Source organism: Lepisosteus platostomus, chromosome 2 (assembly GCF_059453375.1).
Source record: "Lepisosteus platostomus isolate fLepPlt1 chromosome 2, fLepPlt1.hap1, whole genome shotgun sequence".
Classification (NCBI taxonomy): domain Eukaryota; kingdom Metazoa; phylum Chordata; class Actinopteri; order Semionotiformes; family Lepisosteidae; genus Lepisosteus; species Lepisosteus platostomus.
Genome location: NC_142612.1, coordinates 44,681,374 through 45,834,806, shown reverse-complemented (window position 1 = coordinate 45,834,806; position 1,153,433 = coordinate 44,681,374). Strand labels below are relative to the sequence as shown.

Below are 1,153,433 nucleotides of genomic sequence, written 5' to 3'. Positions count from 1 at the left end.
GTTCCTGCCTGACTCCAGCACTGCATGACTTTAAAAGCTGTAAAAAAAAAACTGGTTTAGATAGTTAAAAACCATTTTTTTATGCACAACAAACGGGTGAATTTTCTTCCTCATGATCAACTTAGAATCTTTGTGTACACTGTAAGATTTTTAATTTTTAATTAAATGTTTCAAATACTTGAATTTCACAAAAGTTGGACTGATTTAATATCTCTTGATAGTAATATTAATATGGAGTCGTGTAACTAAGCAGCTAATATATCACAAGGTGTCATTTTGGAAACATTTGATGTTAGTTTTAAAAAAAATATATATTATTGTCCTTATAATGGTAATAGGCAATAAACTGTCATAGTGTGCTCCACCCAGGCAGTTTAAAGCCTAATCAGAGAATTACTTTGTTTCTTACATAGCCGAAAATAAAAAAAATAGTCCACTATTATAGCTTGTTATTGGTAACAGTGTGAGTGTGTATATCTGGATGAATTATTATGGTTGTAAAGTTGAAAGTAATGGTTTTGTGATTTATGATTTCTTCACGCAATTTTTTAAGTTAAAGGCGGGAAAGGGTTATATTTACAAGTTGTGTATCGCCTCTTCTTATATTTGTAAAAACATTCCAATTTAAATGCAATATGGAATATATTATTAATAATATTAAAACAAATTAGGGTTTTTGGGCTTCTGCTCTCGATGCTCCTGTCCCAGTTCATTCTTCACCACATTTGCTTAAACCCAAGTCTCCTGCATCTATCAACAGAGGTTGAGCTACAAATCTTCTTCAGCTTATGTAGCCAACATCCCTGTTATGCATAAGTAGAGTAGAGGTCTGTACTGTCACCGCGCTGCAACTAGTTTGTACTATCTATATGCCTGCCATTCTTTACAATATTAATAATGAATGACCCTGGATGATCTGCAGAGACACGTTGAGTCTTGTCTTTTCATCTTGGAATTTAACCTTTACAGTGATTCTTTTGGCTATATTTTTTACATAGCCGGATGAGTAAAAAGCAGAGTTTGTCTTAAAACACCACACCCTTTTGAATGAGTTTTAATCAACTTTGTCTGTCCAGGGGGGCTGGGCAGAGTGATGGACAGTGAAAAAAATGACCGTGGGCACTTTTCCTTCCCCCCTGGTACGAGGTGATAATGCGGAAAATGTTTTTTTATTTTACTGGGAGTGTGAACATTGAGTGAGCACTGGGGCATACAGTGAGATTAACAAAGTGAGATTACTGAGATCGATAATTTTAGTAAATATGTTGACAAATATCTGAATTTTTGCTTTCACGAGGCAAGATAAAATTGTATCCAACTGTGAATCAGCTATGTGATCTTGCCCCCGTGAAATTGTGGAAAAAATGTTTAATGAGCAGTGTAGTCCCCACAGAGTGTTAGTTTTAATACACTGTACAGTATAACAGTATAAAGCAATTATGTTTGTAATCGCTATTCTTGCAAGTACATTTTGTACTGTGTGTTAGCTGGTGGGCAAACGATCGAGGTGAAACTTTTACCACAAGGAGTGTACCTATAAGGCGGAGAAGACGGCACCAAATGTTTTAGGCACTGTATGTAAGGTTGGAAGATGCCTCCCCCCTTCCCCCTTCACCTTCCCTCTGCCTGCCTGACCTGTTCCTGTTCTTAACCTTTCTGTGTCCAAATCGCAGCGGGTACGAGAGAGTAGGGAGAGACAGAAAAAAATTGAACCCTGGTTTTTTTGATAGTCAGATGTAATGTATGTTTGAACACAGTCTTGCAAATTAAGGTTTTTATAAGATGTGGAAGTGCAACAATTTATCACAGTGTGAATTTTAAATTCACTAATTAATACTAATTTAATACTAATAGTATAACCTGACACCTGACTTTATTAAGATGTATATAAAATATTGTGAAAAATGTGACATTACATTCAGAAATACAACCAAAAATAGTCTGTGATATTTGTGTAGACGAAACGTTTCTAAATTTTATTTGAAAAAAAATAAAAATTAAAATGTATAATATTTCCATGTGTAATGTCATTAGAATGTACAATAAGCCCCTGCTTTGTTAAACAATGTTTTCAAATATAAAACTGACTGGTGAGAAACCTATGTTTAATGCTAATTAAAAGAGATTAAGTTAAAAGAAATGATTTACATTCCATTATTAGGTTTAAAGGCAGACACGCTCAGTACCATAAACACTGCAAGCTGCAGAACGGTCTCCTTATGGCACCGAGCTCTGACTGAGCTCAGTGGGCAGTGTGCTATTATCTTAACTACCTGCTTGTTTGCTTCACACCCAAAAAATAATTACAAATCATAAAATTAACAAAATTAAAGTGTTTAAAATATTTAATTAAAAAGTAAAAATAAACTTATAGCTTAAACAAAGATTCAAACCTGATCACAAGGAAGAAAAATCACCCATTTTTTGTAGATTTCGTGTTTTTAACGAATCCCGTTTTTATGGATTTTAAAACCATGCAATATCTATTTTAGGTACACACATTATTGTTTCCTATTTTGATTTTCTTTTAAATTAAAAGAATCAGTTGCCCATCGTGCCACACAATGTTATGTTGCATATACTGTATATGTTTCTGATGCATAAAAATATAGCATAATGCCTTCTCGTGTTATGAAGTCACTTGCACCTGGGATGTGCTTTATTCAAACTAAGGTTTCCTAAAATGCAAACAGGTACTACATATTGTTTAAATAAAAGCTGTGAATTTTTTTCGCCATTGTAGTATCCTCTCACGAGGCACCAGTAAATGTAGGGGTTGTGCTTAACGATCTTATCGTGAGGGTAGCAGAATACAAAAGGTATATATTCAGTCAGTTACAAAGAGTTACATATATCAAGAGGACATACGTTCAGTATATCATTCATTTAGACAGTTTCATAAATGAACTTAGTTACAACTCTACACTAGATACTCAAAAGCAAGTATATTACTCTTAGGAAATAAATTGAAATCACCTCTGGTTGAGGTAACAATTGAATTCTCAAGCGGTAATGCAGAATGTTGAATACTCAGCCAACAACTGGGGATTCAGATCTCCTGCAGACACAAAGAAGCAGTGGCAGGCTTGTCGCTGTCCAATCAGCATTCTCTGGCTCGGTGCCAGGCAGTGTTCGGTGCAGCTTGCAACGTTGTGGGAGAGATTCTGGCTGCATACGCTGCTGATGCTCTCTGAAGACAAGCTAGTTAGTGTTGGCTGAAACTAGCAGAGTTTGTGCACAGGAGAAAAGTGACTGCTGGTCCCAGCAGGTCAGGAAGAAGACCGGTTAGTTCCTGATGAAGCGCTAGTCCTGAAAACTGATTCACCTGTTCACGGTTCCGACCTGTTAACGAGGTATGCTACTGATGCTGACCTCTGGTGGATCCTTTGATTATGCGCTTGCAACCTGCGTCCTCGACTCTTAGAACAAAGGAAAGTCCTGCACTCGGACACACTGGCCGTTACGTGGTGGTCTGGACAGAGGCTGAATGTCCAGCAGGCGCACGGCGAGAATGTCCTGCGCTTGGGAACTGTTCTGCCCTTGGGAACTGTTCTACAGGCGCTTTGTGTTGCCTGTTTACCTGGAGGAACAGCAGGTTGTTCATTGTTTGAAAGTTTCATGGGCATCAGAGACCCAAGTGGGGTTAACCTGCCCTACCAGTTCCCGATTGGCTGATGATGAGTAACCATGCACTCTGACCTTAGGGTTGTAAACAAACTTTGAATAACACTTTCCCTTGGAATCTCAGACTTTAAGGTGCCAGGGATGAACATTTATTAAGGTTACTAGAGAATCTCAGGAATTAGGGAGCTGTTCCTTATCAGGACACTCTATCAGCTAGAAAAACACCTTAATTGTGAACGAAATGGAATGGCCTCTCTGTATCAAGCACCACTGAGATTAAAGAGAGAGGGACGGCAAGGGAGCAGAAAAGCCTCGCCGCTACACAATCTTTAATCTCTAGTTTGTAGGCTATGTCATTCACGTTTTTATTTCATTATAAATATCACTTAATATTGAATATGTTATAACATATTAAAAAATGTTAATATATTATACATGATATTTACTATTTTATTTTTTAAAAAGTCTTTGTTAGAAGATAAAATTGTGCCCGAAGCAGATTGCCTACACAGAACCCCTACTGACATACCCATGGGGGGAATGCAACTTTAGAATACAAAAAGGGGAAGGTTGGAAGACTGCCTTTATGACCACACATTGGCATTATGAGTATCTAGTAATGCCTTTTGGCCTTGCTAATGCCCCTGCGGTCTTCCAGTCATTCACGAATGATATCTTCAGGGACATCAATAAACCAATTGTTTTGGTACAGATGCAGCCATTCAAAACGAGTGGGGTATGCTGCGGTACAACGCGGTGGGCGTGTTGCAATGAAACGTGTAATTCAAAATAATCACATGTAAGACTTTGATGCTTAAAATGTTTAGGGAGAAATGAAATACTGGTGTGTATTTTTTTCTTTAAAGTACCGAGACCAGCCATATACTGTATGTTTAAGTTCCAAATTAATATCGTTTATGGCCTTCACACGCGTTGCAGTATGCTCCTATTCTTTTTATGCTCAGGCACTAAGATTTCCCTTCAGTGGTAAAATTCCATATAAATATTCAATACTTAAACGGGCACCAGCAATATACAGTTTACATAATATGTTTATGTTCCTAAATTAATATCGTTTATGACCTTCAGATGCGTTATGCTCCTATTCTTTTTATGCTCAGCTACTAAAATTTCCCTTTAGTTGTAAAATTCCATATACATATTCAATACTAAGCAGATTAAAACATGCACATTAAAGATTAAATGATGAAATCGTTTCACTAACAACCAATGCACCATGAGTGCCCCTGTCAGTCATTTTGGCCAGTCAATCACGTACTGTGGTACGCCGCGGTGGTTTGTGGGTAGATGCATGCAGTACAGGTTTGTACCACAAACTTTGAATGGCTGCGTCTGTATATCTAGATGACATCCTCATTTTGTCCGCCAATCCTCAGGAACACGTCCATCACGTCCAGGAGGTGTTGTCCAGGCTCCTTGAAAATAAACTTTATACCAAGCTTGAAAAATGCATTTTTTCATGCTTCTGGAATCCACTTTTTGGGCTACTACATTTCTCCACTTGGGGTGGAGATGGACTTATCTAAGGTTTCTTCAATTGATGACTAGCCTGTCCCTCGCAATTTGAAACCGATCCAATGTTACCTGGGCTTTGCCAATTTTAACATGTGCTTTATTTGGAGTTTCAGCACTGTCGTGACACCCATCACAGCCTTGACCCGCAACGGTCAAGGTAATATGGTAATCATGGTTGTCTCCGATTGCTTCTCTAAGTCAGCGCATTTTGTTCCCCTACCAGCCTGTCTACAGTCCAAGAAATAGTTCATCATGTTTTCAGGATACACGGTCTGCCCAGGGATCTCTTTTGCGACAGGGGTCCCCAATTCATCTCTGCCTTTTGGAAGGCTTTTTGTCAAGCACTTGGGACCCATGCATCTTTAATGCCTGGATATCATCCTGAGGCCAATGGACAAGTTGAAAGGACTAACTAAAGCCTCCTTACCTTTCTGAGATCCTTCACCTCCATATCACAGGATGACTGGACATCACTGCTTTTCTGGGTAGAGTATGCCCACAACTCACTTCCTCCACAGGTCTCTCTTCATTTCTGTTTCTCTGTTTCTCTTCGTTTCTTTGTCGGGAGCCATCCGTGAAGAGAGGGGTACTGTCACAACCACCAGTCATTGGAGATCTACTTACAAACGAGCTAACCAGTTCCAGCAGCTGACTAATCACAACAAGCGCTGCCTCACATGTTAACCATCACCACCAGCTGTGACATTTTCTCTCACATCTATTTAAACTCACAGAACTCTCTGATCTTTGCTCGGTATTGATTTCTCTCCTAGAGAGCTCCTACCTTGCCCTTTTTGGAAAACCCTCTCGAATGACCTCTATTGGCTTTTTGGACTTAGTTTGCTTTTGAACACGAACTCGTCTGACGAATTGGATTGGACACTTGTGCTTTTGCTGCCTCTGTTCCCTCTCTCTCTCCTACTTCCTCCTACTTCCTAACTTGGATTCCTTACACAAGTGTAGCAGCGAGGCTTATTAATAAGAAATAATTAAGTGTTCTGAGCTTTCCCAAATGAGGCCCCATCTCTGTTCATCTCTGTGGTGCAGCCACAGAGAAACTATTCATGCAGGCTGATTTAAGGTTTCCTTTGAGAAGGGACAGCTCCCAAAGGGGGATGCACTTAGCTAAGCCTGGCTATCATGATCAATGGTCATCCATTGGCGCCTATCTGTCTAGGGAGTGCCAGATGGACATCTGGACTGCATTCCTAAGTGTCAGGAGTAAGTGACTCATATCTCACCTTGATCAACCAATCAGGGACTGGTAGGGCCGAGTAACCCACGTGGGATGCCCATGGAACTTTCAGCCAATGAACAAGCTGAAGTTCCTCCAGGTAAAAACAGGCAACACAGAGGGCCTGAGAGAATTGTGGAGATTCAGTGGAATTCTGTGGACTTCTGTGGACTTTTCTAAAGGGAATTCAAAGGAGAATTCCAGGGCAGGATGGCTCAGGAGCAGAAGGCTCCCAAGGGCAGGACATTCTCGCAGCGCGCCTCCTGACCATCCTGAGACTCAGCCCGGACAACCACGGAATGGCCAGTGTGTCCGAGTGCCAGAACTTTGTTCTAAGAGTCTAGAGCGGAGGTTGCCAGAGAGTAACCAGAAGATCCACCCAAGGTTAGCACCAGCAGCAGGCCTCGTGAACAGGTCAGAACTGTGGACAGCTGAATCACTATTCAGAACTAGCGCTTCATCAGGAACGAACCGGTCCTCTTCCTGACTTGCTGGGACCCACAGTCATCTTTTCTTCTGTGCACAAACTTTGCTAGTTAAAGCCAACACTAACTAGCAGGCCAGTGAGCATCTGCAGCGCACCGTCGCAAACCGCACAGCACAGCCTGGCACCGAGCCAGAGAGTGCGGATTGGACAGCAACAGCCTGCAACTGTTTCTTTGTGCCCGCAGGAGATCTGAATCCCCAAAGATTGGATGAGTATTCAACTTCACTGCATTACTGCTCGAGAATTCAATTGTTATCCCAACCAGTTGATATCAATTTAATTCCTAAGAGTTATGTACTTGTTTTGAGTATCTAATGTAGAAGTTATAACCAAGTTCATTTACGAAACGGTCTAAATGAGTGATATACTGAACGTATGTCCTCTTGATATGTGTAACACTTGGTAACTGACTGAATATATACCTTTTGTATTCTGATAACCCTCTCGATAAGATCTGTTAGGTTTAAGGCATATTCTATGTATTAATAAATGTATCCTCGTGTATTAGTACCTGTGTGTGTGCGTTGTTTGAGTTATGTCGCATGGTTGGACTCTAAAGCCATCAAAAGAATCAACTTTGTGATTTACTGCTACAATTAATAATTGTCTCAGTAAATGCCCAAACCCTACAGAACTGGTGCCTTCAGAGAGCCACTACATTACATTTTGGCTATGGCAACGCCAAATATTTGGCGTCCCTGAGCCGGTTTTCTTACATATTTGGCGTCCCTGAATGGCTATGAATCACTACATTTATGGCGTCCCTGGCACGGGCGTGGCAAGACTGAAATGAGTCAACCAAGCGGAATAATTCATATAAAACGCCGCAGGTTTCATACACGACAATACAGTGTGCTGAAAGCCGAAAGAAAAAAAAAGTTCCCCTTGCTCTTTAAGCAGTGCTTGATTGTTTTGTGATCTTTTGCAATCTACCGGGTTGATTGCATACTTGATCTTGTGGTTTTCTGTGGTAAAACTGTGATTTCGTACTTAAAAGTAATACTCTTTAAGTTAACGATGGTTGCTAAAAGGTCTGAATTCGAGTCGCTATTAAGCACTCTCTCTAGCAGCGACAGGTCTGACCACGATCTCTTCCATATCTCCGTCAGCGGAGAAGCTAGGAGAATAAATCTCCATTCTCTGAGAGAGCTAGCGAAGGACATAGAGAGATTTGACCCCGCAGTGTCAGAGAATAATATCGAGAGTTATATTCAGGACCTCAGGTATAACCTGCAATACCTGCCAAACGCCACAGAACAGGAGAAAGTGTTTCTGGTCAGGAAAACTACCAGCAGAGCTGTACATGAGTGGATGGCTAGGCAGATGAAAGAAGTCTGTAATGACTTTGAGCAGCTATGTCAAACACTTATCAAAGAATACAGTGAGTTTATTGACCCGACTGCCGCGATAGCCGCCGCACTTAACATTAAGCACGAGAGAGCAGAGTCCCCTCGCGAATATTACGAGAGACTTAGACGAACTTATTTTGCAGGGCGAAATGATGAGGGTTGCGAAGAGAACACACATTCCAAGGGTTTATTCATTGCGAATCTCCACCCGTCAGTCAGAAAGATGATCTTAATGCATACAGATGCACAGACCATGAAAATGACTGATATTAAGACATTCGTGCAGAAAGCCTGGGAGTATGATGTCCAAAGTCGCTCTGAGCAAAAAGCTGCTAAAGCGATTGTGTTCGCCGTCAGAGCCAGCAGGGTTAACTCCCTCCTGCTCGAAGGAGCACAGGCTCCTGAGCTGGCTAAGCCCCGTTCCAAAGCACTCACACAGGACCGCACCCAGCGTCCTAAGTGCCATGAGAACACCGGGGCAGGGAAAGGGCTAGAAAAGGCTGAACAAAAGGATTCAGTAGCCGCCCGCCTGGCCAGGCTTGAACAAGCTTTATTAGGACAGGGACAACCGCTCCCCAAGGCTGCCGGAAGCGTGAATGAGCTGATACTCTCCACTGGAGGAGGCGGAGACCCACCCCCTCTCCCTCCCTCAGTCTATCTGATTGAGCAGAAGGGTTCCTGCCTGGATGAATTCAGCCACTCCCAAGTGAGTGCTGACTCCACCCCTGAAGTCACAGAGCAGGCAGTAAAACACAGAGGAAAAGCAAGAAGCTTTTACCTCAAGGCTGCCATGGGAGATGTCTTACACAGTGAGACACTGATTGACACTGAGGTTGAAAGGTGTTTGATGTCACACGGCAAGCTCAAACGGGTAGAAAAAGAAAAGGGCATGCGACTCAGAGAGGAACTGTTGGTTGATCACCAGAAAGGCAAAGTGTGGAAACAGGTCAAGGCTCCTAAGCCTTCTGTACAGAAGGAAAGGGGGGCCAAGAGGCAGACTGTGCTCACACAGTGCCCACCGAACACAGAAGCCTATGTGAAGATTCCTTCTGTTCCCTCTGGACAAGAAATAAAAATATTTCCTTGTTCCCCGGATATACAGGGAAGTCGTGTCCCGGCTGAGGTCACAACAGCCTCCATGCCACAGGAGCGGTGCTCCAAGCAGCCGCCTGATCCACCAGGTAAAGCACACACCTTTTACATCCCTAAAGAGGAGCAGATCTCCCCACCTGGCGATGAAAAGGAGCTTTTCCTGTGCACCCTGGCACCCAAGAGGGGTCAGGACCACCACCCTGCAGTGGTGGAAGGGATCCAGATGGCAGGAGAGCAGGTTGGTGATGTAGCCCTCACCCTTAGCCCTGAGAGGTCCTCTATTAGTGAGGATCTGCTTGAGCAGCTGTCACAGGGCCACCGCCAGGTGCCCCTGGTGCAACATTCACAGGTTAGACAGGAGGTCCAGCTGGACGCTGAGACTACTGCACTGTGGACACACCTGATCCCAGATGCTGATTCCCTCTGCTGTGACCCAGGGAACCTGCAGTCAAGTAACATTATTTCTCACAACTACCAGGTAGTGAGTGAGACTGACCTGATTGTTCCTGCCTCAACGGCAGGGTTGCCAACACACCCAGTCCCCTAGAAGGGACAGGGAATGAAAGCCGAGACGGTTTTCTTACAGCCACCATCTCGGTTTGTCAGTCTGAGTCTGACCAACAGTGGTTCAGCCAGACTGGAGCTGAATGGTCAAGTCACCCGCCTGCCAGTGCCGGACATCGCAAAGAGGAGTGTCAGAATCCCTGCCTGCACTGACATGGGCCTGGTGGGTGATAGTAAGTTCAAAGACAGTGAACTAGCTATCCCACTGCTGGGGCAGCTCCCTGAACCCCTAGCGAGGGAAGGGGGGAGCGAGCAGGTGTCCTACACCCACGCCCAGCGAATGACTGTAAACATGCCGATAGAGGGATTCCTCAATCAGGAAGTGTGCAGGGTGGACCTGAACAGTGAGAATGGGATAACAATCCCAGATCACTCAGGTGCTCCAGATGACCACTCAGCCGAGGGTCAGGCATGCTCCACCGCTGCACCGCCCCCTGCAGGGTTCCTAGAGCACAGGCATGAACAAATCGAAAAAGCAGATGCCCTGGAAAAGGAGGAACAGCATCAGCAGCTGCGTCAGATCTCCCCAGATTTTCAGGATGGTGGTGCCCAAGATGCCACATGGCATACTGAGAAAGACACCATGTACATGCTGCGCCAGCTTAGAAAGGCAACAGTCACTCAGAAGGAGATGACTGGGGTCAGCCACCCGAAAAGACTTTTGGGAGGACTGATTGCTGCCGCCATTGTTGCACGTTTGCTTTTTCTGGTAGGTTTGTGTGCTACTGGCATTCTCACCCTGACTGCCCCAAGAAGGCAGGTGTCAGAGATGCCAGAGGGTAGTGACAGACTGTATCAACAGCAGCAAAAGTTGGAAAGCCTAGGGAAAACCCTACAGGCAACTTCCTATGCAACAGGGTTAAACCTTATTCCCCAAACAGTGGACATGATTGTTGGTGTTATACAGTGGGTTTATGCTTGTGTGCAACAGGCCAGAATGTTGACACAAGACCTATTAAGGGAGCTTAGTGCCACTGTAGCCTGTCTAGCCATGGCACAAATCCCAACCCACTTGATTCCACTCTTCTCAGTAGAGGAGTATGTGACATTAACCCCATCGCTCATAGCTCACCCAGACAGCAGTCCAAGATTGAATTCGGTTCCAAATCTTGAGATGGGTATGGCTACCAAAGCTATCCATTGGCTGTGTCTAAACGATTCACCAATGAAGGGTGTAAAGCTACTAATGAGCAGAGGGAGGTTAATGAACCCCATGAAGAGCAGGTGGGAAGTAAATGGCTGGTCAGCACACCACATTTAACTGACACTGTGACTTGTGACAGGCATGATACAGCTACCACAATGCAGCTACCTAACCAAACAGTTTTCCTGCAAGTTCCCGAGGAGGCCATAGTACAGCATGGTAACTTAACACTGTACGGTCTGGAACCAGACAATATAAGACCAAACTTGAGGTCATGAATGCCTTCAGGTGCCACACTATTGAATTGGATAGAAATCCAAGAAACAGTAGGCCCTGAAGAGGTACAGGTAGTTAGTTTGCTTTAATGGAACAAACCTCCAAACCACCCTAGCAGATACCCAACACAGGTGTTGTGGTTTATCGGGGGGCTGGGAACAGGAACCATTGTTATTGTAACACTACAGCCGGGTAGCTGGATCATGACTGACAGTGAATGCTGTACTCTCGCATCAAGATGTACTCTGGGTAGCATGAATGAGTCAAAGGTAGCATGTCAAAAGAAAGGAAGTGACTTCTCCCCAAATATCTACTACAGAGGTATCAGATATTGACAGTGAACTTCCTGATGTGTAATTCCTAGACTGAGATAATGTCTCCTACCGTGTTTATACATACTCCAGATGTTATTCATCCTGTTTGTATCCAATGCTGGTTCCGGTATGAATTCTCGAGGAGTAATGTAGACATTTAAGATTAATGTTCTAATGGCAAGGGACATCACTTAACTCTGTTTTGTTTTGAAGGCAACAACGCCTCAGGACCTCGTGACCTTCAAAAAGGGGGGATATGTAGCGGCGAGGCTTATTAATAAGAAAGAATTAAGTGTTCTGAGCCTTCCCAAATGAGGCCCCATTTCTCTGTTCATCTCTGTGGTGCAGCCACAGAGAGACTATTCATGCAGGGTGATTTAAGATGTTTTCTCCTGATAAGGACAGCTCCCAAAGGGGGGTGCACTTAGCTAAGCCTGGCTATCATGATCAATGGTCATCCATTGGCGCCTATCTGTCTAGGGAGTGCCAGTTGGACATTTGGACTGCATTACTAAGTGTCAGGAGTAAGTGACTCATATCTCACCTTGATCAACCAATCAGGGACTGGTAGGGCCGAGTAACCCACGTGGGACTCTGATGCCAATGGAACTTTCAGCCAATCAATGAGCTGAAGTTCCTCCAGGTAAAAACAGGCAACACAGAGAGCCTGAGAGATTCGGGAGATTCAGAGGTAAGATTCAGTAAGATTCTGGAGAGGATTCTGTGGACTGTTCTAAAGGGAATTCAAAGGAGAATTCCAGGGCAGGACGGCCCAGGAGCAGAAGGCTTCCAAGGGCAGGACATTCTCGCAGCGCGCCTCCTGACCATCCTGAGACTCAGCCCGGACAACCACGGAACGGCCAGTGTGTCCGAGTGCCAGAACTTTCCTTTGTTCTAAGAGTCTAGAGTGGAGGTTGCCAGAGAGTAACCAGCAGCAGGCCTCGTGAACAGGTCGGAACTGTGGACAGCTGAATCACTATTCAGAACTAGCTCTTCATCAGGAACGAACCGGTCCTCTTCCTGACTTGCTGGGACCCACAGTCATCTTTTCTCCTGTGCACAAACTTTGCTAGTTAAAGCCAACACTAACTAGCCAGCCAGTGAGCATCTGCAGCGCACCATCACAAGCCGCACAGCACAGCCTGGCACCGAGCCAGAGAGCGCGGATTGGACAGCAACAGCCTGCAACTGTTTCTTTGAGTCCGCAGGAGATCTGAATCCCCAGAGATTGGATGAGTATTCAACTTCAATGCATTACTGCTCGAGAATTCAATTGTTATCCAAACCAGTTGATATCAATTTAATTCCTAAGAGTTATGTACTTGTTTCGAGTATCTAATGTAGAAGTTATAACCAAGTTCATTTACGAAACGGTCTAAATGAATGATATACTGAACCTATGTCCTCTTGATATGTGTAACACTTGGTAACTGACTGAATATATACCTTTTGTATTCTGATAACCCTCTCGATAAGATCTGTTAGGTTTAAGGCATATTCTATGTATTAATAAATGTATACTCGTTTATTAGTACCGTGTGTGTGCGTTGTTTGAGTTATGTCGCATGGTTGGACTCTAAAGCCATCAAAAGAATCAACTTTGTGATTTACTGCTACAATTAATAATTGTCTCAGTAAATGCCCAAACCCTACAGAACTGGTGCCTTCAGAGAGCCACTACATTACATTTTGGCTATGGCAATGCCAAATATTTGGCGTCCCTGAGCCGGTTTTCTTACATATTTGGCGTCCCTGAACGGCTATGAATCACTACACAGTATAGGATTTCCCTGTTAGTTATATGTATAGTATCTAATTAAACTTAAGGTAGTACTATAGTAGAATAATAAATTAATGCATGATCTATGTAAGTTCAAGTATTTTAAGGTTGCTTCACCTTCTTGTGTACTATACATACATAATACACTACATTAAAATCATTAATTTTTTCACAGAAAGGGGATGATTTGTAAAATAAGGACATCTGACAATGCAACTTAAAAATGTCACGCTCATCTTCTTCTTCCCTTTTTGTCAATGAAAACTTCTTTTAACACAATTGGTTACTTAGTTTTATAGCACATGTTCCTATATAACACCGAATAGAATTATATAGTAGCCCTTGTATTCAGCATTCGTCCAATTAAATGGGCAGAGCGGTGGCTCTCTGGCTAAGGATCTGCTCCTGTGGCTGGAAGGCTGCAGGTTTATATCCCATGGCTGGCAGAGGAATCCTCCTCTAATGGGTCCCTGAGCAAGGCATTTAACCCCAGCTGCTCCAAGGGTGCAGTATAAATTTCTGACCCCAAGCTTCTCTCTCCCTGTCTGACTGATTGTGTCTCATAGAGAACAAGTTGGGGGTATGGGAAAACACAAATTCCTAATGCAAGATTTTGTATATGGCTAACAAAGTGATCTTATCTTAATCCAGTTCAAACCAGTTCTGAATGTCCACTTTATAAAATACTGAAGCTTCAACAGAAAAAAAAGTATGTACACAGTTCATAGAGAACCTCTAAACACAGTGCATGTCATGAACAGAGACTGGATTAGACCTCAATTTTTTAATGTGCCTGATTTCTTGGAAATTGTCAGAAAATGAGGCACTTTGTGACTATAAATAAAACAACTACAATTTTAATATTGCAATTTGCTATTATACTGATGAGGTATGCACCACTTAAACATTTACATTTGAATGATCGCTTGAAAAACAGTAATGTAAATGATTACATCTAAGATGATCTAGGCATTGTACATGAATATTGGTAATGCTGTTGTTGATGTAAAGTATCTGTGGATATTTATAGAATATTTTTAGAATTTACAGAAAACTGCATTGCTATGTGGAATATTGAATAATTATTTTTTGGTGCCAAAGTATTTGGCCTATACACAAATTATAAACTACAGTATATGGTTTTATTTATACCTGGGGGTTCCATTTTAAAAAGACCCTTATAAAATAGAAAAATAGAAATTATTTTAGAAATTCAAACTGAAAAAATTCTACTCACAAAATCCAAAAATCTTGTACATATTTTTTTGGCTTTGTCCCTTCATATCAACTACTACTAAAAATACTACATAATAAAGTTAAAACCTGCTGGACTCAACGGAAGCCTTTTAGCAGCACAGAATAAAAGAAATGCATTTAAATGAGACAACATTGCATTTCTTCAGTTAGAAAAATAATGTCATATTAAACGTACGGTAATATTTAAAATTAATAAAAATGTAAATGTGAATTTTGTATTCTATTTAGATCAGAAGGCACCTTTTCTGACCTTTTGGCCTTTGTAGGCGCTATTTAAGAGTCAAATAGGTGGTAGAAAACTGGGAGTCTGGGATTATTTTCTGGGTGTTTAGAACATAGGCTTCTGGGATGCCTAATTTGTAAATCTGTACTTGTATGTTCTATGTTTATGTTATGTGTAGTTTAGCAGGTTTCACTGGCATTTTAACCAAGTGTACCTGAATTATTATTATCTTCATCAGAGCTGTGCCAGATAACTAAAAGCTAATGTGCCTTATACCAACCTCTCAGGCATATTCTTGGTAAAGTAATTTACAAGTTGGAGATTAACATGATTTATTTACTTATTTATTTATCTGCTCGGTTATTTTCTGATTTTTTCTATTTATGTAACACCCCTTTTTTAACATTATATTAAATTCTTAACTTTATATTCACCTGTTTATTTAAATTGTTTTACTGTATTACAATCTGAGAATTTAATACAGAACAAATAACTTTATGGACTTACACAATTGAAAAGAACACAACATAGTCTGTTAATAGAATGATTACAAATTTGTTTGTAGCTCTTTGTTTGTAGCTCTTTGTAAGTCATACTTAGTGAAAATAGTGTACAGATGCAGCCATTCAAAATGGGTGAGGTATTTCGCGGCATACCCCGGTGGGCGTGTCACAGTATCACGCAGTATCACGCGGTATCACGTGTGTCACGTGTGTCACGTGACTAACTATCCGGCGTCGCCTTGTAAAACCGCCAGGGGGAGCTTAACCTCTCATGTACAGCATTTGAGCCTTTAATTTTGAACTGTGTATTACAGCATGTTAATCATCAGTCATTAAAATGTTGGTATATATTATGAAAGCAAGATTGCTCAGTTGGACAGAAGTACACAACCTACCTTTATCAGAAATATTTATGCATCAAAGCCTTTACTGAAGATATTACTAATAGTATTGATAATGGATGACTTTGGACAAGCTGTATACTCAAAGTATAATTTCTTTAGCACATTTGTACAAGCACTTGGAATCTGTCCAAGCCATACTTTGTCAGGCATTTTGTTTTACTTCAACGGGGCATAAAAACTTCCTTGCTTTTAACAGGGCGTTTCATAATTTCTAGCTACGAAAATGATTTAAAATGACACCTATCATTCAACTAGAGCTTAAAATATCACAAGGAAAAATACACACCGGTATTCCATTTCTCCCTAAACATTGCTTCGAAGTCTTTAACTAACGTGATACCGGAGTCAACAAGCATACTTTTAGAATTTGATTAAAAGGGAATATAATATGGAATCGCGTATCTAAAGAATTTAATAACGGTATGATTATATCCGTGTACTGCGGCAGGACTGTGTAAGGCTGTTTCGCCTACCTGATCATGCGAGCTGTCTTGTAGCCCACTGGTCTAGGTGCGTGACTAACAACGCACAGGTTGTGTGTTCGAATCCAGCTGGTGCTGGGCTTTTCTTTTAACAAACATTTCTTTGAAAAAATAGAATAGCGATATTATGGACAATCAATTGACTTTTATATTTCAAAATATCGCAACATGATCGATATTTGCGATATTTTGAATATATCTTCCCTTCTGACAGCGGTTCCTGCTTCTATTGTGTGTGTGTGTGCAACAGTAAATTTTTATACAATATAAACATTTATATTGATTTAAATCGTGTTCTGATTTAAATCGCAAACGCGTGTTTAATTATGTGTTTTTTAATCATGATCAGGCTAATGCATTTCTACATTTTCTGTATGAACCAGCTTAGAGGTTCATACAGAAAGACAGCTTGTGTTTAAATTGAGTGTAAGGTAATTTATGCTTCTAAAGTCATGGTCAGTATTGTTGTACTGTGCTGTACTGTGTCACATTATTTTATAGCGTTTTTATTGCGTTATTAAATCCGGTGGCGCTGTGTTAGTTTCCTGACTCACATTATTTAAACTGCGACACTGATCATTCATCTCTAAATAAACTTTATTTAATATAGCGTTTTAAGCAAATAGGTAATTAGATTGCTCATAAACCTAATCACTTTTTCTACATAAACACAGCGTGATTGCTCTCTGAAAATGCTTTTCCTTTATTTTTAAAGTAGGCTCAGATTTCAACTATAGATCGTATTATTATAAACTTTCTTGGAAAAATGTATTTTATGTAAACCATGTTTGCTATTAATTCATTTAGGGCTAAAATACGTTCATTGTCTTCTAATCGAGTCGAGTTGACATTGGAAGCCTGCCACACCCGGACCGTTAAACCAACGCATTAGCACGTCAAAGCCCATTGAGCCAGTATTGGCTTTAGTATCCCCCCCTTCTCCCCTCAATTCAATTCAGTTCAAGGTGTTTTATTTGCATGACAGATGGGTACAAGCAGTGTTGGGTACTGTATGTATATTGTAACGCTTACGGCAGACAGGCACTGTGTAGGAGCCGACGCACCAGAGCAGCGCCTGCAAATTTTATATTTATAACTTAGTTTTTAAAATTAGTCAAGCAATACGAAGCATCTCCTTTTACTTAGTGCCTGAGCATACTGCAATGCGTGTGAAGCCCATAAACGATATTAATTTTGGAACTTAAACATACAGTATATGGCTGGTCTCGGTACTTTAAAGAAAACATACACACCAGTATTCCATTTCTCCCTAAACATTTTAAGCATCGAAGTCTTTAACTAACGCGATACCGGAGTCAACAAGCATACTTTTAGAATTTGATTAAAAGGGAATATAATATGGAATCGCGTATCTAAAGAATTTAATAACGATATAATTATATTCATGTTGCAAAAGAACTGCAACGGACATAAAAACTCCCTTGCATGGTTTCATTACGACCAGAATCGGTCTTGAGATATTTTTAACTTGATTTACAGTATTTGAGAGGTATGTCTTAACACCGATACTACAGTGCTTAAGTACTGCTCACGTATATGTTTCTAGGTTTATATTATGCATTTCATACGGTCAAATTACTTTTGAGCAATAAGAAGCGAGAAACGGTATGCGTTTTACTTTCGTTTTGTGCTGGGACCCGTGGATTGATTAGAGATATCAAGTACATACAAGTCATTTTTTAAATGTTGTAGTTCGTCTTGAAAAAATGTTACGAGTACATCATCTATCAACAATTACACAGGTTCTGTTTCCATATTGCGGATTTTGGTTACGTAATATTATTTTCTAGATTTCACGTTGTGAATATGATGGGATGTCTGATGGGATGTTCCTAAAAATCCATCCTCTGTAAAACGTCTTCTCTAGTTGTCCTGCATATGTATTCGCTAATGAAGCTGTGTGTTCTGAGCCTAGCCAGCTTAGAGGGCTAAAGACAGCTTGTGTTTAAATTGAGTGTAAGGCAATTTATGCTTCTAAAGTCATGGTCAGCATTTATCTTTGTACTGTGTTGTAAACTTGTTCTGTGCCAATCACAAACTCGTTTTCAATAAAATTATTTTATTAATTCAGCAGTTTGTGAGAGGGACATCCAGCAGGGAGACACACACACACACCGGTTTTCATTGACAACATTGTTTTTTTTTCAATTCCTCTTGTCTAACAGGAATGTTTTGTTTGTGGACAGACTGTTAGACAAGAGGAAAAGACCGCCTCCTCCTACGAAGCATTTCGTTGATCCGATCACGAATTCTTTTCCAGTCGTACGCAGCAAGGGTTGAGAATCTCCGATTCACCATCGTACTAATGGTTTCCCGGAGATTGGGTTAAAAAAAAAAAACATACTAACAACTGTGCCATCCTACTCCTTAGTTAATACATTTTATTATTCATGAACAGTTAACATTGTTAGCAAAATATTTTGAATTATATTTAACCCTATTTTTTCTTTAGTTTTGTATTTAACTTATATGATAGTCAGACTTAATGTATATTTGAACAATGAAAATATATTTTTACAAGATTTTACATTAAGCACTTAAAATTAATATGGTTAATAATAGTAAACTGTAACATGCTGTAACAAGATCGGTTACAAGAAGAAAATGCTTTCAGAGAAAATGTTTCAACCAAACCTGTTCCCACACACCCCGCCCCCACTACCATTAGAATATACACAAACATTTTAGCGTTTCATTCTGAGCAGAAGACACTCACACCTGAAGAGTGCTGGCTGTGACGAATTAAACCGGTTTTACAGGTTTCAATCACAGACCATGTGACATGGGACTCAGTAAACTACGGTAACACCGTATTTGATAACGCTTTAAAAACGCTATAAAATAATGTGACTTGGCACAGAACAAGTTTACAACACAGTACAAAGATAAATGCTGACCATGACTTTAGAAGCATAAATTGCCTTACACTCAATTTAAACACAAGCTGTCTTTAGCCCTCTAAGCTGGCTAGGCTCAGAACACACAGCTTCATTAGCGAATACATATGCAGGACAACTAGAGAAGACGTTTAACAGAGGATGGATTTTTAGGAACATCCCATCAGACATCCCATCATATTCACAACGTGAAATCTAGAAAATAATATTATGTAACCAAAATCCGCAATATGGAAACAGAACCTGTGTAATTGTTGATAGATGATGTACTCGTAACATTTTTTCAAGACGAACTACAACATTTAAAAAATGACTTGTATGTACTTGATATCTCTAATCAATCCACGGGTCCCAGCACAAAACGAAAGTAAAACGCATACCGTTTCTCGCTTCTTATTGCTCAAAAGTAATTTGACCGTATGAAATGCATAATATAAACCTAGAAACATATACGTGAGCAGTACTTAAGCACTGTAGTATCGGTGTTAAGACATACCTCTCAAATACTGTAAATCAAGTTAAAAATATCTCAAGACCGATTCTGGTCGTAATGAAACCATGCAAGGGAGTTTTTATGTCCGTTGCAGTTCTTTTGCAACATGAATATAATTATATCGTTATTAAATTCTTTAGATACGCGATTCCATATTATATTCCCTTTTAATCAAATTCTAAAAGTATGCTTGTTGACTCCGGTATCACGTTAGTTAAAGACTTCGAAGCTTACAATGTTTAGGGAGAAATGGAATACCGGTGTGTATTTTTTTCTTTAAAGTACCGAGACCAGCCATATACTGTATGTTTATGTTAAGATTTCCCTTCAGTGGTAAAATTAGATATGAATATTCAATACTTAAACGGGCACAGTTAAGACATTAAATATACATATACATATTGTATACAGTACAGTTTGCATACGGTAATATGTTTATGTTACGCGATTAAAAAATAAATAAATAAAACTGGAAGGTCCAGCACCACCATTATGTTTATATGGTTGTTTTTGTTGGTTGGTTGTTATTATGGTTATTAATAATACGATCTATAGTTGAAATCTGAGCCTAAATAAAAAGAAAAAGCAAGTGATTAGGTTTATGAGCAATCTAATTACTTATTCGTTTAAAACGCTATATAAAATAAAGTTTATTATTAATTTGCTGGACAGAGCGGTGAACATTATTATGCATAAGACAAAGATAACGATCCTGATCAGTTTAGAAATCTGTGTACGCTGTAAGGTTTTTACTTCTTAAACTTTTAAAATACACGTTTTGAATATAAAGAATTCCTCTTCCTGGTAGTGTGTATAGCACGCCAGCATGTCTTTTTTCTCCAATCAGAGGGGTGTCAGATGGTGTCAGCCAATCACCATTCTGCGTTGGGTAGCAACGGGTGACTGTTCTCAGGCGGAAGATGTAAACAGCTTAATGTTCGTGTTAAATAATTTTTTTTAATTCAATTAAACGGGCACAGTTAAGACATCAAATATACATATACATACTGTATACAGTACAGTTTGCATACGCTAATATGTTTATGTTACGCGATTAAAAAATAAATAAATAAAAATGAAAAGCCCAGCACCAGCTGGATTCGAACACACAACCTGTGCGTTGTTAGTCACGCACCTAGACCAGTAGGCTACAAGACAGCTCGCATGATCAGGTAGGCGAAACAGCCTTACACAGTCCTGCCGCAGTACACGGATATAATCATACCGTTATTAAATTCTTTAGATACGCGATTCCATATTATATTCCCTTTTAATCAAATTCTAAAAGTATGCTTGTTGACTCCGGTATCACGTTAGTTAAAGACTTCGAAGCTTACAATGTTTAGGGAGAAATGGAATACTGGTGTGTATTTTTTTCTTTAAAGTACCAAGACCAGCCATATACTGTATGTTTACGTTCCAAAATTAATATCATTTATGGCCTTCACACGCGTTACAGTATGCTCCTATTCTTTTTATGCTCAGCTACTAAGATTTCCCTTCAGTGGTAAAATTCAATATCTACAACGGGCACAGTAAAGGCGTTTACAGTAAGTCTTTCTACGACAGACCAACGGACCACGAGTGCCCCTGTCGGTCAACCAATCACGCACCGCGGTATCGCGTGTCATCTTACCTGCGGTATCTGTACTGCGGTGTCTGTACCGCGCACTTTGAATGGCTGCATCTGTATATGTTTTCTGGCTAAGAAGTACGTCTCCATTCATCCCCCACTTGGAAATTGGGACATATGTTTTTCCTTGTAGCTTCATAAAGCTTAGAACAATTGTGAACATTTTTCTCAAGAAGAGGTTTGGCCTTAAGCAGAGTAGGCTTAGTGTTACTCAAGTCAAGAGGAGAGAGCCCCTACTCCAGAGACAAGAATGCAAGAAATGACTTTTATTTTAACTTACTCTGAAATCATTTATATATATATATATCCTATGTACCATAAACAACATGTTTTACCATTTCATTGATATTAAATGAAGACATCACATGGTTATACTCAAAAGAAACATAATCAACAACATCAAACTTCAAGAAAAGGGATATCCAAGCAAATGCCTATAAATATCACTGTATGGTCTTAAATTAAAAGGCTATTTATAATAAAACAGATTAAACAGTTAAAGTTCTGACTGTAACAAGCATTACTAAAACAATTTATATTTTAGGGAATAGATTATTCTTATCCAAACACATCGGATAAGCACCCAATCTTGGAATACCAAGTCACAGCTTTAGAGGCTAAATGAGGAAAAACTCCCTTCCATTCCTTGTATAGAATATTTGAACCAGTAAAATAGCATCCTTCATTCTTTATTGGTAAAAGTTAAAAGTTCTCAATGCACTGCCACATCAGATACTTTAATCTCTTAAAGCTCATTATCTCAAAATGTAAATTCAACGTTCACTATAAGTGACCATAATTATTCAAGGAAGAAGTGGGATATGCTTGATGACTATCAAATGAATCATTGAAACATGAGTAGTCTAGAAATCTAAATATCAAACCTGTGTGTATTACTCAGAACATGTTATGAGTTTTCACAGATATTAGACATTTTATCCTTTCTCCTCTGATTGACGCAATAAAAGTTCCTGAAGGAGAGATACACAAATCTCAGATTTGATTTGGATAATCAGAACCCTAGCAGACGAGACTTTGAAATGTCTTTTTCTGGAGGCTAATAAATAGGGCAAGCCAAGAACCACAATTGGGAAGTTAGGCCTGGAACAACTAGATGTTAGCCTTATCCATTTCCTCCCCTAAATGAAAGTCAAGGTCAATGTCCTCCTGGAATGGATGTTCCCTTTAATTATCTTGGAAAGTATACACAGTACAGGCCTGGCTAGGTCTTGAATTAAAGACTTTCTCAAGTTGTGGCATAGCTAGAAAAAAACTACCTTGGATAAAAATTTGAAAGTGATTTAGCAAGCATAATCTGTATGATACTTTTTATTTTATAAAGACCTGAATTGGTTTTCTCAGCCTTCCAAAAATTGTAAATATATAATAATATAATGAATAAAAATAAAGTATGTACTATTTTAACTGTTGTATTTCACTACTGCTGGTTCTAGAGAAGCTTCTTATAATGTTTACAGTTAAAATATGTTTTTAAAAGTTTTTGGACTTCTGTGGTATTTATGTATGTAATAGGAACATATAGCAGGGGACCTTGAGAAGCCATTTTGGTTTCTTGATATGAACATGTTTTAATTTTATGGTGGTGTAGCGGCAATGCTTGTTAATAAGACAAAATTAATTGTTGCTGTGCTTTCCCCAATGAGGCCCCATCTCTCTCTTCAACTCTGTGGTGCAGCCACAGAGAAGCTATTCATGCAGGCTGATTTAAAATGTTTTCTTTTGATAAGGGACAGCTCCCAAATGGGGATGCACTTAGCTAAGCCTGGCTATCATGATCAATGGTCATCCATTGGTGCCTATCTGTCTAGGGAGTGCCAGATGGACATCTGGACTGTATTCTTAAGTGTCAGGAGTAAGTGACTCATATCTCACCTTGATCAACCAATCAGGGACTGGTAGGGCCGAGTAACCCACGTAGGTCTCTGATGCCTATGGAACTTTCAGCCAATGAACAACCTGCAGTTCCTTCAGGTAAAAACAGGCAACACAGAGAACCTGTAAGTAGGAGAATCTCTAAGGAAAATTCCAGGGGAAGAATTCCAGGTCAGGACGGCCCAGGAGCAGAAAAGCTCCCAAGGGCAGGACATTCTCACAGTGCGCCTCCTGACCATCCTGAGACTCAGCCCGGACAACCACGGAACGGCCAGTGTGTCCGAGTGCCAGAACTTTCCTCTGTTCTAAAGTCTAGAGCGGAGGTAACCAGGTAACCAGAGAGTAACCAGAGGATCCACCCGAGGTTATCATCAGCAGCAAGCCTCGTGAACAGGTCGGAACTGTGGACAGCTGAATCACTATTCAGAACTAGCGCTTCATCTTTTCTCCAGTGCACAAGCTTTGCTAGTTAAAGCCAACACCCTACAGAACCGGTGCCTTCAGAGAGCACACTACACTGCTTTTCTAAATTGAAACACAACCAATCAGGGACTGGTAGGGCCGAATAACCCACGTGGGACTCTAATGCACATGGAACTTTCAGCCAATGAATGAGCTGAAGTTCCTCCAGGTAAAAACAGGCAACACAGGAGAACTATTCTAAAGACTATTCCAGTAGGAGAATTCTAAGGAGAATTCCAGGGGTGCCAGACAATTCCAGGGCAGAACGGCCCAGGAGCAGAAGGCTCCTAAGGGCAGGACATTCTCGCAGCGCACCTCCTGACCATCCTGAGACTCAGCCCGGACAACCACGGAACGGCCAGTGTGTCCGAGTGCCAGAACTTTTCTTTGTTCTAAGAGTCAAGAGCGGAGGTTGCCAGAGAAAAACCAGAGGATCCACCTGAGGTTAGCATCAGCAGCAAGCCTCGTGAACAGGTCGGAACTGTGGACAGCTGAATCACTATTCAGAACTAATGCTTCATTAGGAACAAACCGGTCCTCTTCCTGACCTGCTGGGACCCACAGTCATCTTTTCTCCAGTGCACAAACTTTGCTAGTTAAAGCCAACACCCTACAGAACTGGTGCTTTCAAGAGCACACTACACTGCTTTTCTAAATTGAAACACAAGGTTTTTCACAAAGAAGTTTATTATGAGATAATATTAATTTGTTTTATGCTAATGTAAGGTTTATCACATGTGGATTCTCCTATATGATAAACTGGAGGTTCAAGTAATGCTCCCAAACCATCTGATATTCTCCTAGAATTTGTTAATTGCTGCGATGAGTTCCTGCTTTATGCTCCATTTCGCCATCTTTGAATATAGTCTAACCACCTCTATTGGATTTAACTGAGGGGATTTCCCCCTTCCATCCATTTAAGTACTTCCTAAAACATTTTTTCTTTATTTCTTCCCTTTATTAGAGCGCATGTGTTTTTTATATCTCCATCCAAGACTTCTGCTCACTGTACTTATTGATGTCAGCTTTATGCTCCCACTAAGGTCTACCCACAGTAATCTTTGGTTATGATCCACTGATTGCTCATCATTTTCCTCTGTGATTTTGTCAATAGCTCACACAATATGACTTAAGAAAAACAGACTTCTACAGTTAATTTGTTATAAAAATAAAATATAATAAAAAATAAAAAATAAAAATAATTTCTGTATTTGTTTTCATGTATTAAAATATTTCACATAATGTAATTTACTTCTGTAATGTCTCTGTAGTTTTGATTCTCTTTGCCTACTCTCTTTAAAATGCTGTCTCACTTGTGCTTTCGAAAACAAAGAAGTCCATGGAGGCCAAACACTCTAAAATGTCTCTTTTTAACTTCCCATTTGCCATCCTCATCGTTATCTGGTGTGAGTTTGTCTTGTTAATTTTGGCTATAGTCCATCTCCGACTCAGTACAGATGAAATTAAAAAGAAGAGCAAATGTCTGGAGGTGATTTGTTGTTTGAACAGAACAGATTAAAATACTGCACATTGAGACATTTGCTCAGGAAGTGAAGATGAATGAATTTCCAAGTCACTGCAAGGGTTATATGGCTGATCAATCAGCAACCTGGTCTGACTGTCAAATTACCTTGATTGGAACAGTAAAGGTGGTACAGTACTTATTACACCACATATCACAATGTACTAAAAGTGAAATAATATTAATAAAAACATGAATTAGCAAATATGAATACTGCCAAGGTCAAAAGGTTTAACTCAATTCAATTTAAAATTATTTATTTCAGTGGGGCAATTTAACACAAGCCTTTACAACAAGCTTTAAAACAATATTGTATATATTATAATTATAATCAAGAATAACAAAGTTGTATTAAAAAGACCACTGAAACTATAATAACATATCTGATCATTATTAACAACAATAAAAATCAAACTTGTATTTTTTCAGGGTCATTTATTTTCTCTGGGTTTCATAACCTTTGCTTTCTTATTACAATGCCTATTTATGAGACACAATATTTAAATTTTCAATAACTTTGTGAATAATTACACAGCCTTCAAGCCACAGGCATTTTAAAGATTGTGATTTGTGAAAATGTCTACAGCTTTTATTTAAACAATATGTAGTACCTGGTTGAATTTCTAGAAACCTCAATTTAAATAAAGTGGAACCCAGGTGTAAGGGAGTGCATAACGCGAGAACGCATTATGTTACATTTTTTATGCATCAGTTGAAGCGTTCTGAAATCTCTCAAAAACATAAAAAATGTAACATAATACTGTACAGTACGATGGACAACTTATTCTTTTAATTTTTTTAATAAAATAAAAAATAAAAAACAAGAACTTGTCGCTGCCTAAATAAGACATTGCATGACCTTAAAAGCTATTAAAAACAGGTTTAGATAGTTAAAAAACACTTTTTATGCATGTGATTTTTCTTTGTCATGATCAGTTTAGAATCTTTGTGTATAATGTAAGTTTTTTTTTACTTTTAAATAAACGTTTAAAACACTTTAATTTTGTAAACGTTTTGTACAGAAAAAATAATATTCTCCTCTTTTCTTGTGCTGTGAAGCAGATCAGCTGGTTTTTAAGTAATAACATAAATGAATAAACCTCCAGACTGGATGCTCAGGAAGAGGACAGGATGGATTGTTTTGTGCCAGCCAGCTAGTACATTATCACCTTGCAGTAGGGGGAAGGGAAACTGGATGTGTGTTATTTCATTCTCATTCATTACACATTCCCAAAAGTCACTGACACAGCTTTAACTAAGTAATTCCTGGTTTAAATTCCTGTTTTTATTAGAACAATGTTTTTTTTGTGCAAAATTATAACTTATTTAACTTAGATAACATGTCTTTTCTATAACTCTTGTCGTGGAATTTTATCAAAGGAGAGCCAGGAGAGGTGTTCTCATTCACTCAGTAAGACATTTATTCATATTGCAATATGGGAAAAAGCAATCACTGGTCTGTGCAGAGATGTGAAGGCTGATTCAAAGCAAGCAGGGAGAGTCCCTTGTTTTATATCTTTTTTAGCTGATGCAACACTTCAAGGTCAGGTGAAGCAGTAATTTTCCATTCCTTATAGGTTTCTGCTTTAAGCAAAGAAAGAGAGTAGTTAAGCAAAAGTTTTTCATCCTCCCCTTTTCAGGCAGCAGAGATAAACATTATTAAAACATCCTGTGGGTGCAATCACACTTTGTTCTAAGAATCCAGCTGCTTCTGCAACACAGCTCTGCCCGTAAACAACATTTTTAGGATAAAACACTTTTTCTCAGTAACTTTCTATTACACTCTTCATCCTACAGCTTGTTTATGGTCATTCATTCTTAATATTATTAAAAATATATTCTGTATTGCATTTTCAATGGAACATTTTTACAAGTATAAAAAAGAGGCATGCACAGTGTGTCTCCTCTTCAGCTTACAGAAAAGTTCCCCCAGAGCCACAGAACATTATCCATCCCCTTCTTGAATCGAATTTTCAGGGAGTAACCCTATAACCAAAGGGAACAGCACATCAGTCTTTGATTATGGTTAAACATACAATGTATGGCTGTGTTTCAGAGATCATCTTTCTATAATTGTTACAGACCTATGATGTCCCATCAAGGTTTGGTAACCAGCAAATAATGTACAATATACAGTATCACCTTCTGCAATGCTTCTAGTTTAGCATGATTTATGCAATAAACACATTGTTTAATTGGGGTGATATTACCCTTGATGGCAGAGGTTTGAGTCAGAGTGTCTGTTCATAAAACAGAATGCCTTCCAATAAGTCTAATCACATCTACTTTTTTCCACTTTAGCTAAATGAGGCGTATAGAAAGTCAAATCAAACAGGATATCTGAGTTTAGTAAGTGAGCACTTTGACCTAAAAAATTTCACATGCCATCTGTATCTAGACAGTGTATATTAGTAAACGACACAATGAGTCTGTTTTCACTATCATGGTACAGTACATTTTCAAAATATTGATATGCTGTTCTCAATTTACTGGCAATTATGAAAATAAACCTTCTTTCCTCCTTTGTTTAGCTTAAAGAGATTTGTGAAGAAATCCTTAATTCCGGAACCATCACTTATAATAACTCATCCAGATACATGCACTCATAGAAACAAGCTCCCAGTAAGTCTTTGGCCTGCACAATACTGTACAGTGTAGCGGCAAGGCTTATTAAAATACAGGAATTGAGTTTGCTGTTTGCCAGTTCCTCTGTCTCTCATCTCAGTGGTGCTGGATACAGAGAGGTCATTCCATTGGTTCACATTTAAGGTGTTTTTCTAGCTGATAGAGTGTCCTGATAAGGAACAACTTCCAAAGCTGAGATTCATCAGCCACCCTAATATATGGTCATCTCTGGCGCCTTACTGTCTGGGAGATTCCAAGGGAGAGTCTCATCCCAAGTTGTTTACAACCCTAATGTCAGAGAGCATGGTTACTTATCCCCCACCTCAATCAGCCAATCAGGAACTGGTAGGGCAGGGTAATAATAATAATAATAATAATAATAATAATAATAATAATAATAATAGCTTACACTTATAAAGCGCTTTTCTGGACACTCCACTCAAAGCGCTTTACAGGTAATGGGGACTCCCCTCCACCACCACCAATGTGCAGCATCCACCCACGTGGGTCTTGAATGCCCACAAAACTTTCAAACAATGAACGACCATAGTTCCTCCAGGTAAAACAGGCAGCACAGGGCTCCTCCGGTGCTCCTCTTGGATATTCTCCGACTCAGCTCAGACAACCACTTAACAGCCAGTGTGTCTGAGTGCCAGGACTTCCCTTTGTTCTAAGAGTCAAGCACGGAGGTCGCCTGCTTGTAACCAAAGTATCCGCCCGAGGTTAGCCCAGCAGCAAGCCTCATGAACCCACCGTAAACGCTCACCTGATCAACAAGTGAACTACATTTGGAACTATGGACAGCTGAATCTCAGGAGTCAGGACTCACGCTACATCAGGAACTAACCGGTCTTCTTCCTTTCTAAAATTTATCTTTAGATTTTCTCAATATGGATGTAAACCTGAAAGTGGTACATCACATTCACAACAGATTACGGTATGATAATAAACAATTTTTATATATCCAACTGAGTTATTTAGTTTTTTTTTTCAAATAGACCTACTTTTAAATTAATTTAATATTTAATATATTTATACATAGTTTAAAATTAATAAAAGTCTAAACAGCTTACAACTTAAATTCTATAATTGGTAAAAGATTGTCTCAAGGGGCTCAGCATTGACCAGATTCAAAACCAGACATTTTCTGGCAATAGCCCCTTTCCTTCCATACACCATGTGAAGCATTCAGTGCACCACCTAGCAATTATACAAACTAGTACAGTCCAAAAGAGTTTTTTTAAATGGTCACATTATGGCACGGTGGAGCATGTGCAAGTGATGCAGTATCCAGCATGCATTCTAAATGGCTGGACTGTTGGTAATCCTACTTTTCACAAACATTATCTGGCTTGTTTGTTTCCTCAAGACTAATCTAATTATAAATCTGTAACTATCATTTGTGCTACTGAAGCAGGCATTCAAAACGAGTGGGGTATGCTGCAGTACAATGCGGTGGGCGTGTCGCATCAAAATGCGTCATATCGCGTCCTAATAAGATTATGTTAATAGAATCCAGAATCACCTTGTAAAACCGCCAGGTGGAACTAATAAAGCTTAACCTCTCATGTACAGCATTTGAGCTGTCATCAGAAAACAATCGATTTTGAATCCTGATCACTGCTGAGAGACAATCTTTATTCAATTAAGAATTTAAGTTGTATACTCTTTAGACTTTTAAATTTAAACTGTGTATTACAGCATTTTAATCATTAAACATTAAAAAATTGGTATATTTTATGAAAGCAAGATTACTCAGTTGGACAAAAGTACACAACCTACCTTTATCATAAATATTTTAATTATGCATAAATATTTTATGCATCAAAGTCTTTACCACATATATTAATAATAGTAATAATAATGAATGACCTTGGACAAGCTTTAAAGTCAAAGTATTACCCTGGTCCACATTCTTTGTAACCGTCTTTGTAAACAAAAATACTATTTTTTCATTGACAAAAAGTAACACCACAGCATTTTGTTGATCCGATCACGCATTCGTTTCCAATCATACAAAATAAGTCTTGAGGATCCCCAATTCACATGCTCATAAAAGATAAATTTAGGAACATAAACATACAGTATTACTGTATGTAAACTGTACTGTATATGGCTGGTCTTGTTACTGTTTACTGTTACTCACCACATTATGTTTAAGTGCCTGTGGGCACTTTCCCTGTCCGTGGGGGGTGGACCGTCTTTCATTAGAAGGTTAGTCTGTACTACTCTGAGAATGTAGAGGGGGTGGAAAGTGCCCGCGGTCATTTAATTAGTATTAATATTCGCACTGATTCGCTTGCGAAGATATGGACATAGGAATATTCTTGCATGGTCAAAAAAATGGCATAAAACCGACAAAGTGAAGGCTGTGAAAACATTCACAATGTAATTTATACACAAAGCAAGTGTTCTCACAACTCTAGGAGGTTTCGTGAAATGCTACAGGCATGCCAAAATCGTATTTTTTAAATTCAAGGTGACTTTACCGCGGTTTTCATTTTCAGATTGTGAATCAAAAAGGCATTTAATTAAACACTCGATTGCGATTTTAATCGATTACTGTATTGATTGAAACACACATTCTGTACAGATACAGTACAGTCACATTCTCCTGTCGTCCAGTGGTATAAAACGAATTAGCAGGTGATTGAGATAACAAAGAGTGGAATGTTCTCATTTATTCTAAATTGTAAAAAGAGGTGATAATTCTTAATAATTCCATGTCACATTAACTAACCTCTTCAGTTTATTCCACCAGACAGTACATGAATATAATTATATCGTTATTCATTTGTTTAGATACGCAATTCCATATTATATTCCCTGTTAATCACATTCTAAAAGTATGCATTTGTTAGATAACAAGCAAATTCACAGAAAAGGTTAAAAGACTATCACTTTTCACAAAGTATATAATCCTAATATAAGTCTTAATCCTAATATAAGTCTAAACAGTATCAGCTTTATTTACGGGTTGCAATTTTAAAAAAGTCAAAAACCGCACTCAAAATGCAATTTAGAGCTTTCTGGCAAGACATTAATAATGTAACATGCCACTGTTTGTGCATGAACAAGGTTATACTGCTATTTCCTTAGATACACGATGCCTGTCTGTCCTGACTGTGCTCTCTCTCTCTCACGCTCGCCCTCCCCCCCCCTCTAACTCTCTCTCTCTCTCTCTCTCTCTCTCTCTCACTCTCTCAATTAAATTCAAGGTGCTTTATTAGCATGACAGATGGGTACAATCAGTGTTGGGTATTTACTTTGCTTTGAGATGCCACTTTTAAAGGTGATATATAAAATCAAGGCTTTAACTTGCTTTAACTCCGCAAGTCTGAGTTCTCGTGTCTGTCCTATCCGAACCCGAAAGTATTACAATATGTATCTTTATAGCACTTTGTGTACAGCTTTTTAGTATAGATTACACTTTTCTCAAATGTATTTAAAAAATAAAAACGATTACAATCTAATCTTTCCACGTTTGATCCCAAGATCCCAAGAAAAATAAATCTAAACGGGGAGAAAGTTATGCTGAAAGTTTATTAAGATACTTAGAAGACAAAGATATCAATTTATGTTGCATTTGTCTGATTGTGAATCAAAAAACACATATATTTAAACACATATATATCAAAACGCGATTTAAATCAATATAAATGTTTATATTGTAACGCATAGGTGACTATTCATTGTTATTAAAATGACTTAAATTCGATCATGTTGTGATATTTAGAAATATAAATTTGTTTGGTGTGAGTGAGGTTTTATTTCATCTCTGACCAAGGGAAACGTTTCATTTTTTCAAAGAAATGTTTGTTAAAAAAAAAAGTCATGATGGAATTTGATCACAGACCATGTGATGTGGGAGTCAGGAACCTAACCCACAGCGCCACCGGCAAGGTCACATGCAGAGTGCTGAAAAAGCACTACAGAAACATTATCAACAGACAATGTACAGCATGTACTATTCTTGTGTTGCGGTACATGAATATAATTAGGTGGGTAGCTGCGACAGCATGCGTAGGCTGCAAAGGAACAAGTAATAGGTTTATTCCATGCTGAAAAAAAGAAGAAAGAGAGCACAATGTTTCGGCCGTGGAGCCTTCTTCAGGTGTGAGAGAGACAGGGCAGTTGGCCTACTGCCCTGTCTCTCTCACACCTGAAGAAGGCTCCACGGCCGAAACGTTGTGTTCTCTTTCTTCTTTTTTTCAGCATGGAATAAACCTATTACTTGTTCCCATGAATATAATTATATTGTTATTAATTTCTTTAGATAGGCGATTCCATATTATATTCCCTTTTAATCAAATTCTAAAAGTACGCTTGTTGACTCCGGTATCTCGTTAGTTAAAGACTTCGATGCTTAAAATGTTTAGGGAGAAATGGAATACTGGTGTGTATTTTTTCTTTAAAGTACCAAGACCAGCCATATACTGTATGTTTATGGTCCAAAATTAATATAGTTTATGGCCTTCACACGCGTAACAGTATGCGCCTATTCTTTTTATGCTCAGCTACTGAAGATTTCCCTTCAGTGATAAAATTCCATATAAATATTCAATATTAAAATGGGCACAGTAAAGACATTTACTGTAAATCTTTTATACGACAGACCAATGGACCACGAGTGCCCCTGTCGGTCAACCAATCACGTACCGCGGTACCGCGCGTCATCGTGCGTCACAATGCGCAACGCCGTAGCCATTTACCTCCGGTACGTGTCTGTACCGCGCACTTTGAATGGCTGCATCTGTAATGAGCTTTATTCTAAAAAATAGTTTATCATCTACACCACCAATCATCTACAGCTGCAAAACAGTTGATCAGTGGGTTATATATACAGATCCAGCCATTCAGAATGCATGCTGAATACTGCATCATTTTGCAGTGTGCATGCCCCAACATGAGCTAATGCATCCTGATTTTAAAACAAAAATGTTAATGTACTGCACTACTTTGTAAAACTGCCAAATGGAGAAGTGAATGCTTAAAGCAGCATATAGAAGCATTTGGGCTATCCACAGAAAACGCCTGGTTTTGAATGCCAAGTCAATGCTGACGGACGACCTCAAACTTTTTGGGACTTGGGATGAAGATTTGGGATAACCTTCCAATTATAAAATTTAAGTTGGATACTGTTTAGAATTTAATTAATTTTTAAACTGTGTATTACAGTATGTAAAATATTGATATATAAAAAGTGTATTATTATACTGTGACTTGTTGTGAATGTGATATGCTTCTTGCAGGTTCATTTAGATCATTAATTTGCCTTAATGCAAATTTTAGCAATGAGAAAATTTTTAGCATAAAAATATGTTTCACATATTGTATTGTAGTGGCTTTAAAACCATACAGTATCATACTGTATACACAGTATATTTATGTGGTATACAATGACACTACAGTCAACTGACCTGTGTATGCTACTGTCTCAGTATTCTATATTTGTGGATATGACTTTATGTGGTTCACGTGTGTGGCACATCAGGAGATGGGAAAACATTGCTTAAAATATCCTGACTGGGAGAAAAAAAGTCCTATGTATGATTTTTTCCCTCATTGCAGTATATAGTCTAGCAGTGTGATTTAACTATATGTCATATAAACTATTACACAAATAAATAAAGATGCATGTTCAATTTATGCAAAAACAAACATGTATAATAATTGCAATTTTAAGCAATAAACAGTAGAACCACAATTATATTCACCATTGTATTAACAGTTACAACAGATAAAATCTTAAAACAAATCCAGAACTTTTTTAAATAGTAGGTATTAACCCTACTTCACATCTGCATGTCAAGATTACGGTGTACCCAACAGGTGTTTTGTTTGGATTATACTATGAATGATTCCTGAGACATACCGTCCAAGATTTCAAAAGTATAAAAACAAATAAAACCTTTGTTTGGATGAGAGTAATGATACCCATTACTATCTTTTTAGAAGTTATGAACTGCTTGCAAAGTATCTGATTTTGACAAACTTTAAAGAGCTAATTTAAAATCTGTCTGCCTGCATCTTATTCATTGCGCTGTTAGGACACCTTCAGATTTATCTGATCTAAACTTAAGATCTGCTTCCTTCACAGTTTTGTTATGCAAAATGTTTCTGACCCTTGTTAATCTCCAAGATCCTAACTGATTTGACTTTCTATTTGTCTCATTCAGCTGAAACATAAAAAGAAGGGGTTTTATAGTTAATTTTATTGTGATTCAATTTATTCTATTATTTATTATTGATATTAAGTATTATTATATTATTTCTTACAAAACCACTAACATCGACACAGTTGTTGCTCGTGTTCATAGCCTCTCATTAATTTACAAATGTGCTTTATCACCACTTTGAGAACATGAATGTGAACTGAACATGTAAATACTGTGTTATCTAAAACGAGTACCCTGATACAGCCTGCTAAATACATATATAAATAAATTAATATTGTTAACAATGCTCAGAAACTTACTGGTAGCGAATTCTTCAAAAATTAAGAAGCTTCATATTTCGGAAACATCATGATTGTTACACAAGGAAGTTAAACGTGGCAATTTGTTACAGTTATGATCAGAGTTGCATCACAAAGAAATACAAATGGTTTTAAAGCGCTCCAAAGCCTTCTTAGTCAAGAACAGAGAGTTCAAGTAGGAAGCTGCGGCAGCATGCATAGGCTGCAAAGGAACAAGTAAAGATTCATTCCATGCTGAAAAGGGAAGAAAAAAACATAACGTTTCAGCTGTGGAGCCTCATTCAGGTGTGAGGAATGGAGAATGCTTATTCAATTGCAGCCTAAACTTTTCCCCACACACCCTCCCCCTACTGTGATTAAGTAATACACAAAGAAAGCACTGGAAGCAATCCAAGGGACAATTTGTATAACTTGCATTTTGACTGTGATTAAATGCAGACCTTTTTTGCACACTTCAATGCATGTTTCTGTGGCCTTTTTAATATCACTTTGTTATTCTAGATTATTTAATTATAAAATATATAGGATTTATTTTGAAGGCTTCTTTTACCCCTGCCATTGATAGTATCCACGTTTGCAAACTCTTTCATGTTAACTATTAATATTATTAATAATATCTTCCATATTGCATTTAAATTGGAACATTTTTTACAAATATAAATCCACCAGTCCATCTATTTTTTAACCACTTTTGTTACATTTTTTTAGGTTTTTGAGAGACTTTAGAATGCTTCAGCTGATGCGTAAAAAATGTAACAATGCATGCTGTGGTGAAAAGGCTATTGAGCACAGAACATCTTCCTTCCTGTCAAAATAATTCCATAATACACATTCTGAATGGCTACATCTGTATGTGAAAATTTTTTATAATAAATTCTCACATGAGTATTAATATAAGTCATTAATAAAGTATTAGAAGTAATACAATATTGTCCATCCTGACACTAGTTTAAATATAAAAAAAATCATGAAAAATAAAATACCCCCACTGGTCAGGGAATAACAAGCAAAATCTTGTGAATAGAAAGCTGTGTAATAAAAAAATGGTCAATACCTTAAACTCCAATCCACCCCTGTCAAGGTCCTCCTAGAATGGATGTAAGCTTTAATATTTTGAATTATCTTGGAAAGCATAAGCAGTACAGACCTGGTTAGGGTCTTGAAGTAAAGAAACCAACCTGGAGATCCTTTCTGAACCTTCGTATTTTGATATTAACTTACTCATTATATCTTATATCTTAGTCAGTATAAACTAGTAATAAATATCAAAAACAGGAATGAAAAAACGCTTTTCATTGTCCTTCTTCAAAAGGCAATATCTCAAGTTGTGGAACACCTAGGATGAAAATATCTCTTTCCATGTCTAATGTGTCATCTAACATAGATAACGTTGAGAATGATTCATCAAACATAAAAAAACAAATTGGTATGATTTTTTAGGATTTGATCTGGAATTATTTTCTCCTCCTTGCTAGAGATGTGAAATAAATTACACAAATTAATGTTAAGTATAATTTTTTCATTGTGTGAAAAAAGTGTTTTTTGAATGCTTCCATGTGTATTTATGACAGATTGATGAGGTTATGCAATCTTCAATTTAATGACAGAATAAAAATTAAATTAAAAAATACAGGCAATGCAAAAACAGCTAAGAACTCTCTTCTTTGCTAAAACACTTCCTAAAAAGTCTCTTAATGGTCAGAAGTCACTGAATGACAGCTGTTTATTCCTATTACATTAGCTTTTACAACAGCCCGGTCAGTTTAAAAAAGGCCAAAATAAGAGATAAGATGACTTCTTAATAAATGCAATACAACCTGCAGTTAAATCTCTCTCTCTATAAACCTGGATGCCACAAAATAAATGAGAGCCTCCCTATTCCAAAAATCCACCCACAAACAGGAAGGACCCTTGGTTAAAGATGTATCTTTTACTCAGGAAACCCATGTTCCCTAAAAAAAACAACATAATTTCTGTTTCTGAATCCTCTCTTGTCATCTGACGTCCTTTCTCATAACTTCTCCTTCCTCACCCAGGCATCCTGGCCAAATTTCCCATTGGCCTTTACCAATCATGGTCTTGTAATAATCCCTGTCTGTGAATTGGCTTAATCACTCAGTTCTCCTACCCACTGAAAGCTGATGTGTGGTTAGCATTCTGGAGCATTCACTATGTCTGCCATCGCATCATCCAAGTGGATGCTGCACATTGGTGGTGGTGGAAGGAAGTTCCCATTACCTGTAAAGCATTTTGAGAGGAGTGTCCAGAAAAATGCTAAAACGCTAAAAATACTAAAAAATGCTAAACACTAGAAGTGTAAGTAATTATTATTATTCTGTTTCCTCTTCCACTTCTACTTCTACCTTTCCCTAATTCTGTTCTTTAAATGTGATCTTATATGGTGTGTTTATGAACTGCTCATTTGCAGGCATTTACCCACAACTTAATTAACTACAGATGCAGCCATTCAAAATGGGTGAGGTATTTCGCGGCATACCCCGGTGGTCGTGTCACAGTATCACGCGGTATCACGCGTGTCACGTGTGTCACGTGACTAACTATCCGGCGTCGCCTTGTAAAACCGCCAGGGGGAGCTTAACCTCTCATGTACAGCATTTGAGCCTTTAATTTTGAACTGTGTATTACAGCATGTTAATCATCAGTCATTAAAATGTTGGTATATATTATGAAAGCAAGATTGCTCAGTTGGACAGAAGTACACAACCTACCTTTATCAGAAATATTTATGCATCAAAGCCTTTACTGAAGATATTACTAATAGTATTAATAATGGATGACTTTGGACAAGCTGTATACTCAAAGTATAATTTCTTTAGCACATTTGTACAAGCACTTGGAATCTGTCCAAGCCATACTTTGTCAGGCATTTTGTTTTACTTCAACGGGGCATAAAAACTTCCTTGCTTTTAACAGGGCGTTTCATAATTTCTAGCTACGAAAATGATTTAAAATGCGACACCTATCATTCAACTAGAGCTTAAAATATCACAAGGAAAAATACACACCGGTATTCCATTTCTCCCTAAACATTGTAAGCTTCGAAGTCTTTAACTAACGTGATACCGGAGTCAACAAGCATACTTTTAGAATTTGATTAAAAGGGAATATAATATGGAATCGCATATCTAAAGAATTTAATAACGGTATGATTATATCCATGTACTGCGGCAGGACTGTGTAAGGCTGTTTCGCCTACCTGATCATGCGAGCTGTCTTGTAGCCTACTGGTCTAGGTGCGTGCCTACCAACTGGCAGGTTGTGTGTTCGAATCCAGCTGGTGCTGGACTTTTATTTTAACAAACATTTCTTCGAAAAAATAGGTAAGCGATATTATGGACAATCAATTGACTTTTATATTTCAAAATATCGCAACATGATCGATATTTGCGATATTTTGAATATATCTTCCCTTCTGACAGCGGTTCCTGCTTTTATTGTGTGTGTGTGTGTGCAACAGTAAATTTTTATAGAGAAATGGAGGCTGGACAGTATGTGTTACAATATAAACATTTATATTGATTTCAATCGTGTTCTGATTTAAATCGCAAACGCGTGTTTAATTATGTGTTTTTTAATCATGATCAGGCTAATGCATTTCTACATTTTCTGTATGAACCAGCTTAGAGGTTCATACAGAAAGACAGCTTGTGTTTAAATTGAGTGTAAGGTAATTTATGCTTCTAAAGTCATGGTCAGTATTGTTGTACTGTGCTGTACTGTGTCACATTATTTTATAGCGTTTTTATTGCGTTATTAAATCCGGTGGCGCTGTGTTAGTTTCCTGACTCACCTTATTTAAACTGCGACACTGATCATTCATCTCTAAATAAACTTTATTTTATATAGCGTTTTAAGCGAATAGGTAATTAGATTGCTCATAAACCTAATCACTTTTTCTACATAAACACAGCGTGATTGCTCTCTGAAAATGCTTTTCCTTTATTTTTAAAGTAGGCTCAGATTTCAACTATAGATCGTATTATTATAAACTTTCTTGGAAAAATGTATTTTATGTAAACCATGTTTGCTATTAATTCATTTAGGGCTAAAATACATTCATTGTCTTCTAATTGAGTCGAGTTGACATTGGAAGCCTGCCACACCCGGACCGTTAAACCAACGCATTAGCACGTCAAAGCCCATTGAGCCAGTATTGGCTTTAGTATCCCCCCCTTCTCCCCTCAATTCAAGGTGTTTTATTTGCATGACAGATGGGTACAAGCAGTGTTGGGTACTGTATGTATATTGTAACGCTTACGGCAGACAGGCACTGTGTAGGAGCCGACGCACCAGAGCAGCGCCTGCAATTTTTATATTTATAACTTAGTTTTTAAAATTAGTCAAGCAATACGAAGCATCTCCTTTTACTTAGTGCCTGAGCATACTGCAACGCGTGTGAAGCCCATAAACGATATTAATTTTGGAACTTAAACATACAGTATATGGCTGGTCTCGGTACTTTAAAGAAAACATACACACCAGTATTCCATTTCTCCCTAAACATTTTAGGCATCGAAGTCTTTAACTAACGCGATACCGGAGTCAACAAGCATACTTTTAGAATTTGATTAAAAGGGAATATAATATGGAATCGCGTATCTCCAGAATTTAAAGACCAGACAATCGCAAACTCGTTTTCAATAAAAGTATTTTATTCATTCAGCAGTTTGTGAGAGGGACATCCAGCAGGGAGAGACACACACACCGGTTTTCATTGACAACATTGTTTTTTTTTCAATTCCTCTTGTCTAACAGGAATGTTTTGTTTGTGGACAGACTGTTAGACAAGAGGAAAAGACCGCCTCCTCCTACGAAGCATTTCGTTGATCCGATCACAAATTCTTTTCCAGTCGTACGCAGCAAGGGTTGAGAATCTCCGATTCACCATCGTACTAATGGTTTCCCGGAGATTGGGTTAAAAAAAAAAAAAACATACTAACAACTGTGCCATCCTACTCCTTAGTTAATACATTTTATTATTCATAAACAGTTAACATTGTTAGCAAAATATTTTGAATTATATTTAACCCTATTTTTTCTTTAGTTTTGTATTTAACTTATTATATGATAGTCAGACTTAATGTATATTTGAACAATGAAAATATACTTTTACAAGATTTTACATTAAGCACTTAAAATTAATATGGTTAATAATAGTAAACTGTAACATGCTGTAACAAGATCGGTTAAACTGCGGAGAAAATGCTTTCAGAGAAAATGTTTCAACCAAACCTGTTCCCACACACCCCGCCCCCACTACCATTAGAATATACACAAACATTTTAGCGTTTCATTCTGAGCAGAAGACCCTCACACCTGAAGAGTGCTGGCTGTGACGAATTAAACCGGTTTTACAGGTTTCAATCACAGACCATGTGACATGGGACTCAGTAAACTACAGTAACACCGTATTTGATAACGCTTTAAAAACGCTATAAAATAATGTGACTTGGCACAGAACACGTTAACAGCACAGTACAAAGATAAATGCTGACCATGACTTTATAAGCATAAATTGCCTTACACTCAATTTAAACACAAGCTGTCTTTAGCCCTCTAAGCTGGTTCATACAGAAATGTAGAGATCTAGGTTCAGAACACACAGCTTCATTAGCGAATACATATGCAGGACAACTAGAGAAGACGTTTTACAGAGGATGGATTTTTAGAAACATCCCATCAGACATCCCATCATATTCACAACGTGAAATCTAGAAATTAATATTACGTAACCAAAATCCGCAATATGGAAACAGAACCTGTGTAATTGTTGATAGATGATGTACTCGTAACATTTTTTCAAGACGAACTACAACATTTAAAAAATGACTTGTATGTACTTGATATCTCTAATCAATCCACGGGTCCCAGCACAAAACGAAAGTAAAACGCATACCGTTTCGCGCTTCTTATTGCTCAAAAGTAATTTGACCGTATGAAATGCATAATATAAACCTAGAAACATATACGTAAGCAGTACTTAAGCACTGTAGTATCGGTGTTAAGACATACCTCTCAAATACTGTAAATCAAGTTAAAAATATCTCAAGACCGATTCTGGTCGTAATGAAACCATGCAAGGGAGTTTTTATGTCCGTTGCAGTTCTTTTGCAACATGAATATAATTATATCGTTATTAATTTCTTGAGATACGCGATTCCATATTATATTCCCTTTTAATCAAATTCTAAAAGTATGCTTGTTGACTCCGGTATCACGTTAGTTAAAGACTTCGAAGCTTACAATGTTTAGGGAGAAATGGAATACCGGTGTGTATTTTTTTCTTTAAAGTACCGAGACCAGCCATATACTGTATGTTTATGTTAAGATTTCCCTTCAGTGGTAAAATTAGATATGAATATTCAATACTTAAACGGGGACAGTTAAGACATTAAATTAGATATACATATTGTATACAGTACAGTTTGCATACGGTAATATGTTTATGTTACGCGATTAAAAAATAAATAAATAAAACTGGAAGGTCCAGCACCACCATTATGTTTATATGGTTGTTTTTGTTGGTTGGTTGTTATTATGGTTATTAATAATACGATCTATAGTTGAAATCTGAGCCTAAATAAAAAGAAAAAGCAAGTGATTAGGTTTATGAGCAATCTAATTACTTATTCGTTTAAAACGCTATATAAAATAAAGTTTATTATTAATTTGCTGGACAGAGCGGTGAACATTATTATGCATAAGACAAAGATAACCATCCTGATCAGTTTAGAAATCTGTGTACGCTGTAAGGTTTTTACTTCTTAAACTTTTAAAATACACGTTTTGAATAGAAAGAAATCCTCTTCCTGGTATAGCACACCAGCACGTCTTTTTTCTCCAATCAGAGGGGTGTCAGATAGTGTCAGCCAATCACCATTCTGCGTTGGGTAGCAATGGGTGACTGTTCTCAAGCGGAAGATGTTAACAGCTTAATGTTCGTGTTAAATAATTTTTTTTTAATTCAATTAAACGGGCACAGTTAAGACATTAAATATACATATACATACTGTATACAGTACAGTTTGCATACGGTAATATGTTTATGTTATGCGATTAAAAAATAAATAAATAAAAATGAAAAGTCCAGCACTAGCTGGATTCGAACACACAACCTGCCAGTTGGTAGTCACGCACCTAGACCAGTAGGCTACAAGACAGCTCGCATGATCAAGCAGGCGAAACAGCCCTACATAGCTCTGCCGCAGTACACGGATATAATCATACCGTTATTAAATTCTTTAGATACGCGATTCCATATTATATTCCCTTTTAATCAAATTCTAAAAGTATGCTTGTTGACTCCGGTATCACGTTAGTTAAAGACTTCGAAGCTTACAATGTTTAGGGAGAAATGGAATACTGGTGTGTATTTTTTTCTTTAAAGTACCAAGACCAGCTATATAGTGTATGTTTACGTTCCAAAATTAATATCGTTTATGGCCTTCACACGCGTTACAGTATGCTCCTATTCTTTTTATGCTCAGCTACTAAGATTTCCCTTCAGTGGTAAAATTCAATATCTACAACGGGCTCAGTAAAGACGTTTACAGTAAGTCTTTCTACGACAGACCAACGGACCACGAGTGCCCCTGTCGGTCAACCAATCACGCACCGCGGTATCGCGTGTCATCTTACCTGCGGTATCTGTACTGCGGTGTCTGTACCGCGCACTTTGAATGGCTGCATCTGTATGTAAGCCAAGGTAAACTTTAATCATGAAAACCCCCACATCTCAACAAACATCCCCTCTGCTATGAAGTTGGAATTGTTTTCTCTGCCAGGTGTCACACACTTTATCTAAACTCGTAGAGACCATTCCTAGTCACCTATTAGCTATAACAATATATTTGTAGGTTATTCCACTTCATAAACATCTGCATCTGATTTTTAAAATCAGTCACTTGTGGTTATTTTGGAAACGTTTGACGTGCTTGTTTCAACTACATATCAGTCATGATTGTTACAATTAAAAATGAAAAGCTTGTCCATACAAGTTATTCAGTACATGTGACGACTTGTTTCAATTGTGTAATTGTTGCCTGTTAACTAGAGGTTCACTTCCGGGCCAATGCACCAGTCGTACGTTTCAGAAAAAAAAAGACTCTTTCTGTAATTTTTAATTAAATAAATAATATTTATATAGTATTTGACTTTATTAAATATATATATATATCACAATATGTATAGGTAAATATGAAAATGAATTAATAAAATTAATCATTATAATAAAATTAATAATACATGAATTAATATGAATGAGAAAATGTGTAAAGACTGGAGTAAAACCCAATTATATCTACATGATATAGAATCAACAATCTCCACTTGATTAATTCCACTCACATTTAAGTTTTGTGGCATTAAACAACTTAAGCCACTACAAACACTGAAGTATTATGCAACCAAATCAAATGTGTTTGCATCTCCCCTTTCTTCCTTCACACCTTTCCCCTTTAAGGAGTGAAAAAAGGGACAGATTTCGTTTGAACAATCGGTCTCCAATATTATACCAATATCATACCTCCCAGTGGTAAACTTCTTGCCTTTTATGTGAAAGGTTCTGGGTTTGATCCCAGGCAGAATGCAAGATGTACTCATAACATGAATTAACCTCCAGACCAACAATCTCCAGGATGCTCAGACAGAGCAAGGGAATTTTAAAGATACAGTGGTGTGAAAAAGTGTTTGCGCCCTTCCTGTTTTCTTATTTTTTGCATGTTTGTCGCACTGAAATGTTTCAGATCATCAAACAAATTGAAATATTAGACAAAGATAACACAAGTAAACAAAATGCAGTTTTTAAATGAAGGTTTTTATTATTAGGGGAAAAAAATCCAAACCTACATGGCCCTTCAGTGTGACAAACGTGCAAAAAAATAAGAAATCAGGAAGGGGGCAAACACTTTTTCACACCACTGTAGATAGATACTTTATTGATCCCGTGAGGGAAATTGCAGTGCAACGGCAGCTTAGCACAGTTAACACAGCACAGTGTAACAAAATGATACAATAATACAACTGAAGTAAAAGTAAAGATGGGGTTTAAATTAAGTCCTTTCTGCTTGAAAATTAGACTTTTAAGCAACAGGAGTTTATGGCAGGAAAGGGAGAACTTATAAGGATTCCAGATGCGAGCTAGGAGAGCTAGGGAACCCCCTGGGGACTTAATCCCTGACCATTTGGCCAAAAAGCTGTAAACTGGCCAAACACGTGACCTCCCGGCTTTACCATAATAACAAGTGACATCAGAAGCAGAAAGGAAAGGATATATAAATCTAAAGTTTGTACCAGCACTTTGAACAATATTTTGGTTTTGTTGTTTCTTGAGGGAAACAAGACTTCGGCTTTATTGTTCCTTGCATGCAATAAACTCATCTGTTTAACTTCATCTCGGGATCCAGAACCTTATTCTTTTTGTTACAACAATTTTGGTTAGGTTGGCGGATGCTCCAGAAGGCGCAGAACTTCCCATCGGCAGGAGAGACGATCAGTGTGGACATTACTAAGAGGTAAGGACTCCTCTTTTTTAAAAAAAGTCTCGTCTGACTGATGGGGAAGTCTCTGCTCCCTGCGAGAATGGCCCGAGATGATGGAGTAAACGTGAGTTCCTGAATTTGGGTCCTGAGAGTAGCTACACCTTGATCGTGCACGGATAGGCGTGGCGTGATTTTGTTTTGTTTTAAAGGAAACAGGAAAGACGTAGATGATACATGTATGTTTTTCGTGTTTTCCTCCATTTAAAGGGAGAAGCAGAGACAAAGATATACAAATGCAGCCATTCAAAACGAGTGAGGTACACCACAGTACCATGCGGTGGGCGTGTCGCATCCTAATGCGGTATGACGCAGTGTAACGCGTCATATGTCATACCGGAAGAATCACCTTGTAAAACCACCAGGAGAAGCAAATAAAGCTTTACCTCTCATGTACAGCATTTGAGCTTTTAAATTTTAACTGTGTATTACAGCATGGTAATCATTAGTCATTAAAAAATTTGTATATTTTATGAAAGTAGATTGTTCAGTTGGACAAAAGTACACAACCTACCTTTATCATAAATATTTTGATTATGCAGAAATATTTTATGCATCAAAGCCTTTACCGAAGATATAGCTAATAGTATTAATAAGGAATGACCTTGGACAAGCATTACGCTTTTCCACATTATTTGTAACCGTCATTTTAAATGAAAAGACTTTATTTTTTCATCGACAAAAAGTAACACCACAGCATTTCATTGATCTGACTAACAAAGACTATTAGCTAGCCAATATGATAAAGGAATATATTACTTTTTTGTTTATTTCTTTAGCAAATTTATTTGAACATTTCCATAGATTGTACAAGCACTGAAAAACTGTCCAATCCCTAGTTCGTCAGGCATTTTCTTTTAATATAACAGACATAAAAACCCCTTGCTTTTAACAGAGCATTTCATAATTTCTAAGAACGAAAATTATTTAAACTGCGACACTTATCATTCAACCAGAGCTCAAAATATCACAAGGATCCTCAAGAGCACAACAAAGACTGTTTTAAAAGATACTTGTATCAAATACATGAGAATCCAAGCTTTTTTATCTATGCTATCTTATCTACGCTAAGAAGTAGTCTTTAAAATCTATCACACAGTAAAAAGTCAAATTTCTGGGGTGTCCGTATACCAGATATTATGGTACTGTTTCAGAAGGGTGTCAGCCAGTCAGATTCCAGGACCAGAATGATCTGTTTTATAATCGAGAATATGTAATCACATAATCTAAAGAAATTAATAATGATATTAATTTAAGGATCTAAATATCTATATCTATGTATCTATATAGCTGGTAGTATTACTGTATTTCACTTTCTTTGTAAACATGTTTTGTTAACATCCGAATCGCAGGTGGATTCTGTTTTTTGTTATGGTCTGTAGCTCCAATCCTGCTTAACTAAAAATTAGACACAAGAAGAGTATTATTAGACAATGTTGTGAGGCTCTGGCGGAATTTCTCTGTAAACTGAAGAGTTATAGAGGAGACAGGTTGTGCATCGCTTCTTTTGACACTTGTAAAAAAACATTCCAATGTTAATGCGACACAGAAGATAATGTGGTGTATTGGTCGTTAGTGAAAAGATTTTATCATTTAATCTCTTTACTGTGCACATTTTAATCCACTTAGTATTGAATATTTATATGGAATTTTACCACTAAAGGGACATTTTAGTAGCCAAGCATAAAATGCAGAGGACCATAACGAAGGTCATAAAGGTCATAAACGATATAAATTTAGGAACATAAACATATTATGTAAAGTGTATGTTGCTGTTATTGGTATTTTAAAGAAAAAATACACACCAATACTCAATTTCTCCCTAAACATTTTAAGCACCAAAGTCTTACATGTGGTTGACCTTCCGACCATATTACTGTAATATCTGTATTGCTGTTTCAGTGCGTGTCACATGACTTGCCTCGGTGGCGTCAAGGCTTAAGCGACCGATTTACAGTACTGTATAAACATGAGGTCGAGTGTTTTTAATCACTCTCTGTGGGAAAAAAAAACAGCTGTCAAAAAAAAGTTTTGTTTTAAAAAAAGTCAATTGTGTGTCCATAATATTGCTATTTTGATATGGCTAATTACTATTGCTACTGAGTCTCTGTGTCTACAGTACATTGTTTGTGAATAAACCGGTTTCACAGGTATTTTCAACCCCCAGCCACTGTTGTTTCATCGGTTGTTATCCTGTAAAGCGCTTTGAGGAGCTACCTTTAAAGGCGCTATATAAAATAAAGTTTATTATTATTTATTATGTTGGAGGTAAGAGACGCCCTTAGCTGAATAAGTTTAGTAATGGACAGGTTTTCCAAGTGAAAACACACCCGCTATGAGCTGTTACCTCACACACGACAAAGTAACTCCTAAAGAAACCGAATATGTGTGGTAACTGGTGGTTTGAGAAAGTGGTGGAAGTGTCTGTTTATATATCGGAAAAGTGTAAGTTGACGGAAAAGGAGGAAAAATATAGGAAGAAGCTGAGTTTGTCAGAGGGAGTTTGGGGCAAAGATGCCTGTAAAGAAAGCATATGAGTATTGGCAAAAGCACAAGGATGTAGCTGCCACCCTGGTGCGCGGCCGGCACCAGTGGTGACAGATACATGAGAGAAATTGGAATGTGATTACTAAAAGGTGTGTTTTCTGGAGAAAAAAAAACCCGAAAGAAATAAATGAAAGAAAAGATACTTTTACTCGCTATGAAAGAGTATGAACAAAAGCGAAAAGAGGCAGTGCAGGAGAATCAGAAGTTAAAGGAAGAATTAGTTCCCGATCACACTGCACTAATTAATGTGTTACAACCGTTAACTAAATTATATCCTGCTCTCCCATAGGGGAAGAGACAGGCAGGAAATGAAAATAATTGGGATCAGTTCCCTCAGTGGCCATATGGAGATGGGGGATCTGATTGGGATGACACTTGGTGCGAGTGGGATAAAGACGGATCAGGGACTCCCCTAATAAGGGAGGGCGCCAGCAGATCTGTACTGTACTCTCACCCGAAGTGGGAAAGGATTTGATGTAGCGGGGACTGGCGCTGTTGATGACAGCGCTATTCTAACTCCGCCTCGCACCCCATCAAGGGGGTCCGCACTCGCACCTACCTTCCCTGATTCCCCCATACGATCAAATCCAAAACCGGAAGATATTAACCAGTGGGCTAAAGAAGTACCACATCCGAAATTACGAATGCAGCGAACCTGGAGTGAGCTTCAGGAATTAAAAGATACATATGGAAGTGAAACCAAATACAGCGCATTGTAGTAAGAAGAGAAAAATATATTCTTGAACTGTATGAATTTGTGTGCCGGCATGTACGTGTGTGTGTGTAAGAGACCGCAGCGCGTAACTGTGAGTTTTGGTATACTGAATGACGGTGTGAGTGTGTTTAGCCAGCCGGACTGGCTAGAGACGTAACTAGAGAAACTTGACGAAAATCAACTTAAAAAAGAGATTGGAAAATATGAGAGCGTAAATAAGTACAGTACAGGTGGATTTAAAAAGGAGTCAGATAAACAGTTTTTGTATTTATATACAATTAGTTGTAATAGGTGAACCAAAAGTTGAATTTATTTGAAAGGTTTGAAACCAGATACTACAGGAGGCACATGCAGGATGAAGGAAGCAGGGACCTGCCCTGTGGTTCAACTGACAGGGAAGAACAGTGAAAAATGTATCACCCTGCTAAGAGCTCTGTCTGGGGAGAATAAACAGGAGTTCAACCTAAAATGTACTGTTAATGGTGTGTTGGTTTCTCTGTTATGGGATACTGGAGCATTACTGTCATGCTTGTCTCACTTCACTGTTCAACAGTGGGCTATAGAGTAATGTATATGGGGAGACGGCAGGAGGCCACAGGAGTGCTGAGTACCAGATTTTAACATTGATTTTAACATTCACGTGCACTTATCACATGAATGTGGGTGGTTTTATCCCAGATCTATTGGTTTGGGATGTTATGCAGCATTACTAGGAATGACGATCCAGAAAAATAATAATAATAATTGCTTACACTTATATAGCACTTTTCTGGACACTCCACTCAAAGCACTGTACAGGTAATGGGGACTCCCCTCCACCACCACCAATGTGCAGCATCCACCTGGATGATGCGATGGCAGCCATAGCGCTCCAGAACGCTCACCACACATCAGATATCAGTGGAGAGCAGAGTAATGTAGCCAGTTCACAGAGGGGGATTATTAGGAGGCCATGATTGGTAAGGGCCAATGGGAAATTTGGCCAGGACGCCGGGGTTACACCCCTACTCTTTTCGAGAAATGCCCTGGGATTTTTAATGACCACAGAGAGTCAGGACCTCGGTTTTACGTCTCATCTGAAGGACGGCGCCTGTTTACAGTATAGTGTCCCCGTCACTATACTGGGGCATTAGGACCCACATGGACTGCAGGGTGAGCTCCCCCTGCTGGCCCCACTAACACCTCTTCCAGCAGCAACCTTATTTTTTACCAGGAGGTCTCCCATCCAGGTACTGACAAGGTTCACACCTGCTTAGCTTCAGTGGGTTGCCAGTTGTGAGTTGCAGGGTGATATGGCTGCTGGCCTTATGAGGGCCAGCAGGGCTGGCCAGAGCAGGGTATCACGTGGCTTCAACTGACTGTGATCACTCAGTATGTTGATGGTATTCTGAGTGCTTCTGACGAGTAAACCCACAAGTCTGAGTTGCTTCAGGGTTTAGAGTGTCTAATATTAAGCAGTTATGATAAGGCCCTTTTGTGTCTAGTATTGTGTAATTTTAACAGGGCCTGGGTGCAAAGTTTTTACGGGGTGAGCACAACTCTTAACAGATCTGCTTAACAACCTGTTAGTCCGCATCGAGGTCACCGGGGGGTACTCCTGTCTCCCCAGATGACACTTTTTATTTTTAAGATAAACGCGAGATAAACAACGTTTGTTTGAAACCGCTCTACAAATTTTCTCACATGCACGTATTCTCCAATATCACCACAACAAAACCATAAAGTTTGTTTCCACAGACATGACACTATTATGCAATAAACCAATAAATTAATGAACTAGCAGAATCCCAATAAAAACACCCGGCCACCCGGCCAGCACAACATGTCAATATCATACATTTTTACCAACAAAACCGCAAAAGCAAAAACCAGCAAATATATATATATATCCCATGTTTTTACCTTATTCTGAAGCATGATATATATCCAAAATAACCCAGACTAGTTTATCTCAAGGGCTGGAGACTAGTAAACATTATTGATTACGTAGTAAATGTTTGAAGAATGACTGCTAGAAATAAGGCGATCTGATTGGTAAAAACCATTGTCATTCATTGTATTTTCAGCCATTCAGAGCCCTTAGGGGGTGAGACTTCCTCTAGAAGCTTCAGGCTGCAATTTTAGCTGTCAATCATTGACTCAGAAGGGGTAATCAATCAGTTTTTTATCAGTTTCTTATCAGGGGTGAGTTTCCCGAAAGCATCGTAGCACTAAGAACATCGTAAACTTGCTCTTAAAATCGATCTTTATTTACGAGTGTTTCCCAAAACCTATCAAAACTAAGGTAGAACTTTAAATCCTTCGTAATCTACGTGGCTCCCCGACCCACTTGTTAATCACTAAGTGCTTCTTAAACATGCTACCTCTTGTGCCAACCTTAGCAACAGAGATCGCCAGACAGAGCACATTCAATTCACGTCATGGGAATTCTCTTGAAATATAGAATACTAAGATTTTATATTAAGGATTTTGATATTTTGTTGTACTTTGTAAGAGGAAATTCGAAAAAAGAACATTTATTTATACAGTAATGAATATATTAGTCATCTTGGGTAAATTTCATATTCATAAGTCAAATGTTTTAATAATACTCCCTTTTAGTACTTTTGGGGTGGGGTTTAAATTGTATTTAAATTCCATAAAGAACGTGAAACATGTAACATGTATTACAATGTAGCGCCACGCAGGGTGGGCTGAGAACAGCACCTGGGGACTACCGGACTGTATATAGTGGGACGGAGGCTAGGATACAGTCTCTTCCCTTCGTGTGTGTGTATGTTAGTGTAGGTGCAGCGCTGTAACCCCTGTCCCTGTGTGTGTACCTTTCCAGATTTGAGTTATTAAATGTGTTGTTCAACCCCATTCCCTGAGTCCCACTCCTGCTCCATTCCGTACCGAAACCCGCGGTCGATACAATATTTTAAGTTCGAATGCCGTTTTATTTTCTGTCTTGATTGTTGACGGTAAAGCTTAGACCTACTTGTTTTCAAATTTGATTATAGGTCCTGTATTTGTTGAGTGACATGTGCCAAGCTTAGTAGTTAATTTTTCCAGATGTCATGTTAATAAGACCAATTAAAATGGAGTTCCAACACACCCAACAACTTTAAATAACAACAGTATTTTCTCATTAAACACTGTGATTCTTAACGATGGCAGCATGACAAAAAATATTGCTTTAAATCAAAGACGTCGTGCAGGATGCATACACTGTCCACACAGTTAAACTTGGTTTTCTTTTACGGCATGTCAGTCATTTATTTTATTTTCTCTTAGAAACAATAAGGGTCCCATTTTGTACCTATCTATATCCTTTTGCTTAAATGGTTGTTAAATTATGATGTCATGTTTCCTTCATATTCCTTTTCACAACTTTATTTCATCACACTGAAGGACCAAAACCGACACCATATAATGAAAGTATTGTCAATCGATTGTTTGTCAATTGACTTGTGATGCTTTTTGCTAGGAGACTTCAGGGGCGGGGTTAACAAAGAGGTATTTTATATTCGCTCGTTAAATGATCATTAAATGATCGAAACCCATGAAAAAGTAACTCGTACATTACGTACGTACATCGTAAAGTTGCTCGTTAGTCTCTAAGATTCATCGTTTTCGGGAAACTCACCCCAGTGCTCCTTTTTTTCCACACCAGAAGGCAACTCTGAGGTTTTTTTTCATTGCATAACAGCAGATAAAGGCTCTCTAGCAGTGTCTAAAGGTTTTTATAGCAATTGCAATGGTTATTATTTTCAATATTTTCATGATTTTTTATTTATTTATTAATTTCATTCCAGGTCCAGTCTTCACAAAACATGATGTAGAATTTTTTCTAATTGATCAATTTGTCCCAAATTTTTATCCAAGCTAGTAGTTACAGATGCAGCCATTCAAAATGGGTGAGGTATTTCGCGGCATACCCCGGTGGGCGTGTCACAGTATCACGCGGTGTCACGTGTGTCACGTGTGTCACGTGACTAACTATCCGGCGTCGCCTATAATTTTGAACTGTGTATTACAGCATGTTAATCATCAGTCATTAAAATGTTGGTATATATTATGAAAGCAAGATTGCTCAGTTGGACAGAAGTACACAACCTACCTTTATCAGAAATATTTATGCATCAAAGCCTTTACTGAAGATATTACTAATAGTATTGATAATGGATGACTTTGGACAAGCTGTATACTCAAAGTATAATTTCTTTAGCACATTTGTACAAGCACTTGGAATCTGTCCAAGCCATACTTTGTCAGGCATTTTGTTTTACTTCAACGGGGCATAAAAACTTCCTTGCTTTTAACAGGGCGTTTCAAAATTTCTAGCTACGAAAATGATTTAAAATGCGACACCTGTCATTCAACTAGAGCTTAAAATATCACAAGGAAAAATACACACCATTATTCCATTTCTCCCTAAACATTGTAAGCTTCGAAGTCTTTAACTAACGTGATACCGGAGTCAACAAGCATACTTTAAGAATTTGATTAAAAGGGAATATAATATGGAATCGCGTATCTAAAGAATTTAATAACGGTATGATTATATCCGTGTACTGCGGCAGGACTGTGTAAGGCTGTTTCGCCTACCTGATCATGCGAGCTGTCTTGTAGCCTACTGGTCTAGGTGCGTGACTACCAGCTGGCAGGTTGTGTGTTCGAATCCAGCTGGTGCTGGACTTTTCTTTTAACAAACATTTCTTCGAAAAAATAGAATAGCGATATTATGGACAATCAATTGACTTTTATATTTCAAAATATCGCAACATGATCGATATTTGCGATATTTTGAATATATCTTCCCTTCTGACAGCGGTTCCTGCTTCTATTGTGTGTGTGTGTGCAACAGTAAATTTTTATAGAGAAATGGAGGCTGGACAGTATGCGTTGCAATATAAACATTTATATTGATTTAAATCGTGTTCTGATTTAAATCGCAAACGCGTGTTTAATTATGTGTTTTTTAATCATGATCAGGCTAATGCATTTCTACATTTTCTGTATGAACCAGCTTAGAGGTTCATACAGAAAGACAGCTTGTGTTTAAATTGAGTGTAAGGTAATTTATGCTTCTAAAGTCATGGTCAGTATTGTTGTACTGTGCTGTACTGTGTCACATTATTTTATAGCGTTTTTATTGCGTTATTAAATCCGGTGGCGCTGTGTTAGTTTCCTGACTCACATTATTTAAACTGCGACACTGATCATTCATCTCTAAATAAACTTTATTTTATATAGCGTTTTAAGCGAATAGGTAATTAGATTGCTCATAAACCTAATCACTTTTTCTACATAAACAGAGCGTGATTGCTCTCTGAAAATGCTTTTCCTTTATTTTTAAAGTAGGCTCAGATTTCAACTATAGATCGTATTATTATAAACTTTCTTGGAAAAATGTATTTTATGTAAACCATGTTTGCTATTAATTCATTTAGGGCTAAAATACGTTCATTGAATACTAATCGAGTCGAGTTGACATTGGAAGCCTGCCACACCCGGACCGTTAAACCAACGCATTAGCACGTCAAAGCCCATTGAGCCAGTATTGGCTTTAGTATCCCCCCCTTCTCCCCTCAATTCAATTCAATTCAAGGTGTTTTATTTGCATGACAGATGGGTACAAGCAGTGTTGGGTACTGTATGTATATTGTAACGCTTACGGCAGACAGGCACTGTGTAGGAGCCGACGCACCAGAGCAGCGCCTGCAATTTTTATATTTATAACTTAGTTTTTAAAATGAGTCAAGCAATACGAAGCATCTCCTTTTACTTAGTGCCTGAGCATACTGCAACGCGTGTGAAGCCCATAAACGATATTAATTTTGGAACTTAAACATACAGTATATGGCTGGTCTCGGTACTTTAAAGAAAACATACACACCAGTATTCCATTTCTCCCTAAACATTTTAAGGATCGAAGTCTTTAACTAACGCGATACCGGAGTCAACAAGCATACTTTTAGAATTTGATTAAAAGGGAATATAATATGGAATCGCGTATCTCCAGAATTTAAAGACCAGACAATCGCAAACTCGTTTTCAATAAAATTATTTTATTAATTCAGCAGTTTGTGAGAGGGACATCCAGCAGGGAGAGACACACACACCGGTTTTCATTGACAACATTGTTTTTTTTTCAATTCCTCTTGTCTAACAGGAATGTTTTGTTTGTGGACAGACTGTTAGACAAGAGGAAAAGACCGCCTCCTCCTACGAAGCATTTCGTTGATCCGATCACGAATTCTTTTCCAGTCGTACGCAGCAAGGGTTGAGAATCTCCGATTCACCATCGTACTAATGGTTTCCCGGAGATTGGGTTAAAAAAAAACAAAAAACATACTAACAACTGTGCCATCCTACTCCTTAGTTAATACATTTTATTATTCATGAACAGTTAACATTGTTAGCAAAATATTTTGAATTATATTTAACCCTATTTTTTCTTTAGTTTTGTATTTAACTTATTATATGATAGTCAGACTTAATGTATATTTGAACAATGAAAATATATTTTTACAAGATTTTACATTAAGCACTTAAAATTAATATGGTTAATAATAGTAAACTGTAACATGCTGTAACAAGATCGGTTACAAGAAGAAAATGCTTTCAGAGAAAATGTTTCAACCAAACCTGTTCCCACACACCCCGCCCCCACTACCATTAGAATATACACAAACATTTTAGCGTTTCATTCTGAGCAGAAGACCCTCACACTTGAAGAGTGCTGGCTGTGACGAATTAAACCGGTTTTACAGGTTTCAATCACAGACCATGTGACATGGGACTCAGTAAACTACAGTAACACCGTATTTGATAACGCTTTAAAAACGCTATAAAATAATGTGACTTGGCACAGAACAAGTTTACAACACAGTACAAAGATAAATGCTGACCATGACTTTAGAAGCATAAATTGCCTTACACTCAATTTAAACACAAGCTGTCTTTAGCCCTCTAAGCTGGTTCATACAGAAATGTAGAGATCTAGGCTCAGAACACACAGCTTCATTAGCGAATACATATGCAGGACAACTAGAGAAGACGTTTTACAGAGGATGGATTTTTAGGAACATCCCATCAGACATCCCATCATATTCACAACGTGAAATCTAGAAAATAATATTACGTAACCAAAATCCGCAATATGGAAACAGAACCTGTGTAATTGTTGATAGATGATGTACTCGTAACATTTTTTCAAGACGAACTACAACATTTAAAAAATGACTTGTATGTACTTGATATCTCTAATCAATCCACGAGTCCCAGCACAAAACGAAAGTAAAACGCATACCGTTTCTCGCTTCTTATTGCTCAAAATTAATTTGACCGTATGAAATGCATAATATAAACCTAGAAACATATACGTAAGCAGTACTTAAGCACTGTAGTATCGGTGTTAAGACATACCTCTCAAATACTGTAAATCAAGTTAAAAATATCTCAAGACCGATTCTGGTCGTAATGAAACCATGCAAGGGAGTTTTTATGTCCGTTGCAGTTCTTTTGCAACATGAATATAATTATATCGTTATTAATTTCTTGAGATACGCGATTCCATATTATATTCCCTTTTAATCAAATTCTAAAAGTATGCTTGTTGACTCCGGTATCACGTTAGTTAAAGACTTCGAAGCTTACAATGTTTAGGGAGAAATGGAATACCGGTGTGTATTTTTTTCTTTAAAGTACCGAGACCAGCCATATACTGTATGTTTATGTTAAGATTTCCCTTCAGTGGTAAAATTAGATATGAATATTCAATACTTAAACGGGCACAGTTAAGACATTAAATATACATATACATATTGTATACAGTACAGTTTGCATACGGTAATATGTTTATGTTACGCGATTAAAAAATAAATAAATAAAACTGGAAGGTCCAGCACCACCATTATGTTTATATGGTTGTTTTTGTTGGTTGGTTGTTATTATGGTTATTAATAATACGATCTATAGTTGAAATCTGAGCCTAAATAAAAAGAAAAAGCAAGTGATTAGGTTTATGAGCAATCTAATTACTTATTCGTTTAAAACGCTATATAAAATAAAGTTTATTATTAATTTGCTGGACAGAGCGGTGAACATTATTATGCATAAGACAAAGATAACCATCCTGATCAGTTTAGAAATCTGTGTACGCTGTAAGGTTTTTACTTCTTAAACTTTTAAAATACACGTTTTGAATAGAAAGAAATCCTCTTCCTGGTAGTGTGTATAGCACGCCAGCACGTCTTTTTTCTTCAATCAGACGGGTGTCAGATAGTGTCAGCCAATCACCATTCTGCGTTGGGTAGCAACGGGTGACTGTTCTCAGGCGGAAGATGTAAACAGCTTAATGTTCGTGTTAAATATTTTTTTTTTAATTCAATTAAACGGGCACAGTTAAGACATCAAATATACATATACATACTGTATACAGTACAGTTTGCATACGCTAATATGTTTATGTTACGCGATTAAAAAATAAATAAATAAAAATGAAAAGTCCAACACCAGCTGGATTCGAACACACAACCTGCCAGCTGGTAGTCACGCACCTGGACCAGTAGGCTACAAGACAGCTCGCATGGTCAGGTAGGCGAAACAGCCTTACACAGTCCTGCCGCAGTACACGGATATAATCATACCGTTATTAAATTCTTTAGATACGCGATTCCATATTATATTCCCTTTTAATCAAATTCTAAAAGTATGCTTGTTGACTCCGGTATCACGTTAGTTAAAGACTTCGAAGCTTACAATGTTTAGGGAGAAATGGAATACTGGTGTGTATTTTTTTCTTTAAAGTACCAAGACCAGCCATATACTGTATGTTTACGTTCCAAAATTAATATCGTTTATGGCCTTCACATGCGTTACAGTATGCTCCTATTCTTTTTATGCTCAGTACTAAGATTTCCCTTCAGTGGTAAAATTCAATATCTACAACGGGTACAGTAAAGGCGTTTACAGTAAGTCTTTCTACGACAGACCAACGGACCACGAGTGCCCCTGTCGGTCAACCAATCACGCACCGCGGTATCGCGTGTCATCTTACCTGCGGTATCTGTACTGCGGTGTCTGTACCGCGCACTTTGAATGGCTGCATCTGTACGTAGAACAAGGTTTTCAAATCATTCCCAGGCCCTTGACGTGCATATAGTTGATAAATCTGACCTCTGAAGTCCAAAAAAACATGTTCTCCAGCTGTTTTTTGTGTTTTTTTCCATATGTTTGTCTGCTGACTGGACACATTAAGAAATATAAGAAATTTGACTATTCACACTCAAAGCCAAGGGGGTTAGCTTCAATTTAAGACCTGAACCAGGCTCCTGCTATGTTCTGCTGCAGAAATATAACAAATGTTTAAGGGAGAGGAAATTTCAGGCGGAAATTGTCTAAATATGTCAATGGTGTTAAGAGGGGGGGAATGCAGTACAAGGACAAGATTGGCTTGGTTCCAACAGCAAAAGCCGCCTGTAATAATTTGAAACAAGCTCTCTTACAGGTGTTGAGACTGGGGTTTCCTTTGTATGTAAGTGTGGAAAAAGGGTTCTGGGCAGCTGTGCTGACGCAGGAGCATGGAGGTAGGCACTATTATAACATTAGATGCTGTAGCCAAAGGGTGGGGGACCGTTAAAATTAATGAAAAAGTAATACTGTTTACTGATGGGTCCTCTCTGATGTTTGAGGGAGAACAGAGAACACGCTGAGCTGTTGGATGTATATAATGTATGTATTGGTTGCTTGTAGGCCACAATTCTGTTAATGGCTATGGAGAAATAGGATTCTCTCACAACAGCGGGGACTCCAGTTAAGAATACTGGATTTGTCTCTGAACTGATTTTTAGTTTTACAGCTGCCGACTGAAGTAGCTGAAGTAAGGACAATAAATAAATAATTCCAGTAACTCAAGGGAACAACCGTGCAGATGCAGATGCCAGGCGAGTGGTACTGGGAGAGCAGGAGTCTGAGGCTCCTGTGAAACCTCTACTGGGGAAAAGGGAGAATTCAGGCTGAGGCCTTTAATAAATGTGGTTAGAAAAAATGTGAAAAGAATGTGGGGTTGTATGATGATGGGGTGTGGGGCCATCAGCACACCAGATACCCTGGATGCCCTAAGAGCCTAATGCCATTTTGTAGCCAGAAATTCACGATGGCGGATACCCAGGTGAATGACAATCACCTGGGGTGATGATCCTGATGATCCCGTGGTGCCCTGCCCCTTGGATACTGATCTAGGGGCATACTACACTGGGAAGGTATGCCAGGTTATAAACGTCTCACTAGGGGTGAGGTGGAAGTCACATTGCCCCCATCACCCAGTCTGAAAGACCAACTAAGGAAATATAAACCCGAAGGAACACCACGGGTAGATGTTCTACCTGCGGTCCTGTGCAGTTTGCAGGCTGGAGCAAATGGAACTGTGAGACTGAGCCCATTTGAGATCATCACAGGCAGCCAAAGAAACTCCCTGGAGGGCCAAGTTTGGCTAAACGGACTGTTGAATTTACCAACTCTCTATTACAGTATTGTAGGTTTGTTAACTGAAGCGGTGCATAGGGCACATGAACAGGTGCTGGACGCTTGGGGACCTCTTGTAGAGGGAAGACATGACCGGATACCTGGCGAGTGGGTGTGGGTGAAGAAGAGATACCCTGTCAGACATTGCAATCCTGCTGGGAGGGACCATATCAAGTGCCACTAACTACTGACTGTGCCATCTGAGTGACAGGATGAGATTGATGGATCCACGCACCGCACTTTCACCGAGCCACTGCACCAGAGACTGAGTGAACCGAAAGAAGGATGTTGTTACCGTTTCTGTCTGATGCTTCCTAAGGTGGACCAACAGTGTGCTTGTTAGGCCTGAGGAGCATTACTGGGGATATGGTATCAATACATTCCAGGTGTTGGCATATGATAATGATAATCAGAGTTGGGTCAATATTGCTATTCCAAGATCCTGACGATAGATCTCCACATGGCTGAGGTCTGCGTTTGGGTCCTGGGGTAGGACTTTATTTATTTGTAGGATTAGGATTGTTTTATATGTATAATTGTAACTATCACTTATACAAAAACATAAATCACATCTTGTTGTAACCGTGGAACGCACAATGTCGTGGTAATGCATGCCTGTACATCTAGAAAGGAAAGATCTGCCCTGACATTGTGTTGTGTAAAAAACAGGCAGTACTGACGTATGCCATATTTTATAAGGGGGAATGAAGTAAAAGTGAAGATGGGGTTTAAATTAAGTCCTTTCTGCTTGAAGATTAGACTTCTAAGCAACAGGAGTTTATGGCAGGAAAGGGAGAACCGATAAGGATTCCAGATGTGAGCTTGGAGAGCGAGGGAACCCCCTGGGGACTTAATCCCTGACCATTTGGCCAAAAAGCTGTAAACTGGCCAAACACGTGACCTCCCCCCTTTACCATAATAACGAGTGACGTCAGAAGCGGAATTGTTCCTTGCATGCAATAAACTCATCTGTTTAACTTAATCTCGGGATCCAGAACCTTTTTCTTTCTGTTACAACACAACAATACAATACAGTACATACAATAGTCAGTACAGTCAGTGAGAAGTGCACTAAGAAGAGTTGCTCATAGTCCAGAATATACAGACCAGAACAGTTGTATTGTTGTATTGCACAGTATAAATATAATGTATTGCACAAAAAAACAGTTGTAAACAGGAAAAGCCAGGTGTGAGCAGAGAGTTTACTGTTTAGTCCAAAAACAGGTCAATGTCAATGTTGCCCCTGCCCAGACTTGTACAACTAGTGGATGCGTTGTACCGTCTTATGGCAGAAGGCAAGAATGACCCTCTGTGGTGCTGCCTGTCGCACTGTAGTTTGATTAGTCTATTGCTGAATGTGCTCCTCATTCTCACACGCATATCATAGAGGGGATGGGAGACATTGTCCATGATGGCCTCTAGTTTGGACATTATTCTCCTTTCAGCCACTACATCCAGAAGGTCCAGGTCAGACCCAATGACAGAGCTTGCTCTTCTGATGAGCTTGTTCAGACTGTTAGCATTCCCTGCTCTGATCCCAGAGCCCCAGCATACCACTGTGTAGAAAATGGCACTCGTTACAACCGACTGATAACACGTATGTAGCATCTTACTAAACACATTGAAGGACCTGAGCCTCTGCAAGAAGTAAAGTCTGCTTTGACCCTTCTAGTAGATGGCCTTGGTTCTCAGACCAATCCTGTCTATCGTTGATGTGCACTCCCAGGTACTTATACGAGTCCACTATCACCACACCACTCTCATGGATGTAGACAGGAGTAGGTTGGACCCTTTTCCTCCTGAAATCTATCACGAGCTCCTTCGTCTTTGCAACATTGAATTGCAGGTGGTTCTCTCCACACCACTCCACAAAGCTGCTGACCAGTCCTCTGTACTTTACCTCCTGCCCACCTTTGATACATCCCACAATTGCAGAATCGTCTGAGAACTTCTGCAGGTGGCACGACTTCGAGTTGTATTTAAAGTCTGAAGTATAGAGGGTGAAGAGGAATGGAGAAGGAACTGTCCCCTGAGGAGCCCCTGTGTTACTCACTGCCTGTTCAGACACACCGTTTGGAAGTCTCACAAACTGTGGTCTACCTGTCAGATAGTCAGTGATCCATGAGATCATGGAGGCACCCACTTGCATCTACTCCAGCTTCCTCCCTAGCAGTAAGGGCTGGATAGTATTGAAGGCACTGGAGAAATCGAATAACGTAATCTTCACAGTTTTGCCAGTCTTGTCCAGGTGTGAGTAAGCCCTTTGCAGCATGTAGATGATTGCATCTTCCACTCCAACATTGGGCTGATAGGCGAACTGTAGGGTGTCCAGTGATGAACTGACCAGGGGTCTCAGGTGGGACAAGATCAGCCTCTCCAGTGTCTTCATGACATAAGAAGTCAGCGCAACTGGTCTGTAGTCATTGAGGACAGAGGGGCACACTTTCTTTGGTACCGGGACCAGGCATGATGTCTTCCAGAGCATAGTGACTCTCTCCAAGCGCAGACTCAGGTTGAACAGTCGCTAGAGCACTCCGCTCATCTGATTAGCACAAGCCCTCAAAACTCTGGGACAGACTTTATCTGGTCCTGTGGCCTTACCCTGGTGAAGCCTCCTCAATTCCCTCTTCACCTGGTCAGCCGTGATGGTTGGCCTGGCGGAGTGTTAATGGCAGAGGTGTTGAAATATTGTAGCTGCGGGGGATGTGTGGTTGAGTAGCTGTTGGAGATTGTAGCTGAAGGAGGCCGTGATTGTGGGGGGATGGAGGAGGTGTTGGGCAGTTGCAGCTGCGTGGGCTTAGGGAGCATGTGGCTGTTGGGGGATGGGTGGTGAGCCACAGAGGGTCCTGAATCAAACCTGTTAAAGAACTGGATCAGCTCGTTGGCTATCTCCAGGTTCCCCTCTGTTACACCCCGAGCCTGTTTGAGGCCAGTGATCTCTCTCATGATGCTCCATACATCCCTCACCCTATTCCTTTGTAACTTGTCCTCTACCTTCCTCCTGTAGGTGTCCTTGCTCTCTCTTAACTTCTGCTTTAGTTTCCCCTTTACACGCTTAACCTTTTCCCTGTCCCCCCTCCTAAAGCTCTCTTCATGTCATTCTGAGGAGCCTTTAGGTCACTGGTGATACAGGGTTTGTTGCTGATAAAGTAGTGTACTTCTTTGGTGGGAATGTTGTTGTCCACGCAGAAGTTAATGTAGTCAGTAACACAGTCCACCATACTGTTTATGTCGTCCCCATATGGCTCGCACTGCACATCCCAGTTGGTAGCCCCCAAAGCACCACAAAGATCCTCGATAGCCTCCTGAGACCATCTCCTCACAGTCCTCATGGCCGTAGGTTGGCGCTGGACAATAGGCTTGTATAGTGGTGTAAGCAGGCCAAGGTTGTGATCTGATCTGCCAAGGGAGGGGAGGGCTGTGGAGCTGTATGTGTCCTTAGCATTGACATATAATAAGTCCAGTGTTTTGTTTTCTCTGGTCGGGCACTTAATAAACTGGTGGAAAGTAGGCAAAGTGGTGGAAATAGAGACATGATTAAAGTCCCCTGAAATAGCCATGAAAACGCTAGGGTGTTGTGTTTGTAGCCTGCGACTGTGTGTATGACGTCACATGCTGCCTCTGTGTTTGCTATGGCTGGAATGTAAGCAATAAGCAAAGATGGTGCATGTAAACTCCTGTGGCAGATAATATGGACGCAATCCGTTGGCAATCATTTCAATGTCCAGGCTACAGAAGTGCTCCTTAACATGAATATGTCTAGAATTACACCAACTGTTGTTAACAACTACCGCAAGCCACCCTCCTTTCCTCTTACCACTGTTGGTGGTGTTTCTGTCCACCTGCACCATCTTTAAGGCACTGATGGTAACATTCAAGTCCAGAATAAGTTCCTGCAGCCACGTCTCTGTGAAACACATGATACTGCATTCTCTATACTCCTCCTGGCTGCTCACAAATGCACCCAGCTAGTCCATCTTGTTTGCTAAGGACCTCACATTTCCATTAAGGATCGAAGGAAGGATACCATTTAAAAGAAAGTAATTGACTAATTTTTATACATATGTTTTTGCTGTCCCCTTTTTCTTTTTGGTAATTGATGTAATTACATTTTTTTATAATCAATTGGCTTCATCAAAGTTTAATCCTCAATTACAAATCATATAACAGTTCATATGTGACATATAATGCCATTGACTGATTGGTAGTGTTGGTGAACATCAATAACTGGCTCATAAGTTCCTGAAAATGCCAGTGTATATTTGTTTCTGAATCAAGTCACTTGCTGCTATTCTCAGAAAACTAAAACAAAATACATCATGTTAAGAAATGATGAGAAGTGATTCTGGGAGAATGTCATAAATATTGATTGTGATTAAATAAAATGTTTCTAGGACTGATGGGTATCTCAATTGCCAAAGGCCTCCATTTGGAAAGCAGGATAGGACCCATAGCTTAGCATTGTTCCTAGTTGGAATACACACCTTATCATACATACCATGTATCATACAATACATACAATTTATCAAATATGATACATAAATGCATGAATTTTATGCATTTATGCAACAAAATGCTTATATATAAAAAGAAACAAAATAAAAACAATGGGGATATTTTTTCCAAGTTCTGTTTTATTTACATGAGTAATACAGATTTTAAGTTGTTATTAAGACCAGGAATAAACCTTATTCAAGACAGTATATTCATTTTTAGTCACAGAATGCATTCTGAGGGAAAGTGAGTGCCTATTATACAGTGACACTAAAAACAAATATTGAACTCCTCTCATAGATAAAAAAAAATAGATCCATGCATACTCATTTAGAGTCAAAGGTCTTATGAACACTGTAACAGACAAATACATTCTGGATCCCGAGATGAAGTTTATACAATTGAGTTTATTGCATGCAAGGAACAATAAGACCAAAGTATTGTTCGGAATATAGGTACAAATCTTACAGTTTATATAGCATATTTTAGTCGTTTCTGACACAATTTGTTACCATGGTAATGGGGGGAAGTCAGGGTTTTCAGACATTTCCCTGACTTTGACCACTTTTAATGGTCAGTTTTAGGTTTCCTTAGTTGGGGGTTTCTCTAGCTTTCATCTGGAATTCCTATGAGTTAACCCTGATCCCTACCATACAGATGCAGCCATTCAAAATGCGCGGTACAAACCCGTGGTACGGTAAGCTACTCACAAGCCACCGCGGGGCACCGCGTTGGTAGTGAAAAGATTTAATCATTTAATGTCTTTACTGTGCACATTTTAATCCGCTTAGTTTTGAATATTTATATGGAATTTTACCACTAAAGGGAAATTTTAGTAGCTGAGCATAAAAAGAAGAGGAGCATAATGCATCTGAAGGTCATAAACGATATTAATTTAGGAACATAAACATTACTGTATGTACGTAAACTGTACTGTGTATGGCTGGTCTTGGTAGTTTAAAGAAAAAATACACACCAGTCTTCTATTTCTCCCTAAACATTTTAAGCATGAAAGTTTTATGAAACAGTACCCAAATATGTGATTGCTGTATAGAATGAATTTTAATGAAAAAAAATTATTTTACACGAAAATTAAGCTGTTTACATCTTCCGCCTGAGAATAGTCACCCGTTGCTACCCAACGCAGAAACACAGCCACTAACTAGCAAAGAGAGGACATTAGCTTGCCAATATGATAAAGAAATAAATAATTATTTTATTTCTTTTGCACATTTATTTGAACATTTCCATCGATTGTACAAGCACTTGGAAACTGTGCAATCCCTAGTTCATTTTCTTTTACACTGCGGGCATTCTCCCGGTCTGGCGCCGGTCTGTGTCTTGTAGGATATAATGCCAGTGAACTCTTGTTTTTATGCCCACTATAACAGACAATCTCCTTTGCTTTTAACCGAGCGTCTAACCCCTCTGATTGGAGAAAAAAGACGTGCTGGTTTGCTATACATACTGTACCAGGAAGATGATTTCTTTCTATTTGAAAGGTGTATTTTAAAAATTTAAGAAGTAAAAACCTTACAGCATACACAGATTTCTAAACTGATCAGGATCGTTATCTTTGTCTTATCCATAATAATGTTCACCGCTCTGTCCAGCAAATTAATAATAAACTTTATTTTATATAGCGTTTTAAACAAATAAGTAATTAGATTGCTCATAAACCTAATCACTTTTTCTACATAAACACAGCGTGATTGCGCTCTGAAAATGCTTTTTCTTTTTATTTAGGCTCAGATTTCAACTATAGATCGTATTATTATAAACTTTCTTGGAAAAATGTATTTTATGTAAACTATGTTTGCTATTAATTCATTTAGGGCTAGAATATGTTCATTGTCTTCCAATCGAGTCGAGTTGACATTAGAAGCTTGCCACGCCCGGACTGTTACACCAATGCATTAGCATTTTAAAGCGATTTCATTGAGGAGCCTAGCTTTCTTAACTAGTAAGTACTGTAGTTCCTTGGCTTTGGAGGGGGGAGGTGTCTTTCGCTGGAAATCTCTCCCCCTTCTACTTTGAAAATACCTGTGAAACCGGTTTAATTCGTCACAGCCAGCACTCCCACAGAGAGGGGGGTTGTACTCATTAATGTCTTAGCCGGAATACATCATTATATCTCATTTTGTATTTCTATAAAAAATTGTTTGCCCAGGTTAACACTATTGTTGTTATTGTTTATATCCTGTAAAGCGCTTTGAGGAGCACAGCTTTCTCACCACTTAGATTACTTTTTGATACCATCCTTACACAAAGCATAAACTTCTTGTATTTTCCGATGACATACAAGTGGAAAGATTACAGATTTTATTCGTCTTTTTTCTGAACCAGGGAAAATCTGATCATGTTTCTCTATAACAATAATAAAAAACTTTATTTTACATATCACCTTTAAAAGTGGCATCTCAAAGCAATACAGTAGATGTAAACCACAGATTACAAAGTAAATACCCAGACAAACGCAAACGTGTTTTTAATAAAATGCTTTTATTCATTCAGCAGAGAGAGAGCGTAAAAGCTGGGCGTAACAGCTGTTCCTTTTTCTGATCACTCGCTCTCTGGATAAACATCTCACCTGTCCTGTTCTTTGTTTTCCTAATTTGCTGATTATGCCTTCTGCGGTCCACTCCTGCCCTCACACCTAAAGAAGGCTATTTTAAATTTCTTTGCGCAGTCCATTGTGCAATTAACCCTTCTATGTGCTGTTAAGGTGATATCACATAAAGGTGATATTTAAAATAATGTTTTTTATTATTGTTATAGAGAAACATGATCAGATCTCCCCGGTTCAGAAAAAAAGATCTTAAGTATACTAGTTTGTCACTCTTCTCATCCCCTCTTTGCTAAATGGCTTTTGTATAGAGTCACATGAAGAGAGAGGTGAAACAGCCCTGTCACAGTACACGAATATAATTATATCTTATTAATTTCTTTAGATACGCGATTCTTTTAATACAGTCTTTACTGTGCTCTAGAGGATCCTTGTGATATTTCGAGCTCTGGTTGAATGATGTGTCGCAGTTTAAATAAATTTCGTAGTTGGAAATTGTGAAACGCTCTGTTAAAAGCAAGGGAGTTTTTATGTCTGTTGCAGTTTTTTTGAATCCCCGGCGGAACACATTCCATAAGAATCAGCGCTTTTATATATCGCCTTTAAAGGTGGCTTCTCAAAACAGTTTACAGGAGAAAAACAACAATAACAGCAACAACAACAATATTGTATTTCATTGCACTTTGACAGATCGTCCTTAAATCAATTGTTGACTTTTCTCTCTTTACTACTGAACTTGTTTGGATTGACTGAGCTCCGTTCTGTACCACACAATGATCCCCCCAGAGTCTCTGCCCCGGGTGATTTGGTTTTCTTTGACAGAGGGTAAAAAACTCTCTCTCTCACTTGCCCTCCCCCCTGTGTATTGTCTGTTTTTTTTGTGCTGTCCTTTGACAAAACAAGGCTCGCCAGATAATGTGAATCGAAACCTGATTTTCTAGGTTTTAGAGTCATGCGATGTGTAAGTGGGAACACATCATTATATCTTACATATGAAAAATACATAATATAGCTCCCAAACAATCCCAAACGTGTTTTTAATAAGATGCTTTTATTCACTCATAATCCGACAATTTCAGGAAGACTAAGGGAGGTCTGGCTTTTTTTCTGGAAAACCATAACTCTGGTCTTGTCCAGATTGACTGTCAGCGCCCAGGTCTGACAGTGCTGCTCCAGCAGTGCCAGGTTCTGCCGCAGCCTCCGTTCTGTGGGCGACAGCAGGACCAGGTCGTCTGCAAAGAGCAGGAACTCGATTTCTGTAATTAATGCAGATCAGTAAATCAAGGGACAAAACAATTATCGCGCCCGGCTCCTCAATGGGCTTTGACGTGCTAATGCGTTGGTTTAACAGTCCGGGTGTGGCAATGTTTTTTATTATTGTTATAGAGAAACATGTTCAGATTTTCCCCGGTTCAGAAAAAAAGATCTAAAGTATACTAGTTTGTCACTCTTCTCATCCCCTCTTTGCTAAATGGCTTTTGAATAGAGTCACATGAAGAGAGAGGTGAAACAGCCCTACACAGCCCTGTCACAGTACACGAATATAATTATATCTTATTAATTTCTTTAGATACGCAATTCTTTTAATACAGTCTTTGCTGTGCTCTAGAGGATCCTTGTGACATTTCGAGCTCTGGTTGAATGATAAGTGTCGCAGTTTAAATAATTTTTGTAGTTAGAAATTATGGAACGCTCTGTTAAAAGCAAGGGAGTTTTTATGTCCATTGCAGTATCTTTGCAACATGAATATAATTATATCATTATTAATTTCTTTAGATATGCAATTCCATATTATATTCCCTTTTAATCAAATTCTAAAAGTATGCTTGTTGACTCCGGTATCACGTTAGTTAAAGACTTCGATGCTTAAAATGTTTAGGGAGAAATGGAATACTGTTGTGTATGTTTTCTTTAATTTTTGATAACAATGAATAGTCACCGTCTTCCCTTCTGGCAGCGGTTCCTGCTTCTATTGTGTTTGTGTGCAACAGAGTAAATTTTTATACAGAAATGGAGGCTGGACAGTATGTGTTACAATATAAACATTTATATTGATTTAAATCGTGTTCTGATTTAAATCGCAAACGCATGTTTAATTATGTGTTTTTTAATCATAATCAGGCTAATGCAACATAAATTGATACAGTATATTTGTCTTCTAAGTATCTTAATAAACTTTCAGCATAGCTTTCTACCCGTCAAGATTTAAATTTCTTGGGATTTTGGGATCAAACGTGGAAGGATTAGATTGTAATCGTTTTTATTTGTCAAATACGTGATTGTATTTCTGAATGTTATGTGAAACCTACAGTAGTTCACTGCTTTAAATACATCGAATTAAGAAAGTTATGTGTAGCACTTTAGATCTTTTTTCTGAACCAGGGAAAATCTGATCATGTTTCTCTATAACAATAATAAAAAACTTTATTTTACATATCGCCTTTAGAAGTGTCATCTCAAAGCAATACTGTAGACCGTAAAAACAGTAAAAGGGACCAAGGTAAATACCAGACAATCGCAAACGCGTTTTCAATAAAATTATTTTATTCATTCAGCAGTTTGTGATAGGGACATCCAGCAGAGAGAGACACACACACCGGTTTTCATTGACAAAATTGTTTTTTTTCAATTCCTCTTGTCTAACAGGAATGTTTTGTTTGTGGACAGACTGTTAGACTAGAGGAAAAGACCGCCTCCTCCTACGAAGCATTAATCGCGTATCTAAGGAAAATTGCAGTATACCTTTGTTCATGCACATCATTATACAGTATCTCATTTTGTATTTCGATAAAAAAAAATGTTTGCCCAGCCACTATTGTTGTTATTGTTTTTATCCTGTAAAGCGCTTTGAGGAGCGCCACACCATCCTTACACAAAGCAGAAACTGATTGTATTTTCCGATAACATACAAGTGCAAAGATTACAGATTTTAATCGACTTTTTTCTGAACCAGGAATGTTTTGTTTGTGGACAGACTGTTAGACTAGAGGAAAAGACCGCCTCCTCCTACGAAGCATTTCGTTGATCCGATCACGAATTCTTTTCCAGTCGCACGCAGCAAGGGTTGAGAATCTCCAATTCACCATCGTACTAATGGTTTCCCGGAGATTGCAAGGCAAAGCACTTTTGCCTCTGGACCCATCGAAATTTACAGACGTGGTCCACCCCCAGTAAATTTCAAAAGTCACAAGATTTCGAAACACGAGGGCGGCGTAGCGGTCGGCTCTTGCTTTCCCGTCTATGCCGATGCACTGCAAGTACAACCCCCCCTCCATCTCCTGGGTGATGGGTAGCAGTTGGACATCTGGGAGAATTATTCGTCCCACTGGCGTCTGTGAATTCCGCTGTGCTTCCTGGGGGGAGATAGACGGCGGGGACGGCATCAACAGATTCCTGCGCGGTGGTGAACTGAGAGGCCGGGATGGAGTGTCCTGAGGCTGTGTGTGCTCTGCGGGGGGCAGAGCTTCCGCCAGGCATTGCAACCTGCGCGGCGGGGAGAGGCAGTTTTCGGGAGACAGCTGCTCAACTGTTTGACTGCTGGAACATACTGTCTCCTTCCTCTGCATTTTCAGGAGTGTCTCTAGCCTCCCAATCCTCCCCAGTAATGCATCGTACTGCTCCCGCTGCTGCCGAAATTTCTCCATACAGGTGCTGCTTCTACAGGTTGGCACCCTGGCCAGTGGCCGAGAGCAGAGACCCACGGCCTGTGGCAAAATAACATAATTCATGTAAGAAATAAAGTCACACAGTAGTATTCATCAGTCGCGGAACAGAAGTCAAAATAAACTTTTCTTTTTTTCCGTCTTACCGCTTTCTTTTTTACTGTCCTGGTGGTAGATCGTCTCGCCCGTGCGGTGTTTTCTTGAAGAACAGGCTACGAATAAATAATTATAATTGAATTTAAAATTCAAAACGGCAATAATACCTTGTAATATGCGCTGTAATCGCGTATTTCAGATGAAGTCTGCTGTATTTGCTTACCCTTCGCACTTTGGAAGCTGAGGCGGCAGAAGAACCCCGTCTCTTCCCGTAAAAGGTCTTGGTCTCCATACTGTACTATGGTCGCTGTAGTGCAGGTTCGCAGTTTTTTTTTGTGATGGGAGCTCACCCAATCCCTTGGTGTCTTTATGCTATATTCACATGTACGGCTAGAGTGTGTTCATTGTCTTCCAATGAAAGGCGGGTGCCTTTTGCCGAAATCGGGAGACATTAGAGGCTTGACACACCCGGACTGTTAAACCAACGCATTAGCACGCCAGAGCCCATTGAGGACCCGGGTGCAATAGTTGTTTTGTCCCTTGATTTTCTGATCTGCATTAATGAAATCTTGTCAGTCAGGTCTTTTTTTCTCTATTTCAATTGTCGTTTAGACATGCACGACTTTAAAAGCTAGCAAGACAGGTTTCGATTCACATTAGCTGGCGAGCCTTGTTAAAAAAACTAATGATAATGTAACATGCCACTGTTTGTTCATGAACAAAGTTATACTGAGATTTCCTTAGATACGCGATTAAAAAATAAATAAATAAAAATTTGAATCTCCTGCGGAACACAGTCCATAAGAATCAGCGGTTTTACAATATATATCGCCTTTAAAGGTGGCTTCTCTAAACGCTTTACGGGATAAAAACAACCAGAACAGCAGCAACAACAATATTGTATTTCATTGCACTTTGAAAACCAAGTAATAACTTAACTATACAGTACGTGCAAACGTTTCGTATGTTGCTGTCATGAATGCCTGCGTACCCATAAGTATCTTATTTGCCTTGAGTCCTGTCTACAGTATCTCTGTCCCCCTACCCCCCTCTCTCCCTCAATTCAATTCAATTCAAGGTGTTTTATTTGCATGACAGATGGGTACAATTCTTGTTGGGAATGAATACTTTGATATTTACACCCGGCCCGGCACCGAGGGAGCGTCTGCATTTATAACTTAGTTTTTAAAATTAGTCAAGCAATATGAAGCATCTCCTTTTACTTTTAAGTCCCTTAAATACATTGAGCACAGCTTTCTCACCATCCTTACACAAAGCAGAAACTTTCTGATGACTCACAGTACAAGTGGAAAGATTACAGATTTTAATCGTCTTTAATTTTGTCTTTAATTTTGCCTATGGAGTGTATCTTATTAAGCTCTAAATTTCATTTTGAGCGCGGTTTTTGACTTTTTTTAAATTGCATTTTGGGCGCGGACAGCACATACAAGGGTTAATGAACTCCGCCAAGAAATTTAAAATAGTATTCTTTAGGTGTGAGGGTAGGAGTGGACCGCAGCAGGCATAATCAGCAAACCAGGAAAACAAAGAACAGGACAGGTTAGATGTGTATCCAGAAAGCGAGTGATCAGAAAAAGGAAATGGTGTTACGCCCAGGTTTTCGACCCAATTGTTTTAACTTGCTAATGCATCAGACACATTTCCTGGCGTATTGTGTTTTAAATAAAATAGAAGTGTCTTTCCCTGGCATTAGCTCATCGGTATGGTGTAAGTTTTATCTGTACCATAACATACAGTATATAGGTACAGAATTCAAGCTGCACCACTGTATCGCTTTGGTAAGGGGACGGACAATGATCAAAATCACGAAGACTCTCTCACACCAAATAATGAAGATGAAAAGAAACGGGAAGTCAACACGGGACATTGTACAGCAGTTGGCTTCGATGGACATCTTAGTTTCTGAAAGCACAGTGAGACGGCATTATAAAGGGGAGAGGAGGCAAAGAGAATCTAAACCGAGGACGATTCAAAGGTAAATACATTTCTAAAAATACCTTTCTTGCATGTAAATACAACTACGCACATTATTTTTAAAACTAACTGCTGATCTCTTTTTTTTCAAGTCCTATTGTGCGAGCTATCGACAAACTGACCGATGAAAATGATGAGCTACCGGCGATGCAAGTCCAAAGACGGCTATGGGCTGACCTCGGTGCGAATATAAGCCCGACATCGATAAGAAGAGTACGCAGGAGGCTTGGATGGAGATACAGAAAAACCAACACATGCCCCATGATAAGGCTAAAAAACAAAGAGGAAAGACTCAAGCAAGTGCTCCAATGGATTGAACAGGGGGAGGCATTTCAGGATGTACTTTTTACCGACGAAACAACAGTGGCTCTGGAACAGTTTTCAACAATGGCATTTTGCAAAAAGGGGAGCCATGTGGACAAGCCAAAGCCCAAACATCCACTGAAGGTTCACGTCTGGGGGGGTATATCTAGAAGAGGCCCGGGACCACTTCTTATTTTCGAAGGAATTATGGACCGTGTATTCTTCGAGGAAGTCGTGGTCACACAGCATGCTGCCCCATATATCAGGGAGCAGTTTGGATCAAGGCACCGTCTCTTTCAAGACAACGATCCGAAACACACAGCAGCAAGGGCGAGGCTTGTAGCAGAAGGAGTGAACTGGGTAAAAACTCCAGCCGAATCCCCAGATCTAAATCCGATAGAAATGGTTTGGCATTCGTTGAAAGACTACGTTCGGAAAACCGCTAAGCCCGTCACAAAGCAGGAACTGATCGATGCGATCTATAAATTCTGGGAGGAAGAACTGACCGAACAAAATTGTAACAATTTTATTAACAGGCTGTTTCGTGTTCTTCCTAGGATTGTTGACCGGGGCGGGGGACATTCGGGAATGTAAGTCTGAGAAAGAAAGTCTCACGTTTGTGGACAGTCTGTCCACAAACAAAACATGTAAAAAAAATTGTAAAAAAAAAACAATTACTTTTTGTCAATGAAAACCGGTGTGTGTGTCTCTCTCTGCTGGATGTCCCTCTCACAAACCGCTGAATGAATAAAATAATTTTATTGAAAACGCGTTTGCGATTGTCTGGTACAGTATTTACCTTGGCCCCTTTTAACTGTTTTTAATGTCTACAGTATTGCTTTGAGACGCCACTTTTAAAGGCGATATGCAAAATAAAGTTTTTTATTATTGTCATAGAGAAACATGATCAGATTTTCCCTGGTTCAGAAAAAAGATCTAAAGTGCTACACATAACTTTCTTAATTCAATGTATTTAAAGCAGTGAACTACTGTAGGTGTCACATAACATTCAGAAATACAATCACGTATTTGACAAATAAAAACGATTACAATCTAATCCTTCCACGTTTGATCCCAAAATACCAAGAAATATAAATCTTGACGGGTAGAAAGCTATGCTGAAAGTTTATTAAGATACTTAGAAGACAAAGATACTGTATCAATTTATGTTGCATTAGCCTGATTATGATTCAAAAACACATAATTAAACACGCGTTTGCGATTTAAATCAGAACACGATTTAAATCAATATACTGTAAATGTTTATATTGTAACGCATACTGTCCAGCCTCCATTTCTCTATAAAAATTGACTCTTTTGCACACACACACACACAATAGAAGCAGGAAGCAGAAGCAGGGACCGTTGTCAAAAATGACTTAGAATCGATCATGTTGCGATATTTTGAAATATAAATGTCAATTGATTGTCCATAATATCGCTATTCTATTTTTTCGAAGAAATGTTTGTTAAATGAAAAGTCCAACACCAGCTGGGTTCGAACACACAACCTGCCAGTTGGTAGTCACACACGTAGACCAGTAGGCTACAAGACAGCTCGCATGAACAGGGAGGCGAAACAGCCCTACACAGCCCTGTCGCAGCACACGAATATAATCATACCGTTATTAAATTCTCTAGATACGCGATTCCATATCATATTAGCAGAAAAGCTTAAAACTATCACTTTTTCACACGCTATTTCACATGCTAGTTAAATACTTCGATGCTTAAAATCGTTAGGGAGAAATGGAATACCGGTGTGTAAAGTGCCGATTCCTGGAATCTGACTGGCTGACACCCTCTGAAGTGGTTCCATAAAATCTGGTATACGGAAAAGAAAGCGTTGATAAATACAAGTGTCTTTTAATACACTCTTTGCTGTGCTCTTGAGGATCCTTGTGATATTTTAAGCTCTAGTTGAATGATAAGTGTCGCATTTTAAATCATTTTCGTAGTTAGAAATTATGAAACGCCCTGTTAAAAGCAAGGAAGTTTTTATGCCCGTTGAAGTAACACAAAATGCCTGACAAAGTATGGCTTGGACAGATTCCAAGTGCTTGTACAAATGTGCTAAAGAAGTTATACTTTGAGTATACAGCTTGTCCAAGGTCATTCATTATTAATACTATTAGTAATATCTTTGTTAAAGACTTTGATGGCGACAGCTCAAACATGAGAGGTTGAGCTTTATTAGCTCCACCTTGCGGAAATTCCGAATACTATTATTTTGCTTGCGGCATTATAGGAGAATTTACGGTAACTCGCGGTATTTACCGGTAACTAGCGGTAAACTGCGTAAAGCGCACCGCAAAATAACGCGGTATCGCCTGCGCATTTTGAATGGCTGCATCTGTAACTCAAAGCCTTGTGTCACAAGAAGTGTTTGTGCAGAAAGCAATTAGTTAACCTCTTCTTCACATCTTAAATCTATCTTCATTCCTCCTTTATAAAATATGGCATGCGTCAGTGCTGCCTATTTACTACACAAACAATGTGATGGCAGATCTTGACTTTTTATGAGTATAAGCATTATCATCACATTGTGAGTTCCACGATTATGGCAAGATGTGATAAATGTCTTAGTGAAAGTGATGATTACAATTATACATATCAGCAATACTAACCCTACAAATAGATATTGTAACACAGTTCCACCCCAGGACCTGAACACAGGCTTTTATCCAAGACCCAGTTCTACAATTTTCAGTATAGCAGTTGATATTTTGTAATGTTTTTGTCCCGCGTCGTAAATGTGCTGGGCCAGATGTGCTCGGAATTATCAGGAATATATGTGCACCATTCAGTGCTAATAACTGCAAGTTCCTCCTTTGGCAGCCAGTACATAATTTAAGGCCAGTCGGTTCTGCATGGCTACTGTTCTGAGGACTACCATCTCGTCATTAACAGCCTTCAGGCCAGACGAGGTAGAATTAGCTAATTCCTCCAAAGTGGAGGCCATTTGTATAATTTCTCGACCTAGAAATCGTCGGCCTGGGGAAAAATTGTACCTAAATAATACTCCCAATCAGCCAATTTCCTTTGTGGTCTGTGGTTAGGTCCAAAGGGGTTGTCAGATTGAACACGGATATGAGGAACCACATATCCTAAATAACATGAGCCAGACCACTGGGCAGGCAACCATGGGTAGGCTTGCTTTCCACAAATAAAGTATTTTCCATTTGGCACTCACCATGCCTCTGAAAATAAGAAGTTTATACTTAAATTTGGGGTGTGCTTGTCCCATCTTGGAACTTGAATGGTAGAGTGTGATATGTCTACAGCGATGGTAAGGTCACAACGACTCCACCCCACCAGGTGAGTGCCATTGGTGTGCTGAAAACATATTCTTCCCTCACGTTCATTATTCAGAGTAATATATGGTGGTGTATGACTTCTGTTATATTTAGGAGCATAAGAGCCTGTGAAGCTCATTCAAGCTCGTTCATGCAGATATTGCAGCGTAGTACAGGTTAAAGCTGTGTCATTACAACCTCCATAGTTCGCCATATAAAAATTCACTATATCATCACTCCAAATGATCATACAGATGCAGCCATTCAAAGTGCGCGGTACAAACCCCTACTGCAGGCAACTCACTACGTCAAAATGCATCATAACGCATCATACCGCGGTACGTGATTGGCTGGCCAAAATGACCGACAGGGGCACTCATGGTTGGTCGGTCGTGGAAAGATTTAATCATTTTATGTCTTTACTGTGCACTTTTTAATCCACTTAGTATTGAATATTTATATGGAAATTTACAACTAAAGGGAAATTAAATGTATATTTTGAACGTTTAATTAAGAAGTAAAAACCTTACAGCATACACAGATTTCTAAGCTGATCAGGAGGAAGAAAATCACCCGTTTTTCGTGCACAAAAAGTGGTTATTAACTATCAAAACCTATTTTTATCGCTTTTAAAGTCATGTAATTTCTCACTTAAGCAGGAACACATCATTACATCTCATTATTTATTTATTTTTTAATTAAAAAGTTTGATTGCCCAGCCTAATGGGGTATTTATAATATTGTGGCATTATTATACAGGACAGACACAGTGACTCAGGCACTCGTTGAATGAAAAACGGTGCTCTATTTTTTAGTACAGCTGAGTACAGAGAGACACACACACACACTTTTTCATATATAAGATATATTATGTATTTTTCATATATAAGATATAATGATGTGTTCCTGCTTAGACATTGCACGACTTTAAAAACTATAAAAACAGGTTTTGATAGTTAATAACCACTTTAAATGTGTGAAACACGGGTGATTTTCTTCCTCCCGATCATCTTAGAAATCTGTGTGCACTGTAAGGTTTTTAAGCTTTACTCCTTCTTGGCTATCCCAAGAAAAATAAATCTAAACAGGGAGAAAGCTATGCTGAAAGTTTATTAAGACAAAGATAAAGATTTACATTGCATTTGTCAGATTGTCAATCAATAAAGACATTTAATTAAACACACGTTTGCGATTTAAATCAAAATGGGGGTAACGGGGACTTGCAGTGCATGGGCATAGATGGGAAAGCCAGAGCCGACCGCTACGCCGCCATCATGTTTTGAAATCTTGTGACTTTTGAAATTTACTGGGGTTTAAAAAAATACCTGTGAAACCGGTTTGTTTACAAACAATGTAGACACAGAGACTCAGAGAGTAGCAATAATAACTAATAATTAATAACCCTCATTAATCGAATCCCAGGTGTGAGTTCATAAAGCCTGAATAACGTACTATGCCTATGTCTGCGAAACGCCTGATCATCTACTCTAAAGATTTCAGTGCTTTGTGCATATTCTAATAGCAGTGGGGGCAGGGTGTGTGGGGACAGGTACCGGCATAAAGTTAGCTTGAAGTTCAAAAACGATTTTGGCAAGCCTGTAGCATTTGAATGTTTTCACAGCTTTCACTTTGTCGTTTTTATGCCATTTTTTTACCACACACGAATATTCTTATGTCCATATGTTCACAAGGGAATCAGTGCTATTTTTAATACTAATTAAATGACTGCGGGCACCTTCCACCCCCTCTACTCTTCTCAGAGTAGAATAGGCTAACCTTCGGTGGATGTTTTGGGTTTTGCTTGTTCACATATCTCCCCTTTTTATAAAACGACATGGTTGAAAACTGTTCCAGAGCCACTGTTGTTTCATCAGTGAAAAGTACATCATGAAATGCCTCTCCCTGTTCAAGCATCTGATGGTCATTAACGATAGTAAATTAGGAACAGCATCAGAGATATTTTTTTACTGCAGTGCATCAGAGAGAATACCATAGCGCATTTTTTTTTTTACTCCCTAGCGTGTTTTTTTTAAACTCCCTGGTGGAAACGGGCTTCCATAAGAATCAGTATAGCTTCTGAGAAATACATTTTTCCTGCATTGAAGTTTAACTCGTTAAGAGCGCCCTACATTACAAACTACAAGCGTTTCATTTTGGCTGTGTTTATTTAACAGGCTGTGAAAACAGTAACCATGTACTTTGTACACACAGCAAGTGTTTTCGTAATTCTAGGAGGTTTCATGAAAAAGCTACAGACGCGCCAAAATCATTCTCGAACGTCAAGCTAACTTTACTCCGGTAAACACCTGATCATCTACTCTAAAGATTTCAGTGCTTTGTGTATATTCTAATCGCGGTGGGTGCAGGGTGTGTGGGGACAGGTTATTGTTTCCACAGCCTTCACTACTGTTCAGAAGCCAATAGCATTTAAACCACAGCACCCACAATGCTGCAAGTGTTTTACACACTAAGCAGACTAAAAACTAAGCACTACGCACAGAAGAGTGACACAGCTTAGTTTTTAAGCCATTTTTTTATCACGCTCGAATATTGTTTTGTTCATATCTTTGTCACGCCCTCTGCAGCCAGAGGACGCTCCTTCTCTGTCCTGTCCCTAGTTTCCGGTCTGTTGTCCTTCCGGTCCCTCTCTTTCCCTTGGACTATATATTTCCGAGTCTTGCACTCTGTCCGGGCTCAGCATTGACGTTCGGATGTCCTGAGACCCGCGTAGCACCAGGGCGTCCCACGTCCGCTCCCTGAGGGCATAGGTTTCTATACGGCATTCCTGAACTCTTTGCACTAATGAGCCCGGGCCTTTTTCCCGTCTCGCCGCTACGCATATGGGTGTTTTTCCGCTCTCCTGCTCCCCACGGTTAGTCCCTTTGGACGTCCGTGACAATCTTCACAAGGGAAACGCAGAAAGCCTTCAAACCAAATGCATTTTAAAGACCACAACTTGTGAAAATGTTCACAGCCTCCACATAAAACTATCAGTGAGCTAATTCTCTTTTTTTAAACCTCCTTTTCATCGATGCGTAATTACTCACTAACTGGAACCCGGGGGGACCACTATGTACACACGTTCACAACGCAAGAAATACTGCTCAATACGGCTTCGTGCGAACAACCCGTATATCACCATAGGAAGCATAACAGTGTAGCTTCCAATTATCCAGACTGTAAGCATGGGAATAAAGCTTTGTTCGATTTCTGAAACCCTTTCTTTATGTCCTATTTTCATTCAGGTAAGTGTCAACTATATACACAATACTGCTGACAGCAGGAAAATTCCTATACTTTACTCAGCAGGGTCTTAAAAACAGCACTCATGGTGTTCAAACCGATTTTTTTACACAGAAGACTAATGCAGCTTCGCGTTGTGAATCTGTTTTTCTAAGAAAACATGTGTCTGTGGGGGAAGGTGGAGTGTCTTTCATGGAAGACTCACCCCATTCTACTTTGAAAATTCCTGTGAAACCGGTTTGTTTACAAACAATGTAGACACAGATACTCAGACTCAGAGGCAAAGCCAGCACTCCCAGAGAGCGAGAGATGCGAAAACCGCACAGCGCCAGGTGAATGCACAACATTAATGTAGGGCTTTCGGGCTCACATGGATTTGCGCCCTACACTCTGTGGTACCGCTGTGTACATATAATGCAGCCATTCAAAACAAGCAGGTGATACCGCATTATTTTGCGGTGTGCTTCTCGCAGTGTAATGCAAGTTACCATATATTCTCGTATAGTACCACATGATTCCACGTGGTACCGCAAGTAAAATAATAGTATCCGGAATTTCCGCAAGGTGGAGCTAATAAAGCTCAACCTCTCATGTTTGAGCTGTCGCCATCAAATTCTTTACCAAATATATTACTAATAGTATTTATAATGAATTACCTTGGACAAGTTGTAAACTCAAAGTATTGCCCTGGTCCACATTCTCTTTTTCATTGACTGTCTTTGTAAAAGTAACATCACAACATTTCTTTGATCCAATCACGCATTTGTTTCCAATCATGCAAAGTACAGTAATTTTTGAGAATCTCCGATTCACCATGCCTTTCACATGCTCATAAAATATATTGATTTAGGAACATAAACATATTACTGTATACAAACTGTACTGTATACAGTATGTATATGCATATTTATGGTCTTTACTGTGCCCGTTTAAGTATTGAATATTTATATGGAATTTTACCACTGAAGGGAATTCTTAGTAGCTGAGCATAAAAAGAATAGGAGCATAACGCGTGTGAAGACCATAAACAATACTAATTTTGGAACATAAACATACAGTATTACAGTATGTAAGCTGTATATGGCTGGTCTCGGAACTTTAAAGAAAAAATACACACCAGTATTCCATTTCTCCATAAACATTTTAAGCATCGAAGTCTTTAACTAACATGTGAAATAATGTGTATAAAAAGTGGTAGTTTTAAGCTTTTCTGCGAATATGCTCGATACCGGAGCAAACAAGCATACTTTTAGAATTTGATTAACTTGTAAGTTAGCTTCCAGCCAGCACCATGACTTTTCTTTTAACAAACATTTCTTTGAAAAAATCATTTCTCCCTAAATGTAATTCTCTTTGTTATATTTGAGGAAAAAAAATAATTTATTCAGTTGGAACTAGCAAGATAATTCCAACAAAGCAAGCTCTCATAATGAGAATAAACAGCCATCTGAGGATAGTAAATTAAATGCATGTATTATATAAAAACCTATGAAATCTATCTACTTCCTTTTCTTGTTACAATGGAATATTTTCACCCTTTAGTAATGGATAAGAGCTGTTACAATTGCTGTTAAAAGCCACACCTTCATTGATATTGTGAGCAGAATATCCTTCCCTGAACTGATAATAGTGTTGATTGATGTGGTATTGATGGATATGTACAGTATAAGTATTGAGAACAAGTGACCATGCCAATTTCACCAAGCAAAGCGAAATATAGTGTAGTATAAACTGAGTTTCTTTCCGTTTAGGAAAGCGGCCAGAGTCCCTTATCATAAAATGGGATAACTAACCATTACCAATTCTGAATACTGGACGTTTTTACTAGAACCTAATAGTCCTACTGTACCAATATAGAAAAGCACATATTAAATTTGGGAAATTTGGTTTCAAAATTCCTCATATCAACGATGCCTATACTGTTTTCCTCTACAGTATGCTAATCTACAGATGCAGCCATTCAAAATGCGCGGGCGATACCGCATTATTTTCCGGTACGCTGTATGCAGTCTACCGCGAGTTACCGGTAAATACCGCAAGTTACCGGTAAATACCGCTAGCAAAATAATAGTATCCGGAATTTCCTCAAGGTGGAGCTAATAAAGCTCAACCTCTCATGTTTGAGCTGTCACCATCAAAGTCTTTAATGAAGATATTATTAATAGTATTAATAATGAATGACCTTGGACAAGCTGTAAGTGTAAACTCAAAGTATTGCCCTGGTCCACATTCCTTTTTTCATTGACCGTCTTTGTAAAAGTAACACCACAGCATTTCGCAATCACGCATTTTTTTCCAATCATGCAAAGTACAGTAATTTTTGAGAATCGATTCACCATGCCTTTCACATGCTCATAAAAGAGATTGATTTAGGAACATAAACATATTACCGTATGCAAACTGTACTGTATACAGTATGTATATGTATATTTAATGTCTTAACTGTGCCCGTTTAAGTATTGAATATTCATATGGAATTTTGCCACTGAAAGGAAATCTTCGTAGCTGAGCATAAAAAGAATAGGAGCATACTGCAACGCGTGTGAAGGCCATAAACGATATTAATTTTGGAACATAAACATACAGTATATGGCTGGTCTTGGTACTTTAAAGAAAACATACACGAAACATGGTTTCATTATGAATCGGTCTTGAGATATTTTTAACTTGATTTACAGTATTTGAGAGGTATGTCTTAACACTGATACTACGTAAATACTGCTCACGTATATGTTTCTAGGTTTATATTATGCATTTCATACCGTGAAATTACTTTTGAGCAACTAATAAGAAGCGCGAAACGGTATGCCCAGGGCGTTTTAGTTTTGTTTTGTACATACAAGTCATTTTTTAAATGTTGTAGTTCGTCTTGTAAAAATGTTACGAGTACATCATCTGTCAACAATTACACAGGTTCTGTTTCCATATTGCGGATTTTGGTTACGTAATATTATTTTCTAAATTTCACGTTGTGAATATATGATTTGGGCAAACAGAGCCGCAAAGAAGTACATTATGGGTTGTTGTTTTTTTTCTTTTGCAGTTTTATCTAGAACAAGCGATGCTTAAACCTTTGTCTGATTCTTGTGAAACTATCCACATGACAGTTACAGTACCTAGGAGTTGACTTCAGTGATGTCACTGATGGGATGTTTCTAAAAATCTATCCTCTGTAAAACGTCTTCTCTAGTTGTCCTGCATATGTATTCGCTAATGAAGCTGTGTGTTCTGAGCCTGGATCTCTACATTTCTGTATGAACCAGCTTAGAGGGCTAAAGACAGCTTGTGTTTAAATTGAGTGTAAGGTAATTTATGCTTCTAAAGTCATGGTCAGCATTTATTTTTGTACTGTGCTGTAAACTTGTTCTGTGCCTAGTCACATTATTTTATAGTGTTTTTATAGCGTTATCAAATCTGGTGTTAGTTTCCTGACTCCCATGTCACATGGTCTGTGATTGAATCCCATGGAACTATGACTTTATTTTTTAACAAACATTTCTTTGAAAAAATGAAACGTTTCCCTTGGTCAGAGATTAAATAAAACCTCACTCGCACCAAACAAATTTATATTTCTAAATATCACAACATAATCGAATTTAAGTCATTTTAATAACAATGAATAGTCACCTAGGCGTTACAATATAAACATTTATATTGATTTAAATCGTGTTTAAATCGCCTTTATTTAAAACCCATAAATAAAGCTGATACTGTTTAGACTTTTAATTATTTAAAACTGTATTACAGCAGCACAATGCGCAATGCAACATAAATCGCTATCTTTGTCTTCTGTGTAATAATGTTCACCTCTCTGTCCAGCAAATTAACAATAGTAATAATAATGAACTTTATTGCATATGGCGCCTTTAAAGGTGGCTCCTCAAAGAGCTTTACAGGTTAAAAACAATAACAACAATACTGTTAGGCTGGGCAAATGATTTTTTTTTAAAGAAATACAAAATGAGATATAATGATGTGTTCCGGCTTAGACATTAACGAAGAGCATAACACGTGGGCGGCGTAGAGGTCGGCTCTGGCTTTCCCATCTACTGTATACACTGCAAGTACAACCCCCCTCTCTGCAGGAGTGCTGGCTGTGGCGAATTAAACCGGTTTCACAGGTATTTTCAAAGTAGAAGGAGGTGAGATTTTATGTTGTGCTTTATGTTGAAAATTGAGGTGGATTTTGTTTTTGATAAAGAGGATAAACTGGGATGGGAGGAGGGTTTGGTTTTGCATAAGGGGCGGGATTATGATAATTGGAGGAATTTGCGAGAGTATAATGGTTTGATAGATTTGATTTTGTATTGTGGTTGTTATCTATGTTTTTGGTTGGTATTATGTTTATATGGTTGTTTTTGTTGGTTGGTTGTTATTATGGTTATTAATAATACGATCTATAGTTGAAATCTGAGCCTAAATAAAAAGAAAAAGCAAGTGATTAGGTTTATGAGCAATCTAATTACTTATTCATTTAAAACGCTATATAAAATAAAGTTAATTATTAATTTGCTGGACAGAGCGGTGAACATTATTATGCATAAGACAAAGATAACTATCCTGATTAGTTTAGAAATCTGTGTACGCTGTAAGGTTTTTACTTCTTAAACTTTTAAAATACACGTTTCGAATAGAAAGAAATCCTCTTCCTGGTACAGTACTGTATGTATAGGAAACCAGCACGTCTTTTTTCTCCAATCAGAGGGGTGTCAGATGGTGTCAGCCAATCACCATTCTGAAGCCCTACCATAATCTCTGGTATGGGGTGACCCCAGAATTCTGTCCCATAGTTTAGACAGATGATAGATACTTTTATTGATCCCGTGAGGGAAATAAAGTAAATCATTTTCATTTTAGGAAATTATTAAACACTCGGTTAAAAGCAAAGGATATTGCCTGTTATAGTGGACATAAAAACAAGAGTTCGCTGGCATTATATCCTAGAAGACACAGACCGGCGCCAGACCGGTAAAATGCCTGATGAACTAGGGATTGGACAGTTTCCAAGTGCTTGTACAATCAATGGAAATGTTCAAATAAATGTGCAAAAGAAATAAACAAAATAATCCTTTATTTCTTTATCATATTGGCTAGCTAAAGTCCTCTCTTTGCTAGTTAGTGGCTGTGTTTCTGCGTTGGGTAGCAACGGGTGACTGTTCTCAGGCGGAAGATGTAAACAGCTTAATTTTCGTGTTAAATATTTTTTTTTTTAAATTAAAATTCATTCTATACAGCATTCGTATATTTGGGTACCGTTTCATAAAACTTTCATGCTTAAAATGTTTAGGGAGAAATGGAAGACTGGTGTGTATTTTTTCTTTAAACTATCAAGACCAGCCATACACAGTACAGTTTATGTACATACAGTAATGTTTATGTTCCTAAATTAATATCGTTTATGACCTTCAGATGCGTTATGCTCCTCTTCTTTTTATGCTCAGCTACTAAAATTTCCCTTTAGTGGTAAAATTCCATATAAATATTCAAAACTAAGCGGATTAAAATGTGCACAGTAAAGACATTAAATGATTAAATCTTTTCACTACCAACCAATGCACCACGAGTGCCCCTGTCGGTGATTTTGGCCAGCCAATCACTTACCGCGGTGCCCTGCGGTGGCTTGTGGGTAGGTTACTGTACAGCGGGTTTTTACCGCACATTTTGAATGGCTGCATCTGTACCTTGTTTTGAATGGCTGCATCTGTACCTATGACCTCCTCGAGATGCCAAGGAATGAGCCCCGTAGGAAAGTCCCCCCTTTACATATTTTGGTAATGCGGTATATACCCAGCAGGCACTCCGGTTAGATTTCTTAGCTGTCAAATATGACAGGCCTAAAAAGGAATTAACTCCATGTTCACCTTTATGGGAATTATTTTCATTAATCCTCATAAGATATAGCCCTACTGAAACCATTAACATTAACAACAGTAACGATTTCATCCTGTGTCTGGCGCAGGAGGTGAGGCTCGGCAATGTGATGCGTAGATCCAACTATCTTTTCCTTCTACTCGAACTGCAGAATAGGTCATCAACAGGATCTGGTAGGGTCCATCCCACCTTGGATGGAGAACCTGTGAGGGAAATTTCTTGATCCACACCCACTCTCCTGGGATGAGGTCATGTCCTCCTTCATGTGGCTGTCCCCATGCCTCCAAGACCTGCTCACGGACACCGTGGGTGGCTTCTGTCAGCAATTTGCAATACTGTAACAAAGAATCAATTAATACACTCAAGTCTACTCTGTCATGTCCTGGGGAGTCACTCAGTCTCATGGGGCACCCCGTGATCACCTGATAAGGGCTCAGCCCCACAGTTCGATTTGTCCTCGCACGCATGCTACACAGAACGGCGGGCAATGCGTCCACCCAGGGTGTTCCTCCCAAGTGGTATTTAGTTAATTTTTCTTTCAAAGTTTGGCTCACCCGTTCAACCACGCCAAAGGACTGAGTATGATGAGATCAATGCAGGTCCCATTTGATCCCCAGTAGGTCTGCCACCACCTGGCACACTTTTTCAGTATAATGTGTGCCCTGGTCTGAATCTATGCGACACGGGAGTCCCCAGCAGGGAACCACTTCAGTCACAAGATACTTGACTGTTGTCTGAGAAGTCTCTTGTTTGACAGGGATGGCTTCCATCCATCTAGAAAAATTGGACTACCTTTACCAGGAGGCCTGTCTTCCCTTTACAGGGTGGCATTGAACAAATCGACAAATTAGGGCACAACCCAGTTCAGAACTCCACGTGCAAATAAGGCATAAACCAGTTCCAAACGCCATACCATGATTTGTTGCCTGCCAGACTTTATTCTGGGTTTACAGCCAACCACCCATTACATATACCAGTGTCTGCCCCAGCCAGGGGAAACTCATGTTCATTCCATCATCTCGGGCAATCCTCACAGGGAGCAGAGACTTCCCAATCGGTCACACAAGAGGAAAAAAGAGGACTTTTAATAAAAGAGGAGTCCTTATGTCTTTGTAGTGTATGCACTGATCGCCTCTCCTGCCAATGGGAAAGCCCCGCGCCTTCTGGAGGACCCTGCTCACAGTGCCAAAATTGTTGTAACAGACAAATAAGTTCTGGATCCCGAGATGAAGTTTAAACAATTGAGTTTACTGCATGCAAGGAACAATAAAGTATTGTTCGGAATATAGGTACAAAATTTGCAGTTTGTGTATAGCAAACTTTGGCTGTTTCTGACACATATTGTTAGCATGGTAATGAGGGGAGGTCACCTGTGTTTGGACATTACCAAGACCTTGACCACTTTGTATAGGCTGGGCAAACGATTTTAATTTTTTTTTTAAAATAAATAAAAAATGAGATATAATGATGTGTTCCGGCTTAACTTAGACATTGCATGACTTTAAAACCTATAAAAACAGGTTTCGAGAGTTAAAAACCACTTTGTATGCGCGAAAAATGGGTGATTTTTCTTCCTCGTGATCAGCTCAGAATCTTTGTGTACACTGTAAGGTTTTTACTTCTTAATTAAACGTTTAAAATACACTAATTTCATAAAGACAACACACGTTTCGAAGAGAAAAAATCCCATTCTTTTCTCTTCCTGTTGTGTGAAACTCATCAGCAGGTCTCAGAGAGGGGCGCGGCACCGAGAGAGGGAGGAGGCGCGGAGCTCAGCAGTACAGAACGAACGTTCTGCTGCCTGGAGCGCTTATGGCAGCAATCGCGTCTGCATTTATAACTTAGTTTTTAAAATTAATCAAGCAATATGAAGCATCTCTTTTTACTTTTAAGTCCCTTAATTATCATTAAGCACAGCTTTCTCACCACTTAGACTACTTTTTGATACCATCCTTAGACAAAGCAGAAACTTCTTGTTCTAACGACATTACAAGTGGAAAGATTACAGATTTTAATCGTCTTTAATTTTGTTACGTTATACATTTTAGAAACGTTTCATCCATACAAACACCACAAAACTATTCTCGATTGTATTTCTGAATGGTATGTTACACTTAGTTCACTGTTTTAAATACATCTAATTAAGAAAGTTAGGTGTTAGCATAAACTATTAGCAATCAATATTAAATTTAGCACTGTAATAAGTTGTTGCACTTTCCCCCGCATCTTGTAAAAATATATTTTCATTGTTCAAATATACATTAAATCTGACTATCATATAATAAGTTAAAAAAATAGGGTTAAATACAATTCAAAATATTTTGCTAACGATGTTAACTGTTTATAAATAATAAATTGTATTAACTAAAGAGTAGGATGGCGCAGTTGTTAGTATGCTTTTTGTTTTGTTTCTTTTTCATAAATACAACAGTAGTACCTGATGTCTCAGTGGCTTTCAAAATTAAATTATGCATGCAAACATGTGAACTAGAAAGATAACTAAGATATCCATCCATTTATAATGGTGGCAAAGTGGTTAGCATTGCTATCTTGGAGCACTGGGGTCCTAGGTTCAATTCCTGCCATCCCGTGTGTGTGGGGTTTGCATGTTCTCTCTGGGTTACATGGTTTTTCTCCATATGTGTGATATGACTCCCTCTCGCACTCCAAAACATACTGGTAAGTTAATTGGTTTATGGGAAAACTGGCCCTGGTATGTGTGTGTTTGTGTCTGTCTGTCCTGTGATGGACTGGCGCTATGTCCAGGGTGTATTCTGCCTTGTGTCAGTTGCTTACTGGGATAGGCTCCAAATCCTCTGTACTGGATAAAGAGATTAGAAATGGATGGAAGTAAAGGCACTGTGTGGATGGAACTATACACAGTGTTAGAAACCCACTATGAAATGGCAGCATCTCACTGAGAATAAAATATTTTATAGTGCTGGCTTAAGGAAACAGCCTTTCCACCTTTCTTGCACATCAGTATCCGTACCTAGTTATTTAAACAAATTGCCTCTAATTATAAACATCTTAATATGCTGGCTCTGTGGATCCACATCAGCTATGTTTGCCCATTCCTTCAATTCATGTGCATCCAACACACAGTTCAATGCTAGCAACTACACAAAATCTAAAATACAATCCTCATTTCAGTATCTATGTAAACATACAGTCTGTTAACTTCATCATCTTCATCAAAAGTATGCCTAACCCCATTAGGAAGTGTTCTTGTTATCAGTGTATTCCTCAGCTTTCCCAAAATTATCTTCTTCTTACCAACATCTCTAGTCTTTTATCCTGCAATAACTCAGCCAACACTTAAATCTCCAAAAGCTGCTTGTGTTAATTTCTTTAAATCACAAATATCATGTGTAAATACTGGCCATGTAATACTTTGCATTGTGGAATAATAGTTTATTTTAAAGGGAACTAGAGAAACTAATAAATGCACATTCTGTTCACTGGGGAAATTAAATCCACACCGAGCAATCTTCAATATGTTCAGAATATGACAGCGAGAATTCTATCAGGGATGCATTGCACCTGTTTTCAAGTCCTTGCATTGGTTACCTATCAGGTTTCGAGTCAACTTCAAAATCCTCATCCTCATTCAGTACCTACAGTATATGGCTTATTATCTGTCTACTCCCCACCTTTTCCATCCGACTCTGGTCTTCTAGATGTCCTCAAGAACATCTACATTCTGTGGGTGACAGGGTCTTCTCTATCTGCACCCCAGAGCTCTCAATTTGTATTCCCAGTGATATCAGTCACGTACCCTGATTGCATTTAAATCTAACCTCAGAACCTTTCTTTTCAGAAGACTTAGTGTCTGTATCTGCTTCATTTTCTAATTTTGGTAGCACCTCTAACTGCTTGTCTTTCTTATATGTATTTACTTTGTAATCTGTGGTCCTTTTATCTGTTTTTATATCTACTGTATTGCTTTGAGATGCCACTTTTAAAGGTGATATATAAAATAAAGTTTTTTATTATTGTTATAGAGAAACATGATCAGATTTTCCCTGGTTCAGATAAAACGATTTAAAGTATACTAGTTTGTCACTCTTCTCATTCCCTTTGCTAAATAACTTTTCATACGAATCTGATCAATCTAACTGCTTGTTTTCTGTGCTTTCTCTATCCTGCTAGATTTGCAATTATTCTGAAATATCTCATTTCTAAATACCTTTTTTCACTGTTAACATCTTGCAGCAACTCTGCAACAAAATATACACTTAGCTCAACCTGACAGTTCATCCTGCTACCAACATTGAATAAAAAAAATCTCAAGATTTCTATATTTATGTCTTTATTTAGTGGTTTCATTAGTGACAAAGGCTAAACTTTCTTGAAAAAATGTATTTTATGTGTTGCAGAAAAAAACTGACTTGCTTTAACAAAATATGTTTACAAATCCTTTCACCTGGCAGTTTACCTGAATGCCCAACTATCTGAGAAGCCCTCCATGAAACCATAGTTGCTATTAATTCATTTAGGGCTCACTGAGAGAATTGCTGTTTTTTATGCATGCTAATTTTTTTGATTCCTCACTCTGTTTCATGTTTATAGATTAGACTTTATTGATCGCGAAGGGAAATTGATCTACATGTTCATGTACATGATGAACATGTTTGCATGTTCTTTTGTAACATACACCTTTTTGTGATTTTTTTTGTATATCTATGCAAGTGTTCCTGCATCCCTCTTCTGCACTATAGGCATGGCTTTTTTTCTTTTTGCTCCATTTCTAAAACTTTTTGCTCATGTGCATTTTTGTATTTTTTTACACCTCTAGCACTTTAACGTCCTGAATTTTCATTTGGCTTAATTTGTAGAATGAATTTGAGTTTTAGCCTTAAAAATCTTAAGTTTTCACTATCTTTTGTTTCTTGTCCTACAACTGTTATTATTGATCACCGAATTATTGTACTTGACATGACTTCATTCAGCCTTTCCTGAACGTCTATGTCAGGCAGAGAGAGTGCTGTTTCTGGTGCGATCTTTTGCAGCTGGCATTTCACTGTTTTAAACTAACAAGAAATTAGATTGCTCATAAATCACTTATTCTATATAAACACAGCGTAATTGCCCTCTGAAAATCCTCTTTTTCTTGTTCGTTTTAGAGACCTTGATCGAAACTGATTTTAGATGTCAGAAAGGATTTATTTTCTCTGTATTTCCTACATTGCTTTGTCGAGATTTTAACTTTATATTTAGGCTCAGATTTTAACTATAAATCGCACACTAATTAATAGCAGTAAATACTGATGTTTTGCTCCCTCTTACCACAAAAATATATATGTTTTGTAGCTGGGATGAACTTTATTTCGTACGCGTAGCTACTAACATTCGGACACGGACGGTTAAACATGGCGGCAAATCAGGCACCCAGAGGGGGGGGGGGGGGTGTCTTCTCGCTTCTCGTTTGAGGTAGCCTATCATGTAAATTTCGCTTTGTTGCTGATAGGTTAAGCTTTCGAAACTCTGCCCCAAAGTCATGTGACTGATTTTTCGCCCTGTTTCGTTGGTTAAACGCAATGATCACAAGCACCACCATGGTAACTGGGATGTGTTGTTTTTAATTCCGTTTGAATTATAACTGTACGTACTGTCTTCATATTTGGCCAGGGCTTTAAAGAGAAGGCGTGCCAAAAAATTTCGGTGCCGTCGTCTCCGCTTTATAGGTACCCCCGTGCTGGAAGAATTTGACCTTGGAACGTTTGCCCAGCGTACTTTGAATGGAATGGAAGCATGGAATGTCTTGTGTCACAAGAAGTCTTTGTGCAGAAAGAATCAGTTAACCCCTTTTTCACATCTTATATCTTTCTTCACTACCATCTACTGGGTTTACTTTAGGTATCTATTAAATTACAGTACTGTTATTATTTTCTGCTACCAAAATGTACCTTTGGATTTTCTCTATGTGGCTGTAAACCTGAAAGAGGCACATCATGATAACAAGCTCCAATTTAATAACAGTTTAAAATTAATAAAAGTCTAAATAGTACCATTTATATTTTAAAATTTGAAATAGAGTGTGCTTCAGCATTGACCGGGATTCGAAACCAGGTGTTTTCTGGTAACAGCCCAAATGCTCCACACACCACAGTAAGCTTTCACAGCTCCACCTGGAGGTTTTACAAAGTAGCACACCCACACAACAGAAAATTTCTAAAGCACTGCAGTCTCCCGCAGTCTCCCGCAGTCTTGAGCAGCTGCTGGACCCAAAACTACTGCAGCATCCTTCAAGCATTTTGAATGGCTGGATCTGTATTGCACATTCGCATATATGTAGAAAAAGACACACATATACACACTTACAAAGTATGCATCACACATCACCACCGTATGACAATTTTTTTTTGTTTCTTTCAAGTTATCATTCCTGCTTTCCTGTTAGTTATTATTATTTCTCATGTACATTAAGAACATTATGCTGAATTCAAAGATGTTTCCCTTTAAAACAATTGCATTATTTACTGTCTTATCCTGTGTTGTTATGTCCTCTTATTTTATATTATTATATTTGCCTGTTTGTTATTTTTTTCTCTTCTTCCATTCTTTTTATTATCAAGTAAGTTGATATCAGGCTTTTTGACCACTTCTGCATTGGATTAATTTTTGCCAACAGATAGGTCAGCAAACCTATTTTAACACAGAAGGAAATTATGCTGAGGGGTTTGAATTTGACCTTGGCAGTCTCCCCATGGGAAATTAGTTAAAAAAAAATCAGTTTGGGGCTGAAGACTTTAAGAGTGGGTCTGAGGTGGAGAAGAGGGGCCTAAGGCAAGGGTGTCCACACTTTTGTAGCTTAGAATCTACGTTTGTATTTGGCAAGTCAACAAGATCTACTGATTGGTATTTTTTTAATTCAATAACTTTTTTCATTTATTACAAAAGAATGTCTTTGTGAATAAGTCAATATTAACTTTGCACATCCGGACTTTTATCCCACTCTTCCTTGCAAATACGTTTAAGCTCCTTCAAACTGCCAGGACATTTAATGTGCACAGCCCTCTTTAGGTCATTCCACAGGCTGTCTATTGGATTGAGGCCTGGGCTCTGACTGGGCCATTCCAAGACTTTGATCTTCCTTTTCTGAAGCAATTTCTTGGTTGACTTGGATGTGTGCTTTGGGGCATTATCATGTAGGAAGTTGAAATACCTCTCCATCTTCAGCTTTCTGAGAGAGGCCAGCAGGTTTGGTGCCAAAATATATTGATATTTGCAGCTAGTTATTATCCCATCTATCTTGGCTAAAGCCCCTGTGCCAGCTGAACAGAGGCAGCCCCAAAGGATGATGCTGCCACAACAATGCTTCACAGTAAGTGTGGTGTTCTTTGGATGATGGGCTGTATTGTCTTTGCGCCAAACATATCTTTCAGAATTAAGGCCAAAAAGTTTAACCTTTGTCTCATCAGACTATAAGACATTTCTCCACATAGTTTGGGGGTGATTAGACGGGCTTGGATGTTCTTTTTTGTGAAAAATGGCTTCCGTCTTGCCACCCTACCCCATAGCCCAGACATGTGCATAATACATGAGATTATTAAATATTAATTTAGGAACATAAACATATTATGTAAAGTGTATGTTGCTGTTATTGGTATTTTAAAGAAAAAATACACACCAATATTCAATTTCTCCTAAAGTATATTGACTTTTTTTATATTTCAAAATAACACGTTCGTACTGTATGTACAGTACACAGCGGTACCGCAGGTTGAACTGTAGGGCGCAAGTCCACCCAAACCCAAAAGCCCAACATATTAATGTGCATTCGCCTGACGCTGTGTGGTTTTCATCACTCTCTGCGGGAGTAGTTTATTAATGTAACTACTACATTACTACATAACTATTAATGTACTACAGAGCTCAGCATAATAGCTATGTTTGAAAACCAAGAAGACAGGAAGGAAAAGTGCACCTTTCCTCAGGATAACTCCCCTCAGAAAGAAAAATAAGTACCAGTTTCAATATGCCAAAAAAACAGTGTGTCTTGAATAGGTGTTAAATTTCAGAACCTATGTGAAACTGAAATGAAACACTGGAAAACCAAAAATTACTGGAAGCAGCTTATTAACTATTGCCAGATAAACAAAGCCAAAGTCCTTATTATTGGGCCAAATAAAGTTAATGATCATGACCAAATTCCCCTCTCATGGTCTTTACCTCTTATGGCCTCCTAAAAATCCCTGTCTGTTAACCTGTTAAGCGCTTTGAGCAAAGCGTCCAGAGCTATATAAGTGTAAAGAATTATTATTATTGCTGTTAGAATTATTGCTAAGCAAGGAAGCATCTGTCTTTATTACAGCTGTCTGGAGAAACTGGCTGGAATTAAACTGTCTGAAATAATATGGAGGCTCCCCAGTGGAAATAGACTGTCTGAAAATGGCAGCAGAAAATGGTAAAAAAATTACGAGCCAGAATAAAGCAGTGAGGGGTGAATGGCCCATCTGATTCAGAGTCTGTACTACAAAGCTTAGTACAGTGTGCTAATCTCTATGTCAGAGCACTGACATTAGCAGGGAAAAGCATTAAATTGTCTAATTAATTGCCAGATTGAGATTGGGAGGGTCCGTCAGATTGAAACATTCGTGGCCTTTTTGAGCAGCTGTTATGTGCTAGTTGTCTGGGGTAACATTGGGACACAAGCCGCTGCCTCCCTAGACATAACAACATTTTGTTTCATTTCATACAATCTAAATGATAGAAGAAAACCTAAAATAACATGAAAACACATTTTTTCATTTTCATTAACAAAAAAATAATAGCACATTCCATCAGACTGAATTGTGTTATTACTTAACAAATTTGTAAATCAGAGGAAATGAGTGTCTCTTTGTTTGGAGCAACTGTTTTATTCAATCACAAATTATCTTCCAATTATAAAATGTTAGCCTTGTGCATTGCTGATTCACCATGTCGCTAATGCTTTCCCGAAGATTAGAAGGTAAGGTTCTTTTGCCTCTAGACCCGTGCTCCATTTTTGCTAGTTTGTGCTGTAAGAAGTAACATTTGTGCTGTAGTGGGTGGTGTAAGCCTGGAGTCCTGTAGCTCCCAAAGAACATATTCACAATGTCAAGACAGTACATAAAAATAAAATTAAGAAGTTCTGGTTTACTGAGGGTTATTCTCTCAACTAAACATTCAAACCACCTCTAGGGTGTTCCTTCCCAAGGAGAAAAATACAAAATAATAACAAAACATGAGTTCAATAAGTGCTGTGGCAAAACACCACTTTCTTCACAAGCACTGTTTGACTTCAGTACACCAACACATCAAACTCCTACAAGGACAAGTACTTTCCCCATCTCTAATGTACTGATGTAAAGAAGAAATGCATTTTCTGAAATGAGAATACTATAAATATAGCTTACTGTATGTACTTTCACAAAACGTTGTCCATTTGTTTTAAGCCCTCTGACCAGCAATACAGCTTTCTTCACAAGCACTGTTTGACTTCAGTACACCAACACATCAAACTCCTACAAGGACAAGTACTTTCCCCATCTCTAATGTACTGTTGTCCATTTGTTTTAAGCCCTCTGACCAGCAATACAGCTCGTGTCCCAACTGCAGGGAAGATTTCAGCAGACTGGCAGGACAGATGACAGTCCAAGATCTGGTCGCCACCGAGTGACCACACCAGAGCAGGACCGACATATCAGACTGGTCCATCTGAGAGATTGTTTCAGATCTGCCGCCCATACTGCTGCTGAAACTGCCGGCAGACACAATGCCTGCATCAGTGACAGGACAGAGAGGCTCCATGCTGCTGGACCTAGAGCAAGGCGACCTGTCAGAGGCCCCCTGCTCACATCTCCTAGACATCACGCCCGACTGGCTTGGGCCATACAGAGGCTGCAATGGACTCGTCAGCAGTGGCAACAGGTCCTCTTCACGGATGACTCACTCTTCAGCCTGTTCCACGCAAATGGGAGGGCCAGAGTGTGGAGGTGGAGGTGTTGTATTTATTTTTCCATCAGTACAGATGCAGCCATGCAAAATGGGTGGGGTATTTCGCAGTATACCTCGGTGGGCGTGTCGCATCAAAACGCAGTATCACGCAGTATCGTGCGGTGTATCGTGTCATTTGATGTCATACCGGAAAGTATCCAGAATCACCTTGTAAAACCACCAGGAGGAGCCAATAAAGCTTAACCTCTCATGTACAGCATTTGAGCTTTTAAATTTAAACTACTGTATTACAGCATGTTAATCATCAGTCATTCAAAAGTTGGTATATTTTATGAAAGCAAGATTGCTCAGTTAGGCAAAAGTACACAATCTACCTTTACCATAAATATTTTAATTATGCAGAAATATTTTATGCATCAAAGCCTTTACCGAAGATATTACTCATATTATTAATAATGAATGACCTTGGACAAGCTGTAAACTCAAAGTATTACGCTGGTCCACATTATTTGTAACCGTCATTTTCAATGAAAAGACTTTAATTTTTCATCAACAAAAAGTAACAACACAGCATTCCATTGATCTAATTAACAAGGACGTGACATAAGCTAGCCAATATGATAAAGGAATAAATTACTTTTTTTGTTTATTTCTTTAGCACATTTATTTGAACATTTCCATCGATTGTACAAGCACTGAAAAACTGTCCAATCCCTAGTTGTCGGGCATTTTCTTTTAGTATAACAGACACAAAAACTCCCTCGCTTTTAACAGAGCGTTTCAAAATTCTAACAACAAAAATTATTTCAACTGCGACACTTATCATTCAACCAGAGCTCAAAATATCACAAGGATCCTCAAGAGCACAACAAAGACTGTTTTAAAGGATACTTGTACCAGATACATGAAAATCCAAACTTTTTTATCTACGTCTTACATAAGCATGAATCTAAATAAATTAATCATTATATTAATTTAAGGATCTAAATGTCCAAATCTATGTATCTATATAGCTGGTAGTATTACTGTATTTCACTTTCTTTGTAAACACGTTTTGTTAACACCCGAATCGCAGGTGGATTCTGTTTTTTGGTCTGTTATGGTCTGTAGCTCAAATCCTGCTTAACTAAAAATTAGACGCATGAAGAGTATTATTGGACAATGTTGTGAGGCTCTGGCGAAATTTCTTTGTAAACTGACCAGTTATAGAGGAGACAGGTTGTGTTTCGCTTCTTTTGACACTTGTAAATAAAAACATTCCAATGTTAATGCGACACGGAAGATAATGTGGTGTATTGTTCATTAGTGAAAAGATTTAATCATTTAATCTCTCTACTGTGCACATTGTAATCCACTTAGTATTGAATCCACTTAGTCATAAAGGTCATAAATGATATTAATTTAGGAACATAAACATATTATGTAAAGTGTATGTTGCTGTTATTGGTATTTTAAAGAAAAAATACACACCAATACTGAATTTCTCCTAAAGTATATTGACTTTTTTTATATTTCAAAATAACACGTTCGTACTGTATGTACAGTACACAGCGGTACCGCAGGTTGAACTGTAGGGCGCAAGTCCACCCAAACCCAAAAGCCCAACATATTAATGTGCATTCGCCTGACGCTGTGTGGTTTTCATCACTCCAGGGCTTTAAAGAGAGGGCGCGCCAAAATGTTTCGGTGCCGTCGTCTGCGCTTTAAAGGTACCCCTGTCGCGGAAGAATTTGACCTCGGAACGTTCACCAAGCGTAATTATTGTATCTCATTGCACTTTGACAGATTGTCTTTAAATCAATTGTTGTCAGAATATCCCCACCTCCAAACAAGAACAAAATTGCAACAATTTTATTAACTGGCTGTTTCAGTAACCTGAAGTATATATCTAAAGTAATAATTTAACAATATATGTAAATGTTTTAATATATGTTTATGTTGTGAATGTCTGTAGATTGTATCTTATTTTTAGTTTTTGTTTTGTTTCAAATGGCCTTGCAGATCAGATACTGTATCAAGAAACAAAACAATTATCGCGCCCAGCTCCTCAATGGAATCACTTTAACATGCTAATGCGTTGGTGTAACACTCTGTGTCTACAGTACATTGTGAACAAACCGGTTTCACAGGTATTTTCAACCCCCAACCAATGTTGTTTCATCGGTTGTTATCCTGTAAAGCGCTTTGAGGAGCCACCTTTAAAGGCGCTATATAAAATAAAGTTTATTATTATTATTACTATTATTAATATTGATCATATTTTTCCTCCCAGAACTTGTAAATTGTTGTTGTTGTTGTCATTGCTGCTGTTATCCTGTAAAGCGCTTTGAGAAGCATACTGTCCAGCTTGTCAGGTGCATTCTCTTGTAAAATAATAAGTAAAGCTTTGGTGTTATTAGTGCTCCACTTACAGCAACCCAATGTAAATACATTTTGTCTCCAAATCCACCACCACTTGTATGAATCATAGCCCTGCCAAATGATGCAAATTAGGCTGCAATGGTTGTGTTCAGGAATTATTCAGTATGGCATCTCCATGTTCAAGTAAACACTGCTCTGTGTGCAAATGTAAATGCATTTAAAAAAGGTTTTTTTTTTAAAAGCCACCTTTAAAGGCACTATATAAAATAATGTTTTTTATTATTATTATTAATATTGATGATTTTCTTCCTCCCAGGACTTGAAAAAATGTTGTTGTTGTTGTTATCCTGTAAAGCGCTTTGAGAAGCATACTGTCCAGCATATTGTATTTCATTGCACTTTGACAGATTGTCTTATAAACACTTGTTGTTAGAATATCCCCCAAGAGGATATTCCCCCCAAGAGGATATAGAGGATATCCCCCAAGAGGTATCCAGGTAACAGTGAAACGGGCGTACAGTCTGGGGAGATCGCCCGTTTTCCATGTAAATGGTTCCCTGGTTCCGCACCCCTGGGTGTTTCTCTCTCTCTCTCGAGTATTGCTGGTGGGTGGTGACGGAGAAGAAATAAAGCTCAGTTTTTAACTCCACATGTCTGAGTCTCTGTGTTCGTCCTCAACAAACCCAAATTCATTACATTTGGTGTCAGAAGGTATCTGTGCCGAGATATTGTTAAAGACTATGGCACGCAATGAACCATTAATAGCGTGGAATGAAAAAGGAGAATTTGTGTACAAGGGGTCACCCGTTGAGGGCTCTCACATGATTGATATTGTCAGAGCTCTCACACAGCAGCAACCAGTTGCGGCCGGTAAGAAGCTAAAAGGTTGGGATGTATTTATGGAGGCTATGGCCGAAATCTATGTACCGGGCACCTTGCTAGCCAACGCTGGTAACCGAGAGCCACTTGAAAAACTCAAGTCTGCTCCCCTGGAGTGTGCAGCGTCTGTCAAAACTTTAAAACCCCCTGTAGAGATGTCGACTGCCGACCTGGCCTCTTAGATAACTGCAGAAACGTCTAGGAGATGATCATTAATACCGAGACCCACATGGTTGTCTTTGTAACATTATTTCTTTCACCTGAGGGTATGTGTGTTTGTGATAAATGACTTGACTTGAAATGTATATTTAAAAATGTAAGCATTATAGTTGTGGTAAAAATGTTTGTGATAAATGACTTGACTTGAAATATATATTTAAAAGCATAAGCATTATAGTTGCGGTAAAAATGTTTGTAATAAATGACTTGGATGCAATGTGTATTAAAAAAAGCTTGAACAATATAACCTTATATAACCGTGAATGTATAATAAAAATATTGTATTGATTTTAATTCGTATTTTGGGTTCTTTTAAAAAAAAATAATAACCACACAGACAATGAATTGGTTAGAATTCATTTTTATTTTAGACGAGCGATTAACATTTATGGCATGTTTTAAATTGTCGTAAGCACACACATAATTGAACATTCGTATTTTCAAATGGCTTAAAAGGGTACAGGGGTCTCTAAAATTCTAAAATGTGTCTAAAAGATAAGCCTTTGCATCTATGGTATAGAAAAAAGACACAATGTAGTCTGCAGGTCACTGCAAAAGTATCCTGCAATTGTCTGATCTTGTAAAATATGGAATTAGCATTTCTGTTTAAGAAATCAATAATGTTCTTGGGAAAGAAAAAAGGATCCGGGTGAAAATCCATAGGAGTAGAAAAATTCTGCTCTGTCATCATCTGGTAGGTAAATAGCGAGCCATTGTTCGCCGGGGAGGTCGTGTGGGTGAGTATTAACTATTAAACTCAAAGGTCGCCGCTCTAGTCTCTTGATCGGCAGTGCATCGCTTGGGAACACACCTAGAAAACTGTCTCTGGTGTAGAGATCTTGGGTTAGAATGTCTTCCAGCTGTTTGGTGTTCATCTTTATTTGGCCCCCGTTTTTTTAGCTGAAGTCGTAAATGATGTAGCGGCGAGGCTTATTAAAATACAGGAATTTAGTTTTTTGCTCCCTTGCCAGTGAGGCCCCATCTTTCTCTTCATCTCTGTGGTGCAGCCACAGAGAAGCTATTCATGAAGGCTGATTTAAGGTTTTCTTTTGATAAGGGACAGTCCCCAAATGGGAATACACTTAGCTAAGCCTGGCTATCATGATCAATGGTCATCCACTGGCACCTATCTGTCTAGGGAGTGCCAGATGGACATCTGGACTGCATTCCTAAGTGTCAGGAGTAAGTGACTCATATCTCACCTTGATCAACCAATCAGGGACTGGTAGGCCCGAGTAACCCACGTGGGTCTCTGATGCCCATGAAACTTTCAACCAATGAACGAGCTGAAGTTCCTCCAGGTAAAAACAGGCAACACAGAGCCCCTAGAAGAATTCCAGGGGTGCGAGACAATTCCAGGGCAGGACGGCCCTCAGGCCGGAACAGTTCCTAAGGGCAGGACATTCTCACAGCGCGCCTCCTGACCATCCTGAGACTCAGCCCGGACCACCACGTAACTGCCAGTGTGTCCGAGTGCCAGAACTTTCCGTTGTTTTAAGAGTCAAGAGCGGAGGTTGCCACGAGTAACCAAAGGATCCACCCGAGGTTAGCATCAGCAGCAAACCTAGTGAACAGGTCGGAACTGTGGACAGCTGAATCAGTATTCAGAACTAGCGCTTCATCAGGAACGAACCGGTTCTCTTCCTGACCTGCTGGGACCCACAGTCATCTTTTCTCCTGTGCAAAAACCTCGCTAGTTAAAGCCAAAACTAACTAGCCGGTCTTCAGTGAGCATCAGCAGCGCACCGTCGCAAGCCTGAAAATTAGACTTCTAAGCAACAGGGGTTTATGGCAGGAAAGGGGGTTAACTGATAAGAATTCCAGATGCGAGCTAGGAACCCCCTGGGTGTAATCTTAAACTGACCATTTGGTCAGGACCTCGTAAACTGGCCAAATACCATGAACCCCCCTCTTTACCATCAGACCGAGTGACGTCAGAAACGGAGAAGAAAATACTATATAACCCAAAAGTTTGTACCGGTACGGGGAACAATACTTCGATTTTGTTGTTTCTTGCGGGAAACAAGACTTCGGCTTTATTGTTCCTTGCATGCAATAAACTCATCTGTTTTACTTCATCTCGGGATCAAGTACCTTATTCTTTCTGTTACAACAAATTTGGCGTAGTCGGCAGATGCTCCAGAAGGCGCAGAACTTTCCATCGGCAGGAGAGACGGTCAGCGCTCACATTACTAAGAGGTAAGGACTCCTCTTTTTAAAAAAAAAAAGTCCCGACTCTCTCTGACCAATTGGGATGTCTCTGCTCCCTGCAAGAATCGCCCGAGATGACGGAGTAAACGTGAGTTCCTGAATTCCTCTGACCCGGGGAAGACACCGGTGTATGTAATGGGTGGTTTGCTGTAAGCCCAGAATTTGGTCTGGCAGGCGGTCCGCGGTATTGTGTACAGGTGTTCGAAGCTGGTGTATGCCTTAATTGCGCGTGGAGTTTTTGAACGGGTTTTGGACCTTTACCGCGAAGTTCAGGAATGGTGTGGGCCTTAATTGCGCCCGGAGTTCTGAAGTTCAGGACTGGTTTGGGCCTTAATTGCACCCGGAGTTCTGAGGCTCAGGATCGGTGTGGGCCTTAATTGTGCCCGGGGTTCTGGAGCAAGTGGTGCATTAAATGCACGTAATTCAGGACTGGTGTGGGCCTTAATTGCGCCCGGGGTTCTGGAGCTAAGTGGTGCATTAAATGCACGTAATTCAGGACTGGTGTGGGCCTTAATTGCGCACGGAGTTCTGAGGCTCAGGATCTGTGTGGGCCTTAATTGCACCCTGGGTTCTGGAGCTGAGTGGTGCATTAAATGCACGTATAATCCAGGATTGGTGTGGGCCTTAATTGCGCCCGGGGTCCAGAGATTAGCTACGCCTTGATCGTGCATGGATTGGCGTGGCGTGGTTTTTAGTTTTAAAGGAAACAGAAGTAGGAGATATATATATGTATGTTTTTGGTGTTTTCCTTGTTTGTGAAATACATATACACACGCACGACACTAACATAAACACACCTCATAATAAAAGAGCAAAGCATTAATTAGCAGGATTTAAAGGACGTTGAGACCTGAGAATCGCCCTGATTGAGCTCAGTGTGTAAGTCCACCCCGGGGTAAAAGCAGCGATGCTGGCGTTTTGGGGATGGTGAATTACTGATCAAGAAAGGGGGTTTTTGAGGTCTCGTTCCTTACCTGTGAACAGTGTGGTGTAAGTCCTCTCTAAAGTCTCTGAGAGGCATTTAGATCTGGAGGTAACAGATGCCCTTGGCTGAATGAGTGCAGGAATGCACAGGTTTTTCAAGTGAAAGCATCCCCTTACTGTATGAGCTGTTACCTCACACACGACAAAAGTAAAAGAGACCGAACATGTGTGCTAACTGATGGTTTGAGAAAGTGGTGGAAGGGTCCGTTTATATATCGGAAAAGTGTAAGTTGACGGAAAAAAAAAGGAGAAAAATATGCGAAAAGTTGAGTTTGTCAGAGGGAGTCTGGGGCGAAGACGCCTGTAAAGAAAGCATATGCGTATTGATCGGCAAAAGCACAAGCATGTAGCTCCCACCCTGGTGCACGGCCGGCACCAGTGGTGGCAGATACATGAGAAAAAAAAAAGAAATTGGGATGTGACTTCTTAAAAGTGTGTTTACGGGGAAAACGAAAAACCCGGAAGAAAAGATACTTTACTTGTTACGAAAGAGTATAAACAAAAGCGAAAAGAGGCAGTGCAGGAGAATCAGAAACTAAATGAAGAATTAGTTCCTGGTCGCACTGCACTAGTTAATGTGTTACAACCGTCAACTTAATTATATCTTGCTCTCCCATAGGGGAACAGACAGGCAGGAAATGAAAATAATTGGGATCAATTCCCACAGTGACCATATGGAGACGGGGGGTCCGAGTGGGATGACACCTGGTACGAGTGTAATAGAGACGGAACAGGGACTCCCTTCTTAAAGGTAGGGCGCCCGCAGATCTGTACTGTACTCTCACCCGAAGTGGGAAAGGACTTGATGTAGCGGGGGCTGGTGCTGTTGATGACAGCGTCACTCTAAGTGTCTCGCACCCCGTCGAGGGGGTCCGCACTCGCACCTATCTTCCCTGATTCCCCCATACAATCAAATCCAAAACCGGAAGATATTGACCGGTGGGCTAAAGTACCGCACCCGAAATTAGGAATGCAGAGAACCTGGAGTGCGCTTCAGGAATTAAAAGGATTCATGTAGAAGTGAAACAAGAATACAGCACATTGTAGTACGAAAAGAAAAACATATTGTCGATGTGTATGTGTGTTTTATGAATTTGTGTGCCGGCATGTATGTGTGTAACTGTGAGTTTTGGTATACTAAATGACGGTGCGAGTGTGTTTAGCCAGCGGGACAGGCTAGAGACGTAACTAAAGAGACTTGACGAAAATCAACTTAAAGAGATTGGAAAATATAAGAGCGTCTGAAACGTATAAGTACAGTACAGGTGGACATAAAAGTAGTTAGATTAACAGTTTTTGTATTTTTATACAATTAGTTGCAATAGTGGAAACAATTTGGATTTATTTGAATGTCTCGAAACCAGACATGCTGAAACGCTGTAGGTTTAGAATCGAGACTGGGGAGAATAACGTCTTGTGAGAAGATCTGTTTACCTTATGATTAGATCCTGTAAATCCCTTGTAGCCTCCCTAAGTCTGTCCTAGTCCAGTGGATAAAAATGTACTGTTAATGGAGTGTTGTTTTCTCTGTTAGGGGATACTGGAGCACTACTGTCATGCTTGTTTCACTCCTCTGTTCAACAGTGTGCTATAGAGTAATGTATATGGGGAGACAGCAGGAAGCCACAGGAGTATTGGGGCTGCAAGTTTTACTTGCCGAGTACCAGATTTTAATGGGTGCTTTTATCCCAGATCTATTGGGTTGGAATATTATGCATTACAAAGAATGACTATCCAGAACAGGGTAACACGTGGCTTCAACTGACTGTGATAACTCAGTATGTTGATGGTATTCTGAGTGCTTCCCCTGACGAGGAAACCCACAAGTCTGAGTTGCTTCAGCTTTAGAGTGTCTAATAGAAGCAGTTATGATAAGGCCCTTTTGTGTCTAGCACTGTGAAATTTTAACAGGGCCTGGATGCAATGTTTTTATGGGGTGAGCACAACTCTTAACAGATCTGCTTAAGGGAGGAGTGCAGTACAAGGACAAGATTGCCTTGGTTCCAGCAGCAAAAGCCGCCTGTAATAATTTGAAACAAGCTCTCTTACAGGTGCTGAGACTGGGGTTTCCTCAGATGGATCAACCATTCCTTTGTATGTAAGTGTGGACAAAGGGTTCTGGGCAGCTGTGCTGATGCAGGAGCATGGAGGTAGGCACTATTATACCATTAGATACTGTAGCCAAAGGGTGGGGGACCGTGAAAATTTAAGAAAATGTAATACTGTTTACTGATGGGTCCTCTCTGATGCATGAGGGAGAACAGAGAACAGGCTGAGCTGTTACAACAGAATTCAAGGTGCTAACAATCAGAAAAATGCCCCTCCACTGCCTCAGCGCAGCAAGCCAGTTAAGAGCACTGATGGAAGATTGTAAAAAGAAAGATGTTAAAGGGTTACTGTAGATGTATATAATGTATGTATTTGTTGCATGTAGGCCACAATTCTGGATGGCTATGGAGAAATTATATTCTCTCACAACGGCAGGGACTCCAGTTAAGAATACTGGGCTTGTCTCTGAACTTATTTGAAGTTTTACAGCTGCCGACGGAAGCAGCTTGAGTAACGTGTAAATAACACAATAAATAAAGAATTCCAGTAACTCAAGGTAACAACCATGCAGATGCAGATGCCAGACGAGCGGCACTGGGAGAGCGGGAGTCTTGAGACCCCTGTGAAACCTCTATTGGGGAAAAGGGGGAATTCAGGTTGAGACCTTTAATAGATGTTTAATAGTGGTTAGAACAAATGTGTAAAGAATGTGGGGTTGTATGATGATGGGATGTGGGCTGGCACATACCCAAGTGTATGACAAAGATGATCCCGTGGTACAGACTGGCCTGCCCCTTGGATACTGATCTAGGGGCATACTACACTGGGAAGGTGTGCCAGGCTGTAATTGCCTTACTAGGGGTAAGTTGGAAGTCACATTGCCCCCATCACCCACAGTCTGAAAGACCAACTAAGGAAATATCAACTGAAGGAACACCGTGGGTAGATGCTCTACCTGCAGTCCTGTGCAGTTTACGGGCTGGAGCAAACGGAACTGTGAGACTGAGCCCATTTGAGATCATCACGGGCAGCCAAAGAAACTCCCTGGAGGCCAAGTTTGGCTAACGCACTGATGAATTAACTCTCTATTAAAGTATTGTAGGTTTGTTTATGTATTGTTCTCCAGTCATTGTTTACACGTCTGTATTGTTTACATTTAAACTGTCTACATGTTTACTTGCACATTGTCTATTGTTTGTTTGTACATTGTCTTGATGCACTGTTTGCACTTTGTTTTGTTTTTTACACTTGTTTTACAATCGAGAGACTTTCTGTAAGTAAGAATTCCATTGTATCAGTACCGGTTACATATGGCAATAAAGTTCAAGTTCAAATTCAACTGAAGCGGTGCACAGGGCTCGTGAACAGGTGCCGGACGCTTGGGGACCTCCAGCAGAGGGGAGACACGACCGGATAGCTGGCGAGTGGGTGTAGGTGAAGAAGAGATACCCTGCCAGACGTTACAATCCTGCTGGGAGGGACCATATCAAGTGCCACTAACTACTGATTGTGCCATCTGAGTGACAGGATGAGATCGCTGGATCCGCGCATCGCACTTTCACCGACCCACGGCACCAGAGACTGAGTGAACAGAAAGAAGGATGTTGTTACCGTTTCTGTGTCTGATGCTTCTGTAGCGGCGAGGCTTAATAATAAGGCAGAATTAAGTGTTTCTGAGCTTTCCCAAATTAGGCCTCATTTCTCTGTTCATCTCTGTGGTGCAGCCACAGAGAAACCATTCATGCAAGGTGATTTAAGGTCCAAGGACAGCTCCCAAAGGGGGATGCACTTAGCTAAGCCTGGCTATCATGATCAATGGTCATCCATTGGCGCCTATCTGTCTAGGGAGTGCGAGTTGGACATCTGGATTGCATTCCTAAGTGTCAGGACTAAGTGACTCATATCTCACCTTGATCAACCAATCAGGGACTGGTAGGGCCGAGTAACCCACGTGGGACTCTGATGCCCATGGAACTTTCAGCCAATCAATGAGCTGAAGTTCCTCCAGGTAAAAACAGGCAACACAGAGAGCCTGAGAGATTCAGATTCAGATTCAACAAGATTCAGAAGGGACTCTGGAGAGGATTCTGTGGACTGTTCTAAAGGGAATTCAAAGGAGAATTCCAGGGCAGGACGGCCCAGGAGCAGAAGGCTCCCAAGGGCAGGACATTCTCGCAGCGTGCCTCCTGACCATCCTGAGACTCAGCCCGGACAACAACGGAACGGCCAGTGTGTCCGAGTGCCAGAACTTTCCTTTGTTCTAAGAGTCTAGAGTGGAGGTTGCCAGAGAGTAACCAGCAGCAGGCCTCGTGAACAGGTCGGAACTGTGGACAGCTGAATCACTATTCAGAACTAGCTCTTCATCATAAACGAACTGGTCCTCTTCCTGACTTGCTGGGACCCACAGTCATCTTTTCTCCTGTGCACAAACTTTGCTAGTTAAAGCCAACACTAACTAGCCGGTCAGTGAGCATCAGCAGCGCACCGTCGCAAGCCGCACAGCACAGCCTGGCACCGAGCCAGAGAGCGCGGATTGGACAGCAACAGCCTGCAACTGTTTCTTTGTGCCCGCAGGAGATCTGAATCCCCAGAGATTGGATGAGTATTCAACTTCAATGCATTACAGCTCGAGAATTCAATTGTTATCCCAACCAGTTGATATAAATTTAATTCCTAAGAGTTATGTACTTGTTTCGAGTATCTAATGTAGAAGTTATAACCAAGTTCATTTATGAAACGGTCTTAATGAATGATATACTGAACGTATGTCCTCTTGATATATGTAACACTTCGTAACTGATTGAATATATATCTTTTGTATTCTGATAACCCTCTCGATAAGATCTGTTAGTTTAAGGCATATTCTATGTATTAATAAATGTATCCTCGTGTATTAGTACCTGTGTGAGTGCGTTGTTTGAGTTATGTCGCATGGTTGGACTCTAAAGCCATCAAAAGAATCAACTTTGTGATTTACTGCTACAATTAATAATTGTCTCAGTAAATGCCCAAACCCTACAGAACTGGTGCCTTCAGAGAGCCACTAACATTACATATTTGGCGTCCCTGAAACGGCTATGAATCACTACACTTCCTAAGACCAACAGTGTGCTTGTTAGGCCTGAGGAGCATTACTGGGGATATGGTATCAATACATTCCGGTTGGCATATCTATCAGCCAAAAAATTATAATCTGAGTTGGGTCAATATTGCTATTCCAAGATCCTGACGATAGATCTCCACATGGCTGAGGTCTGCGTTTGGGTCCTGGGGTAGGACTTTATGTATTTGTAGGATTAGGATTGTTTTATGTGTATAATTGTAACTATCACTTGTACAAAAACATCAATAACATCTTGTTGTAACCGTGGAACGCACAATGTCACGGTAATGCATGCCTGTACATCTAAAAAGGAAAGATCTGCCCTGACATTGTTTGTGTAAAAATAGGCAGTCCTGACGTATGCCATATTTTATAAGGGGGGAATGAAGTAAGAGACAAGATGTAAAAAGGGTTAACTTAAGTCAGTTCTGCCTGAAAATTAGACTTCTAAGCAACAGGGGTTTATGGCAGGAAAGGGGTTAACTGATAAGGATTCCAGATGCGAGCTAGGAACCCCCCTGGGTGTAATCTTAAACTGACCATTTGGCCAGGACCTCGTAAACTGGCCAAATACCATGAACCCCCCTCTTTACCATCAGACCGAGTGACGTCAGAAACGGAGAGGAAGATACTATATAACCCAAAAGTTTGTACCGGTACGGGGAACAATACTTCGGTTTTGTTGTTTCTTGCGGGAAACAAGACTTCAGCTTTATTGTTCCTTGCATGCAATAAACTCATCTGTTTTACTTCATCATGGGATCAAGAACCTTATTCTTTCTGTTACAACAGCTTCTTTTGACACTTGTAAAAAAAACACTCCAATGTTAATGCGACATGGAAGATAATGTGGTGTATTGGTCGTTAGTGAAAATATTTAATCATTTAATCTCTTTACTGTGCACATTTTAATCTGCTTAGTATTGAATATTTATATGGAATTTTACCACTAAAGGGAAATTTTAGTAGCTAAGCATAAAATGCTGAGGAGCATAACGAAGGTTATAAAGGTCATAAACGATATTAATTTAGGAACATAAACATATTATGTAAACTGTATGTTGCTGTTATTGGTATTTTATAGAAAAAATACACACCAATACTCAATTTCTCCCTAAACATTTTAAGCACCAAAGTCTTACATGTGGTTGACCTGAGCCCAAAAGCCCAACATATTAATGTGCATTCGCCTGGCGCGGTGCTCTGCGGGAGTGCTGGCTGTGACAAATTAAACCAGTTTCACAGGTATTTTCAAAGTAGAAGGGGGTGAGTCTTCCAGCGAAGACTTCCCCCCTCCAAAACCCCTTCTTTTTGCTTACAGTAGTAGTACTTAAGTACAGTACAGTAGTACCTCTTGCGTTAAGAAAGCTAGGTGTTAGCATAAACTATTAGTAATCAATAATATTAAATTAGGCACTGTAATAAATTGTGCTAATAATAAATTCTATTCTACTCTGAGAATGTCGGGGGGAGGAAGAATGCCCATGGTCTTTTCACTGATAAACTTGCTTGTACAATCGATGGAAATCTTCAAATAAATGTGCAAAATAAATAAAAAAATAATTTATTCCTTTATCATATTGGCTAGCTAATGTCTTCTCTTTGCTAGTTATTCTCAGGCGGAGGAATGTAAACAGCTTAATTTTCGTGTTAAATATTTTTTTTTAATTAAAATTTATTCTATACAGCAATCGCATATTTGGGGACCGTTTCATAAAACTTTCATGCTTAAAATGTTTAGGGAGAAATGGAAGACTGGTGTGTATTTTTTTCTTTAAACTTTCTTTAAGTTTACATACAGTAATATGTTTATGTTCCTAAATTAATATCGTTCATGACCTTCAGATGCGTTATGCTCCTCTTCTTTTTATGCTCATCTACTAAAATTTCCCTTTCATGGTAAAATTCCATATAAATATTCAATACTAAGCGGATTAAAATGTGCACAGTAAAGAGATTAAATGATTACATTTTTTCACTACTGACCAGTGCACCATGAGGGCCCCTGTCAGTCATTTTGGCCAGCCAATCACTTACCGCGGTAGACTGCAGTGGCTTGTGGGTAGTTGCATGCTGTAGTGATTCATAGCCGTTCAGGGACGCCAAATATATAATCATAGTGGCTCTCTGAAGGCACCAGTTCTGTAGGGTTTGGGCATTTACTGAGACAATTATTAATTGTAGCAGTAAATCACAAAGTTGTTTCTTTTGATGGCTTTAGAATCCAACCATGCGACATAACTCAAACAACGCGCACACACAGGTACTAATACACGAGGATACATTTATTAATACATAGAATATGCCTTAAACTAACAGATCTTATCGAGAGGGTTATCAGAATACAAAAGATATATATTCAATCAGTTACGAAGTGTTACATATATCAAGAGGACATACGTTCAGTATATCATTCATTAAGACCGTTTCATAAATGAACTTGGTTATAACTTCTACATTAGATACTCGAAACAAGTACATAACTCTTAGGAATTAAATTGATATCAACTGGTTGGGATAACAATTGAATTCTTGAGCTGTAATGCATTGAAGTTGAATACTCATCCAATCTCTGGGGATTCAGATCTCCTGCGGGCACAAAGAAACAGTTGCAGGCTGTTGCTGTCCAATCCGCGCTCTCTGGCTCCGTGCCAGGCTGTGCTGTGTGGCTTGCGACGGTGCGCTGCTGATGCTCACTGTCCGGCTAGTTGGTGTTGTTTAACTAGCACAGTTTGTGCACAGGAGAAAATATGACTGTGGATCCCAGCAAGTCAGGAAGAGGACCGGTTCGTTCCTGATGAAGAGCTAGTTCTGAATAGTAATTCAGCTGTCCACAGTTCCGTCCTGTTCACGAGGCCTGCTGCTGGTTACTCTCTGGCAACCTCCACTCTAGACTCTTAGAACAAAGGAAAGTTCTGGCAGTCGGACACACTGGCCGTTCCGTGGTTGTCCGGGCTGAGTCTCAGGATGGTCAGGAGGCGCGCTGCGAGAATGTCCTGCCCTTGGGAGCCTTCTGCTCCTTTGAATTCCCTTTAGAATTGTTGAATCTGAATCTGAATCTGAATCTCCCAGGCTCTCTGTGTTGCCTGTTTTACCTGGAGGAACTTCAGCTCATTGATTGGCTGAAAGTTCCATGGGCATCAGAGTCCCACGTGGGTTACTCGGCCCTACCAGTCCCTGATTGGTTGATCAAGGTGAGATATGAGTCACTTAGTCCTGACACTTAGTAATGCAGTCCAGATGTCCAACTGGCACTCCCTAGACAGATAGGCGCCAATGGGTGACCATTGATCATGATAGCCAGGCTTAGCTAAGTGCATCCCCCTTTGGGAGCTGTCCTTATCAAAAGAAAACATCTTGCATGAATGGTTTCTCTGTGGCTGCACCACAGAGATGAACAGAGAAATGGGGCCTCATTTGGGAAGCTCAGAAACACTTAATTCTGCCTTATTAATAAGCCTCACCGCTACAATGCGGTACGGGTTTGTACCGTGCATTTTGAATGGCTGCATCTGTACTGTTCAACTGTCAGAGTGGTTGAGCAGTTGCCTTACCCTGTGGTGCTGGGACAAGACTGTCCCCACTTTCTCCAAATTTGGAACACTTTCCAGGCAGCCAAGTGAAGGCCACTCCCCTGTCCTGAATGCATGGGTGACGCCACTATCGATGTCACTGATGAGGTGGACCAACAGAAAGGAGGATCTGAACTTGGAGATGAGTTCATAAATATGGATTTACTGGACTGGGAGCCACCAGAACATTGTGGTAAGTTTGGGACAGCCCAATTAGAAGGTCAGAATTTGAGACATGCATGAGGACATGTCAGGAAAATCTATGGAAAGTGGTGTAATAATCATAGTACCTTGAATTACCCATATTTCATGATTAAAAACAATCTCCTCTATCAGGTGCAGCAAAAGGGCCATGAAGAAGTGGAACAACTCCAGATTCCCCGGGCCTACCAGATGAAGCTCCTCAACTTGCCCATAGCCACCTCCTGCGAGGACACCTGGGGGTAAAGAAAAACAGCTGAGAGACTGCTCACTCGTTTTTTTTGGCCAGGGATCTATAAGGCCATCGAGAAGTATTGTTGGAAATACCCGGAGTGTCAGAAAACTGCCCCACAACCTTATTATAGGAACCCTTTGATCCCCCTTCCAATTATTGAAACCCCTTTTGAATGGAGTGGGGTGGATCTGGTGGGACTCCTGATCAAAACCACCAAAGGTCATCAGTATATATTAGTAATAGTGAACTATGCCATGAGGTACCCCGAAGCCATTCCGTTCAGAGCAGCCAAAGCCAAAAACATAGCTAGGGAGCTAGTACAACTTCTCCCTAGGGTGGGAATTCCTAAAGAGATCTTAACCGACCAAGGAACTCCTTTTATGACAAAAGTAATGTGAGACTTATGTAAGGTATTGGGTATACATCAGATCCGAACCTCGGTCTATCACCCTCAAACCGACGGTCTAGTGGAGCGCTTTAATAAGACCCTGAAAGGCATGCTGACAAAGGTCATGCAAGAAGATGGTAAAAAGTGGTATCAGCTGCTCCCGTATCTCATGTTTGCTGTTCGAGAAGTACCGCAGGCCTCGACTGGATTTTACCTGTTTTAGTTACTATACTCTAGGAAACCACGGGGCTTATAAGACTTGGTCAAAAAATCTTGGGAGCATCAACCTTCCCCTTTACAGACCGTCATCGAACATGTGGAACAAATGAGAGAAAGAATAAACATTATTGTTCCCATTGTGAAGGAAAACCTGGAGAAAGCCCAGGCTTAACAAAAACAGATTTATAATAGGGGAGCTATTGCGAGAGAATTTCAGCCTGGGGACAAAGTATTGGTCTTAGTTCCGACCCCAGAATGTAAATTCTTGGCCTCCTGGCAGGGGCCTTATGAGGTGGTGGAAAAAGTGGGTCCGGTCAACTACAAGGTCAAGCAACATGACAAAAGATGGCAGCATTAAATCTACCATGTCAATTTATTGAAGAAATGGCATGGTACCGAAGTTCTGCTCACCCACTTTTTCCCTGACCCTTTGGAAGAAGAAACTTAACTCCAGCTCAGAAGCAGGAATTACAGAAATTCCTAGGGCAAAACCCATCGTATACAACATAAGATTATCATGGAACCAGTGGAAGAGGGTAAGACTACCCCCCTAGCGAATACTGGAAGCCAAAAGAAAATGAATTAAAGAAGAGGTGGGAAAAATGCTAGAAATGGGAATAATAGAGGAATCCCATAGTGAGTGGGTTAGCCCGATAGTGTTGATACCAAAGCTGGATGGAACTATTTGGTTTTGTAACAATTTCAAAAAGTTAAATGAAATCTCGCTGTCTGATGCACACCCTACCCAGTGGACAGTGGTTCGTCAAATGTCCGTATATATCACAGCGAAAATACGGATATACGTATATATACATTGCTGCGACGTATAATCAACGTTGAATTACAACCGTAATATCGACAACATTAACGCATATATAATGTAGAAAACACGGTGCGTCCGAGGTGTGTGCCGCAACTAGGAGATCACAATCTGCATCATGTATGAAGTAAATTATTTTCACAGCGTCTGAAATTAGTACAGTTTCACGGTCAGCCACATTCTCGCGATTAGAATTTTTGCATGGAGCAATACCATATGAGTTCATTTTTGCAGCTATAGACGTTAAGAAAAGAATGTTGTAAAACCAACAGAAAACACTGCTATAACTACAGTTATATAACTACTTTAAGTATAAGGATAAACTACTGCAAGGAATCGGTCCACCTGAGAAAACAGGATCGTAATGTTACACCCAATAATGACACTGATATGTGTCTTTTCTGGACGGATAGCCCTCCTGCACATCAAACAGTCCGAGTGACTGTGAATTTGGGGTGTTATCTGACCATTGACAAATTACAAAGTATTTTTGTCCCCTTTGTCCAGAACTGAGGGGGCGACACCCCTTCCCCCCCGTAGCGCCGGGCCTGTCCCCCATCCTTATTCCATCACATCCTTATAACATTATATCCTTATAATCCAACAGTAACCAATCCTTACTAACTGCATGCATTAAAATTGCACATCAACACATTGCAGGGGGCACATAGCCGGGATGTATTATCAATGTTAAACTTCAACCATAATATCGCCAACATTAATAAACGCATACGTTGAGAACATATCTAACCCAGCATCTTTTCCGGTTATATACCACAATGCATTGCTAGTATTCATTGGTCGCCATTTTGGCCACGTTTTTCAACGAAGAAGATATCCGCAAAAATCTCAGCAATCCTCTTTTGACGAGTAAGTATAAATAATAATAATAATAATATTGAAATACATAGGTCTTACTTTATATTATTTTGATTAAAATAGTACATTAATAAGCAAAAAATGGCACATAAAACTAGTGTGAAGGGGAAGATCACACAAAATAATTTAGCTGTTTCTCTAATTTGAGAATAAAAAAAAACAGCACATGTTCAACGGGTCATTGAAAATAAGTTTGTAACGTACCATTAACAATGTCAATGCTAAACAACCCTTAATGTTATAGTACCCCATGGATTTGTAAAGTATGTGCTGATAATTTTCTCTGATTCTACTAAAAATATATGGCTACTCTTAGAAATTAGAATTGCCGCAGCAAGACAACTTTAAGGAATAACGATATGTTTTTCTGGAAAAAAAACGCGCTGTTATACTCCTTTCCGTGTGATTTCCTAAATAATGTTATTTTTCTAAGTTTAACTAGGCAATGATATATGGGAAATACTGTACCTGTGTAGTGTGACCTTTTTTACTCACCCTTTTAAAGTTAACAACACTTTTATCGCAGTCATTTTGTTCTTTAAATCAAATTAGATTATATAAATGCAAACAGTAGAAAATCTCTGTTAAAATCCCAAAAATAAAACTGCTGACGGGAATTGCCGGAAATTACCGAGCGTACGGTAAGGTCTTAAACGTGCAACAGTGCTGTATGTAATTTATTTACACAGTTTTGCATACAGGGGTTTCGCGGAGAGGGTTTTGCCACCTGCCTGAAAAAATGTAATGAAATGTTGATTTCTTTGAATGACAATATATTTTCTGTTTTTATTTTCTTAAGAAAAGTTTATACCATTTCCTTTTATATTTCATAGGCCTTATAATATCTTACATACAGCAGTCACTGTTTATTTACTAACTGCATGCATTACAATTATCTGTAGGTGCACATCAGCACACAGGGGGCACACCAAATCAGACTTTATGTCAAAGCACTATTTATCCCAATGGAGGAAGTGACGTGCAGAGCTAAATGCTCTTACAGAATCCAGCAGTGATGATCAAGATGACAGTTTTCATGTAGATAACACCAAGGATGAGAATGTGGAACAATCATCTGGTGATATGAGTGCTAGTGTCAATGATGACATTACACATCAGAATTCAAATGTCTATGGGTACACTGAAGAAGTTATAACTTCTGAAGAAGAAATCTTGAACGAGGCTGAAATTTCTGACTTTGATAAATCCGATGTAACTGACCCCAGTCCTGAATCTACTGACCTTGTAGATGAGGCACAGACTGACCCAGCAGGGCCAAATCTATCTACAGAACTTGTAGCTTGGTCTGCTAAGCATGGTTGTTAAAGACAGTGTTTCAATGATTTATTGGAGATATTGAGATGTCAGGGGCACAAGCTTCCAAAGGATTGCAGGACTCTCCTACAAACACCTAATAAAGTGCAAATCAGTGATAAATGCGGTGGTCATTACATTTACTTTGGATTAAAGAAAGGAATCCTGAAAACATATCTTCTTCTAAAACATTCCAAGAAGGCATGCATTCTGTAGACCTGTGTATCATGTTGATAGAGTTCCTCTCTTCAAATCTACATCTGTGCAATTTTCACAAATTCCAGACTTTCATTGTAGCATTATTTTGTGGAGGGTCCAAGCCTGATCCAGTTGATGATTATGTGAGTGACTTTTTAGAGGAGTTTAAGTTACTCACCAATAATGGCATTAACTTTGAAGATAGAGTATTTAATGTTACTGTGAAGGCTTTTATACGTGATATCTCAAATTCTGCAGGGGATACAATTCATACTTTGGCTGCGAAAGATGCAAAATTAAAGGGAGCTGGGAGGGAAGAGTTGTTTTCACAGGGGAAGAGGCATGTAATGATCGTACAGATGAACAATTCAAGAACTTTGAGTACAAAGAACACCAACAAAGACTTTCTCCCTTAGCTGCTGCTGGAATTGGGTGCATAAGGCAATTCTCCCTTGAATACATGCATCTAGCTTGTCTTGGTGTTGGCAAAATAATTCTTATTTTCTTAAAGCAAGAACCACCTAAATGTCGACTGTCTGTTAGGCAGAGGAAAGAAATTTCTGAGAATTTGGAAATTCTTAGCGGAAAGATGCCTGGGGAATTTGCTAGACAGCCAAGATCCTTGGCATCTTGACAGATGGAAGGCTACAGAGTTCCGCCAGTTCCTTTTGTATACAGGCCCCATTGTGCTTCATAATGTTGTATCAAAGTAACTATACACTCATTTTCTGATGCTAACAGTTGCTCTTTCCATTATGTTGGACTCCGATGAAAGAAAGAAAATGCCTATCTCTACTATGCCCAAAACTGCTTGATACCTTTGTTGACAATGCTCAGCATTTGTATGGACCAACATTTGTTGTATATCATGTGCACAGTTTGAGACATCTACATCAGGCTGTTGGACAATTTGATTGTTCCTTAAATGATGTATCTGCATTCCCATTTGAAAACGTTTTACAGTCCTTGAAGAAACTAGTGCGGAACAGTCATAACCCTATAGCTCAAGTAGTAAAGAGAATGAAGGAGAAGGAAAGAGTTCAGAGCAACTGTGAAGCATCTGGTTCACGGATGTATATTCCGTCAAGACAAAAAGACTGTTGTTTCCTGTTGGATAATGAGGACTTTGCATTTGTGAAGGAGAAAAGAGGAGACAGAAGTCTCCTATGTGATATTGTACGACAGACACAGACTTGTAACTTCTTCATTGAACCATGTGAGTCAAAACCACTTAATATTGTATATGTTAATAGTCTGGAGATGCATGCAAGGGAGAAATTCCTCTCAGTAAAAGAGTTGCACAGAAAACTAGTGTGTCTCCCATATGGTACTGGCTTTGTCTTTTTCCCTCTTCTACATGGCCTAGAACATAATCCTGTTCCATGAAAAAGTTGCATGTTTGATTCACACAGGATGCTTCTGTCTGCTCTTTTCTCATGGTTAAGTTTAAATTTTTAAGTTTGTAAGGAAATGCATGTAGTGAATACCATCTAACTACAGATGTATAAATAAAGCAGAATGTTTATTATTAAATTATGTATTTCATTGAGTATAATAATTATAAGCGAATAAAAGTGTAGTAATCAGCACCACAATCTGAATTAAGACTCAAAATTAAAATGTGTATGTCTGTTTCAGGTGATGTGGACACGTGCTGTTTGGATAGAGCAGGAGGGGGAGGTTGAGGGAGTCCTGCCCTCAAACTGGGTGGATGCCTGAAGAGAGTATGTGTGGTGGCCGAATGATCCAAAGCAGGCCACAAAACTATACAGAGAGAAGGCCAACCCTAATAAAGATACCTGGGTTACCTTCAAGCTAATTAAAGTTAAACATACATCAGGTATATAGATGCAGCCATTCAAAACGCGTGGGGTATTTCGCAGTATACCGCGGTGGACTTGTCACATGGAAATGCAGTATCACGCGGTATATCGTGTCATTTGACGTCATGCAGGAAGTATCCAGAATCACCTTGTAAAACCGCCAGGAGGAGCCAATAAAGCTTAACCTCTCATGTACAGCATGTGAGCTTTTGAATTTAAACTGTGTATTACAGCATGTTAATCATCAGTCATTAAAAAGTTGGTATATTTTATGAAAGCAAGATTGCTCAGTTGGGCAAAAGTACACAACCTTCCTTTATCATAAATATTTTAATTATGCAGAAATATTTTATGCATCAAAGCCTTTACCGAAGATATTACTAATAGTATCAATAATGAATGACTTTGGACAAGCTGTAAACTCAAAGTATTACGCTGGTCCACATTCTTTCTAACCATCATTTTAAACGAAAATACTTTTAGTTTTTTCTTTGACAAACACCACAGCATTTCGTTGATCTAACTAACGAGGACAGGACATTAGCTAGCCTATACGATAAAGGAATTACATTTTTTGCTAATTTCTTTAGCACATTTGTACAAGCACTTGGAATCTGTCCAAGCCCTACTTTGTCAGGCATTTTCTTTTACTGCAACGAACATAAAAACTCCCTTGCTTTTAACAGAGCATTTAATAATTTCTAACTACGAAAATTATTTAAACTGCGACACTTATCATTCAACCAGAGCTCAAAATATCACAAGGATCCTCAAGAGCACATCAAAGACTGTATTAAAAGATACTTGTATCAGATACATGAGAATCCAGGCTTTTTTATCAACGCTTGCTTTTCCGTATACCAGATATTATGGATCCACTTCAGAAGGGTGTCAGCCAGTCAGATTCCAGGAATCGGTACTTTAAAGAAAACATACACACCTGTATTCCATTTCTCCCTAAAAATTTTAAGCATCGAAGTCTTTAACTAACATGTGAAATAGCGTGTAAAAAAGTGGTAATTTTAAGCTTTTCTGCTAATATAATATGGAATCGGGTATCTAAAGAAATTAATAACGATATAATTATATTCATGTACCGCAACACAAGACGGAATCCAGCCGGAGCCATGACTGTTTTTTTTAACAAACATTTCTTTGAAAAAATGAAACGTTTCCCTTGGTCAGAGATTAAATAAAACTTCACTCGCACCAAACAAATTTATATTTCTAAATATCACAACATGATCGAATTTAAGTCATTTTAATAACAATGAATAGTCACCTATGCATTACAATATAAACATTTATATTGATTTAAATTGCGTTTTGATTTAAATCGCAAACAAGTGTTTATATATATGTGTTTTTTGATTCACAATCAGAAAAATGCAACATAAAATTGATATCTTTGTCTTCTAAGTATCTTAATAAACTTTCAGCATAGCTTTCTCCCTGTTTAGATTTATTTTTCTTGGGATCTTGGGATCAAAAGATTAGATTGTAAGCGTTTTTATTTTTTAAATACATTTTAGAAAAGTGTTATCTATACTAAAATGTTGTACACCACCTGCTATAAAGATACATATTGTAATACTTTCGGGCTCGGATAGGACGGACACAAGAACTCAGGCTTGCGGAGTTAAAACAAGTTAAAGCCTTGATTTTATATATCACCTTTAAAAGTGGCATCTCAAAGCAATACAGAGTACAAAGTAAATACCCAACACTGATTGTACCCATCTGTCATGCTAATAAAGCACCCTGAATTGAGAGAGAGAGGGGGGGGAGGGCGAGCGAGAGAGCACAGCCAGGACAGACAGGCAAAAAAGATACACTCCACAGACATTCACAACAGCGACATATCATAAAAAAAATACACTGGGGGGAGTTCAAGGTAGAAGCGGGCGAGATTTCCAGCTAAAGACACCCCCCCCCCCATAACCCAGTAAGTACAGTACTTACTAGTTAAGAAAGCTAGGTGTTAGCATAAATTGTTGGCAATCAATAATATTAAATTTAGCATTTTAATAAATTGTGCTAATAATAAATTATATTCTACTCTGAGAACGTAGGGGGAGGAAGAATGCCCGTGGTCTTTTCACTTACTGCAATATTTTGGACACTCAATTGACTTTAAAAAAAATAAATATTTTTTTTGACAGCTGGTACAGCACCCCACCACGCCCATGCGCCAGCATTATATTCTCATGTATGGGTAGAATATGTTCATTGTCTTCCAATGAAAGAAGGGTTCCTTTCGCCGGAGACATTAGAAGCTTGCCACGCCCGGACTGTTACACCAATGCATTAGCATGTTAAAGCGATTTCATTGAGGAGCCTAGCTTTCTTAACTAGTAAGCACTGTACTTACTGGGTTTTGGAGGGGGGGAGGTGTCTTTCGCTGGAAATCTCGCCCCCTTCTACTTTGAAAATACCTGTGAAACCGGTTTAATTCATCACAGCCAGCACTCCCGCAGAGAGGGGGGTTGTACTTGCAGTGCATTGGTATAGATGGGAAAGCCAGAGCCGAGTCAAGTCTAGCCATGTGTGAGTCTAGTCTCACAGAGCTTCAACAGCAGATGACAACTTGTGAGTTTGATTAAGAATGAATAAAAGCATTTCATTAATAACGCGTTTGCGTTTGTCTAGGTGCTGACAAAGTAAAAAACAATTACTTTTTGACAATGAAGAATTGTGTGTGTGTCTCTCTCTCTGCTGGTGTTTATAATCTTTTTTATTTTTAAATACATTTTAGCAAAGTAATGTACCATAAAAGTATTGTGAGACATATTTGGGTTAACATGTTCAGTGTTCAGTGTGTGGTAATTTGTTTGGTGCGAGTGAAGTTTTATTTCAAATCTGACCCAGGGAAAAGTGTGGTGTGGACGGCTGAGGAGAGAATGCAGGCTCGCACTGTGTCCGTTATTCTTTTTGTCTTTTTGTCTTTTTGAGCCAGTGAAAGCTCTGTTGTCCTTCACATGAATGCCTGAATCATTGTACCGAATCCAGGATTTCGATTTACGTTGCATTGTGCATTGTGCTGCTGTAATACAGTTTTTAATAATTAAAAGTCTAAACAGTATCAGGGTTATTTATGGGTTTTAAATAAAGGTGATTTAAACGCGATTTAAATCAATATAAATGTTTATATTGTAACGCATAGGTGACTATTCATTGTTATTAAAATGACTTGGTGCGAGTGAAGTTTTATTTAATCTCTGACCCAGGGAAATGTTTTATTTTTTCAAAGAAGTGTTTGTTAAAAAAAGAGTCATGGCTTTGGCTGGATTCGAAATGTGTGATGTGGGAGTCAGGAACCTAACCCACAGCGCCACCGGCGAGGTCACAGGAGGAGTGTTGAAAAAGCCCTACAAACATTAACAGACATCATACAGCGTGTACTATTCTTGTGTTGAGGTACATGAATATAATTATATCGTTATTAATTTCTTTAGATATGCGATTCCATATAATATTCCCTTTTAATCAAATTCTAAAAGTATGCTAGTTGACTCCAGTATCACGTTAGTTAAAGACTTCGATGCTTAAAATGTTTAGGGAGAAATTGAATACTGGTGTGTATTTTTTCTTTAAAGTACCGAGACCAGCCATATACTGTATGTTTATGTTCCAAAATTAATATCGTTTATGGCATTCACACGCGTTACAGTATGCTCCTATTCTTTTTATGCTCAGCTACTAAGATTTCCCTTCAGTGGTAAAATTCCACATTAATATTCAATACTAAAACGGGCACATTAAAGACATTTAAATCTTTCTTCGACCGACCAACACACCATGAGTTCCCCTGTCGGTCAACCAATCACGTACCGCGGTATTTTGCGTCAACGCGCACGAGGCCGTAGCCAATTACCTCCGGTATGTGTCTGTGCCGCGTACTTTGAATGGCTGCATCTGTAGCTTTCTATAAAAATAAGAGCACATTCCTGTTAATTATTATAAATTTTGATTGAATATTTACAGTAACTGTCTGTGTACATGTATTAGTGCAACATTACCTTTTTCATGTTTGATCATACGTAATGTAAATATAATTATTTGTACACAAGAAATCAGAGTGTGATCACTTTGATTTAACCACCTCTGTTACGGATTGTGAAGACGAGGATGAGACACCCAAACAAAAATGCAAAAGTAAGATGCGGGTGTTCTTCGATTACGTTGATGGTATGTAAAAGTAACATGACTATGATACATCCAGTGTCTGTAGGGGTCTTCAAAGCCATACTCACAAAAAATTGATGGTCTGGAGGATCCTGTTGTATATTATAGTCGTAAGTTAAATCCTGCATCCTTCTACGATAGAAAAGGGGCCCTTGACTATTTAAGGTATTATTTATTAGGAAGACGGTTTATATCGTGCACAGATCATGTGCCATTAACCTGGATGTTACAAAAAATGGACAAAAATGATTGAATTACACGATGGGGTCTTCAATTCCAAACGATATATAAAAAGGGAGGTAATGTAGATGCCCTCACACAAATGCACTATTTATATTTATCTAGACCACCCGAGGACAGGGCTGATCTCAGGGGGAGGAAATGTAGGATGACCAGGGAAGAGTCATTCATAACCAGTATTTCCGGAATGAAACACTTGATATACTTAATATAGACCTGAGCAAGATGGCCGTCAAGGAGAATCAGCTGACCTGTTGTTGGAGAAAGCCTATACTGCGATACAATGAGACACAGGTGAGCCACATCAGGAAACAAAATATAAATGTCCCGGAAGCGGTGAGCCAGTGCGGAAGCCGACAAGGTGAATGGGTTTTGGAGGAAGAGGAGGATTAGGATTGTGATTAAAAGGATTAAGGAATAACGGACTACGGTTTACGGATTACTGACTATGGTTTGCAGGTTGCGATTTGGATACAGCACAGATTTGTGTGGTATACGGACTTTGGAATCAGATTATGGTTAATAACGGATTACAGATTGGAATCATAACAAACGGACAAAGTAACGGAGAAGATCAGTGTGGTGTGAGTAATATCGCTTTTACACCTGCTTTTTCCCTGGTGACATCACTCTACATAAACAAAGTTAAACCACTCATTGCAAGCATCGCACTCCACTTTTGTTTTTTTGGTCTGTTGGTTGATTTACAGATGCATTACAGTTTCTGTCTTTTTTTGTGGCCTGTTATCCACTCTGTGCCTAAGAACATTTTTTTTATTGTATGGTTACTCCATTTCACAACTATGGTTTTGGTCACAATACTATGATCTTCACAGTCAGCATTACTTTGGTTGGGATTACGGTTATTGTTACACCCCAAACAATTATCCTATAGACAGTAAGGAAAAAAGTGTGAAATTGACACTTTATTGCAAACCAGAAAGGATGATCCACCGGTGAAGTGTTAACAATTCCCACATTGCAAGAACATGCCCTTCAAGAAAAATCTAGTATTGGCCGCTAAAAGGCCCCTATAAATAGTTTTTTTTTCTATAAGCTGAGTGTCTGTAAAATACATTTGAGGTATTTTTGAAAAGGCACAAATTTTTGTTTGGTCGGGTGGGGAGTGAGACCACTCCCTGTTCATCACTGCACAGTCCCAGTCTGGGAACAAGAAGTGGCCTATAAACCCCAGCAACATTGGCAAAAACATTTATCTGGCAAAACCATGCTTGTGTACTATTAGTTGAAGGCCTGTAGAATAGATTTAAGTTAGTTTTGAGAGGCACACAATTTTGTTTTGTCAGGAATTAAACTTTTTCCTGTCTAGCAGTGCACAGCATTGTGTCAATTTGCAAAATGGAAGTGATATAAAAACACCAAAAAGATTGCAAGGAAGCAAAAAATGAACAAAGAACAGTAATTTCCTATTACCTGTGAGTCTCTTGCAAACACATCCTTGCAAAACAATCATAACATTCTCATCCAATCAAAGGTTTGATGTTTTTTTTTTTATTTTGAAACCGTGAACTTGACATGCAGGTGTGAAGTAGAGTTAATAGCTTCAGATGTAAAAGGTTATTAATAATATCTTCCATGTCGCATTAACATTGGAATGTTCTTACAAGTGTAAAAAGAGGCAATACACAGTGTGTCTCCTCTGCTACAGCCTCACAACATTGTCCAAAGATACTCTTCTTGTGTCTAATTTCTAGTTTAGCAGGATTTCCACGATAAGCACATTGTTTAATGGGGATGACATTATCCACGTCTATATCACTGTACAACACAGGTTTGAGTTGGAGTGTCTGTTAATAAAACAGAGCGCCTTCCAATACATATAACTACTGCAGGATTTCTTTAGCCATTTCAGCTAAATGAGGGGAATTAAATCAGTCAGAATCTCGAAGTGCCAATTGTAAAAATAACCCCTCTTCCCTCATTTGTTTTAATTAAAGAATTTTGTGAAGAATCAGATCAGAATACCATCACTTAATTTATCCAGATACACAAATTCACGCCAGAGCCAACAACAAGCTATAATAGTGGACTATTTTTATGTATTCACTATATAAGAAACAAACCAAATACTCTGATTCACATTTTCTCTCATTGGGTGCAGTGGTTTGTCCATTATCACTACAAGGCCAATAAAAGTTTTTTTTTAAAGAAATGGATGTCAAAATGTTTTTGAAATGTCCACCTGTGATTTTGTGATTTTAGCTGCTTAGTTACACCATTCCATATTCACAACATTTATCTTTTTACAATAACAGCAACTGGTGTTCTTACTATGTATTCTTAGAATTTTTTTTTTATGAAGTACAGAATATAAGCTTAATAGTGTCAAAACAAGCACGTTAAAACCAGAAACCCATTTAAGTTACCAAGTTAAAGACTTTGATGCATAAAATATTTATGCATAATTTAAATATTTATGATGAAGGTGAAAGGTTGTGTACTTTTGTCCAACTGAGCAATCTTGCTTTCATAAAATATACCGACTTTTTAATGTTTAATGATTAACATGTTGTAATACACAGTTTAAAATTATTAACAGTCTAAAGTGTCTACAACAAATTCTTAATTGGAAAAAGATTGTCCTTTGGCCTTGACTGGGATTCGAATCTGAACGTTTTCTGGTGACGGCTCAAACACTTTACATTAGATTTTTTGGTTTATTAGCTCCACCTGGCGGTTTTACAAGGTGCTTCTGGATACTATTATCATATTTCAATTTGCATGCGCTATAATGCAGTATGATGCACCACACCTACAGCATTACGACGCAGCGTACTTAGCGCATTTTGAATGGCTGGATCTGCATCTTGTGTTTTGTTCTTGTCATTCTGTAAAGTGCTTTGGAAAGCGAACTTCAAAGGCCTTTTTATTCAATTATTCCTTTTTATTGTAAATTCCTAATTCATACATTGTAAGCAAATGGAAAGAAAGCAAAACAGCACCATGTTTTAAACCTCGCATATTACATATATCTTATATATGTATTTTTATTTTATTAATGCAGCAAAAACTATTTCCCACATAAACAGTTATATAAAACAATGTTTATCATAATCACTGCTTAATAATAATAATAATAATTGCTTACACTTATATAGCACTTTTCTGGACAGGTAATGGGGACTCCCCTCCACCACCACCAGTGTGTAGCATCCACCTGGACATCCAGCTTGATATATTATTGGTTGTGTAGTGGTAATGTTCCTTAATAAGACATATTGCTGTGCTTTCCTAAATTAGGCCCCATCTCTCTTCCTCATCTTTGTATACAGAGTAGCTATTCATGTAGTTTCTGATATAAAGTGTTTTCTCTCTGATAAGGAGCAGCTCCCAAATGGGAATACTCCCAGCCATGCCTGGCTATCATGATCAATGGGCATTCCTGTTGCCTATCTGTCTATGAGATTCCTTGGAACATCTGGATGCAATCCTAAGGTCAGGGTTCATTATCCCTCACTCCTCTAGTCAGCCGGACTACTAGTAGATCCCTGGGAGAGCGACGACTGCACTGCGTGCCCCAGTTAGATTTCTCCCTCCTCCCTTCTTCTGACTCGGAGGATTGACACCAGGATTGGTTGGACATCAAGCCAGAATCGGTCATAGGACGACTATCAAATGCCACAGCGATTGGATGCATTCGCCAGCTGGCCTTTGGTGTCCATGCCAGGAAATACAAATCCATGTCCACTGGATAAGTAAACCCAATAATCTACATTGGATCTCTTCAATTGTTACCTGAACACAAGTTGATATCAATTGAATTCAAATGAGTCATGTATTTACTTTGAGTATCCAATGTAGAAGATGAATTAAAGAGACAGATTAACAATATAGTATACTGAAGTATATTCTTTGTTTTGTATCTCTTCGTAATTATATACCTTGCACTTTGATAACCCTCACAGTAAGATCTGTCATCTGTATCTCTGCCATCTTTATATGCACAATTTAAACATAAATGTATCTTGTGTATTGAATCTGTGTGTGTGTGTGTTGCTCACTGATTGATTTTCTAATCACCATAAAATAATCACCTTGTGGTTACTGTGACAATTAATAAATTGTCCCAGTAAATTTACAAAACTCCTCCTACAATTGCCTGTACAAGAAATTTGACCTTTGGTGTCATGGTGTAAAAAACATAGAAACATACTCTACATAATTCAATAATACATATACACTTCACACAAAGAACATGCAAAGATCCATAATTATATATACACTACATCCCATATTCATGTGTTTTGGTTAAGCAGTGTGATGACCATTGTGTGCTTTTTTGTGATAATTATAAGATTTGCATCCCATTTGAGGATGTTAGAGATGTTTATTTCTAGAATCATTAAAGTCTTCACCATTCTCACTACGTTCTTGTCATTTCCTACAGTTCCTACAGGATGAGTTTTGGAGGGTTTTTTGAAAGTCAGTTTCATGTTTTGAAACTGTTGAGCCGGACATTGTTGTTGACACACCATGCTGCCGACATTCTGCTTCCCTTCTGTGCCTGGTCCCATCTGATAATACTCGCCGAGGAGCTGTCGTCTGCAAACTGGAGTAGTTTGACAGAGGAGTCACGGGAAGTACAGTTGCTGGTATACAAGAAGTAAAGTAATGTGGAGCGAAGAGGAAGATAATGATCCAATGGCAGGGGGGAAGGGTGCACAAATGAGACATACAAAATAGTTTATTGTGGAGATCTGGGATAATGCAGAGAATGCAGAGATAAAATCAACAAAAGTGAGCGATTCATGGAGATGTTGCATGATATAGTGCAGGCAAATATTGAGAAAGTCATCTGCCAGACCTGTTGACTCTGTCTGTAAATTGTTTTGATTTACCAGAGATTCAGGTGGTCAGAGATTTTAGTTATGACAGAAGTAAGTGAAACTGTTCTGTAGTCATTAAAACATGAATGATAATAGATAATTTGAAGCAGGCAGGTATTCTGCACTGGTACAAAGACTGGCTAAATATGCATATTACATAATATCTCTGAACACCAAATGTGTTCAGCTTGTCAGGTAGAGAGCGGTCAGTTAATGCAAGGGGGACTTCTTTCTATTGTCTGTGATGGCTTGAAGACCCCTGCAGACACTAGATGTATCATAGTATCATGACTCCAGAGTGATATTTGAATAGGAGAGTGACATCACTGCACCATTTTTTGTTCATATAAAAACACACCATAAAATATGCCTATCAAAACTCACTGCCGTGATAAGCTGACTACACTGCGAATACTGCAGTGAATACTGCACTGCGATTCAACTTGTTGAACTATATAAATTGACGAGGATGTGTATGAGACTGATTACATTATGAAGGAACCTCCTCTGATGAGAGTGATTCCCCTGAGGTGGCCCTCCTGAAGTCTCCCAATCCCAAGGAGAACCTGTCGCTAAACAACCTAGAGCAGACATCCTCAGTAAGATGGAAAATTGTCATGGTCTCTCTCCCCACCTGAGAGACGGGACAGACTTAGTGCTGCAAATGCAATCAAAATGGTCCTAGGCCCCACCAGATATGCTGCCAGCCATGTTACAGACATAAAATCAGCTTTTGAACTTACATCTCACCTTCTATAGAAAACATGATTCTTGAGATTCAATTCAATTCTATTGATACAGATGCAGCCATTCAAAATGGGTGAGGTATTTCGCGGCATACCTCGGTGGGCGTGTCGCGGTATCACGCAGTTCACGTGTGTCACGTGACTAACTATCCGGCGTCGCCTTGTAAAACCACCAGGGGGAGCTTAACCTCTCATGTACAGCATTTGAGCCTTTAATTTTGAACTGTGTATTACAGCATGTTAATCATCAGTCATTAAAATGTTGGTATATTTTATGAAAGCAAGATTGCTCAGTTGGACAAAAGTACACAACCTACCTTTATCAGAAATATTTATGCATCAAAGCCTTTACTGAAGATATTACTAATAGTATTAATAATGGATGACTTTGGACAAGCTGTATACTCAAAGTATAATTTTTTTAGCACATTTGTACAAGCACTTGGAATCTGTCCAAGCCATACTTTGTCAGGCATTTTGTTTTACTTCAACGGGCATAAAAACTTCCTTGCTTTTAACAGGGCGTTTCATAATTTCTAACTACGAAAATGATTTAAAATGCGACACCTATCATTCAACTAGAGCTTAAAATATCACAAGGATCCTCAAGAGCACAGCAAAGAGTGTATTAAAAGACACTTGTATTTATCAACGCTTTCTTTTCTGTATACCAGATTTTATGGAACCACTTCAGAGGGGTGTCAGCCAGTCAGATTCCAGGAATCGGCACTTTAAAGGAAAAATACACACCGGTATTCCATTTCTCCCTAACGATTTTAAGCATCGAAGTATTTAACTAGCATGTGAAATAGCGTGTGAAAAAGTGGTAGTTTTAAGCTTTTCTGCTAATATAATATGGAATCGCGTATCTAAAGAATTCGTGTGCTGCGACAGGGCTGTGTAGGGCTGTTTCGCCTGCCTGTTCATGCGAGGTGTCTTGTAGCCTACTGGTCTAGGTGCGTGACTACCAACTGGCAGGTGGTGTGTTCGAATCCAGCTGGTGCTGGACTTTTCATTTTTATTTATTTATTTTTTAATCGCGTAACATAAACATATTACCGTATGCAAACTGTACTGTATACAGTATGTATATGTATATTTAATGTCTTAACTGTGCCCGTTTAAGTATTGAATATTCATATCTAATTTTACCACTGAAAGGAAATCTTAGTAGCTGAGCATAAAAAGAAGAGGAGCATACTGCAACGCGTGTGAAGGCCATAAACGATATTAATTTTGGAACATAAACATACAGTATATGGCTGGTCTCGGTACTTTAAAGAAAACATACACACCAGTATGCCATTTCTCCCTAAACATTTTAAGCATCGAAGTCTTTAACTAACGCGATACCGGAGTCAACAAGCATACTTTTAGAATTTGATTAAAAGGGAATATAATATGGAATCGCGTATCTCAAGAAATTAATAACGACATAATTATATTCATGTTGCAAAAGAACTGCAACGGACATAAAAACTCCCTTGCTTTTAACAGAGCATTCCATAATTTCTAACAACGAAAATGCCAGGTGAAAGGATTTGTAAACATATTTTGTTAAAGCAAGTCAGTTTTTTCCGCAACACATAAAATACATTTTTCCAAGAAAGTTTAGCCTTTGTCACTAATGAAACCACTAAATAAAGACATAAATATAGAAATCTTAAGATTTGTTTTATTTAATGTTGGTAGCAGGATGAACTGTCAGCGTGTATATTTTGTCGCAGAGTTGCTGCAAGATGTTAAAAGTGAAAAAGGTATTTAGAAATGAGTTATTTCAAGATGAAAAAGAAAACATACACGAAACATGGTTTCACTATGACCAGAATCGGTCTTGAGATATTTTTAACTTGATTAACAGTATATGAGAGGTATGTCTTAACACCGATACTAAAGTGCTTAAGTACTGCTCACGTATATTTTTCTAGGTTTATATTATGCATTTCATACGGTCAAATTACTTTTGAGCAACTAATAAGAAGCGCGAAACGGTATGCGTTTTAGTTTCTTTTTGTGCTGGGACCCGTGGATTGATTAGAGATACAGATGCAGCCATTCAAAGTGAGCGGTACAGACACGTACCGCAGGTAAGATGACACGGGGTACCGCGGTGCGTGATTGGTTGACCGACAGGGGCACTCGTGGTCCGTTGGTCTGTCGCAGAAAGACTTACTGTAAACGTCTTTACTGTGCCCGTTGTAGATATTGAATTTTACCACTGAAGGGATATCTTAGTAGCTGAGCATAAAAAGAATAGGAGCATACTGTAACGTGTGTGAAGGCCATAAACGATATTAATTTTGGAACGTAAACATACAGAATATAGCTGGTCTTGGTACTTTAAAGAAAAAAATACACACCAGTATTCCATTTCTCCCTAAACATTGTAAGCTTCGAAGTCTTTAACTAACGTGATACCGGAGTCAACAAGCATACTTTTAGAATTTGATTAAAAGGGAATATAATATGGAATCGCGTATCTCAAGAATTTAATAACGGTATGATTATATCCGTGTTCTGCGGGAGGGCTGTTTCGCCTGCCTGTTCATGCGAGCTGTCTTGTAGCCTACTGGTCTAGGTGCGTGACTACCAACTGGAAGACTGTCTGTTCGAATCCAGCTGGTGCTGGACTTTTCATTTTTATTTATTTATTTTTTAATCGCGTAACATAAACATATTACCGTATGCAAACTGTACTGTATACAGTATGTATACGTATATTTAATGTCTTAACTGTGCCTGTTTAAGTATTGAATATTCATATCTAATTTTACCACTGAAGGGAAATCTTAGTAGCTGAGCATAAAAAAATAGGAGCATACTGTAACGCGTGTGAAGGCCATAAATGATATTAATTTTGGAACATAAACATACAGTATATGGCTGGTCTCGGTACTTTAAAGAAAACATACACGAAACATGGTTTCATTATGACCAGAATCGGTCTTGAGATATTTTTAACTTGATTTACAGTATTTGAGAGGTATGTCTTAACACCGATACTACAGTGCTTAAGTACTGCTCACGTATATGTTTCTAGGTTTATATTATGCTTTTCATACAGTCAAATTACTTTTGAGCAACTAATAAGAAGCGCGAAACGGTATGCGTTTTAGTTTCGTTTTGTGCTGGGACCCGTGGATTGATTAGAGATATCAAGTACATACAAGTCATTTTTTAAATGTTGTAGTTCGTCTTGAAAAAATGTTACGAGTACATCATCTATCAACAATTACACAGGTTCTGTTTCCATATTGCGGATTTTGGTTACATAATATTATTTTCTAGATTGCACATTGTGAATATGATGGGATGTCTGATGGGATGTTTCTAAAAATCCATCCTCTGTAAAACGTCTTCTCTAGTTGTCCTGCATATGTATTCGCTAATGAAGCTGTGTGTTCTGAGCCTGGATCTCTACATTTCTGTATGAACCAGCTTAGAGGGCTAAAGACAGCTTGTGTTTAAATTGAGTGTAAGGCAATTTATGCTTCTAATGTCATGGTCAGCATTTATTTTTGTACTGTGCTGTAAACTTGTTCTGTGCCAAGTCACATTATTTTATAGCGTTTTTATAGCGTTATCAAATACGGTGTTACTGTAGTTTCCTGTTGTATTTCCAGCGTGGGAACAGGCAAACATAGCTGATGTGGATCCACGGAGCCAGCATATTAAGATGTTTATAATTAGAGGCAATTTTTTAAAATAACTAGGTATGGATACTGATGTGCAAGAGAGGTGGAAAGGCTGTTTCCTTAAGCCAGTAACTTAAGCCTGTAACATGCTGTAACAAGATCGGTTAAACTGCGAAGAAAATGCTTTCAGAGAAAATGCTTTCAGAGAAAATGTTTCAGGTGTGAAGAACATAGATCTCCAATGCAATTTCAACCAAACCTGTTCCCACACACCCTGCCCCCACTACCATTAGAATATACACAAACATTTTAGCGTTTCATTCTGAGCAGAAGACCCTCACACCTGAAGAGTGCTGGCTGTGACGAATTAAACCGGTTTTACAGGTTTCAATCACAGACCATGTGACATGGGAGTCAGGAAACTAACACACAGCGCCACAGAACCTGTGTAATTGTTGATAGATGATGTACTCGTAACATTTTTTCAAGACGAACTACAACATTTAAAAAATGACTTGTATGTACTTGATATCTCTAATCAATCCACGGGTCCCAGCACAAAACGAAACTAAAACACATACCGTTTCGCGCTTCTCAAAAGTAGTTGCTCAAAAGTAATTTGACCGTATGAAATACATAATATAAACCTAGAAACATATACGTGAGCAGTACTTAAGCACTGTAGTATCGGTGTTAAGACATACCTCTCAAATACTGTAAATCAAGTTAAAAATATCTCAAGACCGATTCTGGTCATAGTGAAACCATGTTTCGTGTATGTTTTCTTTTTCATCTTGAAATAACTCATTTCTAAATACCTTTTTCACTTTTAACATCTTGCAGCAACTCTGCGACAAAATATACACTCTGACAGTTCATCCTGCTACCAACATTAAATAAAACAAATCTTAAGATTTCTATATTTATGTCTTTATTTAGTGGTTTCATTAGTGACAAAGGCTAAACTTTCTTGGAAAAATGTATTTTATGTGTTGCGGAAAAAACTGACTTGCTTTAACAAAATATGTTTACAAATCCTTTCACCTGGCATTTTCGTTGTTAGAAATTATGGAATGCTCTGTTAAAAGCAAGGGAGTTTTTATGTCCGTTGCAGTTCTTTTGCAACATGAATATAATTATGTCGTTATTAATTTCTTGAGATACGCGATTCCATATTATATTCCCTTTTAATCAAATTCTAAAAGTATGCTTGTTGACTCCGGTATCGCGTTAGTTAAAGACTTTGATGCTTAAAATGTTTAGGGAGAAATGGCATACTGGTGTGTATGTTTTCTTTAAAGTACCGAGACCAGCCATATACTGTATGTTAATGTTCCAAAATTAATATCGTTTATGGCCTTCACACGCGTTGCAGTATGCTCCTCTTCTTTTTATGCTCAGCTACTAAGATTTCCCTTCAGTGGTAAAATTCAATATCTACAACGGGCACAGTAAAGACGTTTACAGTAAGTCTTTCTACGACAGACCAATGGACCACGAGTGCCCCTGTCGGTCAACCAATCACGCACCGCGGTATTTTGCGTCATCGCGCGTCACGATGCACGACGCCATAGCCAATTACCTCCGGTACGTGTCTGTACCGCGCACTTTGAATGGCTGCATCTGTATTTATATTGTGCCTTTCACAACATGGCTGCCCGAGGCACTTAACAAAGCTGTGTGACAATACACAACATTACAATACAGAAACCAGAAGCCAGAAGACAATGGAGGAGAGGAACCAAAAACTCTTCGGTAAGGAGAAAAAGAAGGGGTCCCAGGTCAACTGGCTGCCCAAGCCCTCTGGGCATGCTATGATTATACAATTCTAAAACTAAGTACTAAATGTGGAGTATTAGGTCTTCCATCATGTCCTTGTACTGTGTGCCAATACTCGATGCAGATCTCTGTAGACCAGCAAATCTTCCTAAATGATAGCTGTATTCACGGTATCCATCTTGGAACCATGGCAGTGATGCAGCATCCAACACAGATGGTGTTCATCTTGGACACCATCTGGACATGTGGGGAGGAGAATAGAATAGTTTGGTCAGAACATATGTATCTACCTGGAAGGCCAACACTGAGACACACAATGGCATGTACAGCAGCACCAGCAGCCATAGTTTCAACGAGCTATGATGTAAGGTGTGAGTAGGCTAGGCTGAAGTAATAGGTTTTCAGTCTGGATTTAAATCCTGATATATATGGTGAAAAGTGGAATAATGTAGATGTGATCCTCCTGCCAGTCTACATTGTGCTTCTGATTCTGGCAGGAGTGTAAAGGTCTTAAGGTGAAGCAACAACAAGCTTTTGGAATGCTGTAACTGGTCAGGCAATATTCCCAGCCACAATGTCTCTTGAAACATTCCATGGCCTCTCCCGTGTCACACGCTTTGATAACAGGGAGACAAGAGTACATAGGAGGGAACATGACAAGCTGGTAGCTGGGGGGGTGGGGGATAAAAATCACAAAATTAAAGTTACAAAATAAGGTTACATAATAATAGTGCAAAAGAAATTGAATAAGATAAACTCAGACAAAACTCAATATAAATATGGCTGCTGAATACAATTCTATGCTGAATACAATGAAAAGTGTATGTCCATGCAGCCATTACTGGTGATTTGCTAAAGGAACTGCAGCTTGGCTATTTAGTAGTCTTATTGCCTGGAGGTATGAGCTGTTCAGTAATCTGTTGGACTTTGACTGAATGCTTCAATACCGTTTACCGGACGGTAGGAGAGAAAACAGTTTATGACAGGGATGACTGGGGTCCTTGAGAATGGTCCTGGCCTTCCTAAGACATCTAGCTGAGTAGATATCCTGGATGTTTGGTAGCTCACAGCTGGTAATGAGCTGCGCTGACTTTAACACCCTCTGCAGTACTTTGGAATCCCAGGCAGAGCACTTCCCATACCAGGCAGTGATATAACCAGTCAGGATACTCTCAGTAGTGCACCTGTAGAAGCTGGCCTGAGTATGTGATGGCATGCCAAACTTCTTTAGCCTGCGGAGAAAGAATAGGCACTGCTGTGCTGTTTTGACCACGGTGTTGGTGTGGTGGGTCCAGGTTAAGTCCTCTGTGATGTTCATAATAATAATAAACTTTATTTTATATAGCGCCTTTAAAGGAGGCTTCTCAAAGTGCATTACAGAATGAGAACAACAATAAAAAAGAAAACACAAGATAAAACACAATTACAATATAGAGAGGAGACCATGGATGGTGGTACTGGGAAAAGTAGAGGGGTGAAGAATGGAACCAGTTAAGTAAAGGCTCTACTAAACAAGAAGGTTTTGAGTCTGGATTTGAACGAATTTAGAGAAGGTGACTCTGATATCATTGGGCAGAGAGTTCCAGGGCTTGGGGGCATAACAGGAGACGGCCCTGTCACCCATACAATGTAGACAGGCTTGGGGTACAGTAAGGAGACCAGAAATAGAAGAGTGAAGGTTGCGAGGTTGGGAGTAAGGCAATAATAATTCAGACAGGTACTGAGGTGCCAAGCCATGCAGAGCCTTATAGGTGAGCATGAGGAAGTCCACACGGAATTTGACAGGAAGACAGTGCAAGGACTCCAGGACAGGAGTAATGTGATCTAGACCTAGCACTAGACCTGGTCAGGATCCTGGCTGCTGAATTTTGGACACACTGCAGTTTGTTAAAAGTAGATTTAGATACCCGAGCAAGTAGAGCATTACAGTAGTAAATTCGAGAGAACACAAATGTGTTGATCAGCTTTTCAGCCACAGTTAGTGATAGCATAGGGTGTAGTCTAGCGATATTTCTGAGGTAAAAAAAAGATGTTTTGACAATATGCTGCACATGTGGTTCGAATGTTAAGCCAGAATCAAATATCACCCCAAGGTGATTTAGACTGAAGCTCAAGTACAAAACCATCTACAGATAGGGTTACAGGATTTGCTTTACGAAGTTGATGGGGGGTGCCAATAAGCATGACTTCAGTCTTGTCACAGTTAAGATGAAGGAAATTTAGAGTCATCCAGGTATTTCTGTCAGAGATGCAATTAGATGGAATAGAGACAGCCACATCAGTGTAAGGTTTGGTATGGATGTATATTTGAGTATCATCAGCATAGAAATGATAGCTGAGGCCATGTGATCTTAAAAGTTGACCAAGTGGAAACATGTAAATGCTGAAGAGCAAGGGGCCCAGTATTGAGCCCTGAGGAACACCAGACTTAACAAGACCAATTTCAGACCTATACCCACTAAGAGAGACAAAGTGACAGCGATCAGTGAGGTAAGACTTATGTGACTGGAATGTGACAGCACGTTCTAGAATTTTTGCAAGAAAAGGTGGAGATGGGGCAAAAATTGTTAAGATTGTCAAGAGCCATGTTAAGCCATGTTAAGCTTTTTTGGCATGGGAGTAATGGCAGCAGTTTTGAGGACCGTTGGTACAATGCCAGTGCTCAAGGATTCATTTATAATATTGAGGACAATGGGACAGAGAGAAGAAAAACAGGACTGAAATAAAGTAGTGGGAATGGGATCTAAAATAGATGTGGTGGGTTTCATGTGTTTATTGAGGGATGCTGAGTCAAGAAGAGAGAAGCTGGAGAGAAGGGAACTATAAAAGTTGGATAAGGAGGGAGGAGGTATGGAAATGATAAGCGTAGTGGAGAGAATGCGATGCAGGATGTTGTCGATCTTGGAGCTAAAGAAATCTAAGAATGTGTTGCAAAGTTGCGATGAGGCAGGTAATGTTGTGGGGCAGTTTGGCTTCAGTAAGCTGTTGATGGTGGAGAAAAGATGTCTTGTTATGGTGATTTTCAATGATGTGAGAGAAGTAGGTGGATCTAGCAAACTCTACTGTAACCTTAAATTCAGACAAGTAATCTCTCCAAGCCTGATAATGTATATTTAGGCCAGAAAGACGGCACCTACGCTCAAGTTTGCGGGAGGCTGCCTTCATAGAACGCAGATGGTCGATGTACCAGGGGGCAGGGTGAGAGAAGAAGATGGTTCTAATTTTTTAAGGAGCAAAGGTGTCAAGGGGAGATAAAAGAGCACTGTCAAGTAACTCTAGAGAGACGTGGAAGGTCAAACAAACCATATCCAGGGGGCAAAGGAACAAGTAATAGGTTTATTCCATGGTGAAAAAAAGAAGAAAGAGAAAAAAACGTTTTGGCCGTGGAGCCTTCTTCAGGTGTGAGAGAGACAGAGCAGTAGGCAAAGGTAAAGTAGCGGGAGAACAAACGTTGGGAGGGAGGAGGAGTGAGAGGTGGGAGCAGGGGACAGAAAGAGAGGCCAATCAAGAGGTGTGAACTCAGAATGGGTGCAGAGAGGGGTGAAATGAAACTTCCAATGAATGGAGAAAATTAAAAAGAACAGTAGTCTGTCGTTAAGAGAAGGGAGAATGTGTGATCCTAGCTGCAGAATTATTTTGGTTTCGGTGGTCTTTCTGATGTATGAGTTCGGAAAACCGTCTTTGAGAACACAGACGGAGAGATTAGAGTGGTTGTGGCTGTCAGAGGTGAAATGAGAAACAATGGGCTTGGAGAGATCTTTAATCTTCACAGCCCTGATGTGTTCTCTGAAGTGGTCTCCGAGTCTCCTTCCTGTTTCTCCAATGTAGATGGTTGGGCATTTACTACAAGAGATACAGTAAATAAGGTTGCTGGAGGTACAAGATGCTGTCTGGGTGATCCGGAATTGTCATGAGGGGCCTTGAATGAGTGTGGTGGTGGATGTGTACTTGCAGATGATACAGCGAGCTCTTTTGCAAGGGAAAGTGCCTGGTATGGATGGTTGTTGAGGGCGGTCAAGGGACCTATGAAAAAGGAGGTTACTCAGATTAGGTGGTCGGCGATATGAGATGATAGGGCGATCAGAAAAGAGGGCCCCAATGGAGGGATCATCCTGTAGGATGGAAAAGTTGTGGTTAATGGTCCTGGGGATAGGAAGTGTGTTAGGGTGGTAAGGAAGCACCAAAGTAATGCGGTTGTTACAGCAGGAGTTCCTGATCGGGTTGATGGTCCGGGGGGTGTTTTTGGCTCGGGCAAAGGCCCTATCAATCACACTGCTGGGGTATCCTCTGTTGATGAAAAAGGAGTACATTTCGAGGGCTTGGTTCTCGAAGTCGATGTCGTCGCTGCATAATCATCGTAGCCTAAGGCACTGTGAAAAAGGAAGAGAGTCTTTAGTGTGGTTGGAGTCATCAATATATCGTTTGTAGAGGTCAGGGACATAGCCAATGTAGGAAGCAAAGAAGCGTTCATCTACCCAGCCGACAAAAAAATTGGCATAGCTGGGTCCCATTCTGGTGCCCATGGCAACTCCACTGACCTGTTGGTAAAAAAGATTATTGAAAGAGAATATGTTCAGTGTGAGGACCAATTCTGCAAGGCGTACCAGGGTGTGGGTGGGTGGATCAAGCACTGTGCGTTTCTCCAGCGTGTGCTTGAGGGCTGTAAGGTCGTATCCAGGGGAAACTAGTTGGTTAAATACCAGCCCATCGTTTTGTCTGTGCCAGGTTTTGGTTAAACACAGAAGATCCAGTTTTTTTTTTCTTTGATAATGTCACATAAAAGAAGAGCCTTGTTGTTTATGGAGTGGGTATTGAATAGCGCTGATCTGGTCAGTCTCGGGGATGCATGAGTAAGCGGAGTCCGCTCCAGGTGTGGTAGTGAAAGAAGATTTTTTAGGTTGGCGCCAGTACTGGATGGACTTACAGTTGTGCGCCAAAAGGTAGGGATAGAGACTCCCTTGGCAGATGAATGAAAGAAACGGTGTCCTATACTTTGATGGATGTAGCGACTTTGTTGTAAAATCCCAGTGATACGGCAATAAACAAATGTGTCTTTTACCATGAAGTCGTTTTGTTTTAGTTGAAGAAGTTGCAGCGTGGTGTACCTCAGAGACATGATCGATGAATCCAAAATGGTGCAAAAAGACTCTGGAAATAAATCCAGAGTAAGGCAATAGCAGGTGGTGAAAGTCTTCAGTTGTGAAATTTCACAATGCAAATGAAAGTCACATTTGTAAATTGCAATGTGGAGCAGATAACGTGAAGCGGATAAAAATAAATAATTAGAAACCAGTTTTGCCAAGAAGAAAAATAAATAAATAAGCAGATACAAAAATGAAAAACTGGTGAGTGGAGCGGCAGCCAAACGCGCCAGCGTTCCCTCTCGACCGGAACCGGAACAGGAACCATCCTGTTAACTCCGAGGAACTTAAAACTGCTGAGACTCCACTGCAGTCCTATTGCAGTCCTACTGATATAAATATGTATGTGATCTCCTTCCTGGTGTTTCCTATAAACCATGATCATCTCCTTAGTCTTGCCAGTAATTCAATCTCCTCCCTGTATGCAGACTCTTCATCATCTGTGATCAGGCTGATGACTGTTGTATCATCTGCAAACTTAATGATGGAGTTTGAGTTATGCCTGGCGACACAATCATGGGTAAATAAGGAGTAGAGGAGAGGGCTAAGCACACAGCCTTGGGGGGCTTCAGTGTTTAGAGTGAGGCTAGAGAATATGTTGATGCCCACCCTCACAAACTGTGGACATTCCGCCAAGAAGTCCAGAATCCAATTACAAAGGGAGGTGTTCAGTCCCACGTCCTGGAGCTTGATGACAAGCTTTGAGGGCACTATGGTATTGAATGCTGGGTTGTAATCAACAACAGCATTCTTACATATGTTCCTTTCTTATACAGGTGTGAGAGGGCAGTATGGAGGGCAGTGGCAATAGTATCCTCTGTTGACCTGTTCTGGCGATATGCAAATTGCAGTGGGTCAAGGGTGTCAGGCAGTGAGGAAGTGATGCATGCTTTGACCAACCGCTTGAAGCGCTTCATGATAAGTGATGTGAGTGCAACGGGAGGTAGTCATTCAACTGACTCTGGGTTTCTTAGGAACAGGGACAATGGTGGTTTTCTTAAAGCAGGAAGGAACTATAGACTGAGCTAGAGAAACATTGAATATGTCCAAGAAGACATCTGCCAGCTGGTCTGCACATGCGTTCAGAACATGGTCAGGGATAACATCAGGGCCAAGTGTCTTGTGTGGATTGGTATTTTTAAAAACTTTACACACATCCACTCTGGGTTTGATCAGTGGGTGTTCACCCTGAATTTCTGGAATCCTCCTGGCTGGATCTGCATTACTGACATATAACCGAGTATATAATTTAGCTCATCAGGGAGACAGGTAGACTGTTGTGTGATATAGCTGGTTTGCACTTTGTAGTCTGTAATGGTGCATATACCACTCCACATGTTCCATGTGCTGCAACTGTGCTGCTCACCATTTACCCACAGTTTTTGATTTGGTTATGTGCAAACAGTAATCCTGGGATCCATGTAGCCAGTAACATAGTCCAGATGCACATTGATATTATTTCCGGCTGTTTAGTGGAAGATCTGCCACTCATTTGTAGGATAATATAAACTTAATATAAAATCCAATTCATCCAGCCAACGTTTAATGGTTCTGAACACTGGCCTCTCCTGTTTAAGCTTCAGCTTGTAAACAGGAAGTAGCAGAATGAAAGTGTGATCAGATTTACCGAAAGGAGATCTGGGGATGACTTTGTAACCATTCGGAAGGCAGTGTAAACATTATAAACATAATAAACATTTTAAATAATAACTATTTTTTATATATCTGGCTATGTAATAAAACATAGCCCAACAGAACATTCCCATTGGGTTTTGAATTGCATACCTTGGAGTAGCAAACATTTGTATAAGCTGTTGTGGTAAACTGCCACTTGGGCACAGTGCGCTATAATACAGTTTATGAGAGTATCATTGTCCATTACCACTATAAGGACAATAAAAGTTTTTTTTTAAACTAACATCAAAATCTCTCCAAAATATCCATAATTGATATTTTTAACTGCTTTCTTTAGTTACATGATTTAATATTCATATTTCCTATCATGTCATATTAAATCAGTAATACAACTTTTTTTTATAAGTAAAAAGCAAGTGGCAAGTGTTCTTATGATTCTTATGTTCTTATGATGTATTCTTAGAAAAGGATAAAATGTTATAGTTTTTTATGAAGTTAAAAAACTTTATATAGTTAGATCAAACATATCAAAACTTTTCCAAAATAACCACCATAAGGTGCCAAGTTAAAGACGGTGATGCATAAAATGTTTATGAAGATGGTGGAATACTGTGTGTACTTTTTTATATTTTTTATATTTAACTACCACTACCACTACCATCTACTCTATGTACATTAGGTATATATTACACATATGACCGCATGGCTTTAAATCAATTACAGTACACAATGAGTGAAATATACTGTATATTTAATAATCAAAATTTAAAGTTAAATTGTTTCCTGATTACTTGTTCCTGAAATTACATTACATGCATTCATTAGGTATGTATTATGTTAAACTTGTTTTTGTTTTCAGCAACCAAAATTTCCCTTTAGTTATAAAATGTCATATTACTATTCCATATTAAGTGGATTTAAACATGTGCAGTAGAGAGATGAAATTAAACGATCATTTCACTAACATCTAATGCACCACAAGTGCCACCTGATCGTCATTGGCCAGTAGTTTGCATACTGCAACGCACTGCACCACACTACATTTACCATAAAAGGAAGAAATACTGTGCATTCTGAGTGGCTGCATCTGTAATTTTTATTTATTAAATGAATATTTGTTTAACCGACTGTGCCTGAATTATTACTTTTCACCAAAGCTTTGCTGGAGAACAAAGAACTAATCATACCGCTAATCATACAAACCACTCAGGTATATTCTTGGCAAAAGCCAAGATTATGATTATTTAATTTACTTATTAATTAGGCAGCTTGGTCAGTTCCTGGTTTTCTGTATTTTTGTAACTCCCCATTTGTTACAAAACTTTACTATTAGAGAAAGTGTCTTTATTTGTTGAAAGTACAACTGATGCTTTGGCCAGGAATCGAACCCCAGATCTTCTAGCTAGCAGGCGAAAATTCTACACTGAACCAAAGTGTCTGTTTACGTGATAAATTAAAATCCACAAGTGTTACCTTTTCCATTTTCTACAGGAGCTTCAATCAAACTACCAGCTTTTAGTTTTTCATTACAGCAAAATATAGTTAAAACAAGCATGTCAAAAAGTTTCCAAAATAACCACAAGTAAACAAGTTAAAAAAGTGATGGAAATGTTTATGAAGAGGAATACACTCCCACTACGAGCTATATAAATATATTATATTTATTCACATAAAATAACATGATTAATGATGTTCAGAAAAGTATTATTTTCAGCTACCAAAATTCCCCTTTAGTTATGATTCCATGTTAATATTCTATATTAAGTAGATTTAAAGAAATACTAGTTAGTCTTCTTTAGCCAGTGAAGATTCTCTGGGCAATGTAACAAATCACACTGTGGCATGGCAAAGTCATTTTGACACAGCAATGAGTTTTGTTGCACAATCTAAGTGGCTGCCTCAGTAGGTGTATCCATTTGCACAGAGAAAAGGACTACTCATGCGATGTTTTTTTAACAAAGAACATTAGCCTTTATAAGTTTAAATAGATTAAATTCAAGTTAATATATGAGAAATCATTCCCCGTGACATATACAGATGCAGCCATTCAAAGTGCACGGTACAGACACGTACCGGAGGTAATTGGCTACGGCCTCGCGCAAAATATCGCGGTACGTGATTGGTTGACCGACAGGGGCACTCGTGGCTGTTGGTCGGTCGTAGAAAGATTTAAATGTCTTAACTGTGCCCGTTTTAGTATTGAATATTTAAATGGAATTTTACCACTAAAGGGAAATCTTAGTAGCTGAGCATAAAAAGAATAGGAGCATACTGTAACGCGTGTGAAGGCCATAAACGATATTAATTTTGGAACATAAACATACAGTATATGGCTGGTCTCGGTACTTTAAAGAAAAAATACACACCAGTATTCTATTTCTCCATAAACATTTTAAGCATTGAAGTCTTTAACTAACGTGAAATAACAGATGTATAAAAAGTGGTAGTTTTAAGCTTTTCTGCGAATACGGTTGATACTGGAATCAACAAGCATACTTTAAGAATTAGATTAATAGGGAATATAATATGGAATCACATATCTAAAGTTATTAATAATGATAGAATTATATTCATGTACCGCAACACAAGAAAAGTACACACTGTACAATGTCTGTTGATACTGTTTGTGTAGGGCTGTTTCACCTCTCCTCATGTGACCTTGCGGGTGATACGGACTACACAACCAGAAGTTGAAAAAATAGAATAGCAATATTATGGACAATTAATTGACAATAAATATAGAAAAACACATATTAAATTTGGGAAATAGTTTTAATATGTAAATAGTTCCTTGGTTCTGCAGCCCTGGATGTTTCTCTCTCCCTCTCGCCCTCCCCCCTCTCTCTCTCAGTTCAATTCAGTTCAAGGTGTTTTATTAGCAGGGCTCGTTGTGTGTCTCTCTCTGGTCGGGGCGCGGGAGTGCTCGCTGGCAGGTGGTGACGGAGATGAAAATAAAGGCAGCTTTTAACCCAAAATCGTTACACTATCATTCTGTCCATCGAAAACCTATTTATATGTGACCTTTCAGAACACCTGTCTGTTTTCCTCCTAGCACAATTTATGAGCACTGTGATTAAATTAATTCTCATTACATTATCATTCTTACTGTGCATAACAAGGAAGATTAATAAACATAAGGTTGTTTAATGACAATCTATTGTTTATCTCATGGCTGAATAGTCAAGTCTAGCCAAAAGAGAAAACATCGACTTTATTTAAACTTCAGCGAAAGTATTAATGGTTTTTAATTACCATACTTTTATGGTACATGACTTTGCTAAAATGTATTTAAAAATAAAAACGATTACAAATGCCAGCAGAGAGAGAGAGACACACACGCGGTTTTTCAAGTAATTGTTTTTTACTTTGTCAGAGAGTCTTCGTGATTTTGGCCATAGTCCGTCTCCTTACCAAAGCAATACAGTGGTGCAGCTTGAAGTCTGTGCCTGTATACAGTATGGAACAGATAAACTTGCACCATACAGATGAGCTAATACCTGGGAAAGACACTCCTATCTTATTTAAAACACAATACGCAAGGAAATGTGTCTGATGCATTAGCAAGTTAAATAAAAATTGCGTTGAAAAGCCGGGCATAACAATTGTTTCCTTTTTCTGATCACTCAGTGTTTGGATATTCGTCTCACCTGCCCTGTTTTTTGTTTTCATTTGCTGTGTATTCCTGCTGCGATCCACTCCTGCCCTCACACCTAAAGAAAACTATTTTACATTTTTTTGTGTGGTCCATAGTGCAGTTAACCCTTGCTATTGTAGTATCTTTGCGGCCTTCTGAGTCTGTGCTGTCCTCTGAAAGCGAGATGATCTCTGGTTCTTTGACAAAACAAGGCTCGCCAGATAATGTGAAAAAGACACGAATCGAAACCTGTTTTTATAGCTTTTAAAGTCGTGCAATGTGTAAGCAGGAACACATCATTATATCTTATATATGAAAAATACATACTGTAATATAGCTCCCAAACAAACACAAACGTGTTACATATATTGTTAAATTATTACCTGTTTTTCAGGAAGTTAAAAAACACTTGAATTACTTATCCAGTCTCTCGAAATAAAATTATTTTTCAAGCAATGTGATGTAAGATGCTTTTCAAACGTCGGGCAATGTGTTTTTTTTTATCCAACATTGATAGATTAAAAAATAATTCCCAATAGAAATTATTTACCTAAATTATTTAATCCCTCTCCCACCAGGAATTAAAAAAAAAACATGGAATCGCGTATCTAAAGAAGATGCTTAGACTTTTAATTATTTTAAACTGTAACAGCAGCACAATGTGCTTTTTCACTAAACCTCCTAGAGTAACGAAATGTCTCTAACGAAATGGCACGTGTCTGTGCCGTGCACTTTGAATGGATCCATCTGTATATGTATATTTAAATACATAACTATCTAATTTTTTCAAAGCCAATAAATCACAAGTTCAAATCACAGGGATGCAAGACTCAAAAATCAAGTTTGATCATCTAGGTGTTTTAAAATAAACTCAGTTTTCTTTTAGCTTTGAGGCATTGACTAACTGCAGGTTTTGTGTAATGTCAGTATTAAAGTTGAATATTACTCCTAGGAGGCTATATAGAATTTTATGCACTTAGACCAAAGATAAATTTAAAAATAATGTAAAAAAGTAATGGCAGAATTATAAAGCCAAGAAAATCAGTAAAAAACATTATTTACCTGTGATTTTAGACATTTGTGAATATGAAACTTAATTTGAAGGTTTTTTTTATAAAACTTTACTGACTATGTTTGTATAACATAAAATATTTAAAACATATATCTGATTAGACATATGTTTTAGAAAAAACAATATCAGTTTCTCAGATATCATTGGATTTTTGATGAGAGAGAAAAAGATTTTGATTCACAGTACTGATGTTTTCACAAATAAAATATAATTTTGTTTCATAACTTGGTTGTTATTTTTCTGAGTAATTCATAAAAAGACAGGGACAGAGGAACAATGTTCAATTATTGACAATTGCTACACAGCTACTGTGATTTTTAAATGAGTAATACTAATAAAAGTAAAAGCCTTTTGCAACAACAGAATTGCACAATGACTGAGAGGTCTACCATTGTATTATTGGCAAGTATCGGGTGACCTGGTTTTCCAGGTTGTCCCTCAATTCCAAGCCTGGTCTACAACCCATTCATCATGCCCGACTATGTTAATTGATGGATGTTTAGGTAAACAATGTGAAGATTGTGGCTGTCATCCTAATAACATTTCCAGATCTGTTTCTACACACAACACACGTACTCTAACTGTGACACCTGTGGTGGCTGGGCTAATTAAATTAAGACTAGAGCGCCTAGATAGAAAGAAGCAGCCACAAAGGCATAAATTAGAACACAGACCTGACAAGGGAATTTGTTGTAGAGCCTTTTCAGACCTGGAAGCAGGCAGTATTTCTTTTTGATAATTGTATTTTCATTTTGTTAGTTTAATTTTCACTCCCTAGGATGAGCTAATTTGGTGACATGGGATTAAGTCAAGCAGCATGACGATCAAGGAGGAAGATATCTTTCAGATGACTGGCTTTTAGTTTTATTGTTATAAACCTGTAGTTGATATTAAAGGTTATTGTGAGCCTGCATCTTGCTTTGCAAAGTGATATTCATATATCAGTAGCGTGGTAGCGTGTGACGTCATAAACACAGTCACAGCCAGGCTACAAACAAAGCACCCAAGCGCTTTTATAGCTATTTCAGGGGACTTTAACCACGTATCTATTTCCACCACTCTGCCTACTTTCCACCAGTTTGTTAAGTGCCCGACCAGAGAAAACAAAACACTGGACTTATTATATGCCAATGCTAAGGATGCATATAGTTCCACAGCCCTCCCCCCCCTTGGCAGATCAGATCACAACCTTGTCTTGCTTATTCCACTATACAAGCCTATTGTCCAGCGCCAACCTATGACCATGAGGACTGTGAGGAGATGGTCTCAGGTGGCTATGGAGGATCTACGTGGTGCTTTGGAGGCCACCGACTGGGATGTGCTGTGCGAACCACATGGGGACGACATAGACAGCATGGTGGACTGTGTCACTGACTATATTAACTTCTGCGTAGACAACACCATCCCCACCAAAGACGTACACTGCTTTTCAAATAACAAACCCTGGATCACCAGCGACCTGAAGGCTCTTCTGAATGACAAGAAGAGAGCCTTTAGGAGGGGAGATAAGGAAGAGGTCAAGCGTGTACAGAGGGAGCTAAAGCAGAAGTTAAGAGAGAGCAAGGACGCCTACAGGAGGAAGATAGAGGACAAGCTGCAAAGGAATAGGGTGAGAGATGTATGGAGCAGCATGAGAGAGATCACTGGCTTCAAACAGGCTGGGGGTGCAACAGAAGGGAACCTGGAGATGGCCAACGAGTTGAACCAGTTCTTTAACAGGTTTGATTCTGGGTCCTCTGTGGCGCAACACCCATCCCCCCACAGCCACACGCTCCCTAACCCTTCACAGCTGCAACTGCCCAACACCTCCTCCATCCCCCCACAAACATGGCCGCCTACAGCTACAACCCCCGACGGCTACTCACCCACCCATCCTCCACAGCTGCCACTCTCCAACACCTTTAACACCTCCAGCACTGAAAGCACTATGAGCATCATCCCCCAGGCCAGGCTGACCATCACAGCTGACCAGGTGAAGAAGGAGCTGAAGAGGCTGCACGAGGGTAAGGCCAGGACCAGATAACATCTGTAACCAGAGTTCTGAGGGCCTGTGCTGATCAGCTGAGCGGAGTGCTCCAGCGACTGTTCAACCTGAGCCTGCGCTTGGAGAGAGTCCCGGTGCTCTGGAAGACATCATGCCTGGTCCCGGTACCAAAGAAAGGGCGCCCCTCTGTCCTCAACGACTACAGACCAGTTGCACTGACTTCTCACATCATGAAGACACTGGAGAGGCTGGTCTTATCCCACCTGAGACCCCTGGTCAGCTCATCACTGGACACCCTACAGTTTGCCTACCAGCCCAGTGTTGGTGTGGAGGATGCGATCATCTACATGCTGCAAAGGGCCTACTCACACCTGGACAGGGCTGTTAAGGATCATGTTTTTCGACTTCTCCAGTGCCTTCAATACCATCCAGCCCTTACTTCTAAGGAGGAAGCTGGAGGAGATGCAAATCGATGCCTCCACGACCTCGTGGATCACTGACTACCTGACAGGCAGACCACAGTCTATGAGACTTCAGAACTGTGTGTCTGAACAGGTAGTGAGTAACACAGGGGCACCTCAAGGGACAGTTCTTTCTCCATTCCTCTTCACCCTCTATACTTCTGACTTTAAGTACAACTCAAAGTCATGCCACCTGCAGAAGTTCTCAGATGACTCTGCAATTGTGGGATGTATCAAGGGTGAGCAGGAGGAGGAGTACAGAGGACTGGTCAGCAGCTTTGTGGAGTGGTGTGGGGTGAACCACTTAGAACTGAATGTTACAAAGACAAAGGAACTGGTGGTAGATTTCAGGAGGAAAAAGGTCAAACCTACTCTTGTCTACATCCATGGGAGTGGCGTGGAGATGGTGGACTCGTACAAGTACCTGGGAGTGCACATCGACGATAGACTGGAATGGTCTAAGAACATCGAGGCCATCTATAAGAAGGGACAGAGCCAACTTTACTTCTTGAGAAGGCTCAGGTCCTTCAATGTGTGTAGTAAGATGCTACACATGTTTTATCAGTCGGTGGTAGCAAGTGCCATTTTCTACACAGTGGTGTGCTGGGGCTCTGGGATTAGAGCAGTAGATTCCAAAAGGCTGAACAAGCTCATCCGGAGAGCAAGCTCTGTCATTGGGTCTGACCTGGACCCCTTGGAGGTAGTGGCTGAGAGGAGAATGATGTCCAAACTAGAGGCCATCATGGACAACTTCTCCCATCCCCTCTATGACAGGCTTGCAGGAATGAAGAGCACGTTCAGCAATAGACTGATTCATCCACGGTGCGACAGGGAGCGCGACAGGAGGTCATTCTTGCTGTCTGCCATAAGACTGTATAACGCATCCACCTTGCGTCTTGGCAGAGGCAACATCGACAGTGACCTGTTTCTGGACTAAACGCATATACACATCTACTGCTACATCTGTTCTCTTTCTTTTTCTTTTTCCCGTTTACAACCACTTTTGTGCAATATATGCCAGGGACCTGTGCAATACATTTACATCTATATTTATATCTATATCTATATTACATCTATATTTATATTCATATGTGTGATACGTTTTTCTGTGTACTGTTCTGTTCTAGTTTGCTCTTGTGTGTCCGGACTGTGAGTAACTCTTGTATTGTATTGTATGTATTGTACTATTATTATATATTTCGTTACACTGTGGCTGTGTTGTGTGTGTTAAGCTGCTGTTGCACTGCAATTTCCCTCACGGGATCAATAAAGTATCTATCTATATAATGCAAGTCTGTTTTCATATTTGTGCTCTTTGATCTGGATTTGTTTGTATGTGTCAACTCACTAGTTCGTGTTTATGTTGTAATTCCTGTAACTGAAAACAAACTAGTGATCTTGGAATGCATATATTAATACCTTCAATCTAGAAAAGATAAGGTTCACTAGAGATTTGATCCAAATATGAACGATCCCCAAGAGTATAAATGGGGATATCCAAGGGAACTGCTTCACACTGTTTAGAAAAACATGGATATGGAAAGTGAATTAATTATTTTAGAGCTCAGGAAACATTATTTTACAAAAAGAACTGTTATCGGGAACAAGCTTCTAGGCAGTTGATATAAAATCCAAACTTGTACCAATGTCTGGATGAAATTTTTGTTTCACTTGGAGTATCTGATACAATATGAAATGAGTGATAATTCCTCTCATTTGCATGCTTTCACATTTTTAATCCTAAAAAGTAAATGTAGGGATATTTTAGTTATCTTTGTTGTTAAGCTATAGTTAAATTGCACTTGAATGTATTATTAATGTATTACCCCCCCCCCCCCCCCATAAATACAGATGCAGCCATTCAAAATGCACATTTCTTTATGTCCTGTTTTAATTCACCAGGAAAATTCCTATGCGTTACTTAACAGCTTTTTAAAAACAGCACCATGATGTTCAAACAGATTGTTTACACAGAAGACTGATAGCTTTGCATTATGAATCTCTTTTTCTTGTGATTTTATTTAATGTGGCACTATGTACTGGGATAGGAGGATGCCGTTCTCCAGCCAATAGCATTTAAACCACAACACCCAAAATGCTGCAACTAAGAGTTTTACAAACTAGGCAGGTCCTCTGACCTTTCCAAGCCTCACTTTGAGTTGTTTTTGTTTTTTTGTATTTGAATACAGTAATACTACCAGCTATATAAATACACCTCAAACATTTGCCCACCAGCTAACACACAGAAGCAATACAAATATTATTTTGTATACAAAAAATATTTTGAATACAAAATGTACTTGCAAGAATAGCGATTACAAACATTAAAAACATACTTGCTTTATAATGTTCATACTGTCAAACTGAGCAATCTTGCTTTTATAAAATATATTGACTTTTTCATGTTTAATGTTTAACAAGCTGTAATATAGTTTAAAATGATTAAAAGTCTAAACTGTATACTACTTAAATTCTTATATCTATTAATATAACTATCAAGTGATATTAAATAAATACAACGTATTAGTATAGATGACACTTTTCTAAAAGTTATTAAAAAAATAAAAACGATTACAATCTAATCTTTCCACGTGTGATCCCATGAGGAAGTACAATATGTTCCTGCTTTGTTTAATGCTTTAATGCTTAAAGTTAATTAAGGGACTTAGAAGAGAAGGGAAAATATTACGATTTACATTGCATTGTCAGATTGTGAATCAATAAAGGCATTTAATTAAACACGTGTTTGCGATTTTATTCAAACTTGGGGTAATGGGGACTCTATTATTTCTCTATTATTATCAAAACCCTCAACTCATTCAGCTGTGGTTATTTTGGAAACATTGTGACATATTCCTTGTAACTACACTGCTGTCGATATTGTAGCAATAGACAAAATTAAATGCTTGGAGTTTGTAATGTATTTAAGTCTTTGTTTAATGGTTTCATTAGTGACAAAGGCCAAACTTTCAGCTTCAGATTTAAAAGGATATTGTAACACGTACACTGTATGGCCAACATTAAAGGTATTGTGCGAGCCGGCTTGCCAGTGCGGTGACATCACTGCCTTCCCTTTTATTTATTCACAATCTGACAATGCAAGACAGAACAAAGAGATGGGTGCCAAACAACATTGTCCAATAATACTCTTCTTGTGTCTAATTTTTAGTTTAGCAGGATTTGAGCTACAGTATATGAATATAATTATATCGTTATTAATTTCTTTAGTTATGTGTTTCCATATTATATTCAATATTAATCAAATTTTAAAAATGTCAATAAAGTGTCCATCATATTTGCTATTTTAGTTTTTCAAATAAATGTTTATTTGTTAAAAAAAACCTCATGGCAACAGCTGGGTTTGAAGCCCTGACCTCAGGCATGCAAGGAACACGCCTAACCCATTACATAACAGATATAATCATGTGGGAAGGCGTGTAACCGAAGCAGAGATTTCCAAAGAAAGTGTACTACTGTGATCATTGTAGCTACAGTATATGAATATAATTATATCGTTATTAATTTCTTCAGATATGCGATTCTATATTATATTCCCTATTAATCAAATTCTAAAAAGTATGCTTTTGTGTACTGCGGTAATGAGCGTGTTTGCAGAAAAGGTTAAAACATTATAACTTTTTACAAAGTATATAAACTTAATATAGTCAGAAGGAGCACTCAAAATCTTTTCTAAAATAACCACAGTATATAATCAAATGAAATACTTTGATGTTTAAAATGTTTAGAAAGAAAGTGGAATACTGGTGTGTATTTTTTATTTAAACTACCAATACCAGCCATATACAGTTTACATAATATGTTTATGTTCCTAAATTAATATTGTTTATGAGCATGTGAAAGGTAAGGTGAATCGGAGATTCTCAAAACTTACTTTGTATGATTGGAAACAAATACGTGATCGGATCAACCAAATGCTGTGGTGTTACTTTTTGTCAATGGAAAAATGTTTAGTATTTTTGTGTTGCAACAGTTAAACTGATGCAGACGGTTATAAAGAAAGTGGACCACGGTAATACTTTGAGCTTACAGCCTGTCCACAGTCATTCATTATTAATACTATTAGTAATATCTTCCATAACGACATTGATGCATAAAATATTTCTATAATTAAAATATTTGATATGATAAAGGTGAAAGGTTGTGTATTTTTGTCCAACTGAGCAATCTTTTATAAAATATAATTACTTTTTAATGTTTAATGATTAACATGCTGCAATACACAGTTTAAAATTATATTCTTAATTGGAAAAAGATTTCATTAATGTTGTTATTGTTATTATCTGGATTGCATAATTTGGTATTTTATAATATTTGTACTGTATCATACCACTCCCCATGTAATATTCAATTACAGGCAGAGGCATTATTGAGTTTTTACTTAATTTGTATTTGTCCTTAATATTAAAAAAAAACCAGAAGAAGTCATACTCATTTTACAAGGATTGTTACTGTTTTATTCAAACTCAGCTTTTCTTTTTCTTAATAAATAACAGACATTTTTCACAAAAGGTTCTTTTTCATCAGTATTTTAGAACATCTTCACATTCCTGTGAAAGCTAGCATTTTTGCAAATACAGTCCCTAAAACAGGATAGTTTGTCGGATAATCGAAAATGTCAGATAATACAGAAACTGAGAACATAAATCATAGATTAATGGAAGTGTCGTATAAGTATGAAATCTGGTTTATTAATCTTCTGTAATGCTAAAATAATAGAGTATTTTTGTTAGTTATTATTTAAAAAATGAATGATTGGAATATGTTTCCCAGATGTGCTTCTCTTCCCTTCCTCTCTTGCACCAAGGTCTCGCCAGCATCTTAGTAACATGACAACAGTAGCAGCTGCCTCCTCTTGTTATTCAACATAAGCTAGTGCCACTTTGAGAGCCTTGACCCCTTCTCTATGCTTTTGTTCCATTGAAAGAACTACTTTCTTTCTCTACTCTCTTGTCATGTTTCTCAAATAATAAAATTACATTCATGAAAAATACAATAGGAAAAATAAAATTCAATCACTGTTAGTACAGAACAGTACAAAAATAAATCACGAGTGCAAACAAGCAAGCAAAGCTACGTCAATGGCAGCATGTGATGCACTGAGAGACAAAGCAGCATGGGATTGGGGAAAATATTATGCATGTGCATGTATACAGTATATAGAATGTTGATTGGCTATGTTGGATAAACCAGAATGTCAGATAATTGAAGGCTGGATATCGAGACTGTACTGTATTCTGAAATTTAATGCAGATTTTTTAATTATTGGAAGTGAATATTTATGTTTACTAAGGGCAAGTTAATTTGAATAATACCATATTCTACTATTCAGAACAAGTGTCACGGGAGCCGGTTCTGACTCCCGTGAAGTGTGCTGTTAAAGACCCTATGCAGACAGTATAATCCGGAAATGACTGGAGAAGGACATCAGGGGAAGGTATAGCAGGATTAGGATGGGTTGACAGACAGGGGGCAGTGATTGTAGTGATCAGGTGCAAGAGGTGAAATGCGGAAGCGACAAAGTCCAGGGAAGTCAAAGAACTAAAAACATAACGGGACCAGGCGCTCCGAGCCCCGGACCCAGACTGTCAGGATGCTGGGGAATAAGGCCTACCCGCAAGCCTGAGGAATAGGCAAGCCTTGTGGCATCCATCTTCCAATACTGAGCCAGGAACTGCAGAGACACTAGGCTTTTAACCAAAAAACACACCAGAGAATAATAAAAATGAATCATAACAGAAAAGGGTAGGAGCGCCCTTTAGAGGAGGGATGTGGAACGTAACAACAAGGCAATAAAACACTGACGTGAAGCAGCCTTATTACATTGTAAACAAGCAGGCTTGTGAATATATCTGTTTTAATCCAACAAAATATTGCTCTTGTCTTTGAGATGGTTTTGCTGACATATACAACTTATTTGTTAAGTCTGCATCCAGATCACTTGGAACATTTCTGTGGTGAAATATCTGCTGCACCTCTATTTACTTGCTTGTACATTGCATTATGTTACTCATTACACTAATTAGTGAGAAAAAGGGGTCACTTCACATCACAATTTGTGTAAACACCCACTCTTGCCCATTAGATTTTCTAGAACATGGCGACTATAGCTTCACAACCGAAACGTTTTTACTCTTCTCTTTTCAGCATGGAATAAACCTATTACTTGTTCCTTTGCAGACTATCCAGTACTTTAACAAAGTGCAAAATTTTGTGCTTAATTCAGAATTTGTAATATTTGGTGATACAGTTCAATTAAATTATTTTGTTACCAGTCTGAGAAAGTGGGACTGTAGTTCCCCTTTAATATAGAATATACATCTGGAATCAAACAGACACAGGAAAAATAGCCATATTAATTTATTAATCTAAATATTAGCTCTAATTTCTTCATAAACATCTGCATCAAATTCTTTAACTCGCTCACTTTATTATGGTTATTTTGGAAAAAAAATGTGCAAGTTTTAACTACATTTTCTGTCATGGTTGTTGTAATGGAAAATGAAATGCTTGTAGAAAATGGAATAAGTAAGTCTTCTGTTTTTTTTTTAATTAGCTAATTTAAATGGCATTTTGTTCAGCAATAGAATTCTTGCCTGTAAGTTAGAAGGTCCCAGGTTTGATTCCTGGCTAACGTGCCAGTTGTACTTCTAACAAATTGAGACTCTTTCTCTAAAATATAAAATATTATGAACAATATGCATACTATATTGACATTCTTATTATTTTATGCATCACAGTATACTAAATATTAATATCTTATTAATAATAAATAAATAACATGACCAAACACGTATTAGTTAGAAATCATTAAATGCTGTCAATGGCAGGAGTAAAAACAAGTTCTACTCATTTACAACAGTCTCCAGGAAGGAAATTTTAAGATGTCCATAAACAGAAATTGCAATTGCAAATATATACAACGGCAAATATAATTGAATTGCAGTTCTACTGTTTATCCCCTAATATCGTGATTATTGTACATGTCTTGTACTGGTGATGTGGTTGTTGTTGGTGTTACAATAAATGCATTTTGATTTATTCATGAAATGTTTGTCTTGCATATTGTTAAATTACATTGTTAGATTATAAACTGCAATCAGTAAAAAAAAATCATACACTGGACTTTTTTCTCAAAATCAGGATGTTTTAAGCAGAGCTTTCTCATCTCCTGACTTTCCACACATGGGTATCACATGAAGTATTATCCACAGATATACTGAAACAGTATCGTATACATCAATAAAGTGCAGTGTGATCGTATACTGTAAAAATATACTGGATGATACCGTATGGTACAGTACTACAGTACAGTATGTGTAAAATATTTTTCAGAATCAAAATTTAAATTGTTTATTGATTACTTATTGCTGAAACCTGAAAGAGGCACATCACATTCACAGCAAGCCATCATAATTAAGTATTTTTATATATCCGGCTATGTAAAAAAGCATAGCCAAAAGGAACATTCTCATTGAGATTTAAACCTTGCACCTTGGAGTAGCAAGCACTTGTGTAAAGTGCTGTACTCAAATGCCACTTTGGTAAAGTGTGCTATAATATAGTCTAAGAGAGTTTCATTATCCATTACCACTATAAGGATAAAATAAGTTTTTAAAAAACAAACATCAAAATATTTTCAAAATATCCACAATGAATATTTGAATGCTTAAAGTGGCATATGGAAGAATTTGGACTATCACCAGAAAACACCTGGTTTTGAATCCCAGTCAATGCTGAGCCCCAATGTAAATTGTATACTGTGTAGACTAATTTTATTATTAGACTAATTTTATTATAAATTTTAAACTGTGTATTACAGTATATTAAATATTAAAATCATTAAAAAGTAGGTATTGTAACGCAACGGGGGCTCCGGCGGGCGCCCTTGCCGCATTAGGTCGGCCCCTGCACCGTCCGGGGCTCGAACCCGGGACTTCCGCGTCTCTCTGCAGCGACCTAGCCCCGTGAGCTAAAGAGAGATCTCTCCACAGCCCAGTAGCTGTGGTCCTGCTATCACAGGGAAGGGCGGTGACGTCACCCGCTCTGGTACGCCGGCTCTTACACAGTGCTTGTCGGCCGTAAGCGTTACACTCTCCCCCGCTTAAATCGCCGTCCCCAGCGAAGGGCTATCCCATCCCACTTCTGACACCAATGTAACGCAACGGGGGCTCAGGCGGGCGCCCTTGCCGCATCTGGTCGGCCCCATCCCGAGTGGAGGCTCGAACCCGGGACTTCCGCGTCTCTCTGCAGCGACCTAGCCCCGTGAGCCAGAGAGAGATCTCTCTTTATGTAACGCAACGGGGGCTCAGGCGGGCGCCCTTGCCGCATCTGGTCGGCCCCATCCCGACTGGAGGCTCGAACCCGGGACTTCCGCGTCTCTCTGCAGCGACCTAGCCCCGTGAGCCAGAGAGAGATCTCTCCACAGCCCAGTAGCTGTGGTCCTGCTATCACAGGGAAGGGCGGTGACGTCACCCGCTCTGGTACGCCGGCTCTTACACACACTGCTTGTCGGCCGTAAGCGTTACAGTATATTTTATAAAAACAAAATAACTTAGTGGACACATAAAAATAGTTTATTATACTGTAGTGACTCTTTCAGGTTTACATCCGCATTGAGAAAATCAGTATTGTGTCTTAATGCAAATTTCAGCAGCCAGTTAAATTGTTTCCTGAGTAATTTATTATTAGGATTATTTTTACAATTGCCAGTAACAAGTGAATTTTACTTGGGTATAACTTTGTACCATGCAGATTTTTTTTTTTTACTTTTTTAAAATTCACTGAAACCTACAACTTGACAAGGGGTGCATGCACTCTTGCACAAAACTGTATGCTATTGTAGGTATTTGGTGCCAGTAAAAAAGCTTTGTAAGCAAAATGTTACTTAGTGATGTTTACATGCAGCAATTTGCCCACATAAATAAAATATTTTCTGTAGTTGTATTTAAAAAATAAAGTAAATAAATATTTTACTGTTATGTGCTTAAACATGAGGTTCACATTTAAACTAGTTTCTTTTCACTTCCAATTTGGAAACCAACTGATGCAGCCATTCAAAAAGCACGGTACAAACCCGTACCTCGGGCATCTACGCGTGCGCCACTGCGCCGTACCGCACGTACACTTCCTCGTGATCATCTTAGAATCATTGAGTAAGTTGCAAGTTTTTTTTATACATAGCATTCGGAAATACAATTGAAAATAGTTTTGTGGTGTATGCATAGATTAAACTTTTCTAAAATATAACAATTTTGTATAACAAAATTAAAGACGATTAAAATCTGTAATCTGTAATCTTTCCATGTATAATGTCATTAGAAAGTACAATAAGTTCCTGCTTTGTCTAACTATGGTATCAAAAAAGAAACCTGTGCTTAATGATAATTAAGGGACTTAGAAGTCAAAGAAAATGATTTACGTTGTGTAATTTTAAACACTAAGTTATGAACGCAGACGCAATTGGTGCTTTACAGCCATTGTGCATTACTGCGCTCCACGCTTCCTCCTTCCCAGTGCTACCTCTCCCTCTGACACAGCGCAGTGGGCAGCACGCTGTTTTCAGAGCCTCTGATTGAGGAAAAAAGACCTGCTGATCTGTTCTACATACCAGGAAGACAACAGAATATTATTTTTTCTATTCGGAACGTGTGTTGTTTTTAAGAAATTCGTGTATTTTGAACATTTAATTTAGAAGTAAAAACCTTACCTTACAGTGTAGACAGAGATTCTAAGCTGATCACGAGGAAGAAAAATCACCCGTTTTTCGCGCATAAAAAGTGGTTATTAACTATCGAAACCCGTTTTTATAGCTTTTAAAGTCGTGCAATGTCTAAGTAGGAACACATCATTATATCTCGTTTTTTATTTATTTTTTAAGAATTAAAATAATCATTTACCCAACCTCATTTTAAAGACATCTACTTGTGAAACTTTTCACAGCCTGTACATAAAACTATATACACAATACTGCTGACAGCAGGAAAATTCCTATTCTTTACTCAGCAGCTTATTAAAAACAGCCCCATGGTGTTCAAACCGATATTTTTTATACAGAAGACTGACACAGCTTCGCGCTGTGAATCTGTTTTTCTAAGAAAACATGTGTCCGTGGGGGAAGGTGGAGTGTCTTTCTCTGGAAGACTCGTCCTATTCTACTTTGAAAATACCTGTGAAACAGGTTTAATTCGGCAAAGCCAGCAGTCCCGCAGAGAGAGATGAAAACCACGCACCCCCAGGCAAATGCACAACATTAATGTAGGGCTTTCGGGCTCACGTGGATTTACGCCCTACAACCTGCAGTACCGCTGTGTACATACAGTACGAACATGTTGTTATATTTAGAAATATTAAAAATGTCAATATACTGTAGTGTCCATATTATTTGCTATTTTAGTTTTTCAAAGAAATGTTTATTTGTTAAAAGAAAACTCATAGTGATTGCTGGATTTGAACACCCGACCTCACGCTTATAAATCAGTCACTTAAGCTGTCATGCCACTCTAGTGTACTCTCATGAGGCACCAGTTCTGTAGGGGTTTGGGCATTTACTGGGACAATTATTAATTGTAGCAGTTAATCACAAAATTATTCTTTTAATGGCTTTAGAATCCAACCTTGTGGTATAACTCAAACAACGCACACACACAGGTACTAATACACAAGGATACATTTATTTATACATAAAATATGCATGTAAACCTAATAGATCTTATCGTGAGGGTTATCAGAATACAAGAGATATATATTCAGTCAGTTACGAAGAGTTACATATATCAAGAGGACATACGTTCAGTATATCATTCATTTAGACCGTTTTATAAATGAACTTGGTTATAACTTTTACATTAGATACTCAAAACAAGTACATAACTCTTAGGAATTAAATTCCTAAGAGTTATGTATCAACTGGTTGGGATAATAATTGAATTCTGGAGCTGTAATGCAGTGAAGTTGAATACTCATCCAATATCTGGGGATTCAGATCTCTTGTGGGCACAAAGAAACAGTTGCATGCTCTCTGAAGACCAGCTAGTTAGTTTTGGCTGTTACTAGCAAGAGTTTGTGCACAGGAGAAAAGATGACTCTGGGTCCCAGCAGGTCAGGAAGAGGACGGTTCGTTCCTGATGAAGCACTAGTTCTGAATAGTGATCCAGCTGTCCACAGTTCCGACCTGTTCACGAGGCTTGCTGCTGATGCTAACCTCAGATGGATCCTCTGGTTACTCTCTGTCAACCTCTGCTCTAGACTCTTAGAACAGAGGAAAGTTTTGGCACTCGGACACACTGGCCATTCCTTGGTTGTCCGGGCTGAGTCTCAGGATGGTCAGGAGGCGCGCTGTGAGAATGTCCTGCCCTTGGGAGCCTTTCTGCTCCTGGGCCATCCTGCCCTGGAATTCTTTAGAATAGTTTCGCACCCCTGGAATTCTCCTTTGGGATTCTCCTTGTTGCCTGTTTTTACCTGGTGGAACTTCAGCTCGTTCATTGGCTGAAAGTTTCATGGGCATCAGAGACCCACGTGGGTTACTCGGCCCTACCAGTCCCTGATTGGTTGATCAAGGTGAAATATGAGTCACTTACTCCTGACACCTAGGAATGCAATCCAGATGTCCCTCTGGCACTCCCTAGACAGATAGGGGCCAATGGTTGACCATTGATCATGATAGCCAGGCTTAGCTAAGTGCATCCCCATTTGGGAGCTGTCCCTTATCAAAAGTAAACATCTTTAAATCAGCCTGCATGAATAGCTTCTCTGTGGCTGCACCACAGAGATGAAGAGAGAGATAGGGCCTCATTTGGGAAAGCACAGCAACACTTAATTCTGTCTTATTAACAAGCATTGCCGCTACACCACCAAGGCAAATTATATGACATGCATTGAAACAGCAATACACATACCAATATAGAAATATAGTTATTCCATTATTAATTTATTTACATACACAAATCCATATTATATTCCCTATTAATCCAATTCTAAAAGTATGCTTTTGATTAATCCGATAACGAGCATATTTGCAGAAAAGATTAAAACGATCAATTTTTCACAAAGTATATAAACGTACAGTAATATGGTCAGAGGAAGCAGGTAAAAACGTTTCAAAATAACCACATGTACTGTAAGACTTTGATGCTTCAAATGTTTAGGGAAAAACGGAATACTGGTGTAGTGTGCTCTCTGAAGGCACCAGTTCTGTAGGGTTTGGGCATTTACTGGGACAATTATTAATTGTAGCAGTAAATCACAAAATTGATTCTTTTTGATGGCTTTAGAATCCAACCATGCGATATAACTCAAACAACGCACACACACACAGGTACTAATACACGAGGATACATTTATTAATACATAGAATATGCATATAAACCTAACAGATCTTATTGAGAGGGTTATCAGAATACAAAAGGTATATATTCAGTCAGTTACAAAGAGTTACATATATCAAGAGGACATACGTTCAGTATATCATTCATTTAGACCGTTTCGTAAATGCACTTGGTTATAACTTTTACATTAGATACTCAAAACAAGTACATAACTCTTAGGAATTAAATTGATATCAACTGGTTGGGATAACAATTGAATTCTCGAGCAGTAATGCAGTGAAGTTGAATACTCATCCAATCTCTGGGGATACAGATCTCCTGCGGGCACAAAGAAACAGTTGCAGGCTGTTGCTGTCCAATCCGCACTCCCTGGCTCCATGCCAGGCTGTGCTGTGCAGCTTGCGACGGTGAGCTGCTGATGCTCACTGACCGGCTAGTTAGTGTTGGCTTTAACTAGCACAGTTTGTGCACAGGAGAAAAGATGACTGTGGGTCCCAGCAAGTCAGGAAGAGGACCGGTTCGTTCCTGATGAAGCGCTAGTTCTGAATAGTGATTCAGCTGTCCACAGTTCTGACCTGTTCACGAGGCCTGCTGCTGGTGCTAACCTCGGGTGGATCCTCTGGTTACTCTCTGGCAACCTCCGCTCTCGACTCTTAGAACAAAGGAAAGTTCTGGCACTCGGACACACTGGCCGTTACGTGGTTGTCCAGGCTGAGTCTCAGGATGGTCAGGAGGCGCGCTGCGAGAATGTCCTGCCCTTGGGAGCCTTCTGCTCCTGGGCCGTCCTGCCCTGGAATTCTCCTTTGAATTCCCTTTAGAAAAGTCTCAGAAGTCCCAGAATTCTCAGAATTCTCTCAGGTCCTCTGTGTTGCCTGTTTTTACCTGGAGGCACTTCAGCTCGTTCATTGGCTGAAAGTTCCATGGGCATCAGAGTCCCACGTGGGTTACTCGACCCTACCAGTCCCTGATTGGTTGATCAAGGTGAGATATGAGTCACTTACTCCTGACACTTAGGAATGCAGTCCAGATGTCCATCTGGCACTCCCTAGACAGATAGGCACCAATGGATGACCATTGATCATGATAGCCAGGCTTAGCTAAGTGCATCCCCCTTTTGGGAGCTGTCCCTTATCAAAAGTAAACATCCTTAAATCAGCCTGCATGAATAGCTTCTCTGTGGCTGCACGACAGAGATGAACAGAGAGATGGGGCCTAATTTGGGAAAGCTCAGAACACTTAATTCTTTCTTATTAATAAGCCTTGCCGCTACATTGGTAACACACACCTTTCTGTGATTTGTTTTGTACATCTAAGCTTTTGCAAATGTTCCTGCATCCCTGTTCTGCACTATGTCTAGTCATGGCTTTTTCTGTTTGCTTATTTCAAAGTAACACCTGCTCCATTTCTAAAACTATTTGCTTGTGTGTATTTTTGTATTTTTACAATTATTTACACCTCTAGCACTTTAAGTTCCTAAATTTTAATTTGTCTTAATTTGTAGACTGAATTTTAGTTTTAGCCTTAAGTTTTCTCTGTCTTTTGTTTCTTGTCCTACAACTGTTATTATTGATCACTGAATTATGGCACTTGACATGACTTCTTTCATTCACCATTTCCTGAACATCTATGACAAGCAGAGATAGAGATGTCTCAGCTGAAATGTCACTGTTTAAACGAATAAGAAATTAGATTGCTCGTAAATCGAAACTGATTTGAAATTGCAGAAAGGATTTATTTTCTATGTATATTTCTGATGCAGAAATAGTGCACATTTCCTTCATTACTTTGTTTGTCGAGATTTTAACTTTATATTTAGGCTCCGATTTCAACTTTAAATCTTATTAACTTAACTATTAATATACTGAATACTAGCAGTATTTTCTGATATTTTTCTCCCCTCTACCACAAAAATATATTTGTATTGTTGCTAGGATTAACTTTTTTTCGTACGTGTCTCTCCCTATTGTTAACTATCCAGCCATTGCAAGCCACTGCAGCAGCCACAAATAAAAAAAACTTTCACGTTATTGCGAAACACTCATGACTTTCTCATTCAATCAAAGGTTTGATGTTTTTTTTATTTTGAAACGATGATCTTGACGTGCAGGTGTGAAGTAGAGATAACAGCTTCAAATTTAAAAGGTTATTGTAACACACATGGTTGACATTACAGGTTGTGCAAGTTGGCTTGCCAGCACAGTGATGTCACCGCCCTTCCCTGTGAGTAGCAGGAACCTCAGCCTCCGGGATGAGGGGAGATCTCCTTTTAGCTCAATTGGCTGGTTCCCTGCTGAGTGATGCCGATGGCCTAGATTCAAGCAGTGTAGGGTGCATACCCACGTGAACCTGAAAGCGCTACATTATTAATAATATCTTCTGTGATACATTAACATTGAAATGTTCTTACAAGAGGCAATACACAATGTGTATTTTCTATAACTCTTCAGTTTACAGAGAAATTCCGCCAGAGCCTCACAACATTGTCTAATAATACTCTTCTTGTGAATAATTTTAGCAGGATTTGTGTGATAAGCACATTGGTTAATGGGAATCACATTACCCATGTCTATATCACTGTACAACACTTGTTTGAGTCAGAGTGTCTGTTAATAAAACAGAGCACCTTCCAATACATATACTGTAACTACTTCAGGTGGGTAGCTGCGTCAGCATGCGTAGTCTGCAGAGGAACAAGTAATAGGGTTATTAATAGCTCACACCTAAAGAAGGCTTCACAGCCAAAACATTGTGTTTTCTCTCTTCTCTTTTCAGCATGGAATAAATCTATTACTTGTTCCTTGTTACTGTAACTACTGATTTATTGTTTATCCATTTCAGCTAAATGAGGGGAATTAAATCAGTCAGAATCTCAGAGTGCCTATTGTAAAAATAACCCTTCTTCCCTCCTTTGTTTAACTTAAAATTATTCACAATACAATCACTTTTTGCGTATTCAGATACGCAAATGTACTCCAGAGCCAACAACAAGCTATAATAGTTGACTATTTTTATGTATTCACTATAAAAGAAAAAAACAGAACGTAATACTCTGATCGTGTTTTAAACCATTGGGTGCAGTGCTTTGTTCATTACCACTACAAGGACAATAAAAGTTTTTTAAAAAGAAACGGATGTCAAAATGTTTCCAAAATGTCCACCTGTGATATTTTAGCTGCTTAGTTACACGATTCCATTTTCATATAACAAGTGATGTTGAATCACTACAACATGTATCTTTTTACAGAAAGTGGTGTTTTTACTACGTATTCTTAGATAAGGATAAAACGTTATAACTTTTTATGAAGTACAGAATATAAGTTTAATAATGTTAGAACAAACACATTAAAACCAAAACACACTGTAAGTTACCAAGGTAAAGACTTTACAGCAAGTGGTGTTCTTACTACATATTCTTAGATAAGGATAAAGCGTTATAACTTTTTATGAAATACAGAATATAAGTTTAATAATGTTAGAACAAGCACATTAAAACCAGAACAATAAAAATATGAATAATTAAAATATGTATGATGAAGGTGGAGGGTTGTGTACTTTTGTCCAACTGAGCAATCTTGCTTTTATAAAATATACGTTTAACGTTTCAATGTTTAATGATCAACATGCTGTAATACACAGTATTAAATTTTAAAACTCTAAAAAGTATACAACTTAAATTCTTAATTGGAAAAGGACTGTCCCTCTGCAGTGACCGGGATTCAAAACCGGGTGTTTTCTGGTGAGAGCTCAAATGCTGTACATGAGACTTTATGCTTTATTAGATCTACCTGGCGGTTTTACAAGCTTTTACAAGGTGCTTCCGGATACTATTATCATAATTTAAGTTTGGATTTGGCTTGACTGGGAATCAAACCTTGGACCTTCTCATTAGCAGATAAGTATTAAACCACAGTACTAAAGCACCACTTAAGCATAACATTAACAAATTATAACTGTGTCTTTGTTCATTGCAACTATAACAACAGTCAAATGTAGTTAAAACGAACGTCAGAATGTTTCCAAAAAAACTACAAGTGATATATTCAGCCACCCAAATTTCTATTCAATATTAATGAATCAATATGATTATGATTCAACATTAATTATTTCTATTAAGTGGTATTAAACCAGTACTACAACATTTTTACAACAATAATGATAACAAGTACATTCTTAAAAAAGGTTAAACATTATAGCTATTTATTACCTATATAAACTTTATATAGTTAGAACATGCATGACAAAGTGATCTAAATTAAGGACTTTGATGCAGAAAATGTTTCTGAAGAAGGTGGAATACTCGTGTATGCTTTATTTTTTATGTTTAGCTACCACAACCAGCTATTTTATGTACAATATATTAATATTAATACATTAATATAATGCATGGTTCATAGACTTTACACTTCTTTTTTTATTTTCAGCCACCAGATTGTCCCTTTAGTTGCATAATTCCATATTAATATTCTACATTAAGTGGATATAAAGATGTACAGTAGACAAACATTAAATGAAGAAATCATTTCACTAACATCTAACACGCCACAGGAGACACTTATTGATCATCTTTGGCTAGTGAATCACAAATGTACTGTGCAGAGGTGTCACAAATGCGGCATTAAGAATTGTCACACTTTCTGAGTGGCTGCGTATGTACTTAGTGAAATATAAAATGTTTTAAGGTGCTCTGTCTTTTTGTAAATCTTTAATCTACCACATTACTATTCACATTACATACTACTAACTAGATTGACAAACTGAATATACAAATGTAGAGTTGTCACATAAACTATGTATTTTCTTATACGTACTGGGGTATTTAACTTGAGATGCCACTTGATACCCAGTTCAAATGGTCGTGCATCACATTGATCACATTTAAGCAGTCTGTAGTATTTGGTGAAGGTTTGCATAGAGAAACTAAAGAACTTGCCAAAAGAACACTGTTTACTGTTTACTGTGCTTAATATTCCATTAGGATAGAAAAATCTCATTATCCATCCTTGTCCCCAAAAGAGACTGTGTATACCAAGATGATTTTCTCTTGGAGAATACACACATTAGAAAGTAGCAATATTAAATCTACAAAAGGTCATAGGCTTCAACGCATATTTGAAAATTCTACCTTCTTTACAGTTCCCCACAGTTATATATCAATATAGACTGCAAACATTGTGACAGTTGACCTTATCTTAACTAATGAAACATAGGCAGAAGAACACTTGATAGAAACATAATACATTTCAGTTGTTGTGCTGTAATATGTTAAGATGCTTTATGTTAAATGTCAAATGAAATGATGGGTTTTTCTGCCCCTGTGCAAACAACCTGCCTTGACATACGAAACACTATCAATATCGATAATGTTAATCACCACTACTTTATTTCAAAAATCATTTTTGTTAGCAGTGCAGCTGTCATTCTGTAGAATGCAGCATTGCATTTTTGTAATTGAAATTGGATTATCCGAATCTAGTTAGTAACTAGTTAGAAATTAAGCCTAAAATGATGTTTCAATATACAGATGCAGCCATTCAAAATGCGTGAGGTACACCACGGTACCATGCAGTGGGCATGTCGCATCCTAACGCGGCATGATGCAGTATCACATGTCATATGATGTCATACCGGAAAGTATCCGGAATCACCTTGTAAAACCACCAGGAGGAGCCAATGAAGCTTAACCTCTCATGTACAGCATTTGAGCTTTTAAATTTAATCTGTGTATTACAGCATGTTAATCATCAGTCATTAAGAAGTTGGTATATTTTATGAAAGCATTATTGCTCAGTTGGGCAAAAGTGCACAACCTACCTTTATCATAAATATTCTAATTATACAGAAATATTTTAAGCATCAAAGCCTTTACCGAAGATATCACTAATAGTATTAATAAGGAATGACCTTGGACAAGCATTACGCTTTTCCACATTATTTGTAACCGTCATTTTAAATGAAAATACTTTATTTTTTCGTCGACAAAAAGTAACACCACAGCATTTCGTCCTAATGTCTTAACAAACAAGGACGGGACATTAGCTAGCCAATAGGATAAAGGAATAAATTACTTTTTTTATTTCTTTAGCACATTTATTTGAACATTTCCATCGATTGTACAAGCACTGAAAAACTGTCCAATCCCTAGTTCGTCTGGCATTTTATTTTAGTATAACAGACATAAAAACTCCCTTGCTCTTAACAGAGTGTTTCATAATTTCTAACAACGAAAATTATTTAAACTGCGACACTTATCATTCAACCAGAGCTCAAAACAATGATCACAAGGATCCTCAAGAGCACAACAAAGACTGTATTAATTAAAAGATACTTGTATCAGTTACGTCAGAATCCAAGCTTTTTTATCTACGCTTTCTTATCGATGCTAAGAATTAGTCTTTAAAATTTATCACACAGTAAAAAGTCAAATTTCTGGGGCGTCCGTATACCAGAGATTATGGTACCGCTTCAGAAGGGTGTCAGCTAGTCAGATTCCAGGACCGGAATTGTCTGTTTTATAATCGAGAATATGTAATCACGTATCTAGAGAAATTAATAAAGATATTAATTTAAGAATCTAAATATCTAAATATATGTATCTATATAGCTTGTAGTATTACTGTATTTCACTTTCTTTGTAAACACGTTTTAACACCTGAATCGCAGGTGGATTCTGTTATTTGGTCTGTTATGGTCTGTAGCTCAAATCCTGCTTAACTAAAAATTAGACACAAGAAGAGTATTATTGGACAATGTTGTGAGGCTCTGGCAGAATTTAGCTGTAAACTGAAGAGTGATAGAGGAGACAGGTTGTGTATCGCTTCTTTTGATACTTGTAAAAAAAACATTCCAATGTTAAGGCGACACGGAAGATAATGTGGTGTATTGTTCATTAGTGAAAAGATTTAATAATTTAATCTCTTTACTGTGCACATTGTAATCCGCTTAGCATTGAATATTTATATGGAATTTTACCACTAAAGGGAAATTTTAGTAGTTAAGCATAAAACGCAGAGGAGCATAATGAAGGTCATAAAGGTCATAAACGATATTAATTTAGGAACATAAACATATTATGTAAACTGTATGTTGCTGTTATTGGTATTTTAAAGAAAAAATACACACCAATACTCAATTTCTCCTACAGTATATTGACAGTTTTTATATTTCAAAATAACACGTTCGTATTGTACTGTATGTACAGTACACAGTGGTACCGCAGGTTGAACTGTAGGGCGCAAATCCACCGAACCCAAAAGCCCAACATATTAATGTGCATTTGCCTGGCGCTGCGCTGTTTTCATATCTCTCTGGGAGTGCTGGCTGTGACGAATTAAACCGGTTTCACAGGTATTTTCAAAGTAGAAGGCGGTGAGTTTTCCAGTGAAAGACACCTCCCCCCCTCCAAAACCCTTTTTTTTGCTTACACTAGTTGTTTTTAAGTACAGTACAGTAAGTACAGTAAGTACTTACTGTACAGTGCTTACGGTAGTACTTCTTGCGTTAAGAAAGCTAGGTGTTAGCATAAACTATTAGTATTCAATAATATTAAATTTAGCACTGTAATAAATTGTGCTAATAATAAATTCTATTCTAAATTCTATTCTACTCTGTGGTTTCATGAAAAATCTAAGTTTTAAGATAACATTTGATGAGCTTTCTAAAACCATGATAAGAACTATATTGTGTGAAACCCAATACTGAGCAGTGAGGCTACTGCAACCAGTCCTGAAGTATACTAGAACAGGGGTGTGTGGTAGTGAATGTATAAGCTAATTGGATAACTAGCTCAAGGGTCCATGCCTATGCATACTGCATACTGGCTTAGGTAGAGGTCTGTCTCCCCCCCCCCCCCCCAAAGGAGCAGCTTGAGGAACAACTGTGAAGAAATTCATGAATAAGAGTTTTGTCCAAAATATCCCTTTCAGGTACGCAGCAACGTGGAGCCTTCTTCAGGTTTGAAGGAGAGGTTAGTGGAGTCGCCATGGGCACCAGAATTGGACCCAGCTTTGCCAATATTTTTGTCCACAGGATAGAAGAATGCTTCTTCCTTTCCTGCATGACTGCGTCGGTGCCTAATGGCAATGCTAGAGCCCTTCCTGCATCACTTCACCAACTTCCACCTGTCCCTCAAATATACAGTTAACATATCTTACACTACTCTTCCATCTCTAGAAATAAACCTATCCATTAACCATCCCTGACTCTCTATTTCAGTCTATTACAAACCCACAGACTCACACAGCTATCTTCACACTAAAACCTCTCTCCCTTTTTCACAGTTCCTTCAGCTACAACAACTCTGCAGTGATGACGTGGATTTCCAAAACCAAGCACTCAAAATGCACTCTTTTTTCATCAACAGAGGATACCCCACCTGTGTTATTGACAGTGCCCTCACCTGAGCCAAAAAAATCCCTCAGACCATCAACACGATTAAGAACTCCCTGCCAAACAACAGCATTCCTTTGGTGCTTCCCTTCCACCCTAATATACTTTCTATCCCCATGACCATTAATGACAACTTTTCCATCCTACAGGATGATCCCTCCATTGGGGCCTCTTTTCTAACCACCCCGTCATGTCATATCACCAACCATCTAATCTGCGTAACCTTCTTGTTCACAGCTCCCTTGACTGTCCTCAGCAATCATCCACACCAGGCATTCTCCCCTGCAAAAGAGCTCAGTCCATCACATGCAAGTACATATCTAACACCATACTTATTCAAGGCCCCTCAGAACAATTCCAGATAATTAAGATGACATCCTGTACCTCCAGCAACCTTATTTACTGTATCTCTTGCAGTAAATACCCAGCCATCTACATTGGGGAAACAGGAAGGAGACTGCTGCAGATAACATTTTAGGGCTGTGATGCTTAAAGATTTCTCCAAGCCTATAGTTTCTCATTTCACCTCTGACGGCCATGTTCACACTGATCTCTCCGTCTATGTTCTTAAAGGAAAGTTTCTTAACTCCTATAGCAGAAAGATATCAGAACCTAAAATTATCCTGAAACTTGGTTCACACCTTCCTCCTTCTCTCAACGACAGACTTGTTTTCTTCTAATCATCTCTATAAATTTTGTAAGTTTCGACTTCACACCTCTCTTCTCCTCTCTCAACTTCGCATCACCTGGAAGGCCACTCTGTCTCTCCCCTTCTCCTACCTCCTCCACTCTCCTGGCTTTTGTTCTCCTATGCTATATAATCTTTGCTGCCGGCTCTGTCTTTCTCACACCCGAAGAAGGCTCCACAGCCGAAATGTAATGTTTCTTTTCTTCTCTTTTCAGCATAGAATTAACCTGTTACTTATAACATATTACAGTACATGTTATACAAACATATAAAATACAAAGCCTAGCTACAGATGCAGCCATTCAAAGCATGTTTTAATCTGCCTAGAATTGAATATTTATTTGGAATTTTACAACTAAAGGGAAATTTTAGTAGCTGAGCATAAAATGAAGAGGAGCATAACGCATCTGATGATCATAAATGATATTAATGTAGGAACATAAACATATTATCTCAACTGTTTATAGCTGGTATCGGTGGTTTAAAGAAAAAAAATACACACCAGAATTCCACTTTTTTAATGCGACATAGAAAATAGTATTAATAATGTAGCGCTTTTGGGCTCACGTTGGTATGCACCCTACCAGCCGGGGAATTGAACCTGGGCCTCCAGCGTCACTCAACAGGGAAGTAGCCAGTCAAGCTACAGTGAGATCTGCCTTTGACCCTGACAGACCAGGTCCCGCCTATTCATATGAAAGGCAGTGACGTCACTGCACTGGCAAGCCCTCAGTCACCTGACCAGTGGATGGGAGAGAGTCAGTATAGCTTCTAGGAAATACATTTTTCCTGCACCAAAGTTTAACTCATTTAGAGCGCCCTACATTAGAAATTGAAAAAAGCATTTCATTTTGAGCTGAAGACCCTCACACCTGAAGAAGGCTTCACAGCCGAAATATTGTGTTTTCTCTCTTCTCTCTCTAGCATGTAATAAAACTATTACTTGTTCCTTTGCAGACTACAAAGGCTGATGCAGCCACCCAGCTGAAGTAGTGTTGCACAGTGATAATAGACGTGGGTAATGTCATCCCCATTAAACAATGTGCTTATCGCGCAAATCCTGCTAAACTAAAAATTAGACACAAGAAGATTATTTTTAGACAATGTTGTGAGAGTCTGTTGGAATTTCTATGTAAACTGAAGAGTTACAGAGGAGACACGCATCACCTCTTTTTACACTTGTAAAAAAGAACATTCCACAGTCCACTGTTCTAGTGGGCGATGCATTGTTATTTCAATCACCTGCTAATTCGTTCCACGGGAAGACAGGAGAATGTGATTGTACTGTATCTGTACAGAATGTGTGTTGCGTTTACAAAAGTAAAGTGTTTAACAAAAGCTTACAGCTTACACAAAGATTCTAAGATGATCACAAAGAAGTGTATTGCATGTCTAATGATCTAACCCCATTACCCTCATTTTGATTAAAATCACAAACGTGTGTTTAATTAAATGCCTTTATTGATTCACAATCTGACAATGCAATGTAAATCATTATCTTTGCAATTAACCTTAAGCATGGCTTTCTCACCATTTAGGTTTATTTTTCATACCATCGTTTAGCAAAGCAGGAGCATATTGTGCTTCCTTATGTGATCAAACGTGGAAAGATTAGATTATAATCATTTTTATTTTTTTTATAAATTTGAGAAAAGTGTCATATATACAAAAAAGTTGTATACCTAAGTAATGTAACTTTAATAATAATAATAATAATAATAATAATTGCTTACACTTATATAGCGCTTTTCTGGACACTCCACTCAAAGCGCTTTACAGGTAATGGGGACTCCCCTCCACCACCACCAATGTGCAGCATCCACCTGGATGATGCGACGGCAGCCATAGTGCGCCAGAACGCTCACCACACATCAGCTATCAGTGGGGAGGAGAGCAGAGTAATGTAGCCAATTCATAGAGGGGGATTATTAGGAGGCCATGATTAGTAAGGGCCAATTGGAAATTTGGCCAGGACACCGGGGTACACCCCTACTCTTTTCGAGAAGAGCCCTGGGATTTTTAATGACCACAGAGAGTCAGGACCTCGGTTTTACGTCTCATCCGAAGGACGGCGCCTGTTTACAGTATAGTGTCCCCATCACTATACTGGGGCATTAGGACCCACATGGACCACAGGGTGAGCGCCCCCTGCTGGCCCCAACTTAACTTTGTAAGGGTTAAGTTACTAACCCTAATCCTACATTCTCAGAGTCGAATAGGCTAACCATCAAATGAAAGTCAGTCCCCCTTCCCCCCACAAACAGACAGAGAAATGTTTTCACTGCCTTTTATCTGAGGCTGAGGTCCTTGCTAGCTATTCAGAGGGAAAGGTGGTGATGTTACCGCGCTGGCAACCATGCTCTTTAGATACCCGATCCCCTATTATATTCCCTGTTAATCAAATTCTAAAAGTTTGCTTTAGTTTACTCTGATAATGAGCATATTTGCAGAGAAGAGAGAATATAATATGGAATTAATTATTTAAAGAAATTAATAACAATATTAATTTAAGGATCTAAATATATGTAATGGAGTTTATTTAACTAAAGTTCGGGAGGGATGACAACAACCACGCTCATTCATCCCCAGCTGTCAGCGATTAGCAATCACTCCCTTCGTCCTTCCTCCACCAAATGCTATAAATACCAAATGCGATACTTTCCTCTCCCTCGCCCTATTCGGGTGTGTCTTTCACTTTGCACAAGCCCGTGCTTTTTCTCTTGTGTTTTGATCGCCCTTGGTCCCATAAATTTTCTGCTCCGACGAAGAACCTTTGGCAGCACAGAGGATTGCCCCACACTCCTCGACCAGCCTGCCTTCCCGTACCCGGCGTTCAAATTAGCCCCGGGTTCCCCCCTCTGCTGCTACTGCTGCCATCTCCTCGGCCCCGGGTCTGTCCGGCATCCTACCTCTGGCCCAGTCAGCGGCCATCTCGCGTCCACATACCTGATGTTCAATTCAGCCCCAGGCCCATTCGTCCTGTCTCCTCTGCTGCTGCGGCCATCTCTCTGGCCCCAGGTCTGTCTGGTGTCCTACATCTGGCCCTGCCAGCAGTCGTCCCGTCTCGTGTCCCTGCACCCGGCGTTCAATCTAGCCCTGGGCCCATTCCTCCTGTCTCAGCTGCTACTGCGGCCACCTCCTCGGTGCCGCGCCTGCCTGCCATCCTATCTCCGGCCCAGCCGGCAGTTGTCCCTCATCTTGCGTCCTTGTCCAATTCATGTTCCGTCCAACCCAACCCTTATATTTCATGTCCTCGTCTCGTCGTCCCGATCCCCCAGTGTTCCACGTATTAAAACAAAACACATCCCAGGCTGCCTCATAACTGCATTTCTCCTAGGCTCAGACAGAACCGCTCACGAAGTCGGGCCTTTGTCTCGAAAGCGTGCCTTCCCAAATCCGCATCTCATTTTCCCTATCCCCGGCTTCCAATTTGGCCCCGGACCTATTAGATTAATTTCTGCTGCTACTGCGGCCATCTCCTTGGCCCCGGGTCTGTTCAGTGTTCTACCTCTGGCCCAATCCATAACTGTAACGAGTCTAGTCCGTTCACCCCCGCCACTACCGGCACCACCTCTTTCATGTCCCTACAGGTACGTACCATGTCTCGAGTCTCGGCTTCGACTTTTCGTATTTTCCCTCACCCGCCCGCCTCCAGTACCACCCCACCAACAGGTAAGTCCTTTTCCTATGCCCCCATTTCATCCCTGTCCCCCCACCACACATGTCCAATCCGCTCCTCCTTCGTTCGCTTCCCCATCTCTGGCACCCAGTTCGGGCTCCAAGTTCATTTCTCCTACCAGTCGCCCAACGTTTCACATCTCCGTCTCATTGCCTCTTTACCCCTCTCCCCCTATCCAGCCTTAGTCTCATCCATTCTGTCCTCTGTTCCTACCAAAGCCACCCCCCTCGACGTCCGCACAGGTAAGTCCCTCACCTCATTCCCCCATCTCATGCGCGTTTTATCCCTGACGTCCGATCCGACCCCAAGCCCATTTCTCTTCCTTTCATCCTCCCCGGCCGTCGCCACCACCTCTCGCCCTGGGTCCGCCCAGCCTCCTACCCCTGCCTACTCAACAACTACCCCCTGACATCTAATCCAGCACCGGGATCATCTCTCCCACTCCACACCGCTACTTCTCTGATCCAGTACCGCTCTCACTCCACATAAATTCCATGAGCTACAGTACCACAGCTGGAGCCCAGAGCTGTCCAAAAAATGCCTAGCTGCCCGGGACTCCCAGAGGTTTATTTTCTCCCAACGGGAGTTTTTGTTTTCCTCTCCACAATGCCCACATGGATCTGTCATAAGGCCACCAATGCTCGCCATCCACTTCCAGAGTCCACGAGTCCCAGCAGCCAGCTCATTATATCCAATTTACCGATAGAAAGGTGTCACCTGCCATAAGGTTTACAAGCCTCCACACCTTCTTCGAGCCTGCCACTCTGTCCATCCAGGAAACCCTCATTAAAGTTAACAGCTATAAAAGGCCAAGTCACTACTGTCTACTTCCATTCCTCTTAGCGATCACCATACAAATCAAGCGCAAGAGTCTCCAATTTCCACTGCTGCTTTTGGGGGACACAATCACAAACACAGGCCCGTTTCCATCCAGATAACGCCGCCACCATTAACCCATTCCAATAATAGCAGCGATTTTTTCTTTCCCATCCACAAAGAGCCTACACGGTTCCTCATCACTTAGACCCCGCGTCCGTTCTAATTCCCTTCTGTCAACGTGTATCCATAATAAATGACTCGCCAGGCCAACAGAAGCGACTTTCCTACAGCAAACCTATACAGAACGCAGACAGGCACTCCGACTGCCCAACCGCTGCATAATCCACGTGCCACAGATCACCTTTCGTTCTTCAAGCTCTTCCAAATTCTGCATTGGTGGTTTGGGGTCCCACTTGGTTCTTTTGGGGGTCCTGGCCTCCTCGTCCTATGACCAGGAAGTCGGCCCTCAGCCAAGCGGGTTAAGCCAAATATTCACCCCACAATAGTTCGCCACGCTTTGATTTTGGGGCATTGTCATTCCTTGTGAAATGTGAGTTTATTTAACTAAAGTTCGGGAGGGATGACAACAACCACGCTCAATCATCCCCAGCCGTCAGCAATTAGCAATCACTCCCTTCATCCTTCCTCCACCGAATGCTATAAGTACCAAGTGCGATAATTCCCTCTCCCTCGTGTGCGACTTTTGCATCCCACCTCCACCCCAACTCCACCTCTGCAGCTGCCCCTTGGTTACCTTGTGGGGGAGTCCTGGCCTCCTCATCCTAGTCCAAAAATTCACTCCACAATAGTTCACCACGCTTTGATTTTGGGGCGTTGTCATTCCTCGTGAATTTATGTAGCTGGTAGTATTGCTGTAATCCTTTCTTTGTAAACATTTTTTATGTTTAATTTTTAATTTTAATCAATAATTAGAATTAAAAATCACACTGTGAGAAATTGTTCCACATCTTGTAAAAACATTCAGTTTGAACAGACTGTGTTCAAAAATGTTACATTTGACTATAAAAAAACAGGGTCTCTCCCTACTTTCTCTCACCCTCTGCGATTCGCAGAATGTTTACAAAAGGGAACAGGTCAGGCAGGAAGAGGGAGCAGGGGGTGGAACTGTTACCTGTCCTGGATAAAGCAGTTAGAAAATTGGTGTATTTACACTTGTAAAAAATATTCCAATTTTAATGTGATACAGAAAATATTATTGATAATAAATCACATTGGACAGTCTGTAAACTGAAGATTTATAGAGGAGACACATTGTGTCTTTTCTTTCCAGCTTGGAATTAACTTTTACTTTATGTAACACAGCTCCATACTTCTCACAAAGCGAGGATTGTTAACACCCCACTGTGTAATGTTATGTAGAATAGACAGTTCTGGGGGAATTTTCAGTAGCATGCTCTGTTGTCATTGTCACTGTTTTCACAACCTTAAAATTTATTAAACGTCTATTTTAGAGACAGCTTTGGCAAAATCTATGGATACTTTCCCTTGAGCTATGAAGTTTTTAGATTTTTGGGGTTCTTTATGCAGACCTCTCAACTGTAGGAGCACCCATGATTTAAAAGATTTAAAAACCTATGGCTTTCATAAAAAAGTGAGAGTAGCTTCATAGCACTTGACACTAAGTTTAAACTACTGAGTGAACTAGGTTTAATACAGACAGCAAGAGGCTGTTCTTTAGCCTGTTGTGGTCAACTTCAACAACTGTCCGATTGTGTTTTTGATCATTTTACTTGGGCTTCTTTACAAAAAGCAGGATAAGGTCCTCACTCACACTTACTTGCATCATTGTAGGTGCTGTGGTTTAAATGCTATTGGCTTGTGAACAGCATACCCCTATCCCAGTGCATAGTGCCACATTAAATAAAAGCAAGAGAAAAAGAAATTCACAACGCAAAGCTGTGTCAGTCTTCTGTGTAAAAAATCAGTTTGAACATCATGGGTGCTGTTTTTAATAAGCTGCTGAGTAAAAATGAAGAATTTTCCTGCTGTCAGCAGTATTGTGTATATAGTTGACCTTTACCTGAATGAATACAGGACATAAAGAAAGTGTTACAGAAATCAGACAAAGGTTTATTCCCGTTCTTACAGGGTTCCAGAGGTTTTACAAAAAGAGAATTAGCTCACTGATATTGTTATGTAAAGGCTGTGAAAATTTTCACAAGTAGAGGTCTTTAAAATGTGTTTGGTTTGAAGGCTTTCTGTGTTTCCCTTGCGAAGATATGGACATAAGAATATTTGTGCGTGGTCAAACAAATGGCGTAAAAACGACACAGCCAAACACTGCTCCGAGTTTTGTAGTTACTCCAGTCCACTAGAAGCAGGCAGCCACTTACTGTACTTTTTGGACCAGCCTTCCTGCAGTCCACCCTGCACTGTACATTTGGGCTGGTCTCTGGCCTGTGCCCTGACCAGTCTGGCTCCTGGCACACTACTGGTCAGTCACCCATAAGAAGTGCGCTACTGCTACTGATATTATTACTGACAATAAATATTATTGACACTATATTGTCATTATAAATGTATGCCATACGGTGAACACGTTACTGAAGCTACAAGTTTGGCCTTTGTCATTAATGTAACCTCTAAATAAAGACATAAATATAGAAATCCCTACATTATGACAGACGGTGCTTGAGGAAAGCTCTAAGCATAATCAAAGACCCCACACACACCAGCTACAGACTTTATGATCTGCTACCATCTGGAAAACGGTACCGGAGCATTCGGGCCCGGACTACCAGACTCAGAGACAGTTTTTACCCCCGCACTATCAAACTGTTAAATTCCCAGCCTCTCTCACTCTCACCTCACCTCTCACCTATGATCTGAATCTCACAGTGGCTTCTTCCTTTCTTTCTTACCAAAAACCCAAACACACATTGAAAATCTACCTCTACCATACATGTCAAAAGCTCACTCCCCATCTATCCCTTTATTTTATTCTGTTGATGCATATTTTTGCACATAACCTGTTACCTTTTTGTTGTTTTGCACATTGCCTGTTGTTGTTTTTTTGCACATCGTCTGTTGTTGTTTTTTGCACACTGCCTGTTGTCTCTGTCTTTCTTTTGCTACACAATTGTATTGTTGTTGTTGTTGTTTCTTTCTCTTTGTACTACTTATGTCCCAGAGCTAGCTAAATAGCATTTCGTTATACCATATACCATGTATATGAGTGTAATGACAATAAACTTGAACTTGAACTTGAACATTACAAACTGTATGTGGCTGGTATTGGTATTTTAAAGAACAAATACACACCAGTATTCCACTTTCTCCCTAATCATTTTAAGCATCAAAGTCTTACATGTGGTTATTTTGGAAACGATTTTACGTGCCCCTTTTGACCATATTAAGTTTGTATTAAGTTTAAGTGCCCGCGGGCCATTTTCCTGTCCGTGGGGAGGAAGGGGGACTGTCTTTCATTAGAAGGTTTGCCTATTCTACTCTGAGAATGTAGAGGGGGAGGAAAAGTGCACTCGGTCATTTAATTAGTATTAAAATTCATTTCCCTTGCAAAGATATGAACATAAGAATATTCGTGTGTGGTCAAACAAATGGCGTAAAAACGACAAAGTGAAGGCTATGAAAACATTCACAATGTATTTTGTACACACAGCAAGTGTTTTCGTAACTCAGAGGTAAGTCAGAGGTTTCTGAAAATGCTACAGGCACGCCAAAATCATTTTCGAACTTCAAGCTAACTTTACCACGGTCTTCACAGACTTCCTTCTTTGAACTCAACTATGCTTCAGTAAGTAATGTACAGTTTATCTCCTTCTGCAATACTTTACAATAGTTACTGCAATAGTTTAGCAGGATTTGTGCAATAAGCACATTGTTTAATGGGGATTACATTACCCACGTCTACTGTATATCACTGTACACAGGTTTGAGTTGGATGGTATTCTTACTACTGTACTGTACATGTTCTTGGAAAAGGCTAAAACTTTATATCTTTTTTATGAAGTACAGAATAAAAGCATAATGATTATTGCTGTTCGATCTGTGTTTGGTCTTTGATCTGAGCTTTACTAGAGAGCTTATCTCTATTAATATAACTATTGAGTGGTATTAAATAAATACCACTTTTTTGTATAGATGACACTTTTCTAAAATTTATTTTAAAAATAAAAATGATTACAATCTAATCTTTATGCATGTGATCCCATGAGGAAGTACAATACACTACTGTTTTGTTTAACGATGGTATTGTAGATCTCTTGGGTTCACATGGGTATGCATCCTTACCACTACTGCCTCAGATCAGCCCCCACTGCAGGGGACTTGAACCTAGGCCTCTGGTGTCACTCAACAGGGAACCAGCCAGCTTAAGGGAGATCTCCCCTCAGCCTAGCAGCTGAGGTCCCTGCTATTCACAGGGAAGGGCGGTGATGTCACCGTGCTGGTAAGCCGGCTCGCACAACCTCTAATGTTGGCCGCATGCGTTACAGTATGAAAAATAAATCTAAATGGTAAGAAAGTCATGCTTAAAGTTAATTAAGGTACGTAGAAGACAAAGATAATGATTTACATTGCATTGTCAGATTGTGAGTCAATAAAGGCATTTAATTAAACTTGCATTTGCGATTTTAATCAAAATGGGGGTAATGGAGTTAGACCATTAGACATGCAATACACTTCCTCGTGATCATCTTAGATTCTTTCTGTAAGCTGTAAGGTTTTTTTTTACTTTTTAATTATACATCTTAAACACTTTAATTTTGTAAATGCAACACACATTCCGTACAGATACAGTACAATCAAATTATCCTGTCTTCTCATGGAACGAATTAGCAGGTGATTGAAATAACAATGCATCGCCCACTGAGTGGAATCTTCTTTTTTACAAGTGTTAGACGAGGTGATACGTGTCTGCTCTATAACTCTTAAGTTTATACAAAAATTCCACCCGACCCTCACAACGTTGTCCAATAATACTCTGCTTGTGTCTAATTTTTAGTTTAGCAGGATTTGTGCGATAAGCACATTGTTTAATGGGGATGACATTACCCACGTCTATCATCACTGTACAACACTACTTCAGGTGGGTAGCCACATCAGCCTGTGTAGTCTGCAAAGGAACAAGTAATAGGTTTATTCCATGCAAAATCTTTTATTTTCCATGAAAAGATAAGAGAGAAAACACAACTTTTCGGCTGTGAAGCCTTCTTCAGGTATGAGGATCTTCAGCTCAGAAAAAAAACACTTGTAATGTAGGGCATTCTGAACAAGTTAAACTTTGATGAGGGCTTGCCAGTGCGGTGAGGTAACTGCCTTTCATATGTATAGGAGGGACCTGGTCCGTCAGGGTTGAGGGCAGATCTCACTGTAGCTCGACTGGCTACTTCCTTGTTGCGTGACGCTGGAGGGCTGGGTTCACTTCCCCAGTTGGTAGAATGTGAGCCTGAAAGCACTACATTATTAATACTATCTTCCATGTAGCATTAACTAACTCTTCAGTTTATTCCACCATACAGTACATGAATATAATTATATTGTTATTTGTTTAGATACGCTATTCCATGTTATATTCCCTGTTAATCAAAATCTTAAAGTATGTTTTTGTTTCCGCCAATAACGAGCAAATTCACAGAAAAGGTTAAAACATTATCACTTTTCACAAAGTATATAAACTTAAAATGGTCAGAAGGAGCACGTCAAAATGTTTCCAAAATAACCACATGTAAGACATTGATGCTTAAAATGTTGAGGTAGAAAGTGTAATACTGGTGAGTATGTTTTCTTTAAAATAACAATACCAGCCATACAGTTTACATAATATGTTTATGTTCATAAATTAATATCGTTTATGAGCATGTGAAAGACATAGTTAATCAGAGATTCTCAAAACTTACTTTGAATGATTAGAAACTAATACGGGATTTGATCAACGAAATGCGGTGGTGGTACTTTTTGTCAATGAAGTATTAGTTTAAAAAGACAGTTACAAAGAAAGTGGACGAGGGTAATACTTTGAGCTTACAGCTTGTCCAAGGTCATTAATTATTAATACTATTAGTAAGATCTTCAGTAAAGACTTTCATGCATAAAATATTTCTGCATAATTAAATTATTTATGATAAAGGAGGTAGGTTGTGTACTTTTGTCCAACTGAGCACTCTTGTTTTCATAAAATATACCAACTTTTAAATGTATGATGATTAACATGCTGTAATACACAGTTTAAATTTAAAAGTCTAAAGAGTATATAACTTATATTCTTAATTGAATAAAAATTGTCCCTCAGCAGTGATCGGGATTCAAAACTGGGTGTTTTCTGGTGACAGCTCAAATGCTGTACAGGAGAGGTTAAGCTTTATTAGCTCCACCTGCCAGTTTTTCAAGGGGATTCTGAATACTATTTACATAATCTAATTTACATAAGGTATATTGCAGCTTATTGTGACACGCCTACAGCATTGTACTGCAGCTACCCTGCTTTTTTTGAATGGCTGCATCTGTATATAGTATGGTCATTCTAGAAAGCTGACCAGTACCTATATTTTCTTTACTGCTGGCTTATGTGACAAGCAGCCCCTTCTACTTGTAACTGAATAGACCAATTGTTCCAGGATCTCAGTCATTTCCCTGAGAACTATGCCAGCAATGCGTAAAGATACAATGTGACTATATTATCTTTTGAGACAAGACATCCTGAGATGGAGTTAGTAAAATATAAGTAAAAAAATACTTAGCCAACAAGATATAATACAGTCTTTTAGTAAAAACTTTTAATTACTTCCCTCAGACTGAACATGTGAGTAATAGTGTACACCCCCAACAACCACATCACTAGTATAGCACACGTGTATGACTTGCAATATTAGGCAAAAAGCAATAAAGTAGAATATCACATTTACACAATCCTAGCCATTAATATCAGCAGAAAGGCTACCAAGGGCAGGACATTCTCACAGAACGCTTCCTGACCATCCTGAGACAACCACGGAACGGCCATTGTGTCCGAGTGCCAGAACTTTCCTCTGTTCTAAGAGTCTAGAGCGGAGGTTGCCAGAGGATCCACCCGAGGTTAGCATCAGCAGCAAGCCTCGTGAACAGGTTGGAACTGTGGACAGCTGAATCACTTTTCAGAACTAACGCTTCATCAGGAACGAACTGATCTTCTTCCTGACCTGCTGGGACCCACAGTCATCTTTTCTCCTGTGCACAAAATGTGCTAATTAAAGCCAACAATAACTAGCTGGTCAGTGAGCATCAGCAGCGCACCATCGCAAGCCACACAGCACAGCCTGGCACGGAGCCAGAGAGCCCGCAGGAGATCTGAATCCCCAGAGATTATTCAACTTCAATGCATTACAGCTCCAGAATTCAATTGTTATCCCAACCAGTTGATATCAATTTAATTCCTAAGAGTTATGTACTTGTTTTGAGTATCTAATGTAAAAGTTATAACCAAGTCCATTTACGAAACGGTCTAAATGAATGATATACTGAACGTATGTCCTCTTGATATGTGTAACTCTTTGTAACTGATTGAATATATACCTTTTGTATTCTGATAACCCTCTCGATAAGATCTGTTAGGTTTACATGCATATTCTATGTATTAATAAATGTATCCTTGTGTATTAGTACCTGTGTGTGTGCGTTGTTTGAGTTATATCGCATGGTTGGATTCTAAAGCCATTAAAAGAATCATTTTGTGATTTACTGCTTTCAATTAATAATTGTCCCAGTAAATGCCCAAACCCTACAGAACTGGTGCTTTGTGAGAGCACACTACATTTATTGGCGTCCCTGGGTGGGCGTGGCAAGACTGAAATGAGTCAACCAAGCAGAATAATTCACATAAAACGCAGCGGGTTTCATACACGACAATACAGTGTGCTGAAAGCCGAAAGGAAAAAGTTCCCCTTGCTCTTTAAGCAGTGCTTGATTGTTTTGTGATCTTTTGCGATTTACAGGGTTGATTGCATACTTGATCTTGTGGTTTTCTGTGGTAAAACTGTGATTTCGTACTTAAAAGTAATACTCTTTAAGTTTAACGATGGTTGCTAAAAGGTCTGAATTCGAGTCGTTATTAAACACTCTCTCTAGCAGCGACAGGTCTGACCACGATCTCCGTCATATCTCCGTCAGCGAAGAAGCTAGAATAAAACTCCATTCTCTGAGAGAGCTAGCGAAGGACATGGAGAGATTTGACCCTGCAGTGTCAGAGAATAATATCGAGAGTTATATTCAGGACCTCCGGTATACCCTGCAGTACCTGCCAAACGCCACCGAACAGGAGAAAGTGTTTCTGGTCAGGAAAACTAGCAGCAGAGCTGTACATGAGTGGATGGCTAGGCAGATGAAGAAAGTCTGTAATGACTTTGAAGAGCTCTGTCAAGCACTTATCCAAGAATACAGTGCGTTTATTGACCCGACTGCCGCTATAGCCGCCGCCCTTAACATTAAGCACGAGAGAGCAGAGTCCCCTCTCGAATATTACGAGAGACTTAGACGAACTTATTTTGCAGGGTGAAATGATGAGGGTTGTGAAGAGAACACACATTTCAAGGGTTTATTCATTGGGAATCTCCACCCGTCAGTCAGAAAGATGATCTTAATGCACACAGATGCACAGACCATGAAAATGACTGATATTAAGAGATTCGTGCAGAAAGCCTGGGAGTATGATGTCCAAAGTCGCTCTGAGCAAAAAGCTATTAAAGCGACTGTGTTTGCTGTCAGAGCCAGCAGGGTTAATTCCCACCTGCTCGAAGGAGCACAGGCTCCTGAGCTGGCTAAGCTCCGTTTCAAAGCAGGCACACAGGACCGCACCCAGCGTCCTAAGTGCCATGAGAACACCGGGGGAAGGAAAGAGCTAGAAAAGGCTGAACACAAGGATTCAGTAGCCGCCGCCTGGCCAGGCTTGAACAAGCTTTATTAGGACAGGGACAACTGCTCCCCAAGGCTGCCAGAAGCGTGAATGAGCTGATACTCCACCCCCTCTCCCTCCCTCAGTCTATCTGATTGAGCGGAAGGGTTCCTGCCTGGATGAGGTCAGCCACTCCCAAGTGAGTGCTGACTCCACCCATGAAGTCACAGAGCAGGCAGTAAAACACAGAGGAAAAGCAGGAAGCTTTTACCTCAAGGCTGCCATGGGAGATGTCTTACACAGTGAGACACTGATTGACACTGAGGATGAAAGGTGTTTGTCACACGGCAAGCTCAAACGGGTAGAAAAAGAAAAGAGCATGCGACTCAGGACCTTTGGTGGATCACCAGAAAGGCAAAGTGTGGAAACAGGTCAAGGCTCCTAAGCCTTCTGTACAGAAGGAAAGGGGGGCCAAGAGGCAGACTGTGCTCACACAGTGCCCACCAAACACAGAAGCCCATGTGGAGATTCCTTCTGTTCCCTCTTGACAAGAAATAAAAATATTTTCTTGTTCCCCAGATATACAGGGAAGTCGTGTCCCTGCTGTGGTCCCAACAGTCTCCCTGCCACAGGAGCGGTGCTCCGAGCAGCCGCTTGATCCACCAGGTAAAGCACACCCCTTTTACATCCCTAAAGAGGAGCAGATCTCCCCACCTGGCGATGAAAAGGAGCTTTCCTTGTGCACCCTGGCACCCAAGAGGGATCAGGACCACCACCTTGCAGTGGTGGAAGGGATCCAGATGGCAGGAGAGCAGGTTGGTGATGTAGCCCTCACCCTTAGCCCTGAGAGGTCCTCTATTAGTGAGGATCTGCTTGAGCAGCTGTCACAGGGCCACCACCAGGTGCCCCTGGTACAACATTCACAGGTTGGACAGGAGGTCCAGCTGGACGCTGGGACTACTGTGCTGTGGACACACCTGATCCCAGATGCCGATTCCCTCTGCTGTGACCCAGGGAACCTGCAGTCAGGTAACATTATTTCTCACAACTACCAGGTAGTGAGTGAGATTGACCTGATTGTTCCTGCCTCAACGGCAGGGTTGCCAACACACCCAGTCCCCCAGAAGGGACAGGAATGAAAGCCGAGCCGGTTTTCTCACAGCCACCAGCTCAGTCTGTCAGTCTGAGTCTGACCAACAGTGGTTCACCCAGACTGGAGCTGGATGGTCAAGCCACCCGCCTGTTAGTGCAGAACATGGAAAAGTGGGGTGTCAGAATCCCCGCCTGCGCTGACATGGGCCTGGTGGGTGATAGCGAGTTCGAAGACAGTGAACTAGCTATCCCACTGCTGGGGCAGCTCCCTGAACCCCTAGCGAGGGAAGGGGGGAGCGAGCAGGTGTCCTACACCCATGCCCAGCGAACGATTGTAAACATGCCGATAGAGGGATTCCTCAATCAGGAAGTGTGCAGGGTGGACCTGAACAGTGAGAATGGGGTAACAATCCCAGATCACTCAGGTGCTCCAGATGACCACTCAGCCAAGGGTCAGGCATGCTCCACCGCTGCACCGCTCCCTGCAGGGTTCCTAGAGCACAGGCATGAACAAATCGAAAAAGCAGATGCCCTGGAAATGGAGGAGGAGTATCAACAGCTGCGTCAGATCTCCCCAGATTTCCAGGATGTTGGTGCCCAAGATGCCACATGGCATATTGAGAAAGACACCATGTACATGCTGTGCCAGCTTAGAAAGGCGACAGTCACTCAGAAGGAGATGACTGAGATCAGTCACCCTAAAAGACTTTTGGGAGGACTGATTGCTGCCGCCACTGTTGTGCATTTGCTATTTCTGGTAGGTTTGTGTGCTAATGGCACTCTCACCCTGACTACCCCAAGAAGGCAGGTGTCAGAAATGCCAGAGGGTAGTGACAGACTGTATCAACAGCAGCAAAAGTTGGAAAGCTTAGGGAAAACCCTACAGGCAACTTCCTCTGCAACAGGGTTAAACCTTATTCCCCAACCAGTGGACATGATTGTTGGTGTTATACAGTGGGTTTATGCTTGTGTGCAACAGGCCAGAATGTTGACACAAGACCTGTTAAGAGAGCTTAGTGCCACTGTAGCCAGCCTAGCCATGGCACAATTCCCAACCCACTTGATTCCACTCTTCTCAGTAGAGGAGTATGTGACATTAACCCCATCACTCATAGCTCACCCAGAAGGCAATCCAAGATTGAATTTGGTTCCAAATCTTGAGATGGGTATGGCTACCAAAGCTATCCATTGGCTGTTTCTAAATGATTCACCAATGAAGGGTGTAAAGCTACTAACGAGCAGAGGGAGGTTAATGAACCTCATGAAGAGCAGGTGGGAAGTAAATGGCTGGTCAACACACCACATTTAACTGTCACCATGACTTGTGACAGGCATGATACAGCTACCACAATGCAGCTACCTAACCAAATAGTTTTCCTGTAAGTTCCTGAGGAGGCCATAGTACAGCTTGATGACTTAACACTGTACGGTCTGGAACCAGACAATATAAGACCAAACTTGAGGTCGTGGATGCCTTCAGGTGCCACACTATTGAATTGGATTGAAATCCAAGAAACAGTAAGCCCTGAAGAGGTACAGGTAGTTGAGTTTGCTTTAATGGAACAAACCTCAGGTGTTGTGGTTCATCAGGGGGGCTGGGAACAGGAACCAGTGTTATTGTAACACTACTGCTGGGTAGCTGGATCATGACTGGATGTACTCTGAATGCTGTAATCTTACATCAAGATGTACTCCGGGTAGCACGAATGAGTCAAAGGTAGCATGTCAAAAGAAAGGATGTTACTTCTTCCCAAATATCTGCCTACAGAGGTATCAGATATTGACAGTGAACTTCCTGATGTGTAATGCCTAGACTGAGATGATGTCTCCTACCGTGTTTATACATACTCCAGATGTTATTCATCATGTTTGTATCCAATGCTGGTTCCGGTATGAATTCTCGAGGAGTAATGTGGACATTTAAGGTTAATGTTCTAATGACAAGAGACATCACTTAACTCTGTTTTGTTTTATAATTGTTTTTCAATTGTTTTACAATAAAAGAACCTCAAACTGAAAAACTCAGAAACTGTTCATAATGCTTAGATTCCTTGTGATTGGCAGTTTTATACCGTGTTTACGAGGGCTTCCATAAAGCAACAGTGGGTCAAGTAATGAGAAAAGTGGTGTTTGCACTAAAACTAATTGCCACCCTGAAATAGTAGACAGGGTGGGTGACAAATGAAATGTGAAAACATAAGATTTGTGATGTTATGAAACAATCACTTCTTTGCCTTCACTTCTTTGTTTAACTTAACACATTCTGTGAAGTAATATTCACAGATACCCATACAGTACATCAACAATTACAGCCATTTTTGCAGACTGCCTTCATCTAGAAGTAGTTATTTACTCTTAATATTAATGTTTCCTCTTAGCAGGTAGTAGCTGCTAATTCACTTTGCCTGCTAGGAAGTACAGATTAACATCAATTGAAGGGGATGTGGATATTGTAAAAGACAGATTGCACAAAAGCACAGCATTAACTTAGGAACTCCAATTCCCACAAAACCCACTGGGGACCTTTACGACGAAATAATTTCTGAAATCCAAGGGAAAAAATCTTCTTGTCGCTAGGTGTTGCCAAAAAATACAAAAAAGATGCACCTCAATTGATGTGAGTCAAGCTAACAGAAGCATTTCATAGTGTTTTTATCACCTTTTTTACTGGGGATGTATCAGATATTAAACTGAGAAGAACATTTGTATTTAAATTCATCTCTATAGCTGGTCTAGTGATATTTTTTGACAATTAGTTTTATTTTTATTACACCTCAAAATAGCATTATAAGGACAATAAACATGATTGCAAATTGCTCTAAAGCTGGGTTACAGCATGATGAGCTTTCAATTTTGCAGTTCTGCATCAGATTATTTGAAAAAAATAAAAAGTTCACAATAACAATTATTTTATACACTTATATAGCGTTTTTCTGGACACTCCACTCAAAGCACTTTACAGGTAATGGGGACTTCCCTCCATCACCACCAATGTGCAGCATCCACCTGGATTATACGACAGCAGCCATAGTGCACCAGAAAGCTCACCAAACATCAGACCAGAGCAGAGTAATGAAACCAATTCATAGAGTGGGATTATTAGGAGGCCATAACTGATAAGGGCTAATGGGAAATTTGGCCAGGATGCCAGGGTTACACCCCTACTCTTTTCGAGAAACACCCTGGGATTTTTAATGACCACAGAGAGTCAGGAACTCAGTTTTACATCTCATCCAAAGGACAGCGCCTGTTTACAGTATAGTGTCCATGTCACTACACTGGGGCATTAGGACCCACATGGGCCACACGGTGAGCACCCCCTGCTGGCCCCACTAACACCTCTTCCAGCAGCTACCTTAGTTTTTCCCTGGAGGTCTCCCATCCAGGTACTGACCAGGCTCACACTTGCTTAACTTCAGTGGGCTGCCAGTTGTGAGTTGCAGGGTGATATGGCTGCTGGAATTATGCTGTGCTGTCCGTGATACTACAGTACCTACAGTGGTACACCAACTGACACCTCACACATTCTAGGTGAATGCATCCATATCAGAAAGGAAAGTCAATGACAAAGAGGAATATATAATTATTCATTCTTGAATGAATAAACTATACATAGATACAGTTTATGGAGAGATGAGAAAAACATTAACATTGAAAGGAATAGAGTTCTTAACAATATTATTCAACAGGATATTGATAGGCCATTTTAGGTAGTTAAGGAAAATAAAGATATTTAATTTTCCTCTTAATTGGGGAAGGAGGTGGGAAGATTTAGTCTTTTTTCCAAGTCCCTAACATTTTGAATGACTTTTCACCACGTAGATTATAAAAGCAATGCAAGGGAGGGTGGGGTCAATAAATAAAAAATCACAAATGGTGTGCCAGAAAGCAGGATTTCTCACATCTAGCTGTCACACCAGTATAGCAATCGGCAGTCTCAAGATACCAAAGTTTCTCAAGAATATTTACTAATACTTTTATCTTTACTGATCTATGATGTAAATGTGTGTACTGTACAAGCAAAAGGTAACTTCAGGACTATATGTTGTATATCTACTGAAGTGAAAAAAGAACAAAAAGTCACCAGCATAATACAAATGAAAAAGTTCAGCTATGATGTGTGTTTCAGCTATGCACATTATGTCTATTCTCCAAGATAAAGTTGATTTACACACTGCAGTCACAATCATCATTGCAGGAGAATAAAAACAAAAAATATTTTGGATTCAATACAGAGAGGAAAGTACTCATTGACAGCGGATGTGTGGTGAGCGATCTATGGCTGCTGTCGCATCATCCAGGTGGATGCTGCATATTGGTGGTGGTGAAGGGCAGTCCAGAAAAGTGCTCTGTAAGTGTAAGGAATTATTATTATTATTTCCTTTGAGATGTACTACTGAAGTGGTCTGTGGGACAGAACCAAAGGATTACTCATCATCTGCAAACTATACTCCTAAAAGAACAAATGTATTTTTCTGTACTGTCAGTAGAAACTCAAAAGGAATTCTGACTTCTCTCAAGAACAATTTTTTCCACAAAAACAATTTGTGGGGATAATGCAATAAATTCTAACCCATAGGTTAACCAGAAAAACATCGGGAAACCAGAAAAAAAATATGATCACCGTCTTCTTCTGGGCCTGTTGTGTAATTGTTTATATCAAAGTTTGATAAGCTTGATTTAACTTCCCTGTGATCTTATTTGTACAGCTGTTTTAAGCTACCCTTTATTTAAATATTTTACAAACTATTTTAAAATTGAAAATTTAATACAAATAATGTCACTGCTGTGTTAACTGTAGATAACATCGATAAAAACTAAATGTTATATGTGTAGTGGTTTTATGATTTTACTGAGACAATTATTAATTGTAGCAGTAATCACGAGGTGGTTCGTTGTGGCTTTTAGAAAATCAATCGTCTGAACAACTAACAACGCACACACACGGATTCAATACATGAGCTACATTTATTAAACATAACTTGTGCACCAAACATATACCAGTCTGCCTGGATACAGGCGGCAGACCTTACTGTGAGGGTTATCAATATACAAGGTATATAATCTCGAAGAGATACAAACACAAAGAGATACACAACAGAGAATATATTTCAATATATCACTCGGCTATACCAAATCGCTAATCAGTGTTATTACCCACTGTTACACTAGACTCGGAAGTAAATACATTACTCATGAATTAAATTGATAACAACTTGTGTTGAGGTAACAATTAAATTCTTGAGACACAATGTAATACATGGGGTTTACTTATCCACTGTGTATGGATTTGGGATTTCCCTGCACAAACACCAAACCAGCTGACAGGCTCTGTTCCAACCTCTTCTTGAGTATTCTTGAGTACGTGCGGGATCCTCGGCCTCGCGCTTAGAACAAAGTCCAAGCCCCAGTGCAGACAACAGCAGTTGTCACGTGATTGTCTCTGAGGGTGCACGAAAATGGCCAAGGAGTGCCGACCTGAGCTTGTGCTACCTTTTTGACCAAGACACAGATGTGTGCTGATTGGTTGAGAGTTTTAAGGGCATGGGAGACCCACGTGGTGTTACCACGCTCTGCCAGTCCCTGACTGGTTGATCAAGGTGAGATATGAGTCACTTACTCCTGACACTTAGGAATGCAGTCCAGATGTCCATCTGGCACTCCCTAGACAGATAGGCGCCAATGGATGACCACTGATCATGATAGCCAGATTTAGCTAAGTGAATACACCTTAAATCAGCCTGCATGAATAGCTTCTCTGTGGCTGCACCACAGAGATGAAGAGAGAGATGGGGCCTCATTTAGGAAAGCACAGCAACGCTTAATTCTGTCTTATTAACAAGCATTGCCGATACATATCCCCCCTTTTTGAAGGTCACGGGGTCCTGAGGCATTGTTGCCTTCAAAACAAAATGGTTAAGTAATGTCTGTGGTAACACATTGGATATTACTAACCAATATTCACATTACCTCTCGAGAATTTGTACAGGAAATAGTGTTGTAAAGTACCTTGCGTATACCTGCTCTCGGTTATAAGGTACATAGAAATGATGTATCGGGCATCATCATTAGCCCTAGACCTTAAACCTCAGGCAGTTCGCTATCAGTATCGGATAGCTCTGCAGCAGGCAGACGTTTGGGAATGGTTGCCTGATTTCGGTGATACACCATTGCTCCCTTTGTCTTATTCAAACTACACCGCAAGGCTTTGATACAAGAGAACAGCATCCAACACATTCCACCAGCCATGATCCAGCTACCCAGCAGCAGTATCAATATGACCATGTTTACTGTTCCCAGCTCCCCAGAGGATCCACAACGACTGTGCTTGGGACCTACCAGCATAGTTTGTAAGTCTGTGTCGTTGAGAACAAACTCGACTACCTGTATCCCCTCAAGGCTTACTGTCTCTTGGATTCTGTCATCCAAGTCAACGCTGTGACCTCTGAAAGCGAGCACAATCTCGAGTTCTGTTTCATACAGTTCTGACTCCAGGTGGGATAGTGCTAAATTGTTATCGTTATCGGCACTATAGCCCCTTCAGGAACTTGTAGAAAAACTGTTTGGTTGGGTAGCTGCAATTTGGTAGCTGTATCATGTCTGTCGTAGGTTATTGTAACAGTTAACTGTGGTGTGCTGACCAGCCATTCTTTCCCACCTACTCAACCTGGGGTTCGTTAACCTCCCTTCTGCTCGTTATTGTGGCTTTACACTTTTCAGTGACGGCCCCCTTTCTGATACCACACAACCTCTGGGTTATGTCCCTTAGATATGGCTTACTTGGGCACACCCAGTGGATGTCCTTAGTTGATATACACAGTTCCAGGTTTGGAACAAGGTACAAATTCGGATCATCCTCCTGGTAAGCAACGAACGTCGGGGTGGTTAACTTCACATGCATATCCCCTCTCCAGAATCCAACGTTCGATATAGACTTGAGTCTATAGATATCCTTGCTACTCACAATGGGAAGGTTCAACAGGAAACCTATTTCCTTGGCTTCGGGGTTGACATGTATGGGAATGGCACTGCCTAGACTGTATGTAAGATGTGCTTGCAATGGCTGCACCATCTCTGAAGTGGTTGTCTTTAGTACTTCTTCTACTAAGGGAAGTGGAACCAAGTAGGTTGGAATTTGTCCCATGGCTAGGCCAGTTACCGTGGCACTAAGCTCCCTGAGCAGATCCTACATTAACATTCTGATCTGTTGCACACAAGCATAGTCCCACTGTATCACGTCGACAATCCTGTCCACGGTGTGGAGGGTGTTATTTAACACTGCTGCATGGTTTACTGCTACAATTGTGCCCTGTAAGGTTTTCCCTAGGCTTTCCCGCCGCTGCTGCTCTTGATGCAGCCTGTCAATAATTTCTTTCATTTCCTTACGTAACTCAGACACCTGCTTTCTCAGGGTGGTCAGGGTGACAGTGTTAGCAGCAAACAGACCTGCTGAAAATAGCGAACTCACAGCGGAGGCTGCAGCAATCAGCCCCCCCAAGAACCTTTTGGGGCGGCTGAGGCCTGTCATTTCCTCTTGGGTGACTGTCGCCTTCCTCAGCTGGCAGAGCATGTGTATAGTGTCTAGCTGGGCATGCCATACAGTATCCTTAGCCCACTGCCTACCATGAAAGGACACCCTACTGTTCATGTCGATGTGCTTCAGAAACACATCACTTGGGTCCAGCCATACATACACTTGCTGAGTATATGTTCTGCAATTTGTTAATAACAATCCGGGAGCGTCCTGCAGTACTATGCCAGTAGGCCGATCGGGTTCCACAACTTCAAGGGGCTGTGTCGAGGCTGTGTCCACAGTACTGTCAGGACCAGCCGTGGCAGTTTTAGGATTCCCATTCTGGAACACAGATGAGGCACATGGTACAGTTCCACTATAATTTTGAATTTATTTTTCTAGCAGGACCTACACTACAGTACCTAACTATCTGAAGCTACAAAGGGGCACCCCCCTTTTGACGGGTTTGGACTTTAACCCTATTCTGTGTCCTCCGGCGCCATTTGAGGCGGACGATAAAACCGGAGGTGGTTACGATGCACCCACTTGTAGACCAGAGATTGCCTTCCCTTTTATAAATACCTTGATATAAATACGCTTTGCTCTGCCTTTCTGGCTGAGATTCCCAAAGAATTGTTTGAAGCCTGCCTTTTCCTTGGCTTCAGGGGCAGGGTCAGCGCCCAACTCAGAGTCACTGCCTTCCTCAAGGCAGGGACCCTCCCACCCAATCAGATAGACTGAGGGAGGGGCATGGGGCAGATCCCCACCTCCTCCAGTGAGGAGGGGCGTGGTCCCCCTCAGCTCATTCATGCTTCCGGCAGTCAGTGAGGAAGGTTTACCCTGTCCTGATCTCTAAAGCAAGGGTTGTTCAAGCCTGGCCAGGAGGGCTGCAGTCAACTCCTTCCCAGGAGCGTTCACGGCGGCTCTATTTTGCGCTGGGGCTTAGCGGGCTCAGGAACCTCCGGTCCCTCGAGCCGAGGCGAGTCGTCAACCCTGCTGGCTTTAGTGGCGAACATGGCCATTTTAGCAGGTTTGCACTCTGAGGAAGCAGAGACTTCAGCTCCCCAGGCCTTTTGCGCCAACCTCCTAATGTCAGCCATTTTCATCACTTTTGCATCAGCATGCATCACAATCATTTTTCTGACTGAGGGATGCAGATTAGCAATGAATAAACCTTTGAAATTCACGTTCTCTTCACAACCCTCTTCATTCCGCGTAGCAAAATAAGTGTGCCTAAGCTTCTCATAATATTCACGAGGGGCTTCAGCTTTTTCGTGCTTAATATGGTGTGCAGCGGCCACTGCAGGTATGGGATCGATAAAAGCCAAAAATTCTCCGATCATTGCCTGACACAGCTCCTCAAAGCTATTACAGACCTCCTGTCCTTGTCTAGACATCCACTCGTGGACCGCTCGGTTGGTAGTTTTTCTTACTTACATAGCCTTTTCCTGTTCTGTCGCTTCGGGCATTAACTGCAAAGTGTATTTCAGCTCATCGATGTAGAACTCCACATTATTCCCTAACACTGACGGGTCAAACTTTTCTACATCTTTTGCTAGCTGTCTCAAGGAGTGGAGGTTAATTTTTATGGCTTCTCCGCGGACAGGGAGAAGGCCGCGATCAGGATTGGGGGGTCTATGCCTGGATTGAAACGTCCTTGTGTCTTGTGCAGGACTCTGTGATCTCCCCCATGCCGACCAACCACAGACCCTGGCCAGGAGAAACCTCCTCCTGGCACACTGGGTGAGCGGTCCGGGCTGCTAGGTGGGCTGGCATGCCGGTGGGATCTAGCCTGTTTTGCTTCCAGTACGGCAGCATCTAGCTCCTTTTGCAGTCTCTCTCTCTCATCCCAACCACGCACAATCTCCTTTTGCCTTTCCTGGCTGAGCTCATGTAAAATCTCTATTTCTTTTTCTTTTTCCTGCAAACTCGCTTCCAGGTCTCTCCTTGTTACCTCAGCTGCAGTTTCTCTAGCAGACAGGTCATCTAATTTACCTAAAACTTCCTTGAGTCGGTCTTCACTTATCTCATTTTCCACTCTCTTTTCTTTGATTATATCCACAAATCAACTCGCTCCGCCTTATACCTTTCTAGCTTTCCCTGAAGCTTTTGAAACTTTGCCAGCTTGGAAAAAGACAGTTCAAGCTGTTTAGCTAAATTTAAGGGGAAACTAGATAGGACCTGAACTGCGTTCAGAGAACCTCCTGTTTTAAGCTGGTTCGCTACCTTAGCTACCAAATCTAATTGCAGCTTCTCAATCTCAAAAGTTCAACTTTTTGATACCGCTCCAGTAACCAGGATTGTCGTCGCTAGAAATAGTAGTTATTACCAACTCCATTTCAGACGTTTTAACAGCCATTGTCATTGCGTCGGAGAAACTTGGAGTATTACCCTTTTATTTCACACAACACAGTATGGAATCTAAACACCCGAGCAGATGGATTTCCAATCAGCACACGTTACACTAAACACTAGAGAGCAGGGGGATTTCTTTTCGCAGTTATCAGCACACCCTGTATTCTCATGTACAGGAGCCACGGTGCTGAGCTGAAATCACAGCATCGGTTATTCTGTGCAATTAATTCTCATTTCACTCTAAAAACGCCCACACAGGGAGACCAATAAATGTCGTGGTTTTATGATTTTACTGAGTCAATTATTGTAGCAGTAATCACGAGGTGGTTCGTTGCGGCTTTTAGAAAATCAATCGTCAGAACAACTAACAACGCACAAACACGGATTCAATACACGAGATACATTTATTAAACATAACTTGTGCACCAAACATATACAGATGCAGCCATTCAAAACAAGCGGGCGATACCGCATTATTTTGCGGTGCGCTTCTCACGGTGTAACGCAAGTTACCGTATATTCTCTATAGTACCGCATGATACCGCATCTTACCGCAAGTAAAATAATAGTATCCGGAATTTCCGCAAGGTGGATGTTATGCATTCCACTCGTGCCGCTCTCCCTTTTGGCATTCCCACGCGCACACCCTGTAAGACAAGCTCACGCCGCAAGTAACGCCAATCACCTTTCTCTCCCGTCTCTATTTTAGTTCTCCTTTTTCCTCACTTCCCCGCTCACTATTGCGGATTCTCTTCGAGCTCCCAAGTGCGCGGTTTTCTCTTGCTTGTCTCAGGTTTTCGAACTCCTAGTCTGTCTTTCGTTTTCGCTTTCGTCTTGTGATTTGGATTGCTGCTTCCCTGTTTGCGCCTCCATGTTCCGATCGTCTCGCCTGCTTCCTGGATTAGATTTTTGCCTAGTGTTTTGGATTGTTGCTTCCTGCTCGTCTCCCTGTGTGCCGACTTACTCACCTGCCTCCTGGTTTTCGTTTTTGCCTAGCGAATCTGCTCAGTGTTTTTCTCTAGTCTAGAGTCCAGCATAGGATCCTATTGCCCTAGCAGCCCTATCTAACAGTGGAGCTAATAAAGCTCAACCTCTCATGTTTGAGCTGTCGCCATCAAAGTCTTTACTAAAGATATTACTAATAGTATTTATAATGAATGACTTTGGACAAGGTGTAAACTCAAAGTATTGCCCTGGTCCACATTCTTTTTTTCATTGACCATCTTTTAAAAGTAACACCACAGCATTCCGTTGATCCAATCACACATTTGTTTCCAATCATACAAAGTACAGTAATTTTTGAGAATCTCCAATTCACCATGCCTTTCGCATGCTCATAAAAGATATTGATTTAGGAACAGAAACATATTACTGTATGCAAACTGTACTGTATACAGTATATATATATAATGTCTTTACTGTGCCCGTTTAAGTATTAAATATTTATATGGAATTTTACCACTGAAGGAAAATCTTAGTAGCTGAGCATAAAAAGAATAGGAGCATACTGTAACGCGTGTGAAGACCATAAACAATATTAATTTTGGAACATAAACATACAATATTACAGTATGTAAACTGTATATGGCTGGTCTCTGTACTTTAAAGAAAAAATACACGCAGTATTCCATTTCTCCCTAAACATTTTAAGCATCGAAGTCTTTAACTAACATGTGAAATAATGTGTGTATAAAAAGTGGTAGTTTTAAGCTTTTCTGCGAATACGCTAGATACCAGAGCAAACAAGCATACTTTTAGAATTTGATTAATAGGGAATATAATATGGAATAATATATCACGTATCTAAAGAAATTAGCAAGCTAATTCCAACAAAGCAAGCTCTCATAATGAGAATAAACAGCCATCTGAGGATAGTAAATTAAATGCACGTTTTATATAAAAACCTATGTAATCTATCTACTTCCTTTTCTTGTTACAATGGAATATTTCCACAGTAACGGATAAGAGCTGTTACAATTGCTGTTAAAAGCCACACCTTCATGTATATTGTGAGCAGAATATCTTTCCCTGAACTGATAATAGCATTGATTGATGTGGTATTGTGGGATATCTATAAATATTGAGATTCTGGCAGGTGTGGGAACTCTGAACTTTCTGAATTTAGGGAAGAATGTTTCTCTAATCCCAGAGTATCTGTCACAGTGCAGTAGGAAGTGCACCTCTATCTCTGTTTCTCCCTGCTGGCAGTGGGAGAACAGCCTGTCCTCTTTGGGCAGCCAGGTCTGCCTGTGTCGCCCAGTTTCTATGGCCAGGCTGTGGTCACTGAGCCTGTACTTTGTCAGGGTCTGTTTCTTTTTGTTGTTTCTTATCTTGGTCAAATATTCAGCTAGTGTGTATTGTCTCTTTAGGGTTCTGTGGCATTCCACACAGCTGGGCAGCTTGTTCCCCCCTCCTGCCCCTCTCTGTGTACAGTAGAGCCTCCGTCCTGACTGGTGAAGCTCACACAGCTGTGTCTGGAGAGGGAGAGGGAGAGGGGTAAGGAACCAGGGAATTCTTTACATCGAAAATGGGCAATCTCCCCAGCCTGTATGCCCCTTTCACTGTGTGACAGCTGCAATAGTCAGCTGCCTTCCTAAACCCCGCCCTAACCACTCCTGTCCTGCCCCTCACCGTGCACCCCAGCCGGGCGCTCTTCAGCTGCCCCGCAGGGTGAATGTGCTACAATACTAAAAATAAGATACACTCTGCAGACATTCACAACATCGACTGTCAGAAGATAGGACAAAGCGACTCAGACACCCGTTGAATGGAAAGGGACACTTTAATGTTCTGTACGGCTGGCACAGCACCCCACCGTGCCCGAGCGCCAGCAGAGAGAGAGAAACGCACATATATTTTCATTGTCAAAAAGTAATTGTTTTTCAGTTTTGTACATTTTTTTTACATTCCTCTTTTTTAACGGGAATGTTTTGTTTCTGGACAGACTGTTAAACTAGAGGAAAAGAGCGCCTCCTTCTTCAAAGCATTTAGTTGATCCGATCACGTATTCTTTTCCAGTTGCACAAACTAAGTGTTGAGAATCTCCAATTCACCATGCTACTAATGGTTTCTCAGAGATTGCATTTTGCCTCTGGACCCATCGAAATGTACCGATGTGATCCACCCCCAGTAAATTTCAAAAGTCACAAGATTTTGAAACACGAGGGCGGCATAGCAGTCGGCTCTCAATTTCCAATCTTTACCGATCCACTGCAAGTATAACAAGTACAATCTACAGACATTCACAACATAGACATATCTTAAAACACTTACATATATTGTTAAATTATTACTTTAAATATATACTTGAAGTTACTGAAACAACCAGTTAATAAAATCATTGCAATATTGTTCTTATTTGGAGGTGGGGATATTCTGACAATTTAAAACAATTGATTTAAAGACAATCTGTCAAAGTGCAATGAAATACAATATTACGCTGGGTAAACGTTCCGAGGTCAAATTCTTCCGCGACAGGGGTACCTTTAAAGGTCTAAGCCGGAACACATCATTATATCTCATTTTTTATTTCTTTAAAAAAAAAAGTAAAATCGTTTGCCCAGCATAACAGTATTGTTGTTATTGTTGTTTTTATCCTGTACAGTGCATTGAGAAGCCACCTTTAAAGGTGCTATATAAAAATAAAGTTTATTATTAATTTGCTGGACACAGAGGTGAACATTATTATGCAGAAGACAAATATAATGATTTACGTTGCCTTGCCAGATTGTGAATCAATGAAGACATTTAATTAAACATGGGTTTGCGATTTAAATGGAAATGGGGGTGACGGGAACTCTTAATCTAAATAAAAATAAAATAAATAAAACAGATTTGATTGTTAATAACCACTTTTTATGCGCGAAACATGGATGATTTTTCTTCCTCCTGATCAGCTTAGAAATCTGTGTATGCTGTAAGGTTTTTACTTCTTAATTAAACTTTTAAAATACACATTTGGAATAGAAACAACATATGCTATTGTCTTCCTAATATCCTCACAGACCAAGATTACACTCAATGGGCAGACCTGGCTGCCCAGAGAGGACAGGCTGTGCTCCCACTGCAAGCAGGGAGAAATAGAGACAGAGGTGACAGGACATGGGAAAAATGGAATACTGGTGTGTATTTTTTCTTTAAAATACTTTACCAAGATCAGCCATACATGCTTTTATATAGCGCCTTTAAAGCTGTCCCACAGTGAAACGGGTGTACAGTCTGGGGAGATCGCCCGTTTTTCATGTAAGTAGTTCCCTGGTTCTGCACCCCTGGGTGTTTCTCTCTCTCTCTTTTGCTCGCTCGCCCTCTCTCTCTCTTTTTTCATTGTCAAAAAGTAATTGTTTTTTACTTTGTCAGCACCCAGACAAACACAAATGCGTTTTTAATAAAATGCTTTTATTCATTCTTAATCTGACTCACAGAACTCACATTCCCGAATGCCCCCCACCCCACTCAACAATCCTAGGAAGAACACGAAACAGCCTGTTAATAAAATTGTTGCAATTTTGTTCGGTCAGTTCTTCCTCCCAAAACTTGTAGATCGCAATGATAAGTTCTTGCTTTGTACTGGGTTTAGCAGTTTTCCGAACATAGTCTTTCAGCGAATGCCATACCATCTCTATTGGATTTAAATCTGGGGATTCGGCTGCTGTGTGTTTCGGATCATTGTCTTGAAAGAGATCCAAAGTGCTCCCTGATATATGGGGCGGCATACTGTTTCACCACGACTTCCTCGAAGAATTCACGATCTATAATTCCTTCGAAAATAAGAAGTGGTCCTGGGCCTGTTCTAGATATACTCCCCAGACGTGAACCTTCTGTGGATGTTTGTTCTTTGGCTTGTCCACATATCTCCCCTTTTTACAAAATGACATGGTTGAAAACTGTTCCAGAGCCAATGTTGTTTCATCCGTGAAAAGTACATCATGAAATGCCTCTCCCTGTTCAATCCATTGGAGCACTTGTTTGAGTCTTTTTTGTTTTTTACCCTTATCATGGGGCATGTGTTGGTTTTTTTATATCTCCATCCAAGTCTTCTGCGCACTCTTCTTATCAATGTCGGACTCATGCTCGCAACGAGGTCAGCCCATAGCCGTCTTTGAACTTGCATTGCCGATAGCTCATCATTTTCATCCATCAGTCTGTCGATGGCTCGCACAATAGGACTTGAAAAAAAAAGAGATCAACAGTTAGTTAGTTATAAAACTATTGTGTGTAGTTGTATTTACATGCAAGAAAGGTATTTTTAGAAAGTTATTTACCTTTGAATCGTCCTCGGTTTAGATTCTCTTTGCCTCCTCTCCCCTTTATAATGTCGTCTCACTGTGCTTTCACAAACAAAGATGTCCATGGAAGCCAAATGCTGTACAATGTCTCGTGTTGACTTCCCGTTTCTTTTCATCTTCATTATTTGGGGTGAGAAAGTCTTCGTGATTTTTGCCATAGTCCGTCTCCTTACCAAAGCGATACAGTGGTACAGCTTGAAGTCTGTACCTGTATGCAGTAGTTAAAAGCACAATACGAAATGTGTCTGATACATTAGCAAGTTTAAAAAAATTGTGTCGAAAAGCCAGGCGTAACAATTGTTTCCTTTTTCTGATCACTCACTGTCTCACCTGCCCTGCTCTTTGTTTTCCTGTTATTTGCTGTGTATGCCTGCTGCGATCTACTCCTGACCTCACACCTAAAGAAGACAATTTTACATTTCTTTGTGCGGTTCATAGTGCAATTAACCCTTGCTAGTATCTTTGCGGCCTTTTGAAAGTCTGTGCTGTCCTTTGAAAACGAGATGTTCTCTGGTTCTTTGACAAAACAAGGCTCGCCAGTTAATGTGAAAAATACATATTTTTTACCTCACTTGCTGTCTTCCAATCACATTAACTCAGCATCCAAAAACAGTATTTCTTCTCTAAACCTGCGTTGTAAAGATGACTCTTAACTTGGCTTGTTTTTCAGGAATCTGGACAAGACCAGAGTTATGGTTTTCCAGAAAAAAACAGACCTGACCTGTGCCGAAAAATAAATAAAAACCGGACAACTCTTAAGCATACTTAGGCATACTGTGGTTTCTGTTAACACAAGTTTATCAGTGAATCGACAACGGGCATTCTCAGGCGTGAGAAAAGGCTACAGGTGTGCCAATCGTAATCGTTTTTATTTTTAAATACATTTTGGCAAAGTCATGTTCCATAAAAGTACGGTAATTAAAAACCATCAATGTAGATTGTATCTTATTTTTAGTTTTTGTTTTGTTTCACGTTAATTTTATAAGGGAGAGTGTCATAGAGACGAAGTTTCTAATGTCTCCCAACAAAGTGAAAGGAACCCGTCTTTCATTGGAAGACAATGAACACATTCTATTCGTACATGCCCCCTGACCCTGTTTTGCGTCAGGGAAGACAAATACAAACCTATTTCCCTCTGAAACTTATAAAAAAAGTTACCAGAGCTTGCACAACTACTGTATAACTAAAAAATACCACTTCACTGTGTGAAAATACAACCTTTATAAGTTTATGCAGGTAAATAATTGCTATTAGGAATGGTTTTTTGATCTATCAATGTCAGATTAAAAAAAAAAAAAACACATTGCACGATGTCAGAAAGCATTTTGCATTACATTGCTTGAAAAATAATTTTATTTAGAGAGACTGGATAAGTAATTCAAGTGTCTTTTAACTTTTAACCTGAAAAACAAGTAATAATTTAACAATATATGTAAATGTTTTATGATATGTCGCTGTTGTGAATGTCTGTAGAGTGTGTCTTATTTTTAGTTTTGTAGCCAAAGGGCCTTGCAGATCAGATCAGATTCCCTTCCCCCCACGGAAAGACAGACAAATGTTTTCACTGCTTATTAGTCGCTATTCACCGTGCGGCGAGCAGCTCCAATTTCAGGCGTAAGCGATAAATACTTTTTTTAGCTGAAAAGCTGTACACCGTAAGAATTTCGTTACTCTAGGAGGTTTCGTGAAAAAGCTAGAAGTGGGCCAATTGCAATCATTTTTATTTTTAAAGACATTTTAGCAAAGTCATGTACCATAAAAGTACAGTAATTAAAAACCATTAATACTTTCGCTTGGGTTTAAATAAAGTCGATGTTTTCTCTTTTGGCTAGACTTGACTATTTAGCCATGAGATATACAATAGATTGTCATTAAACAACCTTATGTTTATTAATCTTCCTTGTTATGCACAGTGAGAATGATAATGTTATGAAAATTAATTTAATCACAGAGTGCTCATAAGCCGACACCCTGGATTCTCTTCAGACACAGCTGTTTGAGCTCCACCAGTCAGGACAGGAGGCTCTACTGTACACAGAGAGGGGCGGAGGGGGGAACAAGCTGCCCAGCCGTGTGGTTGAACTGATACCCTGGATTCTTTCCAGACACAGCTGTTTGAGCTCCACCAGTCAGGACAGGAGGCTCTACTGTACACAGAGAGGGGCGGGAGGGGGGAACAAGCTGCCCAGCCGTGTGGTTGAAGCTGACACCCTGGATTCTTTCCAGACACATCTGTGTGAGCTCCACCAGCCAGGACAGGAGGCTCTACTGTACACAGAGAGGGGCGGGAGGGGGGAACAAGCTGCCCAGCTGTGTGGAATGCTACAAAACCCTATACAGACAATACACACTAGCCGAATATTTGACCAAGATAAGAAACAACAAAAAGAAACAGACCCTGACAAAGTACAGGCTCAGTGACCATAGCCTGGCCAAAGAAACTGGGCGACACAGGCAGACCTGGCTGCCCAGAAAGGACAGGCTGTGCTCCCACTGCCAGCAGGGAGAAATAGAGACAGAGGTGCACTTCCTACTGCACTGTGACAGATACTCTGGGATTAGAGAAACATTCTTCCCTAAATTCAGAAATCTAATCCCAGAGTTCCCACACCTGCCAGAATCACAACGGGTCACAATCCTACTGGGAGAGGAAGGAGGGACCTTAGTGGAACTGGCAGCCCAGTATGTGATCTCCTGTCACAGCCTGAGGAAGAGTGAGCCTGTCTCCCAATAATGCTTCTTCTACACTACACTACACTATACTATATTTCAATATTTTATAATATGTCTTTGTTGTAAATGTCTGTAGTACAGTATGTCTGTAGATTTGATATTACTTTTATTTTTTTGTTTTGTTTCATGTGAATCTCATTATTTTATTTGCTTTGGCAACACTGATTGTACCCATTGGTCATGCTAATAAAGCACCTTGAATTGAATTGAAATTGAGAGAGGGTGAGCGAAAGAGAGAGAGAGAGAGGGCTAACGAGCGAGTGAGAGAGAAACACCCAGGGGTGCAGAACCAGGGAACTATTTACATGGAAAACGGGCGATCTCCCCAGACTGTACCCCCGTTTCACTGTGGGACAGCTGCACTGGTCAGCGGCCTTCCTATACCCCGCCCTGACCACCTCCACTCCTGTCCTTCCCCTCACCGCGTACCCCAGCCGGGCGCTCTTCAGCATAGGCATCGTTGATATGAGGACTTTTGAAAGCAAATTTACCAAATTTAATATGTGCTTTTCTATATTGGAACAGTAGGACTAATAGGTTCTAGTAAAAACTTACAGAATTCAGAATTGATAATGGTTAGAAATCCCATTTTATGATAAGGGACTATCTAAAAGGAAAGCAACTACAACTATACTACAGTATATTTCACTTTGCTTGGTGAAATTGGCATGGTCACTTGTTCTCAATATTTATAGATATCCATCAATACCACATCAATCAACGCTATTATCAGTTCAGGGAAAGATATTCTGCTCACAGTATGCATTAGGGTGTGGCTTTTAACAGCAAGTGTAGCAGCACTTATCCGTTACTAAAGGGTGGAAATATTCTATTGTAACAAGAAAAGGAAGTAGATAGATTACATAGGTTTTTATATGATACATGCATTTAATTTACTATCCTAAGATGGCTGTTTATTCTCATTATGAGAGCTTGCTTTGTTGGAATTAGCTTGCTAATTCCAACTGAATAAATTATTTTTTTCCTCAAATATAACAAAGAGAATTATGTTTAGGGAGAAATGATTTTTTCAAAGAAATGTTTGTTAAAAGAAACAATTAAGATTCCAAAGACCAACCTCTCACTTACAAGGCCGGCACCTAAACCACAGCGCTACTCGCAAGGTCACATGAGGAGTGGTGAAACAGCCCTACACATACTGGGTCAAGAGACATTGTACAGCGTGTACTATTATGTTGTAGTACATGAATATAATTATACCCTTATTAATTTCTTTAGATACGCGATATATTATTCCATATTATATTCCCTATTAATCAAATTCTAAAAGTATGCTTGTTTGCTCCGGTATTGAGCGTATTCGCAGAAAAGCTTAAAACTACCACTTTTTATACACACATTATTTCACATATTAGTTAAAGACTTCGATGCTTAAAATGTTTAGGGAGAAATGGAATACTGTGTGTATTTTTTCTTTAAAGTACAGAGACCAGCCATATACAGTTAACATACTGTAATATTGTATGTTTATGTTCCAAAATTAATATCGTTTATGGTCACGCGTTATGCTCCTGTTCTTTTTATGCTCAGCTACTAAGATTTCCCTTCAGTGATCAAATTCCATATAAATATTCAATACTTAAACAGGCACAGTAAAGACATTAAATACAGATGCAGCCATTCAAAATGGGTGGGGTATTTCGCAGCATACCCCGGTGGGCGTGTCGCAGAATCACGCAGTATCACGGGGTTAATCGCGTAATTTGACGTCATGCCGGAAAGTATCTGGCATCACCTTGTAAAACCGCCAGGGGGAGCTTAACCTCTCATGTACAGCATTTGAGCTTTTAAATTTGAACTGTGTATTACACCATGTTAATCATCAGTCATTAAAATGTTGGTATATTTTATGAAAGCAAGATTGCTCAGTTGGACAAAAGTACACAACCTACCTTTATCAGAAATATTTATGCATCAAAGCCTTTACCGAAGATATTACTAATAGTATTAATAATGAATGACTTTGGACAAGCTGTATACTCAAAGTATTATTTCTTTAGCACATTTGTACAAGCACTTGGAATCTGTCCAAGCCCTACTTTGTCAGGCATTTTCTTTTACTTCAACGGGCATAAAAACTCCCTTCCTTTTAACAGGGAGTTTCATAATTTCTAACTACGAAAATTCTTTAAAATGCGACACTTATCATTCAACTAGAGCTCAAAATATCACAAGGATCCTCAAGAGCCCAGCAAAGACTGTATTAAAAGATACTTGTATCAGATACATGAGAATCCAGGCTTTTTTATCAACGCTTGCTTTTCCGTATACCAGATATTATGGAACCGCTTCAGAAGGGTGTCAGCCAGTCAGATTCCAGGAATCGGTACTTTAAAGAAAATCTACACACCGGTATTCCATTTCTCCCTAAACATTTTAAGCATCGAAGTATTTAACTAACGTGAAATAGCGTGTGAAAAAGTGGTAGTTTTAAGCTTTTCTGCTAATATAATATGGAATCACGTATCTAAAGAAATTAATAACGATATGATTATATTCATGTACTGCGACAGGGCTGTGTAGGGCTGTTTCGCCTCTCTATTCATGTGACTTCCCTTGTAGCCCACTGGTCTACGTGCCCAATTACCAACTCACAGCTTGTGTGTTCAAATCCAGCTGGCGCTGTGACTTTTCTTTTAACAAACATTTCTTCGAAAAAATAGAATAGCAATATTATGGACAATCAATTGACTTTTATATTTCAAAATATCACAACATGATCGATTCTAAGTCATTTTTGATAACAATGAATAGTCACCTTCTTCCCTTCTGACAACGGTCCCTGCTTCTGCTTCCTGCTTCTATTGTGTGTGTGTGTGGGGGGGGGGATCCCTTCAGATCTCCCTTCAGATTTAAAAGGTTATTAATCATATCTTCGGTGTCACATCTTACCAGTGCAGCTGATCTTTTGCTGCCTGGGTGGGTCAACTATCACAAAGCTTTAGAGAACCTAACATTTCTATTATCAACAAATTGTACATTTGAAATAGAGTAAATTTTTATACAGAAATGGAGGCTGGACAGTATTCATTACAATATAAACATTTATATTGATTTAAATCGTGTTTTGATTTAAATCGCAAACGCGTGTTTAATTATATGTGTTTTTTTATCATAATCAGACAAATGCAACATAAATTGATACAGTATCTTTGTCTTCTAAGTATCATAATAAACTTTCAGCATAGCTTTCTACCTGTTTAGATTTATTTTTCTTGGGATTTTGGGATCAAACGTGGAAGGATTAGATTGTAATCGTTTTTATTTTTCAAATACGTTTTAGAAAAGTGTAATCTATACCTGCCCAGACTGTACGCCTTCCTAAACCCCGCCCTGACCACTTTCACTCCTGTCCTGCTCTTCCCCACGCACCCCAGCCGGGCGCTCTTCGGCCTCTGCCCGGGACAAATGTATATTTAGATATTTACACCCGGCGCGGCACCGAGGGAGCGTCTGCATTTATAACTTAGTTTTTAAAATTAGTCAAGCAATACGAAGCATCTCCTTTTACTTTTAAGTCCCTTAAATACATTGAGCACAGCTTTCTCACAGTAATCTCTTAGATTACTTTTTGATACCATCCTTACACAAAGCAGAAACTTCTTGTATTTTCCGATGAGATACAGTACAACTGGAAAGATTACAGATTTTAATCGTCTTTAATTTTGTTACGTTATACGTTTTAGGAACGTTTCATTTATACAAACATCACAAAACTATTCTCGATTGTATTTCTGAATGTTATGTTACACCTACAGTAGTTCACTGCTTTAAATACATCGAATTAAGAAAGCTAGGTGTAGCTTTCTTAATTTGAACCAGGGAAAATTCGAACCAGGGAAAATCTGATCATGTTTCTCTATAACAATAATAAAAAACTTTATTTTACATATCACCTTTAAAAGTGGCATCTCAAAGCAATACAGTAGATGGAAAAACAGTTAATAGGGACCAAAGTAAATACCAGACAAACGCAAACGCGTTTTTAATAAAATGCTTTTATTAATTCAGAAGAGAGTGAGAGGGACACAAATTGTTTTTTTCAATTCCTCTTGTCTAACAGGAATGCTTTGTTTGTGGACAGACTGTTAGACTAGAGGAAAAGAGCGCCTCCTTCTACGAAGCATTTCGTTGATCCGATCACAAATTATTTTCCAGTCACACAAAGTAAGGGTTGTAAAAGTAAATACCAGACAAACCAGTTTTTAATAAAATGCTTATTCATTCAGCAGAGAGAGAGGGAGACATCCAGCAGAGAGAGACACACACGGTCAGTTCGGTCAGTTCTTCCTCCCAGAATTTATAGATCGCATCGATCAGTTCCTGCTTTGTGACGGGCTTAGCAGTTTTCTGAACGTAGTCTTTCAACGAATGCCAAACCATCTCTATCGGATTTAGATCTGGGGATTCGGCTGGAGTTTTAACCCAGTTCACTCCTTCTGCTACAAGCCTCGCCCTTGCTGCTGTGTGTTTCGGATTGTTGTCTTGAAAGAGACGGTGCCTTGATCCAAACTGCTCCCTGATATATGGGGCGGCATGCTGTGTGACCACGATTTCCTTTGAAAATAAGAAGTGGTCCCGGGCCTCTTCTAGATATACCCCCCCAGACGTGAACCTTCAGTGGATGTTTGGGATTTGGCTTGTCCACATATCTCCCCCTTTTGCAAAATGCCATTGTTGAAAACTGTTCCAGAGCCACTGTTGTTTCGTCGGTGAAAAGTACATACTGAAATGCCTCCCCCTGTTCAATCCATTGGGGCGCTTGTTTGAGTCTTTCCTCTTTGATTTTTAGCCTTATCATGGGGCATGTGTTGGTTTTTTTATATCTCCATCCAAGTCTTCTGCGCACTCTTCTTATCAATGTCGGACTCATGCTCGCAACGAGGTCAGCCCATAGCCGTCTTTGGACTTGCATCGCCGGTAGCTCATCATTTTCATCAGTCAGTTTGTCGATAGCTCGCACAATAGGACTTGAAAAAAAAGAGATCAACAGTTAGTTTTAAAAATAATGTGCGTAGTTGTATTTACATGCAAGAAAGGTATTTTTAGAAATTTATTTATCTTTGAATCATCCTCGGTTTAGATTCTCTTTGCCTCCTCTCCCCTTTATAATGTCGTCTCACTGTGCTTTCAGAAACTAAGATGTCCATCGAAGCCAAATGCTGTACAATGTCCCGTGTTGACTTCCCGTTTCTTTTTATCTTCATTATTTGGTGTGAGAGAGTCTTCGTGATTTTGGCCATTGTTCATCTCCTTACCAAAGCGATACAGTAGTGCAGCTTGAATTCTGTACCTATATACTGTATGGTATGGTACAGATAAAACTTACACCATACCGATGAGCTAATACCAGGGAAAGACACTCCTATTTTATTTAAAACACAATACGCCAGGAAATGTGTCTGATGCATTAGCAAGTTAAAACAATTGGGTCGAAAACCTGGGCGTAACACCATTTCCTTTTTCTGATCACTCGCTTTCTGGATACACGTCTCACCTGTCCTGTTCTTTGTTTTCCTGGTTTGCTGATTATGCCTGCTGCAATCCACTCCTACCCTGACACCTAAAGAAGACTATTTTAAATTTCTTGGCGCGGTTCATTGTGCAATTAACCCTTGTATGTGCTGTCCTTAAGGTGATATCACATAAAGGTGATATGTAAAATAATGTTTTTTATTATTGTTATAGAGAAACATGATCAGATTTTCCCCGGTTCAGAAAAAAAAGATCTAAAGTATACTAGTCTGTCACTAGTATACTTTTAATACAGTCTTTGCTGTGCTCTTGGGGATCCTTGTGATATTTCGAGCTCTGGTTGGATGATAAGTGTCGCAGTTTAAATAATTTTCGTAGTTAGAAATTATGAAATGCTCTGTTAAAAGCAAGGGAGTTTTTATGTCCGTTGCAGTAAAAGAAAATGCCTGACAAAGTAGGGCTTGGACAGATTCCAAGTGCATTTTTGCAATTTACGTTGCATTGTTCATTGTGCTGCTGTAATACAGTTTAAAATAAGTCTAAACTGTATCAGCTTTATTTATGGGTTGCACTTTAGAAAAAGTCAAAAACCGCACTCAAAATGCAATTTAGAGCTTTCTGGCAAGAGGAGACACCCAAATTAATAATGTAACATGCCACTGTTTGTGCATGAACAAAGTTATACTGCTATTCTCCTTAGATACGCGATTAAAAAAAATAAATTTTTGAATCCCCGGTGGAACACATTCCATAAGAATCAGCGCTTTTATTACGCTGGGCAAACGTTCCGAGGTCAAATTCTTCCAGCACGGGGGTACCTTTAAAGCGGAGACGACAGCACCGAAATTTTTTGGAGCGCCTTCTCTTTAAAGCCCTGGCCAAATATGAAGACAGTACGTACAGTTATAATTCAAACGGAATTAAAAACTACACATCCCAGTTACCATGGTGGTGCCTGTGATCATTGCGTTTAACCAACGAAACAGGGCGAAAAATCAGTCACATGACTTTGGGGCAGAGTTTCGAAAGCTTAACCTATCAGCAACAAAGCGAAATTTACACGATAGGCTACCTCAAACTGTCAGTTACACGACTGTGTATGTCGCTTAAGCCACTCCTATTTGGCATTTTAGTTATGGAGGCGAAAAGACCCCCCCCCCCCCCCCCCCGGGTGCCTGATTTGCCGCCATCTTTAACAGTTCCGTGTCCGAATCGCAGTAGCTACGCGTACGAAATAAAGTTCATCCCAGCTACAAAACATATATATTTTTGTGGTAAGAGGGAGCAAAACATCAGTATTTATTGCTATTAATTAGAGTACAATTTATAGTTGAAATATGAGCCTAAAATCTTGACAAAGCAATGTAGGAAATACAGAGAAAATAAATCCTTTCTGACATCTAAAATCAGTTTTGATCAAGGTCTCTAAAACAAACAAGAAAAAGAGGATTTTCGGAGGGCAATTAAGCTGTGTTTATATAGAATTAGTATATAGAAATTAACACATTTCTTGTTAGTTTAAAACAGTGAAATGTCAGCTGCAAAAGATCGCACCAGAAACAGCACTCTCTCTGCCTGTCATAGACGTTCAGGAAAGGGTGAATGAAGTCATGTCAAGTACAATAATTCGGTGATCAATAATAACAGTTGTAGAACAAGAAACAAAAGATAGAGAAAACTTAAGCTTTTTAAGGCTAAAACTCAAATTCATTCTACAAATTAAGGCAAATGAAAACTCAGGACGTTGAAGTGCTAGAGGTGTAAAAAATACAAAAATGTACATGAGCAAAAAGTTTTAGAAATGGAGCAGGTGTTGCTTTGAAATAAGCAAATAGAAAAAAAGCCATGACTATAGTGCAGAAGAGGGATGCAGGAACACTTGCTTAGATATACCAAAAAAATCACAAAAAGGTGTATGTTACAAAAGAACATGCAAACATGTTCATCATGTACATGAACATGTACATCAATTTCCCTTCGCGATCAATAAAGTCTTATCTATAAACATGAAACAGAGTGAGGAATCAAAAAATTAGCATGCATAAAAACAGCAATTCTGTCAGTGAGCCCTAAATGAATTAATAGCAACCATGGTTTCATGGAGGGCTTCTCAGATAGTTGGGCATTCAGGTAGATTGCCAGTGTGGTGTCTCCGGGGGAATAGTTTATGAAAACGAAGGTCGTACTTACACCACACTTTACTGTCCTCCGATCCGTGGCGTTTCTTCCAACAACTGTCTTCCAAATACAGTCCGTAATCCGTTCCCTTAGTCCTGATTCGTTCCGAGTTCCAAAAGTTTGTAATAAAGACAATCCGCGATGTATCCTAAACCAGTGTCCGTAATCCAAAATCATAAACCTTTCTCCTTGCAGTCGTTCGTTTGCCCGATCCTTAACATCCACCTCTTTCCACTCTTTTCCTCCAAAACGCATTCACCTTACCGGCTTCCGCGCCATTCACTGCCTCTGGGCCACTTATATTCCGGTTCCTGATGCGTCTCAGCTGTGTCTCATTGTTTCTTAAGGTTGTAGTGATTCATAGCCGTTCAGGGACGCCAAATATGTAAGAAAACTGGCTCTCTGAAGGCACCAGTTCTGTAGGGTTTGGGCATTTACTGAGACAATTATTAATTGTAGCAGTAAATCACAAAGTTGATTCTTTTGATGGCTTTAGAGTCCAACCATGCGACATAACTCAAACAACGCACACACACAGGTACTAATACACGAGGATACATTTATTAATACATCGAATATGCCTATAAACCTAACAGATCTTATCGAGAGGGTTATCAGAATACAAAAGATATATATTCAATCAGTTACAAAGTGTTACACATATCAAGAGGACATACGTTCAGTATATCATTCATTAAGACCGTTTCGTAAAGTGAACTTGGTTACAACTTCTACATTAGATACTCAAACAAGTACATAACTCTTAGGAATTAAATTGATATCAACTGGTTGGGATAACAATTGAATTCTCGAGCTGTAATGCATTGAAGTTGAATACTCATCCAATCTTTGGGGATTCAGATCTCCTGCGGGCACAAAGAAACAGTTGCAGGCTGTTGCTGTCCAATCCGCGCTCTCTGGCTTGGTGCCAGGCTGTGCTGTGCGGCTTGCGACGGTGCGCTGCTGATGCTCACTGTTGGCTTTAACTAGCAAAGTTTGTGCACAGGAGAAAAGATGACTGTGGGTCCCAGCAAGTCAGGAAGAGGACCGGTTCGTTCCTAATGAAGAGCTAGTTCTGAATAGTGATTCAGCTGTCCACAGTTCCGACCTGTTCACGAGGCCTGCTGCTGGTTACTCTCTGGCAACCTCCACTCTAGACTCTTAGAACAAAGGAAAGTTCTGGCACTCGGACACACTGGCCGTTCCGTGGTTGTCCGGGCTGAGTCTCAGGATGGTCAGGAGGCGCGCTGCGAGAATGTCCTGCCCTTGGGAGCCTTCTTCTCCTGGGCCGTCCTGCCCTGGAATTCTCACAGAATCTTGTTGAATCTGAATCTGAATCTCTGTGTTGCCTGTTTTTACCTGGAGGAACTTCAGATCATTGATTGGCTGAAAGTTCCATGGGCATCAGAGTCCCACGTGGGTTACTCGGCCCTACCAGTCCCTGATTGGTTGATCAAGGTGAGATATGAGTCACTTACTCCTGACACTTAGGAATGCAATCCAGATGTCCAACTCGCACTCCCTAGACAGATAGGCGCCAATGGATGACCATTGATCATGATAGCCAGGCTTAGCTAAGTGCATCCCCCTTTGGGAGCTGGTTTCTTATCACAAGAAAACATCTTAAATCAGCTTGCATGAATTCTTTCTCTGTGGCTGCACCACAGAGATGAACAGAGAAATGAGGCCTAATTTGGGAAAGCTCAGAAACACTTAATTCTGCCTTATTAATAAGCCTCACCGCTACAAGGTAGACCCTTTCCATCTACTGGTCAGCTGACTCTTTTTGTCCGCCACCTTGCTAAGGTAAATCTCTAGCATTTTCAGTGTTTCATTTCGGAAATACCTGTTAGAGATGACCCTTCCCCGGGTCCTCTTACATTCCCTCCCCCTGAGATCAGCCCCGACCTCGGGCGATCTAGAAAAAAACAAACAGTGCATTCGGGAGAGGGCGTCTACATTTCTTTGTTTCCTTCCGGGTCTATAGACCGTCTGAAATTGAAATCTTTGCAGACTAAGACCCCATCGCGTAATTCGATCGTTTTTATCCATATTTTGCAACATCCATGATAACGACATGATCTGTGTATAATATAAATCGTCTTCCCAATAAATAATATTTCAAATAGTCTAGGGCCCATTTGATTGCTAGACATTCTTTCTCTATCGTGGAATAGTGTTTTTTGGCCGGATTCAACTTACGGCTGATATAGAGAATAGGATGCTCCAGTCCTTCAATTTCTTGCAACAGTATGGCTCCAATCCCAGTGTCTGAAGCATAAGTTTGTACCATGAAAGGCTTATTGAAGTCTGGTACCTGTAAGACGGGTTGAGAAGCGAGAGTTGTTTTTAAGTCTTGAAAAGCCCTCTCTTCCAAGTCGGTCCATTTTATTTTCTCCGGACAGCTCATCTTCGTCAGATCGTGTAGAGGGGCGGCCATGGCTGCATACCCTGGGATGAAACGTCGATAGTAACTTGCCAGTCCCAAAAACGTTCGAATTTGCTTCTTGGTAGCTGGTTTGGGCCAGTTCTTGATTAAGTATACCTTCTGATCTTGGGGCATGATCAATCCTCTCCCGATCGTATAACCCAGGTAATTGGCTTCCCTCGCCCCCAGACAACATTTACTTGGGTTGGCCGTTAATCCTGCTGCTCGCAACGCTCCAGTTACTGCTTCCAGGTGTTGTAGATGTTGTTCCCAGGTCGTTCTGTGGATTACAACGTCATCCAAGTAGGCGGCTGCAAAATCCCGATACGGTCTCAGAATTCGGTCCATCAATCTTTGAAATGTTGCGGGAGCGCCATGCAAACCGAAGGGTAGGACCCTATACTGATATAGTCCCTCAGGTGTGGCAAACGCGGTTTTGGCTTTATCTTCTTTGGCCAGTGGCACTTGCCAATATCCCTTCGTAAGATCAAGGGTGCTGATGTATCGAGCGTTACCTAATCGCTCGATTAGTTCATCTATACGGGGCATGGGGTATGCATCAAACCGCGAGATCTCATTTAACCTCTTGAAATTGTTGCAAAATCGAATAGTTCCATCCGGCTTGGGGATCAGAACTATCGGGCTAGCCCACTCACTATGGGATTCCTCGATTATTCCCATCTCCAGCATTTTTCCTACCTCTTCTTTAATCAATTTCCTTTTGGCTTCTGGTACTCTATACGGGGGTAGCCTTACCTTCCTCCCCGGTTCCGTGACAATCTTATGTTGTATAAGGTGGGTTCGACCAGGTGTCCGGGAAAAAACATCTTTGTTTTGGGATAGGAATTCTTGTATTTCCTGCTTCTGTGCCGGAGCCAGGTCTCCCACTGCTACCGCACCCGTTTCTTCTTCCAGAGGGTCTGGGGAAAAGTGGGTGAGCAGAACTTCGGAGCCATGCCATTTTTTCAGCAAATTGATGTGGTAGATTTGATGCTGCCGTCTTCTGTCATGTTGCTTGACCTTATAGTTGACTGGCCCCACCTTTTCCACTACTTCATAAGGTCCCTGCCAGGATGCCAAGAATTTACACTCTGGGGTTGGAACCAGAACCAGTACTCTGTCCCCAATCTGAAATTCCCTCGCAACTGCTCCCCTATTTAAATTTGTTGTTGTTGAGTCTGGGCTTTCTCCAGGTTTTCTTTCACTAAGGGAACAATAACATTTATTCTTTCTCTCATCTGTTCCACGTGCTCAATGATAGTTTGTAGAGGGGAAGGTTGATGTTCCCACGATTCTTTGACCACGTCCAATAGGCCCCGTGGTTTCCGAGAGTATAATAATTCAAAGGGGGAAAATCCAGTTGAAGCCTGCGGCACTTCCCGAACTGCAAACATGAGATACGGGAGCAGTTGATCCCAATTTTTCCCATCCTTTTGCATCGTCTTCCTAAGCATGCTTTTCAGGGTCTTATTAAAACGTTCTACTAGACCATCGGTTTGAGGGTGATAAACAGAGGTTCGGATCTGCTGTATACCCAGTAGCTTACATAAGTCTCGCATGACTTTAGACATGAAAGGTGTTCCTTGATCAGTTAGGATCTCTTTAGGGATTCCGACTCGAGCGAACAGTTGTACTAGCTCCCTAGCTATGTTTTTGGCTGTGGCAGCTCTCAACGGAATGGCTTCGGGGTACCTGGTAGCATAGTCCACTATTACTAAAATATACTGGTGACCTTTGGTGGTTCTGATCAGGGGCCCCACCAAATCCATCCCAATCCGCTCGAAGGGGGTTTCAATAATTGGGAGGGGAATCAAAGGGTTTTTATAATACGGTTGTGGCGCACTTTTCTGACACTCGGGGCATTCCCGACAATACTTCTCAATGGCCTTATAGATCCCTGGCCAAAAGAACCTAGAGAGGAGTCTCTCGGATGTCTTCTTTACCCCCAGGTGTCCGCCCAGGAGGTGGCTATGGGCCAAGTTGAGGAGCTTCATCTGGTAGGCCCGGGGAATGAGGAGTTGTTCCACTTCTTCCTGTCCCTTCTGCTGCACCTGATAGAGGAGGTTATTCTTAGTCATAAAATATGGGTAACTCACTGTATTAGGATCAGTACACCACTCCCCGTCAATTTTCTTGACATGCCCCAACGCATGTCTCAAGTTCCCATCTTCTAGTTGGGCCGTCCCAAACTTACCACGACGTTCAGGGGGTTCCCAGTTCGGTAGTTCCATATTTTCAAACTCAACTCCAAGTTCAGTTCCGCCTTCTTGGGGGTCCGTCTCATCCGGATCGTCGGTAGGGGCGTCACCACGGTCTTCCGGGCAGGGGATTGGTCTTAGCCTGACTGATTGGACCGTGTTCCAAATCTGGAGGAAATGGGGACAGTCTCGTCCAAGTATGACAGGGTATGGCAACTGCTCAACTACTCCTACCTTTGAGCGGTAGGTCCCCTGTTCTGTAGAGATGCTTAATTCGACCGTCGGATAGTCCTTGGTGTCCCCGTGGATGCAAGTAATAGGTATTCCCTCTGTTCTCTGAATCTCTAGTTCTCCTGGAAGTATTGTAGGGGTCACTAGGGTCACAGCACTGCCAGAGTCCAATAAGGCCTCGATGGGTTCTCCCCCTATCTCAATTTTCGTAAGATGGGGATCCTCGCGGGTCGGGACCCGTGCTGTAAGGTAGTTGCATTGGGTTTCACCTTTGGGGTCTACCTGCATGGGTTCGGATAGGCCGGGGCAATAGCTGGCCAAATGCCCTTCTTCCTGACAATTAAAACATCGCCGGGTTTCTTTCCATGGCCGGGGCCTCGAGTCAGACCTCCCCCGAAGGGGTTTTTTAAATTGTATAAGTTCCGGGTAATCACTATACTTCACTGGCCGATACTTCATTCCGGTTTCCAGACTCCTGGGGCTTCTTCTCTCCTCCTTCTGGAAATCCCCCTTTTCCTCCCTAATCAGGGCCTCTGTGGCATGGTGTCTGTCCACCAAGTCCACGGCCTGATCTAGTGTCTGGGGATCCCCTTCACTTACTTTCCTTTTCAGGTGCACAGGCAGACTCCTTACAAAATGATCCAACACCACCCGTTCTACCATCTGTCCTGGGTTTAATTCTTCTGGCTGGAGCCATTTCTTTGCCAGATGTACCAGGTTAAACATCTGAGACCTCGTAGGCTTGTTCATCTGGTAGCTCCAATTGTGGAACCGGACGGCTCGTATTGCCATGGTTACCCCTAGTCTTGCCAATATCTCCTTTTTCAGAGTTTCATAATTCTCTGCATCTTCCTCCTTTAAATCATAATATGCCTTTTGGGCTTCTCCAATTAAATAAGGGGCTACTCTCCCAGCCCATTGTTCTTTGGGCCATGCATTTCGAGCGGCCGTTCTTTCAAAGGTGGTTAAATAAGCTTCCACATCATCAAGCTCAGTCATCTTTTCTAGCGTAATTTGTTCCGCCTGGCCGGTGCCGCTCCCCGCTACCGGGGCCTGGCGGATTTCTTCCCCTAATCTGTGCAATTTGGCGCGTACTAATCTTTGCTCCTCTATAATTCGTTCGTTAGTTTCTTTTTGGATTTGGTTCGCCTCCAGTTGCGCTTCGATAGCTTCTCGTTGTCCTTTTAATGCCTGGAATTGGGCGAGGGTGGCCTGGGACAACTGCTGTATTAATTCTTCCATAGCGTTTCTTCACCCGCGCAAAGCGAAACCCGCACACACACCAAAAAAAGAAAAAAAAACTTGCTCTTTGACTCTCAAACCCGAGGGGGAGCTGCCCGCATCCTCCACCAATTGCGGTGTCTCCGGGGGAATAGTTTATGTAAACGAAGGTCGTACTTACACCACACTTTACTGTCCTCCGATCCGTGGCGTTTCTTCCAACAACTGTCTTCCGAATACAGTCCGTAATCCGTTCCCTTAGTCCTGATTCGTTCCGAGTTCCAAAAGTTCGTAATAAAGACAATCCGCGATGTATCCTAAACCAGTGTCCGTAATCCAAAATCATAAACCTTTCTCCTTGCAGTCGTTCGTTTGCCCGATCCTTAACATCCACCTCTTTCCACTCTTTTCCTCCAAAACGCATTCACCTTACCGGCTTCCGCGCCGTTCACTGCCTCTGGGCCACTTATATTCCAGTTCCTGATGCGTCTCAGCTGTGTCTCGTTGTTTCTTAAGGTAGTCCCTTTCCATCTACTGGTCAGCTGACTCTTTTTGTCCGCCATCTTGCTAAGGTCAATCTCTAGCATTTTCAGTGTTTCATTTCGGAAATACCTGTTAGAGATGACCCTTCCCCGGGTCCTCTTACACCAGGTAAAAGGATTTGTAAACATATTTTGTTAAAGCAAGTCAGTTTTTTTCTGCAACACATAAAATACATTTTTCCAAGAAAGTTTAGCCTTTGTCACTAATGAAACCACTAAATAAAGACATAAATATAGACATTTTTTTTTATTCAATGTTGGTAGCAGGATGAACTGTCAGGTTGAGCTAAGTGTATATTTTGTTGCAGAGTTGCTGCAAGATGTCAACAGTGAAAAAGGTATTTAGAAATGAGATATTTCAAGAAGAAAATTTTCAGAATATTTGCAAATCTAGCAGGATAGAGAAAGTAGAGAAAATAGGTAGTTAGATTTATCAGATTAGTATGAGAAAGCATTTAGCAAAGAGAATGAGAAGAGTGACAAACTAGTATACTTTAGATCTTTTTTTCTGAACCAGGGAAAATCTGATCATGTTTCTCTATAACAATAAGAAAAAAACTTTATTTTATATATCACGTTTAAAAGTGGCATCTCAAAGCAGTAGATGTAAAAATAGATAAAAGGACCACAGATTACAAATTAAATACATATAAGAAAGACAAGCAGTAAGAGGTGCTACCAAAATTAGAAAATGGAGCAGATACAGACACTAAGTCTTCTGAAAAGAAAGGTTCTGAGGTTAGATTTAAATGCACTCAGGGTACGTGACTGATATCACTGGGAATACACATTGAGAGCTCTGGGGTGCAGCTAGAGAAGACCCTGTCACCCACAGAATGTAGATGTTCTTGAGGACAGCTAGAAGACCAGAGTCAGACGGACAAAGGTGGGGAGTAGACAGATAATAAGCCATATGCTGTAGGTACTGAATGAGGATGGGTATTTTGAAGTTGACTCGAAACCTGATAGGTAACCAGTGCAAGGACTTGAAAACAGGTGTAATGCATCCCTGATAGGATTCTCGCTGTCATATTCTGAACATATTGAAGATTGCTCAGTGTGGATTTAATTTCCCCAGTGAACAGGATGTGCATTTATTAATTCTAGAAAAAAAAGCTTTCTTGATTTCACTAGTTCTTAGTTTCTCTAGTTCCCTTTAAAATAAACTATTATTCCACAATGCAGAGTATTACATGGCCAGTATTTACACATTATATTTGTGAATTAAAGAAATTAACACAAGCAGCTTTTGGAGATTTAAGTGTTGGCTGAGTTATTGCAGGATAAAAGACTAGAGATGTTGGTAAGAAGATAATTTTGGGAAAGCTGAGGAATACACTGATAACAAGAACACTTCTTAATGGGGTTAGGCATACTTTTGATGAAGGTGATGAGTTAACAGACTGTATGTTTACATAGATACTGTAATGAGGATTGTATTTTAGATTTTGTGTAGTTGCTAGCATTGAACTGTGTGTTGGATGCACATGAATTGAAGGAATGGGCAAACATAGCTGATGCGGATCCACAGAGCCAGCATATTAAGATGTTTATAATTAGAGGCAATTTGTTTAAATAACTAGGTATGTGCAATATACTGATGTGCAAGAGAGGTGGAAAGGCTGTTTCCTTAAGCCAGCACTATAAAATATTTTATTCTCAGTGAGATGCTGCCATTTCATAGTGGGTTTCTAACACTGTGTATAGTTCCATCCACATAGTGCCTTTACTTCCATCCATTTCTAATCTCTTTATCCAGTACATTTGGAGCCTATCCCAGTAAGCAACGGACACAAGGCAGAATACACCCTGGACATAGCGCCAGTCCATCACAGGACAGACAGACACAAACACACACACACCAGGGCCAGTTTTCCCATAAACCAATTAACTTACCAGTATGTTTTGGAGTGTGAAAGGGAGTCATATCACACATATGGAGAAAAACCATGTAACCCAGAGAGAACATGCAAACCCCACACACACAGGATGGCAGGAATTGAACCTAGGACCCCAGTGCTGCAAGATAGCAATGCTAACCACTTCGCCACCATTATAAATGGATGGATATCTTAGTTATAAGACATAATTTAATTTTGAAAGCCACTGAGACATCAGGTACTACTGTTGTATTTATGAAAAAGAAACAAAACAAAAAGCATACTAACAACTGCGCCATTCTACTCCTTAGTTAATACATTTTATTATTCATAAACAGTTAACATTGTTAGCAAACTATTTTGAATTATATTTAACCTTATTTTTTCTTTAGTTTTGTATTTAACTTATTATATTATAGTCAGATTTAATGTATATTTGTGGGGGAAAGTGCAACAACTTATTACAGTGCTAAATTTAATATTATTGATTGCTAATAGTTTATGCTAACACCTAACTTTCTTAATTAGATGTATTTAAAACAGTGAACTAAGTGTAACATACCATTCAGAAATACAATCGAGAATAGTTTTGTGGTGTTTGTATGGATGAAACGTTTTTAAAATGTATAACGTAACAAAATTAAAGACGATTAAAATTTGTAATCTTTCCACTTGTAATGTCATTAGACAGAACAAGAAGTTTCTGCTTTGTATAAGGATGGAATCAAAAAGTAGTCTAAGTGGTGAGAAAGCTGTGCTTAATGATAATTAAGTGACTTCAAAGTAAAAAGAGATGGTTCATATTGCTTGATTAATTTTAAAAACTAAGTTATAAATGCAGACGCGATTGTTGCCATAAGCGTTCCAGGCAGCAGAACATTCGTTCTGTACTGCTGAGTTCCACGCCTCCTCCCTCTCTCGGTGCCGCGCCCCTCTCTGACGGAGTACAGTGGGCGGTACGCTATTTTCAGAGCCTCTGATTGGGAAAAAAAGACCTGCTGATCAGTTTCACACAACAGGAAGAGAAAAGAATGGGATTTTTTCTCTTCGAAACGTGTATTTTAAACGTTTAATTAAGAAGTAAAAACCTTACAGCGTACACAAAGATTCTGAGCTCATCACGAGGAAGAAAAATCACCCATTTTTCGCGCATAAAAAGTGTTTTTTAACTCTCGAAACCTGTTTTTATAGGTTTTAATGTCATGCAATGTCTAAGTTAAGCCGGAACACATCATTATATCTCATTTTTTATTTCTTTTTTAAAAAAATTAAAAATCGTTTGCCCAGCCTACTTTTATATAATCACCTTTAAACACATATATTTAAACACGCGTTTACGATTTAAATCAAAACGCGATTCAAATCAATATAAATGTTTATTTTGTAACGCATAGGTGACTATTCATTGTTATTAAAAAGACTTAAATTCTATCATGTTGTGATATTTAGAAATATAAATTTGTTTGGTGAGAGTGAGGTTTTATTTAATCTCTGACCAAGGGAAACGTTTCATTTTTTCAAATAAATGTTTGATAAAAAAAAAGTCATGGTTCCAGTGGGATTCGATCACAGACCATGTGACATGGGAGTCAGGAACCTAACCCACAGCGCCACCGGCAAGGTCACATGCAGAGTGCTGAAAAAGCACTACAGAAACATTATCAACAGACAATGTACAGCGTGTACTATTCTTTTGTTGCGGTACATGAATATAATTATATCGTTATTTATTTCTTAAGATACGTGATTCCATATTATATTCCCCTTTAATCAAATTCTAAAAGTATGCTTGTTGACTCCGGTATCTCTTTAGTTAAAGACTTCATTGCTTAAAATGTTTAGGGAGAAATGGAATACTGGTGTGTATTTTTTCTTTAAAGTACCAAGACCAGCCATATACTGTATGTTTATGTTCCAAAATTAATATCGTTTATGGCCTTCACACGCGTTACAGTATGCTCCTTTTCTTTTTATGCTCAGCTACTAAGATTTCCCTTCAGTGGTAAAATTCCATATGAATATTCAATACTACAACGGGCACAGTAAAGACGTTTACTGTAAATCTTTCTACAACAGACCAAAGGACCACGAGTGCCCCTGTTGGTCAACCAATCACGTACCGCGTGTCATCATGCGTCACAATGCGCGACGCCATAGCCAATTACCTCCGGTACGTGTCTGTACCGCTCACTTTGAATGGCTGCATCTGTATACATATACATACTGCATACAGTACAGTTTGCATACAGTAATATGTTTATGTTCCTAAATCAATATCTTTTATGAGCATGAGAAAGGCATGGCAAATTGGAGATTCTCAAAGATTACTGTACTTTGCATGATTGGAAACAAATGCGTGATTGAATCAACGAAATGCTGTGGTGTTACTTTTACAAAGACGGTCAAAGAAAAAAAGAATGTGGACCAGGGCAATTCTTTGAGTTTACACCTTGTCCAAGGTCATTCATTATAAATACTATTAGTAATATCTTCGGTAAAGACTTTGATGGCGACAGCTCAAACATGAGAGGTTGAGCTTTATTAGCTTCACCTTGCGGAAACTATTATTTTACTTGCGGTAAAGACATTTAAATCTTTCTACGACCGACCACCACACCACTAGTGCCCCTGTCGGTCAACCAATCACATACCGCGGTATGACGCGCGATGATGTAGACAAATGCCCGTGGTACGTGTTTGTGCCGCGCACTTTGAATGGCTGCATCTGTACCAGTCTGCCTGGATACAGGCAGCAGACCTTACTGTGAGGGTTATCAATATACAAGGTATATAATTTGGAAGAGATGCAAACGCAAAGAGATATACAACAGAGACTATATTTCAATATATCGTTCGGCTATGCCAAATTGCTAATCAGTGTTATTACCCACTGTTACACTAGACTCGGAAGTAAATACATTACTCATGAATTAAATTGATAACAACTTGTGTTGAGGTAACAATTAAATTCTCGAGACACAGTGTAATACATGGGGTTTACTTATCCACTGTGTATGGATTTGGGATTTCCCTGCACAAACACCAAACCAGCTGACAGGCTCTGTTCCAACCTCTTCTTGAGTATTCTTGAGTACATGCGGGATCCTCGGCCTCGAGCTTAGAACAAAGTCCAAGTCCCAGTGCAGACAACAGCAGTTGTCACGTGATTGTCTCTGAGGGTCCGCGAAAATGGCCAAGGAGAGTGGTGACCTGAGCTTGCACTACCTTTTTGACCAAGACACAGATGTATGCTGATTGGTTGAGAGTTTGACGGGCAAGGAAGACCCACGTGGTGTTACCACGCCCTGCCAGTCCCTGATTGGTTGATCAAGGTGAGATGTAAGTCACTTATTCCTGACACTTAGAAATGCAGTCCAGATTTCCATCTGGCACTCCCTAGACAGATAGGTGCCAATGGATGACCATTGATGATGATAGCCAAACTTAGCTAAGTGCATCCCCATTTGGGAGCTGTTTCTAACAGAAGAAAACACCTTAAATCAGCCTGCATGAATAGCTTCTCTGTGGCTGCACCACAGAGATGAAGAGAGAGATGGGACCTAATTTAGGAAAGCACAGCAATGCTTAATTCTGTCTTATTAACAAGCATTGCCGCTACATATGTTAATTCTCAAATCCCTTAGAATGCTTCAACATCACACTTCAACGTCAATAAACAAATGCACTTATTGACACTTGGCCAAGTTTATATTCCACAGTGAAATGAAATGGTATCCATGTCAATTCTTCATGAAAAAAAAATCAAATCTGAATAATCTTAGCCCTAATCCTACTCTAGACAGGTTTACTATGCAAATACAATAATTGCATCCAACAGAAACTTGTGACATGTTATAGCCCCTCTTGAGAGTCCTGTCAGCAGTCTCATTTTCATTTAGGATGGAAAGGAAGAAGTTTATCTCAATTAGTATTTTAGCATAAGAAAAGAAAAGGTTCATGTATTTCCAACTGTGAGATATCTTTATTCATAAGAGCTTAAAGTTGATTGTGATTGCCTGAAGAAATCTTGCCTCATTTGTTGGGATTGCAGCCAGATGTTAATATGCAAAATGTTTAAAGTTGCATACTAACTTTTAAAAAACAATATGCATTTTAGCAAAAATACAGGATTATGCTTACATGTGAAATATAACAATACCACATATTGTTTGCAAGCTCATATACAGGTTAAATTATTTATAAGTTGCATCTCTTCAAGTTACTATATACAAAAGGAACAGAGCAAAAAGATCTTTTTTAAATACAATAATTTATATTCATGCCTGAACCTATGGATTAAAAACTAAAGTCATGGGTGATTTCAAAAACAGTTCCTTATATGTGGCTTAACACAGTGTGTTTCCAAGAGAAAATAATACTTTATCAGTTTTATTTTAAAGATATTTAATGTGCATAGCTCAGTTCAGAACTCCTACTTTGTATAGATTAAGACTTTTGCATTAGTGTTCAAATAATTGCACTCAGGTTCATAAACAGTGCTGGATTTCCCATTAGGCACTGAAGGCACAGTGTCTAGGGCCTACGAAATATTTAGGGCCCATGAAGGAGGGAAACTCTGGTTACATGATCAGACCTTTCAGGAACAGCTGACCACTCACATGTCACATTTTTTCAACACACCCTCAGCTCTATTTTAGGAAACTCTTGTCATTCACCTTATGCTCAGTGTTTTGGAAGCTCACTCCTGGTACTCTGCGTACATAGTTTGTCTTGTTTCTCCCGGTTTTTGGCTTGTTTTCTCTTTGACCACATTTTCTGGATTACATCTTCTGGCTTGCTGTTTTGGTCTCACTTTTACTGGCTTTCAGACTCTTGGATTTACTGAACCTTGGCCTTTATCTTTGGATAGTGTTTCGGGACGTTACTCTTGTTTTTTCCCTTTGGCTTTTGATATTTCTGACTGGCTTTTGATTTACGACTTTGGATAATCCACCCTAACCTGCACAGGATCTTTCTCGACTCATCTGGTAACCATAACAGAAACACTAGTGACTAACAAAACATTATCGGAAACAACATGCTTGCGATCAACTCTAGGTGCTCCAAATCAATAATCATATGCTATCTTGTGTTACGATCCCTGCCTCCCGGCAACGGAGGAGGCAGAAGTAGGCGTAGCTCCTATCCATCAGTTCACCTATCAGTTTTCCCATTCACCACCACACCCCCGTCTCATCCTACTTAAACACCTGTCCTTCCCTACCTCGTTGCTCAGTATTGGTTTTTCCTTTCGAGCTTCCTGGTTGCGCTACTTCTACTCTGTGTTCGTCTTGGCTTTCGGTTTGCGGTTTTTTCCTTTGGATTTCGGCTTTTCGGATCTCGGCTTGGATTGGTTACTTTCGCTCTGTTTCGGATCACTGGCTACCCCTGGATTATCGGATTGCTCTACTGACTACGACTTCGGATCACGCTTCGGCTTCGGTACTTGTTCCCTTTCGGATATCTGGCTTCCCCTGGACTCTCGGCTCGTTCCTACGATTACGGTTCGCTTTTGGATTACGGCTTGGCTTTGTTCGCATCTGCAAGTGGGTTCACTCACTGGTTCGGTCCCTCTTACCGAACCCATAACATCTTGCGGCTGTTCTAGAAACTAGAAGTATCTAAGTGATGGTCACTCGACTCACTTCATCAATCACGTGGTTTAGCATTAGAATAGTTTCAAGTGCATCATGTCAATCAACGTAATTCAATAGGCGTTTACCCCTCTTTTTGCACATTTTGCAGTGAAAGTGCCTAGGGCCTACGAACACCAAAATCTGTCCCTGTTCATAAAAATACTTTCTCAGATTGCATACCAATATTAAAGAGCTAGACAAGTAAACACTATGCATATAGTCACATAAATAACATTTCCATAGATAAATCAAATATTGAATTGTTAATTTTTCTAATACAATCTGTAAGCTGTGAAATTCTATAAAATTGTCTGTTATTTATTGTGAAAAGTCGTTTTAATAGGCTTAAAGTGGCAAAGATGTTAAGTGAAAAACATCTGATGTATTTTTTAATTTGCAAAATTATTAGTCATTAGAGTTTTACAGTATATTGAGGGAACTAAATCTAATCAAAATTTAAGTTTGAAGGGACGGTAAATTACAACAACCAAAAACATTAAATTGTGAGCAATTAAGCCAGTAAAAATAATCATTCTATTTAATTTTGCAATTCTCAGGAAAGTAGACAAACACATTAATATTAGAGCTATGTGATGACGAAAACTTATTTTTGATCCTTGTCTGTATCCATGATGAGAGGTTCATTGTCTTTAGGTTTTTCTCACGGGTGGTTTGCGAATAAATCTGCAAATCTACAACACCCATTCAAGTTAATCACATACATAGTATTACACCCAGAAAAGCGGAGGCTTGTATCCCATGGTTGCCTATTCCCACAAGCAAAAGTGTTCCTCCCATGGCTCCTATTGAACATTCTTTGGTGGCGTGTCCCACAAGCAATCACATTTTTCCCAGAGCTCCTATAGAACACGCTTGAACCACCTGTCCATTCTCGCAATGCCTCTGTCAATCAGGCACCTAATCATCTAATTAATCAAACACAGCTCTTGCTATGAAGTCCACAAAACACCTCTGGAAAGTTGTTCTGTCATTGAACTTCCTCAGCCAGTAGTGTGCTCAGCTCTCATTCAAGAAACATGAAAATCTGTTCATGAAATTCAGCTATTGGAGCTCCAGCCTCTCTGTGAGACATTGAATCCCAACAAAGTGAATAAGATTTACAGATGTAGCCATTTAAAATGCGCGAGGTACGAGAGTTGGGCATTTCACAATATACTGCATGTTAATTGATGTAAGATAATAATATATGGAAATACCTTGTAAAAAAAACAGGTGGAGCTAATAAAGCTTAACATCTCATGTACAGCATTTTAGCTATCGCCAGAAACGCCCGGTTTCGAATCCTGGTCACTGCTGAGGAACAATCTTTTTCCAATTAAGAATTTAAGTTGTATACTCTTTAGACTTTTAATTATTTTAAGCTGTATCTTACAGCATGTTAATCATGAAATATTACAAAGTTGGTATATTTTTTAAAAGCAAGATTGCTCAGTAGGACAAAAGTACACAACCTTCCACCTTCATCATAATTATTTTAATTATGCACAAATATTTTATGCATCAAAATTTTTAACTTGGTAACTTATGTGGGTTCTGGTTTTAACGTGCTTGTTCTAACATTTTATCCTTTTCTAAGAATATGTAGTAAGAACACCACTTGCTGTTATTGTAAAAAGATAAATGGTGTAGTGATTTAACATCACTTGATAGTTATATAAATATGGAATCATGTACCTAAGCAGCTAAAGTATCAGTGGATGTCTTGGAAAAATTTTGACATTCATTTCTTTTTTAAAAAAAAAACGTCTATTGTCTTTGAAGTGGTAATGAGCACTGTAATGTAGCGAGCTGCACCCAGGCGGTTCAAAGTGCGATCAGATCATTAGTTTCTCATTGAGCCGAATGCATAAAAATAGTCCACTATTATAGCTTATTGTGAACATTATGTATCTCTTTCGGGTTTACACCTGAATTGAGAAAGTCTATATTTTGTCTTAATCCAAATGTTAGCAGCCAGTAATCAACCAACAATTTAACTTGGAATTTTAAAAAAAAGTTTAAACTGTACTATATAGTACACCGCCTGGAATTCAATCTGGTCTGTCAGCGTCATTCAACAGTGAACCAGCTGGATTAATTCTTATATGTTTTGGTTTGTATATGTATTAACTTTGTAATCTATTGTCCTTATAACTGTTTTTACACCTACGGTATTGCTTTGAGATGCTACTTTTAAAGGTGCTATATAAAATAAAGTTTTATATAATTGTTATAGAGAAACATGATCAGATTTTCCCTGGTTCAGAAAAAAAGATCTAAAGTATACTAGTTTGTCACTCTTCTCACACTCTCTTTGCTAAATGGCTTTGCGTACTAATCTGATCAATCTAACTACCTATTTTCTCTACTTTCTCTATCCTGCTAGATTTATAGGTATTCTGAAAATCTTCATCTTGAAATGAGTCATTTCTAAATACCTGTTTTCACTGTAGATTTTACAGCAACACTGCAACAAAATATACACTTAGCTCAACGTGACAGTTCATCCTGCTACCAACATTGAATAAAAAAATCTTTAGATTTCTATATTTATGTCTTTATTTAGTGGTTTCATTAGTGACTAAGGCTAAACTTTCTTGTAAAAAATGTATTTTATGTGTTGCAAATAAAATTTTCCAAGCCGTCGTCTCCGCTTTAAAAGTACCCCCTTGTGGAAGAATTTGACCTTGAACATTTGCGCAGTGTACGAGTTCCCCTTCCCCCCATGGACAGAATGATAAAGCGTGTGAGAAATGTTAACTGTCCAACCATTGCAAGCCACTGCAGCACAAATAATAAATAAATAAATAAATAAATAAATAAAGTTAACAGCTTAAGATTTAAAAGGTTATTGTAATTGCAGGTTGGGCGAGCCGGCTTGCCGGCTTCCCAGCACAGTGACGACACTGCTATTCCCTTTGAATAGCAGGGACCTGAGCCATGGGGGGGGGGGATATTCCTTCAGCTCAACTGGCTGGTTCCCTCCTGAGTGATGTTGGAGGTCCGGGTTTGATCCCCTGGCAGTGTAGTGCGTGTACCCACGTGATCCTGAAAGCGCTACATTATTAATAATATATTCTGTGTCGTATTAACATTGGAATGTTCTTTTTTATCGGTGTAAAAAGAAGCAATACACAAAGTGTCTCCTCTATAACTCTTCAGTTTACAGAGAAATTGCACCAGTGTCTCACAACATTGTCCAATAATACTCTTGTGTCTAATTTATAGTTTAGCAGGAGTTGTGCGATAATGGGGATGACATTACCCACATCTATATCACTGTACAATACTTGTTTGAGTTGGAGTGTCTGTTAATAAAACAGAGCGCCTTTCAATACTATATAGCATACTATATAATATAGTTATACTAGAACTACTTCAAGTGAGTGACTGCGTCAGCATGCATAGTCTGCAAAGGAACAAGTTATAGGTTAATAGCTCTCACCTGAAGATGGTTTCACAGCCCTGACGTGTTTTGTCTCTTCTCTTTTCAGGATGGAATAACCCTATTACTTGTTCCCTTACTGTAACTACTGCATGATTTCTTTATCCATTTCAGCTGAATGAGTGGAATTAAATAAGTCAGAATCTCAGAGTGCCAATTGTAAAAATAATCCCTTCTTCCTTCATTTGTTTATCCAGATACACAAATTCTCGCCAGAGCCAACAACAAGCTGTAATAGTAGACTATTTTAATGTATTCACTATATAAGAAACAAACGTAATACTCTGATCGTGCTTTGAACCATTGGGTTCAGTGCTTTGTCCATTACCACTACAAGGACAATAAAAGTTTTTAAAAAAGAAACGGATGTAAAAATATTTCCGAAATGTCCACCTGTGATATTTAAGCTGCCTAGTTACACGATTCCATATTCAGATAACTATTAAATAATGTTAAATCACTACAACATTTATCTTTTTACAATAACAGCAAGTGGTGTTCTTACTAATTATTCTTAGAAAATGATAAAACATTATAACTTTTTATGACGTTCACAATATAAGCTTAATAATGTTAGAACAAGCATGTTAAAACCATAACCCATAAGTTACTTAGTTAAAGACTTTGATGCTTAAAATATTTATGAATAATTAAATTATTTATGATGAAGGTGGAAGGCTGTGTACTTTTGTCCAGCTGAATAATCTTGCTTTTATAAAATATACAGACTTTTTAATGTTTAATGATTAACATGCTGTAATACACAGTTTAAAGTTATTAAGTCTAAAAAGTATACAACTCAGATTCTTAATTGGATAAAGATTGTCCCTCTGCAGTGACCAGAATTTGAAATCGGGCGTATTCTGGCGACAGTTCAAAGGCTGTACAGGAGACGTTCAGCTTTATTAGCTCCACCTGCTGGCTTTACAAGTTCTTACAAGGTGCTTCCATATACTATTATCATAATTTGCATGTGGTATAATGCGGTATGATGTGCCATGCCTACCGCATTTTAATGCAGTGTACTTCGCGAATTTTGAATGGCTGGATCTGTATTGTATCTGTACAAAATGCGTGTTGCATTTACAAAACTAAAGTTTTTACATTTTTTAATTAAAACATTTTAAAAACTTACAGCTTACACAAAGATTCTAAGCTGATTACAAGGGAAAAAAAACACCTGTTTTTTGTGTTTTTAACTAAACCAGTTTTTATGGGTTTTAAAACCACGCAATATCTATTTTAGGCACACACGTTATTATTCCTATTTTTGATTTTCTTTAAAATTAAAAGAACTGGTTGCCCATCATGCCACACAATATTATGTTACATTTTTATATTTTTGAGAGACTTTAGAAGGCTTCAACTGATGCATAAAAAACATAGCATAATGCCTTCTCGCGTTATGAACTCACTTGCAACTGGGATCCGCTTTATTCAAGGTTTCTTAAAATGCAACCAGGTACTACATATTGTTTAAATAAAAGCTGTGAAATTTTTCACAAATCACGATCTTTAAATCTGTAGTTTGCAGGCTCTGTGTCATTCACTTTTTTAATAATTAATATCACTTAACATTGAATATGTTATCATATATAAAAAACACAAAACATGTTAATATAGTGAACATAATATTTACTATTTTAATTTTTAAAAAGTGTTAGAAGAAAAATCCCAAGAAGGTATTGAACTCAGATCATCTACATAGAACCCCTATTAGCAAACAGTACCAACGGGCTGCACGGAAACACAGTTGAGATGAGCAGCTTAAAAATGTTTCTAAAGTAATGTGTGAATGAGTCAAATTAAAAACTAAAACATGTTTACGAAGAACATGGATAACAGTAATTATGTACACTACCAGCTATACAGATGCAGCCATTCAAAATGCGCGGGTGATACCGCATTATTTTCCGGTACGCTGTACGCAGTCTACCGCTAGTTACCGGTAAATACCACGAGTTACCGGTAAATACCGCTAGTTACCGTAAATTCTCCTATAATACGACAAGCAAAATAATAGTATCCGGAATTTTCCGCAAGGTGGAGCTAATAAAGCTCAACCTCTCATGTTTGAGCTGTCGCCATCAAAGTCTTTAACGAAGATATTACTAATAGTATTAATAATGAATTACCTTGGACAAGCTGTAAGTGTAAACTCAAAGTATTGCCCTGGTCAACATTCATTTTTTCATTGACCGTCTCTGTAAAAGCAACACCACAGCATTTCGCAATCACGCATTTGTTTCCAATCATGCAAAGTACAGTAATTTTTGAGAATCGATTCACCATGCCTTTCACATGCTCATAAAAGAGATTGATTTAGGAACATAAACATATTACCGTATGAAAACTGTACTGTATACAGTGTAGCGGTGAGGCTTATTAATAAGGCAGAATTAAGTGTTTCTGAGCTTTCCCAAATTAGGCCTAATTTCTCTGTTCATCTCTGTGGTGCAGCCACAGAGAAAGAATTCATGCAAGCTGATTTAAGATGTTTTCTTGTGATAAGAAACCAGCTCCCAAAGGGGGATGCACTTAGCTAAGCCTGGCTATCATGATCAATGGTCATCCATTGGCGCCTATCTGTCTAGGGAGTGCGAGTTGGACATCTGGATTGCATTCCTAAGTGTCAGGAGTAAGTGACTCATATCTCACCTTGATCAACCAATCAGGGACTGGTAGGGCCGAGTAACCCACGTGGGACTCTGATGCCCATGGAACTTTCAGCCAATCAATGAGCTAAAGTTCCTCCAGGTAAAAACAGGCAACACAGAGAGCCTGAGAGATTCGGGAGATTCAGAGGTAAGATTCAGTAAGATTCTGGAGAGGATTCTGTGGACTGTTCTAAAGGGAATTCAAAGGAGAATTCCAGGACAGGACGGCCCAGGAGCAGAAGGCTCCCAAGGGCAGGACATTCTCGCAGCGCGCCTCCTGACCATCCTGAGACTCAGCCCGGACAACCACGGAACGGCCAGTGTGTCCGAGTGCCAGAACTTTCCTTTGTTCTAAGAGTCTAGAGTGGAGGTTGCCAGAGAGTAACCAGCAGCAGGCCTCGTGAACAGGTCGGAACTGTGGACAGCTGAATCACTATTCAGAACTAGCTCTTCATTAGGAACGAACCGGTCCTCTTCCTGACTTGCTGGGACCCACAGTCATCTTTTCTCCTGTGCACAAACTTTGCTAGTTAAAGCCAACACTAACTAGCCGGTCAGTGAGCATCAGCAGCGCACCGTCGCAAGCCGCACAGCACAGCCTGGCACCGAGCCAGAGAGCGCGGATTGGACAGCAACAGCCTGCAACTGTTTCTTTGTGCCCGCAGGAGATCTGAATCCCCAAAGATTGGATGAGTATTCAACTTCAATGCATTACAGCTCGAGAATTCAATTGTTATCCCAACCAGTTGATATCAATTTAATTCCTAAGAGTTATGTACTTGTTTCGAGTATCTAATGTAGAAGTTATAACCAAGTTCATTTATGAAACGGTCTTAATGAATGATATACTGAACGTATGTCCTCTTGATATATGTAACACTTCGTAACTGATTGAATATATATCTTTTGTATTCTGATAACCCTCTCGATAAGATCTGTTAGTTTAAGGCATATTCTATGTATTAATAAATGTATCCTCGTGTATTAGTACCTGTGTGTGTGCGTTGTTTGAGTTATGTCCCATGGTTGGACTCTAAAGCCATCAAAAGAATCAACTTTGTGATTTACTGCTACAATTAATAATTGTCTCAGTAAATGCCCAAACCCTACAGAACTGGTGCCTTCAGAGAGCCACTAACATTACATATTTGGCGTCCCTGAAACGGCTATGAATCACTACAACAGTATGTATATGTATATTTAATGTCTTAACTGTGCCCGTTTAAGTATTGAATATTTATATGGAATTTTACCACTGAAGGGAAATCTTAGTGCCTGAGCATAAAAAGAATAGGAGCATACTGTAACGCGTGTGAAGGCCATAAACGATATTAATTTTGGCACATAAACATACAGTATATGGCTGGTCTTGGTACTTTAAAGTAAAAAATACACACCAGTATTCCATTTCTCCCTAAACATTTTAAGCATCAAAGTCTTTAACTAAAGAGATACCGGAGTCAACAAGCATACTTTTAGAATTTGATGAATAGGGAATATAATATGGAATCGCGTATCTAAAGAATTTAATAACGATACGATTATATTCGTGTACTGTGACAGGGCTGTGTAGGGCTGTTTCGCCTCCCTCTTCATGTGAATTCCCTTGTAGGCTGCTGGTCTACGTGCCCCACTACCAACTCACGGGTTGTGTGTTCAAATCCAGCTGGTGCTGGACTTTTCTTTTAACAAACATTTCTTAGAAAAAATAGAATAGCGATATTATGGACAATCAATTGACTTTTATATTTCAAAATATCACAACATGATCGATTCTAAGTCATTTTTGATAACAATGAATAGTCACCTTTTTCCCTTCTGACAACGGTCCCTGCTTCTGCTTCCTGCTTCTATTGTGTGTGTGTGTGTAATAGAGTAAATTTTTATAGAGAAATGGAGGCTGGACAGTATGCGTTACAATATAAACATTTATATTGATTTAAATCGTGTTTTGATTTAAATCGCAAACGCGTGTTTAATTATATGTGTTTTTTTAATCATAATCAGGCTAATGCAACATAAATTGATACAGTATCTTTGTCTTCTAAGTATCTTAATAAACTTTCAGCATAGCTTTCTACCCGTTTAGATTTCTATTTCTTGGGATTTTGGGATCAAACGTGGAAGGATTAGATTGTAATCGTTTTTATTTTTCAAATACGTTTTAGAAAACTGTAATCTATACCTGCCCAGACTGTACGCCTTCCTATACCCCGCCTTTCATTCCTGTCCTGCTCTTCCCCGCGCACCCCAGCCGGGCGCTCTTCGGTCTCTGCCCGGGACGAATGTATATTTTGATATTTACACCGAGGGAGCGTCTGCATGTATAACTTCGTTTTTAAAATTAGTCAAGCAATATGAAGCATCTCCTTTTACTTTTAAGTCCCTTAAATATATTGAGCACAGCTTTCTCACCACTTAAGATTGCTTTTTGATACCATCCTTACACAAAGCAGAAACTTTTCGATGACATACAGTACAAGTGGAAAGATTACAGATTTTAATCGTCTTTAATTTTGTTACATTATACGTTTTAGGAACGTTTCATCTAAACAAACACAGCAAAACTATTCTCGATTGTATTTCTGAATGTTATGTTACACCTACAGTAGTTCACTGCTTTAAATACATCGAATTAAGAAAGCTAGGTGTAGCACTTTAGATCTTTTTTTTCTGAACCAGGGAAAATCTGATCATGTTTCTCTATAACAATAATAAAAAACTTTATTTTACATATCACCTTTAAAAGTGGCATCTCAAAGCAATACAGTAGATCGAAAAACAGTTAAAAGGGACCAAAGTAAATACCAGACAAACACAAACGCGTTTTTAATAAAATGCTTTTATTCATTCAGAAGAGAGTGAGAGGGACACAAATTGTTTTTTTCAATTCCTCTTGTCTAACAGGAATGTTTTGTTTGTGGACAGACTGTTAGACTAGAGGAAAAGAGCGCCTCCTTCTACGAAGCATTTCGTTGATCTGATCACAAATTATTTTCCAGTCACACAAAGTAAGGGTTGTAAAGCGCGAAATAAAGCGCTGATTCTTATGCAATGTGTTCCGCCGGGGATTCAAAAAAATTATTTTTTTTAAATCGTGTATCTAAGGAAAATTGCAGTATAACTTTGTTCATGCACATCATTATACAGTATCTCATTTTGTATGAAAGCTATGCTGAAAGTTTAAGAAACTTATAAGACAAAGATACTGTATCAATTTATGTTGCATTAGCCTGATTATGATTTAAAAAAACACATATAATTAAACACGCGTTTGCGATTTAAATCAAAACACGATTTAAATCAATATAAATGTTTATATTGTAACGCATACTGTCCAGCCTCCATTTCTCTATAAAAATTTACTCTATTACACACACACACACAATAGAAGCAGGAAGCAGAAGCAGGGACCGTTATCAGAAGGGAAAAAGGTGACTATTCATTGTTATCAAAAATGACTTAGAATCGATCATGTTGTGATATTTTGAAATATAAGTCAAGTCAATTGATAAGTCAATTAAGTCAATTGATTGTCCATAATATTGCTATTCTATTTTTTCGAAGAAATGTTTGTTAAAAGAAAAGTCCAGCACCAGCTAGATTTGAACACACAACCCGTGAGTTGGTAGTCGGGCACGTAGACCAGCAGGCTACAAGAGAAGTCGCATGAAGAAGGAGGCGAAACAGCCCTACACAGCCCTGTCACAGTACACGAATATAATCATATCGTTATTAAATTCTTTAGATACGCGATTCCATATTATATTCCCTATTCATCAAATTCTAAAAGTATGCTTGTTGACTCCGGTATCTCTTTAGTTAAAGACTTCGATGCTTAAAATGTTTAGGGAGAAATGGAATACTGGTGTGTATTTTTTACTTTAAAGTACCAAGACCAGCCATATACTGTATGTTTATGTTGCAAAATTAATATTGTTTATGGCCTTCACACGCGTTACAATATGCTCCTATTCTTTTTATGCTCAGCTACTAAGATTTCCCTTCAGTGGTAAAATTCAATATCTACAATGGGCACAGTAAAGACGTTTACTGTACTGTAAGTCTTTCTACGACAGACCAACGGACCACGAGTGCCCCTGTCGGTCAACCAATCACGTACCGCGGTACCCCGCGTCATCTTGCGTCACGATGCGCGACGCCATAGCCAATTACCTCCGGTACGTGTCTGTACCGCGCACTTTGAATGGCTGCATCTGTATAAATACATATATTTAGATCCTTAAACTAATATCATTATTAACTTCTTTAGATAAGCAGTTCCATATTATATTCCCTATTTAGCGGATTCTAAAAAGTACAAAAAAGGTTTTTTACTGCGCTAATAAGGACAAGGAAGTATTCATAAAAAAGTTTACAACATGGAATACAGAGGGAGTTTCAGAAATTAAACAGAGGTCTGGAACACCCTGTCTCAGAAATTGCTGTGTAATAAATTGAATTGACAAACATTGAGTGAAATTGAGTGACAAATCACCCTGAACAGTTTGAAATTATTAGTTGTAATTAATAAACCACTCAACTTTGAACATGTTGTGATATTTAGAAATACCAACAAATTCAATATAGTGTTGATAATATTTACGATTTTAGTTTTTCAAAGAAATGTTTATTTATTAAAAGAAAACTCATGGCAAGAGCTGGGGTTGATCCCCCAACCTCCAGCATGCAAGGCACATGCCAAAGTTATTGCACCAACACATCACTTGGCAACTACAACTACAAGTAAAAGGGCAGGAAAAGGTGTCCAAGTAATTGCAGGTGAGTGAGTCAAATTGATGCAGATATTTACAAAGAAAGTGTACTACTGTAATAATCTGAGCTATATGAATATCATTATATTGTTATTAATTTCTTTAGATACACAATTCAATATTATGTTCCCTATTAATCAAATTCTAAAAAGTGCATTTTTTACTGCAATTAAACGTTAAAACTTATAACTTTTTATGAAGTATATACACTTAATATAGTCAAAAGGAGCACGTAAAAACTTTTCCAAAATAACCACAGTATTTAACCGAATGCAAGACTTTGATGCTTAAAATATTTAAGAAGAAAGTGGAATACTGGTGTGTATTTTTTATTTAAACTACCTATACCAGCCATATACATTGTACATAATATGTTTATGTTCCTAAATTAATATAGTTCATGGCCTTCAGACACTTCTTTTTATTCTCAGCTACTAAGATTTCCCTTTAGTTGTAAATTTCCATAATAATATTCAATGGTGGATTTAAAAATGCACAGTAAAGAGATTAAATGAAGCAACTGTTTTAGTAACAACCAATGTACCATGAGTGCTGCCTGTCAGTAATTTTGACCAGCCAATCACGTACTGCGGTATAACGTGCTAAACTGTAGATACTTTTGCGCGGTACAGGGTTCTGAAGGGCTACATCTGTAAAAGGTTTGGAGCAATGTGTTCATTTTAATATATGGCAGGTTCAACATTTATGGATTATGTCACGGGAGACCCAAGCTGATTGCTCAGAAATCACATTTTTTATTCAGCAATAGTACTGCATTGGACTTGCAGTAAATTAACAACACATAGTTCTTTTAACCCATTTCAGGTAGGATGTATTTGCTGCTGGTTCTACACATTGTTTTTAAATCAGTCCTCAGCTTTGAAGTGGAGTGGAGTGCCTATGTACAGGCAGCTTTCAGAAGGCAAATCCATTACAACACACTTTATCAGATTAACTTCCACTGCCACTTTTCTACCATTAAGATTCCTTTGAAAAACGTCTTGAACTAACTGGGGAGCATTTGTTTTTCTGTAAAATATTACCAAGGCATAGTAAACAGGACTTCCATATGTAGACTTGCAATTTTTTCCATTTTTAAGTTGCACAGTACAGATGCAGCCAGTCAAAATGCACGGTACAAACCCGTACCGTGGTATGTGATTGGCTGGCCAAGATGACCGACGGGCACTCGTGGTGCATTGGTCGGTAGTGAAAAGATTTAATCATAATCTCTTTACTGTGCACATTTTAATCCACTTGAATATTTATATGAAATGTTACCACTAAAGGGAATTTGTAGTAGCTGAGCATAAAAAGAAGAGGAGCATAACGCATCTGAAGGTCATAAACGATATTAATTTAGGAACATAAACATATTATGTAAACTATATATCAAAGTCTTTACCGAAGATACTACTAATAATATTAATAATGAATGACCTTGGACAAGATGTAAACTCAAAGTATTACCCTGGTCCACATTCTTTGTAACCGTCTTTGTAAACGAAAAGACTATTTTTTCATTGACAAAAAGTAACACCACAGCTTTTCGTTGATCCGATCACGTATTCGTTTCCAATCATGCAAAGTAAGTTTTGAGAATTTCCGATTCACCATGCCCTTCACATGTCCATAAACTATATTAACTTAAGAACATAAACATATTATGTAAACTGTATACTGCTGGTATTGGTAGTTTAAAGAAGAAATACACACTAGTATGCCATTTCTCCCAAAACATTTTAAGTATCAAAGTCTTACATGTGGTTATTTCGGAAACGTTTTTACGTGCTTCTTCTGACCATATTACTGTACGTTTATATACTTTGTGAAAAGTGATCATTTTAACCTTTTCTGCGAATACGCTAGTTATTGGAGTAAACAAAGCATACTTTCAGAATTTTATTAATAGGGAACATAATATGGAATCTCGTATCTAAAGAAATTCATAACTATATCATTATATTCATGCACTGTAACTCAAACAGTAGTATATGTGTATGGCTGTTCCACTGGCTATCATGTGACTGTGTCAGTGCCGTGATGGTTTAAGTGACTGACTTATAAGTGAGAGGTTGGGTGTCAAAGCCAGCTAGCGCTACGAATTTTATTTTATCAATCATTTCTGTGAAAAACTAAAATAGCAATATTATGGACACTCTATTGACTTTTTTATATTTCTAAATATCACAACATGTTCAAATCTAAGTCATTTATTAATAACAAAGAATAGTTTCAACTGCTGCTGATATCATTATCATCAATATGTGAAAAAAGTAAATCCTGTTTTTTTGTGTTTTTTATGGTCTGTAGCTCAAATCCTGCTTAACTAAAAATTAGACACAATAAGAGTATTATTGGAAAATGCTGTGAGGCTAAAGAAATCAATAACGATATTAATTCAAAGTTCTTAGTATATTTAACACATACGCCTGACATTAGAGGGTGTGTCTGCTCGCCCGCGCGATGACGCCACCGTCTTTCCCTCTGAATATCTAGCAGGAACCTGTATCTTGTGGATCCCTTTAGATCTCCCTTCAGATTTAAAAGGTTATTAATAATATCTTCAGTGTCGCATTAACATTGGAATGTTCTTCCAAGTGTAAAAAGAGGCGATACGCAACGTGACTCCTTCATACATTGAAGTTTACAGACCGTACAAGATTTTTTATGAATAATGTCTTCCGTATTGCATTAAAATTGGAATGCTTTTCACAGGTGTAAATCCACCGATTTTCTAACCAATATATCCAGGACAGGTAACAGTTTCACAACTCACCCTCCCCCTGCCTGTCTGACTTTCTTTTCAACCCTTCTGTGCCCGAATTGCAGCAAGTAGGACATTTTTCCAAGAAAGATCTGATGATGAGGAAGACAAATCACCCGTTTTTGTGCACAAAAAGTGGTTATTAACTATCGAACCTGTTTTTATCGCTTTTAAAGTCATGCAATTTCTACAATAAGCAGGAACACATCATTACATCTCATTTTTAATTTTTTTTTTTAATTAAAAAAAATTATTGCCCAGCCCAAGGGGCGTTTATAATATTGTGGCATTTTTATATATGACGGATACAGTGACTCATCTCACAGTGCTTTATTTTTCAGTACAGCTGAGTACAGAGAGACACACACACTATTTCATTGACAAAAAGTAACGCCACACACTTGTTTAAAGACTTGTTTAAAGCACCATGTCTCTTCCCGTTAAAAGGAAAAGACACTTTAAACTTTAACTCTTCAGTTCACAGAGAAATTTCACCAGAGCCTCTTCTCTTCTTTTGTCTAATTTTTAGTTTAGCAGGATTCAAGCAGGATTTCAGATGAAAGGCAGTGACGTCAAGCCAGCCCAAATCGTAGTTTAACCCATTCAGAGCCTACATTACATTTTAGTGTTTCATTTTGAGCTGACCCTCACACCTGAAGAAGACTTCACAGCCGGAACTTTGCGTTTTCTCTCTTCTCTTTTAAGCATGCATACGATGCTGTAATACAGTTTAAATTAATTAAAAGTCTAAACAGTATCAACTTGAATTCTTATCTCTATTAATATAACTATCAAGTGGTATTAAATAAATACAGCTTTTTGGTATAGATTACACTTTTCTAAAATGTATTTATAAAATAAAAACAATTACAATCTAATCTATCCACGTTTGATCCCAAGATCCCAAGAAAAATTAACCTAAATGGGGAGAAAGCTATGCTGAAAGTTTATTAAGATAGTTAGAAGACAAAGGCAACGATTTACGTTCCATTTGTCAGATTGTGAATCAATAAAGACATTTAATTAAACACACGTTTGCGATTTAAAGCAAAATGGGGGTAACGGGGACTCTTATTTCTCTCTCTCTCTTATTATCAACACAATTGTGGTTCTTTTAGTTTCACGGAGGGCTTCTCAGATAGTTGGGCAATCAGGTAGATTGCCAGGTGAAAGGATTAGTAAATATATTTTGTTAAAGCAAGTCAGTTTTTAACAAAATATAAAAGACATATTGTGGCATTATTATATAGGACAGACACAGTGACTCAGACACTCGTTGAATGAAAAAGGGCACTTTATTTTTCGGTACAGCTGGTACAGCACCCCCCGCACCTGCGCGCCAGCAGAGAGAAAGAGACACACACAGACACACTTTTTCACACTTGTTTAACAGGATTGTTTTGTTTCTGGACAGACTGTTAAACTAGAGGAAAAGAGTGCCTCTTTCTTCGAAGCATTTCGTTGATCCAATCACGTATTCTTTTCCAATCGCACAAAGTAAGTTTTGAGAATTTCTGATTCACAATGCTACTAATGGTTTCCCAGAGATTGCAAGGCAAGGCACTTTTGGAAGCACTTTTGTGTGGAAGCACCAAATGCAACGTGAATCGTTATCTTTGCCTTTTGCATAATAATGTTCACCTCTCTGTCCAGCATATTTTATTTCATACCATTTTGACAGATCTTCTTATAATCAATTGTTATCAGAATATCCCCCCTCCAAAAATCCTTTTTTTTGGTTTTGCTTACAGTGAGGTCAATGTAAACATTACACCTCTGTAATAAAAAGTTCTATACAAATGCAGAGAATCATCATTACATACTGTCTCACTATATATGTGTTTATCTTAGCTTGTAATACAAAGTTGATCAGATCTCAAATGACTGATCTTGTATTATCTTATCAGTAATTATCTATTTTATTGATTTCTACATTGTTTTCATTGAGTTTGTCAATTATGTTGTTCACTTGCATTTTTATAGAATAGAATTGTGAATACTAAGCAAAATAATATTCGAGTGGTAGTGTGCATTGGCTGCAAAGAAACGAGCAAAGGTTAATTACACTATGAACCGCATAAAGAAATGTAAAATAGTCTTCTTTAGATGTGAGGGCAGGAGTGGATGGTAGCAGGAATAAACGGTAAATCACAGGAGAACAAAGGGCAGGGCAGGTGAGAAAGAGTATCCGAACAGTGAGAGATCAGTGCAAAGAGGTGTAAAGATGAAATCGGTAAACGAACGCAGTGATTTAAAAAATAGATCAGTCTGTTATTAAGAGTGGGGGAAAGTGTAATCTGCCTGATACAACTATTAAGAATAATATGAGAATTTAATCTTAAAGAAGAAGTCTAAAGAACACTGGACACCAGATTGCTGCTAGCGTCCGACAAGACAGACCGTAGCTTTTCCACTTTTTTGTTTTCCTACCAGCCATGTAATACACGGCATTGTGGAATAAAAGTTTATTTTAAAGGAAACTAGGAACTAGAGAAATCAAGAAAGGCTTTTTTCACTAGAATTAATAAATGCACATCCTGTTCATTGGGTTATTTAAATCCACGTTGAGCAATCTCCAATATGTTGCCGAAAAATAAAAAACGGTTTAACAACTCTTAAGCATACTGGAGTTTTTGTTAGTCCATTAGACATGCAATATACTTCCTAGTGATCATCTTAGAATCTTTGAGTGAGCTGCAAGTTTTTTTAATTTTTAATTATACATTTTAAACACTTTAATTTTGAAAACGGAACACACATTCCGTACAGATACAGTACAATCACATTCTCCTGTCTTCTTGTGGTGTAAAACGAATTACAGATGCAGCCATTCAAAATGGGTGAGGTATTTCACGGCATACCGCGACACGCCCACCGGGGTATCACGCGGTATCACGTGTGTCACGTGGCTAACTATCCGGCGTCGCCTTGTAAAACTGCCAGGGGGAGCTTAACCTCTCATGTACAGCATTTGAGCCTTTAATTTTGAACTGTGTATTACAGCATGTTAATCATCAGTCATTAAAATGTTGGTATATTTTATGAAAGCAAGATTGCTCAGTTGGACAAAAGTACACAACCTACCTTTATCAGAAATATTTATGCATCAAAGCCTTTACTGAAGATATTACTAATAGTATTAATAATGGATGACTTTGGACAAGCTGTATACTCAAAGTATAATTTCTTTAGCACATTTGTACAAGCACTTGGAATCTGTCCAAGCCATACTTTGTCAGGCATTTTGTTTTACTTCAACGGGCATAAAAACTTCCTTGCTTTTAACAGGGCGTTTCATAATTTCTAACTACGAAAATGATTTAAAATGCGACACCTATCATGAAAAGAAAAAAATACACACCAGTATTCCATTTCTCCCTAAACATTGTAAGCTTCGAAGTCTTTATCTAACGTGATACCGGAGTCAACAAGCATACTTTTAGAATTTGATTTAAAGGGAATATAATATGGAATCGCGTATCTCAAGAATTTAATAACGGTATGATTATATCCGTGTACTGCGGGAGGGCTGTTTCGCCTGCCTGCTTATGCAAGCTGTCTTGTAGCCTACTGGTCTAGGTGTGCAACTACCAACTGGCAGGTTGTGTGTTCGAATCCAGCTGGTGCTGGACCTTTCAGTTTTATTTATTTATTTTTAATCGCGTAACATAAACATATTACCGTATGCAAACTGTACTGTATACAATATGTATATGTATATTTAATGTCTTAACTGTGCCCGTTTAAGTATTGAATATTCATATCTAATTTTACCACTGAAGGGAAATCTTAACATAAACATACAGTATATGGCTGGTCTCGGTACTTTAAAGAAAAAAATACACACCAGTATTCCATTTCTCCCTAAACATTGTAAGCTTCGAATGAAACCACTAAATAAAGACATAAATATAGAAATCTTAAGATTTGTTTTATTTAATGTTGGTAGCAGGATGAACTGTCAGAGTGTATATTTTGTCGCAAAGTTGCTACAAGATGTTAACAGTGAAAAAGGTATTTAGAAATGAGTTATTTCAAGATGAAAAAGAAAACATACACGAAACATGGTTTCATTACGACCAGAATCGGTCTTGAGATATTTTTAACTTGATTTACAGTATTTGAGAGGTATGTCTTAACACCGATACTACAGTGCTTAAGTACTGCTCACGTATATGTTTCTAGGTTTATATTATGCATTTCATATGGTCAAATTACTTTTGAGCAACTAATAAGAAGCGCTAAACGGTATGCGTTTTAGTTTCGTTTTGTGCTGGAACCCGTGGATTGATTAGAGATATCAAGTACATACAAGTCATTTTTTAAATGTTGTAGTTCGTCTTGAAAAAATGTTACGAGTACATCATCTATCAACAATTACACAGGTTCTGTTTCCATATTGCGGATTTTGGTTAGGTACAGTATTATCAAATCCAGTGGCGCTGTGTGTTACTTTACTGAGTCCCAATCTGTGATTGAAACCTGTAAAACCGGTTTAATTCGTCACAGCCAGCACCCTTCAGGTGTGAGGGTCTTCTGCTCAGAATGAAACGCTAAAATGTTTGTGTATATTCTAATGGTAGTGGGGGCAGGGTGTGTGGGAACACACCTGAAACATTTTCTCTGAAAGGATTTTCTTCGGAGTTTAACCGATCTTGTTACAGCATGTTACAGTTTACTATTATTAACCATATTAATTTTAAGTGCTTAATGTAAAATCTTGTACAAATATATTTTCATTGTTCAAATATACATTAATATACATTAAGTCTGACTATCATATAATAAGTTAAATACAAAACTAAAGAAAAAATAGGGTTAAATATAATTCAAAATATTTTGCTAACAATGTTAACTGTTTATGAATAATAAAATGTATTAACTAAGGAGTAGGATGGCACAGTTGTTAGTATGTTTTTTGTTTTGTTTCTTTTTCATAAATACAACAGTAGTACCTGATGTCTTAGTGGCTTTCAAAATTAAATTATGCATGCAAACCTGTGAACTAGAAAGATAACTAAGATTTTAATACTAATTAAATGACCGCGGGCACTTCCCACCCCCTCTACATTCTCAGAGTAGAACAGACTAACCTTCTAATGAAAGACGGTCCACCCCCCACGGACAGGAAAAGTGCCCACAGGCACTTAAACATAATATGGTCAGTAACGGTAAACAGTAACATGGTAAGAAGGAGCACGTACAAACGTTTTCGAAATAACCACATGTAAGACTCTGATCCTAAAAATGTTTAGGGAGAAAGTGGAATACTGGTGTGTATTTTTTCTTTAAACTACCAATACCAGCCATATACAGTCTGTAACGTAGGGATTTCTATATGTCTTTATTTAGTGTTTACATTAGTGACAAAGGCTAAACTTTTAGCTTCAGTGACGTGTACATATCTCCCCTTTTTATAAAACGACTTGGTTGAAAACTGTTCCAGAGCCACTGTTGTTTCATCAGTGAAAAGTACATCATGAAATGCCTCTCCCTGTTCAATCCACTGGAAAAAAGAAAAGGAGCATAAAGCTTCTGATGGTCATAAACGATATTCATTTAGGAGCAGCATCAGAGGTATGTTTTTAACTGCACTGCATTGGAGAGAATACCATAGTGTGTTTTTTTTTTTTACTCCCTGGCGGAAACTGGCTTCCAGAAGAATCAGTATGGCTCAGAGATTAAATAAAACTTCACAGACATTAACGAAGAGCATAACGCGTGTACTGTATACACTGCAAGTACAACCCAACTCTCTGCAGGAGTGCTGGCTGTGACGAATTGAACCGGTTTCACGGGTATTTTCAAAGTAGGAGGCGAGATTTCCAGCGAAAGACACCCCCCCCTCAAAAACCCAGTAAATACAGTACTTACTAGTTAAAGGCTAGCCTCCCGACTACGGCGAAAGGAACCCTTCTTTCATTAGAAGACAATGAACATATTTTAGCCCTGAATGAATTAATAGCAAACATGGTTTACATAAAAGACATTTTTCCAAGAAAGTTTAGCCTTTGTCACTAATGAAACCACTAAATAAAGACATATATAGAAAAATCTTAAGATTTTTAAAATACATGACTTTGCTAAAATTTATTTGAAAATAAAAACAATTACAACCGCCAGGGGAGAGAGAGAACAGGGGAGGGATGTTGGTTTTGCATAAGGGGCGGGGCTATGGAAAGTAGGTATGTTTGGGAATGTGTAGTTACATGTTCTGGCTGTTTGTGAATTATCGTTGTTGAGTATGGAGTGTTGAGGTATTGATTTTGTGTAACGCTTTATGTTGAAAATTGAGGTGGATTTTGTTTATGATAAACAGGATAAACTGGGATGGGAGGAAGGTTTGGTTTTGCATAAGGGGCGGGATTATGATAATTGGAGGACTTTGCGAGTGTAAAATGGTTTGATTATTTGATTTTGTATTGTGGTTGTTATCTATGTTTTTGGTTGGTATTATGTTTATATGGTTGTTTTTGTTGGTTGGTTGTTATTATGGTTATTAATAATACGATCTATAGTTGAAATCTGAGCCTAAATAAAAAGAAAAAGCAAGTGATTAGGTTTATGAGCAATCTAATTACTTATTCGTTTAAAAAGCTATATAAAATAAAGTTTATTATTAATTTGCTGGACAGAGCGGTGAACATTATTATGCATAAGACAAAGATAACGATCCTGATCAGTTTAGAAATCTGTGTACGCTGTAAGGTTTTTACTTCTTAAACTTTTAAAATACACGTTTTGAATAGAAAGAAATCCTCTTCCTGGTATAGCAAACCAGCACTTCTTTTTTCTCCAATCAGAGGGGTGTCAGATGGTGTCAGCCAATCACCATTCTGCGTTGGGTAGCAACGGGTGACTGTTCTCAGGCGGAAGATGTAAACAGCTTAATGTTCGTGTTAAATATTTTTTTTAAATTAAAATTCATTCTATACAGCAATCGCATATTTGGGTACCGTTTCATAAAACTTTCATGCTTAAAATGTTTAGGGAGAAATGGAAGACTGGTGTGTATTTTTTCTTTAAACTACCAAGACCAGCCATACACAGTACAGTTTACATACATACAGTAATGTTTTAAATTAATATCATTTATGACCTTCAGATGCGTTATGCTCCTCTTCTTTTTATGCTCAGCTACTAAAATTTCCCTTTAGTGGTAATATCCATATAAATATTCAAAACTAAGCGGATTAAAATGTGCACAGTAAAGACATTAGATGATTAAATCTTTGCACTACCAATCAATGCACCACGAGTGCCCCTGTCGGTCATTTTGGCCAGCCAATCACTTGCCCTGCGGTACCCTCCGGTGCCCCGCGGTGGCTTGTGGGTAGGTTACCGTACCGCAGGTTTTTACCGCGCATTTTGAATGGCTGCATCTGTAGCAAGTGATTGAGATAACAATGCGATGCCCACACTGGGGTAAAGTTAGCTTGAAGTTCGAAAATGATATTGGCAGGCTTTTAGCTTTTTCACGAAAACACTTGCTGTGTGTACAAAGTACATTGTGACTGTTTTCACAGCCTTCAGTTTGTTGTTTTTAAGCCATTTTTTACCACTCTCGAATATTCTTTTGTTCATATCTTCAGAAGGGAAACACAGAAAGCCTTCAAATCAAATGTGTTTTAATGACCATGACTTGTGAAAATGTTCACAGCTTGCACATAAAGTGGACTAATTCTATTGTTTTAAACCTGTTTTTAATCTATGCGTAATTACGCACTAACTGGAACCCGGAGGGGACTGCTGTGTACACATGTTCACAACGCGAGAAATACTGCTCAATACAGCTTTGTGCGAAAAACCTGTATGTCACCATAAGAAGCATAATAGCATAGCCTCCAATTACCCACACTATAAGCACAGGAATAAAGCTTTGTTTGAAACCCTTTCTTTATGTCCTGTTTTCACTCAGGTAAGGGTCAACTATGTACACGATACTGCTGACAGCAGGAAAATTCCTGTACTTTACTCAGCAGCGTCTTAAACACAGCACCCATGGTGTTCAAACCGATTTTTTTTTACACAGAAGACTGACACAGCTTTGTGTTGTGAATCTGTTTTTCTAAAAAAACATGTGTCCGTGGGGAAAGATGGAGTGTGTCTTTCATTGGAAGACTTGCCCTGTTCTACTTTGAAAACACCTGTGAAACCGGTTTGTTTACCTACAATGGAGACAGAGACTCAGACAGTGGAGTGAAAATCTGCACAGGCAACACTCCCGGGGGGGAGGGGGGAGGGAGAGAGAGAGATGCGAAAACCAGTGCCAGGCGAATGCACAATATTAATGTAGGGCTTTCGGGCTCAAGTGGATTTGCGCCCTACACATAGTACAAACACCAATATGATATTTAGAAATATAAAAAAGTCAATGGAGTGTCCATAATATTGCTATTTTAGTTTTTCACAGAAATGATTGATAAAATAAAATTTGTGGCGCTAGCTGGCTTTGAACACTCAACCTCTCACTTGTAAGTCAGTCACTTAAACCATCACGCCACTGACACAGTCACATGATAGCCAGTGGAACAGCCATACACATATACTACTGTTTGAGTTACAGTGCATGAATATAATGATATAGTTATGAATTTCTTTAGATACGAGATTCCATATTATGTTCCCTATTAATAAAATTCTGAAAGTATGCTTTGTTTACTCCGATAACTAGCGTATTCACAGAAAAGGTTAAAATGATCACTTTTCACAAAGTATATAAACGTACAGTAATATGGTCAGAAGGAGCACGTAAAAACATTTCCGAAATAACCACATGTAAAACTTTGATACTTAAAATGTTTTGGGAGAAATGGCATACTGGTGTGTATTTTTTTCTTTAAACTACCAATACCAGCAATATACAGTTTACACAATATGTTTATGTTCCTAAATTAATATCGTTTATGAACATGTGAAAGGCATGGTGAATCGGAAATTCTCAAAACTTACTTTGTATGATTGGAAACGAATACGTGATCGGATCAACGAAAAGCTGTGGTGTTACTTTTTGTCAATGAAAAAATAGTATTTTCGTTTACAAAGACGGTTACAAAGAATGTGGACCAGATTAATACTTTGAGTTTACAGCTTGTCCAAGGTCATTAATTATTAATACTATTAGTAATATCTTCTGTAAAGACTTTGATGCTTAAAATATGTCTGCATAATTAAAATATTTATGATATAGGTTGTGTACTTTTGCTCAACTGAGCAATCCTACTTTCATAAAATATACCAATTTTTTAATGTATGATGATAATGTATGTGTAATGCACAGTTTAAATTTAAAGGCTGAAATGCTGTACATGAGAGGTTAAGTTTTATTAGCTCCTCCTGGCGTTTTTACAAGGTGATTCCGGATACTATTAACATAATCTAATTTGCATATGGTAATTTGCGTTATACTGCAGAGTACCCTGCTTGTTTTGAATGGCTGCATCTGTATATCTATTTCACTTTGTTACTCTGCCATTAGCTATAGAATAGTACAACTTTCCACCAATAATCATCTTCTTATATCTCTTAAACATTGCACCAGACACAACATTGCATTTCTTGGAGTTCGCTAAACATTACTGGAACTTTGATTGGAACTGGGTTCTATGGGTCAAATGAGACAAAAACAGAGGTTTTTAGCAACAAACACCAGAGCTGGGTTTGGCATAAAAAGAGTCAAGCTCATGCAGAAAAGAACCTTATCCCCACTGTGAAGTTTGGTGGTGGATCTGTGATGTTGTGGGGCTGTTTATCTTCCAAAGGCCCTGGGAATCTTGTTAGGATACACAGCATCATGGACTCCATCAAATACCAGGTGATTTTAGGTCAAAATCAGGCTGCCTCTTCCAGGAGGCTAAGATTGGGTCGTGGTTCGATCTTCCAGCAGGACAATGGTCCAATGCATACCTCCAAATCCACTCAGAAATTGTTCACTGACCACAGAATCAAGCTTTTGCAGTGGCCATCCCAGTCCCCTGACCTAAACCCATTGACAAGCTGTGGGGTGAGCTGAAAAGGAGAGTCCACAATCAAGGACCAAGGACTCTAAAGGATCTGTAGAGATTTTGTATGTTTTCTTCCTCCTCATCCAGCATTATAACAGAAGACTCAGTGCTGTTATCTTGGCAAAGGGAGGGTGAACAAAATACTAAATGCCAATGTGCCAATAATTGTGACACGTCTTTTTGAGAATTTTTTTTTTTATATATAAGGATTTTGTTTTGTTTGAATAATTTTACCTCACTGAAAGGTTAGATTTCTCTCATATTTTCAGTGTAAGATCAAGCTGATAAACAACAAAGACATTTTTATCTGCTGTCACAGAATTATTTATATATAATAACATGGAGTATACAACTTACTGGTCATAGTCTTGAAGAGAAGGTATGGAACAGAATATTTGAAATTGCCCACTTTAAATTACAAATTACAAACCAAGTACTATACCGATGACAGAACTTTGCAGGCAAGAACCTTTATGCTTACTTGTGCTAGATTAGTACTGGCATAGTGTGATTTGGTCCCAGATACATATCAATATAAGCTACATCTATGAGATATCTTTTGAATGATATTGTCAATGCCATGTTAATATATTTAATTATATTTTTAAAATATACTGCAATATACACAAATGGCAATTATATACATATTTTAAAATGTCATGTTGTAATATATATTCTAAAATGTATTTTACTATATATTTAAATATATATTTTAAAATGTATCTTACAGTATATTACACCTAGTATTTTAAAATATATTAATGCACATATTTTGTATATTTTGGAAAATATATTGCAATATACAAAAACAGGAATATACATATTTTAAATATATATATATTTCAGTATACTTCAAGATAGTGAAATATATCTATCCTTAAGGTATTTTACAACATATTTTCATAATATTATTTAAAATATATTAATATTGGTAGTAATATATTTAAAAAATATATATTTCACATATGTTTAATTTTCATAAGGGAACAGCCTTAAAGAAATGGTTTGTACAAAGAAAATGAGGGAGTTTTGGGAGCAAATATTATTATGACTGAATTAAAGTAGTCACAATCCTCAAAAGTAACAGGCTTCTTCAGTATCATCAGTGAAACATGAACCAGAGGATGTGAGAAAAAATGAAGGGCATGGGCATTTAAGACTTAGAACAGTAGGTGCTGTTTTACACAAAGTATTCAAGCTGCCATTCAAGTAGGTGAAGCTGATGTCCTGATTGTCTTCCTAACAGACCTGTAAAATACACTGTACTTGGGTCAATCATGCTAAATCAAACTACATCTTCTAAAAGACTTCAAATTATTTGTAAATTTTCTTATGTTCAGATGTAAAATTTCTTATAAATTTTACAATTGAAATGTTATGCTCCTTACAAGCCATGAAAGTTGTTTTTGACAAAACTCTGCAGTTGAAGTATTAAAAACTGTGAAATTGGTTTGAACACCAGCTGTTACCCCATAACATTTTGTAGTCCCCCAGGTGCTCCTATAAAACAAACACTTTATCGTGTGTGCAACATCAGGAGAAAAGGGAAGATAAGAGATGAGATTTGAAAACATCAAATGAAGAAGTTATTTTGTCTTTAGCAAAAAGCTGGTTTAAGCAAAATTCAACCCAATATAAAATGATAAAAACATGGTGCAAAATAATTTCTCTAACCTTTAATCTATTAATAGAAACAGAATACTGGGGAGCGTCTATTTGAGTCTAACATTGTACAGCAGAAATACAGTTCATACAATATGGAGGAAAGCAAACTAACTGAATTTCTATTACAGGTATGTATTACAAATAGCGTACACACAATAAGTGGTCTAATCTTGCATGCCCCAGACAGTGGTTCCAATTAAATAATACTGCTGTTTGAGCTGCAGCAAAATTAAGCCTGATTAATCCTTATTGCATGTCTTGCATAATATCCAGATTCTTCCAAGTAGTTATATGCAGGATTTGTAATTTTCTGGTAAGTAAATGAGTGAATGGCTTGTGAGAATTACATGGAACAGTATACTGAACATTATGGTTATTTGAATTACTAAATTCATAGTGTTTACAGTTTAACATGGGGGGATCTTTTTGTGATGTACAGATGCAGCCATTCAAAATGGGTGAGGTATTTCGCGGCATACCCCGGTGGGCGTGTCGCGGTATCACGCAGTTCACGTGTGTCACGAGGCTAACTATCCGGCGTCGCCTTGTAAAACTGCCAGGGGGAGCTTAACCTCTCATGTACAGCATTTGAGCCTTTAATTTTGAACTGTGTATTACAGCATGTTAATCATCAGTCATTAAAATGTTGGTATATTTTATGAAAGCAAGATTGCTCAGTTGGACAAAAGTACACAACCTACCTTTATCAGAAATATTTATGCATCAAAGCCTTTACTGAAGATATTACTAATAGTATTAATAATGGATGACTTTGGACAAGCTGTATACTCAAAGTATAATTTCTTTAGCACATTTGTACAAGCACTTGGAATCTGTCCAAGCCATACTTTGTCAGGCATTTTGTTTTACTTCAACGGGCATAAAAACTTCCTTGCTTTTAACAGGGCGTTTCATAATTTCTAACTACGAAAATGATTTAAAATGCGACACCTATCATGAAAAGAAAAAAATACACACCAGTATTCCATTTCTCCCTAAACATTGTAAGCTTCGAAGTCTTTAACTAACATGATACCGGAGTCAACAAGCATACTTTTAGAATTTGATTTAAAGGGAATATAATATGGAATCGCGTATCTCAAGAATTTAATAACGGTATGATTATATCCGTGTACTGCAGGAGGGCTGTTTCGCCTGCCTGCTTATGCGAGCTGTCTTGTAGCCTACTGGTCTAGGTGCGTGACTACCAACTGGCAGGTTGTGTGTTCGAATCCAGCTGGTGCTGGACCTTTCAGTTTTATTTATTTATTTTTTAATCGCGTAACATAAACATATTACCGTATGCAAACTGTACTGTATACAATATGTATATGTATATTTAATGTCTTAACTGTGCCCGTTTAAGTATTGAATATTCATATCTAATTTTACCACTGAAGGGAAATCTTAACATAAACATACAGTATATGGCTGGTCTCGGTACTTTAAAGAAAAAAATACACACCAGTATTCCATTTCTCCCTAAACATTGTAAGCTTCGAATGAAACCACTAAATAAAGACATAAATATAGAAATCTTAAGATTTGTTTTATTTAATGTTGGTAGCAGGATGAACTGTCAGAGTGTATATTTTGTCGCAAAGTTGCTACAAGATGTTAACAGTGAAAAAGGTATTTAGAAATGAGTTATTTCAAGATGAAAAAGAAAACATACACGAAACATGGTTTCATTACGACCAGAATCGGTCTTGAGATATTTTTAACTTGATTTACAGTATTTGAGAGGTATGTCTTAACACCGATACTACAGTGCTTAAGTACTGCTCACGTATATGTTTCTAGGTTTATATTATGCATTTCATACGGTTAAATTACTTTTGAGCAACTAATAAGAAGCGCTAAACGGTATGCGTTTTAGTTTCGTTTTGTGCTGGAACCCGTGGATTGATTAGAGATATCAAGTACATACAAGTCATTTTTTAAATGTTGTAGTTCGTCTTGTAGTTTACTGAGTCCCATGTCACATGGTCTGTGATTGAAACCTGTAAAACCGGTTTAATTCGTCACAGCCAGCACTCTTCAGGTGTGAGGGTCTTCTGCTCAGAATGAAACGCTAAAATGTTTGTGTATATTCTAATGGTAGTGGTGGCGGGGTGTGTGGGAACAGGTTTGGTTGAAATCGCATTGGAGATCTATGTTCTTCACACCTGAAACATTTTCTCTGAAAGCATTTTCTTCACAGTTTAACCGATCTTGTTATAGCATGTTACAGTTTACTATTATTAACCATATTAATTTTAAGTGCTTAATGTAAAATCTTGTAAAAATATATTTTCATTGTTCAAATATACATTAAGTCTGACTATCATATAATAAGTTAAATACAAAACTAAAGAAAAAATAGGGTTAAATATAATTCAAAATATTTTGCTAACAATGCTAACTGTTTATGAATAATAAAATGTATTAACTAAGGAGTAGGATGGCACAGTTGTTAGTATGTTTTTTGTTTTGTTTCTTTTTCATAAATACAACAGTAGTACCTGATGTCTCAGTGGCTTTCAAAATTAAATTATGCATGCAAACCTGTGAACTAGAAAGATAACTAAGATATCCATCCATTTATAATGGTGGCAAAGTGGTTAGCATTGCTATCTTGCAGCACTGGGGTCCTAGGTTCAATTCCTGCCATCCTGTGTGTGTGGGGTTTTTCTCCATATGTGTGATATTACTCCCTCTTGCACTCCAAAACATACTGGTAAGTTAATTGGTTTATGGGAAAACTGGCCCTGGTGTGTGTGTGTTTGTGTCTGTCTGTCCTGTGATGGACTGGCGCTATGTCCAGGGTGTATTCTGCCTTGTGTCCGTTGCTTACTGGGATAGGCTCCAAATCCTATGTACTGGATAAAGAGATTAGAAATGGAAGTAAAGGCACTGTGTGGATGGAACTATACACAGTGTTAGAAACCCACTATGAAATGGCAGCATCTCACTGAGAATAAAATATTTTATAGTGCTGGCTTAAGAAAACAGCCTTTCCACCTCTCTTGCACATCAGTATCCATACCTAGTTATTTAAACAAATTGCCTCTAATTATAAACATCTTAATATGCTGGCTCTGTGGATCCGCATCAGCTATGTTTGCCCATTCCTTCAATTCATGTGCATCCAACACACAGTTCAATGCCAGCAACTACACATAATCTAAAATACAATCCTAATTTCAGTATCTATGTAAACATATAGTCTGTTAACTTCATCATCTTCATCAAAAGTATGCCTAACCCCATTAGGAAGTGTTTTTGTTATCAGTGTATTCCTCAGCTTTCCCCAAATTATCTTCTTCTTGCCAACATCTCTAGTCTTTTATCCTGCAATAACTCAGCCAACACTTAAATCTCCAAAAGCTGCTTGTGTTAATTTCTTTAAATCACAAATATCATGTGTAAATACTGGCCATGTAATACTCTGCATTGTGGAATAATAGTTTATTTTAAAGGGAACTAGAGAAACTAAGAACTAGAGAAATCAAGAAAGGCTTTTTTTCTAGAATTAATAAATGCACATCCTGTTCACTGGGGAAATTAAATCCACACTGAGCAATCTTCAATATGTTCAGAATATGACAGCAAGAATCCTATCAGGGATGCATTACACCTGTTTTCAAGTCCTTGCACTGGTTACCTATCAGATTTCGAGTCAACTTCAAAATCCTTATCCTCCTTATATACTGTCCTACAACTGTTATTATTGATCACCGAATTATTGTACTTGACATGACTTCATTCAGCCTTTCTTGAACGTCTATGACAGGCAGAGAGAGTGCTGTTTCTGGTGCGATCTTTTGCAGCTGACATTTCACTGTTTTAAACGAACAAGAAATTAGATTGCTCATAAATCACTTATTCTATATAAACACAGCATAATTGCCCTCCGAAAATCCTCTTTTTCTTGTTCGTTTTAGAGACCTTGATCGAAACTGATTTTAGATGTCAGAAAGGATTTATTTTCTCTGTATTTCCTACATTGCTTTGTCGAGATTTTAACTTTATATCTAAGTTTATATCTAGGCTCAGATTTCAACTATAAATCGTACAGTAATTAATAGCATTAAATACTGATGTTTTGCGCCCTCCTACCACAAAAATATATGTTTAAAAAAATGTCATGTTCCCATAAAAAAGTCATGCCTTAGAGTATAGACCCCCAAAGGAATGCCATAGACTCAAACTGCAAAATAAACACATACAGAAAGAAAGTATTTGTATTGTAATTGCAAATCCTGGTACTGTATGAATGGTTGGTATGACTTTCCTCATTACAAATCTCTTATTAGAATTTAAATTTCTCTGTAACTCCAGGTCAGAACAGAGAAAATGTAACTGCCTTAAGGAGTTTACGATTATGAAAAATAGAAGGATAAGCATGATACGTATGTCTTCTGTCATTTTCTAAGTCATGTTACTGAGCACCAAATCTTATTGAGAATATGAATCCATTTAAGGTTTATACCATTAAAGTAACGGTTTATTCCATGCTGAAAATGTTTGTACCAGACTTTTTTGAGGCCTGTTTAATTGTGTCTGAAGTCTGATGTTGTAAATTTTATTGTTAAAAAGATCCATGAAAATGTCACTACTAAAGTTAGCTGTTACTGTTGGTATTGTAAGTGGCAAGTAGAGCTCATATTTTAGATTTTGTGTAGTTGTTAGCGTTGAACTGTGTGTTGGATGCACATGAATTGAAGGAATGGGCAAACATAGCTGATGCGGATCCACAGAGCCAGCATATTAAGATGTTTATAATTAGAGGCAATTTGTTTAAATAACTAGGTATGGATACTGATGTGCAAGAGAGGTGGAAAGGCTGTTTCCTTAAGCCAGCACTATAAAATGTTTTATTCTCAGTGAGATGCTGCCATTTCATAGTGGGTTTCTAACACTGTGTATAGTTCCATCCACACAGTGCCTTTACTTCCATCCATTTCTAATCTCTTTATCCAGTACAGAGGATTTGGAGCCTATCCCAGTAAGCGACAGACACAAGCCAGAATACACCCTGGACATAGCACCAGTCCATCACAGGACAGACAGACACAAACATACACACACCAGGGCCAGTTTAAATCTAACCTCAGAACCTTTCTTTTCAGAAGACTTAGTGTCTGTATCTGCTTCATTTTCAAATTTTGGTAGCACCTCTAACAGCTTGTCTTTCTTATATGCATTTACTTTGTAATCTGTGGTCCTTTTTATCTGTTTTTACATCTACTGTATTGCTTTGAGATGCCACCTTTAATGGTGATATATCAAATAAAGTTTTTTATTATTGTTTTAGGGAAACATGATCAGATTTTCCCTGGTTCAGAAAAAAAGATCTAAAGTATACTAGTTTGTCACTCTTCTCATTCCCTTTGCTAAATGACTTTTCATACTAATCTGATCAATCTAACTGCCAGTTTTCTGTGCTTTCTCTATCCTGCTAGATTTGCAATTATTCTGAAAATTTTCATCTTGAAATAACTCATTTCTAAATACCTTTTTCACTGTTAACATCTTGCAGCAACTCTGCAACAAAATATACACTCTGACAGTTCATCCTGCTACCAACATTAAATAAAACAAATCTTAAGATTTCTATATTTATGTCTTTATTTAGTGGTTTCATTAGTGACAAAGGCTAAACTTTCTTGGAAAAATGTATTTTATGTGTTGTGGAAAAAACTGACTTGCTTTAACAAAATATGTTTACAAATCCTTTCACCTGGCATTTTCGTAGTTAGAAATTATGGAACGCTCTGTTAAAAGCAAGGGAGTTTTTATGTCCGTTGCAGTTCTTTTGCAACATGAATATAATTATATCGTTATTAATTTCTTGAGATACGCGATTCCATATTATATTCCCTTTTAATCAAATTCTAAAAGTATGCTTGTTGACTCCGGTATCGCGTTAGTTAAAGACTTCGATGCTTAAAATGTTTAGGGAGAAATGGAATACTGGTGTGTATGTTTTCTTTAAAGTACCGAGACCAGCCATATACTGTATGTTTAAGTTCCAAAATTAATATCGTTTATGGACTTCACACGCGTTGCAGTATGCTCCTATTCTTTTTATGCTCAGGCACTAAGATCTCCCTTCTGCTTTGTGTAAGGATGGTATCAAAAGCAATCTTAAGTGGTGAGAAAGCTGTGCTCAATGTATTTAAGGGACTTAAAAGTAAAAGATGCTTTATATTGCTTGACTAATTTTAAAAACTAAGTTATAAATGCAGACGCTCCCTCGGTGCGCTGCTCTGGTGCGCCGGCTCTTACACAGTGCCTGTCTGCCGTAAGCGTTACAATATACATACCCAACACTGCTTGTACCCATCTGTCATGCAAATAAAACACCTTGAATTGAATTGAATTGAGGGGAGAGGGGGGGAATACTAAAGCCAATACTGGCTCAATACCCTCAATGGGCTTTGACGTGCTAATGCGTTGATTTAACAGTCCGGGTGTGGCAGGCTTCCAATGTCAACTCGACTCGATTGGAAGACAATGAACGTATTTTAGCCCTAAATGAATTAATAGCAAACATGGTTTACATAAAATACATTTTTCCAAGAAAGTTTATAATAATACGATCTATAGTTGAAATCTGAGTCTACTGTAAAAATAAAGGAAAAGCATTTTCAGAGAGCAATCACGCTGTGTTTATGTAGAATAGCGATTAGGTTTATGAGCAATCTAATTACCTATTCGCTTAAAACGCTATATAAAATAAAGTTTATTTAGAAATGAATGATCAGTGTCGCAGTTTAAATAATGGGAGTCAGGAAACTAACACACAGCGCCACCGGATTTAATAACGCAATAAAAAGGCTATAAAATTATGTGACTAGGCACAGAAAAAGTTTACAGCACAGTACAATAATAAATGCTGACCATGACTTTAGAAGCATAAATTACCTTACACTCAATTTATACACAAGCTGTCTTTCTGTATGAACCTCTAAGCTGGTTCATACAGAAAATGTAGAAATGCATTAGCCTGATTATGATTAAAAAACACATAATTAAACACGCGTTTGCGATTTAAATCAGAACACGATTTAAATCAATATAAATGTTTATATTGTAATGCATACTGTCCAGCCTCCATTTCTCTATAAAAATTTACTCTGTTGCACACACACACACACAGAAGCAGGAACCGCTGTCAGAAGGGAAGATATGTTCAAAATATCGCAAATATCGATCATGTTGCGATATTTTGAAGTATAAAAGTCAATTGATTGTCCATAATATCGCTATTCTATTTTTTCTAAGAAATGTTTGTTAAAAGAAAAGTCCAGCACCAGCTTGATTCGAACACACAACCTGCCAGTTGGTAGTCACACACCTAGACCAGTAGGCTACAAGACAACTCACATGAACAGGGAGGCGAAACAGCCCTACACAGCCCTGTCGCAGTACACGAATATAATCATACTGTTATTAAATTCTTGAGATACGCGATTCCATATTATATTCCCTTTTAATCAAATTCTAAAAGTATGCTTGTTGACTCCGGTATCACGTTAGTTAAAGACTTCGAAGCTTACAATGTTTAGGGAGAAATGGAATACTGGTGTGTATTTTTTTCTTTAAAGTACCAAGACCAGCTATATACTGTATGTTTATGTTCCAAAATTAATATCATTTATGACCTTCACACGCGTTACAGTATGCTCCTATTGTTTTTATGCTCAGCTACTAAGATTTCCCTTCAGTGGTAAAATTCAATATCTACCACAGGCACAGTAAAGACGTTTACAGTAAGTCTTTCTACGACAGACCAACGGACCACGAGTGCCCCTGTCGGTCAACCAATCACGCACCGCGGTACCCCGCGTCATCTTACGTCATGATACGCGACACCACAGCCAATTACCTGCGGTACGTGTCTCTACCGCTCACTTTGAATGGCTGCATCTGTACTTGTGTGCTCATTCATGTTATTGATAGAATTTAACTTTGAGCGTGTTGTGATATTTAGAAAGACCAAAAAATCTATATATTGTCCATAATATTTACTATTTTAGTACTTTTAAAAAGGAATGTTTATTTGTTAACAGAAAACTCATGCCCTAAGCAGGAAAAGAACTTGGGCTTCCAGAATGCAAGACATGCAACAAAGCCATTATAACAATGTGCTTAAGCTATAGCTGAAAAGGACAGGCAAAAGGTTTCCAAGTAATGAGTCAAATTGATGCAGATGTCTATAAAAAAAAGTGGACTACGGTAAAACGTTGAGCGATATAAATATTCTATTTATGTTTAGATACTTAAATTAATATCGTTATTCATTTCTTTAGATTGCTTTGTGTTGCTCGATTATAATTGTAATATATACTATTTTGTTTGAAGACTTGTTGTAAAGGCTTGTCTTGAATTGCCCTTCACGAGGAATGACGGCAGCCGAAAGCTTGGGAGAAATTAGAATAATTTATTGAGATGTGGAGATTTGGCGTAACCCGCTTGGCTGAGGGCCAACCTCCCGGCCGTTGGACGGGGAGGATAGGACCCCCATGCGACCAATGGGGTAGCTGCAAAGGTGGAGAGGGGGTGGAGGAGGGATGCAGAAAACGAACGAGGAAGAGGAGAGGGTGAAGTTTGATATATATGGAGACCGGTTGCTTACGTCAGGATTAGTGAGAACTGTGGCAGCTGTGTCGAATGAGCTCAGCTGCTTTCATTCCTCCCGAACTTTCATTAAAAACTCCATTTCACGAGGAATGACGGCAGCCGAAAGCTTGGGAGAAATTAGAATAATTTATTGAGATGTGGAGATTTGGCGTAACCCGCTTGGCTGAGGGCCAACCTCCCGGCCGTTGGACGGGGAGGATAGGACCCCCCAAAAGAACCAAGCGGGACCCCCAGTCACCAGTGCAGAAACAAAAACAAAAACAAAAACAAAACCGAGTGATTGTTAAACTAATTCAGCCGAGGAGAGAAAGTGCCTGCTTGAGGGTACTGGGGTTAGTTTTGATGTATGCATGATAAGCCTCGGTGGACCAGCGGCCGAGTTGCTTGATGAGATACTCGGGTATGCCTTGACGAGCGGCAGAGGACGCGGCCCCTGCTCTGAAGGAGTGCCCAGAGAATTGTTCAGGGGGGTATCCGGCGGTTAGAAGGATGTCGTAGAGGTGAGAGAGGAACCAGTTGCGGGTCACGATACGGCCCTTCTCGTTTACGAACAGAGGGTCAGTAGGCAAAGCTCCGGCAGCAGTGCGAAGATGTGTGTAATGGGATAGAGGCTCGTATGGGCTTACGTATGAACAGAGTTTGAAATAATAGATGAGAGTGCCGGACCCGAGTTGGTCGGTTTTGCTTTTCTTGTGATAGAAGGTCAGTGTATCGGAAGATAGGATGGAGATGTCGGCTAAGCAGGGTTGAGAAGAGGGATCGAAGGATGTGGAAGCGGCGGTAATTTCGGAGCATCTTAGGAAGCCGAAGAAGGCTAACAAGAATAAAGATTCGAGAGTGCGGTCGACCCAGGGTGAGTGGTAACCCGACCTGAGAATGTAGATGCAAGATTCGAGGATATCCGAAGTAAGTGGTGCACGTTGGTTCGGAAGTGGTTTTTCAAGCCGCTGAAAGCCTTTAAGCAGGAGACTAATTTGAGGGTGGATAAGGGAGGGACAGGTCATGCCGAAAAGGAGTTTATGGAAGAAGTGGATGTCAGAGGTATACTTTGGTGGTGGATGCTCGTACCTTGAGTGAGTTTTTACAATAGCAGACGAAGGATGATACGGTGAGAATATCGAAAGAAGGGAATTTTATGTTCGTGGAGAGGTGGAAGGATTGGAAGCCCTTCCAGGCAGTCCAGTAAGAGTTGAGAGTTCGAGGGGCAATCCCTAAGAGGATAGTTTGCTGGGCCAGCTGGACGTAGTGATGGAAAGGATGATTCAGAGGAACGTGAGTTCCGAATAGGGAGGTACTGTGCATGGGTTCGGTCTTGCATCTGGTGCCAAGTTCCTGAATTTCTGAAATTTAAAGCGAGAGAGAGAGTCAGCTATCTCATTAAGGTGACCTGGAATGTGAGCAGCTACGAGGACGAATTGATGTGTGAGAGAAATCCATTTAAGGCGGCGAAGAAATTTCATGATAGGTCGGGATGAAGACCTTCCTTTGTTGATTATATGGACTACTGCATAGTTGTCCGAATGGATAAGGACAGATTTTTGTTTCCAGTTGTGGCCCCAAAGAGAGGCTGCAACGACAATTGGAAATATTTCGAACAGGGCCGATGACTGGTCGGCGAGAGGGATCGAAGAGAGTTCAGGAGGCCAAGGGGCCGCAAACCACTGGCCTTTGTAATAGCCTCCGAAACCGACTGAGGGGGCTGCGTCTGTGAAAAGCTGGATATCCTCGGCCTTGGAGAGGAGGTCATCGTAGAAGAAAGATATGCCGTTCCAGTTGGTCAAGAAAAGCTGCCAGAGCCTGAGCTCGGATTTGCAGTCGGCTGAAAGGCTTACGTGGTGATAAGAAGAGGACACGGAAGAGGCGAGGTCGAGGAGGTAGGAGATGAATGACCGTCCTTGGGGAATGATACGCATGGCGTAGTTGAGGTGGCCGAGCAGAGAGAGAAGTTCCCTCTTTGTGCAAGATTTGGCAGAAGAATAGGTAGAGATATATGTCTGGATCCTGTCGATCTTGTCGCGAGGCAGGGAGGCAGAGAAATTGATGGAATTGAGGGTGATCCCGAGGAATTGGATTATATGAGAGGGACCGGTTGTTTTGTCTGTGGCGAGAGGTACCCCTAGTTTCCCGAAAACGGAAGTAAGTGTGGAAGAGGCTCTTGCGGGTGGGGCGTGAGGAAAATCTATGGTAAGGAAATCGTCGAGAAGGTGGACAAGAAAAGGAAGCCTATAATTATTTAAGAGGATCCAGCAGAGAGCTTCGGCTAAGGTATCGAAAATTTTTGGGCTACTCCTGCATCCGAAAGTCAGGCGGACTGCGAAGAAGAACTTGTTCCGCCAATGAACTCCGAAGAGGTGCCAGAAGTCTGGATCGAGAGGCATAACTTTAAAGGCACTGGAGATGTCGGCCTTAGCGAGCCAGGCGCCCGGACCTGCTATTTTGATGAGAGAAATGGCATGGTCGATTGTGGCGTAGTGGAGGGAGAAGTCTGAACTGGGAATAAGACTATTGAGACTTGGCACGCGGGAGTTATGGGGGGCTGACAGGTCAATTATGAGGCGTTTTTTACCGGAATACTTACGGACTGCTATACCGATGGGATTGATGCGGTATACGGGGAATGGGGGAGAGTCGAGAGGGCCGATCATGAAACCATTCTCGACTTCGGATGCTAACAAGGAATCAACGGACTGGGGATCGGCGGTGGCAGATTGCAAATTTTTGCAAAAGACGGGGGAAGAAGGAAGTGCGCACAGGCCTGGTGAGAATCCGAAGGAAAGGCCGTCGAGTAAGATGTGGGTGGAAGAGGGGTCGGGGTGACGGAGCAGTTCGGAAGCAAGAGCGGGGATATCGATTGGGGTAGACAAAAAAGCCAGTAGTCATTTGGGAACGCTGAAGGTGGAGCGAGCATGGAAAGGCCGGCGGGGGCAGGCGGAGCGAGCGTGAGCTTCGCTGCAGAAGCTGCAAATGTGGAGGAAGCGACAAAGGGAAGAGGTGCATGTCGAGGAACTGAAGTTGTTGCAAATTTGTTGACCTCTGATCATCACGATGGGACGACCGCGAACGTCTCTGGACCGGGAAGGTTTGAAGAAGACCTGGCGGGAGAATTGATGCTGAGGGGGAGAAGGGGCAGAGTCGGGGTTGGGCTTGTGGACTGTATTTGGACAAAGATTTGATGGATGTGCCCAAGAGGAACAGAAGTCGCAGGAAAGAGCTCTGATGCCGGCGAAAGTGCGGCAGTAAAGCTCAATGTCGAGGGCTCCCCAGTAGGTGCGCTGGTTCCATTGGAGTAGGCGGGCAGCGGCCTTGGCCGAGAACTGCTTGTGGTAGTCGTAGAACAGGGAGCCCTCGAAACGGACAGATAGATCGAGGATGATGTGCATGTAATCGTCGAGTTCCTGACGACGTTCAGGGAAGGCGGAGCACATGATGTCGCGAAAGATGCTGAAAGCCAAGCAGAAGTCGGAAATTCGAAGGACTGAAGCAGAGTGAGGGTCAGAAGATTTGAGAGTAACGGAAATTGAGCCGCAGTCGACTATTCTGGAATCGGAGTTGTAAGTGGAGGAAGAGAGAAGGTGAGCTAGATTGACGTCCGATCCTCGTAGAATTTGCTGCCGGAGTGAAAAGGAAATGGGAGGAGGACTAAACTTTAGTGCGTTAGGAGGAGCTGGGAGAGGAACGGCTGTTCGGAGAGAAAAGTCCTTAGTAAAGGGGAGATTGGAATCCAGGGCCGAAGGCATGGGATGACTGATGCCGTGTTGGACACCGGGGATGGGAGAGGATGAGGAGGGGAGAAGAGAGGAGAGCAGATTGCGATAGGAGGGGTTAGACAGATCTGGGGCCTGAAGCTCATTGGCTTGGGATATGGAAGCTGAAGGCTGTTGAGGAGGAATTGAAGCAGGGGCAAAGGCTGCGTGAAGGACTGAGGAGGCTGCCGAGTCGTCTTGGACGCCAGGGGGTGGGGGAGGGTAAGAGCCGCCTGCTGGCTGAGCTGGAGGTCGTTTACTGGATGGCCTTTGGGCCGTGGAGACTGCAGCAGGGGCCGAAAGAAAAGAAACCGGGGCCGAAGGCACCAAGCTGGCGGAGCTTGAGCCGTGTTGGACGCCGGAGGTAGAGACAGAAGAGAGTGCAGAAATTAGATTAAGCAGAGAAGGGGTTTGGGGAGGGGCGTGAGCCTGGGGCCTTAGACCCGGCAGCAAGGAGTTTAGAGAAAGAGGCTGGGTGGAAGAGGCTAGGTGCGGTTGTTCGGCAGAGGAATGGATTGGTTGGGGAAGAGACAGAGACACGGATATATCAGGACAAGACAAGACAGAAGACGTGACGGGCAGAGGCGCGGACAGCCTCGGGGTCCTCACGTTCGGATGAGTAGCAGCGGCGCGGGTGATGTCATCGGAGGGCGCCGGGGGAAGCTGTGTGGCTGATGTTTCCTTTGTGTAGACTGCGGTTAAATACAGGGAAAACAGAGCTTTTTTGGAAGCGTTTCTTTTAAAATGGACTCCATGTTTTCGAAGTATCCTCTGGAGGCTTGCTACGGTCCAGTTGGAAATCGCGAGAGATGATCCAGGAGAAGGGGGAGCCGATGTGCGTGAAGCGCGGCGGCTGGGATGTCCTCCAGAGAAGCGGGGGTTATTTGGAGACTTTGCCGTGGAGGGACGGGAAGGCTGTGTTTGTGGTGAGAGAGGGACTACGACGGCAGAACGCAGTCTTCGGCGAGGGGTTGAATCTTGTGAGGACTGGCTGGGAGATGAGCGGCACTGATGTGGCACGGCGGGTGAAGGAGGCGATGAGACGGAGGTGAGGGGAGCGGGGGGGGAGGACTGGACGAGAGGGGTAGGAGAGTCTTCTGTGCTGCAGAAAAGGTCTTCGTCGGAGCAGCGAATTTGCAGATCCATGGGAAGGGAGCACGGATTCGAGCTAGGCGAAAAACGAACCATGCAGAAAACGAACGAGGAAGAGGAGAGGGTGAAGTTTGATATATATGGAGACCGGTTGCTTACGTCAGGATTAGTGAGAACTGTGGCAGCTGTGTCGAATGAGCTCGGCTGCTTTCATTCCTCCCGAACTTTCATTAAAAACTCCATTATTGGGATGAAGTATTTTGTATTTAATTGAATTAAAACTGTTTTTTCCTCCCACTGTTGACAGTATTCACATTTGCTCAGTCATATTATCAATTTATTTATTGAACACGTTGTGATATAAGAATAAAGTGTCAATATAATACTTACTATTTTTTTAAATGAGTCTTTATTTCTTAAAAGAAAAACATGTCCCTTGACAGCGAATTTACCAAAGCGTCACAGAAACTGTGCTGAAACCGATAGGTTAAAATGTTTCTACCGTAATTACGAGCGAATAAGTCAATGACATTTATGTCGGTTTTTACAAAGAAAGTGGAATACGGTAATACTTTGAGCTATATAAATACATTGTATATTATATTTAGGTCCTTTAATTAATAATTAATATTGTTATTCATTTCTTTAGATATGCAATTCTATTTTATATTCTCTATTAAGCGAATTCTACAAAGAACACGTGAAACATTATAGCTTTGTATAAGGTATATAATATAGTCATGTAGCAGCAATGCTTATTAATAATACAGGAATTAGGTTTGCTGTCCCACTTGCCAGTAACCAAAGGATCTGCCAGAGGTTAGCCCAGCAGGAAGCCTTGTGAACCGTCAGTACCCCACTGTGAATGCTCGCCTGATCAACGAGTGAACTACGGTCGGAACTGTCGACAGCTGAATCCTAGTATTCAGGACTAGCGCTACATTGGGAACGAACCAGTCTTCTTCCCATCTAAAGAGTGACTTGCTCGGATCCGTAGTCACTTTTCATGTGCACAAACTCTGCTAGTTGAGCCAGGACTAACTAGCCAATCTTCAGAGAGTCAATGCAAGCGTGCCACAGAATCTCTCTGTACTTCTCCCACAGCTCCAGCTGCACGAGGACTGCCTGGCACCGAACCAGAGGACGCTGATTGGACGCAGCAACAGCCTGCTGCTGATACTTTGTGTCTGCAGGAGATCTGAATCCCCAAAAATTGGATGAGTATTCAACATACTACATTACAGCTCAAGAATTTAATTGTTAACTCAATCCCAGTTGATGCCAATTTAATTCCTATGAGTGATGTACTTAATTTTGAGTATCTAGTGTAGAAGTTGTAATCAAAAAGCTCATTAACGAAACGGTATAAATGAATGGTATACTGAATGTATGTGTCTCTTGGTATTTGTCATTCTTCGTAATTTAATATATACCTTTGTATTATGCTAACCCAGACTTTAAGATCTGTTATGTTTATATGCACATTTTATGTATTAATAAATGTATTTTCGTGTATTAGTATCTGTGTGTGTGCATTGCTGAGTTGTTCCTTAAGGTCGATTTTCTAATAGACATCGAAGAATCATTTTGTGATTTACTGCTATAATTAATAATAGTCCTAGTACATCCACAAAACCCCTTCAGTCAGAACGAGCTTATCACAACTTTTCCAAAAATAACCACAGTAAGTGACCGAATGAAAGACTTTAATGCATAAAATGTTTATGAAGAAAGTGGAATACTGTTGTGTATTTTTTATTTAAACTACCATTACCAGCCATATACAGTTTGTATAATATATTTATATTCCTAAATTAATATCATTTATGATGTTCAGCAATGTTATCCTCCTCTTATTTTTATGTTCATCTACCAAACTTTCCCTTGAGTTGTAAAATTCCATATTACAATTCCATATTTTTACAGATTTAAACACGCACAGTACACAGATTAAATTAAGTAATCATTTCACTAACAACTAATGCACCACAAGTGCCACTTATCAATTATTTTCGAATAAATCATGTACCATTGTAGCCTGCAGATCAATACCCACGGAACGGGGTTTTACTGTACATTTTGAATGGCTACATCTGTAGGCTTATTTACGCAATCGTAAAAACTTTCACAACTTTATATAAACATCTAGTACCTCGTTCCATTTTCAGAAACCTTATTTTGAATAAAGCAGATCCCAGGTGTAAATGCAGCAAATACACATACATTAAAAATAAACTTTTTTTTTCTCCTGATCATAACTGTAACACATTTTCACATTTCACTTCCTTTTGTACCAATAATGATGTTTCCTGATATGGAGGTATGTGAAGTGAGTGAGGAAGATGTGCTCGACAGAGACAAGTGGAGAAGAGCAACCAAAGCAGCTGACCCCAGGTCAGTCTGGGACTAAGGCTGTGAAAAAGAAGAAGAAGAATGATGTTTCTGAAATATGAAGGTTCTTAATTTTTGAAGAGTTTGCTACCAATAAGTTTCTGAGCACCATTAACAATTTCTAATTTATTGATATAGATATATGTATTTAGCTGATTGTATCAGGGTATTAATTTTATATATCACAGTATTTAAATGTTCAATTCACATTCATGTTCTTATAGAGGGGTCCTGGGGTACCCATCCCCCAGCCTGTGGCAGAGTTCAGCGCATTTTTAATTGATAAGAGGCTATGAACAGCAGCAGCACCTGTGTCGATATTAGTGGTTTTATAATAAATAATATAATAAGAATTATTATTAATAATAAATAATAGAATAAATTGAATTCCAAAAATATTTACTACAGAATGTCTTCTTTTTTGTTTCAGCTAAATGAGACAATAGATAGTCAAATCAGTCAGGATCTCAGGAGTTAAACATGCTAAAAAACATTTTGCATAACAAAACTGTGAAAAAAGCAGACCTTAAATTTAGATTGGGTATCTCCATAGGTGTCCAAACAGTTCAATGAAATAAATTGTAATACAGTCAGGCAGACAGATTTTTAATTCTTCAAGCAAAATTAGCTCTTTAAGGTTTGTCAAAATCGGATTTTTTGCAATCAGTACACGACTTCTCAAAAGATATCTGTTTCTCTCATCCAAACAAAGGTTTGAATTAAAAAAAAATTGAAACCTTGGATAGTATGCCTCAGGGACTCATTCATAGTGTAATCCAAACAAAAGAGCTGCTGGGCAGATCGTGAGCTTGACATACAGTTGTGAAGTAAAGTTAACAGCTTCTGTTTTAAAAAGGTTTTGGATTTGTGATATGATTTGTATCTGTCGTAACTGTTAATACAATAGCAGATATAATTGAGGTTCTATTGTTTAAAGTTTAAGCTTTGAAAGTCATACAATGTCTAAGTTTAGCATGTCATTGTTTCTAATTTTTTATTTTCTTTAAAAAAATGTTTAAAAAATCAGCTTCCCACTTGGGGTTGTTTTAGTAGTGGTCCCTTATATTACAGGTATTATGGTACTGCAGTTTGTATTACAGGTAATTGCGGTGTCCATCGTGCCTTTCGGTTTAGAGGATTTTACTCTGTGTGGTTTGAGAAATGTCAAATTGCAGATGTTTAATCGGTAGCGCGTTTAAGTTTCTCGGTTTACTGGGGATATATCATGTGTTAAACTGAGAAAGCGATCTCAGACAGACAAAGGTGATAAAAAATCATTCAAAAGTTAACACACTGTAAGAGCAAGGTGACTTTCTGTTCACTTAAAAGAGAATTACAGTACAGACAGATTTTAAATTCTTTAAGCAACTTTAGCTGTTTGTCAATTACATCTACAGATGCAGCCATTCAAAATGCTGCATATAACGCCATATAACGCGATGGGCGTATGGCATTAAAATGCGTCATAACGCGTCATACCGGAAATTGCCATATGCAAATTAATTATATGAATAGTATCCGGAATCACCTCGTAGAACCGCCAGGTGGAGCTAATAAAGCTTAACCTCTCATGTACAGCATTTGAGCTGTCGCCAGAAAATGTGCGGTTTCAAATCCCGGTCACTGCTGAAGGACAATCTTTTTCCAATTAAGAATTTAAGTTGAATACTCTTTAGACTTTTAAATTTAAACTGTGTATTACAGCATGTTAATCCTCATACGTTAAAAAGTTAGTATATTTTATGAAAGCAAGATTGCTCAGATGGACAAAAGTACACAGCTTTTACCGAAGATATTACTAATAGTATTAATAATGAATGACCTTGGACAAGCTTTAAACTCAAAGTATTACCCTGGTCCACATTCTTTGTAACCGTCTTTGTAAACGAAACATTTTGTTGATCTGATCATCATTTCCAGTCATACAAAAGTAAGTTTTGAGAATCTCCGATTCACCATGCCTTTCACATGCTCATAAACTATATTAATGTAAGCTGTATATTGCTGGTATTGGTAGTTTAAAGAAAAAATACACATCAGTATTCCATTTCTCCCTAAACATTTTAAGCATCAAAGTCTTACATGTGGTTATTTCGGAAATGTTTTTATGTACTCCTTCTGACCATATTACTGTACATTCATATACTTTGTGAAATTTGATCATTTTAACCTTTTCTGCGAATACGCTTGTTATCGGAGTAAACAAAAGCATACTTTTAGAATTTGATTAATAGGGAATATAATATGGAATCGTGTATCTAAAGAAATTAATAATGATATAATTGTATTCTGGTACTGTAGCACATCAGTAGTATAAAACTTTCCATTGATATGTGTATTGCTGTTTCAGTGCTCTTCAGTTCACAGAGAAATTTCACCAGAGCCTCTTCTTGTGTCTAATTCTTAGTTTAGAAGGATTCAAGCAGGATTTCAGATGAAAGGCAGTGATGTCAAGCAAGCCCAAATCAAAGTTTAAACCATTCAGAGCCTTCATTACATTTTAGCATTTCATTTTGAGCTGAAGACCCTCACACCTAAAGAAGGCTTCACAGCCGAAACGTTGCGTTTTCTCTCTTCTCTTTTTAGCACAGAATAAACCTATTACTTGTTCCTTTGCACACTATGCAGGCTGAAGTAGTCTTGTTCAGTGATAATAGATGTGGGTAATGTCATCCCCATTAAACAATATGCTTATTGCGCAAATCCTGCTAAACTAATAGTGTGTATTGTCTGTTTAGGGTTCTGTAGCATTCCAGTTTATTTTTGTACTTGCAAGAATAGCGATAACAAACATTAAAATCATACTTGCTTTATACTGTCCAACTGAGCAATCTTGCTTTTATAAAATATACCCACGTTTATATGTTTAATGTGTACGATGCTGTAATACAGTTTAAAATAATTAAAAGTCTAAACAGTATCAACTTGAATTCTTATCTCTATTAATATAACTATCAAGTGATATTAAATAAATACAGCTTTTTAGTATAGATTACACTTTTCTAAAATGTATTTAAAAAATAAAACCAATCCAATCTTTCCACGTTTGATCTTGAGAGTATTACAATATGCTCCTGCTGGAATAGCACCCCCTCGATTTCCAATGAAAGACAGCTTCCTTTTGCCCAAGACAGTCAAGAAACTCGCCACACCTGGACTGTTACAGTAACACATTAGCAAGTTAAAGCAATTTCATTGAAAAGCCGGGTGTGATAATTGTTTTCTTCCATGATTTGTTGATATGTAAGGCGGTTGCATGCAGTGAATGTGAATTCTGTCTTGCATTGTCAGATTATGAAAAATAAAAGTATTTTATGAAACACATGTTTGCGATTTTAATCAAGATGGAGGGAAAGGGCGTCTTCTCTATGACACTCTCCCTTATAAAATTAACGTGAAACAAAACAAAACCTAAAAATAAGATACAATATACAGACATTTACATCAAAGACATATCATAGAACATTTACATATATTGTAAAATTATTACTTCAAATATATATTTTAAATTACTGTAAATATATTACTTTATTTTATATACAGTAGCTGATATGATTTGGATGCTATTGTTTTGTGCTACCTTTCAAACAGCAACACATTTGAAAAAAAAAATTTTTCCAGAGAGCTTTAGCACCACGTACAGTACATGGGTAAATGTTTGTACAGGTGTGTGTTTACCAACTAACTTTTTTAAGAATTAAAATAGTACTGCTGGGAAGTCCTGTGTATAAATAAGCTACTTAAGCAAGCCATCTGTATCAATTTTCAGATCAAAGATTCAGGTTTTGTGAGTTTTGTGAGTCTTAAGAACTCAAATAAATTTCTGGCATACTTAGGTCTGTGTAGTGAAAGCCCAGTGAAAATCTAGCAAGGAATGCTGTTACAAAGAGATCAAAATAGTGTGATACCTAGTGTAGAAATGCTTTCACAAATTATTTACAGAATAAATTGTTGTTCTAGCAGAGGTTGTAGAACTGGAACATTAATGAAGAGATATGAAGGAGTTGAGATAATGGGTAGTGGTTACTAGATCCCTGTATTGCAGGTTTTCTCCTTATCTATACTTAGCAATTATTAAGCCACTTTTAAGGAAACAAAAAAGTGGTAAAGCTACGGAAACTAGCAACAATCTGGTGTCCAGTGTTCTTTAGACTTCTTATTTAAGATTAAATTCTTATATTATTCTTAGTAGTTTTATCAGGCAGATTACCCTTTCCCCCAGCTCTCAATAACAGACTGATCTATTTTAAAAATCTCTGTGTTCTTTTACCGATTTCATCTTCACCCCTCTTCCCACTGATCTCCCACTGTTTGGATACTCTTCTCACCTGCCCTGCCCTTTGTTCTCCTGTGATTTACTGTTTATTCCTGCTACCATCCACTCCTGGCCTCTCACCTAAAGAAGACTATTTTACATTTCTTTATGCAGTTCATAGTGCAATTAACCTTTGCTTGTTTCTTTGCAGCCAATGGACACTGACACAGTTATACCACTCGAATATTATTTTGCTTATTATTCACAATTTTATTCTATAAAAATGCAAGTGAACAACATAATTGACATACTCAATGAATAAAAACAATATAAAAATCAATAAAATAGATGATTACTGATCAGATAATACAAGATCAGTCATTTGAGATCTGATCAACTTTGTATTACAAGCTAAGATAATAAACACATTTATAGTGATACAGTATGTAATGATGATTCTCTGCATCTGTATAGAACTTTTTATTACAGACCTGTGATGTTTACATTAACCTCACTGTAAGCAAAACAAAAAAAAAGATTTTTGGAGGGGGGGATATTCTGACAAAATTGATTATAAGACAATCTGTCAAAATGCAATGAACTAAAATATGCTGGACAGAGAGGTGAACATTATTATGCGGAAGATAAAGATAACAATTTATGTTGCATTGTCAGATTGTGAATCAATAAAGACATTTAATTAAATATGCGTTTGCGATTTAAATCAAAATGGGGGTAACGGGGACTCTCTTATTATTTCTCTCTTCTCTCTCTTATTATCAAAATATGTTCAATTGTGGTTCTTTTGGTTTCAGGGAGGACTTCTCAGATAGTTGTGCATTCAGGTAGATTGCCAGGCGAAAGGATTAGTAAATATATTTTGTTAAAGCATTTCAGTTTTTTGCGACACATAAAAGACATATTGTGGCATTATTATATTGGATGGACACAGTGACTCAGACACTCGTTGAATGAAAAACGGCACTTTATTTTTTGGTACAGCTGGTACAGCACTCAAACAAACGCAAATGCATTTTTAATTAAAAAAAAGTTTAATAAAACGTAAAAACGTTTCCGAAATAACCACATGTAAGACTTTGATGCTTAACATGTTTAGGGAAAGTGGAATACTGGTGTATATTTTTTCTTTAAAATACCAATACCAGCCATATACACTTTGTAACGTAGGGATTTCTAAATGTATGTCTTTGTTTAGTGGTTACATTAGTGACAAAGTCTTAACTTTTAGCTTCAGTAATGCGTGCGCTGTATAGCATACAATGGTGTGAAAAAGTGTGTGCCCCCTTCCTGATTTCTTATATTTTTGCATGTTTGTCACACTGAAATGTTTCAGATCATAAAACAAATTGAAATATTATACAAAGATAAAATGAAAGTTTTTATTTTTAAGGGAAAAAAAAATCCAAACCTACTGTACATGGCCCTGTGTGAAAAAGTGATTGCCCCCCCTGTTAAAACATAAATCAACTGTGGTTTATCACATCTTTGGAAAGAGTTCAATTTCTCTAGCCACACCCAGGCCTGATTACTGCCACACCTGTTCTCAATCAAGAAATCACTTAAATAGGACCTGCCTGACAAAGTGAAGTAGACCAAAAGATCCTCAAAAGCTAGACATCATGCTGCGATCCAAAGAAATTCAGGAAGTTGATGATCTTTGATGATCTGAAACATTTCAGTGTGACAAACATGCATAAAAATAAGAAATCAGGAAGGGGGCAAACACTTTTTCACACCATTGTACATGTTTGTAATGGCAATATAGTGTTGATGATAATATGTATTGTCAGTAATAATATCAGCGAACATGGTTTCATGGAAGGCTTCTCAGAAAGTTGGGCATTCAGGTAGATTGCCAGGAGAAAGGATTTGTAAATATATTTTGTCAAAGCAAGTCAGTTTTTTGCAACACATAAAATACATTTTTCCAAGAAAAATCACATGTTTTTAGCACATAAAAAGTGGTTATTAACTACCGGAAGCTGCTTTTATAGCTTTTAAAATCATGCAATGTCTAAGCTAAGCTGATTGTACGCATCAGTCACACTAATAAAGCACCTTGAATTGAATTGAGAGATAGAGTGAGAGCGAGAGCAAGAGAGAGCAACACACAGGGGTCTATTCAGGTAGCTACACAGGGGTAGGGTGGCAATTGGGTACACTTTCTCAGGCGTGATTTGTTTAGGCAAAAACCAGGCTAACAGGCTTGTTTTGTGATCTTCCTAAGATTGTTAAGCGCAGTGTCAAAATGTTTCCATATGAAAGGATTCGTATGAAAGGCAGTGACGTCACTGTCCTGAGGTGTGTGTGTGTGTATGTGTGGCAGGCAGGTTGGTTTAGCCTTTGTCACTAATGAAACCACTAGATAAAGATGTATAGAAATCCCTACATTACAAACTCCAAGCGTTTCATTTTGTCTATTTCTACAATATTGACAGCAGTGTAGTTACAAGGAACATGTCAAGTCTCATGTGGACAAGCCAAAGCAAAAAAATCTAGGGGTGTATATCTAGAAGAGGCCTGGGACTCTATACTCAATAAGGAATAATGGATCGTGAATTCTTCAAGGAAGTTGTGGTCAAACAGCATGTCGCCCCATATATCAGGGAGCACTTTGGATCAAGGCACCATTTCTTTCAGAACAACACATAGCAGCAAAGACGAGGCTTACAGCAGAAGGAGTGAACTGGGTGAAAACTCCAGCTGAATCCCCAGATTTAAATCCAATAGAGATGGTATGGCATTCCCTGAAAAACTAAACCTAGCACAAAGCAAGAACTGATCAATGCGATTTTCAAGTTCTGGGAGAAAGAACTGACAGAACAAAATTGCAACAATTTTATTAACAGGCTGTTTCGTGTTCTTCCTAAGATTGTTGAACGTGGGGGGGGGGGGGCTGTGTTGTGTGAGTCAGATTATGAATGAATAAAAACATTTTATTAAAAACGTGTTTGCATTTGGGTGCTGTACCAGCTGTTTAATAATGCCACAATATGTCTTTTATGTGTCGCAAAAAACTGACTTCTTTTAACAAAATATATTTACTAATCCTTTCGCCCGGCAATCTACCTGAATGCCCAACTATATGAGAAGCCCTCCATGTAACCAAAAGAACCACAATTGAATGAGTTTTGACAAGAAGAGAGAAGAGAGAAATAGGAGAGTTCCCATTAGCGCAATTTTCAATTAAAACATAAACATGTGTTTAATTAAATGCCTTTATTGATGACAATGCAACGTAAATCGTTATCTTTGTCTTCTAAGAATCTTAATCAACTTTCAGCATAACTTTCCTTCCATTTAGATTTATTTTTCATACCATTGCTAAACAAAGCAGGAGCATATTATACTTCCTCTTGGGATCAAACGTGGAAAGATTAGTTTGTAATCATTTTTATTTTTAAAATACATTTTAGAAAAGTTCAATCTATAATAAAAAGCTGTATTTATTTAATACCACTTGATAGTTATATTAATAGAGATAAGAATTCAAGTTGATACTGTTTAGACTTTTAATTATTTTAAACTGTATTACAGCATCGTATACATTAAACATGAAAAAGTTGGTATATTTTATAAAACCAAGATTGCTCAGTTTGACAGTATAAAGCAAGTATGATTTTAATGTTTGTAATCGCTATTCTTGCAAGTACAAACACAACATAAACTGGAATGCAACAGAACCTTAAACAGACAATGCACACTTTTAGATTATCAGGGTTCTTCAGATGTGAGGGTCTTCAGCTCAAAATGAAACACTAAAATGTAATGTAGGCTCTGAATTGGTTAAACTTTGATTTGGGCTGGGCAGTGCAGTGATGTCACTGCTTTTCATATGAAATCCTGCCTGAATACTGCTAAACTAAAAATTAGACACAAGAGAAGCATTATTGGACAATGTTGTGAGGCTCTGGTGAAATTACTCTGTGAAGAGTTAAAGTGAAGTGTCTCCTCCTTTTAAACTTGTTAATGTGACATGGAAGATATAATAATAATAATACCATCACTTTATTAACCCTTTACAATTTCTTGCATTAGGAATTGTCTTTTCACATACCCCAGCTTGCTCTCCATGAGAGGCAGAGAAAGCCTGAGGTCAGAGCACAGGGTCTGCCATTGTATGGCATCCCTGGAACCATTGGGGTTAAGGGCCTTGCTCAGGAGCCCAACAGAGTAGGATTCCTACAATACTGCTAGGCTGGGCAAACGATTTTAATTTTTTTTTAAAAAAAGTAAATAAAAAATGAGATGTAATGATGTGTTCCGGCTACTTTAAAACCTATAAAAACAGATTTAGAGAGTTAATAATGTAGGAAATGCACACACAGTAATACACAGAAAATAAATCAGTTCTGACATCTCAAATCAGTTTCGATCAAGGTCTCCAAAACGAACAAGAAAAAGAGCATTTTTCAGAGAGCCATTACACTGTGTTTATGTAGAATAAGTGATTAGATTATCTAAATTCTTATTCGTTTAAAACAGTGAAACAGCTGCAAAAGATCACCCGTTTTTCGCCCATAAAAAGTGGTTAATAACTCTCTAAATCTGTTTTTATAGGTTTTAAAGTACTGCAATGTCTAAGCCAGAACAAATCATTATATCTTATTTTTTATTTCTTTTTTTTTAAAAGAAAAATCGTTTGCCCAGCCTAACAGTATTGTTGTTATTGTTTTTATTCTGTAAAGCGCATTGAGGAGACACCTTTAAAGGCATTATGTACAATAAAGTTCATTATTATTACTATTGTTAATTTGCTGGACAGAGAGGTGAACATTATTACGCAGAAGACAAAGGTAGCGATTTACGTTGCATTGTGCATTGTGCTGCTGTAATACAGTTTAAAATAATTAAAAGTCTAAACAGTATCAGCTTCATTAATGGGTTGTAATTTTTAAAAAAGTCAAAAACCGCACTCAAAATGCAATTTAGAGCTTTCTGGCAAGAGGAGACACCCAAACTAATAATGTAACATGCTACTGTTTGTGCATGAAAATAGTTATACTCTTATTTCTTTAGATACGCGATTGCATGTTTTTTTTTAATCCCTGCCGGGACCGGGCATCCATAAGAATCAAGTAATAGGTTTAATTGCGCTTTGAAAGATCGTCTTTAAATCAATTGCTGATTTAAAGTTTGACAGTAAATGTTTATATTGTAACGCATACTGTACAGCCTCCATTTCTCTATAAAAATCTAAAAGATCATTTGCGCAGCCTAAGAGGGGGGGTCTGCTCTCAGTGACAGCTGACAATCCTCCATACACTCCTTCAATCCTCCAAATGCCAATGTAAACGTTATATTTACAATTTACAACTATTCATTGTTAGTAAAAAATGACTTAAATTTGAACTTGTTGTGATATTTAGAAATATAAAAAATCTATTAATTGTCCATAACATTGCTATTTTATTTTTTTAAAGAAATGTTTGTTAAAAGAAAAGTCATGGCAGCAGCTGGATTTAAACACTCAACCTGTGGTTTACAAGTAGGGCACCTAGACCACAGTACCACCCACAAGGTCACATGAGGAGTGGTGAAACAGCCCTACACAAACAGTATCAACAGACATTGTACAGCGTGTACTATTGTGTTGTAGTACATGAATATAATTATATTGTATGTTTACGTTACAAAATTAATATCGTTTATGGCCTTCACACGCGTTATGCTCCTATTCATTGTATGCTCACCTACTAAGATTTCCCTTCAGTGGTAAAATTCCATATAAATATTCAATACTAAAACAGGCACAGTAAAGACATTTAAATCTTTCTACGACCGACCAACGCACCACGAGTGCCCCTGTCGGTCAACCAATCATGTACCGTGGTATGACGCGCGATGATGTAGCCAATTACCCGCGGTATGTGTCTGTGCCGCCCAATTTGAATGGCTGCATCTGTATTAATGAAAAATTTAATACTTTATATAATTTTAAAATAAAAAAAAGTATATATAATTCTATAACTATATATTGTGCTGCAGTACCGGAATATAATTATATCGTTATTAATTTCTTTAGATACGCGATTCCATATTATATTCCCTATTAATCAAATTCTAAAAGTATGCTTTTGTTTGCTCCGATAACGAGCATATTATAATAATAATAATAATAATAATAATAATTGCTTACACTTATATAGCGCTTTTCTGGAAACTCCACTCAAAGCGCTTTACAGGTAATGGGGACTCCCCTCCACCACCACCAATATGCAGCATCCACCTGGATGATGCAATGGCAACCATAGTGCGCCAGAACGCTCACCACACATCATCTATCAGTGGGGAGGAGAGTAGAGTTATGAAGCCAATTCATAGATGGGGATTATTACGAGGCCATGATTGGTAAGGGCCAATGGGAAATTTGGCCAGGACGCCAGGGTTACACCCCTACTCTTTTCGAGAAACGCCCTGGGATTTTTAATGACCACAGAGAGTCAGGACCTCCATTTTACGTCTCATCCGAAGGACAGTGCCTGTTTACAGTATAGTGTCCCCGTCACTATACTGGGGCATTAGGACCCACACAGACTGCAGGGTGAGCGCCCCCTACTGGCCCCACTAACACCTCTTCCAGCAGCAACCTTAGTTTTTCCCAGGAGGTCTCATATCCAGGTACTGACCAGGCTCACACCTGTTTAGCTTCAGTGGGTTGCCAGTTGTGAGTTGCAGGGTGATATGGATGCTGGCGTATATTTGCAGAAAAGGTTAAAATGATTTTTCACAAAGTATATAAACGTACAGTAATATGGTCAGAAGGAGCACGTAAAAAACATTTCCAAAATAACCACATGTAAGACTTTGATGGTTAAAATGTTTAGGGAGAAATGGAATACTGGTGTGATTTTTTTTCTTTAAACTACTAATACCAGCAATATACAGTTTACATAATATGTTTATGTTCCTAAATTAATATCGTTTATGACCTTCAGATGCATTATGCTCCTCTTCGTTTTATGCTCTGCTACTAAAAGTTCCCTTTAGTTGTAAAATTCCATATAAATATTCAATACTAAGTGGATTATAATGCGCACAGTTTCACTACCGACCAATGCATCACGAGTGCCCCTGTCGGTCATTTTGGCCAGCCAATCACTTACTCCGCGATGGCTTGTGGGTAGTTGTGTGTGGTATGGGTTTGTACGGTGCATTTTGAATGGCTGCATCTGTACTTTGCGCAGTATACTACTTCTGAAAAGGTACCTTTTTCCCTCGTGCAAGCTCATTAAAGGATTTTTTTATAATTCTTAAATTTGGATGATATGCCTCAGGGACTTATTCATAGTATAATGAAAACAACCCCCCCACCTCCCCCCACTGGGTCTCACCTCCCGCCGCTCCAAATATGCGAATCCAATAAATTCAGGTCTACATATATATTGAAACAGTAGTGTACACAGAAATTAATGGCATTGTGTTCTTATACTATATATACAGCATGATACCGTATGGTTTTGAAGCCACAACAGTACTGTATGTGTGACATATTTCTCTTAATCAAATTTTAAAGTTAAATTTTTTGTTGCTGAAATTTGTATTAAGACAAAATCTATATTTGATAATGCGGCTGTAATCCTGAAATTGACACTTTGCGTTTGAGTTTTTTTATACATCAGACTATTTAAAAAAATAAAGCTAAAAGGATAACTCTATGGCCCGCCTGCCAGTTTTAACCTTCCCTTGAGGTAAAAAAATAAATTAGTCAATATTCACCATATTCCACTTTGTTTGGTGCCATTTTTTCTTACATTTCATTATTTGTACTGTTAGATGGCGCACAAATATTTTATCACAGTGATTCCAAACTGTGCATTGTGCCACCTCGGGGAGGCTCCATTGTTGGTGAGAGGCCAGGTATCGCCAGTCAAAATTGTATTATGAGCAAAACCCGCCGTTCGTGCACACAAAATGTATGAGTCATATGCTACCTAGCCAGTTTGTGTCACATGACACTAGCCACAAGAGTTGGCAGTCTGTAAGCAGTTACTAGGTACCAGGTGTTTCATGTTTCAGAGTGGTCAATTTGTGATTTTTTTGTTACACGATCGCAATTGAGAGGTTTTTAAATATGAGTAAAAAACGTGAAGGACATGGAGCCTAGTTCTAAAGAGAAACGGAAACGCAAATACAGAAAGTATGATGACAGTTTCTTGAATTTCAGTTTCACGTGCACAATTGTGGATACTGAAGAATGTCCTCAGTATGTTATCTGCCTTTAAGTGTTGGCTGCTGAGAGCATGCTCCCTAAATTTGAACGTCATTTGGAAACTGTTCACAGTAGTTTGATAAGAAAGCCTAGTGAGTATTTTTCAGGCAAGTTTAATGAATGAAAAGAAAGCTGCTTTTTCATACCAAACCACAGTCCCCAGGAAAGCTCATTTTTCATCATACAAAGTAGCATACCAAGTACCACAATGCAAAAAACCTCATACTATTGGAGTACCAAAGAATAAGCAACAGAGATCTGTGAATTCTGCTTCCCTTTGCAATATCTTGCATTTGTAAAACTGGGTTTTCAGCACTTGCGATTATTAAATCCAAGTTCAGATCAAGAGTAAATATTGAGAAGGAGATGCATGTTGCCATTTCAAAAATACTACCCAGTATTTTTGGTGAATTATGTTAACATAATTTATTAAAAAAGCACACCTACCCATTAAGAGGTACAAACAGGAGGCACCCTTTTTTAAAAAACATTGATATTAGGTTTTTACAGTTTTATGTAGTAGTCATTTAATCTGCATTTTACAAAGATGTTGACTATTGTTTTTTAATTGCACATTCAAATTATTTCAATTTCAACTATTTTTATAGTTTATTATTATGTTTTTCTCTCAGGTTATTGGTAACCTTGAACTAATAAGCCTATGTTTGATTCTAAACTTATATAGGGCATAGGCTATCTGTAACAGCAGCCTGAAGTGGCCATCTATAATGTTTCAAAATTTTATGTGGCCCTTGGGACAAAAACGTTTGCCCACGCCTGCCCTAAAGGTTCATTCTAAGCTGAAAAATCAAGACTCAATGTACCTTCTCTGTAACTAATAAAAAAATAAAGAAATAAAAAATAAGATCCAATGATGTGTTCCTGCTTAACTCAGACATTGCACGACTTTAAAACCTATAAAAACAGGTTTCGAGAGTTTAAAACCACTTTTTGTGAGCGAAAAACTGGTGATTTTTCTTCCTCGCGATCAGCTCAGAATCTTTGTGTACGCTGTAAGGTTTTTACTTCTTAATTAAACATTTAAAATACACGAATTTCATAAAGACAACACACGTTTCGAAGAGAAAAAATCACATTCTTTTCTCTTCCTGTTGTATGAAACTGATCAGCAGGTCTTTTTTTCCCAATCAGAGGCTCTGAAAATAGCGTACCGCCCACTGAGCTTCATCAGAGAGGGAGGCGGCACCGATAGAGGGAGGAGACGTGGAGCTCAGCAGTACAGAACGAACGTTCTGCTGCCTGGAGCGCTTATGGAACCGATCTCGTCTACATTTATAACATAGTTTTTAAACTTAATCAAGCAATATGAAGCATCTCTTTTTACTTCTAAGTCCTTTACTTATCATTAAACAAACAGCTTTTTCAACAAATAAGACGTATCATTTTATAACCGTTAAAACAACATCTTATTGTACTACACGTGGAAAATAATACGTTTTTAATAATCTTTAATGATTTATACATTTTGGAAAGGTTTCATATACAGATGCAGCCATTAAAAATGCACGGTACAAACCCGCGGTACGGTAATCTATCCACAAGCCACCACGGGGCACCGTGGTAAGTGATTGGCTGGCCAAAATGACCGACAGGGGCACTCGTGGTGCATTGGTTGGTAGTGAAAAGATTTAATCATTTAATGTCTTTACTGTGCACATTTTAATCCGCTTAGTTTTGAATATTTATATGGAATTTTACCTTAATATTTAAAGGGAAATTTTAGTAGCTGAGCAGAAAAAGAAGAGGAGCATAACGCATCTGAAGGTCATAAACAATATTAATTTAGGAACATAAACATTACTGTATGTACGTAAACTGTACTGTGTATGGCTGGTCTGGTAGTTTAAAGAAAAAATACACACCAGTCTTCCATTTCTCCCTAAACATTTTAAGCATGAAAGTTTTATGAAACGGTACCCAAATATGCGATTGCTGTATAGAATGAATTTTAATTAAAAAAAATTATTTAACACAAAAATTAAGCTGTTTACATCTTCCGCCTGAGAACAGTCACCCGTTGCTACCCAACGCAGAAACACAGCCACTAACTAGCAAAGAGAGGACATTAGCTAGCCAATATGATAAAGAAATAAATGATTATTTTGTTTATTTCTTTTGCACATTTATTTGAACATTTCCATCGATTGTACAAGCACTTGGAAACTGTCCAATCCCTAGTTCATCAGGCATTTTCTTTTACGCTGCAGGCATTCTCCCAGTCTGGTGCTGGTCTGTGTCTTCTAGGATATAATGCCAGCGAACTCTTGTTTTTATGTCCACTATAACAGACAATCTCCTTTGCTTTAAACTGAGCGTCTAACCCCTCTGATTGGAGAAAAAAGCCGTGCTGGTTTGCTATACATACTGTACCAGAAAGATGATTTCTTTCTATTCGAAACGTGTATTTTAAAAGTTTAAGAAGTAAAAACCTTACAGCGTACACAGATTTCTAAACTGATCAGGATCGTTATCTTTGTCTTATCCATAATAATGTTCACCGCTCTGTCCAGCAAATTAATAATAAACTTTATTTTATATAGCGTTTTAAACGAATAAGTAATTAGATTGCTCATAAACATAGTCACTTTTTCTACATAAACACAGCGTAATTGCTGTCTGAAAATGCTTTTTCTTTTTATTTAGGCTTGGATTTCAACTATAGATCGTATTATTATAAACTTTCTTGGAAAAATGTATTTTATGTAAACCATGTTTGCTATTAATTCATTAAGGGCTAGAATATGTTCATTGTCTTCCAATCGAGTCGAGTTGACATTAGAAGCTTGCCACAGTTAAAAGAAGCAATTAAACACAGCGTAATTGCTCTCTGAAAATGTTTTCAAAGAGCAATTACTTCCTACTTTGAAAATACCTGTGAAACCGATTTAATTCGTCACAGCCAGCACTCCCACATAGAGGGGGGTTGTACTCGTTAATGCCTTAGCACAAAGCAGAAACTTCTTGTATTTTCCGATGACATACAAGTGGAAAGATTACAGAATTTAATCGTCTTTTTTCTGAACCAGGGAAAATCTGATCATGTTTCTCTATAACAATAATAAAAAACTTTTATACTAAAGAATATTACTTAGTAATATTAATCATCATATTACTACCAAAAAAGTCGCCCCAACAACAAAGACATGATTTCATCATAACACCCTGCCAAGTGGCGAGATATGATTCCTTTGTTGTTTTTGCATAAAGGTTTAAATGATTAACGTGTCAGTGTCGACCGTGTTATGGTTTGGTTAATAATGCAGTTTGTAAATCCATATTTACCAAACAAACGATAGCTGTAAAGCCTGCTGTTAGCAAGGGCAAACCTGATGTTGAAAGAAGTTGTTATTCTACAAAACCTTTTTCGTTTAAAGCAACAGGTGGGGTCATCTGCCTTTGGGAAATATCATCCCGCAAAGGATATTTTATTCTTAAATTCAGGTTTGGGACCTTGTTAGGACAAATAGGGACTTTGTTAATTTGTTTGTCACACAAAACGTTATCTTCAAGTATTAAGTGCACAGTACAGGGTTCATGTTCTGCTGTCATGGTGGTCTGAAAATGATTTATTTTTGTATATTAGCTCTCTTCTCAGTACACCGTATAGTTCTGGCTGTATGGAAGGTTTTGTGTTATCCTGAGGTATGCCAGACAATAAACATCTCTGAAGACAATTCCTTGGTTTCATGTTTCAGCAGGTTGTTTTGAGTGTCTGAACATTGTCTCTTTGCAGCTGTAGTTATTTGCAGCTGGGAAAGCTAATGATTATGATCTGGAAATGTAACTGAGATTTTTTTCTCCATAATAAGCAGCTTTGCAGCAGGTTATTTGTTTTCACTGCTTGAGAGGTATTGGAATGCTGCAAGCAAACATGCAGCTATATAGTTGAGCAGTTTTTAATGTCATGCTCTTAAGAAATAAAGCCTTTAGACAATTAGGAGCTACTGGTATTCACAAGGTAGAAGGTGGTGTTTTCAGAGGCCTAAAGGGAAACTGTTATACCTAATGATTAAATACTTGATGAGACATTTTTTTACTGCATTGTTTATGTATGATCTGTGTATCTCAGCTGAAAAGCTGAGATAAAATAAGATGTATGCATCTAAATAACTGGACCTCAAATAGCAGACCTTATGAGCAATACTGTGTGTATTTATTTAAAATATTTATAGCTCCTCTGGAAAGTTGGTGGGGGGAAAAAAACTGATGTGCTGAAACAGTACAATTAAACACGCTCTGCAGAAAAGGGGATGGTTGTCAGCTTCAGTTTTACACATACAGTACACATTTGATTTCATTAAAATTATGAGGTACCCTGTATCTGCAGGACTCAAGAGGCTCTCAGTCATGTCATATTGCAGTTGATGTCTCCTAGAGGTTCCTAGATTCTTATTGTAAATAAAAGGAACAGCATACAGTGGGACTTTTTCAAAAACGGGGAACAAATTTCAACATCTGACTGCACCGAGCACACAAATATTGGTTCTAGGCTCCTGAATCACCTTTGGTCCCTGGATCATTGCTTTTAACCATTTACACAAGGTTTTTACTGTAAAGCACTTTTACAGCTCAACATAAATGGACCTTCTGGGTGTCACGATATTAGTTCCCCCTCCTTAAGGGTGCTCCAGCCCTTTCACTCAAGACTGTATTCTATGCACCTGCTCCCTATTCCCAGCCCACCTTAAAAGCCAGGCGCTGACGCTCATCCGGGCTCTGCTCTGATTTCCATATCGTGCGAGTCCGGGACCAGGAAGTGCCTGGTCCCGTTAAGGTTTTAACCTCGGTTCCCGTTCCTGTTCCCCGTCCGCCGGTTCCGACCCGGCTTTCGTGGTTTTTAATTCCTTCCTCTGATGGATCTCCTGGTTTTGGACTTACCCTTGCGTTTTGGATTTTCCCTAAGGATTACTCTCGGATTGTTCGACTCGGCCACACCTCCCCCGTGCACCAGCGCACCTTGGACACGCCCCCCTGTCTTCAGCCCCGTATTCCTGCATGACGTTTCCCTAGTGTTTCCCCACTCCGTCGGATTGTGTCGTCCGCATAGGGTCCGGAAAGAACTGTTCGTTACACTGGGGCACAGGCTTTAAAGAAGCTTTTTAAAAAAAACAGACTTTACATTTCCTGTTATAAGCTATTCTTTTAGCATATGACAAGCATGCCCTTATTATGGCGATATCCTCCTAAACATTGGAGAAATAACTCTAGAAGTTCAATTAAAACAGAAATGCTTCAAATCACTTGGGATACAACAAAAAAGTGGTGTATTATAAAGTGTGTTAAAAATGTAGCTAGTTTGTTTTCATACCTTAGATTATAATAAAACCTCACCATTTAACACACACAGGTGTTTTCTTGAAGTCTGCTAGCTTCAAAGTTTATGGTTTGGCTTTTGTGTATAATTATAGTGAACTGCATTGGAAATGTATGAAAGTAAGCATTAATAAGCAGGAAAATTAAACCAAGAAACACCTAAAGTACTGGACTATATTGCAGATAAACTACCGATCTACCTTTTAAGCCTGTACAACCTGCAGAACTCCAGCTTTAATTGATTGGACTCAACAGCCTAAGTTTTAAGGTTATCTTTACAAGTGTGGAAAAGCATGGGCGTAATGTTGCAGCCTTCACTGTTGTTTTAGAAGTTGTTTTTTCCAGCTGTACATGAACATTTCTGTCTTGAGTCTTTCTTAACAATATGGTGTAAACAGTGTCTGGTTTCTACTGTGATCATTATTTCATTACTGAAGTAGCCTTTTGATATTTGCACAGTAATGTTTGTTGTTATGGCTGTTTTCATATTCGTAGTTTTCTTCTGTTAAAACTTAAAATCTCTCACATTAAATTGGCTACAAATGCAAGAATTCAACCAGATATTCTTACTTGTAAAATGTCTACTGTTGCATTGCAGTTAGTTAATGTAGTTAGTCCATAGTCAGCAATCTTAACTTTATTGTTAAGCTTTAATGATTGATGTTGTACCAGTAACCTTTAGAAATACTATAGTACTTCACAAATGCTTTGTGTGTTGGGAAATCTTTTGAGTAAAAGCCTTATAAAAATAGGTTTAGTTTTTACAGGACATCACAAAGAAATAGGATGGTATAATTCTTATAATTGCTTAGTGATTGTATTCGGAAGATTATGGACTAAACAGACTTCAGGAATGCCAGTGGATCATTGTGCTATTTGGAATTATTCCAAAAATCAAGTGACCTCTTTGCTGTAGTATTTTTAGTATTATTTATTTAGTATTAATAAAGAATAGATTTATTAAAGTCGTGCGATGTGTAAGCAGGATATGTAAAATAATGTAAAATAAAGTTTTTTATTATTGTTATAGAGAAACATGATCAGATTTTCCCTGGTTCAGAAAAAAGACGATTCAAATCTGTAATCTTTCCACTTGTATGTCATCGGAAAATACAAGAAGTTTCTGCTTTGTGCTAAGACATTAACGAGTACAACCCCCCTCTGTGCGGGAGTGCTGGCTGTGACAAATTAAAACGGTTTCACAGGTATTTTCAAAGTAGGAAGTACAGTACTTACTAGTTAAGAAAGCTAGGCTCCTCAATGAAATCGCTTTAACATGCTAATGCATTGGTGTAACAGTCCGGGCATGGCAAGCTTCCAATGTCAACTCGACTCGATTGGAAGACAATGCACGTATTCTAGCCCTAAATGAATTAATAGCAAACATGGTTTACATAAAAGACATTTTTCCAAGAAAGTTTATAATAATACGATCTATAGTTGAAATCTGAGCCTAAATATAAAGAAAAGGCATTTTCAGAGAGCAATCACGCTGTGCAGATTAGAATGGCAATTGTTTAGCAATAATATTATTTATGGTACCTGAAAGTTTCAGGTTGTTGCACAAAGCTAAGGTATGCGTATACATGATCTGACAACTGGAATCAATTTCCTGTAGTTAAACTCTGTTTATTTTTGAGTTAAGTTATGTAGAAAAAGCAATTAGGTTTATGAGCAATCTAATTACCTATTCGCTTAAAATGCTATATAAAATAAACTTAATTTAAAGATGAATGATAAGTGTCGAAGAAATAATTTTCGTAGTTAGAAATTATGAAACGCTCTGTTAAAAGCAAGAGAGTTTTTATGTCCGTTGCAGTAAAAGAAAATGCCTGAAAAGTACCAAGACCAGCCATATACTGTATGTTTATGTTCCAAAATTAATATCGTTTATGGCCTTCACACGCGTTACAGTATGCTCCTATTCTTTTTATGCTCAGGTACTAAGATTTCCCTTCAGTGGTAAAATTCCATATGAATATTCAATACTACAACGGGCACAGTAAAGACCTTTACTGTAAATCTTTCTACGACAGACCAATGGACCACGAGTGCCCCTGTCAGTCAACCAATCACGTACCGCGGTACCGCGCGTAATCTTGCGTTAAAATGCGCGACGCTGTAGCCAATTACCTCTGGTACGTGTCTGTACCGCGCACTTTGAATGGCTGCATTTGTAATTATTATTATAGGAGGATTTACGGTAACTCGCGGTAGACTGCGTAAAGCGCACCACAAAATAATTCGGTATCGCCCGCACATTTTGAATGGCTGCATCTGTATACAAAACAGTGTGAGTATAAATTTTAAATATAATAATTGTCATACATAATATAAGGTATGAATGACAAATATAGTAATATTAAAATTGTGTTGGAATAAACTGTTGTACTTTTTCCCGTGTCTTTTAAAATGTAATCATTTACAAGACTTTGGTCAAATGTGCATTTGATCTGACAAAATAAAAAAATCAAAAAATGAAAGTAAACAAAAAAGTAAATTATGAATTAAATGTGACACTTGTAAAATAAATCAAACTTAAGTTCTTAAATAATGAGAAATAAAATTTAAAATATACTGAAAAATGCTCCTTTTCCCATCGGCACTGAGATGAAGCTCATCAGCAGCAACGGACTGAGCAATGGGCTGTTTATTCTTCAGAAGCACTCTGTTGCTCCTGATGAACTGCACATGGTCCATCTGAGAAGGGAGCTGTGAAAGGGCCGGGTTAGCTTCTTTCACAGCTCCAGCCGTAAATGAGTCATCACAGAGCCGTGGCAAAATTGAGCAAATTGCAAAATGAACCTTACAAGGAGATAATAATTATAATAATTAATAATTGCTTACACTTATATAGCGCTTTTCTGGACACTCCACTCAAAGCGCTTTACAGGTAATGGGGACTCCCCTCCACCACCACCAATGTGCAGCATCCACCTGGATGCTCTCCTACTGCCACAATCAGTTCTTTCATAGCTCTAGGAATGTCATAGGGAAGTCACCCTGAGCTATGTTATTTGTCCCTATGTTAATGATTAGTAATATATCCTCTTTCAGGGCCTGGAGGTGGTACTGCTGGTGGGCACTGCGCTGCAGTGTTGTGACAGGGTGCAGCCACACCCGCTCTGCAGGCATCGGTTTTTCCGGGCCCCGCAACATAGAGTTGCTGAGGACATACACTTTCTTTGGACCTGATGGGAAAAAAGGCATTATCACAGCTACATCATAAAATAAATCTTAAAAGTATATAAACTATAACTGAACAGCAAACATATTCAATGAATAGCAATGAACAATGAATAACAATGTAAATGTTTAAAATTATAACTAATGAGTAACTATATACAGTGCTGGAAACCAGCTATCAGGAGGCACGGGGAAGTTACATCAGCAGTTATGTATAGAGGATTAATTTCATATTGCTATCTGCAGGGATCAGCCTTTTGATCTCCCTGGCGCATCAGCATCCATAATCTGCATGTTTTCAAATTAATTGACTTCCTAGGTATCTACAAATACAGATATCTTAAGATGCTGGCTCCATGGATCAGCTTTTCACCAGCCTCACTGGCACATCAGCATTGGCTACAAGATGTTTTCCTATTCGTCTTCCTCAAAAGTATCTGCATCTGACACACAGCATAACGTTAGCAACAGCCTGGAGCTTAAAAAAACTAAGCAACAATCCTCACCTCATTATCCATGTAATCATCTAACAATGGATACTCAATTATGCCACTAACTTCATCATTGCCCTCCTCTACATAATCCACAACAAACAAGTCTCCTGTTCTATTTACATGGACTACCCTGCCTGGCCACCAACATTCACTCCCATCTTCACTACTCACAAACATGTGCTCTACTTTCTTGCCTAAGAAGTCCTCTGCACTAATAAGAAGCAATTCTAAATAACTATCCATATAATCTTTCCACAAAGCAAACCACCACATTTTTCTAAATCCATCATATTTTAGTTTAAAAATATACTCCTGGCCATCTAGTCTCATTTCAGCAATTGTGCCCTTGTACCACACCTTCCTACCTTTCTCATCAAAAGCATGTCTAACTCTCTTTCCTAACAAGTGTTCTGGATTAATTAACATAGGAATTCTTAATCTTTCCATACCAACCTTTTTTCTACCTAGATCTCTAGCCTTAAAATGCTGCTTTAGACCCTCCTTTAAAAACTCTGCCTTTTCTTCAACAATATGTTCTGATGGTGCCAAACAATAATCTTTGTCTTCTCTAGATGCAGCTGGGATTTCCTCTGGCCTGCAGACAACACTTTTCCCGTCCTTTGAAAAATTGAAAACTCTATTTTCATTTTTCATTCCTATCACAAATCTCCTAAACTTCAACTGTGCTGCAATTGAGGAAGCTTCTTGTCCTCATCTAAATTCCTCAGTTGCGCATCTATTTCTTCATCGCTGTTCCAAAGTCCCCCATACTTTACTATCTCTACCGCTAGTACTTCCTTTGTCCTTATATCTCTTGTTTCCTTTTCTATCTTTTTTTCCTTCTTCTCTCAAAGTGTCTGCAACCTGGCATCTCTTATCCTAGCCATCCTCTCACAAAACACAGCCCTCTGCTCTTTAACTGATTCTCTAGCTTGAGATAAAACTTCTGCCTTCTTTTCAGAATCTAGTTTTTCAAGCCACTGCCAAGACCTGTTCTCCTTGAACATAATCAAACCCTCGACAGCTAATGCTGTTGCTCTGACCTTAACTTTAAGTAAATTATCAAATATTCCAAAATCCCTCTCACAGCTTATATTCATCTTGGGTGCTGATTCAAGCTTTTCAAACATCTCCTATGAAACCTCATCATACCTGCCATGTTCTAAATGATCTGCTACCATCCTAAACACACCTTTACAAAACTAGCAAGGATCAGTTCCACAGCCTGTCTAGTCATGTCCTCAAATTCAGGGCTCCTCTGTTCTGTTAGCTTCTGCAGAACAGGCCCAGAATGTACCTCTATGTCGATAAACAAGCATACCTCACCTCTGACTAATTTACTGCTATCAGCCTGCCATTCTTTCAGTTTGCACACTAGCTCCCTGTATCTTGCATTCATTTCTAAAACTTGCTCTTTTTTCCCAGAGCTTTCCACAAAGGCTCTGTCATGAATTTTCAAATAATTCCCAGTGCTCTGCATCCTGCAATAAACTGACCTACACTCAAATCCTCAAACACTGCTTCTATTAATTTATTTTCATTACGTATACCATGCATGAATTCCAGCAATTCAGCATGCAAAAAATAAACTCCAGCTGCTTTGTGGAACATTGCATTAATTCGGTTTCCTTTAGAGAGAACCAGAGGGACATGATCAGATTTCCCCTGACTCAACAAAAAAGATCTAAACTGCACAGATTTGCCACTTTTCTCACACCATCTTTCATGGACGGTTTTGCACACTGATCTAATCAATCTAACTGTACCACTCTCTCCTACTGTTCTATGCATCCAATCTAAACTAACACTGCCCACCTTTTCACCACAAAAAATAATTATTTCCCAGACAAAAAGTGTAACATTTGCCTGATGTGCCAAGCCATCAATTAAATGCAATCCACAGAACAACTCATTGATAACTCTGATCCTAGCTTTGTCTGTTTCACTGAGGTCATCAAATCCATCTATCATTTCAGGCAAGATATCAGTTATGTACTGCGCCAGAATTTTTTTAATTTTTTTTTCTGTACTTGCCCTGTCGCCAATTATATTTGTAATTTTGCAGAAAATTTCCTTCTCAGAACGTGTTGCATCCGAATTCTTGCTTCCACTGTTAACAACATCTTGCACCATCTCTCTAAATGTGTCAAATATGGACTGAGCTGAACCTGATGCCTGCTCTCTGAGTCCTAAATGCATTCTGCTACCATCCTGGAAAGAAATCCCTGCAGTTCCATATTTAGTGGTCCCATCTGTGGCAACGGTTAAATTACTTTCTTGCAACAGTTTTTTTTTTAGATGTTGCAAAGAAACTTGCCTTGCTTCTAACACAAGATATTTACAAAAACTTTCCCCTGGTAATCTATCTACCTGAATACCTACCAATTTATCAAAAGCTAGTCTGACTATTTGAGAAGCCTTTCGTGCTCTAACGCCCATGTTTGCTACTAAATCCATATAAGCCTCTCTTACAGCATCACTATACTTGCCTTTTTCATACATGCTAATATTGTGACTCACTATCCTGTCTTTCTCTGTTTTCAAGCCTTCATAATCTCCCTGCCAGAACTGTACCTCCTCATTCAGGTCCCTCACCCTATGTGCTAAATCTGCTTCAGAATCACATTTCCTTTTATAATACGCAACCTTCTGCGATTCTTTTTTTTTGTATATCTAAGCTTTTCCAACTGTTCTTGCAATTCATCAATACTCTTCTCTAGCTGTGCCTTTTCCTTCTCTGACTCACTTTTCTCCTGTTCATTCAAAATGACTACCTGCTCACACTCCACAACTTTTTGCTCAAGTGTCCGAATTTTACTATCCCTGCATCTAAGACTTTTATTCACATTCCTAACACTTCCATGTCCTACCTTTTCATTTGCCTTGCTTAATTTATTTGAGAGAGCTTGAATTTCTTTTTCAGCCTTATAAAGCATAAGTCATCTCTTTTTTTTCTTGTCTAACCTAGCTCTTTCATCATCTAGCTTCCTGCATTCTTCCATTAATCTATGCACATTTTTAAACTGTGCTCCTAATTCACTAACTACCTCATTAGTGCACTTTACATCACTTAATTCACTTATTCCTGATCTTACATCACAAGCAGCGCTAGTACATCTTCTGCAGCTGAAATTTCACTGCTCTCCTTTCTTACTAGGGGCAGAGCAAAGATCTGGCGGTCAAAATCTTCCCTTTCCCTTTCGACAAGTCAGGCACCCAGAGGGAAGGGGGTGTCTTCTCGCCACCATATCTGAAATGCCAAATAGGATTGGCTTAAGCGACATACACAGTCGTTTAACTGACAGTTTGAGGTAGCCTATTGTGTAGATTTCACTTTGTTGCTGATAGGTTAAGCTTTTCAAAACTCAGCCCATGTGACTGATTTTTCACCCTGGTTCATTGGTTAAACGCAATGATCACAAGCACCATCATGGTAACTGGGATGTGTAGTTTTTAATTCAGTTTGAATTATAACTGTACGTACTGTCTTCATATTTGGACAGGGCTTTAAAGAGAGGGCATGCCAAACATTTTCGGTGCCATTGTCTCCGCTTTAAAGGTACCCCCGTTGCGGAAGAATTTGACCTCGGAACGTTTGACCAGCGTACCTTTAGATTTTCTCTATGTGGATGTACAGATGCAGCCATTCAAAATGCACAGAGTATGTCACAACACATCATACCACATCATACTGCAGTTATGATAATAGTATCCAGAATCACGTTGTAGAACCACCAGGTGGAGCTAATAAAGCTTAACCTCTCATGTGTAGCGCTACCTCGCTACCAGTGTAGCGGCGAGGCTTATTAATAAGAAAGAATTAAGTGTTCTGAGCCTTCCCAAATGAGGCCCCATTTCTCTGTTCATCTCTGTGGTGCAGCCACAGAGAGACTATTCATGCAGGGTGATTTAAGATGTTTTCTCCTGATAAGGACAGTTCCCAAAGGGGGATGCACTTAGCTAAGCCTGGCTATCATGATCAATGGTCATCCATTGGCGCCTATCTGTCTAGGGAGTGCCAGTTGGACATCTGGACTGCATTACTAAGTGTCAGGAGTAAGTGACTCATATCTCACCTTGATCAACCAATCAGGGACTGGTAGGGCCGAGTAACCCACGTGGGACTCTGATGGCCATGGAACTTTCAGCCAATCAATGAGCTGAAGTTCCTCCAGGTAAAAATAGGCAACACAGAGAGCCTGAGAGATTCAGAAGGGATTCAGGAGAATTCTGTGGACTTTTCTAAAGGGAATTCAAAGGAGAATTCCAGGGCAGGACGGCCCAGGAGCAGAAGGCTCCCAAGGGCAGGACATTCTCACAGCGCGCCTCCTGACCATCCTGAGACTCAGCCCGGTCAACCACGGAACGGCCAGTGTGTCCGAGTGCCAGAACTTTCCTTTGTTCTAAGAGTCTAGAGTGGAGGTTGCCAGAGAGTAACCAGCAGCAGGCCTCGTGAACAGGTCGGAACTGTGGACAGCTGAATCACTATTCAGAACTAGCTCTTCATCAGGAACGAACCGGTCCTCTTCCTGACTTGCTGGGACCCACAGTCATCTTTTCTCCTGTGCACAAACTTTGCTAGTTAAAGCCAACAGTGAGCATCAGCAGCGCACCGTCGCAAGCCGCACAGCACAGCCTTGCACGGAGCCAGAGAGCACGGATTGGACAGCAACAGCCTGCAACTGTTTCTTTGTGCCCGCAGGAGATCTGAATCCCCAGAAATTGGATGAGTATTTAACTTCAATGCATTACAGCTCGAGAATTCAATTGTTATCCCAACCAGTTGATATCAATTTAATTCCTAAGAGTTATGTACTTGTTTGAGTATCTAATGTAGAAGTTATAACCAAGTTCATTTACGAAACGGTCTTAATGAATGATATACTGAACGTATGTCCTCTTGATATGTGTAACACTTTGTAACTGATTGAATATATACCTTTTGTATTCTGATAACCCTCTCGATAAGATCTGTTAGGTTTACATGCATATTCTATGTATTAATAAATGTATCCTCGTGTATTAGTACCTGTGTGTGTGTGTTGTTTGAGTTATGTCGCATGGTTGGACTCTAAAGCCATCAAAAGAATCAACTTTGTGATTTACTGCTACAATTAATAATTGTCTCAGTAAATGCCCAAACCCTACAGAACTGGTGCCTTCAGAGAGCCACTACATTACATTTTGGCTATGGCAACGTTACATATTTGGCGTCCCTGAACGGCTATGAATCATTACACCAGAAAATGCACAGTTTCAAATCCCAGTCACTGCTGAAGTACAATCTTTTTCCAATTAAGAATTTAAGTTGAATACTCTTTAGACTTTTAATAATTTTAAACTGTGTATTACAGCATGATATCATTAAACATTAAAAAGTCAGTATATTTTATAAAAGCAAGATTGCTCAGTTGGACAAAAGTACACAACCTTTCACCTTCATCATAAATATTTTAATTATACAGAAATATCTTATGCATCAAAGTCTTTAGGGAAGATTTTGCTAATAGTATTAATAATGAATGACAGGCTGTAAGCTTAAAGCATTACCGTGGTCCACTTTCTTTGTAACCGTCTGCATCAGTTTAACTGTTGCGACACGAAAAAACTTCATTCATTGAAAAAAAGTAACACCACAGCATTTCGTTGATCTGATCACATATACATTTCCAATCATACAATTGGAACATAAAAATATTATGTAAACATTATATGAGTGGTATTGGTATTGGTAAAGTATTTCACTTTCTTCCTGAACATTTTAAACGTCAAAGTCTTTCATTAGGTTACATACTGTGGTTATTTTGGAAAAGTTTTTATGTGCTCCTTCTGACTATATTAAGTTTATATACTTAGTAAAAAGTTATTTTGTTTTAACCATTTCTATGAATACTTACAGATGTTATTGCAGTAAAAGAAACACATACTTTTTAGAATTGGAATAAAAGGGAATATAATATGGAATCACGTATCTAAAGAAATTAATAATGATATAATTATATTCATATACTGTAGTTTAAATTACAACAGTAGTACACTTTCTTTGGAAATGTCTGCATCAGTTTCACTATTTCCCACGTGATTATATCTGTGGCATAATGGGTTAGGCGTGTGCCTTCAATGCCTGTGGTCGGGGCTTTGTCATAAATATGCTTTGTCAGTGTGATATATGGTAAACTGAATACAAATTGAATTATTGTGGTGATTTAATAATCTGTTCTGTATAAAATAACATTAAGAAATAAATTACATTAAAAATAATATTAAAGAGTAGCATTACTGTTTTGCCTTTTGTTTAGAATTTCTAGCATTTCTGTCATGCTTCAAATGCCAAAATGGACAGCAAGAAATTTAAAACTCCTTTTACACAAAATATTATTAAGATATTGTTGAAAGCCTATTTGAGTGATATCCTTAGAATAAGAAGCAGAAAAACAACAAAAAATATTCTTAAAATAGAATTCTGCTCCTTTACACAAGATAATTCAATGAGCTTTAGCAGCATACTTTCTCAGCTTTAGGAATGTAGACCTGTTATTTTTTATAAAAAGAAAAACCCTTTGTTATGAAGCAGCAAAAGCTTATTAATATTAATTCTTAATAACTCATGCTTTTAATACAGTCCATAAACCTGAAAAATGTTCCTTGTAAAATACATTTGGTTACATATAAAGTGGTGTAAATGTCCCTGTTAACCTGATATCATAGCATTTTTTGGACTTACACACCTTAACCCACTTCTAATACAGGAAAATGAGGAACCAGGTCTTCTAACCTTATTATGTTCCATGATCTCACCTGAATCAATGGATAGGCAATGAGGATAATCAGTCACGCTTGCTGATTCAGCTCACTAACAGAAATCAGCTCACTAACATGCTGACTCTGAAACTAACCTTTCTACTTAGTCTTATCACAAAACATACCTTTTTTGGTAAGAGCAAACAAACATTCAGGTAAGAGCAAAGGCAGCAGGGTATCATGGTAAACAATTCTTGGTGCAAAGACGTGGAGATTATTTCAACATCATGCTCTTTACATCTTGAACATTCGACAATAAAATGTCGCCCTTTATAGTAGTATAAAGCGACACCTTTCGTCAAACTTTTTTGACAGCTGCCGAGCCCCCTTTTTCAGCCACTGGGAGTCCATGGTGGGGCTGATGTCCCACCCCCTCAGGAGCCAATGGTGTGTTGTTAAAGGGCGGATGTCCCATCTTCCCCCTGCCAGTCGGGCCTGAGCCTCAGGGTCCAAAAGCCCCGGCCACTGCATCCCTTGATTTATAAATACTGTAAGTGTATGAAACCGTGTATTTGGGTTGGAATGCGACCATGTCTTCCGCGGGGTTGAGTGCGCTCTATTATAACTCTAGGGAATCGGGGAGTTACGGCGGCGTGGGGAGTCTGGTGAGGGCTGCGAGATACCGGGATGTGAGCGGCACCAGCCGTGGCCGGGTGGCCGAGTGGTTGACCCTGACAGCAAGTCTCAAAAAACATCAAGGGCGTGTCAGCACTCATGTACACACAGTGACAGCGTAAAGTCTCAAGGAAAGAACTCGCAGGACAAATAGCATGTGAAATGTGAACCACTTTATTTCGTCAATAGGTTTTTCAAACACAGAAACATCGTAGTACACACTTTTCACAAACGTTACAGACTCCTGTTTGCAAGCATGTGAAATGTGAAACACTTTATTTCATCAATAGGTTTTCAAACACAAAAACATCGCAGTACACACACGGTACTGGCTCCTGTTTGCAATCAACAATTATATGTTGGTGCGGAAAATTAATTCGGTACACTTAACTACCACCCCAACATTGTTTAAGAACTTTGAGGCATCTGAAAAAACATTCATAATGCCCTTCCACTCCCCATGTCTAAAACCATGCGAGCCGCATTGGGCGATTCGATCTAGCAGAGCAAAAAAAAATGCCTGCGTAATCAGCGGGATGGTGTTACCACAGGTTCTGTGCAAAACACGTTGTATTTTGGAATACACACTTAGGTTGCCACCAGGCTTCCATTTCTGATCTGAAAACATCAGATCTGCAATAATTTCACTCATGTTCTTGACATACACATCTATCTCTTTAACAAATTTAAGGACATTAGCATTCAACTCTTTGTTTTTCATATCAAGCTTTGTAGAAAGAAGTGTGTAAAGCACTCTTTGTAAGAATTCAGATGTATACATTCGAAATTCTTCATTCTATGGATGGTGGCAAACCTGGGTCTGCGAAAGCTCTATTCACATGGCATGTATTTCACATTTTACATAGATATTTTGTTTTGCATCTGTAAAAATAACAATAATGTTTCTTTTGCAATGCATCAAAAGTCACGTCCGCTAATTTTTCATCTAGCTAATCAAATATGAAGCGTACATGCTTGTATGGTGAGAGGTCGTCAATTATGTTTTTAAGCAAGTGTTTTATGGTCCGCTCAGTGTCATTTGTAATGGTGTACGAACCCAGACACCTGGCAATGTACAGAACAGCCAATAAAATTTGGGATAAACTGAGAGAGTTACAAATTTCTAACGCTGCAAACATCACATCTTCAAACCCATCTGTGTAGCCGACAGCCAGGCATGTGTGACCCCGTTGACCGGGGTGGTCAATCAAACAGGCCAGGCATTCATCAACCAAAACCCCCTTTAAACAGTGTTTGAAGATACAATAAATTACTGCTTTCACAATCTGGGCCATAACATCAGGCTCATTAGGGACATCATTAGCTAAGCCTGGTTGTGCATCATCATTATTAACATTTTGACAAACACACAAGCATAGACACGAAACATTCAGGAGCGATGGTAGTTTGAAGATTGATGGGTCGATCTCTTCATTATTCTATTAAAGGAAAAAGAAAAGGAAGGCTTAACAAAATAAATAGACATGCTTTGTACCTAAAATATCTATCATTTAACGCCTCTTTTGTGTTAGGGTTTTTCGTTAATATTTACTATTTGTAGCACCGTTTCATCACCACTCCCTGGCAGTTCTTCAACACCAGGTTCCCCATCCAAACTCACATGACAGCTGCTGTCACATGTCGCAGAGGGCGGGGTTGGGTTTTGCTAAAAAGAAGACCAAGTATTAAAATGACATACGCTAAGCTCCGATTGAAACAACAATTCCATGATCAGAAAAAATATTTTAGCAGCCTAACTCTTCACTTTGTAGAGCAGAGGAACCCAATGTTTCTCCACACAAAGAAGCCATCTTCGTAGCTAGCATCACCGGGGTGGTGTCTGACATCTCCAGGGACACGCTGTGCCCCTGTCAAGCCAGTGTGTTTAAGAATATGAGCCAATGGTGTAACCGCACCTACATAACTCAAGACATTTTTCAATTGGTTGTGGTGTTTTAGAATGACCAGCCGCATCTCTCCACCCCCCCAAAGCCACATGTGTTTTATCGAGAGCGAAAAGTATTCACTTATCAGCTTATAAGTTTTAAACTTTAAAACTATTAACACACAACACAAACACAAATGATGTGTTTGCGCAGAAAATATTTTTTTTTGTAGAAACTTTTAAACACGCGTGGATTGGTCTTAAAGCTATAAAACATTTTAAGAAGACACATTTAGCTTATTTTTAATAACACATTCGCGACAGCTTTTCAAAAGTTTGACACAAATGATGTGGTGTTGTTCTTTATATTTTAACAGACTGGTCTTAAAGTTATAAAATAATTTAATAGAGATTTTTGGGAGTCTTGTGGGGGTCGGTGTCACGACAGTTAAAGGCTCTGGAATGCAGAGACAATGTATGGTTTTATCTGGCAAACACAGGCGATCGATTAGACATCCAGAGTCCTGGGGGTGGTATGTGGTAGCGGGGTGGGGGCGTTAAAATTGACCTCATAGCGAAAGTTCATAAAAGTTTTAAATTTTAAGCGGGTACAATTAACAGTGACAATAAATGTCAAGGATGGTTTGTGAACATATCACTATAAAGAATAGATACATTATAATGGTCTAAAATGTTTTCTAAAAATGTTTCTTAAAATAATTTCTACAGCCCAACACGTGCGCACCCTGTGAGGAGTCCTGGAGTAGGGATGTGGCTGATCAGCGGGGTGGGGGTGCTAAAATTGACCTCATAGCGAAAGTTCATAGAACTTTAAATTTTAAGCAGGTACAATTAACAGTGACAAAAAAAGTCAAGGATGGTTTGTGAACACATCGCTATAAAGAATAGATACATTTTCTTATAGCAATACCGTTAATTAAAAAACATTTTTCTTAATAATATTCTTAGAGGTCTGTTGCTGAATAAATCATAGACACTGGTGCACATTATCGCCATGATTAACAGCTATGAAATTTAGACACAGATGTTTGTCTTAAAATAATATAGATTTTAACATTATAACTGTCTAAAACATTTTCTAAAAATGTTTCTTAAAATAATCTCTACAGCCCAGCACGTGCACACCCCATTATACCTAAGGTTAAAGGATTTATTAGAAGAGGATGAGGGGGGTGGGGGGGTATTAGAACATGTGGCGTAACATCTGAACTTCTGGCAGGATTCCAAGGCTATTAGTCTCGCGTTATCGACTAACTTGTCAGAATGGATCACTAAGATCAAATTCAACAGTCTGAAGACGTCTTATTTTCTGACTTAACACTACACGATTTGATAGACGAAGACGAGGATTTCCAACATTTCTCAGGTACAGATGCAGCCATTCAAAATGCACGATACAAACCCGCGGTACGGTAAGCTACCCACAAGCCACCGCAGGGCACCGCTGTAAGTGATTGGCTGGCCAAAATGACCGACAGGGGCACTTGTGGTGCATTGGTTGGAAGTGAAAAGATTTAATAATTTAATCTCTTTACTGTACACATTTAAATCCTCTTAGTATTAGTATCTTAGAAGAGGAGCATAACGCATCTGAAGGTCATAAACGATATTAATTTAGGAACATAAACATTACTGTATGTAAACTGTACTGTGTATGGCTGGTCTTCGTAGTTTAAAGAAAAAATACACACCAGTCTTCCATTTCTCCCTAAACATTTTAAGCATGAAAGTTTTATGAAACGGTACCCAAATATGCGATTGCTGTATAGAATTAATTTTAATTTAAAAAAATTATTTAACACAAAAATTAAGCTGTTTACATCTTCCGCCTGAGAACAGTCACCCGTTGCTACCCAACGCAGAAACAAAGCCACTAACTAGCAAAGAGAGGACATTAGCTAGCCAATATGATAAAGAAATAAATGATTATTTTGTTTATTTCTTTTGCACATTTATTTGAACATTTCCATCAATTGTACAAGCACTTGGAAACTGTCCAATCCCTAGTTCATCAGGCATTTTCTTTTATGCTGCGGGCATTCTCCCGGTCTGGCGCCGGTCTGTGTCTTCTAGGATATAATGCCAGCAATTTTTTAAAAAATTTGGGTTTCCAATAATGCTGCAGCAAACTCTTGTTTTTATGTCCACTATAACAGACAATCTATTAGCAAAAGTGCGTTTAACCGAGCATTTAATAATTTCCTAAAATGAAAATGATTTACTTTATTTCCCTCACGGGATCAATAAAAGTATCTACAGTATCATCTATCTAAAAAATGGGACAGAATTCTGGGGTCTCCCTATACCAGAGATTACGGTAGGGCTTCAGAATGGTGATTGGCTGACACCATCTGACACCCCTCTGATTGGAGAAAAAAGACGTGCTGGTCTGCTACAGATGCAGCCATTCAAAATGCGCAGGCGATACCGCATTATTTTCCGGTACGCTGTACGCAGTCTAACGCGAGTCACCGGTAAATACCGCGAGTTACCGTAAATTCTCCTATAATACCGCAAGCAAAATAATAGTATCTGGAATTTCCGCAAGGTGGAGCTAATAAAGCTCAACCTCTCATGTTTGAGCTGTCGCCATCAAAGTCTATAACGAAGATATTACTAATAGTATTAATAATGAATGACCTTGGACTAGCTGTAAGTGTAAACTCAAAGTATTGCCCTGGTCCACATTCTTTTTTTCATTTACCGTCTTTGTAAAAGTAACACCAGAGCATTTCGCAATCACGCATTTGTTTCCAATCATGCAAAGTACAGTAATTTTTGAGAATCGATTCACCACGCCTTTCACATGCTCATAAAAGAGATTGATTTAGGAACATAAACATATTACCGTATGCAAACTCTACTGTATACAGTATGTATATGTATATTTAATGTCTTAACTGTGCCCATTTAAGTATTGAATATTTATATGGAATTTTACCACTGAAGGGAAATCTTAGTGCCTGAGCATAAAAAGAATAGGAGCATACTGCAACGCGTGTGAAGGCCATAAACGATATTAATTTTGGAACATAAACATACAGTATATGGCTGGTCTCGGTACTTTAAAGAAAACATACACGGAACATGGTTTAATTATGACCAGAATCGGTCTTGAGATATTTTTAACTTGATTTACAGTATTTGAGAGGTATGTGTTGACACCGATACTACGTAAATACTGCTCACGTATATGTTTCTAGGTTTATATTATGCATTTCATACGGTCAAATTACTTTTGAGCAACTGATAAGAAGCGCGAAACGGTATGCCCAGGGCATTTTAGTTTTCGTTTTGTTTTAATGCAGTGCGGGGACTCTGCTTTAACTATATCGCTGTGGATTGATTAGAGATATCAAGTACATACAAGTTATTTTTTAAATGTTGTACTTCGTCTTGTAAAAATGATACGAGTACATCATCTGTCAACAATTACACAGTTTCTGTTTCCATATTGCGGATTTTGGTTACGTAATATTATTTTCTAATTTCACGTTGTGAATATATGATTTTGGCAAACAGAGCCGCAAAGAAGTACATTATGGGTTGTTGTTTTTTTTTGCAGTTTTATCTAGAACAAGCGATGCTTAAACCTTTGTCTGATTCTTGTGAAACTATCCACATGACAGTTACCTAGGAGTTGACTTCAGTGATGTCACTGATGGGATGTTTCTAAAACTCCATCCACTGTAACACGTCTTCTCCACTTGTCCTGCATATGAACTTGAACTTGAACTTTATTGCCATATGTAACCGGTACTGGTACAATGGAATTCTTACTTACAGAAAGTCTCTCGATTGTAAAACAAGTGTAAAAAACAAGACCAAGTGCAAACAGTGCATCAAGACAATGTACAAACAAACAATAGACAATGTGCAAGTAAACATGTAGACAGTTTGAATGTAAACAATACAGATGTGTAAACAATGATTGGAGATGTGCAATAGATAAGAAATCATAAAGAGGTAGATGGTGATGGTGTAGGTGTGGTCCGAGGGGGATGGCTAAATGTGTTCGCCAGTCTCACTGCTTGTGGATAGAAGCTATTGAAGAATCTAGTGGTAAGTGTCCGTATGCTCTTATATCTCTTGCCTGAGGGCAGTGGGGTGAAGAGCTCATGCCCGGGGTGGTGACTGTCCTCTGTGATGGCCAGAATTCTACCACAGCAGCGGTCCTCATAGAGCTGTTTAATCTCGGTGAGACCGCAGCCGATGATCTTCTGGGCCATATTGACCATTCTCTGCAGTGCCTTTCTTTCTCGCGAAGAGGTGTTGCCATACCACACGGTGATACCGTTGGTGAGGACGCTCTCGATGGTGCAGCGGTAGAAGTTCACCAACACATGTATTGGCATCCCCCATCGCTTGAGGCACCTCAAGAAATAAAGGCGCTGCTGAGCCTTCTTCATGATAGAGTCAGTGTTCATCATGAAGAAGGCTCAGCAGCGCCTTTATTTCTTGAGGTGCCTATGTATTCGCTAATGAAGCTGTGTGTTCTGAGCCTGGTTCTCTACATTTCTGTATGAACCAGCTTAGAGGGCTAAAGACAGCTTGTGTTTAAATTGAGTGTAAGGTAATTTATGCTTCTAAAGTCATGGTCAGCATTTATTATTTTACTGTGCTGTAAACTTGTTCTGTGCCTAATTACATTATTTTATAGCTTTATCAAATCTGTACATTGTGTAGTGTGCTCTCTGAAGGCACCAGTTCTGTAGGGTTTGGGCATTTACTGGGACAATTATTAATTGTAGCAATAAATCACAAAATGATTCTTTTGATGACCTTAGAATCCAACCATGTGATATAACTCAAACAACACACACAGGTACTAATACACGAGGATACATTTATTAATACATAGAATATGCATGTAAACCTAACAGATCTTATCGAGAGGGTTATCAGAATACAAAAGGTACATATTCAGTCAGTTACGAAGAGTTACATATATCAAGAGGACATACGTTCAGTATATCATTCATTTAGACCGTTTCGTAAATGAACTTGGTTATAACTTCTACGTTAGATACTCAAAACAAGTACATAACTCTTAGGAATTAAATTGAAATCAACTGGTTGGGATAACAATTGAATTCTCGAGCTGTAATGCAGTGAAGTTGAATACTCATCCAATCTTTGGGGATTCAGATCTCCTGCGGGCACAAAGAAACAGTTGCAGGCTGTTGCTGTCCAATCCGCGCTCTCTGGCTGCGTGCCAGGCTGTGCTGTGCGGCTTGCGACAGTGCGCTGCAGATGCTCACTGACCGGCTAGTTAGTGTTGGCTTTAACTAGCAAAGTTTGCGCACAGGAGAAAAGATGACTGTGGGTCCCAGCAAGTCAGGAAGAGGACCGGTTCGTTCCTGATGGAGAGCTAGTTCTGAATAGTGATTCAGCTGTCCACAGTTCCGACCTGTTCACGAGGCCTGCTGCTGGTGCTAACCTCGGGTGGATCCTCTGGTTATTCTCTGGCAACCTCCGCTCTAGACTCTTAGAACAAAGGAAAGTTCTGGCACTCGGACACCCGTGGTTGTCCGGGCTGAGTCTCAGGATGGTCAGGAGGCGCGCTGCAAGAATGTCCTGCCCTTGGGAGCCTTCTGCTCCTGGGCCGTCCTGCCCTGGAATTCTCCTTTGAATTAATTAAATTAAATTAAATTAAAATTTATGACATGTTTTAAAATTGCCGTAAGCACCCGCATAATTGAACATTCGTATTTCCAAATGGCTTAAAAGGGTACATTTCAACCATGCGGTCATTTTGGATTGCAGTCGTAGAATAAAGTTCTAAAATGTTTCTAAAAGATAAGCCTTTACATCTATGGTATAGAAAAAAGACATAATGTATTCCACAGATCACTGCAAAAGAAAAAAGGCTTTGGGTGAAAATCCATAGGAGTAGAAAAATTCTGCTCCGTCGTCATCGGGTAGGTAAATAGCGAGCCAGTGTTCGCCGGGGCGGTCATGTGGGTGAGTATAAGCTATTAAACTCAGAGGGCGCCACGCCAGTCTCTCGATCGGTAGTGCATCACTGGGGAACACGCCTAGAAAACTGTCTCGGGTGTAGCGGTCTCCGGTTAGAATGTCTTCCAGCTGTTTAGTGTTCATCTTTATGTGTAGGTTGTGTGGCCTCCCGCGTTTTTTAGCTGAAGTTGTAAATGACTTGACGTCTCATATCAAGCTCTATCACGTTGTCGAACAGTGCGTACACAACCATGTTAACTGTAGCGGGTAGCGGTAGTGCAAAGCATATTTCAGCTCTCAGATTACCCGTTTTGATAAGTGAATAATGACCTGTGCACTCGTTGTCGGGGCTGAGGTTGAAAGCGAACAATGTGTAACCGTTCGCATACTCCTCACAGTCCACCAGAAGTGGTTTGTCTTTCAGACGCTTCCCGGATGTTTCCACCAGATTAAAATATTCATGAACGCAATGTCCATTCTGGAAGTCTGGTTGAAGCGGTTTAGTGGGGATTTGTTCACCGTCCGCATAGAGAGCCAGTAAAACTGCCACTGAATGCTGCGTTGTCCACAAACCCCCAAATTACCACTTTGGGTAACTGCCCGAGAAAAAGGTTTTCTTGGTTACACACACGGCTCCCTGCAGGCAGACTGAAGACTTTCATCTGTACGCGGTCTATGGGGTATTTAGCTTTGGCTGTCAGGAGTGCTTTGGCGTGTCCCAGTCTGACCCCAGGTGACACTCTGACTCTTTTCACAAACAAAGATGCTGAGAATACGCTCAGTTTGTGTTCTCTGGCGTTGTTCATTAAGCAGAAAGCATCTCTGTTGTACGTGAGTTTTATTTTGAGTTCAATGCCATTCAGAAGTAGTTTGTCCTGAAAAAACAGGTCTACGTGAATGTGACCCAGGATCTCCAGGTTTCGGCTTTGCGTCGTGTATAATGCTCTTTTTCAGAACCCCTGATTGGGTCCATCCAAAATTGTGGACTCGTGTTGCCTGGCTGCGTCTTTGTAAAAGAGCCCGGTTGAATACTGCATCTTTAGCGTCTCTTCACTGTAGTTCAGGACAGACTCTATAAAGGCTCTGTAAGGATAACAGTCGTTGCTCTGGCTGATCAACCAGTCTCCTACGGTGATGTCAACCTGGCTGAAGATGGCAGTGATGGGGTTATTCACCAGACTCACACGGGCTGCCGCATCAATGTCCCGACCGTCTGCTTCCGTTATTTTACAGGACAAATAGAGCAGCGTGTTGCTTAAATCTAAATAATCTTCTCCATTGTCTGCGATGTAGAATTCCAGAAGTGCATTTTCTATTAGGGCCGTGAGGGGCGGAACTTCTATGTAAAAGCTTTTCTCGTTGCTTGTTTGAGAGGCCGCTAATTGAAATACAGATCCAGCCATTCAAAATGGGTGAGGTATTTCGCGGCATACCCCGGTGGGCGTGTCGCGGTATCACGCGGTATCACGCAGTTCACGTGGTGTCACGTGGTTAACTATCCGGCGTTGCCTTGTAAAACCGCCAGGGGGAGCTTAACCTCTCATGTACAGCATTTGAGCCTTTAATTTTGAACTGTGTATTACAGTATGTTAATCATCAGTCATTCAAATGTTGGTATATTTTATGAAAGCAAGATTGCTCAGTTGGACAAAAGTACACAACCTACCTTTATCAGAAATATTTATGCATCAAAGCCTTTACTGAAGATATTACTAATAGTATTAATAATGGATGACTTTGGACAAGCTGTATACTCAAAGTATAATTTCTTTAGCACATTTGTACAAGCACTTGGAATCTGTCCAAGCCATACTTTGTCAGGCATTTTCTTTTACTTCAAAGGGCATAAAAACTTCCTTGCTTTTAACAGGGCGTTTCATAATTTCTAACTACGAAAATGATTTAAAATGCGACACTTATCATTCAACTAGAGCTTAAAATATCACAAGGATCCTCAAGAGCACAGCAAAGAGTGTATTAAAAGACACTTGTATTTATCAACGCTTTCTTTTCCGTATACCAGATTTTATGGAACCACTTCAGAGGGGTGTCAGCCAGTCAGATTCCAGGAATCGGCACTTTAAAGGAAAAATACACACCGGTATTCCATTTCTCCCTAATGATTTTAAGCATCGAAGTATTTAACTAGCATGTGAAATAGCGTGTGAAAAAGTGGTAGTTTTAAGCTTTTCTGCTAATATAATATGGAATCGCGTGTCTAAAGAATTTAATAACGATATGATTATATTCGTGTGCTGCGACAGGGCTGTGTAGGGCTGTTTCGCCTGCCTGTTCATGCGAGCTGTCTTGTAGCCTACTGGTCTACGTGTGTAACTACCAACTGGCAGGTTGTGTGTTCGAAACCAGCTGGTGCTGGACTTTTCTTTTAACAAACTTTTCTTCGAAAAAATAGAATAGCGATATTATGGACAATCAATTGACTTTTATATTTCAAAATATCGCAACATGATCGATATTTGCGATATTTTGAACATATCTTCCCTTCTGACAGCGGTTCCTGCTTCTATTGTGTGTGTGTGTGTGCAACAGAGTAAATTTTTATAGAGAAATGGAGGCTGGACAGTATGCGTTACAATATAAACATTTATATTGATTTAAATCGTGTTCTGATTTAAATTGCAAACGCGTGTTTAATTATGTGTGTGTTTTAATCATAATCAGGCTAATGCAACATAAATTGATACAGTATCTTTGTCTTCTAAGTATCTTAATAAACTTTCAGCATAGCTTTCTACCCATCAAGATTTATATTTCTTGGGATTTTGGGATCAAACGTGGAAGGATTAGATTGTAATCGTTTTTATTTGTCAAATACGTGATTGTATTTCTGAATGTTATGTGACACCTACAGTAGTTCACTGCTTTAAATACATCAAATTAAGAAAGTTATGTGTAGCACTTTAGATCTTTTTTCCGAACCAGGGAAAATCTGATCATGTTTCTCTATAACAATAATAAAAAACTTTATTTTACATATCGCCTTTAAAAGTGGCATCTCAAAGCAATACAGTAGATCGAAAAACAGTTAAAAGGGACCAAATTAAATACCAGACAATCGCAAACGCGTTTTCAATAAAATTATTTTATTCATTCAGCAGTTTGTGAGAGGGACATCCAGCAGAGAGAGACACACACACCGGTTTTCATTGACAAAATTGTTTTTTTTTCAATTCCTCTTGTCTAACAGGAATGTTTTGTTTGTGGACAGACTGTTAGACAAGAGGAAAAGACTGCCTCCTCCTACGAAGCATTAATCGCGTATCTAAGGAAAATTGCAGTATACCTTTGTTCATGCACATCATTATACAGTATCTCAATTTGTATTTCGATAAAAAAAATCATTTGCCCAGCCACTACTGTTGTTATTGTTTTTATCCTGTAAAGCGTTTCCTTTTTCTGCGTTTTCCATTTCCTTTTTCTGATCACTCGCTTTCTGGATACACATCTCACCTGTCCTGTTCTTTGTTTTCCTGGTTTGCTGATTATACCTGCTGAGGTCCACTCCTACCCTCACACCTAAAGAATACTATTTTAAATTTCTTGGCGCAGTTCATTAACCCTTGTATGTGCTGTCCGCGCCCAAAATGCAATTTAAAAAAAGTCAAAAACCGCGCTCAAAATGCAATTTAGAGCTTAATAAGATACACTCCACAGGCAAAATTAAAGACAAAATTAAAGACGATTAAAATCTGTAATCTTTCCACTTGTACTGTGAGTCATCAGAAAGTTTCTGCTTTGTGTAAGGATGGTGAGAAAGCTGTGCTCAATGTATTTAAGGGACTTAAAAGTAAAAGGAGATGCTTCATATTGCTTGACTAATTTTAAAAACTAAGTTATAAATGCAGACGCTCCCTCGGTGCCGCACCGGGTGTAAATATCAAAGTATACATTCCCAACAAGAATTGTACCCATCTGTCATGCAAATAAAACACCTTGAATTGAATTGAATTGAGGGAGAGAGGGGGTAGGGGGACAGATACTGTAGACAGGACTCAAGGCAAATAAGATACTTATGGGTACGCAGGCATTCACGACAGCAACATACGAAACGTTTGCACGTACTGTATAGTTAAGTTATTACTTGGTTTTCAAAGTGCAATGAAATACAATATTGTTGTTGCTGCTGTTCTGGTTGTTTTTATCCCGTAAAGCGTTTTGAGAAGCCACCTTTAAAGGCGATATATACTGTAAAACCGCTGATTCTTATGGAATGTGTTCCGCAGGAGATTCAAATTTGTATTTATTTATTTTTTAATCGCGTATCTAAGGAAATCTCAGTATAACTTTGTTCATGAACAAACAGTGGCATGTTACATTATCATTAGTTTTTTTAACAAGGCTCGCCAGCTAATGTGAATTGAAACCTGTCTTGCTAGCTTTTAAAGTCGTGCATGTGTAAACTGTACTAGAGGGCATGCAAGTTACTCTGCCCCTTTCAGCTGCAGGGAGTCCCTCTGCTGCAACACACAGCAGACAGAACGGGAGACTATTGCCTTTCATATCTGACACCAGTGAAGTAAAAGGGGTGTCTAAAGGGGTGATTTCAGACCACATTTTAGTTACTTTATTTTGTTTACTTTTAACATTTCTGTAATTTACAGTAGATGTCACAATAGAAGCCCAAAGCCTATTATACTCAGTCTAGCCTTGGATCCTCTGAGTCCCATGACTCAGTCTTGTCTGCTTTCCTAGAATAAAACCAGTTAAGTCTTGTGTACTATGCAATTTATATTTTTCCGATTCCATGCATTCACTTAATGTTTAGAGTTTACTATATTCTCCAGACTCAAACACATAAGTACTAATAGCTCTGTCCCTTTAGGAGACTCTTTGCAGTACTGTGTCCCACTACCCCCATGAATTCTTTAGGTTGGGTCTAATATTTTCCAGTAATATACAGAATGGGATACAAAATGCTGTCAGGCAGGTAACAGAAAAGAGAAAAATATAAATATTTCCATTTTACAGACGTTCACACATTTATAACATTTTGGCTCAATAAAAAGCTAACCCAATAATTAAATGTGATAAAGTATAGTTTGGATGTTTATACATTCATGTTAATCGTATTCTTGATTTATTTCAATAAGTGTTCATGTTTCATTTGCTAACTTAGAGCATATTGTGCAATGAAGAATAAAATAGCTGCATGACAAGTGACTTCCTTCTCTCAGTGGAAATTAAAAGGTAGCCTGATAAATTATAAGACAGTAAGAAAGGTTCCAATCAGGAGGAGGCAATTCTTTCCATTTTTTTTGTTTGATTGCTGGTAGCAAACTGATCTGAGGATCTACTCCAGCTCTTTCTCTTTTTATCATACAGTAAATTTTATTTTCTTGCTTTCTGAAACACAATATAACAAAAAATAACCTCACAAACTCAAAGAAAAAATCCTTGCTCCCCCCCCCTCCCCTTGGCAGTACTCCCTCCCATGCTTTTAACTAAGGGCATCTAAAATACTGTCAAACACCTACAATGGTATCTCTGTACAAGGCTTTGACTGTGTCAATCACAGCACCTACCGTTCCCTTACTAGCAACAACATGGATTCTAACACTCAGACATTAAAAAAGTCAGGCCAAGAGAGAAAATACCGAGCTTTACAACATGCGGTACCAGTAACATTTTACCCACAATAGACTCTTCAACCAGATGTGTTTCAGTTTCTGTGATAAGCCTAGATTAATCATATCCTCTCCTCTAGTAGGAGCACCAAGTGTAAACATGTAACGCCCCTATTAAAAATAATGGCAAAACAGAAGTTCACTCTTTCTAGAACATACCTTCCTATGGACACTCCTAAAATGTATAAAATAGTGTCCACAGCATCTCATAATAGAGGCAAATGGGGAACTACAAACTCATTTCATACAATGCCATCCATGAGGGGTTAAATACACCCTGAGAGAAATTAATTTCTGGGTAATTCAACGGCTGTGATTTCTGGAATATGTATTATCCCAAATATTTTCAAAAGAAATTGAATCATTTCAATTAATCTGTGCCATTCAAGTACCTACTCCAGACAGTAACCACTGCTAAGGGTTTATATGAAGCTTGCATTAAAAGACTTTAAAAAAATGTCATGTTCCCATAAAAAAGTCATGCCTTGGAGTATAGACCCCCAAAGGAATGCCATAGACTCAAACTGCAAAATAAACACATACAGAAAGAAAGTATTTGTATTGTAATTGCAAATCCTGGTATGAGTGATTGGTATGACTTTCCTCATTACAAATCTCTTATTAGAATTTAAATTTCTCTGTAACTCCAGGTCAGAACAGAGAAAATGTAACTGCCTTAAGGAGTTTACGATTATGAAAAATAGAAGGATAAGCATGATACGTATGTCTTCTGTCATTTTCTAAGTCATGTTACTGAGCACCAAATCTTATTGAGAATATGAATCCATTTAAGGTTTATACCATTAAAGTAAAGGTTTATTCCATGCTGAAAATGTTTGTACCAGACTTTTTTGAGGCCTGTTTAATTGTGTCTGAAGTCTGATGTTGTAAATTTTATTGTTAAGAAGATCCATGAAAATGTCACTACTAAAGTTAGCTGGTACTGTTGGTATTGTAAGTGGCAAGTAGAGCTCATATTTTAGATTTTGTGTAGTTGCTAGCGTTGAACTGTGTGTTGGATGCACATGAATTGAAGGAATGGGCAAACATAGCTGATGCGGATCCAGAGAGCCAGCATATTAAGATGTTTATAATTAGAGGCAATTTGTTTAAATAACTAGGTATGGATACTGATGTGCAAGAGAGGTGGAAAGGCTGTTTCCTTAAGCCAGCACTATAAAATGTTTTATTCTCAGTGAGATGCTGCCATTTCATAGTGGGTTTCTAACACTGTGTATAGTTCCATCCACACAGTGCCTTTACTTCCATCCATTTCTAATCTCTTTATCCAGTACAGAGGATTTGGAGCCTATCCCAGTAAGCGACGGACACAAGGCAGAATACACCCTGGACATAGCGCCAGTCCATCACAGGACAGACAGACACAAACACACACACACCAGGGCCAGTTTAAATCTAACCTCAGAACCTTTCTTTTCAGAAGACTTAGTGTCTGTATCTGCTTCATTTTCTAATTTTGGTAGCACCTCTAACTGCTTGTCTTTCTTATATGCATTTACTTTGTAATCTGTGGTCCTTTTATCTGTTTTTACATCTACTGTATTGCCTTGAGATGCCACCTTTAATGGTGATATATCAAATAAAGTTTTTTATTATTGTTATAGGGAAACATGATCAGATTTTCCCTGGTTCAGAAAAAAAGATCTAAAGTATACTAGTTTGTCACTCTTCTCATTCCCTTTGCTAAATGACTTTTCATACTAATCTGATCAATCTAACTGCCAGTTTTCTGTGCTTTCTCTATCCTGCTAGATTTGCAATTATTCTGAAAATTTTCATCTTGAAATAACTCATTTCTAAATACCTTTTTCACTGTTAACATCTTGCAGCAACTCTGCAACAAAATATACACTCTGACAGTTCATCCTGCTACCAACATTAAATAAAACAAATCTTAAGATTTCTATATTTATGTCTTTATTTAGTGGTTTCATTAGTGACAAAGGCTAAACTTTCTTGGAAAAATGTATTTTATGTGTTGCGGAAAAAACTGACTTGCTTTAACAAAATATGTTTACAAATCCTTTCACCTGGCATTTTCGTAGTTAGAAATTATGGAACGCTCTGTTAAAAGCAAGGGAGTTTTTATGTCCGTTGCAGTTCTTTTGCAACATGAATATAATTATATCGTTATTAATTTCTTGAGATACGCGATTCCATATTATATTCCCTTTTAATCAAATTCTAAAAGTATGCTTGTTGACTCCGGTATCGCGTTAGTTAAAGACTTCGATGCTTAAAATGTTTAGGGAGAAATGGAATACTGGTGTGTATGTTTTCTTTAAAGTACCGAGACCAGCCATATACTGTATGTTAAAGTTCCAAAATTAATATCGTTTATGGACTTCACACGCGTTGCAGTATGCTCCTATTCTTTTTATGCTCAGGCACTAAGATCTCCCTTCTGCTTTGTGTAAGGATGGTATCAAAAGCAATCTTAAGTGGTGAGAAAGCTGTGCTCAATGTATTTAAGGGACCTAAAAGTAAAAGGAGATGCTTCATATTGCTTGACTAATTTTAAAAACTAAGTTATAAATGTAGACGCTCCCTCGGTGCGCTGCTCTGGTGCGCCGGCTCTTACACAGTGCCTGTCTGCCGTAAGCGTTACAATATACATACCCAACACTGCTTGTACCCATCTGTCATGCAAATAAAACACCTTGAATTGAATTGAATTGAGGGTAGAGGGGGGGAATACTAAAGCCAATACTGGCTCAATACCCTCAATGGGCTTTGACGTGCTAATGCATTGATTTAACAGTCCGGGTGTGGCAGGCTTCCAATGTCAACTCGAATCGATTGGAAGACAATGAACGTATTTTAGCCCTAAATGAATTAATAGCAAACATGGTTTACATAAAATACATTTTTCCAAGAAAGTTTATAATAATACGATCTATAGTTGAAATCTGAGCCTACTGTAAAAATAAAGGAAAATAATTTTCAGAGAGCAATCACGCTGTGTTTATGTAGAAAAAGCGATGAGGTTTATGAGCAATCTAATTACCTATTCGCTTTAAAGGCTATATAAAATAAAGTTTATTTAGAGATGAATGATCAGTGTTGCAGTTTATATAATTTTTGTAGGAGGGCTTGGAAAGATTCCAAGTGCATTTTTGCAATTTACTTTGCATTGTCCAATGTTCTGTTGTAATACAGCCTAGAATAAGTTACAGTAGTCTAAGCTTTATCAGCCTATTTAAAATATTTTTTTTGAATCCCCGGCGGGACACACTCCATAGGAATCAGCGCTTTTATACAGTATATCGCCTTTAAACACATATATTTAAACACGCGTTTACGATTTAAATCAAAACGCGAATCAAATCAATATAAATGTATATTTTGTAACGCATAAATGACTATTCATTGTTATTAAAAAGACTTAAATTCGATCATGTCGTGATATTTAGAAATATAAATTTGTTTGGTGCGAGTGAGGTTTTATTTAATCTCTGACCAAGGGAAACGTTTCATTTTTTCAAAGAAATGTTTGTTAAAAAATAAAGTCATAGTTCCATGGGATTCAATCACAGACCATGTGACATGGGAGTCAGGAAATTAACACACAGCGCCACCGGATTTAATAACGCAATAAAAACGCTATTAAATAATGTGACTAGGCACAGAAAAAGTTTACAGCACAGTACAATAATAAATGCTGACCATGACTTTAGAAGCATAAATTACCTTACACTCAATTTAAACACAAGCTGTCTTTCTGTATGAACCTCTAAGCTGGTTCATACAGAAAATGTAGAAATGCATTAGCCTGATTATGATTAAAAAACACATAATTAAACATACTGTCCAGCCTCCATTTCTCTATAAAAATTTACTCTGTTGCACACACACACACACAATAGAAGCAGGAACCGCTGTCAGAAGGGAAGATATGTTCAAAATATCGCAAATATCGATCATGTTGCGATATTTTGAAATATAAAAGTAAATTGATTGTCCATAATATGGCTATTCTATTTTTTCGAAGAAATGTTTGTTAAAAGAAAAGTCCAGCACCAGCTGAATTTAAACACACAACCTGCCAGTTGGTAGTCACGCACCTAGACCAGTAGGCTACAAGACAACTCGCATGAACAGGGAGGCGAAACAGCCCTACACAGCCCTGTCGCAGTACACGAATATAATCATACCGGTATTAAATTCTTGAGATACGCGATTCCATATTATATTCCCTTTTAATCAAATTCTAAAAGTATGCTTGTTGACTCCGGTATCACGTTAGTTAAAGACTTCGAAGCTTAAAATGTTTAGGGAGAAATGGAATACTGTTGTGTATTTTTTTCTTTAAAGTACCAAGACCAGCCATATACTGTATGTTTATGTTCCAAAATTAATATCGTTTATGGCCTTCACACGCGTTACAGTATGCTCCTATTCTTTTTATGCTCAGCTACTAAGATTTCCCTTCAGTGGTAAAATTCAATATCTACAACGGGCACAGTAAAGACGTTTACAGTAAGTCTTTCTACGACAGACCAACGGACCACGAGTGCCCCTGTCGGTCAACCAATCACGCACCGTGTCATATTGCGTCATGATACGCGATACTGCAGCCAATTACCTGCGGTACGTGTCTGTTCCGTGCACTTTGAATGGCTGCATCTGTATGTCCAGCTCCAACTTTACGTATTCTGCAGACCCACTGTGAACAAAAGCCATATTTAAAATATGTCTCGTTTCGTATCTTTTTGATTGCGGTGTGTAACGGCCCTCTTCTTGGTCAACCTGAAGCTTTTATGAGATGACTGTCTTCTCTTAGCCGTTCTTTTATCAGGTTTCAGAGGCCCCCGACGGTGAGATGATGACGTCTGTCTTTTTCTCTTGACACCTCTGCGGATGTATGCTAGACCCGAACCTTCCTGCTGATGTGCTGCCACCTCAGACATAACCGCGCTTGTAACGTTGCTAACCACGTCTTTGGCAATGTTTTTAGATGCCAGTGCCATGTGAGGCTTAGCTATTTAAAACCCTTGTTTCAGAAAAGGCAAGGCTTTTCTAAATAGTGCTCTGAAAATACCCCCTATACCTGCGCCGTACTGAACTGGTAGCCCAGAAAATCCTGGTAATCCGTAACCAGCCTGTTATTTGTAGTAGTGTGTATGCAAAGAAGAATCCCCGTAGCTCTTGATGACCGTCATCCTTTTAGATCGCTTTCACAGGTCTGAAATGCAGCTTGACGATGACCTTACCAAATGCAAATGACACGTGCTCGTTTTGGTACGTCTTTATTTCAATAGTGATGTTGTTAAAATGATCGATGCTCACCGGCACATAATGGGGCTTGTCGTACAATACTGTGATGAATTCACCATCCACGCCTCTGAAGGGCACACAACGCAAAAGCGGTGCATAGACGGTGCCTATTAACTGGTGTTCTATGATATCTGTGTATATATACATGGTGTTAAATCCACCAGTCATATTGACGGGGTGCAGTGATTTTACACTTCTGACACCCGATTTGAACCCCAACATCCTCGCCAGACGGTTATGCACATGTATAACAAAGTTATCAAAGTTATCACCAACAATCCTTACCAACTGGTTAAAAGGGTTTCATTTCATGCATTTCATGCAAGAGCTGCTCGATGTTGCTGTAATACCCTCTAGGTAAGGTACATGTCCATATTGTCTTGAGCTCTTTGCTGACGAACAGAAAAACTTTGTTTTCATCAAACGTGTTTAGCGTATGCGGATAGTGTAGCTTGACCAGGCCCACTTCCCAGCCCCCATCCAGGTCAATCGCCTTTGCTAGATGCTCTGTGAAGCATGTGCTGGTGTTCTTTTGAATCCATTGGCGTTCATTTTTCACTACCTTTATATGTCTCGGAGCTCAGAAGCCTTTACCCAACTATTGAATTTATCACTCCAGCCGCGCCACTTTACCAAAAGCTGTTTTTGCCATGCCCCCTGGCTATTAAAATCTTTTGGATGCGGTAGACGTTCTCAACATTGGGGTTTATCTTCTGTAGCTCTTCTGCATAGAAGGTGCCCTTAATGTCATAGTCAGCGTATTCCTGTAGTTTGATATAGGGTCTCAGAGCCAAGGTCCGCTCTTTGACAATGAAAATTTCATCTGTGAAGGTCTGTTCATATCCCTTTTCAAAGACTCCCTTTATTTTAGACACCCATACGCGATCACCCACAATAAATGAAAACTTTGACGGTTCTCTCTTAGTGTTTGCCATAGAGCGTTCTCAAAACATCAAGGGAGATGTCGGCCGTAACAGAAGCCAGGGTTCGTTTAATAGTCATGTGGTAACTATGGTTATAAGAGAAAATAAGATCTGAAAGGATGTCGATATATCGAAAGGTGTTTTTGTGTGTCAGGTACCTCCACATTTTTGTTTTAATAATTCTGTTAATCCTCTCAACAACGCTAGCTTTCACATCGCTGGCCTTAACGAAATGTTCAATATTCTCACATTTGAGAAAATTTTGGAAGGTCCTGTTAAGAAATTCTTTACCCTCATCTGTTTGTAGGAGTACGACCCTCTTGAAGTATATTTCGGAAGGCGCCTGTCACGGCCCCTCCAGACCTGATTTTCAGCGGCACGGCCCAAGCGTATTTAGACAACATGTCTATACATGTTAAGATGTAACAGGAACCGTCGTTGAACTCGCAGTGCACTCTCATGTCCACGAAGTCGGCCTGCCATTGCCAGTCCATTTCGGACACCAACGTCCTGTTTCACTTAAAGCGTACGCGCGCCGGCATGTGCAGTGTATAAGCCGCCTGGCCAGACAACCACTCGGCCACCCAGCTGCGGCTGGTGCCGCTCACACCCCGGGATCTCGCGGCCCTCACCAGACTCCCCAGGCCGCCCTCTCCCCGATTCCCTAGGTTTATAATAGAGCGCACTCAACCCCGCGGAAAACACGGTCGCCTTCCAACCCTAATATACACTTTCATACACTTATTTATAAATCAAGGGATGCGGTGGCCGGGGCTTTTGGACCCTAAGGCTCAGGCCCGACCGGCAGGTGGAAGGCGGGACATCCGCCTATTAATGACACACCATTGACCCCTGAGGGGGCAGGACATCAGCGGCTGAAAAAGGGGGCATGGCACCTGTCAAAATAGTTTGATGAAAGGTGTCGCTTTATACTACTAAATTTCACAAAGGCACTGGATGAACTACACTGTCACCTTAACAGACATGAGAATGCACCTCCTGAGGGGGCATTCATCATAGTGGGTGATTTCAATGGTGTGAACTTGAAGAAAACAATGCCTAATCTACATCAACACATCGACTCTCCGATGCGTGGAACAAACACGTTGGACAATGTTTACACTCCTTCCCGGGATGGTTACAAAGCCCTCTCCCTATCTCCTTTCGGCAAATCCGATCATGCCTCCATTCTGCTACTTCCCATTTACAAGCAGAAGCTTAAAGAGGAGAGGCCAGCGTTAAGAACCACTCAACGTTGGTCAGATGAATCGGATTTTATATTAAGCACTGTTTTGCTACCACTGATTGGCGGATCTTCCGTGAAGCTACTGGAAACAAAATCCATCTGTATACGGACTATGTTACTGGCTACATCAGTAAATGCATTGAAGACATTGTTCCCAGGATTACTGTTCGCACATATCCAAATCAGAAAACATGGGTAAATGGCGAGATATGTGCCAAACTGAAAGCTAGGACAGCTGCTTTCAATTCTGGTGATAGGGATGAATACAAAAAATCCCGATACGATCTCAGGAAAGCTATCAAAATGGCTAAATACAACTACAGCATAAAACAGATAATGTGGAGTGGTATACGCACCATTACAGACTACAAAATGCCATCCAGCTATATCACACAACAGTCTGCCTCTCTTCCTGATGAGCTAAATTCGTTCTATGCTCGGTTTGAGGTCAGTAAAGCAGATCCAGTCAGGAAGATTCCAGAAATCCAAGGCGGAAACCCACTGATCATATCCAGAGTGGATGTGTGTAAAGTTTTTAAAAAGACCAATCAACGCACGGCTCCTGGCTCTGACGCTATCCCTGGTCGTGTCTTGAAGGCATGTGCAGACCAGCTGGTGCATTTCTTCTCGGTCATATTCAGTCTCTCTCTAGCTCAGTTCCTTCCTGCTTTAAGAAAACTACCGTTGTCCCTGTTCTTAAGAAACCCAGAGTTAGCTCCCTGAATGACTACTGCCCTGTTGCACTCACATCAGTTATCATGAAGTGCTCCAAGCGGTTGGTCAAAGCATACATCGCCTCCTCACTGCCTGACACCCTAGACCCACTGAAACTTGTGTATTGCCAGAACAGGTAACAAAAGATGCTATTGACACTGCCCTCCATACTGCTCTCTCACACTTGGATAAGAAAGGAACATATGTGAGAATGCTGTTTGTTGATTACAGCTCAACATTCAATACCATAGTGCCCTCAAAGCTTGTCATCAAGCTCCAGGACCTGGGACTGAACATCTCCCTCTGTAATTGGATCCTGGTCTTCTTGACGGAATGTCCGCAGGTGGTGAACGTGGGCACCAACATATCCTCTACCCTGCATCTAAATACTGGAGCCCCCCAAGGTTGTGTGCTTAACCCTGTCCTCTACTCCTTATTTACCCATGAGCTACTCTCCCCAGGATCACAAAATACTGCGGAGGGTGTTGAAGTCAGCACAGACATAATTTCTTAAAATGAAAATTATTTAAACTGCGACACTTCGTAAAAAGTCATATTTCTGGGGCGTCCGTATACCAGAGATTATGGTACTGCTTCAGAAGGGTGTCAGCTAGTCAGATTCCAGGACCGGAATTATCTGTTTTATAGTCGAGAATATGTAATCAGGTATCTAAAGAAATTAATAATGATATTAATTTAAGGATCTAAATTTCTAAATATATGTATCTATATAGCTGGTAGTATTACTGTATTTCACTTTCTTTGTAAACACGTTTTGTTAACACCCGAATCGCAGGTGGATTCTGTTTTTTGGTCTGTTATGGTCTGTAGCTCAAATCCTGCTTAACTAAAAATTAGACACAAGAAGAGTATTATTGGACAATGTTGTGAGGCTCTGGCGAAATTTCTCCGTAAACTGAAAAGTTATAGTGGAGACAGGTTGTGTATCGCTTCTTTTGATACTTGTAAAAAAAACATTCCAATGTTAATGTGACACAGAAGATAATGTGGCGTATTGGTCGTTAGTGAAAAGATTTAATCATTTAATCTCTTTACTGTGCACATTTTAATCCACTTAGTATTGAATATTTATATGGAATTTTACCACTAAAGGGAAATTTTAGTAGTTAAGCATAAAACGCAGAGGAGCATAACGAAGGTCATAAAGGTCATAAACGATATTAATTTAGGAACATAAACATATTATGTAAACTGTATGTTGCTGTTATTGGTATTTTAAAGAAAAAATACACACCAATACTCAATTTCTCCTACAGTATATTGACATTTTTTATATTTCAAAATAACACGTTCGTACTGTACTGTATGTACAGTACACAGCGGTACCGCAGGTTGAACTGTGGGGCGCAAATCCACCCGAACCCAAAAGCCCAACATATTAATGTGCATTCGCCTGGCGCTGCGCGGTTTTCATCACTCTCACTCTCACTATCTTACTTACAGTAGTACTTCTCATGTTAAGAAAGCTAGGTGTTAGCATAAACTATTAGTAATCAATAATATTAAATTTAGCACTGTAATAAATTGTGCTAATAATAAATTCTATTCTACTCTGAGAATGTATGGGGAGAGAAGAATGCCTGTGGTCTTTTCACTGATAAACTTGTGTCAAGCTATCAACAAAAACCAGCTGTCATTTTTTTTTAAGTCAATTGTGTGTCCATAATATTGCTAATTTGATATTTCTAATTGCTACTGCTACTGAGTCTGTGTCTACAGTATATTGTTTGTGAACAAATCGGTTTCACAGGTATTTTCTACCCCCAGCCACTGTTGTTTCATTGGTTCATTGTTTCATTGTTGTTTCATTGGTTGTTATCCTGTAAAGTGCTTTGAGGAGCCACCTTCAAAGGTGCTATATAAAATAAAGTTTATTATTATTATTAATATTGATCATATTTTTCCTCCCAGAACTTGTAAAATTGTTGATGTTATTGTTGTTATCCCGTAAAGCACTTTGAGAAGCATACTGTCCAGCATTTTGTATTTCATTGCACAGATCGTCTTATAATCACTTGTTGTTAGAATATCCCCCAAGAGGATATTCCCCTTAAGAGGATATAGAGGATATCCCCCAAAAGGTATCCAGGTACCAATGAAACGGGCGTACAGTCTGGTGAGATTGCCCATTTTCTATGTAAATAGTTCCCTGGTTCTGCACCCCTTGGTCTCTCTCTCTCTCTCTATCTGGGGCCAGCGCTCTTGGCGTGCTTGTCTTATGTCTTTCTCTCATCTGGGCGCGGGAGTGCTGCTGGCGGGTGGTGAAGTAGAAGATATAAAGCGCAGTTTTTAACTCCACAGGTTTGAGTCTCTGTGTTTGTCCTCAACGAACCCAAATTCATTACATTGGTGTCAGAAGCGGGAGGATGGACAGTGAACGGCCGATGATATCGGACTTAGAGAACTGCTGGTTCCCCCAGCCCAGGGGACTCCAGAGGCCATCAGGAAACGGGAGTGGGGCGGCCTAAAGGGGGGAAGGCCGCCCTTGAGTGACGCTACTCCCGCTCCGGAAAGCCGGAAAGAGCGCTTCACCCCACCTGGTGTGTGAAGGGTTGGCCACAGCCGGGGCTTATTTCTTCCCTGCCTCACCGAGGGCAGACCCTGCCAGCCCCTCGTCGACACCGGTTTGACCATCACCCTGCTGTGGCCTGGTGTCCTGCCGGGCACCGAGTCAGCCAGACCCCCAGGGCGCTCACCGTGCACTTTGGGGCTGCGAGGGTGAAACACCCCTTCTACCTTGCCCCAGTCCGTGAGGACTGTATCCTGGGGTTGGACTGGTTGCAGCAAGTGGGTGGCTGTCTTGACTTGGGCGTGCGGGACGGGGTGCTGCGCCGGGGGTGGCGGGTGCCCTCCAGCTGCGAGGTCAGGTGGCAGTTTGTTGTGTCTCGGTCGTTCCGTGAGGTAGTTCTCCAAGCAGTGCACGGCCAGCCGGAGGCCGCCAAGCAGTGACCAAGCTGCTGGAGGGCACCTGCCACCTCCGGCACAACACCCCGTCCCTCACCTCCAAGGCCTCCCACAGTGCACAGAATGCCTTACAGACTTCAGGTAGGGGCAAGCTTATCTCACCGTCCTGGGAATCAGCTCTGGGACGCTCGCCCCAACACCCGCGGCTCCGACCGACCCAGGTGACACCCACCGCTGCCACCTCCACTTCCCGCTCCTGTCAACCCACACACCCCGGATACCCCCCGCCCCCCCACCGTGGGACTGATTCGTTCCCCACCAACTCTCGCAACCACCCACTTGCTTCAACCAGTCCAACCCCAGGATACAGTCCTCGCGGACTGGGGCAAGGTAGAAGGGGTGTTTCACCCTCGAAGCCCCAGAGTGCATGCTGAGTGCCCTGGGGATCCGGCTGCCTCGGCCGCAGCAGGGTGAAGGTCGAAACCGGTGTCGACGAGGGCCTGGCAGGGTCAGCTCTCGATGAGGCAGGGAAGAAATAAGCCCCGGCTGTGGCCAACCCTTCCCACACCAGGTGGGGTGAAGCGCTCTTTTTGGCTTTCCGGAGCGGGGGTAGCGTCGCTCAAGGGCGGCATTCCCCCCTTTAGGCCGTCCCGCTCCCATTTCCCGACGGCCTCCAGAGTTCCCAGGGCTCCGGTACCTGGCACTCCCGGGCGATGTGCCCCCTCTCCCCACAGCGGTGGCAGATTACCCACCGTCATCGCTCCCCCGGTGTCGCCGCGCTGGCCGTCTCCTCCTCCCCATCTGATTCCCCGTGCGCCTCTCCATTGGTGCCCACCAGTCTCCTCAAATACAGCATCAGCCTGCTCAGCCAGAGCCATGGCCTGCTCCAAGAGGACCGTCGCGGCCAGCATCACGTTGCACTGCACCTCAGTCGGCGCAAGGGCCCAGAGGAACGCCTGGAGTGCTATCTCCCGGTGGGCCTCCTCCGGGAGAGTAGGGTTACCCTGGCTGGCTAGGTAGGCCACGTCTGCGGCGACTGGACCCAGTGGCTCTCCCGCTAGGCAGCAGCATTGGGCCAAGCTTGCCCACAGCAGTCCCAGCGCCTCCATTGTCCTGCCAAAACGCCTCCGGATGGCCGACGCCAACACCGCGTAGTTGTACCGCTGGTCCACAGGTACATCCAGCAACGCCTGGCAGGCCTTCCCCTCCAGGACAGCGGCGAGGTGGCCCACCATCTCCACCTGAGACCAGCCGTTTGCCCAGTTCGCCATCTGGAACTGGGCCTCAAACATCTGCCATGGGATCTCCCCATTATAAATGCTCGGTCTCACCGGCGCAGGCTGAAGCAGGGGTGTTGGGCTCGACCCTGCTGGTCTGACGTCTCCTTCCTACCACATGGCCTGAGATGACCCAGGAAAGGGCCACCCTTCCTCTGAGTAGGTCACCGTGGGGTAGCCCTGATAAGGGCTGTGGCCACCAGCAGTGCTGAGGGGTCTTCCTGGCCCCTGGCAGCTGCTGCTCGCCCCCAAAGGCGCTTTAGGGGGTCACTCGGCTGCTGGGGGAACCGGCGCTTCTCTGAGTCCGACATCATCGGCCATTCACTGTCCATCCTCCCGCTTCTGACACCAATGTAATGAATTTGGGTTAGTTGAGGACGACCACAGAGACTCAGACTTGTGGAGTTAAAAACTGTGCTTTATTTCTTCTCCGTCACCACCCGCCAGCAGCACTCCCACACCCAGACAAGAGAGAGACACAAGACAAGCCCTCCAAGAGCGCAGGCCCGAGAGAGAGAGAGACAGACAGAGAGAGACAGAGAGAGAGACACCAAGGGGTGCAGAACCAGGGAGCTATTTACATGGAAAATGAGCGATGTCCCCAGACTGTACGCCCGTTTCACTGTTACCTGGATACCTCTTGGGGGATTTCCTCTATATCCTCTTGGGGGGAATATCCTCTTGGGGGATATTCTAACAACAACTGATTATAAGACAATCTGTCAAAGTGCAATGAAATACAATATGCTGGACAGTTTGCTTCTCAAAGTGCTTTACGGGATAACAACAATAACAACAACAATTTTACAAGTCCTGGGAGGAAGAATATCATCAATATTAATAATAATAAACTTTATTTTATATAGCGCCTTTAAAGGTGGCTTTAAAAAAAATGTAATGCTTTTGCATTTGCACACAGAGCAGTGTTTACTGGAACATGGAGATGCCATACTGAATAATTCCTGCACACAACCATTGCAGCGGAAATTGCACCGTTTGGCAGGGCTATGATTCATACAAGTGGTGGTGGATTTGGAGACAAAATGTATTTACATTGGGTTGCTGTAGGTGGAGCACTAATAAGCCCAAAGCTCTACTTATTATTTTACAAGAGAATGCACCTGACAAGCTGGACAGTATGCTTCTCAAAGTGCTTAACAGGATAACAACAACAATAACAACAACAATTTACAAGTTCAGGGAGGTATTATATGATCAATAATAATAATAATAATAATAATAATAATAATAATAATAATAATAATAATAATAAAAACACTTTATTTTATATAGCGCCTTTAAAGGTGGCTCCTCAAAGCGCATTACAGGATAACAAAAACAATAACAACAACAATTTACAAGTTCAGGGAGGAAAAATATGATCAATATTAATAATAATAATAATAAACTTTATTTTATACAGCGCCTTTAAAGGTTGCTCCTCAAAGCGCTTTACAGGATAACAACTGATGAAACAACAGTGGCTGGGGGTTGAAAATACATGTGAAACTGATTTGTTTACAATATACTGTAGACAGAGTGTTACACCAACGCATTAGCGATTGTTAAAGCGATTCCATTGAGGAGCCGGGCGCGATAATAGTTTTGTTCCTTGATATTAGATCTGCAAGGCCATTTGGCTGCAGCGAATTTGAATTCTGTCTGAAATAATAAAAGTATTTTAATCAAGATTCCCTTATAAAATTAACTTAAAACAAAACAAAAACTAAAAATAAGATACAATCTACAGACATTCACAACATAAACATATCTTAAAACATTTACATATGTTGTTAAATTATTACTTTAAATATATACTTTAAGTTACCAAAACAGCCATTTAATAAAATCGTTGCAATTTTGTTCTTGTTTGGAGGTGGGGATATTCTGACAACAATTGTTTTAAAGACAATCTGTCAAAGTGCAATGAAATACAATATTACAGGGGTACCTTTAAAGCGGAGACGACGAGAATAAAGTTTATTATTAATTTGCTGGTCAGAAAGGTGAACATTATTATGCAGAAGACAAAGATAACTATTTACGTTGCATTGCCAGATTGTGAATCAATAAAAATATTAAATTAAACACGGGTTTGCAAGTTAAATGGAAATGGGGGTGATGGGAACTCTTAATCTAAATACAAATACAATAAATAAAACAGGTTGCGATAGTTAATAACCACTTTTTATGTGCGAAACACGGGTGATTTTTCTTCTTCATGATCAGTTTAGAAATCTGTGTACGCTCTAAGGTTTTTACTTCCTAATTAAACTTTTAAAATACGCGTTTCAATATAGAAGCAGCATATGCTCATGTCTTCCTGCTATGTAGAACAGATCAGCAAGTTTTTTTTTCTCCAATCAGAGGGGAGTCAGATGGTGTCAGCCAATCACCATTCTGAAGCCTTCCGTAATCTCTGGTATAGGGGTAGCCCAGAATTCTGTGGCATTTTCATTTTAGGAAATTATGAAACGCTCGGTTAAAAGCAAGGGAGATTGTCCTTGATAGTGGCCTTTTACAGCAGCCATATCACCCTGCAACTCACAACTGGCAACCCACTGAAGCTAAGCAGGTATGAGCCTGGTCAGTACCTGGATGGGAGACCTCCTGGGAAAAACTAAGGTTGCTGCTGGTGTTAGTGGGGCCAGCAGGGGGCACTCACCCTGCGGTCCATGTGGGTCCTAATTCCCCAGTATAGTGACGGGGACAGTATACTGTAAAAGAGGCACCGTCCTTCGGATGAGATGTAAAACCAAGGTCCTGACTCTCTGTGGTCATTAAAAATCCCAGGGCATTTCTCGAAAAGAGTAGGGGTGTAACCCCGGCGTCCTGGCCAAATTTCCCATTTGCCCTTACCAATTATGGCCTCCTAATAATCCCCCTCTGCTCTGCTCTCCTCCCCACTTGTCATTCCCACTGATAGCTGATTTGTGGTGAGCGTTCTGGTGCATTATGGCTGCCGTCACATCATCCAGGTGGATGCTGCACATTGGTGGTGGTGGAGGGGAGTCCCCATTACCTGTAAAGCGCTTTGAGTGGAGTGTCCAGAAAAAGCGCTATATAAGTGCAAGCAATTATTATTATTATTATTACCTTTTGTTACAGGGTTACTCCCCGGAAATAAGACACAAGAAGAGTACTGTTGGACAATGTTGTGTGGTTCTGGTGGAATTTCTCTGTAAACTGAAGAGTTATAGAGGAGACATGTCATGTATCGCATCTTTTCACACTTGTAAGAACGTTCAAATATTAACGCAATACGGAAGATATTATTAATAACCTTTTAAATCTGAAGCTACTTCACAGCAGCATGTCAACATCATGGTGCGCCCAGCAGCCCTTTTTTTAGGCTCTATGAATGAGGTCGTGAGGCATACAGCCAATGTTTCTAAATAAAAATGTATTATAAAAGTTATAATCATATTATATACAATCATAAATAAATGTCATATTTACAATTGGTTTAATTTGTCATCACACTTCAAACTTGCAAAACAAAGAAAATAAAAATGATTGTAAAGTTCTCTAAAGCCTTCTCAGTCAAGAAGGAGAATTCACCTAGAGAGCTGTGTCAGCATGTGTAGGCTGCAAAAAGACTCGGGTTTGAGCCCATGAGGTGAGGGACAAACTGAGTGGGAGCACAAGGGCAAAGCCCAAGAACCTGCATTTGCTACAATATACTATTTCATTTTAAGACTTTTTGTAATAGGGCGGAGCGGTGGCTCTGTGGCTAAGGATCTGTGCCTATGACTGGAAGGTTGCCGGTTCAAATCGTGCGGCTGGCAGAGGAATCCTACTCCTTTGGGCCCCTGAGCAAGGCCCTTAACCCTAACTGCTCCAGGGGTGCCATACAATGGCAGACCCTGCGCTCTGACCCCAAGCTACTCTCCCTGTCTGTGTCTGTGTCTCCATGGAGAAAAGCTGGGGTATGCAAAAAGACGAATTCCTAATGCAAGAAATTGTATAGGGCTAATAAAGAAACTTTATTACATTATTAAAGGCTTGTTTGAATTTCCCCACTGGCATGCAGTATTTTTTAATTAGATTGAACTGGTTGAACTGTTTTTTACTTCCATTGTTGTGAGTATTCATATTTGCTCATTCATATTTTGTGTTTTTTTTTATTGAACACATTATGATATATAAAAATAAAATGACAATATAATGTACATAATATTTACTACTTTCTTTAAAAATATTTTTTTTGTTGCAAGAGAAACACATGTCTTGAGTGGGAATCAAACACTGGCTGCTGGGTTCAAAGATATGCATCTAATCCACTCTCCCAAGCAGTCATTTTGAGAAAGTGCTGAAACATAATCATGAGTCAAAGAAGTTGTTGCAGATGTTTACAAAGGGGAATATGGTAATAGTTTGAGCTATAAATATATATTAAGATCCTTAAATTAATATCGTTATTAATTTCTTCAGATATGTGATTCCATATTATATTCCCTATTAAGTGGATTCTAAAAAGTATACGTTTTTTTACTGCGATGACGAGTATTCATGTATAAGGTTAATAGATATAGAAGAATGTGCATGTAAAAACATTTCCAAAATAACCACGGTAACTAACCAAGTGAAAGACTTTGATGCATAAAATGTCTATAAAGAAAGTGGGATACTGTTGTGTATTTTTTATTTAGACTACCACTATCAGCAATATACAGTTTACATAATATGTTAATGTTCCTAAATTACAGATGCAGCCATTCAAAATGCACGGTACAAACCCGCGGTACGGTAAACTACCCACAAGCCACCGCAGGGCACCGCTGTAAGTGATTGGCTGGCCAAAATGACCAACAGGGGCACTTGTGGTGCATTGGTTGGAAGTGAAAAGATTTAATCATTTAGTCTCTTTACTGTACACATTTAAATCCGCTTAGTATTGAATATTTATATGGAATTTTACCACTAAAGGGAAATTTTAGTAGCTGAGCAAAAAAAGAAGAGGAGCATAATGCATCTGAAGGTCATAAACGATATTAATTTAGGAACATAAACATTACTGTATGTAAACTGTACTGTGTATGGCTGGTCTTGGTAGTTTAAAGAAAAAATACATACCAGTCTTCCATTTCTCCCTAAACATTTTAAGCATGAAAGTTTTATGAAACGGTACCCAAATATGTGATTGTTGTATAGAATGAGTTTTAATTTAAAAAAATGATTTAACACGAAAATTAAGCTGTTTACATCTTCCGCCTGAGAACAGTCACCCGTTGCTACTGTAGCGGCAATGCTTGTTAATAAGACAGAATTAAGCGTTGGTATGCTCCTAAAAGAGGCCCCATCACACCCTCCACCCTCTCACCCTGTGGCTGCACCACAGAGAAAGAATTCATACAAGCTGATTTAAGATGTTTTCTTGTGATAAGAAACAAGCTCCCAGACGGGGATGCAATTAGCTAAGCCTGGCTATCATGATCAATGGTCATCCATTGGCGCCTATCAGTCTAGGGAGTGCCGAATGGACATCTGGACTGCATTCCTAAGTGTCAAGAGTAAGTGACTTATATCTCACCTTGACCAACCAATCAGGGACTGGCAGGGCGTGGCAATACCACGTGGGTCTCCAATGCCCGCCAAACTCTCAACCAATCAGCACACATCTGGGTCTTGATCAAAAAGGGAGCGCAAGCTCAGTTCTGAGCTCTCCTTGGCCATTTTCGCGCATCCTCAGACAATCACGTGACAACTGCTGTTGTCTGCAAAAGGACTTGGACTTTGTTCTAAGCGCGAGGCCGAGGATCCTGTACGTACTCAGAATTCTACCAACGTGAATGCTCCGCTTGATCAACGGCAGCCTACAGTTGGACCCTCGTCGACAACCTGAATAGCTTATTCAGAAGCAGCGCTGGACCGGGAACGAACCAGCTTCTTCCCAGGCAAAAGAGTGACTTGTGAGGACTCGCAGTCAAACTCTGTGCATAGAGACTTTCTACTAGCCAGCCGGACTGCTGGTAGATCCCCTCGGAGCAACGACTGCCCTGCGCGCCGCAGTTAGATTCCTCCGCCCGTCCTACTCCGAGCTGCACCTCGACTGGTTGGCCGGTAGCCAGAGGACGCCGACACAACGCCCATTGGACAACCGCTGGAACAGAGGCTGCAACAGAGCCTGTCAGCTAGTTTGGTGTTCATGCCAGGAATTCCAAATCCATACACAGTGGATAAGTAAACCCCATATTCTACATTGCGTCTTGGGAATTCAATTGTACCTCAACACAAGTTGTTATCAATTTAATTCATGAGTAATGTATTTACTTCCGAGTTTAGAGTAACAGTGGGTAATAACACTGATTAGCAATTTGGTAACCGAACAATATATATTGACATATATTCTCTGTTGTGTATCTCTTTGTGTTTGCATCTCTTCGAGATTATATACCTTGTATATTGATAACCCTCACAGTAAGGTCTGCCGCTCATATCCAGGCAGACTAGTATATGTTTGGTGCACAGTTTATATTAATAAATGTATCCCGTGTATTGAACCCATGTGTGTGCGTTGTTAGTTGTTCTGACGATTGATTTTCTAAAAGCCCCAACGAACAACCTCGTGATTACTGCTACAATTAATAATTGTCTCAGTAAACACATCAAACCACTACACTACCCAACGCAGAAACACAACCACTAACTAGCAAAGAGAGGACATTAGCTAGCCAATATGATAAAGAAATAAATGATTATTTTGTTTATTTCTTTTGCACATTTATTTGAACATTTCCATCGATTGTACAAGCACTTGGAAACTGTCCAATCCCTAGTTCATCAGGCATTTTCTTTTACGCTGCGGGCATTCTCCCGGTCTGGCGCCGGTCTGTGTCTTCTAGGATATAATGTCAGCGATTTTTTGTTAAATTTGGGTTTCCAATAACGCCGCAGCAAACTCTTGTTTTTATGTCCACTGTAACAGACAATCTCCTTTGCTTTTAACCGAGCGTTTAATAATTTCCTAAAATGAAAATGATTTACTTTATTTCCCTCACGGGATCAATAAAAGTATCTATCATCTACATAAACTATCGGACAGAATTCTGGGGTCTCCCTATACCAGAGATTATGGTAGGGCTTCAGAATGGTGATTGGCTGACACCATCTGACACCCCTCTGATTGGAGAAAAAAGACGTGCTGGTCTGCTATACATACTGTACCAGGAAGAGGATTTCTTTTTATTCGAAACGTGTATTTTAAAAGGTGGAGTTTAAATAAAGTTGATGATTTATCTAGGGGCTGCTCGCTCACCTGCGTCTGAAGAGCAGCTTCTAAACTGTGAAAACATGTGTCTGTCTTTCCTTAGGGGGAAGGGAATCTGATCTGCAAGGCCCTTTGGCTACAAAAGTAAAAAGAAGGGGCTCTCTCTCTCTCTCTCTTTTGATTATTACATCCAATAATCAAAAATGACACAATAAACATAATAACCATAAGAACGACCAACCAACAAAAACAACCATATAAAGATAATACCAACCAAAAACATAGATAACAACCACAATACAATATCAAATATATCAAACCATTAAACTCTCTCAAATTCCTCCAATTATCATAATCCCGCCACTTATGCAAAACCAAACCCTCCTCCCATCCCAGTTTATCCTCCTTATCATAAACAAAATTCACCTCAGTTTTCAACATAAAGCATTACACAAAATCAATACCTCAACACTCCATACTCAACAACGATAATTCACAAACAGCCAGAACATGTAACTCCACATTTCCAAATAGACCTCATTTCCATAACCCCTCCCCTTATGCAAAACCAACATCCCTCCCCTGTTCTCTCTCTCTGCTGGCGTTTGTAATCGTTTTTATTTTTAAATAAATTCTAGCAAAGTCATGTATTTTAAAAATCTTAAGATTTCTATATTTATGTCTTTATTTAATGGTTTCATTAGTGACAAAGGCTAAACTTTCTCGGAAAAATGTATTTTATGTAAACCATGTTTGCTATTAATTCATTTAGGGTTAGAATATGTTCATTGTCTTCCAATGAAAGAAGGGTTCCTTTCGCCGTAGTCGGGTTGACATTAGAAGCTTGCCACGCCCGGAGTGTTACACCAACGCATTAGCATGTTAAAGCTATTTCATTGAGGAGCCTAGCTTTCTTAACTAGTAAGTACTGTACTTCCTTGGTTTTGGAGGGGGGGAGGTGTCTTTCGCTGGAAATATCACCCCCTTCTACTTTGAAAATACCTGTGAAACCGGTTTAATTCGTCACAGCCAGCACTCCCGCAGAGAGGGGGGTTGTACTTGCAGTGTATAAAGTAGATGGGAAAGCCAGAGCCGACCGCAATGCCGCCCACGTGTTATGCTCTTCGTTAATGTCTAAGCCGGAACACATCATTACAGATGCAGCCATTCAAAATGGGTGAGGTATTTCGCGGCATACCGCGACACGCCCACCGGGGTATCACGCGGTATCACGTGTGTCACGTGACTAACTATCCGGCGTCGCCTTGTAAAACCGCCAGGGGGAGCTTAACCTCTCATGTACAGCATTCGAGCCTTTAATTTTGAACTGTGTATTACAGCATGTTAATCATCAGTCATTCAAATGTTGGTATATTTTATGAAACCAAGATTGCTCAGTTGGACAAAAGTACACAACCTACCTTTATCAGAAATATTTATGCATCAAAGCCTTTACTGAAGATATTACTAATAGTATTAATAATGGATGACTTTGGACAAGCTGTATACTCAAAGTATAATTTCTTTAGCACATTTGTACAAGCACTTGGAATCTGTCCAAGCCATACTTTGTCAGGCATTTTGTTTTACTTCAACGGGCATAAAAACTTCCTTGCTTTTAACAGGGCGTTTCATAATTTCTAACTACGAAAATGATTTAAAATGCGACACCTATCATGAAAAGAAAAAAATACACACCAGTATTCCATTTCTCCCTAAACATTGTAAGCTTCGAAGTCTTTAACTAACGTGATACCGGAGTCAACAAGCATACTTTTAGAATTTGATTAAAAGGGAATATAATATGGAATCGCGTATCTCAAGAATTTAATAACGGTATGATTATATCCGTGTACTGCGGCAGGGCTGTGTAGGGCTGTTTCGCCTGCCTGCTTATGCGAGCTGTCTTGTAGCCTACTGGTCTAGGTGCGTGACTACCAACTGGCAGGTTGTGTGTTCGAATCCAGCTGGTGCTGGACCTTTCAGTTTTATTTATTTATTTTTTAATCGCGTAACATAAACATATTACCGTATGCAAACTGTACTGTATACAATATGTATATGTATATTTAATGTCTTAACTGTGCCCGTTTAAGTATTGAATATTCATATCTAATTTTACCACTGAAGGGAAATCTTAACATAAACATACAGTATATGGCTGGTCTCGGTACTTTAAAGAATAAAATACACACCAGTATTCCATTTCTCCCTAAACATTGTAAGCTTCGAATGAAACCACTAAATAAAGACATAAATATAGAAATCTTAAGATTTGTTTTATTTAATGTTGGTAGCAGGATGAACTGTCAGAGTGTATATTTTGTCGCAAAGTTGCTACAAGATGTTAACAGTGAAAAAGGTATTTAGAAATGAGTTATTTCAAGATGAAAAAGAAAACATACACGAAACATGGTTTCATTACGACCAGAATCGGTCTTGAGATATTTTTAACTTGATTTACAGTATTTGAGAGGTATGTCTTAACACCGATACTACAGTGCTTAAGTACTGCTCACGTATATGTTTCTAGGTTTATATTATGCATTTCATATGGTCAAATTACTTTTGAGCAACTAATAAGAAGCGCGAAACAGTATGCGTTTTAGTTTCTTTTTGTGCTGGAACCCATGGATCGATTAGAGATATAAAGTACATACAAGTCATTTTTTAAATGTTGTAGTTCGTCTTGAAAAAATGTTACGAGTACATCATCTATCAACAATTACACAGGTTCTGTTTCCATATTGCGGATTTTGGTTAGGTACAGTATTATCAAATCCAGTGGCGCTGTGTGTTACTTTACTGAGTCCCAATCTGTGATTGAAACCTGTAAAACCGGTTTAATTCGTCACAGCCAGCACTCTTCAGGTGTGAGGGTCTTCTGCTCAGAATGAAACGCTAAAATGTTTGTGTATATTCTAATGGTAGTGGGGGCAGGGTGTGTGGGAACAGGTTTGTTCTTCACACCTGAAACATTTTCTCTGAAAGGATTTTCTTCGCAGTTTAACCGATCTTGTTACAGCATGTTACAGTTTACTATTATTAACCATATTAATTTTAAGTGCTTAATGTAAAATCTTGTAAAAATATATTTTCATTGTTCAAATATACATTAATATACATTAAGTCTGACTATCATATAATAAGTTAAATACAAAACTAAAGAAAAAATAGGGTTAAATATAATTCAAAATATTTTGCTAACAATGTTAACTGTTTATGAATAATAAAATGTATTAACTAAGGAGTAGGATGGCACAGTTGTTAGTATGTTTTTTGTTTTGTTTCTTTTTCATAAATACAACAGTAGTACCTGATGTCTCAGTGGCTTTCAAAATTAAATTATGCATGCAAACCTGTGAACTAGAAAGATAATTAAGATTTTAATACGAATTAAATGACCGCGGGCACTTTCCACCCCCTCTACATTCTCAGAGTAGAACAGACTACCCTTCTAATGAAAGACGGTCCACCCCCCACGGACAGGAAAAGTGCCCACAGGCACTTAAACTTAATATGGTCAGTTACAGTAAACAGTAACATGGTAAGAAGGAGCACGTACAAACGTTTTCGAAATAACCACATGTAAGACTCTGATGCTTAAAATGTTTAGGGAGAAAGTGGAATACTGGTGTGTATTTTTTCTTTAAACTACCAATACCAGCCATATACAGTCTGTAACGTAGGGATTTCTATATGTCTTTATTTAGTGTTTACATTAGTGACAAAGGCTAAACTTTTAGCTTCAGTAACGTGTACATATCTCAACTTTTTATAAAACGACTTGGTTGAAAACTGTTCCAGAGCCACTGTTGTTTCATCAGTGAAAAGTACATCATGAAATGCCTCTCCCTGTTCAATCCACTGGAAAAAAGAAAAGGAGCATAAAGCTTCTGATGGTCATAAACAATATTCATTTAGGAGCAGCATCAGAGGTATGTTTTTAACTGCACTGCATTGGAGAGAATACCATAGTGTGTTTTTTTTTTTACTCCCTGGCGGAAACTGGCTTCCAGAAGAATCAGTATGGCTCAGAGATTAAATAAAACTTCACAGACATTAACGAAGAGCATAACGCGTGTACTGTATATACTGCAAGTACAACCCAACTCTCTGCAGGAGTGCTGGCTGTGACGAATTGAACCGGTTTCACGGGTATTTTCAAAGTAGGAGGCGAGATTTCCAGCGAAAGACACCCCCCCCCCAAAAAAACCCAGTAAATACAGTACTTACTAGTTAAAGGCTAGGCTCCCAACTACGGCGAAAGGAACCCTTCTTTCATTAGAAGACAATGAACATATTTTAGCCCTGAATGAATTAATAGCAAACATGGTTTACATAAAATACATTTTTCCAAGAAAGTTTAGCCTTTGTCACTAATGAAACCACTAAAAAAAGACATAAATATAAAAATCTTAAGATTTTTAAAATACATGACTTTGCTAAAATTTATTTGAAAATAAAAACAATTACAACCGCCAGGGGAGAGAGAGAACAGGGGAGGTATGTTGGTTTTGCATAAGGGGCGATGGAAATTAGGTATGTTTGGGAATGTGTAGTTACATGTTCTGACTGTTTGTGAATTATCGTTGTTGAGTATGGAGTGTTGAGGTATTGATTTTGTGTAATGCTTTATGTTGAAAATTGAGGTGGATTTTGTTTATGATAAACAGGATAAACTGGGATGGGAGGAAAGTTTGGTTTTGCATAAGGGGCGGGATTATGATAATTGGAGGACTTTGCGAGTGTAAAATGGTTTGATTATTTGATTTTGTATTGTGGTTGTTATCTATGTTTTTGGTTGGTATTATGTTTATATGGTTGTTTTTGTTGGTTGGTTGTTATTATGGTTATTAATAATACGATCAATAGTTGAAATCGGAGCCTAAATAAAAAGAAAAAGCAAGTGATTAGGTTTATGAGCAATCTAATTACTTATTCGTTTAAAAAGCTATATAAAATAAAGTTTATTATTAATTTGCTGGACAGAGCGGTGAACATTATTATGCATAAGACAAAGATAACGATTCTGATCAGTTTAGAAATCTGTGTACGCTGTAAGGTTTTTACTTCTTAAACTTTTAAAATACACGTTTTGAATAGAAAGAAATCCTCTTCCTGGTATAGCAAACCAGCACGTCTTTTTTCTCCAATCAGAGGGGTGTCAGATGGTGTCAGCCAATCACCATTCTGCGTTGGGTAGCAACGGGTGACTGTTCTCAGGCGGAAGATGTAAACAGCTTAATGTTCGTGTTAAATAATTTTTTTAAATTAAAATTAATTCTATACAGCAATCGCATATTTGGGTACCGTTTCATAAAACTTTCATGCTTAAAATGTTTAGGGAGAAATGGAAGACTGGTGTGTATTTTTTCTTTAAAATACCAAGACCAGCCATACACAGTACAGTTTACATACATACAGTAATGTTTACAGTGCCTTGCGAAAGTATTCGGCCCCCTTGAACTTTTCAACCTTTTGCCACATTTCAGGCTTCAAACATAAAGATATAAATTTTTTATTTTATGTGAAGAATCACCAACAAGTGGGACACAATTGTGAAGTGGAACGAAATCTATTGGATTTTTGAAACTTTTTTAACGAATAAAAAAATGAAAAGTGGGGCGTGCAAAATTATTCGGCCCCTTTACTTTCAGTGCAGCAAACTCACTCCAGAAGTTCAGCGAGGATCTCTGAATGATCCAATGTTGTCCTAAATGACTGATGGTGATAAATAGAATCCACCTGTGTGTAATCAAGTCTCTGTATAAATGCACCTGCTCTGTGATAGTCTCAAGGTTCTGTTGAAAGCGCAGAGAGCATCATGAAGACCAAGGAACACACCAGGCAGGTCCGTAATACTGTTGTGGAGAAGTTTAAAGCCGGATTTGGATACAAAAAGATTTCCCAAGCTTCAAACATCCCAAGGAGCACTGTGCAAGCGATCATCTTGAAATGGAAGGAGTATCAGACCACTGCAAATCTACCAAGACCTGGCCGTCCCTCTAAACTTTCAGCTCAGACAAGGAGAAGACTGATCAGAGATGCAGCCAAGAGGCCCATGATCACTCTGGATGAACTGCAGAGAACTACAGCTGAGGTGGGAGAGTCTGTCCATAGGACAACAATCAGTCTTACACTGCACAAATCTGGCCTTTATGGAAGAGTGGCAAGAAGAAAGCCATTTCTCAAAGATATCCATAAAAAGTCTCGTCTAAAGTTTGCCACAAGCCACCTGGGAGACACCCCAAACATGTGGAAGAAGGTGCTCTGGTCAGATGAAACCAAAATCGAACTTTTTGGCCACAATGCAAAACGATATGTTTGGCGTAAAAGCAACACAGCTCATCACCCTCAACACACCATCCCCACTGTCAAACATGGTGGTGGCAGCATCATGGTTTGGGCCTGCTTTTCTTCAGCAGGGACAGGGAAGATGGTTAAAACTGAGGGGAAGATGGATGCAGCCAAATACAGGACCATTCTGGATGAAAACCTGTTGGAGTCTGCAAAAGACCTGAAACTGGGACGGAGATTTATCTTCCAACAAGACAATGATCCCAAACATACAGCAAAATCTACAAAGGAATGGTTCACAAATAAACGTATCCAGGTGTTTGAATGGCCAAGTCAAAGTCCAGACCTGAATCCAATCGAGAATCTGTGGAAAGAGCTGAAAACTGCTGTTCACAAACGCTCTCCATCCAACCTCACTGAGCTCGAGCTGTTTTGCAAGGAAGAATGGGCAAGAATTTCAGTCTCTCGATGTGCAAAACTGATAGAGACATACCCCAAGCGACTTGCAGCTGTAATCGCAGCAAAAGGTGGCTCTACAAAGTATTAACGCAAGGGGGCCGAATAATTTTGCACGCCCCACTTTTCATTTTTTTATTAGTTAAAAAAGTTTCAAAAATCCAATAGATTTCGTTCCACTTCACAATTGTGTCCCACTTGTTGGTGATTCTTCACATAAAATAAAAAATTTATATCTTTATGTTTGAAGCCTGAAATGTGGCAAAAGGTTGAAAAGTTCAAGGGGGCCGAATACTTTCGCAAGGCACTGTATGTTCCTAAATTAATATCATTTATGACCTTCAGATGCGTTATGCTCCTCTTCTTTTTATGCTCAGCTACTAAAATTTCCCTTTAGTGGTAAAATCCATATAAATATTCAAAACTAAGCGGATTAAAATGAATGGCTGCATCTGTATATCTCATTTTGTATGTCTTTTAAAAAAATAATAATTTGCCCAGCCTAAAAGTATTGTTGTTATTGTTTTTATCCTGTAAAGCACTTTGAGGAGCCACCTTTAAAGGCACCATATACAATAAAGTTCTTTATTATTACTATTGTTAATTTGCTGGACAGAGAGGTGAACATTATTACGCAGAAGACAAAGATATCGATTTACGTTGCCTTGTGCATTGTGCTGCTGTAATACAGTTTTAAATAATTAGAAGTCTAAACAGTATCAGCTTTATTTATGGGTTTTAAATAAAGGCGATTTAAACACGATTTAAATCAATATAAATGTTTATATTGTAATGCATAGGTGACTATTCATTGTTATTAAAATGACTTAAATTCGATCATGTTGTGATATTTAGAAATATAAATTTGTTTGGTGGGAGTGAAGTTTTATTTAATCTCTGAGCCAGGGAAACGTTTTATCATACAGCGTGTACAATTCTTGTGTTGCGGTACATGAATATAGTTATATCGTTATTAATTTCTTTAGATACGTGATTCCATATTATATTCCCTTTTAATCAAATTCTAAAAGTATGCTTGTTGACTCTGGTATCATGTTAGTTAAAGACTTCGATGCTTAAAATGTTTAGGGAGAAATGGAATACTGGTGTGTACAGTATGTTTTTTTTAAAGTACCGAGTCCAGCAATATACTGTATGTTTAAGTTCCAAAATTAATATCGTTTATGGCCTTCACACGCGTGACAGTATGCTCCTATTCTTTTTATGCTCAGGTACTAAGATTTCCCTTTAGTGGTAAAATTCCATATAAATATTCAATACTTAAACGGGCACAGTAGACATTAAATATACATATACATACTGTATACAGTACAGTTTGCATACAGTAATATATTTACATTCCTAAATCAATCTCTTTTATGAGCATGTGAAAGGCATGGTGAATCAGAGATTTTCAGAAATTACTGTACTTTGTGTGATTGGAAACAAATGCGTGATTGCGAAATGCTGTGTTGTTACTTTTACAAAGACTGTCAATGAAAAAAAGAATATGAACCAGGGCAATACTTTGAGTTTACAGCTTGTCCAAGGTCATTCATTATTAATACTATTAGTAATATCTTCATTAAAGACTTTGATGGTGACAGCTCAAACACGAGAGGTTGAGCTTTATTAGCTCCACCTTGCAGAATTCTGGATACTATTATTTTACATGCGGCACTATAGGAGAATTTACAGTAACTCGCGGTAGACTGCGTAAAGCGCACCGCAAAATAATGCGGTATCGCCCGCTTTTTTTGAATGGCTGCATCTGTAATACAGTTTATAAGCAGTCTCTAGTAAAGTAGTAAAATAGTTATCTGTAAAATGGACACTCGCATCTATTCGTCAATATTATCTTAGTTTACAGGAGAAATTTTACAACCTCTTCGTGCTTAAGTCCTACAGGTCGAGCATGTATCAAGCTGCTACAAGCCAACCTATGCTGTACTCCTTATTAAGGCATTGTGGTGGCTCTGTGGCTGAGGATCTGCACCTGTGGCTGGTAGGTTGTTGGTTCAAATCCTGTGGCTGGAAGAGGAATCCTACTTTGTTGGGCCTCTGAGCAAGGCCCTTAGCCTCGGCTACTCCAGAGGTGCTGTATAAATGGCTGACCCTGTGCTCTTATCCCAAACTCCGTGTCTGTGTGTCTCATGGGGAGCAAGCTGGGGTATGTGAAAAGACAAATTCCTAATACAAGAATTTGTATATGGCCAATAAAGTGATCTTAAAACCCAAGATGCCTGTAGCAGCTCATGTGTCTTATTTGTTTCCGGACTGGGCTGGTCATCTACAGATGCAGCCATTCAAAGTTTGCGGTACAAACCCGCTTGCTCAACCAGACCCAGGGCCTGCACCAAGGAAACCGTGGCACTGCATCTCAGTTGGCGCCAGGGCCCAGAGGACGCCTGGAGCGCTATCTCCCAGTGGGCCTCCTCCGGGAGAGTAGGGTAACCCTTGCGGGCTAAGTAGGCCACGTCTGCAGCGACCGGATCCAATGGCACTCCTGCTAGGCGGCAGCAATCAGCCAACCTCACCCGCAGCAGTCCCGGCACCTCCCCTCTTTTCTGCCGAAATGCCTCCGGAGGGCCGACGCCAACGCCGCTTAGCTGTACCGCTGGTCCCTGGGTACATCCAGCAATGCCTGGCAGGCCTTCCCCTCCGGGACCACGGCGAGGTGGCCCGCCATCTCCACCTGAGACCAGTTTTCCCAGGCTGCCATCTGGAACTGGGCCTCAAACATTTGCCATGGGACCTCCCCATTATAACGGCTCCGCCTCACCGGCACAGGCTGGTGCAGGGTTGGCCGTCTGGAACCTGCTGGTCTCCTTCCGGCCACACGGCCTGAGGTGACCTGGGAAAGGGTCCCCCTTTCGCTGAGTAGGTCACCATGGGGTAGCCCTGATAAGGCCTGTGGCCACTGGCAGTGCTGAAGGGTCGTCCCGGCCCCTGGTGGCTGCTGCTTGCCCCCAGAAACTGCTTTAGGGGTTCACTCGACTGCTGGGGGAACCGGCCCTTCTTCAAGCCAATTCATTTTTTTTTTATGATCTCAAAGTCACTTGTTGTTATCTGTTGTTGAAGCTCTGTGAGCTCGGTGACTTTGAGACCACTTGTTATCCTTAGTTATTTGAATCACCACAATTCAAATAGAGAAAAAAGAGCTGACTGACAAGATGTAAAATGTGGCTCCATAAAAAAAAATGAATTAAACAATGTGCATTAAGTTTTTTTGTGCCTGAAAGATTTTCATCATCACCATTTCACTGATTCACAGTATTAGGTGCTTTGGGATATGTTCACACACAATCAAGTTAGTATGTGCCAGAAACCCAAAACTACAGTGCCTTGCGAAAGTATTCGGCCCCCTTGAACTTTTCAACCTTTTGCCACATTTCAGGCTTCAAACATAAAGATATAAATTTTTTATTTTATGTGAAGAATCACCAACAAGTGGGACACAATTGTGAAGTGGAACGAAATCTATTGGATTTTTGAAACTTTTTTAACTAATAAAAAAATGAAAAGTGGGGCGTGCAAAATTATTCGGCCCCCTTGCGTTAATACTTTGTAGAGCCACCTTTTGCTGCGATTACAGCTGCAAGTCGCTTGGGGTATGTCTCTATCAGTTTTGCACATCGAGAGACTGAAATTCTTGCCCATTCTTCCTTGCAAAACAGCTCGAGCTCAGTGAGGTTGGATGGAGAGCGTTTGTGAACAGCAGTTTTCAGCTCTTTCCACAGATTATCGATTGGATTCATGTCTGGACTTTGACTTGGCCATTCAAACACCTGGATACGTTTATTTGTGAACCATTCCTTTGTAGATTTTGCTGTATGTTTGGGATCATTGTCTTGTTGGAAGATAAATCTCCGTCCCAGTTTCAGGTCTTTTGCAGACTCCAACAGGTTTTCATCCAGAATGGTCCTGTATTTGGCTGCATCCATCTTCCCCTCAATTTTAACCATCTTCCCTGTCCCTGCTGAAGAAAAGCAGGCCCAAACCATGATGCTGCCACCACCATGTTTGACAGTGGGGATGGTGTGTTGAGGGTGATGAGCTGTGTTGCTTTTACGCCAAACATATCGTTTTGCATTGTGGCCAAAAAGTTCGATTTTGGTTTCATCTGACCAGAGCACCTTCTTCCACATGTTTGGGGTGTCTCCCAAGTGGCTTGTGGCAAACTTTAGACGAGACTTTTTATGGATATCTTTGAGAAATGGCTTTCTTCTTGCCACTCTTCCATAAAGGCCAGATTTGTGCAGTGTAAGACTGATTGTTGTCCTATGGACAGACTCTCCCACCTCAGCTGTAGTTCTCTGCAGTTCATCCAGAGTGATCATGGGCCTCTTGGCTGCATCTCTAAACAGTCTTCTCCTTGTCTGAGCTGAAAGTTAAGAGGGACGGCCAGGTCTTGGTAGATTTGCAGTGGTCTGATACTCCTTCCATTTCAAGATGATCGCTTGCACAGTGCTCCTTGGGATGTTTGAAGCTTGGGAAATCTTTTTGTATCCAAATCCAGCTTTAAACTTCTCCACAACAGTATTACGGACCTGCCTGGTGTGTTCCTTGGTCTTCATGATGCTCTCTGCGCTTTCAACAGAACCTTGAGACTATCACAGAGCAGGTGCATTTATACAGAGACTTGATTACACACAGGTGGATTCTATTTATCACCATCAGTCATTTAGGACAACATTGGATCATTCAGAGATCCTCGCTGAACTTCTGGAGTGAGTTTGCTGCACTGAAAGTAAAGGGGCCGAATAATTTTGCACGCCCCACTTTTCATTTTTTTATTAGTTAAAAAAGTTTCAAAAATCCAATAGATTTCGTTCCACTTCACAATTGTGTCCCACTTGTTGGTGATTCTTCACATAAAATAAAAAATTTATATCTTTATGTTTGAAGCCTGAAATGTGGCAAAAGGTTGAAAAGTTCAAGGGGGCCGAATACTTTCGCAAGGCACTGTATTCTCTGAAGACATGTTGGCAGTGCACAAAATGTTGTAGCTAAAAATCATTTCTAGCACTCACGAGCCGAGAAGTATAACATGAAATAGGTGAGTATTTAGATCTGCATTTGTTTTGAAAGTTAAGGCTAATTGGCATTAAATAAACTGTATTCCTTTGCGTTTTTGGAAGCATTTTCAGACACATTTAGTAAGGCCTCAGAAAAAAAAACTACTTTTAGCTGTACTTAAAATAAGCACTGTTCAGATTTTGTCCACACAGGGAATCTTCACAAGAGGAAATGGTCTGTCTTCGCATGAATGTGAGTGTTTTGGGTCAGGGAAGACAAATACGAACCTATTTTCCTTTGAAATTCATCAAAAAAGACACACTCGCCAGAGCTTGCACAACTAAATCCACTTTTGTGGGCATTTATGTACAAGTTTCCCATTCCGTGTCCTCCTAACCCTGGTGTATGCGTAGTTTTCTTGCAGCAGAGTGCCTGATTATTTAATTTACCCTCAAATTGAACTAATGTAATGCTGACACAATTTAGACTGTATTGAGTTCTGGAAATGACAGAGATGATAGTTTATTAAAAAAGTAAAACTGTGGCTTGTATGATAACAGAAAATAACTAAAAAGGTATAATCAATCAAGGTACAGTATTAGAAAGGAAGAAAACCAGCAACATTCAAGCCCAGGTTTAGAAGTGTGAGTGAGTGTGTGCCTCCTTGCACTATTTCATACAATCAGAAGGACACAGTGAGGACAGCAAGATGCCAGGGTAGCTTCTGCAGGGAAAGTCTCATACCCTGTTCTGTTGTTTTAAAAAACCCTGCTCCCATTTTCATCATGGGTACAGCCTCTTCACTGTGTGAAAATACAACCTTTATAAGTTCATGCAGGTAAATAATTGCTGTTAGGAATGATTTTTTAATCTATTAATGTTAGATTAAAAAAAACATTGCCTGACGTTAGAAAGCATCTTGTATTATCTTGCTTGAAAAATACTTTTATTTCAAGAGTCAATAAGTAATTCAAGTGTTTATTAACTTCCTGAAAAACAAGGCAAGCTATGAGTCATCTTTACAAGACATGTTAAGAGAAGAAATCATGTTTTTGGATGTTGATGTAATGTGATTAGAAGACAGCAAGTGAAGTCTTTTTCACATTCTCTGACAAGCCTTGTTTTGTCAAAGAAACAGAGATCATCTCGCTTTCAAAAGACACCAAACATACTAGCAAAGGTTAATTGCACTATGAACTGCATAAAGAAATGTAAAATAGTCTTCTTTAGGTGTGAGGGCAAGAGTGGATAGCAGCAGGAATACACAGCAAATAACAGGAAAACAAAGAGCAGGGCAGGTGAGAAGAGTATCCAAACGGTGAGTGATCAGAAAACCAAGGAAGGAAACATTGTTACGCCCGGCTTTTCAACGCAATTTTTTTTTAACTTGCTAATACGTCAAACACATTTCTTGGCGTATTTTGTTTTAAAGATGGGAGTGTCTTTCCCAAGTATTAGCTCATCAGTATAGTACACGTTTATCTGTACCGCACTGTATACCAGTACAGACAACAAGCTGCACTACTGTATAGCTTTGGTAAGGAGACAGACTATGGCCAAAATACATTTATATTGATTTGAATCGCGTTTTGATTTAAATCGTAAACGCGTGTTTAAATATATGTGTTTAAAGGCGATATACTGTATAAAAGCGCTGATTCCTATGGAGTGTGTTCCGCCGGGGATTCAAAAAAATTATTTTAAATAGGCTGATAAAGCTTAGACTACTGTAACTGTATTCTAGCCTGTATTACAACAGAACATTGGACAATGCAACGTAAATTGCAAAAATGCACTTGGAATCTGTCCAAGCCCTCCTACAAAAATTATTTAAACTGCGACACTGATCATTCATCTCTAAATAAACTTTATTTTATATAGCGTTTTAAGCGAATAGGTAATTAGATTGCTCATAAACCTCATCGCTTTTTCTACATAAACACAGCGTGATTGCTCTCTGAAAATGCTTTTCCTTTATATTTACAGTAGGCTCAGATTTCAACTATAGATCGTATTATTATAAACTTTCTTGGAAAAATGTATTTTATGTAAACCATGTTTGCTATTAATTCATTTAGGGCTAAAATACATTCATTGTCTTCCAATCGAGTCGAGTTGACATTGGAAGCTTGCCACTCCCGGACTGTTAAACCAACGCATTAGCACGTCAAAGCCCATTGAGGGTATTGAGCCAGTATTGGCTTTAGTATTCCCCCCCTCTCCCCTCAATTCAATTCAATTCAAGGTGTTTTATTTGCATGACAGATGGGTACAAGCAGTGTTGGGTATGTATATTGTAACGCTTACGGCAGACAGGCACTGTGTAAGAGCCGGCGTACCAGAGCAGCGCACCGAGGGAGCGTCTGCATTTATAACTTAGTTTTTAAATTTAGTCAAGCAATATGAAGCATCTCCTTTTACTTTTAAGTCCCTTAAATACATTGAGCACAGCTTTCTCACCACTTAAGATTGCTTTTGATACCATCCTTACACAAAGCAGAAGGGAAATCTTAGTGCCTGAGCATAAAAAGAATAGGAGCATACTGCAACGCGTGTGAAGTCCATAAACGATATTAATTTTGGAACTTAAACATACAGTATATGGCTGGTCTCGGTATTTTAAAGAAAACATCCACACCAGTATTCCATTTCTCCCTAAACATTTTAAGCATCGAAGTCTTTAACTAAGGTGATACCGGAGTCAACAAGCATACTTTTAGAATTTGATTAAAAGGGAATATAATATGGAATCGCGTATCTCAAGAAATTAATAACGATATAATTATATTCATGTTGCAAAAGAACTGCAACGGACATAAACACTCCCTTGCTTTTAACAGAGCGTTCCATAATTTCTAACTACGAAAATGATTTAAACTGCGACACTTATCATTCAACCAGAGCTCAAAATATCACAAGGATCCTCTAGAGCACAGCAAAGACTGTATTAAAAGAATCGCGTATCTCAAGAAACTAATAAGATGTAGTGTTTCATAGCCTTCAGGGACGCCAAATATGTAATGTTAGTGGCTCTTTGAAGGCACCAGTTCTGTAGGGTTTGGGCATTTACTGAGACAATTATTAATTGTAGCAGTAAATCACAAAGTTGATTCTTTTGATGGCTTTAGATTCCAACCATGCGACATAACTCAAACAACGCACACACACAGGTACTAATACACGAGGATACATTTATTAATACATAGAATATGCCTTAAACTAACAGATCTTATCGAGAGGGTTATCAGAATACAAAAGATATATATTCAATCAGTTACGAAGTGTTACACATATCAAGAGGACATACGTTCAGTATATCATTCATTTAGACCGTTTCGTAAATGAACTTGGTTATAACTTCTACATTAGATACTCGAAACAAGTACATAACTCTTAGGAATTAAATTGATATCAACTGGTTGGGATAACAATTGAATTCTCGAGCTGTAATGCATTGAAGTTGAATACTCATCCAATCTCTGGGGATTCAGATCTCCTGCGGGCACAAAGAAACAGTTGCAGGCTTGTTGCTGTCCAATCCGCCCTGTCTAGCTCGGTGCCAGGCTGTGCTGTGCGGCTTGCGACGGTGCGCTGCTGATGCTCACTGACCGGCTAGTTAGTGTTGGCTTTAACTAGCAAAGTTTGTGCACAGGAGAAAAGATGACTGTGGGTCCCAGCAAGTCAGGAAGAGGACCGGTTTGTTCCTGATGAAGAGCTAGTTCTGAATAGTGATTCAGCTGTCCACAGTTCCGACCTGTTCACAAAGCCTGCTGCTGGTTACTCTCTGGCAACCTCCACTCTAGACTCTTAGAACAAAGGAAAGTTCTGGCACTCGGACACACTGGCCGTTCCGTGGTTGTCTGGGCTGAGTCTCAGGATGGTCAGGAGGCGCGCTGCGAGAATGTCCTGCCCTTGGGAGCCTTCTGCTCCTGGGCCGTCCTGCCCTGGAATTCTCCTTTGAATTCCCTTTAGAATTGTCCACTGAATCCTCCTGAATCTTACTGAATCTCTCTGAATCTCTGTGTTGCCTGTTTTTACCTGGAGGAACTTCAGCTCGTTGATTGGCTGAAAGTTCCATGGGCATCAGAGTCCCAGGTGGGTTACTCGGCCCTACCAGTCCCTGATTGGTTGATCAAGGTGAGATATGAGTCACTTACTCCTGACACTTAGGAATGCAGTCCAGATGTCCATCTGGCACTCCCTAGACAGATAGGCGCCAATGGGTGACCATTGATCATGATAGCCAGGCTTAGCTAAGTGCATCCCCCTTTGGGAGCTGTCCTTATCAAAGGAACCCTAAATCAGCCTGCATGAATAGTCTCTCTGTGGCTGCACCACAGAGATGAACAGAGAAATGGGGCCTCATTTGGGAAGGCTCAGAACACTTAATTCTTTCTTATTAATAAGCCTCGCCGCTACATATCCCCCCTTTTTGAAGGTCACGAGGTCCCGAGGCATTGTTGCCTTCAAAACAAAACAGAGTTAAGTGATGTCCCTTGTCATTGGAACATTAACCTTAAATGTCTACATTACTCCTCGAGAATTCATACCGGAACCAGCATTGGATACAAACAGGATGAATAATATCTGGAGTATGTATAAACACGGTAGGAGACATTATCTAAGTCTAGGAATTACACATCAGGAAGCTCACTGTCAATATCTGATACCTCTGTAGTAGATATTTGGGGAGAAGTCACTTCGTTTCTTTTGACATGCTACCTTTGACTCATTCGTGCTACCTCTTGATGTACATCTTGATGCGAGAGTACAGCATTCAGAGTACACTGTCAGTCATGATCCAGCTACCCTGCAGTAGTGTTACAATAACAACGGTTCCTGTTCCCAGCCCCCCTACAAACCACAACACCTGTGTTGGGTATCTGCTAGGGTGGTTTGGAGGTTTGTTCCATTAAAGCAAATTAACTACCTGTACCTCTTCAGGGCATACTGTTTTTTGGATTTCTATCCAATTCCTTAGTGTGGCACCTGAAGGCATCCACGACCTCAAGTTTGGTCTTATGTTGTCTGGTTCTAGACAGTACAGTGTTAAGTTCAAGAGCACTGTGGCCTCCTCGGGAACTTACAGGAAAACTATTTGGTTAGGTAGCTGCATTGTGGTAGCTGTATCATGCCTGTCACAAGTCATGGTGACAGTTAAATGTGGTGTGCTGACCAGCCTTTTACTTCCCACCTGCTCTTCATGGGGTTCATTAACCTCCCTCTGCTCGTTAGTAGCTTTACACCCTTCATTGGTGAATCGTTTAGACACAGCCAATGGATAGCTTTGGTAGCCATACCCATCTCAAGATTTGGAACCAAATTCAATCTTGGATTGCCTTCTGGGTGAGCTATGAGCGATGGGGTTAATGTCACATACTCCTCTACTGAGAAGAGTGGAATCAAGTGGGTTGGGAATTGTGCCGTGGTTAGACTGGCTACAGTGGCACTAAACTCCCTTAACAGGTCCTGTGTCAACATTCTGGCCTGCTGCACACAAGCATAAACCCACTGTATAACACCAACAATCATGTCCACTGGTTGGGGAATAAGGTTTAACCCTGTTGCATAGGAAGTTGCCTGTAGGGTTTTCCCTAAGCTTTCCAACTTTTGCTGCTGTTGATACAGTCTGTCACTACCCTCTGGCATTTCTGACACCTGCCTTCTTGGGGCAGTCAGGGGGAGAGTGCCAGTAGCACACAAACCTACCAGAAAAAGCAAACGTACAACAGTGGCGGCAGAAATCAGTCCTCCCAAAAGTCTTTTCGGGTGGCTGATCCCAGTCATCTCCTTCTGAGTGACTGTTGCCTTTCTAAGCTGGTGCAGCGTGTACATGGTGTCTTTCTCAGTATGCCATGTGGCATCTTGGGCACCAACATCCTGGAAATCTGGGGAGATCTGACGCAGCTGCTGATGCTGCTCCTCCTTTTCCAGGGCATCTGCTTTTTCGATTTGTTCATGCCTGTGCTCTAGGAACCCTGCAGGGGGCGGTGCAGCGGTGGAGCATGCCTGACCCTCAGCTGAGTGGTCATCTGGAGCACCTGAGTGATCTGGGATTGTTACCCTATTCTCACTGTTCAGGTCCACCCTGCACACTTCCTGATTGAGGAATCCCTCTATCGGCATGTTTACAATCGTTCGCTGGGGGTATGTGTGGGACACCTGCTCGCTCCCCCCTTCCCTCGCTAGGGGTTCAGGGAGCTGCCTCAGCAGTGGGATAGCTAGTTCACTGTCTTTGAACTTACTATCACTCACCAGGCCCATGTCAGTGCAGGCGGGGATTCTGACATCCCTCTTTGCGATGTCCTGCACTGGCAGGCGGGTGACTTGACCATCCAGCTCCAGTCTGGCTGAACCACTGTTGGTCAGACTCAGACTGACAGACTTAGCTGGTGGCTGTAAGAAAACCGGCTAGGCTTTCATTCCCTGTCCCTTCTGGGGGACTGGGTGTGTTGGCAACCCTGCCGTTGAGGCAGGAACAATCAGGTCAGTCTCACTCACTACCTGGTAGTTGTGAGAAATGTTACCTGACTGCAGGTTCCCTGGGTCACAGCAGAGGGAATCAGCATCTGGGATCAGGTGTGTCCACAGCGCAGTAGTCTCAGCGTCCAGCTGGACCTACTGTCTAAGCTGTGAATGGTGCACCAGGGGCACCTGGCGGTGGCCCTGTGACAGGTGCTCAAGCAGATCCTCACTAATAGAGGACCTCTCAGGGCTAGGGGTGAGGGCTACATCGCTAACCTGCTCTCCTGCCATCTGGATCCCTTCCACCACTGCAGGGTGGTGGTCCTGACCCCTCTTGGGTGCCAGGGTGCACAGGGAAAGCCCCTTTTCATCGCCAGGTGGGGAGATCTGCTCCTCTTTAGGGATGTAAAAGGTGTGTGCTTTACCTGGTGGATCAGGCGGCTGCTTGGAGCACCGCTCCTGTGGCAGGGAGGCTGTTGTGACCTCAGCCAGGACACCACTTCCCTGTATATCCGGGGAACAAGAAAATATTTTTATTTCTTGTCCAGAGGGAACAGAAGGAATCTCCACATAGGCTTCTGTGTTCGGTGGGCACTGTGTGAGCACAGTCTGCCTCTTGGCCCCCCTTTCCTTCTGTACAGAAGGCTTAGGAGCCTTGACCTGTTTCCACACTTTGCCTTTCTGGTGATCCACCAAAGGTTCCTCTCTGAGTCGCATGCCCTTTTCTTTTTCTACCCGTTTGAGCTTGCCGTTTGACATCAAACACCTTTCAACCTCAGTGTCAATCAGTGTCTCACTGTGTAAGACATCTCCCATGGCAGACTTGAGGTAAAAGCTTCCTGCTTTTCCTCTGTGTTTTACTGCCTGCTCTGTGACTTCAGGGGTGGAGTCAGCACTCACTTGGGAGTGGCTGACCTCATCCAGGCAGGAACCCTTCCGCTCAATCAGATAGACTGAGGGAGGGAGAGGGGGCGGGTCTCCGCCTCCTCCAGTGGAGAGTATCAGCTCATTCACGCTTCCGGCAGCCTTGGGGAGCGGTTGTCCCTGTCCTAATAAAGCTTGTTCAAGCCTGGCCAGGCGGGCGGCTACTGAATCCTTTTGTTCAGCTTTATCTAGCCCTTTCCCTTCCCCGGTGTTCTCATGGCACTTAGGACGCTGGGTGCGGTCCTGTGTGAGTGCTTTGGAACGGGGCTTAGTAAGCTCAGGAGCCTGTGCTCCTTCGAGCAGGGGGGAATTAACCCTGCTGGCTCTGATGGCGAACACAGTCGCTTTAGCAGGTTTTTGCTCAGAGCGACTTTGGACATCATACTCCCAGGCTTTCTGCACGAATCTCTTAATATCAGTCATTTTCATGGTCTGTGCATCTGTATGCATTAAGATCATATTTCTGACTGATGGCTGGAGATTCGCAATGAATAAACCCTTGAAATGTGTGTTCTCTTCGCAACCCTCATCCTGACCATGAAACACTTTCTCCTGTTCTGTGGCGTTTGGCAGGTACTGCAGGTTATACCTGAGGTCCTGAATATAACTCTCGATATTATTCTCTGACACTGTGGGTCAAATCTCTCTATGTCCTTTGCTAGCTCTCTCAGAGAATGGAGATTTATTCTCCTAGCTTCTCAGCTGACGGAGATATGGAAGAGATCGTTGTCAGACCTGTCGCTGCTAGAGAGAGTGCTTAATAGCGACTCGAATTCAGACCTTTTAGCAACCATCCTTAAACTTAAAGAGTATTACTTTTAAGTACGAAATCACAGTTTTACCACAGAAAACCACAAGATCAAGTATGCAATCAACCCGGTAGATTGCAAAAGATCACAAAACAATCAAGCACTGCTTAAAGAGCAAGGGGAACTTTTTTCCTTTCGGCTTTCAGCACACTGTATTGTCGTGTATGAAACCCGCTGCATTTTATTTTGAATTATTCCACTTGGTTGACTCATTTCAGTCTTGCCACGCCCACCCAGGGAAGCCAAATATGTAGTGTTTCATAGCCGTTCAGGGACACCAAATATGTAATGTTAGTGGCTCTCTGAAGGCACCAGTTCTGTAGGGTTTGGGCATTTACTGAGACAATTATTAATTGTATCAGTAAATCACAAAGTTGATTCTTTTGATGGCTTAAGAGTCCAACCATGCGACATAACTCAAACAACACACACACACAGGTACTAATACACGAGGATACATTTATTAATACATAGAATATGCCTTAAACTAACAGATCTTATCCAGAGGGTTATCAGAATACAAAAGATATATATTCAATCAGTTACGAAGTGTTACACATATCAAGAGGACATACGTTCAGATGTCTCGTCCTTCGGATGAGACATAAAACCGAGGTCCTGACTCTCTGTGGTCATTAAAAATCCCAGGGCGTTTCTCGAAAAGAGTAGGGGTGTAACCCCGGCGTCCTGGCCAAATTTCCCATTGGCCTTAACCAATCATGGCCTCCTAATAATCCCCATCTATGAATTGGCTTCATTACTCTCTGCTCTCCTCCCCACTAATAGCTGATGTGTGGTGAGCGTTCTGGCGCACTATGGCTGCCGTCGCATCATCCAGGTGGATGCTGCACATTGGTGGTGGTGGAGGGGAGACCCCATTACCTGTAAAGCGCTTTGAGTGGAGTGTCCAGAAAAGCGCTATATAAGTGTAAGCAATTATTATTATTATTATTATTATTATTATTATTATTATATCATTCATTTAGACCGTTTCCTAAATGAACTTGGTTATAACTTCTACATTAGATACTCGAAACAAGTACATAACTCTTAGGAATTAAATTGATATCAACTGGTTGGGATAACAATTGAATTCTCGAGCTGTAATGCATTGAAGTTGAATACTCATCCAATCTCTGGGGATTCAGATCTCCTGAGGGCACAAAGAAACAGTTGCAGGCTTGTTGCTGTCCAATCCGCGCTGTCTGGCTCGGTGCCAGGCTGTGCTGTGCGGCTTGCGACGGTGCGCTGCTGATGCTCACTGACCAGCTAGTTAGTGTTGGCTTTAACTAGCAAAGTTTGTGCACAGGAGAAAAGATGACTGTGGGTCCCAGCAAGTCAGGAAGAGGACCGGTTTGTTCCTGATGAAGAGCTAGTTCTGAATAGTGATTCAGCTGTCCACAGTTCCGACCTGTTCACGAGGCCTGCTGCTGGTTACTCTCTGGCAACCTCCACTTTGGACTCTTAGACCAAAGGAAAGTTCTGGCACTCGGACACACTGGCCGTTCCGTGGTTGTCTGGGCTGAGTCTCAGGATGGTCAGGAGGCGCGCTGCGAGAATGTCCTGCCCTTGGGAGCCTTCTGCTCCTGGGCCGTCCTGCCCTGGAATTCTCCTTTGAATTCCCTTTAGGAAAGTCCACAGAATCTCTGAATCTCACTGAATCTCCCTTTCTGAATCTCACTGAATCTCTCAGTGTTGCCTGTTTTTACCTGGAGGAACTTCAGCTCGTTCATTGGCTGAAAGTTCCATGGGCATCAGAGTCCCACGTGGGTTACTCGGCCCTACCAGTCCCTGATTGGTTGATCAAGGTGAGATATGAGTCACTTACTCCTGACACTTAGTAATGCAGTCCAGATGTCCAACTGGCACTCCCTAGACAGATAGGCGCCAATGGATGACCATTGATCATGATAGCCAGGCTTAGCTAAGTGCATCCCCCTTTGGGAGCTGTCCTTATCAGGAGAAAACATCTTAAATCACCCTGCATGAATAGTCTCTCTGTGGCTGCACCACAGAGATGAACAGAGAAATGGGGCCTCATTTGGGAAGGCTCAGAACACTTAATTCTTTCTTATTAATAAGCCTCGCCGCTACAAAGATATAATTATATTCGTGTAATTCGTATAATTCTATAATCAGTTTCGATCAAGGTCTCTAAAACGAACAAGAAAAAGAGGATTTTCGGAGGGCAATTACGCTGTATTTATATAGAATAAGTGATTTATGAGCAATCTAATTTCTTGTTCGTTTAAAACAGTGAAATGTCAGCTGGAAAAGATCGCACCAGAAACAGCACTCTCTCTGCCTGTCATAGACGTTCAGGAAAGGCTGAATGAAGTCATGTCAAGTACAATAATTCGGTGATCAATAATAACAGTTGTAGGACAAGAAACAAAAGATAGTGAAAACTTAAGATTTTTAAGGCTAAAACTCAAATTCATTCTACAAATTAAGGCAAATGAAAATTCAGGACGTTAAAGTGCTAGAGGTGTAAAAAATTAAAAAATGCACATGAGCAAAAAGTTTTAGAAATTGAGCAAACAGAATAAAAAGGCATGCCTATAGTGCAGAAGAGGGATGCAGGAACACTTGCTTAGATATACAAAAAAATCACAAAAAGGTGTATGTTACAAAAGAACATGCAAACATGTACATCAATTTCCCTTTGCGATCAATAGTCTTATCTATAAACATGAAACAGAGTGAGGAATCAGAAATTAGCATGCATACAAAACAGCAATTCTGTCAGTGAGCCCTAAATGAATTCATAGCAACTATGGTTTCATGGAGGGCTTCTCAGATAGTTGGGCATTCAGGTAAACTGCCAGGTGAAAGGATTTGTAAACATATTTTGTTAAAGCAAGTCATTTTTTTCCGCAACACATAAAATACATTTTTCCAAGAAAGTTTAGCCTTTGTCACTAATGAAACCACTAAATAAAGACATAAATATAGAAATCTTAAGATTTGTTTTGTTTAATGTTGGTAGCAGGATGAACTGTCAGAGTGTATATTTTGTTGCAGAGTTGCTGCAAGATGTTAACAGTGAAAAAGGTATTTAGAAATGAGTTATTTCAAGGTGAAAATTTTCAGAATAATTGCAAATCTAGCAGGATAGAGAAAGCACAGAAAACTGGCAGTTAGATTGATCAGATTAGTATGAAAAGTCATTTAGCAAAGGGAATGAGAAGAGTGACAAACTAGTATACTTTAGATCTTTTTTTCTGAACCAGGGAAAATCTGATCATGTTTCCCTATAACAATAATAAAAAACTTTATTTGATATATCACCATTAAAGGTGGCATCTCAAAGCAATACAGTAGATGTAAAAACAGATAAAAGGACCACAGATTACAAAGTAAATGCATATAAGAAAGACAAGCAGTTAGAGGCGCTATCTTAAGATTTCTATATTTATGTCTTTATTTAGTGGTTTCATTAGTGACAAAGGCTAAACTTTCTTGGAAAAATGTATTTTATGTGTTGCGGAAAAAACTGACTTGCTTTAACAAAGTATGTTTCCAAATCCTTTCACCTGGCAATCTACCTGAATGCCCAACTATCTGAGAAGCCCTCCATGAAACCATGGTTGCTATTAATTCATTTAGGGCTCATTGACAGAATTGCTGTTTTTTATGCATGCTAATTTTCTGATTCCTCACTCTGTTTCATGTTTATAGATAAGACTTTATTGATCGCGAAGGGAAATTGATGTACATGTTCATGTACATGATGAACATGTTTGCATGTTCTTTTGTAACATACACCTTTTTGTGATTTTTTTGTATATCTAAGCAAATGTTCCTGCATCCCTCTTCTGCACTATAGTCATTGCTTTTTTTCTGTTTGTTTATTTCAAAGCAACACCTGCTCCATTTCTAAAACTTTTTGCCCATGAGCATTTTTGTGCACTTTAACGTCCTGAATTTTCATTTGCATTAATTTGTAGAATGAATTTGAGTTTTAGCCTTAAGTTTTCACTATCTTTTGTTTCTTGTCCTACAACTGTTATTATTGATCACCGAATTATTGTACTTGACATGACTTCATTCAGCTTTTCCTGAACGTCTATGACAGGCAGAGAGAGTGCTGTTTCTGGTGCGATCTATTGCAGCTGACATTTCACTGTTTTAAACGAACAAGAAATTAGATTATAAATCAGTTATTCTATATAAACACAGCGTAATTGCCCTCTGAAAATCCTCTTTTTCTTGTTCGTTTTAGAGACCTTGATCGAAACTGATTTTAGATGTCAGAAAGGATTTATTTTCTCTGTATTTCCTACATTGCTTTGTCGAGATTTTAACTTTATATCTAGGCTCAGATTTCAACTATAAATCGTACAGTAATTAAGAGCAGTAAATACTGATGTTTTGCGCCCTCTTACCACAAAAATATGTTTTGTAGTTGGGATTAACTTTATTTCGTACGCGTATCTACTCCGGTTCGGACACCGAACAGTTAAAGATGGCGGCAAATCAGACACCCAGAGAGGGGGGGGGGCATCTTCTCGCCTCCATAACTAAAATGCCAAATAGGAGTGGCTTAAGCGACATACACAGTCGTGCAACTGACAGTTTGAGGTAGCCTATCGTGTAAATTTCGCTTTGTTGCTGATAGGTTAAGCTTTCGAAACTCTGCCCCAAAGTCATGTGACTGATTTTTCGCCCTGTTTCGTTGGTTAAACGCAATGATCACAAGCACCACCATGGTAACTGGGATGTGTAGTTTTTAATTCCGTTTGAATTATAACTGTACGTACTGTCTTCATATTTGGCCAGGGCTTAAAAGAGAAGGCGCGTCAAAAAATTTCGGTGCCGTCGTCTCCGCTTTAAAGGTACCCCCGTGCTGGAAGAATTTGACCTTGGAACGTTTGCCCAGCGTACTGTTAAACCAACGCATTAGCATGTTAAAGCGATTCTATTGAGGGAGTAGCCCAGCTACCACTTAACACTGTACTTCCTACTTTGAATACCTGTGAAACTGGTTTAATTCGTCACAGCCAGCACTCCGGGAGAGAGGGGGTTGAGTCGTGGAAGCAGGCGAGATTTCCAGCGAAAGACACCTCCCCCAGTAAGCAGTAATGCTTTAAGTTGAAAATCGAGGTAGATTTTGAGGATGATAAAGAGGGTAAACTGGGATGGGAGGAGGGTTTGGTTTTGCATAAGGGGCAGAAGATTTCCCTTCTGCTTTGTGTAAGGATGGTATCAAAAGCAATCTTAAGTGGTGAGAAAGCTGTGCTCAATGTATTTAAGGGACTTAAAAGTAAAAGGAGATGCTTCATATTGCTTGACTAATTTTAAAAACTAAGTTATAAATGCAGACGCTCCCTCGGTGCGCTGCTCTGATATGCCGGCTCTTACACAGTGCCTGTCTGCCGTAAGAGTTACAATATACATACCCAACACTGCTTGTACCCATCTGTCATGCAAATAAAACACCTTGAATTGAATTGAATTGAGGGGAGAGGGTGGGAATACTAAAGCCAATACTGGCTCAATACCCTCAATGGGCTTTGACGTGCTAATGCGTTGGTTTAACAGTCCGGGTGTGGCAAGCTTCCAATGTCAACTCGACTCGATTGGAAGACAATGAACGTATTTTAGCCCTAAATGAATTAATAGCAAACATGGTTTACATAAAATACATTTTTCCAAGAAAGTTTATAATAATATGATCTATAGTTGAAATCTGAGCCTACTGTAAATATAAAGGAAAAGCATTTTCAGAGAGCAATCACGCTGTGTTGATGTAGAAAAAGCGATGAGGTTTATGAGCAATCTAATTACCTATTCGCTTTAAAGGCCATATAAAATAAAGTTTATTTAGAGATGAATGATCAGTGTTGCAGTTTAAATAATTTTTGTAGGAGGGCTTGGACAGATTCCAAGTGCATTTTTGCAATCTACGTTGCATTGTCCAATGTTCTGTTGTAATACAGGCTAGAATACAGTTACAGTAGTCTAAGCTTTATCAGCCTATTTAAAATAATTTTTTTGAATCCCCGGCGGAACACACTCCATAGGAATCAGCGCTTTTATACAGTATATCGCCTTTAAACACATATATTTAAACACGCGTTTACGATTTAAATCAAAACGCGATTCAAATCAATATAAATGTTTATATTGTAACGCATACTGTCCAGCCTCCATTTCTCTATAAAAATTTACTCTGTTGTACACACACACACAATAGAAGCAGGAACCGCTGTCAGAAGGGAAGATATGTTCAAAATATCGCAAATATCGATCATGTTGCGATATTTTGAAATATAAAAGTCAATTGATTGTCCATAATATCGCTTACCTATTTTTTCGAAGAAATGTTTGTTAAAATAAAAGTCCAGCACCACCTGGATTCGAAACACAACCTGTGCGTTGTTAGTCACTCACCTAGACCAGTAGGCTACAAGACAACTCGCATGAACAGGGAGGCGAAACAGCCTTACACAGCCCTGTCGCAGTACACGAATATAATCATACCGTTATTAAATTCTTTAGATACGCGATTCCATATTATATTCCCTATTAATCAAATTCTAAAAGTATGCTTGTTGACTCCAGTATCACGTTAGTTAAAGACTTCGAAGCTTAAAATGTTTAGGGAGAAATGGAATACTGGTGTGTATTTTTTTCTTTAAAGTACCAAGACCAGCTATATACTGTATGTTTATGTTCCAAAATTAATATCGTTTATGGCCTTCACACGCGTTGCAGTATGCTCCTATTCTTTTTATGCTCAGCTACTAAGATTTCCCTTCAGTGGTAAAATTAGATATGAATATTCAATACTTAAACGGGCACAGTTAAGACATTAAATATACATTTACATACTGTATACAGTACAGTTTGCAAACGGTAATATGTTTATGTTCCTAAATCAATCTCTTTTATGAGCATGTGAAAGGCATGGTGAATCACTGTACTTTGCATGATTGGAAACAAATGCGTGATTGCGAAATGCTGTGGTGTTACTTTTACAAAGACGGTCAATGAAAAAAAGAATGTTGACCAGGGCAATACTTTGAGTTTACACTTACAGCTTGTCCAAGGTCATTCATTATTAATACTATTAGTAATATCTTCGTTAAAGACTGATGGCCACAGCTCAAACATGAGAGGTTGAGCTTTATTAGCTCCACCTTGCAGAAATTCCGTATACTATTATTTTGCTTGTCGTATTATAGGAGAATTTACAGTAACTAGCGGTATTTACCGGTAACTCGCGGTATTTACCGGTAGCTTGCGGTAGACTGCGTACAGCGTACCGGAAAATAATGTGGTACCGCCCGTGCATTTTGAATGGCTGCATCTGTATTGTGTTTTAAAGAAGATGGGAGTTTTTTTTAAAATACATTTTAGAAAAGTGTAATCTATACTGAAATGCTGTGTTTATTCAATACCACTTGATAGTTACATTAATAGAGATAAGAATTCAAGTTGATACTGTTTAGACTTTTAATTATTTTAAACTGTATTAAACTGTATTACAGCATTTCCATTTAAATCGCAACGCATGTTTAATTAAATGTCTTTATACTGTAGATTCACGATCTGACAATGCAACGTAAATCGTTACTTTTGCCTTCTGCATAATAATGTTCACCTCTCTGTCCAGCAAATGAATAACAGTAATAATAATAAACTTTATTTAATATAGCGCCTTTAAAGGTGGCTTCTCAAAGCGCTTTACAGGATAAAAACAACAATAACAACATCAATATTGTATTTCAGTGCACTTTGAAAGATGGTCTTTAAATCAATTGTTGTCAGAATTTCCCCGCCTCCAAACAAAAAAAGGCTCTGAGAATGCCCGTGGGCATTTCATTGATAAACTTATGTTAACAAAAACACAAGTTTGCTTAAGAGTTGTTAAACCAGTTTTTATTTATTTTTCGGCACAGCCAGCCGGCTGTCGAGTGGTATTAAATGCAACTTTTTTGTATGGATGACTTTGCTAAAATATATTTAAAAATAAAAACGATTACAATTGGCATGCCTGAAGCTTCTTCACGAAACCTCCTAGAGTTAAGAAAACACTTGCTTTGTGTACAAAGTACATTGTGACCGTTTTTACAGCCTTCACTATGTCGTTTTTAAGCCATTTTTTTACCACGCTCGAATATTCTTTTGTCCATATCTTTTTAAGGGAAACACAGAAAGCCTTCAAACTAAATGCATTTTAAAGACAACGACTTGTGAAAATGTTCACAGCCTCCACATAAAACTATCAGTGAGCTAATTCTCTTTTTTTAAACTTCCGGTGTGTGTGTTTTTTTTTACTTCCTGGTGGAAACGGGTTTCCATAAGAATCAAGTAATAAGTTTATTACATGCTGAAAAATAGAAGAAAGAAAACACATTCCATAAGAATCAGTATACTGTAGCTTCTGTGAAATATATTTTTCCTGCATTAAAGTTTAACCCGTCCAGAGCGCCCTACATTACAAACTCCAAGCGTTTCACCCTCACACGTGAAGAATGATTCACAGCCGAAACGTTGCAGTATTGTATTGCAGTAAATGCTTATATCATTATATCTATTTTTTATTTCTTTTTTAAAAATAAAAAAAAAAATCATTTGCCCAGCCTAAGAGGGGGGGTCTGCTCTCATTGACAGCTGACACTCCTCCATACACTCAAGTGAAAAATTAATAACGCCAATGTTAACATCGTATTTACAATTTGTTGATAATAAAAATGTTAAGTTCTCTAAAGCTTTCTCAGTCAAGTATGATAGTTTACCCAGGGAGCTGTGTAAGCATGCATAGGCAGCAAAAGATCAGCTAAACTGGGAAGATGCGACACCGAAGATATTATTAATAACCTTTTAAATCTGAAGGGAGATCTAAAGGGATCTTAATACCCTTAATACCCTTTATTAATAGGGATCACGTGAATTTGCACCCTACCGCTATATACATACAGTACAAACATGTTGTGATATTTAGAAATATAAAAAATGTCAATATAATGCCAATAATATTAGCTATTTTAGTTTTTCAAAGAATTTTTTATTTGTTAAAAGAAAACTGATGGCAACTTGTTACCTCAGAATTACAAGTCAGTCACTTAAGCAATCACACCACCAAAGCATTCATGTGACAGGTACATCTCAGTGGAAAGTCTTATACTACTGTTTGTGCAACAGTACATGAATATAGTTATACCATTATTAATTTCTTTAGATACGCAATTCCATATTATATTCCCTATTAACCAAATTCTAAAAGTATGCTTTTAAACGTACAGTGACATGGTCAAAAGGAGCAAGGAGCATGTAAAAACATTTCCGAAATAACCACATGTAAGACTTTGATGCTTAAAATGTTTAGGGGGAAATGGAATACTGGTGTGTATTTTTCTTTAAACTACCAATACCAGCCATATACATTTTACAAAATATTTTTATGTTCCTAAATTAATATCGTTTATGACCATCAGACCCGTTATGCTCCTCTTCTTTGTATGCTCAGCTACTAAAATTTCCCTTTAGTTGCAAAATTCCATATAAATATTCAATACTAATTAGACTAAAACATGCACAGTAAAGAGATTAAATGATTAAATCTTTTCACTAATGACCGATGCACCACGAGTGCCCCTGTTGGTCATTTTGGCCAGCTAATCACATACAATGCAGTGGCTTGTGGGTAGTTGCGTGCAGCACGGGTTTGTACCATGCATTTTGAATGGCTGCATCTGTACCTACTAAAATGGTTAAAATTATTCATTAAAAAATAATTTGCTGATGGAATAGGAATAATAGATCTTTGGAGACATTTCTATTCCAGTGGATGAGATTACACTCACTATTCCTTCTTTAACTCAGTATACTCTCGGATTGATTATTTTGGACCATGGTCCTGTCTCACTGTCCATACAATTAACTAACAATTGTAGAATACAACATAGAGGTTGAATTCCAGTTTTTTAAATGATCCACAATTTAAAAAAAAACAAACAAAATAAGAAAAAAACTTTTGCCGGAAGAGAAAGATAATGGAGAAATGGGACCAGTGATGATATGGGACACATTAAAGGCAGTTATAAGGGGGTAAATGATTGCTCCGAACACTCAGAAAAGAATTAAAAAAAAACAAATTAAAAGACATTTGTAACGCCATGCTGCATATATGGGGAAAAAAATCCAGAACACTTTTATAAAATATTACAGAAAATTATTTACACAACTACATTCAGATAGTGAAGAACAGATTGATACATTTTTGGTATCACTTTGTTTACCGACTTTTACTGAAGAATAGAATAATATTTTAATAGCAATGCTAACACCTGAAGAATTGAACTGCGCAAATATGAGGCTCAAAGCTAATAAATCACCGGGCACTGATGGTTTAATTTTGAATGGTATAAATCTTTCCGAGCTGCGTTAATACCAAATTTCATTTCAGCTTTAAACTCAATGTTCATTGATTGAAAAATGCCTCCATCTTGGAGACAGGCTATCATCTCAGTAATCACTAAGGAGGAAAAAGATAGATTGGATTCTGGATCATTTAGACCAATCTGAGTCTTTGAATTGGACTATAAAATATATACAACAATTCTGGCTAAAAGATTTGGGAAACTTCTTCTTCAGTTGATACACAATGACCGACTTGACTAGACAAAGCTGCCCTCTTTCTCCCCTGCTCTTTGCTCTATATATAATAATAATAATAATAATAATCGCTTACACTTATATAGCACTTTTCTGGACACTCAACTCACAGCACTTTACAGGTAATGAGGATCCCCTCCACCACCACCAATGTGCAGCATCCACCTGGATGATGCGACGGCAGCCATAGTGCACCAGAACGCTCACCACACATCAGCTATTAGTGAGGAGGAGAGCAGAGTAATGTAGCCAGTTCATAGAGGGGGATTATTAGGAGGCCATGATTTGTAAGGGCCAATGGGAAATTTGGCCAGGACACCGGGGTTACACCCCTACTCTTTTTGAGAAACACTCTGGGATTTTTAATGACCACAAAGAGTCAGGACCTCGGTTTTACGTCTCATCCGAAGGACGGCACCTGTTTACAGTATAGTGTCCCTGTCACTACACTGGGGCATTAGGACCCACATGGACCAAAGGGTGAGCGCCCCCTGCTGGCCTCACTAACATCTCTTCCAGCAGCAACCTTAGAACCACTTGCTCAATGGATATGACAAAACAACATGATAAAATGTATTACTATAGAAGGGGAGGAACATAAGATTGCATTATATGCAGATAATGTTTTATCATATATAGAGGGTATCCCATAAATCCCGGAATTAATGAAGATTTTGGACAGCTTTTGTTCATTCACTGGCTATAAATTAAATGTCCAAGAAAACCAAATCTTAACTTTTAACTATGGACTTTTTACTTTTAACTATTAACTTTTAATATAGACCTCCAATTGTTTTAGAAAGTAAGTACCATCTTAGGTGGGTCCAAAGCTCCTTCTAGGAGTCTCTTTACCAAGAGATATTTCAACATTTTCATTAATTAATTTTGGAGCTCTTAAAGCTATAATTATAGCAGATATATTGAGATGGAATCTAATCCCCATTTGTGAGTTTTAGTTCTTGAACTGAATTGGTAAATATGAATATTCCCACGCTTACTCTTCTTATTTCAAGCTCTCCCTGCATAAGACCATAACGTAAAATTCCTCAATGTGGTAGCAAGTAGGGCTGGCAGTACACGTGACAATTGAATTTTTGACAACCGTCATCTGAAATGAAATTTAGTGAAAGGCTTGTATTGTGGAGACACAGGGGGCGACCATGGTTATCCATTATGACAGTATATTTTGAACATCTATTAACAAAATTCTACAATCCCTCCAGAGCTGCTCTATAAAAGGAATCATAAAAAACCAAGAGGCCATATTGAAATATTTAAACATATTGGAATTTTAAAACAGTCCTTTGCTTACCTCTCATTTGACCTACATACCAGCCCATTAAGCACCATCACGGTGGCATGTACAGTTCTACACAACCTTACTATCGACTGGCATGAGTCAAAAGTTCTGTGTCCAATATTTGTTATTATTTTTAACAATTATCAACATTGTTATTATTGGAGCCACAGGACAGAGAAGGGACAGTGTTCAGAAAAACTGTCATAAATTATAACTTTTAAAAAGATGCTCAGAAGAGCTTTTTTTTCTTTAACATAGCCTTACATTTGTCTACATACCTCATTATCTGTACCCCTAGGTTCCTCAATATTCCTTGCTTCCCTCAAGTATATACTCCCAGCACAATAATAAATACAACAAATCTATTCATTTGACACCCAGATACAGTATGACAGAACACTCTTTAATATTACAGTTCTTCTTCTTTCGAGATTATTCTTAATAACACAGTTGTTATTATTATTATTATTCCAGCGCTCATCTGGAAATTCTGATCAAAGCATTTATAAGGTGATGGGGAAACCCCTCTACAACCACTCTTCAGCACCCACCAGCTATCTGTGGGGAGGAGAACAGAATGATGTTGCCAAATTATATATGGGGATTATTGGGAGGCCATGATTGATGAAGGCCAATGAGAAATGAAGCCAGGATTGCCAGGGAAACAGACCTTCTCTTTTCAAGACAGACCTTGGAGAGTCAGTACCTCAGTTTTACATCTCATCCAAAGGGATGAGTATAATGTCTCTATCACTGTACTGGGGCTTTAGAAAACACACAGACCACAGGTGATTGCCCCCTGCTGGCCCCTATAACACATCTTCCTGTAGCAACTATAACTTTCCCAGGAAATCTCCCATCCAGGTACTGGCCAGGCTCATACCTGCTTAGCTTCAGTGGATTGCCAGTTATGAGTCGCAGGGTGATATAGCTGCTGGCTAATACTTACACCCCATTTAAATACATATTTCCTTAATTTCAAAACTTCGCTTCTGAGGATATCTAAAAACATCACTATTGCATACAGTAAAGGCTCTACATGCATTAGCAATAATACAGCTACTAATAAAGATAGACATTAAACTTATTTATTAATGGTGCAGCCACTATTGGGGATTAGGCCAGCGGTGAGGTTCATGTGTCGTGGTTAAGGCGCCCGTGGCAGAACTATCACATTCCGGTGAACCGGCTATTTCCATGAGCGTGCAGACGTTGCCTTGTCCTGCTGCCGTCTTGTCGCATCAGGATGAGCCTGCAGGAAGGGCAGCAGGCGCAGTCCCAGGACTTGAGCGACATATTCTGCAGCCCAGTCCTCCTCACCTGGGCTCCTGGGCTCCTCGTTCAAGTAACAGACCATGTGGTAATGTGTTGCCGGGTTAGAGACTGCCGGCTGTGAGCAACAGTGCACTGGCTTAGTCCAGTCTCCGGTATACCCATGACAATAAAACCTCCTGTTGATAAGCAGTGCTTTTCTACGTGTTACCAAGCTTAACATTCAAGAGGATAAACCACCTTGTCACCTGTGCCCAAGCGACTCTCTTGCTGTTAAGATGACTTAATGCTCATGCAAGTCACTTGGGGGCATCACAGCCAGCCATGTATGATCAGACCATCGAAAAGACACCAAAACCATTTTATCCAAAGCTGTGTACAGTAAACCCTCTGTTTTGCTGACTAACAGGAGGGAAGAGGTGTCCGTTATTGCCAAATGTCTGTTAAAGCAGTACAAAACCAGTATTATATATCTGGTTCCTAGATATTTTAACTTATTTTTTAACCAGTGCAATCAACACAGTCAATTACAGTTGTTCCTCTGCTATTATCATAAATATACAAAGCTTTTTAATTTTATTTCATGTGTTCCATTGGTGTTCCTGAATTTTAAACATATGTTGTATTTATTTCTATCTTGTTTTACTCTTTGTGCAAAGTCCGGTATTACTGATTTTACAGACAAACCCCTCTTCAGCAGATTTTGTCCTTGGACTCCAAGGTCCGTTAAAGCAGTCTGTTAAACCAAGAGTTTTTGGTAGTTAACTTATCTGAAAAGCTGTGTGTGTAATGTAAGTGCTGTGATAAGTTTCTTTGTATGCTCACTGTATATTTCCTTCATTTAAACATACTGCATTTTTAATTTTTTTATCATATTGATCTATTTTCCTGCAGAAAACGACAGACAGCAAAAACTCTAGCTGTTTTGTTTCGATTTTATTTTCAAGATTTAAATCGTAAACGTGTGTTTAAATATATGTGTTAAAAGGCGATATACTGTATAAAAGTGCTGATTCTTATGGATTGTGTTCCGCCGGGGATTCAAAAAAAATATTTTTTTTAATCGCGTATCTAAGGAAAATTGCAGTATAACTTTGTTCATGCACAAACAGTGGCATGTTACATTATAATTTGGGTGTCTCCTCTTGCCAGAAAGCTCTAAATTGCATTTTGAGTGCGGTTTTTGACTTTTTCTAAATTGCAACCCATAAATAAAGCTGATAAAGCTTAGACTAACTGTATTCTAAACTGTATTACAACAGCACATTGGACAAAGCAACGTAAATTGCAAAAATGCACTTGGAATCTGTCCAAGCCCTCCTACGAAAATTATTTAAACTGCGACACTGATCATTCATCTCTAAATAAATTTTATTTTATATAGCGTTTTAAGCGAATAGGTAATGAGATTGCTCATAAACCTAATCGCTTTTTCTACATAAACACAGCGTGATTGCTCTCTGAAAATGCTTTTCCTTTATATTTAGGCTCAGATTTCAACTATAGATCGTATTATTATAAACTTTCTTGGAAAAATGTATTTTATGTAAACCATGTTTGCTATTAATTCATTTAGGGCTAAAATACGTTCATTGTCTTCCAATCGAGTCAAGTTGACATTGGAAGCTTGCCACTCCCGGACTGTTACACCAACGCATTAGCATGTTAAAGCGATTTCATTAAGGAGCCCAGCTACCAGTTAACACTGTACTTGAAACTTTGAAAATACCTGTGAAACCGGTTTAATTCATCACAGCCAGCACTCCGGCAGAGAGGGGGTTGTACTCGTAAAGTAGAAGCAGGGGAGATTTCCAGCGAAAGACAACTCCCCCCCCTCCTCAAAAACCCAGTAAGCAGTAATGCTTTATGTTGAAAATTGAGGTGGATTTTGTTTTTGATAAAGAGGATAAACTGGGATGGGAGGAGGGTTTGGTTTTGCATAAGGGGCGGGATTATGATATTTGGAGGAATTTGCGAGAGTATAATGGTTTGATATATTTGATTTTGTATTGTGGTCGTTATCTATGTTTTTGGTTGGTATTATGTTTATATGGTTGTTTTTGTTGGTTGGTTGTTATTATGGTTATTAATAATACGATCTATAGTTGAAATCGGAGCCTAAATAAAAAGAAAAAGCAAGTGATTAGGTTTATGAGCAATCTAATTACTTATTCGTTTAAAACGCTATATAAAATAAAGTTTATTATTAATTTGCTGGACAGAGCGGTGAACATTATTATGCATAAGACAAAGATAATGATTCTGATCAGTTTAGAAATCTGTGTACGCTGTAAGGTTTTTACTTCTTAAACTTTTTAAATACACGTTTCGAATAGAAAGAAATCCTCTTCCTGGTACAGTCGCATGAAGAGAGAGGCGAAACAGCCCTACACAGCCCTGTCGCAGTACACGAATATAATCATATCATTGTTAAATTCTTTAGATACGCGATTCCATATTATATTAGCAGAAAAAAATAAAACTACCACTTTTTCACATGCTATTTCACGTTAGTTAAATTTAATTTATTTATATATTATATATTTATATCTCTGACCAAGGGAAACGTCTCATTTTTTCAAAGAAATGTTTGTTTGTTGATTTTTATCAAAAATGACTTAGAATCGATCATGTTGTGATATTTTGAAATATAAAAGTCAATTGATTGTCCATAATATCGCTATTCTATTTTTTCGAAGAAATGTTTGTTAAAAGAAAAGTCCAGCACCAGCTGGATTCGAAACACAACCTGTGCGTTGTTAGTCAATCACCTAGACCAGTAGGCTACAAGACAACTCGCATGAACAGGGAGGCGAAACAGCCTTACACAGCCCTGTCGCAGTACACGAATATAATCATACCGTTATTAAATTCTTTAGATACGCGATTCCATATTATATTCCCTATTAATCAAATTCTAAAAGTATGCTTGTTGACTCCGGTATCTCTTTAGTTAAAGACTTCGATGCTTAAAATGTTTAGGGAGAAATGGAATACTGGTGTGTATTTTTTACTTTAAAGTACCAAGACCAGCCATATACAGTACTGTATGTTTATGTTCCAAAATTAATATCGTTTATGGCCTTCACACGCGTTACAGTATGCTCCTATTCTTTTTATGCTCAGCTTCTAAGATTTCCCTTCAGTGGTAAAATTCAATATCTACAACGGGCACAGTAAAGACATTTACTGTACTGTAAATTTTCTACGACAGACCAACGGACCACGAGTGTCCCTGTCGGTCAACCAATCACGTACCGCGGTACCCCGCGTCATCTTGCGTCATGATGCGCGATGCCGCAGCAAATAACCTCCGGTACGTGTCTGTACCGCTCACTTTGAATGGCTGCATCTGTACATAGTACATAGTGTAACTTTTGTGATGTATGTTTATGTTGTGTGTTGTTAAGCATGTTTATTGTCTTTATTGATAAATATTTGGTATATTCTTGGCAAAACTCTTTACAATTTGGGGGTTATTATTATTATTTATGTTATGCATTGATTATTCCACTGTATTTTCTCCATTTTTGTAACCCCCATATTTGTAACAATATTATTTCCACTGTATTCAGGAATGTTCTAATGTGTTCCAGTGCTTCTCTTGGTACACTACTAAGTTGCTTATGAAGAAGTGGTTTAAGCTAGTCCCCTACTATAGTAACTTCTAGGCCAGCAGCTGTTATTTTGGGTTAATTGCAATTGAGAACAGGGTTATTATAGTGCTGTGGACTAATTTCAGTGGCCAAGTTCATTGTAATTGGTCTTAAGGTAGCACTGAACTGAGTGCTAATCATAGGTTGAACTTCAGTTACTACACTGCTTTTTGATCCAAAAGGTCTGGATGAAGTTTTGTCATAGCCAGATAAATAATTAAATATTAAAATAATTTTTAAAAAAGATGAAGCCTTTGTCAATAGATTGTATACTTGCTTTTGTATGTTGAATTTCTATGAGAATTACTTGATTACCTCAAAAACTTCCAGTAAACAATTTAATAAAGAACATTTACTGTATACAGCAGTGAGTGAGTTTCCTTGGCAATCTATATCTGAGCACAGAACTTACTGTACTTAAACTGCCATATTTAGAAATTGTAACCCTTCAGGAGGTAATGAGGGCTATGCTCTTCAATTAGGTTTCTTTCACTTCTGAATTTTTAGATCTTTAGTTATACAGGCTCTTCTACAGTAGTTAAGAAAAAAAATCACATAGTGATTTGTTCAGAAAATTTGACAAAATATGTTTGACGTAAAGAAAGAGTCCAACTGTCTAATTTCTTGATGAGGCAAAAATAACAGCAGTTCATGAACGCAAGATTTATTCTTTTTCAGAGAGAATATTTTTCTTTACTGACTCACTCTTGCTGCCAAGTCCCGACTTTGACTGCTTGCAGTTTCCCTTTTGAAAGAGGGGTTTTCAAGTCAATGAGTTAACCAAGGAAAAATTACTTTTGTTCTAGTTTATATGGGGTTGGTGACTGTTGGTGACTGGCAGAGATGTTATCAGGTTTGGTACTGGTACTGGTACCCACCCTACAGATTCCCAATTGGTGGATAAGTGACTGATATCACTGGGGATGCAGACCCAGAGCTCTGGGTTGCAGCTAAAGAAGGCCCTGTCACCCATAGAATGTAGATGATCTTGAAAGAATCTATAAGACTAGAGTCAGATGAATGAAGATTGCAAGGTGGGAAGCAGACAGATAATAAGCCAGATAGGTACTCAAAGTCTTTATGAAAATAGTGTCTACCTCTCCACTCGTGGGTCTGCTTTGTGCTACCAGCCATCTCAGGGCTGTCATGTACTCCCTCCTCCATGGACTGGGGACACGGAACGGCGGAAGGATCAGCGGGGCGACCCCCAGCATACCGCACTCCTCTCCTTGTGTGGGATGGCGAGAGCATCCCCTCCGTGTCACCCTTTCTTTCATCCCGTCGCCCATTATACGGTGAAGCCGGTCGGCCCTCCCCATATGGTGGAGGCGAAGGAAGGGTAGTCATAGGAGCAATAGCTACTGCAAGACAATCCAATTCGAGATACACTTTAGTAGTGCTCAACATCATCTGTTCAGGTTCTTACCCCATCCTGATTCATGACTTTTAGCACATTCCTCCCACACACTTACACATTTGCACATAAACTCAAAATCCCACCCGGGATCTTCCTCTGGGTTAAGTGAATCTGTCATTTCGTGTAATAATCGTATGGCCCATGGCTGAAAACTACCTCCACGGGGCCATCTCTCACTTGTCCATCCTGACATATTATCAGTAAAAGGTTGACAGCATATTAACCCATATTCTCTTCCCACTATACTCATGGGCGTTTCAGTTTTCTTCTCACTATTGCCTAACTTACTTTGTCTTTCTCTAACCTGTGCCTCAATTTTCCACAACTCAAAACACTTCCAGTCGACTTTCTTATTTCCCTTTTTCTCTTTTTCTTTTAACTGATCTTCTAGTTGTTGTATCTGCCTGGTACTAAAACTACAATTTTCTGGAAACCCTAACTTACTCCACGATGGAAGACATTTATTCCCCTTTCTCCAAATTCTTTGTACATGTACTTTGCTGGACCGCTCGGTCCTGTTTTCGTCTTTGAATTTTCATTTCCCATTTTTACCGATTGGTGCCTTACTTTAGAACCTTATCACATGAACTACTCCGCAGAGCAAAAACCACACGTCTGTGTTAAGATAAGTTCTTTATATGAGTCCCGGACTCATCAAACCCACGTGAGAACACCCTCACCGGCTTCCTCTTTCTCTGCAACAAAACCGCAGAAAATATTCTAAATAGTCTTTTTACTTGAGTCCCGGACTCACTTACTCCAACCCCAGGCTTATAGCAAGATTTCTTCTACAGTCTTACAACAAAAGGTTCGTTAAAAGGATCACTTACTGACGTCAAACAGCAGTGAATTCTCCAGATGCGTCTCTGGAAAGACAAACAGTTTATCCTCCGAGGTTCGTCCAATTTGCTAAAATTGCCCGGGCCCGGATGGAGTTTCAGCAGCCGTCCGTGCTCAGGTTAGTGTCCCATCTGGGGTGCCAGGCTTGTCTGGGAAATTTACCTATCAAGGAAGCCACAAGAGAGAGGTCTCATCTGAGTAAGGTCTTTATTTCAATATTGCAATATTGGGAGCCCTGCTGCCACTTTGCAAAGTGCATCACAGACTCAATTTGTTACAACCAGTACAGGGTTTTTATAAGATGTTGCGATGTAAGGGGCACTTTGTCCTGTCTAACACTTCCCCTTTCCTTAAGACAGAACAGATTACATCATAAAAACGAAAGGAGAAGCACCACTATATTTTTTTCAAAGCTTATCAGTTACTTTCGGCTAATCTAATGACCCAGACACTATATATTGTTTTGGTACACTGTCTTCTAAAGTAACCTTGAGAGTGCATACTTCGTTGACGCACTGTTTTCTAAAAATCTGCACTTAGCACAGCAGTTACATATCAGTTATATATTTTCCAAAAGCACCAATATATTTTTTGCAAAGCTCTCTACATTTTAAGAATCAATTTACTTATTAGATTTCCATTTCAATTGACAAAAGATCTACTAGTGGTAGAGTTAAGAAAGAGTTAAGAGTCAAGGTATGGTTAGAATAAAACATGCCAGGTTGCAGACACTGAAAGAGAAGCCTAGAAAGGTTGAAAAAGAAGCAAGGGAGAATGTATGGACAAAAGATCTACTAGTGGTAGAGTTAAGAAAGTAAGAGAAACTTTGAACACTGAGAAAGAAAGAAATGAACAACTGAGAAGCTAGAATGTGGATCAGCATCAGCTATGTTTGCTCATTAATGTTCATTTGAACAACTTGTGCTAACTTTAATATGATTGATTACTTATAGTTTTTGCTAACACCTTTGCTAAAATCTATAAAAAATAACAATGATTAAAATCTATAATGTTTCCACGTGTGATGTCATTAGGAAGTACAATAAGCTCCTGCTTTGTTTAACAATGGTATCAAAAATAATTCTAACTGGTTAGAAGGCTAAGGATAATTAAATGAATTAGAAGTCAAAGAAAATTATTTACATTGCTTAATTTAAAAAAAACTGAGTTTTAAAGGTAGACGCAATTAGTTGCAGAACGCGCATAGTGTATTGGTGAGCTCCGTGCCTCCTCCCTCTCTCCGTGCGCCACTTTCTCAGCCTCTTATTGGGGAAGAGAAGAGAATGTGATTTTTTTTCTGTAAAAAATCCATTAAGTTGTTCACAGGAAATAGTTTTTTAAAAATCAGGAATGTTTCCCCATCTGTTCCTCACCTCTCACTCTTTTATATGTACAGAAAACAAAAAGATAGGGGTTTACAAGGCCTAGGGGATTTTAGATTACTAAAACAATCTAAATTTGATTAGTATTAATAATACTACTTGTGACACCCTTCTCTTTCAAGGTATCAGTTACTGCATAAAACCATGTAATGATTCATGTTCACTCATCAAACACACGCTTCATGTTTTTTCTGATTATCTACTTACCTATTAAAGGAATTAAGCAAATGATTAGTGAACAGTTTTGGCACAAAGTTTCATTATTTTGCTCTGCAGACTGAATGAGCCTTTTAACTGAAGATGATTTAAAAAAATCAAATGCAAGCAAGGTTAATGTTCCTGGTTGAAACATAGCCACTCCACATCCATTTAATCCACACATTTTCTTATTTTTAATTTATGTAAAATTCAATCTCATGTGTGCTTAAAGTCAGCATGCACAGGCTGCAAATGAATAAGTAAAGGTTTATTCTATGCTGAAAAGATAAGAAAAAAAACACAACGTTTCAGCTGTGGAGCCTTCTTTGGGTGTTTTTTTTCCTTTGTAACCTACGTGTGCTGATGCAGCTGCCTACTTGAATTATTTCAGCCACACCCAAAGAAGGCACGACAGCCAAAGTGTTGTGTTTCTTTTCTTCTCTTTTCAGCACGGAACAAACCTTTACTTATTCCTTTGCAGCCTACGCATGCTGACAGTGCTATCTACTTGATATATTTTATTACCTACTGTTTGCATTTGCATTTTTCTAAAGTGTATTCTTGTGGGAAATTATTTGAGCTGGAATAATTGGAGATGAAACAGGGGAGTGCAAAATACAGCTTTCGTTTATCCTAAACAAAATGTGAAAGACCAATTCTGCATCTTCAGCAGGTCAGTGCTGAAGTGGTTTCAGCAGGTTAAAGCAGGCACATAACTGTTGCCCCATCATTAGGAAAGCAGGCAATGTTTTAGTGGTTGTATGTGCTGTGTTTCTACAAAAGAGTGGAAAGGATCAAGATGCTTTTGGATCAATGAATAAAAGTAAGATGATTTTGCCTCATGGTTAAAGATCTCACAAAATCTCAAAGCCAAGCTTTTTGTTGTGGGGTGTTAAGGTACAGATGCTATTTGCTGAATTTCATTCATCTTCATTAAATTTACAAACTCTTGTGGCAAGAAACATGAACAACTGTCACTGACAAGTTCTTCAGGAAAACCACAGTGACTAAAGATCTCTCTCAGTCTTTAAAGTTTGACCTCAGCTGTTGTTAAGCCATCATTATTGCCTCATTTTGAGCTGGCATCTACAGATGCAGCCATTCAAAATGCACAGTATAAACCCATAATGCACCCAATTACCCACAAGATACTGCTCTGTACCGCGGTACATGATTGGCTGGCCAAAATTACCATTTTGCATTTGCGTTAGTGAAATGATTTAATCATCTAACCTCTTTACTGTGCATGTTTTAATTCACTTAGTATTGAATATTTACATGGAATTTTACAACTAAAGGGAAATTTTAGTAGCTGAGCTAAAAAGAAGAGAAGCATAATGTGTCTGATGGTCGTAAACGATAATAATTTAGGAACATAAACATATTATGTAAACTGTATATGGCTGGTATTGGTATTGGTTGAAAAAATACACACCAGTATTCCACTTTCTTAACATTTTAAGCATCAAAGTCTTACATGTGGTTATTTTGGAAACATTTTTATGTGCCCTTCTGACTATATTAAGTTTATATACTTTGTAAAAAGTTATAATTTTTTAACCTTTTCTGCAAATACGCTCATTATTGGAGTAAATAAAAGCATACTTTAAGAATTTGATTAACTGGAAATATAATATGGAATCGCGTATGTAAAGAAATTAATAACTATATAATTATATTAGTGTACTGTAGCTCAGATTATCACAATAGTACACTTTCTTTGGATATGCGTGCTTTAGTTTCACTCTTTTCAATATGATTATGTCTGTGGCGTGATGGCTTAAGCGTGTGTCTCATATGCCTGGGGTTGGATAATCAAGCCCAGCTGTTGTCATCAGTTTTCTTTTAACAAATAAACATTTCTTTGAAAAACTAAAATAGCAAATATTATGGACACTATATTGACATTTTTTATATTTCTAAATATCACTACATGTTCGAAACCAAGTCATTTATTATTAACAATGAATAATTTCAAACTGCTACTGATATTATTACTGATAGTATTATCAACACCATATTGAATTTGTTGGTACAGATGCAGCCATTCAAAATGTGCGGTACATACCTGTACCGCGGGAAAATCATTGCGTCATAGCGCGTCATACCGCGGTACGTGATTGGCTGGCCAAAATGACCGACAGGGGCACTAGTGGTGCATTGGTCGGTCGTGGAAAGATTTAATAATTTAATGTCTTTACTCTGCACATGTTAATCTGCTTAGTATTGAATATTTATGTGGAACTTTACCACTAAAGGGAAATTTTAGTAGCTGAGCATAAAAAGAATAGGAGCATAACGCATCTGAAGGTCATAAACGATATTAATTAAGGAACATAAACATATTATGTAAACTGTATATAGCTGGTCTTGGTGTTTTAAAGAAAAAATACACACCAGTATTTAATTTAACAGTCTTTAACTAACGTGATACCGGAGTCAACAAGCATACTTTTAGAATTTGATTAAAAGGGAATATAATATTGAATCGCATATCTAAAGAAATTAATAACAATATAACAATATAATATACAATATAATATATATTCCTCATGTGACCTTGCCGGTGGCGCTGTGGGTTTGGTTCCGGACTCCCCCATCACACGTTGCGTGTTCGAATCCAGCCAAAGCCATGACTTTTTTTAACAAACATTTCTTTGAAAAAATAAAACGTTTCCCTGGCTCAGAGATTAAATAAAACTTCACTTGCACCAAACAAATTCATATTTCTAAATATCACAACATGATCGTCATTTTAATAACAATGAATAGTCACCTATGCGTTACAATATAAACATTTATATTGATTTAAATCGCATTTAAATCGCCTTTATTTAAAACCCGTAAATAAAGCTGATACTGTTTAGACTTTTAATTATTTAAAACTGTATTACAGCAGCACAATGCTCAATGCAAACTAAATCGCTATCTTTGCCTTCTGGGTAATAATGTTCACCTCTCTGTCCAGCAAATTAACAATAGTAATAATAATGAACTTTATTGTATATGGTGCCTTTAAAGGTGGCTCCTCAAAGCGCTTTACAGGATAAAAACAATAACAACAATACTGTTAGACTGGGCAAACGATTTTTTTTTAAAGAAATTCAAAATGAGATATAATGATGTGTTCTGGCTTAGACATTAACGAAGAGCATAACGAAGGTCATAAAGGTCATAAACGATATTAATTTTGGAACATCAACATATTATGTAAACTGTATGTTGCTGTTATTGGTATTTTAAAGAAAAAATAGTGTAAAATCCTGGGTTCGGTACAATGATTCAGGCATTCGTGTGAAGGACAACAGACCTTTCACTGGCTCAAAAAGACAAAAAGACAAAAAGAAGAACGGACACAGCGGGACCCTGCATTCTCTCCTCAGCCGTCCACACCACAATTTTCCCTGGGTCAGAGATTAAATAAAACTTCACTCGCACCAAACAAATTACCACACACTGAACACTGAACATGTTAACCCAAATATGTCTCACAAAACTTTTATGGTACATTACTTTGCTAAAATGTATTTAAAAATAAAAACAATTACAAATGCCAGCAGAGAGAGACACACACACAGTTCTTCATTGTCAAAAAGTAATTGTTTTTTACTTTGTCAGCACCCAGACAAATGCAAACGCATTATTAATGAAATGCTTTTATTCATTCTTAATCAAACTCACAAGTTGTCATCTGCTGTTGAAGCTCAGTGAGACTAGACTCACACATGGCTAGCCTTGACTCGGCTCTGGCTTTCCCATCTATACCGATGCACTGCAAGTACAACCCCCCTCTCTGCGGGAGTGCTGGCTGTGACGAATTAAACTGGTTTCACAGGTATTTTCAAAGTAGAAGGGGGTGAGATTTCCAGCGAAAGACACCTCCCCCCCTCCAAAACCCAGTAAGTACAGTACTTACTAGTTAAGAAAGCTAGGCTCCTCAATGAAATCGCTTTAACATGCTAATGCGTTGGTGTAACAGTCCGGGCGTGGCAAGCTTATAATGTCTCCTGACTACGGCAAAAGGAACCCTTCTTTCATTGGAAGACAATGAACATATTCTACCCGTACATGAGAATATAATGCTGGCGCGTGGGCGTGGTGGGGTGCTGTACCAGCTGTCAAAAAAAAAGTTGTTTTATTGATTACTAATAATTTATGCTAACACCTAGCTTTCTTAACTATTAAGTACTGTAGTTACTGGGTTTTGGAGGGGGGGAGGTGTCTTTCGCTGGAAATCTCGCCCCCTTCTACCTTGAACTCCCCCCTGTGTATTGTCCATTTAGGGAAAGCAAGAGAGAGAGTGTGCTGTCCTTTGACAAAACAAGGCTCGCCAGATAATGTGAATCGAAACCTGTTTTTCTAGCTTTTAAAGTCGTGCGATGTGTAAGCAGGAACACATCATTATATCTTACATATGAAAAATACATAATATAGCTCCCAAACAAATGCAAACATGTTTTTAATAAAATGCTTTTATTCACTCATAATCTGACAATTTCAGGAAGACTAAGGAAGGACTAAGGAAATTGTCATCTGTTGTTGAATCTCTGTGAGCTCGGTGACTTTGAGACCACTTGTTATCCCAAGTTGTTTGAATCACCACAATTCAAATAGAGAAAAAAGAGCTGACTGACAAGATTTAAGATGTGGCTGTCAATGTTGGATTAAAAAAAAAACACGTTGCCCGACGTTAGTTGCATTGCTTGAAAAATAATTTTATTTTGAGAGACTGGATAAGAAATTCAAGTTTTTTTTTTAAACTTCCTGAAAAACAAGTAATAATTTAATAATATGTGCAAACGTTTTTTTATGATATGTCGCTGTTGTGAATGTCTGTGGAGTGTATCTTATTTGCCTGTCTGTCCTGGCTGTGCTCTCTCACTCGTTCCCCCCCCCCCCCCTCTCTCAATTCAATTCAATTCAAGGTGCTTTATTAGCATGACAGATGGGTACAATCAGTGTTGGGTATTTACTTTGTAATCTGTACTGCTTTGAGATGCCACTTTTAAAGGTGATATATAAAATCAAGGCTTTAACTTGCTTTAACTCCACAAGTCTGAGTTCTTGTGTCCATCCTATCCGAGCCTGAAAGTATTACAATATGTATCTTTATAGCAGGTTGTGTACAGCTTTTTAGTATAGATTACACTTTTCTAAAATGTGTTAAAAAATAAAAACGATTACAATCTAATGTTTTCACGTTTGATCCCAAGATCCCAAGAAAAATACATTTAAACGGGGAGAAAGCTATGCTGAAAGTTTATTAAGATACTTAGAAGACAAAGATATCAATTTATGTTGCATTTGTCTGATTGTGAATCAAAAAACACATATGTTTAAACACACATTTGCGATTTAAATCAAAACGTGATTTAAATCAATATAAATGTTTATATTGTAACGCATAGGTGACTATTCATTGTTATTAAAATGACTTAAATTCGATCATGTTGTGATATTAAGAAATCTAAATTTGTTGGGCGCGAGAAAAGTTTTATTTAATCTCTGACCCAGGGTAACGTTTTATTTTTTCAAAGAAATGTTTGTTAAAAAAAAAAGTAATGGCTCCGGCTGAATTCCGGCTTGTGTTGCGGTACATGAATATAATTATATCATTAATTTCTTTAGATACGCGATTCCATATTATATTAGCAGAAAAGCTTAAAACTACCACTTTTTTACACACATGTAACACATATTTCACATGTTAGTTAAAGACTTCGATGCTTAAAATGTTTTGGGAGAAATGGAGTACTGGTGTGTATTTTTTCTTTAAAATACCAAGACCAGCCATATACAGTACAGTTTACGTACAGTAATATGTTTATGTTCCTAAATTAATATCTGTTATGAGCATGTGAAAGGCATGATGAATCGGATATTCTCAAGAATTACTTTGTATGATTGTAAACAAATGTGTGATTGGATCAACAAAATGCTGTGGTGTTTCTTTTTGTCAATGAAAACATAAAGTCTTTCCGTTTACAAAGACAGTTACAAAGAATGTGGACCAAGGTAATACTTTGAGTTTACAGCTTGTTTAAGGTCATTCATTATTAATACTATTAGTGATATCTTCGGTAAAGACTTTGATGGCGACAACTCAAACTCTGTACATGAGAGGTTGAGCTTTATTAGCTCCACCTGGCGGTAATTCCGTATACTATTATCTTACTTGTGGTATTATGCAGTATTATATGGTATTATACGGTAACCTGTACTATACCGCGATACGCCCACCGCATTTTACCATGGTATAACCTGCTCGTTTTGAATGGCTGCATCTGTATTTCTAAATATCACAAAATATTCAAAGTTAAGTGAGTTAAGTGATTACCATTTTCCATGAATACTGGTGCTCATTATGACAGTAAAAGAAACTCATACTTTTCAGAATTTAATTATTTAAACAATAAGCCAGAAGAGGCTGTGTTATATCATGGATATAGTCACAGTTAAAAGGTGTTGTTAGGCCAGACGCAATTTGAGAGTTTAATAATTTCTAAGGATGAAAATGATTTAAACTATGCGACACTTATCATTCAATGCGTGCACAAAATATCACAATAGCTGATCATGTTTCTCTATAACAATAATAAAAATCTTTATTTTATATACCACCTTTAAAAGTGGCATCTCAAAGCAATACAGGGGAAAAAAGCAATTGGGGAAAAAAAGACCTGCTGATCTGTTCTACATACCAGGAAGATAACAGAATATATTTTTTTCTGTTCAAAACATGTTGTCTTTATGAAATTCATGTATTTTAAAAGTTTAATTAAGAAGAAAAAAACTATCTATAGTTATTAACTATCGAAACCTGTGTTTATAGCTTTAAAAAGTCATGTAATGTCTAAGATAAGCAGGAACACATCATTATATCTCATTTTTTGTTTCTTTTTTAAAAATGAAAGGAATCGTTTGCCCAGCCTAAGAGGAGGGGATGCTCTCATTGACAGCTGACACTCCTCCATACACTCAAGTGAAAAATTAAAAACGCCAATTTAAACGTCATATTTATGATTTGTTGATAATAAAAATGTTAAGTTCTCTGAAGCTTTCTCAGTCAAGTACCAGAATTCACCTAGGGAACTGTGTAAGCATGCGTAATCAACAATAGATCAGCTAATCAGGGAAGAAAATGCTTTCAGAGAAAATAGTGTTTCAGGTGTGAAGAATACAGATCCCTAATTAAATTTCAGCCTAAACCTGTCCCCACACACCCTGCCCTCACTGCGATTAGAATATAGACAAAGCATTGAAAGTTTTAGATAGTACAGTAGATAATCAGGTGTTTTGCCGATGTGGGCATAGTACATAAGTACGGCTTTATAAAATTTTCACAGCCTCTACATGAAACTATCAGTGAGATAATTCTCTTTTTGTAAACCTCAGGTTTTTTATTGATGCGTAATTATGCACTAACTGGAACACTGGGGGACCGCTGTGTACACATGTTCACAACATGAGAAATACTGCTCAATATGGCTTCATGTGATAGGAACTATAGGAAGCAGAAGAGTGCAGTCTCCAATTAGCCAGACTGTAAGCATGGGAATAAAGCTTTGTTTGATTTCTGAAACCCTTTCCCAGTGGGCAAAAGATGTAGAATATACCTCTATTAAACGCATACCTTAGTCGTATAAAAGTGGTCCGTAATTCATCTAGAATGAAATTCTAATATACGTTGTAGTATCCTCACATGAGGCACCAGTAAGTTAGGGGTTGTGCATTTACTGGGACAATTCTTAATATTAGCAGTAAGTCACAAAATGATTCTTTTCATGGTATTAGAATCCAGCCTTGCGGGATAACTCAAACAACGTACATACACGGGTACTAATACATGAGAATACATTTATTAATACATAAAATGTGCATATAAACATAACATATCTTATCGAGAGGGTTAGCAGAATTCAACAGGTATATATTCAATCACGAAGAGTTACCAATATCAAGAGGACATACATTCAGTATATCATTCATTTAGACCATTTCGTAAATGAACTTGGTTACAACTTCTACACTAGATACTCAAAACAAGTACATAACTCTTAGGAATTAAATTGATATCAACTGGTTGAGATAACACTTGAATTCTCGAGCAGTAATGCAGTGAGGTTGAATACTCATCCATCTGTGGGGATTCAGATCTCCTGCAGACACAAAGAAGCAAAGGCAGCTTTGTTACTGTGTCCAATCAGCGCTCTCTGGCTCGCTGCCAGGCAGTGCTGTGCGGCTTGCGACATCGTGGAAGAGATTCCTGCATCAATGTGCTGCTGACGCTCTCTGAAAACCAGCTAGTTAGTGTTGGCTGAAACTAGCAAGAGTTTGTGCACAGGAGAAAAATTACTGCGGGTCCCAGCAGGTCAGGAAGAAGACCGGTTTGTTCCTGATGTCCATCTGGCACTCCCTAGACAGATAGGCACCAATGGATGACCATTGATCATGATAGCCAGGCTTAGCTAAGTGCATCCCAATTTGGGAGCTGCCCCTTATCAAAAGAAAACACCTTAAATCAGCCTGCATGAATAGCTTCTCTGTGGCTGCACCACAGAGATGAAGAGAGAGATGGGGCCTCATTTGAGAAAGCACAGCAACACTTAATTCTGTCTTATTAACAAGCATTGACGCTACAACGTATATAGTTATAGGTCAATTATACATCTATGATTATATGTTCATTATACATAAATGGTTGGAGTTCTATTATATGGATACATTTAGAAGACTATTATACATATATGGTTGGAGTTTTATTATATGGATACATTTAGAGGACTATTATACATATATTAGGCTGGGCAAACGATTTTTAAATTTTTTAAAAAATAAATAAATAATGAGATATAATGATGTGTTCCTGCTTAACTTAGACATTGCACGACTTAAAAACATATAAAAACAGGTTTCGAGTGTTAAAAACCACTTTTTATGCGCGAAAAATGGGTGATTTTTCTTCCTCGTGATCAGCTCAGAATCTTTGTGTACGCTGTAAGGTTTTTACTTCTTAATTAAACGTTTAAAATACACGAATTTCATAAAGACAACACACGTTTCGAAGAGAAAAAATCCCATTCTTTTCTCTTCCTGGTGTGTGAAACTGATCAGCAGGTCTTTTTTTCCCAATCAGAGGCTCTGAAAATAGCGTACCGCCCACTGCGCTCCGTCAGAGAGGGGCGCGGCACCGAGAGAGGGAGGAGGCGCGGAGCGTAGCAGTACAGAACGAACGTTCTACTGCCTGGAGCGCTTATGGCAGCGATCGCTTCTGCATTTATAACTTAGTTTTTAAAATTAATCAAGCAATATGAACCATCTCTTTTTACTTTTAAGTCACTTAATTATCATTAAGCACAGCTTTCTCACCACTCAGACTACTTTTTGATACCATCCTTTACAAAGCAGAAACTTCTTGTTCTGTCTAATGACATTACAAGTGGAAAGATTACAGATTTTAATCGTCTTTAATTTTGTTACGTTATACATTTTAGAAACGTTTCATCCATACAAACACCACAAAACTATTCTCGATTGTATTTCTGAATGGTATGTTACACAGTTCACTGTTTTAAATACATCTAATTAAGAAAGTTAGGTGTTAGCATAAACTATTAGCAATCAATATTAAATTTAGCACTGTAATAATTTGTTGCACTTTCCCCCGCATCTTGTAAAAATATATTTTCATTGTTCAAATATACATTTAATCTGACTATCATATAATAAGTTAAATACAAAACTAAAGAAAAAATAGGGTTAAATATAATTCAAAATATTTTGCTAACAATGTTAACTGTTTATAAATAATAAATTGTATTAACTAAAGAGTAGGATAGCACAGTTGTTAGTATGCTTTTTGTTTTGTTTCTTTTTCATAAATACAACAGTAGTACCTGATGTCTCAGTGGCTTTCAAAATTAAATTTTGCATGCAAACCTGTGAACTAGAAAGATAACTAAGATATCCATCCATTTATAATGGTGGCAAAGTGGTTAGCATTGCTGTCTTGGAGCACTGGGGTCCTAGGTTCAATTCCTGCCATCCTGTGTGTGTGGGGTTTGCATGTTCTCTCTGGGTTACATGGTTTTTCTCCATATGTGTGATATGACTCCCTCTCGCACTCCAAAACATACTGGTAAGATAATTGGTTTATGGGAATACTGGCCCTGGTGTGTGTGTGTTTGTGTCTGTCTGTCCTGTGATGGACTGGCGCTATGTCCAGGGTCTATTCTGCCTTGTGTCCGTTGCTTACTGGGATAGGCTCCAAATCCTCTGTACTGGATAAAGAGATTAGAAATGGATGGAAGTAAAGGCACTGTGTGGATTGAACTATACACAGTGTTAGAAACCCACTATGAAATGGCAGCATCTCACTGAGAATAAAGTATTTTATAGTGCTGGCTTAAGGAAACAGCCTTTCCACCTCTCTTGCACATCAGTATCCATACCTAGTTATTTAAACAAATTGCCTCTAATTATAAACATCTTAATATGCTGGCTCTGTGGATCCGCATCAGCTATGTTTGCCCATTCCTTCAATTCATGTGCATCCAACACACAGTTCAATGCTAGCAACTACACAAAATCTAAAATACAATCCTCATTTCAGTATCTATGTAAACATACAGTCTCTTAACTTCATCATCTTCATCAAAAGTATGCCTTACCCCATTAGGAAGTGTTCTTGTTATCAGTGTATTCCTCAGCTATCCCAAAATTATCTTCTTACCAACATCTCTAGTTTTTTATCCTGCAATAACTCAGCCAACACTTAAATCTCGAAAAGCTGCTTGTGTTCATTTCTTTAAATCACAAATATCATGTGTAAATACTGTCCATGTAATACTCTGCATTGTGGAATAATAGTTTATTTTAAAGGGAACTAGAGAAACTAAGAACTAGAGAAATCAAGAAAGGCTTTTTTTTCTAGAATTAATAAATGCACATCCTGTTCACTGGGGAAATTAAATCCACACTGAGCAATCTTCAATATGTTCAGAATATGACAGCGAGAATCCTATCAGGGATGCATTACACCTGTTTTCAAGTCCTTGCATTGGTTACCTACAGATGCAGCCATTCAATGTAAGCGGTACAGACACGTACCGCAGGTAAGATGACACGCGATACCGCGGTGCGTGATTGGTTGACCGACAGGGGCACTCGTGGTCCGTTGGACTGTCGTAGAAAGACTTACTGTAAACGTCTTTACTGTGCCCGTTGTAGATATTGAATTTTACCACTGAAGGGAAATCTTAGTAGCTGAGCATAAAAAGAATAGGTGCATACTGTAACGCGTGTGAAGGCCATAAACGATATTAATTTTGGAACGTAAACATACAGTATATAGCTGGTCTTGGTACTTTAAAGAAAAAAATACACACCAGTATTCCATTTCTCCCTAAACATTGTAAGCTTCGAAGTCTTTAACTAACGTGATACCGGAGTCAACAAGCATACTTTTAGAATTTGATTAAAAGGGAATATAATATGGAATCGCGTATCTAAAGAATTTAATAAGGGTATGATTATATCCGTGTACTGCGGCAGAGCTATGTAGGGCTGTTTCGCCTGCCTGATCATGCGAGCTCTCTTGTAGCCTACTGGTCTAGGTGCGTGACTACCAACTAACAGGTTGGGTGTTCGAATCCAGCTGGTGCTGTACTTTTCATTTTTATTTATTTATTTTTTAATCGCGTAACATAAACATATTACCGTATGCAAACTGTACTGTATACAGTATGTATATGTATATTTAATGTCTTAACTGTGCCCGTTTAATTGAATTTAAAAAAAATATTTAACACGAACATTAAGCTGCTTACATCTTCCGCCTGAGAACAGTCACCCGTTGCTACCCAACGCAGAATGGTGATTGGCTGACACCATCTGACACCCCTCTGATTGGAGAAAAAAGACATGCTGGTGTGCTATACCAGGAAGAGGATTTCTTTCTATTCAAAACGTGTATTTTAAAAGTTTAAGTAAAAACCTTACAGCGTACACAGATTTCTAAACTGATCAGGATCGTTATCTTTGTCTCATGCATAATAATGTTCACCGCTCTGTCCAGCAAATTAATAATAAACTTTATTTTATATAGCTTTTTAAACGAATAAGTAATTAGATTGTTCATAAACCTAATCACTTGCTTTTTCTTTTTATTTAGGCTCCGATTTCAACTATAGATCGTATTATTAATAACCATAATAACAACCAACCAACAAAAACAACCATATAAACATAATACCAACCAAAAACATAGATAACAACCACAATACAAAATCAAATAATCAAACCATTTTACACTCGGAAAGTACTCCAATTATCATTATCCCGCCCCTTATGCAAAACCAAACCTTCCTCCCATCCCAGTTTATCCTGTTTATCATAAACAAAATCCACCTCAATTTTCAACATAAAGCATTACACAAAATCAATACCTCAACACTCCATACTCAACAACGATAATTCACAAACAGCCAGAACATGTAACTACACATGCCCAAACATACCTACTTTCCATAGCCCCGCCCCTTATGCAAAACCAACATCCCTCCCCTGTTCTCTCTCTCCCCTGGCGGTTGTAATTGTTTTTATTTTCAAATAAATTTTAGCAAAGTCGTGTATTTTAAAAATCTTAAGATTTTTCTATTTATGTCTTTATTTAGTGGTTTCATTAGTGACAAAGGCTAAACTTTCTTGGAAAAATGTCTTTTATGTAAACCATGTTTGCTATTAATTCATTCAGGGCTAAAATATGTTCATTGTCTTCTAATGAAAGAAGGGTTCCTTTCGCCGTAGTCGGGAGCCTAGCCTTTAACTAGTAAGTACTGTATTTACTGGGTTTTTGAGGGGGGTGTCTTTCGCTGGAAATCTCGCCTCCTACTTTGAAAATACCCGTGAAACCGGTTCAATTCGTCACAGCCAGCACTCCCGCAGAGAGTTGGGTTGTACTTGCAGTGTATACAGTACACGCGTTATGCTCTTTGTTAATGTCTGTGAAGTTTTATTTAATCTCTGAGCCATACTGATTCTTCTGGAAGCACACCAGTCTTCCACTTTCTCCCTAAACATTTTTAGGATCAGAGTCTTACATGTGGTTATTTCGAAAACGTTTGTACGTGCTCCTTCTTACCATGTTACTGTTTACCGTTACTGACCATATTAAGTTTAAGTGCCTGTGGGCACTTTTCCTGTCCGTGGGGGGTGGACCGTCTTTCATTAAAAGGTTAGTCTGTTCTACTCTGAGAATGTAGAGGGGGTGGAAAGTGCCCGCGGTCATTTAATTAGTATTAAAATCTTAGTTATCTTTCTAGTTCACAGGTTTGCATGCATTATTTAATTTTGAAAGCCACTGAGACATCAGGTACTACTGTTGTATTTATTAAAAAGAAACAAAACAAAAAAACATACTAACAACTGTGCCATCCTACTCCTTAGTTAATACATTTTATTATTCATAAACAGTTAACATTGTTAGCAAAATATTTTGAATTATATTTAACCCTATTTTTTCTTTAGTTTTGTATTTAACTTATTATATGATAGTCAGACTTAATGTATATTAATGTATATTTGAACAATGAAAATATATTTTTACAAGATTTTACATTAAGCACTTAAAATTAATATGGTTAATAATAGTAAACTGTAACATGCTGTAACAAGATCGGTTAAACTTCGAAGAAAATTTATTTCCTTTCAGAGAAAATGTTTCAGGTGTGAAGAACAAACCTGTTCCCACACACCCTGCCCCCACTACCATTAGAATATACACAAACATTTTAGCGTTTCATTCTGAGCAGAAGACCCTCACACCTGAAGAGTGCTGGCTGTGACGAATTAAACCGGTTTTACAGGTTTCAATCACAGATTGGGACTCAGTAAAGTAACACACAGCGCCACTGGATTTGATAATACTGTACCTAACCAAAATCCGCAATATGGAAACAGAACCTGTGTAATTGTTGATAGATGATGTACTCGTAACATTTTTTCAAGACGAACTACAACATTTAAAAAATGACTTGTATGTACTTGATATCTCTAATCAATCCACGGGTTCCAGCACAAAACGAAACTAAAACGCATACCGTTTAGCGCTTCTTATTAGTTGCTCAAAAGTAATTTGACCGTATGAAATGCATAATATAAACCTAGAAACATATACGTGAGCATTACTTAAGCACTGTAGTATCGGTGTTAAGACATACCTCTCAAATACTGTAAATCAAGTTAAAAATATCTCAAGACCGATTCTGGTCGTAATGAAACCATGTTTCGTGTATGTTTTCTTTTTCATCTTGAAATAACTCATTTCTAAATACCTTTTTCACTGTTAACATCTTGTAGCAACTTTGCGACAAAATATACACTCTGACAGTTCATCCTGCTACCAACATTAAATAAAACAAATCTTAAGATTTCTATATTTATGTCTTTATTTAGTGGTTTCATTCGAAGCTTACAATGTTTAGGGAGAAATGGAATACTGGTGCGTATTTTTTTCTTTAAAGTACCGAGACCAGCCATATACTGTATGTTTATGTTAAGATTTCCCTTCAGTGGTAAAATTAGATATGAATATTCAATACTTAAACGGGCACAGTTAAGACATTAAATATACATATACATATTGTATACAGTACAGTTTGCATACGGTAATATGTTTATGTTACGCGATTAAAAAATAAATAAAACTGGAAGGTCCAGCACCACCATTATGTTTATATGGTTGTTTTTGTTGGTTGGTTGTTATTATGGTTATTAATAATACGATCTATAGTTGAAATCTGAGCCTAAATAAAAAGAAAAAGCAAGTGATTAGGTTTATGAGCAATCTAATTACTTATTCGTTTAAAACGCTATATAAAATAAAGTTTATTATTAATTTGCTGGACAGAGCGGTGAACATTATTATGCATAAGACAAAGATAACGATCCTGATCAGTTTAGAAATCTGTGTACGCTGTAAGGTTTTTACTTCTTAAACTTTTAAAATACACGTTTTGAATAGAAAGAAATCCTCTTCCTGGTATAGCACACCAGCACGTCTTTTTTCTCCAATCAGAGGGGTGTCAGATGGTGTCAGCCAATCACCATTCTACGTTGGGTAGCAACGGGTGACTGTTCTCAGGCAGAAGATGTAAGCAGCTTAATGTTCGTGTTAAATAATTTTTTTTAAATTCAATTAAACGGGCACAGTTAAGACATTAAATATACATATACATACTGTATACAGTACAGTTTGCATACGGTAATATGTTTATGTTACGCGATTAAAAAATAAATAAAACTGGAAGGTCCAGCACCACCATTATGTTTATATGGTTGTTTTTGTTGGTTGGTTGTTATTATGGTTATTAATAATACGATCTATAGTTGAAATCTGAGCCTAAATAAAAAGAAAAAGCAAGTGATTAGGTTTATGAGCAATCTAATTACTTATTCGTTTAAAACGCTATATAAAATAAAGTTTATTATTAATTTGCTGGACAGAGCGGTGAACATTATTATGCATAAGACAAAGATAACGATCCTGATCAGTTTAGAAATCTGTGTACGCTGTAAGGTTTTTACTTCTTAAACTTTTAAAATACACGTTTTGAATAGAAAGAAATCCTCTTCCTGGTATAGCACACCAGCACGTCTTTTTTCTCCAATCAGAGGGGTGTCAGATGGTGTCAGCCAATCACCATTCTACGTTGGGTAGCAACGGGTGACTGTTCTCAGGCAGAAGATGTAAGCAGCTTAATGTTCGTGTTAAATAATTTTTTTTAAATTCAATTAAACGGGCACAGTTAAGACATTAAATATACATATACATACTGTATACAGTACAGTTTGCATACGGTAATATGTTTATGTTACGCGATTAAAAAATAAATAAATAAAAATGAAAAGTACAGCACCAGCTGGATTCGAACACCCAACCTGTCAGTTGGTAGTCACGCACCTAGACCAGTAGGCTACAAGGGAGCTCGCATGATCAGGCAGGCGAAACAGCCCTACATAGCTCTGCCGCAGTACACGGATATAATCATACCGTTATTAAATTATTGAGATACGCGATTCCATATTATATTCCCTTTTAATCAAATTCTAAAAGTATGCTTGTTGACGTATCCGGTATCACGTTAGTTAAAGACTTCGAAGCTTACAATGTTTAGGGAGAAATGGAATACAGGTGTGTATTTTTCCTTGTGATATTTTAAGCTCTAGTTGAATGATAGGTGTCGCATTTTAAATCATTCTAGTAGCTAGAAATTATGAAACGCCCTGTTAAAAGCAAGGAAGTTTTTATGCCCCGTTGAAGTAAAAGAAAATGCCTGACAAAGTATGGCTTGGACAGATTCCAAGTGCTTGTACAAATGTGCTAAAGAAATTATACTTTGAGTATACAGCTTGTCCAAAGTCATCCATTATTAATACTATTAGTAATATCTTCAGTAAAGGCTTTGATGCATAAATATTTCTGATAAAGGTAGGTTGTGTACTTTTGTCCAACTGAACAATCTTGCTTTCATAAAATATACCAACATTTGAATGACTGATGATTAACATGCTGTAATACACAGTTCAAAATTAAAGGCTCGAATGCTGTACATGAGAGGTTAAGCTCCCCCTGGCGGTTTTACAAGGCGACGCCGGATAGCTAGTCACGTGACACGTGATACCGCGTGATACCCCGGTGGGCGTGTCGCGGTATACCGTGAAATACCTCACCCATTTTGAATGGCTGCATCTGTATCAGGTTTCGAGTCAACTTCAAAATCCTCATCCTCATTCAGTACCTACAGTATATGGCTTATTATCCGTCTACTCCCCACCTTTGTCCGTCTGACTCTGGTCTTCTAGCTGTCCTCAAGAACATCTACATTCTGTGGGTCACAGGGTCTTCTCTAGCTGCACCCCAGAGCTCTCAATTTGTATTCCCAGTGATATCAGTCACGTACCCTGAGTGCATTTAAATCTAACCTCAGAACCTTTCTTTTCAGAAGACTTAGTGTCTGTATCTGCTTCATTTTCTAATTTTGGTAGCACCTCTAACTGCTTGTCTTTCTTATATGTATTTACTTTGTAATCTGTGGTCCTTTTATCTGTTTTTATATCTACTGTATTGCTTTGAGATGCCACTTTTAAAGGTGATATATAAAATAAAGTTTTTTATTATTGTTATAGAGAAACATGATCAGTTTTCCCTGGTCCAGATAAAAAGATCTAAAGCATACTAGTTTGTCACTCTTCTCATTCCCTTTGCTAAATAACTTTTCATACTAATCTGATCAATCTAACTGCCTGTTTTCTGTGCTTTCTCTATCCTGCTAGATTTGCAATTATTCTGAACATTTTCTTCTTGAAATAACTCATTTCTAAATACCTTTTTTCACTGTTAACATCTTGCAGCAATTCTGCAACAAAATATACACTTAGCACAGTTCATCCTGCTACCAACATTGAATTAAAAAAATCTTAAGATTTCTATATTTATGTCTTTATTTAGTGGTTTCATTAGTGACAAAGGCTAAACTTTCTTGGTAAAATGTCTTTTATGTGTTGCAGATAAAACTGACTTGCTTTAACAAAGTATGTTTACAAATCCTTTCACCTGGCAATCTACCTGAATGCCCAACTATCTGAGAAGCCCTCCATGAAACCATGGTTGCTATTAATTCATTTAGGGCTTATTGACAGAATTGCTGTTTTTTATGCATGCTAATTTTCTGATTCCTCACTCTGTTTCATGTTTATAGACAAGACTTTATTGATCGTGAAGGGAAATTGATGTACATGATGAAAATGTTTGCATGTTCTTTTGTAACATACACCTTTTTGTGATTTTTTTTGTATATCTAAGCGAGTGTTCCTGCATCCCTCTTCTGCACTTTAGTCATGGCTTTTTTTCTGTTTGCTTATTTCAAAGCAACACCTGCTCCATTTCTAAAACTTTTTACTCATGTGCATTTTTGTATTTTTTACACCTCTAGCACTTTAACATCCTGAATTTTCATTTGCCTTAATTTGTAGAATAAACTTGAGTTTTAGCCTAAAGAAGTTTTCATTATCTTTTGTTTCTTGTCCTACAACTGTTATTATTGATCACCAAATTATTCGAGTTCTTGACATGACTTCATTCAGCCTTTCCTGAACGTCTATGACAGGTAGAGAGAGTGCTGTTTCTGGTGCGATCTTTTGCAGCTGACATTTCACTGTTTTAAACGAACATGAAATTAGATTGCTCATAGATCACTTATCCTATATAAACACAGCGTAATTGCCCTCCGAAAATCCTCTTTTTCTTGTTCGTTTTAGAGACCTTGATCGAAACTGATTTTAGATGTCAGAAAGGATTTCTTTTCTCTGTATTTCCTACATTGCTTTGTCGAGATTTTAACTTTATATCTAACTTTATATCTAGGCTCAGATTTCAACTATAAATTGTACAGTAATTAATAGCAGTAAATACTGATGTTTTGCACCCCCTTACCACAAAAATATATATGTTTTGTAGCTGGGATGAACTTTATTTCGTACGCGTAGCTACTGCGATTCGGACACAGACGGTTAAACATGGCGGCAAATCAGACACCCAGAGGGGGGGGGGGGCGTCTTCTCGCCTCCATTACTAAAATGCCAAATATGAGTGGCTTAAGCGACATACACAGTCGTGTAACTGACAGTTTGAGGTAGCCTATCGTGTAAATTTCGCTTTGTTGCTGATAGGTTAAGCTTTCGAAAATCTGCCCCAAAGTCATGTGACTGATTTTTCGCCCAGTTTCGTTGGTTAAACGCAATGATCACAAGCACCACCATGGTAACTGGGATGTGTAGTTTTTAATTCCGTTTGAATTATAACTGTACGTACTGTCTTCGTATTTGGCCAGGGCTTTAAAGAGAGGGCGCGCCAAAAATTTTCGGTGCCGTCGTCTCCGCTTTAAAGGTACCCCCGTCGCGGAAGAATTCGATCTCGGGACGTTTGCACAGCGTACATATATGGTTGGAGTTCTATTATGCGGATACATTTAGAGGACTATTAACCACTTAAGGACGGTTAAATTAATAATAATAATAATAAATAATAAACTTTATTTTATATAGCGCCTTTAAAGGTGGCTTCTCAAAGCGCTTTACAGAATGACAATAACAATAAATAAGAAGACTACAACAATAAATAAGAAAATTTCACAAGACAGGACACAATTATGATTACAACAATACAACAGTAACAATAGAGGAGACCGTAGAAGATGGTATTAAGAAGAGCAGAGGGGTGAAGAATGGAACCAGTTAAGTAAAGGCTTTTCTGAAAAGGAGGGTTTTGAGTCTGGATTTGAAGGAGTTTAGAGAAGGTGACTCTCTAATATCCTTGGGCAAAGAGTTCCAGAGCTTGGGGGCATAGCAGGAGAAGGCCCTGTCGCCCATACAATGTAGACGGGCTTGGGGGACAGTAAGGAGGGCAGAATTTGAAGAGCGGAGGTTGCGAGGTGGGGAGTAGGGCGATAAAAGTTCAGACAGGTATTGAGGTGCCAGGCCATGTAAAGCCTTGTAGGTGAGCATGAGGATTTTAAAGTCTACGCGGAATTTGACCGGAAGCCAGTGCAAGGACTCCAGGATAGGAGTAATGTGAACACTTGCACTAGACCTGGTCAGGATTCTGGCTGCTGAATTTTGGACATACTGCAGCTTGTTCAGAGTAGATTTAGATACCCCAGGGAGCAGAGCATTGCAGTAGTCAATTCGAGAGAATACAAATATGTTGATTAGCTTTTCAGCCACAGTTAATGATAGCATAGGGCGTAGTCTTGCGATATTTCTAAGGTGAAAAAAAGATGTTTTGACAGTATGCTGTACATGTGGGTCGAATGTTAAGCCAGAATCGAATATAACCCCAAGGTTTTTCAATTTTGATTGGAGCTCAAGTACAGAGCCATCTACAGACAGGGTTACAGGACTGGCTTTACGAAGTTGATGGGGGGTACCAATAAGCATGACTTCAGTCTTGTCACAGTTAAGATGAAGGAAGTTTTGAGTCATCCAAATTTTTATGTCAGAGATGCAATTAGATAGAATAGAGACAGCCACATCAGTGTCGGGTTTGGTATGGATGTATATTTGAGTATCGTCAGCGTAAAAATGAAAGCTGAGGCCATGTGATCTTAAAAGCTGACCAAGTGGGAACATGTAAATGCTGAAGAGCAAGGGGCCCAGTATTGAGCCCTGAGGGACACCAGACTTGACAAGACCAATTTCAGACCTGTACCCATTGAGAGAGACAAAGTGACAGCGATCAGTGAGGTAAGACTTAAACCATTTGAGGGCAGTGTCAGAGACTCCAAACACAGTCTCGAGACGAGAAAGCAAGATGTTATGGTCAACAGTGTCAAAGGCAGCACTGAGATCAAGAAGGATGAGTATGGAAAGAGAACCAGAATCAGAAGCTATTAGGAGATCGTTGGTGACTTTGACTAGGGCGGTTTCTGTGCTGTGAAGTTGACGGAAGCCAGATTGGAGGGGTTCGAAAAGGTTGTTTGTCATGAGGTGGTTATGTAACTGAAGTGTGACAGCACGTTCTAGAATTTTAGAGAGAAAGGGTAAGTTGGAGATGGGGCGAAAGTTGTTAAGATTGTCGAGAGCCATGTTAGGCTTCTTTGGCACTGGGGTAATAGCAGCAGTTTTGAGGACCGTTGGTACAATGCCGGTGCTCAAGGATTCATGTATTATATTGAGGACAATGGGACAGAGAGAAGAGAAACAGGACTGGAATAAAGTGGTGGGAATGGGATCTAAAATAGATGTGGTGGGTTTCATGCGCGTAACTAGTTTGTTTAGGGATGCTGAGTCAAGAAGAGAGAAGCTGGAGAGACGGGAACCAGAGAAGTTGGATGAGGATGGAGGAGGTGTGGAAATTATAACCGTAGTGGAGAGAATGTGATGCCGGATGTTGTCAATCTTAGAACTAAAGAAATCTAAGAATGTGTTGCAAAGTTGTGATGAGGCAGGTAATGTGGTGGGGCAGTTTGGCTTGAGCAGTCTGTTGATGGTGGAGAAAAGATGTCTGGGATTGTTTTGGTGATTTTCAATGATGTGAGAGAAGTAGGTGGATCTAGCAGACTCTATAGTAACCTTATAATCAGATAAGTAATCTCTCCAGGCCTGATAATGTACATTTAGGCCGGAAAGACGCCACCTACGCTCAAGTTTGCGAGAGGCTGCCTTCATGAAACGCAGATGGTCATTGTACCAGGGGGCAGGGCGAGAGAAGGAGATGGTTCGAGTTTTTAAAGGAGCAAAGGTGTCGAGGGTAGATAAAAGAGCATTGTCAAGTAACTGTATTTTGTCCTCTAGAGGGTCAGAGGAAGAGAAACAGGATAAGGAGGACAGAACAGAATTTGCAAACCTTGGGTGATCAATTGATCGCCAGTTGCGGAAATTTACAGAGCGTGAGGGGGAAGTGTTAGAAACAGGTAATTCCAGATTGAAGAGAATGGCTAAGTGGTCAGAGAGGCCTAGATCAAGGGGGGAGCAGTGGGAGACAAAGGAGTCATTTGCAATAATTAGATCTAAGGTGTGTCCTTTGTTATGTGTAGGGGTACAAACAAACTGAGCAAGGTCAAAGCATCCCAAAAGAGAAAGGAAGTCTTTAGCCAGACTGGAAGAGGTTGAATCAATGTGTATATTAAAGTCCCCTAGAATAAGGATCCTTTTAAATTTAAAAAGGATTTAAAAGGATCCCTCAAACTCAAGCCTGTGGAACAAAACAGTGGTCAACTGTTTTAAAGACAGCACTAAGATCTAGAAGCTCAAGCACTGTTTCATTCCCCTTGTCAGTAGCTAACAGAATATAATTTACAATTCTTGTTAATGCAGTTTCAGTGCTGTTGCATGGGCGGAAACAAGACTGAAATTTCTCAATTGTATTATTTGAATCCAAGTACAATTGAAGTTGGGCCACTGCTATCTGTAGTGGCAATACAGTAGCAGTTTGAAATTATTCATTATTATTAATAAATCACTTAGCTTAGAACATGTTGTGATATTTACTAAAAATCGTGTCTGTCTGTACTTCCATCTTAAGTCACCTCCTATACCGACCCAGGTTCTCTACCACACGACATCCCATCAATCATATTACTATTCAGAACCAGATATGAGTGAATACACAGAGTATTGCAACTATCACTAACCTAGAATAGAATTCAGAAGTTCCTTTAGGGGCTCCTGTGTTGACAATTTCCGTTTCACTGGTAAACCTAAAACAGTTAAAACATGAAACTACCATAAAATGCTCACTGTTAAATGTTCGCTCACTAGGCAACAAATCAGTTCTGGTTAATGATATGGTGCTTGACACCAACTCTGACCTGTGTCTACTAACAGAAACCTGGCTTAGACGCACTGACACTATTCCTTTAGTTGAAGCCTCACCTAATGGCTATACTGTTTTACAGAAAGCTTGTTGCTCAGTGCATGGAGGTGGTCTAGCAGCCATATTCAGTGAGTCTCTGAGAATTGAATTAAAAACTATTAATGACTTTCACACATTCGAAGCAATGCATCTTAAAATAGCACCAGAATCATCTACATACATTCTTTTACTGTACAGACCCCCAGGACCATATGCATTGTTTCTTGCCGAATTTGGTGAACTGCTCTCTGATTTAGTTATTAATTTAGACAAAGTTGTAATATTAGGTGACTTTAACATATATATGGACATACATACAGATAGAACTTTCAGTAAAAATGTCTTGTCTCTCCTTGACTCTGTAAGTTATAGTCACCATATGACAGGACCAACACACATATACTATCATACACTAGACATAATTCTCACTCACAGAGCTGATATTCATCACGTACTAGTCCAGCCCATCAATAACTCTTTTTTCTGACCACTCTTTAATTACTTTTGAGGTTCGACTGCCCTTGATAGCTTCCAAGGAGAAGACTATTACAACACGGCAGATCAACGGGGTTACTTCATTAAATTTCATGAACACGATGAACAATGTTAGCTCCATCTCCAGTAATAATGTTCACGAAATCACACATAACTATAATACAGTGGTCAGACAGGCCCTTGATGAAATTGCCCCATTAAAGACTAAGGTAGTCAAAACCACTAGACACTCTACATGGTATAATGATCACACACGATCCCTTAAACAGGAGTGCCACAAACTAGAGTGCAAATGGAGGTCTACTGGTCGGCATGGACTGCTCTGAACTTATAGAAAGCAATAAAAATAGCCCTCATTACCTATTTAAGACAATAACCAATCTTACAAATAAGACCAGTTCGATAGCACCATCTAACTTTAGTAGTGACAATATCATGAACTTCTTTAATGATAAAATTAGCAGCATCAGACTTCAAACAAAATCAAATAAGCCACAAAGTAGTCTGGTACAGAAATAATTTGAGAACCTCTTTAGTGTTTTTCAATTAGTTAATGACCAAGAACTCAAGAAATTCGTTATTAAGACAAAGTCAACCACCTGTCCGCTAGATCCCATTCCCACTCAGCTAATCAAAGATTGCCTTGAAGTACAGACAGGACATATAATTAGTATGATGAACATGTCCCTTGCATCAGGTGTTGTACCTGATCAATTTAAGGTAGCGGTTGTAAGACTGCTCATTAAGGAGCCAAAAGAAGCCCCCCGGAGATGGGTGGGGGGTGTCTTTCTTCCTCCATAACTAAAATGCCAAATAGGAGTAGTTTTTAATTCAGTTTGAATTATAACTGTACGTACTGTCTTCGTAGTTGGCCAGGGCTTTAAAGAGAGGGCGCACCAAAATTTTTCGGTGCCGTCGTCTGCGCTTTAAAGGTACCCCTGTCGTAGGAGAATTTGACCTCGGAACGTTTACCCAGCGTAATATTGTATTTCATTGCAATTTGACAGATTGTTTTTAAATCAATTGTTGTCAGAATATCCCCACTTTCAAACAAGAACAAAACTGCAAAGATTTTATTAGCTGGCTGTTTCAGTGACCTAAAGTATATATTTAAAGTAATAATTTAACAATATATATAAATGTTTTAAGATATGTTTATGTTGTGAATGTCTGTAGATTGTATCTTATTTTTAGTTTTTGTTTTGTTTCACGTTAATTTTATAAGGGAATCTTGATTAAAATACTTGTATTTTTTCAGACAGAATTCACATTCGCTGCAGCCAAATTGCCTTGCAGATCAGATATCAAGGAACCAAACAATTATCGCGCCCGGCTCCTCAGTTGAATCGCTTTAACATGCTAATGCGTTGGTGTAACACTCTGTGTCTACTGTACATTGTGAACAAACCGGTTTCACAGGTATTTTCAACCCCTAACCACTGTTGTTTCATCGGATGTTACCCTGTATATCGCTTTGAGGAGCCACCTTTAAAGACGCTATATAAAATAAAGTTTATGTTTTTTATAATTATTAATATTGATGATATTCTTCCTCCCAGGACTTGTAAAATTGTTGTTATTATTGTTGTTATCCTGTAAAGCGCTTTGAGAAGCATACTGTCCAGCATATTGTATTTCATTGCACTTTGACAGATCGTCTTATAATCACTTGTTGTTAGAATATCCTCCAAGAGGATATTCCCCCCAAGAGAATATAGAGGATATCCCCTAAGAGGTATCCAGGTAACAGTGAAACGGGCGTACAGTCTGGGGAGATCGCCTATTTTCCATGTAAATAGTTCACTGGTTCCACACCCCTTGGTGTCGGTCTCTCTACCTCTGTCTCTCTCTCTGTCTCTCTCTCTCTCGGGCCCGCGCTCTTGGCGTGCTTTTCTTGTGTCTTTCTCTCATCTGGGCGCGGGAGTGCTGCTGGCGGGTGGTGAAGTAGAAGAAATAACTCTTCTAAAATCACCAACTCTTGCCGGACCAAGTCAAGGCAACTACCAACTTGCTGCAACCAGTCCAACCCCAGGATACAGTCCTGGTGGACTGGGGCAAGGTAGAAAGGGGTCTGCCCTCGGTGAGGCAGGGAAGGAATAAGCCCCGGAGCAGGGGTGAGACGGCCTGAGACGACCCGGGAAAGGGCCCCCCTTCCGCTGAGTAGGTCACCATGGGGTAGCCCTGATAAGGGCTGTGGCCACTGGAGGTGCTGAGGGGTTGTCCCAGCCCCTGACAGCTGCTGCTCGCCCCAAAAAGGCGCTTTAGGGGGTCACTCGGCTGCTGGGGGAACCGGCGCTCCTCTGAGACCGACATCATCGGCCGTTCACTGTCCATTCTCCTGCTTCTGACACCAATGTAATGAATTTGTGTTTGTGAAGGATGAACACAGAGACTCAAACTTGTGGAGTTAAAAACTGTGCTTTATTTCTTCTCCGTCACCACCTGCCAGCAGCACTCCCGCACCCAGACGAGAGAGAAACACAAGACAAGTCCGCCAAGGGCGTGGGCCCGAGAGAGAGAGAGACCGACACTAAGGGGTGTGGAACCAGGGAACTGTTTACATGGAAAACGAGCGATCTCCCTTTAAGTCATTTTAATAACAATGAATAGTCACCTATGCGTTACAATATAAACATTTATATTGATTTAAATCACGTTTTGATTTAAATCGCAAACGCGTGTTTAAATCTATGTGTTTTTTGATTCACAATCAGACAAATGCAACATAAATTGGGCAGTGTAGTCTTCTAAGTATCTTAATAAACTTTCAGCATAGCTTTCTCCCCGTTTAGATTAATTTTTCTTGGGATCTTGGGATCAAATGTGGAAAGATTAGATTGTAATCGTTTTTATTTTTTAAATACATTTTAGAAAAGTGTAATCTATACTAAAAAGCTGTACACCACCTTCTATAAAGATACATATTGTAATACTTTCGGGTTCGGTTAGGACGGACACAAAAACTCAGACTTGCGGAGTTAAATCTCAACAAAACAACAACAAATCTCAATGTCTTGTACAAATTATTCATAATACAAACCAAAAATAGCCCGCAAACTCTCTCAAATTCCAGCCCCTTATGCAAAACCAAACCCTCCTCCCATCCCAGTTCATCCTCTTTATCCACCTCAATTACGCAAAAAGCATATGCAAAATCAATACCTCAACACGCCATACTCAACAACGATAATTCACAAACAGCCAGAACATGTATCTCCACATTCCCAAATAGACCTCATTTCCATAGCCCCTTATGCAAAACCAACAACCCTCCCCTGTTCTCTCTCTCCGCTGGCGTTTGTAATCGTTTTTATTTTTAAATAAATTTGAGTAAAGTCATGTATTTTAAAAATCTTAAGATTTCTATATTTATGTCTTTATTTAGTGGTTTCATTAGTGACAAAGGCTAAACTTTCTTGGAAAAATGTATTTTATGTAAACCATGTTTGCTATTAATTCATTTAGGGCTAGAATATGTTCATTGTCTTCCAATGAAAGAAGGATTCCTTTCGCCGTAGTCGGGTTGACATTAGAAGCTTGCCACTCCCGGACTGTTACACCAACGCATTAGCATGTTAAAGCGATTTCCTTTCTAGCCTTTTAACTAGTAAGTACTGTACTTACTGGGTGGTTTTGGAGGGGGGGAGGTGTCTTTCGCTGGAAATCTCACCCCCTTCTACTTTGAAAATACCTGTGAAAGAGGTTTAATTTGTCACAGCCACCACTCCCGAGAGGGGGTTGTACTTGCAGTGTATCGGTATAGATGGGAAAGCCAGAGCTGACCGCTACGCCGCCCACGTGTTATGCTCTTTGTTAATGTCTAAGCCGGGACACATCATTATATCTCATTTTGTATTTCTATTTTAAAAAATCGTTTACCCAGCCTAACAGTATTGTTGTTATTGTTTTTATCCTGTAAAGCGCTTTGAGGAGCCACCTTTAAAGGTGCCATATACAATAAAGTTCATTATTATTATTATTATTATTATTATTATTATTATTATTGTTAATTTGCTGGACAGAGAGGTGAACATTATTACGCAGAAGACAAAGATAGCGATTACATTGCATTGTGCATTGTGCTGCTGTAATACAGTTTTAAATCATTAAAAGTCTAAACAGTATCAGCTTTATTTATGGGTTTTAAATAAAGGCGATTTAAATGCGATTTAAATCAATATAAATGTTTATATTGTAACGCATAGGTGACTATTCATTGTTATTAAATTGACTTAAGTTCGATCATGTTGTGATATTTAGAAATATAAATTTGTTTGGTGCGGGGTGCGGATTGTTAATTAATTGTTAAATTATTACTTTAAATATATACTTTAGGTTACTGAAACAGCCAGTTAATAAAATCTTTGCAATTTTGTTCTTGTTTGGAGGTGGGGATATTCTGACAACAATTGATTTAAAGACAATCTGTCAAAGTGCAATGAAATACAATATTACGCTGGGTAAACATTCCGAGGTCAAATTCTTCCACGACAGGGGTACCTTTAAAGCGTAAACGACGGCACCGAAAAATTGTGGCGCGCCCTCTCTTTAAAGCCCTGGCCAACTACGAAGACAGTACGTACAGTTTAAATTAAAACTGAATTAAAAACTACTCATATTTGGCATTTTAGTTATGGAGGCGGAAAGACGCCCCCCCATCTCCGGGTGCCTGAGTTGTCGCCATCTTTAACCATTCCGTGTCCGAGTCGTTGTAGGTAGAGACACGTTTGAAAAAAAGTTCATCCCAGCTACAATACATTATTTTAAAGATTTTTGTGGTAAGAGGGAGCAAAACATCAGTATTTACTGCTAGTAATTAGTGTACGATCTATAGTTGAAATCTGAGGCTTAATAAAAAGAAAAAGAGCATTTTCAGAGAGCAATTACACTGTGTTTATGTAGAATAAGTGATTAGGTTTATGAGCAATCTAATTACTCGTTTAAAACGCTATATAAAATAACGTTTCTTATTAATTTGCTGGACAGAGTGGTGAACATGATTATGCAGAAGACAAAGATAACGTTTTAGTTAAAAGACATTTAATTAAACACGGGTTTGTGATTTAAATGGAAATGGGGGTGACGGGAACTTTTAATCTAAATAAAAATAAAATAAATTAAACAGGTTTTGATAGTTAATAACCACTTTTTATGCACGAAACACGGGTGGTTTTTCTTCCACCTATTCAGCTTAGAAATCTGTGTACGCTGTAAGGTTTTTACTTCCTAATTAAACTTTTAAAATACGCCTTTCAAATAGAAGCAACATATGTTGTTGACTTCCTGTTGTGTTGAGCAGATCAGCACGTCTTTTTTCCCCAATCAGAGGGGTGTCAGATGGTGTCAGCCAAACACCATTCTGAAGCCCTACCGTAATCTCTGGTATAGGGAGACCCCAGAATTCTGTCCCATAGTTTAGATAGATAGATGATAGATACTTTATTGATCCCGTGAGGGAAATAAAGTAAATAATTTTCATTTTAGGAAATTATTAAACGCTCGGTTAAAAGCAAGGGAGATTGTCCGTTATAGTGGATATAAAAACAAGAGTTTGCTGCGGCATTACTGGAAACCCAATTTTAACACAAATCGCCTGCATTATATCCGAGAAGACACAGACCGGCGCCAGACTGGGAGATTGCCCGGAGCATAAAAGAAATTCAGACAAACTAGGGATTGGACAGTTTCCAAGTGCTTGTACAATCGTTCAAATAAATGTGCAAAAGAAATAAACAAAATAATCATTTATTTCTTTATCATATTGGCTAGCTAATGTCCTCTCTTTGCCAGTTAGTGGCTGTGTTTCTGCGTTGGGTAGCAGCGGGTGACTGTTCTCAGGCGGAAGATGTAAACAGCTTAATCTTCGTGTTAAATAATTTTTTTAAATTAAAATTAATTCTATACGGCAATTGCATATTTGGGGACCGTTTCATAAAACCTTTCATGCTTAAAATGTTTAGTGTTTACTAAGCGGATTAAAATGTGCACAGTAAAGAGATTAAATGATTAAATCTTTTCACTACCGACCAATGCACCACAAGTGCCCCTGTCGGTCATTTTGGCCAGCCAATCACTTACCGCGGTGCCCTGCGGTGGCTTTCCCGTACCTCGGGTTTGTACCGTGCATTTTGAAAGGCTGCATCTGTAGCTTTCTTAACGTGAGAAGTACTATCGTAAGTAAGTACTGTACAGTAAGTACTTCCTGTACTTAATGTACTGTACTTAAGTACTACTACTGTAAGCAAAAAATTGGGTTTTGGGGGTTTGGGGGTGCCTTGCCCCCTTCTACTTTGAAAATACTTGTGAAACCGGTTTAATTCGTCACAGCCAGCACTCCCGCAGAGAGTGATGAAAACCGCGCAGCACCAGGCGAATGCACATTAATATGTGGGCTTTTGGGCTCAGGTGGATTTGTGCCCTACAGTTCACATGCGGTACCGCTGTGTACTTTACATACAGTACGAACATGTGTTATTTTGAAATATAAAAAATGTCAATATACTTTAGGAGAAATTGAGTATTGGTGTGTAAGCCCTACAGCGGTTGGTGAAAACTGCCCAGTCCATCACTGGGGTTACCCTCCCATCTATTCGAGACATTAATGACAGACAGTGCTTGAGGAAAGCTCTAAGCATTATTAAAGACCTCACATACCCCAGCTACAGACTTTATGATCTGCTACCATCTGGAAAACAGTACCGGAGCATTCGGGCCCGGACTACCAGACTCAGAGACAGTTTTTATCCCCGCACTATCAAACTGTTAAACTCCCAGCCTCTCTCACTCTCACCTCACCTCTCACCTATGATCTGAACCTCACAGTGCCTTTTTCTTTCTTTCTTTCTCTCTTTCTTTCTTACCAAAAACCGAAACACACATTGAAAATCTACCTCTACCATACATGTCAAAAGCTCACTCCCCATAATTTCTATCCCTTTATTTCATTCTGTTGATGCATATTTTTGCACATAACCTGTTACCTTTTTGTTGTTTTGCACATTGCCTGTTGTTTTTTGCACATTGCCTGTTGTTGGTTTTTGCACATCGTCTGTTGTTTTTTGCACACTGCCTGTTGTCTCTGTCTTTCTTTTGTTATACAATTGTATTGTTTTTTTTTCTTGTACTACTTATGTCGAAGAGCTAGCTAAATAGCATTTCGTTATACCATATACCTGTATATGAGTATAATGACAATAAACTTGAACTTGAACTTGAACTTGATTTGTTCTTTAAGATGCCAATAACAGCAACATAAAGTTTACATAATGTTAATGTTCCTAAATTAATATCGTTTATGACCTTTATGACCTTCGTTATGCTCCTCTGCGTTTTATGCTTAGCTACTAAAACTTCCCTTTAGTGGTAAAATTCCATATAAATATTCAATACTAAGTGGATTAAAATGCGCACAGTAAAGAGATTAAATGATTAAATCTTTTCACTAACGACCAATATGCCACATTACCTTCCGTGTCACATTAACATTAGAATGTTTTTTTTTCTAGTGTCAAAAGAAGCGATACACAACCTGTCTCCTCTATAACTCTTCAGTTTACAGAGAAATTCCGCCAGAGCCTCACAACATTGTCCAATAATACTCTTCTCGTGTCTAATTTTTAGTTAAGCAGGATTTGAGCTACAGACCTGTAGCGGTGAGGCTTATTAATAAGGCAGAATTAAATGTTTCTGAGCTTTCCCAAATTAGGCCTAATTTCTCTGTTCATCTCTGTGGTGCAGCCACAGAGAAAGAATTCATGCAAGCTGATTTAAGATGTTTTCTTGTGATAAGAAACCAGCTCCCAAAGGGGGATGCACTTAGCTAAGCCTGGCTATCATGATCAATGGTCATCCATTGGCGCCTATCTGTCTAGGGAGTGCGAGTTGGACATCTGGATTGCATTCCTAAGTGTCAGGAGTAAGTGACTCATATCTCACCTTGATCAACCAATCAGGGACTGGTAGGGCCGAGTAACCCACTTGGGACTCTGATGCCCATGGAACTTTCAGCCAATCAATGAGCTGAAGTTCCTCCAGGTAAAAACAGGCAACACAGAGATTCAACAAGATTCAGAAGGGATTCTGGAGAGGATTCTGTGGACTGTTCTAAAGGGAATTCAAAGGAGAATTCCAGGGCAGGACGGCCCAGGAGCAGAAGGCTCCCAAGGGCAGGACATCCTCGCAGCGCGCCTCCTGACCATCCTGAGACTCAGCCCGGACAACCACGGAACGGCCAGTGTGTCCGAGTGCCAGAACTTTCCTTTGTTCTAAGAGTCTAGAGTGGAGGTTGCCAGAGAGTAACCAGCAGCAGGCCTTGTGAACAGGTCGGAACTGTGGACAGCTGAATCACTATTCAGAACTAGCTCTTCATTAGGAACGAACCGGTCCTCTTCCTGACTTGCTGGGACCCACAGTCATCTTTTCTCCTGTGCACAAACTTTGCTAGTTAAAGCCAACACTAACTAGCCGGTCAGTGAGCATCAGCAGCGCACCGTCGCAAGCCGCACAGCACAGCCTGGCACCGAGCCAGAGAGCGCGGATTGGACAGCAACAGCCTGCAACTGTTTCTTTGTGCCCGCAGGAGATCTGAATCCCCAAAGATTGGATGAGTATTCAACTTCAATGCATTACAGCTCAAGAATTCAATTGTTATCCCAACCAGTTGATATCAATTTAATTCCTAAGAGTTATGTACTTGTTTCGAGTATCTAATGTAGAAGTTATAACCAAGTTCATTTATGAAACGGTCTTAATGAATGATATACTGAACGTATGTCCTCTTGATATATGTAACACTTCGTAACTGATTGAATATATATCTTTTGTATTCTGATAACCCTCTCGATAAGATCTGTTAGTTTAAGGCATATTCTATGTATTAATAAATGTATCCTCGTGTATTAGTACCTGTGTGTGTGCGTTGTTTGAGTTATGTCGCATGGTTGGACTCTAAAGCCATCAAAAGAATCAACTTTGTGATTTACTGCTACAATTAATAATTGTCTCAGTAAATGCCCAAACCCTACAGAACTGGTGCCTTCAGAGAGCCACTAACATTACATATTTGGTGTCCCTGAACGAATATGAACCGGTTTTCCCTACAGACCATAACAGACCAAAAAACAGAATCCACCTGCGATTCGGGTGTTAACAAAACGTGTTTCCAAAGAAAGTGAAATACAGTAATACTACCAGCTATATAGATACATAGATTTAGAAATTTAGATCCTTAAATTAATATCATTATTAATTTATTTAGATACATGCTTACATATTCTCAATTATAAAACAGATAATTGCGGTCCTGGAATCTGACTGGCTGACACCCTTCTGAAGCGGTACCATAATCTCTGGTATACAGACGCCTCTGAAATTTGACTTGTTACTGTGTGATAAATTTTAAAGAGTACTTCTTAGCGTAGAAGCTTGGATTCTCATATATCTGTTACACGTATCTTTTAAAACAGTCTTTGTTGTGCTCTTGAGGATCCTTGTGATATTTTAAGCTCTGGTTAAATGATAAGTGTCGCAGTTGAAATAATTTTCGTTGTTAGAAATTATGAAATACTCTATTAAAAGCAAGGGAGTTTTTATGTCTGTTATACTTAAAGAAAATGCCCGACAAACTAGGGATTGGACAGTTTTCCAGTGCTTGTACAATCGATGGAAATGTTCAAATAAATGTGGTAAAGAAATAAACAAAAAAAGTAATTTATTCTTTTATCCTATTGGCTAGCTAATGTCCCGTCCTTGTTAGTTAGATCAATGAAATGCTGTGGTGTTACTTTTTGTTGATGAAAAAATAAAGTCTTTTCATTTAAAATGATGGTTACAAATAATGTGGATCAGTGTAATACTTTGAGTTTACAGCTTGTCCAAGGTCATTCATTATTAATAATATGAGTCTTCGGTAAAGACTTTGATGCATAAAATATTTCTGCATAATTAAAATTTTTATGATAAAGGTAGGTTGTGTACTTTTGCCCAACTTGCTTTCATAAAATATACCAACTTTTTTATGACTGATGATTAACATGCTGTAATACACGGTTTAAATTTAAAAGCTCAAATGCTGTACATGAGAGGTTAAGCTTTATTGGCTCCTCCTGGTGGTTTTACAAGGTGATTCCGGATACTTTGCGGTATGACGTCAAATGACGCGATACACTGCGTGATACTACGTGAAACTGCGTTTTGATGCGACACCCCCACGGGTATACCGTGAAATACCTCACCCGTTTTGAATGGCTGCATCTGTAGGAGCAGAAAGTACGACCATATTACCCACATATTTAGCTCTCTTCATTGGCTTCCAGTCAGGTACAGGGTGGACTTCAAAATCGTTCTACTTACTTACAAGGCTATCAGAGGTCAGGCACCTGTCTATCTAATGGAACTATTAATGTATACCATCCAAGTCACCTGCTTAGATCACAGAATGCAGGTCTTATTCATATTTCACGCATTAATAAAAAAAACAGTTGGTGGTAAAGCCTTTAGTTAAAGGCCCCTAGCTTATGGAACAGTCTCCCACCCCATATTTGGGATGCCAAGTCAATCTCAGTATTGAAATCCAGACTGAAGACCTATTACTTCAGCCTAGCCTACTCACACCTTACATTATAGCCTGCTGCCACCACGGCTGCTGGTGCTGCTATACATGCCATTGTTTGTTTCTGTGTTGGCCCACCAGGTAGATAAATCTGTTCTGACCAAACTATCCTATTCTCCTCCCCACATGTCCGGATGGCACCCGGGCTGGGCACCATCTGAGTTGGATACTGCATCGCCATCATGGATCCAAGAGGGGCATCATGGATATAGCTTTCGTTTAGGAGGATTTTGCGGTCTACAGAGATCTGCATGAAGTACTGACATACAGAAGACATGATGGATGAATGGATTACTACGTCCATTCATTCATTTCCTTTTTTAAATTATATAATGTTCGCATGCCCAAAGGCGACGGGCAGCCAGCTGACTTTCGACCCCTAGAGGTTTTTTTCCCCCTTACTAAGGAGTTTTTGGGTACTCTCATCCATTGTCTTCTCGTCTTCTGTTCTGTATTCACAAAATGTATGGTTACTTGCATTGCTAAGCGCCTTATGGAAACGTTGTTGTGAAAGGTGCTATATAAAAATAAATTGAATTGAATTGAATATTTAGAAATATAAAAAACATTCAATATAGTGTCCATAATATTTGCTATTTTAATTTTTCAAAGAAATGTTTATTTGGTAAAGAAAAATTCTTGGGGTCAGCTGGGTTCGAATCCCCGACTTCTAGCATGCAAAATACACGCCTAAGCCATTACAGCAATCCGCCGCTTAACAACAATCAAGAGTGAATGAGTTAAACTGATGCAGATGTTTACAAAGAAAGTGTACAACTTTGATAATTTGAACTATATGAATAAAGTTAGGTTGTTATTAATTTCTTAAGATACACAATTCCATATTATATTCCCTATTAATCAAATTCTAAAAAGTATGTTTTGTTTTACTGCAATAATGAACGCATATATTCATAGATAAGGTTAAAACGTTATAACTTGTTATGAACTGTATAAACTTAATATAGTCAGAAGGAGCACGTAAAAAAATTCCAAAATAACCACAGTATGTAACCAAATGAAAGAAAGTGGAATACTGGTGTGTATTTTTTATTTAAACTACCAATACCAGCCATATACAGTTTACATAATATGTTTATGTTCCTAAATTAATAGCGTTTACGACCTTCAGATGCATTATGCTCCTCTTCTTTTTATGCTCAGCTACTAAAATTTCCCTTTAGTTGTAAAATTCCATATAAATATTCAATACTAAGCGGATTAAAACATGCACATTAAAGAGATTAAATGATTCAATTGTTTCACTAACAACGAATGCACCACAAGTGCCCCAGTCTGTCATTTTGGCCAGCCAAATCACATACTGCGGTACAACAAGGTGAACTGTAGATAATCATGCGGTATGGGGTTGTCCCATGCATTTTGAATGGTTGCTTCTGTACTTTATTCTTCACTACTGTAGAAATGTGTCATGCCTGCCATTCCTGCTCTAGAGAGCGCTCCACTACTTGTGTTATTTGTCACGTGATTGTTGCCATGTTCCCAAGGTGTACCCTGTTATGTTTTCTGCTATTTAAAGACTAGCTGCTCCAGTCCTCAGGACTCAACATTAGGGTATGGATGTCGTGAGGCCCGCCTACGTCCATCTTCTGAGGGCAAAGGCGTCATCCCCGACACCTCCTGTTTCCTGAGCCCGGGGTCTGGAGGATCTTGCCCCGTCATCCTAGGACCTCCATGTTTTGCGTAAATTCGTGTTTTCCGCCTTCCCGGGGATTTTAACCTCATCCCAGGATGGATTAATTGTTGATGAACTCTTGGACTGTGCCTTGACCTGCCTTTGGACCTGCTCTTACTGCATCGCATAGGGTCTACTACAAGATCCAACACAGTTTTCGGACCGTGGCCATAACAGAATGTTGTGTCAATGCTACACCACGCGGGCGGTAATCTGGAAAACCCAGACCCTTACCTGAATTTTTTTTCACATTTTCTTCAAGACACCCTTCCCATTTTGCCGTCAAGATTCGTTCCTGTTTCAGTGGACACGGTAATTTTTAAGCATTTTTTTAATTTCGTCATGGGCAGCCCTACCTTTTTGTAAATACTATTCTCTGGTTTTATCTCTTGTATATAGTGATATTCTGATATCCTTGTCTCCCTGGCTATATATAGTAATTCCTTGTGATATTCTTGTTGTAAATAGTATTCCCCTTGTTTTTACTTTTGTAGGACGTCAGGAGCCGCCCTTGAAGGGGACTTGAAGATCCGACACGGTTTTTGGACCATGGCCGTAACAAAATGTGTCTTTGGCTTCTCCAATAAAATTACAAAAAGACCTGAGTAGTATAAAGCGACACCTTTCGTCAAACTTTTTTGCCAGGTGCCACGCCCCCTTTTTCAGCCAATGGGTGTCCAATGGTGACCCGCCCCCTTGTCATCCAATGGTGCGTTGTTATGGTCGGATGTCCTGCCCCCTCCTGAGCCAATGGTGTGCCATCCCCCACCAAGCGGTCCTGAGCCTCAGGGTCCAAAAGCCCCTGCAGCCACATCCTTCGATTTATAAATAAGTGTATAAAAGCGTGTATTAGAGTTGGAAGGCGATCATATCTGCCATGGTGTTGAGCGTGCTCTATTATAACCCTAGGGAATCAGGGAGTTACGAAGGCGTGGGGTGTCTGGTGAGGGCCACGAGATCCAGGGGTGTGAGCGGCACCTGCCGTGGCCGGGTGTCAGAGTGGTTGTCCGGTCAGTCGGCTTATACGTTGCACAAGCCAGCTCGTGTGCACTTTAAGAGAAACAGGATGCTGGTGCCCGAAATGGACTGGCAGTGGCAGGCCGACTTGGTGGACATGAGAGAGTACAACAAGTTCAACGATGGTTTCTGCTACATCTTAACATGTATACACATGTTGTCTAAATATGCCTGGGCCGAGCCACTGAAAACCAAATCTGGTGGGGGCATGACAAACGCTTTCCGAAATATACTTCAAGACGGTCGTACTCCTAAAAAGTTACAAATGGACGAGGGAAAAGAATTTCTTAACAGGACCTTCCAAAATTTTCTCAAACGTGAGAATATTGAACATTTCGTTACGGGCAGCGATGTGAATGCTAGCGTGGTAGAGAGGTTTAACAGAACTATTAAAACAAAAATGTGGCGGTACCTGAAACACCTTCAATTTAAAACACTACAACGTTAACTTTCTGGCTCCCCACTAAACCTCTTCAACCCGACTTCCAGAGTGGACATTGCATCTGTGAATATTTAAATCTAGTGGAAACAGCCGGGAAGCGTCTGAAAGACAAACCTCTTCTGGTGGACCGCGAGGAGTATGCGCGCGGTTACACAGTGTTGGCTTTCAACCTCAGCCCCGACGACGAGTGCACAGGTCATTATTCACTTATCAAAACAGGTAATCTGAGAGCTGAAATATGCTTCGCACAACCACTACCCACTACAGTTAACATGGTCGTGTACTCTCTGTTCGACAAAGTGATAGAGCTTGATATGAGACGTCAAGTCATTTACGACATCAGCTAAAAAATGCGGGGCCACACAAACTACACATAAAGATGAACACCAAACAGCTGGAAGACATTCTAACCGCTACACCAGAGACAGTTTTCTAGGTGTGTTCCCCAGCGATGTACTGCCGATCGAGAGACTGGAGCGGCGGCCTTTGAGTTTAATAGTTAATACTCACAACCTCCCCGGCGAACACTGACTCTCTATTTAACCTACCCGATGATGACGGGGCAGAATTTTTCTACTCCTACAGATTTTCACCCAAAGCCGAAGACAATTGCAAGATTCTTTTGCCGTGACCTTTTGACATTGTGTCTTTTTTCTATACCATAGATGTAAAGGCTTGTCTTTTAGAAACATTTTAGAACTTTATTCTAAGAAAACAATCCAGAATGATCGCATGGTTGAAATGTTTCTGAGAAACTGACGACGTGTGAGACAGAGACCCCTGTAGCCTTTTAAGCAATTTGAAAATACGAATTTTCAATTATGTGTGTGCTTAAGCCAATTTAAAACATGTCATAAATGTTAATCATCAGTCTAAAATAAAAATGAATTTGAACCATTTCAATGTCTGTGTGGTTATTATTTTTAAAAAAGAACACAAAATATGAATTAAAATCAATACAATATTTTTTATTATAAATTCACGGTTATATTGCTACCCATATACAGATTGCATCCAAGTCATTTATAACAAACATTTTTACGCTTTTTTAATATACATTTCAAGTCAAGTCATTTATCACAAACACACATTGCCTCAGGTGAGAGAAAAAATGTTACAAAGACAACCATGTGGGTCTCGGTATTAATGATCGTCTCCTAGAGGTTTCAGCAGTTATCTTAGAGACCGGGTCAGCCGTCGACATCTCTACAGGGGGTTTTAAAGTTTTGACAGATGCTGCACACCCCAACGGGACAGACTTGAGTTTTTCAAGTAGCTTTCTGTTGCCAGCGTTGGCTACGGTATGTTGATTTCGGCCATAGCCTCCATGAACACATCCTAACCTTTTGGCTTCTTGCCGGCCACAACTTGTTGCTGCTGCGTGAGAGCTCGGACAAGATCAATCATGTGAGAGCCCTCAACGGGTGCCCCCTTGTACACAAATTCTCCTTTTTCATTCCACGCTATTAACGGTTCATTGTGGGCTATAGTCTTTAACAATATCTCGGAATTTCTCCGGAACTGCTGAGACACGCTGTCTAAAATATACCTATAGTCAGCACTGATCGATGACGGTTGTTGCAGTAATGCATGTGATAGCTCGGCGGGTACATTTTCAGGTAGTACAACAGTTAAAGTCCCCTTTTCAGAAGTCTCCTGGTGTACTAATGTCCAATACCATTGTAATACCTGGCTGTACAATTTCACTTTTTCATATTCGGCCAGATGCGAGATCTGAAGAATGTCTCTCATTTCATCATCCAAACTGCTGGTTGTTAGTTTTCTCACATCGCTTTTGTTGCCGGACCGCTCTCGGAGTCGATCGAGCTTTTTCTGAGTTACATTTTTTCAGCGTGCTCCATTATCGGCGTTGTAGAAGCCCCGTAATCAAGGGTATTGCAATACTCAAAAGTGTCCCAATAAAACCGCCGGACTGGTTCACCAAGAGTCTCTTTCTTTTAAGAGAAAGACCCTTTTGACTCAAAGTCTTCAGGCCCCCAAACTGCTTAGCAGATAATGATATGTTTCCTTTCAAGGTATTCAAGGCGATTTCAGCTATGGCTTGTACAAGATCATTTGAAGCCCCGCAGAGAATAGCTTTCCGTTGATTGGGGCCGGCTTTTATCAGAAAATGTAAGAGAGTCAGGTTTCTCCGAAAGCGTGAAGACATGTCGAAGGACAGAAAATGTTTTTTCGACTGAGTCTATGGTTGCAAGATCACCGACTTTTAGATTTTTTAAATACATAAGCCACGGCTACATCTGGGGGGAAAAGACCTGTTCGCAAGCGATAGTCATCTGGGGTGTCGGCATTTAATTCCACCAACAAGTAACCGAAAGGTTTTCCATCGAATGCTTCCCCAAAAAACTTTGGCGGGGTACATCTGCCGGGACAGGGTTGTAATCTGTAGTTTATCTCTAGGGTTTTTAAACAACACCGTGTACTTTGTATTTAACGCTATGGTTCTACTTTTCCGGCCTTGACAAAACACATTTTGGACAATATACATAATGCTAAGGTTTCTGTGGTGTACGGATTTGGTAAAAGCTATTTCTATCTCATTATTTTCACATGTAGACTCCATCAAATCATCAACTATAATCAAATTTACTCTATCAGGCGGCAGTAGCTGATCATCGGAAAACGACGTCGGTAGACCTTCTATAAACTGAATGTATGGAAATTTCACAAGCAACTCCGCGTATAGAGGTTGTCAGCAGCTGTTACACCAGACGATGTTTTCGGGTTTACGAGTCATAACGGCATCACCATTCTCCAAGAGTTGTTTTATAAAATAACTCGAGGGTCCGGACAAAATGCATGAAAAAGGGTGCCTTAACCTGACATCCATCGTTTTAATATCCGTATGGCAATGATTTTAAATTTTTTTGCAGCACCCGCTGCACCACTTTCTGGGTCTCAATGTGCCAATCCTTTTTAACATGCACGATCATCGACTGTTGAATAGAAATGTGTCTAAATTCCCGGCACTCATCAGAAGGGTTAAAGCCATAGTCCTGCAGACTCTCAAAGTTAACTTTTTCGCAATTGTTCACATTGAGCGTAAAACCTTTCGCCTTTAAACAGGCTTTCCCTCCAGACAGCTTGTACCCGTACGACTTGACACAAACTCGGTGATGTGTTGACCAGCATCGATTTCGCTGGTCAGCTCACCCAAGTAGTCACCCAGTTCCGGATTCCACTCACCCTCCTGGTTCACAATGATAACGGAGTCTGTGTTGTGGTACAGACAGCGGTCTTGCAAAGCATTTAGCAGCTTGTATAACTCCAAGCGGGCATAGGCAGTTATAAAGCTAGCGATGAAAATGTTAGTGTTTGAATGGCCTGTATAGTGGTCTTCAGTGTGTTTCCACGTAACACAGGCTATGTTTTCATCGATAAACTCGCAGGCTGAAACCTCATGATAAGGCGCAAATAAGTACCTGAACAATTCATCGGGGTTTCTCACAATGGTGGTCTGTGGTAAATTGGGTCTTTGCCCGTACTTGCCCCACAAACTGTTCAAGGCAATTTTTGAAAGCTGTCTTTTGGCCTAATTCTTTTTAATGGTGCCGAGGTCCAATCGGACACCATCTTTTTCATAATATTCGGCAACATATTGTAGGGGCGAGGCTTATTAATAAGAAAAAATTAAGTGTTCTGAGCCTTCCCAAATGAGGCCCCATTTCTCTGTTCATCTCTGTGGTGCAGCCACAGAGAAACTATTCATGCAGGCTGATTTAAGGTTTCCTAGGACAGCTCCCAAAGGGGGATGCACTTAGCTAAGCCTGGCTATCATGATCAATGGTCATCCATTGGCGCCTATCTGTCTATGGAGTGCCAGATGGACATCTGGACTGCATTCCTAAGTGTCAGGAGTAAGTGACTCATATCTCACCTTGATCAACCAATCAGGGACTGGTAGGGCCGAGTAACCCACCTGGGACTCTGATGCCCATGGAACTTTCAGCCAATCAACGAGCTGAAGTTCCTCCAGGTAAAAACAGGCAACACAGAGATTCAGTAAGATTCAGGAGAATTCTGTGGACTATTCTAAAGGGAATTCAAAGGAGAATTCCATTGCAGGACGGCCCAGGAGCAGAAGGCTCCCCAGGGCAGGACATTCTCGCAGAGCGCCTCCTGACCATCCTGAGACTCAGCCCGGACAACCACGGAACGGCCAGTGTGCCTGAGTGCCAGAACTTTCCTTTGTTCTAAGAGTCTAGAGCGGAGGTTGCCAGAGAGTAACCAGAGGATCCACCCGAGGTTAGCACCAGCAGCAGGCCTCGTGAACAGGTCAGAACTGTGGACAGCTGAATCACTATTCAGAACTAGCGCTTCATCAGGAACGAACCGGTCCTCTTCCTGACTTGCTGGGACCCACAGTCATCTTTTCTCCTGTGCACAAATTTTGCTAGTTAAAGCCAACACTAACTAGCCGGTCAGTGAGCATCTGCAGCGCACCGTCGAAAGCCGCACAGCACAGCCTGGCATGGAGCCAAAGAGTGCGGATTGGACAGCAACAGCCTGCAACTGTTTCTTTTTGCCCGCAGGAGATCTGAATCCCCAAAGATTGGATGAGTATTCAACTTCAATGCATTACAGCACGAGAATTCAATTGTTATCCCAACCAGTTGATATCAATTTAATTCCTAAGAGTTATGTACTTGTTTTGAGTATCTAATGTAGAAGTTATAACCAAGTTCATTTATGAAACGGTCTAAATGAATGATATACTGAACGTATGTCCTCTTGATATGTGTAACACTTCGTAACTGACTGAATATATACCTTTTGTATTCTGATAACCCTCTCGATAAGATCTGTTAGTTTTACATGCATATTCTATGTATTAATAAATGTATCCTCGTGTATTAGTACCTGTGTGTGTGCGTTGTTTGAGTTATGTCGCATGGTTGGATTCTAAAGCCATCAAAAGAATCAATTTTGTGATTTACTGCTTCCATTAATAATTGTCCCAGTAAATGCCCAAACCCTACAGAACTGGTGCCTTCAGAGAGCCACTACATTTACATTTTGGCTATGGCAACATTACAATATCTTTGTTGTTTCGCGACATCAGTACAGCACTCTGGAAACCCCGAAGCTTCCTGTTTTCCTTTCAGATGCAGCTTGATGTAGTCAGAAAAAAAATATTGTGAGGATTTTTCAAAATGCCAAATTTCATAAATTTCACCCACCTTATACCCCAGATCTAAGGCCTTCTGTAATTCCAGAGTGCACCAGACACCAGTCAAAGTGTGATCTTCATCACTCTGCTCACAGGATGTGGTCTGTTTTGTTTCAGCACACGTACGACATGGTGTGAAAAACAATTTTTTTGTCAATTTTGGTTGTAAGAACTGAAAAGTACAAACGTCTGGGTGGGCGAACTTTCACCTTCACTGAACCGAAATACCATTTTATAAGATGTTATAAATTATTCTGGGGTGACCCAGTGGGTGTTTTTTAGTTTTGTTCACAAACGGATACAGACTGGTGAAATCATAGTAATGATTTTTTTCACCGGGCTGCGCTCTGTAATGCAAACAAATGGCATTTGTTCTCCCCCCAAAAAGCAAATTCCGCAGCTGCAGTGACTTTCCTCAAGTCTTCATTTTCATCAGGCATGTCTCTGAGCTTGTGCTCCCACAAAACACGTACGTTAAAACCTCTCATTTTGAGAAAATTAATTTTCACCATCGTCTTTCTGTACAACCAACCAAAAGTAGTGTTTGTTAGAGGATTAAAATAGTTTTCACAATAACAAACACTACAGCCGTGAAAAAAGCAACCGTTGAACTCAAAGGCTGTCTGCACTCCGTCAATCACTGCATAACTATCCAGAAAATATGACCTGACCTTGAACTCACCAGGTGTGGTTAATGCGTGTTGGATTTTAACGTGCTCTGTGTGTTCAAAGTACATAAGCCACTGAATGCTGGGTGTAGAAAATTGTTTTTGCAGGTTGTGGTAATTGTCATGGGGTAGCAACGCGATCGTCTCTTCCTGTAAAAACGTAATCTGAACATGGCCATACACACACTAGCGATGGTCACAAACTGAAAGGGGTCGATGCACACGACGCAAGCAGCCCCCGTCTCAGTACATGCACCTGTCTGGTCATATTCAAGACCTCGTCCCGAAACCTGACACATCCTTCTCTTAGAATTGCTACATCCACTCTGCATTAGTGTTTCAGCTCAGTCTGTAAGATAAACACAGTTCCCTTGCATTCGTCATACCAAACCAAAAACTCGGCTTTCTCGCTCGGCAGCATGTACTTAATGCCGTAAAGTTCTGGCGATGGCAAGGGGCCTACATATTTTTGGTTTTCTGAAGTGTTCTTCAAGTGTGGAAAATGCCCCTTAGCCCCGGGGAATCCCATGGTGGATGGTAATTTGCTTAATTTCATAGGGAGAAAGTTTAGAGAATCAATAAATCTGATGTTCAGTGCTTTTACGGTCAAACACATTATTTTACCACCCTTAATAATTAGTTTAAAGTCCATCTTTTCATCTAGCAACTGTTTGATTACTAGGTAATTGTCATATCCCTTGCCATTGTGTGATATGAAAGTATAGTTTTTGAAACGCCCATCAATAAATTTACACACACAATCCTTTAGACAAGTTTCACCATAAAATGTCCAGCTTCATTTATTGTTAATATGAAGGGCGTGGACGTAATTTGGAATGTGTGTCCCAGTTTCTTGCATGCATTCAAAGTCTAAAAAAATGTACTTGCTTTAAATTTTGGGTTTGTCTTAAGGCTGTATGTAGCACAAGTGTGTGTCAGGGGTGTCGATTATGTTGTTACACCGCGAGCACAGTTTCTCTTTACATTTGTGACTTGCAAGGTTATAAACCCCACATTTCTCACAAAAGGACCGGCTCTCACACTTAGTAACACCCAACGCCACATTCTGAAAGTGTCTCGTCAAACACTGAGAGCTACTGCAAAAGACCTTACAGACCGGGCAATTCTGAATTTCTGCATCAATTTCACAACACTGGGGATCTAAACAAGTTTAACAAGATTTAACACAGGCGTTTGCGTTCTTGTGGCTATACGCGGCATTGCAGTTACTGCAAAAATGCGCCGTCCCCACAAAAGCTTTAATATTTAAAACCCCGTAGAAATGATCTTCATGCAGTAGAACAAAAAGTATTTTAGAATTTAGCAGCATGGGACCCGTTGTAAAATATTTCCAATCACCTTGATCGTGGTACAACATTTTAATGACTACCTTTAAATTTTTTTCAAAAGCTGTAATGACTGACAAACTAATTTTCTGATTTTCTGGAAAACCCAACTCTCTGTGCATTCGTTTAGCGCCCTGTACAACCTTCATTTAACAAACCGTACACACTACTGGCAAAACACAGATTACCACCCGTGTAATGTATGTCGATAAGGTGCGCTTTTTTCTGCTCAATTACCCTGCTGTACAGAACAGATTTTAATCTTCTGCGGGCACCCCCCTGCATGTTCCTAACCATCGTCACCAATAATCAGAGGCTGTCATCGGTGAGAACTTCTGTGTGACTCTGTAAGAGGTCTGGGAAGTGGTTTAAAAAATCTGCAGCATTTAATTCTCCAGGGCGTCTTCTGCATGAGAACAAGGGTTTGTTAAACCCTCCCGAAGACAAACGCAACTGTACAAAATAATTTGCCCCTATGTTTGGAGAAAGTTCATCCAATATTCTCTGGACTGCACCATGCACAGCGTCTATAGCCTGTACATACGACGCTATTCTTTCAAGATTAACAAAACGAAATTCTTCATAGTGTTCTGTTGCTCTAAAATTATTATAAGACCGGTTATAACTACATACACGCTTCAGGAAAACTAAGGGGTCTCTATTCGCACCGACACCGGCCCAACCTGATTCACATCGTTCATTACAACCGGTTCTCGGTTTTCAAAGTTACCGGCATCCAGTTCTGCTACAGCACCCCCGGGCATTAAGTTATTTTCTACCAATGCATTCTCATTGTGTGGTTCGGCTTGCCCTTGGGAAATCTGATGCCTCTCTCTGAATCTATTACGTCTCAACAAACATGCTTTTGCCAGTTTAATTCTTTTATTTACATACAAACGCTTGATGTTAGTAAGAGGTTGGTCTCTTAACCAGTTTTTACACCGCATGCTTAGTCATTTATCACTGGGGAGGTTTGGCAATGAACCATGAAATAGCATTATCAGGTTTTGAAATCCTGAGTTTAGAGCGGCATCCTCTGTAGAAATTATGTCTAAGAGCTTAACTGCGAAAGCCTGGATCGGTTTTGAAAACAAGGAATGTACACTTGCTAAAGCCGCTCTTAGACACTCTAAATCTCACTTTTTATCCACTTTTAGTGCTCACCGTTGATAGTAACTGTGCAATTTACCGCACTGGATCTAGGGCATCACCAAATGCCAAGTCTCTAATTGCGTTATTATTTCTCTCCAAAGGCTTGACACGTTTGGATTTGGTCAGCGTATTTATGGCCGTCTTCGACGCTGTCACCACCTTAGGTCCTGGCGTTTTTTTCACATTTTTTTCCCCACTCGTCAATACAGCTTCTGCGTGAATAAAAATAAAAGACTTTTTAAGACCCCAACCAATGCAATCTAAACGGTCAAAATCAGAAAACTGCATTTACCAGGATAAAAACGTCACACTTGTGGCGCTTCCTTACTCAAAGGGTTGTGGGAGAATGGAACAAGCTACCGGCCATGATCAAGTTGTTACCCTGGTTTCCTTTAAGACAGAAAACTATGTGAACTAGGATCTTTCAACGAATTAACATTCTAACAAAAGAAGTAACTGTTGCAAGACGTTTTTCATACCACATCTTGACCGCGCTTAAATTATATTAACCTTTGGTTGTTGATTTGTGACGTTTTGAGTTCGCTGTTTCTCTTGACGTCTTTGAGATTTTTGCCGGTTTGGGTTCCACACGGAGAGGGAAAATGCCATTAGAGAAAGACCTCAACACCCCAAATTACCAAAAATCGAAAACTGTTGGAATTTTTATTAATTAGTTATAGTCACCTTTAAATGTATATGTTAAAAGAATGTTTTATAACAGCACAGATAAATCTGAACTAATACCAATGTTTTCTCAAAGAAGATCTTGTAATATGCTCCGCACCCCCTGGTTTAACAGGGTCATCTTCTTTAGTCTCCACAAGATTTTGAGGGGGTATTGAAAAGCAAAAACGAGGTTTTTTAAACCTGTGCCGACTCGTTCCCTCACCAGTGTCTGCAAATAGACACAACCGTGTGATGATGTGGAGAAAATGACAGGGTACCTTTAAGACTCACATGGCCGTAAAGCGTTATTCAAAACATTGTCGTAATTACTCACCGGTGTGTTGGTGTGTATCGCTGAAGCTGGTCGTTTGACAGCTATCGAACTGACGGTCTGTGTCGTCGTTGTTTTCGGTGCATCTAATGGAAAAGAATGGATGCCAGCAGTCACTGTCACATTACTGAACAACTCCCTTGTAATTCCATTATAATAATTCAATATTGTATAATATACAAATATTATACAACTTTTTGCATCTATAGGTAACAACACGGCTACATGAGACAAGCACAGTAACATTGTAATTTTATCACACAATAAGCCAAATATACATACCTGTGAAATCTTTGAAATCATCAACATCTATCAAGTCATGTAGTGTTAGATCTGAAAAAACAGCATCTTCAGAGTGCGGGATTTGATCGCTGCGGTCCATTCTCCAATTTCTGACAAGTTAGTCAATCACTCGAGACTGACCGGCCGCTAGCCAGCACATAGGCTTTGTTTCCTTAAACACATTGTCTGGTCCAGGACCCCACCCCGATAGGCATCCGCTTCTAAGAAACACGTTTTTGTAAGATAAACATTTCTCTACACCACCATATCCTTTAATCTTAGGTACCATGGGGTGTGACCGTGTTTGGATGTAGAAATTATTTTAAAAGAAACATTTTTAGAAAACGTTTTAGAAAAGACCGTTATAATGTTAAAATCTATATTATTTTAAGTCATCTGTCTGCCTAAATTTCATAGCTGTTAAAACACAGTGAAAATGTGGACTGGTGCCTCTGATTGATTCAGCAACAGACCTCTATGAATATTATTAAGAAAAATGTTTTTTTTTTTAACAGTATCGCTTTAAGAAAATGTATATTTTCTTTATAGCAGCATGTTCACAAACCTTCCATGACGTTTTATTTTTCCACAATGCAGAGTTAAGAACATTTACGTTTTGCTTAAAATCCATGTAGTGATTATAAATTAGAAAACTTTACAATATAAACCTAAAACGTATATACAAAACAGCATTTAAAACAAAAGAAAAACTATAGCTCCTATATCCTTCCATTTATTGTCACTGTTAATTGTACTGGCTTAAAATTTAAAACTTTTATGAACTTTTGTTATGAGATCAATTTTAGCGGCCCCCTGCTGACCATCCACACCCCTCCCCCTGACTCCGGGTGTCTAAGACCACCTATGTTTGTCTGATAAAAGCATACATTGACTCTACATCCCATGGCCTTTAATGGTCTGTCCATTTCGTGACCACACCCCCTCCCCCTCATGACTCCCAGAGATGACCACCTCTGTGTCGTGAAACCTGTCGAGAATGTGTCATTAAAAATAAGCTAAATGTGTCTTATTAATTTTCGCATACGTCAACCAGTGATTGTGAAGAGCTGGCTTACCAGAGCGGTGACGTCACCACCCTTCCCTGTGATAACAGAGGCTGCAGCTGCTGGGCTGGAGGGAGATCTCTCTTTAGCGCAATAGGCTGCATTCCTGTTGAGTGACGCCGGTGGCCCGGGTTCAAGTCCCCGACAGTGGGAGGGGCTAACCTGATGCAGCTGTGGCGAGGGTGCCCACGTGAACCCCGAAGCGTTACAATATAAAGAACAACACCACATCGTTTGTGTTGTGTGTAAGTACTTTTAAAGTCTAAAGACTTTTATGATCACGGTTTGTGTAAATTCATTTCAAACTTTTGAAAAGCTGTCATCATGAATGTGTCATTAAAAATAAGCTGATAAGTGATTACTTTGCGCTCTCAATAAAACACGTGTGGTTTTGGGGGTGTGGGGATATGGTGGGTCATCTAAAACATCACAACCAATTGAAAAATGTTTTGAGTTATGTGGGTGCGGTTACGATGTTGGCGTTATTCTTAAATGCGCCGACTTGTCGGTGTTGAAGCATGTCACTTGAGCTGTCAGACCCCTGATATTGACAGCAACTAAGATGGCTTCTTTGAGTGGCGAAACATTGGATTCCTCTGCTCTGCAATGTGAAGAGGTAGGCTGCTAAAATATTTTTTTCTGATCGTGGAATTGTTGTTTCAATCTGCGCTTAGTGTATGTCATTTTCAACACTTGGTCTTCTTTTGAGCAAAATCTGACCCCACCCTCTGCGACGTGTGACAGTGGCTGTCATGTGAGCTTGGACAGGGAATCTGGTGCTGGTGAACCGTCAACGCCTGATGATGAAGATTCGGTACAAATGGTAAATATTAAACTGCTGCTGGAGCGGAGGAAACGAAAAACCCTAAGTCAAAAGAGGCGTTAAATGGTAAATATTTTAGGTATTCCTTCCTTTTCTTTTTTCCTTTAATAGAATAACGAAGAGGTCGACGCATCAATCTTCAAACTACCATCGAGCTTGAATGTTTCTTGTTTAAGCTTGTGTGTTTGTCAAAATGTTAATAACGATGATGCTCAACCAAGTTTAGCTAACGATGTCCCTAATGCACGCGATGTTATGGCCCAGATTGTAAAGACGGTAGTTTGTTGCATCTTCAACCACTGTTTAAAAGGGGTTCTGGTTGATGAATGCCCGGCCTGTTTGATTGACCACCCCGGTCAACGGGGTCACATGTCTGGCTGTCGGCTACACAGATGGGTTTGAAGATGTGACGTTTGCCGCGTAAGAAATGTATAAGTCTCTCAGTTTAGCCCGAATTTTATTGGCTGTTCTGTACATCGCCAGTGGCCTGGGTGCATACACCATTACAAATGATACTAAGCGGTGTATAAAACACCTGCTGAGAAACATAATTGCCGACCACATGCCACAAGAGCATGTACGCTCCTTGCTTGACCAGTTAGATGAAAAAATAGTAGACGTGACTTTTCATGCACTGCAAAAGAAACATTATACATATTTTTACAGACGCAAAAAAAGATCTATATAAAACCAGGGCTGTGAAATACACGCCATGTGAATAGTGCTTTCACTCTGTTTTACAGACACGGGTGTGCCATCATCCCACAAAAGAATTTCGAATGTATACGTCAGAATTCTTACAAAGAGTGCTTTACACACTTCTTTCTGCAAAGCTTGATATGAAAATCAATGAGTCGAATGCTAAGGTCCTTAAATTTGTTAAAGAGATAGATGTGTATGTCAAGAACATGAGTGAAATCATAGCCCTTCTGTTGTTTTCAGATCAGAAACGGAAGCCTGGCGGATTCAGCGGTGTGTATTCCAAAATACAACGTGTTTTGCATAGAACCTGTAGTAACACCATCCCTCTGGTTACTCAGGCAAATGTTTTTGCTCTGTTAGACCAGGTCGCCCAGTGCGGTTCTCATGGTTCTAGACATGGGGAGCAGAAGGGCATTATGAATGCTTTTCCAAATGCAGCAAAGTTTCTGAGCAATGTTGGGGTGATAGTGACCTGTACCAAACTAATTTTCCGCACCAACATTTAATTGGTGATTGCAAACAGGAGCCTGTAACGTGTGTGAAAAGTTCAAAAGTGTGTGTTGTGATGTTTCTGTGTTTGAAAACCTACTAATGAAATAAACTGGTTCACATTTCACGTGCTATTTGTCCTGCGAGTACTTTACCCGGTCAGTGTGTGTGTGTGTGAGTGCTTACACGCCCCTGATGGTTTTTTGAGACTAGTTGTCAGGGTCAACCACTCTGACACCTGGCTGTGGCAGGTGCCGCTCACACCCGGGGATCTCATGGCCCTCACCAGACTCCCCATGCCGTCATAACTCCCCGATTCCCTAGGGTTATAACAGAGCGCTCTCAACCCCACGGCAGATATGATCGTCTTCCAACCCTAATACATGCTTTCATACACTTATTTATTCGAGGGATGCGGCGGCAGGGGCTTTTGGACCCTGAGGGTCAGGACCGCTTGGTGGGGGATGGCGGGACATCCGACCCTTAAAGCACACCATTGGCTCGGGAGGGGGCAGGACATCTGACATTAACAACGTCATCCGCCCCACCATGGACACCCACTGGCTGAAAAAGGGGGCGTGGCACCTGTCAAAAAAGTTTGACGAAAGGTGTTGCTTTATACTACTGACCTGTATACAGACTTGTGGACAGTTTTCATATTTTTGGGGTTTTGAAGATTGTAGTCATGACACTTTTATATAACCAAACTACTCCACAAACTGAAAACAACGAAAACTTCAAAAAAATGAAGTAAACAGAAACTAATAAGAAAAATTGAAATATTGTGAATGCATAAGTTATAATTCAAACCCTTTCCTGAGTAAACATTAATTTAGGTGCACAAAAGTACCTTAAAAAGCCACATAATTAGGTGATTGGCCCCTGTCTGTGTGTTATAATAGTAGTTATTACAAAGATTTAGCCATGTAAACATGATATCTGACAATTTCTTGGTGTGTCTTTGCTTGATCATCTAAATGAGGAACAAAGAATCGAGGAGCATCATTCCTTCCACATTATTATTGAACACCCATGCCAAATCACAGTAATCATACATCACATACAACTCACAAATAAGGTCCTCTCCAATAAACAGCCAATGGGTTCTGACTCATTTGATCCCTGTACTGAAACAGGGACAGTATATTAAAACTTAACTTCATCAAGCCCACAGTGAGTGACTTGTGTAGTTCTATGTTTCTTGTTCCCAAAAGAGAGTTTGTGTGGACTTTTCTTCACTTAAAAAAAACATTTAAATTTCCAACCGACTAAGTTATTCTTCCAATTCAACATAGTGTGGGGTTCGCAGGGGAGCTGGAGCCTATCCCACGAAGCAATGGGCAAAAAGAAGTGTACACCCTAAACAGAACACCAATCCATTGCAGAGCAAACAGAGACAAATACAAATATGCACACTCACAGCAGTTTGAATTTCTCAGAAGCCAATTAACCAAACAGTATGTTTTCGGGCTGTAGAAGAAATTGAATTTTTTGGAGACACACAAACTCCATGCAGATTGCACCACAGGTCTGGAATTGAACCCAGAGTCCCACTATCGTGAGGCAGCAATGTTAATCACTTAATATTAATGCTTCTGTTCCAGCTACACTATTTAAATATATATTTTAGAATTCTTTTCAATTACACAAATTGGAAATTACTCATAAATGTCTACACAAATATATCAAATGGTTTACGTTAATGCTAAATATGAAGTTTAGGAATTTATTTTTACTAGATGCAGCCTATAATGGTGTTAAAGTGGGATGCATGTACTTTAGTGGTTTTTCAGTAATTAAATTACATACAGTAGCTGCATCAGCATGCGTAGGCTGCAAAGGAACAGGTAACATTTCACGTGACATACCAGACGAAAGAAAGAATTTGATCAATTCAATGTACTAGAGTCCCTGTGTAAAAGTGACAATTTAGTGAATGCAAATATTACAAGTGGCTAACAGAGATACTGAGCCTGTTGATTTAACAGATTAATAAAGAGTAAAACGGAAGAGTTGGAGAGCAACTATAATATATTATCGAGTTAATATAACCAAGTGAAGTTTTACGTTTTAGCTGGAGAATAATCCAAAGCACTAGAACAAAGCTACACTAGAATGGCTTAAGGATAAAAATGAGTATCATTCAGTGTCCCAATCAAAGTTCTGATTTGAATCCTGTTGAAGAAAAGACTGCTGTATACAGTATAAGCAATCCTCAAGCAACTTCAGGAAATTTGAGCAAATCTGCTACGAAGAATGGGAAAACAATTATATCCAGCCACTATGCAAAGATTTGAGAAATCTACCCAAAAAACCTTGCTACTATAATTACTACAAAAAGTGTTTCAGTCCAATAAATTGCATTGACTGGCATATTAAACAGAACAATAATTTATTTCACTGTGGTGATATTCTTTAATTTTATGTGTGGTTTTATTTTATGAGGGATCTTACTGCCAACATTTTAAGCAATAATATCAGAATCCATCTCTGAAATTACAGAATGGATTCATATTTTTTTTCCCCTTAGGGCATTTAAAAAAATGTTTACAGTGTAACATGCATTACTTCACACATTGTGTCAACTTCAAGAAGTCAGGAATGTTTATCAGGCTGAAAATCATGTATTTCTTGTTTGCTGAGTAACTTATGGTAAACATCAAATTAAGTAATGATGCAAAACATTGCAAGTGTATGGTGTTTATCTCATGTTATCAGTGCTCAAAATTATTTTTTATGAAACTGCATCAACTGATTCTTAGTGCGCTCTAATGGTCTAGCATAACTCTAAGAAAGTCTACTGCTAATATGTTTTCTCTTATTCTACATTATTTTATAACAGCCATTTGAAACTTAATATTATCAAAACAGAGAGTAGTGAGTTAAGGGAAATATTTAACTTGAAGTTTGAAGCTTGTTTTCCTATGTTTTATTTTACATTGAACATTGTAGAAAAAAGCAAATTTTGGATGAACAGTCCAGAGACTGATGTATGAGCAATGGTTTGAGCAAGCTGTGATTGGAGTACCTCAAGCAGTCGTGCATAGTAGGCTGAGCACTGCATACTTTGAACTTAAAAAGTAAAAAAATATAATATAAAAATATAAAAAAGACACGGATTCTATTACAGGCTTCTTGTGTTATTTTGTAAATAAATAATAATTAGTCATTAGGTAGAAATGTATTTAGAAAAGAGAATAGGAAACATTCCGGGACAGGATTCTCAACCTGTTGTTTGAGAGCCAATCTTTGTACACCTTTAAAAAACAGCTGAATTATATTTTATATGTATTTACTTATCTGGTAAACTACCAAAAGTGCAAGATGGGAAAATAGCCTCCTCTCATATGCAAACATTTTTAAATGTTCTTCTTTTGTTTCAATGTTCTTTCAGACAACAAACAGCTACAAAAAGTGTTCATCACAGTGGAAATTTCCCACAGTTTTTAACAAGACGCAGAAGGCATAAGATGGACTTGCTGTTGTATTGTTTAAGATGTACAGAATTTTTACAAAGTATAAATATATTTGGCACAGAAGTAATACACAAGCCTCACAACAGAGAGTCCTGAATAGAGCCAACATAACTCAACAGCATCCGGCTTCCTGACCTGAAGCCAAAAATACAGTATGTAATTTAAAGTCAAATATGAAAGTATGGTGTTTAATATGCACAATGCCAATAGTTTGTGGGGTACTTGTTGAATATACTGTAGCTGTGAATATAGCTGTAGCTGAGTCAATTTCCAAGCCACATGTTAAATGTTTTCTTCTACTGTTTCTTGCATTTAAAAAATAAGTTTGATTAGCATTAGTGTATATACTGTATATATCGTAATGTCTAATTTTTTATGCTATTCCCAGTCCAGATCATGTCAGGGCTGTGAGGAACAAAGATCTCTCCAAGCTCATAGTTTTCCATTTTACCTCTAATGGACATGATCATACTGATCTCTCCATCTGTTTGCTATTGCAGAAAGACATCTGGAACCAAAATTATCCTGAAACTAGGATCACACCTTCCCCCTTCTCTCAATGACAGATTTCTTTACTTCTTCATTTGCAGGTTTTGACTTCAAAACTCTCTTCACCTCTCTCGACTTTACACCCCCTGAATGTCGACTCTGCTTCTCTCCACTCCCAGCTTTTGTTCTCCCATGTTTTATCCACTGCAGATTTCCCTCTCTCTGTCACATCGGAAGAAGACTCCACAGCCAAAATGTTGTGTTTTGTTTCTTCTCTTTTCTGCATGGAATAAACCTTTACTTGTCAACTAAAAAAAAAAAATTGGCAACCAAAAATATAATGTGGATATTATTAAAACATTTTGACATGTTCATTTTAACTACTTTTGCTGTCCTTATGGTTGTAAAGTACAGTGAAATGGCTATAGTGTGTAATGTAGGGTGCTGCACCTAAGCTGCAGTTTAGTACAGTGGATTAGATGCTTACCTTCAACTCAGTGGAAGTGTAGTTTTTCTCACCTGCTGTGAACACTGCCTCCAGTTTGCTCTCTCCACAACACCAGTAAAAGTAGTTTTGACCTCCTTCTGTAGTTCAAGTTTGATGTGCTGATCTGTCACTATGTTCACAAAGCGTTCTAGTTGCTGCAGCTGTCTGGAACCTCTTGGTGCCCGCTCTGGCTCAGTCTTTGTAGATCCTGCGCCAGATCTACATAACTTTCATCACTCTTTTTTGTCCAATTATTATACAGAACCCTGGCTAGCTCACGCTGATTTTATCCATATTTAAGTGTTAAAGCATTTACAAGTTCATCATGTTCATTACAGTTCCATGCCTTCTCTCCCTGTTATAGGTTCAGACCCCATACTGCTTCTCTCCACGAGATGCAATGCCAATTGTAAACCTTTCATGGAATTATCCCACTGATTATGTGCAGCCACCAGTTCGAATCGCCTGATATAAACAGACCACTAATTTTATCCATTAAATTTTGGAACCTTTAATGGTTTCCACTCAGGAGCCCAAATCAGAGAGTCCATAGGTGATTTTGGCAGCTGCAGAGAGGGGGTGGGATGCGCTGTTGTCTCAGCTCTATTCAGCTGGGGAATCTGATCAAGCGCTGTTTTCAAGTCTGCTACCTGTTGCACATGAGTGAGGTCCCATAGAGGTACCTACTACTTGATCTCCCAACAAAACCAAGGATGGAGCTTCTGTTGTTTCACCCAGAGGCAAAATACCCCTTTCTCGTTTCATGAACAATTCACTCTCTACAGCCTTTAATCGGCCTTCTATCCTTTCAATCATGTCTTCACAGACCCCTATCCTTTCATTAACCACGGTGACTGCAACTCTATCTTTTCATTCATTCACTCCTCCAAATTCCTCAAATCCTTTATTAGTTCATCTTAAAACCTTTTACTGCTACATCCATATGAGCCATACTCCTTTTCTCTATGTTTTCAACCTTCACTCCAAGCTCACTTTTATTTCATTTCCTATTTTGTTCACTATCTCTTTCTGAAATGCACTCATACTCTGCATGAAAGCACTAATGTCTAAATTTCTAGATTTGTCTAGATTTAACTAATGTTAAATCTCTCTCTCTCTCTACACCCTTGATGCCACAAAATAAATAGGAGCTTATATTCCTACCCATAAAATGCACTCTAATCCGGAAAGACGTTTCAAACTGAGGTATCTTTTACCCAGGAAATCCAAGTTCCCTAAAAACACAGAAAGGCATGCTCTCTCTAACAAGATTTGAATACTTAGCTCCATTCAGGTTGGATTTAGATGATCAAGAAGTAGGGGCAATCACCAGGTGCAAGCTTCACACCTCAACTCCTCTGGACTCCTCTCTCTTCTCCCTGCTCTCCTTGTTTCTTCCTTCCTCTCTTCTTCTTTCTTCTTTCCTCCTTTCCTGTCTGTGCTCTTAATCTGATTTTATATTGCCTCTTTCTGTGCTGCTCCTTGCTAATTATTAATCCACAACTTCCCTAGGTATACTAAAGTAAACTTTACCATTGTTTCTGCTCAAGGGACCCTCTAGACCTCAGAAAACATCCTTTCTCCTTTGAAGTTAGAAGTATTTACTCTTCCCAGTGTCACAAACTTTATCTAAAATCTGAGAGACACTTCTGAGTCACCTAAAGTGGTAACAATATTTTATATTTTATTTGTATTTACTCTAAATGGGTGTATCTGTAACTTATGCCTAGGCCTACCTCTTTAAACAATGTATGAGTAGATAGCCGCAAAGGAACAGGTAAAAGTTCATTCCACTTTGAAAGGTAAAGAAAAGAAACACAATATTTTGGTTGTAGAATCTTCTTCAGTTTTGAAGGAGAGAGGGAAAGTAGGTAATAAATAAGGCCATAGGAGACAAAAGACAGAGTTGGTAAGAAGGAGCGGGGAGCACTGGGGAAATTGGGATAAATCTTCTCCTTGGATGGAGTTAGACCTATGTTTTCTGAATGTGGAAAGGATCTTGTGAGCATGATGCTTACATTTGTAGAAATAATTCACTGACAGAAAATGGCCAGCAAGAGGAGTCCAATAACTAGGATTTATTTTGTTGATCAATGACTTGGTTTTCGTCAGCTGTGAGCAGAGAGGTGATATTAAAAGGATTGCAACTATGACACAGCACCCAGGTGTACATCACAAAATATACAAATTTATTATTTGGGGCATAGCGGTGGCTCTGTAGCCAAGGATCTGTGCCTGTGGCTGGAAGGTTTCCAATTTAAATCCCACAGCTGGCAGAGAAATCCTACTCCATTGGGCTCCTGAGCAAGGCCCTTAAACCAACTGCTCCAGGGCCGCTGTACAATGGCTGACCCTGCACAGTGACCCTAAGCTTCTCTCCCTGTCTGTGTGTCTCATGGAGAGCAAGTTGAGGTATGCGAAAAGACAAATTCCTAATTCCTACAAGAAATTGGAATTGTATATGTATATTGTATAAGTCCTGTAAAGTCAATAACCAAGGCTGAACAGTGCCAGGGAATTTTTTGTATCTCTTTACACATTGTAACACAACCCTCAAGCAAAACAAAAAACATGCTCAAACATTTTATGGTTAACACTGACCCACAAGATGCAGCTTAAAGGCAGCAAATCACCTTAATACAGTACATATGCATTTCAGTGGTCAGTCACTGTATCTAGCAGAAGGAACAGAACCCCTCCAAGCTGAAAAAATGTACCAGTGCTCCCTTCTCTTAAACACAGAGACACACTGTTGCACTTAAGTTGGTTTAAAACTCAGGGGTGTATAACTTATCCAACCCATTTTTCTACATTATATTTGTAATTCCTTTGATGTAACCGTGATGTGGAGGCTTTGTTTAATTCAATTCAATTCAATTCAAGCTTTACTGTCCCCTAGGGGAAATTTGTTTTACGGCACAGTCAAACACAACACAATGACAAATAAACATCACCAAAAGGGAAGAGAATACAGTGGTGTTACAGAAGATAAGAAACAAGAGACAAAGTAGTTACTTTGCATTGTTTAAGAGTGTAATTAATAATAATAATTGCTTACACTTATATAGCGCTTTTCTGGATACTCACCGCACATCAGCTATCAGTGGGGAGGAGAGCAGAGTAATGAAGCCAATTCATAGATGGGGATTATTAGGAGGCCATGATTGGTAAGGGCCAATGGGAAATTTGGCCAGGACGCCAGAGTCACCGCCCTACTCTTTTCGAGAGACACCCTGGAATTTTTTATGACCACAGAGAGTCAGGATCTCGGTTTTACGTCTCATCCGATGGACGGCGCCTGTTTACAGTATAGGTCCCCATCACTATACTGGGGCATTAGGACCCACGTGGACCGCAGGGTGAGCGCCCCCCACTGGCCCCTCTAACACCTCTTCCAGCAGCAACCTTAGTTTTTTCCCAGGAGTTCTCCCATCCTGGTATTGACCAGGCTCACACCTGCTTAGCTTCAGTGGGCCGCCAGTTGTGAGTTGCAGAGTGATATGGCTGCTGGCCATAATTGCAGTGGGAATGAAAGATTTCCTGAGTCAGTTGGCTTTACACCTGGGGACAGAGGCATCTCCCAGATAGAAAAAGTGTGAATTCACAATGGAGGGGGTGAGACAAACACTCCATGATACTTTTGGCTTTATTAGTCACCCTCTGTTTGTAAAGGATATTTAAGTTGATTTGATTATTCACGATTATTTTGCCACTTACATTAATTTACCCAGCCTATTACAATTACTGTTACTTATGTTGCCAAAACAGCAGGTGAGGCAGTATGTACAGTATGTACTTTCAATGAATGATTGGTAGAAAAGCATAAGAATAGTGTTATCTACCTTAAAGTAGCTGAGTTTCCTAATTGACATCCAGTGGAAGTACCACATGTGGAAAAGAGCTAATATACTGTATTTGGCACTGTGGGTAATTGGTCAATCTTCTGCATTAGTAATCTGGTATAAATATTAACAGCCAAGTTGAAAAAATGGCAACTAATCTGTGTTTAGGCTCCAGCAGGTAAAGAACAGAGTGAGCCTGTGGAATGGAATACCAAGTCTAGACAGCACAGTTGTAGTCTTACGGCTCCTGTGCAAGAAGACAGGCTTGTAGTGTTTGTGCCAGTGAGAGATCAATAATGTTAAGATTGAGAATGAAAATATTGCAAGGACTGTGATTAACAATTTATGATTACTGAAGATCCAGACAGATTTGTACCTCAGTCAGTCAGGTAGATTATTACAGTTTTAGTATAAAACTCCAGTGTCTCCATGTGGAAGGTGATTAATTCTGACTTTGGCTGTAAAGGGATAACTAGTTAGCACCTTTTGCTTGAATTACAGTCACAATTATGTTTAGATAGGTGTGTAGCACATAAAGTTGTGGCGATGTTTGCTCATTTCTCCTTGACATGAACCGAAGCTCTGTCACATAGTGTGGAGACCATAAATAGACTGCAACCTTCAAATCATCAAGTAAGGTCTCTGGCTTGGCAACTATATGGTAAATGTTTAGTTTACCATTTACCTTTTTGTTCTTTAGCAACTCCACTGTTGCTTTGGCTGTGTGCTTAGGATCATTGTCATGTTGAAATAAACTGCTTTCCTAATTTCAGTGTTCTTGCAGGGAGCAGTAGTTTTTTTATCAAGAATCCATTTGTATTTTGCACCATCCAGTTTGTCTTCAGTCCTGACCAGTGCCCACATCCCTAATGCAGAGAAACGCCCCATTACAGAATGCTGTCTCAAATCATGATTTATAGTAGAGTTGGTGTTCTGTGGGTAATGTATTTAGTTTTTGCCAAAGTATAGTTTGCATTTAAGCCAGAAATGTCTATTCTGTTTTCATCAGATGACATGTTTTTTACATGACTTCAGGATCTCCACATTGCTGCTTTGCATACCGCAAATGAGACTGAATATGTTTTTTTTTTTTGAGTAGTGACTTTTTTGTTTGATCATTTGTTTTTCACTTGGATGTCATTGTAAAATAAACAAAAATAAATTCTGATTCATTGCCTCTCGATTTAAGGCTGTTTGGCTACAAACTGTGTTACGTTGTAAACAGTGTGCAAACATTAGGCACTGTCGATCTGCCCAAATTGCACACATGCATGTGACTGAGGCAAAGACCGCTAAAATATTTATTCCAAGATAAAAATCTACACTGAATGTTGTTGTTATAGCATTATGATATCAGAAATGATAAGATGCCACTAAATTAATATAAAATAACATTTCCATTATCAGTCATCAGTAGTACTTTGATTTATTTCCCTGAATTACAGTATATCACAAAGATTTGGAGTAAGGTCACTCTTATTTTACTATTTTTACTTATTGTACAGCAGTGTATGCTTTGAGTCTGTATTATCATTGTTCAAAATTCATTAATTGATTCATGGGTTAACTTTCATAGTTTCTTGTTGCAGTGCATGACTGAACACCACATTTTTTAACTCCAAGCTATTTTTCTCCTCCTATATTTTAATTTGTATCCTGCTGCTTTTAAACCTTTACCTGTAGAGCAAAATGGTTTGAAAATCAACTTGTTAAACTGTTGTCACAAACAACCTGACACTTTGTAAAACTTTGTAAATATCTGCTAGTGGAAGACCATAGTTCGTTTCATACTCATTAAATACTCTACAGATCTATTCATTAATTTTGATCAATTATTATTTTTATATTTACAGACTTTATGTACGACATAGATACTAATCTATAAACTATATATTAATGCAAAAAAAGGCAATTAAATGGATGTTTTATGATTCTGTTTGTCAAGTTTTAAATCTGAGCAATCAGATTATCATACACCATCACACATCATACATTATACCCCTCATACACAAATCATACACGTTTTACTTATACAAGTATTCTAAATTTGAAAGAACCTTTTACACAAACCAATCCTATTGATAAAAATAAAATATCAAATACAGTACAATACTTTCAATAGTTATTAAATTTCTCATATTTGTGTATAGAAAACATTGCACATGCCATAATTTAATGTTACCTTTAATGACAAGAGTGGTTTAAAATATATCTCCTAAATACACTGCAAATATAAATAATATACTATTGTCACGCCCTCTACAGCCAGAGGGCGCTCCTTCTCTGTCCTGTCTCTCATTTCTGGTTCTTTGCTGTCCTTCCGGTGTTTCTCTCTCTCTGGGCTATATATTTCCGGGTCTTTCATTCTGCCGGTGCTCAGGATTGACGTTCGGATGTCCTGAGACCCGCCTAGCACCAAGTCGCCCCATGTCCGCTACCTGAAGGCATAGGTTTCTATATGGAATTCCCTGAACAGCTGAGCCCTGGCTAACCCTCGTCTCACCGCTACGCATAGGGTCTTTTCGCTCTCCTGTCATTCCACTGTTCGTCCTTTCCGACATCCGTGACACTATGTTTTATTTTCTATTATGTAGAAATGTGCTAAGCAATTTTTCTTCAGTGTATGACAGAAAATCAGCATTAGGTTAATAAGAGAATTTTGACTTATAATTAAAAAAAATAATTGTCTTTATCATTCACATAATTTAAAAATATCTGTGTACAATATGGAAAAAAATAATGGGACCGGGGGTGATGACTGGATGAATGGATAATGGAAATACTTATTTTTGTTATATCAATTTTGTTTTACCCATTCTAAAAATGTGAATTCCAGACAAGAAATTGACAAATTCCAAAGGAATCTGTTTACCTTTACCTTTTATTATTCTTTAACATCCAACCATCCAATTTCTCAGAAAAAAACAGGTTAAATAACGATTAATGAACTTTAACACTTTTAGCCTAAAATTGTGCTTGACAATACTGCACATGATTAAAGTCTCCAACATGGTTTATTTGGAGCTTATTCCATATAAGGAAGCAGCAACATGATCTAAGGCAGGGGTTCTTAACCTTGGGAGTCCAAGGGGTGTGACAATACCACATAATTTTAACATAGAATGTCCACCCAATATATTTGAAATGTTGCATAACAGATGAAAAAAAATGATATCTGTGCATTGCTAAACCATTAAATATAAGTCCTGATCAATATGTTGTTTTTTGTTTAATCAAAATCCTGTGCATGAATGCAAGTAGGTGTAGCAAACAGGCACATATCATAATAACACAGCAGTTTCCCTGGGAATCCAAAACATTCTTATGAAGGCTCATGGTTTTCCAGGAATTGCTGTACTGACTGGATCTCCTTCAGGTGATCCGCCTAAATTAGTAATTATCCAATCTATTATTCAATTCCTGTTTCTCTATTTAATGCCATGGCACGATTTCAATGGTGCTTTGTCATTGTACATTTCACTTAGGGTTTCATCCAGTTTGCAGCACTGCTTCATGATCTCTAGTTCATCAGGCAGACACTTCAGTGGTTTTTCTGAAAAGTCTTCTCACCCTGGAATGCTAAGCCCATTTGCACACCTTTCCTTGGTTCTTAAAACCACAATTCTGCTCCGAAGTCAAATACCCATTCATCCTCAGGGCTCAACAAGTGGATTCTGCTCCGATGCTAAGATACCCGAGTGTTGTCCTTTTCTAGGGAACTTAACACTCCACAAGGGTTCAGATCTCCAGGCTTGTCACTGACCACACTCCCTTCTTGCTGCTGAACCAGTCTGCTCTGTCTTTAGCACAGGACTTCACTTCACTTTGCACTGCCACACCCTGTTCTGTATGCCCTTTCTTCAGGACTACACTCTGCACAGCAACACCCTGCTCCAGTTTGCCTTGTCTCCAGCCCAGAACTTTACTTTACACTGCAGTGCTCCATTCCAGTTTGTCCCTTCTCCAGGACTTCATCTGCACTGCAGCACTCTATTCCAGTTTGCCCTGTCTCCAGCTAAGGACCTCATGTAACTCTGCACTGCAGCCCTCCATTCTACTTTACTCCTTCTCCAGGAATTCACTCTACACTGCATCTCCTGCTTCAATCTGTACAGCGGTTCCTGGCTCCTCTACAGGCCCCTGAGGAGGACCTTTTCTTTTTCCTGCCCAGTTGGCTTTTTATCCTGTATCATTAGCTACTTCGAGGGCTCTCTCCCAGTGCTGTGCGGCCCCAATTTATGGGGACTCAGTGGTTGGTTCCATTCTGGAGCCAAGGGTCCCAGAGTTCGGTCGGCAGGCTGGGATGAGCAGTTTAGATTGGAGGTGGTGCTTTGCTGTGCCATCCTGTCACTTTAGTCACAAGGAATACAGAAAGCCGGGATCTACCACACAGTCACGCTTCACTAGTTTTCTTCTCTTGCTGACCAGCGGGGGCAATCCTTGCTCTGCCGGCCAGTTTTGTTTACGTTTTTTTTTACTTTTTTCCTTCCATTACTGACCATTCTGGGCTTATTAAGTCCTGCCAGCCAGTAACCAATCATAATTTGATCACCACTTTTGTCTTCTTTTCATCACCACTTTCATTCTGTCCAGGAGTGCTCAATCGCCAATCAGTTGGGTCTCTTTGGGTGTTCCACCACTCTCTGGTCTCTTGCACTTGGGTCCTAAATAATCACCACCCACGCGGCTGTATTTGGCCAAGTTTATTTCTGTTCTTTCACATGTGTAGATGTTTCTGTTGTTATTGCTGTTACTATAGTTTTTTTTTTCCAGAACGTTCTAAGTAAACAAGTATTTTTTATCTTCAGTTTGTTTATTGGTTTTTCAGGGAAAAGAAAGAATATGACATGATACTACATACAATAATGAATACTTGTGAACAATCATCATGACATGAAAGACTTGGTACCTAAACAAACCTTGCAAATTAAACAATAATATAAAAACAGGAATAAATCAGTAGAAAAAAGGAAACCAGAGATTTGGAAGAGAGAAGAAGAGGAAAAAGAGAAAAGAAAGAAAAAAGGTAGTGAAAGAAGCCATAGTCTTCAAGGTCTTTCATATGTCTTGGTTGAACTGCAAGTTCTTAAAGGTGTTTAAAAAGGGCTGCCAAGCAGAATTAAATTTTGTAGTTGAGCTATATAGGAAAAACCTATTTTTTTGAAGGTGGAGATCCCTTATCCAGTGAGTGAAGGTGGGTGCAACTGGTTGTTTCCAATGGAGCAAAATCAAACGTCTCACAAGTAAAGTGGAGAAGGCTTAACTGAATATTAGATAAAATGTGATTAAGAGGGACACCAAAGATACCTATAAGAGGAGGGGGCTCGAGGGGCACATCTACAATTTTTTAAAGAGATTCAAATATACAGTAGACTTCCAAAATTCTTCCAGTGCTGAACAAGACCAGTACTTGTGGAAGAGAGTAGCAGGGGGCTGCTTACACTTATCACACTTAGGATCGGTGTTTGGGAAACCTTTAGCCAGTTTAAACCAAGCCTTGCAGATATAGTTGAGGAATTTATTTGAGACAGAATAGTTTCCCATAATTCTTCAGAAAGTTCAAATCTTAAATCCTGATCCCATAGGAATTTCACAGTAACCAAAGTAGTACAATCCAGAGACAGTATAGTGGAAATCATTTGGGAAATGACACCTCTAACACCTGGAGTTAACTTAAGCATAAAATCAATAGACAAGTCTGGAGGAAGAGCAGGGAAATTTGGCACATGGTTTCGAATATAGTGTCGAATCTGAAACTTAATGAAAAAAGTGTGAATTGGGCAACTTAAATTTGTTGGATAGCTACTCAAACAAGGCAAAACAACCATCAATAGATACAGATGTAACCATTCAAAATGTGCGGTAAAACCCATACCGTGGGAATCGATCTACAAGCTACTGCAATATGTGATGCACAGGCAAAATGATCGACAGGTGGCACTTGTGGTGCCTTAGTTGTTAGTGAAATTATTTCTTAATTTAATCTCTCGACTGTGCATGTTTTCGCTAAATATGGAATATTAATATGGGATTTTACAACTAAAGGGACATTTTGGTAGCTGAGCCTAAAAATAACAGCCTGTGAATGTCATAAACAATATTAAATTAGGGATATAAATATATTGTACAAACTGTATATGTCTGGTAGTGGTAGTTTAAATAAAAAATACACAACAGTATTCCACTTTCTTCATAAATATTTTATGCATCAAAGTCTTTCACTCGGTCACTTACTGTGGTTATTTTGGAAAAGTTCTGACATGTTCGTTCTGACTATATTAAGTTTATATACCTTATAGAAAGTGAGGGATTTATGAAATGTTAAACAACTCTTCTTTAATATTTCTTGCTTCTCGGCAAAGAATTAAACTGTTCACCGTTGTGTCCCTGCAAGCACCACCAGATTTGTGCTGTTTCTACATTACTAGGAATTACATGAGCACAACGCCTTATGAAACGTTGGCCACATATCCTCTTTTCTGAAGCTGTGCTCTAAAACTACTACATAAATAATGGTTTGTCCATTAACCCAGCCCAAGAACAATGTGTGTTAACATTTGTTAAGGATATTGCATTATGTGTTGTGTATGCCAAACTTTGTAACACTGCATAAAAGGATTAACTTTATAACCATTCGGAGAGACTGGCCGGTCAAGGATACTTGGAAATGAGGGATTGTTTCAGGCCAGCCAGCACATTATCACCTCGTAGTTGAGGGAAGGGCTTTAATTTCACTATCAATCAATACACATTCCCAATTGTCACTGACGCAGCTTTAGCCAAGTAATTCCTGGTTTACATTTCTGGTTTTAAGAGGTGATTTTTATGTGATTTTTTTGCGTATCTTTGCTTTGTTTTACTTTGTAGTGGTCCTTTGTATTACAAGTATTATGGTACTGCAGTTTTTATTACAGGTAATTGTGGCATCAGTTTAGAGGATTTAGAGATTGTATTCTGTGCCCAACATTGGAGCAGTTTGGGAAATGTTGCAAGGCAGATGTTTTATCATTAATGGGTTTTAGTCTCTTGGTTTACTGGGGACGTATCAGATGTTAAGCTGACGAAGGGATACACACTCACACACCAGACAGACAAATGTGAGAAAACATATAAAAATCCATTCAAAAGTGTGCACTGTGTTAACACAAACTCTAACTGAGCCATTTGTAAAAATAAGGTGACTTTTTGCTTAATTACATGAGAGCTACAGTACAGTCAGATGGATTTTAAATTATTTAAGCAACATTAGCTGTTTGTCAAATTAACCTACTTTGTGCAATATACGACTTCTGAAAAGGTACCTTTTTCTCTTGTACAAATTCATCAAAGGTTATTTTTTTTATAATTCAGAAACTTGGACAATATGCCTCAGGGACTCATTTATAGTATAATCAAAACAACCCCTCGGCCGCGCTCCTGCCGAATCTCACCTCCAACAGTTCAACACACTTGAATCCCAGATCATATATACCTATATATACCGAAACAGTAGCGTACACAGCAATGAATGGCTGTGTGCTCATATACTCTATAAATATACATTATGATACATATGGTTTCAAAATCACTGCAGTACAGTATGTGTGAAATATTTTTCGTAATTCAAATTTAAACTTAAATTTCTCATTGCTGAAATTTGTATTAAGACAAAATATAACTTCTTAATGCAGATGTGAACCTGAAAGAGGCACATCGCATTCAGACCAAGCTATAATAACAAACTATTTCTACACATCCGGCTATGTAAATAATATAGCCAAAAGGATCACTCTAAAAGTAAAATTCCGAGCTGAAAAGACAAGACTTGATGTGTCTTCTCTGTAACTCTTCAGTCTACAGCTCGTCCATGGTCATTCATATTAATATTATTAATAATATATTTAATGTCAAATTAAAATTGGAACATTTTTACAAGTGTAAAAAGAGGTGATACACAATGTGCCTCCTCTATAACTCTTCAGTTTACAGAAAAATTTCCCCAGAGCCACATATTGTCCAACATTGCCCTTCTTGAGTTTAATTTCTAGGGAATAACCGTATTCCAAAATGGAACAGCACATCGTTCCTTGCTTATGGTTAAACAGTTCATACGATATCTGTTGGAGTTTCAGCATTCACTTTTCTGTAATCTGTACAGAACTGTGACGTCCCATCAATGTTTGGTAACAATAAACAACGGGACTTCACGGACTTCCTTCTTTGAACTAAACCGCGCACCAGTAAATAATGTACAGTATATCACCTTCTGCAATTCTTCTAGTTTAGCAAGATTTGTGCGATAAACACATTGTTTAATGAGGGTGTCATAACCTACATCTGTATCACTGTATGACACATTTTTCTGTTAATAAAACAGAGCGCCCTCCAATAAATCTAACTACTGCTATTACTGTTTCAGCTAAATGAGGGAAATACAAAGTCAAATCAGTCAGGATCTCAGAGTTTAATAAGCGAGCGTTTTGGTCTAAAATATTTCGTGTAACAAGTACGTTGGCATCTAGACAGTGTGCATTAGTAAACAACAGAATGAGTCTCTGGCTCATTTAAAGGTGTAACATGTCTGTCTTCACTGTTATGGTATGGTTTCAACATATTGATAACTTCACAGTAAGTCATTGGACTGCTCAGTAATGTACAGTACAATACACAGTTTAAAGTTTTAAATTTAAAGTTAAATTGTTGGCTGATTATTGGTGGCCGAAATTTAGATTAACACTATAAGGACAATAGAAGGTATTAAATCAGGACTTTATTTTTACAATAACAGTAAGTGGTGTTCTTACTATGTATTCTTAGAAGTTATAACTTTTTATAAAGTACAGTATATAAATGTTATAATGTAAGAACAAGCATGTTAAAACCATAACCCACTGTAAGTCACCAAATTAAAGACTTTGATAAAATATTTATGAAGAAGATGGAATACTGTTGTGTACTTTTTATATGTGTAGCAGCAATGCTTGTTAATAAGACAGAATTAAGCGTTGGTATGCTTTCCTAAATGAGGCCCCATCTCACCCTCAATCTCTGTGGTGCAGCTACGGAGACAGTATTCATGCAGAATAATTTAAGAATGTTTTCTTTTGATAAGGGACAGCTCCCAGACGGGGATGCACTTAGCTAAGCCTGGCTATCATGATCAATGGTCATCCATTGGCGCCTATGTCTGGGGAGTGCCGAATGGACATCTGGACTGCATTCCTAAGTGTCAAGAGTAAGTGACTCATATCTCAACTTGATCAACCAATCAGGGACTGGCAGGGCGTGGTAATACCACGTGGGTCTCCAATGCCCGCCAAACTCTCAACCAATCAGTACACATCTGTGTCTTGGTCAAAAAGGGAGCGCAAGCTCAGATCAGAGCTCTCCTTGGCCATTTTCGCGCATCCTCAGAGACAATCATGTGACAACTGCTGTTGTCTGCAAAGGGACTTGGACTTTGTTCTAAGCGCGAGGCCGAGGACCCCGTACGTACCAGAATTCTACCAACGTGAATGCTCCGCTTGATCAATGGCAGCCTACAGTTGGACCCTTGTCGACAACCTGAATAGCTTATTCAGAAGCAGCGCTGGACCGGGAACGAACCAGCTTCTTCCCAGGCAAAAGACTGACTTGTGAGGACTCGCTGTCACACTCTGTGCATAGAGACTTTCTACTAGCCAGCCGGACTGCTGGTAGATCCCCTCGGAGCAACGACTGCCCTGCGCGCCGCAGTCAGATTCCTCCGCCCGTCCTACTCCGAGCTGCACCTTGACTGGTTGGCCGGTAGCCAGAGGACGCCGGGACAACGCCCATTGGACAACCGCTGGAACAGAGGCTGCAACAGAGCCTGTCAGCTGGTTTGGTGTTCGTGCCGGGAAATTCCAAATCCATACACAGTGGATAAGTAAACCCCATGTTCTACATTGCGTCTCGAGAATTCAATTGTACCTCAACATAAGTTGTTATCAATTTAATTCATGAGTAATGTATTTACTTCCGAGTTTAGAGTAACAGTGGGTAATAACACTGATTAGCGATTTGGTAACCGAACGATATATATTGACATATATTCTCTGTTGTGTATCTCTTTGTGTTTGCATCTCTTCGAGATTATATACCTTGTATATTGATAACCCTCACAGTAAGGTCTGCCGCTCGTATCCTGACAGAATAGTATATGTTTGGTGCACAATTTATATTAATAAATGTATCTCGTGAATTGAACCCGTGTGTGTGCGTTGTTAGTTGTTCTGACGATTGATTTTCTAAAAGCCACAACGAACAACCTCGTGATTACTGGTACAATTAATAATTGTCTCAGTAAACCCATCAAACCTCTGCATTTAATGGTGTCCCTGGGTGGGCGAGTTAAGAATGAAATGAGAATCAATCGCACAGAATAACTGATGTTGCTGTGAGTTCAAGTTCAGCACAGCACCGCGGCTTCTATACGCAAATACTGGGTGTGCTGATAACTGCGTAAAGAAATCCCCCTGTTTTCTAGCGTTTAGTGTAACGTGTGCTGATTGGAAATCCATCTGCTCGGGTGTCTAGATTCCATACTGTATTTTGGTAAAAGAAAAAAAAGTAATACTCTTAAAGTTTCTCTGACGTAATGACAATGGCTGCTAAAATGTCTGAAGTGGAGTCGCTTATAAGTACTATTTCTAGCGACGATAATCCTGGTTACTGGAGCGGTATCGAAAAGTTGAACTTTGATGATATTGAGAAGCTGCAAGTAGATTTAGTAGCTAAGGTAGCGAACCAGCTTAACACAGGAGGGTCTGTGAACGCAGTTCAGGTCCTATCTAGTTTCGCCTTAAATCTAGCTAAACAGCTGGAACTGTCTTTGTCCGAGCTGACAAAGTTTCAAAAGCTTCAGGGAAAGCTAGAAAGATATAAGGCGGAGCGAGTTGAGTTGTTGGATATAATCAGAGAAAAGAGAGTGAAAAATGAGGAAAGTGAAGACAGACTCAGGGAAGTTTTAGGTAAATTAGATGACCTGTCTGCTAGAGAAACTGTGGCTGAGGTAGCTAGGAGAGACCTGGAAGCGAGCTTGAAAGAAAAAGAAAAAGAAATTGAGAGTTTAAATGAGCTCAGCCAGGAAAGGCAAAAGGTGTTAGATGCTGCCGTACTGGAAGCAAAACAGGCTAGATCCCACTTGCATGCCAGCCCACCTAGCAGCCCGGAGCGGTCACCCAGTGCGCCGGGAGGAGGTTTCTCCCGGCCAGGGTCTGTGGTCGGATCGGCATGGGGGAGATTGCCAAGTCCTGCGCGAGACGCAAGGGCGATTCCATTCAGGCATAGACCCCCGGCTCCTGATCACGTCCGTCTCCCTGCCCACGGAGACACCATAAAAATTATCCTCCACTCCCTGAGGCAGTTAGCCAAAGATGTAGAAAGGTTTGACCCGTCAGTGTCAGGGAATAATGTGGAGACCTACATCGATGAGCTGAGATATACTTTTTTAGTTTATGCCCGAAGCGTCCGAACAGGAAAAGGCTATGTTAGTAAGGAAAACTACCAGCCGAGCAGTCCACGAGTGGATGTCTAGACAAGGACCAGAGGTCTGTAATAGCTTTGAGGAGCTGTGTCAGGCAATGATCAGAGAATTTTTGGCTTTTATTGATCCCATATCTGCCGTGGCCGCTGCGCACCATATTAAGCACGAAAAAGCTGAAGCCCCTCGCGACTATTATGAGAGGCTTAGGCGCACTTATTTTGCAGGGCGGAATGAAGAGGGTTGCGAAGAGAACGTGAATTTCAAAGGTTTATTCATTGCTAATCTGCATCCCCCCGTCAGGAAAATGATTGTGATGCACACTGATGCAAAAGCGATGAAAATGGCTGACATTAGAAGGTTGGCTCAAAAAGCCTGGGGAGCTGAAGTCTCTGCTTCCTCAGAGCGAAAACCTGCTAAAACGGCCGTGTTCGCCACTAAAGCCAGCAGGGTTGACGACTCGCCTCAGCTCGAGGGAGCTGAGGTTCCTGAGCCCGCTAAGCCCCGGCGCTAAATAGGCAGGCAGGACTGCACTAAACGTCAGAGCCGCCGTGAGCGCTACGGGGAAGGCAAAGGGCTCAGGCAGAGCCTATCATAAGGCTGGACGAAGAGAGTTGACTGCAACCCGCCTGGCCAGGCTTGAACAAGCCCTGCTTGAGAGATCAGGACAGGGTAAACCTTCCGCACCGAATGCCGGAAGCGTGAATGACCTTAGGGGGACCACGCCCCTTCTCACTGGAGGAGGCAGGGATCCATCCCAAACCCCTCCCTCAGTCTATCTGATTGGGTGGGAGGGTTCCTGCCTGGAAGAAGGCTGTGACTCTGAGTTGGGCGCTGACCCCGCCTCTGAAGTCAAAGAAAAGGCAGGCTTCCAACAATTCTTAGGGAATCTCAGCCAGAAAGGCAAAGCAAGGCGTATTTATATCAAGGTTTCTCTTGAAAACGTCTTAGATAGAGAAGCACTGATTGACACTGGGGCTGAAATTAGTTTGATGTCAGCCGATCTACTCAGCGAGCTCAAATGAGTAGCGAAAGGAAAAGCCATCAGACTTAAGGTAGAACCGTGTAAGATAGATATTTCCAGCTATACCCAGGATCATGCCAGGATCACACACCGAGTGTGGGTGGCACTTAGGTTCGGGCCAATGAACGTGGTGCATCCTGTTTACATCTCTAGGTTTAAAACAGAGCCACTACTCATTGGCCAAGACCTGCTTGACAGGCTGGAGCCTCTAGTGGACTGCCAGCATGAAAAATTGTGGGCTCAGGTCAAAAACCCTAAGCCTGTCGCACAGCAGAAAGGGGGGTTCAGTGGTTATGCTGTGCTCACACAGTGCCCACTGAACACTATAGTTGAGTTGGAGGTTCCTCCTGGTTCCTCTGGATGAGAAATAAATGTCTTTTCTTGCTTTCCAAAACTACAGGGAAGTCCTGCCCAGGCCAGCACTCCCATGGTCTCCCAACTAAAGGAGCAGTGCTCCGAGCAGATGCTTGACCTGCCAGGTAAAGCACACCCCTTTTTCATCCCTGAAGAAGAGTGGATCTCCCTCTCCGGTAATGAATGGGAGTCTTTTCTGTGTATCCTGGCACCTCAGGGGGACCAGGACTACCACCCCATGGTGGTGGGAGGGGTCCAGGTGGCAGAAGTGCAGGTTGATGATGTAATTCTTAGCCTCAGCTCTGAGAAGTCCATAATCAGTGAAGGTCTGTTCGAGGACCTGTCGCGAAGCCGTCAGGTGACCCTGGTGACGCAGTCACAGCTTCTGTGGTGGGCACCCCCACCTCATACGTCCATTTTGAGCAAAAGAAGCTGTGTAGCTTCCATCTCCATCGGAAAAAGGATGCTCACTACTTCCAGGTAGCACCTCAGCTGACCCATTCGGTCTGTATTGGTGCAGACCTGTTGGTTCGAGTGGGCGCCCAGCTGGACACAGTAAACAGTGTGCTGTGGACACGGGTGAACCCAGATGCCCACTCTCTAAGCGAGTGTGGGCATCTGGTCAGATTCGGTCAGGTCAGACGATTCCTCAGGCCTGCCAGGTAGTAAACGAATCGGACCTGATCGTTCCTGCGTCAACAGCAGGGTTCCCGGTACGCCTTGTCCTAAAGAAGGGACAGAGAATGGACGCTGAGATGGTTTTCTTCCAACCATCAGCTCAGTTTATCAGACTGAACCTAGCAGTCTGTGGTACCCCCAGACTGGATCGGAATGGCCGAGCCACCTGCCTGTTGGTGCAGAACATAGTAAAACAAGATGTCAAAATCCCTGCTTGCACTGACATGGGACTGGTAATTGACAATGGTTTCTATGATTTCGAACTGGCCATCCCAGTACTGGGGCAGCTCCCTGGTCCCTTGGCCAGGGAGGGGGGAACCGAGCAGGTGTACTACACCTACCCCCGGTGGATGATTGCAATTATGCCAATAAAGGGATTCTGCAACCAGGAGGTGTGCAGGGTGGACCTTAGCGATAAGGATGAGATGGTTGTGTACACAGTACAGGCAGGTGTTCCGACGGACCACTCAGCCGAGAGTGCGACCCGGGATACCGCCATGCCGTCAAAAGCGGGGTTCCAAGAGCAGGTACAGGAACAGGTTAGTAAGTCAGATGCCCTGGAAACGGAGAGCCAGCGTCAGCAGCTGCGTCAGATCTTCCAGGATTTCCAGGAAGTGTTTGCATGGGACGCCTATGACTGCGGGGTGACGGATTTGCACACAGTGCGCATTCCCACGGCCCCTGGCACCCGCCCAACCTATGTCAGGCAGTATCGCATTCCCCTCATGGCATACGAGTCCATAAAGCAGACGTTGGATGCTCTACTAGAGCGTCAGATCATAAGGGAGTGTAACTCCACTTATAACTCCCCACTGTGGCCGGTGCTGAAACCCAATGGTAAGTGGCATCTGACCATTGACTACCGGCAGCTGAATAAACAGGTTCCTTTGTCACGATGGCCAATGATCTACCTAGATCAGGAGTTAGCCAAGGTGACAACAGCTAAATATTTCACCACAGTGGATGTGGCCAATGGGTTCTGGACCCTTAAGGTAGAAACAACAGACCAGTACAAACTGGCCTTTTCCTTTGGAAACAGGCAGTTCACCTGGAATCGATGCCACTTTGGGTATTCCAACTCCCCAGCGGAGTTCAACATATTTCTGCACAAAGCCATGAGTGATGCAGCCGCCAGGGGCAACCTGGTCTATGTGGACGATATTCTGATGCGGAGTTAGACCTGGGAAGAACACATGGCCGAGATCAGGCATGTGTTGACCCAGCTCTCCCGTGCAGGGGCCAAACTGTCCCTGGCTAAGGGACAGTGGTGTAGGACCCAAGTGGAGTACGTGGGACTACTGGTTGGAGCCCTAGGCATACAGCCACAGTCCAGCAGAGTCCAAGCTATCCAGAATATGAAGTCGCCCACTAACCTGTCTGAACTAAGCAGCTTTCTGGGAGTATGTAATTATTCCCGGCAGTTCATTGAGGATTACGCTGAAATAGCAAGGCCCCTCCACAAGCTGTTGCAGAAAGACGTGCCCTTTGAGTGGGGGCCTTCCCCAGAACAGGCTGTGATGGAGCTGAAGCGCAGACTCGGTAGTGCGCCGTGCTTGGCCTACCCTGACAAAAATAAGGTCTTCTACCTTGAAGCAGAGCACTGCCTTGGGGCTGCTCTGAGTCAGGAATATGACCAAGAGCGAAGGGTGGTGGCGTATGCCAGTCGAGCCCTGAGCCCAGTGGAGCAAAAGTTCTTGGACTGCGAGAAGGCCCTTTTGTCTACGGTCTGGTCGGTAGAACACTTCCGTAGTTATGTTGGGGGACAAAAGATCATCATCGAAACCTGCCACCAACCTGTGAAATTCCTGCATAGCCAGAGACTGAAAGCGGGCAGGGTGTCAAATAGCAGGATTGTGGCATGGATGATGGTCCTACAAGGCTATGAGATAGAGGTACGTTATGCACAGAGCAAGAAAATGTACCTGGGACAGGGCCTGGCTTTGGGCCAAGTGTGTCACGGCTGTGACACTGACATGGACGCTCCAGAAACAATTCCCACTGCTAAGCTACCGAACAATCATCGGTACTACAATGAGAACGTGGGCCAGGGCTTACCCATGGCCTATGCTGACGGTTTCTCTTTTCGCCACGAACAGCAGGTGCTAGCAGGGGTAGGAGTAGTCTGGCAAGACAATACTTCCTGTTGGCCGACCCGCTATAAGCTAGGACCAAAGACTAGTCAGTATGCGGAAGTAGCTGGGGTGCTGATCACCCTCCAGCAGGCCCTGACAAATGGCCTTAAACAGTTTGTCATCTGTAGTGACTCGAACTACGCCCGACATAGCTTCGTGTCCCATCTTCCGTATTGGAAGGGTAACAGCATGAAAAATGCCCGGGGCAAGGAAGTAAAGAACAAAGAGTTGTTCCTGGCCAGTGACAAGCTCACGACCGAGGCTGGAATGATGGTTTACTGGAGGAAGGTGAAGGGACACTCCCAGGTGAAGGGACCCGACAAAGACGGGAATGATGAGGCAGACCGGCTGGCCAAATCTGGCGCCTTAGAGGGTGAACCCTGGCAGTTCCAGCAGGAATGGCTACCCCCAGAAACCGTGGCTGAGGTCAAGGCGGTCACCCAACGCAGGGCTAGACAGGATGTCGGAGCTGACCCTCAATCTGTAGTGCTTGGGTCACAGGGTTTTAACACCAATCTTGCGGAAATGCAGAAGCAGGACCCAGCAATTGGGCAAATGTATCAGCATATCGCTGACCCAGTGCGTCAACCTCTTTCGGAGCAGGTGCTGAGCCAGTCTCCGGAGCTGAAGGAGCTGGCAGAGGTGAAAGACAACCTAAAAATTATAAAGGGGTTGTTGGCTTGTGTACCAGTTGCACAAGGTGTCCCAAAGTGGGTAGTTCCCCGCTGTCATCGGGGGTCATGATCCAACACGCTCATGACGAACCCTGTGGGGGTCACCGGGGAATCAAGGCCACGTACGACACTATCCAGCAGGTGGCATTCTGGCCTCACATGGGCCAAGACATCGCCGCATATGTAAAGGGGTGTCTGACGTGTAGCCAGTTCCAACCATCACGGCCCTTGCACCGTGCACAACTCCAGAAAAAGGACATGACATTCCCCTGGTCCAATCTACAAATGGATTGGGTGGGGCCGCTGGTGAGGTCATCCAGAGAGAACAAATATTTCCTCACTGTTACGTGTGCATTCACAAAATGGATTGAGTGCCTCCCAGCACCCAACGACACGGCAGAGACAACTGCAGTGCTGTTGGTGAACCATGTGTTCAGTCGATGGGGACTCCCCCTGACCATGGACTCGGATCGGGGAACCCATTTCACAGCTACAGTAATGGCAACCCTATGGAATATGCTTGGGGTCAAGGCCCAGTTGCATATCTCCTACCACCCTCAATCCTCGGGCCAGGCAGAAAGGGCAAACCGAACGGTGGTTAGTATGCTCAAAAAGTTTGTCTCCACCAGCAGTAGGGACTGGGACATTAAGCTGCCCCTGGTTCTGATGGCCATCCGAGCTACGCCCCATTGCTCTACGGGGGTCATACCTTTTGAGATGATAACAGGTCGGAAGATGACTCTTCCCCTACACTGTCTTTATGGGGTGGAGGACCTGAGCACAACGGGGGCTGCTAAGGCCCATCAGTATGTGTCAGACCTGCGAGCACATCTGCAGGCAACCTTTGCTTTTGCCCAGAACAATCTGGGAAGGAGTGCAGAGGGTAGGAAAGCATACTATGACCAAAAGGCAGTTAACCAGGAACTCCAAGTAGGAGACAAGGTCCTGTACTTCCAATTTGCCAAACCCACAGGGGTGGCCCGGAAGTTCTTACCCAGTTGGACAGGACCCCACAAGATTGTCGATAAGGTATAACCGGTAGCTTATCGAATTCGAATTGAAAAGGGAAGGCAATCTCTGGTCTACAAGTGGGTGCATCGCAACCACCTCCGGTTGTATCGCCCACCTCAAATGGCGCCGGAGGACACAGAATAGGGTTAAAAGTCCAAACCCGATCAAAGAGGGGGGTGCCCCTTTGTAGCTGCAGGTAGTTAGGTACTGTAGTGTAGGTCCTGCTAGGAAAATATATTCAAAATTATAGTGGAACTGTACCATGTGCCTCATCTGTGTTCCAGAATGGGAATCCTAAAACTGCCACGGCTGGTCCTGACAGTACTGTTGATCGCCTCGACACAGCCCCTTGAAGTTGTGGAACCCGGTCCTCCTACCGGCATAGTCCTGCAGGACGCTCCCGGATTGTTGTTAACAAATTGCAGAACATATACTCAGCGAGTGTATGTACGGCTGGACCCAAATGATGTGTTTCGGAAGCACATCAACATGTGGGCGGAGCGGTGGCTCTGTGGCTAAGGATCTGCGCCTGTGACTGGAAGGTTGCCGGTTCAAATCCCGCGGCTGGCAGAGGAATCCTACTCCGTTGGGCCCCTGAGCAAGGCCCTTAACCCTAACTGCTCCAGGGGCGCCGTACAATGGCTGACCCTGTGCTCTGACCCCAAGCTTCTCCCAGTTAAATAACACCCTCCACACCGTGGGCAGGATTGTCGACGTGTTACAGTGGGACTATGCTTATGTGCAACAGGTCAGAATGCTGATGCAGGATCTGCTTAGGGAGCTTAGTGCCACAGTAACTAGCCTAGCCATGGGACAGATTCCAACCTACTTGGTTCCACTGTCCTTAGTAGAAGAAGTACTGAAGTCAACCACTTCCGAGATGGTGCAGCCATTGCAAGTACATCTTGCATACAGTCTAGGCAGTGCCATTCCCATACATGTCAACCCCGAAGCCAAGGAAATAGGTTTCCTGTTGAACCTTCCCATCGTGAGTAGCAAGGATATCTATAGACTCAAGTCTATATCGAACGTTGGCTTCTGGAGGGGGGACATGCATGTGAAGTTGACCACCCCACCGCTCGTAGCTTACCAGGAGGATGATCCGAATTTGTACCTTGTTCCAAACCTGGAACTGTGTATATCAACCAAGGATATCCACTGGGTATGCCCAAGTAAGCCATTCCTTAGGGACACAGCTCAGAGGTTGTGTGGTATCAGAAAGGGGGCTGCCACTGAAAAGTGTAAAGCCACAGTGACGAGCAAAAGTGAGGTTAACGAACCCCAGGTTGAGCAGGTGGGAAAGCAATGGCTGGTCAGCACACCACAGTTAACTGTTACAATAACCTATGACAGACATAATACAGCTACCAAAGTGCAGCTACCCAACCAAACAGTTTTTCTACAAGTTCCTGAAGGAGCTATAGTGCATCTCAACGATTTAGCACTATATCACCTGGAGTCAGAACTGTATGAAACGGAACTCGAGATTGTGGACGCTTTCAGAGGACACAGCGTTGACTTGGATGAGAGAATCCAAGAGACAGTAAGTTTTGAGGGTGTACAGTTAGTCGAATTTGTTCTCAACGACACAAACTTAAAAACTACACTGGTAGGTCCCAAGCACAGTCGTTGTGGATCCTCTGGGGCGCTGGGAACAGTAAACGTGGTCATCTTGACACTGCTGCTGGGTAGCTGGATCATGGCTGGGGTAATGTGTTGTATGCTGTTCTCTTGTATCAAAGCCTTGCGGGGTAGTTTGAAGGAGACAAAGGGAGCAATGGTGTATCACCGAAATCAGGTAACCTCTCTCAAACGTCTGCCTGCTGCAGAACTATCCGATACTGATAGTGAACTGCCGGAAGTTTAATGCCCGATGCCTCATTTCTATGTACCTTATAACTGAGAGCAGGTATACGCAATTTTCTTTCCAACACTATTTCCTGTACAAATTCTCGAGAAGTAATGTGAATATTGGGTGGTAGAATCCACCGTGGTACAACAGACATCACTTAACTCTGTTTTTGTTTTGAAGGCAACAACGCCTCAGGACCTCGTGACCTTCAAAAAGGGGGGATATGTAGTGGCAATGCTTGTTAATAAGACAGAATTAAGCGTTGGTATGCTTTCCTAAATGAGGCCCCATCTCACCCTCCATCTCTGTGGTCCATCCACGGAGAAAGTATTCATGGAGGCTGATTTTAGATGTTTTCTTTTGATAAGGGACAGCTCCCAGACGGGGATGCACTTAGCTAAGCCTGGCTATCAAGAACAATGGTCATCCATTGGCGCCTATCTGTCTAGGGAGTGCCGAATGGACATCTGGACTGCATTCCTAAGTGTCAAGAGTAAGTGACTCATATCTCACCTTGATCAACCAATCAGGGACTGGCTGGGCGTGGTAATACCATGTGGGTCTCCAATGCCCGCCAAACTCTCAACCAATCAGTACACATCTGAGTCTTGGTCAAAAAGGGAGCGCAAGCTCAGATCGGGGCTCTCCTTGGCCATTTTTGCGCATCCTCAGAGACAATCATGTGACAACTGCTGTTGTCTGCAAAGGGACTTGGACTTTGTTCTAAGCGCGAGGCCGAGGATCCCGTACGCACTCTACCAACGTGAATGCTCCGCTTGATCAACGGCAGCCTACAGTTGGACCCTCGTCGACAACCTGAATAGCTTATTCAGAAGCAGCGCTGGACCGGGAACGAACCAGCTTCTTCTCAGGCAAAAGAGTGACTTGTGAGGACTCGCGGTCACACTCTGTGCATAGAGACTTTCTACTAGCCAGCCGGACTGCGCGCCGCAGTCAGATTACTCCGCCCGTCCTACTCCGAGCTGCACCTCGACTGGTTGGCCGGTAGCCAGAGGAAGCTGGGACAATGCCCATTGGACAACCGCTGGAACAGAGGCTGCAACAGAGCCTGTAAGCTGGTTTGGTGTTCGTGCCGGGAAATTCCAAATCCATACACAGTGGATAAGTAAACCCCATGTTCTACATTACGTCTCGAGAATTCAATTGTACCTCAACATAAGTTGTTATCAATTTAATTCATGAGTAATGTATTTACTTCCGAGTTTAGAGTAACAGTGGGTAATAACACTGATTAGAGATTTGGTAACCGAACGATATATATTGACATATATTCTCTGTTGTGTATCTCTTTGTGTTTGCATCTCTTGGAGATTATATACCTTGTATATTGATAACCCTCACAGTAAGGTCTGCCGCTTGTATCCAGGCAGACTAGTATATGTTTGGTGCACAATTTATATTAATAAATGTATTATTGGGTAAAAACCTCTACATATGCAAAAAAAAAGACCGCAAAATACTGCGGCATCCCTCACTCATTCTGAATGGTGGGATCTGTATGTCTCTACAAGATATAGCACTTCTGTTCCTCCTAAGAAGGAATGCCTGCTCTATAACAGAAGGAATAAACAAATGGTTTACATGGAGAGTTGCACAAACATTGAAGGACTGAAATCCAAAGTGTTTCCTAACTGAACTAAAACAAAACATTGGGTAATGCAAGGCCCCTGTCCTTTTTAAATCCTGTACAGATACTCAGGGACTTACTTTTCCAAATAAAAGAAGACGTATTCCGATCAAGAGATCTGATAAAAGTACAATGGGTTGGATGTTCATCCAGATAGAATTTATGCGTCCAACTAAAGGTCATAGGTAATGTAGACCAATGAGCCAAGTCCTGTTTAGAGCATTATAATAAAGGAAGAAAATTTGATTTAAAAAGGCCAGAAGAGAAGAGGGTTACCTTTATGCCCAGATAGATAATTTTTTTTTTTCATAATTCTAAAATGAAACTAAGAGGGCACTTTTGAGCAGCTGGGTTTATAGGAGACAACACGCTCTTATTAAAGTTAAGTTTATAACCATAGCATTTACCAAACTGTTCAAGGACAGAGATTACAAGATAAATAGATGATCTGCATAAAGGGAGACTTTATGCTCATCCATCCCTCACCACTCCCCATACATGTGGACAGCTACACAAAGATATAGCACGGGGCTCAATAGAAAGAGCAAATAGAAGAGGCGAAGGGGGCAACCCTGCCTCATCCCACAATATTGAGAAAAAACATTATTTGTTTGGACAGAAGCCTTGTGGGAAAACAGTACAGTAGTTTACAAGAGAAGAAGCGTGGTCCAAAACCAAATCTTTGAAGGGTCGAAAAAAGATACTGCTATTCAACCCGATAGAAGGCGTTCTCGGCATCTAATGAAATCATAATCTGTAATGATGAAGTAGGTTTATTGCTATATCAAATATACATCCATACCAAACCTGACACTGATGTGGCTGTCTCTATTCTATCTAATTGCATTTCTGAGATAAAAATTTGTATGACTCAAAACTTTCTTCATCTTAACTGTGACAAGACTGAAGTCATGCTTATTGGTACCCCCCATCAACTTCGTAAAGCCAGTCTTGTAACCCTACAGATGCAGCCATTCAAAGTGACCGGTACAGACACGTACCGCAGGTAATTGGCTGCGGTATCGCGTATCATGACGCGGTGCGTGATTGGTTGACCGACAGGGGCACTCATGGTCCGTTGGTCTGTCATAGAAAGACTTACTGTAAACGTCTTTACTGTGCCCGTTGTAGATATTGAATTTTACAACTGAAGGGAAATCTTAGTAGCTGAGCATAAAAAGAATAGGAGCATACTGTAACGCGTGTGAAGGCCAAAAACGATATTAATTTTGGAACATAAACATACAGTATATAGCTGGTCTTGGTACTTTAAAGAAAAAAATACACACCAGTATTCCATTTCTCCCTAAACATTTTAAGCTTTGAAGTCTTTAACTAACGTGATACCGGAGTCAACAAGCATACTTTTAGAATTTGATTAAAAGGGAATATAATATGGAATCGCGTATCTAAAGAATTTAATAACGGTATGATTATATTCGTGTGCTGCGACAGGGCTGTGTAGGGCTGTTTCGCCTGCCTGTTCATGCGAGCTGTCTTGTAGCCTACTGGTCTAGGTGCGTGACTAACAACGCACAGGTTGTGTGTTCGAATCCAGCTGGTGCTGGACTTTTCTTTTAACAAACATTTCTTAGAAAAAATAGAATAGCGATATTATGGACAATCAATTGACTTTTATATTTCAAAATATTGCAACATGATCGATTCTAAGTCATTTTTGATAACAATGAATAGTCACCTTCTTCCCTTCTGGCAGCGGTTCCTGCTTCTATTGTGTGTGTGTGTGTGCAACAGAGTAAATTTTTATAGAGAAATGGAGGCTGGACAGTATGCGTTACAATATAAACATTTATATTGATTTAAATCGTGTTCTGATTTAAATCGCAAACGCGTGTTTAATTATGTGTTTTTTAATCATAATCAGGCCAATGCATTTCTACATTTTCTGTATGAACCAGCTTAGAGGTTCATACAGAAAGACAGCTTGTGTTTAAAATGAGTGTAAGGTAATTTATGCTTCTAAAGTCATGGTCAGCATTTATTATTGTACTGTGCTGTAAACTTTTTCTGTGCCTCACTTTTTGGTGCGAGTGAGGTTTTATTTAATCTCTGACCAAGGGAAACGTTTCATTTTTTCAAAGAAATGTTTGTTAAAAAATAAAGTCATAGTTCCATGGGATTCAATCACAGACCATGTGACATGGGAGTCAGGAAACTAACACACAGCGCAACCGGATTTAATAACGCAATAAAAACGCTATAAAATAATGTATCTGTCCCACTCAGAATATCCTCAGATCAGTTTGCTACCAGCAATCAAACAAAAAAAATGGAAAGAATTGTCTCCTCCTGATTGGAACCTTTCTTACTGTCTTATAATTTATCAGGCTACCTTTTAATTTCCACTGAGAGAAGGAAGTCACTTGTCATGCAGCTATTTTATTCTTCATTGCACAATATGCTCTAAGTTAGCAAATGAAACATGAACACTTATTGAAATAAATCAAGAATACGATTAACATGAATGTATAAACATCCAAACTATACTTTATCACATTTAATTATTGTTTACATCTTCCGCCTGAGAACAGTCACCCGTTGCTACCCAACACAGAAACACAGCCACTAACTAGCAAAGAGAGGACATTAGCTAGCCAATATGATAAATAAATAAATGATTATTTTGTTTATTTCTTTTGCACATTTATTTGAACATTTCCATAGATTGTACAAGCACTTGGAAACTGTCCAATCCCTAGTTCATCAAGCATTTACCGGTCTGGTGCCGGTCTGTGTCTTCTAGGATATAATGCCAGCGAACTCTTGTTTTTATATCCACTATAACTACGCTGGGCAAACGTTCTGAGGTCAAATTCTTCCAGCACGGGGGTACCTTTAAAGCGGAGACGACGGCACCGACATTTTTTGGGGCGCCTTCTCTTTAAAGCCCTGGCCAAATATGAAGACAATAAATAATTTCCTAAGATACGCGATTAAAAAATAAATAAATAAAAATTTGAATCTCCTGCGGAACACATTCCATAAGAATCTGCTGTTTTACAGTATATATCGCCTTTAAAGGTGGCTTCTCAAAACGCTTTACGGGATAAAAACAACCAGAACAGCAGCAACAACAATATTGTATTTCGTTGCACTTTGAAAACCAAGTAATAACTTAACTATACAGTACGTGCAAACGTTTCGTATGTTGCTGTCGTGAATGCCTGTGTACCCATAAGTATCTTATTTGCCTTGAGTCTGTCTACAGTATATCTGTCCCACTACCCCCCTCTCTCCCTCAATTCAATTCAATTCAAGGTGTTTTATTTGTATGACATATGGGTACAATTCTTGTTGGGAATGTATACTTTGATATTTACACCCGGCGTGGCACCGAGGGAGCGTCTGCATTTATAACTTGGGTTTTAAAATTAGCCAAGCAATATGAAGCATCTCCTTTTACTTTTAAGTCCCTTAAATACATTGAACACAGCTTTCTCACCATCATTACACAAAACAGAAACTGTCCGATGACTCACAGTACAAGTGGAAAGATTACAGATTTTAATCGTCTTTAATTTTGTCTTTAATTTTGCCTGTGGAGTGTATCTTATTAAGCTCTAAATTGCATTTTGAGAGCGGTTTTTGACTTTTTTTTAATTGCATTTTGGGCGCGGACAGCACATACAAGGGTTAATGAACTGCGCCAAGAAATTTAAAATAGTATTCTTTAGGTGTGAGGGTAGGAGTGGACCGCAGCAGGCATAATCAGCAAACCAGGAAAACAAAGAACAGGACAGGTGAGATGTGTATCCAGAAAGCGAGTGATCAGAAAAAGGAAATGGTGTAAATGTATTTAAGGGACTTAAAAGTAAAAGGAGATGCTTCATATTGCTTGACTTATTTTAAAAACTAAGTTATAAATGCAGACGCTCCCTCGGTGCGCTGCTCTGGTGCGCCGGCTCTTACACAGTGCCTGTCTGCCGTAAGCGTTACAATATACATACCCAACACTGCTTGTACCCATCTGTCATGCAAATAAAACACCTTGAATTGAATTGAATTGAATTGAATTGAATTGAGGGGAGGGGAGGGGGGGGGGATACTAAAGCCAATACTGGCTCAATACCCTCAATGGGCTTTGACGTGCTAATGCGTTGGTTTAACAGTCCGGGTGTGGCAGGCTTCCAATGTCAACTCGACTCGATTGGAAGACAATGAACGTATTTTGTGATATTTAGAAATATAAATTTGTTTGGTGCGAGTGAGGTTTTATTTAATCTCTGACCAAGGGAAACGTTTCATTTTTTCAAATAAATGTTTGTTAAAAAATAAAGTCGTAGTTCCATGGGATTCAATCACAGACCATGTGACATGGGAGTCAGGAAACTAACACACAGCGCCACCGGATTTAATAACGCAATAAAAACGCTATAAAATAATGTGACTAGGCACAGAAAAAGTTTACAGCACAGTACAATAATAAATGCTGACCATGACTTTAGAAGCATAAATTACCTTACACTCAATTTAAACACAAGCTGTCTTTCTGTATGAACCTCTAAGCTGGTTCATACAGAAAATGTAGAAATGCATTAGCCTGATTATGATTAAAAAACACATATAATTAAACACGCGTTTGCGATTTAAATCAGAACACGATTTAAATCAATATAAATGTTTATATTGTAACGCATACTGTCCAGCCTCCATTTCTCTATAAAAATTTACTCTGTTGCACACACACACACAGTAGAAGCAGGAACCGCTGTCAGAAGGGAAGATATGTTCAAAATATCGCAAATATCGATCATGTTGCGATATTTTGAAATATAAAAGTCAATTGATTGTCCATAATATCGTTTACCTATTTTTTCGAAGAAATGTTTGTTAAAAGAAAAGTCCAGCACCAGCTGGATTCGAACACACAACCTGCCAGTTGGTAGTCACGCACCTAGACCAGTAGGCTACAAGACAGCTCGCATGAACAGGTAGGCGAAACAGCCCTACACAGCCCTGTCGCAGCACACGAATACCGTTATTAAATTCTTTAGATACGCGATTCCATATTATATTAGCAGAAAAGCTTAAAACTACCACTTTTTCACACGCTATTTCACATGCTAGTTAAACACTTCGACGCTTAAAATGTTTAGGGAGAAATGGAATACCGGTGTGTATTTTTCCTTTAAAGTGCCGATTCCTGGAATCTGACTGGCTGACACCCCTCTGAAGTGGTTCCATAAAATCTGGTATACGGAAAAGAAAGCGTTGATAAATACAAGTGTCTTTTAATACACTCTTTGCTGTGCTCTTGAGGATCCTTGTGATATTTTAAGCTCTAGTTGAATGATAGGTGTCGCATTTTAAATCATTTTCGTAGTTAGAAATTATGAAACGCCCTGTTAAAAGCAAGGAAGTTTTTATGCCCGTTGAAGTAAAACAAAATGCCTGACAAAGTATGGCTTGGACAGATTCCAAGTGCTTGTACAAATGTGCTAAAGAAATTATACTTTGAGTATACAGCTTGTCCAAAGTCATCCATTATTAATACTATTAGTAATATCTTCAGTAAAGGCTTTGATGCATACATATTTCTGATAAAGGTAGGTTGTGTACTTTTGTCCAACTGAGCAATCTTGCTTTCATAAAAGATACCAACATTTTAATGACTGATGATTAACATGCTGTAATACACAGTTCAAAATTAAAGGCTCAAATGCTGTACATGAGAGGTTAAGCTCCCCCTGGCGGTTTTACAAGGCGACGCCGGATAGTTAGCCACGTGACACACGTGAACTCCGTGATACCGCGACACGCCCACCGGGGTATGCCGCGAAATACCTCACCCATTTTGAATGGCTGCATCTGTATCTGTAGACGGTTCTGTAGTTGAGCTTCAATCAAAATTGAAAAACCTTGGGGTTATATTCGATTCTGGCTTAACATTCGACTCACATGTACAGCATACTGTCAAAACATCTTTTTTTCACTTTAGAAATATCACAAGACTACGCCCTATGCTATCATTAACTGTGACTGAAAAGCTGATCAACATATGTGTATTCTCTCGATTTGTCTACTGCAATGCTCTACTTGCTGGGGTATCTAAATCTACTCTGAACAAACTGCAGTATTTAAAATCCTCATGCTCACCTATAAGGCTCTACATGGCTTGGCACCTCAATACCTGTCTGAACTATTATCGCCCTACTCCCCACCTCGCAACCTCTGCTCTTCAAATTCTGCCCTCCTTACTGTCCCCCAAGCCCGTCTACATTGTATGGGCGATAGGGCCTTCTCCTGCTATGCCCCCAAGCTCTGGAACTCTTTGCCCAAGGATATCAGAGAGTCACCTTCTCTAAACTCCTTCAAATCCAGACTCAAAACCTTCTTCTTCAGAAAAGCCTTTACTTAACTGGTTCCATTCTTCACCCCTCTGCTCTTCTTAGTACCACCTTCCACGGTCTCCTGTATTGTTATTGTTGTATTGCTGTAATTGTAATTGTGTCTTATCTTGTGTATTCTTCTTATTTATTGTTGTAGTCTTCTTATTTATTGTTATTGTCATCCTGTAAAGCACTTTGGGAAGCCACCTTTAAAGGCGCTATATAAAATAAAGTTTATTATTATTATTATTATTATTATTATTATTATTATTATTATTATTATTGTAGATAATATTAAGCAATCTTCTAATGTTGAAGAAGTCATGTCTACTTTGTATGAACCCTGTTTGATCTTGTGAAATTACTGATGGCAGGACCCTCTCAAGGTGATGGGCCAGAGCTTTTGCAATTATCTGCACATCTGCATTAATAAGAGAAATTGGCCTATAAGAGCTACAATCTAAAGGATCTTTATCTTTTTTAGTAACAATGTAATTGTTGCCTGTTTAAGGGTTGGTCGCAATGCCTGGGCTGAAACTGACTCTAAAAAGTTGAGAACTGAATTTCTTCTAAAATTAATCTGGAAACCAATCTGGACCTGGGAATTTGACGCTTTGCATGAGTTGGATTGCTTTCTGGATTTCACTGAGGAAGAGGCGTTGCTCCAGATCAGCTTTAGAATCAGAAATAATTATAGAAACATCTAAGCCATCAAACAAAGACTCAAACAAGGAGGGATCTGGAGGAGTCTCAGAGATATATAGAATAAAAGGTAGAATAAAAAAGTCTTAAACACATTATTTATTTCCTTCTGGTCTGCAGTGGTTGATCCAGACTGAGACAGAATTTCTGTAATCAAGTTAGCTCTTGCAGACTGAAGCAGTTGGTGGGCTAGAGTTTTACTTGCATTGTCTCCGTGTTCATATATTGCAGAGCGGGACATGTACGGTAATTGTTCAGTTTGTTTAGTTGAAAGTAAATTAAATTCAGTCTGTAAACGTAGCCATTCCTTATATCTGTCTGTTGTGGGAGCTATTGAATACTGTCTATCAAGATCTAAAATCATGTTAGTTAACTCTGATAAGCTCTCTGAGTGTTTCTTGTTAAATTGCGCAGTATATGAGATAATCTGGCCTAGAAAAAAGACTTGAGTGTCTCCCAAAGGGTATAGCTCGAGATGCCTGATGTAGAATTTGCTTCAAGGAAAAACATATTTGTGATATCATAAACTCATCATAACTCTGCCATATTTCTTTCTCAATATATAAAATATATGTCAAAACATTCTGCTTGTCATTTTATTGCTCCTCTACACTCAACTGTTACACTAGTTCTCAGCATAATTGAGATCAATAATTGTTTTTCATCTGCATTGTTTTGGGTGGGGAAGGTTCCACCACATATTCCCTGCTTATTCAAATAAGTGGGATGATTAATATTTTGGCCAGTGAGTGCATGTACTGCAACAATGTTTCTCAAGCCTGTCCTGAGTAAGCTCAGTGTTGTTACCCTATTACCACATGATAATTTAAAAATAAAATGTACAAATGTTGTACATATACCATTTTCACAAATGAAAACTAATCAGTATGTTTATTTTTCTCTGAGGCTAACTTGGAGGGTGCAAAATTAGGAAACTGCTGTTTGACAGATTCTTAATTTCGCAAATTGCATGCTTGCTTATACCTTTTGGTGAGATCTACCCTTATCACCTGATGTATTCTGTCAGGCAAATATATTTCCATAGCAACCTGGTAATAACAGCAAAATTGTCTCCCTTTCTGGAACTAAATAAAATACTGCAGTACATTATCAGTATTAAGCCAATTTTCTTAAAAAATTAAAAAATATATGCTCTTTACTAGCTGAAAGTAAGTAAATCTACTTCTAATATTAAACTTATTCACCGAATCTGAAATTTAGTACAATATTATTGGTGATATATTGGTGGCCTAGAATTTCATATTACTAATAATGGTAAAACAAAGTGATTTTATTTTTTTGTTTCAAAATCCATGCTACTGAAATTCCAACTAAAATGTTTACAATTCCTAAAATTACTGGAAATATTTATATATACTATGTATATGCAAAAGTAGCCAATAGTAAGATTGCACTAACATGCTTTTTTGAATGCACATATACAAAGACAAAAACATTAGCTCTCTCACATTAATTAAGCAATCAATCAGACAGCTGCAGGAATGTAACACTAAACTGCACTGTGCATAACATAAAAAGTCCTTTTCAAAGGATGTATCAAATGTACTCTAATGGAGACAGAGTTACTGTGTGTATCACAGAGAAAAAGAAAAGAACCTAGTCCAAAAAAGCAAAACAAATGTTTACACTGCTGTACATGGAAGTGTGTAATGAACAAATTTACATCAAGGTTTGGGATATACCCTAGGCTAAAACCTAAAAATCTGAGTATCTTATCCAGCCATTTCTTCAAATTAATTGTTATATTCGCTTACACAGCATGGTTGGGTAGGTATTTTCAGGTCAATTTCACTTATTTCTTCTGGTTTGTGTTTCACACTGAGTTAATTTTGTTAATGTCTTGATGATGATGTTGAATGCTAGAAACAGGTTCCCATGTGGTCTTCTCTGTTTAAAACTAAAATGGCTTTTATACTGCATGTGATAGACAATCCCAGGAACACACTCTGCATAGATGTTCTTCCTGGGAGAAATTCCTAAGCAGCTATATCATTTTTGAAATGTGGTATCAGAAATAGTGTACTGTATTCAAAATGAAGTCTAACTAATTGCATTGTATGCTTTTAACATAAAATCTCTTCAATTCCTTATTTTTTATTTAATATCCTATCATTTTCTTTGCTACTATAATTACTTGGTCTACTTGTAAATGATGTACCATAATAAACAGATTTCATCAGAAGCCTCTTCAAGGTTAGTGTTATCCATTTTGTACCTGTGATTAATAATGGTTTTGATACCTTTTTTCATTTTGCTATTAACATTAAAATCATTATCATAGTTGCTTTCAAATATCATATGCATGGAGGTTACAAAAAAATTAGTTCACTTTCAGTAAAGAAGCATGAAATTACCAAGAAAGGTATCTGTGAATGCTTTTTCCGCACATTTTCCTAGGAAATAGCATGCCATTAATAGTATTTGCAACTGAAACCATGGGATTGGTCTTAAAAATACTGGATAAGATCAGATGTTTTGAAAGCCCAAATTCCCAAGCAGAAGAGAAATTTTCAATCAAAGCATTTGTGAAAGTGTGTATAAGACCTGGGCAGTGTCAAAAAACAAACCAGACACCAACATCAGGGAAAAAGTAGTAGTTGTATATATAGTAACAGGTATACAAAGGGTGAGTGTGCAGTCATGCAATGCTTGAGACTTGAGATTTGTAATTTGCAGTTCTTAATGTTAGAGGATGTGAATATCATCACCTTGATTTGGGCAATCTTGAGATTGTGTATCTGAAATAGATTGTTAGTTTGTTAAATGGGCTGGATTGCACTGGAGTTTAGGATCTGTTATGGAATGAAAAAGAAGTGGAAAATATTTCAAAAGAAGGAAATTATACTGAATGTAAAGCAACAAATGTGTGTCTGCGCCTACCATGGTACTCCTGGATTATCTGTAACCTCACAAAAACCTGATGGGGAGTAACGTAACCCCCAGACAAAAGTTCTGTAGATCCTAGTGAAAACAGCACATTCATAGCTTCCTATGCCTCCAGCCTAGATAACAAAAAACTGAAAAGAAAACAAGAAAACTGTTGAAAATTATGTTTAGCTCAACTTACTATATATTTAATTTTTAATGATTAGATTGTCTTTATTGGGGATGAAATAGACAACTGATATAAGAACCCAGGCATAAATGCATTTTAGATTTAATGAAAATACACAAAAAGAAAGAAAAACACATTAAAGAAAAAAATCATGATCATGGTTAGCTAAAAAACAATTATTTTTAAGTCCAGGTCACAGTTTTGGACACAGATAATTATCACAGACAAAAAATGGAACTGTGATTTCAATTCAAAATTACATTTTCTGACATAAACCAGACTAGCTGAATAACAAATGATTTCAAGATTGATGTACTACAGAAGTTGGAAAGTTAAAAGTTACACAATTTGTTAACATCAGGTTTGGGATAAATGGCACAATCCCATCTGCAAAAAAGTTCTGTCTGGTTTTCCCAGATGTCTCTGGCAGGTGCCAGTTGTTGGTATTCAACAAAACAGCAAAGACAATTATTTTTTCTCCTCTCATGGCTTTCTGCAAACACCAGGGAGAAAGTTGAAAATCCATTAAATTATGATAGTTGTGACCATAGCAACACTTAAATATTTTTTTTTGCGTATTTTGTATTAACATAAAAAATAACTTTCATGGTGGTTTTCAAATATCATATGCCATATTGGCGTGAGTGTGGGCATGTCTGTGTTTGTATCTGTGTGTTTGCCTTGCGATGGATTGGCATCATGTCCTGGGTATACTTTGCCTTGTGCCTGTTGATTGCTGGTATAGACTCTGGCGACCCTGCAACCCTAAATTGGAAAAAGCAGTTAGAAAATGTATGGATGGAAGTGCAGGAGTCCCTGTATATCCATGGCAACTTTGTTCAATTTCTATAAATATTAAGTACATTGCTGCACAATACATTTTTTTATGATTCAGTTGTTCAAATAAACTCTCTATATAATTAGACAATGCATAATATATATATTTTTTTTCTGCTGAAGCTGCAGTATTTTGAAAGATGGAGATACAGAACTGGTTTGAACTGGAATAGACAAAGGCTTCTATGTGATTCTTTACTGTTTTAAATGGGACCATGTGCTACAAAACCATTAATTATATTAACAGAAGTTAACATTGTCAAACAGGAAAGATGAAGATGTGTGTGATCTTAGAATGGAAAGGGAAGCATGATAGATAGTAGAAAAAAAATATTAAAGAACTAAAGGACTAAATTTGTGTTTCACTCCCATGTGCATGAAATAAACACTTGGACTCCTGAAGTGTGTAATGCCTGACAGTGCAAACATTTCCATCTTAAAAAAGGGGATGTTTGCTGAGATGTAGGGGGTTCAGATCCTGTGATCAAGGAAATTGCAAAGTTTACCTTGGTTTACCTTAGTTAATTAAGTTCTGGATAAATGGGTAAGTGTCAATCAACAGTCTAGAAAGATATTTTATGCTGCGCAAATGTTCAAGGTGAAAGTTCTTCCACAAGAAGGCTACCAAACATTTTTGGTGCTCCCTCTCCATAAAGCCCTGCCAAATACAAAAACTTTAATAATAATAAACTTTATTTTATATAGCACCTTTAAAGGTGGCTTCTCAAAGCGCTTAACAGGATGACAATAACAATAAATAAGAAGAATACAACAATAAATAAGAAGAATACACAAGATAAAACACAATTACAATATATAGAGGAGAAATCAAAAAAGGAAAAGAAAACATAAATAAGAAGATAAAAAATGAAAAACCGGTGAGAGGAGTGCCAGTCAAATGCACCAGCGTTCCCTCTCGACCGGAACCGGAAGGTACGTACAGTTACAATTGAAACTGAATTAAAAACTACACATCCCAGTTAAAATGGCAGTGCTTATGATTGTGGAGTTTAACCAATGAAACAGGGTGAAAAATCAGTCACATGATTTTGGGGGTGAGTTTCTCAAGCTTAACCTATCAGCAACAAATCAAAATGTACACAAAAGGCTACCTCAAATTATCAGTTACACGACTCTGTATGTCGCTTAAGCCACTTCTATTTGTCTTTTTAGTTAAGGAGGCAGGAAGATGCCCACCGCCCCCCCTTCCCCCTGGGCGCCTTACTTGTTGCCATCTTTAACCATTTTGTGTTAAGTAAATTAATGCTAGTAATTAGTGTAAAATGTATAGTTGTAATATGAGTCTAAATATAAAGTTATAATCTCGACAAGCAAAGCAATGTAGGAAATGCACAATTTGTCTGGAGCAGAAATACAAATAGAAAATAAATGCATCTCAAATCAGTTTTGATCAAGGTCTCCAAACTAACAAAAAAAAAATATATTTTCAGAGAGCAATTACTTTGTGTTTACAAAGAATAAGTGATTAAATTTATGAGCAATCTAATTTCTTATTCATTCAAACAGTGAAATTTCAGCTGCGGAAGATCGCACCAGAGACAGCTCTAGTTCTTCTTGTTATAAGCATTTAGGAAAGGGTGAATTAAGCCATGTCAAGTGCAATAATTTGGTGATCAGTAATAATAATTTTAAAATGTGCATAGAGTAATGTAAAAATGCTGGAAACTTCACAAAGAGCCTTGTAGGACAAAAAAACAAAAGATAGAGAAAACAACCTTTTTAAGGCTGAAATTAAAATTCAGTCTAAAAAATTAAGACAAATTAATATATAGGACATTAAAGTGTTAGAGATGTAAACAAATGTAAAAATACAAAAATACACATGAACAAATTTTTTTTAGAAATTGAGCAGGTGTTACTTTGAAATAAGCAAACAGAAAAAAACCTTGACTAGATATAGTGCAGAAGAGGGATGCAGGAACACTTGCAAAAGCTTAGATATACTACAAAACATCACAGAAAGGTGTGTGTGACAAAAGATTTGGCAGAGTGAGGGGCATGAATTGCATTACTGCATTACTGGCAGAGAGAATATGAAGGTTTGATGGGATAGAGAGTCAAAAATTAACACTCATGAAAAACAAAGCAATTCTATCAGAGAGCCTTATATGAATTAGTAGCAAACATGATTTCATGGAAGGCTTCTAGTATAGTTGGGCATTCAGGTAAATGGCCAGGGAAAAGGATATATAAACATATTTTGTTAAAGCACGTCAGCTTTTTTTGCAACACATAAAATACATTTTGCCAAGTAATTTAGCCTTTGTCCCTAATGGAAACACTAAATAAAGACATAAATATAGAAATCTAAAGTTTTTTTATTCAATGTTAGTATGATGAACTTAGGACTCAGTGTATATTTCGTTGCTGAGTTAGTGGAAGATGTTAACAGTGAAACAGGTATTTAGAAATGACTCATTTCAAGAAGGAGGTTTTCAGAATAATTACAAATCTAGCAGGTGTAACAGCAATGCTTATTAATAAGAGAATTTAGTATTGTTGTGCTTTCCTAAATGAGGCCCCATCTCTCTATCTCATATCTGTGGTGTAGCCACAGAGAAGCTCTTTATACAGTTTCTGATTTAAAGTGTTTTCTCCACAATAAGGAGCAGCTCCCAAATGGGGGAGCCATGCCTGGCTATGGTCATTCTTGGGGCCTATCTGTCCATGAGATTCTTGGTTACATCTGGATTGCAGTCCTAGGTGTCAGTGGCCATTGTTACTCATCGCTCACTTTGACCAACCAATCAGGAACCTGCAGGGCATGGTAACCCCACGTGGGTCTCAAATGCCTGCTAAATGTTCAACCAATCATCACTTGTGTTGGTTCTGGTTTAAAAGACATTGCACAGCTCAGAACTTTGCTTCTCTGGCTATTTTCACACGTGACAATCATGTGACAGCCAGTATTGTCTGTATAGGGACTGGAACCTTGTTTCTTCAAAGTGTCAACCTGGGGAATGCCCGTACGTATGAATTTAAATTGCTAGCCGCCAACGTGGACGTTTCACTTGATCACCGAAGTATACATTTGGACTCTCGTCGACAATCTGAAAAAAGTTTATTTAGCAGTAGCACTACACAGGAAGCAAACCAAGTTTCTTCGCCCTAAAGAGTGACTTGCTCAGACCCACGGTCACCCTCTGTGCATAGACTTTCTACTAGTCAGCCGGACTACTAGTAGGTCTCTGAATGAGAGACTGTCAGGCATATCGCCACAGCAGAAATCTCTCCCCCTTTTCCTTCGTCTGACTCTACATTGTGCCAAGATCCAGGCAGTCTGTTACATGTTTTGTATGAACAATTTATGTATTAATAAATGTATCTTGTGTATTGAATCTGTGTGTATGCATCGCCGATTGATTTTCTAATAGCCGTGTAACAATCACCTGGTAGTTTACTGCTACAATTAATAAACTGTCCCAGTAAATTCACAAAACTCCTACACAAGATATGGAAAATAGGTACAGTTAGATTGATCAGATTAGTGTGCAAAGCTATTGTAATGAACAGTTCTTTCTGGGCCCTATGCAGATGACACAATCTAGAATTGTGAGGAAACAGTGGAGAAAAAGTCATGCAGGAGAGGGTATGGAGACAGGGGGCGTGTCCAAGGTGTGCAGGTGCCCAGGGGTAGTGAATCCGGGGTGAACAATCCATGAAGAATTCCAAACGGGTAATCCAAGACAGAAGAGTAAGTCCAATGCCAGAAGATCCATCCGAGGGAATTAAAACCATGAACCGGGTCGGGACCGGCGGCAGGGAGGGGGATCAGGAACAGAAGGTTAAAACCATGACGGAGTCAGACGCAGCAGGACCCTGGCTCTCACGAAACGGGATTCAATGAGGAGCCTCGAGTGACGTCTGTGTCTTGCTTTTAAGGAGGAACGAGATAGGGAACAGGTGTGGGTAATAGGAGAGAATGAGGAAGGGCTGGAGCACCCTTAACAGGAGGAGTAGCGATTGTGATAGCTATTTAGCAAAGAGGGTGAAAGAAGGGTAACAAACTAATAAACTTTAGATCTTTTTTTCTGAACCAGGGAAAATCTGATCATGTTTCTCTATAACAATAATAAAAACTTTATTTTAAATAGCAATTTAAAAGTAGCATCTCAAAGCAATACAGTAGGTGTAAAAACAGTTATAAGGACCACAAAGTACAAAGTAAATACTGTATAAGAAAGACAAGCACTTAGAAATGCTACAGTACCAAAATTAGAAAAGACGAGTGTCAGACAGACAAAGGTTGCAAGGTGGGGAGTAGACAGATAATAAGCCAGATAGGTACTGAATGAAGATGAGGATTTTGACGTTGACTCGAAACCTGATAGGAAGCCAGTGCAAGGACTTGAAGACAGCCGTAATGTGATTGCTTGCTTGCGTCCCGGTCAGGATTCTGGCTGCCAAATTGAACATATTGGAGATTGCTCGGTGTGGATTTAATTACCCCAGTGAACAGTTATTAATTCTAGAAAAAAAAACTTTCTGGTTTCCCTAATTCCCTTTAAAAGAAACTAAATCAGTGTGATGCTATTTGGACGGTATTTACATATGATATTTGTGATATAAACAAATTAATACAAGCAGTTTTTCAGGATTTAAGTGTAGGCTGAGTTATTGCAGGACACAAAACATTAGGAGTTCTTTGCAGGCTAGAAACAGTGCATCTTAAGAGCTCTTGCAAAAAAAAAAACATATGCAAAATAACAGCATTTAGGTACAGTGCTGTGAAAAAGTAAATCCACTCCATGAAAAGGTGTGTTTTTCAACATATTTGCACATATGGATATTTCATCTTCATTTCATCAATATTAATAGATAAAGGTGATCTAATTTAACAAGTAACAATGTTACTTTTTAAAAACCCAAGATGATGTCTGGCTTTGTGGCCAAACAGCTGTACCTTTGTCTCATTCGTCAAGAGCACATTGCTCCAATAGTCCTGATCTTCACTTAGGTGTTGTCTGGCAAACTTCAGTTGTGCATCTATATATTTTTTTGATAGCAAAGGCTTCTTTCTTCCTGATCTCACATGTAAGGCAAAGTTGTGCAGTCTCTTTCGGATGGTTGACTCATGTACTTTGACATTGACTGAGGCAAGACTTGCCTGTAAATCCCTTAACGTTATCCTGGGGTTCTTGGTGACTTCCTGCAGCATCTTTTGGTTAGCTTTTGGGCTGAATTTGGTGGGACACGATTGTCACGCTCTCACTTAATCAGTCACATAATTCTGATAAACACCGGCACATTACCATGACCTTAGTCAATCAGACACCAGCCCGATCCTATTCCCGAAAACGACAACTCACAATCTAATAATTCTATCACGTCTCCCGCTTCTCACAGCACCTTCTATTTAAACCTCCTCAACACTCACTTATCCGCTTGGTAATAAACAGTCAACTGTCTTGTTGAGCTCTTCACCCTCAAAATCCTTTTGTGAATCCTTTCTTCAAGCCTCCTGGATAATGATACCTGCCTGCCTTCACGACTCCGACTTCGTCTTGCCCTTTTGGATTTGTTAGCACTCTCTTCAAGCCTCCTGGATAATGACACTGCCTGCCATTCGTGACAATGACCAGGCCTGGATAGACTGCCAGTGGTTTGAAATTTTCTCCATTTGTAGATGATCTTTTGGACAGTGGAGTGATTGACTAAAAATTGCTTGGAAACTGTTTTAAAATCCTTCCCAGATTCATAGGCATCAACAATCTTTCTTCTGAGGGCCTCAGAGAGCTCTTTTGATCTTGGCATGATGTAGCCACACACCAGACCACAGCTTTCTGATGTTTATATAAGGGAGTGCCCTCCAAGTTACTCGCCAGTGATGTTCTAATCATTTGCACCTGTTTTGGTGCACCTGATTCTAATTTTAGGCATTTGATGCAATGATAAAGGTAGGGGTGAACTAACTTCTTCCACACAAGGAACTTGTATTTCTGTTGATTTAAATAGTACAAATTAGTGCAATATGTGATTTTTCAAGGTTATGTTTTATCTATCAGTACTGTTGAAATTATGATAAATATCCAGTTGTCCAAAAATGTAAAAAAAAGACAACTTTTTCTTGGGGTCTACTTTCTTTTTCACACCACTGTATATTAAAAAAATGCAAGGTATAGGAATATAGGTTGGTAGATGACAGGATGCAGACACTGAAAGAGAAGGCTAGAAAGGTTGAAAAAGCAAGTGAGGATGTATGGACAAAAGATCTACTAGCAGTAGAGTTAAGAAAGTAAGAGAAACATTGAACCATGAGAAAAAATAAATGAACAGTTGAGAAGCTGGAATGTGGACCTGAAAAATCCTGAAGTAACTGTATAGGTGAAATTAAGAATTAAGAGGAGTTGGGATAGGAATGAAAATTACAATAGGGTTTTCATTTTCTCAAAGTAGGGGAAAAGGTTTAAATCTAGAATAACTAAGTGACTTAAAAAGTGTTATCTGTAGGTCACAAAGAAATGGCATGTACAGTAAGATTAGACAACGATTGTTTGGGAACATCAGAACATGAAATAGAAGAAAAGGCACAGGTTAAAAGTAAATTCTCGCAGAGTATGTTAAAATGAGAGATGTAAGTAAGAATAAGAATTTGGGGAAAGTTGAGGAATACAGTGAAAACAGGAACACTTCCTAAGAGGGCTATGCATGCTTTTGACAAATGGACAAGAGATGTCATAGACTGCAGAGGAAGATGAAGTTAATATCCACTGTTGAATGTGTACTGTACACAGATACAGAAATGAGGATTGTTTTTTAAATTTTGTGTAATTGCTAGCAATTAATTATATATTGGTTGCACATAAATTGAAGGAATGGGCAAACATAGCTGATGCTGATCCACGAAGCCAGCATCTTAAGATGTTTATATTTAGAGGCAATGTGTTGAAATACAGACTATTTGTGGATACTAATGGTGGATAGAGGTGGAAAGCCTCTTTCCTTAAAAGCCAGCACTATGAAATAATTTATCCCCAGTGAGATGCCGCCAGCTCATAGTTGGTTTTTATCACTGTGTATAATAATAATTATAATTAATAATTGCTTACACTTATATAGCGCTTTTCTGGACACTCCACTCAAAGCGCTTTACAGGTAATGTGGACTCCCCTCCATCACCACCAATGTGCAGCATCCACCTAGTTACACAGTGCCTTTAGTTCCATCCATTTTCTAATCTGTTTTTCCAGTACACAGTTGCTGGAGCCTATCCCAGCAAGCAAGGCAGAATACACCCTTGACATAATGCCAGTCCATCACAGGGCAGAAAAACAGACACAAACACACAAACTCACACCACAGCCAGTTTTCCCATAAGACAATTAGCCTACCAGTATATTTTGGACTGCAAGAGGAAATCAGATCACCTCGAGAAAACCCACAGAACCCAGAGAGAATTTATAGACTCCATACATACAGTATGGCACAAACTAAACCTAGGGCCTCAGCACTGCAAGATAGCAATGCTAACCACTGCACCATCATTCGAAATGGATGGATAGTTCAAGTTCAAGTTCATTTGTCAGTCCAGCCATGTACAAGTATACAGAGAAGCGAGATATCGTTCTCCAGGTCTACGGTGCGAATACAGACAATGACAAGACAGTGCTATAGACAATGTAGACATAGACGTTTCTGACAGTGTACAGGGTACATAGTACATAAAGTGCAATGTGCATAGTGCAATTTACTTTACAGGATTGTGCAAATAATACATCAGACAGTATGTCTGATATTAGGCAAAAAAGAACTAGGTTTGGATTTGAATTTGGAGTAGGTGCGGTAGGTACCAGGGTGTTGAGGAGCCTGATAGCATGTGGAAAAAAGCTGTTATGGAATCTGGTGGAGCTGGCCCAGATACTGCGATACATTTTACCAGATGGTAGGAGGGCAAAGAGGTTGCAGGAGGGGTGGGAGGGTTCGTCCACAATACTGGAAACTTTGTTTATGCAGCGTTTGTGGTAGATGTCCTGAATGGATGGAAGGGAGGCTCCAATTATGTTTTCTGCTGTATTGACAATTTGTTGAGGGACTTGCGATCTGAGACCTTACAATTCCCAAACCAAACAATGATACAGTTTGTTAAGATGTTTGGATAGCTTAGTCATCTTTCTAGGTCAAAGATTTGCGTGCATAAGTTAATCTTGAAAGCCACTGAGACCTCTGGTGTTACTGTTGTATTTATGAAAAATAAAATATACAAAAAGCTTGCTAAACACTGTGCTCAGACTCATTTGTCTTTATTAATTTTGTATTCACATATTTTCTGATGGTCAGATTTAACAAACTTGAATTACTTGTAAATTAAAATTTTTACCAGGTGAGGAAAAAAGTGCAACAAATTACACTGCTAACTTCAATATTATTGATTGCTAATAGTTTAAGCTAACACCTTTCTTATTTAGATGTACTTAAAACAATGAAGTAAGTCTGACATAACATTAAGAAAATACAAATCAAGAATAGTTTTCTGGTATTTGTATAGATTACACTTCTAAAATTTATAAAAACTTAAAGACTATTAAAATCATTAAGCTTTCCACATGTAATGCCATTAGCAAGTACAATAAGCTCCTGCTTTGTTTAACAATGGCATAAAAATAAATCTAAATGGTGAAAAAGCTGTACTTAATAAAAATTATAGGAAGTCAAAGAAAATGATTTATGTTGCTTAATTTTAAAAACTAAGTAATTACAAATGCAGATGCAATAGGTGCAATTCCATCTATAGCAAAGATAGCAAAACACTCATTCTGTATTGCTGAGCTCCACTCCTCCTCCCTCTCTAGGTGCCGCCTCATTCTCTGATGGAGTGCAGTGGGGGTGCACTATTTTCTCAGCCTCTGATTGGAAAACATAGATCTGCTGATCTGCTTTATACCACAGGAAGAAAAGAGAATGTGATTTGAACTTACCACATACCGTCACAGGGAGGGCAGGAGGGGTGCCTAAGTGAGTTCTTTTAAAACAGAACCATGGCTCAGCCACAATAGCACTTAGGTGCAAAAGTGACGATTTATTAGGGCAGTGCTCCCCACAAACCAACAAACAATTATACTGTATATAGAGGAAAAATAACAAAATGGAACAAATAAGCACCAAAAAAAATCATAAACCCTTCCTCTGAGAAATACAAACCCAGCCCCACCACACTAAGGTCCTATCAGCTCTCCTTTAGCCTGGTGAAGATGCCTCCTAAATAGGTAGAGTATAGCCCTGCCCCCTCGGACTGTACCACTGCTACATAAAACTTATTGAGCCGCATTTCTCACGATAAACTTATTTCAAGCCATATCAATCCATTAATTCCTTTAAACAATAGAATATACAGAATGTACAAAAAAACAACAACCCTGAACAAAACTTTATACTATTTTTTAGCTGTATTTGTGGTACTTCCTATACTGGAAGATGTGTGCATGCGCCACTCAGCATTGACACTACAAAGCCTGCAACAACACGGAAAAAAAAGACAGACAGACAGAGCGCTCTCTCACACAGCTACAGATGCAGCCATTCAAAATGGGTGAGGTATTTCACGGCATACCGCGACACGCCCACCGGGGTATCACGCGGTATCACGTGTGTCACGTGACTAGCTATCCGGCATCGCCTTGTAAAACCGCCAGGGGGAGCTTAATCTCTCATGTACAGCATTCGAGCCTTTAATTTTGAACTGTGTATTACAGCATGTTAATCATCAGTCATTCAAATGTTGGTATATTTTATGAAAGCAAGATTGCTCAGTTGGACAAAAGTACACAACCTACCTTTATCAGAAATATTTATGCATCAAAGCCTTAACTGAAGATATTACTAATAGTATTAATAATGCATGACTTTGGACAAGCTGTATACTCAAAGTATAATTTCTTTAGCACATTTGTACAAGCACTTGGAATCTGTCCAAGCCATACTTTGTCAGGCATTTTGTTTTACTTCAACGGGCATAAAAACTTCCTTGCTTTTAACAGGGCGTTTCATAATTTCTAACTACGAAAATGATTTAAAATGCGACACCTATCATGAAAAGAAAAAAATACACACCAGTATTCCATTTCTCCCTAAACATTGTAAGCTTTGAAGTCTTTAACTAACGTGATACCGGAGTCAACAAGCATACTTTTAGAATTTGATTAAAAGGGAATATAATATGGAATCGCGTATCTCAAGAATTTAATAACGGTATGATTATATCCGTGTACTGCGGCAGGGCTGTTTCGCCTGCCTGCTTATGCGAGCTGTCTTGTAGCCTACTGGTCTAGGTGCGTGACTACCAACTGGCAGGTTGTGTGTTCGAATCCAGCTGGTGCTGGACCTTTCAGTTTTATTTATTTATTTTTTAATCGCGTAACATAAACATATTACCGTATGCAAACTGTACTGTATACAATATGTATATGTATATTTAATGTCTTAACTGTGCCCGTTTAAGTATTGAATATTCATATCTAATTTTACCACTGAAGGGAAATCTTAACATAAACAAACAGTATATGGCTGGTCTTGGTACTTTAAAGAAAAAAATACACACCAGTATTCCATTTCTCCCTAAACATTGTAAGCTTCGAATGAAACCACTAAATAAAGACATAAATATAGAAATCTTAAGATTTGTTTTATTTAATGTTGGTAGCAGGATGAACTGTCAGAGTGTATATTTTGTCGCAAAGTTGCTACAAGATGTTAACAGTGAAAAAGGTATTTAGAAATGAGTTATTTCAAGATGAAAAAGAAAACATACACGAAACATGGTTTCATTACGACCAGAATCGGTCTTGAGATATTTTTAACTTGATTTACAGTATTTGAGAGGTATGTCTTAACACCAATACTACAGTGCTTAAGTACTGCTCACGTATATGTTTCTAGGTTTATATTATGCATTTCATACGGTCAAATTACTTTTGAGCAACTAATAAGAAGCGCTAAACGGTATGCGTTTTAGTTTCGTTTTGTGCTGGAACCCGTGGATTGATTAGAGATATCAAGTACATACAAGTCATTTTTTAAATGTTGTAGTTCGTCTTGAAAAAATGTTACGAGTACATCATCTAGCAACAATTAGGTTCTGTTTCCATATTGCGGATTTTGGTTAGGTACAGTATTATCAAATCCAGTGGCGCTGTGTGTTACTTTACTGAGTCCCAATCTGTGATTGAAACCTGTAAAACCGGTTTAATTCGTCACAGCCAGCACTCTTCAGGTGTGAGGGTCTTCTGCTCAGAATGAAACGCTAAAATGTTTGTGTATATTCTAATGGTAGTGGGGGCAGGGTGTGTGGGAACAGGTTTGTTCTTCACACCTGAAACATTTTCTCTGAAAGGATTTTCTTCGCAGTTAACCGATCTTGTAACAGCATGTTACAGTTTACTATTATTAACCATATTAATTTTAAGTGCTTAATGTAAAATCTTGTAAAAATATATTTTCATTGTTCAAATATACATTAATATACATTAAGTCTGACTATCATATAATAAGTTAAATACAAAACTAAAGAAAAAATAGGGTTAAATATAATTCAAAATATTTTGCTAACAATGTTAACTGTTTATGAATAAAATGTATTAACTAAGGAGTAGGATGGCACAGTTGTTAGTATGTTTTTTGTTTTGTTTCTTTTTCATAAATACAACAGTAGTACCTGATGTCTCAGTGACTTTCAACAATAAATTATGCATGCAGACCTGTGAACTAGAAAGATAACTAAGATTTTAATAGTAATTAAATGACCGCGGGCACTTCCCACCGCCTCTACATTCTCAGAGTAGAACAGACTAACCTTCTAATGAAAGACGGTCCACCCCCCACGGACAGGAAAAGTGCCCACAGGCACTTAAACTTAATATGGTCAGTAACGGTAAACAGTAACATGGTAAGAAGGAGCACGTACAAACGTTTTCGAAATAACCACATGTAAGACTCTGATCCTAAAAATGGGATTTCTATATGTCTTTATTTAGTGTTTACATTAGTGACAGTAAATAACGTGTACATATCTCCCCTTTTTATAAAACGACTTGGTTGAAAACTGTTCCAGAGCCACTGTTGTTTCATCAGTGAAAAGTACATCATGAAATGTCTCTCCCTGTTCAATCCACGGCAAAAAAGAAAAGGAGCATAAAGCTTCTGATGGTCATAAACGATATTCATTTAGGAGCAGCATCAGAGGTATGTTTTTAACTGCACTGCATTGGAGAGAATACCATAGTGTGTTTTTTTTTTTACTCCCTGGCGGAAACTGGCTTCCAGAAGAATCAGTATGGCTCAGAGATTAAATAAAACTTCACAGACATTAACGAAGAGCATAATGCGTGTACTGTATGCACTGCAAGTACAACCCAACTCTCTGCAGGAGTGCTGGCTGTGACGAATTGAACCGGTTTCACTGGTATTTTCAAAGTAGGAGGCGAGATTTCCAGCGAAAGACACCCCCCCCCCCCCCCTCAAAAACCCATAAATACAGTACTTACTAGTTAAAGGCTAGGCTCCCGACTACGGCGAAAGGAACCCTTCTTTCATTAGAAGACAATGAACATATTTTAGCCCTGAATGAATTAATAGCAAACATGGTTTACATAAAAGACATTTTTCCAAGAAAGTTTAGCCTTTGTCACTAATGAAACCACTAAATAAAGACATAAATTTTTAAAATACATGACTTTGCTAAAATTTATTTGAAAATAAAAACAATTACAACCGCCAGGGGAGAGAGAGAACAGGGGAGGGATGTTGGTTTTGCATAAGGGGCGGGGCTATGTTTGGGTATGTTTGGGAATGTGTAGTTACATGTTCTGGCTGTTTGTGAATTATCGTTGTTGAGTATGGAGTGTTGAGGTATTGATTTTGTGTAATGCTTTATGTTGAAAATTGAGGTGGATTTTGTTTATGATAAACAGGATAAACTGGGATGGGAGGAAGGTTTGGTTTTGCATAAGGGGCGGGATTATGATAATTGGAGGACTTTGCGAGTGTAAAATGGTTTGATTATTTGATTTTGTATTGTGGTTGTTATCTATGTTTTTGGTTGGTATTATGTTTATATGGTTGTTTTTGTTGGTTGGTTGTTATTATGGTTATTAATAATACGATCTATAGTTGAAATCTGAGCCTAAATAAAAAGAAAAAGCAAGTGATTAGGTTTATGAGCAATCTAATTACTTATTCGTTTAAAAAGCTATATAAAATAAAGTTTATTATTAATTTGCTGGACAGAGCGGTGAACATTATTATGCATAAGACAAAGATAACGATCCTGATCAGTTTAGAAATCTGTGTACGCTGTAAGGTTTTTACTTCTTAAACTTTTAAAATACACGTTTAGAATTGAAAGAAATCCTCTTCCTGGTATAGCAAACCAGCACGTCTTTTTTCTCCAATCAGAGGGGTGTCAGATGGTGTCAGCCAATCACCATTCTGCATTGGGTAGCAACGGGTGACTGTTCTCAGGCGGAAGATGTAAACAACTTAATGTTCGTGTTAAATATTTTTTTTTAATTAAAATTCATTCTATACAGCAATCGCATATTTGGGTACCGTTTCATAAAACTTTCATGCTTAAAATGTTTAGGGAGAAATGGAAGACTGGTGTGTATTTTTTCTTTAAACTACCAAGACCAGCCATACACAGTACAGTTTACATACATACAGTAATGTTTTAAATTAATATCGTTTATGACCTTCAGATGCGTTATGCTCCTCTTCTTTTTATGCTCAGCTACTAAAATTTCCCTTTAGTGGTAAAATCCATATAAATATTCAAAACTAAGCGGATTAAAATGTGCACAGTAAAGACATTAAATGATTAAATCTTTGGACTACCAACCAATGCACCACGAGTGCCCCTGTCGGTCATTTTGGCCAGCCAATCACTTGCCCTGCGGTACCCTCCGGTGCCCCGCGGTGGCTTGTGGGTAGGTTACCGTACCGCGGGTCTTTACCGCGCATTTTGAATGGCTGCATCTGTAAGTGTTACGCATTCCACTCGCGCCTCTGTTCCTTCTTGCATTCCCACGCGCACACCCTGTAAAACAAGCTCACGCCGCAAGTAAACGACAATCACCTTTCTCTCCCGTCTCTAGTTTAGTTGCCCTTTTTCCTTACTTCCCCGCTCACTATTGCGGATTCTCTTCGAGCTTTCTAATGCGAGTTTATCTCTTGATTTTCTCCGGTATTTGATCTCCTTGCCTGCTTCTCCTTTTCGATTTCGCCTTGTGTTTTGGATTTCTGCTTCTTCGTTGTACTTCTGTGTTCTGACCTTCTCGCCTGCTTCCTGGATTCGATTTCGCCTTGTGTTTTTGGATTGTTGCTTCCTTGTTGACTCTGTGTTCAGACCTACTCACCTGCCTCCTGGTTTTCGTTTTTGCCTAGCGATTCAGCTTAAGTGTCTGTCTCTGAATCTTGAGTCCTGCATAGGATCCTTTGCCCTATCAGTCCCACTCTTACACTAAGTACAAATAAACAGAAAATATAATGTTAGAGTCTGTGTGTCTGATTATCTACAGATAACAGGAACTGAGTTCCAAATAAAATGTAGTTATGTTTTGCGTGTATGAAATGGGAAACTGCTAGCTAGCTACCTCATGAGCTAGCTAGCTGACAGGAAAGTGGATGCATGAATGTGTGTAATGTAAGTGGGAAGGGTCTCCATATTTGTGGTTATCAGATGAAAGCAGGTATAATGAGGAAATGGGTGGTACAGAGAATAATATCTGTAAGCAAATGCAAGCATATATTAAAGAAAAAAACTAAGCATTTTAAAAGTGATTATTTATTATATCTCTTCGAAACACTGTCCCTTCTCTGTCCTGTGGCTGTGATCAAATAATGACTGTGTTGAAACAGCCAGAGTGTGCTCATCCCATCCCATGAATGCCTTGGAGATGGAAGAGGTGGCTCATCACAGTCAATCACAAGGTTGTGTAGGACTGCACATGCCACGATCATGGTGTTGGCTCTTGATGGACTGGTACGCAAACCAAATGACAGACAAGCAAAGCGTTGTTTTAAAATTCCAAAAGCTCATTCAATGTGGCTTCTTGCGTTTTTATGACACCTGTAATAGCGCAACTCTTGTAATATTGTAGGATTTTGCACAGGTGTCAGAAGATACCGTCGTAAAGGATAACCATGGTCACCCACAAGAACTGCACAATACAACCCTTCCTCAAAATGGTTTTCAGACAACTGCTGTAAAAAAATTGAACATCATGTGTACTGCCAGCCCATCTTGCTACCACATTGAGAAATCTCAGATTATGGTCACATACCATCTGACAATTAATCGAAGTATACCCACGTCTGTTGATGTAAATGGGATCTTTCTTTTACCTGTGAAAGGGAATGGGAATATTTGTACAATAAATAGCACCAACAACTCCTGGGATTCTGGTTTTAGCGTAAAAAGTTGTGCAGATATCCCGTTGCTCGTCTTCATTTGGCATAGCAATGTAGGTCATGTAGGGACGCAATGGCTGCAGGGACTTTGTGAACTGTGTGGCAAACGGTGCTCTCGTGTACTTTTATATCGCCACCACAACAGAAAAAAGGTCCAGTGGCAAAAAAACTTGGTGTGTGGGGTTCAAGGGATGCCCTCCTCTTCCCTTAGATTGCAGTTGAAGCTTCAGTATCTTAATTAGTCTTCTGACACCGTTCATTGAAAGCCTGTACCACATTTTAAACTCCTATTCGCTAAAAACAATGAATGGATTATACAAATTGTGATATAATCTGGATATAATTTAGGCAGACTGTACTCTTCGAGCACATAAAACCCTATCGTAGTAGCTCAGCATCTTCTCAGATTTTGAGTGACTCTGTCAATGTGGTGTAATAACTTTATTTAAAAAAAGCAACAAGAATACCTGTTGTGGAGGATTGTAATTTGTTTCAACAGCCCACTCATTGCCTTTGGCTGCTGGCTGAGCTGATTGTAGAGAGCAGAAGATCAGGACCGTTACCAAAATCATTGAGTAATGGAGCTAGTTTATTTATTACATCTGTAATTTAGAAGCATTTAAATAATGGTTTTAAAATATTTCATTGATCAGAAAAAAATTCCTGCACAGGCAGCTCGCAAAACTCATTCATGATGACCAACTATTGTTTTATAATTAATTCACACTTCAAATACCTTATAGTGGAAAAGCTTTGCAAACAATATCAATTGTAAGATCAAAGCTGACTATAACATATCATTAGTGTATAGCCTATTAATGCCTCATTTTGCTTAATAAGAAAGAACTGTAACCATAGCTCTTCAAGTCCAGAACTACACTTTGGCTCAAAAGCTTTATTTCATTGAGCTTATCAAGAATGTTGTGGAGACAGTAGAGGATGCGAAAAAGGACTCCACAACAATACTGAGGCGCACCAATGCCTGGAGGTCAGTAATTAGCTGCTTTAATGGCAGCTTCCCAGAAAGACAGCCATCCAGCATGACCAACTTAAAAAGCCTCTGGAAGAGGCTGAAAATTGAGGCCCGCAATGCTTTAACACAGCAACGTGCCCTTCGGTTGTCAGGCAGGCCAGTAACACCTCTGCCCCAGATGTATGCAGAAATAAGGTCAATAGTACCAAACCTTCTTGCAGAAGGTGCTATTGACAGTGACAGCACTGGAATGAATGCATAAGGTAAGACTATGCATTTTTTTAAATACTAGGGTGGTTTTTTTGTGAAGCAATATGTTTTAATTTTAATGTCTTAGTTGCCAAAATTACTTCACCCTGTGTTCAACATGGATGTGGATATTTAGTTTAAACAAGAAACAGACAAAGTAATAATTGTATATTAAAGTGGCCTATGTATTAACCTACTAATCAGATTAATTGAAATGTTCTGATGCACAGTCCCCTGTAGTTCGTACTAATTAGTACAACAACACCAAGCCCCGGGGACCGGATTAAGGACAAGTTCAACTGTGTTCCGCACGTTTTTTCGCTGTAATTGAACTCAGAGCTGGAAAAGATCTCCAGAAAGTACCGTACTAAGTTTGTTGCAATTGATCCATGGAGATGTGTGTATATTTATACAGGCCTATTTTCTTTGTATTTTACAATTTCACAAAAAAAGTATCCAAGTTTCCTGGGAATTATTTGGATGACGATTTACTTAGCTGACTAGATAACTGAAATAAGAGTACTTTCAGAGAGGCCAGGACACCAGTAGATGCAGCCACTCAGAATGTGTGGCATTTCTTCCTAATGCGTTACCTGTAATGCAGAGCATTGTGTTATATAATTCCCTGACCAAAGACAATCAATAAATGGCACTTATGGTGTGTTAGATGTTAGTGAAATGATTTCTTCATTTAATCTGTTTCTCTACTGAGCATGTTTACATCTGCTTAATTTGGAATATTAATATGAAACTTTGGTAGCTGAAGATAACAACAGAAGTATAATGTAATATATACTGTGATAGTGTTGGATGTAATAGGAAGCTGCCTGAGCACCGGCAGAGTGCTTGTTGTTTTCTGTGCGGTGTGCCGGTGTGTTGCCATCTGCAGATGTTTCTGTTCTGTAGTATAGGAGAGAATCCTTTTGTGGATCGGAGTAAATGTTTGTGTTGCTGGTGAGGGGAACACATTCAGTTCTACAATTAATGCCGTCTATGGGTGCGTGGGGATCTTAAAAGCGCAGCCTTGATTAGCCTCTGGTGTGGTAGCTGCGCATTCCCACGTGCCACGGAGTGGAGAGTGCAGTGGGAGGTGTGGTCCACTGTCACAATACTTAAGGTATATACAGTAGATGGTAATGGTAGCTAAATGTAAAAACAAACTCTAGACCTTTTGTTAGCTCTCTTGTGCATGAAGTAATGATGCAACAATACACAGCTGACCAAGAAACAACTGAGCAGCCAATTGTCCAATTACTTTTTGGTCCCCTAAAATGGGAGGACTATGTATTAAAAGGATTGTGATTCCTATATGGTTCACCCAATATAGACGTAAGTACCCTTAAATTAAAGCTGACATTCTGCACTTTAACCTCATTGTTTAATTTCAAATCCAATGTGCTGGAGTACAGAGCCAAAACAACAAAAAGTGTGTCACTGTCCAAATACTTACGGACTGCACTATAAGTATACTGTATATACAGCAAATACAGTATGATACAATATGGCTTTAAAACCATTATACATATACAGTACAGTATCTGTGACATTTTTCATAATAAAAATGTTAATTGTTTACTCATTACTTGCTGAAATTTGCATTCATACAAAATATATATTAACTCTGGAAATCAATGCAGAAAGAAGCACATCATGTTCACAACAAACTACAATAATAAAATAATTTTTACAGTGCCTTCAGAAAGTATTCAGACCCCTCCACTTTCTCCAAACTTGGTTGTGTTGTAGACTTATTTCAAAATGGTTTAAATTTATTCCTTTTTGCCATCAATCTACACACAATAGCCCATAATGACAGTTTTTAGGATTTTTTGCAAATGTATTAAAAATCAAAAACTGAAATCTCCCATTTACATCAGAATTCATAACCTTTATTCAATCCTTTGTAGGACCACCTTGTTGGGTATGCTAACAGCTTTTCACACCTGGATTTTGGCAGTTTCTCCCATTCTTCCCTTCAGATCCTCTCAAGCTCTGTCAGATTGGATGGGGAGCATCGGTGAACTGCAATCTTCAGGTCTCTGCACAGATTTTCTATGGGGTTCAAGTCCGGGCTTTGGCTGGGCCACTCCAGGACATTCAGAGACTTGTTCTAAATCCACTCCAGTGTTGTTCTGGCAGTTTGCTTTGGATCGTTGTCATGCTGAAAGGTGAATTTTCGCTGTAGTACGAGTGAGCTCTGGAGCAGGTTTTCCTCAAGGACCTCTCTGTATTTGGCTCCGTTCATCTTTCCTTCAATCCTGACAAGTTTCCCAGTTCTTGCCGCTGAGAAGCATCTCCACAACATGATGCTGGCACCACCATGCTTCACTGTAGGGATGGTATTAGTCAGGAGATGAGCGGTACGTGGTTTTCTCCAGACATGGCGTTCAATTTTTGTCTTATCAGACCAGAGAATCTTTTTTCCCATGGTCTCAGAGTCCTTTAAGTGCCATTTGGCAAACTCCAGGTGGGCTGTCGTATGCCTTTTAGGAGTGGCTTCTGTCTAGTCACTCTACCATAGAGACCTGATTGATGGAGTGCTGCAGAGATGGTTGTCCTTCCAGCAGGCTCTCCCATCTTTACACAGCAACTCTGAAGCTCTGTTAGAGTGGCCATTGGGTTCTTGGTCACCTCTCTGACCAAGGCTTTTCTTGCCCGAATACCCAATTTGGCCAGATGGTCAGTTCCAGAAACAGTCTTGGTGGTTCCAAACTTCTTCCATTTGACATTGATGGAGGCCACTGTGTTCCTGGGAACCTCCAATGCATTGCCAATTTTTTATACCCTTTTCCAGATCTATGCATTAACACAATCCTATCTCGGAGGTCTACAGAGAGTTCCTTGGACTTCATGGCTTGGTTTTTACTCTACAGTAGTGATTCATAGCCGTTCAGGGACGCCAAATATGTAATGTTAGTGGCTCTCTGAAGGCACCAGTTCTGTAGGGTTTGGGCATTTACTGAGACAATTATTAATTGTAGCAGTAAATCACAAAGTTGATTCTTTTGATGGCTTTAGAGTCCAACCATGCGACATAACTCAAACAACGCACACACACAGGTACTAATACACGAGGATACATTTATTAATACATAGAATATGCATGTAAACCTAACAGATCTTATCGAGAGGGTTATCAGAATACAAAAGGTATATATTCAGTCAGTTACAAAGAGTTACACATCAAGAGGACATACGTTCAGTATATCATTCATTTAGACCGTTTCATAAATGAACTTGGTTATAACTTCTACATTAGATACTCGAAACAAGTACATAACTCTTAGGAATTAAATTGATATCAACTGGTTGGGATAACAATTGAATTCTCGAGCTGTAATGCATTGAAGTTGAATACTCATCCAATCTCTGGGGATTCAGATCTCCTGCGGGCACAAAGAAACAGTTGCAGGCTGTTGCTGTCCAATCCGCGCTCTCTGGCTCGGTGCCAGGCTGTGCTGTGCGGCTTGCGACGGTGTGCTGCTGATGCTCACTGGCCTGCTAGTTAAGTTTGTGCACAGGAGAAAAGATGACTGTGGGTCCCAGCAAGTCAGGAAGAGGACCGGTTCATTCCTGATGAAGAGCTAGTTCTGAATAGCGATTCAGCTGTCCACAGTTCCGACCTGTTCACGAGGCCTGCTGCTGATTACTCTCTGGCAACCTCCACTCTAGACTCTAAGAACAAAGGAAAGTTCTGGCACTCAGACACACTGGCCGTTCCGTGGTTGTCCGGGCTGAGTCTCAGGATGGTCAGGAGGCGCGCTGCGAGGATGTCCTGCCCTTGGGAGCCTTCTGCTCCTGGGCCGTCCTGCCCTGGAATTCTCCTTTGAATTCCCTTTAGAACAGTCCACAGAATCCTCTCCAGAATCTTACTGAATCTTGTTGAATCTGAATCTCTTCTGAATCTCCCAGGCTCTCTGTGTTGCCTGTTTTTACCTGGAGGAACTTCAGCTCATTGATTGGCTGAAAGTTCCATGGGCATCAGAGTCCCACGTGGGTTACTCGGCCCTACCAGTCCCTGATTGGTTGATCAAGGTGAGATATGAGTCACTTAGTCCTGACACTTAGTAATGCAGTCCAGATGTCCTACTGGCACTCCCTAGACAGATAGGCGCCAATGGATGACCATTGATCATGATAGCCAGGCTTAGCTAAGTGCATCCCCCTTTGGGAGCTGTCCTTATCAAAAGAAAACATCTTGCATGAATGGTTTCTCTGTGGCTGCACCACAGAGATGAACAGAGAAATGGGGCCTCATTTGGGAAGCTCAGAAACACTTAATTCTGCCTTATTAATAAGCCTCGCCGCTACACTACCATGCATTGTGAACTGTGGGACTTTATACAGACAGGTGTGTGCCTTTCTAAATCATGTCCAATCAAGTGAATTTGCCACAAGTGGACTACAATTAAGCTGTAGAGACATATCAAAGATGATCAAAAGAAATACTATACATCTGAACTCAATTTGGAGTGTCATAGTAAAGGGTCTGAATACTTATGTAAATTAGAGATTTCAGTTTTTTTATTTTTAATAAATTTGCAAAAATTCCTAAAAATGTCTTTTCACCTTGTCATTATGGGGTATTGTTTGTTGATTGATGGCAGAAAAGAATCAATTCAATCCATTTTGAAATACGTCTATAAAACAACATGTGGAAAAAGTGGAGGGGTCTGAATACTTTCTTAAAGTACTGCATAGTATAAAATTAATTAAAGCCTTATTTGAAACCAGGTGTTTTCTGACGACGGCCCAAATATTTCCACACACCACGTTAAGCGTTCACTGTTCCACCTGGAGGTTTTACAAAGTAATGCAGTACCACAACAGATTTTTTTTTAAATAGGGCAGCATGCTGTGGTGTATTGAGGTGTACACAGCAAAATGTGCTGCATTATCTGGCGTGCATTTTGAATGGCTGGATCTGTATATCTCGCTAACAATTTGGTATGACTTTACCTCACAATTTAAATTACTTCTTTAAACTTTATCGTTCTCTGACAAACTGGAGGTTCATGCCATCCTGCTGTTGTATTTCTTATCTCTTCTGTATCTTACAAAATGTTTTGTGTGATATTGTTCTGTATTCTTTACTGTGCTTATTCAGTACAAAACTCCAATCAAATTCCAAATTTGTGCCTGCAATATCTTCATTATGCCACAATATATGTCACAATAACTGGCAACCCACTGAAGCAAAGCAGGTGTGAGCCTGGTCAGTACCTGGATGGGAGACCTCCTGGGAACAACTAAGGTTGCTGCTGGAAGAGGTGTTAGTGAGGCCAGCAAGGTGCACTCACCCTGTTGCCCATGTGGGTCCTAATGCCCCAGTGTAGTGATGGGGACACTATACTGTAGACAGGCGCCGTCCTTTGGATGAGATGTAAGACCTAGGTCCTGACTCTCTGTGGTCATTAAAAATCCCAGGGCATTTCTCGAAAAGAGTAGGGGTGTAACCCTGGCGTCCTGGCCAAATTTCCCAGTGGCCCTTAACAATCTTGGCCTCCTAAGTGGCCTATCACTTTCTTTTCTTAAGCATTCCAAATATGTTTTAGGATTTGGGAGCATTCAAAATCTACACAGAAAGTATCCCAGTCGAAAATCAAACACAGGACTCATTAGCTCCCAGGAAGCAGTGTTACCTGCCATGTTACCATGTTTTCCCTAATTGGAAATAACAAAGCATAAATACAAAAAATGTGATATTAAGTATAAATATTCAGCAATAGTAGAACTATTAAAAACTTGAGTTAAATGGAAAGATGCAGTTCTGAACCAACAAGCATCATGAAATGCCACAGGATTTTTGTTGCTGATGAAGAATAAATACAATTCTAAACACAAAAATGCTGAGATTTAACAAGCATAAATGCTTTGTAGCACCACCAAACCTACAATTGTGCTCTCAAATCTGCTGAAGAAATAATGTCTCTTAAGTGTATAGATTTTATCACCAGGAGGCTGCCTCAGGAATTATTAAACATGAATCATCCTAGGATATCTACTCAAATGTAATTAGTGCAGTGTAATTAACAACTAATTACACTTCATGATAAATTAATATGCTTCAAATAATTTCCATTATCCAAAGACAACAGACAAATGCTCATAGAAATTAATGTGCAAAGCTCATAACAATGTAGGATCCTTTGTCAAAGAGAACATTTCTTGCAGCATTCAGGGATGCAAAATGCAAAATTTCAATTTAGATGTGAACTATGTAGCTGCTAAATTATCATGGGAGAAGCAGTGCAATAATTATTTTCAATTTAAGGTATTATGAATGCAGAATTGTTTAAGCTTCAGTGCAACACAAATGCAAACAGTGAATGTTAGTCAAAGCAGGAGGACACAAACATGTGGGGAGATAAGGTGAAAAAATAAATACATTGAAAAATGTATTAAAACCTGCCTTTATTTTTGAGTAACAGATAATCAGAAGGAAATAAATTAATGAAACCATTTTAAAATCCAGTCACTTTCAAAATGTTTTACTGCTTTCATTGAGAAATCTTTTACTGAACATAAATACAAATGTTTAAGAATGGAAATCTAGCATTAACAAAATAATATGAAAGTTAAGATTCTTCTGCTTTTAAACAAGAGCAAAATATTGCTCAAACTCTGAAATTCACGTGTATCACTTCATCTAATATTCATATTTAAAAATGTATGGGCCACTATAATAAAAATGGACCAAATGGAAACATCTATGTTATATTTTTTGTTTAAACTGACAAGATTATGATCATTTTGCATTCAAATCTTACAAATGATTACAAATCAAGGAAAAGCTTGCAAATCGAGGAAATGCTTACAAATCAAGGAAACATCACAAAACATTATGGAAAAAAAGTCCTTTTTCACTTAAAGAATTTTGGAATTCTAGTTGGTGTTTGCTTGGAGAAACTGCAAAGCTAGGTAAAATCAGAATTTAAGCAAAAGGCTTTAATATGATCCCCTTTAAATTTTTATATTATGTATTCTGAGACTTAATACTTTTCTCTTTAAATGAATTAGTATACTAAAGTCAAAGTGAACATTTGTTCAAAGCTGTATTGTCCTTATTAGAATTTAAAAGCATTACATAAGTGACTTTGACTAGTGAAATACACATATTACTTTATGCATTACAAAACTCCTATAAGGGCTGTGATGGTTTTGTCATGCTGATGAGCCCCCAAAAGACTGAAACAGCTGTATGTGGCTTTTAGGCAAAAGTTGCCATTAGTTGTAGTGAGACCAGCCACTGGAAGACTTAGGTTCTCTAATTGACTCAAATTGACTGGAGTTCTGTGAAAGTTGGAGTTGAGTTCTTTTCAAGCAGGAGGAAAAGAGTGCCACAGTGATTTGTAAGGTCTTTCACTGGCAAGAGCAAAGACTGAAACACTGCTAAAGGAAATGAAGGCAATTAAGGTAAGAACATTATACAGATACATCCATTCAAAATGTGCATCAAAACATGTTCTTGTGATCAGCTATGTGAGCTATACCAAGTTGTGATTCAGCATGCAAACTCATATAAGATGCCTAAAGAAGATCGATAGGTGGCACTTGTGGTGTGTTAGATGTTAGTGAACTGGTAGCTTTTTTTAATCTGTTGTACTACTTCTTTAAATCTTCTTAATATAGGATATTAATATGGAATCATTTAATTAAAGGGGAATATGGTTATTTTTATTTTCAGCTACCAAAAGTATAATCTGCAAGTTTTCTATGTCATTACAGATGTTAAATTATGAACATAAATATATTTATATACAGATGCAGCCATTCAAAACGGGTGGGGTATTTTGCTGTACACCGCGGTGGGAGTGACGCGTCAAAACGCAGTATCACGCGGTTTATCGCGTCATTTGACGTCATACCGGTAAGTATCGTGAATCACCTTGTAAAACCGCCAGGAGGAGCCAATAAAGCTTAACCTCTCATGTACAGCATTTGAGCTTTTTAATTTAAACTGTGTATTACAGCATGTTAATCATCAATCATTAAAAAGTTGGTATTTTTTATGAAAGCAAGATTGCTCAGTTGGGCAAAAGTACACAACCTATCATTATCATAAATATTTTAATTATGCAGAAATATTTTATGCATCAAAGCCTTTCCCAAAGATATTACTAATAGTATTAATAATGAATGACCTTGGACAAGCTGTAAACTCAAAGTATTACGCTGGTCCACATTCTTTCTAACCGTCATTTTAAATGAATTTTTCATAGACAAAAAGTAACACCACAGCATTATGTTGATTTAACTAACAAGGATGGGACATTAGCTAGCCAATAGGATAAAGGAATAATTACCTTTTTTTGTTTATTTCTTTAGCACATTTATTTGAACATTTCCATCGATTGTACAAGCACTGAAAAACTGTCCAATCCCTAGTTAGTCGGGCATTTTCTTTTAGTATAACAGACATAAAAAGTCCCTTGTTTTAACAGAGCATTTAATAATTTCTAACACCAAAAGTTTTTTAAACTGCGACACTTATCATTCAACCAGAGCTCAAAATATCACAAGGATCCTCAGACTGTACAAAGACTGTATTAAAAGATACTTGTATCAGATACATGAGAATCCAAGCTTTTTTATCTACGCTTTCTTCTCTACGCTAAGAAGTGGTCTTTAAAATTTACCACACAGTAAAAAGTCAAATTTCTGGGGCATCCATGTAGCAGAGATTATGGTACCGCTTCAGAAGGGTGTCAGCCAGTCAGATTCCAGGACTGGAATTATCTGTTTTATAATCGAGAATATGTAAGCAAGTGTCTAAATAAATTAATAATGATATTAATTTGAGGATCTAAATATCTAAATCTAGGTATCTATATAGCTGGTAGTATTACTGTATTTCACTTTCTTTGTAAACACGTTTTGTTAACACCCGAATTGCAGGTGGATTCTGTTTTTTGGTCTGTTATAGTCTGTAGCTCAAATCCTGCTTAACTAAAAATTAGACCCGAGAAGAGTATTATTGGACAATGTTGTGAGGGTCTGGTGGAATTTCTCTGTAAACTGAAGAGTTATAGAGGAGACAGGTTGTGTATCGCTTCTTTTGACACTTGTAAAAAAAAACATTCCAATGTTAATGCGACATGGAAGATAATGTGGTGTATTGGTCGTTAGTGAAAAGATTTAATCATTTAATCTCTATTGTGCACATTTTAATCCGCTTAGTATTGAATATTTATATGGAATTTTACCACTAAAGGGAAATTTTAGTAGCTAAGCATAAAACGCAGGGGAGCATAACGAAGATCATAAACTATATTAATTTAGGAACATAAACATATTATGTAAACTGTATGTTGCTGTTATTGGTATTCTAAAGAAAAAATACACACCAATACTCAATTTCTCCTACAGTATATTGACATTTTTTATATTTCAAAATAACAAGTTTGTACTGTATGTACAGTACACAGCGGTACCGCAGGTTGAACTGTAGGGCGCAAATCCACCCGAGCCCAAAATCCCAACATATTAATGTGCATTCGCCTGGCGCTGCGCGGTTTTCATCACTCTCTGCGGGAGTGCTGGCTGTGACGAATTAAATCGGTTTCACAGTTATTTTCAAAGTAGAAGAGGGCAAGTCTTCCAGCGAAAGACACCTCTCCCCCCTCCAAAACCCCTTTTTTTTGCTTACAGTAGTAGTACTTAAGTACAGTACAGTAAGTACAGTAAGTACTTACTGTACAGTACTTACGGTAGTACTTCTTGCGTTAAGAAAGCTAGGTGTTAGCATAAACTATTAGTAATCAATAATATTAAATTTAGCACTGTAATAAATTGTGCTAATAATAAATTCTATTCTACTCTGAGAATGTAGGGGGTAGGAAGAATGCCTATGGTCTTTTCACTGATAAACTTGTGTCAAGGTGTCAACAAAAACCAGCTGTCAAATAAAAGTTTTTTTTTTTAAGTCAATTGTGTGTCCATAATATTGCGATTTTGATATTGTTAATTGCTATTGCTACTGAGCCTCTGTGTCTACAGTACATTGTTTGTGTACCAACCGGTTTCACAGGTATTTTCAACCCCCAGCCACTATTGTTTCATTGGTTGTTATCCTGTAAAGCGCTTTGAGGAGCCACCTTTAAAGGCGCTATATAAAATAAAGTTTATTATTATTATTAATATCGATCATATTTTTCCAACCAGAACTTGTAAATTGTTGTTATTGTTGTTGTTATCCTGTAAAGCGCTTTGAGAAGCATACTGTCCAGCTTGTCAGGTGCATTCTCTTGTAAAATAATAAGTAGAGCTTTGGGCTTATTAGTGCTCCACTTACAGCAACCCAATGTAAATACATTTTGTCTCCAAATCCACCACCACTTGTATGAATCATAGCCCTGCAAAATGATGCAAATTCCGCTGCAATGGTTGTGTGCAGGAATTATTCAGTATGGCATCTCCATGTTCAAGTAAACACTGCTCTGTGTGCAAATGCAAATACATTTAAAAAAAGTTTTTTTTGAAAAAGCCACCTTTAAAAGCACTATATAAAATAAAGTTTATTATCATTATTAATATTGATGATATTCTTCCTCCCAGGACTTGTAAAATTGTTGTTGTTATTGTTGTTATCCCGTAAAGCACTTTGAGAAGCATACTGTCCAGCATATTGTATTTCATTGCACTTTGACAGATTGTCTTATAATCACTGATTGTAAGAACATCCCCCAAGAGGATATTCCCCCAAAGAGGATATAGAGGATATCCCCCAAGGGGTATCAAGGTAACAGTGAAACGGGCGTACAGTCTGGGGAGATCGCCCGTTTTCCATGTAAATAGTTCCCTGGTTCCGCACCCCTTGGTGTCTCTCTCTCGTCTGGGTGCGGGAGTGCTGCTGGCGGGTGGTGATGGAGAAGAAATAAAGCGCAGTTTTTAACTCCACAAGTCTGAGTCTCTGTGTTCGTCCTCATCGAGCCCAAATTCATTACATTGGTGTAAGAAGCGGGAGGATGGACAGTGAACGGCCGATGATGTTGGACTCAGAGAACTGCCGGTTCCCCCAGCACCGGGGACTCCGAAGGCCATCAGGAAACGGGAACGGGGCAGCCTAAAGGGGGGAAGGCCGCCCTTGAGTGACGCTACCCCCGCTCCGGAAAGCCAAAAGGAGATCTTCACCCCTTCTGCTGTGGGAAGAGTTGGCCACAGCCGGGGCTTTTTCCTTCCCTGCCTCACTGAGGGCAGACCTGCCAGGCCCTCCTCGACACCAGTTCGACCATCACCCTGCTGTGGCCTGGTGTCCTGCCGGGCACCGAGGCAGCCGGACCCCCAGGGCACTCACCGTGCACTTTGGGCTGCGAGGGTGAAACACTCCTACCTTGCCCCAGTCCATGAGGACTGTATCCTGGGGTTGGACTGGACCCAGTGGCTCTCCCGCTAGGCAGCAGCGTTGGGCCAACCTTGCCCGCAGCAGGTCTCACCGGCGCAGGCTGGTGCAGGTGTGGCAGGCTGGACCCCGCTGGTCTGGCGTCTCCTTCCTGCCACACGGCCTGAGGCAACCCGGGAAAGGGCCCCCCTTCGGCTGAGTAGGTCACCGTGGGGTAGCCCTGATAAGGGCTGTGGCCACTGGCAGTGCTGAGGGGTCGCCCCGGCCCCTGGCAGCTGCTGCTTGCCCCCAGAAGGAGCTTTAGTGGGTCACTCGGCTGCTGGGGGAGCCGGCGCTTCTCTGAGTCCGACATCATCGGCCATTCACTGTCCATGCTCCCGCTCTGACACCAATGTAATGAATTAGGGTTCGTTGAGGACAAACACAGAGACTCAAACTTCTGGAGTTAAAAACTGCGCTTTATTTCTTCTCCGTCACCACCCGCCAGCTGCAGTCCCCCACACAGACGAGAGAGAGACAAAAGACAAGCCCACCAAGAGCGTGGGCCCGAGAGAGAGAGTGAGAGAAATCAAGTTCCTGCTCTATGCAGATGACCTCGTCCTGCTGTCACCCAGAGAACAGGGGCTGCAGCAGAACCTGGCACTGCTGGACCAGTACTGTCAGACCTGGGCGCTGATAGTCAATCTGGACAAGACCAGAGTTATGGTTTTCCAGAAGAAAGCCAGTCCTCAGGGAAAAAGGTACAAATTCACACTGAACAACAACACATTGGAGCACACATCCAGCTACACATATCTCGGTCTCACCATCAGCTCTTCTAGGAGTTTTGACCTGGAAGTTAAGGCACTGAGGGAGAAGGCACTCAGGGCTTTCTATGCAATAAGAAGGAGTCTCTTCAACTTCAATCCACCAACAAGAATCTGGCTCCAAATATTTGAAAGTGTAATCCAACCCATCGCCCTATACGGCATTGAAGTGTTGGGTCCCCTCACAGACCAGGATTACACTCAATGGGACAAACACCCCACAGAAACTCTGCACATGGAGATCTGTAGGAACATCCTCTGTGTGCAGAGAAAAACACCTAACAACGGGTGCAGGGCCGAATTAGGCTAGTACCCACTACTGATAAACATACAGAAAAGAATATTAAAGTATTGGCTACACCTAAAAAACAGCGACCAAAATTCCTACCACCACAAAGCCCTGCTGAGCCAAGAGCTAAGCCCAAAACAGAGCCCCCTGAGCCAGCTGGTCCTGAGGCTCACTGACACAAACCACGCCGACACTAACCAGCATCAGGACAGCACTGCTAGAGCACCGCAACTCAGACTCCACCACATCACAGCACAGATCAAACAGCAATATCTCACACACTGGGACACACACACACAAACACAACATAAACTGGAATGCTACAGAACCCTTAACAGACAATACACACTAGCCGAATATTTGACCAAGATAGGAAACAACAAAATGAAACAGACCCTGACGAAGTACAGGCTCAGTGACCACAGCCTGGCCATATAAACTGGGCGACACAGGCAGACCTGGCTGCCCAGAGAGGACAGTGTAGTGTGCTCTCACGAGGCACCAGTTCTGTAGGGTTTGGGCATTTAATGGGACAATTATTAATTGTAGCAGTAAATCACAAAATTATTATTTTAATGGCCTTAGAATCCAACCATGCGATATAACTCAAACAACGCACACACACAGGTACTAATACACGAGGATACATTTATTAATACATAGAATATGCATGTAAACCTAACAGATCTTATCGAGAGGGTTATCAGAATACAAAAGATATATATTCAGTCAGTTACGAAGAGTTACATATATCTAGAGGACATACGTTCAGTATATCATTCATTTAGACCGTTTCGTAAGTGAACTTGGTTACAACTTCTACACTAGTCAAAACAAGTACATAACTCTTAGGAATTAAATTGATATCAACTGGTTGGGATAACAATTGAATTCTCGAGCTGTAATGCATTGAAGTTGAATACTCATCCAATCTCTGGGGATTCAGATCTCCTGCGGGCTCTCTGGCTCCATGCCAGGCTGTGCTGTGTGGCTTGCAACAGTGCGCTGCTGATGCTCACTGACCAGCTAGTTAGTGTTGGCTTTAATTAGCACATTTTGTCCACAGGAGAAAAGATGACTGTGGGTCCCAGCAGGTCAGGAAGAGGACCGGTTCGTTCCCGATACAGCGCTAGTTCTGAATAGTGATTCAGCTGTCCACAGTTCCGACCTGTTCACGAGGCTTGCTGCTGATGCTAACCCCTGGTGGATCCTTTGGTTACTCGTGGCAACCTCTGCTCTTGACTCTTAGAACAAAGCAAAGTTCTGGCATTCGGACACACTGGCTGTTACATGGTTGTCCGGGCTGAGTCTCAGGATGGTCAGGAGGTGCGCTGCGAGAATGTCCTGCCTTTGGGAGCCTTTCTGCTCCTGGGCCGTCCTGCCCTGGAATTGTCTCGCACCCCTGGAATTCTTCTTAGAATTCTCCTACTGGAATAGTCCTGGAGCTCTGTGTTGCCTGTTTTTATCATGAGGAACTTCAGCTCGTTCGTTGGCTGAAAGTTTCATGGGCATCAGAGACCCACGTGGGTTACTGGGCCCTACCAGTCCCTAATTGGTTGATCAAGGTGAGATATGAGTCACTTACTCCTGACACTTAGGAATGCAGTCCAGATGTCCATCTGGCACTCCCTAGACAGATAGGCGCCAATGGATGACCATTGATCATGATAGCCAGGCTTAGCTAAGTGCATCCCCATTTGGGAGCTGTCCCTTATCAAAAGAAAACATCTTTAAATCAGCCTGCATGACTAGTTTCTCTGTGGCTGCACCACAGAGATGAAGAGAGAGATGGGGCCTCATTTGGGAAAGCACAGCAACACTTAATTCTGTCTTATTAATAAGCATTGCTGCTACACCATTAAAAAAATAGAGGACATTTTGCACAAATAGAAAATCTACCTAGTGTTTTCACACAATACTGTTTACACTAGAGAATCCTACCCTAAACCAACTGTTACAAATTGGGGATCATGAAAATGGTGAAAATTAAGGAATTGACCTATCAGCTTCATCAATAAGTAAAATAAATATTCATAAACCTCAACTTGTAAGTGATTTCTCCAGAATATACCCGAGCAGCTGGTATAAGCAGAGGCACTTGAATTCTTTATTCTCTGGCACAGCTTTGGTGAAAATAGTAATAATCCAGGCACATGTGGTTAAACAAGTGTTTATTAACAATGACAAGACAAACACTACACCACACACAACAAAACATACAACAAACAAGTTACTATATTTACAGTATGTACACACAAGGTGTTTCAGAGGCCTAACATACTAATTACGCAGAAAACCCCAGACTTCTACTAAGTATTAAACTCTTAAACAGTACAATACAACCTGCAGTTCAATCTCTCTCTCTCTCTCTTTCTCTGCAAACGCAGATGCCACAAAATAAATAAGAGTTTTTCTCCCTATTCACAAAATGCAGCCCTAGGCAGGAAAGATGTCCCTAACCAAGGTATCTTTTATTCATGCAACCAAGGTTCCCTAAAAACACAGAATAGCAAGCTCTTTCTAGCAAGGTTTAAATACTTAGTTCCAATCAGGTTTTGTTTGGATGATCATGAAGTAGAGGCATGAAGTAGAAGCTTAAATGTTCCGACACTTCCTGACCTCTTTCTTGTGATCTGACCTTCCTTCTCTCCTCTCTTTCTTTCTCTTCATATCTGTGAAACAATCTGCTGTGAATATTAATGGGTGATTGTTCACTCAGGGATTACAAAGATCACAGCAAATATGTTCAGAGTTAAAGTACACACCAACTATAAAGTGTTATTGTCTAGCTTCAACCAGTCTTGTATTGCTAAATCACACGTATATTCTCAGGCAGAAGTAAATTTGCATTTACTATTGTGAACTGTACATCAAATATGCATTTGGAATAATAATTCAGAACTTGAGAATTATAATGTGAATAATGAAATAATTAAGTTTAATACACAAAAATCCATTGTCCAAACATTCTTGATGAGTTTAAACTTGCTGGTAAAAAGCTGTCTGGGTTTCTGTAGCAGCTTCTCGATGCTGGGAGGAGAGAGAGAAAGAGCTTTTCCAGGATTGCCTAGCACTTGCATTGGCCTCAGTTAGCTCTGTCAAATTATCACCCTGCTTACTTCACAAATATAATTTTTATGATCACTTGGAAGTGTCACGCCCTCTGCAGCCAGAGGGCGCTCCTTCTCTGTCCTGTCCCTAGTTTCTGGTCTGCTGTCCTTCCTGTCCCTCTCTTTCCCTTGGGCTATATAGTTCCGGGTCTTGCACTCTGTCCTCGCTCAGCATTGACGTTCGGATGTCCTGAGACCCCCCTAGCACCAGGGCGCCCCACGTCCGCTCCCTGAGGGCATAGGTTTCTAGACGGCATTCCTGAACTCTTTGCACTAATGAGCCCGGGCTTTTTTCCCATCTCGCCGCTACGCATATGGGTCTTTTTCCGCTCTCCTGCTCCCCACGGTTAGTCCCTTTGGACGTCCGTGACAGGAAGTAATGGAATTCAGATAGCTGGTGATATTTCTAAAACATAACAAGAGCAGGCTTGTTTTCTTCAGAAATGCTGGATTTCTGGGAGTAATGCTGCTGTGACTCAGTCATATGAATCAGTGAGCACTGACTCGTGTTGGCACTGCAGTGTGAATTTGCAGATGAGTTCAAATTGATGCTATCCAGTCTTGCTGCTTTGAATGGGAGAAATGGCAGTGAGGTTGATATTGTCTGAAGGCAAGATGGGACCAGTATTCTATGTGTGCTATAGCCGCTGTGTGGAGGTGGTTAAAGGCTGAAGTCCTGGGTCTCTGATATCTGACAGTCCTCATCTGCAGAGGCTGACTGATCCTCTTCTATCTGTGGCGCTGATGCAGATAGATGTATGGGGTAAGACAGGCAGGTCATCTGCGCTGTGCTGAGAGTCCTTGGGAAGGCATTCACTGGCACTCTGTGGCAAAGAAAATTGTTTGCCATTGTTGCAGACAGTCTCTAAACTTGCAGTGCAGATTACAGATATATTCCCCTTTTCTTTTGGTGTAGCTAGAGTGTCACAATTGTACAGACTGGCAATGAAACAAGTTGCTTGAAGTCTTCCTCTGAATCTGATTAACCAGTTAAACCAGTAGGTATAGGGACCCAGAGGCTCAGGGTAATGATAACAGCACTGTCAGCACTGCTTGTTTAGAAAGGGTTCCTTTGCTGCTGCTATCCTCTGTGTCTTCTGTCTATGGGAACACTTACTCATCTGGAAAGTTGTGGAGACTGAGTGAAGGTGTTGAAAACTGAGATTATAACTCAAGTGTTATTGTTTTTAAAGGTATATTGCTGTAGAACTGGTGGTTACATGGTAGCCTCTGTCCTGAATGGTGGGTTGCTGAGTACCAATTTTGGTGGAGTAGTCCTGAAACTCAAGATACGGCTTTTACAGTGTCCACCAGAGGCAAAATGGCTCTCTACTCTTTAAGTTATTGCTCCTTCTAGCTGGTCAGCTCTGGGTTCACAGAAATCTATACTTTTCCTAACAATATTCACTGTATCATCCATTTGCTACTCTATAGCTACCAATCTCTCCTCTGATATCTTGGCCCTTACTATCTGTTCTATTTTTTAACGTCTAATTATTTAATTTATTTGTTATCTATTTCTGAAGACTACTAAGTATCTACATATTTATAGTTATATAATTTATTCAATATCATTGATACCAATGTAAAAGCAACATAAAAATCTGCTCCTGTAAATTATTACTTTTCTCGCACAAATCTTGTTTAAACCAAGGAATCATGTATGGACACCAAATGTTGCAAATTATGGGTCACAAAAATAAAGCATATTGAGCAGATTTATAAATTAGTAAATTAAATAATCATAGCCCACAACTAAACAGTTGGTAGAGTGGATATAAAAAGTCTACACACCCTTATTGAAATTGCAGGTTGTGCAGGTGATGTAAAGCCAGAAATCAAGATAAATCATGTCAGACATTTTTCCATCTTTTTGTTACCTCGCAACCAACAAATTTCAGGAGAAAAACAGATAATTATTGAAATTAAAAAACCTACATCACCCTGGTTGCATAACTGTGCACCCCCTTTTATAATGGGGGCTGTAGCTCTGTTCAGAGTTAATCAATCACATTCAAATTAATATCCAAAGTTAAGTAGCATAGACCTGCCATCAATGAAAGTGATTCTGATTAACCCCAAATAAAAATCAGCTGTTCCTTTAGGATTTCCTTGAAACTTTACTTATTTTTTTGCATTGACTGTTGTTTGCTTCTAATTTCTACTTTCTAATGAGTGCATGTATTAAAGCAACAAAATGTATGAACTGTACAGGGGTCTGAATACGTTTTCAAGACACTGCATTTCAGAAATATATTCAGTTCACCCCTGGGGGTGTTCCTTGTTTTTAGCCTTCTTTGACAATATAAGGGTGTATTTTGTATAACAAACTGAATAGAGAAAAACTCCTGTATTGCAAATAACCACTATGAGATTAGAAAGTAATAGTTCCTGCCATTCCTCATCAGTCTCCATATGCAGCATTGACATTAATTAGTTTATTAAATCTTTGTACTAATTCTAGAGATTGCTCATTTTCAACAGCTTATACAAATTGTATGTCAATTTAAATATGAAGGCATTTGCTGTAGTGCAGTAATAGCTTTCATCATAGACTTACAATTCCTCCATCATTTCAGTTTTCACCACCCAGAAAAAAGTGGAATTCTACCTCTTTGCACAGGGACAATATAGAAATGCAATTTGTCTACCCAGCATGTCTTCTGAAAGTGGGAGGAAACTGGAGTCAAACAAGAAAAGTTCCAGACGAACCTGGGCAGAATATATAAAGATCCACACACAGGGTTTAGAATAAAAACAGGCTATGATGCAACAGTGATAAACACCATGCCTCTCTTAAAACTAATGGCTTTAACTAACTCATCTTTCAATCTACAGAAAATACTTTCTATTTTTCAACTTAAAGAGGGAAAGGAATTCAAGGAGACACAAATAAAACCAACATTTTGCCAAATATTTATTTTGTCTGTCCTAAACAAGCTATGATTTATCAAATATAATGAGTGAAATTAGGTACTGTATGCTGAAAAATAACAATAAAGTGTAAATGGATGAAGAGGTCATAGAAATGACGAGCAATTATGATAGTCCTGCTGAAAATTTTCTGAGTGCTTTAAATTAATCTTAAAAACCTGTGTTGTGTAAGAATGCTCATAGTAATCTCCATTCTTATATATATTCACCCAGGGCAGAGGACAGGTCTTGCAGAGAAAGACAAACATCACTATATCCAACTGTCAGATATACTGTATATTGTCTACAGACAACATGGGCCTCACTTCCATCTCTTCTAATCCCAGCACCAAGATTGGACAGCATCAATCTGAACTCATCTGGGAGTTCACACCACAGTGTCAACACAAGAGAGTGGGCACTGACTTGGACCAGAACAGGATCACTCTTGGTAACCCAGTGCTGCTTAAGAAAACCATTCCTGCTCTAGTGTTTGTTGACCTGTGCTGATTTGGCCTTTCTAGCAAGGACCATTTAAAAGGAACAATCGGTTCCCGGCTTGATACCCCAGGCATAAAGAAACTGGATCACAGGCTGTTTGATGTAATTCTGATTTCAAAACATGTTCATTTCTGGTACTGTTATGTTTTAACAAGTTTTGTAATGTTCTAACTTTTTATGTACGAACGTTTTTTGTCTTTGTTTGTAGTGCAATACACTACAGTTTTATTATTGCTGTTTTGTTTAATTTTATACAGAGGAATTATTTATTTTTATTCTAAAATATCCTGGCAATATTTTCATTGTTTAATGTCCTTTACTGTAGTTTATCTTGTATCATTGTTATTGGGGTTTTTTTTGTTAAGGACTTGCCAAAGTTGTTTTTTTTTCTTTTACTAGGTAATGCTAGTTTTAAAACCTGTTATTATCCTGTTTATAACTGTTTTAGAATTGTCTTTGAGCTTATGTAGGTCTCAAGTCTGTTGGTTTAATGCTACTATTCAAATGTGGGTACACAATTGCAGCTTTAATAATCAATGTGTTAATCAGAGACTCTGGTTTGCAGCAGCATTGTCTTCCAATCAGTGTAGATCATGAACAACACCCAATATCCTCAGCATGCAGCATACTTTTCACTTTTTTTGCAGCAAACACTTTTTCACAGCACTGTAGTATGTAGCATTCTCTATAAATGTTAGTTTTTTTCTATTCTGATTATTTATCAAGGTAGCACTTTGAAATGAAATATTGACATTCCCTTATGTTATGGTCTTGCTATATCAATATGTACTCTATATGAGCTTAATATATTTACTCACACAGTGTACATACAATATGTCTGTGACAGAGGGATCTCTGTTACCGTCCGCGGACAGTACATTACAAGACACTCATTATCCATCTTGAGTTACACACGATCTCGCATACACTTTCCTGTCGGGTAGCTAGCTCATGAGGGTGCACACTCGGGGCTTGGCTAGCAGTTTCCTATTTTCATACACGCAATACATTATCACCTCTTATTTCAAAATCCGTTTCTGTTACCTGAAGAGACACAAACACAAACTCTGTTTCTCTTTATTTGTACTTATCTGTGTGAGAGAACGCTCTGTCTGTTTGTCTCTTCCATGTTGCTGTCCGACTTCCTGGTATGGTGGCCTCTTGGGTCCAAACCTGATACATGTTTTCAGCTTGGCTTTATAATGTCAACATGGAGTGGTGCATGCGCACATCTTCCGGTAAAGGAAGTACCATTTTTACAGGAGGTTAAAAATAAGTGAAATGTATTCAGGGTTCGTGTTTTTTTTTGTACATTCTGTTTAAACTATTCTTTAAAAGAAAGAAGGAATTCCCATGTTAGGGAAATTAGTTTATCTGGGGTGAAATGCAGCTCCATAATTTTGTAACAGTGGTACAGTCCAAGGGGGCTGGGCTATATGGTACCTATTTAGGAAGGGGGGAGAGATCTACAGTAACTGGATTTTAGTCTTGCTATCACTACAGTGTGGAGCTGATAGGACCTAAGTGTGCTAGAACTCCTGACCTCTTTCTTAGAGAAAGGGTTTGTTTGTTTTTGTGTGTGTATTAGTTCAACTTTGTTTTTTGTTTGTTTGTTTTTTTTGTTTTTGTTTTGCTATATATAAATTGTCTGTGGGGAGCATTGTCATAATATACCATCATCTTTGCACCTAAGTGCAATTGCGCTGAGTCATCATTTAGTTTTAAAAGGACTAACTTGGGCACCCCTCCTGCCCTCCCTGTGACAATGTCATTACACCATTAAACCCTGTGTTCCTCTGAAAACATAAAATCATGTCAAGATGCATACTGGATCATTGACAAAAGAAACAAATGGCCTCTAAAGTTTATAATTTTCCAGTGAGAGATGCATGACATCTAAGGTAGCTGGAGAGGTTATACAGATGCAGCCAATCAGAGCGTGTGTCAATTCTTATTACCACATTTGTGGTACAGTGGGACTGTACGTTGTGTGATTCACTAGCCAAAGAAGATTGATAGGTAGCACCTGTGATGTGTTAATACATGTATATTAATATGGAATTATGTGACTAAAAGGAATTTTTAGTAGCCTAAAACAGTAATAACAGGCGTATACCATGTATGAACATCATCAAATATATATATTTATGAATATAATATTATACCTCATGTACAAACAGTAGCTTTTAGTGGTAGCTTAACATAAAAAATAAAGTACACAGCATGAAACCTTCTTCATAATGTCTATATCATAAGTCTTTATCTTTCACTGCGATTATTTTGAAATTGTTTTGACTTGCACTATAAAAAGATAAAATGTTTGTTTTACCTTTTCAATAAATGTTGTTATTGTTGTAAAAAAAAGTTGTAGTACTGTTTTAATATCACTTAATAGGAATTATTATTAATAGTAATGTAGGAATTAGTAATACTATATTAACATTAATTATTAATGTTAATTATTATTATTAATAATAGTAATAAACTTTATGCTGTATAGCACCTTTAAAGGTGGCTTCTCAAAGTGTTTTACAGAATGAGAACAACAATAAATAAAAAGAATACACAATATACAGAGGAGACTGTGGATTGTGGTGATAAGAAAAGTAGAAGCAGAGGGGTAAAGAATGGAACCAGTTAAGCAAAGGCTCTTCTAAAAAAGAAGGTTTTGAGTCTGGATTTGAAGGCGTTTCGAGAAGGTGACTCTCTGATATCCTTGGGCAGAGAGTTCCAGAGCTCTGGGGAATAACAGGAGAAGGCCCTGTCACCCATATAATGTAGACGGTCTTGGGGGACAGTTAGGAGACCTGAATTAGAAGAGTGAAGGTTGCGAGATGGGGAGTAAGGCGATAATAGTTCAGACAGGTACTGAAGTGCCAAGCCATGCAGCCACGCCTTATAGGTGAGCATGAGGATTTTTAAGTCCACATGGAATTTGACAGGAAGCCAGTGCAAGGACTCCAGGATAGGAGTAATGTGATCACTTGCACTAGACCTGGTCAGGATCCCGGCTGCTGAATTTTGGACACACTGAAGTTTGTTCAAAGTAGATTTAGATACCCCAGGGAGTAGAGCATTACAGTAGTCAATTCGTGAGAACACAAATGTGTTGATCAGCTTTTCAGCCACAGTTAGAGATCGCATAGGGCATAGTCTAGCAACATTTCTGAGGTAAAAGAAAGATGTTTTGACGATATGCTGCACATGTGGGTCGAATTTTAAGCCAGAATCGAATATCACTCCAAGATTTTTCTATTTAGACTGAAGCTCAAGTACTGAACCATCTACAGATAGGGTTACAGGATTGGCTTTACGAAGCTTATGGGGAGTGCCAATAAGCATGACTTCAGTCTTGTCACAGTTAAGATGAGGAAAATTTTTAGTCATCCAAGTTTTTATGTCAGAGATGCAATTAGACAGAATAGAGACAACCACATCAGTGTCAGGTTTGGTATGGATGTATATTTGAGTATCATCAACGTAGAAATGATAGCTGAAGCCATGTGATCTTAAAAGCTGACCAAGTAAATACCGAAGGGCAAGGGGCCCAGTATTGAGCCGTGAGGAACACCAGACTTAACAAGACCAATTTCAGACCTATACCCATTAAGAGAGACAAAGTGACAGCGATAAGTGAGGTAAGACTTGAACCATTTGAGAGCAGTGTCAGAAACTCCAAACACAGTCTCAAGACGAGAAAGTAAGATGTCATGGTCAACAGTGTCAAGAACAGCACTGAGATCAAGAAGGATGAGTATAGAAAGAGAACCAGAATCAGAAGCTATTTAAAGATCGTTAGTGACTTTAATCAGGGCAGTTTCTGTGCTATGAAGTTGACGGAAGCCAGATTGGAGGAGTTTGAAAAGGTTATTTGTCATGAGGTGGCTATGTAACTGAAATGTGACAGCATGTTCTAGGATTTTTGCAAGAAAGGGTAAGTTGGAGATGGGGCGAAAATTGTTAAGATTGTCAAGAGCCATGTTAGGCTTTCTTGGCACGGGAGTAATAGCAACAGTTTTGAGGACCATTGGTTCAATGCCAGTGCTCAAGGATTCATTTATAATATTGAGGACAATGGGACAGAGAGAAGAGAAACAGGACTGAAATAAAGTGGTGGGAATGGGATCAAAAATAGATGTGGTGGGTTTCATGTGTTTAACTAGTTTATTGAGGGATGCTGAGTCAAAAAGAGAGAAGCTGGAGAGAAGCCAGGGAAAGGAGGGAGGAGGTATGGAAATTATATGCTTAGGGGAATGTGATGCCGGATGTTGTCGATCTTGGAGGTAAAGAAATCTAAGAATGTGTTGCAAAGTTGTGTTGAAGCAGGTAATGTGGTGGGGCAGTTTGGCTTTAGCAAGCTGTTGATGGTGGAGAAAAGATGTTTGGGATTGTTATGGTGATTTTCAATTATATGAAAGAAGTATGTGGATCTAGCAGACTCTATTGTAACCTTATATTCAGACAAGTAATCTCTTCAAGCCTGGTTATATACATTTAGTCCAGAAAGATGCCACCTACACTCAAGTTTGCGGGAGGCTGCCTTCATAGATTGCAGATGGTCGTTGTACCAGGGGGCAGGGCGAGGGAAGGAGATGGTTAGGGTTTATCAAGGAGCAAGGGTGTCGAGGGTAGATAAAAGAGCACTATCAAGTAACTGTATTTTGTCCTCTAGAGGGCCAGAGGTAGAGAAAGAAGATAAGGAGGACAGAACAGAATGTGCAAACCTTGGGTGATCAATTGATCGCCAGTTGCGGAAATTTACAGAGCGTAAGGGGGAAGTGTTAGAAACAGGTAATTCCAGATTGAAAAGAATAGCTAAGTGGTCAGAGAGGCCTGGATCAAGGAGAGAGCAGCAGGAGACAAAAGAGTCATTGGCAAAGATTAAATCTAGGGTGTGTCCTTTGTTATGTGTAGGGGTACAAACAAATTGAGTAAGATCAAAGCATCCCAATAGAGAAAGGAAGTAGTGTGCTCTCTGAAGGCACCAGTTCTGTAGGGTTTGGGCATTTACTGGGACAATTATTAATTGTAGCAGTAAATCACAAAATTGATTCTTTTGATGGCTTTAGAATCCAACCATGCGACATAACTCAAACAACGCACACACACAGGTACTAATACACGAGGATACATTTATTAATACATAGAATATGCATATAAACCTAACAGATCTTATCGAGAGGGTTATCAGAATACAAAAGGTATATATTCAGTCAGTTACAAAGAGTTACACATCAAGAGGACATACGTTCAGTATATCATTCATTTAGACCGTTTCATAAATGAACTTGGTTATAACGTCTACATTAGATACTCAAAACAGGTACATAACTCTTAGGAATTAAATTGATATCAACTGGTTGGGATAACAATTGAATTCTCGAGCAGTAATGCATTAAAGTTGAATATTCATCCAATCTCTGGGGATTCAGATCTCCTGCGGGCACAAAGAAACAGTTGCAGGCTTATTGCTGTCCAATCCGCGCTCTCTGGCTCGGTGCCAGGCTGTGCTGTGCGGCTTGCGACGGTGCGCTGCAGATGCTCACTGGCCTGCTAGTTAGTGTTGGCTTTAACTAGCAAAGTTTGTGCACAGGAGAAAAGATGAGCGGGTATTGAGTGGCGCTGATCTGGCCAGTCTCGGGGATTCAGGGGGAAGCGGAGTGTGTTCCAGGTGTGGTAGTAAGAGGAGATTTTTTAGGTCAGTGCCAGTATGGGATGGACTTACAGTCGTGCGCTGAAAGGCAGGGATAGAGACTCTGCTGGCAGACGAATGAAAGAAACGGCATCCTGTGCTGCGTTGGATGTAACGACTCGGTCGTAAAATCCCAGTAAAACGGCAGTAATTGAATATGTCTTTTTCCAAAAAGAAGTTTTGTTTTAGTTGAAGAAGTTGCAGTGTAGTGTACCTCAGAGACATGATCAATTAATCTAAGACGGTGTAACAAGATGGGAACGAAAAAAGGTGAAGTGGTGAAGGTCTTCAGTTGAGCAATTTCACAATGCAAGTGGAAGTCGCATTTGTAAATTTGTAACGTGGAGTGGATAACGTGAAGCTGATAAAAATAGATCAATTAGAAATAAGTGTTGCCGAGAAGAAAAAGAAAAAAACACATAAATAAGTAGATATAAAATGGAAAACTGGTGAGAGGAGCGTCAGCCAAACGTGCTAGCATTCCCTCTCGACCGGAACTGGATTTGAACCTTATTTGAGCATGCTATTCTATGTTTTTAGGGAACTTGGATTTTCTGGGTAAAAGATACCTCAGTTCAAAACGTCTTTCCAGATTAGGGTGCATTTTATGGATAGGGATATATGATCCCATTTCTTTTGTGGCATCCAGGGTGCAGACAGAGATATTTAGCTATTAATAGTTAACCATTGTTTTGATCATCTGTAACTTTTTGCCTCATGATCTGTGCATAGTTACAGATGCAGCCATTCAGAGTGCACGGTACAAACACGTACTGCAGGCATTTCCCTACGTCATAACGTGTCATACTGCGGTACGTGATTGGCTGGCCAAAATGACGGACAGGGGCACTCGTGGTGTGTTGGTCGGTCGTGGAAAGATTTAATAATTTAATGTCTTTACTGTGCATGTTTTAATCTGCTTAATATTGAATATATATATGGAATTTTACCACTGAAGGGAAATTTTAGTAGCTGAGCATAAAAAGAATAGGAGCATAACGCATCTGAAGGTCATAAACTATATTAATTTAGGAACATAAACATATTATGTAAACTGTATATGGCTGGTCTTGGTACTTGGTAAGCATCAAAGTCTTACATGTGGTTATTTCGGAAACCTTTTTTAAGTGCTCCTTGCTCCCTCTGACCATGTTATTGGATGTTTATATAGTACTCTGTGAGAAAAGTGATAGTTTTAAGCTTTTCTGCGAATACGCTCGCTACCGGAGTAAACAAGCATACTTTAAGAATTTGATTAATAGGAGATATAATATGGAATCGTGTATCTAAAGAAATTAATAACGATATAATTATATTCATGTACTGTAACACAACAGTAGTATATATTGTACACATACAGTATCTATTCATATGTGTACGGCTGTTTCACCACTTGTCATGTGATCGTGCTAGTGGCATGATGATTTAAGTGCTTGACTTATAAGCTAGAGATCGGCCGTTCAAATCCAGCTAGCGCCACAAATTTTCTTTAAACAAACACTTCTTTGAACAAATAAAATAGCAATATTATGGACAATTAATTTACTTTTTTATATTTCTAAATATCACAACATGTTCGAATCTACGTCATTTTTTAATAACAACGAATAGTCACCGTCTTTCCCTCTGAATCACTCCAGTAGCAGGAACCTGTATCGTGGGGATCCCTTAAGATCTCCCTTCAGATTTAAAAGGTTATTAATAATATCTTTGGTGTCACATCTTCCCAGTTTAGCTGATCTTTTGCTGCCTACGCATGCTAACACAGCTCCCTGGGTAAACATCATACTCGACTGAGAAAGCTTTAGAGAACATAACATTTTTATTATCAACAAATTGTAAATACGACATTTATATTGGCGTTATTAATTTTTCACTTGAGTGTATGGAGGAGTGTCTGCTGTCAATGAGAGCTGACCCCCCCTCTTAGGCTGGGCAAACATTTTTTTTTAATTAAAAAAAATGTTGTGATATAAACATTTACTGCAATACAATACTGCAACATTTCGGCTGTGAATCCTTCTTCACGTGTGAGGGTGAAATGGAGTTTGTAATGTAGGGCGCTCTGGACGGGTTAAACTTTAATGCAGGAAAAATATATTTCCCAGAAGCTACAGTATACTGATTCTTATGGAATGTGTTTTCTTTCTTCTTTTTTTCAGCATGGAATAAACCTATTACTTGATTCTTATGGAAGCCCGTTTCCTCCAGGGAGTAAAAAAAAACACACACACTTTTTCAAAAAGTAATGCCACACTCTCTTGTTTAAAGCACCACATTTCTTCCCATTAAAAGAAGGTGTAGTGTGCTCTCACGAGGCACTAGTTCTGTAGGGTTTGGGCATTTACGGGGACAATTATTAATTGTAGCCGTAAATCACAAAATGATTCTTTAAATGGCTTTAGAATCCAACCTTGCAATATAACTAAAACAACACACACACACAGGTACTAATACAAGAGGATACATTTATTAATATGCTTGTAAACCTAACAGATCTTATCGTGATGGTTATCAGAATACAAAAGGTATATATTCATTCACTTACAAAGAGTTACACATATCAAGAGGACATACGTTCGGTATATCATTCATTAAGACCGTTTTGTAATTGAACTTGGTTTCAACTTCTACATTAGATACTCATAACAAGTACATAACTCTTAGGAATTAAATTGATATCAACTGGTTGGGATAACAATTGAATTCTCGAGCTGTAATGCAGTGAAGTTGAATACTCATCCAATCTCTGGGGATTCAAATCTCCTGTGGGCACAAAGAAACAGTTGCAGGCTTGTTGCTGTCCAATCCGCGCTCTCTGGCTGCGTGCCAGGTTGTGCTGTGTGGCTTGGGACGGTGTGCTGCTGATGCTCACTGAAGACCGGCTAGTTACTGTTGGCTTTAACTAGCAAAGTTTGTGCACAGGAGAAAAGATTACTGTGAGTCCCAGCAAGTCAGGAAGAGGACCGGTTCGTTCCTGATACAGCACTAGTTCTGAATAGTGATTCAGCTGTCCACAGTTCCGACCTGTTCACGAGGCTTGCTGCTAAAGCTAACCTCAGGTGGATCCTCTGGTTACTCTCTGGCAACCTCTGCTCTAGACTCTTAGAACAGAGGAAAGTTCTGGCACTCGGACACACTTGCCGTTCCGTGGTTGTCCGGGCTGAGTCTCAGGATGGTCAGGAGGTGCGCTGCGAGAATGTCCTGCCCTTGGGAGCCTTTCTGCTCCTGGGCTGTCCTGCCCTGGAATTGTCTCACACCCCTGGAATTCTCCTGGAATTCTCTCTACTCCAGGCTCTCTGTGTTACCTATTTTTACCTGGAGGAACTTCAGCTCGTTCATTGGCTGAAAGTTTCATGGGCATCAGAGACCCACGTGGGTTACTCATCCCTACCAGTCCCTGATTGGTTGATCAAGGTGAGATATGAGTCACTTACTCCTGACACTTAGGAATGCAGTCCATCTGGCACTCCCTAGACAGATAGGCGCCAATGGATGACCATTGAACATGATAGCCAGGCTTAGTTAAGTGCATCCCCATTTGGGAGCTGTCCCTTATCAAAAGAAAACATCTTTAAATCAGCCTGCATGAATAGCTTCTCTGTGGCTGCACCACAGAGATGAAGAGAGATATGGGGCCTCATTTGGGAAAGCACAGCAACACTTAATTCTGTCTTATTAACAAGCATTGCCACTACACTTGTGTTAACAAAAACTACAGTATACTTAAGAGTTGTTCAACCATTGTTTTGCACAGCTAGAGCACCACATTTCACACTCTACCACATCAAACATAACAGATAATTCCAAGTGTGTGAGATCTTGCTGTTTGATCTGTGCTTGATCTTTGATCTGAGCTTTAATAGATCTGAGTTGTATTAAAAAATGACTTAGATTCGAACATGTTGTGATATTTAGAAATATAAAAAAGTCAATTGTCCATAATTTTGCTATTTTATTTTTTCAAAGAAATGTTTGTTAAAAGAAAATTTTTTGGTTCTAGCTGGATTTGAACAGCCGACCTCTCGCTTATAAGTCAGGCACTTAAACCATCACAACACTAGCACAGTCACATGACAAGTGGTGAAACAGCCGTACACATATCAATAGATACTGTATGTGTACAGTATATACTACTGTTTGTGTTACAGTACGTGAATATAATTATATCGTTATTAATTTCTTTAGATACGCGATTCCATATTATATTCCCTATTAATCAAATTCTAAAAGTATGCTTGTTTACTCCGGTATAGAGCGTATTTGCAGAAAAGCTTAAAACTATCACTTTTACTGTACTGTATACTGTATAAAAGTCCAGTACAGTAACATGGTCAGAGTGAGCAAGAAGCACGTAAAAACGTTTCTGAAATAACGTAAGACTAAATTTAAATAAATTTAAATTTAAATGTAAGACTTTGATGCTTAAAATGTTTAGGGAGAAATGAAATACTGGTGTGTATTTGTTCTTTAAAATACCAAGACCTGCCATATACAGTACAGTTTACATAAGGTTATATGTTTATGTTCCTAAATTAATATCTTTTATGAGCATGTGAAAGGCATGGTGAATTGGAGATTCTCAAGAATTACTTTGCATAATTGGAAACAAATGCGTGATTGGATCAACGAAATGCTGTGGTGTTACTTTTTGTTAATGTAAAAATAAAGTATTTTCGTTTACAAAGATGGTCAATGAAAAATTAAAGTATGTTCGTTTACAAAGACGGTTACAAAGAATATGGACCAGGGTAATGCTTTGAATTTACAGGTTGTCCAAGGTCATTCGTTATTAATACTATTAGTAATATCTTCAGTAAACACTTTGATTGCGACAGCTCAAACGCTGTACACGAGAGGCTGAGCTTTATTAGCTCCACCTGGAGGTAATTCCGGATACTATTATCTTACTTGCGGTATTATGCAGGATTATACAGTATTATACGGTAACTTGTGTTATACTGTGACAATGCACCGCATTTTAATGCGGTATAACCCGCTCATTTTGAATGGCTGGATCTGTATATGAATACAGCAAAACAACACTTGATGTTTCAAACTTTTAGAATAAGGAAATGTAGCTAGAAAGAGCAAACAAACTAATCTAAATATCCACGACCACCCCCAAAACGCACCAATATATTTCTGTTAAAACATTTCTGTATTTTTTTACAATGCTTTACTTCTGGTTCGATTTCTGTTTTAGCTTAGATAGGCCAGAGTTCTAACTCCCTATTCTAAAATGCACCCACTAAGGAGAAACCAAGGGATCCTTCACTCAGGTTCCTTAAAAGCTACAGAATAGAAAGCTCTCTTAGGAAGATTTAAACACTTTTTAATTTAATTAAGATTTAATTGGTGCTTTAATCAGCTTTAAATAGCTTGCACTTTCTATGAGAATTCATCCCACACTCAAGTTGAAAGGTTTCTCTCCTGGATGTTTTTGGATGATCTCTGAAGAAGGGACTGTAGTCTGGCACATGCTTCAAGTTCTGTGTTCTCCTGTCTCCACTCTCTTGTTTCCCCTTTCTGTCTTCATTGTTGTTCTTCCTCTGTCTTTTATCCTACATTTTGACACTCCTGATCATTTACACTGAACTTAATTAACTAAGATTCTTTTGGTCAGTGTCTCTCACACCCAACACAACTAAATAAATATCTCATGGTGTGAAGCTCTATTAAAGTGGAAATATTGCCACTAGTTACAGATGCAACTAATAATTTCTTTGAAACATGGCACTTGTAATGCAGTGCAAATAGTTATAATATACACAGATATCAAACAGATCAATAGATGGAATGTGTGGTGTGTTAGATGTTAGTGAAATGGTTGCTTCATTTAATTTGTTTCCCTACTGTTTATTATATGGAATATTAATGCTGAATTGTGTGTGTAACTATTTTGTTGTTGATTTTGTTCGTTATTAATACTATTAGTAATATCTTCAGTATATTACATATTAGCAATGATTATAGTTCTTATAATCATTGCTAATATGGGAAAGATTTGGCTTGATTACAGCAGTTTCAATTTGGAGAGGCTGGAATGAAGCTGTGCGAAATAGTGTAAAGACTCCAAGTGGAATGAGACTGTCTGGAAAAGGCAATGGTAAAAGGCCGGGAGTCATAGATCTGGGGGAAGACAGTAAAAATGTGTAAATAAATACGATCCAAAATAAAGCAGTAAGGGCTAAATGGTCCAGTTGATTTCATACGTGTGAATCTAAGGAATAAACAAAGTGTAAATAGGATGACAGTTTTCAGTACTGCAAAGCTTGGCACTGAAAGCTTAGCTCAGTGTCGGAGCTTTGCAGGGAGAAGTCTTAAATTACCTGCTTAATTGCCTGATTGAGATTGGGAGGGTCTGCTTTATTGAAAAATTAGTGGCCTTCTTGAGCAGCTGTAATGTGCTGGTTGCCTGGGACAACATCTGGATGCAAGCTGCTCCTTGCCCAGGTGTAACAAAAAACCCATGTTTTTTCAAGCTAATTATACAATATGATTGAAAGAAAGAAAATTAAATAAACATAAAAATACTTTTTTTCATTTTCATTAACAAAAATAACATCACATTCCCTTGTTTAATTGAATTGCTTCATTGGAAAGATCACGGTTTGATTCAAGTCAATGTGCAAATTCTACTTCTTACAAATATACTGCTATGGTTTTATTTTCAAATAAAATTCGAATATGATAAAATACGTGTGTTACACTATACTGAACTAAGTGCTTGACGTATAGTATTTAATTGAATATGTTATTATTTAATTGAATTGTTAAAAGTTATAACTTTATTAAGTTTTCTCTATGTTTGTGTGAACAGTAAAATAAATCTCCAAAAACAACAAGAGCTGCCTTAAAAATGGAACATGAGCAAATAATTAAAAAAGGCCTTAACTAACTTATCATAATACTTTGTAGTTCAGGTGGGTAGCTGCATCAGCATGGGTAGGCTGCAAAGGAACAAGTAATAGGTTTATTCCAATTCTGAAAAAAGAAGAAAAAAAAACACATTTCGGCCATGGAGCCTTCTTCAGGTGTGAGGAAGGCCCTGCGGCTCCCTCATACCTGAAGAATGCTCCATGGCTGAAACGTTATGTTTTCTTTCTTCTCTTTTCAGCATGGAATAAACCTATTACTTGCTCCTTTGCATAAAACATTGTAGCTATGTCAATATTTTTTAAACCAAAGACATAATCTAATCAGTTTCTTTTTGAATACTTTTTAAATAGATATTTAAAGAACATTTACAGTCTGTCGAGCCACACATTTAAAAGGCACTATGAACTTAGTGTTTAATAACAAATTTGTAAATCAACTTTGGAAACACAGCTATATCACACATACTGACTTCATTAATATTTGAAAATCAAACACATTTACCCGTGGTGTACCCCGCTCGTTTTGAATGGCTGCATCTGTAGCCATTCTCAATGCGCAGTAAAACCCCATACCACCGGGAAATTAACTGCAGAATACCGCAGTACGTGACTGGTTGTCCAAAATTACCTATAGGTGACACTAGTGGTGCATTTACTGTGCATGTTAAAATCTGCTTAATATGGAATATTAATATGGATTTTTATAACTGAAGGGAAATTGTGGTAACTGAGCATAAAAATAAGAGGATCATAATGTCTCTGAACGTCACAAACCATATTAATTTAGCAATAAAAATATAGTATCAAACTGTATACTGTATAAGCTGGTAGTGGTAGTTTAAAAAAATACACAACAGTATTCCATTTTCTTCATAAACATTTTATGCATCAAAATCTTTCACTTTGTCACATACTGTGCTTATTTTGACTTGCGCGTTCTGACTATTTTCAGTTTGTAGCGGCAAGGCTTATTAAAAATACAGAAATTAAGTTTGCTGCTCCCTTGCCAGTTCTTCTCTCCCTCATCTCAGCGGTGCTGGATACAGAGAGGCCATTCCATTTGGTTCACATTTAAGGTGTTTTTCTAGCTGATAGAGTTTCCTGATGTTTCTGGAACAGCTCCCAAGGCTGAGATTCACCAGCCACCCTAACAAATGGTCATCTCTGGTGCCTTCCTGTCTGGGAGATTCTTTGGGAGAGTCTCATTCCAGGTTGTTTACAACCCTAATGTCAGAGAGCATGGTTACTCATCCTCCACCGCGATCAGCCAATCAGGAACTGGTAGGGCAGGGTAACCCCACGTGGGTCTCGAAAACCCGTGGAACATTCAACCATTGAACGACTGTAGTTCCTCCAGATAAAACAGGCAGCACAAGACCCAGAAGGGGGCTCCTCCAGGACATTCTCAGACTCATCTCGGACAATCACGTAACGGCCAGTGTGTCCGAGAGCCAAGACTTTACTTTGTTCTAAGAGTCGAGACCAGAGGTCGCCCGTACGTAACCAAAGGATCTGCCCGAGGTTAGCCCAGCAGCAAGCCTCATGAACCACCTGTCCCAACCATGAACGCTCGCCTGATCAATGAGTAACCTACGGTCGGAACTGTTGACAGCCGAATCTCAGGATTCAGGACTAGAGCTACATCGGGAACAAACCGGTCTTCTTCCCGTCTAAAGAGTGTGAATTGCTTGGACCTGCAGTCACTTTCCATGTGCACAAACTCAGCTAGGACTAACTAGTCGGTCTTCAGAGAGCCCACTGCCAGCGTGTCGCAGCAGGAATCTCTCCCTCCTTCTCCCACACCTCATGCCATACCAGAACTGCCTGGCACCGGGCCAGAGGACGCCGATTGGACACAGCAGCAGCCTGTCGCTGTTCCCTTGTGTCCGCGGGAGATCTGAATCCACACAGATTGGATGAGTATTCAACATTCTGCATTACAGCTCAAGAATTCAATTGTTACCTCAACCAAAGTTGATATCAATTTAATTCCTATGAGTGACATACTTGCTTTTGAATATTTAGTGTAGAAGTTGTAATCAAAGCTCATTAACGAAACGGTATAAATGAATGGTATACTCAATGTATGTCTCTCTTGGTATTTGTAACTCTTCATGATTGAATTTATACCTTTTGTATTCTCTAACCCTCACTATAAGATCTGTTATGTTTATATGCACATTTTATGCATTAATAAATGTATTGTCGTGTATTAGTGTCTGTGTGTGTGCGTTGCTGAGTTATTCAAGGTCGTTTTTCTAATAGCCATCAAAGAATCATTTTGTGACTTACTGCTATAATTAATAATTGTCCCGGTAAATGCACAAAACCCCTACAAGTTTATATACTGTGAAAGTGGAACACAGCTCCCACTGCACTTCCTACTCAGCGGTGCATGGGAATGTGCAGCTTCCACACCTGACGCCAATCAGCACTGTGATTTAAGATCCCCACATGCCCGCAGACGGCTTTCACATTAGAACTGAATGTGTTCCCCTCACCAGCGACACAAACTAATTTCTCCGCTAAGAGAAAGATTTCTCTCCTGTACCAGAGAACCGAAATCTCTGCAGACGACTACACACCGGCACACCACAGGGAAGACAACACATGCTCTGCCGGTGCTCAGGCAGCCTCCTAACTCTACCGACACTATCATACTTAGCGCCCAACGTGGGGCTGCCTGCTTTTGTAGTCATCATGGCTGATTGCCTGACCCTGATGGAAGAGGCAATCTGAGCCCTCACTGCCTCTGTAACAGTACAACAGGAAACCAATGAGTTACAGTGACAAGCTCAGGGCACCCTCCAGGCTCAGATCTCCACCGTCCAGAAGTCAGCTTCTGCTCAGACCAGATATTTACAGGACCAAGTAACTGCTTTACAGGATCTCTGCCGGCAGATGGGAGAGCGAATTCAGATTTCACCCACCTCACCCACGCTCGCATCACTGGCACCTGCTCAGGTCTAGCCCAGTCATGTCCTGCAGAAGATGACGCCTGAAGACGATGTAGAGGCTTACTTGAGAGCCTTCAAGCAGACTGCGGAGTGCCTGCAATGGGACCGCAACCTATGTGCCAGCATCGTGGCTCCCTTTCTTTGTGGCGAGGCCCAGAAGGCATATTATGATCTGGACAGGGCGTCTGAAGGCAGAAATCCTCGCCCTGGAAGGGGTCACGACTCGCGTCAGAGCCCAGCGGCTCCATCAGTGACGCTATGATCCCAGGTTTCCGCCCGCACTCAAATATACGACTTGATATATCTGGCCAAAAATTGGCTCGAGCCAGACACCCTGTCTCCGGGTCAGATAGTCGAGCGGGTTGTCCTAGACGTGTACCTGCAGCAATTGCTCCCTGAGCTGGGACGTTCAGTGGCCCAGCATGACCCACAGACAATGGATGAGTTCGTAGCCACCCTAGAGAAACACCTGGTGCAGCCGAGCTTGCAGGGTGGGACGAGGAAACCACCAGCGCAGGTACACAGCAGGAGGGGATGACATCAGAAACCTACCTGGTGGTACGCCCCAAATTCAAGGTGCACTCAACCCCCGCGGACCGGGCCACCAGGAGAATTCAGGGGTCATCTCGCTGTACCCGAGGTGCCATAGACAGACACAAGTCTGATCAGTGTCTTGCTGAAGATACAAAAATGGACTGCAACATCATCCACTCCTCTCATAACTGGCATAAGGGAATGGCGCAAACGAATCCTCCGGTAGAACCCATCCTACTAAATGAACAGCCCCTCCTAGACCTCATCGATTCTGGGAGCGCTCTCTGCTTGGTCACCCCTGATGTAGTCCGACCACACCAGGTCGAAAAACATCATTTGATCGCTGTCGGCTGCATTCATGGGGAGCAACAAGAATACCCGGTAGTCTGCCCACGGCTCCGTTTTAGAGGGCACGTGGTAGTGATTACAGCTGAGTACAGGGGCTGCCACACCCCCTGAATCTCGGAAGGAATTTTTCCCTGTTCAGTGAGCTGTACTCTGGAAATAGTTCTAAATCGAACTGCAACTTGGAAAAGAAACCAAAACGGCAACAATACTCCAAGACAGAGGTACACATTTGCGCTCAGTGAAAGTGCAAAAGGAAAGGGGGGGTTACCCAAACTAATACTAGTGCATCTGCCTCGCCGTCTTTGCCCCCCAGATCTAAGCAAGCCAGGCTGTCTACGGACCCCCTTGACAACTGGGAGATGGGCATCCTCACCGCAGACTTTCCCCGAGACCAAGCCAAGGACCCTACCCTGGCCCATGCCCGAGCCCAGGCGATTGAATGGAAAGGACAAACGGTGGAGGCTTGTCAGGTACGTCCGAATTCTTTTATTATAAAGAATGACTTGGTATACCAGTATAATGGTCCCAATCAGGAACGTCTTCTTGTTCCCTGGAAACACCGCTGGTTTGTCCTCCACTTCGCGCACACACATCTGCTGGGAGCACACCTGGGCGTTGACAAAACCCGGGAGCGAGTCCTGAAAAGATTCGTCTGGCCAGGAGTATACGCTGACGTCAGGTACTTTTGTACATCTTGCCCTGACTGTCAGCTAAGCGCCCCGAAACCATTACAGCCCCTGCTGGTCATTGACGAGCCATTAGTTCGCATCGCCATGGACATAATAGGTCCCCTTCCTAAATCTGCCCTGGGACATGAATATATCCTTGTGATTGTAGATTATGCTTCCAGGTATCCGGAGGTGATACCATTACATAGGGCCGTCAGCACCAGCATCACTAAAGAGATGGAAAATCTCTTTTTCGGCTTGCCAAAAGAAATATTAACTGACCAAGGGACTCTGTTCACTTCACACCTGATGTAAGAGATAGCTAAACTCCTGAACATAATATTTCTGAGGACTTCAGTACAGCATCCATAAACAGACAAACAAACAGGTGGAGAGATTTAATAAAACCCTGAAGCAAATGCTAAAAAAGGTCTCGCAAGCTGACAGGAAAAATTGGGACTTAATCCTCCCTCTCCTCATGTTTGCCATCCGAGAGGTACCCCAAGCCTCCACAGGGCTCTCCCCCTTTGAGTTATTATATGGGAGACAACCCCGAGGAATCTTAGATGTCGTCCGGAAGGTTTGGGAGTCGCAGCGCTTGCCCTTCCACATTGTGCTTGACTATGTCCATTCCCTTCAGGACAGGCTTGCACAGCTGAAGCGACTAGTGGGGGAACACCTACAATGACAGACAAAAGGAGTACTATGATCGTTCAGCATAGCAAAGGATCTTTTGCCCTGGGGATCTTGTAATGCTGCTACTGCCCTCACCGGAATGCAAGCTTTATGCGAGATGGCAGGGACTCTACGAAATCCGTGAATTAACAGGGCCAGTTACATACAAGGTATACACCCTGAGACCTTGGAGAGAACCCCCTGAGGAGGAGACAATCCCTGCATTTCTGTCCAGCGAGGAAGTCCAGAGGATGTTGGAGCTGGACGTTATCGAGGAAAGCCACAGCCCCTGGTCCAGCCCCATTGTGCTCATCCTGAAGCCTGATAGCTCCTGGCGCTTCTGCAATGACCTCAGGAAACTCAATGATGTCTCCCGTTTTGATGCTTACCCGATGCCCCGGATAGATGAGCTCCTGGAGAAGCTGGGCAAGACCAAATTTATTACCACCTTAGACCTTACAAAAGGGTACTGGCAAATCCCCCTGTTGAGCCCAACAAAGCCAAAGACCGCTTTTTTGACTCCTCTGGGGCTTTAACTGTTCAAAGTGTTGCCCTTCAGACTCCATGAACTGAATGTGTTCCCCTCACCGGCAATACAAACTAATTTCTTCGCTTAGAGAAAGATTTCTCTCCTGTACCAGAGAACCAAAATCTCTGCAGACGACTACACACCGGCACACCGCAGGGAAGACAACACATGCTCTGCCAGTGCTCAGGCAGGCTCCTAGCTCTACCGACACTATCACAATACTTTATAAAAATCTATTATGTTTTAACCTTTTTTATGAATACTTGCTCTCGTTATTGCAGTAGAAAACAGTATACTTTTTAGAAACTGAAAATAGAGAATAGAGAATATAATACGGACTTGTGTATCTAAATAAATAATAATAATTAATTGCTTACACTTATATAGCGCTTTTCTGGACACTCCACTCAAAGAGCTTTACAGGTAATGGGGACTCCCCTCCACCACCACCAATGTGCAGCATCCACCTGGATGATGCTACGGCAGCAATAGTGCGCCAGAACGCTCACCACACATCAGCTATCAGTGGGGAGGAGAGCAGAGTAATGAAGCCAATTCATAGATGGGGATTATTAGAAGGCCATGATTGGTAAGGGCCAGTGGGAAATTCAGTCAGGATGTTGGGGTTACACCCCTGCTCTTTTCAAGAAATGCCCTGGGAATTTTAATGACCACAGAGAGTCAGGACCTCGGTTTTACGTCTCATCTGAAGGACGGTGCCTGTTTACAGTATAGTGTCCCCATCACTATACTGGGGCATTTGGACCCACATGGACCGCAGGGTGAGTGCCCCCTGCTGGCCCCACTAACACCTCTTCCAGCAACCTTAGTTTTTCCCAGGAGGTCTCATATCCAGGTACTGACCAGGCTCACACCTGCTTAGCTTCAGTGGGTTGCCAGTTGTGAGTTGCAGAGTGATAAATAAACTATATATATAATTAATTTGACTCATTCAGTCATGATTACTTTCAAAACATTTTTAAGTTTTTCATTTTAGTTGAGTTTTTGAGTGGCCTGTTAGCACAGCGGGTTTGTCAGTTGGGTGCAGTCTCTGAGATCCAAGCTCAATACCTACTTAGGGCACAAGTTTTTCTTCTAACAAAGACTCCTTTTTTAAAAAATAAAATAGTAAATATTATGTATTAACAATTCTTTTTTGTTGTTTTTCCATATATTACAAAGTATTAATGTTAAGTGATAATAATCAGAAAAAATGTGAATGAGCAAACTTGAATTTTGTCAAAAGTGGGATGAAAAACCAGTTCAACCATTTCAATTCAATTCAATACACTTTATTCAGTGAGGCAATTTAATACAAGGGGTATTAAAAAGACCACTGAAACTATAATAATGTGTCTGATCATTATTAACAGTATTAATTTAATAATAATGATAATTTTGACTTTTTCAGACTCATTTGTTTTCTCTGGTTTTCATAACCTTTGCTATCAAATTAAAATGACTATTTATGAGACACAATATTTCAGATGTTATTAACTTTGCAAGAAATGACACAGAGCTATGTATCTATATAGTTGGTAGTATTACTGTATGTCACTTTCTTTGTAAACACGTTTTGTTAACACCCGAATCGCAGGAGGATTCTGTTTTTTGTTATGGTCTGTAGCTCAAATCCTGCTTAACTAAAAATTAGACACAAAAAGAGTATTATTGGACAATGTTGTGAGGCTCTGGCAGAATTTCTCTGTAAACTGAAGAGTTATAGAGGAGACACATTGTGTATTGCTTCTTTTTACACTTTGACACGGAAGATATCGTGGTATATTGGTCGTTAGTGAAAAGATTAATCGCTTCACGTGGACGTTTAAATCTGCTTCGTATTGAATATTTATATGGAATTTTACCACTAAAGGGAAATTTTAGTAGCTAAGCATAAAACGCAGAGGAGCATAACGAAGGTCATAAAGGTAAGGTCACTGCTTGGTGGTCTCCAGCTGGCCGTGCACCGCTTGGAGAGCTGCCCCACGGAGCGACAGCGACACCACAAACTGCCACCTGAACTTGCCGCTGGAGGGCACCCGCAACCCCCGGTGAAGCAACCCGGCTCTCACCTCCAAGGCCTCCCACAGTGCACAGAGCGCCTTCACGGACTTGGGGTGAGGGGCGAGCTTATCTCACCGTTGTGCTTGGCCCCACATTTCCCCCAGCGGCTGCCCCGTCAACCGCCCTGCTAGGCGACCCAACAGCGGCACGCTCGCCCCAACAGCCGCGGCTCCAACAGGCACCGGTGATGCCCGCTGCTGCCGCCTCCGCTTCCCGCTCCAGTCAACCCGCTCGCCCCGGACACCTCCCGCCCCGCCCACCGCGAGACTGGTTGGTTCCCCCTGCCCCACCAACTCTCGCCAGCCCAAGTCAAGGCAACCACCCACCTGCTGCAACCAGTCCAACCCCAGGATACAGTCCTCGCGGATAGGGGTGTTTCACCCTCGCAGCCCCAAACTGCACGGTGAGTGCCCGCTTGCCGAGGACCTCTGCGTACTGCCTCGTCACCGTCCTCAGGTGCAGACTGGTGGTTTCCCATCCTGGAGGTCTGGCAGGACACCAGGCCGCAGCAGGGTGATGGTCAAACCGGTGTCGACGAGGGCCTGGCAGGGTCTGTCCTCGATGAGGCAGAGAAGAAATAAGCCCCGGCTGTGGACAACCCTTCCCATGGCAGCAGGCGGGGTGAAGCTCTCCTTCTGGCTTTCCGGAGCCGGGGTAGCGTCACTCGAGGGCGGCCTTCCCCCCTTTAGGCTGCCCCACTCCCATTTCCCGACGGCCTCCGGAGTCCCTGGGGCTCTAGAGCCTGGCACTCCCTGGCCATGTGCCCCCTCTCCCCACAGCGGTGGCAGATGACCCACTGTCATCGCTCCCCCGGCGTCGCCACACTGGCCATCTCCTCCTCCCCATCTGATTCCCCGTGCACCCCTCCATTGGTCTCCTCGAATACAGCATCAGCCTGCTCAGCCAGAGCCAGGGCCTGCTCCAAGGAGACTGGCGCGCCCAGCATCACATGGTGCTGCACCTCAGTCTGCACCAGGGCCCGGAAGAATGCCTGGAGGGCTATCTCCTTGTGGGTCTCCTCCAGGAGAGTAGGGTAACCCTGGCGGGCTAAGTAGGCCACGTCTGCGGCGACCGGACCCAGTGGCTCTCCTGCTAGGCAGCAACGTTGGGCCAACCTTGCCTGCAGCAGTCCTGGCGCCTCCCCTCTCCTGCCAAAATGCCTCCGGAGGGCCGATGCCACCGCCGTGTAGTTGTACCACTGGTCCCTGGGTAAATCCAGTAACGCCTGGCAGGCCTTCCCCTCCAGGACTGCAGCGAGGTGGCCAGCCATCTCCACCTGAGACCAGCCATTTGCCCAGGCCGCCATCTGGATCTGGGCCTCAAACATTTGCCATGGGACCCCGCTGGTCTGGCGTCTCCTTCCTGCCACATGGCCTGAGGCGACCCGGGAAAGGGCCCCCCTTCTGCTGAGTAGGTCGTCGTTGGGTAGCCCTGATAAGGACTGTGGCCACTGGCGGTGCTGAGGGGTCGTCCCAGCCCCTGGCGGCTGCTGCTCGCCCCCAAAAGGCACTTTAGGGTGTCACTCGGCTAATGGGGGAACCGGAGCTTCTCTGAGTCTGACATCATCGGCCGTTCACTGTCCATCCTCTCGCTTCTGACACCAATGTAATGAATTTGGGTTCGTTGAGGACGAACACAGAGACTCAAACTTGTGGAGTTAAAAACTGCACTTTATTCCTTCTCGGCCACCACCCGCCAGCAGCACTCCCGCACCCAGATGAGAGAGAGACACAAAAAAAGCCCGCTAAGAGCGTGAGCCCGAGATAGAGAGAGAGAGAGAGACCAAGGGGTGCGGAACCAGGGAACTATTTACATGGAAAATGGGCGATCTCCCCAGACTGTTCGCCTGTTTCACTGTTACCTGGATACCTCTTGGGGGATATCCTCTATATCCTCTTGGGGGATATTCTAACAACAAGTGATGATAAGACGTTCTGTCAAAGTGCAATGAAATACAATATGCTGGACAGTATGCTTCGCAAAGCCCTTTACAGGATAACAACAACAATTTACAAGTTCTGAGAGGAAGAATATTATCAATATTAATAATAATAATAAACGTTATTTTATGTAGCACCTTTAAAGGTGGCTTCTCAAAGCGCTTTACAGGATAACAACAACAATTTACAAGTTCTGAGAGGAGGAATATTATCAATATTAATAATAATAATAAACGTTATTTTATATAGCACCTTTAAAGGTGGCTTCTCAAAGCGCTTTACAGGATAACAACAACAATTTACAAGTTCTGAGAGGAAGAATATTATCAATATTAATAATAATAATAAACATTATTTTATATAGTCCCTTTAAAGGTGGCTTCTCAAAGCGCTTTACAGGATAACAACTGATGAAACAACAGTGGCTGGGGGGTTGAAAATACCTGTGAAACCGGTTTGTTTACAAACAGTGCAGACACAGAGACTCAGACAGTAGCAATAGCAATTAACAATAGCAAAATAGCAATATTATGAACACTCAATTGACTTTTAAAAAAAAAAAACTTTTTTTTGACAGCTGGTACAGCACCCCACCACGACCAGGCGCCAGCATTATATTCTCATGTACGGGTAGAATGTGTTCATTGTCTTCCAATGAAAGACGGGTTCCTTTCGCCAAAGTCGGGAGACATTAGAAGCTTGCCACACCCGGACTGTTACACCAACGCATTAGCAAGTTAAAGCAATTCCATTGAGGAGCTGGGCACGATAATTGTTTTCTTCCTTGATTTTCTGATCTGCAAGGCCATTTGGCTGCAGTATTTAAAAGTATTTTAATCAAGATGGGGATAAGGGAGTCATCTCCATGACACTCTCCCTTATAAAATTAACATGAAACAAAACTAAAACTAAAAATAAGGTACAATCTACAGACATTCACAACATAGACATATCTTAAAACATTTACATATATTGTTAAATTATTACTTTAAACATATACTTTGAGTTACTGAAACAGCAAGTTAATAAAATTGTTGCAATTTTGTTCCTGTTTGGAGGTGGGGATATTCTGACAACAATTGATTTAAAGACAATTTGTGCAATGAAATACAATATTGTTGTTATTGTTGTTTTTATCCTGTAAAGTGCTTTAAGAAGCCACATTTAAAGCTGCTATATAAAATAAAGTTTGTTATTTATTTGCTAGACAGAGAGGTGAACATTATTATGCAGAAGACAAAGATAACAATTTACGTTGCATTGTCAGACATTTAATTAAACACGGGTTTGCGATTTAAATGGAAATGGGGGTGAAGGGAACTCTTAATCTAAATAAAAATAAAATAAATAGAACAAGTTTCGATAGTAACCACTTTTTAATGACCACTTTTTATGCGCAAAACACAGGTGATTTTTCTTCCTCCTGATCAGCTTAGAAATCTGTGTACGTTCAAAGGTTTTTAATTAAACGTTTAAAATACACATTTAGAATAGAAAAAGTAACCTTCTGTTGTCTTCCTGGTATGTAGAACAGATCAGCAGGTCTTTTTTCCCCAATCAGTGGGGTGTCAGATGATGTCAGCCAATCACCATTCTGAAGCCGTACCATAATCTCTGGTATAGGGACACCCCAGAATTCTGTTGCATAGTTTAAATCATTTTCATTTTAGGAAATATGAAAAGCTCGGTTAAAAGCAAGGGAGAATGTCAGTTATAGTTGACATAAAAACAAGAGTTTGCTGTGACGTTATTGGAAACCCAATTTTAACAACAAATCGCCGGCATTATATCCTAGAAGACACAGACTGTTGCCAGTGGGAGCATGCCCGGAGCGTAAAAGAAAATGCCTAACGAACTAGGGATTGGACAGTTTGTACAATCGATGGAAATGTTCAAATAAATGTGCAAAAGAAATAAACAAAAAAATAATTTATTCCTTTATCATACTGGCTAACTAATGTCCTCTCTTTGCTAGGTACTTGCGGCTGTGTTTCTGTGTTGCGTAGCAACGAGTGACTATATTCTCAGGCAGAGGAGCGTAAACAGCTTAATTTTCGTGTTAATTGTTTTCAATTAAAATTCATTCTATACAGCAATCGCATATTTGGGGACAGATTCATAAAACTTTGATGCTTAAAATGTTTAGGGAGAAATAATCTGCACAGTAAAGAGATTAAATGATTAAATCTTTTCACTACCGGCCAATGCACCACGAGTGCCCCTGTCGGTCATTTTGGCTAGCCAGTCACGTACCGCGGTACGGCACAGTGGCGCACGCGTAGTTGCCCATAGTACAGGTTTGTACCGTGCATTTTGAATAGCTGCATCTGTATTTTATGTGTCTGTTGAAGCATTCTGAAGTCTCTCAAAAACATATACAGTGGTGTGAAAAAGTGTTTGCCCCCTTCCTGATTTCTTATTTTTTTGCATGTTTGTCACACTGAAATGTTTCAGATCATCAAACAAATTGAAATATTAGACAAAGATAACATAAGTTAACACAAAATGCAGTTTTTAAATGAAGGTTTTTATTATTAAGGGAAAAAAAAACTCCAAACCTACATGGCCCTGTGTGAAAAAGTGATTGCCCCCTAAACCTAATAACTGGTTGGGCCACCCTTAGCAGCAACAACTCCAATCAAGCGTTTGCGATAACTGGCAATGAGTCTTTTACAGCGCTGTGGAGGAATTTTGGCCCACTCATCTTTGCAGAATTGTTGTAATTCAGCCACATTGGAGGGTTTTTCGAGCCTTAACCGCTTTTTTAGGTCATGCCACAACATCTCAATCGGATTCAGGTCAGGAATTTGACTAGGCCACTCCAAAGTCTTCATTTTGTTTTTCTTAAGCCATTCAGAGGTGGACTTGCTGGTGTGTTTTGGATCATTGTCCTGCTGCAGAACCCAAGTGCGCTTCAGCTTGAGGTCACAAACAGTTGGCCGGACATTCTCCTTCAGGATTTTTTGGTAGACAGCAGAATTCATGGTTCCATTTACCACAGCAAGTCTTCCAGGTCCTGAAGCAGCAAAACAGCCCCAGACCATCACACTACCACCACCATATTTTACTGTTGGTATGATGTTCCTTTTCTGAAATGCTGTCTTACTTTTACGCCAGATGTAATGGGACACACACCTTCCAAAAAGTTCGACTTTTGTCTCATCAGTCCACAGAGTATTTTCCCAAAAGTCTTGGGGATCATTAAGATATTTTCTGGCAAAACTGAGATGAGCCTTTATATTCTTTTTGCTCAGCAGTGGTTTTCGTCTTGGAACTCTGCCATGCAGGCCATTTTTGCCCAGTCTCTTTCTTATGGTGGAGTCATGAACACTGACCTTTACTGAGGCAAGTTAAGCCTGCAGTTCTTTGGATGTTGTTGTGGGGTTTTTTGTGACCTCTTGGATGAGTCGTTGCTGCGCTCTTGGGGTAATTTTGGTCAGCCGGCCACTCTTGGGAAGGTTCACCACTGTTCCATGTTTTCGCCATTTGTGGATAATGGCTCTCACTGTGGTTTGCTGGAGTCCCAAAGCTTTAGAAATGGCTTTATAACCTTTTCCAGACTGATAAATCTCATTTACTCTGTTTCTCATTTGTTCCTGAATTTCTTTGGATCGCAGCATGATGTCTAGCTTTTGAGGATCTTTTGGTCTACTTCACTTTGTCAGGCAGGTCCTATTTAAGTGATTTCTTGATTGAGAACAGATGTGGCAGTAATCGGGCCTGGGTGTGGCTAAAGAAATTGAACTCAGCTTTCCAAAGATGTGATAAACCACAGTTGATTTATGTTTTAACAGGGGGGGCAATCACTTTTTCACACAGGGCCATGTAGGTTTGGATTTTTTTTCCCCTTAATAATAAAAACCTTCATTTAAAAACTGCATTTTGTGTTTACTTGTGTTATCTTTGTCTTATATTTCAATTTGTTTGATGATCTGAAACATTTCAGTGTGACAAACATGCAAAACAATAAGAAATCAGGAAGGGGGCAAACACTTTTTCACACCACTGTAAATGTAACATAACATTGTACAGATGCAGCCATTCAAAGTGCGCGGTACAGACACCGCAGTACAGATACCGCAGGTATGATGACACGCGATACCGCGGTGCGTGATTGGTTGACCGACAGGGGCACTCGTGGTCCGTTGGTCTGTCATAGAAAGACTTACTGTAAACGTCTTTACTGTGCCCGTTGTAGATATTGAATTTTACCACTGAAGGGAAATCTTAGTAGCTGAGCATAAAAAGAATAGGAGCATACTGTAACGCGTGTGAAGGCCATAAACGATATTAATTTTGGAACGTAAACATACAGTATATGGCTGGTCTTGGTACTTTAAAGAAAAAAATACACACCAGTATTCCATTTCTCCCTAAACATTGTAAGCTTCGAAGTCTTTAACTAACGTGATACCGGAGTCAACAAGCATACTTTTAGAATTTGATTAAAAGGGAATATAATATGGAATCGCGTATCTAAAGAATTTAATAACGGTATGATTATATCCGTCTACTGCGGCAGAGCTATGTAGGGCTGTTTCGCCTGCCTGATCATGCGAGCTCTTTTGTAGCCTACTGGTCTAAGTGCGTGACTACCAACTGGCAGGTTGTGTGTTCGAATCCAGCTGGTGTTGGACTTTTCATTTTTATTTATTTATTTTTTAATCGCGTAACATAAACATATTACCGTATGCAAACTGTACTGTATACAGTATGTCTATGTATATTTAATGTCTTAACTGTGCCCGTTTAATTGAATTAAAAAAAATTATTTAACACGAACATTAAGCTGTTTACATCTTCCGCCTGAGAACAGTCACCCGTTGCTACCCAACGCAGAATGGTGATTGGCTGACACTATCTGACACCCCTCTGATTGGAGAAAAAAGACGTGCTGGTGTGCTATACACACTACCAGGAAGAGGATTTCTTTCTATTCAAAACGTGTATTTTAAAAGTTTAAGAAGTAAAAACCTTACAGCGTACACAGATTTCTAAACTGATCAGGATCGTTATCTTTGTCTTATGCATAATAAAGTTCACCGCTCTGTCCAGCAAATTAATAATAAACTTTATTTTATATAGTGTTTTAAACGAATAAGTAATTAGATTGCTCATAAACCTAATTACTTGCTTTTTCTTTTTATTTAGGCTCAGATTTCAACTATAGATTGCATTATTAATAACCATAATAACAACCAACCAACAAAAACGACCATATAAACATAATGGTGGTGCTGGACCTTCCAGTTTTATTTATTTATTTTTTAATCGCGTAACATAAACATATTACCGTATGCAAACTGTACTGTATACAATATGTATATGTATATTTAATGTCTTAACTGTGCCCGTTTAAGTATTGAATATTCATATCTAATTTTACCACTGAAGGGAAATCTTAACATAAACATACAGTATATGGCTGGTCTCGGTACTTTAAAGAAAAAAATACACACCGGTATTCCATTTCTCCCTAAACATTGTAAGCTTCGAAGTCTTTAACTAACGTGATACCGGAGTCAACAAGCATACTTTTAGAATTTGATTAAAAGGGAATGCGTCGGCTCCTACACAGTGCCTTAAGTGCCTGCCGTAAGCGTTACAATATACATACAGTACCCAACACTGCTTGTACCCATCTGTCATGCAAATAAAACACCTTGAATTGAATTGAATTGAGGGGAGAAGGGGGGGATACTAAAGCCAATACTGGCTCAATGGGCTTTGACGTGCTAATGCGTTGGTTTAACGGTCCGGGTGTGGCAGGCTTCCAATGTCAACTCGACTCGATTAGAAGGCAATGAACGTATTTTAGCCCTAAATGAATTAATAGCAAACATGGTTTACATAAAATACATTTTTCCAAGAAAGTTTATAATAATACGATCTATAGTTGAAATCTGAGCCTACTTTAAAAATAAAGGAAAAGCATTTTCAGAGAGCAATCACGCTGTGTTTATGTAGAAAAAGTGATTAGGTTTATGAGCAATCTAATTACCTATTCGCTTAAAACGCTATATAAAATAAAGTTTATTTAGAGATGAATGATCAGTGTCGCAGTTTAAATAATGTGAGTCAGGAAACTAACACAGCGCCACCGGATTTAATAACGCAATAAAAACGCTATAAAATAATGTGACACAGTACAGCACAGTACAAATATACTGACCATGACTTTAGAAGCATAAATTACCTTACACTCAATTTAAACACAAGCTGTCTTTCTGTATGAACCTCTAAGCTGGTTCATACAGAAAATGTAGAAATGCATTAGCCTGATCATGATTAAAAAACACATAATTAAACACGCGTTTGCGATTTAAATCAGAACCAGTTTAAATCAATATAAATGTTTATATTGTAACGCATACTGTCCAGCCTCCATTTCTCTATAAAACTTTACTGTTGCACACACACACACAATAGAAGCAGGAACCGCTGTCAGAAGGGAAGATATGTTCAAAATATCGCAAATATTGATCATGTTGTGATATTTTGAAATATAAAAGTCAATTGATTGTCCATAATATCGTTTACCTATTTTTTCGAAGAAATGTTTGTTAAAATAAAAGTCCAGCACCAGCTGGATTCGAACACACAACCTGCTAGTTGGTAGTCACGCACCTAGACCAGTAGGCTACAAGAGAGCTCGCATGATCAGGCAGGCGAAACAGCCCTACATCTGTGTACGCTGTAAGGTTTTTACTTCTTAAACTTTTAAAATACACGTTTTGAATAGAAAGAAATCCTCTTCCTGGTAGTGTGTATAGCACACCAGCACGTCTTTTTTCTCCAATCAGAGGGGTGTCAGATAGTGTCAGCCAATCACCATTCTGCGTTGGGTAGCAACGGGTGACTGTTCTCAGGCGGAAGATGTAAACAGCTTAATGTTCGTGTTAAATAATTTTTTTTAATTCAATTAAACGGGCACAGTTAAGACATTAAATATACATATACATACTGTATACAGTACAGTTTGCATACGGTAATATGTTTATGTTACGCGATTAAAAAATAAATAAATAAAAATGAAAAGTCCAACACCAGCTGGATTCGAACACACAACCTGCCAGTTAGTAGTCACGCACTTAGACCAGTAGGCTACAAGAGAGCTCGCATGATCAGGCAGGCGAAACAGCCCTACATAGCTCTGCCGCAGTACACGGATATAATCATACCGTTATTAAATTCTTTAGATACGCGATTCCATATTATATTCCCTTTTAATCAAATTCTAAAAGTATGCTTGTTGACTCCGGTATCACGTTAGTTAAAGACTTCGAAGCTTACAATGTTTAGGGAGAAATGGAATACCGGTGTGTATTTTTCCTTGTGATATTTTAAGCTCTAGTTGAATGATAGGTGTCGCATTTTAAATCATTTTCGTAGCTAGAAATTATGAAACGCCCTGTTAAAAGCAAGGAAGTTTTTATGCCCCGTTGAAGTAAAACAAAATGCCTGACAAAGTATGGCTTGGACAGATTCCAAGTGCTTGTACAAATGTGCTAAAGAAATTATACTTTGAGTATACAGCTTGTCCAAAGTCATCCATTATTAATGCTATTAGTAATATCTTCAGTAAAGGCTTTGATGCATAAATATTTCTGATAAAGGTAGGTTGTGTACTTTTGTCCAACTGAGCAATCTTGCTTTTATAAAATATACCAACATTTTAATGACTGATGATTAACATGCTGTAATACACAGTTCAAAATTAAAGGCTCAAATGCTGTACATGAGAGGTTAAGCTCCCCCTGGCGGTTTTACAAGGCGACGCCGGATAGTTAGTCACGTGACACACGTGAAATGCGTGATACCGCGTGATACTGTGACACGCCCACCGGGGTATGCCGCGAAATACCTCACCCATTTTGAATGGCTGCATCTGTATGGTACAATGGGTTACTGATTATTTTAACTTTAAAGAAAATCAATAAGAAAAATAAATAACAATAATGTGTCCCTACCTAAAATAGACATTGCATGATTTTAGCCTTTTACTGTCTGAGGACCTTTTAGCCTATGTCCACCTGGAATTTCCTCCCCTTAAACATTTTGTTATATCTCTGCAGCAGGACATAGCAGGACGTTCAGGTCTTAAATTGAAGCTAACCCCCTTGTCTTTGAGTGTGAACAGTCAAATGTATTTTATTTCTTAATGTGTCCACTCAGCAGATAAACATACAAAAACAAAACAGGCGGGTAGCTGGAAATGCTGTAGGCCTTGTCCTAGGTGTCTACTAGCTTGGATAAAAATTTGGGACAAATTGATCAATTAGAAAAAATTCTACATGTTTTGTGAAGACTGGACTGAATCTTTGTGTAAGCAGTAAGTTTATTTTTTTTACTTTTGAAACATTTTTCTATAATTGTATAAATGCAACACAGGTTTCGTACAGATTAAATAATGTTTTTTCTTCTTCTTCTAAGATATATGTTATGTAACTTGTTTGTTGTAGCTGCTATTGTTCTGTATTTATGTATTTTGGTGTCACCTTAATGTCTTTGTATTAGAGCGTACATGCAAATAAGCATTTAATTGCAGTTGTGCATATGGCAACAAGCTGAACTGAACTGATTCTCTGTTCTTCCTGTTGTGTGAAGCAGATATGCAGCGCACCGCCCACTTAGCTTCAACAGAGAAGAAGCGGCACTGTAGGCATGAAGGTAAAATATAATTTAAAGCTAAGCCAGGATTCACTTTTTTCTGTGTCTCTCCCTACTCTCCCCTGCTGAGATTTGGACACAGAATGATTAAAAATGTGGACAAGTCAGGCAGCCAGAGGGAAGGGGGTGGAGTCGTCTTCCCACCTCTATGACTAAAATGCCAACTAAAAGGCTAACATGCAGACACAAACTGAATAACAATACAAAATTATTTTCATCATGGAATAAACCTATTACTTGTTCCTTTGCAGTCTACACATGCTCACACAGCTACCCACCTGAACTACTTCAATTCAATTCAACTTTATTGTCATTAAACTTACACAGGTGCATAGTATAATGAAAAGTGTTTCTCATTAGTCACTCAGGTGCAGTATATAAATAGGACAGAAGATAAGACAGTAGACAGTTACACAATAGCAATAACAGTAACATGTAATAACATAACATAAATAACATGTAATCAAGTAATCAAAACTGTGCAAAATTCCGCAAACAGAGAAAATTTAACAGGACAAAAACAGTGCAAGTTAATTCTTGGAATAATGTAAAAAAAATAGTATGGTTAAAAGTAGTATGGTTAATTAATAAATATTAAATATTATTATGCCTGTTACAATTTTACTGGGCTATCGAGGGGACAGTACATTTTTGGCTTACATGTGTGTGTGGTGGTGTAGGAGTACAGTGGTTGTGGGTACAGGAGGATGTTAGAAGAGATCATAATAAGGTGGAAGGGAGTGGGGGCGTCACCAACTTGACAGCTCTGGGGAAGAAGCTATTTTGGAGTCTATTTGTGTGCGACTGGAGTGACCGGAACCTTCTGCCAGATGGTAGGGGAATAAACAAGTTATGACTGGGGTGAGTGGGGTCAGACATAATTTTGGTGGCTTTTTTCAGACTCCTTGTGTTGTATATTTCCTGGATGGATGGTAAGGATGGTAAGGATGTGTTGGGCAGTTTTGACCACCCCCTGTAGTGCCTTTCGTCGGATGCGGTGCAGTTGCCATACCAGACTGTGATGCAGCTGGTCAGTATGCTCTCCACCGTACATCTGTAGAAGTTGGTGAGGATCAGTGGGTGTAGGTGTATTTTCTTCAGCCTTCTCAGGAAGTACAGCTGCTGTTGTGCCTTCTTGATGAGACTGGAGGTGTTCAGTGTCCATGTAAGGTCCTTAGAGATGTGAACGCCTAGGAATTTGAAGTTATTCACCATCTCCACCGCAGACCCTTCTATGTAGATGGGGGAGTGAACTTTTCCTTGTCTTCTGAAGTCAACAATCAGCTCTTTGGTTTTGCTGATGTTGAGACTTCAATCTACATCTGCTGTGACCCACTGTGCCTTCCTACAAATCTTTTTCTAGATCTCTTCGTCAATCCTTCTCTTCCTCTCTGGGTCACTTGCCCCCCTCTCTTACAACTCCTATGCTACATTCCCTTTGCTTAATGCCCTGTCTTTCTCACACCTGAAGAAGGCTTCATGACCGAAATGTTGTGTTTTCTTTCTTCTCTTTTCAGCATGGAATAAACCTATTACTTGTTCCTTATTATCCATCTTCTTCATAAACATTTTCTGCATCAAAGTCTTCAACTCGGTCACATATTGTGGTTATTTTATGGAAGTTTCTAACTATATAAAAGTTAAGTACTTCACAAAATGATATTATTTTAACATTTTCTATGAATATTTGTTATTATTGTTGTAAAAACTTTGTAGAACTTTTTAAATCCAATCAAAATGTAATATTAATATGGAATCATGTAGCTAAAGAAATGTTGGCAGCTGAAAATAAAAATACTTTCTGAACAAGATTAACAATATTCATTTATGGATATAAATATAATATATTTAAAGAGCTGGTAGTGGTAGCATAAACATAGTAGTGGTAGCATAAACATCTGCATCAAATTCTTTATCTTGTTCACTTATGGCTATTTTAGAAATAGTTTAACATGTTCATGTTAACTACATTTTGCAGCCTTGATTGTTGCAAAGGAAAATGAAAATCTTGTCCAAAAACAAGTTGCTCAAATTAAGTGACAATTTGGTTCAGTGCTAGCATTGTTGCCTGTGAGCTAGAAGGTCCTGTGTTTGTTTCTCAATGCTTCCAATATGATCAATGCACAATTGATACTTTTAAGTAATGAAGACTCTGTCAGTAATATTGAAATCAATTAAATAATATGGATATAGTATTTATGACAAACAGTCTATCACAAAATGTATATGTAAATATGAAAAATAATAATACATGAGTGAACATGAATGAGCAAGTTTGTGAACAGTGGAAGTAAAACCTGTTCTAAAAATCAGATCAGACCAACAATCTCCAGTTCTTTAATTCCACACATTAGCACTGAAAGGACAATAAACAATAAACATTAAATGTTAGTAATACTATGAAACCAAATCAGAAAAGTGTTTGCATCTCCCATGATCCAGCCTTTTTTCCACACACTCTTCCCCGGTTTGAAATGTGAAAAAGGCATAGCTTTTGGTGTGAATATTAAAATTAAATTGGTCTCCAATACACAATGGCAACATGAAAGTTGCTGTTTCAGCCTTGCTAAAAAGCAAACACCATAATAATTTAAAGTTGTGACAATAATAAATATATATATATATATTATTTTCTATATCTGAAGAAGCAATCATTTTCTCACTGTATGCTTTTTAAATAGGCAATTCAAAACCCTGGTGGTTTGCAGGGAAAGGTGCTGAAATACTGAAATGTACTAATGAGTTTAAGAAGTTCTATTTCAGTTATTTCAGGCACTGGTTGATTATTGTACTCTACCAAATATGTGGAAAGTTTCAACTACTATACCTTTAACTAAACCTTCTTCAAAAGCGTTAAGTGGCTTTCGACCACTGGCACATACCCCCCAATTTTATAAGTGCATAGAGGGTTGTTTGTAAACAAACAATGAAAACCACCTCTAGGATTCAGCGATCAAATTAACACAATGATCAAAAAGTGATATCACACTCTGAAATAGAAGATGGGGGTGAAGGGACAACTTTAGAGATCTGTGCAACACATGAAACATGAAAGAAGATTCAGCGAGATCATGCTGTGGTATTAGTATGTTAAATATTAAAATACTGAGGGTGGGGTGAATGTTTTGCATTGACAGTATTTTTTGTGCATTTGCATTGTAAACTGAAGTCTGTCTCCAATATCTTAATGTAACCACAATAGTTGTGATCCCTCGGATCATAAACTCAATTAGGAACTCTTCGCCTCACATTGACATTCCACTGCTTACCTACCGCCCTAACACCTTTTCTATCCCCAGGACCATTAATGACAACTTTTTCATCTTACTAGATGATCCCTCCACCAGTACCCTTTTTTCTGACCACCCCATCCTCCCATCACATACTGACCACCCTCAACTATTGCTCAGTATTGCTCAGTAGCAATTGGATAATTATCCACACCAGGCACTTTCCCCTGCAACAGAATGCGCTGCATCACCTGTAAATATATATCCAATATCACGCTCATTCAGGTCCCCTCTGGACAATTCCAGATCAATCAGAAGATATTTTGTACCTCCAGCAACCTTAATTACTGCATCTCTTGCAGAAAATGCCCAGCTATCTACATTGGTGAAAGAGGAAGGAGACTAGGAGACCACTTCAGGGAATGTGTCAGGGCTATGGGGATTAAAGATCTCTTCAAGACCATAGTTTCTCTTTTCACCTCTAACAGCCATGATCATACTGATCTCTGTCTGCGTTCTCAAAGAGGGATTTCAGAACTCCTATTGCAGAAAGACATCCAAAACCAAAATTATTCTGAAGCTAGGATCACACCTTCCTCCTTCCCTGAATGGCAGACTCGTTTCCATCTAAACTTATCTATTAATTTGCAGGTTTTGACTTCACACCACCTGAGTGTCCACTCTGCTTCCTTTCCTCTCTGAACTTTTGTTCTCCCATGCTTTATCAGCTGCTGATTTCCTTTTTCTCACACCCAAAGAAGGATCCACAGCTGAAATGTTGTGTTTCTTTAATTCTCTTTTCAGCATGGAATAAACTTTACTTGTCCCTTTGCAGCCTATGCATGCTGACGCTACCTACTTGAACTAGTTTTATTTAATCTCCCTGTGGCACTTTCACACCTCTGCTAAATTTGAGAAGGAATTGAACCTGAAAGATTTTACATTCTCTGGTTTTAGTGCAGTATGGGCCACAAATGTGAACTGCTATTGACTTCCCATGGCCCTGCATCTCCTTAGATACTGTTGCTAACTTAGATAGCAACAGTAGATGTTGAGAACCTTAGATGTTGAGAACTTTATCTTTGACCAAACCACTGCAGAGAGCAATGGGAAAAAAATAAAGCATTAATTTAAACCTTTTTCCGGTAATCTGTCATAAATTCACTTGTGGGTAAGGTTAATTACGAGACTGATAGTTAATTGCCTAAATTTATCAACAGGCTTTTCTTATTTTATTCATAATGCTGAATGTTGTTTCAGGGAGACCATCGTTTTTTTTAACCGAGATAATTTATCAGAGAAGAGGCCACAAGCATTGATGAGAACAGTCCAGTGCAAGACCCCAATACAGTCTTTAAACATCACCAAATTAACACAGTTTTAGAAAGAAGAATAGAGTAAAATATTAAAAACATATGCAGGAAATGATAAACAGCTATATGAAATGTTTGAAGTATTTTATTTTACTTAGTATTAACTATGTGCTCAATAATTTGAGAAATTATTGTTTGTGCTGCTTTGAATTAGAGATAAAGTGACTTTTTTCAGCTCCACTACAGTGATACAGGAGAACCAAACCTTTTACTATTGTTTTTCTTTATTCAGTCTTAAATGATACAGTATGGTGTATTGTCTATTTCCTAATTACATTGTTTTACTTAAATAAGCATTAAGACAAATATGCAGAGTGATGATTGGCCGAAGCCAAAGTGCAGGTTTTGGTGCACGTTTTAAAATGATATAGAAATGGCGATGGATGACAGGCTCAGGAAATACAAGTGGGATTGATACAGGCAGGATAAATGGACAGTTCACAAGGAGCTGTCTAAAGGTAAGGGAGGTTCCCCACTAAAAAAATAAAAGGGGAAGGCTGGCAAGCTAACACTGAAAATGGGTGGCTTCATTGAATGGTGTCCCAGTCTAGTTTGAGTGAAAGGTTGAGGGCATGTGGTAACTGGCAACAGCAGGAGGCAAGTTAGACTCAGGCATGACAGTACAGATGCAGCCATTCAAAATGGGTGAGGTATTTTGCGGCATACCCCGGTGGGCGTGTCGCGGTATCACACAGTATCACGCAGTATCACGTGGTTAATTGCGTCATATGACGTTATGCCGGAAAGTATCCGGCATCATCTTGTAAAACCGCCAGGGGGAGCTTAACCTCTCATGTACAGCATTTGAGCTTTTAAATTTGAACTGTGTATTACAGCATGTTAATCATCAGTCATTAAAATGTTGGTATATTTTATGAAAGCAAGATTGCTCAGTTGGACAAAAGTACACAACCTACCTTTATCAGAAATATGCATCAAAGCCTTTACCGAAGATATTACTAATAGTACGCTGGGCAAACGTCCCGAGATCGAATTCTTCCGCGACGGGGGTACCTTTAAAGCGGAGACGACGGCACCGAAAATTTTTGGCGCGCCCTCTCTTTAAAGCCCTGGCCAAATACGAAGACAGTACGTACAGTTATAATTCAAACAGAATTAAAAACTACACATCCCAGTTACCATGGTGGTGCTTGTGATCATTGCGTTTAACCAACGAAACAGGGCGAAAAATCAGTCACATGACTTTGGGGCAGAGTTTCGAAAGCTTAACCTATCAGCAACAAAGCGAAATTTACACGATAGGCTACCTCAAACTGTCAGTTACACGACTGTGTATGTCGCTTAAGCCACTCCTATTTGGCATTTTAGTTATGGAGGCGAGAAGACGCCCCCCCCCCCCCTCTCTGGGTGCCTGATTTGCCGCCACGTTTAACCGTCCGTGTCCGAATCGCAGTAGCTACGCGTACGAAATAAAGTTCATCCCAGCTACAAAACATATATATTTTTGTGGTAAGAGGGCGCAAAACATCAGTATTTACTGCTATTAATTACTGTACGATTTATAGTTGAAATCTGAGCCTAGATATAAAGTTAGATATAAAGTAAAAATCTCGACAAAGCAATGTAGGAAATACAGAGAAAAGAAATCCTTTCTGACATCTAAAATCAGTTTCGATCAAGGTCTCTAAAACGAACAAGAAAAAGAGGATTTTTGGAGGGCAATTACGCTGTGTTTATATAGGATAAGTGATCTATGAGCAATCTAATTTCTTGTTCGTTTAAAACAGTGAAATGTCAGCTGCAAAAGATCGCACCAGAAACAGCACTCTCTCTGCCTGTCATAGACGTTCAGGAAAGGCTGAATGAAGTCATGTCAAGAACAATAATTCGGTGATCAATAATAACAGTTGTAGGACAAGAAACAAAAGATAATGAAAACTTCTTTAGGCTAAAACTCAAGTTCATTCTACAAATTAAGGCAAATGAAAATTCAGGATGTTAAAGTGCTAGAGGTGTAAAAAATACAAAAATGCACATGAGTAAAAAGTTTTAGAAATGGAGCAGGTGTTGCTTTGAAATAAGCAAACAGAAAAAAAGCCATGACTAAAGTGCAGAAGAGGGATGCAGGAACACTTGCTTAGATATACAAAAAAAATCACAAAAAGGTGTGTTACAAAAGAACATGCAAACATGTTCATCATGTACATCAATTTCCCTTCACGGTCAATAAAGTCTTATCTATAAACATGAAACAGAGTGAGGAATCAGAAAATTAGCATGCATAAAAAACAGCAATTCTGTCAATAAGCCCTAAATGAATTAATAGCAACCATGGTTTCATGGAGGGCTTCTCAGATAGTTGGGCATTCAGGTAGATTGCTAGGTGAAAGGATTTGTAAACATACTTTGTTAAAGCAAGTCAGTTTTTTCTGCAACACATAAAGACATTTTTCCAAGAAAGTTTAGCCTTTGTCACTAATGAAACCACTAAATAAAGACATAAATATAGAAATCTTAAGATTTTGTTATTCAATGTTGGTAGCAGGATGAACTGTGCTAAGTGTATATTTTGTCGCAGCGTTGCTGCAAGATGTTAAGAGTGAAAAAAGGTATTTAGAAATGAGTTATTTCAAGAAGAAAATGTTCAGAATAATTGCAAATCTAGCAGGATAGAGAAAGCACAGAAAACAGGCAGTTAGATTGATCAGATTAGTATGAAAAGTTATTTAGCAAAGGGAATGAGAAGAGTGACAAACTAGTATGCTTTAGATCTTTTTATCTGGACCAGGGAAAACTGATCATGTTTCTCTATAACAATAATAAAAAACTTTATTTTATATATCACCTTTAAAAGTGGCATCTCAAAGCAATACAGTAGATATAAAAACAGATAAAAGGACCACAGATTACAAAGTAAATACATATAAGAAAGACAAGCAGTTAGAGGTGCTACCAAAATTAGAAAATGAAGCAGATACAGACACTAAGTCTTCTGAAAAGAAAGGTTCTGAGGTTAGATTTAAATGCACTCAGGGTACGTGACTGATATCACTGGGAATACAAATTGAGAGCTCTGGGGTGCAGCTAGAGAAGACCCTGTCACCCACAGAATGTAGATGTTCTTGAGGACAGCTAGAAGACCAGAGTCAGACGGACAAAGGTGGGGAGTAGACAGATAATAAGCCATATACTGTAGGTACTGAATGAGGATGAGGATTTTGAAGTTGACTCGAAACCTGATAGGTAACCAATGCAAGGACTTGAAAACAGGTGTAATGCATCCCTGATAGGATTCTCGCTGTCATATTCTGAACATATTGAAGATTGCTCAGTGTGGATTTAATTTCCCCAGTGAACAGGATGTGCATTTATTAATTCTAGAACAAAAAACCTTTCTTGATTTCTCTAGTTCTTAGTTTCTCTAGTTCCCTTTAAAATAAACTATTATTCCACAATGCAGAGTATTACATGGACAGTATTTACACATGATATTTGTGATTTAAAGAAATGAACACAAGCAGCTTTTCGAGATTTAAGTGTTGGCTGAGTTATTGCAGGATAAAAAACTAGAGATGTTGGTAAGAAGATAATTTTGGGATAGCTGAGGAATACACTGATAACAAGAACACTTCCTAATGGCCTTAGGCATACTTTTGATGAAGATGATGAAGTTAACAGACTGTATGTTTACATAGATACTGAAATGAGGAATGTATTTTAGATTTTGTGAAGTTGCTAGCATTGAACTGTGTGTTGGATGCACATGAATTGAAGGAATGGGCAAACATCGCTGATGCGGATCCACAGAGCCAGCATATTAAGATGTTTATAATTAGAGGCAATTTGTTTAAATAACTAGGTATGGATACTGATGTGCAAGAGAGGTGGAAAGGCTGTTTACTTAAGCCAGCACTATAAAATATTTTATTCTCAGTGAGATGCTGCCATTTCATAGTGGGTTTCTAACACTGTGTATAGTTCAATCCACACAGTGCCTTTACTTCCATCCATTTCTAATCTCTTTATCCAGTACAGAGGATTTGGAGCCTATCCCAGTAAGCAACGGACACAAGGCAGAATACACCCTGGACATAGCGCCAGTCCATCACAGGACAGACAGACACAAACACACACACACCAGGGCCAGTTTTCCCATAAACCAAATAACTTACCAGTATGTTTTGGAGTGCGAGAGGGAGTCATATCACACATATGGAGAAAAACCATGTAACCCAGAGAGAACATGCAAACCCCACACACACAGGATGGGACCTGGGACCCCAGTGCTCCAAGATAGCAATGCTAACCACTTTGCCACCATTATAAATGGATGGATATCTTAGTTATCTTTCTAGTTCACAGGTTTGCATGCAAAATTTAATTTTGAAAGCCACTGAGACATCAGGTACTACTGTTGTATTTATGAAAAAGAAACAAAACAAAAAGCATACTAACAACTGTGCCATCCTACTCTTTAGTTAATACAATTTATTATTTATAAACAGTTAACATTGTTAGCAAAATATTTTGAATTATATTTAACCCTATTTTTTCTTTAGTTTTGTATTTAACTTATTATATGATAGTCAGATTTAATGTATATTTGAACAATGAAAATATATGTTTACAAGATGCGGGGGAAAGTGCAACAAATTATTACAGTGCTAAATTTAATATTGATTGCTAATAGTTTATGCTAACACCTAACTTTCTTAATTAGATGTTTTTAAAACAGTGAACTAAGTGTAACATACCATTCAGAAATACAATCGAGAATAGTTTTGTGGTGTTTGTATGGATGAAACGTTTCTAAAATGTATAACGTAACAAAATTAAAGACGATTAAAATCTGTAATCTTTCCACTTGTAATGTCATTAGACAGAACAAGAAGTTTCTGCTTTGTCTAAGGATGGTATCAAAAAGTAGTCTAAGTGGTGAGAAAGCTGTGCTTAATGATAATTAAGTGACTTAAAAGTAAAAAGAGACGGTTCATATTGCTTGATTAATTTTAAAAACTAAGTTATAAATGCAGACGCGATCGCTGCCATAAGCGCTCCAGGCAGTAGAACGTTCGTTCTGTTCTGCTACGCTCCGCGCCTCCTCCCTCTCTCGGTGCCGCGCCCCTCTCTGACGGAGCGCAGTGGGCGGTACGCTATTTTCAGAGCCTCTGATTGGGAAAAAAAGACCTGCTGATCAGTTTCACACACCAGGAAGAGAAAAGAATGGGATTTTTTCTCTTCGAAACGTGTGTTGTCTTTATGAAATTCGTGTATTTTAAACGTTTAATTAAGAAGTAAAAACCTTACAGCGTACACAAAGATTCTGAGCTGATCACGAGGAAGAAAAATCACCCATTTTTCGCGCATAAAAAGTGGTTTTTAACTCTCGAAACCTGTTTTTATATGTTTTAAAGTCGTGCAATGTCTAAGTTAAGCAGGAACACATCATTATATCTCATTATTTATTTATTTTTTTTTTAAATTTAAAAATCGTTTGCCCAGCCTACTAATAGCATTAATAATGAATGACTTTGGACAAGCTGTATACTCAAAGTATAATTTCTTTAGCACATTTGTACAAGCACTTGGAATCTGTCCAAGCCCTACTTTGTCAGGCATTTTCTTTTACTTCAACAGGCATAAAAACTCCCTTGCTTTTAACAGTGCGTTTCATAATTTCTAACTACGAAAATTATTTAAAATGCGACACTTATCATTCAACTAGAGCTCAAAATATCACAAGGATCCTCAAGAGCACAGCAAAGACTGTATTAAAAGATACTTGTATGAGATACATGAGAATCCAGGCTTTTTTATCAATGCTTTCTTTCCGTATACCAGATATTATGGAACCACTTCAGAAGGGTGTCAGCCAGTCAGATTCCAGGAATCGGTACTTTAAAGGAAAAATACACACCGGTATTCCATTTCTCCCTAAACATTTTAAGCATCGAAGTATTTAACTAACATGTGAAATAGCGTGTGAAAAAGTGCTAGTTTTAAGCTTTTCTGCTAATATAATATGGAATCTCGTATCTCAAGAAATTAATAACAATATGATTATATTCGTGTACTGCGATAGGGCTGTGTAGGGCTGTTTCGCCTCTCTCTTCATGTGACTTCCCTTGTAGCCCACTGGTCTACGTACCCGATTACCAACTCATGGGTTGTGTGTTCAAATCCAGCTGGTGCTGGACTTTTCTTTTAACAAACATTTCTTTGAAAAAATAGAATAGCAATATTATGGACAATCAATTGACTTTTATATTTCAAATTATCACAACATGATCGATTCTAATTCGTTTTTGATAACAATGAATAGTCACCTTCTTCCCTTCTGACAACGGTCCCTGCTTCTGCTTCCTGCTTCTATTGTGTGTGTGTGTGTGTGTGTGTGTGTGTGTGTGTGTGTGTGTGTGTGTGTGTGTGTGTGTGTGTGTGTGTGTGTGTGTGTGTGTGTGTGTGTGTGTGTGTGTGTGTGTGTGTGTGTGTGTGTGTGTGGGGGGGGATCTCCCTTCAGATTTAAAAGGTTATTAATCATATCTTTGGTGTCGCATCTTACCAGTGCAGCTGATCTTTTGCTGCCTGGGTGGGTCAACTATCACAAAGCTTTAGAGAACCTAACATTTCTATTATCAACAAATTGTAAATTTGTAATAGAGTAAATTTTTATAGAGAAATGGAGGCTGGACAGTATGCGTTACAATATAAACATTTATATTGATTTAAATTGTGTTTTGATTTAAATCGCAAACGCGTGTTTAATTATATGTGTTTTTTATTATCATAATCAGTCTAATGCAACATAAAACATAAAACAGACGTGGTCCACCCCCAGTAAATTTCAAAAGTCACAAGATTTCGAAACACGAGGGTGGCATAGCGGTCGGCTCTTCCTATCCCGTCTATGTCGATGCACTGCAAGTACAACCCCCCCTCCATCTCTTGAGTGATGGGTAACAGTTGGATATCTGGGAGAATTATTCGTCCCACTGGCGTCTGTGAATTCCGCTCTGTAAACAGTGCTTCCTGGGAGGAGATAGACGGCGGGGACAGCATCAACAAATTCCTGCGCGGTGGTGAGCGGAGAGGCCAGGATGGAGTGTCCTGAGGCGGTGTGTGCTCTGCTGGGGGCAGAGCTTCAGCCAGGCATTGCAACCTGCGCGGCGGGGAGAGGCACTTATCGGGAGACAGCTGCTCAACTGTTTGACTGCTGGAACATACTGTCTCCTTCCTCTGCATTTTCAGGGGTGTCTCTAGCCTCCCAATCCTCGCCAGTAATGTGTCGTACTGCTCCCGCTGCTGCCGAAAAGTCTCCACACAGGTGGTGCTTCTACAGGTTGGCACCCTGGCCAGTGGCCGAGAGCAGAGACCCACGGCCTGTGGCAAAATAACATAATTCATATAAGAAATAAAGTCACACAGTAGTATTCATCAGTCACGGAACAGACGTCAAAATAAACTTTTCTTTTTTTCCGTCTTACCGCTTTCTTTTTTACTGTCCTGGTGGTAGATTTCGAAGATCATTTCGCCCATGCTGTGTTTTCTTGAAGAACAGGCTACGAAGAAATAATTATAATTGAATTTAAAATTAAAAACGGCAATAATACCTTGTAATATGCGCTGTAATCGCATATTTCAGATGAAGTCTGCTGTATTTGCTTACCCTTCACTCTTTGGAAGCACCCCGTCTCTTCCCGTAAAAGGTCTTGGTCTCCATACTGTACTGTGGTCGCTGTAGTGCAGGTTCGCAGTTTTTCTTGTGATGGGAGCTCACCCAATCCCTTGGTGTATTTATGCTATATTCACATGTACGGCTAGAATGTGTTCATTGTCTTCCAATGAAAGGCGGGTGCCTTTTGCCGAAGTCGGGAGACATTAGAGGCTTGCCACACCCTGACTGTTAAACCAATGCATTAGCACATCAAAGCCCATTGAGGACCCAGGCGCAATAGTTGTTTTGTCCCTTGATTTACTGATCTGCATTAATTATGGAAATCGAGTTCCTGCTCCTTGCAGACGACCTGGTCCTGCTGTTGCCCACAGAACAGAGGCTGCGCCAGAACCTGGCACTGTCGGAGCAGCACTGTCAGACCTGAGCGCCGACAGTCAATCTGGACAAGACCAGAGTTATGGTTTTCCAGAAAAAAAGCCAGACCTCAGGGAAACAGGTACAAATTCACACTTAACAACACATTAACACCTAACAACGGGAGCAGGGACGAATTAGGCCAGTACCCACTATTGTTAAACATACAGAAAAGAATATTAAAGTATTGAAGTATTGGCTTTAGTATTAGCCATACAGAACATTAAAGTGCCCCATTTCCATTCAGCTGGTGCCTGAGCCGCTGTGTCCTATCTTCTGACAGTTGCCGTTGTGAATGTCTGTAGAGTATATCTTATTTTTAGTTCTATATTTTTGTATTATATTCCTATTAATCAAACTCTAAGAGTATGTATCGGCTTGTCCCCTCCTCCCGCCCCTCTCTGTGTACAGTAGAGCCTCCTGTCCAGCCAGCACATGTCCACAGACATTCACAACAGCGACATATCATAAAACGTTTGCACATATAGTTAAATTATTAGTTGTTTATCATGAAGTTAAAAAAAACACTTGAATTACTTATCCAGTCTCTCGAAATAAAGTTATTTTTCAAGCAATGCAACAAACGTCAGGCAATGTGTTTTTTTAAATCCAACATTGACAACCACATCTTAAATCTTGTCAGTCAGCTCTTTTTTCTCTATTTGAATTGTGGCTTACACATCGCACAACTTTAAAAGCTAGAAAGACAGGTTTCGATTCACATTAGCTGGCGAGCCTTGTTATAAAAAAAACAGACAATACACAGGGAGGGGAGGTCAAGCGCGAGAAATAGTTTTTTACCCTCTGTAAAAAAAAACAAATAACCCGGGGCAGAGACTCTGGGGGGATTATTGCGTGGTACAGAGCGGAGCTCAGTCAATTCTTATGGAATGTGTTTCCATTCTTCTTTTTTTTCAGCCTGGAATAAACCTGTTACTTGATTCATATGGATGCCTGGTCCCGCCGGGGATTCAAAACATTTTTTATTTTTTTTAATCGGGTATCAAGGGGAATAGCAGTATAACCCTGTTCATGCACAAACAGTGGCATGTTACATTATTGATTTGGGTGTCTCCTCTTGCCAGAAAGCTCTAAATTGCACTTTGAGCATGGTTTTTGACTTTTTTTTAATTGCATTTTGAGTGCGGACAGCACATACAAGGGTTAATTGCACAATGAACTGCGCCAAGAAATTTAAAATAGTCTTCTTTAGGTGTGAGGGTAGGAGTGGACCGCAGCAGGCATAATTAGCAAACCGGAAAACAAAGAACAGGACAGGTGAGACGTGTATACAGAAAGTGAGTGATCAGAAAAAGGAAATGGTGTTACGCCCAGGTTTTCGACCCAATTGTTTGAACTTGCTGATGCATCAGACACATTTCCTGGAATATTGTGTTTTAAGTAAAATAGGAGTGTCTTTCCCTGGTATTAGCTCATCGGTATGGTGTAAGTTTTATCTGTACCATACCATACAGTATATAGGTACAGAATTCAAGCTGCACCACTGTATCGCTTTGGTAAGGAGACGGACAATGGCCAAAATCACGAAGACTCTCTCACACCAAATAATGAAGATGAAAAGAAACGGGAAGTCAACACGGGACATTGTACAGCAGTTGGCTTCGATGGACATCTTCCTTTCTGAAAGCACAGCGAGACGGCATTATAAAGGGGAGAGGAGGCAAAGAGAATCTAAACCGAGGACGATTCAAAGGTAAATAAATTTCTAAAAATACCTTTCTTGCATGTAAATACAACTACGCACATTATTTTTAAAACTAACTGTTGATCTCTTTTTTTTCAAGTCCTATAGTGTGAGCTATCGACAAACTGACTGATGAAAATGATGAGCTACCGGCGATGCAAGTCCAAAGACGGCTATGGGCTGACCTCGGTGCGACCGTTAGCCAGACATCGATAAGAAGAGTACGCAGGAGGCTTGGATGGAGATACAGAAAAACCAACACAAAAAACAAAGAGGAAATACTCAAACAAGCGCTCCAATGGATTGAACAGGGGGAGGGATTTTAGGATGTTCTTTTCACCGACGAAACAACAGTGGCTCTGGAACAGTTTTCAACAATGGCATTTTGCAAAAAGGGGAGATATGTGGACAAGCCAAAGCCCAAACATCCACTGAAGGTTCACGTCTGGGGGGGTATGTCTAGAAGAGGCCCGGGACCACTTCTTATTTCGAAGGAATTATGGACCGTGAATTCTTCGAGGAAGTCGTGGTCACACAGCATGCCGCCCCATATATCAGGGAGCAGTTTGGATCAAGGCACCGTCTCTTTCAAGACAAGGATCCAAAACACACAGCAGCAAGGGCGAAGCTTATAACAGAAGGCGTGAACTGGGTGAAAACTCCAGCCGAATCCCCAGATCTAAATCCGATAGAGATGGTTTGGCATTCGTTGAAAGACTACATTCGGAAAACTGCTAAGCCTGTCGCAAAGCAGGAACTGATCGATGTGATCTATAAATTCTGGGAGGAAGAACTGACCGAACAAAATTGTAACAGTTTTATTAACAGGCTGTTTCGTGTTCTTCCTAGGATTGTTGACCGGGGCGGGGGACATTCTGGAATGTGAGTCTGAGAAAGACAGTCTCACGTTTGTGGACAGTCTGTCCACAAACAAAACGTAAAAAAATGTAAAAAAAACAATCATTTTTTTTCAATGAAAACCGGTGTGTCTCTCTCTGCTGGATGTCTCCCTCTCTCTCTGCTGAATGAATAAAAGCATTTTATTAAAAACGCGTTTGTGTTTGTCTGGTATTTACTTTGGTCCCTTTTAACTGTTTTTCCATCTACTGTATTGCTTTGAGATGCCACTTTTAAAGGTGATATGTAAAATAAATTTTTTTATTATTGTTATAGAGAAACATGATCAGATTTTCCCTGGTTCAGATCTAAAGATCTAAAGTGCTACACCTAACTTTCTTAATTCGATGTATTTAAAGCAGTGAACTACTGTAGATGTAACATAACATTCAGAAATACAATCAAGAATAGTTTTGTGGTGTTTGTTTAGATGAAACGTTCCTAAAACGTATAACATAACAAAATTAAAGACGATTAAAAACTGTAATCTTTCCACTTGAACTGTATGTCATCGGAAAATACAAGAAGTTTCTGCTTTGTGTAATGATGGTATCAAAAAGTAATCTTAAGTGGTGAGAAAGCTGTGCTCTATGTATTTAAGGGACTTAAAAGTAAAAGGAGATGCTTCATATTGCTTGACTAATTTTAAAAACTAAGTTATAAATGCAGACGCTCCCTCGGTGCCGCGCCGGGTTTAAATATCAAAATATACATTCGTCCCGGGCAGAGGCCGAAGAGCGCCCGGCTGGGGTGCGCGGGGAAGAGCAGGACAGGAGTGAAAGTGGTCAGGGCGGGGTTTAGGAAGGCGTGCAGACTGGGCAGGTATAGATTACACTTCTCTAAAATGTATTTGAAAAATAAAAACGATTACAATCTAATCCTTCCATGGTGGAGGTTCCATTGATTGGATTCCTCTGCTGGATGTCTCCCTCTCTCTCTGCTGAATGAATAAAAGCATTTTATTAAAAACCCATTTGCGTTTGTCTGGTATTTACTTTGGTCCCTTTTAACTGTTTTTCCATCTACTGTATTGCTTTGAGATGCCACTTTTAAAGGTGATATGTAAAATAAAGTTTTTTATTATTGTTATAGAGAAACAAGATCAGATTTTCCCTGGTTCAGAAAAAAAGATCTAAAGTGCTACACCTAACTTTCTTAATTCGATGTATTTAAAGCAGTGAACTACTGTAGGTGTAAGATACAATATAATTATATCTTATTAATTTCTTTAGATACGCTATTCTTTTAATACAGTCTTTGCTGTGCTCTTGAGGGTCCTTGTGATATTTCGAGCTCTGGTTGAATGATAAGTGTCGCAGTTTAAAGTGTCGCAGTTTCAAAGTCAAAAACCGCACTCAAAATGCAATTTAGAGCTTTCTGGCAAGAGGAGACACCCAAATGAATAATGTAACATGCCACTGTTTTTGCATGAACAAAGTTATACTGAGATTTCCTTAGATATGCGATTAAAAAAAAATTAATCCCTGGCGGAACACATTCCATAAGAATCAGCGCTTTTACAATATATATCACCTTTAAAGGTGGCTTCTCAAAACGCGTTACAGGATAAAAACAACAAGAACAGCAACAATAACAATATTGTACTTCATTGCACTTTGAAAACCAAGTAATAACTTAACTATATGTGCAAACGTTTCATATGTCGCTGTTGTGAATGTCTGTGTATTTGCCTTACGTCCTTGTTATCTCGCTCGCCCTCCCCCCCTCTCTCCCTCAATTCAATTCAATTCAAGGTGTTTTATTAGCATGACAGATGGGTACAATCAGTGTTGGGTATTTACTTTGCTTTGAGGTTCCACTTTTAAAGGTGATATATAAAATTTTAACTAAAATAAATTGATATCTTTGTCTTCTAAGTATCTTAATAAACTTTCAGCATAGCTTTCTCCCCGTTTAGATTTATTTTTCTTAACTAGTATACTTTAGATCTTTTTTTCTGAACCGGGGAAAATCTGATCATGTTTCTCTATAACAACAATAAAAAAACATTATTTTACATATCACCTTTATGTGATATCACCTTAAGGATGCGCAAAGAAATTTAAAATAGGTGTGAGGGTAGGAGTGGATCGCAGCAGGCATAATCGGCAAATTAGGAAAACAAAGAACAGGACAGGCGAGACATTTATCCAGAGAGCAAGTGATCAGAAAAAGGAACAGCTGTTACACCCAGGTTTTACGCTCTCTCTCTGTTGAATGAATGAAAGCATTTTATTAAAAACATGTTTGCGTTTATCTGGGTATTTACTTTGTAATCTGTGGTTTACATCTACTGTATTGTTTTGAGATACCACTTTTAAAGGTGATACTGTATGTAAAATAAAGTTTTTTATTATTGTTATAGAGAAACATGATCAGATTTTCCCTGGTTCAGAAAAAAGACGATTAAAATCTGTAATCTTTCCACTTGTATGTCATCGGAAAATACAATCAGTTTCTGCTTTGTGTAAGGATGGTGTCAAAAAGTAATCTAAGTGGTGAGAAAGCTGTGCTCCTCAAAGCCCTTTACAGGATAAAAACAATAACAACAATAGTGGCTGGGCAAATGATTTTTTTAAATAGAAATACAAAATGAGATACTGTATAATGATGTGCAGGAACAAAGTTATACTGCTATTTTCCTTAGATATGCGATTAAAAAAAAAAATTTTGAATCCCCAGCGGAACACATTCCATAAGAATCAGCGCTTTTATATATCGCCTTTAAACACATATTTAAACACGCGTTTACAAATTAAATCAAAACGCGATTCAAATCAATATAAATGTTTATTTTGTAACGCATAGGTGACTATTCATTGTTATTAAAAAGACTTAAATCATGTTGTGATATTTTGAAATATAAATTTGTTTGGTGCGAGTGAGGTTTTATTTAATCTCTGACCAAGGGAAAATTTTTTCAAAGAAATGTTTGTTAAAAAAAAAGACATAGTTCCAGTGGCATTTGATCACAGACCGTGTGACATGGGAGTCAGGAACCTAACCCACAGCGCCACCAGCGCGGTCACATGCAGAGTGCTGAAAAAGCACTACAGAAACATTATCGACAGACAATGTACAGCGTGTACTATTCTTGTGTTGCGGTACATGAATATAATTATATCGTTATTAATTTCTTTAGATACGCGATTCCATATTTAATTCCCTTTTAATCAAATTCTAAAAGTATGCTTGTTGACTCTGGTATCTCTTTAGTTAAAGACGTAGATGCTTAAAATGTTTAGGGAGAAATGGAATACTGGTGTGTATTTTTTCTTTAAAGTACCAAGACCAGCCATATACTGTATGATTATATTCCAAAATTAATATCGTTTATGGCCTTCACACGCGTTACAGTATGCTCCTATTCTTTTTATGCTCAGCTACTAAGATTTCCCTTCAGTGGTAAAATTCCATATGAATATTCAATACTACAACAGGCACAGTAAAGATGTTTACTGTAAATCTTTTCTACGACAGACCAACGGACCACGAGTGCTCCTGTCGGTCAACCAATCACATACCGCGGTACCGCGCGTCATCTTGCGTCACAATGCGCAACGCCGTAGCCAATTACCTCCGGTACGTGTCTGTACCGCGCACTTTGAATGGCTGTATCTGTATATAAACCTGAATAAAAAAACATTCCATTCATAATGACCTATAACAGTAAACATTTCTATATGTTACCAGGTCTGTAACTTTGCTTTGTGAAACAGCCCTATCTTTATTTTTAACATGAATTTAACATTTTACGTACTGTGATATATAAAATTAATTTAAAAAATGAATACAGCATACAAATTAAATTTTGTCATTTAAAAATATATATATTATTAGATCATTTCACGTGACAGCCCAGAATGCTCCCAGATGCTATGTTAAGCATTCACGGCACCATCTGGTAGTTTTACAAAATACTGCAGTCCTACATCAGATTATTTAAAAAAATAAAAGGGTGTTGGGCTTTATAACAAGTTGTAACATACTGTAGTATGTATGGCACGTTAGGCTTTGTGCATTTTGAGTAGGATCTGTATATTTATCTAATCTTTCAGTTTACTCCAAATTCCATTATAATTTTATTAATTTTCCAGCAAAATACTATCACAAAGCAAAAATTATGAACTCATGTGCTAAGGAAATTAACAAAATAAAAAAAATGCCTGATGAAAACCCCCTTTTGTTTTTCAAATCAATCAGCTTATGGATAAAGTTGTTCTAATAGGTAGAAATAGCTATCTCGAATTCTGATCTTTTAGAGACTTACGGATGTTCTTACTGTCCTTGTTTATTGCTATATACTGTTTTTTTCTGTCAATGAAGTGAACAATACCCTTTTGTGAATTTGTTATGAACACCCACTTTATTCTCCATAAATATTATAAATGGGCTCTCGAGCACTGCCACAATTCAATGCAATAGAAAAGAACCTCAATGAAATATGTATTATTTTCAATATTTTCTGTTGTTTGTTTCACATTTTTGGAAGATGGAGAAAGTAATTCCAGGTGCATTCTTTATACAAATTAATGCAGATTTATTATATTTATATGTTTATATATTTATTTATAATATAATATTTTTATAATATATTCATATGTTTTTATATTTATATTTTTATGTTATATACAGATGCACCCATTCAAAACAAGCGGGGTATGTTGCTGTACAACACGAAGGCCGTGTGTCGCGCTGTACCGTATGCAAATTAGTTTATGTAATAGTATCCGGAATCACCTTGTAAAACTGCCAGATAGAGCTAACACAGTTTAACCTCTCATGTACAGCATTTGAGCTGTCACCAGAAAACACTCAGTTTCGAATCCCGATCACTGCTGAGGGACAATCTTTATTCAATTAAGTTGTATACTCTTTTAAATTTAAACTGTGTATTACAGCATTTTAATCACTATACATTAAAAAGTTGGTATATTTTATGAAAGCAAGATTGCTCAGTTAGACAAAAGTACACAACCTACCACCTTTATCATAAATATTTTTAATTATGCAGAAATATTTTATGCATCAAAGTCTTTACCAAAGATATTACTAATAGTATTAATAATGAATGACCTTGGACAAGCTGTAAACTCAAAGAATTACCCTGGCCCACATTCTTTGTAACCATCTTTATAAACGAAAAGACTTTATTTTTTTCATTGACAAAAAGTAACACCACAGCATTTGGTTGATCCGATCACGCATTCGTTTCCAATCATACAAAGTAAGTCTTGAGAATCTCTCTCTCTCTCTGCGGGAGTGCTGACTGTGCCGAATTTCACTCCACAAAGTCTGAGTCTCTGTCTACAAACCGGTTTCACAGGTATTTTCAAAGTAGAATAGGGCAAATCTTCCAATGAAAGACAGTCTACCTTCCCCCCACTGACAAATGCTTTCTTAGAAAAATAGATTCACAACGCAAAGCTGTGTCAGTCTTCTGTGTAAAAAAAATCTTTAAAAATCTTTAAAGGTGGCTTCTCAAAGCGCTTTACAGAAAAAAACAGGAACAACAACAAATAAAAATAAACAATAAAAAAGCACCATTTCAGTGAGGGGGTGAGCCTGTTTAGTGGAGCAAAGCAGATGTGAATTCATTTTTTGAGCCTTGATACAAGTCACAACAGAGTCTAACATATTTCAAATCGTCAGACATTTTCTTGACGGCAAAGGACTTGTGGTGGACGTTGCAATGCGTCCATTTCTGGAGCAACCTCTCTAATTCGTGCAACTACACTGCTGTGTCAGCTTGTCATCGCTCTAGCACGTCTGTATAAACTCCGACATATTTTATCCAGTCGATGCCATTCTCTTCGATAATTCATTCAGAATTATGTGCTCTCCTGTAGTTCCTGTTGGTAGAGGCTTACAGAACAGAAAGTCCTCATGGGACGTACCCTAAAACTAGTATCTAACGTAAATGAGCAAATCGGCCAAATCAACTACAGACTCATCTAATTGCAGTGAAAAGCATCTGCTCATCTTAACACGCTCTAATAGTGTACTTTTGATATCATCCGCCATTTCAATAATTCTATAAGTGACTGTGTCTTTCAGAGGGGGCAGTAGGTCGAGTTGTTTAGGAGCTTTTTCTCCACACATAATACGTGTCAGCCAGAGGTAAATAAGGTTCTTCAAAAATAGTGTGGGGCTTACCTGCTTTAGCAATCCGCAAGCTTGCATTTTTCCCCATTTCCGTTTCAGGAGTCTGTCTCAGAAGTTAAAAGATGTTTTTATTTCATGCGCATGAGAGCGAAACACAGAGACACTCTGTGTATTTTTCTCAAATTAACCTAGAACAGTTCTTAAATATTTTTCTATCTATCACGCTTTCCTGTGCTCAAGATCACCAGCGTTTGTAGCACACATTTTTAAGCATTCCTGTTTTTACAACATTGGCATTGTTCCAAAATCACACACATTCTCCAATTGGTCATTTCTGTTTGTAGCACTGATTTCTATGCTTTCCCGTGCTTACAAGATTGTCGGTGTTCCAAAACCACGCACATTCTCCTACCTCCGTATTTGCTGGAGGTATTTAAATACAATTGGTCACTTGCGTTCGTAGCACGCATTCCTATAGGGTGGTAAAGAATTACATTGTAGCTTTGTGTCCACTGAAGTATTAGCATGCGCTGTATTGTAGTACGTAGGCTGCGTATTCGACACATACTAAAATAGAAAATATGAAAACCCGTCCCGATTTTTCAGCACACACAACAAAGTTCCAGGGTCAAATGACGTACCAGCTGGCGGCGCTCCGCATACCACTCATGGTACGCGTACCGCAGTTTGAGAACCACTGGTGTGGATAATTGGAGGATTCACTGTTATGCTTCCTATGGTGATATACGGGTTTTTCGCACAAAGCCATATTGAGCAGTATTTCTGGGAACGTGTGTACACAGCGGTCCCAGTTAGTGCGTAATTTCGCATTGAAAAATCGGAGGTTTAAAAAAAGAGAATTAGCTCACTAATAGCTTTATGTGGTGGCTGTGAACGTTTTCAAAAGTTTTGGTCTTTAAAATGCATTTGGTTTGATGGCTTTATGTGATTCCCTTGCGAAGATGTGAACAAAAGAATATTCAAGTGTGGTAAAAAAATGGCTTAAAAACGACATAGCGAAGGCTGTGAAAACAGTCACAATGTACTTTGTACACACAACAAGTGTTTTTGTAACTCTAGGAGGTTTTGTGAAAAAGCTACAGTCGTGCCAAAATCATTTTCAAATGACAGAGAAGAGAATAGATAGATAGATATTTTATTGATCCCGTGAGGGAAATTGCAGTGCAACAGCAGCTTAACACAGACAACACAGCAACGGGGTAAGGAATGATACAATAATAATAATACAATACATACAATACAATCAGTACAGTGAGAAGTGCACTAAGAAGAGATACTCACAGTCCAGAACACACAAAAAACAAACCAGAACAGAACAGTACACAAAAAAGTCATATTGCACAATATAAATATAAATGTATTGCACAGGTCTCTGGCATATATTGTACAAAAATGGTTGTAAATGGGAAAAAAAATAAAAAGAACAGATGTATCAGTTTACTGTTCGATCCAGAAATAGGTCAATGTTGCCTCTGCCCAGACGCAAGGTGGATGCGTTGTACAGTCTTATGGCAGAAGGCAAGAATGACGTCCTGTAGCTCTCCCTGTTGCACCGTGGATGGATCAGTCTATTGCTTAACGTGTTTTTCTTTCTACAAGCATGTCATAGAGTGGATGGGAGACGCTGTCCATAATGGCCTCTAGTTTGGACACCATTCTCCTCTCAGCCACTACCTCCACAGGTTCCAGGCCAGACCCAATGACAGAGCTTGCTCTTCTGATAAGCTTGTTCAGCCTGTTAGAATCCACTGCTCTAATCCGAGAGCCCCAGCATACCACTGCGTAGAAAATGACGCTCGCCACAACCGACTGATAGAACATATGTAGCATCTTACTAATTACATCGAAGGACCTGAGACTCCTCAAGAAGTAAAGTCGGCTCTGACCCTTCTTGTAAATGGCCTCGATGATCTTCGACCATTCCAGTCTGTCATCGATGTGCACTCCCAGGCACCATCTCCACGCTACTCCCATGGATGCAGACAGGAGTAGGTTTGACCCTTTTCCTCCTGAAATCTACCACCAGTTCCTTCGTCTTTGTTACATTCAATTGCAGGTGTGATTGAATGTAACAAGGACGAAGGAACTCTCCACACCACTCCACAAAGCTGCTGACCAGTCCCTTGTACTCCTCCTCCCACCCACCCTTGATACATCGAACAATTGCAGAGTCATCTGAGAACTTCTGCAGGTGGCACGACTTTGAGTTGTATTTAAAGTTCGAAGTATAGAGGGTGAAGAGGAACGGAGAAAGAACTGTACCCTGAGGAGCCCCTGTGTTACTCACTACCTATTCAGACACACAGTTCTGAAGTCTCACAGAGTGTGGTCTGCCTGTCAGGTAGTCAGTGGAGATCATGGAGGCATCGACTTGCATCTCCGCCAGCTTCCTCCTTAGAAGTAAGGGCTGGATGGTATTGAAGGCACTGAAGAAGTAAAAAAACATAATCTTTATGGTGTTGCCAGCCTTGTCCAGGTGTGAATAGGCCCTTTGCATCATGTAGATGATTGCGTCCTCCACACCAACACTGGGCTTGTAGGCAAACTGTAGGGTGTCCAGTGATGAACTAACCAGGGTTTTCAGGTGGGATAAGACCAGCCTCTCCAGTGTCTTCATGACGTGAGAAGTCAGCGCAACCGGTCTGTAATCATTGAGGACAGAGGTGTACCCTTTCTTTGGTACCGGGACCAGGCATGATGTCTTCCAGAGAACAGGGACTCTCTCCAAGTGCAGGCTCAGCTTGAACAGTCGCTGGAGCACTCCGCTCAGCTGATCAGTACAAGCCCTCAGAACTCTGGGACAGACGTTATCTGGTCCTGTGGCCTTACCCTGGTGGAGCCTCTTCAGCTCCCTCTTCACTTGGTCAGCCAAGATGGTCAGCCTGGCCTGGGGTATGGTGCTCGTAGCGCTGTCAGTGCTGTAGGTGTTAATGGCGGAGGTGTTGGAGAATGGCAGATGTGGGGTCGGGGGGTTAGTAGCTGGTGGGGGTTGTAGCTGTAGGTGGCCATGTTTGTGGGGGGATGGAGGAGGTGTTGGGCAGTCGCAGCTGTGAAGGCTTAGGGATTGTACTGTATCAGTATCGAATGTGTGTTGCATTTTCAAAATTAAAGTGTTTAAAATGTATAATTAAAAAAAAAAACTTGCAGGTTACTCAAAGATCCTAAGATGATCACGAGGAAGTGTGTTGCATGTCTAATGGTCTAGCAAAAACTACAGTATGCTTAAGAGTTGTTAAACCGTTTTTTATTTTTCGGCACAGCCAGCCGGCCCGAACCACACAGACACCAGCTAGCCTGCTAAAGCAACACAATTCACACTCAACCACATCACAGATCACAGATCAGTCCCAGTGTATGAGATATTGCTGTTTGATCTTTGATCTGAGCTTTAATAGAGAGCTTATCTCTATTAATATAACTATCAAGTGGTATTAAATGCACCTTTTTTTGTTTAAATGACACTTTTCTAAAATGTATTTAAAAATAAAAATAATTACACTCTAATCTTTCCATGTTTGATCCCATGAGAAAGTAGTATACGCTCCTGCTTTGTTTAACGATGGTATAAAAAATAAATCTAAATAGTGAGAAAGCTATGCTTAAAGTGAATTAAGGGACTTAGACTGCAAAGATAATGATTTACATTGCATTGTCAAAGTGTGAATCGATAAAGGCATTTAATTAAACATGTAATTTTAATTAAAATGGGGGAAAATGGGGTTAGACCAATAGACATGCAATACACATCCTCGTGATCATCTTAGAATTGTTGAGTACGCTATAGGCATTTAACACATAGCATTCAGAAATAAAATCGAGAATAGTTTTGTGGTATATGCATAGATGAAACTTTTCTAAAATATATAACAAAATTAAAGACAATTAAAATCTGTAATCTGTAATCTTTCCACGTGTAATGTCATTAGAAAGTACAATAAGTTCCTGCTTTGTCTAACGATGGTATCAAAAGAGAAACCTGTGCTTAATGATAATTAAGGGACTTAGAAGTCAAAGAAAATGATTTACGTTGTTTAATTTTAAACACTAAGTTATGAACGCAGACGCAATTGGTGCTTTTTAGCCATTGTATAATACTGAGCTCCGCACTTCCTCCCTCTCGGTGCCACCTCCCACTCTGACGTAGCGCAGTGGGCGGCACACTGTTTTCAGAGTCTCTGATTGGGGAAAAAAAGACCTGCTGATCTGTTCTACATACCAGGAAGACAACAGAATATGATTTTTTCTATTTGAAATGTGTGTTGTTTTTATGAAATTCGTGTATTTTAAACGTTTAATTAAGAAGTAAAAATCTTACAGCGTACACGGTGATTCTAAACTGATCATGAGGAAGAAAAATCACCTGTTTTTAGCACATAAAAAGTGGTTAATAACTATCGAAACCTGTTTTTATAGCTTTTAAAGTCTTGCAATGTCTAAGCAGTGTAGTGTGCTGTCACGAGGCACCAGTTCTGTAGGGGTTTGGGCATTTACTGGGACAATTATTAATTGTAGCAGTAAGTCTCAAAATTATTCTTTTAATGGCTTTAGAATCCAACCATGCGGTATCACTCAAACAATGCACACACACAGGTAATAATACACAAGAATACATTTATTAATACATAAAATATGCATGTAAACCTAACAGATCTTATCGTGAGGGTTATCAGAACACAGAAGACATATATTCATTCAGTTACGAAGAGTTACATATATCAAGAGGACATACGTTCACTGTATCATTCATTTAGACCATTTCGTAAATGAACTTGGTTATAACTTCTACATTAGATACTCAAAACAAGTACATAACTCTTAGGAATTAAATTGATATCAACTGGTTGGGATAACAATTGAATTCTCGAGCTGTAATGCAGTAAAGTTGAATACTCATCCAATCTCTGGGGATTCAGATCTCCTGTGGGCACAAAGAAACAGTTGCAGGCTTGTTGCTGTCCAATCCACGCTCCCTGGCTCCGTGCCAGGCTGTCCTGTGCAGCTTGCGATAGTGTGCTGCTCTCTGAAGACTCACTAGTTAGTGTTGGCTTTAACTAGCAAAGTTTGTGCGCAGGAGAAAAGATGACTGTGGGTCCCAGCAGGTCAGGAAGGGGACCGGTTCGTTCCTGATGAAGCCCTAGTTCTGAATAGTGATTCAGCTGTCCACAGTTCTGACCTGTTCACGAGGTTTGCTGCTGATGCTAACCTCGGGTGGATCCTCTGGTTACTCTCTGGCAACCTCCGCTCTAGACTCTTAGAACAGAGGAAAGTTCTGGCACTCGGACACACTGGCAGTTCCGTGGTTGTCCGGGCTGAGTCTCAGGATGTTCAGGAGGCATGCTGCGAGAATGTCCTGCCCTGGAATTCTCCTGGAAATCCTCCCAACAGGCTCTCTGTGTTGCCTGTTTTTACCTGGAGGAACTTCAGCTCGTTCATTGGCTGAGAGTTTCATGGGCATCAGAGACCCACGTGGGTTACTCATCCCTACCAGTCCCTGATTGGTTGATCAAGGTGAGATATGAGTCACTTACTCCTGATACTTAGGAATGCAGTCCAGATGTCCATCTGGCACTCCCTAGACAGATAGGCGCCAATGGATGACCATTGATCATGATAGCCAGGCTTAGCTAAGTGCATCCCCATTTGGGAGCTGTCCCTTATCAAAAGAAAACATCTTTAAATCAGCCTGCATGAATAGCTTCTCTGTGGCTGCACCACAGAGATGAAGAGAGAGATGGGGCCTCATTTAGGAAAGCACAGCAACACTTAATTCTATCTTATTAACAAGCATTGCCACTACAGCAGGAACACATCATTATATCTAGTTTTTACATTTATTTTTTAAGAATTAAAAAAATAATTTGCCCAGCCTAATTTTAAAGACCTCTACTTGTGAAACTTTTCGCAACCTGAACATAAAACTATATACACAATATTGCTGACAGTAGGAAATTCCTATTCTTTACTCAGCAGCTTATTAAAAACAGCACCCATTGTGTTCAAACCAATATTTTTTACACAGAAGACTGACACAGCAGGGAAGGTGGACTGTCTTTCATTGGAAGACTTCCCCTATCCTACTTTGAAAATACCTGTTAAACCGGTTTGTTTACGAACAATGTAGAAACAGAGACTCAGACTTTGTGGAATGAAATTCGGCACAGCCAGCACTCCTGCAGAGAGAGAGAGATAGAGAGATGCGAAATGCGAAAACCGCACAGCGCCAGGCGAATGCACAACATTAATGTAGGGCTTTCAGGCTCACATGGATTTGCGCCCTACACCCTGGAGTACCGCTGTGTACATACAGTACGAACATGTTGTGATATTTAGAAATATAAAAAATGTCAATATAATGCCAATAATATTTGCTTTTTTAGTTTTTCAAAGAAATTTGTATTTGTTAAAAGAAAACTAATGGTGACAGCTGGGTTTGAACACCTGACCTCAGGGTTATAAATCAGTCACTTAAGCTATCACACCACCAAGGCAAGGCATGTCCCAAGAACTGAAACAGCAATACACATATCAATGGAAAGTCTTATACTACTGTTTGTGCAACAGTACATGAATATAGTTATACTGTTATTAATTTATTTAGATACGCAAATCCATATTATATTTCCCTATTAATCCAATTCTAAAATTATGCTTTTGTTTAATCTGATAACGAGCATATTCGCAGAAAAGGTTAAAACGATCAATTTTCACAAAGTATATAAACATACAATAATATGGTCAGAAGGAGCACGTAAAAACATTTAGAAATAACCACATGTAAGACTTTGATGCTTAAAATGTTTAGGGAGAAATGGAATACTGGTGTGTATTTTTTCTTTAAAATACCAATACCAGCAATATAAGGTTTACATCATATGTTTATGTTCCTAAATTAATATTGTTTATGACATTCAGATGCATTATGCTCCTATTCTTTTTATGCTCAGCTACTAAAATTTCCCTTTAGTGGTAAAATTCCATATAAATATTCAATACTAAGCGGTTTAAAATGTGCACAGTAAAGAGATTAAATGATTAAATCTTTTCACTACCGACCAATGCACCACGAGTGCCCCTGTCGGTCATTTTGGCCAATCATGTACTGCGGTATGCCGCGGTGGTTTGTGGGTAGATGCGTGCGGTTAGGGTTTGTACCGCGAACTTTGAATGGCTGCATCTGTATATATATATATTCATTCTCAAATTTATATCTGGAGTAGGAGACACATTAGTTGTGCCACAACTTGAGAAATTGACTGTTTACGAAATAAAATAAAATGTTTGTTATACATTATACCAAGTAAGACATAAAAAATCTGAAGTCTTAGACTTGATGTACAACGGGTGACTTTTATTTCTACCTTGCCTGTACTGTGTATACTTTCCAAGATTATTATAGATTATTAAAGGATACATTCATTCCAGGAGAACATTGACTTTGAGATTCATTTGGTGGTGGGTTTAAATATTAATACAATACCCTTGTTATTTTTAATTCTCTGAATTTAAAACTACTTTGACTGTTTGATCAAAGTACAGTAAAGCATTTCCACACAGGACTAATGACACAAACAAGCAAAAAGAAAAGTATTTCAACATATAAGTATGTTCAGGTGGGTTAGCTGCGTCAGCATGCATATGCTGCAAAGGAACAAGTAATAGGTTTATTCCATGCTGAAAAAAAGAAGAAAGAAAACACAACATTTCGGCTGTGGAGCCTTATTTAGGTGTTAGAATTCAGGTTCCTCACACCTGAAGAAGGCTCCTTGGCTGAAACGTTGTGTTTTCTTTCTTCTTTTTTTCAGCATGGAATAAACCTATTACTTGTTCCTTTGTACTTCTGTTTTGCATTGCCGTTTATTGCCAGACCTAGAAAGTTCATTACCTAAGGTCACATAATGACACAAACTGTATTACCCATTTGGGAAAGTTAAAATTGTCAGCTGCAGTCAATCTCCAGAAACATCAGCATTCCATATTTAAACTCATGGATAAATTATTCATCTCAGTTCCCTGTGGGATGTATTGCTTCAATACAGCTAAATGAAGGCATTATGTTTCATAACCGTTTGCCTCTCCCTCATTGATCATTTATATAAATATAAATATAATCATCACTTGGTAGGACTTGGCAGTAGGAAGGTACAGTGTGCTAATATGCTTTCTTTAAGTGTATATAAAAAGGAATTACTGTATTACTGGTTACGTCAAATGTAATATACATTTATCCCACGCATTATTTTTTAATAGCTTGATTGATGAGATCAGGAGTAAAACACTATTCTGAAATGCACTTTTGCAAGTGTGATGAATACCTATCAAGATTGTGCCGCTGACTATGATAATGTAATTGATTGTTTTGTACAGAAAAATACTATTCATGGGGCATTCAGTGGGACAGGTGCTTCTTTTCTTTCCTTTATGAGACATCAGAGATGTCAAATGTTCACAAAGGACAGAGAAACTTGGATAGGAAAAGTTCAGGAGACTAACAAGCAAACTAACACTCTTTTCTTATCTTTCCATCTTATATTCTCTTTTTCCTCTTCTTTCCACAGTTTATCTGCTCTAGAAATTCTGCGACTCTGTCTTTTCCTTCCTACCTGTTTCATTTCATGATTTAAAGGACAAATGACTAAGAAAATTATTTTTATTCTTCTTCTTCTGTATTAGGTTGCCGAAGAAGACTACTGTGTCCTGTCTCAATGAATATCGCCCCGTGGCACTCACACTGATTATCATGAAGTGCTTCAAAACGATAGTCATGGGCCACATACTTCCCACCTCTCTGGACCCCCTCTAGTTTGTGTATCGTCCCAACCGGTCTACCAATGATGCTGTATCCCTCACCCTTCACCTTGCCCTGTCCCATTTGGATAAGACGGACACTTATGTAAGAACGTTGTTCATTGACTTCAGCATTCAACACAATCATCCCCCAGAAACCGCTAGAAAAACCGAGTTTGCTGAATCTCAACGCCTCCCTCTGCAACTGGATTCTGGACTTTCTGACCGAGAGACCTCAGAAGTCTGGATTGGAAACAGCATCTCTAGTACCATCATACTGAACACTGGAACCCCCCAGGGCTGTGTACTCAGCCAGCTCCTGTTCATGCTAATGACTAAGCACAGTGCAAATTACATCATCAAGTTTTTTGATGACACGACAGTGGTCGGCCTCATTAGTAACAAAGATGAAACAAAAAGAGGCTACTGAGTCAAATCCATTGTACTATATGAACTCAGTTATTGATGTTTGCTGTATCAGGGGCATTAAACATCAGGAGTTCGATATCTGTCCCTGACCCCAGAAGACCCTGGAAAGATAGTTGGACGACCATCAGGAAAATGGAACAGCTAGGGTTAAGAACCAGCAACAGAGTTGGTCTGACCTCAACCAATGAACTACTTTCCTAAATAGTAGAAATAATATAAGGAAAATGCTATTTATGTACTTAAGTCCTCAAGACCATGCTGGCTAAAGTGGATTTTGAGGAGCTGCTTTAACCCCACAACCCACCCAAAAAATAACAAAGGGGATGAGGTGTAATAATTTGTGCATTTCAGACTGTTATTAAGATTAATAGGTTAATTTAATTTCTGTATATGGAGGGAGAGAAGTGCAGTATATTGGAACAATTCCATTGAAGGAAATGCATCCATTTAAATGAGAACTGGCTATTGAATAGAAAGCAGTTAAAAGAATGGTGAATGTACTATACAAACTGGTGTAACAAATTTAGCAGAGTACCCCAGGAATTTGTATTAAAACCTTTTTCTTTTTGAATTTATTTTAAATTTTTGAATGATTCAGATTCTGGTTTGGTTAGCAAATCTAGTTAAATTTAAAAATAATACTGAAAAAGTAGAATAAGCAAAAGTAGACAAATGCAGGTTTCATATATGTAGCAACAACTAAATTATAATATAGTTAGCATTTAACATGAAGAAGCTACATACAGTACAGTATGAAAAAAGACATAGATATGTATGTTTATTTAGAAGTATCTGCAAGAAACTATAAGGATATTTGGTTAAAATTTAGAAATTAAGTAAAGGGATGTTCAATAGAGTGTTATGGTCTCATTTAGTGCATTGTATAAAACACTGCTTCTGATCAGCTGGAGTTTTCAACTACAAATTGGCATGTTTGCCACAAGAAACTATGTTGCTATAAATTAATTTCAAAACATGGAGAGCTCATGTCATATATGGCATGGGTATTTGTAGTCTGTATTTTCATTGTAAAAAGATAATTAGGTTAATTTATTACATACAGTACTTTACCTTGCACTTTATCAGGTGCTTTTACAGAAATATTGTCATGTTACAGAAATGTTATGCAGATATTAAGCAGCGAATAGAAAAGTTGAATTAATCACAATTTTTTTCTGTTTGTAATTAGAGCATTTGTTGCTTTTTACATCTTATCTTTTCACTTTCAACAGTAGAGAATTACTAAAAAACAATATTACTCATCTTTAATAAATGCAAACCAAACCTGTACATACAGCCAAGCTTCCCTGTTGTGTGCGTTACTATGGAAACATTTCCTCTCTTCCTGTCTGCTTCTGTGCTCAAAGCAAGCAGAACATTAATGCTCTACAATTAGAGAGGACGAGGGCCTTTCAGACAAAACAAAAAATAACAAAAAAACATTTTATCAGAATATCTAAAAAGCTTTCAAGATGTCTATGCTTTTTTGTATTTACCAGTTGGGGACAAAGCAAACAACATCTGCATAAAAGGTGAAAAGGTAAAAGAAAAGGTCACATATGGATAATAAATCAAAATCCACCTAGCCAATTTGATCTTAGTTTAAATTGTCACTTGATACATCTTTATGAACTAGTCTTATAACTTAATTAAATTTAGAAATAATTACCCAGTGGGCATATTAAGTAGTGTGATACCTGAAGAAGGCTATGTAGTGGTTTGATGGGTTTACTGAGACAATTATTAATTGTAGCAGTAATCACGAGGTTGTTCGTTGGGGCTTTTAGAAAATCAATCGTCAGAACAACTAACAACGCACACACACGGGTTCAATATACGAGATACATTTATTAATATAAATTGTGCACCTAACATATACTAGTCTGCCTGGATACGAGCGGCAGACCTTACTGTGAGGGTTATTAATATACAAGGTATATAATCTCGAAGAGATGCAAACACAAAGAGATATACAACAGAGAATATATGTCAATATATATCGTTCGGTTACCAAATCGCTAATCAGTGTTATTACCTACTGTTACTCTAAACTCGGAAGTAAATACATTACTCATGAATTAAATTGATAACAACTTGTGTTGAGGTACAATTGAATTCTCGAGACGAAATGTAGAACATGGGGTTTACTTATCCACTGTGTATGGATTTGGAATTTCCCGGCACGAACACCAGACCAGCTGACAGGCTCTGTTTCAGCCTCTGTTCCAGCGGTTGTCTAATGGGCGTTGTGTCGGCGTCCTCTGGCTACCGGCCAACCAGTCAAGGTGCAGCTCGGAGTAGGACGGGCGGAGGAATCTGACTGTGGCGCGCAGGGCAGTCGTTGCTCCGAGGGGATCTACCAGCAGTCCGGCTAGCTAGTAGAAAGTCTCTATGTACAGAGTGTGACCGCGAGTCCTCACAAGTCACTCTTTTGCCTGGGAAGAAGCTGGTTCGTTCCCGGTCCAGCGCTGCTTCTGAATAAGCTATTCAGGTTGTCGACGAGGGTCCAACTGTAGGCTGCCATTCACGTTGGTGAAAGCGGAGCATTCACGTTGGTAGAATTCTGAGTACGTACGGGATCCTCGGCCTCGCGCTTAGAACAAAGTCCAAGTCCTTTTGCAGACAACAGCAGTTGTCACGTGATTGTCTCTGAGGATCCGCGAAAATGGCCAAGGAGAGCCCTGATCTGAGCTTGCGCTCCCTTTTTGATCAAGATCCAGATGTGTGCTGATTGGTTGAGAGTTTGGCGGGCATTGGAGACCCACGTGGTATTACCACGCCCTGCCAGTCCCTGATTGGTTGGTCAAGGTGAGATATGAGTCACTTACTCTTGACACTTAGGAATGCAGTCCAGATGTCCATTCGGCACTCCCTAGACTGATAGGTGCCAATGGATGACCATTGATCATGATAGCCAGGCTTAGCTAATTGCATCCCCGTCTGGGAGCTTGTTCCTTATCAAAAGAAAACATCTTAAATTATTCTGCATGAATACTGTCTCCGTAGCTGCACCACAGAGATGGAGGGTGAGATGGGGCCTCCTTCAGGAGCATACCAACGCTTAATTCTGTCTTATTAACAAGCATTGCCGGTACATCTACATAGCCGAAACATTGTGTTTCTTTTCTTTTCAGCATGGAATAAACCTTAACTTGTTCCTTCATATTAAATAATCATTACGCTGTATTTCCACTGCAGTTGCTATTTAAATTGTCATTTAATAAAAAATATTGATGTATGGTCCAATTTCATTTAGAAATACTTTAAAATAGTTTGGCCTATTTAGCCTTGGTTGTTTGGCAAAATTGTATGCATATATGCACACACACAATTATTATAATTTATTCATTTTTTTTCTTTTTATCCAAAAACTGAGTTTAATACACATTGAATACTGACATCAACAGCCATCTTAAAGTGTATATAGTTTACAGTCATTGTTTAGAATTAAAGAGAATTCAAGAACTTCAAATTTAAAACCAGATAAATTTCACTACATCACGCCTACACTAATTATTCTTTTTTTCATTATACTGTTGCCCTGGCTTTTATGAGGTTTTCTGTTAACACAAAATCACACACTAGATCCTACTAATACCCTGCTTAAGATTATTAATTTATACCTTACATTTAAACCTGTACCTTTCACCTTTTCAGAACCATCTTTTTGTTAATTTTTCAGGAGAGATATTTCTGTGTTATAATATGATTTCTGTATTGAAACATTAGATTTCATTGTTACTTTTAACATCTTATTATGTTTTTTAAAGATTATATTGTATTATCTTATTAATTATAGACTCAACGCTGCCACTTTGTCTTATAATACATAATAATAATGTCATAATATTTTGCATCAAATAATTCTGCAAGATTGTCAAATTTTGTCTTCATCATATTGCTGAACAATACTCCCATCAGCAATCAACCCCATTTATCATATTTAATATATATATGATTCCATTTGAAGCCATTATCTTGGTACCTCTGACATACTATACAGTTGAGATCAATGTGAGAGGGTGATGAAACATTAATGAAAAGGCACATGCAATCATTTGAAGTGGATAAAACAATTACACCAGCCTCTTTGCATGCAGGGAGATTTTTCCAGAGTATTCTAATAAATGTAAGCAAAGACATCCTTACCAAATTACATTTCTTTCCTGACACCCCCCCCCCAGTTCCCCCAATCCCCCCAATCCCGTGTCATCTGCAGGGGATGCAGTGTTACAAGTGAAGTTTGAGCATAAAAAGACAACATCCCCAGCAGGATCTGCCGGTAACCTTAGACACTGGGGTAATTCCTGGGTGCTGCTTTTGTGTGAGGCTTTGAGAAGTAATGCCTTTTACCAGTGGCAGCTGTTGAAAATGAGTGGGGTATTCATATCTTGCAGAGTGTATGTTGGAATACAGAAGCAGTGGATTAACATCAATGAAACTGATCAAGTGCAGGAAGTTTTCTTTTAAAGAACAGATGGGTGAATGCAGACATAAGAACAGATGGGAGTTACCTCAGCTTTCTTAGACCCTATGAAATGTAATTTTCAGAGATTTCTCAGTGTATAGCATTTTGATCAGAATTTCTGTGAGAAATATTGGAAGTCTGAAAATATAAGATATACAGTAGGAACCATTACTAATGTGAAAGAAAGAAAACATTTAATTTCTTGCCAGATTTTAATGGGAGATTGAAAAAAATGATGTAATTTTTTCACCTTAAATACACATGGTCCCCTTCTAGATTATGTCTGGATGAAATTGTGATTTTGAATTTAATGTACAAGCCAACTGTATCAAGTATCACAGATTGTAAATTATCACATCTTCATTTCACTTCAATTGATATAATTATGACTTTTACAATTTTCACAGAATCCTGTTAAAAAAGTTCTTGCAAACATTCTTCTTCTTTGTGTACTGTTAGTCTACAATAGATCCATGATTTTTTTAATCTTATGCTTACCTCATTTTTCTAAGTAGATTTTCTGGTCTCTGTGTGTGATTATTTGAAACGTTAACATCAGCATTGTTTCAGCTGCCAATACATATTTAAAGACATAAACTCCACAAGCAGCCATATCACTCTGCAACTCACAAGTGGCAACCCACTGAAGCTAAGCAGCTGTGAGCCTGATCAGTACCTGGATGGGAGACCTCCTGGGAAAAACTAAGGTTGCTGCTGGAAGAGGTGTTAGTGGGGCCAGCTGGGGGCACTCATGCTGCGGTCCATGTAGGTCCTAATGCCCCAGTATAGTGACAGGGACACTATACAGCAAACAGGTGACATCCTTTGGATGAGATGTAAAACTGAGGTCCTGACTCTCTCTGGTCATTAAAAATCCCAGGGCTATCTCGAATCTGCTATCTGCTATCTGCTGATATCCTGGCTGAATTTCCCACTGGCCCTTACCAATAATGGCCTCATAATAATCCCCATCTATGAATTGGCTTCATTACACTGCTCTCCTCCCCACTAATAGCTGATGTGTGGTGAGCGTTCTGGCGCACTATGGCTGCTGTCGCATCACCCAGGTGGATGCTGCACATTGGTGGTGGTGGAGGGGAGTCCCCATTACCTGTAAAGCGCTTTGTGTGGAGTGTCCAGAAAAGTACTATGAAAGTGTAAACAATTATTATTATTATAAACTGCGGATCATTGTTCAAATTATTGCATCTCTATTCTTTTTATTTTATTGCTGTCATTATTTGTGGAAATATCTTTTTTTAAAATAATTGTATTACTCTGATAGGTGACATTCGTCATTTTAAGTTTATTTGCACTTCATGAAGTTATTGTTTTATTTTTCAGATAAGTTTTAGAGAAAATAATTGTATTTTTATGCATGCTGTTATGCGTAAGTGCACAGTGGAACTATGGGACAATGATAAAAGTTTTTACATTGTTTGCACACACCAGCATGTGGAAATGCTGGTGCGCCTGGTTTTTGCAGTAAAAGCTTTGTGCAATAAATTCTACCTTCTCATTTTTCCTGACATACTCAAGCATTCTTTAGTGGGAAGAATGATATCCTCAGTGTTCCAGCTGGTAGCCAAATGGACACAAAAGCACTCCACCCCAATTATTTCAGTGGATAAATACCAAATATTTCAGATAAGATATTTCACATCCCCATGGTATAAACTTATAGTTTGGGGTAACCCTGGTGAATGTAAATTACCTGTATTATTCACCCTCTGTGTACAACTAGGGCAATGTGGGAACCTCCAGAAAATCTTCAATTATTCCCTAATGATATAGTATATTCTTTTTTCGTTTACAATGTGGCGTTGAAATAACAGATCACACATTTGTGTTTTGAATGCATCTACATTGTTAAAATAAACTGCAACACAAAAGATAATAGCACTCCATATTCTATATTATTTTTTGATTCTATGTGGGTAGCAGGAATTTACCAATGTATTATTTTTATTATCATGAATAGTATAACTAAATAGCTTGCTACTACTACTAATGCAATACAGTGGCAGCTGCCAATGACATTACATGCCATAAAAGTAAGAACAAAATAACAATTAGAAACAGAGGATGTTTAACCATTCTATCCTGTTTGATAGTTATTAACTAACTGATCCGAGGTTCTTATCCAGACCTTTCCTAAAAGAAAGGACTGTATCACTTTCAACAACTTAACTGAATAGCTTGTTCCATACCTATAGTAAAGAAATGCCCCCTGGTCTGAGTTATAAAAGTGGTTTGTACTGTTGTTCTCTGGTATTGTCACAATTGTAGCCCCTCCTCCTTAAGGGCGCGCAGTCTCTTTCACTTTGGACCTAATTTTGTGCACCTGCCCCTTGTTCCAGCCTTCTTCCCATCCCCCTTAAAAGCCAGACACTCAGTCAGTTTGGGGCTCTGCATCTGATTCCCATATTGTGAGAGCCTGGGACCTGTAATCGCCTGGCTCCGTTATGTTTCCGTTCCTGTTCCCCTTGCCGGTTCCGACCCGGTTCCTGTTTTTAACCTGTCTGTTCTTGGATGGACCGCTGCACTATAGTTCTTCTCTGGTGGTGATTTTCATTAATTGTGCTGTTTTTTTTATTCATTAATTATATAATATTAGCTTTAGCTTATTTATCTGTGCTGTTCCAAAGCTAACTTTGAGGACCCCAGAAAATCATTTAGTTATTCCTCCCACTCAAGGCTTTATATTTTATTATAATTCAAAATCAAAGTAGTAAAAAACACTCACAAGGTCTAAGTAGCTCTATCTAGGAAGAGGAAAATCCTTAAACCAGTTTCGTCCTATACCCCACTGCAGAGTCATAGAAGATTGCAATATACTTCTTTGGGGTTTGTGCAGACATCAGATGCAATATAATACTGTAGATAACCTTGGATGTCCAAATTTTACACCTTTTGGGTACTGCATATCAGGGCAATAACTTTTGTTTCCTAAAATAAAGCTTATGTTCACAAAATAACACCAATACACGCTAGAATCCATTTGGATCTATGGTTACCTACCTGAGGAAATATTGTTTTCTACTGCTAGATTAACTGACTAAAAGATGGGAGGTTTCAATATTGTGAATACAAGCAAACAATAAGACCCTAGATAAAAGTTCACAATTATTGTCTTTCAAATGATAATTTTAACATTACAATGCTCTTGTTACTGTATCACAATATGGAGTCAATGAAATTAAACTTTCTATAGGTATCATTCAAATTCTTTATAGATGGTCTGTACCTCAAGAAAAAAAGTCCCATTATGTGGTGATTGAAATAGAAACAACATTTACTGAAGTATTAATCCCCCCAAATCAATACTTTGTAGAAGCAGCTTTTGCAGCAGCTGCAGCTTTGAGTCTCTTAGATATGTATCAGCTTTACAGATCTTGATTTGAGGATTTTTGCCCCAATCTTCCTTGGAGTTTTGGTCAAGCTCTGTCTATGGATGGGGATCATAAGTGTATGTTCAAATCCTTCCACAGATTCTATGTGGGTTTAGACACCACTCCAGTGTTACTTTAGCTGTATTTGTGTGATGTGTGATGTGTGTGGCCCCTGCCACTGAAATGCATCTCCATAACTTGATGCTACTGCTGCCACCATGCATCATGTTAAGGATGGTGTTACATGGGTGGCAAAACATGACTATGTCAATTGGAGGGGTACAACAATCAAAATGTGAAAAAAGAGCAATTTGATATTGTGGTCATGCTGTAGTATGAGTTATAAGTCATACTATTTATTATTTGGGTATGTGTGCTCATTTCCTGCTAACAAATAAGTCTGCATGTTTGCATCTCTGAATAATGGGAAATGTTCCTGTTGTGCCATGAAGGCATGAAGAACTGTGAACCTCTCAAAGAGAGATAAGAGTTGCCCAGACTTTGCCATAAAACCATTTGGCCATTAATAAAGTAAACCTGGTGATTCTCAACACCAGGCACTTTGGTTTCAAGAAACTGGGCAAACATACCTTAAAATCATCCATATGTATCTTACAGTGGTGTGAAAAAGTGTTTGCCCCCTTGACCTGAATCCGATGGAGATGTTGTGGCATGACCTAAAAAAGCGGTTAAGGCTCGAAAACCCTCCAATGTGGCTGAATTACAACAATTCTGCAAAGATGAGTGGGCCAAAATTCCTCCACAGCGCTGTAAAAGACTCATTGCCAGTTATGGCAAATGCTTGATTGCAGTTGTTGCTGCTAAGGGTGCTGCAAATGCCCATAGATATCACTTGTGTAGTCTTAACTTAACTTAAAGAGCAATTAATAATAAAACAGGTGAAAAGGTCAGAATTGTGATTGCAGCAAACATTATTTTAAGGATTTCGAATTTAGAAAACATGAATTTTGTTACGGTGAGTCTTGCTAAACCGAAGAAGGGTAGGATACTGTGCAGGTTCAGGAGGCTGGGTAACAACCAGAGAGTTACTTATTTAGTAGATTCGTAATCCAAACACATAGTCAGAAACCAGAAATCCTTTAACTGAGACAGAGTCCGAAAGCCAAGCAAAACTGTAATCCAAAGATGTAGTTGAAGCCAGAAACCAAAAGTCCTTTAACCGAGTCCTAAATCCAAGCAAAACCATATTCTGAGAAGCCAAGTCCAAAACACGAAGGAGTCCAAAACTGAGTAGACAATCAGGATGAAAGTCCTAGAATAAGTGGAGCTCCATAGGTAAACAAAATACTGAGCGTGGAAGAACAGGTAAGTGGTGCTTAAATACATTGGGAGGAGAGGGTATGTCGGGAAAAGAGCGATGTGGTAGGTTGGGTGATTATCGAAGTCTCCACCTACATCTTGATCTGGACGCCTGGGTTATAACATGATTCTGATCTATTCACAATGATTAAGGGTCTCAGTTTGGAAAACTGAGTCACCCTTCTAGTGGATGAAATGAGGTACAAACCCTTTACATTGCTTGTTTAGCACACCAGAATTTTGACCCAATAAATTAGCATCCTTCATTCCTTATTGATAAAAGGCTAAGAAGAGGAAGTACTGACTGTGCTGCCACATTACATACTTCATTCCTTTAAAGTGTATATCCAAAAAATGCAAATAAAATATTATATAAAGCACCATAATTATTTCAGGATAAGTAGACTATGCTTTTTTGGTATCATAAGAATGGGCAAAACACTAATTTTGGGCAAAACACATATCTCAGATTTGAATTGGCAAACCAAAACCCTGGCAGACAAGACTTTGGTATGTCTTTGTCTGAGGCTAATAAATAGAGCAACCCAAGAACTACAATTTGGAAGTCAGGCCCATGAGGAAGGAATTTAGATCCTGAAGTACTGGAAGGCAGGACTGCAAGGAAGGATGTTACACCCAGGAAGACTGGATGTTAAGACCCAAGGAAGCCAGCATGCAAAGGAGAATATATAGCAAAGAGTTAAACTGAACCAAGGGAGCCAAGTCTGATATGATGCTCCACTTTTTCCAGCCAGCATCCCATCTAATTGTGCTTTACAACAATGCTGGATCAGCTCCTGAGCAGGGTCACAGGACTCCTTGCTCTAAAAGATTTCCACAGATCCGATGATGTCTACTTCCCCGCAATCCAAGACATAGGCGATATGAACACACCAAGCTTTTCTAGATTGCACATTTCATAAAGAAATAGTTTGCCTTTACTTTGTGCTTGGGTTCAATGCTTGATAAAAATAGCACAAAATGTTTATCCTGATGAAAATTTAATGTAACGTGATGCCTATTGCCTCGAATTAGAATTCAAGTTCTATATCTTAGCAACTTTCACTTTTTTCATTCTTTATTTTCCAAATATTTCCTCATCTTTTTTAATAACCTGGGACATGTTGTTTGGGTCTTATGTTCAAAAGTGCTTACAAGAGGGTCTAAGGCTTAGTCACATGTGCTATTCTCCCAAGGTTTAGTCACATGTGCTATTCTCCCAATACTATGCCCATTGTGTTAGTGAGTGACTGGAGGGTCAAAACCATCTGATCCACACCAACTAAAGCATGATATACATGCATATTTACACAGTTTAAACTTGAAAAGCAGTGTTTTTCCGTGCAGCAGCATAAACATGCTTTACCTTAAAAAATATTGTACTAAGATTCTTATCTTTGTACAGCACAATGGGTCATTAGAATAACTAGTTTGATTTACATGCAAAGACAAATCTAATGGGGTTTTGAGTAGGAGGAAGGCAGTTTATATCTTTCATGTTTATATTGATTAGTCCATGTCATTAATACATTTATTAATATGTCAATACAGTATATATATATATTACTTGGTTTTTATCATTAGAGAAAAAGTCTTTAATGATCCTAATTTTGTTAAAAGTACGTTGTGTTACACTGCAAATAAGCACTATATAATATATAAGTATATACTTTATAAGCAACACAATTAAAACCAAGTGAACCCAGAGTCTGGGTTAATACTACTACTACTGAGGTGGAATCTTGAACCAAAGCCATCTCATTGCCTCTTCCACTAGCCTCCTCCATCACATCCTATCTCTCAAGGCATTTACATCAATTTCTGCTCCTCATCGGCATCTTCTTTCACTTCTTTTCCTCTTGGCCTCTTTTCCTCTGTATGCTCTTCTACTACTTCTTTTATTAGGTTTTAGATCTCTTCTCATTACATGGCCATACCACCGTAGTCTTCTTCCTTTGACAGTAGCAACAATATCAGGGTCCTTATAAAGCGCTCTTAATTCTCTGTTTTTTCTTCTTCATTTCTTTCACTGGTCCAAAAATCTGTCTTAAGACATTGTTTTCAAAACCCATGAGTTTACTCTCCATCTTTTTAGCTTGAGTCCAAAACTCCGTATCATACAATACTATTGGCTGGATTATTGTCTTGTATATGCTTATTTTTGTTGTTCGTGACGGCAGTTTTGACTTCATCATTTTCCCCATAGCAAATCTCAATCTATTTCCAACCTTTGTATTCTTTGCTAGAATTTCTCCCCTATTCTATTTTCCTCTTAAACCACTCCTCCCAAATACTTAAAATCTTCTACTTTCCCGAAGGACATTCCCTCTACTTCCAGAGAGCCATTTGTATTTCGTCGTCTGCTTACAGGGAGGTATTTAGTTTTATGAATATTGATCTCTAAACCCACTCCTTTGGCTGTCTTCACTAAAACCCTTGTCTTGTCTATCAATTATTGTTCGCTTTGACCTATGAGTACTACATCATCTGCGTAGGCTAAAGTAGTGACCTTTCTGCCTAACTTAATTCCTGTTTCCATTTCTGTGACTTTCCTTATGGCTCTTTCTACCAATAAATCGAATAGCAATGGTGACAGCCAGTCTCCTTGTGTGATGCCAGTCTTTACCTCAAGCACTTCTGATAGTCGCCCATTTGCTCTTACTTTGCATCTTCACCCATCAATACAAATTTTGACTAAGTCTTATCAGTTTCTCTGGGATTCCTGGTATTCCTATTTCTCTTCAAATTACTTTCCTGTCTGTGCTATCGTACGCTTTCTTAAAATCCACAAACAGGCAATGTATTTCTCGATTAAACTCCCAACATTCTGCCAATATTTGTCATAGAGTATGCTACTGGCCCACTGTTGGTTTATTCTTCCTGTAAGAGACTTGTTGAAAACTTAAGGCTTCTTCCATGTATGGCGTCAGTCTTCTCAGTAGCATTTGGGTTAGGATTTTGTAAGCTATACATAGTAGCGCAATTCCTCTATAGTTTGTACACTGCATTGGTCCTCCCTTTTTGAAAATTGGACATATAACTTACATTCATTTGGAATTCCTTTATAGAAAGGTGGTGCATCTTTCTATAAAGTGTGTCTCCTCCCTCCTGCAGTATTTCAGTATGTATGCTATAAATTCCTGGGGCCATCCGTTTTTTTTCATCTTCTTGATCACTAACTTTACCTCTTCCGAGTTTGGATCATCCACTAAAGACTACATCCTGAGTCCTCTGTTCTTCTTGTGTGTTATTGGGGATTCTGTCACTATACAACAATTCTTCAAAATACTTCTTCCACTCTCCTAAAGCCTATTCTTCATCTGTTACCAAGTTTCCTTCTGTGTCTTTGATTATGTTGATCCTTGCTGTGTATCCTTTCTTGAAATATCTTGTGGTTCTGTAGAATTCTCTTGAGTTGATTTTGGACCTGTAATTTTCCGCCTGTTCTATTTTGCTTTCAATATATTTCCTTATCTCTCTCCTTATGAGACTTTTGGTTTCTTTAAAAGTCTCTTCATATTCTTTGCATGTTTCTGGGTCGTTTTTGTTTGTAAGTAATTTCTTGTTATAGTTTTCCTCTTCTTGATCATTTCTTCACACTCTTCATTGAACCAGTGCCTACGTCCCTTCGCACTGTCCCTTTCAGGTTTAAAACCTCCTCCATTGTTTCTATTAGGTTGTCTTTTATTACTTTCCATGTTTTTTCAAGTTCTACTTCCTCTGTCCCTTCTAAAACTGTAAACCTGTTGTTCAAAGCAATTGAGAACTATTCTTTCTTGACTTTATCCTTCAACAAATTAAGTCTACTAGAAAGTTACCTTCTTTTTTGCTCTTCTTGGGTCATGATATCCTCTGACGAATCTTGACAAATGTTAAGTAATCCAATCCGATTTCTGCTCCCCTTAAACTTCTGACATTTTTCACTATACTTCTGTGTCTTGCATCAACTAAGACATGATCAATTTGGTTATATGTTGCATGGTCTGGGGAGCTCCAAGTCCTATCAAAGCGAACCCTTGAAAAACAAACTTAATCCCCATAATATTTCATAGTGGGCATGAAAACATGGAACATAGAGGACACATGGAAACTTTTTTAAGCAAAGGGTTGTGGGAGTACAACCATTGAAAATGCATGGTACAACCCCGTACCGCGTGAAATTACCCACAGTTCGCCGTGTTGTACCGCAGTACATGATTGGCTGGCCAAAATGACTGACAGGGGCACTCATGGTGCATCGGTTGTTAATGAAATTATTTAAACATTTAATCTGTTTACTGTGCATGTTTTAATCCACTTAATATTGAATATTTATATGGAATTTTACAACTAAACAGAACTTTTAGTAGCTGAGCATTAAAAGAAGAAGAGCATAACGAGTCTAAAGGTCATAACATGATTACATTTTTTGCCCTGTTTCGTTGGTTTAATGCAAGGATCACAAGCACAGCCATGTTAATATTGCATGGGATGGTGGGCAACTGATTCTTTTCATTAAAAAAAAAAATCAAATATGAGAAAAAAGAACATGACTTTAATAGCTATAAAAAACTGGTTTAGATATTTAAAAACCCTTTTTATGTGCAAGAAATGGGTGATTTTTATTCCTTTTGATCAGCTTAGGATCTTTGTGTTAAGTGTTTTTTTTTACTTTTTAATTAGACATTTAAAACACGTTAATTTTGTAAATACAACACACGTACTCCACTCTTTCTGTGGTGTGAAGCAGATCAGCAGGTCTTTTAGTAATAACATGAATGAATGAACCTCCAGACCATCTCCAGGACACTTGGAAAGGAGGGATTGTTTCGTGCCAGCCAGCTAGCGCATTATCTCCTCTCAGTAGGGGGAAGGGAAGTGGGCTGTAATTGCACTCTCCATCAACATTCCCAATAGTCACTGATGCAGCTTTGGTCAAGTAATTCCTGGTTTAAATTCCTGGTTTTAAGAGAAGAATGTGATATTTTGTGTATACGTTTTGTGTTGCATTATTATTTTACCTTACAGCGTTCACAAAGATTCCAAGCTGATCACAAGGAAGAAAGATCACCTGCTTTTTGTGCATAATATGTTGTGTTTATCTAAAAAATTTTATAGCTTTTAAAGTAGTGCAAAGTCTTAGTTTGGCAGGGAAATGTCATTGTTTCTTATTTTTGATTTTCTTTGAAAAATGTTTAAAACATCACTTTCACCTTGCCATAACTATAGTGGGGGTGTAGCATATTTGGGGGCTTGTCCAGGATCTTTGTTTAGTTTTGTGGAGCCGATATTTTTAAGTTGGTTCACGTGTGCTGCACTTGGGGTTGTTTTAGTTTGTAGTGGTCCTTTGTATTACAGGTAATACAGTACTAGAATTTGTATTATGGGTAATAGTGGTGTCAATACTGGCTTCAGTTTAAAGGATTTTGCTCTGCACCTGACTTTGGAGCAGTTTGAGAAATGTAGCAAGGCTTTCAGTTTACTGGGGAGGTATCAGATGTTAAACTGAGAAAGGGATATAACCCCCACACCCCAGACAGACAAAGGTGATAAAGTTGATAAAAATCCATTCAAAAGGGTGTGTTAACACAAACTCAACAAACACAAACAGAGCTGCTTATGAGAGCAAGGTGACATTCTGCTTAATTACATTAGAACTACAGTACAGTCAGATTGATTTTAAGTTCTTTAAGCAATATTAGATATTTGTCAAATTCACCTACTTTGCACAGTACACAACTTCTGAAAAGGTACCTTTTTCTCTTGTACCTGTATGTATCAAAGATTTAATTTTTATAATTCTGAATTTTGGACGATATGCCTCAGAGACTCATTCATAGTATAATCAAAATAATTCCCCGCCCTGCCCCAGCTAGGTCTCACCTTCCGCACTTGCGAATCCCATGAAGTCAGATACTTACTGTAGATATACCGAAACAGTAGCGCACATTCAGATGCAGCCATTCAAAACGAGCGGGGTATGCCGCTGTAAAACACAGTGGGCATGTCGTGGTATAACACGTCATAACGCAGGTCACCTTATAATCCTGCATAATACCGCAAGTAAGATAATAGTATCCGGAATTACCGCCAGGTGGAGCTAATAAAGCTCAACCTCTCATGTACAGTGTTTGAGCTGTCGCCATCAAAGTCTTTACCGAAGATATTACTAATAGTATTAATAATGAATGACCTTGGATGAGCTGTAAACTCAAAGTATTACCCTGGTCCACAATCTTTGTAACCGTCTTTGAAAACGAAAATACTTTATTTTTTCATTGACAAAAAGTAACACCACAGTATTTCGTTGATTCGATCACGCATTTGTTTCCAATCATACAAAGTAATTCTTGAGAATCTCCAATTCACCGTGCCTTTCACATGCTCATAAAGGATATTCATTTAGGAACATAAACATATTACTGTATGTAAACTGTACTGTATATGGCTGGAGTAAACAGAAGCATACTTTTGGAATTTGATTAATAGGGAATATAATATGGAATCGCGTATCTAAAGAAATTAATAACGATATAATTATATTCATGTACTGTAGCACAAACAGTAGTATATAATGATCTTGTACAGTCTGTAAACTGAAAATGTATGAAGGAGACACGTTGCATTTCACCTCTTTTTACACTTGGAAGAACATTCCAATGTTAAGCTATTAACTTTCAGCATAGCTTTCTCACCATCTAGATTTATTTTTCATACCATCGTGAAACAAAACAGCAGCGTATTGTACTTTCTCTTGGGATCAAACGTGAAAAGATTTGATCGTAATCATTTTTTTTTAAATACGTTTTAGAAAAGTGTAATCTATACTAAAAAGCTGTTTTTATTTAATACCACTTGATAGTTATATTAATAGAGATAAAAATTCAAGTTGATACTGTTTAGACTTTTAATTATTTTAAACTGTATTACAGCATCGTACACATTAATCATTACACCGTAGGGGTGTAACCCCGGCATCCTGGCCAAATTTCCCCATCGGCCTTTATCAATCATGGCCTCCTAACAATCCCTCTCTGTGAATTGGCTTCATTACTCTGCTCTCCTCCCCACTGATAGCTGATGTGTGGTGAGTGTTCTGGCGCATTATGGCTGCCGTCGCATCATCCAGGTGGATGCTGCACATTGGTGGTGGTGGAGGGGAGTCCCCATTACCTGTAAAGCGCTTTGAGTGGAGTGTCCAGAAAAAGCGCTATATACGTGTAAGCAATTATTATTATTATTATTATTATTATTATTATTATTATTATTATTATTAAACAAGGCGCTATATTTTACAAAAGCAAGATTGTTCAGTTGGACAGTATAAAGCAAGTATGATTTTAATGTTTGTAATCGCTATTCTCTAACATTCCAATGTTAGTGCGACACTGAAAATATTATTAATAACCTTTTAAATCTGAAGTGAGATCTAAAGGGATCCACACAATACAAGTCCCTGCTAGAAATTCAGAGGGAAAGATGGTGGCATCACTGTGCAGGCAAGCAGACACACCCTCTAATGTCAGGCGTATGCGTTAAGTATATTTAGATCTTTGAATTAATATCATTACTGATTTATTAAGCCTCACAGCATTGTCCAATAATACTCTTCTTGTGTCAAATTTTTAGTTAAGCAGGATTTAAGCTACAGACCATAAAAAAACAGGATTCACTTTTTTCACATATTGATGATAATGATATTGGTAACAGTTTGAAACTATCCGTTGTTATTAATAAATGACTTAGATTCGAACATGTTGTGATATTTAAAAATATAAAAAAGTCAATAGTGTCCATAATATTGCTATTTTAGTTTTTCAAATAAATGTTTGCTAAAAGAAAACTCACCCGACATCTCACGTATAAGTCAGGCACTTAAACCATCACGCCACTGATACAGTCACGTGACAGGCAGTGAAACAGATATGTGTATATACTACTGTTTGTGTTACAGTACATGAATATAATTATATCGTTATTAATTTCTTTAGATATGAGATTCCATATTATATTCCCTATTAATCAAATTCTAAAAGTATGCTTATGTTTACTCCAGTATATAGCATATTCACAGAAAAGCTTAAAATTATCACTTTTCTCACAAAGTACTGTATACTGTATAAACGTACAGTAACATGGTCAGAAGGAGCAAGGAGCACGTAAAAACGTTTCCGAAATGACCACATGTAAGACTTTGATGCTTAAAATGTTTAGGGAGAAATGGAATACTGGTGTGTATTTTTTCTTTAAAATACCAAAACCAGCAATATACAGTTTATATTCCTAAATTAATATCGTTTATAACCTTCAGATGCGTTATGCTCCTATTCTTTTTATGCTCAGCTACTAAAATTTCCCTTTAGTGGTAAAATTCCATATAAATATTCAATATTAAGCGTATTAAAATGTGCACAGTAAAGAGATTAAATGATTAAATCTTTTCACTCACGACCAATGCACCAGGAGTGCCTCTTTCGATCATTTTGGCCAGCCAATCACGTAATGTGGTAGGGCACGGTGGCACACGCGTAAATGCCTGCGGTACGGGTTTGACCATGCATTTTGAATGGCTGCATCTGTAGCAATTAACGACAGTTTGTTTGTGTACTATATAAATATACCGTATATACAGTATGATACTGTATAGTTTTAAAGCCACTTCATTTCAGTATGTGTTAAATACTTTGATTAATCAAAATTTCAATTACATTTCTCAAAATGTAGATTTTCTTAATGCAGATGTAAACCTGAAAGAGGTACATCATGTTCGGAACAAGGTATAATAACTAACTATTTTTCCACATCCAGTTATGTAAAAAATATAGCCAAAAACATTGCTCTAAAGCGACGTAGCATATTAGAAATTTTCAGTAATATGACTACATCTCTTTGTAAGCTTAACGGGGTGTGGTGCTTTTGGGCTGTCACTAGAAAACACTCAGTTTTGAATCCCGGTCAATGCTGAGGGACAATCTTTTTCTAATTATAGAATTTAAGCTGTACACTCTTTAGACTTTTGTTAATTTTAAACTGTTATTATACTGTTGCTTGTGAACATGATGTGCCTTTTTCAGGTTTACATTCACATGAAAAAGGTAAATTTTGGTAGTAGAAAACAAAAACAGTACTGTAATTAAATACTTATGTAAATATTTTATGCATCAAAGTCTTTAACATGGTGACTTACGGTGGTTTATGGTTTTAACGTGCTTATTCTGACATGATAAAATGTATATACTGTACTTCATAAAACGTTATTGTATAACTTTTTATCCTTTTCTAAAAATATGTACAGTAGTAAGAACATCACTTGCTATAAATGTTAACAAAAGTTGTACTGATTTAATACCACTTGACAGTAATATTAATATTCGCCAACAGAAAGAAACAGGCCGGAGGCTCTGGCACGAGTTGACAGGATGTTTATTACAGACACTGAGGGTGGTTACACACACAGGACAGGGGAGATACAGCACTGCACCACACCTACACAGACACAAGAGGGAAGAGGGCGTCTCCAACCCTCATCCCACTATATATGGGCGGGTATTCCCACCCCTCAGCTGCCGTTCCCAGCCTGCCTTGCATGCGCACGTGGGCACTACATTAATATTGAATCGTGTAACTAAGCAGCTAAAGTATCTCAAGGGGTTGTTTTGGAAACATTTTGACATTTGTTTTTCAAAATTGTTATTGTCCTTATAGTGCGAATGGCAATGGACTGAAATGTAGCGTACTGTATCCAGGCGGTTCAAAGCCAGATCAGATCATTACTTTCGGTTTGTTTCTTATATAGCCAAATACATAAAAATAGTTCTTTTTTCAAAATAGATTATTGTGTTTCTTTTAGGTTTACATCCGAATTGAGAAAATCTATATTTTTTCTTAATCCAAATTTCAGCAGCCAGTAATCTTAAATTTAATTTTAAATTTAAAACTTTATACAGTATATTGTACAGTACAGTACTGCTCAGTCCAAAGATTTATTCTGGGAGGTTGTTTCTGGCAACAGTTGCTCCGACATGAGTGTGTGTATCTGGATTCATTATTATATATAATAGTTTCACGATAAAGGATTTCTTCATAGAATTCTTTAAGTTAAACAGGAGGGAAGAAGGGTTATTTTTACAATTGTCAGAAATTGGAGAACAGCTTATCAATATGTTGAAACCATGCCATAATAGTGAAGACAGATGGGTTACACCTTTAAGTGAGCGAGCGACTCTATTGTTTACTAATGTGCACTGTCTAGGAACCAATGTTCTTGTTACGAGAACAAGAATAAGCGCTTCCTTATTAAATGTCGAAATCCTGAAATTTGACTTTGTATTCCCCTCATTTAGCTAAAATGGAGAAATTTAATGAAGATCTCTGTTTTATCAGACACTCTGACTCAAACCCGTGCGTACAGTGAAATAGATGTGGGTAATGTCAACCCCATTAAACAATGTGCTTTTTGCACAAATCCTGCTGAACTAGAAGAGTTGCAGAAGGTGATATGCTGTACATTATAAACTGGATTAAAGAAGGAAGTCCATGAAGTGAACGCTGACACTCCACCAGACATCGTATGTGCTGTTTAACCATGAACAAGGACCAATGGGGTGTTTCCTTTTGTTATAGAGTTATTAGAAACAAGAACGGCATGGACAATGTTGTGTGGCTCTGGGGGAATTTTACTGTAAACTAAAGAGTTATAGAGGAGACGCGTTGGATATCACCTCATTTTACACTTGTAAGAACATTCCAATGTTAATGCGATATGAAAGATATTATTAATAATATTGGAAATGAATTATCTGACTTCCAGTAATGGTGTGTGTGGAACAGTGAGATGAGAGTCCTGGCAGATGCAGAACAGAGCCACTGAAATATACCATCCAAGTTTTAATTTTGAGAAAAAGGTGCTTTTTCAAAAGTTGTGTACTGCGTAAAGTAAATTAATTTGACAAACAGCTAATTTAACATCTATCTGATTGTACTTTAGATCTCATGTAATTGAGCAGAAAGACACCCTCCTCTTACAAGTGGCTGTGTTAACACACTGCACCCTTTTGAATGGATTTTTATCACCTTTATCAGCTTTGTCTTTCTGGGGTGGGGGTTGAATGCCTTCCTCAGTTTAACATCTGATTCGTCCCCAGTAAACCAAGAGACTAACTGCTATTGATAAAACAGTTAACCTGCAATATTTCTCAGACTGCTCCAAAACGCTCCGCTGAATAAAATCCATTAAACTGAAAGCCACGGTGGACACCACAATTACCCATAATACAAACTGCAGTACTGTAATACCTGTAATACAAAGGACCACTACAAATAAAGAGTCGCCAAATATGCTACAATCCCACTACAGTTACGGCATGGTGAAAGTGGGAAGCTGATTTTTTAAAACATTTTTCAAAGAAAATCAAAAATAAGAAATTGGTCAGGCATGTTTCTGCCTAACATAAACACTGCATGTCTTTAAAAGCTTAAACTTTAAACAGTAGAACAGAAGCATACTTTTGGAATTTGATTAATAGGGAATATAATATGGAATCGCGTATCTAAAGAAATTAATAACGATATAATTATATTCATGTACTGTAGCACAAACAGTAGTATATAATGATCTTGTACAGTCTGTAAACTGAAAATGTATGAAGGAGACACGTTGCATTTCACCTCTTTTTACACTTGGAAGAACATTCCAATGTTAAGCTATTAACTTTCAGCATAGCTTTCTCACCATCTAGATTTATTTTTCATACCATCGTGAAACAAAACAGCAGCGTATTGTACTTTCTCTTGGGATCAAACGTGAAAAGATTTGATCGTAATCATTTTTTTTTAAATACGTTTTAGAAAAGTGTAATCTATACTAAAAAGCTGTTTTTATTTAATACCACTTGATAGTTATATTAATAGAGATAAAAATTCAAGTTGATACTGTTTAGACTTTTAATTATTTTAAACTGTATTACAGCATCGTACACATTAATCATTACACCGTAGGGGTGTAACCCCGGCATCCTGGCCAAATTTCCCCATCGGCCTTTATCAATCATGGCCTCCTAACAATCCCTCTCTGTGAATTGGCTTCATTACTCTGCTCTCCTCCCCACTGATAGCTGATGTGTGGTGAGTGTTCTGGCGCATTATGGCTGCCGTCGCATCATCCAGGTGGATGCTGCACATTGGTGGTGGTGGAGGGGAGTCCCCATTACCTGTAAAGCGCTTTGAGTGGAGTGTCCAGAAAAAGCGCTATATACGTGTAAGCAATTATTATTATTATTATTATTATTATTATTATTATTATTATTATTATTATTAAACAAGGCGCTATATTTTACAAAAGCAAGATTGTTCAGTTGGACAGTATAAAGCAAGTATGATTTTAATGTTTGTAATCGCTATTCTCTAACATTCCAATGTTAGTGCGACACTGAAAATATTATTAATAACCTTTTAAATCTGAAGTGAGATCTAAAGGGATCCACACAATACAAGTCCCTGCTAGAAATTCAGAGGGAAAGATGGTGGCATCACTGTGCAGGCAAGCAGACACACCCTCTAATGTCAGGCGTATGCGTTAAGTATATTTAGATCTTTGAATTAATATCATTACTGATTTATTAAGCCTCACAGCATTGTCCAATAATACTCTTCTTGTGTCAAATTTTTAGTTAAGCAGGATTTAAGCTACAGACCATAAAAAAACAGGATTCACTTTTTTCACATATTGATGATAATGATATTGGTAACAGTTTGAAACTATCCGTTGTTATTAATAAATGACTTAGATTCGAACATGTTGTGATATTTAAAAATATAAAAAAGTCAATAGTGTCCATAATATTGCTATTTTAGTTTTTCAAATAAATGTTTGCTAAAAGAAAACTCACCCGACATCTCACGTATAAGTCAGGCACTTAAACCATCACGCCACTGATACAGTCACGTGACAGGCAGTGAAACAGATATGTGTATATACTACTGTTTGTGTTACAGTACATGAATATAATTATATCGTTATTAATTTCTTTAGATATGAGATTCCATATTATATTCCCTATTAATCAAATTCTAAAAGTATGCTTATGTTTACTCCAGTATATAGCATATTCACAGAAAAGCTTAAAATTATCACTTTTCTCACAAAGTACTGTATACTGTATAAACGTACAGTAACATGGTCAGAAGGAGCAAGGAGCACGTAAAAACGTTTCCGAAATGACCACATGTAAGACTTTGATGCTTAAAATGTTTAGGGAGAAATGGAATACTGGTGTGTATTTTTTCTTTAAAATACCAAAACCAGCAATATACAGTTTATATTCCTAAATTAATATCGTTTATAACCTTCAGATGCGTTATGCTCCTATTCTTTTTATGCTCAGCTACTAAAATTTCCCTTTAGTGGTAAAATTCCATATAAATATTCAATATTAAGCGTATTAAAATGTGCACAGTAAAGAGATTAAATGATTAAATCTTTTCACTCACGACCAATGCACCAGGAGTGCCTCTTTCGATCATTTTGGCCAGCCAATCACGTAATGTGGTAGGGCACGGTGGCACACGCGTAAATGCCTGCGGTACGGGTTTGACCATGCATTTTGAATGGCTGCATCTGTAGCAATTAACGACAGTTTGTTTGTGTACTATATAAATATACCGTATATACAGTATGATACTGTATAGTTTTAAAGCCACTTCATTTCAGTATGTGTTAAATACTTTGATTAATCAAAATTTCAATTACATTTCTCAAAATGTAGATTTTCTTAATGCAGATGTAAACCTGAAAGAGGTACATCATGTTCGGAACAAGGTATAATAACTAACTATTTTTCCACATCCAGTTATGTAAAAAATATAGCCAAAAACATTGCTCTAAAGCGACGTAGCATATTAGAAATTTTCAGTAATATGACTACATCTCTTTGTAAGCTTAACGGGGTGTGGTGCTTTTGGGCTGTCACTAGAAAACACTCAGTTTTGAATCCCGGTCAATGCTGAGGGACAATCTTTTTCTAATTATAGAATTTAAGCTGTACACTCTTTAGACTTTTGTTAATTTTAAACTGTTATTATACTGTTGCTTGTGAACATGATGTGCCTTTTTCAGGTTTACATTCACATGAAAAAGGTAAATTTTGGTAGTAGAAAACAAAAACAGTACTGTAATTAAATACTTATGTAAATATTTTATGCATCAAAGTCTTTAACATGGTGACTTACGGTGGTTTATGGTTTTAACGTGCTTATTCTGACATGATAAAATGTATATACTGTACTTCATAAAACGTTATTGTATAACTTTTTATCCTTTTCTAAAAATATGTACAGTAGTAAGAACATCACTTGCTATAAATGTTAACAAAAGTTGTACTGATTTAATACCACTTGACAGTAATATTAATATTCGCCAACAGAAAGAAACAGGCCGGAGGCTCTGGCACGAGTTGACAGGATGTTTATTACAGACACTGAGGGTGGTTACACACACAGGACAGGGGAGATACAGCACTGCACCACACCTACACAGACACAAGAGGGAAGAGGGCGTCTCCAACCCTCATCCCACTATATATGGGCGGGTATTCCCACCCCTCAGCTGCCGTTCCCAGCCTGCCTTGCATGCGCACGTGGGCACTACATTAATATTGAATCGTGTAACTAAGCAGCTAAAGTATCTCAAGGGGTTGTTTTGGAAACATTTTGACATTTGTTTTTCAAAATTGTTATTGTCCTTATAGTGCGAATGGCAATGGACTGAAATGTAGCGTACTGTATCCAGGCGGTTCAAAGCCAGATCAGATCATTACTTTCGGTTTGTTTCTTATATAGCCAAATACATAAAAATAGTTCTTTTTTCAAAATAGATTATTGTGTTTCTTTTAGGTTTACATCCGAATTGAGAAAATCTATATTTTTTCTTAATCCAAATTTCAGCAGCCAGTAATCTTAAATTTAATTTTAAATTTAAAACTTTATACAGTATATTGTACAGTACAGTACTGCTCAGTCCAAAGATTTATTCTGGGAGGTTGTTTCTGGCAACAGTTGCTCCGACATGAGTGTGTGTATCTGGATTCATTATTATATATAATAGTTTCACGATAAAGGATTTCTTCATAGAATTCTTTAAGTTAAACAGGAGGGAAGAAGGGTTATTTTTACAATTGTCAGAAATTGGAGAACAGCTTATCAATATGTTGAAACCATGCCATAATAGTGAAGACAGATGGGTTACACCTTTAAGTGAGCGAGCGACTCTATTGTTTACTAATGTGCACTGTCTAGGAACCAATGTTCTTGTTACGAGAACAAGAATAAGCGCTTCCTTATTAAATGTCGAAATCCTGAAATTTGACTTTGTATTCCCCTCATTTAGCTAAAATGGAGAAATTTAATGAAGATCTCTGTTTTATCAGACACTCTGACTCAAACCCGTGCGTACAGTGAAATAGATGTGGGTAATGTCAACCCCATTAAACAATGTGCTTTTTGCACAAATCCTGCTGAACTAGAAGAGTTGCAGAAGGTGATATGCTGTACATTATAAACTGGATTAAAGAAGGAAGTCCATGAAGTGAACGCTGACACTCCACCAGACATCGTATGTGCTGTTTAACCATGAACAAGGACCAATGGGGTGTTTCCTTTTGTTATAGAGTTATTAGAAACAAGAACGGCATGGACAATGTTGTGTGGCTCTGGGGGAATTTTACTGTAAACTAAAGAGTTATAGAGGAGACGCGTTGGATATCACCTCATTTTACACTTGTAAGAACATTCCAATGTTAATGCGATATGAAAGATATTATTAATAATATTGGAAATGAATTATCTGACTTCCAGTAATGGTGTGTGTGGAACAGTGAGATGAGAGTCCTGGCAGATGCAGAACAGAGCCACTGAAATATACCATCCAAGTTTTAATTTTGAGAAAAAGGTGCTTTTTCAAAAGTTGTGTACTGCGTAAAGTAAATTAATTTGACAAACAGCTAATTTAACATCTATCTGATTGTACTTTAGATCTCATGTAATTGAGCAGAAAGACACCCTCCTCTTACAAGTGGCTGTGTTAACACACTGCACCCTTTTGAATGGATTTTTATCACCTTTATCAGCTTTGTCTTTCTGGGGTGGGGGTTGAATGCCTTCCTCAGTTTAACATCTGATTCGTCCCCAGTAAACCAAGAGACTAACTGCTATTGATAAAACAGTTAACCTGCAATATTTCTCAGACTGCTCCAAAACGCTCCGCTGAATAAAATCCATTAAACTGAAAGCCACGGTGGACACCACAATTACCCATAATACAAACTGCAGTACTGTAATACCTGTAATACAAAGGACCACTACAAATAAAGAGTCGCCAAATATGCTACAATCCCACTACAGTTACGGCATGGTGAAAGTGGGAAGCTGATTTTTTAAAACATTTTTCAAAGAAAATCAAAAATAAGAAATTGGTCAGGCATGTTTCTGCCTAACATAAACACTGCATGTCTTTAAAAGCTTAAACTTTAAACAGTAGAACCTCAATTATATTCGCCATTGTATTTCCAGTTCCAACAGATATGAATCTTAACACAAATCCTAAACCTTTTAAAACAAAAGCTGTGAACTCTTCACGCTTCACACCTGCATGTAAAAATCCTTGAGGCTTACCATCCAAGGTTTCCTAATTTTTAAAAAAATGAAACATTTGGTTTGGATGAGAGAAATGGGTATGGGTATCTTTTGAGAAGTCATGCACTGATTGCAAATAATCTGATTTTGACCAACCTTAAAGAGCTAATTTTACTTGACTGTACTGAAGTTTATTTCATTGAACTGTTCAGACACCTACAGTATGGGCAAACCCTATCTAAATTTAAGGTCTGCTTCTTTTACGGTTTTGTGTTGTGAAATGTTTTTGCACTTGTGATTATTATTATATTATTATTTGTAAAACAACTAACATTGACACAGGTACTGTTGCTGTTCCTAGCCTCTCAGTAAAATGCGCTGAACTCTGCCAGAAGCAGCACTAAGAATTTTTAACACCTTTATCAGCTTTGACTGTCCAGGGTGAGGTCCCCAGTACACCGCTATGAGAGCATGAATGTTTTCCATCCCCATCCCCACACCCCAAGCAAAACTGTCTATTCTACATAACAAGCACACCAGGGTGCAACATTCCTTCCCTTTGTGACAAATAAGATGAAAGAAGGTTGTGAAAACAGTGAAAAATCACTCTGAACAAAATACAATTTAAAAAAACAAGTTGTTTGAAATTATTAGTTGTTATTAATAAATCATTTAACTTTGAACATGTTGTGATATTTTGAAATACCAAAAAATTCAATATAGTTTCCATAATATTTACTATTTAATATTTAATATTGCAATTAATTTCTTTAGATAGGCAATTACATATTATATTCCCTATTAAGAGGATTATAAAAAATACACTTTATTTTACTGCGATTACGAGCGCAAGTATTCACAGAAAAGGTTAAAACATTATAGCTTTTATAAAATGTATATAAACTTAATATACTGACACCGAGCACATCAAAACTTTCCCAAAATAACCACAGTAAGTGACCGAGTGAAAGACGTTGATGCATAAAATGTTTATGAAGAAAGTGGAATAGTTGTGTATTTTTTATTTAAACTACCCACTACCAGCCTATATAGTATACAGTTTTCATAATATATTTATATTACTAAATGAATATAGTTTATGACGTTCAGAGACATTATGCTCCTCTAATTTTTATGCTCAGCTACCAAAATTTCCTTTTAGTTGTTTTACAGATGCAGCCATTCAAAGTGAGCGGTACAGACACGTACCGCAGGTAATTGGCTGCGGTATCGCGTATCATGACGCATTATGACGCGGTGCATGATTGGTTGACTGACAGGGGCACTCGTGGTCCGTTGGTCTGTCGTAGAAAGAATTACTGTAAACGTCTTTACTGTGCCCGTTGTAGATATTGAATTTTACAACTGAAGGGAAATCTTAGTAGCTGAGCATAAAAAGAATAGGAGCATACTGTAACGCGTTTGAAGGCCATAAACGATATTAATTTTGGAACGTAAACATACAGTATATGGCTGGTCTTGGTACTTTAAAGAAAAAAATACACACCAGTATTCCATTTCTCCCTAAACATTGTAAGCTTCGAAGTCTTTAACTAACGTGATACCGGAGTCAACAAGCATACTTTTAGAATTTGATTAAAAGGGAATATAATATGGAATCGCGTATCTAAAGAATTTAATAACGGTATGATTATATTCGTGTGCTGCGACAGGGCTGTGTAGGGCTGTTTCGCCTGCCTGTTCATGCGAGCTGCCTTATAGCCTACTGGTCTAGGTGCGTGACTAACAACACACAGGTTGTGTGTTCGAATCCAGCTGGTGCTGGACTTTTCCTTTAACAAACATTTCTTCGAAAAAATAGAATAGCGATATTATGGACAATCAATTGACTTTTATATTTCAAAATATCGCAACATGATCGATTCTAAGTCATTTTTGATAACAATGAATAGTCACCTTCTTCCCTTCTGGCAGCGGTTCCTGCTTCTATTGTGTGTGTGTGTGTGTGCAACAGAGTAAATTTTTATAGAGAAATGGAGGCTGGACAGTATGCGTTACAATATAAACATTTATATTGATTTAAATCGTGTTCTGATTTAAATCGCAAACGCGTGTTTAATTATGTGTTTTTTAATCATAATCAGGCTAATGCATTTCTACATTTTCTGTATGAACCAGCTTAGAGGTTCATACAGAAAGACAGCTTGTGTTTAAATTGAGTGTAGGGTAATTTATGCTTCTAAAGTCATGGTCAGCATTTATTATTGTACTGTAGCGGCGAAGGCTTATTAATAAGAAAGAATTAAGTGTTCTGAGCCTTCCCAAATGAGGCCCCATTTCTCTGTTCATCTCTGTGGTGCAGCCACAGAGAGACTATTCATGCAGGGTGATTTAAGATGTTTTCTCCTGATAAGGACAGCTCCCAAAGGGGGATGCACTTAGCTAAGCCTGGCTATCATGATCAATGGTCATCCATTGGCGCCTATCTGTCTAGGGAGTGCCAGTTGGACATCTAGACTGCATTACTAAGTGTCAGGAGTAAGTGACTCATATCTCACCTTGATCAACCAATCAGGTACTGGTAGGGCCGACTAGCCCACGTGGGACTCTGATGCCCATGGAACTTTCAGCCAATCAGCGAGCTGAAGTTCCTCCAGGTAAAAACAGGCAACACAGAGAGCCTGAGAGATTCAGTAAGATTCAGGAAGGGATTCAGGAGAATTCTGTGGACTATTCTAAAGGGAATTCGAAGGAGAATTCCAGGGCAGGACGGCCCAGGAGCAGAAGGCTCCCAAGGGCAGGACATTCTCGCAGAGCGCCTCCTGACCATCCTGAGACTCAGCCCGGACAACCACGGAACGGCCAGTGTGTCCGAGTGCCAGAACTTTCCTTTGTTCTAAGAGTCTAGAGCGGAGGTTGCCAGAGAATAACCAGAGGATCCACCCGAGGTTAGCACCAGCAGCAGGCCTCGTGAACAGGTCGGAACTGTGGACAGCTGAATCACTATTCAGAACTAGCTCTTCATCAGGAACGAACCGGTCCTCTTCCTGACTTGCTGGGACCCACAGTCATCTTTTCTCCTGTGCACAAACTTTGCTTGTTAAAGCTAACAGTGAACATCAGCAGCGCACCATCGCAAGCCGCACAGCACAGCCTGGCACCCAGCCAGAGAGCGCGGATTGGACAGCAACAGCCTGCAACTGTTTCTTTGTGCCCGCAGGAGATCTGAATCCCCAGAAATTGGATGAGTATTCAACTTCACTGCATTACAGCTCGAGAATTCAATTGTTATCCCAACCAGTTGATATTAATTTAATTCCTAAGAGTAATGTACTTGTTTTGAGTATCTGATGTAGAAGTTATAACCAAGTGCATTTACGAAACGGTCTAAATGAATGATATACTGAACGTATGTCCTCTTGATATGTGTAACACTTTGTAACTGATTGAATATATACCTTTTGTATTCTGATAACACTCTCGATAAGATCTGTTAGGTTTATATGCATATTTTATGTATTAATAAATGGATCCTCGTGTATTAGTACCTGTGTGTGCGCGTTGTTTGAGTTATGTCGCATGGTTGGATTCTAAAGCCATCAAAAGAATCAACTTTCTGATTTACTGCTACAATTAATAATTGTCTCAGTAAATGCCCAAACCCTACAGAACTGGTGCCTTCAGAGAGCCACTACATTACATTTTGGCTATGGCAACGTTACATATTTGGCGTCCCTGAACGGCTATGAATCACTACATATTTGGCGTCCCTGGATGGGTGTGGCAAGACTGAAATGAGTCAACCAAGCGGAATAATTCAATATAAAACGCCGCGGGTTTCATACACGACAATACAGTGTGCTGAAAGCTGAAAGGAAAAAAGTTCCCCTTGCTCTTTAAGCAGTGCTTGATTGTTTTGTGATCTTTTGCAATCTACCGGGTTGATTGCATACTTGATCTTGTTGTTTTCTGTGGTAAAACTGTGATTTCGTACTTAAAAGTAATACTCTTTAAGTTTAACGATGGTTGCTAAAAGGTCTGAATTCGAGTCGCTATTAAGCACTCTCTCTAGCAGCGACAAGTCTGACCACGATCTCCGTCATATCTCCGTCAGCGGAGAAGCTAGGAGAATAAACCTCCATTCTCTGAGAGAGCTAGCGAAGGACATAGAGAGATTTGACCCCGCAGTGTCAGAGAATAATATCGAGAGTTATATTCAGGACCTCAGGTATAACCTGCAGTACCTGCCAAACGCCACAGAACAGGAGAAAGTGTTTCTGGTCAGGAAAACTACCAGCAGAGCTGTACATGAGTGGATGGCTAGGCAGATGAAAGAAGTCTGTAATGATTTTGAGGAGCTGTGTCAAGCACTTATCGAAGAATACAGTGCGTTTATTGACCCGACTGCCGCGATAGCCGCCGCCTTTAACATTAAGCACGAGAGAGCAGAGCCCCCTCGCAAATATTACGAGAGACTTAGACGAACTTATTTTGCAGGGCGAAATGATGAGGGTTGCGAAGAGAACACACATTTCAAGGGTTTATTCATTGCGAATCTCCACCCATCAGTCAGAAAGATGATCTTAATGCATACAGATGCACAGACCATGAAAATGACTGATATTAAGAGATTCGTGCAGAAAGCCTGGGAATATGATGTCCAAAGTCGCTCTGAGCAAAAAGCTGTTAAAGCAACTGTGTTCGCCGTCAGAGCCAGCAGGGTTAATTCCCCCCTGCTCGAAGGAGCACAGGCTCCTGAGCTGGCTAAGCCCCGTTCCAAAGCACTCATACAGGACCGCACCCAGCGTCCTAAGTGCCATGAGAACACCGGGGGAGGGAAAGGGCTAGAAAAGGCTGAACAAAAGGATTCAGTAGCCGCCCGCCTGGCCAGGCTTGAACAAGTTTTATTAGGACAGGGACAACCGCTCCCCAAGGCTGCCGGAAGCGTGAATGAGCTGATACTCTCCACTGGAGGAGGCGGAGACCCGCCCCCTCTCCCTCCCTCAGTCTATCTGATTGAGCGGAAGGGTTCCTGCCTGGATGAGGTCAGCCACTCCCAAGCGAGTGCTGACTCCACCCCTGAAGTCACAAAGCAGGCAGTAAAACACAGAGGAAAAGCAAGAAGCTTTTACCTCAAGGCTGCCATGGGAGATGTCTTACACAGTTAGACACTGATTGACACTGAGGTTGAAAGGTGTTTGATGTCACACGGCAAGCTCAAACGGGTAGAAAAAGAAAAGGGCATGCGACTCAGAGTGGAACCTTTGGTGGATCACCAGAAAGGCAAAGTGTGGAAACAGGACAAGGCTCCTAAGCCTTCTGTACAGAAGAAAAGGGGGGCCAAGAGGCAGACTGTGCTCACACAGTGCCCACCGAACACAGAAGCCTATGTGGAGATTCCTTCTGTTCCCTCTGGATAAGAAATACAAATATTTTCTTGTTCCCCGAATATACAGGGAAGTCGTGTCCCGGCCGAGGTCCCAACAGCCTCCCTGCCACAGGAGCAGTGCTCCAAGCAGCCGCCTGATCCACCAGGTAAAGCACACCCCTTTTACATCCCTAAAGAGGAGCAGATCTCCCCACCTGGCGATGAAAAGGAGCTTTCCCTGTGTACCCTGGCACCCAAGAGGGGTCAGGAACACCACCCTGCAGTGGTGGAAGGGATCCAGATGGCAGGAGAGCAGGTTGGTGATTTAGCCCTCACCCTTAGCCCTGAGAGGTCCTCTATTAGTGAGGATCTGCTTGAGCAGCTGTCACAGGGCCACAGCCAAGTGCCCCTGGTGCAACATTCACAGGTTAGACAGGAGGTCCAGCTGGACGCTGAGACTACTGCGCTGTGGACACACCTGATCCCAGATGCCGATTCCCTCTGCTTTGACCCAGGGAACCTGCAGTCAGGTAACATTATTTCTCACAACTACCAGGTAGTGAGTGAGACTGACCTGATTGTTCCTGCCTCAACGGTAGGGTTTCCAACACACCCAGTCCCCCAGAAGGGACAGGGAATGAAAGCCGAGCCGGTTTTCTTACAGCCACCAGCTCAGTCTGTCAGTCTGAGTCTGACCAACAGTGGTTCAGCCAGACTGGAGCTGGATGGTCAAGTCACCCGCCTGCCAGTGCAGGACATCGCAAAGAGGGGTGTCAGAATCCCCGCCTGCACTGACATGGGCCTGGTGAGTGATAGTGAGTTCAAAGACTATGAACTAGCTATCCCAGTGCTGGGGCAGCTCCCTGAACCCCTAGCGAGGGAAGGGGGGAGCGAGCAGGTGTCCTACACCTACCCCCAGTGAACGATTGTAAACATGCCGATAGAGGGATTCCTCAATCAGGAGGTGTGCAGGGTGGACCTGAACAGTGAGAATGGGATAACAATCCCAGATCACTCAGGTGCTCCAGATGACCACTCAGCCGAGGGTCAGGCATGCTCCACCGCTGCACCGCCCCCTGCAGGGTTCCTAGAGCACAGGCATGAACAAATCGAAAAAGCAGATGCCCTTGGAAAAGGAGGAGCAGCATCAGCAGCTGCGTCAGATCTCCCCAGATTTCCAGGATGGTGGTGCCCAAGATGCCACAGGGCATACTGAGAAAGACACCATGTACATGCTGCGCCAGCTTAGAAAGGCAACAGTCACTCAGAAGGAGATGACTGGGATCAGCCACCCGAAAAGACTTTTGGGAGGACTGATTGCTGCCGCCACTGTTGCACGTTTGCTTTTTCTGGTAGGTTTGTGTGCTACTGGCACTCTCACCCTGACTGCCCCAAGAAGGCAGGTGTCAGAGATGCCAGAGGGTAGTGACAGACTGTATCAACAGCAGCAAAAGTTGGAAAGCTTATGGAAAACCCTACAGGCAACTTCCTATGCAACAGGGTTAAATCTTATTCCCCAACCAGTGGACATGATTGTTGGTGTTATACAGTGGGTTTATGCTTGTGTGCAACAGGCCAGAATGTTGACACAGGACCTGTTAAGGGAGTTTAGTGCCACTATAGCCAGTCTAGCCATGGCACAATTCCCAACCCACTTGATTCCACTCTTCTCAGTAGAGGAGTATGTGACATTAACCCCATCGCTCATAGCTCACCCAGAAGGCAATCCAAGATTGAATTCGGTTCCAAATCTTGAGATGGGTATGGCTACCAAAGCTATCCATTGGCTGTGTCTAAACGATTCACCAATGAAGGGTGTAAAGCTACTAATGAGCAGAGGGAGGTTAATGAACCCCACGAAGAGCAGGTGGGAAGTAAATGGCTGGTCAGCACACCACATTTAACAGACACTGTGACTTGTGACAGGTATGATACAGCTACCACAATGCAGCTACCTAACCAATAGTTTTCCTGTAAGTTCCCGAAGAGGCCATAGTACAGCATGGTAACTTAACACTGTACGGTCTGGAACCAGACAATATAAGACCAAACTTGAGGTCTTGGATGCCTTCAGGTGCCACACTATTGAATTGGATAGAAATCCAAGAAACAGTAAGCCCTGAAGAGGTACAGGTAGTTTAGTTTGCTTTAATGGAACAAACCTCCAAACCACCCTAGCAGATACCCAAAACAGGTGTTGTGGTTTATCGGGGGGCTGGGAACAGGAACCGTTGTTATTGTAACACTACTGCCGGGTAGCTGGATCATGACTGGATGTACTCTGAATGCTGTACTCTCACATCAAGATGTACTCCGGGTAGCATGAATAAGTCAAAGGTAGCATGTCAAAAGAAAGGAAGTGATTTCTCCCCAAATATCTACTACAGAGGTATCAGATATTGACAGTGAACTTCCTGATGTGTAATTCCTAGACTTAGATAATGTCTCCTACCGTGTTTATACATACTCCAGATGTTATTCATCCTGTTTGTATCCAATACTGGTTCCGGTATGAATTCTCAAGGAGTAATGTAGACATTTAAGATTAATGTTCTAATGGCAAGGGATATCACTTAACTCTGTTTTGTTTTGAAGGCAACAATGCCTCGGGACCTCGTGACCTTCAAAAAGGGGGGATATGTAGTGGCGAGGCTTATTAATAAGAAAGCATTAAGTGTTCTGAGCCTTCCCAAATGAGGCCCCATTTCTCTGTTCATCTCTGTGGTGCAGCCACAGAGAGACTATTCATGCAGGGTGATTAAAGATGTTTTCTCCTGATAAGGACAGCTCCCAAAGGGGGATGCACTTAGCTAAGCCTGGCTATCATGATCAATGGTCATCCATTGGCGCCTATCTGTCTAGGGAGTGCCAGTTGGACTTCTGGACTGCATTACTAAGTGTCAGGAGTAAGTGACTCCGATTGAATATATTCAATATATTCAATCAACTTTGTGATTTACTGCTACAATTAATAATTGTCTCAGTAAATGCCCAAACCCTACAGAACTGCTGCCTTCAGAGAGCCACTACATTACATTTTGGCTATGGCAACGTTACATATTTGGCGTCCCTGAACGGCTATGAATCACTACAGTACTGTGCTGTAAACTTTTTCTGTGCCCAGTCACATTATTTTATAGCGTTTTTATTGCGTTATTAAATCCGGTGGCGCTGTGTGTTAGTTTCCTGACTCCCATGTCACATGGTCTGTGATTGAATCCCATGGAACTATGACTTTATTTTTTAACAAACATTTCTTTGAAAAAATGAAACGTTTCCCTTGGTCAGAGATTAAATAAAACCTCACTCGCACCAAACAAATTTATATTTCTAAATATCACGACATGATCGAATTTAAGTATTTTTAATAACAAAAAGGCTACCTTTTAATTTCCACTGAGAGAAGGAAGTCACTTGTCATGCAGCTATTTTATTCTTCATTGCACAATATGCTCTAAGTTAGCAAATGAAACATGAACACTTATTGAAATAAATCAAGAATACGATTAACATGAATGTATAAACATCCAAACTATACTTTATCACATTTAATTATTGGGTTAGCTTTTTATTGAGCCAAAATGTTATAAATGTGTGAACGTCTGTAAAATGGAAATATTTATATTTTTCTCTTTTCTGTTACCTGCCTGACAGCATTTTGTATGCCATTCTGTATATTACTGGAAAATATTAGACCCAACCTAAAGAATTCATGGGGGTAGTGGGACACAGTACTGCAAAGAGTCTCCTAAAGGGACAGAGCTATTAGTACTTATGTGTTTGAGTCTGGAGAATATAGTAAACTCTAAACATTAAGGGAATGCATGGAATCGGAAAATATAAATTGCATAGTACACAAGACTTAACTGGTTTTATTCTAGGAAAGCAGACAAGACTGAGTCATGGGACTCAGAGGATCCAAGGCTAGACTGAGTATAATAGGCTTCGGGCTTCTATTGTGACATCTACTGTAAATTACAGAAATGTTAAAAGTAAACAAAATAAAGTAACTAAAATGTGGTCTGAAATCACCCCTTTAGACACCCCTTTTACTTCACTGGTGTCAGATATGAAAGGAAATAGTCTCCCGTTCTGTCTGCTGTGTGTTGCAGCAGAGGGACTCCCTGCAGCTGAAAGGGGCAGAGTAACTTGCATGCCCTCTAGTACAGTTTACACATGCACGACTTTAAAAGCTAGCAAGACAGGTTTCGATTCACATTAGCTGGCGAGCCTTGTTAAAAAAACGAATGATAATGTAACATGCCACTGTTCATGAACAAAGTTATACTGAGATTTCCTAAGATACCCGATTAAAAAATAAATAAATAAAAATTTGAATCTCCTGCGGAACACATTCCAAGGGAATCAGCGGTTTTACAGTAAATATCGCCTTTAAAGGTGGCTTCTCAAAACGCTTTACGGGATAAAAACAACCAGAACAGCAGCAACAACAATATTGTATTTCGTTGCACTTTGAAAACCAAGTAATAACTTAACTATACAGTACGTGCAAACGTTTCGTATGTTGCTGTCGTGAATGCCTGCGTACCCATAAGTATCTTATTTGCCTTGAGTCTGTCTACAGTATCTCTGTCCCACTACCCCCCTCTCTCCCTCAATTTAATTCAATTCAAGGTGTTTTATTTGCATGACAGATGGGTACAATTCTTGTTGGGAATGTATACTTTGATATTTACACCCGGCGCGGCACCGAGGGAGCGTCTGCATTTATAACTTGGTTTTTAAAATTAGTCAAGCAATATGAAGCATCTCCTTTTACTTTTAAGTCCCTTAAATACATTGAGCACAGCTTTCTCACCATCCTTACACAAAGCAGAAACTGTCCGATGACTCACAGTACAAGTGGAAAGATTACAGATTTTAATCGTCTTTAATTTTGTCTTTAATTTTGCCTGTGGAGTGTATCTTATTAAGCTCTAAATTGCATTTTGAGCGCGGTTTTTGACTTTTTTTTAATTGCATTTTGGGCACGGACAGCTCATACAAGGGTTAATGAACTGTGCCAAGGAATTTAAGATAGTATTCTTTAGGTGTGAGGGTAGGAGTGGACCGCAGCAGGCATAATCAGCAAACCAGGAAAACAAAGAACAGGACAGGTGAGATGTGTATCCAGAAAGCGAGTGATCAGAAAAAGGAAATGGAAAACGCAGAAAAAGGAAACGCTTTACAGGATAAAAACAATAACAACAGTACTGGCTGGGCAAACGATTTTTTTTATCGAAATACAAATTGAGATACTGTATAATGATGTGCAGGTATACTGCAATTTTCCTTAGATACGCGATTAATGCTTCGTAGGAGGAGGCGGTCTTTTCCTCTTGTCTAACAGTCTGTCCACAAACAAAACATTCCTGTTAGACAAGAGGAATTGAAAAAAAACAATTTTGTCAATGAAAACCGGTGTGTGTGTCTCTCTCTGCTGGATGTCCCTCTCACAAACTGCTGAATGAATAAAATAATTTTATTGAAAACGCGTTTGCGATTGTCTGGTATTTAATTTGGTCCCTTTTAACTGTTTTTCGATCTACTGTATTGCTTTGAGATGCCACTTTTAAAGGCGATATGTAAAATAAAGTTTTTTATTATTGTTATAGAGAAACATGATCAGATTTTCCCTGGTTCAGAAAAAAGATCTAAAGTGCTACACATAACTTTCTTAATTCGATGTATTTAAAGCAGTGAACTACTGTAGGTGTCACATAACGTTCAGAAATACAATCACGTATTTGACAAATAAAAACGATTATAATCTAATCCTTCCACGTTTGATCCCAAAATCCCAAGAAATATACAGTGCCTTGCGAAAGTATTCGGCCCCCTTGAACTTTTCAACCTTTTGCCACATTTCAGGCTTCAAACATAAAGATATAAATTTTTTATTTTATGTGAAGAATCACCAACAAGTGGGACACAATTGTGAAGTGGAACGAAATCTATTGGATTTTTGAAACTTTTTTAACTAATAAAAAAATGAAAAGTGGGGCGTGCAAAATTATTCGGCCCCCTTGCGTTAATACTTTGTAGAGCCACCTTTTGCTGCGATTACAGCTGCAAGTCGCTTGGGGTATGTCTCTATCAGTTTTGCACATCGAGAGACTGAAATTCTTGCCCATTCTTCCTTGCAAAACAGCTCGAGCTCAGTGAGGTTGGATGGAGAGCGTTTGTGAACAGCAGTTTTCAGCTCTTTCCACAGATTCTCGATTGGATTCAGGTCTGGACTTTGACTTGGCCATTCAAACACCTGGATACGTTTATTTGTGAACCATTCCTTTGTAGATTTTGCTGTATGTTTGGGATCATTGTCTTGTTGGAAGATAAATCTCCGTCCCAGTTTCAGGTCTTTTGCAGACTCCAACAGGTTTTCATCCAGAATGGTCCTGTATTTGGCTGCATCCATCTTCCCCTCAATTTTAACCATCTTCCCTGTCCCTGCTGAAGAAAAGCAGGCCCAAACCACGATGCTGACACCACCATGTTTGACAGTGGGGATGGTGTGTTGAGGGTGATGAGCTGTGTTGCTTTTACGCCAAACATATCGTTTTGCATTGTGGCCAAAAAGTTCGATTTTGGTTTCATCTGACCAGAGCACCTTCTTCCACATGTTTGGGGTGTCTCCCAGGTGGCTTGTGGCAAACTTTAGACGAGACTTTTTATGGATATCTTTGAGAAATGGCTTTCTTCTTGCCACTCTTCCATAAAGGCCAGATTTGTGCAGTGTAAGACTGATTGTTGTCCTATGGACAGACTCTCCCACCTCAGCTGTAGTTCTCTGCAGTTCATCCAGAGTGATCATGGGCCTCTTGGCTGCATCTCTGTTCAGTCTTCTCCTTGTCTGAGCTGAAAGTTTAGAGGGACGGCCAGGTCTTGGTAGATTTGCAGTGGTCTGATACTCCTTCCATTTCAAGATGATCGCTTGCACAGTGCTCCTTGGGATGTTTGAAGCTTGGGAAATCTTTTTGTATCCAAATCCGGCTTTAAACTTTTCCACAACAGTATTACGGACCTGCCTGGTGTGTTCCTTGGTCTTCATGATGCTCTCTGCGCTTTCAACAGAACCTTGAGACTATTACAGAGCAGGTGCATTTATACAGAGACTTGATTACACACAGGTGGATTCTATTTATCACCATCAGTCATTTAGGACAACATTGGATCATTCAGAGATCCTCGCTGAACTTCTGGAGTGAGTTTGCTGCACTGAAAGTAAAGGGGCCGAATAATTTTGCACGCCCCACTTTTCATTTTTTTATTAGTTAAAAAAGTTTCAAAAATCCAATAGATTTCGTTCCACTTCACAATTGTGTCCCACTTGTTGGTGATTCTTCACATAAAATAAAAAAATTATATCTTTATGTTTGAAGCCTGAAATGTGGCAAAAGGTTGAAAAGTTCAAGGGGGCCGAATACTTTGGCAAGGCACTGTAAATCTTGACGGGTAGAAAGCTATGCTGAAAGTTTATTAAGATACTTAGAAGACAAAGATACTGTATCAATTTATGTTGCATTAGCCTGATTATGATTAAAAAACACATATGATTAAACACGCGTTTGCGATTTAAATCAGAACACGATTTAAATCAATATAAATGTTTATATTGTAACGCATACTGTCCAGCCTCCATTTCTCTATAAAAATTTACTCTGTTGCACACACACACAATAGAAGCAGGAACCGCTGTCAGAAGGGAAGATATGTTCAAAATATCGCAAATATCGATCATGTTGCGATATTTTGAAATCTAAAAGTCAATTGATTGTCCATAATATCGCTATTCTATTTTTTCCAAGAAATGTTTGTTAAAAGAAAAGTCCAGCACCAGCTGGATTCAAACACACAACCTGCCAGTTGGTAGTCACGCACCTAGACCAGTAGGCTACAAGACAGCTCGCATGAACAGGCAGGCGAAACAGCCCTACACAGCCCTGTCGCAGCACACGAATACCGTTATTAAATTCTTTAGATACGCGATTCCATATTATATTAGCAGAAAAGCTTAAAACTACCACTTTTTCACACGCTATTTCACATGCTAGTTAAATACTTCGATGCTTAAAATCGTTAGGGAGAAATGGAATACCGGTGTGTATTTTTCCTTTAAAGTGCCGATTCCTGGAATCTGACTGGCTGACACCCCTCTGAAGTGGTTCCATAAAATCTGGTATACGGAAAAGAAAGCGTTGATAAATACAAGTGTCTTTTAATACACTCTTTGCTGTGCTCTTGAGGATCCTTGTGATATTTTAAGCTCTAGTTGAATGATAAGTGTCGCATTTTAAATCATTTTCGTAGTTAGAAATTATGAAACGCCCTGTTAAAAGCAAGGAAGTTTTTATGCCCGTTGAAGTAAAACAAAATGCCTGACGAAGTATGGCTTGGACAGATTCCAAGTGCTTGTCCAAATGTGCTAAAGAAATTATACTTTGAGTATACAGCTTGTCCAAAGTCATCCATTATTAATACTATTAGTTATATCTTCAGTAAAGGCTTTGATGCATAAATATTTCTGATAAAGGTAGGTTGTGTACTTTTGTCCAACTGAGCAATCTTGCTTTCATAAAATATACCAACATTTTAATGACTGATGATTAACATGCTGTAATACACAGTTCAAAATTAAAGGCTCAAATGCTGTACATGAGAGGTTAAGCTCCCCCTGGCGGTTTTACAAGGCGACGCCGGATAGTTAGCCACGTGACACACGTGAACTGCGTGATACCGCGACACGCCCACCGGGGTATGCCGCGAAATACCTCACCCATTTTGAATGGCTGCATCTGTAGTTGTAAAATTCCATATTAAGCAGATTTAAACATGCACAGTAAGGAGATTAAATGAAGCAATCCTTTCACTAATTACTAATGCACCACAAGTGTTGGTCATTTTGGCCAGCCAATCATGTACTGCGGTATTCTGCAGATACATTTCAGTGGTACGGGTTTTACCATTCTGAATGGCTACATCTGTATAATAGTGAACTAAATAGTGAACTATTTTTATATATAAGTAAAAAACAAACCAAAAGTAATGCTCTAATTGGGCTTTGAACCACCTGTGTGCAGTGCGCTACATTACAGTCCATGAGCGTTACATTGTCCATTACTACTATAAGGACAATAAACGTTTTGTATTATCAAATGTTTCCAAAACATCCACTTCTGATATCTTACCTGCTTAGTTACACGATTCCATATTAATATTACTATCAAGTGGTATTAAATCAGTACAATTTTTTTACAGTAACAGCAAGTGGATTTCTTACTACTGTATGTATTCTTAGGAAAGGATGAAACATTATACACTAATGTTTTATGACGTACAGTATATAAATGTTTTAATGTTAGAACAAGCGCGTTAAAACATAACTCACTGTAATTCAACAAGTTAAAGACTTTGATGCATAAAATATTTATGAAGAAGGTGGAATACTGTTGTGTAATCTTTTATATTTAGCTACTACTACCATCTACTGTGTGTACATTAGGTATGTATTACGTTAAACTTCTGTTTTTATTTTCCGCTACCAAAATTCACCTTTGTATTTTCATTATAAAACAGTCCATCTCTATAATATATATATATAAGCAAGTCTCTTTAAGGCAGGATGGACCCTGGCAAAGGTGGATCTATAAGAGGGACTGGGATCTCAGTAGGCAGATGGTGCCTTTGAGATAAAGTGGGCTGAGAGTAGCTTCTGTGAGGGTTTTATTTTTGGTGATCACTGTTTGAAGGCAATAAATCCAGTTTTGTTTGCATTTTAAGACTGGTTTTGGAAGTGTTTGTTAATGAAGCCAAACCCAGTCACTTGGCCAGTGACACATGGTGTCAGGGTGGTATCTTGGCTTAAAAAGAAATTCTGTGACTGCATAGGATGCATTAAAAAAACTCTGGAAATTGAGTCCTAAAACCACGAAAAAATAAGAAACTGAGTCAGTCAGACTTCCAATACCCCTGAAGAAAGAGGCATATTGGAGCAAGGTACTGCAGTACAGAAGGGTGGCAGACAACCCAGAAACACATTTGGTCAGACTCAAGCACAGAAGTTCAGGCAAGTTATTGTGTATGAAGGAACCAACCATTATAGAATCTTTAACAGCAACTGTCTGTTGATCCACCAGAAGACATTGGTTCCCTTTTAAAATGGCTGGCTGTACAGCAGGTGGAGATTGAAAGAAGGCGACAGAAGGATGAGAGATGACAGGTGGAAGAATTGCAGAGGTTCATGGGAGAAACAACTGTGCAGACATAGCCAGCAGTGTCAGGAATGGAGGGAGATACTGAAAGCGCTAAAGGAAGCAGAACCTTGCACAGCACATTTGTCTGAGCCTGAGGAACTGTGAAAAAGGGAGAGAGTTTTTATTATGTGTGGGGTGGAAGGAGCTGTATAGGAGACAGCGGTGTGAATCTGTGGGCTGGTAATAGACAGAAGTAGAAAGTTGTGGATGGTTCATGGATAGGTTTATGTCCAGAAATGGAAGAGTAGTGGAAGAAATGTTAACTGTGTACTTGAGCGATGGTTGGAAGTTGATGAAATGATGCATGAAATGCTGTAGTTTGTCGTTAGAGCATGTGGCAACACTGACACAGTCATTGATGTATTGTCTGTAGAGGACAGGGACAAAGGCAGTGTAGGAAGCGAAGAAGCATTCTTTTACCCATCCAACAAAAATATTAGCATAGCTGGATCCTATTTTGGAGCCTGCTGACCTGGTGGAAACTCCACTGACCTTCTGATAAACAGGTTATTAATCTATTAGCTATTAAAGGTTATTAATTTCTCTTACACCTTAATTAAAGATAATATATTTTGGTTCACAATATTTTAAAAACAGTTATATTATTTGTTTATACAGTAACCTAAGGACACATGCTTAAAAGAATGTGCTTTATTATAGTACACTTATTTTGCTTCTTCACTACTCAACAAAAATGTTAATCTGGATATTATCAATCGACTATTTGTTGAATAATAATGACAAACCTAATTCAGTCGTGGATTTATAACAGATAACTGGAAAAAGTCCAAGATTAATGTTTTGTTCAGTTTTACATTGCTTTCCATAGTGGCTTGATCAAAGTTTGATTAAGTTAGCAACAGTGTCTAAGGAGGGGTAGGGCCATGGGTAGGTCATTAGCAGTTTTTTTTCACTTTTGGAATTTAGTTACACTCAAAACAGAGAGCGTGAACCTTAGATTCAACGTCCTCTCAGGGTGTAGCAATCCTGTGAACACTACCAAAGGGAGATTAAAAAGCACTAGTAATACTTATCATTTATTAATGATACTTATCATTTGCCTACCAGAAAAAAGACAGCAGCTGTACCACCCTGTAACTCACAACTGGCAAAACTGGCAAGTGAGAAGGTATCTTACGTAATCCATCCATTTTATAATTGTTTTATCCAAAACAGGGTCACATTGGAATTGTGATCCATAAACTTATATGCTTATCACAAATCTCTTTGAACAGGTGCTAGATAGAGGTTTAAAGGATATAAAAATGTGCTTGGTAAAACATATCAACCAATAAGAAAACACCACTAATCTAGCAGTAGGACTGTATAGAAGATATATTGATATTTGAAACTCCAGCCTCATTTTTTCAAATTTTGTATATTAAGTGAGAAAATAAGTTAAGCCTTGTTAATGCATGTTGTGTAAAAAAGACATCTCAACATTCAAAATCAAATGGAATATAAAATTTCAGACTTTTTTGATGAAGTGTCATTCAAGTATGTGCGGTTACAGGACTAGTTTTTACTACTGAGTAGGTTTGGTGATATCTTCAGTCAGTTTGGCTACAATCATAAACTTTTTATCATCTTGTCTGCTACTTTTGAGTAGGAACCAATGAAATGAAATTAAATTTTTTCAAGCTTAGTAGAGAAAAAAAAAGGTCTTTAACCATTCTCTGCTGGTGTACACTTAGTCACTGGAAAGGAATCAGCATCAAAGCAGAAACAATAGAACGCATTTTGATGTAACCGTAGCCAATGGATGTCATGCGAGGTTGTCCTAAAACATTTTTTATAATGGTGCACTCTTGAATGCTTATGCATCTTAAGTGCAGACCTGCTCTATATTACAGAAGTGACAGTCCTGGACGAAGGGTTTAGGGCTTAGTGTGGCTTTTGGGACCTGCTGAACATCACCACAGCCAGACAGCTCTCATCATGTAGACACCAGCAAGCAGGCCAGTGAAGTGGGTTTTGTGGTAATTGGACTAAATAAATGCATCTAGATGAAAGCAGTCTAAAAGAATGGCTGTAATAGTTGAAGTATGGATATCTGGATATTACTTCATGGAATTCTTAAACTCAGTAACTTTTCTTACTCATTGTGACATTACTTAGCTTGAGTAAGAATTTACCACCTGATTCCACCTTTTTATTGTTTTTTATCGAACCATTTGTTGCTAATCCTGCAACTTGTTTCTTAACTAATCTTAAATATTTGTAGTTATTTCTCATTTTAATACCACTAGATAATGATTATTTTAAAAACATATTTTTTTATCAGAATTTATTATACAGAGTGACTTTAATGATTAGAATTTAAAAGCAAATAAACACAATTTAAAAAATAATAGTTTTTCTTTTGGTCTAAGGGTTGATGTGAATAGGTGGCCATGGTTTTTAATCCTACCATTGACAGTATTCAAGTTTGCTAACTCTTTCATGTTCATTCATGTTATTCATTTATTATTAATATCATTTTAATATTTAAATACTGTGACATGTTAACATCACGATTTTCTTTGGACAGTATACCATCTTGACGCAGTAATGAGTTTCAATGTGCAATGTGAATAGCTGCATTTGTATTACAGAGGCTAAGAAATGTTGTATCATATACTTTTTCACTCAGTGTTCACTCCTTAAGGACTTTTGTCTGTGCTTTAAACTTGTTTGTTAATATTCAGACTAGTATTTAAAGGGAGTATGGTACAATAAATCATGGTAAATGTCTAATTAACCTTATTTAGTATTATGGTCTCTGTTTCTGGTGTGAACAAGAACAATGTAATCTATTGCAATTAGTGTCATAAATTGAAAACATGGTATATCTGTTGTGTTGCAGCTTGTTAAGAATCCCAAGTGGAAGGGACTGGAAAGTTACAAAAATGCTCAAAGAGACACGAATGCTAGGGAATCGAGCTCTCCTGAACAACAGAGGCAACGTGATAAGGGATTATATGATTATTAAATAACTAGATCCCAGCAGCTATATAACCCTGCAGCTCACAAGTGGCAACCCACTGAATCTAAGCAGATGTAAGCCTGGCCAGTACCTGGATGGTAGACCTCTTGGAAAAGCAAAGGTTGCTGTTGGAAGAGGTATTATTAGGACCAGTAGGGAGCAATGCCACTGAGGTCTGGGTGTGTCCTAATGCTCCAGTATAATGATGGGGACACCATACTATAAAAAAGGTGCTATCCTTCTGATTAGACTTAAAGCAGTGATTCTGAATCTCCATGTTCATTTAAAATTTTATTAAGTGTGTTACCTTGGTGTCCTGGAGAAATCCCCTTGTGTCTTTTACTAATCACGGCCTCCTAATAATCCCCAACTATGAACTGGCTTCAAAAATCTGTTCTCCTCCCCAGTAATATCTGACGTGTGGTGTGCACTTTGGCTGCTGTCAAATCATCCAGGTGGGATATTATTATTATTATAATACTTATTATTATACTTGTTCTTATGGCCGGCAGTGCATCGATACACCTGGCTAGACAGTATGAACAACAGGAAACAGGAAGCCTGACACTGGAACCAATACACCAGATGCTCAATTATTGATATGAATAATAAGTCCACTGGCAGTTGGGTCCTGTTTAAAGCTCCTGGAGAAAAAGAAGGACAAAAGAAAACAAAAAGGAAGCGTTATCCAGATTTGGATTCGTGCTTAGCTCCAGGGCGATATGGAAGGTGGAGAGGTCCAGCAAGAAGGCCAGCCGGCAGGACGCTTATACAGGCAATGGTCAATTGAAGGCACACAAATGCTCGGCTGTACAGAATGTGCATTCTATGGGGGATGTAGGGGTTTTGTGCATTTGCTGGGACAATTATTAATTGTAGCAGTAAGTCACAAAATGATTCTTCGATGGCTATAAAAAAAAATGACCTTGAATAACTCAGCAACGCACACACACAGATACTAATACACGAGAATACATTTATTAGTATATAAAATGTGCATATAAACATAACAGATCTTATAGTGAGGGTTAGAGAATACAAAAGGTATAAATTCAATCACGTAGAGTTACAAATACCAAGAGAGACATACATTAAGTATACCATTCATTTATACCGTTTTGTTAATAAGCTTTGATGGCAACTTCTACACTAAATATTTTAAAGCAAGTATGTCACTCATAGGAATTAAATTGATATCAACTTTGGTTGAGGGAACAATTGAATTCTTGAGCTGTAATGCAGAATGTTGAATACTCATCCAATTTATGTGGATTCAGATCTCCCGTGGATACAAAGGAACAGCAACAGCTGTTGATGAGTCCAATTGGCATCCAGGCAGTCCTGGTGTGGCTGGAGGTGTGGGAGAAGGAGGGAGAGATTCCTGCTGCGGTGTGCTGGCAGTGACTCTCTGAAGACAGGCTAATTAGTCTTGGAGGAACTAGCAGAGTTTGTGCACATGGAAAGTGACTGCGGGTCTGAGCAAGTCACACTCTTTAGACGGGAAGAAGACCGTAGTACTAGTCCTGAATACTAAGATTCAGCTTTCGACAGTTCTGACCATAGTTCACTTGTTGATCAGGCGAGCATTCACGGTGGCTGGATCCTTTGGTTATGCACGGGCAACCTCCAATCTCAAGAACAAAATTAAGTCCTGGTATTTGTACACACTGGCCATCACGTGATTGTCTGAGATGAGTCTGAGAATGTCCTGGAGGGGCGCATTCTGGGCCCTGTGCTGCCTCTTTTATCTGGAGGAACTACGGTCGTTCACTGGGTGAAGTTTCATGGGCATTACGAGACAGAGAGGCGGATAGGTCCAGCAAGAAGACCGGACAGGTCACTCACACTGTGGCAGTTTAAGTGAGGTGTGCCAATACCATACCATAAGCAACTCACACTCTCTGAGGGGTTTGCACCTGAGACCAGGTCAGTATGTGCCATCGAGTCTTTGGGGTCATGTCTAAGACCAAGCCAGGAATGCCAATCACCGAGAACAGGTCCACTACAGGAACCTGGTCTCCATTCCTCTCACGGCTACCTAAGGTTCACACAGACTTGGGCAGGACTTCCAGATGGAGCTGAGGGAATGGAATCCCAGGAAATGGAAAGGCTCTGTTCTGTAGGTGGAAGGTGGCCCTGGAGAGAAAGAAATGTGGAGGGTGAAGTGGTGATCTGGAAAGTAGGGTTAGATATATGGCCAAGGTAGACTGAGAACAGATCTGGATGCCAGGTAGAGCAGAGGCAGTCTGCAGTGAGCACTGGGAAGGACTGCGTGGAGTGAGAGCTGCTCCATTGGCAGGGCGGAGACAGTCCAAGATAGAGCAAAGGGTTCCAAGCAGAAGCACACAATCCAAGGTGAGCTCTGAGTTACCAGATGAAAGAGGCTGCTTGGAAAAGCCAGGATGCCATTAAGCTGTTCGACAGCAGGAGAGAAGTCCGGGGTTCCAGGTGGGAGTGGACTAGTAGGTGTGAAGGAACATGTAAAGGTTTATTCCATGCTGAAAAGGGAAGAAAAGAAACACAAAGTTTCGGCTGTGGAGCCTTCTTCAGGTGTGGACTGGTATGAATTCCTGCTTTGGTAGCTGAGGTAGCTGCTTTGGTAGCTGAGGAAGGGCAGTGTAAGATGAGACATTTGAGCCTGTATAATCGAGGCTGCTTGGAGATGAAGCCAGGTTAACAGTGAGAGTGAGAGCCTGGGGTTCCAGGCAAAATTAGACTGTTTGGCAAAAAGCTGCCAAACGCCAGCATGAGAAAATGTATTAGGATAAGGAGGATAAGTTGAAAGCGTGTGTTGGCATTACTGACGGTGAACCGAATTGATTAAACGCAGGCACCCCTGCATTGTATAGGAGAATGAATTAGGAAATAATCAGACACTAACTGTGTTTAGAAGGATAGGCCAAAAGAAGGACTGTTTGCAGCAGTAAGCCATGGAAAACTGTAAGCCTTCTTGAGAATTCTGTGAGAACAGTTTCCCAGGGCAACCATCGAAAGAGAGACCTCAGGCATTAAGGCATTTTTAAACCAAATTCCACACATAATTTTGTACGTAAGGAAATAATGCAAATGCAGGTATTTTTGGTGTTTGAACATTTAATGCAGGGATGTCTCATCCTAAATTTATGGCTAAAATAATTATTTTACTCCATGCTATAACCCAGTCATTCATTTCTCACACTATTGAACCATATTGAACCTCTGAACCTCACAATATAAAGGAGTTCAAAGTGAATGTGTAGTCTGTGTAGTCAGACTATCTGAAAGTCATGATTATCAGCTTAACAGACTAAAGGTTCATTAAGTGTATGCACTGCCAAGAATTAAAGATCCAAAATACGACATGCTTCAGTCACCTTTGTTAAGAGAAGAATAATTTATTCTATTGTTTCTGTATGCTGTTAAAAAGTTAACAGAGTGTGCTTTTTGTCAAAATCCTAAAAGCTTTTTTATCTTGAGTCTTAGATAATAGCTGCATCAGCATGCGTAGGCAGGCAAGGAACAAGTAATTGGTTTATTCCATGCTGAAAAGAGAAGAAAGGAAACACAATATTTCGGCTGTGGAGCTTTCTTTGCCTGTAAGAAAATAGGGCAGTCAGCAAATATAATACAGCATGGGAAAACAAAAGCCAGAAGAGAGGAGGAGACTGGAGCAGGGGAGAGGCAGAGTGGCCAGTCAAGTGGTTAGAGGTCTAGAAAAGTGAGGAGAGGTGTGTAACAAAACCTACAAATGAATAGAGAGAATTAGAAGAAAACAAGCATGTCATTGAGAGAAGGAGGAAGGTGTGAACTGAGTTTCAGGATAATTTTAGTTTCTGATGTCTTTCTGCTATATGAGTTAAGAAACCTTACTTTGAGACATATCTGACAGAGGTGAAATAAGAAACTATGGGCTTAGAGAAATCTTTAATTTCTGTGAAGAAATCTTTAATCTTCACAGCCCTAACATGTTCTCTGAGGCGGTCTCCAAGTCTCCTTCCTGTTTGGAAAACTGTAAGCCCTCTTGATAACTCTGTGAGAACAGTTTCCCAGGGCAACCATGGAAAGCTTTGAGTTAAAATCTACAACCACCTCAGCTCATTCACCCTGTATCTGGAGAGGTTTTCTTTAATATTGACACAGCAGACTTTTTAGGAAAACCAATATTAGGAAAAGTGCAGATCCAGATAATGTGTGTGGTAGGGTCCTAAAATCTTGTGCAGATCAGCTTTGTAATATTTTTAGTTTTCTTTTCCAGATGTCCTTAAACTCACAGATCATTCCATCTCTGTGGAAGAAATCTATCATTATTCCTATTCCTAAAACTGCCAAGCCTGGTGGCCTTAATAGCTACAGGCCTGTAGCCCTCACATCTTTCCCAATGAAAACTCTTGAGAGAATAGTGAAGCAACACATCACAAAGGTCACGCAAGCCCTCATCGACCCCCTGCAGTTTGCATACAGGGAAAGGAGAGGAGTAGACGATACAATACACATATTGTTAAATCTGGTCTATTAACATCTGGACCAACCAGGGACCTTTGTAAGGATTGTATTTGCTGACTTCTCCTCTGCTTTCAACACAATACAACCATTGTTGCTTACACAGAAACTCTCAAAGCACTTCAATCTGAATGGGAACTTGATAAGGTTGGTGCTAGACTTCCTAACTAACAGGTCTCAACAGGTCAAATTGGGGAAGTGCTTATCTGAAATTCGCTATACTTCATCTGGATCACCAGAGGGCTGTGTCTTGTCCTCTCTTCTGTACATTTTGTACACCAGTGATTGCATAAGCAAACACACAGATAGACATCTCATTAAGTTTGCTGATGACACAGCTCTGGTCAGTTTATTAAAGAACACAAAATACCATAATGGGCCCATCCTTAATGATTTTACTAACTGGTGCAATGCGTTCTCCCTAAAGTTAAATGTTTCAAAAACAAAGGAACTGGTTATTGATTTTAGGAAAAATTCCACACCCCCTCAATCCACTATAATTGATGGTCAGCCAGTTGAAATTGTCGATGACTATAAGTACTTAGGACTGGTTATTGACAATAACCTAAAATGGGCCAAATGTTTTGACACAATCTATAAAAAAGGCCAACAGAGACTCTTCTTTCTTAGAAAACTCAGGTACTTTAAGGTGGATAAAACTATTCTTAAAGTTTTCTACAAATCATTTATTGAAAGTGTCTTAACATACTGCTTCACTTGTTGGTTTGGCAACATAGGTACCAGTAACTGTAATAGGCTGGGTAAATAAGTAAATTTAAGTGGCAAAATAATTGGGAATAATCAAATCAACTTAAGCATCCTCTACAAACAGAGGGTAACTAAGAAAGCCAAAATCATCATGGAGTGTGTGTCTCACCCCTTCCATTGTGAATTCACACTTCTCCCATCTGGGAGATGCCTCTGTGCCCCCAGGTGTAAAACCAACAGACTCAGGAAATCTTTCATCCCCACTGCAATTACACTCTTAAACAATGCAAAGTAACTACCTTGTCTCTTGTCTCTTGTTTCTTTCTCCTGTAACACTGCTGTATTCTCTTCCATTTTGATAATGTGTACTGTCATTGTGTTGTGTTTGGCTGTGCCGTAAAACAAATTTCCCCTAGGGGACAATAAAGCTTGAAATTGAAATTGAATTGAATTGAAATTGTTTCCCCAATGTAGATGGCTGGCCATTTACTGCAAGAGATACAGTAAATAAGGTTGTTGGAGGTACAATATGTCATCTAAATGATCTGGAAATGTCCTGAGGGGCAATGAATGAGAGTGGGTTTAGATATATACTTGCAGGTGATACACTGAGCTGTGTTGCAGGGGAAAGTGCCTGGTGTGGATGATTGCTGAGGGCGGTCAAGGGAACTGTGAACAAGAAGATTACGCAAATTAGGTGGTTGGCGATATGAGATGACATGAGATGATCGGGCGGTCAGAAAAGAGGGCCCCAATGGAGAGATCATTCTGTAGGATAGGAAAGTTGTCATTTATGGTCCTGAGGATATAGACGAAGGAACTGTGAAAAAGGGAGAGTTTTTATTGTGTTTGGGGTGAAATGAGCTGTACAGGAGATAGGTGTATGAATCTATGGGTTTGTAAAAGACCAAAGTCGGGAGTCGGGGATGATTAATGGATAGGTTTATGTCTAGAAACGGAAGAGTAGCGGAGGATATGTTTACTGTATATATGAGGGACGGGTTGAAGTTGGTGAAATAATGCAGAAAGAGTTATAGCTGGTCATTAGAGCATGTGGTGGCACCGACAATATCATCAATGTATCACTTGTAGAGGCAAGAGAAGCGAAGAAACATTCTTCTACCCAGACGACAAAAATATTGGCATAGTTGGGTCCCATTCTGGTACTCATGGCAACTAACTTGCCGATAAAAAGGTTATTGAAAGAGAATTAATTAAGTGTGTAGTGTGCTCTCACGAGGCACCAGTTCTGTAGGGGTTTGGGCATTTACTGGGACAATTATTAATTGTAGCAGTAAGTCACAAAACGATTCTTTTAATGGTCTTAGAATCCAACCATGCGGTATAACTCAAACAACGCACACACACAGGTACTAATACACGAGGATACATTTATTAATACATAAAATATGCACGTAAACCTAACAGATCTTATCGTGAGGGTCATCAGAATACAAAGATATATATTCAATCAGTTACGAAGAGTTACACATATCAAGAGGACATCCGTTCGGTATATCATTCATTTAGACCGTTTCGTAAATGAACTTGGTCACAACTTCTACACTAGATACTCAAAACAAGTACATAACTTGTGCACAGGAGAAAAGATAACTGTGGGTCCCAGCAGGTCAGGAAGAGGACCAGTTCGTTCCTGATGAAGCGCTAGTTCTGAATACTGATTCAGCTGTCCACAGTTCCGACCTGTTCACGAGGCTTGCTGCTGATGCTAACCCCGGGTGGATCCTTTGGTTACTCATGGCAACCTCTGCTCTTGACTATTAGATCAAAGCAAAGTTCTGGCATTCGGACACACTGGCTGTTACATGGTTGTCCGGGCTGAGTCTCAGGATGGTCAGGAGGCGCGCTGTGAGAATGTCCTGCCCTTGGGAGCCTTCTGCTCCTGGGCCGTCCTGCCCTGGAATTCTTTAGAATAGTCTCACACCCCTGGAATTCTCCTTAGAAATTCTCCTTCTTATTGTCCTTTGTTGCCTGTTTTTACCTGGAGGAACTTCAGCTCGTTCATTGGCTGAAAGTTTCGTGGGCATCAGAGACCCACGTGGGTTACTCAGCCCTACCAGTCCCTGATTGGTTGATCAAGGTGAGATATGAGTCACTTACTCCTGACACTTAGGAATGCAGTCCAGATGTCCATCTGGCACTCCCTAGACACATAGGGGCCAATGGATGACCATTGATCATGATAGCCAGGCTTAGCTAAGTGCATCCTCATTTGGGAGCTGTCCCTTATCAAAAGAAACCTTAAATCACCCTGTATGAATAGCTTCTCTGTGGCTGAACCACAGAGATGAAGAGAGAGATGGGGCCTCATTTGGGAAAGCACAGCAACGCTTAATTCTGTCTTATTAACAAGCATTGCCGCTACAAGTATGAGTACCAGTTCTTCAAGGTGTACAAGGGTATGGGCGTGTGTGCATTTGTCCAGCGTGTGTTTGAAAGCTGTAAGACCGTCATTTTCTGGAATGACAGTGCAAAGGAATGTGATGTCCATGGTAAAAATGTAGCATTCTGGGCCCTGAAACTGGAAATCATTACAAGGTTGGAGGGCATGGTTTGGTGTCCTTGATATATGAAGGAAGTCCTTCAACCAGCGGTCTCATAAGGCTGTCGAGAATGGCTAAGATTTGAGTAGTCGGACAGTTGCATGCTGAAATGATGGGGTGTCCAGGGGTGTCCGGTTTGTGAAGATGTAAATTGGGATACCTGGGGATGTTCCACTATGAGCCAGTTCGGTTCCTGGGGGAGCTCCTTGCTGCTGATAAGAAGGGAGATGGTGGATACCATTAAAAAGTTACTGTTGTCATCATTAGTCATAAAGATGAGTGATGACCAAGTTCAAGAAACACCCATGAATGACTAGGTTAGACAAAGCTTCACATGTCGTTGTGTTCAATCCGCTTAGTGGTAAGCTTAGAACCTAAATGTGTGTACTTTTTGTCAAAACGTTTTTTATATTGAAGATTAAATACTTGTTATTTAATTGGCACTGCTGCAAGCTAGCTTCCCATACGGAACATTTCTCTACACTTTAACCTTTCTATCATTTTTATAAAGCTTTAACTTGGACTAATCTATTTATGATATTTTGTTACAAAACTCTTTAGGCAAATCTATGTTGAAGGAAATACAGATGTATGGTGAATGCATTGTCTTAAATTGCACATGCATGGCTATTTCTGGATCTATCTTGTGTTTAATGATGCCTTTTAGCTAATGATGGCTGTGTAATCAATATTATCGATTTTGCAGCCACAAATTTTGCAGGGCACTCTACAGATGCAGCCATTTAAAATGGGTGGGATATTTTGCGGCATACCCCGGTGGGAGTGTCGCGGTATCACGCAGTATCACACGGTTAATCGCGTCATTTGACGTCATGCCGGAAAGTATCCGGCATCACCTTGTAAAACCGCCAGGGGGAGCTTAACCTCTCATGTACAGCATTTGAGCTTTTAAATTTGAACTATGTATTACAGCATGTTAATCATCAGTCATTAAAATGTTGGTATATTTTATGAAAGCAAGATTGCTCAGTTGCTCAGTTGGACAAAAGTACACAACCTACCTTTATCAGAAATATTTATGCATCAAAGCCTTTACCGAAGATATTACTAATAGTATTAATAATGAATGACTCAAGCTGTATACTCAAAGTATAATTTCTTTAGCACATTTGTACAAGAACTTGGAATCTGTCCAAGCCTTACTTTGTCAGGCATTTTGTTTTACTTCAACGGGCATAAAATCTCCCTTGCTTTTAACAGGGCGTTTCATAAGTTCTAACTACGAAAATGATTTAAAATGCGACACTTATCATTTAACTAGAGCTCGAAATATCACAAGGATCCTCAAGAGCACAGCAAATACTGTATTAAAAGATACTTGTATGAGATACATGAGAATCCAGGCTTTTTTATCAATGCTTTCTTTTCCGTATACCAGATTTTATGGAACCACTTCAGAAGGGTGTCAGCCAGTCAGATTCCAGGAATCGGTACTTTAAAGGAAAAATACACACCAGTATTCCATTTCTCCCTAACGTTTTTAAGCATCGAAGTATTTAACTAACATGTGAAATGGCGTGTGAAAAAGTGGTAGTTTTAAGCTTTTCTGCTAATATAATATGGAATCGCGTATCTAAAGAATTTAATAACGATATGATTATATTTGTGTACTGCGACAGAGCTGTGTAGGGCTGTTTCGCCTCCCTGTTCATGTGAGTTGTGTTGTAGCCTACTGGTCTACGTGCCCGATTACCCACTCACGGGTTGTGTGTTCAAATCTAGCTGGTGCTGGACTTTTCTTTTAACAAACATTTCTTTGAAAAAATAGAATAGCAATATTATGGACAATCAATTGACTTTTATATTTCAAAATATCACAACATGATCGATTCTAAGTCATTTTTGATAACAATGAATAGTCACCTTCTTCCCTTCTGACAACGGTCCCTGCTTATGCTTCCTGCTTCCATTGTGTGTGTGTGTAATAGAGTACATTTCTATAGAGAAATGGAGGCTGGACAGTATGCGTTACAATATAAACATTTATATTGATTTAAATCGTGTTTTGATTACTTTTAAGTCCCTTAAAATCATTGAGCACAGCTTTCTCACCACTTAAGATTACTTTTTGATACCATCATTACACAAAGCAGAAACTTTCCGATGACATACAGTACAAGTGGAAAGATTACAGATTTGAATCGTCTTTAATTTTGTTACGTTATACGTTTTAGGAACGTTTCATCTAAACAAACACCACAAAACTATTCTCGATTGTATTTCTGAATGTTATGTTACATCTACAGTAGTTCACTGCTTTAAATACATCGAATTAAGAAAGTTAGGTGTAGCACTTTAGATCTTTTTTTCTGAACCAGGGAAAATCTGATCATGTTTCTCTAAAACAATAATAAAAAAAACTTTATTTTACATATCACCTTTAGAAGTGGCATCTCAAAGCAATACAGTAGATGGAAAAACAGTTAAAAGGGACCAAAGTAAATACCAGACAAACGCAAATGCGTTTTTAATAAAATGCTTTTATTCATTCAGCAGAGAGTGAGAGGGACATCCAGCAGAGAGAGACACACACACCGGTTTCCATTGACAAAAGTAATTGTTTTTTTTCAATTCCTCTTGTCTAACAGGAATGTTTTGTTTGTGGACAGACTGTTAGACTAGAGGAAAAGAGCGCCTCCTTCTACGAAGCATTTCGTTGATCCGATCACGAATTCTTTTCCAGTCGCACGAAGTAAGGGTTGAGAATTTCCGATTCACCATGCTTCTAATGGCTTCCCGGAGATTGCAAGGCAAGGCACTTTTGCCTCTGGACCCATCGAAATTGACAGACGTGGTCCACCCCCAGTAAATTTCAAAAGTCACAAGATTTCGAAACACGAGGGCGGCGTAGCGGTCAGCTCTTGCTTTCCCGTCTATGCCGATGCACTGCAAGTACAACCCCCCCTCCATCTCCTGAGTGATGGGTAACAGTTGGATATCTGGGAAATTATTCATCCCACTGGCGTCTGTGAATTCCGCTCTGTAAACGGTGCTTCCTAGGGGGTGATAGACGGCGGGGACAGCATCAACAAATTCCTGCGCGGTGGTGAGCGGAGAGGCCGGGATGGAGTGTCCTGAGGCGGTGTGTGCTCTGTGGGGGGCAGAGCTTCCGCCAGGCATTGCAACCTGCGCAGCGGGGAGAGGCACTTTTCGGGAGACAGCTGCTCAACTGTTTGACTGCTGGAACATACTGTCTCCTTCCTCTGCATTTTCAGGAGTGTCTCTAGCCTCCCAATCCTCCCCAGTAATGCGTCGTACTGCTCCCGCTGCTGCCGAAAAGTCTCCACACAGGTGGTGCTTCTACAGGTTGGCACCCTGGCCAGTGGCCGAGAGCAGAGACCCACGGCCTGTGGCAAAATAATATAATTCATGTAAAAATAAAGTCACACAGTAGTATTCATCAGTCGCGGAACAGACGTCAAAATAAACTTTTTTTTTTCCATCTTACAGCTTTCTTTTTTACTGTCCTGGTGGTAGATTTTGAAGATCGTTTCGCCCGTGCGGTGTTTTCTTGAAGAACAGGCTACGAAGAAATAATTATAATTGAATTTAAAATTCAAAACGGCAATAATACCGTGTAATATGTGCTGTAATCGCGTATTTCAGATTAAGTCTGCTGTATTTGCTTACCCTTTGCTCTTTGGAAGCTGGGGCGGCAGAAGTATCCCGTCTCTTCCCGTAAAAAAGGTCTTGGTCTCCATACTGTACTGTGGTCACTGTAGTGCAGGTTCGCAGTTTTTTTTGTGATGGGAGCTCACCCAATCCTTTGGTGTATTTATGCTATATTCACATGTACGGCTAGAATGTTCATTGTCTTCCAATGAAAGGTGGGTGCCTTTTGCCAAAGTCGGGAGACATTAGAGGCTTGCCACACCCGGACTGTTAAACCAACGCATTAGCACGTCAAAGCCCATTGAGGACCCGGGCGCAATAGTTGTTTTGTCCCTTGATTTACTGATCTGCATTAATTATGGAAATCGAGTTCCTGCTCTTTGCAGACGACCTGGTCCCGCTGTCGCACACAGAACAGAGGCTGTGCCAGAACCTGGCACTGCTGGAGCAGCACTGTCAGACCTGGGCACCGACAGTCAATCTGGACAAGACCAGAGTTATGGTTTTCCAGAAAAAAAGCCAGACCTCAGGGAAACAGGTACAAATTCACACTTAACAACACATTAACACCTAACAACGGGAGCAAGGACGAATTAGGCCAGTACCCACTATTGTTAAACATACAGAAAAGACTATTAAAGTATTGAATATTAGTATTGGCTTTAGTATTAGCCATACAGAACATTAAAGTGCCCCTTTTCCATTCAGCGGGTGCCTGAGCCGCTGTGTCCTATCTTCTGACAGTCGCCGTTGTGAATGTCTGTAGAGTGTATCTTATTTTTAGTACTATATTTTTGTATTATATTCCCTATTAATCAAACTCTAAGAGTATGTATCGGCTTTTCCCCTCCTCCCGCCCCTCTCTGTGTACAGTAGAGCCTCCTGTCCAGCCAGCATATGTCCACAGACATTCACAACAGTGACATATCATAAAACGTTTGCACATATAGTTAAATTATTAGTTGTTTTTCAGGAAGTTAAAAAAAAACACTTGAATTACTTATCCAGTTTCTCGAAATAAAGTTATTTTTCAAGCAATGCAACAAACGTCGGGCAATGTGTTTTTTTTAATCCAACATTGACAGCCACATCTTAAATCTTGTCAGACAGCTCTTTTTTCTCTATTTGAATTGTGGCTTACACATCGCACGACTTTAAAAGCTAGAAAGACAGGTTTCGATTCACATTAGCTGGCGAGCCTTGTTAAAAAACAAACAGACAATACACAGGGAGGGTGAGGTCAAGCAAGAGAGAGAGTTTTTTACCCTCTGTCTAAAAATCCAAATAACCCGGGGCAGAGACTCTGGGGGGATCATTGCGTGGTACAGAGCGGAGCTCAGTCAATTCTTATGGAATGTGTTTTCTTTCTTCTTTTTTTCAGCATGGAATAAACCTGTTACTTGATTCATATGGATGCCCGGTTACGTTATACGTTTTAGGAACCTTTCATCTAAACAAACACCACAAAACTATTCTCGATTGTATTTCTGAATGTTATGTTACACCTACAGTAGTTCACTGCTTTAAATACATCGAATTAAGACACCCAAATTAATAATGTAACATGCCACTGTTTGTGCATGAACAAAGTTATACTGAGATTTCCTTAGATACGCGATTAAAAAAAAAAAAAAAAAATTTGAATCCCCGGCGGAACACATTCCATAAGAATCAGTGCTTTTACAGTATATATCGCCTTTAAAGGTGGCTTCTCAAAACGCTTTACAGGATAAAAACAACAAGAACAGCAACATCAACAATATTGTATTTCATTGCACTTTGAAAACCAACTAATAACTTAACTATATGTGCAAACGTTTCATATGTCGCTGTTGTGAATGCCTGTGGAGTGTATCTTATTTGCCTTATGTCCTGGTTATCTCGCTCGCCCTCTCCCCCTCTCTCCCTCAATTCAATTCAATTCAAGGTGTTTTATTAGCATGACAGATGGGTACAATCAGTGTTGGGTATTTACTTTGCTTTGAGATTCCACTTTTAAAGGTGATATATAAAATTTTGACTAAAATAAATTGATATCTTTGTCTTCTAAGTATCTTAATAAACTTTCAGCATAGCTTTCTCCCCGTTTAGATTTATTTTCCTTAACTAGTATACTTTAGATCTTTTTTTCTGAACCGGGGAAAATCTGATCATGTTTCTCTATAACAACAATAAAAAAAACATTATTTTACATATCACCTTTATGTGATATCACCTTAAGGATGCGCAAAGAAATTTAAAATAGTCTTCTTTAGGTGTGAGGGTAGGAGTGGATCGCAGCAGGCATAATCGGCAAATTAGGAAAACAAAGAACTGGACAGGAGAGACGTTTATCCAGAGAGCGAGTGATCAGAAAAAGGAACAGCTGTTACACCCAGGTTTTACGCTCTCTCTCTGTTGAATGAATGAAAGCATTTTATTAAAAACACGTTTGCGTTCGTCTGGGTATTTACTTTGTAATCTGTGGTTTACATCTACTGTATTGTTTTGAGATGCCACTTTTAAAGGTGTAAAATTTTTTATTATTTTTATAGAGAAACATGATCAGATTTTTCCTGGTTCAGAAAAAAGACGATTAAAATCTGTAATCTTTCCACTTGTATGTCATCGGAAAATACAATCAGTTTCTGCTTTGTGTAAGGATGGTGTCAAAAAGTAATTTAAGTGGTGAGAAAGCTGTGCTCCTCAAAGCGCTTTACAGGATAAAAACGATAACAACAATAGTGGCTGGGCAAACGATTTTTTTTTATAGAAATACAAAATGAGATACTGTATAATGATGTGCATGAACAAAGTTATACTGCAATTTTCCTTAGATACGCGATTAAAAAAATAATAATTTTTTTGAATCCCAGGCGGAACACATTCCATAAGAATCAGCGCTTTTATACAGTATATCGCCTTTAAACACATATATTTAAACACACGTTTATGATTTAAATCAAAACGCAATTCAAATCAATATAAATGTTTATTTTGTAACGCATAGGTGACTATTCATTTTTATTAAAAAGACTTAAATTTGATTATGTTGTGATATTTAGAAATATAAATTTGTTTGGTGCGAGTGAGGTTTTATTTAATCTCTGACCAAGGGAAACGTTTCATTTTTTCAAAGAAATGTTTGTTAAAAAAGTCATAGTTCCATGGGATTTGATCACAGACCATGTGACATGGGAGTCAGGAACCTAACCCACAGCGCCACGGGCGCAGTCACATGCTGAGTGCTGAAAAAACACTACAGAAACATTATCGACAGACAATGTACAGATTTGATCAAGCTATAAAATAATGTAATTAGGCACAGAAGAAGTTTACAGCACAGTACAATAATAAATGCTGACCATGACTTAAGAAGCATAAATTACCTTACACTCAATTTAAACACAAGCTGTCTTTAGCCCTCTAAGCTGGTTCATACAGAAATGTAGAGAACCAGGCTCAGAACACACAGCTTCATTAGCGAATACATATGCAGGACAAGTGGAGAAGATGTTTTACAGTGGATGGATTTTTAGAAACATCCCATCAGTGACATCACTGAAGTCAACTCCTAGGTAACTGTCGTGTGGATAGTTTCACAAGAATCAGACAAAGGTTTAAGCATCGCTTGTTCTAGATAAATCTGCAAAAAAAACAACAACCCATTATGTACTTCTTTGCGGCTCTGTTTGCCCAAGTCATATATTCACAACATGAATTTAGAAAATAATATTACGTAACCAAAATCCGCAATATGGAAACAGAACCTGTGTAATTGTTGACAGATGATGTACTCGTAACATTTTTACAAGACGAACTACAACATTTAAAAAATGACTTGTATGTACTTGATATCTCTAATCATTCCACTGCACTGCATTAAAACAAAACGAAAACTAAAACGCCCTGGGCATACCGTTTCGCGCCTCTTATCAGTTGCTCAAAAGTAATTTGACCGTATGAAATGCATAATATAAACCTAGAAACATATACGTGAGCAGTATTTACGTAGTATCGGTGTCAAGACATACTTCTCAAATACTGTAAATCAAGTTAAAAATATCTCAAGACCGATTCTGGTCATAATGAAACCGTGTTTCATGTATGTTTTCTTTAAAGTACCGAGACCAGCCATATACTGTATGTTTATGTTCCAAAATTAATATTGTTTATGGCCTTCACACGCGTTGCAGTATGCTCTTATTCTTTTTATGCTCAGGCACTAAGATTTCCCTTCAGTGGTAAAATTCCATATGAATATTCCATACTACAACGGGCGCAGTAAAGACGTTTACTGTAAATCTTTCTACGGCAGACCAACGGACCACGAGTGCCCCTGTCGGTCAACCAATCACGTACCGCGGTACCCCGCGTCATCTTGCGTCACGATGCGCGACGCCGTAGCCAATTACCTCCGGTACGTGTCTGTACCGCGCACTTTGAATGGCTGCATCTGTACCTGAATTAAAAACAAAACAAAATTGTTGTTATTGTAGTTACAAAAATGATCCCATTTTTTACCTTACTGTATTTATAATAGCTTTTAAAAAATGAAAAGATAAGAGAGACACCTGGGAAGTGAGATAATAATACCATTTTCTTGTATGATCTTTTTTGTATTTTTGCAAACTATGCAGTCTAGTGGCTTTAAGTTGGCTTTGGTGCCCAAATACTGTATATAAAGATGCTGCCTGTCCTTGGTCAGTAAGATAAAGAGCATGTATTTGGTAAGCTGACTGTTCGCCCAGAACATATGAAAAGAACTAACTGTTGTCTAGTCTGCAACTTAGATAAAATTAATAACAATATTGTCATGGGTTGCTGTCTTATCATCCGTTTAGAATGTGTCCTAGTGTCCAGGGGGCGCACACCCTGCGGTCCATGTGGGTCCTAATGCCCCAGTGTAGTGATGGGGACACTATACTGTAAACAGGCGCCGTCCTTCGGATGAGATGTAAAACCAAGGTCATTAAAAATCCCAGGGCGTTTCTCAAAAAGAGTAGGGGTGTAACCCCGGCGTCCTGGCCAAATTTCCCATTGGCCCTTACCAATCATGGCCTCCTAACAATCCCCCTCTATAAATTGGCTTCATTACTCTGCTCTCCTCCCCACTGATAGCTGATGTGTGGTGAGCGTTCTGGCATACTATGGCTGCTGTCGCATCATCCAGGTGGATGCTGCACATTGGTGGTGGTGGAGGGGAGTCCCCATTACCTGTAAAGCACTTTGCGTGGGGTGTCCAGAAAAGCGCTATATAAGTGTAATGTAGTGCAATTATTATTATTATTATTATTATTACTTCCATATGCATATAAAATAAGGAGACTTCTACTACACAGACACCTGAACTTTGTCATTTGTATGACACAACACTTAATACCTAATTTTGTATTTGTTACAAATTATATAATGTGTTTCACAGTTCTGTAAAAGAATCCTACACACAATTGAAAATTTCCCATTGTATAGACTGTTTAAGTCTACATAATGATCAGACCAGTTGGTCTCTTGCAGCTACATGCACATTAAGTAAATTCTTCAGTTAGGTTTCTGCAGAGGTTAATTGTCTTACAAGCGATACGTCAAGAAGAACAAGGGAATGCAATAGTACATAACCCCCTGGGAACATTCCCACAGTACACTTGGGGAAACAGAAACAGACTGAAGAAAGAAACCATGAGAGTTATCTATGCTCTCTCATTAATCTTTACCTAAGGATGACTAAATGGCTTTGCTAATTTTGAATTGTAGACATGAAATACCATTTGCTTCCTTTCAAGCAAAATGTGAAGTTAAGTAAATCCTTATTCTTGCTAATGTCAAGGTAATAATTTGGAATTATAATATGAACAGTAGTATAGAAAATTAGTTATCACATGTCAGTCAGAATAAATTAATTTAATTAATACAGAAACAGTTTAGGTATATTGATGGACTGTCTCCATTGAGAATAAGTAATTATTGACTACAATTTCAATGTAATATTTATTGCTGAACAAGTGAAAACAAAAGGTTAAAATATCAATCCCCAATTCTGTACCTCTCTATGTACTCTTGTTTTGACATTTGATATATTATTATTATTAAACAGTACAGGAAAGTGAAGAAATGATTCCTCAGTAAAAGGCATTACAATTTAATTTACTTCCCTTTAGGTAATGGAGGAGTTTGAAATGTTAAATGGAGTGATGGAGTGTAACAGACCTGGAAAAGCACAAAGGATTCAATGCCATACTTTAAATTTGTTCTCAGTTTGCCTCGGCAATGTTATGATGAAATCTTGCTGGGGACTTTTAGACAGAGGGAGCCAAGCATGATTTTTGACCTGTGTGAAGGTTCTGAAAAATAAAAAAAGTGTAGTTTATTACAATTTATTTTAAAATAATCTGTAAATTTAATTCTTATTTCTCAATCAATTGTGTTATTTGTAAAAATACCCTGACAGCTATATTCTTTTTAATAAGCTTCATGTGGTGAACTTCATCAGTGACCATTACATAAAGAAAACAATAGAGGTTAATCTATTAAATAAATTTAAGAATTTGTTTATTTGGTGGTTATTAAGATAGCAAATTTTTAAATGTTGGCATCCATTCTGTGTTAATTTATGAGGAGATATTGGCTGTGTTACTGGAGTCAGAGATTGCTCTTGTTAAGGAATTTCCTTAATGTAATAATAATATTACCCCTCAGGACATTGAAATTTTCTCTCTCTTAAGATGATAGCCCCTTTTTGGTGCTATGGAAGGTCATGTCTGTTAATGATAAATCATTGTCAGTGTAGTAAAAAAGATAAAAAAACAACATTTCTGCTTTATTTGTGTCTATGGAAGTTCACAGCACCCTTTCCAATGACAGGATAGTTATTGCTTCTAAATTGCTTTGTCAGTCTGTCTGGGGGGTAGGGGGTATTTGTGGGCTTAAGTGATTGTGAATGTATAAAGTGAATATTTAATATACTGTGATATGTAAAATTAATAAAAATGCCAATGTAAATGTTATAATAATTAGATTTTATTATTAGCTCTGTAGCTTATCTAGTGGCCATTTTATATATAATTGGTTTCATTTGCAATTGCACTTCAAAGTTGCATAACTTGAGTTTTGGCTTGGGTTAAACACAGACCCTTTTAGTCATTTTAGTGCATGTTTCAGAGGCCTGTTTCATACAGGGTTAATAAAGTGATGTTATGTTATTATACCACTGTGTAATTCTAGATTATAATTATATATATTTTTTTTTTTTTACTCCTGCCATTGACAGTATTCACGTTTACTAACACATTCAAGTTAATTCATTATTAATATTATTAATAACATCTTCTGTATTGCAATTAAATTGGAACATGTTTACAAGTATACATCCACCAGTCCATCCATTTTCCAACAACTTTATTGAGGACAGCATAGAGGTGAGCAAGAGAGAACATGCAAACTCCACACAGATTGAACCCCAGAAACGGAACTAGAGTTCCTCAACTGTAGCTGCATCATTGACTTGGATTGTGTAGTGAAGACAGAGTGAAAATATAAGCCCACACCCCCCCCCCCTTCTGTGAGTGGACACCCCCAAGGTATGGAATACACCCTCCAGTGCCCGAACAGAAAAGTTCTGAAATAGATGCTATGCCGTACAAGTTAATTTGTGTTGTTCTTGTGTATTTCTAACAACTACAGATGTACAGATGCAGCCATTCAAAGTGCGCGGTACAGACACGTACCGGAGGTAATTGGCTACGGCATCGCGCATCGTGACGCATGATGACGCGCAAAATACCGCGGTACATGATTGGTTGACCGACAGGGGCACTCGTGGTCCGTTGGTCGGTCGTCGAAACATTTACAGTAAATGTCTTTACTGTGCCCGTTTTAGCATTGAATATTCATTTGGAATTTTACCACTGAAGGGAAATCTTAGTACCTGAACATAAAAAGAATAGGAGCATACTGTAACGCGTGTGAAGGCCATAAACGATATTAATTTTGGAACATAAACATACAGAATATGGCTGGTCTCGGTACTTTAAATAAAAAATACACACCAGTATTCCATTTCTCCCTAAATATTTTAAGCTTCGAAGTCTTAAACAAGCATACTTTTAGAATTTGATTAAAAGGGAATATAATATGGAATCGCGTATCTAAAGAAATTAATAACGATATAATTATATTCATGTACCGCAACACAAGAATAGTACACGCTGTACATTGTCTGTTGATAATGTTTATGCAGTGCTTTTTCAGTGCTCTGCATGCGACCTTGCTGGTGGCGCTGTGGGTTAGGTTCCTGACTCCCACCTCACACTCTGTGTGTTCAAATCCCCCTGGAAGCGGGACTTCTTTTTAACAAACATTTCTTTGAAAAAATAAAACGTTTCCCTGGGTCAGAGATTAAATAAAACCTCACTCAAACCAAACAAATTTATATTTCTAATTATTACAACATGATCAAATTTAAGTCATTTTAATAACAATAAATAGTCACCTATGCGTTACAATATAAACATTTATATTGATTTAAATCGCGTTTTTGATTTAAATCGCAAATGCAGGTTTAAATATATGTGTTTTTTTATTCACAATCAGACAAATGCAACATAAATTGATATCTTTGTCTTCTAAGTATCTTAATAAACTTTCAGCATAGCTTTCTCCCCGTTTAGATTTATTTTTCTTGGGATCTTGGGATCAAACGTGGAAAGGTTAGATTGTAATCGTTTTTTTATTTTTAAAATACATTTTAGAAAATTGTAATCTATACTTAAAAGCTGTACACCACCTGCTATAAAGATACATATTGTAATACTTTCGGGTTCGGATAGGACAGACACAAGAACTCAGACTTGCGGAGTTAAAGCAAGTTAAAGCCTTGATTTTATTTATCACCTTTAAAAGTGGCATCTCAAAGCAAAGTAAATACCCAACACTGATTGTACCCATCTGTCATGCTAATAAAGCACCTTGAATTGAATTGAATTGAGAGAGAGAGAGAGCACAGCCAGGACAGACAGGCAAATAAGATACACTCCACAGACATTCACAAAAGCGACATATCATAAAACGTTTGCACATATAGTTAAATTATTGTTTTTCAGGAAGTTAAAAAAAACACTTGAATTACTTATCCAGTCTCTCGAAATAAAATTATTTTTCAAGCAATGCAACTAACGTCGGGCAACGTGTTTTTTTTAATCCAACATTGACAGCCACATCTTAAATCTTGTCAGTCAGCTCCTTTTTCTCTATTTGAATTGTTGCGATTCAAACAACCTGGGATAACAAGTGGTCTCAAAGTCACCGAGCTCACAGAGCTTCAACAATAAATGACAATTCCCTTAGTCCTTCCTTAGTCTTCCTGAAATTGTCATATTATGAGTGAATAAAAGCATTTTATTAAAAACATAATAAAAATTATTTTTTTAATCGTGTATCTAAGGAAATAGCAGTATAACCTTGTTCATGCACAAACAGTGGCATGTTACATTATTAATTTGGGTGTCTCCTCTTGCCAGAAAGCTCTAAATTGCATTTTGAGTTCGGTTTTTGACTTTTTTTAAATTGCAACCCATAAATAAAGCTGATACTGTTTAAACTTTTAATTACTGTATTTGAAACTGTATTACAGCAGCACAATGCACAATGCAACGTAAATTGCAAAAATGCACTTGGAATCTGTCCAAGCCCTACTTTGTCAGGCATTTTCTTTTACTGTAAGGGACATAAAAACTCCCTTTCTTTTAACAGAGTGTTTCATAATTTCTAACTACGAAAATTATTTAAACTGCGACACTTATAATTCAACCAGAGCTCGAAATATCACAAGGATCCTCAAGAGCACAGCAAAGACTGTGTTAAAAGTATACTAGTGACAAACTAGTATACTTTAGATCTTTTTTTCTGAACCGGGGAAAATCTGATCATGTTTCTCTACAACAATAATAAAAAAACATTATTTTACATATCACCTTTATGTGATATCACCTTAAGGACAGCACATACAAGGGTTAATTGCACAATGGACCACTCAAAGAAATTTAAAATAGTTGTCTTTAGGTGTGAGGGCAGGAGTGGATCACAGAAGGCATAATCAGCAAATTAGGAAAACAAAGAACAGGACAGGTGAGACGTTTATCCAGAGAGCGAGTGATCAGAAAAAGGAACAGCTGTTACGCCCAGGTTTTACGCTCTCTCTCTGCTGAATGAATAAAAGCATTTTATTAAAAACGCGTTTGCGTTTGTCTGGGTATTTACTTTGTAATCTGTGGTTTACATCTACTATATTGCTTTGAGATGCCACTTTTAAAGGTGATATGTAAAATAAAGTTTTTTATTATTGTTATAGAGAAACATGATCAGATTTTCCCTGGTTCAGAAAAAAAAGATCTAAAGTGCTTACACCTGACTTTCTTAATTAGATGTATTTAAAGCAGTGAACTACTGTAGGTGTAACATAACATTCAGAGATACAATCGAGAATAGTTTTGTGGTGTTTGTTTAGATGAAACGTTCCTAAAACATATAACGTAACAAAATTAAAGACGATTAAAATCTGTAATCTTTCCACTTGTATGTCATCGGAAAATACAAGAAGTTTCTGCTTTGTGTAAGGATGGTATCAAAAAGTAATCTAAGTGGTGAGAAAGCTGTGCTCAATGATAATTAAGGGACTTAAAAGTAAAAGGAGATGCTTCATGTTGCTTGACTATTTTAAAAAACTAATTTATAAATGCAGACGCTCTCTCGGTGCCACGCAGGGTCTAAATATCTAAATATACATTCGCCCTGGGCAGAGGCCGAAGACTGCCCGGCTGGGGTGCACGGGGAAGAGCAGGACAGGAGTGAAAGTGCTCAGGGTGGGGTTTTGGAAGGCCGCCGACCAGTGCGGCTTTCCCACAGTGAAGCGGGCGTACAGTCTGGGGAGGTATCCATTTTCCTTGTAAATAGTTCCCTGCTTCTGCACCCCTGGGACTTACTCTCTCTCTCTTTTCTCTCTCTCTCGGGCACACAGGCGGTGTGTTGGCTCGCGCTGTTGGCGGGCGGGGGCGCGGGAGAGCCAGGCTAGCAGGTGGTGACGGAGAAGAAAAATAAAGGCTTTAACTTGCTTTAACTTAGCTTTGTGATAGTTGACCCAGGCAGCAAAAGATCAGCTGCACTGGTAAAATGCGACACCGAAGATATGATTAATAACCATTTAAATCTGAAGGGAGATTTAAAGGGATCCCCCCCCCCACACACACACACAATAGAAGCAGGAAGCAGAAGCAGGGACCGTTGTCAGAAGGGAAGAAGGTGACTATTCATTGTTATCAAAAATGACTTAAATTATATCATGTTGTGATATTTAGAAATATAAAAGTCAATTGATTGTCCATAATATTGCTATTATATTTTTTGAAGAAATGTTTGTTAAAAGAAAAGTCACAGCGCCAGCTGGATTTGAACACACAACCTATAGGTTAGTAATCAGGCACATAGACCAGTGGGCTACTAGGGAAGTCACATGAAGAGAGAGGCAAAACAGCCCTACACAGTCCTGTCGCAGTACACGAATATAATCATATCATTATTAATTTCTTTAGATAAGCGATTCCATATTATATTAGCAGAAAAGCTTAAAACTACCACTTTTTTACACGCTATTTCACATGTTAGTTAAACACTTCGACGCTTAAAATGTTTAGGGAGAAATGGAATACTGGTGTGTATTTTTTCTTTAAAATACCGATTCCTGGAATCTGACTGGCTGACACCCTTCTGAAGTGGTTCCATAATATCTGGTATACGGAAAAGAAAGCGTTGATAAAAAAGCCTGGATTCTCATGTATCTGATACAAGTATCTTTTAATACAGTCTTTGCTGTGCTCTTGAGGTCCTTGTGATATTTTGAGCTCTGGTTGAATGATAAGTGTTGCATTTTAAATAATTTTCGTAGTTAGAACTTATGAAACGCTCTGTTAAAAGCAAGGGAGTTTTTATTCCCGTTGCAGTAAAAGAAAATGTCTGACAAAGTAGGGCTTAAACAGATTCCAAGTGCTTGTACAAATGTGCTTAAGAAATTAGCAAAAAAAGTCATTTATTCCTTTATCATATTGGCTAGCTAATGTCCTGTCCTTGTTATTTAGATCAACAAAATGCTGTGGTGTTTGTCAAAGAAAAAAATAAAAGTCTTTTCGTTTTAAATGTCGGTTAGAAAGAATGTGGACCAGCGTAATACTTTGAGTTTACAGCTTGTCCAAGGTGGGATGTTATGGGTGCATGTCCCGCCCACTCAGGAGCCAATGGTGTGTTGTTAAGGGTACTCCCGCCTTCCTCCTGCCGGTCGGGCCAGAGCCTCATGGTTCAAAAGCCCCAGCCGCCGCATCCCTCGATTTATGTGTGAGAAAGCATGTATTGGTTTGGAAGGGGACCATGTCTGCAGCGGGGTTGAGTGCGCTCTATTATAAACCTAGGTAAATCGGGAAGTTATGGCGGCGTGGGGAGTCTGGTGAGGGCCGCGAGATCCCGGGGTGTGAGCGGCGCTGGCCGCAGCCGGGTGGCCAAGTGGTTGTCCGGCCAGGCGGCTTATATGCTGCAAAAGCCGGCGCACGTACGTTTTAAGAGAAACAGGATGTTGGTGTCCGAAATGGACTGGCAGTGGCAGGCCGACATGGTGGACATGAGAGAACACCACGAGTTCAATGACGGTTTCTGTTAAACTATAACATGTATAGAGATGTTGTCTAAATACGCTTGGGCCGTGCCGCTGAAAACCAAGTCTGGAGGGGCCGTGACAGGCGCCTTCCGAAATATACTGCAAGAGGGGCGTGCTCCTAAAAAGCTCCAAACTGATGAGGGTAAAGAATTTCTTAACAGGACCTTCCAAAATTTTCTCAAACGTGAGAATATTGAACATTTTGTTACGGCCAGCGATGTGAAGGCTAGCATGGTCGAGAGGTTTAACAGAACTATTAAAACAAAAATGTGGAGGTACCTGACACACAAAAACACCTTTCGATATATGGACGTCCTATCAGATCTTATTTACTCTTATAACCATAGTTACCTCTCGACTATTAAACGAACCCCGGCTTCTGTTACGTCTAACAACTCCCTTGAGGTGTGGAGAACGGTCTATGATGAACACTTTAAGAGAATACCGTCAAAGTTTTCATTTAATGTGGGTGATCGCATGTGGGTGTCCAAAATAAAGGGAGTGTTTGAGAAGGGATTTGAACAGACCTTCACGGATGAAATTTTCATTGTCAAAGAGCAGGCCTTGGCTCTGAGACCCTATTTCAAACTGCAGGACTACGCAGGCGACGACATTAAGGGCTCCTTCTATGCAGAAGAGCTACAGAAGATAAACCCCGATGTTGAGAACGTCTACCGCATCCAAAAGATTTTAGCAGCCAGGGGTCGTGGCAAAAACAAACAGCTTTTGTTAAAGTGGCGCGGCTGGAGCGATAAATTCAATAGTTGGGTAAAGGCTTCCGAGGTCAGAGACATATAGAGGTGTTGAAAAATGAACCCCAATGGCTTCTATGTTACGCTGGCCAGTAATTCATCCTCAAAGATTTTTCCAAAGAACACCAGCGCGTGCTTCACAGAGCATCTGGCAAAGGCGATTGACCTGGACGGGAGCTGGGAAGTGGGCCTGGTCGAGCTACACTTTCCGCATACGCTAAACACGTTTGATGAAGACGAAGTTTTTCTGTTCGTCAGCGAAGAGCACAAGACTATATGGACATATACCTTACCGAGAGGGTACTAAAGCAACATCGAGCAGCTCTTGCATGAAATGAAACGGGCTGCGGAAAAATCCAAGTTAACGGGTGTAAGTCTTAAATACAACCCCATTAGTAGGCTGGGCAAACGATTTTTTAAATTTTTTTAAAAAGAAATAAAAAATGAGATATAATGATGTGTTCCTGCTTAACTTAGACATTGCACAACTTTAAAACCTTTAAAAACAGGTTTCGAGAGTTAAAAACCACTTTTTATGCGTGAAAAATGGGTGATTTTTCTTCCTCGTGATCAGCTCAGAATCTTTGTGTACGCTGTAAGGTTTTTACTTCTTAATTAAACGTTTAAAATACACGAATTTCATAAAGACAACACACGTTTTGAAGACAAAAAATCCCATTATTTTCTCTTCCTGTTGTGTGAAAGTGATCAGCAGGTCTTTTTTTCCCCATCAGAGCCTCTGAAAATAGCGTACCGCCCACTGCGCTCCGTCAGAGAGGGGCGTGGCACAGAGAGAGGGAGGAGGCGCGGAGCTCAGCAGTACAGAACGAACGTTCTGCTGCCTGGAGTGCTTATGGCAGCAATCGCGTTTGCATTTATAACTTAGTTTTTAAAATTAATCAAGCAATATGAAGCATCTCTTTTTACTTTTAAGTCACTTAATTATCATTAAGCACAACTTTCTCACCACTTAGACTACTTTTTGATACCATCCTTAGACAAAGCAGAAACTTGTTGTTCTGTCTAATGACATCACAAGTGGAAAGATTACAGATTTTAATCATCTTTAATTTTGTTACGTTATACATTTTAGAAACGGTTCATACATACAAACACCACAAAACTATTCTCGATTGTATTTCTGAATGGTATGTTACACTTAGTTCACTGTTTTAAATACATCTAATTAAGAAAGTTAGGCGTTAGCATAAACTATTAGCAATCAATATTAAATTTAGCACTGTAATAAGTTGTTGCACTTTCCCCCGCATCTTGTAAAAATATATTTTCATTGTTCAAATATACATTAAATCTGACTATCATATAATAAGTTAAATACAAAACTAAAGAAGAAATAGGGTTAAATATAATTCAAAATATTTTGCTAACAATGTTAACTGTTTATAAATAATAAATTGTATTAACTAAAGAGTAGGATGGCACAGTTATTAGTATGCTTTTTGTTTTGTTTCTTTTTCAAAAATACAACAGTAGTACCTGATGTCTCAGTGGCTTTCAAAATTAAATTATGCATGCAAACCTGTGAACTAGAAAGATAACTAAGATATCCATCCATTTATAATGGTGGCAAAGTGGTTAGCATTGCTATCTTGGAGCATTGGGGTCCTAGGTTCAATTCCTGCCATCCTGTGTGTGTGGGGTTTGCATGTTCTCCCTGGGTTACATGGTTTTTCTCCATATGTGTGATATGACTCCCTCTCGCACTCCAAAACATACTGGTAAGTTAATTGGTTTATGGGAAAACTGGCCCTGGTGTGTGTGTGTTTGTGTCTGTCTGTCCTGTGATGGACTGGTGCTATGTCCAGGGTGTATTCTGCCTTGTGTCCGTTGCTTACTGGGATAGGCTCCAAATCCTCTGTACTGGATAAAGAGATTAGAAATGGATGGAACTATACACAGTGTTAGAAACCCACTATGAAATGGCAGCATCTCACTGAGAATAAAATATTTTATAGTGCTGGCCTTTCCACCTCTCTTGCACATCAGTATCCATACCTAGTTATTTAAACAAATTGCCTCTAATTATAAACATCTTAATATGCTGGCTCTGTGGATCCACATCACCTATGTTTGCCCATTCCTTCAATTCATGTGCATCCAACACACAGTTCAATGCTAGTAACTGCACAAAATCTAAAATACAATCTTCATTTCAGTATCTATGTAAACATACAGTCTGTTAACTTCATCATCTTCATCAAAAGTATGCCTAACCCCATTAGGAAGTGTTCTTGTTATCAGTGTATTCCTTAGCTTTCCCAAAATGATCTTCTTCTTACCAACATCTCTAGTCTTTTATCCTGCAATAACTCAGCCAACACTTTAATCCCCAAAAGCTGCTTGTGATAATTTCTTTAAATCACAAATATCATGTGTAAATACTGGCCATTTAATACTCTGCATTGTGGGATAATAGTTTACTTTAAAGGGAACTAGAGAAACTAAGAACTAGAGAAATCAAGAAAGGCTTTTTTTTCTAGAATTAATAAATGCACACCCTGTTCACTGGGGAAATTAAATCCACACTGAGCAATCTTCAATATGTTCAGAATATGACAGCGAAAATCCTATCAGGGATGCATTACACCTGTTTTCAAGTCCTTGCACTGGTTACCTATCAGGTTTCAAGTCAACTTCAAATTCGTCATCCTCATTCAGTACCTACAGTATATGGCTTATTATCTGTCTACTCCCCCACCTTTGTCCGTCTGACTCTGGTCTTCTAGCTGTCCTCAAGAACATCTACATTCTGTGGGTGAGAGGGTCTTCTCTAGCTGCACCCCAGAGCTCTCAATTTGTATTCCCAGTGATATCAGTCACGTACCCTGAGTGCATTTAAATCTAACCTCAGAACCTTTCTTTTCAGAAGACTTAGTCTGTATCTGCTTCATTTTCTAATTTTGGTAGCACCTCTAACTGTCTTTCTTATATGCATTTACTTTGTAATCTGTGGTCCTTTTATCTGTTTTTACATCTACTGTATTGCTTTGAGATGCCACCTTTAATGGTGATACATAAAATAAAGTTTTTTTTATTATTGTTAAAGGGAAACATGATCAGATTTTCCCTGGTTCAGAAAAAAAGATCTAAAGTATACTAGTTTGTCACTCTTCTCATTCCCTTTGCTAAATGACTTTTCATACTAATCTGATCAATCTAACTGCCAGTTTTCTGTGCTTTCTCTATCCTGCTAGATTTGCAATTATTCAGAAAATTTTCATCTTGAAATAACTCATTTCTAAATACCTTTTTCACTGTTAACTTCTTGCAGCAACTCTGCAACAAAATATACACTTAGCTCAACCTGACAGTTCATCCTGCTACCAACATTAAATAAAACAAATCTTAAGATTTCTATATGTATGTCTTTATTTAATGGTTTCATTAGTGACAAAGGCTAAACTTTCTTGAAAAAATGTCTTTTATGTGTTGTGGAAAAAACTTTTTTGTTTACAAATCCTTTCACCTGGCAGTTTACCTGAATGCCCAACTATCTGAGAAGCCCTCCATGAAACCATAGTTGCTATTAATTCATTTAGGGCTCACTGACAGAATTGCTGTTTTTTATGCATGCTAATTTCTGATTCCTCACTCTGTTTCATGTTTATAGATAAGACTATTGATCGCAAAGGGAAATTGATTAACATGTTTGCATGTTCTTTTGTAACATACACCTTTTTGTGATTTTTTTGTATATCTAAGCAAGTGTTCCTGCATCCCTCTTCTGCACTATAGGCATGGCTTTTTTTCTGTTTGCTCCATTTCTAAAACTTTTTGCTCATGTGCATTTTTGTATTTTTTTACACCTCTAGCACTTTAACGTCCTGAATTTTCATTTGCCTTAATTTGTAGAATGAATTTGAGTTTTAGCCTTAAAAATCTTAAGTTTTCACTATCTTTTGTTTCTTGTCCTACAACTGTTATTATTGATCACCGAATTATTGTACTTGACATGACTTCATTCAGCCTTTCCTGAACGTCTATGACAGGCAGAGAGAGTGCTGTTTCTGGTGCAATCTTTTGCAGCTGACATTTCACTGTTTTAAACGAACAAGAAATTAGATTGCTCATAAATCACTTATTCTATATAAATACAGGGTAATTGCCCTCCGAAAATCTTCTTTTTCTTGTTCGTTTTAGAGACCTTGATCGAAACTGATTTTAGATGTCAGAAAGGATTTCTTTTCTCTGTATTTCCTACATTGCTTTGTCGAGATTTTAACTTTATATTTAGGCTCAGATTTCAACTATAAATCGTACACTAATTAATAGCAGTAAATACTGATGTTTTGCTCCCTCTTACCACAAAAATACATATGTTTTGTAGCTGGGATGAACTTTATTTCGTACGCGTAGCTATTGGACCCGAAGCGGTTAAAGATAGCGGCAAATCAGGGATCTGGGGGGCGTCTTCTCGCCTCCATAACTAAAATGCCAAATAGGAGTGGCTTAAGCGACATACACAGTCGTGTAACTGACAGTTTGAGGTAGCCTATCGTGTAAATTTCGCTTTGTTGCTGATAGGTTAAGCTTTCGAAACTCTGCCCCAAAGTCATGTGACTGATTTTTCGCCCTGTTTCGTTGGTTAAACGCAATGATCACAAGCACCACCATGGTAACTGGGATGTGTAGTTTTTAATTCCGTTTGAATTATAACTGTACGTACTGTCTTCATATTTGGCCAGGGCTTTAAAGAGAAGGTGCGCCAAAAAATTTCGGTGCCGTCGTCTCCACTTTAAAGGTACCCCCGTGCTGGAAGAATTTGACCTCGGAATGTTTGCCCAGCGTACCATTAGCCGGTTGGTAAAGATTGTTAGTGATAAACGGTTTGTTATACAGGTGCATAACCACCTGGCAAGGATGTTGGGTTTCAAAGCGGGTGTCGGAAGTGTAAAATTACCACACCCCCTCGATATGACTTGCGGATTTAACACCATGTATATATACACCGATATCATAGAACACCAGTTAATAGGCGACATCTATTCACTGCTTTTGCGTTGTGTGCCCTTCAGAGGCGTGCATGGTGAATTCGTCACAGTATTGTACGACGAACCCCATTACGTGCCGGTGAGCATTGCTCATTTTTACAACATCACTATTGAAATAAAGACGGATCAAAACAAGCACGTGTATATTTGCATTTGGAAAGGTCATCGTCAAGCTGCATTTCAGACCTGTGAAAGCGACAAACATCTAAAAGGATGATGGTCATCAAGAGCTACGGGGATCCTTCTTTGTATACGCACTACTACAAACAACAGGCTGGTTATGGATTACCAGGATTTTCAGGGCTATCGGTTCAGTACGGCGCGGGTATCGGGGGTATTTTTAGAGCGCTATTTAGAAAAACCGTGACTTTTCTGAAACGAGGGTTTGAAATAGTTAAGCCACACATGGCATCGGCGGCTAAAACATCGCCAAAGATGTGGATAGCAACGTTACAAGCGTGGTCATGTCTAAGGTGGCTGCACATCAGTAGGAAGGTTCGGGTCTAGCATACATCTGCAGGGGTGTCAAGAGAAAAAGACAGACGTCATCATCTCACCGTCGTGGGCCTCCAAAACCTGATAAAAGAACGGCTAAGCGCAGACAGTCAACTCATAAAAGCTTCAGGTTGACCAAGAAGAGGGGCGTGACGAGATATGAAACGAGACATATTTTAAATATGGCTTTTGTTCAGGGCGGGTCTGCAGAATGCGCCAAGTCGGAGCTGGACATATTTCAATTAGCGGCTACCCAAACAAGCATCAAGAAAAGCTTTTACATAGAAATTCCACCCCTCACGGCCCTAACGGAAAATGCACCTCTGGAGTTCTACGTCGCAGGCAACGGAGAAGATAATTTAGATTTAAACAACACGCTGCTCTATTTGACCTGTAAAATAACGGAAGCAGACGGTCGGGATATTGATGCGGCAGCCTATGTGAGTCTGGTGAATTACCCCATCGTTGCCATCTTCTGCCAGGTTGACATCACCGTAGGAGACCAATTGATCAGCCAGAGCAACAACTGTTATCCTTACAGAGCCTTTATAGAGTCTGTCCTGAACTACAGTGAAGAGACGCTGAAGACGCAGTATTCAACAGGGCTCTTTTACAAAAACACAGCCGGGCAACACGAGTCCACAATTTTGGATGGTCCCAATCAGGGGTTCCGAAAAAGAACATCATACTTGACGCAAAGCCGAAAACTGGAGCTCCTGGGTCACATTCACGCAGACATGTTTTTTCAGGACAAACTACTACTGAATGGCGTAGACCTGAAAATAAAACTCACATGCAACAGAGATGCTTTCTGCTTAATGAACAACGTCGGAGAACACAAACTGAGCGTACTCTCTGCATCTTTGTTTGTGAAAAGAGTCAGAGTGTCACCAGGGGTCAGACTGGGACATGCCGAAGCACTCCTGACGGCCAACGCTAAATACCCCAAAGACCGCGTACATATGAAAGTCTTCAGCCTACCTGCCGGGAGCCGTGTGTGTAACCAAGAAAACCTCTTTCTCGGACAGTTACCCAAAGTGGTCATTTTGGGGTTTGTGGACAACGCGGCATTCAGCGGCAGTTTTACACAAAACCCCTTCAATTTTAAACACTACAGCATTAACTTTCTGGCTCTCTATGTAGACGGTGAACAAATCCCCATTAAACCGCTTCAACCAGACTTCCAGAATGGCCATTGCGTCCGTGAATATTTTAATCTTGTAGAAACATCCAGGAAGCGTCTGAAAGACAAACCACTTCTGGTGGACCACGAGGAGTACGCGCGCGGTTACACATTGTTCGCTTTCAATCTCAGCCCCGACGACGAGTGCACAGGGCATTATTCACTTATCAAAACGGGTAATCTGAGAGCTGAAATACGTTTCGCGCAACCGCTCCCCAGTACAGGCCACACAACCTGCACATAGAGCTGAACACCAAACAGCTGCAAGACACTCTAATCCGAGACGGTTTTCTAGGCGTGTTCCCCAGTGATGCCCTACCGTGAGAGATTGGCGCTGCGACCTCTGAGTTTAATAGTTAATACTCACCCACACGACCGCCCCGATGAACACTGGCTTGCTATTTACTTACCCGATGACGAGGGCGCAGAATTGTTCAACTCCTATGGATTTTCACCAGAAACCTTTACTTTCCCAAGAACATTATTGATTTCTTAAACAGAAATCTTATTCCATATTTTACAACAACAGACAATTGCAAGATTCTTTTGCGGTGACCTGTGGACTACATTGCGTCTTTTTTCTATACCATAGGTGTAAAGGCTTATCTTTTAGAAACATTTTAGTTTATTCTACGAATGCAATCCAGAATGACTGCATGGTGGATATGTTTCTTAAAAACCGACGCTGTGTGAGACAGAGACCCCTGTACCCTTTTAAGCCATTTGAAATACGAATGTTCAATTATGCGGGTGTTTACGACAATTTAAAACATGTCATAAATGTTAATCGACCGTCTAAAATAAAAATGAAATCGAACCATTTCATTGTCTGTGTGGTGTTGTGTGCTCTCTGAAGGCACCAGTTCTGTAGGGTTTGGGCATTTACTGGGACAATTATTAATTATGTATTATTATTATTATTATTATTATTATTATTATTTATTTTGATGGCTTTAGAATCCAACCATGTGATATAACTCAAACAACGCACACACACAGGTACTAATACACGAGGATACATTTATTAATACATAGAATATGCATATAAACCTAACAGATCTTATCGAGAGGGTTATCAGAATACAAAAGGTATATATTCAGTCAGTTACGAAGAGTTACATACTGTATATCAAGAGGACATACGTTCAGTATATCATTCATTTAGACCATTTCGTAAATGCACTTGGTTATAACTTTTACATTAGATACTCAAAACAAGTACATAACTCTTAGGAATTAAATTGATATCAACTGGTTGGGATAACAATTGAATTCTCGAGCTGTAATGCATTGAAGTTGAATACTCATCCAATCTCTGGGGATTCAGATCTCCTGCGGGCACAAAGAAACAGTTGCAGGTTTGTTGCTGTCCAATCCGCGCTCTCTGGCTAGGTGCCAGGCTGTGCTGTGCGGTTTGCGACGGTGCGCTGCTGATGCTCACTGACCGGTTAGTTAGTGTTGGCTTTAATTAGCACAGTTTGCACACAGGAGAAAAGATGACTGTGGGTCCCAGCAAGTCAGGAAGAGGACCGGTTCGTTCCTGATGAAGAGCTAGTTCTGAATAGTGATTCAGCTGTCCACAGTTCTGACCTGTTCACGAGGCCTGCTGGTGGTGCTAACCTCGGGTGGATCCTCTGGTTACTCTCTGGCAACCTTCGCTCTAGACTCTTAGAACAAAGGAAAGTTCTGGCACTTGGACACACTGGCCGTTCCGTGGTTGTCCGGGCTGAGTCTCAGGATGGTCAGGAGGCGCGCTGCGAGAATGTCCTGCCCTTGGGAGCCTTCTGCTCCTGGGCCGTCCTGCCCTGGAATTCTCCTTTGAATTCCCTTTAGAAAAGTCCACAGAATTCTCCTCAGAATCCTCTCAGGCCCTCTGTGTTGCCTGTTTTTACCTGGAGGAACTTCAGCTCGTTGATTGGCTGAAAGTTTCATGGGCATCAGAGTCCCACGTGGGTTACTCGGCCCTACCAGTCCCTGATTGGTTGATCAAGGTGAGATATGAGTCACTTACTCCTGACACTTAGGAATGCAGTCAAAGGAAACCTTAAATCAGCCTGCATGAATAGTTTCTCTGTGGCTGCACCACAGAGATGAACAGAGATGGGGCCTCCTTTGGGAAAGCTCAGAACACTTAATTCTTTCTTATTATTAAGCCTCGCCGCTACAGTGGTTATTATTTAAAAAAGAACACAAAATATGAATTAAAATCAATACAATATTTTTATTATACATTTGCGGTTATAGCGCTCAAGCTTTTTTTAATACATGTTACATCCAAGCCATTTTATTACAAACATTTTTAACTATACTGCTCACGCTTTTTAATATACATTTCAAGTCATTTATCACAAACACAAATACCCAGAGAAAAAATGTTACAAAGACAACCATGTGGGTCTAGGTATTAATGATCGTCTCCTTTCAGCTGTTATCTTAGAGACTGGGTCGGGCATCTACAACTCTACCGGTTGTTTTAAAGTTTTGACCAATGCTGAAAACCCCCGCGGGGTAGCCTTGAGTTTTTCAAGTAGCTCTCGGTTACCAGCGTTGGCTAGCAAGGTGCCCGGCACGTTGATTTCTGCCAAAGCCTCCATGAACACATCCCAACCTTTTGGCTTCTTACCGACCGCAACTGCTTCCTGCTGCATGAGAGCCCTGACAAGATCAATCATGTGAGAGCCCTCAAAGGGTGCTCCCTTGTACACAAATTCCTCTTTTTCATTCCAGGCTATTAATGGTTCATTGCGGGCCATGGTCTTTAACAATATCTTGACATTTCTCCGGAACCGCTGAGACACACTGTCCAAAATATACACAAATTCAGCGTCGCTCAATGAGGCGGCTGTGCTAATGTGCGTGATAGCTCGGCGGGTGCATTTTCCGGTAGTACAACAGTTAAAGTCCCCTTTTTGGGAGTCTCCTGGCGTACTAATGTCAAATATTGTTGTAACACCTGACTGTACAATTTCACTTTTTCATAATCGGCCAGATGTGAGTTCTAAAGAATGTTTCTCATTTCATCATCCAACAGGTGGGTTGTTATTTTTCTTACATCGCTTTCGAGGCCAGACCGCTCTCGGAGTTGATCGAGCTGTTTCTGAGGTACCAGGTACATTTTTTCAGCATGCTCCATTATTGACGTTGTAGAAGCCCCGTAATCAATGGTACTGCAATACTCAACAGGGTCCCGATAAAACCGTCGGACTGGTTCACCAAGAGTCTCTTTCTTTTAAGAGAAAGACCCTTTCGACTCATAGTCTTTATAAGCTTATGCTTTCTCTTCATGGTCCCAAACTGCTTAGCAGATAACGGTATGTTCCCTTTTAAGGTATTCAAGACGATTTCAGCTATGGCCTGTGCAAGATCATTTGTAGCCCTGCAGAGAATAGCTTTCCGCTCATTGGGGGCGGCTTTTACCAGAAAATGTAAGAGAGTCAGGTTTCTCTGAACACGTGAAGACATAACGACGCCCTGAACGGGTTTTTTCGACTGGGTACATCTAGGGGAAAAGACCCGTTCGCAAGTGATAGTCATCTAGGGTGTCGGCATTTAAATCCACCAACAAGTAACAAGTAAAGTTTTTTAGTAGCGTCATCGAACGCTTCCAAGAAAAATTTGGCTTTACCAGTGTAGCAGCAATGCTTGTTAATAAGACAGAATTAAGTGTTTCTGTGCTTTCCCAAATGAGGCCTCATCTCTCTGTTCAGGCTGATTTAAAGATGTTTTCTTTTGATAAGGGACAGCTCCCAAAGGGGGATGCACTTAGCTAAGCCTGGCTATCATGATCAATGGTCATCCATTGGCGCCTATCTGTCTAGAGAGTGCCAGATGGACATCTGGACTGCATTCCTAAGTGTCAGGAGTAAGTGACTCATATCTCACCTTGATCAACCAATCAGGGACTGGTAGGGCCGAGTAACCCACGTGGGACTCTGATGCCCAACTATTGTGGACTTTCTGAAAGGGAATTCAAAGGAGAATTCCAGGGCAGGACGGCCCAGGAGCAGAAGGCTCCCAAGGGCAGGACATTCTCGCAGCGCGCCTCCTGACCATCCTGAGACTCACCCCGGACAACCACGGAACGGCCAGGGTGTCCAAGTGCCAGAACTTTCCTTTGTTCTAAGAGTCTAGAGCGGAGGTAGCCAGAGAGTAATCAGAGGATCCACCCGAGGTTAGCACCAGCAGCAGGCCTCGTGAACAGGTCAGAACTGTGGACAGCTGAATCACTATTCAGAACTAGCGCTTCATCAGGAACGAACCGGTCATCTTCCTGACTTGCTGGGACCCACAGTCATCTTTTCTCCTGTGCACAAACTGGGCTAGTTAAAGCCGACAATAACTAGCCGGTCAGTGAGCATCAGCAGCGCACCGTCACAAGCCGCACAGCACAGCATGGCACCGAGCCAGAGAACGCGGATTGGACAGCAACAGCCTGCAACTGTTTCTTTGAGTCCACAGGAGATCTGAATCCCCAGAGATTGGATGAGATTTCAACTTCAATGCATTACAGCTCGAGAAGTCAATTGTTATCCCAACCAGTTGATATCAATTTAATTCCTAAGAGTTATGTACTTGTTTTGAGTATCTAATGAAAAAGTTATAACCAAGTGCATTTACGAAATGGTCTAAATGAATGATATACTGAACGTATGTCCTCTTGATATACAGTATGTAACTCTTCGTAACTGACTGAATATCTACCTTTTGTATTCTGATAACCCTCTCGATAAGATCTGTTAGGTTTATATGCATATTCTATGTATTAATAAATGTATCCTCGTGTATTAGTACCTGTGTGTGTGCGTTGTTTGAGTTATGTCGCATGGTTGGATTCTAAAGCCATCAAAAGAATCAATTTTGTGATTTACTGCTACAATTAATAATTGTCCCAGTAAATGCCCAAACCCTACAGAACTGGTGCCTTCAGAGAGCACACTACACCGGGGTACATCTGCCGGGACAGGGTTGTAATCTGTAGTTTATATCTAGGGTTTTTAAACAGCACCATGTACTTTGTATTTAATGCTATGGTTCTACTTTTCCAGCCTTGACAAAACACATTTTGTACGATATACATGATGCTGAGGTTTCGGTGGTGTACGTATTTGGTAAAAGCTTTTTCTATCTCATTATTTTCACATGCAGACTCCATCAAATCATCAACTATAATCAAATTTACTCTATCAGGTGGCAGTAGCTGGTCGTCGTTGGTAGTCCTTCCATAAACTGAATGTATGGAAATTTCACAAGCAACTCAGCGTATAGAGGTTGCCAGCAGCTGTAACACCAGACTATGTTTTCGGGTTTACGAGTCATAACAGTATCCCCGTTTTCCAAGAGTTGTTTTATAAAATAACTTTTACTGCAATTCGAGGGTCTGGACAAAATGCACGAAAAAGGGTGTTTTAACCTGACATCCATCGTGTTAATATCCGTAGGGCAACAATGTCAAATTTTCTTGCAGCACCCGCTTGTTGTACACCACCTTCTGGGTTTTCTTTAAGGTCCGGGTCTCAATGCACCAATCCTATTTATCATGCACGATCATCGGCTGTTGAATAGAAATGTGTTTAAATTCCCGGCACTCTGCATAAGGGTTAACGCCATAGTCAAAAACTAAGTCCCGCAGACTCTCAAAGTTAACTTTTTCACAATTGTTCACATTGAGGTAATGCCTTTCACCTTTAAACAGGCTTTCCCACCAGACAGCTTGTACCCGTACGACCTGGGTCCTGTTGACACAAACTCGGTGATGTGTTGTCCAGCATCAATTTCGCTGGTCAGCTCACCCAAATAGTCACCCAGTCCCAAGCGGGCATAGGCGGTTGTAAAGCTAGTGATGAAAATGTTAGTGTTTGAATGGCCTGTATAGTGGCCTTTAGTGTGTTTCCACATAACAGGCTCTTTTCATCGATAAACACGCAGGCTGACACCACATGATATGGCGTAAATAAGTACCTGAACAATTCATAGGGGTTTCACAATGGTGGTCTGTGGTAAATTGTCTCTTTGCCCATACTTGCCCCACAAACTGTTCAAGGCAATTTTTGAAAGGTATCTTTTGGCTGGATTCTTTTTAATGTTCCCGGGGTCCAGCCGGACACCCTTCATAATATCGCTGATATATCTTTGTTGTTTCCGACATCTGTACACCACTCTGGAAACCCGTAAGCTTCCTGTTTCCCTTTCAGATGCAGTTTGATGTAGTCGGAAAAAAGATTGAGTGAGGCCTATTCGAAATGCCAAATTTTATCAATTTTACACACTCTATACCCCAGATCTAAGGCCATCTGTAATTCAGGGGTGCACCAGACACCAGTCAAGGCGCGATCTTCATCACTGTGCTCACAGGGAGTGGTCTGTTTTGTTTCAGCACACGTACGACACGGTGTGAGAAACAGTTTTTTGACAATTTTGGTTGGAAGAACTGGAAAGTACAAACCTCTGGGTGGGTAAACTTTCATCTTCGCTTAACCGAAATACCGTTTTAACATCTCCAAAGTTGTTATAAATTATTCGGGGGTGCCCCAGTGGGTATTTTTTAGTTTTGTTCACAAACGGATACAGACTGGTGAAATCATAGTAATGGATTTTTTCACCGGGCTGCGCTGTGTAATGCAAACAAATAGCATTTGTTCTCCCCCCAAAAAGCGAATTGCGTGGTTACAGAGGCTCTGGTAACTGTGCAGCTGTTAGAAATTTACCCAAGTCTCCATTTTCAACAAGCATGTCTCTGAACTCATGTTCCCACAAAACACGTACGTTAAACCTCTCATTTTGAGAAAATGAATTTTCACCATCGTCTTTCTGTACAACCAACCAAAAGTAGTGTTTGTCAGAGGATTAAAATTGTTTTCACAATAACAAACGCTACAACCATGAAAAAAGCAACCATTGAACTCAAAGGCTGTCTGCACTCCGTCAATTACAGAATAACCATCCAGAAAATATGGTCCAAACTTGAACTCACCGGCCGTGGTTAACGCGTGTTAGATTTTAACGGGCTCTGTGTGTTTGATGTACATGAGCCACTGAATGCTGGGTGTAGAAAATTGTTTTTGCTGGCGGTGGTAATTGTCATGGGGACATAAGTCTGAATATGGCCATGCCTTCTCTTAGAATTGCCACATCCAGCTGGCAGTAGCTTTTCAACTCTCTCTGTAAGTTAAACACACTTCCCTTGCATTCTTCATACCAAACCAAAAACTCTGCTTTCTCGCTCGGCAGCATGTAGTTAACGCCGTGAAGTTCTGGCGGTGGCATCGGGCCGACATCATTTTGGTTTTCTGAAGTGTTCATCAAGTGTTGAAAATGACCCTTACCCCCGGAGAACCCCATGGCTGCTGGCAGTTTGCTAATTTCATAGGTAGAACGTTAAGAGAATCGATAAATCTGATGTTCAGAGCTTTTACGGTCATACACATTATCTTACCACCCTTAATTACTTCAACGTTCATCTTTTCATCTAACAACTGTCTGATTACTAGGTAATTGTCATATCCCTTGCCATTGTGCGATATGAAAATATGTTTTTTGAAACGTCTATCGATAAATTTACACACAAAATCCTCTAGACAAGTTTCACCATAAAATTCCCAACTTCGTTTATTGTTAATATGAAGGGCGTGGACGTAATTTGGTATGTGTGTCCCCGTTTCTTGCATGCATTCAAAGTCGAAAAAAAATGTACTTGTTTGAAATTTTGAGGTTGTCCAAAGGCGGTATATAGCACAAATGTGTGTCAGGGGTGTCGATCACGTTGTTACAATGCGAGCACAGCTTCTCTTTACATTTGTGACTTGCGAGGTTATAAACCCCACATTTCTCACAAAAGACCCTGCGCTCACACTTACTAACATCTGTTGCCGCATTCTGAAAGTGTCTCACCAAACACTGAGAGCTACTACAAAAGACCTTACAGGCCGGGCAATTCTGAATTTCTGCATCAATTTCGCAACACTGGGGATCTAAACAGGTTTTACAAGCTTTAATACAGGCGTGTGCGTTCTTGTGGCTATACGCCGCATGGCAGTTAATGCAAAAATACACCGCCCCCACAAAAACTTTAATATTTAAAACCCCGTAAAAATGCTCTTCATGCAGTAGAACAAAAAGTATTTTCGAATTTGGTGGTGTGGGCCCCGTTGTAAAATATTTCCAATCACCCTGGTCGTGGTACAAAATTTTAATGACCACCTTTAAATGTTTTTCAAAAGCGGTAATGTCTGAAAACCTAATTTTTTTTGGAAAACCCAACTCTTTGTGCATTCGTTTAGCGCCCTGTAACATTTCCCCATTGGTACAACCTTCATTCAACAAACCGTACACACTCCCGGCGAAACACAGATTACCGCCCGTGTAATGTAAGTCGATAAGGTGCGCTTTTTTCCGCTCAATTACCCTGCTGTACAGAATGGATTTAAATCTTCTGCGGGCACCCCCCTGCATATTCCTAACTATCGTCACCACTAATCGGAGGCTGTCATCGGTGGGAACTTCTGTGTGGCTCTGTAAGAGGTCTGAGATGTGGCTTAAAAAATCGGCTGCATTTAATTCTCCGGGGTGTCTCCTGCGTGAGAACAAGAGTTTGTTAAAACCACCCACAGTCAAACGCAGCTGTACAAAATCATTCGCCCCGATGTTTAGAGAAAGTTCATCCAATATTCTCTGGACTGCACCATGCACAGCATCTATAGCCTGTACATACGAGGCTATTCTGTCAAGATTAACAAAACGAAATTCTTCATAGTGCTCTGTTGTTCTAAAATTATTATAAGACCGGTTATAACTACGTATACGCTCCAGGAAAACTAAGGGGTCTCTATTCGCACCGTCACCATCACCAACCTGATTCACAACATTCAGCACAACCGGTTCTTGGTTTTCAAAGTTACCGCCATCCTGTTCTGCCACAGCACCATGGCGCTCTAAGTTATTTTCCACCAATGTATTCTCATTGTTTGGTTCGGTCTGCCCTTGTGAAATCTGAGGCCTCGCTCTGAATCTTTTACGTCTCAACAAACATGCTTTTGCCAGTTTAATTCTTTTATTAATGTACAAATGCTTGATGTTGGCAAGCGGTCGGTCTTTTAAACACATACTTAGTCACAAACCGCATACTTAGTCATTTATCACCAGAGATCTGCGCCAATGAGGCATGAAATATCATCATCATGTTTTGAAATCCTGAGCTTAGAGCGACATCCTCTGTAGAAATTACATCTAAGAGGTTAGCGGTGAAAACCAGGATCGGTTTTGGAAACAAGGCCTGTTCACCGGCTAAAGCCGCTCTTAGACGCTCTACAGCTCGTTTTTTAGACACCTCATTAGTGATTGCCGTTGATAGTGACTGAATCTATCACATCACTCAACACCAAGTCTTTAGTCGCGTTATGATTTATCTTGGAAGGCTTGACACGTCTGGCTTTGGTCGGCGTCTTAACGGTCGACTTCGATGCTGTCACCACTTTAGGGCCCGACGTTTTCACCACACTTTTTTTACCGCTCGTCGATACAGTGGCTGTGTGAATAAAAATAAAATACTTTTTAATACCACGCCAATGCTCCATATCTCAAAATCAGAAAACTACACTGTGATAAAAATAAAAGACTTTTCAACACAACAATCAATGAAATCTAAACGGTCAAAATCAGAAAACTATGATAACTAGGATAAAAATGCCACACATGTGGCGCATCCTTACACAAAGGGCTGTGGGTGAATGGAAAAAGTTACCCGGACATGTTGTTACACCGGTTTCCTTTAAGACTGTGGTGGCGCTACTGGGTCAAGTGATATGCTTAACGGCATATAGACCCATGGCACAGACCAGTCGCTTTTAACTTTAAAGGCTAAGCAGTTTTAAAATAAGGCTTTTTAATAACCCCAAACAGAAAACTATGTGAACTAGGATCTTTCAACGAATTAACATTCTAACAAAAGAAGTAATGTTTGCCGTAAGTGGCTCATAACACATCTTGACCATAATTAAATGATATTAACCTTTGTTTGTTGATTTGAGACGTTTTGAGTTCGTTGATCCCGTTAACGTCTTGGTGTTACGACGTAGTTTATTTTTTGAAAGTTTCTGCACTGAGATGGAAAATACCATTAGTGAAAAAACTCAACACCGCAAATTACCAAAAAAATAGAAAAACGGTGGGAATTTTTATTATAGACACCTTTAAATGTGCATTCTAAAAGAATATTTTATATAATACCGACCACTTCTCCCAGGTGATCTGATAATATGCTCCGCACCCTCTGGAATACCGTGAACATCTGCATGTGTCTCCACAAGGTTTTGCGGTGGTATTGTAAACCCCAAAAAAGGTTTTTTAAACGTGTATTGACTTGTCCCTTCGCCCGTGTAGAGGTTTGATGGTTTTACTGAGACAATTATTAATTGTAGCAGTAACGAGGTGGTTCGTTGTGGCTTTTAGAAAATCAATCGTCAGAACAACTAACAACGCACACACACGGGTTCAATACACGAGATACATTTATTAATATAAATTGTGCACCAAACATATACTAGTCTGCCTGGATACAAGCGGCAGACCTTACTGTGAGGGTTATCAATATACAAGGTATATAATCTCTAAGAGATGCAAACACAAAGAGATACACAACAGAGAATATATGTCAATATATATCGTTCGGTTACCAAATCGCTAATCAGTGTTATTTCGGCCTCGCGCTTAGAACAAAGTCCAAGTCCCAGTGCAGACAACAGCAGTTGTCACGTGATTGTCTCTGAGGATGCGCGAAAATGGCCAAGGAGAGCCCCGAACTGAGCTTGCGCTCCCTTTTTGACCAAGACACAGATGTGTGTTAGTTGGTTGAGAGTTGAGAGAGCGGGCATTGGAGACCCACGTGGTGTTACTACGCCCTGCCAGTCCCTGATTGGTTGATCAAGGTGAGATATGAGTCACTTACTCCTGACATGCAGTCCAGATGTCCATTTGGCACTCCCTAAACAGATAGGCGCCAATGGATGATCATGATAGCCAGGCTTAGCTAAGTGCATCCCCGTTTGGGAGCTGTCCCGTGTAAGAAAACATCTCAAATCAGCCTGCATGAATACTTTCTCTGTGGCTGCACCACAGAGATGGAGAGTAAGATGGGGCCTCATTTAGGAAAGCACAGCAACGCTTAATTCTGTCTTATTAGCAAGCATTGCCGCTACACCCGCGTCTGTGGAATAGAAACATACGTGTATTGATGTGGAGAAAGTAACCGTGTGTCTTTAAGACTCACATGGTCGAAAAGCGTTATTCAAAACATTGTCGTAATTACTCACCAGTGTTGGGTTGCGCCGTAACTGGTCTTTTTACAGCTGTGGTTTTCGGGGCTAATGGAAATGAATGGATACACACAGTCACGACCACATTACGGAACATCTCCCTGGTAATTCCATTATAATAATACAATATTGCCTAGTATACAAATATTATACAACAGTTTGCAACTATAGCTAACAACACGTCAACATGAGACATGCACCGTGACGTTGTAATTTTATCTCACAATAAGCCAGATATACATACCGCTGTAATTCGTGAAGTCCTCATCTTCATCTATCAAATCGAACACTGTTAAGTCTGTAAATAGATTATCTTGAGACTGTTGAAATTGATCGATGTGATCCATTCTGATGAGTTAGACAATAACGCGAGACTATAGGAATTGGAATCCAGCCAAAACTTTGCCTGTTACACTGCTTGTACTTATACCCCAAACTGATAAACATTCTCTTCTAAGAAACACACATGACCCCCCATAAAACCATTAATCTTAGGTATCATTGGGGCGTGCACGTACTAGGCTGTAGAAATTATTTTAAGAAACATTTTAGAAAACATTTTAGACCGTTATAATGTTAAAATCTATATTATTTTAAGACATACAACGGTGTCTTAATTTCATAGCGGTTAAAACGTGGTGAAAATGTGCCCCGGTGTCTGTGTTTGATTCACCAACAGACCGCTAAGAATATTATTAAGCAAAATGTTTTTTATTAACGGTATCGCTATAAGAAAAGGTATCTATTCTTTATAGCGACGTGTTCACAAACCAAGCTTGACGTTTTGAGGTTTTATTTTTTCGCAATGCGATGTTAAGAACATTTCTGCGTGAAATACATGTGGTGATTATATATTAGAAAACTTTACATTAATATAAAATGTATATACAAAACAGCATTTAAAACAAATGAAAAAATATAACTCCTATATCCGTCCGTTTATTGTCATTGTTAATTGTACCTGCTTAAAATTAAAAAATTTTATGAACTTTCGCTCTGAGGTCAATTTTACCACCCCCTTCGCTATGTAGTCAATTTTAGCATATCCACTCTGCATTCCAGAGCCTTTAACTACTGTGACGCCAACCCTCATCGCACGTCTCCCAAATATCTCTAATACGTAAGTTTAAAACTTTAAGATCAATCCGTTAAAATATAAAGAACAACACCCCATCATTTGTTGCCTGCTAATACTTTAAAGACTTTTACGCGTGCGGTGCGTGGAAATTCATTTCAAACTTTCGAAAAAGCTGTCGCGAATGGGTTATTAAAAATAAGCTGTGTCTTATTACATTATTTTAAAAACTTTAAGACCAACCCCGCATGTTTAAAATTTATTTTCTGGGCAAACACATCATTTGTGTTTGTGTTGTGTGTTAATACTTTTAAAGTTTAAAACTTATAAACTGATAAGTGAATACATGTCTATTTTGTTAAGCCTTCCTTTTCTTTTTCCTTTAATAGAATAAAGAGGAGGTCGACGCATCAATCTTCAAACTACCAGTGCAACTGAATGTTTCGTGTCTATGCTTGTGTGTTCGACCAAATGTTAATAAAGCTGATGCCCAACCAGGTTTAGCTAACAATGTCCCTAATGAGCCCAATGTTGTGGCCCAGATTGTGAAAGCAGTAGTTTATTGTATCTTCAAACACTGTTTAAAGGGGGTTCTGATTGATGACAGCCCGGCCTGTTTGATTGACCATCCCGGTCAGCGGGGTCACACATGCCTGTCTGTCGGCTACACAGATGGGTTTGAAGATGTGACGTTTGCTGTTTTAGAAATGTATAAGTCTCTCAGTTTAGCCCAAATTTTATCAGCTGTTCTGTACACCGCCAGGTGTCTGGGTTCGTACATCATTACAAATAACACTGAGCGGGGCATAAAAGAGTTGCTGAAAAAAATAATTGATGATAGCTCCCCATACGCACATGTACGCACCCTAGTTGAACAGCTGGATGAAAAATTAGTAGACGTGACTTTTGATGCGTTGCAAAAGAAACACTATTCTTATTTTTACAGAAGCAAAAAAAAAGATCTATGTAAAATGTGAATACAGCTTTCACTCTGTTTTACAGACCTGGGTGAGCCATCGTCCGAAGAATGAAGAATTTCGAATGTATACGTCTGAATTCTTACTAAGAGTGCTTTACACACTTCTCTCTACAAAGCTTGATATGAAAAACAAAGAGTCTAATGCTAATGTCCTTAAATTTGTTAAAGAGATAGATGTGTATGTCAAGAACATGAATGAAATTATTACGGATCTCATGTTTTCAGATCAGAAACGGAAGCCTTGGGGGTTCTACAGTGTGTATTCCAAAATACAGCATGTTTTGCACAGAACCTGTGGTAACACCATCCCGCTGAATACTCAGGCAAATTTTTTTGCTCTGCTAGATCGGATCGCACAGTGTGGTTCGCATGGTTTTAGACACTGGGAGAGGAAGGGGATTATGAATGCTTTTTCAGATGCCTCAAAGTTTCTCAGCAATGTTGGGGTGGTGGTTACCTATACCGATCTAATTTTCCACACAAACATTTAATTGTTGAATGCAAACAGGAGCCGGTAACGCGTGTGTACTACGATGTTTCTGTGTTTGAAACCCCACTGTTGAAATAAAGCGGTTCACATTTCACATGGTGTTTGTCCTGCGAGTTCTTTCCGTGAGACTTTACGCAGTCAGTGTGTGTGTTTGCTTACAACCCTGATGCTTTTGAGACACAGCTTGTGCAGCATATACAGATGCAGCCATTCAAAATGCGCGGTAAAAACCCGCGGTACAGTAACGTACCCACAAGCCACCGCAGGGCACTGGAGGGCACTGCGGTAAGTGATTGGCTGGCCAAAATGACCGACAGGGGCACTCGTGGTGCATTGGTTGGTAGTGAAAAGATTTAATCATTTAATGTCTTTACTGTGCACATTTTAATCCGCTCAGTTTTGAATATTTATATGGATTTTACCACTAAATGGAAATTTTAGTAGCTGAGCATAAAAAGAAGAGGAGCATAACGCATCTGAAGGTCATAAACGATATTAATTTAGGAACATAAACATTACTGTATGTACATAAACTGTACTGTGTATGGCTGGTCTTGGTAGTTTAAAGAAAAAATACACACCAGTCTTCCATTTCTCCCTAAACATTTTAAGTATGAAAGTTTTATGAAACGGTACCCAAATATGCGATTGCTGTATAGAATGAATTTTAATTTAAAAAAATTATTTAACACGAACATTAAGCTGTTTACATCTTCCGCCTGAGAACAGTCACCCGTTGCTACCCAACGCAGAAACACAGCCACTAACTAGCAAAGAGAGGACATTAGCTAGCCAATATGATAAAGAAATAAATGATTATTTTGTTTATTTCTTTTGCACATTTATTTGGACATTTCCATCGATTGTACAAGTACTTGGAAACTGTCCAATCCCTAGTTCATCAGGCATTTTCTTTTACGCTGCGGGCATTCTCCTGGTCTGGCTGTGTCTTCTAGGATATAATGCCAGCGAACTCTTTATGTTCACTATAACATACAATCTCCTTTGCTTTTAACCGAGTGTTTAATAATTTCCTAAAATGAAAATGATTTACTTTATTTCCCTCACGGGATCAATAAAAGTATCTATCATCTATCTACATAAACTATCGGACAGAATTCTGGGGTCTCCCTATACCAGAGATTATAGTACGGCTTCAGAATGGTGATTGGCTGACACCATCTGACACCCCTCTGATTGGAGAAAAAAGACGTGCTGGTTTGCTATATATACTGTACCAGGAAGAGGATTTCTTTCAATCCGAAACGTGTATTTTAAAAGTTTAATTAAGAAGTAAAACCTTACAGCGTACACTGATTTCTAAAAAGATCAGGAGGAAGAAAAATCACCCGTGTTTCGTGCATAAAAAGTGGTTATTAACTATCGAAACCTGTTTTATTTATTTTATTTTTATTTAGATTAAGAGTTCCCGTCACCCCCATTCCCATTTAAATCACAAACCCGTGTTTAATTAAATGTCTTTTAACATAAATCGTTATCTTTGTCTTATGCATAATAATGTTCACCACTCTGTCCAGCAAATTAATAATAAACTTTATTTTATATAGCGTTTTAAACGAATAAGTAATTAGATTGCTCATAAACCTAATCACTTATTCTACATAAACACAGCATAATTGCTTTCTGAAAATGCTTTTTCTTTTTATTTAGGCTCAGATTTCAACTATAGATCGTATTATTAATAACCATAATAACGACCAACCAACAAAAACAACCATATAAACATAATACCAACCAAAAACATAGATAACAACCACAATACAAAATCAAATATATCAAAACATTAAACTCTCTCAAATTCATCCAATTATCATAATCCCGCCCCTTATGCAAAACCAAACCCTCCTCCCATCCCAGTTTATCCTCTTTATTATAAACAAAATCCACCTCAATTTTCAACATAAAGCATTACACAAAATCAATACCTCAACATTCCATACTCAACAACGATAATTCACAAACAGCCAGAACATGTAACTCCACATTTCCAAATAGACCTCATTTCCATACCCCCACCCCTTTTGCAAGACCAACATCCCTCCCCTGTTCTCTCTCTCCGCTGGCTTTTGTAATCGTTTTTATTTTTAAATAAATTTGAGCAAAGTCATGTATTTTAAAAATCTTAAGACTTCTATATTTATGTCTATATTTATTGGTTTCATTAGTGACAAAGGCTAAACTTTCTTGGAAAAATGTCTTTTATGTAAACCATGTTTGCTATTAATTCATTTAGGGCTAGAATATGTTCATTGTCTTTCAATGAAAGAAGGGTTCCTTTCGCCGTAGTCGAGTTGACATTAGAAGCTTGCCACGCCCGGACTGTTACACCAATGCATTAGCATGTTAAAGCGATTTCATTGAGGAGCCTAGCTTTCTTAACTAGTAAGTACTGTACTTACTAGTTTTTTGAGGGGGGGAGGTGTCTTTCGCAGGAAATCTCGCCCCCTTCTACTTTGAAAATACCTGTGAAACTGGTTTAATTCGTCACAGCCAGCACTCCCGCAGAGAGGGAGGTTGTATTTGCAGTGCATCGGTATACAGTAGAAGGGAAAGCCAGAGCCGACCGCTACGCCGCCCACGTGTTATGCTCTTCGTTAATGTCTAAGCCGTAAAACATCATTATATCTCATTTTGTATTTCTTAAAAAAAAATTGTTTGCCCAGCCTAACAGTATTGTTGTTATTGTTTTTAACCTGTAAAGCGCTTTGAGGAGCCACCTTTAAAGGCGCCATATACAATAAAGTTCATTATTATTACTATTGTTAAGTTGCTGGACAGAGAGGTGAACATTATTACACAGAAGACAAAGATAGCGATTTACGTTGTATTGTGCATTGTGCTGCTGTAATACAGTTTAAAATAATTAAAACTCTAAACAGTATCAGCTTTATTTATGGGTTTTAAATAAAGGCGATTTAAATGCGATTTAAATCAATATAAATGTTTATATTGTAACGCATAGGTGACTATTCATTGTTATTAAAATGACTTAAATTCGATCATGTTGTGATATTTAGATATATACATTTGTTTGGTGCGAGTGATGTTTTATTTAATCTCTGAGCCATACTGATTCTTATGGAAGCCAGTTTCCACCAGGGAGTAAAAAAAAAACACACTATGGTATTATCTCCGATGCAGCGCAGTTAAAAACATATCTCTGATGCTGTTCCTAAATGAATATCGTTTATGACCATCAGATGCTTTATGCTCCTTTTCTTTTTTCCAGTGGATTGAACAGGGAGAGGCATTTCATTATGTACTTTTCACTGATGAAACAACAGTGGCTCTGGAACAGTTTTCAACCATGTCGTTTTATAAAAAGGGGAGATATGTGAACAAGTAAAACCCAAAACAGACATGTATGCCATACGGCGTACGCGTTACTGAAGCTAAACGTTTAGCCTTTGTCACTAATGTAACCACTAAACAAAGACATATAGAAATCCCTATGTTACAGACTGTATATGGCTGGTATTGGTAGTTTAAAGAAAAAATGCACACCAGTGTTCCACTTTCTCCCTAAACATTTTAAGCATCAGAGTCTTACATGAGGTTATTTCGGAAACGTTTGTACGTGCTCCTTCTGACCATGTTACTGTTTACTGTTACTGACAATATTACGTTTAAGTGCCTGTGGGCACTTTTCCTGTCCGTGGGGGGTGGACTGTCTTTCATTAGAAGGTTAGTCTGTTCTACTCTGAGAATGTAGAGGGGGTGGAAAGTGCCCACGGTCTTTTAATTAGTAATAAAATGTGCACTGATTCCCTTGCGAAGATAAGGACATAGGAATATTCGTGCATGGTAAAAAAATAGCATAAAAACAACAAAGTGAAGGCTGTGAAAACATTCACAATGTACTTTATACACAAAGCAAGTGTTCTCACAACTCTAGGAGGTTTCGTGAAAATGCTACAGGCGTGCCAAAATCATTTTTTTAAATTCAAGGTGACTTTACCGCGGTTTTCATTTTCAGATTGTGAATCAAAAAAGGCATTTAATTAAACATGCGATTGCGATTTTAATCAATTACTGTATTGATTGAAACACACATTCTGTACAGATACAATAAAGTCACATTCTCCTGTCGTCCAGTGGTGTAAAACGAATTAGCAGGTGATTGAGATAACAATGCACCGCCCACTGAGTGGAATGTTCTCATTTGTTCTCAAGTGTAAAAAGAGGTGATAATTCTTAATAATTCCGTGTCGCATTAACTAACCTCTTCAGTTTATTCCGCCAGACAGTACATATAATATATATAATATATATATTATATAATAATATATAATAATTATATCGTTATTAATTTGTTTAGATACGCAATTCCATATTATATTCCCTGTTATTCAAATTCTAAAAGTATGCATTTGTTAGATAACAAGCGAATTCACAGAAAAGGTTAAAAGACTATCACTTTTCACAAAGTATATAATTTGTAAGACTTTGATGCTTAAAATGTTTAGGGAGAAATGGAATACTGGTGTGTATTTTTTCTTTAAACTACCAAGACCAGCAATATACAGTACAGTTTACATACAGTAATATGTTTATGTTCCTAAATTAATATCGTTTATGAGCATGTAAAAGGCATGGTGAGTCGGAGATTCTCAAGAACTACTTTGTATGATTGGAAACGAATGCGTGATCAGATCAACTAAATGCTGTGGTGTTACTTTTTGTCAATGAAAAAATAAACTCTTTTCGTTTACAAAGACGGTTACAAAGAATTGGACCAGGGTAATACTTTGAGCTTACAGCTTGTCCAAGGTCATTCATTATTAATACTATTAGTAATATCTTCGGTAAAGACTTTGATGCATAAAATATTCCTGCATAATTAAAATATTTATGATAAAGGTGGTAGGTTGTTTACTTTTGTCCAACAGAACAATCTTGCTTTTATAAAATATACCGCCTTTTCAATGTTTAATGTTTAACATGCTGTAATACACTGTTTAAATGTAAAAGTCTAAAGAGTATACAACTTAAATTCTTAATTGAATAAAGATTGTCCCTCAGCAGTGATCGGGATTCGAAACCGACGTTTTCTGGTGACAACTCAAATGCTGTACAGGAGAGGTTAACCTTTATTAGCTCCACCTGGCGGTTTTACAAGGTGATTCCGGATACTATTAACATAATCTAATTTGCATATGGTATGATGCAGTATACTGCGACACGCCCACCGTGTTATACGGCAGCATACCCCACTTGTTTTGAATGGCTGCATCTGTTTCTCTTCTGTTTCTGAGGTACCTTAGGATTGTTGGTCTGGAGGTTCATTCATGTTATTACTTATTATTCAGATATGTGAAAATAGTTGACCAATTTACTTTATTTTTAGAAAGTGTTTATTATGCCCAAGGAGCAAATTGTTAAAACATAACTCTGGTTAGAGCTGGAATGAAAATCCAGATTCTATGGATGATAGGACCTAATCCTACTACGGAGCCACCAATATATTTAAAAGAACATTTCACTTTCCCCAAATAACTACAGCAAGTGACAGAGTTAAAGATGTTAATGCATAAAATGTTTATGAAGAAGGTGGAATACTAATGAGTACCTTATTTTTCTCTACTTTTAACTATTTACAGATCCATCCATGCCACTACATACTGTGGATTTAGTCTCATTTCATTACTGACTGCTAGCTACTGAGCACAGAACATCTTTTCAGAACATTATTATCTGAATAAAACATTATTATCTGCTTTATTCAAACCTATGAGTAATTGCGCATAAACTAAGGTTTCTAAAAATGCAGTCAGGTACTAGATGTTGTTTAAATAAAAGTTGTGAAAATTTTCACAAATGTAGATTTTTAAAATGCCTGTGATATGAAGGTTCTGTGTGTTTTGGTCGCAAAGTTATTGACATCTGAATCATTGTGTGTCAAACTAGGCAGTTTAATAAGAAAACAAAGTTTGTGAAAACAGTAACAAATCACCCTGAACAAAATACAATATTATATTATTATTTATTATTAATACATTAATAAGAAGAGATAAGATAAAATCACTTTATTAGTCATATGAAATGTCTCGCATTAGGAAGTTGTCTTTTTCACATACCCCAAATTGCTCTCCATGAGACACACAGACAGGGAAAGAGCTTGGGGTCAGAGCGCAGGGTCAGGCATTTATACAGCGCCCCTGCAGCAGTTGGGGTTAAGGGCATTGATCAGGAGCCCAGTGGAGTAGGATTCCTCTGTTGGCCATGGGATTTGAAGTGGCAACCTTCCAGGCACAGACCCTTAGCCACAGAGTCACCACTCTACCCTATTATTGTCCGCCCTAACAGTATATTATGTTCATTATTATACTTCAGTTTCAGTGGTCCTTTTAATAATGCTTGGTAACATAGCTAAAAAGGACACATCAAAATGTTTCCAAAATAACCAAAGAAATTTCAAAGATACTGATACAGATGTTTACAAAAAAAGTGGATTACAGTACTACTACCAGCTCTATAAGTATTCAGATCCATTAAAAATAATATCATATTCCATATTATGTGGATTTAAAGATGATAAACTGTAAAGAAAACAGATTCAATGAAGCAGCCGTTTCACTAACATCTAACGCACCACAAGACAATCGTCTTTGGCCAGTGAATCAAATAATGCAACGTGCTGTGTTGGAGGTGTCATTTTTCTAGGACATAACTCACGTTCTGAGTGGCTGTACTATATTGCTGAATATTGGTGGAACATTGAAAGACAGGGTATTTTATTACTAACATTTAAAGCATAACTGAGCTACAATTTAAATCATATGTAAGAATACCCACATATGTTGACTGTGTGATAGAAAAAATGTTTAAAATTAATTATTGCAACATGCTTTGTTAAATAAAAATGCACACAAGCAACGTTTTATTAAAAAATATGCTAAAATTAGAATAATTTGATGTACATGTACATTATGTACGTAGTAAAGTCAAAACATGTTTCACTTGTATATTGTATTTTTAACAAAACCTTGAAATAACACAAAAGTATTTTATTCTATTACATATGGCTTTTCCCGCAACCCTGAATTGGAAGAGGTCATTAGTATAGTTGTTGTATAGTAAAAGGAATTATAATTATTATTTCATATTTGACCTTAGGATGTTTCGAACCTCAACTGTAAAGAGGAATGGTGCTTTTGGTACTATAGGAAATCTACTGAAATACTAAATGTGTAAACCTGTCTGTTGCATATTTATAATAATTTGAGTTCCTTGCTGTTTTTCTTAGATTACTGTCCATTTGATACAGTATGTAAAATATTCTACATCAACAAAAATGGGTCTCCAAAACAGGAATCTGTTAGCTCCGATATCTTAAAACTGTATTCTAGAAAAACTCTTAAAGTCCTGTTTAATATAAGGTCATATGCTACTAAGTATCTTATTTAGGTATCAGAAGTAATTATCAATTTAAATTTTAATATTTTCCCAGGCTTTACTGTTCTTCTGTAGACTGTTCTTCGTTACAACCATTACAAAAACCATCCATCTATGGAAACCCCAAAACGTAATGCACAGCTGCATGAGTTCAGCAAGGTTTACTAACTGCTGTATTCCCTTCTGAACCTATTTAACAATTGGTTTTCTTGCATTTGTTTTTATTGCATCACACACCCAGTTTTAAATCTAGGCTACAGTACACTAGCCAATGACTTATGATAAGTTTTTAATATAGCCATATTTTTACATATATATATTTGTGTTTATTACAACTTACAAATAAGATTAACTTGCAACACCATGAGAATTCACACAAGGGCAAAAGGCAAGTTATCAAGCATGAGTAATTCTTCATTCTTCTTATACACTAAATCAGACATGCTTAGTCAAAATGAGTGCTATCAATAATTGTCTTTTTGCATCAAATTTAACATATATTTTACTTTTACATAGTTTATACATATAAATATTTTTCCTTTTTAAACTTAATTTTAATTTTACACATCTTTTTTTTTAAGTGATGCAAGGCCAATAGCATAATTCTAGAAAACATTCACACACTGACGCCAGAGCCAATTTTCCCAAAAGCTAATAAACCAGTCTTTAGACTTTTGGATAAAACTGGAACACCTGGAGGAAACTCACAGAAACACGAGAAATTACAGAACAGATTGTACCAACAGAACTGAATACAGAATTGAAGGCTCCAGCGATGTGACACAGCAATGCTAGCCACTGCACCACCATGCTGCCTACAGTAGTAGCAGTAGTGATATTACAGCTAAATATGTAATATTAATGTGGAATTTTACAACTAAAGGGAAATATGGTAGCTAAGCATAAAAATAACAAGAGCATAATGTCTCTTAATGTCATAAAATAAATATTTAACTCAGACACTTACTGAGCTTATTTTGGAAACGTTCTTATATGGTCATTCGATTATGTTAAGTTTATATACTTTGTAAATAGCTATAATGTTTTAACCTTTTCCATGAATCCTTACTGTTGCTATATCAGTTAAAAAAAATGTAATTTTAGAATCCTCTTTATAGGGAATATAATATGGAATCACGTAACTAAAGAAATTAAGATTTTAAGGATCTAGATATAACATACAGTATTTATATAGCTGGTAGCATTACCGTAGTCCACTTTCTTTGTAAACGTTTTATTTTTTCTTTGACTCATTCACTCATTACTTTCAAAACATTGTTTTCGAGCAGTCTGTTGGTGCAGCAGGTTTGTCAATAGGGCTCTATCTAGAAGACCTGAGCTCAATACCCGCTTAGGGTATTCTTCTTAAAAACAAAGAATCCTTTAAAAAAATATTCAATTCAATTCAATTTATTTTTATATAGTGACTTTCACAACAAGGTCGCCCCAAGGTGCTTAAGAATGCAAGTGACCATACATTTCGTGAATACAGAACAGAAAAGACCAGAAAACAACAGAGGAGAGAAACCAAAAACTTCTTAGGTGAAAAAAAAAAACCTTTAGGGGTCCAAGGTCAACTGGCTGCCCAAGTTGCATTAGATAAACAGGTGCCTGACCTCTGAGAGCTTTATAAGGGGTTATATGGTCGTACTTTCTGCTCCCAATAACAAATGCAACTGTTATATTCTGAATTCGCTGTCAGGTGTTGAAGGAGTGATGGGTGCTCACTGATATTAGGATTATAATCCTGAAAGAGGCACATTGTCTTATCAACAAGCTATAATAGTGGACTATTTTTATAAATTTGGCTATGTAAGAAACAAACCAAAAGTAATTCTCTGATCAGGATTTGAACTCCTGGTTGCAGTGCGCTACATTACAGTCCATGAGTGCTTCATTGTCCATTACCACTATAAGGACAATAAAAGTTTTTTTATAGTAACAAGAAGTAGTATTCCTACTATGCATTCTTAGAAAAGGATAAAACATAATAGCTTTTTATGAAGTACAGTATATAAACTTTATAGTTCAAGTGGGTCAGCATGCATAGACTGCAAAGGAACAAGTAAAGATTTATTCCATGCTGAAAGGAGAAGAAAAGAAACAACGTTTTGGCTGTGGAGCCTTCAGACATCTGAAAAGTTGTGTTTCTTTTCTCCTTTTTCAACTTTATAATGTTAGAACAAGTATGTTAAAACCTTTCCAAAATACCCACCATAAGTAACCAAGTTAAAGACTTTGATGCATTAAGAATTTATGAAGAAGGTAGAATACTGTTGTTTGTTTTATACTGTTGGCGTTTTTTAATATTTAGTTACCACAGTCATCTTCTTTTTATTTTCCGCTACCAAAATTTACCTTTAGATATTCTCAATGCGGATGTAAAGCTTGAAAGACGCAAATCTTATTAACAAACTATGGTATAATAATAAAATGTTTTTTAAATCAAGTTCAACGTCAAGTTTATTGTTAATATACTCATATAGAGGTATATGGTATAACAAAATGCTATTTAGTTAGCTCTGAGACGGTAAGCAGTAAAATAAAAACCAACAATAACATTGTATAAGAAAAGAAAGACAAAGACAGGCAATGTGCAAAACAACATCAAAAATGCAAAATCGTACATCAACAGTATGAAATAAAGAATAGAAAATTATGGGGAGTGAACTTCTTGACATGTGAGGTAGAGCTAGATTTCAATGTGTGTTTCAGTTTTGATAAAGAGAGAAGGCACTGTGAGGGTTCGGATCGTAGGTGAGTCTGGTAGTATGGGCCCGAATGCTCTGGTACCGTTTTCCAGATGGTAGAAGGTCAAACAGTCTTTAGCTGGGGTGTGTGGGGTCTTTGACGATGCTTAGAGCTTTCCTCAAACACCATCTGTCATAAATGTCCTGGATAGACCGGGCAGTTTTCACTCTTCACAGTTTCACTTTGGCTTTAGGGTTATGCGATCAGCAATACTGCAGTTGCCATACCACACTGTGATGCAACCTATCATTGTGCTTTCTGTATTGCATCTGTAAAAGTAAGTGAGGATCTGGGGACATGTTTTAGCCTTCTTTAACCGTCTTAGGAAGTACAGGTGCTGTTGCACTTTCTTAATCAGACAAGTGGCTTTGAGAGACCATATGAGGTCCTCGGTGATATGAACTCCAAGGAATTTGAAGTTACTGACCCTTTCCACTTCAGTCCCATTGATGTGGATAAGGGCATCACCATTTTGCAGTTTTCTGAAATCAACGATCAGCTCCTTGGTATTGCTGACATTGAGGGTGACGTTGTTGTCTTCACACCACATTTTAAGGAGATTGACTTCCTCCCTGTAGGTCCTCTCATCATACAACTGTAGTGTCATTGGCAATCTTGATGATGGAGTTGGTGTTATGTCTGGCCTTACAATTGTGGGTGTAGAGGGAGTAGAGCAATGGACTGAGCACACACCCGTGGGGGACTCCCGTGTTCAGAGTTAGTGTGCTGGAGGTGTATTTCCAAGCTTGACAGCCTGAGGTCTGCCTGTCAGAAAGTCCACATTTCTCTGGAATGATGGTGTTAAAAGCTGAGCTGAAGGCGATGAATTGTAGTCTTGCATATGTGTTCTTTTTATCCAGATGGGATAGGGCAGTGTGTATGGCAATGGAGATTGAGTCATCTGTAGATCTGTTGGACTGGTAGGCAAATTGGTATGGATCCAGTGTGTCTGGAATGGTGTCCTTAATGTGCCCCATGACCAGCCTCTCGAAGCACTTCATGATGACTGGTGTTAGTGCCACTGATCAGTAGTCATTAAGGCATGTCACTTTGGTTTTCTTCAGTATTGGGATAATGGTAGTTGTCTTGAAGCAGGTGAGGACTACAGCTTGGGCCAGAGACATGTTGTAAATGTTTGTGAATACACCTGCCAGTTGATTGGCACTCTGAGGACATGACTGGGAATGCCCTCAGGTCCTGCAGCCTTGCGTGTGTTCACTTTTAGAAGAGATCTCCTCACCTCATCTGCAGATAGCTAGAACACCTGGTCAATTGTAGAGGGTGCAGCTCTGTTGACTGGTTCTGTGTTGCTGGCTTCAAACCAAGCATTTAAGGTGTTGAGTTCGTTAGGCAGGGAGACATCATGGGCTGTGATGGCCTGTATACCTTGCCACATGCACCGTGTGTCATTAGTGGTGAAGTGTTCCTCTAATTCTTGTTTGACTTGTTTAATACCATTCTTTAGATTGATCCTGGCTAACTTTAGTTCTGATTTATTTCACGATTTGAATGCTGCATCACTTGCTTTGATGAGGATGCGAACCTCACTGTTCGTCTATGGTTTCTGGTTGGGAAAAGTTCTTATTTCTTTTGTGAGTGTAACATCATCAGCACATTTCCTGATGTAGCTAGTGACTGATGATGCATATACCTGTATGTCAGTGTGTGATCCCTGTGTTGCTGCAACTTTAAACACATCCCAGTCAGTGCATTGAAAATTGTCTCGCAGGACTAATTCAGCTCCTTCAGGCCACACTTTCACCGTTCTGATTATTGGCTTCACTCGCCTGTGCAGCTGTGTGTATCCACATCACAGACCACATCACTCTGTTGCTCCTCCCGGGATCTCCCATATCTTCTATAACCTGAATAATAAACTGTTAATAAAACAGTGAAGGATCATGAAACTGTCATCATGAAACCACCCTAACTTGGTCCATAAACTGGTGTTGCTTAACTGAATTCCCTTGTAACCTTGATGGTGTAGTGGTTTGATGGGTTTACTGAGACAATTATTAATTGTAGCAGTAATCACGAGGTTGTTCGTTGGGGCTTTTAGAAAATCAATCGTCAGAACAACTAACAACGCACACACACGGGTTCAATACACAGGATACATTTATTAATATAAACTGTGCACCAAACATATACTAGTCTGCCTGGATACGAGCGGCAGACCTTACTGTGAGGGTTATAAATATACAAGGTATATAATCTCGAAGAGATGCAAACACAAAGAGATACACAACAGAGAATATATGTCAATATATATCGTTCGGTTACCAAATCGCTAATCAGTGTTATTACCCACTGTTACTCTAAACTCGGAAGTAAATACATTACTCATGAATTAAATTGATAACAACTTGTGTTGAGGTACAATTGAATTCTCGAGACGCAATGTAGAACATGGGGTTTACTTATCCACTGTGTTTGGATTTGGAATTTCCCGGCACGAACACCAAACCAGCTGACAGGCTCTGTTGCAGCCTCTGTTCCAGCGGTTGTCCAAAGGGCGTTGTGTCGGCGTCCTCTGGCTACCGGCCAACCAGTCGAGGTGCAGCTCGGAGTAGGACGGGCGGAGGAATCTAGCTGCGGCGCGCAGGGCAGTCGTTGCTCCGAGGGGATCTACCAGCAGTCCAGCTGGCTAGTAGAAAGTCTCTATGCACAGAGTGTGACCGCGAGTCCTCACAAGTCACTCTTTTGCCTGGGAAGAAGCTGGTTCGTTCCCGGTCCAGCGCTGCTTCTGAATAAGCTATTCAGGTTGTCGACGAGGGTCCAACTGTAGGCTGCCGTTGATCAAGCGGAGCATTCACATTGGTAGAATTCTGAGTACGTACGGGATCCTCGGCCTCGCGCTTAGAACAAAGTCCAAGTCCTTTCGCAGACAACAGCAGTTGTCACGTGATTGTCTCTGAGGATGCACGAAAATGGCCAAGGAGAGCTCAGAACTGAGCTTGCGCTCCCTTTTTGATCAAGACCCAGATGTGTGCTGATTGGTTGAGAGTTTGGCGGGCATTGGAGACCCACGTGGTATTACCATGCCCTGCCAGTCCCTGATTGGTTGGTCAAGGTGAGATATAAGTCACTTACTCTTGACACTTAGGAATGCAGTCCAGATGTCCATTCGGCACTCCCTAGACTGATAGGCGCCAATGGATGACCATTGATCATGATAGCCAGGCTTAGCTAATTGCATCCCCGTCTGGGAGCTTGGTTCTTATCACAAGAAAACATCTTAAATCAGCTTGCATGAATTCTTTCTCTGTGGCTGCACCACAGAGATGGAGGGTGAGATGGGGCCTCTTTTAGGAGCATACCAACGCTTAATTCTGTCTTATTAACAAGCATTGCCGCTACAATGGTAAGAGAGAAAAAGAAGGCTACTCCCTTCTAATATAAGTCAAATTGGAGAGTGTACAGAATTCTCCCATTTAACCTATTATCAGGACAGATAACCATTCTTGATCCACTTTAAACTGTTAACTATTATAGAGAGCAAACCATGCCTTTTTTAACCTAACAGGGAATGCCATTTATTACCCATAGTCTAATTGTAACCCTAAGACCAGTCTGACTCCAAGAATAGATGATTAGACATCTGTGTATCTCCCTATTTAAAGAACCAACAACTGCAGTGCAACTATATCCATGCTGCACACCTGCAAATGTAAATGGTCAGTTTACAGAGACAGTTAGTCTAATTACATGAATATTTAATGAAAAATAACATGCAAAAACAAATTTCATACCTTGGTACATTATTTCAAAAAACATTATTATAGTACTTTATATGTCTATTCTTTGCTTACAATATAGATATAAATCTTTTTCTAATTGTAAGCTAGTAACTGTCATCTTTCTGAATTTGATCTCTGCATTGATCTCCGTGTGTATAATTTGTATCAACAAGAAACGATGCACAGTTTATTGTTTTTAGAAATGTTTTGCATCTTGTTTTTCACTCACTTTGTTTAGGAAACATTAAATCAACTGGCAGAGAATTTCCTGACCATCTTCTCTCACTTTTGTAACACTTCTTTTGTTGTTGGGATCAAAACATTTAGCTTTCATAGTTCAAACTTCTTGCTAGCTCTACACTCAGAGCTACTTATAATAATTCCTGTTCTCCTATGTTTGCTGATAGTAGCAAAATCAGAATGATTTTTGATAAGTTGGGTCATTTTTGTATTTTTGGGTAACTTTTCCTTAATTTATTCTTGTTTTGAAAATCAGTGCTGTACTCTGTAGTTTTACAATTGTTATTGTTTTCCTAATTTACGAATAAAACATTTGTAAGTTACTTTTCTATTATTTATGGTATAATAATCACCAAGGAATTCCATTATAGAATTATGTAATTTCCCATAATGATTATTTCAGAAATTTCTAACAAATGGGTTTAATTTAGTTATGTTTACTTTTCAAATATTTTTCTAAAGTGTTATATTACTTTTTATATATATTATTATTCATCTTGTGAATGTGTGAATGTCACTTAATATATGTATAAACCTATATAAATCTATCTAGGCTTGAGAGCGGAACTGGGGAGCTGTCAGCTTGTTGACCTCTTAGGAGCAAGTACAGGTTTCTCACACTGAAAAGTAGAAAGAAAAAATACAGTTTTAGCTGATACGTCATCTTAGGTGTGAGACAGTTCAATAGTTGAAATGTTTTTTTCTTTTTTTCTGTTTTACAACAAGGAATCAGCCTGCAAGTTTTTGTAGAAGTTTTTGCAGGGCCAGGTATCAATCCTATATGTCTTATTGACTATAGATTCTCCAGACTCTCATTCTTCAACCAAACATTAAGCAGGCTCTCTAAATCAGACTTGGCAACTTAATATGTGATGGTATGCAGGGGGTTAAAATGAGGCTGAACCTAGTGCTTACAGCTGTCGCTGCTGAGCCATTTGAAATTTTGCTGAGCCATTAGCTGAAACTGTTCTTGCTGCTATTCTCTGTCGATCAGAGAGGGAATTTAATGCATGCTATTATTTTAAGGTTGCCTGTGAGGTTATTTTCCCATGGATGAGACATACATACTACGCCTCTCTATTAATACAGACCTTTTCCTGTCATTCACTAGGAATTCCTTCCTTGCTCCAAACAATTGGCCTGTGAAAGGCTCTATTTCTCCAGCACCATCCTGTGTGTTCAAATAGGATAACAAGATCAGTTCTCAGTCTGGTCACATATGTATCACCCTCCATTAAGCTGTACACAGAGCTATGTGCTCATTTTTGTTTTTAGGTATTCTCCTTCATTGTTTTGCTTTTATCAGATATCATTTGTGTTGAAATTATTATTGTTTTGATGTTTACTAACAGAATAACAGAAAATAGAGTAAGGCTTTTTTTTTTCTACAGTAACACCACCTACAACTGTAAATGAAAAAAATATATATAATTTTGATTCTTTTATAACAACTGAAATAGGGGCATGAAGGGGTATTTTTCTAATCCTAATGAAGGAGTTAACTGTTTTAAAAAGTATTATACCATTATTTATAAAGTGTATAAAATGTTATTTATATGTGTAGATTATGGCAAGTTTTTCTGCTTTGAACAGAAATCTAAAATACTAATTTATGTAAATTTGACTGTGAAATATAAAAAGGCTATACATGAATTTTTACGCCTTGCTTTGGGTGTCACAAACTCAAACTTGTGAGTTTTTTATTGTGAAGTATGAAATGAGTAAAGTGATTACAAGTTATGAATTATGAACTTTTCTTAAAAAAAGGGCAGTATATTACATGATCAGAAAAGAAATAACATAAATCACAATCACATGATCTTTTGCAAGATTTGCATATGTTTTTATGTACTGGGAATACAGAAGTCAAATAGATGGGTCTTGCTGTCATGCTGCTCAATAGATGCCATTCCACCCAGTATTGACTTCATGCTTGATTCAAACTTGTGATCTCTAGGCATTAATCAATTGAACTTCATAGTGTAGCTAGTATTTAGTTACGAACCTAAGGAAAAGCTGATAATTATAATCATTCAAATTTTCAAAAAACAGACTTAAATGCATAATAAGGAATTGTAATTGTAATAATAAAGACTAAGGATTGATATTAAAATATTAATATTACAGACGTATTTTGTTATAATGGTGCACTGGCCTAGTTCCCATTTGGTTGCATTGTGAACTGAAACAGCACATAAATGTATTCTAACTAAATCTCCTAGCAGATAATACAAACTATTTCTCAGCCTTTGAAACAATGCCCTCCTTTCAGTTAACATAAAACCACAGACCCTCCCCAGTGTATGTGCTAATAATTTGATTTAAACTTTTTTTTAAAAAAGATTGATATCTATTTCCTATTTGTGAACTTAACTTAATCAAATAAAAATATTTTTTAAATGAGAAAATAGTGAGACTGACTGAAAGTAGTATGATCCAAATTAACATATGAACGTTATTTAATTTAAGAGTTTGCCTCAAGTATCATCAATGTGATCTGTGATGATACATATTTGACACAAGTGTTGTAATTCTCAGCTCTGTGATGCAAGTCACATTCAACATCTGTTCACAAATTGTGGTGCTTATTTTTGATCATCGAAAGTGCAGTGAAGTGAGTCATAATGACTTATAATAATAATAATAGAAATAAACTTTATTTATATAGCCTTCTCAAAGTGCTTTACAGATTGACAACAACAATAAATAAAAAGAATAAACAAGATCAAACACAATCACAATATACAGAGGAGACCGTGGATGGTGGTGATAAGAAAAGTAGAAGCAGAGGGGTAAAGAATGGAACCAGTTAAGTAAAGGCTCTTCTAAAAAAGAAGGTGTTGAGTCACGATTTGAAGGAGTTTAGAAAAGGTGACTCTCTGATATCTTTGTAATATCTACCTATATAATGTAGAGGGGCTTGGGGGACAGTTAGGAGACCTGAATTAGAAGAGCGAAGGTTGCGAGGTGGGGAGTAAGGCGATAATAGTTCAGACAGGTACTGAGGTGCCAAGCCATGCAAAGCCTTATAGGTGAGCATGAACATTTTAAAGTCCACATGGAATTTGACAGGAAGCCAGTGCAAGGCCTCCAGGATAGGAGTAATGTGTAATGTATAAGTAATCACTTGCACTAGACCTGATCAGGATTCTGGCTGCTCAATTTTGGACATACAGATGCAGCCATTCAAAGTTCGCGGTACAGACACGTACCGCAGGTAATTGGCTGCGGTGTCGCGTATCATGACGCAAGATGACGCTGGGTACCGCGGTACGTGATTGGTTGACCGACGGGCACTCGGTTGGTCTGTCGTAGAAAGACTTACTGTAAACGTCTTTACTGTGCCCATTGTAGATATTGAATCTTACCACTGAAGGGAAATCTTAGTAGCTGAGCATAAAAAGAATAGGAGCATACTGTATTCTAGAAGACACAGACCAGGAGAATGCCCGCAGCGTAAAAGAAAATGCCAGATGAACTGGGCGTTTGCCCAGCGTAGTTATAGTGGACATAAAAACAAGAGTTCGTTGGCATTATATAATTATACGAATTACAAGAATATAATTATATCTTATTGATTTCTTGAGATATGCGATTCTTTTAATACAGTCTTTGCTGTGCTCTAGAGGATCCTTGTGATATTTCGAGCTCTTGGTGAATGATAAGTGTCGCAGTTTAAATCATTTTCGTAGTTAGAAATTATGGAACGCTTTGTTAAAAGCAAGGGAGTTTTTATGTCCGTTGCAGTTCTTTTGCAACATGAATATAATTATATCGTTATTAATTTCTTGAGATACGCGATTCCATATTATATTCCCTTTTAATCAAATTCTAAAAGTATGCTTGTTGACTCCGGTATCACGTTAGTTAAAGACTTCGATGCTTAAAATGTTTAGGGAGAAATGGAATACTGGTGTGTATGTTTTCTTTAAAGTATCGAGACCAGCCATATACTGTATGTTTAAGTTCCAAAATTAATATCGTTTATGGACTTCACACGCGTTGCAGTATGCTCCTATTCTTTTTATGCTCAGGCACTAAGATTTCCCTTCTGCTTCCCTTCTGCTTTGTGTAAGGATGGTATCAAAAGCAATCTTAAGTGGTGAGAAAGCTGTGCTCAATGTATTTAAGGGACTTAAAAGTAAAAGGAGATGTTTCATATTGCTTGACTAATTTTAAAAACTAAGTTATAAATGCAGACGCTCCCTCGGTGCCGCGCCGGGTGTAAATATCAAAATATTGTAACGCAACGGGGGCTCTGGAGGGCGCCCTTGCCGCATTAGGTCGGCCCCCCACCGTCGGGGGCTCGAACCCGGGACTCCCGCGTCTCTCTGCAGTGACCTAGCCCCGTGAGCTAAAGAGAGATCTCTCTACAGCCCAGTAGCTGTAGTCCTGCTATCACAGGGAAGGGCGGTGACGTCACCTGCTCTGGTACGCCGGCTCTTACACAGTGCCTGTCGGCCGTAAGCGTTACACTATACATACCCAACACTGCTTGTACCCTTCTGTCATGCAAATAAAACACCTTGAATTGAATTGAATTGAGGGAGAGAGGGGGGGAAGGGGAGAGACATAGCCAGAACTCAAGGCAAATAAGATACTTATGGGTACACAGGCGTTTGCACGTATAGTTAAGTAATAGTTAACGTATGAAACATTTGCACGTATAGTTAAGTTATTACTTGGTTTTCAAAGTGCAATGAAATACAATATTGTTATTGTTGCTGTTCTTGTTGTTTTTATCCTGTAAAGCGTTTTGAGAAGCCACCTTTAAAGCCGATATATACTGTAAAAGCGCTGATTCTTATGGAATGTGGATTCAATTTTTTTTTAATAGCGTATCTAAGGAAATCTCAGTTTAACTTTGTTCATGAACAAACAGTGGCATGTTACATTATTAGTTTTTTTGTTAACAAGGCTCGCCAGCTAATGTGAATCGAAACCTATCTTTCTAGGTTTTAAAGTCGTGCGATGTGTAAACCACAATTCAAATAGAGAAATAAGACCTGACTGACAAGATTTAAGATGTGGCTGTCAATGTTGGATTAAAAAAAACACATTGCCCGACGTTTGTTGCATTGCTTGAAAAATAACTTTATTTCGAGAGACTTGATAAGTAATTCAAGTGTTTTTTTTAACTTCCTGAAAAACAACTAATAATTTAACTATGTGCAAACGTTTTATGATATGTCGCTGTTGTGAATGTCTGTGGACACGTGCTGGCTGGACAGGAGGCTCCACTGCACACAGAGAGGGGCGGGAGGAGGGGACAAGCCGATACGTACTCTTAGAGTTTGATTAATAGGGAATATAATACAAAAATATAGTACTAAAAATAAGATGCACTCTACAGACTTCACAACGGCGACTGTCAGAAGATAAGACACAGCGGCTCAGGCATCCGCTGAATGGAAAAGGGGCACTTTAATGTTCTGTATGGCTAATACTAAAGCCAATACTGGCTCAATACCCTCAATGGGCTTTGACGTGCTAATGCGTTGGTTTAACAGTCCGGGTGTGGCAAGCTTCCAGTGTCAACTTGACTCGATTGGAAGACAATGAACGTATTTTAGCCCTAAATGAATTAATAGCAAACATGGTTTACATAAAATACATTTTTCCAAGAAAGTTTATAATAATACGATCTATAGTTGAAATCTGAGCCTAAATATAAAGGAAAAGTATTTTCAGAGTGCAATCACGCTGTGTTTATGTAGAAAAAGCGATTAGGTTTATGAGCAATATAATTACCTATTCGCTTAAAACGCTATATAAAATAAAGTTTATTTAGAGATGAATGATCAGTGTCGCAGTTTAAATAATTTTTGTAGGAGGGCTTGGACAGATTCCAAGTGCATTTTTGCAATTTACGTTGCATTGTCCAATGTTCTGTTGTAATACAGGCTAGAATACAGTTAGTCTAAGCTTTATCAGCTTATTTAAAATACATTTTTTGAATCCCCGGCGGAACACACTCCATAGGAATCAGCGCTTTTATACAGTATATCGCCTTTAAACACATATATTTAAACACGCGTTTACGATTAAATCAAAACGCGATTCAAATCAATATAAATGTATATTTTGTAACGCATAGGTGACTATTCATTGTTATTAAAAAGACTTAAATTTGATCATGTTGCGATATTTAGAAATATAAATTTGTTTGGTGCGAGTGAGGTTTTATTTAATCTCTGACCAAGGGAAACGTTTCATTTTTTCAAAGAAATGTTTGTTAAAAAATAAAGTCATAGTTCCATGGAATTCAATCACAGACCATGTGACATGGGAGTCAGGAAACTAACACACAGCACCACCGGATTTAATAACGCAATAAAAATGCTATAAAATAATGTGACTAGGCACAGAACATGTTTACAGCACAGTACAATAATAAATGCTGACCATGACTTTAGAAGCATAAATTACCTTACACTCAATTTAAACCTTTTTCCTTTAAAGTACCGATTCCTGGAATCTGACTGGCTGACACCCTTCTGAAGTGGTTCCATAAAATCTGGTATACGGAAAAGAAAGTGTTGATAAATACAAATGTCTTACACTCTTTGCTGTGCTCTTGAGGATCCTTGTGATTTTTTGAGCTCTAGTTGAATGATAAGTGTCGCATTTTAAATCATTTTCGTAGTTAGAAATTATGAAACGCCCTGTTAAAAGCAAGGAAGTTTTTATGCCCGTTAAAGTAAAACAAAATGCCTGACAAAGTATGGCTTGGACAGATTCCAGGTGCTTGTACAAATGTGCTAAAGAAATTATACTTTGAGTATACAGCTTGTCCAAAGTCATCCTTTATTAATACTATTAGTAATATCTTCAGTAAAGGCTTTGATGCATAAATATTTCTGATAAAGGTAGGTTGTGTACTTTTGTCCAACTGAGCAATCTTGCTTTCATAAAATATACCAACATTTTAATGACTGATGATTAACATGCTGTAATACACAGTTCAAAATTAAAGGCTCAAATGCTGTACATGAGAGGTTAAGCTCCCCCTGGCGGTTTTACAAGGTGACGCCGGATAGTTTCCGGCAGAGCGTCAAATGACGCGCGATTAACCACGTGACACTGCGTGATACCGCGTGATACCACGACACGCCCACCGGGGTATGCCGCGAAATACCTCACCCATTTTGAATGGCTGCATCTGTACTGCAGTATGTTCAAAGTAAATTTTGATACCCCAGCAAGTAGAGCATTACAGTAATCAACTTGAGAGAACACAAATGTGTTGATCAGCTTTTCAGCCACAGTTAGTGATAACATAGGACATAGTCTAGAGATATTTCTGAGGTGAAAAAAAAGATGTTTTGACAATATGCTGCACATGTGGGTCGAATGTTAAGCCAGAATCTAATATCATGCCAAGGTTTTTCAATTTTGGCTGAAGCTCAAGTACAGAGCCATCTACATATGGGGTTACAGGATTGGCTTTATGAAGTTAATGGGGGGTACCAATAAGCATAACTTCAGTCTTGTCACAATTAAGATGAAGTCATCCAAGTTTTTATGTCAGAGAGCAATTAGATAGAATAGAGACAGCCACATCTGTATCAGGTTTGGTATAAATGTATATTTGAGTATCATCAGCATAGAAATGATAGCTGAGGCCATGTGATCTTAAAAGCTGAACTTGTGGAAACATATATACATAATGGTGGTGTTTCTCCCCTGGATCATCATAAATTAAGATGTGAAATTGATAGAAAGAATATATAACTTTGCTTAGTTCTTAGTATTGCCACTAGAGTGAATTTTGTTATGAATGTTATTGTGAGATTCAGTGCCTGTATAAAATCTGCTTCTGTGTAGCTAACAGCTCAGATTAAGATCAGACAGTCACATGTTTGACCAAATCCAAGTAACTGGCAACCAAAGTAAATGCAGTCTTCGTGAATGGCAAAATTAAAGTTTTATTATTAAATTACTGTGATGGATCAGGTGGGGTGTGCAGGAATCGACTGTGACATAGAGGCACTGGTCAGAAACTATGAAACTTGTCTACTTATCGGGAAAACAGGAGGGTCTGCCCTGCCTCCTCTTCAACCCCTAGACTGTGTGACCAAGTCCTGGGATCATCTTCAGCTTGACATTTGTGAGGAACTGCATGGGGTTCTGATCCCTCAACACTTCCTCACAGTGGCCTATGACCTACATCCAAAATAGCCAGAAGCTGCATCCACAGAATCAGTCCCAATCCAGGCTGTCACAAACTTTCTGGACTCCCTCTTTGCCTGCTGGGTGCTGCCAATTGCCATCACTGCCGACAATGGATCAAAGTTTGTGTCTTGATAGTTTGAGTCTTTCTTGGCTGAGAGGGCATTTGACATACCTGCACAGCATTCTACAACCCAAAGGTGAATAGGGGTGTTGAACGACTGAACCAGACTCTCAAAAATGGCATCATAACTCACCTGGATGAGGGCTGCTCCTTATCAGCCACACTCCTCCACACACTTCTTCACTAAAGGGCCACACAGCACACTACTAGTTGTAGATTTCCAGCCTTCCTCATGCTCAGTCATAAGTTACAGATACATTGGAACAGGCTATGGGCACACCCAGCTTCAACCCTCTGGCGTGCACCCACAGCAGTATGGGAGAACACCAGGCGCCAGATGAAATGGCGGTATAACAGGTCAAATGGGTGAAGCGACCTAGAATCACTATCCAGGATTAGGTCTGGATCCATCAACCTTATGACAGAGGAGCCTGTCACGAGGTACAGATAGCATGGGAAGTACATTTTCATACACCTCCCGTTGAGCAGTTGCTAGATAAGTTCCTGAGGGTGCACACTCAGGGCTTGACTAGTAACTGCTATTACTTAAATTCATATACATTCACATACTTAAACACAGGTATGAGTGAGTACTGTGGTGTGAATGGAGAGTGCTCTCAAAATGGATGATACTCACTGTTTGTTTGTCGGTACTTCCGGGGTGGGTCAGCATATGGTGGCCTCAGAAGGCCAAACCTAACCCTAGTTCTCAAGGCTTATTTAAGGAGATGGGAAAAAAACATGCATAGAATTAGAGAAATGGTTTGTTCCAGAGGGGGAGGGGCTTACAAGCTATTTAAGCTGGCTCCTCAGCCTAAGGGGTTGTCGGGTAGCGTGACTGAAAACAGAGAGAAAGCAATAAGGAGGATTTATCTTCATTTCAAGAATCAGTTCTGTTTCTTTTTGGGGTTTTGTTTTCTGGTGTGGGGGACTGGGAGCACTGTAAATAAACTGCACTTAATTTACTTGAGTGTTTTGCGGCAGAGCCATTTTGTTATAAAATGGACCTACTTTGGCCTTCCTCAGGCCATTGTGTGACAAACCTCATTGGAAGCACAAGTTCCAGTCTTTTTGGTCTTTTCCTTTTCAGGTCACAGAGCAGTTGGGTCTCTCTACTTTCCACCTGTCTGATGTACCACAATGGCAGGCCAGCTTTCTCTGCAGAGTGATGATGCCCACACACTCTGTCACTGAGGCTGAGGCTGCCCCTTCTGGACTGCCAATTAAGGTCAATTTCCCTATGGGGCCAGCTGTTCCTGTGGGAGAGCAACCTGTAGCCCATTCTCCACAGCATGCCAGTGTCTAGTCTAGACCAACATAATTTCAGGACTTCGTCACTGAGTTTTAATATATTTTGTTATTTGCCTGATCTACTTCCAGCAGTCTGGGTTTTTGGCCATTTTCTGAGAGTTCTAAGAGATGCACAATAAAGAGCAGACATCTGCAAAACCTTTCTGCCTCTGTTCCTGGTTTTCTATGTTATAACAGTAGCAACATAGCCTGTGCTTTCCAGTTAACATTTCAACAATCTGCTATGAAAGACTTGTCAATTATATGTTGATTAGGGTTGTAATGTAGAAGCTGACTATGAATAGATAACAGCAATTAAGATGATTTAAAGAGACATATTTTGAATATTTTGTTTTCCAGAGCTCTAACTTTCTGGATTTTATTATGAGTGCTTTTTAAACATATCCACAATTACAACCAAAAATAAGTTTTCTCAATTTATTTTGTGATAAGGACTTTCTTTTTTGTTTGTTTTTTTTTCTGATCCACTGCAGATTTTTCTCAGAGATGAAGGAACAGTACCATATTTGCAGTATCTTGTCTGGTCACAGATCCTTAGCTTATATCACCATCAAAGAGGATTTCAAAGTTCTTTTTGCACATATCTTTTTTTCTAGCTGTAAGCAAGTTTAGTTAGTAATACATAATATACAATTTTACCTTTTCCTAACACGCAATGTTTACACACTGTAAAAAATGAAACTTAAAACTTTAAACATTACTTTTGATTTTTTTAAATGTGTATTTCAGTGTAATCAATGTAATCAATGTCCACTTGTCTGGTACTTAGTAAGGTTTAAGATTTTATGTTATTTTGTTATTAAGAAGCCAAAAAGACAAATCCACTTTTATTTTCCATTGTAGGCAGGCTAGCATAATTTCCTGATTCTAAATATACTACTGGTAAAGAAACAATCATATAAAACTGACAAGCTTACAGAATGCAGAAAGGGCTTCAGACAACATCCAAGTGAAACAGCAATAACAAACCCACTGCAGGACATACTGATAAGATTTCCAAATAATAACATGGTAACTGGCAATGATGCATTTCTCAAAGTAGTTTATAAAGCTTTCTTTGAAAGAGGGACAATGTTGCAGATTATTTTAGACCTTTAATTCTTGTGATGTTTGTAATCAAATCACCACTTTCCATTCTCAGTGGCATCGAGCTAGAAAAATGTTGTATTTGCTTAACATATAAAATGTGACTGTTAAGGTATTTGTGACAGGCCTACAGTCTGCAGGTGGCTGGCGTGGCCGGAGTACATGAAAACCACATTAGAAAGAAAAATACTGTGCAATGAAAGATTATTTTGCAAACATTCTTGTAGATAACTAACAAAAACCTACTTTCAGCAACTCATCACCAGCTATCACCATGAATCATTTTGTATACCAAACTAGTCTAAATTACCCATATGGTAATGTGATTCTCTGTATTTCACCAATTATCTAATTAATCAACTAGTTCACCACATGTTCTTATCCAGTTTAGAGTCTTGTTTATTCTATCAAGATAGGATTACACTAACTGCTCTGTGCTCTGTCTCACTGAAAGTTCAGGACTCTGCAGTGGATCTGCAGGATTACTCTTTACTACTGGTGGGCTGGACAGCTGATTCACTTAAGTTAAAGGCGGAGGTGTGTGTTTCTATGTGAATCAACGATTGTGCTACGGTACTTCTATAATACTGCTTATCATAAATTGAAAGCTTTTTTTATCTGCCCAGAGATTTTACCTCAGTTATACTAGCATCAGTTTATATTTCTAAGGATACAAATGCATCCAACAATTAGTGGTGAATATCACTGAGGTTGAAAATTCCCGCCATTTTGGGGGGAGATATTTAATTATGGCAACACGAGGATGTTCTCCTCAGATATAAACAGCAGGTAAAAGTAGCCACTAAGAAAAATAATACACTGGACCTTTGCTACTGCACCATCTCTGAGACATATCTAGTGTTAGTTCATGTCCCTCTCAATCAGATCATAAAGGATTACTTCTTGACCCAATATAAGAATAGAGATCTAAAGCATGTAAAACAGCCAGCTGAGCTGGTGATAAACCAACTGAGACTAAGGAAGTGATAACGGATTGTTTTAAGAGCACAGATGGGAGCCTGTTTAAGGAGGCCTGCCTTGATCTTAATGAGGTCACTCATACAGTGACGTCATATATTCTCGTCTCTGAGACCATATGTGTTCTTTGCAAATCAGTCACTGTGAACTAAAATAAAAAGCCTGGTTCAACAGGGAAATTAAAACCCTGTGGAAAAATAAAAATAGGGCTTTCAAAGGTGGAGATGATGCCAACTTCAAAACCAGCAATTATGAATTCCAACTTTCAGTAAATAGGGTCAAAGCTGAATTACACATATTAAACTAATAAAACTAACTAACAATGAACACCTTAGAATGTCAGTGGGGTCCCTCCAGCCACCTTATATCATTCAGGACCATGATGGAAGATGATGTTTCCACAACCTGAACAGTACAGAAGCATCTGGGCTTGGCATTGTATCAACACCTACAGTGAAATCTTGTGCCACTCAGCTTTCTATTCTTTAAGCAGGCAAAGGTACCACACTTTGTGATGGCTACCATAATGCAAGCACCTAAGAAATCCACTATGAGCTGTCTCAACGACTAAAGACCAGTAGCCTTAATATCTATAATGTAGGTTTTCGAATGACTCATAGCCATTTTCCTGTCTGATGTGCAATTGAACCCAAGCCAGTTTGCCTTCACAGCAAACAGATCAGTAATGCAGTCTCCCTGGGGCTCCATGATACATCAATGGCTAGGAGCACCCAGCACATCTGCTCATATTGTTACGATCCCTGCCTCTCGGCAACGAAAGAGGCAGAAGAAGGCGTAGCCTTAGTTCATCAGTCCACCTATCAGTGTAAGTTTTCACCACCACACCTCCGTCTCATCTGGCTTCCCCTGGACTCTCGGCTCTCTCCTTCGGCTACGGTATTTGGATCACGACTTATCTCTGTCGGCTCCCGCAAGTGGGTTCACTACTTGGTTTCAGTTTCACTGGCCAAATCCATAACACATATCCTCTTTATTGACAACTGTTCTGCTTTTAACACCATCTCCCCACTTGAGCTTTGTGATAAGCTAGCAGAGATGTGTATTAATCAGACTCTGGAAGCAGGTGGTAAAGCTGAAGGACACCATCGTTAAACCTCTCACTCTGAACACAGGAAGCTCCTCGGGTCTGTGTCCTTCACCTTTTCTTTGCTCTCTGTACACAAATAACTATTTTACATTCAGATTCAGTCAACATGTTCAAGTTTGCTGATGATACTACTCTCATAGCGCTCATCGTAAACAACAAGGAGTATATGAGTATATGGTTATATGAAGTAAATGAATTAGTTAAATGGTGCAGCCTAAATAACCTAGAACTTAATTAAAAAAGGCAAAAAACTTTGTGGTGGATTAATTAATTAATTATTAATGGAATTAATGTATTAATTGTAACAATAGATCACAAGGTGATTCTTTTATGGCTATTAGAGGATAAATCGTCAAAACAATCAGCAATGGCGGATCTTACTGTGAGGGTTACCAAAATGCAAGATACAGTATATAATCACGAAGAGAAAACAATACACAAGGAATACAAATACAAACAAGGAATATATTTCAGTATATTATTCAAATATAATATATTATTAATCAATCTTAAGAATATAACTTCTACATTAGATACTCAAAAGTAAATACATTACTCATATGAATTAAATTGATGTCAACTTTTGTTAAGGTAACAATTGAATTCTCGAGATGCAATGTAGAATATTGAGTTACTTATCCTGATACGGATTTGGATTTCCCAGAAAATGGACACAAAAGACTAGCTGGCAGGCTCTGTCACAGTGGCATCCAATTGGCATCCTCGGGCCTAGAGTCGTGGGAGAAGGAAGGAGAGATTTCTGCCACAACAGCACGCTAGACAGTGTTCTCTCCAAGGACCTCTCTCTAGCTAATGTCTGGGTTGGACTAGGATAAAAAAAGTCTGTGCACAAAAAAGTGACTGCAGTCCAGGGCAAGTCACTCTAAAATGGGAAGAAGACCAGTTAATTCCTGGTAGAGTGCTACTGCTGAATAAAACTTATTCATATTACCGACAACCGTATTTCGCTCTGGTATCCAGAGGCATTCACGGTGGTGCCAGGAAATTCACAAGGTCTTTTGTTGCAGGCTCGACCTCGAGCAGATCTGTCTTTACACAGGGGCTTCCCCCTGGCTCGGCTTGGAACAATTTTGCAAGTCCCACACTCAGACAACAGTAGCAGTCACATCATTAGGTCTGAAAGAGTGCAAGAGTGGTTGGAGTAATGAGGTCTGAGTACTGTGCATCGCCTTTAAACGGGGAACAAGATGGCTGTTGATTGGTCAAGAGCTTGGCGGGCATTTGAGACCCACATGGGGTTACCACACCCTGCAGGTTCCTGATTGGTCGGTCAAGTGTAGGAAAGAGTAACATTGACTTCTTGACCCTAGGACCATAAACCAGGTGTTTGTAAGGTGTGAGTGGGCCTGAGCAGACATCCCGGTGCCAGAAGTATCCCATCTATTATGATAGCTAGAGAATCCCTAATGCTGGGAACTTTTCCTTATCAGTTAGAAAACACTTTAAATCAGAAACCTTATGGGATGGCCTCTGTGTGTCCTGTAGAGAGAGAGAGAGAGGCCTCTCTGGAAAAGCACAGCAACAATTAATTCTGCTTCATTAATAAGCATTGCTGCTACAGTGGTATGGCAACACTTTTGCCCAGGACAAAAAGCAGCTAGAGAGTATACAGTATACTGCTTTGAAGAGTTTTTTAGGATGCCACTTTCCATCTGATGACACACTCGATCTCTCCAGACTGAAATTCAAAGCTCTAAATATCCTTGCTGATCCTTCCCACCCTGCCCAAACTACTTTCCTTCCCATCTTGATAGATCTATCAAGACCAGCAGTACCAGGTTTTGGAACAGCATCTACTTGGAGAATCTTAGGTGCTTAATGTTTAATTTCTACATTTTTGCATGGCTCATTGGTATTCTGTCATACCCCACTGTAATTTATCTCACTGTTATTTATTTTATGAGTTGTGTGTGTCTAGTGTGGCTTGTGAATGCATTAGGTGGATGATTTATTGGTGATGTATTGGATGTTTGTAATTGTATAAGGTTACCAAACAGAATTCTATGTGTAACCAGGTGATAAGGTACGGACACAGTCAGATTTAGTGTTTTGCATGGGCTGGTAATTAGACCCTCGCTACCAGCTTGCTGTATTCCCAACTTGTAAATATCTCTTAAAACCCTCCTATGTTTTTATTTTCTTTTTTAGGAAAGACCAGTAAACCGGAAGTTTACTGGAGTGATAAGGTATATTAAAGATCTGTAGTTTTATGTTAACTGATGTCACTGTCTCATTGTTTCAGTTCCAAGTGTTTAGATTTGTTTTTAAGGTATACAAAGTGTATTTGGGGGCTGCAGGTTGTCGAAAGACAAATACGAGCCTTTTTAGCTAAATATGTTAAGTCGCTAGGTTTAAGATAGTCACAGTGTTTCGAGTTAACTTTATTGTGATACTAATGTTAGAAATTAGTATTTATTTATTATTTAGTTATTATTCACACATTTATGGTGTGCTGTGTTTAAATGTGTTAAATAACACTTACGAAGGGGTAGTGAAAACCTTACTACAGATGCAGCCATTCAAAGTGCGTGTCTGTACCGAGACCAGCCATATACTGTATGTTTATGTAATTGGCTACAGCCTCGTGCAAAATACCGCGGTACGTGATTGGTTACTGACAGGGGCACTCGTTGTCCGTTGGTCGGTCGTAGAAAGATTTAAATGTCTTTACTGTGCCCGTTTTAGTATTGAATATTTATATGGAATTTTACCACTGAAGGGAAATCTAAGTACCTGAGCATAAAAAGAATAGGAGCATACTGTAAAGCGTGTGAAGGCCATAAACGATATTAATTTTGGAACATAAACATACAGTATATGGCTGGTCTTGGTACTTTAAAGAAAAAATACACACCAATATTCCATTTCTCCCTAAACATTTTAAGCATCGAAGTCTTTAACTAACATGATACCAGAGTCAACAAGCATACTTTTAGAATTTGATTAAAAGGGAATATAATATGGAATCGCGTATCTAAAGAAATTAATAACGATATAATTATATTCATGTACTGCAACACAAGAATAGTACACGCTGTACAATGTCTTTTGATAATGTTTGTAGGGCTTTTTCAACACTCTGCATGTGACCTTGCCGGTGGAGCTGTGGGTTAGGTTCCTGACTCCCACATTACAAGTTGCGTGTTCGAATCCAGCCGAAGTTATGACTTTTTTTTAACAAACATTTCTTTGAAAAAATAAAACGTTTCCCTGGGTCAGAGATTAAATAAAACTTCACTTGCACCAAACAAATTTATATTTCTAAATATCACAACATGATCGAATTTAAGTCATTTTAATAACAATGAATAGTCACCTATGCGTTACAATATAAACATTTATATTGATTTAAATTGAGTTTAAATCACCTTTATTTAAAACCCATAAATAAAGCTGATACTCTTTAGACTTTTAATTATTTAAAACTGTATTACAGCAGCACAATGCAACGTAAATCGCTACCTTTGTCTTCTGCGTAATAATGTTCAGAAATAAGAAATAAGATTGCTCATAAATGCGCCTTATGATAAGGTTATTTAATGACAAAGTATTGTTTATCTCATGGCTAAATAGTCAAGTCTAGCCAAAAAGAGAAAACTGTTTCTATTTACACTCCAGCGAAAGTGTTAATGGTTTTAAATTACCATACTTTTATGGTACATGACTTTGCTAAAATGTATTTAAAAATAAAAATGATTACAAATGCCAGCGGAGAGAGAGAGACACACACACAGTTTTTCATTGTCAAAAAGTAATTGTTTTTTACTTTGTCAGCACCCAGACAAATGCAAACGCGTTTTTAATAAAATGACTTTTATTCATTCTTAATCAGACTCACATTCCCGAATGTCCCCCGTTCAAAAAAGTAAAATTTTAGTAGCTAAGCATAAAACGCAGAGGAGCATAACGAAGGTCATAAAGGTCATAAACAATATTAATTTAGGAACTTAAACATATTATGTAAACTGTATGTTGCTGTTATTGGTATTTTAAAGAAAAATACACACCAATACTCAATTTCTCCCTAAACAGTTGGAGGGGGGAACCTCACCGCTGGAGGGTACCCACCACCCCCGGCGCAGCACCCCGTCCCTCACGCCCAAGTCAAGGCAACCACCCACCTGCTGCAACCAGTCCAATCCCAGGATACAGTCCTCATGGACTGGGGCAAGTTAGAAGGGGTGTTTCACCCTCGCAGCCCCAAAGTCCACGGTGAGCGCCCTGGAGGTCCGGCTGCCTCGGTGCCAGGCAGGACACCAGGCCGCAGCAGGGTGATGGTTGAACCGGTGTCGACGAGGGCCTGGCAGGGTCTGCCCTCGGTGAGGCAGGGAAGGAATAAGCCAACTCTTCCCACAGCAGGCAGGGTGAAGTGCTCCTTGCTTAGAATAGCAATATTATGGACAATCAATTGACAATAAATATAGAAAAGCACATATTAAATTTGGGAAATTTGGTTTCAAAAGTCCTCATATCAACGATGCCTGTACTGTTTTCCTCTACAGTATGCTAATCTATTGTAGTGCATTCGTCCCCCTCTTAGGCTGCGCAAATGATCTTTTCAATTTTTATAGAGAAATAGAGGTTGTACAGTATGCATTACAATATAAACATTTACTGTTAACCTTTAAATCAACAATTGACTTATGGACTCCCGGTCCCGCCAGGGATTAAAAAATAACATGGAATCACGTATCTAAAGAAATAACAGTATACAGTAACTATGTTCATGCACAAACAGTAGCATGTTACATTATTAATTTAGGGGTCTCCTCTTGCCAGAAAGTGCTAAATTGCATTTTGAATGCAGTTTTGGAATTTTTTTTTAAATTACAACCCATAAATCAGCTGATACTGTTTAGACTTTTTTTTAAACTATTACAGCAGCACAATGTGCTTTTTCACGAAACCTCCTAGAGTAACAAAATGTCTTGCGTTGTACAGCTTTTCAGCTAAATACTGTATATTTATCGCTTATGGCTGACATATGAGGTGCCCTATAAAAAACGGTTGAACAGCTCTGTTATGCTCTTCGTTAATGTCTAAGCCAGAACACGGATCATTATATCTCATTTTGTATTTCTTTAAAAAAAAATAGTTTGCCCAGCCTAACAGTATTGTTGTTATTGTTTTTATCCTGTAAAGCGCTTTGAGGAGCCACCTTTAAAGGCGCCATATACAATAAAGTTAATTATTATTACTATTGTTCATTTGCTGGACAGAGAGGTGAACATTATTACGCAGAAGACAAAGATAGCGATTTACGTTGCATTGTGCATTGTGCTGCTGTAATACAGTTTTAAATAATTTAAAGTCTAAACAGTATCAGCTTTATTTATGGGTTTTAAATAAAGGTGATTTAAACGCGATTTAAATCAATATAAATGTTTATATTGTAACGCATAGGTGACTATTCATTGTTATTAAAATGACTTAAATTCGATCATGTTGTGATATTTAGAAATATAAATTTGTTTGGTGCAAGTGAAGTTTTATTTTATCTCTGACCCAGGGAAACGTTTTATTTTTTCAAAGAAATGTTTGTTAAAAAAAAAGTCCAAAACCGCACTCAAAATGCAATTTAGTGCTTTTTGGCAAGAGGAGACACCCAAATTAATAATGTAACATGCTACTGTTTGTGCATGAACATAGTTACTATATACTTGTAGCGGCGAGGCTTATTTATAAGGCAGAATTAAGTGTTTCTGAGCTTTCCCAAGTTAGGCCTCATTTCTCTGTTCATCTCTGTGGTGCAGCCACAGAGAAACTATTCATGCAGGCTGATTTAAGATGTTTTCTTTTGATAAGAAACAGCTCCCAAATGGGGATGCACTTAGCTAAGTCTGGCTATCATGATCAATGGTCATCCATTTGCGCCTATCTGTCTAGGGAGTGCCAGATGGACATCTGGACTGCATTCCTAAGTGTCAGGAGTAAGTGACTCATATCTCACCTTGATCAACCAATCAGGGACTGGTAGGGCCAAGTAACCCACGTGGGACTCTGATGCCCATGGACCTTTCAGCCAATCAACGAGCTGAAGTTCCTCCAGGTAAAAACAGGCAACATGGAGAGCCTGAGAGATTCAGTAAAATTCAGAAGGGATTCAGGAGAATTCTGTGGACTGTTCTAAAGGGAATTCAAAGGAGAATTCCAGGGCAGGACGGCCCAGGAGCAGAAGGCTCCCAAGGGCAGGACATTCTCGCAGCGCGCCTCCTGACCATCCTGAGACTCAGCCCGGACAACCACGGAACGGCCAGTGTGTCCGAGTGCCAGAACTTTCCTTTGTTCTAAGAGTCTAGAGCGGAGGTTGCCAGAGAGTAACCAGAGGATCCACCCGAGGTTAGCAACAGCAGCAGGCCTCGTGAATAGGTCAGAACTGTGGACAGCTGAATCACTATTCAGAACTAGCTCTTCATCAGGAACGAACCGGTCCTCTTCCTGACCTGCTGGGATCCACAGTCATCTTTTCTCCTGTGCACAAACTTTGCTAGTTAAAGCCAACACTAACTAGCCGGTCAGTGAGCATCTGTAGCGCACTGTCGCAAGCCGCACAGCACAGCCTGGCACGCAGCCAGAGAGTGCGGATTGGACAGCAACAGCCTGCGACTGTTTCTTTGTGCCCGCAGGAGATCTGAATCCCCAAAGATTGGATGAGTATTCAACTTCAATGCATTACAGCTCGAGAATTCAATTGTTATCCCAACCAGTTGATATCAATTTAATTCCTAAGAGTTATGTACTTGTTTTGAGTATCTAATGTAGACGTTATAACCAAGTGCATTTACGAAACGGTCTTAATGAATGATATACTGAACGTATGTCCTCTTGATATGTGTAACACTTTGTAACTGACTGAATATATACCTTTTGTATTCTGATAACCCTCTCGATAAGATCTGTTAGGTTTAAGGCATATTCTATGTATTAATAAATGTATCCTCGTGTATTAGTACCTGTGTGTGTGCGTTGTTTGAGTTATGTCGCATGGTTGGACTCTAAAGCCATCAAAAGAATCAACTTTGTGATTTACTGCTACAATTAATAATTGTCTCAGTAAATGCCCAAACCCTACAAAACTGGTGCCTTCAGAGAGCCACTATGATTTCATATTTGGTGTCCCTGAGCCGGTTTTCTTACATACTGTTATTTCTTTAGATACGCGATTCCATGTTTTTCTTTAATCCCTGGTGTAGTGTGCTCTCTGAAGGCACCAGTTCTGTAGGGTTTGGGCATTTATAACTTCTACATTAGATACTCAAAACAAGTACATAACTCTTAGGAATTAAATTGATATCAACTGGTTGGGATAACAATTGAATTCTCGAGCTGTAATGCATTGAAGTTGAAAGCTCATCCAATCTCTGGGGATTCAGATCTCCAGCGGGCTCTCTGGCTCCGTGCCAGGCTGTGCTGTGCAGCTTGCAATGGTGCGCTGCTGATGCTCACTGACCGGCTAGTTAGTGTTGGCTTTAACTAGCAAAGTTTGTGCACAGGAGAAAAGATGACTGTGGGTCCCAGCAAATCAGGAAGAGGACCGGTTCGTTCCTGATGAAGCGCTAGCTCTGAATAGTGATTCAGCTGTCCACAGTTCCGACCTGTTCATGAGGCTTGCTGCTGGTGCTAACCTCGGGTGGATCCTCTGGTTACTCTCTGGCAACCTCCACTCTAGACTCTTAGAACAAAGGAAAGTTCTGGCACTCGGACACACTGGCCGTTCCGTGGTTGTCCGGGCTGATTCTCAGAATGGTCTGGAGGCGCGAGAATGTCCTGCCCTTAGGAGCCTTCTGCTCCTGGGCCGTCCTGCCCTGGAATTCTCCTTTGAATTCCCTTTAGAATTGTCCGAAATAGTCTCAGAATAGTCATGGAGCTCTGTGTTGCCTGTTTTTACCTGGAGGAATTTCAGCTCATTCATTGGCTGAAAGTTCCATGGGCATCAGAGTCCCACGTGGGTTACTCGGCCCTACCAGTCCCTGATTGGTTGATCAAGGTGAGATATGAGTCACTTACTCCTGACACCTAGGAATGCAGTCCAGATGCCCATCTGGCACTCCCTAGACAGATAGGCGCCAATGGATGACCATTGATCATGATAGCCAGGCTTAGCTAAGTGCATCCCCATTTGGGAGCTGTCCCTTATCAAAAGAAAACATCTTTAAATCAGCCTGCATGAATAGCTTCTCTGTGGCTGCACCACAGAGATGAACAGAAAGATGGGGCCTCATTTGAGAAAGCACAGCAACACTTAATTCTGTCTTATTAACAAGCATTGCCGCTACACTGGTGAGAGTGGGCGTCCATAAGCAAAGTTATTGCGCTTTGACAGAAACCAAATTATATCGTTATTAATTTCTTTAGATACGCGATTCCACATTATATTCCAAATTAATCAAATTCTAAAAGTATGCTTGTTGACTCCGGTATCGAGCGTATTCGCAGAAAAGCTTAAAACTACCACTTTTTATACACGTTATTTCACGTTAGTTAAAGATTGCGATGCTTAAAATGTTTAGGGAGAAATGGAATACTGGTGTGTTTTTTTTTCTTTAAAGTACCGAGATCAGCCATATACTGTATGTTTATGTTCCAAAATTAATATCATTTATGGCCTTCACACACATTACAGTATGCTCCTATTCTTTTTATGCTCAGCTACTAAGATTTCCCTTCAGTGGTAAAATTCCATATAAATATTCAATACTAAAACAGGCACAGTAAAGACAATTAAATCTTTCTAAGACCGACCAACGGACCACGAGTGCCCCTGTCGGTCAACCAATCACATACTGCGGTATTTTGCGCGAGGTTGTAGCCAATTACCTGCAGTACGTGTCTGTACCGCGCACTTTGAATGGCTGCATCTGTAGCGAGGTTCATACTACCCCTTTGTACGTGTTATTTAACACATTTAAACACAGCACACCATAAATGTGTTAATAATAACTAAGTAATAAATAAATACTAATTTCTAACATTAGTATCACAATAAAGTTAACTCAAAACACTGTGACTATCTTAAACCTAGCGACTTAACATATTTAGGTAAAAAGGCTCATATTTGTCTCTCGACAACCTGCAGCCCCCAAATACACTTTGTATACCTTCAAAAAACAAATCTAAACACATGGAACTGAAACAATGAGACAGTGACATCAGTTAACATAAAACTACAGATACCGTGTACCGAGACCAGCCATATACAGTTTACATACTGTATGTTTATGTTCCAAAACTTATATCGTTTATGGATTTCACACACTTTATGGTAAAATTCCATATAAATATTCAATACTTAAACAGGTACAGTAAAGACATTAAATATACATATACATACTGTATACAGTACAGTTTTGCATAAAGTAATATGTTTATGTTCCTAAATCAATATCTTTTATGAACATGTGAATGGCATGGTGAATCGGAGATTCTAAAAAATTACTGTACTTTGCATGATTGGAAACAAATGCGTGATTGGATCAACGGAATGCTGTGGTGTTACTTTTACAAAGGTGAATGAAAAAAAGAATGTGGACCAGGGCAAGACTTTGAGTTTACAGCTTGCCCAAGGTCATTCATTATACTGTAAATACTATTAGTAATATCTACGGTAAAGACTTTGATGGCGACAGCTCAAACATGAGAGGATGAGCTTTATTAGCTCCACCCTGTGGAAATTCAGTATTCTATTATTTTACTTGCGGTACTATATGAGAATTAACGGTAACTCATGGTAGGCTGCGTAAAGCGCACCGCAAAATAATGCGGTATCGCCCGCTTGTTTTGAATGGCTGCTTCTGTACGTGCTTGCTGTACTCCCAACTTGTAAATATCTCTGGAACCCCTCACATGTTTTTTTTAAATATTGTTTTAGAAAACAAAACTTTAAAAAAGGAATTCCATGTGAGTTTATCCTGTATTAACCGGAGACGATCAACTGCGATGCTGCCAGAACTGTGAGAGACCTGCTCGATGTTACCACAGCCAGGCAGAATAGGTACTGTGATGTAGATGCTGTCAGGAAGTCGCTCAGTGCTTTTATGGGAATTGTAGTTCTTAAACCAGCACTACATCTGTGAACAATTATAGCTAGTTTTAATACCCTGCTCCCCTTCTCTTCAGAAGACATTACATAATCAGGCTCCCTGACCTTCCAAGATTTGGCCTGGGAGGTGCAGTTGCTGGAGTAGGAAAGCTGGGAGGTTGAATACTGAAGCTACAGCCAGTGCCACCATCACCACACTCCCCCTGGCCTCCTCTGGACATACCCAAAGAGAATTGTAGGATTGCCTTGCATAGAGAGTTCCAAGAGGAGGTACAGGATTTGGCAAAGTTGCTATATTAGTAACAAAAAAAGCTCCAGTAAGAACAGAACGGGCCTGTTCACTCAGAGGTTGAAATAACAAACAGCAGAAATCACACACTCACCAATTTGAGAGGATTGGAGGGATTCCTTCCTTTGAGAAGTCCGATAAGAACTATAACAAAAGAAAGCTAATCTTAGTCAATCGTTGGGGGGAGGGATGCGGGGAGTTTTTTCTTCTGTTCCTTCCAGGGCCCTACAGAATGCTGTACACAGGAGACACCAGCAAGGACTGACTATAGTGTCTCGTAAGCAAGCACAGTGGGACAATTTAGGCCACCTTATCTGTCTGCCCCCCAAAACAGACACCAATCTGATCCTTTAAACTACCAGGCCCAGCCACAGTAGGGCACATAGATGTTGAGATAGAGGCAGACCTAACTGGAGCAGAGCAAAGTCCATGTGTCGAAGTGGAGGTGGATGGCATCATAATCCCTTGCATGCTGGATACCAGATCCCAGGTAAACTTGTTAAGTGAAAGATTATTTTTTTTCAGAAACATTTGGGCTGCCGACTGCAAGAGAAGAAAAGCGAAGAAACAGAGTGTAGCAGTGGTCTGCAAATGGACTACAGATACCACATATCCACATGTTGGATATGTAGTAGTAGAATTCAGGTTTGGGGGTGTTTTGATTGCATCAAAGGGGACACTTATTGTGGAAGGTTGCCTAGGGGTTGAACATGGAGTACTAGAGATGAATATGATTGGCACCTTCATGAAAGAATAGGGGGAAGTCTCTCTTATCTTAAAGCTTTCCTTGAAGCTTAATGTTTCCTTGACAGTCCAGGGTGAGTGGTAGAGGCTGTTTATAATATGCCAGCAAATTGCAAAAAGAGTCCAAAAGATGAAGGAGGGCCAGGCTAACAGCATAGCAGATTTCAGATTCCTCCAAGCAGTGAGATGGTGGTATGGGCCCAATTGCCAGAGTGCTCTCAGTGATGGAGTCACTGAGTGTTACTAGAACCATTGGAGGAGTAAGTTTGGTCAGGCTAGGTCAGTGGGCTGGACCAAGGACAGGTGGGTCGCCATGCGTTTACAGTACCAATTTCCCAAGGAACTCCCTTTGTGACGACCTCTGGTGGAGGTGAGTAGGATTGCAGAAGATGATGTGTACGGTGATCAAGATATCTTATTACAAAGGGGTTCTCTAGGAGAAGTGGAGGTGGGGATTTGGACTGTTCAGTGTGAAACAGATGAAACATTGCTGTTCCTTCGAACCAAGATGGAGGGTTGACGGCGGCTCAACAGAGATGACTGGATGAGCTTTTGAATAAGTGGTGAGAAAGTGTTCACAGTCCATGACAAGGACATTGAGAGGATGAATGCTGTCCTCCACCATATTCTAACTGGTATATTGCTACCATCTCGAGAAAGATATTATCCTGTTGGGTTTTGTGGGATATTCCCAAAGGTTGATCCCACAATTCTCAAAGATTTCAGCCCCATTGAGTGCCTTTTTAAGTGGAATGGCCACTCATGCTCCAATAATGGCCTATGGAGATTTCAGCTGCCCATTCAAGCTTTAGAGTGATGCCAGCTAAGAGAGATTGGGAGCAGTGTTGGCCCAAGAGCAAGATGGAATTGAGTAGGTAATTGCAAGTGCCAGCCTCTCCATCTTTCAGAATAAAATGACCAGAACAATAGTTAATTCAAGCTGTTGACTTTGGAGTGGGCAGTCAGGACTACCTGTTGGGAGCAGAGATTACAGTGTTTACTGATTATAACCCCCTAATCCATTTGGATACTGCCCAGCTTGGTTCCAAATGAACCGTGGTGAGTGGCTCAATTGTAATACTGATATGGTGTCAAGAGGGCCCATTGGTATTCCCATGGTGGCAGCTCTAGCACAGCAGGCAAGTCCAGAAGAGGCAAGAGCAGAGATTGAATTACTTTTAGATTTCTATCCTTAAGGGCCCTGACAACAAGAGGATCCTACTCTTGAAGGGATATGGGAAGGGATTGAGTGGGATCAACCCAACGAGGAAGTAAAGCAACTGTGCTGTCAAACAAAATTCCAGAAATAAAGGTTTGATGGGGGAGTGCTGCTGGGAGAGACAAAGGGGACTGGTGGGACCGGTAAGAGTCTGCAAGATATAGACCAGGGGTTCCCAAACATTTTGGGTCTGTGCCTCCCTTAACCTGTCAAATTTTCCACATGCTTCCCCTGTGTCAATAATAAGTTCTATGGCAGTGTGTTATTTCACAAAAGATTATAAATTTGAACAGGAAATGATAGGTCAAAATAAAACAAAAGTGATCAGTTTTTATTATTTTTAATCATTTACAAAACCAAAATATTCGTAAAAGCTCAATCAAAACAGTAAAAATACTTGACAAAACATTTTATTCAAATTATTTTAATGTGAAAACAATTTGAAAAAAATAAAAAATAGTAAACATCTTCATAAAATACAATTAAAATGACTGTTAGAAAAAGCAAAAATTTAACATGAATGTTATTTTAAAAAGGGGAACATACCATTGCCATATGAATCATGGAACATACCAAAGGGGAACAAAAAGAAACATAATTCATCAAACCTGGGTAGTGTTTTTGAAATGGCAATGCGCGTCCTTCTAAACATTTACTCTTGATCTGTATTTGGATTTGATGACCACACATGCTCAAAACCCAGCCTCACAAAGGTAGGAAGTTGCAAAAATGAACAATTTGGAATAAATTAATGAAAAAAATATCCATAGGTGTAATTACTAATATGCCAAGACTAGGTCACCAAAGAAAAAAAAATGCAATTGATGACAAAAAAAAAGCTGTCACAGAAAACCCTATAACAACTGTCAATGAAATCACCAACAGGTGAAGGCATCAAAATCCACAGGTCTAAGACAGAGATAGCAGATTTACATAGGTAAATAATATAGTAAAAGTGACCTCTTTGCTGTAGTATTTTTAGTATTATTTATTTAGTATTAATAAAGAATAGATTTATTAAAGTCGTGCGATGTGTAAGCGGGATATGTAAAATAATATAAAATATTTTTTTTTATTATTGTTATAGAGAAACATGATCAGATTTTCCCTGGTTCAGAAAAAAGACGATTAAAATCTGTAATCTTTCCACTTGTACTGTATGTCATCGGACATTAACGAGTACAACCCCCCTCTGTGCGGGAGTGCTGGCTGTGACGAATTAAACCGGTTTCACAGGTATTTTCAAAGTAGGAAGTACAGTGTTAACTAGTTAAGAAAGCTAGGCTCCTCAATGAAATCGCTTTAACATGCTAATGTGTTGGTGTAACAGTCCGGGCGTGGCAAGCTTCCAATGTCAACTCGACTCGATTGGAAGACAATGAACGTATTCTAGCCCTAAATGAATTAATAGCAAACATGGTTTACATAAAATACATTTTTCCAAGAAAGTTTATAATAATACGATCTATAGCTGAAATCTGAGCCTAAATATAAAGAAAAAGCATTTTCAGAGAGCAATCACGCTGTGTTTATGTAGAAAAAGCGATTAGGTTTATGGGCAATCTAATTACCTATTCGCTTAAAACGCTATATCAAATAAAGTTTATTTAAAGATGAATGATAAGTGTCGCAGTTTAAATAATTTTCGTAGTAGGGCTTGGACATATTCCAAGTGCATTTTTGCAATTTACATTGCATTGTCCAATGTGCTGCTGTAATACAGTTTAGAATACAGTAAGTCTAAACTGTATCAGCTTTATTTATGGGTTGCAATTTAGAAAAAGTCAAAAACCGCACTCAAAATGCAATTTAGAGCTTTCTGGCAAGAGGAGACACCCAAATTAATAATGTAACATGCCACTGTTTGTGCATGAACAAAGTTATACTGCAATTTTCCTTAGATACGCGATTAAAAAAAATAATTTTTTTGAATCCCCGGCAGAGCACATTCCATAAGAATCAGCGCTTTTATACAGTATATCGCCTTTAAACACATATATTTAAACACGCGTTTACGATTTAAATCAAAACGCGATTCAAATCAATATAAATGTTTATTTTGTAACGCATAGGTGACTATTCATTGTTATTAAAAAGACTTAAATTTGATCATGTTGTGATATTTAGAAATATAAATTTGTTTGGTGCGAGTGAGGTTTTATTTAATCTCTGACCAAGGGAAACGTTTCATTTTTTCAAAGAAATGTTTGTTAAAAATTAAATTATAGTTCCATGGGATTCAATCACAGACCGTGTGACATGGGAGTCAGGAACCTAACCCACAGCGCCACCGGCGCAGTCACATGCTGAGTGCTGAAAAAGCACTACAGAAACATTATCGACAGACAATGTACAGATTTGATAAAGCTATAAAATAATGTAATTAGGCACAGAACAAGTTTACAGCACAGTACAATAATAAATGCTGACCATGACTTTAGAAGCATAAATTACCTTACACTCAATTTAAACACAAGCTGTCTTTAGCCCTCTAAGCTGGTTCATACAGAAATGTAGAGAACCAGGCTCAGAACACACAGCTTCATTAGCGAATACATATGCAGGACAACTGGAGAAGACGTTTTACAGTGGATGGATTTTTAGAAACATCCCATCAGTGACATCACTGAAGTCAACTCCTAGGTAACTGTCGTGTGGATAGTTTCACAAGAATCAGACAAAGGTTTAAGCATCGCTTGTTCTAGATAAATCTGCAAAAAAAACAACAACCCATTATGTACTTCTTTGCGGCTCTGTTTGCCCAAGTCATATATTCACAACATGAATTTAGAAAATAATATTACGTAACCAAAATCCGCAATATGGAAACAGAACCTGTGTAATTGTTGACAGATGATGTACTCGTAACATTTTTACAAGACGAACTACAACATTTAAAAAATGACTTGTATGTACTTGATATCTCTAATCATTCCACTGCACTGCATTAAAACAAAACGAAAACTAAAACGCCCTGGGCATACCGTTTCGCGCCTCTTATCAGTTGCTCAAAAGTAATTTGACCGTATGAAATGCATAATATAAACCTAGAAACATATACGTGAGCAGTATTTACGTAGTATCGGTGTCAAGACATACTTCTCAAATACTGTAAATCAAGTTAAAAATATCTCAAGACCGATTCTGGTCATAATGAAACCGTGTTTCATGTATGTTTTCTTTAAAGTACCGAGACCAGCCATATACTGTATGTTTATGTTCCAAAATTAATATTGTTTATGGCCTTCACACGCGTTGCAGTATGCTCTTATTCTTTTTATGCTCAGGCACTAAGATTTCCCTTCAGTGGTAAAATTCCATATGAATATTCCATACTACAATGGGCGCAGTAAAGACGTTTACTGTAAATCTTTCTATGACAGACCAACGGACCACGAGTGCCCCTGTCGGTCAACCAATCATGTACCGCGGTACCCCGCGTCATCTTGCGTCACGATGCGCGACGCTGTAGCCAATTACCTCCAGTACGTGTCTGTACCGCGCACTTTGAATGGCTGCATCTGTATATAGAATGAAGTAAAAGAATAGTTCTAAGAGAGATTTTCAGTCAGAAAATGCTGAAGCAGCCTGTCCATTTGTATGTGTTGAGACATTAAGAAATAAACAACAACGTTGCTTGTTCACTTAGATATGCAACCTATATATGTCAGCTGGAACTTAGATTTAATATTGTGGTTTTAATTAAAAAATGAGTTTGATTTAGACTCACAGAATAGGTTATTATTAAACATTTTAAGTGAACCAAAGAGGGTCATGCTGTGCATGATCTGAATCATCTTGAAGCAAATGGTATGCAAATGGTATACAAAGCATAAACAGAAACCAGTATGTCAGTTTGAATACCATTTGCATTTTTATTTTAAATGTAAGACTTTTATTTATTAATCACTAAACACTTGGCATGAGTGTTTAGTTTTCTGATGAAAACATAAAATGGTACTTGACATTTGTGATTCACTATTCTAATCTGATATATGTATATATTATAGAGTATGATATGATGCGTAGTTCTGGACCCTTTGCAGACGACATAATCCGGAAGTAGGTGGAAAAGGACAATGGGGATGAGGCGAGGATCAGGGCAGATTAACAAACAGGGGGGCGTGACGATGGTGAACTGGTGCTCGGGGGGCGTGACCATGGCAAACAAGTCTTAGGGAGTCCAGGGGGGAAATCCGGGGTGAAGTCCAAGAGTCCAAAACTGGGAAATCCAGACGAGATGAAAACAAGACACAAGTAAAACCTGGAACAGGATCCGGTGCAAGGAGAGGGAATAAAAATGGGATGACAGAGCCAGGCACTCTGAGCCCCATACTCAGCTGGGTCAGAACTCTGATAGGAGGCCTGTGCCCTCAACCCGCTGGCATAGGGAGACTTTGGTGGTTGGCGGGCCTCTGGGCATCTGTCTTTCAATGTAGAGCTGGGAGTAGCAAGAGCGACTGCCTTAAATAAGGAGAGGCAGGATTGGAGGCAGGTGCATATAATCAATTAAAATGTGAAAGAGCCTGAGTGCCCTTAAGAGTAGGGATATACTGGTGACAGTATACCTACTGTATGTATCTACAAAATTGAATCAATTTAAAGTATTTTTATACAATTGGAATTTTTCAAATATTTTGTTTTTCCTACCTGATTTGAAATATTTGTACTATATGGGATTCAATGTTTCACCCGAATCGCAGGTGGATTCTGTTTTTTGGTCTGTTATGGTCTGTAGCTCAAATCCTGCTTAACTAAAAATGAGACACGAGAAGAGTATTATTGGACAATGTTGTGAGGCTCTGGCGGAATTTCTCTGTAAACTGAAGAGTTATAGAGGAGACAGGTTGTGTATCGCTTCTTTTGACACTTGTAAAAAAAAACATTCCAATGTTAATGCGACACGGAAGATAATGTGGTGTATTGGTCATTAGTGAAAAGATTTAATCATTTAATCTCTTTACTGTGCACATTTTAATCCGCCTAGTATTGAATATTTATATGGAATTTGACCACTAAAGGGAAATTTTATTAGCTAAGCATAAAACGCAGAGGAGCATAACGAAGGTCATAAAGGTCATAAACTATATTAATTTAGGAACATAAACATATTATGTAAACTGCATGTTGCCGTTATTGGTATTTTAAAGAAAAAATACACACCAATACTCAATTTCTCCTACAGTATATTGACATTTTTTATATTTCAAAATAACACATGTTCGTACTGTATGTACAGTACACAGCTGTACCGGAGGTTGAACTGTAGGGTGCAAATCCACCCGAGCCCAAAAGCCCAACATATTAATGTGCATTCGCCTGGCGCTGCGCGGTTCTTATCACTCTCTGCGGGAGTGCTGGCTGTGACAAATGAAACCGGTTTCACAGGTGTTTTCAAAGTAGAAGGGGGCAAGCCACCCCCCGCCAAAACCCCTTTTTTGCTTACAGTAGTAGTACTTAAGTACAGTACAGTAAGTACAGTAAGTACTTACTGTACAGAACTTACTAACGGTAGTACTTCTCGCGTTAAGAAAGCTAGGTGTTAGCATAAACTATTAGTAATCAATAATATTAAATTTAACACTGTAATAAATTGTGCTTATAATAAATTCTATTCTACTCTGAGAATGTAGGGGGGAGGAAGACCCCAGTGGACTTTTCACTGATAAACTTGTGTCAAGCTGTCAACAAAAACCAGCTGTCAAAAAAATTTTTTTTTTTTAAAAAGACAATTGTGTGTCCATAATACTGCTATTTTGATATTGCTAATTGCTATTGCTACTGAGTCTCTGTGTCTACAGTACATTGTTTGTGAACCAACCAGTTTCACAGGTGTTTTCAACCCCCAGCCACTGTTGTTTCATCGGTTGTTATCCTGTAAAGCGGTTTGAGGAGCCACCTTTAAAGGGGCTATATAAAATAAAGTTTATTATTATTATTATTAATATTGATCAAATTTTTCCTCCCAGAACTTGTAAATTGTTGTTGTTATTGTTGTTGTTATCCTGTAAAGTGCTTTGAGAAGCATACTGTCCAGCTTGTCAGGTGCATTCTCTTGTAAAATAATAAGTAGAGCTTTGGGCTTATTAGTGCTCCACTTACAGCAACCCAATGTTAATACGTTTTGTCTCCAAATCCACCACCACTTGTATGAATCATAGCCCTGCCAAACGATGCAAATTCCGCTGAAATGGTTGTGTGCAGGAATTATTCAGTATGGCATCTCCATTTAAACACTGCTCTGTGTGCAAATGCAAATGCATTAAAAAAAGTTTTTTTTTTTAAAAAGCCACCTTTAAAGGCGCTATATAAAATAAAGTTTATTATTATTATTAATATTGATGATATTCTTCCTCCCAGGACTTGTAAAATTGTTGTTGTTATTGTTGTTATCCTGTAAAGCGCTTTGAGAAGCATACTGTCCAGCATATTATATTTCATTGTACTTTGACAGACCATCTTATAATCACTTGTTGTTAGAATATCCCGCAAGAGGATATTCCCCCCAAGAGGATATAGAGGATATCCCCCAAGAGGTATCCAGGTAACAGTGAAACGGGCGTACAGTCTGGGGAGATTGCCCGTTTTCCATGTAAATAGTTCCCTTGTTCTGCACCCCTTGGTGTCTCTCTCTCTTCGTTCCCTTCTCCCGCAGCAAACTATCACCCAGCTTCAATCTTCACCCCAACAGCCCACTAACCAGTCGCCTGGCTTTTTTCTTGCCCTGTTTCGCCAGCTTCAGCACCAATTCCTGTAACGCCGTTTGTGCAAACACATGCTCCAACCCTCGAGGCCCCGCCCACCACTCCCTCAACCTTACCATTTGTCCTCCCGGAAAAGTATGATGGCAACCCTGCAGGCTGCAGGGGCTTTATTGCTCAGTGCTCCCTGGCTTTTCAGCTGCAGGCTGAGCATTTTTCTACTTCTCGGGAACAGACAGATCGGATTCGTTCTTTCCTTGTTCACAGGCAAAGCATTGGATTGGGCAGCAGTATTGCTTGCTAGAGGAGATCAACTGTTCTCTGACTTTCAGCTTTTTGCTCTTTTTCTCAAACCAACCTGGATTTGACTTGCCTTCGGCTTTCCTCTCTTCACCAGGGCGACAGACCACTGCAAGATTATGTGGCTGAATTCCAAGCCCTCGCCACGGATTCTGCCTGGAACCCTGAAGCTCTGGTTTGCCTCTTCTCTAAGGGTCTCTCGGAGGATCTAAAGGACCACCTGGTGCTCAGGCCTCTACCCACCTGGTCTCTAGAGGAGGCTATCGCTCAGGTGGTTGAATTAGACACCCACATTCTGCTTCAGGGCCTGTGTGCCCCATGGGTCCTACCCTCTTGGTGCCCACCCTTCCACATGCACCCCTGTCCTTGGAGGAAAAGAAAAGGCGCCGTCAGGAGGGGCTGTGTCTGTACTGCTCTGCGTCAGGTCACCTGCTCGTTACTTGTCCTTCGAGACTCCCACATCCAACTCGAACTCCCCTTCTGCCTATTGTTAGAGTCAGTAGTGCTGTTTTTTCACAATCCTCTTCGGGGCCTTTATTCCCAGCTGAGATTTCTTGGATGGACACGCACCTTCCCCTTTTGGTTTTGGTGGATTCAGGGCAGCAGGGAAGTTTGTGGATGCCTCTTTTGCTAAGAAGTGGGGTATTCCTCTTGCTCCGGTTTCACCCCCTGTCTGCATTCAAACTTTGGATGGGTCACCGATCGCTCCTGGACGCATTACCTGGCAGACCATTCCCCTATCCCTTACTGTTGGTGCCACTCACGTGGAGGACATTTCACTCCTTCTCCTGGATTCCCCTGCTTAACCTGTGATCCTGGGCCTTCCCTGGCTCAAGAAGCATGATCCCCACATCTCCTGGGCCAAGAATGAGATCATCGTCTGGAGCCATGCCTGTCGTGACAACTGTTGTCGCCTACCGCTCAAGGTTGCTTCTGCAGTAAACCCCTTGGAAGAGCACTCTGTTATCCCCCCCCAATATGTACATCTGAAACAAGCCTTTGACAAACAGAAAGCTCTATCGCTCCCTCCTCACCGCACCTGCGACTGTGCAATAGATTTGCTTCCAGGAACACTCCCACCCAAAGGACGGATCTACCCTCTCACTCAGGCAGAGAATGAAGCCCTGCAAGATTATATCAAGGAGGCCCTGGATTCCGGTTTTATTCATCCCTCCTCGTCCCCAGCCTGTGCTGGGTTTTTCTTCATAGGGAAGAAGGACGGCTCCTTGAGGCCCTGTATTGACTACAGAGGGCTGAACTCCATTACAGTCAAACATCCCTACCCCTTGCCTTTAATCCCAGCCACTCTGGAGTCCGTACATGGAGCGTCCATCTTCTCAAAACTAGATCTACGGGGGGCTTATAATTTAATCAGTATCCATGAAGGGGATGAGTGGAAGAAGGCCTTTATGACCACGCACGGCCACTATGGATATCAGGTTATGCCTTTTGGACTTGCTAATGCCCTGGCGGTCTTCCAATCCTTCATGCATAACATGTTTAGGGACATTATTGGAAAGTTTGTTTTGGTATACTTGGACGACATCCTCATTTTGTCCGCCGACCCTCAGGAACATGTCCATCACGTCCAGGAAGTCTTGTCCAGACTCATCGACAAGCAGCTCTACGCCAAGCTCGAGAAATGCATTTTTCATGCTTCTAAGATTCACTTTCTGGCTACATTATTTCTCCCCTTGGAGTGAAGATGGAGTCAGCTAAGGTCGCAGCTATCAATGATTGGCCTGTGTCTCGCAATTTAAAGCAAATCCAACGCTTTCTAGGTTTTGCCAACTTCTACAGGCGATTCATCAAGAACTTTAGCAACGTTGTGGCACCCATCACGGCTCTGACCCGCAACCTACCTAGCCGGGGTAAATGAAATCCGGAGGCTAACCAGGCATTCCTGCACTTGAAACAACTCTTCAGCTTGGCTCCTCTCCTACGGCATCCGGATCCCTCCCGGCCTTTCATTGTTGAGGTTGACGCCTCTGCCCATGGGGTTGGTGCAGTCCTCTCCCAGCGTCTCGAAGAGGCTCGCCTTCCACATCCATGTGCCTTCTTTTCCAAGAAGCTCTCTCCCGCCGAGGTTAAATACGATGTGGGCAATCGTGAACTCCTAGCTATCAAACTGGCCCTCGAGGAATGGAAACACTAGCTGGAGGGGGCTCATCACCACTTTTTCATTATCATGGACCATAAGAACCTGTCCTATATTCAATCTGCCAAGCGCCTAAACTCGCATCAGGCCCGTTGGTCACTTTTCTTCTCTCATTTCAATTTTGTTATCACCTACACTCCTGGCTCCAAGAACGGGAGGGCTGATGCACTCTTTCGGCTCCATGACCCCCCAGACCTGGACTACACGCCTGAACCAATCATTTCCAACAGATTTGTGGCAGCGATCCATTGTTCCATTGAAGATCAGGTCAGACATGCCCTCAACGGAACTATGGTTCCTCTGTGCTGCCCCCCGGATAAGCTTTTTGTACCGAACAACTTGCATTCTGCTGTCTTGCAGTGGGGGCATGACTCCCGGTTTGTCGGCCACCCTGGATGTAGACGCACTCTGGACCTCCTCACCAGGGACTTTTGGTGGCCTTCCATGCGATCTGATGCAGAGTACGTCCGGGCTTGCCCGGTCTGTGCCAGGAGCAAGACTTCGCGCACTAGGAAGGCCTTCACCCCCTTTTGATCCCACACCGCCCTTGGTCCCACATAGCTGTTGACTTCATTACGGACCTTCCTAACAGTCAGGGCCATACGGTAATCATGGTGGTCTCCGATTGTTTTTCCAAATCAGCCCATTTTGTCTCCCTCCCAGCATTGTCCACAGCCCAGGAAATGGCATCTTTGATTGTGCAACACGTCTTTAGGATACACGGTTTGCCCGACGATTTGGTCTCGGACAGGGGACCTCAATTTGTCTCGGCTTTTTGGAAGGCTTTCTGTCAAGCTCTAGGGACCCATGTATCTTTGACTTCAGGTTATCATCCTGAGGCCAATAGTCAGGTGGAAAGGACCAACCAAAGCCTCCTGACCTTTTTGAGAGCCTTCACCTCCAGCTCACAGGATAATTGGTCATCGCTGCTTCCCTGGGCAGAATATGCCCACAATTCCCTTACCTCCTCCTCCACAGGTCTCTCTCCCTTCCTCTGTTCATTAGGTTATCAGCCCACTCTCATCCCTGTCACACCTCCGGACACGGCAGTGCCGTCAGTGCAACAATATATTTCCAAGCTGCGAAGGACCTGGAGAATGGCAAGGACAGCTCCACGCCAAATTCGCCAACCGATACCTCAGACCAGCCCCTCGTTTTCGGAGAGGACAGTTTGTTTGGATATCTAAACAGAACCTACCTCTACATCAGCCTTCCAAAAAGCTTGGGCCTAGATATGTCGGCCCCTTCTGGATTCTCTCCCTGATCACCCCGGTTACCTTCCACCTTGTTCTCCCCCCTACCCTCAGAATCCACCCCTCATTCCATGTCTCCCTCCTGAAACCCTTTTACCGCTCGCCCCTTGCGGTTCCCCAACGTCGCCCCCACCTCCTTGTTGCATTCAGGGGAGCCTGGCATATAAGGTCCACAAGATCATCGACTCGAAATGGAACCGTGGTACCCTTCAGTATCTAGCCAACTGGGAGGGTTTTGGCCCCGAAGAGAGATCTTGGGCTCCGTCAAAGGAGATTTTGGACCCTACACTAATCAGCGACTTTTACAGGGACTATCCTGATCGGCTGTCTCGGGCATCAGGAGCCGCCCGTGAAGGGGGGGGTACTGTCGTGACCGCCAGCCAGCAGAGATCAACTAGTAAGCGAGCTAATCAGCACCAGCAGCGGGTTACTATTAACAAGCGCCGCCGCACGAGTTAACACACCTGCAATTGTTCTACCATGCGGCACGCCGGGTTATTTATACCATTCTAACCTGCTTCCCGTTGCTTGGTATTGAGTTAACTTCTCGCAAGCTCTACCTAGCGTTTCTCTACCTTTTTGCCTTCCTGGAATTTTGGACTACACCTTTTTGCCTTTGGACTACGGATCTCGCCTTGCCCCTCGGATTGCTTGCTATCAGTGTCTTTACTGGATGTCGACCTACCTTACACCTTCTGACTACAATTCAGCTCCTAGTTTCGGTTTGTTCACTTGCTTACCTCCCTACGACTCCTGCATCTGCATTGGATCCTTTTCACCTCTTCAGCTTTACATTTACAAGACTTAAAAAAGCAGATTTCTGGGAGATGTAGTTTTTTGGGGCAGGTTCCCAATCAGATTATCTACTGGATTTTTTACTGCATTATTTTGGAATTATCTGTTCCTTCTCTGATCAATTAACTTCTTAAATAATATGCCCCTAATTACAGATGCAACCATTAAAAATAAGCTGGCGATACCGCATTATTTTGCGGTGCGCTTCTCACGGTGTTTTTATTGACCATCTTTGTTAAAGTAACACCACAGCATTTTGTTGATCCAATCACACATTTGTTTCCAATTGTAATGTTGCCATAGCCAAAATGTAAATGTAGTTGCTCTCTGAAGGCACCAGTTCTGTAGGGTTTGGGCATTTACTGGGACAATTATTAATTGTAGCAGTAAATCACAAAATTGATTCTTTTGATGGCTTTAGAATCCAACCATGCGACATAACTCAAACAACGCACACACACAGGTACTAATACACGAGGATACATTTATTAATACATAGAATATGCATGTAAACCTAACAGATCTTATCGAGAGGGTTATCAGAATACAAAAGGTATATATTCAGTCAGTTACAAAGAGTTACATATATCAAGAGGACATACGTTCAGTATATCATTCATTTAGACCGTTTCGTAAATGCACTTGGCTATAACTTCTACATTAGATACTCAAAACAAGTACATAACTCTTAGGAATTAAATTGATATCAACTGGTTGGGAAAACAATTGAATTCTCGAGCTGTAATGCATTGACGTTGAATACTCATCCAATCTTTGGGGATTCAGATCTCCTGCGGGCACAAAGAAACAGTTGCAGGCTGTTGCTGTCCAATCCGCGCTCTCTGGCTCCGTGCCAGGCTGTGCTGTGCAGTTTGCGACGGTGCGCTGCTGATGCTCACTGACCGGCTAGTTAGTGTTGGCTTTAACTAGCAAAGTTTGTGCACAGGAGAAAAGATGACTGTGGGTCCCAGCAAGTCAGGAAGAGGACCGGTTCGTTCCTGATGAAGAGCTAGTTCTGAATAGTGATTCAGCTGTCCACAGTTCCGACTTGTTCACGAGGCCTGCTGCTGGTGCTAACCTCGGGTGGATCCTCTGGTTACTCTCTGGCAACCTCCTCTCTAGACTCTTAGAACAAAGGAAAGTTCTGGCACTCGGACACACTGGCCGTTCCGTGGTTGTCCGGGCTGTCTCAGGATGGTCAGGAGGCGCGCTGCGAGAATGTCCTGCCCTTGGGAGCCTTCTGCTCCTGGGCCGTCCTGCCCTGGAATTCTCCTTTGAATTCCCTTTAGAAAAGTCTCAGAATTCCCTCTGAATCTTACTGAATCTCTCAGACTCTCTGTGTTGCCTGTTTTTACCTGGAGGAACTTCAGCTCGTTGATTTGCTGAAAGTTCCATGGGCATCAGAGTCCCACGTGGGTTACTCGGCCCTACCAGTCCCTGATTGGTTGATCAAGGTGAGATATGAGTCCCTAGACAGATAGGCGCCAATGGATGACCATTGATCATGATAGCCAGGCTTAGCTAAGTGCATCCCCCTTTGGGAGCTGTCCTAGGAAACCTTATCTAAAGAAACCTTAAATCAGCCTGCATGAATAGTTTCTCTGTGGCTGCACCACAGAGATGAACAGAGAAATGGGGCCTCATTTGGGAAAGCTCAGAAACACTTAATTCTGCCTTATAAATAAGCTTCGCCGCTACACAATCATGCAAAGTACAGTAATTTTTGAGAATCTCTGATTCACCATGCCATTCACATGCTCATAAAATATATTGATTTAGGAACATAAACATATTACTGTATACAAAACTGTACTGTATACAGAATGTATATGTATATTTAATGTCTTTACCCATTTAAGTATTTAATATTTATATGGAATTTTACCACTGAAGGGAAATCTTAGTAGCTGAGCATAAAAAGAATAGGAGCATAACGCGTGTGAAGACCATAAACGATATTAATTTTGGAACATAAACATACAGTATTACAGTATGTAAACTGTACATGGCTGGTCTCGGTACTTTAAAGACAAAATACACACCAGTATTCCATTTCTCCCTAAACATTTTAAGCATCGAAGTCTTTAACTAATATGTGAAATAACATGTGTATAAAAAGTGGTAGTTTTAAGCTTTTCTGCGAATACGCTTGATACCGGAGCAAACAAGCATAATTTTAGAATTTGATTAATAAGGAATATAATATGGAATTGCGTATCTAAAGAAATTAATAACGATATAATTATATTCATGTACTACAACACAATAGTACAAGCTGTACAATGTCTGTTCATACTGTTTGTGTAGGGTGTTTCACCACTCCTCATGTGACCTTCAAGGTGGTACTGTGGTCTTTACTGTGGTTCAACCACACGGCTGGGCAGCTTGTTCCCCCCTCCCAACCGCTTCTGTGTACAGCCTCCTGTCCTGACTGGTGGAGCTCATATATCTTATACTAAAAATAAGTTACATTCTACAACACTCTATAAGTTACAACAGCGACTGTCAGAAGATAGGACACACCCCACTGCGCCCACGCACCAGCAGAGACACACACACAGCTTTTCATTGTCAAAAAGTAATTGTTTTTTACTTTTACTTTTACTTTGTCAATGCCCAGATAAACACAAACGCAGGAATAACACAGCCACATCTTAAATCTTGTCAGTCAGTCAGCTCTTTTTTCTCTATTTGAATTGTGGTTAATTGTGGTGATTCAAATAACTTGGGATAACAAGTGGTCTCAAAGTCACCGAGCTCACAGAGTTCTTTGTCAAAGAACCAAAGAGATCATTTCGCTTTCAAAGGACAGCACAGACTTTCAAAAGGACGCAAGGGTACTAGCAAGGGTTAATTGCACTGAACTACACAAAGAAATGTAAAATAGTCTTCTTTAGGTGTGAGGGCAGGAGTAGATCGCAGCAGGCATACACAGCAAATAACAGGAAAACAAAGAACAGGGCAGGTGAGACGAGTATCCAAACAGTGAGTGATCAGAAAAAGGAAACAATTGTTACGCCCGGCTTTTCAACGCAATTTTTTTTAACTTGCTAATGCATCAGACACATTATGTCAGGCGTAAGCGATAAATATATTTAGCTGAAAAGCTGTACAACGCAAGACATTTCATTACTCTAGGGTGTTTCGTGAAAAAGCACACTGTGCTCCTGCAATACAGTTAAAAATAATTAAAAATGTAAGCAGTATCAGCTTTATTTATGGGTTGTGATTTAAAAAAAGCCGCACTCAAAATGCAATTTAGCACTTTCTGGCAAGAGGAGACACCCAAATTAATAATGTAACATGCTACTGTTTGTGCATGAACATAGTTATACTGTTATTTCACATGTTAGTTAAAGACTTCGATGCTTAAAATGTTTAGGGAGAAATGGAATTCTGGTGTGTATTTTGTCTTTAAAGTACCGAGACCAGCCATACTGTATACAGTTTACATAGTGTAATACTGTATGTTTATGTTCCAAAATTAATATCGTTTATGGCCTTCACACGCGTTATGCTCCTATTCTTTTTATGCTCAGCTACTAAGATTTCCCTTCAGTCGTAAAATTCCATATAAATATTCAATACCTAAACTGGCACAGTAAAGACATTTAAATCTTTCTACGACCGACATATGCACCATGAGTGCCCCTGTCCGTCAACCAATTACGTACCGCGGTATGACACGTTATGAAGCGCGATGACCCGCGATCTGTGTCTGTCCCTCGCACTTTGAATGGCTACATCTGTATATTGATTAATTTGAATTATTTTAAAATAAATTATTATTGTTCAGTATTTATTTGTTACACATTCCACCTTTTTTCTCCCTAGTATGAATGTGTGTGTGTGTGCTGTGCCCCAAATCAGAACATTCTGCTGGCTTTTTTAAATCCAGATCATTCCACATAATGCATTGTAGATATCTTATTCATTTTAATCAAAATATGTTCTCAATGTAATATCTGCTACAGTACATCCACCATACAAATGGTGATGCAGAATACAATAGTGTGAAATGCTTCTGTGAGTGTAATGGGTTTTAATGGATGCTGCTATTTAATATAGTTTTCACTGGGATGTTATTTTGTTTAATTTTTTATCTGTTATCTACCCGTAGAGACTACATTCAGTTTTAATTGGTAATTTACTACTTATGTCTTTGAAACACAGCGAGAGGGACATCCCGTTGCCTTTCCTCATTTGCACTAAGAGCCACTGATGAGACTGATTATTTAATCATTTCCCTCTTCAGGGGCACTACATAAGCTGGGCAGCAACTAATTTAAGCCACTGAAGCTTTTTTTCACTGATTTTTACTTTGAAAATGTTTGGTTGTATATTAACAGTCTAACAATGTATAACAATTTGTCTTAAAGTATGTAAGACAAAATATGCCATGAATATATAAAAAATGCATATTAGGTCCTCAAATCCTCAAATATTAACTAATCTTTCCCTGGCCTCCTCTGAAAATTGTCCTACATACTTTTATCGTGTAAATCGATATTAGAACCTTTATTCTAATGGACCATTTTCTTTATGTCTTAAGAAATATTCCCTGCTATATGTGTTGTGATATTTGTAGTATCTGCTATCGGATGGAAATTAATCAAGGTTCAAAACCGAAAATCAAAATCTTCCAATCTAAAAAATTTTTTCAGCAGGTGTAGCGGAGCTAGTTTGGGCAAGGTGATGTCATCGCCATTCCTACATGTAGCAGGGACCTCAGCCACCTGGGTTGAGGGAGGTCTCCTTTAGCTCATTTGGCTGGTTCCCTGCAGCTTTACACCAGAGACCCTGGTTCGTGCCCAGGTTAGGTGGGACTAACTGATGGGGTGGAGCGGCGAGGGCATGAGCCAGTGTGGGACCGCGGCGGTCACATTGGTGCCATGACTTGGACGGGAGTGTCTTTCGGCGAAGCAAAGTCAGCAGGGGAGGGTGTAGCAGAGCTAGTATGGACACGGTGACGTCATCGCCCTCCCTGTGAGTAGCAGGGACCTCAGTCATCTGGGATAAGGGAGGTCTCCTTTAGCTCATTCAGCTGGTTCCCTGTTGCATTATGCCAGAGACCCGCAAAGGTGATGTGGGACGAACTGGCGGGGTGGAGCGGCGAGGACATGAGCCTGTGCAGAACTGCAATGGTCACACATGGGTTTGCACAGAAGCTAACGTGATAAAATAACCACAGCAGCTGCATATTTTTTCATTGTGAAAATACTAAGACAGAATTAGTTTAATAATATTGTACACCCAGTCAAATCACTGGGTCAACACATGTATATGACTTACAATATGAGAGGATAAATGGTAGAATCTGTATTAAAAGTTACAACAAATACAAATCTTTTAATCTTTTAATCTTTTTAACCTTTGTATTAATATCACTTGCTAGTGAGATCAGGGTATGTCCAGAAGGTGTTGTGATTAGATTACTGAGGGTATAAAGATTCAATGAGCACCATGGAGCTGTTTCACAAATCAAGATTACTTATCTAGGCAGATAGCTTTGCTTGACAACAATATGTTCCCTATTAAGCAGATTCTAAAAAGTACACATTTTTTACTGCGATAACAACAGCAAGCATTCATAGAAAAGGTAAAACCATTGTAGTTTTTTTTCAAAGTACAGATGCAGCCATTCAAAGTGCGCAGCACAGACACGTACCGGAGGTAATTGGCTATGGCCTCGCGCATCATAACGCGCGTTGACGCAAAATACCGCGGTACATGATTGGTTGACCGACAGGGGCACTCGTGGTCTGTTGGTCGGTTGTAGAAAGATTTAAAATGCGTGTGAAGTCCATAAACGATATTAATTTTGGAACATAAACATACAGTATATGGCTGGTCTCTGTACTTTAAAGAAAAAATACACACCAGTATTCCATTTCTCCCTACACAATTTAAGCATCGAAGTCTTTAACTAACATGATTCCGGAGTCAACAAGCATACTTTTAGAATTTGATTAAAAGGGAATATAATATATAATACTATTCTACAAGAATAGTACTCCCTGTACATTGTCTGTTGATAATGTTTCTGTAGTGCTTTTTCAGCACTCTGCATGTGACCTTGCCGGTGGCACTGTGGGTTAGGTTCCTGTCTCCTATGTCAGAGATTAAATAAAACCTCACTCGCACCAAAAAAAAATATATTTCTAAATATCACAACATGATCAAATTTAAGTCATTTTAATAACAATGAATAGTCACCTAGGTGTTACAATATAAACATTTATATTGATTTAAATCGTGTTTTGATTTAAATCGCAAATGCGTGTTTAAATATATGTGTTTTTTGATTCACAATCAGACAAATGCAACATAAATTGATATATTTGTCTTCTAAGTATCTTAATAAACTTTCAGCATAGCTTTCTCCCCATTTAGATTTATTTTTCTTGGGATCTTGGGATCAAACGTGGAAAGATTAGATTGTAATCGTTTTTATTTTTTAAATACATTTTAGAAAAGTGTAATCTATACTAAAAAGCTGTACACCACCTGCTATAAAGATACATATAGTAATACTTTCGGGTTCGGATAGGACAGACACAAGAACTCAGACTTGCAGAGTTAAAGCAAGTTAAAGCCTTGATTTTATATATCACCTTTAAAAGTGGCATCTCAAAGCAAAGTGAATACCCAACACTGATTGTACCCATCTGTCATGCTAATAAAGCACCTTGAATTGAATTGAGAGAGCGAGAGAGCACAGCCAGGACAGACAGGCAAATAAGATACACTCCACAGACATTCACAACAGCGACATATCATAAAACGTTTGCACATATAGTTAAGTTATTACTTGGTTTTCAAAGTGCAATGAAATACAATATTGTTGTTGTTGCTGTTATTGTTGGTTTTATCCTGTAAAGCGTTTTGAGAAGTCACCTTTAAAGGCGATATATAAAAGCACTGATTCTTATGGAATGTGTTCCGCCGTGGAGTCAAACATTTTTTTATTTTTTTTAATCACGTATCTAAGGAAATAGCAGTATAACCTTGTTCATGCACAAACAGTGGCATGTTACATTGTTAATTTGGGTGTCTCCTCTTGCCAGAAAGCTCTAAATTGCATTTTGAGTGCGCTTTTTGACTTTTTTAAAATTGCAACCCTGTTTAGAGTTTTAATTATTTTAAACTGTATTACAGCAGCACAATGCAGAATGCAACGTAAATTGCAAAAATGCACTTGGAATCTGTCCAAGCCCTACTTTGTCAGGCATTTTCTTTTACTGTAATGGACACAAAAACTCCCTTACTTTTAACAGAGCATTTCATAACTACGAAAATTATTTAAACTGCAACACTTATCATTCAACCAGAGCTCGAAATATCACAAGGATCCTCAAGAGCACAGCAAAGACTGCATTAAAAGTATACTAGTGACAAACTAGTATACTTTAAGATCTTTTTTTCTGAACCGGGGAAAATCTGATCATGTTTCTCTATAACAATAATAAAAAACATTATTTTACATATCACCTTTATGTGATATCACTTTAAGGACAGCACATACAAGGGTTAATTGCACAGTGGACCACGCAAAGAAATTTAAAAAAGTCTTCTTTAGGTGTGAGGGTAGGAGTGGATCGCAGAAGGCATAATCAGCAAATTAGGAAAACAAAGAACAGGACAGGTGAGACGTTTATCCAGTGATCAGAAAAAGGAACAGCTGTTACGCCCAGGTTTTACGCTCTCTCTCTGCTGAATGAATAAAAACATTTTATTAAAAACGCGTTTGCGTTTGTCTGGGTATTTACTTTGTAATCTGTGGTTTACATCTACTGTATTGCTTTGAGATGCCACTTTTAAAGGTGATATGTAAAATAAAGTTTGTATTATTGTTATAGAGAAACATGATCAGATTTTCACTGGTTCTGAAAAAAGACGATTAAAATCTGTAATCTTTCCACTTTTATGTCATCGGAAAATACAAGAAGTTTCTGCTTTGTGTAAGGATGGCATCAAAAAGTAATCTAAGTGGTGAGAAAGCTGTGCTCCTCAAAGCGCTTTACAGGATTAAAACAATAAGAACAATAGTGTTAGGCTGGGCAAACGATTTTTAATAGAAATACAAAATGAGATATAATGATGTGTACATTAACGAGTACAACCCTCCTCTCTGCGGGAGTGCTGGCTGTGACGAATTAAACCAGTTTCACAGGTATTTTCAAAGTAGAAGGGGACGAGATTTTCAGCGAAAGACACCTTCCCTCTCCAAGGAGTATAGTACTTACTAGTAAAGCTAGGCTCCTCAATGAAATTGCTTTAACATACTAATGCGTTGGTGTAACAGTCCGGGCGTGGCAAGCTTCTAATGTCAACTCGACTCGATTGGAAGACAATGAACATATTCTAGCCCTGAATGAATTAATTGCAAACATGGTTTACATAAAAGACATTTTTCCAAGAAAGTTTATAATAATACGATCTATAGTTGAAATCTGAGCGTAAATAAAAAGAAAAAGCATTTTCAGAGAGCAATTACGCTGTTTATGTAGAATAAGTGATTAGGTTTATGAGCAATCTAATTACTTATTCGTTTAAAACGCTATATAAAATAAAGTTTATTATTAATTTGCTGGACAGAGCGGTGAACATTAATATGCATAAGACAAAGATAACGATTCTGATCAGTTTATAAATCTGTGTACGCTGTAAGGTTTTTACTTCTTAAACTTTTAAAATACACGTTTCGAATAGAAAGAAATCCTCTTCCTGGTACAGTATGTACGTATAGCAAACCAGCACGTCTTTTTTCTCCAATCAGAGGGGTGTCAGATGGTGTCAGCCAATCACCATTCTGAAACCCTATCATAATCTCTGGTATGGGGAGACCCCAGAATTCTGTTCCATAGTTTAGACAGATGATAGATACTTTTATTGATCCCGTGAGGGAAATAAAGTAAATCATTTTCATTTTAGGAAATTATTAAACGCTCGGTTAAAAGCAAAGGAGATTGTCTGTTATAGTGGACATACAAACAAGAGTTTGCTGGCATTATATACTAGAAGACACAGACCGGCACCAGACCAGGAGAATGCCTGCAGCGTAAAAGAAAATGCCTGATGAACTAGGGATTGGACAGTTTCCAAGTGCTTGTACAATCGATGCAAATGTTCAAATAAATGTGCAAAAGAAATTAACAAAATAATCATTTATTTCTTTATCATATTGGCTAGCTAATGTCCTCTCTTTGCTAGTTAGTGGCTGTGTTTCTGCGTTGGGTAGCAACGGGTGACTGTTCTCAGGCGGAAGATGTACACAGCTTAATTTTCATGTCAAATAATTTTTTTTTAATTAAAATTCATTCTATACAGCAATCGCATATTTGGGTACCGTTTCATAAAACTTTCATGCTTAAAATGTTTAGGGAGAAATGGAAGACTGGTGTGTATTTTTTCTTTAAACTACCAAGACCAGCCATACACAGTAATATAATAATAATTAAAAATTGCTTACACTTATATAGCGCTTTTCTGGACACTCCACTCAAAGCGCTTTACAGGTAATGGGGACTCCCCTCAACCACCACCAATGTGCAGCATTCACCTGGATGATGCGACAGCAGCCATAGTGCGCCAGAACACTCACCACACATCAGCTATCAGTGGGGAGGAGAGCAGAGTAATGTAGCCAATTCATAGAGGGGGGTTATTAGGAGGCCATGATTGATAAGGGCCAATGGGAAATTTGGCCAAGACGCCGGGGTTACACCCCTGGGATTTTTAACGACCACAGAGAGTCAGGACCTTGGTTTTACGTCTCATCCAAAGGACGGCGCCTGTTTACAGTATAGTGTCCCCGTCACTATACTGGGGCATTAGGACCCACATGGACCGCAGGGTGAGCGCCCCCTGCTGGCCCCACTAACACCTCTTCCAGCAGCAACCTTAGTTTTTCCCAGGAGGTCTCACATCCAGGTACTGACCTGCTTAGCTTCAGTGGGTTGCCAGTTGTGAGTTCAGTTTACATACATACAGTAATGTTTATGTTCCTAAATTAATATCGCTTATGACCTTCAGATGCGTTATGCTCCTCTTCTTTTTATGCTCAGCTACTAAAATTTCCCTTTAGTGGTAAAATTCCATATAAATATTCAAAACTAAGCGGATTAAAAGGTGCACAGTAAAGACATTAAATGATTAAATCTTTTCACTACCAACCAATGCACCACAAGTGCCCCTGTCGGTCATTTTGGCCAGCCAATCACTTACCGCGGTGCCCTCTGGTGCCCCGCGGTGGCTTGTGGGTAGGTTACCGTACCGCGGGTTTGTACCGCGCATTTTGAATGGCTGCATCTGTATATATTCTATGGAGGGAAGCAAACTGAAATAAAAGCAAATGGAATATGACCCTTAAGTGTGTTCAGTGACATTAAGATGTCACAGATATTTTTCTTCATTTTTTTAATTTGATGGGACGTATACTGGTGGTTCTTTTATAGGAACAGCAATATTGAGGAATAGGTGTACAATGGGTAAAAAATGTTTTACTGTATGCTTAGATGCTGCCACCCAGTACATGCAGTAATATTATTGGTCCATTTGACATGTTGTGGGTCAGTACAGTGTAGCGACAATGTTTATTAATAAGACAGAATTAAGCATTGCTGTGCTTTCCTAAATGAGGTCCCATCCCTCTTTCTCATCTCTGTGGTGCAGCCACAGAGAAGCTATTCATGCAGTTCTGATTTAGGGTGTTTTCTTTCAGATAAGGAGCAGCTCCCAAACGGGGATGCGCCCAGCCATGCCTGGCTATCATGATTAATGGCATTCCTGGCACATGTCTGTCTGTGAGTTTCTTGGGAACATCTGGACTGTGGTCCTGGATGTCAGAGGTCAAACTCATTTAATCTATGATATGGAGAAATAATATTCCCAAGGGGCTCAGTAGTGGCCTGGTGTAGGAGGTTAGGAGTTTTTATTTGCCGTAAAATTTGTAGGGGTCTTGACTGCTGTCTGTGGAAAGATCTTCCTGCAATCTTAATCACTCCAGTCAGAAACTGTTTACTGATAGGACAGTGGTCATTCACTAACAGTCAGTGTGGATCACCTTTGCTCCCTCCCTTTCCCCTCCTGGGGATTAGGAACCTGGAGAAGTGTGTTCTAGGTTAAAGAACTTGCTATCCATTGGCAGACCCACGTCTGTGTAGGTAAAGTCCCTGGCACCCTCCTTTCCGATCTGTACCAGCAAGTACAGGACTTGATCCTGCTGTTCAGGGTTCAGGATGCTGCAGACTGTTAGGTTTGATGTTACAGCCTGTTGATGGCCTGACAATTGCCAGTTCTGCTTGCATACTATGTTCCCTGCTCTCTTACAGGTAGTACATTTAATTTGGCAGTTAGTTTGGGGACCATCAGGTCATCCTCATTTACAACCTGGCAGGTCTGAGGAACAATTTAACCTAAAAGATATTTGTCATGGTCATCATCCAGGAGACTTCCTGCTGGGTTCACATGTATCTGTACACGATAACCTTCTAGACACCAGGTCTCACTACCATGTCTGCACCTAGATAAGCTAAGTGAGACAGCTGAGATGCTATCTGGAGGTAGTGGACTAACTGACTCACTAATATAGCTGGAAGCCAAAAAGATTCATTAATAAGTATTGGATTGCGAGAATAAGGGGCTACCTACCTACGACTTCAGGACACGTGTTCAATGAATTCTTCACTAGTGTCACATTTGTCAGTGAGAGCTGCATTGTAAGTCTGTATTCCTTCCTTCTCTTCCTACTTCCCCTACCACTAGGGGGAGGTAGTCCTGGTCCTCTTGAGGTATCTGGGCAGGGCTCCCTCAGATTCTGAAAGGAAAAGGGGATCAACTTAAAATCAGTGGTTTCCCTCTGATTCTGAAAGGACATTGGGTAAACATTACCTGGTTGGTCAGACAACCGGTCTGAGCGCTGCTCCTATAGCTTTGAGGCTATAGGGGTGTCAGCCTGGACAAGGTTTCCCTGCACACCAGGGAAGCAAAAATAAATATTTGTTATTTTTCCAGGAGCTTGTAAGTAAAACTCAACATCATTAACTATATCTTGCATTTTCTGCCTTACTCCCCCCCTTTCCAGTGTGAGACAGCTTTGGGAAATTTGACTTTTCTGATTCTGATTTAAATCTGGAAATATAAAGGATGTTTCACTGTCATTTTTAAACCTTAACCACACCCTCTGTGTGATTCTGAAAGTGTCTTTCATGTCATTACTAACTGTTATATAACAAGTTTCCACATTAAGACTTTTCAGGCTTTTGTGTTTTTCATTCAATCTTCACAAGCTGATAGGATGGACTTAAGCAATCGGTAGACCCTGTATCTAGCAATGCTTCACACTGCAAAATGTTTTCAATAGTGACACTGACATATAGGCAATTCACTTTCAGCTTTCTTTGTCACAATGCCTAGGGACTGCTTGAAGGCACATCCCTTTCACTGAACTCTGGTGTGGAGTCGGTATCCGTAGCTTCAACTGTGATTTACAGGCCTCACTCTGCCTGGGATCCTCCCGCCAAATCAAATGAGCTGACAAAGGGAGAGGTGTTGGGTCCTGGCTTGGTGACATACAAGAGGGTGTGCCCTGCTCTCCCCAGGGGATGGCCCTGAGCTCAGTTATGCTTTTGGGTTTTGAAAGATGAACTTTTCTGCTACTTAGTTCAATAAGTTATTAGATCTTGGCCAGGCATGCAGCATTAGAGTTACCTTGGTTACTCCTAGGCTTTAGTTTGCCCACCTCTGTTCCCTGGTTTTCCATCATGTCTTGGATGCTTTGCACTGTCTTGCTGATGGGGATTGTGACTTAGTTTACCACACTTTGGTCTTTTACCCACCTCAGGGCTGAATCAGCCTGAACTGCTTTCAAAGTGAGCACAGGCTTGTGTTCAGCAGGTTTATGAACCTTTCTCCCCTCTGCTTTTTGCACCATATTTCTGATAGCAGACAATCTCATTATCGTTGCATCTGTGAGCAGAACAATCATGCTCCTGATCAGTGGGTGAAGGTTTGCAATGAATGAACTCTTAAAGTGAACATCATCATCAGATCCCTAATAATTCTGCCCTGTGAAATACATGCATCTCAGTCTCTCGCAGAATACATGAGGAAATTTGGATTTTGCCTGATTTATTTGGTAGGGAGCAATCACAAAGGAAACAATGTCAATACCAACAGCATATTTTTCTATCAACTCCCTGCACATTTCTTTGAAACTACTACAAATAGTTGGTGTTTGCCCGTTACTTCATTAATATACAGAATTCATCACTGTTTATGAACTCACAAAAGCTTGTCTTGTTCACTAGCATTTGGCATGAAATTTAGCGCTTAACTCAAGTCTTTAATACAGGTTTCCACAGTACAATCTGGAGCAGCCGGATCAAAGGTCACGTATATCTCCTCAAACTCTCTGAGCTGACAGTGGCGATTGCATTTACAAACATTAGTAACACTAATCTAATCACCCTGAATCTAAATATTTGAATTATGAATGTGCCATGTTTTGCTTGGGCCAGTGGATTGGGGAACCACTTCAAATGGTTGGGTATTCCAACCAGGAAGGTTTACAAATAGAACACTCTATCATAGGCGGATTGGCTGAGAGCTAACTCGGAGAGAGTGAAAGCTGGGAGTGGTCTTTGCTTTGCCCTAAATCAGAAGATTCAGACAAAATAATCTCCCTTTCTTGAAAACACCTGAATGTCATCCTTGACCTCCTTGGCTACCATTTTATCAGACACCTTTTTGTTAGTAATGCTTGATGATTTGGTTTGCTCATTTTTAAACATTTCAGATTCACTCTGAAGCTTTTGAACTTTCAACAACTCCTTGCAAGTCAGTTAAAGTTGTCTGGAAAGATTTAAAGTGTAGCTGCACAAAACTTTGACTTAATCTGGAGATAGCCTTCTTTACTAAATTCCTCTGTCATTACAGTTGGCATTTCTGCTTGCAACTTCTCAATCTGATCAAGTTTCTCAATACTGTCTCTGGATTGTGTTTGATTGGTCCATTTCAATCTTAATCGTCACCACGCAGGGCCACCATAAATAAATGTACAGATGCAGCCATTCAAAATGGGTGAGGTATCTCGCGGCATACCCCGGTGGGCGTGTCGCGGTATCAGTAAGCAATACTGTAGACCGCGGTATTGGTCTACAGTATTGCTTTGAGACGCCACTTTTAAAGGTGATATGTAAAATAAAGTTTTTTATTATTGTTATAGAGAAACATGATCAGATTTTCCCTGGTTCAGAAAAAAGACGATTAAAATCTGTAATCTTTGCACTTGTATGTTATCGGAAAATACAATCAGTTTCTGCTTTGTGTAAGGATGGTGTGGCGCTCCTCAAAGCGCTTTACAGGATAAAAACAATAACAACAATAGTGGCTGGGCAAACAATTTTTTTTATCAAAATACAAAATGAGATACTGTATAATGATGTGCATGAACAAAGGTATACTGCAATTTTCCTTAGATACGTGATTAATGCTTCGTAGGAGGAGGCGCTCTTTTCCTCTAGTCTAACAGTCTGTCCACAAACAAAACATTCCTGTTAGACAAGAGGAATTGAAAAAAAACAATTTTGTCAATGAAAACCGGTGTCTGTGTCTCTCTCTGCTGGATGTCCTTCTCACTCTCTGCTGAATGAATAAAATAATTTTATTGAAAACGCGTTTGCGATTGTCTGGTATTTAATTTGGTCCCTTTTAACTGTTTTTCGATCTACTGTATTGCTTTGAGATGCCACTTTTAAAGGCGATATGTAAAATAAAGTTTTTTATTATTGTTATAGAGAAACATGATCCGATTTTCCCTGGTTCAGAAAAAAGATCTAAAGTGCTACACATAATTTTCTTAATTCGATGTATTTAAAGGAGTGAACTACTGTAGGTGTCACATAACATTCAGAAATACAATCACGTATTTGACAAATAAAAACGATTACAATCTAATCCTTCCACGTTTGATCCCAAAATCCCAAGAAATATAAATCTTGACGGGTAGAAAGCTATGCTGAAAGTTTATTAAGATACTTAGAAGACAAAGATACTGTATCAATTTATGTTGCATTAGCCTGATTATGATTAAAAAACACATATAATTAAACACACGTTTGCGATTTAAATCAGAACACGATTTAAATCAATATAAATGTTTATATTGTAACGCATACTGTCCAGCTTCCATTTCTCTTTAAAAATTTACTCTGTTGCACACACACACACAATAGAGCCAGGAAGCAGAAGCAGGGACCGTTGTCAGAAGGGAAGAAGGTGACTATTCATTGTTATCAAAAATGACTTAGAATTGATCATGTTGCGATATTTTGAAATATAAAAGTCAATTGATTGTCCATAATATCGCTATTCTATTTTTTCGAAGAAATGTTTGTTAAAAGAAAAGTCCAGCTGGATTCGAACACACAACCTGCCAGTTGTTAGTCAGGCACGTAGACCAGTAGGCTACAAGACAACTCGCATGAACAGGGAGGCGAAACAGCCCTACACAGCCCTGTCGCAGTACACGAATATAATCATACCGTTATTAAATTCTTTAGATACGCAATTCCATATTATATTAGCAGAAAAGCTTAAAACTACCACTTTTTCACACGCTATTTCACATGCTAGTTAAATTTAATTTATTTATATGTTATATATTTATATCTCTGACCAAGGGAAACGTCTCATTTTTTCAAAGAAATGTTTGTTTGTTGATTATCAAAAATGACTTAGAATCGATCATGTTGCGATATTTTGAAATATAAAAGTCAATTGATTGTCCATAATATCGCTACACAGCCCTACACAGCCCTGTCGCAGTACACAAATATAATCATACCGTTATTAAATTCTTTAGATACGCGATTCCATATTATATTCCCTATTAATCAAATTCTAAAAGTATGCTTGTTGACTCCGGTATCACGTTAGTTAAAGACTTCGAAGCTTAAAATGTTTAGGGAGAAATGGAATACTGGTGTGTATTTTTTTCTTTAAAGTACCAAGACCACCTATATACCGTATGTTTATGTTCCACAATTAATATCGTTTATGGCCTTCACACGCATTACAGTATGCTCCTATTCTTTTTATGCTCAGCTACTAAGATTTCCCTTCAGTGGTAAAATTCAATATCTACAACGGGCACAGTAAAGACGTTTACAGTAAGTCTTTCTACGACAGACCAACGGACCACGAGTGCCCCTGTCGGTCAACCAATCACGTACCGCGGTACCCAGCGTCATCTTGGGTCATGATACGCGACACCGCAGCCAATTACCTGCGGTACGTGTCTGTACCGCGCACTTTGAATGGCTGCATCTGTAGGAGGTTCAAAATTGCCAATTGTAATATTAAATTACAAAGAGTATTTGACAACTTTTAGGAACCAACCAAAGACAACAATTTAGTTTCACACACTGATTATAAACATACAATATACAATTTATTAATCTAACCAAAACTTGCATAACAAACAACAACATAATAGAATATATCGCTGATCGCTCACTCAGGGATTAAAAAGATCAGTTAATAACTTCTGAGTCAAAATAAAAATTGACTAGAATGTGATACAATCTGTCTCATAGGTTTTAGCAGACTCATTTCACTAAATCACATTTATATTTTCAAACACCAAGTAAATGAACATTAACTGTTGTGAACTGAACATCAAACATCAGTTCGAAATTATTGTTCAACTCTCAAGAATTATGATGTGATTAATACAAAAATACTCAACAATCTGTTAGTCCAATGTCCTTAATGAGTTTAAACTTTGAGCTGGTAATAACAGAGTTGTGTTTTTGTAGCAGCTTCTCTGTGCTAGAAGGAGTTTGGTGGAGGAGAGAGAGAAAGCTTTTGCCTTGCTTTGCTTAGCAGCTTGCGTTGGCCTTGGGTATCTCTGCCAAAGTAGTGCCCTGCTGACTTTGGTCTTTAGAACAGTCTGTGCGCAGTTTGAGGCAGACAAAAGAGGAACTCAGTTCGTTCCATATAGCATTTTTCAGAATATTCTGGAAGTTGACAAAAACAAAGAGTACAGCTGTCTAATTTTGTTGATCAGGAGAAATTAACAGTTGGTTCTTCTGTTAATTAACAGTTCTTCTGTTTTAGGAAAAATACCTGGGGCAGATTCTGTACTTTACTGACTCACTCTCTTGTCCTAATGTCTTGCCTAAAGGTTTAAGCTCTTTATTGGACTGCTTGCAGTTATGTGGTCATAGACATTAGTTTACCAGTTTAGTGAGAGATTGAGAGAGAGATTTGTATTCCAGTTTAAATGGGGAAACATCACAAGTTGGTATAGTTCTGGTATCCACCTGCTAATCACTTCCTTTGTGTAATGGCCCACAACCTTTGACCACACTCCTCTGCACTTAGGGAATGGCACCAGTCTGTTTTTAAAGGCATATAAAGGTTATTAGATTTTTTTAAAAAAACACTTAATTCCAATTGAAATAATAGGCCTCATCATTACACCTTGTCCCTAAAGTCCTACTAGATTTCAGTAGAGTGCAAGAACAACATTGGTTCTGTCTCTTCAGTACTAGACATTGTGTGTAATAGCTTAATGAAATATCTTAAATCTTATCCTAAATGTCATTAATTGCACTGAAAAAAATATTTTAGGAATATGTATTGCTATGTTGCAAGTGACAGGAATTTAAAAGGTCTCACCTTAAATTAGTGTGCACATACACCGTCTTTATCATGTCTCAATGCAGTGTTAATACCTTGTAGTAGTATGTCTGTATTCAAAGCTGAAAGCTACAGCAGTGAAAATCTATAAAAAATTGACAATCAGAGCCCATTGTGTATTGGACATTGTGTTTCTATGAATGCTAATACACCCTTTGACCTTTAAAAGTCCCATTATCTATGTAAGATAAATGCCAAAGCATAAAAGGGCAGTCAATTGTATTGGGAGAAATCCAAGACACACCAGGAGAAAAAATATTTTTTAAACATCAGTATACTTATCTCTTTAAACTAATGCTTTTTAAGGCAACATATAAAATTAAAACATTATAAGCATATTAAATGAATAACAGATATGAGCAAAGCAGGTAGTGTGATATAGTTTAGGTGGGTAGCTCCATCAGCATGCGTAGGCTGCAAAGAACAAGTAATAGGTTTATTCTATGCTGAAAAGAGAAGAAAAAAACCGCAACGTTTCGGCCGTGGAGCCTTCTTCAGGTGTGAGACAACTTTGTGATATGCCAACTTTAATTTTGGTAGGTAACATTTGATAACGGACAACTAAAACATTTCTTTAGAAGTGACCTTGGAAACTCTTTTTATTATTGCTATTAGTGTAGACAGAATGTATCATTCACAAGTAGTGTATTTAGAAAACAGGCATAAGAATTATTAGGGTTAATACTTGAATATTTGTATCTTTGTTATTCCAAGTACACAACAAACATTCCTAACCACTGTGGCCTCCAGGGGAAAGGTTTATGTAATGTAGAGAAAAGTACTCACACCACACTTCTCTTCTTTAATTTTCATGGAGCTTTTAGCCGTTTCTCCAGTTCGTCTGTCTTCCAAGCCAGTTCATAATCCGTTCTCTCAATCCTTCTTCAGTCCAAGTTCCAAAGTCCATAAAGTTCCACAAATCCGCGTCGTATCCAAATCACAAACCGTAAACCGTACTCCTTTATTTCTTGCTCAGGTCTAAGATCGGGAAGAGGATTGCTACCGGAGCGACGACCAACGGATTTTTTTTGCCTGTGGATTACTCTTTGGATTGCTTGGACTTTGGGGATTCCTTTGAAGTCTTCATTCCTTTGGATTGGAGTGGACCCTTCGGAGAGCTAGTCTGGAGGATTCCTCCAAGATGGCGGAAGGGTTTGACTCCTACGACCAGCCTGGGGAGGCTCCCAGGCTGAAATGGACTTTGCGGTTCCGCTGGATGCGTGAGGGAGGACCACCTGGATGGTGTGATTTTGAAGATTATGTTTTGTCTGAGGTTTTGGGCTTTACGTCCAATGATGTGTGGTGTGTGCAAGGGAATAGACCCTTGAAGTATATTGATGTTTCTTGAAGAGAGATGAAGAGATATATAAGAGGGCATCTGATAGAGTTACAGACAAGAAAAATGAGAATTTTTTGAGAGACTGACCGGCTAGTTAGTGTTGGCTTTAACTAGCAAAGTTGTGTTCAGGAGAAAAAGATAACTGTGGGTCCCAGCAAGTCAGGAAGATGACCGGTTCGTTCCTGATGAAGCGCTAGTTCTGAATAGTGATTCAGCTGTCCACAGTCCACTGCTGATGCTAACCTCGGGTGGATCCTCTGGTTACTCTCTGGCAACCTCCGCTCTAGACTCTGAGTCTCAGGATGGTCAGGAGGCGCGCTGCGAGAATGTCCTGCCCTTAGGAGCCTTCTGCTCCTGGGCAGAACTCCTGCTCCTGCCCAGGAATTCTGCTCCTGCCCTGGAATTCTCCTTTGAATTCCCTTTAGAAAAGTCCACAATAGTCTCTCAGGCCCTCTGTGTTACCTGGAGGAACTTCAGCTCGTTCATTGGCTGAAAGTTCCATGAGCATCAGAGTCCCACGTGGGTTACTCGGCCCTACCAGTCCCTGATTGCTTGATCAAGGTGAGATATGAGTCACTTACTCCTGACACTTAGGAATGCAGTCCAGATGTCCATCTGGCACTCCCTAGACAGATAGGCGCCAATGGATGACCATTGATCATGATAGCCAGGCTTAGCTAAGTGCATCCCCATTTGGGAGCTGTCCCTTATCAAAAGAAAACATCTTTAAATCAGCCTGCATGAATAGCTTCTCTGTGGCTGGACCACAGAGATTAAGGGAGAGATGAGGCCTCATTTGGGAAAGCACAGCAACACTTAATTCTGTCTTATTAACAAGCATTGCCATTACACTGCAGACATCATGCGGCCAAGTGTAGGGAGAATGTGTGTACAATATGTGATGAGACCGGGCATGTTGTGAGAGAATGTCGAAAGAAGCTGTGCACTCGTGGAAGGACACTTGTTCAAGGGCTGTAAGTGGAGAAACATACAAATGGCACGGGAATATGACCAAGGCGTACTTAGAGTGGACGGAGAGGAGGAGGGGGCCTCTGAGCAAGAGGAAGAGGGGGCTAGGCCAGAAGTGGGTGTGGCTCCAGTTAATGAGGGAGCACGAGAGGTTGAGCTTCAGCAGGAAGCAGTGCAAGGCCCAGCTGGTCAGGATATGGATGACAAAAACATCACAGTGCCTGAAACGGCAGAAAGCGAGCAGGAACCTGGGAAAGTGATAGTTAAAAGACGAAGAGTAGAGGATGAGGGTGATTCCGGTGCAGAAGAGGAGAAGAAGGTGAGTGAGGAACCAGTGGAAGAGGGCCAGGACGAGGAGATGGAGGATCAACCAATGCCAGGAATGGAGGTCGAAGCAGAAGAATCAGGTGACCCTGTTGAGGAGGAATCTCCAGCTTTGGCCAGGAGGAGGGAGAAAACTTCCATAAAGTCCCTGTCGATTGCCCCGAACATCATTGACATAACGTCCGGGGAAGATAGTTCGCACTATCCCTCTATGGGGTGGGATTCACCTGTGACGGATATTTCAGAGGATTCCAGCTCTGACCAGTCAGATGGCATGGAGAAAGAGACAGGGCTGGAACCACCATGAGTGTCCATATCTGTACGGTCTATGCAAGAGGTCTGAAAGACAGACTAAAGAGGACTGCAGTTTTTGAAACTTTGATGAAGCACAGGTTTGATGTGTGCTTCATACAAGAAGTTCATTTAGCTGGGGAATATGACATTTACAGGTTCACGAAGGATTGGATTAGTTTGAAGTCACGGTGGAGTGTGGGGGGAGTGCATTCGGCAGGGGTTGGAATTGTTTTCGGTAGCACAGTGGTGGAGGAAACAGAGTATTTTGTGGTAAGTCCAGAAGTGATTGTGGTGGATGGATTGTGGGCGGGCACCAGAGTCCGTTTGATATGTGTGTACGCACCAGCAGAGCGCAGTGCGTTGAGGGGTTTCTTTGCTGAGCTAGCGCCTTACAAACAGGCGGGTCTTTTTTTGGGGGGGGTTAACGAAGACATTTTGGTTCTGACAACAGGGGCAACCAAGATTAATCAGCTGTTGCGTGACTTTGAACTAAAAGACAGTTTTAAAGGTTTCTTCTCAAACTTTCCGGTCATGTGGCAAAATACCAGGGGAGTGGGGAAAAGATTGAATTATATGTTTGTATCCTCGTGCATTTCAATCCAAAGTGTCACAGTGACTCCCACATGGTTTTCGGACCATGTAATCATTTGGGTGGAAATCGGTGACTCTTGCACGTGTTTTGGAAGAGGGGTCTGCAAATTAAATACAGCCGTTCTGCAGGAATATGATTACATCCAGCTTATCAGAGACAAACTGCAATTATGGGTAGCCCAGAAAAGCAGCTGGCCAGCTTTAATTGAATGGTGGGAAGATGTGAAACGAGGGCTTAAAAGGATCTCACAGCAGTACTTGCCAAACGCCACAGAACAGAAGAAAGTGTTTCTGGTCAGGAAAACTACCAGCAGAGCTGTACATGAGTGGATGGCTAGGCAGATGAAAGAAGTCTGTAATGACTTTGAGGAGCTGTGTCAAGCACTTATCCAAGAATTTAGTGTGTTTATTGACCCGTCTGCCGCGATAGCCGCCGCCTTTAACATTAAGCACGAGAGAGCAGAGCCCCCTCGCAAATATTACGAGAGACTTAGACTAACTTATTTTGCAGGGCGAAATGATGAGGGTTGCGAAGAGAACACACATTATAAGGGTTTATTCATTGCGAATTTCCACCCATTAGTCAGAAAGATGATCTTAATGCATACAGATGCACAGACCATGAAAATGACTGATATTAAGATATTCGTGCAGAAATCCTGGGAGTATGATGTCCAAAGTCGCTCTGAGCAAAGAGCTGTTAAAGCGACTGTGTTCGCCGTCAGAGCCAGCAGGGTTAATTCCCCCCTGCTCGAAGGAGCACAGGCTCCTGAGCTGGTTAAGCCCCGTTCCAAAGCAGGCACACAGGACTGCACCCAGCGTCCTAAGTGCCATGAGAACACCGGGGGAGGGAAAGGGCTAGAAAAGGCTGAACAAAAGGATTCAGTAGCTGCCTGCCTGGCCAGGCTTGAACAAGCTTTATTAGGACAGGGACAACTGCTCCCCAAGGCTGCCGGAAGCGTGAATGAGCTGATACTCTCCACTGGAGGAGGCGGAGACCCGGCCCCTCTCCCTCCCTCATTCTATCTGATTGAGCGGAAGGGTTCCTGCCTGGATGACGTCAGCCACTCCCAAGCGAGTGCTGACTCCACCCCTGAAGTCAAAGAGCAGGCAGTAAAACACAGAGGAAAAGCAGGAAGCTTTTACCTCAAGGCTGCCATGGGAGATGTCTTACACTGTGAGACACTGATTGACACTGAGGTTGAAAGGTGTTTGATGTCACACGGCAAGCTCAAACGGGTAGAAAAAGAAAAGGGCATGCGACTCAGAGAGGAACCTTTGGTGGATCACCAGAAAGGCAAGGTGTAGAAACAGGTCAAGGCTCCTAAGCCTTCTGTACAGAAGGAAAGGGGGGCCAAGAGGCAGACTGTGCTCACACAGTGCCCACCGAACACAGAAGCCTATGTGGAGATTCCTTATGTTCCCTCTGGACAAGAAATAAAAATATTTCCTTGTTCCCCGGATATACAGGGAAGTCGTGTCCCGGCCAAGGTCCCAACAGCCTCCATGCCACAGGAGCGGTGCTCTGAGCAGCCGCCTGATCCACCAGGTAAAGCACACCCCTTTTACATCCCTAAAGAGGAGCAGATCTCCCCACCTGGCGATGAAAAGGAGCTTTCCCTGTGCACCCTGGCACCCAAGAGGGGTCAGGAACACCACCCTGCTATGGTGGAAGGGATCCAGATGGCAGGAGAGCAGGTTGGTGATGTAGCCCTCACCCTTAGCCCTGAGAGGTCCTCTATTAGTGAGGATCTGCTTGAGCAGCTATCACAGGGCCACCGCCAGGTGCCCCTGGTGCAACATTCACAGGTTAGACAGGAGGTCCAACTGGACGCTGAAACTACTGCGCTGTGGACACACCTGATCCCAGATGCCGATTCCCTCGGCTGTGACCCAGGGAACCTGCAGTCAGGTAACATTATTTCTCACAACTACCAGGTAGTGAGTGAGACTGACCTGATTGTTCCTGCCTCAACAGCAGGGTTGCCAACACACCCAGTCCCACAGAAGGGACAGGGAATGAAAGCCAAGCCGATTTTCTTACAGCCACCAGCTCAGTCTGTCAGTCTGAGTCTGACCAACAGTGGTTCAGCCAGACTGGAGCTGGATGGTCAAGCCACCCACCTGTTAGTGCAGAACACGGAAAAGGGGGGTGTCAGAATCCCCGCCTGCACTGACATGGGCCTGGTGGGTGATAGTGAGAGAAAAGACTCCCTGAACCCCTAGCGAGGGAAAGGGGGAGCGAGCAGGTGTCCTACACCCACACCAAGCGAACGATTGTAGACATGCCGATAGAGGGATTCCTCAATCAGGAGGTGTGCAGGGTGGATCTGAACAGTGAGAATGGGGTCACAATCCCAGATCACTCAGGTGCTCCAGATGACCACTCAGCCGAGGGTCAGGCATGCTCTACCGCTGCACCGCCCCCTGCAGGGTTCCTAGAGCACAGGCATGAACAAATCGAAAAAGCAGATGCCCTGGAAACTGCAGCATCAACCGCTGCGTCAGATCTCCCCAGATTTCCAGGATGTTGGTGCTGTAGAGGTTTGATGGGTTTACTGAGACAATTACTAATTGTAGCAGTAATCACGAGGTTGTTCGTTGGGGCTTTTAGAAAATCAATCGTCAGAACAACTAACAACGCACACACACGGGTTCAATACACGAGATACATTTATTAATATAAATTGTGCACCAAACATATACTAGTCTGCCTGGATAATAGCGGCAGACCTTACTGTGAGGGTTATCAATATACAAGGTATATAATCTCGAAGAGATGCAAACACAAAGAGATACACAACAGAGAATATATGTCAATATATATCGTTTGGATACCAAATCACTAATCAGTGTTATTACCCACTGTTACTCTAAACTCGGAAGTAAATACATTACTCATGAATTAAATTGATAACAACTTGTGTTGAGGTACAATTGAATTCTCGAGACGCAATGTAGAACATATGGTTTACTTATCAAGTGTGTATGGATTTGGAATTTCCCGGCACGAACACCAAACCAGCTGACAGGCTCTGTTGCAGCCTCTGTTCCAGCGGTTGTCCAATGGGCGTTGTCCCGGCGTCCTCTGGCTACCGGCCAACCAGTCGAGGTGCAGCTCGGAGTAGGACGGGCGGAGGAATCTGACTGCGGCGCACAGGGAAGTCGTTGCTCCGAGGGGATCTACCAGCAGTTCGGCTGGCTAGTAGAAAGTCTCTATGCACAGAGTGTGACCGCGAGTCCTCACAAGTCACTCTTTTGCCTGGGAAGAAGCTGGTTCATTCCCGGTCCAGCGCTGCTTCTGAATAAGCTATTCAGGTTGTCGACGAGGGTCCAACTGTAGGCTGCCGTTGATCAAGCGGAGCATTCACGTTGGTAGAATTCTGAGTACGTACGGGATCCTCGGCCTCGCGCTTAGAACAAAGTACAAGTCCCTTTGCAGACAACAGCAGTTGTCACGTGATTGTCTCTGAGGATGCGCGAAAATTGCCAAGGAGAGCCCCTATCTGAGCTTGCACTCCCTTTTTGACCAAGACCCAGATGTGTGCTGATTGGTTGAGAGTTTGGCGGGCATTGGAGACCCACGTGGTATTACCACACCCTGCCAGTCCCTGATTGGTTGGTCAAGGTGAGATATAAGTCTCTTACTCTTGACACTTAAGAATGCAGTCCAGATGTCCATTCGGCACTCCCTAGACTGATAGGCGCCAATGGATGACCATTGATCATGATGATCCAGGCTTAGCTAAGTGCATCCCCGTCTGGGAGCTGTCCCTTATCAAAAGAAAACATCTTAAATCAGCCTGCATGAATACTTTCTCTGTGGCTGCACCACAGAGATGGAGGGTGAGATGGGGCCTCATTTAGGAAAGCATACCAACGCTTAATTCTGTCTTATTAACAAGCATTGCCGCTATATATCCCCCCTTTCTGAAGGCCACAAGGTCCTGAGGCGTTATTGCCTTTGTAGTGTTTCATAGCCGTTCAGGGACGCCAAATATGTAACGTTGCCATAGCCAAAATGTAATGTAGTGGCTCTCTGAAGGCACCAGTTCTGTAGGGTTTGGGCATTTACTGAGACAATTATTAATTGTAGCAGTAAATCACAAAGTTGATTCTTTTGATGGCTTTAGAGTCCAACCATGCGACATAACTCAAACAACGCACACACACAGGTACTAATACACGAGGATACATTTATTAATACATAGAATATGCATATAAACCTAACAGATCTTATCGAGAGGGTTATCAGAATACAAAAGGTATATATTCAGTCAGTTACAAAGTGTTACACATATCAAGAGGACATACGTTCAGTATATTATTCATTTAGACCGTTTCGTAAATGAACTTGGTTATAACTTCTACATTAGATACTCAAACAAGTACATAACTCTTAGGAATTAAATTGATATCAACTGGTTGGGATAACAATTGAATTCTCGAGCTGTAATGCATTGAAGTTGAATACTCATCCAATTTCTGGGGATTCAGATCTCCTGCGGGCACAAAGAAACAGTTGCAGGCTGTTGCTGTCCAATCCGCGCTCTCTGGCTCGGTGCCAGGCTGTGCTGTGCGGCTTGCGATGGTGCGCTGCTGATGCTCACTGTTGGCTTTAACTAGCAAAGTTTGTGCACAGGAGAAAAGATGACTGTGGGTCCCAGCAAGTCAGGAAGAGGACCGGTTCGTTCCTGATGAAGAGCTAGTTCTGAATAGTGATTCAGCTGTCCACAGTTCCGACCTGTTCACGAGGCCTGCTGCTGGTTACTCTCTGGCAACCTCCACTCTAGACTCTTAGAACAAAGGAAAGTTCTGGCACTCGGACACACTGGCCGTTCCGTGGTTGTCCGGGCTGAGTCTCAGGATGGTCAGGAGGCACGCTGCGAGAATGTCCTGCCCTTGGGAGCCTTCTGCTCCTGGGCCGTCCTGCCCTGGAATTCTCCTTTGAATTCCCTTTAGGAAAGTCCAAAGAATCTCTGAATCTCACTGAATCTCCCCTTCTGAATCTCTCAGGCTCTCTGTGTTGCCTGTTTTTACCTGGAGGAACTTCAGCTCATTGATTGGCTGAAAGTTCCATGGGCATCAGAGTCCCACGTGGGTTACTCGGCCCTACCAGTCCCTGATTGGTTGATCAAGGTGAGATATGAGTCACTTACTCCTGACACTTAGGAATGCAGTCAAAATGTCCAACTGGCACTCCCTAGACAGATAGGCACCAATGGATGACCATTGATCATGATAGCCAGCTTAGCTAAGTGCATCCCCCTTTGGGAGCTGTCCTTATCAAAAGAAAACATCTTAAATCAGCTTGCATGAATAGTCTCTCTGTAGCTGCACCACAGAGATGAACAGAGAAATGGGGCCTAATTTGGGAAAGCTCAGAAACACTTAATTCTTTCTTATTAATAAGCCTCGCCGCTACACAAACAGAGTTGTGATGTCTGTTGTACCACGGTGAATTCTACCACCCAATATTCACATTACCTCTCGAGAATTTGTACAGGAAATAGTGTTGGAAAGAACATTGCGTATACCTGCTCTCAGTTATAAGGTACATAGAAATGAGGCATCGGGCATCATCATTAGCTCTAGACCTTAAACTTCCGGCAGTTCACTATCAGTATCGGATAGCTCTGCAGCAGGCAGACGTTTGGGAGTGGTTACCTGATTTCGGTGATACACCATTGCTCCCTTTGTCTCATTCAAACTACCCCGCAAGGCTTTGATACAAGAGAACAGCATCCAACACATTACCCCAGCCATGATCCAGCTACCCAGCAGCAGTGTCAAGATGACCACGTTTACTGTTCCTAGCGCCCCAGAGGATCCAGAACGACTGTGCTTGGGACCTACCAGTGTAGTTTTTAAGTTTGTGTCGTTGAGAACAAATTCGACTACCTGTACACCCTCAAGACTTACTGTCTCTTGGATTCTCTCATCCGAGTCAACGCTGTGTCCTCTGAAAGCGTCCACAATCTCGAGTTCCGTTTCATACAGTTCTGACTCCAGGTGTTATAGTGCTAAATCGTTGAGATGCACTATAGCTCCTTCAGGAACTTGTAGAAAAACTGTTTGGTTGGGTAGCTGCACTTTGGTAGCTGTATCATGCCTGTCATATGTTATTGTAACAGTTAACTGTGGTGTGCTGACCAGCCATTTCTTTCCCACCTGCTCAACCTGGGGTTCGTTAACCTCACTTTTGCTCGTCACTGTGGCTTTACACTTTTCAGTGGCAGCCCCCTTTCTGATACCACACAACCTCTGAGTTGTGTCCCTAAGGAATGGCTTACTTGAGCATACCCAGTGGATATCCTTGGTTGATATACACAGTTCCAGATTTGGAACAAGGTACAAATTTGGATCATCCTCCTGGTAAGCTACGAGCGGTGGGGTGGTCAACTTCACATGCATGTCCCCCCTCCAGAAGCCAACGTTCGATATAGACTTGAGTCTATAGATATCCTTGCTACTCACGATGGGAAGGTTCAACAGGAAACCTATTTCCTTGGCTTCGGGGTTGACATGTATGGGAATGGCACTGCCTAGACTGTATGCAAGATGTACTTGCAATGGCTGCACCATCTCGGAAGTGGTTGTCCTCAGTACTTCTTCTACTAAGGACAGTGGAACCAAGTAGGTTGGAATCTGTCCCATGGCTAGGCTAGTTACCGTGGCACTAACCTCCCTAAGCAGATCCTGCATCAGCATTCTGACCTGTTGCACATAAGCATAGTCCCACTGTAACACGTCGACAATCCTGCCCACGGTGTGGAGGGTGTTATTTAACACTGCTGCATGAAGGTTTACTGCTAAAATTGTGCCCTGTAAGATTTTCCCTAGGCTTTCCAGCCGCTGCTGCTGTTGAAACAGCCTGTCATAAATTTCTGGCATTTCCTTACTTAACCCAGACACCTGCCTTCTCAGGGTGGTCAGGGTGACAGTGTTAGCAGCAAACAGACCAGCTGAAAATAGCGAACCCACGGCGGAGGCCACAGCAATCAGACCCCCCAAGAGGCCTGTCATCTCCTCCTGGGTGACTGTTGCCTTCCTCAGCTGGCGGAGCATGTATATAGTGTCTAGCTGGACATGCCATATAGTATCCCCAGCCCACTGCCTACCAAGATAGGACACCCTACTGTTCATGTTGATGTGCTTCCGAAACACATCATGTGGGTTCAGCCGTACATACACTCGCTGAGTATATGTTCTGCAATTTGTTAACAACAATCCGGGAGCGTCCTGCAGGACTATGCCGGTAGGAGGACCGGGTTCCACAACTTCAAGGGGCTGTGTCGAGGCGATCCACAGTACTGTCAGGACCAGCCGTGGCAGTTTTAGGATTCCCATTCTGGAACACAGATGAGGCACATGGTACAGTTCCACTATAATTTTGAATATATTTTCCTAGCAGGACCTACACTACAGTACCTAACTACCTGCAGCTACAAAGGGGCACCCCCCTCTTTGATCGGGTTTGGACTTTTAACCCTATTCTGTGTCCTCCGGCACCATTTGAGGTGGGTGATACAACCGGAGGTGGTTGCGATGCACCCACTTGTAGACCAGAGATTGCCTTCCCTTTTCAATCCGAATTCGATAAGCTACCAGTGATACCTTATCGACTATCTCGTGGGGTCCTGTCCAACTGGGTAAGAACTTCCGGGCCACCCCTGTGGGTTGGCAAATTGGAAGTACAGGACCTTGTCTCCTACTTGGAGTTCCTGGTTAACTGCCTTTCGGTCATAGTATGCTTTCCTACCCTCTGCACTCCTTCCCAGATTGTTCTGGGCAAAAGCAAAGGTTGCCTGCAGATGTGCTCGTAGGTCTGACACATACTGATGGGTCGTAGCAGCCCCTGTTGTGCTCAGGTCCTCCACCCCATAAAGACAGTGTAGGGGAAGAGTCAACTTCCGACCTGTCATCATCTCAAAAGGTGGGACCCCCGTAGATGGGGGCGTAGCCCGGATGGCCATAAGAACCTGGGGCAGCTTAATGTCCCAATCCCTATTGCTGGTGGAGACAAACTTTTTGAGCATACTAACCACCGTTCGGTTTGCCCTTTCTGCCTGGCTCGAGGATTGAGGGTGGTAGGAGATATGCAACTGGGCCTTGACCCCAAGCATATTCCACAGGGTTGCCATTACTGTACCTGTGAAATGGGTTCCCCGATCCGAGTCCACGGTCAGGGGGAGTCCCCATCGACTGAACACATGGTTCACCAACAGCACTGCAGTTGTTTCTGCCGTGTCATTGGGTGCTGGGAGGCACTCAATCCATTTTGTGAATGCACACGTAACAGTGAGGAAATATTTGTTCCCTCTGGATGACCTCACCAGCGGCCCCACCCAATCCATTTGTAGATTGGACCAGGGGAATGTCATGTCCTTTTTCTGGAGTGGTGCACGGTGCAAGGGCCGTGATGGTTGGAACTGGCTACACGTCAGACACCCCTTTACATACGCGGCGATGTCTCGGCCCAGGTGAGGCCAGAATGCCACCTGCTGGATAGTGTCGTACGTGGCCTTGATTCCCCGGTGACCCCCACAGGGTTCGTCATGAGCGTGTTGGATCATGACCCCCCGATGACAGCGGGGAACTACCCACCTTGTGCAACTGGTACACAAACCAACAACCCCTTTATAATTTTTAGGTTGTCTTTCACCTCTGCCAGCTCCTTCAGCTCCGGAGACTGGCTCAGCACCTGCTCCGAAAGAGGTTGACGCACTGGGTCAGCGATATGCTGATACAGATGCAGCCATTCAAATTGCGCGGTACAGACACGTACCGCAGGTAATGGCTGTGGTATCGCATATCATGACGCAAGATGACGCGGTACGTGATTGGTTGACCGACAGGGGCACTCATGGTCCGTTGGTCTGTCGTAGAAAGACATACTGTAAACGTCTTTACTGTGCCCGTTGTAGATATTGAATTTTACCACTGAAGGGAAATCTTAGTAGCTGAGCATAAAAAGAATAGGAGCATACTGTAACGCGTGTGAAGGCCATAAACAATATTAATTTTGGAACATAAACATACAGTATATAGCTGGTCTTGGTACTTTAAAGAAAAAAATACACACCAGTATTAAATTTCTCCCTAAACATTTTAAGCTTCGAAGTCTTTAACTAACGTGATACCGGAGTCAACAAGCATACTTTTAGAATTTGATTAAAAGGGAATATAATATGGAATCGCGTATCTAAAGAATTTAATAACGGTATGATTATATTCGTGTACTGCGACAGGGCTGTGTAAGGCTGTTTCGCCTCCCCGTTCATGCGAGTTCCCCTGAGCCTGCTGGTCTAGGTGCGTGACTAACAACGCACAGGTTGTGTGTTCGAATCCAGCTGGTGCTGGACTTTTCTTTTAACAAACATTTCTTCGAAAAAATAGAATAGCGATATTATGGACAATCAATTGACTATTATATTTATATTTTATATAAAAAACTTAAATTCGATCATGTCTGACCAAGGGAAACGTTTCATTTTTTCAAAGAAATGTTTGTTAAAAAATAAAGTCATAGTTCCATGGGATTCAATCACAGACCATGTGACATGGGAGTCAGGAAACTAACACACAGCGCCACTGGATTTAATGACGCAATAAAAACGCTATAAAATAATGTGACTAGGCATAGAAAAAGTTTACAGCACAGTACAATAATAAATGCTGACCATGACTTTAGAAGCATAAATTACCTTACACTCAATTTAAACACAAGCTGTCTTTCTGTATGAACCTCTAAGCTGGTCCATACAGAAAATGTAGAAATGCATTAGCCTGATTATGATTTCCCAGGAGGTCTCCCATCCAGGTACTCACACCTGCTTAGCTTCAGTGGGTTGCCAGTTGTGAGTTGCAGGGTGATATGGCTACTGGCTGGTCTACTAGTAACTCATAGCCATTCACAACAGCTGTTCACAAAGCACTTCAGTGTTCTGCCAGGCTTTTGTGGTGAAATAGAATAGAATGAATATGAGTCATACCCCTGTACTTCCAAAGCAATTAATTTATCCAAAGTTTATGGATACGGTTGAACATTACACATAACAATTCACACAGCTTGCTGAGTAGGGATTTTGCCTATTAGCAGAATTTCTTGACACTTCAGCAAGAAGATTAGGTCACAAGCAAGGATGTGCCTGTGTCTTTTTTCAGGCCACAACATGTAACATTGAACAAAAGTCTTCAATCTTCAATTTCTCTAGTATATGTCCAGAAGTTAAATTTTGGAGGAACTTTCATTGAAATAAAATAATCTCAATACTCTACATTAGAAAGCTAATTTCTCCAAATGCAGAAGACTGATGTGTCCTTTAATGTGAAAACATTTGTTTTGTACTGTACCCATCTTCAAAATAAAATCTCATACTTCTGACAAAAATGATAAGCAGTTACAGTAGCTTTATACTGTACCTTGTATTGTCTGCAGGAGTAATTTCAGTGAACCATCTGCCGCCATATCATATCTCGTGCTTCATGCATGAAACACACATTTGCATGTTACCTCAAACTCACATGCTCAACCATTTAAATCTCTCATAAATTCATCCAGGCTTTCTCCTGCTCAAAGGAAAAAAAAGTTGTGACAGATAACTAAAAGCAACAAACCCTTGCAAGGTTATTAAACACTTTATAATTTTAAAGTGCACAATCTCTGACGTTCCCTTTAACTTCACAATAACCTATAGTCATTACAGAGTGTGGAACGGTCCTGGTACTGCCCTGATATAATACTGAGCATACCTATCAAACAGAATTACCAACTGTCTTCCTGGTTTTTGTGCACTTGCTAGTTTCCAATAAATAAATATATAAAACTATTGTTTATAGATTTGAGAGAACAAGTGTAGGTTTTAATGATATACAGTATGTGTATGTGAGAATTTTTATATGCTGTACACAATCCTTTGCCAGTAATTAATAATAAATTATTGTTATAGTTCTGTCACTTGCAAAAGTGAAAGTTGAAAAAGATGTCTGGCACTTGTGTGAAGTACTTACAGTATGAGTGTAGTACAATGTCTGAGGTAGGCATGAATGACTCAGCCATGGTGTTACCAAATTATGGAATTTGTTTTGTTCTTAAAGGGTCGCTTTCATAAAAATATGTTGCAGATGAAGAGCTCTTCCTTGCTCAGAAAGACAGGAGCGGTAAACTATGAGCTCTACTTGCCACTTACAATACCAACAGTACCAGCTAACTTTAGTAGTGACATTTTCATGGATCTTTTTAACAATAAAATTTACAACATCAGACTTCAGACACAATTAAACAGGCCTCAAAAAAGTTTGGTACAAACATTTTCAGCATGGAATAAACCTTTACTTTAATGGTATAAACCTTAAATTGATTCATATTCTCAATAAGATTTGGTGCTCAGTAACATGACTTAGAAAATGACAGAAGACATACGTATCATGCTTATCCTTCTATTTTTCATAATCGTAAACTCCTTAAGGCAGTTCCATTTTCTCTGTTCTGACCTGGAGTTACAGAGAAATTTAAATTCTAATAAGAGATTTGTAATGAGGAAAGTCATACCAATCACTCATACCAGGATTTGCAATTACAATACAAATACTTTCTTTCTGTATGTGTTTATTTTGTAGTTTGAGACTATGGCATTCCTTTGGGGGTCTATACTCCAAGGCATGACTTTTTTATGGGAACATGACATTTTTTTAAAGTCTTTTAATGCAAGCTTCATATAAACCCTTAGCAGTGGTTACTGTCTGGAGTAGGTACTTGAATGGCACAGATTCATTGAAATGATTCAATTTCTTTTGAAAATATTTGGGATAATACATATTCCAGAAATCACAGCCGTTGAATTATCCAGAAATTAAGTTCTCTCAGGGTGTATTTAACCCCTCATGGATGGCATTGTATGAAATGAGTTTGTAGTTCCCCATTTGCCTCTATTATGAGATGCTGTGGACACTATTTTATACATTTTAGGAGTGTCCATAGGAAGGTATGTTCTAGAAAGAGTGAACTTTTGTTTTGCCATTATTTTGAATAGGGACGTTACATGTTTACACTTGGTGCTCCTACTAGAGGAGAGGATATGATTAATCTAGGCTTATCACAGAAACTGAAACACATCTGGTTGGTGAGTCTACTGTGGGTAAAATGTTACTGGTACCGCATGTTGTAAAGCTCAGTATTTTCTCTCTTGGCCTGACTTTTTTAATGTCTGAGTGTTATAATCCATGTTATTGCTAGTAAGGGAACGGTAGGTGCTGTGATTGACACAGTCAAAGCCTTGTACAGAGATACCATTGTAGCTGTTTGACAGTATTTTAGATGTCCTTAGTTAAAAGCATGGGAGGAAGTACTGCCAAGGGGAGGTGGGGGAGCAAGGATTTTTTCTTTGAGTTTGTGAGGTTATTTTTTGTTATATTGTGTTTCAGAAAGCAAGAAAATAACATTTACTGTATGATAAAAAGAGAAAGAGCTGGAGTAGATCCTCAGATCAGTTTGCTACCAGCAATCAAACAAAAAAAATGGAAAGAATTGTCTCCTCCTGATTGGAACCTTTCTTACTGTCTTATAATTTATCAGGCTACCTTTTAATTTCCACTGAGAGAAGGAAGTCACTTGTCATGCAGCTATTTTATTCTTCATTGCACAATATGCTCTAAGTTAGCAAATGAAACATGAACACTTATTGAAATAAATCAAGAATACGATTAACATGAATGTATAAACATCCAAACTATACTTTATCACATTTAATTATTGGGTTAGCTTTTTATTGAGCCAAAATGTTATAAATGTGTGAACGTCTGTAAAATGGAAATATTTATATTTTTCTCTTTTCTGTTACCTGCCTGACAGCATTTTGTATGCCATTCTGTATATTACTGGAAAATATTAGACCCAACCTAAAGAATTAATGGGGGTAGTGGGACACAGTACTGCAAAGAGTCTCCTAAAGGGACAGAGCTATTAGTACTTATATGTTTGAGTCTGGAGAATATAGTAAACTCTAAACATTAAGGAAATGCATGGAATCGGAAAATATAAATTGCATAGTACACAAGACTTAACTGGTTTTATTCTAGGAAAGCAGACAAGACTGAGTCATGGGACTCAGAGGATCCAAGGCTAGACTGAGTATAATAGGCTTCGGGCTTCTATTGTGACATCTACTGTAAATTACAGAAATGTTAAAAGTAAACAAAATAAAGTAACTAAAATGTGGTCTGAAATCACCCCTTTAGACACCCCTTTTACTTCACTGGTGTCAGATATGAAAGGCAATAGTCTCCCGTTCTGTCTGCTGTGTGTTGCAGCAGAGGGACTCCCTGCAGCTGAAAGGGGCAGAGTAACTTGCATGCCCTCTAGTACAGTTTACACATGCACGAATTTAAAAGCTAGCAAGACAGGTTTCGATTCACATTAGCTGGCGAGCCTTGTTAAAAAAACTAATGATAATGTAACATGCCACTGTTTGTTCATGAACAAAGTTATACTGAGATTTCCTTAGATACGCGATTAAAAAATAAATAAATAAAAATTTGAATCTCCTGCGGAACACATTCCATAAGAATCAGCGGTTTTACAGTATATATCGCCTTTAAAGGTGGCTTCCCAAAACGCTTTACGGGATAAAAACAACCAGAACAGCAGCAACAACAATATTGTATTTCATGCACTTTGAAAACCAAGTAATAACTTAACTATACAGTACGTGCAAATGTTTCGTATGTTGCTGTCGTGAATGCCTGTGTACCCATAAGTATCTTATTTGCCTTGAGTCCTGTCTACAGTATCTCTGTCCCCCTCCCCCCCTCTCTCCCTCAATTCAATTCAATTCAAGGTGTTTTATTTGCATGACAGATGGGTACAATTCTTGTTGGGAATGTATACTTTGATATTTACACCCGGCGCGGCACCGAGGGAGCATCTGCATTTATAACTTAGTTTTTAAAATTAGTCAAGCAATATGAAGCATCTCCTTTTACTTTTAAGTCCCTTAAATACATTGAGCACAGCTTTCTCACCATCCTTACACAAAGCAGAAACTTTCCGATGACTCACAGTACAAGTGGAAAGATTACAGATTTTAATCGTCTTTAAGTTTGTCTTTAATATTCCTGTGGAGTGTATCTTATTAAGCTCTAAATTGCATTTTGAGCACGGTTTTTGACTTTTTTTAAATTGCATTTTGGGCGCGGACAGCACATACAAGGGTTAATGAACTGCGCCAAGAAATTTAAAATAGTATTCTTTAGGTGTGAGGGTAGGAGTGGACTGCAGCAGGCATAATCAGCAAACCAGGAAAACAAAGAAGAGGACAGGTGAGATCTGTATCCAGAAAGCGAGTGATCAGAAAAAGGAAACGCTTTACAGGATAAAAACAATAACAACAGTAGTGGCTGGGCAAACGATTTTTTTTATCGAAATACAAAATGAGATGCTGTATAATGACGTGCATGAACAAAGGTATACTGCAATTTTCCTTAGATACGCGATTAATGCTTCGTAGGAGGAGGCGCTCTTTTCCTCTAGTCTAACAGTCTGTCCACAAACAAAACATTCCTGTTAGACAAGAGGAATTGAAAAAAAAACAATTTTGTCAATGAAAACCGGTGTGTGTGTCTCTCTCTGCTGGATGTCCCTCTCACAAACTGCTGAATGAATAAAATAATTTTATTGAAAACGCGTTTGCGATTGTCTGGTATTTCATTTGGTCCCTTTTAACTGTTTTTCGATCTACTGTATTGCTTTGAGATGCCACTTTTTAAGGCGATATGTAAAATAAAGTTTTTTATTATTGTTATAGAGAAACATGATCAGATTTTCCCTGGTTCAGAAAAAAGATCTAAAGTGCTACACATAACTTTCTTAATTCGATGTATTTAAAGCAGTGAACTACTGTAGGTGTCACATAACATTCAGAAATTCAATCACGTATTTGACAAATAAAAACGATTACAATCTAATCCTTCCACGTTTGATCCCAAAATCCCAAGAAATATAAATCTTGACGGGTAGAAAGCTATGCTGAAAGTTTATTATGATAGTTAGAAGACAAAGATACTGTATCAATTTATGTTGCATTAGCCTGATTATGATTAAAAAACACACATCATTAAACACGCGTTTGCGATTTAAATCAGAACACGATTTAAATCAATATAAATGTTTATATTGTAACGCATACTGTCCAGCCTCCATTTCTCTATAAAAAATTACTCTGTTGCACACACACACACAATAGAAGCAGGAATCGCTGCCAGAAGGGAAGAAGGTGACTATTCATTGTTATCAAAAATGACTTAGAATCGATCATGTTGCGATATTTTGAAATATAAAAGTCAATTGATTTTCCATAATATCGCTATTCTATTTTTTCGAAGAAATGTTTGTTAAAAGAAAAGTCCAGCACCAGCTGGATTCGAACACACAATCTGCCAGTTGTTAGTCACACACGTAGACCAGTAGGCTACAAGACTGCTCGCATGAACAGGCAGGCGAATCAGCCCTACACAGCCCTGTCGCAGCACACGAATATAATCATACCGTTATTAAATTCTTTAGATACGCGTTTCCATATTATATTAGCAGAAAAGCTTAAAACTACCACTTTTTCACATGCTATTTCACATGCTAGTTAAATACTTCGATGCTTAAAATCGTTAGGGAGAAATGGAATACCGGTGTGTATTTTTCCTTTAAAGTGCCGATTCCTGGAATCTGACTGGCTGACACCCCTCTGAAGTGGTTCCATAAAATCTGGTATACGGAAAAGAAAGCGTTGATAAATACAAGTGTCTTTTAATACACTCTTTGCTGTGCTCTTGAGGATCCTTGTGATATTTTAAGCTCTAGTTGAATGATAGGTGTCGCATTTTAAATCATTTTCGTAGTTAAAAATTATGAAACGCCCTGTTAAAAGCAAGGAAGTTTTTATGTCCGTTGAAGTAAAACAAAATGCCTGACAAAGTATGGCTTGGACAGATTCCAAGTGCTTGTCAAAATGTGCTTAAGAAATTATACTTTGAGTATACAGCTTGTCCAAAGTCATCCATTATTAATACTATTAGTAATATCTTCAGTAAAGGCTTTGATGCATAAATATTTCTGATAAAGGTAGGTTGTGTACTTTTGTCCAACTGAGCAATCTTGCTTTCATAAAATATACCAACATTTTAATGACTGATGATTAACATGCTGTAATACACAGTTCAAAATTAAAGGCTCAAATGCTGTACATGAGAGGTTAAGCTCCCCCTGGCGGTTTTACAAGGCGACGCCGGATAGTTAGCCACGTGACACACATGAACTGCGTGATACCGCGACACGCCCACCGGGGTATGCCGCGAAATACCTCACCCATTTTGAATGGCTGCATCTGTACCTGTGTGTGTGCGTTGTTTGAGTTATGTCGCATGGTTGGATTCTAAAGCCATCAAAAGAATCAATTTTGTGATTTACTGCTACAATTAATAATTGTCCCAGTAAATGCCCAAACCCTACAGAACTGGTGCCTTCAGAGAGCACACTACTATTACATTTTGGCTACAACAACATTTGTTGTGTACTTTTGTCCAACTGAGCAATCTTGCTTTCATAAAATATACCAACATTTTAATGACTGATGATTAACATGCTGTAATACACAGTTCAAAATTAAAGGCTCAAATGCTGTACATGAGAGGTTAAGCTCCCCCTGGCGGTTTTACAAGGCGACGCCGGATAGTTTCCGGCAGAGCGTCAAATGACGCGCGATTAATCACGTGACACTGCATGATACCGCGTGATACCGCGACACGCGACACGCCCAGGTATGCTGCGAAATACCTCACCCATTTTGAATGGCTGCATCTTTACATTTGCCCAATTGCTGGGTCCTGTTTCTGCATTTCCGCAAGATCGGTGTTAAAACCCTGTGACCCAAGCACTACAGATTGAGGGTCAGCTCCGACATCCTGTCTAGCCCTGCTTTGGGTGACCACCTTGACCTTAGCCACGGTTTCTGGGGGTAGCCATTCCTGCTGGAACTGCCAGGGTTCACCCTCTAAGGCGCCAGATTTGGCCAGCCGGTCAGCCTCATCATTTCCGTCTTTGTCGGGTCCCTTCACCTGGGAGTGTCCCTTCACCTTCCTCCAGTAAACCATCATTCCAGCCTCGGTCGTGAGCTTGTCACTGGCCAGGAACAACTCTTTGTTCTTTACTTCCTTGCCCTGGGCATTTTTCATGCCGTTACCCTTCCAATACGGAAGATGGAACACGAAGCTATGTCGGGCGTAGTTCGAGTCACTACAGATGACAAACTGTTTAAGGCCGTGTGTCAGGGCCTGCTGGAGGGTGATCAGCACCCCAGCTACTTCCGCATACTGACTAGTCTTTGGTCCTAGCTTATAGCGGGTCGGCCCACAGGGAGCATTGTCTTGCCAGACTACTCCTACCCCTGCTAGCACCTGCTGTTCGTGGCGAAAAGAGCAACCGTCAACATAGGCCATGGGTAAGCCCTGGCCCACGTTCTCATCGTAGTACCGATGATTGTTCGGTAGCTCAGCAGCGGGAATAGTTTCTGGAGCTTCCATGTCAGTGTCACAGCCGTGACACACTTGGCCCAAAGCCAGGCCCTGTCCCAGGTACATTTTCTTGCTCTGTGCATAATTTACCTCTATCTCATAGCCTTGTAGGGCCATCATCCATGCCACAATCCTGCTAATTGACACCCTGCCCGCTTTCAGTCTCTGGCTATGCAGGAATGTCACAGGTTGGTGGCATGTTTCGATGATGATCTTTTGTCCCCCAACATAACTACGGAAGTGTTCTACCAACCAGACCGTAGACAACAGGGCCTTCTTGCAGTCCAAGAACTTTTGCTCCATACGCCACCACCCTTCGCTCTTGGTCATATTCCTGACTCAGAGCAGCCCCAAGGCAGTGCTCTGAGAACCCTGCTTCAAGGTAGAAGACCTTATTTTTGTCAGGGTAGGCCAAGCACGGTGCACTACCGAGTCTGCGCTTCAGCTCCATCACAGCCTGTTCTGGGGAAGGCCCCCACTCAAAGGGCACGTCTTTCTGCAACGGCTAGTGGAGGGGCCTTGCTATTTCAACGTAATCCTCAATGAACTGCCGGGAATAATTACATACTCCCAGAAAGCTGCGCAGTTCAGACAGGTTAGTGGGTGACTTCATATTCTGGATAGCTTGGACTCTGCTGGACTGTGGCTGTATGCCTTGGGCTCCAACCAATAGTCCCACGTACTCCACTTGGGTCCTACACCACTGTCCCTTAGCCAGGGACAGTTTGGCTCCTGCACGGGAGAGCTGGGTCAACACATGCCTGATCTCGGCCATGTGTTCTTCCCAGGTCTGACTCCGCATCAGAATATCGTCCACATAGACCAGGTTGCCCCTGGCGGCTGCATCACTCATGGCTTTGTGCAGAAATATGTTGAACTCCGCTGGGGAGTTGGAATACCCAAAGGGGCATCGATTCCAGGTGAACTGCCTGTTTCCAAAGGAAAAGGCCAGTTTGTACTGGTCTGTTGGTTCTACCTTAAGGGTCCAGAACCCATTGACCACATTCACTGTGGTGAAATATTTCGCTGTTGTCACCTTGGCTAACTCCTGATCTAGGTAGATCATTGGCCATCGTGACAAAGGAACCTGTTTATTCAGCTGCCGGTAGTCAATGGTCAGACGCCACTTACCATTGGGTTTCAGCACCGGCCACAGTGGGGAGTTATAAGTGGAGTTACACTCCCTTATGATCTGACGCTCTAGTAGAGCATCCAACGTCTGCTTTATGGACTCGTATGCCGTGAGGGGAATGCGATACTGCCTGACATAGGTTGGGCGGGCGCCAGGGGCTGTGGGAATCGTTTGAGCTCGCTGAGTAGATCGGCTGACATCAAACTAATTTCAGCCCCAGTGTCAATCAGTGCTTCTCTATCTAAGACGTTTTCAAGAGAAACCTTGATATAAATACGCCTTGCTTTGCCTTTCTGGCTGAGATTCCCTAAGAATTGTTGGAAGCCTGCCTTTTCTTTGACTTCAGGGGCGGGGTCAGCGCCCAACTCAGAGTCACAGCCTTCTTCCAGGCAGGAACCCTTCCACCCAATCAGAAAGACTGAGGGAGGGGTTTGGGATGGATCCCTGCCTCCTCCAGTGAGAAGGGGCGTGGTCCCCCTAAGCTCATTCACGCATCCGGCATTCGGTGCGGAAGGTTTACCCTGTCCTGATCTCTCAAGCAGGGCTTGTTCAAGCCTGGCCAGGCGGGCTGCAGTCAACTCCCTTTGTCCAGCCTTATGATGGGCTCTGCCTGAGCCCTTGCCTTCCCCGTAGCGCTCACGGCAGCTCTGACGCTTAGTGCGGTCCTGCCTGCCTATTTTGCGCCGGGGCTTAGCGGGATCAGGAACCTCAGCTCCCTCAAGCTGAGGCGAGTCGTCAACCCTGCTGGCTTTAGTGGCGATCACGAAGTTTTAGCAGGTTTTCGCTCTGAGGAAGCAGAGACTTCAGCTCCCCAGGCTTTTTGTCAGCCATTTTCATCGCTTTTGCATCAGTGTGCATCACAATCATTTTCCTGACTGAGGGATGCGGATTAGCAATGAATAAACCTTTGAAATTCACGTTCTCTTCGCAACCCTCTTCATTCCGCCCTGCAAAATAAGTGCGCCTAAGCCTCTCATAATAGTCGCGAGGGGCTTCAGCTTTTTCGTGCTAAATATGGTGCGCAGCGGCCACGGCAGCTATGGGATCGATAAAAGCCGAAAATTCTCAGATCATTGCCTGACACAGCTCCTCAAAGCTATTACAGACCTCCGGTCCTTGTCTAGACATCCACTCGTGGACCGCTCGGCTGGTAGTTTTCCTTACTAACATAGCCTTTTCCTGTTCGGACGCTTCGGGCATAAACTGCAAAGTATATCTCAGCTCATCGACGTAGGTCTCCACATTATTCCCTGACACTGACGGGTCAAACCTTTCTACATCTTTGGCTAACTGCCTCAGGGAGTGGAGGTTAATTTTTACGGTTTCTCCGCGGGCAGGGAGACGGCCGTGTTCAAGGGGCAGGGGGTCTATGCCTGAATTGAATCGCCCTTGCGTCTCGCGCAGGACTTGGCGATCTTCCCCATGCCGATCCGATCACAGATCCTGGCCGGGAGAAACCTCCTCCCGGTGCGCTGGGTGAGCGCTCCGGGTTGCTAGGTGGGCTGGCATGCAAGTGGGATCTGGCCTGTTTTGCTTCCAGTACGGCAGCATCTAACTCCTTTTGCCTTTCTAACATAGCCTTTTCCTGGCTGAGCTCATTTAAACTCTCAATTTCTTTTTCTTTTTCTTTCAAGCTCGCTTCCAGGTCTCTCCTAGCTACCTCAGCCACAGTTTCTCTAGCAGACAGGTCATCTAATTTACCTAAAACTTCCCTGAGTCTGTCTTCACTTTCCTCATTTTTCACTCTCTTTTCTCTGATTATATCCAACAACTCAACTCGCTTTCCCTGAAGCTTTTGAAACTTTGTCAGCTCAAACAAAGACAGTTCCAGCTGTTTAGCTAGATTTAAGGCAAAACTAGATAGGACCTGAACTGCGTTCACAGACCCTCCTGTGTTAAGCTGGTTCGCTACCTTAGCTACTAAATCTACTTGCAGCTTCTCAATATCATCAAAGTTCAACTTTTCGATACCGCTCCAGTAACCACGATTGTCGTCGCTAGAAATAGTATTTATAAGCGACTCCACTTCAGACATTTTAGCAGCCATTGTCATTACGTCAGAGAAACTTTAAGAGTGTTACTTTTTTTCCTTTTACCAAAATACAGTATTGAATCTAAACACCCGAGCAGATGGATTTCCAATCAGCACACGTTACACTAAACGCTAGAAAACAGGGGGATTTCTTTACGCAGTTATCAGCACACCCGGTATTCGCGAATAGAAGCCGCGGTGCTGTGCTGAACTTGAACTCACAGCAACATCAGTTATTCTGTGCGATTGATTCTCATTTCATTCTAAACTCGCCCGCCCAGGGATGCCATTAAATGTAGGGGTTTGATGGGTTTACTGAGACAATTACTAATTGTAGCAGTAATCACGAGGTTGTTCGTTGGGGATTTTAGAAAATCATTCGTCAGAACAACTAACAACGCACACACACGGGTTCAATACAGGGGATACATTTATTAATATAACTGTGCACCAAACATATACTAGTCTGCCTGGATACGAGCGGCAGACCTTACTGTGAGGGTTATCAATATACAAGGTATATAATCTCTAAGAGATGCAAACACAAAGAGATTATATACCTTGTATATTGATAACCCTCACAGTAAGGTCTGCCGCTATTATCCAGGCAGACTAGTATATGTTTGGTGCACAATTTATATTATTAAATGTATCTCGTGTATTGAACCCGTGTGTGTGCGTTGTTAGTTGTTCTGACGATTGATTTTCTAAAAGCCCCAACGAAAAACCTCGTGATTGCTGCTACAATTAGTAATTGTCTCAGTAAACCCATCAAACCCCTACAGTGCCCAAGATGCCACATGGCATACTGAGAAAGACACCATGTACATGCTGCGCCAGCTTAGAAAGGCAACAGTCACTCAGAAGGAGATGACTGGGATCAGCCACCCGAAAATACTTTTGGGAGGACTGATTGCTGCCGCCACTGTTGTGCGTTTGCTATTTCTGGAAGGTTTGTGTGCTACTGGCACTCTCACCCTGACTGCAAGAAGGCAGGTGTCAGAAATGCCAGAGGGTAGTGACAGACTGTATCAACAGCAGCAAAAGTTGGAAAGCTTAGGGAAAACCCTACAGGCAACTTCCTATGCAACAGGGTTAAACCTTATTCCCCAACCAGTGGACATGATTGTTGGTGTTATACAGTGGGTTTATGCTTGTGTGCAACAGGCCAGAATGTTGACACAAGACCTGTTAAGGGAGTTTAGTGCCACTGTAGCCAGTCTAACCACGGCACAAATTCCCAAACCCACTTGATTCCACTCTTCTCAGTAGAGGAGTATGTGACATTAACCCCATCGCTCATAGCTCACCCAAAAGGCAATCCAAGATTGAATTCGGTACCAAATCTTGAGATGGGGATGGCTACCAAAGCTATCCATTGGCTGTGTCTAAATGATTCACCAATGAAGGGTGTAAAGCTACTAACGAGCAGAGGGAGGTTAATGAACCCCATGAAGAGCAGGTGGGAAGTAAATGGCTGGTCAGCACACCACATTTAACTGTCACTATGACTTGTGACAGGAATGATACAGCTACCACAATGCAGCTACCTAATCAAACAGTTTTCCTGTAAGTTCCCGAGGAGGCCATAGTACAGCTTGGTGACTTAACACTGTACGGTCTGGAACCAGACAATATAAGAGCAAACTTGAGGTCGTGGATGCCTTCAGGTGCCACACTATTGAATTGGATTGAAATCCAAGAAACAGTAAGCCCTGAAGAGGTACAGGTAGTTGAGTTTGCTTGAATGGAACAAACCTCCAAACCACCCTAGCAGGTGCCCAACACAGGTGTCGTGGTTCATCAGGGGGGCTGGGAACAGGAACTGGTGTTATTGTAACACTGCTGCCAGGTAGCTGGATCATGACTGACAGTGTACTCTGAATGCTGTACTCTTACATCAAGATGTACTCCGGGTAGCACGAATGAGTCAAATGTAGTATGTCAAAAGAAAGGAAGTTACTTCTTTCCAAATATCTGCCTAAATAGGTATTAGATATTGACAGTGAACTTCCTGATGTGTAATTCCTAGACTGAGATAATGTCTCCTACCGTGTTTATACATACTCCAGATGTTATTCATCATGTTTGTTCCCAATGCCGGTATGAATTCTCGAGGAGTAATGTGGACATTTAATGTTAATGTTCTAATGACAAGGGACATCACTTAACTCTGTTTTGTTTTGAAGGCAACAACGCCTCAGGACCTCGTGACCTTCAAAAAGGGGGGATATGTAGCGGCAATGCTTGTTAATAAGACATAATTAAGTGTTGCTGTGCTTTCCCAAATGAGGCCCCATCTCTCTGTTCATCTCTGTGGTGCAGCCACAGAGAAACTATTCATGCAGGCTGATTTAAAGATGTTTTCTTTTGATAAGAGACAGCTCCCAAATGGGGATGCACTTAGCTAAGCCTGGCTATCATGATCAATGGTCATCCATTGGCGCCTATTTGTCTAGGGAGTGCCAGATGGACATCTGGACTGCATTCCTAGGTGTCAGGAGTAAGTGACTCATATCTCACCTTGATCAACCAATCAGGGACTGGTAGGGCCGAGTAACCCACGTGGGACTCTGATGCCCATGGAACTTTCAGCCAATGAACGAGCTGAAGTTCCTCCAGGTAAAAACAGGCAACACAGAGGGCCTGAGAGAATTCTGTGGACTTTTCTAAAGGGAATTCAAAGGAGAATTCCAGGGCAGGACGGCCCAGGAGCAGAAGGCTCCCAAGGGCAGGACATTCTCGCAGCGTGCCTCCTGACCATCCTGAGACTCAGCCCGGACAACCACGGAACGGCCAGTGTGTCCGAGTGCCAGAACTTTCCTTTGTTCTAAGAGTCTAGAGCGGAGGTTGCCAGAGAGTAACTGTCACGGACGTCCAAAGGGACTAACCGTGGGGAGGAGGAGAGCGGAAAAAGACCCATATGCGTAGTGGCGAGACGGGAAAAAGGCCCGGGCTCATTAGTGCAAAGAGTTCAGGAATGCCGTATAGAAACCTATGCCCTCAGGGAGCGGACATGGGGCGCCCTGGTGCTAGGCGGGTCTCAGGACATCCGAACCTCAATGCTGAGCCAGGACAGAGTGCAAGACCCGGAAATATATAGCCCAAGGAAGAGAGGGACAGGAAGGACAGCAGACCGGAAACTAGGGACAGGACAGAGAAGGAGCGCCCTCTGGCTGCAGAGGGTGTGACAGTACCCCCCCCCTTCATGGGCGGCTCCCGACGCCCATACAAATAAATAAGCTGCACAGCACTGGGGGGAGGAAAAACCTCATTTAACTGAAAGGAAACCTCCGGGAATCCACGGCTGAGAGCTACCCCTTCCTCCGGGGTATAAACCTTTATTGGGTGGAGGAAGGGGGGGTAGAGAAGAGCTCCGGAGACAAAAATCAAAAAAGTACACAAGCACAAACCCAACAGACAAAGACCTGGGAAAGACCAGGGAGACAAACCACACAAGACAGATAGGAACCAAAAACAGGTAGGAACCAAACTTCCGAGACACAGAGAGCAGGGGGGGCCAAAAAGGAGGGGAAACCAGGAAGAAAAAAAATCAAAACAAAAAGGCAAAAAACAAGAAAAAAACCACAAAAATCCCGGGGAAAAATACCGCAGACTGGGCAAATGGCACGTTCACATTCTAACGCTGATATCGGAGTGGACAACCTGAGGAAAGCCAGACCGAAGTCCGCTCACAGACACAGATGCCCGGAGTGATATCCAGCGAAAAGAATGGAGGAATGGCAGAAAGCTTACCATTCTATCACTGATATCGGAGAGAGCAAGACCAGGAAGAGACAGGCACGAGAACCCGCTCCAGACACAGAAGCTCGGAGTGATATCCAGTAATAAGATCCAAAATGGAACAATCTGGCAAACATACTTTGAAAATCTCTATGAAAAGCTCCCAAATACAAATCAATCAGACCAAAACACCATTTATGAAAAACTCAAAATTTTGGAATTGGCTATCAAAGACAACCAAAACCCCTTAGACTCCCCAATCACTGAGCAGGAGCTACTGGACAAACTCCAGGCCCTCAGACCACGCAAAGCCTGTGGCCATGATGGAGTCATAAATGAGATGCTGAGACACAGCAGCCCAAAGTTGCAACAAGCCCTGCTCAAACTCCTCAATCTCATCATGACAGCCGGATGTTTCCCCGAGGCCTGGAACCAAGGACTGATCACGCCCATCTATAAGAGTGGAGATAAACTCGATCCCAACAACTACCGGGGCATCTGTGTGAACAGTAACCTGGGGAAGGTATTCTGCAGTATCCTAAATACACGAATACTGGCCTTCCTTACCGAACACAATGTCCTGAGTAAAAGTCAGATTGGCTTCTTGCCAGATCACCGCACATCTGATCACATTTACACCCTACACACACTGATAGACAAACACGTCCACCAAAAACACAAAGGAAAAATTTTTGCCTGCTTTGTCGATTTCAAAAAAGCATTTGACTCGATTTGGCATGAGAGATTGTTTTATAAACTACTCCAAAGTGGCATAGGGGGCAAAGTGTACGACATCATTAAATCAATGTATTCAGAGAGCAAATGTGCAGTGAAAATTGGAAACAAAAGGACTAAATTCTTCACCCAAGGCCGCGGGGTGAGACAGGGCTGCAGCCTGAGCCCAACACTGTTCAATATCTATATCAATGAATTAGCAGGAATGTTGGAGCAGTCTGCAGCTCCTGGTCTTACACTACACGACACAGAAATCAAGTTCCTGCTCTACGCAGATGACCTGGTCCTGCTGTCGCCCACAGAACAGGGGCTGCAGCAGAACCTGGCACTGCTGGAGCAGTACTGTCAGACCTGGGCACTGACAGTCAATCTGGACAAGACCAGAGTTATGGTTTTCCAGAAGAAAGCCAGACCTCAGGGAAACAGGTACAAATTCACACTGAACAAGAACACATTGGAGCACACATCCAGCTACACATATCTCGGTCTCACCATCAGCTCTTCCGGGAGTTTTGACCTGGCAGTGAAGGCACTGAGGGAGAAGGCACTCAGGGCTTTCTACGCAATAAGAAGGAGGCTCTTCAACATCAACCCACCAACAAGAATCTGGCTCCAAATATTTGAAAGTGTAATCCAACCCATTGCCCTATACGGCAGTGAAGTTTGGGGTCCCCTCACAGACCAGGATTACACCCAATGGGACAAACACCCCACAGAAACTCTGCACATGGAGATCTGTAGAATCATCCTCCGTGTGCAGAGAAAAACTCCTAACAACGGGTGCAGGGCCGAATTAGGCCAGTACCCACTATTGATAAACATACAGAAAAGAATATTAAAGTATTGGCTACACCTAAAAAACAGCGACCAAAATTCCTACCACCACAAAGCCCTGCTGAGCCAAGAGCTGAGCCCAAAACAGAGCCCCCTGAGCCAGCTGGTCCTGAGGCTCACCGACCTGAGCCACACCAACACTAACCAGCCTCAGGACAGCACTGCTAGAGCACCACAACCCAGACTCAACCACATCACAGCACAGATCAAACAGCAATATCTCACACACTGGGACACACACACACAAACACAACATAAACTGGAATGCTACAGAACCTTAAACAGACAATACACACTAGCTGAATATTTGACCAAAATAAAAAATAACAAACAGAAACAGACCCTGATGAAGTACAGGCTCAGTGACCACAACCTGGCCATAGAAACTGGGCGACACAGGCAGACCTGGCTGCCCAGAGAGGACAGGCTGTGCTCCCACTGCCAGCAGGGAGAAATAGAGACAGAGGTGCACTTCCTACTGCACTGTGACAGATACTCTGGGATTAGAGAAACATTCTTCCCGAAATTCAGAAATCTAATCCCAGAGTTCCCACACCTGCCAAAACCACAACAGGTCCCAATCCTACTGGGAGAGGGAGGAGGGAACTCAGTTGATCTGGCAGCCCAGTATGTGATCTCCTGTCACAGCCTGAGGAACAGTGAGTCCGTCTCCCAATAATGCTCCAGCTGCCTACAGTATGTCAATATTATATAATATGTCTTTGTTGTAAATGTCTGTAACATGTCTGTAGATTTTATTTTACTTCTATTTTTTGTTTTGTTCTATGTTAATTTTATTATTTTTATTTGCTTTGGCAACACTGATTGTACCCATCGGTCATGCTAATAAAGCACCTTGAATTGAATTGAATTGAATAAGAATAGGCAAGCTAGCTCAACATTCAATCACTGATATCGGAGTGATCTACCCGAGGAAAGCCAGGTACAGGACCCGCTCACAGGCACGGAAGATCGGAGTGATATCCAAAGATTAGAATAGAGGAACTGAAAAAAAAACAGCCCAGAGAACAAGAAAAAAAAACTGCGGCAAGACAAAAAAAAACACCGCTCGCGGGGTCAGTAGGGGGCTCAGCATTCTGTCACGGACGTCCAAAGGGACTAACCGTGGGGAGCAGGAGAGCGGAAAAAGACCCATATGCGTAGCGGCGAGACGGGAAAAAGGCCCGGGCTCATTAGTGCAAAGAGTTCAGGAATGCCGTATAGAAACCTATGCCCTCAGGGAGCGGACGTGGGGGCGCCCTGGTGCTAGGCGGGTCTCAGGACATCCGAACCTCAATGCTGAGCCAGGACAGAGTGCAAGACCCGGAAATATATAGCCCAAGGAAGAGAGGGACAGGAAGGACAGCAGACCGGAAACTAGGGACAGGACAGAGAAGGAGCGCCCTATGGCTGCAGAGGGTGTGACAGTAACCAGAGGATCCACCCGAGGTTAGCACCAGCAGCAAGCCTCGTGAACAGGTCGGAACTGTGGACAGCTGAATCACTATTCAGAACTAGCTCTTCATCGGGAACGAACCGGTCCTCTTCCTGTCTTGCTGGGACCCACAGTCATCTTTTCTCCTGTGCGCAAACTTTGCTAGTTAAAGCCAACACTAACTAGCCGGTCAGTGAGCATCAGCAGCGCACCGTCGCAAGCCGCACAGCACAGCATGGCACCGAGCCAGAGAGCGCGGATTGGACAGCAACAGCCTGCAACTGTTTCTTTGTGCCCGCAGGAGATCTGAATCACCAGAGATTGGATGAGTATTCAACTACAATGCATTACAGCTCGAGAATTCAATTGTTATCCCAACCAGTTGATATCAATTTAATTCCGAAGAGTTATGTACTTGTTTTGAGTATCTGATGTAGAAGTTATAACCAAGTTCACTTACGAAACGGTCTAAATGAATGATATACTGAACGTATGTCCTCTTGATATATGTAACACTTTGTAACTGACTGAATATATACCTTTTGTATTCTGATAACCCTCTCGATAAGATCTGTTAGGTTTATATGCATATTCTATGTATTAATAAATGTATCCTCGTGTATTAGTACCTGTGTGTGCGTTGTTTGAGTTATATCACATGGTTGGATTCTACCATCAAAAGCCATCAAAAGAATCAATTTTGTGATTTACTGCTACAATTAATAATTGTCCCAGTAAATGCCCAAACCCTACAGAACTGGTGCCTTCAGAGAGCACACTACACCTTCAAACATTGACTAACTGAGGCAAGCACATTCGTAATTGTATTATGAGAGATACTTAGGGAGTTTACAGCTATTTAATGTTTTATGTTCACTTAAGCTGAAGAACGTTAATTTATGTAGTCTGCCACCAACTTTCTTTTTTTTACCTCTGAAATTACACATCTCATTACCATTATGTTCATTCTTTTCCCCTCATGATACAGCTGGGGACAATTATACACAGGAAGCAAAAGGGACTTATTTTAGGATCATTAAGAAAGCTAGGGGCTGATCCATTCTTCAAGACCAAAATCAACTGGCATCTATTCCGGACAATGTTCCTTCTGGATTTTTCAGCCTGGGCAGACATAGCCAGGAAAATGTTCTATTTTAGGCAGTCAAGATTACTTAGTTATCTTAGTTATCTTTCTAGTTCACAGGTTTGCATGCATAATATAATTTTGAAAGCCACTGAGACATCAGGTACTACTGTTGTATTTATGAAAAAGAAACAAAACAAAAAACATACTAACAACTGTGCCATCCTACTCCTTAGTTAATACATTTTATTATGCATAAACAGTTAACATTGTTAGCAAAATATTTTGAATTATATTTAACCCTATTTTTTCTTTAGTTTTGTATTTAACTTATTATATGATAGTCAGACTTAATGTATATTTGAACAATGAAAATATATTTTTACAAGATTTTACATTAAGCACTTAAAATTAATATGGTTAATAATAGTAAACTGTAACATGCTGTAACAAGATCGGTTAAACTGCGAAGAAAATGCTTTCAGAGAAAATGTTTCAGGTGTGAAGAACATAGATCTCCAATGCAATTTCAACCAAACCTGTCCCCACACACCCTGCCCCCACTACCATTAGAATATACACAAAGCACTCAAATCTTTCGAGCTAATTATCAGGTGACCCGAGAGAGAGCGAGAGAAACACCAAGGGGTGCGGAACCAGGGAACTATTTACATGGAAAACGGGCGATCTCCCCAGACTGTCCGCCCGTTTCACTGTTACCTGGATACCTCTTTATTTAGAACTCACTAACACTGATTTTTAGTTTAGAAGGATTCAAGTAGGGTTTCAGATGAAAGGCAGTGACCTTAATCAAGCCAAAATCATAATTGAACCCATTCAGAGCCTACATTACATTTTAGTGTTTCATTCTGAGCAGAAGACACTCACACCTGAAGAAGGGGGGGGTGTCTTTCGCTGGAAATCTCGCCTGCTTCTACTTTACAACCGGAGTGCTGGCTGTGACGAATTAAACCGGTTTCACAGGTTTCAATCACAGACCATGTGACATGGGAGTCAGGAAACTAACACACAGCGCCACTGGATTTGATAACACTATAAAAACGCTATAAAATAATGTGACTTGGCACAGAACAAGTTTACAGCACAGTACAATAATAAATGCTGACCATGACTTTAGAAGCATAAATTGCCTTACACTCAATTTAAACACAAGCTGTCTTTAGCCCTCTAAGCTGGTTCATACAGAAATGTAGAGATCCAGGCTCAGAACACACAGCTTCATTAGCGAATACATATGCAGGACAACTAGAGAAGATGTTTTACAGAGGATGGATTTTTAGAAACATCCCATCAGTGACATCACTGAAGTCAACTCCTAGGTACTGTAACTGTCGTGTGGATAGTTTCACAAGAATCAGACAAAGGTTTAAGCATCGCTTGTTCTAGATAAATCTGCAAAAAAAACAACAACCCATAATGTACTTCTTTGCGGCTCTGTTTGCCCAAATCATATATTCACAACGTGAAATTAGAAAATAATATTACGTAACCAAAATCCGCAATATGGAAACAGAACCTGTGTAATTGTTGATAGATGATGTACTCGTAACATTTTTTCAAGACGAACTACAACATTTAAAAAATGACTTGTAAGAACTTGATATCTCTAATCAATCTACGGGTCCCAGCACAAAACGAAACTAAAACGCATACCGTTTCGCACTTCTTATTAGTTGCTCAAAAGTAATTTGACCGTATGAAATGCATAATATAAACCTAGAAACATATACGTGAGCAGTACTTAAGCACTGTAGTATCGGTGTTAAGACATACCTCTCAAATACTGTTAATCAAGTTAAAAATATCTCAAGACCGATTCTGGTCATAATGAAACCATGTTTCGTGTATGTTTTCTTTAAAGTACCGAGACCAGCCATATACTGTATGTTTATGTTCCAAAATTAATATCATTTATGGCCTTCACACGCGTTGCAGTATGCTCCTATTCTTTTTATGCTCAGCTACTAAGATTTCCCTTCAGTGGTAAAATTAGATATGAATATTCAATACATAAACGGGCACAGTTAAGACATTAAATATACATATACATACTGTATACAGTACAGTTTGCATACGGTAATATGTTTATGTTACGCGATTAAAAAATAAATAAATAAAAATGAAAAGTCCAGCGCCAGCTGGATTCGAACACACAACCTGTGCGTTGTTAGTCACGCACCTAGACCAGTAGGCTACAAGACAGCTCGCATGAACAGGCAGGCGAAACAGCCCTACACAGCCCTGTCGCAGCACATGAATATAATCATATCGTTATTAAATTCTTTAGACACGCGATTCCATATTATATTAGCAGAAAAGCTTAAAACTACCACTTTTTCACACGCTATTTCACATGCTAGTTAAATACTTCGATGCTTAAAATCGTTAGGGAGAAATGGAATACCGGTGTGTATTTTTCCTTTAAAGTGCCGATTCCTGGAATCTGACTGGCTGACACCCCTCTGAAGTGGTTCCATAAAATCTGGTATACGGAAAAGAAAGCGTTTATAAATACAAGTGTCTTTTAATACACTCTTTGCTGTGCTCTTGAGGATCCTTGTGATATTTTAAGCTCTAGTTGAATGATAGGTGTCGCATTTTAAATCATTTTGGTAGATAGAAATTATGAAACGCCCTGTTAAAAGCAAGGAAGTTTTTATGCCCGTTGAAGTAAAACAAAATGCCTGACAAAGTATGGCTTGGACAGATTCCAAGTGCTTGTACAAATGTGCTAAAGAAATTATACTTTGAGTATACAGCTTGTCCAAAGTCATCCATTATTAATACTATTAGTAATATCTTCAGTAAAGGCTTTGATGCATAAATATTTCTGATAAAGGTAGGTTGTGTACTTTTGTCCAACTGAGCAATCTTGCTTTCATAAAATATACCAACATTTTAATGACTGATGATTAACATGCTGTAATACACAGTTCAAAATTAAAGGCTCAAATGCTGTACATGAGAGGTTAAGCTCCCCCTGGCGGTTTTACAAGGCGACGCCGGATAGTTAGCCACGTGACACACATGAACTGCGTGATACCGCGACACGCCCACCGGGGTATGCCGCGAAATACCTCACCCATTTTGAATGGCTGCATCTGTACCTGTGTGTGTGCGTTGTTTGAGTTATGTCGCATGGTTGGATTCTAAAGCCATCAAAAGAATCAATTTTGTGATTTACTGCTACAATTAATAATTGTCCCAGTAAATGCCCAAACCCTACAGAACTGGTGCCTTCAGAGAGCACACTACTATTACATTTTGGCTACAACAACATTACATACTTGTTAATGTCTTAGCCAGGACACATCATTATATCTCATTTTGTATTTCTTTAAAAAAATCGTTTGCCCCGCCACTATTGCTGTTATTGTTTTTTATCCTGTAAAGCGCTTTGGGGAGCACAGCTTTCTCACCACTTAGATTACTTTTTGATACCATCCTTACACAAAGCAGAAACTTCTAGTATTTTCCGATGACGTACAAGTGGAAAGATTACAGATTTTAATCGTCTTTTTTCTGAACCAGGGAAAATCTGATCATGTTTCTCTATAACAATAATAAAAAACTTTATTTTACATATCACCTTTAAAAGTGGCATCTCAAAACAATACAGTAGATTTAAACCACAGATTACAAAGTAAATACCCAGATGAATGCAAACGCGTTTTTAATAAAATGCTTTTATTCATTCAGCAGAGAGAGAGCGTAAAACCTGGGTGTTACAGCTGTTGCTTTTTCTGATCACTCACTCTCTGGATAAACGTCTCACCTGTCCTGTTCTTTGTTTTCCTAATTTGCCGATTATGCCTGCTGCGATCCACTCCTACCCTCACACCTAAAGAAGACTATTTTAAATTTCTTTGCGCGGTCCATTGTGCAATTAACCCTTGTATGTGCTGTCCTTAAGGTGATATCACATAAAGGTGATATGTAAAATAATGTTTTTTTATTACTGTTGTAGAGAAACATGTGATTGTGATATAGATTGTGATATCTATATTGTGATATATGTACATGTACACCGTGTACTATTCTTGTGTTGCGGTACATGAATATAATTATATCGTTATTAATTTCTTTAGATACGCGATTCCATATTATATTCCCTTTTAATCAAATTCTAAAAGTATGCTTGTTGACTCCGGTATCACGTTAGTTAAAGACTTCAATGCTTGAAATGGAAAACTGGTGTGTATTTTTTCTTTAAAGTACTGAGACCAGCCATATACTGTATGTTTATGTTCCAAAATTAATATCGTTTATGGCCTTCACACGCGTTACAGTATGCTCCTATTCTTTTTATGCTCAGGTACTAAGATTTCCCTTCAGTGGTAAAATTCCATATAAATATTCAATACTTAAATGGGCACGGTTAAGACATTAAATATACATATACATACTGTATACAGTACAGTTTGCATACGGTAATATGTTTATGTTCCTAAATCAATCTCTTTTATGAGCATGTGAAAGGCATAGTGAATCGATTCTCAAAAATTACTGTATGATTGGAAACAAATGCGTGATTGCGAAATGCTGTGGTGTTACTTTTACAAAGACGGTCAATGAAAAAAAGAATGTGGACCAGGGCAATACTTTGAGATTACACTTACAGCATGTCCAAGGTCATTCATTATTAATACTATTAGTAATATCTTCGTTAAAGACTTTGATGGCGACAGCTCAAACATGAGAGGTTGAGCTTTATTAGCTCCACCTTGCGGAAATTCCGTATACTATTATTTTGCTTGCGGTATTATAGGAGAATTTATGGTAACTAGTGGTATTTACCGGTAACTCACAGTAGACTGCGTACAGCGCACCGGAAAATAATGCGGTATCACCCGCGCATTTTGAATGGCTGCATCTGTATATATCTGTTGACAGCAAGATATCGTTGTAACATCAACAACAACTCATGAAAAAAATGCACAACACTATCCTTTACCAATTTGTAAACTGCAGGACTGAAATGTGAGTAGAATGGGCTAGTGTTCAGTAACAACTGTAAACTCTACTCAGGGAAGTGGTAAGACAATAACTCAGTGCCTGCGATAAAAATAAAAAAACAGCTTGCTTCATTTTATAATTTGTTTTAGTGTTTTTAACTAGAAAAATAATAATATTAGAGGGACATTGCATAAAAAGAGACTTCCATAAGTATTGTTATTGGTTTTTAGAAACAGATAATTTTCTGCACATTAAACTTAAACTTCTCTTGAACCACACAACCATCTTATGTATCATTTCTTCAATAAAATTGCAATGCCATTCACAGCTGTAACTCATATGTGAAAACAATACTGCAGCAGTGTAGTTTCAATTAAACCAGTGGTTGTTCAGTTGCTGTCACTCTCCTTCGCAAACGCCCTCTCTCTCTTGAAACCCTACCACAGATCTCCCCTCTCCTGGCCTACCGTCACCACCACAACTAATCGACGACCTACCTTCCTGCACGGTCAATAAGATCTTGGATACCCGGGGCCGCCAGCAGTTTCTAGTCAACTGAGAGGGCTATGGCCCTGAGGAACATTCCTGGGTCTACGAGGGAGATATTTTGGATTGTAGCCTCATTGATGACTTCTTCTTCTGTGAACACTCCATGGGGTTGTCAGGGGTTGACCCTAAGGGGGAGGGGGGGTCAATACTGTCAGGACCCGTACTCTTCTTCGCAAACGCAGTTACATTCTCAAACCCACTGTTTCACAATCTCATTCCTAAACTGAGTCCAACTCATTCTCACTATTGAGAAGCCTGACATAGCATTCTCTTGTGCGTGTTTCAACCTTTTTGACTGATCTCCTGGTTCCTAATCTTTGCTCCTGCCTTTTTTGACCATGCTCTTTGGATTTCATTTTTCGGATTGTCCTTTTCCTGGTTACCGGACTCATTGCTTCTCCAATCGACCAAGCCCCTGGATTACATGTTTTGGATTGTCCCTGTGCTACTTCACATTCTGCAGGATTCACGGTTATGCATAAGGATCCTCCTATTCTACTTATCAATTCCCTGACAGTTGCTTAGATTGAGGAGTATATACAGTATAAGCCTCACAATGTCAGCATGACACTGAATGGAAAAAGAAAACCATAGTGAGGGCTATGTATGCGACCATTTGGTTTGTGGGCTATGCAGGCTCAGACATGGCACTAGACTCTGATTATACCTGCTAAATCCATCAAACAAATGTGCTTGGCAAGCTGAAACTTGTCCGGGCCATGTTGAAGACTTTTAATACTTTGCAAGCAACAAGACAAGGACAATAATACAACTTTAAAGTATTATATTTACATTGAGGTAATAGATGTTACTGGAGGTGTAGAAACTTGGCATGTTCCTAATCATTCGGAATATTTTGTTACCTTGCACAGACAAAACGTGAGGAATAACTCACATTGTGGTGGCAGCTCAGGAAATTAAGACCATATAACTAACCTAGATGTACAAAAAAAGTTTAAAGTACTGCATAGAGATAACTTACATCCTGAATTCAGCAAATGGATGAAAGTGAACTGGATTTCAATTGACAAGATAGGTCCATATCATTGCTTTGACTATTCAATTTCTTTCTACAGACAATATAGGGAAATGATTTAAAATACAGCAGAAACCTTTAACACAGACCTGTTTGCAGTCCTGTTCATGTCTTTGTTTTTCTCTATATGAGTTGTCAGAGTTATCTATTGTTATGTAATGTTATTTATCCAGTTAATAGTTTTCAGATAATAAACATTACCCATAAGCCTTTAATTATTAAACAATAAATACATGGTGTTTGCATTTAAATATTGTGTCTCAAAGGTAATTTAAAATCTCCAACTTTCCTGTAGGCAAAATACTTGTAAAGGCTCAAGCAGTTTTTAAACTCTGTTGGAAGTTAAATTAAGCAAAAATAAATGTTTTAGTTATTTAAGGCAAAAAAGAAAACAATATTTCTGCCACGGTATATTCTGTGCTTATCATCAAAATATGGTAAATTATATCTAGGTCTGACTAGATTCTAGTTGAAAGGAAACATGGAACTGAAAACAAAAAATTTGAAAGTGAAAATAAGCACAAGTAGATGTAGGTCAGGGATAGCAAATCTCTGTGCACTAGTGCAGTTGTCCAGACCAAAATAAGAAAACAGTTTTAATTCAATGAGATACAATTATCCTAGAGGAAACTGTCTGAGATTTTTTTGGACAAAGAATATATTCAAGATGAGGTAAGTCAACTTCACATTGCAACAAAAAAGAACAACTACATGACGGGATTAACAACTGACAAGAAATACCAGTAATAACACTGTATGTTGAGTTGATAGTAGTTTACAATTAATTTTCTTTGTCTTGAGAAATCTTTTGTGGTAGATCATTAATTCTTAGAAGTAATATCAAGGAACTTGAAGAAACACTTCTTTAACCGAAGGAGGAATGAGTGTGGAACAATCTACTCAGTCATGTTGTTGAAGACAATACTTTGACTTCTGTCAATAAACTGTCAATAATAGATGGATAAGCTCATTGGATCAATTAGTTGCTACCAAATGAGTGGATGGACCAAAAGGCCTCCTCTCATTTGTAAGGTCTTACATTGCTCTTATGCAGATGGCCTGCCTAATGCCTGATATCTGGTTCTTGAAATAGCATGGCTTCATGCGTGCAAAATTTGAGTTTCTGTTATGATAGATATACAGTAGTATAGTATCTCAAAGATAAAATTAAGAATATTTAATAATAGAAATAATAATAATATAAATTAAATTTTTATTTACAATGTAGCAGAATTTTTTTATTATTAAGCCACATAATTATTGTCACTGTAGATGCCTCCATGAGGCTCCTCTCTGTGGTCCCTACCACAGAATAAAGAATGATGTTTGTGTGCGTAAATGTAGGGAGATGAAGTTGTTCATGATAAATGTCATCTCTAAGGACAGCAACACCCACCAGTACCAGCACTCCCCATGATGGAAGACTGACCCTGGTGCCTGGAGATGTGGCACAGCCATATCTATAGGATGGTTAAAGTTACAAGTCGTGATCCAAGAGGTGACCATCCTATGAGGTACGTTAGGTACTTCCCATGTTACTTTCCATGTTCCCATTCACACAACCATTAATTCAGCATTTTATCAGAAGATTCTGAAGGAGAATATGAAGCTTTCTAATTATTAGCTTAAGCTGAGCTGAAAGTGGGTCACAGAGCAAGACAGTGATCCTTAATATACAATGATCATACCTACAACAGGACAGCTGAGGAAGACAATTTATTTCAGTTTGGACTGGCCAAGTCAAAGTCTGGGTACAAACCCTATTGAAATGTTATGGCAGGTCCTGAAGTGAACAGCTCTTCATTTGTTCATGCAAGGAAACCCTTAAATTTCACCAACCTACACTTCTTCTGTAAGGAACAATGAGTCACAGTTCTTAAAAGCCGATGCAAGAGACCAAACATCTAATTTAAGTCATTGCTGCTCAAGTTTGTATCACCATTTTGCGGAACCTATGGTTTTACAAACTTTATTCACACAAGGATATTTATTGTAGGATCATTTAATTAATTAAATAATTTAGACATATCCTATGTCTTTGTGTTACACATTTAATCATGTTCTAATTTAGATTTTGGTGTCAAACTTGTTACCATGCAGTTTCACCTTTTTCTGGTTTGTGTTTCATTCTTAATTCTGAAGGAGTCTATTTGGTACGTGAATGCACTTCCACGTGAAGTTTAGACCAAAACGTTCAATGTTAGTTTTATCTTACCATAGAACCTTTTGCCACATTTCTGCAATGTATCTTATTTAAGATGATTGTTTTTTTCTTTTTTCCTTGCCACTAAACTACATAGTCAGCTAAACCAGGATAGTATTGATCTTTGGAGTTTGAAAAATAGAACTTTACAGCCTAATCTACAGATTTAGCCATTCAACATGTGCGGTAAAACCCCGTACCCCGGCAAATAATCTGCAACCTACCACAGTACGTGACTGGTTGGCCAAAATGACCAACAGGTGGTACCTGTGGTGCATCAGTGGTGAGTGAAATGACTGCTTAATTTAATCTCTTAACATGCATGTTTAAATCCGCTTAATATTGAATATTGATGTGGAATTTTACAACTAAAGCGAAATTTGGTAGCTAAGCGTAAAAATAAATGGAGCATAACATCTCTGAATGTCATAACCTGTATTTAGGTATATACGTAATTATATTATACAAACTGTATATTGCTGGTAGTGGTAGTTTAAATAAAAAAAAAACAGTATCCCACTTTCTTCATAAACATTTTTTGCATCAAAGTCTTTCACTAGGTCACTTACTGTGGTTACTTTGGGAAAGTTTTGACGTGCTCGTTCTGACCATTTTAAGATTATATACTTTATAAAAATCTTAATAACATTTTCTATGAATACTTGCACTCATTATCAGGGTGTTCCAGACTTCTCTTTATTTTTGTGAAACTCCCTCTTTATTTCCTGTTTTCACACAGATAAGAATAAACTACATATGCAAATAATTTCACAGGTGGAAAGATGTTCTGTGCTCATTGGCTCTTTCACCACAGTACGCATTATGTTACATTTTTAAGCATTAGTTGAGGCATACAGAAGTCTGTCAGAATCATACAAATTGTAATTAATAGTGTAGGTGAGACTGCCATCTGTCCTGGATAAATCGGATAGAAAATAGATAGACTGGTGGATTTATATTACTTTGAGTCTTTTCTTTTCTGTTTGGAATTAACTTTTATGTATTGCAGCCACTTTATTTAACACAGCTCCGTACCTCTTTAACAAACATCTTATTTGTCGAAAAGGCTAGGAGTGTTATGCCCCGCTGTATTTGTTATGTAGAACAGACAGTTTTGCTGGGGGGATGGGAATGGAAAACGTTCATGTTCTCATAGCAGTGTACTGGGGACCCAACCTGCACAGACAAAGGTGATAAAGATGTTAAAAATTCAAAGGGGTGCTTGTGGCAGAGTTCAGCGCATTTTAAATATTGAGAGGCTATGAAAAGCAGCAGTACCTGTGTCGATGTTAGTCGTTTTATACAAAATAATACAATAATAATAATAATTATTAACTTAGATTTAATTTCTCCATAAGTGTCTGAACAGTTAAATGAAATAAACTTCATTACAGTCGGACAGTCAGATTTTAAAATATTCAAGCAAAATTAGCTCTATAAGGTTTGTCAAAATCAGATTCTTTGCAATCAGTACAAAACATCTCAAAAGATAATGTACCCCTTTCTCTCATCCAAACAATTTTTTAAAAAAATTTCAAAACCTTGGATGGTATGCCTCAGGGATTCACAGTGTAATCCAGACAAAAGAGTTGCTAGGAGTAGTATAAAGCGACACCTTTCGTCAAACTTGACAGGTACCACGCCCCCTTTTTCCAGCCAATGGGAGTCAGCGGTGGTTGGATGTCCTGCCCCCTTGCCAGCCAATGGCGTGTTGTTATGTGTGCATGTCCTGCCCCCTCAGGAGCCAATGGTGTGTCGTTAAGGGTCGGAACTCCCGCCTCCCCCCCCTGCCGGTCGGTCTGGAGCCTCAGGGTCCCAAAGCCCCAAGGCGGCGCATCCCTCACTTTAGGTGTGTGAAAGTGTGTATTGGTTTGGAAGGGGACCATGTCTGCAGCGGGGTTGAGTGAGCTCTATTATAAACCTAGGGAATCGGGTAGTTACGGTGGTGCGGGGAGTCTGGTGCGGGCCGGGTGGCCAAGTGGTTGTCCGGCCAGGCTGCTTATACGCTGCACAAGCCGTGTCTCAAAAGCCGCAGGGTTGTAAGCACACACACACACACTGACTGCGTAAAGTCTCACGGAAAGAACTCGCAGGACAAACACCTTCCCAAAGTGAACCACTTTATTTCAACAGTGGGTTTTCAAACACAGAAACAGCGCAGGACACTTTTTACACAAGTTACAGACTCCAGTTTGCAAGTATGTGAAATGTGAACTGCTTTATTTCAACAGTGGGTGTTTCAAACACTGAAACAGCGCAGCACACACGCGTTACCGGCTCCTGTTTGCATTCAACAATTAAATGTTGGTGCGGAAAATTAGTTGGGTACACGTAACCACCACCCCAACATTGCTGAGAAACTTTGAGGCATCTGAAAAAGCATTCATAACCCCCTTCCGCTCCCCATGTCTAAAGCCATGCGAACCACACTGTGCGATCCGATCTAGCAGAGCAAAAAAATTTGCCTGCGTAATCAGCGGGATGGTGTTACCACAGGTTCTGTGCAAAACATGCTGTATTTTGGAATACAGACTGCAGATGCCACCAGGCTTCCCTTTCTGATCTGAAAACATCAGATCTGCAATAATTTCACTCAAGTTCTTGACATACACATCTATCTCTTTAACAAATTTAAGGACATTAGCATTCGACTCTTTGTTTTGCATATCAAACTTTGTAGAGAGAAGTGTGTAAAGCACTCTTAGTAAGAATTCAGACGTATACATTCGAAATTCTTCATTCTTCGGACGATGGCACACCCAGGTCTGTAAAACAGAGTGAAAGCTGTATTCACATTTTACATAGATCTTTTTTTTTGCGTCTGTAAAAATAAGAATAGTGTTTCTTCTGCAACGCATCAAAAGTCACGCCTACTAATTTTTCATCCAGCTGTTCAAGTATGGTGTGTACATGCTCGTATGGGGAGCGGTCCTCAATTATGTTTTTCAGCAACTATTTAATGCCCCGCTCAGTGTCATTTGTAATGGTGTACAAACCCAGACACCTGGCGGTATACAGAACAGCCGATAAAATTCGGGCTAAACTGAGAGACTTATAAATTTCTAAAGCGGCAAACGTCACATCTTCAAACCCATCTGTGTAGCCGACAGACAGGCATGTGTGACCCCGCTGACCGGGATGGTCAATCAAACAGGCCAGGCAGTCATCAACCAGGACCCCCTTTAAACAGTGTTTGAAGATGCAATAAACTACTGCTTTCACAATCTGGGCCATAACATCGGGCTCATTAGGGACATCGTTAGCTAAACCTGGTTGGGCATCAGCTTTATTAACATTTGGCCGAACACACAAGCATAGACACGAAACTTTCAGTTGTGCCGGTAGTCTGAAGATTGACCCGTCCACATCCTCTTTATTCTATTAAAGTAAAAAGAAAAGGAAGGCTTAACAAAATAGACATGCTTTGTACCTAAAATATCGAGCATTTAATGCACTTTTGAGCTAAGGTTTTTCGTTAATATTTACCATTTGTAGCATGGTATCATCGCTAGCACCCGGCAGTTCTTCAACATCTGGTACCCCAGCTGAACTCACACGCCCGCCGCTGTCACATGGTGCAGAGGGCGGGGTTGGGTTTTCCTAAAAAGAAGACCAAGTATTAAAATGACATACGCTAAGCGCCGATACAACAATTCCACGATCAGAAAAAATATTTTAGCTGCCTACCTCTTCACTTTGTAGAGTAGTGGACCCCGATGTTTCTCCATACAAAGAAGCCATCTTCGCATCTCCCAACAAGGGGCGGTGTTTTACAGCTCCAGGGACGCGCTGCGACCCTGTCAGTCCGGAGCGTTTAAGAATATGCGCCAATGGTGTAATCACGCCTACATAACACAAGACATTTTTCAATTGGTTGTGTTGTTTTAAAACAACCCCCCCCCCCCATTGTTTTATCGAGAGCGAAAAGTATTCATATATCAGTTTATAAGTTTTAAACTTTAAAAGTATTAACACACAACGCAAACACAAATGATGTGTTTGCCCAGAAAATTAATTTTAAACACGCGGGGTTGGTCTTAAAGTTTTTAAAATAATGTAATAAGACACAGTTTCTTTTTAATAACATTTTCGCGACAGCTTTTTCAAAAGTTTGAGATTAATTTACACACATCGCAAGCGTTAAAGTCTTTAAGGTATTAAGGCAACAAATGATGGAGTGTTGTTCTTTATACTTTAATGGATTAGTCTTCAAGTTTTAAAATCACGTATTAGAGATAATTTGAGATGTTTTGGAGACGTGCGGTGTGGGGGTTAGTTAAAGGCTCTGGAATGCAGAATGGGGGGGAGGGGGGCTAAAATTGACCACAGGGAAAGTTTATAAACATTTTATATTCATGTAAAGTTTTCTAATTTATAAGCACCACATGTATTTCGTGCAAAAATGTTCTTAACATCGCATCGTGAAAAAATAAAACCTCAAAACGTCAAGCTTGGTTTGTGAACACGTCGCTATAAAGAATAGATACATTTTCTTATACCGTTAATAAAAAACAATTTGCTTGATAATATTCTTAGCGGTCTGTTGGTGAATCAAACATAATTCGCTGAAAGATCCTAGGTTGCATAGTTTTCTGTTTGGGAGTGTTAAAAAGCCTTATTTTAAAACTGCTTAGCTTTTAAAGTTAAAAGCGACTGGTCTGTGCCAGGGGTCTATATGCCGTTAACCATGCCGCTTGACCCAGTAGCGCCACCATAGTCTTAAAGGAAACCGGTGTAACAACATGTCCGGGTAACTTGTTCCATTCACCCGCAGCCCTTTGCGTAAGGATGTGCCACATAGTGGCGTTTTTATCATAGTTATCGTAGTTTTCTGATTTTGACCATTTAGATTTCAGTGATTGTTGTGTTGAAAAGTCTTTTATTTTTATCACAGTGTAGTTTTCTGATTTTGAGATATGGAGCATTTGATAATATCCCGCCAGGGGGAGCTTAACCTCTCATGTACAGCATTTGAGCCTTTAATTTTGAACTGTGTATTACAGCATGTTAATCATCAGTCATTAAAATGTTGGTATATTTTATGAAAGCAAGATTGCTCAGTTGGACAAAAGTACACAACCTACCTTTATCAGAAATATTTATGCATCAAAGCCTTTACTGAAGATATTACTAATAGTATTAATAATGGATGACTTTGGACAAGCTGTATACTCAAAGTATAATTTCTTTAGCACATTTGTACAAGCACTTGGAATCTGTCCAAGCCATACTTTGTCAGGCATTTTGTTTTACTTCAACGGGCATAAAAACTTCCTTGCTTTTAACAGGGTGTTTCATAATTTCTAACTACGAAAATGATTTAAAATGCGACACTTATCATTCAACTAGAGCTTAAAATATCACAAGGATCCTCAAGAGCACAGCAAAGAGTGTATTAAAAGACACTTGTATTTATCAACGCTTTCTTTTCCGTATACCAGATTTTATGGAACCACTTCAGAGGGGTGTCAGCCAGTCAGATTCCAGGAATCGGCACTTTAAAAGAAAAATACACACCGGTATTCCATTTCTCCCTAACGATTTTAAGCATCGAAGTATTTAACTAGCATCTGAAATAGCGTGTGAAAAAGTGGTAGTTTTAAGCTTTTCTGCTAATATAATATGGAAACGCATATCTAAAGAATGTAATAACGGTATGATTATATTCGTGTGCTGCGACAGGGCTGTGTAGGGCTGTTTCGCCTGCCTGTTCATGCGAGCTGTCTTGTAGCCTACTGGTCTACGTGTGTGACTAACAACTGGCAGGTTGTGTGTTCGAATCCAGCTGGTGCTGGACTTTTATTTTAACAAACATTTCTTCGAAAAAATAGAATAGCGATATTATGGACAATCAATTGACTTTTATATTTCAAAATATCGCAACATGATCGATTCTAAGTCATTTTTGATAACAATGAATAGTCACCTTCTTCCCTTCTGGCAGCGGTTCCTGCTTCTATTGTGTGTGTGTGTGCAACAGAATAAATTTTTATAGAGAAATGGAGGCTGGACAGTATGCGTTACAATATAAACATTTATATTGATTTAAATCGTGTTCTGATTTAAATCGCAAACGCGTGTTTAATTATATGTGTTTTTTAATCATAATCAGGCTAATGCTACATAAATTGATACAGTATCTTTGTCTTCTAAGTATCTTAATAAACTTTCAGCATAGCTTTCTACCCGTCAAGTTTTATATTTCTTGGGATTTTGGGATCAAACGTGGAAGGATAAGATTGTATTTTATTTGTCAAATACGTGATTGTATTTCTGAATGTTATGTGACACCTACAGTAGTTCACTGCTTTAAATACATCGAATTAAGAAAGTTATGTGTAGCACTTTAGATTTTTTTTCTGAACCAGGGAAAATCTGATCATGTTTCTCTATAACAATAATAAAAAACTTTATTTTACATATCGCCTTTAAAAGTGGCATCTCAAAGCAATACAGTACATCGAAAAACAGTTAAAAGGGACCAAATTAAATACCAGACAATCGCAAACGCGTTTTCAATAAAATTATTTTATTCGTTCAGCAGTTTTTGAGAGGGACATCCAGCAGAGATAGACACACACACCGGTTTTCATTGACAAAATTGTTTTTTTTAAATTCCTCTTGTCTAACAGGAATGTTTTGTTTGTGGACAGACTGTTAGACTAGAGGAAAAGAGCACCTCCTCCTACGAAGCATTAATCGCGTATCTAAGGAAAATTGCAGTATACCTTTGTTCATGCACATCATTATACAGTATCTCATTTTGTATTTCGATAAAAAAAATCGTTTGCCCAGCCACTATTGTTGTTATTGTTTTTATCCTGTAAAGCGCTTTGAGGAGCGCCACACCAGCCTTACACAAAGCAGAAACTGATTGTATTTTCCGATAACATACAAGTGCAAAGATTACAGATTTTAATCGTCTTTTTTCTGAACCAGGGAAAATCTGATCATGTTTCTCTATAACAATAATAAAAAACTTTATTTTGCATATCACCTTTAAAAGTGGCGTCTCAAAGCAATACTGTAGACCGTAAAAACAGTTAAAAGGGACCAAGGTAAATACCAGACAATCGCAAACGCGTTTTCAATAAAATTATTTTATTCATTCAGCAGTTTGTGAGAGGGACATCCAGCAGAGAGAGATACACACACCCGTCTTAATTGACAAAAAGTAATTGTTTTTTTTTTACTTTTTTTTTCATGTTTTGTTTGTGGACAGACTGTCCACAAATGTGAGACTGTCTTTCTCAGACTTACATTCCCGAATGTCCCCCGCCCCGGTCAACAATCCTAGGAAGAACACGAAACAGCCTGTTAATAAAATTGTTACAATTTTGTTCGGTCAGTTCTTCCTCCCAGAATTTATAGATCGCATCGATCGGTTCCTGCTTTGTGACGGGCTTAGCGGTTTTCCGAACGTAGTCTTTCAACGAATGCCAAACCATTTGGCTGGAGTTTTCACCCAGTTCACTCCTTCTGCTATAAGCTTCGCCCTTGCTGCTGTGTGTTTCGGATCGTTATATTGAAAGAGACGGTGCCTTGATCCAAACTGCTCCCTGATATATGGGGCAGCATGCTGTGTGACCACGACTTCCTCGAAGAATACACGGTCCATAATTCCTTCGAAAATAAGAAGTGGTCCCGGGCCTCTTCTAGATATACCCCCTTCTAGATATATCCACCTTCAGTGGATGTTTGGGCTTTGGCTTGTCCACATGTCTCCCCTTTTTGCAAAATGCCATTGTTGAAAACTGTTCCAGAGCCACTGTTGTTTCGTCGGTAAAAAGTACATCCTGAAATGCCTCCCCCTGTTCAATCCATTGGAGCGCTTGTTTGAGTCTTTCCTCTTTGTTTTTTAGCCTTATCATGGGGCATGTGTTGGTTTTTCTGTATCTCCATCCAAGCCTCCTGCGTACTCTTCTTATCGATGTCGGGCTTATATTCGCACCGAGGTCAGCCCATAGCCGTCTTTGGACTTGCATCGCCGGTAGCTCATCATTTTCATCGGTCAGTTTGTCGATAGCTCGCACAATAGGACTTGAAAAAAAAGAGATCAGCAGTTAGTTTTAAAAATAATGTGCGTAGTTGTATTTACATGCAAGAAAGGTATTTTTAGAAATTTATTTACCTTTGAATCGTCCTCGGTTTAGATTCTCTTTGCCTCCTCTCCCCTTTATAATGCCGTCTCACTGTGCTTTCAGAAACGAAGATGTCCATCGAAGCCAACTGCTGTACAATGTCCCGTGTTGACTTCCCGTTTCTTTTCATCTTCATTATTTGGTGTGAGAGAGTCTTCGTGATTTTGGTCATTGTCTGTCCCCTTACCAAAGCGATACAGTGGTGCAGCTTGAATTCTGTACCTATATACTGTATGGTATGGTACAGATAAAACTTACACCATACCGATGAGCTAATGCCAGGGAAAGACACTCCTATTTTACTTAAAACACAATATGCCAGGAAATGTGTCTGATGCATTAGCAAGTTAAAACAATTGGGTCGAAAACCTGGGCGTAACACCATTTCCTTTTTCTGATCACTCGCTTTCTGGATACACATCTCACCTGTCCTGTTCTTTGTTTTCCTGGTTTGCTGATTATGCCTGCTGCGGTCCACTCCTACCCTCACACCTAAAGAATACTATTTTAAATTTCTTGACGCAGTTCATTAACCCTTGTATGTGCTGTCCGCACCCAAAATGCAATTTAAAAAAAGTCAAAAACCGCGCTCAAAATGCAATTTAGAGCTTAATAAGATACACTCCACAGGAATATTAAAGACAAACTTAAAGACGATTAAAATCTGTAATCTTTCCACTTGTACTGTGAGTCATCGGAAAGTTTCTGCTTTGTGTAAGGATGGTGAGAAAGCTGTGCTCAATGTATTTAAGGGACTTAAAAGTAAAAGGAGATGCTTCATATTGCTTGACTAATTTTAAAAAATAAGTTATAAATGCAGACGCTCCCTCGGTGCCGCGCCGGGTGTAAATATCAAAGTATACATTCCCAACAAGAATTGAACCCTGTCATGCAAATTAAACACCTTGAATTGAATTGAATTGAGGGAGAGAGGGGGGGAGGGGGACAGAGATACTGTAGACAGGACTCAAGGCAAATAAGATACTTATGGGTACATAGGCATTCACGACAGCAACATACGAAACGTTTGCACGTACTGTATAGTTAAGTTATTACTTGGTTTTCAAAGTGCATGAAATACAATATTGTTGTTGCTGCTGTTCTGGTTGTTTTTATCCTGTAAAGCGTTTTGGGAAGTGTAGCGGCAAGGCTTAATAATAATGCAGAATTAAGTGTTTCTGAGCTTCCCAAATGAGGCCCCATTTCTCTGTTCATCTCTGTGGTGCAGCCACAGAGAAACCATTCATGCAAGATGTTTTCTTTTGATAAGGACAGCTCCCAAAGGGGGATGCACTTAGCTAAGCCTGGCTATCATCATCAATGGTCACCCATTGGCGCCTATCTGTCTAGGGAGTGCCAGTTGGACATCTGGACTGCATTACTAAGTGTCAGGAGTAAGTGACTCATATCTCACCTTGATCAACCAATCAGGGACCGGTAGGGCCGAGTAACCCACGTGGGACTCTGATGCCCATGGAACTTTCAGCCAATCAATGAGCTGAAGTTCCTCCAGGTAAAAACAGGCAACACAGAGAGCCTGAGAGATTCAGATTCAACAAGATTCAGAAGGGATTCTGGAGAGGATTCTGTGGACTGTTCTAAAGGGAATTCAAAGGAGAATTCCAGGGCAGGATGGCCCAGGAGCAGAAGGCTCCCAAGGGCAGGACATCCTCGCAGCGCGCCTCCTGACCATCCTGAGACTCAGCCCGGACAACCACGGAACGGCCAGTGTGTCCGAGTGCCAGAACTTTCCTTTGTTCTAAGAGTCTAGAGTGGAGGTTGCCAGAGAGTAACCAGCAGCAGGCCTCGTGAACAGGTCGGAACTGTGGACAGCTGAATCACTATTCAGAACTAGCTCTTCATTAGGAACGAACCGGTCCTCTTCCTGACTTGCTGGGACCCACAGTCATCTTTTCTCCTGTGCACAAACTTTGCTAGTTAAAGCCAACACTAACTAGCCGGTCAGTGAGCATCAGCAGCGCACCGTCGCGAGCCGCACAGCACAGCCTGGCACCGAGCCAGAGAGCACATTTCATTGGACAGCAACAGCCTGCAACTGTTTCTTTGTGCCCGCAGGAGATCTGAATCCCCAAAGATTGGATGAGTATTCAACTTCAATGCATTACAGCTCAAGAATTCAATTTTTATCCCAACCAGTTGATATCAATTTAATTCATAAGAGTTATGTACTTGTTTCAAGTATCTAATGTAGAAGTTATAACCAAGTTCATTTATGAAACGGTCTTAATGAATGATATACTGAACGTATGTCCTCTTGATATATGTAACACTTCGTAACTGACTGAATATATACCTTTTGTATTCTGATAACCCTCTCGATAAGATCTGTTAGGTTTAATGCATATTCTATGTATTAATAAATGTATCCTCGTGTATTATTACCTGTGTGTGCGCGTTGTTTGAGTTATGTCGCATGGTTGGATTCTAAAGCCATCAAAAGAATCAACTTTGTGATTTACTGCTACAATTAATAATTGTCTCAGTAAATGCCCAAACCCTACAGAACTGGTGCCTTCAGAGAGCCAGTTTTCTTACATATTTGGCGTCCCTGAACGGCTATGAATCACTACAGAAGCCACCTTTAAAGGCGATATATACTGTAAAACCGCTGATTCTTATGGAATGTGTTCCGCAGGAGATTCAAATTTTTATTTATTTATTTTTTAATCGCGTATCTAAGGAAATCTCAGTATAACTTTGTTCATGAACAAACAGTGGCATGTTACATTATCATTAGTTTTTTTTAACAAGGCTCGCCAGCTAATGTGAATCGAAACCTGTCTTGCTAGCTTTTAAAGTCGTGCATGTGTAAACGACAATTGAAATAGAGAAAAAAAGACCTGACTGATAAGCCGATACATACTCTTAGAGTTTGATTAATAGGGAATATAATACAAAAATATAGTACTAAAAAAGGTACTACCACTTTTAAAGGTGATATGTAAAATAAAGTTTTTTATTATTGTTATAGAGAAACATGATCAGATTTTCCCTGGTTCAGAAAAAAGATCTAAAGTGCTACACATAACTTTCTTAATTCGATGTATTTAAAACAGTGAACTACTGCAGGTGTAACATTCTTTAGATACGCGATTCCATATTATATTAGCAGAAAAGCTTAAAACTACCACTTTTTACACGCTATTTCACATGCTAGTTAAATTTAATTTATTTATATATTATATATTTATATCTCTGACCAAAATTTTTTCAAAGAAATGTTTGTTTGTTGATTGTTATCAAAAATGACTTAGAATCGATCATGTTGCGATATTTTGAAATATAAAAGTCAATTGATTGTCCATAATATCGCTATTCTATTTTTTCGAAGAAATGTTTGTTAAAAGAAAAGTCCAGCACCAGCTGGATTCAAACACACAACCTCTGCGTTGTTAGTCAGGCACCTAGACCAGTAGGCTACAAGACAACTTGCATGAACAGGGAGGCGAAACAGCCCTACACAGCCCTGTCGCAGTACACGAATATAATCATACCGTTATTAAATTCTTTAGATACGCAATTCCATATTATATTCCCTATTAATCAAATTCTAAAAGTATGCTTGTTGACTCCGGTCACTTTAGTTAAATACTGGTGTGTATTTTTTTCTTTAAAGTACCAAGACCAGCTATATACTGTATGTTTATGTTCCAAAATTAATATCGTTTATGGCCTTCACACGCGTTACAGTATGCTCCTATTCTTTTTATGCTCAGCTACTAAGATTTCCCTTCAGTGGTAAAATTCAATATCTACAACGGGCACAGTAAAGACGTTTACAGTAAGTCTTTCTACGACAGACCAACGGACCACGAGTGCCCCTGTCGGTCAACCAATCACGAACCGCGGTACCCAACGTCATCTTGCGTCATGATACGCGACACCGCAGCCAATTACCTGCAGTACGTGTCTGTACCGCGCACTTTGAATGGCTGCATCTGTAGTAATCAGACAGTTGTTAGATGAAAAGATGGATGTTGAACTAATTAATCAGGGTGGTAAGATAATGTGTATGACCGTAAAAGCTCTGAACATCAGATTTATCGATTCTTTAAACTTTCTACCTATGAAATTAAGCAAACTGCCTGCCGCCATGGGGTTCCCCGGGGGTAAGGGTCATTTTCCACACTTGATGAACACCAAAATTATGTCGGCCCGATGCCTTTACGGCTTTAACTACATGCTGCCGAGTGAGAAAGCCGAGTTTTTGGTTTGGTATGAAGAATGCAAGGGAAGTGTGTTTAACTTACAGAGAGAGTTGAAACGTTACTGCCAGTTGGATGTGGCAATTCTAAGAGAGGGCTGTGTCAGGTTTCGGGACGAGGTCAAGAATATGACCAGACTGAGTCAGGGGCCGCCTGCGTTGTGTGCATCGACCCCTTTCAGTTTGTGACCATCACTAGTGTCTGCATGGCCACGTTCAGATTTCTGTTTTTACAGGAAGAGACGATAGCGTTGCTACCCCATGACAATTACCGCCGCTAGCAAAAATGATTTTCTACACCCAGCATTCAATGGCTTATGTACATCGAACACGCGTTAAAATCCAACATGCTTTAACCACGGCCGGTGAGTTCAAGGTTGGTCCATATTTTCTGGATGGTTATGTTGTAATTGACCGAGTGCCAACAGCCTTTGAGTTCAACGGTTGCTTTTTTCATGGTTGTAGCGTTTGTTATTGTGAAAACGATTTTAATCCGCTGACAAACACTGGCTTTGGTTGGTTGTACATTAATTTTCTCAAAATGAGAGGTTTTAACGTACGTGTTTTGTGGGAGCACGAGTTCAGAGACATGCTTGTTGAAAATGGAGACTTGGGTAAATTTCTAACAGCTGCACAGTTACCAGAGCCACTGCAACCACGCGATTCGCTTTTTGGGGGGAGAACAAATGCAATTTGTTTGCATTACACAGCGCAGCCCGGTGAAAAAATTAATTACTATGATTTCACCAGTCTGTATCCGTTTGTGAACAAAACTAAAAAATACCCACTGGGGCACCCCCGAATAATGTATAACAACTTTGGAGATTTAAAACGGTATTTCGGTTTAGCGAGGGTGAAAGTTTACCCACCTAGACGTTTGTACTTTCCAGTTCTTCCAACCAAAATTGACAAAAAACTGTTTTTCACACTGTGTCGTACGTGTGCTGAAACAAAACAGACCACTCCCTGTGAGCACAGTGATGAAGATCGTGCCTTGACTGGTGTCTGGTGCACCCCTGAATTACAGATGGCCTTAGATCTTGGGTATAGAGTGTGTAAAATTTACTAAATTTGGCATTTCGAAAAGGCCTCACACGATCTTTTTACCGACTACATCAAACTGCATCTGAAAGGGAAACATGAAGCTTCGGGGTTTCCAGAGTGGTGTACAGAAGTCGCAAAACAACAAAGATATATCAGCGAATATGATGAAAAAGAGGGTGTCCGGCTGGACCCCGGCAACATTAAAAAGAATCCGGCCAAAAGACAGCTTTCAAAAATTGTCTTGAACAGTTTGTGGGAGAAGTATGGGCAAAGATACAATTTACCACAGACCACCATTGTGAGAAACCCCGATGAATTGTTCAGGTACTTATTTACTTCATATCATGAGGTGTCAGCCTGCGAGTTTATCGATGAAAACACAGCCTGTGTTATGTGGAAACACACTAAACACCACTATACAGGCCATTCAAACACTAACATTTTCATCGCTAGATTTACAACCGCCTATGCCCGCTTGGAGTTATACAGTCTGCTAAATGCTTTGCAAGGCCGCTGTCTGTACCACGACACAGATTCCGTTATCTTTGTGAGCCGGGAGGGTGAGTGGAATCCGGGGCTGGGTGACTATTTGGGTGAGCTGACCAGCGAAATTGATGCTGGACAACACATCACCGAGTTTGTATCAACAGGACCCAAATCGTACAGGTACAAGCTGTCTGGCGGGAAAGCCTGTTTAAAGGTGAAAGGCATTACGCTCAATGTGAACAATTGTGAAAAAGTTAACTTTGAGAGTCTGCGGGACTTGGTTTTTGACTATGGCGTTAACCCTTATGCAGAGTGCCAGGAATTTAAACACATTTCTATTCAACAGCCGATGATCGTGCGTGTTAAAAAGGATTGGCGCATTGAGACCCGGACCTTAAAGAAAACCCAGAAGGTGGTGTACGACAAGCGGGTGCTGCAAGAAAATTTGACATCGTTGCCCTACGGATATTAACACGATGGATGTCAGGTTAAAACACCCTTTTTCATGCATTTTGTCCGGACCCTCGAATGCGGTAAAAGTTATTTTATAAAAAACCTCTTGGAAAACGGTGATACCGTTATGACTCGTAAACCCGAAAACATAGTCTGGTGTTACAGCTGCTGGAAACCTCTATACGCTGAGTTGCTTATGAAATTTCCATACATTCAGTTTATAGAAGGACTACCGACGTCGTTTTCCGACGACCAGCTACTGCCGCCGGGTAGAGTAAATTTGATTATAGTTGATGATTTGATGGAGTCTGCGTGTGAAAATAATGAGATAGAAAAAGCTTTTACCAAATACGTACACCACCAAAACCTCAGCATCATGTATATCGTCCAAAATGTGTTTTGTCAAGGCTGGAAAAGTAGAACCATCTATGTAAGAAATGTGCGATGTGCGATGTAAGAAAAATAATAACCCATCGGTTGGATGATGAAATGCGAGACATTCTTCAGAACTCGCATCTGGCCGAATAAGAAAGAGTGAAATTGTACAGTCAGGTGTTACAACAGTATTTGACATTAGTACGCCAGGAGACTTCCGAAAAGGAGACTTTAACTGTTGTACTACCGGAAAATGCACACGCCGAGCTATCACGCACGTTAGCACAACCGCCAACATCGAGCGACACTGACTTTGGGTATATTTTTGACAGCGTGTCTCAGCGGTTCCGGAGAAATGCCGATATATTGTTAAAGACCATGGCCCGCAATGAACCATTAACAGCCTGGAATGAAAAAAGGGAATTTGTGTACAAGGGGGCACCCGTTGAGGGCTCTCACATAATTGATCTTGTCAGAGCTCTCATGCAGCAGCAAGCAGTTGCGCTCGGTAAGAAGCCAAAAGGTTGGGATGTGTTCATGGAGGCTATGGCTGAAATCAATGTGCCTTGCTAGCCAGCGCTGGTAACCGAGAGCTACTTGAAAAACTCAAGGCTGCCCCACTGGGGTGTGCAGCGTCGGTCAAAACTTTAAAACAACCAGTAGAGTTGTCGACGGTCGACCCGGTCTCTAAGATAACCGCTGAAAGGAGACGATCATTAATACCTAGACCCACATGGTTGTCTTTGTAACAGTTTTTCTCTGGGTATGTGTGTTTGTGATAAATGACTTGAAATGTATATTAAAAAGCGTGAGCAATATAGTTAAAAATGTTTGTAAAAAAAATGGCTTGGATGTAACATGTATTAAAAAAAGCTTGAGCGCTATAACAGCGAATGTATAATAAAAATATTGTATTGATTTTAATTCATGTTTTGTGTTCTTTTTAAATAATAACCACACAGACGTCGAAATGGTTCGATTTCATTTTTTTTTAGACGGTCGATTAACATTTATGACATGTTTTAAATTGTCGTAAACACCCGCATAATTGAACATTCGTATTTTCAAATGGCTTAAAAGGGTACAGGGGTCTCCGTCTCACACGGCGTCGGTTTTTCAGAAACATTTCCACCATGCGGTCATTCTGGATTGCATTCATAGAATAAAGTTCTAAAATTTTTCTAAAAGATAAACCTTTACATCTATGGTATAGAAAAAAGACGCAGTGTAGACCCCATGCCACCGCAAAAGAATCTTGCAATTGTTTGTTGTTGTAAAATATGGAATTAGCATTTCTGTTTAAGAAATCAATAATGTTCTTGGGAAAGTAAAGGTTTCAGGTGAAAATCCATAGGAGTCGAAAAATTCTGCACCCTCGTCGTCGGGTAAGTAATTAGCAAGCCAGTGTTCACCAGGGCGGTCGTGTGGGTGATTATTAACTATTATACTCAGAGGGCGCCGGGCCACTCTCTCGCGCGGTAGGGCATCACTGGGGAACACGCCTAGAAAACTGTCTCAGGTGTAGCGGTCTCGGGTTAGAATGTCTTCCAGCTGTTTTGTGTTCATCTTTATGTGCAGGTTATATGGCCTCCCATGCTTTTTAGCTGAAGTCGTAAATGACTTGACGTCTCTTATCCAGCTCTATCACGTTGTCGAACAGCGCGTACACAACCATGTTAACTGTAGTGGGTAGCGGTAGCGCAAAGCGTATTTCAGCTCTCAGATTACTCGTTTTGATAAGTGAATAATGGCCTGTGCACTCGTCGTCGGGGCTGAGCTTGAAAGCGAACAATGTGTAACCGCGGGCATACTCCTCATGGTCCACCAGAAGTGTTTTGTCTTTCAGATGCTTCCCAGATGTTTCCACCAGATTAAAATATTCACAGATGCAATGTGCATTCTGGAAGTCTGGTTGAAGCGGTTTAGTGGGAATTTGTTCACCGTCCGTGTAGAGAGCCAGAAAGTTAATGTTGTAGTGTTTAAAATTAAAGGGGTTTTGTGTAAAACTGCCGCTGAATGCCGCGTTGTCCACAAACCCCAAAATGACCACTTTGGGTAACTGTCCAAGAAAGAGGTTTTCTTGGTTACACACACGGCTCCCGGCAGGTAGGCTGAAGACTTTCATCTGTACGCGGTCTATGGGGTATTTAGCGTTGGCCCTCAGGAATGCTTCGGCGTGTCCCAGTCTGACCCCGGGTGACACTCTGACTCTTTTCACAAACAAAGATGCAGAGAGTACGCTCAGTTTGTGTTCTCCGACGTTGTTCATTAAGCAGAAAGCATCTCTGTTGGGCGTGAGTTTTCTTTTCAGGTCTACGCCATTCAGTAATAGTTTGTCCTGAAAAAACAGGTCCGAGTGAATGTGACCCAGGAGCTCCAGTTTTCGGGTTTGCGTCGTTTGCGGAACCCCTGACTGGGACCATCCAAAATTGTGGACTCGTGTTGCCTGGCTGTGTTTTTGTAAAAGAGCCCTGTTGAATACTGCGTCTTCAGCGTCTCTTCACTGTAGTTCAGGACAGACTCTATAAAGGCTCTGTAAGGATAGCAGTTGTTGCTCTGGCTGATCAATCGGTCTCCTAAGGTGATGTCAACCTGGCTGAAGATGGCTGCGATGGGGTAATTCACCAGACTCACACGGGCTGCCGCATCAATGTCCCGACCATCTGCTTCCGTTATTTTACAGGTTGATACCCGCGCCGTACTGAACCGGTAGCCCTGAAAATCCTGGTAATCCATAACCAGCCTGTTGTTTGTAGTAGTGCGTATACAAAGAAGGATCCCCATAGCTCTTGATGACTGTCATTCTTTTAGATGTTTGTCGCTTTCACAGGTCTGAAATGCAACTTGACAATGTGACCTTTCCAAATGCAAATAACACGTGTTCATTTTGATCCGTCTTTATTTCAATAGTGATGTTGTTAAAATGGTCGATGCTCACCGGCACGTAATGGGGTTTGTCGTACAATACTGTGACGAATTCACCATCCACACCTCTGAAGGGCACACAACGCAAAAGCGGTGCGTAGACGTTGCCTATTAACTGGTGTTCTATGATAACGGTGTATATATACATGGTGTTAAATCTGCCAGTCATATCAACGGGGTGCCGTGATTTTACACCCCCAACACCTGATTTAAAACCCAAAATCCTCGCCAGGCGGTTATGCACCTGTATAACAAACCGTTTATTACTAACAATCCTTACCAACCGGCTAATGGGGTTGTATTTAAGACTTACAGCCATTAAATTGGATTTTTCCGCAGCCCGTTTCATTTCATGCAAGAGCTGCTCAATGTTGCTGTTGTACCCTCTCGGTAAGGTACAGGTCCATATAGTCTTGAGCTCATCGCTGACGAACAGAAAAACTTCGTCTTCATCAAAAGTGTTTAGTGTATGCAAGTGATAGTGCAGCTCGACCAGGCCCACTTCCCAGCTCCCGTCCAGGTCATTCGCCTTTGCCAGATGCTCTTTGAAGCACGCGTTCGTGTTCTTTGGAAACATCTTCGAGGATGAATTACTGGCCAGCGTCACATAGAAACCATTGGGGTTCATTTTTCACCACCTCTATATGTCTCAGACCTCGGAAGCCTTTACCCAACTATTGAATTTATCGCTCCAGCTGCGCCACTTTACCAAAAGCTGTTTGTTTTTGCCACGACTCCTGGCTGCTAAAATCGTTTGGATGCGGTAGACGTTCTCAACATCAGGGTTTATCTGCTGTAGCTCTTCTGCATAGAAGGAGCCCTTAATGTTGTCGCCTGTGTAGTCCAGCAGTTTGTAATAGGGTCTCAGAGCCGAGGTCCGCTCTTTGACAATGAAAATTTCATCTGTGAAAGTCTGTTCATATCCCTTCTCAAACACTCCCTTTATTTTGGACACCCACAAGCGATCACCCACATTAAATGAAAACTTTGACGGTTTTCTCTTAAAGTGCTCGTCATAGACCGTTCTCCACACCTCAAGGGAGTTGTCAGACGTAACAGAAGCCGGGGTTCATTTAATAGTCGTGTGGTAACTATGGTTATAAGCGTAAATAAGATCTGAAAGGACGTCGATATATCGAAAGGTGTTTTTGTGTGTCAGGTACCTCCACATTTTTGTTTTAATAGTTCTGTTAAACCTCTTGACCATGCTAGCCTTCACATCGCTGGCCGTAACGAAATGTTCAATATTCTCACGTTTGAGAAAATTTTGGAAGGTCCTGTTAAGAAATTCTTTACCCTCATCCGTTTGTAGCTTTTTAGGAGCACGCCCCTCTTGCAGTATATTTCGGAAGGCGCCTGTCACAGCCCCTCCAGTCTTGGTTTTCAGCGGCACGGCCCAAGCGTATTTAGACAGCATGTCTATACACGTTAAGATGTAACAGAAACCATCGTTGAACTCGTGGTGTTCTCTCATGTCCACCAAGTCGGCCTGCCACTGCCAGTCCATTTCGGACACCAGCGTCCTGTTTCTCAAAAAACGTACGCGCGCCGGTTTGTGCAGCGTATAAGCAGCCTTGCCGGACAACCACTCGGCTACCCAGCCGCGGCTAGCACCGCTCACACCCCGGGATCTCACGGCCCTCACCAGGCTCCCTGAGCCGCCATAAATACCCGATTCCCTAGGTTTATAATAGAGCGCACTCAACCCCGCTGCAGACATGGTCCCCTTCCAAACCAATACACACTTTCACACACCTAAAGTGAGGGATGCGCCGCCTTGGGGCTTTGGGACCCTGAGGCTCCAGACCGACTGGCCGGGGGGGATGGCGGGAGTTCCGACCCTTAACGACACACCATTGGCTCCTGAGGGGGCGGGACATGCACACATAACAACACGCCATTGGCTGGCAAGTTGGCAGGACATCCAACCACCGCTGACTCCCATTGGCTGGAAAAAGGGGGCGTGGTACCTGTCAAAGGTTTGACGAAAGGTGTCGCTTTATGCTACTACTGCTAGGCTAGATTGCAAGGTGGGGAATAGAAAGATAATAAGCCAGATAATTACTGAATGAGGATGAGGATTTTGAAGTTGACTCGAAACCTGATAGGAAGCCAATGCATGGACTTGAAGACAGGTGTAATGCATCCCGATCAGGATTCTGGCTGTCCAATTCTGAACATATTGGAGATTGTTCAGTGTGGATTTAATTACCCCAGTGAACTGGATGTGCATTTATTAATTCTAGAAAAAAATGCCTTCCTTGATTTCTCTAGTTCCCTTTAAAAGAAACTATTATTCCAAATGCAGAGTGCTACATGGCCTGTATTTACATATGATATTTGTGATTTAAACAAATTACCACAAGTAGTTTTGGGCGATTTAAGTGTTGGCTTAAATTGCAGGATGTAAGACTAGAGATGTAGGTAGGAAAAAGATAATTTGGGGAAAGTTGAGGAATACACTGATAACAAGAACACTTCCAAATGGGGTTAGGCATACTTTTGACAAAATAACAGGAGATTATATAGACTGCAGAGGAAGATGATGAAGTTAACAGACTGTACAGATGCAGCCATTCAAAATGGGTGAGGTATTTCGCGGCATACCCCGGTGGGCGTGTCACAGTATCACGCGGTATCACGTGTGTCACGTGTGTCACGTGACTAACTATCCGGCGTCGCCTTGTAAAACCGCCAGGGGGAGCTTAACCTCTCATGTACAGCATTTGAGCCTTTAATTTTGAACTGTGTATTACAGCATGTTAATCATCAGTCATTAAAATGTTGGTATATATTATGAAAGCAAGATTGCTCAGTTGGACAGAAGTACACAACCTACCTTTATCAGAAATATTTATGCATCAAAGCCTTTACTGAAGATATTACTAATAGTATTGATAATGGATGACTTTGGACAAGCTGTATACTCAAAGTATAATTTCTTTAGCACATTTGTACAAGCACTTGGAATCTGTCCAAGCCATACTTTGTCAGGCATTTTGTTTTACTTCAACGGGGCATAAAAACTTCCTTGCTTTTAACAGGGCGTTTCATAATTTCTAGCTACGAAAATGATTTAAAATGCGACACCTATCATTCAACTAGAGCTTAAAATATCACAAGGAAAAATACACACCGGTATTCCATTTCTCCCTAAACATTGTAAGCTTCGAAGTCTTTAACTAACGTGATACCGGAGTCAACAAGCATACTTTTAGAATTTGATTAAAAGGGAATATAATATGGAATCGCGTATCTAAAGAATTTAATAACGGTATGATTATATCCGTGTACTGCGGCAGGACTGTGTAAGGCTGTTTCGCCTACCTGATCATGCGAGCTGTCTTGTAGCCTACTGGTCTATGTGCGTGACTACCAGCTGGCAGGTTGTGTGTTCAAATCCAGCTGGTGCTGGACTTTTATTTTAACAAACATTTCTTCGAAAAAATAGGTAAGCGATATTATGGACAATCAATTGACTTTTATATTTCAAAATATCGCAACATGATCGATATTTGCGATATTTTGAATATATCTTCCCTTCTGACAGCGGTTCCTGCTTCTATTGTGTGTGTGTGTGCAACAGTAAATTTTTATAGAGAAATGGAGGCTGGACAGTATGCGTTACAATATAAACATTTATATTGATTTAAATCGTGTTCTGATTTAAATCGCAAACGCGTGTTTAATTATGTGTTTTTTAATCATGATCAGGCTAATGCATTTCTACATTTTCTGTATGAACCAGCTTAGAGGTTCATACAGAAAGACAGCTTGTGTTTAAATTGAGTGTAAGGTAATTTATGCTTCTAAAGTCATGGTCAGTATTGTTGTACTGTGCTGTACTGTGTCACATTATTTTATAGCGTTTTTATTGCGTTATTAAATCCGGTGGCGCTGTGTTAGTTTCCTGACTCACATTATTTAAACTGCGACACTGATCATTCATCTCTAAATAAACTTTATTTTATATAGCGTTTTAAGCAAATAGGTAATTAGATTGCTCATAAACCTAATCACTTTTTCTACATAAACACAGCGTGATTGCTCTCTGAAAATGCTTTTCCTTTATTTTTAAAGTAGGCTCAGATTTCAACTATAGATCGTATTATTATAAACTTTCTTGGAAAAATGTATTTTATGTAAACCATGTTTGCTATTAATTCATTTAGGGCTAAAATACGTTCATTGTCTTCTAATCGAGTCGAGTTGACATTGGAAGCCTGCCACACCCGGACCGTTAAACCAACGCATTAGCATGTCAAAGCCCATTGAGCCAGTATTGGCTTTAGTATCCCCCCCTTCTCCCCTCAATTCAATTCAGTTCAAGGTGTTTTATTTGCATGACAGATGGGTACAAGCAGTGTTGGGTACTGTATGTATATTGTAACGCTTACGGCAGACAGGCACTGTGTAGGAGCCGACGCACCAGAGCAGCGCCTGCAATTTTTATATTTATAACTTAGTTTTTAAAATTAGTCAAGCAATACGAAGCATCTCCTTTTACTTAGTGCCTGAGCATACTGCAACGCGTGTGAAGCCCATAAACGATATTAATTTTGGAACTTAAACATACAGTATATGGCTGGTCTCGGTACTTTAAAGAAAACATACACACCAGTATTCCATTTCTCCCTAAACATTTTAAGCATCGAAGTCTTTAACTAACGCGATACCGGAGTCAACAAGCATACTTTTAGAATTTGATTAAAAGGGAATATAATATGGAATCGCGTATCTCCAGAATTTAAAGACCAGACAATCGCAAACTCGTTTTCAATAAAATTATTTTATTAATTCAGCAGTTTGTGAGAGGGACATCCAGCAGGGAGAGACACACACACCGGTTTTCATTGACAACATTGTTTTTTTTTCAATTCCTCTTGTCTAACAGGAATGTTTTGTTTGTGGACAGACTGTTAGACAAGAGGAAAAGACCGCCTCCTCCTACGAAGCATTTCGTTGATCCGATCACGAATTCTTTTCCAGTCGTACGCAGCAAGGGTTGAGAATCTCCGATTCACCATCGTACTAATGGTTTCCCGGAGATTGGGTTAAAAAAAAACAAAAAACATACTAACAACTGTGCCATCCTACTCCTTAGTTAATACATTTTATTATTCATGAACAGTTAACATTGTTAGCAAAATATTTTGAATTATATTTAGCCCTATTTTTTCTTTAGTTTTGTATTTAACTTATTATATGATAGTCAGACTTAATGTATATTTGAACAATGAAAATATATTTTTACAAGATTTTACATTAAGCACTTAAAATTAATATGGTTAATAATAGTAAACTGTAACATGCTGTAACAAGATCGGTTACAAGAAGAAAATGCTTTCAGAGAAAATGTTTCAACCAAACCTGTTCCCACACACCCCGCCCCCACTACCATTAGAATATACACAAACATTTTAGCGTTTCATTCTGAGCAGAAGACCCTCACACCTGAAGAGTGCTGGCTGTGACGAATTAAACCAGTTTTACAGGTTTCAATCACAGACCATGTGACATGGGACTCAGTAAACTACAGTAACACCGTATTTGATAACGCTTTAAAAACGCTATAAAATAATGTGACTTGGCACAGAACAAGTTTACAACACAGTACAAAGATAAATGCTGACCATGACTTTAGAAGCATAAATTGCCTTACACTCAATTTAAACACAAGCTGTCTTTAGCCCTCTAAGCTGGCTAGGCTCAGAACACACAGCTTCATTAGCGAATACATATGCAGGACAACTAGAGAAGACGTTTTACAGAGGATGGATTTTTAGGAACATCCCATCAGACATCCCATCATATTCACAACGTGAAATTTAGAAAATAATATTACGTAACCAAAATCCGCAATATGGAAACAGAACCTGTGTAATTGTTGATAGATGATGTACTCGTAACATTTTTTCAAGACGAACTACAACATTTAAAAAATGACTTATATGTACTTGATATCTCTAATCAATCCACGGGTCCCAGCACAAAACGAAAGTAAAACGCATACCATTTCTCGCTTCTTATTGCTCAAAAGTAATTTGACCGTATGAAATGCATAATATAAACCTAGAAACATATACGTGAGCAGTACTTAAGCACTGTAGTATCGGTGTTAAGACATACCTCTCAAATACTGTAAATCAAGTTAAAAATATCTCAAGACCGATTCTGGTCGTAATGAAACCATGCAAGGGAGTTTTTATGTCCGTTGCAGTTCTTTTGCAACATGAATATAATTATATCATTATTAATTTCTTGAGATACGCGATTCCATATTATATTCCCTTTTAATCAAATTCTAAAAGTATGCTTGTTGACTCCGGTATCACGTTAGTTAAAGACTTCGAAGCTTACAATGTTTAGGGAGAAATGGAATACCGGTGTGTATTTTTTTCTTTAAAGTACCGAGACCAGCAATATACTGTATGTTTATGTTAAGATTTCCCTTCAGTGGTAAAATTAGATATGAATATTCAATACTTAAACGGGCACAGTTAAGACATTAAATATACATATACATATTGTATACAGTACAGTTTGCATACGGTAATATGTTTATGTTACGCGATTAAAAAATAAATAAATAAAACTGGAAGGTCCAGCACCACCATTATGTTTATATGGTTGTTTTTGTTGGTTGGTTGTTATTATGGTTATTAATAATACGATCTATAGTTGAAATCTGAGCCTAAATAAAAAGAAAAAGCAAGTGATTAGGTTTATGAGCAATCTAATTACTTATTCGTTTAAAACGCTATATAAAATAAAGTTTATTATTAATTTGCTGGACAGAGCGGTGAACATTATTATGCATAAGACAAAGATAACGATCCTGATCAGTTTAGAAATCTGTGTACGCTGTAAGGTTTTTACTTCTTAAACTTTTAAAAGACACGTTTTGAATAGAAAGAAATCCTCTTCCTGGAAGTGTGTATAGCACGCCAGCACGTCTTTTTTCTTCAATCAGAGGGGTGTCAGATAGTGTCAGCCAATCACCATTCTGCCTTGGGTAGCAACGGGTGACTGTTCTCAGGCGGAAAATGTAAACAGCTTAATGTTCGTGTTAAATTTTTTTTTTTTAATTCAATTAAACGGGCACAGTTAAGACATCAAATATACATATACATACTGTATACAGTACAGTTTGCATACGCTAATATGTTTATGTTACGAGATTAAAAAATAAATAAATAAAAATGAAAAGTCCAGCACCAGCTGGATTCAAACACACAACCTGCTAGCTGGTAGTCACGCACCTAGACCAGTAGGCTACAAGACAGCTCGCATGATCAGGTAGGCGAAACAGCCTTACACAGTCCTGCCGCAGTACACGGATATAATCATACCTTTATTAAATTCTTTAGATACGCGATTCCATATTAAATTCCCTTTTAATCAAATTCTAAAAGTATGCTTGTTGACTCCGGTATCACGTTAGTTAAAGACTTCGAAGCTTACAATGTTAAGGGAGAAATGGAATACTGGTGTGTATTTTTTCTTTAAAGTACCAAGACCAGCCATATGCTGTATGTTTACGTTCCAAAATTAATATCGTTTATGGCCTTCACACGCGTTACAGTATGCTCCTATTCTTTTTATGCTCAGCTACTAAGATTTCCCTTCAGTGGTAAAATTCAATATCTACAACGGGCACAGTAAAGGCGTTTACAGTAAGTCTTTCTACGACAGACCAACGGACCACGAGTGCCCCTGTCGGTCAACCAATCACGCACCGCGGTATCGCGTGTCATCTTACCTGCGGTATCTGTACTGCGGTGTCTGTACCGCGCACTTTGAATGGCTGCATCTGTATGATTACATTGTTACTGAAATTAGGATTGTATTTTAGATTTTGTGTAGTTGCTAGCATTGAATTGTGTGTTGGATGCACATGAATTGAAGGAATGGGCAAACATAGCTGATGCTGATCCACACAGCCAGCATCTTAAGATGTTTATATTTAGAGGCAATTTGTTTAAATAACTAACTAGGTATGGATACTGATGTGAAAGAGAGGTTGAAAGGCTGTTACCTTAACCCATCACTATAAAATAATTTATCCACAGTGATATGCTGCCATCTCATAGTGGGTTTCTAACACTGTGTATTGTTCCATCCACACAGTTGTATTTAACTTATTTTCTGATAGTCAGATTTAGGACTTGAACTTGAACTTGAACTTTATTGCCATATGTAACCAGTACTGGTACAATGGATTTCTTACTTACAGAAAGTCTCTCGATTGTAAAACAAGTGTAAAAAACAAAACAAAGTGCAAACAGTGCATCAAGACAATATACAAACAAACAGTAGACAATGTGCAAGTAAACATGTAGACAGTTTGAATGTTAACAACACAGACGTGTAAACAATGACTGGAGATGTGCGATAGATAAGAAATCATAAAGAGGTACAGATGCAGCCATTCAAAATGAGCGGTAAAAACCCGTGGTACAGTAACCAACCCGCAGGGCACCGTAGGGCACCGCAGGGCAAGTGATTGGCTGGCCAAAATGACCGACAGCGGCACTCGTGGTGCATTGGTTGGTAGTGAAAAGATTTCATCATTTAATGTCTTTACTGTGCACATTTCAATCCGCTTAGTTTTGAATATTTATATGGAATTTTACCACTAAAGGGAAATTTTAGTAGCTGAGCATAAAAAGAAGAGGAGCATAACGCATCTGAAGGTCATAAACGATATTAATTTTGGAACATAAACATACAGTATATAGCTGGTCTTGGTACTTTAAAGAAAAAAATACACACCAGTATTCCATTTCTTCCTAAACATTTTAAGCTTCGAAGTCTTTAACTAACGTGATACCGGAGTCAACAAGCATACTTTTAGAATTTGATTAAAAGGGAATATAATATGGAATCGCGTATCTAAAGAATTTAATAACGGTATGATTATATCCGTGTACTGCGGCAGGACTGTGTAAGGCTGTTTCGCCTACCTGATCATGTGAGCTGTCTTGTAGCCTACTGGTCTAAGTGCGTGACTACCAACTGGCAGGTTGTGTGTTCGAATCCAGCTGGTGCTTGACTTTTCTTTTAACAAACATTTCTTCAAAAAAATAGAATAGCGATATTATGGACAATCAATTGACTTTTATATTTCAAAATATCGCAACATGATTAATATTTGCGATATTTTGAACATATCTTCCCTTCTGACAGCGGTTCCTGCTTCTATTGTGTGTGTGTGTGCAACAGAGTAAATTTTTATAGAGAAATGGAGGCTGTACAGTATGCGTTACAATAGAAACATTTATATTGATTTAAATCGTGTTCTGATTTAAATCGCAAACGCGTGTTTAAGTATGTGTTTTTTAATCATAATCACGCTAATGCATTTCTACATTTTCTGTATGAACCAGCTTAGAGGTTCATACAGAAAGACAGCTTGTGTTTAAATTGAGTGTAAGGTAATTTATGCTTCTAAAGTCATGGTCAGCATTTATTATTGTACTGTGCTGTAAACTTTTTCTGTGCCTAGTCACATTATTTTATAGCGTTTTTATTGCGTTATTAAATCCGGTGGCGCTGTGTGTTAGTTTCCTGACTCCCATGTCACATGGTCTGTGATTGAATCCCATGGAACTATGACTTTATTTTTTAACAAACATTTCTTTGAAAAAATGAAACGTTTCCCTTGGTCAGAGATTAAATAAAACCTCACTCGCACCAAACAAATTTATATTTGTAAATATCACAAAATACATTCATTGTCTTCCAATCGAGTCGAGTTGACATTGGAAGCCTGCCACACCCGGACTGTTAAACCAATGCATTAGCACGTCAAAGCCCATTGAGGGTATTGAGCCAGTATTGGCTTTAGTATTCCCCCCCTCTCCCCTCAATTCAATTCAATTCAAGGTGTTTTATTTGCATGACAGATGGGTACAAGCAGTGTTGGGTATGTATATTGTAACGCTTACGGCAGACAGGCACTGCGTAAGAGCCGGCGCACCAGAGCAGCGCACCGAGGGAGCGTCTGCATTTATAACTTAGTTTTTAAAATTAGTCAAGCAATATGAAGCATCTCCTTTTACTTTTAAGTCCCTTAAATATATTGAGCACAGCTTTCTCACCACTTAAGATTGCTTTTGATACCATCCTTACACAAAGCAGAAGGGAGATCTTAGTGCCTGAGCATAAAAAGAATAGGAGCATACTGCAACGCGTGTGAAGTCCATAAACGATATTAATTTTGGAACTTAAACATACAGTATATGGCTGGTCTCGGTACTTTAAAGAAAACATACACACCAGTATTCCATTTCTCCCTAAACATTTTAAGCATCGAAGTCTTTAACTAACGCGATACCGGAGTCAACAAGCATACTTTTAGAATTTGATTAAAAGGGAATATAATATGGAATCACGTATCTCAAGAAATTAATAACGATATAATTATATTCATGTTGCAAAAGAACTGCAACGGACATAAAAACTCCCTTGCTTTTAACAGAGCGTTCCATAATTTCTAACTACGAAAATGCCAGGTGAAAGGATTTGTAAACATATTTTGTTTAAGCAAGTCAGTTTTTTCCGCAACACATAAAATACATTTTCCCAAGAAAGTTTAGCCTTTGTCACTAATGAAACCACTAAATAAAGACATAAATATAGAAATCTTAAGATTTGTTTTATTTAATGTTGGTAGCAGGATGAACTCTCAGAGTGTATATTTTGTTGCAGAGTTGCTGCAAGATGTTAACAGTGAAAAAGGTATTTAGAAATGAGTTATTTCAAGATGAAAATTTTCAGAATAATTGCAAATCTAGCAGGATAGAGAAAGCACAGAAAACTGGCAGTTAGATTGATCAGATTAGTATGAAAAGTCATTTAGCAAAGGGAATGAGAAGAGTGACAAACTAGTATACTTTAGATCTTTTTTTCTGAACCAGGGAAAATCTGATCATGTTTCCCTATAACAATAATAAAAAACTTTATTTGATATATCACCATTAAAGGTGGCATCTCAAAGCAATACAGTAGATGTAAAACCAGATAAAAGGACCACAGATTACAAAGTAAATGCATATAAGAAAGACAAGCAGTTAGAGGTGCTACCAAAATTAGAAAATGAAGCAGATACAGACACTAAGTCTTCTGAAAAGAAAGGTTCTGAGGTTAGATTTAAACTGGCCCTGGTGTGTTTGTGTCTGTCTGTCCTGTGATGGACTGGCGCTATGTCCAGGGTGTATTCTGCCTTGTGTCCGTCGCTTACTGGGATAGGCTCCAAATCCTCTGTACTGGATAAAGAGATTAGAAATGGATGGAAGTAAAGGCATTATGTGGATGGAACGATACACAGTGTTAGAAACCCACTATGAAATGGCAGCATCTCACTGAGAATAAAACATTTTATAGTGCTGGCTTAAGGAAACAGCCTTTCCACCTCTCTTGCACATCAGTATCCATACCTAGTTATTTAAACAAATTGCCTCTAATTATAAACATCTTAATATGCTGGCTCTGTGGATCCGCATCAGCTATGTTTGCCCATTCCTTCAATTCATGTGCATCCAACACACAGTTCAACGCTAGCAACTACACAAAATCTAAAATATGAGCTCTACTTGCCACTTACAATACCAACAGTACCAGCTAACTTTAGTAGTGACATTTTCATGGATCTTTTTAACAATAAAATTTACAACATCAGACTTCAGACACAATTAAACAGGCCTCAAAAAAGTCTGGTACAAACATTTTCAGCATGGAATAAACCGTTACTTTAATGGTATAAACCTTAAATGGATTCATATTCTCAATAAGATTTGGTGCTCAGTAACATGACTTAGAAAATGACAGAAGACATACGTATCATGCTTATCCTTCTAATTTTCAGAATCGTAAACTCATTAAGGCAGTTACATTTTCTCTGTTCTGACCTGGAGTTACAGAGAAATTTAAATTCTAATAAGAGATTTGTAATGAGGAAAGTCATACCAATCACTCATACAGTACCAGGATTTGCAATTACAATACAAATACTTTCTTTCTGTATGTGTTTATTTTGCAGTTTGAGTCTATGGCATTCCTTTGGGGGTCTATACTCCAAGGCATGACTTTTTTATGGGAACATGACATTTTAAGTCTTTTAATGCAAGCTTCATATAAACCCTTAGCAGTGGTTACTGTCTGGAGCAGGTACTTGAATGGCACAGATTCATTGAAATGATTCAATTTCTTTCGAAAATATTTGGGATAATACATATTCCAGAAATCACAGCCGTTGAATTATCCAGAAATTAATTTCTCTCAGGGTGTATTTAACCCCTCATGGATGGCATTGTATGAAATGAGTTTGTAGTTCCCCATTTGCCTCTATTATGAGATGCTGTGGACACTATTTTATACATTTTAGGAGTGTCCATAGGAAGGTATGTTCTAGAAAGAGTGAACTTCTGTTTTGCCATTAATTTTAATAGGGACGTTACATGTTTACACTTGGTGCTCCTACTAGAGGAGAGGATATGATTAATCTAGGCTTATCACAGAAACTGAAACACATCTGGTTGGTGAGTCTACTGTGGGTAAAATGTTACTGGTACCGCATGTTGTAAAGCTCGGTATTTTCTCTCTTGGCCTGACTTTTTTTAATGTCTGAGTGTTAGAATCCATGTTGTTGCTGGTAAGGGAACGGTAGGTGCTGTGATTGACACAGTCAAAGCCTTGTACAGAGATACCATTGTAGCTGTTTGACAGTATTTTAGATGCCCTTAGTTAAAAGCATGGGAGGAAGTACTGCCAAGGGGAGGGGGGGGAGCAAGGATTTTTTCTTTGAGTTTGTGAGGTTATTTTTTGTTATATTGTGTTTCAGAAAGCAAGAAAATAACATTTACTGTATGATAAAAAGAGAAAGAGCTGGAGTAGATCCTCAGATCAGTTTGCTACCAGCAATCAAACAAAAAAAATGGAAAGAATTGTCTCCTCCTGATTGGAACCTTTCTTACTGTCTTATAATTTATCAGGCTACCTTTTAATTTCCACTGAGAGAAGGAAGTCACTTGTCATGCAGCTATTTTATTCTTCATTGCACAATATGCTCTAAGTTAGCAAATGAAACATGAACACTTATTGAAATAAATCAAGAATACGATTAACATGAATGTATAAACATCCAAACTATACTTTATCACATTTAATTATTGTTTACATCTTCCGCCTGAGAACAGTCACCCGTTGCTACCCAACGCAGAAACACAGCCACTAACTAGCAAAGAGAGGACATTAGCTAGCTAATATGATAAAGAAATAAATGATTATTTTGTTTATTTCTTTTGCACATTTATTTGAACATTTCCATCGATTGTACAAGCACTTGGAAACTGTCCAATCCCTAGTTCATCAAGCATTTACCGGTCTGGCGCCGGTCTGTGTCTTCTAGGATATAATGCCAGCGAACTCTTGTTTTTATGTCCACTATAACTACGCTGGGCAAACGTTCTGAGGTCAAATTCTTCCAGCACGGGGGTACCTTTAAAGCGGAGACGACGGCACCGACATTTTTTGGCGCGCCTTCTCTTTAAAGCCCTGGACAAATATGAAGACAGTACGTACAGTTATAATTCAAACGGAATTAAAAACTAAACATCCCAGTTACCATGGTGGTGCTTGTGATCATTGCGTTTAACCAACGAAACAGGGCGAAAAATCAGTCACATGACTTTGGGGCAGAGTTTCGAAAGCTTAACCTATCAGCAACAAAGCGAAATTTACACGATAGGCTACCTCAAACTGTCAGTTACACGACTGTGTATGTCGCTTAAGCCACTCCTATTTGGCATTTTAGTTATGGAGGCGAGAAGACGCCCCCCCCCCCCCTCTCTGGGTGTCTGATTTGCCGCCATCTTTAACTGTTCGGTGTCCGAATCGGAGTAGCTACGCGTACGAAATAAAGTTAATCCCAACTACAAAACATATATTTTTGTGGTAAGAGGGCGCAAAACATCAGTATTTACTGCTATTAATTACTGTACGATTTATAGTTGAAATCTGAGCCTAGATATAAAGTTAGATATAAAGTTAAAATCTCGACAAAGCAATGTAGGAAATACAGAGAAAATAAATCCTTTCTGACATCTAAAATCAGTTTCGATCAAGGTCTCTAAAACGAACAAGAAAAGAGGGTTTTCGGAGGGCAATTACGCTGTGTTTATATAGAATAAGTGATTTATGAGCAATCTAATTTCTTGTTCGTTTAAAACAGTGAAATGTCAGCTGCAAAAGAGCGCACCAGAAACAGCACTCTCTCTGCCTGTCATAGACGTTCAGGAAAGGCTGAATGAAGTCATGTCAAGTACAATAATTCGGTGATCAATAATAACAGCTGTAGGACAGTATATAAGGAGGATAAGGATTTTGAAGTTGACTCGAAATCTGATAGGTAACCAGTGCAAGGACTTGAAAACAGGTGTAATGCATCCCTGATAGGATTCTTGCTGTCATATTCTGAACATATTGAAGATTGCTCAGTGTGGATTTAATTTCCCCAGTGAACAGGATGTGCATTTATTAATTCTAGAAAAAAAGCCTTTCTTGATTTCTCTAGTTCTTAGTTTCTCTAGTTCCCTTTAAAATAAACTATTATTCCACAATTCAGAGTATTACATGGCCAGTATTTACACATGATATTTGTGATTTAAAGAAATTAACACAAGCAGCTTTTGGAGATTTAAGTGTTGGCTGAGTTATTGCAGGATAAAAGACTAGAGATGTTGGCAAGAAGAAGATAATTTGGGGAAAGCTGAGGAATACACTTATAACAAGAACACTTCCTAATGGGGTTAGGCATACTTTTGATGAAGATGATGAAGTTAACAGACTATATGTTTACATAGATACTGAAATAAGGATTGTATTTTAGATTATGTGTAGTTGCTGGCATTGAACTGTGTGTTGGATGCACATGAATTGAAGGAATGGACAAACATAGCTGATTCGGATCCACAGAGCCAGCATATTAAGATGTTTATAATTAGAGGCAATTTGTTTAAATAACTAGGTATGGATACTGATGTGCAAGAGAGGTGGAAAGGCTGTTTCCTTAAGCCAGCACTATAAAATATTTTATTCTCAGTGAGATGCTGCCATTTCATAGTGGGTTTCTAACACTGTGTATAGTTCCATCCACACAGTGCCTTTACTTCCATTTTTAATCTCTTTATCCAGTACAGAGGATTTGGAGCCTATTCCAGTAAGCAACGGACACAAGGCAGAATACACCCTGGACATAGCGCCAGTCCATCACAGGACAGACAGACACAAACACACACACACCAGGGCCAGTTTTCCCATAAACCAATTAACGTACCAGTATGTTTTGGAGTGCGAGAGGGAGTCATATCACACATATGGAGAAAAACCATGTAACCCAGAGAGAACATGTAAACCCCACACACACAGGATGGCAGGAATTGAACCTAGGACCCCAGTGCTGCAAGATAGCAATGCTAACCACTTCGCCACCATTATAAATGGATGGATATCTTAGTTATCTTTCTAGTTCACAGGTTTGCATGCATAATTTAATTTTGAAAGCCACTGAGACATCAGGTACTACTGTTGTATTTATGAAAAAGAAACAAAACAAAAAACATACTAACAACTGTGCCATCCTACTCCTTAGTTAATACATTTTATTATTCATAAACAGTTAACATTGTTAGCAAAATATTTTGAATTATATTTAACCCTATTTTTTCTTTAGTTTTGTATTTAACTCATTATATGATAGTCAGACTTAATGTATATTTGAACAATGAAAATATATTTTTACAACATTTTACATTAAGCATTTAAAATTAATATGGTTAATAATAGTAAACTGTAACATGCTGTAACTAGATCGGTTAAACTGCGAAGAAAATGCTTTCAGAGAAAATGTTTCAGGTGTGAAGAACATAGATCTCCAATGCAATTTCAACCAAACCTGTTCCCACACACCCTGCCCCCACTACCATTAGAATATACACAAAGCACTGAAATCTTTCGAGCTAACGATCAGGTGACCCGAGAGAGAGCGAGAGAAACACCAAGGGGTGCGGAACCAGGGAAATATTTACATGGAAAACGGGCGATCTCCCCAGACTGTCCGCCCGTTTCACTGTTACCTGGATACCTCTTTATTTAGAAGTCACTAACACTGATTTTTAGTTTAGAAGGATTCAAGTAGGGTTTTAGATGAAAGGCAGCGACCTTAATCAAGCCCAAATCATAATTGAACCCATTCAGAGCCTACATTACATTTTAGCGTTTCATTCTGAGCAGAAGACCCTCACACCTGAAGAAGGGGGAGGTGTCTTTCGCTGGAAATCTCGCCTGCTTCTACTTTACAAGTACAACCCACTCTCTGCTGGAGTGCTGGCTGTGACGAATTAAACCGGTTTCACAGGTTTCAATCACAGACCATGTGACATGGGAGTCAGGAAACTAACACACAGTGCCACCGGATTTGATAACGCTATAAAAACGCTATAAAATAATGTGACTAGGCACAGAACAAGTTTACAGCACAGTACAATAATAAATGCTGACCATGACTTTAGAAGCATAAATTGCCTTACACTCAATTTAAACACAAGCTGTCTTTAGCCCTCTAAGCTGGTTCATACAGAAATGTAGAGATCCAGGCTCAGAACACACAGCTTCATTAGCGAATACATATGCAGGACAACTAGAGAAGACGTTTTACAGAGGATGGATTTTTAGAAACATCCCATCAGTGACATCACTGAAGTCAACTCCTAGGTACTGTAACTGTTGTGTGGATAGTTTCACAAGAATCAGACAAAGGTTTAAGCATCGCTTGTTCTAGATAAAACTGCAAAAAAAAACCCAACAACCCATAATGTACTTCTTTGCGGCTCTGTTTGCCCAAATCATATATTCACAACGTGAAATCTAGAAAATAATATTACGTAACCAAAATCCGCAATATGGAAACATAACCTGTGTAATTGTTGATAGATGATGTACTCGTAACATTTTTTCAAGACGAACTACAACATTTAAAAAATGACTTGTATGTACTTGATATCTCTAATCAATCCACGGGTCCCAGCACAAAACGAAAGTAAAACGCATACCATTTCGCGCTTCTTATTAGTTGCTCAAAAGTAATTTGACCGTATGAAATGCATAATATAAACCTAGAAACATATACGTGAGCAGTACTTAAACACCGTAGTATCGGTGTTAAGACATACCTCTCAAATACTGTAAATCAAGTTTAAAATATCTCAAGACCGATTCTGGTCATAATGAAACCATGTTTCGTGTATGTTTTCTTTAAAGTACCGAGACCAGCCATATACTATATGTTTATGTTCCAAAATTAATATCGTTTATGGCCTTCACACGCGTTGCAGTATGCTCCTATTCTTTTTATGCTCAGCTACTAAGATTTCCCTTCAGTGGTAAAATTAGATATGAATATTCAATACTTAAACGGGCACAGTTAAGACATTAAATATACATATACATACTTCACATACATATACATATTTCATACGGTAATATGTTTATGTTCCTAAATCAATCTCTTTTATGAGCATGTGAAAGGCATGGTGAATCGATTCTCAAAAATTACTGTACTTTGCATGATTGGAAACAAATGCATGATTGCGAAATGCTGTGGTGTTACTTTTACAAAGACGGTCAATGAAAAAAAGAATGTTGACCAGGGCAATACTTTGAGTTTACACTTACAGCTTGTCCAAGGTCATTCATTATTAATACTATTAGTAATATCTTCGTTAAAGACTGATGGCCACAGCTCAAACATGAGAGGTTGAGCGTTATTAGCTCCACCTTGCAGAAATTCCGGATACTATTATTTTGCTTGTCGTATTATAGGAGAATTTACGGTAACTAGCGGTATTTACCGGTAGCTTGCGGTAGACTGCGTACAGCGTACCGCAAAATAATGCGGTATCGCCCGCGCATTTTGAATGGCTGCATCTGTAGATGGTGATGGTGTAGGTTTGGTCCGAGGGGGATGGCTAAATGTGTTCGCCAATCTCACTGCTTGTGGATAGAAGCTATTGAAGAATCTAGTGGTGTCCGTATGCTCTTATATCTCTTGCCTGAGGGCAGTGGGGTGAAGACTGTCCTCTGTGATGGCCAGAATTCTACCACAGCAGCGGTCCTCATAGAGCTGTTTAATCTCGGTGAGACCACAGCCGATGATCTTCTGGGCCATATTGACCATTCTCTGCAGTGCTTTCTTTCTCGCGAAGAGGTGTTGCCATACCACACGGCGATCCCGTTGGTGAGGATGCTCTCGATGGTGCAGCGGTAGAAGTTCACCAACACATATATTGGCATCCCCCATCGCTTTAGGCACCTCAAAATATAAAGGCGCTGCTGAGCCTTCTTCATGATAGAGTCAGTGTTCACAGTCCAGGTTTGATCTTTAGAGATGTGAATTCCCAAAAACCTAAAGCTGGTGACTGTTTCCACTTCCGTTCCATCAATACTGAGTGGGCTGTGAGTGTGTGGCCTGTGTCTCCTAAAGTTCACTATTAGCTCTTTCGTTTTCTTTATGTTCAAGTCCAGGTTATTGCTATGACACCACCTAAGCAGCTGTACGACTTCATGTCTTTAAGTGGACTCGTCATCATCACTGATCAATCCTATTATAGTGGTGTCATCTGCAAACTTAATGATGCGGTTGTTGCTGTGTCTTGCTGTACAGTCGCGAGTGAACAGGGAGTACAACCTTGGACTCAGACAGCAGCCTTGTGGGGTTCCAGTGCTTAGGGTGAGTGGTGTTGATGTTTTATTGCCTATCCGCACCACCTGTGGTCTCTCGATAAGAAAGTCCAGCAGCCAGTTGCAGACAGAGTTGCACAGACCTAATCCCCTGAGCTTTGTTACCACTTGACTGGGTATGATGGAATTGAATGCTGAACTGTAGTCCACAAACAGCATTCTCACATATGAGTTCTTAGTGTCCAGGTGTTCCAAGGCTATATGCAGAGCCAGGGAGACTCTCTCTCATCTCTCTCTTTCTTGGCACTAACACCTGTCATCATGAAGTGCTTCGAGAGGCTGGTCATGAAGCACATTAAGGACAACATTCCGAACACACTGAACCCATACTGATTTGCCTACCGGCCCAACAGATCCACAGATGATGCAATCTCAATTGCCATACACACTGCCCTATCCCATCTGGATAAAAAGAACACATATGCAAGACTACTATTCATCGACTCCAGCTCAGCTTTTAACACTATCATTCCAGAGAAACTAGTCAAGAAACTCAGTCCACTGGGTCTCAACACCACCCTCTGCAACTGGATTCAGGACTTTCTGGCAGGCAGACCTCAGGCTGTCAGGCTTGGAAACCACACCTCTGGCACACTAACTCTGAACACTGGGGTCCATCAGGGTTGAGTGCTTAGTCCATTGCTCTACTCCCTCTAAACCCACGACTGTAAGGCCAAACACAACACCAACTCCAATAACAAGTTTGCCGATGACACCACAGTTGTAGGTCTGATCACAGACAATGATGAGAGGGCCTACAGGGAGGAGGTCAATCTCCTTACAATGTGGTGTGAAGACAACAACCTCCCCCTCAACATCAGCAAACCATGGAGCTGATAATTGATTTCAGAAAACTGCAAAACAGACATTCCCCTATCTACATCAACGAGACTGAAGTGGAAAGGATCAGTAACTTCAAATTCCTTGGCATCCATATTACCAATGACCTCACATGGTCTCTCAATGCCACCTGCCTGATCAAGAAAGCGCAACAGTGCCTGTACTTCCTAAGACAGTTCAAGAAGGCTAAGATATGTCCCCAGATCCTCACTAACTTTTATAGATGCACTACAGAAAGCACACTGACAGGTTGCATCACAGTGTGGTATGGCAACTGCAGTATTGCTGCCTGCAAAGCCCTACAGCGGGTGATGAAAACTGCCCAGTCCATCATTGGTGTTGCCCACCCATCCATACAGGGCATATATGACAGACAGTGCTTGAGGAAAGCTCTAAGCATCATCAAAGACCCCACACACCCCAGCTACAGACTGTATGATCCTCTACCATCTGGAAAACGGTACCGGAGCATTCAGGCCCGGACTACCAGACTCAGAGACAGTTTTTACCCCCGCACTATTAAACTATTAAACCCAGCCTCTCTCACCTACGAGCTGAACCTCACAGTGCCTTCTTTCTTACCAAAACCTCAAACACACATTGAAATCTACCTCTACCTCACATGTCAAGAAGCTCACTCCTAATAAATTTCTATCCTTTTATTTCATTCTGTTGATGTATGATTTTTGCACATCTGATCTGTTGTTTTGCACGTTGCCTGTTGTTGTTTTGCACACTGCCTGTTGTGTCTGTCTTTCTTTTCTTATACAATTGTATTGTTGTTTTTTGTACTACTTATCGTCTGAGAGCTAGCTTAATAGCATTTCGTTATACCATATACCTGTATATGAGTATAATTACAATAAACTTTAACTTGAACTTATTCATTGCCAATCTCCACCTGTCAGTCAGAAAAAATTATCGTGATGCATGCTGATGCACAGACCATGAAAATTACTGATATTAGGAGATTAGCACAAAAAGCCTGGGAGTATGAGGTCCACTGTCCCTCCGAGCAAAAAAATTGTTAAACCGACTGTGTTCGCCATCAGAGCCAACAGGGTTAATTCCCTCTTGCTCAAAGGAGCGGAAGCTCCTGAGCCAGCTAAGCCCTGGCGCAAAGCAGGCAGACAGGACCGCACCAAGCATCCTATACGCCATGAGGACACCGGTGGAGGGAAAGGGCTAGAGGAAGCTAGCAAAAGGCTAAGCAAAAGGATTCAATAGCCGCTCGCCAGGCCAGGCTTGAACAGGTTTTATGTGGACAGGGACAAACTTTCCCCAAGGCGGCTGGAAACATGAATGAGCTAAGACTCTCCATCTCAGGAGAGCGCTACAGTGCCTCATCTCTCTCTCGGTGCCACCTGCCCTTTGACGGAGTGCAGTGGGCAGTATGTTATTTTCAAGCATCTGATTGGGAAAAATAGACCTGCTGATCTGTCCTACATCAGAGGAAGAGAACAGACTGTGATTTCTTCTGTTCGAAATATTTGTTGTCTTTATGAAATTCATGTATTTTAAACATTTTATTGAGAAGTAAAAAACATACAGTGTACACAATGATTCTAAGCTGATCACGAGGAAGAAAAATAACGTGTTTTCCGTGCACAAAAAGTTTTTATAGCTTTTGCTATAGTCATGCAATGTCTAAGTTAAGCAGGAACACATCATTATGTTTTATTTTTTTTAATTAAAAAAAATGTTTGCCCAGCCTACGGTGATTGGTCATTAAGGCCATAGTCTGTTCCATTCAGTTCCTTTTCTTTTACTATTAACGAGTCCTTTATGTTTATAATGTTCAATCAATAATCGGTCTTGGGCGATTTGTATGTGCGTTTTATCCTTCTATACGGTGCAAACGTTATTCCTTGTACGTTTTCTGCTGGTAACTTCAGTTGTTTGTGTATTAAGTCTTTAATATTTTTTTTCCAAATTGTCTGGTGTGCTTTTGGGTAGTCCAGAAAAGATTAGATTGTCATGCATTGTGACTGTATATCAAGAATACTTTCTCTCATCTCTTTGTTCTCTTTCATTACAGCATCCATTTGTGTGATGTATGTTTTGACAGTGTTCTTTAGGGATTCATTTTCCATTCATAGTGATATGTTCCTGACTGAATTCCTAGCTATTTCTCAAGCCTTGGATTTCTTTATGGAGAACTTTGATAAGTAATATTCTACCATCAAGAGCGGAAAGTTTGGAGTTTATGGACAGTAGTACACTCATCTCTACAGTATATTATCGGCAGACAATCCTTCTTTATCAGTGGAGGAATTTCCATTTGCCAGCTCTTTTACTTTTTGGTGTTTCCATTGTGCAAAGTCTGTTATAATACTAGTCGATATATTGCTCCAAATGCTCCAGGTCATTTTCGATGAATATTTTATAGTTCAAACTGAAACCTTTCAGGGTTATTTTAGAAGATTATCGAGGATTACATTCCAGTTGCAGTGAATTGAATTAGCACCCTCTGCACTCTTGCTCGCCTCATGCAGCCATATTGTCAGACAACTTCTAGCGTCTACTGGTCTGTAGTGGCTTTAAAACCATATGATATCATACTGTATATACAGTATATTTATACAGTATACGATCACACTGCAGTTCATTTTTGTGTACACTACTGTTTTGGTAAATCTGTGTATTTGACTTCATGGGATTTGTGTGTGTGGAAAATCAGGAGACGTAACCCGGCATGGAGTTTGTTTTGATTATACTATGAATGAGTTCCTGAGGCATATCACCCAAGTTTCAAAATTATAAAAAATAAACCTTTGATGAGTTTGCAAAAGAGACATAAGATACCTTTTGAGCAATCGTGTTATGACCAACAGCTCATTTTGCTTGAAGAATTTAAAATCTGTCTATATTTAATTGAGTAGAAAGTGACCTTGCTCTTACTAGCGGCTCTGTTAGCAGAGTTTGTGTTAACACACTGCACCATTTTGAATGGAGTTCCACCTTCTTTATAAACATTTTCTGCATCAAAGTCTTTAACTCAGTCACTTGCCATGGTTCCTTTGGAAAAACTTTTACATGTTATAACTATATAAAGTTTATATGACCTCACCCAAGGATAATTTCAGGTGCCCCAATATCTCCGCAATAGGGAAGATATTGTCATCAAACCAGCAGACAAAGGAGGAGATGTTGTGGTGTGGCAAAAAGACCTGTACATTAAGGAAGCCTCCAGACAATTAACCGATACTTTTGCCAACCAGGCAACAACAGGATCCTACCACTGACTACAAGAAGGAAGTGATATCCACTATCTCTCTTCTTATCAGCAAACAGGAGCTCCCCCAGGAGGTCTCATCGTCCAACATCCCCAGATATCCCAATTCTACCTCCGTCCCAAAACCCACAAACCCGATACCCCTGGACGCCCTATTGTCTCAGCTTGCAATTGTCTTACCACACTCATCTCTGCTTTTCTCGACAGCCTTATGGGACCGCTAGTTGAAATGCTTCCTTCATATATCAATGATACTAACCATGCCTTCTAACTTTTCAATGATTTCCAATTTCAGGGTCCAGAATGCTACATTTTTACCATGGAAATCATGTCTCTCTATACCGTCATTCCCCAAAATATCGGTCTTACAGCCCTCAAGCACATGCTAGACAACTGCACAGTGCTTGATCAACCCACCCATACTCTAGAGCATCTTGCAGAATTGGTTCTCACACTCAATGCCTTCTCATTTAATAATCTTTTTATCAGCAACTTAGTGGAGCCACCATGGGCACCAGGATGGGACCTAGCAATGCCAATATTTTTGTTGGCTGGGTAGAAGAATGCTTCTTTGCATCCTATACTGGCTTTGTCCCTGACCTCTACAAGTGATACGTCGATGACTGCATCGGTGCTGCTACATGCTCTAATGACCAGCTAAAGCACTTCATGCATCAATTCACTAACTCTCACCCATCCCTCAAATATACAGTTAACATATCTTCCACCACTCTTCTATTTCTAGACATATATTTATCTATTAACCATCCACGACTCTCTACCTCTGTCCATTACAAACCCACAGATTCACACAGCTTTCTCCTGTACAGCTGTTTTCACCCCACTCACACCAAAAACCCTCTCCCTTTTACACAGTTCCTCAGGCTACGATGACTCTGCAGTGGCGACATGGATTTCCAGAACCAAGTGCTCAAAATGCATTATTTTTTCATCAACAGAGGATACCCCTACCAGGTTATTGATAGGGCCCTCACCCGGGCCAAAAACAGCCCTCAGCTCCTCAACTCGATCAGGAACTCCCGGTCTCACAACCACATTCCCTTGATGCTTTCCTACCACCCTAATACACTTTCTCTTCCCAGGAACATCATTAACAACTACTCCATTTTACAGGACGATCCCACCATTGGTACCTTTTTTTCTGACTGCCCAATCATCTCTTATCGCCGACCACCCAATGTATGTAAACTTCTTGTTCACAACTCCCTCGACCACACTCAGCAATCATCCCCACAAGGCATCTTCGCCTGCATCACCAGCAAATACATATCTAACAACACACTCATTCAGAGCCCCTCAGGTCAATTCCAGATCACCCAGACAACATCTCCAGCAACCTCATGTACTGTAACTCTTGCAAACAATACCCAGCTCTCTACATTGGGGAAACCACACGGAGACTAGGAGGCCACTTCTGAGAACATGTTAGGGCTGTGAAAATCAAAGATTTCTCCAAGCCCATAGTTTCTCATTTCACTTCACACGGCCATGACCACACTGATCTCTCTCTGTTCTCAAAAAAGGGTTTCTCAAATCCCACAGCAGACAATAGACAACAGAAATGAAACTCATCCTGAAACTAGGTTCACACATCCCCCCTTATCTCAATGATAGACTTATTTTAATGTAATCTTCTCTATTCTCATGCAGGTTTTGACTTCACACCTCTCTCCACACCTCTCCACTTTGCACTTCCTCTCTGCCTCTCCCCTCTCCCTCATCCTCCACTTTTCCAGTTTTTGTTCTCCTGTGCTATTAAATCTTTGCCATCTATCTTGTCTTTCTCACACTTGAGGAAGGCTCTACAGACTAAACTTTGTGTTTCCTTTCTTTTCAGTATAGAATAAACCCGTTACCTGTTCCTTTGCAGCCTATGCATGCTGACGCAGCTACCTACTTGAACTATATAAAGTTTATATACTTTATAAAACACTATAATGTTTTAACTTTTTCCATGAATACTTGCTGTCATTATTTTTGTAAATGATAATGAAACACTTGTAGAAATAAGATAAAGTAACCATTTGTTTTTAATTAAGCTTGTTACTCCTGAGTGATGGTTTGGTTTAGTGGAAGTTTCAGGGTTTGATTCCCAGCAAATGCATGGATTGTAGTGTATTTCTAACAGATACAAACTCTTTCTTTAATAATATAATATTAAAGCTTTAGGGACTGAGAAGTGTCTCTTATAAAGATAAAGTTTGTGATACATGGCAGAATAAACACTTCTTGTTTCAAAGCAGAGACAATGTTTGTTGAGATGTGCTCTCCCTTGATTAGAAAACATTGTAAAGTTTACCTTGGTATACCTAGGTAAGTTGTGGGTTAATGATTGTAAATGGGTAGTACAGAAACACACAATATAAAATCAAATTAAGAGCACAGAGAACAACAAGGAGAGGGAACAATGAGAAACAGTGAAAGAAGAGAGGAGAGAAGAGCTGGAACGTGAAGCTTGCATCAGGCGAATGCTCCTACTTCATGATCATCCAAACAAAATCTGACTGCAGCTAAGTACAGTTCCAGCCATTCAAAATGCATGGTAAAACTCCATACTGTGCAAAATTACTGCAGATTAGTGCATTATACCACAGTACGTGACTGTCTGGCTAAAATTACCGACAGGCACCACTCGTGGTGCATTGGTTGTTAGTGAAACGATTGTTTCATTTAATCTCTTTATTGTGCATGTTTAAATTAGCTTAATATTGAATATTAATATGGAATTTTACAACTAAAGGGACATTTTGGTAGCTGAGCACAAAAATAACAGGAGCATAATGTCTCTGAACATCATAAATTATATTAATTTAGGAATATAAACATATTATGTAAGCTGTATATGGCTGGTATTGGCAGTTTAAATAAAAAATACAAATCAGGATTCCACATTCTTCATAAAGATTTTAAGAATCAAAATCTTTCATTCGGTTACTTACTGTGGTTATTTTGGAAAAGTTTTTACATACTACAGATGCAGCCATTCAAATAGCACAGTACAAACCTGTACCACGTGCAACTACGCACGAGCCACCGTGCCGTACACTGCACTATACGGAAATGTTAGTAGTTAAGAATAAAAAGAATAGGAGCATAATGCATCTGAAGGTCATAAACGATATTAATTTAGGAACATAAACACATTATGTAAACTGTACTGTATATGGCTGGTTTTGGTATTTAAAAAAAAATACACACCAGTATTCCATTTCTCCCTAAACATTTAAAGCATCAAAGTCTTACAGTACATGTGTTTTTTTTAACCGTTTTTACCTGCTCCTTCTGACCATATTACTGTACGTTTATATACTTTGTGACAAATGTATCGTTTTAACCTTTTCTGCGAATACGCTCGTTATCTGATTAAACAAAAGCATACTTTTAGAATTGGATTAATAGGGAATATAATATGGATTCGCTTATCTATATTTCTTTATTGATATGTGTTTTGCTGTTTCAGTATATCACATGACTTGCCTTTGTGGAGTGACAGCTTAAGTAAATGATTTACAGTATAAGCGTGAGGTCAGGTGTTCAAATCCAGCAATCGCTCTGAGTTTTCTTTTAACAAATAAACATTTCTTTGAAAAACTAAAATAGCAAATATTATTTATATTGACATTTTTTATATTTCTAAATATCACAACATGTTCGTACAGTATGTACACAGTGGTACCGCAGGGTGTAGGGAGCAAACCCGTGTGAGCCCGAAAGCCCTACATTAATGTGGCGCATTCGCCCCGGCGCGGCGCGGTTTTCGAACCCCGTGTCTATATAGTTTTATGTACAGGCTGTGAAAAGTTTCACAAGTAGAGGTCTTTAAAATTAGGCTGGGCAAACGATTTTTTTAATTCTTAAAAAATAAATAAAAAACTAGATATAATGATATGTTCCTGCTTAGACATTGCACAACTTTAAAAGCTATAAAAACAGGTTTCGATAGTTAATAACCACTTTTAATGCGCCAAAAATGGATGATTTTTCTTCCTCGTGATCAGCTTAGAATCTCTGTGTATGCTGTAAGGTTTTTACTTCTTATTTAAATGTTTAAAATACACGAATTTCAGAGAAACAACACACAGATGAACAGATCAGCAGGTCTTTTTTTCCCCAATCATAGGCTCTGAAAACAGCGTGCCGCCCACTGTGCTGCGTCAGAGGGGGAGGTGGCACCTAAAGAGGGAGGAGACGCGGAGCTCAGTATTGCACAATGGCCATTCTATAGCGAATGGCACCAATTGCATCTGCATTCATAACTTACTGTTTAGAATTAAACAACATAAATCATTTTCTTTGACCTCTAAGTCCATTGATTATTATTAAGCACAAGTTTCTCACCACTTAGACTTCTTTTTGATACCATTGTTAGACAAAACAGGAACTTATTGCACTTTCTAATGACATTACAGGTGGAAAGATAATTTAATTTTGTTATATGTTTTAGAAAAGTTTCATCTATACATACACCACAAAACTATTCTCGATTGTATTTCTGAATGCTGTTACATGAATACTTTACTTTTACATTAATTTAATTATTATTTTGGAAACATTTTTACGTGCTCCTTCTGACTATATTGTTTATATACTTTGTGAGAAAAGTGATATTTTAAGCTTTTCTGCGAATACGCTCGCTATTGGAGTAAATAAAAGCATACTTTTAGAATTTGATTCATAGGGAATATAATATGGAAACCCGTTATCTAAAGAGCATGCTTGCCAGTGCGGTGATGTCACCGAATTTCCCTCTGAATAGCTACTAAATAGGCAGTGAAAACATTTGTCTGTCTGTCTGTCTGTCCATGGGGTGAAGGGGGACTGTCTTTCTTTGGAAGGTACGCCTAATCTACTCTGAGAATGTAGGGGGGAGGAAAAGTGCCCGTGGTCTTTTCACTGATAAACTTGTGTTAACAAAAACTACAGTATGCTTAATAGTTGTTAAACCGGTTTTAATTTATTTTTCAACACAGCCAGCCAGCTGTGCATGCTAGAGCACCACAACTCACACTCAACCACATCACAGATAACAGATCAGTCCCAGTGTGTGAGATATTGCTGTTTGATCTGTGCTTGATCTTTGAGCTGAGTTTAATAGAAAGCTTATGTCTATTAATATAACTATCAAGTAGTATTAAAGGCAACTTTTTTGTATAGATGACACTTTTCTAAAATGTATTTTTTTAAAAAATATTACAATTGACATGCCTGTAGCTTTTTCACGAAACCTCCTAGAGCTATGAAAACACTTCCTGTGTGTTTACAGCCTTCACTATGTAATTTTTAAGCCATTTTTTTACCACTCTCGAATATTCTTCTGTCCATATTTTTGTAAGGGAAACACAGAAAGACTTCAAACCAAATACATTTTAAAGACCACGACTTGTGAACATTTTCACAGCCTCCACATAAAACAGTGATCATAAATCAGTGAGCTAAAATGGGATTTTTCTTCTTAAGTGATCAGCTTAGAATGTTTGTGTAAGCTATAAGTTTTTTTAACTTTTTGATTAAACATTTTAATCACTTTAATTTTGTAAATGCAACGCATTTTGTACAGATACAGTACAATCACATTCTCCTGTCTTCCCAAAATAGCAGGTGGCTGAGCAAATAGTGCACTGCCCAGTGAGCTCAATCAGAGAAGATGTAGTGCCGTAGTGAGACCGTTCTGCAGCTTGCAGTGTTTATGGCACTGAGCGTGTCTACCTTTAAAACTTAATAATCGAATGTGAATCATGTCTTTTAACTTGTAATCTTTTAGTTATCATTAAACACAGGTTTCTCACCATTAAGGTTTATATTTGAAACTATCATTAAATAAAGCAGGGGGTTATTGTACTTTCTAATGACATTACACATGGAAAGATTATACATTTTAATCGTTTTTAATTTTTTTTAAATAAATTTGAGAAAAGTTTTGTCTACACAAATATCACATACTATTTTCGATTGTTTTTCTGAGTGTTATGTCACAGTTCAATATTTTATATTAATCTAAATAAAGTCAGGTGCCTGGTGCATAAACTATTAGTAATCAATAATTAGTATTAAAATTCCCACTTTGAAAAATTGTTGTACTTCCACATCTTGTAAAAAACATTCATTTGCGAGACTGTTCAAACATAAGTTAAATCTGAGTATAAAAAAATAAGTAAAATACAAACATAAAATAAAAATAGAAGGTAAAATATAATTTAAAATTAAACCAGGGTTCACTTTTTTCTGTCTCTCCCTATTCTCTCTCACCTGCTGTGATTCAGACACAGAATGATTGAAATGGGGACAGGTCGGGCAGGCAGAGGGAAGGAGAAGGTGTCTTCCCACCTCTATGACTTAAATTCCTAAGGAGGAATAGCTTGAGCGACATACAGAGTTGAAAACATATGGTGCTTCAAAGGTACACTCCTGTCCCTTTGTTTGCCCACCAGCTAACATGCAGAAGCAAACTGAATACAAAATTTACTTGCAAGAATAGTGATTACAAACATTTAAAAAAACATAATTACTTTATAATGTTATACTGTACAGTGTATTAAAACACTCCATGGTCACTGCAATGTGAGTAACACTGCCCATTATTCCTCTTTGCCACAATTTCAAGGGGGCAAGGTCACGTAGCTGATTCATAGCTGGATACAATTTTATGTTGCCTCGTGAAAGCAAAAATTCAGATATTTCTCAACATATTTATTAAAAATATTAATCTCAGTAATCTCACTGTGCTAGTCTCACTGCACCACCCAGTGCTCACTCAATGTTCATACTCCCAGTAAAATAAAAAACTGTTTTCTGTATTATCACCTCGTACCAGGGGGGAAGGAAAAGTGCCGGCAGTCATTTTTTTCACTGTCCATCACTCTGCCCAATTCTCCTGGACAGACAAAGTTGATTAAAACTCATTCAAAAGGGTGTGGTGTGTTAACACAAACTCTGCTTAACAGGGCCTCTTGTAAAAGCAAGGTGGCTTTCTGCTCTGCTTAAATACATTTACGGTACAGACAGATTTTAAATTCTTCAAGCAAAATTATTTTTTTGTCAAAATCAGCTACTTTGCAAGCAATACACGACTTCTCAGAGGTACCTTTTGTCTCACGTGTAAACGCAACAAAGGTTTACTTTTTATAATTTCGAAATTTGAATTATATGCCACAGGGACTCATTATAGCATTGTAGTGAATATGGTTCGCACATGAAAATCAAAATACCATCCCCCCTTCCATCCAGGTCTAGCCTCCCACTTTTCCAAAGCCATATGGTTTTAAAGTATGAGTGAAATATCTTTTCTTACTCCAGTTATTAATCCAATCAAGAAAAAACACCAGTTTATCATGCATGAAATGTGATTTGTAACTATCTAAACCAGTTTTTTACAGCTTTTAGTCATGCAATGTTTGAGATAGGCAGGAATAGGTCATTGTATCTTATTTGTTATTTCATTTTCTTAAAATAAAAAAAAAATCCCCATCATGTTGATAAACTGTTCCTCGATTACTGGCAATTGTAAAAAATAATCCATCCTCCCTCATTTATTTAAAGATTTCTTGAAGAAATCCTTAAACACAAAACCATCACGTATAATAATCCATCCAGCTGGTTCTTCTACGGACCCGGTTAAAGTCCAGGCAGTGTACTATATAGTACAGTTTAAACTTTTTTTTACATTTTTAAGTTGTCGGCTGATTACAGGCTGCTGACATTTGGATTAAGACAAAATAAAGATGTTCTCATTTTGGGTGTAAACCTGAAAGAGATACATCATTGTTAGGAATCCCTGGTGGGAAGATACAAGGATCCTGTGCAGACGCAGGCACGGTTAATAGATGAGGCAGGCGAACAATCCAAAAACGAGAGGCAAGGTTTTGGTCAAAAGGCAAAAGGCAAATAGTAATCCAGGGAGATCTCTGGTAGCAAACAGTCCGAGGCGAGAGGCGAGGTGAAAAGTCGTAAAGGCAGAAGGGGAGTCCAATAACCAGAAAAACCGAGGTACGGGAAAAACCGCCAGGTAGAGCTCTCAAGGAGTAGACTCAATACCGAGCAGCGGGAAGCAGGTGAAGATGGTATAAATAGCACTGCGCACCGCACGGTGGAATGTGAGCCGGTGGTTTAACTCGTGCGGCGTCGTTTGTTAATAATCACCTGCTGCTGGGGCTGATTAGCTCGCTTACGAGTTGGTCTTGACTGCCTGGTGGTCGTGACAATCATGTTCACAATAAGCTATAATAGTGGACTTTTTTATGCATTTGGCTCTATGAGAAACAAACCGAAAGTAATGCTCTGATTGCGCTTTGAACCGCCTGGGTGCAGCTCACTACATTACAGTGCTCATTACCACTACAAGGACAATAGAAGTTTTTTTTTTTTGAGAAATGAATGTCAATATGTTCCCAAAACATCTTAAACTGCTTAATTACATGATTCCTTATTAATATAACTATCAAGTGATGTTAAATAACTACAACATTGATCTTTTTACAATAACAGCAAGTGGTGTTCTTACTACACATTCTTAGATAAAATGTTATAACTTTTTATGAATTACAGAATATAAGCTTAATAATGTTAGAACAAACACGTTAAAACCAGAACCCACTGTAAGTTACCAAGTTAAAGACTTTGATGCATAAAATATTTATGCAAAATTAAATTATTTATTATGAAGGTGGAAGGTTGTGTACTTTTGTCCAACTGAGCTATCTTACTTTTATCAAATTTACTGACTTTTTAATGTGTAACATGATGTAATACACAGTTTAAAACTATTAAAAGTCTAAAGAGTATACAACTTAAATTCTTAATTGGAAAAATATTGTCCCTCAGCAGTGACTGGGATTAGAAACCGAGCGTTTTCTGGCTACAGACCAAATGCTGTACATGAGACGTGAAGTTTTATTAGCTCCACCTGGCGGTTTTATATGTTTCTGTCTGTGTGTTTGCCCTGTGATGGTCAGGTGTTATGTCCAAGGAGTATCCTGCCTTGCACCTGTTGCTTGCTGGGATAGGATCCAGCTCTCCTGTACTGGATAAAGAGATTAGAAAGTGGATGGAACTAAAGATACTGTGTAACTATACAGAGTGATAGAAACCCACTATGAGATGGTAGAAGTTACTTTCTGGGGATACATTTTAAAGTGCTGGCTTAAGGAAACAACCTTTACACCTCTCTGTTTCATCAGTATCCATAGCCAGTTTGTTATTTGAACAAATTGCCTCGAAATATGAACATCTTAAGATGCTGGCTCCATGGAACAGCATCAGCTACTGTATATTTGCCTATTCTATTTATGTGCATCCAACAAACAATTTAATGCTAGCAACTACACAAAATCTAAAATACATTTACATTTAAAAATTTCAATTAAATTATGTATAATCCCATTTCAGTATCTATCTGTTTTGTAACACGTAGCTTTCTGTGATTTACTGTATATTCTTATATCTAAGCTTTCACAGGTGTTCTTGCATTCCTTCTACACTATGTCTGGTCATGATTAGCTTTTTTTCTGTTTGCTCATTTCAAAGTAACACCTGTTCCATTTCTAAAACTTTTTGCTCGTATGCATTTTTGTATTCTTACATCTAAACCATTTATTTTTTATCTGTAATACTTTAGTGTCCTAAATTTGAATTTTTCTTCATTATTTAGACTGAATTTCTTTATCTTTTGTTACTTATCCTACAGAAATCTTTAATTGTGAAGTTTCTATTCAGAATCTATACATTTATCAATGCACAATCAATTTTAAACTGTTATAAAGTGATTACTGAATTGCTGCACTTTACATGGCTTAATTTACCCTTTCCTGAACTTTTATGGCAAGCACAGCTAGTGTTGACTCCGGTGTGATCTTCTGCAGGTGACATTTCACTGTTTTAACTAATAAGAAATTAGATTGCTCAAATTTCTAATTACTTATTCCATGTAAACATAAAGTAGTTGCGCTCTGAAAATGTTTTTCTTGTTCCTTTTGGAGACCTTAATCTATATTGATTTGAGATATCAAAAAGCATTCATTTTCTATTTGTATTTCTGCTCCAGAAATATTACACGTTTCCAACATTCCTCTGTTTGTCGAGATTTTAACTTTATATATAGGCTCAAATTTCAACTATAAATCTTACACTATTCACGGTGAAACCTGATGTTTTGCTTTCCCTTACCACAAAAATTATATAAATGTACTCTAAAACTCTCTCTTACCCACTACGATCCGGACACAAAATGGCTAACAAGCAGACACAAACTAAATGACAAAATGTATATGAAAGAATAGAGATTACAAACATTTAAAAATAACCTACTTGCAAGATCGCAGTAATTCACTGTTATATTAAAACTAACACTCTGTTGGGAGGGACACTGCCCACTAACCCCCTTTCCTGAAAACATCACGGGGGCAATGTCACATAGATAATTCACAGCTGGAAAACAATTGTATCTTGCCTTATGAAACTGAAAATCCAGATATTTGTCAACATATTTACTTAAATTATCTGTCTAGGTAATCGCATTGTGTTAATCTCACTTAGCGCTCAATCTTCACACTCCCAGTATAATGAAAAACCCTATTTTTTCAGGTGTGAAATATCTGTTGTGACTGTTAATACAATGACAAATATAATTGTGATTCTCTCACAATAAAATACTATACCAACTATGTTCATATTTCTGATAATTGTACATATCAAATATTAGTATTGAAGTTTTTTCGGGTTTGGCGAAGACGGACACAGTGATTGAATGAAAAACGGCGCTTTTATTTTTCAGCACAGCAAGCACAACCATGAAAGGGGTGCGAAACCAGAGAATTATTTACACGAATCTGGGCGATCTCACCACTCCGTACACCTGTTTTGCAATGGGTCAGCTGCACTGGTCAGCTTTTCTAGTCCCAGCCCTGACCACTACTACTCCCGTCCTCCCCTTCGCCGTGTACCCCAGCCAGGTGCTCAGGTGAATGCGCTACAATATGAATAATAACGTAATAATATGAATGAACCTCCAGACCATCTCCAAGATGTTTGGAAAGAGCTCAGGAGGAATTGTTTCGTGCCAGCCAACACATTATCACCTTGATCTAGGGAGAAAGGAAATCAATCACTATCCCCAACCCCCACCCTCCAGATAGACAAAGGTGATGAGGGTGATAAAAATTATATCAAAAGGGTGTAGTGTGTTAACACAAACTCTGCTAACAGAGCCACTTGTAAGAGCAAGGTGATTTTCAATTAAATGAAAGCAGTACAGACAGATTTTACAGACTTTAAGCAAAATTAACAAAATTAGCTGTATGTCAGAATCAGCTAGTTTGCAAGCAGTACACGACATGTCAAAAAGTACCCTTTGTCTCTTGTACAAACTAAACAGAGGTTTATTTTTATTATTTTGAAACTTGGACAGTATGCCTCAGGGACTCATTCATAGTATAATCAAAACAAAGCCCCCCCCGGCCAGGCCTTGTCTCCTGCCATTTCACACATGCAAATCCCATGAAGTCAGATTCATAGATATATAGATAACAGTAGCGTACACGTCAACGAATGGCAGTGTGATCGTAATACTGTATAAATATACTGCATATACTGTATGATACCATATGGTTTTAAAGCCACTACAGTACAGTATGGGTGAAACATTTTTACAGGTGGTGGTTAAACACTCTACCAGGAACTGGATGGATACAGAGATATATATATATATATTTGCAGTTTCTTACTGAACGACCACCTTTACTTCGCTTTCTTTACCGCTCTCTTCCTGATCTCCCTCCCCCTGTCCTAGTTATGGCTCCCCATAAAGCTATTCAGCAACTGAACTAAAGACCTCCACACAACTCAAAAACATTTCAAACTGCTCAACTGAACAAAACTATGACAGGACCTAAGCTTACATTAATATTCCCTATTGTGAGGTATTAAATCAGCATTTCACCTTTTCTTACAACAGTAACGTCAAGTTTTCTTATTACGTATTGTTTGAAAAGGATAAAACATTGTAGCTTTTTATGAAGTATATAAACTTAATATAGTTAGAACAAGTGCATCAGAAGTTACCATGTTAATGCATAAAATGTTTATGAAGATGGTGGAAGACGGTGTATACTTTTAGATATTTTATATTTAGCTACCACTACCATCTACTGTATGTACTTTAGGTACATATTACATATGAGACCGTATGACTTTAAAGCCACTACAGTACAGTATGTGTGAAATATATTTTTCACAATCAAAATTTAAAGTTAGATCCTGATAACTCATTGCTGAAATTTACATTAAGGCACGATATAGATTATCTTAATGTGGATGTAAGCTTGAAAGAGGCACATCGGTTCACAACAAGCCACAGTAGAATAATAAACTATTTTTCATACTGGATATTGAACTGCATAAGATTTTTTGTATTGTTACTCTCTTTTTATAATTAATTATAAACTTAAGTATAACATTATTAAAAGTGATTTTTAATGACCAGAGAGAGTCAGAAGCACAATTAACGCAGCAATGAGTATTACCTCATGCTCTGAGTGGCTGTATCTATTGATTATTTTATTAAGAATGCATTATTAAAAAAATGATGAAAATCTTTTATCTTTAAATTGAATGTCATTTTTTAACAACTGAAATAATTTAAGGAAAATATTTTGACAGTGAATAGTTAAAAAAAAGTTTCATTGTTCATAAATATCATGAGCCAAGAGGGAAACATGACATAATTGTTACAGTTATGTAAAATTATGTAAAATAATTTCTTCTGCATCAAATTACCCTCATGGTACAAGGACATGTGGCCGCTGCAGTTCATACCCTTGCATTATCATGCAAATGCACTCATCTCTATGACACTTTACCTTTTGTAATGATTGGACAGTTAATGCCTCCAAATCACTTTCTTGGTCTATCTGAGAAATAAGGGGTGGGACTGCATTTACCATCTTCTGTGTCTCTTCCTGACTTTCATGTCTGATATGTTCCCAATGTTAGATGTTAAACTGAAAATAACATATTTTATTAAATTTAATCTCTATAGTGACCTAGTGGTTGTTTTATTGAAAATAATAATAATTATTATTAATTAATAATTGTTTACACTTATATAGAGCTTTTCTGGACACTCCACTCAAAGCACTTTACAGGTACTGGGGACTCCCCTCCTCCACCACCACCAATGTGCAGCACCCACCTGGATGATGCAACGGCACCCACAGTGCGCCAGAACACTCGCCACACACCATCTATCAGTGGGGAGGAGAGCAGAGTGATGAAGCCAGTTCAGAGATGGGAATTATTAGGAGGCCATGATTGGTAAAGAACAATGGGAATTTTGTCCAGGACACCAGGGTAACACCCCTACTCTTTTCGAGAAATGCCCTGGGATTTTTAATTTCCACAGAGAGCAAGGACCTCGGTTTTAAGTCTCATCCGAAGGACAGCACCTGTTTACAGTATGCATTATGTAAGACACATAACTGATAGACATGGGGTAGGTCCAAAAGATCAAAACCAATGACTTTCTGATGTAGTTTGACAATACTCCCAAGTTTGTTCTTACTCCTCAGTTTCAGATTCCAAAACCAGCAGATCGGGGCAAAAGTCAAAGCAGATTCAATAAAAGACTGATAAAACATAATCAACAATGAATTATCACTTTAAATATTTAAGCTTTCTAAAGGATAGACAAAACATAACTTTCATAACAAAATATAGTGCTTAGGCAAAACAAATGAATAAACAGAATATATAATGAATTCCATTCTAGATTCATGTCAAAATTTAATTCCATATGCTTTCTTAATCTTGTTAAGTGCACTGCAGTATCATAGTAGTTTTTCTTATTAATAATTCAATGTCTTGTTCTAAAGGCTTCTAGACACACTGACACACTCACATCACGAGCAATTTTCCCAGTAACCAATTAATGTAGCAGTATTTTTTTTCACTGTGAGAGGATACAGGAGCACCAGGAGGAAAACCCACATGAACAAAGTGAGAAACATACAAACTCCATGCAGATAGAAGTCCAGAATTGGACCCATAGTCTCAGAACTCTTGGGCAGTAATGCTAACCACTGTGCTACCATGACATCCATTAGTGAAACATAAAAACATCTCCTCCTATCATTTCACTTTAATTATGTATGTGTTATTTAAATTTAAAAAAGAAATAAGATTATGCACTTCCCTTGACTTTTGAATTTTTCCTATACTGCAGTGGAAGCTGAAGCAATGTGTACCGTGACTCTGCAACTTCAACCTACTTTACAATGTAAGCTTTAACTTACATTTTAAAATATATTACTATATAGACAAATACACTTATCAAGACTCTTGGCCACCTTAACATAAAAGGTAGTAACAATGATATAACAATGAACAGCAATATGATAAAAGCTAATGACTGAAAGAAAAAATAAAAATATAGTATTCTGCAGGCAGAGTTTAATATACATAGTTTAGTTACTTTTACCATTTACAATTGCGCTTATATTAAATTTAAATCTCTTTTGATTATTTTAATTTTTCAATATGTGCTTTCTTTACAATCCCATGTGGTCTTTACCAAATTCACTGAAGCAAAGTTTTTAAATCCTGTTTATATAAAAGTATTATCTTAAATGTATCTTAAAAGTGTAGTATAGGTGTGGGAACACAAAGATCAAATACCAGCAAGGGTCTTATTTGCTTCAAAGACCAATTCTGTGACCAAGACTAGTGACTAGTTAACACATTTAGATCTTAAAATAGTTTAAAAGCAATATCAATCTGCACATTTCAATTAAATTAGACTCCTTCTATTGGTTGAACATTTCCTTCAATTCATACTGATCTCCTTACACAGTATGTGTGAAAACAAATCTGGCAACTGCCATTTTGAAAAAAAGAATAACATGTAATAATGCATTTGCCATAGTTAATGCATTAGTGAAAATTGAAAGTGAAAATTTTTATATTCCTTATGGTTTTTAGTGTTAAACCCAAGTTATGTCTCCCTCAGACATATTGTATATTTCCTTAAAGGAGCTAAATTTATAATAATAGATTAACAGACTTCTATCTTATGCAATCAATTCTGTTTCTAAGCAATCACATTTTTAAAAGATCAGAAATAATTATTTTGTAAGCAGAATAGAAAATTACAGTAATAACTTTCGATGAATGCATTGATTTTTGACACCTAGTGTGTTCTTCTAAAGAGCTTTTTGGTGTCATAGAGAAAGCTCACAGGAGTCCAGAAGTAAAAAAAAAAAAATCCTAATTACCAGAAGGAACCCATTAAGTATAAATGCATCATTATGTTAACAATTAAAACAATTAACTGTACCCTGAGGCTTGCATGTAGATGTAGTTTCTTTTTGTCTAGCTGAAGAAACACAGTGCAGAATTCCAGCCAACTATTAAGATATAATCGAATGGAAAGGACTCCTCACAGGACTGAGGTTACCATGAATAAAGACAGCAGCACAGGAGACTCTCATTAAATCCCAAGGAACAGTTGCAGTTCTGATTTTTCTCTGTTGATAGGCAAAAAAATAAAAATTGAGTTACTTTATACAAATATGTAGTGGTTTTGTTTTTCATTTCTGTTAACACTTATAATCACTGGTTTCTGTTTTTGTATTCTATATTCTTGATTTTGAATTGCCACTTTTCCATACAACTCAATTCTTTACAGCAAGAGAGAAATGAAAGCTTTAATACATGGTTCCTTCTAAACCTCTACCATTAAGCCATCTATCAGCTTCTTTTCTCAATGCAAGTTCAGAATTAGGCACCAAGTGAAAAAAAATGTATCCCATTGTAGTGATGTGAGGATTTTAATTTACTGTAACAATCAAAAACTGTCTTGAGTACCTGGTGTCTATTTGGAATGAATCAAATATAATAATTTACAGTCTTACACATGGATTCTAAATACACAACATAAAATTAATTGATATTGTTGCAAATGGGAGATTACAAAACTGGTAAAAATCAGCAATTGACCAAGCGTATTAGTCAATCTGTGAAATAAGTATTCATAACCCCAAACTTGTACATGATTTCTAACCATATACCTGAGCGGCTGGTATAACTAAATGCATGTGAATTCTTTATTCAGCTCAATTTCAATTCAATTCAAGGTGCTTTATTAGCATGACCGATAGGTACAGTCAGTGTTGCCAAAGCAAATAAAAATAATAAAATTAACATGAAACAAAAAATAAAAGTAAAATAAAATCTACAGACATATTACAAAAATTTACAACAAAGACATATCATAAAATATTTATATATACTGTAAACATTTTGAGCATTATTGGGAGACAGACTCATTGTTCCTCAGGCTGTGACAGGAGATTACATACTGGGCTGCCAGTTCAACTGAGTTACCTCCTCCCTATCCCAGTAGAATTGGGACCTGTTGTGATTCTGGCAGGTGTGGGAACTCTGGGATAAGATTTCTGAATTTAGGGAAGAATGTTTCTCTAATCCGAGAGTATTAGTCTGTTAAGGGTTCTGTAGCATTCCAGTTTAAGTTGTGTGTGAGTGTGTGTGTCCCAGTGTGTGAAATATTGCTGTTTGATCTGTGCTGTCATGTGGTTGAGTCTGAGTTGTGGTGCTCTAGCAGTGCTGTCCTGATGCTGGTTAGTGTCGGTGTGGCTCAGGTCAGTGAGCCTCAGGACCAGTTGGCTCAGGGGGGTCTGTTTTGGGCTCAGCTCTTGGCTCAGCAGGGCTTTGTGGTGGTAGGGGTTTTGGTAGCTGATTTTAGGTGTAGCCAATACTTTAATACTCTTTTCTGTATGTTTATCAGTAGTGGATACTGGCGTAATTTGGCCCTTCACCCGTTGTTGGGTGTTTTTCTCTGCACACGGAGGATGTTTCTACAGATCTCTTTGTGCAGAGTATCTGTGGGGTGTTTGTCCCATTGAGTGTACTCCTGGTCTGTGAGGGGACCCCACACTTCACTGCCGTATAGGGCAATGGGTTGGATTACACTTTCAAATATTTGGAGCCAGATTCTTGTTGGTGGGTTGATGTTGAAGAGCCTCCTTCTTATTGTGTAGAATGCCCTGAGTGCCTTCTCTCTCAGTTCCTTCACTGCCAGGTCAAAACTCTCCGATGAGCTGATGGTGAGACTGAGATACGTGTAGCTGGATGTGTGCTCCAATGTGTTGTTGTTGAGTGTGAATTTGTACATGTTTCCCTGAGGTCTGGCTTTCTTCTGGAGAACCATAACTGTGGTCTTGTCCAGATTGACTGTCAGCGCCGAGGTCTGACAGTACTGCTCCAGCAGTGCCAGGTTCTGCCGCAGCCCTTGTTCTGTGGGTGACAGCAGGACCAGGTCATCTGCATAGAGCAGGAACTTGATTTCTGTGTCGTGTAGTGTGAGACCGGGAGCTACAGACTGTTCCAACATTCCTGCTAATTCGTTAATATAGATATTAAACAGTGTTGGGCTTAGGCTGCAGCCCTGTCTCACCCCACGGCCTTGGGTGAAGAATTTGATCCTTTTGTTTCCAATTTTCACTGCATATTTGCTCTCTGAGTACATTGATTTAATTATGTCGTACACTTTGCCCTCTATGCTACTTTGGAGAAGTTTATAAAACAATCTCTCATGCCAAATCGAGTCAAATGCTTTTTTGAAATCGACAAAGCAGGCAAATATTTTTCCTTTGTGTTTTTGGTGGACGTGTTTGTCTATCAGTGTGTGTTGGGTGTAAATGTGATCAGATGTTCGGTGATCTGGTAAGAAGCCAATCTGACTCTTGCTCAGGACATTGTGTTCGGTAAGGAAGGACAGTATTCGTGTATTCAGGATACCGCAGAATACCTTCCCCAGGTTACTGTTCAAACAGATGCCCCGGTAGTTGTTGGGATCGCGTCTATCTCCACTCTTATAGATGGGCGTGATCAGTCCTAGGTTCCAGGCCTCGGGGAAACATCCGGGTGTCATGATGAGATTGAGGAGTTTGAGCAGGGCTTGTTGCAACTTTGAGCTGCTGTGTCTCAGCATCTCATTGTTGATTCCATCTTGGCCACAAGCTTTGTGTGGTCTGAGGGCCTGGAGTTTGTCCAGTAGCTCCTGCTCAGTGATTGGGGAGTCTAAGGGGTTGGTTGTCTTTGATAGCCATTTCCAAAATTTCGAGTTTTTCATAACTGGTGTTTTGGTCTGATTGATTCGTATTTGGGAGCTTTTCATAGAGAAGTTTGCCAGATTAATCCATTTTGAATGGCCAATAGTTCTGGTTTTGATTTATTTAAATTGTTCCACTTCTCCCAGAAACAGTTCTGATTTAGTGACTCCTCAATTTCTGCAAGTTGTTTGTTTATGTATGTGTTTCTTTCCTTTATCAGTGTGTGTTTGTAAAGTTTTACAGTGTCACAGTAGCTGAGGCGTAGATCTGTGTTGTGTGGTTGTCTCTGTTTTTGATTTGAGAGTTTTAGTAGAGTATTTCTGATGTTTTTGCACTCCATATCAAACCACTTTTCTTCTGCTTTTGTTTATTGGTAGTTTATTGATTTAGTTGTTTTTAGCTTAGATTTTAATGCTAGTTTGTGAAATAGGTGATTTACTTTTTGTATGGCCAAGTTTATGGCTAATTTGTTGGTTTGATACTGAGTGTTTAGGAATGTGTCCGACAGTTTCTGAATTTCGTCATTGCCCAGTACAGTTCGTATCTGTCTAAGCTTACTGTGTCCCATCTGTATGCCTGGTTGAGGTTGTACAGCAGGCTGGGCTGTGTCAGTGTGTCTCTGTTCTGGTGTGCTCTCTTCATGTAGAGTGTGATCTGGCTGTGGTCGGAGAGAGGAGTTTGTGGCCTGACAGTGAAGGCACTGATACAGGAGGGGTCCAGGTCGGTGATGGCGTAGTCCACCACACTGCTGCTCAGAGCTGAGCTGTAAGTGAACCTGCCTAGAGTGTCCCTTCTGGTCCTGCCATTGATGATGTACAGGCCCAGCCCTTGACAGAGCTGGAGCAGCTCACACCCAGTGCTGTTGACCATGGTGTCATGGCTGCACCTGTGTAAGTTGACCGGTGTGTGGTACAGAGGGGATTGTCCGAATTCATGAGTGTTTCCCTGTGTGCTGGTGAAGTCCGCCAGTGTTCCTGTTCAAGCATTGAGGTCACCACAGAGCAGCACGTGTCTCTGGCCCTGGAAATGACCGATCTCCGTGTGGAGACTGGGGAGAATTCCCTCACTGTAGTAAGGGGATTCCGAGGGCGGGAAAAATGGAGCCTACATGTATATCCCGATCCATAAAATGCACCCTAATCAGGAAAGATTTTTCTAACTGAGGTATCTTTTACCCAGGAAACCCAAATTCCCTAAAAACACAGAAAAGCATGCTCTCTCTAACAGGGTGTAAATACATAGCTCCAGTCAGGTTTTGTTTGGATGATCATAAAGTAGGATCTCTCGCCTGGCGCAAGCTTCAAGTCCCCACTCCTCTGGACTGCTCTTTCTTCTCCCTGCTCTCCTCATTTCTTCCTTCTTCTTCCCGTTTCTCTCCTCTACTGCTCTTAATGTGATATCATACTGTGTCTTTCTGTCCATCTCCTTTGTAATCATTAATCCATAACTTGCCTAGACACACTAAGATAACCTTTACTATTGTTTCTGCTCAAGGGATCCCCCCTGACCTCTGCAAACATCCTCTCTGCTTTGAAGTTAGAAGTGTTTACTTTTCCCAGTGTCACAAACTTGATCTAAAATCTAAGAGACACTTCTCAAGTCACCAAAAGCTGTAACAATATAACACTATAAAATCATAACATAACAAAAAATGTAATAGAACATTTAGCCAGCAGCCATATCACCCTGCAACTCACAACTGGCAACCCACTTAAGCTAAGCAGGTGTGAGCCTGGTCAGTACCTGGATGGGAGACCTCCTGGGAAAAAACTAAGGTTGCTGCTGGAAGAGGTGTTAGTGGGGCCAGCAGGGGGTGCTCACCCTGTGGTCCACGTGGGTCCTAATGCCCCAGTATAGTGATGGGGACACTATACTGTAAACAGGTGCCGTCCTTCGGATGAGACGTAAAACCGAGGTCCTGACTCTCTGTGGTCATTAAAAATCCCAGGGCGTTTCTCGAAAAGAGTAGGGGTATAACCCCGACGTCCTTGCCAAATTTCCCATTGGCCCTAACCAATCATGGCCTCCTAATAATCCCCCTCTATGAATTGGCTTCATTACTCTGCTCTCCTCCCCACTGATAGCTGATGTGTGGTGAGCGTTCTGGCGCACTATGGCTGCCGTCGCATCATCCAGGTGGATGCTGCACATTGGTGGTGGTGGAGGGGAGACCCCATTACCTGTAAAGCGCTTTGAGTGGAGTGTCCAGAAAAGCGCTATATAAGTGTAAGCAATTATTATTATTAACATATCTGTGAAATTATTTTATGTGATACAAGTTAAAATACATTGACTATTACATGTTATGGTCTTCCTTATAGGTTTTATCAATCCTATTTAATTACATCACATTTTCTCAGATACAAATAAATATGGATTTATTATCATGAACTAAACATCATACATTTGTTTGAAGCAACAGTTCAACTCTTGAGAATAATAATATGGATAGAGAAGTTTTAAATCTTCATTGCATTTGCCAAACATCCTTGATGATTTTTAAATTCCCACAGAGATGATGGAGCCGGGCTGGGTTTGTCTGTGGTCCAATTTGACAGCTGCTTGCAATGTGCAGGGATTGTCCTGGTGCACAGAAGGATACATTTGCCTAGTATTAATCTTCAGGTGCTAGCATAGGCCCTCAAACAGCTCTGCCAGAATTTAGTGTCTTACTGAACTTCGGTCTTTAAAAAACAAAAACAGTTTTTACACATTTGTGTTCTTGGGTGGGTCTATCTAGACAGGTGGTAGATCTCGGTTTGTCCTGGCTGTAGTTTGTTGCTGAGTATGCTGGGATATTCAGAATATCGACAATATGACAGAATCCAACTAAAAAATAACAGCGGATTTGCAAACACAAGATATTCTATTGCAGAAAGAATATCTTAGGCAGACAGATTCCCTCAGCGTAGCTTCTTGGAGAAATGTCCTGACTCAGATTGCTTGCTGTCACATGGTTAGAAAAGTCAGGTTGCCAGCTTAGTTTGGTGGAAACTCTTCCTGTGAAAAGTTTCTGTGATATGTGACCTTTCCAGAGACAAACACATTAGCGTAGCAATAAGGTTAAGATATTAAGGTTTTATAAATGCTCTATTAATGATGTACTGAAAAGGATTCATAGTTTATTGAAAATGAACAAAGTATTCATTAAGGGTTAACAGAGGTATTCTTAGGCTTTTATTAACTCTGATTTCCATGCTTTGTAAATGTTTTCTTAAAATGGATCAAACACAAACTCATACATTATACATTCTGTGTGACACCTCATGTTAACTGTGAACCTATTTATGCTTATTAATGCAAAATCATATTGCAGTAAAATATTAATAGATATTAATAAAGCCTTTGTAAACCACACATTAAATGTGCCAATAATACATACCACATTTTCAAAACTTCTTTTAATGACAATAATTGTAATCACTGTATTGGTTATAAAAATATTTGGCAAATACAAGTACAAAAATAGAATTCTTGGACAAAGTAACTGTACAGTATGTTAATAAAAATGTATTTTATACAGAAATTTAATTTAACAAATACCCTATATTTTCAATAACAACCCTGAGGCACAGTTACAAAGTAAACAAATATAAATACTGAAAGGATAGAAAAATCTTCCTACAAGAAAGGTGAGCTTAATAATTTCAAAGCCATGGGTAACTTACAATGCTTCAGATTTCCTTTTATTGTTACCAATGTACAGGTTATTTTTGTACAGATCTCAGAAGTGGCATAAAATGAAAAATATTGTGAGAAACAATAACATGGTAAATTAATAATGTATAAGCCATTTAAATGCAGTGAAACACCTTTAACTTTTGACCTATTTCAACACTTAACAGCAAGTATTCTTCTTCTTCAGATGAATTAACTTGCTTCCATTTTCATTTGTTCAATTTGGATTTTATTTCACTATCTATTACTGTTGAACAGAGCTTTGCAAAATCGAGCTGCTTTGTTCTTCTGGTATGAGACTGTAAAACCTCATTGTATTTCTCAGGTGCACTAATTGCTAGCTCTGCAATAGCAGCTGTTGAAACAATTGTGTTCCTGTCCACATTCATTGTCTATAATGCTTTCTTCATCGTCCCCTTCCTTCAAAATAATTTCAGAACCTTCTTGTATCGTAGCACAACACTGGAAGGAGCACTTACTGCAACAAAATGTTGGAAGGTGACGTATTTACCGAGTAGGGTAGAGAAATCTTACACAGAGAAAAACAATTAATTCATAAAGGAATTATATCTAGTAGGTTTCTGTCATGACTGGTTCTCAGAGGCAACACCTTTACTACAACCCAAAAAAATGTTCCTTCTTTCCATAACTTTCACTCATATTCAAAATGATTATAAAATCACTTATCTTTAAATAATTTTGACTGTTTTAATTGAAGACAGTGTTACAGGCACTGACAATAATCCTGTAACAGGTGCAGAAAGTTCCCCTAGTTAAGGTTTTAAAAAGATTCCTAATAAAACGGCTACTGGTGTATTGTAATCCACAATAAGTTAGAAGTGGTATCCAACATGAGGAGTCAGCTGAAATATTGCATATTCAGATAATAAGCTGCCACCTCCACATGTTGGTCAATGTTTCAATCATCCTTGCCAGGGAAGTGACACTTACACTACCAGTAAAAAAATATTTCAAGCCACGTACAAAACAAACATTTTTCTTGTATACAGCAGCCACATTAGTATTTACCTCTCTTACTGCCTCTATGAACTTCACTCTTGTTCCTTTTCTTTCCAAGTCTCTTTTTCTTGTGAGAGAAATCAGAAGAGGATTCAGATGATAGCGAAGAACTTGATGTGTCTTCATCTTCTGATGATTCAGTTGAAAGAGCTGACATTCTTTTTCTTGCTGTGAAAAGCAACAAATGTTATTTAAAGATATTAAAAATATTAGACGTAATAAATATACAAAAGACAAATGCTTATTGAAATTGAAATTAAATCTATATTGTGATGCATTTATTGAAACAGACTTTACAATGCAATTGCACATCATTTACATATGTATTACAACTGTATTATTTAGGTATTTTTAGTAAAGTGTTGTCCTCATCAGCTACTGGCATAGTAAAGTAATAATAACCTTACCTACATGACACCAAAATAAAGAAGTACATACTGCACACATGCCACATAAGTATAAGTATGCTGTAACCTTTATCAATAGTCCATCAACATGCTTTTAGCTACACCATACAGTAGAATTTACTTTGTATTTTTAAGTTGTAATGTTTTTTATTTTATTGGGGGGGGAGTGATGGTAGAAATTCCAATTTTATAGTTCAGGTGGGTACAGATGCAGCCATTCAAAATGTGCGGACGATACCGCATTATTTTCCGGTATGCTGTACGCAGTCTACCGCAAGTTACCGGTAAATACCGCGAATTACCGGTAAATACCGCTAGTTACTGTAAATTTTCCTATAATACGACAAGCAAAATAATAGTATCCGGAATTTAAATCTAATAATCTAATAAAGCTCAACCTCTCATGTTTGAGCTGTCGCCATCAAAATCTTTAACGAAGATATTACTAATAGTATTAATAATGAATGACCTTGGACAAGCTGTAAGTGTAAACTCAAAGTATTGCCCTGGTCAACATTCTTTTTTTCATTGACCGTCTTTGTAAAAGTAACACCACAGCATTTCGCAATCACACATTTGTTTCCAATCATGCAAAGTACAGTAATTTTTGAGAATCGATTCACCATGCCTTTCACATGCTCATAAAAGAGATTGATTTAGGAACATAAACATATTACCGTATGAAAACTGTACTGTTTACAGTATGTATATGTATATTTAATGTCTTAACTGTGCCCGTTTAAGTATTGAATATTCATATGGAATTTTACCACTGAAGGGAAATCTTAGTAGCTGAGCATAAAAAGAATAGGAGCATACTGCAACGCGTGTGAAGGCCATAAACGATATTAATTTTGGAACATAAACATACAGTATATGGCTGGTCTCGGTACTTTAAAGAAAACATACACGAAACATGGTTTCATTATGACCAGAATTGGTCTTGAGATATTTTTAACTTGATTTACAGTATTTGAGAGGTATGTCTTAACAGCGATACTACGTAAATACTGCTCACGTATATGTTTCTAGGTTTATATTATGCATTTCATACGATCAAATTACTTTTTATTTTCTAAATTTCACGTTGTGAATATATGATTTGGGCAAACAGAGCCGCAAAGAAGTACATTATGGGTTGTTAGTTTTTTTTTTTGCAGTTGTATCTAGAACAAGCGATGCTTAAACCTTTGTCTGATTCTTGTGAAACTATCCACACGACAGTTACAGTACCTAGGAGTTGACTTCAATGATGTCACTGATGGGATGTTTCTAAAAATCCATCCACTGTAAAACGTCTTCTCTAGTTGTCCTGCATATGTATTCGCTAATGAAGCTGTGTGTTCTGAGCCTGGATCTCTACATTTCTGTATGAACCAGCTTAGAGGGCTAAAGACAGCTTGTGTTTAAATTGAGTGTAAGGCAATTTATGCTTCTAAAGTCATGGTCAGCATTTATTATTGTACTGTGCTGTAAACTTGCGCTGTGCCTAGTCACATTATTTTATAGCGTTTTTATAGCGTTATCAAATCTGGTGGCACTGTGTGTTAGTTTCCTGACTCCCATGTCACATGGTCTGTGATTGAATCCCATGGAACTATGACTTTATTTTTTAACAAACATTTCTTTGAAAAAATGAAATGTTTCCCTTGGTCAGAGATTAAATAAAACCTCACTCGCACCAAACAAATTTATATTTCTAAATATCACAACATGATCGAATTTAAGTCTTTTTAATAACAATGAATAGTCACCTATGCGTTACAAAATAAACATTTATATTGATTTGAATCGCGTTTTGATTTAAATCGTAAACGCGTGTTTAAATATATGTGTTTAAAGGCGATATACTGTATAAAAGCGCTGATTCTTATGGAGTGTGTTCCGCCGGGGATTCAAAAAATTTATTTTTTTTAATCGCGTATCTAAGGAAAATTGCAGTATAACTTTGTTCATGCACAAACGGTGGCATGTTACATTATAATTTGGGTGTCTCCTCTTGCCAGAAAGCTCTAAATTGCATTTTGAGTGCGGTTTTTGACTTTTTCTAAATTGCAACCCATAAATAAAGCTGATAAAGCTTAGACTAACTGTATTCTAAGCTGTATTACAACAGCACATTGGACAATGCAACGTAAATTGCAAAAATGCACTTGGAATCTGTCCAAGCCCTCCTACGAAAATTATTTAAACTGCGACACTGATCATTCATCTCTAAATAAACTTTATTTTATATAGCGTTTTAAGCGAATAGGTAATTAGATTGCTCATAAACCTAATCGCTTTTTCTACATAAACACAGCGTGATTGCTCTCTGAAAATGCTTTTCCTTTATATTTAGGCACAGATTTCAACTATAGATCGTATTATTATAAACTTTCTTGGAAAAATGTATTTTATGTCAACCATGTTTGCTATTAATTCATTTAGGGCTAAAATACGTTCATTGTCTTCCAATCGAGTCGAGTTGACATTGGAAGCTTGCCACTCCCGGACTGTTACACCAACGCGTTAGCATGTTAAAGCGATTTCATTGAGGAGCCCAGCTACCAGTTAACACTGTACTTCCTACTTTGAAAATACCTGTGAAACCGGTTTAATTCGTCACAGCCAGCACTCCGGCAGAGAGGGGGTTGTACTCTTAAAGTAGAAGCAGGCGAGATTTCCAGCGAAAGACACCTCCTCCCCCCCTCAAAAACCCAATAAGAATGAAATCGCTTTAACATGCTAATACATTGGTGTAACAGTCCGGGCGTGGCAAGCTTCTAATTTCAACCCGACCACGGCGAAAGGAACCCTTCTTTCATTTGAAGACAATGAACATACTTTAGCCCTGAATGAATTAATAGCAAACATGGTTTACATAAAAGCCCTTTTAGCCTTTGTCACTAATGAAACAAAGGTCACTAGCCTTTGTCACTAATGAAACCACTAAATTAAGACTTAAAAATAAAAATCTTAAGATTTTTAAAATACATGACTTTAAAATTTATTTGAAAATAAAAAGGGGCATAAGGGGCGGGGCTATGGAAATGAGGTCTGTTTAGGAATGTGGAGTTACATGTTCTGGCTGTTTGTGAAATATCGTTGTTGAGTATGGAGTGTTGAGGTATTGATTTTGTGTAATGCTTTATGTTGAAAATTGAGGTGGATTTTGTTTATGATAAAGAGGATAAACTGGGATGGGAGGAGGGTTTGGTTTTGCATAAGGGGCGGGGTTATGATAATTGGAGGAATTTGCGAGAGTATAATGGTTTGATATATTTGATTTTGTATTGTGGTCGTTATCTATGTTTTTGGTTGGTATTATGTTTATATGGTTGTTTTTGTTGGTTGGTTGTTATTATGGTTATTAATAATACGATCTATAGTTGAAATCTGAGCCTAAATAAAAAGAAAAAGCAAGTGATTAGGTTTATGAGCAATCTAATTACTTATTCGTTTAAAACGCTATATAAAATAAAGTTTATTATTAATTTGCTGGACAGAGCGGTGAACATTATTATGCATAAGACAAAGATAACGATCCTGATCAGTTTAGAAATCTGTGTACGCTGTAAGGTTTTTACTTCTTAAACTTTTAAAATACACGTTTCGAATAGAAAGAAATCCTCTTCCTGGTACAGTCGCATGAAGAGAGAGGCGAAACAGCCCTACACAGCCCTGTCGCAGTACACGAATATAATCATATTGTTATTAAATTCTTTAGATACGCGATTCCATATTATATTAGCAGAAAAGCTTAAAACTACCACTTTTTCACACGCTATTTCACGTTAGTTAAATTTTATTTATTTATATATTATATATTTATATCTCTGACCAAGGGAAACGTCTCATTTTTTTCAAAGAAATGTTTGTTAGTTGATTGTTATCAAAAATGACTTAGAATCGATCATGTTGTGATATTTTGAAATATAAAAGTCAATTTATTGTCCATAATATCGCTATTCTATTTTTTCGAAGAAATGTTTGTTAAAAGAAAAGCCCAGCACCAGCTGGATTTGAACACACAACCCGTGAGTTGGTAGTCGGGCATGTAGACCAGTAGGCTACAAGGGAAGTCGCATGAAGAGGGAGGCGAAACAGCCCTACACAGCCCTGTCGCAGTACACGAATATAATCATATCGTTATTAAATTCTTTAGATACGCGATTCCATATTATATTCCCTATTAATCAAATTCTAAAAGTATGCTTGTTGATTCCGGTATCTCTTTAGTTAAAGACTTCGATGCTTAAAATGTTTAGGGAGAAATGGAATACTGGTGTGTATTTTTTACATTAAAGTACCAAGACCAGCCATATACTATATGTTTAAGTTCCAAAATTAATATCGTTTATGGCCTTCACATGCGTTGCAGTATGCTCCTATTCTTTTTATGCTCAGGCACTAAGATTTCCCTTCAGTGGTAAAATTCCATATAAATATTAAATACTACAACGGGCACAGTAAAGACGTTTACTGTAAATCTTTCTACGACACCACGAGTGCCCCTGTCGGTCAACCAATCACGTACCGCGGTACCCCGCGTCATCTTGCGTCAGGATGCACGACGCCATAGGCAATTACATCCGGTACGTGTCTGTACCCCGCACTTTGAATGGCTGCATCTGTAGCTGTGTCACACCTGAAGAAGGCTTCACAGCCTAAACGTTGTGTTTTCTCTCTTCTTTTTTTCAGCATGGAATAAACCTATTACTTATTCCAATTTTATGCATAGGGTAGAGTAAAACCAACAAGATTTAGTATTAATGTATTTCCAATACACATGCTCATCTTAGTTAAATAATCATTTTTCTTGAATTAAACAGCTGTAAGGAGTGATTTTCAGAGTCTAATTTGTCATTACAACAACAATTGCCATTACAAGTTCTTAGTAGCATTGGGCTATATCTCTAAAAATGCTTTATAACTTCACATACATCACATATATCCAAAAATGTTTTTACTTAGTGATTGCTGAACCGTGAGTGTGGTATATTTTCCATCCCCCTTTCTTGCAAACTGATGCTTGCAGGGATTTGATCTTGTTTTTTTCTTCTGCCGTGCCTCCATTTTCAGAGGCACATTCCTGAACCTTGACCGTTACCCAGTCTATGAGCGCTGTAATTATTCCCTTAATGCATGTGAATAACGGTTCCATTGGTCAATTAGTAAAACAGTAATTAAGATTTCATATGTGAAAATTAGATCTTTGTTAACAATTATTATCTATATATACTATATTAATTAACATTACAGGTGTCTTTTAATTGTAATATGGATGGGTAACAATATTTTATATATGGACCATGTGAAGATTAAGACCACGGAAGGTCAGATTTTGGAATAGTGCAACAGAGATGATTTGACCAGAGACACCCAGTTGTTCACCATATCTGGGTAAGGTTATAAATTTATATTGCTTATGTATATTTTGCAGAGTTTATGAACAAAAACTATGGAAAAACGTGGCTCTTTTTAGTTGAAGAGGATACTACAGGTTTGTACTGTAACACTTGGATTAAAAATGAAATAATATTCTATCCTCTGTCAATACAAGTTTTAATATGGACATTTGATCGCTTTTCACTTGTAGTATGAAAAAGCTATTGACTGTAACTATAATTGACACATCAATAACATAAGCACTAATATAGGTGTAAGAAAAAAAGTGAAAAACTTGTTTTTCATCCTCTTGTATACATCTCATTTATTGTATTGGTATGCACCAGAAATTGTCAAGTAAAAAAAAAAAACATTAACACTTTCCAAAGTTATTAAATTCATTTTAGATGCTTTTTTGTGATTTTAACTTGTTTGTATTTTATTCATGGTTTATATGTATTTCTTTCTTTTAGGTAATATAACATCTTGCAGTTGAAATTATTTAAAAAGATAAGTGGCAGCCCACCAAAGAAAAAAACTTAGAATTTGATATAGTGGCTTCAACGAAGACATATTTTAAAAAGCAAAATTAAGAGCCAACTTTGCCAACACAATAGGCATTTTGAAGGACAGGAGAATGAAAAATATAGTATATGCCTGGTAAGTGCAATAGTACCTTTACTCATTATGTTGTATTAATTAAATAACATTGAAAAATATGTATTGCTTTATATATTTTATTGTTATGTTCTGTAGAATTAAGGTGTTTATTAATCCTCCCTTTTTGCTATCAAGGTTTTGTCAACATTCACAGCACCTTGGAAGAACCTATGTGAAATCAGAGACATGGATCTTTGTTCATGAAATCAAAACTCTCACTGTTTCAGTGGATGAAATGTTTACACAGGTAAGTTTCACAGAAACTGAAGAAATGATCACAGCAAATGGTGTGCCATTTTTTTGTCATCCTTCTAAAAGTCACATGTAAATCAAGAGAAAGGACAATTCATGTGTTAAACCTTTGGCAATTAAATCTGAAACCAATTCCCTAAAACGAAAGAGAAAACAGCTTAAACTGAACGTGCTGTCACACTTCAGTTACATAAGCACCTCATGACAATCAACTTCACAGCACAGAAACTGTCCTGGTCAAAGTCACTAACGATCTGCTAATAGCTTCCGATTCTGGTTCTCTTTCTATACTCATCCTTCTTGATCTCAGTGCTGCTTTTGACACTATTGACCATAACATCTTATTTTCTAGTCTTGAGACTGTGTTTGGAGTTTCTGACACTGCTCTCAATTGGTTCAAATCTTACCTCACTGATCGCTGCCACTTTGTCTTTCTTAATGGGTACAGGTCTGAAATTGGTCTTGTTAAGTCTGGTGTTTCTCAGGGCTCAATACTGGGCCCCTTTTTCTTCAGCATTCACATTTCCACTTGGTTAGCTTTTAAGATCACATGGCCTTAGCTTTCATTTTTATGCTGACGATACTCAAATATACATCCATACCAAACCTGACACTGATGTGGCTGTCTCTATTCTATCTAATTGCATCTCTGACATAAAAATTTGGGTGACTCAAAATTTCCTTCATCTTAACTGCAACAAGACTGAATTGCTTATTGGCACCCCCCATCAACTTTGTAAAGCCAGTCCTTTAACCCTATCTGTAGATTGTTCTATACTTGGACTTCAATTAAAACTGAAAAACCTTGGGGTTATATTTGATTATGGCTTAACATTCGACCCACATGTGCAGCATACTGTCAAAACATATTTTTTCAACTCAGAAATATCGCTAGACTATGCCCTATGCTATCACTGTGACTGAAAAGCTGATCAACACATTTGTGTTCTCTTGAATTTGACTACTGTAATGCTCTACTCGTTGGGGTATCTAAATCTACTATGAACAAACAGCAGTATATCCAAAATTCAGCAGCCAGAATCCTGAACAGGTCTAGTGCAAGTGTTCACATTACTCCTATCCTGGAGTCCTTGCACTGGCTTCCTGTCAAATTCTGTGTAGACTTTAAAATCCTCATGCAAACCTATAAGGCGTGGCTGCATGGCTTGGCACCTCAGTACCTGTCTGAACTATTATCGCCCTACTCCCCACCTCGCAACCTTTGCTCTTCTAATTCTGCTCTCCTTACTGTTCCCCAAGCCCATCTACAGATGCAGCCATTCAAAATGGGTGGGGTAATTTGCGGTATACCCCGGTGGGCGTGTCGCAGTATCACGCAGTATCACGGGGTTAATTGCATCATTTGACGTCATGCCGGAAAGTATCCGGCATCACCTTGTAAAACCGCCAGGAGGAGCCAATAAAGCTTAACCTTTCATGTACAGCATTTGAGCTTTTAAATTTAAACTGTGTATTACAGCATGTTAATCATCAGTCATTAAAAAGTTGGTATATTTTATGAAAGCAAGATTGCTCAGTTGGACAAAAGTACACAACCTACCTTTATCAGAAATATTTTTGCATCAATGCCTTTGCCGAAGATATTACTAATAGTATTAATAATGAATGATTTTGGACAAGTTGTAAACTCAAAGTATAATTTCTTTAGCACATTTGTACAAGCACTTGGAATCTGTCCAAGCCCCACTTTGTCAGGCATTTTCTTTTACTGCAACGGACATAAAAACTTCCCTGCTTTTAAGAGAGCGTTTCATAATTTCTAACTACGAAAATTATTTAAACTGCGACACTTATCATTCAACCAGAGCTCAAAATATCACAAGGATCCTCAAGAGCACAGCAAAGACTGTATTAAAAGATACTTGTATCAGATACATGAGAATCCAGGCTTTTTTATCAACGCTTTCTTTTCCGTATACCAGATATTATGGAACCACTTCAGAAGGGTGTCAGCCAGTCAGATTCCAGGAATCGGTACTTTAAAGAAAAAAATACACACCGGTATTCCATTTCTCCCTAAACATTTTAAGCATCGAAGTCTTTAACTAACGTGAAATAGAGTGTAAAAAAGTGGTAGTTTTAAGCTTTTCTGCTAATACAATATGGAATCGCGTATCTAAAGAAATTAATAACGATATGATTATATTTGTGTACAACGACATTTCTTTGAAAAAATAGAATAGCAATATTATGGACAATTAATTGACTTTTATATTTTTAAATATCACAACATGATAGAATTTAAGTCATTTTAATAACAATGAATAGTCACCTATGCGTTACAATATAAACATTTATATTGATTTAAATCACGTTTTGATTTAAATCGCAAACGCGTGTTTAAATATATGTGTTTTCTCCCTAAACATTTTAAGCTTTGAAGTCTTTAAGTAATGTGAAACCATAGTCAACAAGCATACTTTTAGAATTTGATTGAAAGGGAATATAATATGGAATCGCGTATCTAAAGAAATTAATAACGATAGGTGTGAGCAAGGGACAGAGTGGCCAATCAGGTAGTGTGAAGTTAGGATAGGTGAAAAGAGATGTGAAATGAAACCAACAATGAATAGAGAACATTTAGAAGAAAATGAGTTGACGTTGAGAGAAGGGGAAAGCTGTGATCCTAGTTGAATGATAATTTTAGTTTCTGTAGTCTTTCTGATGTGGAAGTTACAGATGCAGCCATACAAAACAAGTGGGCGATACCACATTATTTTGCGGTGCGCTTTATGCAGTCTACCATGAGTTACCGTAAATTCTCCTATAATACCGCAAGTAAAATAATAGTATCCGGAATTTCTGCAAGGTGGAGCTAATAAAGCTCAACCTCTCATGTTTGAGCTGTCGCCATCAAAGTCTTTAACGAAGATATTACTAATAGTATTAATAATGAATGACCTTGGACAAGCTGTAAACTCAAAGTATTGCCCTGGTCCACATTCTTTTTTTCATTGACCGTCTTTGTAAAAGTAACACCACAGCATTTCGCAATCACGCATTTTTTTCCAATCATGCAAAGTACAGTAATTTTTGAGAATCGATTCACCGTGCCTTTCACATGCTCATAAAAGAGATTGATTTAGGAACGTAAACATATTACTGTATGCAAACTGTACTGTATACAGTATGTATATGTATATTTAATGTCTACTGTGCCCGTTTAAGTATTGAATATTTATATTGAATTTTACCACTAAAGGGAAATCTTAGTACCTGAGCATAAAAAGAATAGAAGCATACTGTAACGTGTGTGAAGGCCATAAACGATATTAATTTTGGAACTTAAACATACAGTATATGGCTGGTCTCGGTACTTTAAAGAAAACATACACACCAGTATTCCATTTCTCCCTAAACATTTTAAGCATCGAAGTCTTTAACTAACGTGATACCAGAGTCAACAAGCATACTTTTAGAATTTGATTAAAAGGGAATATAACATGGGATCGCCTATCTAAAGAAATTAATAACGATATAATTATATTCATGTACCACAACACAAGAATAGCACACGCTGTACATTGTCTGTTGATAATGTTTCTGTAGTGCTTTTTCAGCACTATGCATGTGACCTTGCCAGTGGCACTGTGGGTTAGGTTCCTGACTCTCATGTCACATGGTGAGTGTTCAAATCCCGGTGGAGCCATGACTTTTTTTTAAACAAATTTCTTTGAAAAAATAAAATGTTTCCCTGGCTCAGAGATTAAATAAAACTTCACTCGCACCAAACAAATTTATATTTCTAAATATCACAACATGATCGAATGTAAGTCATTTTAATAACAATGAATAGTCACCTAGGCGTTACAATATAAACATTTATACTAATTTAAATTGCGTTTAAATCACCTTTATTTAAAACCCATAAATAAAGCTGATACTGTTTAGACTTTTAATTATTTAAAACTGTATTACAGCAGCACAATGTACAATGCAACGTACATCGCTATCTTTGTCTTCTGCGTAATAATTTTCACCTCTCTGTCCAGCAAATTAACAATAGTAATAATAATGAACTTTATTGTATATGGCGCCTTTAAATCTGGCTCCTCAAAGCACTTTACAAGATAAAAACAATAACAACAATACTGTTAGGCTGGGCAAACAATTTTTTTAAAAGAAATACAAAATGAGATATAATGAGGTGTTACGGCTTAGACATTAACGAAGAGCATAACACATGGGCGGCCAGCGGGAGTGCTTTAAACCGGTTTCACAGGTATTTTCAAAGTAGAAGGGGGCGAGGTTTCCAGCGAAAGACACCTCCCCCCTTCCAAAACCAAGGAAGTACAGTACTTACTAGTTAAGAAATCTAGGCTCCTCAATGAAATCGCTTTAACATGCTAATGCGTTGCTGTAACAGTCCGGGCGTGGCAAGCTTCTAATGTCAACCCAACTACTGCGAAAGGAACCCTTTTTTCATTGGAAGACAATGAACATATTCTAGCCCTAAATGAATTAATAGCAAACATGGTTTACATAAAATACATTTTTCCAAGAAAGTTTAGCCTTTGTCACTAATGAAACCACTAAATAAAGACATAAATAAAGAAATCTTAAGATTTTTAAAATACATGACTTTGCTAAAATTTATTTAAAAATAAAAACGATTACAAACGCCAGCGGAGAGAGAGAACAGGGGAGGGATGTTGGATTTGCATAAGGGGCGGGGCTATTGAAATGAGGTCTATTTGGGAATGTGGAGTTACATGTTCTGGCTGTTTGTGAATTATCGTTGTTGAGTATGGAGTGTTGAGGCAAAATGCAATTTAGCGTTTTCTGGCAAGAGGAGACCCCCAAATTAATAATGTAACATGCTATTGTTTGTGCATTAACATAGTTACTGTATACTATTTTTTCTTTAGATACGTGATTCCATGTTATTTTTTAATCCCTGGCGGGACTGGGAGTCCATAAGAATCGAGTAATAGGTTTCATTGCGCTTTGACAGATCGTCTTTAATTCAATTGTTGATTTAAAAGTTGACAGTAAATGTTTATATTGTAACGCATACTGTGTAGCCTCTATTTCTCTATAAAAATCTAAAAGATCGTTTGCGCAGCCTAAGAGGGGGGCGAATGCACTACAACAGATTAGCATACTGTAGAGGAACACAGTATAGGCATCGTTGACATGAGGACTTTTGAAACCAAATTTCCCAAATTTAATATGTGCTTTTCTATGTTTATTGTCAATTGATTGTCCATAATATTGCTATTCTAAGTAAGGAACGCTTCACCCTGCCTGCTGTGGGAAGAGTTGGCTTATTATTATTAAGAGCACAGCAAAGACTGTATTAAAAGTATACTAGTGACAAACTAGTATACTTTAGATCTTTTTTTCTGAACCAGGGAAAATCTGATCATGTTTCTCTATAACAATAATAAAAAAAAATATTTTACATTACACCTTTAAAAGTGGCATCTCAAGGTGATACAGTAGATGTAAACCACAGATTACAAAGAAAATACCCAGACAAACACAAATGCGTTTTTTAATAAAATGCTTTTATTAATAAAATGCTTTTATTAATTCAGCAGAGAAAGAGCGTAAAACCTGGGCGTAACAGCTGTTCCCTTTTCTGATCACTCGCTCTCTGTATACACGTCTCACCTGTCCTGTTCTTTGTTTTCCTAATTTGCTGATTATGCCTGCTGCGATCCACTCCTGCCCTCACACCTAAAGACAACTATTTTAAATTTCTTTGTGAGGTTCATTGTGCAATTAACCCTTGTATGTGCTGTCCTTAAGGTGATATCGCATAAAGGTGATATGGAAAATATACTAGTTTGTCACTCTTCTCATCCCCTCTTTGCTAAATGGCTTTTGAATAGAGTCACATGAAGAGAGAGGTGAAACAGCCCTACACAGCCCTGTCGCAGTACACAAATATAATTATATCTTATTAATTTCTTTAGATACGCGATTCTTTTAATACAGTCTTTGCTGTGCTCTAGAGGATCCTTGTGATATTTCGAGCTCTGTTTGAATGATAAGTGTCGCAGTTTAATTTTCGTTGTTAGAAATTATGGAACGCTCTGTTAAAAGCAAGGGAGTTTTAATGTCCGTTGCAGTTTTTTTGCAACATGAATATAATTATATTGTTATTAATTTCTTTAGATATGCGATTCCATATTATATTCACTTTTAATCAAATTCTAAAAGAATGCTTGTTGACTCCGGTATCTCGTTAGTTAAATACTTCAATGCTTAAAATGTTTAAGGAGAAATGGAATACTGGTGTGTATGTTTTCTTTAAAGTACCGAGACCAGCCATTAACGGGCACAGTTAAGACATTAAATATACATATACATACTGTATACAGTACAGTTTGCATACGGTAATATGTTTATGTTCCTAAATCAATCTCTTTTATGAGCATGTGAAAGGCATGGTGAATCGATTCTCAAAAATTACTGTACTTTGCATGATTGGAAACAAATGCGTGATTGCGAAATGCTGTGGTGTTACTTTTACAAAGACGGTCAATGAAAAAAAGAATGTGGACCAGGGCAATACTTGAGTTTACAGCTTGTCCAAGGTCATTCATTATTAATACTATTAGTAATATCTTCGTTAAAGACTTTGATGGCGACAGCTCAAACATGAGAGGTTGAGCTTTATTAGCTCCACCTTGCGGAAATTCCAGATACTATTATTTTGCTTGCGGTATTATAGGAGAATTTACTGTAACTCGCGGTAGACTGCATAAAGCGCACAGCAAAATAATGCGGTATTGCCCGCTTGTTTTGAATGGCTGCATCTGTACAAGCACTTGGAAACTGTCCAATCCCTAGTTCATCTGCATTTTCTTTTACGCTCCGGGCATTCTCCCGGTCTCGCACTGGTCTGTGTCTTCTAGGATATAATGCCGACGATTTGTGTTAAAATTGGGTTTCCAATAACGCCACAGCAAACTGTTTTTTTATGTCCACTATAACAGACAATCTCCCTTGCTTTTAACCGAGTGTTTCATAATTTCCTAAAATGAAAATGATTTAAACTATCTGCTTAAGATTTCTGGGGTCTCCCTATACCAGAGATTACGGTACGGCTTCAGAATGGTGATTGGCTGACACCATCTGACACACTCTGACTGGGAAAAAAAGACCTGCTAATCTGTTTACATACCAGGAAGACAACAGCATACAGTATGTTGTTTCTTTTTGAAATGTGTTTTTTAAAAGTTTAATTAAGAAGTAAAAACCTTACAGTGTACATAGATTTCTAAGCTGAATAGGAGGAAGAAAAATCACCCGTGTTTCGCGCATAAAAAGTGGTTATTAACTATCGAAACCTGTTTTATTTATTTTATTTTTATTTAGATTAAGAGTTCTCGTCACCCCCATTTCCATTTAAATCGCAAACCCGTGTTTAATTAAATATTTTTATTGATTCACAATCTGTCAATCTGGTATATATTTAAAGTAATAATTTAACAATATATGTAAATGTTTTAAGATATGTTTATGTTGCGAATGTCTGTAGATTGTATCTTATTTTTAGTTTTTGATTTGATTCACATTAATTTTATAAGGGAGAGTGTCATAGAGATGACTCCCTTACCCCCCATCTATTTTAAAATACTTTTATTTTTTCACAATCTGGCAATGCCAGACAGAATTCACATTCGCTGCAGCCAAATGGCCTTGCAGATCAGAAAATCAAGGAACAAAACAATTATCGCGCCCGGCTTTAACATGCTAATGTGTTGGTGTAACAGTCCGGCAAGCTTCTAATGTCTCCCGACTTCGGCAAAAGGAACCCGTCTTTCATTGGAAGACAATTAACATATTCTAACCATACCTGAGAATATAATGCTGGGGCACGGGCGCGGTGGGGTGCTGTACCAACTGTCAATAAATTTTTTTTTTAAGTCAATTGAGTGTCCATAATATTGCTATTTTGCTATTGCTACAGTAATTGCTATTGCTACTGAGTCTCTGTGTCTACAGTACATTGTTTGTGAACAAACCAGTTTCACAGGTATTTTCAACCCCCATCCACTGTTGTTTCATCGGTTGTTATCCTGTAAAGTGCTTTGAGGAGGCACCTTTAAAGGCACTATATAAAATAAATTTTATTATTATTATTATTAATATTCATCATATTTTTCCTCCCAGAACTTGTAAATTGTTGTTGTTATTGTTGTTGTTATCCTGCAAAGCGCTTTGAGAAGCATACTGTCCAGCTTGTTAGGTGCATTCTCTTGTAAAATAATAAGTAGAGCTTTGGGGTTATTAGTGCTCCACTTACAGCAACCCAATGTAAAAACATTTTGTCTCCAAATCCACCACCACTTGTATGAATCATAGCCCTGCCAAACGATGCAAATTCCGTTGCAATGGTTGTGTGCAGCAATTATTCAGTATGGCATCTCCATGTTCAAGTAAACATTGTTCTGTGTGCAAATGCAAATGCTGGGACTCCGGAGGCCATTGGGAAACGGGAACGGGGTGGCCTTAAGGGGAGAAGGCCGCTCTTGAGCGACACTACTCTCGCTCCGGAAAGCCAGAAGAAGCGCTTCACCTCACCTGCTGCCATGGGAAGGGTTGGCCACAGCCAGGGCTTATTTCTTCCCTGCCTCATCGAGGGCAGACCCTGCAAGGCTCTTGTTGACACCGGTTTAACCATCACCCTGCTTCGGCCTGGTGTCCTGCCGGGCACTGAGTCAGCCGGACCCCCAGGGCGCTCACCGTGCACTTTGGGGCGGCGAGGGTGAAACACCCTTTCTACCTTGCCCAAGTCCGCGAGGACTCTATCCTGGGGTTGGACTGGGTGCAGCAGATGGGTGGTTGCCTTGATTTGGGCATGAGGGATGGGGTGCTGCGCCAGGGGTGGTGGGTGCCCTCCAGCGGCGAGGTCAGGTGGCAGTTTGTAGTGTTGCGGTCGCTCCGTGGGGCAGTTCTCCAAGCGGTGCATGGCCAGCCGGAGGCCATCAAGCAGTGACCTCACCGCTGGAGGGCACCTGCCACCCCCGGCGCAACACCCTGTCCCTCTCCTCCAAGGCCTCCCACATTGCACAGAGTGCCTTACAGACTCGTTGAGGACAAATACAGAGACTCAGACTTGTGGATTTAAAAACTGCGCTTTATTTCTTCTCCGTCACCACCTGCCAGCATCACTCCCGCACCCAAACGAGAGAGAGACACAAGACAAGCCCGCCAAGAGTGCTGGCCCGAGAGAGAGAGAGAGAGACCAAGGGGTGCGGAACCAGAGAACTATTTACATGGAAAACGGGCGATTTCCCCAGACTGTACGCCCACCTGGATACCTCCTGGGGGATATCCTTCATATCCTCTTGGGGGGAATATCCTCTTGGGGAATATTCTAACAACAAGTGATTATAAGACGATCTGTCAAAGTGCAGTGAAATACAATATGTTGTACAGTATGCTTCTCAAAGCGGTTTACAGGATAACAACAATTTTACAAGTCCTGGGAGGAAGAATATCATCAATATTAATAATAATAATAATAAACGTTATTTTATATAGCGCCTTTAAATGTGGCTTTTTAAAAAAAAAACTTTTTTAAATGCATTTCCATTTGCACACAGAGCAGTGTTTACTTGAACGTGGAGATGCCATACTGAATAATTCCTGCACACAACCATTGCAGCGGAATTTGCATCGTTTGGCAGGGCTATGATTCATACAAGTGGTGGTGGATTTGGAGACAAAATGTATTTACATTGGGTTGCTGTAAGTGGAGCACTAATAACCCCAAAGCTCTACTTATTATTTTACAAGAGAATGCACCTGACAAACTGGACAGTATGCTTCTCAAAGCGCTTTACAGGATAACAACAACAATAACAACAACAATTTACAAGTTCTGGGAGGAAAAATATTATCAATATTAATAATAATAATAAACTTTATTTTATACAGCGCCTTTAAAGGTGGCTCCTCAAAGCGCTTTACAGGAAAACAACCAATGAAACAGTGGCTGGAGGTTGAAAATACCTGTGAAACAGGTTTGTTCACAAACAATGTACTGTAGACACAGAAACTCAGTAGCAATAGCAATTAACAATATCGAAATAGCAATATTATGGACACACAATTGACTTTTAAAAAAAAAAACTTTTTTTGGACAGCTGGTTTTTGTTGACAGCTTGACGCAAGTTTATCAGTGAAAATACCACAGGCATATATCCTCCCCCCTACATTCTCAGATTAAAATATAATTTATTATTAGCACAATTTATTACAGTGCTAAATTTAATATTATTGATTACTAATAGTTTATGCTAACACCTAGCTTTCTTAACGCGAGAAGTACTACCATAAGTAAGTACTGTACTTACTGTACTGTACTTAAGTACTACTACTGTAAGCAAAAAAAAAGGGGTTTTGGAGGGGGGAGGTGTCTTTACCTGGAAGACTCGCCCCCTTCTACTTTGAAAATACCTGTGAAACCGGTTTAATTCGTCACAGCCAGCACTCCCGCAGAGAGTGATGAAAACCGCGCAGCGCCAGGCGAATGCACATAAATATGTTGGGCTTTTGGGTTCAGGTGGATTTGCGCCCTACAGTTCAACCTGCGTTACCGCTGTGTACTGTACATACAGTACGACCATGTGTTACTTTGAAATATAAAAAATGTCAATATACTGTAGTGTCCATAATACTTGCTATTTTAGTTTTTCAAAGAAGTGTTTCTGTTAAAAGAAAACTCATACCGATTGCTGGATTTGTACTGTAAATCAGTCGCTTAAGCCGTGACGCCACCAAGGCAAGTGATGTGACACGCACTGAAACAGCAATACAGATACAGATGCAGCCATTCAAAGTGCGCGGTACAGACACCGCAGTACAGATACCGCAGGTAAGATGACACGCGATACCGCGGTGCGTGATTGGTTGACCGACAGGGGCACTCGTGGTCCGTTGGTCTGTCGTAGAAAGACTTACTGTACTGTAAACGTCTTTACTGTGCCCGTTGTAGATATTGAATTTTACCACTGAAGGGAAATCTTAGTAGCTGAGCATAAAAAGAATAGGAGCATACTGTAACGCGTGTGAAGGCCATAAACGATATTAATTTTGGAATGTAAACATACAGCATATGGCTGGTCTTGGTACTTTAAAGAAAAAATACACACCAGTATTCCATTTCTCCCTAAACATTGTAAGCTTCGAAGTCTTTAACTAACGTGATACCGGAGTCAACAAGCATACTTTTAGAATTTGATTAAAAGGGAATATAATATGGAATCGCGTATCTAAAGAATTTAATAACGGTATGATTATATCCGTGTACTGCGGCAGGACTGTGTAAGGCTGTTTCGCCTACCTGATCATGTGAGCTGTCTTGTAGCCTACTGGTCTAGGTGCGTGACTACCAACTGGCAGGTTGTGTGTTCGAATCCAGCTGGTGTTGGACTTTTCATTTTTATTTATTTATTTTTTAATCGCGTAACATAAACATATTACCGTATGCAAACTGTACTGTATACAGTATGTATATGTATATTTGATGTCTTAACTGTGCCCGTTTAATTGAATTAAAAAAAAAATATTTAACACAAACATTAAGCTGTTTACATCTTCCGCCTGAGAACAGTCACCCGTTGCTACCCAACGCAGAATGGTGATTGGCTGACACTATCTGACACCCCTCTGATTGGAGAAAAAAGCCGTGCTGGCGTGCTATACACACTACCAGGAAGAGGATTTCTTTCTATTCAAAACGTGTATTTTAAAAGTTTAAGAAGTAAAAACCTTACAGCGTACACAGATTTCTAAACTGATCAGGATCGTTATCTTTGTCTTATGCATAATAATGTTCACCGCTCTGTTTATTAATAATAAACTTTATTTTATATAGCGTTTTAAACGAATAAGTAATTAGATTGCTCATAAACCTAATCACTTGCTTTTTCTTTTTATTTAGGCTCAGATTTCAACTATAGATCGTATTATTAATAACCATAATAACAACCAACCAACAAAAACAACCATATAAACATAATGGTGGTGCTGGACCTTCCAGTTTTATTTATTTATTTTTTAATCGCGTAACATAAACATATTACCGTATGCAAACTGTACTGTATACAATATGTATATGTATATTTAATGTCTTAACTGTGCCCGTTTAAGTATTGAATATTCATATCTAATTTTACCACTGAAGGGAAATCTTAACATAAACATACAGTATATGGCTGGTCTCGGTACTTTAAAGAAAAAAATACACACCGGTATTCCATTTCTCCCTAAACATTGTAAGCTTCGAAGTCTTTAACTAACGTGATACCGGAGTCAACAAGCATACTTTTAGAATTTGATTAAAAGGGAATATAATATGGAATCACGTATCTCAAGAAATTAATAACGATATAATTATATTCATGTTGCAAAAGAACTGCAACGGACATAAAAACTCCCTTGCATGGTTTCATTACGACCAGAATCGGTCTTGAGATATTTTTAACTTGATTTACAGTATTTGAGAGGTATGTCTTAACACCGATACTACAGTGCTTAAGTACTGCTCACGTATATGTTTCTAGGTTTATATTATGCATTTCATACGGTCAAATTACTTTTGAGCAATAAGAAGCGCGAAACGGTATGCGTTTTACTTTCGTTTTGTGCTGGGACCCGTGGATTGATTAGAGATATCATTTTTTAAATGTGGTAGTTCGTCTTGAAAAAATGTTACGAGTACATCATCTATCAACAATTACACAGGTTCTGTTTCCATATTGCGGATTTTGGTTACGTAATATTATTTTCTAGATTTCACGTTGTGAATATGATGGGATGTCTGATGGGATGTTTCTAAAAATCCATCCTCTGTAAAACGTCTTCTCTAGTTGTCCTGCATATGTATTCGCTAATGAAGCTGTGTGTTCTGAGCCTAGATCTCTACATTTCTGTATGAACCAGCTTAGAGGGCTAAAGACAGCTTGTGTTTAAATTGAGTGTAAGGCAATTTATGCTTCTAAAGTCATGGTCAGCATTAATCTTTGTACTGTGCTGTAAACTTGTTCTGTGCCAAGTCACATTATTTTATAGCGTTTTTAAAGCGTTATCAAATACGGTGTTACTGTAGTTTACTGAGTCCCATGTCACATGGTCTGTGATTGAAACCTGTAAAACCGGTTTAATTCGTCACAGCCAGCACTCTTCAGGTGTGAGGGTCTTCTGCTCAGAATGAAACGCTAAAATGTTTGTGTATATTCTAATGGTAGTGGGGGCAGGGTGTGTGGAAACAGGTTTGGTTGAAACATTTTCTCTGAAAGCATTTTCTTCGTAGTTTACCCGATCTTGTTACAGCATGTTACAGTTTACTATTATTAACCATATTAATTTTAAGTGCTTAATGTAAAATCTTGTAAAAATATATTTTCATTGTTCAAATATACATTAAGTCTGACTATCATATAATAAGTTAAATACAAAACTAAAGAAAAAATAGGATTAAATATAATTCAAAATATTTTGCTAACAATGTTAACTGTTTATGAATAATAAAATGTATTAACTAAGGAGTGGGATGGCACAGTTGTTAGTATGTTTTTTTTTTAACCCAATCTCCGGGAAACCATTAGTACGATGGTGAATCGGAGATTCTCAACCCTTGCTGCGTACGACTGGAAAATAATTCGTGATCGGATCAACGAAATGCTTCGTAGGAGGAGGCGGTCTTTTCCTCTTGTCTAACAGTCTGTCCACAAACGTACAAAAGTAAAAGGAGATGCTTCGTATTGCTTGACTAATTTTGAAAACTAAATTATAAATATAAAAATTGCAGGCGCTGCTCTGGTGCGTCGGCTCCTACACAGTGCCTGTCTGCCGTAAGCGTTACAATATACATACAGTACCCAACACTGCTTGTACCCATCTGTCATGCAAATAAAACACCTTGAATTGAATTGAATTGAGGTGAGAAGGGGGGGATACTAAAGCCAATACTGGCTCAATGGGCTTTGACGTGCTAATGCGTTGGTTTAACGGTCCGGGTGTGGCAGGCTTCCAATGTCAACTCGACTCGATTAGAAGACAATGAACGTATTTTAGCCCTAAATGAATTAATAGCAAACATGGTTTACATAAAATACATTTTTCCAAGAAAGTTTATAATAATACGATCTATAGTTGAAATCTGAGCCTACTTTAAAAATAAAGGAAAAGCATTTTCAGAGAGCAATCAAGCTGTGTTTATGTAGAAAAAGTGATTAGGTTTATGAGCAATCTAATTACCTATTCGCTTAAAACGCTATATAAAATAAAGTTTATTTAGAGATGAATGATCAGTGTCGCAGTTTAAATAATGTGAGTCAGGAAACTAACACAGCGCCACCGGATTTAATAACGCAATAAAAAAGCTATAAAATAATGTGACACAGTACAGCACAGTACAACAATACTGACCATGACTTTAGAAGCATAAATTACCTTACACTCAATTTAAACACAAGCTGTCTTTCTTTATGAACCTCTAAGCTGGTTCATACAGAAAATGTAGAAATGCATTAGCCTGATCATGATTAAAAAACACATAATTAAACACGCGTTTGCGATTTAAATCAGAACACGATTTAAATCAATATAAATGTTTATATTGTAACGCATACTGTCCAGCCTCCATTTCTCTATAAAAATTTACTGTTGCACACACACACACAATAGAAGCAGGAACCGCTGTCAGAAGGGAAGATATGTTCAAAATATCGCAAATATCGATCATGTTGCGATATTTTGAAATATAAAAGTCAATTGATTGTCCATAATATCGCTTACCTATTTTTTCGAAGAAATGTTTGTTAAAATAAAAGTCCAGCACCAGCTGGATTCGAACACACAACCTGCCAGTTGGCATTCATGCACCTAGACCAGTAGGCTACAAGACAGCTCGCATGATCAGGTAGGCGAAACAGCCCTACACAGTCCTGCCAGTACACGGATATAATCATACCGTTATTAAATTCTTTAGATACGCGATTCCATATTATATTCCCTTTTAATCAAATTCTAAAAGTATGCTTGTTGACTCCGGTATCACGTTAGTTAAAGACTTCGAAGCTTACAATGTTTAGGGAGAAATGGAATACCAGTGTGTATTTTTCCTTGTGATATTTTAAGCTCTAGTTGAATGATAGGTGTCGCATTTTAAATCATTTTCGTAGCTAGAAATTATGAAACGCCCTGTTAAAAGCAAGGAAGTTTTTATGCCCCGTTGAAGTAAAACAAAATGCCTGACAAAGTATGGCTTGGACAGATTCCAAGTGCTTGTACAAATGTGCTAAAGAAATTATACTTTGAGTATACAGTTTGTCCAAAGTCATCCATTATTAATACTATTAGTAATATCTTCAGTAAAGGCTTTGATGCATAAATATTTCTGATAAAGGTAGGTTGTGTACTTTTGTCCAACTGAGCAATCTTGCTTTCATAAAATATACCAACATTTTAATGACTGATGATTAACATGCTGTAATACACAGTTCAAAATTAAAGGCTCAAATGCTGTACATGAGAGGTTAAGCTCCCCCTGGCGGTTTTACAAGGCGACGCCGGATAGTTAGTCACGTGACACACGTGAAATGCGTGATACCGCGTGATACTGTGACACGCCCACCGGGGTAGGCCGTGAAATACCTCACGCATTTTGAATGGCTGCATCTCTATTACAGTAATATGGTCGGAAGATCAACCACATGTAAGACTTTGGTGCTTAAAATGTTTAGGGAGAAATTGAGTATTGGTGTGTATTTTTTCTTTAAAATACCAAGAACAGCAACATACATTTTATATAATATGTTTATGTTCCTAAATTAATATCTTTATGACCTTTTTTATGCTCCTCTGCGTTTTATGCTTAGTTACTAAAATTTCCCTTTAGTGGTAAAATTCCATATAAATATTCATTACTAAGCGGATTAAAATGTGCACAGTAAAGAGATTAAATGATTAAATCTCTTCACTAACGACCAATACACCACATTATCTTCCGTGTCACATTAACATTGGAATGTTTTTTTACAAGTGTCAAAAGAAGCGATACACAACCTGTCTCCTCTATAACTCTTCAGTTAACAGAGAAATTCCTCCAGAGCCTCACAACGTTGTCCAATAATACTCTTCTTGTGTCTAATTTTTAGTTAAGCAGGATTTGAGCTACAGACCAAAAAACAGAATCCACCTGCGATTCGGGTGTTAGCAAAACGTGTTTACAAAGAAAGTGAAATACAGTAATAATACCAGCTATAAAGATACATAGATTTAGATATTTAGATCCTTAAATTAATATCATTATTAATTTCTTTAGATTACATATTCTTGATTATAAAACAGATAATTCCGGTCCTGGAGTCTGACTGGGTGACACCCTTCTGAAGCAGTACAATAATCTCTGGTATACAGACACCCAAGAAATTTGACTTTTTACTGTGTGATAAATTTTAAAGACTACTTCTTAGCTTAGATAAGAAAACGTAGATAAAAAAGCTTGGATTCTCATGTACAGATGGAACCATTCAAAGTGCACGGCACAGACACATACCTAGGGTAATTGGTTACGTCATCGCACCGCGGTATGTGATTGTTTGACCGATAGGGGCACTCGTGGTGCGTTGGTCGGTCGTAGAAAGACTTAAATGTCTTTACTGTGCCCGTTTTAGTATTGAATATTTATATGGAATTTTACCACTGAAGGGAAATCTTAGTAGCTCAGTGTAAATAGAATAGGAGCATAAGGCGTGCGAAGGCCATAAACGATATTGATTTTGTTACATAAACATACAGTATTACAGTAACTAACGTGAAATAACGTGTATAAAAAGTGGTAGTTTTAAACTTTTCTGCGAATACGCTTGATACCGGAGTCAACAAGCATACTTTTAAAATTTGATTAATAGGGAATATAATACGGAATCGTGTATCTAAAGAAATTAATAACAATATAATTATATTCATGTACTGCAACACAAGAATAGTATATGCTGTACAATGTCTGTTGATACTGTTTGTGTAGGGCTGTTTCACCACTCTTCATGTGACCCTGCGGGTGGTCCTGTGGTCTAGGTGTCCGACTACTAAACTACAGGTTGTGTGTTCAAATCCAGCCGATGCCGTTACTTTTATTTTAACAAACATTTCTTTGAAAAAATAGAATAGCAATATTATGGACAATTAATTGACAATAAATATAGAAAAGCACATATTAAATTTGGGAAATTTGGTTTCTGTCAAAGCCCAATGAAACCAATAACTTGATTCTTATGGACGCCCGGTCCCGCCGGGGATTAAAAAAAAACATGCAATCGCGTATCTAAAGAAATAAGAGTATAGCTATGTTCATGCACAAACAGTAGCATGTTACATTATTAGTTTGGGTGTCTCCTCTTGCTAGAAAGCTCCAAATTGCATTTTGAGTGTGGTTTTTGACTTTGTTTAAATTACAACCCATAAATAAAGCTGATACTGTTTAGACTTTTAATTATTTTAAACTGTATTACAGCAGCACAATGCACAATGCAACGTAAATCACTACCTTTGTCTTCTGCGTAATAATGTTCAGAAATAAGAAATTAGACTGCTCATAAATCTAATCACTTATTCTACATAAATACAGCGTAACTGCTCTCTGAAAATGCTCTTTTTCTTGTTCGTTTTGGAGATCTTGATCGAAACTGATTTGAGATGTCAGAACAGATTTATTTTCTGTGTATTTCTGTGTGCGCATTTCCTACATTGCTTTGTTTGTAGAGATTTTAACTATATTTAGGCTCAGGATTTCAACAATAAATTGTACACTAATTACTAGCAGTAAATACTGATGCTTTGCTCCCTCTTACCACAAAAATATATATGTATTGTAGCTGGAATGAACTTTTTTTCGTACGTGTCTCTACCTACTGCGACTCGAACAGGCACCCAGAGGTGGGGGTTGCGTCTTTCTGCCTCCGTAACTAAAATGCCAAATAGGAGTGGTGCAGCGCGGTTTTCATCACTCTCTGCGGGAGTGCTGGCTGTGACGAATTAAACCGGTTTCAAAAGTATTTTCAGAGTAGAAGGGTTTAGCAAAGTCAAGTACCATAAAAGTCTGGTAGTTAAAAACCATTAATACTTTCGCTTGGGTTTAACTAAAGTCGATGTTTTCTCTTTTGGGTAGACTTGACTAGCCATGAGATAAACAATAGACTGTCATTAAACAACCTTATGTTTATTAATCTTCCTTGTTATGCACAGTGGGAATGGTAATGTAATGGGAATTAATTTAATCACAGAGATCTCTCTGGTCAGGGTGCGGGAGAGCCGGCTAGCAGTATCAACAGACATTGTACAGTATATACTATTCTTGTGTTGCAGTACATGAATATAATAATATCGTTATTAATTTCTTTAGATACGCAATTCCATATTATATTCCCTATTAATCACATTTTAAAAGTATGCTTGTTGACTCCGGTATTGAGCGTATTCACAGAAAAGCTTAAAACTACCACTTTTTATATACATTATTTCACATGTTAGTTTAAGACTTCAATGCTTAAAATGTTTAGGGAGAAATGGAATACTGGTGTGTATTTTTTCTTTAAAGTACCGAGATCAGCCATATACAGTTAACATACTGTAATACTGTATGTTTATGTTCCAAAATTAATATTGTTTATGGTCTTCACACGCATTATGCTCCTATTCTTTTTATGCTCAGCTACTAAGATTTCCCTTCAGTGGTAAAATTCCATATAAATATTCAATACTTAAACGGGCACAGTTAAGACATTAAATATACATATACATACTGTATATAATACAGTTTGCATACAGTAATATGTTTATGTTCCTAAATCAATATCTTTTATGAGCATGTGAAAGGCATGGTGAATCGGAGATTCTCAAAAATTACTGTACTTTGCATGATTGGAAACAAATGTGTGATTGGATCAATGAAATTCTGTGGTGTTACTTTTACAAAGATGGTCAACGAAAAAAAAGAATGTGGACCAGGGCAATACTTTGAGTTTACAGCTTGTCCAAGGTCATTCATTATAAATACTATTAGTAATATCTTCGGTAAAGACTTTGATGGCAACAGCTCAAACATGAGAGGTTGAGCTTTATTAGCTCCACCTTGCGGAAATTCCGGATACTATTATTTTATTTGCGGTACCACGTAGCATCATGCGTTCTATGCGAGAATATACAGTATTAATACCTTAATTTGCAGTATACCGCGTCAAGTGCACAGCAAAATAATGCGGTATCGCCTGCTTGTTTTGAATGGCTGCATCTGTATCTGATACAAGTATCTTTTAATACAGTCTTTGTTGTGCTCTTGAGGATCCTTGTGATATTTTGAGCTCTGGTTTAATGATAAGTGTTGCAGTTTAAATAATTTTCGTTGTTAGAAATTATTAAATGCTCTGTTGAAAGCAAGGGAGTTTTTATGTCCGTTATAGTAAAAGAAAATGCCTGACAAAGTAGGGAGTGGACAGTTTCCAAGTGTTTGTACAAATGCGCTAAAGAAATGAACAAAAAAAGTCATTTATTCCTTTATCATATTGACTAGCTTATGTCCTGTCCTCGTTAGTTAGATCAACGAAATGCTGTGGTGTTTGTCAAAGAAAAAAATAAAAGTCTTTTTGTTTTAAATGTCGGTTAGAAAGAATGTGGACCAGCGTAATACTTTGAGTTTGCAGCTTGTCCAAAGTCATTCATTATTAATACTATTAGTAATATCTTCGGTAAAGGCTTTGATGCATACAATATTTCTGCATAATTAAAATATTTATGATAAAGGTAGGTTGAGTACTTTTGCCCAACTGAGCAATCTCGCTTTCATAAAATATACCAACTTCTTAATGACTGATGATTAACATGCCGTAATACACAGTTTAAATTTAAAAGCTCAAATGCTGTACATGAGAGGTTAAGCTTTATTGGCTCCTCCTGGCGGTTTTACAAGGTGTTTCCGGATGCTTTCCAGTATGACTTCAAATGATGCTTTACACTGCGTGATACTGCATTTTGATGCGACACGCCCACTGCGGTGTACCGCGACGTACCCCACGCGTTTTGAATGGCTGCATCTGTAGTAACAATCATTAAAAAACTGTAAAAATAAAAAATGTGAAAATAACATTATAACTTACATGACAGGTTAAATTGAATTTTCTAAAATGTATTTATAAGAAACCTAATAAAACACCAAATCTCAATTTAAAGCCATGGGACTTGTGGTAATATATCACAAGGATTGAGAATTGAATGGTAAACAGAAAAGAGTGCATCATGTTAAGTGGCTAAGCCTCTAATTCAGCGGATGCATGTAGTGGTGTGCTGGAGGAATTTGGTTCCTAGGATCTGCCTGATCCATGTCAATGATTTTGATTTTGATTCAGTTATTAAACTCATACATATAAAGAAAAAGATGGAGTTATAAGCACAAAAAAACAGAAAAAAATAGTACCAAAACGGTTACAAAATGGAACTAGCCTTAAAATCATAAAATAAAATATTGCAAGTACTTTGTAGCATTATATGTTATAATATTGCCACAGATCTATTATAAAGTCCATGGGATGATATCTGCCATTTTTGAAGTTGATCAATTTGACAGCTGTGGGAACACAATACAATACTCTAAAGACCAATAGCAGTCATCTACCAATATTGGTTTATTCAGGTACATTATTGTAAATTTAAATTTAGAGTGAAGTAGTAAAACTAGTTTGAGAAGAAGTAATGTAAAGTTTGATCTCCATATGTAGTTGTATTTTCATTCAAGTAGAAAACCTAATACATTTAGAGTTAATTGTTTAATTATTATGTATTAACGTGTAGTATGCAGTAAGAATCATAACAGACAAAGCAACATATAAGATTTTAGTCTGAAGCAGATTTCAGTGTGTAGCGGCGAGGCTTATTAATAAGAAAGAATTAAGTGTTCTGAGCTTTCCCAAAGAGGCTCCATCTCTGTTCATCTCTGTGGTGCAGCCACAGAGAAACTATTCATGCAGGCTGATTTAAGGTTTCCTCTGATAAGGACAGCTCCCAAAGGGGGATGCACTTAGCTAAGCCTGGCTATCATGATCAATGGTCATCCATTGGCGCCTATCTGTCTAGGGAGTGCCAGATGGGCATCTGGACTGCATTCCTAAGTGTCAGGAGTAAGTGACTCATATCTCACCTTGATTAACCAATCAGGGACTGGTAGGGCCAAGTAACCCACGTGGAACTTTCAGCCAATGAACGAGCTGAAGTTCCTCCAGGTAAAAACAGGCAACACAGAGGGCCTGAGAGATTCAGAAGGGAAGATTCAGTGAGATTCAGTGGACAATTCTAAAGGGAATTCAAAGGAGAATTCCAGGGCAAGACGGCCCAGGAGCAGAAGGCTCCCAAGGGCAGGACATTCTCGCAGCGCGCCTCCTGACCATCCTGAGACTCAGCCCGGACAACCACGGAACGGCCAGTGTGTCCGAGTGCCAGAACTTTCCTTTGTTCTAAGAGTCTAGAGCGGAGGTTGCCAGAGAGTAACCAGAGGATCCAGCCGAGGTTAGCACCAGCAGCAGGCCTCGTGAACAGGTCAGAACTGTGGACAGCTGAATCACTATTCAGAACTAGCGCTTCATCAGGAACGAACCGGTCCTCTTCCTGACTTGCTGGGACCCACAGTAACTTTTCTCCTGAGCACAACTTTGCTAGTTAAAGCCAACACTAACTAGCCGGTCAGTGAGCATCTGCAGCGCACCGTCGCAAACCGCACAGCACAGCCTGGCACACAGCCAGAGAGCGCGGATTGGAAAGGCAACAGCCTGCAACTGTTTCTTTGTGCCCGCAGGAGATCTGAATCCCCAAAGATTGGATGAGTATTCAACTTCACTGCATTACAGCTCGAGAATTCAATTGTTATCCCAACCAGTTGATATCAATTTAATTCCTAAGAGTTATGTACTTGTTTTGAGTATCTGATGTAGAAGTTATAACCAAGTGCATTTACGAAACGGTCTTAATGAATGATATACTGAACGTATGTCCTCTTGATATATGTAACACTTCGTAACTGACTGAATATATACCTTTGTATTCTGGTAACCCTCTCGATAAGATCTGTTAGGTTTATATGCATATTCTATGTATTAATAAATGTATCCTCGTGTATTAGTACCTGTGTGTGTGCGTTGTTTGAGTTATATCGCATGGTTGGATTCTAAAGCCATCAAAAGAATCAACTTTGTGATTTACTGCTACAATTAATAATTGTCTCAGTAAATGCCCAAACCCTACAGAACTGGTGCCTTCAGAGAGCCACTACATTACATTTTGGCTATGGCAACATTACATATTTGGCGTCCCTGAACGGCTATGAATGATTACAAGTGTTACTTGGCTATGCAGTCTCTGAACTTTGCAAATGTCATTTTTTAGTCTTTTGATTACAGTCACAGCACAACATTCATATATTGCACATTCAATATTTTAATTTTGGAGATTAAATAAAGTACCATCTATTAAGTTAGTCAACTTCTCACCAGCAGTAAGCTCGTCTGTTATTTTAGTGTTCAGAAAATTGCATCTTGATGACATAATGTCAGAAGCATAATGTCATACCATCATGAAGTGCAGTGTTCTTTTTACATGATTTGTAGAGATAGATGTGGCTCCTAACATTTCACTGCAAATGATGGACTGAAAAAATCATATAGGCTATGTCTCCTCACTGGGATACTATGAGAAGGTTAAGAAAAAAAATATTTTTCCCATGATGGTGAAGTAAGATGTGAAGATGGGGTTAATTTTAAGTCCTTTCTGCATAGAGATTAGACTTCTAAGGCTGGAGTTTATGGCAGGGAGGGGGTTAACTGATAAGGATTCCAGATGCAGCTAGGAGAGCTAGGGAACCCCTGGAGACTAATCCCCGACCATTTGGCCAAAAAGCTGTAAACTGGTCAAACATATGACCTCCCCCCTTTACCATAATAACGAATGACGAATCAGAACAAGACTATATAAGGACTATATAAGCTGTGAGCATCCTGACCGTCTGGGTCCGGGGCTCAGAGGACCTGGTCCCGTTATGCTTTTAGTTCTTGTTCCTGTTCCGGATCCCGTTTCAGCTTTTAACCCTGTATTCGTCTTGGATGGATCTCCCAGCCTTTGGATTACGTACTGCGCCACAACTTCTTATTTGGACTTCCTTGGACTTGGTTGCTTTGGCATTTCCCCCCGTGCACCAGATCACTACAGTCACCGCCCCCTGTCTGTCACCCCATCCTTACCCAGCTGTACCTTCCTCTGATGTCCTTCTCCAATAATTTCCAGATTATACCATCTGCATAGGGTCTTTAACAACGCACTTCATGGGAGTCAGAACCAGTTTCAGTGACAGTTAGAAAGATCTTACTATTCTGTGTTTTTGGTAACTTGGGTTTTCTGAGTAAAGATACCTCAGTTAGAAACGTCTTTCCTACTTAGGGTGCATTTTTAAAATAAGGAGATAGACTCCAATTCATTTTTTTGGCATCCAGAGTGCAGAGACTAATTTAAGTGCAGGTCGTATCACATTTCTTTAGAATACAGCTTATCTCTTATTTGGCCTCTGTAGACATTAATTAAGTGTTTTATACTTAGTAGAAGTCTGGGAGTTTTTCTGGGTGATTAGAATGTTAGGCCTCTGAAACACCTTGTTTGTAAATACTATACATAGAGTAACTTGTGTGTTGTATGTTTTGTTACTTGTAGTGTAGTTTTTGGTATTGTCATTGTAATAAATATTTTTTTTAACCAAATGCACCAAGATAACTACACTTTTCACCAAAGGTGTGCCACAGAACAAAGAATTAATGTTCCCCTAATTATACCAGCCACTCCACTTACAAGTTGGTGGTTATGAATAATTGTTCTACTTATTGACAAAACCGCTCGGTCAATTCCTGATTGTCACCAGTTCTGTAACCCCCCATTTGTAACAATATTATTAACTTTATTGTAAACCATCCTGGATTAGGGTGTCTGCTATGCAAATAATAGCAGACCCCCCATTTGTAACAATATAATTAACTATATTGTAAACCATCCTGGATTAGGGTGCCTGCTATGCAAATAATTAATAATCAACAATAGAAATAGACATTAATACATTATGTGATGTACAGTATCTTTTCATAAATGTCAACCTCAAAGTAATTCACAATTCTTGAATTGTGCTTTTTTGGTTCTTAAGTTAATTCAATTGTTAGTAAAATACACTGATTATGTTATTTATTATTATTATTATTATTATTATTATGATGATTATTATTATTATTATTATACAAAGGTTGATTTTCTTTAAGACATCTGCAGTTACATTGAATAGATTACTTCATTTCTATATAAAATTAAGATATGTACCATGACTTGTAAAGTTCTGTTATGCAATTGGAAATGCCTGCCATAGTCTACTCTAGAAAGTAAAAATTCACAAAGAATGTATGCATATTTAATCATTTTACAAAACATAGCAAATATACTATCTCAGTTATGATGGAACAAAATCCATACTGAAGAGATATTTATTGATTGCAAATCTGGACACGAACTTGCTCAAATAAATTATTATTTTGTTTGCTGGTTAAATTGCAGGGTATTGACTGATGTATATAGCCATGCAGGCTAAAACCAACATTTACTCACAGAGGAAATGGCAAATGAGATATCAGAGAATCAGATTATGTCTTTGTTAGTCACCATCTTAGAGGGATCTCTTGCTTTAAAAAACATTTTTATTTTATGTACTCTTTGTGTATGTAAGCTAGGATATACAGATGCAGCCATTCAAAATGCGCCTTATTTTCCGGTACGCTGTACGCAGTCTACCACGAGTTACCGGTAAATACCGCGAGTTACCGGTAAATACCGCTAGCAAAATAATAGTATCCGGAATTTCCGCAAGATGGAGCTAGTAAAGCTCAACCTCTCATGTTTGAGCTGTCGCCATCTAAGTCTTTAACGAAGATATTACTAATAGTACTAATACTAAATGACCTTGGACAAGCTGTAAACTCAAAGTATTGCCCTGGTCCACATTATTTTTTTCATTGACCGTCTTTGTAAAAGTAACACCACAGCATTTCGCAATCACGCATTTGTTTCCAATCATGCAAAGTACAGTAATTTTTGAGAATAGATTCACCATGCCTTTCACATGCTCATAAAAGAGATTGATTTAGGAACATAAACATATTACCGTATGCAAACTGTACTTTATACAGTATGTATATGTATATTTAATGTCTTAACTGTGCATGTTTAAGTATTGAATATTTATATGGAATTTTACCACTGAAGGGAAATCTTAGTGCCTGAGCATAAAAAGAATAGGAGCATACTGCAACGCGTGTGAAGGCCATAAACGATATTAATTTTGGAACATAAACATACAGTATATGGCTGGTCTCGGTACTTTAAAGAAAACATACACGAAACATGGTTTCATTATGACCAGAATCGGTCTTGAGATATTTTTAACTTGATTTACAGTATTTGAGAGGTATGTCTTGACACCGATACTACGTAAATACTGCTCACGTATATGTTTCTAGGTTTATATTATACATTTCATACGGTCAAATTACTTTTGAGCATCTGATAAGAATCGCGAAACGGTATGCCCAGGGCGTTCTAGTTTTCATTTTGTTTTGATGCAGTGCAGTGGATTGATTAGAGATATCAAGTACATACAAGTCATTTTTTAAATGTTGTAGTTCGTCTTGTAAAAATGTTACGAGTACATTATCTGTCAACAATTACACAGGTTCTGTTTCCATATTGCGGATTTTGGTTACGTAATATTATTTTCTAATTTCACGTTGTGAATATATGATTTGGGCAAACAGAGCCGCAAAGAAGTACATTATGGGTTGTTGTTTTTTTTTGCAGTTTTATCTAGAACAAGCGATGCTTAAACCTTTGTCTGATTCTTGTGAAACTATCCACACGACAATTACAGTACCTAGGAGTTGACTTCAATGATGTCACTGATGGGATGTTTCTAAAAATCCATCCTCTGTAAAACGTCTTCTCTAGTTGTCCCGCATATGTATTCGCTAATGAAGCTGTGTGTTCTGAGCCTGGTTCTCTACATTTCTGTATGAACCAGCTTAGAGGGCTAAAGACAGCTTGTGTTTAAATTGAGTGTAAGGTAATTTATGCTTCTAAAGTCATGGTCATTTATTATTGTACTGTGCTGTAAACTTCTTCTGTGCCTAATTACATTATTTTATAGCTTTATCAAATCTGTACATTGTCTGTCGATAATGTTTCTGTAGTGCTTTTTCAGCCCTCAGCATGTGACCGCGCTGGTGGCGTTGTGGGTTAGTTTCTTGACTCCCATGTCACACGGTCTGTGATTGAATCCCATGGAACTATGACTTTATTTTTTAACAAACATTTCTTTGAAAAAATGAAACGTTTCCCTTGGTCAGAGATTAAATAAAACCTCACTCGCACCAAACAAATTTATATTTCTAAATATCACAACATGATCGAATTTAAGTCTTTTTAATAACAATGAATAGTCACCTATGCGTTACAAAATAAACATTTATATTGATTTGAATCGCGTTTTGATTTAAATCGTAAACGCGTGTTTAAATATATGTGTTTAAAGGCGATATACTGTATAAAAGCGCTGATTCTTATGGAGTGTGTTCCGCCGGGGATTCAAAAAAAATTTTTTTTTAAATCGCGTATCTAAGGAAAATTGCAGTATAACTTTGTTCATGCACAAACAGTAGCATGTTACATTATAATTTGGGTGTCTCCTCTTGCCAGAAAGCTCTAAATTGCATTTTGAGTGCGGTTTTTGACTTTTTCTAAATCGCAACCCATAAATAAAGTTGATACAGTTTAGACTTACTGTATTCTAAACTGTATTACAACAGCACATTGGACAATGCAACGTAAATTGCAAAAATGCACTTGGAATCTGTCCAAGCCCTACTACAAAAATTATTTAAACTGCGACACTTATCATTCATCTTTAAATAAACTTTATTCTATATAGCGTTTTAAGCGAATAGGTAATTAGATTGCTCATAAACCTAATTGCTTTTTCTACATAAACACAGTATGATTGCTCTCTGAAAATTATTTTCCTTTATATTTAGGCTCAGATTTCAACTATAGATCGTATTATTATAAACTTTCTTGGAAAAATGTATTTTATGTAAACCATGTTTGCTATTAATTCATTTAGGGCTAAAATACGTTCATTGTCTTCCAATCGAGTCGAGTTGACATTGGAAGCTTGCCACGCCCGGACTGTTACACCAACACATGAGCATGTTAAAGCGATTTCATTGAGGAGCCTAGCTACTAGTTAACACTGTACTTCCTACTTTGAAAATACCTGTGAAACCGGTTTAATTCGTCACAGCCAGCACTCCGGCAGAGAGGGAGGTTGTACTCGTTAATGTCCGATGACATACAAGTGGAAAGATTACAGATTTTAATCGTCTTTTTTCTGAACCAGGGAAAATCTGATCATGTTTCTCTATAACAATAATAAAAAACTTTATTTTACATATCCCACTTACACATTGCACGACTTTAATAAATCTATTCTTTATTAATACTAAATAAATAATACTAAAAATACTACAGCAAAGAGGTCACTTGATTTTTGGAATAATTCCAAATAGCACAATGATCCACTGGCATCCCTGAAGTCTGTTTAGTCCATAATCTTCCAAATACAATCACTAAGCAATTATAAGAATTATACCATCCTATTTCTTTGTGATGTCCTGTAAAAACTAAACCTATTTTTATAAGGTTTTTACTCAAAAGATTTCCAAACACACAAAGCATTTGTGAAGTACTATAGTATTTCTAAAGGTTACTGGTACAACATCAATCATTAAAGCTTAACAATAAAGTTTAGATTGCTGACTATGGACTAACTACATTAACTAACTGCAATGCAACAGTATACATTTTACAAGTAAGAATATCTGGTTGAATTCTTGCATTTGTAGCCAATTTAATGCGAGAGATTTTAAGTTTTAACAGAAGAAAACTACGAATATGAAAACAGCCATAACAACAAAAACTACTGTGCAAATATCAAAAGGCTACTTCAGTAATGAAATAATAATCACAGTAGAAACCAGACACTGTTTACACCATATTGTTAAGAAAGACTCAAGACAGAAATGTTCATGTACAGCTGGAAAAAACAACTTCTAAAACAACAGTGAAGGCTGTGACATTACGCCCATGCTTTTCCACACTTGTAAGGATAACCTTAAAACTTAGGCTGTTGAGTCCAATCAATTAAAGCTGGAGTTCTGCAGGTTGTACAGGCTTAAAAGGTAGATCGGTAGTTTATCTGCAATATAGTCCAGTACTGAAGGTGTTTCTTGGTTTAATTTTCCTGCTTATTAATGCTTACTTTCCTACATTTCCAATGCAGTTCACTATCATTATACACAAAAGCCAAACCATAAACTTTGAAGCTAGCAGACTTCAAGAAAACACCTGTTGGTGTTAAATGGTGAGGTTTTATTATAATCTAAGGTATGAAAACAAACTAGCTACATTTTTAACACACTTTATAATACACCACTTTTTTGTTGTATCCCAAGTGATTTGAAGCATTTCTGTTTTAATTGAACTTCTAGAGTTATTTCTCCAATGTTTAGGAGGATATCGCCATAATAAGGGCATGCTTGTCATATGCTAAAAGAATAGCTTATAACAGGAAAGGCAAATTCTGTTTTTTAAAAAAAGCTCCTTTAAAGCCTGTGCCCCAGAAGGTCCATTTATGTTGAGCTGTGAAAGTGCTTTACAGTAAAAACCTTGTGTAAATGGTTAAAAGCAATGATCCAGGGACCAAAGGTGATTCAGGAGTCTAGAACCAATATTTGTGTGCTCGGTGCAGTCCCGAGGCATTGTTGCCTTCAAAACAAAACAGAGTTAAGTGATGTCCCTTGCCATTAGAACATTAATCTTAAATGTCTACATTACTCCTCGAGAATTCATACCGGAACCAGCATTGGATACAAACAGGATGAATAACATCTGGAGTATGTATAAACACGGTAGGAGACATTATCTAAGTCTAGGAATTACACATCAGGAAGTTCACTGTCAATATCTGATACCTCTGTAGTAGATATTTGGGGAGAAGTCACTTCCTTTCTTTTGACATGCTACCTTTGACTCATTCATGCTACCCAGAGTACATCTTGATGCGAGAGTACAGCATTCAGAGTACACTGTCAGTCATGATCCAACTACCCGGCAGTAGTGTTACAATAACAACGGTTCCTGTTCCCAGCCCTCCGATAAACCACAACACCTGTGTTGGGTATCTGCTAGGGTGGTTTGGAGGTTTGTTCCATTAAAGCAAACTAAGCTACCTGTACCTCTTCAGGGCTTACTGTTTCTTGGATTTCTATCCAATTCCTTAGTATGGCACCTGAAGGCATCCACGACCTCAAGTTTGGTCTTAAATTGTCTGGTTCCAGACCGTACAGTATTAAGTTCAAGAACACTGTGGCCTCCTCGGGAACTTGCAGGAAAACTGTTTGATTAGGTAGCTGCATTGCGGTAGCTGTATCATGCCTGTCACAAGTCATAGTGTCAGTTAAATGTGGTGTGCTGACCAGCCATTTACTTCCCACCTGCTCTTCATGGAGTTCATTAACCTCCCTCTGCCCGTTAGTAGCTTTACACCCTTCATTGGTGAATCGTTTAGACACAGCCAATGGATAGCTTTGGTAGCCATACCCATCTCAAGATTTGGAACCGAATTCAATCTTGGATTGCCTTCTGGTTGAGCTATGAGCGATGGGGTTAATGTCACATACTCCTCTACTGAGAAGAGTGGAATCAAGTGGGTTGGGATTTGTGCCATGGCTAGACTGGCCACAGTGGCACTAAACTCCCTTAACAGGTCTTGTGTCAACATTCTGGCCTGTTGCACACAAGCATAAACCCACTGTATAACACCAACAATCATGTCCACTGTTTGGGGAATAAGGTTCAACCCTGTTGCATAGGAAGTTGCCTGTAGGGTTTTGCCTAAGCTTTCCAACTTTTGCTGCTGTCGATACAGTCTGTCACTACCCTCTGGCCTCTCTGACACCTGCCTTCTTGGGGCAGTCAGGGTGAGAGTGCCAGTAGCACACAAACCTACCAGAAAAAGCAAACGTGCAACAGGGGCGGCAGCAATCAGTCCTCCCAAAAGTCTTTTCGGGTGGCTGATCCCAGTCATCTCCTTCTGAGTGACTGTTGCCTTTCTAAGCTGGTGCAGCGTGTACATGGTGTCTTTCTCAGTATGCCATGTGGCATCTTGGGCACCAACATCCTGGAAATCTGGGGAGATCTGACGCAGCTGCTGATGCTGCTCCTCCTTTTCCAGGGCATTTGCTTTTTCGATTTGTTCATGCCTGTGCTCTAGGAACCCTGCAGGGGGTGGTGCAGTGGTGGAGCATGCCTGACCCTCGGCTGAGTGGTCATCTGGAGCACCTGAGTGATCTGGGATTGTTATCCTATTCTCACTGTTCAGGTCCACCCTGCACACTTCCTGATTGAGGAATCCCTCTATCGGCATGTTTACAATCATTCGCTGGGGGTAGGTGTAGGACACCAGCTCGCTCCCCCCTTCCCTCGCTAGGGGTTCAGGGAGCTGCCCCAGCACTGGGATAGCTAGTTCACTGTCTTTGAACTTACTATCACTCACCAGGCCCATGTCAGTGCAGGCGGGGATTCTGACACCCCTCTTTGTGATGTCCTGCACTGGCAGGCGGGTGGCTTGACCATCCAGCTCCAGTCTGGCTGAACCACTGTTGGTCAGACTCAGACTGACAAACTGAGCTGGTGGCTGTAAGAAAACCGGCTCGGCTTTCATTTCCTGTCCCTTCTGGGGGACTGGGTGTGTTGGAAACCCTGCCGTTGAGGCAGGAACAATCAGGTCAGTCTCACTCACTACCTGGTAGTTGTGAGAAATAATGTTACCTGACTGCAGGTTCCCTGGGTCAAAGCAGAGGGAATCGGCATCTGGGATCAGGTGTGTCCACAGCGCAGTAGTCTCAGCGTCCAGCTGGACCTCCTGTCTAACCTGTGAATGTTGCACCAGGTGCACCTGGCGGTGGCCCTGTGACAGCTGCTCAAGCAGATCCTCACTAATAGGGGACCTCTCAGGGCTAAGGGTGAGGGCTACATCACCAACCTGCTCTCCTGCCATCTGGATCCTTTCCACCACTGCGGGGTGGTGGTCCTGACCCCTCTTGGGTGCCAGGGTGCACAGGGAAAGCTCCTTTTCATCGCCAGGTGGGGAGATCTGCTCCTCTTTAGGGATGTAAAAGGTGTGTGCTTTACCTGGTGGATCAGGCGGCTGCTTGGAGCACCGCTCCTGTGGCAGGGAGGCTGTTGAGACCTCGGCCGGGACACGACTTCCCTGTATATTCGGGGAACAAGAAAATATTTTTATTTCTTATCCAGAGGGAACAGAAGGAATCTCCGCATGGGCTTCTGTGTTCGGTGGGCACTGTGTGAGCACAGTCTGCCTCTTGGCCCCCCTTTCCTTCTGTACAGAAGACTTAGGAGCCTTGACCTGTTTCCACACTTTGCCTTTCTGGTGATCCACCAAAGGTTCCTCTCTGAGTCGCATGCCCTTTTCTTTTTCTACCCGTTTGAGCTTGCCGTGTGACATCAAACACCTTTCAACCTCAGTGTCAATCAGTGTCTCACTGGGTGAGACATCTCCCATGGCAGCCTTGAGGTAAAAGCTTCCTGCTTTTCCTCTCTGTTTTACTGCCTGCTCTGTGACTTCAGGGGTGGAGTCAGCACTCGCTTGGGAGTGGCTGACCTTATCCAGGCAGGAACTCTTCCGCTCAATCAGATAGACTGAGGGAGGGAGAGGGGGCGGGTCTCCGCCTCCTCCAGTGGAGAGTATCAGCTCATTCACGCTTCCGGCAGCCTTGGGGAGCGGTTGTCCCTGTCTTAATAAAGCTTGTTCAAGCCTGGCCAGGCGGGCGGCTACTGAATCCTTTTGTTCAGCTTTTTCTAGCCCTTTCCCTCCCCCGGTGTTCTCATGGCACTTAGGACGCTGGGTGCGGTCCTGTGTGAGTGCTTTGGAACGGGGCTTAGCCAGCTCAGGAGCCTGTGCTCCTTCGAGCAGGAGGGAATTAACCCTGCTGGCTCTGACGGCGAACACAGTCGCTTTAACAGCTTTTTGCTCAGAGCGACTTTGGACATCATACTCCCAGGCTTTCTGCACGAATCTCTTAATATCAGTCATTTTCATGGTCTGTGCATCTGTATGCATTAAGATCATCTTTCTGACTGACGGGTGGAGATTCGCAATGAATAAACCCTTGAAATGTGTGTTCTCTTCGCAACCCTCATCATTTCGCCCTGCAAAATAAGTTCGTCTAAGTCTCTCGTAATATTCGCGAGGGGACTCTGCTCTCTCGTGCTTAATGTTAAGGGCGGCGGCTACTGCAGCAGTCGGGTCAATAAACGCACTGTATTCTTCGATAAGTGCTTGACATAGCTGCTCAAAGTCATTACAGACTTCTTTCATCTGCCTAGCCATCCACTCATGTACAGCTCTGCTGGTAGTTTTCCTGACCAGAAACACTTTCTCCTGTTCTGTGGCGTTTGGCAGGTACTGCAGGTTATACCTGAGGTCCTGAATATAACTCTCGATATTATTCTCTGACACTGCCGGGTCAAATCTCTCTATGTCCTTCGCTAGCTCTCTCAGAGAATGGAGATTTATCCTTCTAGCTTCTCCGCTGACGGAGATATGGAAGAGATCGTGGTCAGACCTGTCGCTGCTAGAGAGAGTGCTTAATAGCGACTCGAACTCAGACCTTTTAGCAACCATCGTTAAACTTAAAGAGTATTACTTTTAAGTACGAAATCACAGTTTTACCACAGAAAACCACAAGATCAAGTATGCAATCAACCCGGTAGATTGCAAAAGATCACAAAACAATCAAGCACTGCTTAAAGAGCAAGGGGAACTTTTTTCCTTTCGGCTTTCAGCACACTGTATTGTCGTGTATGAAACCCGCGGCGTTTTATATTGAATTATTCCGCTTGGTTGACTCATTTCAGTCTTGCCACGCCCGTGCCAGGGACGCCAAATAATGTAGTGATTCATAGCCGTTCAGGGACGCCAAATATGTAAGAAAACTGGCTCTCTGAAGGCACCAGTTCTGTAGGGTTTGGGCATTTACTGAGACCATTATTAATTGTAGCAGTAAATCACAAAGTTGATTCTTTTGATGGCTTTAGAATCCAACCATGCGACATAACTCAAACAACGCACACACACAGGTACTAATACACGAGGATACATTTATTAATACATAGAATATGCCTTAAACTAACAGATCTTATCGAGAGGGTTATCAGAATACAAAAGATATATATTCAATCAGTTACGAAGTGTTACATATATCAAGAGGACATACGTTCAGTATATCATTCATTAAGACCGTTTCATAAATGAACTTGGTTATAACTTCTACATTAGATACTCGAAACAAGTACATAACTCTTAGGAATTAAATTGATATCAACTGGTTGGGATAACAATTGAATTCTTGAGCTGTAATGCATTGAAGTTGAATACTCATCCAATCTTTGGGGATTCAGATCTCCTGCGGGCACAAAGAAACAGTTGCAGGCTGTTGCTGTCCAATCCGCGCTCTCTGGCTCGGTGCCAGGCTGTGCTGTGCGGCTTGCGACGGTGCGCTGCTGATGCTCACTGACCGACTAGTTAGTGTTGGCTTTAACTAGCAAAGTTTGTGCACAGGAGAAAAGATGACTGTGGGTCCCAGCAAGTCAGGAAGAGGACCGGTTCGTTCCTAATGAAGAGCTAGTTCTGAATAGTGATTCAGCTGTCCACAGTTCCGACCTGTTCACGAGGCCTGCTGCTGGTTACTCTCTGGCAACCTCCACTCTAGACTCTTAGAACAAAGGAAAGTTCTGGCACTCGGACACACTGGCCGTTCTGTGGTTGTCCGGGCTGAGTCTCAGGATGGTCAGGAGGCGCGCTGCGAGGATGTCCTGCCCTTAGGAGCCTTCTGCTCCTGGGCCGTCCTGCCCTGGAATTCTCCTTTGAATTCCCTTTAGAACAGTCCACAGAATCCTCTCCAGAATCCCTTCTGAATCTGGTTGAATCTCTGTGTTGCCTGCTTTTACCTGGAGGAACTTCAGCTCATTGATTGGCTGAAAGTTCCATGGGCATCAGAGTCCCACGTGGGTTACTCGGCCCTACCAGTCCCTGATTGGTTGATCAAGGTGAGATATGAGTCACTTACTCCTGACACTTAGGAATGCAATCCAGATGTCCAACTCGCACTCCCTAGACAGATAGGCGCCAATGGATGACCATTGATCATGATAGCCAGGCTTAGCTAAGTGCATCCCCCTTTGGGAGCTGGTTTCTTATCACAAGAAAACATCTTAAATCAGCTTGCATAAATTCTTTCTCTGTGGCTGCACCACAGAGATGAACAGAGAAATTAGGCCTAATTTGGGAAAGCTCAGAAACACTTAATTCTGCCTTATTAATAAGCCTCACCGCTACAGTGTGTTTGGAAATCTTTTGAGTAAAAACCTTATAAAAATAGGTTTAGTTTTTACAGGACATCACAAAGAAATAGGATGGTATAATTCTTATAATTGCTTAGTGATTGTATTTGGAAGATCATGGACTAAACAGACTTCAGGGATGCCAGTGGATCATTGTGCTATTTGGAATTATTCCAAAAATCAAGTGACCTCTTTGCTGTAGTATTTTTAGTATTATTTATTTAGTATTAATAAAGAATAGATTTATTAAAGTCGTGCAATGTGTAAGTGGGATATGTAAAATAAAGTTTTTTATTATTGTTATAGAGAAACATGATCAGATTTTCCCTGGTTCAGAAAAAAGACGATTAAAATCTGTAATCTTTCCACTTGTATGTCATCGGACATTAACGAGTATAACCCCCCTCTCTGCCGGAGTGCTGGCTGTGACGAATTAAACTGGTTTCACAGGTATTTTCAAAGTAGGAAGTACAGTGTTAACTAGTTAAGAAAGCTAGGCTCCTCAATGAAATCGCTTTAACATGCTCATGTGTTGGTGTAACAGTCCGGGCGTGGCAAGCTTCCAATGTCAACTCGACTCGATTGGAAGACAATGAACGTATTTTAGCCCTAAATGAATTAATAGCAAACATGGTTTACATAAAATACATTTTTCCAAGAAAGTTTATAATAATACGATCTATAGTTGAAATCTGAGCCTAAATATAAAGGAAAAGCATTTTCAGAGAGCAATCATGCTGTGTTTATGTAGAAAAAGCAATTAGGTTTATGAGCAATCTAATTACCTATTCGCTTAAAACGCTATATAAAATAAAGTTTATTTAAAGATGAATGATAAGTGTCGCAGTTTAAATAATTTTTGTAGTAGGGCTTGGACAGATTCCAAGTGCATTTTTGCAATTTACGTTGCATTGTCCAATGTGCTGTTGTAATACAGTTTAGAATACAGTAAGTCTAAACTGTATCAGCTTTATTTATGGGTTGCAATTTAGAAAAAGTCAAAAACCGCACTCAAAATGCAATTTAGAGCTTTCTGGCAAGAGGAGACACCCAAATTATAATGTAACATGCTACTGTTTGTGCATGAACAAAGTTATACTGCAATTTTCCTTAGATACGCGATAAAAAAAAAACATTTTTTGAATCCCCGGCGGAACACACTCCATAAGAATCAGCGCTTTTATACAGTATATCGACTTTAAACACATATATTTAAACACGCGTTTACGATTTAAATCAAAACGCGATTCAAATCAATGTAAATGTTTATTTTGTAACGCATAGGTGACTATTCATTGTTATTAAAAAGACTTAAATTCGATCATGTTGTGATAATTAGAAATATAAATTTGTTTGGTGCGAGTGAGGTTTTATTTAATCTCTGACCAAGGGAAACGTTTCATTTTTTCAAAGAAATGTTTGTTAAAAAATAAAGTCGTAGTTCCATGGGATTCAATCACAGACCATGTGACATGGGAGTCAGGAAACTAACCCACAGCGCCACCAGCGCGGTCACATGCTGAGGGCTGAAAAAGCACTACAGAAACATTATCGACAGACAATGTACAGATTTGATAAAGCTATAAAATAATGTAATTAGGCACAGAAGAAGTTTACAGCACAGTACAATAATAAATGCTGACCATGACTTTAAAAGCATAAATTACCTTACACTCAATTTAAACACAAGCTGTCTTTAGCCCTCTAAGCTGGTTCATACAGAAATGTAGAGAACCAGGCTCAGAACACACAGCTTCATTAGCGAATACATATGCGGGACAACTAGAGAAGACGTTTTACAGAGGATGGATTTTTAGAAACATCCCATCAGTGACATCATTGAAGTCAACTCCTAGGTACTGTAATTGTCGTGTGGATAGTTTCACAAGAATCAGACAAAGGTTTAAGCATCGCTTGTTCTAGATAAAACTGCAAAAAAAAAACAACAACCCATAATGTACTTCTTTGCGGCTCTGTTTGCCCAAATCATATATTCACAACGTGAAATTAGAAAATAATATTACGTAACCAAAATCCGCAATATGGAAACAGAACCTGTGTAATTGTTGACAGATAATGTACTCATAACATTTTTACAAGACGAACTACAACATTTAAAAAATGACTTGTATGTACTTGATATCTCTAATCAATCCACTGCACTGCATTAAAACAAAACAAAAACTAGAACGCCCTAGGCATACCGTTTCGCGCTTCTTATCAGTTGTTTAAAAGTAATTTGACCGTATGAAATGCATAATATAAACCTAGAAACATATACGTGAGCAGTATTTACGTAGTATCGGTGTCAAGACATACCTCTCAAATACTGTAAATCAAGTTAAAAATATCTCAAGACCGATTCTGGTCATAATGAAACCATGTTTCGTGTATGTTTTCTTTAAAGTACCGAGACCAGCCATATACTGTATGTTTATGTTCCAAAATTAATATCGTTTATGGCCTTCACACGCGTTGCAGTATGCTCCTATTCTTTTTATGCTCAGCTACTAAGATTTCCCTTCAGTGGTAAAATTCCATATGAATATTCAATACTACAACGGGCACAGTAAAGACGTTTACTGTAAATCTTTCTACGACAGACCAACGGACCACGAGTGCCCCTGTCGGTCAACTAATCACGTACCGCGGTACCCCGCGTCATCTTGCGTCACGATGCACGACGCCATAGCCAATTACCTTCAGTACATGTTTGTACCGCGCACTTTGAATGGCTGCATCTGTACAAGGAAGCAGAAAGATGAATCAGCATACACGTATAAGGTTTCCAAACTTCATAAAGTTAGGTATCTAATACAGAATGAGGTGCCAGAGATCACAGCTGCTTAGAGCTATTGTCTTATTGTGGTTTGCTTTTTTCTGTTAATGTATGTCATCTGTTGCAGGAAGATCATAATTTGCTCTGAAATTAAAAGGCACATCATCAAATACCAGATTCAGGCAAAACCCTGCTGGTATTTTTTTTTTACTTTTAATTAATTTTGTCCAACTTGCCAAACAATGTACTACTAAACAGCTTGCTGTTTTGATCCCAAAAGAAAAAGCTCTATTTTGCAGCATTGTGCATTTACTGCAGACATGTTGAACTAAATATAAAGGTAGAATGTAGTAACCAAATTGTTTCCCTTTTAAAGGGAAGAAATGTGCACTTCAATAAACTTTACCTATATCCAGTCACAAACTATTTAACAGTGATATGATTCATATATATTATAGTTTCCAAACTACTTTCAGTCAACAAAAAATGTTGTTGCTCCTTGCCTAGGGTAATTGATTCAGGAAATAAATTCAAATCCTTGATGTGAAATGTGAGCCACTAGATTTGACCCTTGGAAGAGGTCAACAAGTCACAATCTTCTGAGATGACAAGTACAATTACTTTTAGAATCTTTTCTAAATACCACAATAAAGAAGATTACATTGATAAAATTCAAGAAATGTCTAGAATGTTCTACTAGCAGTGCATTCCATTTCTAACAGATATGTGCAACATAAAAAAGTGCCCTCCAAACGGATTTAAGACAGCAAAGGCAAAACTTTTGATTTACAGTCAAGCAATATGTATTTTTGATCATTAGATTAAATATAAAGGATAAGTATAATATTATATCAAATTTACTTTGCTGTATTTCCAAGCATACATTTGATAATTTGCAGTATTTGTTCAACCTCATGATTTCAAGTGCCAGGGCACAACAACTTTAAATATATTTTATAGTTTAAAAAGTTAGTTAGAGCTTAGTTGCATATCTATTTGTTTCTTCTGTAAACAGTACAAGAGCCATTTAAATAAAGTTCCTATTTGTTCTCTGTATATCCCTATCCACATTAATTACATTGTTATTATTATTAAAATTGCTTAATACATTTATTGAACAAGGAAGTTAAACCTCTTTTTTTGCAGGACTGCTGAAGTCACACTATGAATATTATATATAGCATTATATAAAAGACAGTTATTTAATTATTTTAAATCTGCACTGTTGAAAGCAATTCAATGAAACCTTAGGATAGAATTGGTATTCTCAACAAGACCTCCAATAAACCTCTTTCACTAAAGCACTTGAGCTGTATAAAGACATGAAGGCAGATAACAAGACTCAAATGATTCAGCTTTAGATAGCTCAATCTGCATCAATAATAAATAAGATACAGATTGGACAGTTGGAGGTATTCTAATAAAATGTGCTGTCTTGCCGATATCCTTTGTAGCGGCAATGCTTGTTAATAAGACAGAATTAAGTGTTGCGGTGCTTTCCCAAATGAGGCCTTATCTCTGTTCATCTCTGTGGTGCAGCCACAGAGAAACTATTCAAGCAGGCTGATTAAAAGATGTTTTCTTTTGATAAGGGACAGCTCCCAAAGGGGGGTGCACTTAGCTAAGCCTGGCTATCATGATCAATGGTCATCCATTGGTGCCTATCTGTCTAGGGAGTGCCAGATGGACATCTGGACTGCATTCCTAAGTGTCAGGAGTAAGTGACTCATATCTCACCTTGATCAACCAATCAGGGACTAGTAGGGCCGAGTAACCCACGTGGGACTCTGATGCCCATGGAACTTTCAGCCAATGAACGAGCTGAAGTTCCTCCAGGTAAAAACAGGCAACACAGAGAGCCTGTAGTGGGATTCTGTGGGATTCTGTGGACTTTTCTAAAGGGAATTCAAAGGAGAATTCCAGGGCAGGACAGCCCAGGAGCAGAAGGCTCCCAAGGGCAGGACATTCTTGCAGCGCGCCCACTGACCATCCTGAGACTCAGCCCGGACAACCACGGAATGGCGAGTGTGTCCGTGTGCCAGAACTTTCCTTTGTTCGAAGGGTCTAGAGCGGAGGTTGCCAGAGTGTAACCAAAGGATCCACGCGAGGTTAGCACCAGCAGCAGGCCTCGTGAACAGGTCGGAACTGTGTACAGCTGAATCACTATTCAGAACTAGCTCTTCATCAGGAACGAACCGGTCCTCTTCCTGACTTGCTGGGACCCACAGTCATCTTTTCTCCTGTGCGCAAACTTTGCTAGTTGAAGCCAACACTAACTAGCCGGTCAGTGAGCATCAGCAGCGCACCATCGCAAGCCGAACAGCACAGCCTGGCACCTAGCCAGACAGCACGGATCGGACAGCAACAAGCCTGCAACTGCTTCTTTGAGTCCGCAGGAGATCTGAATCTCCAGAGATTGGATGAATATTCAACTTAACTGCATTACTGCTCGAGAATTCAATTGTTATCCCAACCAGTTGATATCAATTTAATTCCTAAGAGTTATGTACTTGTTTTGAGTATCTAATGTAGAAGTTATAACCAAGTTCATTTACGAAATGGTCAAAATGAATGATATACTGAACGTATGTCCTCTTGATATGTGTAACACTTTGTAACTGACTGAATATATACCTTTTGTATTCCAATAACCCTCTCGATAAGATCTGTTAGGTTTATATGCATATTCTATGTATTAATAAATGTATCCTCGTGTATTAGTACCTGTGTGTGTGCGTTGTTTGAGTTATATCACATGGTTGGATTCTACCATCAAAAGCCATCAAAAGAATCAATTTTGTGATTTACTGCTACAATTAATAATTGTCCCAGTAAATGCCCAAACCCTACAGAACTGGTGCCTTCAGAGAACACACTACACCTTCAAACATTGACTAACTGAAGCAAGCACATTCGTAATTGTATTATGAGAGATACTTAGGGAGTTTACAGCTATTTAATGTTTTATGTTCACTTAAGCTGAAGAACGTTAATTTATGTAGTCTGCCACCAATTTTCTTTTTTTTACCTCTGAAATTACACATCTCATTACCATTATGTTCATTCTTTTCCCCTCATGATACAGCTGGGGACAATTATACACAGGAAGCAAAAGGGACTTATTTTAGGATCATTAAGAAAGCTAGGGGCTGATCCATTCTTCAAGACCAAAATCAACTGGCATCTATTCCGGACAATGTTCCTTCTGGATTTTTCAGCCTGGGCAGACATAGCCAGGAAAATGTTCTATTTTAGGCAGTCAAGATTACTGCCAAAATATAGTACTTTCAGTTCTTTTACTCAATTCCTTTAACAATTAAATTGATTATCATTATCATAGCTATATTATAGTGTCTATGTGTGTGCATTTTACATTGTCCAATTCCAGTATCTGTGTGTAAAATACTTATCCATTTCACTTCATAACAGAAATAATACTAGCTCACATGACAGTGACAGAAGGCAATTCATCATCTGCTGAGCTGACATTTAACAGATTTTATCCAAATCTATCAGCTTCAGCAAATTAATATTATGCAAAATCATCTAATTCCCAACATGCCTATAACATCTGCTGGCCATGCAACCAATGTAATCTATTAATGCAAATGAAAAGTACATTACCTGCTGATGTGATTAGCTGAATTAAATGATGCAATTTATGTAGCACCTAAATAACCTTAATGAGGATCCTCAGTTTTTCTCAGAACTAGGAGCTCAACAGATGGATAGTCTTAATTATTGGGCTTTTGATTAGGATTACAGCCTCAATCAAGATGATGCTAGCTTGATACATGTGTTAACAATGAATTAATGATTGCTATTGAAAAAGAGGAAGAAATAAGGCTGTAGCAGTCTATGTATCTAATAAATATTCTAACAGCAGCAGCATTACATATGAACTCTTGTCATATGCTATTGCCAAAAAATATATTTTAAAAAATGTCTCACAATGCTTAGATGAAGCTGGACACACACACATTTGAATAGAAAGGCTAATCAGAGAAGCTGAGACTATATAAGGTCTGTGTAAAGATACAGTATATTTTGTACATGAACCTTGGTACTTCTGATAACTGGAATATGATAAAACTAGTCAGCCTTTTACCTTCGCTTTTACTTTCGCTATTTCATGTACGTGAGCAAAATTGAATTGTGAATGAAAGATAAATTACTAGTGTAGGCATCCTCTCACGAAGCACCAGTAAATGTAGGGGTTTGTGCATTTACTGGGACAATTATTAATTGTAGCAGTAAGTCACAAAATTATTCTTTGAGGGCTATTAGAATCAACCTTGCGGGATAACTCAAACAACGCACACACACGGATACTAATACACGAGAATACATTTATTAATACATAAAATGTGCATATAAACAAAACAGATCTGTCACGGACGTCCAAAAGGACTAACCGTGGGGAGTAGGAGAGCGGAAAAAGACCCATATGCGTAGCGGCGAGACGGGAAAAAGGCCCGGGCTCATTAGTGCAAAGAGTTCAGGAATGCCGTATAGGCCCTCAGGGAGCGGACGTGGGGCGCCCTGGTGCTAGGCGGGTCTCAGGACATCCGAACGTCAATGCTGAGCGAGGACAGAGTGCAAGACCCTGAAATATATAGCCCAAGGGAAAGAGAGGGACAGGAAGGACAGCAGACCGGAAACTAGGGACAGGACAGAGAAGGAGCGCCCTCTGGCTGCAGAGGGCGTGACAAGATCTTAAGAGTGGGGGTTAGCAGAATACAAAAGGTATATATTCAATCACGAGTTTGAGTTTCAAAACAAGAGGGACATACATTCAGTATACCATTCATTTAGAAGTATGTCACTCATTGGAATTAAATTGATATCAACTGGGGTTGAGGTAACAATTGAAGTCTCGAGCTGTAATGCAGAATGTTGAATACTCATCCAATCTGTGTGGATTCAGATCTCCCGCGGGCACAAAGCAAGAGTGGCAGGCTGTTGCTGTGTCCAGTTGGCATTCTCTGGCCCGGTGCCAGCCTGTGCTGGTTTGACATGAGAGAAGGAGAAGGAGGGAGAGATTTCTGCTGCGGTATGCTAGCAGTGGGCTCTCTGAAGACCGGCTAGTTAGTCCTGGCTTACTAGCAGAGGTTGTGCACATGGAAAGTAACTGCAGGTCCAAGCAGGTCACACTCTTTAGACGGAAAGAAGACCAGTTAATTCCTGATGTAGCGCTAGTCATGAATACTGATATTCAGCTGCCCACAGTTCCGACTGTAGTTCACTCATTGATCAGGTGAGTATTTGTGCTGGGTTCACGAGGCTTGCTGCTGGGCTAACGACGGGCGGATCTTTTGGTTAAGCATGGAGACCTCGACTCTTAGAACAAAGTAAGGTCCTGACACTCGGACACACTGGCCGTTGCGTAATTTGTCCGAGATGAGTCTGAGATTGTCCTGGAGAAGCCCCTTTCTGCCTGTTTTATCTGGAGGAACTACGGTTGTTCATTGGTTTAAAGTTCTGCGGTCATTCGAGACCCACGTGAGGTTACCCTGCCCTACCAGTTCCTGATTGTCTGATCGAGGTGGAGGATGAGTAACCATGCTCTTTGACATTAGGGTTGTAAACAACCCTGGATGCGACTCTCCCAAGGAGTCTCATAGAAAGTAAGGTGCCAGAGATGACCATTTATTAGGGTGGCTGATGAATCTCAGTTTTGGGAGCTGTTCCTTATCAGGAAACTTTATCAGCTAGAAAAGCACCTTAAATGTGAACCAAATGGAATAACCTCTCTGTATTCAGCACCACTGAGATGAGAGACAGAGGGACTGGCAGGGGAGCAGCAAACTTAAAATTCCGGTATTTTTAATAAGCCTTGCCGCTACATGGGAAAATAGCAGCCATCAGAGACTGGCCAACCCGGAAGAACTTAAAGCACATCCAGTGTTTTCTTGGGTTCACAAACTGCTACTGATGCTTCATCTGCAACTTTAGCTCCTGGAGTCCCCCATTACAATCCTCACCCGTAAAGGTCCTAACCACGGCAAATGGACCTCCGAGGCAAACAAGGCCTTCCTACAACTCAAACACCTGTTTATCACAGCTCCACTTCTCAGACATCTGGATCCCTCCATGCCCTTTGTGGTCAAGGTCGATGCCTCATCTCATGGCAAAGGGGCGGTCCTCTCACATCGCCAACACAACAAGGGAATACTCCACCCTTGCATTGTTTTCAAAGAAGCTTTCTCCTGCCATGAAAAATTATGATGTGGGGAACCGTGAGCTCCTAACCATCAAGCTCACCCTAGAAGAATGGAAACATTGGCTGGAGAGTGCCCAACATCCTTTCACCATCCTTTCAGACCACAAAAATCTGTATAACATCCAGTTGGCCAAACATCTAAACATCTGCCAGGCCAGATGGTCTCTGTTCTTCTCCAGGTATCATTTCGTGATTACCAAATCTCCCGGAGCTACTGGTTTGTAAGTGAAGAAAGATACAAGATGTTAACTTTAAGTCCTTTCTGCATGAAGATTACACTTCTAAGCAACAGGAGTTTATGGGAGGGAAGGGAGAACTGATAAGGATTCCAGATGCCAACTAGAAACCCCTGGGGACTTAATCCTTGACCATTTGGCCAAAAGGCTGTAAACTGGCCAAGACCTCCCCCCCTTTACCATAATACTTTACCGTTCCTTGCATGCAATAAAGTCATGTGTTTAACTTCATCTCGGGATCCAGAACCTTATTCTTTCTGTTACAACACAAGAATTCAAGTCGGCATGGACTGATATAACAATATAAGAAAGCCCTGTACAGAGCTCGTTCAGCTTACTTCTCTGAAATTATAGAAAGCAATAAAAATATCCCTTGCAACCTATGTAAGACAATAGCTAATCTAACAAATAAGACAGATTCTAAAGCACCATCTAACTTTAGTAGTGATGATTTCATGAACTTCTTTAGTCATGATGATTTCATAACTTCCAACACAATCAAATAAGCCGCAAAGAAATCTGGTACAGACACAATATGAGCACCTCTTTAGTGTTTTACAATTAGTTAATGAACAAGAGCTCAAGAAATTAATTTGAACTTTCAGCAGCACAAAGTTGGAAGATGATGTATTTACCGAGTAGGGTAGAGAAATCTTACACAGAGAAAAACAATTCATTCTTAAAGGAATTCTATTTAGTAGGTTTCTGTCATGATTGGTTTTTCAGAGGAAACACTGTTACTGCAACCAAAAACAAATTTTCCTTCTTTCCATAACTTTCACTCATATTCAAAATGATCCTGAAATAACTTTATCATCAATAATTTTGACTGTTTTAATTGAAGACTGTGTTACAGGCACTGACAGAATAATCCTGTAACAGGTGCAGAAAGTCCCCCTAGAGGTCCTAGTTGAGGTTTTTAAATGATTCCTAATAAAACAGCTACTGGTGTTTTGTAATCCACCATAAATGAAAAAAAAAACAAAAATACAGTGAACAAAGTAAAATATAATGGCTAGAAAAAATAGAAAAGCACACATAAGCCAGCAAAGCTCCCTTCTGTTTTAATGTCTATGTGTTTCTGTTAGGAATATTGGCACTTCAGTGTAAAGGTAATGAGCTGCCACCTCCACATGTTGGTCAATGTTTGAATCATCTTTGCCCAGGAAAATTAGATTTACACTACTAGCAAAAAAATATTTAAAGTCGTGTACAAAACAAACTTATTTTTTGTATACAGCAGCCACATAAGTATTTATCTCTTTTGCTGCCTCTATGAACTTCACATTTCTTCCTTTTCTTCCTAATTCTCTTTTTCTTGTGAGAGGAATTAGAAGATAGCCAATAACCGATAAAGATGACGCAGTTGAAAGAGCGGACATTCTTTTTATTGCTGTGAAAAGCAACATATGTTATTTAAAGATATTAAAAATTTTAAATGTAATAAATATACAAAAGGCAAATGCTGATTGAAATTCAAATTAAATCTTTTTATTTTAGAGAGCAAAACAAAACCATATTTCATATAAACCACCATTATTCAGCCTTACTTTTAAAATACACTTTTGACTATACATCACAAGCAAAAATTGTCTATTCCTGTTTGTTCCCCTAGTATTTTACAATTATATAACTTTTTAACAAAACTATATACATTCAAAATGAGGAAATGTATATATTTATGAATATGAAATGTACCTCATTAAGTTTATGTTATTTTGTATTTTAGCAAATTCCAACCTTAATGGTTTAATGTACTGAACCCATCTAGACCAACATTTGACATTTTTTTTCATGTTTAATTTAAGTGAAAATGTTATTTTTCCCATTATATATATTTCCTATATTAATTCAATCCAATCATTTATTGTTGGTAAATCTGGAAGAAACCACTTTCTTGTTATAACTTTCTTTCCTGCTGTTATAAGGATTCCAAACAAATATTCATCAGTTCCCCTCCAATCGAGGTCCAGTTTGCCAAAATATAAAGCCTCAAATGTTAAGGGTACATTCCTTTCAAATATAGTTTCCAGGGCCTTATTTAACTCCTTCCAGAAAAGCCTTATTTTAGAATTTATGCCAATGATCACTTTGGTTTCCACACTGTCTCCAACATTTAGAGCTTTCCTCAGTATTGTGCGCCTTCTGACTCGGAGTAATGTAAAATTGAACAATGTTATTCCAGCAAAACTCTCTCCATAAATGCGAGTTAGTACATCTCCATTGGAATTCACAAATTTTAAGCCACTCTTCATTTGAAATTCTAACTTCACTTTCTTTCACCCATTTATCTTTTATATACTCTGTAGAATATGATTTATTTTCCATAAAACCTTTATATAATCTAGATATAACACCTTTACTTAATTCTGATTCGTAGGCTTCTGTAACTACTTTCACTACCCCATCATTAACAATATCTAAATCTCCCCTTATAATATCCTTATTAAAATAATGGCGCATTTGAAGATATCTATAAAAATCTTAATTCTCCAAATGGTGTTTGTAAAAGACTTTGTAACTGATTCTTATCCATTATATTACAAAATGCAGTTATTCCTTTTGTGATCCAAATTTTAAATCTATTATCCACTTTATTTGGTTTAAACTCTGTATCATAGGCGGACCATCTGAGTATCTTTACTGCCTCACCTAAATGATAGTCAGATAATAATCATATTCCATGTCCTTAGTTGAAACTTTATCCATGGATTGAATCTTTTTTTAGTAATTTTGTCTAAATTCATATGACCTAATAATGCCTCAATTGGGGGGCTATTTACAAGGGATAATTCAATATCGTTCCACCTGTCTTGATATTCTGGATTACAAGAATTAATGAGAGGTTTAATTTGAGATGCATAATATTAATGTGTGTTTTGAATCTAATTATAGGTTGTCTCCCCTGCCAAATAAACCTAGAAATCATCTTATCCCATTCTGAAAATTGTTTAGCAGAGACTTTTATGGGGAGAGAGTGAAATAGGAAGTGTAATTGAGGCTGTAGATTTATGTATACAGATTCAATTCTAGAGCTAAAACTGATAAACGGGATTGGGTTCCATTTCAGTATATCTGCTTTAATTTTAGTTATAAGGGGTCCATAATTAATTGTTGTTAATATAGAAATATCTTTTGGTAAATAGACTCCTAGATATCTCATTAAACTTTGGTCCCACTTAAGGTGGTATTTGCTTTTTAAAAAATCAGGGGGATTGTAATTAGAGGTTTTTTGAAGATTTAATTTATAGCCTGCCAGTAATCTAAGCAATCTATCTACGAGTTTCATTAGTTCTAGGAATGAACTACTGGGATCCTCCAGATATAACAAAATGTCATCTGGGTACACTGCTATCTTGTGTTCATTCCCTTGTATATAAACACCTTTTATTTTGCTATTTTGTCATATCCACTGGGCTAGTGGCTTTATATATAGAGCAAAAAGCAATAGAGATAAAGGGAAGACTTGTCTAGTCCCTCGTTCTAAAGTTATTCTATCAGATAAATAACCATTTATTTTAATTTGTGCCATTGGTCTATCATATAAGGTTGGAATTGATTTTGGCCCTGACTCATAATATTTGTGTCTAGTAAATATAACTTTTTTTCAATTTCCTATGTATATAAGACATCTATTTTGTTTCTAATCTTCTTTATTTCTTGCATTGTTTTTTAATCCTGTTTTTCTTTAATCCTGTTGAGATTAGATAATTGTAATTGCTTTACCTTCCTCTTATGACTGTTCAGAGCAATAATTTCCCCCCTTATAACTTCCATTAATGTGTGCCATATCATCTCTGGTCCCACTTCCCCATTATCATTATCCTCCAGAAATATTTTTATTTCTTTATCTGTGCTTTACATTGTGGATCATTCAAAAGACTGGAGTTCATCCTATTGTATTTCTACGATTATTACTTAATCATATATACAATGACATAGAAGCGTGGTCTGAAAAATCAATTCTACCAATATCACAATGTTGAATGCTATGTCTATCTCTCTTGTATAAGAAAAAAAATGATCAATCGTTGAATATACTGAATGAGGGAAGGAATAGTGAGTGTAATCTCACCCACTTGCATAGAAATCTCTCCAAAGATGTATTATTCCCATTTCCCCCATTAGTACATTAATCTTTTTATGCAATGACTTAGCCCTCTGAGAAGATATTGTTTGTATAATCAAGCCTGGTGTAAGAAAACCGGTTCAGGGACGCCAAATACGTAATCATAGTGGCTCACTGAAGGCACCAGTTCTGTAGGGTTTGGGCATTTACTGAGACAAGTATTAATTGTAGCAGTAAATCACAAAGTTGATTCTTTTGATGGCTTTAGAATCCAACCATGCGACATAACTCAAACAACGCACACACGCAGGTACTAATACACGAGGATACATTTATTAATACATAGAATATGCATATAAAACTAACAGATCTTATCGAGAGGGTTATCAGAATACAAAAGGTATATTCGGTCAGTTACAAAGAGTTACACATATCAAGAGGACATACGTTCAGTATATCATTCATTAAGACCGTTTCGTAAATGAACTTGGTTGTAACTTCTACATTAGATACTCAAACAAGTACATAACTCTTAGGAAATAAATTGATATAAACTGGTTTGGATAACAATTGAATTCTCGAGCTGTAATGCATTGAAGTTGAATACTCATCCAATCTTTGGGGATTCAGATCTCCTGCGGGCACAAAGAAACAGTTGCAGGCTGTTGCTGTCCAATCCGCGCTCTCTGGCTCCGTGCCAGGCTGTGCTGTGCGGCTTGCGACGGTGCGCTGCTGATGCTCACTGTTGGCTTTAACTAGCAAAGTTTGTGCACAGGAGAAAAGATGACTGTGGGTCCCAGCAAGTCAGGAAGAGGACCGGTTCGTTCCTGATGAAGAGCTAGTTCTGCATAGTGATTCAGCTGTCCACAGTTCCGACCTGTTCATGAGGTTTGCTGCTGGTGCTAACCTCGGGTGGATCCTCTGGTTACTCTCTGGCAACCTCCGCTCTAGACTCTTAGAACAAAGGAAAGTTCTGGCACTCTGACACACTGGCCATTCCGTGGTTGTCCGGGCTGAGTCTCAGGATGGTCAGGAGGCGCGCTGCGAGAATGTCCTGCCCTTGGGAGCCTTCTGCTCCTGGGCCGTCCTGCCCTGGAATTCTCCTTTGAATTCCCTTTAGAACAGTCCACAGAATCCTCTCCAGAATCCCTTCTGAATCTTGTTGAATCTTGTCTGAATCTGAATCTCTCAGGCTCTCCGTGTTGCCTGTTTTTACCTGGAGGAACTTCAGCTCACTGATTGGCTGAAAGTTCCATGGGCATCAGAGTCCCACGTGGGTTACTCGGCCCTACCAGTCCCTGATTGGTTGATCAAGGTGAGATATGAGTCACTTACTCCTGACACTTAGTAATGCAGTCCAGATGTCCAACTGGCACTCCCTAGACAGATAGGCGCCAATGGATGACCATTGATCATGATAGCCAGGCTTAGCTAAGTGCATCCCCCTTTGGGAGCTGTCCTTATCAAAAGAAAACATCTTGCATGAATAGTTTCTCTGTGGCTGCACCACAGAGATGAACAGAGAAATGGGGCCTCATTTGGGAAGGCTCAGAACACTTATTTCTGCCTTATTAATAAGCCTCGCCGCTACACTGGGTTTAAGACGCACATTCCAATCACCTCCACAAATCAGTATCCCTTGTGCATTTGCAATCAAGTCGAACATTTTTTTAATAAAAATTAAAATCACTACCAGGTGGGGCATATACGTTAAGTAACGTTAGTAATTACTGTACCCTTCCATTTTTCCCAATACTAATACATACCTCCCCTCCTTATCTTTAACTTCTGTAAGCAACTCAAATTGAACTGATATCTTTTGAGATATCAGTATAGCCACACCTCTCCTATAGCCAGATTTATGAGAAGAAATAGATTTTTAAAAAAAACATCCTCCTTAATTTCTCATGCTCCAATACACTCAGATATGTTTCTTGTAAAAAAGCAATATGAGGCCCTTCTTTCTTCATTTTAGACAAAATCTTAATTCTCTTAATAGGGTTAAGTATTCCATGAACATTAAATGTCACTATTTTAAGGTCTTATTTAGACATATTTTATGTAAATGGTAGAACTTTCAAACTCTCTCCCATAAGACATATATTTCATATTGTTAAACATCCTCTTCCCATCAATTTTTTCTAATAATGCATCACAAACAAAAAACACAATAAACAAAAACTTTAAACAAAAAATCTAAATAAAACTGTATCCATCTCTGTTTTTAAAAAAAATTCTATTAGGGAGGTCCTCCTTCTCCTCTGGAGGAGGGCCCTTAAGCAGGTGGCGCGATGGCAAATCCAAGACTTTTTTTATAAAAAGAAAAAAAACAACTAAACAATTAAATTCTAACCGACTTTTAACAACTCACAGGTGCTGTCTTCATAGAACACCCATAGCCTCGCTGGAAATCAAGTCTGAAGTTTTATTACTTGCAATTTCTGCACCTTTTTTACCTTCAAATATTCTATATGTTTTTTCAGTACTGTCGAGGTGGTAATCATGATCTACGTGAAATCGTTTGTTATTATCGAAAAGTTATTTATTTTGCCAAGCTTTACATAACACTTCTTCTTTCATTTTGTAGCTTAAGAACTTGGTGACAATGGAGTGCAGTTTGGCGTCAGGGCCTCTGAGTTTCAGTGCTAACGCTCTATGCACCCTTTCAAATCTCAGTTCCACATTCTTCAGTAAATCAAATTCACCCCTGAGCAGATTTTCAAGGAAGGTGACCATGCAGCGAACTTCTGATTCTTCGGGCATTCCATTGTAGGCATCCTCTCACGAGGCATCAGTAAATGTAGGGGTTTTGTTCTTAACTGGGACAATTACTAATTGTAGCAGAAAGTCACAAAAATTATTCTTCTAATGGCTATTAGAATCAACCTTGCGGGATAACTCAAACAATGCACACACACGGATACTAATATACGAGAATACATTTATTAATACATAAAATGTGCATATTAACATAACAGATTGTATCGTGAGGGTTAGCAGAATACAACAGGTATACTGTATATTCAATCACGAAGAGTTACAAATACCAAGAGGGACAGACCGTTTCATAAATGAACTTGGTTACAACTTCTACACTACACTCAAAAGCAAGTACATCACTCATAGGAATTAAATTGATATCAACTGGTGTTGAGGTAACAATTGAATTCTCGTGCTGTAATGCAGAATATCGAATACTCATCCACTCGTTCTGGATTCAGATCTCCTGTAGACACAAAGAAGCAGTGGCAGGCTTGTTGCTGTCCATTCTGCGCTCTCTGGCTCGGTGCCAAGCAGTGCTATTGCGGCTTGCAACGTGGTGGGAGAGATTCCTGCTGCGATGCGTTGCTGATGCTCTCTGAAGACCAGATAGTTAGTGTTGGCTAAAACTAGCAAAGTTTGTGCACAGGAGAAAAGTGACTGCCAAGTAGTCCAAGTAGGTCACGCTCTTTAGGCAGGAAGAAGACTGGTTCGTTCCTGATGAAGCGCTAGTCCTGAATCCTTTGATTCAGATTGGGTTCATGAGGCTTGCTGCTGGCTAACCTCGGGTGGATCCTTTGGTTACGCGCTGGCAACCTCTGTTCTCGACTCTTAGAACAAAGTAAAGTCCTGCACTCGGACACACTGGCCGTTACATGGTGGTCCAGGCTGAGTCTGAGGATGTTCAGGAGGTGTGCGGAGGAAGAATGCGCTGCCTGTTTTACCTGGAGGACCTACGATCGTTCATTGGTTGAAAGTTTAATGGGCATCCGAGACATACGTGGGGTTACCCTGCCCTACCAGTTCCTGATTGGCTGATGATGAGTAACAATACACTCTGACCTTAGAGTTGTAAACAACTTTGAATAAGACTCTCCCAGAATCTCCCAGACTTTGAAGCGCCAGAGATGACCATTTATTAGGGTTGCTGGAGAATCTCAGCTTTGGGAGTTGTTCCTTATCAGGACACTCTATCAGCTAGAAAACACCTTAATTGTGAACCAAATGGAATGGCCTCTCTGTATCAAGCACCACTGAGATGAAGGAGAGAGGGACTGGCAAGGGAGCAGCAAACTTAATTCCTGTACTTTAATAAGCCTGGCCGCTACACCGTAAACTGAATATTTTCTCTGTGTGATCTTCCTTCCTGGTTTGTTAAGTTTGTTTACAAAGTATTTTGTCATTGTTAGAGTATCTTTATCACAGTTTCTGTTGTTAAGACCGTTGTTTCCACTTCTTTGATCCATCCCTCTTCTTATCCAGTCTCTTATTAACCTTGCTCAGCTCCTGTTTAATATCTGTAAGCTGCTGTTTATTGTCCCGTCTGAAGTCTCTTAGCTCCCGTAATATTTTCTGAAGACTGGCGTCTGCGCCATCTTGTTCAGAACTCACTGAGCTGCTCCGACTATGGTCAGAAGTTGCAGTTTTGATATTTTCCACGTTCGGTAGTTTTCTCCTGCTTCTCCCGACAGCCGATTCAGCCAAAATTATTCTTTTTCAATCGCAATGTAAAAAACAACAACTTTTTTTCAGGGCTTTATTACAAAATTGTCAGGAGGTGATCTGTATTACGCTGCCATTCCCATCTGCATCCTAACTGGAACTCTCCTTAAATTAAATATTAATTGTGATGCATTTATTGAAACAGATTTTATAATGGTAATAAATAGGTGTTTTTGATAAAGTCTTGTCCTCATCAGCTACTGGCATGGTACAGTTATAATAACCTTACCTACATGACATAGAAAAAAGCGTTACTTACATTCCATCAACTGGTCTCTTAGAAAACCACATTCAGCAATCAGTTCTTTGTTCTTTTCTTCTTGCCACTGCAGTTTAAGCTTTAGACTTTCCAATTGTGACATGTATCTTTCAACTGCCAATAGTGTCATGGAATAGAATCACAACCCTTTCCCCCTAAATAAATTAGAGAAAGTGATTAAGTGAGCATGTTTTCTGAATGAGCAACATCAAAAATAATATAATACATACTGCATACAAGCTGCATAAGTATGCTGTTAACCTTTATCGATGGTCCATTACCATATTTTTAGCTACACCATACAGTAGAATTTAATTTGTGTTTTTAAGTTGTAATGTTTTTAATTTTATTGGGGGGGGGGGGGTGATGGGGGAAATTCCAATTTTATGCATAGGGCAGAGTGAAACTAACAAGATTTAGGGGAGAAAATAGAACGTATTTCCAATACCCTTAAAACACATGCTCATAATCAGCTTTCTTGAATAAAACAGCTGTAAGGAGTAATTCTCAGGGTCTAATTAGTCATTACAACAACAATTACCATTACAAGTCCCAAATAGCATTGGGCTATATCTCTAAAAATGCTTTATAACTTCACATACGTCCAAAAATGTTTTTACTTACTGCCTGCTGAATTGGGAGTTGCCTATGATGTATTTTCCATCTGCCTTTCTGGTAAACTGATGCTTGCAGGGATTTGATCTTGGTTTTTTCTTCTGCCGTGCCTCCATTTTCAGAGACATATTCTTGAACCTTGACCTTACCCAATCTATGAGCGCTGTAATTATTCCCCCAATGCACGTGAATAACAGTTCCATTTGTCAATCAGTAAAACAATAATTAAGATTTCATATGTGAAAATTAGATCTTTGTTCACAATTATTATCTAGATATACTATATTAATGAACATTACAGGTGTCTTTTAATTGTAATATGGATTGGGAATGATATTTTACCAGTCGTGCAGTTGTATGCAGGACTTTTATCATTGTGGAAATTTCGCGGAAGTCCTGTGATAATTAGACCACGTGAAGATTAGGACCACGGAAGGTCAGATTTTGGAATTGTGCAGCAGAGATGATTTGACCAGAGACAATCAGTTGTCCAACGTATCTGGGTAAGGTTATAAATTTATATTGCTTATTTATATTTTGCAAAGTTTATGAACAAAAACTGTGGAAAAACGTGGCTCTTTTTAGTTGATGTAAAAGAGGATACTACAGGTTTGTACTGTAACACTTGGATTAAAAATTAAATAATATTCTATCCTCTATCAATACAAGTTTTAATGTGGACATTTGATCGCTTTTCACTTGTAGTATGAAAAAGCTATTAACTGTAACTATAATTGACACATCAATAACATAAGCACTAATATAGGTGTAAGAAAAGAAGTGAAAAACGTGTTTTTCATCCTCTTACATACATCTCGTTTATTGTATTGGTATGCACAAAAAAATGTCAAGTAAACGAAAACAATAACACTTTCCAAAGTTATTACATTTGTTTTAGATACTTTTTTGTGTTTTATTCATGGTTTCTCTGTATTTTTTTCTTTTAGATAACATGACATCTTGCAGTTGAAATTATTTAAAAAGATAAGTGGCAGCCCACCAAAGAAGAAAACTTTGAATCTGATATAGTGGTGTAGTGTGCTCTCTGAAGGCACCAGTTCTGTAGGGTCTGGGCATTTACTGGGACAATTATTAATTGTAGCAGTAAATCACAAAATTGATTCTTCTGATGGCTTTAGAATCCAACCATGCGATATAACTCAAACAACGCACACACACAGGTACTAATACACGAGGATACATTTATTAATACATAGAATATGCATATAAAACTTATCGAGAGGGTTATCAGAATACAAAAGGTATATATTCCGTCAGTTACAAAGAGTTACATATATCAAGAGGACATACGTTCAGTATATCATTCATTTAGACCGTTTCGTAAATGAACTTGGTTATAACTTCTACATTAGATACTCAAAACAAGTACATAACTCTTAGGAATTAAATTGATATCAACTGGTTGGGATAACAATTGAATTCTCGAGCAGTAATGCAGTGCAGTTGAATACTCATCCAATCTCTGGGGATTCAGATCTCCTGCGGGCTCTCTGGCTCCGTGCCAGGCTGTGCTGTGCAGCTTGCGACAGTGCGCTGCTGATGCTCACTGACCGGCTAGTTAGTGTTGGCTTTAACTAGCAAAGTTTGTGCACAGGAGAAAAGATGACTGTGGGTCCCAGCAAGTCAGGAAGAGGACCGGTTCGTTCCTGATGAAGAGCTAGTTCTGAATAGTGATTCAGCTGTCCACAGTTCCGACCTGTTCACGAGGCCTGCTGCTGGTGCTAACCTCGGGTGGATCCTCTGGTTACTCTCTGGCAACCTCCGCTCTAGACTCTTAGAACAAAGGAAAGTTCTGGCACTCGGACACACTGGCCGTTCCGTGGTTGTCCCGGCTGAGTCTCAGGATGGTCAGGAGGCGCGCTGCGAGAATGTCCTGCCCTTGGGACCCTTCTGCTCCTGGGCCGTCCTGCCCTGGAATTCTCCTTTGAATTCCCTTTAGAAAAGTCCACAGAATTCTACTGAATCTCAGAATCTCCTCAGGCCCTCTGTGTTGCCTGTTTTTACCTGGAGGAACTTCAGCTCGTTCATTGGCTGAAAGTTCCATGGGCATTAGAATCCCACATGGGTTACTCGGCCCTACCAGTCCCTGATTGGTTGATCAAGTTGAGATATGAGTCACTTACTCCTGACACTTAGGAATGCAGTCCAGATGTCCATCTGGCACTCCCTAGACAGATAGGCACCAATGGATGACCATTGATCATGATAGCCAGGCTTAGCTAAGTGCATCCCCCTTTGGGAGCTGTCCCTTATCAAAAGAAACCTTAAATCAGCCTGCATGAATAGTTTCTCTGTGGCTGCACCACAGAGATGAACAGAGATGGGGCCTCATTTGGGAAAGCTCAGAACACTTAATTCTTTCTTATTAATAAGCCTCGCCGCTACAGTGGCTTCAACGAAGATATATTTTAAAAATCCAAATTAAGAGCCAACTTTGCCAACACAATAGGCATTTGAAGGACAGGAGAATGAAAACTGATGTACAGTATATGCCTGGTAAGTGCAGTAGTACCTTTACTCGGTTTGTTATATTAATTAAATAACATTGAAAATGAATTGCTTTATATATTTTAATGTTATGTTCTGTAGAGTTAAGGTGTTTATTTATCCTTCCTTTTTGCTATCAAGCTTTTTTCAACATTCACAGCACCTCGGAAAACCTGTGTGAAATCAGAGACATGGATCTTTGTTCATGAAATCAAAACTCTCACTGTTTCAGTGGATGAAATGTTTACACAGGTAAGTTTCACAGAAACTGATGAAATGATCACAGCAGATGGTGTACCATGTTTTTGCCATCCTTTTAAAAGTCACGTGTAAATCAAGAGAAAGGGCAATTAAAATGTTAAATCTTTGGCAATTAAATTTGAAATCAATTCCCTAAAATGAAAGAGAAAACAACTTAAATCAACAAATTTATTGATTTCCCTCACTAACTCTTGAATGAGATTTGCTCAAGAATTGCATCTCTGTCAGACATGATTCAGGATGGCATAGCTGCGAGCAGCAGCCCCTTGTCAAAAATGGCCAAGAAGGTCCAGGGTGTCTGTGTGAAAGCTATCCGGAGGTACCGCAGAGGTACCTGGGTGGCAGAAGGTAGTTTGTAGCAATTAATGAGAATAATTTCGTACACAAAAGAAAAAGTACATTCTGTATGTGATATTTATGGCATTTCATAATTGTTTCATTTTCTTTTAGCTTTTTCTTTGTATTCTGATGGTGGGAAAATATATTTAGAGACAAATGGAACACTATTAAGACAAAATTATAAAGTTCTTAAATGTCTCATAATAAAACGAGAGAGTGGAATTAGCAATAATACAAAAACATACTGTACCGCTTGACCAATTCCACACAAACGAAATTATGAATGATTGTTTAACAAAATGAAGGTAGAAATACTTGTTAATAAGACTGAATTAAGCATTGCTGTGCTTTCCCAAATGAGGCCCCATCTCTCTCTTCATCTCTGTGGTGCAGCCACAGAGAAGCTATTCATGCAGGCTGATTTAAGGTGTTTTCTTTTGATAAGGGACAGCTCCCAAATGGGGATGCACTTAGCTAAGCCTGGCTATCATGTTCAATGGTCATCCATTGGCGCCTATCTGTCTAGGGAGTGCCAGATGGACATCTGGACTGCATTCCTAAGTGTCAGGAGTAAGTGACTCATATCTCACCTTGATCAACCAATCAGGAACTGGTAGGCCAGATTAACCCCACATGGGTCTCTGATGCCAATGGAACTTTCAACCAATGAGCGATCTGCATTTCCTCCAGGAAAAAACAGGCAACACAGCACAGTTCCAAAGGAAAAAGAACAATTCCAGGGCAGGACAGTTGGGAAGCGCAGAAAAGTTCCCAAGGGAACACAGTTCCCAAGCGCAGGACATTCTCGCAGTGCGCCTCCTGGACATTCGGGCTCAGGGCTCAACCTGAGGATCCTCAGACTCAGCCTGGACCACCACGTAACGGCCAGTGTGTCCGAGTGCAGGACTTTCCATAGTTCTAAGAGTTGAGGATGGAGGTTGCCAGCGCGTAACCAAAGGATCCACCCGAGGTTAGCATCAGCAGCAAGCCTCGTGAACAGTTCGGACCTGTGGACAGCTGAATCACTATTCAGAACTAGCGCTTCATCAGGAACAAACCGGTCTTCTTCCTGACCTACTGGGACCCGCAGTCACTTTTCTCTTGTGCACAAACTTTGCTAGTAAGCCAGAACTAACTAGCTGGTTTTCAGAGAGCATCAGCAGCGAACCGCATCGCAGGAATCTCTCTCACCACATCGCAAGCTGTAACAACACAGCTTGGCACCGAGCCAGAGAGCGCGGATTGGACACAGCAACAAGGCTGCCTTTGCTTCTTTGTCCGCAGGAGATCTGAATCCACACAGATTGGATGAGTATTCAAGTTTACTGCATTACCGCTCGAGAATTCAATTGTTATCCCAACCAGTTGATATCAATTTAATTCCTATGAGTGATATACTTGCTTTTGAGTATCTAGTGTAGAAGTTGTAATACAAGTTCATTTACGAAATGTTCTAAATGAATGATATACTGAATGTATGTCCTCTTGGTATGTGTAACTCTTTGTGATTGAATATATACCTGTTGTATTCTGCTAATCCTCATGATAAGATCTGTTATGTTTATATGCATCTTTTATGTATTAATAAATGTATTTTAGTGTATTAGTACCCTTGTGTGTGCGTTGTTCGAGAGTTATCCCGCAAGGCTGGATTCTAAGACCATGAAAAGAATCATTTTGTGACTTACTGCTACAATTAAGAATTGTCCCAGTAAATGCACAACCCCTACATCACTGGTGCCTGATATTAGGATACTACAAGAGCAAATCTCCGCTTTTTTATATGGTCTTGTTACTGTATATCATAGGTACTGTATTTGATCATGCTTAAAGTAACCTGTTTCTTTTTTCTCATTTTTGTCGGTATCGAAGAGGAAGGTTTTCTGCAACATGGTAAAGGAAAATATGAGTTTTTAGAATGCTGGGGGTGAAGACTGGAAGAAAAGAAGCCAGTCCTGCATCTAGATGAGAAAAGGTCATAAAGACATCTGATACCCCCTCATTGTTCATTACGTTCAACCACAAACTAGCATAATCACAGGTGAGTGACGAACGTACAGGGGAGTACTAGGCAGTCTTGGTTACAACCATTTTACTGTTAATCACAGAAAAATCCTTTGTGAATCCTTGCACAGGTGCTCCCACACAACATATTGAGAGAGCATGACATACGTACAAGAAACAAGTGTGGAGACTGAGAGGAAATAGGACAGAAATGCTGTAATAGGGGCACTTCGATTTGATAGAGTTGACATATTGGCTTGGAAATAAACTTTGAAATGGACCCCTGGGTAGATCATTTCATGATTTGATGAAACAATACCATAGTCATTAACTATTCCTACAAATATGTCCCTCATTATGCCAAACTCGATTCTTCTGTGCAGTCTTTGTTTTGGTTGAGGCAATAGACTAAGTGTAGTCATAGAGCAATGATATGTACAGATGCAGCCATTCAAAACAAGCTGGCGATACTACATTATTTTGCGGTGCGCTTCTCGTGGTGTAACGCAAGTTACCATATATTCTCATATAGTACCGCATGATACCGCAAGTAAAATTATAGTATCCGGAATTTCCGCAAGGTGGAACTGATAAAGCTCAACCTCTCATGTTTGAGCTGTCGCCACCAAAGTCTTTACCAAAGATATTACTAAAGGTATTTATAATGAATGGCCTTGGACAAGCTGTAAACTCAAAGTACTGCCCTGGTCCACATTCCTTTTTTCATTGACCGTCTTTGTAAAAGTAACACCACAGCATTTCGTTGATCCAATAACGCATTTGTTTCCAATCATGCAAAGTACAGTAATTTTTGAGAATCTCAGATTCACCATGCCTTTCACATGCTCATAAAAGATATTGATTTAGGAACAGAAACATATTACTGTATGCAAAACTGTACTGTATACAGTATGTACAGATGCAGCCATTCAAAATGCGCGGGCAATACCGCATTATTTTGCCGTGCGCTTAACGCAGTCTACCGCGAGTTACCGTAAATTCTCTTATAATACCGCAAGAAAAATAATAGTATCCAGAATTTCCGCAAGGTGGAGCTAATAAAGTCTTTAACGAAGATATTACTAATAGTATTAATAATGAATGACCTTGGACAAGCTGTAAACTCAAAGTATTGCCCTGGTCCACATTCTTTTATTCATTGACCGTCTTTGTAAAAGTAACACCACAGCATTTCGCAATCACGCATTTGTTTCCAATCATGCAAAATACAGTAATTTTTGAGAATCAATTCACCATGCCTTTCACATGCTCATAAAAGAGATTGATTTAGGAACATAAACATATTACCGTATGCAAACTGTACTGTATACAGTATGTATATGTATATTTAATGTCTTAACTTTGCCCATTTAAGTATTGAATATTTATATGGAATTTTACCACTGAAGGGAAATCTTAGTACCTTAAGATTCAAAGTCTTTAACTAACGTGATACCGGAGTCAACAAGCATACTTTTAGAATTTGATTAAAAGTGAATATAATATGGAATCGGGTATCTAAAGAAATTAATAACGATATAATTATATTCATGTTGCAAAAAAACTGGAACGGACATAAAAACTCCCTTGCTTCGGAAAAAAGACGATTAAAATCTGTAATCTTTCCACTTGTATGTCATCGGAAAATACAAGAAGTTTCTGCTTTGTGTAAGGATGGTATCAAAAAGTAATCTAAGTGGTGAGAAAGCTGTGCTCCTCAAAGCGCTTTACAGGATAAAAACAACAGCAATAGTGTTAAGCTGGGCAAACGATTTTTTTATAGAAATACAAAATGAGATATAATGATGTGTTCCGGCTAAGACATTAATGAGTACAACCCCCCTCTCTGCGGGAGTGCTGGCTGTGACGAATTAAACCGGTTTCACAGGTATTTTCAAAGTAGAAGGAGACGAGATTTCCAGCGAAAGACACCTCCCCCCTCCAAAGCCAAGGAAGTTCAGTACTTAGTAGTTAAGAAAGCTAGGCTCCTCAATGAAATCGCTTTAACATGCTAATGCGTTGGTGTAACAGTCCAGGCGTGGCAAGCTTCTAATGTCAACTCAACTCGATTGGAAGACAATGAACATATTCTAGCCCTAAATGAATTAATAGCAAACATGGTTTACATAAAAGACATTTTTCCAAGGAAGTTTATAATAATACGACCTATAGTTGAAATCTGAGCTTAAATAAAAAGAAAAAGCATTTTCAGAGAGCAATCACGCTGTGTTTATGTAGAAAAAGTGATTAGGTTTATGAACAATCTAATTACTTATTCGTTTAAAATGCTATTTAAAATAAAGTTTATTATTAATTTGCTGGACAGAGCGGTGAACATTATTATGGATAAGACAAAGATAACGATCCTGATCAGTTTAGAAATCTGTGTACGCTGTAAGATTTTTACTTCTTAAACTTTTAAAATACACATTTCAAATAGAAAGAAATCATCTTCCTGGTACAGTATGTATAGCAAACCAGCACGTCTTTTTTTCAGAGGGGTTAGACGCTCGGTTAAAAGCAAAGGAGATTGTCTGTTTAAGTGAACATAAAAACAAGAGTTCGCTGGCATTATATCCTAGAAGACACAGATCGGCGCCAGACCAGGAGAATGCCCGCAGCGTAAAAGAAAATGCCTGATGAACTAGGGATTGGACAGTTTCCAAGTGCTTGTACAATCGCTTTCGAATCCCCGGCAGAACACATTCCATAAGAATCAACGCTTTTATATACCGCCTTTAAAGGTGGCTTCTCAAAACGCTTTATAGGATAAAAACAACAATAACAGCAACAACAACAATATTGTATTTCATTGCACTTTGAAAACCAAGTAATAACTTAACTATATGTGCAAACGTTTTATGATATGTCGCTGTTGTGAATGTCTGTGGAGTGTATCTTATTTGCCTGTTTGTCCTGGCTCTCTCGCTCGCCCTCCCCCACTCTCTCCCTCAATTCAATTCAATTCAAGGTGCTTTATTAGCATGACAGATGGGTACAATCAGTGTTGGGTATTTACTTTGCTTTGAGATTCCACTTTTAAAGGTGATATATAAATATATACAAAGATATCAATTTATGCTGCATTTGTCTGATTGTGAATCAAATAACACATATATTTAAACCCGCGTTTGCAATTTAAATCAAAACGCGATTTAAATCAATATAAATGTTTATATTGTAACGCCTAGGTGACTATTCATTGTTATTAAAATGACTTAAATTCGATCATGTTGTGATATTTAGAAATATAAATTAGTTTGGTGCGAGTGAGGTTTTATTTAATCTCTGACCAAGGGAAATGTTTCATTTTTTCAAAGAAATGTTTGTTAAAAAAAAAAGTCATGGTTCTACAGTGGGATTTGATCACAGACCGTGTGACGTGGGAGCCAGGAACCTAACCCACAGCGCCACCGGCAAGGTCGCATGCAGAGTGCTGAAAAAGCACTACAGAAACATTATCAACAGACAATGTACAGTGTGTACTATTCTTGTGTTGCGGTACATGAATATAATTATATCGTTATTAATTTCTTTAGATACGCGATTCCATATTATATTCCCTTTTAATCAAATTCTAAAAGTATGCTTGTTGACTCCGGTATCTCGTTAGTTAAAGACTTCGATGCTTAAAATGTTTAGGGAGAAATGGAATACCGGTGTGTATTTTTTCTTTAAAGTACCGAGACCAGCCATTTACTGTATGTTTATGTTCCAAAATTAATATTGTTTATGGCCTTCACACGTGTTACAGTATGCTCCTATTCTTTTTATGCTCAGCAACTAAGATTTCCCTTCAGTGGTAAAATTCCATATAAATATTCAATACTACAACGGGCACAGTAAAGACGTTTACTGTAAATCTTTCTACGACAGACCAACGGACCATAAGTGCCCCTGTCGGTCAACCAATCACGTACCGCGGTACCACGCGTCATCGTGCGTCACAATGCACGAAGCCGTTGCCAATTACCTCCGGTACGTGTCTGTATTGCGCACTTTGAATGGCTGCATCTGTATATCAATAAATTAATATAGTTAACAGTACTTATTGGTAGCAAATTCTTCAAAAATTAAGGAGCTGCATATTTCGGAAACATCACGATTCTTACACAAGGAAGTGAAACGTGACAATTGAACACCTGATCAGTTATGATCAGGAGAAAAAAATCACAAAGAAAATGAAAATGGTTGTAAACTTCTCCAAAGCCTCTCAGTCAAGAACCGAGAATTCAAGTAGGGAGCTTCGTCAGCATGTGTAGTCTGCAAAGGAAGAAGTCAAGGTTTATTCCATGCTGAAAAGGGAAGACAAGTAACGCAATGTTTCAGATGTAAAGAATAGAGAGTCCAAATTGTATTGCAGCCTAAACCATCCCCCACACACCCTTCCCCTGCTGCGATTAGGTATTACACATAGAAAGCACTGAAAGCACTCCAGGGATCAACTTGTTAAGCGTATGACTTGCATTTTGGTTGCAATTAAACGTAGATCTTTTTGCACGTTTCAGTGCATGTTTCAGTGGCCTTTTTAAAACCACTTTGATATCCTACATATTAATTATAAAATATATATATACAATTTTGTTTTAAAGCTTGTTTTTACCCCTGCCATTGACAGTATCCACGTTTTCAAATGCTTTCATGTTCATTATTAATATTATATAGTCATATCTTCTGTATTGCATTTAAATTGGAATGGACGGTCTGGTGGATTAGTACTTGTACAAACATTCCAATTTAAATGCAATACTGGATTCAAGCATCTTATCCACTATACCAAACCATCATTTGTAGAGAGCTGAAACAGGTTGAAATGTTTCCAAGATAATCACGACCGAATTAGTCAAAGAAGTTGATGCAGATGTTTACAAAGAAAGTGGAATACGATAATACTGTGAGCTATATAAATATATTATATTTAGATCCTTATATTAATATCACTATTAATTTCTTTAGATTTGCGATTCCATATATTCCTTATTAAGTGGATTCTAAAATGTACATGGTTTTTTACTGCAATAGTGAGCGCAAGTATTCATAGAAAAGGTAAAAACATTATAGCTTTTTATAATGTATATGAACTTAATATACTTAGAACGAGCATGTCAAAACTTTTCCAAAATAACCACATTAAGATACTAAAAGACTTTGATGCTTAAAATATTTATGAAGAAAGTCGAATACTATTGTGTATTTTTTATTTAAACTACCACTACCACAGCCATATCCAGTTTGTTAATTATATGTGTATTCCTAAATTAATATTATTTAAAAATAATATAATTACAGTAACACCTAAGAAGAAAAAAAGAGAGACAAAAAACATATAAAAGCAACTATTTAGATTTTATGTTTTATACATAATGGCTTTAACATTGGATCAAAATTTGGGACAAATTTAAAACTAAATGCTGTATACACAAAAATCTCAATTGATTTCTGTTAACTTATGAAAAAGATACATTTCACACACAAAGCTTAAGAGAATGTACTGCACTGACTTATATAATTATATATATATATTAAATTATAGAATGAGACCCTTGGATCAGTTTAGCTACTACTTTGTGGTACAATAGCAGACAAAGTATGTACTGCAGATGTGGGTAGAGGTACCATCCACGTTGTCCTGCTGAAATTAACTTATTCAGAGTTGCAGGTGTGATGGTACAGGTTGCAATTATGTATTAAGTATGGTTGTAAATCTCTGTGTTTATTGATGGCTCTTTGTATGTGCAACACTGCAGAGATGATGTTTTTGCCCCACACATTCCATCTTACTTAGCAGAATAACGCTTGGTCACATATAGCACATATTTGTATGACTTGGTGGGGATAACTTGTATTAGTGATGGATACCTTCTTCACCTGGCAGAGCACCTCTGGGATACTGTAGGATGCACTGGGATGCTCTGGAATCCCACAGAGCACCTCTGGAATGTCTTGGATCTGTGTGTGCATCATCAGCACTCATGAATTTGCACACTATCCCAGATTCCCTAGACTCCCTTGTTCCTAGACTCTTCCCCTTGTTTAAATAGGTCCATTGGTGATGCAATATCTCTAGTACTACATACTGCCCTTGAACATTTAGGTAGGTGGGACATCTATGTTAGGATGCTATTTATAGATTACAGCTGGACCTTCTACACAATTGTCCCTGCCAACCTGGTCCCAAAACTAAGGAATCTAGGATTATGCAACTCTATCTGCAAAAGGATTCTGGATTTCCTGATGGACAGACCAAAGGTAGACTGAGACTGCTGTGTCAGTCCAAGGCTGTAATCTTTGTTCACCTATTACCATACAGCAATATACAGCAGCAACCGCATTATTAGGCTTACTGATGACACCACAGTTATTGGGTTGATCAGTTTGCATTATGATGACTTTGCATATTGAGGATTGAGGTAGAGCATCTGACAAGGTGGTGCTGTGACAATAACCTGGACTTGAGTGTTTATAACACAAAATAACTCATTGTGGACTTCAGAAGGTCCAAAGGGAGTCACGCTCTACCCTCACTGAGAACAATACAACTCTCTCTGCAGCAATTTCATTTTTTTCCACATGTAGCACACTGCTTTCTAGTACCTGCTGCACATGCTATAATTAACTGGCAGGAACTAAGAGACATCATTCTCTACTTCACCATCTATTTGATTGAGCATAACATTAGACAGCTGTTCACCACTAGGTCACAAATATATAAACCCATTACCTTATAAAATGAGGATAAATACCAAAAAGATTCATTTCTTTCATAAATGAGCTTAAAAGCAGAGGAAAAGTCAATAAATAATATCCTTGTAAATTACCTTGCTTGATCAAGATATTGATAGAACAGGTTTAAAAATGTGTGTATTTCATCATATATTTCCTTCCTTTCTCTCTATGTGAACTGCAGGGCATCAAATAGGTCCTGTGTGTTCTTTATAATGTAATGTTTTAAGATTATCTCCAGGGCTTTTCATTGGGAGAGATATAACTGGCCTGTAGCTGTTGTCCTGACAGTTTTTGGAATAGGGATAATGATGGATTTTTTCAACAGAGAAGGGATGATTTGTAGATTTTAGGACATTTAAAAAAGCAAACTGAAAATTGATGATCTGTAGAAGATTGTACACTCCTCTGCACACATTATCTTAACCTGCACTCTTTCTCACATTAATTTTCTAAAACTGCATGAGCACCGCTGCTGGATCAATTTTGATAGACTCACTAGATATAGGGGTAGCTGTGGGTTTTATGTCAAAATGAGTGCAAACAATTAAATCATTTGCCAGCTGTTGTCCATCCATGCCATTCAACACAGGAAAGCTTGTGGATGATATTGGCCATGGTTTTAATATCCTGCCTTACTTAGCTGGAATCTCCCACAGCCATAGTGAAATTTGTGCAAGAATCATATGCTGTTATGCAGTTCATCCAAGTTGGTGCCTTTCAAGAACCAAACATTAGACAGAATCATCCTGGGCATGGGCAGTTTATTCTTCCTCTGCCAGAGTCTCTACCTCAAACCACCTCTCTTGCAGTATTTGCCCTTTAGTTTGCAAATAAAACAAATCTGTATTCTGTGTAGAACATAGAATATCTTGAGGAAGTTTGGCAAGAAGAGTATCCAAGGGTCAGAGATGGTCGAACCTTAAGGATAAGAGGAATTCTCAGCTGTATTTCAAATCACCATCGTCAGCATCCAGTACATTCCAATGATTAACAGGTAGAGCAGTAACAGCAAAGCGAGCACCTTTAGTTTCATCATCATTACTTCACTGATCAGTTTGCAGTTATGAGCATCAAATAAAAGAGGAGTCATATGTAAAAAAGTAGACACAAAAACATTGACAACAACAAAAAACAAACAAAATCAAGTGGGGACAGGGATGTGCCCCTGGTCTCTGCTAGAATATGTTCTATGAAAACTAGACTGTTATTTTTTCTTTAAAAATATTTATTGCAATTTGATTATTGTTATACTCAAGTGAGTGCATTCAGGTATTAATTGTGTTGCCTGGCAATATAATATGTAGTAAATAAATCTCAAAAGGATATAAAATGTGTTTGCTTTCTTGCATGTCAATGAACATATAATTAGATCACAAAGATGCCAGTACTTTATTAGCATGGCCCCTACCATAATTTGATTTTTGTAACTTTATCACCTAATGACAGTTTAATAATTCCATTAAAAGAAAGAAAACCTAGTAGCTTGCTGTGGCTAATAAAAACTTAATTTGAAGAGGGCACGAAGCTCCATAAATGCACGACCTCGCTGATTAACAATGTCACATCCTCTTTACTTTGAAAAGCAGAACCGTTCTGGTTCTCTGTCAGGAGTCAGTGGTTTTTTCATCTTGCAAAGGCAATCTGGTATATTTCTGTTCTCTTATCAAGAGAAGTTTCACTTCTCATCATTATCTGCCATCTGTGTTACTGCATCTTGTAATTACTTACATGTTTTTTATGGACTTTTTTCCTGATAACCAGGAATTCAAATTAAGACATTATGGTCCAACAATCACAGAGAAGTTTACTACAGGTGATCCTTTTTTTATTATTTGTCTCAAGCCTTCTGCTGGAATGAGACGTCCTGCAATACACATTTATAATTATTATTTTGTTCCCCAAATTTTCACAACTTTCTTTTGTCTTTATTATAAGAAGTGATCTATATCAGATCTTGAATGCTTTAATTTTAAATGATCTTTGTGTTGTAGTTTGTTAATTAATATTTGTCCTCACAGGAGTTATAAATAGGTGATCTACTGAGAAAGTCATAGACCAGTAGTATATGTGGCTACTGCTGAATGGAACTCAGGCTCTACATATACAACAGATGCTGTACAACAAATGGTAACTGTCTTAGCTGTAATTGGTAACGGTTTACTGTAGCACTTATTTTCTAAAGCCTGACAAATACACTGAGTGGCCATTTTATAAGATGCAGCTTCGCTTCCAATGTAATTGACTGCAGACAATATTATTTAAAGAAGTTCAGGTGGATAGCTGCGTCAGCATGCATAGGCTGCAAAGGAACAAGTAATAAGTTTATTCCATGCTGAAAAAAGAAGAAAGAAAACACAATGTTCCAGCCGTGGAGCCTTCAGGTGTGAGAAAGACAGGGCAGTAAGCAAAGGTAATGTAGCATAGGAGAACAAAAGCTGGGAGGTGTGAGCAAGGGACAGAGTGGCCAATCAGGTAGTGTGAAATTAGGATAGGTGAAAAGAGATGTGAAATGAAACCAACAATGAATAGAGAAAATTTAGAAGAAAATGAGTTGACGTTGAGAGAAGGGGAAAGCTGTGATCCTAGCTGCAGGATAATTTTAGTTTCTGTAGTCTTTCTGATGTGGAAGTTACAGATGCAGCCATTCAAAACAAGTGGGCGATACAGCATTATTTTCCGGTGCGCTTTACGCATTCTACCGCGAGTTACTAGTAAATACCACTAGTTACCATAAATTCTCCTATAATACCGGAAGTAAATTAATAGTATCTGGAATTTCCGTAAGGTGGAGCTAAAAAAGCTCAACCTCTCATGTTTGAGCTGTCGCCATCAAAGTCTTTAACGAAGATATTACTAATAGTATTAATAATGAATGACCTTGGACAAGCTGTAAACTCAAAGTATTGCCCTCGTCCACATTTTCTTTTTCATTGACCGTCTTTGTAAAAGTAACACCACAGCTTTTTGCAATCATGCATTTGTTTCCAATCATGCAAAGTACAGTAATTTTTGAGAATCGATTTACCATGCCTTTCACATGCTCATAAAAGAGATTGATTTAGGAACATAAACATATTACTGTATGCAAACTGTACTGTATACAGTATGTATATGTATATTTAATGTCTACTGTGCCCGTTTAAGTATTGAATATTTATATGGAATTTTACCACTAAAGGGAAATCTTAGTACCTGAGCATAAAAAGAATAGGAGCATACTGTAACGCGTGTGAAGGCCATAAACGATATTAATTTTGGAACTTAAACATACAGTATATGGCTGGTCTCGGTACTTTAAAGAAAACATACACACCATTTCTCCCTAAACATTTTAAGCATCGAAGTCTTTAACTAACGTGATACCGGAGTCAACAAGCATACTTTTAGAATTTGATTAAAAGGGAATATAATATGGAATCGCCTATCTAAAGAAATTAATAACGATGTAATTATATTCATGTACCGCAACACAAGAATAGTACACGCTGTACATTGTCTGTTGATAATGTTTCTGTAGTGCTTTTTCAGCACTATGCATGTCACCTTGCCAGTGCCACTGTGGGTTGGGTTCCTGACTCCCATGTCACATGGTGAGTGTTCGAATCCCGCTGGAGCCATGACTTTTTTTTAACAAACATTTCTTTGAAAAAATAAAATGTTTCCCTGGCTCAGAGATTAAATAAAACTTCACTCGCACCAAACAAATTTATATTTCTAAATATCACAACGTGATCGAATTTAAGTCATTTTAATAACAATGAATAGTCACCTAGGCATTACAATATAAACATTTATATTGATTTGAATCGCGTTTTGATTTAAATCGTAAACGCGTGTTTAAATATATGTGTTTAAAGGCGATATACTGTATAAAAGCGCTGATTCTTATGGAGTGTGTTCCGCCGGGGATTCAAAAAAAATTTTTTGTTTAAATCGCCTTTATTTAAAACCCATAAATAAAGCTGATACTGTTTAGACTTTTAATTATTTAAAACTGTATTACAGCAGCACAATGCACAATGCAACGTAAATCGCTATCTTTGTCTTCTGCGTAATAATGTTCACCTCTCTGTCCAGCAAATTAACAATAGTAATAATAATGAACTTTATTGTATATGGCGCCTTTAAAGCTGGCTCCTCAAAGCGCTTTACAAGATAAAAACAATAACAACAATACTGTTAGGCTGGGCAGACGATTTTTTAAAAAGAAATACAAAATGAGATATAATGAGGTGTTCCGGCTTAGACATTAACGAAGAGCATAACACATGGGCGGCCAGCGGGAGTGCTGGCTGTGACGAATTAAACCGGTTTCACAGGTATTTTCAAAGTAGAAGGGGGCGAGATTTCCAGCGAAAGACACCTCCCCCCTTCCAAAACCAAGGAAGTACAGTACTTACTAGTTAAGAAAGCTAGGCTCCTCAATGAAATCGCTTTAACATGCTAATGCGTTGGTGTAACAGTCCGGGCGTGGCAAGCTTCTAATGTCAACCCGACTATGGCGAAAGGAACCCTTCTTTCATTGGAAGACAATGAACATATTCTAGCTCTAATTGAATTAATAGCAAACATGGTTTACATAAAATACATTTTTCCAAGAAAGTTTAGCCTTTGTCACTAATGAAACCACTAAATAAAGACATAAATAAAGAAATCTTAAGATTTTTAAAATACAGTACATGACTTTGCTAAAATTTCTTTAAAAATAAAAACGATTACAAACGCCAGCGGAGAGAGAGAACAGGGGAGGGATGTTGGTTTTGCATAAGGGGCTGGGCTATTGAAATGAGGTCTATTTGGGAATGTGGAATTACATGTTCTGGCTGTTTGTGAATTATCGTTGTTGAGTATGGAGTGTTGAGGCAAAATGCCATTTAGCGCTTTCTGGCAAGAGGAGACCCCCAAATTAATAATGTAACATGCTATTGTTTGAGCATTAACATAGTTACTGTATACTATTATTTCTTTATTAGATTAGATTAGAATCACTATTAGATACGTGATTCCATGTTATTTTTTAATCCCTGGCGGGACTGGGAGTCCATAAGAATCGAGTAATAGGTTTCATTGCGCTTTGACAGATCGTCTTTAAATCAATTGTTGATTTAAAGGTTGACAGTAAATGTTTATATTGAAACGCATACTGTATAGCCTCTATTTCTCTATAAAAATCGTTTGCGCAGCCTAAGAGGGGGGCGAATGCACTACAACAGATTAGCATACTGTAGAGGAACACAGTATAGGCATCGTTGACATGAGGACTTTTGAAACCAAATTTCCCAAATTTAATATGTGCTTTTCTATGTTTATTGTCAATTGATTGTCCATAATATTGCTATTCTAAATAAGGAGCGCTTCACCCTGCCTGCTGAGGGAAGAGTTGGCTTATTATTATTAAGAGCACAGCAAAGACTGTATAAAAGGAATACTAGAGACAAACTAGTATACTTTAGATCTTTTTTTCTGAACCAGGGAAAATCTGAACATGTTTCTCTATAACAATAATAAAAAAACTTTATTTTACATTTTACTGAGAATATAGTCCCTCGTTGCTACGCAATGCAGAAACACAGCCACAAGTAACTAACAAAGAGAGGACATTAGATAGCCAATATGATAAAGGAATAAATTACTCTTTTTGTTTATTTCTTTAGCACATTTATTTGAACATTTCCATTGATTGTACAAGCACTTGGAAACTGTCCAATCCCTAGTTTGTCAGGCATTTTCTTTTACGCTCCGGACATTCTCCTACTGGCGCTGGTCTGTGTCTTCTAGGATATAATACCGTCGATTTGTTGTTAAAATTGGGATTCCAATAACGCTGCAACAGACTCTTGTTTTTATGTCCACTATAACAGACATAATCTCCCTAGCTTTTAACCGTGCATTTCATAATTTCTAAGAATGAAAATGATTTTAACTATGCGACAGTTATCATTCAACGAGAGCTCAAAATATCACAAGGATCCTCAAGAGCGCAACAAAGACTGCAGAAAAAGATACGTGTATCAGATACGTGAGAATCCAAGCTTTTTTATCTACGCTTTCTTTTCTACGCTAAGAAGTAGTCTTTAAAATTTCTTTATCACACAGTAAAAAGTCATAATTCAGGGGTGTGCATATACTAGAAATTACGGCACGGCTTCAGAATGGTGATTGGCTGACACCATCTCACACACCTCTGATTGGGGAAAAAAGACCTGCTGATCTGTTCTGCATACCAGGAAGACAACAGAATATGCTTTTTTTCTATTTGAAACATTTAATTTAAATGTTTAATTAAAAAGTAAAAACCTTACAGCGTACACAGATTTCTAAGCTGATCAGGAGGGAGAAAAATCACCCATGTTTCGCGCATAAAAAGTGGTTATTAACTATGGAATCCTGTTTTTATTTCACCTGGCAATCTACCTGACTGCCCAACTACAGTATCTAAGAAGCCCTCCATGAAACCAAAACAACCACAATTGAACTAGTGTTGATAATAAGAGAGAGAGAGAGTCCCCGTTACCCCCATTTTGATTTAAATCGCAAACGCGTCTTTATTGATTCACAGTCAGACAAATGTAACATAAATCATTGTCTTTGTCTTCTACGTATCTTAATAAACATTCAGCATAGCTTTCTCCCCATTTAGATTTATTTTTCTTGAGATCTTGGGATCAAACCTGGAAAGATTAGATAGTAATCGTTTTTATTTTTTAAATACATTTTAGAACAGTGTAATCTATACTAAAAAGCTGTATTTATTTAATACCACTTGATACTTATATTAATGGAGTTTAGTTGATACTGTTTAAACTTTTAATTATTTTAAACTGTATAACAGCATTGTACACATGCTTAAAAGAGAAGAGAGAAAATGCAATGTTTTGGCTGTGAAACCTTCTTCAGGTGTGAGGGTCTTCTGCTCAAAATGAAACGCTAAAATGTAATGTAGACTCTGAACGGGTTCAACTATGATTTGGGCTTGATTGATGTCACTGCCTTTCATCTGAAATCCTGCTTGAATCCTTCTAAACTAAAAATTAGACACAATAAGAGAAGAGGCTCTGGTGAAATTTCTCTTTTTTTTCTTGGAAAAATATCTTACCCGCTGCAATCCGGGCACAGAAGGGTTAAAAAGAAAGTCAGACAGGCAGGGGGGAGGATGAGTTGTGAAACTGTTACCTGGATAAAGAGAGAAGAAATAAAGCGCAGTTTTTAACTCCACAAGTCTGAGTCTCTGTGTTCGTTGTCACCGAAACGGAATTTGTTACATTGGTGTCAGAAGCAGGAGGATGGACAGTGAATGGCCGATGATGTCGGACTTGGAGAAGCACCGGTTTCCCCAGCAGCCGAGTGACCCCCTAAAGCGCCTTTTGGGGGCAAGCAACAGCTGCCAGGGGCTGGGATGACCCCTCAGCACCGCTAGTGGCCACAGTCCTTATCAGGGCTACCTAACGGCGACCTACTCAGCGGAAGGGGGGCACTTTCCTGGGTCGCCTCAGGGTGTGTGGCGGGAATGAGATGCCAGACCAGCAGGGTCCAGCCCACCACCCCTGCACCAGCCTGCGTTATAATGGGGAGGTCCCATGTCAAATGTTTGGACCCAGTTCCAGATGGCAGCCTGGGCAAATGGCCTCTGGTGGAGATGGCGGGCTACCTCGCCACGTTCCTGGAGGGGAAGGCCTGCCAGGCTTTGCTGGATGTACCCAGGTACCAGCGGTACAACTATGCCGCATTGGCGTCGGCCCTCTGGAGGCATTTCGGCGGGAGAGGGGAGGCGCCGGGACTGCTGCAGGCGAGGTTGGACCAATACCACCGCCTAACGGGAGAGCCACTGGGTCCGGTCGCTGCAGACGTGGCCTACTTTGCCCGGTAGGGTTACCCTACTCTTCTGGAGAAGGCCCACTGGGAGATGGCACTCCAGGTGTTCCTCCGGGCCCTGGTACCGACTGAGGTGCAGCGGCAGTCTCCTTGGAGCAGGCCCTGGCTCTGGCTGAGCAGGCTGATGCCGTATCCGAGGAGACCAGTGGGCCAGGCATGGCACATGAGGAATCAGATGGGGAGGAGGAGACGGCCAGTGCAGTGACGCCGGGGGCTTATTTCTTCCCTGCCTCATCGAGGGTAGACCCTGCCAGGCCCTCGTCGACACCGGTTGGACCATTACCCTGCTGCGGCCTGGTGTCCTGCCAGGCACCGAGGCAGCCAGACCCCAAGGATGAGAAACCACCAGCCTTCACCTGAGGACGGTGACGGGGCAGTACGCAGAGGTCCTTGGCAAGCAGGTGCTCACCATGCAGTTTGGGGCTGCGAGGGTGAACCACCACTTCTACCTCTCCCCAGTCTGCGAGTCTGCATCCTGGGGTTGGACTGGTTGCAGCAGGTGGATGGTTGCTTTGACTTGGGCCGGCGAGAGTTGGTGGGGCAGGGGAATGAATCAGTTTCGCGGTGGGCGGGGTGGGACATTTCCGGGGCGCGTGGGCTGACCGGAGCAGGAAACGGAGGCAGCAGCACCGCGTCGCCGGGGCCTGTCGGAGCCGCGGGTGTTGGGGCGAGCGTGCCGGAGCTGACTCCTGGCCACCAGGCCACCAGGCATTATTTCTAAATATCACAACGTGTACACAGCGATCCCCTCGGATTCCAGCCAGTGCGTAATTATGCATCGATGAAAAACCGGAGGTTTAATAAAAGAGAATTAGCTCACTGATAGTTTTATGTGCAAGCTGTGAACATTTTCACAACTAGTGGTCTTTAAAATGTATTTATTTGTTCACAATCTGATAACACAATGTAAATCATTATCTTTGCATTCTAAGTCCCTAAATGCACTTTAAGCATAGTTTTCTCACTATTTAGATTTATTTTTCATACCATCTTTTAAACAAAACAGGAGCTTATACTACTTCCTCATGGGATCAAATGTGGAAAAATTAGAGTAATCATTTTTATTTTTTAAATACATTTTAGAAAAGTGTCATTTATACAAAAAAGTTGCATTTAATACCACTTGATTGTTATATTAATAGAGATAAGCTCTCTATTAAAGCTCTGATCAAAGATCAAACGGCAATATCTCATACACTGGGACTGAACTGTGATCTGTGATGTGGTTGAGTGTGAATTGTGGCGCTCTAGCAGGCAAAGTTGTCTGTGCCGAAAAATAAAAACTGGTTTAACAACTCTTAAGCATACTGTAGTTTTTGTTAGACCATTAGACATGCAATACACTTCCTCGTGATCATCTTAGAATTTTTGAGTAAGCTGCAAGTTTATTTTAAATTTATATACACAATACTGCTGTTAGCAGAAAGATTCCTATGCTTTTACTCAGCAGCTTATTAAAAACAGCACCAATGGTGTTCAAACCGATTTTTTTTACACAGAAGACTGACAGAGCTTCGCGTTGTGAATCTGTTTTTCTAAGAAAACGTGTACTTGGGGGGAGGTGTCTTTCGCTGGAAGACTCGCCCCCTTGTACTTTGAAAATACCTGTGAAACTGGTTTAATTCGGCACTGCCAGTACTTCCACAGAGAGTGATGAAAACCACGCAGCGCCAGGCGATTGCACATTAAAGTAGGGCTTTCCGGCTCACGTGGATTTGCGCCCTAGAGTATAACCTGCGGTACCGCTGTATACATAAAGTACGAACATGTTGTGTTATTTTGAAATATAAAAAATGTCAATATACTGTAGTGTCCATAATATTTGATATTTTAGTTTTTCCAAAGAAATGTTTATTTGTTAAAAGAAAACTCATAGCAATTGCTGGATTTGAACACCTGACCTCACACTTATGCTGTAAATCAGTCACTTAAGCCACCAAGGCAAGTCATGTAACATGCACTGAAACAGCGACACACATACTGTATAGTAATATGGTCAGAAGGACCACGTAAAAACGTTTCAAAATAACCACATGTAAGACTTTGATGTTTAAAATGTTTAGGGAGAAATGGAATATTGGTGTGTATTTTTTCTTTAAAATACCAATACCAGCAACATACAGTTTACATAATATGTTTATGTTCCTAAATTAATATCGTTTATGACCTTCACATGCATTATGCTCCTCTGCTTTTTAAGCTCAGCTACTAAAATTTCCCTTTAATGATGGAATTCCATATAAATATTCAATACTAAGCGGATTAAAATGTGCACAGTAAAGAGATTAAATAAAGCAATCATTTCACTAAGAACCAATGCACCACGAGTGCTGCCTGTCGGTCATTTTGTCAAGCCAATCATGTCCTGCGGTATAACGCTAAACTGTAGATACATCACACATCAAGGACAATAAACCGGGATAGCAGGGAGGATTTGTTTTAGACTGTGCTTACATGTTAATATACAGATGCAGCCATTCAAAATGCGTGGGCGATACCGCATTATTTAGCTGTGCGCTTTACGCGGTCTACCGCGAGTTACCATAAATTCTCCTATAATACCGCAAGCAAAATAATAGTATCCGGAAATTCCGCAAGGTGGAGCTAATAAAGCTCAACCTCTCATGTTTGAGCTGTCGCCATCAAAGTCTTTAACGAAGATATTACTAATAGTATTAATAATGAATGACCTTGGACAAGCTGTAAACAAAGTATTGCCCTGGTCCACATTCTTTTTTTCATTGACCGTCTTTGTAAAAGTAACACCACAGCATTTCGCAATCACGCATTTGTTTCCAATCATGCAAAGTACAGTAATTTATGAGAATCGATTCACCATGCCTTTCACATGCTCATAAAAGAGATTGATTTAGGAACATAAACATATTACCGTATGCAAACTGTACTGTATACAGTATGTATATGTATATTTAATGTCTTAACTGTGCCCGTTTAAGTATTGAATATTTATATGGAATTTTACCACTGAAGGGAAATCTTAGTACCTGACCATTAAAAGAATAGGAGCATACTGTAACGCATGTGAAGGCCATAAACGATATTAATTTTGGAACTTAAAATTTTGGAATTTTTGAAACATACAGTATATGGCTGGTCTCGGTACGTTAAAGAAAACATACACACCAGTATTCCATTTCTCCCTAAACATTAAGCATCGAAGTCTTTAACTAACGTGATACAACAAGCAAACTTTTAGAATTTGATTAAAAGCGAATATAATATGGAATCGCATATCTAAACAAATTAATAATGATATAATTATATTCATGTACAGCAACATGGCGCTGTGGGTTAGGTTCCTGACTCCCATGTCACATGGTCTGTGATCGAATCCCACTGGAGCAATGAACTTTTTCTATAATTTCTTTGAAAAAATGAAACATTTCCTGAGTCAGAGATTAATTAAAACCTCAATCGCACCAAATTTATATTTCTAAATATCACAACATGATCGAATTTAAGTCATTTTAATAACAATGAATAGTCACCTAGGCGTTACAATATAAACATTTATATTGATTTAAATTGCGTTTAAAACGCCTTTATTTAAAACCCATGAAGCTGATACTGTTTAGACTTTTTATTGTTTAAAACTGTATTACAGCAGCACAATGCACAATGCAACGTAAATCGCTATCTTTGTCTTCTGTGTAATAATGTTCACCTCTCTGTCCAGCAAATTAACAATAGTAATAATAAGGAACTTTATTGTATATGGCGCCTTTAAAGGTGGCTCCTCAAAGCCCTTTACAGGTTAAAAACAATAACAACAATACTGTTAGGCTGGGCAAATGATTTTTTTTTAAGAAATACAAAATGAGATATAATGATGTGTTCTGGCTTAGACATTAACGAAGAGCATAACACGTGGGCGGCGTAGAGGTCGGCTCTGGCTTTCCCATCTACTGTATACACTGCAAGTACAACCCCCCTCACTGCAGGAGTGCTGGCTGTGACGAATTAAACCGGTTTCACAGGTATTTTCAAAGTACAATGTGGTGAGATTTCCAGCGAAAGACATCTCCCCCCACTCAAAAACCCAGTAAGTACAGTACTTACTAGTTAAGAAAGCTAGGCTCCTCAATGAAATCGTTTTAACATGCTAATGCGTTGATGTAACAGTCCGGGCGAAGCAAGCTTCTAATTTCAACCCGACTATGGCGAAAGGAACCCTTCTTTCATTGTAAGACAATGAACATATTTTAGCCCTGAATGAATTAATAGCAAACATGGTTTACATAAAAGACATTTTTCCAAGAAAGTTTAGCCTTTGTCACTAATGAAAATAAGACTAAATAAAGACATAAATATAGAAATCTTCGGATTTTTAAAATACATGACTTTGCTAAAATTTATTTGAAAAAAAAATGATTACAAACGCCAGGGGAGAGAGAGAACAGGGGAGGGATGTTGGTTTTGCATAAGGGGCGTGGCTATGGAAATGAGGTCTGTTTGGGAATGTGGAGTTACATGTTCTGGCTGTTTGTGAATTATCGTTGTTGAGTATGGAGTTGAGGTATTGATAATGTGTAATGCTTTCTGTTGAAAATTGAGGTGGATTTTGTTTATGATAAAGAGGATAAACTGGGATGGGAGGAGGGTTTGGTATTGCATAAGGGGCGGGATTATGTTAATTGGAGGAATTTGCGAGAGTATAATGGTTTGACATATTTGATTTTGTATTGTGGTTGTTATCTATGTTTTTGGTTGGTATTATGTTTATATAGTTGTTTTTGTTGGTTGGTTGTTATTATGGTTATTAATAATACGATCTATTGTTGAAATCTGAGCCTAAATAAAAAGAAAAAAGCAAGTGATTAGGTTTATGAGCAATCTAATTACTTATTTGTTTAAAACGCTATATAAAATAAAGTTTATTATTAATTTGCTGAACAGAGCGGTGAACATTATTATGCATAAGACAAAGATAACGATCCTGATCAGTTTAGAAATCTGTGTACGCTGTAAGGTTTTTACTTAAACTTTTAAAATACACGTTTCGAATAGAAAGAAATCCTCTTCCTGGTACAGTACTGTATGTATAGCAAACCAGCACGTCTTTTTTCTCCAATCAGAGGGGTGTCAGATGGTGTCAGCCAATCACCATTCTGAAGCCCTACCATAATCTCTGGTATGGGGAGACCCCAGAATTCTGTCCCATAGTTTAGACAGATGATAGATACTTTTATTGATCCCGTGAGGGAAATAAAGTAAATCATTTTCATTTTATGAAATTATTAAACGCTCGGTTAAAAGCAAAGGAGATTGTCTGTTATAGTGGACATAAAAACAAGAGTTCGCAACACAACAGGAATAATATTATATATCGCCTTTAAAGGTGGCTTCTCAAAACGCTTTACAGGATAAAAACAACAATAACAGCAACAACAACAATATTGTATTTCATTGCACTTTGAAAACCAAGTAATAACTTAACTATATGTGCAAACGTTTTATGATATGTCGCTGTTGTGAATGTCTGTGGAGTGTATCTTATTTGCCTGTCTGTCCTGGCTCTCTCACTCGCCCTCCCCCCTCTCTCCCTCAATTCAATTCAATTCAAGGTGCTTTATTAGCATGACAGATGGGTACAATCGGTGTTGGGTATTTACTTTGCTTTGAGATTCCACTTTTAAAGGTGATATATAAAATCAAGGCTTTAACTTGCTTTAACTCCGCAATGTATTTTAAAAATAAAAAGATTACAATCTAATCTTTCCACGTTTGATCCCAAGATCCCAAGAAAAATAAATCTAAATGGGGAGAAAGCTATGCTGATAGTTTATTAAGATACTTAGAAGACAAAGATATCAATTTATGTCGCATTTGTCTGATTGTGAATCAAAAAACACATATATTTAAACCCGCGTTTGCAATTAAAACCAAAACGCGATTTAAATCAATATAAATGTTTATACTGTAACGCCTAGGTGACTATTCATTGTTATTAAAATGACTTAAATTCGATCATGTTGTGATATTTAGAAATATAAATTTGTTTGGTGCGAGTGAGGTTTTATTTAATCTCTTACCAAGGGCAACGTTTCATTTTTTCAAAGAAATGTTTGTTAAAAAAAAAAGTCATGGTTCCACAGTGGGATTCGATCACAGAACATGTGACATGGGAGTCAGGAACCTAACCCACAGTGCCACCAAAGTCATGGTTCCACAGTGGGATTCGATCACAGAACATGTGACATGGGAGTCAGGAACCTAACCCACAGTGCCACCACAGTGGCACAGTCACATGCACAGTGCTGAAAAAGCACTACAGAAACATTCTCAACAGACAATGTACAGCGTGTACTATTCTTGTGTTGCGGTACATGAATATAATTATATCGTTATTAATTTCTTTAGATACACAATTCCATATTATATTCCCTTTTAATTCTAAAAGTATGCTTGTTGACTCTGGTATTACGTTAGTTAAAGACTTCGATGCTTAAAATGTTTAGGGAGAAATGGAATACTGGTGTGTATGTTTTCTTTAAAGTACCGAGACCAGCCATATACTGTATGTTTAAGTTCCAAAATTAATATCGTTTATGGCCTTCACACGCGTTACAATATGCTCCTATTCTTTTTATGCTCAGGTACTAAGATTTCCCTTTAGTGGTAAAATTCCATTTAAATATTCAATACTACAACGGGCACAGTAAAGACGTTTACTGTAAATCTTTCTACGACAGACCAACGGACCACGAGTGCCCCTGTCGGTCAACCAATCACGTACCGCGGTACCACGCGTCATCGTGCGTCACAATGCGTGACGCCATAGCCAATTACCTCCGGTACGTGTGTGTACCGCGCACTTTGAATGGCTGCATCTGTAAATAATGGAGGTTTGCCAAGTTCTTAGTAGGTGGTTACAAAGTTGTGTGCTCATGTTGCTTTGTCAAATAGCGACACTCCCAGCTTTCATGAAATATCCTTTATTTGCCTGTAACAACCTTGGAATTAATGTTTTATACTGGTGTCCCTTCCACCCCAAAAATAAAATCATGGCTATGCCACAACTGACAGCTGCTTCAGTGTCAGCCAATGGGCTATTAGAATAATCAGTTTCTGGGTCAATTTACATGATAAAACATCTCTTTTGAGTGGAGGGCAAAAAAATGATAAGATAATGATAATGATGGCTTTATAATAAATCAAATTCTCATTTTTATATATTCATGGCATAATTTGTCTAACATATTTTTAAGTAACATTGTTCTTTAAATTAATATTAAGATAAAATATTTTCTTAGCTATAAAATAAGCCTCTGTTTAAACTTACCTGCTTGGAGCAAGTAAAGAATAGAGCATGTGTTGCTATGGTTAATTAAATTAATTAAATTTAATTTTGGTTTGTGAATCTGAAAATCCACACTTTTGTCAACATATTTACTAAAGATGTCTGGCTAAATGTGTAATCTCATGTTACAGATGCCGCCATTCAAAATCCGTGGGTACACCACGGTACAACGCGGTGGGCGGTGTCGCATCAAAACGTGTCATTTGACGTCATACCATAAATGACCATATGTAAATGGATTAAGTTAATAGTATCCGGAATCACCTTGTAAAACCACCAGGAGGAGCCAATAAAGCTTAACCTCTCATGTACAGCATTTGAGCTTTTAAATTTAAACTGTGTATTACAGCATGTTAATCATAAATCATTAAAAAGCTGGTATATTTTATGAAAGCAAGATTGCTCAGTTAGGCAAAAGTACACAACCTACCTTTATCATAATATTTTAATTATGCAGAAATATTTTATGCATCAAAGCCTTTACTGAAGATATTACTAATAGTATTAGTAATGAATGACCTTGGACAAGCTGTAAACTCAAAGTATTACGCTGGTCCACATTCTTTGTAACCGTTGTTTTAAACGAAAATACTTTATTTTTTCATTGACAAAAAGTAACACCACAGCATTTCGCTGATCTAACTAACAAGGACAGGACATTAGTTAGCCAATATTATAAAGGAATTAATGACTTTTTTTGGTTATTTCTTTAGCACGTTTATTTGAACATTTCCTTCAATTGTACAAGCACTGAAAGACTGTCCAATTCCCTCGTTCGTCAGGCATTTTCTTTTACTATAACAGACATCCTTGCTTTTAACAGAGCGTTTCATAATTTCTAACAACGAAAATGATTTAAACTGCGACACTTATCATTCAACCAGAGCTCAAAATATCACAAGGATCCTCAAGAGCAAAACAACGACAACAGAAAAAGGTATGTGTATCAGATATACGAGAATCCAAGCTTTTTTATCTACGCTTTCTTATCTATGCTAAGAAGCAGTCTTTAAAATGTCTTTTATCAAACAGTAAAAAGTCAAAATTCTGGGGTGTGCGTATACCACAGATTATGGCACGGCTTCAGAAGGGTGTCAGCCAATCAGATTCCAGGACCGGAATAATCTGTTTCATAATCGGGAATATAATATGTAATCACGTATCTAAAGAAATTAATAATGATATTAATTTAAGGATCTAAATATCTATATCAATGTATCTATATAGCTGGTAATATTACTGTATTTCACTTTCTTTGTAAACACTTTTTGTTAACACCCGAATCGCATTCTGTTTTTTGTTATGGTCTGTAGCTCAAATCCTGGTTAACTAAAAATTAGACACAAGAAGAGTATTATTGGACAAAGTTGTGAGGCTCTGGTGGAATTTCTCTGTGAACTGAAGAGTTATGGAGGAGACACGTTGTGTTGGTATTAAATGCAACTTTTTTTGTATAAATGACACTTTTCTAAAATTTATTTAAAAATGAAAACGATTACTCTAACCTTTCCACGTTTGATCCCATGAGGAAGTAGTATTCGCTCCTGCTTTGTTTAACAGTGGTATGAAAATTAATTCTAAATAGTGAGAAAGCTATGTTTAAAGTAAATTAAGAGACTTAGAATGCAAAGATAATGATTTACATTGCGTTGTCAGATTGTGAACCAATAAATGCATTTTAAAGACCACCAGTTGTGAAAATGTTCACAGCTTGCACATAAAACTACCAGTGAGCTAATTCTCTTTTTTTAAACCCCGGTTTTTCATCGATGTGTAATTACGCACTGGCTGAAATCCGAGGGGATCGCTGTGTACACTGTATCCTGGGGTTAGACTGGTTGCAGCAAGTGGGTGGTTGCCTTGACCTGAGCGTGAGGGACAGGGTACTGCGCCGGGGATGGCTGGTGCCCTCCAGCGGCGAGGTCACTTGCTGCAACCAGTCCAAACCCAGGATACATTCCTCGCAGACTGGGGCAAGGTAGAAGAGGTGTTTCACCCTCGCAGCCCCAAAGTGCACGGTGAGCGCCCTGGGGGTCCGGCTGCCTCGGTGCCCAGCAGGACACCAGGCCGCAGCAGGGTAATGGTCGAACCGGTGTCGACGAGGGCCTGGCAGGTTCTGCCCTCGATGAGGCAGGGAAGAAATAAGCCCCGGCTGTGGCCAAACCTTCCCACAGCAGGCGGGGTGAAGAACTCTTTCTGGCTTTCCCCAGCGGGGGTAGCGTCGCTCAACCTTCACCCCTTTAGGCTGCCCCGCTCCTGTTTCCCAACGGCCTCCAGAATCCCCTGGGATCCAGCGCCTGGCACTCCCTGGCGATGTGCCCCCTCTCCCCACAGCGCTGGCAGATGACCAGCCATCGTCACTCCCCCAGCATCGCCGCGCTGGCTGTCTCCTCCTACCCATCTGATTCCCCGTGCGCACCTCCGTTGGTGCCCACCGGTCTCCTCGAATACGGCATCAGCCTGCTCAGCCAGAGCCAGGGCCTGCTCCAAGAGGATCGGCGCGGCCAACATCACGTGGCACTGCACCTCAGTCGGCACCAGAGCCCAGAGGAACGCCTGGAGTGCTATCTCCTGGTGGGCCTCCTCTGGGAGAGTAGGGTAACCCTGGCGGGCTAAGTAGGCCACGTCTGCGGCTACTGGACCCAGTAGCTCTCCAACCTTGCCCGGAGGAGTCCCGGCGCCTCTCCTCTCCTGCTAAAATGCCTCTGGAAGGCCGATGCCAACGCTGCATAGTTGTACCGCTGGTACATCCAGCAATGCCTGGCAGGGCTTCCCCTCCAGGATGGCGGCGAGGTGGCCCACCATCTCCACCTGAGACCAGCTGTTTGCCCAGGCCGCCATCTGGAACTGGGCCTCAAACATTTGCCATGGGATCTCCCCATTATAACGGCTCGGTCTTACCGGCGCAGGCTGGAGCTGGGGTGGCTGGCTGGACCCTGCTGGTCTGGCGTCTCTTTCCTGCCACTTGGCCTGAGGCGACCCGGGAAAGGGCCCCCCTTCCGCTGAGTAGGTCACCCTGGGGTAGCCCTGATAAGGGCTGTGGCCACTGGTGGTGCTGAAGGGTCGTCCCGGCCCCTGGCGGCTGCTGCTCGCCCCCAAAAGGTGCTTTAGGAGGTCACTCCGCTGCTGGGGGAACCGGCACTTCTCTGAATCCGACATCATCGGCCGTTCACTGTCCATCCTCCCGCTCTGACACCAATGTAATTAATTTGGGTTCATTGAGGACGAACACAAAGACTCAAACTTGTGGAGTTAAAAACAGCGCTTTATTTCTTCTACGTCACCACCCGCCAGCAGCACTCCCGCGCCCAGACGAGAGAGAAACACAAGACAACCCCCCAAGAGCGCAGGCTCGAGAAAGACAGAGAGAGAGAGAGACACCAAGGGATGCGGAACCAGGGAACTATTTACATGGAAAAGGGGCGATCTCCCCAGACTGTACGCCCGTTTCACTGTTACCTTGATACCTCTTGGGGGATATCTTCTATATCCTCTTGGGGGGAATATCCTCTTGAGGATATTCTAACAACAAGTGATTATAAGACGATCTGTCAAAGTGCAGTGAAATACAATATGCTGGACAGTATGCTTCTCAAAGCGGTTTACAGGATAACAACAATAACAACAATTTTACAAGTCCTGGGAGGAAAAATATCATCAATATTAATAATAATAATAAACTTTATTTTATATAGCGCCTTTAAATGTGGCTTTAAAAAAAAAACTTTTTTAAATGCATTTCCATTTGCACACAGAGCAGTGTTTACTTGAACATGGAGATGCCATACTGACAAATTCCTGCACACAACCATTGCAGCGGAATTTGCATAATTTGGCAGGGCTATGATTCATACAAGTGGTGGTGGATTTGGAGATAAAATGTATTTACATTGGGTTGCTGTAAGTGGAGTACTAATAAGCCCAAAACTCGACTTATTATTTTACAAGAGAATGCACCTGACAAGCTGGACAGTATGCTTCTCAAAGCGCTTTACAGGATAACAACAACAATAACAACAACAATTTACAAGTTCTGGGAGGAAAAATATGATCAATATTAATAATAATAATAATAATAATAAACTTTATTTTATATAGCGCCTTTAAAGGTGGCTTTTTAAAAAAAAAACGTTTTTAAAATGCATTTGCATTTGCACACAGAGCAGTGTTTACTTGAACATGGAGATCCCATACTGAAAATTCCTGCATACAACTATTGGAGCAGAATTTGCATCATTTGGCAGGGCTATGATTCATATAAGTGGTGGTGGATTTGGAGACAAAATGTATTTACATTGGGTTGCTGTAAGTGGAGCGCTAATAAGCCCAAAGCTCTACTTATTATTTTACAAGAGAATGCACCTGACAAGCTGGACAGTATGCTTCTCAAAGCGCTTTACAGGATAACAACAACAATAACAACAACAATTTACAAGTTCTGGGAGGAAAAATATGATCAATATTAATAATAATAATAATAAACTTTATTTTATATAGCACCTTTAAAGGTGGCTCCTCAAAGCACTTTACAGGATAACAACCGATTAAACAACATTTGGGGGTTGGGGGTTGAAAATACCTGTGAAACCAGTTTGTTCACAATGTACTGTAGACACAGAGTGTTAAACCAATGCATTAGCATGTTAAAGCGATTCCATTGAGGAGCCGGGCGCGATAATTGTTTTGTTCCATGATACAGTATCTGATCTGCAAGGCCATTTGGCTGCAGCGAATGTGAATTCTGTTTGGCATTACCAGATTGTGAAAAATTAAAAGTATTTTAATCAAGATTCCCGTGAAACGTTAAAAAAATAAGATACAATCTACAGACATTCACAACATAAACATACCTTAAAAAATTTACATGTATTGTTAAATTATTACTTTAAATATATACTTAGGTTACTGAAACAGCCAGTTAATGTAATCATTGCAATTTTGTTCTTGTTTGGAGGTGGGGATATTCTGACAACAATTGATTTAAAGACAATCTGTCAAAGTGCAATGAAATACAATAATTATGCTGGGTGAAAGTTCCGAGGTCAAATTCTTCCGCGACAGGGGTACCTTTAAAGCGCAGACGACGGCACCGAAAAATTTTGACGTGAACTCTCTTTAAAGCCCTGGCAAAATACGAAGACAGTACGTATAGTTATAATTCAAACTGAATTGAAAACTACTCCTATTTGGCATTTTAGTTATGGAGGCGGAAAGACGCCACCCCATCTCTGGGTGCCTGAGGTGTCGCCATCTTTAACCATTTCATGTCCGAGTCGCAGCAGGTAGAGACACGTTAAAAAAAAAGTTCATCCCAGCTACAATAGATTATTTTTAATATTTTTGTGGTAACATCAGTATTTACTGCTAGTAATTAGTGTAAGATCTATAGTTGAAATCTGAGCCTAAATAAAAAGAAAAAGCATTTTCAGAGAGCAATTACGCTGTGTTTATGTAGAATAAGTGATTAGGTTTTTGAGTAATCTAATTACTTATTCATTTAAAACGCTATATAAAATAAAGTTAATTATTAATTTGCTGGACAGAGTGGTGAACATTATTATGTAGAAGACAAAGATAACGATTTACGTTAAAAGACATGTAATTAAACACAGGTTTGTGATTTAAATGGGAATGGGGGTGACGGGAACTCTTAATCTAAATAAAAATAAAATAAATAAAACAGGTTTCGATAGTTAATAACCACTATTTATACACGAAACACGGGTGATTTTTCTTCCTCCTGATCAGTTTAGAAATCTGTGTACGCTGTAAGGTTTTTACTTCTTAATTAAACTTTTAAAATACACGTTTTGAATAGAAAGAAATCCTCTTCCTGGTACAGTATGTATAGCAGACCAGCACGTCTTTTTTCCCCAATCAGAGGGGTGTCAGATGGTGTCAGCCAATCACCATTCTGAAGCCCTACCGTGATCGCTGGTATAGGGAGACCCCAGAATTCTGTCCCATAGTTTAGATAGATGATAGATACTTTTATTGATCCCGTGAGGGAAATAAAGTAAATAATTTTCATTTTAGGAAATTATTAAACGCTCGGTTAAAAGCAAAGGAGATTGTCTGTTATAGTGGACATAAAAACAAGAGTTTGCTGCGGCGTTATTGGAAACCCAAATTTAACAAAAAATCGCTGACATTGTATTCTAGAAGACACAGACCGGCGCCAGACCGGGAGAATGCCCGCCGCATAAAAGAAAATGCCTGATGAACTAGGAATTGGACAGTTTCCAAGTGCTTGTACAATCGATGGAAACGTTCAAGTAAATAATAATTGCTTACAATTATATAGCGCTTTACAGGTAATAGGGACTCCCCTCCACCACCACCAATGTGCAGCATCCACCTGGATGAAGAGATGGCAGCCATAGTGCGCCAGAACGCTCACCACACACCAGCTATCAGTGGGGAAGAGAGCAGAGTAATGAAGCCAATTCATAGAGGGGGGTTGTTAGGAGGCCATGATTGATAAAGGCCGATGGGAAATTTGGGCAGGATGCCGGGGTTACACCCCTACTCTTTTCGAGAAACACCCTGGGATTTTTAATGGCCACAGAGAGTCAGGACCTCGGTTTTCTTCTCATCCGAAGGACAGCACCTGTTTACAGTATAGTGTCCCCGTCACTACACTGGGGCATTAGGACCCAAATGAGCCGCAGGGTGAGCGCCCCCTGCTGGCCCCACTAACACCTCTTCCAGCAGCAACCTTAGTTTTTCCCAGGAGGTCTCTCATCCAAGTACTGGTCAGGCTCACACCTGCTTAGCTTCAGTGTGTTGCCAGTTGTGAGTTGCAGGGTGATATGGCTGCTGGCTTTTTCTAAATGTGCAAAAGAAATAAACAAAATAATAATTTAATATGCTTTCGGTAGCAAAAGGTGACTATGTTCTCAGGCATAAACGTAAACAGCTTAATTTTGGTGTTAAATAATTTTTTAAAATTAAAATTCATTCTATACAGCAATCGCATATTTGGGTACCGTTTCATAAAACTTTCATGCTTAAAATGTTTAGGGAGAAATGGAAGACTGGTGTGTATTTTTTCTTTAAACTACCAAGACCAGCCATACACAGTACAGTTTACATACTAAATTAATATCATTTATGACCTTCAGATGCATTATGCTCCTCTTCTTTTTATGGTCAGCTACTAAAATGTCCCTTTAGTGGTAAAATTTCATATAAGTATTCAATACTAAGTGGATTAAAATGTGCACAGTAAAGAGATTAAATGATTAAATCTTTTCACTACCTACCAATGCACCACGAGTGCCCCCATCGGTCATTTTGGCCAGCCAATCACTTACCGCGGTGCCCTGCGGTGGCTTGTGGGTAGTTGCCCGTACAGCGGGTTTGTATCGTGCATTTTGAATGGCTGCATCTGTAAATTGGATAAAAATTGTCCCTCAGCAGTGATCGGGATTCGAAACCGAGTATTTTCTGGTGACAGCTCAAATGCTGTACATTAGAGGTTAAGCTTTATTAGCTCCACCTAGCAGTTTTACAAGGTGATTCTGGATACTATTAACATAATATAATTTTCATGCAGTAAATGCGATAGGACGCGAAATGATACGCGAAATGATGCACTGTAATGCAACACGCCGGCCGTGTTGTACCTCAGTGTACCTCGCTCATTTTGAATGGTTGCATCTGTATGCTTTATAGTGCTGACCTGTACTGTATCAGTATGTGACCATAAATCATTATATGGAACTTAATCAAATCACTACCATCCCCTTTTATGTTTTTATGTACTTTTTTACTTTTAAAATATTTTTAAATCTGCTATGTATAATATATATTTTAACAATAAAAACTAAACTAAATAAAATGATGTGTTAAAAATAATTATGTTAGTGTTGTACAGTATTGTGACTTCCCTATTTTATTTTGAGTTGTGTATAATCATTGTATGTAATGAAATTGTTTGTTGCTAGTACGGTATTTATACTGTGTAGTTTGATTAGTGCAGGAAAGCACTAAATTTATTAATAAATATTTATGTTTTATAATTAAAATAAGATTTGTTTGACAATCATACAGTAGACAGTTGCAGTACTTTATGATTCACTTGCCACCTGTGAATTTTACAGAGCACTGCAGTTCTGTATCAGATTATTTGAAAAAATAAATATGGTGAGAAGTGATACTGTTTGTCATGCTTCAGCACTTGTTGCAATATGCATTTAACACCTTGCACATTTTAAATGGCTGCATCTGTAGCAATGAGAAACTCCTGTCCAAAACCATTCTACCGGAACCTCCCCATCAATTGCTCTGTTCAATAATCAATCAGTGTATCATTTTCATTTTGAATGTCTGCCATATTCAACTAGAACACATTCATCAACACAGAATGTAATCCTATTCCATACCAAAATTAACTAATCCTAACTAAACAAAACTGAACACAATATTCTGTGAAGTGTTACTAGTGCATTTTAGATCTTCAGTTTTTTGGATTTAATTACCAGCATTCTAAATAAACAAAGGTGACTAAGAAGTGCTCATTAATAATCCCACAAAGTGTAGCTGAGCACCATTTGATACATAGCCAAGCACTGTTCTGTGTGGTTTTGTTTATTTCAGTATCAAGCAAATATAGGCAAAATAATCTTATGAGTATTGATCCATTATATGCAGTGTTTCCCAATGGACCAAACAAAACTCTTGATGAGAATGTCACAGATCTTAAAAGCTATCTTGTCAAAATATATAATTGTGCCATAGCCACTCGAAAACAATAATGAATGCACAGAAACGTAAGATAAAGGAAAACAGATATAAAAATGTACAAATATACAAATAACTTGAAATATCTTGAAATCTGTAACATTTATAAAAGTTTAAATAATTAGCTTATTTAATTCATTTTAAAAGAATTAGCCCAGGTCTTGAAAGAAAAAAAAAACAGACATCCAAGGAAAGCCGAGAAACCATGAAACAATTAAAACATCTTAATGTATTATTCAACACAGTTTCTGTCTATCTAGTTATCTATCATTGCAACATTGTTATCCCATTTTGTATGCCACTAGCAAGCTGTCTTCTACTGAAAGAAATGTTTTTTACATTTCCAGTACTAAGTTACAATTATAGAATTTACAATCATCATGTGTGAATCAGGTTAAACATGTGGAATACTCTTGATTAGGCCATGGAGCATTTAAACCAAAGGCACTGGAGTGAGTGTGATTATTTAAGAGCATATCAAAGTCTCTTTCCCATAACCATAGGTATAAAATGTGGCTTGTTGTGAATGTTATACATAACCATAGATAATCTACAAACTCTGGGAACTAAAGCCTAAGAACTGTACATGTGTTCACCTTCCTGTTAGTTAACTTCCCTTGTCATAATATTAGAAAAAAATATTTTTATTGTTACAGTTTCAGGTGACTGAGAAGTGTCTCTTAGATTTTAGATAAAAATTGTGACACTTGGCAGAGTAAACAATTCTAGCTTCAAAGCACAGAGGATGTTTACTGAGGTCTGGGAGGGGGGTCCCTTGAGCAGAAACAATTGTAGCGGCAATGCTTGTTAATAAGACAGAATTAAGTGTTGCGGTGCTTTCCCAAATGAGGCCTCATCTCTCCCTTCAGAGAAGCTATTCATGCAGGCTGATTTAAAGATGTTTTCTTTTGATAAGGGACAGCTCCCAAAGGGGGATTCACTTAGCTAAGCCTGGCTATATTGATCAATGGTCATCCATTGGCGCCTATCTGTCTAGGGAGTGCCAGATGGACATCTGGACTGCATTCCTAGGTGTCAGGAGTAAGTGACTCATATCTCACCTTGATCAACCAATCAGGGACTGGTAGGGCCGAGTAACCCACGTGCTTAGTACTTGTGTGTGCGTTGTTTGAGTTATATCGCATGGTTGGATTCTAAGGCCATCAAAAGAATCATTTTGTGATTTACTGCTACAATTAATAATTGTCCCAGTAAATGCCCAAACCCTACAGAACTGGTGCCTTCAGAGAGCACACTACACAAATATTCAGAACCTCCAACTTGTAAATTATACTTGTAATATACCTGAGTGGCATGTTATAATTAGAGGCACATGAATTCTTTGTTCTCTGGCACAGCTTTGTTGAGAGGTGTAACAGGAGGCAGGAAAAGGAGTACGGATCCTGTGCTGGACTCAGGAGAGAACTCCAATCCAAATCAGTACGGTAAGACGTAACAGGGAAACAAGCAAGACGGTCTGATAATGCATGAGACAGCAGGAGAGTAACAATCCGAATCACAAGGCTAAATCGTAAATGGAAGGACAAGTATGAAGGTCTGGTTACGGTTAAAAAGCATGAGAAAATAATACGCACCAGGGAGCTAGAGAAAGTGACAAAAAATGTGTACTGAAATAAAGACAGGAGTGAACAGTGATAGTTAAATTAGCTGTGGCATGAGCCTCTGCCAAACACAGTGCGCATGGGAATGTGAGAGGCATGTGCGGATTGTGTAACAAAAACAGTAATAATCCAGGCACGCTTGGTTAAACAAATATTTATTACAATGACAAGAAACTACACTACACACAATAAAACATACAATACACAAGTTATTCTGTGTACAGTATTTACAAAACAAAGTGTTTCAGTAACCTAACATTCTGGCCACCCAGAAAACCCCAGACTCCTAAGAAGACTGCTAATGCCTACAGGGGCCAAATAAGAGATAAGCTGCCTTCTAACTAAATACAATGCAACCTGCAGTAAAATCTCTCTCTCTGCACCTCAGATGCCATAAAATAAATGGGAGCCTATATCCCTATCCATAGAAATGCACACTAAGCAGGAAAGGAATTTCTAACTGAGGTATCTTATAGCCAGGAAACCCAGTGTAGCGGCGAGGCTTATTAATAAGGCAGAATTAAGTGTTTCTGAGCTTCCCAAATGAGGCCCCATTTCTCTATTCATCTCTGTGGTGCAGCCACAGAGAGACTATTCCCAGGGTGATTTAAGGTCCTAGGACAGCTCCCAAAGGGGGATGCACTTAGCTAAGCCTGGCTATCATGATCAATGGTCATCCATTGGCGCCTATCTGTCTAGGGAGTGCCAGTTGGACATCTGGACTGCATTACTAAGTGTCAGGAGTAAGTGACTCATATCTCACCTTGATCAACCAATCAGGGACTGGTAGGGCCGAGTAACCCACGTGGGACTCTGATGCCCATGGAACTTTCAGCCAATCAATGAGCTGAAGTTCCTCCAGGTAAAAACAGGCAGCACAGAGATTCAACAAGATTCAGTAAGATTCTAAAGGGAATTCAAAGGAGAATTCCAGGGCAGGACGGCCCAGGAGCAGAAGACTCCCAAGGGCAGGACATTCTCGCAGCAAACCTTCTGACCATCCTGAGACTCAGCCCGGACAACCACGGAACGGCCAGTGTGTCCGAGTGCCAGAACTTTCCTTTGTTCTAAGAGTCTAGAGTGGAGTGCCAGAGAGTAACCAGCAGCAGGCCTCGTGAACAGGTCGGAACTGTGGACAGCTGAATCACTATTCAGAATTAGCTCTTCATCAGGAACGAACCAGTCCTCTTCCTGACTTGCTGATACCCACAGTCATCTTTTCTCCTGTGCACAAACTTAACTAGCAGGCCAGTGAGCATCAGCAGCACACCGTCGCAAGCCGCACAGCACAGCCTGGCACCGAGCCAGAGAGCGCGGATTGGACAGCAACAGCCTGCAACTGTTTCTTTGTGCCCGCAGGAGATCTGAATCCCCAGAGATTGGATGAGTATTCAACTTCAATGCATTACAGCTCGAGAATTCAATTGTTATCCCAACCAGTTGATATCAATTTAATTCCTAAGGGTTATGTACTTGTTTCGAGTATCTAATGTAGAAGTTGTAACCAAGTTCACTTTACGAAACGGTCTAAATGAATGATATACTGAACGTATGTCCTCTTGATATGTGTAACACTTCGTAACTGATTGAATATATATCTTTTGTATTCTGATAACCCTCTCGATAAGATCTGTTAGGTTTACATGCATATTCTATGTATTAATAAATGTGTATTAGTACCTGTGTGTTTGCGTTGTTTGAGTTATGTCGCATGGTTGGACTCTAAAGCCATCAAAAGAATCAACTTTGTGATTTACTGCTACAATTAATAATTGTCTCAGTAAATGCCCAGGCTGTGCTGTGCGGCTTGTGACGGTGCGCTGCTGATGCTCACTGACCGGCTAGTTAGTGTTGGCTTTAACTAGCAAAGTTTGCGCACAGGAGAAAAGATGACTGTGGGTCCCAGCAAGTCAGGAAGAGGACTGGTTCGTTTCTGATGAAGATCTAGTTCTGAATAGTGATTCAGCTGTCCACAGTTCTGACCTGTTCACGAGGCTTGCTGCTGATGCTAACCTCGGGTGGATCCTCTGGTTACTCTCTGGCAACCTCCGCTCTCGACTCTTAGAACAAAGGAAAGTTCTGGCACTCGGACTCACTGGCCATTCCGTGGTTGTCCGGGCTGAGTCTCAGGATGGTCAGGAGGCACGCTGCAAGAATGTCCTGCCCTTGGGAGCCTTCTGCTCCTTGGCCGTCCTGCCCTGGAATTCTCCTTTGAATTCCCTTTAGAAAAGTCTCAGAATTCTCCACAGAATTCTACTACAGGCTCTCTGTGTTGCCTTTTTTTACCTGTAGGAACTTCAGCTCGTTGATTGGCTGGAAGTTCCATGGGCATCAGAGTCCCACGTGGGTTACTCGGCCCTACCAGTCCCTGATTGGTTGATCAAGGTGAGATATGAGTCACTTACTCCTGACACTTAGGAATGCAGTCCAGATGTTGATCTGGCACTCCCTAGACAGATAGGCGCCAATGGATGACCATTGATCATGATAGCCAGGCTTAGCTAAGTGCATCCCCATTTGGGAGCTGTCCCTTATCAAAAGAAAACATCTTTAAATCAGCCTGCATGAATAGTTTCTCTGTGGCTGCACCACAGAGATGAACAGAGAGATGAGGCCTCATTTGGGAAAGCACAGCAACACTTAATTCTGTCTTATTAACAAGCATTGCCGCTACATATCCCCCCTTTTTGAAGGTCACGAGGTCCTGAGGCGTTGTTGCCTTCAAAACAAAACAGAGTTAAGTGATGTCCCTTGCCATTAGAACATTAATCTTAAATGTCCACATTACTCCTCGAGAATTCATACCGGAACCAGCATTGGGAACAAACATGATAAATAACATGTGGAGTATGTATAAAGACGGTAGGAGACATCCTCTCAGTCTAGGAATTACACATCAGGAAGTTCACTGTCAGTATCTGATACCTGTGTAGTAGATATTTGGGGAGAAGTCAGTTCCTTTCTTTTGACATGCTACCTTTGACTCATTCATGCTACCCAGAGTACATCTTGATGTGAGAGTACAGCATTCAGAGTACATCCAGTAATGATACAGCTACCCGGCAGTAGTGTTACAATAACAACAGTTCCTGTTCCCAGCCCCCCTGATGAACCACAACACCTGTGTTGGGCACCTGCTAGGGTGGTTTGGAGGTTTGTTCCACTAAAGCAAACTAACTACCTATACCTCTTCAGGGCTTACTGTTTCTTGGATTTCTATCCAATTCAATAGTGTGGCACCTGAAGGCATCCATGACCTCAAGTTTGGTCTTATATTGTCTGGTTCTAGACAGTACAGTGTTAAGTCACCAAGCTGTACTATGGCCTTCTCGGGAACTTACAGGAAAACTATTTGGTTAGGTAGCTGCATTGTGGTAGCTGTATTATGCCTGTCACAAGTCATAGTGACAGTTAAATGTGGTGTGCTGACCAGCCATTTACTTCCCACCTGCTCTTCATGGGGTTCATTAACCTCCCTCTGCTCGTTAGTAGCTTTACACCATTCATTGGTGAATCGTTTTGACACAGCCAATGGATAGCTTTGGTAGCCATACCCATCTCAAGATTTGGAACCGAATTCAATCTTGGTTTGCCTTCTGGGTGAGCTATGAACGATGGGGTTAATGTCACATACTCCTCTACTGAGAAGAGTGGAATCAAGTGGGTCTGGGAATTGTGCCATGGTTAGACTGGCTACAGTGGCACTAAGCTCCCTTAACAGGTCTTGTGTCAACATTCTGGCCTGTTGCACACAAGCATAAACCCACTGTATAACTCTGGCAATCATGTCTACTGGTTGGGGGATAAGGTTTAACCCTGTTGCATAGGAAGTTGCCTGTAGGGTTTTCCCTAAGCTTTCCAACTTTTGCTGCTGTCGATACAGTCTGTCACTACCCTCTGGCATCTCTGACACCTGCCTTCTTGGGGCAGTCAGGGTGAGAGTGCCAGTAGCACACAAACCTACCAGAAAAAGCAAACGTGCAACAGTGGCAGCAGCAATCAGTCCTCCCAAAAGTCTTTTCAGGTGGCTGATCCCAGTCATCTCCTTCTGAGTGACTGTTGCCTTTCTAAGCTGGCGCAGCGTGTACATGGTGTCTTTCTCAGTATGCCCTGTGGCATCTTGGGCACCAACATCCTGGAAATCTGGGGAAATCTGACGCAGATGCTGATGCTGCTCCTCCTTTTCCAGGGCATCTGCTTTTTCAATTTGTTCATGCCTGTGCTCTAGGAACCCAGCAGGGGGTGGTGCAGCGGTGGAGCATGCCTGACCCTCGGCTGAGTGGCCATCTGTGACGGTGCACTGCTGATGCTCACTGACCGGCTAGTTAGTGTTGGCTATAACTAGCAAAGTTTGCACACAGGAGAAAAGATGACTGTGGGTCCCAGCAAGTCAGAAAGAGGACCGGTTGGTTCCTGATGAAGAGCTAGTTCTGAATAGTGATTCAGCTGTCCACAGTTCTGACCTGTTCATGAGGCCTGCTGCTGGTGCTAACATCGGGTGGATCCTCTGGTTACTCTCTGGCAACCTCCTCTCTAGACTCTTAGAACAAAGGAGAGTTCTGGCACTCGGACACACTGGCTGTTCCGTGGTTGTCCGGGCTGAGTCTCAGGATGGTCAGGAGGCACGTTGCGAGAATGTCCTGCCCTTGGGAGCCTTCTGCTCCTGGGCTGTCCTGCCCTGGAATTCTCCTTTGAATTCCCTTTAGAAAAGACTCAGAATTCTCCACAGAATTCTACTACAGTCTCTGTGTTGCCTGTTTTTACCTGGAGGAACTTCAGCTCATTGATTGGCTGGAAGTTCCATGGGCATCAGAGTCCCACGTGGGTTACTCGGCCCTACCATTCCCTGATTGGTTGATCAAGGTGAGATATGAGTCACTTACTCCTGACACTTAGGAATGCAGTCCAGATGTCCATCTGGCACTCCCTAGACAGATAGGCGCCAATGGATGACCATTGATCATGATAGCCAGGCTTAGCTAAGTGCATCCCCGTCTGGGAGCTTGTTCCTTATCAAAAGAAAACATCTTAAATCAGCCTGCATGAATACTTTCTCTGTGGCTGCACCACAGAGATGGAGGGTGAGATGGGGCCTCCTTTAGGACAGCATACCAACGCTTAATTCTGTCTTATTAACAAGCATTGCCGCTACATTTGTTTGACTTATAAGCCTTAACTGCTTGGTCAAATCCTGTTTTTCACCATTTTTGTAACTCCCCATTTGTAACATTATTATTATCAAATTAACTGTTTGACACAAAATTCATGAAATCATCATTTTTTACTTAAGTTACTCTTGACTAGTCCATGGAGCATTTAAACCATATGCACTGGGGTGAGTGGGTTTGTTTTACAGCATGACACAGTCTCCTTTCCATAACCATAGGTATAAAATATGGCTTGCTGTGCACATTATACATAACCATTGCTAATTTATAAACTCTGGGAACTAAAGACTAAGAACTGTACGTGTTTTCACCTTCCTGTTAGTTAACTTCCCTTGTCTGCTGTGAGATAACATCTCTCATATTACTAGATAAAATATCACAGAATGACTAACTGCAATAGAAGTTGTCAATTTATTATTTTTCACTATAGGATTCTTTGCTAGATTCACTAATAGTGTATAATGTTTAATTGCATCCAATTATAAGCCTAAAGTCAATACTTTTCCCTTTGCAATTCAATCCTCTAATTTATATTTTCAGCTGTCACATCTATTTACCTAACTAGAAATGTAATGCTTTGGAAATTTTCCACTGATTGGTGATGTTCAATAATGCTATTCTAGACTTACTTTGAAAGTTCCTTTGTCTTCATGATGTAGTTTTTGTTGGGAGCTATACTAATCAAATCTGGCACCTCCCAGAGGTAGGTCTGTGTATCCTGAGCTCTTGTGAAACACCCTAATTGCACATAGACTAACATATAGGTGGACTCCATTCAATGTGACTTATAAAGACATATGGTTGCATCTAAGCCTATTTAGCTGTGTCATGGTAAAGGGGGTGAATACTTATGTACTTACTTATTTTATATTTTACATTTATACTTAATTTAGGAAGATATGTATAATGTTGTTTTCACTTTAACATTATATTTCCTTTGTTTTGTGTTGATGAATGGCAATACAATATAAATACATTGTTAGTCTATATTGTAACACAGTAAAAAGTCCAAGGGTGGTGAATAATTTAGATAACCACTGTACAACTAGACAAAAAACACCAATATCAGTGTTCTATCCAAAGCAATCACAAGAACTGAGCTATTTTTTTTCTTGAAAAAGAAAAATGAGAACACTTAACTCTAATTCTACCAACAGGACAGGAGTTCTAAATAGCTTATAATAAATTATTGAAACAGAAAAATGGCCAGCAGCCATATCACTCTGCAACTCACAACTAGCAACCCACTGAAGCTAAGCAGGTGTGAGCCTGGTCAGTACCTGGATGTGAGACCTGCTGGAAGAAACTAAGGTTGCTGCTGGAAGATGTGTTAGTGGAGCCAGCAGGGGGCTCTCACCCTGAAGTCCATGTGGGTCGTAATGCCCCAGTAAAGTGAAGGGGACACTATACTGTAAACATGTGCCGTCCTACGGATGAGACGTAAAACTCAGGTCATGACTCTCTATAGTCTTTAAAATTCCCAGGACGTTTCTCGAAAAGAATAGGGTGTAACCCCAGCATCCTGGCCAAATTTCCCATCTGCCTTAATCAATCATGGCCTCCTAACAACCCCCCTCTATGAATTGGCTTCATTACTCTGCTCTCCTCCCCACTGATAACTGATGTGCGGTGAGCGTTCTGGCGCACTATGGCTGCCATCGCATCATCCAGGTGGATGCTGCACATTGGTGGTGGTGGAGGGGAGTCCCTATTACCTGTAAAGCGCTTTGAGTAGAGTGTCCAGGAAAGCACTTTATAAGTGTAAGCAATTATTATTATAAAAGCATCGTACAGATGCAGCCATTCAAAGTGAGCGGTACAGACACGTACCGCAGGTAAGATGACACGGGGTACCGCGGTGCGTGATTGGTTGACCGACAGGGGCACTCATGGTCCGTTGGTCTGTCGTAGAAAGACTTACTGTAAACGTCTTTACTGTGCCCGTTGTAGATATTGAATTTTACCACTGAAGGGAAATCTTAGTAGCTGAGCATAAAAAGAATAGGAGCATACTGTAACGCGTGTGAAGGCCATAAACGATATTAATTTTGGAACGTAAACATACAGTATATAGCTGGTCTTGGTACTTTAAAGAAAAAAATACACACCAGTATTCCATTTCTCCCTAAACATTGTAAGCTTCGAAGTCTTTAACTAACGTGATACCGGAGTCAACAAGCATACTTTTAGAATTTGATTAAAAGGGAATATAATATGGAATCGCGTATCTAAAGAATTTAATAACGGTATGATTATATCCGTGTACTGCGACAGGGCTGTGTAGGGCTGCTTCTATTGTGAGTGTGTGTGCAACAGTAAATTTTTATAGAGAAATGGAGGCTGGACAGTATGCGTTACAATATAAACATTTATATTGATTTAAATCGTGTTCTGATTTAAATCGCAAACGCGTGTTTAATTATGTGTTTTTTAATCATAATCAGGCTAATGCATTTCTACATTTTCTGTATGAACCAGCTTAGAGGTTCATACAGAAAGACAGCTTGTGTTTAAATTGAGTGTAAGGTAATTTATGCTTCTAAAGTCATGGTCAGTATTATTGTACTGTGCTGTACTGTGTCACATTATTTTATAGCGTTTTTATTGCGTTATTAAATCCGGTGGCGCTGTGTTAGTTTCCTGACTCACATTTTGATTAAAAGGGAATATAATATGGAATCACGTATCTCAAGAATTTAAAGACCAGACAATCGCAAACTCGTTTTCAATAAAATTATTTTATTCATTCAGCAGTTTGTGAGAGGGACATCCAGCAGGGAGAGACACACACACCGGTTTTCATTGACAAAATTGTTTTTTTTCAATTCCTCTTGTCTAACAGGAATGTTTTGTTTGTGGACAGACTGTTAGACAAGAGGAAAAGACCGTCTCCTCCTACGAAGCATTTCGTTGATCCGATCACGAATTATTTTCCAGTTGTACGCAGCAAGGGTTGAGAATCTCCGTTTCACCATCGTACTAATGGTTTCCCGGAGATTGCAAGTCAAGGCACTTTTGCCTCTGGACCCATCGAAATTTACAGACGTGGTCCACCCCCAGTAAATTTCAAAAGTCACAAGATTTCGAAACACGAGGGCGGCGTAACGGTCGGCTCTTGCTTTCCCGTCTATGACAATGCACTGCAAGTACAACCCCCCCTCCATCTCCTGGGTGATGGGTAGCAGTTGGACATCTGGGAGAATTATTCGTCCCACTGGCATCTGTGAATTCCGCTGTGCTTCCTGGGGGGAGATTGCCGGCGGGGACAGCATCAACAGATTCCTGCGCGGTGGTGAACTGAGAGGCCGGGATGGAGTGTCCTGAGGCGGTGTGTGCTCTGCGAGGGGCAGAGCTTCCGCCAGGCATTGCAGCCTGCGTGGCGGGGAGAGGCACTTTTCGGGAGACAGCTGCTCAACTGTTTGACTGCTGGAACTCTAGCCTCCCAATCCTCCCCAGTAATGCATCGTAATGCTCCCGCTGCTGCCGAAATGTCTCCATACAGCTGCTGCTTCTACAGGTTTGCACCCTGGCCAGTGGCCGAGAGCAGAGACCCACGGCCTGTGGCAAAATAACATAATTCATGTAAGAAATAAAGTCACACAGTAGTATTCATCAGTCGCGGAACAGAAGTCAAAATAAACTTTTCTTTTTTTCCGTCTTACCGCTTTCTTTTTTACTGTCCTGGTGGTAGATTGTTTCGTCCGTGCGGTGTTTTCTTGAAGAACAGGCTACGAAGAAATAATTATAATTGAATTTAAAATTCAAAACGGCAATAATACCTTGTAATATGCGCTGTAATCGCGTATTTCAGATGAAGTCTGCTGTATTTGCTTACCCTTCGCTCTTTGGAAGCTTGGGTGGCAGAAGCACCCCGTCTCTTCCCGTAAAACGCCTTGGTCTCCATACTGTACTATGGTCGCTGTAGTGCAGGTTCGCAGTTTTTTTTTTTGTGATGGGAGCTCACCCAATCCCTTGGTGTCTTTTATGCGTCACACATACTGTATTTCAGCGCCATATATTTCATGGATATTATGGAATATAATGGATGGATATCTTAGTTATCTTTCTAGTTCACAGGTTTGCATGCATAATTTAATTTTGAAAGCCACTGAGACATCAGGTACTACTGTTGTATTTATGAAAAAGAAACAAAACAAAAAACATACTAACAACTGTGCCATCCTACTCCTTAGTTAATACATTTTATTATTCATAAACAGTTAACATTGTTAGCAAAATATTTTAAATTATATTTAATCCTATTTTTTCTTTAGTTTTGTATTTAACTTATTACATGATAGTCAGACTTAATGTATATTTGAACAATGAAAATATATTTTACAAGATTTTACATTAAGCACTTAAAATTAATATGGTTAATAATAGTAAACTGTAACATGCTGTAACAAGATCGGTTAAACTGCGAAGAAAATGCTTTCAGAGAAAATGTTTCAGGTGTGAAGAACATAGATCTCCAATGCAATTTCAACCAAACCTGTTCCCACACACCCCGCCCCCACTACCATTAGAATATACACAAACATTTTAGCGTTTCATTCTGAGCAGAAGACCCTCACACCTGAAGAGTGCTGGCTGTGACGAATTAAACCGGTTTTACAGGTTTCAATCACAGACCATGTGACATGGGACTCAGTAAACTACAGTAACACCGTATTTGATAACGCTATAAAAACGCTATAAAATAATGTGACTTGGCACAGAACAAGTTTACAGCACAGTACAAAAATAAATGCTGACCGTGACTTTAGAAGCATAAATTGCCTTACACTCAATTTAAACACAAGCTGTCTTTAGCCCTCTAAGCTGGTTCATACAGAAATGTAGAGATCCAGGCTCAGAACACACAGCTTCATTAGCGAAAACATATGCAGGACAACTAGAGAAGACGTTTTACAGAGGATGGATTTTTAGAAACATCCCATCAGACATCCCATCATATTCACAACGTGAAATCTAGAAAATAATATTACGTAACCAAAATCCGCAATATGGAAACAGAACCTGTGTAATTGTTGATAGATGATGTACTCGTAACATTTTTTCAAGACGAACTACAACATTTAAAAAATGACTTGTATGTACTTGATATCTCTAATCAATCCACGGGTCCCAGCACAAAACGAAACTAAAACGCATACCGTTTCGCGCTTCTTATTAGTTGCTCAAAAGTAATTTGACCGTATGAAATGCATAATATAAACCTAGAAACATATACGTGAGCAGTACTTAAGCACTGTAGTATCGGTGTTAAGACATACCTCTCAAATACTGTAAATCAAGTTAAAAATATCTCAAGACCGATTCTGGTCGTAATGAAACCATGCAAGGGAGTTTTTATGTCCGTTGCAGTTCTTTTGCAACATGAATATAATTATATCGTTATTAATTTCTTGAGATACGCGATTCCATATTATATTCCCTTTTAATCAAATTCTAAAAGTATGCTTGTTGACTCCGGTATCACGTTAGTTAAAGACTTCGAAGCTTACAATGTTTAGGGAGAAATGGAATACCGGTGTGTATTTTTTTCTTTAAAGTACCGAGACCAGCCATATACTGTATGTTTATGTTAAGATTTCCCTTCAGTGGTAAAATTAGATATGAATATTCAATACTTAAACGGGCACAGTTAAGACATTAAATATACATATACATATTGTATACAGTACAGTTTGCATACGGTAATATGTTTATGGTACGCGATTAAAAAATAAATAAATAAAACTGGAAGGTCCAGCACCACCATTATGTTTATATGGTTGTTTTTGTTGGTTGGTTGTTATTATGGTTATTAATAATACGATCTATAGTTGAAATCTGAGCCTAAATAAAAAGAAAAAGCAAGTGATTAGGTTTATGAGCAATCTAATTACTTATTCGTTTAAAACGCTATATAAAATAAAGTTTATTATTAATTTGCTGGACAGAGCGGTGAACATTATTATTCATAAGACAAAGATAACGATCCTGATCAGTTTAGAAATCTGTGTACGCTGTAAGGTTTTTACTTCTTAAACTTTTAAAATACACGTTTTGAATAGAAAGAAATCCTCTTCCTGGTACAGTATGTATAGCAAACCAGCACGTCTTTTTTCTCCAATCAGAGGGGTGTCAGATAGTGTCAGCCAATCACCATTCTGCGTTGGGTAGCAACGGGTGACTGTTCTCAGGCGGAAGATGTAAACAGCTTAATGTTTGTGTTAAATAATTTTTTTTAAATTCAATTAAACGGCCACAGTTAAGACATTCAATATACATATACATACTGTATACAGTACAGTTTGCATACGGTAATATGTTTATGTTACGCGATTAAAAAATAAATAAATAAAAATGAAAAGTCCAGCACCAGCTGGATTCGAACACACAACCTGCCAGCTGGTAGTCACGCACCTAGACTAGTAGGCTACAAGACAGCTCACATGAACAGGCAGGCGAAACAGCCCTACACAGCCCTGTCGCAGTACACGGATATAATCATACCGTTATTAAATTCTTTAGATACGCGGTTCCATATTATATTCCCTTTTAATCAAATTCTAAAAGTATGCTTGTTGACTCCGGTATCACGTTAGTTAAAGACTTCGAAGCTTACAATGTTTAGGGAGAAATGGAATACCGGTGTGTATTTTTCCTTGTGATATTTTAAGCTCTAGTTGAATGATAGGTGTCGCATTTTAAATCATTTTCGTAGCTAGAAATTATGAAACGCCCTGTTAAAAGCAAGGAAGTTTTTATGCCCGTTGAAGTAAAACAAAATGCCTGACAAAGTATGGCTTGGACAGATTCCAAGTGCTTGTACAAATGTGCTAAAGAAATTATACTTTGAGTACACAGCTTGTCCAAAGTCATCCATTATTAATACTATTAGTAATATCTTCAGTAAAGGCTTTGATGCATAAATATTTCTGATAAAGGTAGGTTGTGTACTTTTGTCCAACTGAGCAATCTTGCTTTCATAAAATATACCAACATTTTAATGACTGATGATTAACATGCTGTAATACACAGTTCAAAATTAAAGGCTCAAATGCTGTACATGAGAGGTTAAGCTCCCCCTGGCGGTTTTACAAGGCGACGCCGGATAGTTAGTCACGTGACACTTTACGTGTCAATTTAATTCCTGTGAATGATGAACTTGCTTTTGAGTATCTAGTATAGAAGTAATCAAAGCTCATTAATGAAACAGTATAAATGAATGGTATGCTGAATGTATGTTTCTCTAGGTATTTGTAGCTCTTCGTGATTGAATATATACCTTTTGTATTCTGCTTACCCTCACTATAAGATCTGTTATGTTTATATGCACATTTTATGTAATAATAAATGTATTCTCATGTATTAGTATCCGTGTATTTTCTAGTAGCCATCAAAGAATCATTTTGTGACTTACTGCTACAATTAATAATTGTCCCTATACATGCACAACACCCCTCAGATAGCACCCCTTTGTCTGGAAATTAAACTCCATGCCCCAGTGCTGCAAGACACTCTTGCTAACCACTGCAACACAATGACACCCTAGTGTTGTAGTACATAAATAATTTAAAAAACATCTGGATGACTATGAAAAGCCTTTTATATAAACGTGTTAACATGATTAAATACAATTTCATTTTTACCCTCTGAGACATACAATTTCAGCTTTTTGCAAAGATTGATAGCCAGAGAGTAGAGTATTATGTAATATGTCCTGTAATATGAGTTTAATAACCTTCTGCATTTTCAGCATTAATGTAAAAAGCCTTTGAACACTTCCAGTAATTTAAACTAAAAGATTTTTCCAGATGGCATCAGTTATGACTCAGAATGTGAGCTGCCTAGTCTTGGAACACACTTGCTTAAAAGGTACTTTTTATGTAAATTTGAAAAATTCTGTAAAAAGAAAACTTGAAAAAATAAAAAAAAGAATCCAAATTGTTATTAGTATTCAAAACAAAACCTTAGGTCAGTCATTTATTTGGGTGAATCTGACAAGATGTATAATGTTTTTTTAGTGCATGCTAAACTTCTGTTCTTTTATCATTTTGATTGAAATATATTTTTTCTGCAATGTGTGAGTCTTACTCTTTTAATCAAAATGAGAAAATTGGATTCTCATCCTCTACACTTTATTTCTTATAATGTATTTGCCAGTAATTAAAGAAATTAATTTTAATGTAAATGGTCTACATAATCTTATAAAAAAGAAGTAAAACACTAATAAAATAAATAAAATCAGGCCCAGGTAGTGTTTCTCCGGGATGCTCATCTATCTGACACAGAACATGCTAAATTGAAAAGGATGGGTTTTGATAAAGTGTTCTATTCATCACATAAAACGGGACATAAAAGGGGAGTAGCTATACTCATTCTGTCAACAGTTAACTTTGAGTATTTTTCAGAGATTAAAGACAAAGATGGTAGGTTCTTGTTAGAGGCAAAAGAGAAGACTCTCTAATTACATTTATTTATGCACCACCACCATACAGGAAGGATTATACACATTTTTCTGCACCTCATAATTCATATGGTAGAATAGATTATTTTCTTATATACAAATTAGACAGATCAAGAATAAAGGCCTGTGAAATTGGAACCTTGGGTTTATCTGAACGTGCACCAGTTTATCTTACATTAGACATAAATCTGGTAAAAAATCATACTGCTTGGAAGATGAACTGTAGTGTTCTGAATGATAATGATGTTAAAGAGCAAATTACATGAGATTGAACAGTTTTTATAGAACAATGATACGGGAGAAGTTTCTCCCGCAATACTGTGGGATACAGCTAAAGCAGTACTTAGAGGGAAACTTATTTCCATTTTTTCATATAAAAAGAAAGTAAAACAAATCAGATTAAAAGTATTACAATCTGAATTAAAAACTATAGAACAAAAACATAAAAACACCCACTCATACAATCCGTAAACACCTAGTGAAAGTTTAGGAAGAAATAAATAAATTACAATAGAGGTAGAAACAAAACTAAGATTACTAAAGCAAAGTTATTATGAATCAGTAGCCAAATCAATGAAAATACTAGCAAGATTATGTAAACAACAATCCAAATAAATAATTCCTAAAAAAATTTAATCCAGTAACCAACCAGATATTTCTAAAATAAAAGAAATGCAAACAACCTTTACAGAATACTACAAAAAAATTATGTTGCAATTTTGAAATTCAAAATAAACAAGATATTGTTCTCTTATTAGAGTTGCTTTATTTGCCTGTTTTAAATAAGGAGCAAAATAACACGCTAACTACAGTAATAAATGAGGTGGAAATGAATAATATTATTTTAGATCTTAAAACTAATAAAGCACCAGGGACAGATGGCTTTCAAGGTGAATTTTTTAAAATATTCAAAAAACAGTTGGCACCCCTTCTCCTGTCCACCTGTAATTGGATAAGAGGAGGAGGGGATTTACCACCTTCTTGGAGTGAAGCTGTGATTTCTGTTATGCCCAAAGAAGGAAAAGATCAAACTAGATGTAGGCTGGGCAAACGATTTTTAATTTTTTTTAAAAAGAAATAAAAAATGAGATATAATGATGTGTTCCTGCTTAACTTAGACATTGCACGACTTTAAAACCTATAAAAATGGGTTACGAGAGTTAAAAACCACTTTTTATGCGCGAAAAATGGGTGATTTTTCTTCCTCGTGATCAGCTCAGAATCTCTGTGTACGCTGTAAGGTTTTTACTTCTTAATTAAACGTTTAAAATACACGAATTTCATAAAGACAACACACGTTTCGAAGAGAAAAAATCCCATTCTTTTCTCTTCCTGTTGTGTGAAACTCATCAGCAGGTCTTTTTTTCCCAATCAGAGGCTCTGAAAATAGCGTACCGCCCACTGCGCTCCGTCAGAGAGGGGCGCGGCACCGAGAGAGGGAGGAGGCGCGGAGCGCAGCAGTACAGAACGAACGTTCTACTGCCTGGAGCGCTTATGGCAGCGATCGCGTCTGCATTTATAACTTAGTTTTTAAAATTAATCAAGCAATATGAACCATCTCTTTTTACTTTTAAGTCACTTAATTATCATTAAGCACAGCTTTCTCACCACCTAGACTACTTTTTGATACCATCCTTAGACAAAGCAGAAACTTCTTGTTCTGTCTAATGACATTACAAGTGGAAAGATTACAGAATTTAATCGTCTTTAAATTTGTTACGTTATACATTTTAGAAACGTTTCATCCATACAAACACCACAAAACTATTCTCGATTGTATTTCTGAATGGTATGTTACACTTAGTTCACTGTTTTAATTACACCTAATTAAGAAAGTTAGGTGTTAGCATAAACTATTAGCAATCAATATTAAATTTAGCACTGTAATAAGTTGTTGCACTTTCCCCCGCATCTTGTAAAAATATATTTTCATTGTTCAAATATACATTAAATCTGACTAATTAACTGTTTATAAATAATAAATTGTATTAACTAAAGAGTAGGATGGCACAGTTGTTAGTATGCTTTTTGTTTTGTTTCTTTTTCATAAATACAACAGTAGTACCTGATGTCTCAGCGCCTTTCAAAATTAAATTATGCATGCAAACCTGTGAACTAGAAAGATAACTAAGATATCCATCCATTTATAATGGTGGCAAAGTGGTTAGCATTGCTATCTTGGAGCACTGGGGTCCTAGATTCAATTCCTGCCATCCTGTGTGTGTGGGGTTTGCATGTTCTCTCTGGGTTACATGGTTTTTCTCCATATGTGTGATATGACTCCCTCTCGCACTCCAAAACATACTGGTAAGTTAATTGGTTTATGGGAAAACTGGCCCTGGTGTGTGTGTGTTTGTGTCTGTCTGTCCTGTGATGGACTGGCGCTATGTCCAGGGTGTATTCTGCCTTGTGTCCGTTGCTTACTGGGATAGGCTCCTAATCCTCTGTACTGGATAAAGAGATTAGAAATGGATGGAAGTAAAGGCACTGTGTGGATTGAACTATACACAGTGTTAGAAACCCACTATGAAATGGCAGCATCTCACTGAGAATAAAATATTTTATAGTGCTGGCTTAAGTAAACAGCCTTTCCACCTCTCTTGCACATCAGTATCCATACCTAGTTATTTAAACAAATTGCCTCTAATTATAAACATCTTAATATGCTGGCTCTGTGGATCTGCATCAGCGATGTTTGCCCATTCCTTCAATTCATGTGCATCCAACACACAGTTCAATGCTAGCAACTACACAAAATCTAAAATACAATCCTCATTTCAGTATCTATGTAAACATACAGTCTGTTAACTTCATCATCTTCATCAAAAGTATGCCTAACCCCATTAGGAAGTGTTCTTGTTATCAGTGTATTCCTCAGCTATCCCAAAATTATCTTCTTACCAACATCTCTAGTTTTTTATCCTGCAATAACTCAGCCATTACTTAAATCTCGAAAAGCTGCTTGTGTTCATTTCTTTAAATCACAATATCATGTGTAAATACTGTCCATATAATACTCTGCATTGTGGAATAATAGTTTATTTTAAAGGGAACTAGAGAAACTAAGAACTAGAGAAATCAAGAAAGGCTTTTTTTTCTAGAATTAATAAATGCACATCCTGTTCACTGGGGAAATTAAATCCACACTGAGCAATCTTCAATATGTTCAGAATATGACAGCGAGAATCCTATCAGGGATGCATTACACCTGTTTTCAAGTCCTTGCATTGGTTACCTATCAGGTTTCGAGTCAACTTCAAAATCCTCATCCTCATTCAGTACCTACAGTATATGGCTTATTATCTGTCTACTCCCCACCTTTGTCCGTCTGACTCTGGTCTTCTAGCTGTCCTCAAGAACATCTACATTCTGTGGGTGACAGGGTCTTCTCTAGCTGCACCCCAGAGCTCTCAATTTGTATTCCCAGTGATATCAGTCACGTACCCTGAGTGCATTTAAATCTAACCTCAGAACCTTTCTTTTCAGAAGACTTAGTGTCTGTATCTGCTTCATTTTCTAATTTTGGTAGCACCTCTAACTGCTTGTCTTTCTTATATGTATTTACTTTGTAATCTGTGGTCCTTTTATCTGTTTTTACATCTACTGTATTGCTTTGAGATGCCACTTTTAAAGGTGATATATCAAATAAAGTTTTTTTATTATTGTTATAGAGAAACATGATCAGTTTTCCCTGGTCCAGATAAAAAGATCTAAAGCATACTAGTTTGTCACTTTTCTCATTCCCTTTGCTAAATAACTTTTCATACTAATCTGATCAATCTAACTGCCTGTTTTCTGTGCTTTCTCTATCCTGCTAGATTTGCAATTATTCTGAACATTTTCTTCTTGAAATAACTCATTTCTAAATACCTTTTTTCACTGTTAACATCTTGCAGCAAAGCTGCGACAAAATATACACTTAGCACAGTTCATCCTGCTACCAACATTGAATAACAAAATCTTAAGATTTCTATATTTATGTCTTTATTTAGTGGTTTCATTAGTGACAAAGGCTAAACTTTCTTGGAAAAATGTCTTTTATGTGTTGCAGAAAAAACTGACTTGCTTTAACAAAGTATGTTTACAAATCCTTTCACCTGGCAATCTACCTGAATGCCCAACTATCTGAGAAGCCCTCCATGAAACCATGGTTGCTATTAATTCATTTAGGGCTTATTGACAGAATTGCTGTTTTTTATGCATGCTAATTTTCTGATTCCTCACTCTGTTTCATGTTTATAGATAAGACTTTATTGATCGTGAAGGGAAATTGATGTACATGATGAACATGTTTGCATGTTCTTTTGTAACATACACCTTTTTGTGATTTTTTTTGTACATCTAAGCAAGTGTTCCTGCATCCCTCTTCTGCACTTTAGTCATGGCTTTTTTTCTGTTTGCTTATTTCAAAGCAACACCTGCTCCATTTCTAAAACTTTTAACTCATGTGCATTTTTGTATTTTTTACACCTCTAGCACTTTAACATCCTGAATTTTCATTTGCCTTAATTTGTAGAATGAACTTGAGTTTTAGCCTAAAGAAGTTTTCATTATCTTTTGTTTCTTGTCCTACAACTGTTATTATTGATCACCGAATTATTGTTCTTAACATGACTTCATTCAGCCTTTGCTGAACGTCTATGACAGGCAGAGAGAGTGCTGTTTCTGGTGCGATCTTTTGCAGCTGACATTTCACTGTTTTAAACGAACAAGAAATTAGATTGCTCATAGATCACTTATCCTATATAAACACAGCGTAATTGCCCTCCGAAAATCCTCTTTTTCTTGTTCGTTTTAGAGACCTTGATCGAAACTGATTTTAGATGTCAGAAAGGATTGCTTTTCTCTGTATTTCCTACATTGCTTTGTCGAGATTTTAACTCTATATCTAACTTTATATCTAGGCTCAGATTTCAACTAAAAATCGTACAGTAATTAATAGCAGTAAATACTGATGTTTTGCGCCCTCTTACCACAAAAATATATATGTTTTGTAGCTGGGATGAACTTTATTTCATAGGCGTAGCTACTGCGATTCGGACACGGACGGTTAAACATGGCGGCAAATCAGACACCCAGAGAGGGGGGGGGGGGGGGGGGGGCGTTTTCTCGCCTCCATAACTAAAATGCCAAATAGGAGTGGCTTAAGCGACATACACAGTCGTGTAACTGACAGTTTGAGGTAGCCTATCGTGTAAATTTCGCTTTGTTGCTGATAGGTTAAGCTTTCGAAACTCTGCCCCAAAGTCATGTGACTGATTTTTCGCCCTGTTTCGTTGGTTAAACGCAATGATCACAAGCACCACCATGGTAACTGGGATGTGTAGTTTTTAATTCCGTTTGAATTATAACTGTACGTACTGTCTTCGTATTTGGCCAGGGCTTTAAAGAGAGGGCGCGCCAAAAATTTTCGGTGCCGTCGTCTCCGCTTTAAAGGTACCCCCGTCGCGGAAGAATTCGATCTCGGGACGTTTGCCCAGCGTACTAGATGTTTTTTTCCCAATCTCTGTTAATTTTAGTGAGTCTAGATGCAGAAAAAGCCTTTGACCAGGTCAATTGGGAATTTTTATATCTGACATTAGAGAGATTTGGATTTTCTGATGAATTGATCGATATAATAAAAACAATTTACTTAAATCCTACAGCACAAATTAAGATCAATGGACAGAGATTTTGTTTGAAAATAGGTACAAGACAAGGGTGCCCCCTGTCACCTCTTCTGTTTTCTCTGTATATAGAACCGTTTGCAGAATGGATTAGACAAAACTAAAAAATTATAAGGGATAGAAATTAAAGGACAAGAATATAAGATCGCATTGTATGCAGATGATGCCCTGCTATATTTGGATGACCCCAATGAATCGTTTGTCAGAGTTATGGATCTTTTGGGAAAATGTGGTCAGGTATCAGGGTACAAATTAAATATAGAAAAAAACATGTTTTAAGCTTTAATTATAATCCCACAGATCAAGTGAAAGAAACAAATAAGTTAAATTGGCTATCACCATTTATTACATATTCGGGAGTATGTTTACCAAAAGATTTATCAAAATTATTTTATTTAATTTCAGCTTTTTAATACATAAAATAAAAGATGACCTGGCTGGCTGGAGTTTACTGCCACTTTCACTGTGATCTAGAGTGGAAGTTATTAAAATGAATATTCTACTGTGATTACTATATCTTTTGCAGTCTCTTCCAGTGGTAATATCATCAGAACAATTTAATGGGATAAAATGATTTCAAGACTCATTTGGAATGGAAGGAAGCCAAGAATTAAATTAAAAACACAACAACTGACCAAGGAGAAAAGTGGTTTAGCCCTGTCTTGCTTAAAGTCATATTACCAAGCAGCTCAGCTTAGAACACTAATTTGCTGGTATGATAGATATTATACTGCAAAATTGAAGGAGATGGAGACTTTGATTATAGGTGAATTTCCTTACAGATGGTCCTGGGAGATAGATCATTGGTGGAAACTGAACACAGCTATATCCTGGATAATGTTACCAATTGAAATTTGGTTTAAGATCACAAAAGCCTGTAAGAAAGAGATTAAAATACTAAGGTGGATAGTTTTTGATTCAGATTTCTCTCCTTGGAAATCTGACACACGATTTAGGATTTGGGCTACGAACACAATTACAGCAATATGTATTATGATGAAGCAGGATCATTTGAAAAACTTTGAAGATCTATCACAACAATATAATCTGGAAAAAAAATATTTTTACAGATATCTTCAAATCAGATGTTATATAAACAGCTGGAGAAAGCAACTACAGTATATACAGATGCAGCCATTCAAAGTTCGCGGTACAAACACATACCGCAGGCATTTCCCTAAGTCATAATGCGTCATACAACTGTACGTGATTCGCTGGCCAAAATGATCAACAGGGGCACTCGTGGTGCATTAGTCGGTCATGGAAAGAATTAATCATTTAATTTATTTACTGTGCACATCCGCTTAATATTTAATATTTATATGGAATTTTACCACTGTAGCGGCGAAGCTTCTTAATAAGAAAGAATTAAGTGTTCTGAGCCTTCCCAAATGAGGCCCCATTTCTCTGTTCATCTCTGTGGTGCAGCCACAGAGAAACTATTCATGCAGGGTGATTTAAGATGTTTTCTCCTGATAAGGACAGCTCCCAAAGGGGGATGCACTTAGCTAAGCCTGGCTATCATGATCAATGGTCATCCATTGGCGCCTATCTGTCTAGGGAGTGCCAGTTGGACATCTGGACTGCATTCCTAAGTGTCAGGAGTAAGTGACTCATATCTCACCTTGATCAACCAATCAGGGACTGGTAGGGCCGAGTAACCCACGTGGGACTCTGATGCCCATGGAACTTTCAGCCAATCAATGAGCTGAAGTTCCTCCAGGTAAAAACAGGCAACACAGAGAGCCTGTGAGATTCAGAGATTCAGATTCAGTAAGATTCAGAAGAGATTCAGAGATTCTGTGGACTGTTCTAAAGGGAATTCAAAGGAGAATACCATGCATGAATTTTGAATTTTAAAAATTAATTTAACACGAAAATTAAGCTGTTTACATTCCTCCGCCTGAGAATATAGTCTCTCGTTGCTACGCAATGCAGAAACACAGCCACAAGTTACTAGCAGAGAGGACATTAGCCAATATGATAAAGGAATAAATTACTTGTTTTTTGTTTATTTCTTTAGCACGTTTATTTGAACATTTCCATCGACTGTACAAGCACTGAAAAACTGTCCAATCCCTAGTTCGTCAGGCATTTTCTTTTACTATAACAGACACATGCTTTTATCAGAGCGTTTCATAATTTCTAAGAATGAAAATGATTTATACCATGCGACACTTATCATTCAACGGGAGTTCAAGATATCACAAGGATCCTCAAGAGTGCAACAAAGACAACAGAAAAAGATATGTGTATCAGATACATGAGAATCCAAGCCTTTTTATTTATGCTTTCTTATCTATGCTAAGAAGTAGTCTTTAAAATGTCTTTATCACACAGTAAAAAGTCAAAATTCTGGGATGTGCGTATACCAGAGATTATGGCACGGCTTCAGAAGGGTGTCAGCCAATCAGATTACAAGACCGGAATTATCTGTTTTGTAATCGGGAATATAGTATGGAATCACATATCTAAAGAAATGAATAATGATATTAGTTTAAGGATCTAAATATCTAAAAATATGTATCTATATAGCAGGTAGTATTACTGTATTACACTTTCTTTGTAAACACGGAAAAACAGATTCACAACGCGAAGCTGTGTCACTCTTCTGTGTAAAAAAAAACAGTTTGAACACCCTGTTCTTAATAAGCTGCTGGGTAAAGAATAGGAATGTTCCTGCTGTCAGTCTTTACTAAAGATATCGCTAATAGTATCATTTTTTTACCATGCATGAATATTCTTATGTCCATATCTTCGCAAGGGAATCAGTGCGAATTGTGATACTAATTAAATGACCGCGGGCACTTTCCTTCCCCTCTACATTCTCAGAGTAGAATAGGCTAACCTTCTAATGAAAGACAGTCCAGCTTCCCCCACGGACAGGAAAAGTGCCCGCAGGCAGGCAGTATGGTCAGTAACAGTAAACAGTTTTGCACTGCATTGGAGAGAATACCATAGCGCGTTTTTTTTACTCCCTGGCGGAAATGGGCTTCCATAAGAATCAGTATAGCTTCTGGGAAATACATTTTTCCTGCATTAAAGTTTAACTCGTTCAGAGCATTTCATTTTACATTACAAACTCCAAGCATTTCATTTTGAGCTGAAGATCCTCACACCTGAAGGAGGATTCACAGCCGAAACGTAGCAGGCTGACACTCCTCCATACACTCAAGTGAAAAATGTATAACGCCAATGTAAACGTAGTATTTATAATACTTATAAAATAAAATAAATGTTAAGTTCTCTAAAGCTTTCTCAGTCAAGTATGATAATTTACCAAGGGAGCTGTGTAAGCATGTGTAGGAAGCAAAAGATCAGCTAAACTGGGAACACAGATCCCCAATGCAAATTCAACCAAACCTGTCCCCACACACCCTGCCCCCACTGCGATTAGAATATACACAAAGCACTGAAATCTTTTGAGCAGATGATCAGGTGTTTCGCAGACATAGGCATAGTACGTAATTCAGGCTTTATGAACTCACACCTGGGATTCGATGAATTAGGGTTATTAATCATTAGAGTTCATAAAGCCTCGATTATGTACTATGCCTATGTCTGTGAAACACCTTTGCTAGTTAATGCTACAGTACTTCACTTCCTCGGGCGTGATTTTTTTAGGCAAAAACCATGGTAACAGGCTTGTTTTGTGATCTTCCTAAAATTGTTATGCGCAGTGTCAAAATGTTTCCATATGAAAGGATTCATATGAAAGGCAGCGACGTCACCGTCCTGAGGCGTGTGTGGTAGATCTGTGATGTGGTTGAATGTGAATTGTGGTGAGCCTCTGATTTGGGAAAAAAAGACCATGTTCAAAAAATCCTAAAAAGAGAATTAAAGTTTCACACAACAAGGCATGACTGTGAAAGGTCAAGAGGCTTGCCTAGTGTGCATAACACTTTATTATAGTAAAAAAAATAATAAAAAAATAAAGAAAGGTTTCACAACCCAAAACCGTATAAGGTGGGGGGGACTGTCTGGTGTGTGAAACACTTAGTTGCAGCATTGTGGCTGTTGTGCTTAAAAAGCTATTGAGTCATGAAGAAGACCCCACTATCCCAGTGTATTTCATGTCTAATGGTGCAATATTGAAAAAAAGGTTTCACAAGCCAAAGCAAGGCTTAGAAAGGTCAGAGGATCTGCTTAGTGTGTAAAACACTTACTTGCAGCATTGTGGGTGCTGTGGTTTAAATGCTATTGGCTTGTGAACAGCATTCCCCTATCCCAGTGCAAAGTGCCACATTAAATAGAAGAACGAGAAAAAGAGATTTAGAACACAAAGCTGTTTTCTGTTGAAATTTCCTGCTGTCAGCATAATATAGTATTGTGGCTGAAGGGTGTGACGCAGTGGTGGCCTGACATGGTGACGTGCGCTGTCAGCTGTGTGACACAGTGGTGGCCTGGCACAGTGAGGTGCGCTGTCAGCTGGGTGATGCAGTGGTAGCCTGGCACGGTGAGGTGCGCTGGCAGCTGTGTGACACAGTGGTCGCCAGGAACGGTGAGATGCGCTGGCAGTTGTGTGATGCAGTGGTGGCCGGGCACGGTGAGGTGCACTGGCAGCTGCGTGGTCTGTTTAGGGAGAAATGGAATACTGCTGTGTATTTTTTCTTTAAAATACCAATACCAGCAAAATACAGTTAAATAAAAGTTATTTATTCCTGTATCATATTGGCTAACTAATGTCCTGTCCTTGTTAGTTAGATCAATGAAATGCTGTGGTGTTACTTGAAAAAATAAAGTATTTTACAAAGAATGTGGACCAGCGTAATACTTTGAATTTACAGCTTGTCCAAGGTCATTCATTGTTAATACTATTAGTAATATCTTCGGTAAAGGCTTTGATGCATAAAATATTTCTGCATAATTAAAATATTTATGATAAAGGTAGGTTGTGTACTTTTGACCAACTGAGCAATCTTGCTTTCATAAAATATAACAACTTTTTAATGACTGATAATTAACATGTTGTAATTCACAGTTTAAATTTAAAAGCTCAAATGCTGTACATGAGAGGTTAAGCTTTATTGGCTCCTCCTGGCGGTTTTACAAGGTGATTCCGGATACTATTAACATAATGTCATTTGCATATGGTAATTTCTGGTATGACGCCAAATGACACGCTATACTACGTCATACTGCGTTTTGATGTGACACGCCAACCGCATTGTACCGTGGCGTACCCCATGCATTTAGAATGGCTGCATCTGTATATAGGAAGGCAATAAAATGATCCTTTTATAGCTGCTTATCAGCAGGGTAACTTGAGAAGAATAATATCAAATCTGTAGAATAATATAGAATATATGAAAAAAAGACTCAACAGAATATATTGAAATAAAATGGCAAAAAGAAATAAATCCAACAATTTCTGTAGATCTGTGGAATTACATATGTAGACTTCAACAAGGATCTACAAATAAACAGACTTGGAAAGACTTCTGTTAGAAGAATCTGATCCGTTTTTTTATCAGGCCTAAAACTCAAGTCAAACAAAAATGCAGCAGTTCACAGTGTTGGAGGTTACGTGGAGAGCATGTTATGACACACACACATATTCTGGCTATGCCTCAAAGTACAACAATAATGGAGATCTATACATACAAGCCTTAATAATATAGTAAATGTGAACATATCATTAGAATTGTCTGTTACGTATGTGGGAATTTTGACTTTGTTCATATTGAAATAGAGGATAGATACATATTGGGGATTCTTCTAGTAGCTAGTAAAAAAGCAATGACAAGAAAATGGCTTATAAAAAAATCTCCAACACATGAACAATGGGTTAATGTTGTGAGTGAAATCTTTATAATGGAAAAGATAGCCTTTTCTCTCAGGTTACAGGCAGAGATGTTTAAGAAATACTGGGAAACATGGATTCGTTTTATCTCCCCACTGAGACCTGAATTCAGTTTATGAGAGAATATACAGTAATATTTCTGTGTGGACTATTTTGTTGTTTGTTGTGTTTCTCATTAAACAATTGTATTTTCTTGTATAACCCCCCTATATCTGCTGGCATAATGTAAATAGTTTATTTTATAAGTATGTATTAACATAATGTAACAAAAATGAAAGATGAAAGCAAACATTCATATTGCCGTTTTGTACGTGTTCTGTTTGTAAATCTTTTCATAGCTAAATAAAAAGTTTTAAAAAATATCCGGCAAATGCTCATGATAACGTGGGGAGAACATACAAACTACAACACAGACATTGAAAGATTTCTAGTAATGCAGCCTAAACCAGTGATGTGTGCATGATAAGTATCAACTTACTGATACTTACTTACTGAGGTTCAGCCACTGACAAACCACATAGACACTATCCAATTACTACTACATACAATTCTGTATTTTGAATCAAATGAGAAGCACCATTTCACTACAGCATTGCATAGTTGGCCATTTTCATGAAAGATTTACGTTCTTCTTTAATTCTTTTATTTTTTTATTAAGAAAACAATACAATGAAATTAAAAAAGTATAACAATTATAATGATATATTTAAACATAATAAAATGTTAAGTTTCTATAGAATAGTAAAAGTTTCTTTTAGGGTTTATATCTTATGGAGTTTGGAAAGAATTTGAATTAAATATTTCATATGGATTCAGTTTGACTGCAACAGCTTTTTGCTCCCTACCTAAGCAAAGCTGTACAAATTTAGTAAAACTCCTTCAAAAACTCACCTTCAAAAACAACAAATGCTTTATGTGACAGTTGAAAGAACTGCTGATGGCTAATTTATTATGATTAACAATAATAAAATACTGTCTTGAAAATATCTACAAGGATTCAAGAATATGTCAGAGGTGAAGAAAAAAAATAGTTCCCAGTATGACTGTTGGCAGACACTACAGTTTTACCAGTTGATCTCTTAGCATAACACAATTGGTTACCCATCTAAATTCTGCAATCTTAAACATTGTTATAATAAACTTAAATTGCAATGCTTTTTGCAAAGGGTGAAACAGATACATTAAACAATGTCTTTGGCCTTGTATTAATGTTGCATCTGTCAATGGAGATGTAAGGAAGTAACACATTTTGCTGAAAAGAAATATACAGTATATTACTATGTGACAAATTAAGTAAGGAGATCACTGACATTGCATATTGTTTACTTTTCTTCACTCAAGTTACAGTAACTTTTTTTAATTATTTAATGTAAGATCTGGAATGGCCAATATATACTATATTATGGCAAAGAATCCACTCTTATTCCATATGCACTGAAAAAATATGACTGAAGTGTTTGCTGCAACTGATGTATGGTCAACACAATGCTCTCTTGATTAGAAAAAATTGCACTAAACACTGCTGTAAGGAATTATATTAAATAAACTTCAGTAAGAGGAGCTAATAAATAAAATTATCACCAGGAAAAGACATTAAAACTCTAATTATAGAATAAACATAAAGAGAGGGTAGTGAAGATAACTACAAGCTGTATGTGTGAAGCTCTGCTGTTCTTTTGTGCTTTTCATTTTGAAACAGGCTACACATTGCATACACACTACAAGATAAGAATTAGTAAGTCATTAGTAAGTCATTAGTAATAATAATAATAATAATAATAATAATAATAATAATAATAATAATAATAAACCTTATTTTATATAGTGCCTTTAAAGGTCGCTTCTCAAAGCAATTACTGGATTTGTCATTACAAGGAAAGCCAGGAATCTACTAACTATTAACATTAATGTTTTACTCTTGCTGGCCAGAGAGACCCACGGCATATGTGTGGTACAATGTGTGCAGTTCTTAAACAGTGTTTTGGTGGTCACTTTCACTCAGTGTTCCTCTCCTAACCATACTGAAGACCACAAACTACAGAAAGAGGCTTTTGGAAATGTCCTCCACTCTTTAATTCACTTGTATACTTGGTAGGACTTAACATAGGTGATGAATAAACAATTTTTATCTGCAGGATAAATTCAAACATTGTTTTACAAGTAAAATATTAAACAAAAAACTATACTGGCTACATTCTTAACTACAACACGCATACATATATTTTATTTTAAACAGCAAATTGATCAGTAAAGAAATCCTTCAGATACATGATGTTGTTCTCTAGAACTCTAAAGCACTTCAGTAGTTTAATCCCTATGCTTTCAGACATATCTATTTATAACTGATAAATTGATTTAATATGGACATTAAATGGCAAATGCCCACTGATGTTTGATCAAAGGTGTCACGGATGTCGGAAAGGACAAACCATGGAATGACAGGAGAGCGAAAAGACCCTATGTGTTGCGGCGAGACGGGGGTTAGCCCGGGCTCAGCTGTTCAGTAAATGCCGTATAGAAACCTATGCCCTCAGGTAGCGGACGTGGGGAGGCAAAGGCAGAATGAAAGGCCCGGAATATATAGCCCCAGAGAGAGAAACACCAGAAGGACAGCAAAGCACCGGAAACAAGAGACAGGACAGAGAAGGAGCGCTCTCTGGCTGCAGAGGGCGTGACAGTACCCCCCACTTAATGGGCGGCTCCTGACGCCCAAACAGATAAATGAGCTGCACAACACTGGGGGGAGGAAAAACTTCATTTAACTGAAAGGAAACCTCCGGGAGTCCAAGGCTGAGAGCTGCCCCCTCCTCCAGGGTATAAACCTTTATTGGGTAGAGGAAGGGGGGGTCGAGTAGAGCTCCGGAGACTTAAAACAAAAAAAAGACAAGTACACAAGCACGAACCAAAGCAAACATAAACCTGGGAGACCAGGGTGACAAACTACAAAAAACAGATAGGAACCAAAAGTTCACAGAGACAAAGGGAGCAGGGGGGACCAAATAGGAGGCGAAACCAGGAAGTGAAAAATCAAAACACCAGGCAAATCCAAGAATAAAAAACAAAAAAACTGGGGAAAAATATCGCAGACTAGGCAATAGGCACGTTCACATTCTAACACTGATATCGGAGTGGACAACCCAAAGAAAGCCAGACCGTAGTCCGCTTGCAGGCACGGATGTCCGGAGAGATAGCCAATGAAAATAATGGAGGAATGGCAAAAAGCTCACCAAACTAACGCTGATATTGGAATGGACAACCCGAGGAAAGCCAGGCACAGGACCCGCTCACAGACACGGATGACCGGAATGCTATCCAGCAAATAGAAAGGGAGAGGAAAAAAGCTCAGCATTCGATTACTGATATCGGAGTGATCTACCCGAGGAAAGCCAGGTACAGGACCCGCTCACAGACACAGAAGACCGGAGTGATATCCAGCAATAAGGATGGGAGAGCCAGCTCAACATTCAATCACGGATGCCGGGAGAGACATCCTGAGGAAAGCCAGGTATTCAGGAGTGTATGTTGAAACGGCATGACACAGAATGACCTGCTCACAGACACGGAAGTCAGGAGTAGCATCCCGCGATTAGAATAGAAGAACTGAAAAAAAAAGCCCAGAGAAAAAGAAAAGAGCGGCGGAAAAACTAAAGACACTGCTCGCGGGGTCGAAAATGGCTCCGCATTCTGTCATGGATGTCGGAAAGGATGAACCGTGGAATGACAGGAGAGTGAAAAGACCCTATGCGTAGCGGCAAGACGGGGGTTAGCCCGGGCTCAGCTGTTCAGGAAATGCCGTATAGAAACCTATGCCCTCAGGTAGCGGACGTGGGGCGACCTGGTGCTAGGCGGGTTTTAGGACATCCGAACGTCAATGCTGAGCGAAGGCAGAATGAAAGACCCGGAATATATAGCCCCAGAGAGAGAGAAACACCGGAAGGACAGCAAAGCACCGGATACAAGAGACAGGACAGAGAAGGAGAGCCCTCTGGCTGCAGAGAGCGTGACAAAAGGATGAAATGATTCTCATTATGTATAGTATTATCTGTTCTGAAATAATCTATATGAGTCTATATGTTGATTGGAGATGATTATGGTTCTTTCACTTACTTCTTTCCATAAAATGAAAAAAAATAATATAATATATAGTGAAATTATCAAACTATCCAAGGGGAAGCATATATAGTTTTAGAGCTAGCTCCTATTAAAACTCAGTTATTATGTTTATAAGACTCCCCCCCCCCCCCTCCAAACTTTATTCTGCCAAAGTTATATAAATTGAGTTGGCTAGGAAAAATATATTTCTGTTATCTCATTTTATATTTCTCTGTATTTCAAACAAGGATTGAATTCTGTAGCAATCAGTTTGTTTCAGTGTGCGTCAATATGATCCAGACATTTTGAGGACAGTGTGCATAGTCTGGAGGGCTTCAATGGCTAAAAAATATTTATTCTGCTCAATTCAAAACAAGGCCTCCAGATGAAAAAAATTTATGGAGCAAAAATTGAGCTTTGCAAATTGATAACCAGATCTAATAAAGACCTGATAGGTGTGACCTATCTTCATGCACAGATGATGACAATATTTTTTTGTGTTTATCTAGAAATATTGCATGGGTTGGGGAAATCTGTTAGAATGGAGACAGCTTCTCTCTAGAGAAACATGTGCCTCTAAGCAAACACAGCTGTAGGAAGTGTGTGATCTGATGAGCCATAGCTATGGGCAGTCTTTTAAGTGTGGGCTGAGTACTTTCCAGAGCAGAACAAGCTATGCTGTCAGTCCTTTGCTACGTTCAAGCATAAACATCTTACCTAGCACAAGGAGGGAAAGGCAGAAGACAGCTTACCAAGCACAAGGAGGGAAAGGCAGAAGATCTGCCCCAGTCAGAGGGTATAGGGTGCCAGTGTGTGTGTGTCCACTTAACTCATAGTAAAACAAAGAGTGACCAAGCCTAAGCTGAATGAGTAAAAAAAAACAGACATAGTAGGAATAGGTCAGTTGGGTTATGTGTGTCAACAGAGGGCTTGCAATGCTGCCAATGTCTGTGTAGACATAAGCTGGTCTGCGAAAGAAGTGAGTAAACAGTTGTCTGCATAGCAGCTGCTTTACAGGAGGCAATGAGTGAGTCGGTCTGTGGTAAGAAAAAAGGCTTTGTAACAATGTGCTTCTGCTGCTGATTCAGCAGAAGGCTGCATGTGTTAGAAGAGTATTGTTAAAGGCAAAGCAGGCAGCAGCTTAATCCCAAGAAGTGGCCATGTAATTGGATAATTACTGTAAAGATCAGCTGGTTATAAATCCTGGAGGAAATTTACATTTACATTTATTTGAAAGGTTTTTCCTGAAAGGGGCAATGTAGGGACCCGGAGGAGTTCTGTCCATTAGTACTATTACCAGACTGTTGAAGGAACAGGGCTGTGTAATTTAAATGTCTTCAATGTGAGTGAGGTTTATTTGAGTAAGTCCAGAGAGCAGGGGTGTGGCCAAGAAGGCCCTCACTCTAGACAGGAAGTACACAATGAAAGAAGGAGTCTGAATAGCTGCTGGCCTCTGGCATTTTAAGAACCAGTCAGCAGAGGTGTAGAAGAGGGGTTTGCATTCTGCACCTGGAGTACATAGTGATGGAAAGGAGTCCTGTTTAGCTACTAGCCTCCTGTTGACTCTAAGGGGTAGTGGTTCCCTATGGAGTGTGAGAGAAGGGTGTTATTTTCCTTAAGGTGTTGTGTGTTGAAGCCATGTAGCGGCAACAGTGTAAGGGTCGACACTATTATTGTGGGTGGAGAAAGAGAGGTCTGTGAATGAGGGACGTAAGCCAGAAGCTGTGAGATGAGTGAGAATAGAGAGATGCACAGGAAGCTGTTAGTGATGTGAGTGAAGTCAGTGGTGGCTGGGCAGGTTTTGGTGAGCTGTGATTGATTTGTGTATGGACCGTGAGGTTGAGATTCTGGAAACTATGAGTTGTGTTAAGTGTAGAGTGTGTGCAGCTGCATCATGCAGCCTGTGGTGCATGGTGGTGGTGCCAGTAGCTTTATCCAGACTGGAGTTTCAAGTGCTGTCTGGTGAGTGTTAGTGAGCCAGTTAGATGATAGGTGTTCAAGAACCAACAAAGAGAAAGGCAACTCTGAGAATTAATGTGACATCAAGAAGCAGAAAGGCCCCAAAAGAAAGAGAGCAATAGGCTCCAGGAAAGGGAGTTCATTGAGGAGAAGGAATGATCACCATCTGTGGTGTCTATGAGGAGAGAGTATCCTGAGAATGAGAGTCATCGATGTACAGGGGAAGGATTCTGTACAGTAGCAGCCTTGGACATTGGAGCTGGTAAGGTAAAGAAGGTGGCACGGTGGTTGGCAAAACAGGGATGATAGAGTTGGGGAGCTTCCACTGCTACTAACCAAAAGGGATGTGTGGGAGAGATGTAAAGTTCACTGCGTCCAGGTTACTGTGAGTGAAGGACTCAGTAAAGGCAATATTTGGTAGAATCTTGAGGGTGAACTCAAGGAGGTGTGTTAGAGTTACAACAAATTCTGTGATAAAGCTGAAGGTGTTTTTTCTGGAACATAGGACTCTCAGTCTGGGATACTGCAAGCAAAGGGGTAAGCGGTCCTCAGCAAACTAGCTCAAAAGGGGTGAGCAAATAAAATAGCATCAGATGCTACATGTCGTAGATTACCCTGATAATGGGGCCTAAGTTAGCACAATTTAGTAGGAGAGTAAATGTTAAACATTAAAACTACAGATCCAGCCATTCAAAATGGATTATGCATTAAATATTTTATGCATTAAAGTCTTTAAGGAAGATATTACTAAAAGTTCTAATAATGAATTACTTTGGACAGGCTCTAAGCTAAAAGTATTACCATGGTCCACTTTCTTTGTAATAGTCTGCATCAGTTTAACTGTTGCGACACGAAAATACTTTATTTTTTCATTGACAAAAAGTAACACCACTCTCTCTTGTTTAAACTGATTTTTTTGTTGCTGTACGGACTATTAAACCAGAGGAAAAGAGCGCCTCTTTCTTCGAAGCATGTCATTGATCTGATCACGTATTCATTTCCAATCATACAAAGTGTGTTTTGAGAATCTCTGATTCACCATGGCTATAATGTTTTCCCAGAGATTGCTTATAAACTATATTAATTTAGGAACATAAACATATTATGTAAACTGTATATGGCTGGTATTAGTAGTTTAAATAAAAAATACACACCAGGTCAGACAGGCAGAGGGAAGGGGGAGGGGTGAAACTGTTTCCTGTCCTGGATAAAGTGGTCTTACCTTTGTGAGAAATATGGAGCTGCGTTACATAGGGTACTGTAGCTGGAATATACTAGTAAATAAAAGTTAATTCCAAGCTGGAAAGAAAAGAGACAACATATATCCTCTATACATTTTCAGTTTACAAGCCCTCCAAGGTCATTTATTATGAATAATATCTTCCATATCGCATTAAAATTGGAAAACTTTTCACAGATGTAAATCCACCTATTTTCTAACCAAGGACAGGTCGTCCAGGACAGGTAACAGTTTCACCTTTCCCCCTTTCTTCTGCCTGTCTGACCTTTTCCCAGTTTAACCATTCTGTGCTCGAATCACAGTGGGTGATAGAGAGTAGGAAGAGACAGAAAAAAATAAACCCCGTTTTTTTATAATCAGAAGGCTTCAACTAATGCATAAAAAATATAGCATAATGCCTTCTCATGTTATGAAGTTACTTGCACCTGGGATCCGCTTTATTCAAACAAAGGATTCTAAAAATGCAATCTGGTAATAGATATTGTTTAAATAAAAGCTGTGAAATGTTTAACAAATCGTTGTCTTAAAATCTGTAGGTTGCAACCTGTGTCAGTCATGTTTTTATTTCATTATTAATTTCACTTAACATTGAATATGAAAAACATAAAAAAGTTAATATATTTTACATAATATTTACAATTTTATTCTTTTAAAAGTCTTTGTTACAAGAAAAACTTGTCCCCGAACTGGGTATTGAACTCCGATCGCCTACATAAAACAAACAGCTTAAAAATGTTTCTAAAATAACATTAAAATAACATGTGTCAAATTAAAAATAAAACATGTTTACAAAGAAAGTGGATTACAGAAATACTACCAGCTATATAAATACATATATTTACATTAAAAAATTCCATATTATATTCAAACTACAGGATGGAAAAATGAGTGTTAAGAAAAAATAGGACATTTGATTGCTGGTTACCTTATATTTATTTTTTAAAATGAAATAAAAATAAGATACAATGACGTGTTCCTGCCTAACTCAAACAATGCATGACTTTAAAAGGTGTAAAAAATGGTTCAGATAGCAGAAAGTCACCTTGCTCTTAAAGCAGCTGTTAAACATAGTTTTTGATAACAAAACACAACTATTCCTTCCCCCCTGTATTCTCATGTACAAGTATAATAGGTGAACCTTCCAATGAAACACAGGTTTCTTTTGCCCAAGACTGGCAGGAAACAGTCGAAACTCGCCACATCCAGATTGTTAACTGGATCAACCATTTTGACATGTTCCTTTTAACTACATTGCTGTCAATATTGTAGCAATAGACAAAATGAAACGTTTGGAGTTTGTAATGTAGGCCGCTCTGAACTAGTTAAACTTTGATGCAGGACATATAAATGTATTTCCCACAAACTATACTGTAGTGACAGTACAGTAGCAGTTTGAAATTATTTGTTGTTATTAATCAATCACTTAGCTTCAAACATGTTGTGATATTTAGAAATACAAAAAATGTCAATATAGTGTCTATAATATTTGCTATTTTAGTTTTTAAATGAAATCACATGGTGACAGCTGGGTTCAAACCCCCAACCTCCAGCATGCAAGGCTGAAGCTATGACATCACACATGTAATCACAGGGGAATGAGTTAAACTGATGCAGACAATTACAAAGAAAGTGTACTACTGTGATAATTTGGGCTACTGTATATGAATATAATTATATTGTAATTAATTTGTTTAGATATGCGATTCCATATTATAATCCCTATTGCGTTTTTACTGCGATAACGAGCGCAAATATTAATAGAAAGGGTTAAAACATTATGACTTTTTCTGAAGTATATAAACGTAATAAAGAAGGAGCACGTAAAAACTTTTCCAAAATAATCACAGTATGTAACCGAATGAAAGACTTTGATGCTTAAAATTTTTAGGAAGATGGTGGAATACTGGTGTGTATTTTTTATTTAAACTACTTATATCTACCATATGCAGTTTACATTGTTTATGTATGTTTATATATGTTTATGTTCCTAAATTATTATAGTTTATGACCTTCAGATGTGTTATTCTCCTCTTCTTTTTATGCTCAGCTACTAAAATTTCCCTTTAGTTGTAAAATTCCATATAAAAATTCAATATTACGCGGATTAAAACATGCACAGTAAAGAGATTAAATGATTAAATTGTTTCACTAACAACCAATGCACCACAAGTGCCCCTGTCAGTCACTTTAGCCAGCTCATCACATACTGCGGTACAACGAGGCAAACTGTGGGTCATTTCGCATGGTACGGGGTTGTACTGTACATTTTGAATGGCTGCATCTGGATAGACAAAAACATTATTGGATCAAGTCCTTTATTGATGGCTGCACTGTGGTGTATAAGAACAAAGTAAAGGTTTATTACATGCTGAAAAGAGAAGAAAAGAAGCACAACATTTTGGCTGTGAAGCCTTTGTCAGGTGTGAGAAAGAGAAGAAAATCAGCAGCTGATAAAGTATGGTAGAACAAAAGGAGGAGGTGGGAGCAGGATGCAGTAAAGTCAAGAAAGATGAAGAAAGATATGAAGTCAGAACCTGCAAATCAGTCTGTTGTTTAGAGAAAGGGGAAGGTGTGAACCTAGTTTCAGGATAATTTTTGGTTTCCAATGTCCTTCTGCAAGAGGAGTTCTGAAAACCCTCTTTGAGAACACAGATGCAGAGATCAGTATGATCCTGGCTGTTTGAGATGAAATGGTAAACTATAATAGGGTTGGAGAGATCTTTGATCCTCACAGTCCTGACATGTTCCCTGAAACGATCTCCCAGTCTCCTTCCTGTTTCACCAATGTAAATAGCTGGGCATTGTCTGCAAGAGATACTGTAAATATGGTTGCTGGAAGTACAATTTGTCATCTCAATGATCCACAATTGTCCAGAGGGGCTTTGAATATGTGTGGTATTGGATATATATTTACAGGTGATGCAGCAAGTTCTGTTGCAGGGGAAAGCACCTGGTGTTGGTTGATTTTTGAGGGTGGTCAAAGAAGCTGTGAACAAGAAAGTTACACAGATTAGGGGTTGGCGATATGAAATGATGGGGCGGTCAGAAAAAAGGGTACCAGTGGAGGGATCATCCTGTAAGATGGGGAAGTTGTCATTAATGGTCCTGGGGATAGAAAAGGTGGTAGGGAAGCACCGATGGAATGAGGTTGTGAGGCTGGGAGTTCCTAAATGAGTTGATGATCCTTGGGCTGTTTTTGGCTCAGGAGTGGGCCCTGTCAATAAAAGGGGTTGTGTATCCTCTGTTGATGAAAAAAGAGTGCATTTTGAGGTTTTGGAAATCCATGTCATCACTGTTGTTGGAGCCTGAGGAACTGTGAAAAAGGGAGAGCATTTTTAGTATATGTGGGGTGAAATGATATGTAGAGATTATAACTGACTAAATCTGTGGGTTTGTAATAGATAGAAGTAGAGAGTCATGGGTGGTTAATGGATAGGTTTATGTCTAGAAATGGAAGAGTAATAATAATTACTTAAATTTATATAGCACTTTTCTGGACACTCCACTCAAAGTGCTTTACAGGTAATAAACCTCCACCACCACCAATGTGCAGCATCCACCTGGATGATACAACAGCAGCCATAATGTGCCAGAATGCTCACCACACATCAGCTATCAGTGGGGAGGAGAGCAGTGTAATGATGCCAATTCATAGAGTAGTGGAAGATATATAAATTGTATACTTGGAGGATGGGTGGAAGTTGGTGAAGTGATGCAGGAAATCCTCTAGCTTGTCATTAGAGCATGTGGCAGCACCGATGCTGTCATCGATGTATTGGCTGTAGAGGTCAGGGACAAAGCCAGTGTAGGAAGTAAAGAAGCATTCTTCTACACAGCCGACAAAAATATCAGCATAGCTGGGTCCCATACTAGTGCCTGGGACCCAGCTGATAAAAAATGTTACTGAATGAGAAAGCATTCAGTGTGAGGACCAATTCCCCAAGACGTACAAGAGTGTGGATGAGTGGATCAAACACTGTGCATTTGTCTAGTGTGTGCTTGAGGGCTTTAAGACCATCATTGTGGGGAATGAAGGTGATAGATAGATAGGATTTTATTGTCCCCTAAGGGAATTTTTTTATGGATACCCAGCACTTCTGTACATTTAAATAGAATGTAAAAGAAAAAAAAGAAGAGAAGAAAAACATTGCACATTATACTATTACAAAATAAATAAGAAAAACATTGCACATGTACAGTATAACACATAACAACATGTAACATTTATAACACATCACAAAACATACTGCACTTAAGTGGTTTGTAAGAGTCAAAATTATGTTTATTCTTGACATTTGCATTGACAGCTTTAATGGATAGTGGAACAATCAGGTATGTTTGTATCTTTTTGACTTACATTGGGGAACCCTAAAACATTTGGCAGAAGGAAGAAGTTGATATTCAGAGTTGAGGATACAGGAAGGATCTGATATAATGTTTCCTGCCTGTTTGATTATGGATTTTTCAAAGATTGTCTGCAGGGAGGGTTGCTGTTTCAATCCCATGACCTTCAAAGCTGTCTTGATGAGATGGGTAATTTGTGATTTAAAATGAACTGATAGATTACCAAACCACACTGAAATACCATATCTGATAATGCTCTCGATTACAGCATGGTAAAAGAGTAGCATTACTTCCTGTCGAACTCCAAACACTCTTAGTCTTTGCAGGAAATATAAGCACTGCTGAACTTTGGAGCAAACACTCTCAACATGAGTAGACCAGCACGGGTTACGGTCTATGTGTACACCTAAGTACTTATATGAATCAACCTGAGTGATAAGTTTGTTGTGGAAGTTACCCCCTGGTACTCATTTGGAAAGCAAGCTCAGTAGGAATTAGAGCAAGTGACATTGCTTGCCCCTACCTGCAATTGAACCTGGGACCTTCCAGTCAGGTGGAAGACGTCCTTACCGCCTGAGCTACCATTGCTCAGATATATAAAAAAGAGTTTGTTATTATAATGCTAGCTTGTGAACATGATGTTCCTCTTTCACGTTTATATCTACAAACAGAAAATCTACATTTAGCTGAAAATAAAAAAAATAGTATAATGTAACACACACCAAATATACACACTGTACATGGTTGTGGTAGGTAAATATAAAATAGTACACAACAGTATTCTACAGATGCAGCCATTCAAAATGCATGGTACAAACCCATACTGCGGGCAACTACTGACGAGCCACCGCGCCGTACCGCGGTATGTGATTGGCTGGCAAAAATGACCGACAGGGGCACTCGTGGTGCATTGGTAGTGAAAAGATTTAATCATTTAATCTCTTTACTGTGCACATTTTAATCCACTTAGTATTGAATATTTATATGAAATTTTACCACTAAAGGGAAATTTTAGTAGCTGAGCATAAAAAGAAAATGAGCATAACGCATCTGAAGGTCATAAACTATATTAATTTAGGAATTTAAAAACATATTACTGTATGTTAACTGTACTGTATATGGCTGGTCTTGGTAGTTTAAAGAAAAAATACACACCAGTCTTCCATTTCTCCCTAAACATTTTAAGCATAAAAGTTTTATGAAACGGTACCCAAATATGTGATTGCTGTATAGAATGAATTTTAATTTTAAAAAATATATATTTAATGCGAAAATTAAGCTGTTTACGTTCCTCTGCCTGAGAATATAGTCACTTGTTGCTACGCAACGCAGAAACACAGCCACTAACTAGCAAAGAGAGGACATTAACTAGACAATATGATAAAGGAATAAATGATTTTTTTGTTTCTTTCTTTTGCACATTTATTTGAACATTTCCATCGATCGTACAAGCACTTGGAAACTGTCCAAATCCTTAGTTCATCAGGCATTTTCTTTTACGCTCCGGGCATGCTCCCGGTCTGGCACCGGTCTGTGTCTTCTAGGATATAACGCTGGCGATTTGTTGTTAAAATTGGGTTTCCAATAACGCCACAGCAAACTCTTGTTTTTATGTCCACTATAACAGACAATCACCCTTGCTTTTAACTGAGAGTTTCATAATTTCCTAAAATAATAATGATTTAAACTTCTTCTTCTTCTTCTTCTTCTTTTTCACAGCCTTAGTCCCAGACTGTCCTGGGGTCAGCTGCTTTGGTTGCTCTTCTCCATTTGTCTCTGTCGAGCACATCTTCCTCACTCACTTCACATACCTCCATATCTTTTCTCACACAATCTATCCATCTCTTTCTAGGCCTGCCTCTTCCTCTGTTACCTTCCACCTCAAATTCCATTACCCTCTTTGTTACTTCCTCAACGTCCCTCCTCATGATATGTCCATACCACCGTAACCTCGCCTCTCGCATCTTCTCAACCACATCCACCACCCTACATCGTCTAATAATGATTTAAACTATGCGACAGAATTCTGGGGTGTCCCTATACCAGAGATTATGGTAAGCTTTCAGAATGGTGATTGGCTGACACCATCTGAAACCCCTCTGATTGGGGAAAAAAGACCTGCTGATCTGTTCTACATACCAGGAAGACAACAGAATATGTTGTTTCTATTTGAAACTTGTATTTTAAAAGTTTAATTAAGAAGTAAAAACCTTACAGCATACACAGATTTTTAAATCACCCGTGTTTCGCGCATAAAAGGTGGTTATTAACTATCAAAACCTGTTTTATTTATTTTATTTTTATTTTTATTAGGATTTCCCGTCACCCCCATTCCCATTTAAATCACAAACCCGTGTTTAATTAAATGTCTTTTAACATAAATCGTTATCTTTGTCTTCTACATAATAATGTTCACCTCTCTGGCCAGCAAATTAATAATAAACTTCATTTTATATAGCGCCTTTAAAGGTGGCTTCTCAAAGTGCTTTACAGGATAAAAACAACAACAACAATACTGTTAGGCTGGGAAAACGATTTTTAAAGAAATAAAAAATGAGAAACTGTGTAATGATGTGTTCCGGCATAGAGATTGCACAACTTTAAAACCTATAAAAACAGATTTTGAGAGTTAATAACCACTTTTTATGCGCGAAAAATGGGTGATCTTTTGCAGCTGACATTTCACTGTTTTAAATGAATAAGAAATTAGATTTCTCATAAATCTAATCACTTATTCTACATAAACACAGTGTAATTACTCTCTGAAATATTCTTTTTCTTGTTCGTTTTGGAGACCTTGACCGAAACTGATTTGAGATGTCAGAACGGATTTATTTTCTGTGTATTTCTGTTTGTGCATTTCCTACATTGCTTTGTTTGTGGAGTTTTTAACTTTATATTTAGGCTCATATTTCAACTATAAATCGTACAATAATTACTAGCAGTAAATACTGATGTTTTGCTCCCTCTTACCACAAAAATATATATGTATTGTAGCTGGGATGAACGTTTTTTCGAACGTGTCTCTACCTACCGCGACTCGGACACGGAACGGTTAAAGATGGTGACAAGTCAGGCACCCAGAGGTGGGGGTGGCGTTTTTCTGCCTACATAACTAAAGTGCCAAATAGGAGTGGCTTAAGTGACATACACAGTCGTGTAACTGATAGTTTGAGGTAGCCTATCGTGTACATTTCGCTTTGTTGCTGATAGGTTAAGCTTTCTAAACTCAGCCCCAAAGTCATGTGAATGATTTATCGCCCTGTTTCATTGGTTAAATGCAATGATCATGAGCACCACCATGGTAAATGGGATGTGTAGTTTTTAATTCAGTTTGAATTATAACTGTACGTACTGTCTTCGTATTTGGCCAGGGCTTTAAAGAAAGGGCGCGCCAAAAGTTTTCGGTGCCGTCATCTGCGCTTTAAAGGTACCCCCGTCTCGGAAGAATTTGACCTCAGAACGTTTACCCAGCTTTATATTGTATTTCATTGCACTTTGACAGATTGTCTTTTAATCAATTGTTGTCAGAATATCCCCACCTCCAAACAAGAACAAAATTGCAACAATTTTATTAACTGGCTGTTTGAGTAACTTAAAGTATATATTTAAAGTAATAATTTAACAATATATATAAATATTTTAAGATATGTCAATGTTGTGAATGTCTGTAGATTTTATCTTATTTTTAGTTTTTGTTTAGTTTCACATTAATTTTTTAAAATACTTTTTTCACAATCTGGCAATGCCATGCAGAATTCGCATTTGCTGCAGCCAAATATCCTTGCAGATCAGAAAATCAAGGAACAAAACAATTATCGCGCCCAGCTCCTCAATGAAATTGCTTTAATTTGCTAATGCTTTGGTGTAACAGTCCGGGTGTGGCAAGCTTGTAATGTCTCCCAACTTCAGCGAAAGGAACCCGTCTTTCATTGGAAGAAAATGAACATATTCCACCTGTACATAAGAATATAATGCTGGTGCTTTGACGTGGTGGGGTGCTGTACCAGCTGTCAAAAAAAAGTTTTTTTTTTTTAAAAAGTCAATTGAGTGTCCATAATATTGCTATTTTGCTATTGCTAATTGCTATTGCTACTGAGTCTCTGTGTCTACAGTACATTGTTTGTAAACAAACCAGTTTCACAAGTATTTTCAACCCCTAGCCACTGTTTCATCAGTTGATATCCTGCAAAGCGCTTTGAGAAGCATACTGTCCAGCTTGTCAGGTGCATTCTCTTGTAAAATAATAGGTAGAGCTTTGGGGTTATTAGTGCTCCACTTACAGCAACCAAATGTAAATACATTTTGTCTCCAAATCCACCACCACTTGTATGAATCATAACCCTGGCAAACGATACAAATTCTGCTGCAATGGTTGTGTGCAGTGTAGTGGTTTGATGGGTTTACTGAGACAATTATTAATTGTAGCAGTAATCACGAGGTTGTTCGTTGGGGCTTTTAGAAAATCAATCGTCAGAACAACTAACAACGCACACACACGGGTTCAATACACGGGATACATTTATTAATATAACTGTGCACCAAACATATACTAGTCTGCCTGGATACGAGCGGCAGACCTTACGGTGAGGGTTATCAATATACAAGGTATATAATCTCGAAGAGATGCAAACACAAAGAGATACACAACAGAGAATATATGTCAATATATATCGTTCGGTTACCAAATCGCTAATCAGTGTTATTACCCACTGTTACTCTAAACTCGAAAGTAAATACATTACTCATGAATTAAATTGATAACAACTTGTGTTGAGGTACAATTGAATTCTCGAGACGCAATGTAGAACATGGGGTTTACTTATCCACTGTGTATGGATTTGGAATTCCCGGCACGAACACCAAACCAGCTGACAGGCTCTGTTGCAGCCTCTGTTCCAGCGGTTGTCCAATGGGCGTTGTGTCGGCGTCCTCTGGCTACCGGCCAACCAGTCGAGGTGCAGCTCGGAGTAGGACGGGCGGAGGAATCTAACTGCGGCGCGCAGGGCAGTCGTTGCTCCGAGGGGATCTACCAGCAGTCCGGCTGGCTAGTAGAAAGTCTCTATGCACAGAGTGTGACCGTGAGTCCTCACAAGTCACTCTTTTGCCTGGGAAGAAGCTGGTTCGTTCCCGGTCCAGCGCTGCTTCTGAATAAGCTATTCAGGTTGTCGACGAGGGTCCAACTGTAGGCCTGCGTTGATCAAGCGGAGCATTCACGTTGGTAGAATTCTGAGTACGTACAGGATCCTCGGCCTCGAACAAAGTCCAAGTCCTTTTGCAGACAACAGCAGTTGTCACGTGATTGTCTCTGAGGATGCGCGAAAATGGCCGAGGAGAGCCCCGATCTGAGCTTGCGCTCCCTTTTTGATCAAGACCCAGATGTGTGCTGATTGGTTGAGAGTTTGGCGGGCATTGGAGACCCACGTGGTATTACCACGCCCTGCCAGTCCCTGATTGGTTGGTCAAGGTGAGATATAAGTCACTTACTCTTGACACTTAGGAATGCAGTCCAGATGTCCATTCGGCACTCCCTAGACTGATAGGCGCCAATGGATGACCATTGATCATGATAGCCAGGCTTAGCTAATTGCATCCCCGTCTGGGAGCTTGTTTCTTATCAAAAGAAAACATCTTAAATCAGCCTGCATGAATTCTTTCTCTGTGGCTGCACCACAGAGATGGAGGGTGAGATGGGATGTCCTTTAGGAGCATACCAACGCTTAATTCTGTCTTATTAACAATCATTGCCGCTACAGCAGGAATTATTCAGTATGGCATCTCCATGTTCAAGTAAACACTGCTCTGTGTGCAAATGCAAATGCATTTAAAAAAAGTTTTTTTTTAGAAAGCCACCTTTAGAGGCACTATATAAAATAAAGTTTATTATTATTACTAATATTGATAATATTCTTCCTCCCAGGAATTGTAAAATTGTTGTTGTTATTGTTGTTATCCTGTGAAGGGCTTTGAGAAGCATACTGTCCAGCATATTGTATTTCATTGCACTTTGACAGATCGTCTTATAATCACTTCTTGTTAGAATATCCCCCAAGAGGATATTCCCCCCAAGAGGATATAGAGGATATCCCCCAAGAGGTATCCAGGTAACAGAGAAACGGGTGTACAGTCTGGGGAGATCGCCCGTTTTCCATGTAAATAGTTCCCTGGTATCACACCCCGTGGTGTTTCTTTCTCTCTCTCTCTCGGGTCTGCGCTCTTGGCGGGCTTGTCTTGTGTCTCTCTCTCATTTGGGCGCGGGAGTGCTGCTGGCAGGTGGTGACAGAGAAGAAATAAAGTGCAGTTTTTAACTCCACCAGTCTGAATCTCTGTGTTCGTCCTCAACTAACCCAAATTCATTACATTGGTGTCAGAAGCTGGAGGATGGACAGTGAATGGCCGATGATGTCGGACTCAGAGAAGCGCCGGTTCACCCAGCAGCCGAGTGACCCCCTAAAGCACCTTTTGGGGGCGAGCAGCAGCCGCCAGGGGCCGGGACGACCCTTCAGCACTGCCAGTGGCCACAGCCCTTATCAGGGCTACCCAACGGTGACATACTCAGCGGAAGGGGGCCCTGTACTGTGTCGCCTCAGGCCGTGTGCCAGGAAGAAGACACCAGAACAGCGGGGTCCAGCCCCCCACCCCTGCTCCAGCCTGCGCCGGTAAGACCGAGCCGTTATAATGGGGAGGTCCAATGGCAAATGTTTGAGGCACAGTTCCAGATGGCGGACTGGGCAAACGGCTGGTCTCAGGTGGAGATGGCGGGCCACCTCGCTGTGGTCCTGGTGGGGAAGGCCTGCCAGGCATTGCTGGATGTACACGGGGACCAGCAGTACAACTATGCGGCGTTGGCGTCAGCCCTCCAGAGGCGTTTTGTCAGGAGAGGGGAGGCGCCGGGACTGTTGCAGGCAAGGTTGGCCCAACACTGCTGCCTAGCGGGATAGCCACTGGGTCCAGTCGCCGCAGACATGGCCTACTTAGCCCGCCAGGGTTACCCTACTCTCCCGGAGGAGGCCCACTGGGAGATAGCACTCCAAGCGTTCCTCCGGCCCTGGCGCCGACTGAGGTGCAGCGCCACTTGATGCTGGCTGCGCCGGTCCCCTTGGAGCAAGCCCTGGCTATGGCTGAGCAGGCTGATGCCGTATTCGAGGATACCAGTGGGCACCAATGGAGGGGTACCGGATCAACCATCACCCTGCTGCGGCCTGGTGTCCTGCTGGGCACTGAGGCAGCCGGACCCGCAGGGCGCTCACCGTGTACTTTGGGGCTGCGAAGGTGAAACACCCCTTCTACTTTCCCCCAGTCTACTTTGCAGACGCCCGCCGCTGCTGCCTCCGCTTCCCGCTCCGGTCAACCCACCCACCCCAGACACCTCCCGCCCTGCCCACCTCGAAACTGATTCGTTCCCCCTGCCACACCAACTCTCAAGGTTGCCCAAGTCAAGGCAACCACCCACCTGCTGCAACCAGTCCAACCCCAGAATACAGTCATTGCAGACTGGGGCGAGGTAGAAGGGGTGTTTCACCCTCACAGCCTCAAAGTGCACGATGAGCGCCCTGGGGGTCCGGCTGCCTTGGTGCCCAGCAGGACACCAGGCCGCAGCAGGGTGATGGTCGAACCGGTGTCGACGAGTGCCTGGCAGGGCCTGCCCTCAGTGAGGCAGGGAAGGAATAATAATAATAATAATAATAATAATTGCTTACACTTATATAGCACTTTTCTGGACACTCCATTCAAAGCGCTTTACAAGTAATGGGGACTCCCCTCCACCACCACCAATGTGCAGCATCCACCTGGATGATGCGACGGCAGCCATAGTGCGCCAGAACGCTCACCACACATCAGCTATCAGTGGGGAGGAGAGCAGAGTAATGAAGCCAATTCACAGAGGGGGATTGTTAGGAGGCCATGATTGATAACAGCCGATGGGGAAATTTGGCCAGGATGCCGGGGTTACACCCCTACTCTTTTCGAGAAACACCCTGGGATTTTTAATGACCACAGAGAGTCAGGACCTCGGTTTTACGTCTCATCCGAAGGACGGCGCCTGTTTACAGTATAGTGTCCCCGTCACTACACTGGGGCATTAGGACCCACATGAGCCGCAGGGTGAGCGCCCCCTGCTGGCCCCACTAACGCCTCTTCCAGCAGCAACCTTAGTTTTTCCCAGGAGGTCTCCCATCCAGGTACTGACCAGGCTCACACCTGCTTAGCTTCAGTGGGTTGCCAGTTGTGAGTTGCAGGGTGATATGTTGCAGGGTGAATAAGCCCTGGATGTGGCCAACTGTTCCCACAGCAGGCGGGGTGAAGCACTCCTTCTGGCTTTCCGGAGCGGGAAAGCATAGCTCAAGGGCGGCCTTCACCCTTTTAGGCCGCCCCGCTCCCGTTTCCCGACGGCCTCCGGATTCCCCGGGGCTGGGGGAACTGGCGCTTCTCTGAGTCCAACATCATCGGCCGTTCACTGTCCATCCTCCCACTCCTGACACCAATGTAATGAATTTGGGTTCGTTGAGGACTGCGCTTTATTTCTTCTATGTCACCACCCACCAGCAGCACTCCCGCGCCCAGATGACAGAGAGACACAAGACAAGCCCGCCAAGAGCGCGGGCCCGAGAGAGAGAGAGAGAGAGAAAGACCAAGGGGTGCGGAACCAGGGAACTATTTACATGGAAAACGGGCGATCTCCCCAGACTGTACGCACATTTCACTGTTACCTGGATACCTCTTGGGGGATATCCTCTATATCCTCTTGGGGGGAATATCCTCTTGGGGGATATTCTAACAACAAGTGATTATAAGACGATCTGTCAAAGTGCAATGAAATACAATATGCTGGACAGAATGCGTCTCACAACGCTTTACAGGATAACAACAATAACAACAACAATTTTACAAGTCCTGAAAGAATATCATCAATATTAATAATAATAAACTTTATTTTATATAGCCCCTCATAGCTTCTCAAAGCGCTTTACAGGATAACAACTGATGAAACAACAGTGGCTGTGGGTTGAAAATACCTGTGAAACCGGTTTGTTCACAAACAATGTACTGTAGACACAGAGTCTCAGTAGCAATAGCAATTAGCAATAGCAAAATAGCAATATTATGGACACTCAATTGACTTTTTTTTAAAAAAAAGTTTTTTTTGTACAGCTTGACACAAGTTTATCAGTGAAAAGACCATAGGCATTCTTCCGCCCCCCTATATTCTCAGAGTAGAGTAAAATGTATTATTAGCATTATTAGTGCTAAATTTCATATTATTGATTACTAATAGTTTATGCTAACACCTAGCTTTCTTAATGCGAGAAGTACTACTGTAAGTAAGTACTGTACAGTAAGTACTTACTGTACTTACTGTACTGTACTTAAGTACTACTACTGTAAGCAAAAAAAGGTTTTTTTTTGGGGGGGTGTCTTTCGCTGGAAGACTTGCCCCCTTCTACTTTGAAAATACCTGTGAAACCAATTTAATTTGTCACAGCCAGCACTCCTGCAGAGAGTGATGAAAACTGCGCAGCGCCAGCCGAATGCACATTAATATGTTGGGATTTTCGGCTCAGGTGGATTTGCGCCCTACAGTTCAACCTGCGGTATTGCTGTGTACTGTACATACAGTACGAACATGTGTTATTTTGAAATATTAAAAATGTCAATATACTGTAGGAGAAATTGAGTATTGGTGTGTATTTTTTCTTTGAAATACCAATAACAGCAACATACAGTTTACATAATATGTTTATGTTCCTAAATTAATATCGTTTATGACCTTTATGACCTTCGTTATACTCCTCTGCGTTTTATGCTTAGCTACTAAAATTTCCCTTTAGTTGTAAAATTCAATTTAAATATTCAATACTAAGCGGATTAAAATGTGCACAGTTAAGAGAGTAAATGATTAAATCTTTTCACTCCCGACCAATACACCACATTATCTTCCGTGTCGCATTAACATTGGAATGTTTTTTTTACAAGTGTCAAAAGAAGCGATACGCAACCTGTCTCTTCTTCAGTTTACAGAGAAATTCCGCCCAGAGCCTCACAACATTGTCCAATAATATTCTTTGTGTGTCTAATATTTAGTTAAGCAGGTGTAGTGGTTTTGATGGGTTTACTGAGACAATTATTAATTGTAGCAGTAATCACGAGGTTGTTCGTCGGGGCTTTTAGAAAATCAATCGTCAGAACAACTAACAACGCACACACACGGGTTCAATACACGGGATACATTTATTAATATAACTGTGCAACAAACATATACTAGTCTGCCTGGATACGAGCGGCAGACCTTACGGTGAGGGTTATCAATATACAAGGTATATAATCTCGAAGAGATGCAAACACAAAGAGATACACAACAGAGAATATATGTCAATATATATCGTTCGGTTACCAAATCGCTAATCAGTGTTATTACCCACTGTTACTCTAAACTCGGAAGTAAATACATTACTCATGAATTAAATTGATAACAACTTGTGTTGAGGTACAATTGAATTCTCGAGACGCAATGTAGAACATGGGGTTTACTTATCCACTGTGTTTGGATTTGGAGTTTCCCGGCATGAACACCAAACCAGCTGACAGGCTCTGTTGCAGCCTCTGTTGCAGCGGTTGTCCAATGGGCATTGTGACGGCGTCCTCTGGCTACCGGCCAACCAGTCGAGGTGCAGCTCGGAGTAGGACGGGCGGAGGAATCTGACTGCGGCGCGCAGGGCAGTCGTTGCTCCGAGGGGATCTACCAGCAGTCCGGCTGGCTAGTAGAAAGTCTCTATGCACAGAGTGTGACCGCGAGTCCTCACAAGTCACTCTTTTGCCTGGGAAGAAACTGGTTCGTTCCCGGTCCAGCGCTGCTTCTGAATAAGCTATTCAGGTTGTCGACGAGGGTCCAACTGTAGGCTGCCGTTGATCAAGCGGAGCATTCACGTTGGTAGAATTCTGAGTACGTACGGGTTCCTCGGCCTCGCGCTTAGAACAAAGTCCAAGTCCTTTTGCAGACAACAGCAGTTGTCAGGTGATTGTCTCTGAGGATGCGCGAAAATGGCCAAGGAGAGCCCAGAACTGAGCTTGCGCTCCCTTTTTGATCAAGACCCAGATGTGTGCTGATTGGTTGAGAGTTTGGCGGGCATTGTAGACCCATGTGGTATTACCACGCCCTGCCAGTCCCTGATTGGTTGGTCAAGGTGAGATATGAGTCACTTAGTCCTGACACTTAGGAATGCAATCCAGATGTCCATTCGGCACTCCCTAGACAGATAGGCGCCAATGGCTGACCATTGATCATGATAGCCAGGCTTAGCTAAGTGCATCCCCCTTTGGGAGCTGGTTTCTTATCACAAGAAAACATCTTAAATCAGCTTGCATGAATTCTTTCTCTGTGGCTGCACCACAGAGATGGAGGGTGAGATGGGGCCTCTTTTAGGAGCATACCAACGCTTAATTCTGTCTTATTAACAAGCATTGCCGCTACACAGGATTTGAGCTACAGACTATAACAGACCAAAAAACAGAATCCAACTGCGATTCGGTCTTAACAAAACGTGTTTACAAAGAAAGTGAAATACAGTAATACTACCAGCTACATAGATACACAGATTTAGATATTTAGATCCTTAAATTAATATCGTTATTAATTTCTTTAGATACATGATTACATATTATATTCTAGATTATAAAACCGATAATTCTGGTCTTGGAATCTGACTGGCTGACACCCTTCTGAAGCGGTACCATAATCTCTGGTATACGGACACCTCAGAAATTAGACTTTTTATTGTGTGATAAATTTTAAAGACTACTTCTTAGCGTAGATACGAAAGCGTAGATAAAAAAGCTTGGATTCTCATGTATCTGATACACGTATCTTTTAATGCAGTCTTTGTTGTGCTCTTGAGGATCCTTGTGATATTTTGAGCTTTGGTTGAATGATAAGTATCGCAGTTTCAATAATTTTCGTTGTTAGAAATTATGAAACGTTCTGTTAAAAGCAAGGGAGTTTTTATGTTTTTATGTTTTTATAGTAAAAGAAAATGCCTGACAAAGTAGGGATTGGACAGTTTCCAAGTGCTTGTACAAATGTGCTAAAGAAATGAACAAAAAAAGTCATTTATTCCTTTATCATATTGACTAGCTAATGTCCTGTCCTCGTTAGTTAGATCAACGAAATGCTGTGGTGTTTGTCAAAGAAAAAAATAAAAGTATTTTTGTTTTAAATGTCGGTTAGAAAGAATGTGGACCAGCATAATACTTTGAGTTTGCAGCTTGTCCAAAGTCATTCATTATTAATACTATTAGTACTATCTTCGGTAAAGGCTTTGATGCATACAATATTTCTGCATAATTAAAATATTTATGATAAAGGTAGGTTGAGTACTTTTGCCCAACTGAGCAATCTTGCTTTCATAAAATATACCAACTTTTTAATGACTGATGATTAACATTCTGTAATACACAGTTTAAATTTAAAAGCTCAAATGCTGTACATGAGAGGTTAAGCTTTATTGGCTCCTCCTGGCAGTTTTACAAGGTGATTCCGGATACTTTCCGGTGTGACGTCAAATGACGTCATACCGCGTGATACTGTTTTGATGTGACGCCCACAGCTTTATACCGTGAAGTACCCCACACGTTTTGAATGGCTGCAGCTGTACCTTCTTCATAAATATTTAATGCATCAAAGTCTTTAACTTTATGACCTACAGTGGGTTATGGTTTTAACATGCTCATTTTAACATTATAAAGTTTATATACTGTACTTCATAAAAAAGTTATAATGTTTTATCCTTTACTAAGAATACATAGTAAGAACTGGATCTGACTTCATGGGATTTACATGTGTGGAACAGCGGGAGATGAAAGTATTTTGATTATAAAATGAATGAGTCCCTGAGGCATATTTCCAAGTTTCAGAATAAACCTTTGGTGAGTTTGCCCGAGAGAAAAAGGTACCTTTTAAGAAGTCGTGTACTGCGTAAAGTAGGTGAATTTTGAATTGCTTAAAGAATTTAAAATCTGACTATACTGCAGCTATCACGTAATTGAGCAGAAAGTCACCTTGGTTTCACGAGCGGCTCTGTTAAGGTTTGTGTTAACACACTGCATGCTTTTGAATGGATTTTTATCAGCTGTATCACTTTGGTCTGTCTGGGGTGTAAGAGTGTATCCCTTCCTCAGTTTAACATCTGAAATGTCCCCATTAAACCAAGAGACTAAAATCCACTATTGATAAAACATCTGCCTTGCAACATTTCTCAGACTGCTCCAAAATCATGCGCAGAGTAAAATCCTTTAAATCCTCTAAACTGACACAACAATTACCCATAATACAAACTGCAGTACCGTAATTCTTGTAATACAAAGGACCACTACAAACTAAAAATATCAGAGATGCACAAAAAATCACATTCTTCTCTTAAAACCAGAAATCTAAACCAGGAACCACTTGGTTAAATTTGTGAGTGATATTAAATCCCACTTCCCTTACCCCTTCTGCGAGGAGACAATGTGCTAGCTGGCATGAAACAATACCTTTTTTCCAAGTATCCTGAACATGGTCTGGAGGTTCAGTCATTCATCTTATTGCTGAAAGACCAGCTGATCTGCTTCACACCACAGGGAGAAGGGAGAATGTGATTTTTTTTTCTGTGAGAAACACATGTTGCGTTTACAAAATTAAAGTGTTTTAAACATTTAATTAAAAAGTAAAAAAAAAACTTACAGCTTACACGAAGATTCTACCCTGATTATGAGGAAGAACAATCACCCGTTTTTCATGCAAAAAAAGTGTTTTTAACTATCTAAACCAGTTTGTTATGACTTTTAAAGTCATGCGATGTCTTATTTAGGCAAGGACCCATTACTGTTTCTTATTTTTGATTTTTGTTAAAAATTAAAAGACTCAATTGGCCATTGCACCATACAATATTATGTTACATTTCTTTAATGTTGAGACACTTCTGAATGCTTCAGCTGATGCATAAAAATGTAGCATAATGCATTCTCATGCATGTCAATCTCTTGATTTAAATCCAGACTGAAAACATATTACTTCAGCCTAGCCTACTCACATCTTACATAATAGCTCATTGCAACTATGGCCGCTGGTGCTGCTGTACATGCCATTGTGTGTCTCAGTGTTGGCCTTCCAGGTAATACATCTGTTCTGACCAGACTATCCTTTTCTCCTCCTCACATGCCGAGCTGGGCACCATCTGAGTTGGATGCTGCGTCACTGCCATGGATCCAAGAGGGACATCGTGAATACAGCTATCATTTAGAAGGGTTTGCTGGTCTACACAGAACTGAATGGAGTACTGGCACACAGAAGGACATGATGGAAGACTTAATACTCCACATGTAGTACTTTTTTAGAATTGTATAATGTTAGCATGATCAGAGGGGTTGAGCAACCAGTTAACCTTGGAGCCCTAGAGGTTTTTTTTCCTCTCCTCCATTGTCTTGTGGCTTTTTCTTTCTGGACTGTTGTGTCATATACGTATAAAAGCTTTGTTAAGTGCCATGGGGCAACCTTGTTGTGAAAGGCATTTTATAGAAATAAAAATAAATAAAATAAAAAATAAATTATCGCATTATGAACTCGCTTACACCTGGGATCCACTTTATTCAAATGAAGATTTCTCAAAATGCAACCAGGTACTAGATATTATTTAGATAAGAGCTGTGAAAATGTTCACAAATCGTGATCTTCAAAAATGTAATTTGAAGGTTCTGTGTCATTTTTCGCAAAGTTATTGACATCTGAAACATTGTGTCTCATAAATAGGCGTTTTAATAAGAAAACGAAGGTTATGAAAACTGGTGAAAACAAATGACTCTGAAAAATATATATTTTACATTATTATTTTTAATAAATGCATATTGTCAGTAATGATCAGATACATTATTATAGTTTCAGTGGTCTTTTTAATACCACTTTGTTATTATCAATTAAAATTATAATATATCCAGATGAACATGGTCAGAGAGGGCTAGGAGAGAGAAATGAAGAAGGAGGAAGGCTACTAGAAACACTCCAAGCTCTTGAATTGTTTGCAGTGAACACAGGGTTCACGGAGAATTATGAGCAAAAGGTGACATGCAGGAGTGGAGGCCATGATACCCAAATAGACTACATATCAATGAGAAGAATTGATAGAGCGAAAGTCCAAGATGCTAAAGTCCTGCCCTATGAGGCTGTTACCAGACAACACAGGCTACTGGTGATGGACATCACAATACTGAAGGAGTAAAGAATAAAGAAGAGAAAACACCCAGCATGAACAAAAGTGTGGAAACTGAGAGAAAACAAAGTAGATTTCAACAGGTTGGTGAGTAAAATGAAAAAAAAAAACACAGAGGAAACAGAGGAGCCTTCAGTTGAAGAAGAGTGGACTGAGATGAGCCACATCCTAAAAATGAGAGGGAGAACCTAGTGGAGGCAGACGTAGTGTGTGGACCAATCCAAGAAATTTCAGTAAAGGAAGTGACAGAAGCTATCAAAAAGATGAAAGTGGGCAAAGCAACTGGACCATCAGGAATAGCAGCAAAACACTTTAAGAACCTCGATGAAGAGAGGATTCAGTGGCTGATGAGATTGCTAAACAATATTGCAAAGGAAGAGAGAATTCCAGAAGAATGGACAAAAAGCAGTATGGTTACCATCTACAAGGAGAAAGGAGACCCAATGGAGTGTAAAAAAAGAACAGAAGTGTCTTGGGAACTCATCTTTGCTGATGATGTGGCACTAATGGCAGATTCAGAAGTAGAACTACAGGAGAAATGGCAGAGGAGTCTGGAAAAGGGTGGACTGAAAATGAATGCAGAAAAATCTGAAATAATGGTAATGGAGAGAAGAGGAGATACTATGACCAATGTTGAGGAGACAAATGGAGGAAAACTGAAACAGGTTGATGGCTTTAAATACCTTGGATCAAAACTGGTAAAGGGAGGAGAAACACTGGAGGCAGTAAAACAAAGAGTGAAAGATGGATGGAACAAGTGGAGAGAAATAACTGGAATAATCTGTGACAGGAAAATTCTTCGAAAGTTAAAGTGCAAAATGTACAAGACTGTGATCAGACCTGTACTACTATATGGAGCTGAATGCTTGGCAGTTGGAAAGAGGGAAGAGAACTTGATGAGAAGAACTGAAATGAGGATGTTGAGATGGATTCTGCAGATTTCAATGAAGGATAAGATCAGAAATGAAGAAATCCGTAGATGATGTAGGTGGTGGATGTAGTTGAGAAGATGCGGGAGGCGAGGTTACGGTGGTATGGACATATCATGAGGAGGGACGTTTGTGGAAGTAACAAAGAGGGTAATGGAATTTGAGGTGGAAGGTAACAGGGGAAGAGGCAGGCCTAGAAAGAGATGGATAGATTGTGTGAGAAAAGATATGGAGGTATGTGAAGTGAGTGAGGAAGATGTGCTCGACAGAGACAAGTGGAGAAGAGCAACCAAAGCATCTGACCCCAGGACAGTCTGGGACTAAGACTGTGAAAAAGAAGAAGAAGAAGAAGATATACAATTTTCTTTTAAGGCTTGTTGTAAAGGCTTGTGATAAATTGCCCCACTGAATAACGTGGTTTGAAATTAATTGAATTAAGTGGGGGTTTTTTTCCCCCACTGTTGGCAATATTCACATTTGCTTTTTCATGTTTTTTTCATCATTAATATCGGTTAACATTGAATATGTTGTGATATATAAAACAAACAATAAATAATTGTTATATAATGTCCATAATTACTATTTTCATTTTTTTTAAAGAATGTTTATTTGTTAAAGGAAAACTTGTGCCCTAAGCAGGAATTTAACTCAACAACAACGCCATTATACCAACAAGCTGCTTGGTAGCTTAAGCTACAGATGCAGCCATTCAAAATGGGTGAGGTATTTCGCGGCATACCGCGACACGCCCACCGGGGTATCACGCGGTTCACGTGTGTCACGTGACTAACTATGCGGCGTCGCCTTGTAAAACCGCCAGGGGGAGCTTAACCTCTCATGTACAGCATTTGAGCCTTTAATTTTGAATTGTGTATTACAGCATGTTAATCATCAGTCATTAAAATGTTGGTATATTTTATGAAAGCAAGATTGCTCAGTTGGACAAAAGTACACAACCTACCTTTATCAGAAATATTTATGCATCAAAGCCTTTACTGAAGATATTACTAATAGTATTAATAATGGATGACTTTGGACAAGCTGTATACTCAAAGTATAATTTCTTTAGCACATTTGTACAAGCACTTGGAATCTGTCCAAGCCATACTTTGTCAGGCATTTTGTTTTACTTCAATGGGCATAAAAACTTCCTTGCTTTTAACAGGGCGTTTCATAATTTCTAACTACGAAAATGATTTAAAATGCGACACCTATCATTCAACTAGAGCTTAAAATATCACAAAGATCCTCAAGAGCACAGCAAAGAGTGTATTAAAAGACACTTGTATTTATCAACGCTTTCTTTTCTTATGGAACCACTTCAGAGGGGTGTTCAAGGAATCGGCACTTTAAAGAAAAAAATACACACCAGTATTCCATTTCTCCCTAAACATTGTAAGCTCAACAAGCATACTTTTAGAATTTGATTAAAAGGGAATATAATATGGAATCGCGTATCTCAAGAATTTAATAACGGTATGATTATATCCGTGTACTGCGGCAGGGCTGTGTAGGGCTGTTTCGCCTGCCTGTTCACACGAGCTGTCTTGTAGCCTACTGGTCTAGGTGCGTGACTACCACCTGGCAGGTTGTGTGTTCGAATCCAGCTGGTGCTGGACTTTTCATTTTTATTTATTTATTTTTTAATCGCGTAACATAAACATATTACCATATGCAAACTGTACTGTATACAGTATGTATATGTATATTTAATGTCTTAACTGTGCCCCTTTAAGTATTGAATATTCATATCTAATTTTACCACTGAAGGGAAATCTTAGTTGCTGAGCATAAAAAAATAGGAGCATACTGTAACGCGTGTGAAGGCCATAAACTATATTAATTTTGGAACATAAACATACAGTATATGGCTGGTCTCGGTACTTTAAAGAAAACATACACGAAACATGGTTTCATTATGACCAGAATCAGTCTTGAGATATTTTTAACTTGATTTACAGTATTTGAGAGGTATGTCTTAACACTGATACTACAGTGCTTAAGTACTTCTCACGTATATGTTTCTAGGTTTATATTATGCATTTCATACGGTCAAATTACTTTTGAGCAACTAATAAGAAGCGCGAAACGGTATGCGTTTTAGTTTCGTTTTGTGCTGGGACCCGTAGATTGATTAGAGATATCACCGTGCCCGGCCACCACTGCATCACACAGCTGCCAGCGCACCTCACCGTGCCAGGCCACCACTGCATCACCCACCTGCCAGCGCACCTCACCGTGCCCGGCCACCACTGCATCACACAGCTGCCAGCGCACTTCACCGTGCCAGGCCACAACTGCGCCACACCACACAGCTGTCAGCGCACCTCACCGTGCCAGGCCACCACTGCATCACACAGCTGCCAGCGCACCTCACCGTGCCAGGCCACCACTGCGTCACAACACACAGCTGCCAGTGCACCTCTACATACCCGACCACCACTGCATCACACAGCTGCCAGCGCACCTCACCGTGCCAGGCCACCACTGCGTCACATAGCTGCAAGCGCACCTCACCGTGCCAGGCCACCACTGCATCATACAGCTGCCAGGGCACCTCACCGTGTCAGGCCACCACTGCGTAACACCACATAGCTGCCAGCGCACCTCACCATACCAGGCCATCACTGAGTCAGAGATTAAATAAAACCTCACTCGCACCAAACAAATTTATATTTCTAAATATCACAACATGATCGAATTTAAGTCATTTTAATATCAATGAATAGTCACCTAGGCGTTACAATATAAACATTTATATTGATTTAAATAACGTTTTGATTTAAATCGCAAATGCGGGTTTAAATATGTGTTTTTTGATTCACAATCAGACAAATGCAACATAAATTGATATCTTTGTCTTCTAAATATCTTAATAAACTTTCAGCATAGCTTTCTCCCCGTTTAGATTTATTTTGGGATCAAACGTGCAAAGATTAGATTGTAATCGTTTTTATTTTTTAAATACATTTTATAAAAGTGTAATCTATACTAAAAAGCTGTACACCACCTGCTATAAAGATACATATTGTAATACTTTCGGGTTCGGATAGGACAGACACAAGAACTCAGACTTGCGGAGTTAAAGCAAGTTAAAGCCTTGATTTTATATATCACCTTTAAAAGTGGCATCTCAAAGCAAAGTAAATACCCAACACTGATTGTACCCATCTGTCATGCTAATAAAGCAGCTTGAATTAAATTGAGAGGGGGGGGGGGGTATATTTGCTTTGTGTATAAAGTACATTGTGAATGTTTTCACAGCCTTCACTTTATCGTTTTTATGCCATTTTTTGACCACACACGAATATTCCTATGTCCGTATCTTCGCAAGGGAATCAGTGTGAATTTTAATACTAATTAAATGACCGCGGGCACTTTCCACCCCCTCTACATTCTCAGAGTAGAACAGACTAACCTTCTAATGAAAGACGGTCCACCCCCCACGGACAGGAAAAGTGCCCACAGGCACTTAAACTTAATATGGTCAGTAACAGAAAACAGTAACATGGTCAGAAGGAGCACGTACAAACGTTTTCGAAATAACCACATGTAAGACTCTGATGCTTAAAATGTTTAGGGAGAAAGTGGAATACTGGTGTGTATTTTTTCTTTAAACTACCAATACCAGCCATATACAGTCTGTAACGTAGGGATTTCTATATGTCTTTATTTAGTGGTTACATTAGTGACAAAGGCTAAACTTTTAGCTTCAGTAACGTGTACATATGTCCCCTTTTTATAAAACGACTTGGTTGAAAACTGTTCCAGAGCAACTGTTGTTTCATCAGTGAAAAGTACATCATGAAATGCCTCTCCCTGTTCAATCCACTGGAAAAAAGAAAAGGAGCATAAAGCTTCTGATGGTCATGAACGATATTCGTTTAGGAGCAGCATCAGAGGTATGTTTTTAACTGCACTGCATTGGAGAGAATACCATAGTGTGTTTTTTTTTTTACTCCCTGGCGGAAACTGGCTTCCAGAAGAATCAGTATGGCTCAGAGATTAAATAAAACTTCACAGACATTAACGAAGAGCATAACGCGTGTACTGTATACACTGCAAGTACAACCCCCCTCTCTGCAGGAGTGCTGGCTGTGACGAATTGAACCGGTTTCACGGGTATTTTCAAAGTAGGAGGCGAGATTTCCAGCGAAAGACACCCCCCCCCTCCAAAACCCAGTAAATACAGTACTTACTAGTTAAAGGCTAGGCTCCCGACTACGGCGAAAGGAACCCTTCTTTCATTAGAAGACAATGAACATATTTTAGCCCTGAATGAATTAATAGCAAACATGGTTTACATAAAATACATTTTTCCAAGAAAGTTTAGCCTTTGTCACTAATGAAACCACTAAATAAAGACATAAATATAAAAATCTTAAGATTTTTAAAATACATGACTTTGCTAAAATTTATTTGAAAATAAAAACAATTACAACCGCCAGGGGAGAGAGAGAACAGGGGAGGGATGTTGGTTTTGCATAAGGGGCGGGGCTATGGAAATTAAGTCTGTTTGGGAATGTGTAGTTACATGTTCTGGCTGTTTGTGAATTATCGTTGTTGAGTATGGAGTGTTGAGGTATTGATTTTGTGTAATGCTTTATGTTGAAAATTGAGGTGGATTTTGTTTATGATAAACAGGATAAACTGGGATGGGAGGAAGGTTTGGTTTTGCATAAGGGGCGGGATTATGATAATTGGAGGACTTTGCGAGAGTAAAATGGTTTGATTATTTGATTTTGCATTGTGGTTGTTATCTATGTTTTTGGTTGGTATTATGTTTATATGGTTGTTTTTGTTGGTTGGTTGGTTGTTATTATGGTTATTAATAATACGATCTATAGTTGAAATCTGAGCCTAAATAAAAAGAAAAAGCAAGTGATTAGGTTTATGAGCAATCTAATTACTTATTCGTTTAAAACGCTATATAAAATAAAGTTTATTATTAATTTGCTGGACAGAGCGGTGAACATTATTATGCATAAGACAAAGATAACGATCCTGATCAGTTAAGAAATATGTGTACGCTGTAAGGTTTTTACTTCTTAAACTTTTAAAATACACGTTTTGAATAGAAAGAAATCCTCTTCCTGGTACAGTATGTATATCAAACCAGCACGTCTTTTTTCTCCAATCAGAGGGGTGTCAGATGGTGTCAGCCAATCACCATTCTGAAGCCCTACCATAATCTCTGGTATGGGGAGACCCCAGAATTCTGTCCCATAGTTTAGACAGATGATAGATACTTTTATTGATCCCGTGAGGGAAATAAAGTAAATCATTTTCATTTTGGGAAATTATTAAATGCTCGGTTAAAAGCAAAGGAGATTTGTTATAGTGGACATAAAAACAAGAGTTTGCTGTGGCGTTATTGGAAACACAAATTTAACAAAAAAGCGCTGGCATTATATCCTAGAAGACACAGACCGGGAGAATGCCTGCAGCGTAAAAGAAAATGCCTGATGAACTAGGGATTGGACAGTTTCCAAGTGCTTGTACAATCGATGGAAATGTTCAAATAAATGTGCAAAAGAAATAAACAATATAATCATTTATTTCTTTATCATATTGGGTAGCTAATGTCCTCTCTTTGCTAGTTAGTGGCTGTGTTTCTGCGTTGGGTAGTAACGGGTGACTGTTCTCAGGCGGAAGATGTAAACAGCTTAATGTTCGTGTTGAATAATTTTTTTAAATTAAAATTCATTCTATACAGCAATCGCATATTTGGGTACCGTTTCATAAAACTTTCATGCTTAAAATGTTTAGGGAGAAATGGAAGACTGGTGTGTATTTTTTCTTTAAACTACCAAGACCAGCCATACACAGTACAGTTTACATACATACAGTAATGTTTATGTTCCTAAATTAATATCGTTTATGACCTTCAGATGCGTTATGCTCCTCTTCTTTTTATGCTCAGCTACTAAAATTTCCCTTTAGTGGTAAAATCCATATAAATATTCAAAACTAAGCGGATTAAAATGTGCACAGTAAAGACATTAAATGATTAAATCTTTGCACTACCAACCAATGCACCACGAGTGCCCCTGTCGGTCATTTTGGCCAGCCAATCACTTGCCCTGCGGTGCCCTGCGGTGCCCCGCTGTGGCTTGTGGGTAGGTTACTGTACCGCGGGTTTTTACCGTGCATTTTGAATGGCTGCATCTGTATATCTGAAAAGGACAGGCAAAATGTTTCCAAGTAATCATGATTGAATGAATCAAATTGATGCAGATGTTTACAAAGAAAGTGGACTACGGTAATAGTGCAAGCTATATAAATATATTATATTTAGATTATTAAATTAATATTGTTATTCATTTCTTTAGTTACCCGATTCCATATTGTTATGCTATTCATAATTAATTTAACATTGTTAATAGTGATCAGATCAGTTATTATAGTTTGGTTTCAGTGGTGTTTTTCATATTGCTTTGTTATTCTCAATTATAATCGTAATATATACTATTTCGTTTTAAGACTTGTTGTAAAGGCTTGTTTTGAATTTCCCCATTGGGATGCAGTATTTTGAATTGATTTCGAATGCATTGAAGAAAGAGACGCTTTTCTCCTTTAGTTTAACAATCTATGCAGCAATAAATCAGATTAAACAAGAGAGTGTGACATTATTTTTTGCCAATGAAAATAAAAACAGTATTTTTGTGAAAGTGTTCTCCTTTCAATTGGATTGGATGATTAGCATGAAACAACTCGGGGTTATTGTTATAATTTGTTTATTATTATCAAATCTTTCAACTCGTTCACTTGTGGTTATTTCGGAAACATTTTGACATGTTCCTTTTACTGTGGATTGCTATCCATACTGTTGCAAAAGACATTGAAATGCTCATAGTTTTTTAATCAGGGTGCTGTGACCGAGGTACACTTTGATACAGTACAAATAAGTGTATTTCCCAAAACTTGTACTGTAAGGGGTTTAAAACTATACAACATTGTTCTGTATGCATGTAGCACGTGTTTGTTCAAGTTTTAAAACTACACTATGGAAGAAATAGTATTTAGAAAAAACAGTACACTTGACTGCTGATTACCTTATGTTAAAGCGCGACAAAAAATGACAAGAAAGGGCATGCTACTGAGAATTCCATCCCCATCCCCCAAGCAAAAATGTCTATTCTACATAACAAACACAGTGGGGTGTAACTCTCCTAGCCTTTGTGACAAATACAATGTTTAGTAAAGAAGTATGGAGCTGTGTTACATAAAGTGGCTGCAATGTAATATGTACAAGTTAATTCCAAGCTGAAAAGAAAAGGCTCAACGTGTCTCCTCTTCAGTTTACAGATCATCCAAGGTCATTCATTATTAATCTTATTAATAATATCTTTTGTATCACATTAAAATTGGAACATTTTTACAAGTGTAAATCCACCTATCTATTTTCTAACCACTTTATCCAGGACAAGAAGCAGTCTCAGCTATAATACATTTTTTATGATTTTGACAGACTTCAGAATGTTTTGACTGATACTTAAAAATGTAACATAAAGCGTACTGTGGTGAAAGAGTTATTGAGCACAGCATCTTTCAGAGGAAAACTTGTGCCCTAAGCAGGAATTGAATTTGAGGCACACAACAATGCCATTATACCAACGAGCTGCTTGGTAGCTTAAGCTATATCTGAAAAGGACAGGCAAAATGTTTCCAAGTAATCATGATTGAATGAGTCAAATTGATGCAGATGTTTACAAAGAAAATGGACTACGGTAATAGTGCAAGCTATATAAATATATTATATTTAGAATTTTAAATTAATATTGTTATTAATTTCTTTAAATACAATTCCATATTATATTCCCTATCAAGCAGATTCTAAAAAGTACACATTTTTTACTGCGATAATGAGCGAAATTATTCATTTAAAAAGTTCAAATATTATATTTTTTATAAAGTGCATAAACTTAATATAGTCAGAACGAGCACGCCAAAACTTTTCCAAAATAACCACAGTAAGTGACTGAGTGAAAGACATATTTATTCCTAAATTAATATCATTTATGATGTTCAGAGAAGTTATTTTTATGCTCAGCTACCAAGCTTTCCCTTAAGTTGTAAAATACCATATTAATATTCCATATTTAGAGGATTTAAACATGCACAGAGATTTAATGAAGCAATCATTCCACTAACAACTAATGCACCACAAATACCACCTGTCAATCATTTTGGCCAGCAAATCACGTAATGCGGTAGCCTGTAGATCAATTCCCACGGTACAGGGTTTTACCGCGCATTTTGAATGGCTACATCTGTATGTCAAGCACTTATTTTAGTTTAGTGTTTTCTATGTGCATTTTAGAATTCTCTCATGCAAACTCAACGACTCAATTATTTTTTTAAATAATTTTTAAACCTGTGATGTTATCTTCAGTGACTATTTCTTTGCCATCTTAACTGTATCACAATCCAAATCAAAAATCAAATCAATCAGATCAAAGTTTATTCATCAAATGCACAACAATACAGCATGCAGCAGTAGTTGCTGGCAATGAAATCTCTTTTCCGCGAGCTCACAAAAATCACAAAAATCACAAAAATCACAAAATTGAGGTTATGAAAATAAGGTTACTTAATAATAGATGTAATAGAAATTTAATAAAACTCAATATGAGTAGAGTTGTGTAGTGGCGAGGCTTATTAAAGTACAGGAATTAAGTTTTCTGCTCCCTTGCCAGTCCCTCTCTCCTTCATCTCAGTGGTGCTTGATACAGAGATGCCATTCCATTTGGTTCACAATTAAGGTGTTTTTCTAGCTGATAGAGTGTCCTGATAAGGAACAACTCCCAATTCCTGACATTCTCCGGCAACCTTAATAAATGGTCATCTCTGGCGCCTCAAAGTCTGGGATTCCAAGGGAGAGTCTTATTCAAAGTTGGTTTACACCTCTAAGAGGGTCAGAGGGCATGGTTACTCATCATCAGCCAATCAGGAACTGGTAGGGCAGGGTAACCCTACGTGGGTCTATGATGCACATGAAACTTTCAACCAATGAACAACCGGTAAGTCCCTCCAGGTAAAACAGGCAACATAGAACAGTTCCCAAGCGCAGGACATTCTCGCAGCGCCCCTGCTGGACATTCAGCCTCAGGGCTCCTCCTGAACATCCTCAGACTCAGCCCGGACAACCACTAATGCAACTAATGCACCACAAATACCACCTGTCGATCATTTTGGCCAGCAAATCACGTAATGCGGTAGCCTGTAGATCAATTCCCACTGTACAATTCCCGCAGTACAGAGAATGTCCTGCGCTTGGGAACTGTTCTGCGTTGCCTGTTTTACCTGCAACAGTAGTAATTGAACAGTATTAATTGCAGAAAATTAGTGCTGCAGATGTTTTGTCTGAAAAGGTATGCCCAGTAGAAAATATAGTCCTGGTTGATGTGGTGGTTTACAGATCTGGCCTGAAGGCATTTATGACTTGGAGTTTCAGCTCTATGGCACAAGCAGATTTGTTTCCACTCTAGTTGTTCCAGGTCAACATGGCGATCTTGACATGGGCCCAAATGTCATCAAACATCTACTCCATTACATGAAGAGTAGTAGCCAATTCTGGGATCTTACAACAAGACTTAAAATCCAGTCTCACCCAGATGTTGAAAATATCTTGTCCATGATGACCAGTGCTGAACGGTTGAGGAGAGATGAGTTGCCTGACAAAATTGGCACTATAAAACTGATCCAAGATGTCACACTTTTGCCCAGACATGAGCACCTAGTTTGGGGCAGACTCCTATTTCGTTCCCAGACAGTACTATCATAGTAGAACCTACCACATCCAAGGTTATGCCACGTAATGTAGTGGTAGACCATGTTATCAGTCCTATGTGGGCATGACTATTGTGAATCCATCTGACAAGGCAATCACTTTGAAGCACAATAGCAAGTTGGCTGATGTGTTTCCATGTTTGGCAGTTGAGGATCTAGACATCAGGTTAGAGAAGAGGAACATCCGTTGTAGTGGCAAGGTTTATTAACAATACAGGAATTAAGTTTGCTACTCCCCTGCCAGTCTCTCTCTCTCATCTCAGTGGTGCTGGACACAGACAGGCCATTCCATGTGGTTCAGATTGAATGTGTTTTTCTGTCTGATAGTGTTTCCTGTTAAGGAACAAATCCCAGGGCTGAGATTCTCCAGCCACCCTAATGAATGGTCATCTCTGGAGCCTTTCTGTCCTGGAGATTCCAAGGGAGAGTCGCATCTCAAGGTGTTCACAACCCTAAGGTCAGAGAGCATTGTTACTAATCCTCCACCAGGATCAGCCAATCAGGAACTGGTAGGGCAGGATAACCACATGTGGGTCTCAAATGCTTGCAAAACTTTCAACCAACGAACGACCGTAGTTCCTCCAGATAAAAGAGGCAGCACAGGGCCCAGAAGAGGCCACTCCAGGACATTCTCAAACTCATCTCGGAAAATTAGGTGACGGCCAGTGTGTCCGAGTGCCAGGACTTTATTTTGTTCTAAGAGTCGAGACCAGAGGTAAACAGAGGATCTGCCCAAGGTTAGCCCAGCAGCAAGCCCCGTGAACCACCAGTAAACCACCCTGAATGCTCGCCTGATCAATGAGTGAACTACGGTCGGAACTGTCGACAGCTCAATCTCAGTATTCAGGACAAGCACTACATCGAACCGGTCTTTTTCCCATCTAAAGAGTATGACTTGCTCGGACCCGCACTCTTTTTTCATGTGCACAAACTCTGCTAGTTCAGCCAGGACTAACTAGCCAGGACCCACACCTCCAGCCGCACCAGGACAGCCTGGCACAAGACCAGAGGATGCTGACTGGATGCAGCAACAGCCTGTGTCTGCAGGAGATCTGAATCCACATAAATTGGATGAGTATTCAACATTCTGCATTACAGCTTGATAATTCAATTGCTACCTCAACCCCAGTTGATGTCAATTTAATTCCTCTGTTGTACTTCCTTTTGAGTATCTAATGTAGAAGTTGTAATTGAAGCTCATTAACGAAACTGTATAAATGAATGGTATACTGAATGTATGTGTCTCTTGGTATTTGTAAATCTTGATTTGATTGAATACATACCTTTAGTATTCTGCTCACCCTCACTATAGTCCCTGTGTGTGTGCATTGCTGAGTTGTTCCACAAGGTCGATTTCTAATAGACATCGAAGCATCATTTTGTGACTTACTGCTACAATTATTAATTCTCCCAGCAAAATGCACAAAACCTGTACATTTATTGGTGCCTCGTGTGAGGATGGTTTAGATTGAAATGAGTGGATCAAGTGGAATAATTCAGCAATAAAAAGAAATGCCATGGCTCCTGTGCACAACAATACAGAGAGAGAAAAAAAAGTTCCCCTTGCTCTTTAAGTAACAGTGCAGTGCTTCTATTTTTGTGACCTTTTGCGATCGATTGGGTTGGTTTTGTATTTGATTTTGTGGTCCTCTGTGATAGAAGGAAAGGGGGGTCAAGAGTTATACTGTGCTCACACAGTGCCCACAGAACACAGTATCTCATGTTATCCCAGTCCTCATTTTTCCTTGAAGGGGTCTTATATCTGGGTATAATTTTGGGGTTGCACTATAATTGCGACAAACTGGTTTCTCCTTTTTCTCCTCTTTGGGAGTCTTTTTACCTCCCATTTGCAGCGCTCGCACTTTTGCATACATGCTTTGCTCTATCTTCCTAGCTTTGTGAGTTATTAAATTAAATCTGTCTCCGCCCCCAGTAATATCAGGAAAGCATTGTTGTACATTCTTGGCAATATCAGGTTTTTATCTACTCAATATTTTTTTTTATTATTATTGTGGAAGTATTTTCATTCACTTCCGTTTCATCGGCAACCCCGAGTATACTATCCATAAATTTATAAACCTTTCTGTAAAATCTGAAACATCCTAATTTTTCTTCTGCTGACGTGCTGTAACTTTTCTCCAATCAGTTTTCGGTGGGTAATGCTCTTTCAAAAATCTCCACACTAATTCCCACCCTTCTCCCAGATTCTCTCTTAAGGCATTCTATTTTTTCTTTTTCTTTTTCTGCATATAGAACTTTGTTTCATTAAGCCATTGCTTTTAGCTTTTCCATCAGGGATTTTTGTGTCCACTAATTTTTCTTCACACTAAACCATTTTCACGTCTCTCCCGCGCCCCGTGAAATCCCCCAGTCGAGACAACCTGACGAACTATCACAATTCGAGAACATGGACCAGGTTCCAAATCTTGGCTTTAATAACACACTTGAATCAAGTTACATCCGGCTCTTCTGTGAGTACAATTTGAGTTACTATTCCATTGTATTAAGTAGCATTAAGTTATTATGCATCCACATTCAGAAAGTATCAGGAACAAACCTCTTTAGATAACAGATGTAATCTTATTTCAGTGTTCTGGGGAAAATGTCTACATCAATGAATTATTAGGATATATTTAAACCCCAAGAAATCAGAGATAAATTAATTTTATTCCTATGAGTCCACTGTAAATCTTCGTTTGATATATTCTGGCAGGTCATGGAAGAATATGAATATTTCATAATTTAAAAATCAAATCCTTGTTACACAGGGAGGTGTTCTTCAGATAAATGGGCACTGATTGACTTTAACATTGATGGGGAACTGAATGTCAAGTTATGTGTTTGAACATTTTGAAGTGCTAATTTCAGAAACAAGATTTTCTAGAAAGTAAAATGTCTTACTCCCTATCTCCTTCAACATAATAAACATACACAAAGCCACCTTGATCATAAAACACTTCTCATGAAACATAAACATAAAAAAAACTTTTGTACTATAACATAAGCTCTCTCTATATACCATTCAATCATCTGATTTGTGTGCTGTGTCTCTTTAAATGACACACTATCTGACATTACTGAAGGCTGTGAAGAGCTCACAAGAAAGATGGTTTGAACTTGTTGGTATAAATTAACATTCTGGTTGCTCAGCATGAGTTTTGTGAATCCTGACACAAAGGCAGGAAGTGGCAAGGTTAAGACTAAGTGTACAAATCTAATTTACAAATTTAAAAAATGTGCTGAGTTTTTTTTATTATATTAGATTGATATTAGAATGTATTTAGCATGTTTCAGAATATATACTAATCCACCACACAACATAATGTAATGCAATAGCTGTGCAGTAAGACCTTATTTTCTAAATTTACTGATGGGAAATTATGTTATCCTTAAGAATCTAAAAGGATGTGATCCAATATGAATATAAAACACATTACTTATGTCTTTAAAACCATCTTAAGAATGGTTATTTTTTTCACTTTGCCACTTTTTCTTAGAGCTGCTTGTCAATACTTAGTGTGCCTAAATAAATTAACTAAGATCTTAACTCTTCTTAAACAAAGCAAACATTATAAGTAGAGGCTGAAAAGGACAAGGGAAATTCAGACACACTGAGAAATGGTAAGTCTGAAATTGCTTGCCTTTATTTTAATTTTCAGGTTATTTCTGAAACTGAAAAATGAAAAAAAATACATAATGGGAGTTGATCCCTTCTGGTGGCACAAGACAATAGTAAAATAACTTGTAGTGGGTAACCCACTTCCAAACACATACAGATGTAGCCATTCAGAATGTGCCTTAATACCCCATAATGCATTACAGGGGCTGCAGCATGCTGCGGCATGTTATTCGCTGGCCAATGATGATCAACAGGTGGCACTTGTGGGGCATTAGATGTTAGTGAAACAATTGCTTCATTAAACTCTCTACTGTTCATGTTTAAATCCAATTAATATAGAATTTTACAACTAAAGGGAAATTTTGGTAGCTTAGCATTAAAATAACAGGAGCATAATGTCTCTGAATATCATAAACAATATTAACTTAGGAATATGAATATGTTATACATACTGTATATGGCTGTTAGTGGTAGCTAAAATAAAAAATACACAACACTATTCCACTTTCTTCATAAACATTTTATGTATCCAAGTGCATGAATACTCTGTCTTTTCTGTGAATACTTGGTGGTGTTATTGCAGCAAAAATGTGTGCTTTTTAGAATCCGCTTAATAGGGCATATAATATGGAATCGCGAAACTAAACACATTAATATCGATATTAATTTAAGGATCTAAATATAATATATTTACATAGCTCAAAGTATTACCATATTCCCCTTTCTTTATAAATATCAACATCAATTTATTTGACTCAGTTTTAACTTATCTGTTTTAACAATGTTTCTAAGCATCAATTTGGTACAGCTGATTTGGTGTGTGCCTATTAACCTGGAGGTCCAGGTTTGATTCACGGTTAGGGCACAATTTTTTCTTCTAGCAAAGACTCTTTAAAAATAAAATAGTAAATATTATGTACACTTTATTGACTTTTTAAATATTTTTATTTTTCACAGTGTGTTCAATGTTAAATATTACTAAAAACATTACAAGCAAACATGTCTACTGTCAGAAGTGGGAGTAAAAACCAGTTCAAACAGTTTAATTCAATTCAATTTAAAATACTTTATTCATCCCCATAGGGAAATTTAACACAAGCCGTTACAACGAGCTTTAAAATGAAATCATACAGATGTCAAGTGGGCGATACCGCATTATTTTGCAGTGCGCTTCACGCAGTCTACAGCGAGTTACCGTAAATTCTCGTATAGTACCGTAAGTAAAATAATAGTATCCGGAATTTCCGCAAGGTGGAGCTAATAAAGCTCAACCTCTCATGTTGTCGCCATCAAAGACTTTACCGAAGATATAACTAATAGTATTTACAGTATAATGAATGACCTTGGATAAGCTGTAAACTCAAAGTATTGCCCTGGTCCACATTCACCATGCCTTTTACATGCTCAAAGAAGATATTGATTTAGGAACATGTATACTGTACTGTATACAGTATGTATATGTATATTTAATGTCTTTACTGTGCCCGTTTAAGTATTGAATATTTACATGGAATTTTACCATAACGTGTGTGAAATCCATAAACGATATTAGTTTTGGAACATAAACATACAGTATGTAAACTGTATATGGCTGGTCTCAGTACTTTAAAGAAAAAATACACACCAGTATTCCATTTCTCCCTAAACATTTTAAGCATCGCTGTCTTTAACTAACGTGAAATAACATCTGTATAAAAAGTGATAGTTTTAAGCTTTTCTGCGAATATGCTCGATACCGGAGTCAACAAGCATACTTTTAGAATTTGATTAATAGGGAATATAATGTGGAATCGCATATCTAAAGAAATTAATAACGATATAATTTGGTTTCTGTCAAAGGGCAATGAAACCTATAACTTGATTCTTATGGACGCCCGGTCCCGCCAGGGATTAAAGAAAAACATGGAATCGCGTATCTAAAGAAATAACATTATACAGTAACTATGTTCATGCACAAACAGTAGCATGTTACATTATTAATTTCTTGCCAGAAAGCACTAAATTGCATTTTGAGTGCGGTTTTTGACTCTTTTTAAATTACAACCCATACATAAGCTGATACTGTTTAGACTTTTAATTATTTTAAACTGTATTACAGCAGCACAATGCAACGTAAATCGCTACTTTTGTCTTCTGCGTAATAATGTTCTGAAATAAAAAATAAGATTGCTCATAAATGCGCCTTATGATAAGGTTGTTTAATGACAAAGTATTGTTTATCTCATGGCTAAATAGTCAAGTCTAGCCAAAAAGAGAAAACATCGACTTTCTTTAAACTCCAGTGAAAGTATTAATGGTTTTTAATTACCATATTTGAATGGTACATGACTTTGCTAAAATGTATTTAAAAATAAAAACGATTACAAATGCCAACAGAGAGAAAGAGACACACACACAGTTTTTCATTGTCAAAAAGTAATTGTTTTTTACTTTGTCAGCACCCAGACAAACGCAAACGCCTTTTTAATATAATGCTTTTATTCATTCTTAATCAGACTCACATTCCCGAATGTCCCCCGCCCCGGTCAAAAAAGGGAAATTTTAGTAGCTAAGCATAAAACGCAGAGGAGCATAACGAAGGTCATAAAGGACATAAACAATATTATTTAGGAACTTAAACATATTATGTAAACTGTATGTTGCTGTTATTGGTATTTTAAAGAACAAATACACACCAATACTCAATTTCTCCCTAAACAGTTGGAGGGGGGAACAAGCTGCCCAGCCGTGGGAATGCTACAGAACCCCAAACAGGCAATACACACTAGCCGAATATTTGACCAAGATATCCAGACACTGCTGTATGAGCTCCACCAGTAAAACTCAAAGTATTACGCTGGTCCACACTATTTGTAACGACTTTATTTTTTCATCAACAAAAAGTAACACCCACCACAGCATTCCGTTGATCTAATTAACAAGGATGGGACATTAGCTAGCCAATATGATAAAGGAATAACTTTTTTGTTTATTTCTTTAGCACATTTATTTGAACATTTCCATCAATTGTGCAAGCACTGAAAAACTGTTCAATCCCTAGTTCGTCGGGCATTTTCTTTTACTATAACAGATATACAAACTCCCTTGCTTTTAACAGAGTGTTTCATAATTTCTAAAATTATTTAAACTGCGACACTTTTATCATTCAACGAGAGCTCACAATATCACAAGGATCCTCAAGAGATCAACAAAGACAATAGAAAAAGATATGTGTACTGTATAAGATACTGTCCATGGGAATCCAAGCTTTTTTATCCATGCTAAGTAGTCTTTAAAATTTCTTCATTACACAGTGAAGTCAAAATTCCGGGATGTGCCTATATGTACACTGGGCAAACATTCCGAGGTGAAATTCTTCCAGCACGGGGGTACCTTTAAAGTGGAGACGACGGCACCAAATATTTTTGGTGCGCCCTCTCTTTAAAGCCCTGGCCAAATATGAAGACAGTACGTACAGTTATAATTCAAACTGAATTAAAAAGTACACATCCCAGTTACCATGGTGGTGCTTGTGATCATTGCGTTTAAGCAACGAAACAGGGCGAAACATCAGTCACATGACTTTGGGGCTGAGTTTTGAAAGCTTAACCTATCAGCAAGACAGCAAAGACATTTTTCCAAGAAAGTTTAGCCTTTGTCACTAATGAAATCACTAAATAAAGACATAAATATAGAAATGGACAATTAATTGACTTTTATATTTCTAAATATCACGTTTGAATCCAAGTCATTTTTAATAACAATGGGTAAACTGGGTAAACTATCACAAAGCTTTAGAGAACTTAACATTTCTATTATCAACAAATTGTAAATATGACGTTTACATTGGCATTACTAAGTTTTCACTTGAGTGTATGGAGGATTGTCAGCTGTCACTGAGAGCAGTTAATTAAATGTATTTTTTGATTCACAATCAGACAAATGCAACATAAATTATCTTTGTCTTCTAAGTATATTAATAAACTTTCAGCATAGCTTTCTCCCCGTTTAGATTTATTTTTCTTTGGATTGTGGGATCAAACGTGGAAAGATTAGATTAGTAATCATTTTTATTTTTTAAATACATTTTAGAAAAGTGTAATCTATTCTAAAAAGCTGTATTTATTTAATACCACTCGATACTTATATTAATGGAGTTTAGTTGATACTGTTCAAACTTTTAATTATTTTAAATTGTATTACAGCATTGTACACATGCTTAAAAGAGGAGAAAACGCAAGCCTTCTTCAGGTGTGAGGGTCTTCTGCTCAGAATGAAACGCTAAAATGTAATGTAGGCTCTGAATGGGTTCAGTTATGATTTGGGCTTGATTAAGGTCGCTGCCTTTCATCCAAAATCCTGCTTGAATCCTTCTAAACTAAAAATTAGACATGAGAAGGGGCTCTGGTTAAATTTCTCTTTTTTTAATTTCTCTGTTTTTCTTGGAAAAATATCTTACCCACTGCAATCCGGGCACAGAAGGATTAAAAGAAGCCAGACAGGCAGGGGGAAGAGTGAGTTCTAAATAAAGAGGTATCCAGGTAACAGTGAAGGTAACAGCGGCAGACGTAGCCTACTTAGCCTGCCAGGGTTACCCTACTCTCCCGGAGGAGGCCCACCGGGAGATAGCGCTCCAGGCGTTCCTCTGGGCCCTGGCACCGACTGAGGTGCAGTGCCACGTGATGCTGGCTGCACCGGTCCTCTTGGAGCAGGCCCTGGCTCTGGCTGAGCAGCCTGATGCCGTATTTGAGGAGACCGGTGGGCACCAACGGAGGTGCGCAAGGGGAATCAGATGGGGAGGAGGAGACGCCCAGCGCGGCGATGCTGGGGGAGCAATGACAGCTGGTCATCTGCCACCGCTGTGGGGAGAGGGGACACATCGCACGGGAGTACCGGGCGCTGGAGCCCTGGGGACCCCGGAGGCCGTCAGGAAACAGGAGCCGGGTGGCCTAAAGAGGGGAAGGCCGCCCTTGAGCGACTCTACCCCCACTCTGGAAAGCCAGAAGGAGCGCTTCACCCCACCTGCTGCCGTGGGAAGGGTTGGCCACAGCTGGGGTTTATTGCTTCCCTGCCTCATCGAGGGCAGACCCTGCCAGGCCCTCGTCGACACCGGTTCGACCATCACCCTGCTGCGGCCTGGTATCCTGCCGGGCACCAAGACAGCCGGACCCCCAGGGCGCTCACCGTGCACTTTGGGGCTGTGAGTGTGATACACCTCTTCTACAGTACCTTGCCCCAGTCCGTGAGGACTGTATCATGGGGTTGGACTGGAAGGAATAAGCCAACTCTTCCCACAGCAGGCAGGGTGAAGCACTCCTTGCTTAGAATAGCAATATTATGGACAATCAATTGAGAATAAATACATAAAAGCACTGTATTTGGTTTCAAAAGTCCTCAGATCAACGATGCCTATAATGTTTTCCTCTACAGTATGCTAATCTATTGTAGTGCATTTGCCCCCCTCTTAGGCTGCGCAAACGATCTTTTAGATTTTTATAGAGAAACAGAGGCTGTACAGTATGCGTTACAATATAAACATTTACTGTCAACCTTTAAATCAACAATTGATTTAAAGACGATCTGTCAAAGCGCAATGAAACCTATTGCTTGATTCTTATGGACTCCCGGTCCCGCCAGGGATTAGAAAATAACATGGAATCGCGTATCTAAAGAAATAACAGTATACAGTAACTATGTTCATGCACAAACAGTGGCATGTTACATTATTAATTTGGGGGTCTCCTCTTATCAGAAAGCGCTAAATTGCATTTTGAGTGCAGTTTTTTTTTCTAAACTGTGAAAACATGTGTCTGTCTTTCCGTAGGGGGAAGGGAATCTGATCTGCAAGGCCCCAGTTACAAAAGTAAAAATAAGGTGCTCGCTCTCTCTCTCTTTTGATTATTACATCCAATAATCAAAAATGACACAATAAACATAATAACCATAATAACGACCAACCAACAAAAACAACCATATAAACATAATACCAACCAAAAACATAGATAACAACCACAATACAAAATCAAATATATCAAACCATTAAAGCAAAACCGTCCTCCACTTATCAACAAATCTCAATATCTTGTACAAATTATTCGTAATACAAACCAAAAATAGCCCGCAAACTCTCTCAAATTCCTCCAATTATCATAATCCCACCCCTTATGCAAAACCAAACCCTCCTCCCATCCTAGTTTATCCTCTTTATCATAAACTAAATTCACCTCAGTTTTCAACATAAAGCATTACACAAAATCAATACCTCAACACTCCATACTCAACAACGATAATTCCCAAACAGCCAGAACATGTAACTCCACATTCCCAAACAGACCTCATTTCCATAGCCCCACCCCTTATCCAAAACCAACATCCCTCCCCTGTTCTAGTCAATTAAGCTTCCCCCTCTTTCACTTCTTTTTCCTCACCTTCAGCCTTATCGCTCCCCCTTCACTCTCACCATCTGATTAAGAATGAATAAAAGCATTGTATTTTTGTCTGGGTGCTGACAAAGTAAGCACTCTCTCTCTCCGCTGGCGTTTGTAATCGTTTTTATTTTTAAATAAATTTTAGCAAAGTCATGTATTTTAAAAATCTTAGGATTTCTATATTTACGTCTTTATTTAGTGGTTTCATTAGTGACAAAGGCTAAACTTTCTTGGAAAAATGTCTTTTATGTAAACCATGTTTGCTATTAATTCATTTAGGGCTAGAATATGTTCATTGTCTTCCAATGAAAGAAGGGTTCCTTTCCCCGTAGTCGGGAGACATTAGAAGCTTGCCACGCCCGGACTGTTACACCAACTCATTAGCATGTTAAAGCGATTTCATTGAGGAGCCTAGCTTTCTTAACTAGTAAGTACTGTACTTACTGGGTTTTGGAGGAGGGAGGTGTCTTTCGCTGGAAATCTCACCCCCTTCTACTTTGAAAATACCTGTGAAACCGGTTTAATTCGTCACAGCCAGCACTCCCGCAGAGAGGGGGTTGTACTTGCAGTGCATCGGTATAGATGGGAAAGCCAGAGCCGCCCACGTGTTATGCTTTTCGTTAATATCTAAGCCGGAACACATCATTATTTCCTATTTATATTTCTTTAAAAAAAAATTGTTTGCTCAGCCTAACAGTATTGTTGTTATTGTTTTTATCCTGTAAAGCGCTTTGAGTTGCCACCTTTGAAGGTGCCATATACAATAAAGTTCATTATTATTAATTTGCTGGACAGAGAGGTGAACATTATTACGCAGAAGACAAAGATAGCGATTTACGTTGCATTGTGCATTGTGCTGCTGTAATACAGTTTTAAATAATTAAGTCTAAACAGTATCAGTTTTATTTATGGGTTTTAAATAAAGGCGATTTAAACTCGATTTAAATCAATATAAATGTTCATATTGTAACACACAGGTGACTATTAATTGTTATTAAAATGACTTAAATTCGATCATGTTGTGATATTTAGAAATATAAATTTGTTTGGTGCGAGTGAAGTTTTATTTAATCTCTGACACAGGGAAACGTTTTATTTTTTCAAAGAAATGTTTGTTAAAAAAAAAAGTCATGGCTCCAGCTGGATTCAAAGACGTAACGTGTGATGTGGGAGTCATGAACCTAACCCACAGCGCCACCGGCAAGGTCGCATGAGGAGTGTTGAAAAAGTCCTACAAACATTATCAACAGACATCGTACAGCGTGTACTATTCTTGTGTTCCGGTACATGAATATAATTATATCGTTATTAATTTCTTTAGATACGCAATTCCATATTATATTCCCTTTTAATCAAATTCTAAAAGTGTGCTTGTTGACTCCGGTATCACGTTAGTTAAAGACTTTGATGCTTAAAATGTTTAGGGAGAAATGAAATACTGGTGTGTATTTTTTCTTTAAAGTACCGAGATCAGCCATATACTGTATGTTTATGTTCCAAAATTAATATCGTTCATGGCCTTCACACGCGTTACAGTATGCTCCTATTCTTTTTATGCTCAGCTACTAAGATTTCCCTTCAGTGGTAAAATTCCATATAAATAATCAATACTTAAATGGGCACAGTAAAGACATTTAAATCTTTCTACGACCGACCAACGCACCACGAGTGCCCCTGTCGGTCAACCAATCACGTACCGCGGTATTTTGCATTGTGACGCGCGAGGACGTAGCCAATTACCTCCGGTACGTGTCTGTGCCGCGCACTTTGAATGGCTGCATCTGTATATATAATAATTATAATTGAGAATAAAAAAGTGGTATTAAAGAAACCCACTTAAACTGACCTATAATAACATATCTGATTACTATGAACACTATTCATTTATTAAAAATAAATAACAATTTCAAACAGCTTCAATTTTGTTCAGGGCTATTTGTTTTCTCTGGTTTTCATAACCTTCACATTCTTATTAAAATGCCTATTTATGAGACACCATGTTTCAAATGTCAATTCAGATTTCAGATAACACAGGGCCTTCAAATCTTCAAAGGTATCAAAGGTATTTTAAAAATAGTGATTTGTGAAAATGTTAACAAATTTTATTTAAATTACATTTAGTAACCTGACAATATAAAGCAGAATAACAAAAACTCATTAAGTTCAACCTCTCTTTAATTTGAGAAACTCTTTCTGTATTTTCAGTTTTTTTCTTGGTTAACAATAAATTACATTTGAAATTCTTTTGAGAGGTGGAAAAATGTTCTGTGCTCAGTCACTTTTTCACCACAGCACACATTGTTATTTTTTTGTATGCATAACTTGAATCGTTTTAAAGTCTCTCAAAAACATAACAAATGTATCATAATACTATATGGCACGATGGGAAACTGATTATTTTTATTTTTTAAAGAAAATCAAAAACAAGAAACAATAATGTGTCCTTGCCTAACTTCTACATTGCATGACTTTAAGATAGTTAAAAAACTACTTTGTATGTGTGGAAAAAAGGATGATTTTTATTCCTTGTTATTTTATTCCTTGATCACCTTAGAAAATATGTGTAACTATAAGTTTTTTTTCTCCTGTGGTGTGAAGCAGAACAGCAGGAAAATAGCACTTGGTCCACTAAACTCCGTCAGAGAAGAGGCAGCACCGAGAGAAACAAGAGGTGTGGAGTTAACCAATACAGAAAGACTGTTCTGCAGCCTGGAGTGCTTGAGGCACCAAGCACGTCTGCCTTTAAAACAAAGTTTTTAAAATTAATGATGCAATGTAAATCATTTCTTTTAACTCAAGTATTTTAACGAATTTGAGTTTTATTTTTTAAACAATCGTTAAACAAAGCAGGAGTTTATTTTACTTCCTCATGACATTACATGTAGAAAGACTATGAAAAAAGAAACCCACTTTGAGATAGCAGCAGTTACTCACTGAAGATAAATTTTAAAGTGCTGGCTGAAGGAAACAACCTTTCCACCTCTCTGGCACATCAGTATCCATAGCTCGCTTGTTGATTAAACATATTGCCTCTAAATGTAAACATCTTAAGATGCTGGATCCATGGATCAGCATCAGCTACTTTATGTTTGCCTATTCGCTCTATTTATGTATCCAACAAACAGTTTAATGTTAGCAACTACACAAAATTTAAAATATGTTTATGTTTAATACGTTATGATTAAAATGTGTTTTATCTAATTTCAGTATACATTCCTCTTCTGCACTATTTCTGGACATGATTCACTTTTTTTCTGGTTGCTCATTTAAAAAGTAAAACCTGTTCCATTTCAAAAACTTTTTGCTCATATAATTTTTTTTATTTTTACAACTAAGTATTTATTTACAGATGCAGTCATTCAAAATGGGTGGGGTATTTTGCGGTATACCCTGGTGGGCATGTCGCATCAAAACGCAGTTTCACGCAGTATCACGCGGTGTATTGCGTCATTTGACGTCATGCCGGAAAGTATCCGGAATCACTTTGTAAAACCTCCAGAAGGAGCCAATAAAGCTTAACCTCTCATGTACAGCATTTGAGCTTTTAAATTTAAACTGTGTATTACAGCATGTTAATCATAAATCATTAAAAAGTTAGTATATTTTATGAAAGCAAGATTGCTCAGTTGGGCAAAAGTACACAACCTACCTTTATCATAAATATTTTAATTATGCAGAAATATTTTATGCATCAAAGCCTTTACCGAAGATATTACTCATATTATTAATAATGAATGACCTTGGACAAGTTGTAAACTCAAAGTATTACGCTGGTCCAAATTATTTGTAACCGTCATTTTAAATGAAAATACTTTATTTTTTCATCGAAAAAAAGTAACAACACAGCATTTCGTTGATTTAACTAACAAGGACGGGACATTAGCTAGCCAATATGATAAAGTAAAAAATACTTTTTTTGTTTATTTCTTTAGCACATTTATTTGAACATTTCCATCGATTGTACAAGCACTGAAAAACTGTCCAATCCCTAGTTCGTCGGGCATTTTCTTTTACTAGACAGACATAAAAACTCCCTTGCTTTTAAGAGAGCGTTTCATAATTTCTAACAACTAAAATGATTTAAACTGCGACACTTATCATTCAACCAGAGCTCAAAATATCACAAGGATCCTCAAGAGCACAACAAAGACTGTTTTAAAAGATACTTGTACCAGATACATGGGAATCCAAGCATTTTATCTACAGTACGTCTTTAAAATTTATCACACAGTAACAAGTCAAATTTCAGGGGCGTCCGTATACCAGAAATTATGGTACCGCTTCAGAAGGGTGTCAGCCAGTCAGATTCCAGGACCGGAATTATCTGTTTTATAATCGAGAATATGTAATCACGTATCTAAATAAATTAATCATGATATTAATTTAAGGATCTAAATATCTAAATCTATGTATCTATATAGCTGGTAGTATTACTGTATTTCACTTTCTTTGTAAACACGTTTTGTTAACACCCGAATCGCAGGTGGATTCTGTTTTTTGGTCTGTTATGGTCTCTAGCTCAAATCCTACTTAACTAAAAATTAGACACAAGAAGAGTATTATTGGACAATGTTGTGAGGCTCTGGTGGAATTTATCTATAAACTATTATAGTTATAGAGGAGACAGGTTGTGTATCACTTCTTTTGACACTTGTAAAAAAAACATTCCAATGTTAATGCGACACGGAAGATAATGTGGTGTATTGGTCATTAGTGAAAATATTTAATCATTTAATCTCTTTGCTGTGCACATTTTAATTCGCTTAGTATTGAATATTTATATGGAATTTTACCACTAAAGGGAAATTTAAGTAGCTAAGCATAAAACGCAGAGGAGCATAACGAAGGTCATAAAGGTAATAAACGATATTAATTTAGGAACATAAACCTATTATGTAAACTGTATTTTGCTGTTATTGGTATTTTAAAGAAAAAATACACACCAATACTCAATTTCTCCTAAAGGATATTGACATTTTATTATATTTCAAAATAACACGTTCGTACTGTATGTACAGTACACAGCGGTACTGCAGGTTGAACTGTAGGGCGCAAATCCACCCGAACCCAAAAGCCCAACATATTTAAAGCCCTGGCCAAATACGAAGACGGTACATATAGTTATAATTCAAACTGAATTAAAAACTACTCCTCATTTGGCATTTTAGTTATGGAGGCAGAAAGACACCCCCCCATTTCTGGGTGCCTGAGTTGTCGCCATCTTTAACCATTCCATGTCCAAGTCGCAGCAGGTAGAGACACGTTAGAAAAAAAGTTCATCCCAGCTACAATACATTATTTTTAATATTTTTTGTGGTAAGAGGGAGCAAAACATCAGTATTTACTGCTAGTAATTAGTGTACGATCTATAGTTGAAATCTGAGCCTAAATAAGAAAAAGCATTTTCTGAGAGCAATTACGCTGTGTTTATGTAGCATAAGTGATTAGGTTTTTGAGCAATCTAATTACTTATTCGTTTAAAACGCTATATAAAATAAAGTTTATTATTAATTTGCTGGACAGAGTGGTGAACATTATTATGCAGAAGACAAAGATAACGATTTATGTTAAAAGACATTTAATTTTAATTACAAAAACACGGGTTTGTGATTTAAATGGGAATGGGGGTGACGGGAACTCTTAATCTAAATAAAAATAAAATAAATAAAACAGGTTTCGATAGTTAATAACCACTTTTTATGCACGAAACACGGGTGATTTTTCTTCCTCCTGATCAGTTTAGAAATCTGTGTACGCTGTAAGGTGTTTACTTGTTAATTAAACTTTTAAAATACAAATTTCGAATAGAAAGAAATCCTCTTCCTGGTATGTAGAGCAGATCAGCACGTCTTTTTTTCAAATTTATCAAAAAATCGCTGGCATTATATCCTAGAAGACACAGACCGGTGCCAGACCGGGAGAATGCCCGCAGCGTAAAAGAAAATGCCTGATGAACTAGGGATTGGACAGTTTCCAAGTTCTTGTACAATCGATGCAAATGTTCAAATAAATGTGCAAAAGAAATAAACAAAATAATCATTTATTTCTTTATCATATTGGCTAGCTAATGTCCTCTCTTTGCTTTTTAGTGGCTGTGTTTCTGCGTTGGGTAGCAACGGGTGACTATGTTCTCAGGCGGAAGATGTAAACAGCTTAATTTTCGTGTTAAATAATTTTTTTAAATTAAAATTCATTCTATACAGCAATCGCATATTTGGGTACCGTTTCATAAAACTTTCATGCTTAAAATGTTTAGGGAGAAATGAAAGACTGGTGTATTTTTTCTTTAAACTACCAAGACCAGCCATACACAGTACAGTTTACATACAATAATGTTTATGTTCCTAAATTAATATCATTTATGACCTTCAGATGCGTTATGCTCCTCTTCTTTTTATGCTCAGCTACTAAAATTTCCCTTTAGTGGTAAAATTTCATATAAATATCCAATACTAAGTGGATTAAAATGTGCACAGTAAAGAGATTAAATGATTAAATCTTTTCACCACCGACCAATGCACCACGAGAGCCCCTGTCGGTCATTTTGGCCAGCCAATCACTTACCGTGGTGCCCTGGAGTGGCTTGTGGGTAGTTGCCCGTACCGCGGGTTTGTACCGTTCATTTTGAATGGCTGCATCTGTACATCTGTAACACTTTAATGTCATCAATAATTATTTGTGTTAATTATCTAGACTGTTTTTTAGCTTACTTTTTCTCTATCTTGCGTTACTCGTCCTACAGAGCTCTTTAACTGTGACTTTTCCAGCATTTTTTCATTAATCTATGCACATATTTTTTCTATTATTACTAATAATTGAATTTTTGCACTTGACACTGCTTAATTCACCCTTTCCTTAACTTTTATGACAAGCAGAGCTAATGCTGTCTCTGGTGCGAATGTCTGCAGGTGAAATTTCACTGTTTTAACAAAGAAGATATTAGATTGCTAATTACGTATTCTATGTAAACACAAAATAGTTGCTCTATGAAAATGTTTTTCTTGTTTGTTTTGGAGACCTTGATCAAAATTGATTTGAGATTTCAAAAATCATTTATTTTCTGTTTGTATTTCTGCTCCAGAAAAAATACACATTTTCATCATTCTTCTGTTTGTCTATACTATAAATCTTACACTAATTACATGCAGTAAATCCTGATGTTTTGCTTCTCCTTTCCACAAAATCTATATAAATGTATTGTAGCTAGGGTTCACTTTTTCTGTCTGTGTCTCTCACTACTCTCTCTCACCCGCTGTGATTTGGACACAGAATAGTTAAAAATGGGGACAAGTCAGGCAGCCAGAGGGAAAGATGTCGTTTTCCTGCCTCTATTACTAAAATGCCTAAAAAGGAATGGCTTAAGTGACATACAGATGCAGCCATTCAAAATGCACAGTAAAACTCCGTACCGCACAAAATTATCTACAGTTTAGCATGTTTGACGCAGTACGTGATTGGCTGGCCAAAATTACCAACAGGCGGCACTCGTGGTGCTTCATTTAATCTCTTTACTGTGCATGTTTCAATCCGCTTTATATTGAATGTTAATATGGAAAGGAATTTTTTAGCATAACGTGTCTGAAGGTCATAAACGATATCAATTTAGGAATATAAAGATATCATGTAAACTGTTGTGTCAGAAAAAAAACAGCATCGGCTGAGCGTTTGTGTGTTGAAAGTCATCTTTATTCATATGCTTATGGAAGTCTTGCATTGTCTGGCACAAGACTTAAAAGACAATGCTTACAGAACTCTTTTATACAGTGAAACAAATGATACAAGATACACTCCTACATGACTCTCTACTTGCATTGTGGCCATTACATATATATTTTTTACATATATACTTTACTGTCGACTTGCGTGACAAGCAGTCCCTTCTGCTGAGTTGACCCTTTGTTCCAGGAGAGGTCATTCGGTCATTTCCCTGAGAACTATGTCAGCTGTGTGTTACGATCCCTGCCTCCCGGCAACGGAGGAGGCAGAAGTAGGCGTAGCCCCTATCCATCAGTTCACCTATCAGTTTTCCCATTCACCACCACACCCCTGTCTCATCCCACTTAAACACCTGTCCTTCCCTACCTCGTTGCTCAGTATTGGTTTTCCCTTTCGAGCTTCCTGGTTGCGCTACTTCTACTCTGTGTTCGTCTTGGCTTTCGGTTTGCAGTTTTTCCCTTTGGACTTCGGCTTTTCGGATCTCGGCTTGGATTGGTTACTTTCGCTCTGTTTTGGATCACTGGCTACCCCTGGATTCTCGGATTGCTCTACGGACTACGACTTTGGATCTCGCTTCGGCTTCGGTACTCGTTCCCTTTCGGATTTCTGGCTTCCCCTGGACTCTCGGCTCGTTCCTACGATTACGGTTTGCTTTCGGATTACGACTTGGTTTTGTTCGCTCCTGCAAGTGGGTTCACTCACTGGTTCGGTCCCTATTACCGAACCCATAACACTGTGCGTAAAGACATCATGTGGCTATGTTATCTTTTGAGACAAGATATCCTGAGACTGATTTAGTAAAATATAAGTAAAAAGATACATAGATAACAAGATATAATACAAACTTTTAGTTAATTCCTTCACTGTATATGACTGGTATTGGTAGTTTAAATAAAAACTACACACCAGTATTCCACTTTCATAAACATTTTAAGCATCAAAGTCTTTCATTTGGTTACATACTGTGGTTATTTTGGAAAAGTTTTTATGTGCTGCCCACTAAACCTCCTTCCCACAATTTCACATGGGCAAGGTCACGTAGCTGGTTCACAGCTATTATGTTCACTTATGTTGCTTCATGAAAGCAAACATTTTTGTCAACATATTGACTAAAACTATCCGTCTCATTAATCTCACTGGGTTAGTCTCACTGTAAGCCCCAGTGCTCACTCAATGTTCACACTCCCAGTAAGGTAAAAAACCCATTTTCCTCATTATCAAAGTGCCTGCAGACATTTTTTGCAGTCGATTTAAACTCATTCAAAAGGGTGCAGTGTGTTTGATACATTCGACTAACAAATCCGCTTGTAAGAGCAAGGTGACTTTCTGCTCAATTAAATGAGAGCTACAGTACAGACATTTTAAATTCTTCAAGCAAAATTAGCCATTTGTCAAAATCAGCTACTTTGCAAGCAGTACATGAAGTCTTGAAAAGTACCTTTTGTCTCTCATGCAAACTCAACAAAGGTGGGGCGAGGCTATGCACTAAGAGGAGAAGGACGTGTATCTGTCAAGCTCCTCACAAAATAGGCATAAAAATACAGTCTTTTAACACAAAATACTAATATAAAACTCTTACTGTGAAATAATGTCACTTGCCGACTATTTCGGACAAATCCTGCTCACCCAAAACCAAACAAAAGCATCAAGAAAGACACGACAACAACAGAGAGAAGGCGAGCAAAATGCCGAATTCACTGGGGTAGACGGTACAGTTGAGACTAACCTAATCATAGAAAAAGTAACAGCAACATCGCCGAAATGTTAGATTCAAAACTCGCAACGATTGGAGAACCTGTCGGTGCTATATCAAAAAAGAATGGACATAGTTATTAAAAGAATCGATGAAGTGGAACAGCGAGTTTCGGACCTAGAAGACGGCAGTGTAACAGGCAATAAGATACGGGTGATCGAGACAGACCTGCAAAGGCACTGGATCGTCCTGAAGACTTCGAAAACAGAAGCGGGTGGAAAAATGTGAGAATCCTCGGGCTAAGAGAAAACATCGAAGGAAACAACCCAATTGAGTTTTTTGAGAGATAGATCCCTAAAAACCTTGGTATGAAAATAAAGGGGGACAAAATCAAGTTAGAACGTTGCCATTGCACGGCGCAAATCGGGGGAGGGTGGAACACCTATACCCAGGGCCGTGTTGGTGAGGCTGCACAGCTACCGGGATAAGCAGAAGGTAATGGGAGCATCCAGGTCCAAGAAAGAAATCATTGTGAAGGGGAAAAGAGTCTCCATCTTCCAAGGCTTCTCGGTAGAGGTGCAGAAAAAGAGGGAGAAAACAGCTGAAGTGAGAAGGAGGCTGCATGATGCTGGACTGAGGTATTCGTTCCTGTATCCCGCAATCATTAAGGATTTTGATGCCTCAGGGGGATCCACTACTTTCCAGCTTAAAAGAAGCAGAGAACTTCCTAAAAAATATTCAAGAGCAGTCCTCCATGTCTGAATAGAATGTAAGAGGTCCACTGATAAACGAGCAGCCTTGGCTTTAGCTTGTAGATCTGATTGAGCAGAGAACTGAGCAGTTATGCATGCACATGGAATCTTCTCTGACGTTCTAAGTGTTCTTTATTTTGAAGATTCCGTTTTTTATATTAATGTTAATGTTTAAACATAGATGATACTGTTTTGTATAGAAATGTAAGACTGTAACAAATAATTTTGGCGAGGAGTAGGCCGTTTTTGTTTTTAGTATAATAGTTGAGCTATAGTTTATATAGCTCTATAACTGAGTGTACTTTATTGCTAGCAGCAACCTTTAGTTTCACTTCTCTGTTAACTACGCAGAGAAGCTAAACAATTGTGTTATACCTTAGTTTAGTTTGCAGACTGAGTCTAGCAATCTTGTTCTAAGACTGTTCTTTTTTGTCTTTATCACCGTTAATCAATTTTCAGAAGATTAACAAAGTTCCTTTGTTTCTTTCTTAAATCCCTGACAAGTGCTGTTACCTCATGTATATGGTCACAATCTGAATTTTTTTCCCAATACTTTTTTTTCTTCGAAATTAATGGAATGGGTACGTGCAGCTGCTCTATTTGCTGTTCACTGTTATGTCGCATTATACTGCGATTCAGCCACCGCTTTACCGTATTAGAACTAAATAAACACCATGAATAGTGTTAAGATATGCACTTGGGATGTAAAAGGGGTGAATAGCATAGTTAAAAGGAAAAATATTCTGAATGTTCTGAAACAAGATAAGATTCAAATAGCATTTTTACAGGAAATTTACTTGAATGATCTGGAACATAAAAAAAACTAAAAACAGAATGGGTTGGTCAAGTTTATTACTCATCATTCTTCACCAAAAAATGAGGTGTGGTTATTTTCATTCATTAGAATTTCCTATTTACAGTCAACTCAACTTATTTGGATAAAGAAGTTAGAGTGGTAATAGTTAAAGGATTACTATATGGGGAAGAAGTAGTGATAAAATGTATATATGCCCCTAACGAACAAGGTGAACAATTCTTTATTGATGTGTTTGGACAACTCATGGATTGTAATAATATTATCCTTGCAGGAGACTTTAATTTTTCCTTCTGTCCTTGGTTAGATAAGATCTCCAAGGTGGAGATTATATGGAGATTCTTCAACCCAACTACTAAGGGCTTCACATTTTTACTTCTCACCACATCAAACAGCTTCTCGTATTGACCACATCCTCCTATCCAGCCATATGGCCCATCTAGTAACAGATATAGGTATTGATCCAATTACTATATCAGATCATACTGCTGTGACATTGAGGATGTCCTCTCTGCTACCAGTGGAGCACTCTCTTGTATGGAGACTAAACCCATTTAATCTGCTGGATGATGAATTCAGAAAGTTCCTTAATGAACAAACAAAGCTATACTTACAGTGCAATGACATTGAAGAAACCAACCCTAGGGCAGTATTGGAGGCTTATAAAGCATACATGAGAGGTATGATAATTTCTTCTACGAGTAAAAAGTAAAAGGAACACATTTTTTTGTTATTAACACTCGAGAAAAAAAAATCAAAATTGGAAGAAGAGTTCTACACTGCTAAATCTGAGAAAATTCTAATTGAAATCAAAGATGTTAGTTCACAACTTAATAACCTACTGACAACAAAAAAAAGCTGAAAAAGATGTTCTACAGATGCAGTCATTCAAAACACGTGGGGTATTTGGCGGTACACCGCGGAGGGCTTGTTGCATCAAAACGCAGTTTCATGCAGTGAAATGATGGGGTGTAACGCGTCACTTGACGTCATACAGGAAAGTATCCGGAATCACCTTGTAAAACTGCTAGGAGGAGCTAATAAAGCTTAACCTCTCATGTACAGCATTTAAATTTAAACTGTGTATTACAGCATGTTAATCATCAGTCATTAAAAAGTTGGTATATTTTATGAAAGCAAGATTGCTCAGTTGGGCAAAAGTACACAACCTACCTTTATCATAAATATTTAAATTATGCAGAAATATTTTATGCATGAAAGCCTTTACCGAAGATATTACTAATAGTATTAATAATGAATGACTTTGGACAACCTGTAAACTCAAAGTATTATGCTGGTCCACATTCTTTCTAACCATCATTTTAAACGAAAAGACTTTTATTTTTTCATTGACCACAGCATTTCGTTGATCTAACTAACGAGGACAGGACATTAGCTAGCCAATAGGATAAAGGAATAAATTACTTTTTTTGTTCATTTCTTTAGCACATTTGTACAAGCACTTGGAAACTGTCCAAGCCCTACTTGTGAGGCATTTTCTTTTACTATAACAGACATAAAAACTCCCTTGCTTTTAACAGAGCGTTTCATAATTTCTAACAACGAAAATTATTTAAACTGCAACACTTATCATTCAACCAGAGCTCAAAATATCACAAGGATCCTCAAGAGCACAGCAAAGACTGTATTAAAAGATACTTGTATCAGATACATGAGAATCCAAGCTTTTTTATCTACGCTTTCTTATCTACGCTAAGAAGTAGTCTTTAAAATTTATCACACAGTAAAAAGTAAAATTTCTGGGGTGTCCATATACCAGAGATTAATAAAATGATTATTACATTTCAGAAGGGTGTCAGCCAGTCAGATTCAAGGACCGAAATTATCTGTTTTATGATCGAGAATATAATATATAATCACGTATCTAAAGAAATTAATAATGATATTAATTTAAGGATCTAAATATCTATATCTTTGTATTTATATAGCTGGTAGTATTAGTGTATTTCACTTTCTTTGCAAACACGTTTTATTAACACCCGAATCCCAGTTGGATTCTGTTTTTTGGTCTGTTATGGTCTCTAGCTCAAATCCTGCTTCACTAAAAATTAGACACAAGAAGAGTATTATTGGACAATGTTGTGAGGCTCTGCCGGAATTTCTCTGTAAACTGAAGATTATAGAGGAGACAAGTTGTGTATCACTTCTTTTGACAGTTGTAAAAAAAAACATTCCAATGTTAATGCGACACAGAATATAATGTGGTGTATTTGTCGTTAGTGAAAAGATTTAATCATTTAATCTCTTTACTGTGCACATTTTAATCCACTTAATATTGAATATTTATATGGAATTTTACCACTAAAGGGAAATTTTAGTAGCTAATCATAAAATGCAGAAGAGCATAACGAAGGTCATAAAGGTCATAAACGATATTAATTTAGGAACATAAACATATTATGTAAACTGTATGTTGCTGTTATTGGTATTTTAAAGAAAAAATACATCATCAATACTCAATTTCTCCCTAAACATTTTAAGCACCAAAGTCTTACATGTGGTTGACCTTCCGACCATATTACTGCAATATCGGTATTGCTCTTTCAGTGTGTGTCACATGACTTGCCTCGGTGGCGTCACAGCTTAAGCGACTCATTTACAGTACATTCTCTGCCGGAGTGCTGACTGTGACGAATTAAACCCGTTTCACTGTATTTTCAAAGTAGAAGGGGGTGAGTCTTCCAGCGAAAGACACCTCCCCCCCTCCAAAACCCCCTTTTTTTGCTTACAGCAGTAGTACTTACAGTAAGTACAGTACAGTAGTACTTCTCGCGTTAAAAAAGCTAGGTATAAGCATAAACTATTAGTAATCAATAATATTAAATTTAGCACTGTAATGACTTTTTCTAATAATAAATTCTATTCTACTCTGAGAATGTAGGGGGAGGAAGAATGCCCGTGGTCTTTTCACTGATAAACTTGTGTCAAGCTGTCAACAAAAACCAGCTGTCAATTTTTTTTTAAGTCAATTGTGTGTCCATAATATTGCTATTTTGCTATTGTTACAGTCATTTATATTGCTACTGAGTCTCTGTGCCTACAGTACATTGTTTGTGAACAAACTGATTTCACAGGTATTTTCAACCCCTAGCCACTGTTGTTTCATCGGTTGTTTATTATTATTATTGATAATATTTTTCGGCCCAGAACTTGTAAATTGTTGTTGTTATTGTTGTTGTTATTCTGTAAAGCGCTTTGAGAAGCATACTGTCCAGCTTGTCAGGTGCATCCTCTTGTAAAATAATAAGTAGAGCTCCGGAAAGCCAGAAGGAGCGCTTCACCCCGCCTGCTGTGGGAAGAGTTGGCTTATTCCTTCCCTACCTCACCGAGGGCAGACCCTGCCAGGCCCTCGTTGACACTGGTTTGACCATCACCCTGCTGCGGCCAGGTGTCCTGCCGGGCACTGAGGGCCTGCGAGGATGAAACACCCCTTCTACCTTGCCCCAGTCCGTGAGGACTGTATCCTGGGGTTGGACTGGTTGCAGCAGGTGGGTGATTGCCTTGACTTCGGCGTGAGGGACAGGGTGCTGCGCCAGGGGTGGGGGGTGCCCTCCAGCAACGAGGTCAGGTGGCAGTCTGTGGTGTCGCGGTCGCTCCGTGGGGCAGTTCTCCAAGTGGTGCAGCCAGCCGGAGGCGGCCAAGCAGTGACCTCGCCACTGGAAGGCACCTGCCACCCTGTCCCTCACCTCCAAGGCCTCCCACAGTGCATAGAGTGCCTTACAGACTTCGGGTAGGGGCAAACTTATCTCACCGTCCTGGGAGTCAGCCCACCGCTGCCACCTCTGCTTCCCGCTCCAGTCAACCCACACACCCCCGACACCTACTGCCCCGCCCACCGCGAGACTGATTCGTTCCCCCTGCCCCACCAACTCTTGCCGGCCCAAGTCAAGGCAAACACCCACCTGCTGCAACCAGTCCAACCCCAGGATACATCCCTCACGGACTGGGGCAAGGTAGAAGGGGTGTTTCACCCTCGCAGCCCCAAAGTTCACAGTGAGCGCCCTGGGGGTCCGGCTGCCTTGGTGCCCAGCAGGACACCAGGCCGCAGCAGGATGATGGTCGAACCAGTGACAACGAGAGCCTGGCAGGGTCTGCCCTCGATGAGGCAGGGAAGGAATAAGCCAACTCTTCCCACAGCAGGCGGGGTGAAGCGCTCCTTCTGGCTTTCTGGAGCAGGGGTAGCATCGCTTTCCCCCTTTAGGCCGCCCCGCTCCCGTTTCCCGACGGCCTCCGGAGTCCCTGGGGCTCCAGCGCCCGGCACTCCCGTGCGATGTGCCCCCTCTCCCCACAGCGGTGGCAGATGACCAGCCATCGTCACTCCCCCATCATCGCCGCGCTGGCCGTCTCCTCCTCCCCATCTGATTCTCCCTCCATTGGTGCCCACCGGTCTCCTCAAATATGGCATAAGCCTGCTCAGCCAGAGCCAAGACCTGCTCCAAGGAGCTCCAAGGGGACTGGCACGGCCAGCATCATGTGGCGCTGCACCTCAGTCGGCATCAGGGCCCAAAGGGATGCCTGGAGCGCTATCTCCCCGTGGGCCTCCTCCGGGAGAGTAGGGTAACCCTGGTGGGCTAAGTAGGCCACGTCTGCGGCGACTGGACCCAGTGGCTCTCCCGCTAAGCAGCAGCGTTGGGCCAACCTTGTCCGCAGCAGTCCCAGTGCTTCCCCTCTCCTGCCAAAACGCCTCCAGACGGCCGACGCCAACGCCGCATAGTTGTACCGCTGGTTAACCTACCCCTATTTGGCATTATTGATATTGTTGAATTTTAATCCTATGTAATATTTATTTTTACTCTGTTTTATTATTTATGCATTTTACAGAGTTATGTTTTTACATATTGTTTGCATTTTAGTGTATTTGTTATAATGATTGTTTTAAAAGAGCTCTAAAGCATACAAAACACAAACAACACCCATCATAGCACTTTACCTATAGGCCTTCACTATAGAGCATCTTTGTTATTCATGCTTTTTAGACTTATTTAAAGGTATTTTGTACAAAAAATGTTTAACAATGAAATTTTGTATTGTTTTATTGTTTTTGCACTTTACTGTGTCCATTAACATGGTGGAAGTCCGGTATTTCTGATTTTACACATTCCCCTGTAGCAGATTTTGTCTGTTAAATCCGAAATCAGTTAAAGCAAAGTTTGTAAAACAGGAGGGCTTATTGTATGTACTGTGTCACTGTGTAAAAAAAACACCCATTATTGTAATAAGCTGCTGAGCTAAGAATAGGAATGTTCCTGCTGTCAGAAGGGGTGGAAGGTGCCTGCGGTCATTTAATTAGTAGTACAATTCGCACTGATTCCCTTGCGAAGATGTGGACATAAGAATATTCGTACGTGGTTAATAATAGTAAACTGTAACATGCTGTTACAAGATCGGCTAAACTGGGAAGAAAATGCTTTCAGAGAAAATGTTTCAGGTGTGAAGGACATAGATCTCCAATGCGATTTCAACCAAACCTTTTCCCACACACCCTGCCCCCACAAGGTGTATATTAGAATATACACAAAGCACTGAAATCTTTCGAGCTAATGATCAGGTGACCCGAGAGAGAGCGAGAGAAACGCCAAGGGGTGCGGAACCAGGGAAAACAGGCGATCTCCCCAGACTGTCAACCCGTTTCACTGTTACCTGGATACTTCTTTATTTAGAACTCACTCTCCCCTCTGCCTATCTCACTTCTTTTAATCCTTCTGTGCCCGGATTGCAGCGGGTAAGATGTTTTTCCAAGTAAAAAAGAGAAATTAAAAAAAGAGAAATTTCACCAGAGCCTCTTCTCTTCTTGTCTTATTTTTAGTTTAGAAAGATTCAAGCAGGATTTTAGATGAAAGGCAGAGACCTTAATCAAGCCCAAATCGTAATTGAACCAATTCAGAGCTTACATTACATTTTAGCGTTTCTTTCTGAGTAGAAGACCCTCACACCTGAAGAAGGCTTGCGTTTTCTCTCTTCTCTTTTAAGCATGTGTACAATGCTGTAATACAATTCAAAATAATTAAAAGTTTAAACAGTATCAACTAAACTCCATTAATATAATTATCGAGTGGTTAATTTCACTACCGACCAATGCACCACGAATGCCCCTGTCGGTCATTTTGGCCAGCCAATCACTTACCGCGGAAGACTGCACTGGCTTGTGGGTAGTTGCATGCGGTACGGGTTTCTTAACGTGCATTTACAGGAGAGCATTTTTTTAAAGGCATAGATATACCTAAAGTCAGTGATACACAGAAGGAACTTCAAAATAAACTTATCTCCAGTAAAGAGATTAAAACAGCTATCATATCACTATAGTCAGGAAAGACACCAGGACCTGATGGCTACCCTGTAGAATTTTTTTAAATAATGAAGGATCAGATCTCTAACATTTATCTCAAGACCATCAATAAATCTATTAAAGAAGCTTCCCTACCAGAATCTATGAATACTGCCAACATAAGTTATTCACAAAAAGGAAAAGATCCTGAACTATGTAGCTCATACAGACCCATATGTTTATTAAATGTTAATATAAAAGTGCTAGCTAAAATACTGGCAATTGGAGAGAATAATGACTAGCATTATTGACGCAGACCAGACAGGGTTTTTGTTTATTAAAAGACGAAACTTATTTAATAAAAGCAGGAGATTGTTTAACATAATGCACCATCTTGACCAGCAACAGGTTTCAGGCCTCCTTGTGTCGATGGATGCTGAGAAAGCCTTTGACAGTGTGGAGTGGGAAGATATGTTTGATGTTATGAGGAGATTTAATCTGGGTGAAGACTTTATCAAATGGACTAAGTTATTATATAGTGCACCTAAAGCCACAATACAAACTAATGGCCTCATCTCTGCCCCATTCAGGCTGCACAGGGGCACATGGCACCCTTGCTATTAGCTATAGCAATTGAGCCATTGGCTATATATATTAGATGTATTCCAAACATCAGGGGGGTCTGACTGGGGGGGAGACATCACAAAATTATGCTGTATGCTGATGAAGTTATAATGACAGTAACGAACCCTGTTCACTCCCTACCTGAAATTATTACTGGTATAAAAATGTTCTCAGCCATATCAGGCTATAAGGTCAATTTTAGTAAATCTGAGACTATGCCTTTGGGGAACATGGGAAAAGGAGAACCTGCCTATATTAAACCATTTCACTGGAATCCTAAAGGTATCACGTACCTTTGGATTCAGGTGACCTCAAACTCTCGCATCTCTATTCTGTAAATATATAGGTATATAGAGGTATAAAAACCTCTCCTGATACACTTAAAGGAAAACATGAACCGGTGGACAAACTTACCAATATCTTTCCTGGGCAGAATTAACCTAGTAAAGATGATAATATTACCTAGACTTCTCTATCCTCTATCTATGATATTCACTCCCATGACTAAAGCTGACATAAAGGATCTGAAAAAAGCAATATCAACATTTGTATGGACAGGAAAAAAAACAAAAATCAAACATAAGATTTTGCAGTTACCCAGGGATTACAGCAGATGTGCTTTGCCGAATCTTAAATACTATACCTGGGCAATACTAACAATAATCCTCCAGCAGTAGATTCATACACCACCAGACTCCACCTGGGTGGATATGGAGGCTGAACTCGGTAAACCAGCTTCTCTTGTAAACCTCTTAGGCAGGAAGATGACTAATGTACCCCCACTTGCTAAAAAGAACCCTTTAATAATAAATGTACTGAGAACATAGATCAAGATAACTAAATTCTTAAGTTATCATCCCTCTCTTTATATGCTATCTTCACTTGTAGGCAGCATACAAGTGCCTACTTGTAGGCAGGAGGACCTACCTCCTGAAAAGACAGGCTCCCACTTTACTAATTGGCAAACAGCAGGTATACATAGAATTTTTTACTTATTTGACGGAGGGGTATTTAAATAATTTGAGCGTCTTCAAGCGCAATATAATATACTAACAAGTGACTGCTTTAAATATCTCAAGGTCAGGTATTATGTGGGTACCAAGTACGATGGTCTTGATTTGTTCAGCTGCTCGCACACACTAGAAAAAATCTCTCTAAAGAATGGGAACTCAAAGAAATTTCTATCCAAGCTTTACACTTTCTTGTCTAGGCATGAGGTAGACTCCAAGAAATCTTTGCAGACAACCAGTAGCCAGGAATTGAGGTGCTGTATAGATGACAAAACTTGGAAAACTATTATTTTATTGCCTTCAACAATCTCCGTCTGTAATTGGTATAAAGAATTGCAGTACAGTTTGTTACATAGAGCATATATATCTCCACAGATCTATAGCAAATTTAGCACAGACACATCACCTAACTGCCCTAAATGTAAAACCCAGGCTGGAACACTGTTCCACTGTCTGTGGGAATGTACATATGTCCAGAAGTTCCGGTGGGAGGTATGTCAAAAAATATATTTGATCTTTGTAATACAGTTAGATCCTCATCCTCTCACGTGCATCTTGGGAGTCTGGCCTGTTTAGCTGCTGAACCACAGAGTAATAGTCCAGTCTGTTCTGGTGCTGACAAGAAAGGCAATCATGATCAGGTGGGTGGGTGACGAGCCTCCCTCTCTAGCTCTTGGGAGTTAGATTGGGAATTACTAATAAATGACTTGATCTCTTTGGAAAAATTAAGATTCATCCTAAAAGGTGAACTGGACCATTTTAAAGATTTGTGGGATAAGCCTTTGAGAGCATTAGGTTTAAAAGAGGAGCTTAGTATATACTCCTAAGCCATTATATATAATTATGCTATAACCTTTATGCCTTTTTATAGTAAACTCTGATATAGCTGTGACTGTACCTGTTTTTTTCTCTCTTCTCATTCTTTTTATTCCTTAATTCCATTCTTCATTTCTTTTTCTTACAGTCATTGTTATTCTCTTAAAAAGTGTAAAACTGTATATCTCCGCTGTGATATTTAATAAACAAAATTGAAAAAAAAATCAACAAAGGTTTATTTTTTTATCATTTCAAAACTTGGATGGTATGCCTCAGGGACTCATTTATAGTATAATCAAAACAATCCCCCCTTAAAATAGCAAATATATTTATTATAAAACTGACAGGTTAAAGCAAATTAACTAACTAAATCAAGCTAACACAGTTTGTTTTAGCATGTCTTCCACTACCACAGTCACCTCTACACATTTCAAACAGATTTTAACAAACAGCTTTTCTGTAAATATATATTTACATTCCCTAACCCATTACCTCAGGTTATTTCGTGTCTTGAAAATGGAAAAATACAATGATAGAGTTTCCAGATTAATCTTAACAGTGGCATATGTACAGCAGCTTGCAACTATAAAGCAGTTTGGATCAAGACTCAAAGGCACTAAGACAAATGCACACCCACCAACACCAGTGCCACACCTTTTTGTGCAGGGCTTTGGATTTCTCCAAGGAGAGCTGAGGCAAGCCAAGGAAACTTAGCACAGGAATTAAGCAAGGCTGTCCGGGGTGTTCAAACAGACTGGTTGTCAGGAGCATGGCTTGTCGGTTTTCCAAGTAGGCAAAGTGATAGAAATAGAAATAGTGCTGCCTAGGTTTCCCGGCAGATGGGTTAACAGTTGAAAGCTGCTTGGGTTTTCAACCAGACAAGCAAGGCTGCCCAGGGTTACAAGAAGAGGGGTAGATGAGGTGGGGTTGCTCAGGGTTTCAAACAGGTGAGCAGTGCTGCCTGGGTTTCAAGCAAATGGATATACAGACAGCTTTATTGGTACTTAGCCGAAGGTCCAAACAGACATGGTCAGACACTGAACTCATCACCACAAGGCAGTCAGTAGCTCAATATCAGAGTGCCAGTAAAGCAACGAATCAATCCTTTATGGGATGGTAATTGGTGACTTGATTAGTGGATTGGCGGCAACCCTCTTTCACATGGACTGGAGCCTTGATGGGGACATAGAAGTGTTTACATAAACAACCAGATCCCTGTCACGTGTAGTTTTTTGCAGCTCTGCATCTCTAGTGTAATATTTATGGTATGATGTGTATTTCTCCTACAAGTGTAGATCAGTTTCCATTAATCAACATTAAATTGTATTTGCCAAGTGGCTACTTAGTCTATGATTTTGTCTAAGTCTTTTTGTAACTCTATGAGAAAAACTCAGCTTTTTATGTTTGACACTCACTCTGTTTTTTGTGTCTTCTGCTAATCAACCAGAATACTGACACTTTCTGGATTGAGGTTATGTTCTCCAACAAAGCATGGGCTGCCATCTTCATTTTGTGCCTGAAATGTATAAGCCCAGCTAAGCAAAAGACTGGCCTTATCAGAGTTCTGTAAATCTTCCTTCTTTAAATTACTGTATGTATTATGATGAAGTCTACTGTAAATGTTGTTGACCCGTTAATTATGCAATATGTAATTATATTAGTTTTTTTAAATCACAAATATATGCTGAAACAAAGCTTGTAAATGCTCATTTAAAAATGAAAATAAAAAATGTAAAATTTAATAATAATAATTGCTTACACTTATATAGTGATTTATGGATAGTCCACTCAAAGCACTTTACAGGTAATGGGAACTTTGTAGCCCCACCTGGATGATGTGATGCCAAACATAGTGCACCAGAATGCTCACCACACATCAGCTATCATTGGGGAGGAGAACAGAGTGATGAAGCCAATGCATAGATGGAGCTTATTAGGGAGCCATGATTGGTAAAGACCAACGGGAAATTTGGCCCGGACGCCAGGATTACACCCCCACTCTTTTCGCAAAACGCCCTGAGATTATTAATGACCACAGAGAGCCAGGACCTTGGTTTTACATCCCATCTGAAGGATGACACCTTTTTACAGTATAGAGTCCCCGTCACTATACTGGGGCATTAGGACCCATACAGACCACAGGGTGAGCACCCCCTCCTGGCCCCACTAACATCTCTTCCACCAGAATCCGTGGTTTTTCCCAGGAGGTCTTCCATCAAGTACTGACCAGGCTCCCACCTGTTTTGCTTCAGTGGGCCTCCAAATGAAGTAAGATGTGAAGAAGGGGTTAATTTTAAGTCCTTTCTGCATGTAGATTAGACTTCAAAACAACAAGCTGGAGTTTATGGCATGAAAGGGGGTTAACTGATAAGGATTCCAGATGCGAGCTAGGAACCCCCTGGGGGCGTAATCTTAAACTGACCATTTGGCCAGGGTCTCTTAACTGGCCAAATACCATGACCCCCCCTCTTTACCATAACACCGAATGATGTCCGAAGCAGCAAGGAAGGACTATAAACCTAAAGTTTGTACCTTCACATTGAACAATACTTCAGTTTTGTTGTTTCTTGAGGGAAACAAGACTTCGGCTTTATTGTTCCTTGCATGCAATAAACTCATCTGTTTAACTTCATTTCGGGATCCAGAACCTTATTCTTTCTGTTACAACACAATTGTGAGTTGCAGGGTGACATGACTGCTGGTCATTTAATTTAAAATGACTGCTAAATTTAGTTTAATTTTGTTTTAATTTAAAACGTTATCTACCTGAAACAAAATTAATAGTTATTAATACGAAGTAAACGGAATGTATCCCATGCCTTTCAGCATGGCTAGGATAATGTATACTGATGGAAACTGGCCCTCCTGTGTGCGTGGAACAGGCTGAAGACTGACTCATCCATGTAGAAGACCTGATGCTGCATCTTTTACCGAAAACGCCAAGCTACAGATGCAGCCATTCAAAATGGGTGAGGTATTTCGCGGCATACCCCGGTGGGCGTGTCGCGGTGTCACGCGGTGTCACATATCATTTGGCGCTCTGCCGGAAACTATCCGGCGTCGCCTTGTAAAACCGCCAGGGGGAGCTTAACCTCTCATTTACAGCATTTGAGCCTTTAATTTTGAACTGTGTATTACAGCATGTTAATCATCAGTCATTAAAATGTTGGTATATTTTATGAAAGCAAGATTGCTCAGTTGGACAAAAGTACACAACCTACCTTTATCAGAAATATTTATGCATCAAAGCCTTTACTGAAGATATTACTAATAGTATTAATAATGGATGACTTTGGACAAGCTGTATACTCAAAGTATAATTTCTTAAGCACTTGGAATCTGTCCAAGCCATACTTTGTCAGGCATTTTGTTTTACTTCAACGGGCATAAAAACTTCATTGCTTTTAACAGTGCGTTTCATAATTTCTAACTACGAAAATGATTTAAAATGCGACACCTATCATTCAACTAGAGCTTAAAATATCACAAGGATCCTCAAGAGCACAGCAAAGAGTGTATTCAAAGACACTTGTATTTATCAACGCTTTCTTTTCCGTATACCAGATTTTATGGAACCACTTCAGAGGGGTGTCAGCCAGTCAGATTCCAGGAATCGGCACTTTAAAGGAAAAATACACGATGGTATTCCATTTCTCCCTAAACATTGTAAGCTGCGAAGTCTTTAACTAACGTGATACCGGAGTCAACAAGCATACTTTTAGAATTTGATTAAAAGGGAATATAAATGAACTTGGTTATAACTTCTACATTAGATACTCAAAACAAGTACATAACTCTTAGAAATTAAATTGATATCAACTGGTTGGGATAACAATTGAATTCTCGAGCTGTAATGCATTGAAGTTGAATACTCATCCAATCTCTGGGGATTCAGATCTCCTGCGGGCACAAAGAAACAGTTGCAGGCTGTTGCTGTCCAATCCGCGCTCTCTGGCTCGGTGCCAGGCTGTGCTGTGTGGCTTGCGACGGTGCGCTGCTGTTGCTCACTGGCCTGCTAGTTAGTGTTGGCTTTAACTAGCACAGTTTGTGCACAGGAGAAAAGATGACTGTGGGTCCCAGCAAGTCAGGAAGAGGACCGTTTCGTTCCTGATGAAGAGCTAGTTCTGCATAGTGATTCAGCTGTCCACAGTTCCGACCTGTTCATGAGGTTTGCTGCTGGTGCTAACCTCGGGTGGATCCTCTGGTTACTCTCTGGCAACCTCCGCTCTAGACTCTTAGAACAAAGGAAAGTTCTGGCACTCTGACACACTGGCCATTCCGTGGTTGTCCGGGCTGAGTCTCAGGATGGTCAGGAGGCGCGCTGCGAGAATGTCCTGCCCTTGGGAGCCTTCTGCTCCTGGGTTGTCCTGCCCTGGAATTCTCCTTTGAATTCCCTTTAGAAAAGTCCACAGAATTCTCCTGAATCCCTTGAATCTTGAAGGCTCTCTGTGTTGCCTGTTTTTACCTGGAGGAACTTCAGCTCATTCATTGGCTGAAAGTTCCATGGGCATCAGAGTCCCACGCGGGTTACTCGGCCCTACCAGTCCCTGATTGGTTGATCAAGGTGAGATATGAGACACTTACTCCTGACACTTAGGAATGCAGTCCAGATGTCCATCTGGCACTCCCTAGAGAGAGAGGCGCCAATGGATGACCATTGATCATGATAGCCAGGCTTAGCTAAGTGCATCCCCCTTTGGGAGCTGTCCCTTATCAAAGGAACCTTAAATCAGCCTGCATGAATACTTTCTCTGTGGCTGCACCACAGAGATGGAGGGTGAGATGGGGCCTCCTTTAGGACAGCATACAGATGCAGCCATTCAAATTGAGCGGTACAGACACGTACCGGAGGTAATTGGCTGCGGTATCGCGCATCATGACGCAAGATGACGCAGGGTACCGCGGTACGTGATTGGTAGACTGACAGGGGCACTCGTGGTCCGTTGGTCTGTCGTAGAAAGATTTACTGTACAGTACAGTAATCGTCTTTACTGTGCCCGTTGTAGATATTGAATTTTACCACTGAAGGGAAATCTTAGTAGCTGAGCATAAAAAGAATAGGAGCATACTGTAACGCGTGTGAAGGCCATAAACGATATTAATTTTGGAACATAAACATACAGTACTGTATATGGCTGGTCTTGGTACTTTAAAGTAAAAAATACACACCAGTATTCCATTTCTCCCTAAACATTTTAAGCATCGAAGTCTTTAACTAAAGAGATACCGGAGTCAACAAGCATACTTTTAGAATTTGATTAATAGGGAATATAATATGGAATCGCGTATCTAAAGAATTTAATAACGATATGATTATATTCGTGTACTGCGACAGGGCTGTGTAGGGCTGTTTCGCCTCCCTCTTCATGTGACTTCCCCTGTAGCCTACTGGTCTACGTGCCTGACTGACAGCTCAAAGGTTGTGTGTTCAAATCCAGCTGGTGCTGGACTTTTCTTTTAACAAACATTTCTTCGAAAAAATAGAATAGCGATATTATGGACAATCAATTGACTTTTATATTTCAAAATATCACAACATGATCGATTCTAAGTCATTTTTGATAACAATGAATATTCACCTTCTTCCCTTCTGACAACGGTCCCTGCTTCTGCTTCCTGCTTCTATTGTGTGTGTGTGTGCAATAGAGTAAATTTTTATATAGAAATGGAGGCTGGACAGTATGCGTTACAATATAAACATTTATATTGATTTAAATCGTGTTCTGATTTAAATCGCAAACGCATGTTTAATTATATGTGTTTTTTAATCATAATCAGGCTAATGCAACATAAATTGATACAGTATCTTTGTCTTCTAAGTATCTTAATAAACTTTCAGCATAGCTTTCTACCCGTCTAGATTTATTTTTCTTGGGATTTTGGGATCAAACGTGGAAGGATTAGATTGTAATCGTTTTTATTTGTCAAATACGTGATTGTATTTCTGAATGTTATGTTACACCTACAGTAGTTCACTGCTTTAAATACATCGAATTAAGAAAGTTATGTGTAGCACTTTAGATCTTTTTTTCTGAACCAGGGAAAATCTGATCATGTTTCTCTATAACAATAATAAAAAACTTTATTTTACATATCACCTTTAAAAGTGGCATCTCAAAGCAATACAGTAGATCGAAAAAACAGTTAAAAGGGACCAAAGTAAATACCAGACAAACGCAAACGCGTTTTTAATAAAATGCTTTTATTCATTCAGCAGAGAGTGAGAGGGACATCCAGCAGAGAGAGACACACGCACCGGTTTCCATTGACAAAATTATTTTTTTTCAATTCCTCTTGTCTAACAGGAATGTTTTGTTTGTGGACAGACTGTTAGACTAGAGGAAAAGAGCGCCTCCTTCTACGAAGCATTTCGTTGATCCGATCACGAATTCTTTTCCAGTCGCACGAAGTAAGGGTTGTAAAGCGCGAAGTAAAAAATGAATAAGTAAAAAAATGTTTTGAATCCCCGGCGGAACCGGGCATTCATTTGAATCAAGTAACAGGTTTATTCCAGAAGACAAAGATACTGTATCAATTTATGTTGCATTAGCCTGATTATGATTAAAAAACACATATAATTAAACACGCGTTTGCGATTTAAATCAGAACACGATTTAAATCAATATAAATGTTTATATTGTAATGCATACTGTCCAGCCTCCATTTCTCTGTAAAAATTTACTCTATTGCACACACACACACAATTGAAGCAGGAAGCAGAAGCAGGGACCGTTGTCAGAAGGTCTGACTGGCTGACACCCTTCTGAAGTGCTCCATAAAATCTGGTATACGGAAAAGAAAGCGTTGATACATACAAGTATCTTTTAATACAGTCTTTGCTGTGCTCTTGAGGATCCTTGTGATATTTTGAGCGCTAGTTGAATGATAAGTGTCGCATTTTAAATCATTTTCGTAGTTAGAAATTATGAAACGCCCTGTTAAAAGCAAGGAAGTTTTTATGCCCGTTGAAGTAAAACAAAATGCCTGACAAAGTATGGCTTGGACAGATTCCAAGTGCTTGTACAAATGTGCTAAAGAAATTATACTTTGAGTATACAGCTTGTCCAAAGTCATCCATTATTAATACTATTAGTAATATCTTCGGTAAAGGCTTTGATGCATAAATATTTCTGATAAAGGTAGGTTGTGTACTTTTGTCCAACTGAGCAATCTTGCTTTCATAAAATATACCAACATTTGAATGACTGATGATTAACATGCTGTAATACACAGTTCAAAATTAAAAGCTCAAATGCTGTACATGAGAGGTTAAGCTCCCCCTGGCGGATTTACAAGGTGACGCCGGATAGTTTCCGGCATGATGTCAAATGACGCGCGATCAACCGCGTGATACTGCGTGACACCGCGTGACACCGCGACACGCCCACCGGGGTATGCCGTGAAATACCCCACCCATTTTGAATGGCTGCATCTGTACCAACGCTTAATTCTGTCTTATTAACAAGCATTGCCGCTACAGCATCGAAGTCTTTAACTAACGAGATACTGGAGTCAACAAGCATACTTTTAGAATTTGATTAAAAGGGAATATAATATGGAATCATGTAGCTAAAGAAATTAATAACAATATAATTATATTCATGTACCGCAACACAAGAATAGTACATGCTGTACATTGTCTGTTGATAATGTTTCTGTAGTGCTTTTTCAGCACTCTGCATGTGACCTTGCCGGTGGCACTGTGGGTTAGGTTCCTGACTCCCATGTCACATGGTCTGTGATCAAATCCCACTGTGGAACCATGACTTCTTTTTAACAAACATTTCTTTGAAAAAATGAAACGTTTCCCTTGGTCAGAGATTAAATAAAACCTCACTCGCACCAAACAAATTTATATTTCTAAATATCACAACATGATCGAATTTAAGTCATTTTAATAACAATGAATAGTCACCTAGGCGTTACAATATAAACATTTATATTGATTTTAATCACGTTTTGATTTAAATCGCACGGTACCCAAATATGTGATTGCTGTATGGAATGAATTTTAATTTAAAAAAATTATTTAACACGAAAATTAAGCTGTTTACATCTTCCGCCTGAGAACAGTCACCCGTTTCTACCCAACGCAGAAACACAGCCACTAACTAGCAAAGAGAGGACATTAGCTAGCCTATATGATAAAGAAATAAATGATTATTTTATTTCTTTTGCACATTTATTTGAACATTTCCATCGATTGTACAAGCACTTGGAAACTGTCCAATCCCTAGTTCATCAGGCATTTTCTTTTACGCTGCGGGCATTCTCCTGGTCTGGCGTCGATCTGTGTCTTCTAGGATATAATGCCAGCGAACTCTTGTTTTTATGTCCACTATAACAGACAATCTCCTTTGCTTTTAACCGAGCATCTAACCCCTCTAATTGGAGAAAAAAGACGTGCTGGTTTGCTATACATACTGTACCAGGAAGAGGATTTCTTTCTATTCGAAATTTTAAAAGTTTTAGATGTAAAAACCTTACAACGTACACAGATTTCTAAACTGATCAGGATCATTATCTTTGTCTTATCCATAATAATGTTCACCGCTCTGTCCAGCAAATTAATAATAAACTTTGTTTTATATAGCGTTTTAAACGAATAAGTAATTAGATTGCTCATAAATCTAAGCGCTTTTTCTACATAAACACAGCGTGATTGCTCGCTGAAAATGCTTTTTCTTTTTATTTAGGCTCAGATTTCAATTATAGATCGTATTATTATAAACTTTCTTGGAAAAATGTCTTTTATGTAAACCATGTTTGCTATTAATTCATTTAGGGCTAGAATATGTTCATTGTCTTCCAATCGAGTCGAGTTGACATTAGAAGCTTGCCACGCCCGGACTGTTACACCAATGCATTAGCATGTTAAAGCAATTTCATTGAGGAGCCAGGCTTTCTTAACTAGTAAGTACTGAACTTCCTTGGCTTTGGAGGGGGGAGGTGTCTTTCGCTGGAAATCTCGCCCCCTTCTACTTTGAAAATACCTGTGAAACCGGTTTAATTCGTCACAGCCAGCACTCACGCAGAAAGGGGGGTTGTACTCGTTAATGTCTTAGCCGGAACACATCATTATATCTCATTTTGTATTTCTATAAAAAATCGTTTGCCCAGCTTAACACTATTGCTGTTGTTTTTATCCTGTACAGCGCTTTGAGGAGCACAGCTTTCTCACCACTTAGATTACTTTTTGATACCATCCTTACACAAAGCAGAAACTTCTTGTATTTTCCGATGACATACAAGTGGAAAGATTACAGATTTTAATCGTCTTTTTTCTGAACCAGGGAAAATCTGATCATGTTTCTCTATAACAATAATAAAAAACATTATTTTACATATCACCTTTAAAAGTAGCATCTCAAAGCAATACAGTAGATGTAAACCACAGATTACAAAGTAAATACCCAGACAAACGCAAACGCGTTTTTAATAAAATGCTTTTATTCATTCAGCAGAGAGACAGCGTAAAACCTGGGCGTAACAGCTGTTCCTTTTTCTGATCACTCGCTCTCTGGATAAACATCTCACCTGTCCTGTTCTTTGTTTTCCTAATTTGCTGTGTAACATGAACCGGGGAAGGGTCATTCATAACAGGTATTTTCGGAATGACCTACTTAAAATACTAGATATGGACCTTAGCAAAATGGCTGCCAAAAAGAATCAGCTGACCAGTAAATGGAAAGGGTCTACCCTGAGAAACAATGAGACACAGCTGAGCCGCATCAGGAATCGAAATATAAGTGCCCCGGAGGCAGTGAACAGGGCGGAAGCCGAGAAGGTGAATGTGGTTTGGAGGAAAAGAGAGGAAAGAGGTGTATGTTAAAGATCGGGCTAAAGAATAACAGACTACTGAAAGGAGAACAGGTTTATGGTTTTTGGATTACGGACACTGGATAAGGATACATCACGGATTGGCTTTATTACGGACTTTTGGAACCCGGATCGGATCAGGTTTAAGGGAACGGATTACGGACTGTATTTGGAAGATAGTTGGAGGAAGAAACGTCACGAAACTCTGGAAAGAAAAGTGTGGTGTGAGTACTACTTTCATTTACATAAACTTTCCCCTGGAGACACCACAATTGGTGGAGAATGCGGGAATCTCCCGCTCGGGTTTGAGAATCGAAGAAAGTAAGTTTTTTTTTTGTGTGTGTGTGGGTGTGGAAGTGGGTTTCGCTTTGTGTGAGTGGAAAAAAAAACAATGGAACAATTAATCCAGCAATTGTCCCAGGCCACCCTCGCCCAATTTCAGGCTTTAAAAGGACAGCAAGAAGCTATCCAGGCGCAGCAGGAGGCGAATCAAATTCAAAGCGAAACTAACGAATGAATTACAGAGGAGCAAAAATTAGTACGGGAAGAATTGCACTGATTGAGGGAAGAAATCCGGCAGGTTCAAGTAGCAGAGAGAGACACCGTTCAGGCTGAACAAATTGCACTACAAAAGATGACAAAGCTTGATGATGTGGAAGCGTATTTAACCACCTTTGAAAGAACTGCCTCTCGAAATGCATGGCCCAAGGAGCAATGGGCCGGGAGAGTAGCCCCTTATTTAATTGGAGAAGCTCAAAAGGCCTATTATGACTTAAAAGAAGAAGATGCAGAGAATTATGAGACTCTGAAAAGGGAGATTTTGGCAAGACAGGAGGTAACATTGGCAATACGAGCGGTCCGGTTTCACAATTGGAGATACCAAATGGACAAGCCCACGAGGTCTCAGGTTTGACCTGGTACATTTGGCAAAGAAATGGCTCCAGCCTGAAGAATTAAACCCAGGACAGGTGGTAGAAAGGATGGTGTTGGATCACTTTGTGAGGAGTCTGCCTGTTCATCTGAAAAGGAAAGTGAGTGAGGGGGATCCCCAGACACTGGACCAGGCAATTGACTTAGTGGACAGACAGCATGCCACTGTGGCCGTGATGGAAATGAAAGTATCGGTTACTACAGTACAGTAATTATCGGGGCCTGCCCCAATTTAAGAAATCCCTTCAAGAAAGGTCAAAACCGAGGCCACCGCAAGGGAGAGCAACCTGTCATTGTCATGAAGAGGGGCATGTAGCCAGCCACTGTCCTAGCCGGTGTGAACCCAGGCAAGAGGACACCAGAGAGGAAGCAAGGTGTGACTACCTCACGGCAAACATTCCGACCTGTGAGGAACCCCACGTTACTAAAATTAAGATAGGGGAAGGATCTGTCGAGGCCTTGCTAGACTCGGGAAGTATGGTGACTCTGGTGATCCCTACAGTGCTACCGGAAGAAACGGAAATCAGGGGCATGGAGGGGATCCTTATTACTTGCATTCATGGGGACACAAAGAGGTATCCCTCTGCTGAAATTAACATCACTACGGAAAGGGGAACATATAAATCAACGGTCGGGGTGGTGGACCAATTACCTTACCCGGTGGTGTTGGGAAGAGACTGTCCCTACTTCCTCCAAATTTGGAGTAATGTTCAGTCAGCTAGGCCAAGTCCCCTCCCGGGTACTGGAGACCCTGTCAACAATGCTGTAGACACCCCAGGAGAATCGGACCCGCAGGAAGAAGGCCCCGAACTAGGAGATGAATTCCTGGGTATGGATATACCAGACTGGGAGACACCAGAACATCGAGGTAGGTTCGGGATGGCCCAGTTGGAAGATGGAAATTTGAGACATGCATGGGGACATGTGAAGAAAATCGAGGGGAGGTTGTGTAATACTAAGGGTGCCCTGAGTTACCCATATTTCATGGTGAAAAACAACCTCCTATGTCAGGTGCAGAGGAGAGATCAAGAAGAAGTAGAACAACTTCTGATTCCACGGGCCTACCAGTCGAAACTCCTCAACTTGGCCCATAGCCACCTCCTGGGAGGACACCTGGGGGTGAAAAAGACAACCGAGAGACTGCTCGCTCGCTTCTTTTGGCCAGGTATCTATAAAGCCGTCGAGAAATATTGTCGGGAATGCCCGGACTGTCAGAAAACTGCCCCGCAACCTTATTATAGGAATCCTTTGATTCCTCTCCCAATTATTGAAACTCCATTTGAACAGATTGGGATGGATTTGGTGGGACCCCTGATCAGAACCGCCAAAGGCCGTCAGTATATACTGGTAATAGTGGACTACGCCACGAGGTACCCTGAAGCCATTCCCTTGAGAGCCGCCACCGCCAAAAATATAGCTAGGGAGCTAGTACAGGTTTTTTCTAGGGTGGGAATCCCCAAGGAGATCTTAACAGATCAGGGAACTCCTTTTATGTCCAAAGTCATGCGAGACTTAAGTAAACTATTGGGAATTCATCAGATCACAACCTCGGTATATCACCCACAAACGGATGGACTGGTGGAACGTTTTAATAAGACCCTCAAAGGCATGCTGAGGAAGGCCATGCAGAAAGATGGTAAAAATTGGGTTCAACTGCTCCCTTATCTAATGTTCGCGATTCGAGAAGTACCGCAGGCCTCGACCGGGTTTTCTCCATTTGTTACTATACGCCCGGAGACCACGAAGCCTATTAGATCTGGTTAAAGAATCTTGGGAGCATCAGCCTTCACCTTTCCAGACTGTCATCGAACAAATGAGAGAAAGATTCAACATTGTTGTGCCCATTGTGAAAGAAAACCTGGAAAAAACCCAGGCCCAGCAAAAGCAGATTTACAATAGGGGAGCTATTGTACGAGAATTTCAGCCTGGGGACAAAGTTTTAGTATTGGTTCCGACCCCGGAATGTAAATTCCTGGCCTCCTGGCGGGGACCTTATGAAGTGGTTGAAAAGGTGGGACCGATCAACTACAAAGTCAAGCGACATGACAAAAGGAGTCCTCACCAGATCTACCATGTCAATTTATTAAAAAAATGGCATGGAGCAGAAGTACTGCTCACCCACTTCTCCCCTGACCCTTTGGAAGAAGAAACAGGTGCTGTAACCATGGGGGACCTAGCTCCACCACAGAAGCAGGAATTACAAGAATTCCTTTCGCAGAACAAAGACGTTTTTTCCAGGACACCGGGTTGAACTCACCTCATCCAGCATAAGATTATTACAGAACCAGGGAAAAGGGTACGATTGCCTCCCTATCGAATACCGGAAGCCAAAAGGAAATTAATTAAAGAAGAGGTAGAAAAAATGTTAAGTATGGGAATAATAGAGGAATCCCATAGCGAGTGGGCTAGTCCTATAGTTCTGATACCCAAGCCGGACGGAACTATTAGATTCTGTAATAATTTCAAAAGGTTAAACGAGATCTCGCTGTTTGATGCATACCCTATGCCTCGTATCGATGAGTTAATTGAGCGACTAGGTAATGCCCGATATATCAGTACGCTAGATCTTACGAAGGGGTATTGGCAGGTGCCACTGGCTGAAGAAGCTAAAGCCAAGACCACTTTTGCCACCCGTGAGGGTCTGTACCAATATCGGGTCCTACTGTTTGGTTTACACGGAGCCCCAGCTACTTTTCAACGATTATGGACCGAATACTTAGACCATATCGTGATTTTGCGGCCGCCTACTTAGATGATGTTTTGATCCATAGTACGACCTGGGAACAACACCTACAACACCTGGAAGCAGTAACGGGAGCCTTACGAGAAGCAGGATTAACGGCCAATCCCAATAAATGTTGCCTGGGGGCCCGGGAAGCCAATTATCTCGGCTATACGATTGGGAGGGGAATGATTATGCCTCAAGATCGAAAGGTACAGTTAATCAAAAACTGGCCTCAGCCATCTACGAAAAAGCAGATACGGACATTTTTGGGACTGGCGAGTTATTATCGCCGCTTCATTCCAGGGAAGACAGTTTGTTCTGTATACCGATCATGCACCATTAACATGGATGTTGAAAAATATGGACAAAAACGATCGAATCACCCGATGGGGCCTTAGTCTTCAAAGGTTTCAGTTCCGGACAGTTTATAGACCTGGGAAAAAACAAGGTAATGTAGATGCCCTCTCCCGAATGCATTGTTTATTTTTCTTTAGACAGCCCGAGGACAGGGCTGATCTCAGGGGGAGGGTATGTAACATGACCAGGGGAAGGGTCATTCATAACAGGTATTTTCGGAATGACCTCCTTAAAATACTAGATATGGACCTTAGCAAAATGGCTGCCAAAAAGAATCAGCTGACTGGTAAATGGAAAGGGTCTACCCTGAGAAACAATGAGACACAGCTGAGCCGCATCAGGAATCGAAATATAAGAGCCCCGGAAGCAGTGAACAGGGCGGAAGCCGAGAAGGTGAATCCGGTTTGGAGGAAAAGAGAGGAAAGAGGTGTATGTTAAAGATCGGGCTAAAGAATAACGGACTACTGAAAGGAGAACAGGTTTATGGTTTTTGGATTACGGACACTGGATAAGGATACATCGCGGATTGGCTTTATTACGGACTTTTGGAACTCGGATCGGATCAGGTTTAAGGGAACGGATTACAGACTGTATTTGAAAGATAGTTGGAGGAAGTAACGCCACGAAACTCAGAAAAGTGTGGTGTGAGTACTATTTTCATTTACATAAACTTTCCCCCGGAGACACCACAGCTGATTATGCCTTCTGCGATCCACTCCTGCCCTCACACCTAAAGAAAACTATTTTACATTTCTTTGCGCGGTCCATTGTGCAATTAACCCTTGTATGTGCTGTCTTTAAGGTGATATCACATAAAGGTGATATGTAAAATAATGTTTTTTATTATTCTTATAGAGAAACATGATCAGATTTTCCCCGGTTCAGAAAAAAAGATCTAAAGTACTGTATACTAGTTTGTCACTCTTCTCATCCCCTCTTTGCTAAATGGCTTTTGAATAGAGTCACATGAAGAGAGAGGTGAAACAGCCCTACACAGCCCTGTCACAGTACACGAATATAATTATATCTTATTAATTTCTTTAGATACGCGATTCTTTTAATACAGTCTTTGCTGTGCTCTAGAGGATCCTTGTGATATTTCGAGCTCTGGTTGAATGATAAGTGTAGCAGTTTAAATAATTTTCGGTGTTGGAAATTATTAAACGCTCTGTTAAAAGCAAGGGAGTTTTTGTGTCCGTTACAGTAAAAGAAAATGCCTGACAGAGTAGGGCTTGGACAGATTCCAAGTGCATTTTTGCAATCGGCCTTATTTATGGGTGTAATGTTGCCATAGCCAAATTAAATGTAATGTAGCTCTCTGAAGGCACCAGTTCTGTAGGGTTTGGGCATTTACTGAGACAATTATTAATTGTAGCAGTAAATCACAAAGTTGATTCTTTTGATGGCTTTAGAATCCAACCATGCGATATAGTTCAAACAACGCACACACACAGGTACTAATACACGAGGATACATTTATTAATACATAGAATATGCATGTAAACCTAACAGATCTTATCGAGAGGGTTATCAGAATACAAAAGATATATATTCAGTCAGTTACAAAATGTTACATATATCAAGAGGACATACGTTCAGTATATCATTCATTAAGACCGTTTCGTAAATGAACTTGGTTATAACTTCTACATTAGATACTCAAACAAGTACATAACTCTTAGGAATTAAATTGATATCAACTGGTTGGGATAACAATTGAATTCTCGAGCTGTAATGCATTGAAGTTGAATACTCATCCCATCTCTCGGGAATCAGATCTCCTGCGGGTACAAAGAAACAGTTGCAGGCTGTTGCTGTCCAATCCGCGCTCTCTGGCTCGGTGCCAGGCTGTGCTGTGCGGCTTGCGACGGTGCGCTGCTGATGCTCACTGACTGGCTAGTTATTGTTGGCTTTTACTAGCAAAGTTTGCACACAGGAGAAAAGATGACTGTGGGTCCCAGCAAGTCAGGAAGAGGACCGGTTCGTTGCTGATGAAGAGCTAGTTCTGAATAGTGATTCAGCTGTCCACAGTTCCGACCTGTTCACGAGGCCTGCTGCTGGTGCTAACCTCGGGTGGATCCTCTGGTTACTCTCTGGCAACCTCTGCTCTAGACTCTTAGAACAAAGGAAAGTTCTGGCACTCGGACACACTGGCCGTTCCGTGGTTGTCCGGGCTGAGTCTCAGGATGGTCAGGAGGCGCGCTGCGAGAACGTCCTGCCCTTGGGAGCCTTCTGCTCCTGGGCCGTCCTGCCCTGGAATTCTCCTTTGAATTCCCTTTAGAATTGTCCACAGAATTCTCCTGAATCTTCTGAATCTCCCTTCTGAATCTCTCAGGCTCTCTGTGTTGCTTGTTTTTACCTGGAGGAACTTCAGCTCGTTGATTGGCTGAAAGTTCCATGGGCATCAGAGTCCCACGTGGGTTACTCGGCCCTACCAGTCCGTGATTGGTTGATCAAGGTGAGATATGAGTCACTTACCCCTGACACTTAGGAATGCAGTCCAGATGTCCATCTGGCACTCCCTAGACAGATAGGCGCCAATGGATGACCATTTATCATGATAGCCAGGCTTAGCTAAGTGCATCCCCCTTTGGGAGCTGTCCTTTATCAATGGAACCTTAAATCAGCCTGCATGAATAGTTTCTCTGTGGCTGCACCACAGAGATGAACAGAGAGATGAGGCCTAATTTGGGAAAGCTCAGAAACACTTAATTCTTTCTTATTAATAAGCCTCGCCGCTACATGGGTTGCAATTTTAAAAAAGTAAAAAAAAAATAGTTAAAATAGTTAGAAATTATGGAACACTCTGTTAAAAGCAAGGGAGTTTTTATGTCCGTTGCAGTTTTTTTGCAACATGAATATAATTATATCGTTATTAATTTCTTTAGATACGCGATTCCATATTATATTCCCTTTTAATCAAATTCTAAAAGTATGCTTGTTGACTCCGGTATCACGTTAGTTAAAGACTTCGATGCTTAAAATGTTTAGGGAGAAATGGAATACTGGTGTGTATGTTTTCTTTAAAGTACCGAGAACAGCCATATACTGTATGTTTAAGTTCCAAAATTAATATCGTTTATGGCCTTCACACGGGTTACAGTATGCTACTATTCTTTTTATGCTCAGCTACTAAGATTTACCTTCAGTGGTAAAATTCCATATAAATATTCAATACTTAAACGGGCACAGTTAAGACATTAACTGTGTTCTGGCGCACTATGGCTGCCGTCGCATCATCCAGGTGGATGCTGCACATTGGTGGTGGTGGAGGGGAGTCCCCATTACCTGTAAAGCGCTTTGAGTGGAGTGTCCAGAAAAGCGCTATATAAATGTAAGCAATTATATTTATTATTATTATTATTAAATATACATATACATACTGTATACAGTACAGTTTGCATACGGTAATATGTTTATGTTCCTAAATCAATCTCTTTTATAAGCATTTGAAAGGCATGGTGAATCACTGTACTTTGCACGATTGGAAACAAATGCGTGATTGCGAAATGTTGTGGTGTTACTTTTACAAAGACGGTCAATGAAAAAAATAATGTGGACCAGGGCAATACTTTGAGTTTACAGCTTGTCCAAGGACATTCATTATTAATACTATTAGTAATATCTTCGTTAAAGACTGATGGTGACAGCTCAAACATGAGAGGTTGAGCTTTATTAGCTCCACCTAGAGGAAATTCCGGATACTATTATTTTGCTTGCGGTATTATAGGAGAATTTACGGTAACTAGCGGTATTTACCAGTAACTCGTGGTAGACTGCGTAAAGCGCACCGAAAATAATGCAGTATCGCCAGCGCATTTTGAATGGCTGCATCTGTATTATGTAAACTGTATGTTGCTGTTATTGGTATTTTAAACAAAAAATACACACCAATACTCAATTTCTCCTACAGTATATTGACATTTTTATATTTCAAAATAACACGTTCGTACTGTATGTACAGTACACAGTGGTACCGCAGGTTGAACTGTAGGGCGCAAATCCACTCAAGCCCAAAAGCCCAACATATTAATGTGCATTCGCCTGGCGCTGCGCGGTTTTCATCACTCTCTGCGGGAGTGCTGGCTGTGACGAATTAAACCGGTTTCACAGGTATTTTCAATGTAGAAGGGGGCAAGTCTTCCAGTGAAAAACACCCCCCCCCTCCAAAACCCCTTTTTTTTGCTTACAGTAGTAGTACTTAAGTACAATACAGTAAGTACTTACTGTACAGTACTTACTTACGGTAGTACTTCTCGCGTTAAGAAAGCTAGGTGTTAGCATAAACTATTAGTAATCAATAATATTAAATTTAGCACTGTAATAAATTGTGCTAATAATAAATTATATTCTACTCTGAGAATGTAGGGGGGATGAAGAATGCCCGTGGTCTTTTCGCTGATAAACTTGTGTCAAGCTGTCATCAAAAACCAGCTGTCAAAAAAACGTTTTTTTTTTTAAAAGTCAATTTTGTGTCCATAATATTGCTATTTTGATATTCCTAATTGCTATTGCTACTGAGTCTCTGTGTCTACAGTACATTGTTTGTGAACCAACCCAGTAGTTTCAACCCCCAGCCACTGTTGTTTCATCAGTTGTTATCCTGTAAAGCGCTTTGAGAAACCACCTTTAAAGGTGCTATAAAAAATAAAGTTTATTATTATTATTATTATTATTATTAATAATAATAATATTGATCATATTTTTCCTCCCAGAACTTGTAAATTGTTGTTGTTATTGTTGTTGTTATCCTGTAAAGCGCTTTGAGAAGCATACTGTCCAGCTTGTCAGGTGCATTCTCTTGTAAAATAATAAGTAGAGTTTTGGGGTTATTTGTGCTCCACTTACAGTAACCCAATGTAAATACATTTTGTCTCCAAATCCACCACCACTTGTATGAATCATAGCCCTATTATGCAAATTCCGCTGCAATGGCTGTGTGCAGGAATTATTCAGTATGGCATCTCCATATTCAAGTAAACACTGCTCTGTGTGAAAATGCAAATGCATTTAATTTAAAAAAGCCACCTTTAAAGGCGCTATATAAAATAAAGTTTATTATTATTATTAATATTGATGAAATTCTTCCTCCCAGGACTGTTGTTGTTATTGTTGTTATTCCGTAAAGCACTTTGAGAAGCATACTGTCCAGCATATTGTATTTCATTGCACTTTGACAGATCGTCTTATAATCACTTGTTGTTAGAATATTAATTTGGGGGTCTCCTCTTGCCAGAAAGCGCTAAATTGCATTTTGAATGCGGCTTTTGACTTTTTTTAAATTACAACCCATAAATAAAGCTGATACTGCTTAGACTTTTAATTATTTTAAAGTGTATTACAGCAGCACAATGTGCTTTTTCACCAAACCTCCTAGAGTAATGAAATGTCTTGCATTGTACAGCTTTTCATCTAAATATCTTTATTTATCGCTTACGCCTGACATAATGTGTCTGATGCAGTAGCAAGTTAAAAAAAAATAGTGTCAAAAAGCCGGGCGTAACAATTGTTTCCTTTTTCTGATCGCTGTTCTTTGTTTTCCTGTTATTTGCAGTGTATGCTTGCTGTGATCCACTCCTGCCCTCACACCTAAAGAAGACTATTTTACATTTCTTTGTGCGGTTCATAGTGTTTTTGAAAGTCTGTGCTATCCTTTGAAAGCAAAATGATTCTCTGTTTCTTTGACAAAACAAGGCTAAGATACATTCTACAGACTGTGTGGGTGCAGTACACGGCTGTACAGAAAATAACAATAACCCTTTCCATTCAACGGGTGTCTGAGTCACTGTGTCCTGTCTTCTGACAGTCGCTGTTGTGAATGTCTGTAGAGTGTATCTTATTATTAGTATAAGATATATGAGCTCCACCAGTCAGGATAGGAGGCTCTACTGTACACAGAGAGGGGTGGGAGGGGGGCACAAGCCGATACCCTGGCTTCTCTCCAGACACAGCTGGATGAGCTCCTGCAGTCAGGACAGGAGGCTCTACTGTACACAGAGAGGGGTGGGAGGGGGGGACAAGCCGATACCCTGGCTTCTCTCCAGACACAGCTGGATGAGCTCCTGCAGTCAGGACAGGAGGCTCTACTGTACACAGTGAGGGGTGGGAGGGGGAACAAGCCAATACATACTCTTAGAGTTTGATTAATATGGAATATAATATAAAAATAAAGTACTAAAAATAAGATACACTCTACAGACATTCACAACAGCGACTGTCAGAAGATAGGATACAGCGACTCAGACACCCGTTGAATGGAAAGGGGCACTTTAATGTTCTGTATGGCTAATATTAAAGCCAATACTTTAATATTATTTTTTGTATGTTTATCAATAGTGGGTACTGGCCTAATTTGGCCCTGCACCCGTTGTTAGGTGTTTTTCTCTGCACACGGAGGATGTTTCTACAGATCTCCATGTGCAGAGTTTCATGTGCAGATGTCCAGTTGAGTGTACTCCTGGTCTGTGAGGGGACCCCACACTTCACTGCCGTATAGGGCAATGTGTTGGATTACACTTTCAAATATTTGGAGCCAGATTCATGTTGGTGGATTGATGTTGAAGAGCCTCCTTCTTGTTGCGTAGAAAGCCCTGAGTGCCTTCTCCCTCAGTGCCTTCACTGCCAGGATAAAAATTCCAGATGAGCTGATGGTACAGATGCAGCCATTCAAAGTGCGCGGTACAGACACGTACCGGACGTAATTGGCTACGGCGTCGCGCATTGTGACGCAAGATGACACGCGGTACCGCGGTACGTGATTGGTTGACCGACAGGGGCACTTGTGGTCCGTTGGTCTGTCGTAGAAAGATTTACAGTAAACGTCTTTACTGTGCCCGTTGTAGTATTGAATATTCATATGGAATTTTACCGTTTTGGAATGAAACGTTTCCCTTGGTCAGAGATTAAATAAAACCTCACTCACACCAAACAAATGTATATTTCTGAATATCACAACATGATCGAATTTAAGTCTTTTTAATAACAATGAATAGTGACCTATGCGTCAAAAAATAAAAAAAAATTATATTGATTTGAATCGTGTTTTGATTTTAATCGTAAACGCGTGTTTAAATATATGTGTTTAAAGGTGATATATAAAAGCGCTGATTCTTATGGAATGTGTTCCGCCGGGGATTCCAAAATTTTTTTTTTTAATTGCGTATCTGAGGAAAATAGCAGTATAACTTTGTTCATGCACAAACAGTGGCATGTTACATTATTAATTTGGGTGTCTCCTCTTGCCAGAAAGCTCTGAATTGCATCTTGAGTGCGTTTTTTGACTTTTTCTAAAGTGCAACCCATAAATAAAGCTGATACAGTTAAGACTTATTTTAAGCTGTATTACAGCAGCACAATGGACAATGCAACCTAAATTGCAAAAATGCACTTGGAATCTGTTCAAGCCCTACTTTGTCAGGCATTTTCTTTTACTGCAACAGACATAAAAACTCCCATGCTTTTAACAGAGTGTTTCATAATTTCTAACTACGAAAATTATTTAAACTGCGACACTTATCATTCATTCCATTCCATTCCATTATCAGTCTTCCATTTCTCCCTAAACGTTTTAAGCATGAAAGTTTTATGAAACGGTACCCAAATATGTGATTGCTGTATAGAATGAAATTTAATTTTAAAAAAATATTTAACACGAAAATTAAGCCGGAAATCTCGCCCCCTTCTACTTTGAAAATACCTGTGAAACCGGTTTCATTCGTCACAGCCAGCACTCCCGCAGAGAGGGGGGTTGTACTCGTTAATGTCTTAGCCGGAACACATCATTATATCTCATTTTGTATTTCTATTAAAAAAAATTGTTTGCCCAGCCACTGTTGTTGTTATTGTTTTTATCCTGTACAGCGCTTTGAGGAGCACAGCTTTCTCACCACTTAGATTACTTTTTGATACCATCCTTACACAAAGCAGAAACTTCTTGTATTTTCCGATGACATACAAGTGGAAAGATTACAAATTTTAGTCGTCTTTTTTCTGAACCAGAGAAAATCTGATCATGTTTCTCTATAACAATAATAAAAAACTTTATTTTACATATCACCTTTAAAAGTGGCATCTCAAAACAATACAGTAGATGTAAACCACAGATTACAAAGTAAATACCCAGACAAACGCAAACGCGTTTTTAATAAAATGCTTTTATTCATTCAGCAGAGAGAGAGCTAAAACCTGGGCGTAACAGCTGTTCCTTTTTCTGATCACTCGCTCTCTGGATAAACGTCTCGCCTGTCCTGTTCTTTGTTTTCCTAATTTGCTGATTATGCCTGCTGCAATCCACACCTAAAGAAGACTATTTTAAATTTCTTTGTGCAGTCCATTGTGCAATTAACCCTTGTTTGTGCTGTCCTTAAGGTGATATCACATAAAGGTGATATGTAAAATAATGTTTTTTTATTATTGTTACAGAGAAACATCATCAGATTTTCCATGATTCAGAAAAGAAGATCTAAAGTATACTAGTTAAGAAAAATAAATCTAAACGGGGAGAAAGCTATACCGAAATTTATTAAGATACTGAGAAGACAAAGATATCAATTTATTTTAGTTTACATTTTATATATCACCTTTAAAAGTGGAATCTCAAAGCAAAGTAAATACCCAACACTGATTGTACCCATCTGTCATGCTAATAAAACACCTTGAATTGAATTGAATTGAGGGAGAGAGGGGGGGAGGGCGAGTGAGATAAAAAGGACAGACAGGCAAATAAGATACACTCCACAGACATTCACAACAGCGACATATCATAAAACGTTTGCACATATAGTTAAGTTATTACTTGGTTTTCAAAGTGCAATGAAATACAATATTGTTGTTTGCTGTTGCTGTTCTTGTTGTTTTTATCCTGTAAAGCATTTTGAGAAGCCACCTTTAAAGGCGATATATGAAAGCGCTGATTCTTATGGAATGTGTTCCACCGGGGATTCAAATTTTTTTAATTTTTTTAATCGCGTATCTAAGGAAATCGCAGTATAACTTTGTGCATGCACAAACAGTGGCATGTTACATTATTAATTTGGGTGTCTCCTCTTGCCAGAAATCTCTAAATTTCATTTTGAGTGCGGTTTTTGACTTTTTCTAAATTGCAACCCATAAATAAACTGCGACACTTTAAACTGCGACACTTATCATTCAACCAGAGCTCGAAATATCACAAGGACCCTCAAGAGCACAGCAAAGACTGTATTAAAAGAATCGCGTATCTAAAGAATGTATAAGATATAATTATATTTGTGTACTGCGACAGGGCTGTGTAGGGCTGTTTCACCTCTCTCTTCATGTGACTCTATTCAAAAGCCATTTAGCAGAGAGGGGATGAGAAGAGTGACAAACTAGTATAGCAATATGTATAGTATAGCAGTCAAGCAATATGAAGCATCTCCTTTTACTTTTAAGTCCCTTAAATACATTGAGCACCGCTTTCTCACCACTTAGATTACTTTTTGATACCATCCTTACACAAAGCAGAAACTTCTTGTATTTTCCAATGACATACCGTACAAGTGGAAAGATTACAGATTTTACTCGTCTTTAATTTTATTACGTTATACGTTTTAGGAACGTTTCATCTATACAAACACCACAAAACTATTCTCGATTGTATTTCTTAATGTTATGTTACACCTACAGTAGTTCACTGCTTTAAATACATCGAATTAAGAAAGTTAGGTGTAGCACTTTAGATCTTTTTTTCTGAACCGGGGAAAATCTGATCATGTTTCTCTATAACAATAATAAAATACATTATTTTACATATCACCTTTAAAAGTGACATCTCAAAGCAATAAAGAAGATGGAAAATCAGTTAAAAGGGACCAAAGTAAATACCAGACAAACGCAAATGCGTTTTTTATAAAATGCTTTTATTCATTCAGCAGAGAGTGAGAGGGACATCCAGCAGAGAGAGACACACACACCGGTTTACATTGACAAAAGTCTGCATTTTCAGGAGTGTCTCTAGCCTCCCAATCCTTCCCAGTAATGCGTCATACTGCTCCCGCTGCTGCCGAAAAGTCTCCACACAGGTGGTGTTTCTACAGGTTGGCACCCTGGCCAGTGGCCGAGAGCAGAGACCCAGGGCCTGTGGCAAAATAACATAATTCATGTAAGAAATAAAGTCACACAGTAGTATTCATCAGTCACGGAACAGACGTCAAAATACATTTTTCTTTTTTTCCGTCTTACCGCTTTCTTTTTTACCGTCCTGGTGGTAGATTTCATAGATCGTTTCACCCCTGCGGTGTTTTCTTGAAGAACAGGCTACGAAGAAATAATTATAATTGAATTTAAAATTAAAAACGCCAATAATACCTTGTAATATGCGCTGTAATCGCGTATTTCAGATGAAGTCTGCTGTATTTGCTTACCCTTCGCTCTTTGGAAGCTGGGGCGGCAGAAGCACCCCGTCTCTTCCCGTAAAAGGTCTTGGTCTACATACTGTACTGTGGTCGCTGTAGTTCAGGTTCGCAGTTTTTTTTGTGATGGGAGCTCACCCAATCCCTTGGTGTATTTATGCAATATTCACATGTACGGCTAGTGTGTGTTCATTGTCTTCCAATGAAAGGCGGGTGCCTTTTGCCTAAGTCGGGAGACATTAGAGGCTTGCCACACCCAGACTGTTAAACCAACGCATTAGCACGTCAAAGCCCATTGAGGAGCCGGGCGCAATAATTGTTTTGTCCCTTGATTTACTGATCTGCATTAATTATGGAAATTGAGTTCCTGCTCTTTGCAGACGACCTGGTCCTGCTGTCGCCCACAGAACAGAGGCTGCACCAGAACCTGGCACTGCTGGAGCAGCACTGTCAGACCTGGGTGCGGACAGTCAATCTGGACAAGACCAGAGTTATGGTTTTCCAGAAAAAAAGCCAGACCTCAGGGAAACAAGTACAAATTCACACTTAACAACACATTAACACCTAACAACGGGAGCAGGGACAAATTAGGCCAGTACCCACTATTGTTAAACATACAAAAAAGAATATTAAAGTATTGTATTACTTTAGTATTAGCCATACAGAACATTAACGTGCCCCTTTTCCATTCAGCGGGTGCCTGAGCCGCTGTGTCCTATCTTCTGACAGTTGCCGTTGTGAATGTCTGTAGAGTGTATCTTATTTTTAGTACTATATTTTTGTATTATATTCCCTATTAATCAAACTCTAAGAGTATGTATCGGCTTGTCCCCTCCTCCCGCCCCTCTCTGTGTACAGTAGAGCCTCCTGTCCAGCCAGCACATGTCCACAGACATTCACAACAGCGACATATCATAAAACGTTTGCACATATAGTTAAATTATTAGTTGTTTTTCAGGAAGTTAAAAAAAAACACTTGAATTACTTATCCAGTCTCTCGAAATAAAGTTATTTTTCAAGCAATGCAACAAACGTCGGGCAATGTGTTTTTTTTAAATCCAACATTGACAGCCACATCTTAAATCTTGTCAGTCAGCTCTTTTTTCTCTATTTGAATTGTGGCTTACACATCGCACAACTTTTAAAGCTAGAAAAACAGGTTTCGATTCACATTAGCTGGCGAGCCTTGTTTTGTCAAAGGACAGCACAAAAAAACAGACAATACACAGGGAGGGGGAGGGCAAGCGAGAGAGAGAGTTTTTTACCCTCTGTCAAAAAACCCAAATAACCCGGGGCAGAGACTCTGGGAGGATCATTGCGTGGTACAGAGCGGAGATCAGTCAATTCTTATGGAATGTGTTTCTTTCTTCTTTTTTTCAGCATGGAATAAACCTGTTACTTGATTCATATGGATGCCCGGTTCCACCGGGGATTCAAAACATTTTTTATATTTTTTTTAATCGGGTATCTAAGGGAATAGCAGTATAACCCTGTTCATGCACAAACAGTGGCATGTTACATAATTAATTTGGGTTTCTCCTCTTGCCAGAAAGCTCTAAATTGCATTTTGAGCAAAGTTTTTGACTTTTTTTAAATTGCAACCCATAAATAAGGCCGATTGCAAAAATGCACTAGGAATCTGTCCAAGCCCTACTCTGTCAGGCATTTTCTTTTACTGTAACAGACCGAAAAACTCCCTTGCTTTTAACAGAGCATTTCATAATTTCCAACACCGAAAATTATTTAAACTGCGACACTTATCATCCAACCAGAGCTCGAAATATCACAAGGATCCCCAAGAGCACAGCAAAGACTGTATTAAAAGTATACTAGTGACAAACTAGTATACTTTAGATCTTTTTTTCTGAACTGGGAAAAATCTGATCATGTTTCTCTATAACAATAATAAAAAACATTATTTTACATATCACCTTTATGTGATATCACCTTAAGGACAGCACAAACAAGGGTTAATTGCATAATGGACCGCACAAAGAAATTTAAAATAGTCTTCTTTAGGTGTGACGGTAGGAGTGGATCGCAGCAGGCATAATCGGCAAATTAGGAAAACAAAGAACAGGACAGGCGAGACGTTTATCCAGAGAGCGAGTGATCAGAAAAAGGAAATGGTGTTACGCCCAGGTTTTCGACCCAATTGTTTTAACTTGTTAATGCATCAGACACATTTCCTGGCATATTGTGTTTTAAATAAAATAGGAGTGTCTTTCCCTGGTATTAGCTCATCGGTATGGTGTAAGTTTTATCTGTACCATACCATACAGTATATAGGTACAGAATTCAAGCTGCACCACTGTATCGCTTTGGTAAGGAGACGGGCAATGGCCAAAATCACGAAGACTCTCTCACACCAAATAATGAAGATGAAAAGAAACGGGAAGTCAACACGGGACATTGTACAGCATTTGGCTTCGATGGACATCTTCGTTTCTGAAAGCACAGTGAGACGACATTATAAAGGGCAGAGGAGGCAAAGAGAATCTAAACCGAGGACGATTCAAAGGTAAATAAATTTCTAAAAATACCTTTCTTGCATGTAAATACAACTACGCACATTATTTTTAAAACTAACTGTTGATCTCTTTTTTTTCAAGTCCTATTGTGCGAGCTATCGACAAACTGACTGATGAAAATGATAAGCTACCGGCGATGCAAGTCCAAAGACGGCTATGGGCTGACCTCGATGCGACCGTTAGCCCGACATCGATAAGAAGAGTGTGCAGGAGGCTTGGATGGAGATACAGAAAAACCAACACATGCCCCATGATAAGGCTAAAAAACAAAGAGGAAAGACTCAAACAAGCGCTCCAATGGATTGAACAGGGGGAGGCATTTCAGGATGTACTTTTCACCGCCGAAACAACAGTGGCTCTGGAACAGTTTTCAACAATGGCATTTTGCAAAAAGGGGAGATATGTGGACAAGCCAAAGCCCAAACATCCACTTAAGGTTCACGTCTGGGGGGGTATATCTAGAAGAGGCCCTGGACCACTTCTTATTTTCGAAGGAATTATGGACCGTGAATTCTTCGAGGAAGTCGTGGTCACACAGCATACCGCCCCATATATCAGGGAGCTGTTTGGATCAAGGCACCGTCTCTTTCAAGACAACGATCCAAAACACACAGCAGCAAGGGCGAGGCTTGTAGCAGAAGGAGTGAACTGGGTGAAAACTCCAGCCGAATCCCCAGATCTTAATCCGATAGAGATGGTTTGGCATTCGTTGAAAGACTACGTTCGGAAAACTGCTAAGCCCGTCACAAAGCAGGAACTGATCGATGCGATCTATAAATTCTTGGAGGAAGAACTGAGCTAACAAAATTGTAACAATTTTATTAACAGGCTGTTTCATGTTTTTCCTAGGATTGTTGACCGGAGCGGGGGACATTTGGGAATGTGAGTCTGAGAAAGACAGTCTGTCCACAAACAAAACATTCCTGTTAGACAAGAGGAATGTAAAAAAAACAATTACTTTTTGTCAATGAAAACCTGTGTGTGTCTCTCTCTGCTGGATGTCTCCCTCTCTCTCTGCTGAATGAATAAAAGCATTTTATTAAAAACTGGTTTGTCTGGTATTTACTTTGGTCCCTTTTAACTGTTTTTCAATCTACTGTATTGCTTTGAGATGCCACTTTTAAAGGTAATATGTAAAATAAAGTTTTTTATTATTGTTATAGAGAAACATGATCAGATTTTCCCTGGTTCAGAAAAAAAGATCTAAAGTGCTACACCTAACTTTCTTAATACGATGTATTTAAAGCAGTGAACTACTGTAGGTGTAACATAACATTCAGAAATACAATCGAGAATAGTTTTGTGGTGTTTGTATAGATGAAATGTTCCTAAAACGTATAACGTCACAAAATTAAAGACCATTAAAATCTGTAATCTTTCCACTTGTACTGTATGTCATCGGAAAATATAAGAAGTTTCTGCTTTGTGTAAGGATGGTATCAAAAAGCAATCTTAAGTGGTCAGAAAGCTGTGCTCAATGTATTTAAAGGACTTAAAAGTAAAAGGAGATGCTTCATATTGCTTGACTAATTTTAAAAACTAAGTTATAAATGCAGACGCTCCCTCGGTGCCGCGCCAGGTGTAAATATCTAAATATACATTCGTCATGGGCAGAGGCAGAAGAGCGCCCGGCTGGGGTGCGTGGGGAAGAGCAGGACAGGAGTGAAAGTGGTCATTGCGGGGTTTAGGAAGGCGTACAGTCTGGGCAGGTATAGATTACACTTTTTAAAAACGTATTTGAAAAATAAAAACGATTACAATCTAATCCTTCCACGTTTGATCCCAAAATCCCAAGAAAAATACATCTAAACTGGTAGAAAGCTATGCTGAAAGTTTATTAAGAGACTTAGAAGACAAAGATACTGTATAAATTTATGTTGCATTAGTCTGATTATGATTAAAAAAACACATATAATTAAACACGCGTTTGTGATTTAAACCAAAACACGATTTAAATCAATATAAATGTTTATATTGTAACGCATACTGTCCAGCTTCCATTTCTCTATAAAAATTTACTCTATTACAAATTTACAATTTGTTGATAATAGAAATGTTAGGTTCTCTAAAGCTTTGTGATAGTTGACCCACCCAGGCAGCAAAAGATCAGCTGCACTAGTAAGATGCGACACCGAAGATATGATTAATAACCTTTTAAATCTGAAGGGAGATCTGAATGGAACCCTCCACACACACACACACAATAGAAGCAGGAAGCAGAAGCAGGGACCGTTGTCAGAAGGGAAGAAGGTGACTATTCATTGTTATCAAAAATGACTTGGAATCGATCATGTTGTGATATTTTGAAATATAAAAGTCAATTGATTGTCCATAATATTGCTATTCTATTTTTTCGAAGAAATGTTTGTTAAAAGAAAAGTCACAGCACCAGTGAGATTTGAACACACAACCCGTGAGTTGGTAATCGGGCACGTAGACCAGTGGGCTACAAGGAAAGTCGCATGAAGAGAGAGGCGAAACAGCCCTGTCGCAGTACACAAATATAATCATATCGTTATTAATTTCTTTAGATACGCGATTCCATATTATATCAACAGAAAAGCTTAAAACTACCACTTTTTCAAACGCTATTTCACATGTTAGTTAAATACTTCGATGCTTAAAATGTTTAGGGAGAAATGGAATACCGGTGTGTATTTTTCCTTTAAAGTACCGATTCCTGGAATCTGACTGGCCGACACCCTTCTGAAGTGGTTCCATAATATCTGGTATACGGAAAAGAAAGCGTTGATAAAAAAGCCTGGATTCTCATGTATCTGATACAAGTATCTTTTAATACAGTCTTTGCTGTGCTCTTGAGGATCCTTGTGATATTTTGAGCTCTAGTTGAATGATAAGTGTCGCATTTTAAATAATTTTCGTAGTTAGAAATTATGAAATGCCCTGTTAAAAGCAAGGGAGTTTTTATGCCCATTGAAGTAAAAGAAAATGCCTGACAAAGTAGGGCTTGGACAGATGCCAAGTGCTTGTACAAATGTGCTAAAGAAATTATACTTTGAGTATACAGCTTGTCCAAAGTCATTCATTATTAATACTATTAGTAATATCTTCGGTAAAGGCTTTTATGCATAAATATTTGTGATAAAGGTAGGTTGTGTACTTTTGTCCAACTGAGCAATCTTGCTTTCATAAAATATACCAACATTTTAATGACTGATGATTAACATGCTGTAATACACAGTTCAAATTTAAAAGCTCAAATGCTGTACATGAGAGGTTAAGCTCCCCCTGGCGGTTTTACAAGGTGATACTTTCCGGCATGACATCAAATGACGCGATTAACCCCGTGATACTGCGTGATACCGCAACACACCCACATATGCCGCAAAATACCCCACCCATTTTGAATGGCTGAATCTGTATATGTGATACAGTATGTGATATGCCGAGATATATGTAGCTGGATGAGTGCTCCAATGTGATGTTATTAAGTGTGAATTTGGCTTTTTTCTGGAAAACCGTAACTCTGGTCTTAACTCTGGTCGTAACTCTGGTCTTGTCCAGATTGACTGTCAGCGCCCAGATCTCATCAAAGTGGTCATCTGCATAGAACAAGAATATCTGTGTCGTGTAGTGTGAGACCAGGAGCCGCAGACTGTTCCAACATTCCTGCTAATTTGTTGATATAGATATTAAACAGTGTTGGGCTCAGGCTGCAGGCCTGCAGGCCTGGGATTAGGCTGCAGCCCTGTCTCACCCCACGGCCCCAAGGCCAGTGGTTGTGATGTAATTAATTAATTAATAGTAACCAGTGAAATCCAGCTAACACTCAACGTCCTTTTTTTGAGAGGGAAACTCAGAAAGCCTTAAAACCTCTTAAGTTCTCTAAAGCTTTCTCAGTCAGGTATGAAAGTTTACCCACACACCCTCCCCACACACCCTGCCCCCTGACCCTGTTTTGCGTCAGGGAAGACGAATACGAACCTATTTCCCTTTGAAACTCATCAATAAAGACACTCTCACCAGAACTTGAACAACTACTGTATAACTAAAAAAGGCCGCTTCACTGTGTGAAAATACAACCTTTATAAGTTTATGGAGGTAAATAATTGCTATTAGGAATGACTTTTTAATCTATCAATGTTAGATTAAAAAAACAAACATTGCCCAACGTTAGAAAGCATCTTGCATTACATTTCTTGAAAAATAATTTTATTTCGAGAGACTGGATAAGTAATTCGAGTGTTTTTTAACTTCCTGAAAAACAAGTAATGATTTAACAATATGTGCAGATGTTTTATGATATGTCGCTGTTGTGAATGTCTGTAGAGTGTATCTTATTTGCCTGTCCTGACTGGTGGAGCTCATCCAGCTGTGTCACTTTGGATAAAGGCACCGTCTCTTTCAAGGCAATGATCCGAAACACAAAGCAGGAGGGGCGAGGCTTATAGCAGAAGGAGTGAACTGGGTGAAAACTCCAGCCGAATCCCCAGATTTAAATCCAATAGAGATGGTTTGCACATCAGTATCCATACCTAGTTATTTAAACAAATACACTGATAACAAGAACACTTCCTAATGGGGTTAAGCATACTTTTGATGAAGATGATGAAGTTAACAGACTGTATGTTTACATAGATACTGAAATGAGGATTGTATTTTAGATTTTGTGTAGTTGCTAGCGTTGAACTGTGTGTTGGATGCACTTGAATTGAAGGAATGGGCAAACATAGCTAATGCGGATCCACAGAGCCAGCATATTAAGATGTTTATAATTAGAGGCAATTTGTTTAAATAACTAGGTATGGATACTGATGTGCAAGAGAGGTGGAAAGGCTGTTTCCTTAAGCCAGCACTATAAAATATTTTATTCTCAGTGAGATGCTGCCATTTCATAGTGGGTTTCTAACACTGTGTATAGTTCCATCCACACAGTGCCTTTACTTCCATCCATGTCTAATCTCTTTATCCAGTACAGAGGATTTGGAGCCTATCCCAGTAAGCGATGGACACAAGGCAGAATACACCCTGGACATAGCGCCAGTCCATCACAGGACAGACAGACACACACACACACACCAGGGCCAGTTTAAATCTAACCTCAGAACCTTTCTTTTCAGAAGACTTAGTGTCTGTATCTGCTTCATTTTCTAATTTTGGTAGCACCTCTAACTGCTTGTCTTTCTTATATGCATTTACTTTGTAATCTGTGGTCCTTTTATCTGTTTTTACATCTACTGTATTGCTTTGAGATGCCACCTTTAATGGTGATATATCAAATAAAGTTTTTTATTATTGTTATAGGGAAACATGATCAGATTTTCCCTGGTTCAGAAAAAAAGATCTAAAGTATACTAGTTTGTCACTCTTCTCATTCCCTTTGCTAAATCACTTTTCATACTAATCTGATCAATCTAACTGCCAGTTTTCTGTGCTTTCTCTATCCTGCTAGATTTGCAATTATTCTGAAAATTTTCATCTTGAAATAACTCATTTCTAAATACCTTTTTCACTGTTAACATCTTGCAGCAACTCTGCAACAAAATATACACTTAGCTCAACCTGACAGCTCATCCTGCTACCAACATTAAATAAAACAAATCTTAAGATTTCTATATTTATGTCTTTATTTAGTGGTTTCATTAGTGACAAAGGCTAAACTTTCTTGGAAAAATGTCTTTTATGTGTTGCGGAAAAAACTGACTTGCTTTAACAAAATATGTTTACAAATCCTTTCACCTGGCATTTTCGTAGTTAGAAATTATGGAACGCTCTGTTAAAAGCAAGGGAGTTTTTATGTCCGTTGCAGTTCTTTTGCAACATGAATATAATTATATCGTTATGAATTTCTTGAGATACGCGATTCCATATTATATTCCCTTTTAATCAAATTCTAAAAGTATGCTTGTTGACTCCGGTATCAGGTTAGTTAAAGACTTCGATGCTTAAAATGTTTAGGGAGAAATGGAATACTGGTGTGTATGTTTTCTTTAAAGTACCGAGACCAGCCATATACTGTATGTTTAAGTTCCAAAATTAATATCGTTTATGAACTTCACACGCGTTGCAGTATGCTCCTATTCTTTTTATGCTCAGGCACTAAGATTTCCCTTCTGCTTTGTGTAAGGATGGTATCAAAAGCAATCTTAAGTGGTGAGAAAGCTATGCTCAATGTATTTAAGGGACTTTCGAAACTCTGCCCCAAAGTCATGTGACTGATTTTTCACCCTGTTTCGTTGGTTAAACGCAATGATCACAAGCACCACCATGGTGACTGGGACGTGTAGTTTTTAATTCCGTTTTCCGTCTTCATATTTGGCCAGAGCTTTAAAGAGAAGGCGCGCCAAAAAATTTCGGTGCCGTCGTCTCCGCTTTAAAGGTACCCCCGTGCTGGAAGAATTTGACCTCGGAACGTTTGCCCAGCGTACTGTTAAACCAATGCATTAGCATGTTAAAGCGATTCTATTGAGGGAGTAGCCCAGCTACCACTTAACACTGTACTTCCTACTTTGAATGCCTGTGAAACCGGTTTAATTCGTCACAGCCAGCACTCCGGGAGAGAGGGGGTTGAGTACAGTAGTGGAAGCAGGCGAGATTTCCAGCGAAAGACACCTCCCCCTCAAAAACCCAGTAAGCAGTAATGCTTTAAGTTGAAAATCGAGGTAGATTTTGAGGATGATAAAGAGGGTAAACTGGGATGGGAGGAGGGTTTGGTTTTGCATAAGGGTTTTGCATAAGGGGCAGAAGATTTCCCTTCTGCTTTGTGTAAGGGAATCGAGTGTAAGTAAAATTACCTTACACTCAATTTAAACACAAGCTGTCTTTCTGTATGAACCTCTAAGCTAGTTCATACAGAAAATGTAGAAATGCATTAGCCTGATTATGATTAAAAAACACATAATTAAACACGCGTTTGCGATTTAAATCAGAACAAGATTTAAATCAATATAAATGTTTATATTGTAACGCATACTGTCCAGCCTCCATTATCTATAAAAATTTACTCTGTTGCACACACACACACAATAGAAGCAGGAACCGCTGTCAGAAAGGAAGAAGGTGACTATTCATTGTTATCAAAAATGACTTAGAATCGATCATGTTGCGATATTTTGAAATATAAAAGTCAATTGATTGTCCATAATATCACTATTCTATTTTTTCGAAGAAATGTTTGTTAAAAGAAAAGTCCAGCACCAGCTGGATTCAAACACACAACCTGTGCGTTGTTAGTCACACACCTAGACCAGTAGGCTACAGGGGAACTCACATGAACAGGGAGGCGAAACAGCCTTACACAGCCCTGTCGCAGTACACGAATATAATCATACCGTTATTAAATTATTTAGATACGCGATTCCATATTATATTCCCTTTTAATCAAATTCTAAAAGTATGCTTGTTGACTCCGGTATCAGGTTAGTTAAAGACTTCGAAGCTTAAAATGTTTAGGGAGAAATGGAATACTGGTGTGTATTTTTTTCTTTAAAGTACCAAGACCAGCTATATACTGTATTTTTATGTTCCAAAATTAATATCGTTTATGGCCTTCACACGCGTTGCAGTATGCTCCTATTCTTTTTATGCTCAGCTACTAAGATTTCCCTTCAGTGGTAAAATTAGATATGAATATTCAATACTTAAACGTTAAGACATTAAATATACATATACATACTGTATACAGTACAGTTTGCATACGGTAATATGTTTATGTTCCTAAATCAATCTCTTTTATGAGGATGTGAAAGGCATGGTGAATCACTGTACTTTGCATAATTGGAAACAAATGCGTGATTGCTAAATGCTGTGGTGTTACTTTTACAAAGACGGTCAATGAAAAAATGAATGTTGACCAGGGCAATACTTTGAGTTTACACTTACAGCTTGTCCAAGGTCATTCATTATTAATACTATTAGTAATATCTTCGTTAAAGACTGATGGCCACAGCTCAAACATGAGAGGTTGAGCTTTATTAGCTCCACCTTGCAGAAATTCCGGATACTATTATTTTGCTTGTCGTATTATAGGAGAATTTACGGTAACTAGCAGTATTTACCGGTAACTAGCGGTATTTACCGGTAGCTTGCGGTAGACTGCGTACAGCGTACCGGAAAATAATGCGGTATCGCCCGCGCATTTTGAATGGCTGCATCTGTATAGCCACAATGCAAGCAGAGAGTCATGTGGGAGTGTATCTTGTATTCTTTGTTTCACTGTATAAAAGAGCACTGTAAGCATTGTCTTTTGAGTCTTGTGTCAAAAAGCAAGACTCCCATATGCATATGAAATAAAGTCAACTTTCAACACAAAAAACTCTTGGCTGATGCCTTTTGTTTGGCACAACAATTTTGGCTCTGCGAGCAGGGTGCTCTCAGTGATGGAGCTCTGACGGAGCAATGGAGGGGAAAAGCAAGGCGACGCCACTTTGAAGAGCTAAGGATTCCTTTTTATAAAGTCCCTTCTCCTCTCCATGGCTTCAAATGGAATTTCCTGAACTGCAGTGAGTACAAAAGAATGTAAAGAGCTGAGGTGTGTGTGTGAACACCTGGAAAGTCCTAGTCTATAAAAATATTGTAGATTGGGTCTAGATAGAGGAATTGTCTTTGATAGCATGCCACCCGTTCTGTGCAGTAAACCCAGGACTGAGGCATCTGGTGCGCAAATATTTTGTAGATCGGATCACGATAGAGGATTGGCTGACAGAAATGTGATCTTATTCGCTAATAATGAAATAAATTAGAAATATCTCAGAGATTATAAGCAGGAAGTTGAAAACCTAAAAAAAAATGGGAAAAGTGTCGTAATGACGATATAGTGCCTAAACTATATCCAGATCTAAAACCCTTGCAGGGTAAAATTGAGGACTGGGATAAATACCCAGATTGGCTTTATCCCGATGGGGAATTCGATTGGGGTGACACATGGTATGATCGGGATAGAGACAGATCTGAGCCACCTCTGTCAGGAAAAAAATATATTTACTGGAAGAAAAGATAAGGGATTACAAGGATTGCCTTTCACAAGATGTAGCAGGGGAAGGTAGAACTTGCCGGTGAGTGTCAGAAGACAGGGGAGGGGATAAAATATTTAATCCCAAGCCTGAGGATGTGGATTGCTGGGCAGAAGGTACCTCACCCTAAGGCAGGAATGCAGCAAACAGTGCTCTACAGGAATTAAAAGATAAATGCAGTATTAAACCTATAGGGGCAGCTATGATTCTAAGGAGGGTAGGAGAACAGCAGGATGGTGCGTTGCGAACATATGTAGTGAGAAAAAATAAAGAACAGGGGTGAAGCATGGTGTGAAAGGATACTACCCACCCAGGATGGACTGGAAGAAAGTTACAGCTTGTCAACAGAAAGTGAGTGAGGATGTGTTAGATTTCATAGAAAGGTTTGTTATGCTGTGGCTTGAATACTCAGGCTTAGCAAACGAAGAGGTTAATGAAGATACGTCCGTAGTAATAAAACAGATTTACCTAAACAGGCTTAAACCAGATATAGCTAAGATGCTACAGTTGCGCTTTCCTGATATAGTGGAGGATGACAATATGAAGTTTGAGCGACTGAGTAGAGGAAAGCGAGGAAAGTGGGCATGTATGCTAAAGTACGTGCGTTTCAGATGGGGAGTGTCCCCACTGGTCGGCAGGGCAAGAGGGGCCAAATCAAGCAGGATAAGTTACCAAATAAATCGATGTGCAATTATTGTAAAAAAAAATGTAAAAAAAAGGCTCGATTTGAAGCTGAAAAGAGAGCCGTGCGTGCAATAACATATTTCAACTAGGAAACCCCCCTGTAGCCTCCCCAACTTTATCTCAGAATTGAAATACAAGAGAACTAATCTTACAGTGTGCAGTAAATGGTGTCCAGTTCCCCTATTGTGGGACACAGGAGCACAATTGTCTTGTTTATCAACTAAAACAAGAGACTCAAGCTGTTACAATATGTATGGGAAGCACTGTACAGTTTCAAATATAGATGTGGGTGGGGGACACCTGTTTATGATATTCTGATTGTTTCCCCTGACGAGGGAATCGATAAGGCCGAGTTACTTCAAGTATTAGATCTTCTGACAAAGAAAGGACATTATTCCAGTTTTAAAGCACAAATCTGTTTAGAAATTGTGATCTATCTTAGACAAAGATTACTAAAAGACAAAGGGGACTTACTGAGGATAGATCTCAGGCTATTCGAGTGCTTTCAATACCAAAGATTGTGAGGAAATTGCGATAATTTCTGTGTTTGTGTAATTTTACCTGAGCATGGGTAGTTTCCTTCTCAGAACAAGCTTAACTGGTGACAGACTTGCTTGGGGGGGGTAGAGCAGTCTAAGGACAAAATTGCCTTGACCTCTGCAGCAGAAACTTTCTTTTGCAGGGAATGGATTTCCTCAGACGGATCAAATGTTTTAATTTCTGTATGTACGTGAAATAAATAGGTTCTGGGCTCCTGCACTGGTGCAGCAGCATGTAGGTAGGAATTGCCCGGTGGGTTATTCAGGACCCCTCGATGCAGTTAGCTCCAAGTATATGAGAGGGGGGTTTCCTCTCATGCCCATGCCTTACAAATTATCAGAGTTTGTTGAAATTGGACAACATAAGTAAAATAAGATGGTGAGGTTATAATGATACTTCAGATTGTAATTTTCTTAAATGGTTAAGGGACCATGATGTTACACATACCAACTTTTCTTTGCCTACTGTTCACCAGAACAATAACTGGTGGAATAGAAAGAATAACGTATACCCTTGGCTACCTACTAAATGGAACGGGAGCTGTTATTTAGCCTATTTAGTACCACATGTGCAAATACAGACACACAGCCCATTCTCTACATGTCACTCCAAAATATATCCTAGGGCTATTACCGAGACGGAACGTTTCTTTGCTTTAGCGTTCCCTTGGTATGGTACTGGCAAAATTAGCAAGGAAGTCATTAACATGGCTGCCTCATTGGAAACATTAGCTAACAAGATTGATGAGATGGAAGAAAATACAGAAGTGTCACAGGAGAAAAGAAAAAAGAGACAGGGTAGTTAGTTTGAATTGTTTAAGAGTGTAATTGCAATGGGAATGAAAGATTTCCTCAGTCTGTTGGTTTTACACCTGGGGGCACAGAGGTGTCTCCCAGATGGGAGAAGTGTGAATTCACAATGAAAGGGGTGAGATACACACTCCATGATGCTTTTGGCTTTCTTAGTCACCCTCTGTTTGTAAAGGATGCTTAAGTTGATTTGATCATTCCCAATTATTTTGCCACTTAAGATCACTAATTTACCCAGCCTATTACAATTACCAGTACTTATGTTGCCAAACCAACAAGTGAAGCAGTATGTTAAGATACTGTTAAAATACTATGTTAAGATACAATGAATGATTTGTAGAAAAATGTAAGGATAGTTTTATCTACCATAAATTAGCTGAGTTTTCTAAGAAAAAGAGTCTGTCTTGGCCTTTTTTTAAAGATAGTTTCACATTTGTCCCATTTTAGGTTTTTGTCAATGACCAGTCCCATTTACTTATAGTGATTGAAAATTTCAACAGGCTGACGATCAATTGTACTGTGTTGAGAGGGTGTGGTATTTTTCCTAAAATCAATAACCAGTTTCTTTGTTTTTGAAACATTTAACTTGAGGGAGAACTCATTGCACCAGTTAGTAACATCATTAAGAATGGGCCCATGATGGTATACTGTATCCTTTAATAAACTGACTTTTCTAGTAAGCATTGTATTTTGAGTCTTGTGTCCAAAAGCAAGACTCCCATATGCATATGAAATAAAGACGACTTTCAACGCACAAACTCTCGACTGATGCCTTTTGTTGTGGGAAATCCTTCATCAAAGGAGCAGGACACAGTCTTGCGTGGATTCAGTTGTTTTATTGAGCTCAATAACGACATCAAAGAGTGTTGGGTCTGCCCCGCAGAACAGATGAAACTGCAAGGGTTTCCCAGCTCTTATATACAGTATGATCTCAGGAAGAAGTTTTGTTTCACCGTTTCATGGGTATTCGTCTTGCCCTTTTGATATGTAGCATGAGTTGACCAGTTGGTCCTGTCCCAAGTCCTGTCCTTTGATGTGTAGCTATCCTTTGATATGTAGCATGAGTTGACCAGTTTGTCCTGTCCCAAGTTCTGTCCTTTGATGTGTAGCTGTAATTGTTGGAGCTGCTTCAGATATGTTAAGACAGCCGACACATTACACAATGTGCTTGAATTAAAACTGTGGTGTTGAATACAGATAAATTATATATATATATATTTCCATCAATTATATATATATAAGTGTTTTATGTTCTACTTCAGTATGAAATAAAGATGACTTCCAACACACAAACTCTCGGCTGATGATTTTTGTTTGGCACAACAATTTCGGCACTGCAAGCAAGGTACTCTCAGTGACGGAACTCTGACTGAGCAATGGAGGGGAAAAGCAATGCCCTTTGTTTGGCACAGCAAACTGCTGTTCATACATTTCTACCGCACTTTAACAACTATAAATTACAAGAGTCATGCAGCTTATGGTCACTACTTGTGCTTGCTAGATTAAGACTATGTACAGTTAATATAACTGACAAAACTCCTTTACATACAACATGTGACAACTTTTCAAGATAAATTTGAGGCTGGTAAAAAATATCATTAGGGTTATTTGTCCCTCCTGTGTAGCTTGACAAGGATACACAAATGTCAGTGTAGGCAGTTTCCAGGGTGAAGAATAATTTCCATCAGCCTAATATTTTAATATTACTTGTACAAGTAAATGTTGCCAAGGGCACAATGAAATATACATTTTTTCCAATGCCCTAGTTTTGCAAGGGTACTAAATGTATTCACTCTTCATCTTCAAGACACAATCACAATACCCATAAGATATAATGGCAATTTAATAGGTCATAACGTTTTGTTAATTACTACATTAACATTTTGTCCTTCATTATATATTTCAGGTGCTTTTTTTGGAAAGCTAGGCAAGAATATCATTAAAGGCTGAAAATGTTGCCCCTTGTGCCTTATTAATGTTCGGTGAAAGACTAATGAGAGCCTTTTGCTGTTTTTAGTTTTTTTTTTCGTCTTTAGCACTCATTAAACCTGTCCTAAGCCTATAGTAAGACAGTGAAACCTCTTCCGAATAATGCTGTAGTTGTTAGTTCATCCATGTTGCATATACGCATCTTAAGTTTTACTTGTGGTTTAGGATGTATTCATTTTTTGTAAAGATACACACAGTGCCTTCAGAAAGTATTCTCCCCCCTTGAATGTATTAATAATTTGTTATGTTGCAAATACAACTAGAAATACACTATATAGGATTTTTGTCACTGAGCCATATACATTACTCTATAATTTCAATAAGTTCCGGTAATTATTTACACGTAATCTAAAAGGAAACTGAAATGTCTTGATTGAGAATTAAAATCTTGAATTATCTTGAAATATTGCTCAATGGAGAGCAAGTAAAGAACTGGGAAAAAATGCAATGGATAACAAAAAGCAAAAATGTGCGTGAATTTTGTATTGAGCCTTTGAAACAGTCTGAGAAGCTTCAAGAACACCTCTCAGACCAGGATTGTCCTGATACAACAAATATGTAAAAGAAAACACATAAGGGGTATTTATAAAATTACAGCCTTACATAATTCAATTCAGAGACAACACTTTTACAATTCACAAACACAATACTCCTTAAAACAAAAGTTCAACAAAAATATTCACAGCAATAATGGGTTTCGTCAAAATTCACCCATCATAGTACTGATCAGGTCCAGACCTGCTTAATCTCCTAAATCTGACATGGTTAGGCTTCCAGGTGTTAGCACAGCTTTTGTGTCAACACTTTGCACCTTGTAGCATAAGTCATTGCTTATGTGTATTTGTCTCTTATGTACATGGTGTTCTTATTTACACTTCAGTCCATTTGTTAATAATAATAATAAAAAACTTAATTTTATATAGCGCCTTTAAAGGTGGCTTCTCAAAATGCTTTACAGGATGACAACAACAATAAATAAGAATAATATACAAGATAAAACACAATTGCAATATATAGAGGAGACCGTGGATGGTGGTACTAAGAAAAGCAGAGGTGTGAAGAATGGAACCAGTTAAGTAAAGGCTTTTCTAAAGAAGAGGGTTTTGAGTCTTGATTTGAAGGAGTTTAGAGAAGGTGGCTGATATCCTTGGTGAGAGAGTTCCAGAGCTTGGGGGCATAATAGGAGAAGGCCCTGTCACCCATACAATGTAGATGGGCTTGGGGGACAGTAAGGAGAGCAGAATTAGAAGAGCAAAGGTTGCGAGGTGGGGAGTAGGGCGACAATAGTTCAGACAGGTACTGAGGTGGCAAGCCATGCAAAGCTTTATAGGCGAGCATGAGGATTTTAAAATCTACACAGAATTTGACCAGAATCCAGCGCAAGGACTCCAGGATAGGAGTAATGTGATCATTTGCACTAGACCTGGTCAGGATTCTGGCTGCTGAATTTTGGACATACTGCAGTTTGTTCAAAGTAAATTTAGATACCCCAGCGTGTAGAGCATTACAGTAGTCAATTCGAGAGAACACAAATGTGTTGATCAGCTTTTCAGCCACAGTTAGTGATAGCATAGGGTGTAGTCTAGCAATATTTCTGAGGTGAAAAAAGATGTTTTGAGAGTATGCTGCACATGTGGGTTGAATGTTAAGCCAGAATCGAATATAACCCCAAGGTTTTTCAATTTAGATTGAAGCTCAAGTACAGAACCATCTACAGATAGGGTTACAGGACTGGTTTTACGAAGCTGATGGGGGGTGCCAATAAGCATTACTTCAGTCTTGTCACAGTTAAGATGAAGGAAGTTTTGAGTCATCTAAATTTTTATGTCAGAGATGCAATAAGATAGAATAGAGACAGCCACATCAGTGTCAGGTTTAGTATGGATATATATTTGAGTATCATCAGCGTAGAAATGAAAGCTGAGGCCATGTTCTCTTAAAAGCTGACCAAGTGTAAACATGTAAATGCTGAAGAGCAAGGGGCCCAGTTTTGAGCTCTGAGGAACACCAGACTTAACAAGACCGATTTCAGACCTGTGCCCATTAAGAGAGCCAAAGTGACAGTGATCAGTGAGGTAAGATTTGAACCATTTGAAAGCAGTGTCAGAAACTCCAAACACAGTCTCAAGATGAGAAAGCAAGATGTTATGGTCAACAGTATCAAAAGCAACACTGAGATCAAGAGGATGAGTATAGAAAGAGAACCAGAATCAGAAGCTATTAGAAGATCGTTAGTGACAGCACATTTTAGAATTTTTGCAAGAAAGGGTAAATTGGAGATGGGGGGAAATTGTTAAGATTGTCAAGAGCCATGTTTGGCTTTTTTGGCACGGGGGTAATGGCAGCAGTTTTGAGGACTGTTGGTACAATGCCAGTGCTCATGGATTCATGTATAATATTGAGGACAGTGGGACAGAGAGAAGAGAAACAGGACTGAAATAAAGTGGTGGGAATGGGATCTAAAATAGATTTGTTGGGTTTCATGCATGTAATTAGTTTATTGAGGGATGCTGAGTCAAGAAGAGAGAAGCTGGAGAGAATGGAACCAGAGAAGTTGGATGAGGAGGGAGAAGGTATGGAAATGATATGCGTAGTGGAGAGAATGTAATGCCGGATGTTGTCAATCTTGAACTAAAGAAATCTAAGAATGTGTTGCAAAGTTGTGATGAAGCAGGCAATGTGGTGGGGCAGTTTGGCTTGAGCAGTCTGTTGATGGTGGAGAAAAGATGTCTCAGGTTGTTTTGGTGATTTTCAATGATGTGAGAGAAGTAGGTGGATCTTGCAGACTCTATAGTAACCTTATTTTCAGACAAGTAATCTCTCCAAGCCTGATAATGTACATTTAGGCCAGAAAAACGCCACCTACACTCAAGTTTGCGAGAGGCTGCTTTCATGGATTGCAGATGGTCATTGTACCAGGGGGCAGGGAGAGAGGAGGAGATTGTTTCCAATTTTTTTAAAGGAGCAAAGGTATCAAGGGTAGATAAAAGTGGGGCCAGCAGGGGGCGCTCACCCTGCGGTCCATGTGGGTCCTAATGCCCCAGTATAGTGACGGGGACACTATACCGTAAACAGGTGCCGTCCTTCGGATGAGACGTAAAACTGAGGTCCTGACTCTCTGTGGTCATTAAAAATGTCAGGGCGTTTCTCGGAAAGAGTAGGGGTGTAACCCTGGCATCCTTGCCAAATTTCCCATTGGCCCTTACCAATCATGGCCCTAATAATCCTAATAATCCCCATCTATGAATTGGCTTCATTACTCTGCTCTCTTCCCCACTGATAACTGATGTGTGGTGACCATTCTGGTGCACTATGGCTGCCGTCGCATCATCCAGGTGGATGCTGCACATTTGTGGTGGTGGAGGGGAGTCCCCTTTATCTGTAAAGTGCTTTGAGTGGAGTGTCCAGAAAGGTGCTATATAAGTGTAAGCAATTATTATTATTATTATTATTATTATTATTATTATAACTGTATTTTGTCCTCTAGAGGGTCAGAGGAAGAGAAACAAGGAGGACAGAACAGAATTTGCAAACCTTGGGTGATCAATTGATTGATAGTTGCAGAGAGAATATTAATTGGTACTATGTGTTGTGATTTTAATTTAGAAGAAATATTCTATGGCTACATAAGTGAGCTCTTCCATTTAACACAATCTTTGCAGAACATGAATATGGTGATACGGTTGTTGTCTGAAGTCCCCTTTATTGTTTCTTTTTAATAAGTTTGGAGGTATATTAAAAATATCTAGCAAACCAGAATGGTTGTACAGTTATTACAAAACAGGAATTACAATTATTTAATAAATTACAGTAAGATCAATATTTTTAAAGAATGAAGGGAAAATAATTTAAAAATAGAAAATACATCTTCCTTAAATCATTTGTTAATATGGACTATTATGGAAAATTATTGTTCCCTTGATGTTAACATCATATTATTTCTACTCTCTTCATCATTTATTGCTATTATGCCCTATTACCTCTCTGCCTACCTGTGAAGCCTAACACCTTAAACTGCAGATGTACAGTATACCTGCCCATTTTTGTTTGTTGCTTCTACATGAATAGCATTTAGTTCTGGTATGTATTTTCAGTATGTTATTAAGTATTATGAAATGCAAGTTAAAGTATTTTTCAAGACATTATGATTATTTGCTTATGTTCCATTTTAATGCAAACATGGCAACTCTTGGGGTTTTTTGGGGACATGTTTATGTAACCGTTCACACAAATGCAAAGAAAAAAGCTGGTATTCAGATGTTGTTGTGCTGTTATCCTCTCATCCAGTAATAAGGTGCATGTCCAGACTGTGTTACTAACAGTCAAGTTCCTTGTACAGTACATAGTTACATGAACTAAGAGAAAAATAAGCTGTTATATCTTGGTAACAAAACATTACTTTGTTTTGTCTGTTTGTAGGGGGCACCTTCAGATAGCTAATTCGCAAATAATATGAATACAAATGAAAACAATTTGATCTTACTTCGTGAAACTGAAAATCCAGACTTTTGTCAACATATGTACTAAAGATAACTGGCTGAGTGATGTAATTTTATGAAATGGTCCCCTGGTGCTCATTGAATCTTTACTCCCTAAGTAATCAAAACAGAACACCCACTAGGCACAGTGTGATCTCGCACACAGGTGTGAAATACAGTAGGTTTATTAACTTCTCTAATGTCATGCAATAATCATCAGTATTATGTTCAAAATTGGCATTGAAGGGTTTATGACAGATGAGTGGACCTGTCCAATCTATTCTTGCACAGGTCCAGTAGTGGTATCCTTCCTTAATGGAGGTGCTGTTATCATTGAGACAAATGATTTTGGTCAAATTCACAACAGCACAAGATTTCATTTTGAACATTTCTATGTTCATTCTGGTTCCAGTGACGTCAGAGAGAAAGACCATGCATGCCACTGCTGCTGAATAAAAACATTGAATAATATATCTATCATTAGCTATAATATCTAATTAAATAACTACATAGACAATTAAAAATATTACTCAACTTATTTTTTACTTATGTTTTACTGTGCGTCATCACACAACTACGCCCAGTTTTCAGCGACCAGCTTAGGCACTCCGTTTCTCCCCGCAACTCATAAAACAGGAGGACTGACCATCTGGCCCTGGGCAAGGACAATCTCCGACAGTGCATCTAACAAATGGTGAGTTGTGATAATGTCTTCCACAGGGAGCATCCCTGTGTTTTGTGAGTCCTGCAGCATGTACGGCGTAGACTGTTCCACCAACAATGTAGATAATTTTAAAATCCAGAAATGTTTAGTTATAATAGACTTTGAGGACAGAATTTGTGTTCTGGGGGGGCGCATTAGCACACTTTCTGAAATGAAACAGATGGATGGATAGATTTGGCTCAGTTGGATGACTTAGTCAACTCAGAATTGGCTGTAGTACCTCCCAGCCCAGCTGTTTCCAGTTCGGTGCCGGCACCAGTAGCAACCACATGCGAGCCCTTGGTCGTAGTCAGATGGGGATCCAAGATCTCAAGGACTAGACCTCCTGCACACCAGTCACCAATCTGACTCAGCAACAGGTTCTCTGCTCTCGGCAGTGCAGATAATGTGCTTATAATTGGCGACTCAATAATCAGGAATATTAGAATTCCTAACTGTCATAAAACAGTGGTTTCCCTTGTAGCGGCGAGGCTTATTAATAAGGCAGAATTAAGTGTTTCTGAGCTTTCCCAAATTAGGCCCCATTTCTCTGTTCATCTCTGTGGTGCAGCCACAGAGAGACTATTCATGCAGGGTGATTTAAGGTCCTAGGACAGCTCCCAAAGGGGGATGCACTTAGCTAAGCCTGGCTATCATGATCAATGGTCATCCATTGGCGCCTATCTGACTAGGGAGTGCCAGATGGACATCTGGACTGCATTCCTAAGTGTCAGGAGTAAGTGACTCATATCTCACCTTGATCAACCAATCAGGGACTGGTAGGGCCGAGTAACCCACGTGGGACTCTGATGCCCATGGAACTTTCAGCCAATCAGCGAGCTGAAGTTCCTCCAGGTAAAAACAGGCAACACAGAGAGCCTGAGAGATTCGAGATTCAGAGGAGATTCAGTAAGATCCAGGAGAATTCTGTGGACAATTCTAAAGGGAATTCAAAGGAGAATTCCAGGGCAGGACGGCCCAGGAGCAGAAGGCTCCCAAGGGCAGGACATTCTAGCAGCGCGCCTCCTGACCATCCTGAGACTCAGCCCTGACAACCACAGAACAGCCAGTGTGTCCGAGTGCCAGAACTTTCCTTTGTTCTAAGAGTCTAGAGCGGAGGTTGCCAGAAAGTAACTAGAGGATCCACCCGAGGTTAGCACCAGCAGCAGGCCTCGTGAACAGGTCGGAACTGTGGACAGCTGAATCACTATTCAGAACTAGCTCTTCATCAGGAACGAGAACCGGTCCTCTTCCTGACTTGCTGGGACTCACAGTCATCTTTTCTCCTGTGCACAAACTTTGCTAGTTAAAGCCAACAGTAACTAGCCGGTCAGTGAGCATCAGTAGCGCACCGTCGCAAGCCGCACAGCACAGCCTGGCACCGAGCCAGAGAGCGCGGATTGGACAGCAACAGCCTGCAACTGTTTCTTTGTGCCCGCAGGAGATCTGAATCCCCAGAGATTGGATGAGTATTCAACTTCAATGCATTACAGCTCGAGAATTCAATTGTTATCCCAACCAGTTGATATCAATTTAATTCCTAAGAGTTATGTACTTGTTTTGAGTATCTAATGTAGAAGTTATAACCAAGTTCATTTATGAAACGGTCTTAATGAATGATATACTGAACGTATGTCCTCTTGATATGTGTAACACTTTGTAACTGACTGAATATATACCTTTTGTATTCTGATAGCCCTCTCGATAAGATCTGTTAGTTTTGCATGCATATTCTATGTATTTAATGTATGTAAATGTATCCTCGTGTATTAGTACCTGTGTGTGTGCGTTGTTTGAGTTATGTCGCATGGTTGGATTCTAAAGCCATCAAAAGAATCAACTTTGTGATTTACTGCTACAATTAATAATTGTCTCAGTAAATGCCCAAACCCTACAGAACTGGTGCCTTCAGAGAGCCACTACATTTAATTTTGCTATGGCAACGTTACATATTTGGCGTCCCTGAGCCGGTTTTCTTACACCCTAAAAAAATGCCTACCTTGGGCCAGAGTTTCTGACATTGAGGTGAAACTAGGCATATTTTCCAGCAATGAGGTCTCTACCTTAGTTGCTCACGCTGGAATTAATGATATAAAGTACCAACAATCCGAAGTATTAAAGAGTAATTTCATTTCTATGTGCACAAAAAAATGTCAGAATTTAATTGCGTTTAGTCCCTTACCAGTCCCCTTCAATGGGTATGCAACCTTTAATAGGCTATACTCCCTAAAACACTGGTCAGAGACTTGGTGTGAATCCAATAGAATAACCTTTATCAATAATTGGGATGTTTTTTGGGAACGGCCTGGCTTTTATAAATGGGACGGTCCCCTCCCCTAACTGGTGGGGATCATCAATTTCTATCCCAAAATATAGCAGACAAATTGCCTGCCTGACTACTAAGAGCACCGCCCAGGCCTCAGCCTGGCAATCTTAAATTGCATGCTGTCTCTACTCTAACCTTTAGTTCACATCTTGTGCCAACCCTGGTTCTATGCTACACCGCATCCCATAAATCACACAACTATTCAGAACCAGAAATGATTGTGAATAGCCCGAGCATAGCAACTATCACTAGACCTAGACGAGAATTCATCAGGCCTTTAGGGGCTCTTGTTCTGATAATTTAATTTTCACTCCACTGGTAAGCTCAAATCAATTACAATTATTCAATTATTCTCATAAATATCTTGGGTTAAATTGGCGATATGTTCCTGACAATTCTGCAGCCAGGTAGTAATCAAGAGCCAACTGGTTTTGCACAACAACCGTTCAGAGAGCTACCATTTAATCATTTATAGCTTTCAACCCCTCAGAGGTTTCATTAACACATTTTTAGAAGTAAGTTAGAAGTAATTTTAACTTTAAGAAGTAGCCATATTAATACATTCTCGAGCAAGCTTACCAGTAGTATAAAGCGACACCTTTCATCAAACTTTTTTGACAGGTACCACGCCCCCTCTTTCAGCCAATGGGAGTCCGCGGTGAGTGGATGTCCCACCCCTTGCCAGCCAATGGTGGGTTGTTATGGGTGCATGTCCCGCCCCCTCAGGAGCCAATGGTGTGTTGCTAAGGGTCGGAACTCCCGCCTTCCCCCTGCCAGTTGGGCCGGAGCCTCAGGGTTCAAAAGCCCCAGCCGCCGCATCCCTCGATTTATGTGTGTGAAAGCATGTATTGGTTTGGAAGGGGACCGTGTCTTCCGCGGGGTTGAGTGCGCTCTATTATAAACCTAGGGAATCGGGGAGTTACGGCGGCATGGGGAGTCTGGTGAGGGCCGTGAGATCCCGGGGTGTGAGCGGCGCTGGCCGCAGCCGGGTGGCCAAGTGGTTGTCCGGCCAGGCGGCTTATATGATGCAAAAGCCGGCGCACGTACGTTTTAAGAGAAACAGGATGTTGGTGTCCGAAATGGACTGGCAGTGGCAGGCCGACTTGGTGGACATGAGAGAACACCACGAGTTCAACGACAGTTTCTGTTACATCTTAACATGTATAGACATGTTGTCTAAATACGCGTGGGCCAAGCCGCTGAAAACCAAGTCTGGAGGGGCCGTGACAGGCGCCTTCCGAAATATACCGCAAGAGGGGCGTGCTCCTTAAAAGCTCCAAACGGATGAGGGTAAAGAATTTCTTAACAGGACCTTCCAAATTTTTCTCAAACGTGAGAATATTGAACATTTTGTTACGGCCAGCGATGTGAAGGCTAGCGTGGTCGAGAGGTTTAACAGAACTATTAAAACAAAAATGTGGAGGTACCTGACACACAAAAACACCTTTCGGTATATGGACGTCCTATCAGATCTTATTTACTCTTATAACCATAGTTACCAAACGACTATTAAACGAGCCCCGGCTTCTGTTATGTCCAACAACTCCCTTGAGGTGTGGAGAACGGTCTATGATGAACACTTTAAGAGAAAACCGTCAAAGTTTTCATTTAATGTGGGTGATCGCGTGTGGGTGTCCAAAATAAAGGGAGTGTTTGAGAAGGGATATGAACAGACCTTCACGGATGAAATTTTCATTGTCAAAGAGCAGGCCTTGGCTCTGAGACCCTATTACAAACTGCAGGACTACGCAGGCGACGACATTAAGGGCTCCTTCTATGCAGAAGAGCTACAGAAGATAAACTACGATGTTGAGAACGTCTACCGCATCCAAAAGATTTTAGCAGCCAGGGGTTGTGGGAAAAACAAACAGCTTTTGGTAAAGTGGCGCAGCTGGAGCGATAAATTCAATAGTTGGGTAAAGGCTTCCGAGGTCAGAGACATATAGAGGTGTTGAAAAATGAACCCCAATGGCTTCTATGTTACGCTGGCCAGTAATTCATCCTCAAAGATTTTTCCAAAGAACACCAGCGCGTGCTTCACAGAGCATCTGGCAAAGGCGATTGACCTGGACGGGAGCTGGGAAGTGGGCCTGGTCGAGCTACACTATCCGCATACGCTAAACACGTTTGATGAAGACAAAGTTTTTCGGTTCGTCAGCGAAGAGCTCAAGACTATATGGACATGTACCTTACCGAGAGGGTACTACACAAACATCGAGCAGCTCTTGCATGAAATGAAACGGGGTGCGGAAAAATCCAAGTTAATGACTGTAAGTCTTAAATACAACCCCATTAGCCGGTCGGTAAAGATTATTAGTGATAACCGGTTTGTTATACATGTGCATAACCATCTGGCGAGGATGTTGGGCTTCAAATCAGGTGTCAGAAGTATAAAATCACCGCACTCCGACGATATGACTGGCGGATTTAACACCATGTATATATACACAGATATCATAGAACACCAGTTTATAGGCGACGTCTACGCACCGCTTTTGCGTTGTGTGTCCTTCAGAGGCATGGATGGTGAATTCGTCACAGTATTGTACAACAAACCCCATTATGTGACGGTGAGCATCGATCATTTTAACAACATCACTATTGAAATAAAGATGGATCAAAACGAGCACGTGTCATTTGCATTTGGTAAGGTCATCGTCAAGCTGCCTTTCAGACCTGTGAAAGCGACAAACATCTAAAAGGATGACGATCACCAAGAGCTACGTGGATCCTTCTTTGTATACACACTACTACAAACAACAGGCTGGTTATGGATTACCAGGATTATCTGGGCTACCAGTTCAGTACGGCAAGGGTATAGGGGGTATTTTCAGAGCACTATTTAGAAAAGCCGTGCCTTTTCTGAAACGAGGGTTTGAAATAGCTAAGCCGCACATGGCATCGGCGGATAAAAATGTAGCCAAAGACATGGTTAGCAACGTTACAAGTGTGGTCATGTCTAAGGTGGCTGCACATCAGCAGGAAGGTTCGGGTCTAGCATACATCCGCAGAGGTGTCAAGAGAAAAAGACAGATGTCATCATCGAACCGTTGGGGGCCTCCGAAACCTGATAAAAGAACGGCTAGGAGAAGACAGTCATCTCATAAAAGCTTCAGGTCGACCAAGAAGAGGGCCGTGACACACCTCAATCAACGAGATATGAAACGAGACATATTTTAAAAATGGCTTTTGTTAACGGCGGGTCTGATGAATGCGCCAAGTTGGAGATTGACATATTTCAATTAGCGCCTACCCAAACAAGCATCGAGAAAAGCTTTTACATAGAAGTTCCACCCCTCACGGCCCTAACAGAAAACGCACCTCTGGAGTTCTACATCGCAGGCAACGGAGAAGATTATCTAGATTTAAACAACACGCTGCTCTATTTGACCTGTAAAATAACGGAAGCAGACGATCGGGACATTGATGCGGCAGCCCGTGTGAGTCTGGTGAATTACCCCATCGCTGCAATATTCAGCCAGGTTGACATCACTGTAAGAGACCGATTGATCAGCCAGAGCAACAACTGTTATCCTTACAGAGCCTTTATAGAGTCTATCCTGAACTACAGTGAAGAGACGTTGTAGACGCAGTATTCAACAGGGCTCTTTTACAAATACACAGTCTGGCAACACGAGTCCACAATTTTGGATGGACCCAATCAGGGGTTCCGAAAAAGAGCACCATACACGACGCAAAGCTGAAAACTGGAGCTCTTGGGTCACATTCACGCAAACCTGTTTTTTCAGGACAAACTACTACTGAATGGCGTTGACCTGAAAATAAAACTCCCGCGCAACAGAGATGCTTTATGCTTAATGAACAACATTCGGAGAACACAAACTAAGCATACTCTCTGCATCTTTGTTTGTGAAAAGAGTGTCACCAGGGGTCAGACTGGGACACGCCGAAGCACTCCTGATGGCCAATGCTAAATACCCCATAGATCGCGTACAGATGAAAGTCTTCAGTCTGCCTGCAGGGAGCCATGTGTGTAACCAAGAAAACCTCTTTCTTGGGCAGTTACCCAAAGTGGTAATTTTGGGGTTTGTGGACAACGCAGCATTCAGCGGCAGTTTTACACAAAACCCCTTCAATTTTAAACACTACAACGTTAACTTTCTGGCTCTCTACGCTGACAGTGAACAAATCCCCACTAAACCGCTTCAACCAGACTTCCAGAATGGACATTGCGTCCATGAATATTTTAATCTGGTGGAAACATCCAAGCCATTTTATTACAAACATTTTTAACTATATTGTGCATGCTTTTTAATATACATTTCAAGTCATTTATCACAAACACACATACCCACAGATGAGAGAAAAAATGTTACAAAGACAACCATGTGGCTCTAGGTATTAATGATCATCTCCTTTCTACGGTTATCTTAGAGACCGGGTCTGGCGTCGACATCTCTACTGGTCATTTTAAAGTTTTGACAGATGCTGCACATCCCAGCGGGGCAGCCTTTCAAGTAGCTCTCGGTAACCAGCATTGGCTAGCAAGGTGCCCGGCACGTTGATTTCGGCCATAGCCTCCATAAATACATCCCAACCGTTTGGTTTCTTACCGACCGCAACTGCTTGTTGCTGCATGAGAGCCCTGACAAGATCAATCATGTGAGAGCCCTCAACGGGTGCCCCCTTGTACACAAATTCTCCTTTTTTATTCCAGGCTATTATCGGTTCATTGCGAGCCATAGTCTTTAACAAGAGCTGGGTATTTCTCCGGAACCGCTGAGAAACACTGTCCAAAATATAACCAAAGTCAGCGTCGCTCGATGACGGCTGTTGTGCTAACGTGCGTAATAGCTTGGCAGGTGCACTTTCTGGTAGTACAACAGTTAAAGTTCCCTTTTCGCAAGTCTGCTGGTGTATTAATGTCAAATACCGTTGTAACACCTGAGTGTACAATTTCACTTTTTCAGATTCAGCCAGATGTGAGTTCTGAAGAATGTCTCTCATTTCATCATCCAATCAGCGGGTTAGTAATTTTCTTACATTGCTTTCGATGCCAGACCGCTCTCGGAGTTTATCGAGCTGTTTCTGAGGTACCAGGTGCTCCATTATTGACGTTGTAGAAGCCCCGTAATCAGTGGTACTGCAATACTCAACAGGGTCCCAATAAAACCGCCGACCTGGTTCACCAAGAGTCTCTTTCTTTTAAAAGAAAGACCCTTTAGACTCAACGTCTTTATAAGCTTTCACTTTCTCTTCAGGGTCCCAACTGCTTAGCAGATAACGGTATGTTCCCTTTCAAGGTATTCAAGGTGATTTCAGCTATGGCCTGTACAAGATCATTTGAAGCCCCACAGAGAATAGCTTTCCGTTGATTGGGGGCGGCTTTTACCAGAAAAGGTTTCTCCGAACGCGCGAAGACATGACGACGGCCCGAATGTGTTTTTTTGACTGATTCTATGGTTGCGAGATCGCCGACTTTTAGATTTTTTAAATACATAAGCCGTGGGTACATCTGGGGGGAAAAGACCTGTTCGCAAGCGATAGTCATCTGGGGTGTCGGCATTTAAATCAACAAGTAACCAAAAGTTTTTTTAGTAGCGTCATTGAACGCTTCAAAAAAAAATTGGCTACATTTGGGTACATCTGCAGGGACAGGGCTGTAATCTGTAGTTTATTTCTAGGGTTTTTAAACAGCACCATGTACTTTGTATTTAACGCTATGGTTCTACTTTTCCGGCCTTGACAAAACACATTTTGGACGATATACGTGATGCTAAGGTTTCGGTGGTGTACGTATTTGGTAAAAGCTTTTTCTATCTCATTATTTTCACATGCAGACTCCATCAAATCATCAACTATAATCAAATTTACTCGATCAGGTGGCAGTAGCTGATCACCAGAAAACGACATCGGTAGACCTTCTATAAACTGAATGTATGGAAATTTCAAAAGCAATACAGCGTATAGAGGTTCCCATCAGCTGTAACACCAGACTATGTTTTCGGGTTTACGAGTCATAACGGTATCACCATTCTCCAAGAGTTGTTTTATAAAATAACTTTTACCACAATTTGAGGGTCCAGACAAAATGCATGAAAAAGTGTGTTTTAACCTGACATCCATTGTGTTAATATCCGTAGGGCAACGATGTCAAATTTTCTTGCAGCACCCGCTTGTCATACAGCACCTTCTGGGTTTCCTTTAAGGTCCGGGTCTCAATGCGCCAATCCTTTTTAACACGCACAATCATCGGCTGTTGAAATGTGTTTAAATTCCACCATAAGGGTTAACGCCATAGTCAAAAACCAAGTTTCGCAGAAAAAGTTTACTTTTTCACAATTGTTTACATTGAGCGTAATATCTTTCACCTTTAAACAGGCTTTCCCACCAGACAGCTGGTACCCGTACGACTTGGGTCCTGTTGATACAAACCCGGTGATGTGTTGACCAGCATCAATTTAGCTGGTCAGCTCACCCAAATAGTCACCCAGTCCCGGATTCCAATCACCCTCCCAGCTCACAAAGATAACGGAATCTGTGTCGTGGTACAGACAGCGGCCTTGCAAAGCATTTAGCAGGTTGTATAACTCCAAGCGGGCATAGGCTGTTGTAAAGCTAGCCATGAAAATGTTAGTGTTTGAATGGCCTGTATAGTGGTCTTTAGTGTGTTTCCATATAACACAGGCTGTGTTTTCATTGATAAACTCGCAGGTTGACACCTCATGATATGGCATAAATAAATACTTGAACAATTCATCGGGGTTTCTCACAATGGTGGCCTGTGGTAAATTGTCTCTTTGGCCATAGGTGCCCCACAAACTGTTCAAGGCAATTTTTGAAAGCTGTCTTTTGGCCGGATTCTTTTTAATGTTGTCAGGGTCCAGCCGGATACCCTTTTTTTCTTAATATTCGCAGATATATCTTTGTTGTTTCGAGACATCCGTACACCGCTCTGGAAACCCCGACGCTTCCTGTTTCCCTTTCAGATGCAGCTTGATGTAGTTGGAAAAAAGATTGTGTGAGGACTTTTCAAAATGCCAAATTTAGTAAATTTTACCCACTCTATACACCAGATCTAAGGCCGTCTGTAATTCCGGAGTGCACCAGACACCAGTCAAGGCGCGATCTTCATCACTGTGCTCGCAGGGAGTGGTCTGTTTTGTTTCAGCACACGTACGACACAGTGTGAAAAGCAGTTTTTTGTCAATTTTGGTTGGTAGAACATGAAAGTACAAACGTTTGGGTGGGTAAACTTACTGTAAAAATACAGTTTTAAATCTCCAAAGTTGTTATAAATTATTCGGGGGTGACCCAGTAGATATTTTTTAGTTTTGTTCACAAACGGATACAGACATGTGAAATCATAGTAATGAATTTTTTCACAAGGTTGTGCAATGTAATGCAAACAAATAGCATTTGTTCTCCCCCAAAAAGTGAATCGCGCAGTTGCAAAGGCTCCGGTAACTGCGCAGCAGTTAGAAATTTACCCAAGTCTCCATTTTCAACAAGCATGTCTCTGAACTTGTGCTCCCACAAAACACGCACATTAAAACCTCTTATTTTGAGAAAATTAATTTTCACCATCGTCTTTTTTTGTACAACCAACCAAAAGTAGTGTTTGTCAGCAGATTAAAATAACAAATGCTACAACCGTGAAAAAAGCAACCGTTGAACTCAAAGGCTGTCTGCACTCCGTCAATTACAGCATAACCATCCAGAAAATATAGTCCAACCTTGAACTCACTGGGTGTGGTTAACGCGTGTTGGATTTTAACGTGCTCTGTGTGTTCGATATTCATAAGCCATTGAATGCTGGGTGTAGAAAATCGTTTTTGCTGGTGGTGATAATTGTCATGGGGTAGCAACACTATCGTCTCTTCCTGTAAAAACATACAGATGCAGCCATTCAAAATGCGCGGGCGATACCGCATCATTTTCTGGTACGCTGTACGCAGTCTACCGTGAGTTACCGGTAAATACCGCTAGTTACCGAAAATTCTCCTATACATTTAGATTTATTTTTCTTGGGATTTTGGGATCAAACGTGGAAGGATTAGATTGTAATCGTTTTTATTTTTCAAATACGTTTTAGAAAAGTTTAATCTATACCTACCCAGACTGCACGCCTTCCTAAACCCTGCCCTGACCACTTTTACTCCTGTCCTGCTCTTCCCCGCGCACCCCAGCTGGGCGCTCTTTGGCCTCTGCCCGGGACAAATGTATATTTTGATATTTACACCCGGCGCGGCACCGAGGGAGCGTCTGCATTTATAACTTAGTTTTTAAAATTAGTCAAGCAATATGAAGCATCTCCTTTTACTTTTAAGTCCCTTAAATACATTGAGCACAGCTTTCTCACCACTTAAGATTGCTTTTTGATACCATCCTTACACAAAGCAGAAACTTTCCGATGACATATAGTCTTTAATTTTGTTACGTTATACGTTTTAGGAACGTTTCATCTAAACAAACACCACAAAACTATTCTCGATTGTATTTCTGAATGTTATGTTACACCTACAGTAGTTCACTGCTTTAAATATGTAGTGGTTTTGATGGGTTTACTGAGACAATTATTAATTGTAGCAGTAATCACGAGGTTGTTCGTCGGGGCTTTTAGAAAATCAATCGTCAGAACAACTAACAACGCACACACACGGGTTCAATACACGGGATACATTTATTAATATAACTGTGCAACAAACATATACCAGTCTGCCTGGATACGAGCGGCAGACCTTACGGTGAGGGTTATCAATATACAAGGTATATAATCTCGAAGAGATGCAAACACAAAGAGATACACAACAGAGAATATATGTCAATATATATCGTTCGGTTACCAAATCGCTAATCAGTGTTATTACCCACTGTTACTCTAAACTCGGAAGTAAATACATTACTCATGAATTAAATCGATAACAACTTGTGTTGAGGTACAATTGAATTCTCGAGACGCAATGTAGAACATGGGGTTTACTTATCCACTGTGTTTGGATTTGGAGTTTCCCGGCACGAACACCAAACCAGCTGACAGGCTCTGTTGCAGCCTCTGTTCCAGCGGCTGTCCAATGGGCGTTGTGACGGCGTCCTCTGGCTACCGGCCAACCAGTCGAGGTGCAGCTCGGAGTAGGACGGGCGGAGGAATCTGACTGCGGCGCGCAGGGCAGTCGTTGCTCCGAGGGGATCTACCAGCAGTCCGGCTGGCTAGTAGAAAGTCTCTATGCACAGAGTGTGACCGCGAGTCCTCACAAGTCACTCTTTTGCCTGGGAAGAAACTGGTTCGTTCCCGGTCCAGCGCTGCTTCTGAATAAGCTATTCAGGTTGTCGACGAGGGTCCAACTGTAGGCTGCCGTTGATCAAGCGGAGCATTCACGTTGGTAGAATTCTGAGTACGTACGGGATCCTCGGCCTCGCGCTTAGAACAAAGTCCAAGTCCTTTTGCAGACAACAGCAGTTGTCACGTGATTGTCTCTGAGGATGCGCGAAAATGGCCAAGGAGAGCCCAGAACTGAGCTTGCGCTCCCTTTTTGATCAAGACCCAGATGTGTGCTGATTGGTTGAGAGTTTGGCGGGCATTGTAGACCCACGTGGTATTACCACGCCCTGCCAGTCCCTGATTGGTTGGTCAAGGTGAGATATGAGTCACTTAGTCTTGACACTTAGGAATGCAGTCCAGATGTCCATTCGGCACTCCCTAGACTGATAGGCGCCAATGCATGACCATTGATCATGATAGCCAGGCTTAGCTAAGTGCATCCCCCTTTGGGAGCTGGTTTCTTATCACAAGAAAACATCTTAAATCAGCTTGCATGAATTCTTTCTCTGTGGCTGCACCACAGAGATGGAGGGTGAGATGGGGCCTCTTTTAGGAGCATACCAACGCTTAATTCTGTCTTATTAACAAGCATTGCCGCTACAAATACATCGAATTAAGAAAGTTAGGTGTAGCACTTTAGATCTTTTTTTCTGAACCAGGGAAAATCTGATCATGTTTCTCTATAACAATAATAAAAAACTTTATTTTACATATCACCTTTAAAAGTGGCATCTCAAAGCAATACAGTAGATGGAAAAACAGTTAAAAGGGACCAAAGTAAATACCAGACAAACGCAAACGCGTTTTTAATAAAATGCTTTTATTCATTCAGCAGAGAGTGAGAGGGACATCCAGCAGAGAGAGACACACACACCGGTTCTGATTGACAAAAAGTATTTGTTTTTCTACATTCCTCTTGTCTAACAGGAATGTTTTGTTTGTGGACAGACTGTTAGACTAGAGGAAAAGAGCACCTCCTTCTACAAAGCATTTCGTTGATCTGATCACGAATTCTTTTCCAGTCGCATGAAGTAAGGGTTGAGAATCTCAGATTCACCATGGTACTAATGGTTTCCCGGAGATTGCAAGGCAAGGCACTTTTGCCTCTGGACCCATCGAAATTTACAGACGTGGTCCACCCCCAGTAAATTTCAAAAGTCACAAGATTTCGAAACACGAGGGCGGCGTAGCGGTCGGCTCTTGATTTCCCGTCTATGCCGATGCACTGCAAGTACAACCCCCCCTCCATCTCCTGAGTGATGGGTAACAGTTGGATATCTGGGAGAATTATTCGTCCCACTGGCGTCTGTGAATTCCGCTCTGTAAACGGTGCTTCCTGGGGGGAGATAGACGGCGGGGACAGCATCAACAGATTCCTGCCCGGTGGTGAGCGGAGAGGCCGGGATGGAGTGTCCTGAGGCGGTGTGTGCTCTGCGGGGGGCAGAGCTTCCGCCAGGCATCGCAACCTGCGCGGCTGGGAGAGGCACTTTTCGGGAGACAGCTGCTCAACTGTTTGACTGCTGGAACATACTGTCTCCTTCCTCTGCATTTTCAGGAGTGTATCTAGCCTCCCAATCCTCCCCAGTAATGCGTCGTACTGCTCCCGCTGCTTCTGAAAAGTCTCCACACAGGTGCTGCTTCTACAGGTTGGCACCCTGGCCAGTGGCCGAGAGCAGAGACCCACGGCCTGTGGCAAAATAACATAATTCATGTAAGAAATAAAGTCACACAGTAGTATTCATCAGTCGCGGAACAGACGTCAAAATAAACTTTTATTTTTTTCTGTCTTACCGCTTTCTTTTTTACTGTCCTGGTGGTAGATTTCGAAGATCGTTTCGCCCGTGCGGTGTTTTCTTGAAGAACAGGCTACAAAGAAATAATTATAATTGAAATTAAAATTCAAAACGGCAATAATACCTTGTAATATGCGCTGTAATCGCGTATTTCAGATGAAGTCTGCTGTATTTGCTTACCCTTCGCTCTTTGGAAGCTGGAGCGGCAGAAGCACCCCGTCTCTTCCCGTAAAAGGTCTTGGTCTCCATACTGTACTGTGGTCGCTGTAGTGCAGGTTCGCAGTTTTTATTGTGATGGGAGCTCACCCAGTCCCTTGGTGTATTTATGCTATATTCACATGTACGGCTAGAATGTTCATTGTCTTCCAATGAAAGGCGGGTGCCTTTTGCCAAAGTCAGGAGACATTAGAGGCTTACCACACCCGGACTGTTAAACCAATGCATTAGCACGTCAAAGCCCATTGAGGACCCGGGCGCAATAGTTGCTTTGTCCCTTGATTTACTGATCTTCATTAATTATTGAAATCGAGTTCCTACTCTTTGCAGACGACCTTGTCCTGCTGTCGCACAGAACAGAGGCTGCGCCAGAACCTGGCACTGCTGGAGCAGCACTGTCAGACCTGGGTGCCCACAGTCAATCTGGACAAGACCAGAGTTATGGTTTTCCAGAAAAAAAGCTAGACCTCAGGGAAACAGGTACAAATTCACACTTAACAACACATTAACACCTAACAACGGGAGCAGGGATGAATTAGGCCAGTACCCACTATTGTTAAACATACAGAAAAGAATATTAAAGTATTGAAGAATTGGCTTTAGTATTAGCCATACAGAACATTTAAGTGCCCCTTTTCCATTCAGCAGGTGCCTGAGCCGCTGTGTCCTATCTTCTGACAGTCGCCGTTGTGAATGTCTGTAGAGTGTATCTTATTTTTAGTACTATATTTTTGTATTATATTCCCTATTAATCAAATTCTAAGAGTATGTATCGGCTTGTCCCCTCCTCCCGCCCCTCTCTGTGTACAGTAGAGCCTCCTGTCCAGCCAGCACATGTCCACAGACATTCACAACAGCGACATATCATAAAACATTTGCACATATAGTTAAATTATTAGTTGTTTGTCAGGAAGTTAAAAAAAAACACTTGAATTACTTATCCAGTCTCTCAAAATAAAGTTATTTTTCAAGCAATGCAACAAACGTCGGGCAATGTGTTTTTTTTTAATCCAACATTGACAGCCACATCTTAAATCTTGTCAGTCAGCTATTTTTTCTCTATTTGAATTGTGGCTTACACATCGCACGACTTTAAAAGCTAGAAAGACAGGTTTCGATTCACATTAGCTGGCGAGCCTTGTTAACAAAAAAAACAGACAATACACAGGGAGGGGGAGGTCAAGCGAGAGAGAGAGTTTCTTACCCTCTGTCAAAAAACCCAAATAACCGGGGGCAGAGACTCTGGGGGGATCATTGCGTGGTACAGAGCGGAGCTCAGTCAATTCTTATGGAATGTGTTTTCTTTCTTCATTTTTCAGCATGGAATAAACCTGTTACTTGATTCATATGGATGCCTGGTTCCGCCGGGGATTCAAAACATTTTTTTTTTTTTAATCGGGTATCAAAGGGAATAGCAGTATTAATAATGTAACATGCCACTGTTTGTGCATGAACAAAGTTATACTGAGATTTCCTTAGATACGCGAGTTGGCCTGTCGTAGAAAGATTTACAGTACAGTAAACGTCTTTACTGTGCCCGTTGTAGATATTGAATTTTACCACTGAAGGGAAATCTTAGTAGCTGAGCATAAAAAGAATAGGAGCATACTGTAACGCGTGTGAAGGCCATAAACGATATTAATTTTGGAACATAAACATACAGTACTGTATATGGCTGGTCTTGGTACTTTAAAGTAAAAAATACACACCAGTATTCCATTTCTCCCTAAACATTTTAAGCATCGAAGTCTTTAACTAAAGAGATACCGGAGTCAACAAGCATACTTTTAGAATTTGATTAATAGGGAATATAATATGGAATCGCGTATCTAAAGAATTTAATAACGATATGATTATATTCGTGTACTGCGACAGGGCTGTGTAGGGCTGTTTCGCCTCCCTCTTCATGCGACTTCCCCTGTAGCCTACTGGTCTACGTGCCCGACTACCAACTCACGGGTTGTGTGTTCAAATCCAGCTAGTGCTGGACTTTTCTTTTAACAAACATTTCTTCAAAAAAATAGAATAGCGATATTATGGACAATCAATTGACTTTTATATTTCAAAATATCACAACATGATTGATTCTAAGTCATTTTTGATAACAATCAACAAACAAACATTTCTTTGAAAAAATGAGACGTTTCCCTTGGTCAGAGATATAAATATATCATATATAAATAAATTAAATTTAACTAACGTGAAATAGCGTGTGAAAAAGTGGTAGTTTTAAGCTTTTTCTGCTAATATAATATGGAATCGCGTATCTAAAGAATTTAATAACGATATGATTATATTCGTGTACTGCGACAGGGCTGTGTAGGGCTGTTTCGCCTCTCTCTTCATGCGACTGTACCAGGAAGAGGATTTCTTTCGATTCGAAACGTGTATTTTAAAAGTTTAAGAAGTAAAAACCTTACAGCGTACACAGATTTGTAAACTGATCAGGATCGTTATCTTTGTCTTATGCATAATAATGTACACCGCTCTGTCCAGGAAATTAATAATAAACTTTATTTTATATAGCGTTTTAAACGAATAAGTAATTAGATTGCTCATAAACCTAATCACTTGCTTTTTCTTTTTATTTAGGCTCAGATTTCAACTATAGATCATATTATTAATAACCATAATAACAACCAACCAACAAAAACAACCATATAAACATAATACCAACCAAAAGCATAGATAACGACCACAATACAAAATCAAATATATCAAACCATTATACTCTCGCAAATTCCACAAATTATCATAATCCCGCCCCTTATGCAAAACCAAACCCTCCTCCCGTCCCAGTTCATCCTCTTTATCATAAACAAAATCCACCTCAATTTTCAACATAAAGCATTACTGCTTACTGGGTTTTTGAGGGGGAGGTGTCTTTCGCTGGAAATCTCGCCTGCTTCTACTTTACGAGTACAACCCCCACTCTGCCGGAGTGCTGGCTGTGACGAATTAAACCGGTTTCACAGGTATTTTCAAAGTAGGAAGTACAGTGTTAAGTGATAGCTGGGATTCAATCACAGACCATGTGACATGGGAGTCAGGAAACTAACACACAGCGCCACCAGATTTGATAACGCTATAAAAACGCTATAAAATAATGTGACTAGGCACAGAACAAGTTTACAGCACAGTACAATAATAAATGCTGACCATGACTTTAGAAGCATAAATTACCTTACACTCAATTTAAACACAAGCTGTCTTTAGCCCTCTAAGCTGGTTCATACAGAAATGTAGAGATCCAGGCTCAGAACACACAGCTTCATTAGCGAATATATATGCAGGACAACTGGAGAAGACGTTTTACAGAGGATGGATTTTTAGAAACATCCCATCAGTGACATCACTGAAGTCAACTCCTAGGTACTGTAACTGTCGTGTGGATAGTTTCATCGCTTGTTTAGATAAAACTGCAAAACAAAAAACAACAACCCATATTGTACTTCTTTGCGGCTCTGTTTGCCCAAATCATATATTCACAACGTGAAATTAGAAAATAATATTACATAACCAAAATCCGCAATATGGAAACAGAACCTGTGTAATTGTTGATAGATGATGTACTCGTAACATTTTTGCAAGACGAACTACAACATTTAAAAAATGACTTGTATGTACTTGATATCTCTAATCAATCCGCTGCACTGCATTAAAACAAAATGAAAACTAAAATGCCCTGGGCATACCGTTTCGCGCTTCTTATCAGTTGCTCAAAAGTAATTTGACCGTATGAAATGCATAATATAAACCTAGAAACATATACGTGAGCAGTATTTACGTAGTATCGGTGTTAAGACATACCTCTCAAATACTGTTAATCAAGTTAAAAATATCTCAAGACCGATTCTGGTCATAATGAAACCATGTTTCGTGTATGTTTTCTTTAAAGTACCGAGACCAGCCATATACTGTATGTTTATGTTCCAAAATTAATATTGTTTATGGCCTTCACACGTTGCAGTATGCTCCTATTCTTTTTATGCTCAGCTACTAAGATTTCCCTTCAGTGGTAAAATTCCATATGAATATTCAATACTACAACGGGCACAGTTAAGACATTAAATATACATATACATACTGTATACAGTACAGTTTTCATACGGTAATATGTTTATGTTCCTAAATCAATCTCTTTTATGAGCATGTGAAAGGCATGGTGAATCGATTCTCAAAAATTACTGTACTTTGCATGATTGGAAACAAATGCGTGATTGCGAAATGCTGTGGTGTTACTTTTACAAAGACGGTCAATGAAAAAAAGAATGTTGACATGATCAGATTTTCCCTGGTTCAGAAAAAAAGATCTAAAGTGCTACATATAACTTTCTTAATTATTAAATGTATTTAAAGCAGTGAACCCATGTAGGTGTACATGAATATAATCATATCGTTATTAAATTCTTTAGATACGCGATTCCATATTATATTAGCAGAAAAGCTTAAAATTACCACTTTTTCACACGCTATTTCACATGCTAGTTAAATACTTCGATGCTTAAAATCGTTAGGGAGAAATGGAATATGGGTGTGTATTTTTCCTTTAAAGTACCGATTCCTGGAATCTGACTGGCTAACACCCTTCTGAAGTGGTTCCATAAAATCTGGTATACGGAAAAGAAAGCGTTGATACATACAAGTATCTTTTAATACAGTCTTTGCTGTGCTCTTGAGGATCCTTGTGATATTTTGAGCTCTGGTTGAATGATAAGTGTCGCATTTTAAATCATTTTCGTAGTTAGAAATTATGAAACGCCCTGTTAAAAGCAAGGAAGTTTTTATGGCCGTTGAAGTAAAACAAAATGCTTGACAAAGTATGGCTTGGACAGATTCCAAGTGCTTGTACAAATGTGCTAAAGAAATTATACTTTGAGTATACAGCTTGTCCAAAGTCATCCATTATTAATACTATTAGTAATATCTTCGGTAAACGTTTTTATGCATAAATATTTCTGATAAAGGTAGGTTGTGTACTTTTGTCCAACTGAGCAATCTTGCTTTCATAAAATAAACCAACATTTTAATGACTGATGATTTACATGCTGTAATACACAGTTCAAAGTTAAAAGCTCAAATGCTGTACATGAGAGGTTAAGCTCCCCCTGGCGGTTTTACAAGGTGACGCCGGATAGTTTCCGGCATGACGTCAAATGACGCGCGATCAACCACGTGATACTGTGTGATACTGCGTGACACCGCGTGATACCGCGACACGCCCACCGGGGTATGCCACGAAATACCCCACCCATTTTGAATTGCTGCATCTGTATAACATTTTAACTAAAATAAATCAATGAAATCGACTTTAACATGCTAATGCGTTGGTGTAACAGTCCAGGCATGGCAAGCTTCCAATGTCAACTCGACTCGATTGGAAGACAATGAACATATTCTAGCCCTAAATGAATTAATAGCAAACATGGTTTACATAAAAGACATTTTTCCTAGAAAGTTTATAATAATACGATCTATAGTTGAAATCTGAGCCTAAATATAAAGAAAAAGCATTTTCAGAGAGCAATCACGCTGTGTTTATGTAGAAAAAGCGATTAGGTTTATGAGCAATCTAATTACCTATTCGCTTAAAACGCTATATAAAATAAAGTTTATTTAAAGATGAATGATAAGTGTCGCAGTTTAAATAATTTTCATAGTAGGGCTTGGACAGATTCCAAGTGCATTTTTGCAATTTACGTTGCATTGTCCAATGTGCTGCTGTAATACAGTTTGGAATACAGTAAGTCTAAACTGTATCAGCTTTATTTATGGGTTGCAATTTAGAAAAAGTCAAAAACCGCACTCAAAATGCAATTTAGAGCTTTCTGGAGAGAGGAGACACCCAAATTAATAATGTAACATGCCACTGTTTGTGCATGAACAAAGTTATACTGCTATTTTCCTTAGATACGCGATTAAAAAAAATATATTTTTTGAATCCCCGGCGGAACACATTCCATAAGAATCATCGCTTTTATATATCGCCTTTAAACACATATATGTAAACACTCGTTTACAATTTAAATCAAAACGCAATACAAATGTTTATTTTGTAACGCATAGGTGACTATTCTTTGTTATTAAAAAAGACTTAAATTCGATCATGTTGTGATATTTAGAAATATAAATTTGTTTGGTGCAAGTGAGGTTTTATTTAGTCTCTGACCAAGGGAAACATTTCATTTTTTCAAAGAAATGTTTGTTAAAAAATAAAGTCATAGTTACATGGGATTCGATCACAGACCATGTGACATGGGAGTCAGGAACATAACCCACAGCGCCACCGGCGCGGTCACATGCTGAGTGCTGAAAAAGCACTACAGAAACATTATCGACAGACAATGTACAGATTTGATAAAGCTATAAAATAATGTAATTAGGCACAGAACAAGTTTACAGCACAGTACAATAATAAATGCTGACCATGACTTTAGAAGCATAAATTACCTTACACTCAATTTAAACACAAGCTGTCTTTAGCCATCTAAGCTGGTTCATACAGAAATGCAGAGAACCAGGCTCAGAACACACAGCTTCATTAGCGAATACATATGCAGGACAAGTGGAGAAGACGTTTTACAGTGGATGGATTTTTAGAAACATCCCATCAGTGACATCACTGAAATCAACTCCTAGGTAACTGTCGTGTGGATAGTTTCACAAGAATCAGACAAAGGTTTAAGCATCGCTTGTTCTAGATAAAACTGCAAAAAAAAATAACAACCCATAATGTACTTCTTTGCGGCTCTGTTTGCCCAAATCATATATTCACAACGTGAAATTAGAAAATAATATTACATAACCAAAATCCGCAATATGGAAACAGAACCTGTGTAATTGTTGACAGATGATGTACTCGTAACATTTTTACAAGACGAACTACAACATTTAAAAAATGACTTGTATGTACTTGGTATCTCTAATCAATCCATGGTGACATAGTTAAAGCAGAGTCCCAGCACAAAACGAAACTAAAACGCCCTGGGCATATCATTTCGCGCTTCTTATCAGTTGCTCAAAAGTAATTTGACCGTATGAAATGCATAATATAAACCTAGAAACATATATGTGAGCAGTATTTACGTAGTATCGGTGTCAAGACATACCTCTCAAATACTGTAAATCAAGTTAAAAATATCTCAAGACCGATTCTGGTCATAATGAAACCATGTTTCGTGTATGTTAAGTACCGAGACCAGCCATATACAGTATGTTTATGTTCCAAAATTAATATCGTTTATGGCCTTCACACGCGTTGCAGTATGCTCCTATTCTTTTTATGCTCAGCTACTAAGATTTCCCTTCAGTGGTAAAATTCCATATGAATATTCAATACTACAACGGGCACAGTAAAGACGTTTACTGTAAATCTTTCTACGACAGACCAACGGACCACGAGTGCCCCTGTCGGTCAACCAATCACGTACCGCGGTACCCCGCGTCATCTTGCGTCAAAATGTGCGACGCCGTAGCCAATTACCTCCGGTACGTGTCTGTACCGCCCACTTTGAATGGCTGCATCTGTAAGTCTGAACATGGCCATGCAGACACTAGCGATGGTCACAAACTGAAATGGGTCGATGCACACAACGCAGGCTGCCCCTGACTCAGTCACACGCGTCTGTCTGGTCATATTCATGACCTCGTCCTGGAACCTGACACAGCCTTCTCTTAGAATTGCCACATCCAGCTGGCAGTAGCGTTTCAACTCTTTCTCTAAGTTAAACACACTTCCCTTGCATTCTTCAGACCAAACCAAAAACTCGGCTCTCTCGCTCGGCAGCATGTAGTTAACGCCGTAAAGTTCTGGTGGCGGCTTTGGGCTTACATAATTTTGGTTTTCTGAAGTGTTCATCAAGTGTGGAAAATGACCCTTACCCCCAGGGAACCCCATGGCTGATGGCAGTTTGCTTAATTTCATAGGGAGAAAGTTTAGAGAATCAATAAATGTTCAGAGCTTTTAAGGTCATACACATTATATTACCACCCTGATTAATTCGTTCAACGTCCATCTTTTCATGTCTGATTACTAGGTAATTGTCATATCCCTTGCCATTGTGCAATATGAAAGTATGGTTTTTGAAACGACTATCAATAATTTACACACAAAATCCTTTAGACAAGTTTCACCATAAAATTCCCAGCTTCGTTTATTGTTAATATGAAGGGCGTGGACGTAATTTGGTATGTGTGTCCCCGTTTCTTTCATGCATTCAAAGTCGAAAAAAATGTACTTGTTTGAAATTTTGGAGTTGTCAAAAGGCTGTACGTAGCACAAATGTGTGTCAGGGGTATCGATCACGTTGTTACAACGCGAGCACAGTTTCTCTTTACATTTTCGACTTGCGAGGTTATAAACCCCACATTTCTCACAAAAGGCCCTGCGCTCACACTTACTAACACCCGTCGCCGCATTCTGAAAGAGTTTCGCCGAACACTGAGAGCTACGACAAAAGACCTTACATGCCGGACAATTCTGAATTTCTGCATCAATTTCGCAACACTGGGGATCTAAACAGGTTTTACAAACTTCAACACAGGCCTGTGTGTTCCAGTGACTATAAGCGGCATGACAGTTAGTGCAAAAATATGCTGCCCCCACAAAAGCTTTAATATTTAAAACCCCGTAAAAATGCTCTTCATGTAGTAGAACAAAAAGTATTTTAGAATTTGGTGATGTGGGCCCCGTTGTAAAATATTTCCAATCACCCTGGTCATGGTACAAAATTTTAATGACCACCTTTAAATGTTTTTCAAAAGCTGTAATGCATGACAAACTAATTTTCTGATTCTCTGGAAAACCCAACTCTTTGTGCATTCGTTTAGCGCCCTGTAACATTTCCCCATCGGTACAACCTTCATTTAGCAATCCGTACACACTCCCGGCGAAACACAGATTACCACCTGTGTAATTTAAGTCTATAAGGTGCGTTTTTTCCCTTCAATTACCCTGCTGTACAGAACGGATTTAAATATTCTGCTGGCATCCCCCTGCATATTCCTAACTATCGTCACCACTAATCGGAGGCTGTAATCGGTGAAAACTTCTGTGTGGCTCTGTAAGAGGTCTGAGATGTAGTAAAAAAATCTGCATGAGAACAAGGGTTTGTTAAAACAACCCGAAGTCAAACGCAGCTGTACAAAATCATTCACCCCGATGTTTGGAGAAAGTTCATCAATATTCTCTGGACTGCACCATGCACAGCATCTATAGCCTGTACATACGAGGCTATTCTGTCAAGATTAACAAAACGAAATTCTTCATAGTGCTCGGTTCCTCTAAAATTATTATAACTACGAATACGCTCCAGGAAAATTAAGGGGTCTCTATTCGCGCCAACACCGTCACCAACCTGATTCATATCATTCATCACAACTGCCATCCTGTTCTGCTACAGCACCACGGCGCGCTAAGTTATTTTCCACCAATGCATTCTCATTGTGGGGTTCGGGCTGTCCTTGGGAAATCTGATGCCTCTCTCTGAATCTTTTACGTCTCAACAAACATGCTTTTGCCAGTTTAATTATTTTATTAATGTACAAACACTTGATGTTGGCAAGAGGTCGGTATTTTAAACACTTTTTAAACCGCATGCTTAGTCATTTATCCCTGGGGATCTTCGCCAATGAACCATGAAATATCATCATCAGGTTGTGAAATCCTGAGTTTAGAGCTGCATCCTCTGTAGAAATTACGTCTAAGAGGCTAGTAGCGTAAACCAGGATCGGTTTTGGAAACAAGGAATGTACACCTGCTAAAGCCGCTCTTAGACGCTCTAAATCTTGTTTTTTATACACCTCATTAGTGCTCACAGTTGATAGTAACTGTGTAATACACCGCACTGAATCTAGCACATCACCAAACACCAAGTCTCTAATCGCGTTATGATTTCTCTCCAAAGGCTTGACACGTTTGGATTTGGTCAGCGTATTAACGGCCGTCTTCTACGCTGTCACCACCTTAGGGCCTGACGTTTCCTCCACACTTTTTTCACAGCTCGTCGATACAGCTGCTGTGTGAATAAAAATAAAATACTTTTTAATAAAACGCCAGTGTACCATATCTCAAAATCAGAAAAGTACACTATGATAAATATAAAAGACTTTTCAACACACCAATCAATGCAATCTAAACGGTCAAAATCAGAAAACTACGATAACTAGGATAAAAACACCACACATGTGGCGCATCCTTACACAAAGGGCTGCGGGTGAATGGAACAAGTTACCCGGCCATGTTGTTCCACCGGTTTTCTTTAAGACAGTGGTGGCGCTACTGGGTCAAGCGGTATGATTAACGGCATATAGACACATGGCGCAGACCAGTCGCTTATAACTTTAAAGTCTTAAAGGCTAAGCAGTTTAAAAATAAGGCTTTTTAATAACCCAAAACAGAAAACTACTTGAACTAGGATCTTTCAAAGAATTAACATTCTAACAAAAGAAGTAACTGTTGCAAGAAGAGGTTCAGTTTATTTTTTGAAGGTTCGGGTTCTGCACGGAAAGGGAAAATACCATTAGTGAAAGAACTCAACACCCCAAATTACCAAAAAATAGAAAACGGTGGGAATTTTTATTAGTTATAGACACCTTTAAATGTGCATGCTAAAAGAATGTTTTATAACACTACACAGACAATCCTTAATACCGACCTCTTCTCCCAGGCGATCTGGTAATTGCTCTGCACCCTCTGGTATAACGTGAACATCTGCATGTGTCTCCACAAGGTTTTGAGGGGGTATTGTAAAGCTTTTTTAAACATGTAGCTCGTTCCCTCCCCAGCGTCTGTGAAATAGACACACGCGTGTATTGATGTGGAGAAAGTTCTCGTGTGTCTTTAAGACGGACATGGCCATAAAGCGTTATTCAAAACATTGTCGTAATTACTCACCAGCGTTGCGGTGTGTTGTCATAACTGGTCTTTTTACAGTTGTTGTTTTCGGTGCATCTAATGGAAAAGAATGGATACACGCAGTCACGGCCACATTACGGAAAAACTCCCTGGTAATTCCATTATAATAATTCAATATTGCATAGTATACAAATATTATACAACGTTTTGCAACTATAGCTAACAACATGTCAACATGAGACATGCACTGTGACGTTACATATACATACCTGGCTAATTCTGGAAATCCTCGTCTTAGTCTATCAAATCGAGCAGTGTTAAATCTGTAAATAAACTGTCTTCAGACTGTTGAAATTGATCGGTGTGATCCATTCTGACAAGTTAGTCGATAACGCGAGACTGAAAGAATTGGAATCCAGCCAAAACTTTGCATGTTACACCGCTGGTTCTTATACCCCCCGATAAACAGACTCTTCTAAGAAACACGTTTTCCACATGTCCCCCCCATAAATCCTTTAACCTTAGGTATCATGGGGCATGCACGTGCTGGGCTTTAGAAATTATTTTAAGAAACATTTTTAGAAAACGTTTTAGACAGTTATAATGTTAAAATCTATATTATTTTAAGACATACAACTGTGTCTAAATTTCATAGCTGTTAAAACGTGATGAAAATGTGCCACGGTGTCTGTGTTTGATTCACCAAGAGACCACTAAGAATATTATTAAGAAAAATGTTTTTTATTAACGGTATCGCTATAAGAAAATGTATCTATTCTTTATAGCGACGTGTTCACAAACCAACCTTGACGTTTTGAGGTTTTATTTTTTCGCAATGCGATGTTAAGAACATTTTTGTGTGAAATACATGTGGTGATTATAAATTAGAAAACTTTACATTAATAAAAACCTAAAATGTATACACAAAACAGCATTTAAAACAAATTAAAAACTCTAACTCCTATGTCCGTCCGTTTATTGTCACTGTTAATTGTACCCGCTTAAAATTTAAAGAATTTATGAACTTTCGCTATGAGGTCAATTTTAGCACCCCCCCCATGACTCCGGTATGTGTGCACATGTGTTTTCTAGTGTAGCGCTGAGGCTTATTAATAAGGCAGAATTAAGTGTTTCTGAGCTTCCCAAATGAGGCCCCATTTCTCTGTTCATCTCTGTGGTGCAGCCACAGAGAAACCATTCATGCAAGATGTTTTCTTTTGATAAGGACAGCTCCCAAAGGGGGATGCACTTAGCTAAGCCTGGCTATCATGATCAATGGTCACCCATTGGCGCCTATCTGTCTAGGGAGTGCCAGTTGGACATCTGGACTGCATTACTAAGTGTCAGGACTAAGTGACTCATATATCACCTTGATCAACCAATCAGGGACTGGTAGGGCCGAGTAACCCACGTGGGACTCTGATGCCCATGGAACTTTCAGCCAATCAATGAGCTGAAGTTCCTCCAGGTAAAACAGGCAACACAGAGAGCCTGGGAGATTCAGATTCAACAAGATTCAGAAGGGATTCTGGAGAGGATTCTGTGGACTATTCTAAAGGGAATTCAAAGGAGAATCCCAAGGGCAGGACATTCTCTCAGCGCGCCTCCTGACCATCCTGAGACTCAGCCCGGACAACCACGGAACGGCCAGTGTGTCCGAGTGCCAGAACTTTCCTTTGTTCTAAGAGTCTAGAGTGGAGGTTGCTAGAGAGTAACCAGCAGCAGGCCTCGTGAACAGGTCGGAACTGTGGAAAGCTGAATCACTATTCAGAACTAGCTCTTCATCAGGAACGAACCGGTCCTCTTCCTGATTTGCTGGGACCCACAGTCATCTTTTGTCCTGTGCACAAACTTTGCTAGTTAAAGCCAACACTAACTAGCCGGTCAGTGAGCATCAGCAGCGCACCGTCGCAAGCCGCACAGCACAGCCTGGCACCGAGCCAGAGAGCGCGGATTGGACAGCAACAAGCCTGCAACTGTTTCTTTGTGCCCGCAGGAGATCTGAATCCCCAGAGATTGGATGAGTATTCAACTTCAATGCATTACAGCTCGAGAATTCAATTGTTATCCCAACCAGTTGATATCAATTTAATTCCTAAGAGTTATGTACTTGTTTCGAGTATCTAATGTAGAAGTTATAACCAAGTTCATTTATGAAACGGTCTTAATGAATGATATACTGAACGTATGTCCTCTTGATATATGTAACACTTCGTAACTGATTGAATATATATCTTTTGTATTCTGATAACCCTCTCGATAAGATCTGTTAGTTTAAGGCATATTCTATGTATTAATAAATGTATCCTCGTGTATTAGTACCTGTGTGTGTGCGTTGTTTGAGTTATGTCGCATGGTTGGACTCTAAAGCCATCAAAAGAACCAACTTTGTGATTTACTGCTACAATTAATAATTGTCTCAGTAAATGCCCAAACCCTACAGAACTGGTGCCTTCAGAGAGCCACTAACATTACATATTTGGCGTCCCTGAACGGCTATGAATCACTACACTAGATAAAACCATACATTGTCTCTGCACTCCAGAGCCTTTAACTACCATGACGCCAACCCCCCTCACAACTCCCAAAGATCTCTAATACATATAATATAATTATTTTAAAACTTTAAGACCAGTCTGTTAAAATATAAAGAACAACACCACCTAATTTGTTGCCTGTTAATACTTTAAAGACTTTTACGCACGCAGTGCGTGGAAATTCATTTCAAACTTTTGAAAAAGCTGTTGCGAATGTGTTATTAAAAATAAGCTGTGTCTTATTACATTATTTTAAAACTTTAAGACCAATCCCGCATGTTTAAAAATTTATTTTCTGGGCAAACACATAATTTGTGTTTGTGTTGTGTGTTAATACTTTTAAAGTTTAAAACTTATAAGCTGATAAGTGAATACTTTTCGCTCTCGATAAAATGCATGGGGTTTTGTGTGTGTGTGTGTGGGGGGTCATTCTAAAACACCACAACCAATTGAAAAATGTCTTGTGTTATGTAGGTGTGGTTACACCATTGGTTCATATTCTTAAACGATCTGGCTTGACACTGTCGCAGCGTGTCCATGGATCTGTCAGACACCACCCCGGTGTTGGTAGCTACAAAGATGGCTTCTTTGTGTGGAGAAACATCGGGTTCTATACTCTACGAAGTGAAGAGGTAAGCTGCTATAATATTTTTTCAGATCGTGGAATTGTTGTTTCAATCAGCGCTTAGCATATGTCATTTTAATAGTTGATCTTCTTTTTAGCAAAACCTGGCCCCTCCCTCTGGGACGTGTGACAGCAACTGTCGTGTGAGTTCGGATGGGGAACCTGCCCATGAACAACTGCCTGGTGGTGGTGATGATACCTCTCTACAAATGGTAAATATTAACGAAAAACCCCAGCTCAAAAGAGGTGTTAAATGATAGATATTTTAGGTACAAAGCATGTCTACTTATTTTGTTAAGCCTTTCTTTTCTTTTTCCTTTAATAGAATAAAGAAGAGGTTGACGCATCAATCTTCAAACTACCATCGCGCCTGAATGTTTCTTGTTTATGCTTGTGTGTTCGTTCAAATGTTAATAATGATGATGCTCAACCAAGTTTAGCTAACGATGTCCCTAATGAACCCGATGTTATGGCCCAGATTGTGAAAGCAGTAGTTTATTGTTTATCTCGTCCTTCGGATGAGACGTTAAACCGAGGTCCTGACTCTCTGTGGTCATTAAAAATCCCAGGGCATTTCTCGAAAAGAGTAGGGGTGAACCCCAGCATCCTGGCCAAATTTCCCATTGGCCCTTACCAATAATGGCCTCCTAATAATCCCCCTCTATGAATTGGCTTCATTACTCTGCTCTCCTCCCCACTGATAGCTGATGTGTGGTGAGCGTTCTGGCGCACTATGGCTGCCGTCGCATCATCCAGGTGGATGCTGCACATTGGTGGTGGTGGAGGGGAGTCCCCATTATCTGTAAAGCTCTTTGGGTGTAGTGTACAGAAAAGCACTATATAAGTGAAAACAATTATTATTATTATAATTATTAATTATTATGACCTCTCCAAGATAGACCGTACAGTTGGGTTTCCTCATCAGGGGAAGCAATAAGAATATCATCGACATACTGAATGATCACAGAGGAAGTAGGTGCTGTGTCAGAGCCATGTGATTTATCCTGTATAGTTAAAGTAATTCATTTTAAATGCTGCAGGGCTGTCCCAGTTAACATCTTGTACTTTTGGAAGCCAAACTTGCTGCCCCCCCCCCACTCCAGTGGCCTCCTGCCATCTCACCATATACTGTACACCACACCGCTGAGCAGTGAAATGAGACAAGCATGACAGTTGTGCTCCTGTATCCCATAACATAGAAGCAGATACCCCATTAGTAGTACATTTTATTTTTACCTCATTTTGCTTAATGAACTGGGACAGACTTAGGGAGGCTACAAGGGAGCTCTCTAGTTTAACAGATTTCTCAAAGACTGTTTATCATCCTCAGACAAATCTCTTTAAGCTGGGAGCTTAAATTTTTCCCTGTCAGCTGAGCCACAGGGCAGATCCCCGCTTTTCTTCATCCTGCATGTCCTTTCTGCAGACTCTCTTAAAATGACCTGTTTTTTTTCTTTATAATAATTGCACACCAGAGATCTCACTGGTCACCCTGTCTATTTAGTTTCTGAGATTTAACCAATTTCTGTAGAATCCAACCCATTTTAACTGTTCCAACTTAGCGTACATATTTCTCTCAATCTGTCGGCAGAGTTAGCCAGTTCTGCAAATTTCATTGTGGTGTTATCCACTAGGTCATGATTCTGAATCTACAGCGTTTTAGCGATATCTGGTTTCAAGCCATTTAAATAAATCTGATTTATGTTACACCGGTGCTGGTGCTTCAATAATTGAGCTGAACACTTTGTGAAGCGAGTGTCTGAGATGGCAAACAAGTCTGTGAAGCGAAGTCCAAACGAGCAAAATCCAAGGGTCGAAAGGAGAGGCCAAAATCTGTGAAATCACTCAGGTTAAGCGCTTGGTGAGAGAAAGCATGCAAGCGGTGAACTGACTAACCTGTGACTCAAAATACCAAGCGAGGAAGTGTTGAAGCAAGGAGCTTCAACAGTGAAAATAGGGATGTGATTGGATAATGAGGTAACAAGGGCGATTAATGTGGTCAGGTGTGGTGCAAGGTTGTAACAATTAACTACCGAGGAGGAGGGCACACAAATTCCTAAAACACACATACACATCTAGAATATTTTTTTCTTACTACACCCTTTAATAACTTTCTTACGTTATTAGATTATGTATTATGATTCATGAACATTTTAGTTATTATTTAAAGTTTTGTTTTTAGTGTAAATGTGCAGTATTATGTTTTACTTTACATGGATCTGTTTAAAAGTGTAACTTTTCATAAGCACAACATCACTTATTCCAATATCTGTCTGTTTATCCTTACACCACTGCTCATACACTTTCTGACCACCCTGCTCAGACCAAACACCATCTGAAAGTCCATAATTCTTTTTCAGCTTTTCCTCACTTACTCTAAGCTTTCGTCCTTTCTGACACCCAGTCGGAAACTTCCACTACTTTCTCCCTTGCACCAGCTCAACCTGCTGGGTTTTATGCAACCATGTACCAACTAATCCTGCTGGGTTTACCGCAACCAGATAACAACTAATCCTGTTGGGTTTACCGCAACCGTACACGATCATCTGGCTGGGTTTACCATAACCGTGTGTGCCAGACCGTTTCTGGTCTTACTGCTACCTGCCCGATTACTACACCAGTGTCTTCCCCAGGCCAGGGGGTAATCTGCCTTCCGAATTACTTATTCATCCACACCAGTCCTGAGCACAGGAAAGCTTCATACAGTGGTCGAAAGATTTCAGGACTTTTTTTAGAAAAGAGGAGACCTTATCTCTTGGTTAAATGCACGCTAAAACCATCTCTCCTGGGGCTCCATGGGTCTTTCCTGCGCCGGTGGAGGAACCTGCTTGCAATGCCAAATTATTGTAACAGAAGAGTTTTTGCTCTGGGATGAGAGTGGAAACAGACAGGCTTTATTGGATGCATACAAGGAGCACTTCAATAGTAGAGATGTTCAGAAAATGCAAAGAAAGCACTTACCTTTATACTGCTCAGTAACGTCAAGATTTCCATGGTTACAAGGAATTTGTCAGGGTGTATGGTTAAGATCATGTTTCATAACGATCAACTATTAAGATAAGTTTGTGGTTAGCTGTCTGGCCAGAATTCCAGAGATCAAGGTGCCTTCCCTCCCTTACAGCCTTGAGATAAGCTAAAGTGTCAAAGATAAACAAAACTCCATAGGACTAACAAGTAGTTTCTTCACATTCATGAAATTATTAATGAAAAGAAACCCCTAAGCAAATCAAGATGTTAGGTAATGGAGGAAGGAGATTAATTGAGAAATACACCCTGATAAGAGATTAAGTGCCGAGTTTATCTAATTTCACTTTGATACATTGACCCTTTGCTATTAATGTTGTTGAATAAAATTCTGATTGAAATTAAATAGTTTTGTTTTTTTGTCGGATGGAGTGAGGCCAACGTCACAGGAATGCCAAAGGAGAGCAAAGAAAAAATGATTTTAGACCATTTTTGTTTTGTAATGTGAACTCCATTATTAGTCATTTTTTTCTATTTTCATACTTAATTGTGTTAAATCCCTCTGCACTAAAGCTACTACTTCAGTCCTGTTCACTCATTTAGGATATCATAAAGAATCACAAAATTCTCTCATAAAGAATTCATCATTAATCACACAAAATATTTAGAAACAATTGGCAACAATATTTTCTAAAGTGGAGACTGAGGGGAATTAACTAAAAGTTTTACGAATAGTTTGTATTATATCTTTTTGGATATGTAATTCTTTACTTATATTTTACTAGCTCCATCTCAGGATGTCTTGTCTCAAAAGATAATGTAGTCGCACTGTATCTTTACGCATAGCTGACATAGTTCTCAGGGAAATGTGACCTATCCTGGAACAAATGGTCTATTCGGTTAAAAGCAGAAGGGCTTGTCATGCAAGCCAGCAGTAAAGAAAATATAGGTACTGGTCAGCTTTCTAGAATGACCATATATAGCCACAATGCAAGCAAAGATTCATGTGGGAGTGTATCTTGTATCGTCTGTTCACTGTATAAAAGAGCACTGTAAGCGTTGTCTTTTGAGTCTTGCGTGCAAGAGCAAGACTCCCATATGCACATGAAATAAAGACGACTTTCAACACATAAACTCTCGGCTGATACCCTTTGTTTGGCACAACAATGCTGAGGGACAACTTTTTTCCAATTATAGAATTTAATTTGTAACCATCTATAAGTGATGGTTTCATGATTAAGAATTTCTTCACTGAATTCTTTAATTTAAAAGTTAAACAAAGGAGGGAAGAAGGGTTATTTTTACAATTGCCTGTAACTGGAGAACAGCTTATCAATATGTTGAAACTGTACCATAAAAGTGAAGACCTGTTACACCTTTAAGTGAGCTAGTGCTGTTGTTTACTATGTTGTGTCGTGTGACTCGTGTGAACTGAAGAGTTATAGAGGAGAAATGTTGTGTATCGCCTCTTTTTATATTTGTTAAAATGTTCCAATTTAAATGCTATATGGAATATATTATTAATGATATTAATAATGAATGACCATGGACGAGCTGTAAGGTGAAGAGTTATAGAGAAGACACTTGAGTCTTGTATTTTCAGCTTGGAGTTAACCTTGGCTATATTTTGTACGTAGCCAGCTGTTTAAAAATAGTTTTTTTTATTATTATAGCTTGTTGCGAATGTTTACATCCGCAATAAGAAAATTTATAGTTTGTGTAGCGGCAATGCTTGTTAATAAGACAGAATTAAGTGTTTCTCTGCTTTCCCAAATGAGGCCTCATTTCTCTGTTCATCTCTGTGGTGCAGCCACAGAGAAACTATTCATGCAGGCTGATTTAAGGTTTCCTTTGATAAGGTTTCCTAGGACAGCTCCCAAAGGGGGATGCACTTAGCTAAGCCTGGCTATCATGATCAATGGTCATCCATTGGTGCCTATCTGTCTAGGGAGTGCCAGATGGACATCTGGACTGCATTCCTAAGTGTCAGGAGTAAGTGACTCATACAGATGCAGCCATTCAAAATGGGTGAGGTATTTCGCGGCATACCACGACACGCCCACCGGGGTATCACGCGGTATCACGTGTGTCACGTGACTAACTATCCGGCGTCTCCTTGTAAAACCGCCAGGGGGAGCTTAACCTCTCATGTACAGCATTCGAGCCTTTAATTTTGAACTGTGTATTACAGCATGTTAATCATCAGTCATTCAAATGTTGGTATATTTTATGAAAGCAAGATTGCTCAGTTGGACAAAAGTACACAACCTACCTTTATCAGAAATATTTATGCATCAAAGCCTTTACTGAAGATATTACTAATAGTATTAATAATGGATGACTTTGGACAAGCTGTATACTCAAAGTATAATTTCTTTAGCACATTTGTACAAGCACTTGGAATCTGTCCAAGCCATACTTTGTCAGGCATTTTGTTTTACTTCAACGGGCATAAAAACTTCTTTGCTTTTAACAGGGCGTTTCATAATTTCTAACTACGAAAATGATTTAAAATGCGACACCTATCATGAAAAGAAAAAAATACACACCAGTATTCCATTTCTCCCTAAACATTGTAAGCTTCGAAGTCTTTAACTAACGTGATACCGGAGTCAACAAGCATACTTTTAGAATTTGATTAAAAGGGAATATAATATGGAATCGCGTATCTCAAGAATTTAATAACGGTATGATTATATCCGTGTACTGCGCCAGGGCTGTGTAGGGCTGTTTCGCCTGCCTGCTTATGCGAGCTGTCTTGTAGCCTACTGGTCTAGGTGCGTGACTACCAACTGGCAGGTTGTGTGTTCGAATCCAGCTGGTGCTGGACCTTTCAGTTTTATTTATTTATTTTTTAATCGCGTAACATAAACATATTACCGTATGCAAACTGTACTGTATACAATATGTATATGTATATTTAATGTCTTAACTGTGCCCGTTTAAGTATTGAATATTCATATCTAATTTTACCACTGAAGGGAAATCTTAACATAAACATACAGTATATGGCTGGTCTCGGTACTTTAAAGAAAAAAATACACACCAGTATTCCATTTCTCCCTAAACATTGTAAGCTTCGAATGAAACCACTAAATAAAGACATAAATATAGAAATCTTAAGATTTGTTTTATTTAATGTTGGTAGCAGGATGAACTGTCAGAGTGTATATTTTGTTGCAAAGTTGCTACAAGATGTTAACAGTGAAAAAGGTATTTAGAAATGAGTTATTTCAAGATGAAAAAGAAAACATACACGAAACATGGTTTCATTACGACCAGAATCGGTCTTGAGATATTTTTAACTTGATTTACAGTATTTGAGAGGTATGTCTTAACACCGATACTACAGTGCTTAAGTACTGCTCACGTATATGTTTCTAGGTTTATATTATGCATTTCATACGGTCAAATTACTTTTGAGCAACTAATAAGAAGCGCGAAACGGTATGCGTTTTAGTTTCGTTTTGTGCTGGAACCCGTGGATTGATTAGAGATATCAAGTACATACAAGTCATTTTTTAAATGTTGTAGTTCGTCTTGAAAAAATGTTACGAGTACATCATCTATCAACAATTACACAGGTTCTGTTTCCATATTGCGGATTTTGGTTAGGTACAGTATTATCAAATCCAGTGGCGCTGTGTGTTACTTTACTGAGTCCCAATCTGTGATTGAAACCTGTAAAACCGGTTTAATTCGTCACAGCCAGCACTCTTCAGGTGTGAGGGTCTTCTGCTCAGAATGAAACGCTAAAATGTTTGTGTATATTCTAATGGTAGTGGGGGCAGGGTGTGTGGAAACAGGTTTGTTCTTCACACCTGAAACATTTTCTCTGAAAGGATTTTCTTCGCAGTTTAACCGATCTTGTTACAGCATGTTACAGTTTACTATTATTAACCATATTAATTTTAAGTGCTTCATGTAAAATCTTGTAAAAATATATTTTCATTGTTCAAATATACATTAATATACATTAAGTCTGACTATCATATAATAAGTTAAATACAAAACTAAAGAAAAAATAGGGTTAAATATAATTCAAAATATTTTGCTAACAATGTTAACTGTTTATGAATAATAAAATGTATTAACTAAGGAGTAGGATGGCACAGTTGTTAGTATGTTTTTTGTTTTGTTTCTTTTTCATAAATACAACAGTAGTACCTGATGTCTCAGTGGCTTTCAAAATTAAATTATGCATGCAAACCTGTGAACTAGAAAGATAACTAAGATTTTAATACTAATTAAATGACCGCGGGCACTTTCCACCCCCTCTACATTCTCAGAGTATAACAGACTAACCTTCTAATGAAAGACGGTCCACCCCCCACGGACAGGAAAAGTGCCCACAGGCACTTAAACTTAATATGGTCAGTAACAGTAAACAGTAACATGGTAAGAAGGAGCACGTACAAACGTTTTCGAAATAACCACATGTAAAACTCTGATGCTTAAAATGTTTAGGGAGAAATAGGAATACTGGTGTGTATTTTTTCTTTAAACTACCAATACCAGCCATATACAGTCTGTAACATAGGGATTTCTATATGTCTTTATTTAGTGTTTACATTAGTGACAAAGGCTAAACTTTTAGCTTCAGTAACGTGTACATATCTCCCCTTTTTATAAAACGACTTGGTAGAAAACTGTTCCAGAGCCACTGTTGTTTCATCAGTGAAAAGTACATCATGAAATGCCTCTCCCTGTTCAATCCACTGGAAAAAAGAAAAGGAGCATAAAGCTTCTGATGGTCATAAACGATATTCATTTAGGAGCAGCATCAGAGGTATGTTTTTAACTGCACTGCATTGGAGAGAATACCATAGTGTGTTTTTTTTTACTCCCTGGCGGAAACTGGCTTCCAGAAGAATCAGTATGGCTCAGAGATTAAATAAAACTTCACAGACATTAACGAAGAGCATAACGCGTGTACTGTATATACTGCAAGTACAACCCAACTCTCTGCAGGAGTGCTGGCTGTGACGAATTGAACCGGTTTCACGGGTATTTTCAAAGTAGGAGGCGAGATTTCCAGCGAAAGACACCCCCAACCCCCCCTCAAAAACCCAGTAAATACAGTACTTACTAGTTAAAGGCTAGGCTCCTGACTATGGCGAAAGGAAACCGCCAGGGGAGAGAGAGAACAGGGAAGGGATGTTGGTTTTGCATAAGGGGCGGGGCTATGGAAATTAGGTATGTTTGGGAATGTGTAGTTACATGTTCTGGCTGTTTGTGAATTATCGTTGTTGAGTATGGAGTGTTGAGGTATTGATTTTGTGTAATGCTTTCTGTTGAAAATTGAGGTGGATTTTGTTTATGATAAACAGGATAAACTGGGATGGGAGGAAGGTTTGGTTTTGCGGGATTATGATAATTGGAGGACTTTGCGAGTGTAAAATGGTTTGATTATTTGATTTTGTATTGTGGTTGTTATCTATGTTTTTGGTTGGTATTATGTTTATATGGTTGTTTTTGTTGGTTGGTTGTTATTATGGTTATTAATAATACGATCTATAGTTGAAATCTGAGCCTAAATAAAAAGAAAAAGCAAGTGATTAGGTTTATGAGCAATCTAATTACTTATTCGTTTAAAAAGCTATATAAAATAAAGTTTATTATTAATTTGCTGGACAGAGCGGTGAACATTATTATGCATAAGACAAAGATAACGATCCTGATCAGTTTAGAAATCTGTGTACGCTGTAAGGTTTTTGCTTCTTAAACTTTTAAAATACACGTTTTGAATAGAAAGAAATCCTCTTCCTGGTATAGCAAACCAGCACGTCTTTTTTCTCCAATCAGAGGGGTGTCAGATGGTGTCAGCCAATCACCATTCTGCGTTGGGTAGCAACGGGTGACTGTTCTCAGGCGGAAGATGTAAACAGCTTAATGTTCGTGTTAAATAATTTTTTTAAATTAAAAATCATTCTATACAGCAATCGCATATTTGGGTACCGTTTCATAAAACTTTCATGCTTAAAATGTTTAGGGAGAAATGGAAGACTGGTGTGTATTTTTTCTTTAAACTACCAAGACCAGCCATACACAGTACAGTTTACATACATACAGTAATGTTTATGTTCCTAAATTAATATCATTTATGACCTTCAGATGCGTTATGCTCCTCTTCTTTTTATGCTCAGCTACTAAAATTTCCCTTTAGTGGTAAAATCCATATAAATATTCAAAACTAAGCGGATTAAAATGTGCACAGTAAAGACATTAAATGATTAAATCTTTGCACTACCAACCAATGCACCACGAGTGCCCCTGTCGGTCATTTTGGCCAGCCAATCACTTGCCCTGCGGTACCCTCCGGTGCCCCGCGGTGGCTTGTGGGTAGGTTACCGTACCGCGGGTTTTTACCGCGCATTTTGAATGGCTGCATCTGTATCTCACCTTGATCTATCAATCAGGGACTGGTAGGGCCGAGTAACCCACATGGGACTCTGATGCCCATGGAACTTTCAGCCAATCAACGAGCTGAAGTTCCTCCAGGTAAAAACAGGCAACACAGAGAGCCTGGGAGATTCAGTAAGATTCAGAGGGAATTCTGAGACTTTTCTAAAGGGAATTCAAAGGAGAATTCCAGGGCAGGACGGCCCAGGAGCAGAAGGCTCCCAAGGGCAGGACATTCTCGCAGCGCGCCTCCTGACCATCCTGAGACTCAGCCCGGACAACCACGGAACGGCCAGTGTGTCCGAGTGCCAGAACTTTCCTTTGTTCTAAGAGTCGAGAGCGGAGGTTGCCAGAGAGTAACCAGAGGATCCACCCGAGGTTAGCACCAGCAGCAAGCCTCGTGAACAGGTAGGGACTGTGGACAGCTGAATCACTATTCAGAACTAGCGCTTCATCAGGAACGAACCGGTCCTCTTCCTGACTTGCTGGGACCCACAGTCATCTTTTCTCCTGTGCACAAACTTTGCTAGTTAAAGCCAACACTAACTAGCCGGTCAGTGAGCATCTGCAGCGTACCGTCACAAGCCGCACAGCACAGCCTGGCACCTAGCCAGAGAGCGCAGATTGGACAGCAACAAGCCTGCAACTGTTTCTTTGTGCCCGCAGGAGATCTGAATCCCCAGAGATTGGATGAGTATTCAACTTCAATGCATTACAGCTCGAGAATTCAATTGTTATCCCAACCAGTTGATATCAATTTAATTCCTAAGAGTTATGTACTTGTTTTGAGTATCTAATGTAGAAGTTATAACCAAGTTCATTTATGAAACGGTCTTAATGAATGATATACTGAACGTATGTCCTCTTGATATGTGTAACACTTTGTAACTGACTGAATATATACCTTTTGTATTCTGATAACCCTCTCGATAAGATCTGTTAGGTTTACATGCATATTCTATATATTAATAAATGTATCCTCGTGTATTAGTACCTGTGTGTGTGCGTTGTTTGAGTTATATCGCATGGTTGGATTCTACAGCCATCAAAAGAATCAATTTTGTGATTTACTGCTACAATTAATAATTGTCCCAGTAAATGCCCAAACCCTACAGAACTGGTGCCTTCAGAGAGCACACAACATTACATTTGTCTTAATACAAATTTCGGCAATGAGAAATTTTACTTAAAATTTTGATTAAGAGGAATATTTCACACATACTGTACTGTAGTAGCTTTGAAACCATACGGTATCGTTCTGTATTAGCAGCAAGGCTTATTAAAAATAACGGAATTAAGTTTGCTGCTCCCTTGCCAGTCCCTCTGTCTCTCATCTCAGTGGTCCTGGATACAGAGAGGCCATTTCATTTAGTTCACATTTATGATGTTTTTCTAGCTGATAGAGTTTCCTGATAAGGAACAGCTCCCAAAGCTGAGATTCACCAGCCACCCTAATAAATGGTCATCTCTGGCGCCTTACTGTCTGGGAGATTCCTTGGGAGAGTCTCATCCCAAGGTTTACAACCCTAAGGTCAGAGTGCATTGTTACTCATCATCCACCTCGATCAGCCAATCAGTAACTGGTAGGACAGGGTAACCCCACGTGGGTCTTGGATGCCCATGAAACTTTCAACCAATGAACGACCGTAGTTCCTCCGGATAAAACAGGCAACACAAGGCTCCTCAAAGGCTCCTCCTGGACATTCTCAGACTCGTCTTAGACAATCACGTAACGGCCAGTGTGTCCGAGTGCCAGGACTTTCTTTTGTTCTAAGAGTCGAGAATAGAGGTCACCTGCGCATAACCAAAGGATCCACCCGAGGTTAGCCCAGCAGCAAGCCTTGTGAATCACCGGTAATCCATCGTGAATGCTCGCCTGATCAACAAGTGAACTACGGTCGGAACAGACAACAGCTGAATATTAGTATCCAAGACTTGTGCTACATCGGGAACGAACCGGTCTTCTACCCGTCTAAAGAGTGTGACCTGCTTGGACCAGCAGTCACTTTTCATGTGCACAAACTCTTGCTAGTAAGCCAGAACTAACTAGCCAGTCTTCAGAGGACTTAATGCATTTTTATACAAAAATAAATAAAAAATGTATTTTTAATAAAAAATAAATTTTATACAAAAATTCGTATTCTATATTCTGGTCGCTTGCAGATTAGAATGGCATATGTTTAGCAATAATATTATTTATGGTACCTGAAAGTTTCAGGTTGTTGCACAAAGCTAAGGTATGCGTATACGTGATCTGACAACTGGAATCAATTTCCTGTCGTTAAACTCTGTTTAACGATGCAGCACATCGCAGCAGGAATCTTTCCTGCTTCTCCCACATCACACCAAACCAGGACAGCCTGGCACCGGGCCAGAGGACGCCGACGTAGTAACAAGCCTGCCATTGTTTCTTTGTGTCCGCGGGAGATCTGAATCCACACTGATTGGATGACATTCTACATTATAGCTTGAGAATTCAATTGTTACCTCAACCCCAGTTGATATCAATTTAATTCCAATGAGTGATGTACTTGCTTTTGAGTATCTAGTGTAGAAGTTGTAATCCAAATTAATTTATGAAACGGTATAAATGAATGGTATACTGAATGTATGTCCCTCTTGGTTTGTAACTCTTCGTTATTGAATATATACCCTTTGTATTCTGCTAACCCTCACTCTTAAGATCTGTTATGTTTATATGCACATTTTATGTATTAATAAATGTATTGTCGTGTATTAGTATCCGTGTGTGCGTTGCTGAGTTATCCCTCTGGGTTGGTTTTCTAATAGCAATCAAAGAATCATTTTGTGACTTACTGCTACAATTAATAATTGTCCCAGTAAATGCACAAAACCCCTACACTGTCTATACAGTAGATTTATACAGTATACGAGCACACTGGCATTCACTGCTGTGTACGCTTCTGTTTTTTGGTATAACTGTGGATCTGACTTCATGGGATACACATGTTTGAGGGTGGGGGGGTTAATTATACTAAAAATGAACCCAGGCATATCGTCCAAGTTTCAGAATTATAAAAAGTAAACCTTTGATGAGTTTGCACGAGAGAAAAAGGTACCTTTTCAGATGTCATGCACTGCATAAAGCAGGTGAATTTGACAAACATCTAATGTTGCTAAAATAATTTAAAATCTATCTGACTGTACAGTAGCTCTCATGTAATTGAGCAGAAAGTCACCTTGCTCTTACAAGTGGGTCTGTTAGCAGAGTTTGTGTTAGCACATTTCATGCTTTTGAATGGATTTTTATCACCTTTATCTGTCCAGGAGGTAGAGGTTGTCTCCTTTCCTTAGTTTAACATCTGAAATGTCCCCAGTATTACAAACTGTAGTACCGTAATACCTGTTATACAATGGACCACTACAAACTAAAACAACCCCAAGTGCAGGACCAGTGATCCAAGAAAAAACTATTAGCTCCACAAAACAGCAAAAGCCCCCAAACATGCTATATCCCCACTATGGTTAAGGCAAGGTGAAAGTGGGAAGCTGACTTTTTTTAACATAAAAAAGATGTTCACAAGGAAGAAAAATCTAAACCAGTTTTTATAGCTTTTAAAGTCATGCAATGTCTAATTCTTGCAGGGACACATTCTCAATCAATCAATGAATCAAGGTTTATTTATCAATGCACAACAATTCAGCATCCGTCGATGGTTGTCGGCAGTGAAATATATTTTCAGCAAGCTTGCCAAGGAGAGATAGGACAGAATTTAATAGGTTACAAGAAGAATACAATAAATTATACAGTAACAATTTACAAGTTTGCACAAAATAATAAAAAAAAACGCAGGTGAGAAAAAATGCAGGGGAAAAGACAAAAAACGCAGTGGACTGAGTATTTATCAATGGTCGTTCAGGTATTCGCTGGTGGCTGCATTGGTCTTTGTCTGTAGGCTTCTGTAGCGTTTTCCAGATGGTAGTAGGGAAAACAGATTATGGTTTGAGTGACTGGGATCCTTGAGTATTGACCTGGCTTTCTTGAGGCATCTAACAGAGTAGATATCCTCGATGTCCGGTAGCACCCAGCCGGTGATAAGTTGTGCTGATTTCACCATCCTTTGCAGTACTTTGCAATCCCGGGTGGAGCAGCTCCCATACCAGGCAGTGATGCAGCCAGTCAGGATACTCTCAATAGTGCACCTGTAGAAGTTGGCTTGGATATGTGACAGCATGCCAAACTTCTTTAGCCTCTGGAAAAAGAATAGGTGCTGCCGTGCCGTTTTGACCACGATGATGGTGTGGTGAGACCAGATTAAGTCCTCTGTGATGTTAACACATAGGAACTTAAAACCGCTGACCCTCTCCACTGCAGACTCGCTGATGGGAGCTCTCTGATGTTTTCCATAGCCCACGATCAGCTTCTTAGTCTTGCTGGTGTTCAGAGAGAGGTTGTTGTCCTGGCACCATGCTGCCAGGGTTTCAACCTCCTCCATGTATGCAGTCTCGTCGCTGTTGTGTCGTCCGCAAACTAAATGATAGCGTTTGTATTGTTCTTGGCGACACAATCGTGGGTGAATAAGGAGTAGAAGAGAGGGCTGAGTACACAGCCTGGGGGGGCACCAATGTTCAGAGTTCTGTGTTATGAACTTCAAACCGATCATAGAATGAACTTAGTTCATCAGGGAGAAAGGCTGTTTGTGTTATATTGCTGGGTTGCACTTTGTAGTCTGTGACGGCGCAAATTCCGTTCCACATATTCTGGGGGTCACGGTCAACCTGAAAGTATGATTCCAGTTTCGGTCAGTTTCGTCATTTGGTTCATATCTGTTTATTGTGGTCTGTTACCCTTGTCTCCCAGGTTTATTTCTGTGGTTGTTTGTGCTTGTGTCCTTGTCTTTTTTTTTGTTTGTTTTAAGTCTCCGGAGCTCTACCTGAACCCCCTTCCTCTACCCAATAAAGGTTTATACCCTGAAGGAGGGGGCAGCTGTCAGCCGTGTACTTCCGAAGGTTTCCTTTCAGTTAAATTAGGTTTTTCTCCCCCCAGTGCTGTGCAGCTCACTTATTTGTTGGGCGTCAGGATCTGCCCTTAAATGGGGGGGTACTGTCACGCCCGGTACACCTAGAAGGCGCTCTACTTCTCTCCTGTTCCTAGTTCCCTGTGATTATCCATGTCTTTCTGGTGTGTCTTGTTGTGTAGCCTATTTGCTTCCTGCTTCTGCTCTGCTCCTTGCTCAACATTGAGGTTCGTATGTCCTGAAACCCGCCTAGCACCAGATCAGCCCATGTCCGCTACCTGAGGGCATAGGTTTCTATATGGCATTTCCTGAACAGCTAAGCCCGGGCAAACACCCGTCTCGCCGCTACGCATAGGGTCTTTTTCGCTCTCCTGCCGGCTCTCATGTCGGTTCGTCCCTTCCGACATCCGTGATAATAAGCAAGCAAAGGTTCAGCAAAAACTGAGAAAAAAAAACGATTCTGAAGAAAAGTCCAATAAAAAGTTTGAAATTATTATTTATTATTAATAAATTAATACTGTTAATAATGATCAGATACATTATACTTTCAGCTGTATTTTAATTACCACTTTGTTATTCTCGATTATAATTTAAATATAAACGATTTAATTTTAAAGCTTGTTGTAAAGGCTTGTGTTAAATTGCTCCACTGGGATGAATAAAGTATTTGAATTGAATTGAATTAAACCAGTTTAACTGTTTTTTTACTTCAACCTTTGACAGTATTCACATTTGCTCATTTACTTTTTTATTTTAATATTATTATTGTTACAAATGGGGGATCATGAAAATGGTGAAAGTCAGGAAATAACCAAGTGGTAAAGTCAATAAGTGAAATAATTATTTATGATGCCCAACTTGTAAGTGATTTCTAGCAATATACATGAGTGGCTTGTGTAGTGATTCATAGCCGTTTCAGGGACGCCAAATATGTAATGTTAGTGGCTCTCTGAAGGCACCAGTTCTGTAGGGTTTGGGCATTTACTGAGACAATTATTAATTGTAGCAGTAAATCACAAAGTTGATTCTTTTGATGGCTTTAGAGTCCAACCATGCGACATAACTCAAACAACGCACACACACAGGTACTAATACACGAGGATACATTTATTAATACATAGAATATGCCTTAAACTAACAGATCTTATCGAGAGGGTTATCAGAATACAAAAGATATATATTCAATCAGTTACGAAGTGTTACATATATCAAGAGGACATACGTTCAGTATATCATTCATTAAGACCGTTTCATAAATGAACTTGGTTATAACTTCTACATTAGATACACAAACAAGTACATAACTCTTAGGAATTAAATTGATATCAACTGGTTTGGATAACAATTGAATTCTCGAGCTGTAATGCATTGAAGTTGAATACTCATCCAATCTTTGGGGATTCAGATCTCCTGCGGGCACAAAGAAACAGTTGCAGGCTGTTGCTGTCCAATCCGCGCTCTCTGGCTCGGTGCCAGGCTGTGCTGTGCGGCTTGCGACGGTGCGCTGCTGATGCTCACTGACCGGCTAGTTAGTGTTGGCTTTAACTAGCAAAGTTTGTGCACAGGAGAAAAGATGACTGTGGGTCCCAGCAAGTCAGGAAGAGGACCGGTTCGTTCCTAATGAAGAGCTAGTTCTGAATAGTGATTCAGCTGTCCACAGTTCCGACCTGTTAACGAGGCCTGCTGCTGGTTACTCTCTGGCAACCTCCACTCTAGACTCTTAGAACAAAGGAAAGTTCTGGCACTCGGACACACTGGCCGTTCCGTGGTTGTCCGGGCTGAGTCTCAGGATGGTCAGGAGGCGCGCTGCGAGGATGTCCTGCCCTTGGGAGCCTTCTGCTCCTGGGCCGTCCTGCCCTGGAATTCTCCTTTGAATTCCCTTTAGAACAGTCCACAGAATCCTCTCCAGAATCCCTTCTGAATCTGAATCTGAATCTGAATCTGAATCTGAATCTCCCAGGCTCTCTGTGTTGCCTGTTTTACCTGGAGGAACTTCAGCTCATTGATTGGCTGAAAGTTCCATGGGCATCAGAGTCCCACGTGGGTTACTCGGCCCTACCAGTCCCTGATTGGTTGATCAAGGTGAGATATGAGTCACTTAGTCCTGACACTTAGTAATGCAGTCCAGATGTCCAACTGGCACTCCCTAGACAGATAGGCGCCAATAGGTGACCATTGATCATGATAGCCAGGCTTAGCTAAATGCATCCCCCTTTGGGAGCTGTCCTTATCAAAAGAAAACATCTTGCATGAATGGTTTCTCTGTGGCTGCACCACAGAGATGAACAGAGAAATGGGGCCTCATTTGGGAAGCTCAGAAACACTTAATTCTGCCTTATTAATAAGCCTCACCACTACATATCCCCCCTTTTTGAAGGCCACGAGGTCCCGAGGCATTGTTGCCTTCAAAACAAAACAGAGTTAAGTGATGTCCCTTGCCATTAGCACATTAATCTTAAATGTCTACATTACTCCTCGAGAATTCATACCGGAACCAGCATTGGATACAAACAGGATGAATAACATCTGGAGTATGTATAAACACGGTAGGAGACATTATCTCAGTCTAGGTATTACACATCAGGAAGTTCACTGTCAATATCTGATACCTCTGTAGTAGATATTTGGGGAGAAGTCACTTCCTTTCTTTTGACATGCTACCTTTGACTCATTCATGCTACCCAGAGTACATCTTGATGCGAGAGTACAGCATTCAGAGTACACTGTCAGTCATGATCCAGCTACCCGGCAGTAGTGTTTTAATAACAACAGTTCCTGTTCCCAGCCCTCCGATAAACCACAACACCTGTGTTGGGTATCTGCTAGGGTGGTTTGGAGGTTTGTTCCATTAAAGCAAACTCAACTACCTGTACCTCTTCAGGGCTTACTGTTTCTTGGATTTCTATCCAATTCAATAGTGTGGCACCTGAAGGCATCCACGACCTCAAGTTTGGTCTTATATCGTCTGGTTCCAGACCGTACAGTGTTAAGTCCAAGCTGTACTATGGCCTCCTCGGGAACTTACAGGAAAACTGTTTGATTAGGTAGCTGCATTGCGGTAGCTGTATCATGCCTGTCACAAGTCATAGTGACAGTTAAATGTGGTGTGCTGACCAGCCATTTACTTCCCACCTGCTCTTCATGGGTGTTCATTAACCTCCCTCTGCTCGTTAGTAGCTTTATACCCTTCATTGGTGAATCGTTTAGACACAGCCAATGGATAGCTTTGGTAGCCATACCCATCTCAAGATTTGGAACCAAATTCAATCTTGGATTGCCTTCTGGGTGAGCTATGAGCGATGGGGTTAATGTCACATACTCCTCTACTGAGAAGAGTGGAATCAAGTGGGTTGGGAATTGTGCCATGGCTAGACTGGCCACAGTGGCACTAAACTCCCTTAACAGGTCTTGTGTCAACATTCTGGCCTGTTGCACACAAGCATAAACCCACTGTATAACATCAACAATCATGTCCACTGTTTGGGGAATAAGGTTTAACCCTGTTGCATAGAAAGTTGCCTGTAGGGTTTTCCCTAAGCTTTCCAACTTTTGCTGCTGTCGATACAGTCTGTCACTACCCTCTGGCCTCTCTGACACCTGCCTTCTTGGGGCAGTCAGGGTGAGAGTGCCAGTAGCACACAAACCTACCAGAAAAAGCAAACGTGCAACAGTGGCGGCAGCAATCAGTCCTCCCAAAAGTCTTTTCGGGTGGCTGATCCCAGTCATCTCCTTCTGAGTGACTGTTGCCATTCTAAGCTGGTGCAGCGTGTACATGGTGTCTTTCTCAGTATGCCATGTGGCATCTTGGGCACCAACATCCTGGAAATCTGGGGAGATCTGACGCAGCTGCTGATGCTGCTCCTCCTTTTCCAGGGCATTTGCTTTTTCGATTTGTTCATGCCTGTGCTCTAGGAACCCTGCAGGGGGCGGTGCAGTGGTGGAGCATGCCTGACCCTCGGCTGAGTGGTCATCTGGAGCACCTGAGTGATCTGGGATTGTTATCCTATTCTCACTGTTCAGGTCCACCCTGCACACTTCCTGATTGAGGAATCCCTCTATCGGCATGTTTCCAATCGTTTGCTGGGGGTAGGTGTAGGACACCTGCTCGCTCCCCCCTTCCCTCGCTAGGGGTTCAGGGAGCTGCCCCAGCACTGGGATAGCTAGTTCACTGTCTTTGAACTTACTATCACTCACTAGGCCCATGTCAGTGCAGGCGGGGATTCTGACACCTCTCTTTGCGATGTCCTGCACTGGCAGGCGGGTGACTTGACCATCCAGCTCCAGTCTGGCTGAACCACTGTTGGTCAGACTCAGACTGACAGACTGAGCTGGTGGCTGTAAGAAAACCGGCTCGGCTTTCATTCCCTGTCCCTTCTGGGGGACTGGGTGTGTTGGAAACCCTGCCGTTGAGGCAGGAACAATCAGGTCAGTCTCACTCACTACCTGGTAGTCGTGAGAAATAATGTTACCTGACTGCAGGTTCCCTGGGTCAAAGCAGAGGGAATCAGCATCTGGGATCAGGTGTGTCCACAGCGCAGTAGTCTCAGCGTCCAGCTGGACCTCCTGTCTAACCTGTGAATGTTGCACCAGGGGCACCTGGCGGTGGCCCTGTGACAGCTGCTCAAGCAGATCCTCACTAATAGAGGACCTCTCGGGGCTAAGGGTGGGGGCTACATCACCAACCTGCTCTCCTGCCATCTGGATCCTTTCCACCACTGCGGGGTGGTGGTCCTGACCCCTCTTGGGTGCCAGGGTGCACAGGGAAAGCTCCTTTTCATCGCCAGGTGGGGAGATCTGCTCCTCTTTAGGGATGTAAAAGGTGTGTGCTTTACCTGGTGGATCAGGCGGCTGCTTGGAGCACCGCTCCTGTGGCAGGGAGGCTGTTGAGACCTCGGCCGGGACACGACTTCCCTGTATATTCGGGGAACAAGAAAATATTTTTATTTCTTTTCCAGAGGGAACAGAAGGAATCTCCGCATGGGCTTCTGTGTTCGGTGGGCACTGTGTGAGCACAGTCTGCCTCTTGGCCCCCCTTTCCTTCTGTACAGAAGACTTAGGAGCCTTGACCTGTTTCCACACTTTGCCTTTCTGGTGATCCACCAAAGGTTCCTCTCTGAGTCGCATGCCCTTTTCTTTTTCTACCCGTTTGAGCTTGCCGTGTGACATCAAACACCTTTCAACCTCAGTGTCAATCAGTGTCTCACTGGGTAAGACATCTCCCATGGCAGCCTTGAGGTAAAAGCTTCCTGCTTTTCCTCTCTGTTTTACTGCCTGCTCTGTGACTTCAGGGGTGGAGTCAGCACTCGCTTGGGAGTGGCTGACCTTATCCAGGCAGGAACTCTTCCGCTCAATCAGATAGACTGAGGGAGGGAGAGGGGGCGGGTCTCCGCCTCCTCCAGTGGAGAGTATCAGCTCATTTACGTTTCCGGCAGCCTTGGGGAGCGGTTGTCCCTGTCTTAATAAAGCTTGTTCAAGCCTGGCCAGGCGGGCGGCTACTGAATCCTTTTGTTCAGCTTTATCTAGCCCTTTCCCTCCCCCGGTGTTCTCATGGCACTTAGGACGCTGGGTGCGGTCCTGTGTGAGTGCTTTGGAACGGGGCTTAGCCAGCTCAGGAACCTGTGCTCCTTCGAGCAGGAGGGAGTTAACCCTGCTGGCTCTGACGGCGAACACAGTCGCTTTAACAGCTTTTTTCTCAGAGCGACTTTGGACATCATACTCCCAGGCTTTCTGCACGAATCTCTTAATATCAGTCATTTTCATGGTCTGTGCATCTATATGCATCAAGATCATATTTCTGACTGATGGGTGGAGATTCGCAATGAATAAACCCTTGAAATGTGTGTTCTCTTCGCAACCCTCGTCATTTCGCCCTGCAAAATAAGTTCGTCTAAGTCTCTCGTAATATTCGCGAAGGGACTCTGCTCTCTCGTGCTTAATGTTAAGTGCGGCGGCTATCGCGGCAGTCGGGTCAATAAACGCACTGTATTCTTCGATAAGTGCTTGACATAGCTGCTCAAAGTCATTACAGACTTCTTTCATCTGCCTAGCCATCCACTCATGTACAGCTCTGCTGGTAGTTTTCCTGACCAGAAACACTTTCTCCTGTTCTGTGGCGTTTGGCAGGTACTGCAGGGTATACCTGAGGTCTTGAATATAACTCTTGATATTATTCTCTGACACTGCGGGGTCAAATCTCTCTATGTCCTTCGCTAGCTCTCTCAGAGAATGGAGATTTATTCTAGCTTCTCCGCTGACGGAGATATGGAAGAGATCGTGGTCAGACCTGTCGCTGCTAGAGAGAGTGCTTAATAGCGACTCGAATTCAGACCTTTTAGCAACCATCGTTAAACTTAAAGAGTATTACTTTTAAGTACGAAATTACAGTTTTACCACAGAAAACCACAAGATCAAGTATGCAATCAACCCGGTAGATCGCAAAAGATCACAAAACAATCAAGCACTGCTTAAAGAGCAAGGGGAACTTTTTTTTCTTTCGGCTTTCAGCACACTGTATTGTCGTGTATGAAACCCGCGGCGTTTTATATGAATTATTCGCTTGGTTGACTCATTTCAGTCTTGCCACGCCCACCCAGGGACGCCAAATAATGTAGTGATTCATAGCCGTTCAGGGACGCCAAATATGTAATGTTAGTGGCTCTCTGAAGGCACCAGTTCTGTAGGGTTTGGGCATTTACTGAGACAATTATTAATTGTAGCAGTAAATCACAAAGTTGATTCTTTTGATGGCTTTAGAGTCCAACCATGCGACATAACTCAAACAACGCACACACACAGGTACTAATACACGAGGATACATTTATTAATACATAGAATATGCCTTAAACTAACAGATCTTATCGAGAGGGTTATCAGAATACAAAAGATATATATTCAATCAGTTACGAAGTGTTACATATATCAAGAGGACATACGTTCAGTATATCATTCATTAAGACCGTTTCATAAATGAACTTGGTTATACCTTCTACATTAGATACTCAAACAAGTACATAACTCTTAGGAATTAAATTGATATCAACTGGTTTGGATAACAATTGAATTCTCGAGCTGTAATGCATTGAAGTTGAATACTCATCCAATCTTTGGGGATTCAGATCTCCTGCGGGCACAAAGAAACAGTTGCAGGCTGTTGCTGTCCAATCCGCGCTCTCTGGCTCGGTGCCAGGCTGTGCTGTGCGGCTTGCGACGGTGCGCTGCTGATGCTCACTGACCGGCTAGTTAGTGTTGGCTTTAACTAGCAAAGTTTGTGCACAGGAGAAAAGATGACTGTGGGTCCCAACAAGTCAGGAAGAGGACCGGTTCGTTCCTAATGAAGAGCTAGTTCTGAATAGTGATTCAGCTGTCCACAGTTCCGACCTGTTAAAGAGGCCTGCTGCTGGTTACTCTCTGGCAACCTCCACTCTAGACTCTTAGAACAAAGGAAAGTTCTGGCACTCGGACACACTGGCCGTTCCGTGGTTGTCCGGGCTGAGTCTCAGGATGGTCAGGAGGCGCGCTGCGAGGATGTCCTGCCCTTGGGAGCCTTCTGCTCCTGGGCCGTCCTGCCCTGGAATTCTCCTTTGAATTCCCTTTAGAACAGTCCACAGAATCCTCTCCAGAATCCCTTCTGAATCTGAATCTGAATCTGAATCTGAATCTGAATCTCCCAGGCTCTCTGTGTTGCCTGTTTTACCTGGAGGAACTTCAGCTCATTGATTGGGTGAAAGTTCCATGGGCATCAGAGTCCCACGTGGGTTACTCGGCCCTACCAGTCCCTGATTGGTTGATCAAGGTGAGATATGAGTCACTTAGTCCTGACACTTAGTAATGCAGTCCAGATGTCCAACTGGCACTCCCTAGACAGATAGGCGCCAATAGGTGACCATTGATCATGATAGCCAGGCTTAGCTAAGTGCATCCCCCTTTGGGAGCTGTCCTTATCAAAAGAAAACATCTTGCATGAATGGTTTCTCTGTGGCTGCACCACAGAGATGAACAGAGAAATGGGGCCTCATTTGGGAAGCTCAGAAACACTTAATTCTGCCTTATTAATAAGCCTCACCGCTACACTGGTATAATCAGAGGCAAGTGAATTCCTTGTCCTCTGGCACAGCTTTGTTGAGAAGAGTAATAATTCAAGTACACTTGATTAAACAAATAATTATTACAATGATGAGACACAGACTACACTACACACTACAAAACATACAACTCACAAGTTATGCTAGGTGCAGTATTTACAAATAAGGCGTTTAAGAGGCCTAACATTCTGATCAACCAAAAAACCCCAGACTGCTATTAACCATTAAATTTTTTGTGCCTACAGAAGCTGTCTTCTAACTAAATACAGATGCAGCCATTCAAAATGCGTGGGGTATTTCGCGGTACACCGCAGTGGGCGTTTCCCATGAAAATGCAGTATCACGCGGTGTAACGAGTCATTTGAATTCATACCGGAAAGTATCCGGAATCACCTTGTAAAACCGCCAAGAGGAGCCAATAAAGCTTAACGTCTCAAGTACAGCATTTGAGCTTTTAAATTTAAACTGTGTATTACAGCATGTTAATCATCAGTCATTAAAAAGTTGGTATATTTTATGAAAGCAAGATTTCTCAGTTGGGCAGAAGTACAGAACCTACCTTTATCATAAATATTTTAATTATGCAGAAATATTTTATGCATCAAAGCCTTTACCAAAGACATTACTAATAGTATTAATAATAAATGACCCTGGACAAGCTGTAAACTCAAAGTATTATGGTGGTCCACATTATTTGTAACCGTCATTTTAAATTAAAATACTTTATTTTTTCATCGACAAAAAGTAACACCACAGCATTTCGTTGATCTAACTAACAAGGACGGGACATTAGCTAGCCAATAGGATAATGGAAAAAATTACTTGTTTTGTTTATTTCTTTAGCACATTTAATTGCACATTTCCATTGATTGTACAATCACAGAAAAACTGTCCAATCCCTAGTTCGTCAGGCATTTTCTTTTAGTATAACAGACATAAAAACTCCCTTGCTTTTAACAGAGCATTTCATCATTTCTAACAATGAAAATTATTTAAACTGCGACACTTATCATTCAACTAGCGCACAAAATATCACAAGGATCCTCAAGAGCACAACAGAGACTGCATTAAAAGATACTTGTACCAGATTCATGAGAATCCAAGCTTTTTTATCTACGCTTTCTTATCTATGCTAAGACGTAGTCTTTAAAATTTATCACACAGTAACAAGGGGCGTCCGTATACCAGAGATTATGGTACTGCTTCAGAAGGGTGTCAGCCAGTCAGATTCCAGGACCGGAATTATCTGTTTTATAATCGAGAATATGTAATCACGTATCTAAAGAAATTAATAATGATATTACTTTAAGGATCTAAATATCTAAATCTATGTATCTATATAGCTGGTAGTATTACTGTATTTCACTTTCTTTGTAAACACGTTTTTTAACACCCGAATCGCAGGTGGATTCTGTTTTTTGGTCTGTTATGGTCTGTAGCTCAAATCTTGCTTAACTAAAAATTAGACCTGAGAAGAGTATTATTGGACAATGTTGTGAGGCTCTGGCGGAATTTCTCTGTAAACTGAAGAGTTATAGAGGAGACAGGTTGTGTATCGCTTCTTTTGACACTTGCAAAAAGCATTCCAATGTTAATGTGACACGGAAGATAATGTGGTGTATTGGTCAGTAATGAAAAGATTTAATCATTTAATCTCTTTACTGTGCACATTTAATCCACTTAGTATTGAATATTTATATGGTATTTTACCACTAAAGGGAAATTTAGTAGCTAAGCATAAAACGCAGAGGAGCATAACGAAGGTCATAAAGGTCATAAACGAAATTAATTTAGGAACATAAACATATTGTAACGCCCTCGCCTGGTGGTGAGGAGGAAGCGCCCCTAGGTGCTCGTAGTACCGCTGGGCATGCTGGGAGTGGTAGCCGGGGAGAGTCTGAGGGTCAGCACGATGACCAGCGGCTGACCCTACCTGTGTAAATAATGTCCTAGTAGTTCTAGTGCCCTGTGTAGTCCAGTAAAAGTATAGTGTGTTGTTAGTTAATTACCAACCTAAATATGTGTACGTGTTCCGTCAGTCTCCTCATGTGTGTGTTCATCCTGTGTTTGGTTTTGTGTGGTTGTTAACAAATAAAGCTAGTGCTTGGTTGGTTAATCGCATCTCCACTGTTCTTTAGTTCTGAAAAGAACCTGCAAACGCTACAATATTATGTAAACTGTATTTTGCTGTTATTGGTATTTCAAAAAATAAATACACACCAATACTCAATTTCACCTACAGTATATTGACATTTTTTTATATTTCAAAATAAAACATGTTCGTACTGTATGTACAGTACACAGTGGTACCGCAGGTTGAACTGTAGGGCGCAAATCCACCCAAGCCCAAAAGCCCAAAATATTAATGTGCATTCGCCTGGTGCTGCGCGGTTTTCATCACTCTCTGTGGGAGTGCTGGCTGTGACGAATTAAACCGGTTTCACAGGTATTTTCAAAGTAGAAGGGGGCAAGTCTTCCAGCGAAAGACACCTCCCCCACCCTCCAAACCACCTTTTTTTGCTTACAGTAGTAGTACTTAAGTAGAGTACAGTAAGTACAGTACGTACTTACTGTACAGTACTTACGGTAGTACTTCTCGTGTTAAGAAAGCTAGGTGTTAACTATTAGTAATCAATAATATTAAATTTAGCACTGTAATAAATTGTGCTAATAATAAATTCTATTCTACTCTGAGAATGTAGAGGGGGGAAGAATGTCCGTGGTCTTTTCACTGATAAACTTCTGTCAAGCTGTCATCAAAAGCCATTTAGCAAAGAGGGGATGAGAAGAGTGACAAACTAGTATACAGCACGATGACCAGCTCAGTCAATTCAAACAAGTTCAGTTTCAAAAAAACTGCAACGGACATAAAAACTCCCTTGCTTTTAACAGAGCGTTTCATAATTGCCAACTAGGAAATTTATTTAAACTGCGAGACTTATCATTCAACCAGAGCTCGAAATATCACAAGGGTCCTCTAGAGCACAGCAAAGACTGTATTAAAAGTATACTAGTGACAAACTAGTATACTTTAGATTTTTTTTTTCTGAACCGGGGAAAATCTGATCATGTTACTGTATAACAATAATAAAAACATTATTTTACATATCACCTTTATGTGATATCACCTTAAGGACAGCACATATAAGGGTTAATTGCACAATGGACCGCGCAAAGAAATTGAATATACAGTAGTCTTCTTTAGGTATAAACAGCAAATTAGGAAAACAAAGAACAGGACAGGTGAGACGTTTATCCAGAGAGCGAGTGATCAGAAAAAGGAACAGCTGTTACGCAGAGGTTTTAGCTCTCTCTCTGCTGAATGAATAAAAGCATTTTATTAAAAACGCGTTTGCGTTTGTCTGGGTATTTACTTTGTAATCTTACTTTGTAATAGTTAAGTTATTACTTGGTTTTCAAAGTGCAATGAAATACAATATTGTTGTTGTTGCTGTTATTGTTGTTTTTATCCTGTAAAGCGTTTTGAGAAGCCACCTTTAAAGGCGATATATAAAATCGCTGAATCTTATGGAATGTGTTCCACCGGGGATCTAACCCCATCGTCTAACCCCTCTGATTGGAGAAAAAAGACGTGCTGGTTTGCTATACTGTACATACTGTACCAGGAAGATGATTTCTTTCTATTCGAAATGTGTATTTTAAAAGTTTAAGAAGTAAAAACCTTACAGCGTACACAGATTTCTAAACTGATCAGGATCGTTATCTTTGTCTTATCCATAATAATGTTCACCGCTCTGTCCAGTAAATTAATAATAAACTTTATTTTATATAGCGTTTTAAACGAATAAGTAATTAGATTGCTCATAAGCCTAATCGCGTTTTCTACATAAACACAGCGTGATTGCTCTCTGAAAATGCTTTTTCTTTATATTTAGGCTCAGATTTAAACTATAGATCGTATTATTATAAACTTTCTTGGAAAATGTATTTTATGTAAACCATGTTTGCTTTTAATTCATTTAGGGCTAGAATATGTTCATTGTCTTCCAATCGAGTGGAGTTGACATTAGAAGCTTGCCACGCCCGGATTGTTACACCAATGCATTACCATGTTAAAGCAATTTCATTAAGGAGCCTAGCTTTCTTAACTAGTGTACTGTACTTCCTGGGTTTTTGAGGGGGGGAGGTGTCTTTCGCTGGAAATCTCGCCCCCTTCTACTTTGAAAATACCTGTGAAACCGGTTTAATTCGTCACAGCCAGCACTCCCGCAGAGAGGGGGGTTGTACTCATTAATGTCTTAGCCGGAACACATCATTATATCTCATTTTGTATTTCTTTAAAAAAAATGTTTGCCCAGCTTAACACTATTGCTGTTGTTTTTATCCTGTACAGCGCTTTGAGGAGCACAGCTTTCTCACCACTTAGATTACTTTTTGATACCATCCTTACACAAAGCAGAAACTTCTTATATTTTCCGATGACATACAAGTGGAAAGATTACAGATTTTAATCGTCTTTTTTCTGAACAAGGGAAAATCTGATCATGTTTCTCTATAACAATAATAAAAAACTTTATTTTACATATCACCTTTAAAAGTGGCTTCTCAAAGCAATACAGTAGATGTAAACCACAGATTACAAAGTAAATACCCAGACAAATGCAAACGCGTTTTTAATAAAATGCTTTTATTCATTCAGCAGAAAAGAGAGCTAAAACCTGGGCGTAACAGCTGTTCCTTTTTCTGATCACTCGCTCTCTGGATAAACGTCTCACCTGTCCTGTTCTTTGTTTTCTTAATTTGCTGATTATGCCTTCTGCGGTCCACTCCTGCCCTTACACCTAAAGAAGACTACTGTATATTAAATTTCTTTGCGCGGTCCATTGTGCAATTAACCCTTGTATGTGCTGTCCTTTAGGTGATATCACATAAAGGTGATATGTAAAATAATGTTTTTATTATTGTTATACAGAAACATGATCAGATTTTCCCCGGTTCAGAAAAAAAATATCTAAAGTATACTAGTTTGTCACTAGTATACTTTTAATACAGTCTTTGCTGTGCTCTAGAGGATCCTTGTGATATTTCGAGCTCTGGTTGAATGATAAGTGTCGCAGTTTAAATAAATTTCGTAGTTGGCAATTATGAAACGCTCTTTTAAAAGCAAGGGAGTTTTTATGTCCGTTGCAGTTTTTTTGAAACTGAACTTGTTTGAATTGACTGAGCTCCGTTCTGTACCACACAATGTCAGTTTTTTTTTTGTGCTGTCATTTGACAAAACAAGGCTCACCAGATAATGTGAATCGAAACCTGTTTTTCTAGCTTTTAAAGTCGTGCGATGTGTAAGCGGGAACACATCATTATATCTTACATATGAAAAATCCATAATATAGCTCCCAAACAAACGCAAACGTGTTTTTAATAAGATGCTTTCATTCGTTCATAATCCGATGATTTCAGGAAGACTACTGGAGGTCTGGCTTTTTTTCTTGAAAACCATAACTCTGGTCTTGTCCAGATTGACTGTCAGCGCTCAGGTCTGACAGTGCTGCTCCAGCAGTGCCAGGTTCTGCCGCAGCCTCTGTTTTGTGGGCGACAGCAGGACCAGGTCGTCTGCAAAGAGCAGGAACTCGATTTCTGTAATTAATGCAGATCAGTAAATCAAGGGACAAAACAATTATTGCGCCCGGCTCCTCAATGGGCTTTGACGTGCTAATGCGTTGGTTTAACGGTCCGGGTGTGGCAATGTTTTTTATTATTGTTTTTATTATTATTATTTTATTAATGTTTTAAAGTACTGTATACTAGTTTGTCACTCTTCTCATCCCCTCTTTGCTAAATGGCTTTTGAATAGAGTCACATTTAGAGAGAGGTGAAACAGCCCTACACGGCCCTGTCGCAGTACACGAATATAATTATATCTTATTAATTTCTTTAGATACGCGATTCTTTTAATACAGTCTTTGCTGTGCTCTAGAGGATCCTTGTGATATTTCGAGCTCTGGTTGAATGATAAGTATCCCAGTTTAAATACTTTTCGTAGTTAGAAATTATGGAACGCTCTGTTAAAAGCAAGGGAGTTTTTATGTCCGTTGCAGTTTTTTTGCAACATGAATATAATTATATCATTATTAATTTCTTTAGATACGCGATTCCATATTATATTCCCTTTTAATCAAATTCTAAAAGTATGCTTGTTGACTCCGGTATCACATTAGTTAAAGACTTCGATGCTTAAAATGTTAAGGGAGAAATGGAATACTGGTGTGTATGTTTTCTTTAAAGTACCGAGACCAGCCATATACTGTATGTTTAAGTTCCAAAATTAATATCGTTTATGGCCTTCACACGCGTTGCAGTATGCTCCTATTCTTTTTATGCTCAGGCACGAAGATTTCCCTTCAGTGGTAAAATTCCATATAAATATTCAATACTTAAACGGGCACATTTAAGACATTAAATATACATATACATACTGTATACAGTACAGTTTGCATACGGTAATATGTTTATGTTCCTAAATCAATCTGTTTTATGAGCATGTGAAAGGCATGGTTAATCGATTCTCAAAAATTACTGTACACTGCATGATTGGAAACAAATACATGATTGCGAAATGCTGTGGTGCTACTTTTACAAAGACGGTCAATGAAAAAAAGAATGTGGACCAGGGCAATACTTTGAGTTTACACTTACAGCTTGTCCAAGGTCATTCATTATTAATACTATTAGTAATATCTTCGTTAAAGACTTTGATGGCGACAGCTCAAGCATGAGAGGTTGAGCTTTATTAGCTCCACCTTGCGGAAATTCCAGATACTATTACTTTGTTTGCGGTATTATAGGAGAAGTTACGGTAACTAGCGGTATTTACCGGTAACTCGCGGTAGACTGCATACAGCGCACCGGAAAATAATGCGGTATCGCCCGCGCATTTTGAATGGCTGCATCTGTATCTTTTGTATTCTGATAACCCTCACGATCAGATCTGTTAGGTTTACATGCAAATTCTATGTATTAATAAATGTATCCTCGTGTATTAGTACCTGTGTGTGTGCGTTGTTTGAGTTATACCGCATGGTTGGATTCTAAGGCCAATGTATTAGAATACATTTTGTGATTTACTGCTACAATTGATAATTGTGCCAGTAAATGCCCAAACCCCTACAGAACTGGTGCCTCGTGAGAGCACACTACACCACCCCATCTCTGATATCAGAGTGGACAACCCGTGGAAAGCCAGGCACAAGACCCACTCACAGACACGAATGACCAGAGTGATATCCAGCAATGAGGACAGGAGGGCCAGCTCAACATTCAATCACGGATGCTGGCTAGACAACCTGAGGAAAGCTGGGCAGCAGCCCTCTCACAGGCACAAGAGTGAAAAAAGCATCCCGTGATATGAATTAGATAGCTGAGAGAAAAAAAAGCCCAGAGAAAAAAAACTGCGGAAAAAGAAAAAGCTCCACTCGGGGGGTTAGTAGGTGGCTTAGCATTCTGTCACGGATGTCGGAAAGGACAAACCATGGAGAGGCAGGAGAGTGGAAAAAGACCCATATGTGTAGCGGCGGAAAGGGGAAAAACCCAGGCTCAGCAGTTCAGGAGTAGAATAGAAACCAATGCCCTCAGGCAGAGGACATGGGGCAACCTGGATGCTAGGCAGGTTTTAGGACATCCAAAAGTCAATGCTGAGAAAAGCAGAATAAGTGACCCAGAAATATATAGCCCCAGATTTATATAAATATATTTTTGAGTACTGGAAAATTCATATGAAAAGATAAAACTATAAAATGAATGTTCTTCCAAAATGTTTTGTTCCTTTTTTAGACATTACCAAAAAATATACTCCCAAAAGTTTTTAAACAATGGGATAAATTGATGATTACATTTATATGTAGTGGGAATAAACCAAGGGTCAGGCTTAAATTATTAAATAACCTAAAGAAATGGCTGGGATGGCATTGCCATATTTAACTAATTATTATTTAGGAGCACAGATAAAACCTATTTTGACAGATGGATAAGGACTCAGTAGTTAAATGGAGAGAGATTGAATTTAGACAGATGGAAAGATTTATTACTGCAGTCCCTCTGCCAAAATGTAATAGCTCTTTAAAAAATTTATATATATTTATTTGGAATACTGTACAATCATGGGTTTCAGTTTGTAAAAATAAACAGATAAAAGAGGACTTAATATATTTTAAACTAAATACATTGATGACACTTTTAAGCAATCGGAAGATAGAGGATTGTCTATGTCTAATCTATAGACATCATTATAATTATAGATTATAGTATATAGACAAAAAATTATAGATAAAGGGTGAATTTGAGAATTTATGTAAAATATTTAATCTCCCAAATTCTCTTTTTTTATTTATTTGCAAATTAGAAGTTATATTACAAAGATTCATGGGATCAAGAAAATGTTTGATGCAATTCCTCCTTTGAATCAGTTTATTGCAAAAACATCTGATAAATCAAGTATTAAGAATGTGTTGGTTCAATAAAGTCATTTTTTGGGAAAATGAGCAAAAGTAGGAGAATTTAAAGTTCTGTCCAAATGGGAGAATCACAAGTAGAATCATTTTCTAATGTTTGGAATAATATCTTTCAAAATACTGTTAAGACAGCTACAGTAATTCTTGGTTTTGGAGGGACTATGCTTGGAAAATTCAGATGAGATCTTTAAAAAAAACAATAATACAAGCTAAGCCACAGAACAAACATAACTGCTTTTTGGCAAAATTGTGGGGATACTAGAGTTCATAACAACCATATTTCATATCTTATTTTGAAAGGATTCTGGAAAGTTATTGATATCATGGAATCTATAAATATCAACTCTGTTCAGACCAAGAGAAATCTATTCTAGAATGATTAATATTACCTGAAGTGATATTTTGTTAAATGATTAAATATATATTTAATCTAATATATTTATATATAATATAATATTTGATATAATATATAGTAGGTAATATATTTTCTATTTTATAACTTTATTTTTTTAATATTTATATGAAAATGTATGGAAAATGATGGATGACAATACAAATAATAAACAAATATAAAAAGCAAATTGTGATTTGAAGGTATCTTTATCTCCATTCAGTCTCACAGGAAAGATTTTTGTATGGCTACCGTTTTCATAAAACTCCACTGTGTAAAAATTAACTGTAATTTGGAAATTGTCTGTGATCAGAAAAATTCTGGTATATTCGATGATACTCCGCGGAAAACCAGGGACTGAAGTAAACAGGTTCAACAGATGTCTGCTTTGTATTGTACATGTCTTTATTTATAGCAAACAGAAAAGATCTGCCAAGGCACCCAAGTGCTGTAACTCAGTAACTCCAAACAGAAGCACAACAGCATTGCAAACACAAGTAGTCCCCAACGTGACATCGAATCCCCCCTTCCGAAAATGACAAGAATACTATTCTTCCAGTCAAAGAAACAAGGACTGCTGGAAGTAGGTCTGGCAAACACAACCAAAAGCCAATAAAATTTAGTGATAAAGTGTTTAAGCCAGGCTGTTCTGGACCTGACTCTGGCTGGCTGTGAAGAAGGGGCTATGGGCTGTTCTACCACAGGAACAACAGCCCCATAGGGAAGTTGACCTCAACTGGGAGTCCAGCAGAGGCAGTCTCAGCCTCAGCAACAGGGTTGTCACTCTGCAGAGGCAACTGGTGTGCCATCGTGACACATTGTGAGAGGCGGACAGTAGTGTCACAGTAAGGTGAACCCTTTGGACAAGGAATGTTCCTGACTCTTGTATGACTAAGCCACCTAGCAAATCGGACAGGATACTAGGCACCCTTCTTTCTCACAGGTTTGATTTATCATTCAAAATGAGCGGGGTATGCGGCCTTCCCCCCTTTAGGCCGCCCCGCTCCTGTTTTCCGACGGCCTCCGGAGTCCCCGGGGCTCCAGCGCCCAGCACTCCCCTGCGATGTGCCCCCTCTCCCCACAGTGGTGGCAGATGAACAGCCGTTGTCGCTCCCCCACCATCGCCACCCTGGCCATCTCCTCCTCCCCATCTGATTCCCCTTGCGCCCCTCCGTTGGTGCCCACCGGTCTCCTCGAATACGGCATCAGCCTGCTCGGCCAGAGCCAGGGCCTGCTCCAAGGGGACCGGCACGGCCAGCATCACGTGGCGCTGCACCTCAGTCGGCGCCAGGGCCCAGAGGAACGCCTGGAGCGCTATCTCCCGGTGGGCCTCCTCCGGGAGAGTAGAGTAACCTTGGCTGGCTAAGTAGGCCACGTCTGCAGTGACCGGACCCAGTGGCTCTCCGGCTAGGCAGCAGCATTGGGCCAACCTTGCCCACAGCAGTCCCAGAGCCTCCCCTCTCCTGCCAAAACGCCTCCGGAGGGCCGACGCCAACGCCGCATAGTTGTACCACTGGTTAACCTACCCCTATTTGGCATTATTGATATTGTTGTATTTTAATCCTATGTAATATTTATTTTTACCCTGTTTCATTAGTTATGCATTTTACAGAGTTATGTTTTTACATATTGTTAGCATTTTAGTGTTTTTTTTATAATTATTGTTTTTAAAGAGCTCCAAAGCATACAAAACACAAACACCACCCATCATAACCGTTTACCTATTGGCCTTCACTATAGAGCATCTTTGTTATTCACGCTTTTGAAACTTATTTAAAGGTATTTTGTACAAAAAATGTTTACATTTTTTATTGTTTAATTATTTTTGCACTTTACTGTGTCCATTAACATGGTGGAAGTCCGGTATTTCTGATTTTACACATTCCCCTGTAGCAGATTTTGTCTGTTAAATCATAAATCAGTTAAAGCAAAGTTTGTAAAACAGGAGGGCTTATTGTATGTACTGTATCTATATTTGTGTATGTAACTATACATACTTAAGGAAATATGTTTTGTTGTTTCTAAAAACAACATGGAAAGGATAAAACTGTTAAACAAATCTATGTTTTAAAAACTGCCTTTTCACATTTAAAACTTCGAATGTATGTCGGGCAATCGGACTTCAGGATTGGAATCATCCATTTTATAATGGGGAATATAGTCTTGGGTTCTGTTTCAGGCATTCATGTGAAGGGCAACAGGGCTTTCACTGGCCGATTATCATTATTATCATTATTATCAATAATTATATTAATTTAAGGGTCTAAATATCTAAAAATATGTATCTATATAGCAGATAGTATCACTGTATTCCACTTTCTTTGGTAAACACGGAAAAACAGATTCACAATGCGACGCTGTCACTGTGTAAAAAAAAAAACGGTTTGAACACCCTATATTACAATATAGCTAAGCTGAGCTAAGAATAGGAGTTCCTGCCTCAGAGGGGGTGGAAAGTGCCCAAGGTCATTTAATTAGTATTACAATTAGCACTGATTCCCTTGCTAAGATATGGACATAAGCACCTGAAGAAGGGTTGCGTTTTCTCTCTTCTCTTTTAAGCATGTGTACAATGCTGTAATACAATTTAAAATAATTAAAAGTTTAAACAGTATCAACTAAACTCCATTAATATAAGAATTGAGTGGTATAAAATAAATAGAGCTTTTTAGTATAGATTACACTTTTCTAAAATGTATTTAAAAAATAAAAATGATTACAATCTAATCTTTCCACTTTTGATCCCAAAATACCAAGAAAAATAAATCTAAACGGGGAGAAAGCTATGCTGAAAGTTAATAAAGATACTTAGAAGACAAAGATAACAATTAATGTTGCATTTCTCTGATTGTGAATCAAAAAATATATTTAATTAAACATGAGTTTACGATTTAAATCAAAATGGGGGTAACGGGAACTCTCTCTCTCTTATTATCAACACTAGTTCAATTGTGTCTCTTCTCAGATACTGTAGTTCGGCATTCAGGTAGATTGCCAGGCAAAATAAAAACAGGTTTCAATAGTTAATAACCACTTTTTATGTGCGAAACACAGGTGATTTTTCTTCCTCCTGATCAGTTTAGAAATGTGTGTGCTGTAAGGCTTTTACTTCTTAATTAAACTTTTAAAATATGCGTTTCAAATAGAAGCAACATATGTTGTTGTCCTCCTAGTGTGTAGAACAGATCAGTAGGTCTTTTTTCCCCAATCAGAGGGATGTCAGATGGTGTCAGCCAATCACTGTACCCTAATCTCTGGTATAGGGACACCCCAGAATTCTGTCGCATTTTCATTTTAGGAAATTATGAAACACTCGGTTAAAAGCAAGGGAAATTGTCTGTTATAGTGGACATAAAAACAAGATTTTGCTGCGGCCTTATTGGAAACTCAATTTTAACACAAATTGCCGGCATTATATCCTATTATATTGGACACAGACCAGCACCAGTGGGGGCATAAAAGAAAATGCAGACGAACTAGGGATTGGACAGTTTCCAAGTGCTTGTACAATCGATGGAAATTTTCAAAAAAATGCGCAAAAGAAATAAAAAATCATTTATTCCTTTATCATACTGGCTAGCTAATGTCCTCTCTTTGCTAGTTACTTGTGGCTGTGTTTCTGCGTTGTGTAACGAGTGACTATATTCTCTGGCGGAGGAACGTAAACAGCTTAATTTTCGTGTTAAATAATTTTTTTAAATTAAAATTCATTCTATACAGCAATCGCATATTTGGGTACTGTTTCATAAAACTTTGATGCTTAAAATGGTTAGGGAGAAATGGAAGACTGGTGTGTATTTTTTCTTCAAACTACCAAGACCAGCCATATACAGTACAGTTTACATACGGTAATATGTTTATGTTCTTAAATTAATATCGTTTAAGACCTTCAGATGCGTTACGCTCCTCTTCTTTTTATGCTCAGCTACTAAAATTTCCCTTTAGTGGTAAAATTTCATATAAATATTCAGTACTTAGCAGATTAAAATGTGCACAGTAAAGAGATAAAATGATTAAATCTTTTCACTACCGACCAATGCACCACTAGTGCCCCTGTCGGTCATTTTGGCCAGCCAATCACTTACCACGGTAGACTGAGGTGGCTTGTGGGTAGTTGCGTGCGTTACGGGTTTGTACCGTGCATTTTGAATGGCTGCATCTGTATGCCAGGGACCTGTACAATACATTTATATTTATATTCATATTGTACAATATGACTTTTTTGTATACTGTTCTGTTCTGTTCTGGTTTGTTCTTTGTGTGTTCTGGACTGTGAGTAACTCTTCTTAGTGCAGTTCTCACTGTAATGATTGTATGTATTGTATTATTATTATTGTATCATTTGTTACACTGTGGCTGTGTTGTCTGTGTTAAGCTGCAGTTGCACTGCAATTTCCCTCACGGGATAAATAAAGTATCTATCTATCTGAGGTCCTCAGAAATCTCCTTTGATCAAAGCATGGCATGCATTCACAATCCTGTGTGGTGAAGACCAGACTTTGGTAGTGAAGACTCAGGTTTATGTTTTTTAAATAGGGCAGGGCCACCCAAACTCACACCTGATTGTCATCCCACCAATATACACCACCAATCCCATCCAGGATTGACACTCCTGACTCTAATTGTCCCCTTAACTGAACTGATAATAGAGGTTCACATCCTTTTCAGACAAATATATTTAATGTTTGATCATTTTGATCAATAAATGAATGGAAATGTATATCCTTTTTTGTGTTATTTGTTTTATTGGGTTCTCTTTATCTATATTTCTGACTTAGATGTAGAGCTGATCACATTTTAGGTCAAATTTATGCAGAAATTAAGAAAATTCAAAAGAGATCACAAACTTTCTAGCACTACTGTACATACATTTATTTCCATCCATTCTAATCTCTTTATTTAGTACAGGGGAGCTGGCACCTATTCTAGCAAGCAACAGGCACAAGGCAGTTGAATAATAATTATCACATTATGAACTCCATTACACCTGGGATCTGCTTTATTCAAACCAGGTACTAGATTTTGTTTAAATAAAAAATATGAAAAATTTCACAAATCACAATCTTTTGGTTTGAAAGCTCTGTGCCTTTTCTTTGCAAAGTTGTTGACATCTGAAACATCATGTCTCATAAATAGGCATTTTATTAAGAAAGCAAACGGTTATGAAAACCAGAGAAAACAAATGACCCTGAACAAAATAAGAAATTATTATGTATTATTTATAAATTCATATTGTTAATAATGATTATATACATTATGATTTCAGTTTCAGTGGCCTTTTTAATACCACTTTGTTATTCAAGATTATAATAAAAATATATACGTTTAGTTTTAAGGCTTGTTGTAAAGACGTGTGCTAAATTGCTGGGATGAATGAAGGATTTTGAATTGAATTGAATTAAACCGGTTTAACTGTTTTTTTTACTCCCACTGTTGACAGTATTCACATTTGTTCATTCATATTTTCCTAATTGAACAGGTTGTGATATATAAAAATAAAATGTCAATATAATGTACATCATATTAACTATTTATTTTTATTTTTAAAAAATGAATATTTATTTGTTAAATGAAAAACCAAGACCTCGCTGAAACGAACAGGTCAAAATGTTTCCAAAGTAATCATAAGTGAAGGAGTCAAAGAAATTGATTCAGATGTTTACAAAGAAAGTGGAATACTGTCATACTACCAGCTATATAAATATATTTAGATCCTTCAAAAAAGTCTCATTTATAATTTGCTAAAAAGTACCTCAAAGATGCTGTGGTCAGATGAGACCAAAATAAAACTTTTTGGCTGGAATGCAAAACAGTACGTCTGGTGAAAACCCAATATGCAATCTTTGATATATTGTCCTTGAGTGGCCTGACCTAAATCCCATCAAAAATCTTTGGAATGAGTTGAATAGGGTAGTCCATCAACAGTCACCACGCAGTTTGACTGAGCTTGAACAATTCTGTAAGGAGGAATGGTGTGCAAAGTTGGTAGAGGTGTACCCAAACAGACTCAAGGCTGTAATTCAAGCAAAAGGTGCTTCCACCAAGTGGTGTTATTTTATCCAACCCAGTTATTCTACATTTTTATTTCTTGAAGAAATTTTGCTTTCTTTTTTCATTTGGATGTTGCAAGTTAAAATTTGGAAATAAAACTGGAAAACGTCTGATTTTTATTTGTCTTCTCTTTGGGTTTTAGGACAACAAAAGGTGAACAATTTGAAAGTGGGTGGTGACTTTCTATACCCACTGTATAGTCAGACAGATTTTAAATTATTTAAGCTGCAATTAAAGGTTCCAATTAATTTTGTGACATCCAGGGAGCAGAGAGAGAAATTTAACTGCAGGTTGCATTGTATTTGGTTTGAAGGCAGCTCATCTCTTATGTGGTCTCTGTAGGCATTATTTAGTTTAATAATAAGAAAAAAACTATAACTAGGAGAAATATATTAAAATATTAACGTGGATATCTTACAATTCAGATTTCCCTTCTGGAGAATCTGATACACATTTTAAAATCTGGACGGGTTACAGCAAGAAAGTGAAACGTACGTAACAATTTGTTACAGTTATGATCAGCAGAGAATTTTTTTTTTTATTTGTGGCTGCTGCTGTTGCACCCTTTGGCTGGATAGTAAAAGCTTACAAATTGCTTTGTCAGTCTGTCCGAAGGGTGGAGGGGCCATACTCCTCGGTACGCTTAAATGATCATGAATGTCAATTCACTGCAACCAAGGAAGACTCCAGTCATGACGACTACTCGTACCACTGGACCCAGGCTTCTGAGATCGAGAGAGCGGGACTGCCCCAGTGCAATGGCTTTCCCACTTCAAAAAGCTCTCCTGCACAGGTTTTTTCATGCAGCTCATCTTCTAAACAGTTGGACACGACGGACAACCATCATTTGTTTTTTACTTTTAGGTACCACTACCAGCCATATACAGTAAGTAGAATATATTTATATTCCTAAATTAATATTGCTTATGATATTCAGAGATCTTATGCTCCTGTTATTTTTATATTCACCTGCCAAAAGGTCCCTTTAGTTGTAAAGTTCCATATTAATATTCCATATTAAGCAGATTTAAACATGAATGGTAGCGAGATTAAATGAAGAAAACATTTCACTAACATCTAGTGTACCACAAGTGCCACCTATCGATCATTTTTGGCCATTGAATCACATGCTGTGTTAAACTGCAAGTCCATTCCTGCGTTATGGGGGTTTAACCACGCATTCTGAATAAGATAAGATAAGATCACTTTATTGGCCATATACAATTTCTTGTATTAGGAATTTGTTTTTTTTTCACATACCCCAACTTGCTCTCCATGAGACACAGACAAGGAGAGAAGTTTGGGGTCAGAGCACATGGTCAGTCATTTATACAGCGCCCCCTGGAGCAGTTGGGGTTAAGGGCCTAGCTTAGGGGCCCAACGGAGTAGCATTCCTCTGCCGGCCGTCAGATTTGAACAGGCAACCTTCCAGCCACAGTCATAATTAAAGTCATAATTGTTGTGCCTGCTTATACTCAAGGAAATAAACACCCTGATAGATGAAATGTTGCTTTAAGTCAAGAGGAACAGACAATTTTTAATCCTAGTAATTAATAGTAATGAAACAATAATTTGTGATATCAGAGTTATGTTGGAAAATCCTTGTTTATAAACAAAAACACCAATTCTAAAATCTTATTGCATTTATCAAAAATTCACATATACAGATGCAGCCATTCAAAATGGGTGAGGTATTTCGCGGCATACCCCGGTGGGCGTGTCACAGTATCACGCGGTATCACGCATTTCACGTGTGTCACGTGACTAACTATCCGGCGTCGCCTTGTAAAACCGCCAGGGGGAGCTTAACCTCTCATGTACAGCATTTGAGCTTTTAATTTTGAACTGTGTATTACAGCATGTTAATCATCAGTCATTAAAATGTTGGTATATTTTATGAAAGCAAGATTGCTCAGTTGGACAAAAGTACACAACCTACCTTTATCAGAAATATTTATGCATCAAAGCCTTTAATGAAGATATTACTAATAGTATTAATAATGGATGACTTTGGACAAGCTGTATACTCAAAGTATAATTTCTTTAGCACATTTGTACAAGCACTTGGAATCTGTCCAAGCCATACTTTGTCAGGCATTTTGTTTTACTTCAACGGGGCATAAAAACTTCCTTGCTTTTAACAGGGCGTTTCATAATTTCTAGCTACGAAAATGATTTAAAATGCGACACCTATCATTCAACTAGAGCTTAAAATATCACAAGGAAAAATACACACCGGTATTCCATTTCTCCCTAAACATTGTAAGCTTCGAAGTCTTTAACTAACGTGATACCGGAGTCAACAAGCATACTTTTAGAATTTGATTAAAAGGGAATATAATATGGAATCGCGTATCTAAAGAATTTAATAACGGTATGATTATATCCGTGTACTGCGGCAGGGCTGTGTAGGGCTGTTTTGCCTGCCTGATCATGCGAGCTCTCTTGTAGCCTACTGGTCTAGGTGCGTGACTACCAACTGGCAGGTTGTGTGTTCGAATCCAGCTGGTGCTGGACTTTTATTTTAACAAACATTTCTTCGAAAAAATAGGTAAGCGATATTATGGACAATCAATTGACTTTTATATTTCAAAATATCGCAACATGATCGATATTTGCGATATTTTGAACATATCTTCCCTTCTGACAGCGGTTCCTGCTTCTATTGTGTGTGTGTGCAACAGTAAATTTTTATAGAGAAATGGAGGCTGGACAGTATGCGTTACAATATAAACATTTATATTGATTTAAATCGTGTTCTGATTTAAATCGCAAACGCGTGTTTAATTATGTGTTTTTTAATCATGATCAGGCTAATGCATTTCTACATTTTCTGTATGAACCAGCTTAGAGGTTCATACAGAAAGACAGCTTGTGTTTAAATTGAGTGTAAGGTAATTTATGCTTCTAAAGTCATGGTCAGTATTGTTGTACTGTGCTGTACTGTGTCACATTATTTTATAGCGTTTTTATTGCGTTATTAAATCCGGTGGCGCTGTGTTAGTTTCCTGACTCACATTATTTAAACTGCGACACTGATCATTCATCTCTAAATAAACTTTATTTTATATAGCGTTTTAAGCGAATAGGTAATTAGATTGCTCATAAACCTAATCACTTTTTCTACATAAACACAGCGTGATTGCTCTCTGAAAATGCTTTTCCTTTATTTTTAAAGTAGGCTCAGATTTCAACTATAGATCGTATTATTATAAACTTTCTTGGAAAAATGTATTTTATGTAAACCATGTTTGCTATTTATTCATTTAGGGCTAAAATACGTTCATTGTCTTCTAATCGAGTCGAGTTGACATTGGAAGCCTGCCACACCCGGACCGTTAAACCAACGCATTAGCACGTCAAAGCCCATTGAGGCAGTATTGGCTTTAGTATCCCCCCCTTCTCCCCTCAATTCAATTCAATTCAAGGTGTTTTATTTGCATGACAGATGGGTACAAGCAGTGTTGGGTACTGTATGTATATTGTAACGCTTACGGCAGACAGGCACTGTGTAGGAGCCGACGCACCAGAGCAGCGCCTGCAATTTTTATATTTATAACTTAGTTTTTAAAATTAGTCAAGCAATACGAAGCATCTCCTTTTACTTAGTGCCTGAGCATACTGCAACGCGTGTGAAGCCCATAAACGATATTAATTTTGGAACTTAAACATACAGTATATGGCTGGTCTCGGTACTTTAAAGAAAACATACACACCAGTATTCCATTTCTCCCTAAACATTTTAAGCATCGAAGTCTTTAACTAACGCGATACCGGAGTCAACAAGCATACTTTTAGAATTTGATTAAAAGGGAATATAATATGGAATCGCGTATCTCCAGAATTTAAAGACCAGACAATCGCAAACTCGTTTTCAATAAAATTATTTTATTCATTCAGCAGTTTGTGAGAGGGACATCCAGCAGGGAGAGACACACACACCGGTTTTCATTGACAACATTGTTTTTTTTTCAATTCCTCTTGTCTAACAGGAATGTTTTGTTTGTGGACAGACTGTTAGAGAAGAGGAAAAGACCGCCTCCTCCTACGAAGCATTTAGTTGATCCGATCACGAATTCTTTTCCAGTCGTACGCAGCAAGGGTTGAGAATCTCCGATTCACCATCGTACTAATGGTTTCCCGGAGATTGGGTTAAAAAAAAACAAAAAACATACTAACAACTGTGCCATCCTACTCCTTAGTTAATACATTTTATTATTCATAAACAGTTAACATTGTTAGCAAAATATTTTGAATTATATTTAACCCTATTTTTTCTTTAGTTTTGTATTTAACTTATTATATGATAGTCAGACTTAATGTATATTAATGTATATTTGAACAATGAAAATATATTTTTACAAGATTTTACATGAAGCACTTAAAATTAATATGGTTAATAATAGTAAACTGTAACATGCTGTAACAAGATCGGTTAAACTGCAAAGAAAATCCTTTCAGAGAAAATGTTTCAGGTGTGAAGAACAAACCTGTTTCCACACACCCTGCCCCCACTACCATTAGAATATACACAAACATTTTAGCGTTTCATTCTGAGCAGAAGACCCTCACACCTGAAGAGTGCTGGCTGTGACGAATTAAACCGGTTTTACAGGTTTCAATCACAGACCATGTGACATGGGACTCAGTAAACTACAGTAACACCGTATTTGATAACGCTTTAAAAACGCTATAAAATAATGTGACTTGGCACAGAACAAGTTTATAGCACAGTACAAAGATAAATGCTGACCATGACTTTAGAAGCATAAATTGCCTTACACTCAATTTAAACACAAGCTGTCTTTAGCCCTCTAAGCTGGTTCATACAGAAATGTAGAGATCTAGGCTCAGAACACACAGCTTCATTAGCGAATACATATGCAGGACAACTAGAGAAGACGTTTTACAGAGGATGGATTTTTAGAAACATCCCATCAGACATCCCATCATATTCACAACGTGAAATCTAGAAAATAATATTACGTAACCAAAATCCGCAATATGGAAACAGAACCTGTGTAATTGTTGATGATTTTTTCAAGACGAACTACATCATTTAAAGAATGACTTGTATGTACTTGATATCTCTAATCAATCCACGGGTCCCAGCACAAAACGAAAGTAAAACGCATACCGTTTCGCGCTTCTTATTGCTCAAAAGTAATTTGACCGTATGAAATGCATAATATAAACCTAGAAACATATACGTGAGCAGTACTTAAGCACTGTAGTATCGGTGTTAAGACATACCTCTCAAATACTGTAAATCAAGTTAAAAATATCTCAAGACCGATTCTGGTCGTAATGAAACCATGCAAGGGAGTTTTTATGTCCGTTGCAGTTCTTTTGCAACATGAATATAATTATATCGTTATTAATTTCTTGAGATACGCGATTCCATATTAAATTCCCTTTTAATCAAATTCTAAAAGTATGCTTGTTGACTCCGGTATCACGTTAGTTAAAGACTTCGAAGCTTACAATGTTTAGGGAGAAATGGAATACCGGTGTGTATTTTTTTCTTTAAAGTACCGAGACCAGCCATATACTGTATGTTTATGTTAAGATTTCCCTTCAGTGGTAAAATTAGATATGAATATTCAATACTTAAACGGGCACAGTTAAGACATTAAATATACATATACATATTGTATACAGTACAGTTTGCATAAGGTAATATGTTTATGTTACGCGATTAAAAAATAAATAAATAAAACTGGAAGGTCCAGCACCACCATTATGTTTATATGGTTGTTTTTGTTGGTTGGTTGTTATTATGGTTATTAATAATACGATCTATAGTTGAAATCTGAGCCTAAATAAAAAGAAAAAGCAAGTGATTAGGTTTATGAGCAATCTAATTACTTATTCGTTTAAAACGCTATATAAAATAAAGTTTATTATTAATTTGCTGGACAGAGCGGTGAACATTATTATGCATAAGACAAAGATAACCATCCTGATCAGTTTAGAAATCTGTGTACGCTGTAAGGTTTTTACTTCTTAAACTTTTAAAAGACACGTTTTGAATAGAAAGAAATCCTCTTCCTGGAAGTGTGTATAGCACGCCAGCACGTCTTTTTTCTCCAATCAGAGGGGTGTCAGATAGTGTCAGCCAATCACCATTCTGCGTTGGGTAGCAACGGGTGACTGTTCTCAGGCGGAAGATGTAAACAGCTTAATGTTCGTGTTAAATAATTTTTTTTTAATTCAATTAAACGGGCACAGTTAAGACATTAAATATACATATACATACTGTATACAGTACAGTTTGCATACGGTAATATGTTTATGTTACGCGATTAAAAAATAAATAAATAAAAATGAAAAGTCCAGCACCAGCTGGATTTGAACACACAACCTGCCAGTTGGTAGTCACACACCTAGACCAGTAGGCTACAAGACAGCTCGCATGATCAGGTTGGCGAAACAGCCCTACACAGCCCTGCCGCAGTACACGGATATAATCATACCGTTATTAAATTCTTTAGATACGCGATTCCATATTATATACAGCCCTACACAGCCCTGCCGCAGTACACGGATATAATCATACCGTTATTAATTTCTTGAGATACGCGATTCCATATTATATTCCCTTTTAATCACATTCTAAAAGTATGCTTGTTGACTCCGGTATCACGTTAGTTAAAGACTTCGAAGCTTACAATGTTTAGGGAGAAATGGAATACTGGTGTGTATTTTTTTCTTTAAAGTACCAAGACCAGCTATATACTGTATGTTTACGTTCCAAAATTAATATCGTTTATGGCCTTCACACGCGTTGCAGTATGCTCCTATTCTTTTTATGCTCAGCTACTAAGATTTCCCTTCAGTGGTAAAATTCAATATCTACAACGGGCACAGTAAAGACGTTTACAGTAAGTCTTTCTACGACAGACCAACGGACCACGAGTGCCCCTGTCGGTCAACCAATCACGCACCGCGGTATCGCGTGTCATCATACCTGCGGTATCTGTACTGCGGTGTCTGTACCGCGCACTTTGAATGGCTGCATCTGTACTTTACTGGACACTAAGATTTCACACTTGTATTAATACATTGATATAAATAAGTTGTTTTATTATATTATATCCGTTAATGCAATATGGAAGACAATATTCATAATAAATTATCTAGGACGGTCTGTAAACTGAAAATGTATAGAGGAAACATGTTGAGTATCACCTCTTTTTACACTTGGAAGAACATTCCAATGTTAAGGAACAAGTAAACGGTTTATTCCATGCTGAAAAAAAGAAGGAAGAAAACACAACGTTTTGGCGGTGGAGCCTTCTTGAATCTTGCAAACCTTGAATCGTGATCTTGAAAAATAACCACAAATATATTTCACATGTTCTAAAACTACTGTATATTATACAGATTTCTACAGCCCATAAAAAAGTATGGAGATATGTGTTTTTTTTTCAAATATACTGCAACAGCACAGACTATTTTATGTTATATAGTTAAATTAAGACATCTTTTGAGATTAAGTGCATTTGATTCTTGTTGTAAATTTAGAATGGCTTCACAAAGTGAGCTCCAAGGTGATGGAAAGCAGTATTCTGAGGCCTTTTTCTTCTTCTGGGAAGAATATGCTAATAGAAAACCATCAGCAGGAAGCAGTTTGAGTATGAAAGCGTTTTGTCAACTCTGAATTGAAATTGTGTATTGTGTAAGAAACAAGGAACACATCGAAAGCCACTGTAAAGTCATTAATCTTTCCTGTTCATTAAAAAGCCAGACTTAGGGATTAATAGGATTCGATTTTTTTCTTTTTTTCTTTTTTTCTAGTAATTTTTTCATTTTTAGCATTCTGGATTAAAAAAAAATAATTAAATCTTTACACATTTAAAAATTACCAGTGTTTTGTAATATACAAGAAGAAAATATATATTTTAATATTACTATTTTATTTCTCATGTCAGACACACATTAAATAATCCTGTTTTTGCAATTTGCAATAACTCAGCCCTGTGACCGGTGGATTGGGACTTTTTAAAGACTTGTGTAAGGTTTAAAATAATCTAATTATATCTGAGGCATCTCTTTTTAATAAAGAAGAAAAAAAAAGAAAACAATTATGTACAAACACAGCTATGGTAAGATCTTGCTTGTAATATTAGTGCTACAATGCTTCTCCAAACAGCTGGTCACTCTTTTGCAGCCTTAAACAAATGTCTAATTTAAACATTTATTTGATATGTATTATTTTGTCTATACAAAATTATTAAATGTGACATGGACTTGGAGTTGTAATGTAAGAGTGTGAAAGGTGGATCTAACTTAGCTACATCATAACAAAAAATTATCCTATTTTCATTACAGTAACAATTACTTAGGTGTTTGCTTATAACTTTATACTGATTTTACTGGTTTTATTTGATATAAGTACTACACTTGAGCATTAAAAAATGTATTTTTTTAAGAAACAAGCTTTGATCGCAAAAACCCAAGGCATTTCCATCCTGTTTTATTTAAGTGTTCCTATTTTGGATATATATGTACCATGTACAGATGCAGCCATTCAAAATAGGTGGGGTATTTCGCGGCATACCCCGGTGGGCGTGTTGCGGTATCACGCAGTATCACGGGGTTAATCGCGTCATTTGACGTCATGCCGGAAATGATCCGGCATCACCTTGTAAAACCGCTAGGGGGAGCTTAACCTCTCATGTACAGCATTTGAGCTTTTAAATTTGAACTGTGTATTACAGCATGTTAATCATCAGTCATTAAAATGTTGGTATATTTTATGAAAGCAAGATTGCTCAGTTGGACAAAAGTACACAACCTACCTTTATCAGAAATATTTATGCATCAAAGCCTTTACCGAAGATATTACTAATAGTATTAATAATGAATGACTTTGGACAAGCTGTATACTCAAAGTATAATTTCTTTAGCACATTTGTACAAGCACTTGGAATCTGTCCAAGCCCTACTTTGTCAGGCTCAAAATATCACAAGGATCCTCAAGAGCACAGCAAAGACTGTATTAAAAGATACTTGTATCAGATACATGAGAATCCAGGCTTTTTTATCAAAGCTTTCTTTTCTGTAAACCAGATATTATGGAACCACTTCAGAAGGGTGTCAGCCAGTCAGATTCCAGGAATCGGTACTTTAAAGGAAAAATACACAAAGGTATTCCATTTCTCCCTAACAATTTTAAGCATCGAAGTATATAACTAACATGTGAAATGGCGTGTGAAAAAGTGGTAGTTTTAAGCTTTTCTGCTAATATAATATGGAATTGCGTATCTAAAGAAATTAATAACGATATGATTATATTCGTGTACTGCGAAAGGGCTGTGTAGGGCTGTTTCGCCTCTCTCTTCATGCGACTTTCCTTGTAGCCCACTGGTCTATATGCCCGATTACCAGCTCATGGGTTGTGTGTTCAAATCTAGCTGGTGCTGTGACTTTTCTTTTAACAAACATTTCTTTGAAAAAATAGAATAGCAATATTATGGACAATCAATTGACTTTTATATTTCAAAATATCACAACACGATCGATTCTAAGTCATTTTTGATAACAATGAATAGTCACCTTCTTCCCTTCTGACAACGGTCCCTGCTTCTGCTTCCTGCTTCTATTGTGTGTGTGTATGTGGGGGGGAACCCTTCAGATCTCCCTTCAGATCTAAAAGGTAATTAATCATATCTTCGGTGTCGCATCTTACCAGTGCAGCTGATCTTTTGCTGCCTGGGTGGGTCAACTAACACAAAACTTTAGAGAACCTTTCATTTCTATTATCAACAAATTGTAAATTTGTAAAAGAGTAAATTTTTATAGAGAAATGGAGGCTGGACAGTATGTGTTACAATATAAACATTTATATTGATTTAAATCGTGTTTTGATTTAAATCGCAAACGCGTGTTTAATTATATGTGTTTTTTTATCATAATCAGACTAATACAACATAAATTGATACAATATCTTTGTCTTCTAAGTATCTTAATAAACTTTCAGCATAGCTTTCTACCCGTCTACATTTATTTTTATAATTTAGTTTTTAAAATTAGTCAAGCAATATGAAGCATCTCCTTTTACTTTTAAGTCCTTTAAATACATTGAGCACAGCTTTCTGACCACTTAGATTACTTTTTGATACCATCCTTACACAAAGCAGAAACTTCTTATATTTTCCGATGACATACAGTACAAGTGGAAAGATTACAGATTTTAATGGTCTTTTTTGTGACGTTATACGTTTTAGGAACGTTTCATCTATACAAACACCACAAAACTATTCTCGATTGTATTTCTGAATGTTATGTTACACCTACAGTAGTTCACTGCTTTAAATACATCGAATTAAGAAAGTTTGGTATAGCACTTTAGATCTTTTTTTCTGAACCAGGGAAAATCTGATCATGTTTCTCTATAACAATAATAAAAAACTTTATTTTACATATCACCTTTAAAAGTGGCATCTCAAAGCAATACAGTAAATGGAAAAACAGTTAAAAGGGTCCAAAGTAAATACCAGACAAACCAGTTTTTAATAAAATGCTTTTATTCATTCAGCAGAGAGAGAGGGAGACATCCAGCAGAGAGAGACACACACACAGGTTTTCATTGACAAAAAGTAATTGTTTTTTTTTACATTCCTCTTGTCTAACAGGAATGTTTTGTTTGTGGACAGACTGTCTTTCTCAGACTCACATTCCCAAATGTCCCCCGCTCCGGTCAACAATCCTAGGAAAAACATGAAACAGCCTGTTAATAAAATTGTTACAATTTTGTTAGCTCAGTTCTTCCTCCAAGAATTTATAGATCGCATCGATCAGTTCCTGCTTTGTGACGGGCTTAGCAGTTTTCCGAACGTAGTCTTTCAACGAATGCCAAACCATCTCTATCGGATTAAGATCTGGGGATTCGGCTGGAGTTTTCACCCAGTTCACTCCTTCTGCTACAAGCCTCGCCCTTGCTGCTGTGTGTTTTGGATCGTTGTCTTGAAAGAGACGGTGCCTTGATCCAAACTGCTCCCTGATATATGGGGCGGCATGCTGTGTGACCACGACTTCCTCGAAGAATTCACGGTCCATAATTCCTTCGAAAATAAGAAGTGGTCCCGGGCCTCTTCTAGATATACCCCCCCAGACGTGAACCTTAAGTGGATGTTTGGGCTTTGGCTTGTCCACATATCTCCCCTTTTTGCAAAATGCCATTGTTGAAAACTGTTCCAGAGCCACTGTTGTTTCGGCGGTGAAAAGTACATTCTGAAATGCCTCCCCCTGTTCAATCCATTTGAGCGCTTGTTTGAGTCTTTCCTCTTTGATTTTTAGCCTTATCATGGGGCATGTGTTGGTTTTTCTGTATCTCCATCCAAGCCTCCTGCGTACTCTTCTTATCGATTTCCGTCTAACGGTCGAACCGAGGTCAGCCCATAGCCGTCTTTGGACTTGCATCGCCAGTAGCTCATCATTTTCATCAGTCAGTTTGTCGATAGCTCGCACAATAGGACTTGAAAAAAAAGAGATCAACAGTTAGTTTTAAAAATAATGTGCGTAGTTGTATTTACATGCAAGAAAGGTATTTTTAGAAATTTATTTACCTTTGAATCGTCCTCGGTTTAGATTCTCTTTCCCTCCTCTCCCCTTTATAATATCGTCTCACTGTGCTTTCAGAAACGAAGATGTCCATCGAAGCCAAATGCTGTACAATGTCCCGTGTTGACTTCTCGTTTCTTTTCATCTTCATTATTTGGTGTGAGAAAGTCTTCTTGATTTTGGCCATTGTTCGTCTCCTTACCAAAGCGATACAGTGGTGCAGCTTGAATTCTGTACCTATATACTGTATGGTATGGTACAGATAAATCTCACACCATACCGATGAGCTAATACCAGGGAAAGACACTCCTATTTTATTTAAAACACAATACGCCTGAAAATGTGTCTGATGCATTAGCAAGTTAAAACAATTGGGTCGAAAACCTGGGCGTTACACCATTTCCTTTTTCTGATCACTCGCTTTCTGGATACACGTCTCACCTGTCCTGTTCTTTGTTTTCCTGGTTTGCTGATTATGCCTGTTGCGATCCACTCCTACCCTCACACCTAAAGAAGACAATTTTAAATTTCTTGGCGAGGTTCATTGTGCAATTAACCCTTGTATGTGCTGTCCTTAAGGTGATATCACATAAAGGTGATATGTAAAATAATGTTTTTTATTATTGTTATAGAGAAACATGATCAGATTTTCCCCAGTTCAGAAAAAAAAAGATCTAAAGTATACTAGTTTGTCACTAGTATACTTTTAATACAGTCTTTGCTGTGCTCTTGGGGATCCTTGTGATATTTCGAGCTCTGGTTGGATGATAAGTGTCGCAGTTTAAATAATTTTCGGTGTCTAAACACATTCCATAAGTATCAGCGCTTTTATATATCGCCTTTAAAGGTGGCTTCTCAAAACGCTTTACAGGATAAAAACAACAAGAACAGCAACAACAACAATATTGTATTTCATTACACTTTGAAAACCAAGTAATAACTTAACTATATGTGCAAACGTTTTATGATATGTCGCTGTTGTGAATGTCTGTGGAGTGTATCTTATTTGCCTGTCTGTCCTGGTTATCTCGCTCGCCCTCCCCCCCTCTCTCCCTCAATTCAATTCAATTCAAGGTGTTTTATTAGCATGACAGATGTGTACAATCAGTGTTGGGTATTTACTTTGCTTTGAGATTCCACTTTTAAAGGTGATATATAAAATTTAAACTAAAATAAATTGATATCTTTGCCTTCTAAGTATCTTAATAAACTTTCAGCATAGCTTTCTCCCCGTTTAGATTCATTGTTCTTAACTAGTATACTTTAGATCTTTTTTTCTTAACCCTGGAAACCCTGGTAAATCTGATCATGTTTCTCTATAACAATAATAAAAAAACATTATTTTACATATCACCTTTATGTGATATCACCTTTATGTGACAGCACAAACAAGGGTTAATTGCACAATGGACCGCGCAAAGAAATTTAAAATAGTCTTCTTTAGGTGTGAGGGTAGGTGTGGATCGCAGCAGGCATAATCAGCAAATTAGGAAAACAAAGAACAGGACAGGCGAGACGTTTATCCAGAGAGCGAGTGATCAGAAAAAGGAACAGCTGTTACACCCAGGTTTTACGCTCTCTCTCTGCTGAATGAATGAAAGCATTTTATTAAAAACACGTTTACGTTTGTCTGGGTATTTACTTTGTAATCTGTGGTTTACATCTACTGTATTGTTTTGAGATGCCACTTTTAAAGGTGATATGTAAAATAAAGTTTTTTACTGTTGTTATTGAGAAACATGATCAGATTTTCCCTGGTTCAGAAAAAAGACGATTAAAATCTGTAATCTTTCCACATGTATGTCATCGGAAAATACAAGAAGTTTCTGCTTTGTGTAAGGATGGTATCAAAAGAAATCTAAGTGGTGAGAAAGATGTGCTCCTCTAAGCGCTTTACAGGATAAAAACAATAACAACAATAGTGGCTGGGAAACAATTTTTTTTATTAGAAATACATAATGAGATATAATGATGTGTTCCGGCTAAGACAGTAACGAGTACAACCCCCCTCTCTGCGGGAGTGCTGGCTGTGACGAATTTAACTGGTTTCACAGGTATTTTCAAAGTAGAAGGGGGCGAGATTTCCAGCTTAACTTTCGTGTAAAATATTTTTTTTTAATTAAAATTCATTCTATACAGCAATCGCATATTTGGGTACCGTTTCATAAAACTATCATGCTCAAAATGTTTAGGAAGAAATGGAAGACTGATAATGGAATGGAATGGAATGAATGATAAGTGTCGCAGTTTAAATAATTTTCATAGTTAGAAATTATGAAACACTCTGTTAAAAGCAAGGGAGTTTTTATGTCCGTTGCAGTATAAGAAAATGCCTGACAAAGTAGGGCGTGGACAGATTCCAAGTGCATTTTTGCAATTTACGTTGCATTGTCCATTGTGCTGCTGTAATACAGCTTAAAATAAGTCTAAACTGTATAAGCTTTATTTATGGGTTGCACTTTAGAAAAAGTCAAAAACCGCACTCAAAATGCAATTTAGAGCTTTCTGGCAAGAGGAGACACCCAAATTAATAATGTAACATGCCACTGTTTGTGCATGAACAAAGTTATACTGCTATTTTACTTAGATACGCGATTAAAAAAAATAAATTTTTTGAATCCCCGGCGGAACACATTCCATAAGAATCAGCGCTTTTATATCTCGCCTTTAAACACATATTTTTAAACACGCGTTTACAATTTAAATCAAAACGCGGTTCAAATCAATATAAATGTTTATTTTGTAACGCATAGGTGACTATTCATTGTTATTAAAAAGACTTAAATTCGATCATGTTGTGATATTTAGAAATATAAATTTGTTTGGTGGGAGTGAGGTTTTAATTAATCTCTGACCAAGGGAAACGTTTCATTTTTTCAAAGAAATGTTTGTTAAAAAAAAGTCATAGTTCCAGTGGGAGTCGATCAGAGACCATGTGACATGGGAGTCAGGAACCTAACCCACAGCGCCACCGGCAAGGTCACATGGAGAGTTCTGAAAAAGCACTACAGAAACATTATCGACAGACAATGTACAGCGTGTACTATTCTTGTGTTGCGGTACATTCATATAATTATATCGTTATTAATTTCTTTAGATACGCGATTCCATATTATATTCCCTTTTAATTAAATTCTAAAAGTATGCTTGTTGACTCCGGTATCTCTTTAGTTAAAGACTTCGATGCTTAAAATGTTTAGGGAGAAATGGAATATTGGTGTGTATTTTTATCTTTCAAGTACCTAGACCAGCCATATACTGTATGTTTATGTTCCAAAATTAATATTGTTTATGGCCTTCACACGCGTTACAGTATGCTCCTATTCTTTTTATGCTCAGCTACTAAGATTTCCCTTCAGTGGTAAAATTCCATATGAATATTCAATACTACAATGGGCACGCCCGGTGGGCGTGTCGCGGTATCACGCGGTGTCACGCAGTGTCACGTGGTTAATCGCGCGTCATTTGACGCTCTGCCAGAAACTATCCGGCGTCACCTTGTGAAACCGCCAGGGGGAGCTTAACCTCTCATGTACAGCATTTGAGCTTTTAATTTTGAACTGTGTATTACAGCATGTTAATCATCAGTCATTAAAATGTTGGTATATTTTATGAAAGCAAGATTGCTCAGTTGGACAAAAGTACACAACCTACCTTTATCAGAAATATTTATGCATCAAAGCCTTTACCGAAGATATTACTAATAGTATTAATAATGGATGACTTTGGACAAGCTGTATACTCAAAGTATAATTTCTTTAGCACATTTGTACAAGCACTTGGAATCTGTCCAAGCCCTACTTTGTCAGGCATTTTCTTTTACTTCAACGGGCATAAAAACTTCCTTGCTTTTAACAGGGCGTTTCATAATTTCTAACTACGAAAATGATTTAAAATGCGACACTTATCATTCAACTAGAGCTCAAAATATCACAAGGATCTTCAAGAGCACAGCAAAGAGTGTATTAAAAGATACTTGTATGTATCAACGCTTTCTTTTCCGTATACCAGATTTTATGGAACCACTTCGGAAGGGTGTCAGCCAGTCAGATTCCAGGAATCGGTACTTTAAAGGAAAAATACACACCGGTATTCCATTTCTCCCTAACGATTTTAAGCATCGAAGTATTTAACTAGTATGTGAAACAGCGTGTGAAAAAGTGGTAGTTTTAAGCTTTTCTGCTAATATATTATGGAATCGCGTATCTACAGAATTTAATAACGATTTTTTCTTCGAAAAAATAGAATAGCGATATTATGGACAATCAATTGACTTTTATATTTCAAAATATCGCAACATGATCGATTCTAAGTCATTTTTGATAACAATGAATAGTCACCTTCTTCCCTTCTGACAACGGTCCCTGCTTCTGCTTCCTGCTTCTATTGTGTGTGTGTGTGCAATAGAGTAAATTTTTATAGAGAAATGGAGGCTGGACAGTATGCGTTACAATATAAACATTTAATATTGATTTAAATTTTGTTCTGATTTAAATCGCAAACGCGTGTTTAATTATATATGTTTTTTAATCATAATCAGGCTAATGCAACATAAATTGATACAGTATCTTTGTCTTCTAAGTATCTTAATAAACTTTCAGCATAGCTTTCTACCCGTTAAGATTTATATTTCTTGGGATTTTGGGATCAAACGTGGAAGGATTAGATTGTAATCGTTTTTATTTGTCAAATACGTGATTGTATTTCTGAATGTTATGTGACACCTACAGTAGTTCACTGCTTTAAATACATCGAATTAAGAAAGTTATGTGTAGCACTTTAGATCTTTTTTCTGAACCAGGGAAGATCTGATCATGTTTCTCTATAACAATAATAAAAAACTTTATTTTACATATCGCCTTTAAAAGTGGCATCTCAAAGCAATACAGTAGATCGAAAAACAGTTAAAAGGGACCAAAGTAAATACCAGACAATCGCAAACGCGTTTTTTATAAAATGCTTTTATTTATTCAGCAGAGAGTGAGAGGGACATCCAGCAGAGAGAGACACACACACCGGTTTCCATTGACAAAATTGTTTTTTTCAATTCCTCTTGTCTAACAGGAATATTTTGTTTGTGAACAGACTGTTAGACTAGAGGAAAAGAGCGCCTCCTTCTACGAAGCATTTCGTTGATCCAATCACGAATTTTTTTCCAGTCTCACGCAGCAAGGGTGGAGAATCTCCGATTCACCATGCTACTAATGGTTTCCTGGAGATTGCAAGGCAAGGCACTTTTGCCTCTGGACCCATCAAAATTTACAGACGTGGTCCACCCCCAGTAAATTTCAAAAGTCACAAGATTTCGAAACACGAGGGCGGCGCAGCGGTCGGCTCTTGCTTTCCCGTCTATGCCGATGCACTGCAAGTACAACCCCCCCTCCATCTCCTGGGTGATGGGTAGCAGTTGGACATGTGGGAGAATTATTCTTCCCACTGGCGTCTGTGAATTCCGCTGTGCTTCCTGGGGGGAGATAGACGGCGGGGACAGCATCAACAGATTCCTGCACGGTGGTGAATGGAGAGGCCGGGATGGAGTGTCCTGAGGCGGTGTGTGCTCTGCGGGGGGCAGAGCTTCCGCCAGGCATTGCAACCTGCGCGGCGGGGAGAGGCACTTTTCGGGAGACAGCTGCTCAACTGTTTGACTGCTGGAACATACTGTCTCCTTCCTCTGCATTTTCAGGAGTGTCTCTAGCCTCCCAATCCTCCCCAGTAATGCATCGTACTGCTCCCGCTGCTGCTGAAATGTCTCCATACAGGTGCTGCTTCTACAGGTTGGCACCCTGGCCAGTGGCCTGAGAGCAGAGACCCACGGCCTTTTGCAAAATAACATAATTCATGTAAGAAATAAAGTCACACAGTAGTATTCATCAGTCGCGGAACAGAAGTCAAAATAAACTTTTATTTTTTTCCGTCTTACCGCTTTCTTTTTTGCTGTCCTGGTGGTAGATTTCGAAGATCGTTTCGCCCGTGCAGTATTTTCTTGAAGAACAGGCTACGAAGAAATAATTATAATTGAAATTAAAATTCAAAACGGCAATAATACCTTGTAATATGCGCTGTAATCGCGTATTTCAGATGAAGTCTGCTGTATTTGCTTACCCTTCGCTCTTTGGAAGCTGGGGCGGCAGAAGCACCCCGTCTCTTCCCGTAAAAGGTCTTGGTCTCCATACTGTACTGTGGTCGCTGTAGTGCAGGTTCGCAGTTTTTTTTTGTGATGGGAGCTCACCCAATCCCTTGGTGTATTTATGCTATATTCACATGTACGACTAGAATGTGTTCATTGTCTTCCAATGAAAGGCGGGTGCCTTTTGCCGAAGTCGGGAGACATTAGAGGTTTGCTACACCCGGACTGTTAAACCAACGCATTAGCACGTCAAAGCCCATTAAGGACCCGGGTGCAATAGTTGTTTTGTCCCTTGATTTGCTGATCTGCATTAATTATGGAAATCGAGTTCCTGCTCTTTGCAGACGACCTGGTCCCGCTGTCGCCCACAGAACAGAGGCTGCGCCAGAACCTGGCACTGCTGGAGCAGCACTGTCAGACCTGGGCGCCGACAGTCAATCTGGACAAGACCAGAGTTATGGTTTTCCAGAAAAAAAGCCAGACCTCAGGGAAACAGGTACAAATTCACAATTAACAACACATTAACACCTAACAACGGGAGCAGGGACGAATTAGGGCAGTACCCACTATTGTTAAACATACAGAAAAGAATATTAAAGTATTGAAGTATTGGCTTTAGTATTAGCCATACAGAACATTTAAGTGCCCCTTTTCCATTCAGCGGGTGTCCTATCTTCTGACAGTCGCCGTTGTGAATGTCTGTACGGTGTATCTTATTTTTAGTACTATATTTTTGTATTATATTCCCTATTAATCAAACTCTAAGAGTATGTATCGGCTTGTCCCCTCCTCCCGCCCCTCTCTGTGTACAGTGGAGCCTCCTGTCCAGCCAGCACATGTCCACAGACATTCACAACAGCGACATATCATAAAACGTTTGCACATATAGTTAAATTATTAGTTGTTTTTCAGGAAGTTAAAAAAAACACTTGAATTACTTATCCAGTCTCTCGAAATATAAGTTATTTTTCAAGCAATGCAACTAACGTCGGGCAATGTGTTTTTTTTAATCCAACATTGACAGCCAAATCTTAAATCTTGTCAGTCAGGTCTTTTTTTCTTTATTTGAATTGTGGTTTACACATCGCACAACTTTAAAAGCTAGCAAGACAGGTTTCGATTCACATTAGCTGGCGATCCTTGTTAACAAAAAAACTAATAATAATGTAACATGCCACTGTTTGTTCATGAACAAAGTTATACTGAGATTTCCTTAGATACACGATTAAAAAAAAAAAAATTTGAATCCCCGGCGGAACACATTCCATAAGAATCAGCGGTTTTACAGTATATATCGCCTTTAAAGGTGGCTTCTCAAAACGCTTTACAGGATAAAAACAACAAGAACAGCAACAACAACAATATTGTATTTCATTGCACTTTGAAAACCAAGTAATAACTTAACTATACGTGCAAACGTGCAAACGTTTCATATGTTGCTGTTGTGAATGCCTGTGGAGTGTATCTTATTAAGCTCTAAATTGCATTTTGAGCGCGGTTTTTGACTTTTTTTAAATTGCATTTTGGGCGCGGACATCACATACAAGGGTTAATGAACTGCGTCAAGAAATTTAAAATAGTATTCTTTAGGTGTGAGGGTAGGATTGGACCGCAGCAGGCATAATCAGCAAACCAGGAAAACAAAGAACAGGACAGGTGAGATGTGTATCCAGAAAGCGAGTGATCAGAAAAAGGAAATGGTGTTACGCCCAGGTTTTTGACCCAGTTGTTTTAACTTGCTAATGCATCAGACACATTTCCTGGCGTATTGTGTTTTAAATAAAATAGGAGTGTCTTTCCCTGGCATTAGCTCATCGGTATGGTGTAAGTTTTATCTGTACCATACCATACAGTATATAGGTACAGAATTCAAGCTGCACCACTGTATCGCTTTGGTAAGGGGACGGACAATGACCAAAATCACGAAGACTCTCTCACACCAAATAATGAAGATGAAAAGAAACAGGAAGTCAACACGGGACATTGTAGAGCAGTTGGCTTTGATGGACATCGTTTCTGAAAGCACAGTGAGATGGCATTATAAAGGGGAGAGGAGGCAAAGAGAATCTAAACCGAGGACGATTCAAAGGTAAATAAATTTCTAAAAATACCTTTCTTGCATGTAAATACAACTACGCACATTATTTTTAAAACTAACTGCTGATCTCTTTTTTTTCAAGTCCTATTGTGCGAGCTATCAACAAACTGACTGATGAAAATGATGAGCTACCGGTGATGCAAGTGCAAAGACGGCTATGGGCTGACCTCGGTGCGAATATTAGCCCGACATCGATAAGAAGAGTACGCAAGAGGCTTGGATGGAGATACAGAAAAACCAACACATGCCCCATGATAAGGCTAAAAAACAAAGAGGAAAGACTCAAACAAGCGCTCCAATGGATTGAACAGGGGGAGGCATTTCAGGATGTACTTTTTACCGACGAAACAACAGAGGCTCTGGAACAGTTTTCAACAATGGCATTTTGCAAAAAGGGGAGATATGTGGACAAGCCAAAGCCCAAACATCCACTTAAGGTTCACGTCTGGGGGGGTATATCTAGAAGAGGCCCGGGACCACTTCTTATTTTCGAAGGAATTATGGACCGTGAATTCTTCGAGGAAGTCGTGGTCACACAGCATGCTGCCCCATATATCAGGGAGCAGTTTGGATCAAGGCACCATCTCTTTCAAGACAACGATCCGAAACACACAGCAGCAAGGGCGAGGCTCATAGCAGAAGGAGTGAACTGGGTGAAAACTCCAGCCGAATCCCCAGATCTAATATATAGAGATATATATAGATCTAATATATAGATGATGATATATAGAGATGGTTTGGCATTCGTTGAAAGACTATGTTCGGAAAACCGCTAAGCCCGTCACAAAGCAGGAACTGATCGATGAGATCTATAAATTCTGGGAGGAAGAACTGACCGAACAAAATTGTAACAATTTTATTAACAGGCTGTTTCGTGTTCTTCCTAGGATTGTTGACCGGGGCGGGGGACATTCGGGAATGTAAGTCTGAGAAAGACAGTCTCACGTTTGTGGACAGTCTGTCCACAAACAAAACATGTAAAAAAAATGTAAAAAAAAACAATTACTTTTTGTCAATGAAAACCGGTGTGTGTGTCTCTCTCTGCTGGATGTCCCTCTCACTCTCTGCTGAATGAATAAAAGCATTTTATTAAAAACGCGTTTGCGATTGTCTGGTATTTACTTTGGTCCCTTTTAACTGTTTTTTCGGTCTACAGTATTGCTTTGAGACGCCACTTTTAAAGGTGATATGTAAAATAAAGTTTTTTATTATTGTTATAGAGAAACATGATCAGATTTTCCCTGGTTCAGAAAAAAAGATCTAAAGTGCTACACAACTTTCTTAATTCGATGTATTTAAAGCAGTGAACTACTGTAGGTGTCACATAACATTCAGAAATACAATCAAGTATTTGACAAATAAAAACAATTACAGTCTAATCCTTCCACGTTTGATCCCAAAATCCCAAGAAATATAAATCTTAACGGGTAGAAAGCTATGCTGAAAGTTTATTAAGATACTTAGAAGACAAAGATACTGTATCAATTTATGTTGCATTAGCCTGATTATGATTAAAAACACATATACAGATGCAGCCATTCAAAGTGCACGGTACAGACACGTACCGCAGGTAATTGGCTGCGGTGTCGCATATCATGACGCAAGATGACGCTGGGTACCGCGGTACGTGATTGGTTGACCGACAGGGGCACTCGTGGTCCGTTGGTCTGTCGTAGAAAGACTTACTGTAAACGTCTTTACTGTGCCCGTTGTAGATATTGAATTTTACCACTGAAGGGAAATCTTAGTAGCTGAGCATAAAAAGAATAGGAGCATACTGTAACGTGTGTGAAGGCCATAAACAATATTAATTTTGGAACATAAACATACAGTATATAGCTGGTCTTGGTACTTTAAAGAAAAAAATACACACCAGTATTCCATTTCTCCCTAAACATTTTAAGCTTCGAAGTCTTTAACTAACGTGATACTGGAGTCAACAAGCATACTTTTAGAATTTGATTAATAGGGAATATAATATGGAATCGCGTATCTAAAGAATTTAATAACGGTATGATTATATTCGTGTACTGAGACAGGGCTGTGTAGGGCTGTTTCGCCTCCCTGTTCATGCGAGTTGTCTTGTAGCCTACTGGTCTACGTGCCTTACTAACAACTGGCAGGTTGTGTGTTCGAATCCAGCTGGTGCTGGACTTTTCTTTTAACAAACATTTCTTCGAAAAAATAGAAAAGCGATATTATGGACAATCAATTGACTTTTATATTTCAAAATATTGCAACATGATCGATTCTAAGTCACTTTTGATAACAATGAATAGTCACCTTCTTCCCTTCTGACAACGGTCCCTGCTTCTGCTTCCTGCTTCTATTGTGAGTGTGTGTGCAACAGAGTAAATTTTTATAGAGAAATGGAGGCTGGACAGTATGCGTTACAATATAAACATTAGTAGTATAAAGCGACACCTTTCGTCAAACTTTTGACAGGTACCACGCCCCCTTTTCCAGCCAATGGTCGTCCGCGGTTTTTGGTTGTCCCGCCCCCCTGCCATCCAATGGCGTGTTGTTATTTGTGCATGTCCCGCCCCCTCAGGAGTCAATGGTGTGTGTCGGAACCACCGCCTCCCCCCGGCCGGTCGGCCCGGCACCTCAGGGTCCCAAAGCCCCCAGACGGCGCATCCCTCGCTTTAGGTGTGTGCAAGTGTGTATTGGTTTGGAAGGGGACCATGTCTGCCGCGGGGTTGAGTGCGCTCTATTATAACCCTAGGAAATCGGGCAGTTACGGCGGCGCAGGGGGTCTGTTGCGGGCCGCGAGATCCCGGGGTGTGAGCGGCGCCAGCCGCGGCCGGGTGGTCGAGTGGTTGTCCGGCCAGGCTGCTTATACGCTGCACAAGCCGGCGCGCGTACGTTTTAAGAGAAACAGGACGCTGGTGTCCGAAATGGACTGGCAGTGGCAGGCCGACTTGGTGGACATGAGAGAACACCACGAGTTCAACGACGGTTTCAGTTACATCTTAATGTGTATAGACATGCTGTGTATAGACATGCTGTAAATACGCTTGGGCCGTGCCGCTGAAAACCAAGACTGGTGGGGCCGTGACAGGCGCCTTCCGAAATATACTGCAAGAGGGGTGTGCTCCTAAAAAGCTACAAACGGACGAGGGGTAAAGACTTTCTTAACAGGACCTTCCAAAATTTTCTCAAACGTGAGAATATTGAACATTTCGTTACGGCCAGCGATGTGAAGGCTAGTGTGGTCGAGAGGTTTAACAGAACTATTAAAACAAAAATGTGGAGGTACCTGACACACAAAAACACCTTTCGTTATATCGACGTCCTTTCAGATCTTATTTACGCTTATAACCATAGTTACCACACAACTATTAAACGAACCCCGGCTTCTGTTACACCCGACAACTCCCTTGAGGTGTGGAGAACGGTCTATGACGAGCACTTTAAGAGAAAACCGTCAAAGTTTTCATTTAATGTGGGTGATCGCGTGCGGGTGTCCAAAATAAAGGGAGTGTTTGAGAAGGGATATGAACAGACCTTCACAGATGAAATTTTCATTGTCAAAGAGCGGTCCGCGGCTCTGAGACCCTATTACAAACTGCAGGACTATGCAGGCGACGACATTAAGGGTTCCTTCTATGCCGAAGAGCTACAGAAGATAAACCCTGATGTTGAGAACGTCTACCGCATCCAAACGATTTTAGCAGCCAGGGTTCGTGGCAAAAACAAACAGCTTTTGGTAAAGTGGCGCGGCTGGATCGATAAATTCAATAGTTGGGTGAAGGCTTCTGAGGTCCGAGACATATAGAGGTGGTGAAAAATGAACCCCAATGGTTTCTATGTGACGCTGGCCAGTAATTCATCCTCAAAGATGTTTCCAAAGAATACTAACGCATGCTTCACAGAGCATCTGGCAAAGGCGATTGACCTGGACGGGAGCTGGGAAGTGGGCCTGGTCGAGCTGCACTATCCGAATACACTAAACACTTTTGATGAAGACGAAGTTTTTCTGTTTATCAGCGAGGAGCTCAAGACTATCTGGACCTGTACCTTACCGAGAGGGTACTATGGCAACATCGAGCAGCTCTTGCATGAAATGAAACGGGCTGCTGAAAAATCCAAGTTAACGGCTGTAAGTCTTAAATACAACCCCATTAGCCGGTCGGTAAGGATTGTTAGTGATAAACGGTTTGCTATGCAGCTGCGTAATCGCCTAGCGTGGATGTTGGGTTTCAATTCGGGTGTAGCGGGTGTAAAATCACCGCACCCCGTCGATATGACTGGCGGATTTAACACCATTTATATATACACCGATATTATAGAACACCAGTTAATAGGCGACGTCTACGCACCGCTTTTGCGTTGTGTGCCCTTCAGAGGCGTGGATGGTGAATTCGTCACAGTATTGTACGACAAACCCCATTACGTGCCGGTGAGCATCGACCATTTTAACAACATCACTATTGAAATAAAGACGGATCAAAACGAACACGTGTAATTTGCATTTGGAAAGGTCATCGTCAAGTTGCATTTCAGACCTGTGAAAGCGACAAACATCTAAAAGGATGACGGTCATCAAGAGCTACGGGGATCCTTCTTTGTATACGCACTACTACAAACAACAGGCTGGTTATGGATTACCAGGATTTTCAGGGCTACCGGTTCAGTACGGCGCTGGTATCGGGGGTATTTTCAGAGCGCTATTTAGAAAATCCGTGCCTTTTCTGAAACGCGGGTTTGAAATAGCTAAGCCGCACATGGCATCGGCAGCTAAAAACATCGCCAAAGACGTGGTCGGCAACGTTACAAGCGCGGTCATGTCTAAGGTGGCTGCACATCAGCAGGAAGGTTCGGGTCTAGCATACATCCGCAGGGGTGTCAAGAGAAAAAGGCAGACGTCATCATCGCACCGTCGGGGGCCGCCGAAACCTGATAAAAGAACGGCTAAGCGCAGACAGGCAACTCATAAAAGCTTCGGGTCGACCAAGAAGAGCGTGACACACCGCAATCAACGAGACACGAAACGAGACATATTTTAAAGATGGCTTTTGTTCACGGCGGGTCTGCAGAATGTGCCAAGTCGGAGCTGGACATATTTCAATTAGCACCTACCCAAACAAGCGTCGAGAAAAGTTTTTACATAGAAGTTCCACCCCTCACGGCCCTCACGGAAAACGCACCTCTGGAGTTCTATGTCGCAGGCAACAGAGAAGATTATTTAGATTTAAACAACACGCTGCTCTATTTGACCTGTAAAATAACGGAAGCAGACGGTCGGGACATTGATGCGGCACCCCGTGTGAGCCTGGTGAACTACCCCATCGCTGCCATCTTCAGCCAGGTTGACATCACCGTAGGAGACCGATTGATCAGCCAGAGCAACAGCTGCTATCCTTACAGAGCCTTTATAGAGTCGGTCCTGAACTACAGTGAAGAGACGCTGAAGACGCAGTATTCAACAGGTCTCTTTTACAAAGACACAGCCGGGGAACACGAGTCCACAATTTTGGATGGTCCCAATCAGGGGTTCCGAAAAAGAGCATCATACACGGCGCAAAGCCGAAAACTGGAGCTCCTGGGTCACATTCACGCAGACCTGTTTTTTCAGGACAAACTACTACTGAATGTCGTAGACCTGAAAATAAAACTCACGCGAAACAGAGATGCTTTCTGCTTAATGAACAACGCCGGAGAACACAAACTGAGCGTACTCTCTGCATCTTTGTTTGTGAAAAGAGTCAGAGTGTCACCCGGGGTCAGACTGGGACACGCCGAAGCACTCCTGACGGCCAACGCTAATATGTACCCCATAGACCGTGTACAGATGAAAGTCTTCAGCCTAACAGCCGTGTGTGTAACCAAGAAAACCTCTTTCTCGGGCCGTTACCCAAAGTGGTCATTTTGGGGTTTGTGGACAACGCAGCATTCAGCGGCAGTTTTACCCAAAACCCCTTCAATTTTAAACACTACAACGTTAACTTTCTGGCTCTCTACGCGGACGGTGAACAAATCCCCACTAAACCGCTTCAACCAGACTTCCAGAATGGACATTGCGTCCGTGAATATTTTAATCTGGTGGAAACAGCCGGGAAGCGTCTGAAAGACAAACCACTTCTGGTGGACCGCGAGGAGTACGCGCGCGGTTACACATTGTTCGCTTTCAACCTCAGCCCCGACGACGAGTGCACAGGACATTATTCACTTATCAAAACGGGTAATCTGAGAGCTGAAATACGCTTCGCGCTCCCGCTACCCACTACAGTTAACATGGTTGTGTACAACGTGATAGAGCTGGATATGAGACGTCAAGTCATTTACGACTTCAGCTAAAAAGCACTGGGAGGCCACACAACCTGCACATAAAGATGAACACCAAACAGCTGGAAGACATTCTTACCCGAGACCGCTACACCCGAGACAGTTTTCTAGGCGTGTTCCCCAGTAATGCCCTACCACGCGAGAGACTGGGGCGGCGCCCTCTGAGTTTAATAGTTAATACTCACCCACACGACCGCCCCGGTGAACACTGGCTGGCTATTTACTTACCCGACGACGAGGGCGCAGAATTTTTCGACTCCTACGGATTTTCACCCGAAGCCTTTTCCTTTCCCAAGAACATTATTGATTTCTTAAACAGAAATGCTAACTCCATATTTTAATCGATCGTCTAAAATAAAAATGAAATTGAACCATTTCGACGTCTGTGTGGTTTAAAAAGAACACAAAACATGAATGAAAATCAACACAATATTTTTATTATACATTCGCTGTTATAGCGCTCAAGCTTTTTTTAATACATGTTACAGACAAACCATTTTTAAACATATTGCGCACGCTTTTTAATATACATTTCAAGTCATTTAACACAAACACACAGGGTTTCTTTAAGGTCCGGGTCTCAATGCGCCAATCCTTTTTAACACGCACGATCATCGGCTGTTGAATAGAAATGTGTTTAAATTCCCGGCACTCTGCATAAGGGTTAACGCCATAGTCAAAAACCAAGTCCCGCAGACTCTCAAAGTTAACTTTTTCACAATTGTTCACATTGAGCGTAATGCCTTTTACCTTTAAACAGGCTTTCCCTCCAGACAGTTTGTACCTGTACGACTTGGGTCCTGTTGATACAAACTCGGTGATGTGTTGACCAGCATCGATTTCGCTGGTCAGCTCACCCAAGTAGTCGCCCAGTTCCGGATTCCACTCACCCTCCCGGCTCACAAAGATAAAGGAATCTGTGTCGTGGTACAGACAACGGCCTTGCAAAGCATTTAGCAGATTGTATAACTCAAAGCGGGCATAGGCGGTTGTAAAGCTAGCGATGAAAATGTTAGTGTTTGAATGGCCCGTACAGTGGTGTTTAGTGTGTTTCCACGTAACACAGGCTGTGTTTTCATCGATAAACTCGCAGGCTGACACCTCATGATATGGCGTAAATAAGTACCTGAACAATTCATCGGGGTTTCTCACAATGGTGGTCTGTGGTAAATTGTCTCTTTGCCCATACTTGCCCCAAAAACTGTTCAAGGCAATTTTTGAAAGCTGTCTTTTGGCCAGATTCTTTTTAATGTTGCCGGGGTCCAACCGGACACCCTCTTTTTCATAATATTCGCTGATATATCTTTGTTGTTTCACGACATCTGTACACCACTCTGGAAACCCCGAAGCTTCCTGTTTCCCTTTCAGATGCAGTTTGATGTAGTCGGTAAAAAGATCGTGTGAGGCCTTTTCGAAATGCCAAATTTAGTAAATTTTACACACTCTATACCCCAGATCTAAGGCCTTCTGTAATTCGGGGGTGCACCAGACACCAGTCAAGGCGCGATCTTCATCACCGTGCTCACAGGGGGTGGTCTGTTTTGTTTCAGCACACGTACGACACAGTGTGAAAAACAGTTTTTTGTCAATTTTGGTTGGAAGAACTGGAAAGTACAAACGTCTGGGTGGGTAAACTTTCACCTTCGCTAAACCGAAATACCGTTTTTAATCTCCAAAGTTGTTATATATTATTCGGGGGTGCCCCAGTGGGTATTTTTTAGTTTTGTTCACAAACAGATACAGACTGGTGAAATCATAGTAATGATTTTTTTCACCGGGCTGCGCTGTGTAATGCAAACAAATCGCATTTGTTCTCCCCCCAAAAAGCGACTCGCGAGGTTGCAGAGGCTCTGGTAATTGCGCGGCTGTTAGAAATTTAGCCAAACCCCCATTTTTAACAAGCGTGTCTCTGAACTCGTGCTCCCACAAAACACGCACGTTAAAACCTCTCATTTTGAGAAAATTAATTTTCACCATCGTCTTTCTGTACAACCAACCAAAAGTAGTGTTTGTCAGCTGATTAAAATCGTTTTCACAATAACAAACGCTACAACCGTGAAAAAAGCAACCGTTGAACTCAAAGGCTGTCGGCACGCCGTCAATTACAGCATAACCATCCAGAAAATATGGGCCAACCTTGAACTCACCGGCCGTGGTTAACGCGTGTTGGATTTTAACGCGCTCTGTGTGTTCGATGTACATAAGCCATTGAATGCTGGGTGTAGAAAATCGTTTTTGCTGGCGGTGGTAATTGTCATGGGGTAGCAACGCAATCGTCTCTTCCTGTAAAAACATAAGTCTGAACATGGCCATGCAGACACTAGCGATGGTCACAAACTGAAAGGGGTCGATGCAGACAACGCAGGCGGCCCCTGACTCAGTCACGCGTGTCTGTCTGGTCATATTCATGACCTCGTCCCGAAACCTGATACAGCCTTCTCTTAGAATTGCCACATCCAACTGGCAGTAACGTTTCTACTCTCTCTGTAAGTTAAACACACTTCCCCTGCATTCTTCATACCAAACCAAAAACTCGGCTTTCTCGCTCGGCAGCATGTAGTTAACGCCGTAAAGTTCAGGCGGAGGCATCGGTCCGACATAATTTCGGTTTTCTGAAGTGTTCATCAAGTGTGGAAAATGACCCTTACACCCGGGGAACCCCATGGCGGCCGGCAGTTTGCTTAATTTCATAGGCAGAAAGTTTAAAGAATCGATAAATCTGATGTTCAGAGCTTTTACGGTCATACACATTATCTTACCACCCTGATTAATTAGTTCAACGTCCATCTTTTCAGCTAACAACTGTCTGATCACTAGGTAATTGTCATATCCCTTGCCATTGTGCGATATGAACGTATGGTTTTTGAAACGTCTATCGATAAATTTACACACAAAATCCTTTAGACAAGTTTCACCATAAAATTCCCAGCTGCGTTTATTGTCAATATGAAGGGCGTGGACGTAATTTGGTATGTGTGTCCCCGTTTCTTGCATGCATTCAAAGTCGAAAAAAATGTACTTGTTTGAAATTTTGGGGTTGTCCAAAGGCGGTATGTAGCACAAATGTGTGTCAGGGGTGTCGATCACGTTGTTACAATGCGAGCACAGTTTCTCTTTATATTTGTGACTTGCGAGGTTATAAACCCCACATTTCTCACAAAAGACCCTGTGCTCACACTTACTCACACCCGTCGCCGCATTCCGCAAGTGTCTCGCCAAACACTGAGAGCTACGACAAAAGACCTTACAGGCCGGGCAATTCTGAATTTCAGCATCAATTTCGCAATACTGGGGATCTAAACAGGTTTTACAAGTTTTAACACAGGCGTGTGCGTTCTTGGGGCTATACGCCGCGTGGCAGTTAGTGCAAAAATACGCCGCCCCCACAAAAGCTTTAATATTTAAAACCCCATAAAAATGCTCTTCATGCAGTAGAACAAAAAGAATTTTAGAATTTGGTGGTGTGGGTCCCGTTGTAAAATATTTCCAATCACCCTGGTCGTGGTACAAAATTTTAATGACCACCTTTAAATGTTTTTCAAAAGCGGTAATGTCTGACAAACTAATTTTCCGATTCTCTGGAAAACCCAACTCTTTGTGCATTCGTTTAGCGCCATGTAACATTTCCCCATCGGTACAACCCTCATTCAACAAACCGTACACACTCCCGGCGAAACACAGATTACCGCCCGTGTAATGTAAGTCGATAAGGTGCCCTTTTTTCTGCGCAATTACCCGGCTGTACAGAACGGATTTAAATCTTCGGCGGGCACCCCCCTGCATATTCCTAACTATCGTCACCACTAAGCGGAGGGTGTCATCGGTGAGAACCTCTGTGTGGCTCTGTAAGAGGTCCGAGATGTGGCTTAAAAAATCGGCAGCATTTAATTCTCCGGGTTGTCTCCTGCGTGAGAACAAGGGTTTGTTAAAACCACCCGCTGTCAAACGCAGCTGTACAAAATCATTCGCCCCGATGTTTGGAGAAAGTTCATCCAATATGATCTGGACTGCACCATGCACAGCATCTATAGCCTGTACATACGAGGTTATTCTGTCGAGATTAACAAAACGAAATTCTTCATGGTGCTCTGTTGCTCTAACACCGCCACCAACCTGATTCAGATCGTTCAGTACAACCGGTTCTGGGTTACCGCCATCCTGTTCTGTTACAACAACCTCGGGCCTTAAGTTATTTTCTACCACTGCATTTTCATTGCGTGGCTCGGGCGACCCTTGGGAAATCTGATGTCTCTCTCTGAATCTTTGACGACGCAACAAACATGCTTTTGCCAGGTTAATTCTTTTATTTATGTACAAAAGCTTGCGGTTGGCAAGCGGTCGGTCTTTTAAGCACTTTTTAGACCGCATGTTTAGTCATTTATCACCGGGGATTTGCACCAATGAAGCATGAAATAGCATCATCATGGTCTGAAATCCTGAGTTTAGAGCGGCATCTTCTGTAGAAGTTATATCTAAAACCTGGATCTGTTTTGGAAACAAGGTCTGTACACCGGCTAAAACTGCTCTTAGACGCTCTAAAGCTCGTTTTTTGGCCACCTCACTAGTGATCGCCGTTGATAGTGACTGTGTAATACCGCGCACTGAATCTAGCACATCACCCAACACCAAGTCTTTAGGCGCGTTATTATTTCGCTTAGCAGGCTTGACATGTCTGGCTTTGGTCAGCGTCTTAACAGCTGTCTCCGATGCAGTCACCACCTTGGGGTCCGACGTTTCCGCCGCATTTGTTTCGCCGCGCGTCGATACAGCTGCTATGTGAAAAAATAAGACTTTTTATTACCACGCCAATGCTCCACATCTCAAAATCTGAAAACAACACTGTGATAAAAATAAAAGACTTTTCAACACAACAATCAATGAAATCTAAACTGTCAAAGTCAGAAAACTACGATAACTATGATAAAAACGCCACACATGTGGTGCATCCTTACACAAAGGGCTGCGGGTGAATGGAACAAGTTACCCGGACATGTTGTTACACCGGTTTCCTTGACGGCGGTGGTGGCGCTACTGGGTCAAGCGGCTTGCTAATGGCCTGTAGACCGTTTTATTTTAAGAAACTTTTTAGAAAACGTTTTAGACCGTTATAATGTTAAAATCTATATTTTAAGGCATACAACGGTGTCTAAATTTCATAGCTGTTAAAACGTGGCGAAAATGTGCCGCGGTGTCTTTGTTTGATTCACCAACAGACCGCTAAGAATATTATCAAGCAAAATGTTTTTTATTATGTATCTGTTCTTTATAGGGACGTGTTCACAAACCAAGCTTGACGTTTTGTGGTTTTATTTTTTCGCGCTGCGCTGTTATGAACATTTTTGCGTGAAATACATGTGGTGCTTGTAAATTAGAAAACTTTACATGAATTTAAAATGTTTGTAAACTTTCCCTAGTGTCAATTTTAGCACCCCCCACTCTGCATTCCAGAGCCTGTAACTAACCCCCCCCCCCCCCCCATCATCACAAATCATCTCTACAGGGAAACAATTTTAAAACTTTAAGAACAATCCGTTAAAGTCTGAAGAACAACACCCCACCATTTGTTGTCTGTTAATGCTGGCGCTGTGTGGAAATTTATCCCAAACTTTCGAAAAAGCTGTCGGGAATGTGTTATTAAAAATAAACTGTGTCTTATTACGTTATTTTAAAAACTTTAAGACCAACCCCTCGTGTTTAAAATTTCTTTTCTGGGCAAACACATCATTTGTGTTTGCGTTGTGTGTTAATACTTTTAAAGTTTAAAACTTATAAACTGATAAGCGAATACTTTTCGCTCTCGATAAATCAGGGGGGTCATCACAACCAATTGAAAAATGTCTTGTGTTATGTAGGTGTGTTACACCATTGGCGCATATTCTTAAACGCTCCGACCTGACAGGGCCGCAGTGCGTGCTTGGAGCTGTCAGACACCGCGGAGCTGCTGAGATGGCTTCTTTGTGTGGTGAAACAACGGGGTCCGCTACTCTACAAAGTGAAGAGGTAGGCGGCTAAAATATTTTTTTCTGCTCGTGGAATTGTTGTATCGGTGCTTAGCGTATGTCATTTTAATACTTGGTCTTCTTTTTAGCAAAACCCGACCCCACCCTCTGCGCCCTGTGACAGCGGCGGGGGTGTGAGTTCAGCTGGGGTACCAGATGTTGAAGAACAGTCGGGTGCTAGCTACAAAACCTTAGCTCAAAAGTGCGTTAAATGCTCGATATTTTAGGTGCAAAGCATGTCTATTTTGTTAAGCCTTCCTTTTCTTTTTCCTTTAATAGAATAAAGAGGATGTGGACGGGTCAATCTTCAGCCTACCGACACATGTGAATGTCTCGTGTCTATGCTTGTGTGTTCGACCAAATGTTAATAAAGCTGATGCCCCTGTCCCTAATGAGCCCGATGTTATGCCCCAGATTGTGAAAGCAGTAGTTTATTGCATCTTCAAACACTGTTTAAAGGGGGTCCTGGTTGATGACTGCCCGGCCTGTTTGATTGACCACCCCGGGCAGAGGGGTCACACATGCCTGTCTGGCGGCTACGCAGATGGGTGTGAAGACGTGACGTTTGCCGCTTTAGAAATTTATAAGTCTCTCAGTTTAGCCCGAATTTTATCGGCTGTTCTGTACACCGCCCGGTGTCTGGGTTCGTACACCATTACAAATGACACTGAGCGGTGCATAAAACAGTTGCTAAAAAATATAATTGAGGACCGCTCCCCATACGAGCATGTACACGCCACCCTTGAACAGCTGGATGAAAAATTAGCAGACGTGACTTTTGATGAGTTGCAAAAGAAACACTATTCTTATTTTTACAGACGCAAAAAAAAAAAGGTCTATGTAAAATGTGAATACAGATTTCACTCTGTTTTACAGACCCGGGTGTGCCATCGACCGAAGAATGAAGAATTTCGAATGTATACGTCTGAATTCTTACTAAGAGTGCTTTACACACTTCTCTCTACAAAGCTTGATATGCAAAACAAAGAGTCGAATGCTAATGTCCTTAAATTTGTTAAAGAGATAGATGTGTATGTCGAGAACTTGAGTGAAATTATTGCAGATCTGATGTTTTCAGATCAGAAAAGGAAGCCTGGGGGGTTCTACAGTGTGTATTCCAAAATACAGCGTGTTTTGCACAGAACCTGTGGTAACACCATCCCGCTGGTTACGCAGGCAAATTTTTTTGCCCTGCTAGATCGGATCGCCCAGTGTGGTTCGCATGGCTTTAGACACAGGGAGCGGAAGGGGGTTAAGAATGCTTTTTCAGATGCCGCAAAGTTTCTCAGCAATGTGGGGGTGGTGGTTACGCGTACCGAACTAATTTTCCGCACCAACATTTAATTGTTGAATGCAAACAGGAGCCGGTAACGCATGTGTGCTGCGCTGTTTCACTGTTTGAAAACCCCCTGTTGAAATAAAGCGGTTCACATTTCACATACTTGCAAACTGGAGTCTGTAACTTGTGTAAAAAGTGCTGCTGCGCTGTTTCACTGTTTGAAAACCCCCCTGTTGAAATAAAGCGGATCACATTTCACATACTTGCAAATTGGAGTCTGTAACTTGTGTAAAAAGTGCTGCTGCGCTGTTTCTGTGTTTGAAAACCCACTGTTGAAATAAAGCGGTTCACATTTCACCTGGTGTTTGTCCTGCGAATTCTTTCCGTGAGACTTTACGCAGTCAGTGTGTGTGTGCTTGCACCCCTGCTGTTTTGGAGACACGGCTTGTGCAGCGTATAAGCAGCCTGGCCAGACAACCACTCGACCACCCGGCCGCGGCTGGCGCCGCTCACACTCCGGGATCTCGCGGCCCGCAACAGACCCCCTGCGCCGCCGTAACTGCCCGATTTCCTAGGGTTATAATAGAGCGCACTCAACCCCGCGGCAGACATGGTCCCCTTCCAAACCAATACACACTTGCACACACCTAAAGCGAGGGATGCGCCGTCTGGGGGCTTTGGGACCCTGAGGCGCTGGGCCGACCGACCGGGGGGAGGCGGTGGTTCCGACACACACCATTGGCTCCTGAGGGGGCGGGACATGCACAAATAACAACACGCCATTGGATGGCAGGGGGGCGGGACAACCAAACACCGCGGACGACCATTGGCTGGAAAAGGGGGCGTGGTACCTGTCAAAAGTTTGACGAAAGGTGTCGCTTTATACTACTAACATTTATATTGATTTAAATCGTGTTCTGATTTAAATCGCAAATGCGTGTTTAATTATATGTATTTTTTAATCATAATCAGGCTAATGCAACATAAATTGATACAGTATCTTTGTCTTCTAAGTATCTTAATAAACTTTCAGCATAGCTTTCTACCCGTCAAGATTTATATTTCTTTGGATTTTGGGATCAAACGTGGAAGGATTAGATTGTAATCGTTTTTATTTGTCAAATACGTGATTGTATTTCTGAATGTTATGTGACACCTACAGTAGTTCACTGCTTTAAATACATCGAATTAAGAAAGTTATGTGTAGCACTTTAGATCTTTTTTCTGTACTGGGGAAAATCTGATCATGTTTCTCTATAACAATAATAAGGACAAGACCAGAGTTATGGTTTTCCAGAAAAAAAGCCAGACCCCCATTAGTCTTCCTGAGATCGTCGGATTATGAACGAATAAAAGCATCTTATTAAAAACGCGTTTGCTTTTGTCTGGGTATTTACTTTGTAATCTGTGGTTTACATCTACTGTATTGTTTTGAGATGCCACTTTTAAAGGTGATATGTAAAATAAAGTTTTTTATTATTGTTATAGAGAAACATGATCTGATTTTCCCTGGTTCAGAAAAAAGACGATTAAAATCTGTTATCTTTCCAAGAAGTTTCTGCTTTGTGCTAAGACATTAACGAGTACAACCCCCCTCTCTGCGTGACGAATTAAACCGGTTTCACGGGTATTTTCAATGTAGGAAGTGCAGTAGGACAGCACAAAAAAAACAGACATTGTGTGGTACAGCCCGGAGCTCAGTCAATTCAAACAAGTTCAGTTTCAAAAGAACTGCAACTCCCTTGCTTTTAACAGAGCGTTCCATAATTTCTAACTACGAAAATGATTTAAACTGCGACACTTATCATTCACCAAGAGCTCGAAATATCACAAGGATCCTCTAGAGCACAGCAAAGACTGTATTAAAAGAATCGCGTATCTAAAGAAATTAATAAGATATAATTATATTCGTGTAATTCATATAATTCATCTGGCATTTTCTTTTACGCTGCGGGCATTCTCCTGGTCTGTGTCTTCTAGGATATAATGCCAGTGAACTCTTGTCTTTATGTCCACTATAACAGACAATCTCCTTTACTTTTAACCGAGCGTTTAATAATTTCCTAAAATGAAAATGATTTACTTTATTTCCCTCATGGGATCAATAAAAGTATCAATCATCTTTCTAAACTATGGGACAGAATTCTGGGGTATCCCCATACCAGAGATTATGGTAGGGCTTCAGAATGGTGATTGGCTGACACCATCTGACAGCCCTCTGATTGGAGAAAAAAGACGTGCTGGTTTGCTATACATACAGTACTGTACCAGGAAGAGGATTTCTTTCTGTTCGAAACGTGTATTTTAAAAGTTTAAGAAGTAAAAACCTTACAGCGTACACAGATTTCGTTATCTTTGTCTTATGCAAAATAATGTTCACCGCTCTGTCTAGCAAATTAATAATAAACTTTATTTTATATAGCGTTTTAAACGAATAAGTAATTAGATTGCTCATAAACCTAATCACTTGCTTTTTCTTTTTATTTAGGCTCAGATTTCAACTATAGATCGTATTATTAATAACCATAATAACAACCCACCAACAAAAACAACCATATAAACATAATTGAAGTCAACTCTAGATACTGTAACTGTCATGTGGATAGTTTCACAAGAATCAGACAAAGGTTTAAGCATCGCTTGTTCTAGATTAAACTGCAAAAAAAAAAACAAAACAACAACCCATAATGTACTTCTTTGCGGCTCTGTTTGCCCAAATCATATATTCACAACGTGAAATCTAGAAAATAATATTACATAACCAAAATCCGCAATATGGAAACAGAACCTGTGTAATTGTTGATAGATGATGTACTCGTAACATTTTTACAAGACGAACTACAACATTTAAAAAATGACTTGTATGTACTTGATATCTCTAATCAATCCACGGCCACATTGTTAAAAGCAGAGTCCCAGCACAAAACGAAAGTAAAACGCATACCGTTTCGCGCTTCTTATTAGTTGCTCAAAAGTAATTTGACCGTATGAAATGCATAATATAAACCTAGAAACATATACGTGAGCAGTATTTACGCACTGTAGTATCGGTGTTAAGACATACCTCTCAAATACTGTAAATCAAGTTAAAAATATCTCAAGACCGATTCTGGTCATAATGAAACCATGTTTCGTGTGTGTTTTCTTTAAAGTACCGAGACCAGCCATATACTGTATGTTTATGTTCCAAAATAAATATCGTTTATGGCCTTCACACGCGTTGCAGTATGCTCCTATTCTTTTTATGCTCAGCTACTAAGATTTCCCTTCAGTGGTAAAATTCCATATGAATATTCAATACTACAACGGGCACAGTTAAGACATTAAATATACATATACATACTGTATACAGTACAGTTTTCATACGGTAATATGTTTATGTTCCTAAATCAATCTCTTTTATGAGCATGTGAAAGGCATGGTGAATCGATTCTCAAAAATTACTTTACTTTGCATGATTGGAAACAAATGCTTGATTGCGAAATGCTGTGGTGTTACTTTTACAAAGACGGTCAATGAAAAAAACAATGTTGACCAGGGCAATACTTTGAGTTTACACTAATAGCTTGTCCAAGGTCATTCATTATTAATACTATTAGTAATATCTTAGTTGAAGACTTTGATGGCCACAACACACGTTTGCGATTTAAATCAGAACACGATTTAAATCAATATAAATATATATATTGTAACGCATACTGTCTAGCCTCCATTTCTCTATAAAAATTTACTCTGTTGCACACACACACACACAATAGAAGCAGGAAGCAGAAGCAGGGACCGTTGTCAGAAGGGAAGAAGGTGACTATTCATTGTTATCAAAAATGACTTAGAATCGATCATGTTGCGATATTTTGAAATATAAAAGTCAATTGATTGTCCATAATATCGCTATTCTATTTTTTCGAAGAAATGTTTGTTAGAAGAAAAGTCCAGCACCAGCTGGATTCGAACACACAACCTGCGAGTTGATAGTCAGGCACATAGACCAGTAGGCTACAGGGGAACTCGCATGAACAGGGAGGCGAAACAGCCCTACACAGCCCTGTCGCAGTACACAAATATAATCATACCGTTATTAAATTCTTTAGATACGCGATTCCATATTATATTGGCAGAAAAGCTTAAAACTACCACTTTTTCACACGCTATTTCACGTGCTAGTTAAATACTTCGATGCTTAAAATCATTAAGGAGAAATGGAATACCGGTGTGTATTTTTCCTTTAAAGTACCGATTCCTGGAATCTGACTGGCTGACACCCTTCTGAAGTGGTTCCATAAAATCTGGTATACGGAAAAGAAAGCGTTGATAAATACAAGTGTCTTTTAATACACTCTTTGCTGTGCTTTTGAGGATCCTTGTGATATTTTGAGCTCTAGTTGAATGATAGGTGTCGCATTTTAAATCATTTTCGTAGTTAGAAATTATGAAACGCCCTGTTAAAAGCAAGGAAGTTTTTATGCCCGTTGAAGTAAAACAAAATGCCTGACAAAGTATGGCTTGGACAGATTCCAAGTGCTTGTACAAATGTGCTAAAGAAACTATACTTTGAGTATACAGCTTGTCCAAAGTCATCCATTATTAATACTATTAGTAATATCTTCAGTAAAGGCTTTGATGCATAAATATTTCTGATAAAGGTAGGTTGTGTACTTTTGTCCAACTGAGCAATCTTGCTTTCATAAAATATACCAACATTTTAATGACTGATGATTAACATGCTGTAATACACAGTTCAAAATTAAAGGCTCAAATGCTGTACATGAGAGGTTAAGCTCCCCCTGGCGGTTTTACAAGGTGAAGCCGGATAGTTTCTGGCAGAGCGTCAAATGACGCGCGATTAACCACGTGACACTGCGTGATACCGCGTGATACCGCGACACGCCCACCGGGGTATGCCGCGAAATACCTCACCCATTTTGAATGGCTGCATCTGTAATTAAACACGCGTTTGCGATTTAAATCAGAACACAATTTAAATCAATATAAATGTTTATATTGTAACGCATACTGTCCAGCCTCCATTTCTCTATAAAAATTTACTCTATTGCACACACACACACAATAGAAGCAGGAAGCAGAAGCAGGGACCGTTGTCAGAAGGGAAGAAGGTGACTATTCATTGTTATCAAAAATGACTTAGGATTGATCATGTTGCGATATTTTGAAATATAAAAGTCAATTGATTGTCCATAATATCGCTATTCTATTTTTTCGAAGAAATGTTTGTTAAAGGAAAAGTCCAGCACTAGCTGGATTTGAATACACAACCTGCGAGTTGTTAGTCAGGCACGTATACCAATAGGCTACAGGGGAACTCGCATGAACAGGGAGGCGAAACAGCCCTACACAGCCCTGTCGCAGTACACGAATATAATCATACCGTTATTAAATTCTTTAGATACGCGATTCCATATTATATTCCCAATTAATCAAATTCTAAAAGTATGCTTGTTGACTCCGGTATCATGTTAGTTAAACACTTCGAAGCTTAAAATGTTTAGGGAGAAATGGAATACTGGTGTGTATTTTTTTCTTTAAAGTACCAAGACCAGCTATATACTGTATGTTTATGTTCCAAAATTAATATCGTTTATGGCCTTCACACGCGTTACAGTATGCTCCTATTCTTTTTATGCTCAGCTACTAAGATTTCCCTTCAGTGGTAAAATTCAATATCTACAACGGGCACAGTAAAGACGTTAACTGTAAGTCTTTCTACGACAGACCAACGAGTGTCCCTGTCGGTCAACCAATCACGTACCGCGGTACCCCGCGTCATCTTGGGTCATGATGCGTGACACCGCAGCCAATTACCTGTGGTACGTGTCTGTACCGCTCACTTTGAATGGCTGCATCTGTAATATGGAATCGCTTATCTAAAGAAATTCATAACAATATAATTACATTCGTGTACTGCGACACAGTAATACACACTGTACAATGTCTGTTGATTCTGTATGTGTAGGGCTGTTTCACCCCTGCCCATGTGACCTTCCCGGTAGCCTGCTGGTTTACGTGCTCAATTAGTAACCCACGGGTTATGTGTTTAAATCTAGCCGGTGCCGCAACTTTTTTTTTTTTAAAAACATTTCTTTGAAAAAATAGAGGAAAAAATTCCTCCTCCCTCTCCCAGTAGGATTGAGACCCGTTGTGATTCTGGCAGGTGTTGGAACTCTGGTACTAGATTTCTGAGGGAAGAAGGTTTCTCTAATCCCAGAGTATCTGTCACAGTGCAGTAGGAAGTGCACCTCTGTCTCTATTTCTTCCCGCTGGCAGTGGTAGCACAGTCTCTCTCACTCGCCTTCCCCCCCTCTCTCTCTCAATTCAATTCAATTCAATTCAAGGTGCTTTATTAGCAGGGCTTATTGTGTGTCTCTCTCTGGTTGCGGGAGAGCTCGCTGGCAGATGGTGATGGAAAGAAAGAAAATAAAGGCAGCTTTTAACTCCGCATGTCCCACACCAATACTCCATTTCTCCCTAAACATTTTAAGCACCGAAGTCTTTCATGTGGTTTTCATCACTCTCTGTGAGAGTGCTGGCTGTGATGAATTAATTTTCAAGTGGGTGAGTCTTTAGCGGGGGGGGGGAACAAGCTGCCCAGCCGTGTGGAATGCCACGTAACCCCAAACAGACAATACACACTAGCCGAATATTTGACCAACATATCCAGATACAGCTATATGAGCTCCAGCAGTAAAACTCAAAGTATTACGCTGGTCCACGCTATTTGCAACCGTCATTTTAAATGAAAATACTTTATTTTTTCATAGACAAAAAGTAACACCCACCAAAGCATTTCGTTGATCTAACTAACAAGGATGGGACATTAGCTAGCCAATATGATAAAGGAATAACTTTTTTGTTTATTTCTTTAGCACATTTATTTGAACATTTCCATCGATTGTACAAGCATTAAAAAACTGTTCAATCCCTAGTTCGTCGGGCATTTTCTTTTACTATAACAGATATAAAAACTCCCTTGCTTTTGACAGAGTGTTTCATAATTTCTAACAATGAAAATTATTTAAACTGCGACACTTTTATCATTCAATGAGAGCTCAAAATATCACAAGGATCCTCAAGAGATCAACAAAGACAACAGAAAAAGATATGTGTATAAGATACTGTCCATGGGAATCCAAGCTTTTTTATCTACGCTAAGTAGTCTTTACAATTTCATCATTACACAGTGAAGTCAAAATTCCAGGATGTGCCTATATTAGTACGCTGGGCAAACCTTCCGAGGTAAAATTCTTCCAGCACAGGGGTACCTTTAAAGCGGAGATGACGGCACTGAAACTTTTTGGTGCGCCCTCTCTTTAAAGCTCTGGCCAAATATGAAGACAGTACATACAGTTATAATTCAAACTGAATTAAAAACTACACATCCCAGTTACCATGGTGGTGCTTGTGATCATTGCGTTTAACCAACAAAACAAGGCAAAAATCAGTCACATGACTTTGTCACTAATGAAACCACTAAATAAAGACATAAATATAGAAATGGACAATTAATTGACTTTTATATTTCTAAATATCACAACATGTTCGAATCCAAGTCATTTTTAATAACAATGGGTAAACTGGGTAAACTATCAGAAAGCTTTAGAGAACTTAACATTTTTATTATCAACAATTTGTAAATACGATGTTTACGTTGGCGTTATTAATTTTTCAATTGAGTGTATGGAGGATTGTTAGAGCAGACCCCCCCTCTTAGGCTGCGCAAACGATTTTTTACATTTTTATTAAGAAATGGAGGCTGTATGTGTTACAATATAAACATTTACTGTCAAACTTTAAATAAACAGTTGATTTAAAGACGATCTGTCAAAGTGCAATGAAATACAATATTGTTGTTGTTGTTATTGTTGTTTTTATCCTGTAATTTTGAGTGCGGTTTTTGACTTTTTTTAATTACAACCCATACATAAGCTGATAATGTTTAGACTTTTAATTATTTTAAACTGTATTACAGCTGCACAATGTGCTTTTTCACAAAACCTAGAGAAACGAAATGTCTTGCGTTGTACAGCTTTTCAGCTAAATATATTTATTGCTTACACCTGACACTTGAGGTGCCCGATAAAAACCGGTTGAACAGCTCTGTTGGAGGTTTGCAGATCAGATCAGATTCCCTTCCCCCCACAGAAAGACAGACTTATTAGTCGCTATTCACCGCACGGTGAGCAGCTCCAATTTCAGGCATAAGCAATAGATCCCAGTTTAGCCGATCTTGTTATAGCATGTTACAGTTTACTATTATTAACCATATTAATTTTAAGTGCTTAATGCCATTTTTTGACCACGCACGAATATTCTTATGTCCATATCTTCGCAAAGGAATCAGTGCGAATCGTAATATTAATTAAATGACAGCAGGCACTTTCCACACCCTCTGACAGCAGGAACATAACCCATTCTCAGCTCAGCTTCCTGTTAGACAAGAGGA

At 39.4% G+C, this 1,153,433-nt stretch overlaps 3 protein-coding genes, 2 long non-coding RNA genes and 1 pseudogene across 6 annotated transcripts; 4 read left to right on the top strand and 2 right to left on the bottom strand.

The window, feature by feature from the left end:
* The first annotated feature begins 637,092 nt into the window (after window positions 1–637,092).
* Window positions 637,093–1,143,887, top strand: LOC148676381 (uncharacterized). Its single transcript, XR_015926628.1, has 3 exons — window positions 637,093–637,183; window positions 1,143,597–1,143,697; window positions 1,143,786–1,143,887. It is a non-coding gene; the product is annotated as an uncharacterized LOC148676381 (long non-coding RNA).
* On the bottom strand, window positions 751,567–752,360 carry LOC148676385 (uncharacterized). Its single transcript, XM_088644061.1, has 3 exons — window positions 752,302–752,360; window positions 752,101–752,214; window positions 751,567–751,992 (listed from the first exon to the last, which is right to left on the bottom strand). The coding sequence occupies exons 1-3, from the start codon at window positions 752,353–752,355 to the stop codon at window positions 751,567–751,569; spliced, it is 594 nt and encodes a 197-aa protein (XP_088500187.1). The 5' UTR covers window positions 752,356–752,360.
* LOC148676384 (uncharacterized) lies at window positions 855,924–877,353 on the top strand (annotated as a pseudogene).
* On the bottom strand, window positions 1,059,367–1,071,522 carry LOC148676383 (uncharacterized). 2 transcript variants are annotated; one of them, XR_015926624.1, is made up of 4 exons: window positions 1,071,388–1,071,522; window positions 1,071,158–1,071,214; window positions 1,070,919–1,071,051; window positions 1,059,367–1,059,941 (listed from the first exon to the last, which is right to left on the bottom strand). It is a non-coding gene; the product is annotated as an uncharacterized LOC148676383 (long non-coding RNA). The 2 variants fall into 2 exon arrangements; XR_015926626.1 differs by lacking the exon at window positions 1,059,367–1,059,941 and adding an exon at window positions 1,069,881–1,070,279.
* On the top strand, window positions 1,071,156–1,079,188 carry LOC148676382 (uncharacterized). The gene is made up of 4 exons (XM_088607429.1): window positions 1,071,156–1,071,270; window positions 1,074,130–1,074,287; window positions 1,074,379–1,074,492; window positions 1,074,606–1,079,188. Exons 1-4 carry the CDS (start codon window positions 1,071,228–1,071,230, stop codon window positions 1,074,918–1,074,920), a joined length of 630 nt encoding a protein of 209 aa, XP_088463555.1. The 5' UTR covers window positions 1,071,156–1,071,227; the 3' UTR covers window positions 1,074,921–1,079,188.
* A 145-nt stretch (window positions 1,143,888–1,144,032) lies between the features above and the next one.
* LOC148676380 (uncharacterized) lies at window positions 1,144,033–1,145,332 on the top strand. Its single transcript, XM_088607451.1, has one exon. It carries the CDS (start codon window positions 1,144,102–1,144,104, stop codon window positions 1,145,038–1,145,040), a length of 939 nt encoding a protein of 312 aa, XP_088463577.1. The 5' UTR covers window positions 1,144,033–1,144,101; the 3' UTR covers window positions 1,145,041–1,145,332.
* The last annotated feature ends 8,101 nt before the right edge of the window (window positions 1,145,333–1,153,433 follow it).

Coding starts and splice junctions, on each gene's coding strand:
- LOC148676385 (XM_088644061.1), bottom strand. CDS start 752,355: ATGGCTTCTTTGTATGGAGAAACATCGGGGTCCACTACTCTACAAAGT. Junction 752,215..752,301: donor CTACTCTACAAAGTGAAGAG/GTAGGCAGCTAA, acceptor TCTTCTTTTTAG/GAAAACCCAACCCCGCCCTC. Junction 751,993..752,100: donor ATGATACCATGCTACAAATG/GTAAATATTAAC, acceptor TTACTTTAATAG/AATAAAGAGGATGTGGACGG.
- LOC148676382 (XM_088607429.1), top strand. CDS start 1,071,228: ATGGATACACGCAGTCACGGCCACATTACGGAAAAACTCCCTG. Junction 1,071,271..1,074,129: donor CATTACGGAAAAACTCCCTG/GTAATTCCATTA, acceptor TGTGTTATGTAG/GTGTGGTTACACCATTGGTT. Junction 1,074,288..1,074,378: donor ATACTCTACGAAGTGAAGAG/GTAAGCTGCTAT, acceptor TCTTCTTTTTAG/CAAAACCTGGCCCCTCCCTC.
- LOC148676380 (XM_088607451.1), top strand. CDS start 1,144,102: ATGCCCCAGATTGTGAAAGCAGTAGTTTATTGCATCTTCAAACACTGT.